Below are 1153433 nucleotides of genomic sequence, written 5' to 3' on the forward strand. Positions count from 1 at the left end.
CAGATGTAAACACCCCATTGTCTCAGTCAAGCCCAAAAAACGGGCAAGTCCGTAGGAAACAGAAAAGTGGACGTCCAGCCACTCACCTCCAACCGCCCCCCCTCCCCCCCGGCCACAAACCCAGCGTCGTAGAGGCTAAGAATCTCTCCCCCCGGAGTGAATTCAGGCCGTCAAGGCCACGCCATTGGAGTCGGCCAAGTCCCTGGCCGCTGCCCTCAAAGCATCCGCCATGTCCGCCCTGATAGTAGGGGAATCAGGGCGACTTGCACTCGCTGGTGACTGTCTCCTCGTCGACCTCCGTCGGCTCCGTCTCTCTGGACGCCTCCAGGACGGTGTAGCTCCGTCTTCCTCCGTAGCCGTGAGGCCCAGTACTCCGCAGATGTCTTGTAAGGAGCGCAGTTGGTGTAGCACCCCGTTCCACCGAAAGATCAGACGGAAAGGGTGTCCCCAGGAGTAGGGCGCCTCGTGTTCACGCAAAAAGTCAGTGGCAATCCTGAAGGACCTGCGCTTCTGAAGCGTGATGGCGGACAGATCTTGGTGGAGCGCCACAGGCCGCTCCCTGAAAGTTAAAGGCTGCTTCTTTCGGGCCTCCGCCATGATGCGTTCTTTCAGCGGAAAGTCGGGCAAGAATGCCAAAATGTCCGGGGGGGGGGCGCTGATGACTGGCGCTGTCGACCCACCCTATGCGCTCTGTCAATGCAGACAGGGAAGTCTGCTTCTTCACCCAAGATCTCACGGAACAGGTCCTGTAGATAGGCCACCAAGTCGGTCCCCTCCTCCGCGGATGGGACACCCCGCACCCGGATGTTGTTCCGCCTGGACCTGTTCTCAAGGTCTTCAGAGTGGGCCTGGAGCTCGACACATTGCTCCCGGAGGCGGAGAACGTCCTGTTGAAGATGGACTATCTCTTCGTCTCTGCGCCGGCTCGCCGTCTCCACTGAGTCAACCCGCTCGCCAAGGCCTTCCACCTCCCTGCGCACTTCACGGACCTCACTAGCTACCTCTCTCTTCAACGTCTGAAAGTCTTCCTTGAGGGAGCTGAATAATTCCTCCATAAAGGACCTCGTGACCGGTGGTTCGCCTCCAGTCGCATCCGCTGAGGCCCGGGAAGACCCCGGCAACGGTTGCGTTTTGTCCCGCAGCTGCTGGGCCCTGCTGAGCATATCCGGCAGGGTGCGGTCCCCCTTCCTTGAGCCGCCTCTACCAGTCATCGTGGTCGCTGCAGTGGACGAGGCCTAAGTCCGGCAGCAACGGAGTTACCCAGCCGCCCGAGGGCGCCAGATGTGGAGACAGCTCTGCAAGCAAGAGTGCTGCGTCACAAGCGACAAAATGGCGGTCCGGCCCGGGCACCACCAGTCGCGGCGTCCGACCAGGGCGGCAACTGGGATCCAAAGCAAGGGTCACTCTTCAGCACGTCCCTCGGGAAGTCAGTTCAGAAGTGGAGGCGACAACAAGCGCCCGCTAGCCAAAGGCACCGACGGAGGCCACCAACACCAGCTCCTCAGGGACAAGATGGCGGCAGGGCGGGGCCAGGTAGAGCGGCCCGGGCTGGCAACACCGCCGGCGACCCTCGGGATACAGCGATCAGAGAAAACCCGCAGCCGTTGTCATACAGTTCCATCTGAGGGCCCCGACGGGCCGATCCCAGTGTCGAGGCCCTCGGTCGTCGTTCACGGGGCCGGGACCCGCACAGCACAGTGTGTCGCTGTCGCTAATCGGAGGGACAAGGCGCAAACTCAAATCCAAAGTCTTCGGAGTCCCAAAGACACCGTCCGCGGGGCTCCGATATCCTCCGGTGCGCGGCGGGTCCGGTCCCCTCCGGATCGGCAGCTTTCAGCACCAGGCCCAGCCGGCGGATCGGCAGCTTTCAGCACCAGGCCCAGCCGAGGCGCCTGGACAGCATTGCAGTTCGCTCCGCCCCCTAGGTTCTCCTCCGTGCTCTGATCTTTGATCAAACTTTCAAAGTGCTTCCTCCGAGGCGATGTGAGCCAAAGTGGTATCAATGTGCGCACCAGACACTCCGGCACACTCCTCTCGCTCGCTGAGCAGCAGCGGGGGGAGAGAAGCGCAGAAAAAGGGGCTAGAGCTGAGCCGGGCCGGAGGAGCTACGGGAGGAAGCGTCCGCTCACCCCGCCATCTTGGCCACGCCCCCTCGCAAGTTGTTATTTTATTTGGTAAATAGCAGCAAACGAAACTGACACGTTTCGGGCAGTTGCCCTTGTTCACAGTCAAACATTACCCACAATGCCTGGTTTTTTTAAATGCCAGTGCACACCATGTGACTTCAATAAGCATAGAGAAAATACTACTACGGTATTTTTGTGCGTCTCTGAGTACATGGGTTTCAAATACATACTCCTAACGTTTAATTCACATAGAAATGTAAACGTTAATATAGCTGAATAAATTCTTTGGATTAGCGCAAGATTGTATCTGCATAAATGCATAAATAAGGTCAAAACAGTATAATATCATTAGTGCAAAGTTAATGTGCAAAGAAACGCAAAATGTAAACATTTCACTCTGTGCAAAACAGGCAATTCAGTTATAAAAGTATAAATACTTAAAAACTTCTCAATACAAAATTAATTGTTATTTGTAAAAAAACTGCCTTATGCGAATGTTTAAAATATGCAAAGCTGTAAACTTCTACACTCTATGCAAATCGCGCAATATAGATACTTCTACTGTTAAGACCAAATAAATACTATTTACAATCCTGCAGGGACATCTATAAATGATGGCAACCCTGTGAATCCAAAACAAGTATTTAGGGACATCTACTAACGATGGCAACCCAGTAATTCTCATTAGTTCACAACCCGTCTGGTAGATCTCTATGTTTTAACTTAAATGTGTTAATAACACCATAATACTATGTGTTAAACTCAAAATGGAAAGTGATATAATCCATTCTTAATTAAGATAGCCCCCAGTGCAAAGAAAAATAATAAACGGAAAAATGACTGGAATAAACAAGGAGGGATGGCGAGAAGCTTAACAGGAGACCTCACGGAACAATAGAGCAGCCAAACGGGCGGATACGCTAGGGTATAGACCCATCTCTAATTCTGATTACATGGACCAGCTTATAAGAAGTGATATAGGTCTTCCGTGGTGTTAAGCCCGTTGGGTGCCTTAGTATCTAGCTCTAATATCATTTTCGACTCCATTTGGCGTAATAACTTGTCCCTGTCCCCCCCTCTGCGTGGTTGAGTAACAGCTGTCAACACAAAGTAATTCAGGCACTCCAAATTGTTATTGTGGACTCTTCTGAAGTGCCTGGCGACAGGATACGTGTTGTCATTGTTGACAATGGCACGTAGGTGCTGTAGTATCCTGGCGTGTACCGCTGGCCGAGTGCTCCCGACATACCTCAGGCCACCAGTACACGTCAGGACGTACACTGCGTATTCAGTCCTGCAGTTGTAGTATCCTTTTATCGGCAGTGGAGCTGGGCTAAATGGGGTCGTGTATATATATATCCAACCATATTTCTCACTTTCTCTCCCGATAGGCGCTGCCAGTCGTGGCCGCGTTACTCCTGCGATTGAGCCCAACCGCTATACCTCACAACAACGATTCCTCCGACTGGAGGAAAACTTGGAGTTGCAATAAATCAATCGTAATCCGCACAAGTTTGTGTTAATTTATTCTTAAATCCATTGGGGTGTCAAAACAAAGCAATAACCAACGCGTTTCGACAGCCTCCGCTGTCTTGGTCACGGTTAGTTTGTAAAGTGCATTTGCCACAACTTATAAAAATAAAAAAAACTATAGAATTACGTACGAAGTCACTCCCCCAAATGGGTGTTACCAACACTACAGACCATTTCAGATCCGCCACACCCCCGCAGGGATTGTGGGCCTTGTAGTTTTATGATAAAACACAGTTGTAATTCTCGATAGTGAACACCGAATTAATACATACATTTACATCGTCACTTTTATGTAAACCTTAACGTGTTAAGCCTATATCTAGGTGATTAACATATGTTTAATATTACAATCTGTGTGTTTTGGTTTATTTGTCTATAAGACTCCTTTTGCCGCCCTCCAGTGGGCAAGTTTGGTTGTTTTGTTATGGGTGTAAGTTATGTGTTGGTCGTTTTGTGTGTTGGGGTGGTGGGTTGATGTTAGTTGTAATCTTCAAATCATTGGGGAGTATGTGTGGCGTTGTGGCTGTTGTTTTAGGTGGTGCAAAGTGGTGTGATTGTGTTAATTAAAAGATTTTTGAGTGTCTATAAACGGGATTCTGTTCAGGATTCTCATTGAACTTTTGTGAAAATCATAACATTTACAGGTGTATGTAAAGTTCCTCCGATTGGTTGAGACCAAAAGGGGTCATTGTCCTGAAATTAAGGATGTGTCTGGATTCTTTTTGCCGCAGCAGTTTTTCATTGTGACCTCCTCTGTCCGACAAAGTCATTGTTTCTATGCCCCAAAAACGCAGCATTTTCCAATCCCCATTGTGGTGGGCCTCCATATGTTTTGCAACAGCGTTGCTCCTGTCCTTGTGTACTGTTGCACGAACGTGTTCCAAGATACGTTCACAGATGGTGCTCCCGATGTATCTTAGTTTGCAGGGGCATTCAATCATATAAATTGTATACTGGCTGTTGCAACTTATGCATTCCCTGATTTGCCATACTTTTTTATTGGGCATTGTTATTTCCGTTGTTGGTTTGGCAATCTCACACGCTTTGTAATTGTAGCATTTGATGAAGCCCTTTGTTTTCAACCACTGTTTTTTCCGAGTTGTTTTTTTGTAATGGTTGTGAATCAGCTGATCTTGTAGTTTTTTTGCCCTTCTGTAGGTGATGATAGGGTGGGTGCCCATTCTTTTTCCAATGATTGGATCTAACTGCAAAATCTTCCAATTCTTTTTAAGGATTTGATTTATCCTTTTCGATTCCTGGCTGTAGTTCAGGATTAGTCTGATTGGTTCTTCCTCTTTGTTGCAAGCAATCTGTTCTCGATTTTTGGTTTGCTCTTTCCCAACACTTTTGGACCACTTTTTTGTTGTTCTTTCTTTTTTCAAAGCGTTTGATGGTATTTTTGCTCTGTTTGTTCCACTCTTTTTCCTCACTGCAAATTCTCCTGAGGCGGAGAAATTCTCCGTATGGGATGCTTGATATCAAAGATTGCTGGTGGAAACTTGTCGCTTCCAGGGTCGCATTTGTGGCTGTGTTTTTACGGTGGAGTGTTGTTTCTGTCCGATTGTTTTTGGTGTATACTTCCGTGTCTAAGAAGATTGCTTTTGTTTTGCTTGCAGCGTATGTAAACTTTAGGCACGGAGTGCTGGTATTTAGTATTTCAAAGTATTCCAGAAACTTGGCTTCACTCCCGTTCCATACTATAAACAGGTCGTCAATAAACCTTTTCCACATTACAATGTGTTGGGTATATTCATGGTTGTTCTCGTTCCATGCTGTCGTCTCCTCCCACCAGCCCATCGCTATGCAAGCATAGCTTGAGCTGAAGGAAAAGCCCATTGCGTCTCCATTCTTCTGTCGGTACATCAATTCAACGAATAGAAAGATGTTGTTGGTAAGTAGTTTGATGATCATTTCCAGCAGCATATCGTTGTGGTCCCTGTAGTGAATGTTACGTTCCTTGAGATAATATTTGCATGCATTTATACCAAGATTATTGTCAATGGTGGTATATAAGTCGTCACATCCATGGTGATCATTAGAAAGTCATGTCGCCAGGTGAGTTCTTTTAAGACACATAAGAATTCTGTTGTGTCTTTTATGTAAGGTTTGAATTGTTTTACATAGGGATTCAAGTAATGATCAACGAAATTGGCTAGGGGCTCATACAATGATCCCTTTGCAGACACGATGGGTCTCCCTGGTGGTTTCGTGGGGTTTTTGTGTATCTTCGGCAAGAAGTATATTGTTGCCGTTCTGGGAAAATCGACTGTCAGGTACTTCTTCTCATCAGAGTCTATCAAGCCTTTTGTTTCCCACTGGTTTAATCTCTGATCTAGATCTCTTTTGATTTTGTCCAGCGGGCTTATGTTCAGTTTTTCATAATACTCGGGTTGTTTAGTTGTGCCATGGCTTCCGTGGTGTATAAATCCCTGTCCCACAGAACCACGTTCCCCCTTTGTCCGCCATTTTTATCTCAAAACTCTGATCATTGTTCAAAGATGTTAAAGCTTCTCTTTCTTTTGAGGATAAGTTGTCACTGCATTTTATTTTCGATATTTCGTATAAGTCATGAGTCACTGCTTCCTGAAACATATCAATCTTGTTTCCTGGTGTTAATTGGGGGTAGAATTTTGATTTGGCTTTCATGTTACTAGTCCCTGCTCCCAATTGTGGTATTACAGTGTTCAAGAGGATGTCATTTCCGTCTTCCACGTTAATGTTCATTAAAGCCAAGTATGCATCTGCCTCTCTGACTAGAAAAGTTGAGGTTGGTTCTGGTCGAGATTTTATTATTTTGGGTTTGTTTGCTCTTTCCATAAAGAACTTGGCTAGTTTTATTTTTCGGATATATAAATACATATCTATCCTGGTTTGGGCCATGTCCATTCGTTGGGTTGGACAATAATTGATTCCTTTTTTCAAAAGGGAAGTTTCTGCTGGTGTGATTTCCCTTTGTGAGAGGTTTATTATTTGTAGTTCTTAATTTATTTGCCCCTCTTCTGTTTCATTCCCCGTGTTTACGTTCCTATTTTTGCGTTTGTAGTGGTTTCTCCTCCTGCTCCTCCTTGTTGAGGTTTTAGGGGGCTGGGTTGCCATGATCTTCCTCTGCCTCTTCCTCTGCCCTGTGTGATATGTATTTATATATCCGAAAAATAAAACTAGCGAAGTTTTTGAGCTGTCCATTTGTAGATGCGTTCATCTATTTCTCTTTTCATTTTATTCGTTGGATTCAAAAGGATCAAAGGATCGTGCCAAAACAACAAAAAAGGATTAAACATCAATGCATGTATCGGCAAAAAAACGGTGTCAATAACACTCTAAGCAAGACAAATGGAAAAAAGAGAGGTGAACAGACAGGAAATTTTTACGTCAATGTTTGAAAAGGATCAAGTACAAAAAGATGTGCAAACGCAAAACACAACTGGGAAACTTGATGTAAAAGGCAAACTTCGAGTTTGGGAAAAACTGAGTAAAAAGGAAATAAATAAATCTTGGGAAGTTTTGGCATTAAAAAAATACTTGGAGGTACAACGCGTACCAAGAGGATTGAGGATTATGTTAATGCCTAACTATCAGGATGCAACCAACGATCTACTGGAGGACTGGGGAAATTTTGTATTGAAAGACTCAATAGGTTTGATTGAAATACTAGTCAAACACATAGATATTGCTTTGAACAAAATAAAAGAGGAACTTTGTGAAATGGAAAAAGAACTGGCAACATTGAAACTAAGCCCTGATATGACCAAATACAAAGAGGAATTGGAAGGTCATATACAAAAACATGAGGAGGTAGTCAGACAACGCAAACACTCGAAATTCATAAGGGATACAGTTGACTACGCTGAAGGGCGAATATTCACATTCGCACGCAAGTTTGATTCATTTAGAAAAAACGCATCGAGATTTGAAACAACAAGTGTCTCTAGCAGTGTTTCCTCCCTAACCTCTACTGAACAAGTTAGTGGAGAGGAATCTGATAACCAAACAGAAAGACAAAAACAGGATTTTTTAGAGGACATGCGCTTGGTTCTTCAACAAAGGGAATGGGAACAGAACCGCGGCGCGCAAACTCAAGCAAGAGGGAGGGTCAGAGGACGCCCCTGGCAATCAAAAGGAAAAAGCCGCAGTGGAGAGGAAGACGCAAAAAGTGGTTCAACAGCGAAGACTGGAGCAACAACAAGAAGCATTGCCCAAAGGAAGGAACACTAATAGACAGCAATTCTGCAATAAAGGATACCGACGAAATACAGGAAATGAAACTTCAGGTAGTCAACTTATCCAAACGACAACTAACTGAAACTGAAGTGACCCTTCTCCAAAAAGGCATACATTTCTGTCCTACAAAAACCATGGACATTGCCCAGACAAAAATAGATTTATATCTATATACAAGAAAATTGAAGCTCTCAAAGTTCTTCGTTGAACACCCTAAGAAAGAACCCAATCCAAAAATAACACCTGAATCTACCCTCAAAGCGAAAGACGAAACAGCATATCTAACGCTACTAAACCTAAATGCTTTGGAAGATGAAGAAATCACTCTCCAAGAAGCTCATGAACAAGTTGGTGCAGGCCTAAGTAACAAACACCCAAAATCAAGATTTTACCCCCAATTACAACCGGGGAATAAAATAGACCTCTTTCAAAAAGCTGTCATACACGATTTATACCAAATGAAAAAAAACGGATAAAAAGACAATTTAACAAAAGAAGAAAAGGATGCCCCGCATAACCTCTCAAATGATAAGCAAATAGTAATAAAAACAGCCGATAAAGGAGGAAATGTCGTGATTTTAGACAAACAAGCCTATATAAATGAAGCACACAGACAACTTGGTGATGAAACTTATTATGAGAGGTTACAAGTGAATCCAACGAATAAAATGAAAAGAGAAATAGATGAACGCATCTACAAATGGACAGCTCAAAAACTCATTGATGACGACGAGAAAAAATATTTAGTGGTGGACCATACAATCATGGCCACCATTTACTTCCTCCCTAAAGTGCACAAAGGCGCAGCACAACCCCCTGGACGACCAATAGTCTCGGTAATTGGAAAATGGATCTCTACTAGAGCCAATGGCAAACTATATAGACTACTTCCTGCAACCCTTTGTCACTAATCTGGAGTCCTACATCAAGGATACTAGCGACATCCTGAGAAAGATTGAACAAATTACCTGGGATGACTCATACTACTTGATTACAATGGATGTCATTTCATTGTATACCTCCATAGCAAATGACATGGGTATTAATGCTTGCAAATATTTCTTACAAGAAAGAAACATACACCTAAGTGACCATAATCGAATGCTGTTGGAAATGTTGGAAATCTGCCTCCCTGGAAACATCTTTCTCTTTGGAGATGAAATCTATAGAAGTGCAACGGAGCGGCTATGGGTTTTTCCTGTAGCCCCAGCTACGCCTGCCTCACCATGGGATGGTGGGAAAAAGAAGTGGCATGGAATACTCAGAACAACAAATATGTGGATAAAATTGTCCAATGGTCAAGATTTATTGATGACCTCATAATTGTGTGGAAAGGAACAGCAATGGAATTTCAAGAGTACTTTGAAATACTGAATACAAGCACAGAAACTCTAAAATTCACGTACCAAATGGAAAAGACTGAGGCTATCTTCCTTGACACAAAAATCTATATAAAGGACAATAAAATTCAAACCACCTTACATCGCAAAACAACTTCCACAAATGCCACTTTACAAGCTGATAGCTTCCACCAGAATTCCGTGATTCAGAGCATCCCATACGGAGAATTTCTCCGGATTCACAGAATCTGCAGCGAGGAAAATGAATGGCTGAAACACAGCACCAACACAGCAAAAAGACTCAAAAATTGGAAATACAATGCTGGCACGATAGGCAACTGTTGGAAAAAGGCAAATGAAAAAACAAGAAGTGAATGCTTGAAAATAAAAACAAAAGCAATAACAATACCAACAGAGATAAGATTTATAACTGATTATACCCAAAATTCCAAAATGGTGAACTCGATTCTGAAAAAGAATTGGAAAATTCTCAAATTGGATGGCACCATTGGAAAAATGGTGGGGGATCACCCCATAGTAACATATCGCAGAGCAAGGAACCTTAAAGACCATCTAGTGCATAGCCATCTAGACACTCAAAATAAAGGCAAAGAATGGTTACAAACTAAAGGCTTTGTTAAGTGTTATAGTTGCAAGGTCTGCCAAATAGCCAAACCAATATCGGAAATCCAAATGGCCAATAAAAGGATGTGGAAAATTCAAAATCTAATCACCTGCAAAAGCAGATATGTGGTGTACATAGTGGAATGCCCCTGTAAACTAAAATATATAGGGATCACAACATGCAAATTAAAAAAGAGAATTCTAGAACACACTTGTGCAACCACAAATAAGGACAAAAACAATGCGATAGCCAGACAAATGGAACTGGCCCATAAGGGGGATTGGAAAACACTGAAATTTTATGGTATTGATCAGGTGATAGGCAATAAACGTGGAGGAAATCTGGAAAAAATGCTTCGTCAGAAAGAATCTCGACACATCTTAAAATTCAGGACAATGACCCCGTTTGGTTTAAATCAGTCGGACAAATTATATGTGCACCTATAACAAATGAATATATGAACACTATGTAATCACAAACACTAATGATAAAAATATTTGAAAATTACGTGCACAGGAGAAAAGGACAAAATTGTATATTATATCTTATACCAATAACCAATGGGGTTACTACTAATGTGTTTTATAATAATGCAAACCTTTTGCTGACATATTTCCCACTGCGGTCTTGTTAGTTTGCACGATGCACATACCGAATTAAATTAATACACTACATGTCCCATAAGGCTTAGGGGCATGTGTCGGGTAACAGTACAGGAAATGATGTAATTATACTTCCAAACCTATGAAAACCACTAGCAAATCACTGTTTGTAAGATACCGTGATCAAGCAGTGGCTGCTGTGAAACGCGTCCGCTTTTGTTCTCTTGCCGAGTGACCGATGGAAACATAATGTAAAGAAATAAAAAAAGAAACCTTGTTGAAACGATTTCCTTTGGTGAGTGTGACCCGTCTTTTCTGGGCTTCCAGGAGCATTGTGAATATATAAATATATATATATATATATATATATATATATATATATATATATATATATATATATATATATATATATATATATATATATATATATATATATATATGTGTGTGTGTGTGTACACACATGCATACCTACATACACACACACATATACACATATTACTGTTGCCAGTTGATAGTCATAGTTAGGATGTAATGTCCATAGGAAGAGCTTTTTTCCATCTGCCAATAACTTTAGCGCCGTTTGATGAATCCTCACGACATTTTCAAAACTAGTTTGCCACTCAGTTCAGCTGCTATCTTGAAAGTTTTGGGGTGATCGCCATGGCAAAGTGAGCAAGGGACACACGCCTGGGCATTCCCTGCCAACTCAGGGTAAACAAAGCAAACACAAGGAAATGATTGATGGAGTGACTGATTTGCATATAGCTGTGTCTGAAATGGGGTGGCGAAGTGAGCTAAATAACGATGATGGATTCAACCCAGATCTGTGACTGGGGTGAATTTTTGAAAAGTTTCAGCACTCGATCCATCATCTCCTTGATAGAAACTATGGCCGTTGTGTGGTTTGATATGAAAAAACAATTGTGCTAATCCTATTGATTATATGAATTGACTCAATCAATTATAGTTTCTGGATTTTTTTTAGACCATTTAGTGAAATCATTGCTACCCACACAACAACCTTTGATTCAATCCACATTGTGGGGCATGCCAGCAGTGTTTAGCCACAAGAAATGTGGTTCTTGCAAAGCCTGCCCCCTCACAATAGAGGGTAACTCGTTCAGCTACAACGCACAGACATATAAACTCACAGAGCATACCAATTGTAACACCTCATGGTTAATTTATGCCATCTTGTGCCCATGTGGTTTTCTGTATGTGGGTCAGACCACACAGAAAGTAAAATGCTGGATCTTGCAGCATATGAGTCGGATAGGCTTTAAAGTCCAAGGAGCCCCGCTAGTAGATCACTTCAGTAAATTTGAACACTCAGAGAACAGCTTGAAGTGGTGGGTCATCGAAAAAGTAACAGCAAACCCACGTGGTGGTGATCTACATAACACCTTAAATAGAAGGGAGTGTAAGTGGATATACTCTTTAAACACAGTCAATAAGGGCCTGAATGAACGTGAGGAGATAAATAAACAAGTGGCACTGCTGAGGACATGAATGAACAATGTATAATAGAAGCAGAACATACAATGTGTCCTTACGTTAGGCGACCTGTAAACAACAGTGTCTCTCTGGTTTTTACATATATATGGATATGTGATTACAGTGGTTCATGAGAATTAGGTATCAACTTGTGACTACAAGGTTTATGAGAATATTAAAAAAACTTGTCTTAACCGAAATGAGAATACTATTATGTAAATGTAAAGTTTTGTGAAAACATGACCCTTTGTATATGTATATGGATATGGGATTATATTAGTACATGAGAATTATATACCAACTTATGACTGTGCTGTTTATGGAAATTTTGTAGAAACTGTTCACAAGAACTTGACCTAATCAAAAACAGAAATATTACCATGTAAATGTAAGAACTCAAAAAATTGTGTGGAAATATGACCTTTTGATATTATCACTTGTGCTGCCTATAACGCTAATGACATATAAGGTCGGAACATTATGATTTATGAATCTTTGGTGGATTAAATGGTAAATATATGGTTGTGCACTATGGTATATTTTAGAACTTAACCATTCTAAACACTGATGCACACATGGCATGAGCATTTTATTGAAAGGAAAAAGAATAGTCCCCTTTCTATTCCCATGGTGATCGTCTCTGCGTTATATTTGGCTAAACTTTCGTCGGTTTAACATAACATTCCGATGTAATCTGAGGGTCTTCAAATATAGACACCTGGCCGTGGAGGAATAAGGGGCCACTCGTATTAAAAAAAGTTTCCCCAACCCGCAACTTTCCCGCCCCCCCTTCCTTTTTTAAAAAAATGCACAATGGCTATGTAAATAGCAGCGCAGCTTTTAACACTATTCTAGAGTAAAAAGAACCGGCTAGAGAATTACTGCTGTTCTCGTTGTTGTTTAAAAAGTTTCAGTCAGAGTAGCTAGTCCACCTCTTGTGGTTACAAGAGGTGGACTTGTATGTAACTAAACGCGGAAGCGCGTTTACTTTTCAGCGGCGTCCATGCGAGACTAAGGCTTGGCTCTCTATATGCGCGGAAATCCTGCTACAAGGTAACTTTTGTGTATATACGACGCTCCAAAAAGCGGTTCGAACTTTAATTCTATCCACAGCGTTTTTATGTTAAAAACTATAGTGAGACCTTTATTCTTTCTGTGTCTCCTCAAACAGTGACCTGAATTTATTGGCAGGAGCTACTTCAGAAGTAATTCAAAATAAGGAGTTGGATCAAGGTAAATGATTGGGAATGTGTACCCAAATCCCTTGTTTTGCACTTTGGGTCATTTATGAACTGATAGTGCCATGTAGTTATTTTTAGGTACCACCCCGATATTGGCACAGATATGAAGTAGTGTGCCTCCCTATTTGATGAGAGAATCCTAGATTAAGGTAAATAATCCCTTCTGTTTTGGCCTCAGTAAGGCTAGACGTCTGACATTGATTAAGTCTAGATGGATTATATGAAATTTGTTTTACAGGAGACTTGATTGGAAGTTAAAACTAAGGACCTCTCCTCCGCTGTCTTCTATTGAAGGGTAAGCATAGCCCCTGCCCGGTCATGGGCTATCTTGAATCAAATAATTTGACCACCACTTTCAGGTAATTCTTCCTCTGTTTCTCCATAGGGCTATCGTTATCATTTGGTTGCTCCCCTTTACCCTGTCCTGATGAAGACTCGCACGCCCCAGGTTCAAATCACCGATTGGGCTTAAAGACGAGTCGAAACGTCGACGCTACCTCCCCTTACCTTGGACCATTTATCCTTGATTTCATAAAGTGCAAGAAGTTTGGGCACACATGTCTGGATGTAACAATTTTGTGATTGCAATGGTTTAAAAAGAATTTTATGTTTGGCCAGGTACTCAATACGGGAAAAATTATGTACCCGGTATTGTTTGAAAAATAATGTGAATCTGTCCTGATTACTATTGTGAATTTCTTTCTCCTCTCACTTATTTTACACCCTAATCACTCCTTTCTTTGCACGCTCGATCCGGGCAACCACCTGCTTTTACCTATCTGAAATATTACATTGTGTATATAAAAAATGAATTTAAAAAGATGAAACAATGAATTAAATACATTGTACCGTTTGCCTTTGATCGTGGTGGCTGTTTATCATTCTGTATTAAGATCATTGAGTTTATTGGAGTAAACTTGATGTTGGTGCTCTATACTGTTTTAAAAAAATCCAGAAACGATAATTGATTGAGTCAATTCATATAATCAATAGGATTAGGACCATTGTTTTTTCATATCATAACATACCCAGGTCCATACCTTACGGGTTACCCCATTTCTCTTAATGGTTACCGTTGTGTGGTTTGGGCGTATTAGTGGCCTTCTGATGGTTGAGGTGTATTAGTGGCCTTCTGAACCAAGTGCCTCACAAATGTCACGTACTTATGTGCATTGGTATCTCTAGCAATTGTCCAAACATCTGCGCGGATGATTATAGACAAGTGGCAATGAGGTAGTTTGACTGTCTACACATTTGAAAGCAGGAAACACGCAGCCGAGATGTTAGTTGTTCAAGTAGCATTATTCTGCTGCTTTTTAGTTCGAGGACCGACGGCTGGCTTGCCAGCCGGAAGTCGGAGAATTATTGATGTTCAGTACCGCAGTTTAACCCGCCTCTCTGCTCTGTCTCTCCTCCATTGGCTGGCTTCCTAAATGGAGGCCAGCCATTGGAGGAGAGAGGCGTCCCTCTAAAGAAGCTCCGTCTCTTTCGGATTCGGGGGCGGTCTCGCTCTGTTGGTTTCACTTTTAAGCCACGCCCCCTAATCCGAAATTTGCGGAGCTTTGCGGCCGCCATTTTTTTTCTTGTTTTGCTCTGTGGTGCGTGGTGCCGTTCTCAGCAGCCAATCAAAGAGCACTGCTTTCCACCAGACTCACTTCGCCCGAAAGTTTTTTTTTAATACTGCCTGGGAAAAAATGAACTGTCTGAAGAGGGCCCGTGCACTATTTTGGTGGCCGTGGGACATCGAAGGGATTGTTACGTTATTTGTCGACTATAGCGGAGCCTTGCAAACTTTCTTCTGGGTTTAGTATCAGTGCCATTCCCGTGCCTCCCCAGGGGATTCACTATTAAGCCCGGGAGCTCAAAGACACCGCTTCCTCCGGCCCGCCAGCTTTCCACTTTTATAGTAAAGCATATCAGTGTGCGGCTGTAAGTTAAGACTTCCACACTCCAGCCTCGTGAAAATGCTTGTCTGTGCCCGGGGGGGCCGATCGGGTTGCAGCTGTGTGCCGGCGCCTCACCTTGGCTTTGCCCCCGGCACACGCAGTTTCCCAGCAGGCTGACTAATGTTCTGACCCGGCCCGGGCCTGGTTGAGCAGCGCCTGTCAGACCTGTTCGCGTGCTCACTGTCCACCACTTTGGCTGATGGAAAAACACATTTACCTGCATTTTTATCGTTTTCGAAATCGTTCACAGCTTTTCCCTAAGGATATTCAGTTTTCTGATGGGTGTGGTACCTACTTGTGGGAGATTCATGCACATACCACGACTTGCATGTATGAGGACTAATCACTTTGCAATTCCCGTTTCTGCACTTCCCGTTTCTGACTAGCGTTGTTCTTTCGGGAGATGACTGGGTCAGGAAAACCTAAAATTATTTTTTTTTCTGTTGTTTTGCACAACATGAATCCTCCCACGTCCTGACAGCTGAAGCTTTGCTGCTGCCGCGAGGACATTTGTAATCAAGGTGTGTGCAGGTGTGTTAGCAGGTGCACTCACCCTGCTCCTCTCGGGCCTCGGCGCACGCGGACAGCTGGCCGCCTTTCTGAGGGCCGCGTTCTGGTTCAGACGCGAGATACCTATTGAACGGATGTGATGTCGCCCGAACTAGCGTTTTCTCACTAAAAGGACCTTTGAGATTTGGCAGTAATTCTCAAGCATCCGTACTACTTAAACACTGAAGGGATTGGTCCAATATTATTCCTAGCTACTCAAGAATAAGAGACTCAACTGCCTACCAGAAAAATCCTATCGCGATATTGACTCCCAATAAATCCATAGTGATCCTCCCTTGTGGGCGACTCCAACTTGTAGGAGACAAGGAGGACATTTCATTGATTGATGAACCATTAAGAATAATACACTAGAACCACCCATGCTGTGAGGGGTCATCCACAAACTTAAGGTTCCCCGATGTTTTTATAGTCCTGATGAAGAATCGCATTGGCCCAGGCTAAAATCACCGTTAGGCCCTAAGTCGAGTTGAAACGTCGACAAAACCCCCCTTTTCCCCTTTGACCTGGACCGATATATCCCAACCCTTCTGTGCACAACAAATTTATTAATTATATGTGTTGTAGAAATGTATCATATTATGGTTGAATTGATTTAAGGCCAGGCCATAAAATGGATGATTGTTGATCCACATTCTAATATAACAAAATATTGTTTCTTGTTTTATGTCAACAATTTCTGCAATTCTTTTTCTCTTTTCACGATTCAAACTTTTTTTCTATTCACATCTCCCTATCTTGCACGCTCCCCTTGGGGCAACAAATAAGACCCGTATGTAATGTTTTACTGTCCACATCCTTGATTGGCAATAAATAATAAATTGCCGTTGATTATATGTTTTGCTGTTGCTTTCCTATGACATAGATGCATTTATTGATCTAGAGTATAATGTTCATACTCAAAAAAGCTTCAATTAGTAAACATTGACTATTTGCGATATTGAGAAAGAATAGTCTATGGACCATTGTTTTGTAATACTGCCTTTCTGAGGGCAGCTGTCAGTGAAAAACCTGCAGGTGCCACTCCTGCCTACACTACAGCAAGTGGCACTGAGTCCACACCACCGGCCAGGAAGTGATGCGCGTGGGAGGACACCCTGCATGGTGACGGGACACTGTGAGGGGGCAGACAGCACTGCTGTGAGAGGACTGCGAGCTCTCAGGGGAAACAGTGAAAAACCTGAGATTTGTGAAGGAACAGTACTTGTGAGGGCAAAAAGGTGATGTGAAACGGGACACGCTGCACTGTGAGAGCATACTCCATACTGTAAAAGGACGCAATTCGCATGGTGGAGATATACTCCTTTGTTAAAGGTTACAGCATGCTCTCAGTGGACTCTGCGGTGAAAGTATGAACTTCAGTGTCAGCACACACTGCAGTGTGAGAGGAGACTGTAGGAACTGAGGCCCACTACTTTGGGAGTGTGCAGCACTGTTAGTGACTGTGCCGCATAGCATCTGGGTACACTGTGCACTTTCAAGATATACAGTGCACCGTGAGTGGATCTACAGCACTGCGAAACTACATACTACAGTCTGTGAGGATACAGTGCACCCCCAGTGAATCCACTGTGAGAGGGCATACTGGCACACTGCGCAGTGAAATGATACACAGCACCGCAGGTGACTGAGCTGCACTGTGAGAGGATACACTGAACCGTCATTGTGTCCACTGTGAGAGGTTAAACTGCGCCGTGAAAGGACTGAGGACACACCGCGTCAGGAAATGGTTACACTGCGCTGTGAGTGGTTGCACTGCACCGTGGGAGGATGCACTTCACTTTGAAAAGTATTTCTGTCTTGTGAGGGGGCCGCAAGTGTTCCCGCCTTGAGAGGTTACACAGCTGGGCGAGAGCGTACTTCGCCCCGCGGGAGGACCCCCTCGTCTCCCTGGACGGAGAGGTGTGCTGAGTCCTGAGTGACGCCGCCCGCCTGCCCTGCTCTCTCCTCCCGTCAGCAGCCGTGGCATGGAGCCGGAGGTGCGGCTCCCACAGCTCCCACTATGATAACCAAGGCAGCCGCTCTGCTCCTCTCCCAAGTAAGACCTCATTGGGGCCCCCCTGCCACCTCTCTGCTCTTGTTTTTTTTGTTACTACAGGTTTTTCATTTTTATAAGGAAATCCATTTGTTCCTAATTTTTGTGGTTTCAACCTACCATCAGTTTGGTGTGGAAACAGGTGCCAAACCGCAGGCTGATCCTAGAAAGGTATAAAATTGTGAAAGGAGACACAACCTGCATTCAATAAGTGGGTCATTTGTATAGATCAGTCAAGGTTGTCACAAAGAATCTAACTGTCGAAACAAAACACTGACAATTTGTAGGAAAAACATCAATTTGTGGCTACATTTTCATCTGTAACTTGTCACAACGGCCAAATTTACAGAAGCATTACACTGTCCCTTCTGGTTTTGGGGGATATGGAGTGTTCGTAGGTTCTCCAAGAACCAGAGGTACCCAGAGTCAACAAATGAGCAGCACTTTACACTGATTTTTCATTTTGTACCAACTATACAGCAGTCTATATGGTGAAATAAAAAGAATTAAAACTTTGAGGAAACTTATGTATTTCTGAAATTTAAACAAAAGTTTAGGAATAGTTGTTTATACACCTTTGCATTTGGGGTTACCCAAACTATCATTTGATTTAGAGAGTATTTTGCTAAATATTTTTTTTTCTTGCAGACTGGCTGGCCACATATGCAGAGAAATACAGTTGGTAATAGCAAGTGCTCTACTATTCTCTGTTACCATGTCTCCCGATTTTAAAAACTGTGCCCTGCTTGTGTCGCTAACACCCCAAAACGTGATATGGAGGCGTCCTATTTCACCCAGCCGAATTCACACCTTTTTAGGTCTCGGCGTCAACGCGCGGAAGCGCGTCTCCGCCGAGATCTTATGTCAGCGACTATCATTCCCAGGAGACAGTCCTGGCCACGCGCATCCTTCCAGGCGATTTGTAACTGGAACGCGCGCTGTGGCCAGGCGCTGTCTCCTGGGAAGCGCAAGCACCACACACGCATGCGCATACACACACACACACAAGCACCCATGCACGCACGCACATACATACATACAGAGACACCACCCCTGACTCATACACACACGCGCGCACACACACAAGTGCACCGAGGCCCCCCTCCCCCCTCCCGCCGTCCCCGTCGCACACATACATACACACACACACGAGCATACACACACACACACGAGCATACACACACGTGCACCAATCCCGCTCCAGCCTTTAGGAACTTACCTTACCTCAGCACGCGGCGCCCAACCTCCTGCTGGCGCGGCCCCGGGGCTCTACACCGCTCACAGGAGCCCCGGGCCGCGAGACGCAACGACTCCGCCTGCCTCCTCTTCAGTTCCGGTCTGAACGTGGCCCCGCCCCCGTCACTGGCGACCGTGCCTGACTTCCGGGGCGGCCGGATACGTGCCTAAACAATAGCGATGCGGGCCACTTCATCTTTGGATTTTCATCCTAATCCTCTGGGGGCAAACATGCATACAACTGCCCAACTATTTCCAAAAACGTACCCTAACAAAATGACAGATCTATTGGCTTTACCAGTGCATATTTTGTAATCCTTGCGTATTATTCAGAAAATACATATTTTTACTGTTTCTTACAAACGTGTTTTGACCTTCAAGTTATGCTAACTTTAATGATGCTTTAAATGTTTGTTGCATAATATATCCCTCACAAATCTCTGAAGAGTTCTGTGCTCCGCTATGTTAGCAAGTAGGCTCAAATACCTTCCAAGTGGCCTGGTTTCGCTGATAGGGAGCTCTGTTGCAGCTCACATAAAGACAGTGACCTCTCACTGCCTTGGCCTTCGTGTCGGAGTACCTACTTTTATTAAGCATTTTACGTTGCTTTTATATTGCACATGCTCAAAAATGGAAAGTTAAGTGGATTCCTGTTTGTCGAACAGCTGGTTTCTCTGTGTGCATATTTTTGCTACCTACATCCACTGGGCATGATCCTCGCCCTCGAAATCTCTGATTAAGCGTGGAACTTGCCACTCAATGTTTGCACTGGCACTGCCTTTATTGTCCTTTCTGTAGTCTGTGAAAATTCTGGAATGCGGAAAAAAACCTTCACTAGCATAACAGTACCTACAGTAGCAAGAGCAGAAATGTAGGTGGCTTTAGATCGGTCATGCAATGTTATTTTTCTTGTTTTTTTTTTAACATAGTAGTTGTTTATCTTTTGTTGCATGTCTTTCTACTACTGTTCCACTAGGATTTGGAAGTAGCTCTGCCTTTGGAAGCAACACCACAGGCGGCTCCTCATTTGGATATGGAACTGCAGCTAAGCCCTCTGGAAGTGTTAGTGCAGGTTTGTATACAAAAACTTATTTTCCCTGAGGATGGCGCTGTCTGAACTATCCACCGTTTCTGTTTTATGACATTCGCGTCTTCACTTCCCTCGGATTCTAACAGGGAGGTGTCCGCTTTCTGTATTTTTAGTGGTGAGTGGTGAGGGCAGAGTGGTGAGTGGTGAGTGCAGAGTGCAGAGTGCAGAGTGGTGAGTGCAGAGTGGTGAGTGCAGAGTGGTGAGTGCAGAGTGGTGAGTGCAGAGTGGTGAGTGCAGAGTGCAGAGTGCAGAGTGCAGAGTGGTGAGTGCAGAGTGCAGAGTGGTGAGTGCAGAGTGCAGAGTGGTGAGTGCAGAGTGCAGAGTGGTGAGTGCAGAGTGGTGAGTGCAGAGTGCAGAGTGGTGAGTGCAGAGTGCAGAGTGGTGAGTGCAGAGTGCAGAGTGGTGAGTGCAGAGTGGTGAGTGCAGAGTGGTGAGTGCAGAGTGGTGAGTGCAGAGTGCAGAGTGGTGAGTGCAGAGTGCAGAGTGGTGAGTGCAGAGTGCAGAGTGGTGAGTGCAGAGTGCAGAGTGGTGAGTGCAGAGTGGTGAGTGCAGAGTGCAGAGTGGTGAGTGCAGAGTGCAGAGTGGTGAGTGCAGAGTGCAGAGTGGTGAGTGCAGAGTGGTGAGTGCAGAGTGGTGAGTGCAGAGTGCAGAGTGCAGAGTGCAGAGTGGTGAGTGCAGAGTGGTGAGTGCAGAGTGGTGAGTGCAGAGTGGTGAATGCAGAGTGGTGAGTGCAGAGTGGTGAGTGCAGAGTGGCGAGTGCAGAGTGCAGAGTGCAGAGTGGCGAGTGCAGAGTGCAGAGTGGCGAGTGCAGAGTGCAGAGTGGCGAGTGCAGAGTGCAGAGTGGTGAGTGCAGAGTGCAGAGTGGTGAGTGCAGAGTGGTGAGTGCAGAGTGGTGAGTGCAGAGTGGTGAGTGCAGAGTGGCGAGTGCAGAGTGGCGAGTGCAGAGTGGCGAGTGCAGAGTGGCGAGTGTGCAGAGTGGTGAGTGTGCAGAGTGGTGAGTGTGCAGAGTGGCGAGTGTGCAGAGTGGCGAGTGTGCAGAGTGGCGAGTGTGCAGAGTGGTGAGTGTGCAGAGTGGTGAGTGTGCAGAGTGGTGAGTGTGCAGAGTGGTGAGTGTGCAGAGTGGTGAGTGTGCAGAGTGAGTGTGCAGAGCAGTGAGTGCAGAGTGGTGAGTGCAGAGTGGTGAGTGCAGAGCAGTGAGTGCAGAGCAAGTGTGCAGAGCATTGTGTGCTGTTGAGTGCAGAGTGCTGTGTATTGGCAATGTTAATGACAATGGCCATTTATTTTTGATTTAAAGAAAAAAAATGTCATGAGCAATGCCAATAGCTCTACCTTTAATGATGCCGAGACCATTGCATTGCAAATGCTTGTTTAAAAATGTGGGTAGTTGCGTTTTGGGTCCTAGCTCAGAGACCTCCCAGGAAATGTGTTAAACCCCAACATTTCTGAAAGACAACAGGGTGAGTCCAAAGTGTCATGACTTTTGTGGCTCTTATGTTTTCAACCCAGCTTTGGTTTATTAAACAAAATAAACAAAAATTCTCCTCACATTACTGTCAAGAAAAAGTCTGAAATATGTGGGGGATCTACAAATTTCTAAACACTGTTTTTCCCCATGACTTCCGATTAAAAGTGGTACCTCACTTGTGTGGTTGGGCCTAGTGCTCACAACAGGAAAAGGCCTTAACCCAGCTTTAAACTTCAGTTTTAATGAAAACTGACCCCCATTTTTAGGGCTGTAGAGTGCTGTGTGCTGTAGAGTGCTGTGTGCTGTAGATTACTGTGTGCTGAGAAGTGCTGTGAGCTGTAGAGTGTTGTGTGCTGTAGAGTGCTGTGTGCTGTTGAGTGCTGTGTGCAGAGTGCAGTTGAGTGCAGAGTGCTGAGTGCAGTTGGTGCAGAGTGCAGTTGAGTGCAGAGTGCAGTTGAATGCAGAGTGCAGTTGAGAGCTGTAGAGTGCTGTGTGCTGTAGAGTGCTGTGTGCTGTAGAGTGATGTGTGCTGTAGAGTGCTGTGTGCTGGGAAGTGCTGTGTGCTGTAGAGTGCTGTGTGCTGTAGAGTGATGTGTGCTGTAGAGTGCTGTAGAGTGCTGTGTGCTGTAGAGTGCTGTTGAGTGCAGAGTGCTGTGTGCTGTTGAGTGCAGAGTGCTGTGTGCAGTTGAGTGCAGAGTGCAGTTGAGTGCAGAGTGTAGTTGAGTGCAGAGTGTTGTGTGCTGTAGAGTGCTGTGTGCTGTAGAGTGCTGTGTGCTGTAGAGTGATGTGTGCTGTAGAGTGCTGTGCGCTGTTGAGTGCTGTTGAGTGTAGAGTGCTGTTGAGTGCAGAGTGCTGTACAGTGCTGTGTGCTGTAGAGTGCTGTGTGCTGTAGAGTGCTGTGTGCTGTTGAGTACAGTGTGCTGTGTGCTGTTGAGTGCAGAGTGCTGTGTGCAGTTGAGTGCAGAGTGCAGTTGAGTGCAGAGTGTGTGTGAGATGATGCAAAATTGTGCCAGTGTGTACAGCAGCAGTACTAGTGTCAGACTCTGTTTCCTGTGGAGGTCCCCATCGTTCATAATGTGTTCCCTGGGCTCAGACAGTCATCCTGCCCACTGTGCCCGGAATGCTCATGCACAAGCTGTGTCAATGCCACTGCCAAAGAAAGTTGTGGACATCTGCTCTTCTTCGACGTGAACAGTGCCCACTCTTTTTTTTCAAAATGTTCTGTAGGGGAGAACCCACTGAACCACACTTATGAAGGTCAGGCTCTCATCCGCAACTTTCACGCTTCACCACTTTCAAATGTCACCATCTGTCACTGGTCCCACAGGGACCCTGCAGGGCCAAAGAAGCATTTAAAAAAAACTTTTTGGTGGGAGTCACATTGGATTTGCAGAGCCTGCTGACATTTTGTTTAAAACTGAAGCGCAGGCTCCCGCACTTTGTTATTAATCCCCCTTGGGTGGGCCAGGGGCATTTTTATAAAAAGGAGGGGGTCTGCATGGGTCTCCTTTCCTGGGGCTTATTTACTGTTTAAATGGGGGGGCCTCTTGGACCCCTACCCCGTCCCGGTGACCACCACATCCCAGAGGCAAAATTCATGAAAGGAGGAGGGCAGCGCACTGCCCCTCCTAGAGCCATAGGTGGCCCTGTGGACCACCAACCCCCAGGCCCAGCTCCTGCTCCTGAACTTTATATTTCATGTATGACTCACATTGTGCACTACATATACCACAATCCTACGGGAGAAACAAACAGGAAATGATGTTGTCTTAATTGGTTTTTACAGCTGTTCCGAATGAGTTTATATCTACCCGTGACCAATCCAGACGTCAACCTCCTTGCCCATGAACATAAGAAAATTAAATGGCTGTTGTGTCTATCAAACTTGTTGAGGGCTGAATTCTCAAAGCCAACGACGAGAAATATTAAATGGCTGTTGTGCTAGAACACAGCATCTCGAACAGCGAAGTATACGTAAATCTAATCAATCGAAAAGGGTGCTCCACCTTTCTCAGCGTTACCCAAAGTATGTTGCTAATGTCATTATGTTTCTTTGATTTTTCCAGGGAAGTGTAGCAGAGAAACACCTGTGAACCACACATTTGTTCTGTCTGTCCTATGCACTTCTCCATTCAACCATCCAGCACTATCTATGTTTCCTATCACTCTGCCAATACCTAAGCACTAATAAATGTAGCACGCACTCTCTTTGCAACACTGAAATTACTCCAGTATTAGTCATATACTTAAGGAATGGCCTAGCCACTAACACAAGTGCAGGTACAATATTTTGTACACTATGCATGCAGACCTCTAACCAGCTACATACTATTGATACGCTCTTCTAAATACCCAGTTAGTACCTATGCAGTCTAGGAATCCTTCTGTCTGTCCCATGCACTTCTCCATTCACCCATCCAGCACTATCTACGTATCCTATCACTCCACCAATACCTAAGCATTTATAATTTCATCACTCACTTTCTTTGCAACACTGAAATTATTCTTGTTATTAATCGTATACTTAAGGAATGGCGTAGTCACTAACACAAGTGCAGGTACAATATTTTGTACACTCTGCATGCATACCTCTAACCAGCTACAAACTATTGATATACGCTATTCTAAATACCCAGTTAGTACCTATGCAGTGTAGGAATCCTCCTGTCTGTCCCATTCATTTCTCCAATCACCCATCCAGCACTATCTACTTATCCTATTACTCCACCAATAGCTAAGCACTTATAAATTCACTATACACTCTGTTTGTAATACTGTAATTATTCTAGTTACTAGTCATGAACTTTTGAAATGGCCTAGCTACTAACACAAGTACAGCTATAATATTTTGTGCACTATCCAAGCAGACCTCAAACTAGCTACATACTATTGATACACTCTTCTAAATACCCAATTAGTACTCATGCAGTGTAGGAATCATCCAGTCTGTCGCATGCACTTCTTTAATCACTTATCTACCACTATCTACTTATCCTATCACTCCACCAATACGTAAGCACTTATAATTAGGTGTTCACTCTGTTTGCAGCACTGTCATCATTCCAGTTACTAGTGGTACTCTTATAAAATGACCTAGGCACCAACACAAGTACACATAAAATGTTCTGTGCATAATCCCTACAAATCTCTGAACAGATACATACTATTGGTCCATTCCATTAAATTCCGAAGTAGTACCCATGCAGCGTAGGATACCTCTTGTAAGTCTCATGCAATTCTTTAATCACCCATCCAGCACTATGTTCTTATTGTATCAGTCTGTTAATACCTAAGCACTTATGGGGCAGATTTACAAGTACCCTGCACCACCAGTACGTCACTTTTTGTAACATAGTGATGGCGCCAGGCACTCCTTCATATTTACAAGGAGAGGAAAAGCCACCCTGCGTGATTTTTCCTCTCCTTGTAAATACGACCCCTTCATACACAGACCTTTGCGTTGAAGGAGCGTTCCATAGGTGTTGCTGTGGGTGTTCCCACGCAACACACCCATAGAACAAGACACTTCTCCAGATTTATGAGAAATCGTAAATCTGGAGATGTGTGTGAATGCTGCACCATCCTAGAGTTGGTGTAGCAAGGAGCAATGAGGAGAATTGTTTTCACTTCTCCTAATTTCTTCCTCTTTCAATGCATGCTGCATTCCACAGCATACATTTAAAGAGGAAAATGCCTTTACTGATTGTTTTTGTGTAGGAAGGCGGATCCCCGCAGATTCCAGAAATACGGTCACCCACACACTCATCACCAGCAGACTCGCATCACACTCTACGTCGGCATCACTCAGAAATAGCTCAAGAAACTTCAGTACGTCCAAAATGCCGCAGTCAGACTAGTACTCGAAATCCGCGCTGCAGCCCCATGAAACAACACCTCCGACAACTTCACTGGCTCCCAGTCAACAAGAGAATCACTTTCAAACTCCTCACTCATGCCTACAAAGCTCTACACGACAAAGGACCAGCATACCTGAACCACTGCCTCACATTCTACGTACCCCCCAGACAATCCATTCCTCCCAACTCACCCTTGCCTCAGTTTTCAGGATCCACAAGACCAGAACCAGAGGAAGGTCTTCCTCTCACCTTGCCGCCAAGACCTGGAACACCCTGCCCCTTCGCGTCAGGCAATCTGCGTCGCTGACCTAAGTCAGGCAGGACCTCAAGACCTGGCTCTTCGAATAATCTTCCACCCAGTCTGACCGGCAGCTCCCCCTAGCACCTTGAGACCCTCTCTGGTGAGTAGTCACGCTATTCAAGACCCTGGTTGAGTAGTTGATTGATTGGATGAGGTTCGTGGGGGGGGACTTACAATCAAAGGCTGGATCGTCCTCTTAGGACCTGTGGCGGTCGCTCGCACTGCAGGGGTAGTGAGCTGGTTCCTTTCCTGGTTTGGGCCCTGGTCCTGGGGTTTCGCGTCCCTGTCCTGTCAATCTACTATTGGTGTTATGCGGCAGGCTCGCCCACCACCCACCATGTGACCATTTGAGGTAATTGCCCTGGCATTGCTAGGGAACCAATGGACTCAGATTTCGGAGAGAGGACTGACAGGATGGTGATTTTGCTGTGGGAGTGCTGTCGAGTGGGTATACATACTATCCTGACTGGCTGCAGCTGGGCCGTCATATGGTTGAGCGAATATGGTGAGTTCATCCTCAATGTCAGATATGTCTATGCTGGGAATATGTGTATTTCTCTGCACTGCCTGGGTGTTTTTATATGTTAAATTACCAATACATTTTTTTACACACAAAAAATGCATACACACTAAAAGAAATAATATATAAATATATGGATTGAGATATTATGTATTTTTCCAAAGTCATGATGAAACGAAGAACAATAGTTTTCTGTCCATCTTTTCGCCTGTACAAAAAAACACAGATCTCCCATCCACATGGGACACCCAGGACAATGCTGCTTTCTTGCAATGTTTCCTGAGGGGTGAGGCAGGACCGCAGTTCCATAAGGCGAGGTTAGCACCTCAACTAAGTAGCGCCAAATTACTGATGATACATTTAAAATAGCTCACCTTTTTAGGAGCCAAAGGTCCCCATTATTAGTTGTTTGGAATCTCTGATGGCTCCATATGTTTCCAAGCCCATCAGAATTTATTTGGTAATCCCTGGGCCCAGATAATTTCCTCCCGTATTCTGGCTGCGTAATCAGGTGAAATCTTCAGACAAAAATTAAGCTGAGAATGGGGAATAACCAAGGAAATTGGATGCAGTATATTCCCTATTTTAGTGGACCCTAGGGTCAACTTATAATAGCACTATCACATTGCTTTTCCAACCCCTAGAGTTAGCATACTAGCTGATAACAGTGGGCCTGCGGGTAAGAATTACCTGTCCCACTTGGCATCCCATGTTGTGACCGAGCAAGCGCAACAATTAGAAAAGTGCTAGCTTGACTGGGGTGATGAAAATGTTCAAACTTTTCCTGGTTGGGGGCATACACTACAATAAGCCATGAAATGGGTGCTTTTTTAGAACAATTCTGCTTTCATGCCAAGTTTGAAGTAAATTCGTTCAGCTGCTTTTGCTGGTGCTGCATGCACATTTTCATATAAGAGTAAAATTGGCAAAATACATCAGTTTTGAAAAACAGTATATTTTTTTCCCTGCACAAAACTGCATGAAAATTGACATGCTTGATCTTAGTTGCATATGCTAAAAGAGTGCCAAAGTTGGTGATAGGTAAAGTAAAAAAATATATTTTCAGTGGAAAGGGTATCATAAAGTAATCCGATTAGAAGCTTAGAGAGAAAAGTGGTCAGTCTCTAAAAGGTGCACCAGCCTAAGGCTGAAGCGGGGTCAAATCTGGAGGTATTGAATGCAGATCAGTGAAGGAGAGACAGGAGGGGAACATGGTTGTATTAATTGGATGTGTTCATCATAGGTTTAGGATAGCCGGATCCATGCCTAACTTTCAGGATTTCCACCTAAAATACATTTACATGTAAATTATATTGTTGTTATGCTGTAAACCTACGTCTTCCTGAGATTTATTTAAGATTTTTCATGACATGGCTAGTCTGTCCATTCTTCCACTGTGGCTGGTTGGCTGAAGGCAGTGCCACTGGAACTACGCGACAGGAGAGGAACAAATTATGTGCCAGGGTTGACTAAATTATGCAGCTATAAAAGGCACACTATGCAGCATAATGTAGCACATCTTTGATAGTATTACTTCATTATTTTGTCATTTTTACACATGATAGTGAGCCAGCGGTTCAACTAAAACAAATACTTCACTACCATATACTCACCTGGGCCCATAAACTCACAAGTACTTAAAACCGCGGGGGTCAAGTATATAATTTCCACAGTGTTCAGGATAAATTACTTAATATTCCTAACTATCCTTTCACTAAACAAAAAGTTCTTTCCTCTGGTCGATGGACCATTAGTTGAACTAGTTGATGGTGAAAATGACATAAAACTATCTGTTCTTTTAACCAATAAAAATGACCACAGGCTCAGGAAAGTTTTAAATCTGTATCTAAATTAATGCATGTGAACCATCTCAAATACACAGTGCAGACACCATCTGAGAAAATGTAATTAAATCATCAAGCATATACTTTGGACTCATACAATGATCAATGCTGAGAAAGGGAGAAGACAGAGAGAAAAGAACATCTACAAATAGCGTGAAAATATAATTACCAAGAAAGGTGTGAAGACCAAACCCCAGGCCAAGGGGCTGGTAATGGGTCCCCCGGGATAGATCAGGTGACAAAGACTTCAGGACAGGAATCAGGACAGGATAGATGAACTCTCTAGAATACTGACGATTGCGTAGCACCCCTCTCGGACACTCTCTTCCTCCTCGAGATTCTTCAGCGATCTTCTTATCTAACCCAATTAAATTAGGATAGAAGGTTCTGCATTCCGCTCTTCATCAGCATCTCACAGCATCTCTCCCAGCAGAAGCATCTCCCCATCAACGACTCACAGCATCTCAACTCTGTATTCGGCAAATCTCCATCTGACTAACTAACTAAAGCTATCTCAATTATACCTTTCGTTCTTTATGTTCCACCCACTAAAATTTCAATATCGTAAAAATACGAGATCTAATTGGTCGGGCAAGGGGGGAAGATCATCACACCATGCTTACATGTCATCTAAATCAGTTCGACCGTTGTTCTCAAACCCATCCCCTTAATTTTTATTAATAATTTTATTTCACACCCGCTTTCACATCTTATTTGCAACAAAATTGTATACAGTCTGAATACAAGTCCACATCATTGAATTTTTCAGGGTCCGTTCCCAGGGTAGAATATTTTGCAACCTTGTCTTCAATTCATCATCCAAGTAATCATTCCGGGTTAACTTTTAGTGGACATGCGCAGTCGTCACGTGACTCAGTTTCATTCAGTAATATATGAGAGGCCCAAATACGCACTAGTGATAAAGTCAAAAGACAGATGTTACTTTCACAAATAAAATGGTTGCACTGTGTACCACCCACCTCTACTCTATTCCAGTTTATTCATTAGACGTATCCCCGCGTTAGCTTTAGTAAAAACCACTCAATTTAGTTCGAACAAGCAGATGCCATGCAACGCAAGTCTTCAAGACTCCATTTTAGTGCCTTCTGCTCATGCGCAAGAATTTTCCTCTAAGCGATAGCTCGTCATACTGCGAAGATGCAGTTGACGCATGCGCAGTAAAGATTTCCCTGTTTAGTTTTAGTCCTTTGTTTATGTTATTCACATTAGTAAACACATAAGCAAGCTTCACTAACCTGCGTATTCATGTGGTGCGCATTAGTTTTACACAAAACAATTTTAATAACTTGTTAGTTAGTTAAAGGAGCGGATTGCTTCCGAGCAAGTCTCTTTTCTATAGGTTCTTGCTCCATCAATAGTATTGTCTGGACAAATACGTAACCTCATTATTACCAGTTGTACAACCAAATACAGAAAAAAACAACTGGAAGATGACCAGTTAACTTGATGAAGGGCCTTCCACTCCACACAAACAGGTCAGAATGTTTTGGTAGCTTTTATTCTGTTTGCGCTAGAAGCATCACTTGTTTGAACCCTGGGCCGAGAAAGCGCAGCTGGACCCAATTGGGGCCTGGGACAAACGCAACCCAGAGAAAATAATCCCTCCACCCCCTTGTTGCTGTAGCCAGCGAAAAAAGGAGCAACCAGGACTGGTCGCCCCGAGGTAGCTCACGGCCTCCCCAATCAGGTGTCGAGTTAGTAAGCGGTGGGGGGTTAAATAGGGACGCAAGGCTAGAAATCAGCAAAACCCCACCTTGCAAGTAGGAAAAGTGAATCGCGACTGGGACGTTTGCCACCAAATAACCAACAAGACGCCTTACCTTGAGGACGGCGTCAGGACCATTGGACCGGACGGGATGCTGCGGAGAAGTGTGCGGAGTCAAGGCAGCCAAGGAAGTGATCGCCAGCGACGAGGGGATCCAGGCCACACTCGGTGGAACCTGGGACCGGAGGCAGCGCCAAGAAGACCTCGAATGTGGGAAGGATCGATCCGGCATGAGGAGGACGTGCGACTGGAGGACCCGTACTGCTGCTGAGAGAGAGCTCCATCCACAATGATGACCAGCAGGGAACAGAGGTGGAGCCGGGAGGGCCCCATCAGGAGAGGTTTCCACCCGGAGTCAACAGGAAGGTGGGAGCGACGACGCAGCTCATCAGCATCGCCTACGAGGGACTGCTGAGGCTCGGGCCACCTTAAAGGAACACACACCTGTGTGTGTGCAACTAAAGCGGGCGCGGCAGCTGGGAAAAGGAGTTCCTTGGTCACCTGGAAGTATGGAGTGAGGGCAATTTTGGGGCAATAATTAATTGAACTCGGACAACAGAGGGCAGAAGGGGGCCGTGAAGGGTCAAGACAGCATAAAGAGGCCACAAAGCAGTTTTATCGGGCAGTAGCTGCTGGCAAAGGAGAGGTCAGACAGCAGGAGGCACACATTAAAGGTCTGCAGAAGAAGAGTGCTCCAAGCAAACAAGATGGATGGAAATTGTGGGGCAACTGGCAGCAAAACACAGCAACCAGCTTGATTCAGGGAGCCACAAGGGCACGCGGAAACCCCCCTGAAGGGGCAAAAAAGGCCACGAGGGGGCGTGGGGCCTGACCTGGATGCTGATCTTCAGGCTATGCTGGACAAAGCCATGGCTCTGGTAGCCCTTGAGGAAAATCATGGATGGGCAAACAAATCCTGGGGGGACCACAGGGGACAGGAAAAAAGCCACGGCGGCCAAGTAAGGGCAATTTTGTATTTGATTTGAACTCGAACAACAGAGGGCAGAAGGGGGAAAGGAGGTCCCAGGCAACCTGGAAGTAGGGAGTGAGGCCAATTTTGGGGCAATAATTAATTGAACTCAAACAACAGAGGTCAGAAGGGGGCCGTGAAGCCAGCATGGCGGCAGCTCAGGAGCCACGCAGAGGGTGACACAACGTGGCAGACAATGGTAATGGGAAGCACCCTGCAAAAGGTGTAAGGGAAAAGGGCACAAGAGTGCAGCGCACTGGGCCAGGGGATGGGGGGCCAGGACAAATTGTGAACATGGGTGCACAGCTAGGGTTGAACAATCTAGCATTGCAGGGGACCTGGCCACTCCAACCACTATGAGTAACAGGCCCAGGAAGGGAACGACAGGGTTTCCAGGGTGAGGCATGGGGACAGAGAGCAGCGCACCCAGCAGCATGGGTTGCCTAGTGGCAATTGCCTGGGGCAGGATTCCCTTTTGGGAGGTGCCCCCAATGGAATACAGAGGTCGGTGGGGTGAGCCAAGGGCCAGATCAAAAAGCAAAGGAAAAAGGGGACCCAAAACGGAAGACAGGCGGGGGACAGGAGAACCCCCAACAGGAGAAACCAAGCAATGAGACAAGGACAGTGGGGACCGCAAAGGGGCGGCGCCCGAAGGTAGTACCACAAGAAAAAGCGGGGCAGGGCAGGGCTCAGACCCAAGGGGAAAACCGGCCAGTGAATACATACGCCCCTCCCCGGGAGATCCCCCACCATCCTCTTAGGACCACCCCAAGCACAGTTATTGGCAAAAAAACAATCCCAACCAAAGGTCCTGCAAAGCATTATGGGACGAGATTAGCAGTGGGCAGTGAATATTATAATATCCAATATCAAAATAATTCTACAAAGAGCAGCAGTGCACCTATTCGTTACTAGATGTCCCTCACGAGTCAAATGCAAAGCATTGAAATTATTCTTACAACAAGCTGCAGTTCCACTAGTCGTTACTAGATGTCCCTCACGAGTCAAATGCAAAACCATTGAAACCCTTTCATCAACCATTTGCATTTGACTTGTGAGGGACATCTAGTAGCCACCAGTTAAACTGCAGCTCTTTGTAGAATTATTTTGATATTGGATACTATATAATATTCACTGCCCACTGCTAATCTCATCCCATAATGCTTTGCAGGGCCTTTTTTGCCAATAACTGTCCTTGGGGTGGTCCTAAGAGGATGGGACCACCACCAAATTGTTCAATAAGATGTGCACGGCTCGGGGTCACTCACCCACGGAGACCCATTACTAACTACTAGAAGTGTGGCTCACTGGTTAGAGCAGGCAGACCCTGAAGCAGAGGTCAGACCCGGGACCAGGGTTCAATTCCCGACGCGGCAGGGTCTTGAGCTCAAATGTCCATGGACTCGATAATTCTCGCTTCGGTGCCTGACCTAATCATGGGTTCACACTCTGCAACTCTGGGCATTAAGCTTGCTTAATCTCCACAATGGCCCTCCCGCGGCGGGATGCCTGGCTTTCACCTTGGGGATGCCCAGTACGGGTTATCTCACAGGGAAAAGCCAGGACGGGTTCCCAAGGCAAGCGTGGAGAAACCCCTTCGGGGGTCGATTCTGGCGCTATATAAGAAACATAATAATAATAATAATAATAACCCAATTCGGCACCCCTGACCACACGGTCAGGCCACAGGTGAGCCAGGAAGGCACACTATGGGGTGGTGGGAGGAGGCACAGAAGAATTTGCCAAAGGTGGGGAAACCCTGGGCGCACCAGCGGTGCTCGGCCCGGGGATACCCTGCAGAAACCGGGAAAGCCCTTTTCACCCGTCAACAGATTTTCGGGCCGCATTCTCTGGAGAGACCCCGGGCGCACCCCCTAGGTGCGCCCGGGGTCCCTCCAGATAAAAAACCTGGGCACGCACTCTCCAACACTGCGAGCCCTGCAAGCCCTGTGATAGATTTCGCGAGCCCCCAGGTGCACCGAACAGTGCACGGCATGGGGGCACGCTCAAGGATTGGCCCTCAACCATCTGAGGCACGCAAGGATTGGCCCACAGCCCGTCAAGGCTGACCAGTAAGAACCAAGGCGAGAGGGCATTGGCAGTTTAAAACGAGCCCCCGGCGCACAGGACTGTGCTGGGCCAGGGGTCACGCACCTCGATGAAAACCCCCAGAGGACAACAAAAGGAAAGAAATAGTGAGCCCACAGGCACACCAGGCAGGTGCTCGGCCAGGGGGCACGCGAGGGCCAAAGAGAGCAGTTGAAATGACAAGCGAGCCCCCAGGCGCGCCGGCTGGTGCACGGCCAGGGGGCACGCACCATTTCCCAACAAAAAGACCCCACTATCAACCACACAGCACCAAGAAACCGTAGGTGAACGTGCGCTTTACAAGTCCAATTTATCATATCATTATCACAAGGGAGACGATTTTCTAAACAGTGAGCCCCCAGGCGCACCGGCAAGTGCTCGGCTAGGGGGTACACAACCAAACATGTAGGGTCAAAAGAGCTACGCAAATGCCGCTGGAGGAAGTTGTGCAGGAGCAGGAGGACCATCAAGAAACAACGCATCAGGACAAACACCCACAGGTATAAAGAACACAGTTAGGTTTGAAATCCAGGATGAGGCGAAACACAAGAGGAACCTAACCCATTTAATGGACAGAGAGTTCAAAAAGATTTTAGACATAGATCCCTCAGCAGTGAAACGCTTACAAGATTTCAGAATCAGAGGCCTGTTTGACGTCACTTTTAGCAATGAGACAATGTACCAAAAACGCCTTTTTAATCTAACTGGATATAGGGATAATTAAGAATTAGAAGGATACACCATCACCCCCATATCCGCAGCCAGAGAAATACCCATAACCATACATACGTACAACCCCTTCGCTTCCCCGACACAAATTGCCAATTTCCTACGTAGTTACTGCCAGATTGTAAGGGGAGGTAGTGACTAAAAAATTAGTGGGGCATCTGGAATGGAAAGCGTATGTATATGGTCACCCTCGAAGCAGACGAGGAAGGAATAGGAGGGACAAAACACCCCCCACTTAACTTCTCAATAGGGCCAAATAGAGGGTTCCTATACTACCCAGGACAACCAAACTTTTGCAGAGCATGTTTACATTTCAGGCACATTAAAGAGTGGTGCCCAGGAGACATATGAAGTAACTGCGGGAAAAAGGGACACATGGTACAAGACTGTAAAACCCCCCAAATATGTAATTTATGCGGGGGGAACAACCACCTTTACAAAAACTGCCCAAATAGAGATATGCCCAAATACCAGGAACAGGTAGCAAAAAAGGGGGACTTACGAAAAAATCCTGAGACAGAAAAGACAAAACAGGCAGGAGAAAGCACAGAAAAAAAGGAAACTGAAAATGAAAACAAACAGAACACAGATAGTCCACACACAAAAGATACAACCCTACACAAACAGCCAACCCCACAAGTTGGAAAAAATGAGACCCAAACACACCCACAAGTAGAACAGGAAACACTAGAAGAATGCCAAACAGAAACAAACCTGATAGTAGAACAGATGGTAGAGGTAGTCACAATAGACTTAACTGGCGCAAATGAGGATACCCAATACACCAAGGAAGACCCTTTAGATAGTTATAATCCAGAATGGATCTTCGCAGTGACACAAGACACAGGGAGCACCCACATCACACAGTCAATGGACCCCCAGACACAGCTAGAGGAAAAAATGGAAGAGGGAGAAGCAGATAAAGAAGTAGAAAATGAAAACAAGACAGAAAAAAGCAAGACTGGTAGAAACAGAAGAAGCCCCAAATAAAACCAACCTATCCGAATCAGACTCAGAAGATGAGGACACAATAAGCACATAAAGACCAGAGAAAGGAGTGTTGAGAGTATCAGCGAGACAGATCGCAAAGAAAAAAACAAGAAAGGAAAGAAAAAGATAACTTTTTTCACAAGAGACCTCATTAAACAAAAATAAAAGAAAAGCCTCCAACCAAATATAAAGTTCACAATGCCCAGGCTCTAGATTTAGTAGCCTGGCGAACTTACCAGACTCAGAAGACCCCCACATTGAAGGTCTATCTGATACAGAAAAACAAAAGGGCCTCATCTTAGAAGAGGGAAACCAACAGAAAGAAGGGCCACCATGCGACAGCCCAATCTACTTCAGTAATGAAGATGAAATTATAACAACCTTTGAAAGTGTCTCAATCCTCCAACAGGAGAATGAGCTATTTGAAAGCATATAAAATAAAAAGTAAAATGATGTGGACAACAATAATAATGGCTGTGAGAAGTTGGCCTGATATGTGATGTCCACTATTCTAGTGGGCAGCCTGTATCAGTCCAAACAACCCTTATGGTGATGGTTGTAAAGTCAACCTTATAGACCAGCTATCCTAGTGGTAGCATGGACAAAGCAGTCTTAGGCTAAAACTTCAGAGAGCATGTGAAGCCAGCTGTTTTACCATATGTAACCCCTTGAATACCAAATGAAAAGACACCACACAGGTTATATATAAAATATATATGTATTTATTACTAACACAACCCCTCTGAACTCTTTATGAGGTCAGAGACACAAGCACATAACAAGATACTTAATTATCATACAATAAGTTGCACAAAATACAGTAGGGCCCTAGGGGCACGCAAAACCATATACTAAAAAAGTGGTATAAGAACCACATCACGAACAAAGAATAGGCCTAGGGCCTAGGGAATCGCTGGGGCTACGCTGTACTACCAAAGGTTAGCAAGCAGGAGGCCCACAGGATGCGTGTGCAGTGTCTAAACCAGGGGTCTCCATCCTTTTCTGTAGTGAGAGCTACTTCAGATCAGTGAAAATCGTCGTGAGCCACCAAAGGCCAAGCAACTCGCGCATTTTTCGGAGACACCTCCCACGCCCTGCTTCATTGTCTCGAAGCCTAATTTCTTTGTGGCACATACTGTGGTTTGAACAACATACACATAGATAAACCTATAGAGCTGCTCAAAGCTGTCAGCAGACTGAAAATCATAACATAATAAACTTCATATCTGTCTCACACCTCATTCACCACACTGCTTCCTTAAAACAAAATGTCAAATCCGACCACACCTCGTGCACGCACACACACACTCCAGATCACTACTGCACTCACCAGCCTGCTTGCTTCCTGCCTGCATAGGCCATGAGTTTCTGATTCAGTGTAATAATAAAGTCCTTCATTTAACATTCTTCTAAGTAGCACCTCAAGAACCAAGCTATATAGACAACATCAATGGGAACAAGGTACATGGGTAAAATCAGGAAAGGACGAATGAGCCTTGTTCACAAAAATCCCACACTAAAAGAAATTGCATCATCTCAGCCACTAAAATTGTAAAGTGCCTGTATTAAATGCATGCCTATAAAAGTACTTAACAAATCAATTTGTATGGCGTAGCTGTGGCGCAGCAAAACACAGCTCCATGTCACACGAGCAGAGTTGCCTTGCCACAAAGGAAGAGCGTGGGAGACAGGGAGACTGAAAGTGACAGGACAGATAAGCATGGGCCTGTTTTGGGAGGATCGGGTCAATACATGTAAAGCGCTTTGATTTCAACAACGGCTGCCACTGCGCTTTAAAACTGAAAGAAGATATAATAAGGCACAGTGGAAGCCGATGTTAAAATCAAAGGGACTTGCATGCACTGAGCTGCTTTCACTGATTAAAACACGAAGGCAAATTTAAAGCGTGCTGTGTCCAGTGAAAGCAGTTTAGTGCAGGTAAGAATCTGCCTGTCACATAGAAAGGCAGATATAAAGCATGGTGCCAGCCGATGTTAAAATCGAAGCACCTTACATTCACTGAGCCTCTTTAATCTGTAGTAACCACACTTTAAATCTGTTAAAGCACGGTGACAACCAACTTTAAATCAAAGGGCCTTGCAGGCACTGAACCGCTTTCACTAACTGCAGATACAAAGTGTGGTCAATGAAAATGGCTCTGGGCCACAAGACCCTTTGATTTTACCATCTTCCCCCACTGCTGTTTACTGAGTTTTATGATGCAGAAAAATCAACCTGTGTAGATTTTATTTTATTATTCAGATTTTCAAAGTTTAACAGGCAGCACCTGCCAGTATCCCATAACATGTACATACAGTAGTGAGAACATAATAAATATAAATAGTTGGGGAAAGTGGCAACCCTTGCTGAATGTTTAACTTTCTCCATCTAAATCAGAAGCCTTCGTTCTGCTGCAAAGTTACTAAGCTCAGTTCCCATTTCAGTGGACGCCGTTATATTGGACGTGCTCTTTGTTAACTTGGACCCTGTCTCTGGTACATTCTTCCACAACATATCAAAAGCATTAATTCTTTTTAGAAAAGTTGTGACAACTTACCCCCTATGCTGAACATTGGTTCATTTTAGTTATGCTTTATTGTTCTGAACGCCAAGGTACATTCGTTGGTGAACGAACGCACTACATCACATTTCTGCAGGCACCTAAATACTTTATATAGGTCCTGACACATCTCATGAGGAAGTGAAGCACTTTGCGAATGGATCGCATGCTACCCTGTGACATCGCTGTGTTATTTAGTTGACCATAATGATTGTGTTAAGCTGTTTCCATTCAGTGTCATGCACTGTTATTCATGCTAATAAATTGTGAGGATAGATTTTGTTGTAAGGGAATAGTGTGCATTTCTAATCCGGATGAGTCTGGTCGTTAAAGCTAGCCTATTATATAGATTTGTATTTGAACTGAATTGAGAGGAGTGGTTCTGGGAAGACCTGGCAGGGCACCTGGCCTTATGTGGTCTTATCTCTGAAGACACCCCTAGAAGACTCCCTTAACCGAGCCACCTGAATGCCTGGGCTGGATGTCGGTTGGAGTAAAAGAGGTTCAGGTCACGATAAAGGGGCAGTGGTAGAGTTCTTTGGGGGTGCCAGTGCACGAAGGGCAGGAGAAGGCATATGTCGGGATTGAGAGAGAGTTGCATGTGGGCCGTAGCACTTCAGCAGCAGAGTGTGCAGTAGGTCAGTATTGAAATTTGTAGTTGTTTATTGTTGTGTTGGAACAGGAATAGCCGTCCACGTTGCATGCTGCATTCAGATGCAGTGACACAGACTTGTACATGGGGTGTGTTTCAGTGCTGCAAATGCTTTTTTTCCCTTTTTTGCAACAACGGAGCTGGTTTAAAAATAAACTGTGCTTTAAATCTAGTAAAGCACAGTGGCAACTAGCATTAAAATCAAAGGGTCTTATGTGCACTGAAATGCTTTCGCTGACTGCAAGTTACTCGAGATGTAAAGCGGCTCAGTGCACACAAGGCTTTTTGATCCTAATGTCGGCTTCTACCGCGTTTTACTGTGGAAGGCAGATATAACTTGCGGTGCCAGCTGATGTTAAAAACAAAGCACCTTGCATACGTGGGACCGATTCACTAATTATGCGGCTATGAAACGAGGAGTTCACTTACCAATCCGCTGCTCTGCTAGGCATAGGAGGATCAAAAGGCAGTTTTCAAATGACGCAGCAAGCCTGGACAAGGCAGGCAGTGTGGTTTCCGCTTGTGCCAGACAGGAAGAACGTCATGTTCTTCGGCTTGCCCGGCCCCAGCTAAGCTCAGCTCAGCCAATCTGAGCAGCTATTTTGAGTTAGGGCGGGCAAACACGGCAAAAAGACGAAAAAACCTAAAAAGACAGTGAAGGGTAAATAAATAAATGCTGAAGCTCCGAAAGAAAACATAATTATTGGATGCCAATGCGAGCTACTCCCAGGGGGTCGGCGAGCTACCGGTAGCTCGCGATCGACTGGTTGGAGACCCCTGGTCTAAACACACACGAGTTACCATGGGGATACAATGGGAACAAAATAATTGGAAGCTAGTTCTTTTAGGACACTTCCGGATGGACTAGGAGAAAGCTACTGAAAACTAGGACACTAGGATAGTCAATACCCACAGGAGCACCATAGTAGTCGTGTTACCTCACCCACAGGAGCCGGGTACATTGGTGTCAAAGTGTGTTGGGTTTCGTCGCTGAATCCTATGGAGACCTGTGAAAAGATGCTGCAGGCGACCAGGAAAGAAGTGTCCGGTTGGATCCAAGGGCGTATCGAGGATGAAGAGTACCTGAAAGCAGAGGGGACAGAGTCTGGGTCACTAGCCAGTGACCAGGAAGGAACCAGGAAGGAACCAGGCGATGTCGTGAAGCAATCAGGTGATGTCAGGAAGCTTGTCTCTGCAGCCACGTGGACCAGGAGGTGTTGACGACAACCAGGAGCTGTAAACGGACTGTCCCACAAAGGCTCTCGCTGTCGGCTTCCGGATTGGAGTCAACAAGCCTTGGCAAAGGCAACCCATGCAGGAATCAAAGATGGCTTCTGTCGCTGACCAGGAAGGTCTGGGGGGCTTCTCCTTTTCAGGGAAGCAAGGGCCAGCTTGGAGCAACCAGGCCAGCAGTGTAGATTCAAAGGTTCCTTGTCACAGTGGCCACTAGCCAACGGGCAAGTGACCGGACAGATGCATTAAGCACAAAAACACTAGCAGGCCCCACACGACACTCGTGAAGTGTGGAGGGCTGTGCATCTGGGGTAGAAGGTGCTCGGGGCTGGGGCTTCTCAATCCCCAATGCGCAACTTCGAGGGTGCCTCGGAAGCTGCACAAGTAGCAAGTTGCAGGTTTTTCAAGATGGCCGGTCCCACGTCTTTCGTCGCCTCCACGGGTCTCAGCTTTACTGGGACTGTGGATCGGGCTCAGAGAAGTCTGGAAGTCTGGTTCTTGTCAGGCTCTGTGTCTGGGCTCCGGCTGGAGCATCGACAAAGCAAACCACAGATCGCTGGATGTTGCCTGTTTGCACAGGCTGGTCACTCCTTGACCACAAGGGATATTCTTCAGTCTTCTAGTTGCAGTAGAATTTCGAAGGTCCAGAGTTTCATTTCAAGTTTCCGTTCAGGATTAATCTAAAGTCTCTAGACTCAGCTCCTAACTTTATACGAATTAAAGGGGCTGGACTACCTGCTAGGTCCCTCCTATGGGTGGAACCAGGGAAGGGGGTGGTTACACCCCTTTCCCTTTTTCCAGTTTCGTGCCAGAGCTGGGGCTGGAGTGCCCCAGCAACTGGTTTCAACAGGACTATGCATGGAGCACCTTGTGTAACCCAGGCAGTGTCTCATTTTATTCAGCCCTCCCTGCCCCAATTCACTATGGCCTGTCTGGGGTGGTGCTAACACCTCCCAAGACAGGAAACCTATTGTCCAAGCCTCCCTCGCTGGAAGGACTCCCAGCAGCAGGAGGTCAGACTTGTGTCTGTGGCAGCAGCATCCATTTTGTGATGCTGAGGCTCTGGTTAACTTTAACCGGGTTTAACAGGAACAACATGTCTTCTCCCTCTAGAAGGGTGGAATGTTACCCCCGTCGCCAGAACTGGCGAGGGGGTAGTATTCCAAAGCGTATGACACCTTACACAACATGTTTTTATAAAGGCAAACCAAAGTTAGCATTAAACCGCAAGGATTATAATGCACTTAAGAGTATATGGTATGGCTATATCATAGAACAGCTATAAGGACATGGTTCCGAAAGCTGGAGACAGGCTCAGCTCATGCTAGAGCACCATCTCACATAAAACCAAGCACTCTGCCTCCAGGATTGTTAAGGCCTGCCATCGGAGTGACTTATAGGTATATATGTGTCTATATGTAATGGTAGGTATAGGGATACTATACCTAAGCAAGGGGTGATTACACAACCTTGTCCCAGCTGAGTGATCAGCCAGTTGTGTCAATGTGAATGGCCAGCCAGGGGTGGCATAATACATGCTGCAGCCCCTGGCTGGCCATGGATGCACCTATGCCCTGGGTACCTTTGGTACACTGTACAGGGGCTCATAAGGTGACCCAATACCCAATTGGATATGCACCTAAAGTACATGGTATGAATTTAGAAAGAGAACAGCTGGGCTGTGGGTCTGATTTATTTATTTATTTATTTATTTATGTATTTATTTATTTATTTCATTTATTAAGGGCTCTGTCACCTGACGGCATCCAGGCGCTGAGAAGCTCGAAGGTACGTAGCAAGAGAAAAAAAAGACAGGAAAGGCACGGGCAGCTGGTACAAAATGGCAGCATTTACACTCTGGGAAAGAGGCAGGTTTTTAACCTTCTTCTAAATGGTAGGAGTTGGCTGATCTGTCATAATTCCAGGGGGAGTCCGTTCCAGAGTCTGGCCACAGCAACCGTAAAAGTTCTGCCACCAGTTCTGACTTTCCTAAAGCTGGCCACCTTAACCAATCTGGCTGATGCAGAGCGGAGGTCCCTGACTGGGACGTACCACACAAATTTCCTCTGAAACACAGCCGGGCCCATCCCATGCAGAGCTTTAAACACGAGACAAAGGCTCACAGCCACATTAAAGTCGAAAACCAGTAAAGCAAAAGCAAAAAGTGGGGGTGAAAATAGAAAGCAGACCCTACTCTCCTACAGTGGCTATAACAATAGCCTCCCTAAACGTTAGAGGGTTGAGAAACCCAACAAAGAGAGCAGCAATATTTCAATACTGCATAACCCTAAAAGTAGACATCATATGCCTACAAGAATGCGGCCTACCTTATGCTGATGAATACAGGCATATAGAAAAAGAATGGCCTTTGGGGCCTTCCTTTTGGTCAGGAGGTGGAAATAAAAATGCAGGAGTGGGGGTCCTCTTTACAAACAACCACCCTCAACTAATACAAGAAACAATTATCTCACCAGGGAGAGCACAAATGCTAATAGTAAATTTCAAAGAAAATATCTTTAAAATCATCAACATATATGCCCATACAACTGCTGGAAAATCTCAATTTCTTTCTAACTGGCAACCAACCATGCCTCATGGCTCATGGCGGGGGATTTCAACTGCATCCTGACACCAGGAGACAGATACGGATCCTCAATGCAGTACAAACTGGATATTACATCCAAAACCCTAAAATATATGATGAACAACTTCAACCTCCAAGACTCATACTCTCTCTGTCCCCCGAACACAACGGAATACACATGGCTATCTGGAGATGGGAATACAGAAAAGGGGGTGGTGATGAACAGAGTGTCTGAATTAAGCAGACCACTCTTACCCAGTCAAGAGATCAGGGCTTAATCCATCACCGTTTTTTAGCTCACTGCATCACCCCAGTTCAGAACCTGGCTATATGCAAATTAGCCTGACCCCGTGCCTCATGGGAACAGGGCAGACCAAACTACCAAGCCAATTCTTCACTGGTAAGGAGACAAGCTTCCGGGGACCGGTTTCTGGCATTTCAGCCGTCGTCGGCCCGGCTTGCTTGAATCCTGGTGGTGCAGTGAGCAAGGGACTCATGTCTGAGTATACCCTGCCACACCTGTAGTGGCCAAAAACAATACAGAAAAGGGGGTGGTGATGAACAGAGTGTCTGAATTAAGCAGACCACTCTTACCCAGTCAAGAGATCAGGGCTTAATCCATCACCGTTTTTTAGCTCACTGCATCACCCCAGTTCAGAACCTGGCTATATGCAAATTAGCCTGACCCCGTGCCTCATGGCAACAGGGCAGACCAAACTACCAAGCCAATTCTTCACTGGTAAGGAGACAAGCTTCCGGGGACCGGTTTCTGGCATTTCAGCCGTCGTCGGCCCGGCTTGCTTGAATCCTGGTGGTGCAGTGAGCAAGGGACTCATGCCTGAGTATACCCTGCCACACCTGTAGTGGCCAAAAACAATACAGAAAAGGGGGTGGTGATGAACAGAGTGTCTGAATTAAGCAGACCACTCTTACCCAGTCAAGAGATCAGGGCTTGTCCATCACCACCCCCTTTTCTGAATCGTTTTGTCCACCATAAGCGTGGAAGGGTATACTCAGATGTGAGTCCCTTGCTCACTGCACCATCAGGATTCAAGCAAGCCGGGCCGAAGATGGCTGAAATGCCAGAAACCGGTCCCCGGAAGCTTGTTTCCTTCCCAGTATAAGAATTGGCTTGGTAGTTTGGTCTGCCCTGTTCCCATGATGCACTGGGCCAGGGACAGACTAATTTGCATGTAGCCGGGTTCTGAGCTGGGATGGTGCAGTGAGCTAAAAAATGGTGATGGATCAAGCCCTGATATTTGGACTGGGTAGGAGTGTTCTGCTTAATTCAGATACTCTGTCCTTCACCACCCCCTTTTCTGAATCGTTATCTGGACATGGGAACACCACATCCAGGATAGATTTTATCTTTGCAACCAGACAAATAAAATGCATAGCATCAAAACTTGACGATAGCTGCCTCACTGACCATGAAACGGGCACAACAGAATGCCAACTCTCCCAAGTATCCCACTGCTAGCCTTCCTGAGAAAAGATAAAGTAATAAAAGGAATTTTTGTCCCGGGAGCGGGAGGGAATAAAGCTAAATGCATAGCTTATGTGGACGACATAACCATATTATGTCCAGACCCACAGTCAGTTTCAAGAACAATCCTACACTGCAACATTTTTGCACAAGCATCAGGACTAAAACTAAACATAGAGAAAACGACCTGCCTCACAGTGGGATATTGGAACAATTTGGCCAAAATACCAGTCCAAACCACCAAACAACCAACAAAGATACTAGGAGTCGGGTTCTCAGAGGACACCTCAGGAGAAGACAACTGGATAGAAGTTAAAAAAAAGAGAAACCAAAAAGTTGGTTTATGGAAGAGTAGATCCTTAAGCCTGGTAGGGAAGATACTAGCAATTAAAGCTGTCCTGCTCCCTTTGATGCTTTACTATGCTGTGATCTTTCCCCCCTCCAAAGAGACACTAAAGAGTCTACAGAAAACAATCTTTGAATTTTTTTGGTACTCCAAAATGGAGAAACTAAAAAGGGAGATTGTCTACAAAATCCTAGAAATGGGGGCAAGGGAGTTCCAAACCTATACTTATTCTTCCTTGTCACATACACCAGCTTATGCCTAAATGCAATTATAGAGAAAAGAAACATTGCGACTCACTTCATCAGATATGGAGCCGCAAACATCTTTAGAACAGCAAAGCTCATAGAACAAGACAACAGACTGCCTACAGCTTTTGTGCCACCAAAAATGTATAACATCATTGCAGACTTCTTGAAAAACATGAAGAAGATACAACTAGAACCAGAGGACTTCACACATAGAATAGCTCTGAAGGAAGCCATACAAGAGAAAGAAGCGCTGACGCCAGCAAACAACTTAAACGAAAAACTCTTCAAAAAAGCATGGACAATAGCGAACAGTAAGGAGATCACAAATAGCCAAAAGGACCTGGCATGGCTGACTATCCACAAAGCTTTGCCAGTGAAAAGCTTTCAACATAAAAGAGAACTATCAAAAGACTCCACCTGCCCAGGAGACAATTGTACGGCGGAGGAATCAGTACTTCACTTCCTCTGGAACTGCTATTTTGCGCAACAAACATGGAAAGCCATAGGTCCCCTGATAAAAGGGATCACAGGACAGAACAACATAAGCTATGAACTAATCCTGTATGACTTCCCCACAACATGTACCAAAGACAAACACAACCTTCTGTTGACAATTATATCATGTGTGAAAGAAAGTCTATGGACAACAAGAATCCTGGGAGTCTACCAACACAAAACCTTTTCCACCAAAGACTGTATAAACATTGCACTGGATATAGTAATGGTTTTTTATTCTGTGGATATTAAAAAACAAAGCAAACAAGAAGCAGAAAAAATATGGAAACAAAAAAATGGGCAGAATGGGTAAACTAAAAACTTTAGGAATACACTTTAGCATAAAAGTGTTTTTCTTACAATGAAATATGTATCTAGATGGAAAACTGACAGGTCCCTGCCTGCATGCAACACCTAGTCCAGTTAAAAAGTATGCCACCCAGAATGGGATTGGTTAACCAGTACCTGTGAAAAACAATTTTTTTATAAATAAAGTATATTTTTTCAAAAAAAATAAAACATCTGTTCTTATCAGTTTAATATCTGATACGTCCTCTATCTGGGGACCATATATTAAATAGATTTTTGGAATAGGAGCTTGCTCTGTCCACTCCACGCATCAACCCGGTATTGCAGTACCTCCAGGAATGGTGCACTTCCCCACCCGGGGAAAACAATGCGGTTGAAAAATAGACGAGAAAACGAAAGTAGCGCTTCACTACCAAACCCTGTAAAGTGGCGCTATTGTGTTTGCGTGTGAATAAGCGAACTTGTCACTGTGGAAAAAAAAATATATAAAGTTAGAGATGCTTATTTTGTCATAACTGGCACTATGCAGGATGCCATTTACAATTATTTTGCAATTTTTTCACAGTGCAGATAAGTACGCAGTGTCATCAGCTATGCTTCGCGCCCCTGGGTGGGGTTTGGTTAAAATGTGCAGATTATGCAGGAGATGATGGATTATGTAGCAAATGCAGCAAATACATAATTATGCAGCAGAATTGTGCAATTCAAGCGGCGCTAAATTCAGCCTAGGGTGCTGCATACAGCGCTGGGCAGGCTGCCTGACAACCATGAAAGCCCCATGACCCCACTTCCAGTAGCATCTTTCAGTGTCAGGTTGGTTTGAACATTTATGCCAGGTGAGTTTGGTCTCAACTCTCGAACCCATCCCTGGTGAAGCGGTTTGATGGCCAATCGCTCACCCCCCTCTCCATCCCGCCTCGGGCCCTCCTCCTGCCCTGGCCCCGGTGGGCTCTGAGCGGTGCGCGCACGCCCGGTGGCTCCTTTCTGGCACATTCCACCGCGCTCAGTCGCTGCGTCCTGCTCGCTGCCTCTGAATAGACGGCCCCTCGCGGCTGTCACTCTTTGTTCCTCACTGTAAATCGGCCCTTTTTGTGCCCTCGGTACAGTTTACAATGAATGTTTGAGATAAACACACTGGATATGTGCTGTCAGCCCATTCTTTGCGGCTCAGGGGGACCGGACATGTCCAACCGCGCACACTCGGGCCTCCCCGGGACCACAAACATGTAAACTTTTTTTCCATTTTCAGATGTTTTTTCTGGAATACCATTTTGGAAAGGAGACAAATACCTGGACGGTAAGACACGGGGCCTTTTTCCTTTCATTGTTGGGGAGGTCATCCTGGAAGGATGAAAAGCTGAGTTCAGTGGCAGAAGTTTTCCTTTTCTCGCAATGGCTGCTGACTGCTCTTATCTACATATTTTTCTGGTGTGTGACTTTAGAAACCCGAGAAAACTCGTCCAGGGCACATTTTTTGGGTGAGACTCAGACTTAAGGGATTTAAGGGAGATGCCAACTAACTTTGGAGTCAGGATATCGGAGTTCCAATGTGTGATCCTGAACACATCACTTCATGTCTCTGTGCAACACACCCTTCTAAATACCTACTGTAAAGCGCTGTTAACGGGAACATCCAGATTGTGATATAACTTTGAATTGAAAGAAATGGCTGCATATTTCAAACATGTTTTTCGAGTGCCCCTCGTTGTTTAAAATGTCATAATGTGTATTGAAGCCCTTCCAGCTTCATTTTTATACGTTGCAACACTGTCTGACTTTGCACTGGGATATCTTTTACTTTTCAGATAGACTGTGAAATGTCACGCCCTTGTGTTTGATGTAGCAAATGACAAAATGCCACCAAGCTTATGACTTCCACTATTCTAGTGCAAATCAGAACTAGAAGACCACTGTGTCTGGAAATTCTATTTTCATCGGTGATATATTTTTGGGAAGCACACATTACACATTGAATGTTTCTAAGCACTATGGTAAATTAGCAAACTTGCAAAGTTCTGGGTTGAAAGTTGACTCTTGTCCTCACAGTAGTGCAAGTTCCTCACTCTGCTCACGTCTGCCAACTAAACAATACTGCCCACCAGTGCCCTGTCTTCACACTACCGACCAGTGCCAGCTCTTAACAGCCTCCTCGCGCTGTTCACTACTGCAAGCTTCTGACACGGTTCACCAGTGGTAGGTGTGTGTGCCCGCCTGCGGTGCCCACCAGTGTCACCTTCTGAGAGTTCCCACCAGTGCCCAGTTTCCCACACGGCCCACGATGGTCAGCAATGTGGTTGCTGACGCTGCCTACACTAGCGCCAGTTTTTCACGTCAGCGCTTTGGAGCCACAACTGTGGTATGAAGCGCTATACACATGCTGCTATAGCAAAGAACACAGTACATTGCCCACCAGTGACAACGTATCGCATTGCTATCACTGAAAACGTAAAGATTTCTCGCCTGTGATAGTTTCTTACATTCCATTCTGGTGCCAGGTTCATTGACTGCCATCTGTGCCAGACGCTGCCTGCCATGCCAGCTTCCCCCAATGTCCAGCAGTGCCAGCTTTACACACTACCAGTGTGGTTTCACACACCGCCCACTTGCGCCACCGTCTCTTGCTGCTTAATGGTGCTGACGCCTACTGAGGCGTGTGGTGTAGTCAGCCTCCACACCCACAGAATCCTTGTTATTGTGTTAACACTGCCAATAGCAGTGGCAATTATAATGTGGATTCTTTTAAAAAAAAGAAGTGTGTTACAGTTAATGGAGAGACTGTGCAAGAGGGAGAGAAAGCTTGTTTGGAGGCGAAAGTGTAAACGCTTTCTTAGCTCCTGTAGGACTCCCTCATTCTTGTGGAAAGGGGGGGGGGGCACTGGACTTTGGTCGTTCATCATTGCAAACGTCATCTTAAAGGACATGTTGGAATAGACAGTGCTGCTTTTTGGAAGATTTAAAACTGACCTGGCACTGTTTGAGATGACATGCAATAGTCAGATTCAAGTTGGGAATCTATAAATGGTTTCTCCTTTATCCATTTGCTATAATGTGGGGATTTGCCTTCTAATGAAGATAAAGGTGTAATTTCTTCGAGTTTCTTCTTGGTTATTGGTGCCTAATAGCCTATATTGGAGGTGGACAAGCCTGTCAATGGACGAAATAGCTCACGCTGCCTGTTATCCTTTGCTGTTAGAAGCCAGATGTTTTTATGGTCTGGCTTGACAGCGCAGCTGTTGCCAGACAATTATGTGAGAACCACCAGGAGAGGGGCTTTGGCTCCACCCACCTGTTCGGTGTCAGGAGTACATCTTTTGATTGGGCTGAAGACTTGTGCTTCCACAAAAATGTGCTTGCTCTCCACACGGCTGGGATTCTTTTGTTTTTGTTTTATCCAGCTGCCTGGCGTAAACTTTCAGGGGCACACACAGGCTGTTGTAATGCTATTACAGTATCTTAGATAATTTATTTCATTTTGTTCTGGCAGCAGCACAGATGGGAGGAGGCAGTCATTATTAGAGGTGGACAAGCCACTGAAAGCTCGAGCCAACCTCGAGTCTGAGCCTGAAGACTTTATTTGGCTCAGCTCGAGTTAAAGCTGGAACCTCGAGCCCATAACGAGCCGAGCTTTCAAGTGTCTTTTGCCTGACCATCACTTTCCTGTACCCTGGATATGGCTTCAGAGCCAGAGCTGTAGACTATGGTCCTGGGGAACCAGATTTGAGTCTTGGTATTGCCGCAAACTCCTGTAATTCTGGGTAAATCCCTTAGTCCCCGTGTGTAGAAACAATGCAAAGTGACCTTTTGTAATGTAACTGATAGTGGTTCGAGTTTGCGCTAAATAAAAAGTGCAAAAAAATTCATAAACAGGTAAAAACAAACACTAAACATACAGAAAGACAATAGATACTTATTTAGTGACTGATCTGTACACAGTGATACAAGAAAACCTGGATAAATAGTGGCTTCCCCTGCTTAAACTGTGTGATTGTAGGCAAATATTTTCTTTCACGAAAACTTTTTTTCTTCATTATTGCATACTTTTTTCACTTTTAAAGACACTTTATCATATTTTACATGATGTTTGCTGTATGATTTACATAGGAAACTTTTTCAGGGCTTGGGTCATGCATGGGCTTTAAGACCCGAGCAAGACCCTTGAATTGACTCTGCTCTCTCAGATAATTTGTCAGCTCACCAACCGCAAGTCATTAGCGTACATCATTTTTTTATTATTATTTTTTTATACACCTATCATGTACTCATTTGGTGGTACACACAGCCTTTTGTTGGGCTTAGTAGCAGTTGGCCACAGGTCCTGACCATCGGACTGACATGCAGCACCTGCCTGCATTCTTTCAGGGTCTTTTTTAAGCCATAGCATTTTTTAATGAGATTTTCTTTTTACAAGATCCTGCCTGCTTTCTTTATAGCTACACAGAGGAGGCTACATGAGTGCAATTTTCCTGAAAATCGTAATTTTAATGTACTAAACACATTTTTTTAGTGTTTCCACCATTTTCATGCCTCTGAGTACCCTACAGTATTCCTCTGGGGTCACATACCTCTTTTAGGGCCCTTATTTTGGCATGGACTTTTTTTTTGTACCACAGCATGAAAATTACGTTTTTGTACAAAACTGTAATTTTCAAGATGAAAATAAAATGTGATCCTCTTCATCGGCCAAACACACTTAAAATTGAAATGTAGTTGACTGAAATCATGTTTTTTACAAACTGCAATTTTACTTAGCCAAGATATTCAAAAAGCCCACCTTTTTCAAACACAAAATCTAAAAAACTACTAAATAGATTTACTCTAAACTACAAGAAGAATGCTTTCTGAGGAAAGTTCTGCTTACATGCCAAGTCTGAAATAAATTTAATCAGCGGCTTTTGCAGTAGCTGTGGACAAAATTTCCTGTGAGAGCTAAAATGGGAAAATGCTTCTTTTTTTACCACCCGTAAGGCTTTTTTTCCTGCTCAGAAATGCATGAACATTAACATGCCAGACAATGGTTGCATGACTGCATATGCGAATAGAGTGCCAAATTTCGTTCAGCTCTGTCCATGGGTATGAAAGTTGTGTGAAAAACAAAATGTCCATTCAATGGAATGTGTGGCTGAACCATAACCGCATCACCGGCAGGCCACTATGCAAAATATTTGCCTATCTACCTAAATATATCTATCTACCTAAAAAAAAAAAAAAAAAAAAAAAAATATATATATATATATATATATATATATATATATATATATATATATATATATGTATATATATATATATATATATATGTATATATATATATGTATATATATATATATATATATATGTATATATATATATATATATATATATATATATATATATATGTGTGTGTCAATAAAAGGCAAAACTTTATATCTTACCCCCAACACGACAGGTAGCACATATAGAGGGAGCATCATTATTAGTTCATCCTCTCAATCACATCAGTGTCTACATTCATGTCTGTAAAGTACACAATGTAATCCTATAGCTACGGTGTTAAGTCGATTATCAAAAGAAGAAAATAATTAACCGATTTTCAACAAAATACGTCTTAAGGATATTGTGTATTGTAAAGAAAATGTATTGTGTGTGATGATCATTTGTGAGAATTGTGCTGAACTCTTATTCAATACAAGTGGCATGTTTTGGTTATTTCGGGGTGCTGAACCGCTAAAGATTGATTACAATTTTGGAGTTTTCTCCGCCAGAAGTTGAAAGGGGTTGAACTTCTGGTTCTGTGCACCATACTAAGTATTCAACAAATTGTCTCCACTGTGATGGCAGGTGCAGTAGTTTATTGCCTCAAGCCCTTGAATGTTTAATTGTTTTACACAATGTTACCCCTACAGCATGTTGCTGGACCCCTAGTTCTCGTTTTGTACATATAAATATGGGCGGGAGTAGATTCAGTTTTCAATCGCATATCAAACTCTGTTTTTAAAGACATAGTCAAAATCTCACACATTTGTACAGCATATTCAGAAATACATTAAAAACAAGGTTAAAGGTAAAATTAGAGAGATCAAAACTTTGGTAATCATTGCACATTCTCAAGCCCTCCTGCAGTAATTGTGCACCTTGTTTAGGTTGCGTCCATATACAGGTTACAACCTGGCCTCTTACGAACCCTATAACAATGTATATAGTTCCACATCTGTATTTAGGCCCCATGGGATCTCAGTCCCAATTGGTATAATCCACTTTGATTCTGCCTTTCTCAAAGTCAATTCATGATCTCCCCCTCTGATCTTCAACGGGATATGTTCAATGCCAAAGAATGTAAAATTATTCAAGCTTTCATCATGTTCCTTCTAGATATGTTTGGACATGGCATACATGAAGTCTTTGTTGGTAATTGCTCTCATATGTTGTAGAATGCGCAATTTTAACTTGGTCACCGTACTACCAATGTATTTCTTCCCACTATGCATTCCAACATGTATAGCATATGTGTTGTTTCGCATAGTATCGGCCCCTTTGATTTTTTTCTTTTCACCACTGGGTGTGTTGATGTCCATCAGATTTTATCTTTATTGGTCTGTTTTGCATTTGTGACATTTCACAAAGCTGTTGATATTGAGCCAATTTCGCCTTGTTGCTCCTTTCTCTGATCTATGAAAATAACTTTGGGTTAAGAGATTGCCTAAGAATGGTGTTTTCCTATATTTGATATCGCGATGCTCTGACGTTTGGCCTCTAATATCTTTGTCCTCTCTAATATTTTCCAGTGACTTTCTAATTCTTCCTTGATAGCTCTACTTGATGTGTTGAAGACAGTAATATGCCTCACGCCTTCTTAATCTTTGTTTTTTAATTTTTTTGGGACATTTTGGGAAACAGTAAGTTTTCTCTTCTCTGCTTTTTCACTCTGGCTTTAGCATCATTCAGTACAGTCACTAGATTGCCCCGTCTCCTAAATCTTTTGTGCATTTCATTGAACTGTGCTTTATATTCTTGATCCTCTGAGCGTAGAAATGCTCCATACGATATACTCCATTTTAGAGCTTTAGGGTGGACAGTATTGCCAGGATACTATTGCAAGCAGTTGATTTAAGGAATAAAGGTGGTACAAATCTTCCCATTTTCTATGTATACTCGTATGTCCAGATAATCAATTTCTTGCTTGCTGATCGTATAAGTAAATTTTAATTTAACAGCATTATGATTCAAGAATTTTAAAAAGCACTCCAGTTCTTGCGTTTCTCCTTCCCTTATCAAAAACAGATTGTCAATATAATGTTCCCAAATAACCACCTTCTCCATTCTTTCCTTGTTCTCCTCTAACCAAACACAATCTGCCTCCCAGCATCCCATTGATCATATACGATAAGTGGGCACAAATAAAGTGTCGATGGCCGTGCCTCTGCTCTGCTTATGAAATTTCACATCAAAGATAGATACATTATTAGTTAAGTAAAAGGACATCATGTCTAAAACCATTTGCGTGTGGTTCAACAGACTCAAAGATCGTGTTACTAAAAATATTCACTGGCTCTCAAACCATCCTTATGTATGATGGATGTGTACAGCGAGACCACATCTATTGTGGCCATTACATATTCCGTCTTCCATGGATCTACGCCAATGCGATTCAAGAAATCCATTGAGTCACGGATATATGATGGTAAATTCACAACATATGGAAATAGAAAAATGTCCACAAACCTAGATGTATTCTCCAGTAAGGAACCACACTAACTCACAATAGGACGAACTGGGGGATTGTCAAGACTCTTACGCACTTTGGGAAGGATATATATTGTAGGAACGATGGGATGTGTGCTACCCGAATACTGTAATTCACCCTCATCCAAGAGATCTTGTGTATGCCAATCATATCGCCTGGTATGGAATACCTCCATGATCTGTTTGGTTGAATTTTCCTTCAATTTTTCATAGTTAACAGGGCCATTCAGTTGCCTTTTGACCTCTTGGTAGTATTCCTGGCCATCCATTAGAACAATATTTCCACCCTTGTCAGATATGTTTATAATGATATCTCTATCGTTCTGTAGATCTGTTAGAGCCCATCAGTCCTTAGCTTTCATGTTCTGTTAGTTTGACTTCTTCTCTCTTAACAAGATATATCTAAGATCTTCAATCATAAGTTCATGAAAAACATCCATTCTGTTGTCTGGTGGGACCTGGGGTCAACATTTGGACTTGGCTTTGCATTTGCTGCTCACAGATTTATTTATTTCAATGCCTAGCATATCAGAGTACTCGTTATTAGTCATTTGTCCTATTGTACCTGCCACTTCTTGATTTTCATTCTCCAGTTCCAAGCTGTACAAGGTTTTTAGTCAACTTAAATCCTCTGATGTTAGTAATGACAGTTCTTGAGGGATCCAGTAACCTTTCTGGCATGAACCCTGGTTGTACAGTGTTTCTTTATTTTAAAAAATATATTTAATTGAGTTTTTAACCCTTTTTTGGTCGACGCAATGTATACAGCATACAGCATAACATCGTCAGGTTATGATACATTTCGAAAACATTAATACATCCTAATAGACAAAGCACATACAACAAAAAAGAAAGACCCTGTCAAGGACTAAATAGACAGGGTTTCCCAGACAAGAGACTAATTATTTATACATACATATCAGTTCCTTTAATCAAAATAATCAGTCCCCCTTTTTGCACTGTTAAATTAATATAGCCATCACAAGTTTCAATTGGCTGTACGAAAATAATTTACCCACCAAGACAAAAGACCTTCTCATAGATCAGTGCATACCTATCCTAAATCATTGGATCCAGTTTGATATTGGAGACCAGATTTTAGATCCCATGGCCCTTTTCCTTCTCTCTTTAGTTTTATATATTGCTAATTCGGAATTACTCGTGGCTAAAAGTCTTGACCGCCAATTAATAAAAGTGGGTGGGTCAGGACGAATCCACTCATTAGTGATACAGGCACGTACCACCACCATAGCGATAAATAGAGTAGCAGTTATATCTCTCGAACTTATATTAGCCTCCATATCAGACCCCACATCCATAATTACTAATTCTCCTCTGATTGTAATAGGGGATCCAAGTATTATATCTAAAAAAAAATAATTTCTTGAAAGAACTCCCTCAATCTAGAACAGGAAAAGAACTTATGAGTAGAGTCCGCGGCAAATAATCAACACCTGTTAAACTTATCCCCCACTGTTGCACCCGATCTAGCAATTTTACTAGGAGTATCATTTAAATCATAAATGGCCATGTAATGCTGACTACGTAATCTTCCAGTCATTAAAACCTGGTTAGCAAGATCAAGGGATTTTATTATATTAATATCCCCGACTCCCAGTTTATTTTCCCATTTTGTTTTCCATATATCCAGATCATCTGGAAATATTTCCACTAATTGTTGATAAAATTGACCTTTTGGTATTTTTTCCGTAATTTTTTCAGTTAAAGGGATTTTAGCAAACTGATGTCCTATTCCTGACCCCGACCGAGCCAGAAAACTGCGTATTTGGAAATATTTAAAGAAATCTTTTTTACCTATGCCAAATTTCTCCTGTATATCTAAGAATGCTAAAATTTGACCTTTATCAAACAGATCCCCTCAGCATCGTAATCCTTTTAAGCCCCATCTAATTGTTACTTGGTCTCGAAAGATTATAGGAAGTAACCCAGGAGCAGAGAAAGGGGTATAAGCATTAAGGTTTGAAACATGTATCTTCTGTTTAATTTGTTTCCAAACTACATAAGCAGCCTTGAGTATCTTAAACTTTGTTTTTTTAAAGTAGCTTGGCTGAATTACCTTAACTAAGCAAACATTAATCTCTTCACCCAACCCAAATTCGTAAATAGATGGCCTATGAAAAAGGGGAATCTCAGCTTTAGCCCCAACTACCCGGCGACCCATATATTGCATCATTGCTGCCCAATAATAAATCATAAAATGTGGGATACCACAACCCCCACGATGTCTAGGTAAAATCATCTTCTGATACGCCCTTCTATGTCTTGGGTACCCCCACAAGAATCTGGAACATATCCTCTCTAATTTAACAAAACACAAAGAAGAGAACTCTAGGGGGATTGCTCTAAACATATATAAAAATTTCGGTAGCACCAGCATTTATAACACGTTACATCTCCCGTGGAGAGATAAATGAAGATGATCTAACCTTTCTAATGTTGCATTCACCTTCTCCATCACAGGGATGATATTCAAATCGGGGATCTTATCCACTACCAATGTAATTTTGTATTCCTAAGTATGTTGCTTCGGGGACAATTTACATATTTAACGGGGGATCTGTTCCTGAGTAAAGTACCTGAGTTTTCTTTATGCTTAATTTATAACCAGAGAAACAACCAAACTGCACGGCCAATGTCTTAATTCCAGGTAGAGCGGTAACAATATCACTAGTAAGTACGACTATATCATCCGCATATGCCAATGCTCTATACTCAATATTATGAAAACTAACTGTCTTAATATCTATGTGCTGGTTTAATTTATTCGAAAATAAACAATATATAATGCACATAAAAGAGGGAAGCATGGGCACCCTTGCCTTGTGCCCCTGCTAATACTATATGAACCAGACTCTTGTCCGGATATGCGTATGGTGGCTGTCAGGCGTATATACAGGGTCTTAACTGCTTGGATAAACTGAGAGCAAAATCCTTCCCATAGCGAGACATCCCACATATATTGCCAGGAGACCATGTCGAACGCCTTCTCAGCATTCAACAGGATTACCCCCAATGCAGATTCAGTTGCCTGAGCCCAATCTAAGAGGGCTATTACTCGTCTCATGTGATCAGCAGTATCCCTACCGGGGAAAAAACCCATGCTGAAAATTAGACACTAGAGGGGTAATAACCATAGCTAAGCGGTGAGCAATAATTTTAGAAAAAAATCTTGCTGTCTAAATTGATCAGTGAGATAGGTCCATATGAGGATGGATACAACTCAGGTTTGTCCTTTTTTTAAAGACAATAATGGTGGTTCTTCGCCACAAATCTGGCGCTGATCCACATTGAGCAGCGAGAAACAATGTCATAAGTTTCAATCTAAGCGCTTGACGAAATATCTTATAGAATTCAAGAGGGATGCCATCCGGGCCTACCGCTTTTCCTGTTGCTAAAAAAATTATTGCTCCCTCCACTTCCTCCCAGGTTATACAAGCTGCTAATTCCTCATTTTGATCTTGCGTAACTTTATTAGATTCGATTTCAAAACTAAATTCCTTCATTTTCTCATCTGTATCTATTGTTTCATACTCTGTATATAAGTTGTTATAAAACTCGCGAAAAACATTCCAAACTTCACCTAGGGAATCCTGTATCTAGTCAAGAGGATCCTGTATCCTATAAATTCTATTGGTTATTTCCCTCTGCTAAAGTCTCTTTGCTAAAATCCTATCAGAATTTTTCCCTGCTTCATAGACTTAAGTGCTGTACATAACCAATTTCGTGGCTATTTTCGCAGCAAAATGTTGATAGATTTTCATTTTTAAAATTGCAATGGCTTTTAGGGTTATTTCCGTATTTTGTTGCCTAATTATTTCCCCCATAAACTCTATTTTTAATACCCTCTGCTGATTCATCCCCACCTTAATTTCCGCCTGAATGTTACACTGTTTAGCTATAGAATAGCTTAGTGTTTCACCCCAAACCCAGTCCTTGAATGTATCCCAAACAATAAGGTCTGAAGCAGTTCCCCGATTATTTTGAAAGAATTCCTTAATCCAATCACACATATGCCTACAATATTCGGGATCTAATAAAAGTTTACGTTCAAATGTCCATGCCTTCGGCTGGGCCCTGGAACTAATATCCAATTCTAAAATAAGTGGGTTATGATCTGAGATGATCCTGGGTGTGATATCTATCTTAGCACACAATGCTTTTTCAGCTGAAATAAAAAAGTAATCCAAGCGAACATGTTTCCTATGTGGGGCTGACTAAAAAGTATCTCCGTAACATCTTTCTTCTGTGTATACCAAACGTCGGCCAACCCGAGTTCTTTAACTAGGCCTTGGGTAGCTTTGAAAACATTGGTTTTCTTACCCCTATATGGGCAATCACTTGTGATATCAAATCCACTCTCTAGATGAAGATAAAAATCCCCACAAAGGATTAAAGGGGATGACCATACCGCTAACTCGACACTTAGATAATGCATCACCTCCGGGTCATCCAAATTAGAGCCATAAATAGAGCATATCGTCAATGGAGAACCGTTAACAATTATTTCAGTGATGACCCAACGCCCCAAAACATCCTCCTTTACCCTTTTACAGTCACCCAGGCCACGTTTCATCAGAATCGCAACCCCTCTTGTAGTTAAGCTCTGTCTAGCACAGCCAGGTATATCCATGCCTAATTCATTCAGTCACTTTCGATTATTCCAAGCAATATGAGTTTCTTGCACGCAAAGCAAAACCATATACATCACCTGTAAGATTTGAGCCATCACCCCTCTTTTCTTTTTATTGTTTAAACCACATATGTTCCACGTACCAATAGATAGTCTACCAATCATTGTCATTACATTAAATTAAACATATCTTGTCTGCCCTGCCCATACAATAGACTGCGCTTCATAAAAACTAAAAAAACATTATTTCTCATATAGTAATAAGTACCGTAACCTGGATGTAACATAGACAGCGAAAACCAAACATGCCTCTCGCCACCCCCTCCCACCAAACCCCACCCCTGCCCACCCAAAGCTACCCCACCCTTCTCCCTTCCCCCACCCAACTGAGGCATAAGGACTAAGTCTTCTGTGATGGGTAGCGGATCAAGAACACTCCCCCAAACCCCCCCAAAAAATCAAAAAAGACACTACAGAAATCCATAAGGAGAGCCCCCCCTTACTAACTGAGTACACATTCATACAATTATCCCTTGAATCATTTCAAATTGTACTAAAAACATCCTTTGCTGCTATTTCAGATACAAAGAATTGTGTTTTTTCCTTATATATAATTTTTAGTTTGGCCGGATTGAGCAGAAAGGCCTGTGCCACTTTAGCCTGGAAAAGGGGAATCATTTGGCGAAGATGCCACCTCTTTTGGACCATGGCCTGGCAAAAATCCAGGCCAACAAAAAATTTGCATCCCTTACCCCCTCTTTCTATAACTGGCCTTGCCAAATCAAATATTGATTCTCACAACAAGAAATTACTCAAACAGATCATAATAGCCCTAGGTTTTTCGTTTAACCCCCCTGCTCTAACTCACTGATTAAATGGGAACCTATGTTCTCTCTGAAGTTCTACTTACCAACTCCAGTGTTTAAGTTCTGGGAAGGCCTCTGAAAATAATTCAATCCCAAACTGCCTAATGTCTTTGCCTTCCAGTCCCTCTGGTATGCCCAAAATATGTAAATTGTTCCTTCTGGAACAATTTTCCAAATCAGTAAGCTTCCAACTGGTGTCATCTTTTAAAGCTTGCAGAGATGCTATTGTAGCCATCTGCTGCACAATTTCATCTTCCATTGCTGATATCCTTGCCTCAGCTTCCCCAGTTCTTGTGGATATCTCTGTACAAGTCTTTGCAACTCGGAGCACAGTGTTTGGTAATTTTCTAACAGCACCCTGGGTCCGAAGTCCCTCCGCCATAGTCTCTTCACGATGGGCCATTATAATTTGATATACAGTGCAGAGGGTGACTTCGCCTTCTATCACAGCATCTGTGCCAGCAATTTCTCCAGTTTTATTCCCAGGACCTCTATTCTTATCAAGTTGAGGACAAAACGAGTAATCCCATACTAGTGATCTGGCTGTGCCAGGCGTCTCTTTCAGCAGAGGGTTAACAGTTTCCCCTTAATTTGCACACTGTTCCCTCATTAGTAGAAGTCTCCAAACCCAGTTTCTACTCATCCTGCTGGTAAATTACTAGTGTCACTCTTATCATCTGCCCAATCTCCCCCAAACTCTCATTCTCAAAAGAGTTAGAGGGGTCCGACATTGAATAAAACTTTCCCCCTGAGTCCCCAGAATCTACATCCTTGATTGCTTCTTTCTCTTGATAACCAATGATCTGGGGGATCCTAGCCTTGTCCCCCCTGTCCCGGTGTCTATTTCCAGGGTTTTGGCTGTCGATTCTTTGATCTCTATTCTCCAGGGTCTGGACGTCACATAGGGGTTGAGCAGGAGACATTACTGTCTGTAGGGGCTTAGGTAGGTTAGGTATCTCAAGTACTTTTCCCGGCTCCTTTATATTACCAAAAGCTAAATTACCAGCTGAAGACGCCTCTCTCCGGGAGGAGGTGGCTTTTGAGTAGCAGTCCCCACATCCTCAATATCATTACTTCGCAAATCCCACCTTGCTGCCTCGCTACTACTCTGTAAAGACCATGCTTTACTCGTCAAAATTGCTGACACAGACGGTGTTAATGGCAGCTGTTTCTGTACTGATACCTCTGTTGCTACATTATTGCCCAGAATAGTCATTGACGGCACAGCATACTCAGCAGAGGATACAATTGTTTCTGCCTCTGCCGGATTTTTACCTCGGCCGATTTACTTTTTAAAAATCCCGGGAACCATTTGTGGCTTTCATGTAGTGCTACCTCCTTTCTGCATAGACCCGGGTGAAGAGCCGTTAGCTTTTCGGAGTGCTCCGGCGTCACCACCTCGACCCAAGGTAGGTTTGGCTCCACGTTCCACAGGGAAGGAGGCTAAGGAGGTCGAGGCTGTAATTGCTGCTGCCCCCCGGGTCTTAGCGCCTTTAGTTACCATTTTCAGGGCCATCGTAACCACTGATGAGCGCGCTAAGAGCTCGGCAAGCCGCCAGCGTAGAAATCTCAAGGTCCGCTGAAACAACAAAGCGGGATGCCGCGGTCCACTGTATCGGTAGCTACTGTACTCGGCAAATTCAAGAAACATGTATCGCCGCCACACCATTACCATTACAAAGTCAAACTATGGAAGCATCCATATTGTGAGAAGAATAACCAAAAAATGGGGGAGGGGGAGATTTCGGAAGAGCGTCCGTAACCAGGTCATTTGGTCACGGCTGCGACCGCCATCTTGCCTCGCCGTACCGCCAGCCATCCCAGTACAGTGTTTCTCTAATTTTAAATTGTGACAGAATTTATACAGATCCACTCTTGTTGTTTCTAAATCCATTCCATTAGTGGGACATAATGTCAAGCCTTTATTAAGTAGATTCATGTGATTTTGATTCAAGCTTTTTGATGATAAATTGATGAGTAGATTGTCTGTCACCAAAGGGTCAGTTTCATTATAAGGCTCTTTTACTTCTTTCTATCTTTGGCACCCCATCCTTTGTTTTTTCCAGCTCTGTCTAGCTCTCTTTGCTCTCCCTCTGTAAGTACTCCATTGCCTTTCCCCTGAGTTGCCATCTGGAGAAGGGGCATCTCTCCTAAAAATCCATTCTTTGCGAACATTTACAGGCCCTTCGTCCCCGAACTCCCTTCTGAGCTCTAAGCACGGGACATTCTCATCTGTTCCTGTACTTGGTCCATTGCTTGTTGTTGTAGTTGGCGTCATAGCAACGGGTAAAAGTGTACATGCTGCTAACGACATAGTAATTTTTATCTCGATTTACTTATTTTCTTAATTTGTATCTCCTTCTCATGTTTTTCCGATCTTTTCTCCAGCTCCTCAAACAGTTTTGTCCCTTCTGCAGATTCCTGAATTTTTCAAGGGATTTTTTTCAGAATTTTGATCTTTTCCATTGCCTGGGGCAACCTCCTCTCAGCATGTTTGACGAGGGTATTGATTAACTTCATGGAACATTCAGAGGTGTCTGTTTGCCACTGAGATAACAAATCCGGTCCCAAGTCTCTCAGAGTTGGAAGAACAAACATCCTGAGGCCCCGTGGGATGCGCTTGCATTCAATACATTTTTCTGGGGTTACACTATCCCATCGTTTATTGATTACCATGATTCTTGCTTGCTCCAATTCCCTAAGTTGTTGTTTGGGTGTACAGGTAATATTTGAATTTGAAGAGAGAATATTTCCTTGGGCACTTGATGTATCCCCATCTTCATCAAACATCTCCTTAAGGAGCTGTTCCCATTTGCTCCATCTGCTATTATATGTATAAGCAGTTGTACTGATAATACCTGACTTCTCGGGTCGCCTCCCCGTATCGGTTAACGCTGTATTTATTTTTACAGATGCTTCAATTGTGGACCAATGTCCTTTTCTTTTTTATTCCTACCTGTACACACTTTTCCTTAATTTTTCTTTTGTTCGTGGTTGGTTCGATTCCCCCTTCATCACGATTAAGTTCCCTACTAGATGCTTTGTTATTTATAAATATTTACCCAGGAATAGCACGAACAGGGCTACGGACACGATGTCGTTTTCCTCACTTATGAGTTTCGGCACGTTATTGAGCATAGCAGGGCAGCCCAGCCCAGCGGTCCGTGCAGTGACTCACCCTGGAGGCGTACCTCCTCCCCCAGAGGGAAGAAACACCACCCGCCCCGTACAGACCCCCTTACACCTCGTCAAGGCCAGTCATGGCTCTCAGCTATATCCTGATTCTTCAACCGTAGTCTTTTATTTAGATTTTACATACTTTTTCTTCTACTAAGCAAAGTGCACATGCAACAGAAGGAAACAAATCTGCGTGTTTTGGCAAAAGCTTTCAACTGGGTCATAGAGTTAGTGTACAGAGTGTCATTTTTAAAGGGCAACGGCCCTCCTCACGCCACCTGTTTAAAATCAGTTATACATTTTCAAAGAAATGGAATTCAATTTCCAATTTGACACATATGTAATCATAAAGTACATGACATTCTTCAAACAGTTAATATTGATACAGTACACAAGTCTACTCTTCTTTAGGTGAAGTACCCTACTCATGGATACCATTCTGCAGCCTGGGGCAGAGCTGATGTTAATTAATACTATGGACAGGATGCAAACTATGCTACATACATTTAAGAAAGTGCTAGTGCTCCGTATTCCAGTTGGTTACTTGTACCATATTTTTATTAATGTACAAAGTTTGAAAACCCGTCACTGTAAACTCAGGCTCTATGTTTACTTGTCCCCCATAAAAAAAGTGCTAGAGCAAACCCTGAGACATTCAGTTGATTTACAGTCCCTTTGTAATTTGCAATATTTGCAATATTTCCATATATCATTCCTTCTTAACCATGCTACATGTATATATGAAAGTGCTAGTGCTCCATATCCAGGATGGTTGCTTCTACAGTACTTTTCATAATCTGCAAAGTTCGCAAAACCCTCTAAGTACAAACAAAGTTGTCAGTTTACTTGTCCCCATAAGAAAGTGCAAGTGCCAACCCTAAGACATTCACTTGATTCATAGTACCTTTGCATTGTACAAAATTCGCAATGTTTCCATATTACATTACTTCCTTTTATATATCATGCTCTAGTTTCACAAGATAAAGACCAATATAGAGGGAGCAGCATTATTTTTCATCCTCTCATTCATGTATATATATATATATATATATATATATATATATATATATATATATATATATAGAGAGAGAGAGAGAGAGAGAAAATCCTCCTGGGCGTCCAATAATCTCAGCCAGGAATGGCTGTCTGGAACATATGTCACAATACGTGGACTTTTTCCTCCAAGGATTAGTAAAGGAATTACCATCCTACGTAAGTGACACCAGCGACTTTCTGTATAAGATAAAAGACATTGTTTGCCAAAAAGATTTTTTGCTAATAGCATTGGATGTCTGCTCACTATATACGAGCATTATACATGCAGACGGCCTAAGAGCCCTTGACTTTTACCTTCAGAAATCTCTGTCAAATATGACTAATCACAGACGTATGTTGGTTAATATGGTTGACTTCTGTCTCAATAACAATGTCTTTGTATTTAACAATCTAATGTACAGACAGTTGCAAGGTGTTGCCATGGGGGCCAGTTTCTCCCCCAGCTACGCATGTCTTCACATGGGCTGGTGGGAGGAGCTGGTCCTCATGGTTGAACACGCAGAATCTATGGAAACACATGTAGTAACTTGGTTACGATACATAGATGACTTATTTGTGATTTGGAGGGGGAGTAAAACTTCAGCTGAGGAGTTTGTGGCAGAGATTAACAGTAACAACTTAAATTTACAATTTACAGCCACTATCAGTAATACCTCTAATACCTTCCTGGACACAGAAGTCTTCATTAACCATGATAGAATTGAAACTAAGCTTCACCGCAAATTAACTGCGGGTAACTCCACCCTACATGCTAGTAGTGCACATGTGAAACATCTCATTAACAGTATCCCCTATGGGGAGATGTTAAGACTCAAGCGCATACACAGTAGGGAGGAGGACTTGAAGAAGTCCCAACAGGAAACCAAACTGAGATTTATGGAGAGAGGTTACTCAGAGAATGTTGTCAATGCGGCTATAGAAAAATCAGAACAGAAAGACAGAATGGCTCTCTTAAGTGGGGCATCAGATATAATACCACCCACAAGTAATAGCCCAGATGCCAAAGAAGAATTCAGGATTATTATGCAGTACAACACCCAGCATAAAAAGATAGAGTCAATAATCCAGAAAAACTGGCCTCTAGTTTTAAGTGACCCTGTAATAGGGAAAAGTCTTCCCAAAAGGCCTTCGTTTACATTCTGTAGAGGGCAATCCATGAAGGATGAATTGGTCAAAACCAGTCCTGAAGTGCTAGAATCTACTAACTGGTTCCAGTCCCATGCTGGCTTTTTCAATTGTAAAGTATGTAAGGCTTGCCAGCAGGCAGTGAATAGGACCAGTTATACTCACCATTCGACTTAAAAGAACATAAAATAGACAAAGTACTCACGTGTAAAACAGAGTTTGCCATTTATGTTTTCTCTTGTCCGTGCAATTTGCTCTACGTGGGAAGTACAAAACTCCCCGTACACAAAAGGATTTTACAACACCTACGAGCAATTTGTAACCAAGATAATACTTACCCTGTGGCAAGACATTTCAAAATGAAACACAACTCCAAAAGTCAAGATTTGAAATACTTTGTGATAGATTGTGTCCCGGCAAGTCGATGTGGGGGTAATAGGGAGGAAAAATTGCGTCGCTTAGAGACCCGTTATGTACTTGATCTTAATACCAAGCATCCCTCTGGATTAAATATAACGGAGGACTTATATACATGCTTATGATGGGTCACCTTCCTTAACAACTTCATTGTACTGCAACTGACTATAAAATGGGAAAATGGTACAACAACAATACCAACAGGGAAAACACTTTGAATTTAATACTTTTTTTAGCGGTACATTTTAAATACATTTTTATTGACTAACATTCAATGTATACTTATTTAAATTCTTTATTTATACTATGCATATTTATTCTAACAATGGATTTCATTATTTTAGCCTTAATATAACCAATTGTAAAGGTTTTAATTAATTGGCACTTTTATGAGGTCCTGTTGGCTAAATTTGAGCCTGTTATGCATTGTATTTGATATTGTACTGTGTTGCTTCATGAATATAACAGTCAAAACTCTAATACAGACTGTCATATATATCTACTTTTGAGGAAATGCAAAAATGAAAAAATGAAAAAAAGTGTTACCATAATGTATCAGATGTGAGCTACCATTGCCCCTGATTACGTTCCTCTATGTTGGGTATTTATACCGTGATCTACAAAAACATACTCCCTCTTTCACAAGTAATGGGGAGTCTCCACAAAACAAAACAGGTCACCTTTTGGTATTTATACCGCTATTCTGATTCTATGGGAATTGTTTCCACTTCATGTTACCTTGTCTTTGCACAGAAGCTCCAAACATACCAAATACCCCTGTATTTATACCGCTATCTGTGAAAAAATGTCTCTAGAGCAATGGGGCCCCATTGCATAAACAAGGGGTATTTGCTGCCCATAACAGAAAAAATTGTAGCGCTGCTATCTTCACAATTTATTAATTTTGCACTTTATTTGGTATATGGTTACATACTATTTGCACTATTCACCGTTTTTTATCAGGACTTGGTTTTTATTAATATTTATCAAAACTGCTATTTTTGCACATGTTTTTAGCTATGAAATGAATGCAATATATTTATATTTATGCATTGTGGAAACGGTTAGCCAATGTATTTGTAACATTTTTTTCTTTAAACTTACAAAAAACTCTTCTGTTTCCATTAAAAGCGTATACATGTGACCTTTTGATTCAAAATATTTAAACCAATGTCTTGTTAGAATCTTGCCATGTGATCAAGCGCTCGTGGAAGCGCGAAACGCGTCATGACGATTTTGAACACCGTGGAATAAATATCCCTGCACTTACTCTTGGGTCCGTGTCCGTGTTTGCTGTTCGATTTATGTGCAGCGTCTACATTGGATTTCCTTGGAATATATATATATATATATATATATATATATATATATTTGAACACTTCTCTTCCTCACTGATGAAAGGAACGACTCGGCACTCATTGCAATTTAGAAGATTTAATCCAAGGGTAAACGGCTGCAACAATGGTCAATCAGGACGCGTTTCGGCCTTTGCCTTTGTCAACAATACTTTCAGCCATTTTGAACAATGGTATTTATACCGCCATACAATTTGCAGGGCATTTTTTTCCTACTGGAAATGAAAAGATATATATATATATATATATTGTGTCCGACTCTCCTTCGAAGAAGGAGAAATGAAAACGCACTCACGGTGTCAACGTAGTTTCCTTCCAATTTATTTACCAAATGGCATTCAGTTCTTCAGCAAAAAAGCACCGACGCGTTTCGCTGTGCACACACAGCTTTCTCACGGTCAATACAAACAAACATTGGTGAGCCCCTCCTATATCAATAGGGTGTCGCCAGAAAACATTTACAAAACGTCACTTCCTTTGTTAGTGATAGAGGTGATGTGGGAGTTGTAGTTCATGTTGTCATTTAGACTATTTTGTTTTGATTGCTACCAGTTAAGCTCATAGATGTTACATATCAGTTATGTTGTCACACTTTTTGAGATCAAGTAACCAATTATTTCAAAAGCGCATGGTTGCCTTTTTATAACCACTCATAAGTGCTACATGCAGTGCGTTGAACGCAAACCTTGGTAAGCCAATAACTATTACTGCCCTCTAGTGGGCAGTAATAGTTATTGGCTTACCAAGGTTTGCGTTCAACGCACTGCATGTAGCACTTATGAGTGACAACATAACTGATATGTAACATCTATGAGCTTAACTGGTAGCAATCAAAACAAAATAGTCTAAATGACAACATGAACTACAACTCCCACATCACCTCTATCACTAACAAAGGAAGTGACGTTTTGTAAATGTTTTCTGGCGACACCCTATTGACATAGGAGGGGCTCACCAATGTTTGTTTGTATTGACCGTGAGAAAGCTGTGTGTGCACAGCGAAACGCGTCGGTGCTTTTTTGCTGAAGAACTGAATGCCATTTGGTAAATAAATCGGAAGGAAACTACGTTGACACCATGAGTGCGTTTTCATTTCTCCTTCTTCGAAGGAGAGTCGGACACAATTAATCAAGGCTGGGCTCGGCCGAGGATTACGCACCGAAGTGAAGCAGCGCCAGGGGTCTGCCAAACCGGAGCCAAACTGGGTGCATATATATATATATATATATATATATATATAAATGAAAGAAAATACATATATATACTCGCAAGGATACTGCTCATTTGTCATGCCTCTGTGGGCCATAAATTGTACAAATTCAAATTTATGCAGTATAAATACCAAAATATAAGAAACATTGAAATAAATAAAAGCAGTATGGATCACATTGCTTGCTAAAACAATAAGACCCCAGTGGGCCTGGAAACTGTTGTAGGGCTAATTCATTTTCTTATTCTACTCTGAGAGCTTGACATTCTCTACCCTGTAATGAAAATAAATAAAAAGAAATAACTATTAGGTCCAAATGTAAAAAAGTAACAAAATGGCTGCTAATGCTGCTAACAGTGAAAAGAACTGCCACTATTCAAACATGTTACCATAGAACCTCAAACATATCTTTCTGTACACCAAATTACATCATAAATGTGCAAACATTTCTTCATCTGCGTTAAGACCTCAAGGTTCTTTCCTGACAAATGCCAAAATATACTTTGATTCTAAAGTCCTCAATTTTTTCTCTTGGTCCCCACCTCTCTCTTTCAACTTGACTCCATCAATCACACTGTACAGCAAACCTTTCTCATCCCCAACATGCGCCTCATGAAAATGTCTAGTTATGGTATAGTCAGTGTCATTATTCCTTATTGCCCTAGTTTGTTGCAATATCATTTTGTGCACTTGAAAAGTGGTGCTGCTCATTTACACTTTGTCACATTCACACCTCAGAATATAAACCACATATTCACTTTTGCATGTATAATATCCTTTGACTTTGTGTGCCCACTTGTTTATCATCACCTCCCTTTGATTCTCTCCATTCTTACAATCTTTACATTTACTGCAGCGAAAGAAACCATCCTGTGGTTTAAGCCAGCTGGTATTATCTACTTTTACATCACTGCATAGTAGCTTATCTCTGATTGAGAAAGCCCTCCTAAAGGTTACGAGAGGTTTCTTTGGTATATTTTGCCCTATGACTGGGTCGCTTCTTAGGAGGTTCCAATGTTTCTGTAGCACATTCCTTACAGTCTCGTGAGCAGTGTTGTATGTGGTAATGAAGCGATGCTCAATTTTCTCCTTCTCTGATCTTTGTTTACCTTTGAAAATGAGACTTTCTCTCTGTACTCTTCTTATACTCTCTTCAGCAATGGAGAGGGAATTTTGATGATAACCTCGTTTCTTGAATCTTTCTATCATTTCTTCCTTTACTTGTTTAAAACTTTCTACTGTACTGCATACCATCCTTGCTCTCAAATATTCTCCCTATAGGATCCTCTTACTCTGTGTTCTAGGATGAAAACTTTGGGCATGTAGTATGCTATTTCCTGCACTCGTTTTCTGTATAAGGAGGTGACCAGTCTATTTTTCCTAACTTGTAATTTAACATCCAGAAATTCCACAGTAGTAGTGCTGATCTGACTATTAAATTTAAGATTCAGTGTATTCACATTGATCTATGTCGCAAAATGTTCGGCACTTTTGACATCCCCTCTCCAGATGACAAAAATACCATCTATGAATCTGAGCCTTAGTAGTATAGTGCTATTCTATTTCTCTAAGGGATAGTTGTTCAGGGCTTGGTCTTCCCACCACCCGATTTGTAAATTAGAAAAGCTATGGGCAAAATAAGTACCCACAGCTGTTCCTTGTTGTTGTTGTTCTTATATGTCATGGTTAAAGTAAATAATGTTGTGCCTTAGACACCAACTCATCATTTCAATTAACATGAGGTTGTGCTTGTAGAACCTTATATGCCTTTTTTTCAAAAGGTGCCCACTTGCTTTCAGACTGTCCTTATGGTTAATACAAGTAGTCAGGGATTGTGCATCAAGCATACCTTCCTCCCATTGCATGTCATGAATGTGTCTTAGAAAATCAGTAGAATCCTTTATATAGGAGGGCATCCCTTCTACAAATGGTCCTAAAAAAGTATCAATATACTTGGAGACATTCTCAAAAGGCTGTCTTATGCAGCAAAAATAGGCCTACCAGAGGGTTTATTGGTGTCTTTATGTATTTTGGGTATCAGATAGAACACTGGGAGTTTAGGTTCTTTGACTTTAAGAAAACTGTATTCCTCGCTGCTGATGATACCTTCGCTCCACCATTTAATTAGAAGAGCATTAAAGCCATGTTCTACTTCTTTAAACAGTACTGTGTTCACCTTTTTGTAGCAAGAATGATCTCTCAAGTGGGTGTATGCTTCTGCTATATAAACTTTTTTGGACCTATGTTTCCCCCTTTGTCCGAACTCCTCACCACTACATCTTTGTTCTTAGATATTTTGTTTATGGTTTCTTTGAGGATGGAGTTGGTCTGTGCACCCTCTTAATTTTAGTATCTCTCATTTGTCTGATTTCTGTCGTTACTCTTTCAGCAAATGTATCTAAATCATCATTCATAGTAGGAGGTAAAGTTTTAGATCTAGGTCTCAGAGATGAACCACCCTCCCCAGAGACCCATATTCCTTCTCTTTCCAATCTCTCAATTACAACATCTTGCTCACTTGTGTTAGTAGCCTCTCCCTCTAATTCCCATAGCTCTTGCATAATATCTATATCCCCCACTACTAGATTTCTCTCCATTGGGCTAGTGTCCAAATCTATAGCTGCTGGGTGTTTTGAAGTATTCATTTTGTGTCGTTTGGCCAACTTTAATTTCCTAACAAATGTAAAGAGATCTATTCTCGTTTCAATATAATCAAAATTGTTTGGTTCACAGTGTGACAGTCCCAAACTCAAATTCTCATAGTCTTCCTCTGTTGCTCCTCGTCACTTTCCCACTGTTGTCTTCTTTTTGCCCTCTTTCTTTGCCTTTTTGTCTGTGGGTTGTTCTCCTGTCCAATTAAAAAAAAATCGAATTCATCTTGAAGTGTGGTGTGGCCTCCTACCCTCCTTCCTTCCTCATAATTAGTATCCAAGGTACTGGTATCACGGGGGTGGGGGGTCTTGTTGTACTCTTACATTTCCTTTTAGCCTTTGGCTCCGAAGGTTGTCAAAGCGCCTTGCAAATGTATACATTTGATCGGTTTCATAGTCTATTCTATCGCGGCTGAACTTGTGTGCTTTTTTCTGGACAATTCCATCTTCAACTCCAATGAATCTGTCCCCTGTGGATGTTTTCAAAGACTGTGTCAATTCTGGATTTTCCTGTTTTTCTATTTTTTCTTCTTCCAAATCCTTGATGTCACCCAGGATTTTATCTCTATCAATTTCTGCATATTTGGTTAAGACCTTATTCATGCCTGCCGAGCTATTAGCATTGTGTTCTGCCCACTCTCTCAACATGTCCGGATTGGGATTCTCATAGCTAGGCATAGTCAAAATTCTCAGGCCCCTTGGCACTCTCCCCACATCTAGATCTTTCTGTAGGGACTCGCATTCCCACCACTTTGTGAGTTCCGCTTTTTTCAACCTTTGCAGGATTTTAAATTGGACATAGATGTTATCGCCACTCGAGGTACTCGCTCCAGCTTTAATGTTTTTATTGAGAACTGGTGTACTGTTATAGATAGTAGCAGATCTCATCTGCCTTAGAGCAAACACCAATGTTGAAGTGTCTGCCATGGTTTACCCTTAAATTCCAATTGGTCGCATTCGCTGCTCACACTCAGCTCCAAACATGCTTTGAGCAACGTCTCACTCGGTAATGCAGAAGGTAGTACAGAGACGGTAGTCACTCACCTCCGGACAACGGTGCTCCCACTTTGGCAATCCTCCGAACTCCCTGCCGTTCTTCTTGTCCTCAGGTGCTGCTTTCCACTCTGTTCCGCTTCGGGGCCGACAGATTGCTTCCTACTTCTGTCTTAACACGGCTTGCCTGTCTGCTACTGACTGTGCGTGGGGCCACTCAGGGCGTCTCGCCACCGACGCCAAATACCACACACCTCATTGCTGGAACGCAAGCCTCTTTAATGCGGAGAGCAAACAGTGCGGTAGCAAACCCCTTTTACATCCTTTTTCTTTCAACTTTTACCTCTCCAAGTATAGATGGCGACACCGTGTGCAGTTGGAAAATTATTTATTCAGCCACTTTCGAACGTGTTTCGGCTGCACAGCAGCCTTGCTCACCGATAACGAAGCAATGAGAGCGGCCATTTATTAAAGTGCAAATCATGCTCATTACGTGTTCCACGCAAACTACAACTAGTGATAGTGAAAACAGACTCATAGTTTTGGAAAACATTTTCAACTCCTTATGTGGCACATAAATATTGCAATAACCGTCTTAAATGACATATTAATTTCTTTGCTTTGCATATCTCATGGTACAATATATGCATATTCAATAAATAGCAATTCATACGAATAGCTGCACTTTTAAAAATTCATCAGAATTAGTGATAAAAAAAATATTTTCTTTCGCCTCTCTACTATCATTTTGCCCCAGTGCGCATTACAACCCATGCTATTTTTATTCACGCCATCAATTTATAAATGATGTCTTACTGTCATGCCCCAGTGGGCTTTGTACCTATTACATATATTGCCCCAATTTTAAAGTTCAATTTATCACCCAATCACTGCCCAAGTCGGCCAATTGCATTGCCACTGAATTTTATTCAGAGTTAAATTCCTACTCTTACGTTTGTCTGTATTCGTGGAAAATTAAAAACCTTCATAGTACAATTTAAAACCACAGTTTCTTTCTATTCATAACTGAATAGGCAAACAATTCTGAATCACTTTCTTTACAAGGGTGTAAATAAATCTTCCTCCACATTGAGGCTTTCTGGCTGTTTGGAATTTAATTCAATGATGTATCAAGTTTCCTCAGTTTCTTTTCTCTGTTACCCCCGATACATCTGTTGCCACTGCATCGATCACAAAGTATGTAAACCCCTTAACATCTTTGGCATGTAATCTTTCAAAGTGGTGAGCGACTGAGTAAGTTCAATCACTATTTTTATTGCCCGCAGGTGCTGCAAGATTCTTTTGTGTACCTCTAGAATTGTGCTGCCCACGTTCCGCAGGCTACAAGGGAACTGCAGCACGTAAACAGCAAACTCTGTCTTGCAGCTACATTTTCCTTTGACTTTCTTCATTATAGTGGACAATCCTGGTTTGTAATAATCTGCATTGATTTAATGTAAACAAGCTTTGCACTTTGAACACTTAAGGAATCCCTGCTTCTTATTCATCCATGTGGTTTTTGGTTGTGCTTTTCTGAGATTATTCCTAACTAATGCCTGTGTGAATGATCTAACCTGTCTAAAGGTAACCTACGGTCTATGTGGCACCACTTTCTCCAACACTGGATCATTCTTGATCATATGCCAGTGTTTATTCAGGATGCTCTTTAGCCTTTCTTGTTGTGTGCTGAACGTTGTTATAATTCAGCACTGATTTTTGTCATGTGATCTCTTTGTATCTTTCTCAAATAAGATTTCCTCTATCTTCCTTTTGGATGCCCTACACACTGCAGTATTGACCCAATTATCTGGGTATCTCTGACTCAAAAACCTTTTCTTTAGAAGGTTGAGTACTGCCCTCATTTCTGCCTCTTCACTACAATTCCGTCTGGTTCACAAACATTCACCAAACTGTATGCTTCTCTTTAGATTAGATCGGATGAAAACTTGTTGTATGAAGCAACGTGTTTCCCAAAGAGGGTTTTCTATACAACTTTATTTCTATCCTACCTCCCTTGATCTACACTGTGAGGTCAATAAAAATCAAATTGGTTCTATTTACATCACTGGTGAAGTTTAAATTTAATTTGTTCTTTTACATTTTACAGATACAATTCCTCGCCTGTTCCTCAGTACCCTTCCATACCAATAATAGATCATCAATAAATCGACTCCAGTGCATTATGTGCTCTTCCCCTTCCACCTGATACTGCATTCAGATCACCTGCTCCTCCCACCTGCCCATATGCAAATTCGCATAGCTGGGGGCGAAGAAGGTGCCCATAGCAGTGCCACATATTTGGTGGTACAAATCACCATTAAATAGAAGAAAGTTGCTCTTTAGACATTTTTCAACCATTCTCAAGATCATCTCAGTGTGTGCCCACAATCTTATAAGTCTCACCCGCAGAAAGTGCTTTATGGCTTTGAGACCATCTGTATGCCTCATACTTGTGTACAGTGTGGACACATCTATGGTGACCAACAAATAGTCAACCTCCCATGGGAGATCATAAATTCTTCTGAGAAAATCTCCTGAATCTTGTATGTAAGAGGGGAGTGACTTAACTAGACTACCAAGGAATGAATCCACATATTTAGATGTATGCTCAAGTGTACTCCCTATAGCTGAAATTATTGGGCGCCCAGGCGGACTTACTGCCTCTTTATGGGTCTTGTAGATTAAATTAAACATAGGTGTAACCAGTTTGTAAATTTTTAGAAATGAATACTTATCATTGCTTAGGGTGCCTTTCTCTTACCACTGTTTCAATTCAATTTTATATTCCTGATGACTCAACACCATTTATTTTTCTTTGATTTTAACATAACATGATTTGTTATGCAGTTGTTTATACGCCTGTCAAATACTGTCCCAGAGGACAATATTGCCCCCCTTATCCACATTTCTCACTATGCAATCATCATGATAATACATTTTTTCAATTAAGGCATGATACTATTTTTGTTTCTGCATGCTTATTGAATTTTTATTCTTGTTTTTATCTTTGCTTATGTGAGTGCATAGGTTCTTAAGTTCATTGGTTACTAGATCATTATAGACATCAGTTACATCCCTTGCTGTCACTGGAATAAATCTTGAATTAGGTCGGAAACTCGTTGGTGCTTCCTCTTCTATACTGATGCCTTGCTTTTGTGCCATTGATATTGCGTCCCCAATCGTTCCTGTTTGTCTCGGTATCCAATTCTCTTAGTTCTAACATTAAATTCATGTCATCAACAGTCAATTCCCCTTGCTGTACTGTAGATGTGTTTTGCAATCCTTGTAATCTTGAGGGTGGATTCAATAGGAAATGTTTCTTTAGTTGTAACATCCTTATGAATGTAAACAAGTCTATCCTTGTTTGGACGTAGTCCAAATCTACTTCAGGACAGAATGATAGGCCCAATTGAAGAGTTCTCTATTCCTGGTCCGTAAGAACAATCTGTATGAGGTTAATAATAGAGGCTCAATAGGCCCAATTGAAGAGTTCTCTATTCCTGGTCTGTAAGAACAATCTGTATGAGGTTAATAATAGAGGCTGAATTCTCATCCTCTAGTTCTTCCTCCCTCTCTTTCTCTTTGCATGCACGTCTTCACTGGGCTGTGCCCTTCTGCCTCTTACACCTCTGCCTCTTCCCCTTCCTCTTTGAGGCTTTGGTATCTATGTTGGCTGCCTGGGTCTTATATTGAATTGTCTCTCCTCGTGTAAAAAAAATAAACTCCTCTATGACAGAGGGAACTGGTTTATTTGTACGAGCACTGAAGTCTTCTTCAAGGTCCGTACCGATCCCAGAACTCTGCAGTCTGCTCTGTTCTGAATTACTTTTTTGTGGCGGTTTGCTGGCTGCCCCCACTTGCTGCCTTCAAATTGATTCAAATGTATTCGCAAATGTATAAATCTGACCTCTGTCATAGTCCTGTTTATCTTGTATATACTTGTACGCTTTCCTTTCTTTGATGAAGATCTCTAATTTGCGCAGCCTTTCTTCCATTCCTGCCTTTAATTTTGTTATTTGCTTTTGATCCGGTTTTTCACTCAATACCACAAGCAATACCGCTATTTCATCTAAGATTTTCTGTCTATCAATGTCGGCATATTTTATTAAAATTGCAAGCATCCGGCGAGAGGCATCATTATTATTGGCAGCTATTTATTGAATATGCATATATGGTACCATGAGATATAGAAAGCAAAGAAATTAATATGTCATTTAAGACGGTTATCGCAATATTAATGTGTCACATAAGTAGTTCAAAATGTTTTAAAAAACTATGAGTCTGTTTTCACTATCACTAGTTGTAGTTTGCGTGGAACACGTAATGAGCACGATTTCAACTTTTAAAAATGGCCCCTCTTATTGGTTTGCTATCGGTGAGCAAGGCTGCTGTGCAGCCGAAACACGTTCGATAGTGGCTGAATAAATAATTTTCCAACTGAATATGGTGTCATCATCCTTGCTTGGAGAGGAAAAAGTTGAAAATTGCATGAACCTGCTCTTGTGAGGTCCCCAGAGGTGACACGACTGTTGATCAGGTGGCAGCGATAGACACACAAGAGTGGAGAATATATATGTATATATATATAAAACTATATGGTGTGAATAGCTCAGACTTTCCAATGAAAAAGCATTTGTTTTCTGCTAAGAACTCTTGCATCATTTGACAAATCTACACTAAACTTTCCAAATAAAAAATGAATCTATTTTTGAATTCCATGTGGCAAGTTTTGTGCAGTTACATTCAGAGGGGCCAAAGTTCCAAAGGATTATTTGATCCTCACTACAGAACAAATGGCTGAACAGAATTGCACCAAACCTGCCATGTAATTAGAAATTTGCATAAGGAAGTGCCTTTACTTGGTTGGGGACTGACATAAAAATTGTATATTTAAACAAGTTTTATATTAGGATTTGCGAATCCTGTTCCATCCTCAGGTTCCTTTGACCCTTCAGGGATCTCAGAATTCGCAAAATTGGCACAGTGGGTCTAGAAAGAGAAAAAAATAAGAAAAAATTGGAAGCCTTCGGCTATGTAAAGTGTGGCATGTAAAATACGACTTTGCCGCTTGTGGTGAGATGGCTATCCACAGGCTATGGCCACAGGGAACAGTTGGATGCGTTATATTATTAAACACTCCAAACAATTAACTGAAAACCCATTGTTAAGGCGAAGTTACTGTTAGCCTTGGCCACAACACCTCAATATGTCTTTAAAAAAAACTTGAATTCACTTAAATGCCATTGTTAACATGCAGTTGGGTTATTTTTTAAAACCCAAAAAACACGGAAATTTGTAAGTTTTATCTGAAAACCATAACTCCCCCAAACAGCCATGTAAACCATAGACCACACGCAAAATGCACTCTTTATGTTGTTACAAATATTTTCCAAATAAATAACAATGCATACAAGCAAAATATAATAAACAACATGTATTCGAACCAATAAATAATACTGCACACATTATCGTCTCTTTCAAAGTGGTAACAATAACGTAATGTAACCTGCCATTTAAAATTATTTGCAACATTTCAAATTGAATCTGTCACATTTAAGGTGAGGTCATGAGCATTGCATTTGGTGTGCAGGTTATGGTTTGCATTGCTGTTGCACGAGTTATGGATTGTGGTCATACTCACATCCTGCTAATTTCAATACCTTTTCGTTGTTAGCTCTTCATCATAACTTCTCTTTGAGTGTGGCTTTTAAGTGAATTTCTAAAGTTTTTTTAAGCACATTTCGGTGTTAAGACTATAGCTACATATATACAGTGTCAGGTGATTTTTGCTTAATATTTGAATTTATAGAACATAGTGTATTCATTTAGTTCGAAAAATAATTGAATACAAATCGTTTTCCTTTGTTCCTAAATAGAAGGTCGAATAACATGTTCAAGCAGAGGCTGAATTGCATAATGTGCAACTATTGAACACTGTGCAAATCACTGTTTCCTCACTTGCTTAATTATGTGCTCTTGGGCAGATCACTACAGTGCACATTGTCCTTGAGGGACTAATCTGAGAGCACATGAAGTAATTCAGTGTAGTATGTGTGCGATACAAAAATATCGCTTCTGTATCGTTTAGTGCACAACCATTTTCTTTCACTTAAAACTCTCAATAAGGCCTCTTGAATTTGTTGTGATACAAGCAAAAGGCCCGGCCACATCTGAATGTAACAATGTCCACCATGGCAAACCCTTCTAATGCTTTTGTTTGCCATATTCATTCATATGACCCTAATTCTGTTCAGATGTACTCTCACCAGCACATGAAATGTTTTCACATTATAGTTGTTGTACTGAAATATCCAATAACATTTTTGAAATAAAAAAACAACATTGGTGCTACATTCAGTACACGACAAACTGATACCTTTCTTGGTTGATTCAGTCAACATCTTCAGGGCAGGTATTCATTAATAATTCTAGGATTATGTCCAGAAAGAATTATTTTCAATAAAAGTCACTCAGCTTGCTGACATGTTCGAAAAGACTGACAACAGCTGTTCTAATCGCAATGGTGCATTTGTATATTAAATGGAAACACAAACGTAGACCCAAAAACCTGTTTTAAAGTCTTCTACCATGCTCCTACATGAGGGTTTTGTGTGATTTACAGGGCAAATCTCGCGATGGCTCGGCTCCTGCTGTGGGTCTTTAATCTAGACCCTGGCTCGACTCTCTCCACGACTTTTCTGGCTTGCCCCTATCTAGGCTATGTTGGGTTCTGTTAGTGAATTTCTTAGACAATGGAATTTGCCTTTGTTTTTTAGGTCGAGCCTAAGCAAATGCGAAGCATTTGCTGTCTGGCTCGAGAACTATTGTCAGCCGTTTTTGGGAATGTGGACACGAGCTGGGCACGAGCACAGATTTCACCTCGTGGGTGCGCACGGCACCATGCCCATCTCGTGCCTCACATTCCCGTGCGCAAACACACACACAGCCACACTCACGCATGCGCACATACACAGCCACACGCATACACAGGCACACACACACTGCATACACACACGCACCCCCCCTTAAACAGACACACGCGCACACAGACACATGCACAGACACACTCAAACACACACAGACACACGCGCGTACACCGTCCAGGCGCCTCCTTTCCCACTACTCCTAGCCCAACAGAACCCCTGTCCCCGGCTGACCTGCTCTGCAGCAGCCTCAATGCCGGAGCGAGTCCTAGAGGAGATAAAGTGAGCGGGCTCTGCGGCCGGTGTTGCGGTGTTGCTGCGAAGGGAGCGCCGGGTGTTCACCATACTGCCGGCACGGGTTGCGCTAAATGCCGGGGCCTCTCACTGCCCGGGCTCTCTCAGCGCCATTCCTCTTTCTCTCGGGCTGCTGTCAAGCGGCGCAGCCACTGGGGGTCGCTACAGCCAGTACCGCGGGCCGGCCGTTACACTCTCCCTATTGACAGAAGCAGAGGTTTCCGCAAACACAAAGGCTCAGCCACTAGACCAGAGACATAGAAGAGCGGACAACGCTGGTGATTGCATATGGAAGCAGCGGTCATCTTAACAACTCTGCTTTGATGCTGCTCGTTTTTTTTTGCCGTTCCCCCTGGGGGAGCGCGCGCCCTCACTTGTATTTAATACTACAAATGATTATGGAATTAGCAATTCGTTGTATGACTGATGTATAAAACGCAGAGTGCCGAGATTTGAGATGTATGGAGATCACGTGTATCAGACGCTGAGTGCCGACATGTATAACACGCAGAGTGCCGAGATTTGTATCAGACGAGATGTAGATCTCAATAAAAGTTATTGATGCGTCCCACTTAGATCACTGTGCCGAGGTGACAGATAACATGGGAGATCACTTGTACGCAGACTAAGATGATATGGGAGATTTCAACGGCATGCGGTGACGTCATACCAATAGCCACGTGGGTGCTGCCATGACATGGGAGATGGTACACGGGAGGTGACTGATGCGTGCACCGATTACTTGTATTTCATAAAAAATATTATGCAATTAGTTCTATTTCATATGCAAAAAAAAAATAGTACTGTGCAATTAGCATTTACTTGTATGCACCGATCACTTGTATTTAATACAAAATATTATGCAATTAGCAATTAGTTGTAGGACTGATGCATGCACTAATCACTTGTGTTTTATAAAAAATATTATGCAATTAGTTGTATTTAATAAGAAATAACCGTTAGTATTGTGCAATTTGCAATGTGCAATTAGCAATTACTTGTATTGAACTCGGAGTGCGAAGGTAGACATTATGCGTGACATTAGAAAACAGATGAGATGTAAGATGCGAGTGATACAGATGGTGAAGATGACAGATGCCGATACTGATGCTAATCACTTGTATTCATTACAAATTATTGATACGTGCAGTTGTATTGAATATGAAAAAAACATTATTATTATGCAATTAGCAATTAGTTGTATTGAACATGGAAAAACATTACTTTTAAACTATACAAAAATATCACTTTAGACCCACTGATGCAAGATGACAATGGGGGGTCACGAAGATGGCAGATGCGTGCAAGATGACAGATGCCGATCCACATGCCGATCACTTCTATCAATACAAATTATTATGCAATTAGCAGGGGCACATGGATGACATAGTAGCAAAGGCTGCATGATGCGTGCAGATGACAGATGCGCATTATGACTGATGCAAGATGCATTTGCTGCGGTGACGTCATACCAATAGACATGGGGGTGCTGCAGGACATGGCAGATGGGAGATAGTATGCACTAACACGAAAGATGACAGATAAGATGGAAGATTGTATGCACGAACACAGAAGATGACAGATGCGTGCCGACTTATGACATTTTGCGTGACGTTCTACCAATAGCCACGGGGCTGACATTAGATGACATATGGTTACACTATGAAAAAAACGTGACTTTTAAACTATAGAAAATTATCACTTTAGACCCACTGATGCAAGATGACATGGGTTGTCACGAACACGGAAGATGGCAGATGCGTGCAATCCATATTAACAAAGTCTGGACTATAATAAACACTTTCGGGAAAACGAATTTCTAGCATGCGATGTGATGACCGTCGATGTATTTGCCTAAAGCGGCAGATACACTACAATAGCGTGGGGACAGCATGCGCACTGAATGCGTGCGATGTGATGCCTTTTGCGATGTAAAAACGTCGTCGTCATTGCTGGCGTTGTGGCGGTTAGCGATGTATCATCATACATCCCTAAGTGACACATTCAGGCAGTCCTTACTTTTTAACCAAAAGCTATTTGTATCGTTGGGGCAGGGACACAACCTCACAACACATCTTTGTGGCAGCATTTTCACCGTCCGGGACTTTTCATTTACAAATCATTGTTTTCAGGCGTGTTTGTTTAATTGGACCGAAACAAAGCTGAAATCCCCATGGCTTCGCACCTGCCATGTTCACGTGCATGTAATCGAGGGAGTTGTAATATTGTTTTGCTGTTGTTTTTCTATTTAATTAATATTTTTTGATATTTTTGACTTTGTTCACATTTATGAATGTATAACTGTTTTTTGTCTGTTTATATGAAAATGTTTGATTTTCGATCCCCTCACTCTAACACTCTACCGTCCTCACTCTACCGCACTTGCTCTACCGCCCTCACTCTACCGCACTTGCTCTACCGCCCTCACTCTACCTCTCTATCGCCCTCACTCTACCTCTCTACCACCCTCACTCTACCACTCTACCGCCCTCTCTACCACTCTACAGCCCTCACTCTACCACCCTCACTCTACCACTCTACCGCCCTCACTCTACTGCCCTCACTCTACTGCTCTACCGCCCTCACCCTACCACTCTACTGCCCTCACTCTACCGCCCTCTCTACCACTCTACAGCCCTCACTCTACCACCCTCACTCTACCACTCTACCGCCCTCACTCTACCGCCCTCACTCTACCGCTCTACCGCCCTCACCCTACCACTCTACCGCCCTCTCTACCACTCTACAGCCCTCACTCTACCACCCTCACTCTACCACTCTACCGCCCTCACTCTACCTCTCTACCGCCTTCACTCTACCGCTCGTCCGCCCTCACCCTACCACTCTACCGCCCTCACTCTACCGCCCTCTCTACCACTTTACAGCCCTCACTCTACCACCCTCACTCTACCACTCTACCGACCTCACTCTACCGTCCTCCCTCTACCGCTCTACCGCCCTCACCCTACCACTCTACCGCCCTCACTCTACCACTCTACGGCCCTCACTCCACCACCCTAACTCTACCACTCTACCGCCCTCACTCTACCACTCTACCGCCCTCACACCCTCACTCTACCACCCTCAATATACCACTCTACTGTCCTCATGCCCTCACTCTACCACCCTCACACTACCACTCTATCACCCTCAATCTACCGCCCTCACTCTACCGCCCTCACTCTACCACTCTACTGCTCTCACTCCACTGCCCTCATGCCCTCACTCTACCACCCTCACTCTACCACTCTACCACCCTCACTCTACCACTCTACAGCCCTCACTCTACCACTCTACTGCCCTCACTCTACCACTCTACCGCCCTCACTCTACTGCACTCACTCTACCACTCTGCCGCCCTCATGCCCTCACTCTACCGTCCTCACTCTACCACTCTACCGCCCTCACACCTACACTCTACCGCCCTCAATATACCACTCTACTGCACTCAGGCCCTCACTCTACCGCCCTCACACTACCACTCTACCACCCTCACTCTACCGCCCTCACTCTACCGCCCTCACTCTACCACTCTACTGCCCTCACACTACCACTCTACCGCCCTCACTCTGCTGCCCTCATGCCCTCACTCTACCACCCTCACTCTACCACACTACCGCCCTCACGCTTTCACTCTACCGCCCTCACTATACCACTCTACCGCCCTCACTCTACCACCCTCACGGCCTCACTCAACTGCTCTCACTCTACCACTCTACCGCCCTCACTCTACTGCCCTCACTCTACCACTCTACCGCCTCTACTGCCCTCACTCTACCACCCACACGCCCTGACTCTACTGCCTTCACTCTACCGCCCTCACGTACTCACTCTACCGCCCTCACTCTACTGCCCTCACTCTACTGCCCTCACTCTACCGCCCTCACTCTACCGTCCTCACTCACTCTACCGCCCTCACTCACTCTTCTGCCCTCACTCACTCTATCGCCCTCACTCACTCTATGGCCCTCACTCACTCTATCTATCTATCTATTGCCCTCCCTCACTCACTCTATCTAACTATTGCCCTCCCTCACTCAATCTATCTATCTATCACCCTCCCTCACTCTATCGGCCTCCGTCTATCGACCCTCCATCTATCTATCTATCGCCCTCCCTCTATCTATCTATCGCCCTCCCTCTATCTATCTATTGCCCTCACTCTATCGCCCTCCCTCCATCGCCCTCCCTCCCTCTATCAACCACACCCAACCACACACACATACAACCACACATACACACAACCACACACACACAACCACACACACACAACCACACGCACACAACCACATGCACAACCACACGCACAACCACACACTCAACCACACGCTCAACCACACGCTCAACCACACACTCAACAACACACTCAACAACACACACAACCATAACCATACACACAACCACACCCAACCACACACCCAACCACACACCCAACCACACACCCAACCACACACCCCACCACACACCCCACCACACACCCCACCACACACCCAACCACACACCCACCCACACCCAACCACACACACAATCACACACATCTATCTATCGCCCTCACTCTATCTATTGCCCTCACTCTATCTATCTCCCTCACTATCGCCCTCACTCTATCTATCGCCCTCACTCTATCTATCGCCCTCACTCTATCTATCTATCGCCCTCACTCTATCTATCGCCCTCACTCTATCTATCTATCGCCCTCACTCTGTCTATCTGTCGCCCTCACTCTATCTATCTATCGCCCTCACTCTATCTATCTATCGCCCTCACTCTGTCTATCTATCGCCCTCACTCTATCTATCTATCGACCTCACTCTATCTCTCTATCGCGCTCACTCTAGCTATCTTTCGCCCTCCCTCTAGCTATCTTTCGCCCTCCCTCTAGCTATCTTTCGCCCTCCCTCTAGCTATCTTTCGCCCTCCCTCTAGCTATCTTTTGCCCTCCCTCTAGCTATCCATCGCCCTACCTCTAGCTATCTATCGCCCTCACTCTATCTATCTATCGCCCTCACTCTATCTATCGCCCTCACTCTATCGCCCTCACTCTATCTATCGCCCTCACTCTATCTATCACCCTCACTCTATCTATCGCCCTCACTCTATCTATCTATCGCCCTCACTCTATCTATCTATCGCACCACTACAGCATCACTCAGGGGCACCACAACATCACTATGCGCTACCACAGCATCACTGAACGCCACAGCATCACTCGTCGCCACCACAACATCACTCAGCGCCACCACAGTATCAATCTGTGCAACCATTCAACAATAACTGGTTCAAATATTTTCTCTCAATGTTTCAAGCTTTATTACAAATGTCACAAAAAGATGTTAATATTTCACTTCTGTTCTTGGATTTTCGTCACAAAAAAATACATTGAACATAATCTTCACAAAAGTTATTTACAAAAGTTTAAGCTATTGCCATTATAAATTACAATAACTTTTATTTAAGTGTTAATTATTTAAAAAAATTAAAAGCCATTTTTATTTGTAATATCGATACATCTAAGTCACGTAAATACAAATCAGGTTGCATTACAAATGCTATAGGTGTCACATTTGCAAAAGATAAAAGTATTGGCATTGTAAATGACAAAGCTATTAATTTCGCTATTTTCAAAACCAACACATAAATAAAAAATGTGTCATTTACAAGACCAATAGCTCAAACTTTCCTAATGCGAGACCTATTGCATTGCAAATGCTTGTTTTCTATTGTAATCATTAGTCCAAAGACTTAAAAAAATGCTGCAATTTAATTCAATAGAAACTATTTGCAACTGGTCAGCAGGCAGTTATACCAGCAAAAATAAATACTTTCAAAAGATATTAATACTGAGAATAGAGTTGAATTTGTACAAGGTCAGGTGCTGCCTGGGGTAACAGCTGGTGCCACCTGCTGGAAAAACAGTTTTTATACTCACAATAGTTAGGCAGCTGGGGAACGCTTTATACAGACACTGAGACAGAAGCCAATGGCGTCCCAGGGCGACTGCTGACAGCAGAGTGACTGGGTGAGGCCAATAGTAGCTTCATGAGCATAGTTACGCATAGGGTGACCACCTTAGTTTAAAATATCTGAACTTTACGCCCCGACCATTTGAAAAATTCAGCACTAAACATGTATATATACATATATAAATGTATATACATATATTACCTACTGGCGGTTGCCAGTAGATAGTTATAGTTAGAACTTAGTTTCCATAGGAAAAGCGTTTTTTGTTTTCCCAATAACTTTGGCGCGGGATGACGAATCTTCGTGAAATTTTCAAAACTTGTGGCCCGCTCCGGTCAGCTCCTATCCTGAAAGTTTTGGGGTGATTTGCCAAGTGGGGCTGAGAAAAAAGGGGGGGTCCCAAAATGTGTTTTTGCCATGTTATTTTCCAAAGGAAACTTTGGACACGGCTATAGCCCGAACTGCTGAACGGAATTACACCAAATTTGTCAAAAAGGTAGCCCTTGTTTCAGAAAGAACTCTTTTTCTTAAATGATGTGAATCCGTTCAGTAGGTCCTGAGAAATTAAAAGAAAAGAGGTCAAAAAATGCATTTTCCATAGGAAACGTTAGACACGGCTACAGCTTGAACTGCTGAACGGAATTACACCACATTTGGCACAAAAGTAGCCCTTGTTTCAGAAAGAACTATTTTTCTTTAATGGTGTAAATCCGTTCAGTAGTTGCTGAGAAAATCAAAAAATAAAAGTTTCAATATATAGAGGTGCAGTGGATCGCGCACCCTCTCAACCATGAGCTCTATTCTAATTAGCTGTCAACACTCCAAACCAGGAAGTGTTGGCAGCCATTTTGTGCCGGTAACCGAGGCAAAAGAAACCAGGAAAACAAATGCAAAAAACAAGAAAAGGGGGCTAGGTAGAAACACCCTGAACCCCTAGGCCTGCTCAGGGGGTCCCATAAGGCAAGGCCAGAAAAGCATTTTTTTTTAAAATCATCCGAATTCACGCTGGGTGCGTGAATTGGCAAAGAAAATTGAAAGAAAACGAAGCATGGGCCAGGGTCTTGGGGGCAGTGAAAAAAAGTGTATGGGGGTCCCCAATCTCCCCACACTGCCCCAGGGACCGCCACCCCGGTGCTAATTTGTAAATGCGTGGGGGACCTCCAAGGACCCCCCAAGTCCCAGGGACCTCCACCCCGGGGCTTTCTTTTTTTTTTTTTTGGGTTTTTTTGGTTTTTTTTTTTTTTTTTTGGTGTCCTCATATTCGCCCTTGGTGACCATATGATAACGACCATTTAGAGGAGATGACTGAGACACTGACCCAGTTTTACTGGGGGGGATTTTAATGTTTCCTACCGGGGTATCCCACAGTGCTAAGCATCCCTACCTCAATGATCGTCAAATGGTACCAACTGGACTAGCATACTGCTCAATACAACCCAAATTGTAGCCGACATCTCCCTTGTTGGGTATGTATAACAAAAGAGGATCGAGACAAATGACCCAGCAAGTAACAAAATCATAGGACATGGGGGGAAAAAAAAAAAAACCCTTAGTATATAGTCTAGGATTACCAGTTCAAAAGTAGCCAAAATCTTCTCTTGTGTAGGTTACCAACTCTAGCCATGTCTAGTTTGGACATCTGCAGCATTGCTGCACGCCAATCAGTGAAGAGAGGAGGTATCTTATCTTTCCACCGTCTGCAAATTTCTCTTCTGGCCAACAGACAGCTATAGAATACCAATTTTTTACACATCTCGTCCAGCTCTGGTATAATACCAAAGAAAACTAACATGGGGCTAGGGCTAACTTGCGCACCTAATGCTATCGAGAGGGAAGAACAAATTTCATTCCAAAATAATGATATAAACGGACACTCAAAAAACATATGAATATCTGATGCTGCTACCAAACCGCATCTAGGACATGCCACCTGATTATTATTGGGGAACTTTGATAGACGCAATGGAGAATAATACACTCTATGCAATGTGAACAAGTGATTACGGCGGAGCCAAGATGGTTTAACAGTCTCTCCCAGAACCTTAAATGATTTTAGCCACAGACCCTCCACATCAGTATTAGTGATGTATGATTCCCAAAGCGAGAGGGGTAGCAGAAAATCGCCATCAATCTCATCCAAAATGAGGTTGTACCAGAAAGTAATCTCTTTTTTGAAAGGTGGTTTATCCATCAGGTGGGTTACTATATTACTATCGACGCCTATTTTAAACCTACCCCTGCCTTGACTGTAGGCCTGCGACCAACTCTGGATTTGGAGGAACTTAAATCGTGAAAAACGAGTTCCTATTATAGAACTCAGAGTCTCCCACGAGAGTAAGGTTCCGTCAACAAACAATTCCCCCCATGATGTGAATCCGGCCTCTCTAACTGGGAGAGCTAAACTGTCCAAAAGCCAAGACGGCGCTCCTGGGGAGTCCCATAACGGGGCTCTACCTAGATGGTAATCCAATTTGAGTGTACGTCTTAGGTTCGCCCATGTTCTGGCAAGGTCTCTCAAAACCTTTAGCTTTACTTTTTTGAAGTATTTAGGGTCGCCAAACTTTAACAAGAAGTTCGTCGGCTCAATTTTTTCCCCCTTAAGGAGTGCAGAAAATAATTTCCCGCACCCAGCAGAATTAGGGGTCTTTAAGAGCATCCTGGTATGGGAAAGTTGAAAGGCCCATCCATAGAATTGCAGATCTGGTGCTGCGAGGCCCCCTTTTTCCCGACGGCGTCTTATTTTCTTCCAAGATAATCTGGGCGTATGACTATTCCAAATGAATCTATTTATTTCGGTTTGGAGTTTGGCAATCAAAGATGGATCAAAAAAAAGAGGGATAGTATTAAACAAAAACATAATCTTCGGTAAGATAGACATTTTGACCAAGTTAGACCTACCTATCAGGGAGATAGGTAGGGCAGACCATAATCTCATCGATCTTCGAGCCTCCTTAGCTACCTGAGCAAAATTTAAGGGGACAATCTTATTGATGTCAGAATAAATGTTTAACCCAAGATACCTGAGGGTAGTACTGGGCTGTACCCCTGCGATCGGTACGGGGTGATTCCAGACCATGATGTCCGTTTTTGATGCGTTTACTTCATATCCTGATATTGCAGCAAACTCTTCCGCGATAGATATAACGGTAGGAAAGGACGAGCCCAACTCGGATGAAAAACTAAGAACATCATCCGCATACAATGCAACCTTCTTCTCCCATCCTTCGAAAATAAAAGGTTTTATATTAATGTTATCCCGAATTAATTGAGCAAAAGGTTCAATATATAAATCAAACAGAAGTGGTGAGAGAGGACACCCTTGACGGGTTCCTCGAGTAATGTTAAATGACTCAGTGAGTTCACCGTTAACCAATAGGGAGGCAGAGGGGTTTTTGTATAGTAGCTTAACAGCTCTCCTAAAATTGTCACCTAAATTAAACTTTTTCAGGACTTCCTCCAAATATGTCCAGTTTACCCTGTCAAAAGCTTTTGTAGCATCCAGGGTAAAGACAGCTAAGGGAAGCGATGCTAGTGTGGCCATGTCTATTGCACCAATAAGATCATAAGTCAGTTCATAAAGTTGCCTTCCCTTTACGAATCCTTTCTGGTCCACATGCAAGATATTATCTGCAACTCCCCCCAATCTATTTGCAAGCACAGATGCAAAGATCTTGTAATCCGTGCTAAGAATAGAGATTGGTCTGTATGAACCACAGCTAGTTGCAGGTTTACCCGGTTTTAAAATCAAAGTTATAGAGGCCCTGTCCCAAGATGCTGGAGGTAAGGCGCCATCCAATAGAATACTGTTGAACAGGTCCGTTAAGTGGGAGAGAGTTGTTGAGCAAATTAGTTTGTAAATTTCGGAGGGTAGCCCATCAGGTCCTGCAGCCTTACCTTTTTTACTTTTGGAGATGGCGGAGCTTACTTCCTCCTGTGTAATGGGGCGATCTAAGGCATCCCTTTGTTCTAAATTTAAGGTTGGAAGAGAAATACCACATAACCAGTCCCTTGCTTGGCTCGGTTCTACCCTCTTATCCTCTTGATAAATTTCAGAGAAGAAGCTTCTAAAGGCTCCACTAATTTCCTCATCTGTAGAATATAATACGCCATCCTTACAGATGGAACTAACATTGTTTCGGGCCCTATCTGTTTTAGACTTCCAAGCTAGGAGCTTGCCGGCTCCTTCCCCATATTCAAAATGAGCCAGCTTACTAACCTCCCATCTCTCTAAAACCCGAGCATTCAGAACTGAGGAGAGATCTCCTTTTAAGACCGTTAATCTATCTTGCAGCTCCACTAAGGGGGTCCCTGGTGTTACCGGGTTTGAATCAATCTCTTCTTGAAGCCCTGCGATCTCTAGTTCAAGAGAGGCTACTGCTTCCCTATAGGTTTTGTTTTTAAATGACGATAGATTTGTTAAATAACCCCTTAGTGTGGCTTTGAAGGCGTCCCAGGTAATCCCAGGTAGGGCGGACCCCTGATTAGTCTCCCCAAAAAACTTAATTTCCTGATTTAATGCTTCAATGATATTGGGTGAAGCAAGAATTGATCTATCAAAGGACCAGTTTCTTAAAGAGGGCCTAGAAGGAGCCTCAAGTTCAAAAATGATAGCTGTGTGGTCTGAAAGGTGAAAAGGTAAATGGGCGATTGATTTTACCTGTTTAACCAAGATGTGACTGATCAAAATGAAGTCTATCCGAGATTGATGATGATATTTGTAGTTCTTAAATGTGTACCCCCTTAGAGACCCATGAAGTGCCCTCCAGATGTCGACATAATTCAATGCTTTCATATTGTTTAACAAAAACATCCTGGTTTTAGCTAGAGTTTTAGCCCTATTGGAAGATGATTTGTCCAATACTGGATCCAGAACTATATTATAGTCGCCTGCTAAAATAACCGGCTCTGGAAATAAATATAGCTGTGAAAAGAGTGTAGTCAAAGCTGATGGATCGTCCTGGTTTGGGCCATAATATCCTACTATTGTAAATGATGCACCCAGGATAATAACAGAGGCTATTGCCCATCGACCATAGGGGTCTACCTGTTTAGAGATTAGCCTTGCCCTGATGGATTTTTTAAAGAGAATGGCCACCCCCCTAATATGTGAAGTTTGTGATGTAATGACCCCAAAATCTATCCATTTGTTCTTACGCAACATATTTTGCATTTCGTTTTCTGCCAAGTGTGTCTCCTGGAGCACTAGTACTTGCGCAGCAGAATCTCTAAGATATTGCATGATGATGTTCCTTCTTGGCGTAGTCCGAAGACCATTAGTGTTCCAGGATAAGATGCGTAAGTTATGCATTATATTGGAAGAAATTTACCAGAATTGAGGGCCGATAATGCAAGATAAAGATAAATGTGCTGTATAAAATCATGTCTTTCCCCTCTAAAGAAAGCTTTAAAGGGCGTATTAGAGGACCGTTTTTACTTTTTCCCCACACCCTAACCCCCCTCCCCCCCGAAACCCCCCACCCACGGGAAACCCCCTCTCTATCTATCTGGTCTCACCAGAGAGATAGCACCCCACTATGGACCCCTGCCACCACAACCATGTACCCAGATGTAGGAAGAAAGACCTAAATGAAGTAGAGTGAAAAATAGGCCCTAAGTGACTGTATATCTTGTGGTTCACCTAAGTGTTATTTTTTCCTCTTTTTCCTTTTCCCTTCTCTTTTCCTTTTTTTTTTTTCCCTTTCCTTCCCTTTTTTTTTTTTTTTCTTCTTTCTTCCCCTTTTTTCTCTTCTTTTCCCTATTGTCTACCTATTTCTTTCCCTTTTTTTTTTTCTTTTCTTTCCTCTCTTCTTCCCCCCTCCCTCCTCTCCACCCGCCCAAGGTCGTTGCAGTATATACAGTACATACTATGTACTATGTACTATGTGCTATGTAACTCGTAAATATTCTATTTAGAGTTTTTTAATCACTTTATATCAATATAGACGATAAGTCTAAGTCTAAGATTTATATTAGCAGAAAAAATCGGCATTAGCAAGCCAAAATTAGACTCACCAAACTCACGAGGAACCAGGCAGGGGCAGAAGAAGAAGAGAAAAAAAAAAAAAAAAAATAACTAGTATAATCTCAAAAAGAACAAATAGTATAGTATAGAGTCACATTACTTAGGAGACTCCGACATCCTTTCCATACTTAGGAGGAATTCGTCTGCAGCCTGCACTGTTCTTATGTTATGCATAGTGTTCTTATACATGACTCTTAGTGCCGCAGGGAAGACCAACTGAGCAACGGCTCCCTGACTCCTGAAGGCTTCCAACCTCTTGCCAAGCTCCCACTGTCTGTCAAGCGTAATCCTAGACAGATCTGATCTAATCTGGAAATTGAACCCCTTAGCATTTACCACCTTCTGTTTCAACGCAATGTTCAAAATGGTTTCTTTAACGGAGTAAGTAAGAAAATTAACCAAAACTTTTCTGGGTTTTGTTCTCTGAGGGTTCTTTCGGAAAGGCTCTCTATGAATGCGTTGGATATCCCTAGCTATTTCTTGCTCAGACATGTCTAGTCTTAACGCTTCTTTTAAGAGAGAGACAACAAATTGTTTAATGTCAGAGCCCTCTTTCTCCTCCGGTATATTCAAAATCCGTAAATTGTTCCTCCGTGCGTGGTTTTCCAAAGTCTCCATCCTATCGGACAAGCTCTGGTTTTCATGTCTGAGGTTTATTATTTCAGCTTTTGTGGCACTTAGATTAATGTTCACTTCTGTGACGGCATCTTCAAGAGTTTCTGTCCTAGTAGTAAGAGCACCTAACTTACTATCAAGAGATTGACAAAAACCCCGAATATCAGCTTGATTCGATGCAGAGGTCTCAAAGCCCTTTTTGATGTCTAACGCCAAGGTTGCAAACATTGCCTGAAAAGAAGCCTGCAATGTGGATACCAGATCAGTATTCAAGACTTGATTGGTTTCATTGGCAAAGCTGGAATCTTCCCGACCCCGAGTAGCTGCTGTTGAGCCGGCTTCTTGAAAAACCGACTGTAAACTCAGCCCTGACGCTATGCTCGGAGGAGCCAGAGGTAATGGTGGAGCTAAAGGATTAAACAGAACCAAAGAATGTGCAGAATGTGCAGACTGTTCCAAATTAATGGGGACCTGACAGACCGATATGTCTCCTCGACCGGTTTCTCCTAATGCAGAGGAGAACAGTTGGTCTAATTTGTCGTCGCTAACTCCATTACCCTTGCCCTTGTCACTGTTGTTGTGTGTTAACAGCTTACTGACTTCGATGGGGTTGGCAGTTGCAGTTGAAGTTGCAGATGTATCATTTTGCAATTCATTTTGACATTCTGGACCTTCAAGATTAGGTTCTGGAAAGAGATCAAGAGTGGGGACGTTTGCGCCTGCCATAGCCTCCATGTCATCGGTAGAAGATCCTACCACCTTTTTAGAAGCCTCTTCAGGAGCTTTCCGTTTTTCAGAAACAGTATCACCTTCTTGCTGCCCAAGCAGGGGAGAGGGGGGGCTATTAGCTAATAATACCACTCGAGGGACCACTTTAAAGTAGGCACGCAATGAGGGAGTTATTTTGGAGGATGTGACCAAATTCTTTGGTTTATTTTTTGCTGACTTGGGAGTATATGCACGTTTCGCCTTAACCTGACCAGTTAGGTATAACGACAGTTTTTTATTGTCAGTTCTGACAGCAGTATCAGCAAAAGTGTTATTAATGTCGCTGGTTTGAAATTTTAGCCCCTTTAGATCTGCATCTGCATCTGCATCTGCATCACAGCCTCCATTACTTAAATTAATTGACTCCTCCAAAGTGGTTGTATTAGAAGCTGTGTCTGCTTTAAAAGCGGAGGGATTACTTTTAAATCAGGCTTTTGAGAAAAAGGTACTTTGTTTGATTCTTTTAGTGTTTTTGGCTCTTTTCTTACTTTAGAATCATATTTCTTTCTTAAGCGCCTTATCACCTTCGCTTTACCTCCTTTAGTGGGTTCCACAGTACAGGCCAATGCCCCCTCAGAAAACAAGCCCTCTGACTCACCACTTCTGCTCCCTTCCCCACTGTTACCGGTGAGACGATTCTTACTCTGCCGGTGTCTATGCTGACGTCGCTGTTTGGCTTGGGGCAGCTTTTCCTTCAGTATCTCCTCCCCGCAGCAGTCTGCCAGCACTTGAGACTCTAAATTGTGCCTTGTGATGACATCGCGGATTCGGCGGCCCCTCCTGAGCTCCAGGGCGGCTCGGGACCAAATCAATCCCCCCGCGGGCCAACGTGTGGGTTCTTTCACCTGCACTGGCACCGGCTGTTCAATTTCTCCAGGAACCTCACTCGCTGGTAGAAGAAACACTGCCGAGGGTCCTGCGCACTCCGCGATCTCCGCGTAATCATTTGCAGCTACAGGCGCTGCTATAATCTCCTCCCCCAAACACATAGGAGGCAGCGGTATGGCGGAGAGACGCCACTGTTTTGCTGAAGGTAAGCTGCGGGGATTCAAACGATTCAAACGATCGGTAACCAAACGAAAATCAGCAGAGAAACACCAGGCTGATTTTCAAAGAAAGCATAGTGGGCAATGCGCCGCCGAGGCACAGTCTAGATCTCCTTTCCCACGATGTTGCAGGAGTCCATAGGCGGAGTGCTGCTGCGGCTCAACCTGCCGCCGCCATGTTTCCCCCCCACCCCGGGGCTTTCATTAATTATTTGCAGGGGGCACATGGCCCCCCACAGCCCCGGGGACCACCACCCCCCCAGGGCTTGTTATTTTAATAAAAAATATACCTGTGTGGGGGGCTCGAGCCCCCTACATGCACCGGGGACCACCACCTCCCCGGGGCACTAAAATGCTAATTTGGGGGTCTGTTACGGACCCCTGAGCCCCAGGGACCACCACCTCCCCGGGGCTTTGCAATTGAAGAGATGGGGGCTGAGCGGCCCCCCTCCTGGAGCCTGTGATGGCCCTGTGGACCGCCACCGACCAGGGCCGGCTCCTGCAGTGTCCCGGGGTGCCCACCCCCGGGACACTGCTGTTTGCAATGACAGGGCAGGTGCCGCGCAGCTCCCGCCCTGTCATTTCAAACTGCGTTGCTTCATTGAAGCGAGAGCAGGAAAACCTGCTCTCGCTTCAATGAAGCAAAGCAAATTGCTTTTCCACAAGGGGAGCTTCATGTTAGCAGCTCCCCATATGTAAAATCAATGTCGGCTCCCGCAGGATGCGGGGAGTCAGCGGGACCGTGGGGGAATTGGGGCTCCACCCACGGGTCCCAAAGGAGAGGGCCGGCCCCGGGGATGGGGTCCCCGGGGCTAGAAGTGGTGCGGGAGGGGGGCCACGCGGCCCGCCTCCCCAAAATCAAAAAAACACATAAAAAATAAAATAAATATAGGCCGGCCCCGGGGGATGGGGTTCCCGGGGCCAATAAGAGACCTCAGGAGGGGGGCCCACACGGCCCCCTTCTCGTATATATATATATATATATATATATATATTTATATATATATATATATACAGCTCCGTCTCCCTCACGCTGAAGCCTTGTTTCCAAACAGCGAACAGGAACAGACACGGACCCGGTATTTAGATGCCGAATTTTTATTTCAGTGCTGCCGCAATAACGTTTCGGCTCCGCAGAGCCTTGATCACATGACAGCGTGACATAGTGCTTTTTCTGTATTTAAAGTGCAAGTGCTACCATTTCATTAGGTCACATGGAATGAACATAAAAGACAGATTTAGTTTAAACAAATATATACACTGTAGCGTTTTTGGACCACGTGCTAGTATACATAGTATTAATCAACGATATATAAATATACAAAAATATATACTGTATTACAGTAAAATGCCATAAAATCACAATGATATCGATTCTAGCAACATACTCCTATTTACCATTGCCTTTCTGTGCAAATAACGCTGTGGATATATAAAAAAACATATGCCAATGATCCTATTAGTCACCAGTTCATCTGCCTCAGCAATACCAATAAAAGGTGATAAAATGACAATTCTGGGTTAAATCCCCTGATGTATCTGACAGTATGACCGGTTCATTCATGTAACCTATACCTGCAGTGCTACAATTTTATAAAGTGTTAATAAAGTGCCGATTGTGCAATTAAAAGCAATGTATTGTAAATTCATACTATAGATTTTCCTTAAGACAGACTGAGCCCAGTACTGTCCAAAATTAGTTCAAACTCACTGTCAGATGTCCCGTAACAGTCACTAATTTAATCAGTTCATTTTGTCCGAGGAGTTTCTCAATTACAACGAACACTAGTCTTACATGTACTAATACATAACACAGTCTTGGGCATCACATTATATAATTACATAAATTACTGTAGTATTATATTCCAACACTTAATGTTTGATCTTTGCCCCTGTGTATATCCAAATTCCTAATGGAGCATATATACAGTTTGAATAGGGAGTTGTGTACAATTTCAATAATTTATCAGTTCTCTGTGCCAGTTGCTAAGGCCCAAATAGAGGTACAGTTAAACATGTTCTTCATGTTGTGAATGCGCAAATGGACGTCAATCGATAGTGCAAATATATTAAATTGGCTCACATTAAAACAATAAATAACTATCAAAAATGGTAAAAGCTATTTAAAAATAATGCCCATTGTATTGTTTTGCCTTGATTTTATTTATCTACATCTAATACAGACAAGTGTATAAATCTTCCGTGAGGTTGAGCCCCCCCAGGTGGCTTAGTGTCTCATTGTAGGATATATTTAGTCTCCAGTTTGCACAATTTTGACTCTTTATTGCCACCCCGCCTACTGGCACTCACTGCGTCAATGACATAATATTGAAGCCCTTTATTATTGCTCTGATTAAGATCTTTGAAGTGCCTGGCTACCGGGTACGTGTTGTCCTGGCTTGTTATTGCCCTCAGATGTTGAAGACTACGTTTGTGCACGGGGAGTTTGGTACTCCCAACGTAAGGGAGGGCACAGGGACATTCAAGGATGTATACCGCATATTCGGTCTTACATGTGAGAACTTTGCTTGTTTCATGTTCCCTGTTGCTGAATCCATCCTTGAACGTGAACGTCTTCCTGTTTGTACCATGGGTGCAGGCTTTGCAAGTTTTACACTTGAAAAAGCCTCTATTAGTTTGCAGCCATGAGGTTTTTTTCCACGACTTCAGGGCCTGTGTCAACCAGTCTGTCCTTCATAGAAGGAGCTCGACTGTAGGTGATTGATGCCTTCTTAGGCAGTAAGTTGCCAATGACAGGGTCTTTTAGTACAATTGGCCAACTGTTGGTAATGATTTTACGTAGATCCTTGTGTTGATTACAGTATCCCATGATAATTCTAAAAGGATCTGTAACTTTAGTGTTCTGTGCACTGCCCTCTAGCTCATTGATGTGTATCTCGTCCGAGATATCATATTTGCTCAACAATTGAGTGCGGCTGATAAGCGTAGACTTCTGTCTCGCCCGCTAAATCACATTCCTGGAGTAACCCCTCTCTAGGAACCTCCCTGTGCTTGCTGCTAGAGCCTGTTGTAATTCTGATTCATTGCTTGACAGTCTCCTCAGGCGTATCATTTCTCCGTAGGGAATGCTCATTATTAGATGAGCAGGATGTGCGCTACCTGCGTGGAGAGTTGTATTCCCAGCGGTACTTTTTCTATACAAACGGGTCTCAAGTTGGTTCCCGCTTACGTATACCTCAGTGTCTAGGAAGGGAACCTGTACTTGACTCATGGTGACTGTGAAATTCAGATTGTATTGGTTCACATTGATTTTTTCCACAAAGTCTAAAGCCTCCTCCTGACTACGTCTCCATACCACGAATAGATCATCTATAAAGCGATACCATGCTGTCACCTCATTGATCATCACCTCACGGTGCTCCGCCATGAGGACCAGTTCCTCCCAAGCTCCCATATGCAAACAAGCATAGCTTGGGGAGAAACTGGCCCCCATCGCCACACCCTGCAGTTGCCTGTATAGCAAGTTGTTGTACATGAATATGTTGTGCTTTAGGCAGAATTCAAGCATCTGAATCAACATGACGAGTTTATCAAAGACAGTCTCCCTGCGTGATAAATAGTGTTTTACTGCAGCTACACCATCAAAATGTCTAATGCTTGTATATAAAGCTGTTACATCTAGAGCCATCAACCAATCACCCTCATGCCAATCAACATTTTGCAGTTTAGACAATAGATCACCAGTATCTTGCATATATGAATCAAGTGACTTGACAAATCCTTGCAAAAAAGAATCAATATATACCGATGTATTCTCCATCAACCCCCCCCTAGCCGAGATAATAGGTCTGCCCGGGGGGTTTTCTTGATCCTTGTGTACTTTAGGTATATAATATATAGATGGAATCACAGGATTGTCATTTCTCAAATATCTATATTCTGCTTCAGACAACAGTTGTTTGTTTTTCCATACTGATAAATGCTGATGGTATTTGGTCTGCATGGATCTAACCATAGTTGCATACACCCTCTCATAATGTTCACGAGTTTTCAATTGGTTGTATGCTTCTTTGTCGTAATTCAGCTTTGTCTGCAGTACAATGTTGCCACCTTTATCACTGGGGCGCACAATGATATTTTAGTCTTTGCTCAATTTATCAACCAAGAACTCATACTCTACAGTTGTTCTGTCATACTTGTATTTACCCTTGCAAGTCCTGCTGTATAATGCTTTAAGTTGACTGGTCACATCCTCGTGAAATAAATCAATTGCGTCACGTGGCATGATGGGGCTGAACGTGGAGGGTGGTTTGAATGGTGTTAATGGGGCTTCCGATGTTGACATGCCCAAGTTGCAAGATCTTCCCATCATATTTGTTGAAGACATTGGATTTACCCCTTCAGTCACCCATAATTCCAACATCTCTTGTGTCAGAGATCCCTCTGTATTTATGGAATTTTGTTCCATTACTGTGTTGTTGGTGTTGCTATTACTGGTTTTCAGCAGATGGAATTTTTTAAGTTTTAATTTCCTTGTGGCTTTGTATATATCCATTCTGGTTGCAGCATAGTTCATGTCTGTTTTAGGGGCATAGGAAAGGCCAGCTTGAGTATATCCTCTTCTTGTTTCGTTAGGACCATGGGAGTAGGATTGACAATAGTTTGTTGTGTGTTGCTTCTTGGTCCATTGGCCTCTGCCTCGCCTCTTGTGCTGCCCGCCGTTTCCTTGCCCTGTACCTCTTCCTCCTTGAGTAGTTCTTATATTTTCTTTGTCGTTTTTTTGTATCCGAGGCCGTTGAGATTGCATGCGGTCCTGACATAAAAAACGAATTTCTTCGCCAGGAGAGGGTTTCTTTTGTAAACCTGTTGCTGCTGCACCCCGTAGTTCCGACTCTGATTCACTTCCTCCACCGGAGCTGAAATCTGATAGTGTAGAGTCAGTTTGATCCTTGTTTTGATTTTTGTTCATCCATCTGCTTCGCAAACTGTCATATTTCTTCGAGAACATAAAGATTTGACCAAGGTCATAATAATTTCTGTCCCTTTGAAATTTGCAGGTTTTGCGTTCAATAATTTTTTCCTCCTCTTTTTTTAACCTGGTGTTCATTTCATTTGTTAGTTTAAGTTTCTCCTCTGCAGAGCCCATGGATTCTAACTCCTCATATATCGCTGCAATTTCAGTTAGGAGCTGTGCTCGATCTATATCGCGATATCCGCGTATTTAATGAGTATTTGGACTAAACGCCTTGATGCTTCCAAATTACTCTCAGCCCACTCCTTCATCAGGTCTGGGTTCGGGCTTTGATAGCCCGGTGCAGTGGGGATTCGTAATCCCCGAGGAATTCGATTCAAATCTATGTATCGCTGGAGGGTCTTTGATCCCACCATTTGCTCTGTTCAGCTTGGATTTCTTTTCTAAGATTCTGAATTTGTCTTGTAATGTGGTGTTACTGGGACCGCTGGCAGTGTCAGATATGTCACGGATGTTGGCAGGTACTGGGAGATTGTCGGAGAACATTGCGCTCGCCCGAGCCTCCCTCTCTCTTGCGCTGTCGGCGGACATGTTAACGCACTTGTTTCAATAAATGCAGGCGACTGGTACTTTGTTGTGATTAATTCTGTAAACAAAGTTGCGCCCGCGCATCAGTAACTCCCCCCTCCCCTGAGTACCTGGTGCACCTGGGAGCCTGGTAGTCGTCCCCAGTGTCTCGCGTCCTCCGACGCGCACTCACATAGCTTCCTGCTTCTCTTCCTGTGTGCAATGCCAAGGTCAGGGGGGTCAAACGCCTGTCTTCCTTCCTGGAGAGTTGATAGCCAAGCAAGCCTGGAGGCGGTTCCGTAATAGACTTTGACCTTTCGTGTCATATATATAAAGATATATATATATATATATATATATATATATATATATATATATATATATATATATATATATATATATATATATATATATATATATATATATATATATATATATATATTTAAAGGGGTCAGGCCCTGGGGAATGGGGTCCCCAGAGCCCAAAAAAGGGAAAAGAAGAGGGGCCACAAAGCCCCCTTCTGAAAAAAATTGAAAAAAAATCCCCTCCCAGCAAAATGTAAATTGATAAATGTAAATTGATACTTGTATAGCGCACTACTCACCCGCAAGGGTCTCAAGGCGCTTGTACGAATACTGCTGTGGAACCCATCCTGGCTTTCCCTGTGAGGCGTCCACTCCTGGGCACCCCCAAGGTGGAGGCCAGGCATCCTTAGCGTTGTGGGGGCCGTTGTGGAGATTAAGCAAGCTATTGCCCAGAGTTGCAGAGTGGGACTCCATGATTGGAATAGGCACCGAGGCGAGAATTATCAGGTCCGTGGAATTTTTGAGCCCAAGACCCACCGAGGCGGGGAATTGAACCCTGGTCCCGGGCTAGACCTCTGCATCGGGGTCTGCTGCTCTAACCATTGAGCCACACTTCTCCACTAACAACACTCTGCAAATGCGCCATGTGGCATGTTTTAAATTGGGGAATTAATTCCCCTTCAATAGCCCACCAGGCACTTCCAGTAAGCACCACAGGGCTGCATTGCAGGGAGGTCCAGGCCATGCCCCTTTTGCACCTAAGAATTCAAAGGGACTTAATCCCCCAACTTAAAACGCACCACCGGGCGCGTTTGCAGTGTTGAAGGCAGGGGGTGGGACCTGAGGTGACATATGTGCAAACACGCCCTGTGGCGCGTTTTAAGTTAGGGAATTAATTCCCCTTCAATCCTTAGGACCCCTGGGGGTCAACTAATCCACCAGGTACCTCCAGTAAGCGCCACAGGGCTGTGTTGCAGAGAGGTGGTCCAGGCCACACCCCTTTTTACACCTCTCTGCAACGCAGCTCTGTGGCGCTTACTGGAGGTAACTGGTGGGCTAGTTGGACCCCAGGGACCCTCAGGTTTCAAGGGGACTTATTCCCCCAACTTAAAACGCAACACGGGCGCGTTTGCACAGTGGTGGAGAGAGGGGGTGGGGCCTGAGGTGACATATATGCAAACACGCCGTGCTGCTCATTTTAAGTTAGGGAATTAATTCCCCTTCAATCCTGAGGGCCCCTGGGGGCCCACTAGCCCACCAGGTGTCTCCAGTAAGCGCCACAGGCCTGAGTTGCAGAGAGGTGGTTCAGGCCACACCCCTTTTTACACTTCTCTGCAATGCAGCTCTGTGGCACTTACTGGAGGTACCTAGTGGGCTAGTTACTTACCAATGCTGCTGTGTGGAACTGACTGGAGGTAATAGTTTAGGAAGTTGACCCCCAAGGATGTGCTTGGGGGCCAACTACCCCTCTTGTTACCTCCAGTAAGTCCCACACCGTGGGATTGCTAAGATGTCTTCAGAGGCCATGGCCCCCTTTCTCTACCACTCTGCAAACGAGCCTAGTGGAAGACTACGGGATGGGGGATGAAGTCCAATTTAGTCCTGAGGGATTTTGGGTCAGACACAGCGGAATTTCTGAACGTTGGTTGGACGCCCAGCACCCTTTATCCACCTCTCTGCAAACGCGACTACTAGTTAAAGAAGCATTTTTCTGCACCTCTGACTTAGAGGTAGTTTTAATCCCCCTGCCCTCTTATGCACTAGGGCCTTACAGAGGAGGTAATGCGAATCACAGGAGTACCTCAACGCATAGTTTTCCCTAGTGTATGTAGGTGTTTTCACTGTATTCTAAGTGTCTTTTAGCATTGCACTGGCTCTAGGCCTGGTTAGTCAGAGTCAGTTACCACCAGTACCCTTCTGAAATAGTGGTGGCACAGGAAGATTTTGCAACAAGGCCTCTTTTTGCTCTTCTGTTGGTTCTTTCTGCACATGTCTTGCTTCTTCCTGAACTTTTCTTCGTCTTGGTGGACTTCTGTTGGTTCTATCTGCATTTCTGTTGCTTCTTTCTGTGCATTTTTTCTTCTTTGTTCACATGTCCTACCTCTGTAGGTATAGTTAGAAACTAGCATTTAAAAAACCTTTAAAATTCACTTTACAAAACATAGGCTTCAGGCACGTTATAGTTAGAAATTAGCATTAAAAAAAACTTTGAAATTCACTGAAAAAAACGTAGGTTTCTGGCACTTTATAGTTAGAAATTAGCATTTAAAAAACCTTAGAAATGCACTGAAAAACCGTAGGTTTTAGGGAAAGTTATAGTTAGTTGGACATTTCACTCGTACAAAACCAGAGAATTTCCCCCGTTATAGTTAGTTCAGCTAACTATAACTCGTGCCCCTGCAATGTACTGCTGATGATGTCACATATTACATCACTCATGACATGGTCAGTGACATCATTCATGACATTACTCATGACATCTCAAATGACATCACTGATTACATCACTGATGACATCATCCATGTGATCAATTGATGCATCTTCTCACACCCTAATATAACCTTTGATACACCCACTTTAAATTACAGACTGCCATTCTCAAAACCATAGACACTCTAACACCAATAACTACATACCCACTCACTGATTCTTAGGTTTATACACACATCCGCTCACTCACCCGTACAGTCACTCATACTTATGGTCACTCAGTGCAGGACTATTATATGCACTCATACACCTATATAGAAACTCACACACCGCCACTTATCCATAGAGGTACTCACACACCTAGTCAGTCATGCAAATAATTAATCACACTGCAATTTACTCACCTATACAGTTATACACACACCAGCTCAATTAGTTATACAAATACTAGCACATTCTTACGCTCTTATACAATCACTGATACAAGCACACACTCATCCATACAGCCACTCTCTCAATCACACGCTCTCACTTATAGCACTTTATGCACTACAACACACATATATACTGCTTTTCATATATGTAGTTACTCACATATGTACCCCTGAGATATACATTCACTCACTAACACACCCTTACACACACTCATCCACCCATACAGTCCATCACAGATGCACTCTTGAAACCATGCACCCAGTGAATCACCGACTCACACATCTATGCACAGAGTCACACACACCCCACCCACACAAACACTCAGGCACCCATACAACTCACCCATACACTCAGACAACCAATCAATAACCCATATAGACACTCATGTACTATTCGCAAACCCATGCAGCTGCTTACTCATCAACAGACAGACAGATACAGACATTCACACAGTTTAGTCACTAACCCATGCATTTAGTAAGATACATTTAATCACTCACTTATAGAATTAGTCACGCACATACTAAATCATCCATTCAGACACTTATATACCCACTCATTCTTCAATACGCCTTTCCCTATATATATTAAACATATTTAAACTTTACAGCAACACACAGTCACTGGATGATGTCATCAGTGATGTCATTTGAGATGTCATCAGTGATTTTATCAGGGATGTCACTGACCATGTCATGAATGATGTAATATGTGACGTCATCAGCAGTGCATTGCGGGGGCGCGAGTTATAGTTAGCTGAACTAACTATAACGGGGACATTTCTCTGGTTTTGTACGAGTGAAATGTCCAACTAACTATAGCTTTTCTCTGAAACCTATGGATTTTTCAGTGAATTTCTGAGGTTTTTTAAAAGCTAATTTCTAACTATAACGTGCCTGAAACCTATGCTTTTTTCAGTGACGATAGATAGATAGATAGATAGATAGATAGATAGATAGATAGATAGATAGATAGATAGATATACATACTTGATTTTTATAGGGTACCTGTCAGCTAGCAGTTTACTAGTGCTATGAATATAAGATGCTATTATCACTGCCGATTCACTGTTTGCGACTACTTTGCACATCCTGGTTTCGCACATATGGGTACTTTACCCTGCACTCCTGCACGAGGCCCACACTAACTTTCTCACGCTTATGTGAACTCCCAGTCTCTTGAGCGCAGAAGTTCCGGAGCAACATTATATCACGTGTCCTGTTGTTTACATGGCTGACATCTATTACACATAGATTACTCTTGCTGTTTCCCTCTGAGGCGGAAGCCGGAGGTTTACTGTGCTCCCTTTCACCTTTCTAGCATAAAAACGATCGACTGAGAATTGTTTTTAAAATTGTATGATATTTTAATAGGAGCGCTTTTAATACCTCCCTGACACCCCCACAGCGAGATAACTTTGCTGGGCACCCCCTTTCCACAGCGTCGATCCACTGAGGCGCAGGGAACATTTCTTCACAACTTTGGCAGCCATCTTAGATTGGGCAGGCTCGCCGGAGAGCTCGACGCCCCTCCCGCCCTCCCTGGGTATTTAACAGGGCTTAAACTCGGCTCTGCGAGATTACTCTTGCTGTTTCCCTCTGAGGCGGAAGCCGGAGGTTTACTGTGCTCCCTTGCACCTTTCTAGCATAAAAACGATCGACTGAGAATTGTTTTTAAAATTGTATGATATTTTAATAGGAGCGCTTTTAATACCTCCCTGACACCCCCACAGCGAGATAACTTTGCTGGGCACCCCCTTTCCACAGCGTCGATCCACTGAGGGGCAGGGAACATTTCTTCACAACTTTGGCAGCCATCTTAGATTGGGCAGGCTCGCCGGAGAGCTCGACGCCCCTCCCGCCCTCCCTGGGTATTTAACAGGGCTTAAACTCGGCTCTGCGAGATTACTCTTGCTGTTTCCCTCTGAGGCGGAAGCCGGAGGTTTACTGTGCTCCCTTGCACCTTTCTAGCATAAAAACGATCGACTGAGAATTGTTTTTAAAATTGTATGATATTTTAATAGGAGCGCTTTTAATACCTCCCTGACACCCCCACAGCGAGATAACTTTGCTGGGCACCCCCTTTCCACAGCGTCGATCCACTGAGGCGCAGGGAACATTTCTTCACAACTTTGGCAGCCATCTTAGATTGGGCAGGCTCGCCGGAGAGCTCGACGCCCCTCCCGCCCTCCCTGGGTATTTAACAGGGCTTAAACTCGGCTCTGCGAGATTACTCTTGCTGTTTCCCTCTGAGGCGGAAGCCGGAGGTTTACTGTGCTCCCTTGCACCTTTCTAGCATAAAAACGATCGACTGAGAATTGTTTTTAAAATTGTATGATATTTTAATAGGAGCGCTTTTAATACCTCCCTGACACCCCCAAAGCGAGATAACTTTGCTGGGCACCCCCTTTCCACAGCGTCGATCCACTGAGGCGCAGGGAACATTTCTTCACAACTTTGGCAGCCATCTTAGATTGGGCAGGCTCGCCGGAGAGCTCGACGCCCCTCCCACCCTCCTACCACCCCGCCCAAAGCATGTATAAAAACAACAACATCGCCCGTCCGCGCAGCGGGCGGGCGCAGCGGGCGCGCCGGCGGCGCGCCAGAGGCGCGCCAGAGGCAAGCCCGTCTGCGCCCGTCCGCGCCGGGACCGGGCCTAGGGCCACAACCCCTGGCCCTCATTTTTCATATAACCGGAGCACACTGCTGGAGATCGGTCCCTCCTACGCCCCTCTCTGTACCAAATACGATTTCTCCACAATGCTACCAGAGATACAAACTCGATGCCAACACTGTAATACTACACTTGCGTTCACGAACCCAACCAGCCTAGTTCAAAACCGAGGATCTGAGAAAGACACTCACGTGACCATGGCGCTAATTAACGCGCGTTCCCTGAGCAAGCACTGCCAGGAAATAGCCGATCTCATCAGCGATCTCAACTTAGATGTTCTCTACATCACAGAGACCTGGTCTGATGAGGCATCTGCCCCAGATTATGTTACGGCAGTTCCCCCAGGCTTCAGTGCCTATCGGCAGGACAGGCCCAAAGGGAAAGGTGGTGGGCTAGCCATTATAGCGCGAGATCATTTGGAAGTCCGCTCCTCGCCTATACCCATTACCTCATGCGAAGCTATGCACTTTAATATAAAGCTGTCCCCTACTTACAATTTTAAGGGAGTGCTCCTCTATAGACCCCCTGGGAACAGATCTGCATTCCTGGATAACCTTAGTAACATCACCGAGTCTATAGTCACAGAAGAATCTACTACAATCATGGGCGACTTCAACTTCTATCTGGAGCAAAGCAGCGATAAGGACACAATTACCCTCACATCCGACCTAGAAATAATGGGCCTTAGTCAACTGGTCACGACCCCCACCCATCAAGCAGGTCATACGCTAGATGGAATTTTTTCAAATGTAGAAGGTCTGCGCATAGCCTCAGTTCTCCCTATGACATGGACTGACCACTCACTCATCCTTAGCAACCTCACTATTAAAGGCTTGCCGAGAAAAAAGGCTGCTCACACGAACAGTGGCACTTTTAAAGCATGGAAGGACATCAATTCCAATGACCTTACGATGCTGTTAAACAACACCATCCCGGATCTATCCACTGACCCCAATATCGCCACCAACCAATTTCAGAAATGGCTGGCCGACGCCACCACTCAGTTGGCACCCACCAAATCTCTGTCAAAGAACAGAAATTTGCCTAAAGCTCAGTGGTATACAAAAGAACTGAAAATTCAAAAACAACTAACTAGGAACAGAGAACGGCACTGGCGAAGAACTTATGACAGCGAAAATAAGAAAAAATATAAACAAGCTCTTGCTTCTTATAAAGCAATGATAGTAGCAGCAAAAAAACACTATTTCACCACCAATATAGAGACCGCGAAAAATTCTAGCAGACAGCTATATAACATTGCTAAAACCCTTTCTGGAAACGCCCCAGACCTTAACCCCCCCCATCACAAGCATTATGTGATGCCTTATCCAAGTTCTTTTTCACGAAGGTCAATGACATCTACCAAGCGTTTAACTCTGACCCTGCTAGCAGTCCTGCTATGTCCTCAATGATCATACCAAAAAACACCATGACCAATTTTAAACCCCTCACTATGGATCAAATTAAGGGCATAGTAAAATCGATCAAAGCCGGGTCAGCTCTGGATCCCTGCCCAACCTCGGTGATCGCAACTGTACCAGACACAGTCATTCCCATTATCACACATGTCTGTAACACTATACTGACATCTGGAATTTACCCTGATTCGTTAAAAAACACGCTGATTAAACCCCTGCTAAAAAAGCCTGGTCTAGATAAAGGTGAATTAAAAAACTATCGCCCTATCGCGAGCCTCCCTTTTCTAGCAAAAGTCACCGAAAAGGCTATGAACCAGCAACTCTCGGAATTCATTGAGAGTCATAACCTGCTGGATGATACACAGTTCGGTTTCCGTAAACACCATGGAACGGAAACCGCTCTCATCAAGGCAGCAGATGACATAAGAGTCATCCGTGATCAGGGAGGAACAGCACTGCTCGTCCTTCTTGATCTCTCAGCGGCCTTCGACACGGTCGACCACAAGATCTTGGTCGACCGTGTCGAAAGGATAGGTATTCAGCTTACTGCTAAGGATCTTCTTGCCTCTTTTCTGGCCAACAGAACCCAGGCGGTCACCATGGGTCTTTTCCAATCAGCGGATCTGTCGCTGCCGTGTGGGGTTCCCCAAGGCTCATCCCTCAGTCCGACACTATTTAATATCTATGTGTCGGACCTTGCTAGTGTCATCAAAGCACACGGGATGAGCCTCACCTCATACGCTGACGACACCCAGCTGGTTTTGGCCATAAAGGGCGATGGACAGGAGGTGGCAGAGAGATTTCAAAGGGGGATGAGTGCTATCGGTGAGTGGATGGCAAGAAATTGCCTGAAGCTCAATTCCGATAAAACTGAGGTGGTCATCTTTGGCAACCTTCTGCCAGCTTGGTCGGCAGCTTGGTGGCCATCGGCTCTTGGTGTCCCTCCTACCCCCACCGCTAAGGTCAGAAACCTAGGAGTGACATTTGATGACAAGCTCAGTTTCATGGCCCATGCAAATAAGGTGGCAGCTAACGCTCATTTTAAGCTCAAAATAATAAAAAAGATCATCCCTTATTTACCAGATTCAGCAGCCAAGACGTTAGTCACCTCCCTGGTCCTGACTTCGTTGGATTACTGCAACGGTCTATTGCTCAATGCACAAAGCAGAGTCACGAAAAAGCTCCAGACTGTGCAGAATGCAGCGGCACGCGTGTTATCCAAAAAACCGAAGTTTGCTCCCATCTCGGACACCCTGAAAGATTACCACTGGCTAAACATCCAAAATAGGGCTAAATTCAAAGCACTATGCATAGTCTATAAGACCCTGCAGGATCAAGGACCACGCTTCCTCAAAAAGCTACTAATTCCTTATAATCCGTCCAGAACACTCCGTTCCTCTTCGCTTAACCAACTGGTGGTTCAACGAAGCAGAACAGTCTCATGGGGTGACCGCCGCTTTTCTATCGCAGCCCCCAAAATCTGGAACGCCTTACCGAACCACATTAAAATGAGTTCCACACTCCTCCAGTTCAGAAAGAAACTGAAGACGTGGTTATTCAACCAGTAAACCCAGCCACTAATCTTCTGATCAGGGATAGACAGCATTGTATACTAGCGCCGAGACGCCTACGGGTAATTGTACGCGCTCTACAAGTGCCATTAAATAAATAAATAAATAGTACTATTCAAGAGGCAGACCACCATTGCACTATAATGAATTCCCAGAGCAATTGTGAATTAACCATTACATACGCTGGGGCTGCCGCAATGTAACTGTTAGCATGCAATAGGAATATTGTTGGTCTACGCTTAAGTTTGAATACATGTCTATTAATTTGAGTAAAACCATGTAATTAATAAATAACTTAATGTATAGAACATAAAAAGTTTACTGGCAATGAATGAATTGTTGAGATTTATTTTTATAATTTGTTAATTAGTTTGCTTTTTCAAACCCGTACAATGTTTTCATCATGTCCTGTTGCAGGCTGCGTCATGTATGACCCTATGGCTATATGTGTTCCTGAACTTTGAACCTGGTCTTGTGACCAAGACCCCGAGAGAGGTCAAAACGTGCCGTTTTTGTGCCATCAAACATTCACCTTTGTGAATCTCTACTTTGGAGTGGCTTGTTCTTCTCATCCTAACAAGCGTGAGGAAAAACTGTTGCAATATATATATTCACTGAAAAACCATAGGTTTCAGGGACATTATAGTTAGTCAAATGACATCAGTGATGTAATTTGAGATGTCATCAGTGATGTCACTGACCATGTCATGAATGATGTAATATGTGACGTCATCAGTAGTGCATTGCAGAGTGCGAGTTATAGTTAGCTGACCTAACTATAACGGTGGAATTTCTCTTGTTTTGTATGAGTGAAATGTCCAACTAACTATAAAGTCCCTGAAACCTATGTTTTTTTCAGTGAATTTCTAAGGTTTTTTAAATACTAATTTCTAACTATATTGTGCCTGTAACCTACTTTTTTTCAGAGAATTTCAATGGTTTTTTAAATGCTTATTTCTAATTATAACATCCCTTTAACCTATGGTATTTTTCAGTGAATTTAAAAGGTTTTTTAAATGCTAATTTCTAACTATAACATAGCAGTCGCGTTTGCAGTGTGGTGGAGTAAGGTGAGCGTGGCCTCCGAAACACCTCTTAACATTCCCACTGTGTGGGATATCCTGGAGGTAACAGGAGGAGTAGTTAGCCCCTAACGTCAACCTTGGGGGCCAACTATCCCTTTTATTACCACCAGTAAGTCCTACACAGCAAGATTGCTAACTTCTTATATCAGTCCCCGCCCCTTCCGTGCACCACTGTGCAAACATGCCCCCTAGCACGTTGTAAGTTGAGGTATTAAGTCCCCTTAAATCCTGAAGGTCCCTCGGGTCCAACAAGCCCACCAGTCATCTCCAGTAAGGACCACAGAGCTGCATTGCAGAGAGGTGTAAAAAGGGGCGTGGCCTCGGACCACCTCTCTGCAATGCAGCCCTGTGGTGCTTACTGGAGGTAACTGGTGGGCTAGTTGGCCCCCAGGGACCCTCAAGATTGAAGGGGAATTAAGTGAGTGCTGCAGGGAGGGGGCGCGCCTCTGGTGTGATGCCAGAATTTTTTTTGTTCGTTTTTACAAGGGGGGCTGTGTGTCCCCCCTTCTTTTAATTTATTTGGGGCCCTGGGAACCCCATCCCACAGGGCCTGCTCTTTTTTTTTTACATTTCAATTTACAAAAACGGGAAGGTGGCCACATATTTAAAAAAGAAATTAAGGAGGGGGGCTGTGTGGCCCGCCTCCTGAAGCCATTATTTGCCCCGCAGACCCCATTCCCCGGGGTTGTGCCTCTATATTATTTATTTTCATTTTTTTTAATCAGGGAGGAGGGCCGCGTGGCCCCCTCCCTTGGGCCACTTCTGGCCCCAGGGACCCCATCCTCCTGGGCATGCACAACTATTGTGGCCCCCCTCCCTAGGCAGATTTCGACTGGGGACCCCATCCCCCGGGGCCCGGCCATTCTTTTTCTTTTTTAATTAAACTGGAGGTGAGCCGTGTGGCCACCTCCCGGGCAACTTCTGGCCCCGGGTAACCCATCCCCCTTTCTGTTGGGGACCGTGGGGGAGCCCCTATGCCCCCACGGTCCCGGCGGCTCCCCGCCTCCTGCGGGAGCTGGCATTGCTTTTCCACACGGGGAGCTGTTGACATGCAGCTCCCCTTGTGGAAAAGAATCTGCTTTGGATTTTGGAAACCAAAATCCAAAACAGTGTTTGCTATGACAGGACGGGAGTCGCACGGCTCCCGCCCTGCCATAGCAAACAGCAGTGTGCCAATGGTGGTCCGTGATCGCTCCTGCCAGCTCTGCAATTCCAGCAGTGGAAACGCTGGTGCTTATGGGGGGCGTGTGGCATGTGTGGGGGTGCATTCAAGCAATACAGTTGCAGGCCACTGACACTAGAAAGGACGAAGGGGACAGAAGCATGAATTTGCGGAGCAGAAAGCCTCTTATCATGGTTGGCTTTAAAGGGCCAGGTCCTTGGCAGGTCTCTCACAGGTTTTGGCCCACTAACCAACGAGCCACCCATTGGAGATGTGTCACTAGGAGTAGGTATTAATGGAAAGAGCACCCAGAACACCTCCAACGGTCAGCAACATAACTTTTTTCAGGGCTATTTGGTGACACTTGTTTCCGCAAATAGGGTCCCCATATAGCATGTCCAGTTTGCTAAAGCCTGGGGAGAGGGGGTTATAGGGAGGAGTGTGAAGTAGTAGAGAAGCCGGGGTAAGATTACCATTTTTGACAGCGCTATCTTTCCTGTGGTGACCAGTTGCAAGTTCCTCCTTAAGTGCACCTGCGATTTTAATGTAGTCAGGGTGGCTCACAGGTTACCATCATAGAGGTTGGTTGGGGAGTGATAGAGGCATATACCAAGGTATTGGACTGCGCTCCCCTGAGGTGTACCTCCCACGTGGGTCAGACTTGGGGAGAGGATGTGTACAAACGATTTAGACCAGTTGACCTGTAGACCTGCTGCTTGTGCAAATGTGTGAAATGTGGCTTGTATAAGGGTGAGGTCAGCATGGAAATATTGGAGGTACAGGAGCAGGTCAACCGCATAGAGGAATACAGCATGTGTCCTGTTGGCAAGAGTAATCCCCCAGACTTGGCCCTCCCTACGGAGCCGGATGGTGAGTTGTTCCATTGCCATCACGAATAGTAGTGGGGACAAGGAGCACCCTTGCCTAGTTCCCCGTCCCACAGGAAAAGAGGGAAAGATAAGGTAACCCAAACAAATCCCGGAGGAGGGTGCTGTATATAAGAGCCCCGTGAATGCTAATAAGCATTTGCCCACTCCCATGCGTTCCAGTACATGGAATAGGCAGTCCCAGGTAAGCATGTCAAATGCCTTCTCCAGGTCTAGTATGAGGCAGGCTACAAGTGGGAAGCATGTGAGAAACACACACCTGATGTTGTGAGATGTACTATGCCCGGGGTGTAAGTTGTTTTGGTCCAAATGGATAAGCCGAGGAAGGAACCGAGCATAAATGTTAGACAGGACTTTCCCCAAGATCTTGTAGTCCGCTCCAGTATGGCAATTGGTTAGTAAGAGGTCAGACTGGCGGGGTCTCTATCAGGCTTGGGGATGGATACCAAGTGGAACTTCCGGAGTGACTGAAGTAACTCCTTGGATTTCAGGACGTCATTAAACATCTCTACAAGTCGAGGTGCCAGTCCACTGGTGAATGTGCCACAGTATTCTATTGGCAACCCGTTTAGACGAGGAGCTTTATTTTTTGCAAGATCCGGAATAGCCTGTTTGACATCTGCGGCCATGATCATCACATTTAGGCTGTCTTTGACAGCATTGGTGATTCGGGGGAGGGTAACTTGAATGCCTTCATTTGCTGAAACGCTCCGTCCATTGTCTCCTTTGGTATCGCTTTGTTCGCCCTAAGTTGGCAGGGTATGCCTAGACGTGGGCCCCTTGCTCACTTTGCCACTGGATTAGCCTGGCTGACGAGGGTTATGAACCCGAAAGCGGTCCCAGGATGCTTGTTTCCGGTCCAGGGAAGACATGGCTTGGCAGTTCGGGCTGGACTGTTCCCATGAGGCACAGGGTCAGACTGATTTGCATATGGCCATGTCTGAACTGGGATGGTGGAGTGAGCTAAAGAATGATGATGGATTAAACCCAGATCAGTTGACTGGGGGTAAGTGTTTGATTTGCTCAAACGCTCCGTCCATCGTCCATCGTCCCTTTGGTATCGCTTTGTTCACTGTGTCAGCAGTCGCCGAGGGGGCGCTTCGTAAATCGTGAAATAATACCCAAGGAATGCCTGCAGGATATCATGTTGTGCATAGAGTGTGGTACCAGAATGTGAGGTGATTTCCAGAATGGGGCTCAAGTGTACTACTATAAATATACACATATGGTAAACATCCAAAACGTATTATCCAAATTTGGGTTCTATCACCCAGGTGCCACTCTTGTGACAATCATCAGCACTGTTACAAATGAACTGATGAAGAAATGAAAAACTGTAAAAAAAAAATAACTTTTTAGAGAAACAGAAAATTGAATGCTGAAATGAGTATCGGATGTGATAGGCTATAGATCCTATTATGTATCACACACTCAGGGGCATATGTTGAAAGCCCATTTCCTGTTCGCAAATGGCTGATTCTCAGAATCATCCCGTTTGCGTACAGGAAAAAGCCTTTTGGGATGTATCATCCCCAAAAGGCCCTTGCAAAATAGGGAATCGCTAAATTTGCGATTCCCTGTTTTAGGAATGAATTTGAGGAATAACAAACTACGATTCCTTAAATGCAATGCGGGAAGCCCTCAAGTTGTGCGATTTCACAGTAAGAAATCACAAATTACCACCAACTTCAAGGGTGGTAGGGCATGCTCATTTCAGGGGTCCAACAGGGTGTCCTTATGACACCCTTGCACCCTTGAAATTGAATTCGCAATTTGCGAGTACCTAATGGGTACTCGCAAATTGCAAATGTCTTCCCATTAATTCCTATGGGCCTCTATTAATTCCTCTAGGCCCATAGGAATTAATGGGAAGACATTCCTTAATTGCGACTGGCAATTTGTGAGCCGCAATTAAGAAATGCTAAGGAATCGCAAAATATTTGCAAATTATTTACATCTTGTCTTGCGATTCTCAAATAGCGATTCGCTAATACTCGCTATTTGGGAATCGCAACAACAGTCTTTGATACATATGCCCCTTATTGTCTATGAAGAATTCCTGTTGAAATGCTCTAGCAATAATGACAAATAGTAATACTGTTTCTACCAAGTACTCCAAATCTTTGTGCAGATATTAGTCGCGAGTTACAGGGAGATGAAGGGTTTTGTCCAGGATGCTGAATTTGATTGAGAAGGGAAGTCTATTTTATAATTCTACTTTCTAGGTTTAAGAGAAGACAATTTAGCTACTAGACAACATTTCCCCCCATGAAATGAACCATGCTGATACGAGACCGGAGCAGATTCTCTTTACACAGAGACAAACATTCTTAGGCAGTTACCACTTATTCAGAAGTTGTTTTCATGAAACCTGCTTGAGCAGTATCTTTCTCTTTTTATTCTTAGGTTCATAGATGGGTGACTGGTCGATCCTTGGCCGTCTGCTGACGGAAGTCCAGAACCACTCAACAGTCATTGGGAAAATTTGGCTGACTATGCTCCTAATCTTCCGGATCCTTCTTGTGACCTTGGTGGGTGATGCTGTGTATGGTGATGAGCAGTCCAAATTCACCTGCAACACTCTCCAGCCTGGCTGCAACAACGTCTGCTATGACAGCTTTGCTCCTGTCTCACACCTTCGCTTTTGGATTTTTCAAATTGTCCTGGTCTCAACCCCTTCCATCTTCTACATCGTCTATGTACTGCACAAGATCGCAAAAGATGAGAGGATGGAACTGGAACGGGCCTATGTACTTGAACTTTTGCAGACGCTAGCCACAAGGGAGCAACTGCAGGAGACTGGTAGCCTTAACCAGGAGCCGGAGGACCACCTGGATGTCAAGTTGTCACCAAGGAGTGGAGAGAGGTTAAAAGAGAGGCTGACAAGTGAAACAGCGAATGATCCAATCCACCTCTCTGACAAAGTGTTGATCATCTACATTGTGCACGTGGTCCTCCGGTCATTTATGGAAATTGGCTTCTTGATTGGGCAGTATTATCTTTTTGGCTTTGAGGTTTCCCACTTATTTCGTTGCGAAACATACCCTTGTCCAACAAAAACAGATTGCTTCATCTCTCGGGCCACTGAGAAGACTATCTTCCTCAACTTTATGTTTGGGGTGGGCCTGGGGTGCTTTGTCATGAACCTTGCTGAATTGCATTACCTCGGCTGGGTATATGTCTTCCGTATCCTGCTGGCTGCCTTTTCCAGCTGCTGCAACTTTAAGCGCAAGGAGAAGAATGCTATTGTTGTGTACCCTGAGCAAAATACTCTGCTGGCGCAGCTAAAGGACTCTATCCAGGAGAAGATGGTGCTCAAGAACTCCTGCAGTCTGTCTCAGGAAAAGATTGGCTATGCCTCCTCTCACCCGGCCACAATCTCTTTCAGCAATGACTCCAGTGATCCACCTCCAAAGAGGAGCCCAGATGTCAAATCCAAACACGGCAATGTGCCGAAACTTGCCAAGAGCAAGAAATCATGGCTGTAGTTAAGACTGACGTAGAAAGATGACACATCAACATGCCTGGTAAATATCAGTATGGGTCTCCTTTCCATGCCAGAAACCAGTAAGGCGCTTCCATACCAGTGTTGTACCAGCATACTGTTTATTAATATCTATTAATAGACCCATGGTGACCTCAGACTGTGCCCTTTTTGGGTTATTTTTAACCTGTTTTGAAGGCATTCTTGGACTTGTAATCTTCTCAGTTTCCAGTTTGTCAAGCTAAAAATTGCCGAATGCCTTTTCAAATACATTTTTTTAACCAGTGTGGGTCTTTGGGTGTTTCCTAAGAAGTTGGTGTGCAGTAATGTCAAGAGGAAGGTTCATAAAAGAGCTTCTTGTTCTCTCTACGAACTGTATTTTCAGAAAAACTGGTCTATGTGCTCCTGCTGTCTCGGAAGGGTTAGTTATCTAATAGAAATATTCTGTACTATTTATAAAAATCTTTTTGTCTGGTATTGTAATGGGTAGGGACATTTCATGACCACACAGGACCTGAAAGAAGACTCATTGTAACGCATAAACTAAGCTTACAAGGACAACTAGACATTTTTTTTAACAAGTGTAAAACCCCATTTGCAATTCACAAAATGTGGTTTTGCACCTATGGAAAAGTTTACTCATTCAAAGATTTTGTGTCAGTAAGTTTGCTCCCCGAAGTGGAAACTGGGCGATCCAGGGCTGCAGTGGTCGGTGAGTTTTTGCATACCCACAATCTTATAATTTTGTGGGTGTTCAACAAACTCTTCTCAGACCCTTTTCTATCCTTCAAACGGTTAGAAGTGTACTCCTGAAAAGAGCAGCAATACATTTCTTTCCAGGATCTCAGGGGTAAAGGGACTGCACCAAAATTATTGTCGTTTAGGGGATGGAGTTTCACAACAGAGAGAAATGTATTATGTGTGGAGAAAAAAATAATAAGAAAGTTAACAAGTGCATTTGAACTTGCCCAGCAGATTTTCATAGGAGCAAATGTACACGTCTGATCTGTTCAATCAAAAAAATGAATTTACAAATGGTTTCCGGGAGAACTCCTTGGAACAAGCAATTGGTGCAGGCTTCTAGGTGTACTTCTGGAAACGTTTGTGAATTTTTGAGAGTCACTAATCTACAGGTCTTAGATCTGTGCCTGCAGGTTTGTAACTTTTTGGAAGAATTGAGTCCACAGTTATTAGAGGGGAACTAAAGCACTGACACGTTGAATGCCAAATGTCTCTAATATTTTTAAGGAAGAGCGAGCAATTTAAGTTCTTTCCTGTTAGGCACCCATGTTACAGGCTTGTTAGTGGGAAGGGATGTCAGGAGCATTCTTGCTGGAAAACTCTTGTTTCACTGTTGAAGGTGTTTATAATAAAACATCTCACTCCAAACAACAGGTATTTTCCAAATTATATCCGGTGTAACGATTTTTGGAATAGTAGTTATGCAACGTTTAATTGCAGACCATTCCTATGTTGAATAATTTCATCCTCAGGTGCTCAGTATTAGTCTTGCGTTTCTTTTAGAAGTAATACCAGTGATAACAACAGGAAAGTAGGGACACCGCAGATTACGGTATATACAGGGTGCAGTATTACCGCCCTATTCCAAGTTTGCCTGCTCAGAATAAGGCATAGCATGAATACCTGGAGGTTAGCTCAGCAACTGCTACAAGCTTTGCCTCTTTCAGAAAACGTTTCCCCTGTTCACATTTAACAGGTCTTCTGTAGCGAAATGTGAACTACGACAATCGCTTCATATGTTTTTTCCCCCACACAACGTGTAATCCTGAATCGGGCGCAAACGCGACCAAATCTAGATTTCTTCGGGTCTGATAATGGTCCACTTAATGGCCATTCCCAACTCGCTGATGGTGCTTCAGGGTGCGTCTTTTGTCCGATGGTGCTTCCTCAGTTAAATGACCAAGGGGTTAGTACATTCACTTCACTACTAGATGCAGCCAGTTTCTCTTGAGTTTTATAAGGGCTATAGAAATCAAGAAAAAATCTGATCTGGGTTGATAGGTTCAGTGGGTCAAATTTCATGATTTTAGAAAGAATTACTTTAATATTATTAACTTCTTTTTTAACATAGCACTAATATATTGCTGTAGTTTCGAAGTGCTGTAAACACATGTTGGTTTTTTTTTCAACTCACAGGTGCTCAATTTAGATCTGCAAATCTCAGGGGACGCAAATCCATCCTGTAGACCTCGTCATCTCTAGACAGATGTGTGCGGCAGGCACAATGACTCACCTGTCATGAATGCATCATGCCTGCTGTAAAGCTACCTGCTATAGAAGTCTGCTATGTGGCTTTTTGATTAGCATGTCTAGCTCTGTGGTTGCTCTTTTTGCAGTCAAGATTATGTGTCGTGGCTTCCAGCAACTAATCTTCAATTTGCCTTTTGCATGCTTCGTTTGAAAGGTGCTCTGTTAAACAAGGCAACATTGAGACCCTTAGGGGTGAGGAGTCTCGCTCTATAAGCCATCTGATTTATTGATTGATTGATTGATTGATTGATTGAACATCAGGACAATAGATCGTGATAATTAATACAACCTGAAATCTATTAGGCCCATGGACATCGATTCACCAAAATATCAGGGCGAGCGGGCACTGATTCGCCAAGATCTCAGGGTTTACAGATGTGACAATATGCACCTTTTGACTGCAGATAATACAGGGTTAACCTGTGTCCCATCTCTAGTCCATAAGCACCCTCCTGTTTGTAGCTGAGTAGCTATGGGAAGGTTAAGGAGTAGGAACTACAGATAGTAAACATGCCACTTACATCGTTGTTTGCGTCTGTTTCTGTCTGTCTTCCTGAGCCCAGAGATTAGGGGAAGCAAGGAGATTACCAGAGGTTACAGCTACCTATTACTAAAGCCCAAGATTAGACCAGGCTACAAAAAATGTATTTTTCTGCAGTAAAGAGATCTTTCGTAATAAAAAGAATGTGAAATGAGAACTCTGAGCACCTAATCTGCATCCCATTAACAATTTCTTTGGATAAATTGTTCTTTGGCAAATTTTACACTCCTCCTCCAGAAAAAGCAATCAATAAAACAGCAGTTATATGTTAAGCTGGATCTCTGCAATTGATTATTTTAAAAACGTAGTAAAAAAAGTAAAAAAACCACATTGTGTGGAGGGCGGTTCCCAAGAAACAAGCTATATATATATATTGCAGTACATACCTAAATAGATATTGTCGACAGAAAGGAACAAGCAGACCCTCTGGTTTGCACATTTGTTAGCTACCTCTCCACCCTAGGCTTTTCTTAGCCTCCAGGACCATCTTTCGTTTTACTCTATAGATCCAGTGGCTATCTTTCAAAATTGCTGTCATCTATAGACTACAAATAGCCTATTGGCCCGGCTATTTACAAAACATGTTTATAGTTCTTCTGTGACACACACAAAAAACTAATTTCCAACACTGCTCATTGCAAATAAACATACACAAACAATCATACAGAGACAACATGTAAAAGAAATATTTGTGCTATACACCTAAAGGCTTTACATAAATTCAAAAGTCAGATCTATTGGCTTTGTTAGTGCTAGTTTAACTTTAACCGTATGCATAAGTGGCACCAGGCACTGCCTGAATGGTTGCACCATGTCCGTCATGCTTGCTGGACCATGGAACAGTGGCGCCATTTGTTCAAGTTGCCTGTCCATGCCATCGGAGATGCCAGGGACTGCCCAGAGCCCCTATGAAGGACATTCAATAAATCTTCTTAGAAGAAATTGCTCAGGGTCACGCAAACTGTAAACTATCTCTGACTGAGAGATTTGTCATTATGTCAAGTTCAAACTAATAAACGTTTATTGAAAATAAAACTGAATGTGTGTTTGTGAACATGAAGGCCTCTGGCTTTCTTTTAATACCTACCAATTGGCACCAGTTTTTGGGTGTTTTGTGGAGGGAGTATAGGTGGGTATCTGTAAGGATGCTGGGTCTACACCTGTCATGTCCTCCCTGTGTCACTTGTGGGTTAGGGGTGTGTCTGTAAGGATGCAAAGAGATGAATACCTGAAAGCAGATCGCAGGCAATGAGTGGAACAGGGACCGAAGAGGTATACATGGGTTGAGTGGTTGGGGCTGTTTGGGTGTAAGAATGTGGGGAATGGAGGTTCGAGAGGAGCTCAGTGCCTGACATCATATACCAGGCCATGCTTATCACTTTTGCTTTCTCTTATCTGAGCCTATCAGTTATTTTCTGCATATCACAGCGCCAGGTGTCGCTCCAAACTACCAAAATGTCCTGAAAAACAGGTACACCTCACACTCTTCATGGTGGAGAAGGAGGTACCTGCCTAGCCACCTCCAACACGTTAACCTATATCACCAGTATTTCAAGCCAACACAGAAACTAGGAGACACAAAATAACTCAGACAAAGTTGTGAAAATGCTACACCTCAATTTGGATTAAAAACACAAAATACGACCAACTTTGAATTAACAAATTAGTGAGCTAAATTGGTTGGAAATAGGCCCCTAATATTAAATTCAAATATATGCACTACCTACCAAAGACAGTAACATGAGGGTCACAGTAGAAGGATTGGTGCGACCTATGCATCCACTAAGCCGATGCACTGCCACGTCCCCTCTCTAGGTTGAACCACGAGCCAACATGTCCCACTAGAACTTGTTGAAATTCCATTTGAAATAGTACAACGTGCTCACGTGAATCACAGATACTTTGCTGCTCACAGCTGATCCACTAAGGAACATACTTATCAAGTTTGGTTGCAACAAAGAGCAATTATCCCCGAGCCATAGCTCGCATGGAGAGAATCCTCTCTTCCCTGCCGCTCGATACAACAATGGGCCAGCCCAGGTGGTCAGGTGAGAGGGGTGGGGCTTGCAAAATACAATGCCCAGTAATGCCTTAAGCGAGTAGTTTGCTCCGGGACGGGAGAATAGTGGAGGAAGGGGAGCGGCCAAGATCAAGCCTGTCCATCTCCTTCTCTTTTGCACATTGTACAGAAAAACATGTAGACACAAGATATCTCTATATGCAGAGACATAAAGGACACTTTGCTTAGGATGAATATAAAGTAAGCCACCACTGAACGTATTGTAGACGCCAGCAACATTAGGACCAATACGATTTTTTTCACCCAAAAGATCTTACTGCCACTGATTTTCAGAGCTAATCTGACCACAGATCATTGGTGGAGGCCATTTGCTAGAGCTGTGTGAGATGCTTTATTGCATTTGGAAAAGGGTTTATGCTTGATTTGGAAAAAACGATGCTGAAGTCTCAGGGAGAGGACATGGACAGCAAGAGAAAGCCCACGAGGGCACACAGGGGGGAAGAGAGGAAGACATGGCAAAAACTATGACGTGAACACTTCCTCACAAAGCACATGTGGAGATCCACTGCATATAGAATGTTGCTAAGGCATTGATGACGTAAAACAGAATGGGGTGTAACTCTATGAGCTCACATCATCCTATTCAATTCCTCTTTCCACCTCAGGCCATTTGCCAAAGACAGCTGGATATTGGGGGTGGGTAATGGTCAGCCCAGGAATGTATATCACATGTCATTGCAAATGCTGGAGAAACATTTTACACTCTAAGTAAATGTCGTTTTTGAAAGACGTAAGTTTTTTTGCCGTGTGCCAAGTCATGATGAGGACATAATGTCTTATGTTGCTGCATTGCTAGGTCTAGGGGTGACCTGTGAATTCCAGAATCGTGACAGAATATTTGATTCATAACCATATTGTAACGTGCACCAATGATAGGAAAGTGAAAGAAAGACATTTATCTATTGATCGTAAGCTAGAAGAAGCCATACAAACTGCAGGAAGTATGGAGCATACCGCTGTATGGGAGAAAGAATTTGATATGGGCAAACTTAGTGTGAAAAACTCTGAGAAAGAAGTCACCACAGTCAGCCGCAGTGCGTGCAGGTAACAGCAGTGGGGTTGTGGGGAAGTGTAAGGGAGGATTTTGACTGACGATGCAGAGGGGAAATTCATTATTAAATTTTCCCTCTGCATCGTCCCTCGAAATCCCTCCTTACATGGCCCCACCGCACACCGCTTTTAACTGCACGGACCGCGACTGACCACAGTTGAGATTCAAGAGGTCAAAGTGAAGAAACCTGTCAAAACTTTGGAACCTAGCACTAGTAGAGTTGGGGAAAAGAGAAGGATAATATGCTACCGATGTACTTGTCCTTGGCACATTGCCTCCAGTTTTGCGTGTGGGGTGAGGAATGTGATGTGTAGATCCTGTGGAAGAAAGGGACATCTAGCGAAGGTCTGTAGGTCAAAGGGGAGGAAACAAGATACCAGTGTAAAGATGGTGAAACATTTGAGCGAGGGTGAGGATGAAATGATATTAACTATAAATGAAATTGAGGATTCAGTCCAGTGAGAGGGTCACCAGGGTAGGAGTGTGAAATGGGAAAGTTCAGGTAAATTGGAGAAGCCTTATTGTGATATTACTTTAGGGACTGTGCAAGTTAAAAATGTTGGCGGATTCAGGCAGTTTCTTTACTTTACTTTCCAAGGAAACTTATGAGAACAATCTCAGGGGGCGAATTAGTGAGTTACAACTAGCAGATGTTAAGGCAGTAGGGTACGGTGGCAGAAGAATTAACAATAAAGGGATGAAATGGATAGATATGTTCTTCAAGAAATATAGTGTACCTGCCAGGGTGTACGTAACGGAGGAAAGATCCAACCTTTTGGGGTGGCACCACCAGAAAGATTTGAATATTATTTTAGACCCTAATGCAGAGGAGCCAGTTATGGTTATGGAGACTGTGGCTGAATGGGAGATGCCAATGCATGATGTTATAATCAACAAAAGAAAAATGCAAATACTGATATGTTCTTTTCAAGCACTATTTTCTCCAAAGTACAGACGACAGTTCAATACCTGGGGTGGCTATTGAATAGCTGTTTATTCAAATATTATTCACAAAAAAATCATTTATATTTTAGTGCGCCATTTCAGGTTATATTCATAACCATTGGTGAAAGTTAGGACACAACGACAGTAAAAACTTGAACCAAATCATCACTCTTTAGGCATATCACATTCAAACCACTTTCATTCAAACATCCATAAAATACAAACAAACTGGAAATGAGTGAACCAGTTGAAGAAATCAGGTCAACTATACGATTAAACAAAGATTCTTAAAGATTCCAAAATTATATATACACCACTGTTATTTCACTTTTAGTTCACTAGTTCACAGAAAATTATAACACTATATGAGTGTATACAAACAAAACTGTATGCCAAATAACTAGGCACCAGAATATCCACAGTTGACCCTACACGGTCTACGCGTTTCGAATCCGTTATGAATGACAGGATTCTCTTCAGGACCAAAGAATGCTCTGCAGGGGAGACAAAAGTGAAGAAAAACAAAGAGCAAATCTCAATTTAAAATTCATTGGAGAAAACCACAAAAGCCTCAAGAGTACTACTACACAACAACCTCCGCTTCAGCTTACCAGTCGGAAGAACAATGAGGAGTAATGTAGAAATGAAGGGCTCCTACATGCAGTGACAGAAAATGAAGAAGCATAGGGAAAAAGAGAGACAAATCCAAGGAAAAGGGGATTAGTAACAATCCTGAATTATTAGTGGATAATGCACGTCCTAAATATCAAGTATCCTAGTGTGTTACCTCAAAGGGGAGTGGCAAGCGTCCCTGAGTAGCAGTGTAAAAGTCTTCAATTCAGGCGCAGCAAGCTGTGGTGACCTAAATGAACCATAAACATATGATTCAAAAGATGTACACTCCGTGCATTCACGTTATCATGTGCCATTCATCCATGATGTTGACACAAAGTGGGGTAAGAGATTGGTAAAAACATTTCAGCATGTGTTCACGGATAAGTAAGGTATGTTGAACAAATTTACTCATCGAATAAGTTTAAAGAAAAATGCAGTTCCTGTGGTACATAGAGAGAGGCACATACCATTTTTGATGAGGGAGCCACTTCAGCAAGAACTGGCTCAACTAATGCAGGTAAAGATTATTGAACCTCTAGAGTCTTCAGAATGGCTTGCTCCCACTGTTGTTGCACCTAAGGAAGGCAACAAGATTCTTCTTTGTATCGATTTGATGGATCTGAATAGAAATATATGGGTAGACCATCAACCATTGCCCAACATTGTAGAGATGTTGAGTGTAATGGGTGGAGGCAAGGAGTTCCGTGTTTTGGACATGTCGGTAGCACACCACCAAGTGAATCTGCATCCAGAATCTCAACCGTTAACATTTTTCGTCACTCATTTGGGGGCCTTACAGTATTGCTGGATGCCGTTTGGTTTGGCATCGGCCTCTGCAGTTTTTCAGAGGATTATGGAAACCATATTTCAGGTAATGCAAAGAGTATTGTGTTTCCAAGACGACATTATGGTAGTGGGCAAGTCATTGGAAGAGCACGATAAGTTAATGGATGAGGTGTTGAGAAGCACTGGCAATCATGGGTTAACTATTAAAAAGAGAAATGCCAGTTAAGAAGAGTACAGGTGAACTATTTGGGACTTGAAATTTCGGCAAAAGGAAGAAGGCCTAAAAGGAGCATTGTAAAGGCAGTGGAAGATGCACAACATCCTCGAGATAAGAAACAATTAAAATAATTTCTAGGGCTAGCGGAACTCTGTTCCAAGTTTGTTTATAATTTTGCTGATGTGGTAGAACCAATGAGCTTTAGAAATACAATGGTCTTAAACCAATACTTTTCTTTACACTGAATAAATCAATAAATGTTCAATGTTATCACATAATCGCGGTATACGTCTGTCTGATCAACCCTACACATTCAATGTATCAATTTCTACAAGAAACAAGCAACAGCAGTAATTTACAAAATCAGGGGCAATTTTAATTCATTGCGTTTTCCACTAGCTTTATATCAGAAATTTCTCAGGTTGCCCAAGGGGGGGCGTGCAAGAAATAAAAGGTTGTTAAGTGCTCAGTGGGAAAATAGATAAAGACATAGATATATTCACATTATTATATACACAGTAAATCGGTTGCTCTGTACACCGTCTGGTAATAACCTGGCCTATGACATAATTATTATACGCATTTTTCATTAAGTGGAGACATAGCTTCCAAAGAATTAATTGCACTTGAAAATGTGTTTCACAATCCAGGTATTAAGGAGGGTGGAGGGGAGCGTCGACGTTTCGACTCGTCTTATGGCCTGCAGGTAAGTTAGACCGTGGCCGTGCGAGTCTTCATCAGGACTAATAAAACGGGCAACCCAAAGAGTAGTGTTGGCCCCTAAAGTGATTATGTGATAACATTGACCATTTATTGATTTATTCAGTGTAAAGAAAAGTATTGGTTTAAGACCATTGTATTTCTAAAGCACATAATACCCAGGTCGTTAAACTTCTTGGGCTACCCCATTTTTAATAATGGTAGAACCAATGAGGGTGTTGTTAAAGAAGGGGGTGGAGTTTGACTGGAGGGCGTAATGCGAGATGGCATTTAATAACATCAAACAGTCACTCATGCACAGACATTGGGTCACTTTGATGTCAATAAGAAAACCATGGTAACAACAGATGCAAGTAACATGGGTCTTAGTGCAGTGTTGACTCAAAGAGTGGATGATGAGGAGAGGGTAATTGGGTTTCCATCACGGCGATTGCATGGTGCAGAAGAGTCGTATTCTACCATTAAAGAGAAGTCGTTAGCTTGCTGTTGGGGAATGAACCATTTTAGGTGTTACTTATGGGGATTGCCTTTTGTGCTTAAGACAGATCATAAGCCTTAGCTACATGTTTTCAAAGGTGGTAGGGGTTTTGATGGCAGCGTGACACCTCGTATTTCTAAGTGGTTGATATCATTGATGGACTTGAATTTTGTGGTTGTTTATCGCGTATGCCTGTAGAAAAGGAAGAGGATGTTTCTTTTACAGATGGTGCTGAAACAGTGGTGGTTCCTATTGATGGGGAACTCGCTTAGGGACTAGAGGAGTGGAAGGATGCATTGCTCAGGTACGAGAAATACAAGGAATTGAGGAATCTCATAAGCAACGGTACTTTGAGTGAAGGCTTAAGACAGTATTTAAAGGTAAAGGATGAATTGAGTACTCAGGCAGATAGTATTTTGTGTTGGACAATTCGACTGCAGCTCAAATCTTGAGAGGAAGGTTAGTGAAGATTGTTTATGAGAGACATTTGAGTAGGAACATGATGAAGAGGAGGTAGAGACAGTCCTTTTGGGGGCCATGGATGGACAAAGAAGTGGAAGCTGCTGTAGGTGATTGTTTCAAATGTAGTGACAGCGATAAGAGCAGTGTCGTTAGACGACCACCTCTAGGATGCGTTGAAGTTCCTAATCGGCCTTGGAAGGAGTTAGGAATGGATTTTTTATGTCCCATAGAGAATCTGGGTTAAAGGTATCCGTTTTTAGTGGTTCAGATGGATTACCATGGTAAATGGTTTGTGATAAAATCCATGAAACATATCACGACTATCAAGGTGATTGAATTTTCGAGAGAAGTATTTTTGGAATTAGGGATTCTGAAAGTGTTGGTTACAGATAACGGAGAGCAGATGGTTTCCACTATCATGGAAGAATTTCTGGCGTATTTTGGTATCAAACATGATAGAGTGGCGCTGTTCAGGCAGCTGGCAAATGGACAGGTGGAGAGGGTCAATCGCATCATAGTGGATAATATTCAGCTGTTTGTTGCAAATGGCCTGAGGTTGAGAGAGGAATTAAAAAGGCTAATGTGGGCTCATAGAGTTACACCTCATTCTGTGACTAGTGTATCTCCTTTTATTGCTCTTAAAGGTAGAGAACCTGAAACAAAAGAATCGCCCATGTGGTTGCTAAAGAAAGATCAGATTTGGGTAGATCATGAGTGTATAGCGGAAGGAGTGAATGAGTTTCAGAGACGAAATAAGATGAATTACGACCATAGAATGGGCGGGAAAGCTATGGATGTGAATTGTGGTGGCTGGGTGGTGGTGAAGAGAACGGGTCATGTGAAAAAGGGAAAACGCACATTTTCACAGCCACAGAGGGTGACTAAGGTAATACAATTTGTTGTCAGACTGGAGGAGAGAAGAGAATGGAGTGTGGGGAATTTGTGCAAAGTGAAAAACCCGGACATGGGCAAATAAGTTTGGTTTTCCATATTTGTCGTGGTCGGTGATGATTATAACCATTCCATTGCAATTGTGTATTCATATGTTTTTTTATTTGGCTAAGGTTATTAGCAATTTGTGTTGTCATATGAAAAGGGGTAGATATGTGGAGATGCACTGCATATAGAATGTTGCTGAGGGATTGATGATGTAAAATGGAAGGGGGGCCATTGGAAGTTCTGGGAAGAAGCGGTTGAGAAGAAGCTTTGCTGGAGGTTACTGGTGTGTAAAGATGTTCCACTGGCTGCATAGGATCTCTGTTTATCCAGTTCCCTGGAGATTTAATGCCATTAACACATTGACTGTTCACATTGAGAAGCAAATACAATATCTAAATAAAATGAATGAACTCACAAATCTAGGCAATAATTCATTGTACAACATAACGTTTTATTTGTCGCTTGAAAAACAACTTTGCAATACATTTCCGGTGGTTTCCAATTTTCCTCACAGTTAAGTGATATTTAATCAGAATTCTATACATCAGTTCTTTAATAAGTTTCTAATTCTTTTGTTTCTAAAGGAATATGTACAAATATTAATAAAACATTGCTTTCACTTTATAAACACTTTGTAAGTGGCAGTCAAATCAGGACATCGGCATCCACAGGCACTACATTGTGTACAAGATACCGTTACCAGATTTCTAAAGAATATTTTGAAAGACCCATCTATTCTGCAAAGACTTCCAATGGCAGCACCATGGTATCCAGTGCAAGGATGATCGTTGGAATGGTAAAATTAAAAAAAAAAATGTTTTCAATGTGTGTAAAATATTTAAATGAACAGTGTGGGAGTATTAATTATTTCGCATCTCAAGACAATCAGGAGGCAGATAAAGGAACAAGAGGTAGGAGGGAAGAAGATGATGGTGAGCATTTTATTAAAAAGTAGGTTGTTTTCAATGCCGTTAAATCAGTCTGCACCCAATACCTTTTCAGCCATCTACTTTTTAAAAATCTGTTTATTTAATTTATTTTGTCTGTTCTGGCAGATAATATTTGGGTATCATATGAAGTAGACAAATACATTCAATATAATCCCATCCTATCATTGTTTCATAGGTTCCAGGAAGGGTATTGAATTACATAAATTAAAGCATCAATGTATGTAAGTATGGTGTTAAAAAGTGGGAGAAACCAATCCAGTTTCAAATTGGACATTCAGCTATTAAGTAAAGTATTGTAATAGGTAGGTACGGTATGATCATTTGTATAGCGCTTAGTTACACCTTATCTGTGTGTCCCCGTGGTGGACTAGAGATCAGAGTCAAGGAGAGAGAAGCAGGGGAAAAGGACATCAGGCCTGATTAAATTGAATATGGTTGCTAAACAGCCATGTTTTCAGTTTCTTCCTAAACTCAATTTCAGAGGGGGAATTTCTGAGGACACTGGGAAGAGAATTCCATAATTTAGCCGCTATGTAGGCAAAAGATTTCGCCTTCATTCTCACTTTCCTAATCTTGGGGATAGTTCCCAGATTCTCATTAGAAGATCTGAGGTTCTGGTTAGGTACATAAGTTTGGACCAATGAGTGAAAATAACAAGGGACTTGTTTATTTAGTATGCGACGGCATATGCATAGAGCTTTAAAGCTAATTCTTTTGGACACAGGACGCCAGAGTAGCTGGTCTAGGGTGCCAAATGCTGAGAATCGTTTGGGAAGATTTAGAATCGATCTAGCTGCCACATTTTGAACTCGTTGCCGCAACCTGGGATCCCCTTTAGAAGCACTCAAGTAAAGAACATTCCCATAGTCTAGTTGGCAAGTTGTGAGTGCTTGGACTATGGGTTTTTTGAGATTTGGTAGGAATTAGGTCAAGGATTTTCCTCAGTGTCATTAGGGTGCCAAAACATTTTCCTGCAGTTTTACTGATTTGGTCTTCAAATGAGAGTTTTGAATCGAAAACTGCTCCCAGATTCTCAACCCTTTGTTTAGGGGCTGGGGGTTCCCTCAAAGACACTGGCCACCAAGATGATGTCCATATTTAGGGCATTCTACCAACCAGCAGAATCTCTGTTTTGTTGGCATTTAAATCTAGACTACGTCAGATTGTAATAAAATGAACAATTGAGCAAACAACTCTCAGCGTTTCTATGAGTAAAGGGTAAATATAATAAAGTTTAAGAATTGTTTTAAATGTTTCTGTCTCCAATCGATCTGTGCAAAACAAGAGCAGCAATCTTCCCGCCCTATCACCTACTTCCACTACACAATATTGCTTCTCTACACACCACAGGATTATCAAAGGCACAAAAAAATGTATTCTCAGAGGGACGTTTTAAGCTGTCCATATACATTTTTCCGTTAGATCACATAAAACTCAGATTTAGACCATTTGCTCAGATCATGACTCCAGGTAACCTTTTCTCATCTACTTAAGAATGGAGATGAATTTACTTTATGAAAAATATGTTTACTCTTTGTTGTGTTCAATGTTAATGTGGCCTTTGCAGATGGCCAAGTATGTACAGGCTAAATATTTGGTGCATATCAATATCACATCATTTTGGGGTGCAAGCTGAGGCTGGCATTCTTGGGGTGCCCTCATCTACCATTTGTTGTGCAGAAAATACACTACCTGATTTCTCAAAATTACAAAGTAGGTCACTAATCTGTAGAAGGACAGCAGTTTTAAGGTTTCCACATACAGCACCAGGGAATGCAAGTGGACCAACATGATACATCAGCAAAGGAGCATGGGGTAGATTTATGCTTCGTGAATACAAATAATTTAACTTATTATGTCGGCATGTGTCGTTTATAAAAATATTCAGATGTACAAACCACCTAAGTGTTGCTAATTATGTAGAATTCATTGTGGGCAGTCTTTGTGATATAACGAACAATGCTCCAATGGGCTATGGAAAATATTTGAAATGTTTGGGCTAGGCAGATTGCGACAATGAATATCAGTAGCCACAGAGGCCACAAAGTCTTAGTTTTCTCACAACAATTACTGCAGTCCAAAAGAACCAGTCAAAAGACAGGTAATGCACAGGATGGTCTCCACTGATGTCCAACTATAGATAAATTATGGAATAATCTGCATGCCTTGGGCATGACAGTTTTGAGTCTTTGGGGTGTCTTTTATGTCCTCTGTTGCTTTTATCAGACGAATTTGCTGTAATGGTTATTGCTTTGGCATTATATAATTAAGTTAGACTTGTGCGTCCATCACACACCACTCCCTGGGGTCTGGTTCTAGATCTCCAATTATTGACCAGTTGAACATCTAGGTTCATGGAGGCAGGATGCTGATCGGTGGGCTCCTTCACTATGCTATTTTGTTACAATACATATTTGTTTACCTGTACCTACAAGTGTCCACGGCCATCCATCTGAAGTAGCAATAACGCCCTACATATTGACAACAGGTTGTGAGGACCCATCACGCTGAGTCCACCAGTCATTTCCTTTTGCAATCACTTCTCGGGAGAAGAGCAAAGCGAAGAAGTACAGGTCGTGATTGGGATTGCTGGCCAGTAGTGTTGGTGTTGGCCAGGCAAGTCTGTGCAGCAAGGTTTGCCCTGAACGATTGTGGCCTCAGAGGAAGATCAGGCCGCTTGCCTCGATGCTCAGCTATGACATTAAGGTCTGGCATTGTTGTCGTGACATGCAGCATGCCGTACTCTTGATGTGACGTGTGCAGCCAAAAGGTAAACAAGGACGCATTACATCAGAACTTGACACACACACTCAACGGAACATGGGTGACGCCATCTTTAATTATCTAATTAATTTCCTGTAAGATTGAAAAGTGAACGGGATGCAGACCTAAGGTCATTAAATAAAAACATCCTTGTGGAGTGTGACCCATTATCAAAAGTCCAAGAATTCATTGGTGGTGATAAGTGTTTTAGCACCATTCATTTAAAGGAAGCAAATTGGCATTGGCAGAGAAATCCCAGTTATTGTTTATGTTTAGAAGTCCTTCTGGTGCCTAAATGTATTTGAGATTGTCCTTTGGTTCCGTTTCTCTGGCTTGTGATTTTCAACAGTTAATAAATTGCTTGCTCAAAGATATTTCTGGGGTACAAGCCTTTCAGGTGGACATTTGTATTTATGTCAGAGATGTAAAGCGAACATAATTGCATTTTTGGACAAGGTTGTACATATTCTAAAGGAATGAGGATTGACTGCGTTGCAAGACAAGTGTAAGTTTTTAACAAACTCATGGGTGTATTGACAAGCCCCTTGCGCTGCAGGTACGTCACTTTTGCCATTATTAGAAGTGACGCACCGGCGGCGCAAGGGACTTGTAAATAAACCCCTCAGTTGTTTATTTTGGTCATAACATCACCATTGAGGGAATTAAACCCAAAGAGGATCTAATCTGGGCTTTGAGGGACGCTCGAAGTCCTGGTGACAAAGTTCAACTGGAATAATTTATTGGCCTCAGTAACTATTATTCCCACTTTGTTCAAGGAAATGGAACTGTCATGAACCTTTAAAGGAAAATATTGAGAAAGACAAAAAAACGTGTGTGGACTGACAAAGAGCAATATGCTCTTGGAAGTACAGAAAACATACTGTTAAATGTTCCTGCTTTAAAAGCATTCATCCCAGGTTACAAATGCACTATTGCAGTGAATACTAGTGAGTAGCTATATGCGGGTTCCCTGTCAAAGAGTAGGTCATTATGAGAAAACATCTGCTTTTGCCTCAATGGCACTTAAAAACACTGAGGAAAGATACAACACCATTGAGAGACGCTCTGTGCAAGCGTGGGGCACAGAAATGATTCAATCGTATGTCTGGGGAATTCATTTTACTTTGTGCATCGGCCATAAACCGCTAACTTATCTTTTAGGAGACAATAGTGCTGAGGCACCATCTTCAAGGTTAATTTGCATTTTATCTCAATTTCAAGAATACAGTTTCGAAATGTGTTACATGGCTGGCGATATTAACGTGTGAGCCGATTGCCTATCTAGAAATCCCTTAGAGGAATTGTGTGACGAGGATGAGTGTGTAATTGTGGTTGATGTTGTTAAACAGTGGCAAGTACCGTTTCAAAGAGTGAATGGCAAGGAGCATGTGAGATTCATACAATCGTGAAAAAAAGATTGCAGTATGTACAAGATGGCTCATTATATGTTGAACATCTTAAAGAAGATTTGTTAAACTTTTCCAACGTTTCTTCTGAGGTAACAGAAGAAACAGGCGTGCTTTTAAGAAGTTCTACCTTTGTTCCACCAGTAAGTTTAATATCAAATATAGTTACACTATCACAATCTGGTCACTTGGGTGCCACATCCACCAAAGAAATATTAAGACAACCCATTTGGTGGCCGGCTATGGACAAACTAGGTGATAATGCAGTGTTTGTTAGGACACGCCGTAGTGCCGTTTGCTGTGACGGACAGTGCATAGGACGCAAAAGAGGTGGCTTCCGATTAAGGGGGGGATACACATCATGTCGCCTACAACCCAAATAGGGCCGGACGCGTGGGGGAGCCAGACCTGGCAAATATTTATTATTTATAAATAACATTTATAGAGCGCGAACAAATGCCCTTGGGCGTCTCGGCGCTATTAATACCCCATAGGGGACAGCTACTATCGTGCCATTGGTGTGCTATGTACTTGAAAGGCATTTCAACTATTCAGGAGAACAAAGTGAAATAATATAAACTAACAAGTAAAATAGAACAAAACTCCCCGCCCTCTCTTCTTCGGACCATGCCGTTCCAAGTGTGTATCTACAAGGAAGACCATCATGTTAGAGGGGGACTGTGTTGAAGCGTGTGACAGCAATCTGTTCTATATACAAAAACACAGGTAGGCCAGGCAAGTCAGTTCCCTAAATTCTTTAGGGAGGATCACGATGAATGGGGACCATATTTTTGCATAGGTAAGGAGGTCAGCGTTAGAGGACATGGACAGTCGTTCCCAATAACGCCCAGAGTTGGTGAAGCCATTGCCTATGATCTGGGAGTTTATTCGAGCCCCAGTTTGCCAAGAGTATCCTATGTGCGGTGTTAAGGGCCATAGCTATGTTCCACCCACTGAAGGAAGGGAGCGGATAAGTGAGAGCGTTGGGAAGACCCAGGAGTGTGTAAGCGGAAAACCGAGGAATCTCAGTCCTGAAGGTGCAGTCTATATCGTCTAAAACCAATGTCCAAAATCTTGTAAGCTTGGGGCAGTCCACAGGAGATTAATTAACGTCCCATGCTTACTGCAATCTCTCCAGCACTGACCATCACAGAGTGCAGTCTATTATTGCATGCGTGTAGGACTGTAGTACCAATATGTGGTGGGTTTTTAAAGAAAAAAAAGTGTGGTCTTGCCATAATACTCCACGTAGCCCTACAGATGTTTTGCCTTTTGTGTTGTTAAGAGCAAGAAAGACTAGAAAATATAATTCCTGAATGGTTGGATAATAAGAGTCAAACCAGGAGTGAGGATATTCTCTGTAAAGGGATTTTATCTAAGATTAAGTAAAAACAGAAAAAAAATGATCAGATATTATGATATTACACACAAAAAGCTTTCTAAGGAAATTGTGGTGGGGACTTGGGTAATTGTAGGATCCTTTGTGTATCATCTGATCCATTGCCCCTTTAATAGTGTGTTTCCCTTTTAATCTTATGTTCATTCTCAATGTGCACATGCATTTACTGTAAAGTTCTGTTATGGAATTGTTTATCTGTAAAAGACTTGTACTGGTTATTTTGAGAGAGGAGCTTGGAGCTAAGAGTACTGTGCTGTTCTGCTAATAAATCAACCTCCTATTTTCCCTGGATTCTGCCTCAATTCCTTACAAAATTGGCGACGAGGGTGTTCTGTACCTATATACTCAAGTCAGCACAGGTGTGGTACATATTTGAGGAATTTTTCATAACGAAAAGAAGAAGAAGAAGAAATGGAATGACAACTTCTAACAATATGGATCTATCTTGATTGGAATATCTTTCATTGGACTTTGGATTACTTGCCCAGATACAAAAAACTTTTACTTCAACCGTGGTTTGACTCTGAATGAAATATCTGTGGCTGTTGCCATCTTCGTTTAGTTACTGCACGCTTTGGATGCAACAAATTGTAAGAGACTATTATTCAGAGAGGCATGTCGAAAATCCTGCTTCTCTGGTGAATTCAAGAACTGGATGGGGATTTAAATGCACTTTTCCGCTTTCAAAACGGATGATCGGGAAAGATTCAGAAAAAACGCTTACCGCGTTATTGTTGAGAGAGGAGCTTGGAGCTAAGAGTACTGTGCTGTTCTGCTAATAAATCAACCTCCTATTTTCCCTGGATTCTGCCTCAATTCCTTACAGTAATGTTAAAGAATCTGAAGTCCAGGAAGCGCAAGGTAGTTGGACCTTTCCCTGTATTCAACTCAGTTGCAATTCAGTCAATTTAGCGGCTGGCAGATTGTGGTCTAAGAATAATTTAGTACTGTTGGATGAATCATTGCTAGAAAATTGCATGTGCCTGGTAACCTGTTACACAGGTATGTATGGGATTCCATCCTGGTTGATGAGAGTGAGTTATCAGAAGAGAGTACTTCTCTATTACAAGAGCTGGGCAACGGGTCTTTGTGTACTAAATTGCCTTCGAATAATTCTGGTGATTTGGCGCAATCATATGCTGTGTATGGAAAAGACTGTCAATTAAATCATGGAAAAAAATTTTTTTACACAATGTGGTAGAGTTTCTAAGAAACCATTACATTTCAAGATTATAATATGTAGTATTTTGTAATTTTTGTTTGTTTGTTGTAAGAGAAAATTTGGTATCCTCTATTACTTTTAACAGCTGTATTGCTTATCGCTTTGGAATGTATATAGTTGAATTCCTCATGAGCCCCCATCACACAGTGATCCCTGCATTCTGGTTTGTAATCGCCAGTTACTGATCAGTTGGAGATCTGAGTCCATGAAGGCAGGATGCTAGTTGGTGGGTTCTTCTACTATGCTTCTTTGCAGCAATAAACATCTGGTTACCTGTATCTGCAAGTGTCCATGGTCGTCCATCATAAGTAACCGTAAGGCTCTACAGTGTCTCATCTGTTTTGAATGGTACTGAAGTTAGTGCGATGTAACTTATAGACAACACTGTTGACGAGTCCGCTGCATTTCCCCCCTCGGGCTGAATAGTGGATAGAGACAAAGTTCATCTTTCGGTTGGGCCGATTCAGCTGCGGCACGTGCAGGTAAGAGCGGTCAGGCGGTGGCGCCGGGTGGGGGGATTGCAACAGATGACAATGAGGGAAAATGTGTTATTTATTTAATTTTTCCTCAAGGTCCTCTGTCGAATCCCCCACCCAACCTAGCCCGCCACTCTTACCCGCAGGGGCAGCAGCTTGGCCCTTTACACTCTTTCAGTATTGCCCTTCTCTTGTTCTTTTCTTATCTGTGAGATCACCTACTGGGCATCGGGAAGGCACCTTATGATTGGACACCACAGTTTGTTGAGCTGCTTTTGTTCAGTCTGGGGAGTGCCTATACCATTCAGCGGTTAAGACCACAGACTGGAGTCCTGAAGCAGCGTCTGTCTGGCAGAGCGGAAGGATGCTCGCATCATCATTTCCATGACATACTGCAGCAAAAGGAGAACATAAGTAGCCTGACCCAGTCCAAGAATTCTCTTTTGAAGAAACATACATTTTCTGTCAGCTGGGATACTGTGGATCTAGCTAGGGAAGCCATTGTTACAGAAACTTACCTCACAATGCTTCCATTCTGTATTTTCAGCAGGTTCATTGTTGCTTTATTTCGTTCCTTAATTTGTTCTCTCTTTAGATGCAGCATTCTATTCTTGAGCTATTTCCTGGCTTTGCTTTTGGTACTTTTCGTTGTCTGATTAGCACTAAGTTCCTACTGTGTGTCCACACATTTCCTGTCACGAATGTTACACTTGTGGGATTTAGACCTTGGGCTATTTTTCTCATAAAATGGATGATAGTTGACATTGTCTTTGTTACTCTCGTGCACCACTTAGGCTGAAATTCGGGCGACTATAGGAGTGCCAACTCGCTCTAGGTTTTTGAAAAGTAAGGGAATTGACACTGCATCCAGTTTCAGACAGGCAGAAGCCAAATGCTTACATTATGCCACTGTTTCTTAAATCGTACAGGAAATACATAAGAAATAATGCTGCGAAAAAACACTTTGACAGGGATGCAGATTATAAATGCAAACCAATATAGATCGTCAAGCAGACTGGTCAGGTAAATCGGACTTTACAATCTAGACACACAAGGCGCCAGGGTTAAGAGGAACCACTTAACAATACTTGAACATGACACATTTTTTCTTTCTATTGCATGTCCTCCGGGATCATATTACGAGTTTAAGAAGCAGGAATATTGATGTAGGAGACAGTATAGAGCACAAAGCCATAGATGGCAGACATAAAGCCGCATACAAGGTTTCTATTATCTGCTTAGACTGCTGTATACACATTCATCCAGGGGGGCTGAGATAAGGGGCATCTCCAAGTACATTGAGAGAGAGTGTGGGAAAAAACAACCATCATGTTCCCTCTGTCAAAGCAGAACCGTTCCTTGTTGCAGCGCTGCTATATACATATATGACGCCACGGGTGTGCATGAAACCCGCTTCTTCTGGACTGTATCTCTTCGGAACGGATGAGGTGCTGGAACAGAAAAAGAAATAAAAGAAAGCATGACTTACAACAACTACAATACAGTAAAAAAGGCATGGTGACTGCTAACCTCTGAGATGTGCTTGTGGCAATGAACACTTTGCTCAACCTCACTTATCCTTGAGCAGGGCTTGAGTCGGGGGTACCACGCGGATGGACAGCGTCCCCCCACTTATTTTACCGGGTGGACGCCGTCCCCCCTGCCAAACAGCTGGCCTTCACTCTTTGGCCTCTCTGGGATGAGGAGCTCGGTGCTCACAGCAGGCTGCACAAGTGCTGGCTTCGCAGATGCAATCGCATCTAAGGGGTGAGCGAGGGGAGGCAATGAGCCCGATGGTGCAAGCCACCTTTCGTGACGTCACTTCCTGTCATGACGTCATTCCCGGCGACAGCGTCCCCCCACATTTTTTTTAGGACTTGTGCCCTGTCCTTGAGGACAACTCCGGGGAGGAGTTTAAGAGGCAGGGACACCAGTGGCGGCCAGCACGGGTTGGGAGGGGAGAGACACGGGTAAAGTAGGTGTACAAAAAAAATATATATATACATATGTGTGATCAAGTCCCCTGCGAGGGACGAAACGCGTCATGGCTGCAGCGTTTTTCCTGGAACCTGAATAAACAGTAACTGACGTGCCACGGAGGTCTGTGCTCTTTTCTTTGCCTACTTTACACTGGCTACTTTGGAGAGAGTTCTTTGGTATGTATATATATTATATATATATATATATACAAACACACACACACACACACATATGCATATACATATATATATATATATATATATATATAAACAAACTTTTTCTCCTTAAAGAAGGGAAATGAGTCGCTACCTCAGCAGTGAAGGAATTTATTTTTGGTGATTTGATTAGGCATTCCTGACGCGTTTCAGTCCCCATGGACTTTTTTCAAAGGATTGCGCCTGTTAATTGCGTGCAGCAGAATTCCACAAGCCTGCTGAGTTCTAAAAAGTTCCGCCCTTTGTGTTTCATGGGCTGCCTCCGTGGGTCAATCCGTCATCTTCGCTCACAGGACCGGCGTTAATTTAAATCCATTTACCTCCGATGGTGCAATGTGGAATCACTTCCTTGGAAAACCGAGTGTTTTATGGGTCCTGTGACGTCGATGGCACTCCGATTTTGAAGGTTAGGCTGGGACTTGTAGTTTTATGTTGCACTTTAAAGTTCTTTTCGTTTTCCTTTCATAGCTGACTCCATTGCATACCTCCTTTGAAAGGTTGCTCGGACACCATACCGAAGTCCAGTCTTCGGGCACACCTGCTGAACCCTGTTCGTTTGCCCGAGTCCTACCACATGGTTCACTTGCGGGCAGCTGTGGTGCGCTTTGCTGGTGGTGCGTTCCTCTTGGTTGAACCACGCCATATTTATAAAAACAAACTTTTTCTCCTTAAAGAAGGGAAATGAGTCGCTACCTCAGCAGTGAAGGAATTTATTTTTGGTGATTTGATTAGGCATTCCTGACGCGTTTCAGTCCCCATGGACTTTTTTCAAAGGATTGCGCCTGTTAACTGCGTGCAGCAGAATTCCACAAGCCTGCTGAGTTCTAAAAAGTTCCGCCCTTTGTGTTTCATGGGCTGCCTCTGTGGGTCAATCCGTCATCTTCGCTCACAGGACCGGCGTTAATTTAAATCCATTTACCTCCAATGGTGCAATGTGGAATCATTTCCTTGGAAAACCGAGTGTTTTATGGGTCCTGTGACGTCGATGGCACTCCGATTTTGAAGGTTAGGCTGGGACTTGTAGTTTTATGTTGCACTTTAAAGTTCTTTTCGTTTTCCTTTCATAGCTGACTCCATTGCATACCTCCTTTGAAAGGTTGCTCGGACACCATACCGAAGTCCAGTCTTCGGGCACACCTGCTGAACCCTGTTCGTTTGCACGAGTCCTACCACATGGTTCACTTGCGGGCAGCTGTGGTGCGCTTTGCTGGTGGTGCGTTCCTCTTGGTTGAACCACGCCATATTTATAAAAACAAACTTTTTCTCCTTAAAGAAGGGAAATGAGTCGCTACCTCAGCAGTGAAGGAATTTATTTTTGGTGATTTGATTAGGCATTCCTGACGCGTTTCAGTCCCCATGGACTTTTTTCAAAGGATTGCGCCTGTTAATTGCGTGCAGCAGATTTCCACAAGCCTGCTGAGTTCTAAAAAGTTCCGCCCTTTGTGTTTCATGGGCTGCCTCCGTGGGTCAATCCGTCATCTTCGCTCACAGGACCGGCGTTAATTTAAATCCATTTACCTCCGATGGTGCAATGTGGAATCACTTCCTTGGAAAACCGAGTGTTTTATGGGTCCTGTGACGTCGATGGCACTCCGATTTTGAAGGTTAGGCTGGGACTTGTAGTTTTATGTTGCACTTTAAAGTTCTTTTCGTTTTCCTTTCATAGCTGACTCCATTGCATACCTCCTTTGAAAGGTTGCTTGGACACCATACCGAAGTCCAGTCTTCGGGCACACCTGCTGAACCCTGTTCGTTTGCACGAGTCCTACCACATGGTTCACTTGCGGGCAGCTGTGGTGCGCTTTGCTGGTGGTGCGTTCCTCTTGGTTGAACCACGCCATATTTATAAAAACAAACTTTTTCTCCTTAAAGAAGGGAAATGAGTCGCTACCTCAGCAGTGAAGGAATTTATTTTTGGTGATTTGATTAGGCATTCCTGACGCGTTTCAGTCCCCATGGACTTTTTTCAAAGGATTGCGCCTGTTAATTGCGTGCAGCAGAATTCCACAAGCCTGCTGAGTTCTAAAAAGTTCCGCCCTTTGTGTTTCATGGGCTGCCTCCGTGGGTCAATCCGTCATCTTCGCTCACAGGACCGGCGTTAATTTAAATCCATTTACCTCCGATGGTGCAATGTGGAATCACTTCCTTGGAAAACCGAGTGTTTTATGGGTCCTGTGACGTCGATGGCACTCCGATTTTGAAGGTTAGGCTGGGACTTGTAGTTTTATGTTGCACTTTAAAGTTCTTTTCGTTTTCCTTTCATAGCTGACTCCATTGCATACCTCCTACACACACATATATATATATATATACATACACACACATACTTACCTTTTCTTCGCATCTCTCCTCTGTAGTCCCTCATTACGACCGGACCAGGAAGCAAACCCAGGCTCCCAGTTAGCCAATCACAACGCTGCAATCTAGCGTTGTAATTGGTCTGAGTGCTGTGGTTCGGCGCTCAAACACCGCCTGGGAGCCTGGGCCTACTCTCTCACAGGCTGTAATGCAGCCTGCGTGGAGAACATGCATAGTGCGCATAAGTGTGCATCAATGATTGGCCAGCACGAGACGGCTAGCCAAACATTCATGCACACTTATAATGTGCTCGCTACTCCCCCTGCTCCTGTCATGAGAGTAGCCCTGCCACGCAAAGCGGCCAGACATCAGGACAAAATGAAAATGATATGCAAGTTTTTATCAATTTATTTTTCCTAAACTTCACTGTTAAAAGGCAGTGGGGTGATACTCCTCAACTTTAGAAGAGACGCAATCGAGGGACACAATACAGATAACTGCAAATCTCCTGTTATGTTTGACACCGTGTACGTTGCTGATACTTATTTTTTATTCAACAGGCTCATCATACAATACAAGTCTGAAATGATTTCACATGCACATTTTCAATATTCAACTTACATGCTTTATTACAATGTGGTTGCGTCTGGAATCCATAACAACACAGGAGTCATTTGATGCTTTTCCTCGCTGTGTGGGGTGTAAGTAGCTATCACTTCAGGCTATCTTGGGACCTAACATTTGTTACAGCGTACAGGGGGAATCACAACCTCTCTGACATACCTCTGTATTCCCATCAAAGGGACCATAAATTCTCCCACTTTCTAATGCACCCTCTGCTTTTGTAAATTATTTCCTCTACTCTTGGGCAGCAGTTCAAGTCAATCGCCCAGTCTGCCACTAGCGGCGGACGTGGTGCCCCCAACATAGAGCTATGTTTGGTTTTGCTTCTCCCGCTCCCAATGCCAGCCTGAGTCTACTATGTTGGGCCAGTATTCCTCTCCTGTATCAGCAGCAGTAGCCACTTAGCGTCCATGGGCACCCTCACCCCAAGACCCTAGGTACCACTGCCTTCACACCTTGCCAGTATGAACAAATCACGGGGCATTCCCATAATAGGTGATAGAAGGGTCCCTCTTGCGAGCTGCCCCTCAAACGCTGCGGTGTATGTACCACTCTCCATTTATGCAACAGAGTGCTGGAGTAGTATTAATGGTGTAAGACTAAGTTGTACAAACCTAAATCTAGCTCGGATCGAATGTTTCTAGGGCTCTGTAGAGTTTCTACCCACCCTTCATCATGAGGGTTGCCTACGTCGTCTGTCCAGGCACGTCGGAAGGGGCCCAAGGGGTCAGGGACATTAATAATTAGTTTCCGGTAATTAGTTGATGTCCCCTCATCGGGAATGGGGTCTGCTAATAGTCGGTCCTCCAGAGAGGAGTGTCCGGAAGGTCCGTGCCTTGCTGAATGAGTGCCCTAAGGGGCTGCACGAGTCTCAGGTAAGGTAACCTCTGTGAGGGCGACAGGTGGAATTCTTGACTCAGGGTGTCAAAGGGAAGGGGCACCCCATACCTCCACAGTCCCCCCAGATGCTCAATACCTATTGTCGACCACCGTGAGAAGCACCAAAGTTTGGACACCTCCCTCAGTCGATCACCATGCCATATATGGGTCAGGTTAGTCAATCTAGAGTACCAGCCTAGGTATCTATTTGCTTCTGTCCAACACTTCATGACTGTTGCAGTATGTGATGGTAGGTCTGGATTCACCTTACGGGCATATAGGAGAGACTCCGGATTACCAGCCAGCATCGCCGCCCCAACTACCCTATTGGCCAGTTCCCTGTCAGTATAGGCTCAATCATGTATTACTATCAGTAGTGAGGCCCAGTAATACAGTTTGATATCAAGGATTGCCAATTCACCCTCATAGATCCCTCTCTGTAATTTATGTAAGGCAATACGTGGTGCGCCCCCTTGCCAAAGTAAGGTCCAGAGCTCCTGAGCTACGCATGTGAAAAAGGTTGCTGGGACTGGGCAGGGTGTATTTTGAAGAACATACAGGAGGAATGGAAGGTCCATCATCTTGTACAACGAGGATGTAGCCTTACGGCTAGAGCGGCTGACCACGAAGCTGGTAACCGGGTTCGAGTCTTGGCAACAATGCTCAACATCCTGTGATTATGGGCAAATCACTTAATCTCCCCGTGCCTAACAAAAATGAAGGGCGCCCTAGAATGCCCTTCCCTATAAATTGCGCAGCACCCAAGACCTCAGGCTGTTTAAAAAGCAGCTAAAAACCTTGCTTTTTAATTAACATCCAGCCGCGTTCTACACCCTTCCGTCTCCTTACCACTGGCTCTCGAGCAAAGACACTCCTGACTATCCGTGCGCGTTATAAATACTTAATAATATAACATCTGAAACAAAACTGGTGCTCATGTAAAGTGCTCTGATACCCGATGTCTTGGGTCTAGTTCCCACTATAATCAAACTAAAAAAAAAGCTGCCCTGACCATTAAAGACAGCTGCAGTGTACGCCAGTGCATTTCATCAATTTGTGGTCTGTTTAATTGGGGCGAAAAGATTTTGCTGCAGGAATACCTGATCATGGGTTACAAATAATCTGCGGTATCTAAAGCCCTCCTTCACTATGGAAGGTACGCATTTCGCCAAGAGTCTCGGGGAAGGGCCCGACAAGGGAAACACTACCGACTTGGCCCAATTTATGGTGTAGCCAGAGTAGTTCCCAAAAAGTTAGATGTGAAAAACTCTTGCAAGGAAAGAATATGGTCTAGAGAGGTATATACTTATATCATCTGTGTATAAGGAGGATAATGGGATGCCCCATATCATTGGGTCAGTTCTAATTTAATGCGCCAGGGGCTTCAGCGCTAGGGCAAACAGCAAGGGCAATAGTGGACAAACCTGTTGGGTACCCCTGCCAGTGGGAAGCACCCTGACAGTGCCTTGTTTACCCTCACTGTAGCCAATGGGGCTTGGTATAGTAGTTTTATTCACCCAAAGAACTTCGGACCGAAACCCAGCCTAGGCAGCATGGTAAAAAATTAGGGCCATTCTATGCTATTAAATGCCATTGAGGCATCAAGTGCCATCAATGACGCCTGTTGAGGCATGAGGGTGCTCGTCATGCGCAGGACATCGTACAGCCTTCCTATGTTGTGCCGGGTTCTTCTGCATCAAAACACACAAGATGATGGACGGAATGTTGCACAATGGCAAAACATTCACCCCCAGTCACAGATCTGGGTTTAATCCATCGTTATTTTGCTCAACAAGCCACCTCAGTTCAGACATGGCCATATGCAAATCAGTCTTGACCCTGTGCCTCATGGGAACAGTCCAGCCCGAACTGCCAAGCCATGCCTTTCCTGGACAGGAATCAAGCATCCTAGGACCGGTTTCTGGCTATCAGCCGTCTTCAGCCAGGATAGCTTGACTCCAGTGGCTTAGTGAGCAAGGGGCCCACGTCTGGGCATACCCTTCCCACATAGGGTGAACAGCAAAACACACAAGATGATGGACGGAATGTTGCACAATGGCAAAACATTCACCCCCAGTCACAGATCTGGGTTTAATCCATCGTTATTTTGCTCACCAAGCCACCTCAGTTCAGACATGGCCATATACAAATCAGTCTTGACCCTGTGCCTCATTGGCACAGACCGGCCCGAACTGCCATATGACATAAAGGTAGATTGGCACACATGAATGATGGAGGCGAAGACTGCCACTAGCCTAGTCACTAGGACCTTGACCAGCACCTACGCCTCTACGTTTAAGAGCGATATCGGTCTGTAGGAATTGCAGTTGTCCAGAGGTTTGCTTGTCTTGTGTATCACTACTATTGTGGATGTGCCTTGATCTTTGGGGAGAGATATACTCGTTATCTGCAGGACTTCTTCCTTATCTCTGACCTTCACCACCCACGATCTATACATGTCCCTCTTGTTTAGCCAGGCCAACAGTCTGGAGGCCTTGTCCCCCACATAGTACAGACAGCAATGTGTGGCCAACACATGCGTCCAAGCTGCCTTGTCGGCCAGGGTTCACAGGTCCTGCTGAAGTAGGGCTAACTTATGTTGCATCTCTATATTCTCCTCTCTCGCCACTCTCCTTTCCAAGGCCAGAATCTCCTGCTCCAGGGTCTGACCTCATAACACTGTCTAGAATGCCTCCCAGACGGTACGGTGCGAAAACACAGACCCCTCGTTTTCTTTGAAGTATAGGTCAGTTCCTAAATGGAGTTTAACTCTGAGTTAGGATCTTACAGGTACCAGGGATCGAGCCTTGGAAACCCTGCATACTTAACGACTGGGCGCTTGAGTTCAATGCTTTTTGGGGAGTGGTCAGAAATTCCCCTTGCTAAATGTGCCGGCCTTTCAAAGGCCCCCACCTGGTCATGACGTGTAAAGAAGTAGTCGAGTCGTGAGAAAGACCCATGCCATGCCGAATAGTATGTATACTGCTACAAATAAGGGTTGTGGGTCCTCCATAAGTCTACTATGCCAAGAAGATTGGGAGAGTCTGCCTGCTAGCATGCTCCACTGCAGCGCTTCAGTCTAGGACTGGGTCCATCACTGCGATCATATCACCTCCCGGCAGGTAGAAGAGCACTAATTTTCAGGAGGATAACTGCATGTAGTTTGGACGGGATGTATAGTGAGCAAATAGTAAAGGATTGGACCTCCCAGGTACCTGCAAGGGCCACATAACACACCATGTCGTCTCACCAGACGTTATTGACTGTGAAGGGTAAGGAATTTCGCAGCAGGATACCTACGCCCTGGGGGTCTGTGGAAAACCCAAAATAAGCTGCGAGTTGTACCCAAAGCAGTAATAGAACATCTGGGGAATGGTGCTTAATGTGCTGTATGACTAATGTGCGTTTATTTTGGTTACATTCCACGTCCATGCCCGCATGCCGGCAGGTCTTGTCTCATTCATAGATACGTCACGTCTCGTGTGTGGATCACCCCACCTAGCAGTGGACCTAAAGTGTGCATGCGCTGTGTGTAGTCTTTGATCTTGATGAGCAAAACAATTCAACACAACAGAGTAAACAAACAATCCCTCCAACTCCCCCTTTCCTGCATGCCTGCTTGGTGAGTAACGAACCCCCCCATATCCCCAAAATGCAGTGCGTGTCACCCAAAACAGTGTACCTATGACAACAAAGGGTGAAGCGTACATGATGCCGGCGACAACTAAGCAAAAAAATATACAGGATTAGTCATAACCCCTAAAATCACTTGGCACTGTCAAGGTCCAGAAGTCACTAGAGGTCAGGGAGTGTCCCTGGGACGAATATATGAATTAGAGAATAAAGTATAAATGGCAGCAGCCCAGGGACATGCAACTTCCCCCTAAACCTCTCTCACCCCTTGTCTCTATCTTGAAGAACAGAAAACTGCAGAGGATACTGCCCCAGACAACAAATGTCACTTATCTGTGTCGGACGTCAGGCCAGGTGAGCTGGCTGGGGAGGGGGGTCCGGATCTTGTGCTCTTGGGTGTTGCTCTCTCGCGGTGGTCGTCTGCCCTCAGGTTCTTCCCTGCCCAGTCATCCTGCAGCCCTCCAACCATTCCCAAGCCTCTACTGGCGTTGTGAAGTAGAGCAATTTTTCGTCTGCCAACACACAGAGTTTGGGAGGGATAACTTCATGTACTTTACATTTTTGTCTGGGAGAGTTTTCCTTAACGCACCAAAGGTCCGTCGTTGGCACTGTACCCGGAGTGTGAAGTTGGGAAAAAAGTGGATAGTAGCATTTTCACATTGCACGTCGCCAAGGGAGCGTGCAGCTTGAAAGATGGCGTCTTGGTTTCAAAAATAGAGTATGCGAGCTCAGATTGTGGACGGGGGCCCTCGGACGTGGTGACAACATTCGATTTGCTTGCTCCACAGAAAAGAAATTGGACAAACACTTGGGCTTGAGGGTGTGGAGAATCAAGTCTTCAAGAAAGAGATCCAGCGATTATCCTTGCACTCCCTCGAGGACTACCACTACTCTGATATTATTGCATCGGGCCCTGCCCTCCTGATCTTCCAGACGGGCGATCATTTCCGTTTGATGCCTCGTTACGAAGTCACTTGCTCCTCCAGACGTAAATTCACCTCTTCCATCACTGTATCCAGCTTAGTTTCCAGGGTACTTCGGAGCTCTGCTTTCGCCTTCATATCTTTTATTGAGCGATTCAACAAGCGTTCATCTTCTTTGGTTGTAGAGCTCCCTGCTGCTCCTCTCGTCTCCCCCACCTGTCCCATTACAACTGTGTACTTATCGATTTGGTTGGCCTGACCAGGACTGGGACCAGGACTCGGGCCATTTTCGGCCTAGTTTTCTTGTTTGTGTCAGTGAGTTAGTGATTGGGTCGTATTATGTTTAGGGATGGTGCCAGTCCCCAGATCAGACCTCCATAGCCCTCCGGAGGCTCCTGGGTGAAGTTACTGCTGTTCGTTCTACCCACTGCCCGATTGTAGCAAGAGGATTTCGAGTTGCTGCTCTGGCACAGAATGCACCTCTGGGCGTGTCGCTCTGCACCTTCCTAGTCAGTCCAGTCCCTTCCTGCTCAACATACTCCCATGGAGCCTCAGCACTTCTATTAGGCCAGTCCATTAGGAGGATGAGGCCATGGCATCCAGGTCAGAGAACAGAAGGGGGAAGTCAACGCCAACCTGTTCCACACGCGGCACAGGCAGTTCGCACAGGACACCGCGCAGATGGGTCCAATGTCTAGTGTTCCAACTGGGTCCTTATTTCTTTTTTGGTGCCTTCTCTCGCCTGCTGCTACAATCAGGGGGGTGGAGGGGAGCATCACCGCCTTGCTGTTCAAACAGTTTCCGGCTGCTCCACACCCGATCCGGATGTCGGAGGCAGGATCAGCTGTCGCCGCTCACCACTGCTGTCCTCATCACAGCAGGGCCTAGTAGACAATAATCGGCCTATGAGTTGGTCCCCTCCTCCTCACCTCAGCGTGGCGCAGCCCCAGCCAGACGACCTCTCCAGGTCTCTGGCCCCTCTGTCAACTACAGCGTGCAACTTGTGCCACAGAGGAACAGCTACGGGTGTGGTGCTAGGGGCCACCGGGTGGTGTCTCAGTCTGTCAGGAGACCCCAAGATCTTAGTCGCCCTCACCCTTCGTATCGGCCCACCTCCGCAACCCCATTTAGTGGAGAGCCACGGCCGGCGCCATTTTAGGCCATCATTGCGCATCGCCTGCAGTCTCTAGTCGCTGCTGGCGCCTCCTCCTGCTGCCAGCTGCAAATTGCTTTCGCTTGCCCTCTCCCCCCACTTGCAATTTCATAATACAGGTGGCTCCGGATCTACTGATGATGACGGATGATTTAAGGGTTATACACTGGCAGCTAGCGGAGCTCGCTCAATGTGCTCCCATCTTTGCTAGCTGCAGGCCACGCCCCTCGATGTTGCTGATACTTAATCATTTAAAAATATTGGTTGTAGATGCCCCCTCAAATACCCTGCATCACGTCTTCCAAATCCCTTTTTCCTTAATCTGTCATTGCAGAGAAGCAAATAAAATGGGTGCGGGAGCTATCCTGTGATACAAGTAATATTAAGAGTACTAGGCGTCAGTGACCTTTGTTCAAAATACTTTCATCCCACATTTAATAACACGTTATTATGTAATGCTGTCATTGTGCACCACTAGTGTGAATGCCAGATTTTAAACCTGGTAATTCATTGCTATGACATAGCAACTGTGGGAGCTGAACCCCAATAATTATCTGACCCCAAATGTATCACGCTAATATGTACCAAATTATTACTCTGGAATTCCTCGATTGATCTTGCGGTTAGAGACTGCACCCTACATCAGGGAAATCATATTTCAACAGGGGTAAATGGGATGAAATGTTTGACACATAAAAGGACCGAGTTCCAGATAAAAAATAGACAAGAGATTTTTATTACAGAAAAATTAAAGGAAGATACAATAGAAATAAGCAGATATTGCCATTAAATGGCTAGAGGAGAGGTATAGGGAAGTAATGCACAATCATACAATTTAGTTAGACACTTGGAATTTTTATTTAAAATAATGGCTAACTCATGGAAAGTACTGGGAGGTCAATAGTACACCTGAAAATGTCACAGTATCCCCATCTATGAGAGAAAGAGAATGAATCTCACAGAAAACACATGGGCAAAAATAAAGATCATCTCCGCCCAAATACAACAATTCAGAAAGTTTTAGAGCAAACCACACGTTCTAGTATGGGTCACAAATCTTCCACTGCTTCCTCAGCAACTGGACTCCGGAGATTTATATCACAAATGAAACATTCCTTAAACAATAGCTCATAGAACCCACATGACTTCTGCAGGACTTGCAGTGCAAGTCCTTGAAAATGATACTTTGGGTACATCATGGAAGCCACATTCACAATACATATTTTCTAACATGATATTGTACAATACAAATGTATGTACGTCATCTGCTCGATTCTCCGTGGAACGAGAGAGAGATGGCTGTGCAACAAGACACTGATTGGAAGGGAGGGAGGGGAATGAGCACAAGCAGGGTGAATAAAACAAAAAAGACAGCATCCAGTTTAGAAACAATGGTGTAACTATTCATAGCATAATCTAGATTTCTACTAGACCTAAACATCTCGTTTCAGGAGCACTCATCAATTCTTTAGTTACCACTCTATGCATCAGTAAACTAAAACATTTAAAAAAAAAAGACTTTACTCATACTATCTGCACTTTTCACATATTTAGAAAAATGCAACACCACAACTGTAGTTAACAAAAGTGGTTACCCACTATTGCTACATCATAAAGGGATTATAGGCTGCTTGACAGGCCTCTCAGACAAACTGTCAGCCCAGTGCTGGCTTTCTGCTCTGATCGAGGGTATAGCTTTACGAGGTAAGGGGTCCTGATGGCACATCGAGTGGTGGGATGGCTTGCCGGAGGACACGTTTTTTTAAATATTTAGGGCAGGAGGAGAAGTTATGTTTTGAATGACTCCCTTATCACTACTCTGCCCCCGCGTAGCAGTTGAAGGCTGGGGCCAAAACTAACAAAATATACATGGATAAAAAGTGAATTAGGGGGATGTTTTTCAGCTCTGTGTTCCGAGTGACTTCATAGGTAACTCGAGCTTCGTTCTCGTTATCTCATGCCCCTCAGACACTCTTGGTGAAAACATACCTGTAATTCAGTTACCCAAATATAATTCTATATATTATCTCTAGCATCCTAGTACAGACCCAATTCTGTCTGTCCTGATAATGACTGTTTTTCACTCATGTGATGTGAGTCCATTTAACAACATCAGCCAGAATCAACTATTTGGTACTAATAGGTGGGTGCCCACACAGCGTCGTAGGAACTGGGGTATTTTTTGGCCATAATTTTTCAAACCCTGCCTACTTAGGGTGAACAAAGCTGGCGGTTGCAATAAGTGGGGCTTCCGACCTTGAGGCGGCTAAGTTCCGTGAGGGATTTATCTCAGTGGCTCGCTGGATGACAGATAACTACCTTCAATTGAACGCCAAAAAAAACGAGGTGCTCATCGTCGGCAAGCAGAGTCATCTCTGGGGTGACAATTGGTGGCCATCTGGGCTCGGTCCGATCCCCATCCCTGCTACCGAGGTTAAAAATCTAGGGGTCTGGCTTGATTCCAAACTTAGTTTTGTTACTCATACTAAAAAAGTTACTGCCATGTGTTTCGGGACTCTTCGCAGGCTCAGATCCATTTTTAAATTCTTTGATGCTCCAACCAGACAGCTTATAGTACAAGCTACGATCTTGTCCAGGTTGGATTACGCGAGCTCTCTTTTGCTTGGAGCTAATCAGGCTGAACTTTCTAGACTTCAACGTGTTCAGAACGCTGCCGCCAGGGCCCTGGTAGGCTAACCAAGATTCTGTTCGGCCAAAAAAAACATTCATAAGCTCCATTGGCTCCCTGTTGCTCAGAGAATTAAGTTTAAGTCTCTCTGCCTCTCGTTTAAAATCCTGAAACCTTCTTCTCCTCAGATTCTGGAGCATCTCATCTCTCCATATGCGCCCACGTGGTCTCGGAGGTCCTCAGGATTACACCTGGCTACAGTTCCGCGCTTCAAGAGGTCTAGGACCGGCGGCCGCTCCTTTAGAGTGCTTGGTGCTACGTTATGGAACTCTCTTCCCGTTAATATCCGTGCGATTGACAAACTCTTGGCCTTCAGGAAGGCTGTTAAAACTTTCCTCTTTCCTTTGGATTCCTAGTGTTGTTGTGTTTCTGTCCCTGGTATTGCTTTTGTCCGGTTTTCTGTCCTGTTAGCGCCAGGACACCCCTTTGCTGGGGCATCGGTGCGCTCTACAAATCCGGATAACATAACATAAAGGAGACACAAGGAGATGATTGAAGGAGCGCTGAAGGGTCAAGACTGATTTGCATACAGGGGTGTCTGAACTGGGGTGGCAAAGTGAACTAAATAATTCAACCCAGATCTGTGACTGGGGGTGAGTGTCTGAAAAGTTTCAGTGCTCAGTCCATCATCTCCTTGTGTTTGCTTTGTTCGCCTTAAGTTGGCAGGGTATGCCCGGACGTGGGTTCCTTGCTCACTGTGCCCCTGGATTCAAGCTAGCCTGGCTGATGAGGGCGGTTAGCCTGAAGCCGGTCCCAGGATGCTGGTTTCCAGTCCAGGGAAGACAAGCCTTGGCAGTTTGGGCTGGACTGATCCCATGAGGTACAGGGTCAAGACTGATTTGCATATAGCCGTATCTGAAATGGGGTGGCGAAGTGAGCTAAAGAACGATGATGGATTCAACCCAGATCTGGATTGGGGTGAGTGTCCGAAAGGTTTCAGCGGTCCGTCCATCATCTCCTTTTCTTTTCCCCATTTGTTTCTGGCCTGCTCCATTTACAGAAATGCGCTTGAGAGCAATTCAAAGTTTCTTTTTTTTATTTACCATGCAAGTGGTGTCCGTAAACTTTGATTGGAAAAGAAAAAAGAAAGAAAATAGTCCATTTGTCATACATCATCAAACATGCATGTCCCTACTGAAGGACTTGGACACCATTAGCACTATGAGGTTTTCAACTATGCTTGTGTTGCTTCATAACTATTCTTTTCTTTTTTGTCAGCACTGTACAGCATTGCCAAAAAAGCATTGACAAAGCCAGAAGGTCCCATAGGCTATGCCAGTGCTGGTCTCCCATGCGTTTACCCCTTGACTCTTGTATCTGGACTGCCAGACTAGTTAGACCACAGGACCTAAGTTGTTGGTGGGGGTTGTATTGGAGTGCCAATTCACACAGGCATTCTTGGTGTGTAGCACAGAGAAACTGCAGGTCACACCGAACTTTGAATTGTAGGCCTTGTTCCACCAGGAGTTCTTTTAGGGCTGTTGGTAAGCAATCGTTTTTCTTCAAAGCCACGGCACAAATTCAAATTCTCTGCTACTTCCACCATGCAGTTCCTTTAAGAGGCCATCTACAACACATTAATTAAATCTAGGTATGGCTGCGATAGGGATCATGCAAAATACCAGGACCTTTCTGAGGATCATAAGCTGGAAGCTGGTACGCTTTACCACGACTGCGTTCTCCTGATGGAAAGAAAGATCAGAAGTAAAGCTGAGGCCTATGGTTTTCACTACTCTTATTGGTACAGCGGGCAGCTCCAAGTTCCAATGGCCTAGGCAAAAGTAAGATGTCTCTACAGATCGATTTGTAATTTTACACCCAGCAGGCATAAGCAGCTCATCCAGCATTATATGTACTTAAGGCACTCAATAATCTTGGAGCTCTACTGTGAGTTGGGTTAGGCAAACATGGAATGTGTACCATCAGCGTGAATTTGGAACCGCAGCTGGGAAAGCTCAATCACCTCTGCCAGAGGCAAGTTATAAAGAGCTGAAGGAACCAGCAAGAGGGAAGTGTCTTGTTGGGTTCCATATACAGTGCACTTGGTGCATGAATTGGTGATTCTGACTTTAGCTTCTTGAATTTGGCCTGAAAGAAAGGACTGGATCCATTTTATTCATCCATGATGCAAACTCAGTTTTCCAGATGGTCCAGTAAGATTTTATCGTCCACTGTTTAAAAAATATCTGTGGGGCACCTCTCCATGTCCATTGATGGTAGGTGACCTATCTTGATATCAGCCACGTTAGGTCTGAACCTTGACTGGTTATGAAGTACCTGAATGTCAATAAACGTATATCGTTTTTGTGTGACTTCACTTTACATGATCTTGCCAGGAGGAGGAAGCTGGAGTTGGCTGGGTCTATAGGGTTTTGCTGTTTTTAGCAGTGAGAATATTGTGGCAAAATATGCCACGTTACAACGCATGCGATACATCGCATGCCATTACGACGCGGTTGTTACAACGACTGCGTTGTTACATCGCAAACCATTGCAACGCAAGTTGTTACAAAGACTTGCTGTAGGTGGCGCTGGATGTTGGAATAGTATAATATACTATTCCAACTGCAGTCTGTGCAACAGTATGGTGTTTGATTTTAAATCCAACGTCTGCCCCCTACAGCAGAACGTTGTATCGTTGTAATGGTTTGTGACGTAACAATGCGGTCATTGTAATGACCAAGTTTTAATGGCATGCGCTGTATCGCATGCGATGTAAATGAGGTCTTCCATTGTGGCATGATTTAACCCATTCACTGCTCTTACAAAGCATAGAAATGTCATAAAATGTATAAGAATGCATTCAAAACCTGGTGGTGAAAAGATTTGGGACCAGATGTACTAACATTGTGAATGGCGATTTCCTAATTGCCATATTCTGTGAATTGCATTAGGAAATTGCCATTCCCAATACATGAAAGTTTTGAATTAAAACTATCAATTCCTAGTGGGTCACAAATCTACCTTACTCATGAATATTATCGATGTAGGGTGCAGTTTGCAACTCATTAGGGATGATAGCCATCACAAGGATGGTGCCCGGCGGGGTCAGCAGACCACCATGCCTGTGACTGCTTTTGGATAAAGCAATCTTTTTTTCTTTAAAATACAACCCCTTTTCCTTAAAGAAAGACAGGATGCTCTTCAAAAGTAATAAAATGAAATGTTTAAAATTAATTTTTTACGAGTAGGAAGAGGTCAGAGGGACCACTCACTGCCTGTTGCTAAAAAAATATTTATTACATTCTCAAAGGGAAGGAGTCTCATTGGGAGACTCCTTCCCATTTTTGAATGATTACCACTACCTCTCAGTAGTCTGTAAAAAAAAAAAATATATAATATAATATATATATATATATATATATATATATTTTTTTTTTAACTTCTAAAGTGCGCAAATGCCCATGGGCGTCTCGGCGCTGCGGACGTGGCAGAAAGAAAGAATTATTGATTAAACAGCCATGTCTTAAAAAGACCTGTTGCAAACAGAGCAGCTAGCAGTGTCTGAGATGATTCCAGGCTGCCGCGTCCGCTTCGAAATAAATCTATTTTACATGTACAGTTCTACTTCCTCCTCTTCCAGCAGGACAGTTTCATTCTTCAGCCCTTCTGATAAATACACCAGGTTCTCCACTAAGGGCACCAGGAGTTGGTTCACCTGAGTGTAGAGTTTTTCCTGGTACTCGGCCTGCACTGCTGGATCCATACTTCGCTACCATAATTTCATCGCAAATCATTAATACATAATATTGTGAGTCAGGATTTAGAATGGATGTCCAAAACACCCACCTTTCAAATGCTGAGTTCCAAACCAAAACTGTGGTTCTTTAGAATACATGCTAAAAAGCAATTATGCGGTCGCAAACGACCCGATTCTGTGAATCAGGTTGTTTGCAACTTCTAAAATGCTTGGTACATCTGGACCTATGTCCTTTGGAGCAATACAGCATGACCTCCATTTCACTCGAAATACTGATGGCCTCACTTTGAGGTAGGCCGGACCAGATAAATAGTTGCGCCGCTCAAGAGGATTTTTCCTTTTCCAAATTCCCACAGATATTAGTTGGAGGAATTTACACAAGGAAAATAGGTTGGAATGAGAAAAATCATGCCGTTTTTCAGACTCGTAAAACTGTTTCCATACACTATCTCTCATTCTGATACACAGAACAGTGAATCAGGAGATAAAAACTGCAGGGTCAAAAATAGCAAAGTGCAGTAATAATGGATGACTTGGAATGAGGGTGGAATGATTTTGTGACAGCTACGATTATTTATACTTCTGGCATACACTGAACGCCAAGTACAACCATGTGATCATATACATAATTAGGCCTTTTAATTTTACAGTATTTATTTTTTAGACATTTACATCTGTATTTATACATATTCATTTTTCAGCCATCTTTCCGGTCATGACCCATTGCACAAATACTTCACACATTACCTCCAAGTTAAGCCTGACTGCTAGGTGCCAAGCTACTAGAGGGCGAGCACAGGCTAATTTACGGTTTTCCTGCTTCTTACCCATGACTAGGAATATCAGACTTGATGAATAGATGATATTGCCCCGAGGAAGCCTTTGTTAAGGTGAAATGTGCTGATTGCGTTTTCTAAAGCATGGATCAAGGACATTAATAAAGAATAAGATACTAGGATATCAAGGATCTAAGAGTCATATTTTGAAGTTCATTACCAATGTTAAATAATTGTAATTCATTGCCTCTCTTATCTGTACATACAAGTTTCTGAGACTGCTTGCTTTTTTGCCATTCTATTCCCTATCAGCGTAGTGGGACTGTAAATCTGAGATCTGTGAAGTTACCAAAGTATTAGATGAGGTGGCAAACTAAACTACCATAAATTTAGAACTGATTCAGCTGATCAGCTGGAGGCTCAAAGAACTGTAATTTTAGAAAACAAAAATGGTCCTTTATTTTGTCCTGGCTGTCAAGCGGTATTTGAAAAATCGTAGGTGCAGAATGTTGTAGTTTCATACCAAACAATTCTCTAGGACATACAAGAACAGTGGGATCGAATAGGTCAAAAAAATTAGGAACTTACACAAGCTGGATGACCAGATGGGTTTTAAAAGATTGAGCATTTGGTGTTGGTTGAAAAGTATTTTTGATGGTTGGAAAATTCTGATTCTTAAAATAGTTTGGTCGAGGTCATCCTTATAATGATTACATTAATGTCTGAGCCTTTTTTGCCTCCTTCAACTGTCTAGGTTTCTCTTAATTTGTGTTGACAAATAGCACAAGAGGGAGGGATTGTTAAATTCATGTTATTGCCTTACTTTAACTAGAATAGCTACAATCATGTGCTCTTGACCATGCCTAAAGAAAGGGTCCTTCTATGATGTTTAGAGCCTCTCTTTCACATCTTGTTTCCCAAGATGAGAAACGAGGCTCAGCTAAAAAAGTTTACCTTCTTGTAACTATCAGTCAACTTCTTCCTTTTTCATAAATTTCAGACACCGGTGTACTTCCTTTGTTTTACAAAGACATGTAATCTACATTGGATGCTTAGTTACAATATAGTTTCTTGAGGGACTCCTGGTCCACCAAATCGGGGATTCACTTATAATTAGTTTTTTATTTGTTAATAGACTCTTTCAGATTTTGATTGCTGCGTGTGCAAATCTTCTTTAGCACACATTAAAACGATCTTCTCTGGAAATGCCCCAAAAATGACATTATTACCTGTTCAAATCAAACATGTCCCCTGTTTTCTCTTCTAAAGACCGGTCTCACAGAGTATTTGTGATCCATCAGTCGAATACTTTTGAATGCAAGACCTCACAAACCTCCCTTTCTGTAAACTTCCCTCAAACCCTTGCACAACTTGATTGACAAATACTGCAATGGTTTAAAGTAAATGAGGTACAGAGTGGGTCAGTATTTGTTATGCAGGACTGTCATTCTCTCCACATCAGCATAACAAAATGTTTCATGTTGCCGCTTACCAAAGGAACGCAATCTGGGTTTTGCAGTTTTGAAAACTGGATTAATACACCTCAACAATGACTTACAAAAGAAAAGCGGCAACGGTGAACATAGTGTCTGACTAACATGTAATAGTTAACAACCATAGAAGTTCTGTTGCTCTGTCAGCAGAGTGGTGAATGATTTTTGTAGGAAAATCCAATTGGCCCTCAAGAAACTACCACCTTGAAATCCTCCATCTTCTCTCTTTAGCCTGGATTCGTGTGCTGGGGTATCCATTTCTGTTCATATGGATACTAAGCATGCCCCTGACCATTCTAATTTCGTCTCTGTCAACAGCACACACATACCGACAGTTATTGCATTGAAAAGGTCCATTCTCATGGTACACTCACTAAACTAATTCTACTGCCCTTACTGTCAGGACGTCGTCCATGTAGTACACCTAGGCAGCTGCTGCACAGTCACAACAGGAACATGCTAAAACATGTAAACATTACACATAAGATGATAAAACAGATCACGAAGCAGACCATAAAAAAAATCCCTCTCTAAAGTGAAGGTCTTGCGTACTGGGTGACCCATCAATAACCCCAATGTGAGCTTGATATTTGCTTTGCATATATGCCATTCACTTTCTTCTCTCTCATTAGCCTCTCTTCAGACTCAAATATTGCCTCTCATAAACACTAGGTCATATCAAGACTGCGGTGTTTAAATCCCCTGTATGAATGATCACTCTTCCCGTTCTCAGCTCTTTCCTTCTTGGATGCCAGTTCCAAAGAAGCCTCTTTAAAACTAGGCACTTGATTAGGTCTGCCACTCTGCTATGCATCCTTACAAACCTCACATCTGACATGGACCTGGTAGATTTTAGTTTGTTAGCCATTGGCACATCTGAGCCTTTGCAAAAATGCTACACTGTCTCCCCTAGAAAATTGCTTGTATTAATTCCAGCCCTCCCATAGACTCCTGGGTGAACAAGCATCTGCCAGCCATCCTCTCTTCATCCAAGAGGACATTGATTACCAGTCACTTTTCTACAGCCTCTTTCTTCACTGTTCCGCCTCACAGTGGGATCCTATATTTGTACCCTGTAGCTGCACTGTCCTTAGCATTCCATAGTGTCTCCCTCACAAAAACTACAGGTATATACATATTTTAACATGGAACCAACAACACACTGATACACGTGATATTGCGAGAATAGGTCTTCATTTTTTGGGATTCACACTTCCTGTCTGGTTTCTTCAACCTTGTGAGCAGGATACAATGGAAGCAATGCCCTTTTCCTTCACCCTCACCAATAACTACATACATAAGACACGAGGGCCAGTTTCAGGACCTCGCCTTCATACTGGCCAGGAAATCACTAGCAGATGGAAGGCGCCGAACTGCCCCAGCATCCATAGATGGAAGCAAGAGTTAGTGAAATGGGCGGGGTGCGAAGGCAGAATCTTGCTCCGGTACGTGAGAAGAGGTGTGGACAAGTTGGAGAAAGCTCAGGCATGGGAGGTATTAATGGAAGAAATGAGGAGTGACGACCCCGGGTCTGAAGCCACCACCCCTAAGAGACTATCACGGCAGGGGACCCCAAGGATGCAGAACCAGGAGGGGGGAATAGATTAGGTTCCAGGGGGCAAGAATACTTAGCCATTTTAGAACTGATGGAATAGAACCGGAAAGGTGGCTAAATAGAGCTCATCAGGTGACCATAAGATAAAGCAGTGCAGGGGGGATGGGGCGGATGGTTGGGTCCCAGTTGTCTTGTTGGGGGGCGGGGCCGGGCAGGTAGGGCACCTAGGCACTGAATAGAAGAGCCTATAATCATAGAGATGAAAGGGCATGATATAATTAGAAACAATACTAATACGACTGTCATGGATATGTACATGCGATGCATACAATGAGATAAAATGAGATTGTGAATGTTAAGAATCCACCTGTAAGGATGACAGAAGAAGGAATGAGATGTATGTAAAAGGAAATAAAGTTGGTTTAAAAAAAAAAAAAAAGACCAGCGATAGAATTTGGAAAAGGAAATGGGTTGAGCGAAAACAGGACACCACATACTGCCTCATTCAAGGCGGTCTACAGGTTGAAGTGGATTTCTAAAAGATAAAGAGAAGTCTCAAATATCTTGTTTTTAGAATACTCAATTAAAACTGTGATGGTAACTAGATAACATTAAGAATATCTCTAAGGTTCTATCCTTCACTACTTCGACTTGAAGGAGGGACGTTCTAAAAAACTAAAGACAAAAGTAAACAAATATATCTGCAGGAACACCTCTTCAGATGTTTAGAATAACTGCTTCAAGCTCCGTCGCTATATGCTCTTTTTTTTTATAACGTTTACAACACTTCTGTAGAACTACAAAATTGAGAGTATCGTTACATCCTGTTGTTTCCCCACTCTTAGCAAAATGTAGGTCGACTGGAAATATAATAATTTGTACACAACATTCATGAACACATATACAACTGTCCTCTTAGGAATCAATCCTGTTCCTTCACAGGGACAATCAACAGAACACACAACCTCAGTATTAAGAGTACTGATAATTGTAACACAATCTGGAGAGTTCAAATAAATGTGCAAGCAATAGTTCAAAAGTTCACTTTCAACAACGCATGACTGCAGGATACTGTAATCCAAATTATCCATAGAACAATCCTTTAGGAAGGAATAGTTCTTGGCTCTTGAAACGTAATAACCATGTAGCGACGTCCTGACTGTAGCAACATTTTATAACAATTGCCAATCAAAGGATGGATTGAACCACTATGAAAGTCATACCAGAGTCCAACCAGGCTGCCATCTCTCTAGACATGCGAGAGCTTGTGCCTGATGGGAATCATAGTTTAGTGCTAGTGCACTGCTGCAAAGCATTTATTCGCTTATGCAGCCTGACTTGAATCAGCGTCAACACTCTTTGATGACTACCTGCCTTTTCCTCTGCTGAAAGGCACTCAGGGCGATCAGCTTGAAAGTACTGGTTCCCTGCAGAGTGATGGGAACTAGTAAGCTGTGTCTTCAGTTATGCTTCATTAAATGCTCTCTCTGCCCCACTTGCTGTGGGGCTGATGCATGTTTGACCCTTATTTCCACAATTTTCACCACCATCCCATGGAAATGATGGTATTTTGCGATTCTCTTTGTTCAGCTTAAATTGTTGGTTGGACAAGCGCCAGCTGTCCCTTGTATATCTAAAATGCATCTTCATAACCCCAATATCCACCTGTATGCTGACACCCAACTAGGTTACATTCTCCTCAACAAACTGCCTAGAGACTCAAAGCCATCCTCAAATATATCCAAATCTGGATTTTAAAAAATCCACCCGATGCTAAACCCTATGAAGACTCAATTTCTCCTATTTTACAATAATCTCAAACATTCTCCAATTCAGCCATGGCTCGCCAATTTAAACCTAAAGGATGTCACACCCCAGATGATAGCAAATGTAAAATCTCCTGGATTCCCCCACAACTCAAACCTCTCACACATCTCAAGAAGACTGGAACAGCATGGCTCCAACTCTCTCCTATGAAAAAGTTAAACCTTTTCTCCCAGGAGATTTCAGAATTATACTTCAAGGCCAACCACCTAGATGGAAGCAATACCTTGATCAACCCAAAGATTACTCTAGCTCCCTTGAAAGGCCTCCTCCAAGCAGCAGCACAACCCATCAAGGAGTCTAAGATCTCATGAGCAGAGACTAAACAATGCAGAAAGGAGAAAACAAGTCTGCCAGGATCTGGACAGCATCTCCTCCAACATCAGAAAAGAATAGCACCCACCCTCCTACAACTCAGGAAGAACCTCAAACCTCCGGTCTTCCAGTAACACTATCACAGATAAGGGGACTTTTTATCCCATCCACTTGCACTTCACTCTCTCTCCTCTCTCTATGAAGGTTCTTGTTCCCTTTCCTTGGTCTATGACCCTTGCAATTCAGCTTCTGCTGAACTCTTTACCTACTTCTGTTAACACCTACCTGGAGCCAGGTCCTTCCTCATGGGTTCCTTTCCTGTGACCTCTCAGGTGGCTTTGCCGGTGGCCAACAGGCCAGCTTCTATGCTTTCTCCACTCATTTCTACCCGATTCATTTTACTCTAACCTCTTGTCCCTTTTAGTTATATCCATCATGTATATGCCCTCTTGTTGGTCACAGTTTTTACTTCCTGTCAGATTCTTCCTCTTCCCTACCTGGCTCCTTTCTGCTTCCTTGTGAATGTATCTTCCTCCATCTCAGGTATCAGCTCTTTTCTGTAGGCCCTAAAGCAGATGAGGAGAACTGGATAGCATTCTTAGGGACTGCATTTTCTTGCCACTGGAACTGGATATTCTAACTTGCGATGGATTGTTGATACTTCCATAATTTCCTTGTAGTTGTGCAATCAATATTTATTATAAGAGGTAGTCATAGGTTTTGATACAAATATAGCATAAGATAATAGTTAGCAAAGGCAGTAAAGAACAATGCCCAGCCAGAAATTATGTTTTTAATACATGTTAGGGAGCAATAAGGTACATTTCACAAGTGACACAGGTCTCTTGTCCTAACAATTTGAGAGCTAAGACACCAAATGTGTTACTGTTTTACTATCTGAGTCAGTAAAAACTAGTTCTTGTTAATTTGAAGTGGGGAAATCAGGACTTTTGGAAATAAAAAGCATTCAAAATCTCTGATTTTAGTCAATGAAGGGACACAGTAGTAAGGGCTTCTAGCCAACTCATGCGCAGCAGTCTGTGAAGACAATTAAGATCACCATCTCTGGTGGTTCTCAGCACACCCACAGCCAGGACACAATCAGCTTCAAACTAAGAATTGTAAAAAAGATTAAAGAAAACAACAGGCCTTTTCATCTATGCACCCAGGAACTGGAGCAACATCTCTGTATCAATCATCTCAAAGCAGCTTCAATTCAGGAAAGAGTTGAAGACTCGTCTCTTTATAGAACACTACATCACAAAGCATTACCCATCCACAACTAAGCTTCCTCTCCTATTACTTGTTGAGTTTATGCTTGTCTTTGACCATGTACAGGGCTCTGCTGCCTTTTGGCTTGGATCGTACAATAAAAATACCATATACATACAGTGGGCTTACGCACCTACCATTGTTAATGTTAATAAAATGTATTGAGCATTGAGGACTGCGGTTAACCCAGGAAGGAGCATCTAGTTCTGAAATAACCACGTTTTTAGCCCTTTTCTAAAGGAGGTAAGTGAGCTTGCACTTTGGAGATCCATTGGAAGCGTGTTCCATAGTTTTGCTGTGCCGTACGAGAGGCTTCAGTCTCCCCAGGTTGAGGTTCGGATCCTCGGAACCTTCATAAGTCTGGCGACTGTGGAACGTGGTGGTTTGGCCGGCTGATACCAAGAGAAGAGGTTTGTAAGAAATATTGGTCCCGTGTTGTTCATGGCCTTGGATGCTAGGCATAGCGACAATTTGAATTTAATATGATGCGCCACCGGAACCCAGTGGAGTCTTTGAATTTTCTTAGCTACTGACGCGTGCTTCGAGACAGTCAGTAGAAGTCTAGCGGCTGAATTTTGTACCGTCTGAAGCTTTTTTTTGGTATTGTTTTTGAATATTCAGGTAGAGTCCTTTGTAGTAGTCTAGTTTTGACGGCACTAGTGTAGTTACAACCGCCCTTCTAGAGTCGACGGGGATATAAGGTAGAATCTTCTTCAGTTTCTTAATCAGAAAATGGGAGGCGTACAAGATAGCATTGGTCTGCTGAGATACGGTTAGTGTTATTGTGACCTGTGGAAAGAAAATTGAATGTGTCCAAGTCTCTTGCCCTCAGGTAAAGTGACAGAAGGTTATTGAATTGGAACTTCTCTGTAGATTGATATGGAGCAAATATTCCTTTAATGGATTTCCCAGTCTCTGAACATCCACTGGTTCTTAAGATGTGAGGCTGCAGAGAAACATCTGTAGTCAGTATCTTAAAACTGGTCAGTTGTTAGCATTTTTGGTGTCCTGTGGGGTTTTCGAGGTCCATATCCAACAACAATCAAATCAATACTGGATTTGTTGGCGATGGCAACACCCACAGGGGAACCTTTGAAACCCACTTTGAAGTCACTGGGTGCGTTAAAAAAAAAAAACACGTATACTCTGGTGGATCCCTAAATGCTAGGGAGTACTTTAAGGTGGCTAAGTAAAAACTCTACAGATAGAGAAACCAAGGACAACCAAAAAAGGGTAGGAACTATGAAAGCCGAGGCAGCCATGAAATACCATTTTGTCTCTTCTGACACCTTTCATGTCTGCTCATAGAGGCACCAGTCCATATGTAAGGGGGCCTAATTAATATGATGAAATGGGTAAGAAGCACCGCATTCTGGAGCAGAACAGCAGGTTGTCCCTAGTACCTTTGCTGGTCGGTTGTGTTGGGAACCTTTCTTTCTCAGCCAAGAGACAGCAAGGTAGTCCTGAAAAGAAACTAAGGTACCATATAAAGAATTAAAAATAAAACAGATGCTGCCCTCTGGCACAGTAATCTTACAAAATACTGAATAGCCGGACCAGGACTATAAAATAGTTATCATTATTGATTTACCTTAGCATCAATATAAAATGGCTTATAATGTGTCATTATTAGGGTACCAGAAGGTGAAGAAAGACAAAAGAAAAAATATTTAAAAAAATTATGAACAAACTTTATTGAATTTTAGGGCATCTGAGCTGGCAGAGATTAATACATGGCACACATGTGACAATTGCAAAATGGAGTATACAGTCTGTACAAGGCAGAGACATCCAGTAAGTATATCACAGTAAACATGAAGAATGTAAAAAAGTACAAATCCATAGTTAGTGAAGCAAGCTGACCCAACCATTTTCCCCACACCCATCCATGCTTTTGGCGAGAACAATGGGCTTCAAAAACCAGGCGCTCCTGTTGCACACACCAATCCTCACCCAGACAGGGTAGGGGAACCAGGAGACATCCATCACACAGCGATGTCTGGCTTCGCCACCAGGAGGGCCATGTCCAGGAATGCAATTTCATCCCTTGTACCCCCACAGTCTTCAAACACCCCAAGGAGAATCAATAAAGGGGTGGGGAGGGGGGGGGGGGGGGTGGGGGGGGGAGGGAGGGTGCGGAAGAGGAACCTCCCATCCCAGCTCTACCAACAACTCTCGGGTCATCTTGGTCCAGCAGTGAAGCACCACTGCACAAGTCCAAATGACAGAAATCTGCTAGATCAACTCTGCATCGAGGACATGCAGGGGTGGGCATAAGCCTGCCCAATGCAGGCAAATTTGAGAAAGGTATACAAAGTAAGGAAAATAGGTTTGGACGAGCTGTAATGTGGGAGAGATGGTAAGTTCATGAGGGCCCATCAGAGCATTCTGCCAGTCCTCATCTTCTACAAAGCACACACAACTCTCCCATCGGGTTCTAAGATGGTCCAATGAGCCTGGGTAGTTGATAGTGAGCGTGCTTTAGATCCGAGTGATTTCTCCATTGCGTAGGTTTCACATGAGCAACTTGGCTTCGAGGATTAAACTCCGGGAGATTGTTGGTGGGCGGGGAATGAGCATGCAGAGCGTGTTTGAGTTGGAGGTATTTATAAAATTGGATACGTGTAAGGCTATATGTTTGTCAAAGACCTATGAAGGGGCACATGTGTGTCCCCAATCATACATCTCCCAATCGCGTACTACAAATGAGATCCCAGGAGAGGAAACTGCGAAGTGCGGCCACCTCTTTCAATCAGGTACCGTGCCAAAGCGGAATCTGCTGCGTAAGTTTGCCCTCCTACTGTACACGTCAAAGGACAGTTCTTCATGTAAGAAACACCACTTGGATCATCAGGGGTACAAAGAGAGAGAGACAGAGGACCCATAGAGCATGGCCTACCCAATAAAGAAAGTTTCAAGAGATAGGTGGAATCAGATCATCCCCTGTTAAAACAGTCATGGAGGACAAGAAGATGAGAGGACAGATAATAGAGGTGGAAATTGGTCATCCCCAAGCCTCCATCATAGGGGCCCAGCTGACAGTGCGCAAAGGCTGTAAACCCCACCACAAATATTTTTGCGTCACCGTCTAGTGCATAGAACCACGTCCGGGGCAAGTGAAGTGGTAAGTTCTGAGAAAGGTAAAGAAATCTTGGGAGGATCATCATCGTGTAGTGGGCAATGTGCTCCAGGACATTGAGGGGGGAGGGTTCGCCATTCAATGAGGTCCGACTTAGCTTTTTGAATAAGGATTGGAGATAAAGGGCCCCTGCGAGTTCTGGATGTAAAGCAACCCATATGCCGAAGTATTTAAAGCTAAGCCGGCGGAGAGGAATATTTGTCTGCCAGTCGAAGCAATCTCTAGATGGCGCCAGGGGGACCAGCACAAATTTAGAGGGATTAATCCGAAATCCAGAGGCTCTTTCGAAGTTTTCAAGCAATTGGAGGCATCAGGGCCCACTCACAGCCGGGTTTACAAGATATAACAGTACATTGTTGGCATATACTGCCAGTGTACTGGGGGTTTGTGTGGATAAGTTGGGCCAGAGGCTTTATCGCTAGGGCGAAGAGAAGCCAAGACAGGGGGCAGCCTGTCTACTCACCTGTTCTATGGCAAAGGTGTCGGAGAGGACCGCATTAACCTGGACCCAGGCAGTAGGGTTTGAATAGAGAACCCAAACCATGCTCTGGAATATAAGCCCGAGGCCAGCATGTGTCCGCACCAACTGGAGATAGTTCCAGTACATCGTTCCGACAGCCTTCTAAAAGTTGATAAGGATCAAGGCTAAATCTGAAGGCAATCAATGAGAGTGCACCAGGGCCACGTACAGCCAACTGATTCAGTGTCTCGTGCTCCAGGACTATGCGGCTATGGACGCTTCATTCGTCCCATCACATCTTGACTGAGAGGATTGCCTCCCCTCCCGCCTGAATCATCCCAAATTCCCGGGTGAGCGCACACGCAGTCACGGTGCTGGCTCAACTCCGTTTTTTGCCCAAGCCTTGGACCACTTCTATCAAATTGGCCGGACCGTGCCCTGACCTCTGGGATCTCCTGGATCCCACATGGACCAAGTCACTTCAAACCTCCGTGCTCCTCATGCCAGACCCTCAGTTGTCCTTTTTCAATTTTCGCTTCACCACTAGTCGATTTATTCTCTCAGTACTCAGGTGAGTACCTTTGAACATTCATCCTCGGCTGGAGCCTTGGACGCCCCACATAATTTGTTTTCTCACATTCTTCAGCACTATTGTTGAAACTAAGTGACCATTTGTCCGGTTGATGACCTGAAATCAGTCTGGTTGAACGTCGTTGACTACCCAGCACAGAACTTTGGTGTTGTGGTCAATTGATTTTTACTCAAATCTACAAACACCTACTATACATAATTGTTTTGTATTATTGACCATACATTGTTATTTTTTCGGTGTTCACGCTGTTTATATTCAATCCTTTGTCACTCCGACGTTACTCGTCACTAGCAAGTTTAATGCTCACTTGTGTGTTATGGTCAATATACAATGATTGTAATGTAGTGCTGTTATAATTACCTACAATATTAATTGTTTTACTTTACCCTTCCCATTGTGGTCTCCCATTTTTTTCCTCCCCCCCTGCTCTTATGATGTATACTACTTATTTAACTTCCGTTCTCAATGATTCAGAGTTGAGACACCGTTGCATTGCTACATTATTAACCCGCTCTCACCTGAGTTAATGGGTCTACTCCTGTTATTTTTTCCTCATGCTCCAGGATGGCATGAAGCCATATTGGTGTGGCAGCACCAACCCAGTCAGGATTTTTTGAGCTCATTAGCCAATATCGCCACAAAACTTTTTACCTTGCAATTGAGAAGCGATATCCAGTGGTAGTCCACGCACGATGTAGAAGGGGGTGAGTCTTCGGTATTACTACTATGGTGGTGAGTCAAACTCAAGCGGGAAGCACCCAAAGCGGGAGACATCCTTATATAGCGACAGAAGGTAAGGGTTTCCCAGAACATAATATAATATTCCATAGGGAAGCCGCCTGGAGTCTTACCCGGCATCATACTGGACAGCGCCTCCCTGATTTCCTCCGCCATAAAGGGTTTGTCCAGTGTGGGTGTCCGAAGAAGATTACCTAGGGAGGGGGACAGAGTCGAGGAAATATCTGGACACAGCTGTATTCCTGTCCATTGGTCTTGAGTATAATGTGTGATAGTATTGGGCGAAGGTTTGAGCTATCTAAGGAAGAGCTTGCCGAGATCGACCAGAATCTTCCAAAATCTCGGGGACAATTATGTTGGCCTGTTGGCAGGAGACCAAACAATAAAATAGTTTCAGTTTTTGTCCCCCCCAGCTGTAAATCCTCACCGTTGTGGCCCGCCAGATGTGTTTGGGTGCTTCAACGGAGTGCAGATGAAGGTCCTTGCGAATGAGAATCTAACTGCTGAGAAATATCTGCCTGTGGATTAGACTCCAACTGCCGCTCCAGGTGAAGGGCACAGGCCTCTAACGGAGTGACAAGAGCAGACAGGTCGCGCTCTTGGCCTCTAATATAACCTTTAACAGTCGCCTTACTGGTGGCCCATAGGCTTCCCATTCGTGTAACAGAGCCTTCATTATTGTGGAAATAAGCATGGAGTTCCAGACGTGAGTGAGTGGACAAACTTCTTATCCTGTAGGCACCAGGTATTATAGACGCCACATGAGACGCAGTCCCGTTGATTGGTGCCCAAGATGAAGGAGCAAAATAGAGTAGTCTGAAATTACACGGGTTAAAATTTAGATCAAAGTCAACAATTGGCACACGAGGGTGGGTAGAAAAGTAAGATCAATTCGATAGAAAGTGTGGTGAGGTGCTGATGTAAGTGTGAATTACCGAGGTCGGGTGCCAGGATATCCACATATCTCCGAGACCCAGAGCTGTGGTCTAATCAGTTAGACTATGGGCACTGACCCCTCGTGAGGCAGTGGGGGGTTCAAGTACTATCTAGGTCAGGCACAGTGTTAAAATGGCCCCCTAGTACGGGGAGCCCCTGTGGAACGCGTAAGAGAATGCGTGAAAGGTCCCGAAGACAGGACGTCAAAGAAGCGGGCAGCACATAGACACATACCAGTAGGACAACCCATCTTTCCAATGTGCTCTCCAAGGCAACAAAACATCCCGGTGGATCATGTAACATGTGTGACTACAAGTGGAAAGGAATGGGAAAGAAGGACAGCAACCCTCTTGGCCTCCCGGGAGTACCCAGTGTGGAAGACTGTTGCAGCTCTTACATGCTAAAAAGGAACAGGGTTCCCCCCGAAGATGCATCTCTTGTAACAACAGGACCTCAGGGCAGTGCAGGTGGGCGGAGGTAAAAACTGCTCCTCGTTTCACTCGGTTTAGTTAACTATTAACATTCCCTGACAGAGTCCGAAAGGTCATATATATATATATATATATGGGAGGTGGTGATCATTGTGAGGAGTGGACAATGACAACCCAAGAGCGGGCCCACCTGGTCTGATGGTACAATGAAGAGTGTATTAGTAGAGTTTTGCGGGTGGGTGTTACCCCAGGACTGTGTTAATGAGTGAAGCAAGTGTGTGTGTGTGTGCCAAAGTCTAAAAAGGAAATAAAAGGGTTAACAAATATATCAAACTAGCAGCCCGTCCCGACGTTGTCCGGGTATGAATTGCTGCCGGCCAGTAGTATATTGTTTTGTAGGATTTCGTTTTGATAGCATTTCTTTTGTGTGACAGGCCTGTGAAAAGCTCCGATTCACAGTGCACTGCTGATGCACTTAAGAGTGCGCGTTCAGTGGTGTGTGAACTCTAGTTTCCCTACTTTATTTTTCCTTGCAATATTATATAGCGCAAACTCGACAACATGGCGTGAGCACAATTTACATTACAGAAGAACACATTCATTTGTGGTAGGCACGGGGAGACAAAGCGATTTGCCTGGAATCACAGGATGTTGAGCTGTTGCCCAGATTCAAACTTAGCTCCCCAGCTCTAAAGTTTGCAATTCTAGAACTTGTGGCGGGGGTGTGTCTAAAAGTGTATGTCAGTGCTGGCCATCAATGAGAGAGACCTGTGCATTTTTCAAATCGGTGGTGAAAAAATATGAGTATGTTGCTGGAGATGTGGGCCGCCGTGCCACCAATGTACTTAACGGGGGAGGGTAAACATCCATTATTCCGCAACTTTCTTTCCGCATACCATCACTCCGCATACTTTCATTACGAAAGTACCATTACTCCGCAATGCCATTATAACACATGGCATTACATTTTATCTGCCACATGCATCAAACTCCCGTTTTGCGTTTCCAAATTTGCGAATTTTACCGAATCGCAAATATGGATTCGCAAAACGGGATGCATCATAGAAAGTGCAAAATATTTCCGATTCGGTAAAAATCGCAATTTTTACCGAATCGCAAATATTATGTGACTTCAAAATTGCGAATTCGCTATTCCCATTGATTCCTATGGGCCAAAAGGCCCATAGGAATCAATGGAAATTGCGAGTGGCACTTAGAAAATTTCATGGGTGCAGGGGGGGGTCCAAAGGACCCCCCCCTGCACCCCTGAAATGTGTTTTTAAATGGATGTTTCACACACACATGTCCTAAGGACATGTGTGTCTGTAACATGACATTGTTCAAAATGTAAATTAGTACATTTTAAACAATTTTCGCAATTTACCACGAGGTTCAACCTCGTGGTAATTTGCACTTCCAAACCTTGTTCTCGCAATTTGATTTCAGAATGATGCATTGCATTTAAGGAATCGCAAATTTGCGATTCCTTAAATGCAATCGCATTCTGGAAAGTCGCAAAATCAGCGAATTTCAATAAAAAATAATGATGCATCTGAAAAAGCATTTTTGGAGTCGCAAACGGCCGATTTTAAGGAATCGCACCGTTTGCGACTCCAAAAATGCTTGATGCATGTGGGCCTATATGCTTTTACCACGCGTACATTTACAAAGAAATTTGTTGTAAATGCATGAATGGTAAAAGCATGTTTTTTAAAAATGTTTGGATAAGGTAAGTATGGGTATAAGGGTTTATGTTTTGGGGTACTGAGGTATATGTTTTGGGGTGTTTGGGTATTTTAAGGGTTCAGATATAGTTTTGGGTTATGGGGTACAGGGGTAGTTTTAGGGTTTAGGGATAGGTATGGGTTTTGGGGTACAGGGGTATTTTTAGGGTTCAGGGCTAGGTTTGGGTTTTGGGGTACAGGGGCATTTTTAGGGTTCAGGGGTAGGTTTGAGTTTTGGGGTACAGAGGTATTTTATGGGGTTCAAGGCTAGGTTTGGGTTTTGGGGTACTGGGGTATTTTTAGTGTTCAGGGCAAGGTTTGGGTTTTGGGGTACAGGGGTATTTTAGTGTTCAGGGGTAGGTTTGGGTTTTGGGGTACATGGTTATTTTTATGCTTCAGGGCTAGGTTTGGGTTTTGGGGTACAGGGGTATTTTTAGGGTTCAGGGGTTGGTTTGGGGTACAGGGGTATTTTAAGGGTTCAGGGCTAGGTTTAGGTTTTGGGGTACAGGGGTATTTTAGGGTTCAGGGGTAGGTTTGGGTTTTGGGGTACAGGGGTATTTTTAGGGTTCAGGGCTAGGTTTGGGGTACAGGGATATTTTTAGGGTTCAGGGGTAGGTTTGGGTTTTGAGGTACACAGGTATTTATAGGGTTCAGGGCTAGGTTTGAGTTTTGGGGTACAGGGGTATTTTTAGGGTTTAAGGATAGGTTTGGGTTTTGGAGTACAGGGTATATTTATAGGGTTAAGATGGGTTAGTGTTTAAGGGTGTTGGTGTATTTTAAGGATTAAGGGTGGGTTATGATTATGGGGTGCAGGGGTACTTAAAGGGAGCAGGGTGGACACCCGGAGCTGGAATGTACAGAACCTGGGAAGAAAAAACAATGAAATAATGGTCACGACGCTTGCTTTTTTTTCCCGCAATCCCGCGCCCCACACACGCCCACGCCTCCAGCACACGCCCACAGCACACGATATGAGACATAGCATGAAGGGCGGAACGTACCACACGCCCCCAGCGTTTGTCACGACCCAGCACACACCCACAGCACAACGCAGACATGCCATAAGGGACACTTTGCTGGCACGGTTCTTTTGCCTTTTAAATGTATATGGTGGGCGTCTGCATAGCCTATGTCCTTCTGCTGCAACTGCCCTTTCCAACGCTGTATTGGGTGTTGTGATTGGTGCTGTGGTTCCTGAGATTACCCGCCTCAAAGGTTTGGGCTCTCTTTATTATATTAGTATAGATAACAGTTTGCAAAGGACCCCTCCCCACCACTCTCACCCCTCCCTAAACTTCTACCCTAGAAACATCTGTTGCCCTGTAATATAAAGTACTTTGGATAAAACAATAAACACGTCAGGAGCATTTCAAGGGAGGAAAACCCCCTTGTTGTAGGAGAAGTTGTTAATACAGGACAACAGCCACCATATCACAAGCATATAGGAGACCCCAAAGGGGTAAGCAAACCTGGGAGGTAAGTAGAGAGATAGCTAAAGAACATGGTGGAAAAGTGAAGAAAACATTACTAAAGCAAGAGTTTGTGTAGCCAGTCGAATCAAGTCTGATATAATTACAGGGCTGTGAAACAGATCAGACCCAACGTGCAAATCAGCCGAGTAGATAAAGCCATTCAGCTACCTGTACCTGCTTTTTTTTGTCCCTCGCTGCTGATGCGGAGCCCAAAGTGGGCTAAGACGCATGAAGACAGCAGCCATCATTTCCAAGCCACCGGGTGTCCCTGGGGCTATACAAGAAATTAGTTAAACATAGCTGGGAGGCAAACAGGGAAAGCCTGAGTCAGGAGGATGTGCAGCCAATGGAGGTCAAACTCAGTCAAACGGCAGGGCTGTGGGATAAATCAGTCAGTTTTAAGAGTAACCACATCAGGGAGTGAGGCCGTTTGCCCATCAGTTTCCAAACTTCCATCTTCCCCTCCAGAGGCAGGATTTGAAGCATGCTGAGAAGGTGACTGACTGTTCTGAGGTTGACCTCGTGTGTGAGAGCGACTGACCAACTCCTCGTCCCCTCCGTGATAGGGTCCGCTGTCCATGACATTTAGGCAACAGTTGCAATCCCAAGGTATCGGGTACCCTTCTGTGTTGCGAGGAGGAGGTAGCGGATACAATCAGTGGGCGATCTTCTGTGAGCCATTGCATGCAGAGTCAGGAGTAACAAAGAAATGTGACTTATTGAGGTGGATAACATGGAACAGAGCTGGGAATAGCAAATGATATTGAAGCCAGATAGCCTCAATTTTTGTTTAACCTCTATGTAGGAGGACCTGCGTTGTTAGACCTCAGAAGTGTAATCCGGGAAAAGAAGGACTTTGATGCCTCCGCACCAGAGGTCAGGATGTTTTTGAGCCTCTCTAAGAACAGAATCCCTGTCCCAGTAGTTAAGAATGCGAGCTATTATGGGTCAGGGCAGAGTCCCCAGTCGGGCCTAGGAATTAAAGCTCTCTCAATGGCGCACCATGTGATAGATGATCAGCAGGCATCCAGGATTTGATCCAGCATTCCATATAGTCTGCTATCTGTTGTCGATCGGCCCCCTCAGGGACTCCAATCAAGCGGACGTTATTGCACGAAGAGCAGTTTTCCGCATCCTTGGCACACCTGTGATTTTTTGCTGTTTGAGTGATCAAACGTTAGAGATCGAGAGGTCGTCCTCAACTGAGGAGATCAATGATTCAGCTTCTGCGATTGAAGCGGTTACATTATGGAGATCCTGGTGCAGTAGTGCCACTTCCATTCTAACCTCTCCAATCTTGTCTCTACCACCGTCTGCAAAGTCTGGATCACTTGCAATATCACTGAGTTCATTAGTGGAGGATGTGGACCTATCGCCGGTCGGGGGCCCGTAGGGCCAGTGGAAGAGACAGTTGTGTACTGGTCCATTCTAGTCTGCGTAGTTGCGAAGCGGGTGGTTCTGTCCTTACCCATCGTGCCAGAGCGGCATAAAGTGAAACAGAAGTTACGATGTCAGGTAGGTCTGAGCTCCAGCCACTAATGACAAAGAAAAAAGGGGGGACGTCCAGCCCTGGCTGGGCAACAACACAGTGAGACAGTAAGGATCAAGTGGGGTGTTCAGCAGGGACAAAGAGGGAACAATATTGGTGGGGGAGCACCTCTCAAGCAGCAGTAACCAGCCTTTGTAAGTCCATGGAGTAAGAGTCACCACTGCGGGAGGAAATCAGGATCCATGGTCAGTAAAGTGGGTCTCACCCCAGCTCACGACACAATAAGAGGGCATCCACCACAAAAGGGGAGGGGGTTTAAAGCCCCACTGCAGTTACAGGCTCCAGTGTCACAGACCTACACCCCAGTTGAGACCTGGACAGTCCCAAGCAGTGGTCCACAGCTATTAATGGAGATGCCGGGGGCAGCACAGAGGGAAACGGTGCTTTGTCGGTGGTCGTAGAGGCATGCGGCAGATTCAGTCATGCTGGTACCCCATGCGGCGCAGGCCACCCAGTGGATTTCAGGCAATGCGGTGCACAGGCTGCACCAGGAAGCAGGGCAGTGGCTCCAGCACACGGTGAGGGAAGAGCTGGGAGGCCTGCCACGAATGCTCACTCATGCAGCCACCTAGCTATGGCCTCACCTGGGGGCCATGCAGAGCGTCCAGGTGGGTTGCCGCTGTGATGTCCACTCTCACTGCAGAACCGCTAGATCAGGGCTGAGCTCTCAGCACAGCAAACCACAATGTGGCACTGGTGCGCCAGGCAAAAAAAATGAGGGTCAGGTCAGGAGGTCATGCATCATGGAGGGCTGCGGCTCCGCGCCAATCTCTGGGTCCACAGGCGAGGCCTAGCTTTGGTGCCCAAGCGGGGGGCTAACCCGCAGGCACAGGGTCAGAAGCAGGTAACACCTTTGCACCTGAGGGGAACGCCCGCCAAAGAGTAGAGGGCCATCATCTCCCAGACACACACCAGCCTCAAAATCCAGTCGCACCAGCAGTGTCCCACACATCACAGTTGTGAAGGATGTCACAGCCCCGGGTGTCAGAATCCTCTGGGAAAACCACAGGGAGCAAGGAGGACATAGATGCTGGCTGCAATCAGGGCCCCTTGGTTTGCAAGAAAGCCGCGGATAGCAGCTATGGGTCTCCATATATGTCGAATAAAAGGGGTTGAGGCGGAGCAGCACTAAAGCGTGACTGCCATGTTGGCCTTCTTGGCCACGCTCCCTCAAATATTTTTCCACAAATTTATTACAAAAATATTATTTGTTTTATGGTGTATATTAAATGTTACAGACAGACGATATGCAAGTCGGGAATTCATTTTAACATTCATAACTATAGGGACCTTTTTACTCTGGCCTCAGTCTTTTATTCCTTGGCACCAAAGTGTTGCTTTTCCTTTTGAATATGATGTGTTTGCCATTACGTTTAAGGTTCAGAGTTAATCTAGCTATGCCCAGATAGCCATTTACATCTGTTTAAATAAGTTAATTCTCATCCACTCCCTGATTTACATCACAAATTTGTAGGAATTAATTAGCTATGCCCTTCACATTAAAGAGGCACTGGCATTCATCAGAGAATAAAAGTGAAACAGGAGACACTAAAAGAGAAGGAAATATCTTAAAGCAAACAGGCACTGAGATTAGAGTCAAGAGTTCAAAGTACTGTGGAAATCAACAGGAGATAGAGGAAACCTTAGACATGTGGTTTGCAATGAAAGACTATCTAGCTACTGAGTGTGTCACCCAGTCTGCAATTCTGTAGTATGTACAGAAGGAACCTGTGTTCACCTGGGTCTTCGTTTGGTTTTGAAAATATATTACATGAATGATTGCTATAATTCAGTCAGGTAACCCAATTAAGGCCTTAAGCAAGCATGAGAGATTCCACAAGGTTCTCCAGGATATATTCGCTTTCTGCAACCCACAATGAGCAAGCGGCAGGATGTCATGCACTCCCTAACTACCAGTGGCCACCTGGCCAGATTTTGACTAAATTTGTTTAGTCGATCTCAGCACCTTGGTCCAGTTTTTAATCTGCCCCTTTGTAAATGTAGTGTATTTTGTAAAGCGCACTGCTGCCCCAACGGGGCGTCCCGGCGCTGTATAACGCTGTGGAACCCTTCCTGGCTCTCCCTATGAGATGCCCCTCCTGGGCACCCCCAAGGTGAAGCCAGGCATCCCAGTGTTGTAGGGGCCGTTGTGGAGATTAAGCAAGCTATTGCCCAGAGTTGCAGCGTGGGACCCATGATTAGAGTAGGCACAGAGGCGAGAATTATCGAGTCCACGGACATTGAGCCAAAGACCCTGCCGCGTCGGGACTTGAACGCTGGTCCCGGGCCTGATCTCTGCTTCAGTCTGCCGCTCTAACCAGTGAGCCACACTTCTACACTTTGGAGTTCAGACAAGCTGTCTGCAGCAAAGCAGACCAGATACTTGTTAAAGAAATGAAACATGGGCTTGTAACCCTGTCATTGCATTACTTGAAGACTATCAGTAATGCCTTTTTTCAATGTCTTTAGGTGTCCATCATCCGAACAACTGAAAACGGTCACACCTTGCAGAGGAACTCAGTAAACCATCAGAGGAAATTAAAATAAACTTTGCAGAATTCGGCCAAGAAAAAAAATCAAGCTCCCTGAAAATTACAAAAAGGTTTTTAAAGAAAAAGGGAAAAAATAGGAAAACGCATTTAATAATTCCACAGTGTGGCATGCCAGGCAGAACTGACTGCTGCACTGTATGTAGCAGTCTATCTCACTATACAAAGGGCTACTGGAATCATGCAGAAGGCAGGGTCCAAATTATGTGACAAGGTTGACTAAATTATACAGCTAGAAAAGGCAAATTATGCGGTGTACTGCAGCACATTCTGCCATTGTATTACTTCATTATTTTGTCATTTTATATATGGTAATACTGTCTGAGCAAATATTTGACCTTAATAGCACCAATGTAAGACCCAACTACTACCATAAATAGCAGAAAGATTATCAGTCTGCAGGTGGCCAGCTTAGATTACCTCATCGCTGCCTGCTCTTGGATCGCCAATAAGTTAACCCACCACATTGCCATATTTCATTTACGTAATAAACATGCAGCAAACTGTTTATCCATCAAACTGTGTGTGGTGCGATTTTTGTAACGCATTGTGCTTTAACTACCCCATTTCCAGTGCTCTATCCACGTCATTTCCAGCGCGAGATACTTATACTTGCCCCACCCAGGTGCTGGCCTCTTTATTTCCTCCGCTAGACATGCTATCACCCTCCCTAGCCCACACCCAGCGTGGTGTAGGGCCAGGATTTCTTTTGCATTGTGCTGAACATATTAAATGTTTATTTGTGTTGCAGGCAGAGTTACAGGGCGATCCGGAGTCTAATTTGTACATAGGGGTATCTTCTCAAGGAAGAGAAGCAGGAGCGCCTTATGCCAAATCTCAGGAGTGTTTATGGCAGGACCCTAGATGAAAATGTCTTCGCCCTGCTATTACTTAAGGTGGATGTAAGCCTGATCAACCAGGGGCTTGCCTTGCAACACTTCGCCCCTAAAAAAGGCGTGAGCAAAAATAATGGATTGGTCGTCCACAGTATTATGATCTCCCAAACAACCCTTTCTAAATTCTTCCCTCATGTATCCCTCCTAAGACTCATCCCAAGAACTCATTATACTACTACGATCTCTCTAAACCATTTCTAGAGACTCTTCCCTCCTCCATCTTCCTGTACTCATCCCAAATCTCCTCTTACTACTATGATCTCCCAAATAACACTTTCTAGACTCTTCTCTCTTATATCTCTCCATTGTCCTTTTCAATCCAACTAACAAACTCACATGTCCATTGCTCAAATTAAATCCTATTTACTTATACTGATTCACCACTAATCCTTTTTAGCATAAGTAGCATGCTACTTGCCAAAAGCACTTTGACACCTCGTCCGGGGTAGTAAGCGCTATATAAATACATTTACAATTACACAGACGTGTCACCACCTTTTAGTAACTTTAAATCATTTGAGCTAGAAACCAAACATTTTTGGGGTTAAAATATGCAGATTATGCAGATGGTAATGGATTATGTGACAAATTCACAATAATGAAAAAACGCCACATCTGCAGAATTCCAGTGGCACTGGCTATAGATGAAGGAAATAATATGCCAAATCATTGCATTTTGCATGGTATATAAACATTGCTAATGTGTGTCCTGCGAACTATACTAATAGATGCTCTTAATGTGTGCTAGTAATTGCGGGGTTGGGTACCTGCACTCATTTCTGGGGATTTTGACCTACAACAAGATAAACCAAGGTAGGAAAGCGAGAAATGAGGAGGAGAAAGACATGAAAAGCAAAGATGAAAAAGTAACTGCAAGAGTGAGATAGGGAGAGAAAATGTAGGGCTGTGGAGTAAAGATACAAGAAGCAGAATCAAGATGAATCACTCCACTGGCGTTCAGCAGCAACTGCTCCCAAGAAAACTTTAAAAAAAATTGTAAGCATTTAAAGGTTAACTAATGACCAATTATCACACTACATATAGCATACACCAAAACCCAAATAGTTTCTAGCACTTGGTAAAGAAGTTGATTGTTACCCAACATCAACAACTCTCACATCAAAGGGCTTATGTCCTTAAATACAATGCCTTAGTTCGAAACAATTGACCAAAACATAATTCTTAGCATGCTCTCAGACTTAAAACCCTCAAACCACTTTAGTGATCCCCTTTACTCCACCCTCCTCAAGGATATCAAAAAGTCGATTCTCTCACTCTGGACTAGAATTGTAAATGCCTCACTAAGCCAGGGTAAAATACCGGTCTGATTAAAAGCTGGACAGGTCACCCCTATTTTGAAAAAAACACTGGCTTATCCAACCAACCTTGACAATTTTCGCCCTATTGCCAACATCCCGACACTGGCCAAAGTTCTTGAAAAATGTGCACATGTCCAACCACATTGATTATTTCAACCTCTTGGACCGGCACCAGTAAGGCTTCTGCTCGGGCCACAGCACTGAATCAGCACCAACTCATAGTGGACAATGCCCTAAATATGTTAGACCGTAACAAATCTTGCCTACTTATCCTCTTGAACCTCTCCTCTGCATTTGACTCGGTAAAGCACGAATACCTTCTGGACCTATTTGAGCATAGGATGGGATTAACTGGGTCTGTTTTAAATTGGTTCACCTCGTTTCTGCAAAACAGAACGCAAAATATTAAGGTAAATCATTCCCTTTCCAACACCAGTCACAGTCGGGGTCCCACAGAGCTCCTCTCTTCCCCCCACTATCTTCAACCTATTCATGGAACCACTAACTGAAATGCTAAGGGCCACCAACATTCACTATCATCTTTATGCAGAATACATCCAATTGTACTTGAAAATGTCATCTCCTGAAGACATCCGATCTCTCAATCCCATCCTTCAAAACACTCAAAATTGGTTAGCATGCAACCATCTCAAACTCAACACGCAAAAAACTCAATTCCTGCTAATCGCCCCACCTAACCAGATACACTCCAGAAATTATTGGATGGAGCATTTAACAACTTTCAATTGCACACCACAAATTACTGAATCAGCCAAGTCACTAGCCCCCAGTTGCATCAAAGTACTGTTTTGCGATTCCTAATTTGCGAAAATTACCGAATCGCAAATTAGGAATCTCAAAATGGTATGCATCATTTTTTTCGCATTTTTTTTGTGATTCGGTAAAAATCGCAATTTTTACTGAATCGCATAAAAAATGCGATTTTCAAATTGCGAATTCGCAATTCCCATTCATTCCTATGGGCTGAAATGCCCATAGGAATGAATGGGAATTGCGAATTCGCAATTTGAAATCGGAATTCAACAAAGCCTTTCAAGGGTGGAGAGGGGGGTCCAAAGGACCCCCCCCTGCACCCATGAAAAGCACTATTACATGTAAGTTACAGACACACATGTCCTAAGGACATGTGTGTCTGTAACTTAACAGTTTAAAAAATGCATTTTTGTGCATTTTTAAACAATTTTGCAAATTACCACGAGGTTCAACTTCGTGGTAATTTGCAAATGCAATTTGTAAAATCGCAAATGTTTTGACAATGATGCATTGCATTTAAGGAATCGCAAATTTGCAATTCCTTAAAAGCAATCGCATTTTTGGAATTCGCTAAAAATAGCGATTTTCCAAAAATGCTTGATGCATCCCAAAAACCAATTTAGGAAGTGCAAACGGCCGATTTTTGCGATTCGCACCGTTTGCACTTCCTAAAAAGGTTGATGCATCTAGGCATAGGTGTAACCCTGGACAAACTCTTAATATGCGGGAACACATCAGTGCCACCACCAAAGGGCTAAACTTACAACTGAGTATACTATGTAAACTAAAACCTTTCCTCCCAAAAACAGACTTCAAACTGGCAGTGCAAGCAATCGTAATCGCAAGATTGTATTATGGAAACGCTACTCTCATTGGCCTACCTAGGGCCACAACAGCCCCCTTAAGGGTGTCACTCAACTCGGTGGCAAGGCTCATCACGGGGTCAAAACGGTTCAGATCAGATCTCCGCTGACCTTAAATCCTTCAACTGGCTCCCCCACGAAGCAAGAATCCAACTAATGATTGCATGCATGACACACAAAGCTCTACATTTCAACACCCCAACCTATCTTGCTAGCAAACTTGAGCTATCTGGAGGCGCTAGGTCCACCAGAAGTGCTTCCACCCTACTGCTAAAGCCACAACGTTTCAACAAGAAAAAACCTCCAACAGATCTTTCTCGAGCCTTGCTCCCAGAATTTGGAACGCTTTTTCCCCTGAGATAAGACTGACTCCCTCCAGAATCTCCTTCAAGATAAAAGTCAAACTCTTATTAAATGAACAGGTTCCTGGTTTAGATTCTCAATCTCTCTCCTCCGTATTGTTAGTTGTTTTTGTGCTACAATGTATGTACCTTTACCATGTTTTAAATGTTTTATTGATCATTGTTCTCCTCAGTGTACAGCACTCTGACACCTGCATGGGTCTTGTTCGCGCTATATAAAACTTTTCAAATACAATGAATAAACATAGTGGTACTAATTTTGTCAGGGGCACAACAGGCTAAAATGGCTTCAGTCCCAACACCCATGGGACACCCCTTTCACCGCCCCTGTCCACCTTCCATTGTGTCCAAGCCCGAGCTGTTGCAGCTTCCAGGAAACATGCACCTTCAGCCAATGTGTGCTGGGCTAAGCTGGAGATGGGGCCTCATTAAAAACCTCCTAGAAAGGACTTCATACGTCATCAAGAAGGTTAAATGCATAAATAAAGGATGGCAAATGCAATACTGAGTAGAATGGGACTGAGACCAGAGAGGTGGCTGGAAAAAAACAACACATTCAGCGACTTGGAAATTTGGATTAAGGGACACAGCTGTTGAGTTTGGCATTATGGAACCTAACATAGTTCTCATGCTGCTATAAATGCCTTTGATAAAACTGCAAAAAAAAAATTATAGATATTCATATATAATTTTTGTTTTAAATAAATACAAAAGATGAAACGCATTTCAAATAATCTTAATCAGTGGGAAATGCATGTTACAACATCTCAATTGGTTAATCATATTTATAGTGCTATGAGGTCCCAGAATGTGACAAAACGCACTGTCAATATGCAAGTCATTATTTTAAAATTGTATTTCACTCAATAGGCAATAGATTACTGCAAAATGTGCAAAGAGATTTGAGGGCAGATTTTAGGTTTTCCTGCAACGTAGCAACCAAAGTTGCTGCACTGCCTTATATGAAAGGTAGAGAGCAGGGGGGGCGTGGCTTGGGCGCCGATGGCGATGGTCGCCTGAGAGCTCGGCTCCGGGACTGAGCCCGGGATTATCCTGTAAATCGGAGGCCGTGGGGCACCCTAACCCCCGCAAACTGTTGATCGGCCCGACGGGGACCTGCCGGGGCACTTGGCGCAGTCCGAACGTGTGATGACCCGGCGGAAAATCGAAGTTTGTGGAACCGCGGAGTGCGACCCAACATGGCGCCCGGACTTCATTGTCCCCTTGGCCGGGACCATTAGACTGGAGGAGCATCACTAACAGCGGCGCACCCTCCACCCTTCCGTCTCCCTGTGATATGAGGGTCTGGATATCGGTCTGATTGGACTCTGGCAACGGGGATCGCACCTAGATGGTCAGATGCCCTCGCTATAGCGGATCCCGGCACGCGGACGCCTGGAGGCCCTGACCGTAGTGCCCATTCCCTACACCGCACTTGGTTGCATCTCCTTGACCGACCCACTCCCATGGGAGGCACAACCCCTTGGCGCCACAAAGTATCCGGTGGAGTTGGTGACCCTCATTCCGGGACCTCATCAGCCAAACGGGCTTGCCCGAACTGGCGCCGATTGTCTCCGCCTCCTCCTCGGTGCCCTCAGACGACGTGGTGGTGGCGCGAGCCGAAGCTGAGGAGGTCCAACAGGCCCTGGAGACGGGGATCACCGGCACTCGACCCGAAGACCAGCAATCGGGAGAGACATAGCCGACGCCCGCACTCGGTGGCGCCTGTCCCTGGATCAACACTGTGTGCCTCCGGCGACATGGGGAAACCTAGGGGAGCCAAGGGGACTACCCCAGCCGCCTCAGACTCGGGGGCCCCGGACAAAGAGGAACGTGGAGACCCGGAGAGCTCTGGTGGTGCACCAATGCAGCAGCAATTTGACCGCGTCTTGGAGGCGATTGCGACCACATGCTCGGCACTCCAGCAGGACATTGCCCAGGTGGCGACGAGCCTAGGCCTCCTTAGAGCGGATCACGGCAAGCTTTCGGATAGGGTCAAGGAAGTGGAGAGCTCGGTGAAAACCTTGGAGCCGGCGCAGCGAACCTTGGCCGCGACTATGAAGGATGCCCTGTCCCGGATTACTGCCCTGGAGCAGCGAGCGGAAGATGCGGAAGGCCGTAACAGGCGAAACATTCGTGTGGTGGGCCTGCCGGAGAAGATTGAGGATGGCGATATGGTGGCATACTTGGAAGCCTGGCTCCGAGACACGGTGGCCCCGGAGGGTCTATCCTCCTTCTACACCCTGGAGCAAGCTCATAGAGTCCCAGCGAGGCCACCACAACAGGGACGTGACCCGCGACCGGTGGTGGCACGGTTATTGCACTTTCGGGACAGAGACCTCATCCTCAATGCCGCCAGACATAATGGCCCATTCAAAGTGGCGAACAGCCAGGTGAACATCTTCCCGGATTACACCTATGAAACCCAACGCAGGCGTTTTTCATTTTTGGCGGTCAAGCGCGAGCTCCGGAGCGAGGGCATCCAATACTCGCTCCTATTTCCTGCAAGGCTCCGCATAATTGTCGATGACAAGACACAATTCTTTGATACCCCGGAGGATGTCTGTAACTGGCTTGAACTCTATAGAGCCGGGAAAGATGGCTTTAGCTCCTCATCTCAGCTGGCGGCGGAGCCGGAGCAGAGACGGCGGTCCAAGAGGATTCGGAGTCGCCGTGGCCGATCAGGCGGACCCTCAACTGCGGAGACATCGACAGAGCGGAAGGGAGTGCTGGAGGTGTTATCTGCGCTGTCTGGCTCACGAGACGGTACCATTGAAGAGGAAGCGGACCCTGGTGACGAGGGGGTAACGACGGACTCCGAGGAATCGGTGACTGATAGCGTCCACACGCCGTTGATCACACCGAAATCGGTGGAGGACCTTCTGGATGGACAGGGTTAACGGGGTGAGCTACATCCATTTGGGCGGGGGCCCGACACGGGGGTGGCGAGTACCGACGATTGATGCTGACTCCCGGGGAAGGGGGGGTGGGGTGTCTTGCTTTTGCCCCGAGGGTTTCTGGTACTGTTTTGGGCTTACTTTGGTCCTGGTAGCCAGGGCATCGAGGGCCCACTGCCAACGCCCGGCCCGCACCTGGCCCTTAAGGCCTTCCTATGGTGGCGACCGCAGGATTAGTCGGGGACAGGGGTTTTTTGGAGGGTATGGTTTGGATGGGAACTAGATGGTGCTATTTGGGTCCTGTTCTGGGGAGGGTGGATGGGGGTTTGGTTCGAACTGGGGTTGTTAAGTTTTGGTTGGGGAAAATGGCCGCCATCAGTGCTGGGTTGATTGATGCTCTTTCTTTGTTGGGACCCGGATGGGGAGACTTTGCACGAACGATATGGGACAATGGCTGATGTTGCTAATGTGAAATGCATTACTTGGAACGTGCGGGGGCTCCACACCATGTCTAGGCGTCACAAAGTCCACGCTTATTTAGTGCGTAGAGGGGTACAAATGGCGCTGCTGCAGGAGACCCATCTGAACAAGGCGGAAGGGGCGGCGCTACAGCGTAGGTGGAGGGGGCAGGTCTTTTGCACTTCGTACTCCGCGTATGCCAGAGGGGCGCTGATTTGGGTTAGAGCTGGGGTTCCCTTCCAGGTCACGAAAACAGTGATAGATCCAGAGGGGCGTTATGTGGCCATTTCGGGCACTTTGGGAGGGAGGGACCTAAACGTTTGCTGTGTGTACGCTCCCAATATAGACCAGATTGCCTTCCTTTCCAGGTTATCGGGCTCGTTGGCCCACTTCTTCTCCGGGCCCCTCCTGCTCGGTGGAGATTTCAATTCAGTAGTGGATGTGGAAACTGACCGCTCGCATCCGCCCCTCCCTGATTCTCCGGTTCGCCGTGTGGCTAAAGGTCGTAGGGACTGGCAGACACACTGGGGTCTAACGGATATTTGGAGGGCACAACACCCCGCAACTAGGGACTCTTCCTACTTCTCGGGCCTACATGAGTTACACGTTAGACTGGACGGATTTCTTGGCTCGGCGGAACTGGTTTCAGCGGCGGTTCGATCTGAATATTTGGCCAGGACCATCTCAGATCATAACCCCCTCCTGCTGGACCTTCGTTGGTTTCCTGGGGTGCCTGCGGTGCCCACCTGGAAGTTACGTCCCGAGATCCTTGAGGACAGCGTTTTCAAAGCGGACCTAGGAGATAAGATCTCGGAGTACTTCGCGTCCAACGGGGGCACCGCGAGCTCGAGAGCGCTGGAATGGGACGCTTTTAAGGTGGTGGTGAGGGGATACTGTATTTCCAAGAAGGTCGGCATGAGGCGAATTATCCTTGCCGACTTAGACACAGCTGATCGGAAACTCCGCGAGTTGGAACTCCGCCGTCCCGGGCGCCCTGAACTACAGGAACGCACGGCGGAGGCGAAGGAGGCGGTAGCGGCAGAGGTCGAACGGCTGCGCTGTTTCGACTACAAGGCCTACACGGTTAGGTCCCTCGCAGAGGGGGATAGGTCGAGCGCGTTGCTGGCATGGCTTGCCAACCCTACGCGCCAGTCCTCATTGACGACGTCCATGCGCATGGCGGATGGGACCGTGGTACACACTCAGCCTGGGATTCTGAGCTGCTACCTACACTACTACGAACGTTTGTACCGCAGTCGCTCTGTCAGAGACCCTGACCTGCTTGATAATTATCTACGGCCCCTGGAGCTCCAAACAGTGGAGCAGGACGTGGCGAAGGCCCTGGGGTCCGACATAGAACTGGGAGAGATCCGCAGCGCCATTAAAAAGATGGCGAGGAATAAGACCCCGGGCCTAGACGGCCTTCCTGTGGAATTTTATGCAGCTTATGCTGATCTCCTAGCCCCAAGGTTATTAATAGTATATAGAGAGGCGAAGAGGCTTGGTCGGCTCCCAGGCTCAATGTGCGAGGCCTTAGTGGTTCCCCTCCTCAAGCCGGGAAGGGACTCGTCCGATCCGGGGTCTTACCGTCCCTTATCAATGTTGACGGTTGACTATAAAATATTGAGCAGCATCTTGGCTTCGAGGCTGCTGGGTCACATGAGCTCTCTGGTACATGAAGACCAGGCTGGATTCATCCCCAGGCGAAACACGACCATGAACATCCGCAGGTTGTTCCGCTTGCTGGGAGAACCGCTCGTGGATGCCCCGTGCCCGGTAGTCCTATCGGTAGACTTAGAGAAGGCTTTTGACAGCCTGGAATGGGACTACCTGAGCACTGTGTTACGGAGGTTCGGCCTTGGCGAGGGCTTCATCAGGTGGACCACGGTCCTGTATGCCTCTGCATCGGCCAGGGTTCGGGCGGGCCCGCTGATTTCCTCACAATACCCGGTGGAGAGAGGCACGAGACAGGGTTGTTCGTTATCCCCGCTTCTCTTTGCGCTGGCGGTGGAGCCACTTGCGCTGCACCTCCGATCGGGAGCCCATTATAATGGCTTGTGGACACCTTCGGGCCCACACTACATTTCGCTGTATGCCGACGACCTGCTGCTCTTTCTTGAGGACCCGATTGTTGCCCTGCATGGAGCTGCGACGGCGCTCACGACGTTTGGGGAGGTCTCGGGCCTCCGGGTGAATTGGGCTAAGACCTGTCTTTTCCCGGTTCGCAAAGGCACCCCTGGCCCTGCTCTCAGTAGAGAGATTAGATGGGAACCTGACTGCTTTAAGTACCTGGGGGTGTACGTCTACCATGAACCATCTGACCTCCTGGATGGGAACATTGCCCGCGGCACTCGAGCACTACGGGGCAGTATGGACTTCTGGGCTACACTACCGCTCTCGGTGGCAGGGCGGATCGCTTTGCTCAAAATGGTGGCGCTTCCCCGGTTGCTGTATTATTTCCGGGCGCTACCGATCTGGGTCCCACCGGCCACTTTTAGACTATTACGATCAATGATGGTCGGATTCCTCTGGGGCTCGGGTCGCCGAAGGGTGGCCCTCAGGACCCTGATGAGGCCGAAAGCCGAGGGTGGGCTTGCGGTGCCGGACTTTGAAAAGTACTACTTAGCGGCGCAGCTCCAGACCTTCACCCAGGAGATCGCCCGGGAATTCCGGGGCCCAGAAGACAGGAGAGGTACGGGTATGGCCAGGCATGTTCTCTCCTTCATAGCGCTGCGACAACGTTTGGCCTTACAGGACTTGTCGCTAGAGGAGAAGACCATTCGCCTATGTTGGAACCGAGCTCACGCCCGGGGCCACCTGAGAATACCGTATGCGCCCGAAATACCTTTAGGGATGCTGACGGCCTTGCCCCATGGCGGTGATTGGTCACGGTTGGCAAACTGGGAGGACGCAGGCTTACAATTGGTAGGTGACCTCTACGAGGACGGGGCGCTCTTGCCCTTTCAGGAGCTCATTGATCGCTTCGAGGTTCCTCGCGGCGACTTTCTATTGCACTCGGCCTTGGTCCGAGCGATCCAGGCGCACTGGAAATACGGGCAAGAGGAACCCCCTATATCTCCGGTGTGCCAATACGTCATGATGTCTGCGGGTACGGTGAAGGCGGTCACTTGCCTCTACGGTAGACTGATCAATGAGGGGCTGGCTCCCCTCACTACTCTGAGAACCCGTTGGGAGGAGGACATAGGCAAGGAGATCCCGGAGACTACCTGGTCCCAACTGGTGCGGCGAGCCTGGAAGGGCACACGCCACGCCCGCTTTCAATTGGTCCACTACTACGTACTCCATAGGGCATATCTGACCCCGGCGAAAATCCAACGATATTTTGCTACGAGCTCGGCGGACTGCCCCAGATGCCCGGCGCCGGAGGCAGACCTCCACATGTTGTGGTCCTGCCCGGGATTGTCCTCCTATTGGATGGAAGTGGGGAAGACCCTGGAGGAGGTGACAGGGAGATCCTTATCGGTTGATGCAGCAGTGGGACTCCTACACTGGTTTCCACATACCCCCAAAAACAAAATTACCAGCAAATTCATCGATTTGGGGCTTCTCCTTGCTAAACGAGAGGTGACCAGGAACTGGAAGGCACGGGCTGGTCCGACAGGGAGCCGGTGGCACAGCGAACTCTTGAAGTGGGCAGCGGGGGAAAGCACACTGAGATACCAGCTAGCTAGGAGACAGCATAACGAGAAGGCACAGGAGGCAGCGCTAGAATGGGAGACGTTAGTGCAGGCCCTCAGGGATTATTGCGCCCCCAGCGACTCCGAAAGTGAGGAAGCAGCTCGCCCCGAGTCCCGATAGACGTTTGCACTTTAAAGCTCTGTTGCTTTCCTCATGGGTCCTCTCACAGATCCTAATGCGGTTGTTACCGTGCACTGATGGCGGGGTTGGGTAGGGATTACTTTGGTTCATAGTGTTTTGAGGGTGGGGTTTTCTTTCTGGGTTTTGTAGGCTTGTTTGGAAAAGCAGATGACGGACAGTGGATCATCCGGACCAGCTTCGCCTTCCTGCTGAGCCCCCATTGAATTTCGCCGTCCGACCGTAGGGTTGTGGGCTGAATGGCTGTGTAAGGGTACATACTGCTGGGGGACGGAGGGTTGCATTTCATTGATTTTGTTTGATCTATAATGCTGGTCGAAAATGTAACGATTTACTGATTCCTGCAATAAAAATATATTTAAAAAAAAAAAAAAAAAAAAAAAATGAAAGGTAGAGAGCAGGACTGGACCATATCTACAAAGATATGGCCCTTTTGCTCTCTTCCTGAGTACAGGTGCACTAACTGGTTACCTAGCACAACATACATATCTTGGCAACATAGTGCAAGCATGAGAGCGTGCTATCTACCACAGGTAATTCTTCAGTGCAAAGTACTATGTTAAGGCGCAGTTTAAGACATTTAATCTCAATATGTGTGTGCTGTAGAGTTCAGTAAACATGTAATATTGGAAAAGTTCGGAGAAATAAGAATATTTCTCCTTTTAATTAAATGCCTTGAGTTACCGCTATTTCTTTTGGCACAAGGTCCTGACTACCATTGTCGGTGTATAGGGAATTGAGTCGAAAACCACAGGTGGTTGCATGGGAATGCCCATGAACCACCCCACGGGTCACCAACTTGACAAGAAGCAACACAAGCACTGTTCTGCATGACTTTATGGCTACTTCCAAGTCAAAATAATTTGCGGTTGAAAGTAAATTCTATTTCTGAAGTTTGCGCCACTTTACGCAGCACCAAGTTTGGGTAGATCTGCTCCATATCATGTTAAAGATGAAGCAAGGTAGTTAAAATAAATATATTTTTAGTAATCCCCAATCCGACTGTACCTAGCACAAACCCTGATTTTAAGTTTCCATCTGGACAAACTACAGAACTCAGCTGATAACACCCTGCCATTACCTCTTAAAAAGAATGAATTTTTGAAACCATGAAGCCTCAAATCACCCCATTAAAGATATATACTGTCTCCCAAGCAGCCTTTAAATTTGCTCACACATTGGTAATGGTGGCAAAGCCCTAGATTGGCTCTCGTCCTTCCTGAAGGACCGGACCTTTCAAATTTTTTCTAATCTTTCCACTTCCAAAGTTTACTTGTCCCCACACGGTGTACCCCAGGGTTCTATCCAGAGTCCCCTTTTGTTTAATCTCTATGTCACCCCTCTGGCTTACATTGCTCAAAGGTCCGGGCTTAATTTATTCACCTACGCTGACGATTCACAAAATTTTTTTTCTCTATCCCAAGCTGACCCCACTTTGCCATCCCCTTTGGAAATTGGACTCAGTGACATAGCCAACTGGATGAACAGCAATTTGCTTACATTAAATGGTGGGAAGACGGAGGTTCTGGTTTTGGGCAACAAACCTGATCTCTGCAGCCCGAGTCACTGGCGGTTCCGTCTGCTCATGTGCGTAACCTTGGAGTGATTATCGATAGGGGCCTATCTATGAAGGACCAAGCCAACAAAGTGGCAGCCACCTGCTTCACCATCTTGCGGTAGCTTAGAAAAATCTTCTGGATGCTTCCCTCGAATACTCAGAGATCCGTGGTTGACGCCTTGGTGACCTCCAGATTGGACTATGGTAACGTGCTCTATCTGGGGTCCACCAAGGCGGTCACACGCAGACTCCAATTAGTCCAGAATGCCGCCGCTCAGCTCCGCATAGAAAGCCGCGTAAAGATCAAGACGCTATGCTACATGCACAAGATCAAAATGGGTGTAGCTCCCCTTTATCTTCTGTTGCTAGTTAAGCCCTAATCTCCTTCCCGCTCGCTCCGTTCCTCTTCTCAACATTTATTCTGTGTTCCCAAGTATAGACTGTCCAGAATGGGGGGGCAGTGCTTTTGCCAACTTGGGACCCAGACTCTAGAACTCCCTCCCTCTGGCTGTTCGCACGGAGGTCAACCATGCTTGCTTTCGAAGAGCTGTGAAAACGTGGCTCTTTAATCAGTAGATCTCACTTTGTCGGTGTCAGGTTACTTTTGTCAATCAGCGCTGGGAAACCCATACGGGTATCTGTCGCGCTTTACAAACTCAATAAATAAATGAATAAATAAATATTACCCAATTATAAAGCCCACATAACCTATTGTAAAAGAGGGCCCATGCTGCTTATGAGTATATTCTAAGTCAAAGCCATCCCTTAGTTTTGGCTCTTCCCTCCTCCTCTCCTCCAGATTTAGAAATGGCCAGTTTGGGTGGTGAGGGAAGGTTGTAGGCAGGAATGTTTCCTCGCTATTTTGGTTTAGTTTGTTTGGAATGCACCCCATATTGACCTGTGTAAAATAGAGGACAATTCAACATGGAGGAAGGCTCTAAAAAATGATGTGGTTAGTTCAGCAATAAGATGCCTAAGGAAGTTTTTTGAACTTTATAAGTAATAATTTAATGTAACGTATATCTTAAGTGCTTAGGTTTTATGTACATATTTATTGTGACCTCACAGAAAAAAATGCTAGGCTGGGGGTAAATTGGGAGCAATTTTAGAACAAATTGAGTGAAAATGATGGGTTGTGGTTTATGCACTTTGGTGATGAAGCATTGTCACCTGATGGAAAGCTCAGGTATCTGGCGCCTTACCTTAAAGGTAGACTGAGAGATAACTCAGCTATGAGGCCTGAGCATATAATTTATGTCTAACCAGAGGCATACCTTTTCTGCATAAAGCAAATGTATCTATGATCAGTTTTTCACAGTGAATTGTAAGACAAATATAGAATTTGCTTTAATGTGAGCCTTGTGTGGTTTTCCTCTTAGATGGTGTTTATACAAAGGCAGTACACCTTGACTTGTCTTATGTAAGCATTGCATCGCTATGTCGTGCCTCTTGAAAATAATGCAGTTTGGCAGCAAAATGCTTGTGAAACCATATTCTGTGGCCAAACTAAGCCTGGGTCTGTCAAAAGCAAAAAACGTCTGATATAGTGTATATAAGGTAACCAATGCAAAATGATTGCCCCATAAAAATCACTACTTTCGACATCACCTGTACCAGTGTTACTGTGACAAACCGGTAACCATGTTGTCAAAGTGATGCCCCTCTTGTGCCCTATTCGGGGCTGCCCCTTTCTCTACGCAGGCCAGGATAATTGCTATAATTAGTACAGACATTGAGGAACAACCATATAGAGAATATGGTCATTCTTCTCAAAGGAATGAGAAGAAATTCAGAAGAAATGGTGCATTTAATAATGCACATTCCCACCGTAGGATTTAAAAACATTGATATTTTAGGGTATTTGGCCCCTTATGTGCTGTGGGCTTCAGAACAAACTAAAATCATAGTCATCAGATATGCTATTAAGAGGCCCTATTTCTGTTGATGTTCCCTCTTCGCAGGACAAATGCCCATAAGTGACACATTTTGTGTGTTCTGGAGCTTGACAGAACATTTGTTTCCTTTGCATGGTGGAACACCATTAGCACTATCTTTTTTTTGGAAGTTATTTAGGTTTGGTGTCTTCCTGTTCCTCTAAGGATGTAGCTCAGTCATCTCATATGAGAAATGCTCAATGTGGGGTGTTAACAACATGTTGATTTAAAATGCCACAACCTCGGCAGAGAATAAAACATGCTATAATACTGCCAACTGACTGGAACTTATTCAATCTCAGAAGGAATGGGAAATGCATTAGGAACCAAACCCAAGACCAACCAGTCCCACATCCAAAATCCGGAGCTTTAATCAACTAAAATCAATTTTCTCAGACGTGTACATATATGTACAACATCCTAACAAGCAGAATGAAAAAGTAACTTAAGTTAACACTGATGCAGGAGTGTCTTCCTGAAGATGTATTTGCTAATATTTCAAGAGCTCTTGGTCATTTAACAGAATTATTTTTGGGAGAATTTGCAAAAAAGTGTTGTAGTCTTGAAACTTTGGGAAAACTGGTTACTAAACGCTTTGAACTGAAATTTGTAGAAGCTACTTTTTAGTTGTCAAATGACACATTCCCTGTTTTAAAACCATTCCCTCTTTTAAAAGATCTCGGTCACTAGCCTACAAACACTGTCAAATACACTAAAACATGTTTCTGGAGAATCATATTGGGTTTGACCAATATGTTTGAAATACAATATTTTCTTGTATTAGCTCTAAGGATAGCTCTGACATGTTAGCCCCTCCTCCATTGGTGTACCTGTTAGCCCACTCCGTAGTGCAAGTCTAGTTGCACTCCTGAATTTTACAGGCCGCACAAAAACGAAAGCTAATTACGGCCTCCAGTTTTAATCTATTTATTTGCACACATCAAAAAGCATTTCGACAAAAAGCGTGTGTCTTGATCCTTAAACGCACAAGCACGAAGTAGGTGCATAACCTAGTGAACTACTCACCACAATAGGAACTTGTCGCATGCATGTAACACAACTATATGTGCATTAAAAGCTAGTAGTCACTATGCTACCTTAGGGTGACCAACCGTCTGTAAATTTCACGGACAGTCAGTAATTTGGGCCTCACGTCGGTTGTCCGTGAGGAAACCTTTTACGGACGCCTTTTGTCCGTAATTTTGGCGTCACAGGGAGCAGCACTGCTCCCCTTTGAGAGGCCTCGCCTTCCTGATGGGGCGCCTCGCGCTCCTCCTTGAGCAAAAGAGCAGCCCCACCCGCTCATTGTCATTCTGTATGGGGCTGATTGCCACATACAGAATGTCAATGGGGCAGTCTGGGCTGGTAAAGCATGTGGCGGCCTCCTCATGCCTCGGTGTACAGCAGGGCGTTCTGTAAATTAAAAGGCAAAACGCTAATGCTGCAACTTTAGCAACGTAAGAAAACAGTTTATATAAAGAAACCTGCAAAATAAGTTAAAAAGAACGGGTTATCGTTCTTTCACGGTCTCATCATTTTTTAACTGAAGTATTTTCAATATTATATCCAACAAAGCCATGGTTGCAGCTTTTTCTTATTTTAAACAACTAACAACCATTGACAAAGCCAATAGTCCTGGTTTTTGTTGGTCTAATGATACCTGCTGTATTGCAATGACAGAAACAACATAATACCAGTCGGGTGGAACACTACGCTAGTACTGATTTTTAGCCTAGGTGTTTTAAACTACGCCCTTAATTACATCGAACACCCCCTTTGAAGAGACCCCCCCCCCCGTTTTTTTTACACCACTTCAAGCCCTGGAAAGAACACCATGTCACAGTCACCTCACATCCTGGCAATGTTCATCATGTGTGACTCATGACTTCTACGTTTTCAGACGGCCTATGTGCAGGGGCATAGTGAACTTTCCCCCACCCCACCCCACCACTTGCTTTAGGAACTACAGCGAGGGTGAAGTTCTTCATGGGCCTCTTCTGTCTGCAACTCTGTAGACAAAGGCTCAGCTCATAATGTGATAAGGTGGGTGAGTAAATAAGTGAAGGAATGTGTGAATTGCTGGATGGATGAATGAAAGGGTGAATGGATAGAAAAAAGGATGGATGGACGAGTGGAAGTATGGATGAGGGAAAAGGTAAATAGATGGATGTATGGGTGGAAGGGTAGATGGATGGGTAAAAGGGTGGATGGGTGCATGAAAGATGGATGGATGAGTGAAATCTTAGATGGGCAAGTGAATGGGTGGATAGATGAGTGAAAGGATGGATGGATTGAATTGATAAGTGAAATGGCGAATGTATGGATGGATGAGTGAAAGGGGTAGATGGACAAAAGGATGAATAGATGAGTGAAGAAGTGAAAGGGTCGATGGATGAGAGAATGGATGTATGGATGAGTGAAAGGACGGATGAGTAATAGGATAAATGGATGGTATAAATGAATGGATGAGTAGATGGATGGGTGGATGATGGATAGATGGATGGATAAGTGAAAGGGGGATGGAGAGAGAAAGGGAGGATGAATGACTGAAAAGGTGAATGGGTGGAAGGATAAGTGACTGGGTGGATGGATGAGTAAGTGAATGAATAAATGGCTGGATGGGTGAAAGGGTAAATGGCTGGATGGATGAGTGAATAGATGGATGGGTGAAGGAGTGGATGGATGACTGTACGGATGGATGGGGTGAAAGGGTGGATAGATGAATAATGGATGGATGACTGAAAGGGTGGATGGAGGGATGGATGAGTGTAATGATGGATGGAAGGATATATGGTGGATAGGTTTGCAAATGGTTTAATATGTTTGGATATAAATGGGCACATAGATGAAAGGACAGAATAAATGGTGAAAGACTGAATAATAGATAAAATAATGATTACACCTTGTAGCACCCATTATCTTAAGTAGCATTTCCTATACATTGACTTTCACGTTAATATGAGTCATTGTCTCTATATAATGTGTGATGTAACGCACTCCAAAACCCTGCCCTACATAATTGGGATGAGTAACACTATAAGAGAAATTAAATACACATGAGAGACGGTCCAAGTGAAGACGAGGGGCACCATTGAAGGGTGATAGCAAGGCAGGACTGGCCAGACCGGGCATAGGGTGTTTCCCTGGTAGGCTGGAAAGGGGGGGGGGGGGGGGGGGGGCGGTTTTGTTACTGGGGGCTGGTACTGCAAAGTTCCTTATATGTCCAGTAGCTTTCAATCAACAATAAAAGCTGCTTCAGTTATATTCAGGTGTGGTTCACCATTGTCTGGTAATTAATGTACAATGCGAGATGCAAATGTTTTAATTGTCTAAGGCAGCAAGCTGCAGCCATAGGGAAAAACCCTGAAGTGCACGATTGTCTCAACCTAATATAAACCTATTTTGACTTGTACTTAGATGGTTGTCTATTTACTTACATATATACTATTGTGCGACCACCTCTGACGTATCTGTAAAACCTACCTTTTGTCCCGATGTTTGGTCCTGAATTTTGACCTTTTGTCCTGAATTTTGACCCTTTGTCCTGAATTTTTACACTCACCGTCCTGAATTTGCACCTATGCCAGTTGGTCACCCTATGCTACCTTATTAGGATTTAAACAAGAGACTTGAACGTTGCAAGCTTTTCTATGTAGAAGGCATGAACTTTCAAACATATTTTATTATGATTCACACCAGTGACCTCCTGATTACATACATCATTCCAGCACATACATTGACCACCTAAGCTACCTCACCAGTATTATACTGTGTTAGTTGCTGGGACACACAGACCACTGCAGCAGACCACACACACAAATCAAAGTGTGTGGCCTATACTTGGAAAAAAGGAAGTCTGCAAAAGCGCACAGCACTTTCACATCGGTGACATTCACACTCCCAGGTTTAAAAGTGGCAAGCGGCAACCCATGTTTGTCACTAGGCGTAATGCACTCACAGACACCGAGGGCTGCTACAAAAATTCACCCGAGGCAAAGGGCGGGGGAATAGGGCTAATAACATCTCATTCATGCGATGATCAGTGCTCCCCGTCTGCTACACCCATTGTACAAGGTGATGCTAAGGCCCATCCTCTCTAACCTGACACGGTCACTGAACTGCACCCTACCTCGGCCTGTACTACAGTTCGGGTTAGTAAAACGCTCCCTTTCCAACAGGCGGCAGCACAGACCGAAGCGTGGGAATCCCCAGTAAACACCGCCTGGAATAGCGACTCACTTGCAACTGGGGCAACGACTTCCGGCCCACCTGGGCGGTCACTTCCAGGATTGCAAAGCGATCACTTCCAGAGCCGTGTCATCTTTTCCAGGCGGGCCCTTCTCCTTTCTATCCAATGGGAGGCTTTAAGGGGAGGATCTGTCACCCGACCCCTCCTAGTACAACCCTCGAGCGTGTCAGTCAGTATAAACTAGCATTGCCATTGGCTCTCCTTGCCTTCAGTTGTGAAGTACTGTGTGGTCAATAGCAAAGCAGAGGCAATCGGATTTTTAAGACCGGGAGAAGGGAGGTAAGTCTGGGGTTCGGCAATCTTTGATTGAGGAGGATTGGTGTGTGTGCTGCGCCTGGCTGCATTGACGATTGTGTATTTTTTTAACTGAAAGGTCGCATATGTGGACCACTTTATGTACACATTGTCCTATGTGCTCGGTTACATTTTTTCTCCTGTGTTCGCTTTTGTTTGTTCTGTCATATCTGCAGTTTCTCCTCGCCATTCAGGTCTTTTTAAACTGCAGTTATTTTCCATATTTACTAACGTTCCACATATATTTATTTTTCCTCCGTTGCTTCATTTCTTCTCCAGTGAGTTCTTGCTCTCTTTTTCAGTCTTACGCCCTTTCTTTTTATTTCTTTTTTTTTTCTCATATCTTAAAATTCTCCCCTTTTCATTTCAGATGCATTGCCATTGTCCTCAGTCTAATCGCGAGATCTACCTACATAATACTCACCTGTGTACATCATTTACATGGCAACTCTTTCACCACAGAGCCCTGACGGTGTATGTCCTTATCTTCTAAGAAGCTCCCCACAACTTTGCACAACTCAGACTCTTACTCTGCACAACTCGGGCTCTTGAGAAAAATACATCTATACCCCTCAGATCTGAGACTTATTATATCCGCCTCCACACCTCAGGCGCTCCTTCTACACTTCCCATTTCAAAGATGGTCCTTCTTGTGCCACCAGTCAACAGCATGAAGAACTATAATGCATCCCTGCAACTTTCAGTCCTGTGAACCTCTTCCCCCCTCTACCCTCCTGGTATGGTAGCTCGACTAGATTTTCTGGTGAAAATTGACTCCACCACCAGCATTTGGTGGAGAAACTGTCTCACTTTGAGTAGTCTCCTTGTTTAATTTTTATACAGTGCTGCTGAATAAGAAAGCACAGTTCTTATTTGTGCATTGCATCATGAGCACAGAAACTAACCCCAGCACTCCACCGTCTGCTTTAACCGGTCGGCTAGAGGGTATTCAATGCACAACTGTTTCTATCACTCTAAATTCACTTCCTGTGCTACTTCACTGGCCCTTCTTAGAGACTGATCTCATTTATATGGCGCTTCAAATCCTATGTACCGCATTGGAGCACCTTCCCAGACTAGGAGCAAGCTTAAATGTGGGTGAATGAGTGTTTGCTTAGTTATGGGCCAATGTGGGAAGCGTTTTTCTGCCCTGTGTGAGTGACCAGAGAGGAGCTCTTATCTTGTCGTGCGATGCACAGCTTAGCAATAAGGTGCGTGACAGGTGTGAAAGATAGTCTTTCCTATTTAGGGTCCGTTGGCCCTGGTTAGCTCTGCAGATCCTCTGGGAGTTAACAATTTTCAGTCAGTCGATTGCAGTTCTAGCTGCAGCAGAAGGCGTGCCAAGATGATGAGTAATGGCTCGAAGTGTGTTAATTGGTAGGGGCGGGAGCAGATGATTAATCGAACAGACGGGGAGTATTTAGTATGGATTCAGACTTTCATGGCAGGACTGTGTTAGACTTCTCAATTTCACCAGTTGAAACCATTGGACTTAAGCTACTGTGAGTACCCATCCATCTAGTGTCAAGTGGCCACACTTATGTTACTGTTAATCTATGCATGATTAGCAGAAGAGATGGAGAATGTTTATTCTTGATCCAAATCTGCAGGTAAATAACCATGTTAAAGTCCTTCATTTTCCACCCAACAGAGCCGTCTCTCAACCCCTGAGTACCAATCCACTTAGTATAGAGTGTTTTGGTAGGTGACTCATGAAGGGTTAAGATGGTTGAAGCAGGTGTTATAGTTTCAAGAAGGTTTGGTTGGTAAGTTGCTCATATTTGAAACTAAGCTCATTAAATGGCCTTTGTATGGAGTTTTGGCTGCTCAGTGTGTCCTAGATGCGTGGCTGTGTTTGTCTTCATGGTGTGTGCATCTGTGCTTACAGGTGTCGGACTGCCACCAACCATAAGTAGAGTGTCAATAGCTAGAACATTAGTAAAGAATGTAAATTGGTAATAGTATAGATGTATGTTTACTAGGATACTACTGTTTATCTGAAATGTTAAATAAAAACCCCAATAAAACGGTTATAAAAAAAAGTAGTGTGTCAATAAATATTTGTCCCAAGCTATATATTGGCATTAATAGACTGGGACTTATTTGAGAAACAGCCATGTTTCTCCTTCCTTCTGAACTTTAAACGTTCCAGACTACTGCCAATTTTGTCTGTCATGGAGTTCCCAAGATTTGCCACTTGGATTAAAAAGGTGCTTTATGTTTTTTTAGTGAGAACAGCGATCCGTGGTGCTAACCTGAAGCGTAGTGTCAAATTTTCTAAATATTGTCTGGCTTTTTAGCTGTGGGTATAATAATCTTTTTCCTTGAGGGGCTCCTGGTGCCTGGTATACCTGCAGGTCAAAGCTCATGTCTCATTTCTCTGCATATCTCTCTCTTCTGTAACTGACGGGGAGTGACTGCTTGTCACTCCCCGTCTCTCCAGTTGATGGCCCTATCTCATATGACTGTCTCCTCTCTTCTGCCACTAGCATTTTCCTTCCTGTCACTGCTCTCATTTTACTGCCCCTGTACTGATATTGTCCCAGTTATTGACATCACACCTCTCACTTGCCCCAGCCATCTTGTGTGTTTTTGCCCCTTCACTTTGTCCATTGTCCTAAAATAAAAAATTGCTTTTCTTTTACTAAACAAAACCGAGAAAGTGGCAATTACACCATATGGTTCAAACAGTTACAGAGCTGGAACAGATGTACAAGGGGTTAGCATGTTACTGAAAACAATTCATAGTCAAGTAATCAAAGGGGCATTTGTATGAGCTAGGAATGCTACATGGTTATCATCCCGTCACATCTCGGAGATGGCAATCCCTGATGTTTCAGATAATATTTCAAAGTTCACCGACAGAGCAACATAGCCATGCTGATGTTATCAACCCTCTCAGTTGTTTTCACCATCATAGGACACTCTTTTGCAGGAGTTGCATTAGACAGTTCAAGATACCGAAGGTAAACCGGTATATTCACCTTTTTTTTTATTTTTTTTAGGTCCTTTCGACTGGGTCAATTCTGTACCTTTAATGTAGTACGTGACTCAAGAGAAGTCGCTTCCCTCTCACCTGCCCCTCACTTTGATCAAATACCATTATCACTTATTGAGGAAAGGGGTCTCATTTTGTATTTGCACACTGATTGCTATCACATTCTAGACAATCCATATGGATCTCCTCATCAATCCACTAATCTTTGTATTGGCTCGTCAGGGATCGAATCCCAGACATGCCTCAGCTAGATGCAGCTGAAAGGAGCCAAAACCAAAGTCATCCTGTTTCAGTAGCATAAGCAGTCGCAACCATCTGCTGATTTATGGTGGGATGCCTCATTTTTATTGCCAAAATGTCACGTGACATAGAAGAATTTTGAAGTCTTTTTTAGAAATGCATGTATCTATCGAGACAGAAATTGTATTTATTCCTAAAAATATAAGCTTCTATCTGTGTAGGTTATATTAACAATTTGCTTCATCCAGCTAATCTCAAACAGACAGTGGCAGGGTCATTTACCAATGCAGATTTTACTATGCTAAGGTGATGTATATAATTTGAAAATCGAGGAGTTTAGAATAGGCTCTATTAGTTTGGACCATTTGTCCACCTCCAGGTGAAGTCTGCACTGGCTGATAGTGGGGGCCCGAATTTCATTCAGCTATGTGTATTTACTCCATAAAGTCACTTGGACACGAGTTCTCCAACACCTTCAGGAATTTATCTTCTTTAAAAAAATACAATTTTACAATTTTTAGAAAAGGACCTTCTACAACCTGCCATGTCTCAATGGGGGAAACTTGGAGGTCGAACGTCTTTAGCCTTTGCCACTATATTGTGCAATCCACTTCTGTTGACAGTAGGGTTTGAGTCTTCGAATCAAATGTCCCAGGCCCTGCTCTAGACAACTTTGTTTTCTGTATAAGTTTGGTTATAATGTTGAAGGCAACTGGCACCCAACTACTAAGGTTACCAACATGTTGAATACACCACATGAGTGTTTTTACTTTCTTTATTACCTATCTCTCCCAGGGTTAGATACAAATGGCTCCCATACACAGATCTGAATTATGCTGTCATTCGCCCAAAGTCCGCTAGATAGGTTACTCCCTAGTGGATAAAATGAGGACCAATTTTGTGCTAATTATCCAGGCAGGGTCTGACGCTGTCATTTGCTGCCTCAAAGCTGCCACCACAGAGCCATATGAAAACATTACAAACAGGGGAAAGGCCAAAAGTCACAGGTTGCCATTCCTATAGCTGAGTGCACTGGATTTTCATCCTTACATGCTGGCTCTCATTCTCTAGTTAAGTGGTGGAGTCTCGGCTACTCCACGATCTAACTCACTCATCAATGCCCATACTCTTTTCTTGTGTTTTGCTTAACACTTCATTCCTGTAATTGGTATATCATATTTCTACGATCTCTTAATGTACCAACTCCTCTTGGGAGCACTTGGCCTTGAGAGTGAACGAGTAGGTGAGAAAGCACCTGTTGACTGACTCCAGCTCTGTAAATAGAGGGTTGATGGGTGAATGGATGAATAATAGGTAGGTGATGGTAGACGGACTCCTACACAAGTTGGAGGTCTGCTTAGTGTCACAAATGCAGATTTGATGCTTGTCATTGCTGCAAGTAGTACTTGTAAAAAATACATTCCACACCAGACATTAGATGCTACAGGTTTTGTAAGATGCTGTTCTATCTGTTTCCTAGGCCGGAGTGCTTAGCACCACGGCCACTGCTTGTAAACCAGGGGACAGTTTCATAATTTTATCACTGGTTCTTTTGAACCAGTGGTCTGTCATTGTCTTGTAATTGTAATTAATTGTGCTGTGTTCAGAAACATGACCTGCTTAAATGTTTATGTTCCCAAAAGAAGATCACACATTTTTTTGCTGCACTCGTAAGTTACAATCCTATACAGTTCATAACGTATTTTGTGGCCATCAGTACATATACCACCACCCATTACTCTGATGTACTTTTGGAAAGATTTTGGTCGTTCAATAGGATTGGTCTACCTTCATGTGTCCCCTTAATTGTGGTAGCAGCAGTGCCAAAACTTCACAAGTCAATAACGGCCCTGTAGTGTTGTTAGTTCATTGTAAACACTGTTGTTGGTCTGGTGACAGTACTAGCAGTGGCGGCTGATTTTTGCCAGCGGTAGGAAGGGCTGGTCGTGGGGGTGGTTGGGTATGGAGTGAAAATTACAATACACTTACCTGTCTGCTGCCGCCGCTGCCTCTTGATCCTCAGCGCCCACTTCCAGGGCAGGAAGCTCCTGGCTCCCAGCCTCCCAATAGCCAATCAAAATGCTGCAATGCAGTGTTGTGATTGGTCTGAGCGCCGTGGACCTGCGCTCAGTCAGAGAATGGGAGGATGGGCATGTTCTCCATGCAGCCTGTAATGCAGCCTGCATGGAGAACATACAAAGTGCGCATGAGGGTTTTACTGGCCCGAGAGGCCGGGCTAAGTATCATGCGCACTAGCAGTGGCCAAACCACTCCTAACCTGGCCTGCTCTCTGAGCCAAGCAGCCTATCTTACCCCAGCTGAGCAAGCATGTAAACTTTTTGTTATAATAATGAGTTATTATCATTTTATTTTGACCTTTTTGACCTTCTCAGTGGGGTGAGGCTCCTCCGCATTAGCGGAGAAGCTGCCACCGGGCAGTAGTCCAATGAAAGGGTCCAGTGTCTCCTAATGCACAGGTTATAGAAGTACTGAGTGGACCTGCTCTTCTTCTGATGTTTGCGCTGCAGGATACGAGGCCTGGGGTTTCTTCATCAAATGGTAAAACTCAGGAATCCGGTTTGTTCTTGTCCTTGCAGGATCTGACTCAGGAATCAGGCTTGTTCTCTTCATCGTAAGACCTAACTCAGGAATGAGGTTCATTCTGGTCATTGCAGAGTCAGATTTAGTAATCACGTTTGTTCCGTCATCACAGGGTCTAAATCAAGAATGAGGTTCATTCTCATCATCATAGAATCGCACTCAGTAAAGAGGTTGTTCTCGTCATAACAAGGTCTGGCTCAGGAACCCTATTCCTGCAACCTAACGTTATTTAATCTCCCCCAGCCTATCTCGCTCATCAACCCTTCCCCTGAAACCACACTGCCACCATTAATGATCACACCTGACTGGTATTAATATAATCTATCACAAAGTAACTGGAGTAAATGAGTGCATTGTTTTTTTCTTGAGCATACGTGACTAATCACAATAACCAACATTGAACGACTGGATTAACCACTAACCTTGGGTCCCGGAGTAGCATGGTACTTGCCGTAAAGTGCTACTACAACGCCTCGTTAGGGGTAGTAAGCACTATATAACGGCAATTACAGTTGAGTATCATTTTTGTCACTGCAAAGTCTGACTCGGCAAGAAGTTAATTCTGGTCATTGCAGGTTCGGACTCGTGAAGGAGATTAGTTCTCACCATCGCTGGGTCTAACTCTGGAGTGGTGTTCTCATCATTGCAGATAGGTAAAAGAGAAGCCAACTTAAAGATGCTTGCCACATGCACAAGAGGGCCATTGTGCTGCAACGACCCTAACATGTATGTAGCACAAATCTATGGTGCTCCGGCACTCGCATGGACACCTGATGTGGGGGTTTATGTGCTTATTACTTTTAAAAACCTAAATAACCGGTGTTAATAAGACTCGGCTCATTAGTTGAATGGAGGTTATGCCACATTAGTGGGGACTCGTTCTGGGGCCATGCTATGAGCACAGTGACGCATCTGAGCATGAAGTAAGTATAGGAGAGCTTCAACAACAGACTCATGCCTCAACTTACTTTGGCGGATGCTGCACATTCCAAAACAAGTCCTGCTTTTATCTGTAGTGGGGCTCGTACTTGAAAGCATTTTGTCGAAGGAGCTGTAGTTAAGGTCAGTACAGAGTTACTCTTAAGTGGTTTTAAATTGCAGGCCCGTGAACAAGTTTACTGTTTTCTTTTTGTATTGTTTTAAGCAGCAGGCGTCACATTGTATCCTTGTGTCAATGTTTGGCGCACACTTTGGTTTGTTTTCTTTTCCTGCCACTTTGATTTTATTACTGTTTCTCTTGTGTTCTCCTGCAGCCAGCCTCCTGTGTTTCGGGGAGAGTTAGCCTTGAATGTCCTTTGCTGTGCGGATTGTGTAGTCATAGGCGGTGTACGCTTTAATTATGCCAACTAGTGTACGCGGCGGTTCCACCTAGGAGAGAGCTGGGTCAGACAAGCTTGTTAAATGCCTTGGCGTCTGCCAAGCCACTCCAAAGGCCGTCACCTCCACACTGGGTTCAAGGCGGGTTCTGCTGTGTTAACTGACTTGGCCTTTGTCTTGTGTCGCTGTTCACTCTCCGGAGCAGAAATTTGTTTGTTGTGTTTACCCTTTGAAAGAGGAATTCTCGTTCCTGAAATGGTAGACATACTTACAGACCCAGGAAGTGAGCTCCACTTATAATTACCCGAAAACCCTGTTTGGTATACAATTTCAGAGCCAGTGACGTGGAACTGTTCCAGTAGGGTAGCCATTTTCAAGCCATTCTGATGAGAAGAGAGGGAGGCTTCTGACCCCCTTCCTAGTCCACTCTTTTTGTCTTCGTACCCGCCCTGTCTTGGACTAATGAAGGGACCCATCTGAGTGTGGCCTCGTGGCCACGGGTTCGAATCCCGGTGGGCCCTTTTAGCCTGTCATCTTCCTGTTGTGTATAAATTGAGTACCATTGAGTAACAGCATTGTGGCGTAGCACCAAGAAACCTGTTGGGGTGATTGAGTGCTTTACATTGCACACGTCATGTTATGTGTTATCTATGCCACCCACCTCTGTGGGCTGCAAGATAGAAGTACTGGACGGATTCCCTATCACTCACTTTCAAAGTGTATCATCTTTTGTTGTTGTTAATGTGAACAGAGAGGAATGCCAATGGGGAGCCATTACATATCCTGAAGCTTACACAGTGCTCCTTCCTGCCAGTGCATACATTATTTGTGCCAGTAAAGCCCTCTAGAAGCGCTTAGGTTTTTCATTGACCTCTTGTACATAGGGGGAAAGGAAATGGGGTCAGCCTATTGAACGTGATTAAAAAATTCGGCCCAGGCCAGAGGGAAAAAGAGGGTAGTTAGTTTGGTTCGGGTAAAGCAGGGGCTCTGCTCCAAAAAACAGGATCTAATTCATTCTGTTTTACTCCTAGGAAAATGACGCAAAACACTGTGTGGAGTTGCCTGCTCATGGGTTGTTGATGTTAATGTGTTTTCTCCTTCTGTCTGGCTCCTCTGTTCTGCAGAAACATCTTTCATGCCTCTGTCGCCTCAGAGTTTGGTATTTGTGGGTCTAGTTGGGAGTGTTCTGAGTCATTTCTGGTGATGGAGGCTGGTAAAGGGAAGGTAGCCTGGCATCAGGCATGCAGTTATCAAACAAAGGTGCCCGTGTTACCTCTCCTTTGGCATAACAGTGTATTGTACCTTTAACCCCACTGTGCCTTTCCATCTGTCACACCGGGGTCAAGCCCAAAGAGTATTAAGCATTTTGGTTGTGGTTCGCACCCATGGGTGTCTCTTGGCGCCAGACAGCCTAGTCGGGTCGAATCCAGAATGCCATATCCGGATTGTGAACTTTGGGGAAAAAATCTAATACATTTTTAAATTTGGGGACTAGGTGGCAGTGCTTCGATATATTACTCAGAAGAAACCAGGATGAGATGTAGTGCAGTACAGCACTGCTATAAGGTGCATGTTTCACCAGGAGCCAGTTCTGTTTTTTAGCCATTACCATTTTGCCTTTTTGTACTTGTAATTTCTGCGTTGCCATTGTAATGACCTGAAAGTCCCAGCATGCAAAGTGCTGTCAGCTAAAAGTGACAATGGCTGAAGGTGTCACACATGACCTGATACGTTCTGTCATCTGTGCCAATACCACGTGATTTGTATGGCAACTAACCTCGATGAAGCAAGCACTGATTTATAATTTGGGAAGAATACTCCTCTCCAATTGGCTTAAGAACAGATGGATCATATTGAACTACAGTTCGTAGGTATCCAGCATGCAGATGGATTTGATGGTATTTTTCGAGCTGGTGCCAGCAGGCGTAATGTAACAAAAGTGAGGAACAGCCACACAGACCGACTCAAAGTGGCACAGACAGGCTTCGCTCCTTCAGCAGTTGAGGAAAGAGCTTACTTTCTTCTGGGCGTATCAGGTCACTTTTTTCTTTGTATATTGGCAGGAACAATTGTATTCCTTAGGGCATGTATGTGCACCACATGTACACCCATGCTTATTTCAGGGGTGCAACAGAGTGTCTGCACCCTTGAAATTATTCTCAATTGGCGATTAGCAAATTGAGAATCGCAAATTGAGAATAATTTCACATTCATTCCTATGGGCCTCCTAGCCCATAGAAATGAATGGGAAATTATTCCTTAATTGCGATTAGGAATTTGCTAATCGCAATTAAGAATTTTAAGAAATCTCTAAAAAATGCTGATTGGGCTTCCCTTTCTTGCCCCTTGCAGGCAGATGATACTCAAATGGTCTTGTTCTCTTTCTTTCTGTCTCTCGCTCCCTCCCTCATTCTCTCTCTTATTTTCCGAGTCTCACATTTACACCTGTCTACTTACAATATTGTCTCTGTGCTCGCACTTGCTCAACTCCTCTAAATAAACAAATCCATAATACTCTGATGTCTGGGTCCTAAAACCTTGTGCTACTTTTCAGTTCTGGTATACGGTTTTCGAAGGCTGCCACTGCAGCCAGGGTTTAGGTGCCATAAAATTCAGAAGTCCCACCCGATCTTCCCCTTCCATAGAGCCAAAGATGTCATCAACATACGTGTCATGAGCAAGATGGGTTTTCATGAAGTTTTCTGGTCAGTCTACTCTAGTAAATATTCTCTCCCATAAACATAGGAATAAACCTTTCTACTTTAAACTTTATTAATCCCCGCCCCCAAAGGTTGAATATGAGAAATGTTGTCTGATCCAAGCATTCTGTCCGAAATAATATTTAAAAAATAGATCGTGCCATTGAGTGAAGGTAACTGCACAGAATGCTTACGCCAGATAATATGCTGACAACGATATTCTAGTCCCACCACCCAGCAAATCACCCTCCACCCCTACCACGGCATATACCAAACACCACCTATTAATACCAAAGGGTTTGCCTGTCTGCCAGACTTATGTCCCTGCACAAATTACTAATACTGGTTTCAAAGTTTTTGAGTAACATACCTACCCCAACATACCTCTCCTAGACTCTTTTATCTCTGGTTTGAATGCATGTTTTGCAACTCTTGCCCTCACTGCTGCTCTCAAACCAAACCTACCGGCACATCATCACTAGATGTCCACCCACTAACCTGTAAGCAACCACCTCCCTCCTCGGGATTAAGAGCACCACTTATGTTCTTATGAACCTGTTCTTTACTTGGAACAGCATTTGTCCTAGTAAATTAATACAAATGGAATTCCTCGGGATGTGCCACTCCACCCCGGATTTTGCTTGAATACAATCAAATAATAAGGTTTTGCTGATGTCTTCCCAGCCTCCAGCACTTGACATTTTGTGTGTTGTAATCCGTAGTGCATTATCTTTACTTATTTGATAAAGTGCTGTTGTAGTTTCTTGCTGCTTCTCCAGGGTTGAAGCATTTATTAAGGTATGTATTCTTACTGCTTGGTGCCTTCTCTTTAAGAAGGTTCTAGCGCCGGGACGCCCCGTTGCTGGGGCAGCTGTTTGCGCTTTACAAAATGCATAACATAACATAACATAACATGCAGAAAAGTTCATATTCCCATCTGTTGAGTCTTTTAAATGTGCTTTTCCTGTATATCTTTAAGCCTTCACCATGTGGTTTCTGTATTAAGAGTGGTCAGGAAACATCAGTACCATCCTTTGTTGTGCATGTTTACGCTTCACTCCACCATGTCGGAATGGAAACCGACCGACTAGTAGTTGCGGTTCCATCTGACGAATTTGGATGTGACCCCCCTAGAGGCGGTGGTCGTAAACATCCATTGCGGCTTGTGCAGAGGCCGGAAAAGGGCTGCTGCACAACCCGCATTGGGAACATGGATGTTTACAAACATCCATGCACTGAGTGCCAGGCACCATTTGATGCCTGGCATGGGGAATATGGATGTTTTGGGGGACACCATAGGTGCCCCCCGGGCCAACACAGCGGAGGCCACGGAGGGACGGGGGCCCTGCTAAGAGAACCCAAAGTCAGTTTCTGACAGCCCTTTAATGCCATTGTAATCCCTACGGCGGTGCCGGTGTAGGCGTCGCCCGGTTGTAGGGGATTACTTTCTGACCGCTGCCCCGACAGGCTCCTGGAGCCTGTCGGAAAAGCAGCGGTCGGTCCCTCCGTCCCCTAACTCCGACTGACGCATCAAACTGCGGCGGTCGGACTGCATAGCTAGATGTCTGTCGGTCAGTTGCGGTCAGACCGACATCATAATAAGGGCCTTAGGGCCAGATGTATGAAGCTGAAATGGGTTCCCAAACGCCGAAATTCGCAGAATTTCAGCGTTTGCGAACTCATTTGAGCAAAATGGTATGTATGTAGCAAATTTCAGTGCAAAATAAGGAATTGCAAATTTGCGATTCCTTATTTTGGGATTGCATTTAAGGAATCTCAAAATTTGCGATCCCTTAAATGCAGTGTATGAAGCAAAAAAATTTTGCTAATTGTCCTTAAGGAATCGCAAATTAACCACCAACTTCAAGTTGGTGGTAATTTGCTAATTTCTTCAAAAATGCCGATTTTTGCATTTTCAATGTGCCATGTGATGCACATACATGCCCTTAGGGCATGTATGTGCACCACATGTGCACCCATGCTTATTTCAGGGGTGCAGCAGGGTGTCCTTTGGACACCCCTGCACCCTTGAAATTATTCTCAATTTGCGATTAGCAAATTGCGAATCGCAAATTGAGAATAATTTCACATTCATTCCTATGTTTAAGCTTCAAATGCAATTTGACTAACTGTTACTTGCCAACACTACAGCCCTCCCCTAAAACACCCATCATTCATAGAGGGGACAGAAAAACTTAGGCAACTCTTGCTGAAGCATCAGACCCGCAACTCGGCACAAAAGGTGTATTGTTGCTAAAGTAATGTTCCGCGCACTTACCAATGCCCACAGATACAACAGAAAACATCAGGTTGTCTACATGTTCCATCTCGCACGCAACACATTAGTAGAGCCTTAACATTGGTCAGAGGATGGCCATTTAAAACCAGAATTAACCCAATGTTCAAACCAGTGCCACACTACATCTAAAGTGTAGAGAAAGAGAGAATGGCCGTCTGTCCTTGAACTCAACTCAAGCCAGGAGGTGTTGGACAGCCATTTACTTTGCGGAACAAGACAAACAATATCATTCTATTGCTCATGCCTTATAAAACACACACCACAAAGGCTGTTCAGAGTCCGACATTAGAGGGCATGGATGCACCTTTAGAGGGTCCAGATAGTGAATTATGTCAGATTAACTCTCTAAACCTAAGCACATGTCATCACACCAGGCAACATTCCAGAATGCCTATAGCTGATAATTGTTATTGATTCAGGACTGGGTAAAAATTACTGTTTTTCTCCTCAATGGGTGACCTTTCTAATCGCAAAGTAACTATTAATTAGCAATATGCCATTACACAGACCCCCAAAAAATGATTACTGTCATTCCCATCATTGAGAAAACCAGGAACTCTGCAAAAACAGACCTGGCAGAAATGTCTAAAATGTAAAAAATGTCCCATGAGAATAAGGCATAAAATTGTTGAGATAAAAAGGACAAGTAATATCAGAAGACAATTTTGAAATCGGCTGCTGTAAATAGGTGGGCTGTGTTACCGCCACAGACAAACTGGTTATTAGGGGTAGAATCGAATCTGTAAAGACTTTGGATTCCTTGTGGTGCTCACCCTGTAGAAGACCTGCTTTGTTTCTCCACCCCTGGAGGTCACTATGCTTGATATATCTTACATTTTATGTCATAACGTCTGCACAAATCTGTACATCCGTTGGAGTCTTCTAGTGACGATACAGATTAAGAAGTTGCAATTTGTTGGTGGATGATTTCTCATTTCATTGTTTTAGTGTTGAGCTTGAAGATTTTGAAGCTTGAGAAATGTGGACTTGTAGTTAAAAAGTATTGCTTTTCATGTGACCACTTTAAGGCAAGGCGGAGTCGGATAGACTCTTGACAAATGTTCTCTTCTCCTCTATAGACATTTTTCCATTGAATTCAGCAGATGCAACTTTCAAAGTCTTAGTCCTTTTCCTTTTTTTTGCATGAACAGTAGGCTGGCAGAAACAGAAAGGTAAAGGTCTTGTAACCTAGACCTCAAAAGAAATTTTATTAACTAGTACTGACCTATTGAAAGCATTAGCTATTGTATTTTTCTGTAAAACAGTGCTAGCCGTCTGAACATAGTGCTCCAATAATCCTGGGCTCAGAAACTCTTGTTCATATTTCAAGAAATCTGCATTTTCTGGGTGCTCACCCCAGATATTTCACCTTTGCTGGTCTCTATATTTTTGCTGTTTTTAGAACTCTGTGCATTTTACACCTGCTAACTAGTAGTAAGTGACTGTGCTCCCCATTTAAACATGGTCCAATTTGCATATTCCTAATAGGTTTCTTTACCTTGTGCATACGTCCCAACTATATAGTACAAAAATGTACCTAGGGCATTTAAGTTAAATGCTAATGGAATGTTGTACCTATTTTGGCGTCCACTTGAGTGAAAATGTAAAACATGACTTCATGTTTACCATTGCAGCCTGATAGTAGCAGTCTAAAAACTGCAATTCAACCTGTCAAAACAAAGCCTTTTTGATGGGTCGAAATCTACTTTTTAAATATTAATAAGTTACTCCTATATAGGCTTTGTCACCCACAAGACCATCTGCATAGTATTTAAAAGTGTAGGACATGTAGAAGTTTAATGTTAACACGTCTTTACAGCGACTAGCACCCAAAAGCTATTTTCACTGTGGCAGGCCTAGCTGTTCTATTCAGAAAACCAGAGTACTGATAAAATCCTAATACTGTATCTCAGGAATGGGAGTAGCTTGAAAAATAACTAAATAACTGTTCTTTAATAGTTATTAAAAAATTATTCCAACGGTGAAGGCAGATTTTTAAATAATCTTAGGGAAGAGTAACATTTAGAAAGATACCTTTTCCGTGCCTGAAGTTCCTGGAGGCTATATTTTCATTGATCTCCCACTTTTGCCAGTCAGTTATTAGCATCTGAATAGGTGTGAAAAAAGTTGCCAAGAGCTTCCCAGGAGGAAACAACAGGCTAACTTGAATAGGCAAAGATGATTCCTCTGAAGCTGTCAGAATATTCAGGGTGGGGCTGTGAGCAATCTTTTTGACTTGACCGTGTCAAATCCTGCTTGAATGTCAAATCCTGCTTGACTGGTCTAGTGGGTTTTACATGTAACAATGGGGGCACATCTTAAAGTAGAGAGACAGGATGCCAAACCATTCTTATTAATGTGCTGTGTTCTGAAAAACCCTACGTTTGTTCTATCAGACTTTTGTCTCTGGGTTTATTGTGAGTGTAGTGACTACCCCAAACTGGAATTTAGTGTTAGATTGGGGAGGACACTAGGATATCCACAGTGCAATCCCTATGCACACCCCATGCCCTCAGAGCCAAGATTTAGTAGGACTGATCACATTTGCCATCTTGAAAGTGCCCAAAGTGGTTAGGATTGGCCCAGGAACTTTTACCCCATTGGTTACGGCATGCCCAAGTGCCCCTCTCACCCACTATCTCATGCAGGCTTAATGTGGCACTTCCAGGCACCCACTCCAGACCAGCCCACTCCTGGACCTGAAGAAGATCAGAAGAGGCCTGAAACCGGTGTCTGGGACCTGAAAAGGGCCCTTAAGGACATGACCTGCTTTCTCTTGTACCCAGGACAAAGAAGTGGACTCCACGGGCCAAGGGTCAAGAGGCCTTTTCATTCAGTTACCCAGCTGACCATTGAGAACTGGACCTGCTGTTTGGCCTCTGCCTGACACCTTGTGAGTGTCTCCCGTAAGATGCTGGTGGGCTTTAGAAGTGTACTCCTCTGATGGATTGGGCCTTAACGGACTAAAGTCAGAAGAAAAGATGTTTGACCAGGATATAGCTTACGATGTTTACAGCTAAAGCGCGAGTTCCACAAATTGTAAACGACAATGCATTTTATTTATGGGTTTTGAAAACCTGAAAGCGGTACGGGCTGCTTACAGGTTTTCAAAACACATAAATAAAAGGCATTGTCATTTACAATGCCCGTACCTCAAACTCTTGCAAATGCGAGACTTATTGCATTCCAAAAGCTTGTTTGATTTGAGATGCAGCACTGCCTTGATAAATGGGCAGCAGCAACAAAGCCACCACTTACACCTGACAGATAAATGACTATCCAATAGATAAAAGCAGAGGTTAGTGATACAGCGCAGCAGCAAACCACTGATATTTCCCGGTCCGGATGGGGCTTAACACTTTTTGCAGTATTTAATAGTTCAGTCTGTACTGTCCAACTGAAGCCCCCAATGAGCCCCTAAAGCAAGTCTTAGAGCTGCTCAGAATCACGCTGGCAATCTGCTGCACTAGGAGACCATCATCACACATCCATGTAGACACACAGTACCCGGCATTGGTTGATTCTGTGCTAAAACCATTTACAGTGGAATGGAATAGGCCAGATGCAGCTAGCAATTAATAAAGGTGTAACAGCAGCCAGTCAATAATAAAATGCCACTACTGGCACCCGCCCATTGGTGCAGACAGTCCAGAGCTGGCATCCACACCCGGAGCCATGCAGTAAAGAGTCTGCATTTGCCATTAGATGTTCTGACTTGCGTAAACCAAGAAGGCTCACTCCTTACCTGTTCTTGAGTAACACCTTTTTTATGACGAGTGATAACTTTATCTAATATTGCCACACACTGTGGTGTTATTTTTCTAGCTGTATGCACTTCTGCTTTTGGTAAGGCTCGTAGTGTTGTGGGTTGCTCTAAGTATCATGACACTGTACTTGCACATTAACCGAATTCTAGTTTTGTGTCAAAGGGAAGTGGGTAGGTTTAATAGGTAATGGTGAGGTTAGGCTGTGTGAGTGGAGTGGAAAGTAAGTGTGTTTGTCAGGAAGTGGTTTGATTTAGTTGTGGTGGGCGAAACCAAGGAAGCCAAAATTAGATTGTCATTTTTGTGAGGAGGTTGACGGTGGAGGGGTGGTATGGGTTCGTTCTTTGGAAGTTGTGTAATTCTATAGGATGGTAAAGTGGAGATGACAATATGCATCCCTATGTGTCTAGAATGAGCAACCAGTAAACTACTGTACTGAGGTGCAGAATGGATTAGCCTAGCGTCTGGATTTGTAGAAATTGTAGTTAATGGATGATGGGTGTATTAAGGTTCAATAGATTACGCTACAATAAAACAGGCAAAGACCAATTACTGCAGAAATTGCATTGTGCTATTCTTCAAAGTTGAGAGTTGGAGGACCTTTGTAGATTCTGCTTCTGGAAAGCACAGGAGAAATATTTTGCCAAGGCTATGAAAGACATCTGAAACTTGGAGTCTTACTCATAAGCTTTTGACATTGTGTAGATGCCCAGGCAAGTGCCCATTTAAAGAGCGGGACACACCTTTGTGTTTCCAGCAGTCTGCTCTCTCACTGACTGCCAGCACCTTGTCCTTCACATTTAGCATGGGCCACTGGCTCCCAAAGATGGTGACCATCGCCCCACAACCCCTTAATCAAACGAGGAGTTTGGTACAATAAACGGAAGTATAGAATTGTTAACTATGGGAGTGGAAAAAAGGATACGGATCCCTGAGAGGAATGCTTAGTGGAGTGCTACTAGAAGCGATATAGCAAATTTAGCTAACAGAGACGAGTAGTAACTCTAATTTATATTAAATAACGACTTGCTAATTCAGATGAGAAGTGGGCCAGGATTTATTCAGTCCGACTGTGAGTGCGTCCACATTGTACCTAATGTGGTCCTGGTAGTCATCCATCACAAATTCCTTCATCTCTTGGCAAGTAGGGACTTTTCATGGGATTTTACTACACGGTAAAAGCCTCGTCTAGGTTGGAGATGACCCCATGTTTAAACTTGACATGGGTTTCTCCATGTCCGATCCCAACCACCTACAATGCATCCTGCTCAACACCCGCTCGGTCCACAGACACGCCATCGACCTCTGGAATCTACTCGACACCATCTCTCCGGACGTCGCCTTCCTAACGGAAACATGGATGAATGCCTCATCAGCTCCAGACATCACCATTGCCATCCCGGAAGGCTATAAGATCATTCGCAAGGACCGTACCGGACACACAGGAGGAGGCATCGCTATCGTCCATAAGAAATCCATCCGCATCTCAACCAGCTCTGACGTCAATCTCGCCAACTCTGAACACCTTCACTTCCAGATCCACATCGACCCCAAAACCACACTCAGAGGTACCCTCCTCTACAGGCCACCAGGACCCCGCGCACAATTTAGTGAAGACATCACGGACTTCATCACTCCACACGCACTCCCCTCAGAGGACTACATCCTTTTGGGAGACCTCAACTTTCACCTTGAAAAGAACAACGACCGCAACACCACCACCCTTTTGGACAACCTCGCAAACCTCGGACTTAAACAACTTGTCTCTACCTCCACCCACATCGCAGGTCACACACTCGACCCTATCTTCACCTCCAGCAAACATGTCTCCTTCAGCCACACCACAGCTCTCCTTTGGACTGACCACAGCTGCGTTCACTTCACCTACAACAAGCCCACACCCAACAACCACCACCATCCCACTCTGCAAAGAAACTGGAACAAAATCACCATCGACCAGATCTCCTCATCGCTTCTTCAAAACCCCCCCGCCCACTCCTCAAACCCAGACCAAGCAGCCACCAACCTCACCCAATGGTTATCCAACAGCGCCGACATCCTAGCACCACTGAAAAAACGACAAATCAAACTAGGCAACAAGAAGGCCTCCTGGTTCAACGATGACCTTAAGAAATCCAAGAAACTCTGTCGCTCCCTCGAGAAGGCCTGGAAAAAAGACCCAACCACCAGCACCAAAGACGCCTTCAAAAACGCCACCCGCATACACCACCAACTAATCCGAAGCGCCAAGAAAACAGCCTTCAAGGACCGTCTAGATAACAACGCCCACAACAGCAAGGAATTATTCAACATCGTCAAGGAATTTACTAACCCCTCAGCCAACTCCAACGACATCACCCCCTCTCAAGCCCTCTGCGACTCCCTAGCCTCATTCTTCCACAACAAAATTGCAGACATCCACAACAGCTTCGACAACCAACCCGGAGACCAACCCACCCAATCCACTGCAGGACCCCCTCCCCCCCTGAACATCCTCAACGACTGGAAGCCAATCTCCACTGAGGACACCATCCGTCTGATGAACTCTATCCATTCAGGATCCCCCACAGACCCTTGCCCTCACCACATCTTTAACAAAGCAGACTCCATTATTGCACCGCACCTCCGAGATGTCATCAACTGCTCCCTCAACTCCGCAACCTTCCCGGAATGCTGGAAACATGCCGAACTCAGCGCCCTCCTGAAGAAACCCACAGCTGACCCCACCGAACTCAAAAACTATCGCCCTATCTCACTCCTTCCATTCCCGGCCAAAGTCATCGAGAAAGCTATCAACAACCAGCTCGCCGCATTCCTCGAAACCAACAATTCCCTCGACTCTTCACAATCCGGCTTCCGAGCCAAGCACAGCACCGAAACCGCCCTCATCGCAGCAACAGACGACATTCGAACTCTACTGGACAATGGAGACACAGTCGCCCTCATCCTCCTCGACCTCTCCGCAGCCTTCGACACGGTCTGCCATAGCACCCTTCTACAGCGCCTCAAAAACATCGGTATCCAAGGAAACGCACTGGAATGGATCACCTCGTTCCTCTCCGGAAGAACGCAGAGAGTCCGCCTTCCACCATTCAAATCAGAGGCCACTGAAGTCATCTGCGGCGTACCCCAAGGGTCCTCACTCAGTCCCACCCTCTTCAACGTTTATATGAGCCCCCTCGCGGCCATCGCACGCCAACATAACCTCAACATCATCTCCTACGCCGACGACACTCAACTGATCCTATCACTCACCAGAGACCCTAACACGGCCAAAACCAACCTACACGAAGGAATGAAAGAAGTAGCCGAATGGATGAAGCACAGCCGTCTGAAACTGAACTCAGACAAAACAGAAGTCCTCATCTTAGGTACCTCCCCCTCCGCCTGGGACGACTCTTGGTGGCCAGAGGCCCTTGGAAAAGCACCCATCCCGACGGACCACGCACGGAACCTGGGCGTCAACCTGGATGCCTCACTCTCGATGAACAGACAAGTCAACGCCGTTTCTTCATCTTGCTTCAACATTCTTCGCATGCTCAAAAAAACATTTCGCTGGATCCCTACCGAAACTAGAAAAACAGTCACCCACGCTCTGGTCACGAGCCGACTGGACTACGGAAACACCCTCTACGCCGGCATCACCGCTAAACTCCAGAAAAAACTACAACGCATCCAGAACGCCTCAGCCAGGCTCATATTAGACATCCCGCGTAAAGAACACATCTCTGATCACCTGAAAAACCTCCACTGCCTCCCCGTCAATAAGAGGATTACTTTCCGGCTCCTAACCCACGCACACAAAGCACTCTACGAAATAGGACCCGAATGCCTCAACACACGACTATCCTTCTACACCCCTTCCCGCCAGCTACGATCCTCCAACCAAGCCCTTGCCACTGTACCTCGCATCAACAAAACCACCATGGGAGGTAGATCCTTCTCCTACCTAGCAGCTAAAACTTGGAACTCACTTCCCACTCACCTTCGCCTTACTCAGAACCACCTAGCATTCAGAAAGCAACTCAAAACATGGATATTTGACAAGTAACCCCCCACCCTTCTTCAAGCGCCTTGAGACCCTCTGGGTATGTAGCGCGCTATATAAATCTATTGACTTGACTTGACTTGACTTGTTGAGTTTTTGGGATGCTTTGAAATTCATGCCTCTTGCAGTTGGGTTTTGGATGCACCCTGCCCATAATGGGGTAGTGCATCAAAATGCATAATTCATGAGTGGAATATTAGTTTCCTGGGATTGCTTGAGTCTTTGGCTCTTCGCGACAGGAAAATGTAAAGGTTGATATCCTATGAGCTCTTGATTGTAGTACAGTTTTATTTTTTCAGTCGTTGGTTCGCACTGTCCGCAGACAATCTCTGCATTGGGTTAGAGTGCTTTAGGTACAAGGAGACCTTGAAGTTCAGGCAAGGGCCAGTTCAAATCCAATTACTGTCTCTTGTACACACACTACAATGGGGAATGTCTTTGATACCACACCAGGGCTAATAGAGGCCGCTTGTGAATGTGGACATTCGTGCTGCTTAAAGGTGCAGTGAAGTGGTCTCTGACTTGCCTCAGATTCGTGTTCAAAGGGGATGAGCATTTGCACAAAGGAGTCCCAAAGTGTACAATTCAATACGACTGCAGAGCGAGTATGCTTGCCAAGCATGGCCACTACTTATAGCTATTCAACTGGTATTCAAATTGTCAAACTGGGCAGACTGTTTGCTAATACACCATGGCAGGCAGTTCCCTTCATAGGTAGGTCTACAGTCTTGGTTAGGGCAATCAGGCTGGAGTCGTTTTTTTGTTGGGAAATTCTTCCAGGCTGCTGACAAGTAGGCTGAAATGCAGACTAGGGTACTTACTAGTGGCTGAGATTAATCAAGCATTCCATTTAACACTTATTGTGCTGTCTAAGGGAATATCCCGAAGTAGGATGGTGATGCCCAGAAGTTGGCCCTGCTGTGCAGAGGACTTTAGTCACGCTTCAAGGGCGAGGGCCAACTAACAGTCAGGAGTTTCTTCTGTTTCATTAGGTCCCGCCTACACAGCGCATGCACTGTGCTGCGAGACATATGGTTTACAATTCAGTGGGCTACAATCCGTTCACAGCATACCATTAGTTGTTTCTTTTGTCACTCTCATTTGCAATCTTTTGATTGTTTAGGTCCCATAGGCTTTTCTTCCTTTCGTCTGTTAGCACCTCCTTGGAGAATGGACCAAGTAAACGTGTTCTTCCTCGTTGTTTTGCAGCACACAATTTTTTTTTATCTTTTAAGCGTTTTTTTAATATTCTTGGATGTGCAGTGAACTTTTCTACTTTTAACACCGACATCTATGCCACTCTACGTCATGCCACACCACACAGTGCCACTCTATGGCACTCTAGGCCACTCCACTCTGTGCCACTCTACAATGCTCTACTCTACGCTACTCCACTCCACACAGTGACACTCTACAGCACTCTACCGCTCTACAAAACTCTGTGCCACGCTCCTCTACTCTACGCCGCTCTCCTCAACTCTACACCACTCTCCTCTACTCAACTCCACTCTGCTCAGCTGTACTCCACGTAACTCTACTCCACGTCACTCTACTCCGCGCAACACCCTCTGGGCATGGGGAGCAAAAAAAGAGGGATTTAGGCCCAGCTCTCTGTATTGGGGTGAATGTTTGACATCGTTCAGCATTCTGTTCATCAATTGTTCTTTTTGCATTACTCCACTCTATGCCACTCTCCTCTATGCCACTCCACTTACTTTTAGTCATGCTGAACAGCAGCCACTGAGCTGTACAACATGGATAAATGACATTGGCAAAGCCAATCACTCTCATGTAGGCAAGACCTATTGGCCATGCCAATGCTTATTTTTAGAGGCAAATTGGCCTTGGAGTTCAGTCTGGATTGTACTTTGTGCAGCGAGGCCAAGAAAAATGTACATCTTGCTGGGCCCTCTTTGTAAAGATGGACGAGCTCAAAAACAATTAACTGAAACATGACCCAGAGTAATCACCATTAATTCGGAGGTTCAACCCATCGCTTTTTGTGTTGACTAAGCAAGCTCAGGCATGTCTGCAATTCAGGTCACTGTCGAGGTGTAGAGCTTCCTCCTAACTTGGTCCCATGTGGAGGTGAATTGGCAGCACAGGGCTCCAACTTCCGGGAAGGATTCTTTAGGTTGATACCGGTGTTGCAGGTGTAGGCCTTCAAAGAATGCTTCCCTTATTCATTCCAGAAGAGCTGGACATGGCTCCTGCTCCCCAACAGCAATGAGTTTTGTTTAGAATGTTTTAGTGTGAGTCACTCGAGAGGGCATTTTTGCACTCTCCCCATAGACCCAGCATAGGCCACATAGGGAGCATGGTTGATTAGAAGGTGTGTATTTCAGCCTCAAGCCAGATCTTTCAAACCACTCCCTGTTGGTCTTGACATGAACATTAGAGCTTCAAGGGAAACGAGAGTCACGACCAAAGACTAATCTGTTAGTGGGGAACTGCCACTAACAGATTACTATAAAAGTGGGCCCTGCGCAGCGCAAGGTGGGCCCTGCGAAGCGCAACGTGGGCCCTGCAAAGCGCAACGTGGGCCCTGCGCAGCGCAACGAGGGCCCTGCGCAGCGCAACGTGGGCCCTGCGCAGCGCAACGTGGGCCCTGCGCAGCGCAACGTGGACCCTGCGCAGCGCAACGTGGACCCTGCGCAGCGCAACGTGGACCCTGCGCAGCGCAACGTGGACCCTGCGCAGCGCAACGTGGACCCTGCGCAGCGCAACGTGGACCCTGCGCAGCGCAACGTGGACCCTGCGCAGCGCAACGTGGGCCCCGCACAGCGCAACGTGGACCCCGCACAGCGCAACGTGGACCCCGCACAGCGCAACGTGGACCCCGCACAGCGCAACGTGGACCCCGCACAGCGCAACGTTGACCCCGCACAGCATAAAGTGGACCCTGCACAGCACAATGTGGGCCCCGCACAGCACAATGTGGGCCCCGCACAGCACAATGTGGGCCCCGCACCGCGCAACGTGGGCCCCGCACCGCGCAACGTGGGCCCCCGCACCGCGCAATGTGGGCCCCGCACCGCGCAACGTGGGCCCCGCACCGCGCAACGTGGGCCCCGCACCGCGCAACGTGGGCCCCGCACCGCGCAACGTGGGCCCCGCACCGCGCAACGTGGGCCCTGTACCGCGCAACGTGGGCCCTGCACAGCGCAACGTGGGCCCTGCACCGCGCAACGTGGACCCTGCACAAGCAGTCTGTTTGAGCTCTTCACCCAGGCATAGTACTAAATAAGTACAAAGACTCATCACCCCTCCAGCTCCCTCGGCGTTGCGTTGGGCAGACAGAGAAGTGTCTGCCTCTGTGGGCCGCAGTATCATGCTTGAAACGAGCTTTGTGTACTTGTGTGGCATTGCACGGCACGCTGTTCCTGGTCGTGCAGGGCCCCCATGTCAATGAGTTCTGGAAACCCTGACGTGACAGGCCATCAAGAGAGCACGGGCTTTGTGCTCAAACGCGCTGCTCGTTTCCCTTCCTAAATAATTGATCGGGTGGCGAGTTGAAAGGCCTACATGTGCACTGGGTGTGCAACGCCTGGTAATTGGCGGAGCTGCTTCATTACATATGCAGGCGGGTGGCGTTGGGTCCCCCTTCCCTCTCCCAGGTCAGCCAAAGACTGGATAGGTTGGGAGAGGCTTGACTGGCACGTGAAGCCTCCACTGGCTGCTATCTTGCTCCCACATTGGGGCTTCAGGTGGGCTTTCACTCCCAATGTATAATATGTGTCGACACTGATATAATAATGTATTACTCATTTGGAGGGGGAAATGTACGTCTTCAAAAATGTCTGTGTCTCTCTATTTTTGGGAAAGCCTCTGTGTTCGAAATAACCCTCAATGTAATTAGAAAAGATCATGGGCCTGATGTACAAAGGCCTTTTGTATTTCTTAATGGGCCGAATCGCAATTTCGGCCCTTTAAAAAGTGCTAAATGGGCTTTTCATATGTGCAAAAAGCCAGATATACGACACATTTCACCGGTCGCAAAAACCCTATTGGTTACATGCATTTTCCTATGTACCAACCATATTTTGCGAGTTGGTAACTTATTACCGACTTGCAAAATAGGATTTGTGAGTCACTATTAGGAAGGGCATCCCTTCCTAATAGCGAGTCGTACTGGTATGTATGAATGCTCTGCGACCTGGAATGCGGTCGCAAAGCATCCTTGATAGGGTCGCAATCGACCTGTCAAATCAATATTCATGAGGCCGGTCGCACTTTGTGACCCATTGAGAAGGGCCTTTAATCACAGGGATGTTAGCCTGCTGGGCTCAGCAGGCCACCATGTCTGTGATTGCTTTTTAAATAAAGCATTTTTTTTAAACGCAGCCCAGGATGCATTTAAAAAAGAAAAATGAAAATGTTCCTTTTTTCTTTTTTAGGATTCGGCTGTGGGTTTACTGCCTGCTCTTAAAAATATTTGCCACCTACATTCACAAAGGGTAAGGGGTCCCTTGGGGACTGCTTCCTGTTTGCGAATGGGTTACCTTCTCTTTCACGGCGTTAGTAATATATGAATGTTTCGTGACCGTATTCCTGTCTCAAAACATTCATACATGCCCAGGCGACTCGGTATCAGGAAAGGACGCCCTTGGCACGCCCCTTCCTAATACCAACTAACAAACCCTATTTTGCTAGTCAGGGATAGGTTATCAGCTCGCAAAATGGGGTTGGCACATGCTATAAGCTGTGTTAGCGGTATCTAGCATCCCGAGTCTCCATTTGCGACTTCTAAACACGGTCTAACATGTAGCCCATGGTCTCTAGAGCTTCAGAAACAAAGACTCTACAGGTTTCAGGAAAAAAGAGAGTTTCTTCTGAATGACCCTGTGTGTCTTTGCCGTAAGCCTCTGTGACTTAAAGATACATCCCTTGTCTTTGGGTTAGGTCTCATAGTATCTGGGATTGGTCTCTGTCATTAGGACAGTTTACGGCATCGTTGGGGCAGGTCTCTTTGTTTTTGGGATAGGCCTCCAATTGTTGAGATAGGCCACTACGTCTTTTATTTAAGTATTGCATCCTTGAAAGGCATATGTTTCTCCTTATCTGGCCTTCAAACTGCATCACTAGAGAGATGTTGCATGTGCTAGTGAGTGGGCCCCACAGGTTTCGCACATCACCAGAAAGATGGCGCTTGTGCTACAGAGTGGGCCCACAGATTTTGCACATCACCAGAGAGATGGCGTTTGTGCTAGAGAGTGGCCCCACAGATTTTGCACATCTCCAGAGAGATGTTGCATGTGCTAGTGAGTGAGCCCCACAGGTTTCGCACATCACCAGAGGGATGGCGATTGTGCTAGAGAGCGGGCCCACAGATTTTGCACAATCCAGAGAGATATTGCATGTGCTAGAGAGCGGGCCCCTCGGGTTTCACACATCACCAGAGAGATGGCGCTTGTGCTAGAGAGCGGGCCCCTTGGGTTTCGCACATCACCAGAGAGATGGCGCTTGTGCTAGAGAGTGAGCCTCACAGATTTCGTACATCACCAGAGAGATGGCGCTTGTGCTGGAGAGTGAGCCTACAGATTATGCACATCACCTGAGAAATGGCTCTTGTACTAGAGAGCGGGCCCCACAGGTTTCGCACATCACCAGAAAGATGGCGCTTGTGCTAAGACTGGGCCCACAGATTTTGCACATCACCAGAGAGATGTTGCATGTGCTAGAGAGCGGGCCCACAGATTTCGCACATCACCAGAGAGATGTTGCATGTGCTAGAGAGCGGGTCCACAGATTTTGCACACACACTTCAGTTAGTCCTTGTCCCTCCTCTGTATTTGCTTGCTCGAAGCTGGCTGATGAAGAGACCTCATCACTATTCTTTCTTTGTTTAGGGGGTGACATTTGTCAGGATACCATCATTTCCACTGCTCTGCGCCCCATATTTTGAGCACAATCAGGAGCCGTATGCCAAGAAAATCTGGCGAGGGGTGTAAGCTGCTGATGAAGCATGTGGCGGTCGTTGGTTGAATCTCGTCCGTCTGTCGAAGCTCGGTCCGTCTGTCCAGGCCCAATACTGCAGAACTCTTCTTCCGCTCCCCATTTTAATGATCCGCTCCATCCTTCTAGGGTCCTGGTAGTCGGGGTGTCTCTGTACTGTTACCACTATATGTCCCCCTTCAGGTGCCAGACTCTTAAAAATGCAACGCTTCCTTTTTAAGGCCGTCCACTTCACCGAATGAAATCATATTTTGAGAGATACATCTAGGCGATCACCTAGACCTGTTGTCCTAAAGCCGGGCATTGCCTCCGGAGTTTATATAATTCCCCCGCATGCTTCTTGGGTGTGTTCGACCCTGTATTTGTTTTCACCTGGGTCACGGCTGTTCCATAGTTTTCACAGCCTGCTTTGTGCTCTTCTGCATTTGGGCATGGAATAAGGTACACACATCTTTTATGTTCCTCTTTTGTGGTTATTTTAAGCCTTTCCACAGATAAGAGTGCATGTTTTATTCTTCACACGGGTCCAAAGTGTCAAATCACCCCCACCCCCCGGAAGTGCAGCGTTTATCCTTGACACTTACTTTACTGACCCATGCATAGCTTTTATTCCTCAGCCATGCCTGTACTTTACCGCCGTTAACAGTGCAGCGCTGCGCCCTTTGTATTCTTCACTGACAGATCATGAGCTTCATAGCTCTTCCAGCTGGGGCCGCGCTCCAACCCATATCTTAGGATATCTACCAAAGAACGTGCTTACGGGGGAATTAATGTTCATGAAATGTGGCATAAAGGATAGCATACTCTTGGTCATTCTGAACATCGCCTGGATTGTCCTCTTTAGTGTGTCGACCAGCCAGCCTTACTTCGCCCTATTTGGAGGTTGTCACCGTGGTGCAGTCAGTGGTCGAAGTGGGGGGGAAAAGTAGGTGAACTGTAGGCGGAGAATCAGAGGGCAGGAGTAACCCGTGGTTGGTTCATTGGGCGGAGTCAGAGGTGTGGCAGAGAGAGCAAAACATCCCACTTTTCAGTATTTTTTCTCATTTCCCTAACGGCTTCCATATGTCCTTAATTAAAGTTGTAGTCCTTCTTCTATTTTTGTGAAATGTCGCGGTTTTTGGCTTTAAAATTCTGGTGACCGTATCTTACCCGCCTCGGCCCCACAGTCCTATCCCAGCCCATACCCGAGCACGGACCCCCGTGACGTGGATTGAATGTTTCCTGCAGTCCTGGGTGCTTGCTGTAATCCGACTGGAGCGCCGGGTGCTCGTGGCCTCCCCCCCGCCGCCTGTTGACACTAAACAAACAGTTACACACATGTCCCTTCTGACTCCGAGCAGCTTTACGGCATCTTTGAAATGAAAGGGATTTACTATATAAAACTGCCAGCTCCCCTTGTTGGGCGCTCCATATTTGGTGTCATTCTGGGCCTCTTCCAGTTTGTTTTAAAGCTTTTAATTTATTTCGTACATTCCAGGAATTCTTGGAACAAAACACCAGTGCCCTTTATTCTAGCTGTTTCCTACCCTTGTCCTCCAAGAGAGGGTTGCGGCTAGGCTTGGGTCCTGGCGGTGTGAGCAGTCTCTGGGGCTTCATTTCAGACCCTTGCAGGCCTAGTTTTTCTGTAAGACCCCTGGGTGCAGCCCTAGGTTGCTTCCAACCTGTAGAGGTGGCAGCAGCCATGCCATGTGTTTCTGAAGCAACTAGTAACAGAAATCAAGAGTAGAAGGAAATCTAGTATGGAGCAACCATCCCTGCAAATGTGCTTTGCACTTCGCCAGCGGTATAAAGCGCTACATAAATGCAACTACAATACAGATGGGGATGCGTTAAATCAGATATTATATCACTGATTGATTTTGTAGTTCATTAAAAGTACTCCACAAAATGTGCAAAAATAGAGAATCAAGTGTCCGTTTTCTCCTTATTTACACAGGCGTCAAAATCATTGATGACCGTTGCTGTGTGGAAGGGGGCCATGGCGCCTTCAAGACGCTGCCCGCCGCGTTACTTTACTTGGTCAAACTCCTAAATTCTCGATTGCACCCCAGATTTTTGCTCTGACTCCCCTATCTGATTATTCAAATGCATATGGCTGTTATGTAATTAGAGTTTGTAAAGAGCATGTATGCTCAGGGCTTCAAGGCGCTGTAGAGGATAATAGCACAATCTTCACCGTTTGGGCCAGTGCAGGTTTTACTCTTATTGAAGTAAGCGGAGGCCACAGTAGTGCTCTTTGTGGGGGTGTCTGCATTTTGAGATGGGGCTACTGCACCCCTAGTGTCTCCCTATGTGGCTGATAGTGCTACAAAAGCACAAAGCAAACTAGACAAACTCAAGGGCTCTCTCATAGGGAATTACCCACTGTCCGGAGCTTCTCATTCTCTGTGTCATGCCACACAGTATGTGACGTAAAAACCGTATTCACAAAAAAAGTGTTAGCCATGCCCTCACACAAGTATCATGCTTCATCATTGGGCCATGCCACATTCACCAGAGAAAGTTCTAGTGGTGAATGGGCTCCCCGTGGTTACAGGGAGTACTTCTTTTGGGGGTTAGGTAGGAGGTACGGGGTGGGGGATTCAGTGGAACCAGGACCTAGAAACTTGAAAATCTGTATGCCCTAAACCCAGGGATTTAATTTTAATATGAGTGAGCCTAAGGGATGGTTAAAAACTATAGTGCTGCATGAAACTGACCATTATACCTGCATCGTAATGGGCCAACATGTTTCAGCCGTTAGCATGGTCCCACTCAGGGTCCCAGGCTTTCTTCAGGCCCTAGATCCCTACTTTCCTAACTCTTGTCTATCGTGGTGTACATTCATCCATCAGCAAGCGACCATTCGTTACCTATGAGTACAGTCCTGCTGGGCCCTGTATGCTGAGTTTTCCATTTATGATGGCCCCTAACTTTAAATAAAGCGGGTGTAATGTACTTCAGGTATTCTTACATTCTGTCGCACGCAGATGATCATGCGAGTGATGTCTCCACATCACAAGCATGATCACGTGTCTTGTTTGTGTTTAAAATGTAATATTTTCCCAGGAGCTTCACGGCCACATTCTTTCTCCATGGTTTCCACGGCCGTATCTTTTGATACAGTTGTGATTACATGGAGAACATACCTGCGGCCGGAGGGCTCCTGCTTTATTATAAATAAATACTTCAAAACTTACAACGTCTCTGCTCGTTCATCCGCACTTGACAGAGGGCCCCATTGATGGGGTTTGCAGAGACACCCGCGTATTCACACTTTCGTCAAAGGTGTTTCCCTCAGGATTACCTATATGCTGCTGCTTTAAATTAGCGGGTGTGTGAGGCCGTGCCGAACATTTTCTTTGTGGATCTGGTTGGTCCTTCGCATACTGTGAGAGACAACACAGAGAATGAAGAGCTCCTGGACATGGGTCATTCCCTATGAGAGACCTTCGGGTTGGTCACATTCGCTTTGTACTTTTGTTGTACTTATGAGGGAGGACACAAATGTTGACAGCTTGGACTTATGAGGAAAAACGTAAACGTTGACAGCCCGCTTTCCTCTCATCCACGTGGACAAACTTCAACATCTGGTAAATTAGGTACATTTGTGAGTGCAGCTGAAAGTGCTACGTCTTGTAGGCAGAAGTACTTCCGTAGCCTACCCTCCGTGATGTTCATGTGTGCCATGGCCCTAATTTAAAAGTGAAAAAAAAGGGCTTTCCTTCCCAATTTTCTTTAGCAAAAACCTCCATTACGGAGGTGTAATGATCCTCCCACATATCTGGGCTCTGGTGCACTGCAACTGCTGCACTGTTGAAAGTTTTGCCCCGTCTGCTGTCATCTTTCCCCATTCCAATTGGGCCTGGTTTCTAGGAATTTTCATCTGCATGGGCCAAGGGTTCGTTCGGGTGGGCCAATTCGGGCCCAATTTTTGTAAATTCTGTAGATAGCCTACAAACCCAGGATTTTCCTTATATCTTATTCGAAACAGGCATACATTGACCAGAGAGTTGTTTGAGAGTGAGAGCTGGTGTCTATACTCAACAGCCCAACTCATAATTTCCAGCAGGCTAGGCTTTAGCACCAGCAGCAGGACTCCAAGCAGAGTGTATTAGTAGTTCAAGGTTAAAGAGGTCCCCGTTACCACACCTAAGCCTTGACATTTTCAGTAGGAAGACTGGCTCTGAAAGCTTGAGCCTGGAGCCTGGCTCTGGTTCAGCTTTAGGTCTTGTTGGACCTTAAAGCTCATAATCAGCCAAGCTTTGTACCTTCTGCCTGCCACCCTCAATCTACCCAGGATGTGGCATTACTGCAAGAGCATCCAACGTTGGAACTGAACCAGCTAGGTTTGATTCTCTGCGTTGGTTCAACATCATGTGATTCCTGGCAAATCTCCAGTGCCTAAAAGAAATGAATGTGACCTTGTATAATGTAACTGGTGTTCATGTAAAGCGCTTCAATATGTCCAGGTCGAGTTCACACTATATAAAAACAGCAGAAATCTGCACAAAGTGGTAAAAACAAAGCAATAATGTAAAAAGGAGAGTCAGATAGCCATTTAAAGGCTGATTTATAGAAAGTGAAAAAATAAAACCTGGATATAAATTGGAGCTTCTCCATTACTATTTTGTGAGCTTGGGCAAACATTTTTTTTTCACCAAAACTCGCTTTTCTTCATATTTGCGCATGAAAGCACGTTCAAATACACAAATCTGAAATCAAACTATACAAAAACCTATTGTGTTCGATTTAATAGACTAATGCTGCTCTATTATATCTGGGCCACATACAAGGTCCACATGACCACTGTCTTGTCTCTTGGTTCCCTAATGGCACTGTTACCAGTGTGGGACGGGGTAGGAATGACTATAAGCAAATGTATAAAAACGATCACTTTTAATAAGTAGTTTTAAGTGCAGCGCTTAATTGTAACATTAATGTCAAAGCTTCCACGAGTTAAAAAAATAAAAGAAAATTGAATTTTGAAGAAACAGTTTAATATTATACATGATGTTTGTTGTATGTTTCACATAGCAAACATTTTCAGGGCTCGGCTTGTACATCAGCTCTTAGCTCGGCTATCCCTGTTACTTTGTTTTCCCGCCCAACTCTGCCCCCAAAACACACCACTCAGTTTCAGTTTTAAAGACAGTGGACATTTGTTTTTTATGTGCAGTGGTTGAAATTGAGGAAGCATTTAAGAGGTGCCTGCTCCATGGCCTCTTCGCCCCTGACTGGGTGGGCCAAAGGTCATGTTTGGGTGGGCCTGGTTCAATAGTGCTTCGAAGTAACCAGAAAGAGGTAGGAAACACACAGTGTTCTCTACACACTAACTTCATGAATCCCCCCTTGCCTGGGAGCGTGTGTCTGTTGCATCTTTCATCCTGTCTCCCATGGCCTCGCCCCTTCTCCTCCACCCCTCGTCCCCACATTGTTGTGCCCAATGGATCGTATTCGGAAGTGTGCTGTGACAACCGACCGTTGAACCTGACATGCACCATAAAGACCACAGAAGGGAACTCTTCGCACGCGTGTTCCTGTTTGCGGACGGGTTTCACGTGGCCGCCACATTTTGTGGGTGGGTGTGGAGCCCTGCAGCTGGCTCCAGAGCCGGCAGCAGGTGATGAGCCCTGGCTGTCCCCTCGCCGGCCGCAGGGCGGCAGCACCGGCGGTCGGAGCCCTGGGGGAGGCTGCCCGGTGGCCAGGCTGGGACAGACGGCAGTGCAGCTGGCGCGGCTGTCAATGCTGCCTGTGGAGCCGTGCCCAGCCCAGCCGCCAGCGGACCGAGGGAGAGCCACGCAGACGTGAACAGGTACCCTCACACCTCGGCGCCCTCCCGTGCGTGGGGCGCATGGCAGTCTAGTCCCAGCCATAAGCAGCAGGCTGCTGCACGCCCCTTCCCTCCCTCTTCATACAGTGGCGGGGGCTGCCCGGTGCGCGGCGTGACAGGGCTCCCTGCGCCGCCTGTCAGCGGTGGGTGCCTGCTTGTGTCAGGGGCAGCGGCAGCAGGTTGATGTGCGCGGGTGCAGACAGGTTTCATGACCCCGCAGGCATCTCCCCTTCACCTCTGCCGGGCACAACTCCCTCGTGGAGAAGTCGCTCCTTCCTCCCTTTGTGTGCAGAGCATGCTGCCACACGGGCAACCCCAGAGCATGGGCAGTGCCCCTGAGCTGCGACTGATCCCCCCCCTCGTTCAGGCTCTGTTCTCTAGCTAGTGCCTTCTTCTTCCAGTTTCATGCAGCGCTTCCGCTTGCCAACTTAACTAGTCTCTCGGGCTGGCATCACTCTTATCACGGTCCCAAAACAAACTGCATTCTTTGTGTTTTTACTGTGCAAACAGCAGGTGGACCTACAGCCTCCTATAGATGACTGTGATCTGTACAATGGGTGCTTGTGGTCACCCCACGGGCATTGTCTCCTCTAGTTCCTCCAGCTGTTGGGCATTCTGTTTCATTCTCTGTGAAATTAACCTTCTCGTGATACACTGGTGTCACATGGGCAGGGACTTCATCAGGTGAAGGGATCGGTACCAGCTTCTGGGGTACGAATAGCCCTGTCACCAGCTTCACGCTCGCTGACCCTTTAGTAACATACCTGAAGTGGACAAGTCTGTCCACGCGAAGCAATGACTGCCCATGACTTACGTGCCTGCGTTGAATATCGACGCGCTCATCCTCTTTACATTTCTTTGTAAGGCGGTGGCCCACAGCAGAGTCTAGTCTGCCATTGCTAGGCCAAGATCACTTCACTTGTTATCGCTACATGACCCGTGAGCCAGTGAGGTGTTCATGAGTTCGAGTCTGGCCTAGGCAGACTCAGCCTTCCATCCTTCCGAGGTGGGTAAATTAAGTACCATAATATGGGGCCCACAACAGTGTATACGTGTGGTAAATGGCATCCGAACCAATATGTGAGTAGTTTGTGCTGCCGTTGCATCTATTTTGAGACGCTAGTACTGCTGGTTCTTGGGCCTCACTTGTGTGCTTCCACTGCTGTTTTGTGTGTGGTGATGGAAGCTTGCCTTGCCTCCTGCCTGTGCTGTCTGTTCAGTGTGCGTGATTGATGCTTGCACTGCTGCAGGCCCTGCTGGACCTGTTTTGTGTGTGGTGATGGAAGCTTGCCTTGCCTCCTGCCTGTGCTGTCTGTTCAGTGTGCGTGATTGATGCTTGCACTGCTGCAGGCCCTGCTGGACCTGTTTTATGTGTGGTGATAGAAGCTTGCATTGCCCACATGCCTATTCTGTACCTGTTCAGTGTGTGTGATTGAAGCATGCACTGCTGCTGGCCCTGTTTTATGTGTGGTGATAGAAGCTTGCCTTGCCACCTGCCTGTGTTGTATCAGTCCAGTGTGTGTGATTGACGCTTGCAGTGTGGCAGGCCTTCTGGACTTGTTTTATTTGTGGTTATGGAAGCTTGCCTTGCCCACATGCCTGTTCTGTACCTGTTCAGTGTGTGATTGTAGCTTGCACTGCTGCAATCGGTGATGTAACTACTTTGTGTTAGCAAAGCTTGGACTGCTGTTGCATGTAACGTGTCTGTGAATGAGGCCTGCTTTGCAACTGCACATGCTCTGCCTGTCTGTGAGGGGAAACTTATTTTGCTTGTACCCAGGCTCCGCCTGTTCTGCTAGTAGGGGTGCGTGTCCTACTGCTCTCTGTGCTGTAACTATTTTCTCATTGAAGCTTTCACTGCTGCTGCATGAGCTGTACCCGTTCTCTCAGTGTGAGTTAGGGAAGCTTGCACCACTGTGAGGTAAAGGTGTCTTGTTGCTGCTGTACCCAACTTGTACTTTGCGTAAGGAAGCTCGTACTGCAGCTGCATGTACCGTACTGTTTTGTCAATACCGCTTAGGTTGTTGGATCCAGTAGGGTTGAGTACCTTCGGATGGATATTTTGGGTTCATCCTTCCTGTTGACTGATCTTGGTAGGTTAAGTACAGCAAGCCTAAGAAAACCCTCAGATTGCCAGCTTTGTCTGAGACCTCGAAGCCAAACATTTTTCCTGGTATCCTGATATCTGGATCAGTCGCGCTTAAAAGCATAACAGTTGCATCACCTATGAGATCTATATGTTTGAGGTGCTTGCTGATCCATGCACCCTTTTGGGGTTCTGTGGACCCACCTGGTTCCCTCCGAGTGGAGAGGGCCACATGCTGGCACCTGGGGTTCTTTCTTGACCGCAAGCTATCACTAGAACACCATATTAACACGCTTTTCACAAATTGCAAACTTCCATCCCTGCCATAAAAAAGAATACACACTTATTTTCCTACAATGAACTGAGGAAAGCTGTTCAAGCACTAGTTATTTCCAGATTAGAAATGGGCAATGTGATCCCAGCTGACCCTATCTGGCCTTCCGAAGAGCGCCCTGCTACCCTCCATATGCGGTCCTTCATTCCTCAGCTAGGTTGATCATTGACAAAAGTACATTTGACCAGATCACCCCAAGCCTGAAGGACCGTTGCTGGTTTCCACTATAGGCTCAAATTAAATTCAATCTCTGTTGCTTAACCATCAAAGTCTTACACAATGACTCCTCCAAGTACATTTTGATTTACTGAAATTCTTTGGATGTGCAAGAAAATCCAGAAGCTAAGACTTCCTTATGTTAGCTCCTCAAAAAATGTAAACCGCTGTTTCTTAAAAATCAATACTTTTGTGGATCCGCCTGCTAACTGGAACAACCTTCCAATCCAGTTAAAAATGGCACCTGACAGGCTCTCCTTCCAGAGGAGACTATTGTCTTGTCTTTTTACAAGGTGCTTTGATTGAAGTAACACTGAATCGACTTACGCTACTCTGGCTCTTTTTTTATGGTTCATGGAACTACCTACTCCAACCCTCAATTACTCACCTTCCTCATGTCTAAAAGCACCACCTGTTTAGCTTGGTCCTCATGGGCACGATTGTTCTCATAACCGTGTTCACTAACATCTCCCACCCCTCGCCCTGCTCACTTGATTTCCATTTCCATTCTGTTCCTATTTCTGTTGATTTGTGATTGATGTTAAGTGTTAGCATATTTATATCACACATAGCTTATGTTCGATGTACAGCACGCAAATACCACCCAGTGAAGTGGTTAACCCCCCTGCACCCAGAGTTAAATGTCTTTTTTCGCCCCTAATATCTTGTTGCGATTGGTGTCCTACGCTCGGCTCCTGCTTGCTGCTTTACTCCTAGTTTGAACTGCGTGAGAGTCGTCACAGTGATTCCCTCTGCTGGGCCTGTGCCTCACCAGTGGCGCCTACAACTATAAAAATATGGTGACGGCGTCAAACTCTCCATATACTGCGCTCCCGGGTGCGTACTTCTATCCCCAATCAGCGTCCACGAGCAGGACAGGGAAGGACTTCCTGCCTGCTCAGTGGACACCAATACAACCAATCCTGGAGCTGCTCTCATGCTAAAATCAGCTACAGGATTGGTGCGAGCAGGCTAACCCAATGCTGATTTTGAGGCTGGGACCCTGTGCCAGCAACCCCCTTGCTGTTTACAGTTGGATTGCTGGGTTTACAGTGCGCATGTCTGATTTGCAGTAGCAATAGAGCAGGCCAACCTAACATGCGCTCTGCAGGGGCAGCTGTAATCCTGCAGTTGAAGGATCCAGCCCCGCCCCTGCCCTTGCACTGTGGCATTTAAGTAAAATTGCCTTGACATGCCATTTTACGTATTTGTGGGTGCCTGCTGCACTCGCAGCAGGTGGGGCAACGCTCCTCCACTCAAACGGAGGAGCTACCCCTGGTCTCAACCAGTCACCATGCAGTTGAAGCCCAATGATTACTGTGTTACTCGCTCAGTGTTGTCAATAACACTCTCTAAGTGTGCCAGTAGCTTTGATGCATTGACTTACAGTGCTCTGCTTTCGAGTAGTGCACCACGATTTCAACCCCTAGCCCACTAGCAGAGTTTTAGTATACCTGCCCAGCAAGGAGCACAACCGGTGTATATTTCACAGACCACGCATGGGTCACCAGCCCATCATACAAGCACTGCTGTGTTTCTCTGTTACTCGAAGTGTCTGCATCTGTGCTGCATGCCTCCATGCTCTTGGAGTGATGGGGACAATTTCAGGTGGGGCACCGCCAAAATGCTGTAGGTTGAGTTGCCGCTGGTATTGGAGAGAGTGGAGGATGGGTAGAGGAGAGGGTTGTAAGCTTGAGAGGAAATGGTTGGCCAGAATGCGCACCTATGACATACCCTGTATTCTCCTACAGTTTGAAATAGTCTTCCCTGACCCAGGATTTACCCATCTACATGTTCACCCACATCTGAACTACCATTATTCCCTGCGGCAAGAGGATAAGAAAAATATTTAGACTGCCACATTCTACAGAAGTGAAAACTAAAAGAAAAAAGTAAAACACACACTTCAAAAACAGTAGAAGCATCAAAACTTTCCACAGAAAAGGTTAAGCCCACTCATCTCCGCCGCTTAAAAGTTTTGGTGAGGTCCGCCAATAAGAGGCTGAAAAAAAGTAGGCAGGAGGGTCCCAAAGCATGCTTCCCCATGTAGTTACCCATAGTAAAATGGAACAGCATGCACTGCTTATTACTTTATGACATTCTATGACATCATTGATAACATCAGTGCAACATCTGAAATTACATAATTGTTGAGAACACTGTGCATGATGAGGCACGAGTTAATTGAGTTTCTGAGGCTTTTAAAAAATCTATTAAGTAAGATATTATAATGATACCTAACTGTATCATCACTTTAACCTTTATTTTTCTGTGTGTGTGTGTGTATGTGTATATATATATATATATATATATATATATATATATATATATATATATATGTATATATATATATATCCCTGGCTGCCCAAGCTTTTCACCATGCTTTTAGTTGAGTTGTGTCCTTTGCCTTTATGATCTTTTAATGTTTTCTCATTTTTTACCTTTCTCACATTGTCTCTCAGACATTTTTTTATGTTCTTGTTATTGTCATCTACTCAAAAATAGAAAGAACAAAAGGTTGTGGCTGCATATAGAAAATGTTGTGTCCTGAAGGGCAAAGTTAAGTGTACTGGGGCCAAGGGGCAAAAGCGGCGCCCCTCTGCTGCAGCAAAGAGGAGCATTTACAGCGAGTGGAGAAGAGGCGGTGGATAAGTGATAGGAAGGGTTTTTTAGGGTTAAAGGAAGGGTAACCTTAATAGGCAGTAATAGTTTTTTTTAGGGTTCAGGAATGAGGAGAGGTAAGGATTAGTAAGGGTTTTTTAGGGTTAAGAGAAGACTGGAGAAAAGGGATAGTAGGAGTTTTAGGGGTTCTGGGATGAGCAGCATTAAGGGGTAGTAAAAAGTTTTTAGGGTACGTGTAGATAAATTAAAGAATATATGTAATAAATGCGGCTTTTCAGGTTCAACATTTTGGGAATGGTCATAGGTAATAATGTAGGACGTGACATTACTTCGACACTTTCAGCGAAACTTTAATGTTGTTGAATCAACTTTATTACATATACACCCTTGTCTCCTACAGCACTTCAGGTACAGTTTGATGAAAAGCATTCCTATTCTACTATGAGTGATAGTGGACATACAGAGCAGGAAATGTTTTTACTGCGCAGCATTTGTCTCATTCTTAACAAAGGAGCCATGCCCTTACCTGGAGCAGCAGCTAGGTAAAGCTAGAGGTTACCTGGAAGGTAAAGATATCTGGTGTTTGAATCACTGTTTGCATTAAAACACGTTACGCCATCAGTAAACGTGGGTGCTTGGCTGCTTGTCAAAGTCATGGTGTAGGAACGCCCGTGAACCAGGGGCAGGAACCTGACACGGTTATCAGAACTGGTTTCCAAACAGCAATGATGCACGTTTCTAAGAAGGTAGATGCCCATTTTATTTGCCAAAGGTAGCAACGTTTCTGTGCAAACCAATACGTGCCCATGGATGCCTGCATTATCCTGTGTTTTCCTCAGGATCTACCTATGTCTCCTTGCCAAGACTTGATCCACTGCAGAGTACAATCGTCATTCTGGGCTGGACTTTGCAGATAATGAACCTGAGCACCTTGGCTCTGGCCTTTGACGATGCCCAACGAGACAACATGACTTTAGACAGTGCAGACCGCAGCTCTCTGATGGGCTTTGGCATTAAAAAGTTGAGGCCCATTCCCTTAGCTTTGAGGTCTGAAGATGTCTACCCAGCTTTCAAATTGTATGGCTCCAGACAATAAAGAATGCATTTTCCAGATTAGTCTTGAGTATGCGGTAAATGAACATACTTCAGCACCTTGGTAGTAACCCTTGGGTGTAACCAGCGCCCCGTTAGCATGATTCTTATGCAGATGCAGATGCTCGCTTTATTTTGGGTTTTCATATGTCGATCTCCCCTTCTGTCCAGCTGTAACTTTTCACTGCTTGCTCCTTGAGGCTCAAACATCCCCGCTCCCATGTATGACCACAGAGAGTTCAGAAGGCAATCACAAGGTTAGAATTGTGTTGGGAGAAGTTTAATTGCATATATTCATCTGTAGCCTCTTGCCTTTGGCCTCCACTTACATCCCAATTTACAATTTGAAACATCTTAGGTCTTTCCTAAAGCTGTCTGTCTGGGTTGTCCCAGAGGCCCCTGTGCAAACTATGTCCAGAGCACTAGCTCCAATTCCTGTTTGGCTCAAGTTCTAGCTCCTCCCACTGGTGCAATTCCTGTTCCTTATGGAAGAAAATTCTCCTTTACAACTGGAAAACTCTACTGGTGGTGTGCTCATGAAGACCAAATTTATCTCACAAGTTTTTTTTAAATTACTTTGTTTTATTTAATTTGCAAAGTGTGTTAACTATTATCAACATGCTATCTTGTACCCACTTCAGCGTGCCTTCACTCGCTGTTAATGTACAGAAAAATTACAATCAAGAGCTGGATTCAGAAAATACAGAAGAAGCAGCAAACCAAGCGATGGCATAGTGAGTGGTGAGGCATAAACTACGTTGGTGCATGTGTGTCTAGTATATTCCATGCCGGTCAGACCGACCGTCCAACCACCGCGATAGGATTCTGATCACCGAGGCCGGGAATGTTCCCCCTGCTGTATTACAATGCAAATGCTGCTACCACGGAGGTCTCGTCTACGGCGGTGCACATATACCCGAATATGTCGCTGCAGGTGCGTGCAAGATCACAGAAAACATGAGATATGTACACACATGCATGACATATGTGGCGATATGCCTTGTACCCCATTGCTGGAGTGTGACGATCTTTGCTCAGTCCAGCCAATGGGGATACATGCCACCTATGGACTTACCTGCATTTCGGCGCTCACAGGGTCGTCGTCTTTGGGGTTCCGGTCCCATGGTGTAGGGGGGACCTGGAGAAAGGGCTCCACGCTGTAGACTGTCGGGAAACGCTGATTTGGGTGAGTATGCACCCAGAATCCATCGTTTTCAATTACTCGAGGCATTACTGCCCTAAGGATGCTGTTTTTCCCCGACTGCTGTCTCGCCAATTGGGGAAAGGCTGTTTGAGTCGGCGGTCTTTCAGAGGTTGGTTAGACTACAGAAGACATGCATCGTAATTTGACAGTCAGACTGACCGCTTCTGACGAGACCGCGGCGGTTCAACCCCCTCTGACAGAACCGCGGAAGCCGGTCTGACCGGCATTGTAATCAAGCCGTTAGTCACAGTTCAGTATCTAGAGGCTGTAATGTCTTATCCAGAAGCAGCTCTCAAAATATGTGTCAGTTATATTCTTGATACTCTGGGTACTGTTTGCCTCACAACGCTCATCCTCCTTCATGAGTTGCAGACTCTGATTTCAGTGCTTGCCACAAGGTGGATGTTCGGATCGCTACAGCATTAACTGTGGGGAGTGTTTATTCAGTGGGTGGGTACATCCTCACAAGTTCGAAGGGGAGCAACTAGCTGAGTGTCCCCAAATTTGTGGGACCCACTCACTCCGATTCAATAACTGTTGTAGCCTCACATCTCTCTCCCTTGATCATCTCCCTACTCTCAAGATGACATGTGCCTAATGCTGGCACACTGGAAGGGAGCGTGACTGAGCGTGAAGTACAGGCCCACAGGGGAGAAAGGATTGTTGCACAGAAACCACAGTGGAGAAAATACTGTTGCACAGGTCCCATGGTGGATAAAAGACTAATGGCAAGGAATGTTTTACTGGGCTTAAATTGGAGAAACCTTTGTTGCATGCTGTCAGAGACTAGTGTTGCACAGAGACCTCAATGGAGAAACGATTGTTGCACAGGGTCCACACTAGTGAATATATAGTTGCACAGAGCTATTGGCGGAGAAACGCTTTCTGTACATTGCATGGTATAGAGATGGATTGTTTCACATGAGCCAACGTGGAAATATAATGTTGCAGAGGGCCCAGGACTGCCTACTGGGCTTGTACCGGAGAAAAGATGGTTTCACATGACCAGTAATGGAGACTAGATTGTTGCACAGAGCCCACGTTGTAGAAAAGGTTGTTGCACAAGACCCACATTGGAGAAAAGATAGCTGCACAGTGCCCAGAGTGGAGAACAGATTTTTGCACAGTGCCATGCGTGAGGGAAAGATTGCTGCAGAGTCCTCATTTAACGAAAAGATTTTTGCACAGACACCGAGAAAAGATTGTTGTTCAACGCCCACATTGGTGAAAAGTTGATTGTACAGGGCCCGACTGAAGAACGGATTGTTGCACGGGGCCATCAGTGGAGACCAGATTGTTGCGGTGTTCACAGTGGAAAAGACTGAGAAAACACTGATGCAGGGCATTATGGTGGAGAAAAGATGGCTACACAGGCACCTTAGTTGAGAAAGGATTGTTGAACAGAGGAGATAAGATTCTTGCACAAGCCTCGTGGTGGCGAAAAGATTGGTGCACGTGCACCACAACTGAGAAGAGATTGGTGTGTGGAGCCCACAGTTGAGAAACTATTGTTGCTCAGGCACCACATAGGATGAATTATTGTTGCACTGGAGAAAATATTGTGCCACAGGCAACATGGTGGAGAAAATATGTTGCACTGCGTCCGCGGAGGAGAAAACATTGCCTTACTGAGCTGACACTGCAGAAAATATTGTTGCATAGGGCCCATTGTACAGGAAATATGTTAATGCCGAGCACATGAAATATCAAAGTTTTTCTTGCAGGATTGCAAAGAGCCAATGGGCGTGCAAAGGGTTGATCAACGGCAATGCAGCACAGAGGATTTATGGGATGGGATAGATCCATCGCTGAGAACTGAGAATGTGCTTGCGTGCATGGCTGAGCATGGCCAATCTAGAGGAATATTTTATTGGACCACCGGGCCAGGCTTTGTAACATGGGGCTAATCAACGAAAGCGTTGTGTGGCCTAGAGATCAATGAATATGAAGCTGACCATTGGCAGTGCTGAACTCGGAGGCAATCAGGAAGGACATTTGCAGAGGGATGACCATGAGGATGCTTTGTTACACAAGATCAATCTCTGAGAATGTTTTGTAGCTGAGGATCAGTGACTGAGCATACTTTGGAGAAGAGGGCGGGTACTGACAATGTTTTGTTACTGGTTGTCAATGACTGGCTATGCTTTTGTTACTGAATGCAAATGACTGAGCATGCTTTGGCGTAGAGTGCAGGTACTGTGAATGTTTTGCTACTGATTGTAATTTACTGAGCATGCGTTGGTGTTGATCACTGGACATATCTTGATGTATGTGGCAGATATCTCAGTCTGTTGCAACGCCGGGCTGTGTTTGAGAATGTATCGCTGCACAGTGCCAATTACTGGGACTGTTTTGGCGCAGAAAGTTGAACACCGACAACATGTTGTTGCTCATTGCTGTTCACTGGGCGTGGGAATGCACAGACTTGAACATTCTGAGTGCCCTGATGCACAGGTGCGACCGTGCGATCACTCCTACCTTGTGCACAAGGCTGATCTTCAAAACTGCACCAGATTCTTTACTTTTTGAAAGACTGACTATGCACTGAAACGCTGCAGACCGAACTCACTTCTTGGTGACTGAAAGCACTAGGGCAGTCCAGTTGCAATGTGTTCGTGGGACATTAACTAACCCCCTTTCCAGCCACCCTCTAGTCTTCACCCGAATCTCACTCCTGATACCTGCACCCCCTGGGGAGACTGCCCTGAACACATGGGACCCTTCAAGAGAAGCCCCTGCTCTGTGCCCCTCATCAGACGCAAGAATGCACCCGGCAGGTCACAGGGTCGAGTCCCTCCTGACAACAAACGGGCCATGAGTGTGGGAAGCTACAGGCCTTGGCCCTGTTAGCTTTGGGATCCTAACCCTGTGCTGTGGAGGGCGGCAGAGGGGCACAGCTAGACTCCACCCTTCCCTATTCATCCTCACCCTCCTTTTACTCATTCTCACCTACTGTAAACAAACATTTCTATAAATCACACTCCTTCTGTGGGGATTCTGCATACCTTTGTTTTTATTGTGCTGGGCTTTCTTTAAAAAACTCAGCCCACGGTTCAAAAGAACTGTATGCGCCATTTCAACTAAAATCTGTTGAATTCTGCTCAGATTTGTAGAATTTGAGCCTTTATTAAAGATCAGCAGGCAGCAGGAGTGCAGCTATATTTTTTCATTGAAAGAACTTTATTAAAGGAGAGCTGTGGTTAACTACCCTTAAGACAAAGTTAGGAAAAAATAAAAAAGAGAAACTGCCCCTAAAAAGGGTAATATAAATTGACGTCATTATTACGAAACAAAACTTCAAACGCGCTGAAGATCCGAAGTTAAGGGACAGCGTAGACATAACCCCTATCTCAATGTGCCAAGAACCTGGGTCGACACTATTGTAACCATCTGAGAAAGAGTCATTTTGAACATGTCCTATTTTGACTTGAACTAGATCAGCTCCCTGCGTTGCTCACGGTTTGTTTTCTGGTCCGAGCTGCAGTACCGTGGGTGCTTGAGCCTGCTGAGCTGCGGATGGTGTCATAGTCTCCCAACTGTAAATGACGAAAGTCTGAGGGGCTGGGCAGCGGGAGGCAGAGCCGGGGTAGGACTGGCACTGAAAACAGGCCTGATCATCACATTTAAAGGGGCCCCCCTCAGCAAGCAGATCTCTCTAAAAAAAAAACCTCCCCATATTTGCAAATCATGGAAGTTCTAAATAGTAAAGACAGGCTGAGTTAGTGTTTTGCAAGGTATGGGAGAATGCATGCATTTCTGCTTGCAGTGTTTGGCAAGCAGACCATAAAACAGGCATACAAACAGCCACAAAAAGCAGCCCTTGCACTGATCTGTGAGGGTAGCACTTCGGGCACTGCCAAATTGCCCTATAGGCCAGTCTGACCCGAAACAGAGCAGACCCAGAGACTCCTACACACCCATTAATCCATCAGTGACAGCTAGTGGCTGGTGACCCATGGCATGAGCTGAGACCCCCTGGAGAGGCAGACAGTAAGTCACCCATGCTCCGGTGACACCTAGTGGTGGTATGTCTTGGGAGAGGGAGTCTTGACATCTTTAGTAGTTCATTAAGTGTTTCATTAAAGTCTGTTCGAACATCAGACTTTGCTCCAGCTGTCAGCCTGTGCCTGTCACAGCGCACTACTTTCTTTCAACGCATAAGTGTAATGGTAACCGAATACATCCCTGTTAACGAAGGTGAAAGAAGAGGAGGACTGAGAGGGCGGGGATGGGGAGGGGTGTTTAGGGAGTAAATATAGGTCAGTGGGGAGTTGAGGAAGCATCCTCTTTCAGACTGATAGAGGCGAATTCTTGTTAATCCCAGGAGGTCATCCCCATCGAGAGAGAGAGAGAGAAAGAGAGAGAGAGAGAAATTAAAGAGTTTATGAAAACCCTCAGTTCTTTGATCACCGGAAATGAATATCATAAATGTGCGGTGGTTCCACAAGGATAACTTTAAAATTCTAAAGCTCACATTAAATCACTACAGTTAACAAACAATGCATGTCATTCCTAGGACGTCAGCAGTGGACCATCGTGTGATCACCCAAAAGAAATAACACAAAATCTGGGCATCTGCTTCTTGATGCTTTGTGTGTCTTATATGTGAGGAGTAAGTTTCTTTTTTGAAGCCCTTTACAAATGCCATTAAATAAAAATCAAAATATGGAAATTTAATAGTAGAGAGCTATTACCTTAAATACACATAAGTATGTATGCAATTACTGCTGTGTGACAATGGTGTTGATGGCAATATGGTGTCAATGGGAATTACAAAACTGTGTAATAAGATGTATTTTTAATCGAATAATGTAGTTATTTTTAATCAAATAAATAGATATATATGTGCATGTGTGTATATGTATGTCTTCTTTGTCGCTTGCCCAGAATTCAGTCTCCGACCCTCACAAGTGGTGTTCTTTCTCTGGTAAGCCACCTGTCCATATTCACTTTCTTGCAACTATCGGATCACATGGTTTGAGCTTGCTGATCCGTGGATCCTGCGGCGTGAAATCCACATACATTTCCAACATTTGTTTCTCAAAAACGAGTGGACAGATGTGTTGTGATTGGGTGGTTTCAAACTGAAAGAAAAGTTATCTTTGGACTCAGGGACTTGGTCCCCGAGTCCTGCAAAATGCAATAAAATAAGATATAGTGGGGCAGGATATTAAAGGAGGCGAAAAAAAAAAATGTTGGCGGGGATTCCTCGGCGTGCAGTGGTTTTACCCTCAAATATTACCAGTCGCGGCCGGCATGAATCGTGGGTTGTGGGGAGGGGGGGTTGTGCAGGGAGGTGGTGTGGGTTAATTTAATTAAAAAAAAAAAAAAAAAAAAAACTTACCTTCGCCTCTGGTCCAGGACTCCTCCCGTGTCGCGTCTCCTGACAAAACAGTCAGTGCCCATAACATTGGGCTAACCACTCCTCCCTAATCCGCCCCCAACCAGGCACACCTTTCTTCTGCTTTCTCGCAGTGCGAGAAGCAGAAATGTAAAATGGTATATACACCATTTTACGTTTCTGCTTCGCGCACTGAGACAAAGCAGCGGGGTGACGCTCCGACTCCCATGTGGGGGAGTCGCCCCTGAATATTACTTCACACATGAGAGGTTCAGTGACTGCGTTGATAACATCCCTAATAACATTTCAAATGACATCATTGATAACAACACTGTACATGGCGAAGGTGCCAGTTATAGTTACTTTAGGGTACGAGTTATAGTTACTTGAGATAACTATTACTGCTGAATTTCAGTGGTGTTTTTTAAATGTTTTAATGACATTTTCACCTGCCTATGACGTCACTTTAACATTTGTTTTTTTTGTTTGTTTGAATTTCTAAGGTTTTTAGGTATTTTTAAACTCTCTCTCTCTCTCTCACACATATATATGATTGCATTAGTTCGTTGAGACCCATGTGAGCCTCTTTTGTGGTAGAAAGAGTACATTTTGTCACTCCACCCGGCACCCTTTCATTGCCTTGGAGAAGGCTCGTACATAGGATGATACAATGTGGAAGGGAAGGAGATGGTACAAGATTCTACGTGATCGTAATGGCCCATCACTGGTACTCTTAAAACCATGTGCATCTTAGATCCTTAACTGCATCCCGTACAATTATCGCCAGGCCCATTCCCCTCTTCCTTCCAGAATAAGACCTCACTTCACTTATGTACTCGTCATCTTAAACTGCAGCCCTCAGCGTAGGCCTGAGAGGCAAACCACACATATCCACTGCGTGTAGGACTCCTTGACATTGGCTCGCCCTCATTATTTGCCTTCTGATGTATGAGAAGATAGAATCCTCCATCAATCGCTTAGTGTGCACTGCAAAAGTTTGTTTACAGTAGGGCAGATGAATGACGAGAGATTAATGCTTGGTTGTCAGATGATGAGGTTGAAATTTTATGTTCCCTTGGAGGGCTCTGTAGCAACCCATGACGTGTGGGAATGACGGGATCATCCTGGCCGCCTGCAGCTCATTGGGCAAGGGGTACCCTAGTTGTAACAATGGCAAGCGATCCCACACAAAAAGACAAGATATTCAGGTTTCAGCTGGGTGGGGTGGAAGGAAAAAGTAAAAGAGCGCCATGCATTATTAAAATCGCCTGAGTAATCATTTCCCTACTGTCCTTTTCAGAAGACTATACTTGGTATGATGTAATAATTTCACGATTATGAATTTCGCAGTCTTAACCAAAGCACTGACAAGCGAGTCTCACACCGACAAATTACAGCAGATTTTCAGTCAGGGCAGGCGTCCTTTAACTGTTTCCGTTGTGATCTACAAAGAAAGTATTATTCTGATCGCACTGTCTGTGCATAGCTGGTATAAATGTTTCCTCAAATAATACATTTTGTTTTCATTATCTCACGTCACATGTTCTTCTTTTCCTTTGCGTTTGCTGTTTTTATTTTCCTCTCTCTCCGCTAATTTGTTGTGGGAGTGTTCTTTTCCCCTTAATCTGTGAAAATGAAAGTATTATTGTGTTAGTAATTCCTCTTTCCTACTAAGAGTGCTTTTGGTGAGAAGAAAGTAGATTATAATTTTGGAACATGGGTATTTCGCCTGTAATATCTACGTTATTCGTAGATGGTTAATATTTATATACAGAAAAAATATGCTTTTTATATTGAAATCCAGCTTTTGATCAGACAGTGATTGGAGACCTCCTCTTTGCGTCAAGGCACTGCTGTGGCCACTGGTTTAAACACATCAGCAGAGCAGCGAACGAGTTGAGGGAATTACGGGATTGTAGGGTATGGGATCCCATGATGCCATATTTATGGTATCAGTACATGCGGGCAAAGAAGGAGCTTTCAAAGTGGTACTGAGACAGGGGCGTAGGCTGTACTCGAATGCTAGTTAACTAGAGTACACTATTTGATCAGGGTGCAGTTGTGTGCCTCCACTGAAAAGAGTGCTTGTGTTGCACTTATTGGGTTGTGGCAAAGTTTAAAATCAATGCTACAGGACTGAGTTGGTTAAGGTGGCAAGCCAGTGATCAAGACTTTAGGCCTGATGACTTTATTATGAAATGTTACGATAAAGACAAATGTATTATGGAAACTATAGGTTAAGTCAAATTCATTTGAAGGTGGATTGGTATTATCCTGTACGAAAGCCTGCAGAGAAGCCTTTTGTTACACAGAATCTGACAGACCTCTATAGTGGGCATGGGTTTTGGTGTTACTTATCCCCTATGACGACCATGGATATGAAAGATTTTCTGTGAGATAATCTTTGTTAGTCCTTCTTATGAGAGTTCGTACTTTGCTTAGCCATCTTTGTAATTTTACACCCGTGTGCCTGAAACAAAACAGTGGGCCTGGTTGTGGTGACCAGGTTTGAGCCTGATTTATGCACTGGTAAACGCTATGTCCTGGACCATGTGTTTGATCTGCTTCTTATGAAAAACGATGTCAAAGGCAGTAGGGCTAGCTTATTTTTTCTTGAAAGCATTTGTTTAAGCCAGTAGGCCGTTAAAGGTGGCTTGTTACTCATTGTTACATATTATAGACAAGTGTTTTGTACATTTAATCTCACAGATTACTGTAGTGGACAAGGTATTTGGTGTCCACCGCCCAATCTGATAAACCCTGCAGGTTTTCACTGTGATGATTATCGTTGGAGCATATCGAGAGGGGCTGTATATGGATTTACAAACTGTAGTTTTCTACACTTGAATAGGCCTGCGTTGGGTGTGGTGTCAAGCCAATGGTATAGGCTAATTGCCTTATCAGATCACTGGGAAAAGTTCTGCCAGACTGCATAGGTTTAATCTGTTTACTATGAACTGTAATGATGAAATGTCCACAAGTGATGATGTATTTCAGAGATGCTTTATTCCAAGTAATGTAGAGAGACCCCACCAGGAGCATCCAGCATGGTGCTCAGCCCAGCCAACTGTAATCTGTCTCAGCCCAGCCAACTGTAATCTGTCAGGCAGATCACCAACATTCTGATAGAAGCATCACATGAACATTCCAATAGAGGTAGAGAAGGATAGCATAGAGAATACCAAGATACCACAGAAACTTTATGAGAAAGCATGTAGGTTTGACTTGCCTATTGTGAAAAGCATGTGCTACAAACAATCGGATTTCAAAGGTGAATTGTGATTACACTGTGCTAAAGCCCGTAGGCAGATATTTTGTTACCATTGCATTGTAGGGAAGGGTCTTGGTGTTAGTTTGCTCTTTGATGAACTCGAGGGGTAGAAGATGTGCATTCTTGCTAGAATCTCTTAGGAAGGGCTGACAGGCTTAGCTGTTCACCAAGATCTTGTATTATGAAAAATTAAATATTACATACATCCAAATATAAATATAGATATCCATGTAGATACTCAGGGGGTCTTTAGACCAGCCCTCTCTGCGATTGGTCTATCGGAGTGTCATTTACAGTCCACTTCCATCCGTGACCGCATTCTGGATGGGTAATGCTTCTGTCCGCATCAGTCATTGGCTCGCTTACCGTGTGAATGACGACAAACAAATGGAGTCCAATCCTGGGGAGCGTCTGGCTTCACTGACTGACTACACCATGAAACGTACTTCAGATGGAAAGACTGCCCTTTCAGAGCCTTCGGGTTTTGAGCAAATTTATGTGAAAAATGTGAAGACGTGCTTGGCCCCTCACGTGGCTAAATATTTCTGTGATGGCGTCTTAACAGTTTATGTTAATGGCATGTTCCAAGACACTGAGGGCCAGATGTAGGTAGGCATTTACCGGTCGGTAACGGCCGAATTCGGCCGTTACCGACCGGTAAATGCAATTTGAGATGTAGGGCCCTGTATTTTACAGAATCGGTAAATTTACCGATCGGTAAATTTACCGATTCTGTAAAATACCGAATCGGTATTTTTTCCGATTCGGTAAAATTGATATGTAGGTGGGACTCTTCTGAGTCCCACAAGCATTACAGAATCGGTATTTTACCATCAAATACTATTTGATGGTAAAATACCGATTCTGGTGTGCATGCACATGTGTGCATGCACACCTGTGCCATATGACAGGCAGACCTGCCACATGGCCCCCGAACCTTTTTTGGGGGTGCTAGAGGGTGTCAAAGTGACACCCCCTGCACCCTTGTCAGAATCGGTATTTACCGATTCGGTAAATACCGACCGGTAATGCCCCATTCATTCCTATGGGCTTCAAAGCCCATAGGAATGAATGGGGCATTACCGGTCGGTATTTACCGAATCGGTAAATACAGATATTTACCGATTCGGTAAAAGGAACATCTGGATGTTCCTACATATCCACCCCTCAGATTTACCGATTTTTAATTACCGAATCGGTAAAATTCGGTAATTAAAAATCGGTAAATCTCATTTACCTACATCTGGCCCTGAATATTTTAGGAAGAGAAACATTCCTACTTCATGAAATCCTTGCGTAAGTCCCATCAATTCTTCGAAATCTGGCAGCAGTGCCCTGTTCTAATTGGACTGCTCTGGCAAAAGAAAGTGACTTATTGAGATCATGTCTCTTAAGGAATTGCACCCAGGGACGGTTGCTTACTTTACAATACTGTTTCTTCACACACCGATGACAACTATCCCAGTCCAATAGCAGAAACTTGGACTGAGTATATATTTTTAGCTCCTGGCAGCAAAAAGCATACTACCCCTTCTCAGCACTATATCGAGTGATTTTTTTTCTCTCAGAACCAAAGCACATACAGGAGCTGTGGAACACACACTTTGACTGGGGATAGAGAACGGTTTCACTTCACATATTCCGGGCAGAAGCGTAAAATAACGTTAAGTTACAAGGCCAGTGTCACTTTAAGCAGGGCCCAGTTGAACGACCTCCCGTTTATGTCTAGGAATTTGCGGTCTTATTAAAGACACGCGAGACTATGGAATGCAATATTTCTTTACTGCTATTGTAGTGGAAGTAAATGAGACCGGAGCCGGACTGTAGTAGAATCCGGAGTGGATATTTATTTCTGGAATTTAAGTCCTAACGAAGAAAGGGACCCACAGCAGAGTGTGGTGCTCCGAGCTTAGAGTCTGCATATCCAGGGGAATGTGGGCGTCATTGGGCACATTTCTGGACCCATATGAACCCCCATGAACAGATCTAGCAATAGGGGCCAAAGGGCCCCACCAACAACCCCACGAGATCACAACACAAACTCGAAGGACGCAGACTCTGGCACTCTAAGGCTTCTTTCTCTTCTTACTCTCTATCCTTTCCCCTTTCACTCATTCCTATTCTCTTAACGGGGTAGTGGATAGGGGGGGAGGGCAACCAACCATGTATACTGTGTAACTTTATTCCCAAAATGCACAGCCAGTATCGGCTGCCACCCTGTAATGACAAAGTGTTGATTATATGTAAAAAAAAATAAAGCCACAGTCAAAGGGAAACATTCCAGAAGGTTGAAGAACGGAAAAGAAAGGAGAGAATTAAAGGGAAAGGAGCAGTAAGAAGGAAAGAGGAAAGAACAGATAAGATAGGAGAGCAAGGATATTACAGCTATCCTGCCGAGTAGCACAAACACCCTACAGATTGATGTCACAGTGGCAAGTGATGTCATAAAGCAAGCAGTGGATGAAAGGAAACTCCAGCCGTGTTTCTTCAGGCTGGGGACAACAGCACGACGTCGGACACTGACCAGGAACTAGGAAACTGTAATCAAGGAAGACCACCTGAAGGATCCAATTTACCAAAAACGGAGTAAAATCTGCTTATTCTAAACTTGGCCTTAGACTACAGAGATTCACTCTTTATTGTATGTTCTGAAATGTAAGGAAGTGTTAGATTTCCAGGACTTCTCTTGTTTCCGGGGTCACACTCTTGTTGCTGTTGATGTCTCTCTCAGGAATTGTCCACAGATGCACAGTCTGCAGATGTAGGCTCAGGGGAAATGTTCCTTCTCTTTTCTGCCCTCTCTCTGCTTGGAAATTACCACCCTAAGGCCCATATTTACTACTAAAGATAGATTTGCAGTTAGGGTGGTGAATGCCGTTGGTGTTGTTTGTTAATGTGTGTCATCTAAGTACTGACTTTATAACTTATTGGTTTAGAAGAATGTGAAATTACTTGTGCAGGTTTCGTGCAACAATAAAAATGTTAATTAAGATAACTCTGGTAATTAGTATTCCTACTGGTGAGAGATCAGTATTTTGTCTAGTGGCAGTTTTGACTCCTCATAAAGTAGCGCAGACGGTGCAAAGAACGTGAACCATGCAGATCGCAGTACTGCGTGTGAGTGAACTATGAATGGCGCTACAAAAAATGAAATGTATGTCTGAGAGAGGCAATGGAGAGATGAGGGGCACTGTTGTAAAGTGGTTGTAAGGGGATTCAGGAAGACAGTCGCACTGGGCGCCACCGGTGCAAAGCCTGCCTTTCCAACATTGCCTTTGATCACTACATGCCCCTCCCCTCCCTCCTATGGAACATGGATTTTCTCACCCCTCACCTGAATTACAATTATGAAAAATTGGGCTCCCTGGTGGAATTTCCACAGTCGTAAATTTTCTTTGCACCCACCCATAAATATCAGCCAGACCCAGATTGTGTGAATCAAGGGGCGCACAATGACGGTGCGCTGAGAGTGCTTCAGCCGCCTCAAACCGGGTCAGTTGCCCTGGACTGTGTTGGCACTGCTGGCCGGTATATAGTTCTAACAACATCGCTCTCACGCCCATACAGTCTTTGTCAGCACAACAAGCCAGCTTCTCTTTTCTTTTGTATCTGCTTTAACCTTCATGCCCACCAGTTGGAAACCAGGACGGACGTACAACAAGCAGTAGCCACAAAGAGTAGGGATTTGAGGACAGCGTGGACTTTCCTAGTTTTATGGGTAGTACCTGTAGATTCCAGACACTTGTTTTTAGAACCCAAATACTCCAGGTTAGTATTCCAGGTTTAAAATGGCTGCAGATAGTATCATGAGGCTGGACACAACGCTGCCTTTTGGCAAGGTTCATGCTTTAAAAGTGCCATATACATGCATAGACATACACACAAGTCAGCTTTGTTGCATGTTAGAAAGTAAATTCACTGCAGGTTGAGAGTTTAAACCAGTGTGTAGTATTTTGACCTTTGTCCTTGCTGTACACCTGACTGTATTGTTTTGCCTTCACAGCCCGAAAACCTAAAAGAAGGCTCCTCCCGAAAGGGCTGCTGATGATCTGAAACATACCATCTCCTCCTCGATTTAAAGAAGACCCTCATGTTGTAAGCAGCCCAAAATGTTCAACCTCATAAAAAAAGACAAAGATGGGTCGCGGAGAGAGAAAAAAAAAGAGAAAAAAGAGAGAATGTCAGCAGACGAGCTGAAAAGCTTGGAGGAGATAAGCATGCGACGGGGGTTCTTTCACATCAGTCGGTCCTCCAAACGGGATTCCAAAACCCGATTGGAAATTTCTAACCCGATCCCCATCAAGGTGGCCAGCAGCTCTGAGCTTCATCTGACGGACATCGACTCGGATAGCATTAGCAACAGAGGGAGTATCATCTTGGACTCTGGGCATCTGAGCACAGCTAGCTCCAGTGACGACTTGAAGACAACGGAGGAGGTGAATTTCAGAGGTTCTGTGCTCCAGCGGGCCGCCAAGTTTGGCTCCCTGGCAAAGCAGAACTCCCAGACACAGATGGCTCAGATAGTGAAGAGGTTTTCCTTCTCCCAGAAGAGCAGAGATGAGAGCCTGTCTGAGACCTCCACCCCCTCTGAGCATTCGGCTGCACCGTCCCCCCAGGTGGAAATCCGTGTCTTCGACCCTCAGGCCCGTGAACTCAATTTAACCAAAGTTCAATCTCAGCCACCACCTAGAGTCAAGGTGCCTGACGTGGTGGGTAAAACTTTTCCTGCTGACTTGAAACTTCCCCCTGTGTTGCCACCTCAACCCCCTGAGCCTAGGGAACTGGAGCTTCAAAGAAGAAAAACTGGTGACTTTGGCTTCTCTTTGCGCAGGACCACCATGTTAGACCGAGGAGCCGATGGGCAAGTCTACAGGAGGGTGGTCCACTTTGCCGAGCCTGGAGCCGGCACCAAGGACCTGGCCTTGGGATTAGTGCCAGGGGACCGGTTGGTGGAAATCAACGGCCGGAACGTTGAGAGCAAAGCCCGGGATGAGATTGTGGAAATGATCCGTCAGTCTGGGGACACCGTGAGGCTGAAGGTGCAGCCAATTCTGGAGCTGGGCGAGCTGAGCCGTTGCTGGTTGAGGAGCAGTGAGGGGCTGCGGAAAGAGGCTTTTGATGTGAGTATTAATGCTGTGACAGATCTGTTTTGATACATGGGCATGTAACCGTAAATTGATTGTCTTTCTTGCTCAGGTTGACTATTTAGTCCTTTTTCAGAGGCATGATGACACAACTCTACAGTTACAAGCCTAGGGGATGTTGTTTGAGGGCAGTCATAATGATCTGTCTAACAATATGTCTCTCAAAGAAATTAAAGTTGTACACTAACACTTTGGAAGCACCAGTGTTTGACATACAGATTTGACTGCAGAACTCAGCTGGAAACTACTTAACCTTGAAACAGACAATCTATTGGTCTTTTTAAGCAGAAAGGGCAGGTATTTCTCCAGAAGTAGACTTCATGTGTTTCGTATTCCACATAGAGGCTGCCTTTTTCTCATTGGATTAATAGATTGGGCAGAGTGATGTGGAACGGGGTGTGGCCCATGATACTTATTGAATGAGTCACTGACACAAGCACATTTGGATGAGATTTGATCACATTCAACTGCTTAGAAATGGGCCATCTCTGGAGAAAAGAAACCTCCAGCACTTTTTTACCCAGCACTGCATCCACATCAACAAGGATTGCATAATGTTGCTTCATTAGAAGATGTCTGGCTTGTTTATAAGACCATAGACCATCATTCTCTAGGTGATCCGTTCAATTTACATTTATTTGTAGTAAACCCCGGCATCTGAAAGCATCTGTGTGTGTTAACTGTCACTGTATACTAGCGCAGTATTTCCCGGGCTCAGCTCTGCCCCTGGCGGTGCCAGGGTTTCGTAGTCTTGCAGCAGCACTGGCACCATAACAGTGCCATCTACATCACAAGTGGGTGTTGTAATAACCCTCTTCCATCCCCAAAACATCATGAGCGGATGTCTGTTTACAAAGAATGTATCTTGTTGGCAGCTGCATGTTTGCTGTTTCTTTTTTGGTGCTGTTGTGAGAAATTTGATTGGCGTGTCTTTATCCAAATCTTAAGCCGTTGTGTCCTTTCTTTTTTAAATTAAGACCAGGAGAAGGAGGATGGCGTATCTCTGTTAGAGGAGCTTGAATAGATCCTGAAGCGAGGGGGTCTCCTGCAGGTTCTACAGTAAAATAGTGGGTGGGAGAAGCTCCCTACGGGCCTCAAAGTAACACAAGGCACACAGGCGCAGGAGGTGAAAGGGAGCTCACATAATCAAGTCATGCAAGTACAGGGGTGAATGAGACCCTTGGTGATCAGCCTCTGGGTGATCAGTTACTTTGTTGGTTTCTACCCCCCTTGTGTCCTCCACTCATGGTCCTGGCTGACTGCTGAGCCTGGGTACCACTGTGTCTGTGCCAGGGTGGCACGTAGGGCCATGGAGAGGTTGGACGGGTGGATCACAGGTGTTGGATGTGAAGGTGCATTTTAAGTAGCCCTGTGTTTGGCTTGGTGGTGGAAGAAGAGTTCTGCTCTGAGGCACCAGAGATGGAAGCATTTTCCGTCCTTTGCTCCCTGGCTCTCTGACGTACATCGCTGCCGTAAGGCAATATTGGAAGAACCGACTTTCATTTGTGTCTGCAGATAAGTAACTGGGTGTCTGTGTCCCGCAGCAGTATGGCGAACTGTGATACTAGTTGTTCCACATTCTGTTTTGTGAACCAGCTGTGCTTCATTCAGTCAGTTCGGTTGGGCTTATTGTAACTGTATGGCTTGGACTTTAAATGGAAACATACACACAACTAAGGCAAGATGTGCAGCCTACTGTGCTATTTTACTCCTAAACTTTAGGAGTAATGTGATTGTGCTAAATGGTCATGAGGAAGTTTCCAATAAGTTGCACATTTGTCAGTAGTGAGCAAAAGCAGGACGAGTCTGCACTGCAACGTATATGCTCGTGTCTAATGGCGGTTTTACAGTTTTAATGAGTGTTACCGCCTGGGTGTTACGTTAAACATTACTCTGAGCCGCATAATGGTGTACTAATAATCTTCACCCTACAAAATAGGTCAGCATTACCAGATGAATGACATACATATTGGCTGGGAGACATGTGGCAGTAAAGACTGCAGGAACACTATCTACAAAGAAAGAAGGCGTGTCCCTGAAGCTGACAGACAATTTACTGCTTTAACAAATCTAAGCCAACTCACAGTTGTAGTAAAAATTCCTTGATTTTAGTCAGGCTATGTAATGTGTGTTCTACAAGGAAGTGTTGTACATTACCTAAGCAGAAGCAAGCATCCATGCCTCATGAAATGCCGGAAAGATTTGCAAGAATGAGGTGCAAGCCTGCTTCTGCTTTAATAGCTTTCTTCTGCGGTCCTAAATTACAATTACAGGACGATCACGGTCACTTTTTTTTTAATTCGCTTTCTTTTAATTCAACACCTTTGTGAACATGTTCACAGAGGTTCTGCAATAGGGTAAAATATGAATCGCCTAACATTCTATGAGGTTAGATCATTTAGGTAAATAAATATACTATCAGTTTGAAACAATTTGTGAAAATAATTTACATTTTTGAAAAGCACAGTGACAGACATTTTTACTAACTAGTATTAAACTTGTTTAGGTTTTATTTTTTTTCTTCAAAGCAATAATTCACGGTGATTTTCACATTATTGTATCTTCTGTTTACGTTTTGACGGTTTATATTAACGTATTTATGGATCGCAGTCAGCGTCTTCGATTTGAAGGAAGGGGGTAGGGTGAGTGGGTAGGGCGGTGTTTTTGTGGTTTCTTAATTATTGTGTTGCAAATCTAAAAGTATATATTTCGGAGCAGCGATGACAGGTTTGTAGTGGACAAGGAGTTGGGCCGTTGGGGACTAGTATTCTTTTTTTGGAATATAACGCTCTACTGTTTTGAAACACAGGAGGTGGAAGTCGGATTGGGTTAAGGTATTGGATCACAGAAGTCCCCCCGGTTATAAATTGCTCAGGCTGTTATTTACTTTTATATCTGGAGGGAATGTAACGTGTTAGGGTACATATGGGAGTCCTTCCCTATATTTCAAAGTTGAAGTATAATTTGCAGTTAATGGGGTAGTGTGAGGTACATGGTGTTCTAGAAGATTGGGTGGTGGGGTGCGCAAAAAGGCTGGATGTCGATTTTTGGATATTGGTTAACTTGGACGTTATTATTTAGAACGGCTGTCTGCTTTGAAATTGTAGGCATTATATTTTTCTTTTTAATGTTTATTTAAATGCATTGGTTCAGCAGTTTTCAAGATGAATATTCGGCACATGTTCACTTTGAGACCAATAATATTGAATTTAAAAGGAAAGGAAACTATGCCGTGTAGCAAACAAAGTTTATTACAATTAAATGTAGTGTGTGTCAATATTGGTGTTATTTATTAAAATATCAAAAGTAAGTTGATCATTTGGTGAGGTTTGGGAAGGGGAAGCACAAAGACTTGAGCTGGAGAAGAATAAGGTCGGGAAGCACTGATCAGCCACAAGTGTTCTACGATTGGGATGTACTACTTACCTTATCCACAAATATTAAAGTATGTGTTGCAAAATGTTTTGATGGTGCAATATTGTCCCGTCTCTTTTAATATGCTGAGAACTTTGAACCAGCCATAAAAGGGTGGGGGTCTTTTTTCCCATAAGCAAAACAATAAGAAGTAGGACTCTTAAAAGTTGTGTACCAATAACACCATGTATATTCCGGTGGTTACATTGCCCTGCAGTTGGTGTTGCTTTCAGGAAACCGTGTGGGATCCTGCTGTGGCATATTGCTGCTAGTAAGGATGAGATAATATTGTAATGCACAAACTTTGGAGGAGGTTAACAGTAGCTCCTCATTGCTTAAATGTAGATGAAAATTCAAGCGTTATTATCAGTGAGTTTAAGACTCATCCATTCATGTGTACTTTTAGGTGACCTGGTAATTGAAATATTGAGCATGGCATACACTTTACCAGTTGGCTTGTGATGGAGTAGTGAACTAAATTGAATCTTTGAATCGCAATCAAAGACTAACTTTTACCAAAAGCGGGGATGTGCTCTGTAATAAGTTACCTACATTGAAAATGTTGTACAGTCATTTTTACAGTTGACTTCACAAATGAGTCAAGACTAAGATACTAAAAGGTAATTTCTCCCTAGCTTTATAAGTATTTTTCAATTGTCGAGGCAGCACTTATGATCCCACAGCAGAGTTCCTGATATCCTTATAGTGGACAACTTACAACTTTGCTTTAAGTTGTCCATTGTAGATGTCTAACGCCGCTCTGCATATCAATGTCAGAACTTCTATGCTCGCTACGTAGAGAGATTCAACTAGGTCTGTTTTTATCATAAACTATTAATTTAAATAATTTTAATATGTTCTTAGTTATTCCAATAAATCAGGAATTTTATATAATTAATGGATGGAAACAACATTTCTAATTTCGTAACATTCCTACTCCAAATGTATTTTATAAGGTATATTTCTCATGTTCTCTATTAACGTGCTCAACTCTATAACTTTAATTTGTTTTCTAAATCTTGAAGCTTAAACAATTCTCACCTTCTGTTCCCCAAACGTAGTGTTCTAAATGTGACTTAAATACGGAAAAACACCTATATATTGTATTCTCTATGTACAACTTGAGTTTCGAGATGAAGCAGGGAATTGCTTCCATAATCCATTTTTTCAGTGCTTAATTTGAGCTGGTGGATGCTAGTGAGGTGCACCAGCACTTATTTTTTGTGGACTGTCACTTATTTTTCCTCATCAGACATGAGGGAAAAACACACACACTGGAAGCAAGGTGGAAGAGAAAACCGGAAAAACGGTCATCAAGGGAGAAAGCAGAAACATGTAAGAGTGAGTTAACGGGGCAGTCCGTGTCTGGCAGTGGATTAAAGAGGCCTGAGGTGGATTGAAGAGTGCCCAGCCCTGGTATTCGGAGCTCAGACATTTAATAGCACCGGCTGGGTGTCTGAGCAGTGCTTTGGGCACCGACACTCATTCTTTTACAAATGAAGTACTGCTTGTGACCCTACAAACTTTATCCAATGAATGTTTATGCTAAAAGAAATATAGATTCAGTGAATGTCATGCTGCTGAAAAAGGGGGTGTTTTCTGCTCATGAAGTAAAATTTTAAATATGGGAATTAACTTACTTTTGCATCTCTCTTCTCGAGTTGGATGTAAGTTGTACTCTACTGCATGTCTTCCTGTGGGATAGCTTCAACCAGCCGACATGGCTCAGGAAGGTGGAAGGTTTCCTCTTTGCTTCCTACTTTTGTCTAGTTGTAAAGATGTAACCTCTTCCCAGAAGGAATCTTGCATACAGAAACAACTTAAGACCGCTAGGCTTTGGCAGTAGTTTTGTTGTATGCATCTGTGACTGGGGCAATGTCTCCACCCTCTTCCTGAATATATCCAGGCTCACATGTAGATCAGCTGAGGATGGTGCCTGCAAAGAAGATTCCCAGTGGGGACACAGAGTCCGCATGGAAGGACTTCACCACGATAATTCATTTATTAATTTTATCTCAGCCATCAAGGAACATTATTATAATTGTGCAGAGTACGGGTACAATAAAAGCAGTGGGCTTGCAGAGGAGTCAACATATAGTAGACGTTGTCCATGAAGTTTGTAGGCCAGGTCAAAGGGCTTATGTCCCTGCTGCAGTGGTCTATGCAGACCAGTTCTCAGAATCCGATTCTGCATTAAAAACTGAACTCATTTGAGGTTTGGTGGGCAGGCTGTGGTCCTGCCGTTTCGACCCACGCAGCGCCTCGATCATCCTAGTTGTGACTGGACTGCCTATTTAAAGTGTGTCCCCCAAAACAGCTTCTTTGTACGTGGTGGGAGTTACTTCAGGAGACAAATTATCCATGACAGCAGATCCAGCACGGTGGGTCTGTTGTTAGTAAGGTTATTTCTGAGGCTAGACCCCTCCAAAGCAGGGGCCAGTATTCAGAAATAACCTATCGAATGCCCCTCACATGCTGGGATTTTCCTCCAGTGCAAGAGGGATCTTTACTCTTTTCTGTCGAGAATAATCATGGTTGAGATGGCAGTCATAGACAGAAAAGCCAGCGGCAAATAAAGCAGCGTTTAACAAAGGTGTATGGCAATTTTTAAAATATTTTTTATTGGTTTTAGTTGTGCAGCCGGTACATACATGCATTTTCTTTTTTATTTTCTTTAAATTTTATTTATTCTGGTCAGCTGAAAGAAATTACAGAGTTACGCAGCATGAGTAGTCCATCGTGACATACAGCTTCAAAGTACAGGAATCTTACATTCATTGACATGTATGGCCCATAATAGATTATCATTTTCATATAGGTATCAGAAGCATCTCTAGTTTGTGTCCCCTAAATACCATAGTGCGCACTAACTGACCCCTTGCCCAAACTTCCGTCTTTGCTCCATGAGTCTGTTGCCGCAGCTGTTCTAGAGAAACTCCTCTGCTTGACACTCTAGCGGTGTGCTATGTGGACTTTCAGTCATTAGGTTGGGTAGAAATCCCTAGGTTTGGAGCCTGAGGTAACTCTTTTGCATACGTCTCCAGTGTCTATTTGCAATACGTCATGTCTGTGATCCACTCCTTAAATCTTGGATGGGCACCTACAACGTCAGCGTAGAGCAATGCGGCGTGTGGCCAGCAATAATGTCACAGCTAGAAACTTTCGTCTTCTAGCCAGCTTTATTTTGTGCAATCCCAACAGGCATACTAGTGGGTTGTGAAGTATCCTTTCTGCTAACATAAGCGTATGTTTACTAGTTACGCCGTGCCAGTATGGTTGGAGCTGTGGGCATGACCATGCCACTTGTAGAAAGTCTTCTCCCGAAGCGCCACATCTGTGGCACTTGTCCTCTGTTCGCAATCTGCACTTGTATAGCTTTGCCGGTTTGTAATATATTTGATGTATACATTTAAAGTGAATTATGCACAGGTTACAGTTTGGAGTGAGAAGCTTCAGTAACGCACAGCTGTAATCCCAGTCCTCCGTAGCGATAGGGCTTCCCATTGCCTCCTCCCACCTTTGAAGTGGCCTATTTGGGGGTTGATTCTGTTCACCCTGGATTGCGGCATATAACCGTGTTACTAAGCGCTAACGTGTGGGTGCTGTCAGTAAGATTTGTAGCGCGTTAAGCGGTGTCTGATCATCTGGAAATGGGGAGTATAGTTCCCTTACTGTCATACGCAGTCGCAAGTATGCAGATACCTTTAATGGCGTGCGGTGTATGCTGAGGGACGTAGCATCCTGTGAAAGAAATTGGCCATGTGGAAATATAGTGCCCATGGTGCGTAGTCCCATTTTCCCCAGTAAAGATAACATATTCTTCTCTTGTGTTACTGTTATTTGTGAATGATGAGAGATGGGCAGCGCTGGGGCATAGATCAGGAGTTTCTGTGCCCTCTTTGCCAACTTGTGCCATGCCTGCGATGTGCAGTATACTGTATGTATTACCTCTTTCGGGAAGTTCCTCCTTGGGTCGGATAGGAAAGTAATCCGGGGGTCGGCTTCACACTATCATGCTCTACTGCTATGTGCGGTATCTGGTGATGTGGATGTAGCCAGTAATGAGAATGCTGTGCCTGCACACAGTAAAAGTATAATTGGAGGTCTGGTGCTCCAAAGCCCCCTTGATGGTAGGGTCTGGTCAGAACTTTCAAACCCACTCTCGCCTGCTTCCCAGCCCAGGTCAGCCACAGCATGGCTGTTCGCAGTTGTGCAAAGACTGCTTGTGTGAGCCAGATTGGTATGTTCATAAATAAATACAAATATTTTGGCAGTACAGCCATCTTCTGTATAGTGATCCTATCAGCCAATGAGAGCAGTAGTTTGAACCTTCGATCTATCTGGTCCTCCAGTTTTGCCAGTGCTCTGCCATAGTTCTCTCCAAGTACGGCCTCTGGGTTACGGTGTATCCATATGCCAAAATATTCTACAGATTGTCTGCCATTGTTATGGGTAATCCAGATTAGGCCTCGCTATAGCTGACGTAAGTGGTATTACCACAGAATTGTCCCAATTAATACTGAGACCTGAGTAGTGCTTAAACCTAATATATTCTCTTATGAGTGGGTTTAAATTACGACCCGGATAAGTTGCATTAAGAACCATGTCATCAGCATATAGCGAAATAGAGATCGGACGCAGCTGAAATTGTAGGGCAGATTCTGCATGCTTTTGCCGTATTTTACAAGCTAGTGTTTCTAGCGTTATTGTGAAAAGAAGCAGCGGCTTATCCTAATCGGGTCTGGGCTCTGTGTATGGTAGTGCTATCCAGCATAAAAACGGTTCAGGGAACCCAATCCTACGCAGCACCGTAAACATGAAGGGCCATTCCACTGAATCAAAAGCCTTTGCCACGTCCAATAGGGCCGCAGCAGCTGGCATATCAGGATTCAAGTGGTTGAACATTGCAAATATGGTCTGTATATTTTGCGTTGTGGATCGTGACGGTATAAATCCGGCTTTGTCCGGCAAAATTAGATGGCGTAGCAGAGGCTGTATTCGCATTGCAATAATTTTAGCTAATATTTTAGCGTCCATGTTTATTAACACCTTGGCTGCTGTGGTTATTTTTCCCCTGTGCTGAAAAATGTAAGGAGCAATGTTACATGACGAGCTCAGCTCGTCATCAGCACACGACCACCGTGGCTGATGACGAGCTGAGCTCGTCATCAGCATCGAAGGGGTTAAAGATAATGGGCGGTAAGATTCACACTTTACTGGGAAATGTCTGGTTTGGGGTAGGGTAATCCGGAGCGTCTCTTGCAAGGAATATGGTAACATGCCATCATCGTAGGATTCCTCATACATCTCCACTAGGTGTGGGAGCAGTAAATCTCTAAATTCTTTATAAAACTCCCCAGGGAGTCCATCCATATCTGGAGCCTTGTTATTAGGGAGGGAATTAATCGCTTCTTTTATCTCCTCTTCAGTGATGTGATGGCAAAAATACTTGCGATGCTCATTCGACAGCCATGACAAGGCAATATTCCCTAAATAGTAGCATATCTCAGGCGTGGAAGCAGTGGGTTGCGCAGAGTAGAGGCGGGTGTGAAACTCTGAGAAGCAATCTAGAATTGACTGGGTGTGTGGGTTGGTCTTGCGTGGTCACGATCTGGGTTATTAAGGTTGACGTGTGTCTGGGTCGAATTCTGTGTGAGAGAGTATGCCTCGGTCTGCCCCCTCTCCGTACATCACACAGACCTCCTTGAGGTCAGAATTGGCACGAGGTGGGCATCCTATCGTATGGCATCATCATACTCTACCTACGCCAGAGGAGTAATGCCTCTTATTAGGCGTGGCACTCTTTACACTCTTAATAGTTCCATTAAAGACAGCCAAGGACGGTATGTGATTGTTCACGCCAACTTCAGTGGCACCACCTTAATTATTGTCACAACACATGGTCCTAATACTGATGACCCGTCCTTCTTTGTGCAGATACTGGCAAAACTGCGCACCCTACCCCCAGCAACTGTCCTCTGGTGTGTGGATTTTAACAACTGCATAGATTCAGCTCGGGATAGGTCAACCGAAATTGAAAGATATGAGAAGCAAGCGGCAAGGGCTCTAAGAGACGGTATAGACAAGTGTGCCCTGCTAGATGTATGGCGACAGACACCCAGGTCGGAAAGAGGGTACATGCACATCAACTGCTCATAACACGTGGTCTAGAATAGACTATTGGCTGGCCACACAGGATATTTGTACATGGACGACTTCTGTAGAACACATGTCCAAGACACTGTCAGATCATGCACCTGTTCGACTGGCACTTGCCATCCCCACACACACTCCACGGCAGTTTACATGGCGTCTATAACAGGGCGCACTTAGGGACCAGGTGTTTCGCTCCAAACTGTGCCAGGCAATAGTAGAGTACTTTGACCACAATGTAAGATCTGTAGGTAGTGCAAAGACACTGTGGGAGGCCTTTAAGATGACTATTAGGGGCCATTGTATTAGTAAACATGCTGGTATACTAAAAGACATTCAGCAGCAATTGGCAAAGGTGGAAAGAGAGATACGACAATTGGAGGTGGAATATGAGGCTACACAGGACCCTAGGTTACTAGTAGAAAGTAGACACCTATCATGACTTAGCAAATTATGAGATAAAATATATTTTGAGTATATACACTGCACTCACATTCTTACCGCCATACAAGTCTCTGTGGGGCCACGTAAAATTATCTTGCTGACTGTGGTAGCAGAACCACTGTACTCACTGTGGCGCAGAGCAGAGTTGGGCAGAGATGGGGTGTCAGGGGCGCAGCAGTGCCTTCCTGAGGTCGAGTCCACCGCCCCAAGGTAGCTCGCCGCCTCGTCAGTGGTGGAGATCCCGGACGTTTTCTTCGCCCTGCAGGGAAGCTGTGAGGCGCGGCCCGCTGTTTTTCAGGCATCCCGGTTCCGTGAATGCAGTTTCCTCCCTGCTGGTGGTTACGCGCTGGCCTGTCGCTGCACACCTGCACTCCGTGTCTTACAGTAGTCGTCCCGCCAGCTCAGAGCACACCTGGCACCAACCAATTCCATGGCCTTAGCTGCCACACAGTTACTCCCTCACCTCTCAGGGAGAAGGAGCTCCGATGTCGAGAGCTCTGTGCAGAGTGCTCCTGGGGATCCTCAGATGCAGTCCTTCCTCTTCTGAAGGCGGCTGGTCTCCAATGCGCCTGTTCTTTTCCTGGGAGACGCGACTCACCAGCTCAGCAGGGCAGCCGCCGCAGCAGCGCGTGATCTGTGTCTCGGCTATCCACCTTGCAAGCCAGCTGCTTCGCATTTTGGCCCCTTGGTATAGGCCCTACCTCCGCAGTTCAGCCGGATCGCGCCAGCAGCAGTTCTGGGCCGACTCGAGCAGCGATAAAGGGGTCCACAGGTAGCCACGATCTTCCGGTCAAAGATGTAAGTAAGTAAGTAAGTAAGTAATTGCAGTTAGCAGTGTGTCCGCGCGCTGTACCGCTGAGGAACCCATCCTGGCCTGTTCCTGTGAGGCGCCCACTCCTGGGCACCCCAAGGTGAAGCCAGGCATCCTTAGCGATTATGGCCGGTGTAGAGATTAAGCAAGCTATTGCCCAGATTTGCAGCGTGGGACCCATGATTAGAGTAGGCACCGTGGCGAGAATTATCGGGTCCGCGGACATTGAGCCCAAGACCCTGCCACAACGGGAATTGAACCATGGTCCCGGGTCCAATCTCTGCAACAGGGTCTGCGATCTAACCAGTGAGCCACACTTCTCCACTACACATGTAGTACCCTACAAGCTCGGGTATTGCAGGATAGTTTCAGGATATGGCTGCGACCGGAGGAGCTCGCTCAAGAAGCGGCCATCTTCCGTTGTGGCTAGGTTCCCCCCCACATACATGCATTTTCTATGTACATCATACATTAGAAGATTAGGCTCTGCAGGTTAATTTGCAGTGGTCATTGGCAATATTTTTGCTTCGGTCCATGTTGTAGTGCGCCACTAGTGTGCAGCGCTCCACTGGTCTCCGCTCTTAGGACGGGTCAGATCGCAAACCTCTGGTCAGGTCTGGCTGTATCCATATCTCCTTTCAGGTTCCCGCCTCTATTGCATTGGCCACTGAGCAGCCAGTACATCATTCTCATGCCTCCTGGCAGATTGCGCTGCAAAGTAATCTTCTAGTGGGGCCCATATATCTCGCGGCCTGCTGGTGGCTGGTATGAACAACTAGTATTCAGTCAATTGCTCCTGACAGTACGCAACGTCCGCTATCCAATCATTGACTTTTAGCACAGCTTCCTACCCACTAGTGCCTTACTACCCAGTGTTTTACCAGCCGGAGCATCATTGTAAGAAGCTGTGGCAACCCGGACGCAGGGGCGTAACGGAGGCCCCCGGAAACCCTGCGGTGCGGGGGGGGCCCCCATGGTTCTATGTTTCAGAGCGGGCCCCCTCAGCTCTTAAGGTATGCTTGTGCATGACTGACAGAATGCGTGCAGTGTGCCATGGAAATAAGAAACAGTTAAACACTCGGGAAAGCCACTCCACTTTCCCAAGCCGATAAAATACTCAGAAAAGCAACACTGTTCAGGTTAAATCGCTGGCAGACAGAGGCATAGAAAAAGGTACCCTCATGGCAGAGGCGTAATGCAGGCCCCTGAGGTATAGGGAGGGGGCAACCCTTCAAGGGGGAGGGGGGACATTGAGCCCAAGGCTAATAAATATCTGTGAGAGCCTGGGTCCCTCGTGACATTCTGCAGGGAGGATGGCATCATTTTGCGATATGTAACTGCAGGGATGCATATGAAGCGGGCCTTTGTGATTGTGGGAGCGGTCAGCGGCATTGGGCACACCTCAGACTGCTGTCCAGGAAAAGCAGCATCTGGGGGGACAGCATACTTAGCTCCACCTCCCTCCTTGAGATTCTTAATGTAATACACACATAATTTGTGACGAGTTTCTGGGCGCAAAGTATAACATCACATGAGTAGCAACTACCTGCAGGCAAATGTGGCAGTGTGTAAGCTGTCAAAATTTCTTATGATGTCTGAAAACTTTGTGAGATGGTGCCAGTCAGCGGTCCCACAGACTCACTGCATGCTGTCACCGAGGTCAAAGTCGCAGAAAGCCACAAACTTGCATGGTGACCCCTGTTTCCTTAGGGGTTCCAGGTTGTCATTCAGACACTCTGTGAACTGGAATGCTGGGACATAGTTGTGCTGTGTCCTCCGGGCCTCCATCATAGCATTTGCCAGTTTTAACATAGTCACAATCTCATTCCTGCCTCATTAATAGTGAGGTGGGAGACATGCTTTTTAGGTCGAGCAGACCTAAAAAGCATGCGAAGCATGCTTTGTCTGCGAAGGCATCTTTTGCTGGCGTGTCTGGGGGAATGTGAGACAGCGATCGCCCACACGCTTCGCTGTCTCAGATTCCTCCTCGAGGGCGAGCACGTCGCCGTGCACATCCCCTGCCTCGCATTCTCTCTCAATCACACACAGTCACGCATGCGCACACACATTCCCTTGCGCACACACGCACACACTCCCGTCCCCCCCCCCCCGGTCCCCCCGGCATACACACAGACTCTAACTTCACATCAGCCCTGGGACCCACTCACCGGCTGCGCTCTTCCGGCGGGGATCCTCTCGCACTCTGCTCCTCACAGCGCGTCTCCTCTTCTGGATCGGGGCTCCCTCAGGTCAGAGGAGCCCCGCAACAGGCGCCACACTCCTCCTTCTCCCCGGGCCCCCTCCTGGGGACCCGGGCTACCCAGGACCGGCAGGGCGCTCCATTCGCCGGCAGGCCTTCTTCTCCCGGACCTCAGGAGGCGGGACTTCCGGTCGACCGCGAGCGGATTGGCCGGCCGGGCAAGAGCTTCCGGGTCGCCGCGGGCAGCGCGGCGGCCCGTTTTCAGACAGGCAGGCGGCAAGGCAATCCAAATATCGGCGTGGGCAGCCGAAGTAGAAATAAAACGGCACATAAGCTAGGTGGGCTCTCGCAGACTAAATACCAATTTAGTGGGGCAAATCCACGCCGGGTGGGCACCAGCTCTCAACATTAAAGCGATCTTAGCGCTAAATACGATTTACAGCGATACGGGCAGAAAATGAGGCGCTCTTCCAGGGCTGCAAGCCCTAAAGCGCTCCCAAGGCTAAAAGTGAAATTAAAGCGCTCCTAGCGCTAACCTTCCCTAACAGGAACATATATAATTCATTTCCATTCTGTCACTCCTTTCTCTAGTCCCTCATTTCACCTCCCATATCACCAAGTGCAACTATTTGTCCTATTCTCTAGCTCTTTGTATTTCTGTCTATACATCTATAACACCATCTTTCCTTTCTTTGTTTCCACCTCTGTCTTCCTTTCTCCATCTCTATACCCTTTCTTTCTGGCTGTAAACACCCCTCATTCTCAATTTTCCTCTGTCTAGTTCTTCCTCTCTCTCACTCCCTACTTGTTTTCCTCTCCTTTGTGTTTTATTCTACCCATGTTCTCTTTTCCCTTCTCTTTTCCTTTCTTTCTCTCTCACGCTAGATATTCCCCTCTCTCCTGTATCTCCCTATGAGCTCTTTCTTCAGTTATTTTGATATTTCTCGTGTCATTATTCCTGCTCTCATTTAGTATCTCTTTGGAGTTTAATTTGTGACTGTAAACCTTCCCCTCCCTCCAGTCGTGTTCTCGCCTGTCCGTCTCACTCACTTCCCTCTACCCCTTGAAATCTTCTGTGCTCTTTACTACACCTAATGTTATATTCTGTTGCAATGCAATAGGTCTCACTTTTGCGAAAGTTTAAGCTATTAGCATTGTAAATGACAATGCCTTTTATTTATGTTTTAAAAGCAAAAACATAAATAAAAGGCATTGCCATTTACAATGCCAATAGCTCTAACTTTAATAATGCGAGACCTATTGCATTGCAAATGCTTGTTTGAGAGAGGTGCACTGTATAGTTCAAGAGGCTCCTCTGCAAAGGGAGCGGAATGTCGCTGCTCAGTGGAATTAATGTGCTTCAAGATGCCAGTTTTGTGCATCAGGCACCAGGACTGCTCTAAATCACCTCTCGAATGCACCATATAATGAAGCAGCATTGCATGAAAGTTATAAGTTGTATTCCTGTAACTTTCTTTACAATCATTTCAAATTTTTGAAACATGAAATGTATAAATTGCTTGTGTGATACAAGCTAGGATGATGTTTTGCCTACCATTAGCTACAAACTCTGTTTTCAGCTAGAGGTTGTTGCGATTGTTGTGTTGGGAACTCTGGCCAATGTGCTTTGTCTTGTAAAGGCCCTTTATATGGCAGCATGTTTCTTTGGCATTATTTTAGAACATTTTGTGGTTATGCAAAATCACTATGAGCCACTAAATTCTATTTTGTGTGTAAACACCTTTGTACATAAAATAGGATTACTGTCTGTCCTCAGTTTGTGGTAGTTTGCACCCACAATTTGTGGCAGAAAAAACTGAAGTAAATAGCAGGAGCAAATTGTGCACATGTGTTGCCTGAATATGCAGGAATGAGGACTAACAGTTTGTTATATGTGTTATTCTCTACTCCTGTGTAATTGGGCAGGGTTTGCAAATCTACTAACTGGCGAACATTATGCTGTTGCTTGTCTGTGATTGCACAATTTGCAGCCGTGAAAGTATTTCCAGCACGAAAACGGCCTTTGGGGCAGATTTATAATTTTTAAGTGAAATGCCACATTGCTACACTGTGTTGCACATGAAAAGGAAAGGAGTACAGAGCAATTTATTATTAAAAATGACCCGCTGCTGCTCTCTGCAGACACAATTCCAGTGAAAGGCTGGAGCGCAGATGTGATATTTAAGACAATTCTTGTATGGTAAGCTCTTTTTGAGAGCAGTTTTAACTGCTGCGAGCAGAGTTTATTGAGCAAGTTTTGCCTGGAAGAGAGTTCCTGTTTAGTAGCCCCATTAACTGAAAAGGTCGGGACCCGGATGCTTCACTAGCAGGTTTGGTTGTAATTCGGAAGATTCTGTTTGAGTTTTGGTACCCACTAGTGAGTTTTATAGTAGGGAATTTTACTTAAGTTTACTTGGTGACAAGCTGAATATCTTGGCGTTCTGGAAGGAAATGTATGTCAGAGCACGTTTTCTTCATATTCAGTATTAGATCAGTATTGGTTATGAAGGTAACCATGCTGTATGTAGGTACGTCAGTGGTGTCAGTCAAATAATTTATATAGCGCGCTACATACCCAGAGGGTCTCAAGGCGCTTGGGGAGGGGTGGGGAAATTATTTGTCGAATATCCAGGTTTTAAGTTGTTTTCTGAATGCTAGGTGGTTTTGGGTGAGTCGGAGTTGAATGGGAAGTGAATTCCAGGTTTTGGCCGCTAGGTAGGAGAAGGATCTACCTCCCATGGTGGTTTTGTTGATGCGAGGAACAGCGGCAAGGGCTTGGTTGGAAGATCGAAGCTGGCGGGGGGGGGGGTGTAGAAAGAAACTCGCGTGTTGAGGCATTCGGGGCCAAGTTCGTAGAGTGCCTTGTGTGTATGGGTGAGGAGACGGAATGTTATTCTCTTATTGACAGGGAGCCAGTGGAGGTTGTGGTCTTTACGCTGGATGTCAAGTATGAGTCTAGCTGATGTGTTCTGGATGCGTTGTAGTTTTTTCTGAAGTTTTGCGGTGGTGCCGGCGTATAGGGTGTTTCCGTAGTCAAGGCGGCTTGTAACAAGTGCGTGGGTGACCGTTTTTCTGGTTTCGGTGGGGATCCAGCTAAATGTTTTTTTGAGCATGCGAAGGATGTTGAAGCAGGATGATGAAACGGTGTTGACTTGTCTGGTCATCGAGAGTGAGGAGTCCAGGATGACGCCCAGGTTCCATGCGTGGTCCGTCGGTATGGGTGCTTTTCCAAGGGCCGCTGGCCACCAAGAGTCGTCCCAGGTGGAGGGGGTGGTCCCTAAGATAAGGACTTCTGTTTTATCTGAGTTCAGTTTCAGACGGCTGAGCTTCATCCACTCTGCTACTTCTTTCATTCCTTTATGTAGGTTGGTTTTGGCGGTGTTAGGGTCTTTGGTGAGTGAGAGGATCAATTGGGTGTCGTCAGCGTAGGAGATGATGTTGAGGTTGTGTTGGCGGGCGATGGTCGCGAGGGGGCTCATGTAAACGTTGAAGAGGGTAGGACTGAGTGAGGATCCTTGTGGGACGCCACAGATGATTTCAGAGGCCTCTGACTTGAACGGTGGGAGGCGGACTCTCTGAGTTTTTCCGGTCAGGAACGAGGTGATCCAGTCCAGTGCTTTTCCTTGGATTCCAATGTTTCTGAGGCGTTGTAGCAGGGTGCTATGGCATACTGTGTCGAAGGCTGCGGAGAGGTCAAGGAGGATGAGGTCGACTGTGTCTCCGTTGTCTAGTAGTGTTCGAATGTCGTCCGTTGCTGCAATGAGTGCGGTCTCAGTGCTAAAAATAGCCCCTGCAGCTTCATGGTGTGGGGTTGCCCCCAGCTCCACAGGGACCACAAGCACCAACAAAAGCATGTTAGGCACAGTGTTGTTGGTGATGTCTTCAATTTTCATGTAGAAATTTTCCAGTAATCCCTCATTTGTGGACATGTATATGCCAGTGCACGACAAATATAATTGAATTTTCATTCTTAAGCACGGTTAATAATCAGAAGTTTGCATATAAGTGATGGAAAGTTGGCGCTGCTAGGCGAGGCAAGATGTTTTACACAGGCCAGCAGTCTGGGGGAAAGTTATTTACCTGGGATAAAATGTATGACATTTCTCTGTGATGTTGATGTGGGGTTCACAGGTGTAAAATACCATCCAGGACACTAGATTCCAAAAGGAACTATGGGCATATGCAACCGTTAAAGCCTATAAATACATAAAGATAAATACAATTAAGTGCCAGAGTGTATTTATTTATGAGCTTTTTTTAAAGGGCGCTGTTACCTGATGGGGCTTGCTGGAAATTGTAAGGGAGGTGAGAGAGGAACAATTTAACCTTCTTTAGCTGGATAAGACAAAAAGCTTCCAGGATTGGGGTGGCACATCCCTGCAGACTTCTATGACAGGTTCTGCGTGACAAAAAAAAGGTGCAGTCACACTGCCCTTCAACGCCTTGGATGGCAAATGATCACTGCGCTTTACACAGGGATTGGCACAGCTTTTGGGCACCACTTCAAAGGTGAATACTATCCGGTTCTTTAGGTAGTAGAGGAAGGAGGTGTTGGCCCATTTCACTTAAGGCTCCTAACAAGATGGCACTGATGACTTTATGTAAGCGAGGAACCCAGGACTTTAGAATTCCTGCTGTGGTAACAGTATCGGATCCAGTTCCAAGTCACCACGAAGTTCCGCAAAGATTTCATACACTGGCAGTCTTTGTCCTGAGATCCGAGGACGCCTTGAAGACTGGCACACACTCGCAGATGAAGGCAGACATGCCAGTGGCCGTCCTGGAGCCAGTCTGCAGTAAGTTTGGGTGGCTTTCGTATGCCACACATGGGTCATTGTGACTGACTTAGGGTTCTGGGGTGCCAGCTTCTCTTGCGGAGAGGAGTCTTACTGGCATGTAGTCATTTATTGTGCCATTGGAATTTGCATAGTGCACCTTTACTTATTGATAAGGCTTTACAGAGCCGACCGCACCAGTTGTCTGTGTCTCATTCGTGCCCCAGCAGTCTATCTGCCTGTCAAAGGACAGATGTCTGGTACCAAGATTCGTGCCACGCCAGCCATGAAGTGTATAAAGAGAATGGACTTCAGCTGCAATCCTCCACGTGTCATCCCCCACTGCTATTTTGAGACTATGACTAGGGATTTATTAGTTTTGCCTTTATTCCACCATCTTGCTTCTAGTGTGTTTCAAATAAATGTGTAAAAAAAAGGAAAAGCATGTGCAGCCAAAGAAAGCCCAGCAATTACTTCACAGGGACACAATGACTGGACACCAGCTGCCTCTGGACACACATGAATAGACAAATATGAGTGTGTCTCTTCCCTAGTTTCACAGCTCATGTTTGTGTACCACCCCTCCCAGTCATCTTCGTGCTACAGTGGGCTTCTGTATCTAGTAACAAGTAGTAGTGAAACAATCAACATAAGTACTTTCAGTTGGACCAGCATGATAGTTCTTCTTAGTAATTCAGTTCAGAAGTAGGAGTAGTGAGTTTACGTGTATAGGGTGTAGTCAAGGCTGCTGAGGCAGTTGCGCGCTGGTTGAAAATGTGCAAGCAGCACCTACAGGAGAGAAACAAGTGTAGGGCTCACAACATATATCAACTATTTAAAGTGAACAACCATAAAAATGGAAAGTACTTGACTTCATAGCCTGCTTCTGTTTTAAAACCGGACATGTGAAGATCTTGAGAGTGGTCGGTTTATGCTATTTTAATACTGGTTTATCCATTACGCTGTGTGTTGCACTATGTACCTTAAAGAAGCCAGATGACAAATGAATGTTTGTGGAGACCACATTTCATATTTTTCACTGCAGAATAAAATTAAGAACTTGTTGGGTTATTTGTTAGAACTGTTCTATCGTGCGAGATGGAATGAAGTGATGTAATGTATAGTTTTGCATTCCGCATGTGGCTACATCAGTGTGATTTAACTAGGATAGACAATACTTGTGAACTTTATATGTTAAGCCTACAGGACTACATTGGTGAATCTCTCCCCAGCACAAATGCCTTGAAACTGCAAGTGTCGGGTAGTCTTGGATATCTTTCGGAACAGAAATCATTCTCTCAAAACTTCCAGCGTCCAGAAAGGAACACACACTGACACAGTCATTTTAGTGTGACAGCAATCTGGAATTCTCTTTCACTGAATCTGTACATTTCATCCTCACTGTTGACTTTCTAGAAAGAGTTGAAACTAGTTATTTTGCAAGGAAATTAGTTATCCTGCTGCAACTAAATTCTCTTCCCTGATTGTATCCCCTTCTTTTGTCTGATTTGTATTCCCACTCAACTTTCTTTTTTTTTTTACATGGGGCCAACAGAGCTTTTCATTGTCATACATCCAAAACAAGCCTACAACTCCTTGATACCTTGTGCTGGACTTGGACCTTTATGATCATAACTCACTGCCACACTTTAATACATGTGCAGCGTCATTAAGAAATTAAAATGACCTGCTCAATACCCATCTTACCTGATATACTCTATAATTTGTAAATTGTAAATGTAAATTGATACTTGTATAGCGCACTACTCACCCGCAAGGGTCTCAAGGCGCTTGTACGAATACCGCTGTGAAACCCATCCTGGCTTTCCCTGTGAGGCGTCCACTCCTGGGCACCTCCAAGGTGGAGGCCAGGCATCCTTAGCGTTGTGGGGGCCGTTGTGGAGATTAAGCAAGCTATTGCCCAGAGTTGCAGAGTGGGACTCCCTGATTGGAATAGGCACCGAGGCGAGAATTATCAGGTCCGTGGAATTTTGAGCCCAAGACCAGCCGAGGCGGGGAATTGAACCCTGCATCAGGGTCTGCCGCTCTAATCATTGAGCCACACTTCTCCTATTCACTTTATCAAAAGCAGAGGAGAGGTCCATAACGTACAGATTAAAGCATTCCTCTACAGCAGTGGTTCTTAACCTATGGTTCGAGGAACCCTGAGGTCCGTGAGGGCTATCTAGGGGGCCGTGACTGTTTTACAAAATTAAATATCAAAATTTATAAACTAAAATGAATTAAGTATATAGAAGTTTGCAAAATTTGAAAACTTTTTATATATTTGAATGTGATTTAAACAAAATGTTTGAGCATTTGTTTGGTATATACTTGTTTCTATATTTTTGTGTATAGTTTTGAGGTTCAAATTGTAGAAATTGCATAGGCAGGTGGTCCCCTGCTTACAGTAATGATTCATTGCAGGAGCACAGAAGTCAAAAGGTTAGGAACCGCTGCTTACACCTTTTTCTTCATAAAATCCACATTGGCAATCAACAATTATATTTTTATGCTCTTCTTTACTACTAGTCCCCAAGTCGCCTGCCTTCCGCTCCAGTTTTTCTTCCTCGCTCCTCTTTCCTCCATGGTTCCAAGTCTCCCATCTCAAAGCTCTCCTTCCTTCCTCCATTTACCGTTCCATATGTTATCACAATACCTTCTTCCCCAATACCACCTGTTCCTGCATTTTTCTTTTTTTTTTTTTCTTTTGTTTTTGCTTCTTCGGATTTTCTCATTTACTATGCTTCGTTGCCCTCCTGTTTACTGCCTTTCCTGTGTATCCCAATTTGACCCCCTCTCCAGTTTTCAATGGACCCTTGATGCACAGATTTGTTTTGAAATTTGTATGTATTCATAGATATTCTTTTTGATTTGTAACCGTTTTGTAACCGTATTTTGTATATGTTGTTCCTTCCCAAAAATGTCATGTGGTAATTTTACTTTATCTTGTAACTTTCACACCATGTCACTATAAAGCGTTGTTAATGGCTTCGAGCTATTCTTGCTATATGAAACTGCACACATAAATCACTAATAAAATGTCCACAAGCTTGGGTTTTGCTGCAGAGATTGGAATAAACGTCATTCTTAAGTCAAAATCGTGATCACATGTTGTGTGCAGTAGCTAGCAGGAAATTAGAATCTTGTAAACTTCAAATGCAAAGTGTGTATTTTCTAGACTTCTAGCATTTAACATCTACATTTTCTATGTTTGGACTTTGCTGCTATGCAACCAACGTTCAAGTATCACTTGAACGCAGATGTCCACAAATATTTTAAGGTTTTTACCTGTACATATGCACACATCGGAAAACAACAGCCTTAAGGGGCTGTGCTAAATGTGTGAGTTTTGCTGCATTCCACTGCAGGCATCTGGAGTTCTACCTCTGTACAATGGAATGTTCGAAACCACTTGAAGCTGAATGTTGTGAAATATAGGCATGTGTGCATCACAGTAAGTAGTGTTATTTGGAGTGAAGTCTTAGGAGGCGTCATCAGATGTTGGCTTTGGATTTTAAGCATAATGCTAGCGAGTGTAGACCCAGCTGGCCTGGGTTCAGAAGAATGACACCATCCCTGAATGTGAGCATCATTTTTTACCACTGTCCTTTTGTTTGACTAATATGTTGCAGTAAGAAAGACCTCACCCATGTACATGTTGAGTCATCCAAGATAAGGAGGCTGGGATCCCCAATAGGGCTGTAGGATCCGTAACCTAATCACCCTTGACAGGAATTTGAAAGAATGATAATGATTCTGGATCACTTGGCTGCAATTCAGTCGTTTTGGACATGCAAGGCTAGTCATTCATCCAATGTCTTCTGGGTAGGTTACTCCCTGCGGACCAGTTTTGTGCTACTTATCCATGGCGGGACTGACGCCGTCATTTGCCCCCTCAAAGCCACTACCACAGAGCCATATGAAAACATAACAAACAGAGGAAAGGCCAAAAGTCACAGGTTGCCATTCCTATAGCTAAGTGCACTGGATTTTAATTTTAAACGCTGGCTCACATTCTCCAGTTGAGTGGCGGAGTCTCTGCTTCTCCACGATCTAATAACTCATCAATGTCCATACACTGTCGCTTAACACTTTATTTCCGAAATTGTGATATCATATTTCTAAAATCGCTTAGTGAACTACCTCCTCTTGGGTAGCCCTTGGCCTTGAGCGCAGGGCTTGAGTCAGGGTACCACGCGGGTGGACGGCGTCCCCCCACTTATTTTACCGGGAGCTTGATAACTGGAGCAAATGGAGCCACACGTTCACTCTTTGACCTCTCTGGGGCGAGATCGGAGCCCATTCAGAACGCTGCTCACCCGCTAGCTTCTCTGATGCAATCACATCTAAGGGGTGAGCGAGGGGAGGCAATGAGTCTGATGGTGCAAGCCACCTTTCGTGAGGTCACTTCCTGTTGTGACGTCAGCGTCCCCCCACTTCATTTTTTAGGACTTGGGCCCTGCTTTAGCGTGAATGAATAGGTGAAAAAGCACCCGAAGGCTGACCCCAGCTCTGTAAGTAGAGGGTTGATGGGTGAAAGAATGGATAATAGGTAGGTGATGGTAGACGGACTCCTACACAAGTTGGGCGTCTGCCTAGTGTCACAAATGCAGATGTGATGCCTGTCATTGCTGTATATAGTACTTGTAAATGGCCTCATGTTTCTTCAAAATACATTCCACACCAAGTTTTGTAGGATGCTGGTCTATCTGTTTCTTAGGCCTGAGTGCTTAGTACTACAGCCATTGCTTGAAAGCAATTACTAGTTCTTTTGAACCAGTGGTTTGTTATTGTCTTCTAATTGTAATGAATTGATCCGTGTAAAGAAACATGAACTTCTTAAATTTATATGTACCTAAAAGTAGATCGCTCAGTTTTGTGCTGCACTTGTAAGTTACTATTACATGGAGTTCATAACTTCTTTTTTTGCCAGTAGAACGTATATGTTCATCCATCCCTCTGTTGTACTTTTGGAAAGGTTTGGGGCGTACAACTGGATTAATCTACCTTCTTGTGCACCCTTAATCGTGGTAGCATCAGTACCAAAACTCCACAAATCGATAACAGCCCTGCCGTGTTTTTAGTTCATTTTAAACGCTGTTGATGGTCTGGTGGAAGTAGTCCAAGGAAAGGGTCAATGCACAGGTTATAGAAGTACTGAGTGGACCTGCTCTTCTTCTGAGGTTTGCGCTGCAGGATACGAGGCCTAATGTTTTTCTTCATCAAATGCTAAAACTCAGGAATCCGGTTCCTTCTTGTCCTTGCAGGATCTGACTCGGGAATCAGGCTTGTTCTCTTCATCGCAAGACCTAACTCAGGAATGCGGTTCGTTCTTGTAATTGCAGGGTCTGATTTAGTAATCACGTTTGTTCCGTCATCACAGGGTCTAACTCAAGAATGAAGTTCATTTTCGTCACCACAGGCTCGCACTCAGGAAAGAGATTGTTCTCGTCATTACTATGTCTACCTCAGCCTTTGTGTTTCGCCTGCTATCCTATTGGTGAGACCGAGTGTTTCTTAGGGTGTGACCTGCTCTGCCAGTGGTGGGAATAGAAGTTTTTCGAGGAGGCCTCTTTAATGTCTCCATCTGGAAATCCCTAGATTTGGGTGCATGCTCGAATTCAAGCCACTCTGTAAATCTTTCCCTGCTGACCAGTCTGTGAATAGGGCCTCATAGTACAGACTGTGAGTGTGCTGGAAGTAAAGGCGGCGAGAGTAAGGCGTTGTAGAGCTGACACCCTGTATAATGTTTTACCTATTGTGTCCATTGTCGTGTGTGGCATCGTCATCTTGTCCTTTGCTGCTTCGGGGCGTTTCCGGGTTCCTGTAACTGCCATGCTGTGTCATTTAACGCTGTGTTTACTGAGGCCTTTTAATATGAAAATAACGACATATTAAAAGAAAACATGATTTATTACCATGACAAACGAGATAGGCATTGCCAGAGCAACTGCGAAGTAAACAGACCGAGTGCATCACGTAATCCAAAGATTACTGTAATGCTCATGCCCTCGAGTCCCCCCTGGTATCAAGCACAGACTCCTACACCTCCGAGATAACCCGCTGCGGTGGGGAGCACGTCTCAGGAGGTGTGACTTAAGATGTGTCCCTGCATCTGGAGCCAGTTTAACCGTGCAACGTGGCCCCATTCCTCGCCTCTTCCCCAGTCGTGCGTCACTTCGGAAGAAGGCGGATGTGGTTAGTTCAGATCACCCGCATGGCTCGAGAGCCCCGCATTCCTGTCACTGGCGGGAACCTTTCCGGAGGAGCTGGTTTGACAGGGAGGCTAGACGTTATCGCTGTCACTGGGTGTTGGTTGGCAGTTTGTGACTGGCGACAGGCCCCTCCCTCTTCCAGATAGTGGCATCATTCTCTTCCCTTTGTCACTGGGTGGGTTGTTGGTATAGTGCCCGCTCCTGCATGAACGGGCACTCTTGGTTGTAGTGGGCATTTAGTAGGGATACTCGTTGCTTTGGTGTTGTGCATGGTGCTAGTTGGCACTGCTCTGTGGCCTTGGTGTGCTGTAACCGCGACCTTAGCACGTTTGTGAGTCTCCTTCTCCGGATATGCGCGCCTTACCGCGCCGACCTGCCTGCGGCACACGTGCCAGACATACCTGGCACCCCAGTGTCTGTGGGGGTATCCCTGGTGTTGCATCTCTCCCCAGTTGTCTGTGAGTGCACCTCAGCGGCTGTCACCTCGCCTGCAGTTCACTTCAGTTCATCTGTATGTGCACACTTTAGTGTACTCTATTCCTACGTCCTTGACGGCCTCCTGATGCGCGAGGGCAGCTGCCGCACAGTGCCTGCGCCTGGATCTAGCCGGTGTGAACGCACGTGGCTGCGGCGTCGAAGTGCTCGTTCGCTGTGCTCGTGAGTTACGTTACGTACCTGTCCTGCCTTTTCCACGCAGCGTGCGTGTGAGCCAGGACGCACCTTCCGTTCGTTGGTCTGCGCCTGCTCCGCTCGCGCACGCACCGTCTACTGCATATGCTGTCATGCTATTCTTCGTGTTGTTTTTCTGAGCTAGGGCAAGCCAGAGGGGGTTTTGTCTATTAAATTTACAGTCGCGTGGGTTGGGAGTGCGCACCAAAGAGACTGAATATAACACATTGTACTGCTGTTAATGTGTGAAGTTCCTAGCAGAGTCTCAACCACGCCGCCTAACAATAAATGTGCGATTTCTAAATTCTGGAGTTTGATAGTGAATGTGGCACGGAAGAGAGAATTTAACAAGGCTGTAGTGCTAAATTCTGGAGTTTGATAGTGAATGTGGCACGGAAGAGAGAATTTAACAAGGCTGTAGTGTTAATATTTGTATAGCACACAGGCTTCAGAGAGTGGCAAAAGGCAATTGAATATCATGAATTAATGAAGGATCAGGTTGGAAAAAGACACGGTCAGTCCCGGGCTTGGGCTTTTCAAGACTGACTGCACTTACTCTCCACCTTACCGTAGCCACGTGAGTGCTTTATATCAGAAGGTGAAGTTTATTTATTTATTTAATTTTATATAGCGCTGGCTAGACCCGGAAGTATCAGAGTGCTTTAAATGAGGAACAAACATTGTTTCAAAACATAGTTACAAAGTTACATCAGTTACTGGAGCGTAGTTACACGAATTACAAGAGTACAAAGGCATAGCATAATCATGACGAGAAAAAAAAATACGTTGAGTAAGAACAGGGTCAACCCAACAAAGTCGCTGGGACCTGGGTAGCTAACGTTTAGGAGTAAGGGGTCCCAGTGAAGCAAATGGTTATATGAATTGTAAAAATGATAATAATCAACAAAGAAAATACCTCTATAATGTTTTAATCACATTATAGGAAAGAAGCAATATTACATATTCACAAAGATTGCATATTCATAGTGATATTGGTGCCCCTGGGGGGGAAGGCGGGGAAGAGAACGTGCAGTAGTGAAGGTATGGTGGGGGGAGGGTTTAGTGACAATAAAAAACGCGATATCGATCATATATTAATGGTAACATTCAAACTTGTTCAATAGTAGACAAATAAACAATTAATCAATGTCCTGGTTTGTAGTAACATGCCCCAATGTCCATTCTATGTAGAAGTAGTGGGTTGAGCGGGGCTGTTAAAAGGTGGGTAAGTGTGTCGACGTTTCGACCCTAGAAAAGCAGGATTGGTCAATTTCCTTGCACATGGGTCTTCTTCAGGACAGGCGGTAGATTAGGGGCAGCCAACCTGTGTACATCCAGTTGAGGATGGAATTATTCCAGAAATAGGGTCCATGATGTGGATTCAAACTATTGAAGAGAAGTCGGGATTCCCTGTTGGGTCCACGTGCTGAACGGATTACTGCTCGAACAATCGATTGGAACTCACAGTATACGCCGAGCTTTCGAGCCGACTGGAATCGCGCCTGATTTACCCGGCGATCCTTCTCCACACAATAGACAAGAGCGGACCTCGAAACCAATCGATTGTTCGAGCAGTAATCCGTTCAGCACGTGGACCCAACAGGGAATCCCGACTTCTCTTCAATAGTTTGAATCCACATCATGGACCCTATTTCTGGAATAATTCCATCCTCAACTGGATGTACACAGGTTGGCTGCCCCTAATCTACCGCCTGTCCTGAAGAAGACCCATGTGCAAGGAAATTGACCAATCCTGCTTTTCTAGGGTCGAAACGTCGACACACTTACCCACCTTTTAACAGCCCCGCTCAACCCACTACTTCTACATAGAATGGACATTGGGGCATGTTACTACAAACCAGGACATTGATTAATTGTTTATTTGTCTACTATTGAACAAGTTTGAATGTTACCATTAATATATGATCGATATCGCGTTTTTTATTGTCACTAAACCCTCCCCCCACCATACCTTCACTACTGCACGTTCTCTTCCCCGCCTTCCCCCCCAGGGGCACCAATATCACTATGAATATGCAATCTTTGTGAATATGTAATATTGCTTCTTTCCTATAATGTGATTAAAACATTATAGAGGTATTTTCTTTGTTGATTATTATCATTTTTACAATTCATATAACCATTTGCTTCACTGGGACCCCTTACTCCTAAACGAGAAAAAAAAATAGGCAAGGGGAGAGAAGAATAGGGGAGAGACGGAAGGAATAGGGGTGGTAGAGGAGAATAATGGAGGGAGGAGGAGGGGGAGGGTATAGGAGGCACAACGGGGAGACGAGGAAAAACAGTGTCCGACGTCCGGCTGGGTAGGTGACGTCCGAGGGATGAACCAGAGCCAAACTCCTCTATAGCGGTATGGGACAGCTCCACCGGTCATCAGCCAGAGTTTGCTCGGGCACCGCAGTACCTACAGAGTGAGAGCACTACTTGCAAACTTCACTGAAAGCAGTTTTGAAGCCTTGGTGATTGTGCCTCCGTCACCCCTCGGTGCCCAGGGAGTTGACTCAAAGCATACCCCTGATTACCTAAGTACCATAGGAGATCAGATACATGTGGAGACAGCGCAACTGCATGTATCACCCATGGTTGTGTTTTTTTTCACACTCTCCTTAGTGCCTTTTTTTGGTTGTAGTTTTTTCCAGCCCTTGGATGTATGTTTGTGCCACAGGTTCAAAGAATGCCTGTGCTGCAGTCTTCAGCATCTGACCACCGCTGGTTGTGCTTGCTGTCTAGCACTTTGAGCTTTTCTTTCTGATAGAGCTCTTAGAAATCGACCCATCTGATGGTCGGATATCTTTGGCGTTCATCCTGCCTAGATCTGGCACAGCCTCTTATGGAAGCAGAATGTGCATAGACCTCATTTTACTTAATCCAGTGATACAGGGGATATCTTCTACTAGCACAGCGATGAGTACACAGGAGTCGACGTTAATTTGGGAGTAGTTGCCTTCAAACTCCCAAGCACCCACCAATTGTAGGAAGGCATAGCATGATGGGAGAGTGAGGCAGATGGCTTTTCGATCAGGCACACCACGTGGACTGTGTCATGGTAGCAGTGCTTAAAGACTGAAACAAGCTATCACAGAAGGGTGCATGTGATCTCTGGCGTAATGGAAGGAAGATTGGCCCACACATGTTATGTGTGATACAAAAAAGGTGTGTCTCTGCGGAAAGTGAAAGCCAGAATTGATTACCAGTATTTGAGGTCAAATTCAAAGTAGTCTCACTATGTCTAATACAATAAATCTGTCACCATGGAAATTAAGCATAATGTTGAAATGCATGAGTCATTCAAATTGGAAAACGCCCTTTGACAAGGCCCTTTTCTAGGATTCGCAAAGGCAGCGCATGCGCTTTCTCTTTGAGATGCACTGTATCTACTCTGTTGGCTTCCAGCCTGCCCATCAGTTTCAATTTGTTACTTCGCGTGCCCTTAAAATGGCTTGCTTTTATCTGGTTAATATGTGTTCTTTGTTCCTTCTTTTGGTATCTTGCTCCCTCCCACAGAGCACGCCCCTATTACTATTAAGCTTTCCCTTTCGACCATTTCTGTTTGTTTTTCCACTTAATTTTTTTCATTGGTTGATGCCCGTAACACGAACACGCATATTTTCAGTCACTCCATTCCCATTTATCGTCACATTTGCTGGGACAGATGCCGCTCTGAGCTTCGTTCCTGTTTATCGTCACATTTACTACATCTGACATAAGTGTTCGAGTTTTGAGTCGCACCATTCCTGTTTTGTCACAGTCGCTGTGAAAAATATTGCTCCAAGCTCCGTTCCTGTTTATCGTCCAGAAGATGGTATTTAATCTCCTCTTAAAAAGCCATCTCTGGTTCTCAGTGAAGCGAGGAACTTCTGCCCTACATTGAATGTGCCATATTTGATTAAGTTATTGAAAGGACGGTCTACAGTGGCTGCTGATTTCTTAGAAAACAATAATTGGCTAGAGCATTTCCTGGTAGGGTTCAGGCAAAGGCAACGGACTTCATTAGTGCTTCATGCAATGAATCCTGCCCTCTGCAAGGGAGCAGACTGCAAAGATGCCAGTGCTGTCGCCCTTTGAATGTATTACAGCTGTTTGGCACTATGGATATGATTCAGACTAAGCATCTTGTGGAGACAGCAGTGGGTGAGTCTGTTTTGGGTTTGATTATTTTCATTTATGAATGATGTACCCAATAAGTAAATATTCCCTCCTTTAACTCTGCAGAGAAGTTGTTGACCTGGGTAATCCTGTACAACTTTACTTGATCACTTCTCTGTTTCACTGTTATTTATTTATATATTTTTTTATAAATCAGTGTTGCAAACACACTATCTTTGATCCCACAAAGCAAGAGCTAATAACAGAGCTGTACAACATGCATCATCGGGTAGCTTCTCTGTGGGCTCTAACAAGCCTCCCTTTCCCCAATACCCTACCTGCTTTCTTTCTGTCCTATTCCCCTTGTCCAGCGTACTGTGGAAAATGCTAACATAAATGCTTGTCACCGTCGTTTTTAGACAACCAGAGAAAAAGTGTGCCAACCGAGCTATCCATTTTAAGTGAATGGACCCATTGTGGCATCACCAGTGATCTAAAAGGCATCTGGTAGTTGTTGATTCACCAATTATGAGTGAAGAAGGAGGTCTAATAGGGATAGGCTTGTATGTGGGCTAAGGTCTTTGCGGTTATCTAGGAGACAGCATCTTGAGTTTAGTGTCCAATGGTGGCTTGGGCAAGTGTTGCCACTGGAAAGATAGGTTTGTATCACAGCCTAGGCTGTAGGGATGGGCTTAGTGTTGAGGGTCATCAAGTGAAGTTGTTGCAAGTCAAGGACCAAGGTAATAGTTATTTTTTATTTTATAGCATGCTGTAATGCAAGCAAAGGCTGTGTGGTGCTCCTTTGACCAATACAATATGACCAATATACTATTGCAACTACTAAAGGTTTGTCTCACAATAAGATATCTGCTTGTACGCGCCCTTCGTCAATAGCCTTTGGGAAGCTAAGTGCCCATTTTGCTTATGGAGAGCAAAAGGAAGGGGCTGGTTATGCTACAAGGATACAACCTTTCCTGAATTGGCTGATGTGCTTATTAATCTAACGACCATATAGCATAGGTTTATTTACTTATTTTTGCAAGTTTTATAAAGAGCAAACATAACCCAAATGTATCAGAGCACTGTACAGACAAAAGCTATAAACCGTTCTATAAACATACATCATCAAGTTACGGCAAAAACATAAATCAAAACTAGAAGGTATGTCGAGAGGCAAGCCATAACCTATTAGTTTATGGACTATATAGTGTTGCAGGGGAGTGATCTCCCCTCCTAAAGAGTTAGTTGTCCCACAAGGGTGCAACAGTTAAATACAGCCTATTGCAGCAATGGTAACTGTAGCTCGTAGAAAGTGTTTCAAATGCTCCTAGTGTTGTCCTGGACCATTGTTGTTGAAGGAATCTGTTTCGTAAACCTATTATCGCCTCTTTCGTAAAGGTTCTGGTCAATGGGTTTGTTCCAGTTTCCAATGGGAGAGAGCTCCAGAATAGGGACAGCTTCAGCGAAACATCAGGTGTATCGCTTCTTTTTTTTTTTCTGGAGCTGCTAGCTCATGAGATAGTGAGTTTTTGATTAAGATACATTGGTGAGTTATAGTGTATGGCTTTGTGGATCAGGCAGTCTATCTTCAGGTGGATTGTGGCCTCTAATGGCAGCCGATGGAGAGACTTAAGAGAAGGTGTGATATGGTGAAATGGCTTGTTTCTGTAATCAATCTTGCTGCATGGTATTGTTTGTGATTAGGGTTGCACTGGCATAGTCCAGTCTGGATGCAGCTAGGGACTGAACTGCTGTTTTGAAGTCTGTAGTGGGAGTGATGAGCGATTTGACCTTTTTGAGGAGGTTGAGTTTTATACCTGTGCTCAGACTGCTCCAGCTGGGCCAGTTACGTTTCGGTCGCTGGGGGCTGCCCTGCACGACGGTACCCCCTAGCCAGCAGATACTGTGCTGTGGGCTTGTGAGAAGATGGCTCAATATATACTGGACAATAACGCAGTACCCTGTGTATAGAGTCCACTAACCCCAAAGGTTTAACAGAGGTTAAAGTGAGAACTGACCTTACTCTCCAAAGTGGTAGCTTGGTCGAGCAGTAAGGCAGTACCAGAGGACAGTGTAAAGCATTTGTTGTACACACTCAGTCAGCAAAAGGTTTCACACACTCAAGAACTGAACTCCAGGCCAATTGTTATTATATCCTAGATATAGTTGTTTTATTGTTAGAACCAATAGTTATAAAAATATACTTTTTGAGATACGAGTACTCTCAGGTAAATACTTTGCAGAGGAGTAATAAGTTTGTACACGCAATAATCACAGGTTAGCTAATAGCAATACAGTTCTGAAACACACTCTAGCCTTGAGCTCAATGGGTTTTCATAGGAGAGTACAGTTGATTACTTTATGAATTACTTTGGTAGTTCCAGGACTAGATCTTGGATTCAGTCCTGGGGTCTAAGCTGAAACCAGATTAGTAAAAACGTTTTAGTTACTGTGATGATTTTTCCTGAATATAAAGCTATTTTAAAAGTTCACACTTAGAAACTTTTCGAGGTGATTCTCACAATGTTATTCAATGGGAGGAAATTCAGGTTACAGGTAAAGTACGATCGCGTTACGTTTGTAACCCAGCACTAGTCTCCTAGGGCCAGCACTGGGGGCTTAACTAAAAAAAGGTAGGTAGTATATCGTACGATTTTTAAAGAATATTTGCAGTTTTCAAAATTAGACAGAAGAAATTTCATAGAAAAGCAGACAATGGGTTCCTATGGAGAAAATACAGGTTACTAGTAACCCCGCTAGGGATTACTTTTGCGGTTCAGTACTGGGCTGAAAGGTACAGTACTGGCTTCTCTCCAGATCACAGATGAGTATTTTCAAATTCGAACTTTGGCTGATTTTATAGGAATATTTTCAGTTTTCGAAACTTCACACTTGGAAAATTTTCGAGTCAAAAATAGGTCAATGTTATCCAATGGCAGGTAAGTGAATTACCGGTTTCCAGGTGAGTACTTGGTTGGTGAAGTTAGGGTTCTGGGCATAGATTCAGGGGTCCCCCAGGGTCAGGTGAGTACAGTTGGTTCTGTCCCACCGGCGCGGGGGCAGCCGGGTGCAGAGGTAGGTAGGCCCAATGTTATCCAATGAGGAAAAGGGGGCCTTCGATTGGTGGCTGCTGGTTAGCAGGCCACGCGGCTTTGGGAGCTGGGCTCCTGGTCACTTGCTCTGGGCAAGGGGGGGAAGTAGGATAGGGCAAAGAGGTCACAGCCAGCGGCACTCGGGCGGCTGGGTGCAGGGTGCTTTTGAGCCGTCGAGCGCTCAATGTTATTCAATGAGGATCTTGAAAACGGAACAAAGGCTGCAGGCTCGGAGACGGTGACTCTCCAGGGGCGACCAGCACTTCGAGAGGTAAGTTGGGATGTTGGAGCACAGGTAGGTAACCCAAAGGGGGCTGTAGGGCGCCGGGTGCAGGGGTGTCTTTCGGTGTCGGAAAAGCTTACCCTCGGCTGGTCGCGGTTGGGGTGGCCCCTAGTTCTAAGTCTGCAGGCGTCGGCTGGTTCGTCGAGGAGGGTCTTTGGGCACTGGATTTCGGGCCCCAGTCGCCGGGGGGACGTCCTCGTGGTCTTGGTTCGGGTTTGCCCGGCCTGGGCTCGGCTGGTGCAGAGTGGGCTGGTCCGGAGCTTCCTGGTGGGCACCAGGTGGTTTGTTGCAGCAGAGCCTCTGCTGATGGGAGTCCCAATTGTCGAGAGGGTCAAGGCAGGCAGGTCCTCTGGGTGTCCCAAGGTTGCTGTCCACGGAGGTCGCCGGGTTTAGGCAGGAGCAGGTTCCAGGATCAACAGGCTGGTAGGGCTGGGGCCAAGTCAGTTGTTGTCGTCCTGTTGTTAGCAGCTGCACGGCGGGTTTTCTTCTTCTTGATCTTCTTTCTTCTTTTTATGATATCGGGATCTAAGGAAGGAAGGTTCAGGGAGCCCCTAAATACTGAATTTAGGGGTGTTACAGGTAGAGCAAGGACAGGGACCAATGGGTGCCTGTCCTGGGGTGAGTACACCCCCTAGCCTGCTCCTCTTCTGTGGGAGGGGGGCAGGAGCCTAGCTGGGATTGGGCAGGACTCCCCATCTACAAGATGGCCGGGGTCCGGAGTCGTGCTTCACCTCGCCTCCTCCACCTGAAGGGTGGAGTTGGCACAGGTTGGCACACCCCCCTTCCTGACGTAGTTTTTCCCGCCAGGGTGGGGGTAGGCCTGGTGGGGAGCTGGTTGCAGGGTACAGCAAATGGTCTGGAGAAGCTCTCAGAAGAGGTATGCCTTTGAAGCTTCCCCCTGTCCATACTGGGGGAGGAAACATATCATCTCGCCCAGGATGTGCATTATTGCAAGCCCAGGAGAGTGGGGGGCTCTCCACCCAAGGGTCCAGCAACATGTCTGCTGTGTGGCATACCCTGCAGCCACTCAGCCCAGACATGGATTGTAGGTTTTGGTTTTGGAGGGCATCTCTAAGATGCCCTCTCGTGCATTTTACATTAAATCCCACACTGGCATCAGTGCGGGTTTAATGTGCTGAGAAGTTTGGCACCAAACTTTTCAGTCTTCAGTGTAGCCATTATGGTGCTGTGGAGTTCGTAATGACGACCTCCCAGCACCATATACTCTTAAATGGCATCACTGCACCTACAGTACACAGGAATGGCCCTGGGTACTGTAGGGGCACAGGGCTCATGCCCCGGTGCCCTCACCTCTGGCATAGGGCAACCAGCTAGAGGGGTGACTGAAGTATGCCAGGGCAGTGGGTTCTGTGGGCATGGCACGCAGGGATGTGTGCCATGTCGACTCTTGCTTTAGTTCTGTACTTAGGCACTCAGCCTGCAAAGGCAGTGTGTGGGTGCCAGGGTACAGGGTCCCTGAGGGTGGCACAATAAGTGCTGCAGCCCTCAGAGGTCTTCTCTGGTCACCATGCCCCGGTTACCTAGGGTACCATTTACAAGGGGCTGACAGGTGGCCAGAGATGCCAATTGGGTGTTTTGTTTCAGCATAGCTTTTTTTGTAGGGAAGGAACACAGGTCCTGGGTACCTGGTTGGCAGGGACCCAGGGTACACTCAGTCAAAGTACATCAGCAGTTCAGAAAAAAAATGGGGGCATACCAAGGCAAGAAAGATGGCACTTTCTCACGGGCTCCTTTGATAACATCAGCTGGTCGGACGGCCTACGGAACCTGCTAAACGCCATAGCTAAGGGCGTGTGTGGCGACCCTGACGGGGAGCGTGGAGGGGCCCAGGGGGTCCAGGTGAATCAGAAGCCCAATCGTGCATACAGGGAGCCCACTGCCCATGAAAGGGGGAGTCTGTTGAGCCTCTACATTAACTCTGAGCACACCTTTGACCGTCATTGCTCCGGAGCAGCTGCCAATACTGCACGCCTACATGCAAGGCATGATCAGAGGTTGCATGGCTCAACTTCAGGAGGTAATTAAAAAGGCGGCACAGCTCCCTGTGCCCATACAGTGCCTCAAACCGGGGGCCGGACGGCTTTCTGTGCTACTGATCCCTTATCTTGACCTGCACAATCCTCAACACCTTTGAAATCGAGACACTCTGTTCTCCACCAGTCCTATTGCTGAGTCCCCTGAGAGGAGAGGCCGAGGAGCACACCACGCCTGAGCAGCAAACTACTGAGCGGCCGCACGGAGCGTGCCCCCCTGTGAACTGGTAGCGCAGCGTACAAGGAAATGGGGAAGATAGATACCAGACAAACCAAGTTCCCCTTCAAAACTAAAAGACATACCAGAAGTGCGGAATCAGAAACTGAGCCTGAAAATGTGAAACATGTGGATTCACGCAAACTGCGGTTAGATCAACTTGAGAACTGGGTCTCCAATACGCATGAATTCCACACAGAGTCCTGAGAACAATTATTGAATATGGAGAAAGTGATGGAGGTTATTAAAGCCAAGAATGAGGAATTAGAGGCTAGATCGTGCAGCAATAATGTTCGCATAACTGGAATCCCCGAGGCAACAGTGGAGGACTTTGTTGAAAATCTCCTTCACAATCTTTTTACGACTTTTCTCTCACCGATGTTCATAGTGGAAAGGGCCCATAGATATCTGGCCCCCAAACCACTTGTAGGAGGCACGCCACGACCTATCCTAGCCCGCATTTTGAACTACTGGGACACAGACACCATCTTGAGAGTGGCCAGAGAAATGGGCGAGATCACATACCAGAGTAACCAGATCTCCATTTTTCCAGACTTTACCCCAGCTGTACAATCGGCAAGGCTTGAATTCATCTCCGCCAAATGTCTCCTCCGACAGGCAGGTATCACATACACCATTCTATACCCGGCCAAGCTGAGAGTTACTCACAAGGGAAACCAGCACTTTTTCACAGATGCAAAATCATCTTTAAAATTTGCTGATCAAGCAGCGGGAAGCAAACAGCAGGCAAAATCCATGTTGCGGGAAACGAACGGCAGGCGAAATCCATGAAGCGCATGGAGGGATCACTTAGCGACAATGAATAACTTGACCTCACTCTGTAGTGATCTGTGTGTAATGTGCTGCTGGGGTAAAAGAACACTTCATTACCGCTGTTCCTTATACTGGACACTGCCGTATTACTGACTTTTGTCCCCCTGGACTGGACAGAGGGTCTGAATGCTATGGTTCTGTATGTTCGATTCACGTTCTCATGGAGACCCTCAGCCACCTGGTTTCTGGCAAGGGTGTTGGCCGGCAACATCTCGCCCCAAGGGAGATCTCCTAATCTTATTCAGTTTATTCATGTTTTTGGTTTGTTTGGAGGTGAGAGGAGGGTGGGATAATGTGACTTAACCTATCTGGGGGGGGAGAGGGGAGGCGGGTAGGTGTGAGAGGGGGTGGGTGGGATGCAACACAGCAATGCTTGTTTTTCTTGTCACACAACACCTGCTTTGTAGATAATGGGAGGAATTAGTTTACACAGCATGCACTGTAATGACGTAAAATTACATCCCTGAGGCTTTTAACTTGGAATATCAGAGGTCTGAATGACCACAGGAAGGCCAGGTTAGTACAGGCATACTTTATCCGCCACAAGATAGACTGCTGCTTCCTGCAGGAGACGCATCTTCTGGATGCGTCAAGTGCTGAACTGCGACGTGGCCAATGGGGCAAGACATACTCCACAGGCTATTCTAATTACTCACATGGAATTGCCATATTGACAGGTAAGGGATTGAACTGGACAACAACACATACACACATTGACTTAGAGGGCAGGTTGATTGTTCTCAAAGGCTCCCTCTGTGAAACGGAGATAGTATTTGTGGCAATATATGGGCCAAACATAGATGACCCTGATTTTTTGTCACATGATTTGGGCACTCCTAGCTGGCTTGGACTGTGACAGAGTCATTTGGTGAGGTGTGTAGGGGGGGGAGGGGTCGATTGTAATGCTATATTGAGCGACTCCTTGAATAGACGGGGCATGTCTCGCAACTTGCATCCCAGAGCAAGTGCAGCACTGAATTTTCTGATTCACATTAACAATCTGGTAGATATATGGAAAAACGAAATCCGGATAAATTAGAGGGATCATGTGTAACTGCACAGCATAGTGGATGGTCCAGTCTAGACTTCTGGGTTGTCTCCTGTGACATTGCAGCGTGGACCTCGGTTGTCTCCCTTTGCCCTAGAACTTTCTCTGATCACGCCCCATGCTTATTACAGCTAGATCTCCCCAAAGTGCTGAGGCGTCCTTTCTCATGGAGGCTCCCTAGTGCGGCGCTTCTAGACCAAGTATTCCGCGAGGTGATTCGCCAAGATATAAGTAACTATTTCTGTGAAAATGAAGGCTCAGTTGAAACAACGGGTGCACTGTGGGAGGCGTTTTAAGTGGTGATATGGGGTTGTATAGCGGAACAGGAGGAAGTTCTAAAATCGATTAGACAGATGCTCCGCATGCTTGAGAGTCAACTTCAGGAGAATGAGGAGAGGTTCTTTATATCTGAAAATGGGACACACATGGCTACAGCTATAGAACTGCTCTCTGAATATAAGGAGGAGGCTAACTGCGAGGTTACGTTTTTGGGGAAATATAGCGCCGCTAGAAGGTACGGGGAAGGTGATAGACCTGGGAGGACACTTGCATGCATGCTAAGGCCGTCAAGAGCCAACAACATTATCACTGAACTCAAACAGAACGGGAAGGACTCCATTAGGGGGTCACAACAAATACTTTACCATTAACTGATTTCTATGCAAACCTTTACATATCAACCATTCCCGACATGCAGGAAGATCTATGCCAATATTTGGACTCATTAGAGTTACATTGGCTTAGCAATGCACATAGGGAATACTTGGATGAACCTTATACCACAGAAGATGTTACTAAAGTAATCAACAGTCTTCCTAATGACAAACCCCGGCTTGATGTCCTACTAAGCTCCTTTTACAAAACGTACAGTGACATACTGGCCCCAAGACTTATAGACGTTTATCAAGAATTGCTGGAAACCGGCTCCCTTCCACCCTCGATGCGTGAAGCAGTCATACTTACTTTATTGAAGCCTGATAAGGATTCTACCTGCCGGGACTCTTATCGCCTGTTATCACTTATTAATTTGGATATTAAATTCTTGGCTAAGCTCATTGCTCAAAGATTACAGCCATTGCTTTCATTGATAGCGAGGCATAATCAATCCGGTTTCATGCTGGGCCGGTCGACGGCACATAACTTGCACACTTTCTTTACTTTGCTACACTATTTACATCCCCAAACTCCAGCGGCGGCGATACTATTGGATGCCACCAAAGTATTTGACACCCTTGAATGGTCTTATCTTTTTGCTGTATTAATCAGGCTGGGCCTCAGCCTCACCTTTATTGCCCAAATCAGACTTTTGTACACAGGTCCTACAGCCAGGCTGCGAGTCAACAGCCTTCTTTCGGAGAGCTTCATTATATTCAGATGCGCACTAGACAGGGGTGACCTGTGTCCCCACACCTCTTCGCTATACCAATGTAACCCCTAGCCGCCGGATTCGACAACATCACGCAGATAGTGGAGTGGGGTTTTTGTCTTCAGGGCTGACTATTTCGCTCTATGTGGATGACATCATGGTCTATCTCATAGACTCAGCGAATAACACACCCTGTGCTGAAAGAACTAATGACATTTGGTGGCCTATCCGGGATCCAGATTAACTGGGGGAAATCCACAATCCTTCCTCTGACCAATAGTATGACCCCATTTCCACTTGCTTACCCATTGACATGGGCAGAGGGCCCAGTTAAGCACTTGGGATCTTGCTCAGTCGGGATGTGCAGAAACTTTGGATGTTGAATTTTGGTCGTGCAGTAAGTTGGTTTGAAAATTCTGGGTTCGCCAGACATCTCTCTATATGCCTTCTGTGCACATGCTCAGTTTTTGCATCAATGGGTTTTTCCTACCCTGTTCCAAACACATAGCGATCAAATTAGATAGGGCTGCGCCGGTTCCGCTGAATGTGGCAATCGTCTCTAAATTTCAGCCACAAGAAACTAAATAGATACTACAGAGACCTTCAATTGGGCCTGGCACCAACTGCATCTAAGAGCTGGACATGATGTGTTGTTCGCTCGCCTGCTCCCCTTGCATATAATCCCATAATACCAGCAATGGAGGAGTTCCCTAGGCTGGTAGATTGGGCTGGTTGACTTTAGCTGATCTGTATCCAGCGGACACCTCCCCACCTCACCCCCGACCCCCCCCCCCCCGCTCCCCTAGATGATGCAGAGACGTGCACCACTCACTTTTCAGACCGGCTTTTGTATAATCAAATCGGGCCACATGCCGCAAGCTGCACAATTCTTTTCCCTCACCCCCACCCACCTTGAACGCATTGGAGCAGTTGATATCGAATAATGCTAAACATAAGTTGATCACACGTCTCTACACTATGATGCAAACCGACTACACTAAAGCCAAATATACGTCTCTCGAGGGCTGGAATGAGGAACTACCCACACCCCTGACTGGGGAACAGTGGAAGTTTTGTTGTGGGCAGCTAGAGCTGATTTCCCACAAACTATAAATTACGCCTGATCCATTTTAAATTCTTGCACAGGTACTATAGAACACCTATGCAGCTCATGCATATGGGTCTCCGGGAGAATGCCAGATGCTGGAGATTTAACGCTTCGCAGGCTCCCTTCCTTCACTTAGCCTGGCATTGTCCCAAGATAACGTAATACTGGTGTTCGATCTTTGCCTTCATAAATGAGATACTTGACCTAAGGCTGGAGCCATCGCCCTTGCTGGGGTTCTTGGGATACACGCAAGACATACCAGTGGAGTCCAGGCGCCTACTGGCCATGTTGTTACTCTTGGCAAAGAGACGTGTAGCCATATCCTGGGGGAGGTCCGGGCCCCACAAATGAAATGCTGGATAGCAGACGTCACGCTCTGTCAGGAACAACTGAATACATTTTGGGAACTAATGCCGTGAGCGTCCGAACCCTGGGACATCTGAGTCCCATTCCAAGATTGGGTTCAGGCCCGGGCCATGACAGGGGAACACTATGACCTTGACACTCACATGAGTAAGCAGAGCTTGGATGGGGATATGACACTGTTACACTACTGGCCACTGGAGGGTCCGAATAGTGAGGTAACCGTATGGTTCTTCTCCTTAATATATGCTTTCCCTTTAATGAGTGTATCGCTGATACTGAATACGAAGCTGTTACTCTCCATTCCACCACACTGTGATATAACGAGCTGCTGTTGTTGGTTCACCCCAAATTAGTTGAGGTTCATTTTATGTTCTGTTTTTGGTTAATGCTTTTCATTATATGGTCATTTTTGACCGTTATGTAAACATGCAAAACCGTTTCTATATATGATCGCTCCGGTTCTATGTATAAGGTTACCAGTGGAAGACCAAGGAACGATATGGGATAGCACAATGGTTCTTAATATGTATGCTAGGCGATGCATTCTTTGTTTTTCTGTTTATCAAAATTTTAATAAACAAATTTAAAAAAAGAGTTGTATAACTGTACTGCGTGTGGTTGAGCTGATATGTTCTTGCATGCTAAGGTTTTTTGTCATGAGTTTTCCCAAGAGATTTTGTTGATATGATGATGACGAATTTGCAGTTGAGAGCATCAAGGTGTTAAATCCATTCAAGTATATGGGAGGAGCAGTGGGGTAAGGATACAAGTACAAATTCAGTTTTCAGGGTGTTCAGTATAAGGCAATTTTGTGACGGCGAGGTTTGGATTTTCAATAAAGTGTTATTGAGTTGGATGATATTGTCTAGGGGCAAGATCTTTAAATAAAGCTGGATGCCTTCTGCATACATGTGGTCTAAAATGTTTACTTGAGGATCTCTATTAGCAGTTCCATGTATAGGATAAGTAGTGCAGGAGGAAAAGGTAGATCCTTGAGGGACACCCCTTCTAACCTGGGGCGCGTCATAAAGTGTGGATTTGAATGTGCTGTGAACATTTTGCAGAAAAGAAGTGAGCCATTTTAGTGTGTTTTTAAACAACCCCATCCTGAGTTCAAGTGCGTCTAAGAGGCTTCTATGATTGACCGTGTTGAATGCCGAAGACCGGTCGAGGAGGATGAGTAGGCAGGATTCATTTTGCTAAAGGATTTTGAGTGTGTCATCCATGATATGGACTATGGTTTTTTCACTTCTGTGTCCTGGTCTGAGTCCCGATTGGAACTTGTTGAGCAAATTGAACTAGTCAATGTGTTGGCAGAACTGGTTGTGTACACATTTTTCCAACAGTTTCACAAGGAACAGAATGTTTGACATTAGTCGAAAAATATTTAGGCCCGTTGGGTCTGCACCTGTCTTTTTTCAGAAGAGGTGTCACCTGCCCCATCCTCAGGCAGACTGGTATTGTGCCTTTAGTTGGTGATGCATTAACGATCAAAGTCCGGAGGGGGGAGGAAAGTTGACCAAGGTTTTTATGGTTACAGAGGATATTGGGTTGCTAAAATGTGAGGTAGGTTTCATTGATGCTAATATTTTAAGAATCACTTCTTCATTGCGGGGTTTGAATTGGCTCCATGTTGTCTCATTTCTGGTCTTGGCAGTGTGGTAGGGATTTTGATCCTTCTCTATGATTCGCATTTCCCGTTGGAAGGGGAGTACGTTGATTCTTGGGTCTGGTCTCATTTTAATGTCACTTGCTATAGAGTTTTCAACTTGCAATATCTTCTCTTGGAAAAGGTTGAGAAAGATGTGTAATTCTCCATGGAGGTGATCGTGGTCCCAGTGGATTTATTTGATCCAGTTTGTTGTTTCACAATTTTGAAGAGTTTCCTTGGGCGTTTCTTTGCATTATCTAGCTGGGATCTGAAAAATGAAGCCTCGGCATGACATATTTCCTTCTTGAAGTTGTTTCTTAGTTCCTTTAGCTGTTATAGATGTCATACAGAGGGTTTGTGCCTCCATAGTCTCTTAGTGTGTCTTAATCTCCTCCTTTCTACATTAAGAAAATGGTTGTGCCAGAGATGGGATACTTTGGTTTTGAGCCTTCTGAGGCAAAGTGGGGCAGCCACCTCATTTATATTTGTCACAATTTTGTTAAAGTGCTCAGTTAGTTCATGAACATCCCAATCCCTCTATGAAGAGTAGAACCTGGAGGTAATTAGATATCACTCAAATCGCATAGAAAAGTGAGTCCTATATCCCACAAAGATTTATACTCCGTACTAATAGTTTTAAACTTTTTGGCCTGAAATTCCATATTTTGTATTTAGTGTATTTGTAAAGCACACTTAGGAAAAGAAAATGAACCAGAAACTGGGTGATGTGCTGGAGCCCACTGCTTTTATGGCTGTCTGTGCATCCGCTGTAGAGGCAGGAGAATATTTCATCAAGTACCAAGGTGAAGGCCACAAACCACAGTTTAGTCTGGAGGAGATAAAGCAATATGCGACTAAATAGCTATCGCATATAGTCAAGGTAGAACAGAACACAATACACATGCCATAGTTATTAAGGCAGTATTTTGCAAAGGCTTTCACCTGGGGACTAAACGAAAGGTCTGTATCAGTTTGAAGTCCCAAATTCCCGAATTCCATACTGACTTGACCACAGTTGGACCAAAACATTGTAGGTTAAAAGTCAGTTGTTTACTGAGGTATTTGTTGCCTGTCTTGTCGCGTTTGAGTTTACATCCAGAAATGTAGTCTTGAGGCAAGATATGTAGCTGGGTGTGGTCTGGGTGGTTTGAGTTGTCAGTCCTTCTAAACATCCACAGTTATCAGTATATGTACAAATTGAATCCTGTGATGAGCTAGGGGACTGGGTATTGGACTCATTTATAGATTAAACAGTTCTGGGATTTGGTAGCCATGTGTCAAACAAGCTGGGTATAGATCCTCTGACTCCTTTTCTGTCCTGCCAAAGTCAATTTATTGAACACTTAAAGGAATATAATCCTTCAACACATGCTTCCGTAAAATAGAGATATCCTTTCTGCACTTGTTGACAGTGAGCCCAGGCTCATACTTTGGTGGAATCATGAATCCATGCCACTGCAATGTGCACTCCAAGGTTTCTGTATGGAGAACGGCAAACCTACATTGTGCAGAAACTGGCGTTCAGAGGGACAGTTTCACCACCAGAATGGCAAGATGGCAGAGGAAACACCTGGCAAATCTAGGTGTCCTACATTGATGTTGAAGGGTGGGGAGGTCAGAAGGTTAGAGTGGATGGAGTGAATGAACAGAGAGCACCCATGGTTTGTAATTTCTCAGTATCTTCGAGCAGCAAGAATGGGCTGCAGAAGACAGGCAAGTGTATGGAATTCCCTGCAGTTGTAATCTTTGGTCCAAGGCACCTACAGAGTCAGAATGGCCAAAAGGACAGGATAGGGTGGAGCTGATAAGTAGGTGCCATTGACATTGAAACAAACCAGTAGGGTTCATGGTCCCATGGGTTGTGACTGATATAAGCCGGGTAAGGCATCCCAGCATCCACAGGCATCCTACCCTCTGAGTTGACTCACCAAGAAGTAGTAGCAGGGTCAAATGCATGTGAGCAGACAGGAGCGGACACACAGTGGTGAAGTAGAGTAATGGTGGACGCTTATCAAACATGAGGCATGTGAGTAATCAGGAGCATGCTAAGTGTAACATCTCATAGGGAAGCACTGAAGCAAGAGACCTGTGTCCCTTGTTCTGATTTTGGGCAGAACTTAGAAACTGTTCCAGTGAGCGTCCACACAATAGGTCTACGAGAATCTGAAAAGCCCACACTGAGGAAACGCAGAGAACAACAGACCTAATCGTGGGCCTTGATTCCCGGGATTGCTTATCCCCACCCACATAGGCATGGCATACATACAAATGGGCCAGTACACAATCGGTCTTGCAACGCCCTTGGCACAAACTTGACATTGATCAGTTTCATGCCCTCCTCCTCCTCATGCATACACCTAGCATGCCGGATGACCCAGATGCGGCCGAAAATGCCTTATCAGACTGGATCCTGCATTCCCTTGATACCCTTATTCCTGTCAGGAGGTCACAAGGAAGTCACAGAGCTATAACAGTCAATCCAGCCCTTGGTACTATAGTAATCTGGCCACGGCTCTGAAAGCCTGAAAAAGGATGGAATGGTGTGAAGACTGGACTACGGCCCCGTTCTGAAGGGGCATTATCGGGCATCCATCAAAAACTATCATAGGGCCAACCAGAAGGAAAGGGCAGCTTACTTTGCTGACGAGATTAGAAATAGCAGTAATCCTGCTAAATGCATATCCACGATACTTTAAGATCTCAAATCCTCGGAGCAACCTAAAGCTCCACCTCTCGCCTCTAACCACTAATGTGAAGACCTTGCCGCCTTCTTCATTAAGAAGGTTGAGAACATTTGCAGGACCTTCCCTCACACCACAATCAGAACAGGCCCTGCACGTAGGTCCCATGCTACACCTACTCCTACACTGTCTGTCTTCCCAGCAGTCACTCAAGAGGAGATGCACACGATCTGCAAAAAAAGTTACATCAGGCTCTCCTGCAAACCCTCTTAAACCGTGCAATTCCTCAAATCTTTGCCTCAGCTCCTTTCGCCTTTATGTAAGCTGATAGATATGTCTCTGTCTACGGCGGTAGTCCCCAAGGCCTGGAAACAGGCCATGGTGGTTCCCTTAATAAAGAAACCTTCTCTGGATGCATCTGTAGCAGAGAGCTTCCGCCCTATTTCTCTCCTGCCGTGGGTATCCAAGATTGCCGTAGCTTATATCAATTCCATTCTCACAAGATTCATTGAACATAACAATCTGCTCGACCCTACTCAGAATGGTTTTCGCCCGGGTCATAGCACGGAGACTGCCCTCTAGCTGTAACTGAACATCTTTGGAATGCATTGGATGCTGGGCGTACGTCAGCTCTGATATTATTGGATCTGAGCACTGCGTTCGACACTGTATCCCATCAGATTCTGTTGCAGTGTCTGGAGGAGGTTGGAATTGAGGGCCTTAGGCTGGTTTGCCTCTTTCTTATCTGAGAGAAGCTTTCAAGTGTTGGTCCCGCCTTTCAGCTCCCAGGCGTACGTTATCGAACAAGGGGTCCGCAGGCTCCGTTTTTAACCCAACTTTATTCAACATATATACGTCCAACCATTAGCGGCAGTAGCCAAGAGTAGAGGACTAACTGGTATCTTATGCTGATGATACCCTGCTAGTGGAGGCACTATCCAATGGCTCCACGCAGTATGAGCTTAAGTTCAGGAACGATTTAACATCTATAGCAGATTGGATGACTGTCAACTGCCTCCAATTAAATGCGAGCAAATCCGAGATCTTGCTAGTGGGGAGAGATAGAGAGCTGTAGAGCGAGCGCTGGTGGCCTTCGACCTTGGGCTGTCGGCCCTCCCCTAAACAAGCGGTCAGAAACTTGGGTATGGGTCGATTCCGCCCTTAACTTTAAGATCCAAACTAAAATGGTAGCTGGGACCTTTTTGGACTCTTGCGCGGACTCAAACCATTGTTCGGTTTCTTTGACCCCACAGTCCGTCAAGTTATCATTCAGACCACCATTCTATCGAGGCTGGATTATGCCAGCTTACTCTATCTAGGGGCAAATAAAGCCAAGATCCTCTGCTTGCAAAGGGCACAAAATGCTGCTGCCAGGACACTTCTTGGCCTTCTGAGCCTGTCCCACAACTAAAGCCATCTGCAGACTACATTGGCTGCCAGTGGCGAAACACATTGAGTATAAGTCTCTTTGTATCGCCCACAGAATCCTGAATCTCCACTTCCCGGACATTCTGGCAAATCTTCTCACACACTAAATACCCACCCGTCAATTACGATGTATGGGCCAACACCTGCTTGTTGTCCCCCCAGGTGAGGAAAGTGCGAGCGGAAGGGCGCTCTTTCTGCGTCCTCGCTTCAAAACTCTGGAACGCTCTTCCTGTCCACATCAGAAGCATCAATAATCATGCTCTGTTTCGTAGAACCATTAAAACTCTTCTCTTTCCGACTTCATAGGCCCCGGTGTCTCTCTCACAGTGCCTTTTTTTAACAGTTGCAGTTGTCAGCGCTAGGACGCCCCTTCGCTGGGGCAGATATGCACTCTACAAAACTTATAACATAACACATAACATTATTGACCTCCCCCTGCACCTTTGTGAAATCTAATATTGTTATGATTAATGTCTGTCGCTGTCTATTGAAGCTGCCCTGTGATCTTTTTTTGTTGCTATTTTTCCCCCAGCCCTGAATTTTCCATTGTTTGTTTGACACCAGCAAAACTAAAATTGTTTCTGAAAAATGCTATGTTCAGACTAAGCTACATGGGACATTACACAATGCTCTCAGTTAGAAACTTACAAACTCTATTCTGACAGCCCATCTTTCAAGCAGAATCAAGAATGCCTGAAGTTTACATTGGAATAGAACTAGGCGATTTATAATCATGTTAAGAGTGGGCATTTTACCTTTAAGTAATGTTTAAAAGCATTGGTTTGACAAATGAGATGAGACTGGAACATGTGAACTCTGTAAAGGTGGGATTCGAGATATTACGCTTGTTCTTCTCGCCTGCCCCTGGAAAGAGTGACAGAAGTTAGGAATCGTTTTATAAAACCTTTTTGTTTCAAATATAATGTATTTAAAGACAATAATTTGATTACGTTAGCGAAGACGCCTCCTGATGAATTAGTGAGCTACAATCTGTACTTTTTGTAAATCGTTTTTACCTATGTAATAACATGTGCTCATATTGAGACTGTCACGTCTTTTATGTATTCTTTTAATCAATCATTTATAATTGTATATATTATTGATTTCTGATGAGATCTAAAATAAAATTGATTGAATTGAAATCAACTGTTGGTTTTACTCTTCAGTCTCAGATCCTAGGGACCCACTGGATACCTAACTTTAATGGTCAGTCTGGCAGAGGAGAACAGAAAGTTATCTTCCATTTTATTACTCCAGTGAATAATACTCTCCTTCTCCTGGCTATAGGGTGACTACCCGGTCAGTGGCAGTTAATGCAGGGTTTTTACTCGGCTCCTTATAATTCCTAGAAGAAAGACTCTTCCTTTTATCTGGGTGCATGCAGTGCACGTGAGTGTGGTATGCTTGTATTCCCTCACTGACTGGCAAACCCTCCTCACTTTCTGAACCCACAGCAGAACAGGTGTCTGGCTTCGTAAATGTAATCCACATCTTCCCCCAGCCAAAACCAGTTCCTCCAGATCAGCTGCAAGAACTTTAGATCCTAATCCTGCCCTGAATAAAGTTGTACCCCTGTCCAGCTCCTTTCTAAACTGAATGCACAATGAGTCCTGTATCCCAGCACTTCTAAACTGTTGCTCGTGCTGGGGCTTCCTGGAACTTGGAGCTGTGTCCTGGCCTATTCCCAAGGCTGGGACAAAACCCGAAGAGCTCTCCTGAAGATCTTGCCACTTTGTCTGCCTGTCTATGTCATCAGGCACCACATGTAAACACAGCCACCAGCAGAGGGAGACCATCAAAGGACGCCCACAGATCATCACGTGGTGTCCGGTGGCTTCTTAAACATGGAAAAGTAGAGTACTGGCCGCCATTGATGGCCAATAAACGTGCAGTGAGCCCTCCCTGGAGTTTATAACTTGACTGGGTTCACTGCCTGCATTAACACTACTAAATGGGACATCACTCCCTTTGCTCCTCCATATTTGTTTCTATTCGCTGCCTGGCCAGACTGGCTCTTCTGTGGGTCTGTGTGCCGGGAGCGAGTCACAGACCAGTCCCTCTATTAACACCTCAGACCGCTCAGAGTCCAGCGCCTTGTCCGCTGTGCGTCCCGGATCCAGTGGTCAACAAAGTCAACTTGGGTGTTTCAGGGATTTTAGTGGCAGCCTCGAATCTTGACGGCCGATATCTGGAACTCGGAACAGCGGCTTGTTTACATTACGTGTTCTGTAGTAATGTGGAGAAAAGATCGGAAAGCTAAAAATATGTGAAAACCTTGCGCGTTGAGAAGGAGCGGACGCGGGCCTGTCGGTTTGCGGATACCAAGGCGTGTGACCGCGGCGCTGCCCTCGTGCGAGTTGAATGCCCCGCTTGTGTTTCCTGTACGGAAGCGCTCAGGGAACTGTAGAAAGTGGCCCTTCTGAAATGTATTAAACAAAGAGTACTGCGGCCGACAACTATCCGAGTTTCTGGGAAGAGCGGTGCCCTTCACTCCATCAGGGGCGCAGCGGTGCTGAACGGCAGATTCCTGCGGCATGAGCCGCGCATTCCTGCTGTTATCTGCCTGCATCACAGGGCCCTGCCGGCGGCAGCGGGACCCCCATCTCGCTGGGCCTTCTTGCCTTCCTCCCACAGCCCCCATGCCTCGTTCTGCATGGGCCTGCTTCTGCCACCGACACATTCCACAGTCGGCTCGTTTATCCTTCGGAATGTTGTATTCTTTCCTTCTCCCGACGTGTTTTTGCTTTTTGTACCCGTCCAGTGTCTCTGTTTCGTCTGATTTCTGCCTATCTTTCTCTATTTTGTTATCTCTCCCCGATTCTCCCTCGCGCGCTCGTTGTCTTTCCCTCTCTCTCTCATAGCTGCCCTGGTTTCAAATAGCTTATGTTTTATTTATTTATTTATTTATTTATTTATTTATGCATTTTTATATAGCGCGGACTTTACCCGAAGGCGTCAGAGCGCTTCACATTAGGAACAGAAATGAAACATAATGAGAAACATTACAGAAGAGCAGATTACTAAAACATACGTTACTTACATAAGGTAATAGTGACAATTGTGAGCAAACAAAAAACATGAGGTAGTAAAAATTGTGAGCAACCAAAAATACATGAGGTAGTAAAGGTAATAGTGACAATTGTGAGCAAACAAAATACTTGAGGTAGTAAAAATTGTGAACAACCAAAAATACATGAGGTAGTCAAAAGTGCACAAGAGGAAAAGTGACAAGTGGGCAGTTATAAGAGAAAACAGAGTATAATTTGAGGTATAATACTGCAATAAGTGCTAGGCACAAGAACAGGCGTTACGTAGGCAAGGTGGCACTTGTGCAAGTATCAAAGGTAAAAACATGTGAGAGGTAGCAACCGTGTGTTACAAGGGCAAAGTGTTGTGTGCATGTTACAAAAAGGGCACCGAACACAAGTACATGGAGAATACTGCAAAAAGGCAGACACTCCCACCACAGGAAAACACTGGGAAGGCACTCCCATGGTCATGGAAAGTAGAAAATATCAGTAGTGGGAAGTCTTCCTCCGAATAGCAAGAGGACGTGAATTACTTTTGGAGGTGTCTCTGGAGGAGGAGAACTTTGAGGTCCCTTTTGAAGGCCTGGGAGGAGGCGGTGGTCCGGAGCTCAGGCGGAAACGAGTTCCAGATTCTCACTGCGTTGCCTGAAAAGGATTGGGCCATTGTTCTTTCCTTCTTGAAAGTGGGAGGTTCAAGCAGTAGATTCTCGGCATTGCGTGAAGGTCTAGAGCCTCCAGAGAGTTTCAGTTTATTCACCAGGTAGCGGGGAGAGGAGGAGTGCAAGGCTTTGTGGGTGATACAAGCGGTCTTGTAGATAGCTCTAGCCTCGAAGGGAAGCCAGCGGAGGGTGGATAACAACGGTGTGATGTGATCGCTTCTTTTGGCCCCATAGATGAAACGAGCTGCTGAATGGAAGACAGACTTAAGTGGGGACAGGTGAGATTTGGGGAGGCCAGTAAGAAGAGAATTGCAGTAGTCTAGTCTGGAGAGGACCAGCGATTGCACCAGGGTTATAAGGTCCTGCTCCGGGAAGAAGCGACGGATTCCCCAAAGAAGGCGCAGTTGGTAGCGAGCAGATTTTGCAATAGAATTGATGTGGGGAGTTAGATTGAGTTTTTTGTCTAGAATGACACCAAGAGATTTTGCTCTGTCGACAATGATGGGTTTGTTGTTTAGTAGATTCATCTGATCCATCCATGATTGAACCGGGGGAGGAGAGAGTGAGGAGGAGAAGAGGAGGAATTCAGTTTTGGAGGGATTCAGAATTAATTGATGAGATGACATCCAGTTTTGAATGGAGTCAAGAGTAGATTTTAGGATGGAGAGATCATGAGTGGAGGCAACCTTGAGGTAGAGTTGAGTGTCATCTGCATAGAGATGATAGTGAATCCCGGATTTGCTTAGGAGGTTTCCCAGTGGTTCTAAGTAGAGATTGAACAGTGTGGGTGCAAGTATAGAGCCTTGGGGAACACCTTGACCCACCGCCACAGGAGACGAAAGACTGTTCGCTATTTTGATCATTTGAGATCTGTCAGAGAGGAAGGATGCAAACCATTTAAGCACAGTGCCCTCCATGCCCATTCTCTGTTGAAGAATATTGAGGAGGGTGTTGTGATTAACAGTGTCGAAGGCTGCGGAGAGGTCAAGGAGAATTAGCAGACAGGACCCCCCTGAGTCGAGTATCCTCAGCGCATCATCAACCACTTGCAGTAGGGCTGTTTCAGTGCTGCAGTTTTGGATGAAGCCGGACTGACAATTGTCAAGAAGATCATTGTCCTTGATATGACGAGAGAGTTGTTTGGCTACACATCTTTCCGTTATCTTTGCAAGAAAGGGAAGGTTAGTGATGGGGCGGTAGTTATTGAGGTCATTCGCATCAGCAGTGGGCTTTTTCAGCAGAGGGGTGACCTGCCCAGTTTTGAAGGGGACAGGAAGGGAGCCTTGCCAGAGGGAGAGGTTGATCAGAGTGGTCCAATAGGAGAGGGAATGGGTATAGAAGTCAAAGGCAATGGCACTGGGGATAGGGTCAAGCGAATGGTTGGAGGGCTTTGTTTCCCGTATGCATTTGAGAAGGGCATCTTCAGATATGGGATCAAAGCTCTGCCAAATGGCTAAGGATTTGCGCTCCTCTGGAGGTGTAGGATGAGCAACCTGATCCACAAGTGATTTCACCTTTCCATCGAAGAAAGTAGCGAAATCCGCTGCTCTCTTTGTAGAATCCTCCACCTTGGAGGTTGGGGGAGAGCAGCTCGGAGTCTTGATGAGATCGAATAGTTTTTTGGGTCTATTTTTGGCGGAATCAAGGAGGGTTTTGAAGTGCGTCGCTTTCTCAAGGAAGATGTGCTTGTGGTATTTGGATCTTGCTGTCCGAAGCAAGGCTAAATTGTCAGTGGAAGGCAATTGCCTCCATTGCTTCTCCAGGAATCTTAGCTGCTTCCTTTCCTCATAAAGGGATTTGTTGAACCAAGGTGCTGAGGGAGTGGGCCTTATCCTTTTGCTTTTGAGTGGAGCGACGTTATTAATTTCAGCTTCAAGAACTGTGAGGCATTGGGAGGTGAGATCGTCAACAGCTATGTTCGGGTCTAGCCTTGGAAGTGAAAGCAAAGCTGATTCACAGAGGGGACCGACATCAATGTTTTTGGCATCACGGAACCAGGAGATGGCCCTCTTGGGTTGGCCAAGAGTTATAGAGTGTGAAAGTTGAAGAGAGAATGGGATGAGGTGGTGGTCAGACCAATCTACATGAATAGGGGTAGTAGTAGAGAGCATGCCTGCTTTAGAAATAACAAGGTCCAGGATTGCGCCCTTAGAGTGGGTTGGTTCAGTGCAGTGTTGGATAAGATCATTTGCCGAGAGGAAGGTGGCCAGTGAATTCGCAGAGGAGTCTTGTGGTGCGCCCCAGTGGAGATTGAAGTCACCCACGATGGTCTGATTGTCACTTTGAGAGTATTGGTCGCTGATGAAGTCTTTGAGATCTTCTATAAACGAAGAGCTACTGCTACAAGGCGGGCGGTAAATGATATGGAATCTGAGCGGTGAACGGTGTTGCAATTGAAGCTCAAGAGAAAGGCATTCAAAGGTGTGAGAGGAGCTGCTAGGAGACGCCTTAAGTTGGAGGGCGTTTCTGAAGATGACTGCAACACCTCCCCCCGTGTTTTCAGTTCTGTCATTCCTAAATATGGAATAACCTGTGGGTAATAGGAGATCAAATATAGAGTGAGAGGTATCTTTGAACCAGGTCTCTGTGAGGAAGAGCATGTCAAGTTTGTGAAGGGTGATGGTGTCGGAGATTTCAAGTTTGTGTTTTACTGCAGATCTGCAGTTGTGAAGCATACAGCGCAGCTCTGTCAAGACTGTTTTGGTGACGGGGGCACTTGGGCTCTGAAGGGTGATCGGGATATTGTACATTTGCGGAGGTGCTCGGGAGGGTTTAGGTGGACGCTTTGTTCTGACAGAGGTGATTGTCGGAATAGTGTAGACAGTGGGGTTGCTAGGGTATGCCTGTTGAAGAAGGGTGGCGTTCAAGGGCTTGTGTGAGTTAACGACGCTTGCAGACGAAGGGTTGAGCTTGGCTGTATTGGGGTGAGGGGGCGAGGTGCATCTCTGGGGAAGTTGCGAGGGGGTAGAGGTGCATGGAGGGGTGGGGATCTTAGAGCATAAAAGTGAAATGGCAGCTGTCAGCTGAGAGATGGAGGTGATCAGAGAGCCTAGCGTATTTTCCAGTGAGAAAGAGGCAGAGCACGGAAGGTTAGGTGGCTCGATTGAAATAAGGGGGGGTGGAATTGGTGGTGGACGGCAGGGAGAGGTGGGAGGACAGGGGGTGTGTTGGGGGGTGGGGTTCACAGGTGGGGAAAGGTGGAGGTTGGGAGCGGGAGTAAATGAATTGGGGGTTAAGGGAGAGTTGTCATTGTTGGTGTTGCAAGAGGGAGAGGAATTAGGGACAAATTTAGAGGGAGAAATGTGCGGAACACGTCGGCAGGGAAGTAGGAGGTGGGAGGCCTGTGTGGCGTCATGGGAGTGTAGGAGGTTTGGGCGGAAAAGAGGTGCATTGGTTGCGGAGGTCCTGTCAGTTAGGAGAGGTAGCAGCGAGGGAACGGTCATCTGGCAGAGTGAGGGGGGTTGAGAGAAAGGGAAGTTGAGGAGGGGAAGTGGTTCTGCTGGGCCCGAGGGAGGGAGAAGGAAGGTGTTCCTAGGAGGGGAAAGGGGGTAGTGCGGCAGTACTGGAGGAGTAGGAGGGAGGAGCGAGATGCAGTGGGAATGTGGCAAACACGGGGTGAATGACGAGGGAATGAAGGGGTGGAGAGGAGGGACGGAAGGAGGGCTAAGGGGAGCATAGAGACAGTTAATTGGGGAAGAGTGGGTGATGGGAAGAAGTATGGGGGAGGAGAATAGATTGGAGTATCGTGATAGTGCAGATGGGACGAGGAGCGTGTTAGCTAGTGGTAAGGCTGAAGTAATGCGGGAGGGGACATACTGTGGGGGGGGAGGAATAGGCGATGAGGTAAGTTGGGGGGGGAAGGGAAAAGGGCCGACCTGCGCTTCTCGAGAGTGCAGCCAATTGGAGTGGGGTGGGGTCGGCGGAGGAGAAAGGGAGTAATGGTTGGAGCTGGAAGGAGAGTCAAGGGGAAACCCGGTTGCAGAGACGGGGAGTAAGGTGGGGAAGAGGTGGTCAAAGAGCGAGAGGCAAGAGTCTTTGCCTTGGATCATGACAGTACCGTTGTTATAGAGTGAGATAGTGAGGTAGCCATTGAAGCACCCAGAGGGGGAAATTTTTAGTTGTTTCCCATAAGGGATAGAGGAGGAGGAGACGACGTTAAGGGAATTGTAAAAACTGTTGGACCAAGAGGGGATGTCGCGAGTGAAGAAGATGAAATCGTTTTTGAGCCTCCCAAGACGACCATTGTAAAATTGATCCACAAAAAGGGAGTCCGGGAAACGTTCAATAGTGTTATGCTTAAGTCGTTTTATTGTAGCTTTAGTCTGGTCGGGAGGATAAATGATTTTGTAGCAATTGGCTCCAGTCTTAACTCTGTGACATTTTCATAATTTCATTGTAATTATGAGTGACATTCAAAGACTATGAGTGACACTATGTCGCAAACAAAATCAAGCAATGAAGAGGGGGGAAACACGTAAATATCATAAATTACACCCATCTGAGCAATAAGAAACTTTGGTTTGGTGTAGACCACAAGGCTTCCCAGGAGGCGTGGCTCCCGCTTCACCACCCTTTGAGCCAACACCTTACAACTGCTGTACAGCTGAGGGAAAATGTATGCTTTCTCAGGCACACTGCTCCCATAGTAAGGTCTTGGACCAAATATTTTACGAAACTAGCCCCCTAGATTCCAGAACGGAGCACAGCAATGAATTGCTTATCCGCATTTCCCTTGCATCAGCAATGCCAAAATTGCTGCCTGTTGATTTCTCCTGCCTCTGCTGTAGGTGGTGTGCAGGTCAGGCTTCCACGGATCCACTGTATGATCTGTTTTAATAAAGTTCCTGTTTTGGTTAAGAATTATGTTTTTCATGTGATTGTGTTTCGGAAAAATGTGTGCATATGTAGTAAATCCACGTTTGATTTTATCGGAATTAGCTTTTGCGATAAAATCACATGCGTCTGCAGAATTATGTGGAAACATTAGGATTGATTTTATTCAAGCGCGCAGTGATGTCAGGCTGTAAGAACCGCGCCACGGGAAATGTTGACAATTAAACATTGTTGCACATCAGACAGTGAGCCAGCAGCCGTAACTGCAAGACTCAAGCCTGCAAGGTAACGGCACGCCCGCGTCCGGCGGCGCGCTGCAAGCTGCCCAAGGCACTCCGTAATATAGTTTAGGTACCACTTCAGTGAGGCTGCTGAAGCACTATGCATATGCAGGACTATGCATTTCAGTGCGGTGATGCGGATCACCACACTGAAATGCGTTAGAGTCACGTCTGATGCGTGATGCTTGGCAGGACTGCTCTCTGTGTGCCGCTCTCTTGGTTTGAGTGTGCTCGCTACGTATTCAGCTATGTGCGTGCATCACCCCAGTAGTGTTGTGACCCTGCTCTTCATAGGCTGGTTGTAGGGCCTGTCACTGTGTGGCGCCTGCATGAGCCACTCATTCACCTGCCTCTACAACCAGCCGGTGACGAGAGCCACCTAGACACAGAGGTACCTGCTTGCGCCACACATTCACCTGCCTTTACTACAAGCCAGTGAGGAGAGCTACCTAGACACTGCAGTATCTGCCCCTTCTCCTTGTTGCTTCTTCCTCTCCGACCCTCCTCTTCTCCATGTTGGTTCTTACCCACCCCTTCTCTGTGTTGCTTTTTTCCATGCCCACCTGCTCCTTTGCCGTGTTGCTTCCTCTCCCGCTCATCTGTACCTTCTCTGTGTTGCTTCTTCTCCCGCCCACACACCCCTTCTGTGTGTTGCTTCTGCCCCCCACCCGCCCACCCCTTTTCTGTTGCTTCTGCCCCCCACCCGCCCACCCCTTTTCTGTTGCTTCTGCCCCCCACCCGCCCACCCCTTTTCTGTTGCTTCTGCCCCCCACCCGCCCACCCCTTTTCTGTTGCTTCTGCCCCCCACCCGCCCACCCCTCTTCTGTTGCTTCTGCCCCCCACCCGCCCACCCCTCTTCTGTTGCTTCTGCCCCCCACCCGCCCACCCCTCTTCTGTTGCTTCTGCCCCCGCCCGCCCACCCCTTTTCTGTTGCTTCTGCCCCCGCCCGCCCACCCCTTTTCTGTTGCTTCTGCCCCCGCCCGCCCACCCCTTTTCTGTTGCTTCTGCCCCCGCCCGCCCACCCCTTTTCTGTTGCTTCTGCCCCCGCCCGCCCACCCCTTTTCTGTTGCTTCTGCCCCCCGCCCGCCCACCCCTTTTCTGTTGCTTCTGGCCCCCGCCCGCCCACCCCTTTTCGCCCGCCCACCCCTTCTCTGTTGCTTCTGCCCCCGCCCACCCGCTCCTTCTCTGTTGCTTTTTCCCCCCGCCCGCCCACCCCTTCTCTGTTGCTTCTGCCCCCCGCCCGCCCACCCCTTCTCTGTTGCTTCTGCCCCCCGCCCGCCCGCCCCTTCTCTGTTGCTTCTGCCCCCCGCCCGCCCCTTCTCTGTTGCTTCTGCCCCCCGCCCGCCCACCCCTTCTCTGTTGCTTCTGCCCCCCGCCCGCCCACCCCTTCTCTGTTGCTTCTGCCCCCCGCCCGCCCACCCCTTCTCTGTTGCTTCTGCCCCCGCCCACCCCTTCTCTGTTGCTTCTGCCACCCGCCCGCCCACCCCTTCTCTGTTGCTTCTGCCCCCGCCTTTTTAAGGCTTTCCTGAATTCGAGGAAATTGTTGAGCCCCCGTATGTGAGCCAGCAATAAAATCCAAAGGATGGCAGCTCTGTTCAGGAAGGAACGACCTCCAGCCCAAACTTTCCTGACTCAGGGGACCACCACCAGGTGTTGTCCCATGGAGTGAAGTGGTGGACGGGGACATAGGGTAGCAGCAGGTCGGTCAGGATTTCCGGAGATACCAATTTTAGGGTTTTGAAGGCTATACAGAGAGCCTTAAACTCAATTCGCCTGGCCACAGGCAACCAGTGGAGACGGTGAATGGAGCTTGTCACTGAGCAGGCTCTACGCAGACCGAGGAGAGATCTTGAAGCCGCGTTCTGAACTCTCTATAGCCTCTGTATTTCTGACTTGTTCGCTCCCAGCTGGCGTAGTCAAGTCTTGACATGATCAGGGCCTGGACGATAATCTGCCTGGTAGGGGCATCAAAGAAGCCCAGGATGTTTTTGAGTCCTCGCAACAATCCAAAGCAGGTTCCCGCCACCTTTTTAGTTTGAGTCTGAAAGTTAAGTGAGGCATCCATCCAGACCCCTAGATTCCTCACTGCTTGCTTGGGGGCAGTGCCTAGGCTCTTGGGCCACCAGAGCTCATTCCATAGACCATGGTGCTTCCCACCAACAACACCTCCGACTTGTTGGCATTCAGTTGGAGACAGTTGGCGGTCATCCACTTGTTGACTGCCTCAAGATCACCTTGAAATTTAATGACGTCCTGCTTGGAGTCACTTGAGCGAGCCACCACCAACTGTTTGTTGTCGGCATGGGAGACCATGGTCAGCCCTCTGCTCTTGGCTACTCCGGCCAGAGGTTAAACATAAAGATTAAAAAGCAGAGGGCTCAGAGAAGAGCCCTGTGCTACCCCTTGACGTATGGGAAGGATGCTAGAGGTAAAGGCTGGAGCTATCACGTGAAACATCCTGTCCGCAAAGAAAGATGCCAGCCATTTCAAGGCTGAGCCAATGACTCCAGCCTCCTCCAGGCGTCTTAGCAAAATGGCGTGAAACACCGTGTCGAACGCGGCACTAAGATCCAGAAGGATCAGTGCCGACGTCTGCCCAGCGTCTAGAGCTTCCCAGAGATGTTCAGTCATGGCCAAGATCCCTGACTCTGTTTTGTGGCCAGGTTGAAAACCATTTTGGGAAGGGTCGAGCCTTTTGTTGGAGTTTAGGTGGTCCGAGAGGAGAGAGTTAACATAGGCCTCCGTGATCTTTGCAGCCCAGAGTACCAGGGAAATTGACTGGAAGTTTTCTGGCTATTTTGGGTCTAAGGAAGGTTTTTTGAGCAGCTGTATCATCCTGGCCTGTTTCCAGGCTGTAGACACGACCGCTGACCTGAGGGACCCATTGATCACCTGTTCCAAAGGATGTAGGATAGTGGGTAGAATTTTCTGAAATTGGTCGGGCTTCATTGGATCTGCTGGATAGCCCGACTTGATCTTAGAGCAAAGGGTGAGTAGTAGATCCTGAGGAATAGGGTAAAATGCCTCTAGTGTAACAGTGGTGTGATTGCAGGATGCCTCAGGGGGGCCGAGTTGGAGCACAGGGAAGCATTTATAAATGTCTTCTACCTTCCTAACAAAGTAGGCGGCAAGCTCTTCACACTGCTGTTCAGTGGTCCTGCGGCGTCTTTCTGAGTTTTAAGGCCTGACACTATCAAGAAGATACTCATCGCCGGGTTAGTACACTTGCTGATTTACTCAGCATAAAATGCTGCACGCTCAACTTGGATGGCCCTGTATTATCTCTTTACGGCAACCGGTAGTGATCCTTAGATGTAGGATCATAATCCCTTCTCCCTGTGCTCTCCAGTTTTTTACAGATTTAACGCAAAGCAGCTAATTTGGTGTTGTACCATGGGTTGGATTTGGATTGACGGTTCATGGACAGTTTAGGTGGAATTAGGCTATCCAAGGGCTGACTGATCCAGTTAGTGAAGACCGAGTTAGCCTCATTGGGATCTGACGGGGATGCTGGGGAGGTAGTGTAGCGGTGGGTTTAGAATTGTCCCCAATTTAGCCTATGCCAGGGGCGTTTGAGAGAAAACGTTTTCATTAATTACGTGCGGGCGTGACGCCCTGAATGGACATGGGGACTAGAAAATGATCCGATCAACCCATCGGGACAGGGGGTCGGACAGTGAGGGAAGATAAATTTGTAAATACTGGGTCCAATAGGTGGCCAGCTGAGTGCGTTGGACCTGAGATCGAGCTGACACGCTGCAAGATCAATGAGAAAATGAGTCACTTCTGGTTCAGAGTGATTGTCCAGATGCAGGTTAAGATCTCATGTGACTGTGAAATTAGAAGCATTGACCGCCAGGGCACTGACTGTCTCGGTAAGCACTTCCCTAAACACTTTTGAAGGACCCGGGGGACGGTAGAATAATAGGCCTGTCATAGTGTAGTTGGAATTAAGGGGGATTTTGAAGTGGGCACATTCGCAACCGGCAACGGGTTGCTTTATAAAAGTGCAAAGGTAGCCGGTTTTAAGAATGACCTCAATGCCCGCCTCTCGTTACCCTGTTGAGGGTATGTATCTTATAGCCTTCCGTGAGTGCGAGTACTTGCTCTGCGACCATGTGCTCCGAGAGCCAGGTCTCTGTGAGAAACAGGACGTCGGGGGACTCAGCTTCCAGTAGATCATGGACATCGGCAAAGTGTTTGGCTAGGGAGCGGCAGTTAAGGTGGAAAATGGTCGTGGAATTAATGAGAGCGGGGCTGCTAAGCTTACCCGGGATGACCGAAACGAAGCCACAGCTTCTTCCCCTGACCGCGCTGCCCTTCTCTGTGTTGCTTCTTCCGCCTCCCACTCACCCCTTTCCATCTTGCTTCTTCCTTCTCCTTCACCCATTCCTTGTGTTGCTGTCCTGTCTTCCCACCTCTTCCCGTCGTTGTTGCTTGCCCTTACCCCCATTCCCTTTCCCTGTAATTGCTTACCTGTCCTGCTTGCCCTGCTCTGCCCCAAAAACAATATCCAAATCTGTTTGCTTTGCCCATTTTTCATTCCATAATGTATTGCTTAGATGCTCCTACAAAAGTGCGGGCATTGTTAAAGCACGTGCTAGTTGTTGGGACGCAATCCTTTGGCAGACGTCAGTCCTATTTAGAAACGGCTGGCATGCGCATGCGCATCTGATTACAAGTTGAATGCGTCTTCTATACTGAATTTTGCCCTTTATGCATTCTTGTCAACTGAATGTGGCGTGACTTACGGAGCAGCTACTGGGTTTTCGGTGATTTTAGAGATTCTTAAACTAGTTTTTATTTGTGCTTGGTTTTACTGTTTGTTTTACATTGATTACTTGAGGCATCCATCTCTGTCCTGTAGGCACTGCTTTGTGATCATTTCTCAGACTCTCGTCGCTGTTTTTACCTCTTAGATTGCTCCCATTCTAGAGAGGCCATTTTAAAGGTGTGCATTCTAGTTTTTGGGAAGCAGTCGTTTGGCAGACTGTTAGTCCTATTTACCAAGGTTTGCCAAAGCCAATAGATCTCACCTGTGTGAAAGCTATTGGATTTGCCAATGTCTTTTAGCCATGTTGTACAGCAGCATTGCTAAAAGCTAGAAAAAAACACTGTGCCACAGCCAGTGTTGGCGAGACCTATTGGCTTTGCCAATGCTTGTGTTGTGCACTTGTGCGCCGTCTGAATTTTTTTGCACTTGTTTACCTGCCTCTTGAGTCTGCTGGCGAATAGAGCGGTTTCTGTTGTTGCCTCGTGTCTGTAGGCTGTCGGGCAGTGAGCCAACAGCATTTATCCTTGTCGATTTTTTGACAGCCGTTGAAAGGCTTTTTTGGATGCCTACCATGTGCAGAGCAGTAATTGTTTCCCTCCAGCTGACAACCAGAAACAAGTGAAACATGACTGTAGCGCTTCTTGCTTTCCCCTGCCTCATGGCCCGCTTAAAGCTGCAGGATTCCTGGAAATGAAATCCTTGCCCCTCCCTGGTGCTCCCTCTCCCCCCACCCCCCCCCAGGCCGGTTTATAGGGTTTGCTCCCCCCCTTTCCCGGTAAGAGGCGCTCTTTTTTCGGTCCCGCCTCTCCGCACTAAGGCATCCTTTGCCAGCTTTAGGGTTTACGTGGTGTCCCCTGCTGCCCGTACCTTGGAGCGGCTTGGTACCCTCTCATTAATGGTTCTCACCAGACCCAGTCCTTTTTGAGTGTGAGTGAGCCATGTTAGGTTTTGACGTCAGCATACGCAACCGGGATGAAGAAAGAAGGGGTCAGTGGCGATCACACAGAGAGAAGAACATGGGAACCTTCCCAATATCCCCCACCCCCCGTCCCCCTCTCCATATCGCACAGCCCTGGTGCACCAGAATTAAGACAGCGAAGTTGTGAGTATGAGTGTAATAAGATGATCTGTAGCCGAGTAGTATTGATAGATGATGGTTTATTGATGGATTTCAAGGTTAAATCATGTAATCAATTAAGTATCATTCAAGTCTCTCCTAACATTCCATATTACCTCACACACTCAACATTCCACCATTCACCCAGATAGGCTGAGTAGCAAGACAGGTTAATGGGAAAGGCACATGGTATCCAAACCAGGATACTACAATGAGCGTCCTTATCTGGGGAATCTTATCTTCAAGGACAGTGTGCTGAAGCACAGCGCAAAGGCTTGCTCTAGAGGTAGCGCTGCTTCCAATGTGACCCGGACAGACACCTTTAACCCAGACGTGTGACTGGCCACTGCTGGCCAGCATGATTCAGTTACCACGGTCGAGGAATGATGACGTCTCCTTGAGGAGACGGGTTAAAACCAGGGGGCAGACACACTGAGTAATGTGCAGAAGGAACACGCCCCCACCCTGTGGCATCTGTGCATCATGGTGTCCATAGTTACAGGTATGTGTTCATTGTACATCATTGGGTTATGTCATAGGATTCCAGAATGGTGGGGGTTTAGTTATCAGTTGGACATCGTTGTGTGGAGAGCTTCCCATTGTACCTGCTTGCATTAAATATCTTTATCAACATATATCTTGGAGCAGTCATCATTACATTGGCGACAAGCTGGGATAGAATTTATGTCATCGGAAACTACGAACCTAGACTGCTTCACGTCGTGTCAAGATTAGCAAGTATTTTTTTGTTGCTCTTTCTGACTTTTGAACTGTACGAGCAGTAAATTGACAAGCAGAGCGTACTGCTCATAACGTTAACTTTTACGATCCGGAATGTGTTTTTATGGAAATGTATGTGGATTTATGAGCAGTCATCATTACACCCCCCCCCCGCGTTCTATGCGACTATCTTTCGCGGATGGCTTATTTCGGCACCATCATACAGCCCCCTGCGTTCTTGTTTTTTGAGACATTCCTCCCCAGCATCGGGGCAGACAGGCCTTCTTCGCCAGTTCTCACGTTATTTATGTATTTATTTATTTAATGCATTTTTATATAGTGCAGACTTTACCCAAAGGTGCCAGAGCGCTTCACAATAGAACCAAGTATGTTACATGAAGAGATGTTACAAAATGTACATGTTACAGAAACAACCGAGAATCAAGAAGAGGTCAAATAAAGCAATAGTGGCAGTCACTCAAAAACACACAAAGCAAAAACAAACTAGGATGATGATTGTTCAGGCATAGATTACAAATTTACAATAAAGAAAGAACTTCAATGAGGGACTTGAAGAGGGGCGTATTAGTTCTGGAAGTGTCTTTGGAAGAGAAGAGATTTGAGGTCAGTTTTGAAGGTCCGAGTAGAGGTGGTGCAACGGAGTAATGGAGGAAGCGAGTTCCAGATTCCCACCGCATTGCCAGAGCAGGATTGAGCCATTGATCTTTCCCTCTTGAAGGCGGGGGACTCAAGCAGTAACTTTTCTGCATTACAATACTGTCTAGGGCCTCCAGAAATGTTCAGTTTATTCGTCAGGTATCGAGGGGAGGTAGTGTCTAAGGCTTTGTGGGTGATACAGGCAGTCTTGTAGATTGCTTTTGCCTCGATGGGAAGCCATTGAAGAGAGGACAAAATGGGTGTGATGTGGTCACTTCGTTTGGCCCCAAATATAAAGCGAGCCACTGAATGGAGAATGGATTTAAGAGGGAAAGGTGGGATTTGGGGAGGCCAGCAAGAAGAGAATTGCAATAATCCATTCTAGAGAGACCCAGAGATTGAACCAGGGTTTTCAGGGTTTCACTGAGACACACCAACGTTCAGGTATAAGACTGCCCTGTGACAAAGAAGGGGTGCACGTAATAAAAATAAAGGAGACCTGCATCCACCTTGACCCTCCGCCGAGGTGGCTTGCAGCCAAGACTGCGCTCTCAGAATGATGGGCCGAAAGAAGCTTTGGGCCAGTCAGGGACATGGCAGTGATGACGTAAGAGCCCACCTGTATGCCGCAGCACTTAGTTCAGGTCATGGGCTGAGGTGACCAGGCGTCCTGGATTTGCCCGGACAGTCCCGGGTTTTCACCAGCTGTCCCTGTAGATTTCTGCCATTTTGGCTCATCTCGGTGTTTAGAGGGGGTCGACTGAAACCATTGATAAGCACTTATGTGTTCTAAAGTTGTGCTCGTTAGCAACTGTTAAAAGGAATCCATTTAATTAACAGGTATGATGCTGTATTTAGAAATTACATTGTATTTATTTTCTTAGTGCTTCTTCTGTGTTTCTATGTCGATAAGAGTTGTCATTCTGCGCAGGACCGTCGATGTAAAATTGTAGTCCTTCTATTTTTTCAAAATGTCTTGGTTTTTGGTTCTCAAGATCTGGAAACCCTATCATGGGCTCGTACCCTATATACATACACACTGCAGTACGCTTACTGAGTGCGCTGCCTTGTAGTATCAGTCGTTTGTGCTCGTCCATTGGAAATTCTGGACAGGATGGAGCCACAGGAAGGATGGTAGGGCTGGGTAAGAGTCCACGTCATGTTGAAAAGACCCTGAACTAGGCCCTGCTTATCACAAACTCTCTAGATGTCGCTATAGGGCAGCTCACTGCTGCAACGTCTAGCAGATCTTTGCATGCAAACGTTTAGGCACAGGTTCAGAATACAGGATTTAGATAACCCTTCTCTACATCTTTTATTAAAATATTCGTCCTGGTGCCAAAATCCGGATTATTGGTCAAGATTTTAGAAGCGTGAGAGAGGGGGAAACTGCGAGTGTCCAGTTACCATTCAGCACATAAATCACACTTGTTGTGTTTGGCCACGCTTATGTTGTGTTATTAAAATGAAGGTTAAAGGACACAGTCAGGAAATGGGCCTGCTTATTTTGGCTTAAGTATCTGAATAAAAACATTCTCCTAATTTAAATTTTGTTTTCTTTGTTGCTGAGGCCTTTTTTAATTTTCCTCCTTATGCATTTATGAATTTATCCTGGGAGGATGCAGGAGCTAATAGTGTTCTCATTGTGCTAGAGTAATGTATGTATTTAATATGAAACATGTTTAGATAAAAAAAAACTGAGATTAGCTTTCGTTTTATAATGGGTGCATTACATAGCTGAATTAATTTCAGTTATTTTTAATGCTGTATTTAACTCGTTCTTATTTGTACTTTGTAGTATCTAATACGTTTCTTGTTTTTGCTGACCTATCTATTTGTCTTAAACTTGCGTGTTGGGGGCTCGCTAAGAAAAATCATACCTTTTCTTGGCTGATGTCACAGTGTAGGCCCTCTACCCTCTTCTTCGGACCTCTGTGTCCAGACTGTGACATCACTCTGGGAACCTGGACTTAGCCAAGAAATCCCTCCTTCCCCACAGTTGCTTCTCTTTCCTCCCTCGAGAAGTTCGAGCCGCCTCACAGACGTCTGTGGAGACTATGAAGTCAACTCTGTACCCAAACCTGAACAGACGCGGTATCCAGATAGTGTACCCTTAAATTTCACCAGCTGACTTACTTCCTTTCTACAGCATTCACTACCCTGCAGTGCTCCTTGGTGCTTGCGGAGAACAGAACTGTGGCTAGCGAGGAGCGTTGACGGAACCCTTGGAGCTTGCGGAGGACAGAACCGTGGCTAGCGAGGAGCGTTGACGGAACTCTTGTGGAAGAGAAGTCCAGGCAGTTAGTTGGTCCTAATACAGAGAATGAGTCCTTCCTTTAGAAGTGGGTTTGAAAGGTGGCCCCAATAATAATGCTACTTTTTTGTCTTTGCTGAGCTGGTTTACCGTGGTCTGCAGTCTTGACCTTGTTGCATAAATAGGCTGGTGCTAGACCATGTATGCATGTCTACATGAAACCTGCTCTCTGAACCAGGAGCCCGTCATGCACAAGACCGAAGTTCAGGCATCTTCTGGCCTTCGAGATAGGGCAGCGTTCTTTGTTTATCTAGAATTCCGCCTACATTTTGAAATCTTTGTAGTCTTCAGACTTTTGATGCACCCATAAAATGTGTTTCAGTAAACAAGATGGGAAGTAAGAGCTCCCATGTGGTAATGAGATAACGGTGGTATAGCTTTTAGTCTAACTTTCTAAGAGGAGAGAAACGAATTCTCACTACTCAACTGATCGGCGGAGTGAGGGGGCAGTCAGTCAAAAGAGATCCCCAAATTCTAAACATTTTTGGACTTGGGGAAATTTAGATTAAATAGTTGAAGGGGAGGGAGTAAAGAGAGGGAATGTCTCTGTGGCCCAGACGCTGGGGATGGTGTTCATCTCCTTGCGCTTCAGAACCCTGGATCTAATAAGTCACTCAAAGCCAAGATTTCCAGGCCAGGCACATCTTGAACACCTCTGTATGATGGCAGTTCCATCATTCGTAGTGCCGGCCAAGTCCTCAAGTGTCCGAAGGTTTCCCTGCGATAAAGAACAAATTGCGGTATGTCCCAGTGTTGACAGTGCGTGTGACAGCGGATGCTCCTACTTGCATGCAGTGTTCGGGCAGTCGAACTAGCACTGATGAGGTCTCCGAGATGAGGATTACTATGATGATATTGTCAGGGTTTAGGTGTGGAGTATGATTTATGCTGTCTGTCCGTGTTAACAGTATATGTGTGTGTGGATCACATACATACATGTTGTGCATTAGAAGAAATTATGTACTCTAAGAATATCCTCCTGAGGGCATCGATCAAGATAACATATAATTGATGATGATGCTGAGCGCTGCACTATCCTGCAAGCAAACTTTTTTTTTTTGTAAAAGCGGCATTTTAATAAATAGCAACATCAAATTAAAAGTATTATTATAGGAGGCTGAAATAAAGGTAGATCACATTGCTTGCGGTGTGTTGGTCAACGATGAGGTTAACCACTATATGGCGGTAACGTTAACAGCTGCCGGTTCTTGAAGACGGCTCTGCAATGTATGACAATGATGAGGAGTCTGGTTTATGGTAGTAATACTTAGGAGAGCCTATGCGTAATTCTTCTACCCTAAACTATGCAAAGGCAAACTTGTCCTCTCACAGACCCTGGTTCTGCTCCCATCTTAGCACGCAAGAGCATTTCCATCTCCCAGTTTCTTGCCGTCTGTGAGTGACTCCTATGTTTGAAGTGTTAATGGCCAGAGGTCATCCCTTTTAGGTGATACAAGCCTGACGAATGCTCCTGTGGCTCTTAAAAAACAAAACAGAACTGAAATGGACCTTCTATTCCAGCCAATTTTGCCTTCGTTTTTGCTGTTTCGATTCTGAACAATCAACACATGAAACTCATAGTTTGAACCCCCCAGAGTCACATGAAAAAATGATATGATCTGCTCTGGAAAATGTTTAACGTACATACTGACCCAACGTGGGCTCAAGAAATCTTGTTAAACATCAAGGGTGATTTTATCAGGCCAGTCGACCAGCAGAAGCCATGGTGCGTATTTAGACTTCGCTGCCAAGGAGAAACTTGAGATTTGTTCCTCTATGCCTTTATTTGAGCTGAAATACTGTACTGCAATGAAGGCTAATTTGAACAGATTGGCACTCTTTAGAGACGAAAGCCTTCAAGCAAGGGTGTACAATCTTTACATTTCTGGCCAGTGGTCCCTACACCTGTGAAAGCAATCCATACTCCACCCTTAGTTAAAGGATGCTATTGGCTGCCCACTAGCCTTCGAGATAAACAACAGTGGGGAGAAGCGGGGATTCTACTGAAGGGCATGCTGGGAAAGAGGAATGTAACAACCCAAATACATTCAGTCTCCATGAGTGGTGTCTTTGTCACCCAGAGAGCTCAATACAGTCTCCAACACTACGGACTCCAGGTACACTAGGTGTCTATCAACGCTGACGTTAATTGCACAGAGGCATTCCCCACTATATTGAGGTTTAAATATCACCCTACCAGAGTATTGTGTTCTGAATATCGACTACCTTACTATAGTAAAGATAAGTCTATGGAGGCAAGTATACGTCTATTCTTTTCTTAGTCTTTTAACTTTTCCTGACAGCTACTTACTTTAAAGCAAAAGCAGGTGTGTATATATATATATATATATATAAGTTCCAAACAGTAATCCCTTTAGTTTCAAAAGATTGAACCGGCACTCCAAAGGTATATATATATATTTCAATTCATTCAAGGTATGTAGATGAGTTAAAAATAGCAGAGATGTAAATCTATGCTTACTTATATATACTTACCTTCACAATTGTGAGGTACTCAATTTTTTTCTCATTATATTTTGGCTGAATAATATTTAGTCGTTTAATATTGTGACATACAACCATACAAACCCTATTTTTCTGGGTTGATGTTCTCAGACTAATTTATTTAGGTCCTTGTCTTGTAAGACGCTGAAGTGGGCCTGACTAGCAGTGCTGTACGTCAGCGTTGCCTTTAGACTGCACTGTCTTTCATCGAGTAGCACTCTACCAGTGGCACTAGGCCCTTCTATTGGTCTTCCGTATGTACCCTTTACATATATGACCTGAAGTATATGTGTGGCTCCCCTATTCTCATCTCAGCTAATCTCCTTCCCATCTTTCTCTCTCTTTGCCTCCCTCCCTTCCCCCTCTGCCTCCATTCCTCCTCTGCCTCTCCCTTTCCCTCTCTCCCTCGTTTTCCCTTTACTCCTCTCACTCCTGCCCTCTCCAGGGTATTTCATTCCTTCAGAGTTCTAAGTTAAGAGACCCGTCCTTTCGGAGTTTGTACTGCAAAGTGCTTCTAATCCATATTGGTGCTTCCATTACTCAGAGTGGCCGATAACGACTCCCATGTTAGTGCTTCACTGCTGGTCAGTGTACTGCTGACTGTGCCATCATGTGCTAAAACCACTACAGAGCCTGCTCGTCTGCACAAGAGAATGAGATACTGCAGAAGAAGACGTAACGCATAGCGACGATGAAGACGGAAGCAGAAAGGAGGTGGGAGACCACAGGAGGCGGAGGAGTGGAACAGAGGGTTGCAAAAAAAGATGGGTGAGGTGAAGGCAGAAAGGAGGAGAGACTGTTGTTGAAAGGATTGGAAATGCATAGGGAGATGTGGAAAGAGAAGTCCAGTATATAAGGGCTGTTCTGCATGCCAGAGCATACCCATAGCTGGTTATTTAGGGACTTGCCTCCACCACTCTCTGCCAGAGCACAGCAAAGAAATGTGGCTTGACCTCAGCAAGCCGATTTCAATCCAGAATTTAAAAAAATGAAGCAATGAGTACATTTGTATACATGTACATATATTAGCATTCAATCACTTCTCTGCCTTCTATCTGGAGCAGAAATGTTGGTGAATGTGTCTTTGGTTCCAAAAGTGGGATCCATCCGTGCATCACTCATTCCATACCAAGACCCGCAAATGCCCACTACCTCCTCGCCTACTGATTCTTCTGGTATTACAGCGGCGTAATTGTGAATATGTGGCTTACATCTATAGAGGGGATGTGTTGCACCAATATATCCCACAAATGAACAGGACGTGTATTATGTGTTGTACCAACGGCAGACAACTAATGAAACCACAGCCTATTTAATAAAAAATGCTCATAATAGATTTTGATGACAGATACCTCAAAGATCACTTAGGTTTTTCGTATGATATTTTAATTAAACATTGTCAACATGTCTAACTTGGTCTCCAGATCTTACCCCATTTTCGCTGTACTTTGGCTGCCCTGTGTTTGTCAGCCCATCTAACCCAGACCCTGGAAGAAAAGTGATGCACCTGGGTGACTGGTGACAAGGGGGGAATTAGCTACTGTCCCAGTTCATCTGTAAAGTCAAAGTCACAATGGGGAGCTGGAATGAAGGGCAACAGCCCTGAATGTTTTTTAACCACAAGTCCTTCACTAACTCTGAAGGCTAGACGGAAGTTTCACATGGTTCTAGAGTCGGGGTGACTAACTTTAGTCAACAGGACACTAACATAAGACATGAGATGGAAGATGGAAACCCTTGTCTCCCCCTAGTGCTGCAAAGAGATTATATGGGTTTACGCAGAGCCAGGAATTGGTATGGGGCGAGTCAGGACAGTGCATGGTCGCCACTTTTATGTTCCTTGGAGTCTCCTGCTGGCAGTCCTTCGTTTGTAAATGAGGGTGCCAGTGCTCGAAGCTCTACTCAGAAGCCTGTGGCCTGCGCAAGTGTGCCGAATACAAGGCTGGTAGTCTTAAATCCACCTCATGCCTCTGTAATATATCACCAGACACTCCCTGCTCCTTCTTCTCAATCTTGATGGTTCCAGCATTCTCCCTTTGTGATGGCACTGCTGTCTTTCTCTTCCTCCGTCTTTCCAATTGGTGTGCTTTTTCCTCTTTTGTGCTCTGTAAATATATGATATAGAAAAATAAGCGCTGGTTCCCAAAAATATTTGCTGTGGCCCCCACCGGCAACTACCGGTTCAAATTAAGCACTGCCTGCAGGCTTTAACACACACTGGTCTTCCTTTGCCCTGTTTCAAATGACTGTGAATTTGCCAAGTACTACATTTTGAAGACTCTGTTTTTCCACCTGTTGCTATATTAAGTGTGTCTCTGTAGCCCTACATTGCGACATTAGTAGTGCCACCGCTGTTTGCTTGTGGGTTTCAGAATTAGAGAAAGGACTATTCTGAGCTTCATGAAGTCTATCCATTGGTCTATCCTGACCAATCACCTACTGGGTGGTAGAGGCCATCTTCTCTATATTATATTATATTATATTATATTATATTATATTATATTATTATTATACACCATGTTATGGATTTCATTTTGTAAATGTTATGAGTTAGGGATCCTTGGTAGGTTTTCAACAGAGATTAACATTTTAACTTCACTGTTATTCTAAGTGGGTAAACCACTTTTCTAGTGGACTGTTGTCTAAATATGTGAAAAAAACCTGCTCAGTTTAAACCAGTACATCTAACTGAAAGCAGACCTTTACTTATTGTGATGCCGTTGTGGTGCATTGCCCTTGGTCTCAACTGTCATACCACTTCCAATGAGCAAGCTGTGACCGCTTGAGCAGAACTACCACTGGACAGTCAAGTAAACTAAAGGGATCATGGCCAACCTTTGCAGTCCTCGCATCCCATACCCATTAACCTGAAGCCTAGATCGATTTGACGCAGCAAGGTGTGTTCTGCAACCAACTCAGGGAGGAGTCTGGCACTGAGCCATGGCTGGCGAGGTCTGACTTGGTTTATTTAACTCCAGACGGTAGCCCCAGCCCTCCCGCTGGTGATCACACTCATCACAGCTCACAGGGAGCAGCCTTTGCAACATGTGCTAGGGAGTGAGCTGTGAGCAGACAGGGGCCTGCTTGAAAAAGAAAGATGTGCATGTTCTTTTTATGAAATATTTGAATACTGCCCTGAGCACCTATTACAAACTTGGACATATTTTAGCAGAAGGACACTGTTGAAAACCATCTCTTAAATGATAATGATTTTGTTAAGTTGTTTGTATGTTTCAACTGGTTGGCAGTTGCACCACTTTGTGGTAAAAAGCAGAAAACCGCTGAAAATCTGTTCCAGTTTAATGCTCCGTAGCACCCTGCCTATGCCTCTGTAGCTCAGTTACATTTTCCGTCCTAATCCATCTGGTTTCCTACCACAGTAAGTGGATTTACCGAGTTTTTTCCTTGAGTTCAGAAAATACAATGCTCCTACAGGTGTCTGTAGAACTTAGCTGGGAGCTCCCTTTATGCTGGTGACAGAAACAGGGCAGCACAAATACTGTCCCTGGAGGAGGGAAGCAGGAGGCAGTGGCCAAATAGAAGATAACGTCCATTTTAGTTTTACATCTTTTGTACTGGGGTTTGGGTGAGTGAAATCCAACAACAAGGATGTTTAATGCCAATTTTATGCTGAAACTGGAAATAAATTATGCTGAGGAGCGAAGGACAAGATGATAGAACGTTTATCGTTTAAAACGATAACAGAAATATACAAACATTAAACTGCTAAATAGTGTAAAGCGTTCACTATATAGTTTGTGTTTTATAATGAGGCAGGAATAAGATCACACTCAATTGGACAATCAATCCTTTCCTATTAAAAAGATCTATTTTACTATGAAAGATTAATATCTGGTAAATAAACTTGAAACACAAAGGAGATAAGCTGTTTCCAACCCAAGTTATTTCTGTTTTTTGTGATGTTGAGATAGCTCAGTTGGTTAAATGCTGACTGTGAAGATACTTGTGTGGCCTACAGGAGATGAGGTTCAATCCCTGATGTGGTTGGCTCAGTCTTTGGTGCTTCGGATGATGGTAAAGTTGTGTCCTTGAATTGTCGAACAATAGTAATGAAGTACAAAATGACTATTGCATTTGTGTTGTGGGTAGTTACATTTAGTTTAAGGGGTGACTTGGGATCCCAGGGCTCGACAAATCTAAAAAATCTTACTTGACCTGCAGGTCGAGTGAGTAGAATTTTCTACTTGACCTAACATCAATGCACTTGACCCACAAATTGGTTGCATACGAATTTTCTTCAAAGCATTTGCAGCGCCAACAACCCAAGAAAACGTTGGCAAACCAAATTGTAAACAGCAAATTCATTCGGATAAAGAGGCATGCTTTAAGACCTGTGCCTATTTAGTGGGCTAGGGGTTGGAGCATTGATAGATAGTTCTTTAAGTAGAAATAAATAAGTGCAGGTACTCACCACCACTAAACTGTGCACTAGCGGTGGAGCCAGAGGCTGGTCTAGGGGCGGGGCGAGAAGGCAAGCTTAGCATTTAAGGAATCTTCGTTCTCATTCTTTGTAGTTGTTTTATTAGATTCAAAATTTCTGTCCACACTCATATGCTTTCCCCTTGTCACTGTGCTTTATCTCCCAGGTCTGCATTTCCCTTTTGATATTTTACTGCTCTTCATATTTCTCTCCACCTCTTCATTTTCCCTCACATCTCTCATTGCTTTCTGTTTGCCTCTCTCCTCTTTGCTTCACTCTTCTTCCCATGTCTCCAAATTTGTTTTGTCCTTTTCTTCGCTTTTCTCTTTCCCCATCTTCCTTAACCCTTTTACTTTTTCCATTCTCATCATTCTCTAGTTTTCTTTTACCCATTTTCCACCCTGTTTCACTTCCACACACAATCTATTTCACCACTTTCTCGTTTTCCTTTCTTCCTGTCGATAGTTTGCTACTTCTCTCGAATCATACATCTGCAGGATCTTTCCCTAGCCTCCCAAAAAGCATAAACAGCTTTGTAATACTGGCAGGTTAACAGGCTGTTGTGACGACAACTTGAGTTCTGCTTACACTGCACTCTAACAATTGTGCGTGCTTTAGGCGCAGCAGAATAAGCTAGTGCAGGACGGTAATGCACGCCCAGGCTCCATAACCTTAATAAAATAATTAAATGAACAATGGGAGAATAGATGATGCAGTAGCCTGGGAACCTTTAACCAGAGATGGGCCCACCTTGCTCACCCTCACACCCCCCTCCCTCTCTTCCTTTGCAGGTTACACGATCGGCCATCAGCACCTTGGCTTGATCAGCTACTGTACAATTAAGTAAAAGAACACTATTTACAGTGATTTACCGAGAAGGACCGTACTCACAAGGGACTGAGGAACTGCGAAGTACTTCATGGTGTAGATGATCGTCGGAAACGTGCTAACTGCGGCACCCGTTCTTAGAATGCCCCCCCATGACACAGGAATCAAGTTACTCAGCCTACAGGAAAGGCCAAGGCAGACGGTGCGGGGTCAAGCTTGTTGCTCCGACTATTCAAGCTCTAGTACAGCCTGTGTGACACAGTTAGTTGAGCCTGTCAGTAAGAAATACAACACACACACTGTTGAGTCAATAAATGGACGCATATTTCTTTTTCCTGGGCAGCTACGTTTCTTTACTGGCTACAGAAAATTCAAGTTGCTTGACATTTTTGGTACCAATGAATGAATAGCAAGGTGAGCGGAGCCATCTGAGAAGAGAGAGATGGACTTAAGCGGCATGCTTTAGTGGTGTCTGTGGAGCTGCACTAGCGCTCAGAATGGTGCACGTAAATGCTTCACTATCTCAGCCTCACATGCATAACAATGAGCAGTAGCTGCGCCGAAGAGAGAATCTGGCACCAGCTGCGTAGACATAATGCGCAGCTAACAGTCAGTGAGAGTAAATAAAAAACGGTACCATTTCAAAGATGTTTGTGGAGGAAAATAGCATTAGTACACTCGAGGCCAGAGGTAGGAATAGTCCGCCTTGTAATGCTAGAGGGGCGGCTGCGAAATTACACACAAACAAAAAAGCTCAGCTTACAACAAAAAAACATTGGAAGTTCATTTGAAAAAAAAGACGGGCATGGCATTCAGCTTGTTTTCAAATATAGAGGCTCAGAGAAAACCCACTGTCCCGCCTCACCCCACCCCACAGAGCTTTCCTGCACCGGCCACGAATTACCACCCCAGCACTACAATCGGAGCAAGAACCCCTGAACCAGCCCCCATCCAAGCGCACCTACCGTCTAGGGCCCCTCCTCTGAGAGACTGAGCTGTCTCTGAAAGGCTGTGGCTTACTTCAGAGCCCGGGCAGAGCTGCACTTACAGGTCCTCTCTGGATGACAACACCCGGGGTGCAGGAGGAGAACTTCGCCATTGCTCGGGCACCAGTGATTGTCATAGTTTACTGCCAGTGGAGTGGCCACCTACAGAATATGGCAGCCGTACTGTGCTCTGCCAGTTCACTGCTGTCCACAAATCTTTTCCTGTAGTTGAATGTGCAGGCGGGGCTTGGAAAGGCAGCTTACACGCTTCTCTGGCAGTATATCTTGCCGTGGCTAACTGTAATCAGCCAATGAGAAGCGTGTAAACATGCGTAGCATACACGTATCCGGAGAGCACAAATTATCTTCTATCACCTGATTGGCTGATTGCAACACGGGCTCGGCCTGATGAGGCCTAGTTGCAATCAGTCAATCAACACCTGTGGTTTTCCCGCATTTTCAGGTAATCATTTCAGCATGCTGCCCCCTATAGAATTCTCCTGGCACTGCAGCAGCTGCATGGAAACTGGTTGGGACGGCGGCAGATCTCACTCGCCAGGCCGGTCAAGTAGGCCTAAAAACTGACTCGCCCTTGAAGAAATTGACTCGCATTTGCGAGCGGGCGAGTACATTTCTCGAGCCCTGGATCCTGTGCGTTGGTCATCGAGTCTCTCCTGGTTAGGGGAAGGCCTGGTTCTAAGCACTGACTTTAAGAAGAGGATGGGCTCTTACTAACTAACCTGTCGACTCTGAAAAGAGTGTGGAGTGCGAGAGGTAATGTTTTTATAGCCTTTGTTACCATTTAGCTTTTATTCGACTCCGTGTGGTTCACAGAAGTTGATATTCTCCTGCTGTGCTCCTGCGGAGAAGGTCCGCTTATAGCTAATGCTTCTAAGAGATGTTGATGTGATGGTTGGCTCACGTTCAGAATCTGCCGCTAATTTTCAACCTTACCCTGGAACCCTGATACAACACCGAGTGCCTCAATCTTACTTTCATAGATAAACTAAGATGCGAAGCACAGCCTCTCAGACTTAGGGGGCTAAAGTACCAGAATGTTTTTGCAGAACTGATGTGTAACTCTAAACATGATAGTTCATGGGTGATTGCCCTCAGGTGAATTACTCCTTCGCAAACCCACTGCGAGTTAACATGGGAGCATTAACATTGCTTCACTCTCCTTAACGTGTAAGGTGTGCACACTGGACGCACACATGCATACTCAGCCCTTAGAGTTTGCACCAGGGCTCCATACATATCTATAAGGTGTTCTCCCACAGCCCACATCCCCACTTACTTCGGCCTAGATTTGGGAAGGTAATGGTGTCAGGGATTTCTTGACAAGACCTATATGTACCTTTGTTCCCATCTTGGGAAGCTGGAGAATGGTTTGCCATGGTCTTCCGCCAATGAACCTAGGCAGAAGGGGGATACTATACAATCCAAATAATAGACTAACATGTCCACCGCTCAGATCAGATTCATTTCCTATTTCCCTAGACTAATTCACCACTAATCCTTCATGAGTTCCGGAGTAGTGTGCTACTCTCCAAAAAGCGCTTTGACGCCTCGTCAGGGGTAGTAAGCACTATATAAATGCAATTGCAATTACTCATTATGGCTGGTTGGCTATACCTCCTACCTATGACACCTGAACCATGGGCCCTTCCCAATGCATTGCATACCCATAGGTTCACCTACACCTTTTGGTGAATTGACAAGGGGCACCCTTCCGACTTTGTATTTCGATCCTCATCTTGACCTTTCTTGTGCCGGAGGAAGGGCGTGGCTGGGTAGTGGGTCTGGGCCTCCATTGGCTTGTACATCTCTTGATGTGTGCTCAAGCCCTGCTGGTGCCTTAGTGAGCCCCTTTGGATCCTAATCACCAGGTACCCAAACTCTCACAGACACATCAAATGCTCGTCACATCCACGCCGCCCATGATAACTGCTCAGAACCGATGACCACTCAGACCAGGGCCGGCTGTAGGGTGGTGCGACTGGTGCCACCGCACCGGGTGCTGACTTCCGGTGGGGCACGCGTGTTTGCAAGCTTATTATAATTTTAAAGCACCTGCTGCCTCATTAGTTTCCTCCAGCAATTTCCAAGCAACAAAAAAAGTCAGGATAAATCTTTTGATTAATGTTCTTCCTGAAGAGAGATCGATGTGTTCTTTAATTGGGATTTTGACTCACTATAAAGTAGCACAGAGAGTTCATACACCTGTTGCAGAAAACAATTACCGAACAGATTACAAAGTACATAGAATGTAAACAGGTCAGTGTGTTACTCCTTTTAAAAGAGACATAATTTGTTACTTGCAATTGATAAGTTAAAATAATAATATAGAATTTGAACTTATAAATTGCAAGTAACAAAATAATGTCTGTTTTAAAAGCAGTAACCCACTGACTTTTTTTACATTATGTGCTCTTTATAATTGCAATGAACAATTAACTTTTATCAAAGAACTGCATGCACACTGCAAAGTATAGATTTGAGCAAAGATTAATGTTGGAAAAAGTATTCAATTGGGCAGAAATCTATTCTAATTATTAAAGAGAACCCCCACTATGGTCTTCCTTTTTAAATTTGGAGTTTGTGCTTCTCTAGACCAAGCACTCATAAGCTATCCTGCCTACCAGTATTGATGACCTGCAGGGCCGGACTGGGAACTAAAACCAGCCCTGGCAAAGTGCTCGGTTGAAGGTGCCGCCGAGCACTTTGCTAGGGCCAGTTTTCGGCCGATTTTGTTGCAGGGACGATTTTGCAGCTATGCTGCAAAAACGGGCCTGTAACAAAATCGGCCCCCAGGGGCTCAAAACCGGCCCCCACCCTTGCGGCGCACCGGGGGATTGCCTGGTGCCCGCTATGGCCAGCCCGGGCCTGATGACATGTGACTCTTACACCTTGTAGTCTTCTGCCTTATGTAACATTTCCTATACACTGATTCACGCATGCATGATTGATTGTTTCTGTGGAATGTGTGTGATGCAAAGTGCTCTCACACCCCACTGGCGCTATATATATGCATCTGAGAGAGTGGTTATGGAGACTTGGGCACTGTTAAAGAGTGGTGGTGAGGGACTATCCGTGGTGGAGGTGGTCATTGGCGGTGAACAGCGCCAACAAACATTGTCGCAACAGGCACCAGCAGCTCTAAAGCCTGCCCTGACTCAGACAACCCCTGACAGCCTTTATGTGCATTCTGACACTTCCCCCTAGTAGCTAGGGGTGGAGGGACATACTTACCATAGGGGTGTCTCAATATCACTGCACTTATAGGACCAACAGTGGACTGGGAAGTTCTCGTGTATCCCCATGGTATGGCACAATGGGCCAAATGCACTTAAATCACCACCCACCTACACAGCAGCCATTTCCTCACTCACATAAGGCCTTATGTGAGATTGAATTAAGTGGTTTGGTGGATTACCAGCCAGACAGCCTGCAGCCCGGGCAGGTCTGACTCTGCCCCAGCCCTCCCCGGACCAGGCTGCATGCACTGCAGGAATGTGCGACTAGGCCAAGGAGAAGGCAACGAGGCCGGCGGCTGTGAGCCTGGTATGTTCGGGAGCACACGGGGTGCGGACCGGGAACCGAACACAAACAAGCCTTGCTGTCAGCAGACGATAGTTCAGGCGTCACAAGCCCCTCACGCACAAAATAATTAAAACGCATGAGGGTGCGGCAGGAAGGGACTTGTCGGTGATTACCTGAAAGGTGTTTACCTGTCTTTTTCTAGGCGAGGGCCACACCCTGTCTCCGTAAACCAGTTTTCTAAAATGAAGTGTTTTGAAAATGCTGTTTCCGCTTCTTAGAGATAAGCGTTTCAGAACATTTTTGTGTGACATCAGGCAGAGCTCGAGCAGATTGTTTAATCATCGCGTCTTAACGTGAAGTAAACAGGGCCGTTATGACCAGCCACGAGCGTGCGATAGAATATTTACTGCCCCACCGTTCTGGCCGGATATTCAGATCTCTCGCGTGAAATTTGGAGTTGACCCGGAAGTGCCTGCAGTCTCACTGGACCCACACCTCTCAACCTACCTAGCCTCCACGTAGGATTATTTCAGTTATTTGTGCCGTTTGAGCCAATTAATTTAAGAGGTGAACACTTTTTTGATGGATGCGGAAGGTTGGCTGGTCGTGTCAGCCATTCTTAGAAGCCAATTCTTTCTTGTAAATTACATGCTTTGAAACAAAAATCTAAAATAACGACGTGCTCAAACTTTTTCCGAATATTTGCTTTAGATGCTTTCCTTTCCTGATCGCGTTCGAAGCAGATGTACCACTAAGGCTTCCACAGGGATCAAAATGTTACTTGACAGAAAGTACAGAAGAGCAGATAAAATGAAGGACAGTTTTGGAAACATCTCTTGGCTGTCAGGCACAGTATTTATGTCACAGCTATGAACTTCGAGGTGGGAATGAATAGGTGTGCCGTAGAGAGTGTATGACAACATTCTCAGATGCTGGTATGCCTTGCAAGTGGCTTTGCAAGATTCTCTTAGATTGTTTGACTCTGCAAATCTCCTTAAACCGAATTCGAACTTAAAATATAGAGTGCTCCACTGAAGACTGTAGAGGGGCAGAGGACCAGTGATAGTTGTAATGGAGTTGATGTTCCAACGTTCTGTGTTGTTTATTTCTTTTTCTCTTGCTTACCAGAGGATTTTCTACTCTTTTTGTGTGTAATGTTTTAATAGCCTTCTAGCACTTCTGCTGCAGGTTATTAAGGTAATTTCATGACTCGAGCCTGTAACTTAAGGCCTTTGACCACCAGTCGTGTCCTTGGCAACATGTTCTACTGCTTTCAAAGAACATCAGCTCATTCAAATTAGAGTTAGAACTGAATGCATTACATTTCATAGCAACAAAAAGAGACTTGAAATAAGCATTGGAAAGCCAATAAGTCTCGTCTATGCAAGCGCTACTGTCTTTGGCAATGTGTTTTAGCCATTATGTACACCAGTGTGGCTGCTGTTCAGCATGGCTAAAGGTTAGTGGAGTGGGGTGGGGGAGATTGAAGTGGAGTAGATTGGGGTAGAGTAGAGTGGGGTACATTGGCGCTGAGTAGATTGTGATAGAATGGAGTAGGATGGAGTGGGGTACATTGGAGTGGGGGTTGGGTAGATTAGCAAAGTAGATTGGAGTGGGGCAGATTGAATTGGGGTGGAGTGGGGTAGATTGGGGAAGAGTGGAGTGGGATATATATTGGGGTAGATTGGAGTAGGGTTGATTGGGGAAGAGTGGAGTGGGATTGATTGGGTTAGACTCGAGTAGTGTGTGGTAGACTGGAGTGGAGTGGGGTAGATTGGAGTGGGGTAGATCGGGTGGATTATAGTTGTGTGGAATGAAATGGAGAGGGGGTAAATTTGAGCAGTTTGGAGTGGGATAGATTGGGTTGAGTCGGGTAGATGGGGGAGTGGGGTAGATTAAAGTAGTGTGGAGTAGATTGGGATGGGGTGTTGTAGAGTGGGGTAGAGTAGGGTACATAGCGGTAGAGTGGGGTAGATTGCAGTGGAGTAAATTGTGATAGGTTGTAGTGGATTAGATTGTGGAGGAGAGGGGTAGATTAGAGCTGAGTGGGGTAGATTAGAGTGGAGAGGAGTTTGATAGATTGCAGTGGAGTTTGGAGTGGAGTGGGGAAAATGGAGTTGGGTATATTAGAGTGTTGATTAGTTTGGGGTGGAGCCAGTAAATTGGAGTGGAGTGTATCTGATTGGGGTATATTGGTTTGGGGTGGATTGGGGCAGATTTGAGTAGAGTGGCGTAGATTTGAGTGGAATACTGTCTATTGGATGAAGTGGGGTCGATTGGAGTGGGGTTAATTGGGTTATATTGAGGGGAGTTTGGTAGATTGGAGTGGAGTAGATTGGATGGAGTAGAGTGGAGTGGGGTAGATTGGGATGAAGTAAGGTAGATTGTAATGGGGTGGAGTGGAGTTGATTGGAGAGGATTGAGGTAGATTAGTTTAGAGGGTGGTAGAATTGGTTAGAGTGGGGTTGGATGGAGTGGAGTAGATTGGAATGGAGCAGGATAGGTACACTGGGGTACAGTGGGATAGATTGGAGTAGGATAGATTGGGATGGATTGAAGTAGATTGGAGTAGAGTGGCGTAGATTAGAGTAGAGTGACCTAGATTTGAGTGAATGTGGTAGATTGGGTGAAGTGGGGTAGGTGGAGTGGTGTGGGGTTAATTGGGTTAGATTGAGGGGAGTTTGGTAGATTGGAGTGGAGTAGAGTGGATGGAGTGGGGCGGAGTGGGGTAGATTGGGATGGCGTAGGGTAGATTGTAATGGGGTGGAGTTGATTGGATTGGAGAGGATTGGGGTAGATTAGAGTTGAGAGTGCTAGAATTGTTTGGAGTGGGGTGAGGTATATTGGAGTGGAGTAGACTGTAGTGGAGCAGGATGGGGTACATTTGGGTACATTGGGTTAAAGTGGGATAGATTGGAGTAGGATAGATTGAAGTGGAGTGGGTCAGATTTAAGTGGGGTAGAGTGGAGTGGGTATGTGGAGTGGAGGGGCATATAGTGGAGTTGTGTGGAGTGAGTGGCGTATAGTGGAGTGGTGTGGAGTCGATTGGTGTGGCATGTCTTAGAGTGTCTTAGAATGGAGGGGCATAAGGGGGAGTTGTATGTCATGGAGTGGAGTATCGTAGAATGGAGTGGTGTGGCATAGAGTGGAGTGGCGTAGTGTGGGGTATGCATGGTGTAGTAGTGCACTGCCATTACAGACAACACATTTTTTATTGAAATGAACATTACATTTGCAACGAAATATGGTTTTTGTGCACACAAACGACAATGTGTGCAAATGTCATCACCTAGTATATGCATGTGCTTTGATCGTATTCAAATATTTATTCCCACCACACTTCAGAATTACAAAAAAAAGTGCTTCATTTGTACTGATTCTGATATATTCTGAAACATCGGCACAGTTCCTTTGTTTTTGTTCTAGGAAAAATAAACATCATACACCCTCTCCTGTTCCATGGATACTCAGCTGGATATTCGCAAAAATTCTGAAAAAATTCTGAAAAAATTTGCTGAACATATGCATAAAATATATCGCCTGCTCGGCAAAGCTTTGGTGCCTTCATCAATGCCGCAGTGATGACTGCTTTGCTGAAGGCACAGAGGATTTTTCATGCCTGGCCAGAATCTCGAAGTATGGCGGCGGCCTTTTACCTCGGGGAGCAGAGAACATCCCTCCGGTAATTCAGCAGACTGGTGGGTCGTCCACTAACTCTAAATAAGCTCATAAATCCAACACATGCTAGTGCGCTTGTTAAGGCATGATGGCTCTCACATTTTCTTTGAACATGTGTAACTTACTACTAAACGATGCAGAATTTGTCATTGTTTTTTAATGATTTTGTAAATCTTTTTTTCACATATGTGATGTGATTTCAATTTGTGTCTGTGCAAGCACTTTGTATTGTATTTGGGATAGATTTTAAGGATTGATTATTTACCAGGAATAAACTGAACCTGAACGTGAACATGAGCAATAGTACATGTGTACACAATAGGATATTAGACACTCCCACTCACAGCGCTCTACCACTACAGGAATGTGATAATATGTATTGTGTCAAACAAGACCCGATACTCTGTTGATAGTATGCATTTGTCTGATTATGTGAGTTTTCTTGGCACCCGAGATGATCCTTGTCTGCTTATCCTGCCCCAAAGGGGTCTCGGTCCTGGCATCCGCTGCCAGCTTGAGTGAATGAGGTGTACATCAGCCTCGCCTCTCTGGGCTTGAAAGTTTACTTATAATCGATGTGTGCAGTCGGGGTGTTGGCTAAAAGTGGGGTGCAAAGCAAGGGGAACGGTCATCTGGCCACATGGTAAGGCCATAGGAGATCTCAATATTGTATATTTCTTTGAAAGATCTCTGGGTTTTCAGACGTGTCACATTGTGCTGTCATGTGGCACATGGTTTGATGCCTCATGGCACGGTCATGAGTCACAATCCTACGCTGAGCTGGAAACCCCTGCACAGAAGAGTTTCCAGTTCAGTATGAACTCTCTACACCACAAATCTTCAATTAAAACCTCCCCTGGACATGGGTGGTGGCGCCAAATTAGTTCTGTCTTCTTGTGGCGGGAGAATAGTTGTGACTCTTTAGTTGGAGAAGAGGGTTCAAAGCCTGATTTGTTATCGCCTGCCCCTTTGCCAATGCTACGCCCCTTACTCTCTGTACACTCGCAAGGTTACAAATCTTCTTAGGTTGGCAGGTCTGGGTTATGTACTTTTAGGTCTGTTGTTAACCAATACCATTTATTTTTACTAAAATTATAATATACTTACAAGGGTTTTGAGCCAACCCGCTTCATCCATTGGTCCGTTGATGTGCCATTCACATTTTGATTCTGCCTATTACAGCATAGAGCATAAGACAGTGGGTCAGCCCACTTTAGCTATTGGATAAATGTACTGTGAGTGATGACATTCTCTTCTTTTACAAGAGTATACAAAGAGTTCCAGAAATTAATATGACTAGGATCTTTTTTTGAGACCAACATCATTATTTTGCTTTTAGCCAATTTTTGATTTTATCATCTTGGCACGGTGGAGGCAGTACCCCGTGCAACCAAGTTTTTACTAAAGCAATGACAAAAAAAACCCAGCATTAACCGAGCCAGAAGTTTGACAGCCAACGCTAGACCTGTTGGCTTTGCCAATGGTTGTTTTCCATTGCCTGAGTCTTGTGAGCAAGAGACATTCTAGGAAATCCTGCATACTAAAGATGTGCAGGTGTGCAGTAAGATTAGACCCCTTCTAGAGCAGTGGAGACCAACGTAGGTCCTGGAAGGCTGGACCCTCGCCGGGCGGTCAGTATAACCTTTGACTACGTAAATACAATGCCGTTAGATTCTCTGTAGGTAACTTTATTTTATGTGTGGCTATCTTGAAATTCTGTCATGGATCTGGCCTTATGGATCTTTGTATGCTGTAGTGTAGAGCCTGTCCCGGGAGTGCTGGATTTCCAAGGGTGCAACAGATATTTGCATAATAAGCCGGCACTGTGTTTCCTCGTGCGCGCCCACGCGCAGGGCAGGCGGGCACAGAGTTCTCAGGCTCTCGGACGGTTAATGTGTGGAGAGGAGCAGGCCTCACCGCCCGGCCTCAGGATACCTCCCTCTCCTTCCACTATTAGATCAAAGAGGCCTGAGTGCCCCTGGCCGCGTGCCCAGCAGGGCCCGTCTGCTGCCAGCTCCAATCTCCGTCCCTCCGCCGGATTTCGAGGCCGGGGAATCCCTGGTGATGGCGAGCGGTGGGAGAAGCGGAAGTCGATGAAAGCCGCCCCCTTCTTCCCTTTCCTGCTGCCCTGCGCTGCATTTAGATGCAAATCTGCTCTGCTGAGAGAGCTCGTGCACGCAGGAGAGAGGAGCGTGCCCTTCCCTGTTCCCAGGCCTCGCTGCCCCCGGCCAAGAAAGCACCCCCCTTTTAAGCACCCCGCTTTGGCTTGGCCTTCTGCATTGGAGCCCTAAATAACATGTGTAGATATCTAAGACTTATTCAGCACCGAGGTTTAAAACTATAGTACCTACTGGAATAAACACTAACCGCATAACAATGTGATGTACATTTTTGAAAATCAGTTTGAATTAAGAAATGACAATTCTAGTATCTGTCACCACTCTTTCCAGGAATGTTTATCTGTTGTAATTGAGGCTTCTTGCACTGTCTAGTCCAATATAAATCCGAGTGTGGTGCTGCCTGTCCCTATTAGGATCTGCCTGCTTTGCCTTAAGGAACTTAAGGGGCAGAACAGGAATCTCCCAGGCCTCTGCCTCTGAACTCCGCATTTGAGCCTTATCCTTATTGCCCTTCGCTTACCTAGTTCTGCCTAACCTCAAGTGGCACTGGAACAGGTCGCCCTCAAACGGCATCACTTCCTCTCTCGGTTGAGGTACAGTGGGCTATGTTTTTGAACCATTCTTTGGTTAGAAGTGGTCCAGAGGTGATTGACTGCTGTGTTGCATAAGACTAGTTTCTCTAAGTATAAAACAAGCCTTCTTATGCTCTCTTCCCAAAGTCCACTCCCACGAGTTTCAGCAGATTGCTCAGGTAGTTCTCAGCCTTGTAATATAATTAAATTGCGTGCATCACAACGCTGACTACCAGGTGTTGTGCTGAGAAGACAAAATATACATCCAAAGTAAAAAAAATCCTTGAGGAAGAGGATCTTCTCAGGAGAGACGAGTTTTTAGGTGCAACTAACTGGGCAGAAATCTGACACCTGCCTAAGCCTCCGGAGGCATTTAATGTCATTGGACCAAGGACAGTATTGGCTCACTCCACCAGTAGCCGTCTTAATTAAATAGTTGAAGTCTTAAAGCAGCGGAGTGAAGTAGGGTGACATATTTAAACTTGAGTGTTATCTAAACCGAGTGTCTACAAAGGTCATTCATGGTTTCTGCAACATCAGACTTCAACTTAATACCAGAAGCTAACTGCAAAGCAACATTCAACAGCCTTTGTGAGGGGTTCAGAAATCATCTAGTGAGCCAATATATAATAAATACCCATATGTTTACATTTTTAAATAGATTAGTGTGCCAACCTTCAGAGGCCAGAAGATTTGTGGCAAAAAAGCAGGTACCCTTTGAGTTAAAGTTGTGAAAAAACCCTATCTGGCTCTGGAATTAATAGTGGTACTCCTGAAGCTATTCACTGTCTCATGACATGTAAAATGTACCATGAGTAATGCAGACATGAAAAGCTTGCATCACAATGAGCTTTGGGGCTTCGAGACCCAGATGTGGGTCCCTTGCTCACTGTGCCACTGGATTCACGCTCGCCTGGCTGATGTGGGGTAATACCCCGAAACCGGCCCCAGGATGCTTGTTTCCGGTCCAGGAATGACCTGGCTTGGCAGTTCAGGCTGGACTGTTCCCAGTAGGGACAGGGTCAAGACTGGTTTGAATATGGCTGGGTTTGAACTGGGGTGGTATAGTGAGCAAAAGAACAATGGATTTAACCCAGATCTCTTGATTGTGGTGAATGATTCAGCATTCCGTCCATCATTTGTTTGGGTAACACTTTTCGCGCTAAGTGAGATAGGTATGCCCAGATGTGAGTCCCTTGCTCACTCTGCTACTGGATTCAAGCTCTCTTGACTGAGGGTGAATATATGATTCATTCAGCATTTCGTCCATCATTTGTTTGCATAACACGCTATATACAAGGTGCCATGCTGACGCAAGCTCTGGTATGAATGAAAATGTAATCGCTATAATGTAACTGGCTCTGCACTAGTTCTACTGGCCTATCCAATGCAGCAGCTATTTCTTCCTGGTATACAGATTCTGCGAGTCTTGTCAACATGGAAGTAGACCCTGTTTGGGTGCACTGTGCCACATCTGACAACGCCATGAACCCACTGGTGTGAACTCCACTAGTGACTTTGTTGATGGCCTCCAACTAGTCCAGCTGTGTAAGCTCATGAGTGGGAGCTTCAAGGATCTAATTACTTCTGAGCCCTGGGCCTGCATTCATATTCTACTGAATTTTAAATATAGTTTTATCTACCCTCTGGGACTCTACATCCTGCACCAGGGCCATAGAGATGATGGGTGATTGAAACGAGTCAAAGAAGCTGCAACCTAACATGCATTCTTCACATTGCGCAGCCCACCGTGTTCCCTAAAAAGTTGTGTCCTGGCACTAGGGACTGTTGGTTTCATATGTTCTCGATTGTTCATTTCCTCTCTTCAAGTATTCACACACTGAAGAGGTTGAAGAAGCTAGCAGCTGGATTTGGTCTCTTCAAACTGTGGTTCTAGACCTCTGTGGTCACCGGAATGCATGACAGTGTTGGGTCCCGCATCCCGCAGCAGGCTGGCAGTATTTAGGCTCTTCGCAATTTAACCTGTGCAGCCACGTATGGTACAGGTTCAGTGTTAACTACCCTCCGGAGGAATGTTATACTCCGCGATGGCAAGGCTCACCTTGTCAGGAACTGTGCTCAAGAGGATAATCTAACACTCTCCCTCTGGAGGTCTGGAGTAAGCAAGTTAAAACGGTCCCTCATTTACCTGCCCTGAGGTGGCTCTTGGCACTTGGATCAGGTCCACAAGAGAAAGACAACAGCTAATGTTTAAAAGAGAGGCAAAGTAGTGCATCCGTGTTGCATGCATGAAGCCTAAACTGAAATGTAGCAAAGGGGTATATGTTATTTGCTGTGGTATTTTCATTTATGTTGTTGTTTTGCATAACATGCACGTATCCAAAATGAGGTTTTTGATCTCTTTATAGCCACCAGTTAAATACAAAGGAATTTAAAAGATCATAAAATATATGAGAGAATAAAAGCCTGTAGTGTGCCTAAACACCGCACATGAAATGACTGCCCTCCTCACTATGGCCTATTCAACAAAGCTGCCTATCGCTTGGTTCTCTAGCTACCATTGTACGAACATTGAGGATTCCATTGATGTGAAAGCTTCCATAGGCGCGCCTTGTTACAAAAGCTAATGTACTACTACTTACTGGAGCTTAGTTGGACATCTTTTTCTAAGGACCTGTAGCCCAACCAATGTCTCAACCTACTCTCAACACCCCGACTTTGCGTATACTCCAGTTTTACACTTCCCCTTTTTTAAGTCTCGCCTACACAGCGCAAGCGCGGTGCTTATGTGGGTGCTGTGTACAATAAAGGGCTTGGAGTCTGCCTATTGCTTACCATTTTGTGGCATCCTTGTTACTCTTCTATGCTGCCTCTTAATTGGCCAGCATATGCTCCACGTCACTTCTGTTTAATTCTTTGATGCATGGATTAAGCACAGATTGATGGAACTTAATTATTGTGCATCTGCTGCCAGCGATGTGACAGAGTTAATATTTCTTTCACCGCCGCCACCTTGCTCCTTCAACGTTATCCCAAACCTTACGCTGTATGTTGCTCCCTTGCCCACTAGTTTTTTAGGCATAGTGAGTTAAGTGATTTGTCAAGAATCACAGGATGTTGAGAAGTCGCTGAGACTCCTACCTGGTTCCCCAGTTCCAAAGTCTGCAACCTTGGGCGTTACGCCACATCCTTTACCAAAATCATCTTCTGAACCAGAACAGACATGTACCTGGTGTTTACAAAGAACTATCATCAGTGCTGCCATGTCGTGGACCAGGGTCAGCGGACTCGATAATTCTCGCCTTGGTGCCTACTCTAACCAGGGATCACACTCGGCAACTCTGGGCATTAGCTTGCCTCATCTCTACAACGGCCCCCCACATTCGCAGGGGATGCCTGGTTTCACCTTGGAGATTCCCAGTAGGGACCATCTCACAGGGATAGCCAGGACGGGTTCCCCAGCGGTCTACAGCGCCACGACGCCTCAGGGCAGCAGTGCGCTTTACAGGACACATTGCATTACATTACATGTGGTTTGATTGCTATGTGCAAGCAGCTTTACAGTGTGGTCAACAGGATTGTATTCCGTCTGTCCTGGTATGTGGAAGACCATGTCTTGCACCTGAAAAATTATTTGGGGCTCGGGGACACTGAAAATCCATAGGAGCTGTGAGTGAAGCAAGGTTTCAAATTCACCCACCGCAATGTGTAAAATTACCAAACCCATTTGTGTACTGACAGAACACAATAGTGGAAAATCCTCTGTGCTGCAGTGTATCGCCCGGTTTCTGAAGGCATTACCATCCGTATACAGAGCCCTGGCTTTTCTGGTGACATTTTCGCAACGATGCAGTTTTTTTGATAGCATCTTGTTTCCATCTCAGAACCAGGCACCCAGGCATCTACATCACAGGACAGTGACTGTCGCTCTGCCTATAGCATCTTAGTCAGCAGAGTTGGTTGCCTGGCTGACAAGATCTTGGGGACTCTTGCGAGACAGATCCATAGCTTTATTGTATTAATCAAAAGTAATTACAATAAATATGCGTAGGAAATAAATCCAAGTTTGAAAAGGGAAACTGTCAAAAGAGGGTTCTTTGTAAAATAACAATTAGCAAACCGATCTTAAGTCTATAAACCAAATCTAAACACGTCATTAATTTCCTTCATCTCATTAGGGACTCACCCTTTCATGGAGCACAGCCATACTTCAGGTGAAAAAGAAACTTTCAGGTTTCAGTTTTACGCGTTTTTAAACTCCAGTACAGGTCACACAGCACTCACACATTCACTAAAAATTAATAATAATCTTACATTTAGCAGATCTAACCGGCACAGAGGTTAGAGGGGAGCGTGATTTAACCCAGGCCCTCGTCACCAGCCGTCTGGACTACGGCAACTCCCTCTATGCAGGAACCACCGCCAAACTCCAGAAGAGACTTCAGCGGATCCAGAACGCCTCAGCACGACTCATCCTGGACATCCCCCGTCGCAGCCACATCTCCGAACACCTGAGAGGCCTGCACTGGCTCCCGGTCAACAAGAGAATCACGTTCCGCCTCCTCATCCACTCTCACAAAGCCCTACACAACCAAGGACCAGGATACCTCAACAGCCGCCACAACTTCCACGCTCCCAAACGCCAGCTTCGATCGACCACCCACGCCCTTGCCGCCGTCCCCCGCATCCGAAGAGCCACCACAGGGGGACGGTCCTTCTCCTACCTCGCCGCCAAGACATGGAACTCCCTCCCGACCCACCTCCGCCTGACCCAGGACCACCTGGCCTTCAGGAAGCAGCTCAAGACCTGGCTGTTCGAGCAGTAGCGAACCCCCCTCCCCTAGCGCCTTGAGGCCCTCTGGGTGAGTAGTGCGCTATATAAATGCATTGATTGATTGATTGATTGATTGATTGATTTAACTAGATAGAAGTTTACAAACTGAGTCATATGAAATGTTCCCAGACCACATCTGCAGCAACCCATTCAGTCCTGTGTAAGAGCTCGGTGCAGCTCCACCAGACCTGCTCTGTGCCACACTGACTCTCAGTGAAACGAAACAAGCATTGGCAAAGCCAATATGTCAAGCCTATGTGAATTATTTTGGCTTTGTTGTACAGCAGCGCAGTGGCCGTTCAGCCACGCCACTGTACAAAATGCCTGAAAGCATTGATAAAAACCATAAGATCTACTGTAGGCGAGACCTATTGCCTTTACCAATGCTTGTTATCAAAACTGTTCAGGCCAAGGGTGTTTAAAGTTCATTCAGTTTGTTTTCGTACATCATTTATGCTTTATATCCATGTCTATAGGGTGCATGCTATGTAAGGACCCTCAACTCCACGTAGAAGGCGGAGGAGAGGTTGTCTAATGTTACTGTAGCTCTCCTCCAGCCCTGCCTTCAGTCATGTGACCTCTTTACTGCAGGGACGGTCCGTGCGCCCAGCACTGTCTCTCTGAGGGTTCTGAGCCCGTCAGGTTGATGTGAGAACAAAGGGCGCGCTGGGCCCGGTGGGAGGCGCACTCCGGCTCTGAGGCCAAGACGGAGCCCGCTCTCCCTCGGGGCTCGGCGCTCGGCGCACTGGAGCGCACGGACTGGCCCATGTTAGGCGGGAGCAGGGGGAGGAGGAGGCTGAGCTGGGTCCTCCCGTGAACAGTGGCATCTTTGGCACTGCCGAGGCGGCTGCGGGCAGAGCCGGTGCCTGACCACAAGCAGCGCCTCCCGCAGCCCGCGGGTGCCAGTGGCTGCCATCCTGCCAGGGCAATTACCGGGAGGAGCTGAGAGACCGCGGCCCGGTGCCAGCTTTGACAACAAAGAGCGGCATGCGGGGCGCGCGGGTTGTTTTAATGAACAGCGGGGTCGTTGGCAAAGCCTGCTTCGGGTGTGTGTCTGTCTGCCTTATCACTGCAGAATGTCTGTGAGTGGTGCTTTATCCTGGGCAAGAGAAACCCACAATCTGTCCATCTGATTACATATGCACATGGGCTGAATTCATATAAAACACACCAATATTATTGAAAGACACAGCCATTGTTAAGTAATATTAATACTTTAAAAAAATCACTGAGCTTTTAAGAGCACCCCGTTCAGCAAAGTAGGACCCGGTTGCTGTCGGCGCGCGCCCCCCACAATGCAGCTTCTTTAGTCCCACTCTGAGCACCCTCACACCAGGGCTGACCGTAGAAGAAACATGACGACTGATTACTTAACTGTCGACAAACGGAGTGGATTTTAACATATCGGATGGGGTTACAGCACCTGCTGTAGAGATCTCTGTGTAGCCTGCAAGTTACAGGGTGTAATCTCAGCAAGAAAACTCTGGTGCCTCGTGCACCTGCTGGTCAGATGTGTGTGCAGTCAACTCGAGGTTTCGACTCATCCTAAAATAGCACAGAGGGTTGGTGTGCCTGCTCCAGAGCTCGGCTTGTAACATGCATGTCGCAGATGGGAGTGCTAATGTATGTAGGTAGTTCAGTGGGTTACTGCTTTTGTTGCAGTTCTTTATAATATACTGTAGTGAGTTATGAGCCTGCATTCAGGAGCTGCATGCAAACTGCAGAGCAACAGTTTACAACCTTAATATTAAGTTTCTCAATCTTTTATTATTCGTATGTTGTTCAAAATGATTCCTTGGGGTATTAATAAACACTTATTGTAAATGCTATACGATGATTGTTAGTTTAATAACTCGTACAGACTGCTGCATCTGGCTAAAACTCGGAACATGCATTTTACTTTCATGAAAAGCATGGAGAAGTTAAAAAAAGAAACACTAAGTCACAAGATGAGCTTTTTAGGTCTCGCCTGTCGATGCGCATGCGCATCGAGCAAGCGAGACTATAGGGGCTCATCGACTCTTTATCTAACTTGCAAGGAATCGTGGGGATTCCTTGCAGTGCCCGTGACTTTTAAGGTCAATGCGCATGCGCATTAAGCTTATGCGCATGCGCATTGACCTTAAAAGCGCGTGCGCGTGCACGTCCGTCTCCTAACAACACACACACACCCTCTCCCCCGCTCCGCCCCCTCCCGCCGTGTCGCATTTCTCTTTCTCCTCCCCCTCCCCTCCCCTCTCTTCCTTCCGTCTAACGCCGTGTCGCACCTCTCCCCTCTCCGCCCCCTCCCCGCTCCGCCCCTTCCCTCCGTGTCGCATTTCTCCTCTCCCCTCTCCGCCCCCTCCCCTGCCCGCCGTGTTATTTGTTTATTTTACCCGCCGTGTCTCTGCTGCTTCCCCCTGTCCTGTCTCTCCTCCTCTCTCTCTCTATACCCTCCCCCTCCTCCCCACCACTCCCATCAAGTCCCTCTGGCCCTTCCCTCCTCCCCGGACCCCTCCTCCCCTGCCCCCTCCACCCTTTCTTGTTTAGTCTGGCGCTCGCCATTTATGCGCTTTTGTGGTCCACAAGTCTCTGGGTGTGACTTAGTGCTCATCGCTTTGTGCACTCAAGGCAGTTACACACTCTCTTTCTTCCAGGCCGCTGTGGATGCACCATGGGGACGCCCTTTTAGTGCCACGCAAGGTGTGAGTTCCAGTGCTGCTGCTTTAGGTGACAGCCTCTCACCCCCTAACTCTCTGTACGGCCTTGCGCTCTTTTCTGTGTGCCCCTCTGGCCGGGAGGTTCGGTGCCGTTTGTTGCCCTCGTCCTCTCGAGCCTCCTCTACGGGCCACTGCAAGCCACGCCGCGCCAAGCACTTTTTTGGCGTTTTAGCACTCCATGAGCTTTTGTTAAATAAAAGGAGATCTGCTTTTAAAGCAAGACGTGTGTATGTAGGCGTGCGGCTTTACATTAGCCACATAAAGACAGCCATTCCACCCGTATCAGGCGCCCCCTCCCCTGCCCGCCGTGTCTCTGCTGCTTCCCCCTGTCCTGTCTCTCCTCCTCTCTCTCTCTATACCCTCCCCCTCCTCCCCACCACTCCCATCAAGTCCCTCTGGCCCTTCCCTCCTCCCCGGACCCCTCCTCCCCTGCCCCCTCCACCCTTTCTTGTTTAGTCTGGCGCTCGCCATTTATGCGCTTTTGTGGTCCACAAGTCTCTGGGTGTGACTTAGTGCTCATCGCTTTGTGCACTCAAGGCAGTTACACACTCTCTTTCTTCCAGGCCGCTGTGGATGCACCATGGGGACGCCCTTTTAGTGCCACGCAAGGTGTGAGTTCCAGTGCTGCTGCTTTAGGTGACAGCCTCTCACCCCCTAACTCTCTGTACGGCCTTGCGCTCTTTTCTGTGTGCCCCTCTGGCCGGGAGGTTCGGTGCCGTTTGTTGCCCTCGTCCTCTCGAGCCTCCTCTATGGGCCACTGCAAGCCACGCCGCGCCAAGCACTTTTTTGGCGTTTTAGCACTCCATGAGCTTTTGTTAAATAAAAGGAGATCTGCTTTTAAAGCAAGACGTGTGTATGTAGGCGTGCGGCTTTACATTAGCCACATAAAGACAGCCATTCCACCCGTATCAGGCGCCCCCTCCCCTGCCCGCCGTCGCCGTGTCTCTGCTGCTTCCCCCTGTCCTGTCTCTCCTCCTCTCTCTCTCTATACCCTCCCCCTCCTCCCCACCACTCCCATCAAGTCCCTCTGGCCCTTCCCTCCTCCCCGGACCCCTCCTCCCCTGCCCCCTCCACCCTTTCTTGTTTAGTCTGGCGCTCGCCATTTATGCGCTTTTGTGGTCCACAAGTCTCTGGGTGTGACTTAGTGCTCATCGCTTTGTGCACTCAAGGCAGTTACACACTCTCTTTCTTCCAGGCCGCTGTGGATGCACCATGGGGACGCCCTTTTAGTGCCACGCAAGGTGTGCGTTCCAGTGCTGCTACTTTAGGTGACAGCCTCTCACCCCCTAACTCTCTGTACGGCCTTGCGCTCTTTTCTGTGTGCCCCTCTGGCCGGGAGGTTCAGTGCCGTTTGTTGCCCTCGTCCTCTCGAGCCTCCTCTACGGGCCACTGCAAGCCACGCCGCGCCAAGCACTTTTTTGGCGTTTTAGCACTCCATGAGCTTTTGTTAAATAAAAGGAGATCTGCTTTTAAAGCAAGACGTGTGTATGTAGGCGTGCGGCTTTACATTAGCCACATAAAGACAGCCATTCCACCCGTATATCTCATGTGCACTGGCTTTTCAGTCTGGGAAACACCGTGAGAAAACTAGGTATACCTTGGCAACAAACGTTGGCCGTGGAGCCTTTTGCCCGTAGCCCAAAGCGCCGCACCGCTTTCACTTTTGAACATCCACATGGGCGGGGTACCCTGAGGGTAGTATCAGGCGATGGTACGAGACAGCTCTTTCCGCTGTTTTATCTCTCCCTGCAATCATGTGATGAAAAAATGCCATCCGGTGGGCAGGCATGGCAGATGTTTCTACCGAGTGCAGATTAACCTTTACAACAAAAAAAAGTACTCACAGGAACATATTGCCACTAGTTTGAGGACCGCAGAGAGAGAGTTTAGCATCGATACACATTTATCTGCAGGGAGGCATTATATCTTCAATCTAGTCTGCAGGAAGACTTTTTAGAGTGAGAACTTTTACATTCTGTCTAGCTCCACCCCTGGGCCTGGTGACAGCTCCCCACACAACCATCTGAAAGCTGCACAAACGAGTTTACTTGTGATCTCTCCCATTTCAAGCGAAAAATCATCTTCAATTTCAAATATAGCAGAATGCAGATGAATCATGCCTCCTCTCTGGCCACTATGCCGCATGTCATACAAGAAAGGTATAAGTGCATCCATTCCCTTGAACGTGGGATGATTCTACAGCACAAGCCTGTTGCCCAGGCATCAGGTCTGGAATCCAGCAGCCTTCTCCAGGACAGTCAATGATTAAACGGTCTCATGCGCCAGGGCACTCAGTGCTGGGGTGCTAACTGAAGCATCCAACAATGAAAGCTGTGCATATGGTAAGAACACACACAAACAAGTGCAAACCCACACAGATATGACCTCAAACACACACAGGCACATGCATACGTGCACGTGCACGCACAGATATGCACACACACAAACACACATCCACACATGCTCACACACAGATATGCACACACACACAAGCACACACACAAATACATGCACACAGATATGCACGCACATACATAGACATGTGCACACACAAGCACACATACATACATATGTGCGCGCGCACACATGTGCAGACACAAACAAATTCCTTATTGGCAATGACTTTTAAAAATTCTGATTCCACCAGAATCAGAGTCCTCCACAACACCCTGTTTTTTTGCCTGTCGGCTGTGAAAAGGAGACCAATATTGACCCCATTTTTATTATTCTGTATCCTCGGTTTAATTCTGGGGTGCTTTTTAGGTCTCACCCTCACTCTCACCCTCACTCTCACCCTCACCCTCAACCCCTCACTCACCCTCACCCTCAACCCCTCACTCACCCTCACTCTCACCCTCACTCTCACCCTCACTCTCACCCTCACTCTCACCCTCACTCTCACCCTCACTCTCACCCTCACTCTCACCCTCACTCTCACCCTCACCCCCTCACTCTCACCCTCACCCTCACCCCCTCACTCACCCTCAACCCCTCTCTCACCCTCACTCACCCTCACCCTCACTCACCCTCACTCACCCTCACTCACCCTCACTCACCCTCACTCACCCTCACTCACCCTCACTCACCCTCAACCCCTCACCCTCACACAGTGCAATAGGTCTCGGAGCATTTGAGTTAGAGCTTTTAGAAATGTTTATGGCTTTTTTTTTTTAATTCTTTAGCATTGGGTACAGGAAACAAAAATGTTAAAGATTTACAAAAAAAACCATAAACAATTCTAAAAGCACTAACTCTAATGCTGCGAGACCTATTGCATTTCCAATGCTTGTTTGTTTTTGCATTGGCAAAAATGAGTTAGTCCCCAGTTAGCTCCGAGCCAGGATGAGATTCAAACATATGATTGCTGATGGCCCTTTAAGTGAGGCATTTGCGTTGGACCCAGCTATAAGTGAGAATAGAAGACCTCCCCCGTCTCCTTCAGGTTTTTTGTCTAAATGCCCAGTGCACATGTGTGGACGCTGCTGAATGTGCCCCAGTAACCGCAAATTGCACCAGGACAGTGTGTTTTTCGGGGGCCGGCCTGGACCATGGTGTTCGCTCAGTAACTGCCGGAGCCCCCTTTTCTCCAGCACTGATCACAACAGATGGTTTTTCTTGTTTTTTCCCTCTTGTTTCTCTCGCAGGCCCTGGGCTTCCTTTGCCAGCTTCCTTCTCAGCTGCAGGGACTGGCATTGTAGCTTATTTTCAGCCCAGCTGCAGCATGCTTAGTCTTTCTTTGATTATCACAACAAAGACAATTCTGTATGCCCCCGGCCATGTGAACAGTATGTACAAGCCTTCTGCGGCCATGCAAGAGATGATTCTGGCACCGCTACTGACGGTTGCTTCTGCACGTTTGCCTCATTTTTTGGCTCATAGTGTTTGCTTTTTCTGCTGGTGACTTCACATGAGCGATGGAGACTTGTTCTTTGAGCTGGTCTCGGTTTTCTATGTGACCCATCTGTTTTGACTCCACCAGGTCAGGAGAGGTGAACTAGCCATACCTTTGGAGAATCGCAGGCTCCCAGGCAAGGCTTTTTGGTTGCCTAGGGTGGCATTTGCAGTTGCCAGTGGCATATGATTGTGCAAACCGAGGATTTGTTGTCCCAGCCCAGGCTGCAATACTTGTGGAATTCATTGTGGAACTAGCAGAGGGCCACAAAGCCACAGGCAGCCACAATGGCCTACAACTCCCTGATGTTGTATTGGTTCACGCAGGTAGGTCATGTGTTGACATCCATCTTGCTTTGTCTACATACCTTCTCTTACCATCCTTTGGTCAAGCTTAAGAGTTATACAGTAGATCTGAAGGGTTACTCCTTACAAAGACAAGTAGTTTTGGTTTCCTTTTTGTAGTTGAGATGTAGTTCAGTTTTGCACTACTTTTGTAACCCCCCACTTTTATCCTGGGCTGGGTAGGAGCTAGATCTGCCATTGCCCGCATCTCTGGTGGATCTGCCCGGCTCTAGACCTACTGAAGAGATGGAGTTCCCATGCGATGCAGAGAGAGGCATGCAGCAGAGATGCAGTACCCTGAGCTTACATTCCGTCATATGTTTGTGGCCTGACCATCAGCCAAACTTGCAACTTGAGAGGAGACCAGGCCGACTCAAAGTGGTCGGTAGCAATGTGCATAAAGATGAGAACCATTCGCTTTTGCTTAGTTTTAGAAGGCATATGTACTTCTACTGCCTTGCAACTGCTTGCTTACTATCAGTTTCTCAAAATTATTCTAATCTCCAGAAAGATAATTTCAAGTAAGTTCATGTAAATGCGACATGAAGCGCTCTAATCTGCACTGTGGTGCACGTGTCGTGCATAAAACTGTTGAATAAGTACCGGCCAGTGTCTCCCATCCTTGCCTGTGCTTGGGTGAGGACCCCAGCCAGAGTGATGGCTTTCAAGACCCTCTTCCACCTTGTTGCTGGTCTTGGTATCACCACTGTAGGAATGGAAAGATGGTGATGTCAGCAGGAGATGTGATGTACCCATCGAGTGACCTGGGAGCCCTGGGACACGTACCCAAGTTGTATTTTGGGGTTCCAAGATCCAGCGTGCTTCAGAACATCCAGCACCCTTCTCATGTTCAGGACCGAGGTGGGCTGCTATGTCACCAGATATACAATCCGGAGGAATACGCGGCTACGCTACAGCACATACAGGTATCGGGCGTTCTCGAACAGAAGTGGGTCGTACCCGACTCTAAGCTGCACATCAGCAGCGTGAATCCTCGCAAGATTGGATATTTATTCTCACCCGAACATACCTCATTTATATAAGGTCCGATTGGATTATCGTATGAAACACTTACAACGGATTATCTTCTCAAATAGGGGTCTGCAGCCTCTCCACTGTTATCCACTCATCCATGGTCAAGGGCCCGGCTGGGTCGGAAGTATCACCAGCTGAGCGACCTCCTGGTGTAACACAGCCACATATAGCCCTGAGGATTCGCAATAGCGATGAAACACGTGTCGGCTGGCTGTTGTACTTAATAAAGGACTCCATCGGACTACTCCTCCACTGGAGATTCCTACATCTCCCTGTCGCCTTGTACATTGTTTTTTGTCTGTAACATTACTGAACATATGTTATACTTTTGAGTGCATTGGGTATACATTTAATAAGTGGTGTAATGCCTGTTTTGGAGAGGCCTTTCATAGAAGGGGCAGAGGGGCCTATTGCCCACAGATGTAGCTAGTACGTTCTTGGAAAGAGGCCTTGAGAACATCACTGCATGCAGCCTTGTACGGCTCGTGGGGTGTTAGCACCGGTGGCTGCAGTTCAATCCATCCAGTGCACGGATCCTGGTTCGATGTCGTTTTACAGATGGCGCCGTTGTTGCTTCGGCAGGGCCCTGGATGCTCAAATAAAGGTTATGTGGGGGTAAGACGTTGAACGTTTAAATCAATTGCATGTAAGGAGGCTCACAGATACATCTGCTGAATAAATAACTCTAACAACATCTTCGGAAACTGATGCACGGGCACATATTAGTTTACCCAAGATCAGAGGAGAGTCCGTGCGGAGCTAGGAATTGCGTAGAACCCATTTGACTCCCTGTGTCAGACCCCCACCCTGAGGCGCGTGTCTGTGGGCTCTGGTGACCGGGTGGGGCTCGGATAGAAGAGCCCAGTTGATCCTCTGTGTGTCTTTGTTTAACCTCCATTCAGAGATGCATTTTTCAATTTTTTTGTGCAAGGCCGCCTGGGGGACCGGGCAACTAACAATGCGCAGTCTGTCTCTAAAGCGCTGTGACATCAAGTATGCGAGGGGGCGACAAACCGCGGCATTGAGAGGGAATTCTCAACTCCCTCGTGCACATGAGTGACTGGGGACGCGAGGTCACGTGACTGCAGGGATTAATGAAACACGCATTATCGGGAAGGTGGTGACCTGTGCCAGGACCGTTTAAACAACTGATGACATGATTAAGTGCCAATCTGGGCACATCTTGCGGCTTCAGCAGCCGAGGAAAGTGAAAGTTTAACATCTACTGCTTGAAACCTGGAGTTTTCTTTCATTTACCAATGTTGAGAAGTATAATAATTCACCCCGGGGGCCGTGCTATCTGTGACTTCCCAGATGATTGAATCATTTTTTCAACATATTTGTATTCCACGGGGTGGGAGGATGTTAATTCAGCGCTGTGCATTGTGCGCGGTCTGTCTGCGCCAAGCTGCCGCCTGTGGGCCGGTGCAAGGGCGGATCTACCAAGGAGGCCTCCCTTGAGGGCTGTACAGTGTTGTTGTTGTTGAAAACTGAGATTGGTTGTTGTCCCTGATGGATCATATGTTGTGTTACATGATTTGGAACGTTTGTTTGACAATCACACATGCCAAGAATTGGCCCTTGGATCCTGGTGCCGGTTCTGGAGATCTCTGGTCAATTTGTTCCTTAGATCCTGCTGCAGAATCTGGGATCTCAGGCAGATTGTTCATAGATATCCCGGTGCAGGTTCCGAAGATCTCAGGCAGATTGTTTGAGATCCAGGCACAGGTATTTTAGATCTGGGTGCAGATTGTTCGTTGAGATCCAAATGCAGGTTCTGGAGATCTCGGGTCAATTTGTTCCTTAGATTCAGGTGCAGATTCTGGGGCTCTCAGGCAGATTCTTCTTAGAGATCCAGGTGCAGGTTCTAGAGATCTCTGGCAGATTGTTTGAGATCCAGGCACAGGTATTTTAGATCTGGGTGCAGATTGTTCGTTGAGATCCAGGCACAGGTTATTAAGATCTCGGGGCAGATTGTTTATTGAGATCCAGGCGCAGGTTATTAAGATCTGGGTGCAGATTGTTCGTTGAGATCCAGGCACAGGTATTTTAGATCTGGGTGCAGATTGTTCGTTGAGATCCAGGCACAGGTATTTTAGATCTGGGTGCAGATTGTTCGTTGAGATCCAGGCACAGGTTATTAAGATCTGGGTGCAGATTGTTCGTTGAGATCCAGGCACAGGTATTTTAGATCTGGGTGCAGATTGTTCGTTGAGATCCAGGCACAGGTATTTTAGATCTGGGTGCAGATTGTTCGTTGAGATCCAGGCACAGGTTATTAAGATCTGGGTGCAGATTGTTTATTGAGATCCAGATGCAGGTTCTTTTATCCGGACATGTTCTGTTATTTCTGAGATCCTTCCACAAGCTCCTGGCGTGCACATGTCGAGCACTGGCCACAGATGTCGGTTCCCAGCTCCACATGCTGGCTTCCACTCGCAGGGCTCGGGATTCAACCACGGTCCATCTCGGGACAGATTTCAGCATGTAAATACAGAATCTGGGATCCAGACAGATTCTGAAGCATTCATTCAAAATCCAGACACAAACTCCCTCTCAGTGCGGTGTTTAACTGGGGACATTTTGCTAATTCTGCGCGCCTCCCCAGAAACCCTACAATAACACATTCGTTTTCTTTTCATCTAAAGTCTCTGCAGCAGCTCTCTCTTTCTCCAGTCTCTGGAGACCCACAGGAGAGAGGAGGAGTATTCTCATTTTAATCACTTTCTTTCCTTGGTGAGGGAGTCTGGCCAGAATCTTCATTTAGAAAAGAATGTGAAGTACCAGCAGAAAGGAAGATGGATGAAACCAAAACTTAATCATGTTGAGTTCCTTTTTAATGGATATCTGTAGCATTCCTGCAAGAAAGCTGTATGCTGTGGAAGAGTTGATGCAGCTGACCCTACCATGGCAGTGTAAGGGTCACCTTGGTGCTGGTAAAAGAATCCGGAAGCAGTGCCTATTACAAGCTGGTACATTCAGAGTATGGTTGCCCGCTCTAGGAGTTTGTTTTATTGTAGTGATTTGTAAAAGCGCTGGCTTGTGGAAACAAGTCCCTTCACAGCACTTTGAGTAATGAAATTGTTCAGAAGTAAAAATCATACCTGCGAATTATCAAAACTGAAATGTAAGAGTGGCTTGGATTGAAATATGTTTGGGTTTTATTTCAGTGCATAAATAATAAGGCACCAAATTCCGCACTGGTTGCATATGTTCCATGCAACAGAATCTGTTGCATATGTTCCTTGGTGCCAGAATATTGACTGGTTGTATATGTTGTTTGGCCCTAAATATCATAGGAGGGAAGAAGCAACATGGAATCTAGAACCCACTCAGCTTCCAAACATATACCTGCAAAAATCAAAAGAGAGTGGGATTGTATGAATCCCTTCTGGAAAAATCTGAGGGACCCTCAACAGTTATTTTCGGTCAGTAGTATATGCTTTGCCACTGACGTACTGGTAGCTGGTAGCAACATCATCGGGTCTTTTTGCTTCCACCAGGAGGTAATCTCTCTGATCGAAGAGATTAGTTGGGATCCGCATCAGAGTAATACATTTCAAATACTTCTTGTCTAGAACAATGATTTATTAAGATAGGGGTAAGGTAAAAAAAAAGAAGAACGTGGATGTGTATCTGGAATAGATAATGTGTCCCTCACATCACAAAGTGAAAACAGGACTACATGTTTCAGCCCACCTACGGCTCAACGGGTCAGCGGCTTTCGTCAGGACCGATAGAATAGGGGGATTCCTTTACACGCTAACCTAGAAAGCGAGATATCCCCGTACATTGTTATACAAGAACTATATGATACAGAGAAAGTGAGTTGTGATGCAAGGCTAATATGTCAGTTCCTGTAAAGTTTTGCTCACTTTTTTATTCCCAAAATATGATTGAGTACATCTGTTTAGTGCAGTCTATAGAATGATCCTTCCGTTTAGTATGTTATTGATTTTTAGTAATATGGGTTAGTTTTATGCTCTACCTTACTGCCCACTTGATGTATAACTATCATAGCTGCCGACTTTAAATTATTTTCACAGTGTGAGGAGTGGGTGGAGCCTTTGAGGTGCCGGGGCCTGGTGCCAAGAGCTAACTAAGAGGCGCTCTCCCCTTCACCAGGCCCCCTGCCCCTTCAAAAAAAAAAAAAAGAAAAATCAAACGGTCATCGATGCTGTCGCTGATGTCCTGGAGTGCTTTACACCTTTTACGCACATTGGCTGCTTACAGCCTCCGAAAACGAGCTGAAAATCTACTGTTTACAGTGCTGTCTTCCCTGCTGCTGTGTGAAGGCAGCCAGAATAATGTGACTGTGAAGGAAGCCAAAATTGTGTGACACATAGTAGTACCGTGCAAGTTTTTATTTTAGTTTCTTATTTATTAAGATTTTACACATCTTACAGTTCTGTATAAGTTTTCAGTACATCAGTAGTGTTGTAAAGAATTAAGATGTCACATATGCATTAGTAGTACCGTGCAAGTTGATAGGTCTGAAATGTGAACTACGAAGAATCGAGACGCATTTCCGTTACACCGATCCTACGCTTTTATTGAAAAACCAAATTATCTGGCGCAACACTAATACTGTGATACATCCCATACTTTTGAGGGATTCTGAAGATTTTAAACTAAGATCTTAATATCAACTAATATAGAGTCTTGAAGTCGTTACACGGCGAAACACGTGTCGGCTGTCAGTTTCAACAACATTTCCTACATGTCAACATATTCAAGATCATTCTTTGCATTTTTACTTGCTTTGTACTTGAAAGACCATTGTCGATACATAGAATGATGTTTTTGATTAAAATAACTGACAACAAAGTCAGCAGTGAAACTTCTTAGTGGCTGTGCTCTGTTATTAAGTAATTGTTATATGTATGGGGAGAATTTCTTTTCCATACTAGATAACACTGGATGAGTGGCACAGTGTTGTACATTGGGCACGCCCACGCACAGATTGTTAAACTTGGACTTCTTTGGTAAATATTATGGAGGGGCTGGCTGTTGTGTTGCTTTACCACTGCCATTCATATCGTAGTTGCTGAAATTTGGACTACATGGCAGACAGAGCTGGATCCGTCACATATCTTTAGATTGACAAACAAGTGATCTCATTGCTATACATTCAGGGCTTTAAGTGGGCAGGGTCTGAGCCACAGCAGTTTTTTAGGTCTCGCTATTATATCCCGCAGGGATTAATAGAGAGTATATAGTAGGCGAAACAAACTCTTGACCAAGCGCGGATTACGTGCAGTTCATGTGATCTAGTCTTGTGAGACACGTGTGCACGTCAAACCCATCAGCCTCGCACCAGACTTCAATGGAATGCCTCCAAAGCTGCACCCCGCCATCAGCCTTCAAAGCAATGCCATCCTTTCCCCCGCCCCCGCCATCAGCCTTAAAAGCAATGTGCTCCCGCCCCCTCACCCCCCCCCCCGCAGTAATGCCAAGAGCTTGTTTCTTTCATCAATTCCCCTATGCCTTTCGGCATCTGACCTCTCCCTTCCCACTGGCAGCTCGTCGTTTCTCTGGAAGCACCCTTTCTCTCGCAGGTACTAGCTTCCTAAAGCAGTCCTTGTTCCATTTTTGTTTGTACCTGTAATATTTTATGTTTACATAAAAGGATGCATGTACTTAATCAACGTTTCTATAAACGCTGTCATCTTTCTACATGACCTATCCGATTAACAGTGCGCTATGTGCTCAGCATGTTTTTTTCAGTTTTTTTTCATTGCTCTGCTGTTTTTTTTGATCTCCTTTCCCCACATTAACTCTTGGATACTCAGTGTAATTTATGTCCCGTAGCCATTAAATAAATCTGTCTTATGCTGCTTTTTTCTTCGGACTGCTGGTTCATTAGCCGTAAGATTAATTGCAGTGTTCCGTTAATGGAAGTAAAGGGAAGCGCAATGAGTTGTAGCTACAGTCACTCATCCTTCCTAATGGCTGCACATTCTCGGTGTTGCACTGTAGTTTGTGTGCTTTGTTTTTCGGACTTCCCTTATGTGAAAGCACTGAACAGCACATTTTCATTTAATTATGTTGGAACACATTTATTCTACGCCATTTAATATTTACATCAATAACGTTGTTGTGTGAAAAGGATGCTGTATTTTCTTTAATTCGCAGTACCTTGGAAAAACTTGCACACATTTCTTACCGGATGTATGTCAGTACAACGCGTTCTTTTAGATCGCGGTACGTTACAACGCGGGTATTACAATGCAAGTCGTTATAACGACTTGCGGTGGAGGGCGCGGATTGAGGAATATTATAATTTTATATTCCAACAGCAGTGCATGTAACAGTAGGGAGGGTGTTGGAATATAAAATTACAATATTCCTTAACCAACAGCGCCATCCAGCGCAAGTCGTAGTAACGATCTGCGTTGTAATGGCAGCGTGGTAAAGGTCGTGCGGTGTAAACACCCCGTTGTAAACGACGTTTACCTTCTTACCCAGCCCTAAATTATTCTTTATTTCACAACTTCTCTTAAGATCTTCCAAGCTGTCTTATTTATTTCATCCCATCTTTCTTTTGATGTCTCCTTCCACCTCAAATCCTGCTGCTAGTCTGTCTGCTGGGATATTTTTGTAAGTGTGCTTCTTTGTCCCAATTTTGCAGGCAGAGTCGTTATGGCTGTGTTCAGGAAGACTTATGGCACTCATCAAACATTGTCTTGGCTAGCAGCGTGGCCCAGTAGCCGTACTGAGCAGTCCTAAATAAGCATAGATGCTTAAGATTGCTATTCAATGCCATGAACATGCCAAGATCATCTTACTCCTTGCTGAAATTTCTAAAGTGTCCAGATCCAAAGATGCAAGCAAGCAAAAATGTCAAGCTTTTGACAGTTTACAGTGTGGTTCTACTAAAACTGCTGGACACTCTGGTTTACCTTAATTCCACATTTATTTTCAACCTTCAATATGTCAAAGCAAGAGGCAGCGAAGGTGTTTTATTCCAGACCTGAAGATGGAACATTGTGGCCGCCGTGACAAACCATCTTGGGCCTGGTAGCTTTATTTGCTATTCTGGCGGCCAGAAAGGGAGTGCTCTGTTGATAGCTGACACCTGGGAGATCAACAATTATAGGGTACCATGGTTATGTCCACTCTTTGTAGTCTGGGTGTCTACTCTGTTGTATTATTGGGATCCATACATTTACAATACTACATTTTTGCTCCCTTCAAGTAGTTTTATATCCTGCCTTTCAACTCGGTTTTGGCTGAACCTATATTTCTTCATCTCTTAATTGTACACCATGTAAGGACCATTTCTTGCCAGCACCTGTTATACTTGTGAGTGCTCGCAACTACTTCCAAAGCCTAGGCCTGTCCGTATGCAAGAACAGCACTGTTCCACTGTAGGTAATAAGCAAGATAGATAGATAGAAAGAAAATGTGCAGCCGACACTGCAGCTCGGATGATCACGTAGAGCTTAGCTTTTTAGGATCTTAAATTAGGAACACCTTCTTGCCAGAACGCTCAGAGCTTCTTCCTGCATATATGTAGAAAGGATCGAATGGCGTAGAATAAAATGTCCCTGAACTCTAGAACCTGTTTAAACTGTGAAAATCTCAAATACATTTATCCAGGAACTAAATGTGTGATTTCTGTGGTTTTAAAATGTTAATTAAAAACCATGAACATACTATTTAACCTTTGGCAATCGTGCTTGTTATGAGGGGGACTCGAAACTGGTCTCTATGGGGCTCTGTTTTGTGCCCTGGCACAGGCGGTCCGTGTTTTCCGGACAGCAGTGACAGCAGGCACATGGATGTGCGCATGCTCACACTGCTCACTCCTCACTAGTGGAGAAGTTACTGCATGACGTCATGCCAGCTGAGCTTTGTAGGGGAAGGGAAATCCTTTAAAGAGAGTAATTTTCTCTCTGAATTTCCCTTCCCTTTTTGAAATGCTGGAGCAGCAACATCGTCGTGCTGTCACAAGGGTTTTAAGTGAAAGCTTTTTCAATATTATCTACAAGCCATAGTTGCTGCATATTTCTTATGCAACTAACAACCATTGACAAAGCCAATGGTAGTAATTTGGTGTAGGTATGATGTTACTTATTGTATCATATATCTGGATGCAATGACAAACAGCAAAATACAAGTCGGGCGGCACACTATGCTAAGCACAGATTTTTAGTTTGCGTTTTTGAAGCCTTGCCCTTAATTGCATTGACCACGCCCCTTTGAGAGACCCCCCAGATTTTTCATCCCACTTAAAGCCCTATATACATTCATACATATGGCTGATTTGTATTCTTGCAAAGGAAGCTGGATGAATGCCTAACACAAAAGATGCAAGAATACAGTTCCCAGAAGTGACATACTGAGCAGCACAGAACACGCATAGCTGAGCGGTGCTTGCTCACTGCTTGTTTGACATGTTGGTACAAACCCCTTGCAGCGTGCAAGGCGAAGTCTGCACCGGGCAAAGGCTCTTTCCTCTTTACTCCTTTTTCCTTTGCCTCTTCTCTTCCACTCTCCTGACTTGACTCCCCCTTTTATTTTGATCCATCTCTTGCTCCATGCACCTTCTCTTTCCTCTTTCTCATCGCTATTACTTATGTCCTGTTCTGGCCCTGTGTCCGCTTGGTGCTCGGCCCCAATTATTGTCCATTTGCTTCTTTCCCTGTCCCATTGCCTGAGTCCCATCAGGAGCCCCATTGCCAGCGTCCTGTTCTGTCCTCTGTCACCCCATGGCTCGACTGTAGTCCCCTCTCACACATCCCTTACCTGTATCCCGCCCAGCCGTTATCATTTATCCTGTGTGTCCACCTGTATAGTGTATTTCCCAGCCATCCAAGGAAGTACGCATACTTCAGTGGCTAAGTCATTGGTGTCTGACACTGGGGAAACTGACTTGGTACATTCCCCACGGCGCCAGTTTGTGATCTTGTCCTGTAATTGTTCTGTGTATGTGAGGGAAGCTTGCACTGCTGCGGAGCATACTGCGTATGTGACGGAACCTTGTACTGCTGCTGCCGCCACCTGGCTGGAACCTCTTTTTTGGTCTTCATTATGAGTTCGGGTATTTCACCCACATTGATGACTCTGGGTGAAATACCCCAAGTCACCATTACATGTGTGTTCGGGAAAGGAAGTAGTAGTACCGCAAATTCCAGATTCGATCATTTGGGGCCCGGAGCATCCGGGAATGTCCTCAATACTTTATGACAGGGACTGCAGGCAGCAGTGTTGCGCGGCCCCTGCCTGCCCCCTTGCAGCTGTCCATGGGTAGTTGACTGTGCCGGCGCACCGGGGGATTGCCCGGTGCCCGCAACGACCAGCCCGGCCCTGCCCTCCACCCCTCCAGACAGGCAAAAGTGTCCTCTGAACTTCTGCCCCCACACCTTTACTGGCACGCTCACTGATCTTTCTACCCGCTTGATGCAGACAGAAAATGTCTGCATTTTTGGGGGGGAAATCTGTAAAATCTGCCCGGTAAAGCACCCAGTAACTCCGGGTTTAAGCAGTTATTCCCCATTTCTGGGAAAAGCTGGTAATGGACGAACTTAATTGTGGGTATACTAGCCGGTAATTTAAATTCCGGCCCGTGGTATCTCCGCACCGAAGTCTAGCCTCCTTCTGCGTTTGGGAAGCTTGCGCTGCTGCTTGTACCTCTTGTGTACCCTTTGCTTGGGTTAAAAAAGCTTTCGTTGCTGCTGCCTCTCTGTGCCTTGCTGTCTACCGAAAAAAACTCGACTGTCACTGTGATGTCCAGGTAAATATGAGGAGAGTTTTCTTTATTCAGGGTTTGTCACTGGAGTTTTTTTTTGGACAAAATGTTTGATGTGTATTTTTGATCTAAATAAAAGCATAGGTATTTTTCAATTCCAATGAAACGGTGAGCTATTTTACAAATGTTAGGAGTCATTTTTAGCAACTGTTAGCCATTCAGTTCTTCTGCTACCAGGTTCAAAGACCATGTGCTGTCACTTCTGGTGATGTCACCGCCTTGGAGGACCGGGTGGCATGTTTTTACGGGAAACACCAATTACATCGGTGTCAACACATCGCGGTGCCATCGCACCGCGATTTTTACATCGCAGGAACGTTGACATCGCAGCCTTCTACTGCGCATGCTAAAACGGCGCGATGCCATTGACATCGCATGCAATTACATCGGTAATTGCAGCCTCGTGCTGGAGACCTGCCCCACAGGCCTTTCGAAAATGCAGACTCTCACATACTTTACTTTAAGCAATTACAAAACCAATGCAGACTGTCACGTACTTTACTAGACAACGTGTTTGACAAAACCGGTAACAGGTGCACATAGCGAAAATGCAGACTGTCACGTACTTTGGGGGGAGACAGCGTGCACTTAAATGCTGTATTTGACCGCGTGCACTTAAATGCTGTATTGACGTACTTTACTACAGGTGACAGGTGCACATATCAAAAATGCAGCCTGTCACATACTTTACTTTAAACAATTACGGCCTTTTCCTTGAATGATGCAATGTGACCCGATGTTGGGAGGATGTGCCAGCAATGCACACCTTTTTATTGCAGACTGTCATTATGTGGTATGACGGATAGCTCCGCCGTCTTAACTTTTTATATACAATTTTAAAAGCCGGTAACAGGTGCACATAGCGAAAATGCAGACTGTCACGTACTTTGGGGGGAGACAGCGTGCACTTAAATGCTGTATTTGACCGCGTGCACTTAAATGCTGTATTGACGTACTTTACTACAGGTGACAGGTGCACATATCAAAAATGCAGCCTGTCACATACTTTACTTTAAACAATTACGGCCTTTTCCTTGAATGATGCGATGTGACCCGATGTTGGGAGGATGTGCCAGCAATGCACACCTTTTTATTGCAGACTGTCATTATGTGGTATGACGGATAGCTCTGCCGTCTTAACTTTTTATATACAATTTTAAAAAGACAGTGCCTATCACTAGTGTGGTGAGTGGCTTGGTGGATGGATGGATGAATAGATGGCGGGTGAATGAATGGATGGGTGTCTGGATGGATGCATGGATGGGGCCTGGGTGGGGGGTGGATGGGTGTATGGGTGGTTGGGGAAGGATGGATGAATAGATGGCGGGTAAATTAATTGATGGGTGTCTGGATGGATGCATGGATGGGGCCTGGGTGGGGTGTAGATGGGTGTATGGGTGGTTGGATGCATGGGTGGGTGCTGGGTGGGGGGGTGGATGGATTGATGAATGGATGATGGCGGACCGCCTGACACATGGAGGGGGGTGGATGAATGGGCGGATGATTGAATGGACGGATGAATGGATGAATGGATAGATGATGGATGATGGATGGATGGATGGATGGATGATGGCAGACTGTATGGTGGGTGAATGCATGGATGGGTGGGGGGGTGGATGGATGGATGGATGGATGAATGAATGCTCAAGGATGGATGGATGGATGAATGAATGAATGAATGAATGCTCAAGGATGAATGGATGGCTGGATGATAGCGGACCATATGGTGGATGGATGCATGGATGGGTGGGGGGGTGAATGGATGGATGAATGAATGCTCAGCCTCGCAGATTATTTGCATGCCTTTTTATTGGAGAGTTTATTTGGGTGAAGTAAATTAAAACTTTACATGCAACACCGGATGTCCTGAGAAGGGTTAGTTCTGCGGCGGAGTTTGCCAGCTCAAGGTCAGGCCGGGACAGGCAGTGGACAACACACACAGAGTCCCGTCATCTATGGACTGTCTGCCCTTCTCTTGGCATGGCATTAGAACCCCCGCACTGGCACTGTATTGAGACAGCAGCTATCGGCTGGTGGGGCACATCCTGAACTGCAGTCTCCATGGGGGCGGCTGCTGTGCCCTCCCCATCTGAAAGGTCATTGTAGGAGAGAAGGGGCGTCCACATGCTTTTATGAACCAAGGTGGCAATGCCCTTCCCTACATTGGTAAAGATAGCAGGAGAATAGCCAGAGTTCGCAAGAGGGAAGCCATGGGTCTCAGCTGAGACACTTGGCGACTCCCAAATGTTGCCTGTGATCCAAGAACCAGACTTGGCAGTCGCTGGTGAATTTCTGCTGTGACCCACGGCCACGAAGGTAAAACAGATAAAAAAAGATATTGCTGCAGAAAGTAAAATTAAAGCACTTTGTGTGAAGCACAGTGCGACTGAAGGGGGTGCAGAGGCATTAACATAGAACAGGGAACCCCTCAAACCGGGTACTGTGAGCACATACTGCTGCTAATAATGCACGCACATCGAATGACATGTTTTTAGAGTGCAACATGCATTTGCATTGTAAGACAGCTGTTTCCCTAAACAAATGTTAACTAATGATGATGTGAAGTTGTTTCCTATCTCAGCTGTATGTCATCCGACGCCTATTGGAATGAATACTTATGACGCGTATGGGTAGACACCATCCAGCTGTTTCACGTGCCCCCTGCAGCTGCTGCAGATGCCTACCTCTGCCGGCGCTGCATACGGGTGCATAGGCGGTGTCAAAATGCATCTTTACATTCACAGTTCACCGGAAAGTCACTGATTGAAGGTAAGTCAGGTTTGGACTGTGAGACCGATTCACTCACCTTTCATGAAGACAGCAATGAGGTCCTTGAGCAAACACTCACGAGCCGCACTTCCAGCGGGCAGCGTCCTGGGAGCGAGTGCGGTGACGAGGGAGCTAAGGGCGAAGACACAGGACACCCTGGGAAACGTTTACCTGCAGCCTTCCTCGGCCGTCAGATTTCCACCGCTATATAAGCCTGCACTTCATCAGTTGCACCCCCCCCCCCCCCCCCAGACTTTATCCCCAATGCTGGACAAGGTAACTGCAGAACCACAGCAGCGTCTTGAGGCAATGATCGATGGCTTGGACGCTGCGTATGAAACCTTTAAATGAACTTCGGATGGGTAACTGCATGAGAAGTTAATAGTAGGTTCATACAAAATATTAATCCATATTGAGAATCTATAGTTGTGTAAAGTCTCCATCATATAACCTCATTCAGGCTGTCAACCATACACAAGCGAGGAATTTCATTCCTGTGAGCTTCGATATCCATGAGTGCCACGGCACAAACATCCGTTGTTATGTCGCACGATGTAATGTCGGCGATGTAACACCGCGATCCAATTAAAAGGCCGCATTTGCGGCCAAACAACGCGCGATGTTTACATTGCCGATGTCATCGCCGTTGCGATTTAAAAGCCGCGATGTAAATGCGCGCGATATCTATGTCCGCGATAGCGCGTCATACAACCGTTTTTACGGGCTCTAAAAAAGCACGAGCATTGGTGGGTTAAATGAATGCAGATAAAATGCAGTGTGGCGGTACAGTCATTGTATTAGGAACCTGGCCTCCCATGTCTCCTACATCTCCCTGAATCTGAAAATATAAACAAATGTTATGAAAGAGTCGGACGCCTCTCTAACCCCTTTGATAGTGACCTGTTAACCATATAATCCCCCGTAGGACACTGGCCTCTGCATCTAACCTAACCAAGCCTCATAGCGTATGGCACTCACTGTGAACCACACTGCTTCCACCTGGTAGACCCCCTAATCTGGGATTTTCCCACCAAGAAGAGTTAACTTCCTTCCCACTGACCTCCAAGCCATCCTTCACCTGCTGAACTGCCCCCATGACAACAGACCCCGCATGCCCATTACAATATGTATAATAACACCAGCAGGGGTCAACTCCCCCAATCAGAATCCAATACAACAGAAAGGCCCCATGGTCTATACAATGTGAAGGGCAGGTCTCTTTTAAAGGACGATCTCCGTCACCCACCCGAGGGTGACATGCTTCATCATAGGGTAACCTCCTCACATTATGAACTTGGTCATATTGCGGGATACAACCCCCTCTCTGAGAGGGTGGAGCTCAGGGATGTTTTCTTTGTTAGAAAAAGGTACAATACATTTGTAGGTGAGCAGTGTGTGGTGAGGAGTGAAAAAAAGAAAAGTGAATGTGAGCTAAAACTAACTCCAGGATGCGCTACAAACTTTATTAGGGCTGCTCGGGGCCAGGATTAAAACCAGGCTATGGCAGGAGGGTATTCAACCTGTCATAGATCTAAATAGGTCGGCGTGTTTCAGCCTAGTACCCTCCTTAGAGGTGTGGCGGCTTTCTTCACTACCAGTGTGAAAAGGTGTAGTATGAATTATGTAGCAAACGCACTTAATTGTAAACAAATCAATATGTGACGGTATACAAAACCAGTGGTTGGAGTGGAACGTCACTCTGTCAGAGGTCCACTGGTAGGTGTTTACCCGCAAAGTCAAGGAGCAAGCTTCAATTTTCCTGTGGCGCAAACTCAGGGTGGCATCCTGTTAGACTCAAATGCAGGCGGCGCGGTTTGCACCCAGGAAGAATCATTGCAGTATGTAAACATGCAAGCATACCAGCTTTTCTCAGATCTTGCATCTGGATGTTTGTCCATTTTTGGCCCTAATACCCACTAACCATGCTCACTAATGCTCATTTGTATAAACCACCCAAGCCGATTTGCCCTACTGTACAGAATTATTTTATGTATGCATTATTTATCGGAAATAGTGCATTCACACATACATACTTGAGCTTGGAAGGCAAAAAATCAGTTCCCCTGCAAGCTTATGCTCACTACAGAAGTAGCGTGTAGACTTATGACTGTGCCTCGGAAACCCAACCGACGGGAGTGAGAAACACGTGGGGCCTGATTCAGATGTTGGCGCACTGGTTACTCTGTCACAGCAATAGCGGATATCCCGTCCACCGAAATATAAATCATATGGTACATTATGGGATTTATAGTTCGGCTGACTCGATATCCATCACCGTTGTGATGGGGTAACCTGTCCACCGAGATCTGAATCAGGCCCTAGGTCCAACGCCTCAAGCATCGGAAGGGATGCGGTGGATAAAGGCCGACAAAACCCGTACAATCAGGGCCATGCTTTCGCCAACCGCAGACACCGGAGACGATTTGAGAGCTGACATCTAAACCACGACCAGTCACTGCTGAGCTCTTCACTGGGGTATTTACTTTATTTTTTATATTCCTTATACCATGGAGCTACATCCAGTGAGAATATGGTGATCTAGTGGGACCAATTGTATTGCAGCGAATACACCTCAAACGCGAGGTGGCCTACATAAATTATTACTGTGGGTGCACCATTTGAAACTGCGATACAATGTCTTCCCAGGGAAGCCATGACAAAGCGGGAAACTTCAATGTTAGCTGGCTCTTGAAACCGATACTCCACCTGGGAGGGCGTTGTGCAGCTTTCATTGTAGTGATATTGGCTTCCGTCGATGGAGAGCTCAGTTTGCCGTGTTCAGTGCCTTTGGGGATATTCCGCAGAACACTTGAAGCCTGTATGGGGCTTCTGCTCCATGCTTTATGTGACACCTGTGGCACAGAGGAGGCAGGAGTCTAATGGGGGCGTTTTTAATTCCTTGAAGTTTACGCAGGTGTAGCGTCCTGCCTATGTAGAGGCTGTCAGCATAGGCAAACCATGACACACACGAGTTATAGTGGCTCAAACCTGACAAAGGAATCTTGGAAAAGGGAATTGCGACCAGGGAGCGATTAAACAGGCTCTATAAAGATTCCTGTGTTGCAGGTGGGGGGTGTAGTTTCAAGGGCCAGGGAAATGCCAGGGAAAATGGTGTCTGGTAGCACAGCTCAGGATTTTGGTCTTAGAGATGTATTTTAGGAGGATTCATGGTCCTCATAGAAGTTGTGATCCCAGGCTGCATGGGCCGGGGTCAGCAGATTGTTCAGGCCTGTGGGTGATCTTGGCTTCATGTGCATGGTTGTAGCAGGACAGGCCTAAGAACTGGACTAAGATGGGTGTGGTGGCCGGATGAAGCTTAAAATGAAGCTGCAGTAGAACTATGACTTCATCCTGTTCTGTCCTTGCTGCCAGCTTATGTGTAAAGAACTGTGATGTCATCAGTGTGTAAAAATAACGGAAGAAAGCAGCTCAGTTCTGTGTGTTCAGTGTGTGTGTTAGGATTCAATATCACCATTGGAAGAATGTAATGCATCCGCTGCAAAGGATGGATACTGTGCTTGGTAGTGTCTGCGTTCATGTTCACTATTCCTGCAGTTCACTGTTGGGCAGAAAGTGTGCCATCACAAACCCTGCGGGCTTAAAAAGAGGTTTCAGTAAGGTGCCATGCTGACTGGAGGACCGCCGAATCACCTGTATCCGGCCACACAAGGGGTTTGGCCTGCAGTTGTGTGGGTACCAGCTGGTCATTGTTGGAGCCGCGACAGGGTCGGATTGGTAACGCGGGCACTTGGGAAATGGCTGAAGGGCCGGTAGCCGAGTTTTAGCTGTGGGCTGCTTTTTTGTATGGGCAGACTGGGGGCTGTCTGACCTGTTAGGAGGCTGCCAGTAGCCCAGTGGGTTCCTGAGTGGCCTTTCTAGAGGCAGATGGGCGGAGGTATCACTCCCTTATTCTCACTGGGTCGGCCCATTAATGTATGCTGATTGAGCGGTGGCAGGGGGCCTGAGCAGAAGTGGTCTCGCTTGCATTCCTGTGTGGCTCAGTAGTGTGAACTAATTTGTGCATTTTTTTTCTCTAAGTGAAGTCAATAAAACATGCCCCTGCCCCCTTTCTTTTCATAAAACTTCGCTGAAGCAGTGTTTTGTGGAAAGGCAATACACAAATGTGGGCCACTTTTTTTGGGTGTGCCCGGGCAGATTTTTGGTCCCAGTCCAACCCTGGTTGGCAGCACAGCAATCCCTTGACCAATGACCTTCAGCAACATTGTTAACGTGCCACCTGCGCCAGCCCACCTGGCTGCCACTCAGCAGCCAGCCAGGCCAGGACCTTTGGAACTGATGTGCCTGCGTCGCCGGCTGGAGGGCCATTGTGACCTGCAGCCCCTGCTAGGGCACTGCACACTGCCCTTCCCGATCATGCCACACACACATGGCGCTCTATGAAGGGAGGGGTGCCACGGCGGCCCTGTGCCAGCTGACACCGGCCATGGATCCATGTGCACCTTAGCCCGAGGTGAACGGAGCATCGATTGGCCGCGGGCTCTGAAAGGGAAAAGCGTCGACACTGCTTGTGGGGGCTGGGGATGGCCCGGCCGAGGATGGAAGGAAGCAAAGAAATCAACTGCATCGATTCTTCCGGTGTCTGTGAAACTCCGCAGCTCTTGCAGACAGTCCTAGGCCCACGCAGCCCGGCTTCGTTTGCGTCCTGAATTTGGCCGTCGTTGTACGTTCCCATAATTCGGCGCGCTACTTTCTTTTTTTCTGCCAGAAACTGTTGGTGCAGTGTACACACATACTGTGGATAAATCACTTTCTGATGCCGCTGGAGGGCGGGTGGCTTGTTGCTCGCTCTCTGGGGTCTACATTGCTGGTAAAGGCAGAGGCGCGTGCACCTGGGACCCCATTGATTACACTAATACAAGCCCCTGGCGATTGCTCCGCAAACTAACTTGTTTTATCCGTTCTTAATTTGCGCTTGTACATCCCGAAGGTTTCTTGGCAGGAACGAACACTGATGCACACCAAAGAGGAAAGGGCAATACGACAACCAAACATATTTCATAAGACTTTTCAGCCTTTCAAGGCTGCAGGACAGAATGAAAAATGTCATTCAATGCCTTATGAAAAGGATGGCGGTTTGTGAGTCAGTTAATGTGATCCTCAAATGAGGGGGGATACCACAGTTGCAGGATCTATTGTTATCTTACAGTGTGTTTGTATCTTACGGTGTGCTTCCTAGCGCCAATTCTTTACTCTCGGTTGACTTCAGTGTCACTCACTATTTTTTGCTTGTTTCATATTTGTTAGCTGTATTCTGTTCCTTCCTATTCTTGTGATGTCCTGCCTGTGGTGCATGGACACATTACTGTGTCCTTCCACTGCTTGCTTTTTCGGGCGCTACATATTCCCCTTGTGTTCTCTCTCCCCCCGCTGTGTTTCATGTGTCTCTTTCTTGCCAGTGTGCTTCTCACTCACTCCCACTGCATTCTCTTCTCATCCTTGTGCTTTTTACTCACCGGCTCCACATTGCTGTCTTTTGCCCGAATGATCGCCTCGTCTGCGCCCTGTGTTGCTTCCCCCACTTGCTTTAAAAAAACAGCCGCCATGTTGCTTCTGCCCCCACACCTGTGCACCTTGCTGCTTCCGCTCTCCCCACTTGCTTAAAAAAAACTTATCCACATAGCTTATTTTCTTTTTGTTTAATGCTCCAACGTAGGTTGATAACTAAAAAGAAAAAAAGAAAAAGCAGTTGCATAATCGTAAAGATGCACACATGCTTGATGCGGGAATCTAAAAAACGATGCGGCTGGCCTGGTCAGAAGGTTTTTTGTTGTTGCAAATGTTTAGCCTTGCAACACAGCTTTGGTGATGCTGTGACGCATGGTTAAAACCACTGGCAAAGCTCATAAGTCCCAAGGAGCGACCTATTGGTTTTGTCAGTGCTTGTTTCTTTCAGATGTTTACGGTTTCTCACCCTGTTTTCTTCTTCCTTCAACTTGAATATCTTAGTGACACAACGAGAAGATTTAAAATTGCAGTTCTGTGGTCTAATAGCTGCTGACCCTAATGACCTCTGCATCTTCTGTCTAACAAGCAGTCTTCTGGTGCAAACCTGTGCTGTCATCTCCATGATGTCCCTATGGAACCAGATGGCATGTTTAGTTTATAGTGAAATGGGGAGGAGTTGGTCAGCTTTTTATTTGGATTTCATCATTAGGAAGCTAGGCCAACAGGTGGACACATGGTCACGGAAGCCACGTGTGATACCAAACCCCCTTCTCAGCTGCGCGCCCCATCCCAGGGCCTTTCTCCCTTCGTGGAGCTCTCTCACTCATCTTACTCAAGAGCTGGAGCAGAGTGGAGGTGGAAAGATTGCACAACTTTTTTTCCACCAGTGCTGGACAACAGTTGTTAGCCAGACCAGGCAAGGAGGGTCAAATGAGTAGCATCTGAGGGCCCTGTGGGGACCAAATCCTCACCTCCTAGGGGGACCTCCTTGTCCAGTCGCACTGTGGATTGGATGCCCCCAGCTGCCTGTGCACTATGGGCGTGGTGCTGCGCCCCGTTGCACTGAGAGGCTGTGAGTTGGTTGTCCTTTAGGCGGACCCAGCCACCGTTCACCCCTGAGATTTCAGGTGTTGCATTGGAGAGGAGAGCCGGCTTCCTCCCATAGGTACCCTTTCTATCTCTGCATGACAAGGCTATCCCCTGCTTTTGAGCCAAAGCCCTGTTGAGTGCAAGAGGCAGGTGAGAAGGAGAGCCCGCCAAGGGGCAAAGCTAAAATCCTTGTTGCAGTTGAAAAGGAAGGAGGTTTGCCTTCCCCAGTTACAGTGCCATCTCAAGAGACACAGGCATTGGCAAAGCCTATAGGTTTCACCTAGGTGAGATCTATTGGCTTTGTCAATATTTTTAAACCTGTTCCACCGCAACTCAGGCTGCTGTGCAACACGGTTTTAAGTCAAGAAAAAAAGCGCTCTTACATGGTCAATGTGGCAGAGTTAAAGCTGTACAGCCAGCATATCTAAAAACATTGGCAAAGTCAAATTTCTCTCGAATACGAGAACGATTTGGCTTTGTTAATGTTTTTTGTGGCAGGAGGGAGGGTGATGCCCATGTCCTCTCGGTGGTGTGGAAGGGCTGTGTCATGGCTCCTACAGCTGCCGCCAACCATTTCATTTGTGTCTCAGGAACTCCCTCAAGTGGTTGAGGTTCCGTCTTTTGGGAGTAATCGAGTTGACCGTGCCGTTGAGAAAGGTGTGGGGATATTTCTTACCTGGTTCTTTGTAAAGCTACAGGATCGGCTCCTCCTTTTCCTGTATCTCCTCTGGGTTAGGGGGCGATCCAAAATCTCACCTTTCCCCCGGCCCTGTGGAGCACAGCTACAGGGAACACCCAGCTCATGCAAGCCATCCCCTTAATCAGCAGACTTTATGCCTGGCTTCTCAAGACGCCAGTCAGTACCAAGATGCCAATACATTGGTGAACGTTGTACTACACAAAATATGCAGCATACCCTAACAAATCCCCTTCCTGCCTCTCTACAGATTGCAAACCCTCCCAAAATATTAATGGCGAAGGAAGAATATTGAATTTTGGGTCTTTTACGTCATTATAGTGTGAATAATACGAGCTCGAATCTTTTACACCTGCTCTGTAAAAAATTTAGCTGGGGCAACGTTGAGCCAGGGTATGGATATGTGAGGCCAAGGAGGTGAAGGCATATGGTCGAGGGGTGAACATATGTCATTGGGTCTTGTGCTTTTTCAGTTTCTTTCTTACTCTTTCTTATTCCTCTCTGCTTCACTTCTTGCTCTTTCTGTTTTTTATTTCGCAACCCCCCCCCCCCCTCACCCCGCCCCCGAGATTTTTGTCTAGTAGCGGTATAATGTGAATAACCACATGTCGCTAGGAGAGGTGGGCTGGGCGATGTTCTGATTTGTTTTGCCTGAGAATGATAGTCAGTAAGTGTCCTAAAAGCCTGACCTGCAACTTGCTTTGCCCCAGCCCTCGCAGCCTTGCAGAGGCACATGTGTATTATAAATTCTACTCATTCGGACGGTCCACCGCTGTGGTGCTGTAGATAAAGACACCATAATGCTACGTTTCCCTTTTTTTAGCATTGGGAGGACCCTTCCCTCCATGTCTAGAGTCCGGTGAGCCTGTAAAGACCTTTAAGGGCCTTCTCAGAACATAATCCGTTTCAAGAAACAGATTAGACTTTCCCAGTAGAGTGATACTGTTTACAAGCATGAACCATACGGACCTCTCACATGCCACTTCTGTGCTTCCAAGCTTCCTTGTAGCATCCCTTTGACTCTTTGGATGTGACCCCAAAACACCCAAATTATCCTCAGTAACCCTGATATTTTCTATGGATAAATTGCTTTTGGTTTCCTTATTCTCTGCGTGTCTTTTCAGTTCACTTGTTTCATTGGTAGCGCCTTTCTTTTGTTTGAGTTCATCTTTTGAGTGTTGCCTTCCCCTGTCCTGGGGCTCTGAAGCCGTGTGATGAGGGTGGAGGCGTAAAATAAGGATCTTGTGTTGACCTGACAGCTCCCACGTGAGTGTGCGCGACATGATGAGTAAATGACTGGAAACCAGTTGTACTGCTCTGGTGTGCATTTATGACCTCGCTCTACCCTTCCTTTAAAATGGCTCCTCTCCTTGTCATTTACCGCCTTACCTTTCGTACACAGTCTGTAAAAACGCGCCCCAGTAACTACAAAACTGCCCTACTCCGCAAACTTGCTGTACCTGTTTGAAAACTTCCACTTCAACACCTACCTTGTTGCCCTTTTCAGCGACACTACTACATAGTTGCCAACAGGGCTGCTCCGGATAGAAAGCTCTTGTTTGCGTACCTGTGTGTAATAAAGGGGATCCGTTTCTGCAACAAGATTACCTGGGACAGTCTCCAACTTGCCGGCACTGTCCCTGCAAAACCTGGACAGTTGGCAACTATGCTACTAGCGTCCAGGCTTATCAGTAACACTACTTCTCACTTTTCTTTCTAGCACCATTCCCATCATTGCCACACCCCCATCCTGTACTACGTCTAACACTGCGCATGCCTCCATCTGCCACAGCTCCCAGCTCAATGTTGCCGCTTTCCTGTCCTGTACACAGCACCTATTGTTATTTCTCATCTCCTCCCCCGCCTTCAGTACCTCTGGCACAGCATTAACTTATACCTATCACTATACATTTATAGACCATGCACATTTCGAGGTCACACCGTTCACCTGTCGCCATACTACAGCTGATGCCGCGCCACCACTATTTACTATTGCACACCTGCTTCCCGAGGCATCTATACCAGCCACCACCTCCTTTCGTCATCAGGCCCAAGCTGAATACTACAGCTGATGCCCACTATGCCAGGTTGGCATACTTACATGTATGGCGCTTTAAATGCTAGGGTGATACGCAATCTGGTCCTAAGCACTGAGGAAATATATAGAGCTATAGGCATGCGCCGCACATGATCAGTGGTGTATTCAAAAGTTATATTGTAGGGTATAAAGAACGGTGGTTTTGTTCCCCTTGGCGCACATTGTTTTATTTATTATATAAACATGGCTGGAACAATTTCATCATTGGTGTGTATTTAATTTCTGTTTTTAAAAAAGCTATCTTTGTTGTGTGTGGTGTATGTATTGCCAGCATTCCTAATAATCCATACACATTTTAGAATGCAGGTCTGGTTAGCTGTCGGTTGGGCTCCCTTTAAGGCTGCCATGCATGGTGGCATTACGGTGCTGCATGTGAATCCGAGAGACGGGAGGTGTCATCAAGGTATCCCATTTGAAGACATTAAATAATCTTCGAGTTTTTCAGTTCACTCCTCTAGCTAAAGTAGGAAATGTTCATTCTGCTATTTTGAATACTGAACTTTTACTTTGAGCTGAGTTTGTGGTTTTTTTCTGATGTGCCAAGAAGTTTCACTCCAAGCACGGTGAATCGGCCTTTTATAAATCATCCTATTTTAGAAGTTTTCCCCTTGGCCGCCTTAATTCTTCCTGCGTATTTGCTGTGAATTGTTGGTTGGCGGGAAGGGTTGTGGTGAGAGCGAGGGTCGGGTTTCCATTTCCATTCTCCGGTTGACACACCGCCCTCCGGGTCCCAGGCCGGATTACAGAGGTCGCTGAGGCCAGGCAGAGTGTGGAAGATCAGCCGCCCTGTGGGGTGCGCACGCGAGCCTGCTCCTTGCAGCGAGCGCCAGGCAGAGCGGGGACCTCGAGGAGGACGTGAGCCAGCCACGCCCGCAGCCACCCACCTGGGCCGGCCGCATTCCTGCCTCGCTAGGGCCGTATCTTGACGGAGAGCTCAGGTGTGCGGCTGTCGAGACCAGGCCAAAGGTTGGCGGGGCTCCGCCTCGCGCTCGGCTGACATCACCACAGACCTGCGGCCCTTGAGAGCCGGACCTGGCAGGTGAACGGCCCAGCGTGATGTGGATCAATCCACCACAGACCTGCGGCCTTTTAGAGGCGGCCCAAAGCAAACACAAGGAGATGATGGACGGAGCGCTGAAACTTTTCACACAACCCCAGTCACAGATCTGAATTGAATCCATCATCGTTCTTTAGCTCACTTTGCTACCTCCGTTCAGACCCAGCTATATGCAAATCAGTCTTGACCCCGGGCCTCATGGGTACTCGTATAAGTCCTTGTCCTTTCCCTGTGTTGGACCCACCAGACCTTCAGGGCGACACATTTTCAGTCTTTCCTGCACTTGACTTGAATTGTCTGGCCCACACTATGGCTAAAATAAAATCTGGGTCCCCTCCTAGAGTGTTTAAAATGAGCTTCCCGGAGGTGGACCCAGAAATTCTGTCCTTGCTAAATCTGACCCTAAGTACACTCTCATTGTACTCACTAGCGTAGTCTTATGAAAACATTGTGACATGAGGTGTTCCTGTTACAGACAGCTAGAGCTGTCTGTAGCCAGACAACAGGGGACGGTCTCCCTTTTGTCCCCCAAAACTTAAAAGGGCATTTTGGACTTATGTATCAAGTTCACCTGAATTTAAAATGACATTGAATTTAGATTTATAAAGTGCACAATTACCAGAAAATGATGTCCTCAAATGGATGGAAATCCCAGTCACTGCTGTTTGTGAAACGGGTACATGTACATGTTATTTCAGCGAACGTGCAGCCTCATATGCATATTTTTCTGAATGTAGGGATCTGTAAGATTTTGTGTTTTTTTGGTGTGGTCACAAAACAGAAGGAGGTTTTTTGTTTTTAAATTATCTGCATGGCATCGTAAAAATTGATGGTTTGGATTCTGTTGACTTACAATAATTCTAGCTGAAGTGGACCATTATATCCACCTCTCGCTTAACTTACGTTTTTTAACCACAAAAAAGGAACCCAGTGATTAAAATTAGCCTTTGGTCTACTTAAGTTTTTTTTATCACACATACCTCCTCCATTCTACTCACATCCAGTCACTCACCACACCCCCATCTTCACATCGGCAAAAATGAGAACAAGTCTGGCAAGGAGTCCCCTTGAGGGGCCCGTTGAGTATTGCAGCGTCGGCCCAACAAGGAGCTGCCTGATGATGAAGCATGACACCCTTCGGGTGTGTGAGGGGCCTTGCTCTTAAATGAGCACTCTCCCTGACCCGACACTTGGCAAACCTAGAATTGCACACAGGAACTGCATACCTCTTGTCTTCAACTGGATTCCAGAGATGCGTAAGATTTAGCATTGGCTTAATGGGTTTAACAGTCTTCTGAGTTTTGTCCCCCTGTTTTGCATGTGTGCGTGAAGCAGGCTTGTATAGTGCGGTGCTGCAAGTGCTCATGCCGTTCGGTCAAGTGGTGAATCGAAATTAGAGCAAAAGTCGACAGGTTCCAACATGGACACCATCATAGCCACTAGAACATATCTTCTCCTCATTTGTATTGTATATATACAGCACTAGAACCAGGGCACAAGTCCTATAAAAAGAAGTGGGAGGACTTACAATATGCAAATGACCTCATGACGTCACGTGCTGAACGTGTCCCGGTGTCTGAAAACTACACCGGGAAACGTTCAGCCCATTTCTGTGGGGCCCAGCTTCTTGGCAGGGGGGACGGCATCCACCCTGTGAAAAGAGTGGGGGGACGCCATGTACCTGCATGTACCCCCTACTCGAGCCCTGACCACAACCAAAAGTGTTCAAGCGCTTCTGTTCTCTTTGTGTCCCCCTGCGGTGCTTGATTGTCATTCCCTACCGCGGGCTGGGCCACATTGGAGTTTTGCGTCTTATGTCATTGTTGCATACCTCATGTGTAGCGCATTGAGACCGCCCAGGAGTTTGAGCTCTCAGCACTATTCCTGATAGGACTCATGGGACCTTGCTTTTAGTTGGAAAAGGAAACTACAGGTCCCAGAATGCAAAATGCTGCCCCTGAAAGGCCTGCCCTAGCTCGCTCGAGGTGTCAAACATGTTTAAAGGTCATTGGCCGGGTTGCAGGTCCCTTCCCCCACCTCTCTCGGCCACTCCGAAGGATTTGAGATGAACACGTGGATGTTCAAGCTTTAATCCACAGGCTCACAATCCTTTTAGCCTGTTAGCACTCTGCTGTGAAGTCCTGCGTGCCGGCGAATCTGTGTTTTCAGACTCCGCGCCTTGGCCTAACAGGATTATCCGACATTGTGCAGTAAATAGGTATGCTGGGCAGCAAGAGGTCTAAGGGTGGCAAATCCATCACTACCAATAGGGCCCTTTGTAAAGGTCACCGGATTATTCAGTCTGGCTACCGCCTGCTGCCGGCCTCTGTACTAGATACATGTGCTCGAGTGTTTGATAACCGCCCGCGTCCCCTCACTTGTCTGCCCAAGAACTCCCTAATCCCTGCCCGACATACTGCTGATGGCACAATAAAGTATAAGCCGATCACATTCCTTTTTACACCAACCTTTGAAAGAGACAGGTGATGCTGGCCTTGTGCACAATAAGAAACACGTGTCCCTCTCCTGGCGCATGTGTTCCACAGTTTGGGGTCTGTGAGGAAGTTACTGTACATATACGTAAGAGGGTAAAGTCAACAAAATAACTCCCTTTGGGGTATTATATTAGCATACCAATAATGCATTCTCCACCCACATCCTACTCAAGCATCCTTGGGTCAATTTATCAGTAGCCAGTAAGTCTGATCCAAGTCTACAATCTGCAAAAATATATATATATAAACGCAAACAACAAAACCCCTGCACTGGAAAAACAACAATAATGTCTGGGTGACTTCTAGTTACTTCATCACCCATACATCGCCTTCTTGAGCGTTGGCCACAACACCACTTCCGTTTCTTTCTTCCAAAAGGCCCTGAAGACTCACAGTCTGTTTCCCTGCGATGAAACACGTGTTGGCCAGTACAAGAGGAACAATAAACCGGTGTTTTTTTACCAAGAACTCTACTTCATTGAAATTCCTTTCTCAGCACTTTGCAATCTATTGACTTTGAGAAACTTTCGATGTGCACATTTTACTTACGCTACAGTAACTAGAAGTCACCCAGACATTATTGTTGTTTTTCCAGTGCAGGGGTTTTGTTGTTTGTGTGCAAATTGTGTGGATTTTAGGATCCAACTTTGAGCGGTTACGAGGGATTACCGCCCACCCTTTTGCCTGGATTCTGATACCTCATAGCAGTACAACACTTTGCGGTTACTGGGTTGCGCGCCTGACGTTCTCTGGAATACCTTAAACCCTCCCAGTAGATCAATATATATATAAACGTTTTTAGCTTTTATTAAGTTGGTTCAAAAAATTGAATATATTAAAACACCTTTATGTATTAAAAATAAAACAACATAATACACATTAAAAAACACATAGAATAATAAAGATCTATTAAAATTGCATTTGCAGCAAACTCAAAAATTCTAAATTCATTGACACATAACCACAGTAGTATGTAATCATGGATTCAGTACAGCATTCATAGATTCTGTCAAATAACACAAAGAAACGTGTATTTATAGGCCAAGAAAAAGGCTTCTTAGTATGGTTATGACAGCAGTATCAGGCTATCACTTAATCCATATATTCACTTGAAAGAATCCTTCCAATCAAAATATTTTGGACTCAGGTTAGGAGATCACTGCCAGTGCCAAAACGAGTCCTTATATATCCATTGGTATTGATAGTCGGTACGTATAAATGAGAAACAGTCTCAATGATTAAATGCCTCCTATAAATAATAGGTGTCAATTCTTTCTAGTACAGGGTGAGTACATGCTCAATACCTTCATTGGTGTACTGTAGAGGAAGTTTCTCATCCGCCCGGGATTAACAAACCTCCTGCAGCCTCACAGTCAGCAACCAAAGTGCAAGCGGATCACATTTCTTTTTACACCAACCTTTGAAAGAGACCGGGGATGCTGGCCTTGTGCACAATAAGAAACACGTGCCCCTCTCCTGGGGCATGTGTTCTACAGTTTGGCGTCTGTGAGGAAGTTAGTGTACATATACGTAAGAGCACAGATGTAGTAGCGAGCGTTACTGCGTAAAGATCCCAGTAGTTGTGGGGTGCCCTGGCATTTGGTTCTGATAGCGCCAAGGTGTCAGTCTGGTTGCCAGTGGTGGCCACCACAAACAGAGGGTGATGGGGCAGGAGGGGGAGCGCAAGGGAGGTTACGCAGGAGGTGTTGCGCCTCCTGTTCTCTTCCTGGTCCAAGCAGTCCCCGGAACAGACTCCCATCCATTCCCCGTGCTGCATAGCAGCGCAGGGATTGGCTTGAGCAGGCTGGAAAGATGCTGCGCTCAAACCAGGAAGTCTGTGGGGTTTCTCCAGCCCGGTTGTTGCATGCAAGCCAAACACATATGCGTAATCAGGTGGTGCACATAGCACTCTACCCCCCTCCCCTCACCCCTCCTCCCCCCCCCCCCCCTTCCATGCCTCGGCACCGCCCCTCCCTACAGCACTGTCTCAGAGCCGGCAAATGAAAAATAAGATGATGCTAGAACACGGTTTGACTTTTCATTTGCTGGCTCTAAGCCAGGAAGTTGGGCGAGGCTCCTCCGCATTGGGGAGGAACCACACCAATGCTGGTTGCGTCAAATAATCTGGTAGGCTGAGGAAGGGCCTAGCTTTATTTTCAAAGGCCAAACCTCCCTGAAACCCCCACCCACCCCACTCCACACACCTTTGGCTGCCAGGGTTAAGCCTTGGAAGTTGTGTGGCAGATTCCCAACCCAGTCAAAGGGTCAGGGCGGAACCACCAAGACCTAAAACTCCCCATGCCAAGCTTGTGATGGACACCAAGTTGGGGGCTTCTCCCTGTGATAATCATGTGTACATATTCCAATATAAATGTCAGCCAGTGTAATCCAAATCAAACTCTGTAGTGTCTTTAGTGCTTCTACAGTCCAGTCATTCCATGTCTCTATGCATGAAGGTATGATAACAAAGGTATTGGTACTGCTGCAGATTATGCCAAATGCGGCAAATCTATAATTAAGCGTAAAAACACTGCAGCTGCACAATTGTGTGATTTCAGCGTCCCTGGCTGTGTTTCATACCACCTTCTCTGAGCTAGGCCCTGACTCCTTGACCAAGTTACCCTGAAATGTTGAGGAGGCTTTGGAAGTACAACATTCCTCTCAGACTAAGTGCCCAGCGTTGTGTCTGTAAACAGCCTGTGCAGTCTCACCATTGATAGTGGTAGGTAGGTCCTACAACTTTAGAATCTGGCAAAAAGCTGACCGCAGGCCTATGCAGTGTTGAGGCTGTTTTCAAAAAGGCAACATGACAAAGAATCTTTAAAAACGTAAAACAAACAACTATTGAACTTCTAGAACATTTTCGCTTCGATTTAATCTGGCACATTTTTATGTTATCAAGTCTTTTTTTCCATTTTCCTCACCAGCAGCCTTTTATGAATAAATAAAACATGGTATTACCTTTCTATTGTAGTTAAATCACTCTTTTGTTAGCCCTCTCTCAATATAGACCTGCTTTCGTACAATATTACATTTTAAAAAGGCCCATGGATTGGTGGTTGTTTTTGTTCTTGTATGCAGTTTGCTTACTCTTAATTCTTTACTTTTCTTAAAATGTCTTATTAGACATATTAGATTGCGTCTGAGTGATTCATATCTATTTCTGGTTACCGATCATTGTACGCAGCACGGTAGCTTACAAATGCCATCAGGGCATTTACACTTAAGGCACTTGGCAAAACCTATGTAAAGTATAATACAACTAGTTGGTTCTTTTTCTTTTAAGTTCTAGTTCATGGCATGCACTACAGTGGCATTGTGTTGATCGCAGAGGGAGGTGGACAGAGTCTGGCTGGAATGCACAGAAGGTTATGTGAAGATCGCAGGAATGCATTTAACAAGATAATTGTTATTTTTGTAAAAGGAATAATGGTTGATCTACATAGGTTAGTTGCACTTGCAGAGACTTTCGTTCAATGTTCCTCTATATTGATCTGACTTTTTAAGTCTCGCCTACTAAACAGCGCATATGCGGTCCGTTGCAACACATATTGTAGTGGATTAAGAGCCCCCGCATTACTTGCCGTTTGTTGACTTTATTTTCCTTCTCATTTGTTTACCTCTTACTTATCAGTGTGAGCGAGCTTTCCTTCCTTTTCTTTTGTTTGCCCCTCCCCTGGAGTATTGACACATTGCTGTGTCATTACACTACTGTTTTTTTCAGGTACTACTTTTATGTAGGCTCACTATAAGAGTGCATGTGTTTTACAGCTTTTTTCCTAGTTTGCTTCTCTTCCCCTTGCCTGCTGTTCTCTCTCACCCATGGTCCTCTTGTCTTCGTGTGCTCCCTCTGCCTGCATTGCTTTACTACCTGTGTGCCTCTCCCTTTCTCAGCTCCACGTTGCTCCCTCTTTTGCCTGTTGGGTCCCCCACACACTCAGTGTTGCTTTCATGCCCTCCCTGCCTGTGTTGCTTTTCCCTCAGGCTTTGCCTCGTGATGCTTCCGTGCCCCTATCCATGTTGCTTCTCCTACCCATGTTCCGAAACAAGCGCTTCTGTGCTTTTTTCTTTTAATTTGCCGATCAGAGTTGGATCACACATAAAAAGAGCCGGCAAAGGCGGGTAGGTCAAGTGTATTACACCACATTGGACCACTTTATTTCCTGGGCGCGAGGGGGCTCAGGAAGACTGTCACCCAGGCCCTCGTCAACCGCATCAACTTCTACGCTCCCAAACGCCACCTCCGATCAGCCAGTCACGCCCTCGCCGCCGTCCCCCGCATCCGAAGGGCCACCACAGGAGGAAGGTCCTTCTCCTACCTGGCCGCCAAGACGTGGAACTCCCTCCCGACCCACCTCCGTCTGACCCAAGACCACCTCTCCTTCAGGAAGAAGCTGAAGACCTGGCTGTTCGAGCAGTAACGGCACCCCCCTCCCCCCAGCGCCTTGAGACCCTACGGGTAAGTAGTGCGCTCTATAAATGTCTTTGATTGATTGATTGATTGGCAGCAGAGCACGGTCCTCTGCCCACACCGAAGGTGCACTTACCCCTCCCTAACAGGGTCAGTCAGATCTTTAGCGTCCTGTACCCTCGTAGGTATAGTAGAGGCATCACTCACATTTCACTTTGTTGATACCCAATCAAGTGAAGGCTTCGTGTCACATTTTCTGGTCCTGACGAATTGCCTAAGATCCTGTTGAACCACAAGGCAAGAAACATGTTGACCCCAATTCACATCTCATGCACTGTCGTCGCTGATCATTAGTCCTAGGGACAGCCCCCTTCTTCTTTTACTCTTGCTAATGGGACCACCGCATTACAATACATTAGGTACCTCTTAGACATTTTTATCCACTCACTTCGTCGCCCACAGGTCCATCATAGAGACTCATCGTCACTACAACCAACTTTAAAGATCTCCACAAAGTTCTCCCTCGAGGGACCTGTTGGGCCTTGCAGCGCCGGCCCAACGGGGAGCTGCCCGATGATGAAGCAGGACACCCTTTTAGTTGTGTGAGGGCCACTGCTTCTGATCAACTGGATCCCCCAATGTAGTTGGGGGATCCTTTTTCCGACTGACTGCTGCCACCACCCTCTCCCCGTCCTTTCTTTTGCTTCAGGAACAGCATGCCTTTGTTGGTTACCATGAGTCCTCTTAGACACAGTAAACGAGTGATTAGATACACATCAAACAGATATTGATAGTAATATCTATTTCTGCAATCAAAACATAAACTAACACAACAGGGTGTTTCTTCAGGTGGGTGTTGATGGCACAAAACATGTGAAGGTGAAGTGATACAATACAACCACCTGTCCTGCTGAGGAATGCGCAATTCTTTGAGTGGACTCTTTGTCATAGGAGCATTTAGTGTAAGGCATCAATAGCAGGCATTTTTACCTTTATATGCATTTGTATGTATCACTTTCACCTGCATTTCACCAATAGCACTCACCTGTAGGAACAACAGCCTGTTGTTTGGTTTTATGTTTTGATTGCAGAAATAGATATATTACGTTAAATACCTCTTTTGGTGTGTATCTAATCACTCCTTTGCTGTGTGTAAGAGTACTCCTACTCGTGATCAGTCTCTTTAGAAGTACCAATTTGCCTTCTAAAAAGATTCCAGACTGAATCAGTAGGCTGTACTCTAACTACAGGCCCAGATTCTGAGGGCTACCGGGCTCACCCTGTGCTGTCATAACATATGCAGACCTTGAGGCATTTACATTTTTTCTGCACTTGTAGCCTTGTATTTATGTTCATAGTTCAGATTAGCCCATTGGAATGTTGGCAGAGGGCTGTAAAATGACTGGTATTCGCCCCAACATCTCAATATTTCTTCCTGCATCAGCGATAATTCTGCCCTTAATTGTAATGTTGCAAAAGCTTTCTGACCCTTTCTCAGAGAGATTTCCCGCTAATTATAGCACAGTCATCTGAGGCTTTGGTTATAAGTGTGTCGTGTTTATATGTCAGCCAACATTGACCTGGGCTTTGAACTGTAACACTGCTATTATGGACCGGAACCTGTAATAAATGCATACAAATTGTGACTAATTTTCGTAGTTTTTGTATGTAACATCACAACATAACTGTAATATGGAAATGAAGGAGCTAATGTACTATAGTAATTAATTACAGCTGAGTTGATAAATTACAGTGTCTCTCCCAGAGCACAAAAAAGGGGTGAGACACATGTTAATGAACAGATTTCAATCTGCATTAAAGCAACAAAAAGGAATGCGTGGGTGCACTGAACTATTTTCCTGTGCTTAATTTGAGCCAGTGGTTTTCTGTTCTTAGTGCTTGTCAACACCGGCATCTATGATAATCTGCCACGTGGTGGGCGCTGTCTGTTTTATTTAGAGATGAGATCAACAACAGTGTTTATTAATTCAATATAAATAAAAAAATTACAAATACCTACCACCCAAGCCATTCTGGTAGCTCTAGGGCCTAGAATAGTCTGAATTTTCACACTTTTAAGAGTGTGTCGATTAGTATTCACATTGGTAGTGTCATTGGCGGCAGGGGCAAAGGGTGGTGCACGTTGGAGAGGCTTCCTGAAGAGGGCATGGACACTTATTTTTTCCCCACAAATTTGGCACTGCTATTTCTCACTGAAAATTCATATTAAATGGCTGACAAAGGAAACATCTATAGCAGTATAGTTAGTGAACTGCTAATCTTTATTAAAAGGAAGCAGTAATCGGTCTGCTTGTTAGCACATACTCTGAACTACAGCCCATTTTAAAAATGACATAAACTGCTTTTAAAAGTTTCCTCCCAAATGCATGTTGCGCTTTGGTGTTTATTCCACAGTGCAGGTTCCATGTTGAGTCTATACGTATGCACGCGTAATCTTTCATAAGGAACAAAATACAGAAGGGTTCAAAAGAGGATTTGGAGTAGGTGGGTTGTGTGACTGTATTATAAGGCATCCTGTATCCTCTACTCTATGCTTCGAGGATATTGCAGGTCACCTCTGCGTTCCCTGACGCGCGCCATGAAGTCTGTGACTTGCAATATCCTTGTGTATGATGGGGGTGTATACTGGAGCCCATATGCTACAGCTGGTGTTTGCTCCTGGTCTCAACATTCAATACCGCCTTCACCCCTTTCAGCTCAGAGCATGTCTTTTTTGATGTAGCCTCACAAATCTTAACACCTGTTCACGAACTGGGAACATGCAGCTGAAGATCTACATATTCCTAATAAAAAAGATGGTGTTTCTATACATTGGATCACCGTGAATACCTTATGATAAAGATTCGGGCCTCCTGCCCTCGGGGGGGGGGGGGGGCGGGGGGGGGGGGGGGGCTTGGCAGTAATGCCACTCCATGAAGCTCGGTATGTGCCGTTGTGCTGTCTTGGCCCACACGGGCTCCACCCCCGCGCGCGCCGCACTGTGTCCACACTGTTGTCCGGCGGTTCACCGAGGGGTCACAGGGCAGAGCGTGGCCTCGCTCGCGGCGGCCTCCGAGATAAGCTGCGGGGATAAGGCGGCCCTGAGCTGCGGTGCGGCCTAGGCGGCTGCCGCGCTGGAATGTCTGAGCGCCGCGGAGCGCCTCGGAGCGCTGCATTCCTCCCTCATGAACCTGTCTGCAGTGTGCGCCCTCCCCAGGCCGGGCCTGAGGCTGATGGAGGGTCAGGCCACGGCCCGAGGAGGGCCCGACCTTCACTGCACAGTCACCCTGCTGAGCACAACACACAGGTCAAGGGGGGTGACCCGGTCAGCCCGAGGCCTGCTCTCCAGGACAGGTGACCCTGGGACAGTCCCTTCGTTACCTGGCTTAACCCCAGCGATAGGCGCTCTCACTTGCATCATACCCGGCTTTCCGCTGAATTGTGTAAAACATCGCTGTAAGAACTCGACTCGAGCAGAAAATAACACAGGTCTAGTGGAATAATACGGAATGTCCATGTGCCCTGGATCTGTTTTCTCAAATCGTTTGTGTGTTTGTATTTCCATAAAACGCACAGTGCACGTCAGCTTGATTTCTGCAGACAATTTTGTTTTCTTTTTTCTTTTGGAGTTTTATATAGTGCGAATAGACCCAGCAGTATCAGAGCGCTTTACCTAACAAAAATGAAGTGTGTTTTCTGAACTCTGACCTGGGATGTTTTTGAGCCTTAGGCTCAGTCTACAGGGAAGCACCTGAGTCGCGCGGACATGCCATGTGACAAGGCTGTGTGTGCCTTCTCTGTAAACGCATCAAAATTCAATTTATATTGTTTGCAAAATCTTATTTTCACCTTAATTCTTTCTCTAACTAGTTAAAGTTTCTTTGTCTGCCCTGAGAACGTGTCTGAGAATTTACAAGGGTTTTTTGGGGGGGGTTGAGGGGTGGGGGTGCAGCCACAGGGCCCCCTCCTCCTTTGTAGCACCTCAGATTCAACTTTAGTACATTTCATTCACTGTGATTAGTTACAATCATTGCAAAAATAAAAATAAACAGTTAAAAATGCACTTGTGTAAAAGACATTGGCTAAAAGAAAATGAAGAAAACCCCTGCCTAAGTGATGCTGTCATAAAACATCTACAGTGCTTGCCTGTGACACACTTGGCGAATTTTGTATAACCCAACAATTTCATAGCATCCTTTGACAAACGTTCTTAAAACAGGTCTGCTTAAAAACTGAGCATTGAATTACCTGGCATAACAAAGTTATACCCCATGCGATGTTTAGGCTCACTGAGGTAAGCAGGAGCAGCATGTAGGAGTTTTTAGCTGGTGTATAATTGTTTGTTATAAAAATGTTTGTTTTACGACCTTCATCTCTGGTCAACAGCATAGAGTGTGCATGATTGATTCCCTTCTGTAATTACTCAATCAACAATTGTCTATATCAGTGGTCTTGATGCCCGAGAACCCTGGGGGAGTCCACTTGGCCTACTCAGTGGTTCTGCTACTGTTTTACAAAATTAAATAATATTAAAAATGATAAATTAAAATTAATAAAGCATGTACAAATAAAGTAACAAAATTGGCAATTTGAAAACATTGTCTATATTTGATTGTTAATGAAATAAAATATTTCAATATTTGGGCAGTTGTTTGGTGTGTACTTATTTGTGTGAATTGTTTTGAGGTTCAAATCATGGAAACTGCTTAGTCTGGGTCCCTGGGGCTCAGTGATGACTCAGTGGAGACTCTGTGTTGGATCCCCTATTCCAGTCATGATTCAGGGGGGTCTACAGAAGTCAAAAGGTTGAGCGCCGCTGTTCTATATAATTTGGTTGATTGTGCCAGGGCAATTAAAAATCTTTGTTAGGAATAACATAAAGCGCATTTGCATGATGCTGTGTCATCAAGCCTTGTTTAAAGATTCTCTTACAGAATTTTGGGAAGCAATGAATTGCAAGTTTCAATTATTGTTCCAACATGTCTGAATTGTAGGTATTCTGCTGCTTGGGAGGGACTGTCCGGCTGAGATTGTTTTTGTAGCATTTAAAATGTTTTTGGGTGGTTTGTTTGCAGTGGCGGCTCCTCCGCTAAAGCGGAGGATCGTAGCCCCACTGAAAAAAGGAGAAATAAAATGATAACTATTGTTGTTATCATTTTATTTTCTGTGTACACATCAGTGGCTCTCGGGCGGGGCTGGCGGAGTGGGGAGAGGAGTGGTTTTCACTCCTGAAGTGTGCAGGCCTGCTTGACCTCAGGTCGCCCCAAGCAAGTCCTGCGCACTTTGCATGTTCACCACCAGGCTGCATTACACAGCCTGGTGAGAAACCTACAAACCCTCCCAGTCCCCGTCCGAACGCGATCCACGGCCCCCTATGGGTAGGCTGGGAGGGCGGGTGCTTCCTGCTGCTGGCCGGGAGTAAAGGAAGATGTCGGAGGGACGGAGGACGAAGCTTGAAGGCGACGCTGTTTCAGGTAAGTGGTTTCATTTGTTGTTTAGGCCTTCCTCAGGGTTTTCTTTTTGTTAGGCTTTTTTTTGTTCCCCTCCCCACCTCCCTGCCCCACCACCCAGGTCTGGTAGCAGCCGCTACTGTTTGTTTGTCCTGATACCTTCCCGCTCTAAGTCTACCTGCAGTTTCCTTATGATGCAGGGGGGAGTCATCCCCCGCCCACTGCGAACCAGGCGAAGTGTTAAAAATAAAATGGCAATGAAAACATTTCATTGCCATATTATTTTTAACCAAGGTGCGCCGCGCCAGCCTGCCTCCGAATCAGTAGGGCGTGTCCTCTGCTGCTGATTACCAGCAGAAGGACTGGAGTAGTGGTGGCCATGCACTTCAAAGTGCTCACGTCACTTTGGCCGGCGGTCTCTTGCTGGCCAAAGTGCCCATTGTACTTTGAAGCTCTCCACCCAGCTGTCCTAGACAGCTGGGTGGCGACCAAGCACAGGCCTCTATGGACTCTATGGCCTGAAGGAATGTTAGTCCTACCTGCTCCATACAATCCTAGCACTGCTCTCTTGCAGAATGAGAGCAGCGTCTGGATTAGTTATTGGGGTTCTTTGTACAGTTTTTGAAGGACAGCGATGAGGATGCGGAGCCTTCGGTAAGTATAATTTAGTTTTATTTAGTTAATATAATGTGTACTGTTTTCTTTTGGAGGGAGGGGTTGTTTTTATTTGGGCTTTTGAGGGAGTTTTTTCTTAGTATGGGCATTAGTAGGGAGGGAAAATGTGTTTTTGTTTTTATGTAGGTGGTGGGACAATTTCACTTGCCCCACCACTTTGAAAGGGTTAACCAACCGCTCTGGTCGAAGTCACTAGTTGCGGAGCTTGTGTATTTGAACCAGGGTGGGCGTTTTCACTACTTTCTCTGATAATTGTTTTTTGATGGATTTCAGCTAACTTTGGTGCGCATTTCGGATGCCATGTCATTCTTTTAAAAAGCTGCTTTGCCAGCTGGTTCTTGTTTATGCAACTCAAATTCCACACATATGTGCTATCTGTGAGTGCTTTGAGGTAGGTAGAACACTTTTACTAAAAACTTTGCACTGTGGGAGATAGATCCACGACGGTCTCAATTCTTGCTTCAAAAGCTTGATGGCTAAAGATAAATGCTGACAGCAATTTAACTCTAATGACTTTCAAAATAGTTTCAACAGAAATACTGCATAACTTTGCACATAGTCTGCATATTGCAAAGGTTAAGGCAGCAGCACCTTTGTTCACAGTGCATGGGGGTAAATGGAGAAAAAAAACACTTGCCATACACTCCTCCTCGCGCCGGACGCCGAACCTCTTCTTCCATAGACTGCAGAGCAGGCACCAGCAAACTCCCTTTACCAATCCTGGCGCTGCTCACATGCTGTTAACCAGATGCAATTTTAGCTTAGTTCATGTATTAATTTTGCGTTATCACAATGTATATTTGATTTACCTTTCCATATTTCACGTTTTTCAAATATGTTTGACTGTATATCCATCGAGTTGAATGTGGATTGTCCTTTCTTGAATCGCACCAAATGTGAATTGAGTTCAATCATTACTAAAACAAATTTTAGGTCCTGATTATTGAGTGAAATGTACCTCATGCATCAGTAAAGATGTGTTTAAATCTCACAACCACCTGATGTTGTTTTGTGTATACAAGTGTCTAAGGCCCAAGGTGGTTGTACGTAAGGGCCAAACCCCCCAATTCACACCGTTAACCAGCATGAGAGCAGCGTCCTGATTGGAGGAAGCGGCATCTCTCGGCACTTCCCAGCACACTGGAGGCCTGCACTTCCTGTCAACCCAGCTGTCTAATCCGGCTGGGTTGAGAGTTAAAGTGTGCATGTGTGGCTGGCCATCGTAAGACGGCCGTCCATAGAGACATGCACACTTTAAACAGTGCACCGGCAGTACTCTGCCCACAACTCCTCCCTTCTGCCACTCAGTAAGCCCCACCCCGTCATGACACTCGGTTGAGGACGGGATGATGAAAAGTAAGATGGTAATGAGTTACCATTTTATTTTTGATCTCTTCAGTTTTGGGTGCATTTAAGTGGGGGGACTCATTTCCGCTCTCATGAAGGAACCCTGTTTGTTCTTTCAAGTGCTCAGATGATCTGTGCTTAATATGCATTTTAGGAAAGCACACAGCTGAACTTGCAAGAAACATTCCTGCTCCCTCACATGCAGCAAATGTCATACTCCCCTTGCCCAGGTTCAGCAAACTTCTTGACCCTGAACTCCCCAAGAATAGTGCAAGGATGTTCGACACCTTAAGGCAAACTATCATTTTTCTGTTGGTGTGCTCCCCATCCACTAATCATTAGGAATATTTGCACCTTTTCTTATGATTTAAACCCACTTAGAAATGACATCCTAAGGCTAACACTACCTTACATGATTCAGGTGCTGGCTGTGCCTGCCCAGCGCCCATTTCTTTTGAACTCCCACCATTGGGACTTCCTTCTCCTGCAGATCACACAGCTATACGCTTCCAAGCGTTGCCATTTACCTTTATAAAGCATTATGGGCCTGGTCCTATGCAGAGGATACCGACTGCATAAGATAGATTAAGTCATTGCCACTAGAGTGCCAACAGGCCAGGTAACTTGGAGGACATTGCACTATACAAAAATACTTAATGCAGCATACTATCGTATTGGACAAAGAGGAAAGTATTCTCTCTGCACGAGCTCTTCAAGGGATGCTCTAATAAAGAGCCGAGTTCTTTTTCACTGCTCTCCCCATTTTTCTGACCACCCGACCACACCCCGTGTTCGCTGCCTTTTGTAATAGATGACCGGGGCATTACTACCAGGAAAGAGGGCCACGCGGTTTCTGCCACAAATAGTACACGTTGTTCCCTGTTGGCCCTTTAACCCCTTCCAGGCTATTGACGGAACCGTTCCGTCACGGCTCGCGGGTGAGCTGTGCTCATGACGGATGGAACGGTTCCGTCACGGCTCGGCTGCCGCGCCTGCTCGGCGCTGATTTCGCGCCTGCGCGGCACGTTTAATTGAGCGGGCGGGGCCGTGACGGAACCGTTCCGTCATGAGCACAGCTCACCCGCGAGCCGTGACGGAACGGTTCTGTCACCCGCGGAGCTCACCCGCGCGCCCCCCCGCGACCGTTAGCGCTGCGGCGGAATAGCCGCCGCAGCGAAAGGGTTAAAAGAGTGACTAGTAACCTAGGGCATTGCCATGAGCAAGGCCGGCGTGCGTGCCCCGCCTCTGACCATTTGAGCTGCAGTATGTTTATGCCTCCCGGAAGTATCCATCTTTCGTTGCTTCCCCTCGGAGCAGAGCATGAGGCATTAAAGTGCATCCAACATTGGAGGACAGGATGGTTTACTGTTTCAACACCAATCGTCTGTAGATTCATTTCCAGGAGTTCTTGCGTGAGTTATTGCTTTAAATGGAAATACGGAAGTGCCGGTACCGACAATCCAGGGAGTAACCAGGGCGACCAAATATACGGGCATGTCAGTGAGCGGGCTGAGCGTCTGAGCACTGAGAGGATTGTAGCTTCAACATATGGAACACAGGCGGCGCTAAAACACACCTCAGCCCTATCATCAGTATCCAGTAATGCAGGGAGGCTGAGACCGGTACAGCGAAGTAATCTGTAATGTAAGAGGCTAGGAAAGGCCAGGGTGCAGTCACTGGCAAGTCATGGCAATAATTCTTAAAATGGATCAAGTCAGACGAAAATATCCGCTGTACCTATGGTTCAACTAAGTCTCAGTCAGCATTGCAGTTTACATATCCCATTGATTAGTGTGAGAATTTAACTGGATGAGCGTGAATACCAAATAACTCCGAGTGGAATACTGTTCTCTCATAGTGCTTGCATGGAGCAAGGCTACCATCTACTGGTTGAGAAATAAAAAGCAAGAATAGTATCCTTTTCCAACCCACCATTCTCACCATTTCCCGCTTCCGTCGGAAGTCTCTAGAACTGCCAATTTACGAAAATGTTTCACAGTGAGGAGGGGGCGGGGCTTAGTGCCCGGCATAACTCGAGGCATTTTTAAAAGGTTGACCAGATTTTGAGAAGCAAACATCTGGACAGCCCAGATATAAAAGTAGGACTAAAGCATTTAGTCTTACTTCTATATCTAGCTTTTTTTGCATAGCCATGTATATATGTGCACATACATCAGAGGCGAATCTAGAGCTGAATTTCGGGGGGGGGGGGGCGGCTAAGAAAAAATGTCGGGGGGGGGGGGTGGGGCTGAACCTTTAATCAGTAGGGAGAGTGGAGCTGCAGGGGCTCTTAGAAGGGGTGAAACAACTGCAAGGCCTAATTAACATTCAAATGGTCTTTTAAAGACCTGTAAAACGTTCGGGTGCGGCTCTGTGTGTGTGTGCCCGGGATCTGTCTCATCCCGGGCTGACACACCGGACGGGTGAGAGGGGGGGGGAGGGCTGAAGCCCGGTGAGTCCAATGGGTGTTGCGCGCCTGACATACATATACACACACACTAGGCTTATAACTGCATGTGTGTTTGTATATGTACACCCCCCCCCCTATATATCTATCCTTCCTTCTCTCCTGGGGCCTTCGTAAACCTTAAGTCCAATCAACACCAGTGCACGTCTAGGGTAGGCTTCCCTGAACCATATAAATGTCCCAAATTTCAGACTCAGCCGAGTCGGAAGAAATGATCTGTACTCGAGAAGGGTTGCAGATTCATCGTGGTTTTCCCCAATTTTCTTTTTGTTCAAACATTTTTTCTGTATTTGAGAAAAAAGGTGTACAATCAAATGATACTACGATACAAAGATGTATAAATTGGTACTTAGTGCACATGACAGCATAATGAAAATCATACAAGAGTAGTCCGGTATGGATGTCGAAAAAGAGATTTGTTGTAACATTGTGAAGAAGGTGGATCGAACCTATCATACGATTGCTACAGGGTACAATGTTAGAATGCAAATTTCCTCTGGAACAATGATACGATTTCTACAGAATATAATGTGACAGCATAAGGGGCATCGTGACATTTGTAACCTGGAGTCAACCGTGAGGTACACTACTGCATTGCGCGGCAAATTATGCATCGCCTGTTAGCTACGATGTACCGGGAAAAAACAAGACCAAAAGGATTGGTGGAGGGGGAGGATGGGAGGTAGTGGTGTGGTGGTATATCTGCTTCATTTGCATAATACCTAAAAGGATGTTGAGCCGCCAGCCCTGAACAGTCAGTTCCATATAGCTATCTAAGGAGCGCCATACAGTGCTAGCAATTGGAGGGGCAGATTGCTTGCCCAAGAGGAGAGTATGTGATCCTCGAAGATGAGACACCCAGGCCCACCAGGCGATAGGTGTTGAAAGGATTTCCATTCTGTAAGTATGACTTTCACTCCAATGATTAAGAGTAAATCTATCAGCACCAAGTCCACAGTATTAAGAGGTAGAGGTGGTGGTGCAGCCCAGGGTCCTAGCATAATCCTAGAAAACAAGAGGACAATGGGTCTTTTGAAGATTATTGACCAGTGCTTCTGTATAGGAACCTAATATGAGTCTAATAATGTGCACTTAAAGAACATGTGTTGGTAAGTGGTGGGCTCTAACTTGCAATTCCAACAGGTGTCATTATCTCGTAGGTTTAGTCTGTGTCGGCAAGCGGGGGTCCAATGTATGAGATTCAATGTGAAGAATTTTGATTGGGTGAGTGATGGGGCGATTTTATAACATACGGAGGATTCCCCAATCAAATGGTAGGTATCAGGGTGGATGTTTTGAAAGACCTCCTCTTAGAAATGTTTGACCATTTGGCACAGGTAATTGTGGACTGTGGGGATTGAGGAACAGACAGTAATTTGTAAATTGTGGATGCTATATGTCCCGAACGCTGCCAGAGGGCAAGGTGCGTGACTAATACAGAGTTACATTTTTGAAATGCTATTCAAACAGCAGACATTACGGACACATGCCTTGCACAAGTGTGTCACTACGAAAGGTGTAGGGTAAAGAAACTTTCCATGTTGTATGCTGTTTGAAGAGCAATTCGAAAATTGGGACTAAACCACGATGAATCTGCAACATATCCTGAGTGCATGTCATTTCTTCCGACTTTGCTGAGTGGGAAAGTTGTGACGTGTGTGTGTATATATATATATATATATAATGTGTATGTATACACACATGTGCTCTAAGCTTGTAACTCTGTGTGTGTGTACAGATATATATCTATGTTAGGACCCTTCCACCCCGAGCTCCCCCTGTCCTCCGACCCACTACTCTATCTCTGCTCGTAGATGGCAGTTCCCCCACATGTGCTGCCTGGCAGAAACAGATCAATTACTTAAAACATTTCGGTCTTTAGAGGCGCCTGTGAATGGATTGTATATCTGCTTTGAAGAACGACCTGACCTTTGTCCCAAAAACTGGTACATTTACCTAAAATTAGAAAAGTGTCAGGACACTGGGACAGTCCTCTTAAAACCGTGATTGTCCGATGGAATACAGGACGTCTGTTTACCCTAATATTAAATTCACCTCCCTTCTTTCAGCTCCTTAAGGCAAATTTTCTGAGGCTGGCATAAATGTCCTGGGAAGGTTTCAAACATCAGTTGTGCAGAACCTCCAAACAATTAGCTGAAAATCTGCCCTCTGTTGTGTGTATACTGTGTGATGTAGACTCCTCACTTGGCAGCTGTGTGTGTGATGGCACTATGTGAGTTGGCAGGTTTGCGCTTCAATGGAGGGACACATGGCGGCCCGCAGAAAACAGATGGGCGGTTCATTGGAAATTTGTATCACATAGAATATATATTACTGTTTCAGAAGTTATTGGGAAGGAAAGGATGGATACATGGTTCTGAGTTCCATATATTTGAATGTGCCTCCTCTGTCTGCCTATTTATTTACCTTTTACATTCACAAACTTACATCTTTAGCCTGGTTATATTCCTAACATACATTTCTGGCTCACAGGGGCTGGATTTGTCTTTTGCCGCCTATTACTTCTATCTATGCCCCATTTTCACAGTTGTATAATGTCAGAAAGACAGCCTCTGTGCCCACAGGGACCAAGGTCCACGTTACCCATATAAACAGACTCTTTTATGAGGTGTGCCACCCTCCTGCTTGTGTCTGGGGAAGCCAACAATCAATGTGTTATTTCGGCAACTACCGTATTTTCCGGCGTATAAGACGACCCGGCGTATAAGACGACCCCCTACTTTTGTTGATAAAATGTAGGTTTCTTGCTATACTCGCCGTATAAGACTACCCCCACTTCCAGCGCAGCCCAACGCAGGATGTGTATATAAGCTTAAATTCAGATGTGTGTTGCCACTGGCATTAGGTACAAGGTTTAGTTCTAATCTGTTATATTTCATTGTACACACATTGTGCGGACAGGTAAATGAGGCACATGCTCTTTTTACATACTGTCGATTGAACTTTATTACATCAGTGAAAAAGGAAACAAGCTAGTAGCACATAGTTCCCCAGAATACTTAATGCTATTGAGGACCAATAATAAGGCTTCCAGAGACTTGCGTTATTCGTCCAGAACTTCTGCAAACAACATGGCCTCATATTATGTACCTGGCACAAGTTTGCAAATGCTCATGCGCAGGTGGACATCACCATGTGGCAACTGAAAATCCTGTCTCTTGCCACCGAAAAAAACAGCATCGGTCTTCTGTTAAAGTTAAGCTGCACCATTTCCTATTGAGAAGCGGTCTGACACCTTCGGGTGAAGTCCGCGCTATATAAAAACGCATGAAAACATACTGTCAAATTTGGTACCCGGCGTATAAGACGACCCCCAACTTTCCAGAACATTTTAAGGGGTTAAAAAGTCGTCTTATACGCCGGAAAATACGGTAAGTGTTCAGTTCTCACTTCGATTGCATCTCACACAAAAAATAACTTCCTGACAAGGGTTTCTGTGGTTGTTATATATTGTCCTGCTGTGTATAAGCAGATAATGGTAAAAGCAATCACGTAAGTGCAGGCGACGCAGTTCTCAGGTGTGTGCATAAATGCAAAAAATATACAGAAGACCAAAAACAATGTTCTCTGGTTAGAAATGATTTAGATCAGACAAACCTGCATATGGCATAGCAACATGTAGATTTGTAAATCATCAGATAACCACGTGAGATGATGTTGACGTTTCAACCCCTAGTAATTTACAAGCTCTCCTCAGGACAATAGTCCTCTGGCTTAGTACCTGCATACAGAGGGGAGACAGAAACCCAGACCACGTGCCAGTTCATGTGCCCCAAATGAAAATCTGAAATTCTGTCATGGTGTCAAGCGCCCATAACTTACACACGCGTGGTATGCCAAAGATGTGGCAATTAAACTTCATTATCAAGTCTAAGTCTGTAACAAGGTGGTGAGGTTATCTATGTCCCCAAATCCTCTGTGGTACAGAGACCCACTAGTCCAAGGCGCTGACAAAGTTGCCAACAAATCCACGCAGCATGAATCAATCAGCCGACGCGTGATTCTGAAAAACATACAATATGTCTACACATATAAGCTCTTCTTGATCAAGCTCGTCCATGAGGTAAAACTATGGTGCCCTCCTCTGTGATCCTTACAATCCATCATGCAAACTTGTGCTTGTATTTTATGGTGCATCTCAAGCTGCGGTTCGGCCTATCCAATCAAAAGCAGCAGGTGTGTATCTATCAAACAATAGGCGCTTGCCTCCAGTCACTCTATTGGTGTAAAACTCTTACTAAGGCCCCTGAAAAGAATCTGTGCGATTGCCTTCTCATGCTGTAGGTCAGCGACTTATTTAAACATGCAGAATCGGCGCATGATCTAAAACCCAGTTGATAGAGTGGCTGTCACATGCTGTAGGTAGTGTGATAGAGTTGACAGCCCGGAGCACACACATTCTACATGGGGTATGCTCAATACCATTACAGTGCTGAGTCGGAGAGTGTAGGACTTATTATAGTCTCACAGACACGCCTCGTGTGCGTGAAGAGCCCTGCGGACTAAAGAAGGCCAGAGAAAGTGCAACATGCTATGATAAAGGTATGCAGTTAATGCAAGCTGCTATATAGACCCTACTGAACACTTTAAATTACTTCCATGGGGGATTGGAAACTACGCTACAATTGCTTTACGCAATCGAACCTTGTCACGTTTCAAAATCTATGAAAAGTATATGTACACGCATCAGTGGTGCTCATATGCTGGTCAGGCTGACCGTTCCAAGTATGAAATGTCATTTTCACAGTTAACATCCAGATTTTGCCTGCTGCTTTTTTCCAGGTAGTGGTCTTTTACTTGATCCCGATTTACGAACCCAGGTGGGAAATTCTGTCCCTGGAAGCTATAGCCTTAAGTGTGCTGGGTCCCTCCAGGTCTGAGACGTGGTAGTAATTAAAAACAGACATTGATACGGGTTCCTATCAGGCCCTATACTCATGGCCTTAATTTTACTGGCTAATAACACTGATGGACTTCTGATTAATTAATTTAAAAACGTTAAGGTATTTCATATCAGTGATTTAGTTCCTGTTTACATTTCACAAGTTTTCCTAATCTTGCATTCTCTAAGAGTGTTTGCTTTTTCCATGATGTTGTTTTTCGTTTTTTTTAATTTCAGGTAGCATAGTACACTTCTGTAGTGCATACTTTGATCTAAGTCGCTTCCAGGTGTTTATAACCGGCCATGAGGCAGTGCGAGTTTCTCCGAGTGCCTATCCGTGGGCAAAAAGGTGCTCAGAGTGCATGGTCCAACAATTCGTGGCCTCTTTGTGAAGGGCACAGAGCAATAGTCATGTTATCCTGTTGCAGTTGTAATTCTGTGGAAGGGTGCGTGAAGGAGGTACACAATTCTCAAAATATATAGTCAAGGTAAAAAAGAAAATGCAGTGCTTACACCTGAGTGGATGTGTTGTGTGTTTGGGTGGTGGTGAAGGGAAAGGATGCATGTAAGTGTATTCAGGAAAGAATTAAGAGGATGCTGAAGAGGAAAGAGATGAGGCGTAAGGTATGCAGATGGAGGCGATATGAAAAGAAAAAGGCCGTACATATAACATAAAGTGAACACAATTGGAGTGCTTGAGACACTCCTAAGACCACTGCCCCTTCCACAGGCTTCAGTAATGTTTACTTCTCAGTCTTTCAATTTCACAATTGAAACATTTTTAATATTAATTATTTAAGACAAAATCACATTGTTCTTGCTTTATCTTTGACAGCTATCGACCATTGACAAAGTCAATAGTTCTGACTGCTTTTAGGTGTATGTCAGTTGTTGTGTTATATAGCTGGATGCAATAACCGAAAACGCAGAGAGGAACCAACATACTGGTAGGGTGGCACACTATGGTAATCACGGAAATGTTGTTTAAGTGTTTAGGTCACACCCGTAGTTACATGGGCCCGCCCTTTTTAAAGACCACCCATTTTTTGCATCCCACTTATAGCCCTTCTGGAAGCCCAAGCCCAGCAGGGTTGGGTGATACCACGAACAGCACTGACCCCCAGAGTTTTTTCTAAATAGAGACTCTTTTCTATGTCTTATGACGTGGGTCTCGAGCTTCTGTGAGCCTGGATTTAGAGACCGGTCTATTGCTTTTAGAATTCTGACTGCGGGCTTGGACCTGAATGCAGAGTAATAGGCATTTAGTTTCCAGCTCTGTACAACATGTCTGTTTGCGAAGCTACCCACATAATGCTTTGGATGGACTGTCTCACAATCTTTTTCCTGGCTCTCTCCATGTCCGGATATTTTTGCATGACATTGTGTAGAAGTGGTCTGTTTGAACTAGTTTCATTTGGTTTTTACTGGGTTTCTTTTCATTAAGCTTCGGCGTATTGAAAAGATAATCATTTTATGTCCCATACACTCCCAATTAAATTTTTTTGTAAATGTGTCTAGTCTTGTTACTTCACTTAACTGATGCCCTGACCACAAGTGAAGCCATGAGGAGGGTACAACATCGATAAATGTAACATAAGGAAATGTCCCCTCGCTGAGAAATCAAACAATAGTTAGTTATTTTTATGTTTCGTTTTGGTCCTGTGTCTGTTTGGCAGCATAGAAGACTTGGTTGAAAAGTCGAGACGTTACAGATGAATAGGTGCAAGTGTTGTTTCTGGGTGAAACTGAGGCTTTTACAGAGCAAAGACGTGAATAGCAGATGCTTAAGTTTGCCATGGAGGATGGGCAGGTTCTCATCTGCTTTCCCTGCTGAGGCCCAGCTCTTGGCTAGCTCTTCATGTAATGCCACCGCTGCGTGCCCCTGGTATGCCACCACTTTGACATTTGGCGGAGAATGAAGGCTCGATTGATTGACAGACATTATTTTGGATCTTAAGTAGGGCGTTCTGGGTTAGCTGCCCTCAACAAGTCTAGGCTCTAGATGTCGATTTTGCAGTTTTCTTTGATGTAACCCCATTTTCTGTTAGTAACCCAGTTTTGACAGCATTGTGGACACGTGCCTGGGTTGGCTCTAGTGTCCTCCTTGCCAGACCACCCCCCAAAGCCTTTCCCGACCTCTGTGGTGTGTCTGAACCCCTCTCCTGTATAGCAGGGGAGATATAGAGACTGGTCACCCAGCACGATTGTACCAGAAATGTAGCTGACGGGCACATTCTACTGTGCAGCCTGGAAAGAGCTTTCCCGGTGGGCGCCTCTGACTAGGTAATATGAAGGTGTGTGTTTTTACTTCTCTTGTTAGGCCGGGGGCTTCGGAATGGAATGGAATGAGGATTTGTAAAGCGCGTTGGCTACCCAGGGGGGTCCCAGCGCTGTAGGGAACTTGAGCTAATCCGGAGAGGTGGGAAGAGGGAGGCTAGGTTTTGGTTTTAAACAGAGGTTTTGCTGAATAGCCAGGTTTTGAGAATTTTTCGGAAGGTAAGGAGGTTGGGTTCGGATCTGAGATTGAGAGGGAGGGAGTTCCAGATCCTGGCCAGGTTGTAGGAGAGCGAACAACCACCACATCTGGCCTTCCTGATGCGTGGTACTGAGGCGAGGTGGGAGGTCGCAGATCTGAGAGAACGAGTGGGCTGGTAGGTTTTCACAAGGGAAGAGTTAGTGGGAGGGCCTGTTCCCCAGTAAGAGCGGTGTGCAATGCACATGCTCTTAAACTCGATTCTAGATCTCACCGGGAGCCAGTGAAGATCTTTCAGTCTGGCTCTTACTGACGTTCGGCGGGGGATATCCAGAAGAATTCTTGCTGCGCAGTTTTGAATAACCTGGAGTCTGTTGATTGTGGATTGGGGTGCTCCAAGATATAAGGCATTTCCACAGTCGAGGCGGGAGAGGATTAATCCTTGAACCACGATTCGTCTCGAGTGGAATGGAAGCAAAGGGAGAATTTTGCGGAGCAGTCTCATCAGGCCAAAACAGGTCGCAGCTAGCTTAGTGGCCTGATGGTTGAAGGACAGAGTGTGGTCAAGCCAGATGCCCAGGCTCTTGATTTGTTCCTTGGGTTGCGGGGGGTTGCCTAAGCAAGGAGGCCAGATGGGGTCGATGGTTTTGGCGATGTTATTACCAAGGAGCATTATCTCAGTTTTTTCCCCGTTAAGCCTAAGACAAGAGCTGGACATCCAGGTGGCGACTGCTTCCAGACATTTGTGTAGGCTGTAAAAATAGAATACCTCAGCACACCCTTCTCATTATTTCTGTAAACGGTAGTCTCAGTGTTACTTGACACAAATTTTGGCAATCTCAGTGCCCTATGTCATTCAGTCCAAGAAAAGATTATAGTCTCAGGAGGTAATGATATAATAGTCCAAACAGGTCTCCTTGAATCGAAGTTTGTTTATTCTCATATACCACAGGAAGAAAGCAGCCGACGCGCGTTTCGCCCACAGGGCTTTTTCAAGGCTGCGAACAAAATGTTGATATATGTCCATCAGGAAAACGTTCACTTCCATTAATTTATATTAATAGTGTACTTCTCATATTCATGCAACATCACAAGTGGTTCCTGTTAATTGACTAGGCCATCCTGAGACTATAATCTTTTCTTGGACTGAATGACATAGGGGACTGAGATTGCCAAAATTTGTGTCAAGTAACACTGAGACTACCGTTTACAGAAATAATGAGAAGGGTGTGCTGAGGTATTCTATTTTTGCATGTGTGACCCAAGTTCCTTTTTGGATCTTGGGAGGAAACGACACCTTGGTGGGTAGGTGTCACATACCTTCAGCACCCTCGCCGTAGTTGCAATTGCTTAATGACCTATTGTCACGATTATACTTGGCGTAATAACCTAAGATGTGCGGCTCAATCTAAGCAAACCCATTCAATTGTGCTGTATTTGTGTAGGCTGTGTTGAGAGTTTAGGGGGGGTCAAGAGATACCACTAGCTGTGTGTCGTCCGCATAGGAGACGATCTTCACACCAAATGGGCGGACAACATCAGCTAGGGGGCGCAGGTAGACATTAAAAAGAGTGGGACTCAGGGATGAGCCCTGAGGCACCCCACAATTAAGTGGTCTACTGGCAGAGGTGAAGTCTCTCTCAAAAACCTTGAAGGATCTGTCAGTCAGAAAGGAACTCATCCAACTGAGGGCGGTCCCGGTCACTCCTATTCCTCCTAGACGATGGAGTAGAATGTTATGATTGACAGTGTCGAAGGCGGCACTTAGGTCGAGTAGGACGATGGCCGTAGAACCGCCATCGTCCAGGATCCTTCGTGCCTCCTCCGTCACTGCAATCAATGCCGTCTCCGTTCCGTGACGGGGCCTAAAGCCGGTCTGAGAGGAGTCGAGGATGTTATTGACTTCTAAGAAGTTGGTGAGAACGGAGTTGACATGCTTCTCGAGCAGTTTACTGAGCCATGGTAGGAGGGAGATGGACGGTAGTTGGCGGGGTTAGATTGGTCGAGATTGTTTTTTTTTAAAAGGGCTTTGACCATTGCTCTTTTCCATAGGGAAGGGACGATCCCAGTACGAAGTGAGGAATTGAGCAGGTCTAGAATAATAGGCGAGATCAAAGGTGTGATCTGTGTGAGGGTACTGGGGGGAGCAGGATCGGTGGGTGATCCAGATTTGACCTGTCCCATAAGTCTCTCCAAATTAGTAAGTTCTAAAGGAGGAAAGCTGTTCAGATAATGAAGAGGGACTGGCGGGCTACCTGTGTTGACGAAATCTGTGGGTGGAGTGACGAGGAGGGGGAAAGAGGAGTTGATGGTTTCAATTTTCTGGTAAAAAAACTCAGCTATTTCCTCGCAATGGGCCTGAGTATTGTTGTGGTGCTTCGGTGGTTCCGGAAGTTGTAGGAGGGTTTTGGCTATTCGATAGATTTCTTTGGGTTTGGACGCTGCGTTTTCAATCTTGAGTTCGAAGTATTTAGTCTGGGCCAGATGAATTTCTGTTTTGTAGTTTTTGATTGCTGTTCTATAGCATGATTTATCTGAAGGGAGGTAGCTGAGGCGCCATTTCCTCTCCAGTCGTTTACATACACGTTTTGCTTCTCGTAGCTCGTTTGAGTACCACGGGGCTGTAGGATTGCCCCGTTTAGGGTGGGAGTTTTTTAGTGGTAAAACTGTATCCAGGGAACTGGTGATCCACAGGTTGAAGTTGTCATTGTCTTGAGTGGGGATAGATGTATTAGTAGGTTTAGTACCTTGTAGGAGTTCCTCCCACTCAGATAGGTGGAGTTTAGACTAGTTACGTGAGCGTTGCGCCAACGGGGGTTAGGGGGGGGGAGTAATCGGGCAGGGTCCAGGTGAACGGGATAAGGAAGTGGTCTGACCAGGGGAGGGGGGAGGAATTTCCAATGTGGAGATTATTACAGTTGGTCGCGGACGGGCGTAGACGGGCTTGCCTTAGGCGCGCAAACGTCGCGCCCGCTGCGCGACTAGGAGATGCACATTATTTATGCTGATTCAATGAGTGGGGACCGTGGGGGCGTGACCTAAAAAGGGTTGTGGCCTCCGCTCGTGGCGCGAGGAGTGTTGTCAATCAGAGTGCAGGGTCAGCGCTGGCTCCGCTGCCTCTAGCATCCAATTTCCCAGCAAGTAAGTTCTTAAAAACAACAATACACACGTTAAATTGTGACAGTTTTAAGATTTTTAAAAAGTGAATCGCTCCCGGCTTCCGCCTCAGGAGTGTGTCTCAAGCTTCTACTTAGAGTCCTTAACTCGGCGTCTATAAGTAGGCGTCGGCAGGGGGCGTGGCCTAAAAAGGGGCGTGGCCTCCGCTCGTGGCGCGAGGAGTGTTGTCAATCAGAGTGCAGGGTCAGCACTGGCTCCGCTGCCTCTAGCATCCAATTTCCCTGCAAGTAAGTTCTTAAAAACAACAATACACACGTTAAATTGTGACAGTTTAAAGATTTTTAAAAGTGAATCGCTCCCGGCTTCCGCCTCAGGAGTGTGTCTCAAGCTTCTTCGGGGCCTGGCAGCTTTGTCGTCACCACATATCTGTGCCACACAGTGGGACAGTGTTAATAAGTGGTGCTGGTCTCTGAAGTGAGGAAGCAGATCTTTGACTCTCTGGGGGCACCGATATCTCGGCTTCAGGGGTGTTTAAGCAGCAACGTGCAAGAAAAAGACGCATTACCACAGCTCCCGGCGGTCTTTATCTCTTCTCTTTTGTGGGAATGCTCGTTTGGGGTAAATACTGGTGAATAACGTGCAAAAATGCTTTGGGTGACCAGTGTTAACATGGTTTAACCGACACCATGCAAAATTTGGAGTGACTGGTATTTTTTGCTTATCATTTAACGGGCGCAAAATAATGTTAATAAATATTTTCACCGGGTTTTACACCGTGTACGCTCGCACGGAGGCCCAAAGCTCAGCTCAGCCTATAGGCGCCTTCACAGAGGCCTGAGCTCTCTTCTAGGCGCCTCTCAGGGGTAGCTACCATTAACTATCCCAGCTCATGGCTGTGTCAATGGATGCTACAAGAGTTCGCAACACTCGTGAGGGTTTACGGGTTCACATATCACCAACACTAAGATAACGCAACCGAGCCACAAAGGAAGGCAGGCACATGCCTCACCGTAATGGCAGCCCAGTTTCCCGCCTTACATGTGTACCGACAAAGAGTTATTTTTACACACAATGATGTCCTCAATGGTCTGGATTTTGAAACAGAAGTGTGGTCTTGATGAAGGTATTAATATTCTAAAAGCGGATAGCTCTTTTCAAGACCTGTTTGTGATAAAGAGGGTCAAACTTGGGGGAAATGGTTGAACTACTTACTGTTCTGCTCCCCAAGGGATCATTCACAGGTCACTCCACTCAGACAGGACCAGGCAGGACACTGTCCCCTGTAATCACGCGTCTTCCGACAGAGCTCGGCCATTGCCAGTTTCGGACGGGAAATGACACTTTCAACCGATAAGGCGGTGTATGAAACTGGCATGCCTCGCATTTCACTCAGTTACTGTCGTCACTTAAAAGTGGCACAAATGCAGTGACATTTTTATTACACTAATATTACTGAATGTATCTGGTATTTCAGATTTCGAAACAATGCTGCAACCTTTGTCGCATTTCATTGGGCTATACCGCCACCCGATGGCTATTTTGAGAACGTTCATGTGTTTGTGCGACTTGTGTATTGGGAGACGCTAGGTAGCCCGAGCAAATGTGTGCGTCTGGCTTAGTTTTTTTTTGTTTCAATTTTTTTATTTGGTTTTCACATTTCCACACAATGAGTACATCAACAATTGAGGTCATTGCATTTAACAAGCATATAGATATTTGGCTATTAGTCAACGGGAAATCACTGTAAGAATAGATAGAAAAACTCTTACGTATGCTTTTAAATTTCGGATACAACATACTAGTTGCCGTAGGATTTATCTCATATCCGACCTGAAGTAGGGTGAAGAGATGCGTATGAGTCAGCAGAAATTGAGTCAAAGTCTTGTATGTGTCTCTAGTGTGATCCCACGTGGTTCGCTTTCGCTGAGTGTTACGGATTCGTATTTTCAGCAAGATATCATCGATTTCTAGATCTTCAGTGTGGGGAGGAAAACAATAATTGTGGAGGTGAACTGGGGTTCCCGGTGCGGAGCCGCTGGGGGGTGGTAGTCTGGTGTGAGCACTAAATAGGCACCCGGGGCGAGGACCGTGGGAATCGTGCTGTATGTATTCTCCCGAGGTTCGTGCCTTCTCTGCTATAATGCCCGTCTCATGTGTCCCTCTCTCTCTCGCTCTCCCTCTCCCTCTCTCTCCGTCCCCTCTCTCTCCCTCTATCTCTCTCTCTCTCCCCCTCCCTCTCTCTCTCTCCCTCCTCGATGCCTCCGTAAAGCCGCCTCCTGCCTGAACAGCGGGTGTGTCGTCGAAACGCCTACCAAACAGCCATGAAGGCATACAAACAAGCCCTCCACAGCGCAAAAAGCTCCTTCTTTGAGGAAAAAATAAAGAACTCCGCGTGCTCTGCGAAGGAGACTTTTTCCATCCTTAAAGAGCTTCTCCATGTCCCAGCTCCCCCGCAGATATCCCTGGACCCCAAAGCAGCCGAGGAGAAATGCGCCAACTTGGCTAATTTCTTTGATAATAAAATAAAGAAAATCCTTTCCTCCCTACCCACCACCAATCAGGCCACCCCCGGATCAGCAAAGGATTGTACCCTCACGTCAAAAAATCCCACTGACTCCTCCGAACTCCCCAGTTTAGCCTCATTCGGACCATTTACGGAAGAAGAAGTGGCAACCACCCTAGCAGCCACGAAAAGTGGCGCTCCCAGCGACTCAGTGCCCGTTCGGTTCACAAAAAACATCGCCCGGACTATTGTAGCTAGACTCACGGCCCTAATTAACACCTCGTTTACCCAAGGAGAAGTCCCTCAAAGCTGGAAGGAGGCCGTGGTCAAAGGTGTATTGAAGAAGCCATCACTAGACCCCACGGACTTGTCCAACTACAGACCCATCTCGCTCCTCCCCTGGATAGGGAAGGTCGCAGAGAAACTTGCAAATAAACAGCTGTCCCACTTCTTGGAGGCAAACCTTCTCTTAAAAAACTCCCAAACCGGCTTCAGACCAGGTCAGGGGACAGACACCGCCCTCCTAGCGGCCGTAGAAAAAGCGAGGGAAATCATTGACACAGGAGGATCAGTGGCAGTGGTCCTCCTGGACCTCAGCGCGGCATTCGACACTGTCAACCATCAGGTCCTAGCCCAGCGCCTAGACAACACAGGCATACAAGACAGTGCGCTGAGATGGCTTACATCCTTCCTCTCCCAACGCTCCTTCCAAGTTTGGGAAGGAGAAAGCCGCTCCCCCCCAATCCCCCTCCGGTGTGGAGTGCCACAGGGCTCTTCACTGAGCCCCACGCTTTTCAACGTGTATATGGCCCCACTGGAGGAGCTGGTCGCCCCATTCGGAGTCACGATCGTCAGCTACGCTGACGACACCCAGCTGGTGGTGACTCTCTCACACCCCAAGCTAAAACCCTCCAACCTGCGTGACTGTCTCTCCACCGTCCACCAATGGATGAGCGACTCTGACTTAAAGCTCAACGGGTCAAAAACAGAGATCCTGCTCCTCGGCCACAAAACCTCGAGTCTCCCACCTGACATCTGGCCCGCCTGTATGGGTGACCCCCCTCCCCCAAAACAGAGGTCAAGAGTCTGGGAGTGTGGCTGGAGACAGACCTCACCTTCAGGACTCAGGCGAGGAAAACTGCCGGCATCTGCTACGGGCTTTTGAGATCATGCAGAAAGGTACTTCCCCTACTACCATTCCAGTCTCGTCTCCTGCTAATTCAAGGTCAAGTGCTAGCAAGGCTAGACTACAGCAACGCTATTTACCTCGGTGCGCCGGAAGCCACCTACCAGATCTTACAAAAAACCCAAAATGCCGCAGCCCGCCTGCTCACAAACACCCCATCAAGAACATCGGCCAAACCAGCGTTGAGAAAACTTCATTGGCTCCCCGTGAGGGAAAGAGTCGCATTCAAGGCCCTCTGCCTAGCCCACAAGACCCTGCACAACGCTGGCCCCCCCATTCTGAGCACGTGGATCACCCCTTACAGACCACCGAGAGCGCTCCGGTCTGAACAGGGAAACCTTATCGTTGTCCCTAGGGTGAAGAAAGCCCGCTTTGGCGGTCGCAGATTCTCGGTAAACACGGCCAGAAAATGGAACGCTCTTCCCCCGAACCTTAGAGCGGAACCTAACCTCCTAAGATTTAGGAAGTCCCTCAAAACCCTCCTCTTTCCTTGATCTACTTGAAGTTTCCCTTGCCCCCCCCCTGTAGGAGTACGAGGTTTCAGCGCTGGGATACTCGAGGGTGACTACGCGCTCTATAAAAACCTAAAATAAAATAAATAATAAAATAAATAAATGTAGGACCACCGGAGCAAGCTCCTTGAAAATTTCTCCGTTCCCTCGTCAAAACCAAGGATAGACAACACCATGTTCTGGCCACAAATAATTTATTGTGTCAGTTGAATCGGACGCGTTTCGCCTGACCAGCAGGCTTGATCACCGGTGATGTCATCTATCCTTGGTTTTGACAAAGGAACGGAGAAAAAAATATATATGTATACTCCTCACTCTCCTCGCATCTTATCTTTCAGTGGTATATATATATATATATATATATATATATATATATATATATATATATATATATTGAAATCAAGTTTACATGTGAATATGAAATCTTTGCATAAGCACTTTATTCAGATACCCACTTGGGATTAATGAATTACATGGTTTTTTTTATAGAAGGACATATAAAATCTTTTATGTACTTTTATCTATGTATGGTTTTATGATGTTACATATTTATATTTATTTATATGCATATACACATGACCATTGCGATTTATTGCACATATTTATGATATCATCATTGAGAATTATATATGGTCTTTACTCACTATGAGTTTTATCATTTAGACTAAGGAAAACAATGTTATCTTTAGTCTTTCTGTTGTTTCCATGTAAATAACCCATGACATGTGGAGGGCGGGAACCAATGGTCCACCCTCTGTGTTTACTATTTATACCCCACTCGTGACATAGCAATCACATCATGTGATCAAGACTGTGGAGACAGTCGAAACGCGTCATGGCGGCATGCTGAGCAGAGTTATGCACAAATAAAACACCTTTGTTCTGGCACCAATTTTGGGTTTGACTCATCGTCATTTATATGGTTGATACGAGAATTGGAGGCGCTGCCTGCGTCTGGCGAGGCTTTGTTTATATATATATATATATATACATATATATTTGGTGTGAACAAGCTCTCGTGTAGAGCGAAACGCGTCACCTTTATTTAATAAATCGTCTTCCCTGTCATCCATTGTCGGATTCCTGATTTTTGCGAGGCTATCACAGATTGCTGGGCGTGTGGCTTTTTAGGTCCTGACCTTTCGGTTCCGCCATTATTTAACGGGACCAGGACTGCTTATATATATATATATATATATATATATATATATATATATATATATATATATATATATATATATGATATACTCCTCGGCTGAGGTGAAACGCGTCATGGCGACTGGTGGGCTGTTTATTCTTCACGAATAAATGCACTGATAACGAGAGCACGGAGTCTCAATTTTCCGGTTTTGCTGTGTGGCGTGGCGTGGCTGCGCTCTGCTGCGCTGCATCGGACTTAACGCAATATATATATATATATATATATATATATATATATATGATATACTCCTTTTCCACCTTTCGCCAGTGCAAACTACCCTTGAGATTGTGGAGCTGATAAATATATATATATATGTATATATTCACTGAAAAAACCATAGGTTTCACACCAGTTATAGTTAGGTGGAAATTTTACTCGCATAAAACCATTGAAATTCCCACGTTATAGTTAGTTGGACTCACTATAACTTGCGCGTGCAATGCACTGCTTAATGACGTCACATATTACATCACTCATGACATGGTCAGTGACATCACTCATGACATCACTGATGACATCTCAACCTATGGTTTTTTCAGTGAATTTAATAGGTTTTTTAAATGCTAATTCCTAACTATAACTGGTGTGAAACATATGGTTTATTCAGTGAATATATATATATAAACAGGAGTTAAACGCGCATGATGTAATGCAATGACTAAGGGGTATAAATATAACCACAGTCTGTCAAGATGTTGTGAACAAGGCGGGTGCTTACCGCCGAAACGCGTCAAGCAGCCTAAATGAGTGAATAAACTTATTTGGAATCATCTATTTCACGGAGTCAGTGCCTTACTTGCATGAGAAAGTTTGGAGTGTTCCATATATATATATATATATATATATATATATATATATATATATATATATATATATATATATAAAATTTCTATGGCAAAATGAAATTCCTCATTTTGTTCCTTTTCAAATTAAATGTATTAAGTGTTACCACTTTATTCCAATCAAGATGACTTCAGGTGTGCCATACTTTTGTCATAAGTAAGACTGTTAGCATTCTAGTTGTTCTTTAGAACAACTGTGGGTGGGTTTTACGTGTGTGGGTTTACTGCGTTCTACCAGAAAGATCCTCCCATTACTCCCTGCACCTTCACAAAAAATGCTCATCCAAGGTCTAATCTTATCAAGATTAGACTATTGCAACGCTCTCTTCTTGGCTGCCCCAGAATCTACGATCAATGTTCTCCAAAGAACACAAAATGCCGCCTCAAGGATCCTCACAGGGACCTCCCGCAGAGCCTCAGCCAAACCCGCCCTAAAGGCACTACATTGGTTGCCGATCCGCGAAAGGGTCAAATTTAAGGCCCTATGTACCACTCACAGAGCCATGCAAAATCTAGGGCCCCCAATGCTGAAGACCATGATCTTCCCATATATACCCAAAAGGCCCCTACGCTCTGCCCACGGTAATCTGGCTACAGTCCACAGAACCAAAAAAGCTCGAACTGGAGGACGGCGCTTCTCGGTAACAGCCGCAACCACCTGGAACGCTCTGCCATCCCAACTTCGCTTCGAGCCCAACCATATGAAATTCCGGAAGCTACTCAAGACCCACCTTTTTCCGCAATAACCCTCCTCCTTACTCTTCTGCTTCCAACCCCAGATGTTTTTGCAATCTCAGCGCTGGGACGCTCACGGGCAGCCATGCGCTATAGAAATCCCTAATTTCATTTTATTTCATTTCATTTCTGGGACATTCTGTCATTGGGCTATAGTTGGGCTACATCTGGCTGATATTTGGGCTACATTTGGGCTCTTTTGTCTCTGGTGGCCATCTTGGGAGACTGCATATCAGACTTTTATTAATGAAATATAAGAGGATTTGAGAAGTCACTCAAAATGTGCCCTAATTTTTCTTTCTTCAGCACTAATCATAATTTCTATGGCAAAATTAACCCCCTTATTTTGTTCCTTTGCAAATTAAATGTTTTAAGTGTTAACACTTTATTCCAATCAAGATGACTTCAGGTGTGCCATACTTTTGTGATAAGTAAGACTGTTAGCGCTCTAGTTGTTCTTTAGAACACTCTGGGACATTCTGTCATTGGGCTATAGTTGGGCTACATCTGGCTGATATTTGGGCTACATTTGTTTTTTTTGTCTCTGGTGGCCAACTTTGGGCTACATTGGGCTACATTTGGGCTCTAACATATATATAGCCCAATGTAGCCCAATATATATTTTTTCAAAGTTAATTTTCGTAAAAACCACTGGAGCATATATCTTGAGACATAGCAAAGGCACATCGGGGTACCAGTCCCTACAATTTTGCCAAGTTTGGTGGAAATCCATTCAGCCTAAAAGTGAGGTCGACCGCCCTATGGAAATTAACATGGGAAAACACGTTTTGGGACCCCCCTTTTATCTCGGCCCCCGCTTGACGAATCCCCCCCAAACTTTCAAGGAAGGACCGGAGCTCAGCGAGGCAAATTTGAGGAACTTTTCAGGCAGATTCGTCAACCGGCGCCAAAGTTATTCACAATAGAATTTTGAGATTTTGCATTGAAAAAAATCCTAACTATAACTACCTACTGGCGACCCCCAGTAGGTAATGTAATATATATATATATATATATATATATATATATATATATATATATATATATATATATATATATATATATATATGTGTATATATATATGTGTATATATATGTAGATGTATATATGTAAATGTGTTTATGTATATGTGTTTATGTATATATGTATATGTGTATATGTATGTATATATATGTGTATATATATATATGTATATGTATATATATATATATATATATATATATGTATATATATATGTATATATGTATATGTATATATATATGTATATGTTTCTCAATGCTGTAAACTTTTTTTATAAATGTTTTGTTTAGGAATTTAAATGCAAGCCAGACCTGCAGTTCCATGTTAACAACCAATTTTGCTGACTATTCACTCAGGCAGTAAAAAGAAAAATCACATGAGTATTAGGTGTCCATGAAAGTATTTGAAACAAAGTTATGTTACACTCTCCCCAGTAGTGAAAGAAGTGAGTATTTGTACAAATTGTTTCGAAGTGTCCAATGTAATACAACAATTACTTCAAAGCCTGGGACGGCCGGGTAACCAGGCAACGAGGCTCGACCTCAAACTCCGAACACAGAAACACTGGCGGCGACCGGCGTGTGAGAGAGGCTCTCTCCTTCCCGGCTGCGAGAGGAGACGTCACTGGGGGTCCAATGTAGCACCCGTAGCCACCACGGGACACACACAGGACGCGCTTTTCCAGGGGCCCAGCGAGGCTGGCTGGCAGCCGATTCCACCTCAGGCGCCTAGCGGTAGTGGCCGCCATCTTGGATCGGGCTGGTTCGCCCGACCCCACCCACGCCACTCCCCCCACGCTGCTCCTCTATTTAGGAGTGTTCCACAGTCTCCCCAGCGATTGCGAGCAGCCCGGTGGCAGTGGGCTTGCTCGTGGGAGCTGAGGGCTGCGACTGAGCTATTAAGTTCTTTTAACGCGCTGTCACGCCGATTAAACGCGGTGACACGCATTTACTTTTAAATTGCTTAAATTGGATGACTAACCTGTACTGAAATTCAACAGGTACTTTTAATCTTCATCTTGCCTTTTCAGGGGCCCAGCGAGGCTGGCTGGCAGCCGATTCCACCTCAGGCGCCTAGCGGTAGTGGCCGCCATCTTGGATCGGGCTGGTTCGCCCGACCCCACCCACGCCACTCCCCCCACGCTGCTCCTCTATTTAGGAGTGTTCCACAGTCTCCCCAGCGATTGCGAGCAGCCCGGTGGCAGTGGGCTTGCTCGTGGGAGCTGAGGGCTGCGACTGAGCTATTAAGTTCTTTTAACGCGCTGTCACGCCGATTAAACGCGGTGACACGCATTTACTTTTAAATTGCTTAAATTGGATGACTAACCTGTACTGAAATTCAACAGGTACTTTTAATCTTCATCTTGCCTTTTCAGGGGCCCAGCGAGGCTGGCTGGCAGCCGATTCCACCTCAGGCGCCTAGCGGTAGTGGCCGCCATCTTGGATCGGGCTGGTTCGCCCGACCCCACCCACGCCACTCCCCCCACGCTGCTCCTCTATTTAGGAGTGTTCCACAGTCTCCCCAGCGATTGCGAGCAGCCCGGTGGCAGTGGGCTTGCTCGTGGGAGCTGAGGGCTGCGACTGAGCTATTAAGTTCTTTTAACGCGCTGTCACGCCGATTAAACGCGGTGACACGCATTTACTTTTAAATTGCTTAAATTGGATGACTAACCTGTACTGAAATTCAACAGGTACTTTTAATCTTCATCTTGCCTTTTCAGGGGCCCAGCGAGGCTGGCTGGCAGCCGATTCCACCTCAGGCGCCTAGCGGTAGTGGCCGCCATCTTGGATCGGGCTGGTTCGCCCGACCCCACCCACGCCACTCCCCCCACGCTGCTCCTCTATTTAGGAGTGTTCCACAGTCTCCCCAGCGATTGCGAGCAGCCCGGTGGCAGTGGGCTTGCTCGTGGGAGCTGAGGGCTGCGACTGAGCTATTAAGTTCTTTTAACGCGCTGTCACGCCGATTAAACGCGGTGACACGCATTTACTTTTAAATTGCTTAAATTGGATGACTAACCTGTACTGAAATTCAACAGGTACTTTTAATCTTCATCTTGCCTTTTCAGGGGCCCAGCGAGGCTGGCTGGCAGCCGATTCCACCTCAGGCGCCTAGCGGTAGTGGCCGCCATCTTGGATCGGGCTGGTTCGCCCGACCCCACCCACGCCACTCCCCCCACGCTGCTCCTCTATTTAGGAGTGTTCCACAGTCTCCCCAGCGATTGCGAGCAGCCCGGTGGCAGTGGGCTTGCTCGTGGGAGCTGAGGGCTGCGACTGAGCTATTAAGTTCTTTTAACGCGCTGTCACGCCGATTAAACGCGGTGACACGCATTTACTTTTAAATTGCTTAAATTGGATGACTAACCTGTACTGAAATTCAACAGGTACTTTTAATCTTCATCTTGCCTTTTCAGGGGCCCAGCGAGGCTGGCTGGCAGCCGATTCCACCTCAGGCGCCTAGCGGTAGTGGCCGCCATCTTGGATCGGGCTGGTTCGCCCGACCCCACCCACGCCACTCCCCCCACGCTGCTCCTCTATTTAGGAGTGTTCCACAGTCTCCCCAGCGATTGCGAGCAGCCCGGTGGCAGTGGGCTTGCTCGTGGGAGCTGAGGGCTGCGACTGAGCTATTAAGTTCTTTTAACGCGCTGTCACGCCGATTAAACGCGGGGACACGCATTTACTTTTAAATTGCTTAAATTGGATGACTAACCTGTACTGAAATTCAACAGGTACTTTTAATCTTCATCTTGCCTTTTCAGGGGCCCAGCGAGGCTGGCTGGCAGCCGATTCCACCTCAGGCGCCTAGCGGTAGTGGCCGCCATCTTGGATCGGGCTGGTTCGCCCGACCCCACCCACGCCACTCCCCCCACGCTGCTCCTCTATTTAGGAGTGTTCCACAGTCTCCCCAGCGATTGCGAGCAGCCCGGTGGCAGTGGGCTTGCTCGTGGGAGCTGAGGGCTGCGACTGAGCTATTAAGTTCTTTTAACGCGCTGTCACGCCGATTAAACGCGGTGACACGCATTTACTTTTAAATTGCTTAAATTGGATGACTAACCTGTACTGAAATTCAACAGGTACTTTTAATCTTCATCTTGCCTTTTCAGGGGCCCAGCGAGGCTGGCTGGCAGCCGATTCCACCTCAGGCGCCTAGCGGTAGTGGCCGCCATCTTGGATCGGGCTGGTTCGCCCGACCCCACCCACGCCACTCCCCCCACGCTGCTCCTCTATTTAAACGTCCCCCATGTGTCAGCGCAGCGGACGAGCGCAGCGGGCGCGCCGTAGGCTCGCCGGAGTCAAGCCAGAGTCCTGCCCGTCTGCGCCCGTCCGCGGCAGGCCGGGGCTGGGGGCATCCCCTTACGCTCTCCCGCTGCCTTATACTTCCTCTGAGCTTCTTTCTCACTGGATCCCTGGCACAATTAGTCCTATTGTGTCTAACTCACTATTACATCTAAATCTCCTCACGAGCCCCCCTGCTGCCCCCCCCGCCGCTATTCAAAGCTGTCCTCCTCGGCCTTATGCCGCTGCGCCTACCCACTCCCTTCTGCCTGCTCCCCACACGCCGTTCCATAATACCACTGCCACGCTTCTCAACACCAGATCTGTCGTTAGCCATCACCACGAGCTACACGATTATCTTGACACCCATAACCCGGATCTCCTGTTTTTAACAGAGACCTGGCTCAAGGCAGACTCCCTTCCCAACGTCTTAGCCGCACTCCCCCCCTCTTACTCCATCATTCGGGCAGATCGCCCGGAGGGCAGGAGAGGCGGCGGAGTAGCCCTGATAACACATACTGACTCCCACTTTCAAATACTCCCCTCTCCTCCCATCCCTGAGGTAGACTGCCTAATAATTCGTGCTAGCTCCTACTCGACTCCCCTTACTGCTGTTCTCATTTATCGACCCCCTCACGCAACTTCCAATTTTGTTTCTTGCCTTCAAGACATCCTCGCCACACTGGTTATCAACAACTCTTCAGTGTTGGTGTTGGGCGATTTTAATTTTTGGCCTAACGATCCCGCCGAAACCCCCCTTTCTAAAGAATTTACCAGTCTCATGACCAGTCTTAATTTTTGTCCCCTCGTTCACAGCCCCACCCATGTCCATGGCCACTTGCTTGACCAAGTTTGGACCCTAAACATCCCTACTACCTCTCCTGTTATCTCCCCCTGCTCCTGGTCGGACCATTTTTCAATCTCCTTCTCCCTCGCGTTAACCCCAGCACCTAAACCTCCTCTTCCAAAAAACACCTGGGCTAGAAAATGGGGTAAGGCAGACATACCATCCTTTTGCTTATCCCTGGCTAACTCCTGCCCTGACCTCTCGGGCCTCGCCGCCCCAGACCAGCTGACTACCATCGATGGCTGGCTGACTCGGGCAGGCGACGACTTTGCTCCCCTGAGACGAATCACGGTGAAGCGTGCCCATGCTGCCAATCGCTGGTTCACCTCCGACCTTAAGGAGAAGAAATCAGCCGCACGCAGAGCAGAGCGCGTATGGAGAAGAGAATACTGTCCCGCCAAAAAAACCATCTACCTCTCTGTGCTCAAAGTATACAAACAAAGCATACTTGATGCCAAGACCCTGTTTTACTCAAACAGGATACTAGCAGCTGAATCTCAATCTAAAGAGATTTTTGCTACAGTACATGAGCTTGCCTCATCTAACAGAGCCACGGCCTCGATCCCCCCTTCTCAACCGCTTTGCGACTCCCTCAACGACTTCTTCGTTGACAAGGTCGCAACGATCAAGGCTAATATCTCTCCCCCTTCCCCTGCTTTCATCAACCCCTCCCCCCCTGTCATCACTTCCAAACTCACTTCCTTCCCCCTCTTGACCACAGCAACACTTCTTCCCCTGCTCCAAAAGGTAAAATCAGGTTCTCCCCTAGACTTCGCCCCTGCTCGTATTTTGCGAGAAGTCTTCTTACACTGTCCTACCCCTCCCCTTACACTTTTAAATGACTCACTCAAATCCGGAGTTGTCCCTCCTGCCCACAAATTTGCGGCAGTCATTCCTATCCTAAAAAAACCCGGTGCCGACCCTTCATCCCCTTCCAATTACCGTCCCATCTCCCTTCTACCCTACTTGGCCAAGGTCTTAGAGACCCACGCAACCAGCACCCTGAGTACCTACGTGGAAGCCAACCACTGCCTCTCCCCCCGGCAGGCGGGCTTTCACCCCCTCCATTCGACGGAGAAGGTAGTGATCTCAGTGATGGACAGCCTACGCGAGGGCATTGATACCAACGTCCCCCAGGCCCTCATTCTTTTAGACCTATCCGCCGCATTTGACACGGTGGACCACTCCATCCTCCTCACCCGTGTCAAGGCGGCGGGCATAGAGGGCCTGGCCCTCGCTTGGCTCAAGTCCTTCCTGAGTGACAGGGCTCAGGCAGTCCACCTTGCTGGTTTCACTGCTGCCTCTCGTAGGGTTGTATGTGGAGTTCCCCAAGGTTCCTCCCTTTCCCCTCTTTTGTTTAATTTATACATCTACCCCCTCATTTTTATGTTACAGCAGCTCGAGGTCACGGTGTTCAACTACGCCGATGACCTCCAGCTAATTTTTAACCTTTCCCACCCCTCCTCCTCCGCCTCAAACGTCCAATCCGTCATGTTGTTTATCCAAGATTGGATGAACTGCAACCACCTCAAACTCAACCCGGACAAGACGGAGTTAGTCTTGACCAGAGGTGGTTGCAGTCCCTGGTCCCCCTCTCACTGGCCCTCCTCACTTGGTGCTCCCCCGCTCCCAGTTCCCAAGGTCAAGACCCTCGGCATTTTTCTGGATCCCTCACTATCCGTTCTTTCCCAGGTCAATTCAGTTGTTTCCTCCTGTTTCTTTTCCCTTCGAATCATTAGGAAGATTTCTCGTTTTTTTTCTTTACCCGCCCTAAAAATTATTGTGATGGCCATGGTGCTCTCGCGCCTCGATTACGGGAACATCATTTACAACGGCGCTCCAGCTTACGCCATTGGCCGTCTGCAGCTAGTGCAGAATCAGGCTGCTCGTCTGATTCATGGCCTGCCTAAATACCATCGAGCCACCCCCCTATTGCAGGCCTTGCACTGGCTGCCAGTGAAAGAGCGTGCCCTGTTTAAGCTTGGCTGCACCACTTTCCAAGCTAAAATGGGCACTGCCCCGGAATTTATCTGTTCTGCCATCACCCCCTACATACCTGGTCGAGAGCTTAGGTCCACTCATCAGGCTCTGTTAACCATCCCCCGCTTCAGCAAGAAAAAGACTGGCGGTACGAAATTCGCAGTGCTTGCTCCTGTGTTTTGGAACTCCCTTCCCTTGGAACTCCGTATGTCATCTTCTTATATTGAGTTCCGGAAGGGTCTCAAAACTTACCTTTTTTCTCGAGCTTATAATGCTTAAATCCCCCTCTGCTCCTGCTTGCCTCTCACAATTCAACAGCGCCAAGAAACCGTATGGTAAAAGTGCGCTATAGAAATGCTTTTAAATTCAAATTCAAATTCAATTAAATAATGTTTTAGATCAATTCCAATGTAAATTCGCTTACTGATACTAGGTGTCTGCCTCTGGTTCTTGGTGAACAGACATGTTTGTCTGAAGCAAGATCCTGAGAGAGGAGAACATAACACAGCCTCACACCAGCACCTTATTGAGCCAAAGGCTTTGCTGACTTTGAGAAATCTACAGTCCATTAGGACAGCAAATCTGCTCTGTTCATATACAGACATCTTTTTTTAAGTCTGGCATAACTCCATCTTGAGCTTTTCTTGCATTCTGATCCTGTAGCCCCGGTTTTATTGGAAGGAAAGGCAATCAACCCCACAAGTGATAAAGTACAAAAGAAATTCAGTACTTTTTTAAACCTCAGGTCTTGACAGTGGGCAGGTTTAGACCTCTGCTGACTGTCCTCCTACTCAGCTGAGGTAGGAAGTCATAGCACAACGTCGTGTATGCAGTGCTCTGCAGATAGGCTTTTACTTTAGATCACATTGTTACGTCCACCTTCGTCACTCAGTATTGAAATATTCATGTCTTCATTGAGCGGAATAGGACGAGTTGCAGCTTTTGATTTGTAGTCTAGAACCCTGTTTAATCTCCACACAAGGCGCATAGTTTGCTCCATGTTTGACATCTTCAGATTTGGCGTTGAAGTCTTTCAACAGACCAGGTGCTGTGCATTTTCCTCTTCTACTGCTGTTAGATTCTGGCGTTACCATTGTAATTTCTGTCTGACCTGGCTAAAATTGTATGGGGCTGGTGTGTTGTGTTCGTTGTTAACCCCTTCGATGATCCTGACGAGCTCAGCTCGTCATGAGGCACAGTGGAGCTGTGCTCATGACGAGCTGAGCTCGTCATGAACAATGGGATTTCCAACAAGTCCAGCACCGGAGGAAAATCTCTCTAGCAGCAATGGTGTTAATTGCTTTTGAAATATGAAGGAAGCTGATCTGGCTTCGCCGATGGTGCGAGTAGAAAGGTTTACTGGAATCTAAGTATCATTCAAATAGTTATATACCCCAATAACATAGGTTTCAATAATATTCGTAAGAAATAACAGGTATTCAAAAAAAGTCAGTGTGTGTGTGGGGACATAGGAGACACCATTCACTGCATGAGAGAGTACAGGTGAAAATGTCAGTTTGCCAAGATGTCAAAAAAGAATGACACAGGTGCACTGGGTCTTCTTGGCCCTTTCTAAAGCAGGTGTATCAGATGCGGATGTGAGTGAGTAGGGTGGAGCCGAGACATTAGACCTCTGCCCTGTTTTGCCGTGGTTGGAACAGCAGGTGTTTGTGTCCTTTTCCCTTCTTCTCACCCTTTTTCTTTGACTACCCCCTGCCCGCCTCACCAGGTGGGTCAAAGCATTTCTGTTTGGATATGCCTGAGAAGTGGACACTCCTCCCCCTGTATTCCTGCTGTTCTGTTCTTGAATGCTCCGAATAATGTGCTCTCTGTCATCAACATGGAACATTGACCTACTGTATGCCACTGCAATGTGTTCTTACCGTTGGTTTATTGTCTAAAAATGTTAATAACGACATATTTTTTTAAAAAGGTGTTGTATCAGATTATATTCATTAGCCGCAATGATAGGCTCAGTGATATCAAGCAGTAGAAACGCCCATGCCAGCCGCACTCCACAAATCGGCCAGGTGAGAGGGTAGCAGGTTCTTATTCTTGATTAACACTTGCGGGTGGAGTAGCATACCCCTTCTAGGGGTCTGTTGCGATGGGGCTGGGTTGAGGTAGATTGCTAGTGCTGAGGCAGAAGTTAAGTTTACAGGCAGCAAATCCTGAAGAATGTCTAAGTGTTTGACAAGGAAAAGAATTCCATGCTTAACTCTGGGCTGCTGGGCAGGGCCGGAACCTGAAGATTTCCGCTTATAGTGTCGGGGCACATAGTTGTATTCACAGTACAGAGGACAAGCAACAGGAACATCTAACAAGATCTAACGAGGTGTTTGAAGCAATATCAGACTAAATGGACTGCACCGAGGGAAGGCCGTCCTGTAGTGACCAGCCCGTCCAGCCATCAAACTGGCCAAAATACTAATCAGGTTGAAGATTCTTCAAATATAGATTGGGATTCATAACTTGTTTTTACGATGGATTGTGCATGTATCTGTGTGGTATTTGCATAGCGTAAACCTAGCCAAAAAGGCATCATAGTGCTGTGCAGCATCAATGGCGAGCATAGAGTCAACGAGTGGTAGAAGAGGAATTGTAGACGGTCAATGCATCAGGCTGTTGGCGAGACTTCTCATAAACCGGAGCGGCGTCGGTATAAACCAGATTGGTAAATGTATTGTGTAGCATATTCAGTGCAATAATACATATTGCACAAGCCACAACATCAGCAGCACCTATGCTGCATTTATGTTGTGAGAAATGACTGAATCGGATTGTTGTGAAGTGGGTCTGATTCAGTGTAGGGTAAAATACTAGACACTTCTAGAATGTGGATTTGTTGATGCATGAACTGTCATCGTTTATAAAAGTGAAGGGATAATGGCACATAATGTAGCTGGAGATCGGAGCTTTTACTGTGCTTATATGTGTTACTCGGGTCTAGGACAGCACAGCCATCGCTCTGGTTTAGCAGAGCTTGCGGCCCCCAGGTTGTTCACAACAGGGCTAGCCCTAATACAATCCTTGTTAAAATCTCCTTACGTCCATAGAGCATCTACCCATCAAGTTACAAAGGACTTGTCACAACTCTGTGTGCACCTGAGTGAGCCCTGGGTGTGCAGTAAGTGCCATCGGAGAGAAATGCTAGGTTGCTGAACTGGGATCTGCAGACATTAATGCCTGTAGGAAAACCCAAACGAATAGCTGATTTTAACCAGTCGCATAATTAGAGTTAGTGTAAGACTATGGAGAGGTGTGGTAACTGGCAAGGTCGTTAAACACCAAGGAAATCAGATTATTCATGAATCCTCCCAAGGGTTTTTCACATCAATTTTAAAACTCCGACAAGCCGAACGGAAATGGAGAAGACACTACAATCCTGCACTTAAACTAAAGTACCTACTTCTCCTTAGAGAATATAAATCTTCTATTCTCTCATGCAAAACTGAGTACATCTCCGCAAAAATAACAAACTCAGCCAATAAATCTAAAGAGATCTTCTCAATTGTAGAGGAACTCACTGGATCGGCTAGAGTGTTTGCACAGCCTGAGCAATCTCAGCAGCTCTGTGACTCATTAAATCACTACTTTTTTGAAAAAATTACTGTAATAAAAGCGAGCATCCCTCAACCCAATATTCCCATCACACTCCTTCCGACCTGCTAAACCCCCTTGGCTCTCAACCAATTTTCTCCTATCACCTTGGATTCCTTTTCTGAACTAATGATCAAAGTCAAGTCAGGCTCTCCCCTTGACAGCGGTCCCCCCCACATTTTGCGTGAAGCTTTCACAGCCTGCCCGGAATCCCCTATATCCCTTCTCAACTCTTCACTTAGCAGTGGCTCGGTCCCAGAGTCCTTTAAAGTTGCAGAGATCCTTGCTATTCTGCAGAAACCTGACGCAAACCCTCAGGTAATGAGTAATTATCGTCCAATTTCCCTCCTACCATATCTTAGCAAGATCTTGGAGGCTCATGTAGCAGGCTGTCTGAACTCCTTTGTTGAAGCATCTTCTCACCTAGACACCAAACAGGCCGGCTTTCGACCTGCTCATTCGACCGAAACGGTCATTCTGTCGGTCATGGATGTACTTCGTAAAGGAGCAGATCAAAATACCGTTCAGGCTCTAATCCTTCTTGATCTGTCGGCCGCATTTGACACGGCCGACCATAACATCTTGGTCGACCGTGCCCGCAGTGCAGGTGTTGGGGGCCGAGCACTGAAATGGCTTCAGTCGTTCTTGTCAGACGGGTATCAATCCGTCTGTCTGGGCCATTACTGCTCTACCAAAGGCAGACTCCCCTGTGGAGTTCCACAGGGTTCTTCCCTATCCCCCTCCTTTTCAATCAATCATGCAATCTCTGATCACTGCTTTGAGGGAGATGAATGTTTTGGTGTTCAATTATGCAGACGACCTGCAATTAATCTTCAACCTATATTCCACCAGTTCATCAGAAACCAACTTGCGTGATACTATGACCTACATCAGCAATTGGATGAACTTGAGCCAGCTCAAATTAAACCCAAACAAAACTGAGCTGATCCTGACAGGCGGCAACACTAACCCCTGGAACTCCAACTTTTGGCCCAACTCCCTGGGATCTCTGTCTGTTCCTGCAGCCACGGCAAAGAGCTTGGGGATAACGATAAGTAAGGACTTATCTATGAATCCACAAATCAACTCAGTGGTTTCTGCTTGCTTCTTTATGTTAAGGAAAATAAAGAAGATAAAAAGATTTCTCTCGAAGGAAGCATCTATCTTGGTGGTCCAGGCGTTAATCATTTCCAGACTTGACTGCGCAAACTCACTTTACGCCGGTATCCCAGCCTACCAAGTGCAACGTCTGCAATTGATACAGAATCACGAGGCTAGACTAAGTTTTCTACTTTCCACCCGCCATCATGTCAAACCCCTGCTGCAACAACTCCACTGGCTCTCTGTGAGCCAACGCAGCGCATTCAAATTTGGCTGCATCGTACACAAAGCTTTGGGTGAACAACCTTTACAATGAAACTTTTACAACGCACTACCATTACAACGCAGGCATTACAACGCAAACCATTACAACGCATTGCGCTGGGGGGCGCTCTAGGATAGGGAATAAGTTTAATTTTCTATCCAACACCTTCCCTAGTGTCCACGGGGACTGGAGTTGGAATAGAAAATTAAACTTTTCACTATCCAGCACCCCAAAGCGCTATGCGTTGTAAAGGTTTGCGATGTAAAAACCGCGTTGTAAAGGCATGCGTGGTAAAAGTATGCATTGTAACGTCATACATCCAAAGCTTTGCAGGTCACCGGTCTGGAGTTCATATCTAATAAGATCAGGAAATATAATCCCTCCTGCATCCTCCGGTCATCCGGCCAACATCTTTTGAGCATCCCAAGATTCAAACGAAACAAATATGGCGGGCTGCGATTCTCAATGTTGGCTCCCCAATTTTGGAACTCTCTCCCTCTCTTTATACGACTCATCGATAGTCATCTTCAATTCAGGAAACAGCTTAAAACTTGGCTATTCTCGTCTGCCTATCCCAACTAACTCACCCCTTCCTGTAGCATTCTGCCATTCAAGCGCCAAGAAACCTACCTGGTGTACGCTGCGCTATATAAACAATTTTAACATAACATAACATAACAAAAATCACCAGACAGCCGCATATCTTTGGGGGGCAGGGCATGTATTGCTCTACATGCACCGTAGTAGAGCACAAAAGAAACAAAGTTTGAATGAGGCCGGTGGATTGTTGCAGGTTCAGCTTGGGTCTCCCACGTGTGTCCACCACAGAGCAGGCCTAGCCTTATGTTTATCTGTGATTGTCACCCACTCGAGGCGCGTGCTGTAGACAGCCCAGCTGCCTGGCACCCGTCTCGGGTCCCCAGGTCTCTGACAGCAGAGCAGCCTGTTGTCTCGAGGATTCTGTTTATTCTCCCGGAGAGAGGTCAGCTTTTGGTGAGCAGCTGTCCGACCCTTAAAAAGGAAACCCTGCTTAACAGTTGGACAGGAGCTGCTGAGCCCGACGGTGCTCTCTCTGCACAGGAGCCTCCTGCTTTAAACTCAATCTGGCCCATTTTACTTTGGAAAGACATGTGCATGGCTGGGACAAGAAGACGCGTGCCTGCGTTTCTCCTGTAATGTCTTCCTGCATCACCAGTCGCTTTGTTGTCTGAGGTGTGAATAATTTGCATAAACCACACTGTCCTGCTATGCTGGAAGGCATGTCTGTGCAAAGTCATTGCACATTGCATCCGTGTGTTAAAATAAGTGGGATCTAACAGTCCCTAATCATTCGTATAGCTGCCAATAATCCAAGTTTCACATCTCTCATAGCTGATGTCCCAACCAGGGCGTAGAAATGATTCTCCTCAACTACGACTTCATCACGCGCACAAGCTGCTCTGCGTTTCCCTCTTTGACTGGCTCCTTCAAGATGGAGCCATGACTCCGTCTCCTATTCTGTCTCTGACGCCATTCCTCAATGCGTCCTTGTATTATACCTGTGTGACTTTATAACCACGTAATGCTGTATTGTTCAACTATGACTCTTATGAATCCCCTTATGTACCTTTTGTAAACATTATCACATAGCAAGTAAAGTACTCTGATACCTTCGGGTCTATCTAGGGCTACATAAAACTAAAAATAATAATAATATTAATTCCGTGCCTGTTCCACTTTCAGTGTAATTATGGCTTTTCTCCACTTGCCAGATAAGCCTGTGCACATTTACAGATTTAAACAAAAAAGTGCTGCTACTTCCAATGAAACGAACTATACTAAAAACGCACCCTTGGAGTGGAGTGGAGTGCAACAGGCAAAACTTTTCAAACGTTAATAGATTACTTCTCATCTTTTGATCATTACAGTCGTGCCTATTAGAAGTGAGAATTTTGCTCAAGTGATGTTACTGTACCGAATTTATAGACTTGTGAAACGTTGTTTGTGTGGCAGCGACATAACAAAAACATTACACATGGAAATGGAATTCAATGAGAGCCGAAGCATGGATCCATTTTATTGTCATAAAAATATTTTTTGGGGAATGACTCTTTAGAAGCCTCCTGGCCCCATGACAGGTCTTAGGCTCTGTGGGGGATATGCAATCAGAATGACAGAATCCCAAACTGTGTGAGGGGCATAGGGTGTGTGCGCTACCTGGACGTGAGTTGTAATCCACCCACCAGCTTCAGCTGTTCTTTCTTGAGAATCACAGCTCTAATGCTGTCATCTGAAATGATTTGGTGCAGGAGGAGAAGCTTTTGACAAAAAGTGCAAACATTTATCTTAAAATGTACGTTGACAAATGTGTGTCATGCAAATGTACAAGTAAAATTCTCATATCATATGTCTTCCTCATTAGAATCACAATACATTCGATAACACTACTTTGCATCCATAAATACTGCAAATGTCCATTTCTCCACCGAAGCACTCTATCTATAGCAAAACATTTCAGAAACTATCCCATAAACACAGCTCCTCAGTCTTTTAATTGATCTTAATGAAGGGGATAATGATTTATTATCATAGCAAATGTACTTGATCATAATGTTGTTTTTTCTTGAAAAATGTAAAAGATGTACAACCACGCAGCAGGGCGCAGGGTGTCTTGAGTAGCCCCTTTACATCATCAAGGAACCATTTTCAAAACCACATGGCTCAATAATAGTGACTTGTCTTACTGAGCAGCACAATGGACACTGAACAAGAACACGCTAGCTTGTTTCCCAATACACAAAGGTTTGAACTTCATGTGATCAGCTCTCCCATCTTCCTGCAACATCCTTAAATGTGTCTTGTCTGAGTCATACAAGTAAACATTATATTTGAGATATAGGAGGACATCCATCAATCAATAATTCTTTATTCGGCCAAACAGGCCATAAAGGACACAAGGAAAATACAACATGGCGCAAGAAACTAACACAACATCATTAAGAGAGAAAAGACCACAGTTCAGGTATCAGTCTAGTCAAAGATCGGTGGTGCAGCAAGATAATTCGGCAATAAATGTTGGCAAACTGAGATAAATAAATAGGGTTCTCAGGTAGCGTACAAATTATTATTGTTAAAAACCACTAAAAACAACACTAAAACCAATAAGCAGATAAAAACAAATCCTAACTCAGGAATACTAAACATGATAAAAGAATTCATCACAAACTTGAATAATAAATTAGCCCTCTGTTGTTCTCCTTGCTCTTATAGCAGCTTTTAAAAAAGAGCATATTCTAAAACAAATGATCGAGGAATTTAGCAATTGCAAGTGCTGTAATTCTTTATTGCACCTGCAATAACCAAGATTTTTTAACATAGGCTTGAGAAAGTGCATTAGTGTTTATAATAAGCACAACAATCATATAATGTAGCAAGGGTCGTTCAGAGAGGTTATCACATAGGCAAAATGGTGCATAAATCCCAAATTTAAACAAGAGCCAACAAAACAAAAAAGACTCCACACAGTGTTAGACTCGACCCGAAAAAGAGGATGTAGGACATTTCATGCATCTTTAGTATGGCTTCACAACCCCCGCACACAGTCACGCACAGTTTTTATATAATTGCTAATCTAGGTATTGCAATATCTAATGTATCCTGTTTTCATAACATTTAAGACTTTTGTATACACTGTTTTCAGTATCCCCAGGGGTGGCACCTCTGCTATGAGCATCACCCCCCTGCCAGCAGGGTGAAAAAAAAAAAAACTATGGTAAACCCGGGTTTATTATCATTCTCATTTGTTTCCTGGAGACTTGGGGGTGGGGCCAGTGGATAACAGACGCCCACTGGGAGTGGTATGCACTGCTATCCGTGTGCATGACGGTTTGTCCAGCCGTCTCAGGCCGGCCAAAGCGTCATGCGCAGTGAAGCTTTCTCCAATCCGGCTGCGTTGCTGGGTTGGAGACAGTAAAGCACAGGCTCCCAGCCTCCCTGGGAGCACAAATCATCGCCGCTCAGGCCAATCCTGAAGCTGCTCTCAAGTAGGGGAGCAGCTTTAGGATTGGCCATAGGGAGTCTAGGAGCCTCTGCCTGCAATGGAGCTACGAGAAGAACAGAAGCCGGCGATGCGGTGGACTGAAGGCGGCAGGTAAGTTCTTTTTTTCCCTCTTTTTTTGTTGTGCGTCTTCTCCCCCCTCACCATCCCCACCCGGCCGCCCCGCCCTCTCCTCTGACACCAGCTGCTTCTGAGTATCCCCAAATCTTCCACTTTTCTGATCCAATGTCCCAAATTGTTCCTTCAGAAAGGACCATTCCACATAGCGGGCGTTCAAACGGTAACCCATACTTCATGTAATAGTTTGTTTCTGTTCCATAGCTTTGTACTAATGCATTGGCAAATACGTTTGACATTTGCTCATCTTTTCAATAGTAGCTCAAGCTTACATAGGGGCTTTGGCACATGGAGTTTGGGTGGGGATGTAATTTAAGGAAACCTTTGCCACTACAAGGTAATGCCTCGTACCGCAGGCCTCTTTACTAATTCTGGCTGCTTGTACGTGACTGGTATGCAGACCCTGAAAGATAGGGCTCAATAGAGAGAGACTATCTCCTTGTATGAAACAGTTCCTGCAGACATGTTGAAATAGACCATATAGCGTGGTCACTTCGCTCCACTGTGCCTGTGACCAAGGGAAGATGGCATTGCTCGTATGCAGACAGTGAGTCAGCAGGGATGCGTTTATCCACAGGCAGTATTCCTCTTCCGGTACTGGAAGTTCAGAGGTCAAAGGACCGCTGCTTCTTGAACTGAGTGTTCTTGCCGGCCACTGCACAATGCTTGTCCCAGTCTTAGATGCATCCCTGAAATCTGCCCAGTTTCACAGACCCATGACCAAAATAACTTGTGGGCTAGCATGGATTTTATTTTACCCCTCCATTATTATATGTAATACATATAGACATATATATCAGTGAAAATAAATATGCATATATTTGTTTTCACTTATAAAAAATATGTTAAAGTTATATTACAGTTAGGTGAAAAAAATGTAGGTACAATGTAACATTTTAAACTTTAAAAATCCTAAAATTCAATATTTATACTCAAGTAAAACTATAACTTGTTCGTGGCTATACATCGATGATGTATTTTCAGATGTAATCAGTGATGCTAGGATGTCATAGAACTTTCAAGGGAGGCGCTGAAGGAGATGAACTTTTTGGGAAATTTTCAATAAGATAAATCACTAATAAAAATAATCAGTTGGGAAGGTTATTGGGGTGTTATTATTAGTTGAAAGTGCCAGTTAAAACATATCGTTTTAAACAAAGAAAACCACTGAAATTCAGCAGTAATATTTATCTCAACTAACGTTAACTCGTGCCCTAAAGTAACGATAACTCGTGCCCCCGCCATGCACAGTGTTGTCTTGAACAATCTCATTTCAGATATTGCAGTCATGGTATCAATGATGTCATAGAACATGTCATGAGTGATGTAATATTTGAGGTTAGTAGCAGTGCATAGCTATTAAGGAACTTAAATTGTAAAAAGATTTTCTAGTACACCATTTGGTGTGTCCTGAATATTGTGGACGAAATATTGTTCTACATAATTATTGTGACCAAAATACTAACTACTAAAATATCGTGGCGGTATTTTTATGTAGGCAATTGTACGTTTACCATCCTAACGCCACATATAGCTTCACGACATATGGATCTTTCAGGTAAGTAGACATTGAGTTAAGATTGGGAAACCAGTATTTACTTATGTGCACTTAGTGATATTTCTGCCCTTGATGGTTTGACATACAACCCTCTCACTAATGTGACTTTTTGAAAAGCCTTTTCCGGGTGATAATTCCATGTCTTGAGACGAGGACGGGTAACTTTCTTGAGACCACTGTGTTTTTAGCTGTGAAAGTCTTAAGTGTCAACAAGCAGCGCACTCATTACGTGTATATATTTCTGACCTTCTTAGCGCTGTAGTGAGATAGATCAACGCACGTCTGCGGCACTGGATGTATTTCCCTCGGGAGGATGGAACGCAGACTTGACCCGCAAGGATCTCAACCGGTGACCCTCGGGTCGGCTATTTCCTCTGTGTCCTCTTGTCCCAAACACACTCACGCACACCTGCAGCAGACGCACTGACCCACCGAGATGACTCACCGTGACCAGCCACCGCCAGCGCCCCCGGCAGCACGTCCTGTCTGCAGCTCGGTCGGCGGCGCTCCCACAGCTCGCGTGGGGGGTGGGGAGCGGGGCAGGGAGCCGGGCGCAGGAGTTGCCCTCCCTCGCTGGCATTCGGGGTTATTTTTAGTCGGGCTGTATCAATGCAGCTGTCCCGGCAGCCTCACTGGGGGAAGTGACACTCGGGCTGGCCTCACTCCGCTCCTCCGAGGCCGCCTCCGGTGCTGCCGCTCTCCTCTCGGCCCTCTGGTAAGGTGGACGGCTGGTGAGTACCCCCCGCCGGAGCTCCGCTGCCCCTGGGCACACGGAGGCACCGTAGCGCTGCGAAGAAGAGGTGTGTGTCCGGTGCGTCGAGGGTATGGGCCCGGCTCTGACCGCCGCTATTAATAGTGCCCCGGCGCTGACTGCTGACGCATCCCGGCCACTTTGCCCAAAACGCCGCCTTCCCTTGCACCCCGAAACCTGGGCCTTCAAACCGCCCAGAAGCCCCTCCGGCTGCAGGTGGTGGCCCCATGGGCCTCCGCCCTGCTTTCCGGAATAGTATAAGAAACAACACAGAGTCCCCTCGGCGCGAACTGTCGCCATGTGTGACCTGCGAACCGCAAAGAAGCCGCTCGCACTTCCGCAGGCAGCGGTGAAAAGGAAGTCCTCTTGGGTAACTTGGCTTTCGTGCCCCAAGTCTCTGTCGGCAGATGCGGCAGCGGCGCCTGCTCCCCGGGGTAGTGATCGGTGCCCGGCTCCCTGGACCTCCCGCCGGTGCTCCGGACACGGGCTTGCCTTTAATGGTACTGTTTTGGAATTTACAATCGCTTCTTTAAAATGATGTGTCAGGAAGTCTTCGTGATAAGACCTGAGAGCGTCCCTGGGCTGCCGTCTCTGAATGACAAGTCACATTTTAGACTATCACTTGTAATTCTGCAGTGCTAGCTGCCATGCCTGGGCCCCGGGTCCACTCCGGAGCAGAGGCGAGTGCCAGGCCCAGAGAGCCTGCCCCGGAGAGGCCTTCTCTTAGAATGTCAGGGCCCACATCATATGTGCAGCTGGAGCCATTTTTATCACCAGCTCGCCGTGTTCCATTGTGTATTACGTTGTTATAGCGCTTTCTTCTGAACATGTTACTCGCTGGTTTGGCACTGGGGTGGGGGAGAGTTGTCTACATTGTATGAATCTATCAGTCCACTCACTAAAGGCCACAGTGTTGCTCACTGGGTACCTTTTTCACATTTATGTTAAGAGTAGCACATTCTAGTGGTCGAAATGTATTATTCAAGGCTGCGACACCCCAGGCAAACCTGTATGATCGCTTACAGGAAGTGAAACAGTTTGTGGGTGTTTGCACACCCACCAAAGCTCCTCGAGGTCAGGCACTGTGCAGAGCGGCGCTCCACTAGTGTCAGCATTTATGCAACTTTAGAGGAAGTCAGTTAGTGACAATGGTACTGAGCAGGGGAGCTGTGTTTATTGGTGACTACAAGGTGTTTCTGCTGGGGCGGAGCTAGGCCCCTGCATTGAATGTGTTTACACAGATAAGGTATCAGCCTGGTGGCAGCCATGATGAGAAAGCTACAAGCGAAAGTTGTCTGTTTTAGAGATTGCGTTTGTTGATTTGAAATCGAATCCACATGCTATCACGTTTTTTGCAATTCATTAATACACCTCACCTTTCTGCGCCAAGTCGCTGTAGAAAATATTGCTCGCACTCCAAACTTTTGGGGGAAGTTGTCTTGATTTAATAATGGTGTTGATACTGGTTGTGTTTCACGTTTAAAACAACCCCAGCAAAAAAAACCGAGTAGCAGTGCGTGTAGTGAGTTTCCCAAGATCACACAAAAGGTGAAGTGGGAAATTTGGGATTAGATTGTGGACCACAGGCCCAGGTAAAACCAACACATTTCCTCCGAGGCGTTTTTTTCCCACATGGTCCTTGAACTGTAAAGCGGGTGCATTTCCCCAAGTCTGAATAAAATGGGTTTCAGCAGCACAGTGTTGTTGTAAGAAATAACTGAATCCTGAAGATCACACACTGCGCTGTCAATCAGGTGGCACTTACAAGTTCCTGACTCTAAATTAACAATCTCCTGACTCTAAATTAACAATCGCCCTCGGGGATCGCTGCTGTAGGTAAGTGTAGTTTGCAAAACTTGCAGTTCTTTACCTGTGCAGCCAACTGACTCTGGCCAGGCCTTGCTCCTCTTGGAAACTGTGTGAGCTGTTCTGCCACATTGACAGATTTTAGCACAGCCTGCTTTCCGCATCCTCCACGATTCCTATGTACTCCATCCCCGCGGCCGGCCTTCGTCGTTTTAAAGGGACGAATGGCCTTTGTCCACAAGAGACTTTTTTTATTTGGGGGTTTGTAGACTTAAACGTGAAAACCTCCGTGGCTCCTTTCTGGTCAAGGACAGGTAAGAGCTGGTTTTCCAAGGCTTATTTAAGGTACCAGGCCCACCCTGGTAACGTAACTACATGTAAGTATCTTACAACAAAACTCTAGTGCAGAGACTAAGGAAAGCCCCCCACCCCCCCGCTCCCCTCTTCACTGGACTAATACCTCCTTCCATCAATGCCTTCTTATCCTTCAAAGTATCCATCCCTAAAGAAGCGCAGAGGCCAAGAAACCAAGCGAGCCTACCATCCTAGCTGCACCCTGCAGGGTACCTCTGGGCAGACACAAGGCCCTGCTGTTTCCAAGTCCTTCTGAGGCACCAGGCCAAGTGTTGTTCTCTATCAGACATACACTCTTGTGGACAGCCCTGCTGTAAATCAAGTCACACGGCAGATAAAAGCAGCATAGAGGGTGTGCAAGGGGGACTGCAATGACCGGAATTTGCAGATCTTCCTAAGTTTGGAAATGCATGTCTTTAAATGAAAAATAATGAAAAAATAAATATTAAGCGCGACTGGTACCTCTGAAAGCAGTGTGCTGGCGCTATTAAGGCATCTCCGAGCCGCACAAGAATGGTAAACTGTTAACTTGACGTATTGAACACTTTTTTTTAATTGTCTTTTTAGACACATAGGACTTCAGAAATTTCCTAAAACTATCATGATTGGGTTAAAGAGGAACAAACCCTTTAGGTCCTCTAAGTGCCCCACTGTTCCATGAAATAATTATATCTGTATTTGTTGCCCGTTGTTTGTAAATGTAGTTGAGCTTATATAGCGCACAGCTACCCGCAGTGGGTGTCCCGGCGCTTGCTTAGGGAACCCGTCCTGATATTCCCCTGTGTGATAGCCCCAGCGGGTATACACAAGGTGAAAGTCAGGCATCCCGCCGCGAGGGGCCGTTGTGGAGATTAAGCAAGCTATTGCCCAGAGTCGCAGAGTGTGAACCCGTGAGTCGAGAAGGCACCAGTTTATAGCACTTCTGAGGGGTTTAGGCGCTGTACAAACTTTCAGCTGCAGTCACCAGCTAGACTGGTGTTCATTTAATTAACCTCAGCGCATTGAAAGTCTCAGAGACCCTGCTAGGAATTTCAAACTGCACACCTTTCTCTTCAGCAGGGACTCTCATCTCCTGCTCCTCATTATTTTGTTTTTTTTGAAAAGTGCTTATTGTTTTATATGTTTCAGTGGGCATAGTGTGCGATTCGTTATTAACAAGACACTTCAGTTGTTTTCTACAGAAGTACTTTAAAGAAAATGCAAATAGCTTGGACGGGTTTCTTTAAAACCAAATGTGCACATTTTGTAAGGTTCTTAAATCACGCAAGAGTTTGGGATTTTGATATGTTTTAGTGCAATAATGACTTACTCTGCACGAGATGTAAAACAGAAAGGGAGGTCTCCTCTTGAAATCCAATCCAGGGACGAGGAGAGAAGGGAACAAAAGAAAACAAGGTGGTCCCTCTTACTTACTCAAGAAAAGAGGATAGCACTTGTTTGTATGATGCCACTGTAACTCACGAGATCTTAACAATTATAGCCATTCATAACTGTTTATAGCAAATTATAAAAATCAACAATTCAAGTTAAAAAATCTTAGTATTTTATTAAAAGAATTTTTTACAATTTCAAACATCAGATAACTGTGCCACAATAGTATTAAAAAAGAGTGTCAACATCATACAAAAATAATGTACATCTCTCACGAATACATAATACAAAATATTAAAAACAACGATTGTTAAAAAAAACAAGTTGTCGACGCAGCGTTTCGGTTCTTAAGTAGACACCTTCATCAGGACAGGGTTCTATACAATAGAGAAACAACGAATTAACACCACATATTTCTTTTACTAATCCTAAACTCTATTGAGGTTCCGTGACAATTGTAAGTGGTGTTTTCGACTCACACGAATATGGTCGAGTCTAGTATCTATGAACCGCAAATGACGAGTTTAGCAAGTGTGCGCGGTTTCGCTGTGCTAACTTAAACCGTTCGTTTGTTATGTGGGTTTGTCATCTGTACCCACGGGTTCCATCTTAGATACGGCATCCATTTTGTCTCTTGCCCTCAAGTAGCCAGCGAACGGACGCTGTCCGCTTCGCGACCCTGGGACTCCCAAGATATTTGCGGAAGACACATGTTCTTTGAAAGTGTCTTTATGACGAGGGGGATGCTACTGTAAGGCAGATGGCGCCGCTCGAGGCTCATCTTGCCGCACGGGCTTATTGTCTCAGCCGTGCATCTCATTAGGCACGTCCCTTTGATGCCTGTATCTCGTGCTTCTCGACACTCCCCTTTTACACCCTTTCCGATCTCCCCACTGTCTCCGTCTTCCTCTGCACCTGTCTTCGTTCCTGTTTCGATCTACTTTACTGCTGATTGGAATTTGCTAATGGTGGGAAGATGGGTTTTTACAGTTGGGAACCGCCAAATGTTTCCGCACTCATGTTCCGGATCTTGTGTGTTTCAAAGTGATCTAAGCGACCCCTCTGAGAGCGACTTGTGGGAACCAGGTTGTAAACTATTGTGTATCATGTTATCCTATGGGTAGAAACTGTATAAAAGGAGCGATCCACAAATACAATTTGAAGCAGTCTCCCCGAACTACACTCGATGTACTTCTTGTGACTTCTGTGTTCCCTGCAGTAAATAAACCTTGACTCTTTGACGCCGAAGGAAGTGTCCCGTGTCTCTGTGATTTGTACGCCGGAGCAGGTTACCCACGAAGGTTTCAGGTGTTGTGCCCTGGCACCGCTGGGTCCAAAGAACCCAGTCCTTCAGTTGGCGCCCAACGTGGGGCTGCATCAGTGGTACCGGTCCAAGCCTGACGATCGTGAGGAACTTCGTGTGAAATCTCCGAGGGAAGGTGCACCCCGCTTCATCGATCCTGTTGTCGAAATAAGTGGCCCGAAGACTTTTCCCGCGAAGATTCCCGCCTCCTAACGGCTGCGACGGACTGCTACCCTGACTGTAGACCTGTTTTGGCGCCTGGCGTAGACCTTGGTATAGCGAGACGATTGACGGGCCTTCCTGAGGACGCCATTGATCTTTGAGTTAAGTATTTGTGGGTCGCTCCCAGAGTTCTTTGTTGTAAACACTTTAGCGAGTGTTTTTGTTGTAGACACTTTAGCGGGTGTCTTTGTTGTACACGCTGTGTGAGTGTTTTTGTCGGTGACACTTTGCTAGCGTACTTTGTTGTTGTTGTATTTGTTTGACGACTGCAGCCGCCAAAGACCGAGGGTTTAGTTCTTTGCTGGGACTTGGTAAATCCCGTAACCCTTGAAGTTTGTGAAACTCGGCTAGTGTGCAAGATGCCTGGTCGCAGTACTTTGTTCAGTTGCTTTAGACCTTGTGGTGCGGATTCCCTGCTGGAGGACTCGTGTCCGATACCTCCGGTTGGAACTCCTACTTATGACCTATATAGCAAACATGGGCTAGGCCCGATTGCTTTTAACGATTATTGGATCAAATATACAAAGAAAGACGGCGATCTTCGTTGGCCACCTCACGGTAGCTTCGAAGCGTCGATCTTAGATAATTTGGAAATAAAGTTGTTCGAACGTAAATCAAGGCCGGCCATGTTTGATGCCTTTCGGTTCTGGCGCAAAGAAGCCCGACAGAAAGAGATCAGACAAAATAAACGTAGTCAGCGAGATACTGTTGCTACTATAGTGAAGAAAGCTGAGCAGTTTCAGCGTGATAAGGAGGATAAGGATAAGGAAGTGTTTGAGAGATTACAGCGCATGTCCATAGACAAATGCTATCCTGTTTTGTCTACGGAGTCGGATAAGAAGGAAGAGGCAGTTGAGGATTCTTTAATGTCCTATCTTATGAAGTCGCCACCTCCGTACGTACAGGGTACCGCAGCTCCTGTGGTCCCTGCCGTACCTGTTCCACCAGTTCCTCAACCTGCACTTGCTCTTCCGACTGTTCCTGCTCCTTTGCCTCTTTCTATTCCTACTGCTCCTCCGCTTCCAAATACTCCTGTTCCCGCTACTGCTCACGCTACTGCTCCTGTGTTGTTAACCCCTGTTGCTGCTAACGTCTCTACTCCTTCTCTTGTTAGTCCTGTGTCTTACTCTTCTCCCTCTACTCGTAATCGTGATTCTCCCCTTGCGACAAACTTCTTTCAGTCGCTCGGACCTGTTTTTGGGTCTGCTGGTTCTGATGGTCCACAGAGACGTAGCCAGCTTCCTGGTAATAGAGAACGTGTTGCGCTATACAATATGGCGATGGGTTGGATGATAAACCCTGTTAGAAATCCACCTCGTGTTGTCCTCGAAACGTTTGATCAATTCAACATACCTACTCAGAGATATGTGTTTGATGAAATGTGCAAGTTCTTACATGATCAGATAGCGGCTGTTGCGCCTGACGAGGTGCTGACCGCCCTGTCTAATCTTCGGCTTCAGTTCGCAACTGGACTGATAGTCGACACTAATGTCCGACGTGCTATTGAACGGTTGCTATCTCTTCGTCCCGCTCCTATTCCTCATGCATTGTTCGTTGAGGACATTGAACAACGAGATGGGTCTGGCCAATATCCTATGCGAGAAGTTCCGCCAGTTTGGGTACCCGCTGATAATACTAATGCTAATGCTCCAATACCAGCACATTTCCAGAGAGTGTGGATACACCTCCCTTGGAAACGATCGGAAGTGCTTCAGGTGAAACAAACTTTGCCTGATCCTCGCAAAAATCCTGCGGGGTATTACAAAGAATTATCGCAGCTCGTAGACGCTACGATAATGAATCTGGCCGATATCGACATGTTGTTTGGCAATGTCGTACCGCAACCGGTATGGGCCAAGATTCGTCACCAAGATCATGCGAATGAATTAGGTGGTGATTGGGCTGCCATTACAGCGGCAGACGCTGGACAAGTGGCTGCTACTAAACCCGATCAGTTGATTGAACTTCTTCCCCAGCGAATCATTACATTAATGAAAACGCTTATGCCAGCTATGAGGGTAAATTGGGACAAGTTGTCAGCCTGTAAGCAGAAGAAAGATGAGAGTGTTTCAGACTTCTTTACGAGGTTCGAGGAAACATTCGTCGATCATAGTGGGCAGGATATGGGTACTGAGGGTGGACAAAGGCTGTTTGTGGATAAATTTGTATCGAACTTATTGCCCGACTTGTGCAATAAATTGAAGAATTCAGAAAGTTCATGGGCCGTTTCTACCTCAGCTCAGATTCTGGCTACGGCACAATATTACGAAAATAGAGAAAAAGAGGAAAATGACCGTGCCGATAAAAAAACGAAAGAGCTGAAAACTAAAGTGTTGTTACAACAAGCATATCCGCCGCGTTCTAATCAGAATGCGCCTCAGCAGAATAGATCGCAGTCGCAATCGAATCGATCGCAGCCGCGTAATGATTCATCTTTTCAGAGATCTTCGTTGGGGTACAACCAATGTGCTTATTGTAGACAGGAGGGACACATTAAATTCAATTGTCCTGCTTTAAATGACCGTAGTGGTGGTAATTCGTCTAGAGGAGGTCGTGGTGGTTCACAGAACGCATCACGTGGTAGAGGTCGTGGTGCTCAGAATGATCGCTCTGACCATTCGTCAAATTCTAATAATTGTTTCGACCAACGTGGATCATCGCAAGGACGATCTGCGCAGTACAATGTAGACGATTATTACGTCGATCAGGGAACTGACGATAGTAATTACTAGGACAGCCAAAGACAAGGAGAGGGAGTGGTATCAGTTCCGGTTGATCAGAGAGGGCCTTACGTCGCAGTTGCTACATCGGGCGTCGTTGAGCCTTTTCTGTTGGACACTGGTGCAGCGAAAAGTTCTATCATGCATTCGAAACTCCCTGGCGCACCTTTGTCTGGCTTAACAAATGTATCTGTTGGATTCTCTGGCGCCCCCGTTAGCAATCCAGTTTCGCGCCCTTTGCCCCTTAAAATTGGGCCTCGTGAGCTCGAAGCTCCGTTGATTTTAACCACTGGTTGTGGCGAAAATCTTTTGGGTCTGGATTTGCTTAAACGCTTGTATGCGACTTTGTATTGTTCTCCTGCGGGTGTAAAGCTTACGTTCGGAGAGAAAGTAGTCTCTCCCATGTATTTGTCCCTCGATAAGCTTCCACCGGAATTGGATTCTCTTCCTGCATCTTTGTGGGCGACGGGTCCAAACGACGTGGGCCTACTTGATATCTCCCCTTATGTTGTTCAGTTGAAATCGAATGTGCGATTGCCACGTATTCCCCAATATCGTATCTCCCTGGATGGTGAACGAGCTTTGTTAGCGATCATCTATGATTTGATCGAGAAAGATGTCATTGAAGAAACTCGGGGAAACGTGTGCAATAGTCCTGTACTGCCCATTCTTAAACGTACTGATCCTACCAAACCGCCTGTTTATCGTTTTGTTATTGATTTACGGGAGGTGAATAAAATTGTGGTTCCTCAATTCCCTGTTGTGCCTGACATTACGGCGCTACTGACTCTGATTCCAGCTACGGCTTCATGGTTTTCGGTGATTGATTTGAAAAATGCGTTTTTCAGCATCCCGATTGCCGAAGAGAGCAGGGACCTTTTCGGTTTCTCTCTTGGTGGACGTAGCTTCCGGTTCAAACGCGCTCCTCAGGGCTACTGTGAAAGTCCATCGATTTACAGTCAAGCTTTGAAGGGTCAACTAGATGCGTTTAGGTTGCCGGTTGGTGCGGCTTTAATCCAATACGTCGACGACTTATTGGTGGCTGCTGATACTCAGGACATTTGCAAAATTGCTACAGTGTCGTTGCTGCAACATCTCTGTGACTTAAATCACAAGGTGTCACCTTCTAAACTCCAATATTGTTGTCAAGAAGTAACCTATCTAGGTCACTTATTGTCAAAGGAGGGAAGGAGATTGACCCCAGAGAGAATTGCAGCGATTGCGCGCATGGCTGTGCCACAAACCCAAAGAGATGTGCGTGCCTTTCTAGGTATCACATCGTACTGCAGGCAGTGGATTCCTAATTTTTCATTGCTAGCGAAACCATTGGTGGCTCTTACGTGCAAGGATGTTTCGACTCCTTTACCATGGACGGAAGAATGTCAGAAAAGTTTTTCTGAATTACGTGATTCATTGTGTTCGGCCCCTGTGTTAGGTACCCCTGATTACAGCAAGCCGTTCACGTTATATGTTCACGAGAGGGAAGGTTGTGCGTTGAGTGTCTTAACGCAACCTTTTGGTGGTAGGCAACGTCCATGTGCATATTTTTCCTCGACCTTAGACCCAGTGGCTAGAGCATTGCCGAGTTGTTTGAGAGCAACTGCGGCAGCTGCGGTCTCCATCCGACAATCAGCAGGATTGGTCATGGATAATATGCTTACGGTGATGGTTCCGCATGCAGTCGATACTCTTTTGAACCGTACGAAAACTCAGCACTTGACGAGTGCGAGGTTATCTGGGTACGAATTGACGCTCTTGGCAAGCCACATTCAGATAAAACGTTGTAATGTCCTAAATCCGGCAACTTTGTTACCAATTAGTGCAGAGTCAGATGTAGTAGCAGAACATGACTGCTACTTGCGTACAGAGGAGGAAACAAAAGGTCGTGTGGACCTTAAAAACACCCCATTGGAAGACCCGGATGGCATCCTGTATGTGGATGGGTCATGTTTTAAATTGCCGAATGGTGATGTGACTACTGCTTATGCTGTGGTGACATTGAATACTGTTGTTGAGACTGCGAGATTGAATCAGAATTCTGCCCAAGCTGCAGAGCTGATCGCTCTTACTAGAGCATGTGTATTAGCAAAAGGTAAACGTGTGAATGTGTACACCGATAGTCAGTATGCTTTCGGTGTAGCGCATAGTTTCGGACGATTGTGGCGAGAACGTGGTTTCTTGACGTCGCATGGCACGAAAATACAGCATGGCCAGCCTGTGAACGATCTTTTGGATGCATTGACTTTGCCTGCTCAAGTTGCAATTGTTAAATGTAGTGCGCATCGTAAGGTGACGGATGATGTTGGTCGTGGTAATGCGTTTGCAGATGAGATTGCTAAGGAGACTGCCCGGAACCTTAGCACTCGAATGTATGTGACGAATTCGGTTAGGTGGCCTACAGAATCAAGTATGTGTGAGAATACTATAGAGAGTGTGAAAGCAATTCAGAATGAGGCCACCGACACTGAAAAGATGAAGTGGAAAGAAAGTACGGGAAGGTTGGATGTGAATGGTTGCTGGATTGATTTGTCAGATCAGAAAAGATGGATGTTGCCTGATGCGTATGTACTGGCCGTTGTGCAAATGGCACATGGGTTAGCACATATTAGCGCGAAAGGTATTTGCAAGTTGTTGGCTGATGTGTGGAAGAATGATGGAATTACTAAGTGTGCTGAACGTTTGGTGAAGAATTGTATGGTGTGTATAATGTACAATCCTGGCAAAGGAACCCCAACTCCCCCTGGCAGTTTTGCTCCTCCTTCGTATCCCTTTGAGGTGATCCAATTGGACTTCATCCATATGGAGCGATGCAATAACCTGAAATACGTTTTGGTTGTGGTTTGCGCATTCTCCCGATGGATCGAGGCCTATCCCCTCAAAGATAATACTGCTTTGTCTACTGCGAAAATCCTACTGAAGGAATACTTTCCTCGGTATGGAATGCCTAGAGTCGTGTGGTCAGATAACGGAAGTGAGTTTGTTGGAAGTGTGATGAAGAGTGTGTGTAAGGGCCTTGGAATTAATCAGAAATTCCACAGCGCCAATCATCCCCAGTCAGCTGGATTGGTTGAAGGGTACAATGGCACCCTTAAACTGAAATTAGCGAAGATCCAGGCTACGACTGGACTTTCGTGGCCTGACGCTTTGCCTCTAGCATTACTGTCAACTAGGGCGACTGTACACTCCCGAATAGGGCTTAGTCCCTATGAAATAGTGTTCGGCCGTCCTGCGAATGTATGGGGGGTTCCTAGGCCAGGTATATTCGTTGATCTTGAGTACCCGATGTTGATTGACTACTTACATGACTTGACTGCTAAACTGAGGTTAATTCATCAACAGGTTTACGACGCCTTGCCGACGCAGACGGAGGGTCCAGGCCACCAGCTCCAGCCTGGTGATTGGGTTGTCACCCGAAATTTTTCGCGCAAGAAGAATCTGGACCCCCGCTTTGTTGGACCTCACCAGGTGCTTTTGGCCACGAGGACTGCCGTTCGTCTTGAGGGACGGAAGAACTGGGTACATGCTACCCATTGTAAGCGAGTCCCTATTCCTTTGCCGGCAGACCCGTGGGTGAGGAAAGGCATTGCGTCAACAGAAGCAGCGACATTGCCGGCGTTTGTACCTTTCAGTGACGCACAACTTGTTGGTGAACACTCAGTGCAGCAGAAAGCCATTGTTGGAACATTGTCAGCAAGAGACTCAAGACCAGACCAACGAACTGATCAGCAGGACGCTGTCTCTTCGACAGATCCTTTGTTTGACGAGCAGACACGTCCCGGGAAACATCGATATTCTTTGCGTTCTCATACTAAGGACAAATAAATTTTTTTTCTTGCTTTGCTGAAACTGATAACTGCAATATCTTCGTTTCCCCTGATCAACTGTGAACAATTCGTATCACTGAAAATTGTTTTGTACATATATCAAGATTTTTTTCTTGTATCTTTTTCCTTCCACAGCTGAATTATTTGTGCTAAATAAAATACATATTGTGTATTGAGGGCCGTAGGGCCGCGCGCGTACTTCCTTCTGGACAGTAGGTCTTGACGCTAGGTTAAAGGCCGTCGGTTCCTAGGAACTCCTGGGAATTGACTATTGCTGCACAGAACGAAGTGCGTCAAGAAACGTTGCGGACGGTCATAGGGAAATGGCATTTTCAAAGCTGAACGATTTGGAAGGAACGCAGGCGTATAGAGTCAAACTGCAGAAACTTAGTCGTACGAAATGTTTTGTATTCCAATTGTTTGTATTGTTTTTAACTGCTTCTGCATTTTTGGCGGGTGGGGTGTATTACACTATGTCTTACTTCTTACTTCCTACCCCTACTCCTACTCCTTACCCTAACATTACTTCTACTGCTTCTCCTCATTCCTTTCATATGTTACCAGAACACGAACAGGCTAGACGTGTAGAATTCCGCAACAATTCCTTTATCCAGCTCCTCCATCAGCATCAGTTAGTGGTTAACACTACTAATTGTTGGGTGTGTGGGTTGATGCCACATACTACGGGTAAGGGAATTCCATATCTGGTGTTACCGTATAGTTCCCAAGGGTCAGCTCGAGCATACCAAACAATGCTTCGAAGCGCACTAGGTTTCCACCCCTCTCCAGAACGTTCCCCCAAACCAGGTCCTACCTCATGGCAGTGGGTGGTATCGATGACAATACAGGATTTGGAAGATGAGATCTATGATGCTTATCTCATCCCTAAGGCAGAGGTACAAGCCTATAGGGCACCGAATAGAGGGGAATATAGTACGTTCACTAATGAAAAGCAGCTTAAAAGCTCGTCTCCAATATGGGTCGTACCCCACACTGGTAATTTTTGTCTTGTGGGTCGTGGCTCGCAAGCCTCACTTGGAGTAAGTGCTTGCACTGAAAGTTACGTTCTGTCAATGTCCCCGATCCCTGTGCTTCTGGCTGCCAAGGGTACGTACTTCATCTGTCATGATCGTGCATACACATGGTTGCCCGCAGACTTCATGGGCTCATGTTTTGTTGCAAATCTGTTGCCTCCGACGTTTACTGTAGATGCCGATTACCACAAGACTAGAGTTGTACGAGGCGTAATTAGTGAAGAGGATACTGCCGGTCAAGAGGCAGGAGACTTTTTCAAGGGTTTCCTCCCGTTTTGGGGACCTATGGTTAATAGTAGGAACCTGAGACATTTGACTCGAGTGGTAGAATCGACAGCTAACATTACTGCCAGTGCCCTTGGTAATATCACCACAGAACTTCAGGCGGAGAGACTTATGACATTACAAAACCGTATGGTTTTAGATGTTGTCTTAGCAGATCGCGGTGGGGTATGTAAAGTGATCCATTCGAGCTGTTGCATTTTCATTCCAGATAATGCTCCTACTGTCTATCAAGCCATCTCGAAGTTGCACAAGATCTCCGAATCCATACACGTGGATGTAGGGGATTGGACGCTACTTGGTTGGTTTTGGGGCCTGGTGTCGACTTGGGGTTGGAAGATTCTGACGATCATCGGGGTTGTGGTAGTGTTCCTGTTCACGTGTTGCCTTTGTGTGCAGTGTGGTCCTGCCTTATGTGGCCTCTGTGCTACAACGTGTATGAGACAACCATCTGTTACCAAGGGGACTCGGTTGGACAGAGCTATGCTACAACGACATCTTGATGGTCTGATGAATATCGAGTATGATTCCGACTAGTGCTTGCCTACATGAGGGCAAAAGGAGCGTCTGAGGTTCCGTGACAATTGTAAGTGGTGTTTTCGACTCACACGAATATGGTCGAGTCTAGTATCTATGAACCGCAAATGACGAGTTTAGCAAGTGTGCGCGGTTTCGCTGTGCTAACTTAAACCGTTCGTTTGTTATGTGGGTTTGTCATCTGTACCCACGGGTTCCATCTTAGATACGGCATCCATTTTGTCTCTTGCCCTCAAGTAGCCAGCGAACGGACGCTGTCCGCTTCGCGACCCTGGGACTCCCAAGATATTTGCGGAAGACACATGTTCTTTGAAAGTGTCTTTATGACGAGGGGGATGCTACTGTAAGGCAGATGGCGCCGCTCGAGGCTCATCTTGCCGCACGGGCTTATTGTCTCAGCCGTGCATCTCATTAGGCACGTCCCTTTGATGCCTGTATCTCGTGCTTCTCGACACTCCCCTTTTACACCCTTTCCGATCTCCCCACTGTCTCCGTCTTCCTCTGCACCTGTCTTCGTTCCTGTTTCGATCTACTTTACTGCTGATTGGAATTTGCTAATGGTGGGAAGATGGGTTTTTACAGTTGGGAACCGCCAAATGTTTCCGCACTCATGTTCCGGATCTTGTGTGTTTCAAAGTGATCTAAGCGACCCCTCTGAGAGCGACTTGTGGGAACCAGGTTGTAAACTATTGTGTATCATGTTATCCTATGGGTAGAAACTGTATAAAAGGAGCGATCCACAAATACAATTTGAAGCAGTCTCCCCGAACTACACTCGATGTACTTCTTGTGACTTCTGTGTTCCCTGCAGTAAATAAACCTTGACTCTTTGACGCCGAAGGAAGTGTCCCGTGTCTCTGTGATTTGTACGCCGGAGCAGGTTACCCACGAAGGTTTCAGGTGTTGTGCCCTGGCACCGCTGGGTCCAAAGAACCCAGTCCTTCACTATACATTAACCAAACCATTGCTATTTTTTTACAGCGTATCTAGTTCTTGAACAAACATCATCTGTTATTATAGCAAGGGGGCAACTCTCTCTCAAATACATTTCATTTCTAATGAGCGGTGGTTTTAGGAACATATTTTGGGACAACAATCGAAAAACAATGTGACACAGACAACAATGGCTAGTAGATCTCATGAGCTACATGGACGATTCTCGTGATAGCTGCACCGTGCAACATTCGGTATCTAATTGAAATGCAGCAGTGGAAGTGGTCTAAAGCTATTCTAATCACCAGGATGATTATGCAGCTTAGGGTGTTCTATGAACTTACTTTTTATTAGAAGAAACAGACTCGTGTTGTCATCCTCTAGTTCAATTTGTAGGAGACAATTCTTAGTTCATGGCAGAGCATCACATGAAGTTCAAACGACTTAAATTGTGATTGTAAAAAGGTCTCCTTATATCTGAAAACACATAATACCTCCCATTAAAACAATAGGTGCACATTTGGTGCCAATATGTGTGCATAACCCATTATGTACGAAAGGTAATTTTCGTACATAATGGGTTATGCACACATATTGGCACCAAATGTGCACCTATTGTTTTAATGGGAGGTATTATGTGTTTTCAGATATAAGGAGACCTTTTTACAATCACAATTTAAGTCGTTTGAACTTCATGTGATGCTCTGCCATGAACTAAGAATTGTCTCCTACAAATTGAACTAGAGGATGACAACACGAGTCTGTTTCTTCTAATAAAAAGTAAGTTCATAGAACACCCTAAGCTGCATAATCATCCTGGTGATTAGAATAGCTTTAGACCACTTCCACTGCTGCATTTCAATTAGATACCGAATGTTGCACGGTGCAGCTATCACGAGAATCGTCCATGTAGCTCATGAGATCTACTAGCCATTGTTGTCTGTGTCACATTGTTTTTCGATTGTTGTCCCAAAATATGTTCCTAAAACCACCGCTCATTAGAAATGAAATGTATTTGAGAGAGAGTTGCCCCCTTGCTATAATAACAGATGATGTTTGTTCAAGAACTAGATACGCTGTAAAAAAATAGCAATGGTTTGGTTAATGTATAGAGTTTAGGATTAGTAAAAGAAATATGTGGTGTTAATTCGTTGTTTCTCTATTGTATAGAACCCTGTCCTGATGAAGGTGTCTACTTAAGAACCGAAACGCTGCGTCAACAACTTGGTTTTTTTAACAATCGTTGTTTTTAATATTTTGTATTATGTATTCGTGAGAGATGTACATTATTTTTGTATGATGTTGACACTCTTTTTTAATACTATTGTGGCACAGTTATCTGATGTTTGAAATTGTAAAAAATTCTTTTAATAAAATACTAAGATTTTTTAACTTGAATTGTTGATTTTTATAATTTGCTATAAACAGTTATGAATGGCTATAATTGTTAAGATCTCGTGAGTTACAGTGGCATCATACAAACAAGTGCTATCCTCTTTTCTTGAGTAAGTAAGAGGGACCACCTTGTTTTCTTTTGTTACTCTGCACGAGAGACGCATCCTTTGTCCAGACTTTGGTTCATACAGCTTCTCAGCTGTAAGTGTGGGTGAGTGTGGATGTACGGTCATACACTGGGTGGGAGGTCTCTGTGATGCCAGTCTTCCCATCTGCAGATGATACCCCACATGCCGCTTCCACAAGCCGTGCCACCTCGCAAGGTCTACATCCAGAGCATGAGAGTTGTGTGCTTAGACTGACTGCTCTGTCCTCAGGCACATGCAAGTGCAATTAGTATCCAATCACTCGAGCAGAAGCCAGCACGAATCTGACCTCGTGCAGCCATGCTACCTTAACAAGTGTAGGCCGCAGTGGAGTGCGAGGGTCGTAGGTAGAGAAGTGAAGCTGCCAATTTTTATCTCGATCTGAGATCGATTCTCCTTCTCAAGCTTCTTAAATCTTTTTACAGTCCGTGAAATCTTACCTCTTCATAGGTTTTGCCTACCGTGTGAAATACATCTGTGCACGTTTTTACGCTGTGCTCCCAGAGTCTTTCTGCAGGCACTTAATATTGATTCAGATATTGCTTGTGTAGTGGGCATGCAGCCCCCCCCCCCCTCAAAGTGATGGCATGAGCCACACTACAGTAGTACTAGTGAGGAGGGCTGAAATAAAACCAGCTTTCAGGACTGAGACCTGTGGTTTCTCCTGGGGAGCACCAAGTCTTTCTCGCTCTCTGGTGTTGCCCCTACTTAGTCACTTTGCGTCAAGCTTTTCATATCTTCTGCACCATGTTCATAGATCTACAACAGCAGAACATGAAGCTAGCTTTTTATCACCATCAATTTTAGCTATCAAGTCTTAGAAAATATACTAACATATATATTTTACCTAGACTAGCCTTACATAGCTAAATTCTGCCATGCGTATCATATGGCCAGTTGTGTGGTAATGTGTACTGACATCCACATTTTTAAAAAACATATCTTGTTCTGGCTTCCAGGACAAGCACGTGTCCATGGCCAACAAAGGCGCCGCAACGTTAGGCACACACATCGAAGAAAGACCTCTATCGAAGGGTTTCGCAGCGGTCGAAGCGCCTTGGGACCCTACGGGTAAGTAGTGCGCTATATAAATGCCAATACATACATACATACATACATACATACTATCTTGTGTGAAACTATAATTCGTGACCCTGTAGAAAGCCAGGATTGAATGTCGTTAGGCGGGTCATGGTGCAGTGTAAGTGGCTTTTACTATCCTCTGGAAATGGTTTTGGCTCAAGTACCAGGCACCCTCTTCGGGGTCCCATCCAAGACCCTGCGTGGATGTGCACAGAACGACCAGCTCAGGAATCTACCAGACCGTCTTCATGACTGTGCTGGACCGCAGGACTGCGGGGACAGTGGTCGACAGCAGCAGTAGTGCGAATACTCCATGAGGAGCATCTTGACTTTGCTACTGCTTAGTTGTAATCTATTGTGTGTTTTGTTCAAAATGTTGCCAGCGTGTTTGAATATATACCCAAAAGATATTCTGCCAGCATGCTATCCAGCCAGTATTAAATCTCGACGTGCAATCAATAAGTTCACTGTACCCGCAAAGGGCTGAATATAAAGTAACATTTCACGACAGTAGCAAGGGAGCGCAATGCGCCAGGAAGCGAGCTCAGGGCAGGATACTTCTACCAAGAGAGCTCAACGTGCAACAGGGAGCTCTGTACACCAGTGACAGAACCCAGCGTACTCTGATGGAGCGCACATTACCATTACTGGAGCTCACACTGAAAGAGAGCTCAACTTGCAACAGGGAGCTCTGTACACCAGTGATGGAACCCAGCGCACTGTGATGGAGCGCACATTACCATTACTGAAAGAGAGCTCAACGTGCAACAGGGAGCTCTGTACACCAGTGACGGAACCCAGCATACTGTGATGGAGCGCCCCTTACCAGTAATAGAGCTCACACTGAAAGAGAGCTCAACTTGCAACAGGGAGCTCTGTACACCAGTGATGGAACCCAGCATACTGTGATGGAGCGCACCTTACCAGTAATAGAGCTCACACTGAAAGAGAGCTCAACTTGCAACAGGGAGCTCTGTACACCAGTGATGGAACCCAGCGTACTGTGATGGAGCGCACATTACCATTACTGGAGCTCACACTGAAAGAGAGCTCAACTTGCAACAGGGAGCTCTGTACACCAGTGATGGAACCCAGTGTACTGTGATGGAGCGCACATTACCATTCCTAGAGCTCACACAGAAAGAGATCTCACCGTGCAACAGGGAGCTCTGTACACCAGTGATGGAACCCAGCGTACTGTGATGGAGCGCACATTACCATTCCTAGAGCTCACACAGAAAGAGATCTCACCGTGCAACAGGGAGCTCTGTACACCAGTGATGGAACCCAGCGTACTGTGATGGAGCGCACATTACCATTACTGGAGCTCACACTGAAAGAGAGCTCAACTTGCAACAGGGAGCTCTGTACACCAGTGATGGAACCCAGCATACTGTGATGGAGCGCACCTTACCAGTAATAGAGCTCACACTGAAAGAGAGCTCAACTTGCAACAGGGAGCTCTGTACACCAGTGATGGAACCCAGCATACTGTGATGGAGCGCACCTTACCATTACTAGAGCTCACACTGAAAGAGAGCTCAACGTGCAACAGGGAGCTCTGTACACCAGTGATGGAACCCAGCATACTGTGATGGAGCGCACCTTACCATTAATAAAGCTCACACTGAAAGAGAGCTCAACTTGCAACAGGGAGCTCTGTACACCAGTGATGGAACCCAGCATACTGTGATGGAGCGCACCTTACCATTAATAGAGCTCACACTGAAAGAGAGCTCAACGTGCAACAGGGAGCTCTGTACACCAGTGATGGAACCCAGCGTACTGTGATGGAGCGCACATTACCATTACTGGAGCTCACACTGAAAGAGAGCTCAACTTGCAACAGGGAGCTCTGTACACCAGTGATGGAACCCAGCGTACTGTGATGGAGCGCACATTACCATTACTAGAGCTCACACTGAAAGAGAGATCAACGTGCAACAGGGAGCTCTGTACACCAGTGATGAAACCCAGCGTACTGTGATGGAGCGCACCTTACCATTACTAGACCTCACACTGAAAGAGAGATCAACGTGCAACAGGGAGCTCTGTACACCAGTGATGAAACCCAGCATACTGTGATGGAGCGCACCTTACCATTAATAGAGCTCACACTGAAAGAGAGCTCAACGTGCAACAGGGAGCTCTGTACACCAGTGATGGAACCCAGCATACTGTCATGGAGCGCACATTACCATTACTAGAGCTCACACTGAAAGAGAGCTCAACGTGCAACAGGGAGCTCTGTACACTAGTGACGGAACCCAGCGAACTGTGATGAAGTGCACATTACCATTACTAGAGGTCAAGCTGAAAGAGAGCTCAACGTGCAACAGGGAGCTCTGTACACCAGTGATGGAACCCAGCGTATTGTGATGGAGCGCACGTTACCATTACTAGAGCTCACACTGAAAGAGAGCTCAACGTGCAACAGGGAGCTCTGTACACCAGTGACGGAACCCAGCGTACTGTGATGGAGCGCACATTAAAATTACTAGAGGTCAAGCTGAAAGAGAGCTCAACATGCAACATGGAGCTCTGTACACCAGTGATGGAACCCAGCGTACTGGGATGGAGCGCACATTACCATTACTGGAGCTCACACTGAAAGAGAGCTTAACGTGCAACAGGGAGCTCTGTACACCTGTGATGAAACCCAGCTTACTGTGATGGAGCGCACATTACCATTACTAGACCTCACACTGAAAGAGAGATCAACGTGCAACAGGGAGCTCTGTACACCAGTGATGAAACCCAGCGTACTGTCATGGAGCGCACATTACCATTACTAGAGCTCACACTGAAAGAGAGCTCAACGTGCAACAGGGAGCTCTGTACACTAGTGACGGAACCCAGCGTACTGTGATGAAGTGCACATTACCATTACTAGAGCTCACACTGAAAGAGATCTCAACGTGCAACAGGGAGCTCAGTACACCAGTGATGGAACCTAGCGTACTGTGATGGAGCGCACATTACCATTACTAGAGGTCAAGCTGAAAGAGAGCTCAACGTGCAACATGGAGCTCTGTACACCATTAATGGGACCCAGCGTACTGTGATGGAGCACACATTACCATTACTGGAGCTCACACAGAAAGATAGCTCAACGTGCAACAGGGAGCTCTGTACACCAGTGACAGAACCCAGCGTACTGTGATGGAGCGCACCTTACCATTACTAGTGCTCACACAGAAAGAGAGCTCAACGTGCAACAGGGAGCTATGTATACCAGTGATGGAACCTAGCGTACTGTGATGGATCGCACATTACCATTACTAGAGCTCACACTGAAAGAGAGCTCCAAGTGCAAAAGGGATCTCTGTACACCAGTGACGGAGCCCAGCGTACTCTGATGGAGCGCACATTACCATTACTAGAGCTCACACTGAAAGAGAGCTCAACGTGCAACAGGGAGCTCTGTACACTAGTGATGGAACCCAGCGTACTGTGATGGAGCGCACGTTACCATTACTAGAGCTCACACTGAAAGAGAGCTCAATGTGCAACAGGGAGCTCTGTACAACAGTGACGGAACCCAGTGTACTGTGATGGAGCGCACCTTACCATTACTAGAGCTCACACAGAAGGAGAGCTCAATGTGCAACAGGGAGCTCTGTACACCAATGACGGAACCCAGCGTACTGTGATGGAGCGCACGTTACCATTACTAGAGATCACACCGAAAGAGAGCTCAACGTGCAACAGGGAGCTCTGTACACCAGTGACGGAACCCAGCGTACTGTGATGGAGCGCACGTTACCATTACTAGAGCTCACACTGAAATAGAGCTCAACGTGTAACAGGGAGCTCTGTACATCAGTGACGGAACCCAGCGTATTGTGATGGTGCGCACCTTACCATTACTAGAGCTCACACTGAAATAGAGCTCAACGTGCAACAGGGAGCTCTGTACATCAGTGATGGAACCCAGCGTACTGTGATGGAGCGCACATTACCGTTCCTAGAGCTCACACTAAAAGAGAGCTCAACGTGCAACAGGGAGCTCGGTACACCTGTGACGGAACCCAGCGTACTGTGATGGAGCGCACATTACTGTTACTAGAGCTCACACTGAAAGAGAGCTCAACGTACAACAGGGAGCTCAGTACACCAGTGACGGAACCCAGCGTACTCTGATGGAGCGCACATGATCATTACTAGAGCTCACACTGAAAGAGAGCTCAACGTGCAACAGGGAGCTCTGTACACCAGTGACGGAACCCAGCGTACTGTGATGGAGCGCACATTACCATTACTAGAGCTCACACTTTAAGAGAGCTCAACGTGCAACTGGGAGCTGTGTACATCAGTGATGGAACCCAGCGTACTGTGATGGAGCGCACATTACCATTACTAGAGCTCACACTGAAAGAGAGCTCAACGTGTAACAGGGAGCTCTGTACACCAGTGACGGAACCCAGCGTACTGTGATGGACGCACCTTACCATTACTAGAGCTCACACTGAAAGAGAGCTCAACGTGCAACCGAGAGCTCAGCACACCAGAGGCGGAACCCAGCGTACTGTGATGGAGCGCACATTACCATTACTAGAGCTCACACTGAAAGAGAGCTCAACGTGCAACAGGGAGCTCTGTACACCAGTGATGGAACCCAGCGTACTGTGATGGAGCGCACCTTACCATTACTAGAGCTCACACAGAAAGAGAGCTCAACGTGCAACAGGGAGCTCAGTACACCAGTGGCGGAACCCAGCGTACTGTGATGGAGCGCACCGTACCATTACTAGAGCTCACACTGAAAGAGAGCTCCACGTGCAACAGGGAGCTCTGTACACCAGTGATGGAACCCAGCGTACTGTGATGGTGCGCACCTTACCATTACTAGAGCTCACACAGAAAGAGAGCTCAACGTGCAACAGGGAGCTCTGTACACCAGTGATGGAACCCAGCGTACTGTGATGGTGCGCACGTTACCATTACTAGAGCTCACACTGAAAGAGAGCTCAACGGGCAACAGGAGAGCTGAGTACACAGAGCTCGATACACCGCTGATGGAGCTCAATATAAAGTTGGGTAGCAGCAAGAGAGCTTGGGCTAGTGTAAGAGAGCTTGCCATACTGGTAAGAGAGCTCGTCGCAGAACAAGAGCACAGCTATTACTTGGAGACCTCAACAGGGAGCTCAGTATACAGGCAGATCTCAGAACACTGTGATGGAGCTCAGGATACGAGCAGACCTCAGTATACAGGCAGAGCTCAGTTTACTGTGATGGACCTCAGTGTACTGTGATGGAGCTCCGTATCCTGTGGTAGAGCTCAGTATCCTGTGATGGAGCTCAGTATCCTGTGATAGAGCTCAATATACTTTTTTGGAGCTCCGTATCCTGTGGTAGACCTCAGTATCCTGTGATAGAGCTCAGTATCCTGTGATGGAGCACAGTATACGGTGATGGAGCTCAGTATGCTGTTATAGAGCTCAGTATACTGTGATGGAGCTCAGTATACAGGCAGAGCTCATTGTACTGTGATGGTGCTCGGTATCCTGTGATGGAGCTCAGTATCCTGTGATGGAGCTCAGTATCCTGTGATGGAGGTCAGTTTACTGTGATGGAGCTCAGTATCCTGTGATGGAGCTCAGTGCACTGAGATGGAGGTCAGTATACTGTGATGAAGCTCAGTCTACTGTGATGGCGCTCAGTATACAGGCAGAGCTCAATATACTGTTATGGAGCTCAGTATCCTGTATCCTGTGGTAGAGCTCTATCCTGTGGTAGAGCTCAGTATCCTGTGATGGAGCTCAGTAACCTGTGATAGAGCTCAGTATCCTGTGATGGAGCTCAGTATCCTGTGATCTAACATAGCATGCCATTCCTAGAGCTCACACAGAAAGAGAGGACAGCGTGCAGCAGGAGCAGTGATTGTGAACGTAAAGCTGAACATACCAGGGAGTGCTGTATGCAGGAGAGGCCACTATCAGTAACTGAACGCTGTGTGCAACAAACGAAGCCACGACTATCCGGGGGAGCTGGGTATGCCGGCTGATGTGCAGATAAGGTGAGCACAGATGCCAGCAAGAAAACATAATTTTCCTCTAGGACAGTGAGTTATTGGCAGACATCGTTTTCCACGTGATATAACCATTATTCCAGTAATGCAGCTCCGCAGTCCACAAAAAAAAGCATGAACTGCTGTCGGCGCTCTCAGCAAAGGCCACACACGCGTAGTTACTCTAAGAAAGCTCATGTTCTCTTCAGAGGTCAGTGTTCAGGAATGGAAGTTTAACGCGCTGGTGAGACACCCGTGCACTCCAGGAGACGCCTCCGCGGGTAGGTGAAGTACGCTGCGCTCCAGGGCAGCGTGGAGGCGCCTACAACCGGACCGCGTGTCCGTGAGAGGCCTGAAAGTAGCAGAAAGAGCACTGTGTCCAGTCAGAGATGCTGGCAGTGCAGAAAGCAAGGACAGTACGCAGGCCCGGCTCCAGGAATTTTTATTTGGGTGGGCCAAGGGTGCATTCGGGTGGGCCACTGCGGCAGTCGCGACTCGCGTGAGGGGGTGCTGGGGAGAGGAATGGTGGGTTGGTGGGTGGTCGTGCGCAGAGGTCTGGTGGAGAAAGGTTCAATTTAATAATATTCATAAAAAAAAAAAACCAGGAAGCAGGCAGCCAGGCTCCCTCCCCTAAGCCAATAACAATGCTGCAAGCAGCGCTGTGATTAATCATTACGCCACCCAGCCAGGGGCCTATGCGGCCCTGCCCTGCTCGCATGTACAAACGCTATTTTGCAAGACGGTATTAGGCAGGAGCATCCCTTCCTAATAGTGAGCCGCATTTGTATCTATCATTGTTTTGCGACCACAATTAAAGTCACAAAACACTCTCAGTTTACCACCTACTCCAAGTAGGTGGTAAGCCACTCGGAAAGAGGAAGGGATCGCCAGGGAAGCCCTTACCCTTTGTGAAAGGATGTGAAAATATTTTTTAAGAGCAAGCAGTGGTCCCGGACCGCTGCCTGCTCTTAAAAAGTGAAACAGACGTTTCATTTTTCTTTTTAAAATGCATCCCATGTAAGGTCCCTTTGATGAGATGAGGAGGTTTCTGAGGTGGGAGTATCAGGCAAGTAACACTACTCAGTCTCCCTCGTTGCCAGCCTTCAGAGAGAATCTCTCTTCATTACTAACGCCACCTAACCCCGGACTCTGCAGCACCCTCCCTTCCAGCCCTGATTATCCATTTTCTACCATCCATCTCTTGTGCATCTTATCTCACAGCTGACCTTGGGCCCCAGCCCCATATCAGCCACCATCCGGATCCTTTTTCATTATTCCTGGTAAAAAACATTAGTAAAATCCCCCTCAAACTTGAAACATTAAATATAATTAGCACACACTTTAAAATATGTTCCACAGTCGCCCTAATAACCCGACTGCTAATTAAATAAACAAAAACAGAAAGGTCATTTCAGGGCCGGCTTTAGCGCTGGTGTGAAAGTCTTTATTGGTGCCCCACCACCAACCTCTTTCTCAATATCTTTACTACCACCCTCCAACAGTGCCTGTCATCTCTCCGGAGCCTTTCCCCCTCATGACCTCCTCCTCAGACTCTCACACTACCTCCCTTCACCAGTGCCCCTCATCTCTCTGTAGCCCCCCCCCACCGCAGGATGTCCTTCTCGGATTTTCTCATTGCCACCCTCCACGAGTGCCCCATATCTCTGCGTAGCCCCCCATGGCCACCTACTCAGATTACCTCACTGCCACCTCCAACAGTACCATCATCGATCCATAGACTCTCCCCCTATTGACCTCCTCCCCGGATAACCTCATTACCACCCTCCACCAGTGCCCCTCATCTCTGCGTAGCCCCCCATGACCTCCTCCTCGGATTAGCTCACTGCTACCCTCCAACAGTGCCCTCATCTCTACATAGACTCTCCACATATTCACTTCATCCTCGGATGCCCTCATTGCCACCCTCCAACAGTGCCCATCATCTCCCTGTAACCACTCTCTCATATGCTTTTCATTTTTTGTATAGCGCTACTCGTAGTGTAGGGTTTCACAGTACCTTATATCACGCACACATTATGCAGAGACAATAAATTATACAAATATGTAAATAAGTCTATTAGGAATGTCACATAAGCCAATGAGGTTTACCAGGTGTAGGAATCCCATGTCATCCATACTGGTGGGCAGTATGTTTTTAAGAGGGATAGGTCTGGAGAAGCACAAACTCAGGATTTAAAGCAAACTCCAGTGGTTAGGGTTTGTCTTGACTGATAAAAATGTTTATCTGCCCAAACAAACTCTTTATAGCAACATTAGAATAATGAGACTGGGGAAATTCTAACTATATCACAAAACACAAAAAATAAGTTCTAATTATACCATTCAGATTTTTTAAAACTATGAACAAATAGCCACACATTCTCGGAGCATACATGAAGTATGTATCTTGCTGGGCCTTTGCAGATTAAAAAAAAAACGGAATATCCACACATTCTCTTACCTGCTGGGTTGGAAATCTGTCTCACAGCCTGATCTGATAAGCAGCTGAAGGGGGTCAGGAAAGGTGAATCAGGATAAACAAACTCCTTTTCTCCAGCTGAAAAGAAGGTAATATCCATGCAGCATGCAAAGGTCACCTGGTGCCAAAGAAGGGATTTGTCCCCTTCGCCATGCCCCTATTCTACCTACACGAGTGGGCGGGGGACACAGCTCACCTTTCTAAAGGAGATGCGTGATTGGGGGTGCCTGTGAGAGAGCCCAGGCCCAATCACGCAACTCCTAGAAGGAGATGATAAATCACGTTCACAGGAACGTTTTAAATTATAGTGCACACTTTCTGTTGCCTTCTTGATGTCGCTGCAAAGGCCAATATTCGTGTTTGGGTGGGCCTGGCTCATGTTTGGGTGGGCCTGGCCAACCCGGCCCACCCTCTAGAACTGGACCTGACAGTACGGCGGGAGGAGAGCTCCAGAGCACCCGCAGAGCCGAGCCCTCTAGTGAGGGTTCTCACTTCTCACTGTACTGACTGAGAGCCAGGGACCCCGGCTGCCTGGGACCGAGGGCTCTGGGGGTTCCTGCCCGGAGGACAGGGGCCCCAGAGGCTTCTGTGGAAAGCGTCCCGAGAGGAGCTTTAGTCTGCCCAGACGATGAGTCCTTCTCAGAGACCCCAACGGGGCGTGGTGCGCTGCCGCTCCCTCTGACGGACGAGGAGGCCTGGAGAAACCGCCGCTGTAGAGTGTAGTGTCCCTGTCACCAGAAGGTTCTGAACCTTATATGTGTTCAGGGGATTCAAAGAGCCAAGATAAGCGTCATTTTCATATTTTACGTATTATAATATTTCCACTTCTTTTGATGACAACGATCACGCCCATTAAAACGCACGTTTCTGTGAGAATACGATGATAAAGTCAAATTGCTTTGCTTTCTTGTGAAGTAGGCCCTTGCGGCGTTTGGTTTTTGTGTGTCTACACTCAAAACCAGCAGGTGGAGAGAGAGTATTTTGTGGCATCTCCCGGTGCAAACGGTTACTGACAATGAATCAATCAGGGAGTTTTTAAAGCGTGCTACTCACCCCTGAAGGTCTCAGGCGCTGGGGGTGTGGGGAGCAGCTCCAGTCAGTCAAAGAGCCAGGTCTTGAGGGTCTTCCTGAAGATGTGCAGGGTAGGGGAACTTCTGATGTCGATCGGGAGCTCTTTCCAGGTCCTGGCCACGATGTAGGAGCAGGTTCTTCCACCCGTTTTAGCTCTGCAGATGCACGGGGTTCGGCAAGGGCGAGGTCGGCAGATCGAAGTTTCCTCTTGGGTACGTGGAAGGAGATTCTGTTGTTGAGATATTGGGGTCCGGTTTTGTGGAGGCATTTGTAGGCGTGGGTGAGTGTCTTGAAAGTTACTCTCTTCTCAACGGGGAGGCAGTGGAGCTTATGCAGGTGTTGGGTGATGTGCTTGTGTCGAGGGATGCCGAGGACGAGTCTGGCTGCGGTGTTCTGTATGGTCTGGAGTTTGCGTAGCTGAGACTTGTTGATCCCGGGATAAGGGCATTTCCATAGTCCAATCTACTGGCTATGAGTGCATGAGTGATGTTCTTCTTTGATTTGGGGGAATCCATTTTAAGGTCTTTCGGAGGATGCAGAGGGTGTTGAAGCAGGTGGAGGCAACACAGTTGACCTGTCCGGTCATGGAGAGGGAGGAGTTGAGTACGATGCAGAGGTTTCGGGCATGGTCCTTGGGGGTGGGAGGGCTGTCGAGGGCGGTGGGCAACCAGGTGTTGTCCCTTGCAGAGGGGAAAGTTCCAAGGATAAGGACCTCTGTCTTCTCCGAGTTGAGCTTTAGGCAGCTGCTGCTCATCCAGGTTGTGACGCCCTTTATTCCTTCCTGGAAGTTGAGTCTGGTGGTGATGGGGTCCTTGTTGAGGGAGAGGATGAGCTGGGTGTTGTCGGCGTAGGATACTATGCTGAGTCCGTGCTGTCTGACGATGGCGGAGAGGAGGGCGATGTAGTTGTTGAAGAGTCTGGGGCTGAGTGAGGTTCCTTGGGGTACTGTGCAGTTGATTTCCGTGGGCTCGGAGAGAAAGGGTGGCAGTCTCATTCTTTGGGTCCTGCTGGAGAGAAAGGAATGGAGCCAGTCGAGTGCTGTTCCCTTCATGTCGGCGTCGTGGAGTCTGGCGGTGAGTGTGGGGTGGGAGACTGTGTCGAAGGCTGCAGAGAGGTAGAGTAGGATCAGGGCTGCAGTGTGTCCTTGGTCGAAGAGGGTGCGTATGTTGTCTGTGGCAGCGAGTACAGCGATCTTGGTGCTGTGGTTGCTGCAGAATCCAGATAGGGAGGGGTAGAGGATGGAGTTTTCTTTGATTAATTTTGTTAGTTGGACATTGACCGTCTTTTCAGTGACTTTAGCCGCGAAGAGGAGGAGGGAGATGGGTCGGTAGTTCTTGTGGTCCGTGGGATCTGCTGATGATGCTCTTGCCAGTAAGTGGCGTCCAATGAACCTAGTGGTTCTTCGTTACTAAGTTCGGACCAAATCTGCTGCTGATCCGAGATCCCTTTTTACTCTCGGATTATCCACAATGAACTCAAAGTGACGCTTAAATTGGCCTTATTTCTGAGAGTTATCAAAATTCATGGACAGGACGTAAACCCAGCCAGCCCCTGTAGCTCGAGAGCGGAGTGGGGGTGCGGAGGGCAACCTTTCAGGATGCCTCATTCAGCCGGAGGCTAGTGAATATGTTTGCAATATCGGATTCCCCGGGGACCTTCATCACACTCCACAGTCACTGTCAACATTCTTTATAAGTGTACCTGGCAGGTCATTCAAGTATGTTGGGTCCCTCACAGCATGTCTATTCGATCCTAAAACCACCTAATTGAATCTCATCACTTTCCCTGTTTCCGCTGGGTGTTGAGTGGGGTGTAGGCTGAATGTGGGCGTGCTGTTGCCTTCAGCAGGGGAGGGGCTCTATGACAGTGTGTCCCAGATCACTCGATGCGTGAGTCAGTTCCTGCAGATAGGCGGTGAGGTTATTGCTATCCTGGAGCCTGGCACAGGAAGGGCAGCTTAGGCTGGGCACACTGCAACGAGTCTGATTCAGATGTGGGTGAGGTCAGCTTTCTCAGCTGTCAGGCGAACACAAATGTGGCGAGCAATTCTGGATTGAAGGAATCACGGTAGGAAAATGTATCTGGTCTCTGTTTACCAGGTTTTATATGGCTCCATTTACACCACTTTATACAGCCCTTCTAAGCGCTATAAATAACAGGTATTGCTAATACTCATTGTAATGGTACTCAGTTGAGCAATCTGGGATGACTAGAAAGTGGAGTCAGCTTGCTGGAATTTGAACTTGTGACCAGTCGGTCATGGCATATCTCAGCGGTGAGCGATGGACTCACGCCATCCTATAGGAGGACATCCTGCTACCTGTAGTTGGATGCCAGTAGGACTCCCAGAGGTAGAAATTACTGGTGAGAATATAGTGCCTTTGAGGAAGCTAAGTGTCACAGAGATGGACTCAGAAGTGAACGCGCTCATCTGGTCTATCGGAGCTAGTGTAGAAAGAAACCCATTTGCTGCACAATGATACTGACCAGCATTTGGCGGTTAATGATGTTGGAAGCAAGAGAGCAGTTGGGTATGATGAGAAGGCCTGAGCATCTGTCACCTGCAGTTTGGAGAGCGTCCTCACTGCTTGGCCTCCTTGCCTCTTTGTGATCTGAAGCTGTTCAGATGGGTCTGTCAGGGTGTGGAGCTTTTTATATAACTGGTTGGCATTCATTTTTTTGTGAATTTCCTGTGCGTAATCAGGCAGTAGTTGGCGAGATCATCAGGGACAAAGTTTGGCATTTTGAGGATTGGCGGGATTTGACTCATGTTGTGGGCAGCTGTGAAGGTGCCTTCTAGGCGGCATACATCAAAGATGGCCACTCTTGGTATGAGTGCTGCTCCTGCACTATTCTTCACTATTGATGGTGCAGGAATATCATCTTTGTAGGATATGATCTTTAGCAAAATAAGCATGCTTCCCAGGTCCTTGAAGTAGAGGGTGTTAAATAATGACTGACAAATCCAATGTAATCCAGATCGGCTGCAACGCCTTATTTTGAGCAAGGAATTTGGCCTTGTTGGCAGTGGACGCCCGCCCACTTTTCCTATTACTCATTCAAAATTATCAATGTAAACCGGCCATCATGAGCTCTGCCCATTGACTCCCTAGAAGTCTTACAGGTGCAGGCGGCGGCTTGTCTTTTCTACACTGGAACTAAGCTTGGTAATACATGTCCTGCGCTCATTGAGGCCCACCTGTGTGGAGTGGCTAGTGAATTGAGAAACCCTAGCATCTCCATCTCAGAGAAACCCAGAAGTCTTCCAGCCCCGCGTCGGAGCGGTAGGACGGCAGCAAAAGAGCCTGCCCATAAGAGCAAGAGTGGTGGCTGTCAGGCAAGCACAGTTACCTGGGTGCGGGAAAATGTGACCCCACATCCCTTTGACACTGCCAGGCTCCTGTTCTGTACCCGGTCCACTTCGGTGTTAGCGGGTAGAGAGCCTGTGATTTGACGGTGACAGTCTTGTGTATGCTCCAATCCTAAGTAGGTCCATCTAGCAATGTGATCTCAGAATCAGATACTGTTCTGACCCCTGACGCTCAGTACAACGTCAGCAAGGGTGACTCCAGAAAGGGAACCCAAAATGTTTTATGATCTCCAATTCGGCCGATTGGCTACACCAAGACCCCCAAAAGCCAATTTAGATGGAATTTTCTGGCTCAGTTGACTCATCTTGAGATATTCCTAATTAAAGTACTAAAAGTTGAATGTAACCACTACAAACAGAGATATATAGAATTCTATGGATTTTATGCTCTGTGTCACTCATTCTTATTATGTAGAGTTAACAACTGAGTGCTCTTTTGAAGATACACCCATGGGCACCCTTCGGCTGTGTGGGTTATCCATGATGCTTTAACATTGTATGAGAGACACTGTTTCCCATAAGAAACTCCCAAACTGGATTGAATTTACCCAGGCTTATTTAAGATCCCGACACTTTTAAACAGTCAGTGGTAGCTTCATGAGACTTCAGCTGTTTGTTCTAGTTTTTTTTGTTTGATAAATCTGAAGGTACGCCTTAAAGTGTCTCTTATTTTCCAAAGTAATAGATGTTATTAAACATTCCAGGTTTCTTGTTCTCATAAAGAACGTGGCATCCCGTATTTCCGCCTCCACTCTATTTCCCAAGGGCTAGGTCTAGATCGCTGAACAAGCCTCGTCAAAGCGTCATCATCAGTCCACATCAGAACCTGTCAGTGAGGCTGGGGAGATCATATCTCTGTTGCAGACCAAGTGAGTTGGTCAGCGGAGATTACAAGATGAATCTCCTGTGAGTCACGCGGGAAGCCTCTTCCAAGAGGTCTCTGCAGTGCAGGTATTGTAGAGGGAGGGAAAGCTGACAACTAAACGTGCACGCTCTCGTACCTTGGAAAGCAGTGCCTGACTTTGTCCGCGAGCCCGCAGCCCGCGGGGCGGAAGCAGTGCTCGCGCACTCCCTGCCAGGCCGCTTTCCGTGGCTGAGCTGTTTCATGCCGAGCGCAGCAGCCACATGCTATGTTCATGCTGCGTAACAACCTCACCGCAGCCATGAAATCCAATTTGCAGAGAAATCAGTGTGTACTCTTTATCAGAGAATGACAAAAAAGCAGCCCCTGCGGATTGAGGCACTGGGGGGAGAGGGAGAGAGAGAGAGAGAGAGAGAGAGAGAGAGAGGTGTCTAGAAAGTGTCATGGCCCCTGGTCATAACACACCTGAGCTCCGGCTCCTTGTGCATTCTCATCAATGTGCAGCTTTTTCTGGTGAGACATCATTTTATCCAGCACAATGAAATGGAAAATTAGGGTCTGTCCCATAGTTTGATCAATAAGAACTTACCTTTATCGGAGCTTTGAAAGGTTGGTGTCTATGCCTTCAGTGTGTCAGAAGCAATAATGAAGGGTGGGCACTCACTTTCTCATAGTACCTAATCCATTCTGAGAAAGGTTGGTACTGTCTTTTTAAAAGCCTTCTAGCCCAGCTGAAAAGTAACATAGATTATAAACACATTACATTTAGCATTGTTAAAGTGTACTTGAGGTATTTTACTCAGAATACAACATAGCATTTCTTTTAAAAGCGGCCTTGCATGTGAAGTTACAGTTCACATTATCCGCGTCATCACAGGTAGCATCACAAGTCATATGGTGTTAAACAGCCAGACATTCCACAATCCACTCTGCTCTGCCTTTGGATGTGCCGCGCAGGCTCCATGGCTGGAGACTGGCCTCACGTAGAGCGTGCCCAGGGCCGAGACTTCTTCAGCCGTGATCATGAAGCCTCTGTGAGCTGGGTTTAGACTTCGGCCAGGCCCTGTACTCAGCACCCCTAGTCCCAGAGAACTGCCCTCAGCAATCCTAGTCCCAGAGAACTGCCCTCAGCAATCCTAGTCCCAGAGAACTGCCCTCAGCCACCTACAAGCAAAGTTTACTGGACATCAGCTTCAACCTGGTCCACTGGCCTCTGGGTGCCGACAGCCCTTGCAAGTAAACCCCTCTACCCCAGTGAGCTGTGGTTCAGGCTATATAGTGACAACATCCATTCTGCCGCTCCCATCCATCTACGCGTCGCGGGTTCTCTGGCTGGTCCGTGCTCCAAGACGCTCTATCTTCAGTGCGCATTTCAGCACCGTCGATTTACATTCATGTTTAACTTTCATGTTTTTGTAAATGTATTTATCTTTTTTTATGTAGAGTATTTTATATTGTGTTACATATCTCCAGAGGTTGAGTAGCGCTTGAGCAGTGTTTTACCCAGAATGTTTAAATTAGAGCTGAAGCGATCGAGTCCGCATGCGAGGAAGGGAGGCTGGGTGATAGCGAATGCGGCGAGGTCAGTAGCTCATTGACAGAAAAAAGGAAAAGAGAAAAAAACATAAGAAGCATGAGTCAGTCCTTCCTCTATAGGTGGAGATCAAACGAGACAACCAATGAGTTCTAATGAGCTAGGTTTTGCTTTTTTGTAAAAGGACAGACATTTTAGATCTGTCAGAAGCCGGGTTTAAAAGTGAGGCACATGTTCTCTAATGCAGTGGTGTCTTCCTCTTAGTAGTGCAGGACCGAGAGGGAAGGCAACTTCAGAGAATGTGTGTAAAAGTGTGATAGTACCAGCACAACCCTTGCAACTAGGAACCACCCAGCAAAGCTCTCAGACCTATTGAGTTAAATCAAAAAGTATTTTATGATTAATATAAGACCAAAATGACAACATTAAATTGGACACTGCAAAGGTATAGTGTTTTACAAAGTGACAGTTCCATTTCACATGGCTTCTCCATTCAGCATGGACAGGCAATAAAAGTTCCAGCACAGTACCCACCCGTGGCCACTGGAGGTGTCTTCACTCTCCAGTCACACAGCAAGACTCCCAGCTGCAGACTGCCCATAGGCCTAAGGCAGGCCGGAGGGGCTGGATGAGAGCTAGCCATACAAGCGGGCACAGTTCACAGCTTCCAAACTGCGCCGAGTTCCTGTGCCGGTGTCTCTGGCTTGCCCGCTGGCTAGCCCGCTGGCTAGCAGGCCATACCACTTCACCCCCACCTTCTTCTCAGCAACCAACCCAGTCCTTGGCGTTGACTCCAAAGTCCTTGCCTTCCTCTGGAGAGTCCCCTTGCTGGATACCAGTTCACAGTGAGTGTATGTTATCTTTGTAACTCACTTTCCTCTTTCAACAAAGATTCTTCATCAAATCCACTGCCAGACCAGTTACAACTGGGGTGCTTCATATATAGAGTCATTCAAAGCTCTTTTATTGCCCGGATGAGCTAACCGGGGATCTGCTAATGCTAACCTTTTGTAGAGCAAAATAGACCATGCTTTGTCGGTGGGTGACATTCCCACCTACGGTTTAGCAGTCTGTCTGCTTCCAAGTCCTCTACCACGCATGTTCATAGGTCTGTCTACGCGGGTCTGTGTGCCTTTCCTTCTCTGACTTTCCGTTGCGCTTTATCTGTAGGGACCTTCCCAAGCCTGGGTTCGGTGGCTATTAGGCCGCACAAAACCCCCACTGCTTGCTGAAGCCAGATGCCTGTGTCCCAGACCTGCAATCCACAGGCAGCAGAAGTATGCCTGTGTCAGATCTGATGCTTCGATCTGCGGCAGCATCAAATACGCACCTCGTAGAAATGAGGGAAAGATCTTATTTCAATTCCTTTCCACCTACGAGTACTGTAATCTCTAATTTACAACACAGACTCACTTAAGTGAGTTATCACTTCACAGCTTTTAAAGGTTACACTAGTAATGTTAAAGAATTGGGCTGCCCTTGTTTAGCCATTTTACCTTGTTTCCCTCCGACTCAATATCAAGGTTGGTCTCACCGAACCGCGTTTGTGACTTCTGATCTTAGACATCAGCGGTGAACTGGCTGTAACCATATAACTTCCCATTCTTGCAATCCAATCTTGTTAGTTCTTTAATGTTTCACTGCAAGAGGGGGCTAGCCCCGCCCATTCATATCCTACTTTTATCACCTTTTTGGCTTGATAGTTAGATAGCGGTCAGCCCACTCCCTAGGGCTGTAGACCCCATTGAGGTCTGATAAAGGGAATCTGACTGCCTGCAGTTGTCCATCTAAAGCTAAGAAACGGAATACATTCAACTAACACAGGCTAAAGAGAAATCATGCGTTGAGAAACCTGTTTGTGGTTTCTCATGGTAGAATCAAAATACCAGTAGTGTCTGGAAGAGAAAAGGGACAGGACCCAGTTAAAAAAGCAGATTTTCTACAGCTCAGTTTTGTATTTTTTCTTGAACAGATATGTTCTAGACAGTCATAGGCTGGTACCGTTAAAAATAGTGTGGCGGAGACAATCTAGCTTAACAATGGGCTAGTTCTCCTGGTGTTGTCAACATGTTTCGAGGCTGACTGCCTCTTCGTCAGGATGGGGTCAGATCCCTCTGTCAATCACTACGGTTGGCAACAATGTGTGGGAGAACTAGCCCATTGTTAAGCTAGATTGTCTCCGCCACACTATTTTTAACGGTACCAGCCTTTGACTAATAAAGAATTGTTTGCTTTCATAAGGCCAGGTATTCATTTAAATCTAACTTTTCTATATCACTCCTGACCCTACTCACACTCACTCAATACACTTCACATAGCACTTACAATATCTACGTGCTCCATCATAGTCGCTAGTCGTAGCACGCCCCGTCCCTCAGCGGGGAGGAAGACCCCGATGATAAAGCATGACACCAAGGGCCCTTTTGGTATGTGAGGGGTATTTTAACAAATACTGTGTATGCCTGATATACTCATGGAAAAAATGATCACAAAATTAGATAAACATGTTTAGTGGATAGCATTCTTGCGCATACCCAAAAAATGATAGCATTTTGTATTCAGAAATGGGCGTCAATTATCAGATCTTGCAAGTTTTAGAGAATCCACAAGTTTTACAAAGACCACTGTAACCAATATCGAAGTCCAGAATAAGTGAGGGTAGAAGACAAAAGGCATACGTTTTGTCAGTGGGGTACAATAAAAACCCTTGCATACAGTCCACGCTTGTATATAAATAAAATAACTTGTGAACTTGAATAAGGAAGAAATGTATGATTGAAAAAAAATGATTAAGTCATCAGGCCTCTGCTGGTGGGCAGGTCTTTTGGAATGAAAGTGTGGTTGCGTGTGGGGGCTGTCCAACCCATTGTGCATGGCCAAAGGCTGTGCGCTGTTGGTGTTGGAGCATGGGTGGATGGGTTAATGGGTGCAGGGTCCCTCTTGCCTGGCAGTCGGGCTGCCCACCTAGGTGGTGGCCTTACATCAAACTGCTAATGTTCCATATTTATGCTTCAGGTGGTGCAAACACTGTAACATTCACATGTCAAACTCGGAAATTCACCCACTAAAACACTGTTCAAGTCATACTATAGTTAAAACCTAAACCCCCTGAAGTTTGCCAGCAATGATGTGCAGGAAAACCATACCGCGCGCCCTCGCCATAAAAACTGTAGTTTGCTCCTAAATAGGCTTATCATAAAAACACAATATGTGTATCAATAAACAACTCGATTTAACACATCATTAAATAATAAGATGTATTCTTGTTAATACGTTATGTCATTAGTGGTTCTACTAATGTAATTTCTAGTGGCGTCTCCCACATCATGAGCAATCCATTTTGGGGTTGAGTGGTGATCATGGTAGTGGCAGGAGTTATGCTTTTTACAGTGGATAGCAAATAGTAAGTATCTATTAGTGTTGCCTTTCATCGCAATCATGCCCCTAACATGCACATTCATGATGGAACCCAGTTAGCAGTAGCTATGGGGGGGCGCAGCTACCATGCATATGAAAGAAGACTTCTGTGTAATCTGTATACGTGTTGAACCGGGTGTGTTATGCTTGTTATTACCTTTGTTGAGGGAGGGGAGTGGATTGTGACCCTCTGGTAGCTCTGCCTCTCAACGCAGCCATGCCAGGACATATTAATCCATGATGGATGTCAGCAGTGGCAAAGGGGAGCTGTTACTACCAGAGTATTTCTTTCTGTACACTCATGAGGCTACACCACTATCTCTTTTTCACTCCATTTACTTGCTGGTGTTCTTTTGCACCGCATAAGGCTGCACACCTGAGCGGAAAGTCTGTACAGTTAGTCCTTGAGTTGCTCAAGTAGTAAATAATGAATATGCATGAACAAGCTGGTATTATTTGAAAAGGGCCTCCGCCGCTCAGTGGGGTGTCAGTGAGATGCAGCGCCTTGATTTAATAGGGACTTCTGAGTAGGACTTCAGGACTGTTAGTGTTTCCCTGTCGGAAAGGAGAGATCTCAGCAAAGGTGGTTGTTTAGAAGGCTTGTGCGGGCGTGAACACCAACCAAGTACTGCTTGTGAGGCTGCACGCCCGCGTGTTGGAACCATAGACCGCTCTTTGACCTACACTTCCACAGAGAAGAGACTCTGAGATTCGTGTGGAGTCCATACTTTGGACATCACTGACCGCTCAAATGCCGTGCCATTGGAAGACTGCCAGAACGAGTCGCCGCTTGATCTAATGGTCCTCAGGCCTCGCCTAGTTGAGCGCTGGCCTGAGGCGGACACAGCTGGGCAAGTCAAAGTTAACACTGGACTTTGCAGCCAGTGTAAAATGTGCCATTTGTTGCGTTCTTGTAATCCTCTTTGTGACACGTTGCTCCCATTCCCGCGCCTTTCATTGTGTAAACTCGGTCTTGCGTACTAGTCTGTGGCGCCCCATTACCACCCCACCCTCACCCCCCACCCCCACATCTGTTCAGATCCCACAACTTACCTATAGTTAGGACACCCGCTTTTTGGGCAAAGTGGCTAGTGAAATGCGCATTAACTATGGTGTTGTCAGTAATACATACTGTAAACAAAAAGTCATCCTGCAAAATGATTGACGCCTTGACTGACGGCATTTGAAATACATGTGTTTTTTACCGCCCTGATTAGAACGTTATTTTTAAACTGGACTGAGATTGGTTTTAAAAATGTGAAATGTTTGGGTATGTGATTCTGCAGAACTCCAGCATTGTTGGGAGAGAGCGTGTGTGCATGTGTCTGTTTTTGGACCTTCTCACAGGCTACATGTACTGTACGTGGTTCTGGCTCCTTGGCTCACGGCATTCCTGCCGCATCCATGAGTTTGGGTCCAGTGTCTGTGAGTGCCACCCTCTAGATGTCATTTGATGAACAGAGAAGACGGACTTGAGCAAAGCATTGGTTAAAATGTTGGAGGTGCTCAACGTTCCTCATTTTATTTAGTTACTGTCATGTCTGTTACGGATACTTATTTATCAGAATAACGTTTTTTTAAGCCCACAAGATGCAGATGATGCACAAAAAGGCAAACAAAAAGTTACAGTAACTTTAAAATGTGTAACAATCTCTTAAATTGTGAATTTAATTTTAAATTTATGCTGGACCAGCAAATGAGTCCATAGGCCTTCATGTTGGCGGTAAATGAAGTCAGCACAAGATCCCATTTATTCCGGAGGTACCTGAGCTTAGACTGCTTCATAGCTGGTTCTAGTATTGAACTCCAAGGAAATCAACTCTGAAGCACTTTCCTCAACTCCAGTGCCTCTCTAACTCCATAGTTCACAGTTCTCTTCGTTCCTTATTCAAGGTCAGGAGCCTTTTTACCCTAGATTTAAATTGTAGCCTTATAGCCCGCTGCCTCTGGCCATAGCGATTGTTAAAGGCCTTTCACCTGAGTTAAAGGCCTGAGCCACAGGTGAGTGACTATAACAAGGGAGAGACACTTTAACAACCGGAATACCCTAAGGTAGAAGGGCCATAAGGCAATTCGAACATTCCAAACTCTGAGGGTACACACTTTTCAATTAAAAAGGGAGAAACAGAAAGACAAGCTTTGGAATGCTGGACCAGAAGGCTTATGGCTTATGGCCTTGATCAACTCCACTGTCTTCAATGGAGCGCTTAACATTCCAGTGTTCTAGTATAGCCTTATAGTCTGCTGTTGAGCGCTATACCAGTTGTTAAAGGACCGAACAATAGGTGAGGGTCATTAACAAGCGAGGTAGGGCCTTTATGAACTAGTATAGTCCGAGGTAGAAGTGTTCTATGTTAAGAAGGTAAGAAACAGAAAGACAAACACTAGAATGTTTGAGCAGAAGACTTGTACCAGCCATTATTAGATCTGAGCCACTACGTTGTCTTTAATGGAGCTCCGAACATTGCAATGTTCTAATATCTTGTAATGAAGGTGGGGGTTGAGAGAGCACCCAGACAAGTCAGTAGCATGCAGAACCCTTGAGAGATAGTAAATAGGTAGTTCTCTTCCAAAATGGAGTAGGATTGCTGTAAACCAAGCATAGTTTTGGTAGAACTGCTACTTGAAACAGACCATGATCTGATTGAGAGCAAGGTACTTAGGATGGAGACGAGGTTCCCCACAAATATTTCACCCAGATAAAGCCTCCTCACTCAGTGGCGTTGCTAGAGCTTTAGGTCAGGGCGTTTGCCACCCCACAACGGCTGCCGAGGAGGGTGTTGGCAACGGTCCCTGCGTCTGCTTCCCCGCGTCGGCCGCAGGTAAGAGCAGGGGGGGGGGCACCGCCCTCAAAACCTGTGCTGCCAGGGCGGATGGCCCCACCCGCTACGCCACTATCTTCAGTGAATACCGGTTCTACGCAGCCTGACTGTGGACCTTCCGTCCAGGGTTCTTGGAGTGTGTGTGTTTGTCAGCCAGGGCAGTTGGCCCCGCTAATCCAGGACTAATGTCTAATCCTGCATCTGAAAGTGACTTGTATTTACATGCGTTTCTTTCCCTTGGTGACCTGCTTTGACCCTCTTTTCTCTCTGTACCTTGCAGTGCCCATCCTTCCCCTCCGCTGCATGACTGTAGACCAGGGCTGCCCTGGGGCACCAGTCGCGGTCTCTAGAAGGAAACCCGGTTCCTAGCTTTAAAGCATCTCCAAACCTTGCTGGCCCTGCCTGTTTCACGCCTCCTCCCACCCACCGTAAGGGTCGCCAACTCATGAGAGCACAGCCATGGCGTTTTCCTCCCGCTTTGCATTCTGGGAACAAAAGGGAAGTTGTGTTTCGTACCTCCTTAATGCCAGCTCCGTCTGTTTGGAGGACTCTGCATATTTATGTTAAGTGTTGAGATGATGTGATGGATGGGAGACAGAAATATTCTACTGACATTAAAATCAGTAGTCGTGAACTTAATCATATCAGCTTTGTGTGTGTATAGAGTTTCCTTCTACCAGCATGATCTCTGAAATATACTTTACCTCCTACAATTTCCGACCAATTTCCCACAATTACCATGACCCTTGGATGCATCAATTTTGTATAGATTGTTGGTACAGCTTTCGGTCTGTGCTTGGCAAAGTGGAACTAAGCAGCCATAATGCCCTCTACATTGCTTTAGATGTAGACTATGGTCATTATGGCTGTGAATCAATAATCTCATGCCAGATCAGTTCAGATGGTGCTTGTGTGCGCTGGGTCTTAGCTTGCTTAGCTATGCCAGAAGCTCCCCGTAAAATGTTTAGTATGCAAGAGGGCGCTGTTAACCTCTTCGCTGCGGATGACGAGCTGAGCTCGTCATCAGCCACGGTGGTCGTGTGGGGATGACGAGCTGAGCTCGTCATTTAACGCAGCTTTTTAAAAATTGCCGCACACAGCGGGAAAAGCCACCTCAGCGATGCGGTTAAGAGTTTTATGAATTCACTTCAGAAAGGAGCAGATTTTCTGGGTTTTAATATGGGCCTAGACAAAAACAAAATGTAAGGGTATTATCCCATGCTAGAAGTGTTTAAATTGTGGATTTGTAGACAAGTGTTGGAATTTGCTGCTTCTCTTCAGGCTTGTCCGCCAAAGCATTCGCTGTTTCCATCGACTGCAGTGTTCACTCGTTTACATTTAAATACTTTATTTATTTATTTATAAAGTTGGTTGATGACCATAAAAACTGCACAAAATAAGAAACGTATTGTATATTAAACAAATGAATACAAGCTAAAAGCTAAAATTCCCAAGAGAGGGAGCCACAGTGTAAAATGTTTAAGATTGAATAAAATCTTTTTTTTTTTATTCAGTTTTGTGGTTTAAAACACAATTTTAAAAGCCAAACTGAGTAAACTTAATATTTAGCTAAAAATAAATGATTTCTTGACAGGTTGTGTTTGATGGTTAGCAAGACAGACATTTGCGATTGTAGTTATAGTCGATTTATATACTCAATGTTTCGATTCTAACATTTGCTTGAGTATCCTAGTACGAACAGGCCACACTGCTTTTAAAAATATGACTATTGAAAAAACCACACAAGACCCAGTGTCTGACCTACAAATACGCAAAGCTTGCTTGTGAAGCCGTATTGTAAGGTGTCTGCACAAGGGGACAATCCAGCATCTTTGTTGTCGGATGTATGCTGCACACAAAAAGAGCAAGTGGGCATCTGTCTCCTGAGCTGCTCCACAGGCCAAGCAGGCTGCACTACCCTCTGAGTGGGATATCCATTTACAGATGACGGATGCAAGTACCCAACCTAAATTTTATATACAAGGATCTAGTACATTTATTTATTGATAAAGTTTTATATAGCGCGAACAAGATCCCGAAGGATATCAGAGCGCTTTACAAAAGGATGGAAGGAAGGTAATAAATGCAGTAACAACATCAGGTACGAGTAGAAACAAGAATAATCGCATATTGCACTACGAATGGGTCAAAGGAGAGTAATACAATACACAGGTAAATATCGGCCAGTACCTTCCTCCATTTGTCAGTCCAAAAAGCATCTGTTATTCCCTTTACAGAGGCAACAGAGATGCCCCCTGGATGTTGCCAGAGATTAGAGTCCCCCAATGCCGAAAAGGATTGATTGATATAGCTTAGCCACTGCAGGGTATTGACACACCTGGGGATTAGAAGGCTGTCCTTCAGCCCATTCCTGAAGCATTTCAGGAACTGACCATAATCTCAGCCAGTATAAGATTGGTTTTAGTCTCGCTATTGCATAGATTGGGCGAACATTTAGGTGCACTCTAAAAAAAGCCCTGGGCTTACCTTGGGGGAGTCGAAGTGCTGTTCTCAAAAAACATATTTTTAGCAACACGCAGCGAATTGACATTACCTGGCTTGGGCTCTCCAGGCTTCCAGTAGTGGGGACATTAAATGGAAGGATGTATTCTTAGCACAATTCATTGTGGCAGCAGCCCTATGGTTAAGAAGTAACCCACTCTTAACAACCTGCCTGTTCCATGAGGAGCTGGTGTTAGACAAATGTCTACCCAGGTAGTCGAAGTCTGAGACTCTCTCAAGATTAACTAATCTAACTGTTCCTCAGAATTGTTTGTGGGGGTGAATAGCCATACATTTTGTTTTATCAGCACCTATGGCTAACCCGTTGGTAGTACAAAACAAGTTGAATCTTTCTAGCAGTAGTTCCAAACCTTTATGGGTTTTTGACGCCAGAAGGCTGTTTTCCGCAAATAAAAATGCCGGCATCTTAACCCCTTCCACGCGGGGCTAATTCCCCCGCGGTGCGGAGGGGGGCTGCGCGCGGTGCTGCAGTGCTCGTGACGAGCCCAGCTAGGCATGCTGCACAGTGGAGCTGTGCTCATGACGAGCTGAGCTCATCATGACTCCGCCCTCTCCTGTGGAACATCCGCACAGGAGGGGAATTAGCACAGCGTGGGCGTTCCGCAGCAGTTATGACGAGCTCAGCTCGTCATGAGCACAGCTCCACTGTGCCTCATGACGAGCTGAGCTCGTCATAAGCGCCGAAGGGGTTAACGCCACCAAGGACCAGGTAATTGTTTAAGCACTCCATTAGGAATTCAATACACCTATTGATAAAAAGTAGAACGAGTGTTGGAGCAAGGACGCTTTCTTGACTTACACCCTTGTCTACTGGATACAGTTAGTTAGTTCACCCTCTGGGCCCCATCCTACTTGGGCATAATTTCCAGTGTGTAACCTCACACTAATTTCCAGTAGCTTGGGGGGGATGCCCTTATCCTTCAAGGCGGCCCAAGGTTTGTCTCTAGGGCGCGTTCACTCGCTTTGAAGCACCCTTGTGCCTGCCTTGGGCCCTACCGAAGTGCATGCATTCACCATCTGACATGGCATTGGTTATAATGTTTAATTAGCTAGCTCGAAATCCACTGTATGGCACCAGTGGGAAGCAGGAGGCGTGCCCATGCTTTGTTGCAGCTCGGCATGAAGCACCTGTTTGAGACGGGCACTTCATGCCAGGAATGCTACTAACCGCCTTGAATGTCATTGCCATCCTGGCCTTTCCGTGGTCTTCTGGTACCTCAACATTCTTGGGAGCATGCTCCTTGCTGCCGGTGTCCTGTGTGCTGCGCTACTGTACTGTGCATGGCATCGCACGGCTCATTTTAGTCTCAATGCCAGATTTTTTACTGCATGGCAAGCAGTGTTTTGTGTTTGTTTATAATCCCCTCACTTGGTTGCAGTTATTAATGTGTTCTTATGGCTCCCACATGCACACTGTCAATTCATTACCTTTCTTGACCAGTAATGGGCCAAGAGCCTGAGATCCATGTGACTGAATTGTGAACATTAAATTCTAGATATCTCTGTCTTCATGCATGCATGTAAATGAAATGATATCTAAAACCTGGCAGACCTTGGAATGCGTGCTGTGCTTCCCTTTTCTGTTCCAGGATCCTCTGATAGTTTACTAAATACTGCTTTGTTGAGTTGTCAAGGCATGCTTTTCTGAATCACTTGGTGTTTCAATATTTCTAATGAGGTCTTCCATGAAATGCTGGTGTAGTTGGTACATAGGTGCATCAGCCTTCTAAATTGGTCTTAGTTTTATAGACTATTGTTCCCCCCTAACCTTATCATTACCAAAAACTCATGACCGTGTGTCTGCTCACTCTTCGATTTTGCCCTTTAAAGGGATACCACTTTGTATAATGACATTTTTAATATTCAAATCCTGACAGTGTGGAGGATCTTTGAAGTCATCTCACTAGAAAGTGATGTAGAAAAAGTGTGCTTTGCCCACATGCATCCTTGCTTCCTGAGCTGGAATTGTGCTTCTAAGCATCTAATGTATTTCATTGTAAAATAATGGCTTGTGATGATAACTGAACACCGCCAAGCTTTAAAAGTTATAGAGTATGTGTGTCATATGCCACCTCAAAGCCTGCGCCTTTTAATCTAATAATAATAACATTATGCTGTACACTGCCGCCTGTGTATTGGTATGTATGCAACCGGCACCTTAAGATGGCCGCAACAGGCACCTTAAGATGGCCGCAATGGGCATCTTAAGATGGCCGCAATGCAGCAAGGCAGGCTTGCGATCCTGAGTCAGTAGGGGTACGGCGGGGAGCGAAAGATATCCGGGGGTGACTGTCGGGTCCTGTCTGAACCTGTAGACCTGCTTCTCAGGGGCGAGGTTGTCACATGCTCAGCGGGTCTACATGTTCACACCACTTTGCTTTGTTTTGAACCATTAATGTGAATCTTTTCTTTAACCCCTTCCCCCAATTCCTTTACTTGAACCTTTAGGTTAAGGAAGAAGACAAGCCCTCCTCTAAGAAAAGAAACGGGTCTGCGGGTAGTGAAAATGAGTCTGTAAGTGTTCCTGGGGGTTCTCTTGTGGTGCTTAGTGGGGCAGGGGTATTGTGTCCTTCATACTATCGCCAAAGCAAGTTTATTTAGAGTATAATGACATTCTGCTGGAGGAGCTGATTGCAACCCCAGATCGGAGTTCGCTAGAGCAAAGTGTTAGAACAATTGAAATCTTTGTGGTTAGTAACTTTCTAGCAAGCAGGCGTATTAGATGGACCAGGCACCCCATGCTGATCTTCCAGTCCTGTTTCTCTGTATAATTTCCAAGGCACAGTCTGTGCGCCATATTGGAACTAGTTACTGGGCATGTCAAACAATCAAGTCAGGACAGATGTTGGGCCTGTCTACTAAAACCAAAGCAGATGATTCATGCAATACCAGCAGCTTCTCTTCTCCATAGACCATTGGTTTGATGAGGCTACAGGATAGCAACCTACAATGTGCTGTCCATGGGGTTACAAAGGTGTTCAGATATTTATTGTTGCACTATCCACATTTACCTGGGTATTAAAGGTCCTTGCACTGTGGCTTACGGTCCCACATCTCACCTGGCATGTCTTTAAGGCGGGTCTCAAGATCAGGCCTCAGACTGTGTGCGGAAAGTGTTGTCGTTTCGTTCGACCCACAGTTGAGATAGATCTAAGGTGACAAAGTGGAGAAAATATGCGTTTAGGCCACATTTTGCTCACATAAGCTTATCATGTGGCACTCTTTTGGACATACCGTCTATGGCACATTTTTGAGTCTTTTTGTAGGTCTAGAGTGAGACACACGTTAACTCTCATACATACACACACACTTACTTGGGCTTCTTTCAGCCAGCCCTCTTCATCCATTCATCTGCTGTTCTTCTTCACGTTTTCCTTCCACCCGCTACGACATGTACCATGAGGCAGTGGTCAGCCCACTTCAGCCAGTGGCTAACTTTATTGTGAGTGATGGCATTCTGCTCTTTCACAAGGGGCACATCTGTACACAAAGTGGTTCCCTTTACTGCCAGTGTGACAATGTATGCTGTTTGAGAGCAAAATGTATTTCTGCATTTAGCCATTTAAAAAAAATGCATGTGTGTGCCTGTCCTCCAATAATACATTTTACAGAAAACATGACAAAACAAGTACTTACGAAGCCTAAAAGGTGACAGTCAACACCGGACCCTTTGGCTTTGCCAATGCTTGTTTAGGTCTAACCTTGACAGCACAGCAGTCTGCAAGACATGGTTTTACAGTGCTTTAAGATTGACATAGTGTGAGTTCTGGCTACCCCCAGAGGAAGGAGTAGTACTTCGTACCTTATGTTGGCTATTTGGTGTATCATTCCACCTTCCAAAAAAATGTATGTGGGACTATTTACATCTCCAAACTACATTCAATAACCACTCTGTCGCATTTAGTTATTTATCTCCTGTTTAAATTCTATACAAAAAGCAATCATTTTCCCCATTTCTTCCCAGCATTTGCAAAGCTAATAGGGCAAGCTTTCATTTGATAAATGGTATTTCTGCGTGCAAGTTATGTAAACATTTGTGATGGTCTTTGTTACTTTGGCAGATTAAAGCCAGGCCTGTTGACTTTGCCAATGCACATTTAACAAATCGTTGCTGCCGGCACTTCAGACTCGGGAAACTTACAAGATTCACTAGGACAGAGTGACAGATTCTCTAAGAGAATCAGTGCGAATTTGCTTCTGGTTTGTTTGCTGATCTGTTTTTAAATCGTGCCTCTCACGCTGAGTTGATTCGTCCCTTGTGAACCACTGGAACATTCTGCCTGCAGGTCCAGCCACGTTCAGAAAAAGAAACGTTCGCTTTGCGTTTCGTGCAGTATACAGTGCCTGGCAGTTCCCAATACCTGGCTGTCATGCTGGGCAGAGGTCGGGTGCTGTCATGCTGGGCTGAGGCGTGGTGCTGTCACGCTGGGCAGAGGCCTGGTGCTGTCACGCTGGGCAGAGGCGGGGTGCTGTCACGCTGGGCAGAGGCGGGGTCACGCTGGGCAGAGGCGGGGTCACGCTGGGCAGAGGCGGGGTGCTGTCACGCTGGGCAGAGGCCTGGTGCTGTCACGCTGGGCAGAGGCCTGGTGCTGTCACGCTGGGCAGAGGCGGGGTGCTGTCACGCTGGGCTGAGGCGTGGTGCTGTCACGCTGGGCAGAGGCCTGGTGCTGTCACGCTGGGCAGAGGCGGGGTGCTGTCACGCTGGGCAGAGGCGGGGTGCTGCCACGCTGGGCAGAGGCCTGGTGCTGTCACGCTGGGCAGAGGCGGGGTGCTGTCAAGCTGGGTAGAGGCGGGTGCTGTCATGCTGGGCAGAGGCGGGTGCTATCATGCTGGGCAGAGGCGGGTGCTATCATGCTTGGCAAAGGCGGCCGGGTGCTGTCATGCTGGGCAGAGGTGCGGGGTGCTGTAATGCTGGGCAGAGGCGGGTGCTGTCATGCTGGGGCGGGGTGCTGTCATGCTGAGCAGAGGCGGGTGCTGTCATGTTGGGCATAGGTGGGTACTGTCACGCTGGGCAGAAGCGGGGTGCTGTTCTGCTGGGCAGAGGCGGGGTGCTGTCACGCTGGGCAGAGAAGCGGGTGGTGTCACGCTGGGCAGAGGTGGTGCTGTCTCGCTGGGCAGAGGCGGGGTGCTGTCATGCTGGGTTGAGGCCGGGTGCTGTCATGCTGGGCAGATACGGCCGGGTGCTGTCATGCTGGGCAGAGGCAGGTGCTGTCATGCCAGCACCTGCCCTGAGGTGGCCCCTTCCTTGAGGTGGCCCCTTCCTTGAGGTGGCCCCTTCCTTGAGGGGGCCCCTGCCCTGAGGTGGCCCCTTCCTTGAGGTGGCCCCTACCCTGAGGTGGCCCCTTCCTTGAGGTGGCCCCTACCCTGAGGTGGCCCCTTCCTTGAGGTGGCCCCTTCCTTGAGGTGGCCCCTTCCTTGCGGGGGCCGCGGCTCCAGAGCGGGGACCCGAGTGTTCTCGGTCCTCTGGGAGCGGAGACGGTATCCATGGCTCAGTTCACTCCGCTAAGAGGGGGCGTCGGCCCACACTGGAAACGGACGCGCCCACTGGCTGTGTCGTGGGGGTCACCTTAGGACGATGGATGCTGGCTTGCTTAAAATAACTGCTGAGTAACCGCCCGGGCCTTCTACTGAACGGAGGGCGGTGGGCACCGAGGCCCTTTCCAAGCGATAAAGGGGAGGTGGGGGTATCTTCCCTCTCCCCTGATTACTCCCGCCCTCTCCCCCCCACCCCTCCCCCCCCCCCCCCCCCCCCCCCGGGGGGGTCCCTAGGCACTGTTAGTCGCTGGCCGTGGGTTCTCCTCCCACGGCTATTCTCCCGACATCATGCCCCCCCCCCCCCTTCCCCCCCCTTTTTTTTAAATCATTTTCGTCCTTCTTGGGCTCGGTCCTTTCACGCACTTCAGACTGTGGCTCTACGCCAGGCCCGAGGTTTATCTGGCTCCGCAGATGCCGGGGCGTATCTGGGCGCGCAGCTCTGTCCATGCACGGGGCTCCTCCAGAGGCCGCGGGTGCACCGGAAGCTGTGCCCCAGAGCTGGGTGGCAGCGCGTGGGCGCGCGAGCGGGGTGGTAATTAGAGTGTAGGCCGGGAAGGCCTTCTGGTTTGGCAGTGGGTTCCTGACTAGGTCGCCGCTAGATTGGCCACTGACAGTGGATACGCATTCATTATCGACCCCTTGTGAAACCAGTGGCGGTGAATTTACACCAGCTTCACAAGAACCAGCAATTGACTGATTTGACTACTACAATTACCACAAACTGGAACCCTTTGACAGGTTTATCGTTGGATTTTGAAGATTTTATGGAAATCCCAGTTGCACTAATTGGGTAAACTGAAGGTGAACTTGAAGTCAGATATCTGAAATCAGTGGTTTTATGCATACACTTAAGAGGCGGGCCATTATGTTTTTGTATCAGATGAGTTCTCATACATTTTGAGGAGCTGCTGCGGGTCTTGTCAGGTCTTTGAAACCAAGAAAAGGGGCTCTTTTTCAAACAAAACAGTGAAAAAAAATAACAATTAATTCACACCCTTCAAGCACTTCTCCATAGACAACCCACAGCTCAAGCTCGTCTTTCTTCCCCTTTAACATCTGATGTTAACATCCTTCTCAGCGATTTCAGTACATTTCTGAAAAAACATGTGAACACATACGCTCCAACTAACACACGAATGTGCAAACTGAAATCATAAGCACTCATGGAGACAAGAAACACTCTATCCATAGACATGAAAGAAAACACCTTTACTGGCTATCAGAGTTAGTCCCTCCACATAACATGCACACTGCTCATTACATCATCTAAAGCCAAGCATTAGACCAACACAATCAATGAATCTAGCAACAGAAGTGGAACACTTTTTAAAACAATCTAGCAGTGCACCAACTCACTGCATGACTTTCCTGTCGCACACTCAATGGACATTTGCAATGCCATCAACCAATGCCGTGGGAAAAAGAACAGAAGATCTAACAGCAAATTCATTGCACCAAACCTGCTTCTTCTCCTCTGATACACACTCCTTCCTGCTTCAACCTACAATGGTCATCCTACAAACTATTTCACATAAAGCCCCTCCAACATCCCAAATTCTTTTTTTTGCAGTTTTATGTAGCGTGAACTTTACCCATAGGTATTGAGCGCTTTAAATGAGCACCAGTTACGTTACACAAGGACACATTCATTTTTTTGTTTTTGGTAGGCACGGGGAGATTGTGATTTGCCCAGAATCACAGGATGTGGCCGCGACCCCGAGGCTCGAACCTTGGTTTTCCAGCTCCAAAGTCGGCAGTCTAGCCATCAGACCACATCCTCACAAAGCCACCACCTATGAAGATATCTTACCCTCGTACTGCATCACAGCCTTCCTTGAAGAAGCTCTCACCTCCTATTTCTAATCATCAGTGCCTCCCTCACCCAAGGCATCTTCCCTGATCTGCTGAAGACAAGTCAGATCTTTCGGTTTTGGAAGTAACCCACACTTGTTCCATAGGACTTTTCCAATTACCAGTTGGTCCTGGTGACATTTCCAATTGCCAGCTCACTAGTCATTTACCCTTCTTACCCTTCATCGACAAGATCATTGAAAAAGCAGTCTGTCGACAACTTTAATATCTGCCATAACTGTTAAAAGTTAAGGAAGGAGAGTCCAGAGGCAGACAGAATGTACTGGACCCCTGTTGTAACAACAAGGGTCTTTTATCACAGGTGTCCTGGGAACCCTGTAGTGCAGAACCACTAACTGGGAATTAAGTATCCCTATTTAGGACCTAGCTCTCAGGATAGCAAGACAGAGCAGTTCAAGGCTTTCTTAGAGAAAGTTCTGTAGGCTCGAGACTCAGCACCCTGTACCACAACAAAGAGCACTTAAAACGAGTTTTTAAATGTGAAAAGGAAAAGGTGCTCTATTACACTCGTTACCTGTGATGACCGTCTATAAGGGCCTCACAACCAACAGGGTGGGCCACTAAAGAAAGGATCTGTAGATCAGATACTTCCTAAATTTACCGTGAACCCCTTGTGCATGAGGTATCTCTAACAGTCTACACTCCTGCAAATTCAGAACCCTAAAGATTCAATACCCCCTGTACTCCCAACACAACCTCAAGGAATGCCTTTAATCAGAAGTAAGGCCTACTGGTTGGTCACGGTGTCACCTAAATAATTACAAGCAAAATTATAGAATCAGAATATAGCACAATCAATATTTTAAGCATTTCAGGATGGTATCACCTTTCAATAAAATTCAAAAATAAATACAATCAGTTATTGTCAAAAATGAGCATGTCGCTAAAGAATTAAATGTTCAGAACTATACAGTGTATAAGTCTTTCTTTTAGCTTTATACAGACTGTAAAGCAGCCACAGGATAAATGTCCATGCAACCCAGATCTATATTACTAAAAATCCCACCTCCAGAATTTTCTAACATGAAAAATGTCTCCAGGGAACATAGAGTGACATAACCAAATGTAACCATGGGCTCCTGTGTGATACTGCGGGGCCACCGCCACCTCTGGAGGTACTGTTGCACCCCGAGGCACTCTGCACCAGATATTACAGCAGCCATCCAATTGCCCTATTGGGCGAGCCTAAATATAGTGAATTCGGTCAGCAGCATTACATTTGATGTGGCTGCGTGCCGTGTCTTCCTTTTCTTTTGCGAACAAAAATCTGCTCACATGCAGAAATTGCAGGCTATCAGGGTGTCCCTGCCCTATATGTGGGGCATCCCTACAACTTTTTTTGATCTCTCATGGGAACCCCAAACACTTGGAGCCACCCCGCCTATCTCACTGTTCAGATGGCGAGGGCAACGACTGCTCCCTTGTCCCACCCGCAGTTGTTGCAGGTGAGGCTCCTCCAGATGGTCCTCTGGGGGGGCACTCACAGTTGCGGGCTACCCTGGGGTAATTAACCCCTTAGCTGCGGCGGCTATTCCGCCTCAGCGCGAGGGGGCTGGGGGGGCCGCGCGGCGCTCCCGTCCTCGTGACGGAACCGCTCTGTCACGAGCCTCGGGTGGGCTGTGCTTGTGACGGAACGGTTCCGTCACGGCCCCGCCAGCTTAATAGAACGCGCTGCGCAGGCGAGAAATCAGCGCCCCGCAGGCGCGGCGAGCTGGCCGTGACCGAACCGCTCTGTCACCAGCACAGCCCACCCGAGGCTCGTGACGGAGCGGTTCCGTCACGAGCACGGAACGGGTTAAAGAAACTACCCAACGCAGGCCAGTTGTTTTCATTGCAGTGGTCCTGGGTGCTCATCGGGAAGGCCACCGAGTGAAGAGGCTAACCAACTGCTATTATCTTGAGCCTTAATCGGCCATTTTTGATGGGAAAGGAGATGTTTTGCTCCTGGTGGTGCACTCTTTTTCAGTCTTACTGGTCTGGCTTCTAAAATGTTCATGGTGTTTTCTGGGATTTCGTCCAGACCTGCTTTCTTGTCCCTTCAGGTCCTCAGGAATCTCCTTGGCCCTGTTTCTTACACAGCTGTACCCATGTGGGACTCAAGGCAGACCACTTGGCTTGCCTGCACTCCCGAGATTCCACGGCCTTCTGGCCACTTGCAGGGCACCTTTTTTTTTTTTCTTCACAACAAACTTTATTGTCTGAAATCACATATTATGCATAGCTCTGTCTCCCAGAGGCAACTGCCTTCATCAATGAATCGCGAGAATCGTCGGGTACAGTTTAACAGATGAAAAACAATTGAAGCAAAAAAGAAAGCCCCCCTCAAGGCATGGCAAACATAGGATGCAGTAAATGTTCAACCCCCCTGCCCACCCCCTCCCGCGCCCTCCCTGCGTGCCCACTTGCATCATAGAATACATGCACTTTACAACGCCTTGTACCTATCAGGCCAACTGCCACTGTTCATAGTCCATCTCCTCACACTGTCGGGAGGGTGGCTTCCTCAGGCGGTGGGTCCAAGTCCAGACCCCGATAGTCCGCCCACCGTTTCCAAATTTTGAAATGCTTCCTGGGATATCCCCTTGCGAATAATATGGGCTGTTCTAAACCCATGCAGTAATCCATTCCGTTCTTCCAGGCTGTGAGCGACGGGGCCCGGGGGGCCTTCCAGGCTCTCGCGATATCGCGTTTCGCTAATGTAAACCCCAGCAGCATTAGGTGATGCTTATACCAATGCACCCCTTTTTTGCCTAGCAGCGTGAGGTGCCCCTCTGATTGCTACCCTATTGTTTCTCTGGGTGAGACATGCTCAGGCCTGTCAGTCAGTGTAAATGTCATTAACCCATGCAGATTCTGCCCCCACCCTCTTTCTTTCCCAGGTGAAATGTAATCTACCCAAATCATCCTGTTGTCTGTGTAAGGCTTTGATCCACCAGCTGACCATAAAAGCAAATAACCTGCCCAGTGTGGTAGTTCAAAACCTGAATTTAATTAGCGGCTGGCTCAGACAAATGTGACCAAAACCCAAAGTAGAAGAAGAAGGGCAAAAAGCAAACAAATGAGTATTCTGTAGCACCTGGGACCTTAGTTACCCTAGAGAAGCGCACATTACAAGTTTCTCTAGGCTGAGCCAAAGCAACATTGTTATTTTGGTGCAGCTTTCACCTACGGTTTGAATACAATAAAGCGCTGCAGACTTGCAGCGAAGCACTATGTACTCACAGCGTAGTAAAAATTACATAAGGGTATTTCCTTATTGAATGCCTAAATAAAATATAAGGCCTGCACAGGCCATTATCAATTTATTAAAGGTCTCACCTGCGACACACCACCTGTATGAAGTAGTGAAGTAGTGTGGCTCACTGGTTAGAGGCGGCAGACCCGAGAGCAGAGGACGGCCCGGGACCAGGGTTCGATTCCCGGCGCGGCAGGTTTCTGGACCAGGGTCAGCGGACTCGATAATTCTCTCGCCTCGGTGCCCACTCTGATCAGCGGTCACACTCGGCAACTCTGGGCATTAGCTTGCCTCATCTTCACTAACGGCCCCACCAGACCGCCGGGGATGCCTGGTCTCACCCTGGAGATACCCATTAAGGGACCATCTCTCAGGGAAGCCAGGAAGGGTTTCGCAGCGGTCGAAGCGCGGAGGTACCCCTTCGGGAGTGATTCCTGCGCTATATAAGCACATAATTAATTAATTAATTAATTAATTAATTATGCAGACACCAGGCTGAGTTGAACAGTATTTCCACGTGCTCTTCCTGCAAACCACTGCAGCACGTCTTACCTCAGCTGCCTAGCAACAGACTCCATGTTACAAGGAAGACTCAGGGAGTTGGTATCCAAGTCCATTCTCCCAAAGCTTATAGTGTTTGAGACTCAGTGGCACTTACTCTTGGCTGTTATCCAAAACAGAGATTGTCCAAACACAAAAAATCTAAGGGGGTTAAGTCCGGTGAGAACCCAAGTCATCGCACTAAGCATTTCCTGCATGATTAATAATCCAGTTGCAGATTATCATGCAGTTATTTTACAAATCATATCTGGCTGACAAACTAAGCATCTCCTTTGGCTCTCGAAACATCCACCACCTGGGAACCATCGCATTGGAGATTAAAACATGTGAAATAGAAAGAACAAGTTAATGGGTCTTTTGCAATTATGCACCGATGATCTGAATTGACATTCCCATATCCATCAGCACTGCCACAACCCTGCTCCAATTTAGGAAAGTGCCGTAGACACACCTTTTTATAGAAAACCACACACGACGCAGTAACAGCCCAGTTTCACTCTTAGAAACCAGCTATTCCTCCAATTATAGGTTGACTGTGTCTTTGCCTTGGACTCCCCAGCTTTTCGGCTAGGTTGACACTGCATAAATACCATATGACATGCATACATGCATACTAGCATAGTGAATGGTTCCAGTGAACTAAGCCCACTACATGATTCAGGTCTCCATGGAATTAGTTGCAATCTAACAAGTCGCCCAGTGTGCCATCATTTAACAGGAAATCATCCAAATGGGCAGCAACGCGTATCTACTCTGAGACTTTCAGCTTCAGACACCTCGAGCTGGAAGGCAGACTCCATGGCTGGTTGGAGTCCGTACTCTGCAGGCTCAAACTTCAATGATTCTGTTTGAGAGACACTTCCACAGTCCTGGCACAGCTCCCCTTCAGGTAGATAATCACGATGGAAGTTTCGTCAACCTTCTGGTAATCCCCATAGCCTCAAATCCTGTATCTTCCTCCTCCACCAGGAGGGGATCGTCCTTGTTATTTCTTTTTCCAGCCTTGGCTTGAAGAGAAGTGAGCTCTTCAGGGGTTCTCATAGGATGCAGGGTAAAATGCCATTAGTATGCACTCCTAAACACATCACTAACCTTCCCCCTAAACAAATCACTTCTGTCCAACTCCTCATTCCCATCAGTGGAATGTGATTTCGACTCTGAAAATTGCCTTCTGGCTAAAGAAACCTCCCTCCGCATTCCTTTGTAAATCCGAGATGGCAAAGACCTTTCACGGTGTCAGCACTCGGCTTTTGCTGGTAAACCTCCCCTGGCTGCCACCGAGGAAGGAAAACCTTTCTTGTTCCTAAGTTAAAAGAGCAGCCGAAGCCTCCTTGGGCCACATGAAGTTGGAGAGCCCAGGATGAAACCGAGCAGAGGCTGGTGACTTGTTCACACTTCCTTCCCAGACCTACCTTCACTCTGGTCTCCTCGAAGACTTTGCAGCTGAGAACACAGCAGACGAGGCCCGTCGCCTTCATTGTTCTGTCTCTCTAGGATAGGGGCATAACTCGCTCCTGGATGGATAAACTTCAATGTATTAAACCTCTTATAACTTTAAAAAAAAACCTAAGAGATAATTTAAAACTGTATCCTAAAGCAGAAGTACATAGACTTTGGAAATAGTCTGTTCATGGCCGCACGTGACCTGAGTTCAAGGCTTGGATACTTTTTTGGGGAGTAAAACTGTCAGGGTGGTACAGAATGACCACAAGGTCATGACACAGCCAAATACATTTTCACATATGTTACTTGCACCACGGCAGCCTCCTCTTCTGAAGCGCAGACATAATGTTGCAGCTATTCATTCTATTCTGTTCTAATCGATGTATTTTTTTTCCTTACGCTGATTCTCACTGGGCGCAACTTCAGGTCATTTTATGTTGGTGGGGGAAGGGGAAGGGTGCAGAGTTTAAGCCCACATGGTGAGACTGGTGAACTGAATGTGTTGGGCCACTCCCATTTCAACGCAGAAGTAATAGCAATACCACTTACAAGAGAGTACATATGGTTTACGCTTGGAATGTCGCCATAGGATTGCAGCAGATGCGAAAAAAATGAGTGACACAGAAAGCAAATAATAAAAAACTAGAGGGTGTGGGGGACAGAGTTAAAGTCCCATCCTCTTTGACTCATGAAATGCGGGTATTAAGAATGTAATTAGAACGTGCTTGTGGGTCATTTGAAGTTACCTTCATTTGAGGCAAAATAAACTCTCATAATAATTAATAAACTCTCAGGACTGGGTGTTGCTGGTTTCTAAGAGCTCAGAATCCTAAACGCACATTTCCTCTCTGATCTATTTCACTTTGCTCTCCCTCTAAACAAACTTGCTCTGGCACGTAGATGGCACACATGGGCGTTCATTTATGAATTTTTTGCCAATGTATTTTCTTGAATATTGTCAGCAGGTTGTTAAGGTTTTAAAGTTTTGAAATGTGACTGGTTAAATGACCGTCGTCGATTCCAGAGCCTATAGTTTCTCTTTAAGTTTGGTGGGCAAGGGAGATTGCTATTTTTTTCTATTGATTGTTCTATTTCCATTACCTAAACCTCTTTGTATTTATAAATGTAGTCTGAAAATGCAGGTGGCGTGAATGATAGGTCGGATGGTTTCAAGAGTCCTGAGCCAACAAGAAGTCCAGAGCCCACAGAAAGCTCATCTGGAGCTCGTGTTCCTGAACCTTGTAAGTCTCCGCGCAGTCTGTGGAGCCCGGAACCTTTGCAAAAGCCCGGGAGAGTGAAAAGTCCAGATCCTTCTCAAAGCTTACGGAGAGTGACGAGTCCAGAGCGCTTTCAAAGTCAACAGGAACCTAGAAGTCCCATACCTTCCCATAATCAAAGTACCTCTGAGGTTGTGTTGAATGGGCACAACCAGCCTGCCCCCCAAAGTAACTCTGCAATAATGAATGGGACACAGACAGAGCCTGGACGGGAAGAGACCCCTGGTGTCTCCAAGAGGAAGGTGGCCTCTGTGGTTCGTAAGATGGTGAGGAAAGTCTTGCCGCAGGAAGAGACGAGCGCTGCGAACATGCCGGGAAAAGATGCGACAAATGTGAGACCTGGCCCAGAACCTAAAGCAGAGCAGAGAACTCAGGCAAAGGTTCCTCCACCTCCTCCTCCCAAGCCAGCCTCCAAGATGGATTCTAAGAAGGACAGCCCAAAAGATGACATATCTGTAGGGTTAACCAGTCTTATGACCCGAGGGAAAATGAAGGAACACCGCCCGCGGTTCAGACCAGCCGAGAGGAAAGCAGCTAAATCTCCAGAACAGAAGTCCGAAACACCCCCACTACCCGCGGTGCAGGATCCAGAGAAGCCAGGAACCCCGACTGTCTTGGAGGACACCACAAAGATGTCTGAAGACCAGGCCAAGGCAGAAGAAAAGCTGCCAATTTTGCTGCCGGCAAAGGTGGAAGGTAGCCAAAGATCGCCTTGGAAATCTCCCTCACCGGATAGAGTGGAGGTACCATTACTGTGTGCAAAGCTAACTTCACAGAGCATGCCAACTTGTGTGATGAGTGATGGCATCATTTGCCCCCTGCTTGATGGCACAAGTGGGTCTAACCATGCATGCAACACTTGGGACTTGATGTGAGCAAGCTCCAAAGAGCTGCCTGCCGTAACAAGCATGTAAATGTTCGTGTTATTGTGTAAATAAGATGTTTATCCAGGTGCCCTCTGTGTCTTTTTGGGAGCTAAATACACTTGAGGTGGGCTCTTGGGGCGTGGCCGGGTAGTAGCAAAGTGCGCAGACATGCTTAGGTTTCTGCTGTCTGTCATTGTGAACCCTTGGTCTACGAGTCTCGCCTTTCCTTTGCCAGAGTCTCTTCCATTAATCTCTGTCATTATGTATACATCTCATTGCTGATACTTGCTGATTTTTGTCCAAGACTGCTCCCCGTAATTCATGGTCAGGGTAGGAGTTCCTATCCTGCGCTCTTCCAGGCTACACTCCGCATGTAATGGTCTATTCAAGCTCATATCTTGGAATCATGCAGCCATTTTAGAAACTAGAGTAAGAAGTATTCTGCGAGTCATTCTTTAGACAAAGGGAGATTCATTTGTCCTCTTTCCATCAAATGTCTGCGATCTTTAAAAGAAAGACGACAAATCCTGTATTGTATCTATGCTGGGATGTAGCGCATTTAGAGCGTATAATGAAACCAGTTGTGGTAATTCTGAAAGATAGAACATTTAGAAATGTGTCAGTGATTGTAACATATTCCTAAATATGGAACACAAGTTCACTTTTAAGTTTAATTTTCAAAAGGAAAAGCTACATTTTATCCTAAATCACCGAACTAGAGTTGTATATTGCAACGCGTACAGTACAGGGTGGTTAAAACCTTAAGCCGCTAGAGTATGGATTTTCCAGCCTGCTTATCACATATTTTTATACTCACTCATGATGTGAGCTGCGGGGATGGAGAAACAAACCAAGCAGTTCTTACCTCCTTGCACGGCTAACAAGGGCATATTTTTGTTTTTCGAAATCAATCAGTCAAGAGTTTGTACAGCTCGGCTACTCACCCGTGAGGGTCTCACGGTGCTTGCGGTGGTGGGGTGGGGGGACTTCTGATCCGTCTGGGCATGGAGGTTCAGTCAAAGAGCCAGGTCTTGAGTACAAAGTATTAGGTCAACAGCACTGATGAGCTGTATGTCAGAGTATCGTTAGCAAAATATCGTCTCACATATATATCATGACCTATAAATCTTATGCGAAAGAATTCCTTTGGATGTAGATTTTCTATTTTAACTACAGTGGGGCGATATTTTTAAAAACAATATTTAGGACGCAATATTTCTGTATCATATTTTAATAAAGGTATTTTGACAAACCACCTTTCTTAGTTATTTACCTGATTCTTTTGAAAAAAAAGTATCTTCAACTGAACTTGTGTTGCATATTTTAGAGATTTTAGTTATAATATTCTAGTACCATACCTCACTAACCACCCTCCTATCTAACGTGTTTAATTTGTGGCTAGAATGAAATGATTACATTTTTGTAACCCAGTTGGTTTAATGTCACAGCCACGCTTTATTTATGATCTTGTAATTTACTCGTGTTACCTTCGTGGTTACACTATAGTGGTTCTCTTTTAGTAATGTACTTCGATTAATTCCAGTTACATTTTCTTTATCCTTTCTTATTCACTTAGCTTTATATCACAGTTCCTTTATAGAAATATTGTATTCCTTGCCCACACCACACCTCTGGAAAAGAAAGTTGAAGTTGAAGTTTAAAAAAATCTATTATGCAGAGGAGTTGTGTTTGTTTCTAAAGAAATATTCAGTCTTATTCAGCACCATAACCAAGCACATACCAGACTCTGCGATCAGTGGGACATACTTCCTGCTCCGCTGACACAAACTTTAAAAGATTGCTATGGCATTGTGGGTAATATGCATTATAGTGATGAAGAGAAGTCAAGTGCTTGCAGTAGTTTGTACCTTGAAGATACAGTGGATATCAGCAGATCTATCCTGGACATCGAACTGCAGCATATCAAGGAGACTTCAGTTGGGATAGACCCAGTCCCTATTCCGACCGTCCCGGAGCCATGTCTGCGGACCACTGATCAGGGGACCCAACATCTGGCCTGACTTCCTTCACTCAGTGTGCACACACAGATCAGGGGACCCCACATCTGGTCTGACTTCCTTCACTCAGTGTGCACACACAGATCAGGGGACCCCACATCTGGTCTGACGTCCATCACTCAGTGTCCACACACAGATCAGGGGACCCCACATCTGGCCTGACTTCCTAAACTCAGTGTGCACACACAGATCAGGTGACCCCACATCTGGCCTGACTTCCATCACTCATTGTGCATACACTGATCAGAGGACCTCACATCTGGTCTGACTTCCTTCACTCAGTGTGCACACACAGATCAGGGGACCCCACATCTGGCCTGACTTCCATCACTCAGTGTGCATACACTGATCAGAGAACCCCACATCTGGTCTGACTTCCTTCACTCAGTGTACACACACAGATCAGGGGACCCCACATCTGGCCTGACTTCCTTCACTCAGTGTGCACACACAGATCAGGGGACCCCACATCTGGTCTGACTTCCTTCACTCAGTGTGCACACACAGATCAGGGGACCCCACATCTGGCCTGACTTCCATCACTCAGTGTCCACACACAGATCAGGGGACCCCACATCTGGCCTGACTTCCATCACTCAGTGTGCACTCACAGATCAGGGAACCCCACATCTGGCCTGACTTCCATCACTCAGTGTGCATACACTGATCACGGGACCCCACATCTGGTCTGACTTCCTTCACTCAGTGTGCACACACAGATCAGGGGACCCCACATCTGGTCTGACTTCCTAAACTCAGTGGGCACACACAGATCACGGGACCCCACATCTGGTCTGACTTCCTTCACTCAGTGTGCACACACAGATCAGGGGACCCCACATCTGGCCTGACTTCCATCACTCAGTGTGCATACACTGATCAGAGAACCCCACATCTGGTCTGACTTCCTTCACTCAGTGTGCACACACAGATCAGGGGACCCCACATCTGGCCTGACTTCCATCACTCAGTGTGCATACACTGATCAGAGGACCCCACATCTGGTCTGACTTCCTTCACTCAGTGTGCACACACAGATCAGGGGACCCCACATCTGGTCTGACTTCCTAAACTCAGTGTGCACACACAGATCAGGTGACCCCACATCTGGCCTGACTTCCATCACTCATTGTGCATACACTGATCAGAGGACCTCACATCTGGTCTGACTTCCTTCACTCAGTGTGCACACACAGATCAGGGGACCCCACATCTGGCCTGACTTCCATCACTCAGTGTGCATACACTGATCAGAGAACCCCACATCTGGTCTGACTTCCTTCACTCAGTGTACACACACAGATCAGGGGACCCCACATCTGGCCTGACTTCCTTCACTCAGTGTGCACACACAGATCAGGGGACCCCACATCTGGTCTGACTTCCTTCACTCAGTGTGCACACACAGATCAGGGGACCCCACATCTGGCCTGACTTCCATCACTCAGTGTCCACACACAGATCAGGGGACCCCACATCTGGCCTGACTTCCATCACTCAGTGTGCACTCACAGATCAGGGAACCCCACATCTGGCCTGACTTCCATCACTCAGTGTGCATACACTGATCACGGGACCCCACATCTGGTCTGACTTCCTTCACTCAGTGTGCACACACAGATCAGGGGACCCCACATCTGGTCTGACTTCCTAAACTCAGTGGGCACACACAGATCACGGGACCCCACATCTGGTCTGACTTCCTTCACTCAGTGTGCACACACAGATAAGGGGACCCCACATCTGGCCTGACTTCCATCACTCAGTGTGCATACACTGATCAGAGAACCCCACATCTGGTCTGACTTCCTTCACTCAGTGTGCACACACAGATCAGGGGACCCCACATCTGGCCTGACTTCCATCACTCAGTGTGCATACAATGATCAGAGGACCCCACATCTGGTCTGACTTCCTTCACTCAGTGTGCACACACAGATCAGGGGACCCCACATCTGGTCTGACTTCCTAAACTCAGTGTGCACACACAGATCAGGGGACCCCACATCTGGCCTGACTTCCATCACTCATTGTGCATACACTGATCAGAGGACCTCACATCTGGTCTGACTTCCTTCACTCAGTGTGCACACACAGATCAGGGGACCCCACATCTGGTCTGACTTCCTTCACTCAGTGTGCACACACAGATCAGTGGACCCCACATCTGGTCTGACTTCCTAAACTCAGTGGGCACACACAGATCACGGGACCCCACATCTGGTCTGACTTCCTTCACTCAGTGTGCACACACTGATCAGAGGACCCCACATCTGGTCTGACTTCCTTCACTCAGTGTGCATACACAGATCAGGGGACCCCACATCTGGTCTGACTTCCTAAACTCAGTGGGCACACACAGATCACGGGACCCCACATCTGGTCTGACTTCCTTCACTCAGTGTGCACACACAGATCAGGGGACCCCACATCTGGCCTGACTTCCATCACTCAGTGTGCATACACTGATCAGAGAACCCCACATCTGGTCTGACTTCCTTCACACAGTGTGCACACACAGATCAGGGGACCCACATCTGGTCTGACTTCCTAAACTCAGTGTGCACACACAGATCAGGGGACCCCACATCTGGCCTGACTTCCATCACTCAGTGTGCATACACTGATCAGAGGACCCCACATCTGGGCTGACTTCCTTCACTCAGTGTGCACACACAGATCAGGGGACCCCACATCTGGTCTGACTTCCTTCACTCAGTGTGCACACACAGATCAGGGGACCCCACATCTGGTCTGACTTCCATCACTCAGTGTGCACACACTGATCAAGGGGCCCCACATTTGGCCTGACTTCCATCACTCAGTGTGCACACACTGACCAAGGGGCCCCACATTTGGCCTGACTTCCATCACTCAGTGTGCACACACTGATCAAGGGGCCCCACATCTGTCCAGACTTCCATTACTCAGTGTGCACACACTGATCAGGGAATCCCACATCTGGCCTGACTTCCATCACTCTGCGTGCACACACTGCTTGATGCACGGAAGGGCATGCCAGACTGAACTGGAGGTTTGCTCCTCGCTCGAGTGGAGACAGGAATTATTTCTTTTCTCATGGCTTTTTCCCCTTAAGGTGATCATGATTTTACTTACAGTGCCAGACCAAAAAAAAACACAATGCGCTGGTGGAGGTGCTAACGTGGTGCTGAATCATAGGCATTTATATGAAATCCACAAGAAATGTTTTTCCTTTTAATTAAAAGTCATCTAGTGCAAAAATAATAACATTACAGTTGAGACCATAGGATGCATTTTTAAGGAAATTTGCATCAAGGCAGCGGTTTGGTAAGTTATGCTGCGGGGGCAGTGCTATCCTAATTAGAACCAGACTACAAGTGCCAGGTGGGTCACTGATATTGATGGCCTGACTTAATGTCTTTCATATGCACTATGCATTTAGAAAGGTGTAACTTTTACAGCCACAAAATGCCCCCCTCTCCCCAGCCTGTTAGTCTGTGTTAAGAGCAGTGACCTGCCCTACGACTGTGCTATGACTTGCCTCCACCATGGAGAGTGATTCCTGATGACGCTCATTCCTTCGTGGAGAGCATGCCTGAGCTGCCTGTGCTTGATGGAATGAGGGTCACCCAACCTGGAGTTGCCTCACTAAATGCCAACCAACCTAGAAGCCGAAATAGCAAGGACTTCTGTGGGCACTGGTTGCAAGCGTAGTACCATTGTGGTTTGTAGGCCACCTTGTTCCGGTCAGGGAACGTATTTTGTGCCCCCAGTAACTAAGCTGCTGATTGGCTACAGAGAAGGCGCAATGCATTTTGGGTTCTGTCAGCCAAAAGCTGCCTACCTCAAGCTAAGATGACATCACAGATGTGCTATAAGGCTCCACGAGACCCTTACAATGGTTATATTCATTACCAGTTGCTAGACGCTGATGAGAGTTGGGAAAGTAAAAGGCAGAAATTGTCCAGAAGAGCAGGCAGCGGAAAGGGAAGAAGGAAAGTTTACAGGTGTGAGACCACATGGTCGATCCCAGAGTCATCGATAGCCGCTACTATGTCAAAGGGGCAGCTGGCTGCCCCGCTTTATGGTACAGTGATGAAAACCTCCCACCTCAAAGTTGCTGGCCGGGTGAGAAATATGAGTGGCACACATAAGCCAATAACATCAGGCGGCTCGAAATGAGGGTGTATTAGGGTAAGATTTCTTAACATCCCAGCCCGTAAGCAGGGGATTGTGTCACTAAACCCCCCTCCGGCCCTCATTAATGGCAGAGGCCACAGAGAAGGCAAGAGCGAATGAACGCGCACGGGAATAGAACCCGGAAGATAATTGGGTCTGAGTGGAAAAAGCTGAAGTGTGCCGCTTGTAGGGTCATGACCTTGGTTTAAATCACTCTTAACCCAGCTATCCCGGGCTGGCATCAATCACACGGAATATACACAAGGCAGGCCCAGCGTGCATCATTAAGGCATCCATACATCCTTCCTCTTCAGAGCAGCAGCATCAAACAGTGGTTGTTTCGTCCCTGCCCCCACTCTGCTCACGGACGAGAGTGGCGCTCGGATGCCAACAATGGGTCGATGCCCAGTTCACCTTCACCGGGACGTCTGCGGCGTCGCAGGGTTCAAGGCGCGCCAGACCCGAGCATGTTGCAGTTTGACCACTGGAGAAACAAAGGCAGGATTGACAGAAGAGGATACAAACCCCTGGCACGGGGCTGCTGCTGGGAAGCGTGAGAGCGAGAGGCTGTTTGGGAAGCAGCAGGGAGAGATCGTTGAAAGAACACACTGTGGGACATGCATTGGATTGCAGCATTTGTATAGCGCTTGATGTCACTGTGGGGCACTGAAGCGCTTGCTGACATGGGCAGCAAGCTACACCTTGTGTGGTTGGAAGCAGGGCTTTAAGTGGGATGAAAAAACTGGGGGGTCTCTCAAAGGGGCATGGCCAAAGTAATTAGGGGCGTGGCCTTAAAACACTTATGCTTAAAATCTGTGTTTAGTATAGTGTGCCGCCCAATTTGTATTTTGCTGTTTCTGTGACTGCATCCAGATATGTGATGCAACAAGTAACATCATACCTACAACAAGTCGGGACTATTGGCTTTGTCAATGGTTGTTAGCTACATAAGATAAAAAAGCAGCAACTATGGCTCGTTACATATAATACGCTTCCAATTAAAGCCCTGGTGACCATCCCACAATGTTGCTGCTCTTACGTTTCAGAAAGAGAAGGGAAATCCAGAAAGAAAATGACTCTTTAAAGGTTTTCCCTTCCCCTACAACGCTCCCCAGGCATGACGTCATGCCATACCTTCTCCACTAGTGAGAAGTGAGCAGTGTGAGCAGCGCACATCGATGTGCTTGTTGTCTCGAAACTGGTGTCTATCAGGCTGTTTTGCGCCCTGGCAATTTTTTCTGGCCTGCAGTGACAGCAAACTGCTGTCCGGAAAAAAAACAGACCAACTGTGTCAGGGCTCAAAACAGAGCCCAATAGAGACCCGTTTCGAGGCCCCCTTAAAAAAACTGCCGGTGCTCAGACCCCTTGAGACCCGGCCCACTTAAAGCCCTGGTTGGAAGGGTGTTTTCTTTGTTTTTTGTTCCTATGTTGGAAGTGTTTCCATGAAGTGCACGACGACCACCGAGGTTGTGGGTCTTGTGTTCTGGGACGCAGCGCTCAGCAGTGTGGGTGCTGGAGAGGTGTGAGAGAGCCACGCTCATTTTACTTTTTTTCAGTAACCTGGCAGCTTTGAGCGGCTCTGCGGATCCCTTAATGATATTTCTTATGATCATAGTCCACTTGGCTGGTTACTGCACTGGGTTGTCCAGTTTGGAATATTTTGTTTCAAGTTGTTGGTCCTGAGCAGGCTTCATTGGAGAGAGAAATAGCGAGGAGATCTGCTGGGAGGGGCTTTGTTTCCATCATCCTAGCCTGCAGCTAATTGTGACTTACAGTGATGGTCCCCTGTATGTGGCAGGTCTCTGCAGTTAATCCATGCCTGTTCAGTTGGTGATGCCTGCTTTAATGGTTGGTTCAGCTCTGGGTGAAGGACGAGTCCCATAGCAGATATGTCTCATGTGAGTGAAAGAGGATTCCGCTTAGCTGGCTGCTGGCCACTGAGTCTTATGGTATTAGTGTGGCCAGAAGGGTTGTATGTGAATTGACATTACTGTATAATACCCGGGTTAACCATTGGTCAGCCCTTCATAGCTTGCCTGTATATAGAAAGTAGTGTGCTGGCCGACTTATCTACATCTGCGGGCGTGTAGTTTGAATTCAAAGGGTTCTTTCAGGTTCGGGTTCTATCCCAGGCTGGTGGATGATGTAGTTATTTTAAAAATAGCCATGTTTTCAACTATCTTCTGAAGTGTATATGCTCCTGGATGCTTCATATCTTGGCTGGGAGCACCTTCCAGAGCTTGGCAACATGTACTGAGAAAGCAGTGCCTCTTAGAGTATCTTATGGTAAGGTGGTATGAAGATTTGTGGCGAGGGCCTGCACAGCAGTGCCAGTTTTGTGTGCATTGCTTCAATTTAACCTGCACATACTAGTGCTCCCTTTCCTTGGAAAGCTCTGTGGAAAATACAGAGTGCCTGGAACCTTACCTTCTAACTGTAATAACTAGTGGAGTGGTTGCTGCAGGGTCTGATGGATTGAAGCTTGTCTTTTGTTGAGGCACGATCTAATGTAGGAGGTTTTCAGATCAGTGGAAATGAACCCAGTACCAGGGACATGTTGAGTAAGCATCCCCTGCACAGAATGTGCAAAGGATAGCTTTAAAGATTTTTGGAAGTGGTGGGTCTCCTGGTCATCCTGATGGTCTTCTCGCAATGATAACATGGAGGAAACTTATTTTTGAGAGGTGCAAAAACAACAATTGATGGACAGAATGCAGAACAATGTCATACATTCACCCCAGAACAGAGATCTGGGCCTAAATCCATCGTTGTTTTGCTCACCATGCCATTCCAGTTTGAACCCAGCCACATGCAAATCAGTCTTTATCCTGCGCTCCATGGGAGCAGTCCAGCCCGAACTGCCAAGCCAGGTCCTCCCTGGACTGGAAACAAGCATCCTAGAACCGGTTTTCGGGCTTTCAGCCCTCATCAGCCAGGATAGCTTGATTCTACTGGCATGGAGAGCAAAGGACTCTCGTCTGAGCATACACGTCCCACTCGGGGTGACAAATGCAAAAACAACAGTTGATGGACAGAATGCAGAATAATTTCATACATTCACCCCAGTACAGAGATCCAGGCCTTAAACCATTGTTTTTTTGCTCACCATGCCATTCCAGTTTGAACCCAGCCATATGCTAATCAGTCTTGACCCTGTGCCCCATGGGAACTGTCCAGCCCGAACTGCCAAACCAGGTCCTCCCTGGACTGGAAACAAGCATCCCGGGACTGATTTTCGGGCTTTCAGCCCTCATCTGCCAGGATAGCTTGATTCCAGTGGCATGGAGAGCACGGGACTCACGTCTGAGAAACCGTTCCTAGGATGCTTGATTCCGGTCCAGGGAAGACACGGCTTGGCAGTTCGGGTTGGACTGTTCCCATGAGGCACAGGGTCAAGACTGATTTGTATATGGACATGTCTGAACTGGGGTGGCATGGTGAGCAAAATAACGATGGATTAAACCCAGATCTGTGACTGGGGGTGAATGTTTTGCCAATGTGCAACATTCCGTCCATCATCTTGTGTGTTTTGCTGTTCGCCCTATGTGGGAAGGGTATGCCCAGAAGTGGGTCCCGTCCTCACTACGCCACTGGAGTCAAGCTATCCTGGCTGATGACGGCTGATAGCCAGAAACCAGCCCTAGGATGCTTGATTCCAGTCCAGGGAAGACATGGCTTGGCAGTTCGGCTGGACTGTTCCCATGAGGCACAGGGTCAAGACTGATTTACATATGGACATGTCTGAACTGGGGTGGCGTGGTGAGCAAAATAATGATGGATTAAATCCAGATCTGTGACTGGGGGTGAATTTTTTGCCAATGTGCAACATTCCGTCCATCATCTTGTGTGTTTTGCTTATTTCTGAGAGGGTAATGAAAGTATGTAGTGGTGGAAGATTGCTTTTGTCTCTTTCTGTGTTGGTTGGGTAATGTGCTGGGGTGGAGTTGTTTGGGTTTTCCTTTAGACAATTTTCGAACTTTCTAATTTTTTAGATCAATTCCATGGATATTGTGTTACAGAAGACTTGCGATTTTGGTATTTCTGTGTTTTGGCACTCTGGATTGTAGAATTCTGCTATAATCTTGAGAGCACATTGGAAGGGCAGTCCGCTTCAGTTATGTGTGTGTATATGTGTGTGTAATAGTACTGTCTTTTTGTGTTTCTGATGACTCTTCTGTAGGCTCTCATAGTGGCGTTGTGTGAATTTGTCTTCTTCAATATCTCCACTTGCGTTGTAGTATGTTGACATGTCGTCCAACAAGAATGGAACCAGAGTTAGTACACAGATTGGTGAATGGAATGTGTGCATAAAGACTAGGGAGGCTCTGATTTAAAGAGCATGGGGGAAATATGTCAGCTGCAGAATTCTGACGGCATGTAAGAAGGATCAAAGGCCAGGTGCTGAGGGCAGTAACAGTTGGTTAAGACCCTGGACCCGAGTTATGTAGCTCGGGCCTTTAGCAACAGTTATAGCCAGAGGTAGAATTGACAACATTCATGCACTGGGTGTAGACTGTTCTAAAATAAAAAAGGGAGAAACGGAAAGAGAAACATTGGAAGGTCTGCTCCAGCCATTATGGGCATTTCCACTCCATTGTTTTCAGTGGAGCTCTAATATGGGTTATGATAATTGAACTGTACCATCACTTCGTCTCAATTCAGAAGAATGAAAGACTGTCTTGGCTCTATCATGATTTCTGCCCCTACCTCCTGATCTGTCTGCAGCTGTTTGCCCTCTTGAGATACTTTATCTATTAAAAAAAAATCTAAAATCATTACTCCATTCTGACCTTGCTCTTTTGACGGAAAGGTATAACCAGGTATGTGCTTCGGCCCAATGTTTTTGCACTCACAACTGATATTTCTCCAATTTAAACCGAACTCTAAGATGAATGTAGCCCCGAGGTCTCTTCTAAAATTGTTGTGTTTTTGGGAGGCATTGCTTTAGAATGCCGCTCCTGAGCAATAACGACAGCAGTGTGCTCCCCGTAACCTGCATGTTTGGCTATGAGTGAGCCCAAGTCTGCCTGGACTCTTCAAACCGCTTCTTTGCATGGATTTTTAAACTGTGAGTCCTGGAGAAGTATGTGAAGGACTTTTTTCTCATCTGCTCGCTTTTCCCCACTCTGGACCCTGTGAAGGAGAGCAGTGCTCCTGACAACACTGCCACGAAGAACCCAGCAGCACTTCTTGTTATTGAGGAGACTGAGGCTGAACCCCAAAAACAGGTGTGTTTCCAACTAACTGCGTGTGTGAGGAGGGGGGGGGGGTCTCATCTGTTCAGGGCGCAGGCCTCAGAGTCGCGATCCATGTAGGTGTGCGCTGCTAAATTTTGGGATATGGGGTGTGAGATCTTACTGCTAAGGTGGGATTAGGATATGTTGCGATTTGGGCCCAGACCCATGGTTCTTCAGACATGCTGTGTTGCCGCTGCCAATATTGTCTAATGCTGGCTGGAGACTGAGTTACTACTGGGGAATATGGCGGATGTAGCGTTTTACCGCGAGACTCCAGTGTGGATGGACAGTTAAAGACCATTCTGCCTGAGCTCCATGGCAGACAAGATTGTGAAATCAATTTGAACCATTATTTACAAAAACAATAGCCAAGGCTTTGTGTTAAGCACATTGATGTCTTCTGTTTTAATAGATTGTGAATTTGTGTGACACATACTTGCTGCTGTTGAGGGTGGTATTTCGAAATGGTTTAATCCTTACTGAATGCATTTTACGTTTCTGTGAGAGATGGGTGACATGCCCTCAAATCTAACCTTATTGAATGTCCTAATTTTCTGTAGAGCAGTTCAGTTTCACTGCCCCCCACCTCAAGGGGCATTGCTTCGGGTGAGGGGGGTGTTTGGGGTATTACACCCCCAATTAATTAAATGTTCTAACAAATAGTTGGGTCCAAGGGCTTTCATGCGGGTATGGTGAGAACTCTGTCAGAGTCCACCAGGAATTTTTAAATAAACACAGACAAAAACACGCCACACTTTCTCCCTCTCTGTTTAGAAAGTACTCAGAAATAATGGTTCCTTTACAAAATGTTGCATTTCCTCTCTTGGAACTCCTACCAATCCGCATTCCTCTGCCCCTTAGGCCCTCTCATGCAGCCTGCTTGTCGTTTAATCTATCTAAACATTATATGCCAGCCCGATTGTCGGAAAATGTGAAGCCCCCAGCAATCTTGCTGACCCAGCTACGCCCCTGCCAACCCCTTTGCTTTTCTCTCGATTCAGTGAGTGCACAGAAAACAGCATGGGAAACAGGCCCCGTCCTGGCACCCTGGAATAAATATGCAGAAAAGGAGTCGGATTCTTTGGTGATGATTCTGATAGGCCTCTAGGTGGCGATATTGACTATGAAATGAGAGCTTCTTTACGCTTTGCCACGGGGGGCCGCGCTTCTGAGTATGGAAATCAAAAATGCAATCTTTAAAGCTCTTTCTGTGTTTACAGCTTAAGCACTGAAGGGGTCAAAGATGCAAGGATTAGCGAGGCAAGAGATTGAAAAGCAGGCAGCGGCCTGTTCTTCTTGTGTTTTTAACAGGATCAGTGCGATCCTCCTAATCCCCCTCTCTGAGGAGGGGTAGGGTCGCTCTCACTGGAAGTCAGTGCTGCTTCACTCATTGGGAAGCAGCGCATCCAAGGACACTTGCCACGTGATTCACCGGGGGCTGTGGCCTCTGTGACGTCACTCCCACGGTGACCTCGTGGCCTCAACATCCAGGACTGTTCCCACAGGCGAATTTTACCTTAGGAATGAGTTTTGTTGGCGAATAATGTACCCTTTCAGAAATAGTGGTGTAACCTTTGGTTTGCGTAAGCGCACACCTTCTTCTTGGAACAGTGGTCTCACAGATGGGGGTGGCACCGCCTTTATTGGCATTCTCCGTTTGGGTCGCGGGCTTGCTCACTGGGGAGGCCTTGATCTGGGATTAGGTCTGTAGTGAAGACGGTGTCAGCCCTGCCAACTATCACGCATCAGGCGTTAGTATAACGCATTTCAGTGTGGTGGTCAGCATCACCACACTGAAATGCGACATCACGCATTATAGCGCCTCCCAGCTACTCATAGCCGAGCAGTGCTATAATGCATCGTGACCACGGGTGTCTTTAAAAGCCATAGAGTTGCACTTGTGTTTCTATGAGTTTAGTTCACAGAGGAACAGTTCCTTTGTTGTTAATGAGTTTCACTGCACACCAGTTCCACTCATGGAAGTGTTTGGCCTCTGTTTCCGATGGTGGACTGTCCCATGTAGGTGTCCGCGTTACTCACCATGAGGAATCGCGTTCTTCCATTAGGAAGCCCTGCCTCTCATTGGAAATAGTCTTTAGAGTAAACGTTTTTACATTCTGGGTGCTTGGGACCTGTGCGCTCTGGTGTGTACTGTGGTCCACAGACTGCGTCACAGTTCTATATACTGTCTGCGCGTTCGGTGTCAATGGTCACTGTCCTGATGGCCGCTCGTCTAGTATAGTGTCCAGCCCCCTGTTCCAATATAACGCACATGGGCATTCACTGGATATACCCTCGAACCCTTATCTCGTCCTTGGACTCTCTATTACTATGATGTGGTGTGTTACTCATGCACATTCTGCTCAGGTACCCTCCTTGGAATCTTCCCCAATGTAACATTCATGAACTCTCCTGGTATGACATCCCTCGCTGTACTCCTACGAGGAATCCTCTGCTATAGATCTTGATTTTACTGAACTAAAACCTGCATAGTGTCATATACTTTGTACCATGCACTGTTCTTGTACTCTAGCCTGATATAACCTCCACGGACTCTCTCCGCTGCTGGTTCCAGCACAGACTATAGGCACGTCCCTACCCTAATAGAACTATTCTGTAATAGGTTATGTTATGTTATGTTAGTTTTATCTTTTATAGCGCACGGCTACTCCATAGAGTGTCCCGGCGCTTTTATTGAAAACCAGTAGCAGAGTAACACAACACAGTAAAGCAAAGTGGACCAAAAAGAATCAAGAGGAACAGACTACTGGGCAAAAAGCCAAGTTTTGAGGCCCTTCCTAAAAGTCAGCAGATTAGAGGTGCTGCGTAGTGCCAAAGGCAACGTATTCCAAAGCTGTGGCGCCAACAGCCTGAAAGAGCGACCCCCAATGCGGGCCCTTTTTACTTGAGGGACCACCACAAGGAACAATGATTCAGATCTAAAAGATCAGGTCAGATGGTAAAAGGCAAGCCTCCTTTGGAGATACTTAGCTTCCGAGGCATGGAGAGCCTTGTGGGCTAAGGTCAGGGCCTTAAAAACTATCCGCTTCCGGATAGGCAGCCAATGGAGCGACTGCAAAAGGCCTGAAACTCTGGCTCGCCTATACAGGCCAAAAATGGCCTGCGCGGCCGAGTTCTGGACCACCTGCAGACGTTGCAGAAGATATTCCGGCAGGCCAAGATACAGGACGTTGGAGTAGTCCAGTCTTGAGCCAATTAAGGCCTGCACCGTCATCTTCCTATGATCTTCTGAGAGCAGGGGAAGGAACTTACGGAGCATCCTAAGGAGGCCAAAACATGTTCCCGTAAGACCAAGGATCTGAGATCTTAACGTCAGGCCATTATCCATCTTGAGGTAGCGTACTAAATCCTATTAAACTTCTTTATATGCTCCATGGACTTTCTTCCCATACTATGTTCATAGATTCTCCTCTGGTACACCCTCCATAGAATCTTTCTTGGTATAAAGCCCGTTGTCCCTCTCCTGATCTAATGCAAATGTTTACTAGCCATTACACCCCTGCACGTGTGCTGCAGAGGACAGTCCTGGTAGAGCGTCCAGGACCTTCAACTGGGAGGAACCTGTCTCCATGAGTTCACGGAGCATCTCCTAGTGTTACAATGGCAGGAGCAAGAACATCAACAATGTTAACAATAGATTGTTTCAAATAGTGCATCATACTGCACTTCTGCCGTTTCTAAGCACTGTGTAAAACTGGAGCTACAATATAGTATTCATTGTCTGTTTTAGCATATAATGTTCATTGATGGTGTCCCGGTATATTGCCTGTGGATTCCTTGCTGATTTAACAACCATATACTCTCTGTCTATGATGTCCAAGGACCTTCTCTTCATGCGATGTCCATGTACCCTTTTTACCTGTATGTTCATGGACTCTCCCGATATAGTTCCATGTACCCTTTCTTCCTGTAATGTCCATGGACTCTCCCGATATAGTTCCGTGTACCCTTTCTTCCTGTAATGTCTGTGGACTCTCCCGATATAGTTCCATGTACCCTTTCTTCCTGTAACGTCCATGGACTGGTGACATAAAGCCCATGTACTCTTTCTTCCTGTCATGTCCATGGCTCTACTGATCTAATGTCCATGGATCCCTTTTCGTCGATGAATAAGAAATATAGAACCCTCTTTAACGCTCCTTTGCCCTGGTCTTTGTTAATGCCGTTAGCGCTATACTTTCTTGTATATTTACTGACACTGATAATGCTTTACCTGCAGGCTGCCAGCTCTGGTTCCCTGTTGGCACCAGGGGATGAAGCGCACAGAAGACTGGAGCGGATCTTCATGGCCTCAGTAATTTACTTTACCACTTCTTAGCTTTTCGTGTAGTGCAGCTGCTTGTGCAGTGTGGCCAACCCTCGCTTATATTCCCCTCCGTGTTCCCGGAGACCTTTCTCAGTGCTGGGTCCCACGGATATCTGTGGCGCTCCCCTCATGCCCTGTTCTGTCATGAGCCTCTCCTGTGATGCCACTCTCTTGTGCTTGCTGTATTCCTCTCCATGGGTCCCTTGCGTGCCCACGAGGCCTTGTGGTGTTGTGTTCACCAGTCAATACTGTGCCCCTCTCCGTGATACCTTGCCCCTCTCCACAGGACCCAGCTGTGTCCCTCTCCCTGAGACCCCGCTGTGTCCCTCTCCATGGGACCCCACAGTGCCACTCTTGCTGAGGCCCTGCTGTGCCCTCCCCCGCGCGCGAGTCCCTGCTGTGCCCTCCCCCGCGCGCGAGGGGCCCTGCTGTGCCCTCCCCCGCGCGCGAGGGGCCCTGCTGTGCCCTCCCCCGCGCGCGAGGGGCCCTGCTGTGCCCTCCCCCGCGCGCGAGGGGCCCTGCTGTGCCCTCCCCCGCGCGGGGCCCTGCTGTGCCCTCCCTCGCGCGGGCCCCTGCTGTGCCCTCCCTCGCGCGGGCCCCTGCTGTGCCCCCCCTTGCGCGGGCCCCTGCTGTGCCCTCCCTCGCGCGGGCCCCTGCTGTGCCCTCCCCCGCGCGGGCCCCTGCTGTGCCCTCCCCCGCGAGGGCCCCTGCTGTGCCCTCCCCCGCGAGGGAGGGCCCCTGCTGTGCCCTCCCACGCGCGCGAGGGAGGGCCCCTGCTGTGCCGTCCCCCGCGCGCGAGGGAGGGCCCCTGCTGTGCCGTCCCCCGCGCGCGAGGGAGGGCCCCTGCTGTGCCGTCCCCCGCGCGCGAGGGCCCCTGCTGTGCCCTCCCCCGCGCGCGAGGGCCATGCTGTGCCACTCAGTGTGTTCTATGCCCCCTCATACCTTATTATGCCCTTCCTTAGTCTTTGCTGTGCCCCTAATTGTGTTCTAAGTGTTCCCTTTCTCCTTTTTATCCCCCTTATTCTTCCACTCAGTCCCTATTGTGTCCCTTCAGTCCGTGTTGTGCCCCCAGCTCTCATTAGGCGCCTCGGTCCTTTTAATGACCTTCTCATTCCTTGACCAGACTCACTGTAGTCTCTTACTAATATCATATCACACCACTTACCCTTTTCCTCTTCGGTTTGCCTCCTAGTCCTTGCTATATCGTCTTGTTTTTTTGCTATACTCACTTGCTATGCCCTCTCAGTTTTTGCTATGCCTTCCTCGTTTCTTGCTATGCTCCCTGAGTTATTGCTTTACTCCCTCAGTCCATGCTATGACTCTTATTCCTTTTAATGTCCCACAGCCCTTGCTATGCCCCTCAGTTCTTGCTATACTCCCTCAGTTCTTGCTGTACTCCCTCAGTTCTTGCTGTACTCCCGCAGCCATTGCTATGCCCCTCAGTTCGTGTTTTACTCCCCCAGTTCTTGTTTACAGTCTGTTCTGAGTTGGAAGTTGAGGTGTTCCATGGACAGGGGGGTGTCGTCTGCGGAGGTGGTACAGTGGATGATTTCCTTGTGGATGATGGCGATTCCACCTCCGTGTGTGTTGATGCGGTCACTCTGTCCTATCTTGCAGCCGTTGGCATGGGAATGTCGGGCACAGATGAGGGTTGAGGCAGATCTCTTGCTAGATTCAGTCAGTCTTTGCTACGCCCCTCAGTTCTTGCTCTACTCCCTCTGTTTTTGCTATAATTCCTCAGTCTTTGCTACTCCCCCTCAATCCTTGCTTTAACTCACGTCACTAATGATGTCCTTCAAGGGCCTTGGCACTCTTTTCCACTGCAGTTTCCTTTGTCAGTTTGTTGCAAGTGATCGCCCACATAGACCTTAGTGCATCCATTTGCTTCTTTCGTTTTATAGCTCTTTCAAACTAATATGTGGCGAGGCAGCTGGGAATGCTGAATAGAACGTTTTCATGTGTTATATTTGTCGGCTTGTGTGTGGTAGGAACAACTATGAATATAATGGTCAATTCTCCTTCAGAGAACCGATGAAAAACGTTCTATCGCCAACATTAATGAATGGAAGTGTTTTTGAAATGATAGTTACGTGTACAGCAATTTTGCTTTGTATTTCTTCACTTGTTTTGCTTTTTGTTCTTTAAGTCAAAAATGTGCTTCATTTGTTACTTGTTGATTTTGTGAGCTTTTGATTGCGTGTTCTATTGAATGGTTACTGATTCCAATTCAAGACGATAGTTTCAATTAGAAACCAAGGATCTGCTTTTAATGTTTATTTGTTTGGCTCCAGTCCGTTTCATTTTAATGAGCTACTGCTACCTCCGATGTTGCCTGGAGGCGCAGGAGCTGTTACCGTTTAGTGCCAGTAGGTGGCAGTTGTGGACCATGATGAACATAGTGGATCTTTGCAAAGCCATAACCACAACCTCTACCGAGGCCTTGCATCTGTTTTTGTCAGAGTTTATTTATTTTATTTATTTATTTATGCAATTTTATATAGCGCGGACTTTACCCGAAGGTGTCAGAGCGCTTCACAATAGGAACAGAAAAAATACAAACTGAGAACGTTACACGAGCAACAGATTGCAGAGGCATTCGTTACGTTACATACGGTAAAGTGATAATTGTGAGCAACCAAGAATACATGAGGTAGTAAAAATTGTGAGAAACCAAAAATACATGAGGTAGACAAGGTAATTGTGACACTTGTGAGCAAACAAAATACATGAGGTAGTAAAAATGTGGGCTACCAAAATACATGAGGTAGTAAAAAGTGCTCAGGAGGGAAAAGTGACAAGTGTGCAGGCTACAAGAGAAAATAGAGTATAATTTGTGGTATAATACTGCAATATATGTTACACACTCAAGCACAAGAACAAACGATTACGTAGGCAAAAGTGGCACTTGTGCAAGTATCAAAGGTAAAAAACCTGTGAGAGGAAGCAAACCGTGTGTTACAGGGGCAAAGTGGTGAGTGCAAGTTGCAAGAGGGTACCAAACACAAGTACATGGATAATACTGCAATAAAAGGCAAACACTCTAACCGCAAGAACACACTGGGAAGGCACTTCCATGGACATGAGAAGTAGAAATTATCAGTAGTGGGAGATCTTCCTTCAGACAGAAGAGAGTTACTTTTGGAGGTGTCTCTGGAGGAGGAGAGCTTTGAGGTCCCTTTTAAAGGCCTGGGAGGAGGCTGTGGTCCGGAGCTGAGGCGGCAATGAGTTCCAGATTCTCACTGCGTTGCCTGAAAATGATTGGGCCATCGTTCTTTCCTTCTTGAAAGTGGGAGGTTCAAGCAGTAGATTCTCCGCATTGCGTGAAGGTCTAGAACCTCCAGAGAGTTTCAGTTTATTCGCCAGGTAGAGAGGAGAAGAGGAGTGCAGGGCTTTGTGGGTGATACAAGCGGTCTTGTAGATAGCTCTAGCCTCAAAGGGAAGCCAGCGGAGGGTAGATAACATCGGTGTGATGTGATCGCTTCTTTTGGCCCCATAAATGAAACGAGTTGCTGAGTGGAAAACAGACTTAAGTGGGGACACGTGGGATTTGGGGAGGCCAGTAAGAAGAGAATTGCAGTAGTCATGTCTGGAGAGGACCAGTGCTTGCACCAGGGTTATAAGGTCCCGCTCCGCGAAGAAGCGACGGATTCCCCAAAGAAGGCGCAGTTGGTATGCGCACTAACTACCTACAATATTATTCTCCCTGCCGGTTTAACGTACGGTAAGGTTCACAAACGGACTTTTTAAAGTTATTCAAGGGCTGAATATAGAATAGCAAATCACCCCATACTCGAATTCAGACAGTGTTTCTATACCTGCCCTACTATTTTGATGGGAAGGCCTGGACGACAGTGTTGCCTCACAGCGAGACGGGGAAATAGTTAATCGATGCTGTGATTAGACCGCCTCTCCTCCCTCAACTCTTGAAATGCAAATATAAAAGTGAAGGTACACACTGTGCCAGCGAACCTGTCTGCTCCCGATAAGTGCCGGTACTCTCCCATTGCAAGTGTGGCAGAATGGCTGGTTCGACCCTCCGTGATCGTGGGTGTCGCGCCCTGGGAGCAGGACGGGGGCAAGATACCTTTTGGGCATATGACAATATGCAGCATATTAAAGGACACACGCACACTGATTGCCAGTTTGGACCGGAAGTCACGAGCGACCCCGGCCCATTTATTAGGTCTCGGCTAGAAGCGAGCGAAGCTCGCTCTCGCCAGAGACCTTATTGTTAGCGGCTCAGCTTCCCAGGAGGACAGCACTGGCCGCACGCGCCGATTTGTTAAGGCCACGCGCACGAGAACGCGCTCGCGGCCAGGTGCTGTCCTCCTCGAAAGCTGCCTCCCTTCCCCGTGCAGGGCGGGCCGCCGCGCTGCCTGCGGCGACCCGGAAGCATTGCCGGCCAAACCGGAAGTAGGTGCTGTCCTGCACGGGTCCTCCGCCTCCTTACATTTAAAGGGCGACTTTGGGTGAGGGGGACCGCGGAGGATTTCGAAGCGGCTAGCGGCTGCCTCCTGAGACCACCTCCGGCCATACCCCAGGTACGGGGCGCGTCGCTGTCCTTCTGTCCGGCTCCCCTCTCCCCAAAAGTCCTGTAGCAGTTGATAGGGGTGGGGGTTCTTTTTCCGGGTACAGTGCCCCCGCCTGCCCAGTGCCCCAGGCACAGGTGCGTAGGCAGGTAGGCATTGTGCTGAGTATATTAGTGGCTAATGGACCATTCAAGCGCAATAGCCTGGGCCGGCAAGTAGCCACGGTTAACAATGCATAGATGTTAAAGACAATTTATGGAGGTGGTTTGGGGTTTATTCTCCCAGAGAGAGGATGTTTACGAAAGGTGCTGGCATTTCATATCACTTTGAACCAGTGCAACTGTGTAAAACTAGGCTTTGCATTGCATTTGTTCGTGGTTGGTGGTGAAATATTTATTAGGTAAGGTCTCTCAAGTTTTTTTCCTGACACATAGTTGCGAACTGGGGTTTTACGGTGCATTGCCAGCAACAGGATTCTCAAATAATTTTATCTGCAGCTCCGTGAGTCTCCAAAGAGGAACTTATCATTTTCTTTAAATACACTATTTGAAGGTCGCCAAATGCTTTAGAATGTGCAGAAGCGCTGTGTGTGGTGGTTGTACTTGTTGCTGCTGACAGGAGGTGGCTGACTGATTTTAGAATTATGTAAATTGGACATCTGAGATGTAACAGAGAACCTGCTCATTTACAGAACAATGCTCATCGCCTGGACTGGAGGATGAATAACGTCATTAAGTAAGGATTTAGTGCAGTGAGATCGGTAAAGTTATGGACCAGGCTCCTGACATATGAGGGGCTAGCGGAGTCAGTCAGTGTATTGAAAATCAAAGTACACTGCTCACATCTGGTTCTACCCTAGGTACAGTCCTATGTGGGAGAGATGGGTTGAGGTGCATGAGTTTCGAAATCATGCTCCAAATAGGGTTCGGCTTATCTCATGGCGCATACATGTGGAAGGTTGCGGTGTGTGTGAGAGGAGATGCAGCCATGCATTTACGCTTGCCGTTTGTTTGAGTATCGGGTCAGTAGCTTGTGTTATCAGAGGTGGGGAGAAGCAAGTCCGAAGTGCTTTTCGGAATTGGGGGTGATTGTCAATCTTCTTATTCGAGCAGTGAATTGAATTCCACACTTTAGCTTCTTAGACAGAAAGGAGTTCCCCCGAGTTGGAGCCTTACTGAGTGGAGGTACCATCAATAATGGGTTAAGCATGGAGTGCAGGGATCTTGTTAAGCAATATGTGTGGAGTTTTTAGGTCTCGGCTAGATGCAGAGTAGTGAGTGCAGAGTAGTGAGTGCAGAGTAGTGAGTGCAGAGTAGTGAGTGCAGAGTAGTGAGTGCAGAGTAGTGAGTGCAGAGTAGTGAGTAGTGAGTGCAGAGTAGTGAGTGCAGAGTAGTGAGTAGTGAGTGCAGAGTAGTGAGTAGTGAGTGCAGAGTAGTGAGTGCAGATTAGTGAGTGCAGATTAGTGAGTGCAGAGTAGTGCGTGCAGAGTAGTGCGTGCAGAGTAGTGCGTGCAGAGTAGTGCGTGCAGAGTAGTGCGTGCAGGGTAGTGCGTGCAGGGTAGTGCGTGCAGAGTAGTGCGTGCAGAGTGAGTGTGCAGAATGCAGAGTAGTGAGTGCAGAGTGCAGAGTAGTGAGTGCAGAGTGCAGAGTAGTGAGTGCAGAGTAGTGAGTGCAGAGTAGTGAGTGCAGAGTAGTGAGTGCAGAGTAGTGAGTAGTGAGTAGTGAGTAGTGAGTAGTGAGTGCAGAGTAGTGAGTGCAGAGTAGTGAGTGCAGAGTAGTGAGTGCAGAGTAGTGCGTGCAGAGTAGTGCGTGCAGAGTAGTGCGTGCAGAGTAGTGCGTGCAGAGTAGTGCGTGCAGAGTAGTGAGTGCAGAGTAGTGAGTGCAGAGTAGTGAGTAGTGAGTGCAGAGTAGTGAGTAGTGAGTGCAGAGTAGTGAGTAGTGAGTGCAGAGTAGTGAGTAGTGCGTGCAGAGTAGTGCGTGCAGAGTAGTGCGTGCAGAGTGAGTGTGCTGAGTGCAGAGTAGTGAGTGCAGAGTAGTGAGTGCAGAGTAGTGAGTGCAGAGTAGTGAGTGCAGAGTGAGTGTGCAGAGCAGTGAGTGCAGGTGCAGAGTGGTGTGTGCTGTTGAGTGCAGAGTGCTGTGTATTGGCAATGTAAATGACAATGCCATTTATTTATGATTTAAAGAAAAAAAAAGAAATGTCATGAGCAATGCCAATAGCTCTACCTTTAATGATGCCGAGACCATTGCATTGTAAATGCTTGTTTATAGCTCTTTGGCCACGCCTGGCCAGAGAGTGATACATTGTGCAGGGCATTTCCGGTGGGTTGCCTTGTGAGGCCAAACACTAGAACGCAACATCCCTTATCAGGTTGGATTTTGAAACAAAAATAAAGTCACTGTATACCAGCACATAAAGTCCGCTAGCCTTTGGCTAGGCCTTGGATTAGGCCGGAGGCCATACTTGTGTCCATGCGTCTCGCGTGAACCTTGTGGACTTGGGTGCATCCGGCTCGCAGGTTGGTGATCTGGATTGCTGGCTCCGAGCACCAGTGACTCTCCGGCGGCACAGGGTGCATCATTTTCTGCCATGTGGTCAATGTCATTCAGTGGCGTCTCCGATGTTTCTGTTTGCGTGGGGGGGAGTTGGCTACCGGTCACGTCCGGGACTTGTTTGAACCACAAAATGTTTCTCGTCACCGTCTCACCGTTCCTTTCTGCCGTGACAGCCGTTCCACTGGTGGACTTTACCATCCATATTCCTGGTTCAGAGTGTGTTCTAAACTTTCCGGTGTTCCAGCGATTCTTGATCAGTACTGAGCATCCAGGGTGCAGCACACTGGCTTGCGCCTTTCGCTTCCTACTTGCTTTATCGTTTGTGTTGTCTCCTCACTTGAGTCTTATTGGGATCGTATGGCTGGTGATTCCCGTTGTCAACTCTTGGAAGCATGTCTCTACGTGGCCCTGCCAGCATGAGCGACCATGGAGACACCTGTGTTGTGCAGTCGGGTGTGCTACGATAGGCTCTTAGGAGCCGCTGCAATGCGATTTCAGGATCTGTGCCTTCGGCTGTTACAATTCTCAATACTTTATTAATAGTTCGCATTGAATCACTCTACTTCGCCTGCGGCCACTGAGGCATTATGCGGTGATGTTTAATCCCCAGATGTGTCAGAAACTCTCGAAACTCGTTGTCCTGGAAAGGGGGCCCATTATTAGTTTTGATGATGCAGGGAATCCCAAATAGAGCAAACACCTTTTCCAGTACTGGCTGGAGGTTGTTAAACGATATGGACGGGAGTACTTTCACTATAGGATATTTGGTGTATCTGTCTACTATGACTGCAGGGATTCTCCCATCTGGGAAGCTTCCAAAGTCGAGATTTAGCCATGCCCACAGTGATGGCGCTGGGTGCTCAGTTATGACAGGTGCTGGGGCTTCGGAGCTCCCGGTGAGTTGACACCCTCGGCAGTTGCGTACTACAGCTTTGACCTGGTCCTCAAGGTCTGGGAACCATACCTTCTCTCTCATTCGCGACTTCATTCGTCCCACACCTTGGTGTCCTTCATGTGCTAGGGTCGTCGCTCGTTCTTGCAAACTGATCGACATCACGATGCGCGATCCACTTAGGATGATTCCGTCTGCTGTCGAGCTGAGCTCATTCCTCACCGTCCACAATTTTCCCAGGCAACTGCGGTCAACTTCGCTCCAGCCTTGTAGGTCCCTGAGGAAGTGGTCCCACGATCCACTGTTCAGTGCGCTGGATACACGTAGAAGGCATGCGTCTTTTCTGAGGTGTTCCTTCACTTCGTCTAGGGACAATGCATGAGGGTAGGACCACTGTGACACCATGTTGATGAAGTCTTCCGTGCGTCCTTCCGGGTCTTCACCAGACGTTGACTCTGACGCTGGATGGCGGGATAGGAAGTCTGCCGGGTTTTTAGCACCGGGTCGGTACACCAACTCCATCTGATACTGTTGCGGCTGGATGGCCCATCTTTCAATTTGAGGAGGAGGGTGAGGCGCGGTTCCTTTAAAAAGTGGTAGGAGTGGTTGGTGATCTGTGACCATTCGAGATGGGTTTCCGCTTACATAGAGATGGAAATGATTGCATGCCCATTTGATTGCGAGTGCCTCTCGCTCGATCTGGGAGTAGCGGGTTTCAGTTGCAGTGAGGGATTTGCTCGCGAATGCGAGAGGGACCCACATTCCGTGCTCGGTCTCCTGGGTTAACAGTGCCCCTAGACCCACCGGGCTGGCATCCACAATCAGTTCTGTCGGACAGGCTGTATCGAAATAGGCCGTTGTTGTGCTGTCCAGTAGGGCTGTCTTGATTTGGTTAAACGCATTCTCTTCAGCTGCAGCCCACTTCCATGGATTCTCTTTCTTGGTTAAATTGCGCAGTGGTTCCGCTATGGTCGCTAAGTTAGGAATGAAACGACCGCAATAAGTCCCCATCCCCCAAAAACTCCTCACCTCCGACACAGTCTTTGGTGCTGGGGCAAGGTGTATTGCTTGAGACTTCCAGGGTGTCTACTTGCACTCCATCTGCACTGAATACGTATCCAAAGAAGTCAATAGATTTTTTGAAAAACTAACACTTGTCCTTGTGGAGCGTCACCCCGTGCTCTGCCAGTCGCTGCAGCATGGCTCTCAACCGTCTATGGTGTTCCTCATGGGTTTTGGAATGTATAAGAATGTCGTCACTGACATTAAGGACTCCACCTAGCCTGATAGTATGTCTTGCACTGTGTTTTGAAAAATATCTGCTGCAGACGATATTCCGAAATTGAGTCTTTTATATATCGCCTGAGTCCTAGGTGCGTTGAGAAAGTAGTTATATATCTGCTTTCTTCCGCCAGAGTGAGCTGGTGGTATCCAGCATTGAGATCCAGTTTCGAGAACCACTGGGCTCCATTCAGGTCGGCTAGGATATCATCCACCGTTGGGGTCAGATATCTCTCCCTCCTGGTCGCTAGGTTGGGCCTCCTCATGTCGATGCATAGCCTAATTTTGCCTGGCTGCTTCGGTTTTTCTGCGATCACCATGGGTGACACCCAGGGGGTCGGGCCTGTTACCTTCTCGATGACCCCTTGCTTTTCTAATTCTTGAAGTTCTTGCTCAACCAGCGGCCGCAGATGGAACGGAATCCTCCTATGCCTTAGTGCCACTGGTTGGATGGCTTTGTCTATGTGTAGCTTCACGGGTGGTCGACGTATTTTTCCTAGCCCTTTGAACAGTTGAGGAAACATGTCCAGGATGTCGTCTACTTGTAGTAGTTTGACTGCATTGGCGAATTAGGCTCAGGTCTTCTGCAGTGTAGCTTCCTACAAGTATGTCCGCCTCCCGATCTATGAAGTGGAACACTGTCGTCACTTCATGATCTTCAGTCCTTACTTGTACTGTCATCTTCCCTTTGAGAGGGAGTGGGGTCTTACTGCCATACCTGAAGATATTGATTTTCGACGGCATAAGTGTCGGTCTTGGGTTTAACTTCTTGATTGCATTGGTTGCCTCCACTGATTACTTGCCTCGGCTTGGGCTTGTTTGTGTATTCTGGGCCTCTTGAGGTATGTCTCGGCTGTCTTCATTAACTATTTGCCTTAGCTAGTGCTTGTTTGCATTCTTTGGGGCCTCTGTATCTCTTCACCTGGGGCTGTTTACATGCTGCCCGGTAGCTCCTTCACGCGGGCTCTTTGTTTTGAAGACTGAGGCCGTCTGTGAGGCCTTCGTCGCTCCTTGCGCTGGATTTTCTTGAGCGCTTCGCTTGGGGCGTGATCGAGGCTTTATTGCGCATGCGCCAACCGGAGGATCAAAGCGTGGGTTTGCTCAGCTGGATAAAAACGCGGGTTTGCTCAGCCGATTCTGGGCGCATTGGGGAGATACGAGTGCCGTCCTTTGGCTTACCGGCACGCTCGCGCTGGACTCGTGGAGCCGTCTCTTCAGGCACGTGTTGCCTCGCTGCTCTTCTTTCGCCGCCCGGCGCTGTTGCTGTGGGTAGGTGATACCGGCTTCTTTTTCAGGATCGTTTGCCTGATCCCACCCTCGTCGCCAGTGTCGGGCCCTGGGAGCGTGACGGGGGAAGATACCTTTTGGGCCTATGACAACATGCAGCATATTAAAGGACACACGCACACTGGTTGCCAGTTGGGATCGGAAGTCACGAGCGACCCCGGCCCATTTATTTATAGCTCTCTGGCCACGCCTGGCCAGAGAGTGATACATTGTGCAGGGCATTTCCGGTGGGTTGCCTTGTGAGGTCAAATACTAGAACGCTACAGTGGGGTACCGCGGTGCCCTCATACTTCCGGCTGGTGAGTAGTAGCAGCACGGGGTCTCCTGCGCCTTTTATGCACTGTTACGTTCTCCACTTAAAGTTTTGAGCGCAGGCATCAAAACCAGCTTAATGTGACTGTTCTGAATTAAGGGCAGTGAAGCGTCTCGCAAAAGTCCAGTTTATATCTAGATGTGGCCTTGGCGGGATTTCGGAATAGGGAACCAGGTTCGAATCCCTAGCTCGGCCCACCATCCTGTGATTCTGGGCAAATCACTCAATATCCAGAGCCCACAAATGTGCAAAGTATGGCGCTCATATAAAGCGCTCTAATATCCGCAGGCCAGGTTCACGTTGCATAAAACCGCAACAAACAAACATAAAACACTTGAGCACAGACGATGCCAATGTATATTACCAGGATTCGTTCCCTTCAGTGTCGGCTACAATGCCAGTTGAAGACTCGCCAAGTGTGTACATTCATAAGTGGAGCTGTGACTATTCTGCCCTTCTGAAGTGTGCGTTCAGTGCCTCGGCGAAAGGAGCTCGAAAAACACTCACACTAAGAACGAGAGAGCAGGACACTCTTTCGAATGACATCTACGGCCCGAGATCTCAAAGCAGCGACCCCTACTGGAAGCAGTGGGCGCAGAGGGCGGCCGGGCTGACAGAAGGAGGGGCCACAGCCTGGATCTGCTGGCATTACGCTTATACCCGCCTCAGTTGGTGCTTCTTAGGAGGGGAGCACCCTCCTGGCACCTCCAGGAAGCTGCCGCTGTCAGTAGTTTCTAGAAGCAACGATCTGCACGATCAGGTTTTAGCTTCTGGTTGCTCTCCAGCCGCAGCCACGCGCCTCGGCTCGGTTGGCAGGGTGTTCTGGCGCCCTGTTTGTCTCCGTGCTGTTTTTATGCACATTTTGTTCGCGGATGAGCACTGCCACGCCAGCTCGCGCCGGGCCCCTGTCTTTAAACCGCGGTGGCCTGGGGTATATGGATCAGACCCGCAGAGCGCCGCGAGGCCTTCAGATCAGAGTTATGCGCTGTTACACCTACTGTAGCATGTACGCGAGGCTCGCTTTCACTGACTCGCCGCTTCTCCAGGCTGTAAATACACTGCAATCGAAGTCACTCCTGCCTACTGTGACGCTAGACATTCTCGCGCACCTCGCACATGCTTTAACGACATTTATCATTTTCTCAAGATAATTTGATATATTTTGAAAGAATTAATAACTTCGCTCATATGAAGTCAGGCAATACTCCACGTATGTTTTGATCCTGTGTTTGACAATTTATAGTTCTACTTCAAGAGCGGCTGTGTCTGACGTGGACACCATGAAGATTTCTGAAGGAGGATAAAAAAAAACTTCCTGTTTTATGTGGGAAATTACTTGGTTTTCCCCACAATAAAGCAGGTGCACATATTGAACTTTGTGTATGTCTAAAATGTATAAGCTTAAATTTCCCATTACTACAGTTGCTGTAAGTAACCGGTTATTGGCCCACAATTATTTTCACTGCCGTAGCATAAAAATGAACCGCGTATTGATACAATGGAAGGGGGTGCAAAGTGATGTCAAGTGAGGCATTGCTTACAGATGACACATCTGTATGTTGGTGTCCTTGTCGTGTAGGCAGTCAAAGTGTTAACTTGTGTTTGAGATGTTGCGTGCCAAGGAACCTCTGTAGGTGTTTCCTACAGTGGAGAAGGCGTGGTATTCATAGCTTGTTTGGCATGGAGTTCCAGATTCTTGGTGCATAGCAAGAGACTGCAGTCGTTTGGTCTTTTCTTGAATTTGCAGGTTTCCAACCTGACAATGTCGTGGCTGCCTGTACTGAGTTTACGCTCAAGACCTTTATCTGGTCTGCTTGGTGTGGGTTGGTGCTAGACGTCCTACGATGCAGCAGATCTTGAAGTTGATTCGGGTTTTGCAGGGTAGCCTGGCATTTGGAGTAGTCTCTTCAGAACTTTCTCTGCCCTTTGGTGAGTCTTTGATGGGCACTGGCACGTATGCGGGGAAAGATGGCATCTGTCAGAGTTTTGTAATGCCGTCAGGGAACTAGAACGCCTGTTTATCGGTAGTCGGTATAAAAACAGGCGGCCTGTTGCTGCTGAGATTCAGGGGCTGAAGACCTCCAGATCAAATGTGGTGGGAGAGGGTGTACAGCGGGGTCCATACGGCACAGTGAGCCTTTTATAAGCACTCACACCGACCGAATGAATGAATTAATGGATTATAAGATGCAGCATTACACACAATGGCATTTTTAGATTAGTAACTGAGGCAGAGAGGAATTAAGGACCAGTGCCTGAAGCCCAAGATACTTTTGATGTGGTTATCCTCAGTAGAGATTAATCCTGTGTGGCTACCCACAGTGTTTCATTATCCCAAAGCGACAGTCATATGAATGTATATCTATTTAGCTTTTTGTTCTTATGCCAAAAATACAGCACATCATCTCAGTTAACGACTAATAGTCAATTCAAAATCATTTTTTACTAACCGAAATGAAGCATTAACCCATCAGTTCTAATAGTTAGAAAGTGTCATACAGTTGTTAATCTAAATCTTGCTCATATTAGCTATTGTATTCCCTTTTCTCTTTCATTTGCTCCTTCTTGCTAGTTCTTCTTTTTTGTGCTTTTCACAATAGTTTCTCTTTTTACTGCACCTCACCCTCTCCTTCGTACAACTGTTAGTCCTTTACTGTTTTTGTGCTCGCCTTCCTGTTTTTTGGTAGGTGCCCACTCTAGACCAAAATGCCACTTTGGATGAAGTATATTTACATTATAGGTGTACCATACCCTACTACAAGTCAAGTACCTTTACCCTTAGCTATGCATAGGTTATGGTGGTAAAGCCGGTCTGCTTCCGCTCCTCTGTGGTAAGAGTGCACATGCCTTACTAACACCTGTGTGGAACTCTAATGCGTGTCACGCGGAGGTTGCATCAGCGTCGCAATAAGTGATTTTAAAGTAAGTAAACTAACGTAACATAACATGCCAGTGAGGTGAGTGTTGGGGCCGGAACCCTGTCCTTCGGGTGGGACACACTCTGAATTGGGTGTCGATGAAACAGAGTTCTGTTGGAAACTCGATCTCATCCCTCAGAGTCTCTCTCAGGACCTGAACGAAACTGACCTATAAAGGCCACCGCAGCAGGGTATTGGAGGCTGCTGAGTGCTGTCCCGTACTAAACCTGGATGTGACGCAGAGCTGCGGCAGACCCTATATAAAGGCAGCCTATGGCATTCTCCAGAGCCCCACCCTAGCGGCGGGCAGGCTCTGCAGCGCGCCTGGGCATCCCTGGAGGCTGCACCGGCCTCACTCTGGGATCTTGGGAAGTGCTATTTGGGGTGGCCGGGGTTACACCAAGACGTCGGGGATCTTCAGAGAGAGTCTTGGACTAGGTTCATGCATCGTCCCGAGGGTCTTGGGAAATCGTCAGCAGGCCAAACGGCAACACGGTCGGATCTGATATTTTGGGAATTGTTTCCACTGATTTCCCAGACTCCTGTGTGCCACAGCCGTCTGCAGTCACTTACATTGACAAACTTATGCCAGCGCTCCTTTTTCTGCCTCCTTCTGGGCTGCTTTCCTCCATACTTGCCTTGTATGTTGTATTGTAGCGCGAACCAAGCCAGAAAGGCGCTGCCTTCTTTTACAGCGGATATCCTGTATCCTTGACTACGGGCAGTCGCTGCTCCAGCACTGAGACCATAGTCCTCCTCTCAGTCAAGGCGTGTCCCATTCTTGCTTTGGCAAGACTTAGGATAGAACTATGTCTCCATGCTCGCAAGCGACCGCTGCGCCTGTGCTTTGGTAGACTTCCTGTCTGTCGCTCAGGAAGTACTGCTCTATATCTGCTCAAGGAGTACTCTTTGTGCCTGTCATTGCTTTGTCCTGTGGCCCATCTGCAGGTCTGCTGCTTGTCTTTCTCTGGTTGAAGTGTTTCCTTTCTGTTCTCTGCCTGCCTGACTTGCTTTTCTCTTTCTCTCTCGTTGTATCGCTGCCATAGCTGGAACCAGTGGCCTCAACTTCCTCCCCGGCCCGGAGTCAGGTACTGTACCCCTGCTCGCCAGCATCCTCGGGAGACCCGCTACCACCTTCTGTTTGGGCTGATGTGTGTGCGCGCGTGTCGTGCTGGAGTGTAAGGCTCTCTTCACCTCTCTCCCCCTCTGTATAATACCACCCTACCTCAATCCCCTCACCCCCTTTTTACGTTTTCCGCAAATTTCCCATTTCCACCAGTTTTTTTTATTATTTCTACAGAACAGAGATTTAAGTTCAGGCATAGATGTTACAAAAATGCAATGTAGATCACTGTGTTCGCAGATCTGCAAGAAGAGAGCGGGAGTGCGGCATGTCCCACCCGGTTAGCTGATGCACGGACACACTGATTTTAAATGTTAAACTTCTAGACCAAGAACTACTTCCTGCTTGAAGTAACGTATTTTTGGTTTGGTGGCAAAAATTAGTAACGGTTTCCATTATTTTCACAGCAAATTATAGTTTCCGTGCTTTTCTACGAAAAAGCTATTTTCCTTACCATTTCAACTTTGTTTTTCATGCAGTAGATCGTAGAGTGGCCCTTGTGAATTGCTTTGAGTCAGTAGTGAGTCCAGATGTATTGTCCGGGCTGTTTCCCATGCTACCTACCACCTCAGATGAAGAGTAAGAGCCCAGACTGTTGACCCTCTTTACTGAACTGGTGATGTTTCCAACAGAGATGAGGGATGACTCCCCAAGGCAAAGAAACATCTTCCTGGAACATTTCCTCATCAAATAGTTCTAGATTTAAGTGTTTTAAACAGCGCTGGTGTCAGCACTCACTTTAAAGAACAAACCAAAGTCCCCATTTGGGTTGCCATTACCGTTGATGGGGATAAAACAAAATGGAGGCTTCGATTTGTGAATAGAAGCTTTACTTGACATCAGCATGATGATTGGCTGCATGTACACACACAGGAGATTACAGCAAATGGGACCTGCCCTCTGCATCCCAGTCTTGAGTACATTAACATTGGCCTCACGGTACCAGTTCATATTCTAGCAAAGAACATGTAAGCCCAAAAGTGGGCGGTGCGAATACGCCTTCATGTACGCTTGTTTCTGAAGTGTCTGGCAATCCTGACACCAAAAATACTGCACTCTGTGCTGTCATTGTTTCCATTAGCACCTGTCCTATTTATTACTAGAGTTTTAAATGTGTTAATCTCTTAAACGCAGAGACTAATGCATTTTACAAATGGAAATAAAGCAACATTGAAAGCAAGACATGAATAAAACGTTTGCCGATATTTCACCATATCTGAACCACACGAGGTTATATTTAAGAGAGTTGGCATATTAGCTGGGCATCACTTTTGAGAAATCTTGTGGTACAAGGCATAACTTAGTATTACTTGCTCTATAAAAATAGTGGACTATTACATTTCCATCTGTAATTGACATTCTGCCACAGGGATCAGTGATGAGCAAAGTAAGCAGAGATCCCATAGGTGCGTGTGGGTTGTTCACAGTTGGTCTGTTTCATTGAGACAGTGTACAATTCCAAACCCTGTGTATGTGGGTCTGTTGTGAAGTTAGTGGATCTTTTAAAAGTCTCCACTTGCCTCCACTGCCTTCTAGATAGATCCTCTGCAGAAACACAGAAAGCCGAACAAGGTTTCATACAAGTAGAACCTCTGAACAGGATCAGGCCGCAGGTCTCCTGTGTTGGCCCTGGTCTCAGGTGTGGACATCAGAGATATATTTTGCATGCATGACACTACGATATAAAGAGGAAACAGGGTACCAGACAGGAATTCAGAAGAGAACTAGGTAGTTATCTATAGAGGGAAATGAGAAGGTGGAAAAAGAAAGAAGTGGAAAGAGAGGTGTAAACTGTGGGAAATAGCTAAATGAAAAAAACAGCCAGCTTCTTCCAACTCTAGATCTACATATCTACCAGCCCACTGGGTAAAGTGGCTGCAGGCATTGCATCTTTGTGCTGTTTGCTGCATTTTATATATGTTATTCAGTGTTCTGGATGGGCCAAGAACACCAGCTGGAGATAATGTCCGTTCATACTAGGCAGCAGACCACTATGTTTTCCATGTGCCACCATACATCGCAGGGGCCCTTCTCATGAAGCCGCTATGAGAAATCTCGGAGGTGGTCACTTTGCATGTGAAAGCAATGCTTACGAGCCATTTCCTGGGTGGGAAGATGACAGGGGCATTTCCCACTTACTCTCTCAGATTTCTCTCGCCATCAATTTGTGACTCTCGCCCTGCCCATTCAGGAGTCCCTGTGGTCCCTTATGAGCTGCCTGTGGCCCTTCAAGCCGTCCTGTGCCAACCCATGTCATGTCTGTGGCACCGGGCGATACCAAAGGGGATGATATATGGAGCGTTTGAGTAAATCAAACACTCACCCCCAGTCAACTGATCTGGGTTTAATCCATCACAATTCTTTAGCTCACTCCACCACCCCAGTTTAGAAATGGCCATATGCAATTCAGTCTGACCCTGTGCCTCATGGGAACAGTCCAGCTCGAACTGCCAAGCCATATCTTCACAGGACGGGAAACAAGCATCCTGGGACCGGTTTCGGATTCATAATCCTCATCAGCCAGGCTAGCTTGAATCCAGTGGTAGAGTGATCAAGGGACCCACGTCTGGGCATACCCTGCCAACTTAGGGCGAACAAAGCTATACCAAAGGGGATGATGTCTGTGGCACCGTCATGTCCTGCAACCCCTCACGCTAAAAATGTATTTTGTGCCCCCCCTCGTGAACTACCTTTGGCCCCTAATGTCCTGTTTGTGCCCCGCCCTTTGTAGCCCCTTTTGAGAATCCGTTCTGTGACCCCTTATGTCCAGTCTGTGGCCCTTCCAGTTCCATGTGTGTTTTCCTCGTGTCCTCTCTGTAGCCTCAATAATGACCAATCCCTGGCCTTCTTATGGCCTGTCCAGTACCCTGCGTTACATGCTAGTAACCCCATGTGCAGTCAATTACCACCCGGTCTGTTCTGTTGCCCCACCGGTTTAATATATAGCCCCTCATATCAGGCCTGTAGTCACTGATTTATGATCTCAAGTCCCTTTGGTCTAGTATGTAGCTCCTTCTGTCTGAGCTGCAGCCTCTAGTGTCTATTATTGCAGCTCTTCTCATGTGAGTAGCCTCTTGTGTCTTTATCCCCTTCTGTCTAGTGTGAAGACCTCTCGTGTCTGGTCTGTAGTCCCTTCATTTCTGATCTGTTGCCCTCTCATCGTTGGTCAGTAGTCCCTTCATTCTGATCTGTACCCATCTCGTGTCTGTAGTCCATTTAGTGTGGTCTGTAGCCATCTTGTGTTTGATCTGTGACCTGCAGATGTTCTTTCTTCTGGCTTCTTCTGTCCATCCATGTCATGCCTGTAGCACCTGATATCTTAACTACAGCTATTCGGATCCTACATTTGTCCCTTATGCCCTCTGTTTACCCACGTTGTGTTGTGTTCCTTTAAGGACAATCACCTTCACCTGTTACCCTTCTGGAAACAGCAGCCCCAATGCACACGGGAAGGATAGGCCAGACTGTACCCTTAGCTGCTCAGGGCGACATTACTGCTTGAGGCTGCCCTGGGAGGTGATGCTCACTCCAGCCCTGGCTTCCCTGACACCGTATCCTTCAGGGGAGATGCCTGCTGGAGCCAGAGTTTGTGGCAGGGCGCGGCTCATTTATTGATGTGTTTATGTATAGCATGATCTGTGGCAATTTAAGCATAAGACCCTGGATGGTAGTGTTATTTTAAGCAATGTTTATCAGTGATCCGACATGTGCACACCTCGCAATGTAGAGTTGATTATGTGAGCGTACGTAGTCTGAGATTCCCCCTGACTCCTGACGCAAGATTTCATAGTTGTAAACATAGGATTTGTATTTAGATACAAGTTAGGAGTTCATGAGTAGCACGCCTGACACATATCAAAGTAGCAACCACCACCATGAATACAGATCGAAACATAATTCTAGATTGCACTTCTATAAACCTAGCGTTGCCTGTAACCGTGAGTGAAAATAGCTCCTAGAGCGCTAGCCGCTATGAGGGCAGTATCCTCAACCCTGGCCAGTCAGAGGACCCAGCAGTGTAGGAGACCATGAGGGCTCAAAGGATATAAAAGCCTGGACTCTCTCATATAGTGCATGAGGCAGCCTGTACCTCATGGCTCGGTGCAGTCGGATGAATGGAAGGGGGGTGTAAGCTGTAGAAGCCGTGTACTTAGACTTATTGAAGGTGGGCTTCAGTACCCCACACTGTGGATGAAGTAACTGCTTCCCTCTAATGTGCCTTGTGGACCTACAGTGATGAAACAAGTTGTTTAACCCAAGCTTTGCTTCCATCTCTCCTTCCTCGCTGCCATCGCTCAGGGCCAACTGGAGGACGCTTTGGTCGCCACCGTCGACACCACTCCATCTCCGCCTCAGGTTGGCTGCAGTGGTCCTCAGTGTGTTCATGTGTGGGGTCCCCCTTGGAGGGCCTGGCATGCTGTGCCCCCTTAGCCTGTTGGGGTTTTTTCTGGTGTTGTGCATGACTCCCTCTGTCCTAGTGTGTGATGTGACTTCAATGGTGTGTTGTGTTGTTTGGAGGGCATTGTCTCTAACACCTTTATCAGGGCAGTAGCATGTAAACAGAGTACTCTCTGTCGACTTGTTTGTAATGTCAGACTCCTAAACACTAAAAAACACGATTAACTTGATTTATTCACAATACACGTTATTAATGCGATGACCCTCAAATGGTATGTATACTAGGTATGTTGAAACATTGTAAACGTTTTCATCGTGTTTAAGTTGAATACACGTCATTTGCAGCTCGCTCGGCGCTCAGGGCCTCCTTCACAAGGTGGGATCTAATCCTATGGGCCCGCTGACGCTTCTAGCAAGCGGTCTAGGTCCCAGTGGGCCCCGAAGAGTGGTCGTGTCCTGTTTACCCCCCCTCTCTGAGTCCCCGGGGCGGGAATATCCACAGATCGATTCCTGCGCTGCCGAGGTTCTGTCAGACCGGAATGACTCCTTCACGCTCGCGCTCCTGGCTTCTCTCGCGATAATTGGACCAGAAGGAGCGTTACTTCCTAAGAACCAAAGTCCGAAGCCCGTTAACACTTAGTTATGAAGGATTTATTTCAAAGCGTCACGAAGTAAACCATGTAATTGAAAATCCATACACTGCCCATGTACCTTGCAAAGGGCCATCTGATTCCTTTTAAAGCAGGCGGGACAGGATTGCGTAGGACAGACTGCTCACACCCCCTGGCCTGCTTAGAACTTGGCGCTATAGGCTTCACAGATTTGTCTTTCACAAGCTCCTGCAGTGCAGAGCGCTGCATGTATACATTGAAGGCGCTACAGTTGCTGGGCACCTACAGCGGTTTGGGATGGCTGTGGGCTGGAGAAGGCCTCACAGGGCCACCCCCAGTGGTACCAAGCATGTAGTTGTCCAGTTCTCGCTCCCTACTCACCCTCGGGATGTGCTGCTGGGCTCAGTACAACTATTCAGTGTTGAGTACTTGTGCCGCAGCCCCTGTGGCTCCTTCATCCTACACCGCTAGTCCTGATGAGAGGGCAAAGGGAAAGGCATGCTGTGTGCCAGGGTGCCCAGCAGAAGAGTGGCATGAAGTGGGACTGGAATATGTGGGCTATTGCCATTTCACAATACACCCTGCGGATTGGCCCCCACGAGCACACCTACTGCTCAGATTGAATCCCAGAAAGTGGAAGGTTCAAGAAGGACACATTCACAAGGAAGAGCTGACAAAAGTGATAAATAGCAATGGAAAAAACAGTAAATATGAACACCAATTGACCTATTAACCATAAATAAAAGGAATGTAGAATCTAGTGCTTTTCAGAAAGTTCCTGAAACAGCCTCAGACCCTAGTTGCAATCTGTACTTGTGTATATTCCATTGCCTCCTCACATTGCTAGCACCCTCCATACACTTACCATCCCCTAACCCCCAATATTATTCAAGGTAAGGTGCCCTTGCCTGGCTCTGGCACAGCACGGGGGTGGAAGGGCTCAGCTCAGGCCTACTACAGGTAACATGCTATGTCAGGTGTGTGCTGGGAAGTGAACGCTTCTACGGGTGTAGGGGCCCTTGTCCTAGTAGTGTATCCAATTTTCCTCTTAAAGGGGCCCTGGCACTCGAGATGCCTTGGTTAGTTATGAAGAAAGAACCTAGAAAGCATACTCCATCTCATTGTCATTGCTGTGCCCTAGAACCTGTAGAGAAGCAGTGAATGTACCCAAGTCACAGTTCACCTCAAGATTAAAGTTGATTTTCCTCAGGTCATGCCGTGTGTCGGTAGGTGACATGCACGAGGGCTCACACCATGCTGCATCTGACTCCACTTCAGAGGCTCGTGATGGTGTGCTACTCACTGGCACCTTGTGGCTTCCCCACTCTTACTGCCCCCTTTTAACCATTCCCCTCCTTACTCCCTCGCAGGCCAAGACGGAGGAGCACATCGCGCAGGAGCAGGCCTGGTACGAGACGGAGAAGGTGTGGCTGATTCACAAGGAGGGCTTCTCTCTGGGTAAGCAGTGCCTTTATCTCACCCCTGTCGAAGGTATTTCTGTGTTACTCTTATCCTGTGTCACCTGTTCGTGTAAAGTGCTGAGCATTGGGCTCCTTCCGTGATAGCACTTTCACATTCACAACCACAACTACAGAAAAAGATGTCAGACGCAGCAGTTGTAGGGAGTGACGCTTTGCACTGAGGCATTGCCTCCTCCATGGAATGCCGAGGTCACTTCCGCCAGGCCGGAGGCTTACAATACAGACACCTACTGATGTTTCTTTGATTGTGTTCTAAATTCAGTGGAGTGTGGAGTAGAGGAAGGAAGCAGATATATGTGTACCCGTGAGGGGGTGTCACGTCATAAGATGGGTGCTTATAGACTATACTCCCTCCGTGCCATCCGGTGTTGATGCCTGTTCATTTCCTTTCCCCTCAATATGCTCCTGCGACTCAAGTCCATAAATCCGGGTGGGCAATTAATAATTCTTAAGACCCTCAGTGGAGGACATTAACGTTTATTAATGTTGTGAGTGCAGAACATTGTCACTTTTTGTCGGACAAGGAAATATTATTAATTTCTGTTATGCTTGAAAGAAGCAAGCTATAACAAAGAGAATGGATCTGGCTTTTCTGCAAGTGAAGCATGAATGTCTTTGTTTCATGGATGCATTAATATTATTTCTGGCAGTCAATACAGGGAGAAAGCAATGACATACATTTTAATTATGTTGACATCTGTTTACTTTTGCAACAATGCAGGGAAGCATGTCCGAGGTAATTCGGTCTTCTAATTTAGTATAATGTAAGTTATTCCTGTCGTAGATGTTTGCCTTAAATCCTTTGGGTGCGTTATTTCTTATGGTATCTGGATCCTCTATTAAATGCAGCGCCCCATGAGAAAGAGCTCAAACGAAACGCAGTGGCAGCTGCTCTAATCTGGAAATGGAAGGGCAGCACTAACGGGGGCATGGAGGAAAAAATAAATGACACAACCTACCTTCACCTGCTGTCATCGCCTTGGTGCTCCTCCCCCAACGCTGGAGACGCTGTTCAGGCTCCCAGGGGGCAATCACAACGCTGTCCTCATGCTGGTAATATCTTTACCAGCATGAAAGCAGTGCTGTGATTGGCCTGAGCGGCTGACTTGACGCTCACTCAGGCCCAGGGAGCCTGGGGCTTTTCTCCAGCCCAGCTGGGTTGGAGAAACTAAAGTGCGCATGTCTGTTTGGCAAACTGACATGCACACTTTTAAGTACCCACCACTCCTCCCTACTGTGACGCTCCGTCACAATGGCCCCACCCCTCCCTAATCTCTGCTGGCAATGGTAGGTTTAGGAAAGAAAGATAAAATTATATCAAAATGGTTTTATTGTCATTTTATTTTTCGGTGAGGCGCTGCTCCTCCGCCATAACGGAGTAGCCGCCCCTGCTCAAACGCGTTTGCAGGAAGGAGATATATTAATTCGTTCAAAAACTGTCATGCATCTTTGTAAATATTTAAATGTCAACACAGGAGACATCTTGGAGTAGGTGTGGTGTGGAAAGTTCATCAAACTGGCTGGGACAAAACCTTTTCATTTTTAACCCTTTAATTGCTGCCGTCGGCCAACGGTCGTCACGAGCGCTACCTCCCCAGTGCTGCGCACGACCGTTGTCCGTCCGGTCAGCATTCGTTCTCCGAACGTTCAGCACTGGGCGCTGAACGTTCGACGCTGGGAACGGGTTAATACGGTACCCCATTATGTTGATATTTTCTGAAGGCAAGAGCTTCAGACCCCCTTCACCCCGCCCCTTTCACAGTTTAATTCCATATCCCTAGCTACTGTTCACATACATTGAGATACTGTGGAACAAAAGAGATAAATTACAAAAAAAACACAAAAAAAGTTAGCAAGGCAAAAGCTGTATACCACAGTACCACAGTGCAGAGTCTGTGTGTGATTACACAGGAGCGAGCGGACTGTGTGGTACATGGATTCTTTATCTGCCACCAGATTGTTTTTGTTATCACGGCTGTGGATATAAGAGGCCATCTTTTAAAGATAGTTTATTTTTTTATATTTTAGATGTATTCATTACATTTCGATCATCTGATTTGGGCATGAAAGCCACCGCAGTTGTCCCTGCAATGTATTTCTCTGTGTGCCTTCAATGCAGTTGACTGTGGTTGGCTGGTAGGTTAGTGTCCCTTGGGTACAGTGCAGTAGGATGGATTAATGTCTCTAGGGAGCAGTGCGATGTGCTGCTTTAGTGGCCCTAGGAATCAATGCAACGCACTGAAGGGAAGTGAGAAAATGTCCCTAGGATGCGAAGCTTTCGTATTCCTGAGGCGCTGTGTTGGAGGAGGAGCACTAAAGACGTGTTAGAGTGTAGTGGGTCAGTGTCATTACAGTTCAGTGCAGTGTTGAGTGAGTGTTTGTAGGATGCATTACAATGTGCTGTGTTTGTGTACATATAATGTGGTGGTTACTATCCTTTGGATGCACTGCAATGTGGTGGAATAGTGTTCTCAGGAAGTCGTATACTGTGGTTGGTTGTGTCCCTGGGATACAATGCCCAGTGATGCATTTGTAGCTTTATGATGCTGTGTGTGGGTTTGGTAGTGCGGCTGGGGTGCAGTGCAGAGCAGTAAAGTAGTGCTTCTTTGGTGCGGTGCTTGGAGCTGGGTAATAGTCTCAGATGCAATGCAATTGGTGGGATGGTGTTCCCAAGGTGCAGTGCGCTGGGCTGGTGTGCGTAGAGTGAAGCATGGTGTTGTAACACCCCTGGTAAGCAGTGCTCTGGACTGATCCCCTAGGATACAATACATTGTGGTAGGTAAGTGTCCCAAGAGTGCAATGCAGCGTGGTCAGTTATTGTCCCTAAGACACACTACAGTGGGGCAGTTTAGTGATCTTAGGGTGTATGTGGTTGGCTGGTCCTTACCATGTAGTATACTGCGATGGGTTAGTTTCCATACATGCGGTGCAATCTGGTGAGAAAGTGTCACTCAGATGCAGTATGGTATGGCAGACTAGTGCCCATTAGATGCAGTGCATTATGATGGTTTAGTGCCCGTAGGGTTCAGTGTAGTGGGAATGATTTCCTAGGATACAGTTCATTGGGGCTGGTTAGAAGTGCAACGAGATAGATTAATTTCTGTTGGATATAGAGGTGTCTGGCAAGTTAATGTCCTTAGGGGTTGGTGGTCCAAGGATGCAGTGCAACGTGGCATGACCGCATCTCCGGGGAGCATTGTTGTTGCTATTGTCTACAGGGTGCAGTGAAGTCCAGTACATTTTTATCCTTTGAGTTTGTGTAAGATGCTTCGATGGGTTGGTATAGTTAGAATGCATTGTAGTGAATTGTTACCCCTAGGATCTTGTAGAGTGTGGTGGGATTTTCACTCTTCGTTGAAGCATGGCGAGGTGGTGTCTCTGTGATGCAGTGCATTATGTTGGTTTCGTGTCATTAGAATGCAGTTCGGTATAGTGAATTATTCTCCCCATGATGCAGCGTGCCCCTGAAATGTAGTGTAGTGTGGTAGGCTGGTGTCTCTAGAGGTCAGTCTGCGGTGTTCGGATTAATTAAATATATCCCTCACAGGGCTCAGTATGTTTCTGCCCTTAGTAGGTCCCATATAGGGATCCTGGGGCATTCGTCAGGACCTCAAAGTTAGATACTCATTCTGCAAATAATCGTGTTAGTGAAATGATGAAAATATACTGACCACCGTAGAATCAGAGCGGCCAGGTGACTGACGGCCCGTATTATGCTGTGGGGACCGTCTCTCTAGTATTAGGGTCTATAGTCTGCCCTCCAACCTCTGGGTACTTCTCGTAGTGCCCAGCTCAGTTGTTGGTGTAACCTCTAAACGGACTTCCCGGTGAGAGAGATTAATCCCTAGTCCTCTCTTTTAAACTCTATCCCTGGAGCCACCCAATAAAGTTAAAGTGGATCACTGGAGATAGTCCTTACTCATCACCATGATCTCAATCTCTCTGCACTCTTGTCCCTCATTCACCTCATCTCGCTGCTCATCTTTGAGAAAACCACCTCAGCTGCTCTCCCTTTGGGGCGTTGGAGCCTACACCGTGGCCCTTGAAGTCCAGGTGTGAGGAGGGAACCCGATGATGAAGCATGTCACCATATGGTGCGTGAGGGTTCTCGTCCTGAAAGGATTCCTTCCCTTTCCTTTCTTCCTGTCAGTTTTACTGCTAATAGTAGCTACCATGACCAGTTTGAGCCAAGCTACTCCCAATTTCTATGCAGCTTTGGCCAGGGAAAACTGTTTTAGAGAACCCAGTTGGTAGTCTGCTGTTACCTCGGCACAGTAGTTTACATTTCTGTTCATACATATACTTTTTTATACTGTGCCATGGCCATGAAGGCGTCATGGTACCGGACGCAACCATATTTGTTCTTATGAGCATGCCAGTTATTCTGAGGGTATGTACCAGCAATCCATTTCTAATACTGACACTATGGACTCGATTACGATGGAAGTCCGCCCGACACCGTCGCAGTCTTGGGACCGACCAACCTCTGGTTGGCGGTCCAGACACCGCTATTACGACATGACCGCACATGGCGCAACTGCATTCTCCCATTTCTCTATGGGAGCTTGTCTTATAGGCGTAAACTGGCCGTAACACAAGCTTTGATAGAGAAATGGTAGATTGTGTTAATCCCTTCGCCCAGTGGCAGGCACCCATAAGGAGCCTGCCACGACGTGCAGGGATTAACCGGCCCCCAAACGGAGGCCGTAAGGAGAAGGGTGCCCAGCTAGGGTCCCCCAAACTCACTTTCCGACAAGGTTTCCATGTTAGAAAACCCGGCATGGAAAGCCTGTCGGAAACTGAGCATTGCAATCCCAAAGGCAGAAACACCTTCCTATGGGATTATGGGCTGGTCTGCTACTGGTCGACGGGCTCCTGGAGCCTGTCGGAAGCCAGCCAGAATGACCGGCCGGTTTCAATTCCGACCGGCTGCATTGTAATCAGCCGGTCGGAATTGAAACCAACGATCTTGGTCGGAAAGCCTTCGACTGATATCGTAATAGGCCCCTTTAGGTTATTGAGGACTGGGAACTGCGATTCACCACCCTGAAAAGTAGTCTACCTTGTTAAGTCAGTACATTTCTGGGTGAACTGTAGTGAGTATTTCAATCCTATTCGCTGATAACTTCCTGTGCTAGTAAATTTAAATGGCTGGAGTTTCAGAAATTTTTCAAAACAAGCAACTTTTTTTCTATGTATATATCATTCAAAAGCCCAGCATTATAGGTTGTCGCTGCAGTCAGCAAAACCACAGAAACTGTCTTGTATTTTATCACAGCTCTGAATATGAAACAAATCCAGTGGGCATTAAGTGGAAGAAGCTGAGAGGATGCAGTGTCACACCCCGGAAGGGAAACACGGTGACATCCATCTGCATTTCAGCGAATTCCACAAAAGCTTGGACGTGTACGTCACACCTTGTGACAGCAGATGGGACTAGAGAACCCTGACCTCAGAGGTGGAAAAAAAAATTGGCCCGGAGCATCTATACTTCACTTTAACGATTGCCAGGTTACTGGAGTCAAACACCGGGATGTCCAGAGCAACGTATATGGGAACAGCAGCACTTCTTCCCACTTAAAGCCATGAACCTCTGAAGCCCTGACGCCGGGCCTGGCTCCCTTAGAGACCCAAACTGCACTGAACGCTCCGGGGAAGCAGAGAAACCCTGCTCCCGAGTCTGAACCGATCCTGCCTTCTTTCTGGATTAGTCCTGGTTTTCAAAGTGTAGTGAGGGCAGAGCCCTGCAGACGGTACTGTTTGCCTCGGGTTCCCGCACTCTGGGCTTCTATTGAAACCCCAAACTAAGCTGTTATGCAGCAGAGCTGTAAAACAGCCTTAAGAAATGTAGGAAAGTAGTTCGGTTATCTGTTTGCACTGACACGGTTCTGAAAATACAAATGAAATGCTACCCTCTTTATTATTTGTACAGGTCTGGGCGGATCCGCTCTGCAGAAGGGAGTATCATTTGGGTGATCCAAGAAATCGTAAGCGGACAACACACAAAGACACTCCGTGCTTGTTGGCTCCCTGGAGCGAAAGCACAGGATGGCCAGAAACACGGACAGGGCCTCAGGGCTTCCCAAAGCCATTGGGAGGACGGGGGGGGGGGGGAGCTACTGTGAGAGGGATATCGCCCACATGCACACCCTCTTTTATCAGATCCCAAGGAGTGAGGCTTTTGGCCCTTTATTTAGTTTTAGTTCACAATAAACAGCTTTATTGTTCAGTTTCTTAGTTCAAATCTCAATGACAAAATATATTATTCTATTCTCTAATGGAAATCAAGATATAGTCATTTATCGCATTACATCGTAATGAACACCCTGCTATTATTTTGTAACCAGAGCGGTCGACCTCGAATCTGGGGAACTGGGTTTGAGTCTTGGCAATGACGCTGAACTTCCGGTGATTCTGGTCAAATCACTTAATCTCCTCGTGCCTAGCAAAAATGAATGTGACCTCATGTAATGCAACTGGTGCTATCTAAAGCACTCTGATACCCGATTAGGGTCAAGTTCGCGTATATAAAACTCTGTAAAATAAAAAAAATGCACAGTATCTTTATAATGGACGGTAGGGGTACTTTATTCCATATACTATAAAATCTTCACCAATTGTATTGTCTTGACCTACTGCAAAATCTTCATCAGTGATGCTATTGACTCTTCTTTTACTATAAACTTCACAGCAGTGACTATGTGCTCTTACCTTTTAATACAAACTCTGTCCCCGAAAGGATGTTGTCTTCTTTTATGCTCTACAAAGTTTACCAGTAAGGATAAGGTCTTTTGTGTATTCTAAAAAGGTTCACCAATAAAGGCATAGTCTGCTTTTATTCTACTTAATCTCCATCTGTAGGGATATGTATTCTTCCTTGTTATGAATTCTTCACCAGTGAGGATGTGGTCTTCTCTCATACTTTAAAATCTTTATTCAGGCGAACAGTGTTGTGACTCTTGGCATACAATCATCTCCAATATGAACTGTAGCTCCTCATTTCCTTTATATATTTTTTTCAGTAAGAATATTGTATTTTCTTTTTTGAAATCTTTCCCAATGGGCATGGCACTTCTCTTGCTGTGTATATTTCCAAGGTGAAGGAAGCATCTCTTATTATAACCTCTGCACCAATTATTGTAGTTTGTGTTGTCAATAAAAAAGATAAACAGACTGGTGACTTATTTCCATCTTTCTTTAGTGTGGCCCTCCATGGGCGATGATTTCCTTACCCCTCATTAGTATATAACTTCTATAGTAATGGACATTGTCCTTCTTTAATAAAGCAGAAGAACATTGTAACATTTGTTTTCTTAAAGGAAATTACACAGCCACCACTCCTTTCCCGCAGGTATAGCCAGGGCTGTAATGCCCTTTTCAGTTTACCTTAGAAATTAAGAAATGGTGCTCTAGATGATACGGATTTGATATCAAACATTTTGTACAATTTTCTCATAAAACAAATAATTAAGGAGACTGGGTCTTATTTTCTTTTTACTTTTCAGCAAACCAGCTAAAGGCAGATGTGGGGGAGGGGAAACTCCGTGTGCGACTGGAACAGAATGGGACAATCCTGGATGTGGACGAGGATGACGTGGAGAAGGTTAGCAGTCTTGCTTAGATGCTGCAGATTGACAGTTGGCATCCCCATACCTGGCCTTTTCCAATTGTCACAGGGTACAGTCAGTCCTCAGTGACTGGCGATGCTCTTTTGTGGCATATACCCGCTGGTCTCAATCCCAACTGTAGTGTATGGTAATGATATGCTTCTGCAGTTTTTCCCTATGACCTGAGACCACATACCTAGCACCCTTAAACTCATTGATGTTCTTCTGCAGACCTCACATACTGCTGCTTAAAGCTGACTGGATACTCTTTCTATTTCCTTTGCTCTCCTGCTTGATTTCTAACTCTTCCGTTCTCCCTCTCTGCTTCTCTCTCAACTACTCTTTCATTCTTTTTCCTCTCTTTGCTACTGTATTTCCGACCATTTCTCGTGTCTCTTTTCCACCATTCCAATCATCTCTTCTTTTCCTCGCCCCTTCTTCTCCATCACTCTTCCACATTTACTTCTCTTTACCTTTCACTCTTCTTTTTCTCACGTCACTAGTTCATTTTACCTCCCCTGCTATCCCTTTTCCCCGTTTCTTGTTCCTCTCTTCCACTCACCCTTCTCCCCATTTCTTTTTGGGTGTCTGTTTCTCTCTCTTCTCTATCCCACTTGACGTTCTTCCCCTTTTCTCTCACTTCTCTATTTCCCCTTAACTAATCTGTCTGTTTCTTTCTCTCCCAATCCTTCTCCCCCTTCACTATTTGTCTCTCTACCAGTCACTTCTTTCCCTTCTGTCTCTATGGTAGCTCACCTTTCTTAGTGCACCTAATACTTGGCTACTCCTCTTTCCTTACGTCCTTACTTTGTATTTACTGTATATTCCTAATGTCACCTTTCCCCCATTCCTTTACATTGCCTCGCCTGTTATGACTCTTATCCTCTTTTGTCTTGCTCTCTTGCTTCTCTCTCATTCAGTCTTTCAACGATTTCCACCTGACTTTCTTGTGCTCTCTTTACATGACTAGGGTTTTTTTGGTAACTGTCCCGCCCCTATAAAAATTATTTAATTGTAGTTTGAGATTTTTTTAAGTGTAACTTCTTTAGTCCGTAATTTGGTACCCTGTAGCTCCTCTGTCTTTAAACCTCTGAATTCCCCGGTACCCGAGCTTGTTGCCTGTGCAATGGGCCACCAGCGGAGTCTCTTGGTCCACAGTCATATGTGTAACTATTCCATATTTTTTTCCACTTTCCACAGGCAAATCCACCCCTGTACGACCGGGTGGAAGACCTGGCATCCCTTCTTTACCTCAACGAGGCCAGCGTGCTGCACAGCTTGCGTCAGCGCTATGGCGGGAACCTGATCCACACATACGCAGGGCCCACCATGGTCATCTTGAACCCGCTCAGCTCGCCGTCCATGTACTCCGAGAAGGTGAGTTGGTGGGGTGGACTGGACCACCAGCCGCCCGGCTGTCTGCTCCATGGCTCCCAACTCTGCTGCAGAAAGAGACCAAATTTCAACAATAAGGGTCTTTCCACTTTTCAATGTCTTTCCCTAGCGTTCCTGAGGGCCTAAATGGGTTTTGTTGCATAAGTTCTATTCCTGGATCATATAAGGAAATGAAAAAGTAAATGGGGAAAAAAATCACTCTAAATAAAGTGTAAGAGAAGGGAGACGTCTAAAAAAAATTATGGTATTAGCGCTGTTCCTGGTGAGCCTGGTCTGGAGAGGGCCTTGGGTGCGCAAAGGTGATTGCTGCATTGTAGCATGCTCGGAGGATGTGATGTGGGTAGAGCTCCCCTTTCAAAGGCTGGGGCAGACACTCGTGCCCACTGGTTGTGTTATGATGCATTTGATCCTATTCATTAAGCTGCTGATCTTTCGAATGGATCTGGGGTGTGTGCGCTACTGGATTCAACAGTGGTGCGTGTGAACCTGTGTAAATGCTTAGCCAGATGGGTGAGGTACTGGCATGGACCAGTAAGCACATGAAGCTGGGCTGCTGCAGACCTAAATGAACGTAGGCGGGTGTGTCTGCTGTTTTAAACAATTAGTCATATAAAAGTGTTACTGGCGCTTAAAATGGCCATGTACTTGTCCTCTGGATTTTTAAAACGGGTTTGCTGTTTTCAATTGGCCTAATGTGTATAGAGCTTGGGCAGGGGCATTTGGACTTGGTGTGGAACTGGTTGGGTAGGTGAGTGCGCTGCTCGGTTATAATGTGCTGGGATATGCTGTTGGTATTAAATAGTTAGACAGTTGTGTGCACTTGTGAGCTGTAAAGTTTTTTGGGGCACGGATGTGGGTGCGTTGTTTTCACAGAGGCACGTTTGTTGCTGTCTTTTAACAAGGTTCTCCACGAAGGCGCACATGTAGTTGTAAAAGAGCAGGTGTGTGGCGCTGGTTTATGACGCGACAGGAACTGTACTACTGTTGTTAGCCTAAAACTAACTGAGAAAATCGATGTGTACTTGTGTAAAATCTATCCTCATGAATGTGTGTGGTTTGTTTTGAACAGACTAGTTATGACATGGTTTGCATGTTGTGTGTGCTGCTGTGCGGATAAAAGATGGGGCAGACCTACGATGGAAAGCGCGAGTGCTTCTGGGATGGAAAAGGTTTTGGTAGCCACGTGCACTACTGATTACTTACTCCCCGGAGACGCACGTCCGGTATACAGTCTCACGACTGATGGCCCCTCACTGCGCTTGCACCCGAAGGTGCAGGGCCAGTCAATTAGTTTGTGACCCACGTTCCTCTTTAGCACCCCGAGAGAGGTGCTGGTGATGCGGATGCGTGGGCTGTGGCTGCCATGGGAAGGGTTTTAAAGGCAGTTTACCTGTTTCTCTAACTAGGCGCCTTCTCCCTCCGGCTCCAAGAAGTCTCTCGCCCACAGGCATTTCCACTCAAAAGAAACCCAGGTACATTTCTGCACGCTGGGCACACCCGACTAAGGTGTTCATGGTCACAGATGGGCATCTCGGTGGCACTGTTGGTGAAGGGGCTGTCTTGAATATTGTTAAACATGGGTGGTGGCGTAAATGGTAATCACATGGACACTTGTTCTAACATGTAACCCCGGTTCGGTAATTGGCAAAAACATGTGCTGTGCATTTTGAGAAGAATCTGAGCTTTTAGAAACAGAAATATGAAGTAGCACCAGTGGCGGCTGGCTTGTATGTAGGGCGGTAGGCAGGGGGGGGAATACATTTACTTAGCTTTGCAGCTTGATGTCCTCCTCCCTCAGGTGTCTTCCAGGAAGCTCCGAATGCAGGAAACTGCACTACCCAATCCTGGCAATCCTTGAACAGCATGAAACCAGCATCAGGATTGGATAGAGCAGGCTATCCCAGTGCTCTTAAGAGCCCTATAGGCCTGCACTTTCTCTAACGCAGCGGTCTAAGACAGCTAGGTTAGAGAACTTTAAAATGCGCATTTTAAAGTGCACAGCTCCCTGCTCCTATCACTCGGCAGCGCTAGCCCCGCCCCCTCCCGATACTTAGTTCAGGACGGGTTGGATGCTGAAAAATAAAACTGCATTAAATAAACTTCATTACCGTTTTATTTTTCAGCTCTGAGTTTTGTGGGGTGACGCTCCACCGCTTACAAGGAGGAGCCACCCCTGAGCACCTCCTCCTTGTCTACAGTTTGGTTTTACTTGCCCACGCCCGACCACCCGACCAAGCACACACTTCCCAGGCAAGAGTTTTGCCTTCATCAGAAGTGGAAGAGCTCCATTATCACCATAGTAGCATTCTTGGACAGGCGCCCTCCCTGAGTGAAATGGTCTTTTGCGCTCCGCTTCTTCCTGTGAATCTGGTCCCCGCTGAAGACTATGAGATATGTATAGCACTTCAAGCTAAAGCTCACCTTTCACTGGTGTTGATGTGTGGTCACCACACAAAGTAGTACATTGTGTAAATGTTAATGATAGGTCACATTTTCCTTGTCACAGTTATTCTAGCTTCCTATTCCATGTGAACTGGGTTTCAAAAGGACTTTTGAAATGAATTACTTGTTGAGTGCTTCATGCAGGTGGTGGCAGTGCTTAACTTCTGTTGATGGTTGCAAATGGTGGGCACCACCAGCACTCCTATTTAGGGACTAGAACTTATGTCTCATCATCAGACTTTGTACCAGAGCAAGTGAAAGAAAGATATGAAAGGGAAAAAGGAAACAGTGACAAAGGGGCAAAGAGGGGATGATAAAGAACCTGCAGTAGTAAGGTAAAGAGATAGAAGTGTAGAGCGGTGGAAAAAGGGGCATTAAGTAGAAATAAGACCCAAACCTGACATAAGGCAACACCAGCAGTTAACTTCTAACAAAACGTAGTGTTGTTGCACTTTTTCAAAAAACTAATTTAACACTTCGGATATGAATATAGTTGGAACAGAAAAGTCCCTTGCCTGGTGACAGACATACACCCCTGCCCCGAGAGCCCCATCTGCAACAATGTATGAATCCTTGGGGCTTATTTTTCTTGTATTGAGCGAACATGGATCATGCATGCACACCATGATACAGGCCTGTGTGACAGGTTGCGTTCTTGTTGGACGGGTAGAGGCGCCCAAAATGCTACCCTCATAGTGGCGAAAAGCTACTTCCGTTCCCAGGAGTGAAGTAGCACAAACGAGGAGGTGGCAACATACGGTGTAGTGATCAGTAGAAGTGAACAGGCCTTTTTTCCTGTGTCATAGAAGAGAGGCCTACAGGCTCATTCATGTAAATTTCCCCTGCTGTATGCTTAACTCAGCCTCATCCTCCATTAAGATAATATGCAGCACTGTGCAGTGCAGTGCATGTAAGTTGTGTGCCTGTGAATGGTACAATACAAGGAGGATTCTGTGTTCCATTTTGGTAGACCCAGGGCTGACTAGAGGAGCATGAGGAGGTTCCATGAATTAGCTTTGTGGGTTGCTGCTGGATTTCTGTGAGCTGGGCGGGACACACTGGAGGAAGAGAGAGACAGGCTCAGTAGGACATTTGAAAGGGTGCTCTTTGATTCAGAAAGAGGTCACTGAAAAGGGGCCTGGGCACATCTCGGGAAGGATATGGGGCTGATAAGAGAATTATAAAGAGTGTTCAAAGATAACTTTTTGATGCATGTGTCAGTGTGGCTGACAACCAGGGGGAACCTAGAGTCACTCCCATGGCCTGTTTTGTGGGGCTATCGGATTTGGAGTCACTTCTGCTGTGACAGGCTGCTTTCTAGAGGAAGGGCAAGGCAGAGGAGTGGGCCCATTCAAAAGGAAGTAGACACCAACACAGACTTCATACTGAGACCCTAAATCACATTTGATGTCTAGAAATGGAGTACAAGAAGGGGAGCTCGAGGTTCCTAAAATTCAGCAAGACTTCTACCTATAAATTAAAGATTAGTACAGTTGAAGATACTCCACCGCATCTACTACACAAGAGTAACCCTGCAAAAGATAGGGAGGACTGATAGCCAACTCTGCTTGAGAAAGTATGGGGCGGTCGGTACCTTCTATCACACACTGTGAGACTGCCTGGTAATAGCAACATACTGGGAAAGAATTATGCACACAATTACACAAGTTAGCTGAGTTACCATCACGCCACCAAGAGATGTCTCTTAAACATCTAAGAGTCAACAGACCTCAACCATGCAGCTCAGGACCAGGCAACGCTGGGTATGATGTCCGCCAAGCACAACAGCACCAAAAACTGGGGAACACGTACCGAGAATGGAGTGGTGATATGGATGGAGATATGGTGGCAGAGAGGGTGACATATACACATCGAGGGTGCCCCAAAAAGTGGGAACGAGTGTGGGGACCTTGGAATAAATATAGAGGGAACATCTGCACTCCACCTCCAGATGAGTCGGCAACAGACACTAGTTGATTTAAGAGGGGGTGGGACCATGTCAACCAACTTATCTCAATATCACTGTAATAACTGTATAGCTATAACGGAAGAGTCAACAAGTAATAGGAAGCATAATTGTATAACAATCCGCTATTCTGTAACCATATGTTCGAGGCATATGGGCTGCAGATGGTGCATTATGAATAGATCGCCATCTGGTGTTGGGGTCGGATGATTGCACTTTGTTTTTCTCTTGGAAAGTCTTTTGTAGCTTGGTGACTCCTCCTTTGGTTGGTAGTGCGCATGGGCATCGGCTCCATCCTTAGATTGTTTTTTTCCGCCATCGGGTTCGGATGAGGATTGAGACGCTCCAGATCGACTTCGGAAAGAAGTGACTTATCGGCGCGTATTCCCTTTCCAATTCGACGGTATTGTTATCGAACGCGATTTCATTTCCATTCCGACGCCTTTCGACTCCAACATCGAAGAAAAACTTTGATCTACGTCGACGAACAGGAGGCCTTTCTCGACATGATCAAGCCCGGAGTCCATGGAAAGGACTCCATTTAAAAAATGTCCAACGTGTGGTGCTAAGTTCCCACACAAGGACCTACATGAGGTGTGCAACCTCTGCCTATCGCCTGAACACGAATCCAGGGACTGCGAAGCCTGTGCAGCATTCTCCTCCAAGTCGACGATTAGAAACCGTCGAGCTCGAAGACACAAGGTTTCCAGAATGCAGTCGGAGGCGATCCCGGAGCTGTTCGAAGACCAGCACCTCGATGAAGAAGAAGATCATGAAGATCAGTCGGGGTCGGAAGGGGACGAGTCGGATGTCGAAGAACTCGACGTGCAACAAACCGTGAGTGACGACGACCCCTTACCAAAAAACCGACCCCGTATGGTAACGACCCCGCCTTCGAGCCCGGTCAAACCGCAGAAAAAAGTTTCCGACGCCCTGCCTTCGGGCCTGGCAACGAAACCGAAACTGAAACCGAAACTCTCGGTCTCCCACCATGTCGGATCCGAGAAGCGGTCGACATCGACTTCGACGCCGAAGCTTCATGCAAGGGAAAGCTCGGCATCGAAACACTCCATGTCGAAACAAAAACATGATTCGACGTCGAAGACTCACTCGACACTGAAAAAATCGGAATCGAGCAAACACTCGGTTCCCGAAAACACCGAACATTGACGATCGAAAACAAAGGCACCTTTCGGAACCAAAGGCTTCGGTACCAACACAGGAGCAGCAAACAGATCCCAAACAAAAGATTTTGTTTATAGATCCACAAACTGGCAAAGTAGTGACGAAGAAGAGGAAGAATGAACAGTTAGAAGACAAACCTCTTCCTTCTAAAAAGAGAGCACTGGGGACAAATACAACTCCTCCTACTTCTCCTCGACCTAAAGTCACACCCTCTTCTCCTATTCCTCACACTATGCCAAATATTCCTCCACCTTCTACACCAAGACCATCTACACCTCAGTCAGATGTAGACAGTGACACAGGGGAGGGAGAACCTCAAGGGGATGATGACACTATCCCAGATGAGGATGACCCATGGGAAAATTATGACGCAGGGTCAGATGATGACAACGATCCAGAGTTATATCCCTCAAAGCCTTCACCACCTGATGATAACACAGGGTTTGTACAGCTCATTAATAGGGCAGCAAAATACCATAAGGTAGATCTACATACAGAACCTCAGGTAGAGGATTTCCTATTAGAGACACTACCTACTGCACAAAGAACATCAGGTACTCTACCTATGCTGAAGGGTCTTCTCAGTCACACAGCAGAAATATTCAAAGACCCAGTGAGGGCTAGGGTGTTAAACCCAAGAATTGATCAAAAATATAAGGCGGCTCCAAAGGATCCAATATTTATCAAAGGACAGGTACCTCTGGACTCGCTTGTAGTGTCAAACGCTCGCAAGAGAGCGAACTCATTATCTACAGGAGGGGCCCCTCCACCCGATAAAGAGTCAAAATTAATAGATGCATCAGGCAAAAGAGTAGCATCACAAGCGGCAAATAGCTGGCGTATAGCCAATACACAAGCGCTACTTGCACGTTATGACAGGGCACATTATGATGAGTTAGAAAAACTCATCACACATCTCCCCAAAGAACATCAGAAGAGAGCAGATCAGCTAATACAGGAAGGAAAGATAATAACTAACACTTCCATTAAGTGCGCCCTAGACGCGGCAGACACTGCAGCAAAATCCATCAACACCAGTGTCATGTTAAGGAGACATGCATGGCTTAGAGTCTCAGGGCTCAAACAAGAAGTACAAACATCCTTATTGAACCAACCCTTTGATCAGAAAACACTTTTTGGCTCAAGCACAGATGAGACCTTAGAAAAGATGAAGGATACAGAAACGGCTAAGTCAATGGGAGCATTACAACAGCCAACACAAAGGGGTTCCTTTCGTAGATCCACCTATAGAGGAGGCTCAAAAAATACAGGAACAAATCAGCAATCCACCTCTTTTACACCTACGTCACCCAAAGGTAATTCAAGAGGTAGTTACAGAGGTAACAACAAAAAGGGTAGAGGCCGCGGAAATAATAACAACCGCAACTCCCCAACCCCAAAACAGTGACTTAATACAACTTCCCCCAGACCACATAACACCGGTCGGGGACGTCTATCACAGTTCCTACCTGTCTGGGAAAACATCACATCAGACAAGTGGGTGAGACAAATTATCCAACATGGTTATTGCCTAGAACTCACAGCTACCCCACCAAACATCCCCCCCAAACAGCGTCCAATGAGTCAAGATCATCTGACATTGTTAAAAGAAGAAGTACTATCACTGCTACAAAAGCATGCCATAGAGAAGGTTCCAAAACATCAACAAGGGACAGGAGTATACTCTCTATACTTCCTAATCCCCAAAAAGACGGGTCTCTAAGACCAATCTTAGACCTAAGACCTCTCAATGCATACATAAATTCGGAACATTTCCACATGGTCACGCTCCAACAGTTACTTCCTTTACTGAAGAAAGGGGACTTTCTTTCTACACTGGATCTAAAAGACGCTTACTTTCATATCCCAATTCACAAAGCCCACAGGAAATACCTAAGGTTTGTAGTGGAAGGACAACATTATCAATTCAAAGTCCTTCCGTTCGGGGTCACAACGGCACCAAGAGTGTTCACAAAATGCCTAGCTGTGGTGGCAGCACACCTAAGAAGACAACAAATACATGTCTTCCCTTACTTGGACGATTGGTTAATAAAGGCCAAGTCACAAGAAGAATGCCTTCACAACACACAGAAGACCATTCAATTGCTGCACCACCTAGGGTTTACGGTGAACTACAAAAAATCACACCTGCAACCAAACAAAATTCAACAATACCTAGGGGCTACTATAGACACAGAAAGAGCCATAGCATACCCCAATCCAATCAGGATACAGACAATGGTCAAGTTAATACAAAGATTTCAACCACAACACTCACTACCAGCACGAGTGTTTATGCAGCTGTTAGGCATGATGTCCTCCTGCATACTGCTAATACCATATGCCAGACTACAAATGCGTCCACTACAGGAGTGTCTAGTGACACAGTGGAATCAAGCTCAAGGTCAGATTACAGATCTGGTGTTGGTAGACGACCGTACGCATCGCTCTCTGAAGTGGTGGAACACAACAAACATTTCCAAGGGACGGTCGTTCCTAGAACCGATTCCACAAGTGATACTGACAGCGGACGCATCGCTCTCCGGATGGGGAGCGCATATGGACAAATACACAGTGCAGGGGAAGTGGAGTGTGCAGCAAAAGAAACTGCACATCAACTACTTGGAACTATTAGCAGTATTTCTAGCACTAAAAGCTTTCCAAATGCAAATAACCAACAAGGCAGTCCTGATCAGAACAGACACCATGACTGCAATGTATTATATTCAAAAACAGGGGGGGACACACTCTCTCCAACTATCCAAACTAGCACAGGACATTTGGAGATGGGCCATTCCTCAAAAGATCTATCTGTTAGCAGAACACCTACCAGGAGTTCAAAATCAGATAGCAGACATCCTAAGCAGAGAGTCAGAACAAGTACACGAATGGGAGCTGCACGACCAGATACTGCAGCCATTCTTCCAAAGATGGGGGCAACCAGAGATAGATCTGTTTGCCAATCATCAGAACGCAAAATGCCAAAACTTCGCATCCAGGTACCCACACCACCGGTCCCAGGGCAATGCACTATGGATAAATTGGTCCAACAGATTTGCTTACGCTTTTCCCCCTCTCCCACTAATTCAGTTAGTGGTTCGGAAACTGCAACAGCATTCAATGACAATGATACTAGTGGCACCCATGTGGGCAAGACAGCCGTGGTTCACCACGCTACTACAACTCTCTCAGGTGCCACATCAAAAGCTAAGATTATTACCCATGCACCTTACACAGAACCATGGAGAAATAATGCACCCAGATCCCAAACAATTGAACCTAGCGATCTGGCTCCTGAGGTCATAGAGTTTGGATACTTAGATTTACCACCAGAATGTATGGAAATCATTAAACAAGCAAGACGTCCTACCACCAGAGCATGCTATGCAGCAAAATGGAAGATGTTTGCTGTACACTGTAACAGTAATCACATCAACCCTCTGGACGCATCCACTAATCAAATCAGTTGCTATTTACTACACTTGCAGCAATGTAACTTAGCATATACCTCTATCAGGGTTCATCTCGCAGCTATAGCGGCGTACCTACAAAACAGGCAACATCTTTCCCTGTTTAAAGTACCAGCAATTAAAGCTTTCATGGAGGGACTCAAAAGAGTCATTCCACCAAGGCGGCCACCTTCCCCAGTCTGGAATCTCAACATAGTACTTACCAGACTAATGGGACCACCATTTGAACCTATGCATAGGTGTGAGATACAATTCCTCACATGGAAGGTGGCCTTCCTCATAGTTATCACGTCACTCAGAAGAGTAAGTGAGTTACAAGCTTTTACGATTCAAGAACCATTCATGCAGTTACACCAAAACAAAGTGGTTCTTAGAACAAACCCAAAATTCTTACCAAAAGTAATTTCTGCATTCCACATCAATCAGTCAGTGGAACTACCGGTCTTCTTTCCAAAACCACAGACGGTAGCGGAAAGGGCCCTACATACATTGGATGTCAGAAGGGCAATATTGTATTATATAGAAAGAACACAAACTTTCAGAAAGACAAAACAGCTATTTGTTGCGTTTTCTCCTACACATAAGGGCAATCCCATCTCTAAAGCGGGCATTGCCAAATGAATTGTAAAATGTATTCAAATATGCTACTTAAAAGCAAAGAGGACATTAACTGTTCCTCCTAGAGCTCACTCTACACGTAAACTAGGAGCATCTATGGCATTTTTGGGAAACATTCCACTAGATGACATATGCAAAGCAGCTACCTGGGTTACACCGCACACCTTCACAAAGCACTATTGTGTAGATGTGCACACAACACAACAAGCTAGAGTGGGACAAGCTGTATTAAAGACTTTATTTCAGACAGTTGCAACAGACACGGGCGACCACCGCTAGGGAGAGAACTGCTTTATAGTCTATTCATAATGTACCATCTGCAGCCCATATGCCTCGAACAGAATATGCTACTTACCAGTATGCATCTGTTCTTGGCATAGAGGGCTGCAGAGTGGTACATGCCCTCCCAGCCTCCCGGGAAACCTGTGTCTGTTCCAACAATATCTTATTTAGATACACTTACATGGGCATTTCTATCTGTATTCTATCATACTACTCCATCTAACCCTACTATGGCAAAACAATCTAAGGATGGAGCCGATGCCCATGCGCACTACCAACCAAAGGAGGAGTCACCAAGCTACAAAAGACTCTCCAAGAGAAAAACAAAGTGCAATCATCCGAGCCCAACACCAGATGGCGATCTATTCATAATGTACCACTCTGCAGCCCTCTATGCCAAGAACAGATGCATACTGGTAAGTAGCATATTCCTTTCACACATTAAACCTGTAATCAATAAAAAGAATACATAAAAAAAGCCTTCTACCTGTGACCAGGGATGGAGACTTAGGCCTGATAATCTTCCAGCTGGAAGAGGCATCACCAATGGGACATCCAAGACCACCTGCCCTTGGATCAGACCAGTGCACCCTGTCCTTGAAGTCTGCTTGTCAAGACCAGTGTTCTCTGTGATGTAGAGGAGAGCGCTCAAAGAAGTGATGTCCAGTGGGGAATCCTGATGAGTCGATAGCTGTATACCAAGGTGTGAGGATACAGCAGGTGCACTGATCGGGTCGTCTCCTGTGTGTAGGTTCAAGTTTGTGACCCCGTATGCCAGAGGGGGCCACTGTGAAGTTAGCCATGGTCTTCATCACTGTTTGGGCGTTGCCGGTGTGCAGAGGAAAGTCAGCAACTCTGTATGCCAGGTGAGTCCGCTGTGAAGATTATTGAGGTGTCAATCAGGCTGTGGCTTGTGGGTGGAGGAAAGTTGGTGACCTAGTATGCCAGGTGGGTCCGCCTGAAGATTATTGCAGTGCCAATAGGGATGGCAACTGTATGTGGAGGAAAGTCGGTGACCCCGTGTGCAAGGTGGGGCCACCGGAAAGGACACTGACCGTTGCAGAGTTTAAACTGTCATAAGTAGAAGCTGCCGTGGGGCCCCACGCGGGCCCGAGCCTCTACTGAGGACTGGAAATAGTGCAAAGTACCCCCAACCTGTGGGAAGAATTAGAGAAAGTTACTGTCTCACAGGAGGAAGCGCCATGGACACCCAGCTGAGTTGCGCCTGCTATTTCCCAACAGCTGCTACTGGCGCTCTGCATGGAGTTTCCTTCTGCACCATCCTCGCAGTAGTGGGTAAGTCTGATTGCAAGGCCAGAAGGACCCAGGAGAACGTGTTCAGCTACATAGCGCTTCAGGCGCTGGAAAACATTTGACTTTTATCAGAGTGGGAGTGGTACTCCACAGACTCAGACTACCACTGTGACCTAACCTGAATCTCTCCTATAGAAAAGGGGGAATCGCCACTACTGCTAGTGAGAGGGAAGTGGGACTACCTATTGAACACTAGACCCTACTCCTCAAGGGGCTAAGTGTATTGTTTGTGTATACCATATTTCACTTTAAATTTGTATATAAAATACTTCTTTTGTCATAAAAGAAAATATTTTACAGAACAATCATTTATTCCTACCACGGAACGTACTTTGAGTTGTGAGCCTGTTTTCACCCCCCACCCCCCTCTGTATCTACCTGCCCTCCCTCCCCCACCACCACCATCACCGAGAAGCTTTGGACTGCTCAATCCGTGCTACCACTAAGAGTCAAGTGCTGAACGGAAAGGGTACTTGGCCCAGTCGCTCAGGACACCAAGAATAAAAGGCGTCAAACCCCAATGTTGGGCCCAGTAGCTTCTGCTTGCTCCCATAGCCATCTGAAGGGGGTTCTGACACATATTTTTACAAAGGGAATTGAAGTTTCCTGTTTTTGGAAATTCAGTTTGCAAGAGTATGGTTCTTTTTTGCATGTATTGTTTTGCAAGGTATTTCCTCGTGTCCTCATATTGTAATGGTATAGTGATTCCCAGACTGGCACTACCTTCAGACAATATGATGATGAACCCACCGTGTGCACAGTTGCTTCCTTTCTCCCCTTAAGTCTCTACCCTATCTTTTCTATAGGTGATGCAAATGTTTAAAGGGGGCCGCAGAGAGGACACCTCACCTCACATCTATGCCGTGGCCCAGGCTGCTTACCGCAACATGCTGATGACTCGCCAAGACCAGTCCATTGTCCTGCTAGGAAGTAGTGGCAGCGGCAAGACCACTAGCTGCCAGCACTTGATCCAGTACCTGGCCACAGTGGCTGGTAGCACCGGCAAGATCTTTTCAGGTAAGTTGTTAGAAGGCCTCTGTGTCTTTCCCTGATTAGTGGCACATGTTTTTACTACAAAATTCCCCCATCTTTCCAAATAAATTAGCTACGTGGGTGCTAGGCTTACAACTCCTGACTCCCTTCAGATAAAGCCCTATAATCTTATTGATCTCACCAATTTTTTTGAGGCCCTCTTTGCCTAGTAAATTTCAGCACCTGGAGTTTTCCCTGTCCCAAGGGACTGGCAGGTGGGCCATGTGGCAGTGGGCCAGCTTATGACAAAGTGTCAGACAATCAACAAAGTGTAGGTTGACAGCGGAGGGACTCCCCGTCAGTTGTGAGGGGGATGAGGATCTCATAGAGTTCAGAAACATGTTGGGGGGGGGGGTCACAGAAGAAAGCACATGGCATGAAAGTCATAAAAGGAGGCTGTCAGTGAGGAAAGCATAGGTAAGTGAGCCAGGAAAGAGGACTGGTTGGAAAAATAAGTGGTCTGTCAGAGGGTATATGAAGAAGGTAACTGTGAAGCATGCAGCCGGAATAAAGAATATTGGGTAGTGGTCTCCGTCCTTCACGGATGCCAAAAGGGGTGGAGAACTAAAATAAGGCATCGAAAGGGAGATGTCAGGATGGCAATGCATCAGCGACCCAAAGAAGTTCAAGAAGCCAAGAGCCAGTATGACATACAAGGGAACTGACTGTCACTCTACAGTAATCTATGTGCAATTTGGTCAGAACTTTGCATCTCAGGAGTCCAACTGAGCCTTCCACGGTTGTTGAAATGAGCTCATTCATCAACATGTGCAACATGAGCAACATGTGTTTGTAGTGGCAGTGTTCTATGTCAATGTATGCCGCAATAAGTGCTGCCTAATACCTTGGCTCATTGTTATTCCTTCTCCTCTTTATGGATTCTTGGTAAGGCAGCTAATTCGCTTTAGGGTTTACGGGTACTGCTGCACGCCCTCCTAGCGTGACCACCACCCCGATTGTAAAATGATAGAGCCTTCTTTTTTAAGGTATGCACTTTTGTGTGCAACACCTCCCACTGTCCAATCCCTAATGCGTGAACATATAATGGGCTGAACGTAAGACACACAGTTCCTCTTCGAGTTACCTTGAGTACGTTTTACTGTGTATTCGTTTGATTCTGATTTACCCGTAAGTATGCTTCTACTTGATGAGCAAGCGTTTGTGTGTCCTCAAAACGTAATGAACAATAGCAAATGAAGTACATTTGGTAAATACTAGAGTTGCTCAGTGGTTGGCATTGGACTGCTTCACCACTGATGTTGTAGTTAACATTTTGCTTTACTGAAAATTAACAATGTTAATTGTTTCTGTATAGATTTTTTTGTATTTTTGTGATTTTGAGCTCAAAGTATCACTAGAGTCGATTTTTTTGTATCCTATTATAAGAAATCAATGTTGTGGATCATTGCAGAGTTAGGGTAAATCTCTTCTGCTTTGTGCCCTTACTGGCTGTTTGTGATTTGTTGTCATTCTTACGTTTCTTGCAGCGGAGAAGTGGCAGGCGGTGTACACCATCTTGGAGGCTTTCGGTAACAGCAGCACAACAATGAACGGCAATGCTACCCGCTTCTCACAGATCATCTCACTGGACTTCGATCAGACGGGGCAGGTAGCCTCAGCCTCCATCCAGGTGAGGAGCCAACTTGTGGCTGCTTTGGAGCCAGGCTCACTGGTACTCCGTGTTTGTGCATATGTGAAATGAAGTGTCTATTTCATTATTGGAATATACCAGCACATTGGATCATATTCTGTGTCAAGGGAAATTACAGTCAATGTGGTTGGCACTCTGCTTTATGACGGACACATCTCCCTACTTGCACATTCTGACACAGTAGAATATATATTAGTGTGTTCTGAACAATTATTAATAATATTTATATTATTAAATATGGGTTGTTGTTAGTTATGTTAATGAATGTACAACTAAATGAAGGGAAGGCTTCAAAGGTTTGTAATTAATGGCACAGATTGCGAACATTAAAACATGTAAATCATTTTAGTGTTTGGAAGCCTAATGGTAAACATCTTCTTCATTAGTATTTGTATTTGTATTGTCATTTATAGAGCGCAATTATCACCAACAGGTCTCTAAGCGCTATCAGAAGGGGAGACTAGCCTACAGGAGCAAATTGGGCGGGTGTTAACAAGAACCCCAGGTTTCTTGGCAAAGATCCGTTGTTAACTTCTTCCTAAAAGGAAGAAGTGCCCGCTCTTTGCGCAATGTCTCTGGTAATTTTTTCCACAAAGGGGTGATGGTGATGGAAAAGGCTCTACCCCCTTTGGAAACAAGCCTGAAGGACCGGAGCCCCCGATTCGGAATGTAAAGTGCTAGGCAGTTTTTAACATACAGGGGGGCTTGACCTTAACACATTTGTAACTGGACAAGACCAGTGCCAGAGCATATAAAACTGCCTACGGGTCCCAGTAATGCAGAGACCAGGTAGAAACACAACGGGGTAGTGCTAGCCACGTTCATATCCAGCTAGCAAAACGTGGCTGCAGAAGGAGCCAGCGAATTCAGTTCACCACTGTACTAGGACGAGTAGGGTGGTGTTTTTGCACCATATTATCACTGTGTTGTGAAATAGATATGGAATTGGAATTGGATATAGAGTAGCAGGTTTTTTGTTTGCCCATTTTGTGCCCGTTTGTAGTCCGGTTGTATTTGTTATGTAAAAGATAGCAGCCGGCAACAGCTAAAATGGAAAAAGGCACAATCTTTATGTTCGAAGCATCTATTACATTTTGTTGTCAATACTTGCAGACAGGAAGTAGTGTTTTTCTACCTACCTTGATGCGAAGCGGGTAAACTTAGCAGTTAGGTAATCTTCACTTTCCTGTTCATTAACACTAGACCACTGCTAAGATTCTGGATACAGGAATAAAGTACAACTCTGTAGACCGGTAAGATTGCTCAGCGTGCTAAATGGTATATGTGTGACAAACACGTAAAGGCAGGTTCTGCAAAAGCCTTCTTCCTGATCTGACGCCTACAGGGCAAGAACATGTGCTAGCTGATATAACACAAAAGTAATATACGTTTCTCATCTTTTCTCCTAAACGTTTTTCATTTATACTCTGCATCTGTAATTGTTTCAAAACAGCTTTTCGTTTCATAGAACTTAAAAAAAATACTGAGAAATCTGTGACTGGGCACACCCTTTTGTCGACATAGTTTTTTCTTCTTGTGGTAGATCCTTCGGCCAGGTGGTAGCAGAGACAGAAAACCCAGAGCGGGGCGTGTCTACGCTCCAGGAGTCTACCTCCTTCCTTATTGGGTGAAAAGTCACGTGTGTCTGTTGCCTTGCTGCTCACTGAGTTTGTCTGCACCTTGTGACTGTCTCAGCGCACCAAAAAACTCTCTGCGAATTTGAATTTCCTCTCTGAGGATATGCTGGTGGCACCGAGGTCCATATATCCTCTGTCTTCTCATGACCTTCAAGCCCACCTGACAAGAGGTTGCTACCTGTGACGAGATGTAATTGGCTGTGTCTCTACCCTGACACATGAGATAAATGCAGCTCACTCAGACCTGAAGCCTGGCACAGACTGATTGATCCTTCGCCTGCGCTGAGATAAGAGCATAGTGCCACCTCACTGCTAATCCGAAGCAGACTGGCTGTTTAAAGGTTCCTCCGGCGTGAACAGTGGCCTCTCTGTACCCCACGTGATGCTATCTATGACATTCATCTATTGTCATGAGCAGGCCACCAGAGGAGCAGAAGATGGGTTGTCCTGGTCAAGCAGGCAGAATCTGAGATGGTCATCACTGGGACAGCGCTGACGGAGGAGCCATAACTAAACAAAACGCCATTGAGGTGGGGTTAGCCCTGGACCACTGTGAAAGAAACCTGTTTATATTTCTGTCCCAGCCACCACCATATGTACCTGACATGGACTGATGCTCCATCAGGCCTGTGGTGCTCAGGTTAATGGCAAGGGCCCATTGCGCTTTTTGTGAGCATCCTCGTATGAAAGTGTACTTACTTGCGTAGGTTAAGTCATATGTGTGTTCTTTGGTGCATTTCATTTATTGCAAGAGCACAGCTTTTAAAGCAGAGGGGTTTTTATTCCGCATCTAGCTTGGTTGATGTCTCCAGGTTGGGCTGAGCCAGGTTGCATTCGGATAGCATAGAGTGATGCAGCTCGCAGAACACCGATCCACATTCACATTCATGGGTTTAGTTCCTAGTGTAGCACTGCGCCTCTTGTGATCTTATTGATGGTCTTAAAACAGAAGCCAGAGAACTGTGTCTAGTGCGTAGATTGCCACAAAGACAATCCATCCCAGTGGCAATGGACATTAAAGTGGAGTTTAATGACTCAAAGATACCAGTAAATCCATAATTGGGTTAATTGTTCTTGTGGACTAAGGTCCCACCAGAGAATGTATTTAAATCCTGATTATCTGCTTTTGTCATAGAGCTTAGTTTGGATCTAAACATATTTGACCCCCTTTTGTTGTGGAGCCATCACTCTTTAAGCCGCTGATTTAGGTTATCCTAGAGCTGCCACACAGAATACCTTGTAAATGGTCTTGCTGTATGTTATTCCAATGTTTGAACATTTTAATTGGGGTGTGCACATGCTGAGGACCGAAATCTTCAAGCATCTCTAAAGTCCTTACGATTTTGGTTAGCCACTCTGCTCCGCCTTAATGCACTTGAGACAATATGTGTGCAAAGGCTTAATCCCTGCTGCCTGATCCACAGCACCTTAAGACATACATGAACCAACAGCACATGGTCTGCAGGCCGGGTTATCGTCTCTACTTCTTTCTCTATTTCCTGCTCTTCTCTTTTTCCAATGCTGGGTCTACTTCTTGAGGTTTTTGAATCACAAGTAACTCTCCAAACCCAACATGATCACTGAAGATGCACCATAAATCTTTTAAGATGGCTCTGTCCCTGGTGTAGAAGGTGTCTCAGAATTGTAATTTAAACAGGTTTTAAACTTGACCCTGAACTGCACTGAAAGTTCATGGAGGTTTGTCAGTATCAGAGTGATCTCCCGGCCCCAGAGACTAATTTGAAGAGCATTTGATTCAAGTGGAGATGGAGTTTTAATTGAGTTGTTTGTTATGTGAACAGATTAGAAATTAAATGGAATATAAAGGATGTTATATTAGTTCCTATGCAACTTCAGTAGTTAGTGGTGTCAAGCAGTACCAATTTCTTTGGAGCCGGGACCTTACACCTGCTGCGTCCAGCCACCTTGAAACCACCTTTCACGACAAAGGTCCGTAGTCCCATCTGACTCACCCATGTGTTTCTGGTCCTTTCTGACTTTCCTATGTGTCTCTGTTCTCATCTGACTCTCTTGTACGCCTGATGTCCCTTCTGACTCATCCATGTATCTGTGGTCTCATCTGACCCTCCCGTGTGTCCGTGGTGTCTTCTGCCTCTCTCATCCGTCTGTGGTCCCTTCTGACTCACCCATGTCTCTGTTGTCCCTTCTGACTAACCTGTCTCTGTGGTCCCTTCTGACTCACCAATGTGCTTGTGATCTCGTCTGACTCTCCTATGTGGTATCATCCGACTCTTCCATGTGTCTGTGGTCCCTTCTGACTCACTCTGGTGTCTGTGGTCCCTTCTGACTCACCCTTGTATCTGTGGTCTCATCTGACTCTCCCATGTGTCCGTGGTGTCTTCTGCCTCTCTCGTGCATCTGTGGTCCCTTCTGACTCACCTGAGTCTCTGTAGTCTCTTCCGTCTCTGTGGGCCCATCTTATGCTTCCAGTCTGTGGCACCTTCTGAGTGTAACATGTATCAATGGAGGCTTCTGACTCACCGATGTATTTGTGGTCCCTTCTAATGCACCCATGAATTTTAGTCCTTTCTGGCTCACCCATGTGTCCGTGGTCCCTTCTGACTCACTACGTGTCTGTGGTCCATTCTGACTCTCATGTGTTGGTGGTCCCTTCCAACTTTCTCATGTTTATGTGGTCCCTTCTGACTCACCCATGTGCCTGTCGTCTCATCTGACTCTCCCATGGGGTATCATTTGACTCTTCCATGTGTCTGTGGTCCCTTCTGACTCACCCATGTGTCTGGGGTCCCTTCTGACTCACCCATGTGTATGTGGTCCCTTCTGACTTACCCATGTGTCTGTGGATTTGACTGACTCACCCATGTGGTCCCTTTTGACTCTCCCATGTGTGCTGGACCCATCTAACTCTCCCATGTGGTAACACCCGACTCTTCAATGTGTCTGTGGTCCCGTCTGATCTTCTATGTGTCTGTGGTCCCTTCTGACTCCCATGTGGTCCCTTCTGACTCCCACGTGGTCCCTTCTGACTCCCATGTGGTCCCTTCTGACTCCCATGTGGCCCTCTCTGACTCATCCGTGTGCCTCTGGTCCCTTCTGACTCGTCCGTGTGTCTGTGGTCTCTTCTGACTCTCCTGTGTGTCTGTGGTCCCTTCTGACTCTTCCGTGTGTCTGTGGTTCCTTCTGACTCTTCTGTGTGTATTTGGTCCCTTCTGACTCCCACGTGGTCCCTTCTGACTCTTCCGTGTGTCTGAGGTCCCTTCTGACTCTTCTGTGTGTCTGTGGCCCCTTTTGACTCTCCCATGTGGTCCCATCTAACTGTTCCATGTGTCCTTGGTCTCTTCTTACTCACCCATATGTTGTGCTACCTTCTGATTCCCACGTGGTCCCTTTTGACTCTTCCACGTATCTGTGGTCCCTTCTGACTTCCACATGGTCCCTTCTGACTCTTGTGTGTGTCTGTGGTCAATTCTGACTCCCATGTGGCCCTTTCTGACTCTTCCATGTGTCTGTGGTCTCTTCTGACTCTTCATTGTGTCTGTGGTCCCTTCTGACTTCCACGTGGCCCCTTCTGACTCTTCCGTGTGTCTGTGGTCCCTTCGGACTCTTCCGTGTGTCTGTGGTCCCTTCTGACTACCACGTGGACCCTTCTGACTCCCATGTGGCCCTTTCTGACTCTTCTGTGTGTCTGTGGTCCCTTCTGACTCCCACGTGGACCCTTCTGACTCATCCATATGCCCGTGGTCCCTTCTGACTCTTCTGTGTGTCTGTGGTCCCTTCTGACTCTTCCGTGTGTCTGTGGTCCCTTATGACTCCCACGTGGTCCCTTCGGACTCCCACGTGGCCCTTTCTGACTCTCTGTGTGTCTGTGGTTCCTTCTCACTCCCATGTGGTCCCTTCTGACTCTTCTGTGTGTCTGTGGTCCCTTCTGACTCCCATGTGGCCCCTTCTGACTCTTCCGTGTGTCTGTGGTCCCTTCTGACTCCCACATGGACCCTTCTGACTCCCATGTGGCCCTTTCTGACTCTGTGTGTCTGTGGTCCCTTCTTACTCCCATGTGGTCCCTTCTGACTCATCTATGTGCCTGCGGTCCCTTCTGACTCTTCCATGTGTCTGTGGTCCCTTCTGACTCGCACATTGTCCTTTCTGACTCTTATATGTGTCTAAGGTCCCTCTTGACTTTTCCGTGTGTCTGTGGTCCCTTCTGACTCCCATGTGGCCCTTTCTGACTCTTCCGTGTGTCTGTGGTCCCTTCTGACTCCCATGTTGTCCCTTCTGACTCATCCATATGCCTGTGGTCCCTTCTGACTCTTCTGTGTGTCTGTGGTCCCTTCTGACTCCCACGTGTTCCCTTCTGACTCTTCCGTGTGTCTGTGGTCCCTTCTGACTCCCACGTGGTCTCTTCTGACTCCCATGTGGCCCTTTCTGACTCTCCGTGTGTCTGTGGTCCCCTCTCACTTCCATGTGGTCCCTTCTGACTCTTCTGTGTGTCTGTGGTCCCTTCTGACTTCCATGTGGCCCCTTCTGACTCTTCCGTGTGTCTGTAGTCCCTTCTGACTCCCACGTGGACCCTTCTGACTCCCACGTGGACCCTTCTGACTCCCATGTGGCCCTTTCTGACTCTCTGTGTGTCTGTGGTCCCTTCTTACTCCCATGTGGTCCCTTCGGACTCTTCCGTGTGTCTGTGGTCTCTTCTGACTCTCCCGTGTGTCTGTGGTCCCTTCTGACTCTTCCCTGTGTCTGTGGTTCCTTCTGACTCTTCTGTGTGTATTTGGTCCCTTCTGACTCCCACGTGGTCCCTTCTGACTCTTCCATGTGTCTGTGGTCCCTTCTGACTCCCACGTGGACCCTTCTGACTCCCATGTGGCCCTTTCTGACTCTCTGTGTGTCTGTGGTCCCTTCTTACTCCCATGTGGTCCCTTCTGACTCTTCCATGTGTCTGTGGTCCTTTCTGACTCTCACATTGTCCTTTCTGACTCTTATATGTGTCTAAGGTCCCTCTTGACTTTTTTGTGTGTCTATGGTCCCTTCTGACTCTTCCTTGTGCCTGTGGTCCCTTCTGACTCCCATGTGGTCCCGTCTCACTCCCATGTGGTCCCTTCTGACTCCCATCTGGCCCTCTCTGACTCATCCGTGTGCCTCTGGTCCCTTCTGACTCTTCCGTGTGTCTGTGGTCTCTTCTGACTCTCCTGTGTGTCTGTGGTCCCTTATGACTCTTCCGTGTGTCTGTGGTTCCTTCTGACTCTTCTGTGTGTATTTGGTCCCTTCTGACTCCCATGTGGACCCTTCTGACTCCCATGTGGCCCCTTCTGGCTCTTCCGTGTGTCTGTGGTCCCTTCCGACTCCCGCGTGGACCCTTCTGACTCCCATGTGGCCCTTTCTGACTCTCTGTGGTCCCTTCTGACATTTCCATGTGTCTGAGGTCCCTTCTGACTCTTCTGTTTGTCTGTGGTCCCTTCTGACTCTTCCGTTTGTCTGTGGTCCCCTCTGACTCTTCCGTGTGTCTGTGGTCCCCTCTGACTCTTCCGTGTGTCTGTGGTCCCTTCGGACTCTTCCGTGTGTCTGTGGTCCCTTCTGACTCCCACGTGGACCCTTCTGACTCCCATGTGGCCCTTTCTGACTCCCATGTGGCCCCTACTGACTCTTCCGTGTGTCTGTGGTCCCTTCCGACTCCCGCGTGGACCCTTCTGACTCCCATGTGGCCCTTTCTGACTCTCTGTGTGTCTGTGGTCCCTTTTTACTCCCATGTGGTCCCTTCTGACTCATCTATGTGCCTGTGGTCCCTTCTGACTCTTCCATGTGTCTGAGGTCCCTTCTGACTCTCACATTGTCCTTTCTGACTCTTATATGTGTCTAAGGTCCCTCTTGACTTTTTTGTGTGTCTGTGGTCCCTTCTGACTCTTCCGTGTGCCTGTGGTCCCTTTTGACTCCCATGTGGTCCCTTCTCACTCCCATGTGGTCCCTTCTCACTCCCATGTGGTCCCTTCTCACTCCATGTGGCCCTCTCTGACTCATCTGTGTGCCTCTGGTCCCTTCTGACTCTTCTGTGTGTCTGTGGTCTCTTCTGACTCTCCCGTGTGTCTGTGGTCCCTTCTGACTCTTCCCTGTGTCTGTGGTTCCTTCTGACTCTTCTGTGTGTATTTGGTCCCTTCTGACTCCCACGTGGTCCCTTCTGACTCTTCCATGTGTCTGAGGTCCCTTCTGACTCTTCTGTGTGTCTGTGGTCCCTTCTGACTCTTCCGTGTGTCTGTGGTCCCTTCTAAGTCCCACATGGTCCCTTCTGACTCTTCCGTGTGTCTGTGGTCCCTTCTGACTCTTCCGTGTGTCTGTGGTTCCTTCTGACTCTTCTGTGTGTCTGTGGTCCCTTCTGACTCCCACGTGGTCCCTTCTGACTCTTCTGTGTGTCTGAGGTCCCTTCTGACTCTTCTGTGTGTCTGAGGTCCCTTCTGACTCTTCATTGTGTCTTTGGTCCCTTCTAAGTCGACGTGGTCCCTTCTGACTCTTCCATGTGTCTGAGGTCCCTTCTGACTCTTCCGTGTGTCTGTGGTCCCTTCCGACTCCCATGTGGCCCTTTCTGACTCTTCCGTGTGTCCGTGGTCCCTTCTGGCTCTTCCATGTGTCTGAGGTCCCTTCTGACTCTTCCGTGTGTCTGAGATCCCTTCTGAGTCTTCTGTGCGTCTGTGGTCCCTTCTGAGTCCCACGTGGTCCCTTCTGACTCTTCCGTGTGTCTGTGGTCCCTTCCGACTCCCATGTGGCCCTTTCTGACTCTTCCGTGTGTCCGTGGTCCCTTCTGACTCTTCCATGTGTCTGTGGTCCCTTCTGAGTCCCACGTGGTCCCTTCTGACTCTTCTGTGTGTCTGTGGTCCCTTATGAGTCCTACGTGGTCCCTTCTGACTCTTCTGTGTGTCTGAGGTCCCTTCTGACTCTTCCCTGTGGTCCCTCTGAGTTCCACGTGGTCCCTTCTGACTCTTCCGTTTGTCTGTGGTCCTTTCTGACTCTTCCATGTGTCTGTGGTCCCTTCTGACTCTTCCGTGTGTCTGTGGCCCTTCTGACTCCCATGTGGCCCTTTCTGACTCTTCCATGTGTCTGTGGTCCTTTCTGACTCTTCCATGTGTCTGTGGTCCCTTCTGACTCTTCCGTGTGTCTGTGGTCCCTTTTGACTCCCATGTGGCCCTTTCTGACTCTTCCGTGTGTCTGTGGTCCCTTCTGACTCTTCTGTGTGTCCGTGCTCCCTTCTGACTCTTTCATGTGTCTGAGTTCCCTTCTGACTCTTCTGTGTGTCTGAGGTCCCTTCTGACTCTTCCGTGTGTCTGTGGTCCCTTCTGAGTCCCACGTGGTCCCTTCTGAGTTCCACGTGGTTCCTTCTGACTCTTCCGTGTGTCTGATCCCTTCTGACTCTTCCGTGTGTCTGTGGTCCCTTTTTACTCTCATGTGGCCCTTTCTGACTCTTCCATGTGTCTGTGGCCCTTTCTGACTCTTCCATGTGTCTGTGGTCCCTTCTGACTGTTCGGTGTGTCTGTGGTCCCTTTTGACTCCCATGTGGCCATTTCCAACTCTTCCGTGTGTCTGTGGTCCCTTCTGACTCTTCCGTGTGTCTGCGGTCCCTTCTGACTCTTCCGTGTGTCTGCGGTCCCTTCTGACTCTTCCGTGTGTCTGTGGTCCCTTCTGAGTCCCACGTGGTCCCTTCTGACTCATCTATGTGCCTGTGGTCCCTTCTGACTCATCTATGTGCCTGTGGTCCCTTCTGACTCATCTATGTGCCTGTGGTCCCTTCTGACTCTTCGGTGTGTCTGTGGTCCCTTCTGACTCTCATGTGGTCCCTTCTGACTCCCATGTGGTCCCTTCTGACTTCCATGTGGCCCTTTCTGACTCATCCGTGTGCCTGTGGTCCCTTCTGACTCTTTCGTGTGTCTGTGGTCTCTTCTGACTCTTCCGTGTGTCTGTGGTCCCTTCTGACTCTTCCGTGTGTCTGTGGTCCCTTCTGACTCTTCCGTGTGTCTGTGGTCCCTTCTGACTCTTCCGTGTGTCTTTGGTCCCTTCTGACTCCCACGTGGTCCCTTCTGACTCTTCTGTGTGTCTGAGGTCCCTTCTGACTCTTCCGTGTGTTTGAGGTCCCTTCTGACTCTTCCGTGTGTCTGTGGTCCCTTCTAAGTCGACGTGGTCCCTTCTGACTCTTCCATGTGTCTGAGGTCCCTTCTGACTCTTCTGCGTGTCTGTGGACCCTTCTGAGTCCCACGTGGTCCCTTCTGACTCTTCCGTGTGCCTGTGGTCCCTTCTGACTCCCATGTGGCCCTTTCTGACTCTTCCGTGTGTCCGTGGTCCCTTCTGACTCTTCCATGTGTCTGAGGTCCCTTCTGATGCTTCCGTGTGTCTGTGGTCCCTTCTAAGTCCCACGCGGTCCCTTCTGACTCTTCCGTGTGTCTGAGATCCCTTCTGACTCTTCCGTGTGTCTGTGGTCCCTTCTGAGTCCCACATGGTCCCTTCTGACTCTTCCGTGTGTCTGTGGTCCCTTCCGACTCCCATGTGGCCCTTTCTGAGTCTTCCTTTTGTCCGTGGTCCCTTCTGACTCTTCCATGTGTCCGAGGTCCCTTCTAACTCTTCCGTGTGTCTGAGGTCCCTTCTGACTCTTCCGTGTGTCTGTGGTTTCTTCCGACTCCCATGTGGCCCTTTCTGACTCTTCCGTGTGTCCGTGGTCCCTTCTGACTTTTCCATGTTTCTGAGGTCCCTTCTGACTCTTCTGTGTGTTTGTGGTCCCTTTTAAGTCCCACGTGGTCCCTTCTGACTCTTCCGTGTGTCTGAGGTCCCTTCTGACTCTTCCCTGTGTCTGTGGTCCCTTCTGAGTCCCACGTGGTCCCTTCTGACTCTTCTGTGTGTCTGTGGTCCCTTCTGAGTCCCATGTGGTCCCTTCTGACTCTTCTGTGTGTCTGTGGTCCCTTCTGAGTCCCACGTGGTCCCTTCTGACTCTTCTGTGTGTCTGAGGTGCCTTCTGACTCTTCCCTGTGTCTGTGGTCCCTTCTGAGTCCCACGTGGTCCCTTCTGACTCTTCTGTGTGTCTGTGGTCCCTTCTGAGTTCCACGTGGTCCCTTCTGACTCTTCCGTTAGTCTGTGGTCCTTTCTGACTCTTCCATGTGTCTGTGGTCCCTTCTGACTCTTCCGTGTGTCTGTGGCCCTTCTGACTCCCATGTGGCCCTTTCTGACTCTTCCATGTGTCTGTGGTCCTTTCTGACTCTTCCATGTGTCTGTGGTCCCTTCTGAGTCTTCCGTGTGTCTGTGGTCCCTTTTGACTCCCATTTGGCCCTTTCTGACTCTTCCGTGTGTCCGTGGTCCCTTCTGACTCTTCCGTGTGTCCGTGGTCCCTTCTGACTCTTTCATGTGTCTGAGGTCCCTTCTAAGTCCCACGTGGTCCCTTCTGACTCTTCCGTGTGTCTGTGGTCCCTTCTGACTCTTCTGTGTGTCTGAGGTCCCTTCTGACTCTTCCTTGTGTCTGTGGTCCCTTCTGAGTCCCACGTGGTCCCTTCTGACTCTTCCGTGTGTCTGTGGTCCCTTTTGACTCCCATGTGGCCCTTTCTGACTCTTCCCTGTGTCTGTGGTCCCTTTTGACTCTTCCATGTGTCTGTGGTCCCTTCTGACTCTTCCGTGTGTCTGTGTTCCCTTTTGACTCCCATGTGGCCCTTTCTGACTCTTCCGTGTGTCTGTGGTCCCTTCTGACTCTTCCATGTGTCTATGGTCCCTTCTGACTCTTCCATGTGTCTGTGGTCCCTTCTGTCTTCTGTGTGTCTGTGGTCCCTTTTGACTCCCATGTGGCCCTTTCTGACTCTTCCGTGTGTCTGTGGTCCCTTCTGACTCTTCCATGTGTCTGTGGTCCCTTCTGACTCTTCCATGTGTCTGTGGTCCCTTTTGACTCCCATGTGGCCCTTTCTGACTCTTCCGTGTGTCTGTGGTCCCTTCTGAGTCCCACGTGGTCCCTTCTGACTCTTCCGTGTGTCTGTGGTCCCTTCTGACTCTTCCATGTGTCTGAGGTCCCTTCTGACTCCCACGTGGTCCCTTCTGCCTCCCTCGTGTTCCCTTCTGCCTCTCCCTGGTTGGGCGCTGTCTGGACCTGTGAAGAGATGGAATAAGGCTGACATCACTGGTGAGCAGCTTGTCGTTGCCTGCAGCCTTCCCAGCGCTCCAGACAGTGATGGCCGCTGGGACGGGGATGCGAGCCGCTCGGAAAGTTATAATTGCTTTTGGCGTCGCCTGCTCTTCCCTTGATAGCACAGCAGATACGGTGACAGATCTCACGTTAGGTTCCCGGGGAAGGACTGGTATCTCTTCCAAGCCTGTGTAGCTTCCAATTTCTGCACATGCCGGCAGTGTTCGGCACTGTCGTTGCCTCGACACCGACTACGTGACAGGCTCCCTGGTGCCCCTGCCAGGCCTTCCATCGCCTCTGTGGACGAACACGTGCCTCGGCTTCGCGGCAGTCATAGGCAACGCCCCTCTGGCTGGCCACTCCCAGGCCTCGGGGGTTTTTCCTGCTGTGTTTGTGAACGTGCCCGGAGATAAACAGGACTCCTATTGGCCAGGGTCTTCCCGGGAGCTGTGAACGTCACTCCACGGTGGAGACCTGTGTGATCATCAGAGAAACCTTGCACTGAGTGATGGAATGTCGGTTCATCAGTCTGCACACACCCGCTGCGAGGCGAGCAGTAGGGAGGAGCACAGATGGATGAGTGCACTGAAGATCCATCCTTGCCTTCCCTATAAACTTTCCCTCTGACTCGCTCTTAGCTACCCAGAGTTGGTTGTTGTTTTTTAAGGAGTTTCACTGTAACTTTGTTAGTGCATCTAATGCATAAAATGCGTGATAAGGAAGTGCATGGTAAAGGGTTCGTGCTAAAGGTATGCATGGTTAAGGAAGCGTTGTAAAGGCTGTTTCCCCATAAAATACTGTTATTAATGGTTAAGTATTCCGCTTTCCCAAGAACTGCATCGTCTCTTTTCTTGCACCTAAAAAAATGTCTTCCAGGAAAGCTCAGGGCATCCCTCGGGTGCAGACTCGGGTCCTAGACGTGATGTACAAGCTCCGCAGAGTGTGACATTACATAAGGAACGTAACAGCAGTCGGCTGAGAAGGCACAATCCTTTCCAGGACTAGAGCTGTATAAACTCTGTTTAATTTCAGAAACAGCAGGACAGCACCTAGCTCTTTGCATGCACTGTCGCAAAAATAAAAGAGAAATAGCAACAGGCATCTCTGTGGTGGAACCCTAGACCTGCAAATCATCCGTGGGACTGTTTGTTACCCTTCAGTGTATTTATAGTACAAGCAATATGCGATTGGATGACTAAGACTGGGGAAGGCTTCTTCCTTGAACTTTGGAGTGAGAAATACTTGTAGACCAGCCGTAGACCTTTTAGAAACTAGACAGGGCAGTTTTCTTGGTCTGTATTGTGTTGTATGCGATGCAAGAAGAATCCTCCCCTATGGTTTGTTTACAAGCTAATTTTGTATGTGCTATTTTACCACACTGGCCTTCACATAAGTTATGAGTGCTTTAAATTACTCGACAGTAGTGTACGGCTGCTCAGTTGTGTGCGAAGCTCGGAGATTTGTGGTAGGACTCCATGGGCGGGGGCTGACTGAGGGGTCCAAAATGGCTCTCGTTCCCTTGCAGAGTGGAGCCGTTGGTGCAAAGGTCGCACCTTGTCTCTATCGCCTAGAGCATCGACCCGCTGGAGGTGCCTACAAATAAGGCAGGCGGCTTCCTAACTAATCGGCTCGTTTCTGCTGGTCCTTAGCCCAATTCTCCTCAAGGCTTTGGTCTTCCTGGTCATGTGTCCTTGGCGTTCCTCCTGGTGTTGGGCATCTAATGCTATGCTATGCAAAGGGTCGTTGGCAGGAAATACGCCTTAAAAATAAGTTTGGAGGAGCTACTTAACATATGCATTTCACAGTGGGGTCACAGGATATACCCCGCACCCCAATTATATCATTTATTTTAGAGGGAATGGCCTGTTTTACATTCAAAGCTGAGGTACAGTGTTTGCTGTTTGCAATACTAGTTTGTAAAAATATATATGTAGTATCATTGTTAATTTCTAAACTAAACATCCATGTACATCATCATGTAAATCTACACTTAAATCACAAACCATGCATTTATAAACATTTCATCTTTTGCATAGGATGAACTAAAATACAAGTGCACCAGGAAAAATAATATAGACAACACAAAAATTCCAGGCTGGTTCAACCATGACTGTACCTTCTCACTAACCAAGTTAAAAGAGGCCCTCAGACAACCAAAAAGAGACCAACAACTGATCCAACATCTAAGGCTCCAGTATAAAAAGGTCATGACACTAAGGAAACAGGAGCTGAAACAGACTTTATGGAACGATCTACATAAAAGCACACTCACAAGAAACAGTGAGTCCTTCTGGCGAATAGTAAAACCCCCTTTTCTCTCTGATTCCAACAGACCTCAGATCGACGTAGCAATAGAAGAGGAAACTTGGGTAAATCACTTCTCTCACACTTTCAAATTAACATCCCCAATGGAAGAAACAACTCACCCTCTTCCTCCCGTCGACTTCCCAATCAATATACAGTTTGACATTCTTGATGTACTGCAGGCTCTGAATTTAACTAAAGGGGGCAAAGCGCCAGGACCAGACGGGGTTCCTGTCGATCTCTTTAAACAACTTCCCGATCTCTGGGCCCCTATACTGACCAGAGTATGCACTGCAACCGCGAAACTGGGTTTGATGGAGTCCTGGTCCAACTCCATCATGGTACCTATCTTCAAAAAGGGGGACCGCCAAGATGTTAAATGCTATCGACCGATTTCTTTACTAGATTCTGTAGGAAAAGTAGTTGGCAGAGCAATCCTGGAACAACTTCAACAATGGGCAGACGAAAGAAAGATCCTATCGGACTTACAATTCGGGTTCAGAGAAGGGTTCGGAACCGTAGAACAGGCCCTGAATCTAAGTTTAATCACGTCTAAGTACATCCATGCGAAGCAGGGGACAATGTACATGGTATACGTGGACCTGTCCTCTGCTTTCGATTGCGTCTCCCACGCGAAGCTATGGACCCTTTTGCAAAACATGGGGGTGGATCCTCCACTCCTGGATTTTTTAAGGGAATTATACACGGACGCTTCTGCGAGAGTGCGCTATGGGACTAAAGGAGAGCTTACTGTGTCATTCAGAGTAGAGCGAGGAGTCAGGCAGGGCTGTGTACTAGCCCCCTTCCTCTTCTCCCTGTACACAAACGGGCTGGAAGAGAAGATGTTGAGGGGGGGGCAGGATCTCCCAAGACTAAAACAGCGCATGATTCCTGCACTGCTCTACGCGGATGACACAGTTATTTTGGCCCATACACCAATAGAACTCCAGAAATCCCTGAATAAATACGCCAAATTTATGGGCGCACTAGATCTGCACATAAATGTTAAAAAAACTTTCGTAATGGTGGCAGGTGGAGGGAGAAAACGAACAAAGAATATCATCTTAAACAAACAAAAACTTGAGAGAACCCCACAGTACCCCTACCTGGGCATAATGATTGACGAAAAGCTAAACTGGAAAGCAGCCATTGAGTCCAGGAGACATCTTTTTAAGAGAGCCATTACCGCCCTGATGAACTTTTCACAAAGACTCGGAAGGAGACCACCAGTTGAGATGCTAAAAATTTATTCTGCAAAATGCCAAGCCATCGCTTTATACGGGGCCGGCGTCTGGGGACACGCTGACTCTAGAACTCTCCAAACAGCGGAGAACTCGTTCATGAGATTTCTTCTATCTGCCCCCAAGTGTTCATCCACATATGCATGTCATATGGAACTGGGAATCCCCTACATAGAGGACTTAATAAAAGTTCAGCCATTGTTACTCTGGAGGCGTATCTGGTTATCTGATAAGAACATGTTGACCAAGGCCATTCTAGAGGACTCAATGGCACAGGATCACGCGCACAGAATAGCCTGGCTTACTTATATCAAACGGTTTTTCATAGACCTGGGCCTGGAAAGATATTACCTCACCCCAGTAACCCTGACAGAGATAACCAAGAAAGAGCTGAAACAGAAAGCAATGAGTCACCTAGAGACACTTAGAATTACTTTGCTTTCAACCAAACAATCTGTACAACACGCAAATATGGTACAGTTAACGCCACAAATTCAGCCTTACCTTGCATTGGAAATCAGCGCATACGAAAAGATGCTTCTGACCAGATTTAGACTCAATATTTTTCACAGATTAGTGGCCTTCCCACAAATGAACACTTGGGAACCAAAACTGACCTTATGCCCATGTGATGAGATGTCCTCACAAACGTGCATGCACACGATATTGTTCTGTAAATATTTTCATCCTCACAGGAAAATCTGGTTATTTCCATTACTAAAACTTTGGGGTTTCAGACAATGCCGTCCAGCCATGATTTCCTTGCAGATGTTAGACTCCGAGCGCACCTGTTATCATATATTGAACTTTTTAAAATGTATTATTAGGCATCGGAAGAACCTTTAAAAATTGAGTGAATTTATTTTTCTTTCGGATATCTTATCAAAAAGTACTATGCTGCTAATTTTATACTGTTGCTTTTATGGTTTTACTATGATAAAAACCGAATAAAGAAAGAATAATTATTATTACAAGTGCACCTACATGATGAGCAAATAAACATACATCAATGAAAGGACATATTGATTAAAAAGCTGCCTACTCTTAACGTTGTTTTTTTAGAGGTGGGATATGATAGCTCAGCTGTTTAAGCAAACCTGTTGTTTTCCATGTACATGCATTTGGCTTTCTGTCTGCATCATTCACCCCTTGGTTTTGTTTTTTTAAAACCAGCTCCTTTCAGCCTTTCTCGTGAGGTTTTGTAAATCACATCTTAGCTCAGCCTACAGGAGTATATCCCTCTTACCTAATGGTATATTAGCTCCTTGGATGTATCCTTTCTCGAATGGACTATTTCCTATGCCTTCCTCTCCCTCTGTCGGTTTCTCATTGTTACCACATTCACAAATGCCCACTTCTGCATGTCTGTGTACACATGCTTTAATACATGAATCCCATTAGGCCCTGGGACACTAGTGGTAAAAGACAGTACCCGCCACCAGTGCTTTAAATGGAAAAATAGATGTGCACGTAACCTGTAACAGAGTACCTGCTTGTTTCTGAGAAGTGCATGTACTCTCCAATTAAATGTCTCAGGTCACTCTTGAGAAGTGCAGGTACTCTCCCTCTCAAAATGAAAAAGTGCCAGTACTCTGTACCACACAGAACTGGCCCATTTAAAGCACTGTCCGCCCGAGGTACTGTCCAGTAGCCACTGATTGCCTCGGACCCAGGAAATCGGAGACTCATGGTGCATCGAGTATCCTGGGACTTCTAGGAATGAGACTTACACAGTCAAGTCTGGGGTTGACCAGGGTCTTGAGGACATCTGTGGATTCAGCAGGTCTGATTTCCCAGCAACCTGTGAGGAAATAATATTTAAGCAATACCCGAGAAGCAGTTGTCTTATTGCTGCTTAGAGATAGTCCTGGGCAAAATTAATTTCAGTAATCACAAAATAGGCCAACTTCGTCATTTTTGTAACATCATCTGTGGAGTGAACAAAACCTTTCAAATTTACTAGGCTGGGGAACCTGAGAATAGGGCTAATCTCTGGGTTTGTGTACTTTGTGTGTTTCTCCCTGGCAAATCAAGGTCCTACCAAGATCAAACAAAATGACTCACTGGCCGATTACCGGAGATGGTTTTGGTTGGGTGAACCGCAAGTGCTGTCCTGTTCGGAGGTTCTGTGGTAGGCAGAGGAGAATGTTGCTTAATATATATGGAATCTGTTGGACCTGGGGTTACCAGTCTACATAGGGTAGCCTGGCACAGAGTAGGAAGGTCTATTCTCAAAGGCAATTGTGTTATGCTTGCGTCACACTCCACACAGCAATTCAGCCCCCATCCACCAAAAATGACACCACACCAGATTAGAAAAATACGGAATACTTTATAAAAATTATTTGAATGGTCTTACCCCGTCAACCAGGGGTTGTTTACATATAGCAAACATTTCCACGTTTGATTTCCAGTATCCTTATAAATTCATCATTACATTTGGTTTTAGAACCTTATTGTCTATTGGCAAGAATTCAGTAATCCCCTCCAATGCGCTATATTTCAGTCAGTACTTTTGCGGTTTGAATTTCAAGTTAGCAGTAAGAACACACCCCCCTCAATTCAGAGAAGCAAGAGTGCACAATCTTAAACCTTGAAAAGCATTTGACACTTCCCTTATAATAACTTCAGAGAATGCATTGACAAATATCAGGTCGGTTTACCCCCAAGCAGATACGAACAGGCATTAAATTCCAGCAAGATCAGGCGTTTAAGTAGATCACCCGTGGTGTTCTGGCTACCAGTTTACTCGAGTAATGAGCCAGCAATAGTGCTATTAATGGTAGCTCGCTAGTTCCAGAACGTTAGTCTTTCCAGTACAGGCTCCCCTGGCCTATTTGTCAGTTCCCTTCAGGTTTCCAGGAAATAGTTCCTTTATTGTACCCTGTGGCGATGCCTCAGTTTTGGTGTCCTTCCCCAGCTCCCAGAAACCCGGCTTACTTATGGCAGAATTGATGTTTGTCCTGATTCAGCCAGCCCGTGCAGCGGGAGTCGTCACCTCACCACAGGCAGACTCTTCTCTTAGTGTCCGCTCTCTCCCCAGCCAGACCGACGTACTCTCTGGGCCTGCACGGGAGGGAAGACGCTACCGCTTCACCTTCCAGCTGACTCCTCCTCAGCACGATCACTCCCCAAAGACACTTCCTCCGCCTCTCGGGTAAAAGCCTCGCTTCACTGGGCCTGCGCGGGAGGGAAGTGGCGGTTCTGCGGCGGCGCCCCTCTGACACGCTGACAAGACCCCTGCTGGGCCTGAGCGTGAGGGAGACGTCTCGGAGCTATGCGGCTGCCTTGGAGCTAGTCAGCAGTGGCTCCCGCGGAACATCTCACACAGTCTCCTCCCTATCTGAAAAGGGGGTGCAACTCCCACCAGGGCACCTCCAACTCCGATGCTGCTCAACAGGTCCCCGGCAGTCCCGTTCCTGGAAGGAGGGGGGAAGTGGCTCTCGAACAACGCTCCTCAGCGCAGGTAAGGGGACAGCTCTTTTCAGGTTTCAGATTGTTCAGGAAACGGGGGGGAGGGGGAGGTGACAGAGGTTCACCGTTCCTTCTTTAAAGGGGGTTTCTCAGGGTCGGAAAAAGAACGGCTCTTCTTACCGAGGGACCTCAAGGGGGCAGTACTCTTGACTCAGCACGAGCCCCAGCAGTCACTTAATTTGATTCAGGGAAAGCGTCAGTTTCTCCTATTCTGTGGAGTTCCCAGGGCAGAATTTAATAAAGGTGTGTCTATACCGGGTGAGGTCTAAGGCCGGGGGTGATGACAGCAGAAAGGACGCAACCCTTGAAGGAAGTCAACCCCCTAAGTGTTCCACTCCCCTGACGCTTCAGCCTGCACTCCAGCTAGCTCTTTGATGACACAAAATGGCCACCCAGGTGTTGACCTTATATACCACTGGACCCAGGTCACTAGAATGGGCCAGAAGGTTCTAGATCCCTCTCACTAGTCTATGAGCCAGTTCCTGAGGTAAAATTATTTGGCAGTTGGAAGCCACCATTTTGTAAAGGATCACCTCACTACCACCTCCATTTTAAAAGAACACTTGTGCCCCGTCATGGTGTAAAAATAATGAGGCACCCAGAGCTCTAAGGACATCACCAATAAAAAGTATGGTGCACGAAAAGGGGGAAATAAAATGTAGGAGGCAGAAAGGGGAGGAAAAGAAAAAAAAAAGATAGGAGGGACCACCCAAAGGGCTAACAGGTCTAACAGAATCCATGTCTGCAGACAGCAGAATATGAAGTAACGTTCGGCAGCCCCTACTAAGGGAATACTTTCCTATGACAGAGCACGTAGTAAGCATTGTCATATTCCTGTTTAGTGTCAAAACGTCCTTCAGCATATTTTTGTATTTTATTTTAACTGTTGCTTGTGAAATAGTTTGTATTGCTTGACCAATCGTGTGAGGTGGGTCCACAATAGAAAATGTCCCTGTGAAAGTAATCTATCACTCGTGTATCTCCTTCCTCCTCTAATCTCCTCTCGCCTCCTCTATTAGGCCTGTCTAGCCTACTGTTTTACTGAAATGTACGTTTCCTTTGGTTTTTAGCCTATGTGCATTTCATAATGTAATGTATGTAATGTATGTGGTCTTGTAAAGCGCACTGCTGCCCTGAGGCGTCGTGGCGCTGTAGACCGCTTGGGAACCCGTCCTGGCTATCCCTGTGAGATGGTCCCTACTGGGAATCTCCAAGGTGAAACCAGGCATCCCCGGCGAATGTGGGGGGCCGTTGTAGAGATGAGGCAAGCGAATGCCCAGAGTTGCCGAGTGTGATCCCTGGTTAGAGTAGGCACCGAGGCGAGAATTATCGAGTCCGCTGAACCTGGTCCACAACCCTGCCGCGTCGAGAATTGAACCCTGGTCCCGGGCCGTGTTCTGCTTTCGGGTCTGCCGCCTCTAACCAGTGAGCCACACCACTCCACTGTTTAAACTTATCCCAGAACAACTGATGAAGCACACAAGCTCTTCCTTCTCGTTCGTAAGATTATGATATAAATTAAGGGATATTAAAACGAGAAAATAGTAAAATGCACCGATTTGGTGCAGTCCATGCTCATGCAGTTCTACATCACCCTGACAGTTCTTTATTTCTCCTGCAGGGGTATCAATGTAACAGGTTTTCTCTCTTGGGCCTTGATAAAGATTTTGACGCATTTCAATGCGGGATATTAGGGGGCGTGAATCTCCGATTCTGGGTGGTAATCGCATACAAAATCTAGCATTTACAAATAATGTCCCTCGACCTGAACCTTCTGAGTAGGGGTCCACCAATGTCGACCCCTACTCAGGGGTCCTTGGGCCCAGCCTCCCAGTTTTCAAGAAAACTCTGCAGAATGGACAGCCGCCCAGCTAGCTCAGCATATGAGAAGCTCTTTGGCACTCCCAGCTACACACAAAACAGGAGCAGCCCGTGCAGGTAAGGTAAGAGCATTGGGGCAGGGTGAGGGGGGAGTCGATAGACGACAAGGGAAAATAAAATGTTAAAAAGAATACCACTTACCTTGCAATGAGGCGAGTGTAAAGTGGTTTATTTTTTAACATTTTTATTTTCCCCACAGCTTTTACCTGCACGGGTGCTCTTGACACAAAACATACACTACAGATCCTTATTTGGATAAAACTCATTTTTCTTCCAAGTGAGCCTGTGCGAACAATTAGTAAGCCATACCTTTAACAAATAAATCTCTGCTAAAGACACAAAATCATATACAACCGATTGATTAGCATCCCGGAACCATTCAAAATAGACTCCCAGATCATGAAAGCGCTCCTGTGCCACCCTAATGGTAGAAAAGCGCTCTTGAAATGCTGATGTCATAACAAAGCTTACCAAATATTATATATGGTATCCTCCTCTAAAGGTGGCTGTGTGGCAAGGAGATTATGCTACTACACCGCACTCGGTGGTGGAAAAAGGGAAAAACTTTTTTGCACAACCCCACCCACTCTTGTAGTGGCATGCTTCATCATCCGGTTCACCCTGACTCCTAATGGTCATGTTGGGCTCAACCATATTCCATGGAGGTCTTTGAAGAATTATTTGTTTTTTTTTAGATCAAATATTATTAGATAAAATTCCTCATCCACCCCAAGGTATCCCTTTATTAGTGGGAGGAATGCGAAAGATTAAAATTAAATACACAAGGCAAGCAGGATATTGTGGTCCTGTGACCCTAGTGTTTAAAACGCTGACCTTTTTCTGCCCTACTCTATTACCCTGGTATAGGTCCTGGGCAATCTTCAGGGTGAAGAGAGTGAGAGTGGTTTCCCCATTGGCGCATCAATGTAACAATTTTATAGAGAATGTGTGGCATACAAAATGTAAGCTTATGCATGCAGGTAAAAGGTTTTGTACTTGCCGTATTTTTGGAAGTACTATATATTCAGGTAAATTAGACTCATTGGGCGGTCGGGGTAGGCCCTGTAGTCACAATAACCTCAAGGGCCCCTGCCCGCTGCAGACCTGTAGTGCACCACTCTCCCTGGCTGGTAGAGTGGTGCACCGTACGGGTTCGCACTTCCTAAATACGCAAGTACATCACTTTCTTCGCCCCGAGGAATGGCCAGTACCCATATCATGCCAATAAAGTAGGGCAGAAACATATCGACGTTTTGAACACTAGGGTCATAGGATCACAGTATTCTGCTTGCTCCATGTATTTAAAGTTTAAATCTTTCCCATCTCCCCACAAATAAAGGGATACCTTGGGGTGGATGAGGAATATTATCTAATATTATTAAACCTCCATAAAACAATTCTTCAAAGAGCTCCCTGGAATATGTTCGAGCCCACCCTGACCTTTAGGAGTCAGGTTGAACCCGATGATGAAGCATGCCACTACTAGTGTGGGTGAGGGTTGTCCAAAAAGGGTTTTCCTTTTTCCCACCACTGAGTGCGGTAGAGTAGCAGTGTAGGAAAACCTCCTTACAACACTACCACCTTTCGAAGAGGATACCACATAGGCTATTTGATATATTGAATAGGGAGTACGTATCCCCTTATTTTTTATTTACGAAAGGACCTCTCTACCCTTCTGGGTCCAGGAGTCCCTATCCTGCTGTTAAGTGTCTGAAGATCACAGAACATACTGCATAATTATGCCTGCGGTGGGATTCTTGTAGTAAGCATAAAGGTTCGTTGGTCCTCTAAGTGGAAGTACAGGAGGGTAGATGAGGATGCCACACCCAAAGACCCGGCCCTGCCCTGCTTAGAGTCGTTAAAGAAAAGCCTGTTTCGCTTTGTGGTGGGTGGCCTTCCCTACGTGGTATTTACAATAGGAAAGGGTGGGTGGGCCAGCCGGCTCCACATCTTAACACAATCCACTGTTCTGGTGAATGGATTTGCTTAGCATGTGCGATGGGTGTGGCGCTTGGTGTGAGTGGAAGTGACAGGGTGCATTCACCCTCCCTTCTCGTCAAGGGATGTTAGACCCCTCTCTGTTATGTCTTTTCCCTAGTACAGCGTTATCCTAAGTTGCTTCTTTCTTTTCTGTCCACAGACTATGCTTCTGGAGAAACTGCGGGTCGTGAAGCGGCCGGAAAATGAGGCTTCTTTCAAGGTTTTTTACTTCCTGGTATCCGGTGCCGATGCCAACCTCAGGTATGGGTCTATGTGGGCAGGAAATCTGGGCGTGAGGGCACCAGTGGTTAAACAGTGTATCAGGGCAGCTTAGAACCACCCTCAGAGGCTTTCATAAAGGGGCTTGTCCCCACTAGCTCTTCTTGAATCTTTTCAAAGGCTGCCATTCCCAGTTATCAGTAAGCTGTGGTCCAGCAGCACCTTTTACCTGCTTGCCTTTTGACCCTTGGTTCATGGATTGGCTCAGAAGAAATTCAGAAAAGAACTGGGCCTGATATGTCACCTTGTTTACACTTCTGGCAAATTACCTTTGAAATTGATCCCTTGAGGTACAGCACCGGTCTGCTGCAATTTAAGGCGGATATGAAAGAGTTTGTTTTGATGGATATTAGAGGGGATAAAAAATCTGCTGGTTCTTCATAAATGGTTTGAGAAACCTCTTCTCTCACTGCCTGTCCTCTTCCGTCTTCCTCTTCCTGAATCCCAGCCCCTTCTCTCTCTACACTTCCCTCGCTATCTTGCTTTCCCGCTCTGTCTTTCGACTGTCACTGCGACAGGAGTTTTGTAGGGCCAGGTGCTCTCATCATGATGTCTACTCACTCGTCTGCTCCACAGCGCTGGGACACCTCCGGGCAGCTATTCGCGCTTTATAAAATGCATTTTCATTTCATTTCATTCATTCATTTCTCGTGAGGGTAAAGTGGCAGCAGAGGGGTCCAGGAGTCCATGTGTTGTTGGGACCCTAGAGGGACATGTTTTGAGGCAAACTGGCCCTCAGTAGAGGTGTATCGAGCCTTGGACCCCTTAAGCTACCCAGAAGCATAGGGATGTGATCCAAGAGGTAGTGGAGAAGTAGTACACGGATGTATTTTCATAGGTGTGCATTCAGACTGGAGTTCCAAGCAGGTTCGTCAGCAAAACCTAGAATGGTACAAGTCCGCAGGAGCCAGCAAGCCTGGTCAGATATTACTTACCCAGTCACAGCATTCCGTGCTCTGCCACCCTCCAGGGCCTAGTCCAGTACTGGGATCTCGCCCCCTTTCTTTGTAATACTTGGCTGTGTGTTAACTCTGGTGGTTAAACTTGCCTGCGCCTTGAACCCAAGTGTATTGTTCAGTGATCTGACCTCCACTGTGCCCTGGTCAGCGCTGTATACAAAGTCAAACGAAATACAGCTATCAGGTTACCGCCTCGATGGGCTCCATAACGAGATGTCCCGTAACTGAAGGAGGAGGTACAGGGCACGGAGTTACCGTTTCTGGCTGACCCCTCAGAGTAACCGTTTCCTGTTGGTCCCATCAGAGTTACTGTTTCCTGTTGGTCCCCTCCCCCTGTTACTGGCAATAACTTATTTCTGGGTCTGGAAAGTAAAAAAATACAGAGGACCTGGAATTAGCGTGCCCATTACCACATGCAGCTCCAATTCCGGGCACTTTTCTGCACACATTTACCTCCAGATTTCAGCAGGTGTGCACTGAACAGTATTTGGTTTCAATGTGCGCGTCGCCTCACCCGGCCGCTTGATAGCGCCACTGCCTGTCCCTTCAATGGCGGATGCAAAGGTCGCCTTATTAGATCCCTACATGCTGGGTCGGTAGAGCGGCCTCACTTAAATACGTTTCACCACAGAGGCCTAGCGCCCTCAAATGTTGAATGTACAGGCCTGCTCTGCTTAAACCCTAGTGTTTATTATATAGTGTTAGGATGCCCAAAGCTGTGTTATGGCCATTTGTTTACAACTGCCAAAGTAAATCTGTCTAATGGTGAATGAATAGCGCTCCCACCGTAGGTAATAATGCCACGCCAGAGTCTGTAGAACCATGAGTGCAGGGCTCCACCACCACGGAAACTCTGTCATGGGGAATGTATGGCGCAACCACACCTACATTTTTCAAGAGGCGACTGTAAAGAGCGGTTATACTTAAATCTCCTTAATGTGCACCCCTTAAATTGTCAATGTATTGAATTTGCACTCTTAAATCTCTTTAAGGGCAAGTGTTTAGAGGTGTGCTAATAAATCTATTTAATGGGATATGTTTGGAGCAGCCTGACGTAATTTATTTTAATGGTGTATGTGCACCATTGTTGCTCTTAATTTCCTTTATTGTCATTGTATAGATCTGCCAGAACTCGGAGCATTTTAATGTGACTCCATACCATTCTTATCTTAGGTCTCCAAAGCGCCTTACATTTTCTGATATGTGAGAATAAAAGCCTATTTTGCCGACCTTTTCCCTTCATTTATTTCCTTTCTAATACATTCTCTATATTGGAAAAAGAAATCCAACTTCTTTATTCACGAGACTTAAATACATTCAGAAAAACCGGTTCAAATCCAGTTACCTTCCTCTGACCTTTTGTAACGTGTGTATTTCTTTTTCCCAGAACCGAACTGCACTTTAACCACTTGGCAGAGAACAATGTCTTTGGAATCTCTCCACTGTCCAAGGTAAGCCCCGTGAAGAAAAGCTCAGTAATGATGAGATGTGCCTGTCCAAGAGCAGTGTCAGCAATGCGACTGTTCCACAGCTGTGTCGGTAATGCTGGTGGTTGACTTTTCCAGAGATGTGTCAGTAAAGCTGTGGTCTGCCTGACCAGAACAGCGTCACTTGTGCAGCTGTGTCTCTTCAAGAGCTGTAAATAATGCCCCATGTATGCCTGTTCCAGAGGGATGTATGTCGTTACAACGCATACTTTTACAACGCATACCTTTACAGCGCATTTTTTACACCGCAACATCCATTACAACGCATTCCATTACAACGCATGCCATTACAACGAAATCTTTGAAACTACCTTTACAACGCATTCCACTACAACGCATACTACATTTACAACACATACCATTACAACGCATACCATTACATTGCAAATATGGTAAGTATTGGATAGTGTAGGGGTAAAAATTACTATTCTAACTCCAGGGGGTGCAACAGTAGGGTAAGTGTCGGATAGTGTAGGGGTACAAATTACTATTCTAACTCCAGGGGGTGCAACAGTAGGGTAAGTGTTGGATAGTGTAGGTATGCGTTGTAATGGTATGCGTTGTAATGACTGCGTTGTAAAGGTATGCGTTGTAGTGGTATGTGTTGTAGTGACATGCGTTGTAATGGTTGCGTTGTAATGGCATGCGTTGTAATGGATGTTACGGTGTAAAAGTTTCGTTGTAAAGGTAGTGCGTTGTAAAAGTTGCGTTGTAAGTGTTGTTTCCCGTTCCAGAGCAGTGTCCACAAAGATGACATTGGCCTGTTCCAGAGCAGTGGCAGTAATGCTGATCTATGCCTGTTCAAGTGCAGTGGCAGTAATGCTGATCTATGCCTGTTCAAGTGCAGTGGCAGTAATGCTGGTGTGTGCCTGTTCCAGTGCAGTGGCAGCCATGCTGGTGCGTGCCTGTTAGAGAGCAGTGGCAGTAATTGGAGGGGTCAGGTCTTCTGTACGTCGTACTCAGCATTTGCTAGGGGAACACTGATTTGGGTGCGAGCTGGGGTCCCTTTTCAAGCTTTGCAACATGTTGTGGACCCGGAGGGCAGGTATGTGGCAGTGGAGGGACGATTACATGGGAGGGACATCACTCTCTGCAGCATATATGCACATAACACAGATCAGGCATATTTCTTTGAGCACTTTTCGGGCGCCCTGACACACTATTTGATTAATCCGATGCTAGCAGGGGGGATTTTAACTCTATTACAGATGTTGAACTGGACAGGTCACACCCTCCACTGGCGGACTCACTGGTGCGCCGGCTCACAAAGAGCAGACTGAACTGGCAGGAAAGATGGGCTTAGTCGATGTTTGGCGTAATCAGCACCCAGGGGATAGGGACTACTCCTTTTTTTCGGCCCTGCATGAGCTACACGTCCGCATTGATGCAATCCTGTGCTCACGATCACTGGCCACAGTGGTGGGACGATCAGAATATTTGGCCAGGACCATATCCGACCACAATCCGCTGTTGATGACCATTACTTGGGAAATGGCCAGATCATCCATTCCAACGTGGCGCTTGTGCCCGGAAACGCTGGAAGACCATTTCTACCGGACAGCGATAAAGGAAGGCATAGAACAGTATTTCGCCGAAAATGAGGGAACAGCGTCTTCCAGAGCAGTGGAGTGGGACGCTTTCAAGGTGGTGGTGCGTGAATTATGTATCAGTAAATATACGGGAATACGAAACGTGCTGCTTATGGAGGTAGGACAGGCCGAGGAGAAACTGAGGGAACTAGAGCAACAGCAGCCAGAGCAGCCGGCCTTACACACCCGACTGCTAGAAGCCAAAGAACAGGCAGCAAAAGAAGTAGAGAGATTGCGCAGTTTTGATTATAAAAATTATACAGCAAAAGTACATGCAGAAGGAGATAAGGCTGGATCGCTGCTGGCATGACTAGCCGATCCGGCACCAAGAGGTTGCCCAGTGCTGGCCATGGCAACAAGTACAGGAACCATGGTGTACACCCAACGCGAGATCATGGCACGGTTCATGGGCTACTATGAGCAATTATATCGTTGTGGCTTAAGTGTAGAGGACAAAGCAATAGATGAGTATTTGGAGGTGTTCCAGGTTTAGAAGAGGAACAGGCTAAAATACTGGGACGAGATATTATGATAGACGAGATCCGCAGCGCCATCAAGCACATGGCTCGGGACAAAACTCCGGGAGTAGATGTCCTACCGGTAGAATTCTATGCATACTATGTTGACCTGCTGGCTCCTCGTCTCCTCGCAGTGTACATGGAGGCCAAGGAGTTGGGTCGGTTGCCACCTTCTATGCGCGAGGCATTGATCATCCCTCTTTTGAAACCAGGTCGGAACGGGGAAGACGTAACATCTTATAGACCGCTGTCTATGCTGACAACGGATTATAAGATCCTGAGCAGGATACTGGCGATCCGATTGTTACCTCACATGACCTCCCTAGTGCACCCTCACCAGGCCGGATTTATCTCAACTAGAAACACTTCTTCGAATATACGACGGCTCATGAGGATCATGGGGACTGATCATCATGACCTCGACAAGCCGGCGGTCCTTTCTGTGGACATAGAAAAAGCTTTTGATAGCTTAGAGTGGACATACCTCTATAAAGTACTGGAGCGGTTCTCCCTGGGTGCACTGTTTGGGGACTGGGTCAACATATTGTATTCGTCGGCAGTGGCGAGGGTGAGGCTAGGGAAATTGATATCTACCCAATACCCGGTGCAGATGGAGACGAGACAGGGATGCTCCCTGTCCCCACTGTTGTTTGCGCTGGCGATAGAGCCTCTAGCGGTGCAGGCGAGATTAGGATTGAGTTTTGATGGACTATGGCAGAATGCGATACCACACCGCATATCGTTATATGCGGATGACCTCCTAATGAACCTGGTGAACACGGAAGGGGCACTACAAGGGGCGACCTCTTTGTTGACTAGATTTGGAGACCTATCAGGACTCAGAGTGAATTGGAGTAAGACATGCTTGCTTCTAATACGGCCATGCGAGGTGGCTCAATCCCTTCCCCGGGAGATACAATGGGAACCGAGGTGCCTCACTTACCTTGGGGTCCGCGTTTACCATGCTGCCACAGATGTCCTGGAGGGGAACATAGGGCGTTGCATAAGGGCCTTGAAAGGAAGCATAGCATTCTGGTCCACGCTCCGCTATCAGTAATGGGGAGAATAGCGCTACTTAAAATGGTGGCGTTGCCGAGGCTTCTTTATTACTTCCGGACACTCCCTGTTTGGATCCCACCGGGGACGTTTAAGGAACTAAGGACAATGGTTATTGGCTTTTTGTGGGGTACTGGTCGGAAGCGAATAGCATTAGACAAATTGATATGCCCGAAACTGGAGGGGGGACTAGCAGTTCCGGATTTTTAACTTTATTATCTGGCGGCACAGCTACAGGTGCTCACGCAGGTGACTGCAATGGAGTTTCGGGGCCCTGACCACATGAGAGGCACCGGGATGCCAAGGCATGTCCTCTCCTATATAGTACTACAACAAGCAATTCCCCCTGGGGATTTGTCGCTAGAGGACCGCACTCTTAGGTCATGTTGGAATCGTAGCCAGCGCAGGGCGGGGGTCAGACATCCCTATGCACCAGAGATCCCGCTGGAGATGCTGACGGCGCTGCCCCATGGGAGTGACTGATCTGCCCTTGAGGAGTGGGAGCACTTAGGACTCCAGATGGTGGGGGACCTGTACGAGGAGGGGTCATTGCTATCTTTTCAAGCCCTACAGGAGAGATATGATCTCCCGAGAGTGGATTTCCTGATCCATACTGCAGTAACAGCAGCGATCCGGAGACATTGGAGAGAGGGACAAGCAGAACCCAAAATTACAATAGTGTGCCAATACGTAGTAATGGCGGCAGGAACCTTCAAAGCGGTTACGTGCCTTCACTCCAGGATGCTGCACGAAGGGCTACAACCATTGGCTGCTCTGAAATAGAAATGGGAAGCAGGGATAGGTCTACCGATACCGGACGCAGCATGGGGGCATGTCCTCAGAAGGGCATGGAAGGGTACTCGAAACGCGAGACTTCAACTGATACAGTTTTTCATTGTACACAGGACTTACTTGACACCGGGGAAGATTCAGAGGTAGTTCCAGGCACACGATGCAGCCTGCCCAAGATGTTTGGCGGAAGGAGTGGAACTGGAACACATGCTCTGGGATTGTCCAGGCATAGGGCCCTATTGGATAGAAGTGGGGGCGCTTCTGAATGAAGTCACGAGCAGGGATCTGACCTACGATATGGCCTAGTGTGTGCTGCTTTGGTTCCCCCATACACCCAAAACAAAAGTAACAAGTACATTTATTGACTTAGGGCTTATATTAGCGAAGAGGGAAATGACTCTGCATTGGAAGTCAAAGGAAGGGCCATCCTATAAGCGCTGGAGGACGGAGCTTGGTAAATGGGCGAGGAGCGGGGCACCATTCGGCTGCCAAAGGCCCTCCGCTCCGGACAGGAAAGGGCTCTAGAACACGCGAGGGCGTGGGACACCTTAGTACATGCCTTATCCGACATACGGACAGATGAAGAAAGCTAGAGCACTAGGAATGCACAACTAACAGCTAGAATTTATATTATGTTGAGCACCAGACACTGACAACTGCACATTGAGTAATATATTCTTTTGAAGTTACAAGCCCACACCATTGGGGAAGGGAGGGGGGTTAATACTTGATTATGTTGGGGCGTAAATGAAGATGTATTTGGCGATTGAGGGTATTATGTTTCATGATGATGCTGTATGATGGTAACCTTCAATAAAATATGTTTTCAAAAAACTGAAAGGGAACGAAAAATCAGCGTAAAAGGAAACCCTCTGATCTTGCCTTCCTCTGAAGCATGCTGTGGTTTTCCTTTTGACTTTAGGCCCCAGATGCAACAATTGGGAGAGCACCGGTGTTGAGACTCCGTAGGATAACTCTGACTATTATATCGCATGCCAGTCTATTAGAGGATAGACTGGGTTTTCACCCTGCATTTCGTGAAAAAGCAACTCTAACCTCAAAATAATTTTGTCCGTTTAGGCTTCAAAGTGTGCTATTCCCTGTTGCTAGTAGATACCTGTACCTGCACACAGATTTTTAATGACTGTGATAATCAACTGCATTACACTGAATCTTGTCTCACCCTTTAAACAACCACCGTTGACATTGGTGTTGACTGCGCAACCAAGCCACCCAGAGAGACATGGAAGGTCTGTTGCTAATCTTCCTGTTTTGGACTAACCATCCTTGTCAGTAGGGTATACACGAAGTTTAAATCCTAATGTTGCCAAGTCGTCCCTGCAACCATTAGGATTGGGGGAAAGGCCTGACCATTAATACCCAGTGTGATGAGTGTAACTAGCGTGTCTTTGTGAGCAGTACTGAGTGATACTAGCAGGGCGGAGGGAGCTGGTCAGCCAAATGGGTGGTGTGTTAATAATTCTGACAGGCAGAGTGAAAGTTGCACCACTGTGTACAGTGGCAGTCATACTAATGTAGCAGAGTCAGGGGTGTGGCAACATGCATAGTGTGTCAGTTATACCAACATGGCAGTGTGCACATGGTGACTTGGCAGTATGACCTGCAGCAGTGTGGCTGGCTAGTGTAAAAAGGATACTGATTGGGTAGTGATGCCACGAGACCAGCGCGGCAGTGCAGTGTGGGCGTTGTGGCAGCGTGGGCCAGTGAACCCCACACAGCAGTGTCTCCAGAGTGGTGCTTTAGCTAGCAGAGCAGTGTGGCTGTGCCCTGGGGATACAGACATGGTGGTGTGAGGGTTGCATCTCCTGAGGTGACCTGGTGCAGCAGTTGATATCCGGCAGGCTGACCCTTGCGGCGGTGTCTTACTATCTTAAGTGGTGATGTGGTGATGTCCAGCAAGAACCTGACCTTGTCATTCTACCATCCATCCCCTTGCAGCCCGACGAGAAGCAGAAGGCAGCCCAGCAGTTCAGCAGGCTCCAGGCAGCTATGAAAGTTTTGGGGGTGTCGCTCGAGGAACAAAAGGCTTTCTGGCTCATTCTAGGTGCCATCGTTCACCTGGGGGCGGCAGGTGCCACCAAAGGTAATGTGACTGGGGACACAGGTGTGTGTGTGAGAGCAGATCCATGGCAGATGCCTTTTCCCTCACCCCTACCATCGTCCCAAATTACCGTATTCATCACTGCCTGAAAAGCAGGCTCTGCCTGGGGCAGTTGTTACTTTGGTATGAACGTAATTTCTAATATGTCATAGAAGTAATTAAGGAAAATTACTATTCCTGAAGAAAAGCTGCTGCTTGTGACTCTGCTGTGTGAGATTGAATGTCACCATCTGGCTGCAGCGAAGGAGTGATAGAATCTGCGCGTGAATCAAGGCGATGCTGTGGCATCTGTGGGACCGACACTGCTTCAGCGCCTAGCGCCGGTCTGTAGGTGAAGAATAAAGGGTTATTAATGTCCAGAGCTGAACAATGTGAAATAAGTCGCAGTTTGTGCACAAACGCAAATCGAAGAAGGAATCTCTGCATTCTGCATCCGTTGATGAGGCACGCCGAGCATTGTGCTGTGCGCCTGCATAGGGCAAGGGCAGTAATAAGGTCTGCAGCCTGTCTCTGAATGAACTAGAGTGAAAGACTGTGTGCAGTATTGCCTGTAGTGAAAAGCTTGATGGGCAGCATTGAGCAGATGCATCTCTATGGGTATAGTGGTAGCAGGCTTTCTGCAGTATTTGACTGTAGGTGAACAACTCCTCATATTATCTAGACAATGCCGTGAATTATGGGAGAAAGCAAAAGACACAAATGATGGATGCAACTTGGAACAAATCTAACATTCACCCCAAGTGAAGAGATCTGAGTTAAATCCATCGTTCTTTTGCTCCCCATGCCATCCCAGTTTTGACCCAGCCATATGCAAATGAGCCCTAACCCTGCTCCTCAAGTCCAGCTTGAACTGTCAAACCAGGACAAGAAACAAGCATTCTGGGACAGTTTCAGGGTATCACCCCTCATCAGCCAGGCTAGCTTGAATCTAGTGGCACAGTGAGCCCCGGACCCACGTCTGGGCATGCCCAGCACACTTAGGTCAAGAAAGCAAAAGACACACAAATGATGGACTGAATGCGGAACAAGTCAAACATTTACCCCGGTAAAGAGATCTGGGTTAAATCCATTGCTCTTTTGCTCACTATGCCACCCCAGTTTAAACCCAGGCATATGCAAATCAGTCTTGACCCTGCTACTCATGAATTATGTGAAGCCTGTCTCTCACTAGGTGATGTGATGATGGAAAGTCTGGAGCTTGTCTCTGAAGGAGCTCGTTTGTGCCTGTTGTGGCATAAAAGAGGGAGGTCCAGAGACTGATTCTCTTGATGATATGATGATCGAATGTCAGAATACGTGGTCATAGACATAGCAGTCACAACTTGCACTCTGTTTATATGGCCTGACTTCCACAGCAAACATAGCTCCAAAACTATGTTTATATGTGTTTCTAGCTACTGTGACTTGCTGTGTGTAAGCTTTGTTTCTGTAGGAACCATGAACAAGTAATGCCTCCCCTCTATGTATCACAGATGTACTGACATTATATGTGTAGTTTGTAAATACCATGGTGAGAGGTTGTTGCAGTCAGTGCATCGCTGCTGTAGGGAAGACTGGGGTTTCAGAGTCTGTCCATTGATGTCCTACTGCTGTAACACTTGCAGTTGGCCTGTTGGTGCTTGGTGAAGGATTGTTTTGCAGTAGGTACGTATGTATGTATTCACACATTGGTAGTTCTACAGTGCAAGGAAGGCTGAGGAGCAGCAGAGTGTTGTACATAGTATTTAGGGGGACTTAGGAACCATTTCATGGAAGCGAAGGGAATGAGTCACGATCATGATGGGATGTTTCTATTGCTGAACAAATGGGCACACAAGTTGGGAGAAGGATCATTAATGATGCTTTACTCCTTGAAGAGGTGTATAGTTAGCTATAAAAAGCAGGTGTGAAGGTGCAACCTGATGTGTGGATGAATGTTATCCCAGAGCCATGATTCATGGAGTCAAACCAGACTCTAGATTTTCTCTTTTGTGCACTGCTTGGATTTGAGTCACATGATTTCCTGGCTGTTAATGGTATGTTTGCCTCCAGAGGGACCAACGTATAGGCAAGGATGCCACCATCTAGATGTTATAGGACCCGTGGCTTGGACGGTCATCCTGAAGTCTGCATTTGGTTGGTAGGGATCTAATTTCCATCACAGTGAGAGCTGGTGCTGAGCTGTCTGGGTTTTCGAGGTAATGTGCTTTCTTATGGAAAGATTGAGATAAACAGTAAATTCTGGAGATTTGCTGTTTATAGTGAGGCGAGGTGAAGTGTGCATCTTCCAGCTTCACATTGGATAGCCATTTTTGGATCTTGGCATTTTACTGTTATTTCCAAAAAGGGGGAGTTTAGTTTTGTCTGGGTTCAATTTTAGATAGTGCTTAACACACAGTCCTGTATGGGGTATATCTTGAGTCATCAGTGTTGTTGGTGAGGGAGTGCTTGGTAGATTTCAGATTTCGATTCAGTGGCCACCGAGATGAACATAGAGTTGAAGGTAGAAGGTGGATTTCTCACTTACTCACAGGAAACTAATTCAAGATCCCTGTGGTTACCAGTCTGTTTGTAGGTGCTGTGACAGTGGAATACTTTGCAATCTTTGATTGCATAGCGAAATATGACACCTGTGCACCAGCCTGTGTGATCAGCTACAGTGGCCAGCAGGTGTTCCCTTATTGTGATATATAATATATATGTTAAACAGCACTAGCAATAATGGGAAAGCTGTTGGTGAACTCGTTACATGATTTATTGACTGCACAGGGGCAAAGTTTTCATACATATGTGGCTAATATACAGCTGGTAATACCACTGAGTGTTGATTTTTAAATTCCTTTGAAATCTAATAGGCAATAGGATGCTCACATCGACTTCTGCTAGGGTTGAGATGCATGGTAAGAAAAATAATAGGTGGAAATTGGGAGCTGCTGAAATCTGCCTCTCTCATAAAGTGATTTCTCTAGGGGTAATGTTTGACAATGATCTAGCCATGGAGGACCATGTAAATTGCTACACAAGGTCTTCCAGAATTTGTATTTATCAACTAGGGATTGGGCCACCATCACCCGATCTTTAATGGACTCCAGCCTGGATTATTGCTGTTTTATTTTCATTTGGACCCCTAGAATCGTCAGAAACTGCTGAATGTTGCCGCCCAGGCTGTAGTAGATCTAGATCCTCAATGATAAGAAGGCAGCACTCGTTTCCATCAGAGTGAAGATTTGATTTATAAAGCTGTATCACACAAGATCTCAAAATAAGGGACAACTCGGGATTACTTGGTTTAACCTAAAATCTAGGGGAGAAATTCTAATAAATGTTGGACTGCAAGAGTGACACGTGTTACCACTAGATCTAAGGTTGATAGTTTGGACAATTCGAACAAAGTTTAAAGTCCCGTTTGTTTGGACACCTTAGAGTTTATTACGCCTGATAAGTAGCACGTTACTTGACACTATGAGTTAGTAACGCTTGCTTTCTGCATGCCTTCAAAACAATAGTTGGCGGTTGAACTATGTTCATATGAATTCTTTTTTGATAACCAGGGGTTAGAGCATCATTGTTCACCCAAACAAACCCGTGGTAATCTTTGTCATAATCTAATGACTTTTGGTTGGGTGTGTAGTGAGAAATCACACATCGGTCTATGTAGCAGAACAGTTGACAACCATGAGTAATAACTGACTATTGGATATCATACCTCACTGCAGCACGTGGCAATTCACTGTAGTGTATCATAGCTAAATATGGTGCACATTAGACCCCTGTGGGAGAAGTTACCAATCCATGTGAGGGGGCATTTTTCTGTGCGCAAGAGAAACCTAAGCATGATGTAATATGTTGCAGCAGAGCAGTAGATCACCTCAGAGTGTAAAAACTCAGATTACAGAAAACTGTTTGGTGGTATTTTATGTCATGCAGCGTTCCACAATTCACAGCTGGTTGTAAATGTGTGGTTCTGCGTTGGGTTAGGGCAGAAAGTGTCCCTTCTAGAATGTAATAACTCAAGGCAGACAGTGATATCACATGCCATAGGTTACGCATATCCATGGCCTTATGAAGGGTGATGTTGGCAGTGTGTAATATTGCATAACTCAAGAGGGTTTAATAACTTTCTATAGCGTTTCATAACATGCATCACCAAGTTTATGATGGTGGAAGTGTATAATACCTCAAAACAAGTGTAATAACGGACATAACTGTCTAATTACGAACTGTGGGTTGTAATAGTTTGACCCAGGGTGCAATATGTTTTCCACGACGTAATAACACAGAGAAAATTGTAAGGTATTATGAAAGGAAGCAATATGTTATGTCGGGGTATAATAGATAATGCATATATGTAAAAAACAGCAGAAGATTGCACAACACGGTTGTATCTTCTGAAGAGCCACAGCAGATTAATGATCCACGGCTGGTAATAATATTAGCCACACAGTATAATAACTGCTGTAGGGCATAATAAAAAATGTACGGTATAACCACGTTTAACAATATTGAATGGTGTAATAAGTCAGCGCACAGTGTAGTAAATGATGCATCGTATAATAGACTTCTGCACGCTCTAATAACTGTAGGTGCAGTGAGGGCCGCGTGCTCCACCGGTATTACTGAGGGTTCTGCGGTACCCTCTGACGCGTAATAAGCAGTCTCTAATCGGGCGCTGTCTGCCGACCCGACGGTGGCGCATTCTGATGACTCCATTGCGGAGTCCCCCCGTTTCATGCCTCTCTCTGTGTGCTCACGTGTTTGCGGAAGACGGCGCTCTGCGGCCGCGAGACGCCTCTCAGGTGGCTGCAATCACAGATCTCCTCCGCGGAGCGGCTGCGTCCCTCCCTCCCCTCGCGCGCTTCCATAATTGTTTCTGTCAGGTGTGCTCGACGCGAGGCCGTCTGTTAATGCATCAGTGAAGGATTTCGACTCAAGTCTGAACAGATGTCACCGCGAAGAGTTACTAATGAGGGCGGCGCGCGGCCCCCGTTTCTTATCTTAGCTACTCTTCTCTCGGCTGCTGGCCGCGGATCCGGGCCCGGACGTGCAGGGGTTGTGTTGTGCATGTATGTTGCACACGTTCGTTGTGTGGTAGCACTGAGTGCGCGGGGATTCAATAAATTAATAGAACTGTAGGCGGGAGGTGTGCTGCAGGGGAGGTGAGGTGAGGGGGGGGCAGTTCGAGGACAAGCCGGGCCGAAGTGTTCTGGACTACCTGTACTCTGGACAGGAGAGAGTCATTGGCTGCTGCCATGAGGGCATTACCATAATCTAAGCGGCTGAACACAAGTGCCTGCGTGGGAGTCTTGTATGGAGTGGCAGTCATTGAAATACTCTTCCTAACATGCTTATTATCCCGAAATAGATGCCACATGTAGATTTCACGTGCTATCATTGAGACCCTATCGTCAATTAGAATCCCAGGTCTTTTACCACCTTTTTGGGTTAAGTGGCCACCAACTATTTGCCCAGTGGTCATGGGCCTTACTGAACAACACTATTTCTGATTGGTCGTCATGAAGCTGTAAGCAGTTGTGTGACATCCAGGAAGCAATTTTCCTCATGCACTCTCTGAACTTCAGTTTAATAGAGTCTGGTTTTCGGCCCATGGATATGATCTCTTGAGTGTCTTCTGCATATGAGATGACATCAAATCCACAAGACCTGATTGCTTGGGCCAGAGTTGCCACATAGATTTGAAAGAGTACAGGGCATAGTGAAGAGCCCTGAGGGATTTCCCTGTCCAATAATATGACCCGAGATTTATAGGGGCCTGGATTGATAACCTGGATGCAGTTGCTGAGGAAGCTCTGAAACCCGCCAATGGCTTTGCCACCGACACCAATCTCAGAGACTTTGTGAATCATGATCAATGTGAGATGGTGTCGAAGACAGCAGAGAGATCAAGCAGCACCAGTATGGCTGGACAACCCTCAACAAGGGACAATCTTATAGTATCTAGAACCCCGATCAGCGCTGTTTCTGTGCTATGAAAGGTTCTAAACACAGATTGCAAGGGGCCTAATAGGGTATTGGAGGCCAAGTACTGGGTAGGCTGTTTACTAACTAGGCTTAACATAATCTTGCCAAGATAAGGGAGATAAGCCTATAGTTTGATGGATTTAAAAGGTACGGATTAGGCTTCTTCAATATGGGCATGACCTATGCTATTTTCTGCGCCTGCGGTAAAGCGGCAGTATTCAGGGAAAGGTTACACCGTACTGTGATGTTAGTAATTAGAGAATTGGAAAGTGCCACCATTATGCTAGGGGGAGAAGGATCAGGGGAGGAACGCAACTTAATCTTGCTCTTCATGTCTAACACTGATTCCGGGGTGATGGATTAAAAATGTTCCAGGGCAGTGGAGGAATTATGAGTGAAGGGAATGATGGGTAAAGAGCCATTGGAAGGGATGCCGTTGGAGAGACTCTTGTAAATATTCTCAGTTTTGTCCTCAAAATGGTTCTTGGGCTTTGCATAGTTCCTGTGAGAGTGGAGTAGGGGTAATGCAAGCTGTCGGACGCATGAATTCATTAGGGACTTTAAAAAGTTTTTTGGTGGAGTTACCAGCGTTATCAATTCTACTGAGGAAATTAGACAGGTGGCATTAATTTTTTTATAATAGTTAATTAGGGCTAACTTGTAGATCATTTTGTCTACGCCATCACTTTTCTAGTTTCCTACGGGCTCCATTGACATTGCTGGCTGTCGTTGCCTAAAGGGCTGGTTTAAGAAATTGGTGAATGTATTTCTTAGTTTGTTTGGTCATTGACAACTGGGAAGTAAAGGATCAATACTAACATTTTAACATTTGCGGGTACGGCCTATGACAGAAATAGTGTTAGGTTGAAATATAGATTAGGTACTCTTAAGCATGCCTAGCATGCTACAATGCATCTTTGGCCTGTTTAGGATACATCAAGTATTTAACCGTGGCTAAATCAGAGTGCACCTTTTCACGAGCAGATTCAAAACCTTTCTCAAACTTCATGTAAAACTGGATTTCATTTACATAGAAACAAAACCCCAGGTCAAGACCTTTCAGTAAATCATCAAAGTGATTTGTTAGTATATTACATTAGAAGGGAGAGCTGGCCCTTGGAGACTTATTACTGTATTTAATAGACTCTCTGAATTGGTCTGCCTTCTAAAAAAGGAGGCACATCAGTCTTGTCCCTTTGCCTGTGTGTACGCTATTAAGGCTGTGCTTATTTAGATGTTTCCATATATATGTGATGAAGGGCAGCAAATATAACAGACTTGTCTCTTTTTCTGTGTGTACTACTGAGCATTTTCTATATGTTTTGCATGCAAGTAAGATTGTAACTTGTGTTTTCTGGTCTAGGTAAACAATTTATGTAGATGAAATAGTTTCAATGCACTGTTTGTATATATTTTCTAATGGATGCTGGGTATGTATATATTTTACCGTATCGTTGTGTGTACTGTGTGTGAAATATTAGGTATATTGCTACCCAAGTTGTGGGATTTGTTTGCATTGGAAGTGCTTCTTCAAGCGCCTTGAGACCCTCTGGGTATGTAGCGCGCTATATAAATTTATTGACTTGACTTGACTTGACTTGTGAAGTTGGGTGAAGAAGGACTGAAAATGGGGTGGGCAGGACAATGCAGAACAGATCCCAAGCGATTGCAAGCAAAATTTGCTGAACCCACACTTGGAATGGTGTACCAACCCTTTTTGATGAACGCATCCCGAGGCTACAAGTCCATGGATAAGTCCAAGGTGGCCTGTGTGAGTCATCCATCTGCCGTAGGTTACATACTTACTGCTTTTCTCTCGTTTTGTTTGGCTAACTCCACAACAACTTTGACTTACTGCTTGTTTGTCCCCACACCGATGGCCTTCACTTTCTTTTCTTTACCATCATTCAAAGCAAGCTTGAGCTTAACACTCAGGCATGGATGTGTTACTGATGATGGAGCACATATAACCACTGGAACACTCTTATAAACAGGAATTCACGAGGATGCCATGTCTGCTGTGCTGCAGTATGCTTTGTGTGCTAATTGAGTGTTGTACACTTATGCCGAACTTTGATTTGCTTCATATAAGGTATTTCAGTAAAATAGTGGCCAAAATATGTGGCAGTCTTAAAAGAGAAACAGGACTTGCATAAGAAGTGGAAAGCGCTGTACTAAAACGCAAAGGCAGAATTTATTAAGGTACATGTCACAGCCAGCCTTGCAAGTTAGATAATAGTGCATGCTGTAATATTGCTCCTTAGTCATTAGTTTTGCACATTAAGTCCTCTGCCTCGCCATAGTGAGCATGCGCAAGGCTTCACCTTTCCTGGTTACCGGACACTGTAATGCTGGTTGCACACCACCACTAAATGCTACGGAGCACACGCAGTCCCGCGTGGACCCAAGATGGCCTTAATCTGCCACTGAGGCTCCGGGGGATTGTAGTACTAACAGTGAATATACTGAATGACTGCTTAGCTCTGTGGATCGTAATAGTAAATGATGTGTTGGAACATACATCCTGTACAAGTAACGGAGTAGTGTTGTTGTGTTTCTAACAGCCTGTTTTTATTTGCATGTTGCATGCTGCCCTGTTGCAATACAGAAGCAGATGAAGGTAAAATTTATTTTTTCTTCCCTATTCATTTCTAAGATTTTCTTTACTTGATTTTTATTCCAGCTCATGTTCATTTTATTATTGTTTTGACTTGCCCTCTGGCTGTTACAGAGCCTTCCTGTGGTTTTCTTATTGGACACATCTTCAAAATAGTCCTTCATTCATTTCGCCTACTTTAACTACTCTTCTTGATGTGTGCAAATGGTATCCAATTTCTGCATGCCACTGATAACAGAAATACTGTATATATTCCAAATACCTGTGCTCTTTCCTCCCATTTCATGTTGTAGTAGGAATTCATATTGCATAAGGGGCTAGAGCAAGGCACTCCAGTTTGGAGGGTGCCCCCTGGGTGGTGGCAGAGGGTAGGCGTTCAGTGAGGGTTCACAGATGTTGACAGTGGCTAGCAAAAGGAAATAGGTCAGAAGACGATGAATCTCACATAGATAAGCACATTTTAACTACAGCACTGGTAAATGTGGAAACAGGGATATTCTCCAGACACTGCAATAAGTAAGGAAACAGATCGACTTGTTGGGCTTTGTTACTTGGAGGGCAATTTGTCATCTTTCATTGGGCTGCAACCAAACTGTGTAGAAAAGGGGAGGCGTAGGACAATTGCTTGAAAACAAAGGCTTTTCGGGGATTACCGTAATAGAGTGGCATCAAGGAGATTCTTAGGCGCAATAGAGTCAGAAATCTTAACAAAGCTGCTGTGAACATTTGGTCACATTTAGGTCTTAATTTTATTGTTGTTAATGTTTGCATGTTATCCCTGCTTATTGAAATATAGTTAAGTTCCCCATTAATTATTAATGTCTGGTTTTAGGAATATCAATGGAGCCTATATTTGGATATTTATGGTATTCACTTTTAGCCTGCCCACTCCTAAGGCGGTGTTTTTGATGGTCATGACAGCGTGAAGGGTTAATAGGGCTAAGGTTGTACCTTTTCCTGCTGATCATCTCAGCACCGTTGAATCTGGATAATGATGTTACAAGGGCTTGTCCTACTTTCTTTCTCCTCTAGTGGTGTCTATTATACTTGAACTTTAAACAATATGTGCCCTTAAAGTGTTCTTGTTCAAGCCTTATAGTTCTCATTTAAGAAGGACGCGTCACAAGCTTGATGTCAGAAGAGCATGGTACATCTGCTCTTGGAGGACCAAGCCATGACGAAATCTCAACAACTGTGTGTGGATTTTGGTAAAATATATTTGGAAACGGTGACTCTTCTTGCATGAGTGCAACTGTCTAAATTCTGAGTTGACTGAAATTCCTTTTGTGAATGTCTCCGGACACTTTTCACCAGTCTCAGGCTGCTTCTGCTGCTTTCATCACACTTGTTTCTCAGGCAGAGATTTACCAAGCTACCACTTGTGCTTTTGTACACACATTCACCAAAATCTCTGCATGGGTTCTACCAGCAGAACTGATGCCAGCTGAGTCGGGGTGGTTTTCTTGGTTTTGATTCTATTGTTTGATCTACTCTGTAAAGCTTTTCATCCTGTTCCAGCTTTCACAGGAAGCTCTGTATGGTTTATTCCCCAGCTTCTCATGCTGCAGACTTTCCTTCTGAGCTTTGACCAGAAGACCTTTAGATCCTCAAGGATGGGCAGACAGCAGAAGGTTTCTTCTCTCACCCCGGTGAACCAGGGTTTCTTAAATACAGCCTTAGTACATAGAACTGGATCCACCCAAGATAAGAAATTCCCTGAATGTAAAATGTGCTCATGAAGCTTAAAAGTCTCTGTTTGCCTGCCCACGCTTACCTTGAATGCTTTACCACTCTTTTGGTATCTGAGCTAGGTGTAGAGATCACAGAGGAGGACTAGCATAAAATGTTGCAGATCAGGAGGAGTTATGCAAGTATCTCAATGTACCACTAAACTTAAGATGTGTTTCTCACACTTTGGTGTCAGGAGCAGGTGTACTGGATAGACTCAGTCTAATGACAAATTAATGATCTTGAACAAGCGATTATTCTTATTCTTTTCAGCGGGGAGGAAGCAGTTTGCCCGCCATGAGTGGGCTCAGAAAGCAGCCTACCTCTTGGGATGCTCGCTTGAAGAGCTATCCTCATCCATTTTCAAGCATCAACCCAAAGCCACCCTTCACAGATCAACGTCCTTCCGCCAGGGGCCAGAGGAAGGTCAAGGTGATGGTTCAGGTATGGTCACAAATCCTCATGGCACAAGATGGGCGGCAGAGCTGGCCAGTGCACTGTTAGCAGGGCTGTGAGAGTGTTAGCCCTGTTGTAGCAGGGTCATATGAGTCTTACTATTTCCCCATACATCACCTGTATTACTATTTCCCTTCACATTGCTGAATTAGTGTTATTCCTCCTCAGGATGAGTGTTAGTCCTTCTCATGACACAGTATCAATATCACTTCTTCGCCTCATAAAGCTGCATCAGTATTAGTATTGCTTGTTGCAGGGCTGTATCAGCGTTACCCATGCCTTTACTCTGACCGCACCTGCCTTTTAATGGTCCCGTAGACTGTGTTTGTAATAACTGGCTATCATTACATATACCTCTGAAATGCATCTGCTAGTCTGTGTCTTTAATAACCCTATTTTGCTCTCCCACAGCATCAAAGATCTCTGCCCTGGATTGCCTCGAAGGAATGGCCTCTGGATTGTACTCTGAGCTATTCACTTTACTCATCTCACTTATAAACCGGTAAGGAGACAGCGCCCCTAGGGAGGATCAACCCTTTTCATCTTGCAGTTGGTTTGTCAAGCTTGATAGGTCTATGTGTTCTTGTAAAGTGCTGTCCATGTCCTACTAGCTGCTAAAGTAACTTTTAATGAACTCTCTGGAATCTATCATTAATGGCGCGGCTCTGAGGAGCCCTCAGTAAGATTAAGGTTCTGAGACCGAGCTCCTTGCATGGATAGTGATTCATTTTCTTGCAACTCTTCTTCGTGTTTACAGGGTGTTCCCTATGAAGCAATGAGCATGGTTGGCCTTAGGAGGAGCGTTAGTTGATACTTGATACCCATGCTCACATCACAGTCATAGGATTAGGTTTTACAGAGATGATGGTGGCTGAGAAGGGTAAGGTAGAACTGAGCTGCATACTCCTCCTTGGTCATAATTAAAAAAGATCTCAGTGTTCATAGTTTTTTCTGGGAATCTAGGTTGGTGTTGGTTGCAACACATTCTTTCTGAATGGGCACACTGAAGGCTTGCTTAAATTATCTCAAAAGTTTTGTGTCAACGGTTCCACTACTGAAAATAAGATGACAGTAAATATATTGGTTACTCGTGCTTGGTCAAACTCCAATAATAAACTGTTAGTCTGCTTTATCGAATATTAGTCAGCCTTTGACAAAGTATATAGGATCTGGCTATGGTGCAAACTGCAATCATGGGTGAGCAACATAACATTACTGCATTTTCTGATAGAATTATTCAAAGATACTGGAGTGCAAATAAAGCTGTTCAGCATAAGGGACTGTCCCCTTGGATCAATACCACTGATGGTATCAAACGTTGCATATTGGCACCACTTTTATTTTTATTATATATAGCGGACATCCCAAAATTCTTATATCACCCAGGTGACCTAACACCGAAATTGGGTGCATAGGGTCACATAAACCATGTTCTACGGTGGGGTCATTGGCTTGCTAAGTTACAGCCCAATTTTGAGCTTCAGTTTATTTGCAAGTTGTGAAATGGGTTTTTCGTTGGATGAGCACATGTAAGATCATGGGATCTAATGCTTAATGTCTTTCCTGAGGTATTCTGGGGATTTCCCGACTATGGCCTTAAGAGTGAAGTAGACTGCTTCGAAACTAACTTAATAATTGACTGGAAGGCAGAGAGGAGATTTCAGTGTGGAAAGGATGGTGTCTTTATGGGTACCATTCTGGCTATGTAGTGCAGGACAGGCACTTCCTGATGTGCTGGCACTTCAAGGCAACATTCTGCACTGATGCGCTATATTATGTGGCATTGATTTCCAAAGTGATATGCCCTAACCAACAATCTTATGTGCTATTGTTTGGTGGGCAATGCTCTTTGGCACCGATTTATTGTAATCATTGGTACTGGTATCTGTTGCAGTAATAAGTAGTTTTAGATCTGTTTAACTGCGGGTTGTCCTGGAAACCTTATACTACTAGACTAGGCCAACCTCCTTGTGTTCTTTGCAGGAAAGCTCTTGGTAGTAAAGAGATGGATTTAATGTCTAGGTATTACTGTTCCACACCTTTGCGTTACTTTAGGTATTCGAAATACATGCTAATCTTTGTTGATTTTTTCTGAGGGGGGGAGAAAGGGTATACCCGGAAAATGTTGGTCTTAAGTTGCATGCAATTGCTCTTGGCCAAAGTCCATAGGACAAGAGTATGCAGTGGATCTCTCAATCGACACTAGAATCCTGAGACATAGCATGAGTAATAGAAACCGATCTCCTATATAGAGATGATAGACTAATGACCCACAAATTATATTTCACCCAGTATCATGCTTTAGTCAAATAGAAGGTATGTAGTGTGGAGTGATGGTTGGGATCCATAAAAATATATGATATAAAAGAAGGTAATGTGTGATGATTGTGGGAACAATAGAGGGCAAAAACATAATGCCAGTGTTGGTCATCCCACTCTTTCTTAACGAGGCTTTGGGCTTTGCGATAATTGAGCCTGGCCTTTCTAATGTCTGGCATGTTTCCAGACCTTATAGCTAACACCAGTAGGCCATAAGATTCACGGCAAGATTTGTTATACCAAAATTGCCAGGCACTTGCGTTTTGGGCCTTCGGGGTTTACTGGTTTTGGAAAAATAGAATTTTAACTCCAAGAAAAGTAATTCATGGAGTGCGGTTGTCTTCCCAATTATATCTTCCTGAGTAGAGAGTGATCGCAGGACACACAGATTCCGAGATACCACCAGATTTATCTTTAGTAGAACCTCAGGATCATCTATGATCCTAGCCCAGCGAACACTGCGCATATCATTTGTAAGCAGGGCGTCCTCAGTAACTATCTCAGTATGATTAATACTCTTTTCACCTCCATTTAGGTGGAGGCTCAGCAAAAGCGGGTTATGATCGCTCTCTGGACGGTCGAGAATCAACATATCATCAAGTATAGACCAGTACTCAGTCTTGATGAGGATATAATCAATACGACTTGTATATATTCCATTGTCAAAGGTTGCCCTACCAATTTTATCATAGGTGGAACGCCCATTTACTGCCCTAAGGCCATGCTCCAAGCAGAAACCCATCCACTGCAGGGATGCTTCTGTACACTTCTTAATTGGCTTCAAATCAAGAGGAGGAATATTCCATTGGACGTCCTCCTCAACCAAGAGAGTTTGTCCGTCGTGGTTTAGGGGTTCGAACGAGCATAACAATCAAACCTGACGGTGTCAAAGAAGTTGTCAAGATCTAGGAAGGTTGGAGAACCCCTCCATCCCGGCTGTCCTCTAATATACACGTTTACAATAAGGATGTCTAGCTGGTCGGGCCGTTTCAAATTTATGACAAGAATGTCCGGGCTATCTACAATAATTTCCAGAGGTCTATAGTTAATAGATTGCCTAACCCAGATGGTTAGGCCCCCTGATGGTCTACCTTTTTTTTCTCTTACAGCCGCTTTATAAAAGTTTAGGTACCCTGAGCGGTGGATAGGGTCCACAGCCCACGTCTCCTGGAAGATCAAGATATCACGTTCCTCCACTAATTCAATCCACTCAGTTATAGATGTTTTACTCATTAATACTGCGATGTTCCAGGAGACGATTTTGAACTTGTGTGTTACGTTTGCTTGGCTAATCTGATTTGGGACCACAGCCAGTTGGGAGTTCATAGAGACCACCCCTCCCACGCTTGTACCCCGCACTCAGTGGACCCAGAAACAATCCTTTTTAGATTACGGCCATCCTTCGAGATACCCCCCACTGAATCCACAGCAATTTTTGTGAATTCAGTGTAGGGAACCCGGTGGACGAACCTGTGCCCTCGCTAGCCAAAGTGGAGGCTCTATCAAAGGTCACCAGTCCTGAGTCAGCTCCCTCCTCTCTGCAGTTTCTTCCTCTAGTTATGTCCATGCCCGGGCTAGAGGTTACATTCAACATATGCTGATCCACTGAAGAACCTTTGAAATCATGCCCCAGTCAGTCCACCCCCTCTAGTCCAGAAAGAATCTCATAACGGTTAGACAAGGGGGGGGGGCAGAACTCATACCAAGATTCAGGGTTAGATCTCCCAAGTTGTTTTTCTCGCCAATTTTGCGGATTGGTTTGCAGGCGGGGAGATGTACGAGCATAAAAATAATTCAAATCAAAAGATTGGATTCCACCCTCCCCACCCGGCCCTGTCCCATTACATATAAACCTAACCACCCTAGGATCCCTGAAGTTCACGATTATGCAGTCCCCCGCTATATCTTTCGGTCTACAACCCAACCAGCTCACCCTTCTAACATGTATGATCTCTGCATTAGTGAAAGCTGGGAGCTATCTGTTCCTATTTAACCAGTAGATGACCTTGTTTTTCAGCTCTCTATGGGTTTCCAGTTTGTCATCTCGAATCCCGGGGACAACTGTCAGTATAACCGTATAGGGTACAGACTCAGGTGGTAGATCGATACAAGCGAACTGCTTTTTCCCACCCTCTATATCTATAACATTATTCCCTTTGGGATGTGTTTCCCCAACCTGATCAGGGGTCACTAACTGTTTTCCATCAACCCTACCATTCTCTATTACACCCTCTCTGCTACTATGGGTTGTCTTTGTTGTATCTGTGCAACACTCAGGACAAAGTAGGTTTTGTCGATTGTCCGCATTACCAACTACTTCTTGGGGGTATCCTTTTGAGGATCTCTTAGGACCAGGGGCCTCTCTATGATGTGCTTGGGGGTCAGGACCCTGAAAGCTCTTCACAGCTTTTTCCAACATACTGGAATTTGACGTTGCAACTTTTTCTAATTTCCCCAGGTTCTGATTAATTTGTTTTATTCTTTCTAATACTGGTAGCATCAGGGATTTCACTAGCTGCTCTGTTTGATCCAAAAGGCCCTCGTTTGTTTCTTTGGCAACTTGTGAGCTAGGAGGTTGCTTGGAATTCCAAATGCTTTTTTCAATGGAAGGGGTATAGGATTTCTCAATATTGGGTGTGGAGGCAGGTGGCCTAGTGGTTTTAATGACTTTGGCGCATCTACCCTTTTGGGGACCAACCCCACGCTTTCTTTTGCCAGTAGGCTGTTTGTCTTTAGGACCTTTCCTAGTTTTCGACTCGGTGGTTACATTAGTGCTAGTCGAAATAGATGGGGTAGGCAAGATTACTTCTACCCGCCTGAATTCTGTAGGTGGTGTACTGTCGTTTGTAGTATTCAATGAAGTACAGACAGCCGACCCTACAGACCCTACCGATACTGGGCTATTTCTCAGGCTGAGAACACCATTGGGTTGAACGATGAGAGACTGCTCAGGTGAAACAGCAGACCTAATAGTACCCAATGATGATCGTTTGGCAAACAGAGGATCTAGAGATAGTCTTTTATCGGTTAGAGCTATCTCGTGCTCTAAAACGACTGCAGCCCTAGTAATGAACTGATCAAGGGTTCCAGTCACTGACCCCCCAATAGTACTAGTCTTAGCATTTCTTCCTTTCCCTGAGCGGAGCGCCATGTGCCTAAGTACTCTAGAGAGAAGTGTTGTGGATAATTAAAAGGTACAAAAACAGCTAGATAAATAATAATCCAGAACTACAAAACATATCAAGAGTCCCAAAATGTGATACAGTCCGAGGTAATTTAAAACATAAAGTCTCACTTTTGGGATCACAAACTAAGGGGGGTGTCCCAGCCCGGCCTCTATCGGCCTTGGATTGCCTCAGACGGTCCAGCCCTTGTCCCGGGCTTCTCCCGGCGCGCCCCGGCGCGCGTCCCACGGGACGAGGGACCAAGCGCTGCTTTAAGCGCCTCCTGTCGTGTGGGTCTAGCGTCGGCAGCGTCGCTGCCGCAGGAATCCTGGGAGTTGTAGTCCCGTGCTCAGCCCCGGGGAAATCAGCGTCTGCTCCTATGATATGGAGCGTTGTGGAAAGTCTGGCAGAGAAGCAGCAAGGCTTAGCGGGGCCCAGAAGAAAAAATGAAACACAGGAGGCCTCGGCCCCAAGCGCTGCTTTAAGCGCCTCCTGGCATGTGGGTCTAGCGTCAGCGGCGGCGCCGCAGCAGGAATCCTGGGAGCTGTAGTCCAGTGCTCAGCCCCGGGCAAATCAGCGTCAACTCTTATGATACGGAGCGTTGTGACAAGTCTGGCAGAGTAGCAGCGAGGGGTAGCGGGGCCCAAAAGAAAAAATGAAACACCAATCATACAATCTGTAAGTGACATAATAAAGAAACAATTATGGGCGAACTCATTTTGATTGGTGACTTTAACTTAGTACAAAGTCTTTCTATTGGTTGACACCCATTGGATAGGTAGGTAAAGCTAAGGAATGTCTTATACAATGCTGAGAACCTTCTCAGTCCTGGGGACATACTGTTTGTGGAGTAATACACATCTGTCGTATAGACTATACCTATTACTCGCATAGTCAAAGGACGTACTCTTATACGTCTTATTGATATAATATAGTCTCACTGTGCCCTAGTAATTTGAGACTGGAGCATTGAAGAGACACCTAGAAAAAGAGGTTCTTAGTGATTTGGCTTCCTCAGGCTAATAAAAGGTAGGATTTATTAAACAGATTTATGGGAAGTATATCAAAGTCTACTTCCACTAAATGACAATGGCAAGAATCTCACTACATGAGATGTTTTTAAGGCTTTGTAAGGGGGGGGGGGGTGTGTACGGATCAGGGACATAACAGGGTGCTAACAAAATATAGATTTGAAAATAATGGTCAGAAAGCTGAATATCACAAGAGAACGAAAGGCTGTCTTAAGTCACTAAGAGGAGTGACTTTACGGAGAGATCAAATTAATTTGTTAATAACAGAAAAATAAGAAGAGCTTTACTCGGAGCTAAACAAAGGTTGTATAAGATAAAAAATACAGCAGATAAACCTTTAGCCACTTTCTTGAGTATTTCAGAATATAAAACCAGAAACCCTGATGTTAGGGATCTTAATGTCTTTAAAACGTATTTGGAAATTTATGTATATTTTAATCCGGCTGTAAAGCAAAAACTCCATTGTGTTACTTTAATTCAGGAAAACCATTTGTATGTTGATGTCTTCGGTGAACAACTGGTCATTTCAACCTCAGTCTGACAGTATGAAAGACGACTCATTCCACTGGTTGAATGCTTATAGGGGAATTCCTGAGCAAGCACATCTTTTAAAAAAAAAAACATTTTGGGAGAATCAATATTTGCCATTTTACAAGCTTATGCAGTTGGACATTGAATGGGAGATCGACAAGCGATACTCCAATGTGTGATACTCATTTGTTGAGGATAATTCAGCGTTTATACTCAAATACTTGGGTGATGTAAATGTTGGACTCTTGGCCCTTTTTATCCCCCAAAATTCCAATTCAAACTTAGCTCTGTTTTGCTCCATTTTTATTTAATTTAATAGAAGACTTAGACAGGGTCCAAATATTGCAATCACAGATTTACTTTGCTACAATGGACTGATGGTATTGTACTTTTAAGTAAATCTGGAATGGGCCAACAAAATCTTCTTACGGCCTTAGCCCAATATTGAGATCAACCATATGAAAGTTAATTTAAGCAAATCAAAAGTAGTCATTTTTGTGGGAAGCTAATTTGGCAAGCAAATTGATAGTTTATAGCGAAAAATATGGACAGAGTCAAACTTTATAAATATTTGGATATACATTTAGAGGAAAGAATAGAGTTGCAACATCATTTATCTGCTCTAAAATCAAAGTCTAACTCACTTACTTTTGCAGTAACTAGTTTAGCCAAGAAAATGTTAAAACCATCACCGAAATCATTAATCTCAGCTGTAAATGCAAAATTGATTCCATTTATGGGGCAGAAATTTTGAAACGCAGGTAATCTAACTTTTTAAAGATTGCCCATTGTAACACCTTCTGGGCCAACTCAAAGCTCCCAAACAAATCTTCACAAACACACAGATTTGATTAGCTTTTAATTTAATAAAATATGCTTGTGCTCTAGAGACCCATTTATTAAGGGAAACATCGTTTACAACGCACGCGTTCCAACGTGTGTTAGTACAAGGCTTTTTTTACATTGTAAAATCCATTACAATGCATGTAGTTACAACGCATGTCATTACATTGCATAATCCATTACAACACATTCCCCAAAGTAACGCCCCAGAAAAGTTAGAATAGTAATTGCATTGTAATGGATTATACGCTGTAACGACATGGCGTTGTAACTACATGCATTGTAATGGATTTTGCGATGTAAAAAATGCGTTGTAATGAAACATGTTGTAACGCGTGCGTTGTAAAGTGTCACCTTCATTTATTAAACATTGTCTCGCCTTAAGACTTCCAAAAGCAATCACTACTTTCCTTATTCTTTATCAAGGGTCAATGCCCAAAAGCATAGATTGCTAATTTTTTTATGGTATAGAACTACTGACTCTATGCCTGCTCTAGAGAGTGGTATTAGAACAAGTAATAACTATTGAAGAGATGGAAAAGGAAGTGCAGAGTCTACCAACTAACATGGTCATATGGCCCAACAGCCTAACACACTCCTTTTACAAAAAATATGCTCGCTCGTGGACCCCCGTTTGACTGAAGTAGATAACTTGTTCCAACAATTGAGTGTAGTCACATCAACAATGAGAGAGGCCGCCATAGCATTCATTTATAAGTTGCAGGAAAGCTCATTACATTGGCTGTAAAGATGCACAAGAATTCGGACAAACCAAATGGAGAGCTTTAAATACTTGTTGATATACTCCGAGCAGTCAAGATTCACTAAAACAAAAATTAAAAAATTCAGCAATAAAATGCAAGTGCTCCATTTGATCAAGAAATCACACAAGTAAAAAATATAACTGATAATTTTGGTCCTGGATGGTGAGTAAGCTTTTTACTGGTTTGATTGGTCCTTTTTAGGTCTCGCCTAGGCAGCACTTGCGCTGTCTCTTCAAGACATGCAGTATTCAGGATATGGGCATTAAGCTCCTCCCATGTTCCGCCCATCTTTACAATTTGCTCCTCTTCCTGTCCTTTGTGAATGATGGCTTTTGATTTGCCAATAGGCTTAGTACCTCCTATAAGGACAAGCCCCTCTTACATGTGTCCTTACTCTGAAACTTTCATTAGCAGTTAGGGAGAACTATTTACTTAATTAATGTCTCGCAGAAGCAGGCACAACATGCTGTGCGAGTACATAGCAATTGCAGCCGCTTCTTTTATATCCAGCCTGACACAGCACTGACCCTTTAAAGGAGTTCTTTAGCATGGTGTCCACCCTCCCCCCAAGATTTTAAATAATCACAGCACAATTAAGAGGGAAGAGCAGGCTGATGCATGTTAAAAGGAACAGCATCCATCTAGTAGATTTCACAATAAAGCAAATCTGTGCGTGTGAACTCTTGAGATCTCGCCATCTTTCAGAGGCTAAAAAACTACATGTCCACAGTTTAAATTTTTTTTGTGTTGAAAGCTGTTTGCTTGCCAGGTTGCATGCATGTGAAACCCAATGTTCTGACTTGAGATGCTTGTTAACGGTGCACTGTAGCCCTTGGTGAGGAACGGCAAGCGCAGTATCTCTTCAGGTATTCTGCCAGTCTTCTTGCAAGTGTTGGGCATGATGGACAGAGTTTGAGTAGAATTGTACACTCAATCAGTCAGCTACATGAGTATCATCAGTGGACCTTGGTGGTGGTATCGCGTCAAAATTTCTGCACACCACACTTGGAATTTTAGAAGCTATAATAATTTCCTAATTATTGCCAATAAACAATGGTGGCATGTCAGTGATATACTACATATGGTAAACTGTTGCCTCCTATCACAGGACAGTGTACTTCACCTGTATCCACACATATAAATTACAGTACATTTAAAGGAGCACTTGTTTTAGGTTTAGTAACCTACTTAAAGGGGCCAGCCAGTGAAATATTTCACTGAACATTTCAAAACTGCAGCAGACATCACAAAATAATTCTACTACGTTTGGTGTTGGTAGCTGCTGGGGAAAGAGAACTTTATGTTTTTCTCTGCACTTGAAGGCACCTTTATACCTGGTGCATTGTTCTGTGCCTTACAGAACATGCATATACTTGTATGTTAATTGCACAGCGGCATATCCTATAAAATAGTATTTATGTTAGGACGACATATTTTCAAAAAGGAAATCTTTGAATTATAAGTGTTTAAGGTGTTTCTAGTACAACATATGTTTTACCTTTGAAAAGCAGAATCACCTTTTGCCGATCAGAAATCAAGTTTTTTTTTATTATTTCTGGGCAGGTATTGTTCTTCTTGTGGTAATCGGAGTAGCTCTCTTTGGTCCAGGTGGTGCATTTACACCGGGGCCTATTTGTGTAAGGGTTCCTCTAATCCCCATTGTAGCTGTTTTTTTATCACCCTTTTGTTAGGCCAATAGGCGTATTTACATTGCCTGCCTGAGGGTTGTTATTGCACCCTTGTTTATGCCACTGAATGTAATATCATGTTTATAAAACCCTCGCATACCAGGAGCATTAAGAGGCGGGAAGCAGCGTCATGGCAAGGCATGCTTCTGTGGAAACCATATTCTGATACTGAAATCAGTCCTCTAAGGGCATGTGTCCAATAACTTGCAATGTTAATGCAGAGGGGGAGGGGGATTGGGCAACACTTAAAGTTTGGCACATCACAGCATAGAGTAGCCTTACAGCCTATAAGTTATTGTCCAAGAAACTCTGTCTGGTGTGTTGCACATCAGCCTGCCACCCTGCAGGACTCATAGCAATAGTAACTCAGGCGTACAACAGTGAACAACTACAGGAATGTGCTTGCACAGGTTTTTCTGCAGTACCCATCTGTTCTGTGTTAAATCCCTTGCAGCGTTGTAATTTTCAGGACAGAAAGTTGCAGCTGGCTGCGTCAGTAACTCCCACATTCTAAATCCTCTAGGCAGTGCTGCAGCTGTGTCTCTGGTCCTGTTGGTAATTCCTTATTCTTAGCAGGGTTGCTAGCTGCTTCTCTGGTCCTGTTGGTAATTCATCATTCTAAGTCATCTATTCAGTGCTGCTAGCTGCTTCTCTGGTCTCATCGGTAATTCCTCATTCTAAGTCCCCTAGGCAATGCTACAGCTGCATATTTCGACCTGTTGGTAATTCCTCTTTCTAAGTCCTCTAGACAGTGCTGCTAGCTGTTTCTCAGGTCCCATCATTGCTTCCTGACTCTATAACCTCCACACAATGCTGCCATCTGCCTCTCTGGTCTCATCAGAACCTCCTGATTCCAAGTTCTCTAGACAGTGTGTCAGCTGTGACTCTGTTCATGCATCCACTACACTCCAAACCAAAACACATAGACACATAAAAGACATTGTCATTTACGCCACCAAATGCTTGTTTAACATATGTATTTAAAAATGTGGGTGTTGGCCCTGTAATATGGTAGTATACTTTGACCAGCTACACTGCTCCCACAATACTGTTGGTCAGTGGTGAAAGATCACATGCTTTCCAGTTGTATTGTTGGACCGAGGAAGGGCTACCTTCTCGCTTCCATCCTCTTTGCTCTGCATAGAGAATGGAAAGGATACAATTCGGTGTTGTTTTCTAAAAAATTCATCTATTGGCAGATTATGTTTCAATTACATATATATATGGAAAACATATAGATCCATCCCGGGCTTTAAAGTAAACTTAAAGAAGTCTAAAATAATGTGTATAAACTACCAGACTCAGGAACCTGAGAGAGGTTAGAAGTCCTATTCCCCTATAAATGAGTGAAAGATGACATTAAGTACGTTGGGATGTACATAACACCAACAATTCAGGGACTATGCAAAGCTAATTACCCGGAACGCCGTCGAAAATCCAAATAACATTTCCTTAATCCTTTCCCTGCTGATGACGGAACCGCTCCGTCATCAGCTGTGGTGGCGCTGTGGCGCTGTGCTGATGACGGAGCGGTTCCGTCATGGCCCGCTCGGCGCTCCTGCGCGGCGCGAATTCCGCGCCTGCGCTGAGCGTTCCATTGAGCGGGGCGGGCCATGACGGAACCGCTCCATCATAAGCACAGCGTAACCGACGCTGGTGACGGAGCGGTTCCGTCACCAGCATGCGGCCGCCGCACGGCCGCCCCGCCCCCTTAGCACTGCGGCGGAATAGCCGCCGCAGTGAAGGGGTTAAATGAAAATCTCTTTATATATATTGAATAGGTAGAATAGCCCCATAAAAATGAATATTCTGCCAAGATTATTGTATATAAATTCCAATTTTTGTCGGTGATGTTTCCTAGACAAGAAATGGTAAGCATCCATTTATCCTGCAACAGAATACATATGGATTGGGGAAAACCTAAATCATCACAGAAGCTGATGCAGGTGGGTGGAGGAGGGAAAAATTGGGCTACTGAATATTGAAATATTGAGTACTAGTGTATTACAGGCCAAATAAGAGTTGCATTCATATGGTTATTTCATATCATAGAGAAAACACTGGCCCCATAAGTTTCAAGTTTCATAATGACCGTGCACTAATGGGCAAAATTATTTGGAACCTCGAATGGCTGTCTAAAGAACCTTGGCTAAAATGTACCATATGTATGAGAGCTAACGTGACCACTTATGAACACTGAGGATGAATTTTCAAAAAGCTCTAGGGTCAGTTACATTACATCTCCCTTTAGCTCAATAGGCTACAATCAATGTTAGAAACCACTTCACGAAAAGAGAGGACGAGAACTGTTGAATGTTGAGGTACCGCTTTAATGAAGAGGAAATCAGAGCGATTTAATCTTCTATAAGGGACTGTGCAGTTGGGGAACAGGAAAAGCTAAATTACTTGAAACTCATGCACAGTGTACTTTGGCCAATTAATAAGAAGGCAGGACTGAGATCTCACTCCATTTGAGGAGCATTTCACGTCCTATGAATCCTCAAAGGGAATTTGTTGTAAATAAAGTAAGTCCATTCCATGTAGTTTCTTTATGTAGATTTATTTCAAGTTGAGATCTTATGTAGAGCCCCACCAGGAGCAGCCTCCTTGCTGCTCAGCCCTTCCTCCAACTGACACTCTCTCATCCAACATTCCCTAACCAGCTCTCACACCAACATTCCACTCCACAGACACACAGGCTGAGCAGCAGGTATATATAACACATCTCCCTTTCTTAATACCAATAAAAATCAACAGCAAAAGAATCACAAGAAAATAGATGCATGTATAAGATGGCAATATTAATTAGATGCAAGAGAGGGGCAACATACAATACATGTAGATGGCGAAATACATGAATATAAATTAGCAAAAAGATAAATATTTGGAAGAAGTAAAAGATTACGCAATCCAGCAATTCTAACACTCACCACTTCTCCCTTTCTCATACAAAAAACAAAAATCCACACTCCCTTAAAACAAACCCAAAGCAACACACAAACTAAACCCAAAAAAACAAACAAGAAGGCTGGCCAGGCCAACAAGAGGTAGGAAGGGTCCCAACTAAAAGGCACGACAGGACACATCAATCAGAAATTCCACCCAAACAGATATTTGGGTTGTGATGTGTGAAAAATGCAGTCCACAGGGAACCTGAAGAAAAGCAAGCCAACACTCCACCCTAACAGAAATTTGAGTTATGACGTATGGAAAATACACTCCACATGGAACATGAACATATCAACCAGAAATTTGGGTTGTGATGTGTGGAAAACATACTCCACACGGAACCTGAAGAAAAGCAAAATACAATCCACCCAAACAGAAATTTGGGTTGTGACATATGGAAAATATGCTCCACACGGAACATAAAAATACCAACCAGAAACTCCACCCAAACAAAAACATTAGTAGAACCTACGCCCAGTGGATTTGTAAATCCAGTACTGTAAAGTAACGAGTCCACGCACAAGTGGAAGGTCACATAGCCTGTAGGCTATCACAGCGCATAACTCTTGCAAGAAACCCTGAAAAACATCCTTGTCGCTAAAATATGTTGTAAATAAAGTAAGTCCATTCCATGTAGTTTCTTTATGGAGATTTATTTCAAGTTGAGATCTTATGCAGAGCCCCACCAGGAGCAGCCTCCCTGCTGCTCAGCCCTTCCTCCAACTGACACTCTCTCTCATCCAACATTCCATAACCAGCTCTCACACCAACATTCCACTCCACAGACACACAGGCTGTGCGGCAGCTATAACACAATTATAGTTAAAATACACTCTTCAGTTACTACAGTTCAGAATATCCCGAACTGGCTGTTTATAATCACATGGGGGGGAAAAAAAGCTTACGAAGAGAAATAACCCTAGAACAATGGAAAAAGTTATGGCGTACATAAAATGTCAGCAAGGAAAAATCGGGTATTTCAGTATAAAATAATGTGTAGCTGGTACATGACACCTAACAAATTAGAAATAAATGTTTTCTAATACTTTCAATGAGTGTTAGAGGAAATTCAGGATGAAAGCGAATACAATACATTTATGGTGGTCCTGTCCACTGTTACAATAATATTGGAAAAAAGTGGTGAGATGGCAAAAGCCTTCAGTCACACTAAAGCTGGTCTGCAAAGGCGTGGTATGTTTGTGGGGGAATTTTATCATGGTAACCCTAGTGTCCACTCACATCAAGCAATAAACTATAGTTTGAAGCAGACAGTGTACCCACAACAAACCCAGAGACAGAAGTCAGTTAAGACAAAAGCAGAGTCCTCTATCAGCCACTCAGTAGATAAACAAGAATTGTCTTGGCATCCAGTTCTTTCACTTTGAAGTGTGCCAAAAGTGTTACATGTGTTTCAACAGGCCTGGATTTGATACTAATTTCAAAAAGGCAACCCACGGCTCCTACTGTGAATGTTCTGCGGAGTTAAGGGGTGTCATCTCTACCCAATCAGGTCAGCCTATTGTTTGCTCCTTGGAGGCATTTCACATCTTTTTCAGACTTACTCAAACTGAGCACAAGCAAAGAGCTGTCTGGGGCTTATGCTAATTAGCAACTGGACAGTTCAGGCAGATAAAAGTGTAACTTTCTAAAAAGTTACTTTTCCTTAATATTTAAGAAATATCTGACTTGGCCATTAAATTGGATTTTTAGCAGCTATTACACATGCTGGTTTAATTATTGTTCTAGCTGGTTCCATTCCTGAGAAACAATATCAGTATTTTAATCTGTACTCTGAGTTACTTCATAGGACAGCTAGGCTTTCCACAATGAAACTAGCTTTCAGAGCCTTGTCACTGTAGAGACATGGTAATGTTAATTATCAATATGACTCACTTTTAAATGCCATGCATCATCTCATGTGGGCTACAAGGCTCACGTTGAGGTGATTACTAATATTTAAAAGGGAGGATTTTACTTTTTAATTCTGGTTATTTTAACGGGTCGCACTGCAGCGGTCGGGCTGCACAGGATTGGCCTGAATCCATGTTTGCTTTGCCACTGTAGTGGATGGGAGCTGTATGCCACCAGTGGAACTTAGCTTTCAGGCCCTTGATAGACTTAGTACGCCATGTAGTAGGGACTTGTATACAAGTTAAAGGAACGAATTAGGAATAAGCCAGTTCACCCCTTTTTAAAGGTGAGACATAGGCCCTTTTCTTCTGGTTTAGCAGGGGTAAAGTAAACAGAGTTTCCTAAAGCCTGCAAAAATAAATACAGCCCAGCAAAGGTGAAAACTCCATGGTGACTATGGAGAAAGTTATACATCCTACAGTAACAAAGTGTTCCATAAATGCTTCTTATAAACGATTCAAATACCTTGTATTAGAGTTCAGGGTCCTTTTTAGGTCTCACCTATTACATCCCGAAGGGATTATAGGCGAGATTTATAGTAAGCAGACCTAAAAAGTCTACCCACTGCGGATCGCGTACAGTTCATGTGAGCCAGGCGCGTGCACATCACATCACACACCATTTGTTATCAGCTTGTGAGCCTCAGCATCAGACTTCAAAGGATCCGCCCCCCCCCCCATCAGACTTCAAAGGAATCTGCTCCGCCACCCCCCCCCCCCACGCAATGCCGAGAGCTTGTTTTTCACTACTCCGAAAGGCTTCCTTGTATCAGCCTGACTGCATGCTTGTTTAATGTGGTGGATACTCACTGCCATCTAGTGGCCATGTTTTATTGTGAAAAGCTTCAGCCTCTCGCCCGTCCCCGATGGGTCGGAAATGGTTCGCTCATGCGCAAAAGTGAACGGTTAATCACAGTGGGAAGGAGCCGCTCTCTTCTGATGCCCTCAGAGCTCAGCAGAAAGGCACCCACGGTCTCCAACTGGGTGATCACCATCAAAACAGGTTTTAACAAGAAACTAATCTCCGCATCAACCACAACCGGACCACAAGTATCAGCATCAGACTTCAAAGGATCCGCCCCCCCATCAGACTTCAAAGGAATCCGCTCCGCTCCCCCTCCCCTCCCCCCACGCAATGCCGAGAGCTTGTTTTTCACTGGTCCGAAAGGCTTCTTTGTATCCGCCTGACTGCATGCTTGTTTAATGTGGTGGATACTCACTGCCATCTAGTGGCCATGTTTTATTGTGAAAAGCTTCAGCCTCCTGCCTGTCCCCGAGCCTCGTCCTCCCTGCGCGGCCTCAAGCGCCATCGCTCCAGGGTTTCCATCCAAAGTACATCAACAAAAAAAGGGGCATATGTTTGTTTAAGCCGCTCAAAATAGTAGTTTTTAGCAACAAAAAGACTAAGTCAGGATAAAGAAAACGTTAAAACTTGCATGGGTTGGAAATGCTTCGCTCATGCGCAAAAGTGAACGTTTAATCACAGTGGGAAAGAGCTGCTCTCTTCCGATGCCCTCAGAGCTCAGCAGAAAGGCACCCACGGTCTTCAACTGGGCGATCACCATCAAAACAGGTTTTAACAAGAAACTAATCTCCGCATCAACCACAACTGGAACACAAGTATTAAAAACGCCTGTCTGGATCCGCCTTCGAGGAGTGTACATAACACTAAACAATGCAGGGCAAAAAAGACGCCCACCCGTCTTTTGTACAGCACACATTGATCACAACACCAAACAACTGCAAAATGCTCCAGCAATATCGAGGTTAACTTACGCTCTTAACGCCCCCCAAAACACAGCCATGCACAAAGGCACCCTCTTCTCCGACCGCCCGCTTAACTAGAAACAAGGGCTTGAAAGGCTACCACCCACTGACCTTGTAAGGTCCTCAGGGAGTACTTATGTCGATGGCACAAAGAACGGCCACCCAAACACGTGCACCCAGGGAACAAGTCTACAACGCCGCAAAACACGAGCATATCCCACCCTCACCCACCCTCACACACCCTCTCACCCTCACCCTTACACACCCTCTCACCCACCCTCACACCCCCTCACCCTCACACACCCTCTCACCCACCCTCACCCTCACACCCCCTCACCCTCACACACCCTCACCCTCACACCCCCTCACCCTCACATCCCCCACCCACCCTCACACCCCCTCACCCCCACACACCCTTAACCTCACACCCCCTCACCCTCACTCACCCTCACCCCCTCACCCTCACACCCCCTCACCCTCACACCATCACACACCCTCACCCCCTCACCGTCACACCCCCTCACCCTCACACCCCCTCACCCTCGCCCACCCTCACACCCTCTCACCCTACCCACCCTCGTACCCCCTCACCCTCACACCCCCACACCCTCACACACCATAACTCACCCTCACCCTCACACACCCTCACCCTCACACACCCTCACCCTCACACACCCTCACCCATCCTCACACCCTTACACACCCTCACCCTCACAACCCCTCACCCTCACACCCCCTCACCCTCACACCCCCTCACCCTCACACCCACACACCCTCACACCCACTCACCCTCACACACCCTCACTCACCCTCACACACCCTCACACCCCCTCACCCTCACAACTCTCTCACCCTCACCCTCCCTCACCTTCACACCCCCTCACCCACCGTCACACACCCTCACACACCCACACCACCATAGCATAACAAAACATAGCATAGCAAAACACAGCATAGCATAACAAAAAAAGCATAGGATAGCAAAACATAGCATAGCATAACAAAACAAAGCATAGGATAGTAAAACAAAACTTAGCATAACAAAACAGCATAGCAAAACACAACAAAGCATAGCATAACAAAGCATAGCATAACAAAACATAGCATAGCATAACAAAACTTAGCATAACAAAACAAAGCATAGCATAACATAACAAAGCATAGCAAAACAAAACATAGCATAGTATAACAAAACATAGCATAGCATAACAAAACAAAGCATAGCATAAGAAAACATAATAGCATAACAAAACATAGCAAAACACAACAAAACATAGCATAGCATAACCAAACACAACAAACATAGCATACATAACAAAACATAGCATAGCAAAGCATAGCAAAACATAACATAGCATAGCATAACAAAACACAACATAGCATAGCATAAGAAAACAACAAAACACAGCATAACAAAGCATAGCATAGCATAGGAAAACACAACACAACATAGCATAGCATGACAAAACAAAGCATAGGATAGCAAAACTGAACATAGCATAGCATAACACAACAAAGCATAGGATAGCAAAGCAAAACATAGCATAACAAAACATAGCATAACAAAACATAGCATAACAAAACAAAACATAGCATAACAAAACATAGTATACCAAAACTTAGCATATCAAAACAAAACACAACAAACATAGCATTCATAACAAAACATAGCATAGCAAAGCATAGCAAAACATAACATAGCATAGCATAACAAAACACAACAAAACATTGCATAGCATAAGAAAACACAACAAAAAACATAGCATAGCATAACAAAACATAGCATAGCATAACAAAACAAAGCATAGGATAGCAAAGCAAAACATAGCATAGCATAACAAAACATAGCATAACATAGCAAAACATAGCATAACAAAACACAACACATAGCATAACAAAACATAGCAAAACACAACAAAACATAGCATAGCTTAACAACAACAAAACATAGCATAGCAAAACAAAACCTATAATAGCATAGCAAAACATAGCATAGCATACCAAACACAACAAAACATAGCATAGCATAGCATAACAAAACATAGCATGGCAAAACAAAGCAAAGCATAATAAAACACAACAAAACATAGCATATCATAACAAAGCATAGCATAGAAAAACGTAGCATAGCATAACAAAACACAGCATAGCATAACAAAACACAGCATAGCATAACAAATCAAAGCATAGGATAGCAAAACATAGCATAGCATAACCAAACAAATTGTAGGATAGCAAAACATAGCATAGCATACAGCCTCACTCCGCACCACCACAGCATCACTCCGCACCACCACAGCATCACTCCGGGGCACCACAACATCACTATGCGCTACCACAGCATCACTGAACGCCACTGCATCACTCGTTCGCCACCACAACATCAATGTGTGCAACCATTCAACAACAACTAGTTCAAATATGTTCTCTCAATGTTTCAATCTGTATTACAAATGTAAAAAAAAGATGTTAATATTTCACTTCTGTTCTTGGATTTTCATCACAATAAAATACACTGAACATAATCTTCACAAAAGTTATTTACAAAAGTTTAAGCTATTGCCATTATAAATTACAATAACTTTTATTTAAGTATTAATTATTTAAAAAAATGAAAAGCCATTGTTATTTGTAATATCAATACATGTAAGTCACGTAAATACAACTCATATTGCATTACAAATGCTAGAGGTGTCACATTTGCGAAAGTTATAACTATTGGCATTGTAAATGACAAAGCTATTAATTTAGCTATTTTCAAAAACAAAACAATTTAAAAAAATGTGTCATTTACAATACTAATAGCTCAAACTTTCCTAATGCGAGACCTATTGAATTGCAAATGCTTGTTTTTTAGTTTTTGGCTGCCATCATGTAGGTCCATAGTGTTAAAAATAAATATGTTCCTATTGAGCTCCACACACCCTTATATCTCACAGGCACTGTTGTTGGCCATATTATATGGCTGCACCCAAATGAAAGCAGTAAGTACTTTTTTTTAGCATTTCTCATTACAGAGAGGTCACTAGAGGGGAGCTAGGCATTAACCAATGTAGGTAAACAGTAAAGAATTGGAATGTTTCAATCCAGTACCATAGAGAACTTTAAGGAAGTCATCCTTGTCCTATGTAAGCCCAACACTTTGGCTCTGCATGTCTGGGCGGATTGCAACCTCTGATATGGACCCAGCCTGGTAATCAGACCCAGCCATGTGTCTTCTTTTTAAAGCATAGGCAGGTATATTTCAAATGTGCCATAACTGTCATCATAGTAAAGCAGCTTTGTTTTTTCCCTTTGCAGAGGGACAAAGAGTATTGCTATCAGAAGCAGGACTGAATAATATATTTACATCTATTTCTAAAACATAATGTGATTTTTAGTTTGAAAATTTCCCTGAAAGCCTTGGAAACAAAGCATAGGTTTTGGTATATAAAATGAAATGCAAGCCTCGGTTTGTAACTTGTGATTGAAAATTTCTTTCAGAAACAAATTTCCAATGTTTAGATAACATTGCACGAGGAAAGCAGTGGTGAAGTTAAATTCTGGCTGCCTATTGCCTTTATAGCAGTTATAAGACATGAAATGTACACTTGAGTGAGTTCAACTAGAGTGCATTTCAGTGGCATGTACATTTCCGTCTGGAATTGTACTCCATTCATATAATTTGATTAGAAAAACACAATGGCGATGAGTGGAAAGTATGCAAAAAGCCCCAGCCTCTGGCAGTCACTTTGATCACTTGTTTTCACCCACTGCGTCAATTCAGACAGAGACCAGCCACATACAAATCCGTTTTGGCCTTTTCCAATAGGAACAGTCCAGGCAAGTTCCTTTCCGAACAGAAACCCAGGCAGCTCACGACCACTTTCAATGGCTTAGACGTGTTCCTGGTATTCCAGCCAGCACTTTGGTTTTTTCTCATGTTGATGCACTTTGATTACCGTGCTCCTGAGCAGCCACTTCAGTGGACTGGCCACACAATGACATCTGTGACTGAATACATTCAGAAAGGCGTCCTGGAAGGCGCTGTTGATCCATGACTTCCAAGGGTTTTTATTGAAGAGGAGGAGATTTCCTTTGAAGCTCCGTTGGCTGGCCTGGATTCGCGAAGGGTGGAATTTTGGAGGGAGGAAGTCAACTGAAATAGGGATTCATTATTATGAATTGCTGGTACATTTAGGTATAGTTATGATACCTACAGCATGCACTCAAGAAAGGAAGTGGCTCAATTTGCTGCAGAACTGAGAATGGGTGGACATATGCATTTTATTAGGATTGGCAAGAACTCGTAGCTGAGCGTTTTTCTCTTTAAAATGCCAGGATCTCAAACTAGAAACTGTCTGGTCCAGGCGTGAAGACAAGACCGGCATGCGCTGGAGATATCAAGCATGTCTACCAGAGACATGTTTTTCCTGCTCTGCCTGCCTGTCTAGCATTTTTCTCCAGGTCTGGTGGCACCAGTTACATCCAAGTGAAAACTCTTTGTCCATGTGGGCCTTTCATCCTGAGGCTGAAGTGTGCATAAGACCCTAAGGAACAATTGATATTGGATATTTCTTCTGGACTTGGATACTAGGTTATAGGAACCATAATGTGGCTGAAAGATGCCAGGGCTAGTCCGGAAAAGTTGAGGATTTATCTTCAAATTAACTGTATAGCAGAAATTGAGGGGAAACTTTGGACTTTGTGTAAATAAACACCCACTGTTGGGCCCGAGCATCCTACCTGCCTCCCCCGCCCCTAAAAAAGACACGGTGACAGCGGATTCAACTTTGCTGGCTTTCTGCTTTACATTTTTGGCAAGAAGTTTAATGCTGTTACAGGACCATCAAGTCAACATATCGGGTGTGCGGAGCCCTTAGCAACTAGAGCCTTCAAGTTTGCCCTGCTGAAAATATGTTTTCTCCTGAAAACTTTCTAGGGCTGAAGGCAAAAACACTCAGTGGAACCAGCCACCAATTTATATTTGACTACTTTCACTAGCGGGACTGCCTCAATGGTCTCCTTAGTTCTAGTCAACAGGAGGGAAAACACTGAACCATTTTACTGAACATGTTTTTACTTTTCCAGTAGGTTAACAATGAACACCTTTTCTCAGTGCTTTCCTATATGGTGTTATTGCTTTCTTTATATCATTTTAGCCCTACTTTAGGGTTAATTTATGTTTATGATTTTGTTATGAATTTTTTCCCTCTTTTTAATTAACTTTGCTTGGATCTGTAAAGATCTTAATTCTTTAACTGAGTTTTTGTGTTTCTAGTTTTTGCGCTCCTACTGCATACATTTTCTCTGAGCAAGCTCTTGTTGTTTCAACGAAGCCAGCAAGGATCAGCTTGGGATTCCTTACTGATACCAGGTTAATTTATTTTGTGGGTCAGATTGTTTGGGCCTTGTGAGCTCAGTCACAGCTCACATCTAGACTGTGTAACCTGTCTCCCCCAGAGGGCTAACAAATAGATCATCAAATTGTGTATTGTATTTGAATGTGCTTTTATGGTTAAAACTATTCGCAATAAAGTTTTTGAACTGAACTGAGATAACCACAAACCCATCTTTTAGGCCCAGCCCTGTCTTTAACGCGGAATGTTGGGCGGAGTTGGTTGACACTATTATATGGCATTGATGGGCAGTATTGTGTGGTATTGATGGACAGTATATTATACCACTAATATGAGTCTTTATTTTCGTTTGCTAATATGTGGAATTTATGAACAAACTACACGTGGCACCAATGGTCCATATTATCTGTGTGGAATTAATCGATCCATGGAGTGGTGTTTGAATAGTCTTATTTAATTGTTCTTAAAGACTTGAGGAAATTCGCCCTTCACTCTTAATATAATAAGGGCGCAATCCTTTACATCTTCTCTCCCCACTAGAGAAATTACTTCTTCATCGCCGCTGCCGTACTGTCCTACTTCCTGTGAAATACCACTCTTGCTACTATGTACGGCCCTCTGTATGTTATTTGGGACCCTGCACAGGTCTCTTCCCGTGAAGCCCGCCCCCTGTAAGGGCCCCCTCTGACTCCGCGTGCAAGTCCCCGCCACTTCACATCTCTCGGTCCCGGCAGCAGGGACCATACACTCTGATTCTCCTGTATGATTGTAAAGCAATTTGTCAGACTATAGGGTTGGTTGACTATTACCCTGATGGATTCTATAATAAGTCATCCATGCCGCATGCTCTGTCCTGACCCCATTATTTCTTCCTGTGCCATCCATGTGAAGTGAAGTGTTAATATGCTGTAAGTCACGGAATAGCTGTCATTTTGATGCTTTAAAGCTTAACATTGCCGTAAAATAAAGAGATGTTTATTCCCTCCACCTTGCTGTCCACAGGGCCCTTAAATCTAGCCAGCACTCGCACTGCTCCATGATGGTCGTGGACACCCCGGGCTTCCAAAATCCAGAGATGACGAAGCAGAATCGTGGAGCCACCTTCGAGGAGTTGTGCCACAATTATGCCCAGGAGCGGCTGCAGAAGCTTTTCCATGAGAAGACCTTCACCCAGGAGATGGAGCGATACAAAGAGGTACCCCTGGTGCTGGGCATCAGCATGCACAGAGGGTCATGCATTTCAGTTTTTTTCTGTTTTATCTTTTGCTGGCCTTCCAGTCATAAAGGATGCTGCAGACATGGTGCTTCTTGGCTTTGCTGGTTAATCTTAAGGCAACCTCTTAAAGTCCCTCTCCTTTCCTGCAAGCCTCTTCCTTCCCATCTCTGTATATATCTTCCTATTTCCTTCCCACGTATCCCTTCCTTTCATCTACATTTTCTCTAGTTACGTCTTCCTCCCAAGTGTAGTGGCATCAGAGAGGTAGATCCGACACACTCATGATTGTTTTTTGGGTAATGTTAAAATCTGTGGCCCTCTGTCGAAAGATTCATAGAGATTTTGGTCAATGTAAGTCTTCTCTGCATGGAAGTCTAGTGACATGTCAGAGGATTGACCAATACGATTAAATGCTTTCTGTGAGTCGACCTCCCCTATGGTTAGATAGATGGCATCTCCTTTCTGGATTGGATGATTCACAAAGATGGGGAGAGCCAAAAAGCTCTTTGTTTTCTTGAAGATGTGACAGCTGGTATTGGACAGAAGATAAAACCTCGACTTACCAAGTGGCATTGGCACATTGATTCAAAGCCTCTTACCTCTAAAATGTACTTAGGAATACAGAGGACGGAACCATTAGGACAAGTAGAACTTGAGGTGGTTACAGATAGTGTCGCCCGAACTTGTAGGACTGGGTACACTTGAAGGGAGTTGTGGGGGCATTAACCTGGATACCAGAGCCTCCAACACTTGGGGCTGGATAAGGTAGGGTATTGGCCTTTCACTTGCCGGGTGTGAATTTTCACAGGGAGAAATAATCCGTCACCTCTAATTATGTAAAAGGTATAGGGGAGCACATATTCTCCTCTGTATGACTAGATAGTGACTGGGTTTATCACAGGGTTACAAAGCCATTAACAAAATATGGGCTCAGGGCGTTGGAACTCGATGAGGACCACTGTGGCTGGCAGGGTGTTGAGCCTTCCAGCTCTAGAGCTAGGCAGGCACGGACTCAAAGATACACATCCTTTTACCACCAGTTCTGTAGTGCTTGAGCGATTCACGGGATGGACACAGACGTGCACCGCATCCCGTCTGAAAGGCTTTGCGGAGTCAGGGGATTGCATCAGGAACACACAGCTTTTCACCTCTAATAATCATAGATGGAGTTCGGGGGTGGATGGCACAGATATGGGGATGTAGAACCTCTCACTTCCACCACTGAATGGCTCATGGGTTTGACGAAGGGAAACCAAGCCTGTGACAAGCAGCGCTGTATTTGCTCTTGGCTTTGGCACAGACATACATTGTTTCTTACTCATAAGGATGAGTTGCCTCATTGGATTGGCACAGGCCTACAGGATTTATAGTGCTAGCTCTCCATGCATGCTAGGAATTGGTTCAATTGTACAGAGCTTCCATCTTTACCTCCATGTGGGCTTTACTGCTAGCTGCATTTAAGGGTACTCAACATTATAGATGCCTGAGCTTCTTCAGACTGACGGTTCTGCAGCAGCAACACACGGAGACTTGCGTAAGACAGTCACAGACACAGCATACAAGATTAGAGTCAACAAGGTAGAGATAATTTGCAAGAGTAGCTGAATGGGCCTCTTCTGCTAATTTCATAATCTATCTGTTCACCCAGCCTCAGGAATGGAACTTTCTTCTCCTACTCCCAGCTAAGATGTTTTCCTCTTCTCCGTCCTGCTGCTCTTCCCACGTTTCTTTTTCTTCTCTGACCTGATTCCCCCATTGATCTCTATCTACCCCACCGCTGCCTGTTTCTTAATCTTTTGCTGCTAACCTGTAGCCTAGAGCCAATCTCTATGCCAGTAGTTCATTGTTGTATTTCATATAGATCATGTATTTAACCTAATCTGGCCTATGCTTGTGATTTGATGAGATTTTAACGCATGGGGTGTTCCGCAAGAGTCCCAGTAAAGCCTGAAAAGATGTTTCTCCCTCTCACTTTCACTCCTGTAACACTACTGATATTTAGATGGGTTTTATTTTGACAGCCAGTGGATCTGAGGAACAGGGGATTAAGCAAATGTTTCCAGGATTTCACCATTCATTGGAGAAGCTGGAATTGGAGTTTTGGCCACAGTCCTAGATTTCCCCACGAACCACATGCCAGGTTAGCCGTTATGCCATAACTAGCTTTTGGCCGAGACCCCACTGAACCTCAAAATGCCCAGCGTTGAGTAGAGCCACAGCTTGTTATTTCAGTTAGAAGCCCTTAAAGAAGGCAGGTCACTGTGGAGTCTGAACAGATTCCCATTGATTGTTGTCAGATCTTCCTCCTTTGGTACCCATGGAATTGATGAAGTGTTTCTGCTGTTGTAAGCATATATTGGCCAGAGGTGACATGGCGACTGTGCAGCAAGCACAGCCATCTCACAGATACCTGCCAAGAGCGTAGCTTAAAAGTCTCTAATTTCCAATGCCATTTGCACCACTTGCGAAGCTTACCCATGTGTGCAGAATATTTAATGTTAGACATTTGCCTGATGCACACGACCTCCTGCTTCAATGGCATCTGTCACCTGCACGGCAGGTTTACCATATTCTAGTCCTTGCTGGGGTTTGGGAGATTCCATACATCACAATATGGAAGGAGCTCAAAGGATATTCATGCCCTGACCAGGGTCGCTCCTCGCCATCCTCTTCTTATCCAGTGGAGCCCAAGTGTCCCACTCAAGTCTGTGTACAAGGGGAATGCCATGCAGGATTGGCGATCACGCCTTTCTCTCTCTAGCAGCATCATGATGCTGGTGATCTAAAGGGAAGAGGTCAGTCCAGCTGAATCCCTTCCACCCCCCCCCCCCCCTCCCACCCCCCCGTCGAAATGTTATTTTTCTTTACCATTAGGTTTTAATAGCATGGTGTACTGAGTTTTAATATTCAATGGATATATTCCCCATAGCCTTTAGCAGTGAGGTGACTGGTTCTCTGGGGTGGCCTCTGGTTCGAGAATGATTCCTGAAAACCGAGGTCTCTTTCTAACCAGGGTTTGCAGGAACAGAAATACTTTCATACTCAAGATGGCAGCAAACTGACGTCACTGAGGGAGAGGGACAGATAGTACCTCTGCTAGTGTCCGTGCAGTGCTCTGGATAGGCAGTCACAACCCGTGTTTTAACTGACACTGGCAGACACTGGCCCATCCGTCGCCACCTTTCAGAAGGGAGCCTGGCATATGAAGGATCCTTTCCCAACAGTGCCTGTCGGTGTCAGCAAGCTTGTGATGTGCCTGACTTAGGCCCAGCCCCAATGACTGTTTGGAGTCTAACCTGACTTTCAGCTTTCCAATCCTCAGATCTGTCAGCCTCGCGTAGGCAGCGAAAAGTTGGTTTGGAGCCTCCCCGATCACCATAAAGCACAGTCCACCTCTGATTGAGACTCACCTCGCAGCTTCAGAGACAAAAATACAAACTAACATAACATGTGAAAATGTGTATTTCTAAAGTGCACGTTCACCCATAGGTCTCTTGGCGCTGAGTAACCAATGTTTATTGTTACCCAACTCAATGGTGATCATTTTAACGACCTCAGATGAATGAAAGGCTGAGTAGACCCGCCAGGATTTGAACCTGTGACCATGAGGTTGAACACAGGGCCCTACAGTGGACGCATTAGTCCACTGAGCCACCAGATCCGTCTCGAACTAAGTAGTAGAAGACACAAAACAAAGACCGAATGGGACTGTATGGAAAAATGTAACTTTCAAAATTAGATTAGTCTAGCCCGACTCTATATGAACTTCATGTTGGTCTACAGGAGGCCCCTCGTTTTTTTGTATCTATGCAGACTTTTTTCTATCCTTTCAGGCCTTGGAACTCTTGGGTGCACCCCTGCTCTTCTGTTTGTGTTCATGTTGTAGACTAATGCACTGACTGTTTCTCTCCATAACGATGATCTTAGTTTCACAGACACTAATCGCTCATCTGTCTCTCTAGGAAAACATAGAGCTTGCATTAGATGACATAGAGAGCAGTACAGCTGGTTCTGTAGACGCAGTAGACCAGGCCTCAGCCCAAGCGTTGGTAAGCATGGCTGATCTGGGGAAGGGAGGCGGGAACTGTGGGCCATGCCCAGATTGGACTGCTTCTTTTTGTGTGTGAACATCTGATTTTAATATCTGTTTACGACCTTTGTGCTGAACTGGCTGGTTTTCTTTTGAATTAAGTGCACCTGTCCTTCCATGTCAAGCCAAGACCCTCCAATCGAATTCTCATTGAGGAAACCAGAGAGAGGGCGTGCACCGCATCGCCCGCTCTATGTTTATACGCCTGATCGATGCACCCAGACCACCAGACATACAATCACCCATTCAGCAATAACTGACACACACTCACAGACACCTCTACCCAATGCAGTGCTGTTGGCTTCTTCATGACACAGCCACGTTTAAAAGACAAAAAGACTTGTCTGTGCCCATAACCGTTTTGTTTAAATCCTGCTTTACCGTTGGTCCCAACTCGACCAAGACCTTCTTTTTTTTTATAAACTTTATTTTTGTGCAGGTATGAAAAGAATACAGTTGTGCCAAGCCCACATCAGCACGTCAAACTTACATCATGTTTCTATTCCACAGCCATTATGCCCACAACCCTGGGGCCGGGCGGCAACACATTTCCCTTCCAGTAGTGTGCAATTATTTCAAGGCTTACGAGCTCTTCATGGAACCCCTCAATCCTGCTTTTGTCTTTTTCTCCCACAACTCCCCCCCCCTCCCACCCACACCTTCCTACAAAACCGGTAGCATATCCCCCTCAAGGGGGTGACAGTCAGATCACATGTCCATCAATCTATGTGTCACTAATCCATCAGTTCCATTCGTGCATAATATACTGATGCTTGTCTCCCCTCCCATGTCACAATATAGCATCTCATATGTTTGGAGTCTCTGAATGTTCAATGTCTCTGCCTTCTTTCGGGCACTTATCGTTATCAGGTGGTCTCCTTCTCCCGCCTCCGCCGTCTACCCCTCTATGTGTCACCTCCTATTTGCCCCACTTCTAAGCCATGGTATTGTCTCCATTTACTCCATACCCTTCGGAATTTTTTGGGACAGCCTCTAGCTTTGTATGTCACTCGTTCTGCTGCCATATAGAGGTCTAGACCTCTCCTCCACTCCTCTATTTCTGGCCTCTCCGCCACCCCCCAATATTTCGCAATGTCCCTTTTCGCAACCACCAGTGCCAGCACCAGGAAAATGATATGCGGGTGTGGCAGGTCTACTTCGGTCACCATTCCTAGTAGTGCAAGTTTCGGGTCTAGTGTTAGCTCTATTCCCAGCACCTCCCCCAATTCCGTAAAGATGTGAGACCAGTATGCTTAAATCTTTTCACAGGACCAGATAGTGTGGTAAAAATCCCCCTGTTCAGATCTGCACCTAAGACATGTGGCGTCCGTTATCCTACCCATCTTGAGGAGACGCCTCCGATCGAAGTATGTCCTGTGTAGCACATTTAATTGGATCAGCCTCAGCCGTGACTTAATGGCCACTTCTCGGGGGTGCATCAGTATCAGCTCCCAGTCTAGGTCCTCTAATTGCCCCACTTCCGCCTCCCATATACCTCTGAGTTTCGCCAAATTTCCCAACATATTGTTTGTGAGGGTTTTGTATGTGAGAGACACTGCCTGGTGTACCATCTGTTCCTGTAGGAGTCTCCCTTCTAGGGGTGAATATTCCGGTATGTCCTGTAGTGATATCTGCTGCGCATTCCAGGCATGCACTAGCTGCAGGTGTTTGTATTGTTGTGTGTGGTGTAATCCAAACTCTGCCTGTAACATCGCGAATGTCTTCAGCTCACCTTTCCTAATCACATCCCCAATAGTAGAAATCCCTATGTCATCCCACCTTTGGAAGCCTTTCAGTTTTTGGAGTTCCGTGAACCATTTGCAGTGCCATAGTGGTGTTTGACGTGTGGGCCTCTCCTCCCACCCCGTGGATCTCGTGGCCCGTGTCCATGCTCGAATCGTAATCATAGTAGCAGGCAAGAGCGTTCTCCCTGCCTTCCCCCCATACAGATAGTGAAGTACATTGTGCGTGGACAATTTATGCCTTTCTAATGCATACGTCGGGTGGTCCGCTGGTGCATGTAACCAGTCATTAATGGGGGTCAGGTGTTCCGCCCAATAGTATGCCTCCAGGTTCGGCAGTGAAATCCCTCCACTATATTGGTGTTGTTGGAGTGTCTGGAGTGCAATGCGTGGTTGTTTGCCTAGCCATAGGAATGATCGCAGGTCTGCGTGGATTTTGGTGATAGTGTTAGTCGGGAGCGGATAGTACTCATTTTGAAGTGCGTAGAGGAATTTGGGTAGTGTAATCATCTTATACATCGCCGCCCTTCCCAGTAGGGTGAGCGGCAACTGTCTCCATCTCGTCATGTCTTCTACTGCCTCTTTCATTATTCGCTCCACATTTCTCTGGAACGAGAGCTTCCTGTCCAGGGTGATATAGATCCCAAGGTACTGGAACCCCTCCGAGGTGGTGAGTAGACGGTCTGGTAACGCTACTCCCTGCACTGCTCCCCGCGGCGTATACAAGACTGATTTATGCCAGTTGATGGTGTGGCCTGCCATTGCCCCAAAGCCCTCTAACTCTCTGAACAATGACCCTATGGAGACCTCGGGGTTCGTAACATATAACAATACGTCGTCGGCATATAATGAAACTTTTTCCTGAGTACCCCCTGACTCATTCCACGTGAAGCCATGGATCTCCGGGTTTTGTAGAATTTTGGCCGCCAATATTTCTATGGTGAGAGTGAAGAGTAGAGGGGACAGCGGGCATCCTTGTCTGGTGCCCCTCTCCACACTGAATTTGCGTGCTAAGCATCCATTCACTCGTACCCGCGCCTTCGGTGCAGCGTATAGCAGCCCTATCCATTTCTGAAAGTGTGGACCAAAACCAAACCGCCGCAATACTGCCATGAGAAAGGGCCAATGTACCGCGTCGAACGCTTTTTCAGCGTCCAAGGACAGGAACCAGTGCGGCTCCGTTCTATCTTTTATTTCTTGAAGCCAGTTGTGTGTCCGTCGGAGGTTGAGCTTTGTCGCTCTATCCGGCAAAAACCCGGATTGGTCTGTGTGTATAAGGTCTGGAACGACTGTCCGTAGGCGCGCCGCTAGAATTGTAGCCAGCACTTTCACCTCCATATTCAGAAGGGAGATGGGGCGGTACGAGGCACAATCCTCCTCCGGCTTGCCCTGTTTGTATATCGGCACTATGGTTGCCAATGCTAGATCTCGTGGGAGTCTCCCTATCTCGTAGGCTTCAACATATAGAGCCAATAGGTGAGGTGTCAAGAGGTTGGCCGTCTTTTTAAAGAATTCTGCCGGGAACCCATTGGGCCCAGGTGTTTTCCCCGTTTTTAGTTTATTGATGGCTGTGGTTATCTCCTCCAGTGTGATTTCTGCCTCTAGTGGGGCGCTGAGTTCTTCATCTAATACTGGGATATCCACATTTTCCATATATTGTATGGCCTCGTCCACTGACCCGAGGTCTCTGCCTCTATAGAAGTTCTCATAGTGCAACGCGAAGGCTTCTGCTATGCCCTTGTCGGTAGTTTCCAGGCCTCCCCATCCCTCCTGATTCTTTCCACCCATCTTACAGCTCGTTCTTTCCTGCTAAGCCACGCCAGGAGCTTGCCTGACTTGTCACCTACATCATATAGGCGGTGTAGCGTTGCCAGCACTTGCGTCTTTGCCTCATTAGAGACCAATTCTCTATACTCCCTCTGTTTGTCATGTAACTGCCTTAGTGTACCTTCCCCTTGGTTTACAAGGTAGTGCCTTTCTAGGGTCAGGATTCCAAGTTCTAACGCTGTTGCCTCCCTGTGCTGTTTGATTCGCTCGTCTCTCAGTCTCCCTCTAAGTCTATCTCTCAACACAGGTTTCATGGCCTCCCAGAAGGTAATGTTAGAGTCCACTGAACCCTTGTTCTCTGCTACGTATACTTTTATGTCTGCCCTCAGACCCCGTGCTATCTCAGGGGTTTGAAGATCCCAGGCTGCTAAGCGCCATTCCGTCTCTCGCCTTTCCGTGTTTTTCCTTAATTTCGCAAATAGAGGTGAGTGATCTGATATCCCCCTCGCTTTGTATGTGAACTCATCTCCCTCCGACAGGTATTGCCTTGCAACAAAAATATAGTCTAGCCTGGAGAAGGTTTTATGGGCCCCTGAATAAAAGGAGAACGTCTCCTGCGTCGGGTGTCGCCATCGCCACGTGTCAGTGAGTCCCATATCTGCCATGAATTTCGCAAGCTCTGTTTGCGTCCCCCCTCTGCGTGTTGCTCCCGAACGATCTAATTCTTCCGACATGACGTCATTGAAGTCCCCCCCCACTATTTGCATCGTGTCCGCCGTTTCCAGTAGGATGGACGCTACCTCTCTGAGCGTGCGTGATTGGAGTTTTGGCGGGGCATATACTGAGATGACTGTCATGCTTAGTCTATTCCACGACCCCTGTATTCCCACATATGTACCCTGTGGATCGCTCCATGTGCGTGTTACGTTAAAGGGGTGCGTTTTGTTAATTAGTATTGCGACTCCCCTGGCACCCGACGTGTAGCCCGCGTGAGTCAAGACTTTGTATCTCCCCCTCGCTATGAATGTACATTTTCCCGCCCTAAGGTGAGTTTCCTGCAGGAGGATGAGGTCCGGGGCGGCCCTCTTGATGTATGGATTTACCAATCCTCTCTTTATTTTGGACCCCAATCCATTAACATTCCAAGTCAAAATGGAGACCCCCCTGTGTATTCTTTCTGTGGTTGTTAGTGTACGTGCCATACAGTCTAGCTCTTCTGGAGATCTGTAGGAGACCATAGCAGCTGTGTGTGACAACGTTGACTCTCATGCATCTGACTGTGTCCCATTGTGTGTTCCCATGTCCAACGCCCCCCCCCAACTCCCCCAACTTGTTGAAACTCCCCCGTGCCCTCTCCCACCCCCCACCCCACCTCTCTCCCCTTCCAGACTCGTCCCCATCAAGGTTCAAGCCGTCAGTAGAAGTCGGTCTGTCACCCTCCCACTCCCCCCCTCTATCGAACTATGTCCCGCAGGAGCCGCCTATATTAACCCGTGGTGTATCCCCCCGGCTGGGTTTGTACCCCCGCCAAAGGTATGCGCCACTCCCTGAGCGTGTGTCAAGACGGTGAAAGAACTGTTAAACCAACAAGTAAACTGTACCTGAAAACAGAAAAGGTTTAACGAAAGAAAAAGAAACAACAACTAAAAGGGTGACGGCCACTTGCGTGTCATATCCGTGTCCCGGCCGACAATCCAATCGTCCACTTCTTCCAGGTTCACGAGTGTGAGTCTTGTGTGGTCGGTACTGTGCTGCAGTTCTTGTCGGATAAGTCCTGTTCCAACTGCCGGATCTCTGTTTCCAGCGGGTGTAAGGAGCGTTGGTCACTGTCTGACACCTCGTCGTCCACATCCGAGTCTCTGAGGTGTTCCCCTTCTCCCTCCGAACAGGCCTGGTCTCGGGATCCCTTCTGTGGCATATGTGCCGTTCTCGACGTCCCCGGTGATTCAGATCTACCCCTCCTGGATCCTGCCGATGTGCGTGAACGGTATGGGGTTCCTTTGTATCTCGAGTATAGTCTCCTGGATCTCCTCCTCTGCTGTTTTGGAGATCCCCACCTCGCCTTTTCTTGCGCTGCCCTTACCAGCTCCTCTCTCCCTGCCGTTTCCCGACCAATGAGGATCGGTCTCTCCTCCAGCCATTGCCATGCATCTTCCGGGTGGTTGAAGAAGTGCGCCCTATCCTTGTAGATGACTTTGAGTTTTGCCGGGAAGAGCAACATATACGTAATGTTCAATGATCTCAATTTGACTTTCACCGAGTCGAAGGAGCGCCGCTGCTTCTGGACCTCTTGACTATAGTCTGGAAAAATCATTATGTTGGTGTTCTCCACTCGGATTTCGCCCATCTTCCTCGCTTCCCGTAATATTAAGTCTCTGTCAGCGAAATTTAGGAAGCGCGCGATTACTGGTCTGGGTCTTGCGCCCTCCGGAGGTTTCGCAAGGAGCGCCCTGTGTGCTCTTTCGATCACAAAGCATGGGGAGAAACGGGCTCCTGGGAAGGTGTCCGTGAGCCATTTGTGCAGGAATGACGCCATATTGCTCCCCTCGATTCCCTCTCTAAAGCCTACGAATCGGAGGTTGTTGCGTCTTGCCCTGTTTTCGGCGTCATCCACCTTCCAGAGTAGCTGTCTGTGGGACGCCTGAAGCTCCGCCATGTCTCTTCGAATTGTCGTTATCGAGTCTTCGGCCTCTCCAATGCGTGTTTCAGTCTCGGTCACTCTGGCGGAGAGGTTCTTGAAATCTTGGCGCAGGAGTGTGACCTCCGCGCCCACTTCCCCAATTTTGACCTCCAATGCTGATCGGGATTCCTGTATGTCTGATCTAGACGCCTGGATTGCTGCAAGTAGCCTGTCCGTGTCAGTGGCCCCCTCCGCTGCCGGGCCTGTGCTGTCTTTGGATGGTCTTGGCGCCGTGAAGATTTCCAGAGTGCCTTGTTTGGGATGCTTGGGTGGGGGGTCCCTCTTCCCCATCTTCACTGATTCAGTGGTGCGCCTAGCGACGAAGGGTGTAGGTAGATTTGTCTTGGCTGCCTCCTCGTAGTATACCCAACAGGGATCTAGTGGAGTCGGGCACTGCCTGCCTTATGTCGGATCTCCTGTACCCACTCCGTTACGGCTTAGCCCCACCGTTAGTTTCTCTATATGACCGTCCAGAATGGTGTACTGGCTTGGCGCTCCGTTTCCTCCCCGTCTATCTGGTAGTGGATATTCCGGCTCCTATTGATCGTCTGCGCTGCCTGCCCCACCACTCCTTGTAACTGCTCTGTGCGGTTTGCGGCGTCTCCACTCAAATGCACCTGTGGCGGCCCCGCTCTATGTAGTGGCACGTCTAGCGAGATTCCTATGGGTGCCCCCGGCTGCCCTGCCGCTGGTTGCAGTCTCCGTCCACCACCAGGCCCTTTGCCGTTGCTGCGGTCTCGGTATCGCCTCCCCAGCGCTCCAACCTTGCGCTGTGCAACTCCTGCGTCTTCACAGGGCTTCCCCTCTCAGTGCCAGCGGTCTGCCTCAATAGTGTGGCCCCGGTGTGGTCAGAGGGTGCCTCCCTCGGGTTCGCGTGTCAGCCGATGTGTGGCGGCAGCCAGCGTTGAATGCGAGCTCACTCCTGTTGGTTGGCGGCGAGAGCGTGGGGAGTGGGGTTGGGGGGGGGGGGTACCTGCCACAATCTCCCCTCGTTGAAAGGCTATCTCACCCCACTGCCGGCTCCCGTGCACTCGGCCTTGTAGGTCTGTCCGGGTTTCGCGCCGCTCACTCACCGCGTCGGCTGAGGTCGCGGCCGCCATGTTGGTAAAGGTCGGCTGCCTCCGGGCTCTCGGCGTCCGTGTCTCCCCCGCTCTGGCCACACCCTGTGTACCTCGTCTGGGCCTCTGCTGTAGTCGGTGTGGGCAGGGAATCCCTCTCTCTCGCCATTGGCACCTCAGGGCTCTCCTCCGGTCGTCAGTTGGGTGTAGCGGCCGCCATGTTGTGTAAGGGCGTCCCGAGTCCCGGTGCCACCCGCCGCTCCCGGTCCACTCAGCTCGCAGCCCGGCGCCCCCTCTCAAGCCCAGGGTAAGATGATGTCCAACAGGGCACCTCCGACTCCGGTCCCTCCTCACTCCGCTCCCATGTAGCCGTCGCTTCACCCGAGCACCTCCGCCTTACTTCGAATCTTCGCCCGGCGGGCGTTCCGGTAGGCACAAGGGCGTGTATGGCACTCCGGGCTCGTCTGGCGTCAGTGCCCGTTCTCGCCTCTCCCCTCACATGCAGTCTCTTGCGCCCAGTGTGCTGTGTCGCCTGGTCCCGGACCTTTCACCGAGCCGCCATCTTGCCCGGCATTTTCTCCTCCACCACGGGCGCCGTGTAAAGTTCGGCTGAACTCTCTCTGGAGGCTCCGTTTTCGCACTTTGGCTCGCTCGTCCCTCTCCAGGCGTCCCCCGACAGTCCGTGGGTGATTATTGGCTAGTGGTGATATGTAATTATGTCGGATATTTAGACGTCGGCCGGGAGCTCCCGGGAGACACGTCTAGTCCTGCATGCTGCTGGCCACGCCCCCAACTCGACCAAGACCTTTGACCTGATTAAACATTTTGTGAAGCTTTCGGTGTCAGACGCTCTTCCTAGCATCTTGACTCATTTTAGGAAGCCCAATTCAATTAATATATTAGGAAGGTGATAAAATAAAGATTGTTAAGTTGAAAAATAAGGTTAATTTCTATTTCTTAAGTAAAGGAGTGATGTCAAGCATTATGACTTCTGTCGATAGAATGACACTTTGTTCAGCCTCGAGTTGTGGAGTTGGGTTCTTCTGTAAGGAATAGGTTGAGTATTGAGTTTACATAGAGGGATTGTTGTCTGCCCTAATGAGCAATGAATGGATTGAAGTTACTTTTAACCATTGAATGAAGGAACCATGTCATGTTTTGGAGTTTATATAAATGAGTGGCGTTGAATAGCAGAGGTGAGGAACTAACAGGCCTGAACATTTACTCCTTAAATGAGACCAGTGCTCCCAGCTAAACTATAGGAGCAATGCTGCTTCCAACAGACAAAAAAAGAGCAGAAAGCACAAAGGAGTCTTCTCTCTCTTCCCACCCAGTCACGCTGCGTTATCAATATGATCACATTAATGATTCACCGGTTTTTCTGGGATACTCGCTCCAAAGGTGAGATAAGTTCATGGACATTAGGTCAGTGATATGGTAGTGAGATTAATCGATTTGATGTCTTTAGTTCTCAGAATGTAAGTATAGAAATGAGGTTCATTTTTACTTTTTTAGTGGTATGCCGTTACTTAATAGAATAGTTATAATGCGATTTGTTATCGCAGACGAGCTACAGTAGTGGGGTTAATATTTGACGATCATAGGAGAGAATGCCCGGGGTAAGATCGCGGTCCTTGGTTAGCTCACTTTCAGAGAATAGGAAGAATGGACACACTGTGAGCTTCTACATATGTGTGATCGCCTATCATTTAAGTAAAACACATTTTTGGATAATGTGTGCTTGTCAATAAATATGTTTGGATATAATGAGATGTGCATATATGCAAATGTAAAATTCTTTCTATGTAAGTGATATACAAACACATTTTTAAGTAATACGGCCAAATTGGTTCAATCCTTACTTCATACTCTATTCCAGTCTAGGTGAATACTGACTATGAAAAATTAGGTACATAAGATTTGTGAAATGTAATGTGTGAAATATTCCCCACTAGATGTGCGTTATCTTGTTTTGTCTCCCAACACTCCAAGTAATGTACAGCTGAATTACTTTCTCACTAAGTTTGTACTAAATAAATTACAATCCATACATAAATACAATAAGAACTGTCATGGGTGAGTTAATTGTTTAAAACACGTCCAGTGATCTTTGTTGAATTCACAAAGACTATAGCAGGAAGTGATGTTGCTGTTAAATGAGCTATCAAGTGTTGAGAACAAAAACACCTTTCTTTACCAAGACCAGCACTTCTTACAATCAATTGTACCACTGAACATCGACACCAACAATACAGTGGCATACTAATATTGAGGCCACACTATTGAGGGACGAAATATTTAAAGATAAGTGCATATAGGGAACTGCGTACCTTGAAGATATATGTACCAGATAGGTACATGCATGTGGAGTTGGGTATAGAAAATGTAGACTGACAACTGTTGATATTTTATTTTCCATACTCTGTCCTTTATATTCTGTTCCATCGGTATTGTTGATTTGATATGTAGAGGGTACAACCTTGCCCTCACCCCCTACAGGCATGTTGGAATGTTGCTTTGTTTGATGGAGGTTGCTGGATTTGGAGTCTTATTCTGACATCTTTCTCCTGATAGCCCAATTGAAGGGATTCTCCTCTGAAATTACTTTACGTTGCTGTAAAACTGAGAAAAGTGTAAAGGAGCTTCTGTCTGTGAAGTAGTTGTAGCATCATGTGGAGGTGTAATAATACCCCTTATTCAGTTGTGTTGTTTCGATAATAGAAGTTAATTATAAGACCAGCCGCTTAAAGAGGAGCAGGAGCTGCAGGCTCAAGCGTCTTACTCGGCCGAACAAATCAAGTTGACTGCTCTCCTTTCCAACCTGTGTTTCCAAGTTTGAAGACAAATGAAGCAATTGTTCTTTCCTCAAATCATCAGCACACCCAGACCTCGCGCTCGAGGATCCGTGCATTCATCTTCGCACAACACAAAATGCGAAAGGATTGCTCTGTTTCCCCACACAGACATGAAGAAAAGGCGCCCTGAATTGCTAAATAACTATAAATCGTCTTTCCTCCTGCTGGCTGCCTCTGACAATGGGCCGGGTTTGGAATATGGATGCTTGAGCGTTTCACAAGTAAACATCTCGAGTTCAGGCACAATGCTCTCATCAGTCAAGCCGGAGAGGAGCTGTGCTTTTACAAGAAAAGGAAGCTGGGACCCACACAAGGGATATTTGCATAACTATAACAGACCATTGACACTCGCATATACCATCCAGAGACGACTTCACAGGCGAGGCCTGACTCTCGCTGTCTGCTTTCACGCTCTGAAGATCCCCATCTCATAATCAACTCCAGCCTTAGCGTTTTGGGGCATATCTTTAGAAATCCATTAAGATGCTTGCATTGCTTTTGCAGAGAAGTGTTATGGTCTACAGGAGGCTTATGTGAGGCTCCGTTATGAGGTGGGTACATTTCAGCACAGCATTTAGTCCCTCGAGTTCCAGAAATCGGGGGCAATGGTAACTCTGGAGGACAGAAATACTGCTGATTACAGGATGTTGGTTAAAAACGTGGATATGTATCTCTCCTCAGTGACTTCTGCATGTTCTTGCCAATGCCTGGTTTACCTGGAGGTCGAGCCAAAGGCTCCAGGTAAAAGGTACCCTCCCCGAAGGGGTTGGTATCGCCAATGGCCTCATGGGTTTTACCCAGGAACTTGGAATAAGTCCTTTAGAATTAATGGAAGGATTTTGTGTTGCTCCAGGGTATAAAAAGCACTTGGCTTTTGTCACCCTATTTAGCCTTCAACTTAAGATAAAAGACAAAAACTGCTAGAGCAAACAGCAATAACAAAATCATGTTTACACCTTCATATATATGTTTGTAGACCTATTCCTGGACATTGTTTTGTCAATTTCCAATTATGCACATGCTAAGGCTGCTCTGGAGGTTGTACATAGCATAGAAGTGAACGTGTGAAAATGTCTTTGCATTCGTGCTGTTGCACTTCTTATTTTCGCCCATGGAATTACTCTTTCCCTCACATCGACAAAAATGTTGGAGGGTTTTTACGTTCTATTGGCACCTGGTACTCTTATCCATACTCTTATCCATGGTGGGAGTGCTTTTTCGACTGCTTGTAGGGTGGGATTGATTCATGGAGAAATTGCCATGTTTGGGAGTGTTCCTAGAGTTTCCAGGGCATCCATAAGCTGGTCAAGGTATCTGTGTTAGGTGACGCACACAAATGACTTTGCAAATCGGGCCCTGTGTGTCTTTACTAGAGAACCGTAGCATTCTCACACAAAAGTATGCAAGCGCGCAGGTACATAAGAAGACACTGCAGACATGAAAAGTATACATGTACAAAGAAACGCCTAGAGCTATACACTAATAAAGACCAGCATCTTCAGGCACAAAAATAAATGACCGACAGAAAGAGATGGGTGTGTGCAGCCACACAAGAAAACATGGGTGCACATGCACAAAGAAACAGCTTTACAGATACACATGAAAGACGACCGTATTAGCACAATAAAAAATACTAGTGCACAGACTCGCATTGACATAAAGACATACGGGTACAAGGAGGAGTACAGATGTGTTTGCAAAGTGAGACACAAATGTCCAATCAAAAACACACTATTAATAAATCGCACACAGAGAGCCCATGTGCACACCTAAATAAAGGCATGAAAGCAGGCTCACAAGAAATGCAAAAGTGAAAAATATGTCAGCACGTGTGTAGCCTCAAAGAGCACAAATTCACTGGCGCAAAAGGGGATTCAGACACACAGGGTCAAAGAAGTAAATGAATGGACATACATGGATAAATGGATACATACACAAATACAGGGCACATGTAGAGACAAAGAAAATAAAAGTACAGACATGTAAGTAAACACGGATGTTCAGAAGTATGCACATCACACAGTACATGCACAAGAGAGCATAGGTGTAGTAGTACAAGGAACCCCAGGCTTGCAGAGACACACTGATAAATGGATGCTGTAACAAGATGAGTTCCCTGCAGACATTCCCAGCATGCTTTTCATTTCTTAACAGGGTTGTGACCAACAGTCCTCCTTCACCCACCCACGCGTTTTGTCGTCTCTGAATCTCCTTTCAAAGTAGGGATATGCGATACAAAATGCATGTCTTCATTTAAAACTTACATAACATATACTTCATGGAGGCTCGTGCCAAGGTAATGAAACGGATGAAAGAAAGACTATCCTGAGAAGGAAGCAGATGGTTCCAAGTCAGCTATTGGTGTGATACACAAACGCCTTTTGACGTAGGCCGGGGATCACCCTCGCTCTGCCTCTGTAGCTATTGCTAGGATCTCCCAGAATCCATTGCCTTCTCACAACAGCTGATTAGTCTTTAGGAGGCAACATCATTTATGTAAGAGAATAGGAAGCCTAGTTGGTCACCTTCCTCCCATACTCATTTTACTCCTGCCACATTCCTTCATAATCTGGAATGTGACTACCAATGGAAGGTAAGTGGAAGCTAAGGAGATTGTTCCCAGAGTCCATTGCTCGCCACCAAACGGTATAATTTTGAAGTTGTCTTTAGATCTTTTCCTCCTGGCTGCACCCCTTTGAATTTTGCATTTCTTCTACCCATCCCAGGGCCCATAAATTGTGTGGGTAAGAGGGAAACATCTACTCTTTCTGAGTGCAAACCATGCTCTACGCAGTTGCAGAAGGAGCTCAAAGGTGTTCCAGAATTAGACCAAAGAAGGCGCCAACCTTTTAAGAAACAGTGGGACAATTTGTACCAAGAATACTTTTCTTCTCACCTTCCTCCTCTTCTTTCCCTGAGGGTTGAGAGAAGGGATCCAGTGATGCTGACATGTTTGTGTGGCCATCAAAGCCATCACTAGCTGTCATTACCCATGCACGGGATCAAGCCGTGTGCGCCGTTCAGCCGTGTGGTGACTGCCTCTGCTACATTGCGTCGTTGCATCTGTGGTCAGCCAGGATTCTTCCTCGCTGACTCGTGTCATTGTATGGCGTTTGCAGCTCTATAGAAGGAGTCTCTGCCATTGGGGTAGTGCCCAGCAATCCTGAAGGCAAGCAGCATTTAAAGGTTGATTCCTCTCTGAGGCCGCACAGTCCCACCACTGCACAAATGTGTGAGAGAGGTCTGCATGCAAGCAGAAAACTACAGGAATCCACGGAGATGCTCAAGGATGTTCAAAGAGCAGGACGTCCAATGCATGCAAGCAGAAAGGGCCAGACAATAAAGGGCAGATCATATGAAGCAAGAAAGAGATCAACACCTTACGAACAGACATGCTATGAGCAGTAGTTCCTCTGGCGCACCCTGCTGGACCTCACTCTCCTACCTGTGGATATCCCCCCATCTACTTGTAATAAATGCGCTCCATCAGGATAAGAACCGCAACTCCGCACTTTTTCAGACCCAATTCAAGCACATTATCTATTCCAATATGCAGTATATAGATCTGTAATCATAGGTTCGACAGAAGAGAGTCTACGTGAGGAATAAAAGTCAGGACGTAGCCCCAAATCGCTTTACTTGCTAGATTCACTTTGTCGGTTACCTTGCACTTTGTTTATCGGAGTAGCAGCTCTGTATTAGCTGTATGCTTCTGCCCACCTGTGGATATCCCCCTATTTGTGTCTCCCTGGCCGTGTTGGCAGTTTCCTGTCGTTTTATGCCTGCTTCCGGATTGGCTGCTTTTTGAGTCTTTGCCTTGATAATGGTTTTGTGACTGCCTGTGATCCCATGCTCTCCGAGTGACTCTGGTTTTCTATGTAGTTTCTTGTAGTTTTCTGCCTACCCGCGGATCTCCTGCTTATTTAGTTTCTCAGGTCTGTTCATAGTTTCTTGTAGTTTTCTACCTGCCTGTGAATCTCCTGCACCTTAAATTGTTCTAGCCATGATTGTAGTTTTCTTCCTGCCTGTGGATTCCCTGATCTTTGAGTCTCTCTGACCCTGTTTGTAGTTTTAGACCTGCTAGCAGATAAGTTGTTTTTAGAGGTTGGCTGGTCACATTTCCTGTATTATTTTGAGTTTCTGCGGATATCCTTCATTTTGGGTGACTCTTGGCCTTGCTCGTAGTTTTCTGCCTGCTGCGAAACTCTTGCTCTTTGAATTGTATTCTATTGTAATTGCATTTATATAGCGCTTAATACCCCGAGCTGTTGAATCGCTTTTTCGGCGAGTAGAATGCTACTCCAGAACCCAAAAGGATTAATGGTGAATTAGTATAGTGAAATCTGAAAATAATTTGAGCGGTGGATATGTTAGTCTGTTATTTGAATTGAGAAGGATAGTGGAGAGATAGAAGAGGGGAAGGTTTGTATTTATGTAGCGCTTCAATCAATCAATCAATCAAGCATTTGTATAGCGCGGAGGGTCTCAAGGCGCGGGGGAGGGGGGTCCGCTACAGCTCGAACAGCCAGGTTTTGAGTTGCTTCTGAAGGCGAGGTGGTCTTGGGTCAGGCGAAGGTGGATGGGGAGGAGTTCCACGTCTTGGCAGCCAGGTAGGAGAAGGATCTTCCTCCCGTTGTGGCTCTTCGGATGCGGGGGACGGCGGCGAGGGCGTGGCTGGTCGATCGGAGCTGGCGGGTGGGAGTGTAGAAGGTCAGGCAGTCGTTGAGGTATCTTGGGCCTTGATTGTGGAGAGCTTTGTGTGCGTGGGTGAGGAGTCGGAACGTGATTCTCTTGCTGACGGGGAGCCAGTGCAGGTTTCTCAGGTATACGGAGATGTGGCTGTGTCGGGGGATGTCCAGGATGAGACGGCTGAGGCGTTCTGAATGCGCTGGAGTCTTTTCTGGAGTTTTGCTGTGGTTCCGGCGTAGAGGGAGTTGCCGTAGTCCAGTCGCTTGCTACCTCTTATCAGGTGTTAAAGGGCTGTTCGGCAATTAGCACGCTAGGGTTTTTAATTGTCTAGCTGTAGATCCCCAGCTCTTTTAATCTCTTTGATCCTGTAGTTTTTGCCTGCTGATCTCTTCCTCTTTGCGTTTTTCTGAGCATGCGTGTCTGTCATTGTGAATCTGTGTAATTCAGGAAAATGTATCTCTCTAAGCTGGTGTTTCACAGTATATCTTTTTCCGTATGTGGTGTTTTGAGTGTGTGCGAGTTTATCAGTCTGTGAGCTTGTGTCCTGCGAGTCTGCCTCTTTGCTTTGTTAATAAATATGTTTTTGTGTAATATGCATGTTTCTGCGTATTTCTTGCCCATGTTTCGCTAAGGTTGCTCTTGTGTTTTACTGTGTTTGCAAAGTTTATTTTGAAGCCGTTTTCTGGTAAAGGGCTACTTGGTACACATGATCCCTTGTGGCTTGGTATTTGTTTAGCAGTGGAAGAGTACACTTTCACCAGTAAACACAGGCTGGATACTTTGGATTATTGTATTTGTACAACATAGAATGCATCCCCTCACTTCTCCCCCACCCTACCTGCTTCTGCAGTGTACAGCCGTGTTTCAGATAATCGTCATTGATGAGTCAAGAGAGCTGTAGGACAGCCTTGTTAGCCTATGCAGTGAACATGAAGCACATCATTTAGTTGAAGGGGAGCTCTGGTGGTGTCTGGAAGTAGCTGTCTAGCTCTCTTTATAAAGCCACCGTGACCATCTTCTGACAATTGTATGGGCACAAAGAAAGACAGGTGTACTGAGACATGAGGACGCAAAGCTTTTGTAGGCACAAGGGATCTTGGTGTACAGACATGAAGCACTCTTAGATCCCAGGCAGTCTTTGTGTTGTATGTATGTGCTTACCATCTCAACAGAAGGGTGCTATAGTACAGAGGACCTGCCAAATGCTATATGTAGGAGTTTTACGGTCCTGTGTGACAAAGCCCAGGATGATCTGGAGCAATAGTGAGACTGCGCAAGGTACTGTATGTCTTTGATGTTGGTTCTCCAGTGACCTCAAATGATGGGGCTGGGTTGGTGTTTGAGACCTTTAACCTGGAGGAGGTGATGTTCGAAGGCAAGTTCAATGTATCAAGGTGCTCATGGTGGAAGCAGATCTTAGTGGGAGGTTCTCCGCCTCGCCAGTGTTTGGTTGGTCAGCAAGATACTTGAATCAACAGGTGACATAGGTGGCGTGTTGATTGTGTTGAGGTGTGGTGATTGGGTGGAGAGGAGAAGGATGAGGGGAAGTTCAAGTGGTCTTTGGTTTGCAGGCAGAGGAGGTGGACAAGCATGTGAAGGGATATAGGCGCAGGGTTGCGAGAGAAGGAAGACAGATTTAAATGCAATAAGAATAATCTTCTGTAGGTTACCGGTGTTCTCAATATACAATTTTGCCTCATGCCTTGTAGGGATATTGAGGAGGGTTTGGGAAGGTTAATCAGAGTGTGGTGGAAACACTGGAGGGAGTAGTGGAAACGCTTGTGGGCAGGCTGCTGCAGTGGTCCATCTTGATAAAGGCTAATTAATGGATTATGGCCTTGACTGAGAGGAGAGGAAATTGGTGATGACTTTTTCAGATGAGTTTGAAGTCATGCTTGGAGAAGGGAGGGAACATAGAGTGTGATTGAATGCTTTCGTCGAAGTGGTGAGTTGAGGTAGATGATCTCAGTCTTGCGGGATTCAAGCATTCGTCTGTGCTTGGATAAATACCTGTACTGGAGAGGAGGGAGGCAGTCAACGGTGCTTCCCCGAAGAATTCAGTGCGCCAGGGGAAGGTGAAGATATTTCCAGTATTCCCGCCGAGTTGGTGCTGTGAAAAAAACTGAACAAGGTGGCTGTCGGCGAGGATAGGAATGAGGGGAACATTTCCAGACCACAATAGATGGTTACGTTGCACAGGCACACATATGTACAGTAAAAGACAAATGCATAGATACAAATGGAACACATTTGTGTTAAAGCATTTGACAAATCTGGCATCTAGTCACATGGAAACAAACCGAGCACATCTTTCAGACGCATGGCATAACAGCACAAGAACACTCACACTACATCAAGACCATGCCTATTTTATAAAAAAGCTATGAAGTGAGGGACCCCAAAGTGTTTCTTTGCAGCTTGCTGAAGTGCTGTGAATGCCAGGGTTGCCAATTGCATGACTACCTAGTTTCAAATTCACTTCATGCCTCTTTGTTCCACAGTTTGTGTCTTTATCTCACTCTGGGGTGTCCTTTTCATACTTTCTCCCTCTGTCAGTTTTTCACTGTTATTATCTTTTTCATCTTTCATTCCCGCCTTTCTCTACTTTGCTCTGGGTCAAAACCTGGTGAAGAAAAATAAGTCCTGATCCCCAAACTAGAATGCCATGTCCCACCACCTGCACAAATAAAGCACAAATGCTAGCTAGCATGGACATACGTGAACATGCACGCCATCTGACAGTGAAGATGACCAGATGCTTCCAGAGATGGGCACAATGCTGACTTTAACATCATCATCATAACATATATTTCTTATCAAATAGAAGGAAGTTCTGTTGCGATCCAATAGCATCCTGGTTGCATCGGTGAGTGCACTGAGAGGGTGTTTGTTCCTTTTGTGCCTGGTTGCTAGTACTCTGCTGCTTGGTTCTACATTGATCAGTGACGAAGGGTGCAGGAACCGCTCTTTGGTAAAGTGTATTTCTGTGAGCTGTAGCCCTGTTGAATGAGTTGACAAGGTTAAAGCAGCGCATACCATCTATTCTAATGAACAAACAATGCCCTCCACCTTCCAGTCTGCGGGATGAGACCAGAAAGGATGCAGAGCTGTTTTTTCCAGCCCGCGCTTTGGGTTGGCATTTTGTTTGCGGTACAGTAAGTGCACATTTCCTCTCAGCCAGTAATTACCTTCCATCAAGACCATGGCCAATGGAGAAGAAGCAATGCGCCGCTCATTAGGTTTGTAAAAGGCCCGCTTGGAAGTCAAGGTCCTGGATGCCGCCCCAGCCTATTATTGCAGATTACTGCGCATTAGGCCTTGGAATAACAGCGCTGTGGCGGTCTTCGACAGCAATTATTCCACATGCTGCAAGCCAGGCCCGCTGTGCATGGAGGCACATGCTGGGCACCAGAGTGGGGCCAGCTGTATCGCTCTGCCTCACTGCCTGCACAGCCCCTTCCCCTAGACGTAGAGCTTCCTGAGAGACCCAACGGCATGGGGGCAGCAGGGAGGGAGCCTGGTGCCCCGTACCCTGGACTAGGCCTGCTGTCACCCCACAACCCCATCATTTATTTATTTATTTATTTATGCGATTTTCTATAGCGCAAACTTTACCCGAAGGTGTCAGAGCGCTTTACATAAGCACCAGTTGAGAAACATAAGGACTTAGGATTACATGCGTTACAAAAAGGATACACATGGAAAAAAATTGCAAATGTACAAGATTTAAAGTCACACAAGGAGACGATACACGTTGATATACTCTAAGATGGTATAAAGGTCTACTGCATATACTAGCGATTACTCTATATACATAGGGAAGGGAAAGACATGGATATACTCTAGGAGTCACATAGAAATGGAAGAGAGCACAGCGGTCTACTGCATATACTAGTGATTAGAGTTATCTCTATATACATAGGGAAGGGATACACATGGATATACTCTAAGAGTCCACCAATCACTGCTCAGCTGAGCTCTGTTTGCATGTCACGCCGCCTGTACCTTCTTCAACCACCAGGCCAGACAAAGCAGGGGTCCCACCTGGTTTATTCAATCTTTTCGGATCTCCTTGTAAATATCAGCCTGCCTGAGGAACTTCTGTTGGTTGATCATCCCTTGCACATGTGGTCTGTCCGTCTGTCAGTGCAAGTTAGGGGTATCGGTAGCTTTTGTGGGACCCAGGTCATTAATGCCATGTGGTGGGTAGCTCTCTGGTGCATGAGCACCTCATTCAAAACAGACAACGTTCTGGCTCACGCAGCTCCGGCATGTGGCGCTACATACCATGGGGGTGCCATCTCTCTCTTCATAGATATATCACAAAATATGCTGTCGGGAATTATGAGTTTATTCACGCAGTGGCGGCGCGAGCCCTGAGAAGAGCAGGTTTGCGTTAAACAGCCCGGTGGCTTCTTGCCATGTGACAACCCTGTGTGGCAAGTCTGTTTAACTCTAGGGAACTCTCTCGCGCTGAGCTAGTTTACGAGTGGATATTATGTGTCCTCGCTTTTTGAGTTTCTACGTTTTCTTTCTCTCTCTCCGAGTCTCTCTGCCTGAGTTCTGTCTTTTATTATCTATGAGCTGCCTGCTTGCTTAACTGAGTCGAAAATAAATATCTGCCTAGGAGTTCCTGCCTCTGTTTGAAACGGTGGCAGCCCCCCTGCGTTTCTCTCTCGTTGTGCTTCTCTCTCTGTCTCTTTTTTCCCTGTCTGTCGCCGCCTTCTTTCTCTTTTCTTGTTTCCCTGTCTGTCGCGCCTTCTTTCTCTTTCCTTGTTTCCCTGTCTGTCGCCGCCTTCTTTCTCTTTCCTTGTTTCCCTGTCTGTCGCCGCCTTCTTTCGCTTTTCTTGTTTCCCTGTCTGTCGCCGCCTTCTTTCGCTTTTCTTGTTTCCCTGTCTGTCGCCGCCTTCTTTCTCTTTCCTTGTTTCCCTGTCTGTCGCCGCCTTCTTTCTCTTTCCTTGTTTCCCTGTCTGTCGCCGCCTTCTTTCTCTTTCCTTGTTTCCCTGTCTGTCGCCGCCTTCTTTCTCTTTCCTTGTTTCCCTGTCTGTCGCCGCCTTCTTTCTCTTTCCTTGTTTCCCTGTCTGTCGCCGCCTTCTTTCGCTTTCCTTGTTTCCCTGTCTGTCGCCGCCTTCTTTCGCTTTTCTTGTTTCCCTGTCTGTCGCCGCCTTCTTTCTCTTTCCTTGTTTCCCTGTCTGTCGCCGCCTTCTTTCTCTTTCCTTGTTTCCCTGTCTGTCGCCGCCTTCTTTCTCTTTCCTTGTTTCCCTGTCTGTCGCCGCCTTCTTTCGCTTTCCTTGTTTCCCTGTCTGTCGCCGCCTTCTTTCGCTTTTCTTGTTTCCCTGTCTGTCGCCGCCTTCTTTCTCTTTACTTGTTTCCCTGTCTGTCGCCGCCTTCTTTCTCTTTCCTTGTGTCCGCGTGACTCACTGTGATTGAGAGAGCAGGAAAGGCCATTATATCTTGTTACACTTGAAGTCGTAATTTCACTTTTTAGTCTCCGAGATTGAATTTTTAAAAGCGCGAGCATCCAGACTAAAGCGTTTTACTAGACAATAATGTGTTTTTACTATCTGAAGTATTAAGTATTGATTCTGCTGCTTAAGTGCCCTTTAAGGCAGGCCCGAGTATTTCTCTAGCAGCGCTGTCTTGTTATTTTTTTCACTGCGGTTTCATCAGAAAAATCAGTTGGGCAATCAGCGAGAGAAGCAGTGTGTTTCCTGTGCAAGCGGCACAGCGAGGCTCCTGGTAATTGGGGTGAAGGGGGGCGAAACGGCGTGGGGATGGGATGTCAATGGATGGATTGTAGAAGGCTTCTGGGAATTGACTCTGCTTTTCGCGATACCATGCATAGACGCTGGCACGGCTGGCAGTCACCTGGGATCCCATGTATAGACGCTGGCACGGCTGGCAGTCACCTGGGTTCCCATGTATAGACCCTGGTACGGCTGGCATTCACCTGGGATCCCATGCATAGACGCTGGCATGGCTGGCAGTCATCTGGAGTCCCATGCATAGACGTTGGCATGGCTGGCAGTCACCTGGAGTCCCATGCATTGATGCTGGTACGGCTAGCAGTAACCTAAGATCCCTTGCATAGACACTGGCACGGCTAGCAGTAACCTAAGATCCCTCGCATAGACACTGGCACGGCTAGCAGTAACCTAAGATCCCTTGCATAGACACTGGCACGGCTGGAAGTCAGCTGGGATCCTCTGCATAGACAATGGCACTGCTGGCAGCCATCTGGGATCCCTTCCATAGACGCTGGCATGGCTTGCAGTCACCTGGGATCCCATGCATAGAGGCTGGTACGGCTAGCAGTAACCTAGGATCCCTTGCATGGACACTGGCACGGCTGGCAGTCTCCGGGGATCCCATGCATAGATACTGGTACGGCTGGTAGTCACCTGGGATTCCTCACACAGACACTGGCATGGCTGGCAGCCATCTGGGATCCCTCGCATAGACACTTGCACGGCTGCCAGCTAACTGGGATCCCTTGCATAGGCACTGGCAAGGCTGGAAGTCACCTGGGATCCCTCGCATAGACACTGGCACGATTGGCAATCACTTTGGGTCCCCTGCATAGATACTGGCACGGCTGGCAGCTAACTTGGATCCCTTACATAGACACTGGCACGGCTGGCAGTCACCTGGGATCCCTCGCATAGACACTGGCACGGTTGGCAGTCACCTGGGGTCCCATGCATAGACACTGACATGGCTGGCAGCCTTTTCGGTATCCCATGCATAGACACTGGCATGGCTGGCAGTCCCCTGGAATCCCTCACATAGACACTGGCACAGCTGGCAGTCACCTGGGATCCCTCGCATAGGCACGGCTGACAGCTACCGGAAATGGCTGGCAGTCACCTGCCATCGCTCGCATAGGCACTGGCAGTCACCGGGGGTCCCTTGCATAGACACTGGCATGGCTGGCAATCACCTGGGGTCGCTCACATAGACACTGGCACGGCTGGCTGTCACCTGGGATCCCTAGCATAAACACTGGCACAGCTGGCAGTCACATGGGTTCCCTTGCATGGATATGGGTACGGCAGGCACAGGTCTGGAATACTTTGCGTAGATTTGAGTAAGGCAGGCAGTGATCTGGGATTTTTTGCATTACCTAGGTACAAGTGGCAGGGACCTTGGATCCCTTGCCTCGCACAATTGGGCTGTCCAGTCATACCTGTGCCAAGGAATCTCCATACAACACCTTTCATCTCTTCAGAATTCTAAAGAACATGACTGGGATGTCACCTCCCAAATCTTCAGGCTTCAACCTTGTAGGGACAGTAATGGACAAATGTTTATCACGGACCCGCATGATATCTGCTTCTGCTGCCTGGGTCCGATCACGACATCAGGTCTTGCGAGTCCTGCAGAAACATGCACCCTAGGGCCATAAATAAACCGGAAAATATGCTATTTGCGGCCCAGGGTCCATAGGACCATCGATCCAAGTGACAATCTAGGTCCAGGATTAGTTTGCCAGATTTGCAGCAGTAGTCCGAGTCATCCCAGAGAAAACATAAGAAGAAGTGACACCATGACTGCAAGTGATAATGCTCTTTGAAAGTTGTCAAGATACTCCCGCACTCCTGGGAAGTCTTTGTTGGAACTAAAGCTTTTTGATCTTCCTCTAGAAGATCCAGCACCTGTAGCTCATGTGAACCCAGCACTGAATCCTGATCCACTGATGCCTGCGGTGCAGTCAGCCAGGCCCCAGCCCGGCAACCGTGTCCTGAATTCCTGACCCCTGAAACAGACCCTGCCTGATTTTTAAATGTCATGTTCCATGTATTTCACAGGGCCATGTTCCCCTCTAGAGTGCCTTCAAGCCCATGGGTTCTAAAGGGTTATGCCATTGGTGTGATGCTGATGCCCTATACCACGGTTCCTTTTTGCTCAGTTCCTTCTCTTGCCTCCCATAACCCTGGCTCAGACTCGGACAGCCAGTCTGTGCCTCAGACCCGGACCCACGACTAACGCTTCTCCACCTCAATATTCTGGCAGACTGTTCACACTCTACACCATGCCAGCCCTTCCCACCTCTACCCACACAACCAGCACGGCGATCAACACTACCAGTGCCACAGCTGACCCCCCCTAGAACAAAACACCTCCAAGCTCACTGCACTGAGATAGTGAAGCATGGCCAGACTGCAGTGAAACTGTGGACTCCGTGCTACGTGCCACGGGCACAGTTGTATCGCTCCATCACCATCCTTGGCTATGGAACTCGGGGGTTTCCAGACTTGCAATGCACTTTGATGAACCTCCTGTTTGACGGGCTGGGCCTCTTTAGAGCAAAAGTAGACTTCGCTCTCGAGATTTAAGGAGAGCAAGTTTACCCCTAGGTCGCTTGGCCTGCAGACACAACAACGGGACTATCAGCAGTACAGAACATTTCAAGGTTTTTCAAGGAGGTCATCCTTTTGAGGCAGACAGCTAACTCAGAGCTCCCAGTAACAGCAGAAAGCCAATCAGGTGCACAAATTGTAGCGTGGACATGGCAAAGGTAGAACCTCCCTCCCTCTTTTGCCTCTTCTCTCTTTCTCATGTTCCTGCACAGTCACTGCCAGGCAGCAGCCCTAGAATACCCTTGTTAAAACACAGTGCACTGATTGGGGGATGGGCATCCTCCTTTCCACAGGCCTAGAGAGCAGTACTGTCTGATCAGTGGGTCTTGCTCTTTGTGGAAAGGGGAATGCTTTTCCACAATCCACTCATCCAGCCTCTACCTCCGCCCCTCCAGCAAACTAGCCTACTATCCTTCAGCAGGAGGTAGAGATCATACTCTAAAAGGGGTGGTGAATTTGGTGCCAGAGCAGAAACCAAGCCCAGGGTGCTATTCGTGATACTTCCTGGTTCTGGCAAAGTGTGGCAGTCTTTGTTGACCCTAGACATCACGGTTCTGCGAAAGAAGTTCAAAATGCTGTCACTGGCACAGGTGTTTCTTGCGCTAAAAGTGGAAGACTGGATGGTGTCTGTTGACTTGCAGGGTGCAGATTTTCATATACCAATTCTAAGGTCACACAGAAAGTATCTATGCTTCACCGTAGGACCAGCACATTACCAGTTTTCAGTCCTTCCATTTAGTTTGACTTCAGCTTCTTGGGTCTTCAAAAATGTGGTGCCAGTGGTAGCCCCCATATCATACATACTGGAATCCCGGTATTTTCGTATTTATACAACTGGTTCCTAAAAGTCAGGTCCCCAGAAATGGTGTTGGATTACCTTCGAGTCACTGCGTCTCTGCTGTTCAACCTTGGTTTTTCCATTAAGCTTCAATCTAACCTATGCCTGCTGAGTTAATACTGCTTATTGGGGCAGTGCTGGACACTATGTCGAATAGAAGTTTTTAAGGCTATGGTTCTGATGTTTCTGAATGGTATTCAGGCTATGGTTCTGACTTTCAGTATGGAGCACAAGTTCCCGTCCTGATGGTTTTACACCTCTTAGGTCTGCTAACTTCCTTCATTCCAGTAGTCACGTACGCTGGCATACAAGAGCACTCCAATGGTGCCTCCGCTGGCAGTGGTCTCTACATGGCAAAGTTGTATGCTACTCTGCGTTGATCAAAGAGCAGTGAACTTAGTATAGTGTAGTGGTGTGGAAGGCAGCCTGGTGCAGTGGAGGCCATTCCAACTGCTGCCAGCAGTGAATGTGATGATAACGGATGCTCCCTTCCTTAGAGTGGGTAGCTCATCTAGAGTATCTGGAGATCAAAGGCCTTTGGCCTCTAGAAGGACAGATTTTGCATATCAAACTGATGGAGCTTCAAGTGATTCGACTAGTGCTGAAGGCCTTCCTGCCATCCCTTTGATGCCACTCCATTCAAATCTTGACGGACAACACAACTGTGATGTGGCATATCAACAAACAGGGGTGTAAGGTTGCATCGTATGTGTCAAGAAGCATTATGGCTGTGGTCTTGGATGCAAAAGCACAAAATCTGGCTAGTCGTCAATCATCTGGAAGGAGTTCTCATTGTTCAGGCAGACAGCCTCAGTTGGCATCACCTTGTTGACCGCGAGTAGAGATTTTATATAGAGGTGGTCCAATATATCTTCAATCTTTGGGGCCTACCTCATGTGGGTCTTTTCGCCACTCATGACAGTGCTCATTTCCCAGTGTTCTGTGACCTCTGGTTTCCGTTGCAGGGACTTTTGGAAAATGCAATTTGGTTGAAGTGGAACTTTCTGCTTCCTTACGGGATTCCCCCTTCCCCATACCCTTGATTAATCGGCTGCTGAGGAAAATATACTTAGATCAGGACCATGACCTCTTAATAACATGGACTGGTCAAGAATGGTATAGTAGGCAGAACTGATGCACAATTCTATGTACCCTCCCTCACAGGGTAGACCTCCTCTTGAAATTACGGAGCGGGTATTGCACCCCAACCTCCAGAGCCTCTACCTTCATGACTGGAGGTTGAGTGGGGTAACTGAGTGCTTTTTCCCTACCTCCTGAAGTAGTGGATATTATCCTTTGTGACCGTAGGCACTCCACCAAAACAGTGTATTCTGGGAGATTGAACTGGTTTGTAAAATGGGGTACGTACAACTCAGTAGACCCTCTTAATGCCGTCTTGGACATATTAAACTTTGCCCTGTCAGTAGCTCAACAGGGGTGCACAATGATTAAACTAAAGGGCTACTTATCCATCTTGTCGGTCTTTCTTTGTCTCCCGGACCAACAGTCCCTCTTTAAATCACTGATAGTTATTAGGTGTCCAAAGGGCCTCTACAACATATTTCCCCTTTTATAAATCTGCAATGGGATTTTAATCTTCTTCTTACTTTTTATTGTGTTCTCCGTTTAAACCCTTCCACAGTGGCCAGTTGTGACTGCTTACTTTTAAGGCTGTTATTCTTATAGCCATTTTACATTGGCGAGGCAGGTCAGTGAGTTGCAGGTGCTAAGGATCAAGCCCTCCTTCACTACCTTTTACCCCGACAAGCTGGTTCTTAGAACAAAAGCTACTTTCTTGTCCAAGGCAGGAAACGTCCATTACAACGCAGGTATTACATCCCAATGTCTGTACAAAGCAACTTTTACAACGCAAGTGCCTTTACAACGCATGTCATTACAACGCATGCTACTAAAACACATGTCTTTAGAACGCATGCCATTACAACGCATGCCATCACAATGCAGTATAAGGTTAGTAATGGATATTTTTACGTTTTAGCCTGGGTATTGGTATTGGGTAGTACGGAATAGTAATTTTTACCCCTACACTATCCAACACTTTCCCTATTGTTGCACTCACTGGAGGGGGAATAGTGCATTTTACCCCTAAGCTATATAACACTTACACTACTGTTGCACTAAAAGTATTATGCTTTGGAATGGTATGCGTTGGAATGGTATGTGTTGGAATGGTAGTTAAAAAAATGCATTGTTATGGTATGCGTTGTAAAATCATGCATTGTAATGGTATGCGTAGTAAAATCATGCGATGTAATGGTAGTTGCGTTGTAAAAACTGCGATATAAAAGTATGCATTGTAATTGTTTGCGTTGTAACGTCATATATTCGTCCAAGGCCCTTTCATATGGGGTGGTCCATCTCCTTACCTGTGTTCTTTCCTTCTCCTCATCCTTTCAGTAAAGAGGAAGAGAGGCTTCATAGGATGAATCCCAGAAGAGTGGTAATTTTTTTCATTGACCGTACCAAGGACGTCCTGATTGACTATTAGTTTTTCATAGGCTACACTGGCAAGATGGCCAGAACGAAATCCTATGCTTCAGCTCTTGCAAGGGAAGTTACCATCTGCATAGCTGGCCTTCCCTCCACCCCTTCTCACAGCATTACTGTTCAGATTTGGAGATGTGGAGGGAGGGTCACATCGCACACACTGTCCTTCAGGACTTCTTATTTTAACCAGCCTTTCAAACCCACCTCCTGGTTGGATACTTCTTGGGGAGTCTATTGAAAAGGTGAGGAATCTGTAGGTAGAAGTATACATCAGAAGAAAAAGTTACTTAACTTTGGTTACAGTCTTGTGTTGGTAGTATAACTAACTGCAGATTTCTCACTGACCATACCATCCTCCCCTTTTGAATGCTGGCAGCCATAATAAGGTTCCTCTTTAGTTATGCTACAGGGCCTTGTCAATCTGATGTAGTTCACGTTGTGTTCGCCTCAAAAGCTTGTAAAAATGGATGGGGAACTGAGGCCAGGGTACACACGAATGCCCTTTATGGCTCCAGTGCTGTCAGGATAGTAGTCTTTCCGCTGCTGATGAGGAGCCGGTGCCCCCTGCCGGCGTGGAGAGCTACTGAAAAGTATCCAGGTTCACTCTGACACCTGAGATGTTCAGAAGGTGAGGTTTCTGCAGGTAGATGGAGTATCCATCTGAAAGATTCTTACTGAAGGTAAGTAACTTTCACTTCCGGAGGATACTCCATCTATCACCAGATTTCTCACTACCCTTCCACCTCCCTCTACTGTAGAGTGGCCTCGTTAACGTCTCCAAGTCTGAAGGCACAGAAAAAAACAAAATGAACTAAAATAATGTCAACCCTCGGGTGGCGCTTATGTTTGGCTCTGCTCCGTCCTTCCAATTTGCACCACGGATCCACGCAAAGCCACCTGTTGGGGCTCGAGAGCACTGATAAAGAAAATCTCTTGTTCCAGTCTGGCATCCGGGAATATTCTAAAGGTGAGGAATCTGCAGTTAAATAGAATATCCACCAAAAATAGTGCTACAGAAGGTAAGTAACTTGTTCTTTTATTGAAATCTGGAAATTATGTAGCAGGTGAATAATGATGTGGTAGGTGCGCTAAATCCATAATTATGCGAAAAGCCTACGCTGCAGAATCTGTGTTTGTTGATTAAGTCATGCGCGGTTTTAAGGCTATTTATGCTTTGCCAGCTGGCGTCTATCAAGCATTACATTAACCCAGAGTGGTTCATTAGGGCGAACACATCAGAGACAATGGTTCTTAGAGATTTTAAAGAACAATAGGTGTCTGATTAGGTGTAAAAGTAGACTTCTGTATCCAGCAGTGATTAAGACCTTTTAGAGCAGAAGATAAGTTGCTTGTGATTCAAAAGAATTGGTTGATAAGAAGCCCATGAATCTATCAGTCGTAAGAGAGAGTACCTCAGCGGCATGTGACAGAATAGTCTAGGTAGAAGGGAGCGGGTGAGGAGTGGTAAAGGTGGATTAAAATGCTACTGTGCTCATCAGCAGCAAATATCATCTACTGGAGGACTGGAAACACTGTCGTCTTGCCTTTCTGTGGTCAGAACTTCAGGCTGACAGTCAACGATTCAAGGTGTGCTGACAATGGGTAGGTGTGACCTTGTCTGATGATTTTCTTGGGAAGTTGAACTTTTGGAAATGGGTCCTATCTGGACAGGTCATCAAGAGCTGGCTCATTTTAGTTGATGATCCATAGTGAAGGAACATGGATAGTGAGTAGGAGGATTTATTGATGCTGTAACTATAGGTGCTCTTGGATGGTGACCGGCGCCTCAGCACTGCAAAGGTTTAATGACCCCTCTGACTGAAGACTGCTGGAATGGCCCGACTACGGTAATGCGTGACGCTAACTATGCCTTTGTGCTGCAGTGAAATGATGTCCTATACTGTTCTGAGGACTAAAGGCAGTCATAACCTGACTGGGAGATTGGTATGAGTACTGTATGGATGGACACTGTGGTAACAGCCCGTAGAAGGAGGCAGAGGCTGCACACTGATGTCTGACTCCTGGGCGGTGGAGTGATAGCAGAGGGGCACTGATTAATGAAGACGAAACATTCTCATGATAATTTGGGGCAGGGGTGACAAGGCCTCTGAAGAATAGGCCTCAAGCTTCTGATTGATGCAGTGGTGCAACTAGAAGTCTACAGGTCCTCGGTAGGTATTTTCATACACGTAGCAGTAACCTCTCTAGATTTCTGATAGTACGGTTGTATATAATGTAAAAATTAAAAGATAATACAAAAAGGATTTCTCTGAGTGCAGGGAATGGTCAGCTCTTGTCCTCTCCTTCTGGCAGCAGGACACTCTAATCACTTGTAAGAGCTGAGGTTGTGGCTTGTGCATGTTTAAACTCTAGGTACGGACGTTGGCCCGGACGGATGAAGCTCGTGGTCTGCTTTGGCTCCTGGAAGAAGAGGCGCTGCAGCCAGGTGGCACAGAAGACACCCTCCTGGAACGGCTTTTCGCCTACTATGGGCCCATGGAAGGAGAGGATAAAGGTGAGGGGGGACTTGGGATGGCAGGAGATGCACAGGTAAACAGCAGGGGCTGCTTTTGGTGCCTTGAAGAATCATTGTTCACGGGTCCATCTAATCACAGATTGTTTGTTTCACGCAAGAACCTCCAACTCCAAGGCTTACAGTCCTGTCAAGAGATTCCTGTGTGAAATAAACATGATCCTCCAGTGCCAGTGAATAAAGGCCTCTCTCTTGCCACTGTTTTACATATCAGTCCAGGTCAACATCACAATCACCAAAGCCTCTGTACACAATCCCATCTTATTCCCACTTCACATCAAAAGCACCTCTGCCACTTCATGCAAGCCTATCCTGTACCATAGCCTTCTATACCAGCATATACAATCCCATCCCACATGATCTTTTACAGAATTGCCTCTGCCAGTAATTACCAGTCTATCCCACATTTTGTATTTTTCTCCTGTTTCTGCATCCTCCATTTTGTATCTACCTGTTTGCATGATCCTCTTTTGTTTTCTTTTCGTCTGCTTGAACTCTCTTTTCGTGTCTCTTCTCAGGTCATAAGCCATTGCTTCGGAGTGATAAAGCGCGCCATTTCTTCCTGGGTCACAGCTACGGGACCAACTGGGTGGAGTATGATGCCACAGGATGGCTCAATCATGTCAAGCAGAATCCGGCCTCCCAGCAAGCGGCCACGCTCCTGCAAGACTCACAGAAGTAAGCAGCCTTGGGTAACAGCATGAATGATACTCCTCATTTACAGATCCAGCTGTTGTACTATGTGCATACTGCCATACAGTGCACAGAGCTAGCCTCACACTTTGGTCACTAGCGGCCATTTTTAGAAACTGCTATGCAAACTCATCTATCAAACCTGCTTCAATTTCAGATTAACATTTCGGTCAAACTCAGGAATTCCTCGACTGAGACCCTTTGGGGATTACAGCACATGGAAAGGAAAAGGTTGAATAGACCCTCTGGCATATGGGCAGGAGAGAGATACATATCTTCCAAATAGTTTTTTGCCTGCTTCTGCAGGTTAGCACCTCCTTGCATTCACAGGAGTAAGCTACATTTCCAAGAAAGTGTGCCTAGACTACTTCTGCTAATGATATGCAGCCACATAGTCAAGAGAGGGGCAAGTGCCCTACAAAAGATGTATAGACGCTTTCTGCCATATTCACACAGACAGAAAAAGGTTGTGTTATTATGGGTGCCCTGCCTGCTTCTGGCATAGACACCTGACACATGGACAAGTAAAAACTACACATCCTACGTGGTGTGTCTAGCCTGCAACTGCCAAGAACATGGAGCTACATAGTTAGAAGGTTAGGTTTTGCCATATGGGTCGCTGGCCTTCTGCCACATGCCCTTAATGTGGATAAGGCTGCATATTGTACAGTGCAGGTCTCATACTTCTGCCATCAACACCTGGGCACCTAGTCAGGAGTAGTTGCGTAGTCTATTGAGAGTTTCTACCCTTATTCTTAGAAGCAATACAGGTTTCCCAATAAATGTGTGATCTTTAGGACTACTTACCCCTTTGCTGAACCTCAAACGCTGCCTAAACATTATCCAGACCTGGATGTCCAGCGCCTATCTGAAGATTAACCCAGCCAAGACAGAATTTCTGTTATTTACCAAGAATAAAAAACAAGAAACAGTGCAAACCTGGCTCAGTTACATGAACCTTGGAAGTTTCAAAAACCAACTTTTACCGAATGCCAAATCACTTGAATTCATCCTGGACACCAACCTTATTCTCGAGGAACAAATAAAAAAAAAGACGGCCTGTTATCAGCACTCTCTTTAGTGAAGATGAAACCATTTCTTCCAGAAGGCGGACTTCAGAACTGATGTTTAAGCCCTCATACTCTAACATCTGGATGGTGGTATGGTCCTGCTCCATGGCTTTCCAGACTCCATACTGGCACACCTTAACCCCTTCACTGCGGGGTGTTTTCCCCCCGCAGTGCGGGGGAAGGGGGGCCGCGCGCAGCGCCGCCATGCTGGTGACGAGCTCAGCTCGTCATGAGGCACAGCGAAGCTGAGCTCGTCACGGCCACACCCGTTTTTAGAACGTTCAGCACAGCGGGGTAATTACCCCCGCATGCGAACGTTCCAACGTCCATGACGAGCTCAGCTCGTCACGTTCCAACGTCTGTGACGAGCTCAGCTCGTCATGAGTGCTGCTCCACTGTGCCTCATGACGAGCTGAGCTAGTCAGCAGCACCCATGAGGTTAAGGGCATCCTATGCACCACAGCACGTCTCATCCAGGGCGTGAAGAAATATAATCATATCACCCCTGTGTCTTCTCTTCCAGCCTGCACCATCTTGCATTGTACATAGTAATCATGACCAGCACCCCTGCTTTGGCAGACAAGCTCATCATCTCTGTAAGTTCTCAGCACACCCAGACCCACCATCAGAATGCAGACTAATAAGTGTACATAAAAATTAAAAAACAAGGCAGCAGGCCTTTTTCATCTTTGCACCCTAAGTCTGGAACAACATCCCTGTATCCTTCAAACGACCCTAATGCTACTCTAATTTAGGAAGATGTTAAAGACTCCTCTTTAAAGAACACTACATCACAGTGCATTAAGTGTCCATAATCCAGATACCTCTCCTATCACTCGTTGATTTTATCTTTTTTTAAAAATCTGTGTAAGGCTCCACTGCCTTGTGGCTATGTTTGTGCTAAATAAATAACTTAGGCATACATGCAAACACGTAAAGTCTCTAAAAACTGGTTTCTTTTTTGTTCTGCAGGAAGATCATCAGTAGCCTTTTTGCTGGAAGAACTGGGTCTGCTATGGTGCTCTCGGGCTCCATTGCTGGGCTGGAGGGCGGGTCCCAGCTTGCTCTACGAAGAGCAACCAGCATGCGGAAGACGTTTACAACTGGCGTGGCAGCGGTGAAGAAGAAATCTCTCTGCATCCAGATCAAGCTGCAGGTGGTAAGTGAGCCCTTGTGCACTCATGTTAACAAGGAGTGGTTAAGTTGGTGTTCAGTGAGAAAAGGGCAGCCATAGAGGAGGTTGAATCTTCAGCCAACTGTCCACCTGCCATGGTCCACCTACTGCTTCTATAAGTCTTGAGGCCCCACCTGCTCGACAGTGGATATCTCTTTTTCTTTCTTAAATCCAACTACTGCAGGACGGCCTATGCTAGAGAATAAACAGATGCTTCTTTCCGAGTTGGTTTCCTTGATACTTGCATGATACTTTGCATGGAAAGCTCTTATGTACTCTTCATGGAAGATAGCAGAATACGTTGTTCCGTTGCTACGCATTTTCGTTAAGGTTTAATCCAGACTTGGGCACATTGTGTGATCCCCGCCTGATTTCTTCTATATATGTGTACCTCTTTTTCCTTAAATGCATACAGTGACAAAAGTATAATACCTCACTTGGATGCCCTTGTAGACAACTAGGCGTTTACATTCGAACACTCTGTGCCACTTGCAGTTCCAAGGCCAAAGATGCATCCACTATTCGTTCAAGAGACTTAGAAATCCATATCTTTGCCATTTCCCACTCAGTATACTTACAATGCCACCTTTGATGCATAGGGTGCCTTAGTAGAAATAGTCCAGTGTGCTTGGCAACCTGGATCTTCATCTCTGCAGTTGGAAAAAACCCTTCTGTTATCCCATAGGATGTTCACAGATTCTAAGTGTGTTCCATGGTCTGCTTCCTTCTACCGCCTCAAATTCAAATGATATTTATCATTCGGGATAAAAAGTTAATCAAAATTTTCCTTAATTCCTCTTGGGCCTGATCACCAGACATAGTACTTCATGCTATACCCAACCATTACCCTCACTGACCGGATCGTGGTGTCTGTATACAAAAATGTAGCCTTGGGTTTCGGCTGAAGCAAAGAGCCAGATTGAACAAGCAGTGATAATTTGGAGACCAAGTAGTCTGTGCACCAAGAGTAAGGAATCATTGCACGTACAGGGTGGACCTGGTAGGTTTTTCCTGTCCACAATTTTTCCCCCTCCATGCTCACTCTTACAACTTTGTCTGCATTCATTAGTTGCCCCATGAATATCTGGGTACCTCCGCCTGTTCTCTTGTAGAAGAGGTTAACAGGCAGCTCTGTTGAACTAGGATTTAACTTCTAAATGTTAATCCTATTGTGACATGTTGCTAAATAATTACATTTTTAGTGAAGGATTTATATGGTGTGAACTTTGTCCAGCACCCAGGAACAATTAGATATTGTGTATATACAGAGAACATAACAATTTAACTAAATATTTTTTAGGCTTATGGTTTGTATCCTGGTCGATTGGCTATCTAGGCAAACTGTGTTTTTTCAGCCTGCCTCTTTGCTTGGAAACTCGGGAGGAGCAGAGCCGTAGCTGCTTTCTGAAGTTGGTTGTAGGCCTAGCTATGGTGGAAGCTACTCGTGACTATTTTAAAGTTTTAGGTATAATTTGCCAGCTACAGAATTTGCTGCCTTTGTAACAGATTAGATTGTGATGCTGCTGCTGGGACTGAGAAACACAAGGGCCAGGTGAACAATAACTCAACTGGTGAATGTTTCCCAAAAGACTATGTGAGTATTTTGATCTTTCCCCCAGAAGTTTGGTTTCAGATTGCTGGGAGGCCGTTTTCAGAAGAAAATAATAATAACATGAAAATGTTGCTCTCTGGTCAGCGCTGCCTTCACAATTTACAGCAAAAGCTAGTAACTATCTTCTTGTTTACTAGGAGTTGGAACCTAAGCATCTTCATAAAATAAGACATGATCGACCAGAAGTCGCTGTTTGACATTGGGCATGGACTTTGGCTCTCATTGTAGACTAGCAGAGTCCATGAACATATTCCAGAAAGGCTGAGGAGTTTCCTAGGTAGTTACAGTTCAGTTCATCCCCTACAGAGAGCAGTCTTTTCTGGAACTAAATTTGAATACTGCATGGTAGTAGGCGTCTATCCGGAGGGTTCCAGGAAGGTTGAGGAGCAGACAGGTAAGTAGTAGTAGCTGGGAGCAGATTCACCATAGATCAGCAGTCCAGCCTCTGGCATGTCTTGCGTGGCAGAGCTCACACTTCATAGCTCCGTGCATTTTCAGTAGACATGATCGGTTTGTTGTAAACACCGCATGGCCTGTATATATTTGTGAGCCTTCTGCAGCTCCGCCAATGAAAAGAGGGCTGTGACTACAAACACAGTAGTCAACATATAGCACTCTCTAAAGGTTACAGCTGGTGCTACCAATCCACTTATCTTGGGTAGACGCCACCACGCTCCATGCTGGCATGGTTCCCTTTATCACACTGGTGGCAGTGCCCTCTATAGGTCTCGTGGCAGAGCACGAGCTGTAACCCTCTGTGGCAGACTCCTAGGGGGGAAGGGCCTCTGTTTTCGAACTAGACGATGGATGGGGGTTGCATACTTAAACCATTAGTATATTTAATATACCACTTGGTTTAAGAGAGAAAGTGATACATGTTGCTGACAATTACTCTTCCGTTGTAAAAAATATTATATTTATATATATATATATATATAGCATGTTTTAGGTTATGAATCATGCCCGCTTTATTTATTTTTTGCTGCCATATTCAAGGACTTTTGTCACGTTTTCCGGAAATGTAATCCAGAGTAAATAGCAATTTGTAATGTACATTCCTGAATAATTGATCAGCAATTAGTAACTGATAAGGTCTCAGCTGATTCGGATATTACCTGGTATCTGTCTACATGTCAGAAGTCATATTGGCATACAAGTGGCGGATTGCTTTCACCTGTGCTCCTGCTGTGTCTGCTCTCCTTGACTGACTCCGGGTAACCCTTGCTGCTTTCCTCCCCTCACTCCCTGCACAGGATGCGCTCATTGACACCATCAGGAGATCCAAGATCCACTTCGTTCACTGCTTCCTCCCCAAGGCCGAGGTGAGCAACAGCGAAAGCCAAGTGGTGCCGGCGACCCGGATCAGCACGGGCGAGCTGGACCCTCCCGGGGAGAGCTGCGTGGCCGAGCTCATGCAGTTGGACGTGCCGCTCCTGCGGGCCCAGATCCGCGGCTCCAGGCTCCTCGACGCCCTGCGCATGCACCGACAGGGTGAGTGCATTTCCTGGGATGTGGGTGGATCACGCGCCAGACCCTGTGTAGTACACTGGCATGGCTTGGACAGTACTGAACTGGGTGATGCCCCAAATAAACTCTAAAATGTAACTAGGTGACGGTAAGATCAGCTACAACTGGGATTTGCTTAGAGTGTTATTACTGGTCTTAGCTGATGGGTAGTTAGTTAGTAGCAAGTGGTGGTAGCAATGTCTTCTAGGGACCAGAACAAAGTGAAGAAAATGAAATTACAAGTGCTGCTTACCTGAAGTATGAGGAACACGTTTTCACATAGGCTGGTGGCATCGTGATACTGGTGCAGCTGGTTATTTTCAGAGGACTTCATTTAAATATAGCCTAGGAAGGAAATTTGAACCTGGGAAAACAAACTGATTCTTTTCTGTAACTTGGCTTATGCAGAGGTCAGAACACAGTGAACACATTCTATGTAAATGCGCCCTTCTTTCGTTACGCAGCCTTTGTAAAGACCTACAGATGTTGCAAGCCCTAAGCCAGTGTCCATGTTCAACAGAGTTCGTGGGAAGTGGAGCTGAATGCAGGGGGTGGCTGACAGCCTAGCCCTGTATCTTCAGCTGAGCCAGAGGTTCAGCCCCACTTGGCCCCATGGGAAGAGGGCACTGAATGAAGGGCCTGACCAAAACCAGTTTCTGTTCCCAGAGTCTACTAGCCATGACCTAAGGTGGAGCCTAGTGGGATCTGGATACTTGTAGAATAATGCGCTTTTTGTTACAGTTATTGGGGGGAAGGGTACCATGACCCAATCAAGGCTCCACGGCTTGTGACTCATGGCTCCTAACCACACTTAACACTTAGGCATGTCCATGGTATTTCAGAAGATGCTGATGGGGTGATATGGAAAGCTATAGCGTGCATGTCCATGGTGTTTTAGAAGATGCTGATGGAGGTGATATGGAAAGATATAGCGCGCATCAGGTGTAGAATTTATAGAGCCTTCGAGGATAATATACTGAATAAGTTCCATAGTACAGAATGGGCTCCTGTTATGCTCCACTGTTCACTTCTATAACTGTTGTATCACCACCATGTTGGACACAAATGTACAGTAATTGGAGCAGTTAAATAAAAGACTAAGCTTATTGTTTATTGTTGCAAAGAGGAGGGTCCGGGGATGCAGGAGACGCTGAGGAGATTGCTGTTTGAAACAGTTTTTTTGATATTTATCTGATAGAGACTTCTAGCCGCAGATTCCTTCACGTAGAGTTATCCTGAGGCGTGAGACTGGATCCGGAAACTTTTTGCCACAGCATCCCTGCGCGCCGGGGGCCGACATCACGCGACTCTGCCCAAGCGTAGTACGTGACGTCAGCGAGGTCACATAAGACCCGCCCCTGCGCGCCCACGTCAGTTTTTTCCTTTTCCGCGTGCAACGCAGATCCGATCTTTGCTACGGGCCTGTTTAGGGCCCCTTTTGTTCCATTTCTTTTGGTGGAACAGTGTGCGAATGCCTTCGGGCTTCAAAACTTGCACATTTTGTGGGCGTCTCATGTCGGCGACGGACCCGCACCTCATTTGTATGTGGTGTTTAGGGGAGGATCACAGCATCACTGATTGCGCGGCGTGCCAACAGTTGAGCACCAGATGAAACTTCTATCGGTGCATCTCTCCAGGTCGACGTCCTCCCCTCGAACTGCTTCGGCGGGCGGCTTCAGATACGGCCGAGGTGGTCGTCGTCCTCGCCCTTCTCCGATGGCACATGAGCGTCGCTCCCCGGTGGGTAAGTGTTGCAGTTTGTCCACGGGATCTGGTTTACGGCCTGCCGGGGGCTTCGTCCTATCCATCGTTTCCCGGTGTTGGACCCTCGAGAGTCCAAATGGAGACATACGCTTAGGCTTTGCAGGCCTCGCTGGCGTGTCCGCCTCCTTCCCCTCCTGGGGCATCAGCAGATCCCTTGCCCTGCGCATGACCCTCTGCGGCCCAGCCTGTGGCCCCGGCACCGGCTGGTTCAGCTCCAGGCTTGGAGGGTGTGGTGCTGTTGGGGTGTGGCTCCTCCGGGGAACCTCCTTCAGGCCACGGCGTCTGTGCATCGCAGCAAACTCCTGCAGGAGTCCCTGTGGTGTCGCGGGAGGTCGCCGGAGCTCGGGTCGCATCCCCCAGCCCCTCTCGGTCCTTTAACAGGGTGGTCCTGTCTAAGCCCGAGGTGACGCCGCTACGGCACCGGCAGCAGCTTGACCGTGCGGAGCCACAAGGGACTTTGGACCATCCTCGTACCGCTCCGGGTCAAGCCCGGGTGAGGACCCCTCGTCCCTCTCCGGGCCCCTCTCGTCCCTCCCCACGGGCGACTGCCTCGTCGGAGGGTGAGTCGGAGGTTGAATCGTCCCAGGCACTGCCATATAGGTTGCCGAGCGATCTCCGCCTCATTCTGGACCGCGGAGGGCTTCGTGTCACTCCCCAGGCCTGTCTTGTTCCCCCACGCAGGTGGCTGCCTCAGCGGGGGTCTGGTCGGCGTCGTTCCGGCGCCACCCCCACTCCGGTCTCCGGTGCGGGGTGACTTGGAGGAACCTTGTCCTTTGACGCCGGATGGTGCCGACGTCCTGCCTCAGGCACCTGACTCTCCGCGCAGGAGTCGTACCGCGGATTCGTCTTCAGACTTTCCTTCTTCTCCAGAGGCAGGCTGTATATTGGTGTCATCCTCACCGGAGACTGGTCGCCGTGTGGTGTCCTTTTCACCGGCATCGAAGGGCGGTTCCCCGCCCTTCCTGAGGCAGAGGTCCCTCATTCTTTGGTTCCTTCTGGCTTCCAGGTCTGGCCCTTGCTCGTCCTGCTTGGTTCTCGGGGACGGTCTCCTTAGTTTGCAGCCGTCGCCCACGGAGTAGCTGCTTTCTCCACCCGGGGCCCTACAGAGGCTGGTGCGGCCTTCGTTCACACGGTGTCCACGGCTCTGGGCATCCGGCGAATTGGTGATCCGGTGGCTCACTTTCCGGCAGACCATCTATCGGCAGGGCTTTGGTGGGAGGGAAATCTTACTTCCCTTTGAAGGTTCACTCCTTTCTTCCTTGACGGGGGCTTGGAGGCGTCCTGCCTCACGGGACCCGGTGCCTCAACATCTTTTGCACAGGCACCTCACGGGACCCGGTGCCTCAACATCTTTTGCACCGGCACCTCCCGGCGCCGCATGACCCGGCGTGTCTTTCCCTGCACTCCTCGGCTGCCAGCCCACTTTTGCAGACTGCTTTTCCCTCCCTACCGCCACTGTTGACCCCTCCGTCCCGAGAGGCCCGCTGGCTGGACTCTTGGGGGCGCAACATTTTCGCCTCGACCAGCGCTGCCCTGCGGGCCATTAACACCTTGGGTGGGTTCGCTAGGGCCTCCTCCTGTTTGTGGATCTCGGCTGTGTCTATGGCAGCGTCCCAGGAGACTGGTCAGGTGGACTTACGGCATTATGCTTTGGATGGCCGGGAGCTTGCGGTGTTTATTCTCCGCTCCGCTCTAGACATCTCGGAGGTGCTGGGTCAGGCCATGGCTTCCTCCGTCACTCTCCGTCGCCATGCCTGGCTTCGGGACGGAGTGTTCCCTGAGAATATTCGGTAGTGACTCATCTACCTTCCGTTTGAAGGCAGCCTGTTGTTTCATGCCCCGGCCGACTCCACCATCCAACGGCTCTTGACAGGGCTCCATCCTCCTCCTCCGCCTTATCCTCCTTCACCTCCGCACCCTCCTCAGTGAGTCCCGAGTTGAGTTGATTCTGGGCCTTCTTAGGTCGGTTGTTCTGGCTGTGGAGTGTGTGTTCTGGCCATTTGCGTCCTTCCTTGGGACTTTGGCATTGTTGGCTGCTGGACGGCCCTTTTGTTGATCATCTTTGTGTTCTGCAGGAGTTGTTGCACAGACTTGACCCTGAGATTAGGCCTTCTGCTTTGCTTGGGCTGCTTGTCAAACCCTCCGCAGGAGTGCTTTTTCCCCCGTGGCTCTTTTGTTTTTTTCCTCTGCTGCGGAAGTTCTTCTGATGAGGGTTCCCATATCTTGGGACTTAACTGACCCTATGTGGGGTAGTGGTAGCTGTCATATGGCTTACGCTCTGCTAGGGGGTTCTGGTCTCCTTCGGGTGCCTGTTCTCCATGGCGTTTAGGTAGGTTGCTTTTGCTTCCTGAGGTCGTGTGCGCGGCCACTCGTAGTGCTGTGCCCGAGCATCTCCTCCTCTCCCTGCTCCTGTCCTGAGGTCTGGGATGATCCTGTGTTCTCCCTTGCCAGTCGCCGCCTGCTCGACCTTTCTCGGGTCTCAGGCTTTTCTTTTTGCTTCTGGCGGCTTTGGTCTGCCGGCGCTGTTCTGGCTGGCTGGTTGCTCTCCTTCTGGAGTGGGTTTGTTTCCTTGGGCCCTCTAGGCTTCTTCTTCCGCTCTTCCTGTCTTGGCATGGGGCGGGGGAGCTATGTTGCGTTGTGGGGGAGTGGGGTGCTTTGTCCTCTCCGACCTTGCCTCCTCTGCTGTGAGTGTATGGGCCTCTTCAGCCTTCTTTTTCCTCCTACCTCCCCTTGGTGTCGTAGGGGTTTTGCTTGTGGGGTTCCCATTGCCTGGCAGGGGAGAGGTTTTACCTGGTCTACAGATCTGGTCCCCTGTGGGGCCCTCCGTTCTGTATTGGTTGGTGGAGTCCTTTCGGAGACCCTACTTCCCAGGAGATATTGCTAGGGTACCTATTCTACGTGAAGGAATCGGCGGCTAGTAGTCTCTACCAGATGTACGAGTTACTTACCTTCAGTAATGATGTATCTTGTAGAGACAATTCTAGCTGCAGATTCCTTCATGGCCCGCCCTTTCTCCCCTATTCAGCGAGGACCCTTGGGTTGGTCTTCGGTACTCGCCTCCCGGTGGGGGTCTGTATCTCCTGTGAGTGCCTTCTTTGTTCTAGACAGGTGGCTCCGTCTGGGGGCAGTTCATTCTTCCTTTGGTTCTTTGGAGGATGGGGTTCCGATGCTCCGGTGCCCTGCTGCTCTGGCTACTCCAGGTTTAGGGAGATTGCTTTCTATAACTGTCCTTCCTCTCCTCCCTTCCTCCATTACTTTCCTCTGCTTAAGGGTCATCTGCCCATGTCTTGCCCTTGTGGGTGGTTGCCCTCTATGTTTGGGTGGCTTGGAGCTTTGTTGTCCCTGTCTGTCTTGGGACTGGTCCCCTTCCTTGCTCAGGATGGGTGTGGTAGGTTGCCATGTGTGCCATGACTTTTACGCATGTTCTTTGCCTCTGGGGCACAGGGATGGGAGGCTGTCTAAGTGCTGGCAGGGTGACTGTGCAGGGTTCTACTTGTTTTTCTTCTTTCCCTGCTTTTGGGTTCTGCTGTGTTGACACAACTCTGGGTGGTGTTGTTAGTCACAGTTTCTTTCCAATTTTTCTGCTCTTCACACACTGGTCCCATGCTTCCATAGATTTTTATCTGGTGGTTGGGTGTTATGGTGCGGAAAAGTTCTCTGAAGAAAACGGACCTGGGAGCGCTGGGTCGGGTCTTATGTGACCTCTCTGATGTCACGTACGCGGACGACGCCTGGGCAGAGTCGCGTGATGGCGCCCTGCCCCTGGCGCGCAGGCATGCTGTGGCAAAAAAGTTTCCGGATTCAGTCTCACGTCTGGGGATAATTCTATGTGAAGGAATCTCCGGCTAGAATCGTCCCTACCAGATACATAGTTACCGAAGGTAAGTAACTCATACAATATTACATGTGCAAATCGGAAACCAGTTATTTATAAGAGTGAGGTTAATGTTACACCAGGGCTCCGCCTGTGCCGCCTCACACTCAAAAGCTAAGAAAATGTTTAGGAAAACAAAAACACTTCCAAACACAACCACTAGAAGGCGAAATTGCACAAAGCATTTGAATCTACAAGATATTTCGTGCTGCAGGAGGATGGGTACTCTAAACTCAAGCAGATAAGAAAGAGTACTCCATGCCTCTGTCTGATACATAAGTTAGCAAAGCTACTTGGCGAGAGATCAGAAAATGTTTCTACATTTGACTCCACAATTCTACTGTAAGATTTAAGGGGCATTTTTCATTTGACTTATCCCACTATTTTAATATCAACTAGACTGAAAATATGGAATGCAATTGAGGGGTGGCTTAAAAAGAAGTGTTGTGGTAATAAAATGGTTGATTGTGTTTTTCCTCTCTGTATGGGATTGGTTCTAGCACTGGTGAAATACAACTCCTGCTTTCTGTTTTGTATAGTGTAACTGCTTTCATACACCTTCTTTCCACACCTCTCAATAGTGAAACTTCATCATCCCGGCCTAGCAAAATATAGTGGTGGAACATTGAACCGACATTTACATTTGATGTATGTGTCCATGGGCTCTCAAATACGTGCCGCTGGACTTTATCCACGTCCTCTTCTTTTCTATATGTGCTAGAGTTATGGCTCTCTGAGGCGTACAATGCAAGTTATTTTCAGAAATAATAGTTTTATAAACATAGAAAGAGAACTATAACTTTTTAGCTGCCCGAGTGCCACCATATGATTTAGGACAGAGCTTGCTGACATAGAAAGCACAGACAAAGGGACACTAAGGAGTATAAATTAAATGAAATTTTGCACAGACAATCGTGTGCTAATTAAATTGATTACTGAGAAGGCTTGACACTTACTGTGCATTGTAACACATAAAAGCATGCCTCCCTCTTTGTTAACTTGACACTCCTTAAAAACCAGGATAGGAGTTAAACGAAGTGAAATTTGCCAAGACAGATGATGAAAAACTTGGACGTCTGGTCACCCTATGTGATGACCCTATATCGAGGTGTCTCTCAGATGGGCCCGGGCTAAAGTCTTGCTGCACTCGGTGGCAGCTTGTGTTTGGACAGATCTGTACCTTGGTTCCTGATCAGAGATGCACCCGGTACCTGTTGCTTTTTTTTTTTCCTTAACTCTTTTTTTATTAAGTTTTACATCTAAACTCCCACTGCAGTGACTTGCATCTAAACTCCAAATTCACAACATATCCTGAGCTAGAGCACAAAAAATAAATACAGTCATGTAAAGTAATTTTAAAGTTCTTTATTTCTTCTTTTATTCACAAGTGTGTAATCTTCCAAGACACAGTCTAGCCGCCAATACGTGTTTTGTCTGTTGTGGTTCTCGCCACAGACTTCTTCAGGGCTATAGCTAGGCTACCATTATATTCACTTCTTAAGTATGTTGACAATAAAGTGGAGTCACTCTTCTTTCCGATTTAAAAGTGTTCGAGTTTAGACTCCAAAGCTGAACTTCTCAATTTCTTCACTGGATTCCAATATCATGGAATTACATAAAATTACCTCTACCCGAGTACGGACCAACAGCAAATGCACGAGAAACCGGCATGTAGCATCTAAACTCCCACTGCAGTGACAACAACGTACAAACGTTTGGTGTACAACAAGAAAAAAAACAGCTTTTCAAGGCACGCTAAGCCAATCTGCATTCCAGCATGCCCTAATGTCTCTAAACGCATAACAGACCCCCCAGGAGTGTGGTTCGGTATAGTGAAACCATTCTCCATTAGGAAAGACACCAACCAGCTCTGCCCCGTGTTCCCATTGCACTCCCCCTTCTCTGCCCATCCCACCAGCCATTGCTTCCCTGGAGCTACTAGGAGACTACATCCTCTGCCCCCTGCCATGAGCCCCAGGTTTTATCTAATTTTTGGGGGCAACCCCTAGCCTGGTACACCAGTTTCTTCTCCCTCATGCACCAATCCATACCCATCCCCCATTCCTGTACAGATGGGGTTTTACTACTTACCTCCTCTCAGGATCAAGTCACGTCGCGCCACCATCAGAGCGACCTTACGGGAGAGGAGTGTGCAGCGCCTCAGAGACTGAACTCCCCACCCTCTCAAGGCCACCAGTTGTGGGGTGAGGTGTATCGCAATGTTAAGGGTATCTGAGAGCCTACCCCTCCCTCCCTTCCAAAAATCCTGAATCTTCAAACAACTCCAGATCGTATGGAGTAATGCCCCTCTGTATCCACGCCCGCGTGCGCAAAGGTTCTCGCGCAATAACCACTCCACGCATCAGTTTTGCGTAAAAGGCCATTTATTAGGACAGGCATGACAGACCATAATCAAACAATAACCTCTTTAACAGTCAACAATCCCCCCAAACATCCTGCCTTTCAACCATCATCCACACACGTATTCCACTGGGCACTCCCAATTCACACCACGACCTCTCCACAAATACCATTCCCATCCCCTTTCACTTCCAAACTCTTCCTGCATCTCCATCCATCACACGCCCATCTACCACACCCCCATCCTGCACCTGTAACCCCCTCCCCGGAAGGGTGATTCTGCCTGTCATGGACGCCACCCAGGGAACCCCCGGAGGGCGGTTACCTGCCCCACCAATCGCGCACCTTTCGCACTCAGTCACGCCTATACCATATCGACTCATTCCACAGAAAACTAAGCAGGTCCCGCAGCTCTATAAGGTAATACGCATTTCCCATGTGCGAAAGGTGCACGCCATCATCTCGAAAGAGAAGTGGCTCCTCCAGCCTGAGCCCGCCATGAGCCAGCACTTTAAGTCCATGATCCGCACAAAAGAGTCTCATTGCCCTGTTCAACTTCCTGTGGGCCCTTTCGATGGCCGCAGGCTTAAGAGCCCCCCTCCAGATCCGTTGTGGTATGAACTCAGTCCACACAATATAGGCGCCAGCCAGATTGCGCTTCTTTGCCTCCAAGTCTTGTTGCATCAGGTGTAACAAGGACACCCCCGATTGTCTCACCAAGTCATATTCCCCCAAATGGATCACAAGCATGTCCGGGCAGCCCAGCTGTGAAACTTTCTTCATAAGCCATGGTAGCAATTCTCCCCAGCGCATTCCGCTCTTACCTCACCAGTGGACCTCATGGTGACTGCTCCTTAGGCCCAGGCTACGACCGTACACCTGCCTATCCGCATATTTCGAGGCCCAATGTACAAAAGAATGTCCCACAATCCAGGTAACCGGCTTGACTCCCGGCCCCCGGACACAACCTATGAGGAGAAAGAAATTAGTACCACAGGCAAGACAAATTTTTTAACCACAACCGCAGCCGCCAAGGCTAGCCCGCGCCCCTCGCTTCACTTGCGCACATAGCGTTCACAGCAACGGGACCGCCAGCGACCAATCCGCCGAATCTCCTCCCACGACCAACCTAACCCCGCCGCTGCTGTAGCTGCCCCGATCCTAAACGAGTGTGTGCCAAACCGCGCCGGATCCCTGCCAATCCTCCGCAAAGCCAACCGCAACACTGCCAGCAACTGAAAAGGCGTCAAACGTCTCAAGGAAACATGCACAAAAACCTCACTAGCCGACCTCCGTACCCGTCCACAGAAAGCCTCCCATTCACGCACCGGACACGCTCCCACACAACCGCTCTCCGACAGCCATACCCACTTGCCCCGACCAACCTGGCCCGTCTTAGAACGACTCAGCCATATATCCAGACGTGACCCATCAACCACACATCCGCAAACGTCCTCCCCGGCGCCCCCCACGCCCCCAACAACTCAGACACCCGGAACGCCCCAAAGAACATCCACACCATGCATAGACGAAACAATGCCACCTCATCCGCATCCGAACAGCAAAAAGGTAACTCCCCCAACAATTGTACCAACACATCAAACGTAATCGCCTCACGAGGCATCCCCCCCTCCCCCTTCCACCCTCAACCGTCCCCAACCTTTCAACATCCGACTCAGCAGATCCGTCCTAGCCGGATCAAAACCCAAGCATACCGTGCTGTAAAAAGAAATGCCAGCCAACTTGCCCGCAATCGTCGTTTGAGACAAACCTCTGTCCATGCAGCCCAGCACAAAACGCACCAACCCCCGCTCACACGCCTCCCTGGGCATCCTCCACGCACCTCTCTTGCAACCCAAAAATGCTCCGAACTCAGACCACGCCAACCTGTACGCCCTCCTAGTAGATTCAGCTATTGAACTTTCCACCAACCCCACCACTCTCACTCCCCCCCAGGCCCAGATACCCTCCGGCACCTTGGTCTCCCGGCGCCAACTTCCTGAAGTGCTGCCACTGCGAACAAGATAACACATCCGCAATTTCGTTACTCGCGCCAGGCACATGTTGCGCGAAACAGCACATTAAGACGCAGACACAGCAGCATGAAACTTCCCAGCAAGCGCAGAACACGCAGGTCTTTTACCTTCTGATTGTTTACCAGGTCCACCACCGTCATGTTATCAACGTGGAAAAGCACCGACCTGTTCCAGAATTCCGGGCCCCACACCAACAATGCCACCAACAGAGGAAAGAATTCCAGAAAGGCGATGCTCCTGCCCTGGCGCAACCAATGAGCCGGCCACTGCTCTGCGCACCAGCGGCCGTTCCAGAAAACCCCGAAACCTGCCGCTCCCGCCGCATCAGAGTAGAGCTGCACCTGCCACACCATCCTGGTACGGGCAAAATCCAATGAAACGCCATTGAAGTCTTCAAGAAACACCAACCAGACCCGCAGGTCAGCTCGCACTCCCAGCGTGACCCTGACCCTGTGGTGAGGGAGAACCGCCCCTGACATGGCCATGCCGAGGCGCCTACAAAACGTCCTCCCAGCCCTCACCACCCTGCATGCAAAGTTCAACAAACCCAGCAAACGCTGCGCAGCCCTCAACTCAATCTTCCGGACACCGAGCACCTGCCTCAAAACTTCTTGCATCTCAGCCAACTTCTGGAGCGGTAACCGCGCCTGCCAGGCCACCGAATCCAGCTCGATTCCCAAGAAGGTCAGACAGCAACTGGGCCCTTCCGTCTTTTCCGGTGCCAGCTGCACCCCAAATTCCTGCGCCAACAACTGAAACTGGCCCAACGCTTTGCCACAATCACCCGACTGACCCGTTCCAACAAACAGAAAATCATCCAAATAGTGAGACACCAGCCGGTGCCCACTGCGATCCACAAAGGACCACTGCAAAAAGGAACTGAAGGTCTCGAAGAGTGCACAAGAAATCGCGCAACCCATCGGCAACACCATGTCCACGAAGATGGACCCGTCAAACTGCATACCCAGCAAGGCAAACTCCGCCAGATGAATGGGAAGAAGGCGAAAGGCTGATTTGATATCACATTTGGCCAGCTCTGCCCCCTTCCCACATGGCCGCACCAGACCCACAGCATCATCCACCGACGCATACAAGACCCAGGAGTCCTCCTCCGCGATGAAATCATTCACTGAGCCTCCCTCCGGCCAAGACAGATGATGTATCAACCTGAACTCGCCCGGCTCCTTCTTGGGCACCACCCCCAGAGGAGAGACAATGAAATCTGACAATGGCCAGTCAGTGAACGGTCCCGCGATCCTGCCCTCGAAAACCTCCTTCTCCAGTTTGCGTGCCACCATCTCCGGCAGTTCCTTTGCCGATCGCAAGTTCTCAACCCAACGCCTCGCCCTCGGTCCCTGATAGCCAATCCGAAACCTTCCACAAAGCCCCAGTACAACCTAGACGCGGCCTCTTTATCAGGGTACCGGGAGAGCCATGGACACATCTCCACCTTAACCGAAGTATGGGCCCTTCGGCCCAGCCTGTCCCCTGCCTCGTGCAAACTTCCACTGTTCTGAGGGCGTAGCCAGAGTGAGACATTGCAAGACCGCGTGACGTCCCCCACACTTGGAACACTCATGTTTAAACTTACAGGGCGGTCGATTGCAGAATCCCTTGTTGAAACCCCAGCATGCCCCAGAGGGGACCGGTTTGTACTGCTGTCCCGCTGTCCCTGTCCATACCGCCTGCGTTCCCTGCCCTCCGGCACCGCCTTGACCACCCGCCCCAGACTGGGCGGGATGCGACTGAAAAGACCGATAGGTGACCGGAAGACCACTCGCCGTATGCGTAGACGCCGCCGCCTGCGTCGAAGACATCTATTGGACCCAGAGCTCCTGGTCCACATCCCCCCATGGATTGTCAGGGTTAACACTGATCCGTGCCCTAAACTCCTCGTCGTAGCTCAACCATGCAAATCCCCCGAAGTGCAATTGCGCCTTCCTGATCACATCCATATACTTAAACAACGCAATCGCCCGATCCGCGTGCTTCTCGCAATAGATTCTCGCATAAATCAAAAAAGCCGACGTCCAATTCTCCATCGTCAACGGCACTCTCGGCCGCCTGGTCAACTCCCACTCCTCCTTCGACCCCTCCTTCACCTGAATTTCCCTGTGCAAGAGTTTAAACACATCCACGTATTCGTGCCGCCAAATCCTTGCCCTCGTCTTTTCCGACAAATGCGATCCGAGAGGCATCGCCAGACCCATGTACGGCAATTTTTTCCGCAATTTGTCCACATCATCCTTACCCCCTTGGTCCTCAGTCTTATCAGTCTGCGCGCTCGCCGCCACCACCTGTTTTTTACCATCCAGTGGAACAGGCCCCACCTCACCTGGTGGCCCGGCCTCCCTCACAGACCCGTCCCCCACACCCACTGACCTGCAGGCCTTCTTCCTGCCCCCTTTTGTCCCGTCCCCCCAGGCATCCCACCAGGTACCCTCACCTGTTAAAGTTGCCGGGGCGTCCCGCTCCGTCCGCCGTGTCTCCGCCGGCTGCACACTCCCAGCGATGGCCCGACCGGCGCCATCTTGTGTCTCCTGGAAAACACCAAACCTGCTGGTTGCCGCTCTGCCCTTCCCCCAACTCTCAGCCTCACACACTTCACCCTCTTCCAACTCATCCTCATAATCCAACATCTCATCTTCCATAACCGGGATCTCCAGCTCACGCACCTCAGTCACCACTCTCTTCGCACCCTTCCCTTTCACACCCGGCACAAACTCGCACTCCAACATTGCTGGTGCGTGCTCCCTCGATAGAGGGCAGGCCGCCGCGGACCCCCCTGTTGCTTCGTCCCGGCGTTTGGAGGCCGTCTTGCGCCCCGCCGGCCCACCCCGGCCTCTGCCAGCTGTCCCTGCTGGCTTGCACCCGCCCCCCGCCCCCGAACCATATGCGCCCGGGGAGGCCCCAGTGCCACCAGGTCTCTGCGCCTCCAAGGCAGTCTCTGACCCCTCAACCCAGACCCACTCTCCCAGGGCCCCGGGGGCGCCCCTACCATGGGCACTGACCGCACCCCTACCGCGCATGGGCGCCGGGGCCCCTTTGCACCGAGGCACCCCACCCGCCTTCGCCTACCTGGCCGCACACAAGCGCAGCCACTCCCCTTCTGACTCCTCAATAATGCGCCGCTGGTCATGGACCCTCTCCTCCTCTGTCATGTGCTCCCACCTGGCGTACCACGCACTCCTGCCGTCCAGGTCCCCAGAGCCCACCTGCCCAGGCGGGGGTGCCGGGGGCCGGAGGAGATCGTCCCTCCCGGCCCGGCCGAGCACCAACAACGCTGCCCGCACCGCCTCTGCGTCGGGCTTGCTCATCTTCCGTCCGGATGAATAAATTTTCCGACCGCAGGGAAAATTCGGCCCGCTACACTCCCTGCAAGGTCACACACCGGGGCACCAGTGGCAACAATCTCCCTAACTCAGACACCGCCTCGCTATCTAACCTCGGCCCACACACTACGCTAATCCCTACACAAAACTGAACCTATTCCCTGAGGCACTGGGGACAGGAATTCCCCTCCTGTCCCCTTAAGTAGCCTCCTATCCCCCCACCACCTAAACCCACCCCCTGACCTAGCCCTCTGTCTGCCGTCCTCTCGCGCGAACACCCCAGGGTAAAGACTGGTCTGTCGATCTGCTTTCCCCGGGGGCCGCAATCTCTCTTTCCTCAAATGAAACATCTGAGTCGTGGTGTAGTATGCCTGATGCAGAATCCTCCGCTCCTGCCTTGATCGCCACTTCCCATCCTGTGCACCTTCTAGTGTCACTTTACCGTTCCACCCCAGGGCATTTGTCACCCTGGCTCTTCCAGATCTTTACCTCCACCCTCGATGGGCCTAAGTATGCCAGGCATCGGAAGAGCGAAGGCGACTGCATAGTGGTCAGACCAGGCTAAGGGTGGAGCGTGCGTGCGTGGATGTACGTACTGTGGCCTCGACACGTGCAGCGGAAGGGACGCAGGCGTATACGTTGCCAGTCGGTGGGAGCCCCTTCCTCCATGCTCGGGTGGGTACGTCACTGCGTGGGCTTAGAACCGTGTAACGCTCTGTTTGTTGGTCTTTGTCCTTCGTCTAAATCGGGCACAGTGAGGATTTCTTCCGCGCCAGGCGTTGCTGGCGGCTTTCATTCTCATGGGCTCGGCGCTTTACTTGTGTTTAAATAAAACATTTATCAATACAAACATCTTGATTTAAAGGCGGCTGTTTATTATTACATTCAGGAGCGGCCGTCGCCGTTGCTGAGTTGAAATCAATGCGTGGCTGCAACAAACTGATCAATGCAGGGAGGACGCACGGCCTGGTATTAGCTGCGGCGGCAGTCAATAGCGCTGATGACAAATTAAGAGGCATAGAATCCTCTGGAATCCCTTCTGCATCAATTTAATTCTAATTCCAATGCGATCCATACAAACACTGTCCTCTGAAGAAAGGACCCGGCCTTCGTGATGCAATTACATGCAAACACACACTTGGGCTGTGAAGTCCAACATTTAATCCTGCTCGCAGTAATTGTCGGATTTATTTACCAGTGACCTACAGCGCCCCCTGGTGTTAATACTCTGGGCCCCAGACACAGCTCTGTCAATGCACCTCAGTTGTGACCAGTAGCAGCCACCCGCTTCACAGGGACCCCTGCATACCCTCTCCAATGGACCCCAGTGAGGCCCTGCAGCGCTCCCTGCTGTTACTACACTGGGGCCTAGGCAGGCCTCTGTCAATGCACCTCAGCTGTGACCATCAGCATCCCGGGCACACACCCAGACGCACCCGAGTACTTTAAAAGACCATTTGCTTGTTAATGAGGCTTTGTTGTGTCTTAGAGCCCCTGCATCTCCACTCTGCATATTGGTGGAAGAATTAGCCCCCTCCCCCGGAAATTTTTTCTTACGCCCCCTGACTGTAGGTGGCCCAGATGCCTTGGATCACGGTAGCGATTTACAAAAGGGGGTGGTGATGAACAGAGTGTCTGAATTGAGCAGACCACTCTTACCCAGTCCAAAGATCAGGGCTTGATCCATCACCGTTATTTATCTCACTGCCCCATCCCAGCTCAGAACCTGGCTATATGCAAATCAGTCTGTCCCTGGCCCAGTGCATCATGGGAACAGGGCAGACTAAACTACCAAGCCAATTCTTTACCAGAAAGGAGACAAGCTACCGGGGACCGGTTTCTGGCATTTCAGCCTCTTCGGCCCGGCTTGCTTGAATCCTGATGGAGCAGTGAGAAAGGGACTCATGTCTGAGTATACCCTGCCACACCTATAGTGGCCAAAATCGATTTACAAAAGGGGGTGGTGATGAACAGAGTGTCTGAATTGAGCAGACCACTCTTACCCAGTCCAAAGATCAGGGCTTGATCCATCACCGTTATTTATCTCACTGCCCCATCCCAGCTCAGAACCTGGCTATATGCAAATCAGTCTGTCCCTGGCCCAGTGCATCATGGGAACAGGGCAGACTAAACTACCAAGCCAATTCTTTACCAGAAAGGAGACAAGCTACCGGGGACCGGTTTCTGGCATTTCAGCCTCTTCGGCCCGGCTTGCTTGAATCCTGATGGAGCAGTGAGAAAGGGACTCATGTCTGAGTATACCCTGCCACACCTATAGTGGCCAAAATCGATTTACAAAAGGGGGTGGTGATGAACAGAGTGTCTGAATTGAGCAGACCACTCTTACCCAGTCCAAAGATCAGGGCTTGATCCATCACCGTTATTTATCTCACTGCCCCATCCCAGCTCAGAACCTGGCTATATGCAAATCAGTCTGTCCCTGGCCCAGTGCATCATGGGAACAGGGCAGACTAAACTACCAAGCCAATTCTTTACCAGAAAGGAGACAAGCTACCGGGGACCGGTTTCTGGCATTTCAGCCTCTTCGGCCCGGCTTGCTTGAATCCTGATGGAGCAGTGAGAAAGGGACTCATGTCTGAGTATACCCTGCCACACCTATAGTGGCCAAAATCGATTTACAAAAGGGGGTGGTGATGAACAGAGTGTCTGAATTGAGCAGACCACTCTTACCCAGTCCAAAGATCAGGGCTTGATCCATCACCGTTATTTATCTCACTGCCCCATCCCAGCTCAGAACCTGGCTATATGCAAATCAGTCTGTCCCTGGCCCAGTGCATCATGGGAACAGGGCAGACTAAACTACCAAGCCAATTCTTTACCAGAAAGGAGACAAGCTACCGGGGACCGGTTTCTGGCATTTCAGCCTCTTCGGCCCGGCTTGCTTGAATCCTGATGGAGCAGTGAGAAAGGGACTCATGTCTGAGTATACCCTGCCACACCTATAGTGGCCAAAATCGATTTACAAAAGGGGGTGGTGATGAACAGAGTGTCTGAATTGAGCAGACCACTCTTACCCAGTCCAAAGATCAGGGCTTGATCCATCACCGTTATTTATCTCACTGCCCCATCCCAGCTCAGAACCTGGCTATATGCAAATCAGTCTGTCCCTGGCCCAGTGCATCATGGGAACAGGGCAGACTAAACTACCAAGCCAATTCTTTACCAGAAAGGAGACAAGCTACCGGGGACCGGTTTCTGGCATTTCAGCCTCTTCGGCCCGGCTTGCTTGAATCCTGATGGAGCAGTGAGAAAGGGACTCATGTCTGAGTATACCCTGCCACACCTATAGTGGCCAAAATCGATTTACAAAAGGGGGTGGTGATGAACAGAGTGTCTGAATTGAGCAGACCACTCTTACCCAGTCCAAAGATCAGGGCTTGATCCATCACCGTTATTTATCTCACTGCCCCATCCCAGCTCAGAACCTGGCTATATGCAAATCAGTCTGTCCCTGGCCCAGTGCATCATGGGAACAGGGCAGACTAAACTACCAAGCCAATTCTTTACCAGAAAGGAGACAAGCTACCGGGGACCGGTTTCTGGCATTTCAGCCTCTTCGGCCCGGCTTGCTTGAATCCTGATGGAGCAGTGAGAAAGGGACTCATGTCTGAGTATACCCTGCCACACCTATAGTGGCCAAAATCGAAATGCCAGAAACCGGTCCCCGGTAGCTTGTTTCCTTCCCAGTGTAAGAATTGGCTTTTGTAGTTTGGTTTGCCCTGTTCCCATCATGCACTGGGACAGGAACAGACTAATTTGCATACAGCCAGGTTCTGAAACTGGGATGGTGCAGTGAGCTAAAAAACGGTGTTAGATCTAGCCCTGATCTCTTGACTGGGTGAGAGTATTCTGTTTAATTCAGAGACTCTGTCCCTCACCACCCCTTGTTGTAAATATTGGATCACGGTAGCAACTGTGTTTATAAGGACTAATTTCTCCATATCATGGTATCTTTTTCCTACAAAGGATACCCCCTTATTTTATTTATGTTGTTATTAGCATATGTTGGATTTCAAACAGAAATCCTACACATTAGAAAAATAATATACAAAAGGAGTGCTTAGGTAGTCCAGTGTTGTTACTGAAATTTCACTTAATCACATACTAATCCAGATTATTCAAACATAAGAATTCTTCTTTTCGATCCAATATAACGCAGGAGCCATGATATGATATTCCGAAAGAGATTTACTTTATTCTTCACAACATCAAACTGCAGCCCAGCCAACGCATTTCGTTCCGACGAGGGACTTCATCAGGGTTTAGAGAATTCGTAGTGTTTCTTAGTGGGCAAGTGTAAGCCACACAGTAGAAGAGGGGGCTGAATAGTGGAGTCACCTAAGGGTCATTAAAATTATTTATTGATTCTCCCTCTATAAATGTAATCCAGAGAAGGGAGAAGGCTTTGCATGGATGGGATGCCGCATCTTTCTGCTTAACGTGGCAGGCCCCACTGGGGGTGCAGATATTCAGCTTTCTCTGGTTTACACTTATCGAGGAAGAATCAATTCTACCATTCTTGGACAGTCACAGACAGCCATAGGTGATTTGCAGTGGACCTCTAGGACATCTGGGCCTGACTGCACCATTGTTAGCTGCGTCCAGGTGGCAGATAACTGTTAGATAGAAATTAGAATTTGTAATTGAGGAGTAAGAGAATTCCAAGAGAAGATGCAAGAAATAAAATCACAGAAAGCAAGCCTTCTCAGTCGACATTGATGATATGGATCAGCATCCGTACCAACATCAGAACTTTCAGAACCATCCCTCAAGAAACACTCTGACCCCCTCCCCAACAAGAGACCACGCTGGTTACTTGCCTCTATGCAAGTGACCATGCATCGTAACCCTGGGCTCGGTTTGTGCACCTAGGTTTGTGCTGTACAAATACCCTGACATACACACAGAAGAAGATTTGGTAGTCATCGTAGCGAAGAAGAGAAGCCAAACGAGAAGATGGCTGCAAGCAGGGAGAATGTTTAGACTGAGAAACATAAAGAAGCACACACTGAGCCTGTGGGGACACCCTCTGAAAAGGAGAGGAAGGACGATTGGTCCAAGTACTGAGAATAGCCGATTGGAAATACCAAGGGGTTTGAGTAGGCTGAGCAGGCTCTGGTGGTCCCCAGTGTTGAATGCTACTGATAGTAGCATGAAAAGGGAAGAGAGTTGTGTTGATCGGACTTGAGTGATAACTATTTCGTTTGGTGTTCTTAGAGGAAATGCAGTAGGTGGGCTTGTTAATGCACAACAAGGTGTTTAGTGATTTTGGAAAAGAATACCAGCTGGGTGATGGGTGTTACCAGTAGCTGAAGGGAGAAAAGGCAGATGCAGCTTTTTCAGAAATGATAGTGCTGCTGCGGATTTCAAACAATCGTGAGATATCCCATTGAGGAGTGAAAAGTTTGTTAGGTGTGAGGGTGCTGAAGAAGGGAGCTAGAGCTGTATCAGTTGGGGGGGGGGGGGTGGCACGAAAGGGAGCATTTGTTGAACTGGCAGATGCAGGAGTGCTTCATTGGTAATCTAGGGGAGAAGGGGGTTGTTGGAAAACGAGGCAGCATCTGTGAGGCCTGCACAAATAACATGACACATTTGTCCTTCACTGGGAACCAAACACCCTAGGGCAGCGCCTGACTCTCAGAGGGTAGCGTTGCAGAGCAGTCTGAGGCTTACTCAAGGGAAGTGGTGTGGGCTAGTAATCGCCATTTGCAGGTGCGCAAAAATAACACTCAATAATGGATTGTCTAGTCTGTACTTTGCGTTATAAAAGTAAGAGTACATTTATTAAACACACACACCACTCAATACAATACACCAATTTACAAATATACATAAGCTGGTGGAATTACTTTGTGACATTGCATAACATCTCCACCCCTCCCGCAGGGGGGGGTGGGGTCTAGTACCACCACTCCCATGTATGCACATTATCTTACCCCCAATGCAATTAGTTGAACCTATCCTGGAGCGAGGGCCCTGCGCACTGGCACCATCCTGCTGGCGTCCCCCTCCCATTACCTCAACAAGCATTAAACAGGGATACACCTGCCGTGGTGACACATGACCCTGACCAAGCATCTCCTACTGACCCTAAATTATACAGCTCTACATCTTAAGGGCTAACAGTCTGGGGTCTTCACCTAAGCGCAGCAGCAAGACTACATGTTTACGCACACTTTAGAATGACAGTACTCAGCACATTTGGATATCATTAAAAATGCATTGCAATTACAGCCCCTAAAGGCATCACAGATGATCACAGGATTAAGTTGGAAATACCGTCAAACACCCTAGCAGGAGTGTCTAGCCACTTAAATCCACTTTGCTTGTGACATCACCTTACACCAGTACTTCACATTGAACATCAGTCCCTCTAAAAGAAATAACCATTAATAAATGCATTTCAGTGCAATTACGCCATTTCACCTCCAGGGGATGCCCTTCTCAAGACATCTCCAACTCAGCCCTTCAATCTTTGATGCACTTCTCAATGAACCCCCAGCTGTAGAACAAAAGTTCCAGCCTAGGAGGTAATGCAGTCTTCGCTGAGAGTTGAGGGGTTATTCTTTTTAAATCCTCAAGAAACTTTGGGAGGGACTTAGCTTTGTGCTGGGGCGAGACTGCGCTGCTCCAGCAGCTCCCCCCAGTACCTTTTCACACTCGAGGGTGACCCCTCTCCTCTAGGGGCCACCAAAGTGCCAAAAACAATCCATTCCTCATGCCTTGCAAGGCATCATGGGGCGCTTCAAGCTCCTGCCGCTTTCTGGGGCCTCGGTGGGGGGCCCGGTACCACACGGACCCCCGGGTAAGGATATGCAACGCGGGGAGCCCACACCCAGCCGCTCCGCGCTTTGGTCGGGGGCCCGGTCCCACCCGGGCCCCTGGCTCCTCCTTCCTTGTCCGGGGCCTCGGTCCCACCCGGGACCCCCGCAGGCTCTCCACGTTGGAGGGCAGTCCCCGGGACCTGACCCACCCCGGGGGCCTTTCCTGGACCAGCGGTGGAGCCTCACGCGCTTCGCCGTCAGGGGGCCACAGGTCCAAGGTCTCTCACCATCTGGGGCCATATCTCAGCCCCTGGAGGTCCGATCTGCCCCATTTTCGCATCTTCTTGCTCCTGGCGGCGCCCCCTAGCCACTGGGAGCACTCTCCTTCACTCTCCAGGTCTCCAAGAGGGTGCACTCTGCAGGGAGCGGTCTGCACTGGCTCCCTGCACCAGCCTTTCGCCTGGCTCTCCTCCTGCGCCTCTCTTCTCCCTGCCCAGAGGCCCCTGCTTCTGCACACCGGTCCTGGGAGTTTCTTCTGGTGCTGTTAGGGGCCTGGGCGACAGTCAGGGGTCTCTCCTTCCAACTGCCCATTGCCAGGCTCCAGCACCTTCCACCTCAGCAGACCACACCCCAGAGAGAGCTTCTCTTCCTGTGCAAGTACTTTTTAAAAGTTGAGTAGGGGGCTGGAAGGAAGTCTCTGTTTGTCCTATCAAACAGTGACACATCACTTCCCTGCCCATGCTCCCTCCTTCTTGTCCAGCCTCTGGGTTTGTTCAAAATGGAGTCGTCCAGTGTCTCTGGCCACATGGCCTCTGAAACCCAACTCTTTCCATCTTGGTGCAGCCTCGTGCCTGGCACCCAGTGACCGCTGCTAATGGATGAGCCTGTAGCCCCACCCATCTTCTTCTTTGTGGAGAGGAGGCCCTAGCTTGTGGAAGAAAGATTATCAATCCATCCAGCTGAGGTCAACCCTCAGCCTGAGTCTGGTCATGGCTGGCTCAGAGAAATATGACAGTTCTGTATGACCCAAAAGCAGTACATATGACTTTGGACTCTGCAGAATACTTATTTTCACGTACTCTACAATGGACTTTAGTGCGTGTCTGGAATCTGTAGGCCTTGTGGAAGTCATTTTAGCCATGGGCCCCACATCACCATAGGGGAATAATGAAGTGAAAACACAGTAAAACACACTGACTTTCCCTGGCATGTTCCTTCCCAGGGTATAAAGCCTATTACATGTTACCACCCAATTCTACATAAGTCCTTCTACACCATTCACTCTGTAGCTGCTCCTGGACTGCGCACGCTAGGAATCTCCCCTGCGCAGCTCCTACACGAATACCCAAGGGTATTCGTTCGCGCTCTATAAATGTCAGTAAATAAATAAATAAATAAATAAATACACGTGTGCACACGCATGTACACCCATGTCTGCATGTAACCAGCACAGTGCCCCATACTCCAGCTGCAGCGGCCTAGTCAAGCCAGGCAGACACCAGTAAAATCTCCATGCAGTCTCCTTCATTATGAGCTCACTGTGGGTGAGTCACAGATTATGAGGCTCCCCCACAGTAAAAGCTCATCAATTAGGTTCCTTAAAAAGCGAAAAATCTGGGCGGCCCATAGTGTCAGAACCACCTTCTAACAGGGGTGAACAACACATCTCTAGGATCAGCATTGGGATGTAAGCGAGGGGTGTAGTGTAGCGAGGAGGGTAGTATGTCAGGCTGGTAATGGTTCGCAAAATTTTTGGCTGTCATGGGTGAGTTTGGAGGCAAGAGATGGGATTATACAAAGTGTGTGTCTTGGGCTAAGTTTATTGCTTTTTTGTAATCAAAGGATTTTGAGATGGGTGGAGAGGCAAGATCATTGTGTCCTATGTTAAATTTAGCTGTGGTGGAATCTGTTTCTGTTTTTTGCCTGAGGTAGGTGAGTTGATGCTGGGTGCAGGAAAAGGGGTTTTATGAAGGTTTGTGTGGATGAGAACATGATTAGAGGGTGCTAGGTGGAGAGTGGCTGAATCTGTAGGAGATCTATATGAGGTCACTTGGATTATCATGTGAGTTAGGGGGAGATGTGTGGGTGGTAGTAAGTGCTTAGCCAGCCAAGGAGCTGTGAGACTAGTGTTAGGCATGATTAGTTTGGTCTCTCTACAATCCCTGCAGCCAGCTCGAAACAAAACACACAATTCTCTCAAAATGCCTTTTTCAGAACAGCTGTGGGGCTCACAGATGGAGAACATTGCTTTCTTCAAGAGTCCCGGAAAGGAACTCCTCTTGACACTAGTGATCGGAAAAAGCTCCAGTTAGATGAGGTACAATTTTCTAAAGAGATGGTTGGCGTGTAAAGAAGGATCGATCCAAAATAGTATTTCCAAGTATGTTTATTGGAAGGCAAGCAGGTACACCTTATCCTGTCCAGCTGTACTCATTAACTGACTACAGGCTTCATTCACGAGTGTACAAACTGCTTAATGCTGGAATATCTGACTATCACCGGAACTTCCAATTTAAAAATCAAGAGTCACACGAAGTTCATTACACAACGTCGGATATGTTCATTAAGCATTCCTTTAACATAACGTTTCCCAACCATCAAGTAAATGAAAAGGATACAGAGTAATATTTCCTCCTTAACTCACAGAGCACGGTAAAGTCCAGAAAAGTTCTGCCTTCGTTATTTATCATGAAAAGTTTTTTCAATTCTTTACTCACGGAGTATTGCAAAGTCCAGAGTGGTTCTTCCTTCGTTTATTTTTTAAAATAAAGTTTCCTCTTCAAAAGAATGTTCAAAACCAGGAAAGGAGTTTGCTTTAAAAAAAAATTTGCGTAGGTTCTTTAATCTTCCTGCTTGCTGCTGTTCAATCCCGACCTCAGTCGCCAAAATGTAAAGAAGGATCAATCCAAAATAGTATTTCCAAGTATGTTTATTGGAAGGCAAGCAGGTACACCTTATCCTGTCCAGCTGTACTCATTAACTGACTACAGTCCCCCCATTCTAGAGTCTAGCTGCAGTGCATCTTCCATCACCATGGTACCAGGAGAATGCACTACACCAAGACACCACAAGGCGGAATGGGAAATACCTGACTCAGTATGACCATCCATACTGTACTGCCCTCCTTCAACAGACCCTAGTACAACACACCTCAATCTTACTCGAGGAACGTTGAGGGTTCTCGATCTTTCAATGGACAGTTTCATTAACTTGCGCATCGTCGATTACAGGAGTCTGCAGTGAGCCTTGCATTATAATCACTGGATTTTATAGCAAACAATGGAGGGTAACCTTTCTTATGGACTCCTCTCAGCATCAGTCTTACACGCTCCGTGACATCACAAAGCAGGATGATGTCACAAAACAAGTCTGCAGGAGTCCGAGCAGCTTCTGCCATTTATTTCTTCCTAGCTCACGGATAAGTACACTTGTGGACCTTTTTATATCTGCACTTTATAGATTTTATTTTTTTCTCTTTCCTTTACCCTACTTTCCTAAAGTCCAATTATCCCGGACTTTGGCTTTCTTTTTTATTGTAATGACCACCAAAGAGCATCTTCTTTTGACTGTGGCGCTTTAATAAGAAATCTTTGCATTCCCTCTGATGCCACCCACTCACCCCCATGCTCCCCACCCCGGAGGTGCTTTAAAGAAGGTGGGAGATGCTGCTCCTTTGTTGAACAGGGCTGGAAGAAGGCCATTGGATGGGGCATCGCTGGGATGCACGCCCTGGAGAGGTATTTTAACGAGTGGCGAGAAGCCAGTCTACTAATTCACCGTGATGAGTAGAAAAGAAAGGTGCCTTGTAAACCTTTCTGTGTTTGTCATGAAGTCCGCAGCCATCCGGGCCAATCGGCCATGTGTCATCTATGACACCAGGAGACACTCCTGGCTTGTTCACCCAGATCACATCGCCAGCAGGGACTTACAGGTGCATACCTATAATGGAAACAATTATAGGTGTTCACCCAGGTGCCATCACCGCCATGGCCGTACAGGTGCATACCTATAATGGAAACCATGCACTGCGATCCTAGAATGCCAGCTTCCATGCCAGACCTAGGTGAGGTGTTGCATGTGGCATGGGTGTCATTAGTTTATAGTCCCACTTGGTTTTCGTTTGTGAGATGGTAACTCTAATTTAAGAGTTAGTGGCGTGCCCATGCTGTACTCTTAAATGAAGGGACTGGCGGCAGTCATGCCCCTCCTGGACCCTGCAAAGAAGCACCGACCCTTCTCACAGCCCCTTCCCCGTGAGAGAAATGTGCATAGCCGAGTCTCGTGAAGCCAGGCACCACCATCCTTCACCCCTGGTTTTTCTGTACGTTGTGACCATAATGTGGTTTTGTTCTTAATCGAGTACCCACCCACCATTGCTCTGTCACAGAATACCACAGAAATTCAATTTGCGGGAAAAAGGGGCCTTTTAGATCTAGAATTGGCCAAGACCTTTAGCTTTTACTTAAATTACTTGTAGGGGCTTTCCGTCACCTCTCTTCATCTGTTTTAGTGTTATTCACATTTTGCTTCCACTCACTACAGCATGCAGCCTGGGGCAGCGGGTCACCCTACTCAATCGACTGGTTAACTTCACGTTGAAAGACTTCATTTTGTTCTTTCACAATGAGCGCATCCACACACACGGTAGTTCCGTTCAGTACCAGTATTTATATTGTTTTTAATTTAGTGTTGCTTTTGTTTTTATAGTCTGAGGCCCGTGATGAAATCAGGACATATTCCACCCCTTATCAGTTCCTGTCTCCTGCCAATGCTATTGTAAATTCCTATTGGAGTCTTCTATGTTTATCTGGCTGTTGGTATTCTCACAGCATAACAGACTTGTGTGCATTTGAAACTGTTCTGTATTGTGTTATCCTCTTTTTTACTATGAAGTACACAAACTGAAAGCTTCAATATTATACATGGGAAGCGGATAATTCTTCAGAACACTTTTATTCTTGACTCCATGTCATCAATGTTTCTTTAATAAACTTTGCCGAGGAATGAAAATTAGTCTTTTTCAGGTTTAACTTGCAGCGCGTGTGACACTCTATTTTATTCATTTTCTTCTTTTCTTTCTTCTTTCTTTGTTTTTTCCTTTCTTTCTCGATTTCTTTCTCTTGACTTTTCTTTTTTCTTACTGTGCTTCTTTCTTTCTTTCTTTCTTTCAAAGGTGAAACACTGAGTGAGTTGGTTTTTGTAAAATGCACTATCCAATACTATGTTTTGACTCCAGTGAGCAGAATGCAGATTTTAAAAAAATATTTCTGCAATTTGGCTGTCAGTTTCAAATTGTGAAGAGTGGATTTTATAGTTATCACTGGGAAGTCAGTCTAGAATCTGTGAGAAAAATACACAAAGTGAGAACATTATCATAGAAACGTTGCTCTTGGCAGTGGTGTGGGAAACTGGGTAAAGAGAGAACGGGATAAGTGCTTGGAAATTAAGGGGTTGGAGTTTCGAATAAAGTGTTTGCTGCTATGGCAATGCTGAAAGGTACAAGAAGACCCTGGAATAGACTACTCTGAAATGACATAGTATAATGTCAGCCATTTTTATAGTGCCCACCACAGCCTAATTTGCCCCAGGCGCTTTAAAAATAGACAACACCCAAATCATTGACCATCACTGTACCGCTCTGAAGGATGTCGGGTGAGCCGGCCGTGCTGCGATTAGAGTGGATGCGCTGCAGGATAAACGCTGAACTCAGCGACAAGTTCCTAAACTTCTGGGTGTTGTTTTTGACAAGGTCTGGTGTCAGGATTCTAGAAGTCGTCTGGGGGTTAGGATGTGTATTTAATTGTAATTGTTTTGATGGAATTATGTTTTATATGTGAATATGTGATTAGTATACGGATGAATTCTGATTGCCACCAAAATGCTGTCTACAAAGCTTTGATCAATTTAAAATGAGAAATTAAAATCCTGTTAAAAATAGATTAAGGGTTATGGGTTAGTGTCCAAGATAGAGATGTTGTCACCTGTAGGCCAATGTCACCTGATATACTGCTTTACTGTTCCTCCCTGTACTTTATATTCCAGGTTACCCGGATCACATGGTGTTTTCGGAGTTCCGGCACCGCTTCGACGTTCTAGCTCCACACCTGACGAAGAAGCTTGGGCGCAATTACATTGTCACGGACGAGAAGCGGGTAAGTCTGACCGCGACAAAAGGTTACCCAGGTGTGCAGCAGGCAGTGATGCTGTGCTGCAGAAAGTATTCTTGAAATCTGCCCTAATAAATAGACTTGGGCTTCCTTCACTGCTGTGGTGCTTTAAAACACTTGCCTTGGTTCCAGATCACTGTAAGTACCCCTTTCTGCCCTAGACCAGGACATGGACAACCTTTATGCACAGAGGGAGTGCCTTTTGCTCACACTGCCAGTATGTTATGTAATTTGCACAAGTGTTGGAATGTTTGGCCTCAAAGAGGGGTGATTTCCCTAAATAAACTATGCTTCGAGCGCTGTGAGACAAATGTCGCAATAGACACATCTAAACTCGAGATTCAGGGTGTGCCCTTTCCTTGTTCCATAATTGTGTCTGTTCTCCCCGTACGAGTTTGCCATTTCCTGGCTCTGGTATGCAACGGATGCAGCATTTTGGGAGGTAATCATTATTGATGCTAATATCCCGATGGAGGTGTCGAGGCAGGGAGCAGATGCAAAGGCGCCATTTACCGAATTGACGTTCTGCTCCCATTTGTATTGGCATTGCATTCAATCCACACCCAGGCTGGCTGGAAGGATAAACAATGTGTAATTACCTTATCTAAGCAGTGAGGTAGTGTGTTGACTTGGGTATTAAGTGGAGCAGCAGCACCACCCACGGGGTTGGACAGACTGGTCCTTGAGTGATGAAAGAGGAAGAGGCTCCCTGGTCACACCAGCTCTTCCCGCCAGCCATCAGTCTGACACTCCGGCTCCTGGTGGCAGGACGGGGTTCAGTCTCGTCATCAATCCTGCGGTGTGGTTTCAGGTAAGGCGCTTCCGCCCACACATATACATTTGGATTGCAAGTAGGAAGGTATCATGCCTCCCTTTTACAAACCCTCATTGAAATTTCATATGGAGGGTATATTTTTTACTCTCAAAACCACCATTGGCGTGGGACAATCCAGTAGGGATATCGTCTCCCAGAAACACATTATTTTTTCAGTATGGCAATTGAAAAATGGATGCTGGTATTGCACCATAGTATTCATTTTCTAAAATGTAATGAGCTAATTCTGCCCCTGTATACACTTTTGAGACTGTTCTAGGGGGATCTGTGGGTCAAACATTATCAGTGTTTTCACACAATCAATGCTTTGATTTTGGTGCTGTGCCACAAGCGTAGTCAGGGTCTTCTTGATTTTGCTTTGTTTTCTAACTAGGCGCAATGAAAACTGCAAAATTTTGATTTATGGGAACTTATTTATTGTCAAGAAGCACCACAAAAATATGCCACAAAAGGTCTCCTGGAAGAGGCCTAATCTTCGCCAATCCGATGCATTGGTGCTCTGTGTTCGTCAAGTTATCTGTGCAGTTGGCTCTGTCCACAAGGATCAGAAGTAACCCCATGTCACTAGGTTTTATTATATTTGCAGTGGTGGATTGACTTCAGTTTGAACTTGACCCAAATAGTGCCTAGGAGTCGTTTTACCAGCTTCTAGGTAAGGCCCCCTGAGGTGCGAGGGGGCTGATTAAGTTATATGTAGCTGGGAAATAGCCCAATTGGCTGCGCCTCTCAAACACTGGTGATGCGGAAGAGTGCCTGGCTCTGGACAGCATGTGGTTGGTTGGCGGTCAACCAACCTTGCTTGTTTTTCAGTAGCAAAGCAGCAAACTTTCAGCAAGTCGTCTCACTTCCTTATTACCCAGGCGTTCATGGCCTTTTACTGCTTCCAGTTCTGTCCCCATCCCCTCGGGTGGCGCATTCTTACACTGACCTTTTCTATATATTTTTTACCTGAAATTAAGGTTTTGCTCTCTGCTCATTAACTTGCCTTTGCATCTCAATTAGTGCCATTGTAGAGGTACTGCACCCAGCATACAGTCGAGATGTCTGTCTCATCTGTTGAAACGGAGGGTAAAATAAAGCAAATAAGAAATATAGCTGTGTTTGTGTCCGTACTGGACCGAACTTACATTGCACGATAGTTAAAAGTGGTCACTTCCAAACATCCACAGTGGGAGCAGGATTCACCTCTACTTTGAGGGCCTCCGATTAGAATGTATGTTGTTCTTGACCAACCTGCTCGGCACTTTGCTAGAGCCTGCTAAAGTCTGTTTTGACAAGGGTCTTGCAAATTCATCAAACGTCATAAGCAAAGCAAGCACTTCTTTCCAGTTGGTACGGGATCTAACGCTGGTCTACGGAGTAGCTCCCGCTTCTCGGCGCTGTGCACGTGAGTCCGAAGGGGCAGCCTGGCCGGGTGAGCCCCCTCCTGGCCTCGCACAGCGCCGAGGGGGCGCCGCGCTGCCCCGAGAGGCCCGGCGCCCAGTAAAAGCCTCTCCGGCCCAGGCACAAAGGGCTGCTTGAGTAGGTAGCAGTTGCCATGTAATGGAGAACGGAGATCTCCCGTCTCTGCTCGAGTGCTTCTCACCGTCCGCAGCGGTCTCCTAAGAGATGGTGACACGGCAGGGTTTTTCGTTTTGTTTTTTTTTCTCCGCCGGTGTAGGAGGAGGGAGACGGCTGGGCAGTGCCCAGTCGCTGCCAGTATCTGGTTATCTCTTGTAGAGGGTTACGCAGACTTTATTGTGACTGTAAGTTTGAGACTTAAAACATGGGGCGTCGACTGGCCGAGGAGGAAGGCATCGAGTAGGGGCAGACTCTAGACGTAACATGCTGTGAGTGCCTCGTTTGTTGTCGTCTCGCATTTCGCCCCTCTCAGCGGAGGGCACCGACCTGTTGCCTTGGGCGCCAGTGTGTGCCCGACCCTTGTGAGTTCATGTCCACGCCCGCCCTTTTAACAGCCCCTCACGGATCTTTCTCTCTCTCTACAGGCGGTGGAGGATCTGCTCGAGTCCCTGGACCTGGAGAAGAGCAGCTACCACATGGGCCTGAGCAGGGTGAGTTCTGTGCTGATCTGTCCTGCCTGTGAGTTTTGTGCTGATCTGTCCTGCCTGTGAGTTCTGTGTTGATCTGTCCTGCCTGTAAGTTCTTTGTTGATCTGCCTGCCTCCCCCTTCGAGTTCTTTGTTGATCTGTTCTGCCTCTCCCTGTAAGTTCTTTGTTGATCTGTCCTGCCTCCCCCTGTAAGTTATTTGTTGATCTGTCCTGCCTCCCCCTGTAAGTTATTTGTTGATCTGTCCTGCCTCCCCCTGTAAGTTATGTGATGATCTGTCCTGCCTCCCCCTGTGAGTTCTGTGTTGATCTGTCCTGCCCCCCCCCTTGTGAGTTCTTTGTTGATATGTCCTCCCCCCCCTTGTGAGTTCTTTGTTGATCTGTCCTGCCTCCCCCTGTAAGTTATTTGTTGATCTGTCCTGCCTCCCCCTGTAAGTTATTTGTTGATCTGTCCTGCCTCCCCCTGTGAGTTCTTTGTTGATCTGTCATGCCTCCCCCTGTAAGTTATTTGTTGATCTGTTCTGCCTCCCCCTCTAAGATATTTGTTGATCCGTCCTGACTCCCACTGTAAGTTCTTTGTTGTTCTGTCCTGCCCCCCCCTGTGTTGGGCAACTTTGGTGGGATTCCTGAGCTCAGAGTGCTACGAAGGTGGTTGGTAACTAAGGGGCAGATGTATCAACCGTTTTGCGACTCGCAAATGGTCATTTTGCATGATTTTGCGACTCCTTAATTTGCCATAGCATTTAAGGAATCGCAAATTTTGCGATTCCTTAAATGCTATGTATGAAGCATTTTTCTATTGCGAATTTTGGTTAAGGAATCGCAAATTACCACCAACTTGTAGTTGATGGTAATTTGCGAATTCCTCAACAAATGCACAATTTTACATTTTTTAAGGTGGCATGTGACGCGCACACATGCCCATGGGGCATGTATGTGCGCCATATGCACACATATGTACATTTCAGGGGTGCAGCAGGGTGTCTTTCAGACACCGGCCTGCACCCTTGAAATAATTCTCAAATTGCGATTAGCAAATTGCGAATTCGCAATTTGAGAATTAGTTCAAAATCATTCCTATGGGCCTCTTGGCCCATAGGAATGCATTGGAAATTATTCCCTATTTGCGAATTCACAAAATGTGAATTCGCAAATAAAGAATAATAAGAAATCGCTAAAAAATAGCGATTTTGTACATACATTCCATTTTGCGAATTCTAAATAGCGATTCGCAAAAAATCGCCATTTAGAATTCGGAAATTGGAATCTTGATACATCTGCCCCTAAGTGTGGGGGGGAGGGGGCTCGTCTGAGTTGGGCGAGCCACTGAAAGCTCGAGCCCGGCTCGAGTCTGAAGCCTGGCTCTGGTTCAGCTCCAGCTCCTGTTGGAACCTCGAGCCCACTACGAGCCAAGCCTGCAAGTGGCTTCTGCGTGCCAGTCTACCTCTACCCAGGATGTGACATTAGGGCCAGAGCTGCCGACTTTGGAACTGGGGAACCAGGTTCGAATCTCTGGCTCAGCATATTGTGATTTAGGTTAAATTACTTAATCTCCCTCTGCGTTTAAAAAATGTATGTGATATTGTGCGATGTAACTTGTTCTCACGAAGAGTGTTCCAATACCTTTTGGGTCGAGTTTGCGCTATATAAACACTGCAAAAAATACGCAAAAACAAAGCGTCTACATGAAAAGGAAATACAAATAGATACCCATTAAGTGGCTGATTTGTCCAAAATAAAACTAGAAAACCTGGCCTAATCTCGGCTTTCTGCTTAAATTGTGTGATTTTAGGCAAATATTTAATTTCAGCAAAATTATTTTTTCTACATTATCGCTTAATAAAGCGCGTTCCAATATGTGAGATCAGAATGCTAGTTATACAAAACCTATCGTGTTTATTTTAATAGACTGTAATGTTGCTCTTTAACAAACAGGGCCATATACAAGGTTTACTTTAAAAAAAAGTCATGCCTCATAGTACACTAATGGTTTGTGCTTAAAATACTTTTAATTAGTATTTATTTCAGTGCAGTGCTATAATGTGATGTATAAGTGCCGAAGCTTCCACATGTCAAAACACTTTAAAAAAAAAAAGAAATGTAAGGCGTTGCCAAATTTTACATGAAATTTGTTATATGATTTACATAGTTAACATTTCCAAGGCTCAGCTTGTGCACGGTTCTAAGATCCGAGCCAGACCTTTGACTCGGTTCTCCATGTTATTTTGTAAGCTTGCCTGCCTCTAGTCTCATCCCACCATGGGTAGGGAGGGGAGGGGGTACTCGTAGTTCTACTTCTAAAGAGTCGCAGTTTCTAGTCTGCGTATGTGTGTCAGTTTAATGTTTGTAGTGTGAAAATGCGTGACATTCCCAGGTCTCGTGTGACACTTTGAGTGACACATTTTCTCCAAACTTAATTATTGACCAAAGTTGAGAAATGTCATCTACCTGTTCCATGAATTGTCCCCAGAGATATGATCTCAGACCCTTCCGCAGTTAACCCCCCCTAATCAGGCCAAGTGAACTGCTTTGCGAGCCCCATCAAGTCAGTGCTCCCCTGCCAGCAATAACCCCTTGAAGGTCACCGCTGCGCTCACCTTTCTTTGTGAAACTCGTGCACGGTCCCCTTCCGCAGAGACCACTCGGCCCGGCCTGCTTTGGTGTCATTGACAAGGAGAGGCCATAGTTTGAAAAGCAAGAATTAAAATAAGCCATGCTGTGTACATTCATGTTCTTCGAGAGCTACCAATATGAAAACACTTGTAAAAGTGGAGAAGTGTGGCTCACTGGTTAGAGAAGGCAGACCCTGAAGCAGAGGACAGACCCGGGACCAGGGTTCAATTCCCGACGCGGCAGGGTCTGAGCCCAAGTGTCCACGGACTCGCTTCGGTGCCTACTCGAATCATGGGTTCACACTCTGCAACTCTGGGCAATAGCTTGCTTAATCTCCACTACGGCCCCACCGAGGCGGGATGCCTGGCTTTTACCTTGGGGGGGATGCCCTGTAGGGGTTATCTCACAGGGAAAAGCCAGGACGGGTTCCCAAAGCAAGCGCCTTGAGACCTTTCGGTGAAAAGGTGCTATATAAGAACCTTTCACATGACATTTGACATGACATACTCCCAGAACACACTGCAGGAGAGGGGTCGCGTACCACTAATGTCCCCAATTAATCCTTCAAATCAATAGACCTTTGCAGAGAGGACTCACATTGTTCTCTGTGAGTCTAATTAACAGTTATCCCTTGCACTGTGGTACTGATATTCCTGCTTCTGTGATGGGAAAAGCAAAATTACAAGCACCACGGTGCAAAGGAAAACCAGAATTCACTCCTGACATGAGTTATCTTGAGATGGCTGTTTTACAATATAAATACTTTAAATGAGGAACTTTGTAATTCAATTCACCGACTCTTTACGTGATCCAAAAATCATTTGGGTTGTTCTTTTAGCTGTGTGTCTGGAAAAAAATGGAGTGACTCCAACTTATTTAGTAAAGCTGTTCACAGGGACACATAATTGCCAAATTAATTTTAATCCAGAAGTGTTTTCAAAATATTTCCAATTAGCTGCTGACAATCTTCCATGCCAATGGCAAATCAAAGCCCTCCAGGTTACTGTTGTTTTCTAAACTGGCTTCCTAAAGTACATCACGCCCAGGACCAGTCAGTCAGTTTGCAGTTGCTCTATTTTATTGTCTAGTCCCCACTGTGGATCACGATGAGGTTAGAATAAACATGCTGAAGAATGCTTAGCTGCCAAGTGGGCTCTTCAATGCAAACATCTTCTGCTACTGGAGCTTAAACCAAAACCACGTTGGTTTCTGGGACTTGTAGTTTTACTATTGTAATTAGATTTATGAGTTTAAATGTCCAATAACACAGGTTTAACAGCTGCACCCGGGAATGGCTGCAGGTGTCAGTAATGCCGTGCACAGTGCACTTGAAAACCCTTCAATCTTCAGACAGCAGCTACATACTAGCAGACCTAGAAGTTATTAACATATGGGGCGTGTAGCACTGCAGTCACTAGTCTGAGCTTCTCCACAGCAGGTTAATATGTGCGACAATTGATTTACCTCCTGTGATGCAGGGACATTGTCCAATTTGCGTTACTCTGACGCCTTACGAGTAACACTCGGCTCGCTTCTAGAGACACGAAGAGAGGGAGACAGGAGAGCTGACATAAGCCTTCACATACCTAGAACAGAAGATGCGAGCAAATACCAGCATGGGCAGAATCTAGAACAGAGGTCTTCAAACTTTTGTAGCTTGAGCCCCCCCAGCTGATTTTTTGTACATGTCGGGCCCCCCCACCACCTGACAAATTTCTGGAATCTCGTACACCACATAATGGACCGCCACCCTCATATCCTGGGCCATATCCGGCAAATAATGTCCAACACAATAAGTGTGTTTAGTTAACTGCAGGTTTGTGAGCGGGTGTGGTTAAATGACAAAGGCTTATTGCACAGCTCAAAACTCAATCTTCCAGCAGGTACATGAGTCACCTGACCCTGGTGAACCACACCTGAATATAAGCGATGCCACTTTTATTGTTGCCTAAAAAATGCTGGATATTCAAGGAACTTTGCAGTGCCAGCCCCCAGTAACAAACCTGCCCCCACCTTTCCAGCCTCCCTGGGAAACGCCTGATACCCGGTGCGGCCAGTCAGCCTTGCTACCACCCTCCAATGGTGCCCCTCATCTTCGCATCACCGTCCCTCATGTGTATTTGATTTCTTTTATAGTGCTACTCATACCAAGTATGTACGTCAGGGCGTCGAATGTTTTATTGATTGAGAATCCCATTTCTCAAAGATGAACTTCTGTGAATTCAACCCCCACTTCCTAAAATATCATCTAAATTTGACATAATCCATGAACATTTTCCTCCAGCCTTATTTGTTAATTCCTGTTTTAGCCAGAAAGAACCCTCAAATAATTTGAAGGTAATGTTTGATTTAGATTACAGACTGTTATTGTGTTCATCTTAAAGAGCATTTAACACCCTACTCATGTCTGTTTCTGCAGGGGCCGAACTCGTTACATTTGCCTGTGGTTAGCCAAGAAAAAAGAGGTGAAAAGCAGTTATTGCTTGTTGAATGGTAACTTGTATACTAACACCAGCAAATCGTGGGGTAACCGTGAAGGCAGATCCTACTTTCTTACACGTTCTGTGCCGGGCGGCTGTCCACCGCAGCCAATGGCCCTGGACCATGTTGTGGGTACTGTACTGGGCATCTGTCGTACCCTTGCTTCATACCATGATGTGGGTACGGTGCTGGGTGGCTATCCACAGTATCTCAGGGCTTTGTACCGTGATGAGGGCACTGTCCTGGGCGGCTCAGCTCAGGCCGGGGTTCCGCCAGAGGGGGGTAGAGGTGTGGGGTGCGTGTGTCTATCTGTGTGCCCTGCACTCCTGCAGCACCCTTACAAGCGCCTTCCTGCGGGTAGAGTGTGAGTGAATGCAGGAAGTGCAGCCTGAAGGACCCACCTGTGAGCGTGCATGGCTGTTCATATGCTGGTCCTCCCCACAGACTCTCCCTGCTTCGGTGCGCTTTATCAGACTTTGAATGGAGAGGTGAGGAAGGGACAGGAGGGGGCGCACGCCCTGCCACCCGATGGGTGATATCCCCCCTGGTAAGATTCACCCTGTCCTTCCTGCCCGACAACAAGAGCTGGAGAGAGGGGGTGGAAGAGGGGGCAGCGATGAAAGGAGGAGAGAAGGGGAGACAGATGGTGCTGTGGGGGTGAGGGGGCAGCAGGGGGGGGTGTCACCGCCCGACATATAGAGCTTTGATGCTGGGCACGGAGGCCCTCGCCTGGCACACACATGAAAGGAGCAGGGTGCCCAACACAGCCCTGGCACGTGTGGGGGCGAGCCATGCCAACAAAGCTCTGTGGAGCTGCAGGAAGCACGGGTGGAAGGAAGCAGGGGGGGTCATGAAGGGGGCGAGGCAGTCTGAGGACAAGGGGGAGGGAGGGAGGCATTGTGGAGAGACTGAGAAGAGACAGGGGGCTGTGTGGGATTCAGAGCAGCCGGTGCGGATGGTGAGACAGGAAGCATTTAATTTTTTTATGCATTTTTCTATAGCGCGGACTTTACCCGAAGGTGTCAGAGCGCTTCACAATAGGAACAGAACAGATACAAGAGAACATTACAAGTGAACACATTACAAAAGCAAATGCTGTGTTACATGAGGCAAAAGTAACAATCATGAGCAAACAAATACAAGAGGAGCAAACGGTGCATTACAGGAGGAACAAGGCTTTGGGGGGCCTGAGGCCCCAGTATTTTTTTTAAAACAAACACATAAATAAAGATGGCCGGGGTGTTGGGGCTTGAGGCCCCGTTTTTATTAAAATAAAGTGCACCTAGAGACCGCTTCTCTGCGTGGTGCTCTGGGGGGATCGTTGCTGCAGTTGTGTGGGGCACGATTATTAAAAAAGATAAAGATCCCAGAACCCTCGGGCCAAGTGAAGGGCTCCGGGACTTGTGCTGCTGTGTGGCTCGAGGTCCTTTTTAATGAAAATAAATGCCCCCAGAGACCGTTTCCATGCGTGGTACTCTGGGGGCTTGTGAGGCTGTGCTGGGGTTCGAGGGCCCGATTTTTAAAAATGAAGCCCCCACGGAGCCCGCTGCACTTCATGCAGAGCTCTGGGGTTTTTGTGCAGTTGTGGTGGCTCCCAGAGTCCGCTATGTCCTGTGCGCGGCTCTGGGGGCTCCTGTGGGTTCGGGTGTGGGGCTCGAGGATCCGTTCTTTGAAAAATAAAGCCCCGGAGCACTCTGCAGTGCTGCGGAGCTCCGGGGGCTGATGCAGGATCCGGGGCATTACGGGATGGCTTTGGGCGGCCAGGGGGCTCGAGGCAATGTTTTAAAAGTGAAGCCCCCAGAGCCCCCGATGGCGCTGCTCTGGGGGTTGATTGCGGCATATACATGGATACATGGATCCCACGTGGATCCCGATGGCGGCGGCTACAGGGGCCCAGACAGCTCCCCCCTCGTGACTGCAAAGGCAGGGCCGGCCCCTTCCGTGATGTCACCGGGGACACCCCTGACATCACGGAAGGGGCGGGCCCCGCCCTCACAACCCTCCGTGACAGATGAACCCCCACCATGTCCCGCCCAAGGACTTGTGATGTGGGAAAATGGTAGTGAGAGTTTAGGATGGAGTGCGCGCCCCCCCCTGAGATGGCATCACGCCCCCCCAGGGGGGCGCGCCCCACAGTTTGAAGAACACTGATCTAGAACCAGGGGTCATCTGTGGGAAATGTTGGGGAAGTCTCAGAAGTAACCAAAGGCATTTCCACTTAACAGAATTGCCGGTAATTTGCACTTTCTGGACGGATTGTCAGGGCCAAATCCCTACCACAATTCAGAAAGTCCTACTGCAGACGAAGGAAACCATTTTACTATGAGACTGAGAGCAAAGACGACGCTGGAGACGTATTTGGGTGTGTGGTGCTAGAGCAGGGAAGGAGGACTGGCTGGCTCTGGGGTGCTTGTCTGTCACAGACAGCGCTACGAATAGGCGAGACGCGAGCTGTGGAGTTCCATGTTAGCTTTGCCACCAGGGCAGGTTCCCCCTTTCTTACCCACCGGGGAGGCTCCTGGCCCTCCTTCCTCATGTACCTGGTCACATGCTTTCAGTTTGTGGGGGAGCAGTTTCACTTGGTGCATGAAGGCAGTGTTGTGCCACAGGGTGTACTCATAGGGTTGGTATTGTTTTTCAAGACTGACAGGTTTTTGTTTACGTTGTAAATTTTTCATTGCAAGCGCACACACCTCGCAGCAGCTAGAGCGCACCCTGGTGTCCGTTTGAGTGACCTCAGGGCGCCCAGAGGTGAAGTCATTCCGACGGGGTCCCTTCCATGGAAGGCAAAGCGAGTGTCCCATTGACATGTGGGTGGCCCGTGAGCTCTGCCCGAAGGAGAGACCCCGCAGCGCCTAGAGGCACATGCAACCCTCGCACGTGGCAAGCGCCGCTTAAGATGACACATTTTATTTGTTTAGTTACATACATGGCAAACTTAATTGTTGCAGGTGGCTTCAAAGCAAACGCAGCATAAAACGCAACAGGGGATGTCAAATAAAACAGCCCAGGGCATTGCACCACAGACCGCATCAATACAATAAAAACATTCAACAAAACATTTATAAAATCAAGTGCATGGAGGTGGCAGCAGGAGTGCACCCTGGGGTCACTAGGGTGCGTTCAGTAGTAAAGCAACACTAGATGTATTTACGTTCGGGCCTGAAGAGAGCTTCCCAACACCCCGGCCGGGGTGTGTCTAGACACGAGCCAGACTGAACTCAGGCCTTCGTACTCTCCATTGGGTGCAGCAATGGGAAGTGGCCGAGAAAACCAGCAGGCACCCCAGCCAGAGGGCTTTGTCTCTGAAGTGGCTGTTACCGGCCAGTGGAAACAAACAGCACCGGATCTTGGTTTTAAGGGGGTCAGGTTCAGATAAAGAGGAGACGTCCACTCACTCCTCAGTGCGGCGGGTGCTGATGCTCCGTCTGTGGGTATCCTTCCCTAGTGACTCATCCCTGAGCAGTTGTGTGGTTTTGGCATATTGCTGTGTCCGGGTGCCACTGCCAAATCCTCAAGTGACTCCTTGTAAAATTGAACAGGTTGTAATTATGGGACCCTAATTGCCGCTGACTAGAAAGGGGATATATCCTATGGATGTCCTTCTTGCACACGTTTGTTTCAGATATTTGTGAAGAGAAGCCTGCAAGGGCCTCACCCACAGATGTGCAGAAGATTGACTGTAGGGCTTCATGTCGCAATCCGTGCACTGGCAGTGCAGCCCCACACCCCTGATCGAAAAGAGCGCCTTCTTTCCATCACTGCCACTCTGCCGACTTCGACCAACGCTGGTTTTTACATCTAAATATTTTCCCAAAGGAACAAAAGTGTCTTTTAAGTTGCCATTCACAAAATTGAAGGGCTGTTGACGAGAACAAGCATCTTTCTTCAGGAGCCACACGGCCATGGCAGAATTCTTCCCTGGGCACAGAAAACATTCATTGAGCAGCTGTGCTGCAGAGAGGCGTTCTTTTCTTTATGCAGGTCGCATGGCATGGTCTGAGCTGGCAGACACAAAAGAGTTCTGTTCTTTCCTTCCTACACACAGCATTCCTCTGTGGACATGAGTATAGAATTAAGGAATGGTGTTCATGTCGGGCTGGACTGTATGTCTTCATCGGAGGAGCTTCACTTCGAAGCTTACTTAAAGGCAGAAACTAACAATGGGGCATCGGGCTCTGGACATTGTGAGGGCTGAAGCTTCATCGAAGGAGCTGTATTGTGAATCTTCACTAAGTGGATCGGCCAACAACCCGACGTCAGACACTCCGGAGCTTCATTGAAGGATCCCTACTGTACCCGTTCACCAAAGGTGTTGACCAAGCTGGGACACAGTGAGGTCTGAAGCTTCATCGAAGGAGCCATACAGTGGCCGTCATCAAAGGGACGTCCGACCGTCTGAAACTTCATTCAAGGGTTCTGACGCCAAACTTTCACAACAGCGACAGACGGACTATGGGACATTGTTAACAATAAAGGTTCATCGATTGAGCCCTGGCGTGAGCTTTAATCAGAAGAACGGACCAAACACAGGACATCAGGTGCTCTGATGCTTCATCGAAGAAACCCTCTTGTGAAGCATCATCAAAGGGACTGACCATTCACTGGACCCTCCGGGCTCTGAAGCGTCACTGAACCAGCACTGCTGTGAACTTTCTGTTGGAATTCGGGAGCTTCATTGAAGGGACCCTACTATGGACCTTCTGCAAAGGGTCTGACCAACCATTAGACATTGGAACCATGAAGCATCATTGGAGGAGCCCATGTTTGAAGGATCATTCAAAGACTGACCAACATTGGGATGTCAAGAGCTTTAACACATCATTGAAAGAGGCATACCATGAAACTTCATCAAATGAACTTCGTAACCATGCGAGAATGTGAGCTCTAACGCTTCACAGAACGAGCCCTGCTTTGGCTTTTTATTAATGAATCTGATCATCCACAAGATATCAGGAGCTCTGAATCTTAGTTGAAAAAGCCCTGATATGAACCTTCGCGAAAGGGACTGACCAGCCATGGGACCTTCTTTGAAGGAGCCGTACTGTGCATCATTGAAGGGGATTGACCAACAATGGTTACCGGAGCCCGCTCTGAAACCTAATCAAAGGGACTGACCGACCGCTGGGCATTAGGAGTTCAGAAGCCTCGTTTAATCGACCCTGTTAAGCAGCTTTGTCAGAACGACTGACCCACCGGACCTCAGAAGCTCTAAAGCTTTACCCAAAGAGTCACTCCTATCATTGGCATTGGATTAATTGGACACCTGTGCAGCAGCTGAGGCTCTGAAGCTTTAACACGTCTGCCTAACGTTATGAGTATCAGTCAGCCACCATTCAAGTATCTGAAGCTGTGAAGTGCTGACTGAGTAGACAGATTCTCTTGAGGTTTGTAAATTTGTAAGATACGGTTCAGGAACTGCCCCCATGAAGTATTTGGAGCTGTGCTGTGCATTCTGATGAGCTGTATGCTCCTGTGGTACCTAGCGCTCTCAACATTTGATTCAGGAACTGCCCAACATGATGTTTCTGCTGCTGTGCAGTTCTATTTGAGGGCCAGATCCTTATGAGGGGTTGTATGACGTTACAACGCAGGCATTTACCATGCATGCTTTTACCGCACATTTTTTACACTGCCTGCATTTATCACACATCTTCCTTTACCACACATATCTTTTCCACCCAGGCAAGTATAAATAAGGTAAGTGAAATATATATAGATATTTTTTTTTGGGGGGGGGGACACCACCAAACACCCCATTAAAGAAAAATAAATTAACACATTTTGTTTTTATGGGTGGACACTCCTCAACCTCCCCTTTATTAATTGTGGACTTACCCACCCCAAAACCCGAACAAACCCTTACCACCCTATACCCCTACCCACCCCTAAAACCCCAAAATGCTAATACTACCAATACCACTAACAACCTCATAACTCAAATACCCTTACCACCTTATGCATCTACGCACCCCTAAACCCTAAAATTTTTCACCCTATATCCTTACCCACCCCATAACACATCCTTACAACCCAATACCCTTACCCAGCCCATAATCCTAAAAATACCCTTACTGCTCTATACCCCTAAACCCTAAAATACCTTTACCACCCTATATCCATGAACCTTAAAAACACACTGCAACCCAATACCCTTACCCACACCCTAAACTAGTGGTCCCCAAACTTTTTCGAACCACCGCTCCCTTGACCATTGCACATGGCTCCCCACTGTTACTTTATTTGGAGGATGGGGGGAGGTAAGCCCGGCCTCGGGAGCACTAGCATTTCTCTCCCTGAAAATGATTGGGATGAAGGTATTATAATCATATACTCAGGGTGTTTTGTATTAATAAGGCAGCACCTCTAATAAAATATTCCTAGTTACACTTCTTTGCCGATGCCTTTTTTTAGAGTCCCTCTCAAAGTTTTGAATCCCATTTACAGTGCTAGATAGCACCATATGCATGTAGGCCCCATTGCCAAAGTGTTTCTGCGCTTGAAGAATATTTGCATATACCTCCATTTCTATCCATGTCATTTGTGCCAACACACTTGTCTCAACAGGATGACTTCCGATTTTTTGAAACTACATACAGCTTTATTTTTGCTGTCTCCTACCTGAAATTTCCTCCAAATCAATGCAAGTAAAATAAATTCCTCAGTTTTTTTTTTGTATTAAACATCCCTCTGTCTTGTTTCCAAATTTTGGCATTATGCCTTTTATGATGTTTTATTTCCCTGTGCTCTAGGAGAGGACAGGCCTGTCTGGAAAAATGTGTGTACTCAAAGAAATGTGTACTGGAAGTAACTATGATTCAAGTACAAATGTCAATACTTAATAACAGCCGCTGCAGGTAGGAGCGGTGGGGCCGGCTGGGGGGGGGGGGGGGGGGGGTTTCGAGAGACAACCACGAGGAAAAATTAATTATTTATTTAATTAACCCTTGTGGTTTTCTCTCGAAATACCCACCACCCCCCCCCCCCCCCCCCCCCACCCCAGAGCCGGCCCCACGGTTCTTACCTGCAACGGCGGTGGCTGCTTAATAACACTTAGTGTGTTTAATAGAAAGGACAACTGTACTTTCCTGATAACTTGCATTGGTGTAAAATGCATTTGGAAAAAAAATGAAACTATTAACGAGTAACAAAATAAAACAGGCATCTTCCGCTTACTTTGGGAGTGATGGAATGTGGGGATCCAGTGAAATATGGAGGTCATCTCCCTCGACATGCCATCAAATAAGCACAACATTTACAGCTTTTGGCATGTCACTTACAAATCATTAACATCATGCATTTAAGTCTAATTAGTTTAACTGAAGCCAACAGACCCTTCAACATTAAATGCATTAAAGTGCTTGGGCCACTGCTCCTCTGGCTAGTATGAGAGCTCCCCAGGAAGCCACAGCACACAGTTTGGGAACCACTGCCTAAACCCTAAAAAATATGCTTAAAACCCAATACTGTTATCCATCCCTAAACCCTAAAAATACAATTACAACCCAATACACTTATTTATTTATTTATTTATTTATTTAATTTATATGGCGCGTTATAACCACAGGGGTCTCTAAGCGCTGTCTGTCCAGATTTACGTGATGAGATATTACATTCACTTGAAACCAACTGTGCACCTACGATCTGCTCCATGCTTGTTTAAACAATACAATACAATACAAACAATACTTATCCACCCCTAAACCCTATAAATACCCTTATCACCCAATGCCTTTACCCTGCCTTAAAACCTAAAAAATACCCTTACCACATACACCCCTTCCTGCCTCTAAACCCATGTGTATATATATATATATATATATATATATATATATATATTCACGTTGAGTCCGAAACAGCACAGCCCACGCCCACGCTGCAAAACGGAAAGTTGAGTAAAGCCACAAACTCCATGCTCTCGTTCTCAGTGCTTTTTATTCGTGAAGAATAACAGCCCACCAGTCGCCATGACGCGTTTCACCTCAGCCGAGGCTTGATCACATGTTATATATATACACTCTTGGTTCAATTTCTCCAGGTGCTGCAGCGCTCTTTGTCGGTGCGATCTCCTGCGGCTGAACCACACCGCTTTACATTCGAACACTTTTCCTCCACGAAGGAAAACACGGGCCGCACTCCTGAAGTGGGGTTTTAACACTGTTTTATTTTAACATAACCATTTTATCCTTGAGTAAACCATGACAACATATGGATTAATCCCAATGGAGGGAAACGAAGAAATTGTCAAAATAAATCAATAAAGTTCTTGTTGAAGTCATGGTTTGAAATAACCAGATTCTTGTGAATCAGATAAAAAGATTGAACAATGGACTGAAAAAATTAAATTTCAATAGTAAGAAACTCAAAGTTTCATTTGCAAACATGATTTTGAGAGAAACTACAAATACCATAATTCCTGAGGACGTACTGATGACAGGAAATGATGTCATGAAATTTTTGAATGTTTTAAATGCTAGCCAATGGGGGGGCTAATTGATCGTGACTAAGGTGTTGTGGAACACCGAAACGCGGCGATCAGATACGCGATCAGCCCTTTCATAAATGAAATTTATGTAAAAATAAAAAAGTGTTAAAACCCCACTTCGGGAGTGCGGGCCGTGTTTTCTTTCGTTGAGGAAAAGTGTTCGAATATATATATATCTATATATATAGATATATATATACATACACATGTATATACTTACCTTAACTTCCATGCGTGGCAAAGGTATGGTATGCGTGGTAATAACACCAAGAAATAGATGCGTGGTAAAGGCACTTCATGGTTAACCCTGCGTTGTAAAGGATGTTTCTCTCTGGAGGTATCTAAAGCGCTCGAGGTGTATTTCAGTAACTGACGGTGCAGGATGCAGGTGGAGTTTGCAGTGCTGTCTGAGGAGCGGGATCCTCCTGAGGTATCTGGAACTGTAGCGCTTTGGTCACGGAGACACACCTAAGTGTTGTATCTCAAAATGTGAAGTACTGTCTGAGGGCAGTAGCACTTCACTGCTCCAGATTTGTAGGGATTCGCTAGATAGTGTTGGCTAGATAGTGGTCCTGCTTGCATTGGTTGCACTAAGGCATTGTTGCTTGTAGGTGTGCAACATGTTGTCCCTACTGTGTGCTTACCCTGCAAGAAACCTTGATGGATTCTAGCCATGGTCCAAATAACTCTCCATTCCTTTTCCTAATGCCCATGCAGGTTGTTTGGATTTTAAAATGCTACTGAGATATGCCCTTTCCAATTATATATCCTCCCCATCATTAGAATGTGTGTTGATGTATACCTTCTGCTCGGAGATGGATGCTGTCGAAGGAGGAGAGACTAGGCAGGCAGCGGACATGGAGAGGAGAAGGACTGGGATGGGTGCCTTCAGAGGATGGTGAACAGTGTAAATGGAGGAGGAGTGCAGGATGGCTTCTTCTGCTTTTGGAATGTCTTCAAGTGACACGAGAGCTGTGGAACTGCATGGGCATTCCTCCTCCACCACTTCATCTCAGGATGAACTCCATAGCATTGTTAAGTGGACTAAGGACACTACAGGTTGTGCTTTAAGGAGTATTTCTATAATCTGTCCAAAACAGAAGTGGGTAAACCACAAAATCCAGAGGGAGAGAGCCGAGCCAGACGCCTGCCTTGGCCCAAGAGCCAAAGAACTGATACAGCCATTCAAAAAGCCAAGCGATGGAGGGCATGGAGCAGTACGACGTGTCCCCATAAAACTGAAAAAAGTTAATTCTTTTCTGACATTTCTAAGTGCTTCAGTTTAATACATAAGATAACTTTGCTGAATGTGGTGGCCGTTCTAATTTGGAATTTCTAAGATGAATCTAGAAAAATGTATTGCAGAATGCCTTGGTAACGTTACTATGAGTGAACTTAGAGACAGTTGCATTTTTGGTGGGCACTAAATAAACGGTTGAAACAATTACACATGAAGCAAATGCATAATACATTAAACCACATATATATCACACAGCGCGAACTTACAGCTGGGTGTCTGCAAATTCTGCAGTGACAAAATGAGTCGCTGTGAGGTAAAAGGGCCTATCCTCCCTTGACTTAACTATCAAAATTATTTTTTTTAAAAATTCACATTTCCTTTGAGGTATTGAAAGAAGTTACCAAGCCCATGAGGCGCTCTTACAAAGACTGGTCAGTCTCCTGTTACCGTTTCTTATTGGGACATATCTGAGAAAACCAGCAGCCTAAAAGGCATCTTTTTAGTCTCATGCTCTGTATTCAGTGGAAGGATTAATAATAGACACGTTGGATTCTCTTTCTGCTGATACTGGCTTAAAACAGGTCTTCATTTAGCAGGCTGCTGCTGGCTTTCTGCCTTGGCCATGCTAGCAAGAGAGGGATCTGTATTTGTGCACTTTTCGGTAGTGTGATGTTGGCCCAAGGGCGTTCGACCAAAGCACAATAGAGTCCAACATCGCCGACGCAAAACCTGAATACAGGGAATAAACTCATGCAGAGTATCACTAGGAATTCTGGTAAAATTCAGGGTTTGACAGATAAAGCGGAGGCTCAAACCAACTCCATGGCATGCTCTCAGATACAACCGGGGTGCCTGTGCAACAAGAGGGCGGTATGCAGGAGTCCGACATCAAACACACGATTTGCATGTAGGGAATCCGAGAGACAAACTAGAAGCAAAAAACCAGGGCTGCAAAAAATAAACAGAGGCTAAACGCAGCCAGGAGCCTCTCAGCTCGGAATGTGTGTGGAAAAATATGATTTTGAGCTCCTCTGTGAAGGTTGAAATGCGTGAGGTGGTGTGGGAATCTGGAGGAAGCAAGTTTCAGATTTGTGTGGCTCTGCTCGAGAGTGATTGCTTGCTATATATATTTTTTAATGTATGAGGCACAAGGACACAGGATTTACCGTTTCTTGGTCCTCGTTGGCCATTTGAGATTTTCAGTTTCTCATTAAGAAAGGGTCGAGGACGTGTAGAATTTTGTGAGTGATGCCGTCCTGTTTATATTGTGCTCAAACTTCTATGGGGATACTTTGAAGTGATGTTTGGATGGGGTAACGTGTTCACATTTTGTACAACCTAAAATAAAATCTGCAGCATTTAGCACTGCTCTAAGGGGACTAGGTGGATAGTGGAAAGGCTTGCGAGGAGAGAACTCCCGAGGTCTGATCAGAAAGTACCAGTGCCTAAACTGCTTACTTTACACCCTATCAGGAAAAAAATTATGTTGCCTCGGAGTAGTGTGAGTTGATAGCATGTCCCTTTAGCCACTGCAGAAATTTCATATTGTAGTTTAAGTTTCTTGTCTATGGATTTAGCATTGTCCAAATAATTGGTATCTGATAGAGACTACGTGCTGCAGATTCCCTAACGTAGAATGATCCCCAGGCGTGAGACTGGATCTGGAATTTTTTTCTTTTCCCAGCCTCTCTGTGCACCAGGGGGCGGTACCGCGTGACTCTGCCCGGACGTCGTCTGCAGGCATCACGTCAGCGAGGTCACATAAGCCCCACCCCGGCGCGCTGACATCAGTTTTTTCCTGTTCCGCGTGCAACACGGATCCGGTTTGTGCTCTGGGCCTGTTTAGACCTTTCCCTTCGCTATTGCATCGTGATTTGTGGGAACAGTGTGCGTATGCCTTTGGACTTTTAAACGTGTTCGTCTTGTGGACGCTTGATGTTGGCGACGGAACCTCACTTCTTTTGCATGTGGTGTTTGGGGGAAGATTACGGCTCCACTGACTGCGAGGCGTGCCAACGGTTGAAGCCGAACTCGCGGCAGGAGCGCCGGATGAAACTTCTCTCTCCTGTCCAGGTCGGCTTCGTCACCTCGATCAGCTTCTGTGGAAGGTTTTCGAAGCAGCTGTCATCGTCGTCGCCCTCATCCCTCTCCTGTGCTGCAAGAGCGTCTCTCCCCTGTCTGTAAGTCTCGCAGTTTGTCCCCAAGGGCTGGTTTCTGGTCTGTTGGGGGCGTGGGCTCTCTTCGGATGATGCGGCCCTGTGTATCATCCCAATATCCTCCGTTTCCTGGTGTGGGGGCATCGAGAGCCCAGATGGAGACATATGCAGTGGTTTTGCAGGCCTCACTGGCTCCTCCTCCTCCTTCCTCTCCTGGGACGTCAGCGGATCCCTTGCGCGGTGCGGGCCTTCTGCGGCATCACCGGCGGCTCCGGCGCCGACTGGTTCGGATCCAGGCTTGGAGGATATGATGCCGTTGGGGTGCGGCTCTTAGGGGGTCCCTCCTTCGGACCACGGCGCCCTGGCTTTGCCACAAACTCCTACTGGAGTCCCTGTGGTGTCGCGGTAGGGCGGCAGGGCTCGGGTCGCATCCCTGAGCCCCCCCTCTCGCCCCTTTGACAAGGTGATTCTGTCTAAGGCCGAGGTGACGCTGCTACAGCGCCGGCAGCTGCTGGACCTGGCGGCGCCACAGGGGTCAGTGGACCCCCCTCGTCCCGTCATGGGTCGTGGCTGGCGGGGGATCCCTCGTCCCTCCCTGTGCCCCTCACGTCCCTCTGCGCAGGCGGCCACCTCGTCGGAGGTCAAGTTGGCCATGACGGCGCCACAGGGGTCGGCGGACCCCTCTCGTATCCTCGTGGGTAGAGGCTGGCGGGGGTCTCCCTGTCACTCCCCAGGTCCCTCTCGTCCCTCCACCCAGGCTGTTGCCTCGCCGGAGGTCGAGTCGGCCTTGGCGCCGCCATGGGGGTTGGCGGGCCCCCCTCGCCCACTAATGGGTTGAGGCTGGTGGGGGCTCCTTCCCACTCCCTGGGTGCCCCTCGTCCCTCCACGCAGGCAGCTGCCTCATTGGAGGTCGAGTCTGCGCCGTTCTGGCGCCATCCCTTAGCCGCTTTGGCTTTGGCCCCGCCCCAGTCTCCAGCGCTGTGGAATGTGGCGGAGGCCTGTCCGGCTTCTCCGGTGGCGCTGGACAACGACGACACTCTGTTCCAGGTTGCGAATTCTACGCACCGGACAGGCGCCAGGTCGTGGATCCGTCTTCGAACGTTCCCTCTTCCCCGGAGGTTGGGTGCCTGCTGGTGTCGTCCTCGCTGGAGACGGGCCGCTGCGTCGTGGCTTTTTCCCCGACGTCATCCAAGGCCGGTTCCTCACCGTCACCGCGGCCATGGTTTTCGCCAGAGGAACCACAGGTCCCCTGTTCCTCAGCGCCTCTTTCTCCCTTCCGGGGCTGGCCTTTCCCCACTCCGATTGGCTTAGGAGATGGCCGCCTAAGTTTGCACCCGTCGCCAACAGAGGAGCTGCTTTCCCCACCGTGGGGCCCTACTGAGGCGGGTGCGGCCTAAGCTCGCGCTGTTTCCACGGCTTTGGGAATTCTGCGCATGGGTGATCCGGCTGCAGATCCATCTTTTGGAGGTTCTTCACCAGGGGTCTGGTGGGTGGGAGCTGCTGCTTCCCTTTGAGGGTTCGCTCCGTTCTTTTTCTGATGAGGGCGCCCCGCCACGGTGGTTGGTTTACTGTGGGTGAGTCCCAACTTATGAGGCTCTCGCACAGTAAAAGCTCAACTATTAGGTGTTCAAAAGCGAAAAATCCAGGCGGCTCAGATGCTCAGAACCACCTTCTAACACTCTCGCTTCCACTCTCAGAGCTGAAGGTGGTGACGGGGAGGTCATCTGGGGAGGCGGAGATCAGGAGACTGTGATGTCTGCTTGAGGTCTGGCTTCACATTAGTCTGCTAGTTAAGGGCCATTCTTCTGGCTCTGAAGGCCTTCCTGCCATCCATCAAGGGGAGGCTGGTGCAGGGTCTCATGAATTACACATACACCATGTGCTACTGCAACAAACAGGGTGGAGTGGGGTCCTGATACTGTGTCAGGAGGAACTGTGCCTCTGAAGGTGGCTGGAAAGTCTGGCATTTTCCTTCTCACAAAGTACCTAGTAGGGTACCTGAATGCCAGAGCGGGGTAAGCTGAGCAGGTAGTGTTTGGCTGATCACGTCTGACATCGACATCCCTAGTTAGCACTAGTGCTTCTTGTAACAGTGGGAAGAACCTTAGCTAGATCTTTTCACCACTATTGAGGAAGCGTAGTATCAAACATTTACATGTTGGAGTTTCTGTAAGAATAGTTGTTAGACGCATTCCAGCTGGAATAGAACACATGACTCATGTATGCCTTCCCGCCCTTACCTCTCTTGCAGTTCTGTAAAAGATCAGAAATGACAAGCCCTGGTGTATCTAAGTGGCTCCAGCCTGGGCCAGGAGAGTATGGTATTAGACCTTCTGGACTAATTGAATTGCGCGCGCTGCATCGCCATGGCGATGCAGCTCGCGCAATGAAATTTGTTTTATTTATTTATTTGTATACTTACCTCTGGTCATAATCCGGAGTTTACCATCCCCACCCCGCCCCTCCCCTGCCCTGCGTTCTATCGTAATCTGGAGTTTACTACACCCACCCTGCCCCCAGTGGCGGGTCCTCTTTAGGGGCGTATGGGCGCCGCCCTCCAGATTTCTCGCAGTGCGAGAAGGCAGAAACCTAAATGGTAATAGCTACCATTTATGTTTCTGCCTTCTCGCACTGCGAGAAAGCAGAAGTGCCTGGTTAGGGGTGGGCGGTCCTGCTCGAGGGCAGGCAGGGGGGGGAGTGGCTTGCCCACTGTTGTGCATATGGACTGTTTGGTTGGCCCTGGTGCCCTCGATTAGGACCGCCCACTCTTCCCTTTTCTCTATGTAGGCTGCTCAATAGCAGACTACATAGAGAAAATGGCCCAGGTGGGGCGTGCTCAGATTCGCCTCACCACCTCTGGTTGGCGGAGGGGAGGGAGGAAGGCTGCCTTTCCTTATGACGCGAGGGAAGCTGCAGCCTGCCCGCCGGTTACTGGAACACGCAGGAGTCAGGACCGGATGGCAGGAGTCGGGAACCATCCAGAAGATGGTGCGGGACAGTAAGTTAAGTTTTATTTTATATATTTTTTTCTCCATAAAAAAAACCCCTCCCGCCTCCACCCATCCCCCATCCCCCCATGGCGCAATGACCCCATTTCCAACCCCGACCACCCGCCCGTAATGCCGCCCGCGACTGTGTGTATTACTCTAGGGCCAAAATGCACTTCTAAAGTAATTTATACTTGTTCGTCATCAGCTCAGAAGACTTCTTGCCTTTATTTTTGTTTCCCAGTATACGTCTGTCACCATAAAAGGTTAAACCATCCAGTAGGAGCGTAAACGCATACATTGTTTACACCTAACAGTTAGAAAGGCAGATGGAATGTTGATTCCAATGGAAGCACTAGGAAAACAAAGTGTGCCTTTCCTGTCCCAAAGTCTTCGAATCCTGACCTTCCCCTTCGAATAAATCTATCCTCATTAACGGGTTGATGTGATTCCTTCCTGGGGAGTTCAGCGGGACTTGCCTCCAAACTTTAGGGAAACAATGTCGAGGGGTCTGCCGGATAGAGTTTGCTAAATACCCGGGCCCGGGAGACACTGATATACTCTTAATTAGTCTGTTAAGGTGAGGTTTGAATCTCAATATATAAAAAAGCATGGTAACTTACATCTCATTTGCACATAAACGGAACTGGATGAGTGAAGTGACGCGCTCGCATGCAGACTAGTAAGTATATCGATGCGAGTGATTGAGGGTTTACGGAGGGAGTAGTCCTTAGCCTTCAGAGGATGGTTAATTCACAATATTCGAGGAAGGTTTGTCTCATAGTTGGGGCATGCAATAGAAATAGGGAGAACATTTAGTCTGGAACACGTATCTAAAGGGCGAAAATGTCAGAAGCCTTGTGATAATTGAAACACTTTGAAGGCCTGCCTGTAAATATGACAAAGGGCAGGATTATTAGAAGTCTTTGATCTGGAGAGCGAAATAAAAAAAATTGAAACCGATGGGTAGGTGCTCCTGGTATATATATATATATATATATATATATAGAAAGTCCACCGCTGGCAATGTCACACTCCATGCCTCTAGTGCCCATCCTAGGCACCTGATTGCGAGCATCCCCTATGGGGAATTGCTACGCCTGAAAAGAATATGCAGCACGGATGCTGAATTCAACATTTGTGCTGCAGAATCCATGCGTCGCATGAAAGCAAGAGGCTATTCAGATAAGATCTTGACATCAGCTTTAGCTAAGACATCTTCTAGATCTCGAGCCAGTTTACTTCCAGCTCCCATAGATGAAGAGCCTGTCCCGCATGATTCACCTGATTTATCAACAGTCTCCGGGACAGTTGAAAAAGTCCAATGTCCTAGACTAATCACAGCGTACAGTGAGAACGAGCGTAAAATCAGATCTATCGCCAATAAGAACTGGGGAATAGTACTCACTGACCCCGTTCTGAGGATGAGTCTGCCATCTAGCCCCACTATAACATTCAGCAGAGCGAGAAACATGGGAGCTGTGCTAGATCCGACCAGCCCTGAGGTAAGAACTAAACCTAATTGGTTAAAACCCAAAGATGGTTTCTATAAATGCTCCTCATGTCGGGCGTGCAAGTTCGGGGTAAACACAACAGAATACTGTACTCCATTCAGTCCTATACCACACAAGATAATGGGAAACTATAACTGTAAAACTGAATTTGCAGTTTACGTTCTCACTTGTACCTGTGGACTCAATTACATCGGGAGCACAAACCTACAGGTACATGAGAGAATCCTTCAACATCTACGTGCCATTCTGCATAGTGATCCCAATTACCCAGTGGCACGCCACTTCAAACAAGTTCATGGTAACAACTTATCTTGTTTGAAATACTATGTGGTATCTGCCGTCCCTAAACCACGCAGAAGAGGGAACAGAGAGGCTTTGCTTAGGAGATTGGAAACCAAATTTATTCTCAACTTCGACAGCAAATGCCCAAATGGTCTGAATAACACCGAAGATATGTACACATGCTTGTAATTATGTATTCTGATTGTTGCCCTGAGTGGGGAGAAACATACTGTACAATTTTTTGAGTTTGGTTTTTTGGCCTGGATACAGATATCCTATTCTTTGATTGTGTTTGTATTGTTAATTTCGTAGTCAATATAGGAATGTTCAGTGTTCTTTGACATACGATTTATGACGGTTGTCAATTGTTTGCCTCACTTATTTACACTATGGCGGAGACATTGTATCAGAGGGGAGGCATTATTGGTATAGGAAAAGTGATAAACTTGGACGTGGTCTGAGGTTACAATATGACTTCCAAATAGAAGCTGTCGCTACCTCTCAGTATAATGTACTTTTTGTCATGTCTCAGCCGGGGTTAGGTTGCAAGATGTATTTTTATTTTGTAACCATTTTAGTATGTTTTGCACACAACACATCAATTGCACATGGTATATTTGTAGAAAAATTCTGTAAGCAGCTCTGCTATGCACTTTATCTTCTTTGTATATCCCCTTTAAACTAAAGTCACAAATCAGTTAATGATAACATGCATTTATGCAGCTATAATGAATTATTGCACTCTTTTTGTGTATTTGGATTTATCCAGGAATCTCAAAATTGCCAAAAATGAAGTTTTTATTTTTTTGAAATTACATTGCGATTTCAAAAAAAGTTTTCTTGACGTCAACCAATAATAATATAAATTTCCGATATTTGTGATGGTATGTTCGGAAACATTGTTGAGGTCATGCTAAAATGGTTTATGGCATTAAGGAGTAGCAAAATTACATTGATTGTATATGAATCATGTAGTCTGTTTGCTATGTTTATCGTTTCCTTTCTGAACACGTGACCTTGGTGGGAAGGGCATATTATTTAAAATGGCTTCAACCACTTACAGCCTTTATGTGAACAAGGGCGCCTGAGCCCGAAACGCGTCATCTGTTGACTGCTGCTAGGTTGAAATAAAACATCTTGCCTGAAAAAAGAAGTGGTTCGCATCTCTTTCTTCGCCGCCGAGGCTTTGGTGGAAGTGGAAGGAGTGATCTGTTTGCGATATATATATATATTTATATATATATATATATATATATATATAAGGACACCACCAGTGGCGGCACCTCAACCGGCGTGTCAGAAGGTGCACATTTATTCTGCAAAAAACACTTATGCTCTCTCTGCAGTCTCCCCTGGATGGGTAGCCTGTGCAGCATCACGTAAGAAGTGTTTAGCCGTCAGTTGCAGGACTACAGTCCACTGAGCACAGGCTTTCGGTTTCGAGATTAATCACCAATCTAAAATTAACTCTACACAAATATGTGCGCAGCGTTGACACCTCCCACAAGTGGCACTGGGGTTGGCAATGGCACTGCGCAAACACAAACACAGTCTTGTAATGTGAAGTCCCTTTTGTGTGCACATCTTGCAGCATGAACCCGCAACATGTGTGTCTCAGTGTCAAATGACTTGTGGCCTGGATAAAACTGTTGGTTGCAGAAGGCTGGTACGTCTGAGTTCTGCTTCTGATTGCAGCTTTTTTCACCTCTTTCAAAATGCAAGCACTTTCAATTCAAACCATTTGTCAGGACAAAGCCATGTAACTGATGGCTGCATTTGATGGGGTGGGTGATGGTAATGATGACATGACAGCCTTGACTTTGTGCATATGGCTCTTGTGTCCATGGGGTTAGCAGGTGTGCAGCTTCCATTCTGGCTTGTTGAACACATTTAATACAGTAAGGTATGGGGCAGTTTTGAATGTATTTAAAAATGTAATGACTACAAGTGGACAATAGCTGTAGAAACCGTCATGCTTTTTCAAATTGGTTTAAAAAAAAAATCAATTTGCCCGCTATTCTTGGGGGAGAAACCCACCTCAAACCACTCTTATGTCAGTTAGGGTTGCTCGCTGTTAAGGTAACACCTTCTTAACTTTTACGCCCCCCACCACTTTGAAATGTCACCAGCCACCACTGCCTGCCCCTCCGCAGCACTCCCTCCAGGAGCCGCTGCTGATCTGTGTCAATCATGTGAATTAGAGAAGCTCCAGTGTACTCACCCAGGGCCTCCTTCCTCAAACTCCTAAGCATGTTACGCTTAAGGCTCCTGCTTGAGCGATGCATGTAGTAAGGACGAATGGTGCTTTGTACATCAGACCATGTGTGCCTAGCTTTGCTAAGTTCTGCTGGCCCTGCAGGTTACAGCTATGTACCCTCTCTGGATCTGGTGAAAATGCAGGATTCCTTGTAGATCTGAAATGGGGAACGGAGGCCCTGGGAGCCTGTGTGTGCGTCAGCATCTAGAGGAATGCGAGCCGAGCCAAGCCCGAGCACAATCCGAACCCTGAAAAGAGTGGGCATGTAAATCATGCAAAAAAACATGATGTTAAATATGACAAAGTCTCTTCATAATTCTAAAAAGTATATTTCTGTACCATGTGGAAGCGTTCACCTTTGCATATCCGATTATATCACTACATTGATGGATGATTATTAAAGTATTAATTTTTAAACATGAAATGAAAAACATTTCTGCCCAATCCTGACGACATTGTGAATTAAGAGGCTTGTCATCTGTACCCTGTATGATGCCAAGATTTGTGTTACAGCTGTAGCAACGTTACAGTGCATTTGATGTATATGACATCAAACGCAAGAGGTTTCTGTACAGCGCGGACCCAGAGCTCAGGTATTTGACAGGGTTCTTATGTGTCATAACGAAACAAGCATTTACAATGCAATGGTCTCGGCATTATTAAAGGTAGAGCTAGTGGCATTGCTCATGACTTTTTTTTTTTACTTATAAATAAAGGGCATTGTTATTTACATTGCCAACAGCTCTCACAGCCCACACAGTTTTCATAGCCCTCACAGCCCACACAGCCCTCACAGCCCACAGAGCCCACACAGCCCACACAGCCCACACAGCTCTCACAGCCCACACAGCTCTGACAGCCCACACAGCTCTCTCAGCCCACACAGCTCTCACAGCCCACACAGCCCACACAGCTCTGACAGCCCACACAGCTCTCACAGCCCACACAGCTCTGACAGCCCACACAGCTCTCTCAGCCCACACAGCTCTCACAGCCCACACAGCCCACACAGCTCTCACAGCCCACACAGCTCTGACAGCGCACACAGCTCTGACAGCCCACACAGCTCTCTCAGCCCACACAGCCCACACAGCTCTCACAGCCCACACAGCTCTCACAGCCCACACAGCCCACACAGCCCTCACAGCCCACACAGCTCTCACAGCCCACACATCTCTCACAGCTCTCAAAGCCCACACAGCTCTCACAGCCCACACAGCTCTCACAGCCCTCACCGCCCACACAACTCTCACTGCCCACACAGCTCTCACAGCCCACACAGCTCTCACATAAGCACTCGAAGGCCTTTGGAAGCTCCTGCAACGCAAAGAGGTCACAGACTAATACTGAGAAATCAAAATATATGGTCCGAAAGGGCTGTCCTAAAGTGAGGAGCTCCTTTAGAATGTATGGAATCCCTTCAGTACGCATTGGATATTGGGATTACTTGGGGTAATGTTTGACTGCGAGCTGACTTGGCCAGCCCAACTACTAGAGGTAGAGCAGGGTCGGATTGGTAAGGTGGGCACTAGGGCAATGGCCGAGGGGCCGGTATCCGAGTTCCATCTGAGGGCCGCTTTTTTGGGCAGCCTGGGGGTTTATTTGGGCTGTCTGTGCAGTTCGGATGCAGCCAGTGGCCCCATGGGGGCCTGTGTGGCCTCTCTGGAGGCAGATGGGCCTCTGTTACGGGTCGGAAGTGCCACTCCCTTTCTCTCGCTGGGCCGGCCCATTAGTGTATGCAGATGGGGGGGGGGGCCTGAGCAGAAGGGGTCTCACTTGTTTTCAGGGGTGGTTCACTAATCTGTGGCTTTTTTTAAAATAAATGAATTTATCAAAACATGCCTCTGTTCGAGACCTCTTCCATGCTTTTCATAAAACTTTCCGGAAACATTTTTTGGCGGCCAGGCAATCCGCAAATGTGGGCCACTTTTGTTTAGCGTGCCCGGGCCGACTTTTGATTCCAATCCAACCCCGAGTAGAGGCGCCACTGAGTCACTATGCAGGCGGTGTCCTTAGCTTTGCCATAAGCCAGGGGAGCAGATTGATTGGCCCCGCAGGACTATACGGAGCAGAGTTGTGGCGCTTCAAAAAGACCCAGGCGCTGGGTCGGCAGAGAAACACTTATTACGCTGCGTAATTCTCCGTGGCCCAGAGACCCCGATGGATGCCCTGAGGCCTGAGCTGGGTATAAATCTGTCCAGCAGTCTGCAGCACTGCGTCCCCTCCATCCACGTAACATTAGAGTTGAGACCACATTTGGATACGATGCAAGACGCCTGGCTGCTAAGCGAGTGGAAGGGCCCTGCTTCGGCCATGTGGCATCAGCTGGCAAGCCACAGAGGGTGCGGATTGCTGGCTGGAGCCAGACAGGATGACCGCGGATGGTGGAACGGGCGTTAAAGGAAGGTCCTGGCATTATATGTCAAACACTCAGGGAAGAGCAGCTCCCGTTTTTAAGCCCACCCTCACTTGTGAACAATTCCTGGAGACACTCAACCACCCCTCAAACGATCCCTGCACAGTAGCTCCAGACTGGGCCCTCTGCCGGTGACACAGCGCACTAGCTCCGGGCGCAAGGGCAGGCGTCGCTCCCCACGTATGGATGCCGTTTGGCGGGACAGAGTCCCCGAGGCATTTTATGTTGATTTGTACTTTTACCCTGAAGGCCAGAAGAGATTATCTCTGCTCCTGTCACTGCTCGCGCGATAAGACACGGTAAGCGGTTTTGTGTTTTAACTTGTGGGTGATTCTTTATGTGTCTCCACTGCCTTTTAATTAGATGGTATGTTGGCCAGCTGCAACCAATGCATTTCCTGTGAGGGCTGGCACTTTAGAGCGGCCGGCGGCCAAGCACAAGCACTTTATCGAAGGCTGTTTGTCTCCTTCAGCGATCTTATCAACAGCGTAGATTTTTAGTTTTATTATGAATAATTTGAGCTTGTCTCTTATTGGGTTGTGTCATTAAATGTTAAATGGTAATGGTGTATGTGTTGTGTTGTTTATCGTATGGCCTGTCTTTAATTGACAGACTGACACAATGCAGTATCCTGACTCTCCGAGGCGTGTATCCTGGGTTGGGGGATGCTGTGGGTTCAGTCTGATAGATAATGCCTCTCAGAGCCACTCTTCCCTTCTCGCCTGCACTCCTCCCTCTTGCAAACTTCGGGTTCTGTCTGAAATTTCGGCCCCCGCTCCTTGTTTTATGGCCAAGAAGGCCGGCATCTGCTTTTGACGTTCACAGGCTCGAGGGCGTTTGTCGGAACCGCTGAGTCGCTCACAGATTCCTATTTAAGGATAAACTAGCAGCAAACACTTCACCTCTCAGTCGCAGGGGCCGGAGCTTCACTCTTCAGACGGGGCTCCCGGCGGCTTCACAAACGAACCCTCAGTCACTTGGGAGTCAGCCAATCGCTTCGCGGCTTCTGGGACGAGCCCCTGATGACGTCGCGGTTTCTTGCGTAGGCGGCCAATCGCAGGGCGGCTTCCAGGACGAGCCCTTCTGACGTCACGGGTCTTCCAAAGCGGCCCAATCCTCTCGCAGCTTTACCGAGAGAGCCTCCTGACAGCGAATGACAGCGCGGAGCCGCGGCAAAGCTCCGCAAATTTCGGATTCGGGGGCATGGCTTAAAAGTGGAAAGAACAGCACGAACATGCCCCCGAATCCGAAAAAGACTGAGCTTCTTTTGAGGGACGCCTCTCTCCACCAATGGCTGGCCTCCGTTTAGGAAGGCAGCCAGTGGAAGAGAGACCAGGAGAGAGGCGGGTTTAAAGCACTCACTGAAAGTCATTAATTCTCCGACTTCCGGCAGGCGAGCCAGCCGTCGGTCGAGACCTAAAAAGTAGGCTTGGTAAAATAAAATATTTGCCTAGGATCACACAATTTGGTCAAGCAAGGAAGCCAGGATTAATACCAGATTTACTGGTGTCACATATCCATTTTAGCCAGTAGCCCCAGTCTGACCTGGATGTCCTGCAAAGCCCAGCGCGCCTTCGAACCCGTGCACTGGTCTTGGAGATGCGTGCAGCGTGCTGACTCCGGCTTCCTTGGTCTCCAGGCCTCCTGCACTCACTCTAGCCGCCTTCTTTAGAACGGGAGTCCTGGCTCAGCACAGAAGGCCCAGGGGTCAGGCCCCGCGGCTGGCCCGCTTTCAGCTGAGCCAGGAGCTGCGCGCAGTGAGTGCTGTGTCTGGGGGCTGCTGGGGGCGGAGTGCTGCGCTCTGCAAGCTACGATGGATAACTTCATTTAGCAGCAGTAATGAAAAAAAGGTTTTTCAATCCCCTGCTTCAATTTCTGCTGTCCGCAGCTCCAACTCGGAGCCGAGACAAGCTGGACCATTTAATAAGGAATCATGGGGGCGGGAGGGCCGGGAGCCCCATCTCTTGGGGGATTGGCAGAGAGCGATCTGAGGAGGTGGGTGCAAGGGTGGGGTGATAGTGCTTGAGCACTGTAATGGACACTGACTGATAGTGCAGTAGACCCGGGGATGGATACCTGCCCATGCTGTGTCTTTGTTCTCTTGTTCCCGTTTCGTGGCGCTATCTCTTTTTTGTCAAAAAGGCCAAATCATGTCTGCTTTTCCGATGATGCGGTTGCACCACCAATCCCAATACACTGCCGGCACTCCTTTGGTTCTCTCAGCTTTGTCGCCCTAATCTGAATCCCTTATAATACAATTCTGTGTTTCTTCATCTTTTCTTGTCACTGTAGGCTCATCACCTTTGCAAACTGAGCAGCACATGACCCTGCACCCATGATGTGCTGTTTAATGACCATGGCCCGTTTTTATGAATCTATTTAACGATTATATGTAGAATGTCAACCAGGCAACTTCATTTGTTGGTGGGATGTTGTCATTCACATGTTTCTTCCACCCACTACACCAAGGGGCAAGTCGGTCAGCCCACTTCAGCCATTGATCAATTCTACTGAGATTAATATGACAATGTATGTTTTCAGAGACACAAAAATATTTTTGCTCTTAGATGCATTTAAAAAAAGAAGTTGTGCACAAACCACAACAAAGCATGCATCCGCAAAGCCAAAAGGCTGTTGTTTTACACCAGACCTGTTGGCTTTGCCAATACTCATTTAGATGTGGTCTATTGTTTCTCCCCCAAAAAATCATACATTACATATAAAATCCAAAGGGTTTTTGGCTTGCGGGCTTCATCCATTTTTCTGTTAAATTGTCATTTCTTTCTCCTCGTATCTACCACAGCAGACAGCATGTGGCAATGCGTCAACCTACTTTACCCACTGGCTCTCTTCACTTTGAGTGACTGCACAATCCTGTGCACATTGTTCACTTCTGCCTAAAAATAGTTTCTTTCGCTTCAGTCTCAAAGCTGGTTGAAAGTGTGCTTTTTATTTTATTTACTCATATTATCTTTAAATTCCGGGTTTTTCTTTTGCCTGCACCCTTTTATAAAGTTTATGGAGCTGTAGCATTGTAGCTGCCCGTGATTTGAGTGCTTGTTTAGGTGGTGAATTATTCTCGTCTCCTTCATAAACATAATAATAATAAAGCATGGCACAACTGAGAGGCTTATTTCTTAAAAATATTACTAGCAACACAGCTGCATTAGTGAGTTTTTTTTACATTTTACATTTTTGTTGCAAGCAAAATCTGGCTATGTTCAGGTGACAGCATATTTTTATGAGATGTGTGTGCTATAAAAAAATGTAAAAATACAAAAGAAAAAACACAAAAAACGCACTATTGCAGCAGCCAGTGAATGCTGGCCCTGTAGGCTTTGGCAATGCTTGGTTTCTCCTGTCTGCTGTAAATCGATATCAGGACGAATATGATAGTCCTCGCATTACCACTGAGGGGTGCGAGTGACGGTCAGATATTCAATATTCTAGAGCACCCCTGGTTGGCTGGTGTGTGTTAGAAGCTGTATTCAGTCCACAAAGACTCCTCCAGATGGCTGTGTCCAGAGTGATATTAGGTCCTCTAGAGAGGGGCCTGGCTGAAGGCGTTATCCGCACCCCCTGTTGGCAAGTGTGTGTCCGAAGGATTATTCAGTACCTAAAGGATGCCCAGCGAGGCAGGTGTCTACTAGTGTGATTGTTCAGCTCCCTCAGGACGGCCTGGGCTAGCAGTTGGAGGCCAGATTAATGCACATGACCCAGTGCAGGAGAGGCCCCAAATGCTTGCAGAAACTGGCCTCACATTGCATAGTGGCCAGAAGCCTCTGGTCAGGTGCCTCCTCCTACCTGATGCACCAACAAACCTTTAAGTGCCAAAAATACAGAGATAGATGACTAGGAATCCAGACTGCAGGTAGCCCTGCTTCCTGGCCTGAGAGCCGGCTCAGACTTTCCCAAGGCTACTGAATCTCAGCCAGTTACACTACCACTGACCGAGGGACAGCTGTCTTAAAGATCTCAACTCCCAAACAGTGTAGAGCAGAGCTTTCTATCTCCTTCTTATGCAGACACCTGAGGCACTGCAGGGCACGTGCCACCTTTAACTGTCAATACGCCAGGAGGCGCTTGCCAATCCCATAGTGGAGATGAATGTCAGGGGCTGTGTAAACCAGTGGTCGCACATCCAGGTGCAGGGTGCCTGGTAAGAGTGCTGTTAGTCTCCACTATCAGAGTGGATTCGCAGTCCCATCTGCACGCGGTGAACCGACACACTTCCCATGTTCCCAAACAACCTCCGGAATCAGCCAGCAGTCCTTCACCCAAGGCACAGTCACCAGTTTATCTTCGCGTGAGCTCCTTCGTGGAAATGTTGATTGGAAAGTTAAAAATGGTTTCTGTTAGATTCATTTGGTAGCTTGTTTTTTATTGCCCTCAAGTGAACTGTTGTGAAATAAATTCAGATTGAATTCAGAAACACAGAGAAACTATGTATTGGTGCCTGGCAGTGTCTATTGATTTAATTTGGCATTTGGAGTTAGGCTTGTTTTTGTTTACTTTACGTATATAGTCCAATGTCCAAAAGCCTGTATGTGACAGCTGGATCCGTTTGAAACCATTGTTTCATTTGTGCCAGAGGTTGTATGTGAGGGAGGACACAGGACTTATTTTTCATTATCAGACTTTGACCGAGAGAAAGGCAGAAAGGGAGAAAAAGAAAGAAGGGTAAGAAAGGAAAACAGCCAGAAAGCAGAGATGAACTAGAACCTGCAAATATAAGATTAAGAGACAGGAAGTGGAGGGTGGTGTAAGAAAGAGGCATGTGATGAAATCAAGAGATGTGACATAACTAACAGCTGCCGGGGTTGGAAGTGAGGAACCAAGTTCAGTCCCGGCTTTGGCCTAACATCCAATGATTCTGGGTAAATCACTTCCATCTGACCATGTATAATGTAATATGTGAATGTTATAAGAAACCTCTAAAGCGCACCTTTGCCGAGAGGTTTCATGGTGCTAGGAGCACTAGCAGCAGGACATTGATGTAGATTAGTCATAAGCTTGTCTGAAAAGCCATGTTTTTTGCAGAGTACTGAATGGCTCATAGGAGGTTGCTGCGCTTGTGTTATCCGGAAAAGAATTCCAAATACCGGGAGCCAACACAGCAAACCTGGCTCCCCCTAGCCTCTTCCTATAGAATTTAGGAACGTCTTGGAGATTGAGCTGCGCCGATCTGAGGTTGCGCCTTGGAGTATACAGCCAGATTCATCAAGGGAAATTGCGCTCGCAAAGGGCCAGATTCTGAGAATCTGGCCCTTTGCAAGCGCAATTATTGCATTTGGGATTCATCATCCCAAATGCAAAATTCGCTATTACAGTATTACAGATTTGGCATTTTAGCGAGGAATAGCATTTAAGGAATCTCTATTTGAGATTCCTTAAATGCAATTCATGAAACTTTTAAAATGTGCGAATTCGCAATTTCCGGCCGCAATTTACCGCGAAGTCTGACTTCGTGGTAAATAGCGGAAACTTAAAAAAATGCACTTTAGTGCATTTTTCTAAGTGGTATGTTACACAAGCACATGTCCGTGTGCGCAACATCAGGCTACATTTCCATTTCAGGGGTGCTACAGGGTGTCCTTTGGACACCCCTGGCACCCTTGAAATCGCAATCTTATTTGCGATTAGCAAATTGCTAATCGCAAAAAAGGAATGTGTAGGAATCGCAATTTATTTAGCGATTCCTTAATAATCGCTATTAAGGACTCGCAAAACGGGACCATGATGAATCTGGCTGATAGTTCCTTATTCTAGAGGACACTAACGTAGGGCTTTTACTCTGACGCATTTTGAAAGTCATGTAGCTTGTTGTAAACAATGTTCTTTATTTAATTGGAAGCCAATGCAGTTTCTTCAGTAATGGTGTAGTGTGGCGGTATCTTGGCTGTTAATAGTCTAGCTGCATGATTCTGGGCCAGCTGCAGTTTTTCAGCCGTGTAATGTAATCTGGTGCTCATTAAATGCACATACATGCAAATGTGCTATACAAAAACTGCGGAAAAAACATAGGCAGACTTGGTATTCAGCAGCGTGGGTTCCATTCCCCGAAGAAAAACTTCGGGCCCTTCACCTATGTTTTAAAAATAAATAAATTAGGCACTGGTTGAAACTATAAACTATACAAAAGGAATTTAAATGTGCCTTATGGTATAGAGCTGCCAATCCTCTCTCTGATCCTGACTGCCCCTCCGACCAGATCTGAAACCACCGTAACAGGGCATCTCTCGCAGCTCCGAGTGAGCAGCATTTCCCGGAAGACGGCAACAAATATTGCCTGCTTCTAGCCCCCTTGGCCTGTACACCTTCCAAACTGACTTTTGTGAATTGGCCCGGGTTCTGCTCATAATGGCCGCCAGGTGACAAACGGAGGTAACGTGTTCCTGAAGGAGGCAGAGAGAGCAGGAACGGAGAGTAAAGGGAGCCGGAAGAAGCTTGGGTTCAGAGTAAGGAGAGCCAGGGGAAGCAGGGGCAGAGAGTAAAGGGAGCAGGAACACGAAATGAAGAGAACCGGAGGATGCAGGGTCACCGTGAAGGGAGCCAGGGGTAGCAGAAGCACAGAGTAAAAGGAACCAGAGGGAGCAGAAGCACAGAGTAAAAGGAACCAGAGGGAGCAGAAGCACGAAATAGGAGCCAGAGAGAACAGGAGCACAGAGTAAAGGTAGCAGGAGCACAGAGTGAAGAGAACCAGAGTCACAGAGTAAAGGGAGCCAGAGGGAGGAGGAGAACAGAGTAAACTAAGTCACAATTGCAGGAGCACAGAATGAAGGAAGCGAGAGAGAGCAGGATTATAGAGTAAAGAGAGCCAGAGGAAGCAGATACACAAAGTGAAGGAAGTCAGAGGAAGCAGGGGCACAGAGTGAAGAAAACTAGAGGAAGCAGGGGCATAGAGTAAAGAAGGGAGCCAGAGCGAGCAGGGGCACAGAGTGAAGAGAGCCAGAGCGAGCAGGGGCACAGAGTGAAGGGAGCCAGAGCGAGCAGGGGCACAGAGTGAAGGGAGCCAGGGAAAGCAGGGGGCACATACTAAGAGTAGGCAGAGGGAGCAGGAGGACATAGAATGAGATTGAGCCAAGGGTGCAGCGATAAGAGGACAGCAGAATGGGGACCAGGAAGCGCCAGGTGCTAATACTGGATCACCAGGACGTTCGAGCTCTCCCTAACAACTTTTCTTTTTTCTTTTATTTTTTTCACAGGTATTTTTCAGAGCCGGAACTCTTGCAAAACTTGAGGAGCAAAGGGATGTGCAGACGCGACGGAATATCACCCTCTTTCAGGCGGCGTGTAGGGGATATCTGGCCCGACAGCACTTCAAAAAGAGAAAGGTAATGTACGATAGCACATTGCTTGTTCACATGTGTTCGAAATTAGGTTACTGGTTGACTGGGGTGTGAGTCCTGGTTAAGCACCGACCACAGTCCTAGTCAGGGTAAGGCACAAGCAAATCCCAAATTAACTTGTGCTCAAACCCCTGGTAGCTTGGCGCAGAGGAATCCGGTTCAACGAGGCAATGTGTAAAGTATTTGTGAAGCACTTCAAAAAGTAAAACAGTGAAAGCACTTAACCAAAAGTATACCACACCAAGTTAGAAAAATAACTCCTAATTTAATAAATAAAACAAGACCAAAACGACAAAAATCCAATCAGTACGGAGTTATGAATTTTTAAAGAATATAATGCAACATAGCTCCTGAAAGCATAAAGAGCCAACTGTGGCGGACTGGTCACGCTGGACCGGGTAAAAGTTTTAAGTTCAGGCCAACCATGATAGAGCGCAGGTTGAATATAGTCCCAGAATAGCCCAGCTGAGAGTTTACTGATCCAGGTTTTGTGCCAAGAGTCCTGGTTGTGTTGGAGGGGGGTTGGAAGGAGCAAAGAGATCGGCCCGGGCAGTGATCTGTGCGAGAAGCAGGGCGGGTGTCGCAGATGGGGGTGCTTTCACTGGCGGTCCCTCGTGGGCAGTCAATGCAGCGGTGTGAAGAGATAAGACTGCTAGCACTGATTTTTGGCAAGAGCAGCGTGGTTGCAGTGTGAACTGCGTGGTTGCAGTGTGAACTGGCCCGTTGGCAGATGCGAAGAGTCCAAAACCTTCAATTAAGAGCCCACTGAGCCACACCGATGTTCTAGGCACCTCTTGGGGGCAGGAACTCTTTGAAGACTGGTGCAGGAGCTGTGGGGAAACCTGTTATGTCCCAAAGGCTCAGATCTGGAGGACAGCAGACTAGCACGTTGAGCCACCCAGGGATCCTGGTTTCAAGATAGGTTCCAGGTCCAGTTCTTCCTTCCCAGGCAAGAGAGCAGCAATCAACTGGTCATCACAGCAATGCAGCAGCTGCTTCAGAGTAGCAGTCCTTGTAGCAGCACAGCAGTCCTTCTTTCAGGCAGAGTATCCACAGGTCCAGAAGTGTACTGAAGTTGTGGTGTCTGATGTTCTTCTTTTATATACTGATACCCTGGTTCTGGAAGGTGGGAGAAGCTTCTGGACAGTGTCTTTGAAGTGCGTGAAACTTCCTACACCCCTCCTGCCCTGGCTCCAATCTGGCTGTAGTGACAGTGCAGAGATGTTGAGCCCTTTGTGTGGAGACAGGTCATAGGCTGTTCAGGTGCAAGTGAGACTGGGTCCAGCTCCTCCCTCCCATCCTGCCAGTGATGGCCCATTCAGTCATACCTAAGATCCCATTGTGTGTGGGTGTTTAGGTGGAATACACAAAGTCCAACTGCACTCAGTCCTATGACCTGAGGCAGCTTGCAGGCACCAAATGGCTCAGGCAAGGAAATGCCAACTTTCTAAAAGTGTCATTTTCAGAATTGTAATTTAAAATTCAACTTCACCATAAGTTAATATTTTAAATTAGGATTCCAGAAACACCATACATGAACCCGTTTTCTCTTCTCATTTGGAAATTACACTCATAAAATATAATAAGGCAACTCCTATGTTATCCTATGGGAGCGATAGGCCTTGCAGTAGTGAAACACGAATTTAAGAGATTTTCTCTACCAGGACATGTAAAACTTAAAAGTACATGTCCCGCCTTTTAATTATACTGCACCCTGCCTCTGGGCTGCCAGGGCCAACCCTAGGGGTGACCTTTATGTATTAAAAAGTAAGGATTGGGCCTGGTAGAAGGTTTATTTTGCCAGGTCGAAATGGCAGTTTAAAACTGCACACCTAGGCTCTGCACTGGCAGGTCTGAGACATGTTTAAAGGGCGACTTAAGCGGGTGGCACAATCAGAGCTGCAGGCCCACTAGAAGCATTTAATTTATAGAACCTGTGCACATGTAGCGCACTTTATTAGGGACTTATAGGTAAATTAAATATGCCAATTGGGTAGAAGCCAATGTCACCATTTTTTAAGTAGAGAGTACATGCACTTTAGCACTGGTTAGCAGTGGTAAAGTGACCAGAGTCCTATGGACAGAAAAAATGAAGGCAGCAAAAACAAGAGGCCTAAAGGCAAAAAGTTAGGAGGAAACCACGCCAAGGATGCCAGGTCTAACAACGTGTAAGGGACAAACCATTTTGCCAACATACACAAAACAGTCACAGAGCAAACTTCTATGGCAAGACTCTCAAAAGGTTATGCAAAGTAAATCTCAATGCCTGTGCAAGATAATGGTGTGGTAGAGAGTGACATTGTGGCACCTCCTGCTAAGAGGTCCCAGATTGTGCAGTTTTTCAAGCTCCCACTAATGGGCTGCTGGTGTACAGCATTGTACCAGTTTACGCTTACACCAACATAGTGCCTAGCATTGCGTCACCATAAGAGATACTGTGGTAGAGCATGACATTGTGAAATCAAACTGATCCTGATCGTGGCATTATGCCAGAATACCTTGACATAATCACGGTACTTGGCATAGTTTCAGCAAGCACTGTCAGAGTGTACTCCCAACCCACACATAGCCTGCCAGACTGCAAACTATTGTGACGGCATCCGCTGAGACCCACTTCCACACACTGTGGCTTTGTATGAGTACAGATAGGCACCATCAAAAACCTTAGATAGTGCCATCACGCAGTTGCATGCACTATATCATCACGCAGCAGCACACAACACATGTACTTTCTACGCAATACTACATTTTGCGATCACATAGAGATACTTTTAAAATTGGCATTACATCAGGGCACACCTACACTTTCGTATGGTTTGGTATTTTGCCACCATGACTGGCTCCCTCTTAGTGCTAAGCTCAGTGCTTTCCGGCTGTGACACCAACACAGATTGTGCAGACACACTGAAACAATTGCATTGCTCACACTATTTCTGTCTGTCTCTCTCTTGCTCATGGGTATACACGAACTCTCTCTCTTTCTCTCTCTCCCTCCCTCCCTGCCTCCCTCCCTCCCTCCCACCCTCCCTCCCTCCCCATAGGTATGGATTTATAAGTATAGTGAAATTTATAGGTGTATAATGCGCAGACATTTACTTGTGTCCCAGGGATTGCAGACATGTGAAGTTAACACATGCACGTGGGCCATCTCAGACACCCACCCTCCGATCATTAGCTCATTTACCGCAATATGTTTGTATACAATGGTTCTGAAATAGTGGCTCGTGAAGTGGGGCATAATATGTGCCCTGAATTCTAGTGAGCCCACTTCTGGGATTGTTGGAGGATGGGAGGCTCTTTCCTCAAGTTAATTATGAAACAATGAGGTGAATCGTGCATTTAAAGCATAATTTCCATTTAAATTTGATCAAAAGCCAGCTGCTCCCCAGTAGGTGGCCCGATTTTTTCCAAACTGTGCAGTGGGCGCCTCCCTTATGTAAATAAGTAGCTCTATTGTGCGAGGGCTAGTGTTTTATCTTGGGGGTCCCCATATGCCATTGGTGCCTCCTTATGCCAAAAACCATAGTTGACTCGTATATCAAAAATATCTCTAGAATGTCAGGGTCAGCATTTTGTTTTGGTTCCCTCCCCCTCACCCGGCCCCCCAGGTGCCATTGCTGTCCTCCCTAATGGAAAGAAGTGCCTCTGGTGTGCCGGCACCCACATTTTACCCCGGATAACCCCTTATGACAATAATTATGTCCATTATTCCAAAACTAGCGTCTGTGATATGATGGGAGAGTTGAGATGGCAGGGTGGTTAGTTAGCAGATATCCCTGAGCACTGTAGATCTTAAACCTAAAGCACCTGAGGCCACCTGTGTGGGTGACGCTGCAGCGTGTCACATGTAGGGTGGCCCTGAGGCGTGAAAGACCCCCTGAGGCTAGTGCTGGGATTTCACTCCTGTATAATCCATTTGATGGCTGGCGCACTCCGCGCAATGTGCCAGCGTCAGTCGTCCGCAGAGTCCTGCCTGCTCCAGGACCCCTGCCGGTCGACTTCCTTGAAAATTATAACAGTAGTGAATAAGATAATAATCACTATTGGTCTAATAAATAGAAAAGGCCAGAAAGCAAGGAGTGTGGAGCCCCAACACGCATAAAGGAGAGATGCTGCTGTAAAAGGTGTGTGTGTGTGTGTTCTTGGCCTTTTTCACCAGATTGCGTTAGTTGAAGAGAGTTTAAAGCAGCTACGAGTGAGACTGCCTATTTTCCCTTCACACCTGGAGTTCTGGACACTAAGATAGCAATAATTAGGCGGGACTACGAAGCCCCTTTACCTCACGGTGGTAGCGGTGGTCGAGTGCACATTGCCTAGCTCAGAGGTCTTCAATCTGTGGGGCGCGACCCCCAGGGGGGTCGTGGAGTCCTTTGAAGGGGGTCGCAGATTCTGTCCCTGGCTTGGGCTGATGAGGGTGCTCATGGCGAGGCCTAATTCACACCGAGGTGTGAAAAACATCGAAGCCTCATTAACAAGTAAAAGACTTGTCAAGTACTCGGGTGTGGCTGTGTGTGTCCCTGAAGCCGTTTCGAGCTGGGGGAAGTCGGGGAGGGGGGCTGGGGGAGCAGGCTGTAGTGTAGCCTGCCCTTTGAGGTCAATGGATATTGTGCGCCTGGAACTGTGGGTCCCACCAGCAGGGAGGCACAGAGATGCCCTCCCATGATCGGGAAAGAAGGAAAAACACGCAGAGAGATACTGACCCCCCTCCCTCCCCCATGAGAAAGGCACAGAAAAGGTGGGTGAATGAATGATGGGTGCATCTGCAGCTGCAGCTGCCAGACAAAACAAATTAAGAATGGCTGCGATCCCTAACAACCAAACTTGACACTTGTACAACCTTGTTGGTCACCATTTTACCTTGCTGATATAGTCACTAATTTTAAACAAAAATTCTTTTGTGTTTTTATGAAGGTGTAGTAATGTCTTTCCATATATGTTGAATTGAATTTTTAAAAAATTGTTTTGTATACTTTGTTTTGCTTTTATGGTTTTAAATAACCGAATAAAGTTTCTTTGACTGACTGACTGAATGATGGGTGGATGGATGGATGTAAGGATGAAGGATGGATGGATGTGTGAAAAGGTGGGTGGATGAATGATGAATGGGTGGATGAAAGGGTGGATGGATGAAATGGTGGATGGATGAAAGGATGGATGGATGAAAGGGTGGATGGAAGGAATGATGAAAGGGTAGCTGGATGAAGGATGTATGGATGGATAAAAGGTTGCATGGATGAATGATGGATGGATGGATGTGTGAAAAGATGGGTGGATGAATGATGGTGGATGGATGGAAGGGTGGATGGGTAAAGGATGGATGTATGGATGGAAGGATGAAAGGGTGGATGGATGGATGGATGAAGGATGGATGTATGGATGTAAGGATGAAAGGTTGGATGGGTGAAGGATAGATGGATGAAGGATAGATGTATGGATGTAAGGATGAAAGGGTGGACGGATGAAGGATGGATGGATGGATGAAAGGGTGGATGGATGGAAGGAAGGATGAAAGGGTGGACGAAGGAAGGATGAAAGGGTGGACGGATGAAGGATGGATGGATGTATGGATGGATAAAAGGTTGCATGGATGAATGATGCATGGATGGATGTGTGAAAAGGTGGGGGGATGAATGATGGGTGGATGGATGGATGAAAGGGTGGGTGGATGAAGAACGGATGTATGGATGGATAAAAGATTGCATGGATGAATGATACATGGATGGATGTGTGAAAAGGTGGGGGGATAAATGATGGGTGGATGGATGGATGAAAGGGTGGGTGGGTGGATGGATGAAAGGGTGGATGGATGATGGATAGATGTATGAATGGGAGGATGAAAGGGTGGATGGATGTATGGATGGATAAAAGGTTGCATGGATGGATGGATGGATGTGTGAAAAGGTGGGTGGATGAATGATGGGTGGATGGATGGAAGGGTGGATGGGTAAAGGATGGATGTATGGATGGAAAGATGAAAGGGTGGATGGATGAAGGATGGATGGATGGATGGATGGAAGGATGAAAGGATGGATGAATGTGTGAAAGTGTGGGTGGATGAATGATGGATGGATGTGATGAGGTCTAACAGGCGCATTTATGGTTGTCAAAAGATGATGATGAGGAGTACCAGTTTCTAGAAACTTTTGTCAGAAGGGGGTCCTTACCCCTAAAAAGGTTTTACAAGGGGGTCTCGGCATCAAAAAGTTTGAAGACCTCTGGCCTAGCTCCTTGAAGGTGATGCAAAGGCCGATACCAAGTTAAAGTTGCTGCTGATTGGTCAACTAAATTGATTAAGGTTGATGCTGATTGGTCAACTAAATTGATTAAGGTTGATGCTGATTGGTCAACTTGAGGTATGGCTTCTAAAAAAACAAATATCTCTTCTAATACACATGATGTTTATGCTAAATGTAAAATTTAGAGAGAAAGCCCGAAGGTTCAAGCCCAGCAAAATAACAAAAAAACAATCATGCACAACCGTTTTCCAGAATCGTATGGAAGTGAAGCTTAGAAGAACAAAGCACTATCATGCCTTACTGTTAGTAGAAGACACTAAGCAAACGCTTATAGACGCACCTAGCACATTCCCAATTTGTTTTGCACGTGCACACAGAGCAGCCTTACAGTACAGATATATTGTCAGACATGTGCGTCATACCTTCTCTCAGCTGCCTAAACACAACCACGCTCATCCCTACAGATATTTCTGTGCACCCATGACTATTTCTCGCATACACCAGCACTGCTTATCCATGGCAGCTGCTCAGTCTTCTGAGAACTTATCCTAAAATGGTCAGTTGTTGCAATCACATAAAACTCCTGCTACAGGCAGGGCTCTTCTGGCTATCCGCAGTGTGCTTGCACAATGATAAAGATGGATATTTACACTAATTCCTGGCACGCGCTGGTTCCGCTCCCTGGGACAGAGATGGATTCTGCAGCCTGGTGGTTTGTTTCCCTAGCCTGCTTTGCTTCCTAGGTATTTAGAGGACATTGTTTACTTGCATCTGATACCCCGGCAGTCCTCATAGGGTGTGGCAGATCTACTAGACAATGCCCTGGTCCTGGGGAACAGCATGATGCTGGCCCTCCCTAAGGAGGAGGTCTCTTCCCTTGGATACACTGCTGGGTGACCACCCAAGAGATCCCAGATCAAGCCTCTGCCTCCGCACTTGCCCAAACTATTGCACCCCTGGCCAATCACTTCATACCCCATGCCTCGCCGTGGCTCCTCCAACTGCCATCTGGAAGAGCCTAGATTTGCCACTGTTAACACTCTACCTCTTCTGTGTCTGACGGAAGGGTATACTGCTCCAGACCAAGCAATAGCAGTCTGTGTATGAGGGGAGAGTACCCTACTTCCGCCTGCGCTGTGCCTGATCTGTATCAGGGGAACGCACCTTTCTTCTGCCCATGCTGTACCTGTTTTGCGTATGAGAAAAGCATACATTGCTTTGCTGCCCAGTCTTTATGGGGCCAGTGTACTCTACTGCTGCCCCTCTTCTGCCTGATAGGTGCATAAGGGAAGAGTACCCTACGGCCCCTCATGCAGTACCAGTTCTGTGTATGTGAATAGCTTACACTGCTGCCCATACTGTACCCATTCTGTGTATGTATCAGAGAGGGGGTTGTAGCCCTCAGAGGAACTAGGTTTTTCCTCTGGGAGGAGAATCCCAAATGATGAAGCATGCCACCATAGGTGGGTGAGGGATTTCGATCTAAAGGGATCTTTCCCCCAGTTAGGTTTTTGGTAGTGTCTTTGTGTATGTCTGTCCTTTTTCTGTTCAGATAACTTGGACCTGAGGATTTTTGTTGTATTTTGTATGTGGAAAGTGTACCCTGCTTCTGCCCTTGCTGTGCTTGCTCTTTGTATGAGGGATTCAAAAAAGGGAAATGCCAGAAACCGGTCCCCGGTAGCTTGTCTCCTTTCTGGTGAAGAATTGGCTTGGTAGTTTAGTCTGCCCTGTTCCCATGATGCACTGGGCCAGGGACAGACTGATTTGCATATAGCCAGGTTCTGAGCTGGGATGGGGCAGTGAGATAAATAACGGTGATGGATCAAGCCCTGATCTTTGGACTGGGTAAGAGTGGTCTGCTCAATTCAGACACTCTGTTCATCACCACCCCCTTTTCTAAATCCTTTGTATGAGGGAAGCATACCCTACTTCCACTCCTCCAGTACCCGCTCGGCGTGCGTGAATAGCTTATCTTGCTCCATCCCATGCTGTATCCATTGTGCCCCTTGTTATCTGTTATCCTGAGCGGTATCCTAGGATGGGATTCTGCTCCAGGCAACTACATATTTTTGCTGACTCCAGGCCATAATTATTGAATCCTCAAACTCTGGACCGGTAATTACGGGCCCGAAAGACACCAGACCCAGAGCCATTTGAGAACTGTGCCGGCCCTGCCCATCTTCATCCTTCTGCGCTGGGAGAGTTCAAGAAGCTCCCCCCAGCTGAAGAAACAAGCATTGGCAAAGGCAATAGGTCTCGTCTGTGAGAGCTATTAGCTTTTCCAGTGTTTTGTAGCCAATCTGTATAGCAGCGTGAATGCTTTGCAGTGCGGCTAACATTAATTTTAAAAAGTGCTTTGACGAAGCCAGGGCTATTATTTCTTTAAGTGTATTAGCACTTGATGCGTCTTCGATGCATCATAGTCCTTTTTTATTATTATATTGTTAGCCATGCTGCACAGCATTCACACTGATATACAGCATGGCTACAAATCAATGCCAAAGTCAGCAATACTCATGCAGTGCAGCATGAACAAAAGGCAATGGAAGAGCCAGTAGTTGCAAAAGCAAGTCCTATTGGCTTTGCCAATGCTTGTTAGGTCTCGGCACAACACTTCTGAGATTCTAAACAAATCAGCTAATCTGCCCATGCATGAAAAAAAGACATTTGTCAAACAAATTCTATCACATAAAGAAAGCAATTGCGCCATGTCCATCTCGTAGTGAAAATACATTTGGAAGCAGGTGACATCTGTTGTCACAATAAACATCCGTTTCAAAGGAGAAAAGGGATTCTTTGAAGTGTGTGGGGCAGAGAAAAACATAGCTACAAATGGCAAAAAGTTCAACAAGGACAACAGGGAAGAATACAAAATAAAAGTAGTCCCTCAATCTCAGCACGATCAGCGGAAGGAAAGCAATCAAGTTGAAGCAATCGCTTCTTGGCCATCCATGCTCCAGCCAAAAGAAGAGGAAGTGAAGCTAGCACTTGCTGGCCAATTAAAAGGCAGCAAATAAGAGTGACAAAGAAGCCAACAAATGTAAATGCTAAGCAGTGGGTGGGCTTCAAACTCTTTGTTGCATACAATATCCCTCGCAAGCGCGAGAGCATGCTCTGCATGTGTTGTAGCAGGAGAGATCTAAAAAGAGCTCTTGCTCCCTCCACCCTCACCTTGCTACTACCTCTGCCCCACTCTCCCACAACCAGGCAAAAGAAAAAGCCCCCATAACAAATTTGCCCATGTTATTTCTCCCAGCAGGGGGGAGACATGCAAAACTGGATCCTGTATTGCTGGTTTGTGTATTATTCCATATTCCTAGGAAACAACTTGTGGGGTCCTTGTCAGGTCCCAGAGAGATACTGGACGGAAACATTCATTCCGACCCCTGTATCTCCCCATGAAGTTAACTGGGAGCCCAGAAAGAGGAAAGTATACCCTTTTGTCCAAGCTGAGTGTGTACTGTGTGTGAGGGAAGCGTACACTGTTTCTGCTGCCCAGACTCTACCAATTGGTGTACGAGAGATTATACTGCGGCCGCTCTTGCTACACCTGTTCTTTGTATGAGGGGAGAGTGCCTTTCTTCTACCTCTGCTTATGCTATTCTTTTTCTGTGAATGACGGTGTGTGCCCTGCTTGTATCTGTATTGCGAATGAGGGAAGTTTGCACTGCTGCCACACGTCGCCCCTTTTAGTTGGTTATGATTGTGTCTCTGCCCTTGACTTGGGTGTGAGAAATCTCACACTGTTGGCCCGCCCAATCCCCACTGCTGTCCTTTCCTCTGTGTGATGAAAGCTAGCTCTGCTACTGCTGTGTCCTACTGGTTGCTTGTTGAAGCTTTTACTACTGTTGATTGTGCTATTCTTGTGTTTGTGAGTAAAGTGTGCAGGTTAAACCCTTGTACTACCCCCTCATCTGTGAGAGTGAGCCAAGCTTGCACGGGTTCCGCTGCTGGCAGGCTGCCTGTGTTATGCCTGTTAGTTCTCTCTCTGTGTATAATGGAGACCTGCACTCTAGAGCTGTTGGCATGATACTAGAGCAGCTGGATGTGTTGTGTGCTTGAGTGAAGCTTGCACTGCTGCTCTTCATGTTCATTATTGTGTATGAGGGAAGCTTGCACTCATGCTGCCTTTGTTGCACCTGTTTAGTGCCTAAGTAAAGCTTCCAATAATTGTGCATGGGCAGGATCTTACTCGTGTACGAAGGATATTTGTTCTGTTCCTCTTGCCAAACAACTTGTAAGTAAGGAGGGGTGGTGGTTCTTCAGCTTTTGTCCGTGCTGTGACCTTTGTGTATGTGAAAGGAAGCTTGTACTGACTGCCTATGCCCTGTATGTTCTGTGTGCGAGGGAAACTTGCACTGATGCTGTGTGTTTTGAGGAACATTGCATGCCTGCTGCCCACCTGTACCCGTTCTTTATGTGTGTGAGAAGCTTGCACTGACTCTCTGTGCTACTTGTGGTGTTTTGTTTCAGAGAATCATGCACTGACGCCCTCCCCTCGGTAACTGGTGGGAGGGGAAAAGAGGGCATGGAGGTCATGGAGTTTGAATAGTTGAGACAGTGCTGTACCTGTTGTATGTGTGATTTCAACGGTGTGCGTGAGAAGCTTGCACTGACTCTGTGCTACTTGTGGTGTTTTGTTTCAGAGAATCATGCACTGACGCCCTCCCCTCGGTAACTGGTGGGAGAGGAAAGGAGGGCGTGGAGGTCATGGAGTTTGAAATGTTAATGCAGTGCTGTACCTGTTGTATGTGTGATTTCAACGGTGTGCGTGAGAAGCTTGCACTGACTGTGCTACTTGTGCTGTTAAGTTTCAGAGAATCATGCACTGACGCCCTCCCCTCGGTAACTGGTGGGAGGGGAAAGGAGGGCGTGGAGGCCATGGAGTTTGAATAGTTGAGACAGTGCTGTACCTGTTGTATGTGTGATTTCAACGGTGTGTGTGAGAAGCTTGCACTGACTCTGTGCTACTTGTGCTGTTAAGTTTCAGAGAATCGTGCACTGAAGCCCTCCCCTCGGTAACTGGTGGGAGGGGAAAGGAGGGCGTGGAGGCCATGGAGTTTGAATTGTTGATACAGTGCTGTACCTGTTGTATGTGTGATTTCAACGGTGTGTGTGAGAAGCTTGCACTGGTGATTTCCTTCCAGTACTTCAATAAACACTGGGGTTTGTGTCTGTGTTTACAGCTGGGCAGTTGGAATTGTTGATGAAGTGCTGTACCTGTTGTATGTGTGATTTAAGCTGTGTGTGCTGTGGAGTTTGTGCTGCTTTTGCGCACGAGTCTGGTGCTCTTTTTGACCCTAACAGACAAACCGAACAGCAGCCTGCTCGGGCCCAGCCTGAGTATGTGCCAGCATCCCCTCACCTGCAGGCATATAATGGAGAAAGTTCCGGCGGAGTGCAGCGCTGTAGTCATGACAACCTCATACATTACCCAGAATGCACCAGGCATTTCTTCAATAGGGCTCAAACATTCGGCCTTTCCACTTGTCGTTTGAAAAACTATAGTCATTAAAAAATACCCCATAGAATGCCATGTAGACGTAATAAGGGGGGCCCCAGACAGGCGCCCCTTTATCGGCAGGTGAAGTCCGGTCAGATACTAAGGCACGACCCCCGCTTCAGCCCATAAAGACCGGTGAGTGGAGAGCGCGTGGCTCATTTTGCGGACCCTGTAAGTCCCTTTCAGCAGCATGATGAGGTGTGTGTGTGGCGAGGCAGAGGTTTTTTATGGGGGTGATTGACACCTGTTTTATGAGCAGTTCAGGGCCCTTTAACGGTTGGACCGGATGTCTTTTATGGGCTCGATAACGTCCTTTGCAGCAGCCCTCGACCCCTTGACCGGCACGGCGAGGCCTCCGTTAATGCACCCCCCAACCCCGCGCGCGGCTGGGGCGGTCCCGGGTGCGCCTCGCAGTGCCAGCTTTAGAATGCGCCTGCGTGCGTCTTCGCAGCGCCTGCGATGCCAGCCCGTGTAGGAGTGCGTGCGGCTGCCAGGCCTGCTCTCCCCCTCCTCCTCTCCCTCTCTCTCCCCATGTATGGAGAGCTGGCTCCGGCTCCATCTCGCAGCAAGACTCACCCCTCTCCTCTCTCTGTTGCCTCCTCAGATCCAGCACCTGGCGATCCGCTGCGTGCAGAAGAACATCAAGAAGAACAAGGGGGTGAAGGACTGGCCCTGGTGGAAGCTCTTCACCACCGTGCGCCCCCTCATCGAGGTGCAGCTGACCGAGGACCAGATCCGGGGCAAGGACGTACGTACGCCATCCGGCGCTGGTGGGCGGAGGGAGGCACGTGGCGCTGCTGGGGGTGTCGGCGTGCAGCACTCTCTGGTGTGAATGCACACCGATCCGGCACGTGTATCCCCAAATGTGGGGGGTGATTCATGCTTTGTATAATGTATCTATGCTGCTGCAGGTGTGTAACTTTCCTTCTCTTACAGTGCCTCCCTCTGATGCTCTCACAGCAGTGACCCATTACAGATTTCTCTTTCCTGTCTCTGTCCCTCTCGGACTCATGAAACCTGCCATGCTCTGGCGGGCGACCCCAGGAAGCCCTCCATGGGGGACATGAGTAACAAGCCGAAACACCAAGAGGCATCCTATGCGGGAGTGTCCTTGCTACAGACAGCACTCCAATACTTCTGTAGGGAAGTGTCTATTTCATGACCATAGATGTCCATCATCCATGCCACCGGAGAGGGCTTTGTGCCATTTCCAATGGCAAGGAGTAGTTTGAGTTGGCAGTATGCCAAGATTCACAGAGGATTGTTACTGTTGCAGGTCAAACACTTTGGTGACTCAGGATCCTTGTGAAATTCACTTCTCATGAACCATTCATGACTATTCTCCCCACTGGCAGGCGAAGAGCTGTCCATCTGAGATGAATTCCTTGCTGGAGCACTACTTTTACAAGAAAGTGACTCTGTTTTAGCACATGACACTTTCTGTCACTATGTCAATATGAAATAGCCCTCTCCAAACGTGTGGGATTATCCGAGAGCTGTAAATGTGGGGGTTCTGTTATTGCAGGCAATCCAACTTGAAATTCTTCTCAGGCCAACAACTCTTGAATCAGTTCCCTCTTTAGTCCTTTCTGATTGGTAGCGTATAGCTAAAGAGGTTTGGATTCTTGAAAATATCAATGCTGTTTGTCTGTTGCTACACGTATGTAACGCAGTGTCCAGGAGTATTGCGGCCTAAAGGGCTGTGGACCTGCTCCAACAGGCTGCCGCTGTTCATGATGGGCCTGAGATGGAGGTACGCTTCAGACGTCACGTCCTTCACTGTTGTGAGGTCGGACTTGGTAGATTTCTTACACATTTCAAGTTCTCAGGAGTAAGTCAAGGATTGCATCCTCCAACTCTGTCTAAACTGTGAGCGATGGATTTGGTCTAAAGCCCCTGTTACTTTCCTGTTTAATGACTGAGGCCAGTCCCAGGAGCGGAGAGACTTTATTTTATGTGGAGCGTGAAGAGAGAAAAGGGGACATTTAATACTTTGCAGGACATGCTGAGATTCCCCAGTCCCCTCCTTACCTGAGTGCAGTTTGGGAGCCAGGCTTGCTGGTGAGTGGCGGATGCTTCAAACAGAGCCCTTTTGGGAGTGATCAAACATTCCCTGAATTTAGAGATGAGAGGTTTATGAGCACAGCGCCCGCCTCCGTCCTGGCTGTTCGAGCTCCATCCTCTTGTGTGAGGCCTGTCAAGTTGGTAATCTCTCTCCAGCACATCTTAGATTTCAAGAGCAGGGGTCGCAGGGTTAATTACTAGCATTTTATTTGTGCATTTTTTCCGAGAGCTGTTTGTGGTAGGATTTATTGGCAGGAATTTATTATTTATATATCCACGGCCCAGAAGCAGTGCAGGTGCCAAGTAGTGACTCGAGTTGGCCGAAGTCAACCGCTTCTCTGTTTATGCAGAAACAAATTAGAAATCATTTTGCTCCAGATATATTTGCGGTACAAAAGGGGGGTGGTACAAAAGGGGGTGGTGGGGATGGACGGAGCATCTGAATCAATCAAACACTCACACCCAGTCAAAAGATCTGGGTTTAATCCATCACCGTTCTTTAGCCCACTCTGCCACCCCAGTTCAGACAGTGCCAGAAACTGGTCCTCGGAAGCTTGTTTCTGGTCCAGGGAAGACATGGCTTGGCAGTTCGGGCTGGACTGTTCCCATGAGGCACAGGGTCAGACTGATTTGCATATGGCCATGTCTGAACTGGGATGGCAGAGTGGGCTAAAGAATGGTGATGGATTAAACTCAGATCTTTTGACTGGGTGTGAGTGTTTGATTGATTCAGATGCTCCGTCCATCACCACCCCCTTTTGTACCGCTTTTGGCCGCCATAAGTGTGGCAGGGTATACTCAGACGTGAGTCCCTTGCTCACTTTGCCACTGGATTCAAGCAAGCTGGGCTGAAGACGGCTGGAATGCCAGAAACCGGTCCTCGGAAGCTTGTTTCTGGTCCAGGGAAGACATGGCTTAGCAGTTCGGGCTGGACTGTTCCTATGAGGCACAGGGTCAGACTTATTTGCATATAGCCATGTCTGAACTGGGGTGGCAGAGTGGGCTAAAGAATGGTGAAAGGTTAAACCCAGATCTTTTGACTGGGTGTGAGTGTTTGATTGATTCAGATGCTCCGTCCATCACCACCCCCTTTTGTACCGCTTTTGGCCGCCATAAGTGTGGCAGGGTATGCTCAGACGTGAGTCCCTTGCTCACTTTGCCACTGGATTCAAGCAAGCCGGGCTGAAGACGGCTGGAATGCCAGAAACCGGTCCTCAGAAACTTGTTTCCGGTCCAGGGAAGACATGGCTTGGCAGTTCGGGCTGGACTGTTCCCATGAGGCACAGGGTCAGACTGATTTGCATATAGCCATGTCTGAACTGGGGTGGCAGAGTGGGCTAAAGAACGGTGATGGATTAAACCCAGATCTTTTGACTGGATGTGAGTGTTTGATTGATTCAGATGCTCCGTCCATCACCACCCCCTTTTGTACCAGATATATTTGAGCATCTCAGTATAGAAGAGCGAGAGTAGAGCCAGGCTAGCATTGAGGCACATCAGTTAAGCTGAGATTCAGTTTCTTCAATGATTAAGAGTGAGATGATTTGACAGAACTATATGTTTGGGACCCATTTCCGGCATAACACTGGGAGCTACCGAGCAGGTAGTTGCGCCATTGAGTTTGCAGTGGTTTTGTTTTGCACCAGCGGTGTTGCAATTGTTCCTTTTCACCAGGCCACCATTTTTCAGCCGCAAGCTTCCCTTTTACAGCTCATTTTTATCAGGTGTAATAGTCCAGTTGGTCAAAATGAATTGAATCAAAACTATAACTCCCAGAATACATGAAAAAAATAAATAAATGACAACCTAGAATTAGAGCCAAAGTGTCTTGCGACATCATCTGTTCGCTGTAGACTTTTTAACAGTAGGTTTATGTACACTAGTCAATTTTTAGTATTGGCAATACATTGGCAGTAAGTGCCACCATTCAAAAACAAAAAAAATCCCATTATTTTTTACAACTCAAAATTGTAGGCGTGCCTCACCACTCATTCTGCTTTCATTGAGACTCCACCGTCAATTTTGGTTGAGGTTAAGTCACTATTGACCATGTGTCATGAAGGTCTGTTGGGAAAGTGTTCCACTCCAAACACTGGCCGACCTATGATTCTATTGGCCATTAACAATTGCCTTACGACTTGACTTAAGGTGTAGCATTTGTTTTGGTAAAAATATTGAAATGTTGGCTTGCTGTTGACAAAGTCGTTCTCTACATTAAAATGATCACTAACCTCACTTCTTAATCTTTCAGTGCCACATGATTATTTGTGATGATGTTAAGTAATTGGTCAACTTACTTGCAATTATAGGATACTATGTTGATCTTTTCCATGAACACAATTTTTTAAATTTTTTTTATTAGTGGCACTTTTTAATATCAATAGAAGCATATATTGTTCTGTGGTTTCCTTCTCGTCGATCCTCTGTCTGCAAAAACAAAGCTTCTATCAATTTGTAGCACACTCCGTACCGGGAGAGCCATTAGCTCAGTTTAGGAAATGTAGAATATATTCCTCAGGTTGGATGCAGTACAGCTGAAGGCCACCTCTAATAATTTCTGACTGAACTGCACCCTAGATTTGTCTGCTGGCTCCGGAGAGCAGAGACTAGGTTTGGGACTTCCTCCTCAAACCTTTACATTCAAGTCACTCAGCCGTGGGTACCCCCTTGCTGCCTTCCACTTGTGGTCACTGGGAACGGAGGAGGTAGGTCACTGCACGCCCCTGGCATCCCTCAGTCATGTGGAGACACCACACATCCTGAAGAAGACAGAATACAAGCGGATCCCACTTCTCAAACTTGGCATTGTCTGAGTGCAACAAGAGACTTCCAGACTGTGCAGTGACGAGTCAGTCATTGAAGTTGGCAATTCAATGGTGAGCAGCAGAGACTGATGAAGGATAAAGGGCGCCATTGACAATGTGGGAGCTTGCAGAAGAACAAGGTTTTGCAGGCATGGGGTGGAACAATGCTGAGTGGCTGTACAGAGTGTTGGTAGCAGATACATTGACACTGGTTGTGACAGGAGTGTAGTAAAACAGATGCTGTAGAAAGATGTGGGTGACAGAGGCGCCGGAGATACTTTGGAAAAACAACTCTCAAGTCAATCCCTCCAACCTTTGTCTGTCTTGAAGAGTGGCCTGCCTGATCCCCGCTTGATTGAGCCTCGGTAGAACTATATGTGGGGTAGTCTGTGCCAGCGGTGTCTTGGGGCTCTTTATTCCTTCTCAATGCTGAATTGCAATGGCTTTCATATTATCCTAGCATCGCATACACAGGAGATGGAATATGATGTGCTGTGCAGTGGGACCTTCTATCCTCTCCCATTGAATGACCCCCGGTCTGGTATGGTGGGACAGTGTGACCCAGAAAGCCTGGCCATGAGGCGTCCTCGGTGTGCAAGGATCAGAATTGTGCTTATAAAAGCTGCCCATCTACTATTCCTGGATTGAGTGAGGGCAGGCAGGGGCGAGAAGCCGACGCTTGTGAAGCACAGGACCTGACACCTAACCTCTTGCACCCTCTTTGCAGGAAGAGATTCAGCAGCTCAAGAGCAAGCTGGAGAAGGTGGAGAAGGAGCGCAATGAACTGCGACTAGGCACCGACCGGCTGGAGAGCAGGGTAAGTAACCCGTGGTGAACATGACCATCCATTGTGCTTTGTCGCAAGGGATCGTTGATGCCTTGAATTGGGATCCAAGTGTTAGTTCAAATCTATCCTTTTAACCCAAGTATGTTCAATGTAAGATCAGGCGGATAGGATCCATTCCAGATGTTCTAGTTAACCACTGACTATGTAAAGGAGCTCCATTTAGAATCATTGTATGTAAAGGAGCGTTAAGTGGATATCCCGAAAATCTGTCCTGAATCTAGGCCACCTGGGCATATGTCGGACACCCCTGGTTTAAACCACCATAGAATGTTTATTTCACCATTTGTCCATTTCTTTTTTGGCTGTCTTTCAAGAAGTACAAACACAGTCACTCGTATGTGTAAAGCATAGTTAACTCATATTGTCTTAAGCAGCGCTTTATTAAATTGATTCTCACTGCACAATTGCTAGACAATTGATAATGGGTATGACTTAAATGTCACTAACCTGTTTTGCAATTTCTTTGTACTATTTTACTGAACCTATTTTGCAAATTCTTTGTACTATTTTACTGCAAGATATAATTTTTTTGCTGAAGTTAGCCTATAATATAATATTTCATATTTCTATTGGGTATAAATATATACATAGTGAGTTACTCAGAGAGTAAAGAAGACACACCGTATGCTGATATGTTATAGATGGCACTTAAAGGGTACTTTTGCGCTTTGATGAGAAGTGTTCAAATACATCCATACAGCCCTCCCAGCATATCGTAAAAGAAGCTGTACTTGCAGTGCCAGATTTCCAGTCCTGTCAGAGGTTCTCAAGACAGACAGCTTGTGATAAAGGATGCTGTGAGAGGACCTTGCGAAGCTGGATTAAACTTTGGAAATTATGTATTTTAAAAGCCACCAGACAAGGTTACAGTTCTTTTCTCCCAGACAGCTCCCTTTTTTAGCCTCATGTTACAGCTACACTCCTTCAGTCCATATGTGTTGCCTCTCAGATTATATGTCAGAGCTCCCCCTCAATCCATGTTTGCCACTGCACTCCTCTTGCAGATCTGGTGTGCGGCTGCACTTTTGCCCAAATCTGTATGTGCTACACCCCCCCCCCCCCTCTCTTTTAGGCCACCTGTGCCAAGCTCCGCACACAAGGCTGCACACATTTAAGTATGCCCACAAAAACACACACGTCAAGGCTCCCTTCTTCCCAGCTACATGTGTCTATGGCCATCCTTCAAGATCACGTGTCATACTCCAGCTCCTCCCATTCAGACCATGTGTGTTGCAGCTCCTCCCTTAAACCACATGTGCCGCAGTTCTAATCCCTCGGACCACACATTCCAATCTCTGTCCCCTCATTCAGACAAAACGTAGAACATCTTGCAGATATGACCTTTCGTTGGCTCCTAGAAGAGCTCGGTGACCTTTCTTCCCTCACACGTGTATCTATCCTCTGTCAAAAGCAAGTGAGATCCTGCTTGCTCACCCTTCATCCTGCCTGTAGCCTCTCATCATTCTCCTGTGTGCTGCTAATGGATTAGGGTGAGGGCATGGTAGAAACACTGCTGCTAAAGCCCAACTTACCTTTTCTTCCTTCCCTGCCTTCAGGATCTTTGATGCCAGGGGTAGTAAGTGCCATGCTAGGAATACCAAAGGGCAAACCTCGGCCCCCAGCTGGTGTCCTCAGTTCGGGTCCATGGTTTAACTACAGCACCCGAAGAAACACAAAATGTTCCTTCCTATGTCTCTTGCTGTATGTCTGGCGCACCTTCCTGTTTTTGCACACACCCCATGTAGATGTCACACAACACAATCTCTCTCTATCATTTGATAAATTGCAGTGGCCTACAGTGTACAGCGAAATGTGGGTGACCGAGGTCACTGGTTTTACAGAAGGGGCCACAGATGCTTGTTCAGCCCTTATGTACTACTGATGGAGCTGACGCTATCAGCACTATCTTTAGAGGGAGTTCCCTCATTTGCATCGGGTGTGGCCCCATGCAAATGAGGGAAACACTTTGCCTTTGTGCCCACGCTGTACAACAGACACGGGTGCAGAGGCAAACATGGCGTTAGGAAATGCATTCTCAGTGTGCCACAAAAATGTGACATACTGTGGGTGCACACCCTTAGCGCAGACCTCATAAAGAGGGTCGCATGGAAATCCCCCAAGACACCCCATTGTTGGTGGGTGCAGTCACTCGCTGCAGCCGCTTGAAGGGGGATCTCGATCCCCTTTTGGGAGTGCGGGTGGGTTGCCGCTTGCACAGGGAAACACAGAGCGGCTTTGAAGCTGCTGCTCCATATTTCACTGAATGCTCTACCCTGGGGCAGACAACCATTGTAATAGGGTGCATTGTGCCTGGGTGCCCATGGTAGGCAACCAGGGACAATGAGTCCTATTACAATGAAGGTGTTCCTTGGCCTAAACAAGGAAAGTGTGACCTGTTTGTAAGATGGGTCCAGGTATGCTGTCCAAGGGCCAGAGTGCAAAGCCTAGATTGTTTCCTTTTCCTGATGTTTCTTGTATTGAACATGAAGGTGAGTATCTGACCCTCTTGCCTTCTGCCTCAGATTACGGAACTGAATTCGGAACTCACAGATGAGAGGAACACTGGGGAGTCGGCCTCTCAGCTCCTTGAGACAGAGACGTCAGAGAGGCTTCGGGTTGAGAAGGACATGAAGGATCTGCAGGTGAGACACTACTTCGACTCTCTCACACCCCATCATCCCTGATGGATGTTCATTTTCTAAGGCCAGTGTTCCTTGAGTTGTTGTTTCTGAGTTGGTATCAATGTCAGGCTGGCCCAATGCTGTCGGCTCACTAAATGGCAGCCACCATTTTTGGACCATGCAGGATTGTCTCTTTGAAAGCTCCACTGGCCACTCGTTGTCAGACCAATTCTATTAGGAACATTTGCATAATTTTTAATCTTGTCATTTTCAAATTTGTTTCTAATGCTGTGTTTTACTAATTCCATTTTGTTTTGGAAGATGTTTTAGCACTAAAAGGATTTTTGGTTTCTTTAGTTTAGTGTTGTGGTGACTGCCTCCAACTTCATCCAGTGCTGTCACAGTGTGTTTCAAGTGTACGCCCTTTATGTGCAGACTGTGACATCCCTTCATGATTATGACTTTAGTCTTACAAGATAAGCCTGTTACTTAATGTCTGCTTCCAGACTACTCCTACATGTAAAGCCACAAGCCCACATCTCTCCTGCCTTGCGGACCCTACATTGGTCCCCAGTTGCCAGAAGATCCACATTTAAGCTGCTTTGTATCACCCACAAAGCAATTTATGAAACAGGACCACTTTTCCTCAGGAATAAAATCACCAAATACATTCATTCAACAAAGAAACCTATGCCCCAGATTGGCACCTTGCCTGAAAATCCCAACATACAAGAAAAAAACATAGGTGGCACATCCTTCTCTGTTCAGAAAGCCAAACTATGGAATTCATTACCCCAAAAATAAAATTGACAGATTATCGTATCTTCAGATGACTAGTTGGCTCTTTCCTACATAACCACTGTACTCAAACACAAATGTACAGCATATTCCTGTGCATATTAACATTTAATTTGATTATATGTATGTATCTAGATATGTGTATTGCTTGGTATAAAAATGTGTAATATGTACTTATGTATCTATATATTCATTACTTTACTCCTTCTGTAAAACAATATGGACTCTCTCCAATACACTACCCTATATTTCTCTTAATATATCCTCTTCCTCCACATTCAGACTCGTCCCATACCTCATGCTACTACTATGATCTCCAAACTAACCCTTTCTAGAATCTTCCCTCCCCTATCCCCCCCTAGATCACCCCAAACCTCATTTTAATACTATGACCACCCAAACAACCCTTGTAAATTCTTCCCTCACCTAGCCCTCCTTTGACTCATCCTAAAACTCACTTTACTACTATGATCTCCCTAATCCTTTTATAGAGACTCTGCCTTCCTCCATCTCTCTTCATACTCATCCCAAGCCTCATCTTACTACTATGATCTCCCAATAAACACTTTCTAGACTCTTCTTTCTTCTATCCCCTCATTATCCTTTTCAATCCAATTAACAGACTCGCATGGCCACCGCTCAAATTAACTCAAATTTGCCTATACTAATCCACCATCTTTTTGGGTTCTGGAGTGGCGTGTTACTTGCTGAAATGCGCATTGACGCCTAGTCGAGGGTGGTAAGCGCTATATAATTACAATTACAATATAATGTTGAATATAAGGAACAAGACTGTTTTATAGAATCTTCACTGACAGGAATAGAGATCCACGCCACAGATAGTAGAAGTAAAGATTTGCTGGATAAACAAGCTTAATGTAAAGTTTTTCTAGACTAGGCACTATAATCTCTCAGTTGACCTGTTTAAAGCTTTCTAGATAGCATCAGGTATATATGGAGAAGACGTGCATCATTGATGTGGTCTGCCCATATGTGCCCTTCTTCTTAGTTTGAGTGATTAATATCACCTGGGAAAAGGCTACTTTCCTTCCTGGCCCCCATCCTGCCACGCCACATCCAGCAGCCTGGACTTTCAGTTTTGCCTCAAATACTCCTTTAAATCTTGGAAGTCTCAACAGATTTTCAGTCTAAATTCACTACGATGAAGAATAGTTGAGCTATGTTTGCACTGAAAGGGGCCCTCTTGCAAAGTAAGTAACACAAAGTGTAATATTCCAAACATAAATCACATTTGACCCTGAATATGAGACTACGTGATAAAGAGGAGTAGCATTTCTGAATTATACCTAGTGAGGATGCCTATGCACCCAGAGATTTAAGGGGTTAGTGCACCTTACAAATGATCAAATATGCCTTTTACAAATTAACAAATATGCCTTTTGTTTAGGCCAAGCATGATGCTCTGGTGAAGAAGATGGACTCTATGGAGATGGAAGTGATGGAGGCCCGTCTGATTCGTGCATCAGAGCTCAATGGCGAGATGGACGACGATGATACAGGTGCGCCCTGGGCCGCTCATTTTTAGGTCGAGCCGAGGCAGCTTTTGCGCTGCTCTGCGAGGCATCCTGTATTCAAGTATAGACTTGAAGCTCTGCCCACTATCTGCCCATATTTTTCATTGGCTTGTGTCATGGTCCTTTGTAAATGTTGGCTTCTGATTCGTTAATAGGCTTGTAAGTCCCACCTTGTCTTCATTTGTAACCACCCATGAGGACTGGCCGCTTTACTTCTGTTGTTACACAGTGTGTCTTATTTAGTCTGTACGCACTATTTTCTTTAATGAGTTTCTCCTACTGCAGGCACGACATGCATTCCTGCAACATTCAGCGGGCCATGCGCGTTTTCACGTTCCAAGTAGCCCCGGTCAATCGTGGCTGCTTCTTTAAAATGAAAAGAATCACATTTATAAGAGTTTGATCTATTGGCATTGTAAATGACAATGCCTTTTATGTATGTGTTAATTATCAAAACAGCTAAATAAAAGGCATTGTCATTTACAATGCCAATAGCTTAAACTGTTGCAAATGTGAGACCTATTGCATTGCAAATGCTTGTTATTGCCTCTATGCTGTCTTCTTGCTTTGAAGGCTGCCAGGACTGGCTGCAGCCGTGGAGGAGGGCAGATGCACTCTGTGTAACAGCAGGGCCTATCACTAGCATGATACTGAAATGGCTGAAAATCATATATAATATTTAAGCAGGTTAAACAAACAACCTCATTTGTATTGTGATATTTACTTCCATTGGCATTCTGTACAATGTAGGCCCAAACTGTGCTCTTTTAAACGAAATAACCCTGCCACACTAATGTTTAAAACAATGTGCATACTTCTTTGTCAATAATTCTGAACAATTATTGTGATAGAATTTTGTGCTCCAATTGTGCAGAATTCTGCCCTCACATTTTTGAAGTATTCTTAATACTCATGAAGTATGCAGTTCATAATCTAATTCTGACACTGTTCCCTTAAGAACTGTGCCTGATTTATTTTTAAATATTGCTGCAGAATCATTTTAAGAGGGTTTGCAACACGATTTATTAATCATTCTTTACATCTATGTCTAGAGAATTGAGAACACTTTTTCATTCGGAATTCTCTGCCATGTCTTATTAAAATAATTGTTCACATTGCAAACCTTTTTTCTACAATCGCACAGTCACAATAGTTTATTAATAATTGCTCCATTTAAAGACATGTGTATCCTTCTTTTTAAACAATTGTGCACAGTGTGATCAAGACCTTGAACACACAACATCAAAAAGAATTACACACAGTCCAATTTTAAAGAATTTCCACATGTATATTTGCACACAGATCAGAACTAATATAGGAAATACCTCTGCATTCACTTTCTTCTAAGTTGCCATGGCATTTAAGAAGTATGACTCATTAATCTTTGTCAAGTTAGGAATATTTATTTTTCAAGAATGACCCAACTCGTTTTTATTGCACATACTTCTAAAGATACTTTTGCACGTAGATTCTTTAGAACTCAGAGCATTTTCATATGTCTATGCAGTATTTTAAATAATTCTGCACTTTTATTTTTAACGATTCACCATGTGACTTTTGAAAGAATTTTACATGCTCGATTTTAATACTCTGCCCACTATTTGTTTTAAAATGTCAGCGTAATAAAAAAAAATAGTAAACATTAATTCTGCACTCTTGTCTTTAAAAAATGAGTTCTGAATTTGAGTTAAAACAGTTTTTTTTATTTGTAAAGAACCACGAGCTCTTGTGTTTAAAGAAGCACATGCTCTATAAATGCATTGTGTTATATAAAACGTAGCTTAATTGTGGAACTATTTTGACATTAAAAATAATTTATTTAGTGTGTGGCGGCCTAGTACTCCCAACCATGGTGGAGGACACTATAGACCAATCCCCTGGTTCATCCACTCAATTAAGAGTCAGGATTAACAGTCAGTTTCTGCCGGTGGAGCCTCCAATGGCTCAGATGGGAGTGACGACCCCACAGATATTGGAGCATCAATTAAAGTACATCTGACAATCTGCCTGTTCAGGGCAGACACTGACGTGTTTTTCCTTTTTGGGATCACCAGGGAAAGTCTCGCTGACCCAAAGAGGAAAACATCAAATGACCCTACACGCAGGGACCAAACTTATAGCATATCAGGGACATTTGTTTTACAAATACAAACTTCTGCTTTGGGAGTTTGTGATTGTAAAAAAAAAAACGTTGTTGTGCGGGTACATTGAAAATGGCGCATGAACAGCAAAGCCTCAATATCTTCAGGGGGACCGCCATGGTGATGATGGCTTCTCCGAAGGCACAGAGATCTGTACCAGGCAAGTGACGACAATCTCTAATATATAGGATGTAGTCTGCCAGGGCACCACAGTACATCTCTTCGCTGTCCTGGTGAAACGGAATCCAGCCTCCCAGGATCCAAATAAGCCCCAATGGTTTTCAGTGCAGAACTTGAAATAATTCTGCCCACCATTTTTTGCCAAAAGCTGTGCAATCCTGCTCAGAAATATCTGAAGTAAAATCAACAAATATTATTTATCCTCTACACAAAATAAACATTCAACACAAAAGTCAGTCACCATTGTGCTGCAGTATAGGATTTCAGTAGGAATTCATTTTTCATAACCTATTAGTAAATATGCATGGTGATGGTATAAGGTGTACAGCAAGTTTTCTGCCATATTCCAAGAATACTTTTGGTCTGTGGTGGGCATATGTAAAAACTGTTGATTGTTTTCTGTTGTAGTTATTATTCTAATGTGTGTATTATTCCCAGTGGGGCAATGGTTATAACATGTGATTTTGTTTGCATGTGTGATTGTTATTAGAATGTGGTTAGTATGCCTAGTGGTGTTGTGGTACCCAGAGTTACTTCCAGCATGGTTATGACGTTAACTGGTGGATATTTGTCGGTAGAGTAGTGGTAGTAAGTGGTGGTTATATGCTGGTGAGGTGTAGTAGATGTTTGGATGGTTAATTGATGGTACTGTAGTTTACTTATGAGTTTGTATTAGTAAGGGATAGTTGCTTGATGTTAGTGTTGTAGGGGTAACTAGCATTGTGTGTTTCTTATAATCACACACTTGAACGTCAATGGGGCAAATAGTTTTTCCCCTACCGTTTTTGCGCAAAGCAACCATTTGCATGCAGGGTGGAGATGGTAGCTGATGTTCTTTGCTGGCAGGGCTGTGCTGCGATCAGGTAATTTATGCATCTGGTAATAACTGGTAATTATTTTCAACTGGAGTTGTGGTGGGAGCTGGCAACATATGTACAAGGACTGACTGCAGTTTTTGTTTTCTGCGCTGGTCCTTAGGAGGGGAGTGGCGCCTTAAGTACGAACGTTCTCTGCGTGAGATCGACTTCACGAAAAAACGCCTTCAGCAGGACTTCGAAGACAAGTTGGAGGTGGAGCAGCAGAGCAAACGGCAGCTAGAGCGAAGGGTAAGTCATTCAACAATACAGATTAGTAATACTCATTACAGCTGTGGAACATATTTCTTGCCTTTTGACCCACCGAAACATTGGGGTCTGCAGACGAAGTCATCATTTATTGTCCCGGCCTACGAGTGGCTAATGAGTACTCATAGTGGAAGCCTGGAGTCGTGGTCAGTGGTATTGTTAGATTGTCTCTTTGGCTGTACTCTGTGGATTAAATGTGTAGCAAATCTAATGGGAACTATCAGCCCAAACATCTATCTTCATTGAGTATCACATAGAAGCGCTAGATGTATCTTTCTCAAACTTGAAGACTACATGTTCACTTTTTAAATGTTTCTTTTATTCTTATCATTAGTAGAACATTCTTGAAAGTTGAATATCAAAATCAGTTTGGAGATTACACATGCCTTCTGTGGGCCTGCCTGCTTTGCAGTCTTTAACTACGGAGGCTTGCTTCTCTTCCGTGCGTGAATGAAGCTTCCTGAAGAGCTCAATGTTGAACTCTCTAAGTGCCTGACAAAAGTTATATTGGCAAAGTGCCTGCCCCTCTGAGAGTCTTTCCTATACCATTCTTGAGTTCGCTTCTGAGTTTCTTAATTTTGTTGCATTCTTCTGTGATCACATACGGTTGTGGTGCTTTCCAGAGAACTCAACTACTCCCTGAAAACACATTGTGTCTTATATTAGGCTTCTCCAACAAGTAGCTCCTGAGCTGCTGGTAGCTCTCCAGTTACCTGTGTGCAGCTCTCACGAGTGAAGCCCAGCCTATGACACGCTTTGACTTAATTGAAATAATTTGAGTATACCAAAAATGAAAAGTGTCTATTTAGGACAAAAACGTGTCTATTTTCATATCCAGTAATATCCAAAACATATTTAAAGCTGATAGTTAACCTATTGCTATTAAGTATTACCCATGTAGATGTTTTCTAGATAACAACTGTTTACATTACTACTGCAGAGCTGCTCGAGGTAGTCATTGTCAGTAATATTGCATAGGGTGGCCACCAATGTAACCTTGACTGATGTGGTCATTAATATACACTAATAATAGTAGTAGCTCGTAATGATTTGCAGTAAACCAAGGAAGCTCTTATTACTGGAGAGATTGGAAACCCCTGTCTTCTAGATGTTGCCATATTTGCAGTGCAACTTCATGAGAGCGGGCTGGGCTCAGTGGAATATCCCAGCAGTGCCTTTTCTCTGGGCACAGCCCCATGACACGCAGGCAGAAATGTCTCTGTGCTTGCTTACAGAAGAGAAGGTGGCATTCTCCAGGCACTCAGTCCACATTACACAGTGCTGAGCAGATCAGAGATCTGGGAATGCAAGGATACATTATGAATGGCGCAGCAGAATGTGGAAGTAATTTCGACTAGAGAGAATGCAAAGCGAGCTCAGTGCGGCGAAGGAGATGCTTTTCAGACTCTCAGCCCTCGTTAAGATGATTCAAGGAGCACTAGAAGGATGACTTGAACATCACTCAGTACAAGTCACTAGGCCCTGGTATGTGTGTGCTGGTGGTCCATGCTTGCTACTCACCCATTCTTTCTGTGTTTGATGCATTCCTCGCAGCTGGCCGACCTGCAAGCTGATAATGAGGAGACTCAGCGAGCCCTGCAGCAGCTGAAGAAGAAGTGCCAGAGAATGACGTCGGAGTTGCAGGACACCAAACTGCACCTCGAGGGGCAACAAGGACGGAACCATGACCTGGAGAAAAAGCAGCGCAGGTGGGTGATGTGGGATGGGGTTGGCAGGATCAGTGCGCAAGGCGTGCAGTTCAGAATGTAGGCTGGCCGTAACATGGAAAATGAGGTCTGGGCTAAATGTAATATAGACAGATTAGATATGGACCTAGTTGCACGGTAATTGCTGAATATATTGTCCGGAGTAATATGAACCCCTTCAAGCATGACACGTTTGTAACCTGTATACTGTGCAATTGATGTTGTGGTGTAACTTGTGTACTGTGGAATGTAAGTTAAGAATAAAACACTGTTGACATTATGGGCTAGGTGTGCTTTGGACACATCAGATATTGACTGGCTATTATGTAACACTTTAAAATATTGTCTGGGCCTAGTGTGAAATTAGGAAAATTTCCCCATGCCTGTGGGGACCGTGGAACAATTACACCATTCAATCCTTTACAGAATGCAGGTGCACAATGAGCATCAACAGTGCTAGAAAGAACCTTCTGAAGACTATCAGTGTCCGAATGTTTCCTGGAATTGGAAGTATTCCAAAATAAACTCTCCAGCAAGAGTACCCTGCAGCACCTTAAGCAGCATTGCTGCCAAAACTTTCCTACAAAGAAGGAAAAAGTAGACCTGCTAGGCTTAGCATTAGAAGGGTTGAAAACCGCCCTGTGCCTTTAAGAGAACTAGAGGTTTCAAATCCCATGATGCTTTTTTACTGGCACTGGCCTGTCAGAGCCAGTTCATTTGTTCTAACTTGTGAGAGTGGGACCTTAGAAACATTGTGATGGGTGGGGGCTAAGCCTGATGCATAAGATGGGCCACCCCCACCCATTTATGCCCCTATTAAAATCTCTGGTGTCTAGTGAGCCTTCAGCCCCCTCCTCCCTCCCCTGGGGCAGATTGGAGGAAATCACCTTCAATATGCCCCAGATGGGGGACAGAAAGACTGCTGGGTGTTATTTGGAAGGGGTGGGGGCTAGTCTGTGTGGCCACCGCCACCCATTTATGCCCTTTTTATTTTTAATCCGAGGAGTCTAGTGGTATTTCTGCCCAAGGAGGAGAGTGGCACTAGCCCATTGCGAGGTGGGCACCCTCTCCTTCAAAATCCACTCTCTGGTGGTCTTGTCTGCTTTTTTGTGTGCCCCCCCCTCCCAGCCGGGCGAGGGGGCGATTAAAGGAAAAAACCATCAATATGCCCCCGATGAGGGGCAGAAAGACTGCTTGTGGTTGTTTGGGATGAGTGTGTACTAGGCCTGATGCCTGAGTGTCCGTCCTCACCCATTTATGCCCCTATTAAAATTCCTGTGGCCTAGTGAGCTTTCTGCCCCCCCTCACGCCATCCAGGGGCAGATTAGAGGTAGCAAACTCCACCCCCGCACCCCCTGCCCCTTAGCGGGAGGAGGGGGCAAAAAGACTTTTGGGAAAGGGGTAGCATTAGCCCATTGCAGGGGGGGCACTCCCCCACTAAAAAGTAGTTCTTGGGGTTAGTGGGTGGATCCCTGCTTGGGGATCTCCCTCCTGCAGTGATCCCGAAGCAGGTATCCACTAGGGAAAGGTATAGTTAGAGAGGGGGTTCTCCCCTTTCTAACAATACCTCTCCTGTCTGAATCCGTGTGGGGCTCATTTCACGTTCACGGCTTCAGTGCCTATCGGTTTATTTCACTTTCAGTTTTAATGACTACAGCACGCTATGCACTCTGATTGTCATTACAACATTTAAAAAAATTGATTTGGAAGCTACTTCCCAACCAGAGACGTTTTAAGGCATGGGCAAAGTGGGCTCTGGCCCAGGGCCCCAGCCTTTTAGGGGGCCCCCTAATAGAGACAGATCTGTTCTTGTCCTGATGAACTTGAATTATTATTCGACAGTATGTTGTAAAAAGCATTTTCCTTTAAATAATTTTTAATGTGGGTAATATGTGTGATTCTATTACAGACATTTTGGAGACAAATGGTTTGTTTATGTTTCATGCAACATCCATAATAAACGTTTCTCTTAGATCAGTAAGGGACTTGACATATGAGTAATGGGAGGGGGTCAGAGAGATTTTTTTTAGCAATATTGGTGCGCTACTGCTGTGTTACAACACTGACAACACACATCACTATTCCTGAATATTAGATGTAAATGCATTTTGAATTTGGACAAGTCTGCAGTGCACTGTCAGTGACCTGGCTAAAGAGTAATGAAAGAGCTGAAATTAAATCATAAAATCAAAGCTGTTCCGAACAGGGGCCCCCAAAATGGGTTTGGCCCAGGGCCCCCAAAATCCTTAAAACGTCCCTGTTCCCAACAGCCCATAATGAAATTAAAAAAAGGAAATCCCCCTGGCAACCGCACCAGAGGGATGCCCTGACGCAAGTGCTAGGATGGGCTCGAGCTGTCCATAGCACCTGAGCACTGGTGCTGTGGATATCTTCAGCACATCCATAGCACCCACGCGGTTAACAAATACAAGCCCCTTGAGGAAGATCCAACCTTCCTATGCCTTGAGCCTAAATTAGATTTGAGATTTGCATGCCTGATGTGCTGTCTAGAAGAACATGCTTCGGCACCAGAGACCTCAGTTCCTCCTGACAGAGAAAGCAAGAGGATAGATGCGGCTGGAAAGAATATTTGAGGTACTTGCCACCACAGTGCTCAAAGTTGCAAGTGCTAGAGCCTTTGTAGGATGACGCAACCATTCCCTATGGGAAACAATGCAACATTTGCTAATGACATTCACAGTGACAGAAAGCAAGACTTTCATGTGTCTAGAAGGACTTACTGTTGTCTTATCAAGGAATAAGTGCGAGCATTGATTCAGCTGAAAGGGCTTATTTCGGCATTATACTTAGAAGATCTTCGTTGCCTTGTCTCTCATCTCTAAAGTCTGCCAATCAGTTAAAATGGTTTAAAGTAACTGTTTTCCGATAACACTTTATTTGTAAAGCACACAGAGGAAGAGATGCTCGTCATGAATACATAGGCAAGACCCCTCAAAGCAGTGAGTCTAGAAGTGAGTCTAGAAGAGTGTAAAAAAAGTGTTTAGCTCATTCTTCCTCACTAAGACTGTTGCTATTACCACAGACACATGATTCAGTTGCCTTATGGATCATACCAACCTCACCAGCAGCTGCAGCAGAGATGTATATACCAGCCAAGCAAGGTACTAAATCCGAATTTTCCAGTAAACATCAGGCCGTAAATTAATCAGGTTGACCATTGCCCAATTAAAAACAATAATTCGCTAATTTCCCTGGCCGAACTCCACCCTGGTACAGTACAGCCCTGGTAGAGTGCAGCCCTGGTAGATTCCAACTTAAAAAATAGTACAAGTGACGGATGACTGCAAGATGTCCTTCGCAATATATACATGCTTTATTTCAAAATCCAACCTTGTTCACTTACACAATTGGCAACAAAACACCACATAGCCATCCTGCACAAGACAGCATCTGTGCTTCTAAAGAAGGGAGCAATAGAACTTGTTGCCCGGCATCAAAGGAGGAACAGCATTTATTTAAGTTATGTCTTCATAACCAAGAAAAGGCACTTCTACAAATGGACAAAAGGGATAGGTTCAACACGCAAGTATTTAATTATATATTTCCTCAACTCAGAAAGGGAGAGTGTGTGTACTTGATGGACAGAAACTACCATATGTTTCCTTGCAACTTATGCAACTCGTGTCATTGTAATTGCTATGGTTTTCTCCAGAGAGAAGTGTAAAACTCTCCCAACATCGAACAAGTGTTCTAAAGAAATGTCTACCTCGATAGAAACATAGGAGACAAGGAAAATAGGAAGTTTATTTGTTTCTTAACGGAGAAGACACTTTACCATTATGATGACCTATCTTTCAGCCTGAAGTCTGCCCCTTGGACCATTTCGAAATGCATGTCAGTTTTAGCATCTTAACCTCATCATCCAAAGATCTTCATTCACCCCCATCCTGAACAACTGGCATCCAAAGATCTTTGTTTACTCACGCCTGAACGACTGGCTAATCAAAGTAAGCAATCCAGCAAAAGGATTCATATTACACTGTGAGCTTCCTTCATTGGCTAGATCTGCGAATACATTTTCAGAAGTCAATCGTGTCTTCAGCCCAAGCACTGGTATACCTAGGATCAATTAAAATCATAGTGCACGGAAAAGTGTCTCCTTCTGAGGACACGTGTCCTCCATTTACATTAAATGCCAATGTATCATGAATACAACAAATCCAACAGCACAACAAATATTTATTCGCTAATGGGATCAATGAATGCCTACAAATGGATTGTCCCTAGTGCAAGCCTGCATACGAGTCCTCCACAACCATACTTGGAAGACCAGTAGTGTCAGTAGTGAACAACTGGGACAACAAAGTGTGTTTGACATGAACTCTAAGTAACTGATATCTCTCTGGTAGTCTGCAGTGCACATCTAGGCAATTTATCTGTCAAAAGCTTATGGTCAGTGAAGGAGAGCTCTTAGCGCATCAACCTTATGGAGATCAACGCAGTTGATCTTGGATTATAAATGTTTCTACAACCCTTGGCTTAGATTCTGGTGGAGTCAGACAACACTGAATGCACTAAAAAACGGGGGCTGCAGGGCAACCAGGTTCAGGTCACTGTCCTTGGAAGCACAGATGATTTGATCACTACTATTTGCCAGAAACCTGTTGAAAAAGGCAATTCATTTTCTGGAATACAGAGTCAACAAGCGGATTGTCTCATCAGGTTCTACAAGTAAAACCACAAATGGTTATTAGACGACTCAGTCATTCACAGTGTCGTCCCAGATGTAGACCAATTTCTAACTGATCAAAGCGCCAAATGCCCCAACTCTAGGAAATGGGACCAAGGATCAACTGGTCATGGTAATTACCTTACACCTTTCCCCTCTTTCCTCTGATTCCATCAGTACTCCTGAAGGTGCAGTCCTTACATGCAAGATGGATTCTGAATGGCCCTTACCATGGTGGCTTCCAGATCTGCTACAGATGCCCTTACATGTCACACACAAGTCTACTGTGTAAACCAAACCTATTGACTAGATTAAAGTCAATTGTTTTACAGATCCTGTCATCACTAAGTTTGGCAGCATGAAATCAAACATTTTGATTACATAAATTTGCTCCTGTCTTGAATGAACAGTTTAAAAAGAACCTAAGAAACCTGCACCGAGTTCCTCCTGATGCCTTAAAATGAAAGATATTTTGGTTATGGTGCTAACAAAATAACTTTGATTGTATCGTTTGACATGAAGAAATGAATGCTTACTAAATTTGGTCAATTCTACGCTTCAATTTATTTTCATTAAAATCCATTTGGTGGCAATAGTGACATTCAAAAAATACTCTCATCGGCTTTCCTTCTTCAAGCTACCAGTAGTTAAAGACTTTCCTTGAGTTTGAAGGAAAATGGGTATGCCTTAATTACCATAGGAGCTCAGTTTAGTGTTATCAAGATGAATGGGCCATCCCCTTTAGCCCATCCCCAAAGCTTCATTGCAGCACCTTGCCTGGACGAAAGGTTTTTTGATAGCCAACACTTCTAACAAAGTGTTAGTGTGTTATACGCTCTCTCTGCTGAACCCTATGCCATTTTCACTCCAGTAGGGTAGTAACAAGAACTCATCCCTTGTTATTACCCATGGTGATGTCAGAATTCCACCTTAGTCATGCCAGTATTTTTCTGGTATTTATCAGCAATCCTTCTACGATACCTGGACGCTTTCTGCATTTGTTCGATGTTAGGAGAATTTTACACCTCTTATCTGGAGAAAAAACTATCAATTAGGAAGTCTAACTGGGTCTTCATTAACTTTGGTCCTGCTCATACAGGTTTAGCACCCTTGAAACAGACTCGCTTGGTGGATTGTTGTGTGCGGATCTTTAATCTCTCTATGCTTCCAGTTGGCACATAAGCCTCTATTCTAAAGTGTAAGCCTAACTCAACCTAGTCTAAAACAGCTATTGTGGCCTGGTTGCGAAATATTCCATAAGAAGAAATTTGTAGAGCAATAATTTGGAAATATATTTGTATGCATCCAAGATACTATTGTCATGATAGTGACACAAGAGCTAACTTGATGTTGCTCAAGCCACACCTAATCTCTTAAGTGTACTAGTGTTTGCTTCTGTTTTTTCTGGTTCTTGTCCCTTAGTGCCAAGTGTCACTATGTTGGGGTTAGCTTGTTGCCTTATTTTAATGCTTTTGACTATCAATCAAGAGCCTACGAAGCAAAAGAAATGGTTACTAAATATGCATTAATAGTTCCGCATCGCACTAGTCTTTTATGAAATTACAAACAACCCTCTCGCCATCTTAGTTTTTGTCTCTGCCATGCTGGAAAAGGGTTATTTAGGATTCATTTCAATGTTTCTGTCAAAGGGAACTGGCTCCAAGAGTCAACTGCCAATACAAGGCATTTTAAGCCATTGATAGACTTTGGAAGGTGCACTTTAGCACTAAATATATTAATTTTGCTCCTGCTTTTTAGGTCTTGCTGAGCCATCGCATGTTCTGCTCCGAGACATTTAGTATCGGGGTTTTCAAAGTGCTGCCACAGCAGGCTTTTGGTGGCCTAGCGCTTGCGTTCACGGGAGCGTGCACGCGCGCAGCCGCCATCTGCCTCCCTTCCAGCGCTTCCCGGCTGACCGAGCTTAGCCGTGTATGATTCCCAATGAAGCTCCCGCAGGTGCACATCTCCGTCCTATCTCCTCAATTATAATATAAGTTTTTCTGTTGTGATGTCATGAATTGATGGGTCTTCCATGGTTTATGATCTCACTTAGCACATATTACCGAAAGACATACAATCTTTAATTATTTATGCACCTTCCGTGATTGTTTTCGAGTGATTACTTGGTGGTTTTTGCAAATTGAGTTCTCAATAGCAAACTTGAGCGCTACCTGCTTTTGGGCATTGTCATATTGCACTCAGGCTTTCCATCTATTACTGTTAATTAAATCCTGACCCTACTCACAGACACTCTCACTCTCTCACAGGCCCTGTCACAGACTCTCTCTCACAGACTCTCTCTCACAGACACTCTCTCACAGATACTCTCTCCCAGACAAACTCTCACACAGACACTCGCACAGACACTCTCTCACAGACACTCTCACAGACTCTCACAGACTCTCACTCTCTCACAGACACTCTCACAGACACTTTCTCACAGACACTCTCTCACAGACTCACTCTCACACACACTCTCACAGAAACTCTCTCACAGACTCACTTTCACACACACTCTCACACAGACACTCTCTCACAGACACTCTCAGACTCTCTCTCACAGACACTCTCAGACTCTCTCTCACAGACACTCTCACAGACTCTCTCTCACACTCACAGACACTCTCTCATAGACACTCTTACACTCACACTCTCTCACAGACACTCTTTCACAGACTCACTCTCACACTCTCACACATACTCTCTCACACACTCTCTCACACACACTCTCACACACTCTCTCACACACTCTCTCACAGACACTCTCTCATAGACACTCTCTCACAGACTCACGCTCTCACAGACTCACGCTCTCACAGACTCATGCCCTCCCAGACTCATGCCCTCCCAGACTCATGCCCTCACAGACTCACGCTCTCACAGACACTCTCTCACAGACACTCTCTCACAGACACTCTCACAAAGATACTCTCCCACAGACTCAGACTCTCTCACTCTCTCACAGACTCTCACACAGACACTTTCTCACAGAAACGCTCATAGACTTTCTGTCACAGACACTCTCAGACACTCTCTCAGACTCTCTCACAGACTCTCCCACAGACTCTCTCACAGACACTCTCTCACGGACACTCTCTCACAGACACTCTCACAGACTCTTACACTCTCACAGACACTCTTTCACAGACACTCTCTTACACTCCCACTCTCACAGAGATTCTTTCACAGACTCACACTCTCACACAGACACTCTCACAGACACGCTCTCACAGACACGCTGTCACAGACACGCTCTCACAGACACGCTGTCACAGACACGCTCTCACAGACACAGACACGCTCTCACAGACACGCTCTCACAGACTCTCTCTCGCATACTCTCTCTCACAGACACTTTCTCACAGACACTTTCTCACAGACACTTTCTCACAGACACTTTCTCACAGACACTCTCTCACAGATACTCTCACAGACTCACTCTCACACAGACACTCACACAGACACTCTCACACAGACACTCTCACACAGACACTCTCTCACAGACACTCTCTCTCAGACTCTCTCTCAGACACTCTTACAGACACTCTCACTCTCATAGACACTCTCACAGATACTGTCTTACTCTCACACTCTCTCACAGACACACTTTCACAGACACTCTCACAGACACACTTTCACAGACACTCTCACACTCTCTCACATAGACACTTTCACAGACACTCTCACAGACTCTCTCTCACAGACTCTCTCTCACAGACACTCTCTCACAGACACTCCCTCACAGTCACTCCCTCACAGACACTCTCTCACAGACTCTCTTTCACAGACTCTCAGACAGACTCTCTCAGACACTCTCAGACTCTCTCACAGACACTCACAGACTTTCACGCTCTCTCACAGACTCTCACAGACACTCTCTCACAAACACTCTCTCACAAACACTCTCACAGACACTCTCTCACAGACACACTCTCACAGACTCTCACAGACACTCTCTCACATACGGTCACAGACTCTCTCACAGACCCTTTAAGTGAGGCATTTTCATTCGGTCCAGCTGAACGTGAAAATAAATAAGCATTGGCATAGTCAATAGGTCTCGCCTTTGGGACCTTATGTGTTTGGTTATCCAGCACAATATCCTTGGTGCAACAAAATTAACTGTTACATGGCTAAACACTTCTAAGGTCCCAAAGGCGAGACCTATTGGCTATGCCAATGCTTGTTTTGTAAAAAAGTATAGGGTTTAAGAGTTCTGCGGTCCCTGCACACAGACGAGAATTATTTTATGGTTTATGACTTCAAGGAAGTTCGCTACAATGCAGAACCAGGAAGAAAAGTAAATACATATTTCTTCTTTGGAAGATAGATTGAGATAGCAGGCTATTGCTGTAATTCCCCTAGTGTAATATGTGCACATTAGACATGGGTTATGGGTGAAGTGAAAACATTATAAAAGGTCTGAGGATTAGTTGGGCACAGATCTAGCTTGGTGGTATTGTGGCATTATTGGATTTTGCATGAGTGTAATGGGGAAACAATAGAAGTGGGCTAAAGGTATATTTATATTCTGGGAAAAAGACTGCCCCATTCCGATTAAAAACGATGCAAGAAATGTATAAAATCTTCTTGATGAATCTGAAAATTAACATGCAGATAATTTGTCTCGGAATCCACGTAATGGTATTCCCCCAAAAATTATCTAATGAGGAATAAACGTTAATGTGTGTGCTTGTGTGCTGACTTTTAAATACTATGTCAATTTAAACAAGTAGACAGACCTCATAAATAGTAGTGGACGGCAGTGGGATGCTGTCAACAGAGGCTTGAAATGAACGCCTCTGCCATAAGTCAAATGCTGAATATGTCCTCCTGCAGGTTGGCAAAATCTGTATAACCTCACAGCTCAGGAACTTGCTAAATATACTGGTAATGGTTTATCTTTCTTCCCTCTGTTTCTTCTTTAAGTGCTTCTCCTGTGCCTTTGGTAATGGTAGCAGATGGGGATAAATAAGCCTGTCACAATTCCAAATTACTTACAACGGTGTGTATTGTATATTTCGAATTTGTGATGATTATAATGAGATTTTCTTTCATTCACTAGGCTTACTTAATTCTTAATTACTCTGAATAAAAAGATTTGAATTAAAAATGTTTGGAGTGATGATATCGTCAAAGCCCTCGATAGTACGCCATGCTAAACTCCTGTTTTTGAAGGACAATAACATTATTTATAAATGTCTATTTTACCTGTGGTTGAAGAAACGTTTAGCATGCCCGAGTGGATTTTAGATTTCCTTTGGTAGCAGGGTTCTTGTTGCCTTGAATTGATCATCAGACTTTTCTCTTGCATAATGTTATGCCAGTGATCCTTGCCAAATGGCTCCACTTGGTAAATGTTCCTGTATGATCACAGCAGGCAGCTAATATAAGTTGCATGTGTTAGAAGCACTAGGCATGTCAACTTAAAAGAGACATCGTTTTTACAAAGAGACCCTGTGCTAACTGGGTCTGCCTGCAGCTCTTGCTGATGCAATAGATGTATCATCCTGTGCTCCTTCAGAGTACATTATGCCATTGCCGTGGTACCTTGGCCTGACCATTGCAGCTATACTGGCTATTAAAAGCACTTTCCTTGAGGACAGCTCTGCTCTGCAACAGCATAAATAGTATCAATCAATCAGTAAATTTATAGAGCGCGCTACTCACCCGTGAGGGTCTCAAGGCGCTAAGGGGGGGGGGGGGGGGGGGGGGAGTGCTGTCATTGCTGGCTGGAATAGCCAGGTGATCCTGGATCAATCGAAGGTGTGCTGGGAGTGAGTTCCATGTCTTTTGCGGCCAGGTAGGAGAATGATCTTCCTCCAGCGGTGGTTCTGTGGATCCGTGGAACGGTTGCGAGGGCGAGGCTGGCTGAGCGGAGCTGGCGGGTGTAGAACGAGAGGCGGTCGTTGAGGTATTCGAGTTCTTTGTCGTGGAGCGCTTTGTGTGCGTGGGTGAGGAGCCTGAACGTGATCCTCTTGTTGACGGGTAGCCAGTGCAGGTTTCTTAGGTGGGCGGATATGTGGCTGTGACGGGGTATGTCGAGGATGAGTCGGGCAGAGGCGTTTTGTATGCGCTGAAGTAGTTTCTGGAGTTTGGCAGTGGTTCCTGTGTCAAGGGCGTTTCCGTAGTCCAGTCGGCTGTTGACGAGGGCCTGGAAGACAGTCTTTCTGGTTTCTGTGGGGATCCACCTGAAGATTTTTTGGAGCATGCGCAGGGTGTTGAAGCAGAATGAGGATACGGCGTTGACTTGCCTGGTCATCGATAGGGAGGAGTCCAGGATGAATCCTAGGTTGCGTGCGTGGTCCGTGGGTGTAGGCGCGGAGCCCAGCGCTGTGGGCCACCAGGAGTCGTCCCAGGCAGAGAGGGAGATTGTCCGAGGATGAGGACCTCGGTCTTGTCTGAGTTCAGCTTCAGGCGACTGAGCTTCATCCATTCTGCGACGTCTTTCATTCCTTCGTGGAGGTTCGTTTTGGCGGTGGCTAGGTCCTTGGTGAGGGAGAGTATCAGTTGGGTGTTGTCGGCGTAGGAGATGATGTTGATGTTGTGTTTGCGTGCGATGGCGGCGAGGGGGCTCATGTAGATATTGAAGAGGGGTTGGGCTGAGTGAGGAGCCCTGGGGTACGCCGCAGATGATCTTGGAGGCCTTGGAGCGGAAGGGAGGAGGCGGACTCTCTGGGTTCTGTCAGAAAGGAATAATGTGATCCAGTCCAGGGCCTTTCCTTGATCCCAGTGTTGTAGAGGTGGGTTATTAGGGTGCGGTGGCAGACGGTGTCAAAGGCTGCCGAGAGATCTAGGAGAATGAGGGTGGTTGTTTCTCCGTTGCCCATCATGGTCCTGATGTCATGGGTGGCTGCGATGAGAGCGGTTTCGGTGCTGTGGTTTGCTCGAAATCTGGACTGGGTGTGGAACAGGAGCCCGCATTACTATCGATGCCCAGGCTGCTGGCGCAAGTCGCCTCTTAGTTCCCATTCTGAATAGTTACCAAATAAAGAGACGGGCGCTGGGAGCAGGTATCACAAGAACAGGATTTATTGCTCATGAGGAGAGCCTGTCATTTCCGACACGAAACAAGGTGTCATCAGGAGGTGCTCTAACAAGTGAGCTGAGACTCCGTCTTTTATACTTTACAAAACACTTGGCATTACAGTCACAGCATTGTGAATCAAAGAAAAGACAACCCCATAATCCTCGTGTCAATCCTACCCCACATGTGTTCACAATAGGGACCCTTGACCTGCTGATAAGAGAGGGGGCAATGATGCAGCTGAATGTTCCGCTGATTATTAGGATGTGTGCGCCTGATCGTAGCCCAGGGGGTGGGGAGGCCAGGATCAATAGTGGGTCCTTTGAAGAGGAGTGACTCCATACAATAAAGGGCAGTAAACAGTGTCTCCCGGCTTAGGCGATGGCCTCGGACATGTGTGGACAGTCCATCGCGGAGGGAGGGTTTGCTAACAGAGGGGTTATTCATGAAAGGAAAGGAGGTGTTGGTCAGGCGCGGCCGTGACTCCCAAGGACAGGGTCTTGCAGAGGAGGAAGGTTTATGACTTGTTCATGTGAGGGAGAAGGAGGGGGTCAGGGTGCGCGCAGGGTCAGAGTCGCACAGAGAGAGAGAGGTCTTATGACCCGTACATGAGAGAACAGGGGCAGTCAGATACAGCTGGGGGGCTATGTCAGCTGAGGCGAAGGATGCTTCTTCAAGAGGGAAATGGGGGGGTGCCTGGGTCAAGCAGGAGGGTTGCCTTTCATAGCAGGGTCGCGCAGAGTGCTGGGTTTCATGGTCTATGCATGTGAGAGTGGGAGGGGGGTGCTCAAATGCGCGCAGGAGGGAAGCCAGTGATTCTAATGAGTGGGCAAGAGGCCAAGGTGCCTAAAATGGCTGTCATGTACATATGGGCACGGGCTTTTACTGGCGGAGTGATACGGTCAATATTTCAGGGTATACGTGGTGCCTACAGGGAGGGGGACGGGAGAGGGCAAATGAACGCTGCTTATGTACATCAATTTTTCTATTTTCCACAGTCGCCCCTTTTTACATAACAGAGTTCATTTTTCTAATTGATGGGGGTGTATATAAACAACAAAGTTCATTTTCCTACCCCTCCTAGTTAAGGGGCGTACATATAAACATGTGGTTGATGAAATAGCATTTGTCAATACTAACATATTTGCACAAAAATCATGAACAGTCGATGTGATGGGCAGAATGCAGCACATAGGAAATTGCATTTGTCGAGTTCCTATCATTTCAAAAGCACTACATAGCATAAATGTTTCTGACTTAAAAATGTGACCAATGAACATTTTGACCAAGCAGTTGAGGGCGGAATCAGTTCAATATACAAAGTCTCTTCGTCACAGTGTCTTTTAGCAGTGAGCCATCACTGGTAGGCTCTAGTCCGTGTCCTTTCGTTGGCGCTGTTGAGCACCGGCGGTGGAGCTATAGGTCCAGCTCGGTTCTATCCTTACGCGTTGCAGGGTGCGGTCAGTCCTCTGCTGTTAGACCACAGTCCTGTTCCCTAAACAATCCGTTTAGCGGCGCCTTATGTTCGGCACCTATATTTCCGTGGCAACACCCTATTCCCACCTGAATGCCGTTCTTCCTTTTGGCGTGAAGTCACATGGAAAAGAGGGTGTGTGTTGTTCAAACAGTCGATAGGAGAGAGGAGGAGTTGGGTCAGAGTTCCTGGGACACACAAAAGAGACCAAGGGAGCAAAGGATAACAAGCAGGCAGGCCCATCAATCGGGCCCAAAGAAGGGGGACGGAGACTCCAGGCACACGTGGGTTAGCAGACGGAGGGCTTCAGGGCAGCCCGTCAAGTTTCATTTTCCACGTTTGAAATTGCTGTCTCGTCCCGCATCTTGTTGCTCTGCAGCTCCACCTTTGGTCGAGGTCACACGTGTCTCAAGATCTGCAGCCAGGCTGTACATCGCATCCGACCCTTCTCCTTCGGTGGTCGTGAATCTTTGAATAGGTACAAAACAAGCTTTTAGAGAACTGGCAGACGAAGACATTTATGCATGTGAGTTCCTCCCTTAATCCTACGCATTTGGGAGATACGCTCATCGGTCACAGTCAGAGGTCTATTACCAAGCAGTGCATATGTCGGCATTCCTACTGAGTTCATGCCAAGTTTACTCATCGTCCTATTTATAACTCAAGTGAGGACAAACAAGATTCCCATCAACTGTGCATTTCATCATATTCAACATTTCGGAACATTTCCCTTCAAGGCTGGCTAACCTTTTCAAACAGGGCGGGGGCGCTATCATCGAGAGTCAGGTAAAACAGGGGTTTCTCGAGGGACGACAGTTACTCATGGTCATCATGTTTATATCCGGGACAGCAGCTGGGGTCTATCAAATGGGGCGGGGATGCTTCGGGCGCTCGCGCTTGGGTGCAAAAGGGGGTGGGGCAATCTGGGCATTGGGGGCCAGTCTGGACATTGACGTTTGTCTCTAACAACGATAAAAATAGGGTGCCTTTGACATATAGTTCCCTTTTTAGGAGGGCCAGATTAGGGGACCTTAGTCGTCTCACCTGTCCTTTCTTTCTTAGCCAATTCGAGTTCATTCATTTTGTAGAAAGGAGAGGTAGTAATATGGCAAATCATAATCAATTTTAGTTTCGGTCAATTTTTCTGAACACCTTCGCGTTCAATAAGTATCCAATCAGACTGGTGCCAGTGAGGCACAATTTTACCACAAAGAGGGAGAGAAAAAAAAAATAGGGAGACTCTCATAGAGAGTGAGAGTCGTCCGCAATCTAAACGAGCCATTCGGTACACGTATGACATGTAGAGAGAGGGAGAGAGAGAAAGAGAGAGAGAGAGAGGGATAAGGGGGTGGTGAGAGAGAGAGAGAGAGAGAGAGAGAGAGAGAGACGTGTACGAAAATAGGTCATTTAGTGCGCTCACAACACAGAACAGCAAAGGTCAGGTAACACGCAAATACAGACAGAGGGAAGACATAAATCCGTACATTACATACACACAAACTCAGACAAGGAAGACAGCACATGCATCACATATATATAAGACATTCACGACAAAACAGAAAACAACAGGTGGCCAACAAAATCCATATTATATCCTACGTATCTTTACTATCCTATTTATCTACGTGCTTAGCTCTTTCTACCCTTCCCTCCTTTTCCTTCTCGCTTGTTATCTCTGCGAGCGTTCTCACTTGCCAATACTTACACCTCGGTTAGTCGATCAGAAATTTAACCTGGTCGTGCTATTTACCCATGGTTGGATCTTAAACCATTTTTCAGTTCCTTCCTTTGGTGGGAAGTTCTCCAGGCTGAGGCAACGGCAAGTATTGATCGGGAGAACAGTCGGACAGCTTGGCTATATCTATAAGAGTGTGAGAAAGGGGGCAGTGCATTTTGAACATCAGCAACATTTCTAACTTCCCAGACGGGTGGTGCCGTGGTAACCCTTACCCACACACTTTTCTTTGTCCTTTCCCTACCTAGTCAAACGTCTAGTTACATTGTCTAACGTGTTATTTCTAGTCAATTTTCGTCATACAGTACCCGTCCAGTTTCTAGGTCAGTCCATCCTCCCAGTCGCTATGTTCTAAGGAGGAACAGTCAGGTTTAAGTCTACGTCTTTTAGAAACTTATCGTTATAAGGACTATTCACATATTCCCTCCTTTCCTTTTCGTCGGTGGTTCGACCATCGCTCTCCCACACTTCAGCCGACGTTCTGACGTGACCTGCAGAAGGGAGGAGAAAGAAGGGGTGGGGCGCAGCATTCAAAGCACATCAGCATGCAGTAGTCCGAAAATGTTTTTACCTACCACATACTCGACCTATCTCCACGCACTGTATTTCTTTACCATCTCGGCGTTTAAGCCCAGAGGGACCAGTAATGTCAGATAGATAATCATTGACGATCCGCGTATCTACATGAGTTACTTGGTCGCAACCCCTTTTTCTGGGTGCAAGGGTGGCGGTCAGGTGGCATTTCTGTGGTGTCGTTTTAAGGGCGTCTAAAACACTTTTCCGGCTGCCTGTGACACATAATGTAGCTGCTAAATATCTGGTCCTTTTTAACCTTCAGCTTTCATCATACTTATTCTTCGCTCACAGTAGCAAAACATCCAAAACTCATTAATGCAACCGCTACAACTATGCTTTCTTTTTCAAAATACTTTTAATAAAAAGTGTTGGTGTATAAATACAGGCCTACAACCCAGTGGACCGGCCACGGAGCAGATTGGAACTGTACATAAGAAGAACGAAGTTGGTGGCAGTTCATTGCATAAAGTGCAGCAGTGCAATAAAATCGTATCAAACTTCCCTACAGAGCAAGCATGATGCATGTCAGTAATTCAGTTTTTCAATTAATTCATTAATTCATTATCCAAATGCTCATTCGCTGTCTAAATTACACCAATTCATTTTCCAAATCATAAGTAGTACCCACCCTAAATCAGTTCTTTGTCCAAACACATGATCAATATCTGTATTGCTTTCTTCTCTAAGCACATAATCACTATCCATCTTATCAACTTTCATTGTCCAAAAATGCACACGTATCTCAGGGCATCAAGATTCGAGCAATCCGGGTGAACAGGGAGTTTGAAAGTTTGGAACAGTCTAACATCAGTCAAAGAGTGGGGAGGGCAGCAACAATTTTCCTACCGGGTCATTCTGGTGTTCCCCCGGAACTGAACAAGTCTGTGCTGTGGCTGTATTTTAGCCATTTCCAAACCGAGGCTGGCGTCGGCAGGAGTGCGTCGATGTCGCGGTTCCCAGTGAGGGGGACGGGGGCGCCCATGCGGAGGGATCGGGGTGCCCCCCGGCTCTCATAGAATCTTCAAAGTTGAGGAGAGAAGGCATGGGGCGTGTGCCCGTCCTGGGCAAAAGACCGCTTTTCGATGTTGACCCTCTTTAAGCAAGAGCATTGGGGCGTCGCTGGAAGCCTCCACCTGGAGGGAGGTGGGGGAGGCTCGTTCGTGTCACCTCCCCCTTCCAGCGACCCCGCGCCGTTCTCCGGCTCCAGTTGTTTTTGGTAAGGCCGTGTCAGGCGATGAAGATGGGGGGGGGGGGGTCGGTGGCTGAGGCAAGACATCCCCCCCCCTTTTTGACATGTGGCGGGACTACCTGTAATTGCCCAGGCGCTGACATGTGGCGGGACTACCTACAATTGTCCAGGCGTCGGCATGTGGCGGGACTTCCTGTAAGCGCCGCCGTCCTTGCTTCAGCTTCGGCCTTCTTTGCGGGCCGGATTCAGGCGAGAGTGAGAGGGAGGGGGTGGTCGGTGGCTGAGGCAAGACAGCCCCCCCCCCCGTGGCCTGCAGGGCAGCAGAGGAGAGGAGAAATGGAGAGGTCCTTATTATTCTTTGGGCCGCCTGCCCAACAGCCTCTCCTTCTGACCGCGGCCAGGCGAGCCTCGCATGCCTCGAGGCCTCGCCTTCCGGATGGGCGTAACCGCGGACCTGTTGCACTTCGGGAGCTTCTGGAATGGGGGTAGGTACCTATTGAATTGTTTCTATTTCATGTGACTGTTATTTGGGCGTGGTGGGCAATGAGGCAGACATGTTTGGAGCAGGAATAGGCAATGGAGCCTAGCTACCTCGTGGCTGCCTTGGTGTCAAGCTTGTCTTCCCTCGCCATTTTTATGTTTCTTATTGCGAGTTATTTCTAACATTTCTTATTTTATTTTTAGCGAAGTTGATAACTCATCAGTGGCCTACTGATTTCGCTCAACTCTTTTTCTTGTATTTTTATGCCATAACCTATTATAAGCTATAGCGACTAGTCCACACTTAATGAACATGTCCTTATTAGGTGTGCCCTCCAGTGGAGCTGGATGGTTCATCTCTAATAAGCGGTCCGGGCTAAACAGGCTACCAACCAGTGGGGAGAAGATAGGCATGACGGATTACAACGGGGACAAAGGTCTGCATTACCTATCTTATCACAGCGGGCAAAGACTAGGCAGAATATTTCTATTCTCCGTTGTTTGGCGGCGGTGAATACCTCAAAAGAACCAATACCGAACAATCAATGTTCGGTCAATCAAACAATCAGTGGGGAGAATAAGTGGGCACGAAAAGTTATCGTTACCTACTCTTTCTCTACCTGTAAAGAGAGACCTTGTTCTTCCCTGTTTGCAGACAAAGAATCTCCAGACAATAATCCACGAACGACAGTTCGGGAAACAGTGGGGGAGGAAGATAGGCACGACGGATTACAACGGGGACAAAAGTCTGCGTTACCTATCCTTCACTGCTTGCAAAGGGAGAGCCTGTTGTTTTCTCCGTTTGCAGACGGTGAATCTCCAGAGGTTTCAACAAAGCGTAATACTAGTATTATCCAAATCAATCATTTCACAATTTGTCGCATTTACGCGACCTTACCCGGACCGGACCGTGTGGGCAGTTCTTCGCCTTCCTCCTTCCAGCGCCCGATCGTTCTCTTACTCCATGATTTTACCGCAGCAGTCCTGTGGGATTCCAGTCAGGACAGTAGGTCACTCGAGAGAGGTCCGTTCAGAATCGGTGAAGTTCATTCAATCGGCAGCCGGACGAGGGCCCTCTCAAGGCAGGTATACTCCGATCATTTAGATGTTCACCTCATCGTCTGGATCTCTCTTACTGGACCTTATGTCACTGATGGACCCCGCGTTGGGACGCCAATTGTGGAACAGGAGCCCGCATTACTATCGATGCCCAGGCTGCTGGCGCAAGTCGCCTCTTAGTTCCCATTCTGAATAGTTACCAAATAAAGAGACGGGCGCTGGGAGCAGGTATCACAAGAACAGGATTTATTGCTCATGAGGAGAGCCTGTCATTTCCGACACGAAACAAGGTGTCATCAGGAGGTGCTCTAACAAGTGAGCTGAGACTCCGTCTTTTATACTTTACAAAACACTTGGCATTACAGTCACAGCATTGTGAATCAAAGAAAAGACAACCCCATAATCCTCGTGTCAATCCTACCCCACATGTGTTCACAATAGGGACCCTTGACCTGCTGATAAGAGAGGGGGCAATGACGCAGCTGAATGTTCCGCTGATTATTAGGATGTGTGCGCCTGATCGTAGCCCAGGGGGTGGGGAGGCCAGGATCAATAGTGGGTCCTTTGAAGAGGAGTGACTCCATACAATAAAGGGCAGTAAACAGTGTCTCCCGGCTTAGGCGATGGCCTCGGACATGTGTGGACAGTCCATCGCGGAGGGAGGGTTTGCTAACAGAGGGGTTATTCATGAAAGGAAAGGAGGTGTTGGTCAGGCGCGGCCGTGACTCCCAAGGACAGGGTCTTGCAGAGGAGGAAGGTTTATGACTTGTCCATGTGAGGGAGAAGGAGGGGGTCAGGGTGCGCGCAGGGTCAGAGTCGCACAGAGAGAGAGAGGTCTTATGACCCGTACATGAGAGAACAGGGGCAGTCAGATACAGCTGGGGGGCTATGTCAGCTGAGGCGAAGGATGCTTCTTCAAGAGGGAAATGGGGGGGTGCCTGGGTCAAGCAGGAGGGTTGCCTTTCATAGCAGGGTCGCGCAGAGTGCTGGGTTTCATGGTCTATGCATGTGAGAGTGGGAGGGGGGTGCTCAAATGCGCGCAGGAGGGAAGCCAGTGATTCTAATGAGTGGGCAAGAGGCCAAGGTGCCTAAAATGGCTGTCATGTACATATGGGCACGGGCTTTTACTGGCGGAGTGATACGGTCAATATTTCAGGGTATACGTGGTGCCTACAGGGAGGGGGACGGGAGAGGGCAAATGAACGCTGCTTATGTACATCAATTTTTCTATTTTCCACATGGGACGGGTCGAGCGAGTTGTTCGTCTCGAGGAAGGCGGTCAGCTGTTTATTGACGGTCTTCTTGATGACTTTGGCCGAGGAGGGAAGAAGAGAGATGGGGCGGAAGCCCTTGAGGTCTTTGGGATCCGCGTGGGTTTTTTCAGTAGGGCCTTGATCTCTGCGTGCTTCCAGCTCTCCGGGACAGTGGCTGACGTGAAGGAGCTGTTTATAACGTTCCGGAGGTGGGGTGCGATGATGCTGTCGGCTTTGTTGAAGATATGATGAGGGCATGGGTCAGAGGGGGATCTGGAGTGGATGGTGTTCATGACGTAGGTGGTGTCTTCCGTGCTGATGGGTGTCCATGCGTTGAGGGTGGTGGTGGTAGGGGTCGTTGGTTCTGTGATTGGAGGCGGAATCGGAGTCTGAAGCTGTGGTGTATATAGGCGATCTTACCGTGAATGTGGCGAGGGAGTTGCAGAGGTCTTGTGACGGTGTGATGTCGTTGTTGCTGGCGCAGGGGTTGGAGAACTCTTTGACGATGCTGAAGAGTTCCTTGCTGTTGTGGGTGTTCTTGTCCAGTCGCTCTTTGAACGATGTCCTTTTGGTGGTGCGGATCAGCTGGTGGTGTTCGCGGGTGGTGTTTTTGAGGGCTGTCATGTTTTCTGAAGTCCAATCGTGGCGCCAGGTTTTTTCGAGGGTCCAGCATGATTTCTTTGATTCTTTGAGGGTGTCTGTGAACCATGTTTTCCTGTTGCCGGTCTTGCCTGGGGGGTTCTTCAGTGGAGCGAGGTCTTTGGCGCAGTTGGTGATCCATTGTGCGAGGTTGTGGGCTGCGTTGTTGGGGTCAGCGGTGTCGGCTGGCGGGTTCTGGCTTAGTGATGAGAGGAGCTGGTCTGTGGTGATTTTGCTCCAGCATCTGCGGGGGATTTGTTGTGTGCGGTGGTGGGATGTATTCTTTTTGAAGGTGAAGTGGATGCATCTGTGGTCAGTCCGGTGTAGTTCTGTGGAGTGGCTGAAGGAGACGTGGTTGCTGGCGGAGAAGATGGGGTCGAGCGTGTGGCCGACGAGGTGGGTGGGTGTGTCAATCAGTTGCTTGAGTCCGAGGTTGGCCAGGTTATCGAGCAGGGTGGTGGTGTTGTTGTTGTTTTTCTCTAGGTGGAAGTTCAGGTCCCCTAGGAGGATGTATTCTGGTGAGGCTAGGGCGTGCGGGCTGATGAAGTTGGCGATGGTATCCCTGAAATATGTGTGTGGACCCGGGGGCCTGTAGATGAGCGTTCCCCTCAAGGTGGTCTTGGGGTCGGTGTGTATTTGGAAGTGTAGGTGTTCGGCGGCGGAGAGTGTATCTTTGGCGTTGGTCGTGACGTTGATGGTGTTCTTGTAGAGGATAGCGATTCCTCCTCCGGTTTGGTTTGTGCGGTCCTTCCGGGTGTTATTGTAGCCGTCCGGGATGGCTATGGCGATGTCTGGGGCCGAGACCGAGTTCATCCAGGTCTCAGTGAGGAAGGCGACGTCTGGTGTTGTTGAGTCGAGGATGTCCCAGAGTTCGACGGCGTGCTTGTGGACGGAGCGGGTGTTGAGGCGGATGCACTTGAGGTGGTTGTCGTTGTTGCTTGGTGTGGCTGGCGGGGGGCAGGATTGGAGGCAGGTGAATTTGCAGGTTTGACAGGTGAAGGGTCCATGGGTGCGTTTCGGGGTGGCTCGGTAGAAGGCGGGCGGTCGTCAGGTGTTGAGTATGTTGAGGGCGGCGGAGTCGTATTTCAGACGGGTGCCCTGGCGCCGGCGGGGGCCAGGGGTTCCGGCGCTGGGCGCGGTCCAGGCGTGGACGGACGCAGACAGGCTTGCCTTTGGCGCGCCTTCGGCCTCCATATGAGGGGTTGAGGGAGGGTTGTATGCAACAATTAGTAAAGAAAGAGGCAGGGCGGCTATGATGTTAAATCAAGCCATTCGAGTAGACTGTTCGAATTTAATGGAAGAAACCAAAACATTAGAAGGTTGTATCAAAAGACCAATACCAGCCTCTGAAATGTTGAAAGCTCCTCTGAGAGACATTATTGTGGCCATACAACACAATTTTATCACAATATTATCTTCAATTTATCTTCCACCATTCCAGAGTTCTTATTAAACCGTCTCTCAACTGTTCAAGGTTAGTTAAAACCCTCTTTAGTGGGCATTAACCTCTGTTAATTGCCCACCAGGCAATTATAAAGCTGAGCCAAAGGCAAAAATAAATCATGAGGAGAAATTAGCCACAGCTAACCATAAAACGGACCCATCCAAATGATGAAGATGCTCCCACTGTTGCAGGTATACTCTATGTCCAACCAATTTCCTTCCACAACTTTATTCCCACTAAATCTAGCTTTTTTTCTACCAATGTAAATGACTTGCAGGCACATGCATCAATCTCGGCATTTGCGATTCCTTAATTGCGATTTTTAAGGAATCGCAATTAAGGAATCGCAAATGCCTATGCATCAAGAAATCGCTAAATAAATTGCGATTCCTTAGAATTCCTTATTTGCGATTAGCATTTTGCGAATCGCAATTAAGGAATCCCTTCCCATTCATTCCTATGGGCCTAGAGGCCCATAGGAATGAATGGGAAGACAATCTCAATTTGCGATTCGCAATTAGCTAATCGCAAATTGAGATTGCGATTTCAAGGGTGCAGGGGTGTCCAAAGGACACCCTGTTGCACCCCTGAAATCAAACAATGCACATATGTTGTGTACACACATGCCCTAAGGGCATGTGTGTGCACAACATGAAAGTTAAAAATATGAACAAAATTGCATATTTCTAACTTTTCGCAAAATTACCATGAGGTCCAACCTCATGGTAATTTTTTCTCTCTAATTGCGAAATCGCAATTTTGTTAAGTTTCATGCATTGCTTTTAAGGAATCGCAAAATTGCGATTCCTTAAAAGCAATCGCACTTTAAAAAATCGCTAAAATAGCGATTTCTTCACTTTTACGTTGATGCATCCCAAATAGTGATTTGGGAATCGCAAACGGCCGAATTTTGCGATTCGCACCGTTTGCGATTCCCAAATCGCTTGATGCATGTGCCTGATAGTGAGGACATTTACATAGTGCCTGATAAAAGGCCTGTCCATCTGAAATTGCTGTCTGCCTAGGTCTGTACAGTCTACCTATAACTACTCCACTCCAGCGTCAATCAGTCTAAGTACTTACAACTAATCAATAGACCTGTGGCAAATTACCTGTACCTGTTCTCTTGCCATTCAAAAAGTACAGCAAACCTTATTCCCCCACCACATTACTTCCTATTAAACTGGTTTTGAAAACCAATAAAAAACAACAAGCAAGTAGTTGGATGATGAAACTTTTTCTCCTGTTATCCATTACACATTCACTAATTTGCTACAGATTTACAACCCCGCTGCACTCTGGCTGTCCATCACAGGGATTTTTTTGCTGCAACCACCATTACCCCACACGATGCACCGAGCAACATGCAAAAGTAAAAATAATATGGGCATAAGGGAGAGAATGAGCCTACCCTGACCCCCAAGCGAGTTAAAATAAATATTAATAAACTTATTTTTATTGCCCGATTTGAAAATCCTAAGCCAAATTTGCCCCTAGTGCCTCTTCAGAAATAATGCATAGGATTTGTGAATCGTTAAACAAATTAAAACAAATGTAACTCACTATAGCTATGGTTGGACAATGGCAGCATGTGGGATTGGCTTCTGGCAGGGGTTTGGCAAGGCTTTGCGGCCAAACTCTCTGTACACTGCGAAAGGCCAGGTCCTGCAGCACCCCCACTCGGTACGTCCACAGGGCTGGATGTATTACATGATTTTAAAAAAAATGAAGTTCCCTGAAAAAAAAAATGTCAAAGTGAAATTATGGTGAACTTTGGTTACTAATTTTTTTAAGGGAATTTCTGAGATTTTTTTTAAACTCGCATTAAGGTATTTGAACAAAAAAATGTCGGCAGTTTATGTGAGTAAATATTTCATTACCTCCGTACCTGTTCCGTGTATGTGAAGGAAGCTTGCACCACTTCTGCACATGCAGTAAGTACCGGTTCTGTGAGGTCAGAAGAGTTCACTGCTGTTTTATTAACCATTGCTCTCCTGTGGAGAAGAGTAGTGTGTGCCTGTGTGTGTAGGTGTGCACTCCAGGCCTGGCTCCATGATTCTGGATCTGGAAGGTATACAAAGAAAGCTAAGTGGGCCATGTAGATAAATGGGGACGTGGGCAAAAATCTGGATTTTTGGAGTTCTGTTTAGACTTCTAGATTACATTATCTGTTGATACAGACATGTCTATGAATTAAAAGTAACGTATCTTTTGTAATGTTAGATCTAGTGGGTACAACCTGTAGCTTGTTCCAGTGCCCATTTCTCTGCCTTTGACTTTAATCTACTTTTTTATTGGAGCTTGCATTCTTTGTCTTTAACTGTATTGGAGTGTTCTCGCATACCTGGCTGCTCAGTTGTTGATGGGTGATGTGAAACCATTAGCTTTCCTCCTCACTGAACTCACATTTATCCTCACAACAGGCTATTTAGAAGGTGTTTTGGGGCCCTGGTGAAAGACTACTTGCGGGTTCACATTCTTCGTACTCTCACAAAATATTTTCGAGCATCTATATCAAAGGTTTCATTTTAATAGATATTGCATTGTCACTCTTCAGAAGTTGAGAGTATTAAATAAACTTTTACTCAGGGTTACGAGTTGTCTTTGGGTACCTTTGGAAGCATGAGTGCTAAATAGAGCTTTTTTGAAAACAGTGTGGGTAAGTAACAATTATCAAAATAAGAAATGTTTTATAGTTAAGGCGAGACCGGCTCCCCACGTATGAGCATTGGAGAAAACTGTTAAATGTTGTATTTTAATGCATAGTGGACCAGTAACATTGCTTACATTACAACCGTATTTAAACATAATTTTACATGTAACTTGTAGCTTCTTTCTAATAATTAATGACAAGGCATAGTGCATTTAAAGCCCTTGGGGCAGTGGCAGTGATCAGCACATGGTAGGGTATGAGGAAAAGGTGCAAAAGAGAATGGTTTTAAAATGCACTTAGAAATTGGGTGATTTTATAACTGGTTGTTATTTGTGAAAGTGGGAATTAGCTTGGGCTGGTTCCGCCACATACTGAGCGACAATATAATTTAAATATTCCCTGACATGTGATTGACTATGACCCAGAACTATCAACTTTTCAGCGACACCACCTGTAATAAATCTGTTTCACTAATCATTAATGACTATATTTGGATTTTTATAGTGTTCTCTGCACCGCTTGTTGAGACTTTTAAGCACTATCCAAGTTGGCTACTAGGTAGGACCCCATCGTACAGGGCATGGATGTGGATGGTTGTTGGTTGTGGTGTCATCTTCAGTGCACAGTTTTCATATTATGCCTGTGCGCCCTGAGAGTGTGCTTCAAATTTGCCACAGCAGCATATAAACAGGCTTGACACATAAGGCAGTATACAAAAGTGAGTGCGAGTGTCATTCAAGGTGATCTGTGAAGCATTTACAAGAACCCAAGTCTTTGTTGGCAATCTGCATGCCATTGACTTTGACATTTATTATTCTTCATGGGGGCGATATCCAGGATGTCTGTGACAGGACAAGAGATGATGCCACCGGTAGGGGAAATGTTTAGAGCCAGGCCCCCCGTCACAAAATGCATGCACCCTCTGAAAGCACTGTTGACCACCAATAAATCACTTTATGGAGTCTACTAAGTTATGATAGGATCCTGACCAGTAGAGGCCCTATTGCTCCTCCAGTAGACCTATTCCTACCCAGGAGTTGTATATGTACCAAAACCATGAAGGCGCATCTATGCTAAGGTAAGATAATTACTGTACATCGTGGCAAAATCAAGGTTGGTGGCGTGAACTCCACTATTGCATTCAGACAGTGCTGGAAATAGAAATGTTAATCTGGGATGCCATAAATTAGGGGTCAAGGTGTAGCAGCAAAAAAGGGTTAGAGTTGTGAGTGGCGTAACCATTTCAACAAGGACAAACTTGACTGTAAATCTAATCTGGTTTACTTCATTGATCATTTTGAAACATTTTATGGGGTTAAGGCACCTGCTGCAGAGATGTTTGTATTCCCAGCAATTATGAGGGGATTAAAACGGTAAGGTAACACTGGGGTTAATGCACTTGCGGAATGAATACATGTGCTTTGTTTAGTCACAGTTGGAGCATAGAGAGTTAAATGGGCCTGCTGCACAGCACAATGAAGCCTACAGATAACCGATTTGTATTTTATATCGCTCATTTGGGTTACTGTGTTTGTAACAGGGATCTTTTTGTAACTTGCAACTCATAAGTTACAATCCTTCTAATATAACACGGCGAGCTCCAAACTGACATCAAGGAGCTACGTTCAAGCTGCAAGGCATAGGTTTGTAACCTTATTGGTTATTTTCAAGCCTTCAAACCTTTAAGGTTGCTAAAAGGGTTCCTTTTGGACTTAGGTTGGTAATAAAGTCTTATTAGTATAGGCAACCACTGCATTGCATTTTAAATCCTTTTTTGTGTGTTTTTCAGCACCAAGCACTCTTAAAGTATAATGCCTATCAATATGTAAATCCCACACAATGTAACCCTCATTGTCTTATGAAATATTTCCTTTATATGGATTTGGGCTCTTGTATGATTCATTATCTTTATGTGTGTATTGGGATGTCTAGCACTATAAAATAAATGGAATACATGTATGGAATTGGTAAGTTCTGTTGAAATCTTTATTAGTGTTATTACTCATACAGATACATCTGATATTTTTACAGTGCATGCATATCTTACATGTATGGGTTAAGCAAAGTTTAAAACCCACCTCCAATCATTGTTTTTGTTAAGCACTCGTGAATTGATAAGAAGCCGAGGTCTTTATTTACCTGCGTTGCATTGGCATCTTGGAGTTTAGCTCCTGGCTAGGATCAGACTCCATCAAAAGGATGGCTGTTGGCACTTTAAGAGAGCCCTTTCTATTGAGCCTGGCTTAAAGTGAAAGGGGTGAATCCCACTTTAAGGTTGCTGTTCCAAACGGAAAACAGACACGGGGCTGCTGAATTTGTCCCGGTATTGGCAAATTGCAGCATATCAGTATAAGGGCCAGTCCAGACACCACTCAATAATAGCTGCCCGATATGGGATCTGGATGGATCCCCCTCATGGCAAGCACTGTATTCATATATATCACACAACAACAAACATATGCCTAAAATGAGCCTAACTTCACCCCTCACATCAGGACAGCACTCCTCATGCAGTTTGCAGTTTTCCTTTCAGGCAGGTTTTCCCTTTAGATCCAGCAAGGATCTTTCCATAAAGTCTGTTATATCCTTTAGACTTCCAACAGGAGGCCAGCACACACAAGCCCTTGGAGATTTCCTTCCCAAGCAGGATACCACAGCAGGGCAAAAAGAGGAAGTCATTTTCCTCCACCATAGACAGAAGTAGCAACTGCAGGTCAACCCCACACAGCACACAACAAAGTGAATGAATGAATGAAGACAGATTTGTATTGCGCAGAACTTTGCCCAGGGGCATCAAGGCGCATAGAATGGAAAAAGCTGGAAACGATGCACAGGATGGAAGAGGGAACTACTGGTAAGCTTTAGTGAAGAGCCAGGTCTTTAAGGCTTTGCGAAATTGATCAAGTGATGGGAGGCCCTTGAGCTTATCCGGGAGGAGGTTCCAGAGCTTCGGGGCAAGAGCAGAGAAGGCCTTCCCTCCCCATCTGGCCTTCTTCGTCCGGGGAGTGGACAAAACCCAGATCAGTTGACTGGAGTAGATGTTTGATTTGCTCAAACGCTCTGTCCATCATCCCCTTTTGTATCGCTTTGTGATAGATGACGACACGCCACACTTAGGTGGATTTAGGACTATGCAGCCGGATTCAGGACTAAGCAGCCTTGGCATTCGCCACGGGGACATTTAATAGCACCGGCCGCTTACTATTGAGCAGTGTTTTGGGCACCGGCACCTGCTATATTACAAATCAAGCAACGCTGCCACCTCTCTGCAGCCCTAGTGTTAGCTACATCCTAGGGGACCAAGTGTGATTGCAGGACTCATGCCTACTTCAGCACACATTTAGACATCAAGACTTCATATTAAAGTGTTTATTGGAAGTGATTGTGCGCTTCCGTAAACCAGCCCCCTCCCTTCCACCTCGCCCCAAACCCTTCTCTCTCTGATGAGCAAATTGAATGAAATCTCCTGCCGTCCCTGGACAGTTAAACTCATTACAGCCCATGCGTTCCCTGCCAACAGGAAAGGGACGTATTTTGCTTTTACAGCAAGATGGAGAAAACACAAATGTGTGCGTGCAGTGGAGTGTGTAGTGTACTGTGGTGATGAGGGTGGGGTGAGAGAGGAATGCTGGACTTGCCTCAGAGCCACCATCTCTACCCACTGCAGCAGCAGCAGCAGTGATAACAGACCCAAATCCCTGTCATCTTGATATAATCTGCAGCCGTTGTCTTGATCGAGTCCCGGTTGGGCCCAATACCTCTTTGTTGGTTTCTGGCTTTGCGCACCAAGGTTTGTTTGTGGAAGGCAATTCAGTAGATAAGAGACTAACTAAAAATGTGTTTCAAAGTCGTGAGTACTTTTGAATTAGCTGGGAGCTTTCACCGTGGCTTCGAACCAGTGCTTAATTTGAGCCAGTGGTTTCCGGTGTTCAGCACTGGCACTTAATTGTCGGCACTAGCTCTAGTGACAGTCCAGTACATGGTGGCACTGTCTTTTTAAGTTTGAGATGAGCACAACCAGTGTGTTTAATAAGTCAAAATACTTTAAAATTTTCTGAACTGTATCACTTGTAGGAGTGAGATGGTATGTAGTTGTGTTGGTGCATTGGCAGCACTCGCAGGGACAATGTGTGGTGCAGGCTGCTGTGACCTCCCAAAAAGGGCCCTAGCACTAACATTTTTTACAACCTAAGCACTGCTTAGGGCTATCTTCTGAGAGAGACAGGAAGCATGAGGTTAGCAAGTTCCTGCAGGATGAAGAAGTGTTGGTAATGAACGTAGATTCATAAAAATAGCAGGGGTAATGGAAGTGACACCACACACCTTTAAACGCAGTTCCCCCACTTGAAAATTCTCAGGATTGACAGTTCTGATGATGTAAAAAAACAGAACCAATATCACCCGTAACAAAAACACAGGGCCTGATACACAAAGGGAAATATACATTCATATATTTGTATGCATGTTTCCTTAATTTTACACCTCAAAGTAACTCTCTGCTTTTTCCTATTCACCATTTCCTCCTGCAAGTGTATTCATAAGCTTAAAGTTACAAGTAACTTTACAACCACATTTTATGTTCCGCTAAGTTGGCGAATATGTCTACCACCGTAGCTTAGACCTTTTCCACAGTGATTGGGGCCCTCTGCCACCAAGGTCGTAGCGGCACGCATACCGGAGGACCCCCTGTAGACGACCGGCACTTGATCGGAACCGATGGTGTTGTGACTTACTGACATCGGCCACCTTCACAATAAGGACAGGAAGGAGAGTCTAACCCTGCCTTACTCTTTCTGCTCTACTAGAAACGAATATCAGGAAGAACCCCCTGAAGTATTTATATTAATTTGGAAACCTTGTGAGGAGCTGGTCCGCGCACAGCATTTAGAAATCCGGATAAAGACAGGACTTATTTCCCAAACAGATGCAATAACCATATGGATAAACTGAGTCCATCTTCATACTTATACAGCAAGGGAGTTTTTCTCCATCGCTACTATCAAATATAGAAATTCAAGAACCCCCTGATTTTAGTCGTTGGTGTATGTAGTTGTTTTTTGTCTAATTGGTTTTTGGCCCTGAAGAAGGTGATTTAAATATCAGCAGTCACCGAAACGTACGTAGGCCGTACGCATCAAAGAACCTCATATGTATAATCAACTTGTCATATGTACAGAGAAAGAAGCAACCTTTTGTAAATAATGTTTAAACCAAAAAGTGATTCGTTTTTAGGACTTCTCTCTCATAATAACCTCTCAAGAACAACTCTGTGTCAGTTTAGTGTGTTTTTTGTTTATTATGTCCAATCTGTTCTTTTAGATCGGGTAGTAAGTGTAGTAGTATGCATGATGGAATGAATGATAATAGGATAAGATTAATTGCTTAGGGTTCTTTTGCTTAAGCTGAATCATGTTTTGTATAGCTTGATTTAGAGAACGTGGTACTTAAATCTTTTGTATGTAAACAAATTATTTTGTATTTATGATAAAAAAATATATAAACCGAAAGGTAAAATGAGAAAAATAATAAAAATAATGTTTGAATAAATTACATGTCTTCTTCTTACATTTAGCATCCTTTCTTAAATTTATGAGAAGAATATCACTGAAAAAGAAATATAGGTCTGATCAGAGGTACTTCTTTAGCTTTGGTCTTTTTCCTCCCTCCTCTGGACCTAAAACTATACTGGGAGAACTCTTCCTCTATAATTCTTTATCACATGCCTATGTCAACATCCACCCATTTGGTAAACTTCTGATGTGGAGGTGTCCAATTGAGGTCTCATCATCATGGGGAGATATGTTGTACATATAAAATTCTATGGGCTTGGTGATGCTTTGCAGGGTTACTCCATCCCAGACTGAGTTGCTAATATTGGGCAATAAATTATGGTTCAATGGTGTAGGGGAGAGGGAGTCCACAGGACTGGGTCCCCTGCCTTTGCTCACCGCTACATTCCTCTATGTGGTTTGGCTATCCTCCGGTTGGGAAGCAGCTCTGTGAATCTTGGAAGGTTGGTCAAGCTGGCACTAGACTTGCACCTCCCTCCTTTTAACAGCTTTTTCCTTGTCATCGGACAAACAGGAAGACAAACAGCCGGCCGATCACATCCAAAAGAGTTTGTGAGCTTGGCTCTAGTTGTTCTAGTACACTCTGGGGGTTTGCTCACCTTCGCTTTGGTCCTCAAATTGTTTTAGGTTTTTTTCTTGTGATATAAAAGCACGGTTTTCGGAGTAGGGTCGAGTATTGCTTAAGTTATCTTGTGGAGCTGAAGCTCTGATTTTGGAGCCGGGCTGAGTCTTTCTGTAATACATTCTTCTTCCAAGGACAGCTTGTGTCTTTTTTATTTCCTATTATCGTGTGTGAGTGTTCCTTAAGAGACAGCTGTGTAAGTTTAGAAGCATACATCATTGAGTGCACTTTTGTTTTTGTTTATGTTAATTAGTTGAAATATGAGCAATTAGCAGGTTGTTAAGATATAAATAGCAGTTTTCTTATTAGCACTTTTGATGCAGCCAGGAGAGCCCTAGAGTCTTGTCAAGTACTGACAGACCTTGTGCAGCAACAAGGAAAGGAGTACAGGGTGAGGCGGGTGCCAGTATGCGCTGGAACATGTTTGAATCTTCTTTAAATCTTTCTTGTGTCTCTCGTCCTCGGCTTAGATTCGACACTGAGCTTGCCCAGGCAAATGAAGAGGTGCAGAGGGAGAAGATCCAGAGAGAGAAACTGAGCAGGGAGAAGGATATGCTCACATCCGAGGTTTTCAACCTCAGACAGCAGCTGGAGGTAAGTAGGGTCTGTCTGACTAGTTCTCTCTGAAGTAATATCCTCCAGGTTATGCTGCCAGCTCGCATTACAACTTTCAGACTCTGATCAAGGAGCCCAGGTCACCTCCTCCTGTCTCATAGATGAACCATTTTATGTGCACAGGTTTACTTCAGAATCTTTTGCGTCTTTCAGGCCAGTTTGAGGAAGGGGAGGGGCAGGGTAAGCAGAAGTGTATTTGTGTTCATGCATTTTAATAGAACTTTCTCAAGTGAACTGTTATGAGATAATAATAATAATGGTAAAAACATAGCAATGAATGAATTGCCGAGTTGCAATAAAAAATTTAAACAATGGGAAATGCGGCTTTGAAAAACAATGGAGAATGAGAAGCAAATTAGGTTAACACCTAACCAGACTAAGCTATAAATAGAGGGCAATTCCCTTATTTTGAAGCATTTAAAGAAAGTGATCTAAGTACATCTTGGTAGTGAAACAGATAGAGGAAACCTTGACAAAGAGCAAACACTTCCAGAAAGTAAATTGTAACCAGGTAAGATTAATACATTGGAGCAAGTCTTTGATTGTGGTGTAAGTTTGTGATTGTGGTGCAAAGAAATTGGAACTTTGATAGAAAGATCAGCGAAAAAAGGAGGCCTAAAGTATCGGAAAAAGAGGTTCCATTCAAGATAAAAAGCTGACTAAAATGGCATGGTGAAAGTAAGAGAGTTTTGGTTGCATTAAAGGTTAATAAGCGTATAACTACGAGTGCAGGAAGTAGAACACAAGATTACAAAGAGTCAAATACAAGGGCAAGACTTTATGAAGAAGACAGAGGAAGAAAGAAAGTGCAAAAAGACTCAGTGGAAGTGCCTGGACAGGTCAGTGTGTGAAGTGCAGAAATTACCAAAATTGTTATAATACTAGTATTAAGAGGAAGGGATTTGGAAAACACTCCCAAGTTAATAGCAGATAGATTAGAAAAGTTACAGTTAGGAGGAAAGTCTATAAAGATGTTAGTCATTGGCATGAAATTGAGCCCAAAGGGGGAAATATTAGCTGCCAGGGAAGTGGTATTCATTGAGAATAAGAATACCAAGAACCCACCCCCTCGGGGATTCCAGAGCAGGTGATGAGCAATAATGTCCTAGTCAAAAAACAGAACAGGAGCTCAGAGAAACTTAGAAAGTAGACCAGGAATGAACAGAACCAGAAACGTCTACAACGCTTTGAATACAATAGGAACATCAGCCATTTAAAATGTAATAGTAAGAGCAAGCATCCGAAATGCAGGAAGAGACAGAGTTAGAATCTGGATTCATAGGTATTTGTGAATATCTGAGATGCTTCAGATAGTTGCATAGGAAGAAAAGAATACGCATTTGCATAAATATATGGATCAGGCAATGTTTTTTTCAGATGGGGCAGAGCTGACAGGAGGTCAGACCAGAGAGCAAGGGAGAAATGACAGAAAGTGGGGAAGTTGGAAAGCAGCAAGAGCTGAATAATACAGGTCTAAAGGCACGGCACTACAGTTGTTACATTTAAGATCAGATTTACGCAGCCACAGTTAAAGATGACAACGAAGAGAGAAAAGGCCAAAGTCAAGAAATAAAAGTGATAAAGGAGGAGGAAGCAAACGAAGAGTAGGAGTGTCGGTGTTCTAGAGGTGAAGTAGGTTACCCAATCACAAGAGAATGTTCCAAAGGAGGATAAGAAATGAATCGAGTATGATATTGAGAATTGATAGTAAAGCTATGTTGCATTCTCTAAGCAAGAGTCTGCATTACAGAAGATTGGCCAAGTGAATGCTGAGAAAGAAAGAGTCACGGTTGGGTAGGTTTATGAGAAGTTTTAAAGATGGAAGAAGTAGATGAAGGTAGCTGGGAAGGTATATTCTGTGAGTTAGCTGAAGATCGGGTATGAAGAGAAGAAAGATGCAAATAAAATTATAGAAGCAAGGATGCATGTCTTAGAAGCCCTATTGTAGTGGACTCCAGGTCTCTGCTCATGATGGGCGGTCCATTGTGAACGAAGACCTTAAATATAGAGCTCAAAATTCCTATAGCAAGTCAAAGAACTTATGCAGTGTCTAAATCTTTGGTGGATTTTTTAACTTTTACTATTGATATCAGCACTTTGTGCATTACAGAAACTTAACAAACAATGAATAGAAATGCACGTGCAAAAATCTGTAGGAAAACAGAAAGTGCTAGTAAAGATGAGGAAAAACTAGCAAAGGCGCACTTTAAAGAACTCTTCTTGCAAACTTCAAGTTGTAAATAAAATAGTCATAACCAATTGCACGCTTGTTTGTATCTCATAAATATAAATAATGTCATAAAGAGAGAAAAATAAAGTGAACTGATACACAATGACAATTGCAAACAAAATATGTATTGCATTCTACCTAAATTCCACACCTTCCATTTTACCAGAATAGAGTGAAACAAAGCATGGTCTAATTGTGCCGAATATTTTAATACTACTTGGGAGAAAATATTTAGAATAGCAGAGGTTGTTTTTCAGCATGTGTTAGTAAAGTGACATTTTGAAGTAAGGTATACGGCGTGCAGTGAGAGTGAGGGAAAGGGTAAGTGATACACTCCATAACGTGCCTTGCACTTACTTACCATTCAACACATTCTGGTGACTCTCCTCCATCATGTGACGCACAGGACAAAGACTCAGAAATCCAGGCACTTACACAGAAGGTAGAGCAAGTGGAGGTCGAGCTACAGGATGCCTCGTCGCAGGAGTCCAAAGATGAGGCCTCCCATGCCAAGGTGAAGAAGCAGCTTCGAGACCTCGAGGCAAAGGTCAAGGACCAGGAAGAGGAGCTGGATGAGCAGGCGGGCAGCATCCAGATGCTGGAGCAGGTATGGATAAGTAGGGTCGGGAACTGGTGGCCATGGGGTGACAGGCAGTACTCAGATAGAGGACCACAACATGGGCAACAGCAGTGAGGGCCAAGAAGCTGAAAGCACAGGGATAGTTAACTATTTTAGGGATATCTGTGCCTGGAGCAAGAGATGGCAAATAATAGCGTTCAGACCTAAAGGATTTTGGAGGATGACAGCTGGGCCGAGGGACAGGGAAGCAGATTGGATGTAATGTTCGAGCACAGGTATTGGAGCAAGATGAGCAAGGTTGGTGTAAGGAAAGCAGATGAGGCTGATGACTGGGAAAGAATGTAGTATAGGCAGACCATTGTCCAGAGAAGCTAATGCCTGAGGGTGGTGGAGTCGAAGTCGAGTGGTGGCGGTTGATGCTTGATGTAGAGTGTGGCAGAGGACAACATTCAGACAGGACAGTTGTGAATGCTGATGGTTAGGTAGGTGGAGTGGTTGAAACAGAGGTAAGGAGAGAGGGTGAGGCAGAGGGATGTGGTAGGAGGTGGTAAATCCAAACGCTAAAAAAGAAGTTTATCAATGACATTTGATGAAGGGATCCAAGTCAGAGACATTGGGTTAACGGATGTGGTGCAGGCAGGTGGTTTGGGCTTTAGGGAAATTGATGCCTTATAAATTTGGAATTGAGGGACTGTGGGCAGGTTGCAACACTAGCATTGATAGCAAAGATAAAGAAAGTAGAGCATGGGTAAGAGCTGCATCGGGAATGTGAGGTGGCTTTTCTGGAGTTCTCCCGCCTCGCAATTTGGGAAAAGACAACCAGAGTGTTTGTAGAGAGCAAGAGTTTTGAGAGGATGTAGTTGATGTTTTTGCCTGCAAGGGATTTTGGTACAGTAAACAGAGAAAGGTGTAACTGCCACTTCTCGTTTTAATGCCTTTGAGTAAGACGTTGAAGAGTAGGTGCGCAGTGATATGATCGGTGATGATAGTACAGCCAGTGAATTTAATAATATACAGTCTTGCAGTCTAATGAAATTTCAATATGTGTGTCCATTAAGTGGTACATTTGAGGAGTGTGGGAAGATGTAGGTAACGGCATTGCTGGACCCATAAAGGACTAGTGTGGAAAAAATGCATGATGGGGGAGGTTGTACTGGACAAGAGACAACATGTAAATAGGAAGGAAAACAGTCTTGCAAATCTATCCCCACAGTGTATTCGAGTAGGTCACCAACAACAAAACCCCTGCTTGCTGTGATAATCTGAGAGACTCCATTTCACCAAATACCCGCCTACGGGCTTTGACCACAGTGTGATAACAATCCACTGTTAAACGTCTAGTACCTTTAGTACATGCGTTTCACAATAAGTAAGTTGTGCCAACTGTTGTTTTTATTACTTTTCACAATAAACAGATGAAACATATGATATAATTTATCCCAATTAACCAATAAGTCCTATTGTGTTTACCAGTGGCTTGACAACAAAACCAACCAAGGCTTACTGACGTGGGCATGTGCTCGGAACCGTCATGCATATAGTTATGAAATTACAAGCATGTACAAAATTTAAGTTGGAAAAGCAATATAAAACCCCTCTTAAAATAGCCTAAGGATTATCACAATGAAAATCTTCTACCCCCAGGGTTTGTCACAGGGAACATTGAACACCAGAACTCTTCCCTTCTACAGTAATCTGCGAGATTTCGTGTTACAAAATACCTGTCTGCAGCCTGTAACACAGCGTAGTAACAATCCACTGTTAAACGCCTTTTGGCTTCAACAAATGCTTTTCACAGTAAATAAACCCAAGCCTACTGCTTTGGTTATAGCTTTTTAAGATTTTAGTAGAGTAATAACCTACCTTGGAATGCCTATTAACCTTTACGTATAGTTTTCACAATCAACAAATCAGATCCAAAATGAACCCCTGACGTTATTATAACTTTTCATAATAAACTGTTCTAGCTCATAGCATTGGCTGTTGACTCATCGGCATAACCAACAAAGCCCTGCTGTAGTGAGCATAAACTCTCACACATGGCAACCTGCGAAGAACAAACACCATAATTATCTTGAAGTTGTTTAATAGCATCTTGCCATTTGTGTGACCTTAAAAGGCAAGCTGTATCCCTCACTGTAGCATGTGTTTGACCTCACATTAGCTTTGTTTGGTGAAGCGTCTGGTTCAAGCAGCTGCATAAACAAAAGATCACAGCTACTTGTAGGGTAAGCACTCTTTCAGTGGAAGCACACGGCTCTTGACAAATCAAAAGCTGGACTCCGATGAACCAGAGCTACAGTCTCCTGAAACCTCTGTTTTTTCAACGCATAAGATCTGGTGACCACTGCGCTGATGAGCCAGACCTAAAAAGGACAGAAATTATTTTAGTTCCTTTCAAAGTAATAGCAAATACCAAAAATGGAGAGCAATCCCTGTGAAACCCCAACAACCCACTTCTTTTGCTAGTTTTTTAATTACCGCAAAAAGGATCACCAGGGTTCACAAGCTCAAACTGGTACGTCAGTCGTCCGAACTATGTAGCTTGAAAGCAGCATTTAGGTCTGATATTCATCATGAAATTCATCCCTGCACCAAAGTATCTGTCTGAGAGCCAGCTGAGTATCTGTCTGAGGGCCAGCCACTTACGGTTTGGGTGTCTGATTATTCCTAGATGTGTTTGCTTTACTTGTGGAGTGTTTTTTTGCTGGTTCCCAAAACAGATAACCAGCCAAGTATACGGACTGTCATTGTCTAACAGCGAGCACGTTCATAAGAGCCAGACCTCCGTTTCTAAACCATTTTGCTTCGTGCTGCCATGGCTTATCTGGCGATCTACTAGCTCAACGCTTTCTAGCATTGCTCCAAACAATATAACGATGACGCGCATGAAGCTTATGTGGTAGCTCAACTAATGTCTCTTATAGTTACTCCCTGATAATTTGTTCAGAAATCAGGGTATTCTGGCCAACAAATAGACCTTAGAAATTTCAAAGTTTCACTATTGAAACACTCTCCCACTATTGTCAAGAATAAAAATGACAAGCACTGCATCAGACCACCTGAATTGTGCTCTGCATGACAAACAGAAAAGGTCAACTAACATTCAGCATATGTAAAATGTAAGCTAAAAAGCTTAAAAGGTCAAAAGGTGATGCAGACAACTAGAGATGCTCACCAAGAAAGAAGACGACCTTGGAATGGGTGAATAGGAATGTGAAGATCCATATCCTGTAGGTTCATGAATACTATAACGTATGATGGCTAAATGTCTGCGTCATCTTCAGCATGTACTGGAAGTTCTACCCGCATGAAGTACTGTGAGACAACAAGATGATCAACTGCTTCTTATGTCTATAACTTGATTCACTTAATAATTTGAGTCCCCTGATGGCTTCTGCGCCAGTAAGAGCAAGGACTATGCTCCTTAATGGATTTACTGTGTGGCATTGGCGCAACCGAATGTTTTGAGAGGGATGTATGACGGTACCACGCGTACTTTTACAACGCGTACTGTTACCACGCTACTTTTACCACGCAAGTCGTTACAACGACTTGCGTGGAGGGGCGCTGGATAGTAAATTATTTAATTTACTATTCCAACTCCAGTCCCCGTGGACTCTAGGGAAAGGAGTTGGATAGTAAATTAAATTATTTACTATCCTGGAGGGCCCCCCCAGCGCATGTCGTTGTAACGGCTTGCGTGGTAAAAGTATTGTGGTAATGGTACCGCGTTGTAACAAATGCGTGGTAACCGTTGTATACCTTTTGAGAGCCCTGCTTGGAATATGTCCTCCGGCACCACTCTTTTGGCTAGACATCTTGCTTCTGGTGGTAGGTCAGCTTCAGTTTCTGTTAGTAGATCCTTGACTTCTAGTCAGTAATTGTCATTGATGGCCTGCAGGTTACATCGATCTGGCAAGGTGACAGTCACTGGGAGCAAAACATTGCATATGCCTACTGGGGAGGCCTGCTTGCTTTGGAGTCAGAGGGAGAAGAGGACAGCTAGGGTCAAGATTTGTTGAAAAAAATGGATATGGGGCATATCGTTCTTGATCCTAGGTGGCTGGATGGGGAAGGCTTGTTGTTCTGTTTTTTCTTTTTTGCACATTTCCAGCCTGATGGTGTCCTGTCTGTGGGCATGACTAGAGCTGCTGGAGATGGTGAGCATATCAGCAAGGTAGACAGGGGTGCTGGGTGGAATGGCTTTGTAGACCATGAAGCTGGGTTCAAAGATACTGGCAGGAGTTTCATAAAGGCCTTTAAGTAAGGCAGGGTGCTCCCCAGTCTCAGCATGGCAGTGCCAATAGAAGATAACCTCTCGCCTGCGCTGGTGAGGGGCGACTGCCCACTGCTTGGTGCTTCGCTCCAGGTAACCGAGCTCGCCCAGGAGAGTCCTGTGGTCCAAGCAGACCACACAGTACAGGCTGCAGATGTAGGATGGCTGTCTGACCTTTGTCTTTTCTATGTTTATTAATGATCTCTCTCTGTAGTCTGTCCCCCGTTATTTCTTTGTTTATTTAGATAGATTTTTGTTGTTGTATCCGATTTTTAATCTGTACCTGTCTATATATCTGTAGTCTCCCTTGTATTTTTTCTCTGTACTTTTAAAATATGTTTCTGTAGTCTTAATGTCCTTCTTTCTCTTGTATATTTGTGTTCGTCTGTATAATTACAATATCCTTGTAGTCTGTATCCTGGTTTTTCTCTGTTTTTAGGATATCTCTTTGTAGTCTGTCCCGTCTTTTCTTCGTATGTGTAGAACATCTCTTTCTCTGTGTTGCCTGTTTTTCTCTGACTTTAGGATATCTGTCTTTGTCTTTCCTCTGTGTATTTAGGACGGCTCTTTGTAATCTGCCGCTCGCTGCCTTCTGTATATTTGGGATGCCTCTGTAGTCTGAACCCCTTGTTTTCTCAAAGCTCTCTCTTTTCATTCTCTGCTGTCGGTCCTCTGTGTTACTCGCCTCTTCTCCCTCCATAGGTTTGTGTATCTGTGCGAGGTGCTTTCATTGGTTTCCTCCGGTCATGTAAATCCTTTTTTTCTCGCCTTCTCGGCCCCTATTCCCTGCGAGGGGGTGAGGCCGATAGATGTCAGCCGCGGGTTAAACTAGACAACACGCCGCGGACTGATCAGGGTGAATTAATGCTGCCCTGGGATTGGCCTCGCCACGTGTCGGGCTTAAACTTCCCCTCGGTTTGGAGGTGTGAGCGGTGTGGAGTCCGCAGTGGTGCCTCGGGAGCATTTAGGAGTGAGCGATTGGCTCGAAGGGGTAGAATTGATTTCTAGGGAAGTAGAAGGTAGATTTATCCGCCTTCCCACCGCCAGACAGAGCTCGTCCTGCAGCCCCGTGTTGGCTCTTATTTGTAGTCCAAAACCGTGGTAATGGCAGACATATTTCTTGCTGTTATGTGTTCCGAAAATTGCTTTAGCTGTAGCTGGGTACAACGGGGACAGGTTATGCGGGCAGTTGGCAGTCTGCACTGCCAGAGAAATGGCTGTCATGGCGGCGCAGAGAGGCGCCTGCCTGCTTCCTTCTGCGATGGGCTCATAAAGAGGGCGGCCTTCACCAAGGGCAAACAGGGCCCTGTCACAGCCCTGGGTCACTGGCCTTGCTCCGGTCCTAGCTGCGTGACCCACGTACTGTAGGTGTCCTGGCGAATTAGTATTTCATGTTTCTGAAGAAAACATTGCGCTGTTAACTGGCCTGCGTTTTGCACAAGAAAGCTAGCTTGCAAGAGTGGCCTGCACACCACTTGCCTCCCAGTGGCATGCAGGGTTGACCTCTTGACCCGCCCGTAGCCCCTCAACAACCTACTAGCAGGAAGAGCTGAATGAAAGGTGAAAGTTTAGACCAGCACGATACAGTTAATTTTCCTGATGAAAGGCCCAAGTGTGGGCAACCTCAAGGCTATAACTTGGAAAGCACTGGTCGTGGGGAAAATACTTTTTTTCCCAGTGGGCTCCTACAGGTTGAGAATCCAAGTTGCATGGCTTTATGAAGCTGCAAAAAGGGTTCACTGAATTTCAATCTGTGCCACAGTTATTGGTGAGCGACAATTAATATCTAGCCAGGCAGATCATGGGGAGACTCAAGTTGTCTAATCAGCCACCAGTGGGGATTTTGACACCCATTCCCAACGTCTGGCAGCAGCATAGAAAGGAAGGTGGGCTGTTAGAAAATATATGGGGTCTGCTGGAGGGAGGGTGAGTGTTCTTGTTAGTGTAGGGAATAAACCCACCCAAGAAGGTCACTACCCCAGGACTCGAGCTTGCACTTAGTAACTTGCCTTTATTGTTCCTGCTGCACAACTGAATATGTTCTTTCATGGTTACTTGTCCCTCACTCAGCGAATGACTATGGTCTCTGGTCAGACGGGCCTGCGTTCCTAGACTCGTTAATAGCTCTGCATTGCTTCACCTGGTAGTTTCCATGCACCCACCTTTTCTCTGTTGTACCAAAAATAAAATAATCCCTTTGGGTCCCACTTTAGAAATATTTTGCTTGAAATCCCCATCTTTCCCCCATGCCAATGTAGATCCCCTTCCAAAGTTTCCCCCCAACTGAGATGTTGCTTCAATTTCATTACCCTTGTGCAGATTCTCAGGTGTGTAACAACTTAAATATGCTTCTTCTATATTAAGCTCTTGGAAATGTATTCAATGCTTTCATGGCAATTGATGGGATCTGGTGTTCAAGGCGACCAATGCTACCGTGTGTTTAACTACTCTAAGGGTACTGTGACCTGTGGGGAGCCGTCTGCACAGGGGCCTGTCCATGTGTTTACCAGGCCTATAGGACAGTGGTGGAAATGTATTAATTTCAAAGAGCAACATGGAGAAAGAGAAAAGGTTTTTGCAAGTGAGCTGGATGAGATGAACAGAAGCCATGGAAGGGACTGATGGGGTAAGAGGAGATACAAATTAGTGGTTAGAGAGAAATCTGTGGGTGAACAGAGGAGAAACCTTTTGGGGTTGAGAGGAGAGGCCTTTGAATGCTCAGGGGAGAAGAGAAGCCTTTGGGTGAATAAAGGAGAAACTCTTGAGGTTTAGAAGAGAGGTCTTTGGGTGTTTAGCGGAGAGGCCTTTGGGTGTTTAGCGGAGAGGTCTTTGGGTGTTTAGCGGAGAGGTCTTTGGGTGTTTAGCGGAGAGGTCTTTGGGTGTTTAGCTGAGAGGTCTTTGGGTTTTTAGCGGAGAGGTCTTTGGGTTTTTAGCGGAGAGGTCTTTGGGTGTTTGGCGGATAGACCTTTGGGTGTTTAGAAGAGAGGTCTTTGGATTTTTAGCAAAGACGTCTTTGGATTTTTTGCGAAAAGGTCTTTGGTTGTTTAGCAGAGAGGTCTTTGGGTGTTTGGCGGAGAGGTGTTTGGGTGTTTAGAAGAGAGTTCTTTGGGTGTTTAGAAGAGAGGTCTTTGGGTGTTTAGCGGAGAGGTCTTTGGGTTTTTAGCGGAAAGGTCTTTGGGTTTTTAGCGAATACGTCTTTGGATTTTTAGCGAAAAGGTCTTTGGGTGTTTAGCGAGAGGTATTTGGATGTTTAGCAGAGAGGTCTTCGGTTTAGCAGAGAGATCTTTGGGTGTTTGGGGGGAGAGGTCTTTGGGTGTTTGGCGGAGAGGTCTTTCTTTGGGTGTTTAGAGGAGTGGTATTTGAGTATTTAGCAGAGAGGTCTTTGGTTGTTTAGAAGAGAGGTCTTTGGGTGTTTAGAAGAGAGGTCTTTGGGTGTTTAGAAGAGAGGTCTTTGGGTGTTTAGAAGAGAGGTCTTTGGGTGTTTAGCGGAGAGGTCTTTGGGTGTTTAGCGGAGAGGTCTTTGGGTGTTTAGCCGAGAGGTCTTTGGGTGGTTACAGGAATGGGCTTTGCTGGGTTTGCCCAGGCGCCTCCGGGTGGTAGAGGAAAGGCCTCTGCTGGGTCCAAAGAGACGTCTTGTTGCTTGGAGGGTGCCTTGGGCAGTGTGCGTGTTTGCGGAGCTCTAATGGTGTCTGTGATTTCCAGGCAAAGCTGCGTCTGGAGATGGAGATGGAGCGGCTGCGGCAGACGCATTCCAAGGAGCTGGAGAACAAAGACGAGGAGGTGGAGGACGTGCGGCAGTCGTGCCAGAAAAAGGTACACGGGCACCCAATGCGAGCAGCTCCCCGATGCAGTGCACACAGCTGTCACTTGCTACACTGCACCCTCCCAGCGCTCACACAACAGCAACCCCCTCGCCCACAATTGATGTATAAGCCTGGGCATTGCTTCATACAGCCCACTAGCAGCGCCTCTACACGGAACTCTCTGCTGGTGTGTGGCATTCTCCTGCACTGAAATGTAAACATACACGCCTGTCCCCTTTAGCATCATCTCCTGCACATAGGAATCTGCACATAGTCATTTTATTTGTGACTCTACCACATAGTAGTATATAAAACATTACTTTCATGTGCAGCTTCTGGTGTCCTGCGTTGCTTTCCATAGCAGCAGTGTTAACATACATTCTTTTCTCACCTACTGCGTCTTCTTTGCGGTGCGTTTTTTCCATTTTTAGCAGTGTACATACACATCCATTCGTTTAATATTTTACAGCTCGTGTGCATTACTTTCCACATAGCAGTGTGCATTTGCATTGCTGTGGCTTAAAATATTCCACTCGCATGTAAGATACCAGGGAACATACACCTTTTAGTAGCCGCACGTGTACTGCATTCCCTCCTTCGTAGCGGTGCACGCAAACACACACTCCTCTCACGTGTGACAAAGCAGTAAATACACAAATGTGCCTCTCCACACGTGTGCAGCACTCTCTCCTTCCACCATTCCCCTCTAGCCGCATGCAGCCTTCCGCCCTTCATAGCAGTGTACACGCGCAGGTGTGGAAGCAGTGGATAGAGACCCCTCCGCCGCACAGAGCGCGCCCTCTCTCACAGCAGCGCGTGCCGTCTCCCTCGAGCCCTCCCTCTCACCCGGCGGCCGCCATGCTGCGCACGTGCCCTGGCTCTCGGTGGCGGCTGTGGCTAACCCCGCGCGCTCTTCTTTCTCCCCCGGCCCCAGCTCAAGCAGATGGAGCTCCAGCTCGAGGAGGAGTACGAGGATAAGCAGAAGGTCCTGAGGGAGAAGAGAGATTTGGAGAGCAAGCTGTCTGCTGTCAGCGACCAGGTACGGGCGGCGCAGCCAAGCGCCCCTCCTCCCCTCGCTGTAGAGGGGGCGCCCTTGAAAGGACAAGCAGGGCACCCCGTTACACCCCCCTGTATTACTCTTGTGTGTGTGACAGGAGAATCTGAGTATTTCCTAATACAAGTGCCACGGAAAAAACGAGTGTAGTAGCTTGTATGTTGTCCATATTGGTATCACAAGAGAAAAGGGCCTCAGACACCAGGGCGCCCAGGGAGAGCTCACCTCCCAGAAGAACCCAGGTCCCATGAGAGAGAGAGAGCAACGGGAGTGTATTAGGACACTTGGTCATAAAACAACAGTAAAGCAGTTACAGTATAATAGCAGCTTAAAAACCCACGATCACCCGAGCACAACTTTATTCTAACCCAGCCTTAACACTCTGCTTAACAGTAAATGTAAATCGTGCAATTTCTACTGCAACATCAAGATAGCGCATTTTGGATAAAAGCCCCATTGCCTCCAACCTTGAGAGTGTTTGATACTTTAGAAACAGAGGTCCTAAAAACTTGATACAGGTGGGGATTTAAAAAACACAGTCTATAAGTACATGAGACCAGGAGCATTTTACATTCAGGGAGCACATGCAACATCCATTATCAGAGTGCTTCTGACACTCACTAGCAGCAGAGCGCCTCGTAATAGCAGGTGGCATCGGACAGCACCAGCCAAACCCCCACATTAAGTGACAGACCGCCCATGGCAGCAGGAGCAGGTGCCGCATCACAGCAGGAAGCACATGACGAGCAAACCCACCATGTTAACAGGGTGCACATGACAGGAAGACCATAGCCCCCATTTTATTAGTGACAGCAGAAGCTGAGTGCAATGTTATGGCAGGACGTGCGTGACAGGACGAATGAAGACCCCTTGATATCAGAGTGTGCACGACAGCAGAAGCTGTGTCTCGCAGCAGCAGTACATGCAAAGTAGGAAAAACAAAGCCCACTATGTTCTCAAGGTGCACACGACCGCAGAATAATAATGGGACACCAGAAACATACCTACCTGTGATCTCAGAGTCGCCCAGAAGGATACACAAGACACTGAATGTCAAGTGGCAACAGCCTCTCCAACGGTGAAGGACTCTTCTTCCAGACTTTAGGCGCGCTGAGTCTTGCAGACGTCCCTCCATGCTGCAAGACCTTGATTTTTCCATCATGATCGCTTGCATCCACCCAGCAGGGGCAGTAGTGTGAGCAATAAATGAAGGCAATTTATAAAGTGCAAAGCTTCTCCAAAGGAGTGTCAAGGCGCAAGTCTGATAATGACATCTTTTCAGGTGGTGCACTTTACCTAAAAAAACAAAACAAGTAGGATGGTGATTAGTTCAAGGGTCACTCTGATGAATGGGAGGGGGGTGGGCGCACCCTGCTTCACACTCCAGCACTCAGTTTGCCCCGAGGCATCATAATAAATGCAGTGCATGATAACACTTTCTTCGGTGTCCGGCTTTAGTTTTTCCCCCTTGTGGGTGCAGCTAGTGCTGTGTATCTCTAGACACGTGTTTCAGGATGATTGTCCTTCTTCATTAGAGAGCAACACTTGTTTTTTCCATCATGATCACGTGCATCCACCCAGCTTGGGCAATAGTGTGAGCAATAAATGAAGGCAATTTATAAAGTGCACAGCTTCTCCACGGCGCAAGTCTGATAATTACATCTTTTCAGGTGGCGCACTTTACATAAAAAACAAAACAAGTAGGATGGTGATCAGTTCAAGGGTCACTCTGATGAATAGTAGATATTTTGAGGCACTTTCCAAAGCTTTTAGTGCATTTTCAGAAACTAAGTTCTACAGCATCAGATCTATGAACTAGAGATTACCAAATGGGTCACTTTAGGAAGATGTGTCCAAGGTCGATTTACGAGGGTCAGAGCATGACATATATTCCTTAAACCACATATGATAAATTTACATTAAGTCTAAATAGGCACCTTTTACATAGCCAGTGCTCTTTTGAAAGTCTAGCCTGGCTTTGTTGGACCAGGTTTAGACACCCCTCGCTTGCTCCTGGGCATTTTTGCCCCACTAACCTCCGCCCATTCAACCACATGTTACTGATTTTAAGTCATCGAACTGACGGCCCATTCTCCCTATAAATCGTGTCAGATTTATCAACAAAAAACATTGGGAAGATGTGGGTGATTGGAGTTTTAGGACTGCGCCTTCTTGATTGTTTATACACCTATATTTATTGGATACTTTGTCCAGTGATGTTCAGAAAAAAAACGTTTAATGGAGATTGACCTGTGCATGCTAGCTTTATCACTTGGATACTGGGAGGAGCATGTTGTTATTGTGTGGGACTCACTGAAGAGCCTTGTGTTCCAGTGGTTAACTTCTACAAGACTAACTGATAGCTACAATGCGGCAGATGCTCACCTTGGTGAGGTAATTACAGAAAAAAGAAACCCAATCTACCCTAGTGGGCTTGGGTACTCAAATCTAAACAGGTACGGTGCCAGCAAGGGACAATGTTATGAAATACTTTGTTAATGAGTTTCTCCTATTCAGTGAGGCTTTTCAGTTGCATCTGGAGGTGAGGACATAGAATCTGCTGTTTTCAACTTGAATAGGCGCATCACAGAGGCACTAGATCAGACAGCACCACTCTGCCGAACATCTGTGGGCGGCCGCAAGGAAAGATCTGCTCCATGGTTTAATGGAGAGCTGCGGCGGACAAAGGCAGAATCTAAGCGTGCTGAACGAGCCTGGAGGGTATCTTATGACACTCAGGCCAGGGAAATGTTCTTAGAGAAAAGACGGCTGCATCACAGACTGATTAAAAAGTCGAAGGCGGCCTTTTATGCAGGGCAAATTCTAGGGGCTAAAAACTCTGCTAAGGAGCTTTTCTGCATCTATAAGTCACTGACTACTATTGACTCATTTGCAGACCCGAAGAGTTGTTCGACTGAAACATGTGATCGTATCGCCAACTACTTCTCCACTAAAGTCGAGAAAATCTACTCGACCTTCCCCAACCCTCCCCCCATGGGGTTTGAGCCTGAAGCCACATCAGATGGCCTGGAGATCTCGGGGCTCCTCACAAATTTTATTACTCCTCCTCCTGAAGAGCTAGTCAGGATATGTCTTTCAGTAAAATCGGACTCCCCTTTGGACCCGGTGTCTCCTAAGCGGCTGGGGGACAGTCTGGGAGTCCCGGAGCCTTATATAAGGCATGTCATGGATATTTCCTTCAAGTCCGGCATACTACCTGAGGGATGGAAACAGGCGGTGGTGCTCCCCCTCCGAAAGAAATCTCACATTGGTTTTGAGGTGTTGGAAAATCTGAGGCCCATCTCACTCCTACCTTTTCTGTCCAAAGTGGCCGAGAAGGTGGTAAACACCCAAATTATGAAACATGTAGAGGAGGCGGGTTTGCTCCATGATGCGCAGTTCGGTTTCAGACCGCGTCACTCCACTGAGTCCGCCCTTCTCATGGCAACAGAACATCTGAGACAGGGTGTAGACGAGGGGCAGACCATGGCCTTGATCCTGCTTGACCTCAGCGCGGCGTTCGACACTGTAGCACATTCCACCTTGCTACAGTGTCTGAGCAAAGGTGGCATCGCTAGCACCGCGCTGAGGTGGATCCAGGCCTTCCTAACGGGAAGGAGCTTCCAAGTGAGGCAGGGCGACTGCTACTCCAAAGGGGTACCTTTGGGCCAGGGCGTGCCTCAGGGCTCGTCCCTGAGCCCGACCCTTTTTAACTTGTATGTGGCGCCTGTCGCATCTATTGTGGAGAGTCATGGCCTCTGATTGGTATCATATGCTGATGATACGCAACTGGTCATCTCCCTGTCGCACGCGCCCTGTCTTGCTGCGGATGGCTTCCGATCGTGCATGAAAGATCTTGCCGATTGGATGGCCATGAACTGTCTGAAGCTTAACGGCAGCAAGACAGAGGTGCTGGTGGTAGGGAGAGCCCAGTCGGCCTGGTCATCAGCCTGGTGGCCATCCTGTCTTGGATCGATCCCCACCCCTTGTCAGGAGGCAAAAAACCTTGACGTATGGTTCGACGCGGGTCTTACCTTTGGGCTCCAGATCAATCGTGTGGTCGGCGTGTGTTTTGGGGTCCTGAAAAGATTGAGAAAAGTCCTTGACCTACTGCCGTTGGAAGCTCGCCAAACTTTGGTTCATGCTTTGGTGTCCGCAAGGCTGGACTATGCGAACCTGCTGTATTTGGGGGCACCGAGTAAAAGTGTTGGACGCCTCCAGGTGCTGCAGAACGCGGCAGCACGCTTGATCCTTAGGTTGCCCAAAAGGGCGCCCTCGAGGTTGGCCTTGCAAAAATTACACTGGCTGCCAGTGAGGAGCAGAGTCGAGTATAAAGCTCTCTGCACCTGTCATCGGATTTTGAATGGCAGGGCACCTCGACCACTGCAGAGATTGATTGAAGCTTATGAACCTGCCAGAGCGCTCAGATCTGCGGGCGGGGGACTGCTGAGGATCCCCAAGGTGAAGAAAGCTCGCATGGGAGGCAGGTCCTTCAGGCACTTAGCACCAAACCACTGGAATAAACTCCCAGTAGACCTTCGCTTGGAACCAGTAGAAACGAGGTTCTGAGCTAAGCTAAAAGCCTACCTTTACGTTAGATAATTGGCCTGCCTAGCAGCCTCATTCCTCTGTTTTATGCCTTCTCACTGTCAGCGCAGGGACACGCCGGTGCGCGTAACTCAGCGCTCTATAAATGCCCCTATTATTATTATTATTATTATTATTATTATCTAATTGTATATCAATCAGACCCTCCAGGATTTCGCGGTTTGCTGCAAAATCGGCACTTTTGTAAAAATGCAGCGATTTTTACAAAAGTGCCTGCAAAATCGGCACTTTTGTAAAAATGACGCGATGTTTACATAAGTGCCCGCGAAAATGAAGGAGGTAGGGAGTGTGGCCTCATTTGCAGATTATGGCTTGTCAGCAGTGGTGGCTGGTGACAGTGAAATCTAGTGGGGCATAAAGACTGTCCCAAAGTACAAAAATCAAGGGAGCGAGCCCATCTGTCCTATGAAGAAAACAAATAGTTACCTTTTAGGAAAATTGTGAAAAATGGGGGACAAATCTTGCATTTTACACCACATTTTTCTAAAGAAAATGCTGAAAAAGCTCTAGGTGTAAAAGCATAGCTAGCACAGTCTAAGATAGTAGGAAAATGTATACTGATATTTAGTGCATCTACACTGAAAGCTACCCTAAGGCTTCATATTTATGTGGCTGTAAATTAGTGTAAATAATTATCTGAGGGGGTTGTACTGCAGTAGATCACTTCAGAGTACTCTTTGAGAGAACGTTTTTCCAGAGGAGGCAGCAAGATTCAAACCTAACTATTGCTGCATTAATATCCTGATGAGAAATACATTTTTTGTAAACGAACTGCTACTTTCAACTTTGTTTTTCAAGGTCAGGAGCCACCAATAGACCATTTTACAGGACAGTAGTATAATCAGTTTGTACGGGAGAAGCAAGGTTTATACAGAGATCTCTGCAGGAAGCATTCACTCATTGAGCTGTGGTGATGGAATTGGATAGAGGAACCCACAGATTCTGTTGCAAACGAACGCCTGCAGTGTTTGCTTCATCGGACTGACCTACCTTAGTAACTTAGCAATTGCATGGGAGCCGAGAGAGCTTTGCAAGCTTCTACCAGCTGTCTCGCATTTCTGGCAGAGGCTGCCCCCAAAGTGTGCCTCAAGGGCCGGGCAATAACCACCTGGGACCTGCAAATTCTAATTTGAGCCGCAATAGTGGCAAACAAGGGGGTAAGCATCCCACTCCCCCTAGGAAATGGAAAAACGAGCCAAGGTTGGTTCAAAAACACTGGGTCAGTGGGGTTTGAGTAATGTTTGACACCCACCCCATGAGTGGGGGCACCATTGCACCTTGCCTGGGGGTTAACAGTATAAGCTATGGTAATTTTTAATTGCTACCAAATTATTGTTGTTGGTTGCCTTCATGCTATGGGTGCAAGGCTAGTATTCTCATTCATTGCCGGTCTCTCTGCAGTCTGTGACTTTACTTCCCCGTTGGGCACAATATTCATCGGGGAGTACGCACAGCCAAGCATTGGGCCATGTAATCTGCTGGACGGGTGCACGATTCTAATGTTAGGACTGCCTAGCACATATAATCAGTCGCGGCTCGCGGGGGGGGGTCAACTTACCGCATAGCCGATTCGCGCCACCTCTGCTCCCCTTGGTGCCTTCACGAACGGCACTGGAGTGGACTGACAGCCCCTCTCAGCCAATCCTGGCCCTGCCAGCAGCGCTAGGATTGGCTTAGAACTGTCTTTAGACAACAACACTAAATAAGAATTGAGAGGACAGAACACACAGGAAATCCTATTTATATAGAAATATATGTATTTTTATATAGCAAAGATTTAAAAGGAGTACATCCATATGAAACAAATCAGCAATATGTCATGAAGGGATGTAAAATCAAATTAATCAAACAGTTCATGACAAACATCAACTCCAAACACAATCAAAAACCGACAGATCTCCTCAAGAGAATACACGTCACTAAATAACAGTAAATTTCTCTGGAGTTGACGAAAAGGTCGACGTTTCGGTCTTTGTGGCGTCAGTCCGTTAGACCATCATAAGGACAGTTGTTTTTTGCAAAAAAAGACTCTTCTGTGCTTAGTCAAACCAGCATAAGGCATATGCATGGAATATGGAAGCTTGCCTGAACATGAAAAATGTAATCAGGACCGTGATAAAGTCACTGGTACACGGTACAGAAAAAATTGCTGATATTTATAGAAAGCAGCGTTGTGTTTGGAAACGGCATCAGTCGATTTTCCCACGACTGATGCCGTTTCCAAACACAACGCTGCTTTCTATAAATATCAGAAAAATAACATATTGAAGAGCGCTTTGCTATCGCTGCTGGTTTTCTAAACTTCAGTTTTTTCTGTACTGTGTACCAGTGACTTTATCACGGTCCTGACTACATTTTCTGGTTGATTTTTACATGTGTAAAGTGTACCTACGAATGCGGAAAAACCACAACTGTAGTCGAGGTGCCACATTCTCAAGTTCATAGCCTGGAACAGGTTTGAGGAAATTTTTTTTTCTCCCCAAGACCATCCTCAGGACTGCATTGTTCATATGAAAACAAAAAGTACCTATGATGACAGCACTTCGATATACCAGACGGACACGTTCCATCAGAGCTATCAACAATTTGCGACTCGCCCAGATTAAATTTGATGAATCTTGAGCAGGTGCCAGAATGTGAACCTAACCTAACATTGATGTAAATCGATGATACTCAAAGTACTGCCCAGGGGCCGCATGCGGCCCCCTGACCTTTACATGCGGCTCCCTTCTCAACAGCAGCGCTGGGCTGCTGTTTAGTCTACTCAGCACTAACATTAACAAACATGCTAAATAAACGGGCAGGAATTTACTTTAAAGGTTAATAGAAGTTAAACGAAGTAACTAGGATGTCCGGCACCGCTAAACTTCAAAAGCGCCTTCATCTTTAAAGACATCTTGCGGTAAAAGTATGATAAAGTCTTTTCAAAATTCAAAAAGTGCATTTCATTTACATGCAGAACCGGGGAGAGGATGTGGCCTAACGGTTAGGGCGGTCGACTTTGAAGCCAGGAACCGGGTTCGAGCCTCGGCAGAGACACTCAACATCCTGTGATTCTGGGAAAATCACTTAATCTCCCCGTGTCCACCAAAGGATAGTGGTGTGTATCCAGTAGCAAGCGGCTGTTTCTTCGGACTGGCCTTCCGACCTTGGGATCGGCCAGAAACTCTTCATTATCAAGTGAGGCTTCCTGCCTGGGCGTTCCCCTGAGAACCGCTTCAGCTCGTGATTTTTAACTTTTACAGTTTACTGTGTATCTATATATTTACTCATATGGGCTCCGCTCACTCAGTTCTCTGGCATACGGACACCGTTATTTAAACTTCTGGGCACTTACGTGTTTTACGTCTGAAAGAGCCTCTGATAGTTTTGTATGTATTTAGTCGCACTGTGCTGAATAGATTACAAGATACTTTCTCTTCATCAGATTGAGAGCCCGGTTAATTGTTATGAACACATCGAGAGCTATTCGGAAAGCGTCATCGCACATCAAGTTCTGATTAGAACCTCTGTTCTTAGCCTTGAAAAAGTCGTCTCAAGACAAAACACGTGTCGGCTGTTCTTGTTTCTGACTCTGCGGGTCAACACAGAAGAAGACCTAAGAATAAAATTACCTTGGCTACACATACCATTGGATTTGTTTCTGCCTATCTCACTGATGACTCACTGGAGTCTTTTTTTGTAACTTGATTGGGTTGTGCTCTGTCAATTACATTTTTCATTGTGTTTGTATGTGGGCATCTCACATACATATTAACATTGCACAGTGTCTGACATTGAGCACGCTGGAGAATATCCCCCTTCTTTAACTTTAGGGCAAACTTACACAGAGGTGCTGGCTGTAGTGTACCACTGCCACCAAGTGTTCGTAGTGCAGTAAAAGTATGATAAAGTCTTTTCAAAATTCAAAAAGTGTATTTCATTTACATGCAGAACCGGGGAGAGGATGTGGCCTAGCGGTTAGGGCGGTCGACTTTGAAGCCAGGAACTGGGTTCGAATCTCGGCAGGGACACTCAACATCCTGTGATTCTGGGAAAATCACTTAATCTCCCCGTGTCCACCAAAAATGAATTTGTCCGTCTGTAATGCAACTGTTGCTCCTCTAAAGCGCACTGATACCTTCGGGTCGAGTTCGCTCTATATAAAACTCCCCACCCCCCCAGTACATCAGATTATATCAGTGTTTGGAGAAGAATTTTTTTTCAAAGTGACATTTTTCAACATGAATTTAGAAACATTCACGCTTTCCCTCACCCTGACAACAATGCCAATAGTGAAGTAAGAGGTAAATCAGTTGTTTTCTGAACTCTTTAGGTGGCCTGGGTTTCTGTTATACATGAATTTTGTAGTTTATTGAATCAAACACAACATTTTGTAACACATCCTGAAGTCATATGTGATAATGAAGAAAAAGGAGGAAAAGTGAAATAAAACGATTGCCTAGGCTTACACAATTTGAGAGCTAGGATTAATCGCATGCTTTTGGTTTCACATTATGCAATTAAGAATCTTTATGTATATGCTTTGCTTCTCCTACACCCACCTTGCCACAAACCCCCCCTCCCATCGCCCCCTACTCCCCGACCGCCACCCTGGTGGCATCAATGTGGCCCTCAGTCACATCACAGACCAAACTTTGTGGCCCGTGGGAAAATTTGAGTACCCATGATGTAGACCTTTGCCTATCTGGAAGACTGTTAGTTACCAACTTTCCAGAGATTGTGCTTGCAAATCATCATAAGGGTTTTTTATTCCACATTACATATGGTAAGGGCAAGTAATGTAGGGCAGTTCTATTTTTCTGTTATCAGTGCTGTTTTGCACTAGTAAGAATCAGCGGTGTCTACAACAGGCAACGTGTGAATATTGATTTTTGCTGCTCCAAAACAGTGTTTGCATCACTACGAGAAAAGGTGCAAAACAGCATAAACTGAACATTTTTTCCCTACTAAATAGCACCCAGGTGGAAGAACTGTTGTTTAGGCCTCAACAGTGTAAGTTGTGTTTCATTCTTTCTTGGTGAGCAGAGCTGCCCTGGGGCACGCAAAACTTTAGGTTGAACAGTGCAACCATCATTTAATTACCAAAGCTGTCTCACAACGGCCAGTCTATGTGACAGACCTGTAACTTCTGTTCTGCATGCTAGAAGGTAGCAGAGCAATCCCTCAGGCATGAGAGAGGTTGCTCTGCAGGTTTGGATAGCACTGTCTTCTGATTCCTGTGAACTATTCTTCAGGTCAGTAGAGCTGTATCTCTGTTTCTTACTTAGACCGATATATCTTTCAAACCTACAGATTTGGAAGTTTGCTCTGTATCCCTCGGACATTACAGAGCTGTCCCACGGCCTTTGAAATTAGAGGTTTTGTTTCAAAGAGAACCCTTGCATAAAATAGCTGTCCCTCTGAAAAGATGTATGCTGTGTCCTAAAGGCGTTTGACACCCCCAACAACTCTGTACTATTCTTCATGCCTGTTGAACTGTAACTTCTGCAGAGCTATCACCCATACAGCAGAGCTGTCCACCAGGCCCCTGAGCTCTATGTTCTGTTTTGCTGGCGCTGGGCAACAGAGCTATTCCTCAGACTCCGAGTTGTGTTTTGTGTCAGCAGACTTTGTAAAACTCAGCAGCTGATTAGACAGCAGAGTTATGCCCAAACCTTTAGACCTGTATGTTTGCTTCTGCATTATACTGCAGTACTCAGCAGAAAATCAGTGCGGAGTACTGCAGTAAAGTATGATTTGGCATCTCTCAGCCAGCAGACTGAGCCCTCAGGCTTCTAGAGTAGTACAGATCCACATTTCTCTCCAGCAGACGATCCCTCAGGCTTCTAGAGTAGTACAGATCCACATTTCTCTCCAGCAGACGATCCCTCAGGCTTCTAGAGTAGTACAGATCCACATTTCTCTCCAGCAGACGACCCCTCAGGCCTGTATAGGTTCAATGTTGCTTAGTAGGTCCTTGATGTGAGTTTTCTTCCTTTCAGGTGAGCCAACGAGATTTTGAGTCGGAAAAACGTCTGCGCAAGGACTTGAAGAGAACGAAAGCTCTTCTGGCTGATGCACAAATGATGCTGGACCACCTTAAAAATAATGCACCCAGCAAACGCGAGATTGCCCAGCTTAAAAATCAGGTGAGTCAACCTTTCGAGATACGAGTACCCAGAAACAAGGACCTCGGGTACCCTTTTAAGGAAGTCTCTGCATCAAAACGACATGCATATTGATAAATGAGAGTTTTGTAGGTTTCATCTTATAAATATGATTTTCCACTTTCTTATTTTCAGGTAATTCTGATTTTTACATGTATTTATTCATAATAATCTATTTATTTTCTCAATCCAAATGAATGTAATCCAGGTTCACCAAACACTATCACAAATTGTGTTGCCTTTAAGAAATTACATAAATTCCGTCTACAAAAATCTATGATATATCAAATTTACAATACATTTTTGTGCACCAATCCTCTACCTTTATTTTCATGTGTCCTTCATTCAATCACAGTCATACTTGGTTCAAAATCCATTTTCTCTGTTATCATCTGAGCTTGTGTTTGTTCGTCTCATAATGTGATATCTGCACCTTCATGGTCCTCATGCACAACAAAGAAACACTTCCCACTTAGGCTCAAAAGAAAGACAACACTCTTTCAATTACACACTAGTGTGATACCCATGTAGAAAATCACTTCGGTGCCCCTCATAGGGGGTAGTAAGCACTATATAAATGTTGAAATACAGTACAATGCAAATGCCCTCATTCTTTTTAGAATCGTTTTGCATTTGTTATAACAATATCACAAACTGTCATTAGGAAAATATCAAACATTCCTTTTAAAGTAGGCCGCTTGTGAGAAATTGAAAGTTTTAAAGAAGCTGGAGGGTCACCACCTGCGGTATCATAGCTCACTTACTATCCTCCAAAAGAGCAGATAACCTAGATGTAGTTTGGCACAATGGAGCAAATGCCGTCAAGTAGCCCGGCAGGCCCTGAGGCATGTTCCACAGGTGTTGGAGGCATTCACAGAACTACAAGGAAGTACAATGTTTGTTTGTGTGTTTTGTAGATTGCATCCTTGAAGCCAACCTTCGGCTGACATGAGCATTGGCCACCTTCCATTGCTTAATTGATTTTATTTTTACCTTTTGTGAAGTTAGAGGAGTCTGAATTCACCAGCGCTGCTTCCGTCAAGGCCAGAAAGTCCATGGAGGTGGAAATGGAAGACCTGCACCTCCAGATAGATGACATTTCTAAATCCAAAGCAGCGGTAAGAAATCATGCATTGGTGATTCTCCCCGTTCTAAATTGTATCCTCACTGCTGTTTTGAGTTCCAAAGAGCTGATTGATCGACAAAAATCATTAGAAATGTGAAAGCAAAGGCTGTGTGCTCAGTAAATGCTTATCTCGGAAGTGCCTCCGGTAAATACCCACTTGCAACTCCACTACCACAGTCCCCTTTTATGACTGTCTAAAAATAACTGATTTCTGCTCCATTCGTTTATCATCTGTGCTATTTGTTATCTCAAGTTGTTTTGTTTTGTTTGTATTATACATGTCTTATATTTTTGTCTTGTTCTTTGAATGTCAGATAGGTCAAATATCATGCTGTGCTTGGGGTGTATGTACCAAGGCATGCATTGGTGAGCAGAATCTATGTGTCCCATAGGAGCCTTTTTCTCTAGAGATAGTTTGGAAATGTACATTTGTGGACTTTAACTTACTGCTTGTATATTGATGGTGTGCCTCAAAATGTAATTGGCCATTCTGCCAATCTACTGACACTCCTGAACTTTCCTTTTGTTGTAGTACCCAGTATCCACCCACCGATCTCACAGTGTACATTGTTACTAACCTTTCTCTGACAGTCCTTTGATTCCCACCCACACAGCTTTACATGTGCCTGCCGATCCTATTTGAAATCCAGTGCTGCAAAGGCAGCTTTGCCAGTTAGCCTTGGTCATGAATTATGTACACGTGGGTTATTAGTTCTGATTAGATAATGGAACTTTCTTAATTCTGCCTGTGTCTGGTAATGAAAAGTGAGCTACTAGATGGCACCACCCAGCAATCTGTCATGGCTTAAAAAGTATATTTTAATTTGATACCCATGAGAAATTATTACTTCCCCCGCAAAGCGAAAGTCTGTTTCTGTGTGCCCCCCAAATGATTCTCCCTGTACATTGTCAAAGATCTTCCCTCAGACTGTTTTACTGTGACTGCTTGGTCCGTAGCTGTATTGATTTCCTTTGGCTGTGCAACCTTTTCCTGTTACCCTATAGCTGAGGTCAGCTTGCACTCCCTTAGTGGAAATTCATAATTATTGGCACCCCACCTGCTCTTCGGATGCCCTAAGAAAATTAGTCAATCAAGATTTGTAGAGTGCGGCTGCTTCACCCGTGAGGGTCTCAAGGCGTTGTGGAATCATGCTGCCTGTTCTCAAGTTGGTTGCGGTCCTTCCCGAACTGCTGGAGTGATGGTGAGGCTCTGAGGTGCAGGGGAAGGTTGTTCCAGGCCTTAGTCGTCAGGTAGGAGAAGGAGCAGCTTCCACTGTTTGTTCAGCAGATGCGTTGGGTGGCTGATAGGTATAGGGATAGGGATCCGGATCTGGGCTTCCTGGTAGGTTGGTGGAAATTCACTTGTTTGTTGAGGTAAGCTGGTCCTTTGTTGTGTAGTGCCTTGTATACATGGGTGAGCAGCTTGAACTGGCATCTCTTTGCGACGGTTAGCCAGTGGAGTTTCCTGAGATGTGCTTCCATCTCGGGAGGTCAAGCAAGAGTCTGGCTGCTGGCTTCTGTATAGTCTAGACTTTTCTCATGAGTTGGGCTGTGATTCCTACATAGAGGGAATTGCCGTAGTTGAGTCTGCTGGTGACAAGAGCTTGCGTGACTGTTTGCCTGGTGTTGGATGGGAGCCACCTAAAGACCTTTCTGATGGAGGGGGTGAGGAAGCAAGCAGAGGAGATGAGCTGACCTGCTACTTCATGTATAGCTGGCTGTCCAGGATGATGCCAGTGTTCAGTGGGTTTGGGGGTTGGACCCAGCTCTAGGGACCACTATTTGTTGTTCCAGATGGTATCTTTGCCTTTCCCGAAGATGAGTACGTCTGTCTTGTCGGTGCTGAGTTTGAGACAGTTGTTATTCATCCAGGTGGCCACATCTTTCATGCATCTTTGTAATTTCTCAGGGAGAGGGTGAGTTAGGTTTCGTTGGAGTAGGCGATGATGTTGAGTTCCTGACTCTTGACTATGTTGGCCAGTAGTGTCATGTATACATTGAAAGGGTTGAGCTGAGGGATGAGCCTTGAGGTACACTGCAGGTGATGCTCTTAGGGATTGAGGAGCAGGGAGGGAGGATGATCTTCTGCGTTCTTCCTGTGATGTAGGATGCAATCCGCTTGAGAGCTGCACCTTGGATTCCGATCTGGTGGAGTCTGTTGATCAGTGTGTGGGTGGGATACGGTGTTGAAAGCTGCTGAGACGTCGAGGAGGATGAGGGCTACTGTTTCTCTTTGGTCTAGCAGCATTTTGATGTCGTCCGTGGCTGTGACTAGAGCTGTCTCGGTGCTGTGGTTTGCTCTGAAGCCGGATTGGGAGGGGTCGAGAAGGTTGTGGTTCTCCAGATGTCTGGTGAGCTGGATGTTGATAGCTTTCTCAATTACCTTGGCTGGAAGGATAAATGGGTCGGTAGTTCTAGTGTTCTCTTGGGTTCACGGAGGACTTCTTCCCAAGTATGTTCACTTTGGCATGTTTCCATTTCTGGGGGAAGTGGGCAGTGGTGATCGAGGAGTTAGGGACCTTGGTGAGTTCTTTGTTGATGGGTTGATTTCAGAGGTTGAATGTGTGGTGGGGGCATGGGTCTGCTGAGGCTCCAGAGTGGCCAGACCTCATGATGGATGCCATTTCCTTCTTGGTGAGGGTGTTGCATGAGGTTAGATTATGTGGTTGGGTGTCAGTCGGCGTGAGGAGTTTCATGCTGTCCTCGGTGGCGCGTTGGAGTTCAAAGTCTTGGTAGATTGTGTTGATTTTGTTGTGGAAAAAATAAGAGAGGGTGTCGCAGAGAGCTTGCGAGGGTATGATGTTGTTTCTGTTGCCTATGGGTTGGTGAACTCCTTGACTGTTGAAAAATTCCTTGCTGTTGTTGCTGTTAATGCGGCTGGCTAGGGCGGTCTTCTTGGTTTTTTTCAGGAGGTAGTGGTATCAGTTGTGGGCGTCCTTGAAGTATTTTCTGTCCTCTAGGATCTTACTGGTGCAGCATCTTCATCTGTCTGCAGGAGCGTTTCTGGGTTTTCAGTTCTGCTGTGAACCAGTTGGGGTGTCATGTTCATTTCTTGGGGTTGGCAGGTTTCCTCAGTGCGCTTACCGTGATCCAGTTTGTGAAATTGTCAACTGCTTGTTTTGTGTCTTCGGTGGTGGTGGGGATGGGGGAGATGAGGGCGTTGGTCCATCTTTGCCCTGATACCTTTGACCAGCTGCGGCGTGTCTCACTGGCGGTGGAGGCGGGTGTGTTGGGGTGTTCCAGGATGACAAAGTGGACGCAGTGGTGATCAGTCCAGGTGAGCTTCTCAGTGTGGGTGCATTTCACTCTATTGCCGGCTGCGGAGATAGGGTCTAGCGTGTGTCCTGCGGTGTGGGTGAGGTCGGTGACCAGTTGCTTTAGTCCAAGGTTGACCATACTTTCTAGGAGGTCGGCTATTTTGGCGTCGTCTGTGTTCTCTAGGTAAAAGTTCAGGTCTCCTATGAAGATGTACAGATTCGAGTCAGTGGCAATAGGGGCGATGAAGTCTTGGGTGGTGTTGCAGAAAGCAGGGCGGGTCCCGGAGGTCTGTAGGCAAGGGTGCCTCTGATGTTTTTTAGGTTTCGCCTGGCGTAGCACTTTGCAGCAGTGTTCGTGCAGGCAAAATCTTTTGAGAATCAGTATGGGGCTTTGTCCCGCCTCTCTGTTCCATTGGCTAGCTCCATAAATGGAGGCTAGCCATTGGAACAGAGATGCGTCAGTCATTGCCCGAGCAGATTCGTGGGCGTTCCGTCGATTTTTTCGCTCTCCGCCCCTTTGTGAACGTCATTGCGGTGGTTGGCGGTACTTTTTTTTTTTTTTGGCAGCCTTTTATTTTACCATTTGCCCCGCCCACCGCCGTAAGAAGTCGTCCTCTGGTGAGTACTTGTTTCTGGTTTGGAGATCAGAAAATCCTACGAGCGTTAAACTGGGAAATGTAGTTCAATTGAAGTTAATTGAACTAATGTATCCAAATGGGGTAAGGGCCATGTAAAACTTTCTAGTACGTGGAACCCATTTAGTATAAAAAGTGACTGTATAGGAGCGATGAGTCAAATGTTCTATTTTGTAGACAGTTACTGTCGATATGTGGGGCTGGGCTTTCTTTCACATGGGCGTGGTTTCTTTCGGGCTTTTTCCCACTCGCAGTTTGCCCTTGTTTTTGCATCCAGACCTGGCAACACTGGGGGGAAATTACGGGAACAAAATGGCGGCTGTGTGAGGAGCGAAACGGAGAAGGCCGGTGGATACTTGGGCCAGGTCTGCTGGAGGTTGAAAGTAGCGCAGGAGGCCCATTTCTAACATAACGGGTAAAGAGTTTAAGAGCCGAGCTGTAGGTTTGAGGGGCAGGTGAGAGCAGAGCACCGTGCTGGCTGAGGACAGCGGGCGAAAGGAGCACAGGAGGCCGGTATCTAACCCGGCTTGTGATGGCCCAGTATTTCTCTGGTGTTTCAGAGTCGTGGTTGGGCCGCCTACCCTTGTTAAGAGGTCTGAGATTAGCCTTGAATCTCTGTAGCAGAGAAAGAAGCACACAGAGGTGTCTGGTGGTGAGGGTTGGGGGTCTGGCTTTAGGGGCGGGGGAGGGTTCAAAGAGGTGATGGTTTTGCGGGATGATGCTTCCATGGGGTCTGGGTTGTGGAGATCGGGGAGAGTTTGGGGTGGCGGTGGAGACTAGTAGCAATAGTTGGAGAGAGACCGGGGGTACAGGCTGGAGAATGAAGTGTACGTTAGAGAAAGCTGGGGGTCGGTGAGGGAGTTAAATGGATTTCCAGTCGACGGACAGTCCGACTGGCGTGTAGGTGATGTGCAGCTAGATCACAATGTTTGTACGGGTAGTGCCGTGTTACCAATAGAAAAAAAGCATGATCTTGAGAAATGTTAGGTGTTTTCTTGTAGTTGTGTGCGAGTTTTGAAAGGTGGGTTTTGTAAGTTAACTCGCAGGAAGTATAGTTGATGTCTGAAGAGGTATTTGAGGACTTGATCACAGAGGAGGCGCTTGAAGTGCTGGTAGGAGCGGGGTTTTGCTAAAGGGGTATGCGAGGCAACAGAGGAAGGTGGTGTGCTGAGAGGGGCTGTGTGGGATTGGGTTTGCGGCTGTGCATGACATATGCTTTTTGGAACAGATTGCGTTGGGATAACCGGGATGTTGTGTTGGGTTATTGTGAAAGAATGGGCGCTCTGTCGGTGTTGGTCCTAAGGGTTTATCTATGCAGTGTTTTTTTGAAGAGTTGAAATTATAGGTTACGGTGTAGAGAAGGAGGTGTGTGGGGTTTCTTTGACGAACAGTGGGCAGTACTGTGTGGGTGGTTTTCTTGGCGTTTGGCAGGTATACGTTTAGTGTGTTTGCTCTTGGTGACGTTAATAGTGTAGGTGTTATGTGCGGAGGTTGTGAGATGGGAATCAATATATGCTTTCTATAGGCGTTGCCAATTTTTTATGTGGTTTTCTGTGCGGTGTTTTGGGTCTGATATGCAGGCCAGTGTTAATTAGTGAATACGTTTCGGTGTATGTATCGCCCGTGTACTCTTGAAAAGCTTCAAAATCCTCATAAAAAGCTACCTAACTTTTAAAATGATGAATCTAACCAAATCGTTTAATCTCCAGCTTTCCTCTTGTGACCTGTATGGAGAGTGCAGCATTTGGACATATGTAAATTATGTGGTTTATTTATTTGTGTGGAGGGGTCGATGGGAATAACATTATACCGGAATTTTGGAGGAGTGTGATACTGTTGAAGCATTCATATCGGTTCTTTGATCTTGGAGAATTGTTACTTGTATGACAATAGCAGGATGCGTTATGTAAGCTCATATATTGGTCATATAATTGGATTCCATTTTCTAGCATTTGTTTATTCATTTATGTACTTGGTTAAACAATCTCAAGATGATGGTACTGAGAACATCAAGGGCGACTAACCTGCATAACGCCTGAAACGGGGCATGATCACTAGGTCCATTTCTTTTCAAGCAGGAGACTCCTACGCCCTATCTAACTTTCATTTCATAGGTTCTCCTTCCCCCTCAGAACGCATGATCTTGGTACTTTACTTTCTTTCAGTGTCTTTAAAATGGGCTAACAGTTGACACCAATAATTTTCAGTATATTGCAGACAGTTTTATAATTATGCATTACTTTTAAATTTCCGTTTCTTTTAACTGTCGCTTTGTTTTCTGATTCACAAAAGGCCAAAAGTATTAATAAGAAACGATCATCCTGTATTTTAGTTTGCCAATGTGAGACATTTTGAGAGTGCTTAAAGTTGAGTTTGGCATGGTATCTCACTTTAAATAATTCCTACGCCTGCAGCTAGGCTCACATCCTACTCTGTATATGATTGGACCATGCCAGCCTGTAAAGAAGTACAGGGAGACTGGCTGGATATTTAATTGGATAGAGTAACATCATCTGTGTAGACTGTCTCCATAGGATACTTTGTTTTACTCAAGATAATAATACACGTGGCATCTTCATTGGCATTGTAAATGACAATGCCATTTATTTATCTGTTTTCAAAACCAACACATAAATAAAAATGTTGTCATTTACAATGCCAATAGCTCCAACTTTTGCAAAGGCGAAACCGTTGCATTGTAAATGCTTGTTCTGTTTGTTCGGAGTTGGAAGTTGAGGTGCTCCATGCAGGGGCTGTTGTCATCTGTAGTGGTTGAGCATTTGAAGAAAACGGAATAATGAATTGTATTTGCTTGAAGCAGTGAGACAAACATGCAAGTAGAATGGAGAACTTTCCGTTCTGATTTACACCCTGCATCACCAAGAGCATGGCAGCACACATCTACCTGGCCTGCTGTATAGGTCGTACAGTCAGTTCTGTGGCTTGGCGAGTGTTCCAAATCACATTTTGGATATTTTCACCAACTCTAGCCTTGTAGTGAAAGACTCCAGGAATGTTTGGCTACTGTACCCTCAGTGGCTGAGACTTGTCCTTTACCTGCAATTTTGAACCTCGAGCCCCTATACAATGTCTCTCCTCAAGCATTGGTAACGCAGAGATGTACTTGAATACCCACGGATCACGAAGGACACTAGAAAAACTTGACACATACCATGCAATGATGAGATGCAGGCCTGTTTCATTCACTGTCATCCCCTACAGCTAGCTACAAGCTTGGGTAGAGCCAGGGTTGCTGGGTGTGGTGAGAAAACAACCTGGACCTTGATCAGGAGACATAACATAAAAAGTCAACTTAATATTATCGTCGAGACCTTGACTTATTGTGATAAGGAACCAGTAAGCTATATGTACGACCGCTGTGAAAACAGGACTGCCCTTGAATTTAAAATTGAGACCTGTTTTTACCCTCCTGAAATCTAACCTTAAGTTTAAATGGAAGAACCGCCCAGTCAATTATTTTTAATAAAGGACCTGGTTTTGGCACCCTTAGCAATTGGAAATTTAAATCCTAGCCTTCAAATGGGCTGTTCAATATCTCTTCAAATGTGTGGGTATTTCTTTTTAATAAAGTACATATAACCGGAATTTGCTCTATATTTTATACACTAATTGTATTCTAGTACTTAAGGCTAAATACTCAGCACACAGGCCAGTAGAAACACATAGCGTACCTCTCTTGACACTGACGGATGCTTCCCATGGCCTCTAGGAGGGCCTGGGGAAAAGCTTAGCACATGGAACTACAACACTGCTAATCCAGAGTAATCGGTTTAGTACGTGATGTTACTAAGTACTTTATTTCGGCTTTACTTTGATTCTGCACCATAAAACCTCAAACTAGTTAGGTTTTGACTGTACATACACCACCCTAGAGGGAAGCTGTGAGCTTCACCTATAATGAGAAGGCATCACTGGTCTCTCAGTAACTCATGCTACTGATCAGGTGTTTAACCTTGTGGTTTCCAATAAAGGATATCCTGTTCTTTACAAATGTTTGCCTGAGCCCTTGTTTCCCTCTGCTTTGTGCAAGCCCAGATCCAGGTATTCGTATGTGGAGGGAAGGAAGTGCCAGGACATAATTAAATAGGCTCGATTGTGTTAGTACTTATGTAAATACTATCAATAGATAAGAGTCAGGACAATGATTTAAAACAGACCATAAACCCTGTACAGTGTATGAGCTATAGAGGGTCACTGCTCACCGATTCTTGTCCTGACATCTACAGTAGGAATAGATAGACTTTCTTGAAGTAGGCGCCAGGAGTTCCTGTAATGCATCAAGAGTGGAAACACAACATACTCCAGAAGTCTGAGGCTATCACCAAACCCTCAGGGTGACCGTTTGAAATAAGGTAATGAATCAGACTCAAGACTGGGGTTCCTGGTAATTTAGACAGAGAAATCTCTTTTCCACCAGTGAGAGCCGGTCATCACCAGCTTCCTTAGCTGCCTGTCAGTTGCCTCTTCCTCCAGTGTCCCTCCTCTCGCCTGCCTGCTGCTAGGCTGTTCCTACACATGTGATCGAGCCTCTGTAGTCTGCCTTGTCAGCCAACTCTTAGTTTTTATTTCTTTCAGTTTAGTTCAGACCTTTTAGGTTTCAGTTCCTAGGCCATTGCTCACATGCTTGCTGTTTTTCCCTTTTCCCACCACCCACTTCCTGCCTTCAAACATTCACAGGTACTCCACTGCAGATCTTCACAACCTGGGCCCTGGACAACGCAACAATTGTTGCCTCGCATCTCCTTGCTTCACTTCAGGACTGTCCTCCTGCCACCGATGTCTCTTCTCATGCAACCCAGGACCACTCGCCAAAGAATCTATCCGCTGCACAGCTACCAAAGACAACAACACACCGATCATGGAGCACCTGAATTTCCAACTCCACATAGACAAATAAGTACCATCAAGGGTACCATCGCCTACAGACCCCATGGCCCTCACACCACCTTTGCGACGCCATCACAGACTTCATCACAGCCTCTCGCCATAGAATCCAATCCACATTTTCCTCTGAGACTTCAACTTCCACCTGGACGACCTCAAAGACACAAACTCTTCCAGCCTCTTGGAACAAATGGACAGCATTGGCCTCACCCAGTTGGTTATAGACCCCACACACAGAACAGGAAATACACTGGACCCTATCTTTACGACCTGTACTAGAATCAAATAAACCCATACCACGACACTCACCTGGACCAATCACTCCATTGTATACTTCACCATCACAGGAGCACCTTGCAGATTCTCCAATCCTTCCAGCACCTCCTTCTGCATCTGGAGCAAAGTGAGTAAGACCCAATGGACGGACGAACTCAACACCAGCCAGCCCTACCCGCAACCAACCTAGAACAGGCAGTCGAAAACCTCAACACCCGGATCTCCAATGCCACCGACCAAGTTGCTCCTCTCAAACCAGCAAAAACCTGCAGAGCCACCAAACAAGCCAGCTGGTACACCGGAACATAGTACAAGGAAACACAGCTTCAAACTACTGGAGAGAAGGTGGTGCAGAGACGAAACAGACTGTGCCACCTTCAAGTCATCCCTCAACAGATACCACCACTGCCTCAAACCCCCAAAAAAGGACACCCTTGCAGACCCCATCGAGGCTAGCGCCAACCACATCAAGGCACTCTTAACCATAGTTAGAGAGCACTCCTGCCCAACAGCCACCAAGAACATGATCCCTCCATCAAATCACTTCCATAACAAGATATCCACCATCTACAGGAACGTCAAGCCCCAACCTACCAACTCCCTCAGCCTCCTCACTCCAACAGAAGCCTTCCCCGACCAACATTTCACCACATGGGAAGAGATCGCTACACCGGACACCACAGCCATCATGAATTCCATCCACTTGGGAGCACCCAAGGACCGTTGCCCCCACCGCCTCTTCAACCTAGGAAGCAACGAGATCAGCCACCAACTCACCACCATCCTCAACGCATCTATCCTCAAGAAACACTCCACAGACCCCAGTGACCTTGAGAACTACTGCCCCATCTCACTGCTCCCGTTTCCTGCCGAAAGTCCTGGAGGAATGAATGAATGAAAAGGCATTTGTAATGCGCAGCTATGCCCAGTGGGCGTCAAGGCGCCTAAGTCAAATAACAGGCTGTTAGCAGACAGAAACAGAGGTTACTGGTATGCTTTAATAAAAAGCCAAGTTTTCAATGACTTCCTAAAGAGGTCGAGGGAAGGCAGTGACTTGATCTCCAGGGGGAGTGAGTTCCACATCTGAGGTGCAAGTATAGAAAAAGCTTTGCTCCCCCACCTAGCCTTCTTGGCTCGAGGGGTTACCAGTTGATTAAGCTCACTGGAACGTAGGCATCTGCTCGGAACGTATCTAGTAAGTAGGGATCCAAGGGCATCAGTCGAGCCTGCAGTTAGAGCCTTATATGTTAGGCAAAGGAGTTTAAACGTAACCCTTGAGGGAATAGGGAGCCAATGGAGATTCTTCCTCGCCAAGGTCATAGATGCCAACCAGGGCAGGGCGAGAGCAAACCGCGCTGCCGCATTTTGTATAACCTGCAGACGCTGCAGAAGGCCCTTGTTGGCCCCGGCGTATAGTGAGTTACAGTAATCGAGCCTTGAGCCAACAAGGGCGATCACCACCAGTTTCCGTGCCTGTGGGGAAAGATAGTGGACGATCCTTTTCAGGGTCCTGATGACGCCCCAACAGGTAGCCACCGTTCTGTTGACCTGAAGCTCCATAGAGAGCTGGGTGTCAAAGATGACACCAAGGTTCCTGGCAGATTGTGTGGGTGTGGGGCAGCTACCTAAAGAAGGAGGCCACCACTCACCTGACCACATGCCCTGGTCTTTGCCAAAGACCAGGACCTCTGTCTTATCCCCATTCAGCTTTAGGGAGTTGGAAATCATCCACTCTGCAACAAGTTGCATGCAGGCCCTAAAGTTTGATGCGGCTTCGTTCACAGAGTGGGTCAGGGATACCATAATCTGCGTGTCGTCGGCATACGACACTACCTCCATCCCCTGGGATCTTACTAGTCTTGCAAGGGGGGCCACGTAGATGTTGAACAGGGTCGGACTCAATGCCGACCCCTGTGGCACCCCGCATTGCAAAGACTTAGCAGGGGAGAGGTATTCACCTAGCATGACACGCTGCTCTCGTTGGTGTAAGAAGGAGCTTAGGAGACTGAGGGCCGGTCCTTCTACCCCTGCCTCCCTTAACCTAGATGTTAAAGTAAGGGGAGACAGGGTGTCGAATGCTGCTGTAAGATCCAGCAGCACAAGTACGGTGGTTTGACCCAAATCCACTTTTCTGCGGATGTTATCCATGACTTTCGTCAAGGCAGACTCCGTGCTGTGCAGGAAGCCATCAACCGCCAGCTCACTGAACACCTTGAGAGAAACAACTTGCTAGATTCCTCCCTATCCAGTTTCTGAGCCAAGCACAGCACAAGATCGCGCTGATCACCTCCACTGACAATATCTGTGCCCTACTTGACAGAGGAGAATCAGCTGCCCTGATCCTTCTCAACTCCGCTGCAGCCTTCAACACCGTTTCCCACCATACACTCATCAATAGACTGCACCTTATCGTAATCAAGGGAGACCCACTCAAATGAATTGCATTATTCCTCATGGGACGCACGCAGAGAATCCGCTCTCCCCCTTTCACCTCAGAACCCACGAGTACCATTTGCAACGTCCCTCAAGCCTCATCCCTCAGCCCACCCTCTTCAACACCCACTTGTAGACAACATCATCAGAACCCATGATATCAACATCATACCATACCCCGACAACACCCAGCTCATCCTCTTGCTCTCAGTAGACCCCACCACCACCAAGACAAATCTTCTACAACTGCATGAAAAACATTGCAGCCTGGATGAAGGACAACTGTCTGAAGCTCAACATGGAAAAGACCGAAAGTACTGATCTCTGGCAACCATGCCTCCCTCTGGAACAACACCTGGTTGCTCGCGCGGAGCTCGGACCCACCCCTACACCAAAAGACCACGCCCGCAACCTCGGCATCATCTTAATGAATCTCTGAATGAAACATCTTATAAAGCTCATGAATACCCTTAGGCGTCTTGGCGCTGTAAATTTCAGAAAAGAGCAGATGAGGGCCAAGCCTTACGGGATCATTGATTTAATAACCAAGTTATGAGGTCCTTCCTAAAGGCCAGGAGCGTGGGTGCTAATTTCAATTCTAGTAAACGGTTCCAGGGTAGAGCTTTGATTCTGAAGAAGCTTCTACCTCCCCAAGTAGCACGTTTGAAGGGAGCAACCCACAGCAATTTAGCTGAGCTAGATCGAAGGTTTTTGCTGGGGATATAGTGCACCAGATTTGCCTTCAAAGACCGCAAACCCACCATGAAACGACAGATCAACACAGTCTCCTCTGCCTGCCTCCACACTCTTTGCATGCTCTGAAGAATCTTCAAATGGCTCCCTGCAAACACAAGAAAAACAGACAGGCAGGCCCTGATCATTCATTAGCCATCTAGACTACAGCAACGCACTGTATGCAGGAACCACCACCAAACTCATGGGAAGAGTCATACAGTACAGAATTTAGCAGCTAGATTGATCCTCAGCCTGGCCAAACGGACCCACATAACCCAACACCTGGGGAACCTCTCCTGGCTCCCTATCCAAAAAAGATGATTCAAACTACTGACATGCCTACAAAGCCCCCACGACCATACATACATAAACCATCGACTGAATTTTCACCAACTAACCAGAATCTTCTGCACTGCCTCCGTCGCCCAGACTCTGCTCATCCGTCATGGCCGATCCTGCTCCTTGCTGCCACCTCACCGTCAAGTCCTGGAATACCCTCCCCCTCCACCTCCGAACAGCATCCTCGCTGATCTTTCAGGAAGAGACCCAAGAACTGGCTGTTTGACTAAGCCCAACAACTCAGCGACTGGATATTCTCATGGGTGGTTAGCCACACTGTACACGTGCTGTTTGACTGATTGGCCTCTCCCACCCTGATGGCCCTCATTGTGAGCCTCCCAAGGCTCACATCAACCTCGAGTTGATCACCCTGAAAAGGGTAATTGCCAGTTCACCAACAAACCTGGCCAAAAATGCCCCCCTTGTGGCATAAAAGTACTCGGGTTGTTGTCCATGTTGTTGTCATGGTTGCTCTCCGTATAGTCAACTGCGATTACGGTATTACTAGCCCTTGTAAACAATAATATTGTCTGTAAAGTATGACAGTTCATTCCTTACAATAGGGGCATGTTAATGTTATAATTTCGGAAATGGAATGCCGATTATTGTTCTCGATTTATTTAACACGGGCCGCTAAAACTTACACGCGATTGGTGGCACTGTCTCACATGATTGAGGTACATACTTCCTGACCATTCCAAGATGGTTGCCCCCTGTTGGTCTATGATTGGTCTATTCCGGACCATGTGACCGCGCGATAGCTACTTCCTGGTTTTTTGTAATTGTGCCTGTAGGGCGATTCTATCCTTAGACGCGGATCGCATTGTCGGCCCGTCGCTGTTGTATCCATGTAAGAGCTCACAATTCAGGCTCTTGAATAATTATCTGTATGACCTTCTGTCGTTAATTATCATGTGATGTGGAGAAGTAATATAGCGTTTTTCTTCACAGCCAATCTTCCCATTACAGAGGCTGTATTGTTGCCTAAATTGGTAAGCTGATTTTACTTTAAATATCAGCTAGCGAATGGTTCACTCCCTTTGCCCATGATTTTAATTTATTTCACTTTCCTATTTAGGTAGTTCCTATAACACTCAGGCTAGTGATATCTGCGCCATCCTTGCAGGTATAATTAATCCCCACTCGGTTGCGATGAGGTGAGGTGACGGGCTCTTAAACATCCTTCACTAGCTGCACTTGATCTATAAGTATTTTCCCTTGCGACCCCCTCTAAACACTGTGCGCAATTGTTATGTGTACAATAATCGTCAGTCGCTTAATATGGGCCACACTCACGGCGGTAGAGGTTTGCACTTTGGGATTACGCTATGGGCAAGTAATGTCTATGTATCCTCATACTCATGACGGTAGAGGTCTGCACGGAAGAGTCATGCTACAGTTTATTAATACTTATGAACCCTTGGTTACACTTGTTTCTGGTTGTTTCTAATGGGGATAACTGTTGCAACACTTAAGAGGCTATTATTATATAAAAAAAGTTTTGTATGTACAGTTTTCTTAAAATGCCCTAATCTATGGAAATTGTTTGTCTCTTTTTTTCTCCCATTTAACTTTCTTGTTTGTTAAAATATATGGTTTGGCAATTATTGTCCCTAGTAAGGGCTGAGCAAGTTAATTTTGACTTCTTTACAACTTTTTAAAAGTGAAAGGCATATATTTAATGTCCTGAGGATGAACCTGTATTACCCATAGGTTCGAAACGTCGTTGACTGTGTCACACTATATGCAGATGAAATGTATTAATTGATGCCAGCAATAGTGTGTTTGTATTATCGTCTGACTGTGAATTAACTACACAGACTGTTAAGTTGCCTTGTCTGTCTTTTTCCTTAGTGTGTCAGTTGACATCGGCTGGTGTCCTGCTATTAACACATTTTTTTTTAAATTTCTAAAAATGTCTTACTAAAAAATAAATCTGTCCGGCTGGACAAAGAATATAGTGTCTATTCAGCCTATATTTATTCATTTGATAAATTTGCTTTGTCTAGGGACCACTGTCCTGTTTATAGATAGAACTACCCTGAGGTCCCTAGCATACTGCTTCCTTGGGTTCCCTTGTACACCAAAAATGATCACCTTAGGACAGAGGCAAGGGAGCACAGGGATCTATGAATTCACCTTAATAGAAATAGGGTTATTCAAGACAGAAAAGACCTGGTGACAATCTTTATTGTGATATGTATTCAGCATCTCGAAAGACACAGTAAATATTTCCTGTAGTTGACAAATAAACAAAAGATGCATCTCTTTAAATAGCACCTCATTGGTCATCCGTAATGACTGCCCAGCTCCTGAATTCACACATTTCTGCAAGTAAGAATTTCTCCTCCACCATCCTTCCTGTACTTAGACTGTTTCAAATTGTTCCCAATTTGCCTATGCATGTCCTATACATTCATCACTCAGTTGCCCCATAGGCAGACTTGTGCTATATAAATGCCAACAAATACTTAAAAAGAATGTAAAATTCCCCACCATGCGTGCTGGGGCGTTAACCTACCACCCTCTGGAACTAATTTGTAGTAAATGAATGCCCTGTGGGAAGACAGAAAATGCTGATTGGAGTCTTTTTTTTGTGACCAGCAGCAACACATAAAGAAAAAGAACAGTCCGACAGTTATATATTTCAATGAAATGAAGCCATTTAGCACTGTGAGGAAACGCTATATCATGTGAAGGAGCCACCTTCTTTCGTCTTCCTTTCTGGAAGAAAGTGCATCGCACAACCTAGTAGGGAAGCTCAACTCAAGTGATAGAACACTAATGGAACACTAATGGTGGGCACAATTATCTATAAAAAAGTAGAAGGCTCCACCTTATTCAGTCAATCTTGAAAGCAGATTTAGTTTGTTAAAACCTGCAATCTCTAATTGGAAGGCAGACTAAATGGGCTAGATTCCGGTGCCAGAACAGTACCGGTCTCTTGCCTCTTGCAGAATACCGCTAGCAATGTTCAGTTTTCTTTTGTCAACGGAATTAAAGCTGGCACCCGAGATGGTGGATTATCTCTGGGAACTGCATCTGCATAACATCGACAGGACACGCATTGTTTTGCCCACCTTTATAAAAGACCTAATCTCTCCTTAGAATACAACCACAAGAGATGAAGAGTGAACCCAACTGGGAGTATATTTTTTCAATCGATTTCCTATGAATTGGAGACCATTCCCCTTCATGGCCTTAACAGTGAGACATCAGACTTTAAACGTCACTCAGTGCTCTCCAGGGAGCCAATGGAAGGGCTTTCAAGACTGGGTTGATAGTGAACCACGAGTACCATTGCACTTTATGTGAGCTGCCTGATTTTGAATAACCTGTACTTAGTCTATGAGCGTATTAGTCAAACCCAGGGATATTGAGTTAGCATAAACTAGTCTGGAGGAGACCAGGCCATTATAACTTTTTAGTGCATCCTCTGCGAGAAATTGAGCAATTTTTTTCATATTTTTTGGCATGGGAATGCAGTTGGAAAATACAGGTTCAATTTGGGGTTTTATGGAGAACTCGCTCTCGATTATGACCTCTAACAAACCTTTAGCTGTGGCTTAGGGACAGGAGTGGGGCTGATCTTGTTAGTCTAATACAGCTGGTTCCATAGGGTTAAATTGTTTTTTAGTGTCACAGTGTCACAATTTCAGTTTTGTCTGTGATTAGTTTTAAAAAAAAGTGTCTCTCATTCAATCCCAGATATAGCGCATAATATTTTGAAAATTCTGTTCGGAGGTGGCAGTGCCGTCCACACGGAGAATGAGTTGCAAATCCTCAGCATAGTTGTAGAGCATGCAATCTATACTTTACAGCTTCATAAGAGGACTAACGTAAACGTGGCCCAAGTGAGGAGATAACAACATGTACCGCTACTATGTATATTGTAATACTGTAATGCTTGGATTCACCAGGGCTGATTTGCCTGTCGACAATAAAATATTGTGCTGGAAAAAAAAGAGGATAAAATATTACTTATGAACAATTTGGCTCAGTAGCTACACTCATGAGTATTCGAATGTTGGATCATGTCTATTGTCATGTCGGCTTGGTCCTATGGAGGTAACTCTTCTCAATTTGTGAGCTTACACAGTCTGTACCTCTCTTGATTATGATTTTGTTTGCTTTACTGGTTCTTCCTTTCGATCATCTGTAAAGCGCTCTGATACCCTCACGGGTCAAGTTCGCGCTATATAAAACTTAAAAATAAATAAAAATAACGATGATCTCTGGGTTATATCACATTTTACTTCAACTTCTGGTGCCATAAAGAGACCCAGATGGACAGCTCCTGTGCAGTTTATAACTAAGGACAGCCGTGTGTGTGGCCTTTCAGGCCTGTGCCCTCTAAACAGTCAACCAAAATACTGTGGTTGAGGGGTGTGGCAAGACAATATGGCAGAGTAGACGGGTCTGCCAGCGCTCCCGCTGACACAGTCATCCTCCTTCCATAACCTGTGTTTCCCCCTCTGGGATTTGTACCCGAATAGCTGCCTGAGATGGCAATGGTGCCTGGGGTGAGCTTCAGAGCCCTACCTTGCCGCCTGAAGTGAATTGATCCTGATGCTTTCGGTGCGGCCCAACATAGATGAACCAGCACCATTTTCCCATACAGAGATTGGGGAGGTCGGATTGCATGTGACTGGCACTCACTGGTGGTGATCGGCTGCAGGAGCTGGAAATCTGGCTAGTTCAGTCTGCCGGTATACTGCTTATCAGGGATAGAAGGCATGTGGATCGCCTCCCCATGCTGCGCAGCGGTCCTGGTATGTTATGGCTACCGAAGAGGTATGGGCGCCTCTCCACGTCTGGTGGTGAGGAGGTGGCTGGCAGTGTCTGTGCTACCTGTTGGCGCTCCTGGGTTGGGAGGGCCCTGAAACGTGCATATTGAGCAGGGCCAAGCACCGGGGAGGCCTGATTGCTGCTCCCCTTGGACTGCCATAGAGGCCAACAATAATTCTGGGAGAGAGAGAGCTCACCTCTTGCTGCAGCTCGGTAGAGGCTTGCTGGAACCTGGAGGCATTGCTCCGCCAATTTACCTGAGGTTAGGTGCCTTCCGTGGGTGGCGGGGGCCACAAGGGATAGGAGTGTGCACCCCCAGCACCCCATTGCTGTTGGTGAAGGAGACAGCTTGAACAGCGATCCTGTCCTTGTGGTTCCAGGTGGTGAGGACAGTGAAGAAGAGCGATATAAGTGATGGTCCATGGAATCCCCTGAGGCTCAGATCTATAGACTGTTACATGCAACGAGCCCCCAGTCCTGGTGTGCTGAGAGGGGCTACTGAAGAGGCATGTTGCATTGGCTCACAGATCCTTTCCGGGAGGGGTAGCCAGTGCTTATGAACAATGGTGGCGTAATACAGTGATATTGGCTATTTCACCTTCCTGGGGCTCATGGAGGGAGAGTTGCTTGGACCTCCTGAATGGCACTTTGAGCCTGGTGCATCGCTGGCGTAGGTTGGAGAAACATACCTATATGGCCTATCTACAGTTATTTGCATATGGAAAGGGATAGGACTGGTGCCATTCTGGCTCGATTAATTAGACGAGATCCCCCTGAGACCTCTGTCCTACAGTGACCTACAGGAGGCATGATCTATACACATTAAACGATTAATGGTTTATTTGGCTGGCACTTGAGGGAGGTATACAAGGAGCTGGTACCCCCATTCGGATGAGGCTCTGCAGGGTTTCCTATCCTACTTAAAGTTATGCAGATGTTTGGAGAGTTCTCGGGCCCCAGAATTAACCCGGATAAGTCCAAGCTTCTCCCGTTGGGAAAGCTGGTAGGGGTACCAGGAGATGAGTTACCCTTGATAGAGTTCCCTACGGCTCTAGCATTCCTGGATTTAAACATGGGAAGGGTGGTGGAGGGAATATGAGCCTCGATTATGTCTGGAAGGACTTGTCTCTGTCCCTTATGGTCAGGATCGTGATAGTGAAAATTATAAGTTTACCACTCTCCCTCTACGCCATGCAAAACACTTTTTATGAAATCCCTAGGCTCTATTTCCGTACACTAGACAGTTTGGTGGTAGATCTCCTTTGGGGGTCCAGACATCAGCGCATTGGACTAGCCACTTTGCCAAGAAAGTGGAGTTAGGGTGGGCTTGAGGTTCCCTGCCTGGACATCTATTATATGGCAACCCAGCTGCAACATCCGATCCATTGGTTGGACGAAGACGTTAATCGGTAGAAGCGGCTTCTATTGGCTCACATGGAGGATAACCTTTACTGACTCTTCTGATGGCCCGGTACTGCACTCCCAGATCGTGTCCATATATCATACGGCACGTTGCGATCATCTGGGAGAGGGTTGTTAACCGGGTTATCCAATGGGCTCCTTACGCACCAGATATGCCTCAATGGATGGTGTGACTTGTCTCCTGCTTTGCTGAATTCATGTCGGTTCAGTGTTTGCCTTGGGTACTGGGCAATATTTGCAGTACATGAAAATCTCGAGCACTGCTCAAGAGTTATGGCCATCCTTTCCTTCAGAACCTCCCAAGTCCAATGTACTGATGGTCATGTTATACATGGTCCGGTGACGTTGATTAGTGTCCCACCTTTACCGTTCCCTGCACAATGACTTGCCGCAGGTGGAGCTCCCTACACAGAAAAAATGGTCGACCTTATTGGAGGAGCCCTTGTCAGCTAAAGAATGGCCAAAGGTCCATAAGGGGATCCTAATGGTCCGTTCCAATTCACGCTTTAAACTTCTCCAATATAAGTTTGTCCACCAGATCTATCTTACCCCTTAGACACTACACATGATTTACTCCGACCGCCCAGAGGGATGTCCACATTGTAAAGCCTCCAGGTCGGATTTTATCTACATGGTGTGGACATGCCCATCCCTGACTTTCTATTGTCAAGAAATACTTACTTGCCTCACTGAGACCTCGGAATGGAGTATCCCAATGGAGGTAGATGGGTGTTGCTTGGATTTCTAACCTTCCTGACGAAGAAGAGGCTGAGCATAAAGTTTGTTATGTTGGATCTCGTTTTGGCCCACCCTCCCCCGGTAGAAGGCATGGGTGAGAGATGTCTTTGAGTGGGTGTCTGTAGAGGAGGTGCGAATATGACATGTGCGAAGTGATGAAAAACTTGAGGATGAGCAAGAGGCACCTGCATTAGAGGGAGTGACTGACAAGTAGATACCCCCTACCCCGGGTGTGTGCATGTGAGGAACCTTAGAGGTAACGGAGGGTTGCAACATCTGAGGGTAACAACTACAACTATCGTTTACAAGGAAAAAACAACAAAAAGTCTTGCTTCATTATTCACTATGCTGGCCTAGCATGAAAGCAGGTTGGGGGGGAGGGGAGGGGGGTTAAAAAAACTGTTTTATATTGGCACGGGTGTCATTTAGCTGATGCACACGGTCTTTTCTCCTGCCTGGCTCACTCACAGTTAAAGTCAATATATACCCTTTGGAATGTCATTGTATGCTCCAGTTAGATTTCTGTAAAAAATGTGTGACTCTTAGCCCCTCCTTTTGCTCTTACCTGGACACTTCTGAAAATTTCAAACTAGTATTATAATATGGATTACCTGCATACGTGGGGCTGGGGTGGGAGGAGTGAAGGAAACTAGTACATGGACTCCTTATGGTACAGGTTGATTGTGTGGTATCCCTATATACCAATAAAGTTGGTTACAACAAAAAATACATTGAGGTTGCTAAGAGTCAAAGGCTGCTGATAGGTCTAGTAGGACCAGAACAGGTGGCTGTCCTTCGTCCCCTTCCATACGCATGTTGGCTATCACTGATAATATGATAGACTCAATGCTATGTGGTGGACAAAGCCAACTTGAAAGGAGTCAAGATCATTGGTCTCCTTAGATGCTAACAAAGTTCTTGGGCCACGTGGGCCGCCAAGATTTTAGATGGAAATGGGAGGAGGGGTATTGGGTGGTAATTCTTCACTACGCTTGTATCTTCCCCTTGCTTTTGAGGAGAGGGATCAATACTGCATCTTTGAAAAAATAATCTGAACTATCCTTTGCTAGAGGGATGCATGCAAGAGTGTAAGCATAGACGTTTTGATTTCTTGAAATAATTAGTTTAAAAATGTTAGGAGGCAAGGATCCAAAGGTGAGCCTGATTTTACTTTGGACAACAGGATGTGGGTCCTTGCTTCATTATTCACAGAAAAAAAGTAGAATAGTAGGATTTGTCTCGCATGTAATTGAATTGCTATGCATGCCACTTGGGACAATACTTTTCTTGATTTGTTTTATTTTATCAATGAAGTAATCATTTAAGCAGCTGCATAGTTCTTGGGAAAGTAGGATATTCTGCGTGATGCTGTCTAATCCTGGCAGTTCATTAGACGTCTTGAATTTTTCCTTTTGTTTATTTGGAGCTTCCCCTATTTTATGCATGCCGTAAACAAATGTTGTTTGGGACAGTTCAGTCTTTCCATTCTTTAGTTTCCTTAGTATTCCTGCCTAGAATTTTTTTGGACATTATCGTCCCGAGAAAACCAAAGAACTTGTTTAGGGCGATTTGTTACTCTGATTTATTATTTTTTTTTTTTTTAGTGGTGCATCAGTAAGTCATGCAATCCTTATGTTGAAGTAATTCCTTTGTTTTAATCATACCAATTTACTGTGGTGGCTCTTGCCAAGTGTTTCCACCACTCGGTCCCAAAAGTGTTTATTAGCTGCTGCAGTGAATGCTGTGTGCACTGTCTGCTCTGATGCTGATGTGGTGTCTGGATGAGACCTCTGCATACGATTGGCTCCGATTGACTGACTGCAGCTAGAGCTGTGTAATCCACGCTGATATCAGTCTATCAGAGTGTGCCTCCCTGGTGTGTAATGGTGTTATAAACACTTCTTGGATGTGCCACAACCCCTGGTATCGTTGCTAGTCCTGTGCGTGGCTTTGTGATCGCCTAAGTGGAGATGCTGAATGTACAGCTCTTTGCTATTGTTTAATGTCAGCTGAGTGCCTTGCTGTGTTTCCTCTTCTTCGTTTGGCCGTGCTCAGTTTTGCTGGCATTGTTTGTTGTGCTAGGGTTTGCTTAGCATCTCTGCCTTTGTGTCGGATTTGCTTGTGTGCAGAGTATTTCTAAGCTATATTTGGTCCGTCCTTGTGTCTGTTTTTTGGCTGCTCAGTGTGCCGTTTGTAGATTACACTTCAGGTTGTACTTTAGGGTTCAAGGGTATGGTTTGACTTATCATAATGCTTATAGTTGATGTTATACCCTAACGATATTTTAGCCTATAGTATTTTATGGCTACCTTGTGAATTATGCGATTTGCTTTGACTTTGTGTTTACTCAATGCAGATGCCCTGCAGTTCCTCTTGTATTTGCACTTCTTTAGCTGGTTCATTAGCTGCTTCAACCTTGATTGTTTTTGAGAAAATCCAGTGCATTTGTATCGCCAGCCTTTCTCTGTTTGGAGTTATGATATTATCACTTGTGTCAGTGGGTTTTGGCTTCATAATCTTTCGTAGCATTTTGTTTTCTTGTGCTTTATTTAGTCCTAGGTAATTGTATAAGCTGTGCTTTTGTTTAGCTATGGTGAGTGCTTTGTATTTTTTATTTTTCTTGGCACAGCTGTGACTTGCGTTACCTTTGCTTACATAGATTGTCCCAGGCTGATGGTTTGAAAATGTCAATATGGTGAGTCAAGATCGTTGATCTCTTTGGCCATTATTGACATTCTAAGTGAGTGCAGATCCATTATCATCTTCAGGTTGTTATTCGAGCTGCACGTTTCCTGTTTTGCTTTTGCCTTGTTGTGATCACACCTTTCCTCTTGCTTAGTGGTGCCCAGACAATTGGCACCCATCTTTTAGCAGTTGCAACATCACCTCCTGTCTGAAATATGTTGCCAACTGCATGAAGGCGAGCCACGTCTGCCAGAAGGCTTCAAATGCTGAAATTCACCGAGTTGGAGACACGTCATGCGACAGTCTTCCTTCCATATGGGCAGTGGAACTAGAAACCTCTTCAACTCCCTCCGATACAGCAAAAGAACACCGAGTATGGGTTGTGACGACCAATTGTTTCCCCATCAAATCGCAGGATTCTTCAAAAATATCTACTTCTATGTCATGCTCCAGCATGGAATCCTTTTGCGGCTCCTGTTACCACACCACATCGAGTTGACCAGGTCTTTGACATTGTCAAGACTGGATTATTGCAGCACGTTCCATGGCAGAGCTCCTGAAATTGTGAATAGGAAACTCCAGGCACAGAAGAACCTATTGGTTAGAATCTGTGTCAACTTAAAGAAATCCTCTCATAAAACACCAACCCTTGGATACCTGCACAGACTTGAATTAAGTTCAAACTTCTCTCCACCATCTTTAATCTCCCAAAATATCTTCAGTCTCCTTCACCAAATTTCACACTTACTCGTAACTTTTGGTCCAGCAGTGCACACCTGCTCATGCAGGCCAGGTTCTATTGCAATACTACAGAGGCAGAACTACTTGCGGAATGTTTTGTGCCGAGATCCGAGAAACAAACCAACCGTGAAAAATGTTATAAAAAGTTTAAAGGAAACCTTTTCAGAGAGGTCTTCACAAACAGCATCAAATCGTTCTGGATTTCTCCTTTGCACCAGGCTTCCCTTTTTAAGGAGGCAAAGGACAACACCGAGTTCAGTTCAACTCTGGTGAAAATTGTATCTGAAAAAGCACACTGAGTATCCAATAGTTTCGGATTGAGCATCACTCAGGAGTGGGTTTGACTAATCCAATAACAGCTTTTAGTGCTGCAAAGTGGATCTTTTCACACGCCAGCGTATTATAAAGGAGTTAAATAAAGTCATAGAGGCAATCCACTTTAACATATCATATCTGGAAATCTCTCGCTGCCTAAGTGGGTCAGCCACTCTGTTTCCTAGCATTAAGAGACAACTCGTCAGGGATATGAGCAACAGCTGAATAAAGTTCAGTGTTAGTCTGATTCTCAGGAAGAGTGAAGGAAAAGACTCCTGGAATATATGAAGTTGTCTCTGCGGGGAATGACATTTTGATACCCTTTTTGATCACTTAGATTCTAATCTCATTCATCAATTTGGATTGGTTATTTTCTGTCATTGAGTAAAAGACAAACCCCGCATAGGTTAAATTAACCCCATAAACTGACGCAACTCTGAAGGACCACTTACGACTGATGAAGTTTTAAAAGTTTAATATAAAATCAGAATTAAGTGCATATACAATCCTCTCAGGATAAGATTCAACAAGTATACAGGAACTAGAAAGAACATAAATTCCCTAAAGAACCTTAGTCTATAAAAGAATACAATTAAAGTCAATTCAAGAATCAGCAGATTAAAAAGCATCGACACAATGTGGTTCCGTTGCGTCATCTACAAAAAGAATAAACAAGTTAATTCTGTCCCTACTCTGTACTAGGTGACATCCCTACTTCGCAAGTTCCTTACCTAAAAAAGGTGTCAGCAGTTTGACTTCCAAAGAAGTTCAAACTCTCTTAACCCCTAATGGTAACTTTATGTTGAAAAGCAGTATCCTCTCTGCCTACCCATCCTCTCTCTAAGGGTCCTCGGCCTACTGCTCTCTCGCGCTCTGCTCTTTCTCTCTGACTTCTCAGGCCATCTGCTCAAGTCATCTGCGCTATCTTCTCCCCGGGGTACTGTCCCTAAAATACACAATCACAGTATGGGTGGAACGCCCCTTCGACGCCCACCACATACTTTCCCCATGATGTCATTCTTTGCTCTTTCCATAGCTTCATCTCTTCACGTCGTCCGTTAAGTTGACCCTTCTCCTTAGACGCCATCTTCGTCTTTTTGCTGGTGACTTCATTGACATTCCAATTGACACTTTCGGAGCAAAAGTCTATCACCTCAGCAGAACTCTACTCTTTACGACTATGTTCTTAACCTTCTTTGGTCCTGTGAACGGTCATTTCTAAACAAGACTCAAATTCCAAGCGTCTCTTATCACGTTTAGGCCATAAACTTCGTCCAGCATTGTCACCTTAAATCTAGCAAGACCTTTGACTCTTGTCTCGCACATTCAGATCAAGGCTATTCACGACTCCTGTGAGCCCACTAAATTACATACAGCGGACTACACTCCTGCGAACTCTTGGTCAGTTAGGTTAAAATCACATATGACCAAACCCTTCTAACATTCCTACAAACTCTTCTACACAGTATAACCCTTAACACACATTTATATATAATCGAATTTAGCAAAGCAATGATTATACGCAATTGCATTTTACATAAAATACAACATTTATTCTCGTGCTTACATAGTGCTATATATGCTCTGCACATTTCTTCGCTTTACGTTTCGCCTTCTTTCTCCGTTTCATGATTACACACGTATATTCAGTTTTACACGTTCTACTGTTCGTAAGCATTTCTATACATTTCTATATTAGCCCACTATGTATACGGGCCTTTCTAATTCTAATATACTTTATAGAATAGATACAGATACATTTCCTATTACATTGGTTACATCGGCTAATTTTACGCTACAAGTGTTAACTTCACGTTATAGATTCTACGTTTATGCGATATGCTTGTGAATATGGTTCATACATATTTTTTATTCAAATTGCGCTCTCTCAGTTCCCCCCTTTGATGACTTCTAGGAGTCATCACTAAATGCAATTTGAATAACACCTTTACACAGAACTAGTTACAAGATTCCCTCTTTTTATCGTTTCGAGAGCTCTTAAACTTTTGTACTGTTGGTCTTGTAAAGCAGCTAATCTCCTCTCTTGCTCTCTCATGGATCTTTGTAACCGGTTCGACCTATACCATTTGTACAGTTTCACTAACCCCAACAATGTGATTATGCAAATCAATACTATCAATACAGGTTTTAGTATATACCACACAACGCTTTTACCAAGGTTGGCAAACCAACTTCCAACCTTTCCTACTCCATGACCTACTTTCTCCCAAACATTTGTTTTTGATAAATCTTCGATTTCTTTATGTATCTGTGTAATGTTCCGTATGACTTTCTCAAGTGGTTTTGAATTATCTGGAATGTAAGTACAACATTCTTGGACCTTCAAAGCCTTGCAGACTCCGCCCTCTTTTGCTAGCAGTACATCTAAAGCAAGTCGGTTCTGAAGAACCATTGCTCTAATTGATTGCATCTCGCCTTCTACTAGCATCAATGACCTTGCAGTACTTGCAGATAATCTATCTACAACTGTAGCTAGTCTCCTGATCTTAACATCGTTAAGTATCAAACCTAACATAGGAAACATTGCTCCAAAAATGTCTCCAACTACTTCAGCATCTCCTATTTCCCCTTTCGTTCTTGTCGAAGCCTTTCCTTCTATGATCGCTAAATCCTTTGCATGATATATTTTGGGGAAGACAATTGCCAACTAACACGAACCATACCAATAGTCAGGCAGTTTTACATAGGCATTTCTTCCACATACAAAATATACATTAGGAATCGCTTGCATCCCTTTCATAAAATCTTTCGTATAGTACTCTAATCTAAAAGCATGTTCGCAATTTACTTCACCTACAAATACACTCTCATAATACGTCTTGCTTCGAGTTAAACATAACTTTCCTTTCTGCGTTCTATCCAAAGCTATTGGACCATTGCTACCCTTCTTTTTATGTGCTTTTTCTTCTTCGGTCCAATCTGTTTTCCACTGTCCTGACATCTTTAGAATCTTCTGCCTTCTGTATCGGTCATCTACTTGTCCTATGAACTTTTTCTCTACCTCTGACACTTTGCAAGTCAGATTATTTCTGCGTGCATATGAAGTATCTAGTGTATCCCAAGGAAGAAAGAACTTAGCTAATCGATCTTCCTTTTTATAATAGTCCCACTTATTCATTTGTTTATAATTCGGGACTTCAGGCAGTACCGAATCATAATTTGAATAGTAGTACTCAAACCCTTCTCTACCATAAAATATACTGAGCAATAAACTACATGTTATCCCATAAGTCAGTGGGAGATGATGATATCTGATGCCTTCGTCTACGGAAGCCGGCAATTGCATACATACATAACATTCCTTGGCCTCCATGGCATCGATATACTCATACAATAGCTTGGCATATGCATTTAATCTAAAATTTCCCTGTGACTCGTCTACGTGTAACCTACGAGCTTCATTTGCCAGTAACGCCTTTTCACGGATGACATTGCTCTCCTCCTTCTTCCCAACAAGAGCAGGTTTCAAAGTCGTTACAGGCTTTACATCTGTTGTCTCTTTTTCACTTGCATGTCCTACCATGTACGATGTGGTAACTACTGTAATAATAAGAAAAATTACTACTGCTATTAGTGTACCTATTATGCATTTTGCTTTTCGGTTTGGGTTGCCATACTCCATGTTATCAAACAGCGTAGCTCCTTCTTTTGCGAAGAAAAAGTTTTCCTTGCAAGTCTTTATTTTCTTTATTTGCTTTCTCAGTCTGTAAAGTGCTCTTTATCAACAAAAAGTCTCTTTTCACAACAATGTCTTTTTATCTTCAACAATAGACAACCCTAACCCTTCTCCGTCCTCTAAATGTAATCCCTAATTTTATTCTTCTTTCCACTCGGCGCTAGGTTATCTTCTTCTTTATAGCTTAAACACAAAAGTCTTTATGCATCTACAATTATTCTCGTACCTGCAGCTTTAATAACATGTTCCAATAATTCCAAACGAATGACTTTTTCTTCTTGTTCTGGTATTTGATGACCAAAAGTTGGAAACTGTAATCGATTTAGCACTAGATCTTTGATCCGACTTGGGTATGGGAAGTGTGAAAGTCAGTAACCCCTCAGTCTCGAGTCCAGGCGTCAACATCCATATCTCCACTGCCACAAATGGATCGAGATCGATCACTTTCACTTCTCTCACTCTCCCAGATTTCTGTCCCCAAGACATCTGCTAGATAAGTCCACTCTGGGGTGGCGTACCTTCTGCAGGGCACACGTACCCTTCTCGATCTTCTCGGACTCTCAGAACCTGAATCCGTAGTTTCTTCTTCTTGATCCGACTCTTCAGAGATCGGGACAAGGGTTCTTTCTTGATTTGCTTTTAAGTTTGGCCTTCTCCTTCTCTCCGGCCAACTGGCTTCGTCACTCCTTGTCCTCCCGCTCCTTGTTCTTGGACTTGTCTCTTGATCACTCACAGCTTGTTCGTTATCTGATTCGAACTCCCAGGTACTCTCTTCTTCTGAGACGACTTCGGTCCCACTGGTGTCCTGACCGTCGTCGGCCTGCTCCGACACAGGCTCAGCCTCTTCGATCACCTCTACAGCTTGGCTTTCCCCCTCTGTGGTTCTCCGCTTTCTGCTGGATTCTCATCCGAGAGAGGAGCTGTTTCTTCCAGAGGTGTTGGCACTCTTCGGGTGTGTGAGGCGTGTATCCAGTTGGGCAAGCTTCCACACTTTACTGCAGTGTTCGTAACTAGTATGATTTGGAACGGTCCTCGCCAGCGCACGTCTAGACAGTTCTTCCTGACGTGCTTCTTCACCAGGACCCAGTCCCCCGGACACAGGTCATGGCACAAGTCTTGTGCTGATGGAACCTCTGCAGCCTGGACCTGGAGGGACACAGAATTAATGGCATCAGATAGTCCCTTGCAGTAGTCCAAGATCAAATCGTCTGTGATGTTCAACAACGCTGCAGTCGGAACCGATGGCAATCTCATAGCTCTTCCCATTAGCACCTCGTGTGGAGAGAGACCTGTTTTCCTATCTGGTGTGCTACGTATACTCATAAGAACCAATGGAAGTGCATCAGGCCAACTCAGGGATGTCGATGAACAAACTTTGGCAAGTCTGGACTTGATTGTACTGTTGATTTGTTCTACAATCCCTGAAGCTTCTGGTCGATAACTGCAATGGAGCTTCTGATCAATACTCAAAGCTGAACATAGCATCTTCACTATTTCGCTGTTAAAATGAGTTCCTCTGTCCGATTCCAAAGAGGATGGCACCCCGAATCTCGGTATCAACTCTCTAAGCAACAATTTTGCTACTGTAAGTGTATCGCACCTACGTGTCGGGTAAGCTTCAACCCATCTAGAAAATATACAGACAATCACTAACACATATCTGAGTCTATTGCACTTGGGCATTTCAATAAAATCCAGCTGCATTCTATTGAAAGGCCCCCCAGATCTTCCTATGTGACTCAACGTGACTGGTGTTCTCTTTCCTATGTTTAGTTGCTGACAGATCGCACAACGCTGACATACTGCTTCTGCCGCTACTCTAAACTTCGGATTAAACCACGTTTGTCTGAATACTCTCACCATAGCATCTCTACCTATGTGTGCTGATCCATGCAATTTCCTTGCCATTTGACTAACAAGTTTGTTTGGTAAAACTGCTCTCCCATCTGCAGAAATCCAAAAGTTCATTTCACTTTTTGTACATCCAGCTGTCTCCCAGCCCTTTTTCTCATCATCTGGTGCATTTTCCTGAACACATTTCAACTCATCCCATGTGTCCACAGTGTCTAACAACATTGTCAATTCAGTTCTTTCCTGTATTCCTCCCACTTCTACATTGGTGTGAGAATAACCTTGTTCTGCACAGTAACGTGCTACCTCATCGGCATAACGGTTGCCTTGCGACACAAAGTCTACATTCTTCGTGTGCGCGGCACATTTGACAACTGCTATGGCTGTCGGACCTTGCAATGCCTCTAACAATAATCTCACGAATTCTCCATTCCTAATTGGAGAACCCGAGGAGGTCATGTAACCTCTTTGAGACCATAACTGCCCGTAATCGTGAACTACCCCGAAACCATACTGGCTATCGGTGTATATGGTGACTCGAATTTTGTTACCTGCTAAACAGGCACGGGTCAAAGCAATAATTTCAGCTACCTGAGCGGAATGTACTCCTTCCAGGCAAGCGGCTTCCACAACTCTGGTAATTGTACAAACTGCATAAGCTGCTCTCAGCTGACCGATATCGTCTCTTACGCATGAACCATCAACAAAGAATATTTCATCGGGGTCAGTCAATGGTTCATCTACGATATCTGGTCTCGGTTTGGTGCACAGTTCAGTCACATCTAGGCAGTCATGATCTGTACAAATTTCATCATCAATCTCATTTGGAAGTGGCATCAAAGTTGCAGGATTCAAGACGGAGCATCTTTTTAGGGTCACATTCTCGGCAGCCAATATGACTTGCTCGTAGCGTGTGAGCCTGCTATTCGTCAGATGCTGAGTCTTAGTCCTGGTCATTAACAATTCCACAGAATGCGGTACGTACACCACTAACTGATGTCCCATTACCACACTTTCACATCGTTCAATGCTGACACCCGTTGCAGCTACGGATTTGAGACATCCGGGCAACGCTGCGGCTACTGGGTCTAATGTGTCAAACAAACAAGGGAACCCATAAGGTATCACATAGGGACCTTGGGCATTAAGTATTATAAAGAACAGTGGTCCCTATAACAAGAGTTATTGTGAGCAATGATCATACACTAAATAGGTTGTATGTCTTCTGTCCATCCGGACAGGTTTTTATTTTGAGTCAGAAAGATAATTTTGATTATTAAAAAATGTCAAGCGGGCACAGCCGTGACCTTCAACATTTACAGGACAACAACAAAAAGGACAGAAATGGAAAAAGCAAAAATTTGTCTGTACATTAGCTTTTCAATGGGACAGACATCGAATTTTAGACCGCACCATTGCAATTATCCATATTACATACACTATTTGCATATGGGGTTTATGTGTCGACGTTTCGATGCCTATTAGAATGAGGGCATCATCATCAGGACATTGGATGGCATTATTGTTGTCTTGAATATTAGAACCATATCAATTGGCCTTTCCATCACATTTACATCATCAACATTATTTACAAATGGGAAGAAAAGAAAGGGGAAAAAAGGTAAAAAGAAATAGCATAAATAACAGGCATATAGTTTAAATCCTCATTGGTTCTTTTGATCAACTCCATTGGGTGAAAGGTGGCATGCATAAAAAGGGCATTTGTCTGTGCGTGAATGGGCGAGAACTTGATTAAATCAGCTTTGTTATGGCTGTGAGCTGGTGGTCCGAGTGCCGCAGTGAGGTTGTTTGTTGGTGATTTAAGTGCAACATCAACGGCGAGCATTGAGTGAGGACGGCGAGTGAGCGGGGATCGACAAGTTTTAATTGTGGCTATACAAATAACATGCTTTTAAAATACAGCTGGATTCACCTATAGATTTAGAACAGCCGGCGAACCTATGTTTCCGTAGTTAGCCTGGCGTTGTGCGCAGAGTGATCTGTCAAAAAAAGACTATCGGTTAAAGGGAAGGAGGCGGGTGGTGACTGTGAGCAGTGGCCCGTGGTGGATGAGCTATTTACCTGCAGCTTCGCGGTTCGTTATATAACGAACCGCGAAGCTGCAGGTAAATAGCTCATCCACCACGGGCCACTGCTCACAGTCACCACCCGCCTCCTTCCCTTTAACCGATAGTCTTTTTTTGACAGATCACTCTGCGCACAACGCCAGGCTAACTACGGAAACATAGGTTCGCCGGCTGTTCTAAATCTATAGGTGAATCCAGCTGTATTTTAAAAGCATGACAAATTTTTGCTTTTTCCATTTCTGTCCTTTTTGTTGTTGTCCTGTAAATGTTGAAGGTCACGGCTGTGCCCGCTTGACATTTTTTAATAATCAAAATTATCTTTCTGACTCAAAATAAAAACCTGTCCGGATGGACAGAAGACATACAACCTATTTAGTGTATGATCATTGCTCACAATAACTCTTGTTATAGGGACCACTGGGTCTAATGTAGCCGAAAAATAAGCAACTGGCCTACGCGCATTTCTGTGTATCTGGGCCAAAACTGCTAAAGCGCAACCCTCTCTTTCGCAGCAGTAAAGCAAGAATGGTTTTGTGTAATCAGGCATTCCTAAAGCCGGGGCACGACATAAGTCCTCCCTCAGCTGCAAAAACGCCATCAAACAATCTTTGTCCCATGGTACCGGATCACTCACTCCTTTGTGCGTCAGTTGTAGTAAAGGTTTTGCCTTCAGTGAAAAGTTGGCTATCCACTGTCGACAATAACCGACCATGCCTAGAAACATCCTGACTTCTCTTTGTGTTTTAGGCGCGTTCATTTTCATAATCGCCTCTATTCTGTCTGGAGACACCTTCCGTTTTCCCTTTTCAATCCTATGGCCCAAGTATTGCACTTCGGTGAGACAATACTGCAATTTACTTGGAGACACCTTGTGTCCGTTCTCGGCCAAGTGATTTAACAAGGTGATGGTGTCTACCTTGCAAGCTTCCTCAGTTTCTGACGCAACTAGGAGGTCGTCTATGTACTGGACTAGAACCGAGTTCTTGGGCAGTACTAGACTTTCAAGATTTTTCTTCAGCAGCTGGTTAAAAATCGATGGGCTTTCTGTATACCCCTGAGGGATACGACACCATGTTAAAACGCGATTTTCCAGCTTAAAAGCGAACAAATACTGGCTCTCCTCATCTAAAGGAATCGAAAAGAAAGCCTGGCATAAGTCTATCACGGTGAACCATTCAGCTTGGAACGGTATCTGAAACAATATCACTGATGGATTCGGTACCACTGGACAACATGAAACAACGATATTATTTATCTTTCGAAGGTCCTGCACTATTCTGTATTTTCCACTAGGCTTCTGCAAACCCATAATCGGAGAGTTACATGGACTTCCCACGATCTCTTTCAGTATTCCCTGTTTAATCATGGATTCGATCACAGGCTTTATTCCTGCAATTGTCTCCGGTGTCAACTTATATTGTGGTGTTCTTGGATACTCGGCATTGGGTCTTACCATGATCTTTACTGGTTCTACCCCTTTGATCAATCCTATTTCTTCTCCAGTAAAATCCCACACCTCAGCTGACACTTTCTCCCTCAAATCCTGTGGAAGCTCCTCCACTGTCAAGGTAGGATATAGTTCCACGCATTCCTGCGAGTTTACAACCTTAAAATCGGCATCCTCCTCGTTGGTCTGCACTTCTACTCCTTCAGGTGTGCAATGTATTGTGCAATTCAGTTTGCACAACAGATCTCTTCCTAACAGACACACAGGGCTAGAATCACAGATCACAAACTGATGTTCATCACTGTAATTCCCTATCTTCACTGACACTGGTTCTGTTAGAGGATTCGTCATCCTCCTGTTTGCGACTCCTACCACCTGAATCGTCTCTCCCGACATTGGCAGACCCGGGACTACCGCTGATCTCAACGTGGATCGAGTGGCCCCCGTATCCACCAAAAAGGTCGTAGGACATCCAGCTACTTCGGCCTCTACGTAGGGTCCCCTCTGATCTACTTCCAGGGCCGCTCCTAGAGTACAGTCTTCCTCCCTATTCACTCGTTGCCCTGTAAGAGGATCAACGTAGTAGCATTCTTCTCCTCCTACGAACAATGGCATTTGTCTATAGGTTTTTCCTCCATTTGTAATGCGAGGCGGTTGAGGGAACGGGGCTCGAGGAGTCTGAGTCCCCCCTTTGACAAACTTTCCCTTCGGGACTGCTGCTCCCTTTACCACATTGTTCTGAACCTCATCCTCCTCCTGTTCTAATTCCCCTGCCTCGACATTATAAGGACACTCGCGTCTCCAATGTCCCACCTCGTTACACTGATGGCACCTCGTTGTCTTTTTCAGTGTCGCGATATCTATTCTCGGTCTCGTTCTTTCTTCCTCATCTCTGTTTTGATTATTCTGTTTCTTTACTGGTGTTCCTGTTCCCTGTTGCCGCTGTCCACCCTTTCCAGCTGACTGCATCTGCACCAACATCAGCTTTTCCTTAAGTTTCTTTGCCTTCGAATCTATTTCATCGCTACAGTACCTCGCATACCTCAGAATCTCATCTAACGGTTTGTTCTGCCAACAAATTAAATGCTGTTGTATCATTAGGCTTATGTCTGGCCTCAATCCTAGGACGAACTTCGACACAAACTGTCCTATGTCTTTGGGGTCCATGACATCCAACCCACTATACTGTTTGAATGCTTTCAGCAATCTCTCATAGAACTCGTGAACGGTCTCTTTAGGTTCCTGAGTTGTTCGATCTATCTTAACCCAGTCTATGTCCTGCACTGGCACTTTCTCCTTTAGCCATGCAATTACTCTCTCGTATTTTTCCATGACTCTATCTGATGGACCATTCGTCCTGGCATCTCTCGGAGGCTCACAAGCGGGCCATTCGACACTAAGCTTGCATGCCGTCCACAAATCTCCGGGTACTACGATATCAAACAGGGTGTTCAAATCGATCCACAGTACCTTAGAGATCTTCACGAACCTCTCTACCTGCTTGTACCACTCCACGGGGTTCTCTCTTAACTTGGGGAAAGAATTAGTAAATGCCGCTAAATCCCCCCTACTCCAGGGCACATGGACGTAGTTTCCGTTCGCGATTTCTCGCAAAGGGAAAGCTTCCATTCGCATTAGCTCTCCATCTTGGGACTTCGCAAGTGTACTCCTTCTGACGGACCCCCTCTTGGACCATCTTTCCTCCCATCTATCCAGATCCCTCCATATTCTGATACACATGATTAGTTCCCTTATGTGTACTCTTAGCCCAATCGTCCTACGCTCATCTAGATCCTGATCCGTGCAATTTAGCCTATGGTTGGCCTGTAAAGCTTTAGTCCGTGACATGTCTATCATATACCTGTCTGCCAATTCAGATAATTTTTCATGAGCTGCCCTTGCTTTCCGAGTAACATCCTTAGATAAAAACAGTATTTCATCCGGTTCGTACAGCTCTAACCTTTCTATTGCCACTGTGCCGTCAATTATCTCATCCAAGTCTGATTTTAAACTCATTACATCAAGCTGTCTTGCTTTTATTTCAGCTCTCAGTACGTCAGTCCTAGGTTGTTCACTCACACCCCTCTCACCTCCACTATGCGCCCTACGTCTAAGCACAGGTGAGTTATGAGGAGTTCTTCTTCCATCTCTTTGTTCCCACCTCTCTAGATCCCAAGCTTTTCCATCTTCCCTTGGGGTATGGTGGAACGTTAATCCATTCCCCATCACTACATTCCGTCTTTTCGGCTCGGTTTCTCTAGATACAATATAGGATCCTCCGTGTTGTTCTGTATCACTGCAAATCCCTTGCTGTCTGGTGTCGCTCAATAAAATGAAGGGTCCTCCACGGTCCTCCATGTTCCCGCGATCTCGTTCGTGATCACCGGATGCATGGCGAGACGTTTCGCGACTCTCTATATTCTCCTGACTTCGTCCATGATCACCGGATGCATGGCGAGACCCCTCACGACTCTCCATGTTCCCGTGATTCCAATGTCGCACATTTTCTCTCGGGGCATGGTGGGTGCACCTGAAACTATCTCGGTACTCCTGCGTCTTTCGTTCTCCCTCACTAAGGATGACGCGAGGCACTCCCCCACACCCTGCACTCCTGTCGTCGCACATTTGTCTACTGCCACTGGCAGTATGGCAAGTATCTCCCTTGCTTCCTTGACTCCCTCTCTCCCACTCTGGGCTGCTTTCGCCAGCTCCGCAGTGAGAGAGGATCCTGTTATCCTGATCTCTCCATTCTGCTTCTGTTTCTAACTTTTTATTCTGAGTCTCTTCGGCAGCATCCCATTCTTTCAAATACTCACTTAATTCCCTAAAGGATTTCGGTTTCGGTCCCCTCAGATCCATCTGTCCTCTTTGACCCCCTTGTTCTATCCAGGGACCCGTTGCGGAATCTAGTGGGGTACTCCGACTCATTGGTCCTAGCAACTGCCTCTGGGAATTGATCGTATTATTCCTTCCCTCTATCTCTGCCCTTTCTCTGTCCCATCGTGCCTGTTCCTCCTGCTGGACCCCCTCTGGGTTGTAGATTGACACTATAGGGCCTATGGTAACAGGTACTTGTAAAGCGTCGGGCATTTGATACGACCTTGCATGCTGTGTTTCTGGCACCTTCTGGACCACGAATCTTCCCACTACTCTCTGTTCGGGACTAGATTGAGGTATTTCCTCGCCTTTCTTGGCATCCCACTCTGTTACTGGGAGCGATTTATATTCCCCCCATCTAGCTCCGTCCCCTTGCTGTAGTGCGGGACTTTCGGCTTCTCTGTTGTACGGAGGTGGTCTATCTGTTAATAGTCTCTCTATCAGATCCTCATCTGGCTCGCTATCCTCATCTTCTTCTAGAGGTTTCTTTTCTCCCGTAGCTTCTAACATTGTGAACAGTTTGTCTGCTTCTATCTTTTGCACCCTCCACTTTTTAGCTTCATCGTCCCATTTAGCATCCTGCACTGCTTTTACCGATCGCCTCACTCTTTCCTGGCGTCTACTCACGCTCTTTTCATGTGCTGTTCTAAACCACGCACTAAGGGCTTCGAACTGTGTTGGCCTCGGTAGAGGTCTTGTCGCAAGCATTACCGCTTTCAGTTGGTTCAATACTTCCAACTTAAACGTCCCGTATCTCGGAAACGTCAGTTCCTTATTCCCTTCCGTTAGCTTATTCCACTCGGAGATCCATAATATCGAGTGTAAGCCTACATTCACTGCCATATGATAAGCTGGTGTGCCTTCTGGTGGAGCTTCTTCTCCGGCATACAAGTTTCTTCTATCTCTCTTAAAGATCGCCCTTAAACGTTTAAAACACTTCATTTTCGATAATCTACAATTTTCCTCTTCTCTTCCTTGTTTACGTCCTGATGACAAACCGACCAATACCTACGCGGCTCTCGCTAATCGGCCTATCCCAGCGCGGTTCTACACTGACCGACCAATCTCAGCGCGGCTCTACGCTGACGTCACTCGTCCCCTCTGCAGCAGTTCCCCTCCTTTCTCAACTCGTCTCACGATCTTGCATGCGTTTTCATTCATACGCTGAAAAATGACTACTTCCGTCCAAGCGATCACTTTTCTCTGACTGTACGGCCACAGTCTAACTGTAATTGTCACCTCAACTGACGAGACGCCTTTCCTCTCACGTTAGACACTCGCCTTAACTGATAGGTTACTTACACACAGTAAACGTACGACCAGCGTCCGTTACTCATACACTCACTCTTACGCTCCCCCTATCATCGGTCCTACGGGCGATCAATGGTACCTCATGACCCCCTTTACAATGGTGAACAATTACTCTGGGTGTTCGATACACCCGAACCACTTAAGCTCTCCTTGAACTTAAGATTTTATCCGGTTGCGCGCGCTCACAACCTTCCCTCAATCACACTACAGGCATTCAACTCCGCTTGACATTACAACACAAGTACAACATAAAATACCGCAATCTTACAACGCATGACCCTTATACTCACTCTCGACCGACTCTGCTGCTTTTCTCTCGACGCACCGTCAGCACCTTCTTCGGCAGGGATTCTTCTTCTGGTCGTCGATGACTAGGGACCTTGGGGTAATCTAGACCTGACCTAGGTTGTCTTCCTCGAGAAGAAAACCATCTTTCTCTGCTACCAACTGCGGGGAATGAGATTTTGATACCCTTTTTGATCACTTAGATTCTAATCTCATTCATCAATTTGGATCGGTTATTTTCTGTCATTGAGTAAAAGACAAACCCCGCATAGGTTAAATTAACCCCATAAACTGACGCAACTCTGAAGGACCACTTACGACTGATGAAGTTTTAAAAGTTTAATATAAAATCAGAATTAAGTGCATATACAATCCTCTCAGGATAAGATTCAACAAGTATACAGGAACTAGAAGGAACATAAATTCCCTAAAGAACCTTAGTCTATAAAAGAATACAATTAAAGTCAATTCAAGAATCAGCAGATTAAAAAGCATCGACACAATGTGGTTCCGTTGCGTCATCTACAAAAAGAATAAACAAGTTAATTCTGTCCCTACTCTGTACTAGGTGACATCCCTACTTCGCAAGTTCCTTACCTAAAAAAGGTGTCAGCAGTTTGACTTCCAAAGAAGTTCAAACTCTCTTAACCCCTAATGGTAACTTTATGTTGAAAAGCAGTATCCTCTCTGCCTACCCATCCGCTCTCTAAGGGTCCTCGGCCTACTGCTCTCTCGCGCTCTGCTCTTTCTCTCTGACTTCTCAGGCCATCTGCTCAAGTCATCTGCGCTATCTTCTCCCCGGGGTACTGTCCCTAAAATACACAATCACAGTATGGGTGGAACGCCCCTTCGACGCCCACCACGTACTTTCCCCATGATGTCATTCTTTGCTCTTTCCATAGCTTCATCTCTTCACGTCGTCCGTTAAGTTGACCCTTCTCCTTAGACGCCATCTTCGTCTTTTTGCTGGTGACTTCATTGACATTCCAATTGACACTTTCGGAGCAAAAGTCTATCACCTCAGCAGAACTCTACTCTTTACGACTATGTTCTTAACCTTCTTTGGTCCTGTGAACGGTCATTTCTAAACAAGACTCAAATTCCAAGCGTCTCTTATCACGTTTAGGCCATAAACTTCGTCCAGCATTGTCACCTTAAATCTAGCAAGACCTTTGACTCTTGTCTCGCACATTCAGATCAAGGCTATTCACGACTCCTGTGAGCCCACTAAATTACATACAGCGGACTACACTCCTGCGAACTCTTGGTCAGTTAGGTTAAAATCACATATGACCAAACCCTTCTAACATTCCTACAAACTCTTCTACACAGTATAACCCTTAACACACATTTATATATAATCGAATTTAGCAAAGCAATGATTATACGCAATTGCATTTTACATAAAATACAACATTTATTCTCGTGCTTACATAGTGCTATATATGCTCTGCACATTTCTTCGCTTTACGTTTCGCCTTCTTTCTCCGTTTCATGATTACACACGTATATTCAGTTTTACACGTTCTACTGTTCGTAAGCATTTCTATACATTTCTATATAAGCCCACTATGTATACGGGCCTTTCTAATTCTAATATACTTTATAGAATAGATACAGATACATTTCCTATTACATTGGTTACATCGGCTAATTTTACGCTACAAGTGTTAACTTCACGTTATAGATTCTACGTTTATGCGATATGCTTGTGAATATGGTTCATACATATTTTTTATTCAAATTGCGCTCTCTCATCTCAATGGAGATATGATGGGTTGCTGGGTACATATGGAGCTGTTGTCTGGGAATAAGACGGCTGACAATATTAGGAGCTCACTGACTGACAATATAATCAAACGATGAGAGGTCTGAAGGAGGCTCGCCCGAAGTGTAAGAAGATTCTAGGTCCATACTGAAACTGGTCACTGGGATTTGAGAGACTTCTGGGATTGTCTACAGGCACCAGAGCAATGTGTCAAAGAATGTACGATTGCTGAACTGACTTGGACACCACAGTCAACATCTGCAAATAATTTGGTAGAAATTTGTTAGACTCCTGGCAATGTCTGTTCTGATCTTACCTAAGATGAGTCTGCTGGGAACAACTGGTTATACTTCTTGCGGGATTTAGGAGACTACTGCCAATGTCTTCAGAAAGCTTACTGGGGGCGAGGATATGAAATTCTGTCAGCAACACCCAGAAACAGCTTGCAGTAGATCTAAAATGTGCAGCATCTGTCTGCCATTTCTCTCCCTCTCTCTCTTCCTCTCGCCTTATGTGTGTTTCACTCCATCTTTCTGCTTGCTTGTCTCTCCCTCTGTCACGTTACCCTGCTCTTATTGTCACTCTGGCCTCTCAAGTCTTTTCCCCTACGACATATTCTTTTTCACCTCACTTCTGTCTGTCTCTTCCATCCCCCTCTCTCCTCTCCCTATTTCATGCCATCTTCGGTTTGTTTGTCTCTTCTCCCCTTTCCTCGGTATTATCACTCCCTTTCCTTCAGCTTTCTCTCCGTCTCTTGCTCTCACCATTTCAGAGGCCACGGGAGCTGCTTCCTGTGCAAACACAATCAATGATTTCTCTTTTTTTTATTGAGAGGCTGCAAAGCTATTGATTAATGAGCTGTTCATTCAGTTGCATCAACAGTTAACAGCAGACTGACAAACCCCCCCCGTATCTCAATCTAAAATCAATTCTGCGTTAAAAGGGATTGTGTGTGGGCTGCGCTGGCGTGCTGCGGGGGTCAACCTCGGTTAGCTGTGCGCTTTGCAGGCCCTGTTTCCCTTCCAGCAGGGATGTCCACAGCTTACAGAGTGCAGAGGCTTTATCCATTCTTCTTCATGCACAGCCAAGTCCAGGCAACTCCACCATAGGTCCTCTCAGACCTAGATATGGCCTGCTCCTCCTTTGATATGGCCCGCTCCTCTTGGACTGGATAAGGCCTCTTCTCCCTTGGGTTTGGAGATGGCCGTGTCCTCTAAGGCTTTGGATATTGAATATGTTGCATCGCTCATGGACGGCAAAATTAACAATTCCTTGCATAACTTCAAGCTTTACAGCTGTGATCCACTTCAAAAGCCAGTTTGTCCCGACACACTGGCATGGAAAATGTATTTTAAAAGGATTTTTTTGTTGGCTAAAAACCACTCTTGTTTGGGATAACACTATCCACTTGCCTTCAGCCTTACACTAACCGACACACACTAAAGGAGAGTGGTTGTTTATTGGAAAGCAGACAAATACCGTAACAGGAAAAAAGCATACAAAGCAACAAGGTCTTCTTGAGAGTACAAATGTGTGCTCTGCACATTTGACAGAAAATTACCACTAACTCAGTCAGATGTTATAAAAGGAGGTAACGCTCCAGCCATGCCTAAGTTTCTACTCACATGCTTCACAAGCACATACACAAATATCTCCTTTTTTTCACAACAAAATGTATTGAGTTTTTGCCAGAACCTGACCCAGCCGGGCCCATAGGATACATCATTCCACATAATAGACGATATGGCTTAGTCCCCAACAAAAACTCCTTTAGGAAAATAAGACAAATGAAAAAAACACATTGAAGAAACATTAACATGCACACAACTCGCCTCCAGTGCCGGCCCAATACAGTACCCAGTGTTCGATACATGTATAACTTATAAGATCTGAAAATCTACTTACACTTCATGGCCATATTGTCTTGACATCTAGTTGCAGTTTAGCAGTGCGTATAGGCTGAAGAGTCAGGCACGCTAATCGACCCACCTCTGACGGATTTTTGGATGTTTTTAAGGGCACCCCTTTGCCTGGAATACTGTGACCTCTGAACCCATACAAAAGTCCATACGCGCTTCCAAACACCCAGAAGCAGTGGGTCTGCAGACTTCCATTGTAGAGCAATGTCTTTTTTGGCCAGGGTGAGGCCGAGGAATAGCAAATGACATCCTATTCCTTCTGTACTTTGTAAAAGGAGCAATTCGGGACCAGCTGAATATCCCATGCAAGTACCTCAGCCAAACAGGACACAACAACCCGCCAGAAGCAGGCCAAAGCACTGCAGTCCCAGACTGTATGTAGGAATGTACCTTCCTTGGTCTTACAGCGAGGCACATAGGGGAGCCGTTAAGGCCCATACGCCATAGTCGATGCCTTGTAAAGTAAACTCTATAAAGATACTTAAATTTAATTATTTGTAAGCGGGAAGATATTGCCGCCCCTCGAGGGACTCTAAAGCCTCCGCTGAGTCGTCATTGTCTATGTCTCCTAAGTCTCCTTGCCACACCGTTCGGAGAGTAGGTAACGTGGTAGAGCTGTTTGTAAAAAGGGTCTGATATAATTTGGAGACTTTGTGACTGCCAAGATCGCCCATTAAAAGTTTTCACTCAAGTGGATTGAAGGTTGTAAGAGTGTGGATGTATGGGAAGAGGGCGTGGCGAAGCAGATATTTATAAAATTGACTATAGGGCATCAAAAATTCGGATTGGAGCTCCTGGAATAACTTTAGTATGACGCCTCGCATAACCTCGCCCAACGTGATATACCTATGTGATCCCATCCAAGTAAGTTGTCAGAAAAATCAAAATCATGCATATACTTACCCACGTGATATCATCAAAAATCTGCAAACACTTCACAAACTAGCAAAGCACCAGACCTGTACAATAATTGAGTAATGCTTGCTGTCACTTACTGACTTGGCTGTGGCAAGACTGCATGGTTAGTGGCAACGTATGAGATTCAAGGAAATAGCCTTTCACTCGCATTTACCAGAGTCTGTAGTTAGAATATGATAACTAATGTATTATATTCCATTCCTTAGTGCAGTTTGAAAGTTTCCTGCTGGAAAGTCAGTCGTGGACATGACCCCCTTCCCTTTTGAGTCACTGCCAGCTTCCTGTATGACAAAACTATTAGATGTTGGGAATGTCTGGAGTTGCACCGTAAGGCACACTTACCAACTCAAAATAGTTCACCCAGTTTGCCAAGGAGAGACGTCACAAAAACGTTAAATTGCTCTGTCTCTGAAACTAGCCATCTAAATGTCAAGACGCATCTCCCCTGAACCCTGCTCTCCTGAATTGTGTAAACACTAAGGCCCTGCAGTAAATCTTTGGAAGAGCAACACCCTGAAGAACCTTGAAAGGCTTGAACAATGCTTCATGGGCATTGGTGCCATGTGCTGCTTGATCCACAGTGGCTGGCACCAAGCTACAAGAGAAGGTGTGTCTGGGTTGTAGCTTAATTTTGCTCCCTTCTTCTTGAAAAACGTTTCTTCAGGCTGGGGCCACTCAGCTGAGGAGGGCCAGAGCCACCACCATAATACTGACCTGCCTTCTCTGACCCAACGATTGTGACACAGTTCAAAGACCGTAGAGGTGGAGTAGTGGTGAGATAACGATGCAGCTGATCAGAACATCAGTGAGGAGGTGCAGGCGATCATCCTGATAACGTCTCCCTCTTTTGTGACTAAATTCTCTTACTCCAGAAAGGGACCATTGGGCCCTCCTCGGAACGTATCACAGCCTTTCTGAGGCCCTTGATAAACCAAGAGTGTCTAGAAACACTTTTGGCCTCCTCTGACTCTGCCCAGCGTGCTGTCGAAGTCCAGCATCTTGGACCGGCTGGGATCCAAGCCATGAACTTCTGTAGCTCTTTTGAGGAATACAAAGTGCCCCTGCACCTGGAGCCTGAAGGCTGTATTTAAAAGTGGTAGGACTAGAAAGAGAACGTTTGTTTCCTACATCAACCCGTAGATCTTGAGATCAGGAAATATTGACATTCACACCTGCCCCCACTGGCCTAATGCCTAACTGTGAGACGCATGTGACCCGAGCACCCAGGGCTCTGAAAAAAATCCTGATTGACCAGTTCTGTGATAGTGGTCTTTTAAGCCATTGCAGTAATTAGAAGGCCATAGTGAGCCCGGAAATGCAGAAGCACCAGAAACAAATCTAAACATGAAGGTTTAAGATCCAGGCGTTTTTGCCCGGTCTATATCCCCTTCCAGAAAACTGTGATACAAGGAAAGTTCCAGATGACCCGTGGAGAGAGAAGAATTTTAACTGGATGGTACAGACGTCTAGGATAAGATACTAATTTGATTTGATTGATTTGAATTGCATTGTATTTTAGGTCCAAAACTCTAAAGCTGTGGTGGACCCGCTGAGCTGTGTTGGAAATCACTGTCAGTTTTCAAAGGACTATTTTGCTAGAGTTGTCTGACGTGGCTGAATGTATTGTATTACCATTTCAGTTTAGTCTCATTGCCTCCCTGTATTTATATTTGTATGTGGATTTATAGAGCGCTATTGCTGCCCGGGGGCGTCCAAGCGCTAAGAACCAACAGAGGGGAGAGATGGAACTGGGGGGACTGGCGGAGCATTACTGTGGGGAGTTGAAGAGGAATGTTTTGAGCTGTTTCCGGAATGAGGAGAGGTTGGGGTTGGCTCTCAGATGAAGGGGCAGGGTGTTCCACGTCTTGGAGGCATTGTGGGTGAAGGTCTTACCGCCAGATCTGGCCTTCTTTATTCTGGGTGTTGTGGCCCTGTGTGTTGGTAAACAGAAACCGTGATCTTCGAAAGACCCCAAGGCATAGCCGGGCCATTTAAAGCACAGGCAGCAGCTGGCTTTTTGATTTATGTTTGACTGGTCTGCAAAAAGCATGCAAGTTCGTATCTTATTTGACCCTCCTAGCTGTGCACCTCTAGTTTTCACTTTCATTTCTCACATTAACTGTTCTAACTGTACATTAAATACTTGTTTCTTTGAACAGCTGTACATAACCCTTGGTATTTAAAACTAATCTTTACATCCCCACCTATCGCTAAGCTATGACTGCTCGATCATAGCTACCTTTAGGGAGTTTAATAGACGAAGGGAGTCTTAACTAATCTGTGCAAGCAAATGCACCCAGGGTCAGTGATGACCACATACACGCACTTTTGACATTTCTAGGGCTTCCCTTCCATCAGGCGATCTATAGAAAAGGCCAGAACATATGCATGTACTGTATTAGACCTGTCATGATGTAGAAAATGGTACAGAAAGTTACCCTGCCACTTGTGCACTAGCTCACAAGCCATTATCGCATGCGTAATGAAGGCTATCTCAAGCCCTTCATTAGTAGCATGCTCCTCACAGAGTGTCGCTCAGCCCGGCCCGTGTTCTGCAGAGGGGAGGTCCCCCAGCTGTGGGTGCATGCTAGGCCACGCTCCCGTTATTCTCCCTGTAGTATGCGCTCCATTAGGTCCTTAACTCATCTCAGAGCAGTCACTTGCCCTGCCTTCTGTGTTACACGGTGCCCTTCACATCAACTCGTGTGCCATCTCCATGACCAGGCCGTCGCCTCAGAGCATTGATGCAGGAGATCACACACTGGAGGCTCCACCTCGCAAGATATACAAGGTCTCTCCCCGTGTCATGCACACTCCGTGAGCATGTGCACTCATTCAGCGCCGCTCCTCTGCTACACAGTATCACTCCCGCATGAGCTCTTGTGCTATATAAGGTGTTTCACTAGGTGCTGCTGGGTGTGAACAGTCTGTCCTACGCCTTCTCGTGTTTTTTAAGGTCACTCATCCAGTCTCTTGCACAGGCCTCATCCAAGCACATGTGCTGGACACATGCAGAGCACATGCGCCATCTTGTATCTTATTCAAGGTCACTCACCTTGTCACGTGCTCCCCTCGCGTGAACACGTGTTCTATGTAAGATCTGTCACTCGATGCTGGGTGTGAGTAGACACTTCTACTATCATCTCATATATTATAAGAACACGTCGCCCGTCTTACGCACAGGCCCACGCTCACCTGAGCACATGCTACATAAGAGCATTCACTGTCCCACCCCCCCTCGCCCCTGCTTCCTGTATCGACACTGCTTATGGTGGTCGTGTACGTGATGTCAGCGTACGAGACCTCTCCGCTTCCTGCTCCCCCGCCCGCGCTCTCTTTCAGAACCCCCCCTGTAATCCCCAAGCCTCCCGGGTGACATGGCAATAAAACACAAGACATGCGATAATGGCAATATCGCACCGGCGATGCTTCATAAAAGTGACAAACACACTCATCAGCAGTTTTCAGGCGACTAGCCCGAACGCCTTAATTATGCCGAGAAAAAAAATCCCTTAACAGAATTACATTTTCATTTAAATGGGACTTAATAAATTTAGCCCATTAGAATTTCCCAACCTTTTCGGCGGCAGTGTAATAAGATGGATGTTCCCTGCGCCCGAGCCAAGGAAGTCATTTTGCTTTGGAATTATTTGCTAATAGATTCATTAGCTTTCTGAAGCCGGCATTACTCACTCTATATTAACACACCCTGCTCGTGTCTGCGGATCAGGCGCGTGATCTGGGGAGGTGGCCGTGCGCAGGGCCGGGCAGCAGGCATCGGGCGTATCCCTGGGAGGCTGGCAGGGAGGAGGCAGGGGCGGCTCTAGGTTCATGGTGGCCCTGGGCAGGGAGCGTAGGTAGGGGGCCCCGGAAGAGGGGGTCCGGGCGGGGTGGAGCGCGGAGGCCACCTTGCTAATAAAGAAGGCCGCTAGGTCCTCACAATGGGAGGAAGAGCAAATCTCAGCGGCAGATGTTCTGCAGGTAGTGAGCTCTTTGAGTGCCTTAAAGATGAGTTTAGCGGGGTTGGTACTGGCACTGAACTCACGAGAAAAATAGGAGGCCCGGGCCCTACAGATAGCTCTGTGGTACTTCTTGATGGTGGCGAGGTACAGAGTTTTCCTTACAGGTTCGTATGACTTACGCCAGGCTCTTTCGGCTTGTTTGCAAGATTTTTTTAAGAGCCGAAGAGAGTCATCATACCAGGGACTCGAATGAGTGCGCCGCTGTTTAGTCTGAGTAGCAGGGATTAGCTTGTCCAGCGCTTTAGTCAGCCAGTTACAGTAAAGATCGTACCCTGATTCAACTTCAGTAAAAGGGCCCAAAGAAGCAGAGCCCAAAAGCTGATGAAAATCGCTCAGTTTCAGTTTTTTCCAGGGGCGTCTAAGAATGGTAGAAGTAGGGGCAACTGTGGGAGGACCATTAAGCGAGAGATGACATTCAATAAGGTGGTGGTCTGTCCAGGCCATAGGCCTTGGGGGCAGGGCTTTGACCGATGCAAGGGTAGTAAAGAAAGGGTCCAAAATGTGACCACCAACATGTGTGTTATGTTCAACTAATTGAAAAAGTTGGAGGGCCTCCAAGTCGGCACGAGTACTACTGGCCGCCGAGGAACAAGGGGAATCAAAATGGAGATTAAGATCCCCAACTATGCTAAAATTGGCAGTTTTGAGGGCCAGAGAACTGACTACGTCGGGAAGAGCGACCCTAAAGGCAGCATCGGGACCCGGGGGCCGATAAATAAGTAGGCCAGAAAAGGCGAAATGCGGATTAACAGAGACCGAGAAGTAGGCACTTTCGCATCCCGCAATATCCATGGCCTTCCAGGTGCATGAATAGCTGGTTTTAATAGCTGCTGCAATGCCACCACCTCTAGAGTCACGGTTAAGGGTGTAAATCGTATACTCCGGAGGGAGTGCTAAGTTAATAGCTACCGAGGCGTCATCATGGAGCCAAGTTTCCGACATAAAAAAGATATCAGGAGACTCATCTAGTAAATCACGAATGTCAAAATGATGCTTCACCAGAGATCTAACATTGAGATGGTAGACCTTAAATAAGGTAGAATCTGGTGCCAAGGAAGAGCTAGTATTGTATAATGCCCTTCGGGAAACGGAGCAGTGAGTAGAGATCGGGGTAGGTAAAGGAAGAGAGAAGGCACACCCGGGGCAACTAAAAGGGCCACACAGAGGATGTAAGGAGGCATCAGAGCAGGGAGAGAGAGTCGGGCGGAGGTAAAGCAGATCTGCTTTAGAATACATACCTACAAGAAAAAGAAGCACGAGTTGTCACCAGCAAGAGTGGGGAGCCCTGCCCTAGCGCTTCCTCAGCGCTGACGGGCGCAGACGGGCAGGACTCTGGCATGACTCAGGCGCAGTGAAGGCGCGGACCGCTGCGCGTCACCGCTGCGCGCTAGAAGGGAGGGTTTAAGAAGGGCGGGCGGAGGAGGGCCGCAAGACTAGAGCGCTCGGTCCGGCGCCTCTAGAACGGCGCGTCCTCACCCAAAATGGTGCCCAAAAAACGAGCAGCAAGCTAGGAGCCCACAGACCCGGACCCGCACCCGCAAAGCAGCGGTGCAGATGACTATTATAGTGCAAGTAGGGGCCAGGAAACCCTATTAAAATCAGGGGTGAACTCAAATTAAAAGAACCAAAATAGCAAAAGCGGTAGGTTTTTAAAAAAGCGCAATAGCGCTATACAGCAAAGCGTTGCAGCGTGAGGGTCCCAAGCACACTGAATGTCCGGCAAGGAGTTCTGGCGAGCCCAGAGATGACCAGCCTTAAGAAGGGCGGGCGGAGGAGGGCCGCAAGACTAGAGTGCTCGGTCCGGCGCCTCTAGAACAGCGCGTCCTCACCCAAAATGGCGCCCAAAAAAACGAGCAGCAACCTAAGAGCCCACAGACCCGGACCCGCAAAGCAGCGGTGCAGATGACTATTCTAGTGCAAGTAGGGGCCAGGAAACCCTATTAAAATCAGGGGTGAACTCAAACTAAAATAACCAAAATAGCAAAAGCGGTAAGTTTTAAAAAAAGCGCGATAGCGCTATACAGCAAAGCGTTGCAGCGTGAGGGTCCCAAGCACACTGAATGTCCGGCAAGGAGTTCTGGCGAGCCCAGAGATGACCAGCCTTAAGAAGGGCGGGCGGAGGAGGGCCGCAAGACTAGAGCGCTCGGTCCGGCGCCTCTAGAACGGCGCGTCCTCACCCAAAATGGCGCCCAAAAAACGAGCAGCAAGCTAGGAGCCCACAGACCCGGACCCGCAAAGCAGCGGTGCAGATGACTATTATAGTGCAAGTAGGGGCCAGGAAACCCTATTAAAATCAGGGGGGAACTCAAATTAAAAGAACCAAAATAGCAAAAGCGGTAAGTTTTAAAAAAAGCGCGATAGCGCTATACAGCAAAGCGTTGCAGCGTGAGGGTCCCAAGCACACTGAATGTCTGGCAAGGAGTTCTGGCGAGCCCAGAGATGACCAGCCTTAAGAAGGGCGGGCGGAGGAGGGCCGCAAGACTAGAGCGCTCGGTCCGGCGCCTCTAGAACGGCGCGTCCTCACCCAAAATGGCGCCCAAAAAACGAGCAGCAAGCTAGGAGCCCACAGACCCGGACCCGCAAAGCAGCGGTGCAGATGACTATTATAGTGCAAGTAGAATAGAGCCAGAGGCCACCAAATCCCTGCCAGTGGCCACCACGCAAATATGTATCCATCCTCAGAGGATTAATATATTAAGGATATATATTGGCGTGGTGGCCCCTGGGGTTTGGTGGCCCTGTGCAGGTGCACAGCTTGCACATGCCTAAAGCCACGGGAGGGGGGGGTGGAGGGGGAGGGGCGGGGGGGGGAAGCAGTGTTCTTGCAGTAACACAAGCAGCAGTGTGGAGAGGGGGCTGGATGGGGGTGGGGGGTGGGGTTAGTGAAGCAGGAGTGTATCACACTTGAACCCTCGCCCACCCCATCCCCTGCCCCCGAGAGGGATTGGGTGGGGGGTCTTGGTCCGATAAAATTGCCAGGCTGATATGTGTTCGCGGTCCGGCCAGGTGCAGCTGCTCGCGTCGCGGGTGATGGGGCCTGCTTCCGCCCGGTCCTTACTGGACGAGGTTTGCACTTAAAGCGCTGCTCCTCCTTTCATACAAGTCACAGTGTGGGACCTGTTATGTAGGGAGCTCTTACCGAAAACTGACTCACCCCTAGAGTACTTGGACCTGAAGGCCTCTACAGCAGAACTAGCACGTCACATTGCCCGGCAGCGCCTCTCCATGCCCACCCTGGTCAGCGTCATAAATAGTGTCCATCAATAACATCTTTCCGCACTGTCCACCAGTGCTAGTTTCTCACACTGCTCACGGGTGCCGTCTTGTCAGCTTCTCACACTGACTGCAGGTCTCACTTTCTCTCACTGTGCACCTGCGCCGGCTTCTCATACAGCCCACTGATACCGACTTCTAATGCCAGGGTCAGATTGGGATCACAATTAGGCCCGGGCACTCCCAGAAAGAGTGGTCCACATTTCCAATACATCAGTAATTTTTTGTTTTTGTTTTATATAGTGTGAAATCTTTCCAAACGCATTGCATCAATTACCATGAGCACCAGCTACATTGCACAAGATCAATTTCACTTTTATTTAGGTAAAGTTGATTAAGTGATTTACCCTGAATCAAGGGATGCTGAAATGACGCCAGAACTCGAATGTACTTCCCCAGTTCCAACGTCAGCAGCTCTGAGACCATAACACTACAACCTACGCTTCTTTTTTCTCTGGAAGAGTTGACCTCACAGCGAGGCCTATAGAAACACTTTCCCACCCGGCCACCAAAGCCTAAAAGACACTGGGACCGAGGTCACAATACTTGGCCCCTAGCGAGGCCACTTCTCTTACTCACCCACTCCCCAGCTCACTACATCCTTAGGGTATGAGCTGGTAGGGGACGGGGGGGCTAGAAGAGCACAAGGCTGTTGCTGCAACTCCTCCAGGGGGCTTAGGTGAGAATGCCCCCGCTACGAGACTCCTGCATACTCCTACCCTTCCCACGCCCACTATGACCTGAAAGCGATGGCCAAGCGCGGGAATGAGACTGCCTCTGAGCCGGGCGGTCACTGGAGGCAGGGAGCTGAGGTGAGAATGCCCTAAGGGTCAGAACTTCACTTGGCCCCCAGCCTCAGTTTGACACCATGGCAAGGAGAGAGCCCATGATACTGGCAACTTATTACAGTGGTGCGACGGGACCGGGGAAGACAGTAAGTCTCTGTGGGCTGGATTACAGAGGCCCAAAAAACCGGCCCCCAGGTTACCCTGAGGCACTGGCCCATCGCCCAATGCCCAATATCCCGCCTGCCCAATCCAACCTTGTCTCATACAGCCCATTGATACCAGCCTCTCTCACTCCCCACCAGTACCAGCCCCTCACAGTGCCCGCTAGAACTGTCTTCTCACCCTCCCCACGAATATCAATGTCTCACACACACTACTCACTAGTACCAGAAAAACACTATGTCAACTAGTACTAGATTCCTCCGTTTAGCTCTTCCCATCTCACACTACCCACCAGGTTCAATATCTACCAAAAAGCAATGTCATCTTACAGTGCTAACTTTTGACAGGGCTTCCTTTCCTCAATCTTTTTTATGCTGCTTGCACAGCCCACACATCAACGTTGAGAAGAAATGGGAAGAGATGTTAAAAGCTAACAAAAGGATATCTCCCTTTGGAGTTTGAGGCCCAAAAGTCAGATGCCCAGTGTCCCACACAAATGGTTTTTGGTCTACCCTAGCCGCTATCCTCTCTCATAGACAATTGCCATCTTGAAAGGATGCTCTCTTTAGGAGGTGCATGTGTCGGTGTGATGGGCAAGCAGGCTAGGCCTCTCCAGTGGATATGCAGCTTCGGTAGACCTGAAGCTCCTGGTGACCTCTTTCAGCCAGTGCAAGCCATGCAGGGCATAGGACTGCTGTAGCTGGAAGTGAAACCACTTTCGGTCAACAGTTGGTGGTCTGCGGAGATCAGAGGGCTGTAACCCCAGGGCACAGGAGACATTGGTCATTTTGCCACCTTGATGCACACGGACATTCATTGTTGAACTTGCTTTCTCTAACTTCATATTTTAGCTGGTAAACTCAGCTCTTTTATTAAACAGTGTTCTTTAGATCTTCTCGTTTTGTTACTATTAATAATTTTCCCAGGGTTGAGTACATACATGTTGTTTATGTATTGGTTTTGGAAATGTTATAGTGAAATGTTGCCTACAGCACGTTGGATAGTTTTGAGATGTCATATAAATGTAACCCAAAGATCTTTCTTCAAAAAGGATTTGTATGTTGTGATTTGTGATAGGTTAGGGGGCACAAAGTGCTACATTTGTAAAGTTGAAATATGGCTGTAGTTGAGCAGTCAAAGTTGAACTCCTAGGAGAAGACAAATATATTAGTTGGGACCATTATTGTGATGTGGTGGTTCTAAAGTTAACGATATAACATTCAAAAGGGCGAATCTCATTGAAAACTATAATTCCCATTAGCCAAACGGTTCCAAAGTTCTGCTCCTAAAGGAATGAATGGGATATGATCTAGCCTTGCTGGTCAATCGGGATTGGATCCACAATGTCGTGGAAGAACTCTGATCCAGAGTCAATCTTTGCAAATCCTTGTTCTCTGCACTTTGACACTGGCTGATGTGTAGGGTTTTTTCCAGTGGTGCAATATGGATACCTTGAATGTAGCGGAGGTTGCAACAGACTGTATCTGAGATTTTCTGGTGCCATCAATTTAACCAGGTAGGTGTTAGAAACAGCCAGAACTCCAGGCAACCAAAACATAGCTGTATCTCGATTTATACTGTTCGTTGTAGAGCTATATTTTATTCTGGTACTCTTGCTCTCGTGTGGTGCCTTCACCTGCATCTCGTAAAACTAGAGGTTTTTTCAACTCTCCTAGGGCCCAGGCACCTTAATCCTTCATGATGAGGTAAGGTGGGCCTGTGGAGGCTGTATCTCAGCTCTGGTTACTTGTGGTCAAGTTGTTCCTGAGCCTTAGGGTCTGTCTTTTGCCTCTGGTGCTGCACAGTGTGTTCAAGGACCTGCAGGGACATCTGTGATTACAGCGTCAGGTTGTTCTTGTGCCTACGGCTCTGTCTTTTGCCTCTGGGGCAGCACAGTTTGCTCGAGGGCCTTCAGGGACGTCTATGACTACAGCAGTGTCTGTGGTTCATACATTTTATGTATCCTGTACAAGGACTGCCAGTTCCCGGAGTCCAGCGATGCCTAGCTGAGGTCCTGGGGGGAGCAAGTGTGTGTGTCTCACACCCCCTCATAGCATTACAGGTGCTTTCCCTTACTCTTCTTTCCCTGTTTTTTCCTCATGTGTTACAATGTTTCACTTTTTGCTGTACCTGCTGTGTCCCAGAGAGTCATTCTTCCTGGTTTTGTTCCCCTCGTAGCTGGAGGAGCAGCTCAGCCGCCTGCAGAGGGAGAAGAATGAGCTACAGGGGCGTCTGGAGGAAGATCAAGAGGATATGAACGAACTAATGAAGAAGCACAAAGCTGCTGTGTGCCAGGTAGGCGCTATGTGCAGACAAACTGAGAAGCACAGAGTCACCATCCCTAGTAATTTGAACACAGGCACACTTGTGCATGCATGCTCACATATCAAAATGCACCCGCAAAAAAGCATAAAGTTGCGCTGAACAGGATGGCACACACTCGTGTACGTATGCATGCGAGAAAATAGGCATAAAAGCACCCTGTATCAGGTGAATCTGAAACCTGCACTGATGAAGCGGAAAACTATTTTGTGACAAGTAAACCAAACACACACTCACTCGCTCTCCCTTTATTGGCTGACTCACTGATGCACTTTTATAATTCTGCACCATAAATGGACTGTAATTGCTCTGGACTAAATACCCATCCCTCTTCATTTAATTTTATCTTCCAACGTTTGTCACCCCCTGCCTCTGACTATTTTCTCCGCCAACCACTTTTGCTCTGCCAGGCTTTTGCTTCTAGATCCTGTGAGTTGCAGGGTGTACCTCATTCAAAACTGATACTGCATAGTCTTCTATTTTAACTTGGGGTTTGCATTTCAGGAGTGCAACGTTTTAGGCAGGACTGCATAGCTTCTTTTGCTCTCTGCTGGTAGCTGGTTTAGAACTGCCTCATGAAAGGTCAAGTGAAAATTGATACTAGTAACAATTTACCACCTACATCACTAAAAATCAGTTTGTGTTCTTTGCCAAAATTACACCTACAAAGAAATCCGTAGTTTTCTAATCACGTCCAAAGATTTGAGAAACAATTGTGAGACTTCTTCCTATAGAAATGAATGCAGCCAATGTTATCAAGTGGAGTAAAGTTAGTGTATGACCTGTTCTTAAAAACACAACACAACAATGAACTTCTTACGAAACCATGCAATAAAGCCACCCATTGACTTACTGAATGTGGGCATTTAGTAGACAACGCTCCATTGCACTTTATGCAGTGTAAACATTTGACATGAAAAAATGTGTATTTTGCGTTGCCTTTGGCTTTACAAGCACAATGACCTCCACAGTGATTCATTGCAGGTACACTATGCATCTCAAAATCAGTTCATATGTCTCATCTGTCTGTCAAACTCGGTGTTTTATCACAAATAAAATAGAGGTGAGGCCAAGATGGTGGCAGAGTGAGAACTCCCGTCTACAGCTCTGGTCACAACCCAGCCACTTGCTTCATCTGTCCACCAGATAGGCAAAATACAGAGGCTCGCCACAGAAACAGTTCACAAAGGCCTCAATGTGCAGTTCCCGCTTGCCTGCGATCCTCTTGGGATCCAGAGAGGGTGAACTGGTGGGCCAGGCGTGGCCAAGGAGAGTAGTCAAGTAGGACGGCTGTGCAGCTGATCCCCACAAAGCTAACCATTGGCATCAAAAGGAGAGTCGTTCCCTGCACACCAATGAGCAAGGCTGGTGTTAAAATGAGGATCATCTCCAAGGCATTAATGAACCCCTTGGCTGCAGACCACCATATACAAATTATTCTTCAGCAAGTGGCCCAGGCCTGGACCAGATAGAGAGTCCCCAGAGTGCCTGGGTTGTGCTCCCTGCAGACACAATGCGAGTGTCTTCCCCTAAAAGTAACCACCAGAGGGATCCAGAACCTTCAGGGCATTGTTAACGTCCTGCACGGACACTCACCGCTTGCAGGGGATTTTTACACCAGAGAGGCCATGGCTCCCCAGAGGCTCAGAGCAAGCCCATCCCCATGGGTGGTGGACACTGGGAAGGATGTTTAGCCGGACCTGCTCCACAGTCAGAAGCCATCATATATTCTTAATAGGAAAAAACCTCAACAGAGTAAATGTGCATCAAACCAGCAACTGCCACAATTCCCTGCCTACACTAATGAGGGCCTTGCCTGGGCCTACCCCATAATAGATACTGCACCTCATGTGCCCCTCAGGTGTGGTCTACAGAGTGGGTACAAACCGGGATCTGGACCTCCTAGCATTGCTGCGCACTTGACTATCCGGCTAGTATGGCTGTATGTATGTATGTAATCTCAGCCAAACATAACAGAGCCCCAGCCCCGCTTATTCTCTTTACTACTATAACTATATTGGGCCCTTTACAATTAGACAATTTGAAGCCTTTCCATTCACCACAGACGCAATGATCCACTGATGAATCTTTCGCTGCTGGAGGGGTGGGAATTAGGATGGCCAAAATACGACATCAGCTGTCCAATGAGGACCATTAATTGACAGCTAACTCATGAATTTCACATATAATTTAAGTACACCATTCTGAAGACCATGTTGTAAAAATAAAGAATAGTAACCGAATTCTAGTCCGAAGTTAAGTCAGACTATAATTATGCAGACTAAAAGCTCTGCAAAAGCAATGCAGAACAAAAGAAGTCATACTTGATGTTCTGACAGAGCACGCTGATTCTCCGTACTAGACATTTATGTAATCAGTAAAGTAATACCGTTTAAATGGAAGACCCAACAAGACTCAAAAATAGACTCAGGCAGGCATTAGATTAATTTGGTTATTGTATTAAAGATTCAAAATCCATGGCAAGTAGCAATCTTTTGAGAATTTCAGTTAAGAATATCACAGCTTTTATCAAAGTGGCAAACATTTAGGCAAGGCTTAATCAGATGGTTATTCTAAAAATCAGTTTACAGAATTACCGAGTCCCACTACCATTAAAGGTAGAAGTATAGTTTGTTTGTCTAACAGCTCACATCCTACGAAAAAGGGGAAAGGGTTCAGATTTAAAGTCCATTAGCATAGAGCAAAAGAAGTAAAAGAAAATTACATTGAAATGGTACAGCAGCTTCCAACTGTAGTATCAGCTAAGTAGTCCAAAAGTAAGAGGACAATTCTTCGTAACCATCAAAAATCGATCAGCATAGCATCCGGTTCTCAGAGCAGGAAAAGCCAGAATGGCAGTGAGTATTGTCAAGAAACAAAAATCTGTGACGTTGCCCCTCCTATGGGGTTCTTCTTTTATAGAGTCCCTAACAAAGTCCCAGTGATGTAACATCACACCACCATCGAAAGTCTGTCATATGCTCAGATTCACATAATGTTACCTAGGACACTCGAATCAGTAAGATGCTTTTTTCATGCTAGTCATGAGAAACAAACACATAAGCCTAACATAGATGAAAAAGAAATACAAAGTATCAGTTCTATAGTAAAGCTGAAATCCTGTTCCCATAGGAATAATTCACTGTGAACATTGAAGAAACATTTAGGAATGTCGAAAGTTATACATGTACCGAAACAAACAAAGCAACATTTCACTAGTTGTAAAAGGACAATTGCATTAGGTCAGGGGAAAGGTTAGCATTAGAGAAAAAGCATTTTTGTAAAAGCCTTTAAATTGGCATTACACAAATTAAATAGACTCAAAATCAATATAAAATATAATGCAATGAAATCAATTGAAATAGTGAATATGTAGACCTTTCACCAGACTTTATTACATGGAAAAGCTAACATTAGAAATACTCTACTACCACAGTTTTTCTCTATATTCATATAAGTATATAATTATCTAAATTCACACTAGAAACTTCGTTTTTCTTTTTCATAAACTATAGAATCTCTAGTGTTATTATGCGAATTTTCAAGATTGTACCTAGTTTCTACACATTTCTGTTCCTACTTTTCTAAATGGAACATTCTAAATGAAGGCATTAGAAAAACAGCAGCATTTTATAGTACCTTTTGCTCACTCCAAGTCCCAACACTTAGTCACCTTTACAACTCATTTGCAACTTCAAGCATGTTCACTGATGCAATGAAAGAAATGTTAGTAACTGTAATCCCCAAGCCAGAAAAAGACCCCTCAATATGTGCATCATATTGACCCGTATCCCTTCTAATTGTGACACCGAGTTCATACAGGAATCCTGGCACAACTCCTCAACATGTTCATGCAGGGGCTGATGGACCCCGATCAAGTGGTCTTTACACTGGGGAGAAATGCACAGACAACATCAAATGAATCCTACATATATTCAGCAATGTTACATACTCTAAGATAACAGCACTTGTCTTATCGATAGACACCAAAAAAGCATTTGATGGCGTCCTCCGGCCCTTCCCGAGCAGAAATTTGGATAAGCTTGGTTAAGGCCTAAAATTCAAAACGTGGGTTCTAAGCGGTTACTCCCACTGCAAAGCCAGGGTGAGAGCGAACAGCACAATATCAGACATTTAAGGTGTATGGTGGTACGAGAAAGGGCTGCTCCTTGTCACTGCTCCTCTTCGCACTCTATAAGGAACCCTTAGCTGAGAAAATTTAATCCAATCCCTTGATTATAGGTATACAATTCAGCAGCCATGAACTTAAACTGCTCCTTTTCACCAACAACTTACTAATGACATTATCAAACCCACAGAGCTCCATCCCAGCACTGCTAACCAATTTTGATGTGCTCGGCAAAGCATCCGGTTTTAAAACAAGTTACTTATTCAAAAGAGGTGGGAGACCGAATTAGAATAAACTCCAAAACGGAATGGAATTGCATATTTCACAGAACATGCGCATCCACATCCAGCACTGCAGGCAAAGAGGCCATGCTGAAAACCACAATTGGTTGATATTACACCCCGGCATGCATTAATACTTGGAACCCACAAGATCATTTGATTGCTGGCAGAGCTGAGGTGGCACAGGCACACTACCCAATCTACTGTGGTGCTGCTCCAAATAGAAACGATATTGGCAGAAAGTACTCTTGGATATGAGCAAAATCTTTAATATAGGCATACCTCAATCTCCAGCATACGTTCTTCTTTGCCTCCCAAACAATGTCGTTATGGAAAAATCTCAGCAGCCATAGATTACAAAGTAGACCATTTTGAAAAGACATTGGGGCCATGCATCACTTTCCTGTCCCAAGAATTCAAGGAGCTTGCAATACCCTACATGTTAGAGGGTACTTCGATTCACATTGAGTCTAGAGTAAAGCGCACTATAATAATAAAACAAGACAATGATATGGCTGAACTGGGTATGCCTTTAACCATAATGGCACACAGTGCTCTGGGAGAGTGGGAGGGTATTTTCTTTCTCCTTTACTTGTTTATACATATAAATGTCTTCACATTTCTCTCTACTGATCTTTCCACATTTCACTCCCCACCGGCCAATGGTTGTAGGTAGATGCATGTGTACAAAATATCAATGAAGAGATATAAAATACATTTTGGAGATACATTTTGGAGATATAAGGTAATAAGCAGGTGCGCATGTCTGCTAAAGGTTCTATTCACAGAAGTAGGCAAACACCTTTTTAAAAAAAAGTTTACGAGCTGTATTGAGTGTCCATAAACAGTAGTGAAATGTGAACCTATGAAAAAATTCCAGACTTTTGCATTGAGTTTGCAAACAGCATATAGCCTATACTTAAGTCAGATAGGCAACATACTTCATACACATGAGTGGTACACATACTCCACATGAGACACACATCCAACGCATACACAACACACTTCTCTAATACACACACTTAACAACACCCTATGCAGGCACACTATAAGTGATGCACATGCTCAAGAGATATGGTGAACAGTCACATTAAGCAATATACACATCGGACACACACCAGCAATAAAGACATTTGTAGACTTCTGCAGGACACATACTATTGACTTGTGACACACAAACACACACCCCTAAATGTAGATACACTCAGACTGACACCGGGCAAACATGATAAATGGTTAATACATATACACTCAACATGACACAAAAACCCATCTAATACACATACTCTTAAACGCTTACACCTAATTCTACACACTCTCGAGACACAAACACACCCACACTCATATAAAAACACTCTGATTCATGACTCTAAAGGCACTTTGAATGTTAACAATCCTTCCTGTGTTCAGCTATAAAACACACACATTACTAACTCCTAACATATTTTGAATACACACTCATGTCTCCCGATACATATTTGACACACACAAGCACATACTTGTGAATTATTCAAAAATATTTGCACATTTTTACATACTCTTTAGAAACATATACTCCTGCATTAGTTATTAACAGGAGTTTGTGAATATGTTTTAAATTGATCACAAACTTCTGAATTGTTTTTGAAAAAGATAAATAATAAATAATAACCGGTTATTTATTGAAGGGAAGCTCTGAGAAGAGTTGTTATTCCTGACTTTATATACATTCATATTCATAGAAATGCTTGACAACTAACAGATATATGAATTCTCTGTTATGCATAATATACACACTACTTGTTTTAAACACGCTCAATGCACACACATTCAACGGAATACAGACACCCCATTTCCGACTAAACAAACTCTGAAATACACACATGCCTGACTCTTAATACAATTACTCATAAAACATATAACATGAATAACCACACTCCAGATAACCAGTAGGGACAACACAAAAACACTTATATTAGTGAAATGGATAATATATACTCCTGAAACCACTCATCAAACAAACACGCACACTCCTGACTCTAGCACATTTTGAACACACACTGCTGTCTCTATATACATACATGCTCGACACACTCACACACTTTTAAATCCTTACTATGCACACTCAAGCTCATATACAAACAGGACACACGTCAGATACAAATACTCCATAAAGCCTTGTAAACACATACTCACAAAACACACGCCATCCTCAGTCCATGCTCCTCATGGTACAGCCTCACACTTTTGACTCTATACACTCTTAGAGACACAGACTAATAAAGCACACACATTTTTATACACTGTAACTGAGACACATGGCTGATAAACACAATCTACCTGATACAAACTCTACTACATGTGGAGGCAGTCTTCTGACATACCCACTTGTAAAACATACACATTCATGACTGTGTACACTTAGACTGATACTATACACTCCTGACTTAACTTGTAACACACGCGCTCCTAACCCACTACCCATTTTGGACACACACTCCTGGTTCAATATACATGCCTGACAAACACACACATGTGAATTATTTTTTATTTGAAAAAGTTCACAAACTGTATGCCTTACGTTTATAATGCATTGTTTATGAAATAAAATAAACAATAACTACTATTAAATGTTTTTAATTGAAGGATAGCTCTGTAAAGAGCTTTATTCATTATTTTATTTACAAGCAGACTGACATTGCACGCCTAATGGGTACACACATTCCAATATGCACAGAAAACACAGAAACTCGTGATTCTATATGCACTCAGTCTGATAATGCACACCCCTGCAGCGCCGGCATGTGTAGGTAAGAGCGGTGGGCGGAAACTTCAACATACGACGCAGAGGGAAAATTAAATAATTATTTTTCCTCGACATCGTCTGTCGAAATCCGCCCCTCCGCTCTTACCTGATCAGGCCACGGTTGCACCCCTGGTTCCAATTCTAAAACATGCACCTACCCATGAATTCTTACGCATTTTGAGCAGATACTCCTCTCAACATAAACTTGCCTCATAAGTACACATGCATGTACACACCTCAGAACTTCCAGACTGATATATACTCTGGCTAAAATACATGCCAGACGCACAGGTTTGCAACCACTCCCAAGACACTCAACACGATATAGCGCACACTCGTTACACTGATAACACACAGCCCTGACTCCAAACTCCTTACTGTAAACATACTTTGTAGAAATGATACATCTCTTTAAACCTTGTAATTACACATCTTTTTGTTTTAAAATAAACATTTAAAAGAAAACAACTCCCAAGAAAAAAAAAATTACAAATTGCATTATGCTGACTAATACGTTAACAGTGCAAAATCTAAAAAGTCAGCAATCATGTCGAAGGCCCTCCATCTCATTGCCATCCTCCCATCTGCGGTGCACACAATTTTGTTTCTGTTTTTGGTAGTACTATAACACCAAGTATGGGACTTTAGCTGTTACTTTAGGTCTAATTTAGAGTTGGGTGGAGATTTCTGCTTAAAGCAGATGAGAATCCCCTTGCGCAATTTTCTCTTCGAAAGCGGACAATATAGTTAAAGAGATTACGCTGTTGGATTCTTCTCGGGTTAAACACTCCTTCCAGAAATATGAGGATTTTCCAATTTCACAGGCAGAGCCAAGTAGGGCCCTGTTTAGCCTGCCAAGTCCAATTTTAAGTTGCGAATGATGTTTAGATTTGTGATACTTGCTATGGCTCTATCTCAAACTGAGGTCCTGTTATGTATCTGGATACAGTAGTAGGACATGCCTCATAAGGGTTGTGTGTTCCTTCATCTGCTGTCCTCCCAGGGCCACTGCAGCCAGTTGGCTTCTCCGTCCTGGACTATTGATGGGGTTCCTAAGGGTTCCATGAGCAGATCTTCATCAGTGGCAGGCAGGTTGCTCTACACGTTGTATGTTTATGTATGGCTACTACATGATTCTTTGCTGTGAACGAAAGTATGTTTCAGTCATGGACATTCCTTTTTACAAACAATTGCGTTGTGGGACCTTTTTCCATTTAAAATGAAACTCTACAACTTCCAGAATGCAGAATCCGAGTCAGCGGCTTTAGTTCCTACCTCTGCTGAGGTCTGATATCAGCTCTGAGCTTTTAGTACTGGTTGCTTGGTATTCCTGTGTACCCTCTCTGCTCAGTAAGTGTTTAGTTTGATAGAGACCAGTACTTCCGGAATGTATGACTTTGTTGTGTTGAATGAAAGCCCAGGAATGGAAGGGTATACCCTCAGAAGCAGAGCCGTTAATAAATGTAAGTTAGCAGTCTGGTTCTGTTATTGCAACAAACGCCCAGTGAGTTTCAGGAGGAATACACCAGCTCCTAGAATTTATGCTGGAATAAGCAGAAGAGGAGCTTTGTGCCCATCTCTTCTGTATTCACAGCGCTTTGCCTTTCGGTGGCTGCGGTAGGGTGCAGCACCACTGACGGTTCCTCAAGTCTCTCTCAGGCTGTCTCGGGCTCTTATAGTTGTCACAAGAGGGCTTCCGTCTCATTGTTTCCAGGAAGGAAAGTGCACCCGTTCAAAGAATGCTGCAGGAAGAGACTTTCATCCATAATGGTGAGAAAATAGGCATAGTTTCTACGTTTATCTCTGTGTGCATGCAACATGTGTGGGCATCAATACCACAGCGAAGTCTTACTTTGGAATGCAGATGTAGCTTACCACAACAGTTGGAGGAGAACAAGGAGTTTTCCGAACTAAGGCTGGATTATGTGTTGGACTTTTTCTAAAAGTAAAGTCGGAAATCTAATATTGAACAAGAGATCCTGATGTCACTTTCTTGCATTTGTTTTCCATCTCAGAAAACTTTGACAGTGTCCTCTTGATAACAAGACAGAGAGGTAGTGAAAGAATCATGATTACTCCGCCCCAAACCAGAAAAGATGTTTCGAGAGGAGAACTTCTAGTAGAGAATCTCAAATTTCATGTAAAAAAATAGGCCTTTAATGGAGATTAATAGCTCAGGAGCCTCAACTTTAAGACCGGTGTCCACACATTCACAGTCTGCAGCTTGCCTTGTTCAGACAAAATAAACAAGGATCGCTTTTAAGGGTACCAAATCCACCAGTTGGTACCAACAGTTTGCCCATGGGATAAAGCCCACCTTCCCTTATGAGAAATTGAGAAAAAAAATCTTCTCTTATGGTTCTAAAGATGTCACAAATTTGGTTCTGGTCAGTGCCATTACAGTGATGGTGGTTCTTTACCAGGCAAACCCCTTGACTTGAGCTATTTACACCTGCCACGTGGTCCACTCTGCATGTACTCTCCATGTGTTTCAGTTCGGACTCCCAGAATTATGGTTGATGTGTGAGAACAGTCTTTAAAATCGTAGGCACCCACCTTTCTGCCAATGCGCTCATAGAAAATAGTTTTGGGAAGCACCAGTAGAGACAACGCTTTAGGGAGGGAGCTTGAGGACCTTGACCAGGAAAGCGAGAGGCTTACAAATAGGCTGAGGGAAGCCATCAACAAGGTAGCTCCTGCACAGAGGGAAAGGGTAATGAACAAAGGAAAGGGTACCCCCTGGTTCACGGAGGTATTAAGAGGAAAGAAACAAACTCTTCGCCAGTACGAAAAGCAGTGGCGAAAATCGTATGACTCAGAGGTCCTCTAGGATTATAAAGCTGTGTTAGCCCTTTACAAAAAAGCCATCATCACAAGGAAGGCTGAGTTCTATGAGGCCAGAATTAGGGAGGCGACTAGCACACAGAGGGAGACATTCAAAGTGTTGAGGGAATTAAGCCAAAAGCAGGAACAGAAGGCCACAGCTAACTTATAGGACTGTAACGTGTTTCAGACCTTTTTTCTAAGCAAGGTCAAGGATATTCTAACCGACATAAGTAACACTCAGATCAGTCAACGCTCCTTGGTTGTGGAAGTACCACCGAGCACCCATGGTAATAAACTCTCCACATTACTGACACTAAACCTAGACTCAATGTCCCGCATCATGGCCAGAGTCAAGTCTGGGTCACCAGAGCACCCCTGTCCACCTAGGGTGTTTAAGGTAACCCTCCCAGTGATGGGGAGGTATCTCCTCTCCCTCATCAATCAATCCCTGACAACTGGGCAGGTCCCACTCAGCTTCAAGGAAGCTATGGTAACTCTGCTGTTGGAGAAAGCAGGGTCAGACGTCAACAACCTGAAGAATTATCGGCCTATATCTAAGCTCCGTTTCTTGGCCAAAGTAATTGAACAACATGTACTTAGAACCCTCTCACTATTTATCGAGAAACACCAGCTACTTCAGGTGCGGCAGGCGAGCTTTAGGGTCCACCACAGTACAAAGTTGGTGATGCTTTTGGTGTTAGATGAGCTCAGGCTTGTGGCTGACAAGAGCAAACCTTGTGCATTGATCCTTCTAGACCTAACAGCCGCTTTTGACACCGTGAATCATGGCCAACTGTTGGCTCGAATTCAGAAGTTGGGAATCTGCGGTGTGGTGCATCAATGGATCTCCTCCTTCCTGAAGGATCATCACAAAGGATTAAGCTAGGGGACCGTGTGTCCAGTAAAGGTGCACTGTCTTGTGGAGTCCCACAGGGCTCTGCGCTCTCCCCACTTCTTTTCGACATCTATCTCCAGCCATTGGTGGCAGCCTTGGTTCAAATGGACTGTCGAGTGTTTAACTATGTGGATGACACTCAACTGATCCTTCGGATCGACAGCTCCCTTCAAGCGCAATCCTGTGTACAGAACATCCTTAGGTATACAGTAAACTGGATGACTGCCAATTCGCTTAAAGTGAATCCTGACAAAACAGAGGTAATAGCCATCACCACGGGTGTCATCCCCATGTCTAATCTATTCTGGCCACAAGAGTTGGGTATTACACCCATGCCGGTCTCAGTTGTGAAGAGCTTAGGCATTAAATTAGATGCTAAGCTTACACTGTCAAACTAAGTGTCCACTGTGGTAGGGGCCTGTGTGGGCCTTTTGAGACAACTTAGGAAACTAACATCCCTCCTATCACACTCAACTCTGTGCACAGAAGTGACGGCACTAATTGTATCGCGATTGGACATTGGCAATGCGCTATACTTAACCTATTCCAATCATGGAGTCCCACTCTGCAACTCTGGGCAATAGCTTGCTTAATCTCCACAACGGCCCCCACAAAGCTAAGGATGCCTGGCCTCCACCTTGGGGGTGCCCAGGAGTGGACGCCTCACAGGGAAAGCCAGGATGGGTTCCACAGCGGTATTCGTACAAGCGCCTTGAGACCCTTGCGGGTGAGTAGTGCGCTATACAAGTATCATTTTACAATTTACAGGGTTACCAGATAAGCTGTTAGGTAAGCTCAGGCGCGCAACACCCATTGGGCTCACCGGGCTTCAGCCCCCCCCCGTCGCCTCCTCTGCCCGGGCTAAGATGACACGCACTGAAATGGTGCAGGAAGGCTGCGCATCCGATCCGAGAATGTGATTGTTTTAATGATTTCTGAGAGGCCCAGCAGCCCGAGCCAGACAGCGAGCCTCTGAAAAGTTTCAGCGAGTGAACCGACCCCCCTGCCCTGACCTCTTGTGTTTCCTTTAGAGTGGGGCAGAGGTGAAATCCTTGCCTGAAGGCAGGGATTTCACCTAAGCACTTGATGGGTTGTGAGCATGGGGTGTGAAGATGTGCACAGCAGGGGGAAGGCATGGCCAGTTAAGGTGATGCTTTTCCTTTGTAAAGGAATTTCTGCTGGCATCTTAGCACAGGGTGTGCTGTCTGTGCACTTGTATAGATGTGTATTCCATACAAGTGCACAGACCGCAAACCCTGGGCTATGGCGCCAGCAGGAATTAATTTACAAAGGAAAAGCTTCACCTGCACTGGCCATCCCTTTCCCCCTGCTGTCTGTGCATTTGACCCACATTGATCTACACAGTGAGACCTTCGGGGGGGGCTGGATGCCAGGACACAGTGCTGCTGATCAGCCAGACTCCACAGTATAGTATCAGAAGAGCAGGCAGCAGTTTTTTTGTGTAAGTTCCAGTAACTTTAATGCATTTTTCAGCACAGCATTACCTACTGCCTGCATATCTAGGTTACTGTGAATGTTGTTCTTGACTTACATACATAGAAACGTCAAAGAGGACAGTCCCCTCCAAATATGCAAATGTAGTGTAAGTTTATAGTGTTTATTTTTTTTTGGGGTGCTAGTGGGTAATTTTAGAGTTCAGGGTGGGTGTGGGTTTTAGGGTGCCAGTGAGTAATTTTATGGTTCAGGGTGGGTTACGGATTGGGGTGCCAGGGGGTAATTTTAGGGTTCTGAGCGGGTATGGGTTTTGGGATTCCAGGGGGCAATTTTAGGGTTCAGGGTAGGTATGGGTTTTGGGGTGCCAGGGGACATTTTAGGGTTCAGCGTGGGTATGTGTTTTGGTGTGCCAGGGGTAATTTAGGGTTCAGGGCAGGTGTGGGTTTTGGGGTGTCGGGCAATTTTAGGGTTCAGGGTGGGTATGGGTGATGGGGTGCCAGGGGGGAATTTATGGTTCAGGGTGGGTATGGGTTATGGGGTGCCGGGGGAATTTATGGTTCAGCATGGGTATGGGTTTTGGGGTGCCAGGGGACATTTTAGGGTTCAGCGTGGGTATGTGTTTTGGTGTGCCAGGGGTAATTTTAGGTTTCAGGGCAGGTGTGGGTTTTGGGGTGCCAGGGGACATTTTAGGGTTCAGCGTGGGTATGTGTTTTGGTGTGCCAGGGGTAATTTTAGGTTTCAGGGCAGGTGTGGGTTTTGGGGTGTCAGGGGGCAATTTTAGGGTTCAGGGTGGGTATGGGTTATGGGGTGCCAGCGGGGAATTTATGGTTCAGGGTGGGTATGGGTTATGGGGTGCCGGGGGGGAATTTATGGTTCAGCATGGGTATGGGGTTTGGGGTGCCAGGGGTAATTTTAAGGTACAGGGTAGGTGTGGGTTTTGGGGTGCCATGAGATTAATTTTAGGGTTCAGCGTGGGTATGTGTTTTATAGTGCCAGGGGTAATTTTAGGGTTTAGGGCAGGTGTGGGTTTGGGATGTCAGGGGGCTATTTTAGGGTTCATGGTGGGTATGGGTTATGGGGTGCCAGATGGGAATTTATGGTTCAGCATGGGTATGGCTATGGGTTTTGGGGTGCCTGGGGTAATTTTAAGGTTCAGGGTGGGTTTGGGTTTTGGGGGGCAAGGGGGAATTTATGGTTCAGCATGGGTATGGTTTCTGGGGTGCCAGGGGTAATTTTAGGTTTCAGGGCGGGTATGGGTTTTGGGGCTCCAGGGGGGTGATTTTAGGGTTTAGGGGGGTATTGGGTTTTGGGGTGCCAGGGGGTAATTTTAGGGTGTGGGGTGGGTATGGGTTTTGGGGTGCCGGGGAGGGATAATTTTAGGGATAGGATGGGTATGGGTTTTGGGGTGCCAGGGGTAATTATAGATTTCAGGGCAGGTATGGGTTTTAGGGTGTGAGGGGGTTAATTTTAGGGTTCAGCGTGGGTATGTGTTTTGGTGTGCCAGGGGTAATTTTAAGATTCAGGGTGAGTATGGGTTTTGGGGGGCAATGCATCAAGCTAACAAAAATGTGTGCTTTAATTGTTGTCCAGTTTCAAATGCAGAATTCACCACATTTTTTTCTCAGCTTGACCTGAGCATTAACCGATCCTGATTATCTGCCATTTTAGCTCCGCCCCATTGATTTACATTAGCCACGCCCCTTCATCTGCCATGTTAGCCCCCCCCGAAATTAAGATCTAGTTGCGCCCCTGGGTAAGCTGCAAGTAATAAGGAACGACGCGGCAAGATTGATTTTCAAGCTCCCAAGACGTTCACATGCTACTCTACTTCTGCAGCAGCTGCACTGGCTCCCAATTAAGTAGCGGGGCAGGTTTAAGGGCCTCTGCATTGTACACAAAGCTCCTTTTGGAAAGGCACCGAAATACATCACGGATAGCCCAAGGAGCTACATGCCAGGACGTGACCTTTGCTCATCCGAGGCAGGCTTGTTGTCCTGCCCACGGTTTGATAAAGCAACCTGGGGCGGACGTGCTTTTTCAATCCTGATCCCTCAACTGTGGAATAAGCTACCGGAAAGTCTGCGTAGGGAATCCTGTGGAAAAAGCTTAAGACTCTGTTGTTCACACAGGTTTGGGGACATGATGTGCTCTAACTAGGGAGGCGCACTGACTGGTAACTGCTGGTGGGGTTTGGCTATTCTCTCATTAGCGCTAAGAGACCGCTGGTGATGACGCGCTATACAAATGCCAATAAACATTAACATTTAATTACCTGAAGCACAAAATATTGGCATAGGTGGCCTAATAAATACAATCCTGGCCCAACAGAGTGGTTACGATGGCTCATTCTTTAAATTCCTCCATTGAACATTCTCAAATTAACTAAATATGAAGAGGAAGCAATTTTATGAGTAAGACCCAAGGCTCGTCGGAAAATGCTCTTCATGCGTAAAGAACTGCAAGATGGCCACCAGTGGTGCTTTCGGAAGTGGAACTCCAGCTTTCCCTTGCGTGGGCCACTGTTACTGCCAGGGGTGACAAATACCCATGAACCAGGCCCGAGCTTGTTTCTAGGACGATCCCAAGAACACTGGATCCGCTATGATAGCGTCCATTAGAAATAGTATCTGAGCATCCTTGACTAGTGTCATAGACAGGGCTTTCAGTGGGCCGGGTCTCCAGGGGTCTGAGCACTGGCAGTTTTTTAAAGGGGACCTCACTGTTTTGAGCCCTGGCACAGGTGGTCCGTTTTTTTTTTCCGGACTGCAGTGACAGTAGTTTGTTGTCACTGTAGTCTGGAAAAAGTGCCAAGGTGCAAAACAGCCCGATAGAGACCCGTTTCGAGACAGCAAGCACATCTATGTTGCCTGCCCTCACTTCTCACTAGCGGAGAAGTTACGGCATGACGTCATGCCAGGTGAGAGTTTTGGGGGAAGGGAAATTCTTTAAAGAGTCATTTTCTTTATGGATTTCCCGTCTCTTTTTTGAAAGAGCAGCAACATTGTGGTAGGGTCACCAGGGCTTTAATTGGAAGCTTTTTCAATATTATATGTAACGAGCCATAGTTGCAGCTTATTTATCTTATGCAAACAATAACCATTGACAAAGCAAATAGTACTTACTTGTTGTAAGTATGATGTTACTTGTTGTATTATATATCTGGATGCAATGACAGAAACAACAAAATACAAGTCGGGCGGCACACTATGCTAAACAGATTTTTTGCAAAAGTGTTTTAAAGCCACGTCCCTAAGTACACTGGCCACGCCCCTTTGAGAGACCCCCCAGTTTTTTCATCCCACTTAAAGCCCTGGTCATAGAGATAACCAGCGACACCCAACTGACATTCTTCACAGAGGACGCCTTCTTCGCTGTCTGATTCTGTTTATCTTTGCTACGTGCTCCCTCTGCCTAGCACTGCTAAGACGAGTTGCTCTGTAGCCCCCACCCCAAGTAATCCCCTCCACCCACCGCTCCTTCCTGTGTAAAGAGGCTGCAGTCTTCTTGAATCTGGCCCCGCGTTGAAGGCTCTGCTGCCGCAGGTGTATCGGCTGGCAGCCGCAGTGCATCCTGCCGACCTTGGCAGGCCTTTTGCTGGCAGGAGGTGGTTGTTGTGCTGGCAGGGGTTGATGTGCGGCAGCAGGGGAGAGTGTAGTGTTGGCAGGAATGATTGTGCTGCTGAATCGGTGGTTATACGGCTGTCTGAGTGTTGTGCTGTCAGGTTGGTATGGGGCTTTACGGAGTAGGTGTCTGCTGCATGAGTTGGTGTACGATTAGCAGATGGGTACGTACTGCCAGCAGGGAGGGGTACATGGGCGTCAATTCAACAAAATGCAAGGGGTAGCGGAAGTGACATCACATGCCCTATGACCTTAATGACATCACACCAAGTGATGTCATATTACCCTTGATCTTGTTTGTTTTTTCCGAAGGAACTCATTTCATATGACCTTAATTATAATGACATCACAAACATCTATGTTTATTTATTTATTTATTCAAAGTTTTATATAGCGCGAACAGGATCCTTACAGATATCAGAGCGCTTCACAAAGACAGGGGGGGGCAAAAGGAGTAAACAGAGGTAATGGGAACAGTATAATAGTCAGTGACATGGTAATAACATGGATAATAAAAACAAACATAAAACCAATCCATATATGATCAGGTAAATAACATGGTAACATGGTAATAACATGATAATAACATGGTAATAACATGGTAAGTAACATGGTAATAACATGGATGATAAAAACAAACATAAAACCAATCCATATATGATAAGGTAAGGGAGTAGTATAGAGCAGCACAGGTCATTGGTCCGACTACACTGGCGTACAGGTGGATCAGTAAACCAACGTGTATCATATCTTGGTCGGTAGTAAGAGAGTAGCGTAATAGTGCCCCCAACAAGTCAAGTATAGTGCCAGGGGAAAGGCAGAGCAGCGGTACAAGCAATGCAGAGTCTCTGACCCAACATCTGTAGCGATCAGGAGATCTTGGCCAGAAGCATTGTTTTCACCTCTTTCTTGAAGAGTGCAGTGGAGGTGATTAGCCTTGTTTCAGGAGGGAGCGCATTCCAGATCCTGGGTGCCATTCCAGAGAAGGAGCGTTTGTAAGTTTTCGCTTTCCGAAATCTACGAGGTTTCAAGAGTAGATTTTTAGTACTCCTATTGGATCTCGAACCTCCTGATATAGACAGCTTTTGAGCGAGGTAGTTGGGTGCCTTGTGGTGCACGGCCGCGTGTGTCATAGTTGCAATTTTTAGCTGTATTCTGGCTTCAAAAGGCAGCCATTTTAGAGACTTTAGGTCTGGGGATATGTGCGAGTGCTTTCTAGAGCCAGTAATGAGTCTCGCGGCAGCGTTCAGGGAGGCTCTTAAGGGTGCTGTTGTGGATAGTGGGAGACCGCTGAGGGTCGCAATTCCGTAGTCTATTCGAGGGATGACTAGAGCTTGTACAGCAGTTTGGAAGTCTTTGGCCGGGAGGAAGGGCTTAATTTTCCTCAGCGTGTTAATTTGGAAATTAGCTGCTTTTGTGGCTTTGCTGACGTGCTGCTGCATGTCGAGCTTGGCATCGAGTGTGATGCCTAGGGATTTCGCCGAGTCCACGATGGTAGGTTGGACATTGAGTGCTGTTAGGTTGTTGAGCCAGGTTTGGGTGGTGGAGATTTTCGCCGGAGGTGAGATGAGTAGGAACTCAGTTTTTAGAGCATTCAGTTTGAGGTGATTATTGGCCAGCCAGGATTGGGTGTTAATAAGCGTGGAATTCAGCTGTTTGATATCTTCCGGGGACTGTAACTTTAGGTAGAGTTGTGTGTCATCAGCGTACATATGGAATTGAACATTGGATGCTTGAAGCAAGGTGGCGAGGGGTTCCATAACGAGGTTGAACAGTGTAGGAGAGAGGGTGGATCCTTGTGGAACCCCTAGATCTGCAGGCACAGGTGTAGATAGTACATTGTCAATCTTGAACCTCTGAGACCGGTTGTGAAGGAAAGACGAAAACCATTTGAGAACAGTTCCCGATAGCCCCATCCTAGTACTTAGTAGCCCCAACAAGTTCTCATGTTTGACCGTGTCAAATGCTGACGAGAGATCAAGAAGGATGAGGAGGCAGGACTCATTACGATCCAGAATTTGGAGGGCGTCATCAATTATGTGTGTCATAGCTGTTTCCGTGCTATGTTTCGCTCTGAAACCTGATTGATGAGGGTTGAGGAGGTCAAAATGGTCAATGTGTTTTGTTAGTTGGAGTTGGACACATTTCTCCAACAGTTTGGCCAGGGTGGGGATATTGGTGATGGGCCGATAATTGTTTAGGTCAGACGGATCAGCTGTAGGTTTCTTGAGTATAGGCGTGACTTGCCCCACCTTAAGGGAGTCTGGAATGTGTCCTTGTTGCAAAGAGCTGTTAATGATCTTGGTCCAGAGAGGGAGGAGCAAGGGGATAAAGTCTTTTACAGCATTAGCAGGTAGAGGGTCTGTGAGGTGATTAGAGGGCTTCAGAGTGCAGAGCAGTTTGTGTATAGCTTCTTCCGAGTAGGTGTCGAAGTACTGCCAGGATGCATTGTTTTTAGGTTGAGTGTCAGCCATTCTGGTGTAGTTGGAGTATCGATTTACATCCATGATGAGGTCATTTCTTATGTTGTCAGTCTTATGTTTAAAGAAAGCAGAGAAGGCTTCACAGTGTGGAGTGTCATTTGTTGTGTTATTTGATTGTGTGGGTTGTGCCTTTGTTTGGGTCTTAATTAGCTCGAACAGTTTTCTTGGCCTATTCTTCGCTTGGTCCAACTGGCGGCTGAAGAAGTCCGACTTTGTGCGCTTTATTTTCCTAAAGTAGGCATTTCTCTTGTTCTTGAGCTTTTTGAGATGCAGTGCTGAAGGGTCCGATCTCCAGGTGCGCTCTGCCATTCGCATATTACGCCTTTCGTCATTGAGACTGTCATCATACCAGGGGTTAGAGATTTTGGTGGAGACTCTCTTCAGTTGCAGAGGGGCGACTTCATTGACTATTGTATTCATAGAGTCAAGGTAGTGGTCAGTCAGTGATTGAACATCTGAGGCCCCTGGAGGGGGAAGGAGGAGGTTGCCGATGTGGGGAGGTATGGTGGAGGGGTTAAGATTCTTCAAATCCCTTTTCCATGTTTTGGATTTGATTGGTTGAATAGGGTTAGGTTTAACTTTTTCGTTGATAAAGAAGGTGATAATGTGGTGATCTGACCAATCGCAGGGTAGAATCGCTTCCAATTGAATAGCGTTCTCTTTGGCAATGATGAGATCGAGTATCGCTCCTTTGTCGTGTGTTGGTTTATCACATAATTGGGTGAGGTCAAGCGCATTGAGGAAAGTTTTTAGACTATTCACTGAAGTGTCTTTCTGATCGTTCCAGCGGAGATTGAAGTCACCCAGATAGACTTGAGTGGTCTGCCGACCGGCGTTGGAAGTGATCAGGTCCATGACTTGTTGGGAGAATATGAGATTGTCACCAGGCGGGTGATAAATGAGATGTAGAGTACATACTTGTTTGCCCTCACTGATGATGTCTAGGCAGAGGAGTTCACAGGAGGAGAGGGAAGGTGAGGTGACTTGAGTAACGGAGAGGTTGCTCTTAACAATGCATGCAATTCCCCCGCCCGTCTTGCCAGGAGACCTGTCCAGCCTAATGATGTGGTAATTGGGGGGGACTAGTATGTCCATAATCGGGGTAGAGGCTTCAGTGAGCCACGTTTCCGTTAGAAAGGCTAGGTCTAGCTCCCTATTTGTGACAAGATCCGCGATGTCGGAGGAGTGTCTCTGGGCCGATCTGCAGTTTAGTAGGATGCATTTGAGTTTGGGAGAGAGAAGGGTGGTCGAGCTTTCTAGTGTGAGGGGAACTTTCCTGAGGTTGTTAGGGACGGAGCCTCTGTTGTTGAGTGTTGGGAGCCTCAGAGCGTTTGTGGGAATTGTGGGTATGGGGATGTGCGAATTGGGAGAACCTTTTACCGGACCTGGGCCATAAGAGCGTAGGAGAGAGCAAAGGTCGAGGTCCGACAAGGGGCTGAGAACACGACGGGGGCGGTGGGAGTTATTGCGAACGGGGATAGTGGACCATTGCTGGTGTCGTCGGGGGCGAGTGCATGTAGGAAGGGTGCGTCGTTTGTAAGGTAATGGGATGGTGGGAGGTTGACTGGGCTGTGAGGAGAGAAGGTCTTTGATTGCGTGGATGTCTTTTTTGATTAGTAAAATTTCCTCCTTGACTTGTTGGAGTGTGGATAAGGTCAAGTCAGGAGGGTTGATGAGGTGTTCCGCGGTGCTAATGGGTGGGATGGTATTCAAGGTGTGGACGTGTTTGTGGGCGAGGGGTGTGAGTGGTGAAGGTGAGGCAGGCGAAGGGTGGGAAGCATAGATAGTGACTTCAGTGGGAGACGGTACAGGTGAGTAGAAGAGTGAGTGAAGATTAAAGACAGTGGGGGAGACAGAAGGGTAGTGAGGGCTAAGAATAGGAGGTGGGAGAGAGGGGGGTGATAGGGTAAGTGAGGAGGTATGTTCTGTATCTTGTGTTGGGAGGGGGATGACGTTATGAGTGGGAGTGGGGAGGGAGCGGGGAAGGGAGAGGTGTCTGCCATGGGGGGGATGGGGTGGTTGGGTGGATAAACTCCGAGTGATGGTGTGTGCAGATGTAGGCGTGTTGTGGGTGGGAGTTGTTGTGTCGGGTGTGAGAGACACGTGGGTGGGAGAGGAGAGAGAGATGGGGAGAGAGAGGTGTCTGTCGAGGGGGAGATGGGAGAGGTGTCTGTCGAGGGGGAGATGGGAGGGGGTGGATAAACTTTGGGCGGTGGCTTGTTCAAATGGTGGAGTGTTGTGGGTGGGGGATGATCTGTCCGAGGGGAGAGGGATGGAGGGGGTGTGTGTGGGGATAACAAGTGTCATGTTGGAGGGGCTACTAGTATGTGCGGTGGGGATGTTCGTGACTGTCCTTGGGGAGTGGCGTGCGTTAACAGCAGGTGGGCCATTTACTGGGGTACTGGTGGTAGAGGTGTAGTAGGTGGTGGCTACGAAGTCAGGGGGGATAGTGCTGGCGGACTTCTGGGTTCGGGTCCGTAGTTTGGAGAGGTGCTCTTTGAACTTGGGGAAAGGTTGTCTAGTAGTTCCAGGTTCTTGTCCGTGGCTTGGATCAGGACAATCCCGGTATTGTAGATTGTAATGGTAGACCTGCCAGGGAAGAGGTGGGAAGGTGTGATGGTGAGAGTTGAGCCATGGGCTGTTTTCTTGGTGATGGAGACTGTGAGTAGAGATAGGAAAGTTTTTCTCCATTGGGCTCTGCGTGAGGTGTGGAAGATGAAATCAGTATTCAGGGCTCCATTGCCCGATGAGAAGTAGGTGTCAGCAAAGGGTGTTTCCGGGTGCGCCCTCAGGAAGTTGTGTTTGAAACGTTTAGTGGCACTTTTGGAGAGAGGGGTGGAGGGGTATTTGATTCTAAAAGTGTGCTTGCCGTTGAGCTCCATTTTAGAAAGGCTGTGGTGTTAGGTGTCTGAACTAGGGCGATAGTACACGTTAGATGTCACCTAAGCTGATTTAATCTTTGAGATTCCCGGGAAGTCAATCTCACCCGATATTGTAGTGAGCACACGTAGCCGAAAGGCCAGGCTTCTACTAACAAGTTCCCCCCTCTCCCAAGAACGTTGTGAAAAGAGAGTGGGTATATAATGCATTTTAAAGCACAGTTTTCAAATACATTTTCTAAAATGAAATAGGCTCTGAAAGGGCACTCTTTACATTTTCAAATCCTTTCATGGTATACCAAGCTTATGAAATCTGATACTCCCTCAGAATAGATCCCATTTTATCAAAATGTACTATGGATGGCCACCATATGTTAACAATTTGCTCCATTGTACCAGTGGCAGCATGTTGTCATGGATGCACCATATGTCAGGGGTGCCCCCAATATTTCATTGCTAGAATGTTTCCATGTATGCCATCCATATATCATAGGTGATCCTTATTGTAAGAAAATTACCTCAGTTTATCATGATGGCATTTGTCATGTTGCCCTCCTCCCATAAGTCAGGCTGGGCTCCTTTGTGCCAAGGAATACCTCCAATATGCTAGCACTGGCAATACCTCTAGTGTGCCACTAACCGTATTTTACCATGGTTGCTTATTATTCCAAGAATTACCTTCAATGTGCTGCCCATATTTTGTTACAGGTGTCTGTCACCATACGAATGGCCGCAACTATGCCAGCAACATTATTTTACCACTGTCCGTCTCTATAAGACAGGAATTGCCTTCAGTACGCCAGGGTCTAAGACAGTTTTGGAAGCATAACACTGCGTTCTCACATTCAATTCAATTCACTCCCTCGCACTCACTGTCGCTCACATACACTCTTACCCACAAGCACACACACAACATACATTTAAATGCATTTTTATTTACCTTTGCTGCGATCAAAGGTGCATTCCAGGTAAAATGTCTTTTATTTTTGTTTTATAGAGCGCAGACTAGACCCGAAGGTATCAGAGCACTTTCATGAGCACCAGTTGCGACAGATTCACTTCTGTTAGGCACGGGGAAATTAATTGATTTGCCCAGAATCACAGGATGTTAAGTGTCCTTGCTGAGACTCGAACCTGGTTTCACAGCTTCGAGGTCAACTGCCCTAGTCGTTATTGTAATTGTGCTCCTCTCCCCTAAATTGTAATTGTGCTCCTCTCCCATACATTGTCATTGTTAAACTATTAGTGAATAATGAAATATTATTCAGTAGTAGTATAGTGAAAAATGCACAGAAAATAGAGCCTGTTGTTACCCCTGTGTTCCTGGCACTGATGTTGCCACCTTTGATGCCAGGGGCCTAAAGGCAGTGCAAAGGGTCTCGGAGGGCAAGCTACGGGTCGCAGCTGCAACCCCCTAAAGACGTCCATGGTTGGGGGTGAAGGTGGTGGAGGAGCGCACGGTGCTGTTAATAATCCTTTCAATGCTGCAAGAACGAGTGACCAGTTTGCATGGGTGACTGGTGCTGGGTGAGGTGGCTGTAATGCTGCATAAGTGTTCGGTGGTGGAACATGTGAGTGACTACAGACACATTTTTTCTGCTGTACGGTTGAAAATAGTCCTATGAAGATGGCAAGATGGTTCAGTGGGTCAATCGCTCATTGCTGACATCTCCCTTGAACTGCTCACCATGAGCTTCAACCCCGGTAAGTCCTTCTCAGCTAACCATCCTTCCAAGATGGGAAACTGAGTATCTATGAAATCGACAGCTTATGATATATACAGCGCTTAACACTATTGTTGATAGTGCTTGGAAGCTGCTCAAAGTCGGTACAAAGTACCACAAGGGATAATGTACAGCAGCGGGTGTGAGCAGTGCTGGTGTGTCAAATGTACAGCAGCGGGTGTGAGCAGTGCTGTGTGTGTCAGTTGCACTGCATTCGGCTAGGGATGCTTGTATGAAATGCTCTCACTGTCCAAGACAACTCTGCACGCTCGCCAGTCGCCACTGGCGCCCACGGGTAGCCCAGGGTATGTCTTGATAGGCTGCATGAAAGCGTGCAAGGCCTCTGCTGCACCCGTGTAAACCAATCTCCATCTTCTGTTTCCACAGGCTTCTCGCGACCTGGCGCAGATCAATGACCTGCAGTCTCAGCTGGAGGAGGCCAACAAGGAGAAGCAGGAGCAGCTGGAGAAGGTGACTATCAGCCACCACACCGTGACAGTGTACACCTCACACCTGGTACACCTCACACCTGGTACAGAGCTCTGATGGGTGCAGGGCAGCCAAAGGCACGAAAAGAAGGCATGCAGGGACATGCTCTGTGACAGGCACAGAGGGGCATTTAATGCAGGTCCATGTGTGATCGGGGATTCACAGGCACGCTTTTTCTCCGGATGCTTCCAATGGCTGGAGCAAGGTTCTAAGGTGCACAGGTGCTCCCCCTGCAGGTCCAAGCCAGTGGGCACAAGGTCTATGAAGACTCGGCCACCCAGAACTCGCTTTATGCAAATTGTGCTCAAGCAGAAAAGGCCCAGCATGTGGGAGGTGATGTGAAGGTCTGAACCACATGAAATGTAACACAGAGCTCTCACGCTCAGTAAAGGTCGCTGTGCGAAGCATTGATTAATTAGATTTTAAAACAAATATGTCTTTATTACAAATGCAGATCTCAATTAATCGTGGGGTGTTAAATTATGCACATATTGGCTTTCCGAGTACAGTTGTCATTACCACATCCCCACAATTTTCTCCAGATACATTTCGGCGGGTCAAACATGCTGACATTTAGCAGAGGACAATTCCCAGTAAATAGTGAGTGAACTAAGCCCCGAACTGCAATTGTGGCGCCTCATTTTCTGAGTGAAAACTTCTAATAGGAGGTATTTACTGTACCCGGTATCCGCATTGACTGGATGCGGTAAATACCTCATACCATCAACCCCATCCCTGAACCAGCCTTAGATCAATAGTAGAAGGGAAATGTTCTCAGGTGAACCCCACGGGTCTCTAGCTCGTTTAACGTGGGAGTTATAACTCCAAACAGGTGTGTAAGGCAGCTTCCACCAGGTGATGTATGTGGCATTGCTAAATCAAGAGCTGGCCTCACAAACCCGTTAAAAGATTAATCTTCTCTTCGCTTCGAAACATCAGTGGTACAAATACCTGCTACTCGATTACTTTAAAACGTACTATGAAGTGTAAGAGTTACTGTAAATACAACAGTGGTTAAAACAAACTTTTTTGAGTCAAGCACTGAAGAAAATTGTAAGTCCTTTGAGACTTCTGTGCTCCAGATGTTACAAGAGGCCCCTGGCATTTGGCAATGAAGCCGCCCCATATCTAAGCCCCTGTCCATCACAGTGTTGTTTTTCTGGTGCCTAAGGTTGAGGGCACATAGTGATTATAGCGTTGCCACTTGAGGGTTGGTGCTCTATTTTTGCGGCATAATAGAGATTTTCATCGGCCAGGGGTTCCCTCTTGCCTCTGTGATGTGTATGTACTGGGTAGGTTCAGCAGGTGGAGTAGAATGACAGATATTTAATAGACAAGCTGCAATATTGTGATAAGTACATCTGATTCCGGGGCTGCTAAGCTGGATCTCCACCACCAACCAGCGGTGACAGTCTGATTGGTGTTCCACTGGCAAATACTGGGATAAGTGGGGGGCGAAGGGGTTGACTCCAGCCTAGGCAAATTGGGGATATTGTTGTCAGAATGCAAGTCCAACAAATGCATCCTTTAGTGAAGGGAAATTTTATGACACATTCACCTTTTGGGCTGGAAAGAAGCGTATGCTGCATGGTGGGCATACCAGGTAGGCAGAGTCGCTGGCCGTGCTGCTCACAAGACTTGTGTCTTGTAATTGGTGATCTGGGCTGATCTCCATAGTCCAGGGCTGTTGCTGCTCCTCAACAGTGCAGCAGACTCTGCAGGCCGAGGCTGGTGTCCTTTCTCTTGGTGAATCTCTGTGCAGGCAGGCAGATAACTCAGGGCAGAGTGTGTGGTAAGAGGCCTGACATGCACACTTGCGATCCTCGCAGCCTTGGACCAACAATTTCAGTGATGCATTACAGTCCTCTGACCGCACCCTCAGATGTAGAGACAAGGGGCCGGTATGGTCAACTTAACCACATGGAGTTGACAGGGAAAGATCATTTGACCTTGCCGCAGTGCCTGGAGAGATACCCCCAATTCATTATAGACTGCCATTAACCAGGCGATTCAGAAAAGGGGGTGGTGATGAACAGAGTGTCTGAATTAAGCAGACCACTCTTACCCAGTCCAAAGATCAGGGCTTGATCCATCACCGTTATTTAGCTCACTGCACCATCCCAGCTCAGAACCTGGCTATATGCAAATCAGTCTGTCCCTGGCCCAGTGCATCATGGGAACAGGGCAGACTAAACTACCAAGCCAATTCTTCACCAGAAAGGAGACAAGCTACCGGGGACCGGTTTCTGGCATTTCAGCCGTCGTCGGCCCAGCTTGCTTGAATCCTGATGGGTGCAGTGAGCAAGGGACTCATGTCTGAGTATACCCTGCCACACCTATAGTGGCCAAAAACGATTCAGAAAAGGGGGTGGTGATGAACAGAGTGTCTGAATTAAGCAGACCACTCTTACCCAGTCCAAAGATCAGGGCTTGATCCATCACCGTTATTTAGCTCACTGCACCATCCCAGCTCAGAACCTGGCTATATGCAAATCAGTCTGTCCCTGGCCCAGTGCATCATGGGAACAGGGCAGACTAAACTACCAAGCCAATTCTTTACCAGAAAGGAGACAAGCTACCGGGGACAGGTTTCTGGCATTTCAGCCGTCGTCGGCCCGGCTTGCTTGAATCCTGATGGTGCAGTGAGCAAGGGACTCATGTCTGAGTATACCCTGCCACACCTATAGTGGCCAAAAACGATTCAGAAAAGGGGGTGGTGATGAACAGAGTGTCTGAATTAAGCAGACCACTCTTACCCAGTCCAAAGATCAGGGCTTGATCCATCACCATTATTTAGCTCACTGCACCATCCCAGCTCAGAACCTGGCTATATGCAAATCAGTCTGTCCCTGGCCCAGTGTATCATGGGAACAGGGTAGACTAAACTACCAAGCCAATTGTTCACCAGAAAGGAGACACCTCTAAGGTAATACAGCAAGACACATTCTCTCACCAAAAGTCAATCCCAAACACTTGTTTCCGGTCCAGGGAAGACCTGGCTTGGCAGTTCGGGCTGGACTGTTCCCATGAGGCACAGGGTCAGACTGATTTGCATATAGCCATGTCTGAACTGGGGTGGCAGAGTGGGCTAAAGAACGGTGATGGATTCAACCCAGATCTTTTGACTGGGTGTGAGTGTTTGATTGATTCAGATGCTCCGTCCATCACCACCCCCTTTTGTACCATTAACCAGGCAGCAGCCCATTTAAGGGAGATTACTGCCTCAGGGGTAATTCTTGGCCCCACTTTTGGTGACCCCCCTGTCCAGCAGCAGTCTATGGGTCTTCTGCAAAGCACTTAGAGTTGGCACCCTGGTGATCTGTGTTTTGGGGGGAGAGGCAGGGAGTCAGATATCACACATTGAAGAGATGAGTAGGGGAACTTGAAGAAAAAGCAAAAAACCCAGGATGAGGTACTAGTACGTAACCGCTCCGGACTAAAACCCTTACAAATATACTCAGAAACTCATAGGCAGGCACTGGAATGATTAGAGGGACGTGTGTAGTCCGGTACACACAGACATGTTGAGGAAGTTAAATTCAACCCTTGTATAACAACCCGAGCCATATTGCATGGCAGTGGAGAAGTGTGGCTCACTGATTAGAGCGGCAGACCCTGATGCAGAGGTCTGGCCCGGGACCAGGGTTCAATTCCTGACGCGGCAGGGTCCTGAACCCAAAAATGTCCACGGACTCGATAATTCTCGCCTCGGTGCCTATTCTAATCATGGGGTCCCATGCTGCAACTCTGGGCAATAGCTGCTTAATCTCCACTGCGGCGGCCCCCCCGCTGCGGGATGCCTGGCTTTCACCTTGGGGATGCCCAGTAGGGGTTATCTCACAGGGAAAAGCCAGGACGGGATCCCAAGGCAAGCGCCTTGATGCCTTCTGGTGATACGTGTGCTATAAAAGTCGCAATACATACATACATACATACATATTATCAATTCAGATCATTGCCCCTCCCTCACTCCCCTTAGACCCTTAGACCTTTAGCTGTCTTCCTCATTGGCACCTGGGAAACCACCTAGTCCAACTCGAGGCATGCAGCCTATCACTTCCTGTCTCCCACCGGTCCTTTGCCAGGATCTCTACATTTTGAACCCAGACTGCCGAGTAGCGCTGTTCTTGTCTTCTACGCCCCGCAATTATCAGGAAGTGAAAGGGGCATGGCGCGTTTGACGTACCCTCTCTTTAGCATTTCTGTTCGAAACTCTAAGGTAATACAGCAAGACACATTCTCTCACCAAAAGTCAATCCCAAACACAAAGGGTTAGTTAACTGCCAAATACACAGCACTGAAATCCGCGCACACTAACGCCCACACTGATGGCATGACGATGTTAATGCTAAGACACTGGTACCCACTGCGCCGCATCGACTTGCAGACTTGTTTTAGACGACGGCAAACACCTGGTGAGCATCTGTACTGTGAAGTCCTAATGAGTAGTACACGCACGAATGTACTGTCGGAGGCATGTACAGAGACAACACCTAACTAGCAGGTGACCGACAAGGACAGAAGTCGCGCGTGCAGACAGGACGACAAGGCCCTGCTTGCTACCCTTCCACGCAAATGACACACAGCGCAAACAAAGCATCTTTATGCTCTCTACCATTCCTATGTGACTCTTAGAGTATATCCTTTCGTATCCCTTCCCTATGTATATAGAGATAATTATATTCACCAGTCTCTTCTTTGTGTGACTTTACATCTTGTACATTTGCAATTTTTTTCTGTGTGTATCTTTTATGTAACACATGTAATCCTAAGTCCTTATGTTTTGCAACTGGTTCTTATGTAAAGCGCTCTGACACCTTAGGGGAAAGTTCGCGCTATATAACATAACATTAAATAAATAAATAAATCACCGGGCGCTGTCCCCGCGCACACCTGCGCCAGCGTTGCCATGGCGACCGCTCGCCAGACTCTGCGAGGCAAATCTGAGGGTCTCCGCACTGAGTGCAGCCTGCGGGTATCAGGGAATTGCTTCTGTGGAAGTAAGATTCTCTGCATTTTGGAAATAACTTCATGGAATGTGTAACAACAACGTTTACTATGACCCTTTAGAATATTGTTTAAGTGTACACCACATTGACGGTGATTTTCTGAAGGAAAATGCCTCTTTCCAATGCCCCAGGCTCTTTGTTGTGATGTACCAGCCTGCATTGACCCCTAGAGCCCCCCATCCAGTGCTTACTTTGTAAAACAATAAGCGCTTGCGTTTTCGAATAACAGGAGTCACAAATGCCAAGGCTGCTGTCTTGATTTCAACCTCGTGCTTCTTTAATCTCTCTTTATCTTGCTCCCACGCCTGCGGTTTCTTTTCTTCCCCTCATTCTTCCATTGTCAGTTTCAGCATTTCCCTTCATCTCCTTCCACACCTTTGTGTATTTCTCTTTCTTACTCGGGTTCAAAGTTTGTGGCAGAAAAATAAGCACCACTCCCCAAAAATGAGGGCCGTGGGCCCCACCGGGGCAAATTAAGCACTGCCCCCATCTGACTGTGCTTCACTTCCATGTGACATACACTTCTCTCAGTTTGGTAGAACCTGCCCTGTTATCTGGTCAGCATGGCGTCTTTTTACCACTAACTAGCTTGCCTGTTCGGTGACATACCCCATGCCTCCCTGTAGAAGGTATAGACATCTTCCTGGTACCCACGACTTTATTGAGCACGTGCTCCTCTGCCCCGACATACTACCCTGTAGATTGGCCGAGGGTATATCTTGGTGTGTCTTCCCCACGGCTTCATGAATTCCAGCCTGCCCCATCCTCCCGACTGAATCCGCGTCCAACCATTCCCGTGCAAGGCGCAGCTTTACACCCGCATCTTTTCCAATTAAGCCCCGCGCGGGAACTGATTTAGAAAAACAATGGTGCGAGCACGGCCAGTAATCCTCGATCGATGAAGGGAATAAAGCCCCGCAGAGGCTGGTTTCAGTCTGAGATTATTGCAGGCTGTAGGGGAGGCCGCCATCAACGGGGTATGGATTTCTCCCTCCCGTTGGTGCGCGCAGGAATCGTGGACTGCTCTCAGAAGCTTTGCTAAGCACTCTAATGTTTCCGCCTCGGAGTCGGCGCTGATACACATTAGACACTTCTCATAATACTGCGACCCCGTGATGCTATAGCCGATTCGGTGTTTATGGATGTAATCAATAGTGTGGTTTAAAGGACGCCAACATGCTGTGCACCACGAGCCACCCAGATGTTCATTCCCAGGAGTCAAGCCACAGTCCATGTGGAAACACTGGGATGTTTGCCCTGGCAGGCACCGGGGGAAGGGGCAGGTATAACATGGGCAAGAAGGCACCACGGCCGCCTGTCCAAAAGGCAACGGGCGCTGTGCCCTGGCAGGCATTTGGGCACTTTGCCCTGGCTGGAAGGCATTTGGGCGCGGTGCCCTGACAGGCATTAGCAAAAGACACACAGATGATGGAACGAAAGCAGAGCAAATCAAACATTTACACCAGTCAATAGATCAAGATTAAATCCATCATTCTTTTGCTCACCATGCCATATGCAAATCGGTCTTGACCCTGTGCCTCATGGGAACAGTCCAGCCTGAACTGCAAGCCAGGTCCTCCCTGGACAGAAAACAAGCATCCTGGGACCGGTTTTTGGGCATCTCCCCTCATCAGCCATGCTAGCTTGAATTCGGTGGCCCAGTGAGCCCGGGACCCACATCTGTCCATAACTGGCGCACTTAGGGCGAGAAAGCAAAAGACACACAGATGATGGATGGAATGCAGAGCAAATCAAACATTTACCCCCAGTCATTAGATTTAGGTCAAATCCATTGTTCTTTTGCTCACCATGCCACCCCAGTTTAGACCCAACCATATGCAAATCAGTCTTGACCCTGTGCCTCATTAGAACAGTCCAGCCTGAACTGCCAAGCCAGGTCCTCCTTGGACCGGAAACAAGCATCCTGGGACCGCTTTTGAGGAATCACCCCTCATCTGGGTCAAGACTGTTTGCATTAATTGTTCTTTTTGCATTTGTCACCCCGATAGGAACAGGTATGCCTAGGCGTGGGTCCCATGCTCTCCATGCCACTGGAGTCCAGCTGGACCTGGCTGATGAGGTGTGAAACCCCGAATCCGGTCCTAGGATACTTGTTTCCAATCCAGGGAGGACCCGGCCTGGCAGTTCGGGCTGAACTGTTCCTATAGGGAGCAGGGTCAAGACTGATTTGCATATGACTGGGTTCAAACTGGAAGGGCATGGGGAGCAAACAACTATGGATTTAGGCCCAGATCTCTGCCCTGGGTTGAAAGTATGACATTGATCTGCATTCAGTCCATCAATTGTTCTTTCTGCATTTGTCACCTTGAGTGGGACGGGTATGTCCAGACATGGGTCCCGTGCTCTCCATGCCACTGTAGTCAAGCTAGCCTGCCTTATGAGGGGTGAAACCCTGAAACTGGTCCTAGGATGTTTGTTTACAGTCGAGGCAGAACCTGGCCTGCTAGTTCGTGCAGGACTGTTCCTATAGGGGTCAGGACTGATTTGCATATGGCTGGGTTCAAACTGAAATGGCATGGGAAGCAAAGAAAACAATGGATTTAGGTCCAGATCTCTGTACTGGGGTGAATGTACGCAGGCAGGCATTAGGGCGTTGTGTCCTGGCAGACTAAGGGCATTGTGCCCTGTAAGGCACTTGGATGTTGTATTTCAGAAGGCCTCTGTAGTGTGGCCCAGTGGTCAGTAGGATGCTTGTTAACCTGGAGCAGTGATGTTCAGTACAGGATGGGCAAGCCCCCTCTTTACCCTTCCTCAGTAGCCACTCCCACACGTAGCACGAGTTAAAGACCAGTGCTGAAGTGCACCTATATTCTCTGGTCAGGATTCTTTCGTCCTCGCTCTCCGTTTTTTAGAGGAATTCTGTTATCCCTGTTGGAGATACTTTTTTGATTACCCATCCGTTAGATAGACACCTTTGCTGACTATTTTTGTCCAAACAAGTTTTTGTTCCTTACAGTTAAACATGCTTTACTGCAAGGCAAACAACGTGACTTAGTTATGTTAGTTAGCTGTGCCATAGAACGAGGAGGAGACAATCTAAACCTTGCTTCCAAGTTCGATCGAAGTGTGTGATCTTGGGTAAATGCTTTATCACTTCTCTTAGTGCCAAAAGGGGGAGAGGGTGCTTAAAAATACACCGAACACCAGTAATATGTGCTATCTAAAATTAAAAATATCAACATTTACTGCAATATCCACGAGACAGAATTTGAGCTGAGTGCTTTACTCTGTCTTCATCATCTTTGCTAAAGTGCCTCTTTTTCTAAAGTGAATGTTTGGTTTCCAATGTCGTGGAGATGAGTCTCTACTGAATTGCCCCTTCACAGCCCTGTGTCTTTGCCAAACTGCTCCTCCTTGAGTAGCGAGCACGGAGACTTTCCAATGTAACTTTCCCGTTTTGGTTAACTAGATGTACCGCACTTATATTCACTAGCCCTACATCAGGAAGCTTACATACCAACAGACCTGAAAACATAGTCCCCTCATTTTTTTCAAAATCTCCTCTATTTTTTAATTCCAAAATGTTGGCATGTACTGTGAAGAATCCTAGCCACATTTCATCTATGCTCCTGAACAGACCCAGTTAAGTATTCTGACCATAGCCAGTCATGGAAGTAAGATGTACGTAAGATGTACTTAGGGTATCGCTTATCGCTGTCCCTCTCTCTTCTCCAATCTAGTTGCAAGGCCTTCAAAGCCAGCTGGAATTTTTGGAGCAGTCCATGGTGGATAAGTCCTTGGTCAGCCGGCAAGAAGCGAAGATACGGGAGCTGGACACAAAGCTGGAGTTCGAGAGGACACAAGTCAAACGCCTGGAGGTGAGTGCTAATCATTGGCATTCTGAGTCTGTGAGATAAAGCTGTGTGGGAGCTCATATTGCTACTGCCCTTGTCTATAAACCCTATAGGACGGTGTCGCAGTGAATTGCATGATGTCATCAATGATGTCATCTAACATGTCATGAGTGATATAATATATGACGTCGTAAGCAGTGCATGGCAGGGGACGCCAGTTATAGTCTAATCAGTAAACTAAAGCTGGAAAAATTTCAAATTATTTCAGGTTGTAGACATTAGTTTTTATATTATTTAAACACCCAACTATAGAGCCGCTTTAACCTTTGTAATTTCAGTGAATTTCTAGGTTATTTTTAACGTAAGATAAGTTCCTATTAGCATACTTTAACATCACTTTAAAGTTTGTCTTTTTTAGTGTGTGTGTGTGTGTGTATATATATATCTGCAAAAATCTTACTATTTTAAAATTAGAGACTTGTTAAACGACTTAGAAGATGGGGATCGGCTGAGTAAACAGATGTGGAAAGGGGATGCTATACTCATGCAGACGTTTCTCTAACTTGTTTTAGGCCTTTAAAAATATATTCTGCCTCAAATTACTGAAACCCCATACCCTCTCACACTTTTAACCCTCTGGTTTCTTGCCTGCATTAACATGTCAATAATCTTTTACTTCAGTCTGTTTTTCCGGAAGGTGGTATTCCAACAAAATAATGTTCAGGAGTGCCTCAAATTTGTCTTGAGTACAAGACATTAGCAAATCCGTTGTTCATTAGAACTCAGTGATAACACTGTAGTTGATTTCTAAGGAGTTAACTTACAGACTACTGCTGGTGTTGAAAGTACACCTTTTAGTATGCATGGCAGAATATTTTACTCGCATGAATAAGAAATTTATTTGGGAACTCATAGAAAATGTGTCTTAATTTTCGCTTACTAGAGCGCCAACCATAATTTGTATCACAAACAGAACCCCTCATTTTCTTAATTTCTTGAGGAAATATTTCAATTTTGTTATAAATACAAAATTTTAGAGCTCTAGTTGTTCACTGTGGGAAGCTGCACTGATTTGATCACAAGAGAGTTAACTGGCTGACCACTGCTGGTGTTGAAAGTGCATGTTTCAGTCTGCATGTCAGAATGTTTTACTGACATGGATACAAATACATTTGAGAAATCATAGAAAATGTGGCCTCATTTTATCTGTCTAGAGCACTATTCGGAATTTCTATGAACCCACCCCCCCCCTAATGTTCTTAATTTCTAAAGGGAATGATTCAAGATGGCTCCAGGTGTGCCCGGTTGTGTCATAAATAGAGAATGTTAGTTCTCCAGTTCATCGGAACACCCTGGGGGGCTCCAGTAGAACCCCAGGGGAATCAACTGACAGGCTTCTGCTGCTGTTGGAAGTACATGTATTACTCAGAATGTCAGACTTTCTTTTCACATGGCTGCGGAAGATAGTAATCATTCACGGAAAGTATGCTCTCCATTTAGCTTTTGGACCTCTATATGAACATCATGAGAGAAAACGGTTTCAAACATGGCTCATCAAAGCCAAGGCTAGGATCAGAGTTATTCCATAATTCCTAAAATTAATATGGTGCCACCAACAAGTGTTTCATATTGTAACTAAAATCTGTTATCGCCATTTATATATGCTCGTTTCTGTGACTCTCAAAAACATGCTCTTTCTGCAATGCATTTCAATGGAGACAATGCCCCTGAGTCTTGTAATGGCTGCCACAATATGCTGTCCATGCTGTGACCTACCAATCAAAGGGTGGAGGATTTCTTTGGAACCCTCTAAACCCCAGCATGCCCCTTGGAGTTAGGGTGTGCTCACTTATATACTATTTTTAAATAATTTTCAGGATGCATGGACCAGGTCCCAGAATCCTGTAATGGCTGCCAAAAGATATTGTTCAGGTTATGGCTGCTGTTGTATCTTTGTATATCATATGTGTACATTATTTATCATATATAGTTAGTGTAATGTGCTTAGTGTACGTGTCTCTTTAACATAGAACGCTGTATCACCCATGTTCTAGGGTGGTGGTGTACTGTGACAGGGTTTGGTGCCCTCATGAGACCGTTGTGTGCTTGCCGGAGAAGGAGCACCAACTGCAGTTATTGTGCGCAATAAAGTTATCTGCTTGATCGTCTACTGACTCAGTGGCTTTGAATTACAAAAGCCGCCAGTCAGGACTGACTAGCCTCCTTTAAAGTGGCAAATCAGAGAATATCTGGGAATAAATATGGGAAATGAACAGTGGCTTAACAAACCTTGAGGGGGACCCCCTGCAAAGTGCAGGGCGCCCACCCTCCGGACTGGAAGTTAATGTTTTGGGACTCCCTCCAAACCCCTCTCCTTGTTCTTGGCCCCTGCTTTACGGATCAGCAGAAACATTTCAGGAAGGAGCTGAGTTGGTTGAACTTTTTTGGGAGGGAATGTTTTGTGCTGCATTAACAGCGTCAAAGTTATTAGCGAAACACAAAGATGCTCTTCCAATGAACTCTTTAACCTAACTGTAATTACACAGAGGCGACTTCCACTGTGATATACACGCATATATATATGTTACTGACGTTCGCGCCACAGCCAATTTAAAAAGAACATTAACATGGTCATAGACAGTAAGACCGACTAAGGCGCTGCGCCGAAACGCGTTTGTTTTCCTGCTTACAGCAATAACGTTTTTGCAAATGATTCCCAGAGAGTGCTGGCTTCTGTTTTGCTAAACGGAGGAGCTTTGATGTAATCGCGGTGCACTTCCACCAAAAAATTATGTCCTCCAAATGCTGGGAGATGTCTTCCAGCACATGGGGATAATTTATTAGTCTTTCCATTTTGGGACTGCCAGAAGCTTGAAAGGAAGAGTGATGGTTTTTTGCTTTAAAAAAATGTTCACAAAAAAATGCAATTAGAAAAAAAACATTTTGCAAAACTACTGTAAGATTTTAGGTACCATATCTTCACAGCATCAATTAGTAACATGTTGATGTATGCTTGTACTCCACAAAAATATTCATAATAGAAAATCAGTGTAAGCAGTTGAAATACGATTATGGGAAACAAAAATAAACAAGCATTGGCAAAGCCAGTAGGTCTGAAATTGATGGTCAGTCTTTTGGTTTTGTCAATGCGAGACTTGTTTAGGTATGGTCTTTGTAAAACCTTAGCGGTGCGGGAGCTGCTGGGCCCTCACTATTCTAACAAGCATTGGCAAAAGCAAAAATAGTTTTTTGGTCTAAAAAAGCACACATTACCACAGCAGTTCTGGGCACTGAACAAAACTACTTTGTGTGCCAATATCAAAAGAGTCAAATCAGGTTCCCCGGAAGACCCTGTTAAGCCAGAATTATTCAGATTATTCCAGGACTCCATCTTGCGGGAAGGGCGGATGTTAATTAACAGCTCACTTCAGTCGGCGACCATTCCCCCATCCTGGAAACATGCTAAAGTTGTCCCCCTTTTAAAAAAGCCATCATTAGATCCCACCAGATCAGACAGCTTTAGACCCATCTCCTTGCTCCCCTATCTTGCCAAGGTGATGGAGGCCCATGTAAATTCCATTCTAACTACTTATTTGGAGTCGAATGGAATATTGGACGAATCTCAGAACGGCTTCCGTGCTAAACATAGCACGGAATCTGCTTTGCTAGCCGTTACGGAACATCTGAGGGAGGGGCTGGACCAGGGTGAGACATCTGCCCTGGTTCTGCTGGACTTGAGCGCGGCCTTTGACACGGTCTCCCACAGGATCCTGCTTGCGAGACTGTGGGATATCGGAGTCAGGGAGAGAGCCTTGGGATGGTTCACGTCGTTCTTATCTGACCGCTCCTTCCAAGTGCACGCCCCACCGTACTCATCCAGCATACACCCCCTGGACTGTGGAGTCCCGCAGGGCTCTGCGCTCAGCCCCACATTGTTCAATGTGTACGTCCGCCCCCTGGCCATGTTGGCCAGGGACAGTAACATCAAACTAATATCATACGCGGACGATACACAACTCATTTTTTCCTTTTCTAAGAACAGTGGGGCTGACCAAATTAAGTTCCAGGAAGATATCCTGGCTATATCGAATTGGCTGTCACAGAACTATCTCCAGCTAAATTCTTCCAAGACGGAGATACTCCTTGTAGGTAGGGACACCCAGAAATGGGATGCACATTGGTGGCCTCCCACTCTGGGACCCTCTCCCGCCCCCAAAGAGGCTGTTAAAAACCTGGGTGTGATGTTGGACAACACACTCTCCATGGAAATTCATGCCAAGAGAGTGGCAGGCACCTGCTATGGTCGCCTGCGCTCTCTCAAACCTATCCTCGGATTCTTTGAGCCTTGCATCCGCCAGACTATAATTCAGGCCTTAGTCTTATCCCATCTAGACTACTGCAATGTCCTGATGCTAGGTTCTAACTTGACGGTGATAAACAGACTACAGAGAGCCCAGAATGCCGCGGCTCGCATTTTATTTGCACTGCCAAAAAAATGCCACACCTCCCCTATCCTCCATCGGTTACATTGGCTACCGGTTAAACAACGTATCCAGTTCAAAAGTCTATGTCTAATTCATAAAATCCTGTATAATACCGCCCCTCAAACCTTGCAGGGACTCTGTTCCTTCTTTGTCCCCTCGCGTGCCCTTCGTTCAGCCGACCTGTCACTGGCACGCACGACTAAGATCCGTAGGTGCCGAGCTGGTGGTCGCTCTTTTAGGCATCTGGCGCCGAAGCTGTGGAATTCGATCTCCCTTGGGGCTCGGGCCACTTCCAACCACCTGCTGTTCCGTAAACAGATTAAAACTTGGCTGTTCTCTTCCATCTAACTTCACCTTCTCTGTTGTGTTGCACTGCTTTTAGGTATGTCCGCAGCGCTGGGACGCCCCATTGCTGGGGTAGCCATGCGCTATACAAGCAGACAAGCAGACTTAACAATATGCTACTTGTAAAAGTTGAGAATACTGTCACTCATGGTGAAGCCAGCTGATGGAAAGAGAGAGAGAGAGAGACATAATTCTATTAAACGCAAAAGGTCATGGTTAACGCAAGGCCTAAATAGAGGCCCAATTATTAAAGAAAATCTCAAAAGTGCATCCCTGGTATATATCTTTGCATTAAGTACATATATACAGTTTCCATGAATTCACAGAAGTAGGCCAAGAAATAGTACTCCTAAAAAATATTTGTGATACACTGCTCCCTGCTTTTGGACCTGCCTAGGACCTACCTTAGGCGTGACTTATATGTGATAAAAGAGAAGGTTTGGATCTGGCAAGTAGTTTAACTGGCTATTTCGAAATGGCAGTTTAAAACTGCACACACAGGCTATGCAATGGCAAACCTGAACCATGTTTAAAGGGCTACTGAGTGAGGGGAACAGTCAGAGCTGTAGGCCCACTAGTAGCGTGTGATTTTAGAGGTCCTGGGCACATATAGTTCAGTGTACTAGGAAATCGCAAGTAAATTAAATATGCCAATTTTGGATAAGCCAATGTTACCATGTCTAGAGTACAAGGCATATGCACATTAGCACTGGTTAGCAGTGGTAAAGTGCCCAGAATCCTAAAGCCAGCAAAAAGAGGGTCAGAAAAATAGGTGGAGGAAGACAAAAAGTTTTGGTATAACCCTGTAGAAAGGCTCAATCCAACATGTGATCAGCACAGTTTTGTATTAGGTTGTCTGTCACTTTCCTGTTCTTCCATATGTTTGAAGGAGAGCAGCACCAGGGCCTCCCGATTGAATGTGCCGTGCCCTTTCGGTGGCACTTTGATTCAGTTTAGGGCTGCAGACACTCCGAAGTCCCCTCATATCTGCATTGATGCACCACTATACCCGGACAAGGGTTTGTGTGCATGACTTTAACTGTGTTTTGGATGGTGAACAAGAGATTTTACTACCGCCCACCAAGGCACATCCCCAGCAGTTGTATACTACCTTTATTTCCTCCCTCCATAGCTCACTTGTCCCCTTTTTTTTGTATTATCTCTCCTCCCTCCTGACTTATTTATCCTCTCTCTCTCTTTCACCCTGTCTTAGTACCTCTCTTATATCCTCATTCTCCTCACCAGTCTTTAGTTGTCTCGCACACTTCCTTGTTACTCCTGCCTCACCCTCACTTGCTGTGTCTCTGCTCATCTGCATTTGCACCTCTTACCACGGGCCCCTCCGTGCCTCTCCTCCCTCATTCAGACTCTTTCTTTGCACCTTTATCAGACATTTTCTTCACCCTTTCACTATCCACCTCCTCACCCTCTCTCCACTCCTACTCAGTACCTCTCACTTTATCTTTTCTGTTAGTGACTCAACATCATTGTCCTAACCCCTCAATTAGTCAATCTCTTCACCCCTTACTGTACTTCATCTGTTAGTGGATCACCCTTCTTGTACTGACCCCTCACCTAGTCCCTTTATTCGCCCCCTCACTCAGCGCTCTTCTTTTCACCTCTCACCTTACTTGTTATGTTAGTGGCTCGCCCTCCTTATTGTGACCCACCTACCCCATTCTTAACCAGCCACTCACCATGCATTAGCTAAAGCTCACCAAGACTGATTTGCGTATGGCTGGGTTCAAACTGGAATGGCATGGTGAGCAAAATAACGATCGATTTAGGCCCAGATCTCTGTACTGGGGTGAATGTATGACATTGTTCTATCCGTCAACTGTTGTTTTTGCATTTGTCATCCTGAGTGGGACGGGTATGCTCAGATGTGAGTCCTGTGCTCTCCATGCCACTGGAATCAAGCTATCCAGGCTGAAGAGGGCTGAAAGCCCGGAACCGGTCCTAGGATTCTTGTTTCCAGTCGAAGGAGGACCTGGCTTGGCATTTCGGGCTGGACTGTTCCCATGGGGCACAGGGTCAAGACTGATTTGCATATGGCTGGGTTCACACTGGAATGGCATGGTGAGCAAAATAACGATGGATTTAGGCCCAGATCTCTCTACTGGGGTGAATGTATGACATTGTTCTGCATTCTGTCCATCAACTGTTGTTTTTGCATTTGTCACCCTGAGTGGGACGGGTATACTCAGACGTGAGTCCTGTGCTCTCCATGCCACTGGAATCAAGCTATCCTGACTGAAGAGTCCTAGGATTCTTTTTTTTTTTGTTTTTGTTTTTTTTGTGAACCTTTATTATTACTTCAAGCAGTTACAAGTAAGGGCCTACAACCACCCCGGCCGGCTGCTAGCAAAACATAAGTACAGCAGAGCAACGTGGAAAGTTATAACAGGTCGAGACCGGGGTCTTACAAATGTCCAGGACATGACTCATGTTCAAGCGTGCAGGTCGGAAGTAGGATTATGAAGGTTCATTTTAAAATAAGGAAAAACTAAAAATAAGTGCCATACGGTCATACATGGTCCTACAATAACAAGCATGAATCAGGATCTCCGCAAATAGTACAAATACAAATGAAGTATCGGGGGTAAGATGTGAAAGTCAGGATAAATGTAAGCACAAACCCACTCCGTAGCAAAACCAAGCCCCACCCCTCAAAACGAAACAAACTGTAGGAGACATGAGGAACGACGACACTAAAAAGGGAAGAAAAGACTAAAGGGCCATAGAAACAAATAATGGACAAATTGACAAACCCCATCCCCTTACCCCCACCTTGCACCCCTGCAGAAGGCCACGGCCTACCCCCCCAGCAGCGTGCCTGTCGCCCTAATGGAAACCCGAAATATAGAAAAAGTGAAGAAAGAAAAAGAGAAGAAAAAAGTGGAGGAGGGCCCTCGATCTTGCCACCCGGCCCCGCCCCTCACCCCTGCGCTCAGGAGACATCCTAAAAGCAAGATCAGAATATCCATTGAGAACGTCAATCACCGACCACACCTGCAATATAATCCCAGCCGAATGTCCCCCAAGCACCGTCAGCCAACAATAAGTCCCCTAGACTCTGGACGGTATCATCCCTGGCCTTGTCTATCAACGAAACCAACATACGTCCACTTATCAATCGGTATACAAAGCAGCGTAGAGGGTCCAGGTGATCCAGGCGGGCCAGGCCGAGTGATCGCTTCATAGGACTTCAGCAACCCAAACCCATCCGAACATGTATGGTGGAAGTCCGTTTGTGTCGATATTGACCCCGAAAACATCACCAAGTCCGAACACAGTCTCACCATCCAAGGAGGGAAGTTCACACAATCCGGCAAGCGCCGAGACGTCGCCGGGGCAGTCCAAGAAATGGATTGCCGTTGTTTCCCCGGCCGCCAATTAGACAGGTGCGCCAGAGAGACACTCGCATGTACAACAAAGCTGTCTGGGGCGATCACATGAGCCGGGCCCTCCAGCGTCTCCAGGAACCTAGGCGTAGCTGGAGCACTCTTCATGGACATAGAGGCGGGCAAATCGGCACTCCGTTGAGGTCTAGCTGTGCCCGTGTTGAACGGCGGGACAACAATGGCGACCATCCTTCTTCCCAAGTCCCGGGCATTACAAATCAAGGTCTCATGAAGGGTCGTTAGGGCAGCCAATATATCTATGGACGTGGGCTCCTTCCCGCGCCGCCAGCCCCCTGAACTCAACCGCACGGCTGCTGTTCGACCTGGATATGGTCCACAGAAGAGGGCGCCGGCCGCCATCTTAGCTGATCCGGCCTCGTCCTTCTTCACCTCACCTCAGGGTCCGGCCCCAAATCAGGGCACTACAGGATCCACAGCCGGGACTCAGAAATGCAAGGCAGGCTGCCCGGGGAAGAGTCACCAAAGGGCTAAACAAAATCTCTGCCGCTCCCCGGGAGCCGCCCGCCAATTCCGGGGGCAATCCTTGAGTATGCCCGGACACAGAACCGGGACGGGGGGCCAGATATCGTGTACCCCCCTCGACCCTGCTTTGCCACGCAGCCCCACGAGGCACTCCGCTAGGTGGACCGGGTCGTCACTGTCGCCATCGGCCCATCAATTCACCGGCACCCTCCGGCCGACTCATCACCTCCACCAGTGGCCGCTGTTGGCGCAGTCGCGGCCGGCTGCTCCTCTCACGCGACACCCCGGTCCCAGCACCGCGAGGGCCTCAGAACAGTCGGGGACATCTCTCCGTGTCTGCCGCACGTAGAAGTCTCAGGAGCAGACGGTAAGTGAAAGCTCTCCTTCGCCTACTTAAATATGCTGTTACGGCTCAGGATAATCACAGGATGTATGCGCGGGGTGAGAGGGCTCGCGGAGCCGAGCGTCTATGCGGCCATCTCTGTCGCTGGTTTGGCTCCTCCGCCCGGTCCTAGGATTCTTGTTTCCAGTCGAAGGAGGACCTGGCTTGGCATTTCAGGCTGGACTGTTCCCATGGGGCACAGGGTCAAGACTGATTTGCATATGGCTGGGTTCACACTGGAATGGCGGAGCAAGAAAACGCTGGATTTAGGCCCAGATCTCTGTACTGCGGTGAATGTATGACATTGTTATGCATTCTGTCCACACTCCCAGGATATGGGTTGTGAGAAATTAGCTAGGACATACAGATATTGGAGAAGGCATATCATCTTGAAGAGTGCGCTGCGCCCCATGAGGTTGAAAGGGAGGCTATTCCAGCGGTGCAGATCTCTATAAAGGACCAAGCCCAGGGTTTGAAAGTTAAGAGTTCAGGCCAGGTCTGGAAGGTGAGATATGCGAATCCCTAAATATGTAAATTCGTTCTGCCCCAGGGGGATGTCTGGGCACCAACTATGTCCCTCAGCGGCACCTTTTACCTCCACCAGTACTGATTTATCCACAATAATGCAAAGACCTGATGCCTCACCAAAGAGATGAGGAATCTTTAGGCTGCTGGGGCCCAAGGCGAGGGGGTCCTACAGGTAAAGGACAACATTGTCTGTTTATAACGCCAGGTGGTCCTCGAGTCCACTCCCCCACATCCAGCTCTTTATCCGCACGTCACAGTGTATGAGGCATGCTAGTGGCTCAATTGCCAAAGTGCATAGCAAGGTAGTGAAAGGAAAGCCCAGACAGCTGCCTCTGTGGATTCGAAAGGGGGTGGACAAAACATCATTCACCCAAACCTGAGCAGTGGGGTTGTTAAAGAGGAGTTGGATCATTCAACGGAACGAGCTTCCTAACTCTGCTCACAGGATAACTTCTTCCAGAAAGTCCCAGGAGACCATGTCAAAAGCCTTACGAAAAGCCACGAGAAGAAGAGCTAAGGCACCCTCCAGTTTCTGTGCCTGTCATGCAGTGACACATATTTCAAACTGGCATAGATCCACATTGATCTGGATGAATGAGATGTGATATGGTGTGGGTCAGCAGAGCTGCTACGACTTAAGCGAAGATATTTATGTCTGCGTTAATAAGCAAGATCAGGAGGTAGGAGGAGCATCGATCGGGGCAGGCCCTTCTTATGTTATGTTATGTTAAGTGCAACTTATATAGCGAGCTAACACCAAAGGCTTCATGGCGCATTCTTAGGGATGACCACGATAGTGGCAAGGTCTAGGTCAGGGGGAACGATCTTTATTGTATCGCTTCGGCATAAAAGTTCAGCAAGTGGAGCATTAGTATGGTACGGAATTACTTGTGATAGTTTATGTGAAGGCAGACCTGAGGTCTTTCCAGCCTGGAGTCTAAGTACCCATAAATGTGCATCATGCATACAAGAGAAATTAAAGAAAAAGAAACAGGTAAAGAAAGGCCTGTAAAAACCATGATATAAAAAGAAGCCATGTACAATGTATAAATAGTTTTAATCATACCTAAAAATCATTAAAACAATTACACTCCTACACATTATAAAGCACAGGACATGTGAAAAAATCAAAAAACACACACAATGGCAGAGGAAAAGACTTATACGACAATCAATACAAAATGTAATCAAAGTATTGTAAGTAAGTGTGGAGAAGTGTGGCTCACTGGTTAGAGCGGCAGACTCTGAAGCAGAGATCAGGCCCGGGACCAGGGTTCAAGTCCCGACGCGGCAGGGCCTTGGGCTCAATGTCCGCGGACTCGATAATTCTCGCCTCGGCGCCTACTCTAATCATGGGTCCCACGCTGCAACTCTGTGCAATAGCTTGCTTAATCTCCACAATGGCCCCTACAACATTGGGATGCCTGGCTTCACCTTGGGGGTGCCCAGGAGGAGCATCTCACAGGGAGAGCCAGGAAGGGTTCCACAGCGTTATACAGCGCCGGGACGCCCCGTTGGGGCAGCTGTGCGCTTTACAAAATACACTACATTGATGTCCTCAATGATTTAGGCCATGTTGGATGCGTCGACGGCGTTTCAACCCCAGCTGGTTTTCAGGGTCATCATCAGGACTCAACGCTTCTGGAGTGGGAAGCGACCACTTAGCACAAATTTCTAAACAAACAAGAACATGTACATGGTATTGGTACAAAATCATATAAATCAAACATGGTCAAACCTCAAGAAACACCCAAGATGTGCAGTGGAAAAATTGTGAATAGATCAGGGAAGATTAAATATAATTGAGAAGAGAAGAAAAGGCCAGAAGTTTGCGCTAGAGAAAAGTTTAAATAGTAAAAACTTGAACAGATCATGGAAAATAAGGTATGATAAAGAAGAGAAGAAGAGGCCAACGTCCAAAGGGTTAAAAACCGAATGTGACTAGTTTGAAAGAAAAGTGCACTATCAAGAAAAATGAAAATGTAAAAAACCTTATAAATGCTGTTCAGCTCAAGAGCCACTGTTTGGACAATTATCATTATGGCCCCAGGCTCTTGTGCTAGGGTTGCCCCTGTGTTTTGAAAACGATTGAACCATATATAGGCAACACCCCTGCACTCTGTCAGTTTTTTTTCCCTATGCTGTTCGAAGAGGATCTGTACCACTGCTCTTGAACTTTTGTCAGTGTTTTACTGGCTACCCAACCGATTATGCTGCCAGTGTGCTAAGGATGTGTCCCCCCGAAAACTACAAGCTTCAAGCCATGTCGTGCTTGCATAAAGTGAGAGTCCGGCATGAATCCAGCAATCATGTCTGTCTTTGGTTTCTCTGATCTAAGCATGATACAAAGCCATGCAATAGATGTTCTCTGATGCATTTGAAGATCGTCAGGAAGCCGGAGGCAAAGCTTTATGTCACTAAGCATAAGAAGTGGGCTGGTTGTGCAAATTGTGAGGCCCCTGCATGTCCCAGTCCAGGTTCTCGTCTAAGGGTAATTTTTGGCCCAACACAAAAAGTCTGGACAGCAGTCTCCCCCCTGTCTGTCATGTTCATGTTCGTTAAGTTGGCTCGCAGAGGCCCTCAATCTCCACCAGTCGATCAGTTCCAACCCCATTCCCCAGTGAGAGCTAGTGTGCCCCATGTTTCCCACCCATCCATGCCTCCTCTGCAAATAGAGACCTTCAAGGAAGCAGTGCCTCTGCCCTCTCAGACGAATCGGTGTGTCCCCTGAAGGGCTTTCAGACCCACATGGATCCACCAAGGTCCCCAGGCTGACTGCTCCTGGCAGGGCCTTCCCTAGCGATTACTGACACCATGCATCCACTCCGTCGCCGAAGGCCTCTTCAGTCCTGATGAGGCTGATGCCAGCTTCAGAGATGCCAGTCTGGGATCCAATCCAGATGCTAATCTCTGATCTGAATCCGAGTTTGGATAGATTGCAGCCATTGTCTTGATGTGACATCACTAAGGCACAGCCAGTAGCTTTAGAAGGTGTTCTGTCAGTCCCTCTGCATCAGCACGAGTACCTCCACTACCTGTCTAGGGGCCTTGTCGGCTCAGACTCAGATGTATAGGAAATGTGTGATGCTGTACATTTCTGATGGATACAGCTGCCTGTGGATTCCTCACCTTTTGAATTACCCCTGCACCAGCATTCCAGTGCTAGCACAGGGGTAATTCAGAAGGTGAGGAATCCACAGGCAGGTACTGTATCCACCAGAAAAAGCGTTACCGAAGGTAAGTAACTTGTTTGTTAAGGATGATGAGGAAGCAGTGATGACTTGCCCCCTCACTATACTGATGAAAAATTTATAGAGGCCTCCTGAATGCAAGTTGTCTTGATACATCATCAGAAATGCAATTGGACTGCCCTTTTGTGCCACCGCCCTGAGGATAGGGCATCCTTTGCCGTGGTGGTATATAGAGCAGCAGAGGTTCGGAAGAACTGCCGACTGTAGAAACAAATGCAAATCTAACTGAAATCTTGCTGGCTTGCCATCCATCTTCAGAACCTTTACTGCCCTTCAGTGAAGCCTCGGCAGACACTCTTGTTGCGTAGTGGGCGAAGCCCTGATCGGTACAGTCGGTAAGTCACCTCACAGATAGACACAACTGCCCTGCTCTGGCTCAACCAGCCCTTTAGACTTCACGCCCTTCACTGTAAATCCTTGTAGCTCAACTTAGGTCAGCAAAGTGAGTCTGGATGCCTTTCCCGCTGCTCTGCTTGATAGAGAATCTAAATGCGTTCTTTGCTTGGGAAGAGTGTGTTCTCCTCCCCTATCTTGGCTTTATGCTCTTTGAATGCAGTCTGCCTGCTCGGTGGATACAGCCATATCCCGGGGACGACAAGAGTGACATCTTGCTTGACCTCCCTGCGAAGTTTCGAAATACTTTTGCCCAGGTGGTCCCCGAAGGACACCATGCAGTAAAATACATATACATAATAGGCTGGACTGAACAAAACAGACTGTTTAGGCTGGCTGTGGATGCATTAACATGGTTATTTGTCATCATTCTTTGGATGCACGTTACAGCTTTCTCCAGAGCGGTCCAGGTATCCCTCATGCGCATGCCGTTTGGAGACTATTCAGCCTCAATTCTGGAGCGATTCCACTTTAGGTGTGCTATGGATCTTTTCTTGGGCTCGCTAGCTCTGACCTGTGAGCTCCACCAACAATAGCACAAGTTCGGGGGTTGTTCTTGAGCCCTGGCTTATCACTTGATGCATTCTTCTGATTACCAGGAAGACGACGTCACGGAGGAGCAGGGAGGCCGCTTTCTAAACGCGAGATTCCTTGACCCACAAGAGAAGACTAAGCCCCATCATTATAGAATCCAGAGGCTATTTATGAAACCTTCCTGTTTTATTCACAACAGGCAAAAAGTCCAATAGAAGCTTTCTATATTTCTGACGGTGGCTCCTCCGTGCAAATACAAATCAGAGTCGCGGATTATATGAGCAGAGCTACAGGGAATTGATAACCCGAGCAGCTCTCTAATACGTGCGACAAAACTTCCTTTATAAAAGAGCATCACTCGCCAATACACAGAAATTATGGAGTCAAATGTTTTAAGGTCCTGAAGAAGGTGTCACAAAGAAAAAGCACCGAAACGCTGCGTCGACTGTCTTTTTAACTTTGACTTGTTTTAGTCCACTGTATAATCACGTAATGGTTTTTAATTTTGAATGTGTGATATTATTTTAGACTGTAACCCAGTTGGGAGGAAAATAATAAATGATTTGCGATCAATTTTTAACTTTATAGAAAACGTCTGCTTATTATATCCAAGTGCGTCTTCAAGTTCTATGTTGTAAAATTAGCCTTACACTCTACCTAGTATGTATATTTTATTTTTGGGTTATGGAATTGAGTACTGTTTCCCTTTAGGCCAGACCACTGCTGCTAGCATTAACACAGCCTTTTTGCATTCAATTGTCTAGATAATCAGGGAACCCTATCTTTTTTCTGCCGTCATACCCCCCTCCCTGCCTTTCTAACAGGGGTACCTCCTACTCTTTGTAAACTTATCACTTGATGCAGCCATCTGAGCCGGGGGCGTGGTGGTGCCACAAGACGGGCCAACAATGGCATGGTCAGTCCAAGTCTTCCTCTTCCAGCATTGCTGCCACACTTGCGGCCAAAAGGGCGAGGAGTGAGGGGCGTCAGAATACATTTTTACCAGCCCAGAGTGCATGCAATTACCTTGGACTAGTGAGTCCTGCAACTGCTTCACCAAAGTCATATCCTTTCTTTCTTGTCAACCCCATCCTCAGTTCCTCTTGTTGTGCTCAGTCTTCGACAGAACAATCCTCCATTCTTAGGAGAGAAGTTTATTCAATACTGGCAAGAGGGGGAATCAAGAGAGCGCCAGAGATGGAGAGAGGCAACGGTGCTAATTCACTGTTTACTGTTGTGCAAAATGAATGGTGAACTCAGGCCAATTTTCAAACTTCGTTTCCTGGAAGATTTCCTTAGGATGGACAAAATCAACATGCCAACATGCTAACCTTGATGCAGGTCATCTCTGCTCTTGTTCACATTCTCTTATAGTCCCCTGTTAGGCCTGTAGTTTTTGCCTGCTTTCCTATTTCCTTCTCATTTTATTCTTTTCGTTCCTTCAATTTCCTACTCCCTGCTCTTTTTACTTCTTGTTACTCTCGTCTTTCCTTACTATTTACATGTTGTAACTTTTCTCCTGCTTTCCCTTCTTATTCTCCTCATTCTTGCTATTTCCCTTATTCTCTTAAGTCTCCTAGTTCTCGTCTGGACTGTTTTTAACCTTTCTTTATCTTTTTTTCATTTTTTTACTTTCCTTCTCCTAATTTTCTTTTTTTTTTAGCTCGGTTGCTTTTTTTGTCTTCTTTCCACTAAATCCCTCAAATCTATGTTTATTATTTTTCCTCTCCTTCCCAATCCGCTCAGGTTTTCTTCCCCCTTTCTCTGGTTTTACTGTTCTTCATTGTTTTATGAATCTTTCTAGTTTCAGTTTCTAGTCAAGAACATAGACATGTACACATACAAATATGTAACACTTACACACAGGCGCGAATAAACTATGGGCACACAAAATCATCAATATAAACAGTGTCCCCCTTTTTACAGGCTTTGCTGTTCTCCTTTGGCTGGCATGGGTAGCAGGTAGTACATTGGTGCTATTCCCTTACAGTTTGGGTCATGCATCTCTCTTTCTGCTCCCTATTCTTGCTGCAGCAGTGTGAACCCCAACAGTAACCAATTCTAAAACGACCAACAACTGCCTTCTTCCCATCCTGTGTCAGTGAAAGCAATCTGCCCTCCCCACTCTTATGTGGGTGGCCAGGCCACTTTTTTTTCATCAATGGACAAGTTGTATTCCTCGATTTTCTTAAGAGGGAAAGCACCTTCATTTTTCTAAGCATTGACGAGCTATTATCCCCACGTTTGTCCAAGTAGATGCTGCTGTCATCTGCAGTACAGAGTGGACAAGATGCATTCCTCTCATTCCATTCGGTGTTCACCCTGCTCGTCCCCATTTTTCTCCCTTTGTAAAATATGCATTAAATACTTTTCTCTGAGCGTGCAAACTGCCTTCATCCCCGTGTCCTGGGATACCCAGCTCCCTCCCAGTACTCAGGCCTCATTACTCCCATTATCGCCCAGCGGGAAATGAATTTGGCTCTGTGCAGCGCGGTGATGTGTGTGAGTAATTGCTGCGTGCAGCTGTGATTATTCTCTGTGTATGAATATTGATATGCCTGTCCAGCACTGTCAGGATCTGTCCTCCCCTCAGCACCAACAGCACCTGCGTACAATCCGAAGCAGGCGTCAAGAGAATGAGGATAAACAGCATGCTGCTTTGGGTTGAAGGAAAACAGTGGCGATATGAGGGCTGAGTGTGGTCACTCTAATGTCTGTGGCATAGGACCGAAAGAAGTGTTTAGATGGGAAAACCCTGATTTCTGTTGTGTACGCGTACTGACATCATTCACCCGTTTTACTCCACTCAGGTTGACGAGAGCTGCCCCATTGACCTTGTGTCCATGGCTGATTACTCTCTGTCCATGTGCCATCATGATTCACCATAGCGGTGAACTCACTATAATGAAGTGCACTGGTTATCTCTCCAGATGATGTGGCCTCTTTTCTCCGTCCATGGTTTTTATGTGCTCCATGTGTCAAGAGATGTCTACTGCAAGCTTGAATCATCCCTACCCCCTTGGCTCTAGGCCCCCAAGGGTGCTGCTTCATTGACATTAGACCCTGGGTCCTCTCTTAAAGCCCTGACTTATTTTCCATCTTCTTGAGTGATCCTCTGACGTCACATGTCCATTCCCTGTGCTGTCTGTTCCACAGAGCTTAGCCACGCGCCTCAAGGAGAACATGGAGAAGTTGACCGAGGACCGGGACCAGAAGCTGGCAGCTGAGAACCGCGAGAAGGAGCAGAATAAGCGCCTGCAGCGGCAGATCCGGGACATGAAGGAGGAGACGGCAGAGCTAGGAAAGAAAGAGTTGGAGGCGAGCCGGAAGAAGCATGAATTGGTGAGTGAATGGTTCTGATAGGAGTAGGATGGAGGAAGGACTGTTGGGTCACTTGAGAGAAATCTTATTTCTAATGGGTAGTTCATAATAAGTAGGCGTTGGTGAGTGCTCAAGCTATTTGTGTGTGGGATGACCTCGCCTTGAGGTTAGAGGGAAACTGAACGATGAATAAACTGGTGAATGCAGGCTGAAGGGCAAAGAGGATATATGGAGAGTGCATGTGAGCAAATGCATGCCAGCAGACACAGGCCACTCCCAAAAAACACAAGCCAGTTGTGTGGAACTCATTGACAGAGGAGAAGAGTGAAGGTAGCAGATGGCCGAGTGTTTTAGATGAGCTTACACAACATCCTAAAAGCGTCTCCTTGTAGAGATGGGTTGGTAGTTTTTGAATTACTCTTTGCTCTTCTTGTAGGCAGTTTGGGTTCAGTCAAAGGTCTGTTCCTGCCACAAGTGCTAGGGATAAAGGAATCAACAGATTTTCTATATATAGAAACATAATGTATAAAAAGTCCTTCCCATTGTGTAGTGTTATTGATTCGTGATTATGTAAATAGTTGGGATATTTTGGAGGGACTCTTGCACGCAATCCATGGGAGTTGAGGATCTGAGAGGATTCTTGTGGATGACTGAAAATATGCTCTTTGAAAAGATGCAAGCTCATCTCCTTTCCAAAGTGAAGAAAGATGAAGAGAATCTGGTATCGACGATGCTGGGTGAATAGCATTAGATTGTTCATCTTGTGGTCTGTTTTTTGCGTCGTTTTATTTCCAGTCAAATCTTTGTTCTTTGCTTTTGTTCCCTGTGATTTATTTTGGCAAGGGTGGGCACACCGTTGATAGTTACTTCTTTGCAGGGGACATAGTTACTGCTTTGTAGATGGCAAAGAAGATCTTGATGATGATCAAGGTAAGGATAATGAGTCCGTGTCAGGGTGCATTGGTCTTTCCTTCAAGTCTCAGTCCGCGTGTAGGATGCTTTTCAGTGAGTCATGTTGAAGCTGGGCACGCTGATGTAGACTGGAGAGCACGCCATCATTGTCTTTGTCGGAGACGACGAGGGCTTGTATGATTTTTCTGAAATCCACTTCAGGGATGAAAGGCTTTATTTTACAGAGAGATATCTGGAACCATGCTGTCTGATACGTATTGACAATTTGAGTTCTGAAGAAGACATTGCTGTAAAGGATGAATCCAAGCAACTTTGCTTTTTCTGCGAGCTATTTGTTCAGTCCACCCAGGTTCATGTCGCTGTGCTTATTTAAGCTTGTTCAAAACTATTAGCAATAAGGATAACATTGTCTTGAGTAAGAGATAAAAATCCTAAGGTCAAAGTAAATGTCTATATGAAAAAGTAATTCTGTTTAATCAAACTTGGGTACATATGTAAAGCATCAAAAATAGTCCAATTGGCAATAAAGATCCTATAACACTTTTAGTTTAAGTTCAAAAGGTAAAAGTAGTGCACCAGGGAGCCTCAGCTAGTCCGGATGGTCACATTTGACACCTATTATTTATGTTAAACAACTCTCTTCTGAAAGGAGTTGAAGGTCCTTCTCATAGGAGAGACCGATGGAGCTATCTCGACATCAGCCTGCGGTAGAATGTAAAATTGTCAAAGAAACATTTTTACACTTCAGTTTGTGCCTTGATTAACTTTCTTCTTCGTGCATGTGCCCACCCCTTGGTCCCAGTGCGACCTGGTAGGAATTGAGGCACAAAACTCCTGGGCATCTCCCAGCAGGAAGGAGGAACTGCCTAGACAGGGCATGTAGCACAGCCACTGGCAGACTGCCCCTGGCATTAAAAAAGATCTACTGCACAGTGACATTTGCCACGCTTTTACCTAGATCCTGAAGTTGCAGGGTCTACCGATCAGTATCAATTTTAAGACTGCATGTGTTCCCTCCTGTTTGAGATACTGGGTACTTTGTCTGAGAAGGAAAGTTGGGCCTCCAAACTACCATGACTTTCTTTGATCGCTGGGTCGTCATATGTTCTGAAAATTAGAGGGGTTTGATGATACTCTCAAGTCTATGGCTCAGTTCAAGAGATACTGCAAAATAAAACATTTGCATTACTACCTTCTTTGCCGGTATGTAGACTACTTCAATTGTTATCTAGTTCAGTTTGGCTGAACGCCTCTTTTTGGAAACAATGAGACAGTGTTAGTCTATGATAGTTCAGCACCAGGGTTAGCTTCGGTTTTCTGGTCAGTGCTGAAAGTCTTTAAACATTGACATCTATTAAGATGTCCTTGGCTACTGAAGAGAGAAGACCCACATGTCAATGTCGAAAGGGTTGCCCTTGGTGTTTCACTACTGAACAATGTACTTGCTCATTGGAGTTTCACTACTGAAATACGTATTGCATTATTTGCAGACATAAGCCAAAGTCTGATAGACTTAAATTAAGTTATTCGAGCCATGCGAGACAGAGACTAGTGTGTGCCCGAAATTGGGTGCACAGGAACATGTTAGAAAAGCATGCCTAAACTTGCAGGGCAGGTCACACGTAACTAATTTTCTTTTTAGATAGTCCACTGCGAGGGTCTCTGCGGTCCTCAACGAGTTTCTTATTCTGCTAAGCTAGGCTGAGCTATCTTTTCTGGCAATACTTAAGTCAGCAATTGAACAGACATTGACAAGCTCACAGGCAGAATTTCAGGCTTAGTTCCAGATTTGCAGTGAAAGCAAGTAGTTCTGGCCCAGAAAGCGCCAATATTCCATGTAGGTCCAGTTCAGTATCGTAGTTAAATTGCTAGAGTGGCGCTCCAGCCCATATTGTCAGTTAATGAAATTTGAGCTACCAATTTCAGTCTTATGTAATGCATGGCTCAAATAGTTGGCTCTTACCAACCTGGCTGTCTACATCTTGGTGGACTTTCTCTCGCTCTCCGATGGTAAGATGTCCATTTCAGAGTCAAAGTCCTGACTTCCTGAGCAGGGATATTCTGTGGCTGCACAGAAAGATGCGTTCTTGGCTTCCTAGCACACTTTGTAGCTGCCTAGGTAAGAAAATGTATGGATTTCTCCAGACAGCAAAGAAAACAAGCATTGGAAAGGCCAATACGCCTCGGCAATGCCTGAGCTATTGGCCTGGTCAAAGTGAATGTCTTTCAGCCATGTTTTGTAGCCGCAATCTGCTGTTCACACAGTGACCTTTATTTACAGGTGGGCAGCGGAATCCCAAGTTAGGCTTATGTGAGTCCTTACTAAATGTATGTTTGTGTATTAGAGTATAAGGTAGGAGTCAATCTCGTGCAGGAAGGCAACTATTAACTGCAAGATGCAACATCTGGTGAGCACAGGCTGTGAGAGAGAGCGACCTAGAAAATGCCTGAGAGTCGAGAACCTTCCTCTATAACACAAAGTCTGCATAGAGCAGAGGCCGGTCAGTGTTGCCTAAATGTTTGTGGTTGCAAAGAGAAGTAAACTGATGAAGGAAGAGAAGGCCAGATGCAAAGGGATGCTCTGGTCCTGCAGGGCTTGGGAGGGGGGGGTCCAGTACTAAGGTGTTGATAATTGAATGCTGACATTCTTTTGTTTTCAGGAAATGGACTTGGAGAGCTTAGAGGCAGCCAATCAGAGCCTGCAGGCAGACCTGAAGCTGGCATTTAAGAGGATTGGTGACCTGCAAGCCGCCATTGAGGATGAAATGGAGAGCGAGGACAATGAAGATCTCATCAACAGGTAAGAGTTGTCAGCAGCCCCACCAATGTATCTCCCCTCCGGGTTGGTTGGTATAGAACTGCCAGTTCCATCACAGCTGTCTCTACGTGAGGGTCTGTGCAGAGCTGCAAGCACTCTTATAGCTGCCTTTCTGTTTTCTCTGGGGGTCTTAAAGAGCTGCTAGCACACTCACGGGTCTCCTTACCTCTGTCAGGGACTTTACGAAGCATCCAGCTAACTCACGTCTCCGACTCTGGGTAAGGGAGTTGCATAGAACAGACTTACAGATCCCTTTCCCTCTTATATAAGCATCGGTACATAGGAGTCAGTGCTCTTTTAAATTACAGTTACCCACACATGGTTCTCGCCCCTGGGAAATGTCAGTGCAAAGCGGACCATGTGAATCTCCCCCGTTTGTTGAGAATTTCCTCTTCACTTGCATTCTGTTTGTGTCCGCAGAGTGAACCTCTTTATGCGAGTACCAGGAGGCTCATATAAATCTCTCGGTAGGAGAGAAGATAACTCACTCCTTGTTTCACTCTGTCTCTGTACGATGGTCTGTAAATGGCTATTCGTGTAATTCTCCTCCTGCAGGGTACATAAAGTGCTGTCTCTCTGTACCAGAAGTCTGTAAATGTCTGCCCGTTTGAATCTCTGTATGTGGGTATGTAAAGGGCTGTTCATGTGAATCTCTCAATGAGAGGGTGTGTAACAGGCTGGCTTTGTGAATCTCTCTTTGTGGGTGTTTGCAGCTGTTTTCGTTCTTCTCCAGACATACTTTCACGTATGACCTAGCATCATTAACCCCTCCCCTGCTGATGATGGAACCGCTCCGTCAACAGCCGCGGTCGCGCTGTGCTGATGACGGAGCGGTTCCGTCATGGCCCGCTCGGCACGCCTGCCTGCGCTGAGCATTCTATTGAGCGGGCGGGGCCATGACGGAACCGCTCCGTTATGAGCACAGCGCAACCGAGGCTAGTGACGGAGCGGTTCCGTCACCAGCATGCGCCCGCCGCTCGGCCGCCTCCCCCCTTAGCACTGCGGTGGAATAGCCGCCGCAGTGAAGGGGTTAACAATGGCACTGCATGTTTTCCTTAGTGGTGCATTTGGCGATGAAGTAAATACTCTGATTTTCTAAAGAAGGTGCTTAAACCACTCTGATTTATGTACTCTTTCACAGCTATTTAGCTACATATTGCCACTGAGATTATGTGACGTTTATGGTAGTAATGTATTACTGCAGATTGTTAAATAAATGAATGAGGAGAAAGTTCGTGTAATAATAACCGTTTTAAACTTCTAAAATCTGGGCTTACTCAAAGACTCAGGAAGGGCCCAATGACTGTCCATCCAGCTTTTTTGTAGCTTCAGCCTCGATGCATTCCAGGAACTGATTATGAGGAGGCTACCTGAGTGGAGGCAATCTATTACGTATTAGCTTTATTATTGTAAGCTGTGGATGAGGCTTCCTGCCCCTCCTGTGTAACATTCATGCAATCTCCTGTGACAATTGTATCCCTGCATCCAAGGGTTGCAGTACTATTATGATGCGCGAGAGACTAGCCTCAATAGACTCTTGCAGTCTTTCTAATTCTTGGGCGATGGGGTGGAAAGAGTTGTACTCCCATCAAGACATGTTTTTTCTGTTCCTTGCATGATTTCTTGTACTCCCTCCACTGAGCCGTCTTTACCTATTTCTTGAAGAAGCGGGCCCTGTGCACTCACTAGTGGGATAACTCAAGTCTGTTCACATTTCACACACAATGGGGATTTCACTATATCTCCTGTGGTTATGTTATGTTATTATAACTTTTATATAGCGCACGGCTACTCAAAAAGAGTGTCCCGGCGCTTTTAGTAAGGCAGGCTGCAACACAATAACATAACTCAGTTAAAAAAGAAAAAGAACGGAAGGGAAGATAGCAGATAAAAGAAAGCGGCCTACTGGGTAAACAACCAGGTTTTGAGACCTTTTCTAAAGGCAAGTAGGCTGGTGGCACCCCAAGAGGTAATCATGTACTTGACCATAGAGAACTATTACAAGGTACTTTACAGGTCTGCCCATTTTTATTGCACAGCTTTTTAAGCTCCATATTGAACACCTCCCAACCAAAACCAATCCGGTATTTGTAAAGCGGAAACTACTCACCCCTAAGGGTCTCAAAGCGCTGGGGGCCGTCAAGGAAATTAAGTGAGCTGTTGCCCAGAGTCACATGGTGCTGAGCGTCCGCCGGGGATCGAACCGTGAGCCCTGTGCTCCGGAGTCCGCCGTCCTGGTTGCCTCGCCACACCCTCCCGGTGATATCAGACCCTGTTAGCGTTAGCTTGTAGTCCTACCTCTGTTTGATCACTTCCTGTCTGGCATGTCGTTTGTACCTTGCTTACTGTGTGAGCTGGGTCGGCTTTGTCAGCCAGCCAGGCACATGTTCCGTCACACCATGAGTGGGGGGTCGGGGGGGCTCCTGTTCCTTCCTACTAGGGCTCCACAGCCGACGTGGCCAAACAGGAGGAATTTCAAGGACTGAAACACAATTCTTTTCTGAGGTTCTTCCCATTTGGCAAGGAGCAGGCCTGGGAGGAGGATATCCCGCTTCCTTCTCAGTGGCTGCTCAAAGAAGTAGTAGTTAGGGCCGAGCTTCATTGTCTGCATACAGATGCATCTGCATTTTCATTAAGAATTTTGTAGAAAACATGAGGCTGGGGAGACTGATCAAGGTTTCTCCAAAGCAGACCTAAAAATACCAATCAGGGCCAAGTTACTGGAATAGCCTTAATGTTCCTGCGGCAAGTGCTCGTGGTATTTTGTGATATGGGCTATCCACAGCGGTGCATGCTTGTTCCAGTGGTTGTTGGAGTGTCCAAGGACCTGCACATATCCATCTGCCCACACAAAAATAGTGCCATTATCTCTGTAAGTGGCATTTGTGGGTTCCAGGACTTGAGGCTTAAAGGACAGTTCACCTGTTGGTCAGGTCTGGGAATACCTCTCCACATTAATGCCTATCCTGTGTTAGTGAATAGGAGAAGACCAGCTCTTCTGAACGGGAGCTGGCCCTTCATTCTGGCCTACCGCTACTGCGGGCAGACACATATGCTGCGGCCGGCCGGGCGGTGCTTTGGGGGAGGGGCTTTCTCCCGCTACAGCAGAGTGCGACAGCACCCCCTCCTTCCTCCTCCAGACCTGGGCCGCCACCCACCTTTACTGGGAGCGCTACTGCGCTCCCCGACTTTGGAGGGGCCCAGACTTGGGATCCTGGGGGCCAATTCACAGGGGGGCGGCGGCGCTCCCCGACTTTACCTCGTTGGGGCACAGGGATGGGCGCCTGGGCCCCGCAGGCAACGGGTAGACATAGTGAGAAGGAGTGCAAGAGACAGGAAAAAGACCTCGGATCAACTAGCGAATTACGCTATGGAAGTGATAGGGGGAATGTCCTATTACTTACCGGTAATCTTCATTACTCCGGGTCCCGTAGTCCTCGACACCTTCATAATAACAAGTGGAGATGATCATCTCCCGACAGAAAAAAACAAGAGGAATGCTGGGATACTAATACTGCCCCTCCCCCCGTGAGTACATAAGCAGTACTCACCCAGCAGCCCTCCTGTACTAACAAGCCCAGACAGGAAGGCCGGCCGCCCGGGAGGGAGGGAGGGGCGTATGAAGGTGTCGAGGACTACGGGACCCGGAGTAATGAAGATTACCGGTAAGTAATAGGACATTACCCCCAGGTCCCTCCGTCCTCGACACCTTCATAATAACAAGTGGAGAATACCAAAGCAGAAAACCCGGCCTTCCGCAAACACAAGCACACCCAGGAAACCACAACAAAAGCAGCCACCCATGGGAGCATCGAGAAGGAGGAAAGGAAGACCGCAGGAAACACCCGGCCCGCAACCCAGAACAGAACAGCCGGGACAAGGACCGGAGACAAAGAAAAAGGCCTGGGCACCAAGAAAAGGAGGCCGCCAACCCGAGAAACCTGCAACCGGGACCCGGACCAGGACACCAAGACCAGCCAAAACAACCCACCGGAGAAGACCGCCAAGGTCAGAACCAGCAGGAATGCACACAGGGCCAGGCAGACCCACCAGAAAGATGAGACAACCCGGAAGAAGGCCAAAGAAAGCAATGGCCAACAGAGCGCAGGCACAAGCACCCTGCCCAAAAAGGAAGGAGATATTTACAACAAGGGGTGGTGAGGGACAGAGTCTCTGAATTAAACAGAATACTCTCACCCAGTCAAGAGATCAGGGCTAGATCCAACACCGTTTTTTAGCTCACTGCACCATCCCAGTTTCAGAACCTGGCTGTATGCAAATTAGTCTGTTCCTGTCCCAGTGCATGATGGGAACAGGGCAAACCAAACTACAAAAGCCAATTCTTACACTGGGAAGGAAACAAGCTACCGGGGACCGGTTTCTGGCATTTCAGCCTCTTCGGCCCGGCTTGCTTGAATCCTGATGGTGCAATGAGCAAGGGACTCACATCTGAGTATACCCTTCCACGCTTAGGGTGGACAAAAATATTTACAACAAGGGGTGGTGAGGGACAGAGTCTCTGAATTAAACAGAATACTCTCACCCAGTCAAGAGATCAGGGCTAGATCCAACACCGTTTTTTAGCTCACTGCACCATCCCAGTTTCAGAACCTGGCTGTATGCAAATTAGTCTGTTCCTGTCCCAGTGCATGATGGGAACAGGGCAAACCAAACTACAAAAGCCAATTCTTACACTGGGAAGGAAACAAGCTACCGGGGACCGGTTTCTGGCATTTCAGCCTCTTCGGCCCGGCTTGCTTGAATCCTGATGGTGCAATGAGCAAGGGACTCACATCTGAGTATACCCTTCCACGCTTAGGGTGGACAAAAATATTTACAACAAGGGGTGGTGAGGGACAGAGTCTCTGAATTAAACAGAATACTCTCACCCAGTCAAGAGATCAGGGCTAGATCCAACACCGTTTTTTAGCTCACTGCACCATCCCAGTTTCAGAACCTGGCTGTATGCAAATTAGTCTGTTCCTGTCCCAGTGCATGATGGGAACAGGGCAAACCAAACTACAAAAGCCAATTCTTACACTGGGAAGGAAACAAGCTACCGGGGACCGGTTTCTGGCATTTCAGCCTCTTCGGCCCGGCTTGCTTGAATCCTGATGGTGCAATGAGCAAGGGACTCACATCTGAGTATACCCTTCCACGCTTAGGGTGGACAAAAATATTTACAACAAGGGGTGGTGAGGGACAGAGTCTCTGAATTAAACAGAATACTCTCACCCAGTCAAGAGATCAGGGCTAGATCCAACACCGTTTTTTAGCTCACTGCACCATCCCAGTTTCAGAACCTGGCTGTATGCAAATTAGTCTGTTCCTGTCCCAGTGCATGATGGGAACAGGGCAAACCAAACTACAAAAGCCAATTCTTACACTGGGAAGGAAACAAGCTACCGGGGACCGGTTTCTGGCATTTCAGCCTCTTCGGCCCGGCTTGCTTGAATCCTGATGGTGCAATGAGCAAGGGACTCACATCTGAGTATACCCTTCCACGCTTAGGGTGGACAAAAATATTTACAACAAGGGGTGGTGAGGGACAGAGTCTCTGAATAAAACAGAATACTCTCACCCAGTCAAGAGATCAGGGCTAGATCCAACACCGTTTTTTAGCTCACTGCACCATCCCAGTTTCAGAACCTGGCTGTATGCAAATTAGTCTGTTCCTGTCCCAGTGCATGATGGGAACAGGGCAAACCAAACTACAAAAGCCAATTCTTACACTGGGAAGGAAACAAGCTACCGGGGACCGGTTTCTGGCATTTCAGCCTCTTCGGCCCGGCTTGCTTGAATCCTGATGGTGCAATGAGCAAGGGACTCACATCTGAGTATACCCTTCCACGCTTAGGGTGGACAAAAATATTTACAACAAGGGGTGGTGAGGGACAGAGTCTCTGAATTAAACAGAATACTCTCACCCAGTCAAGAGATCAGGGCTAGATCCAACACCGTTTTTTAGCTCACTGCACCATCCCAGTTTCAGAACCTGGCTGTATGCAAATTAGTCTGTTCCTGTCCCAGTGCATGATGGGAACAGGGCAAACCAAACTACAAAAGCCAATTCTTACACTGGGAAGGAAACAAGCTACCGGGGACCGGTTTCTGGCATTTCAGCCTCTTCGGCCCGGCTTGCTTGAATCCTGATGGTGCAATGAGCAAGGGACTCACATCTGAGTATACCCTTCCACGCTTAGGGTGGACAAAAATATTTACAACAAGGGGTGGTGAGGGACAGAGTCTCTGAATTAAACAGAATACTCTCACCCAGTCAAGAGCCCTGATCTTTGGACTGGGTAAGAGTGGTCTGTTTAACTCAGACACTCTGTTCATCACCACCCCCTTTTTGTAAATCGTTTTTGGCCACTATAGGTGTGGCAGGGTATACTCAGACATGAGTCCCTTTCTCACTGCTCCATCAGGATTCAAGCAAGCCGGGCCGAAGAAGGCTGAAATGCCAGAAACCGGTCCCCGGTAGCTTGTCTCCTTTCTGGTGAAGAATTGGCTTGGTAGTTTAGTCTGCCCTGTTCCCATGATGCACTGGGCCAGGGACAGACTGATTTGCATATAGCCAGGTTCTGAGCTGGGATGGGGCAGTGAGATAAATAACGGTGATGGATCAAGCCCTGATCTTTGGACTGGGTAAGAGTGGTCTGTTTAACTCAGACACTCTGTTCATCACCACCCCCTTTTTGTAAATCGTTTTTGGCCACTATAGGTGTGGCAGGGTATACTCAGACATGAGTCCCTTTCTCACTGCTCCATCAGGATTCAAGCAAGCTGGGCCGAAGAAGGCTGAAATGCCAGAAACCGGTCCCCGGTAGCTTGTCTCCTTTCTGGTGAAGAATTGGCTTGGTAGTTTAGTCTGCCCTGTTCCCATGATGCACTGGGCCAGGGACAGACTGATTTGCATATAGCCAGGTTCTGAGCTGGGATGGGGCAGTGAGATAAATAACGGTGATGGATCAAGCCCTGATCTTTGGACTGGGTAAGAGTGGTCTGTTTAACTCAGACACTCTGTTCATCACCACCCCCTTTTTGTAAATCGTTTTTGGCCACTATAGGTGTGGCAGGGTATACTCAGACATGAGTCCCTTTCTCACTGCTCCATCAGGATTCAAGCAAGCCGGGCCGAAGAAGGCTGAAATGCCAGAAACCGGTCCCCGGTAGCTTGTCTCCTTTCTGGTGAAGAATTGGCTTGGTAGTTTAGTCTGCCCTGTTCCCATGATGCACTGGGCTAGGGACAGACTGATTTGCATATAGCCAGGTTCTGAGCTGGGATGGGGCAGTGAGATAAATAACGGTGATGGATCAAGCCCTGATCTTTGGACTGGGTAAGAGTGGTCTGTTTAACTCAGACACTCTGTTCATCACCACCCCCTTTTTGTAAATCGTTTTTGGCCACTATAGGTGTGGCAAGGTATACTCAGACATGAGTCCCTTTCTCACTGCTCCATCAGGATTCAAGCAAGCCGGGCCGAAGAAGGCTGAAATGCCAGAAACCGGTCCCCGGTAGCTTGTCTCCTTTCTGGTGAAGAATTGGCTTGGTAGTTTAGTCTGCCCTGTTCCCATGATGCACTGGGCCAGGGACAGACTGATTTGCATATAGCCAGGTTCTGAGCTGGGATGGGGCAGTGAGATAAATAACGGTGATGGATCAAGCCCTGATATTTGGACTGGGTAAGAGTGGTCTGTTTAACTCAGACACTCTGTTCATCACCACCCCCTTTTTGTAAATCAAAAAGGAAGGAGAAGCACAGGCCAGAAACACAGCCAAACACCCAAAAAGAAGGACTCGAGCCCAAGAGACCCGAGGAGGAAACCCGGCCGAAGAGGCCCAGGAAGCAACAAGCACCCAGGAGCCGAACAGGAACGAGAACCCGACCCAAAAGACAGGGACAGGGAAGAACCCCAAAACCCAGCCGAAAGCCCACCAAACAAGGAGAGGCCAACAAGACCGGAAACCAGCAACAAAGAAAACACAACCAGGGCGGGAACAGAGAAACCGACCACAAGCCCAGAAAACCCCAACCCCAAAGGGATGGAACACAAGGCAGGAGGGGAGTACAGATCAACCGGGAAACCCCAGCAGCCGCCCAACGAGGCACAGAGGGCAGCACAAAGAAGGTGCCCAAAAGACAAAGGACCGCCCAGGAACCCCACACCCAGGCCAGGCCAGCAGCAAGGGCAGGAGCAGCGGGAAAAAGAAAGCCCAGGGAGCACAGCACCCAGACCATCACCACAAGGCCCCAACCCAGCAACGCCAGAGAGGAGCCAAGCAAACTGCAAAAAGGAGGACAACAAACGCCAACAGAACCGGGAAGCCAGGACCAGAGCCAAGCCACCCGACCACGCAGGAGGAACAGCAGGCCCAAGCAAACCCCAGAAGGAGAGCAGAGGACCAAGCAGCAGGAAACCACAGACAACCCGCAGCCAGGAGGGAGGGACTCGCAGAGGCACGAGCACCACAGAACCGCACCCCAACCAAAGAGGGAGGGGCACCCAAACAGACCCACACTGGGAACAAAGCCCGGGAAAGCAAGGGAGGAGAAAGCGAGCCAGGACCACAGAACCAGGAAACAACCCGGAAAAGGCCGGCAACAAACCCCCCGAGCAGGCCGAAAAGGGACAGCACAACCCGAAACCCAGGAGGCACAGCCCGAAGCCACACACAACCAGCAAGAAGCTGGCAGAACCGGAGCCACAGAACCCCACACAGGCCCACAACACCGGGAAAACAAACCCGGGAAGAGAACCAACAGCAGGAGAAGGCCCAGAAGGAACCACAAGGAAGCGGCCCCAACGCAGAACACCCCGCCAGGACCCAAAGAGAGGCCAGCAAGGAAGCAGAGCCCAAAAAGGAGCCCAACAGGCCGGAGTGGAACGCCCCAGCCAAAAACCTCAACCAGGCACCCACCAAGGGAACCAGACGAGACCAGAAAAATCCAGGGAGCAAACACCCCCGCGAGCAGAAGGACCAAGAAGCCAACAGCATCCAACAGCCCCAGGAGGTCATGCAGGCACCAACCCGACCCGACCAGGCACACCCACCGAGCAGACAGCGGAGCGCGGGAACAGCACACCACACCGGAGCCCAGGAGTCACGACAGGACACGGCAGCAGCCAGGAATAAACCAGGCAGGCACCAACGCCAGAAACAGGAGGGGCGGCCAGGAAACACCAGAAGCAAACCAAAGGTAAGCACGGGGAGAGCCAGAGCAGAAGCAACCAGGCCAGGCACACAGAAGGCCCCAGGACAAACACCAGTGGCCCCAGGCCAGAGCAAAGGGAAGCCCAGAGCACCAGGAAGACCCAGACGGGCGCCCAAGCAGCCACCAACCAGGACAGACTCAGCAAAACTGCAGGGAACAGAGGAGAACAGGCGCAGGCAGGGCGGAACAGAACAGAACAGCCGAACCCAAGGCAGCACAAGCCAACCAAGCACAGGAAGAGGGGACAAAGCACCCCAGAGAGCCCCCGGCATGACACCGGCAAGCAACCAAGGACAGGAACCAGGTGCAGCCCAAAAGCCGACCAACCCCATAGAAGCCAGGAAGCGAAGGCGAAGAACCAGGGCACCACCGGAGCAAGGCCACCACAGCCAGCCCGCCGAGGAGACAAAGCCACCCACAGAGAAGGCAGACGCTGAAGAAGCGACCCAAACAGACGAGCAGCAGAGGGCAAGGCACAAGCAAGCAGGCAGGGAGAACCCAACAACAGAGAAAACCCCAGGAGCAAGCAAAAAAAGGCAGAGCAAGCAAAAAGGAACCATCCCCCACAGAGGCGACAGGAACCCACGCCAACCCCGGAGGGGAAAACCCCCAAGCGCACAGCGGCCAAGAGCAGGGGTACCCCCAAAGCGAGAAGCCCTGTGACAAGCCGGCCCCCCGAGAACAGACCAGAGCCGGGGAGGGCAGGTGGCAAGGCAGCAGGCCAGGAACAGAAACGTGACCCCGTAGACAAAAAAAGAGGAGCACAGGAACCACAGCGCCCGATTGACCAGCACCCACCAGACATCCATGCACCGCGGGAGGAGGGGGGGGCACCAGAGAACACCAGTGCGACCGAGCATCACAAGCACACATACACACCAGCCACTAGTACACACAGGAAGCAAGCAGCGTGGGCACCGGTGGCATCAGCAGGACAACCCAAAAAAGAAGAGGGGACGAAGCACAGCGCCAAACGCATGCACCCCAAGCAGGAGGCCCCGGCACAAACCACGGCACCCCAAGGAGACAATGACGCAGGAACACGGCACATCCAGAAGGATAGCCAGCCACCACATCCAGGACCAGCCCATGAGACACATAGAAGAAGAAAAGGGGGCAAAACAGCCTGAGCGGGGGCCAACAGCACAAGGCCGCCATCCGCACAGGGAAAAAACATCACATACCCAGAGAAGGGCGCAGGTGAAGCCACAGCCAAGCTCGAGCAGCCATAGAGATCCCAGAACACCGACAGGTGAGGGAGAGGGAAAGTAACACAGCACCCCAGCGCCCGAGACCACCAGCCATAAGTCCTTCCAGCAGCACGCAAAAAAGAAAAGCATCCCAGGGACGCCAACCCCTCGAAACCCAACCGGCCAAGCACGGAAAGGCCAGGGCCAAACGGACAAGTCACACAGGGACCCCAGAAGAAAGAAAGAACTGCGCGGGCACCAGCCACATGTGCGTCCAGAAGAGACATAGCATCGTTACCCAACTCAGTGGTAGTCGCATGAACGAACCGAGAAGGAGAAGAGGCCGAGTGGACCGGCAGGAACCCGAAAATAACCACAGTCACAGAGTCTGAAAACCGGTCCCCAAAACAGCAGCCCCAGCAAGAACGGGACATCCCATCCACAGAGGTAAAGCCACCAAAGCCCCGGGCGTGCCATAAACAGAGGGGCAAACCGGAGCCCAGAGGACTCCCAGCAGAAGCAGCCGAGGGGCAGCGCCGGCCCCGATTCCGAGGCAGCCCGGGAGCAGGGCGGGGGCCGCAGAGGCGCACAGAGCCGGGCCGGCGATAGGAATGGAATCTGTAACGTGGCAACTCGGGGACTCGAACCCAAACTGGAGAACGGCATACCTGAAGTAAAGCATTTAAACTCGCAGAGCAGCTGCAGAAAGTGCACAAGTGCGAGGTATGGGGAAATGCGCATAGGCAGCAGAGGCGAACATCGTGTATCAGCACACGCCTCCTCAAGAGTAGCCGAAAAGACTCCACTTGCCCTCCATTAGCAAGCCGCGCCATTCCAATGTAGTGAACAAGCAAATTGCAAGAACTGTTTGCGGCACATAGCGCTACACAAAATCATAAAGCACATGCAAAGCACGGGGAGAAAGTGAGCTGCCCAGAAACACAGCACGCCCAGCGCCATCGCCGAGACACGAACACTGCACCCCAATCAAAGACGGCTGACACATGCCAGAAGGAAAGAAAACCCTGCAAGCGGGACTCACCCAGAGCGGGGGCCAACCCCAGGAACAAGGCCCCCACTCCACCTTCACCACAGCCAGGAACAGCAGGAGCCCATCGAGTGAGGCACGTCTCCTCGGCCAAGCTCGGGAAGACGAGCCCGTAACCCGGAAGCAACTTCCCAGGAACTCCAGCCCCAGCCGCAAAGGACCGGTAGGTGCACGAAGTGCACAGCAGAACACCGGCTCCAAGACAGTCTGACTCCCAGCAAGCCCGGCAGGCCAGGAGGCAGTCCAGGGAACCCCGCGCCCAAACAGCCAGGCAGCAGGGCGGGGGGGAAGAAGAGAAGCACCGCCACTCAAGCCCAGCAGGAGCAGCACCAGCACACCATCCAATCTGTCGACAGACAGAAAAAAAGAACAGGAGGGCTGCTGGGTGAGTACTGCTTATGTACTCTCGGGGGGAGGGGCAGTATTAGTATCCCAGCATTCCTCTTGTTTTTTTCTGTCGGGAGATGATCATCTCCACTTGTTATTATGAAGGTGTCGAGGACGGAGGGACCTGGGGGTAATAGCTGCTCTTTTCTACATGTTCTTATCAAGAAAGAAAAAAAACGGCTTCCCTTCTTTTCACATTAGATGTGTGGTGTTCGCTGGATACGATAAATGAGAACAAAACAGGCATTTCAACTGTCAATCCAACTGCAGTGTTTGGTGGTCCCCTGGGATTGGCTAAAAGCGAAAGGTTTTCCCTTTGATGTTCTTGGCAGCGCGCCTTTTCTGTAAACTTGAAAATAAACCAGGATCTCGGATGCAGAGCAAGCTGCCTTGCCAATTCAGGTGCACTTACATTTGGATCACTGTCTGCACCACTGCTTTTTCAAACCCAGAACTGTAGAGAGAACTACGGAAGCCGAGCCAGACAATCAAGGCAGGCCTGGCAAAGTTATAGAACCAAGCAGCAGTGACACCGCCCGTACAATGACGTGTCTATCCTGTGATAACTCAGACAGTGTCGGATTTGCGTAAGATTGAAGTGCCACTGGGCTGTGCATGGGAACGCCCAGGGACTGCCTTATATCAAGCACAAAGGGGCTGATAGCCTTCCAGCTCCAATTACATTGCACTTAGGGCTCTGATGACATAAGCCCTACGTCATGGCGTCATTCTTGAGGCGCCATACCTGCTCCCGCAGGGAGAGAATCCATATTTAAAGGATGCGCTAGCCCTCACCCTCCGTGGTGGCATGCTTGATCATCGGGCTAGCTCCTCGCCTGGTGAGCGCTGCAATACCGGGAGGCCTTCAGAACTGGGGCTCTTTGACAGGGATCTTTTTCTCCCACTGGCCTCTAGAGCTGTGGATATTATTGAACAAGAAGTTTAGTTAACATCTTGGTGCAGTAGCGAAACGCAAACCATTTCTGCTTGTCTGTTAGTCCAGGGAGGTAGTGTGTTGGTCTGGACAACGTTAAATATTTCCTCTCCATCCCTCCTCCCTTATTGTGGTTTAAAAATCCTTAGGGATACCACGAACACCAATTTGAGCAGTTCCCACTGGCTCTTCGTCTAAATCTCTAGTCGGAGGCATTTCTTAGAATAAGAGTCAAGCTTCGATCCAAGATGCAGCTCAAACATCAGCACTGTGCAGGTACAGAATAAGGCACTGAATATTGCGGAAGGTGGAGCTCTTTGCCTCCTAGTCCTGTTAGAACTGTCAGCTGCATTTGTTATAGTGGACTGCAGCACATGCCCTCCTCCGTCTGCATGAGCCTAGCAAGAAATATTTCAAATTGGTTTGCTTCCTTTCTGAACGTCTGATCTCATTTTATTTAAATGACATAGGCACCATGATGTACCACTAAACTGTGATATACCTTAAGATTCGACGCTCTTGCCTCCCATCTTTATTCCCTAAAGGGAGCCAATGAAACTCTTATTGGCTGGCCAGTGCATTGGAAGGAAGACAAAAGCCAGCTGTACCTTAAAGTATCCTCTGGCGATGATATTAAAAAGCTCATCTCCTTCCTAATGGCCTATTACTGATCTAATTATATTTACTTAGCAACATAAGAAACACATTCCGCCCGATGGTTTCCACTCAGCTGCTCAGTTCTGGCCTTATCACATCTTAAAGCAGAGACGGGAGCCTTAACCAGTCCTGAATATGTCCTTCTTGCAGCCGCAAGGCTTGTGGCAAAGCCGAGTTCGGCCTGTCCAGAAGCTCTTTCTTTGCATATGCCAAGTATAGGTTTTCTGAAGCAATAAGGGAGAGGCTTCAGCTGTTGTACTCTCTTCTCGTTGTACAGCTTAACAAAAAACCATTAATGATCCAATTTTAAATTATCAGCCATCTAGCCCTCAGGATCTGGAATTCATTTTACATCTCTGGTGCCGATGCAGCCTTACGTTATGCCATGATCCTCTTTAAATTCAGTATTGAACCTTTTCCTGCCCGCCCGTGTCTGTGGCAACTCTCTTGCCCTCAGCCGGCACCTTCCCCTCTCATGGAAGCCGTGCAAAATCTCGGACAGGTGCCCCCTGCCCTGTGGAACTTGCCCTGGTGTCCATTCCTAGAAGGGTCCTGTTCAAAAGGAGCTCCCAAACGCATTTGTTTCCAGTGTAGGTGACAGCCAGCCCCAGAATCGAGCTGCCATATTACCTTTCCATCTCAGGCATCTCATTAAGCGCCAAGAGGCCTCCACAAAACAATTACACAACTTGCTGAGGAATCCCCTCTGGGAGTGCGTTCTCGGAAAAAAAATCTGACCTTGTTCAGGTGCATCAGGGTGAATCTCTTATTCTGACTTGTGCCTTGAAATTCTTGTATGTTTTTCATGCCACACCGGCCTACCCTGACACTTCTTGTGGTGACTGTGCCTGGCGTCAACCTTCACACCACTTCGAGTTGGCCTTCGATACTTATCATTGTTCAGCCGTGGAGTGGAGGAAGTGACTGAGTCCTGCCGATCTGTTGCACGCCAAGTGCCCCGTCATGTATGGGGACCATCTGACGCCGTTGTAACTCACAGGTGCCCCTTACAATCAACAGGATCTGGAGGAGTTTGATGCCCCTGCCTCTCTGTGCCTGGACAGGCGCTTTCACTCCCTGCTGACTCTCAGCCTAGTTCGAAGAGGCCCATCCCTTCTCTCCTGTCACCGGACAGGATGTGTTATCACGTCAACCTTGTCGGGAGCTCGGACGGCACTCCACACTACCGCCATCACCTGGGCCCGTCCTCACACTCGACATACACGCGCACCCCTCTCACCCATATCCACCTTTTTTTTGCATTACTCGTGCTACTTAAGAGGTCCAGTCCTCCTCTTTTCTCCCCAAAGACACCCCCGCTGTGACATGTACTTTTCCTATTCTTGCTTTTGGTGTGCCCCCCCCGGCCCCCCTTCCCCCGTCATGTGTTGCTCCGCCTTCTTGTTTCTCAGGCACCACAGACCTCCGTCCTCTATGTCTTGCCTTGTACTCACTCCTCCCTCGGCTTGGTGCTCCCCCCCGTCTCCTCCATGCTCCCCATTGCCTCGCTCGTACTGGGCCTCACCCCAGCCTGCTGGCGCGCCCCGTCGCCTCGGCGGGGCGGAGCATTAGCCCCAGCCCTCACCTCCCCGCCTCCCGCGGGCAGCGCGGCCTCCTCTGGGTGCGGGACGCGGTGGATGGATGGATGGATGGCACGGAGCTGCGAGTTGACTCGGAGCCGGCGCCGCATTTGTTATCGTGTTACTCCCCGCAAGAGACAGATGCCGGCTCCGTCTGCCGGGCCCGAGCCTAACGAGCGGCGGCCTGCGAGACGCAGCGGCAGGAGAGAGCCGAGGCGCCGCCGTTTGGGGAGAATTAGTTCACGTTTTGGGGAGGCGAGGAGGGAGCGCTGTTTGCAGGCATTTGACGCGTGTGTCCCCGCTCGCTGGCCACCGTGCGTGTAACGTGGCGTACATCGTGTGAGAAACCCGGGCCTACGCGCCAATGGAGAGTCAAGTGCACCCGAGGATTTCAGTGCAGAACTTTGAAGTATAGCGCTGCGAGGCCGAGTCCTTTGGGCCCGTCTTGAGGTTGGGTGTATGGAGACTGTGCGCGGTCTCACGTGCCGAAACCTTTCAAGTGTCTGGCTGTTTGTAGAGACACCTGGGTAAGAGGTGTGCACTGATTTAAAAATACCGAGGACGGAACTGTTTTGCACGTGACATGCCCTGAAAATTATTTATAAGTCTTTGAAAGTACTTTTTTTTATTGCTTTGAACAGTTCAATAATACCGATGCGCGGATAGATGCATTCTCTATTCAGAGAGCTGTCTAGACTTAAATCTCGAGGCAAAGGTTTTCACCCAACGAGTTACTGCTCGCGAATCGTCCTTTTCGAATAAGTAATGAGGGCGGATTTTCGCAGCTCTGGGTTATATACCCGTCTCTTGCATACATTCTGATTTTTGTCGCTCAGTGGTGTAGCAAGGCCCCCTCCCCCTCCTCTTGGTAATATAGTCAAAGACCATCATGAAGGCGATCCTGCAGCGGCTTCCGGTGCCTGGGCACCTTCTGCACTGATAGCAGCAACACTAAGTAAGTTGCTAGCTAATTTCAATCGTTGGAAACTCCCTAATGTTCTGTTCCATCAGTGGTTTGTCGAGTGCGGTGCCAACATGATGCATTTAGCAAGTGTTCACGTTTATCAGCGCGGCTTTACACCGGTCTGGCCCGTAAGACAGAGGTGCGGGTGCTTGTACTCGTGCCAAGCAGTCTGGTAAAAACGACTCATACATTTGTGCCGGGGTATCAGACGCCGTCACACTCATGCAGTACTGAGCCGCCCGTATGCCAGGAGACTGTCGCACAAGCACAGTACATAATGAAACGTCCTGCCAACAAATTGCACCAAAAACTTAACCGTGTGAGGAGGGGGCGCGTGCCGAGAAATGCCATAGGGGTACTTTTGAACCCTAGAGTGCTCCCAAGCCCTCTTCGCTCCCAGCCCCATAAAGCTTTCTGTGGCTGGTGCCGATGGTCTGGGCTGGGGTGTATTAACACCCCCAATGTACGTCAGCAGTGTAGAGAGCCACTCGGGCTCTCCACTACAATGTTTCATTTCCCCCACGCACGCACGCACAACCCCGGGGCGGGCTCGCGCCGGGGTATAAATAAACTAGCGGAAGACCGCTCGTGGTCTTTCCGGCTAACTATCACCCAGTGTCTGTGTGCCCTCATTATCAGCATTATAGTAGCACGTGGTAGGCCCTACCTGCCACTTTACATTGGCGACGAGGCGGTCGTATGCCACGCGTGCCCACCGCCATCCTGCACGTCCTGCTGTGTGTGCTCCGGCTGAGGTGCCCAGCCGCTCCTGCACGCTGTGCCCCGTGACCGAGACCCGCCCACGCGTCACCCGTGAGGGTGCGCCTTCAGCTGGCGGGACTCGCGATTCCGGGGCTCGACCTTCGCCTCCTCCGGGTGAGTGTTCACTCTGCCCCGCCTGCGCGCGCTCACCGCGCCCCCGCATATCGCCGGCCGGCGAGAAGACGAGGCTCCTGCAAGACCACGTGACTGCGGCCTGGAACAGGCCCGCCTCTCCTTCGCACCAAGCAGCCTTCGAGTGCCGCCCCTGCGGCGTGTGTGCGCGAGGCCCCGCGCTGCTCTCTTTCCTCTCGTCCCGCCGGCCCACGCCACGCACCCAGCACAAACAAGCACTGATAGCTGCAAGTCGGGCCTCGCTCCTGCCTGAGTTGCTCCCGGCAGTTCAGCGGCCATCAAGCATTGGCGAATGCAAGTCGAGCCCCACTCCTGCCTATAGAGTGTGCCTCCTGAGTGGCCTGAAGCCCTGTGAACTCGGCGAAACCGTTGGCAGGGGACTCACACAGACGGCAGCCGCTGGAGCAAGGGGTACCTGCAGACTACTGACCCCTGGCGCCCTGCCTTGAGCTCAGCTTCGAACCCGGAAAGCACCAATCCTCCTCACACAGTTCCTCGCCATGAGTCTCGACGCCGGTGCAGCTCAAGACGGCGTTGTCCAGCCACCGCCACCTGCAGTCCTCCCACAGGCCAACGCCCAAGCTGGACTCCAAGCCCCTGCCGGGCCCACTACTCCTGCGCAGCCTGCCCACCTACATGCCGGCGCAGCGCCCATCCCGCCGTTCAGCGAAACGTCGGATCCAGCAACGGCCGCGCTCCGATGGAGGGCGTGGGTCGGACGCCTCAATCTATACTTCAAGGGAACCAGAGAAACTGATGGAACGGTGAAGAGGTCACTGCTCATCCTCTATGGGGGACAGGAAATCTACGACCTGTTTGAATCACTCCCGAACACCGGATCCGAGGATGACTACGACGCCGCGGTCGCGGCCCTAAACGCCCACTTCAACCCACAGCTAAACAACGACTTCGAGAAATTCAAATTTAAGCGCGCCTGGCAAACTGAATCTGAGTCCGTCGACATGTACTATGCTCGACTCCGTCGACTTGCGAGCACGTGCCCGTTCACAGACCCCAGGGAGGAAATCAGGGATCAAATAATTGTCGGATGCAAGTCGAAGCTGCTAAGAAAGCTGATCCTCAGGCAGCCCGGAATATCGCTCGACGAAATACTCGTCCTGGCCAGATCTCATGAACTGTCGGATGCCAGGGCGGAAGAAATGGAGGTGGCATTGCGCACTCCAGTCATTGCGCCAACGACGGCGCGAACCCCGACCATCAAGGAAGAGCGGGTGGACGCCATTCACAGGCGATTCCCGCCGGCAAGGCAGCGACAAGGCCCTCCACGGACCAACCGATGTGGGTACTGCGGGGAAGATCACCCGGCGGCCGCCACGTGCAGTGCCAGAGGCAAGACATGCCTCAAGTGTGGGCGCCTCAACCACTTTGCCGCCGTCTGCAGGGGAGGCAAATTCAAATCAGCAGGCCCACGTGCCCGCGCGGTGACGCAGCGGATCCACCAGCTATCACTCGATCAAGAACGACCCCCGCCGGACACTGAAGCACAAGACCGACGGCCCAGGTACGAGGACGATGAAGATGACGAGGTGTACATCGTCTCATATGTCAGCCGAGCATCTACGAAACGACGGCCGCCGCCCATGTGCTCCATCACCGTCGACGGGACGCACATCAACGCGCTAATAGATACCGGAGCATCCGTCAACGTCATGGACTCGGAGCAATATGACAGCATGTCCCCGAAGCCGGTGCTGTCACCGTCCACGGCAAGAATATACACTTACGGAAGTACGGAACCGCTCCCACTTCGAGGGGTAATCCAAACCACAGTTGTCAACGGAGACTACTCCACGGAGACCAAGTTCCACATCACAGAAGGCAAGAAAGGCACCCTCCTGAGCTGCCATACCGCGGAAGATCTTGGCCTGGTATTCTTTGCCAACCAGGTGCACCAGGCGCATGCGGACTTCATGCTAAAAGACTTCCCCGAGTTGTTCAAAGGCCTCGGCAAACTCAAGGGGCGGAAGTTCAAACTTCACATAGACCCCACCGTGAGGCCCGTCGCACTCCGGCATAGGCGGGTACCTTTCAATCTCTGGCCACAAGTAGAAGAGGAGCTACGGAAGCTTGAGGAGCTGGGGGTAATTGAGAAAGTGTCGGGACCGACGCCCTGGGTCTCCCCGCTGGTCGTCGCCCCCAAACCAAAGCAGCCAGGAGCCATTCGCCTATGTGTGGATATGAGACTCCCAAACACCGCCGTCAAGCGCGAGAGGCATATCACCCCCACCATGGAGGACATCATAGCGGACCTCAACGGGGCGAAGTGGTTTTCGAAGCTGGACCTTAACTCTGGATACCACCAGCTAGAGTTGGAGCCGGCCAGCAGATACATTACCATCTTTTCGACGCACGTAGGGTTGCGTCGCTACACCCGGCTCAGCTTCGGCGTGTCATCGGCAGCCGAGGTTTTTCAAAACGCTATTCGTGAGGTACTGTCAGGACTGACGGGTGTCATCAATCTGAGCGATGACATCCTTGTATATTCGTCAACCCTAGAAGAGCATCACACCAACCTGAGAGCGACTCTACAGAGGCTTGCCGACAGCGGGCTGACCTTGCATCGAGCCAAATGTGCCTTCTACCAGGAAGCAGTGGACTTCTTCGGATACACATTCACCAGGGAAGGCCTCAAAGTGGACCCGAAGAAAGCGGAGGCGATCAAAGCGGCCAGCACCCCTCGGAACCCAACGGAAGTACGCAGTTTCTTGGGCATGGCCACGTACTGCGGCCGGTTCATCCCGAACCTGGCTGCCATCGCAGAACCCCTCCGAGCTCTCACCCGCACAGATCAGAAGTGGGACTGGACCGCGGCCGCAAACAAAGCGTTCCAGAACGTCAAAGCCGGTCTTCTGGACAACACCACCATGGCCTACTTTCAGCCAAGACGGAAAACCGAACTGATTGTGGATGCCAGTCCCGTGGGACTAGGAGCCGTTCTTTTGCAAGAGTATGGTCCGGAAGAATGGAGACCAGTCGCCTATGCCAGCAAGGCGCTGACGGACACAGAAACCAGATACGCACAGATAGAGAGGGAGGCCCTGGCAATCAAATGGGCCTGCCAGCATTTTCATCTCTACCTCTGTGGACAGGAATTCACCGTGGTCACGGACCACAAGCCTCTCCTACCCCTTTTCGCTGGAACATCAAGACTAGCTCCTCCACGGATCGAGCGGTGGGCCGTCCAGCTACAGGGCTATCGCTTCAAAGTGGTGTTCCGGCCTGGCGCTCATAACCCCGCCGACTACCTGTCACGGCACCCGGACGTCGCCTCACAACTGCCATCCACCGAGGACGGAGAGGAAGTGGAGGAGATCGTGCACATGGTCACGCAAGCCGCGTGTCCCGACAACATGACCCTCAAGGAGATTGGGGAAGCCACGGCGGGAGATGAAACCCTCACGAAAGTCCGCCGAGCCCTTGAGGAAAATCAATGGGCCCGCTTCCTCGATGGTGCCGCTAGCCTCCGTCCAGAAGTCAGCCATGCGAGACAGCAGCTCTGGCACATTCGCAGTGAACTCAGTGTGGGAGAAGAAGGAGTAATCCTGCGAGGACACCTCCTCGTCATGCCGGAAAGCCTTCAGCAACGCGCATTAAGCCTAGCACACGTGGGACACCAAGGCATGGCGAAGACGAAGGCGCGCCTACGAAGCAAGGTGTGGTTCCCAGCGATGGACACCCAAGTAGAAGCAATGATACGGTCCTGCCATGCATGCACGATCACCGGGGGCGAACCCCGTCCAGCGCCTGTGATCACGGAAGATGCGCCCCAGACTCCCTGGACCCAACTCAGTATTGACTTTGGCAGCTTCCCGGACGGAAGGCAGATGTTGGTGCTGGTAGATTCCTTCTCGAAGTTCCCCGTCGTGGAAGTCATTGCGTCTACCGCTTTCCCACACGTCAGAAAGGTGCTAAACCGAGTGTTCGCAACCATGGGACTCCCCGAGGAAATTAAGTCAGACAACGGACCGCCCTTTCAGGGGCGAGAGTTCCAATCATACCTGGAATCCCTCCGAATCAATCATAGAAAGATCACTCCGTTGTGGCCTCAGGCCAACGGAGAAGTGGAGAGGCTGATGCGGACAATAAACAGAGCCCTTCGGATAGCGGTGGACAATGGGGAAGATCTGGAGGTAGCACTGGATCAGTTTCTAGGAGCCTATCGGCAAACGCCGCACTCGACGACAAAGTGCGCCCCGGCTCATGTACTGTTCAAACGGGCCCCCAGAGACGGCATACCCACGGTGAGCGCGTGGATGCCGGCCGAGAGAGACGCCGAGGCCACGCAAGCAAGGAGACTGGCCACCAATGCCAAAGCAAGCCTGCACCGCCACGCCAAAGAACCGGGCATCCAAGAAGGTGACGCCGTGGTCGTCAAGGATCGCTACCCAGGATGGAAGTTTCGAACACCGTTTGAACCAGAGGTGTGGAGAGTTGAAAGGGTTCAAGGGACAATGGTCACGGCCAGGAGAAATGGGCAGACCGTCACGCGAAACGTATCTTGCTTCAGAAAGGCAACAGAAGCAGCCGTTGGACACCAGCGAGAGGAGGAAGCGGAAGAAGAAGAGTTGGTGCTGGAAGAGGCAAGCTGCCCCAGGTCCCCTAGTCCTCTGCCAGGACCGACACGCGGAGAGAGTCAACCGAGGCCAACGTCACCCGGCCTCGGCGCCGAGTGGAGTCAGCCAAGGGCCTCTGAATCGAGCGAGGATCCGAGAGCAACCCCGGCCGGGGCTGCTGAACCATCAGGGATCCGGAGTCGTCGCTACAGCCTGAGGCCCAATCCAGTGCCCAGCCAACGGCTGAGAGACTTTGCATGGACATCTCCGCGAACTGCCATTCGAATGTCTGGGGGCTGAAAGAACTAAAATAAAGGAGGGATGTAGAGAGCCACTCGGGCTCTCCACTACAATGTTTCATTTCCCCCACGCACGCACAACCCCGGGGCGGGCTCGCGCCGGGGTATAAATAAACTAGCGGAAGACCGCTCGTGGTCTTTCCGGCTAACTATCACCCAGTGTCTGTGTGCCCTCATTATCAGCATTATAGTAGCACGTGGTAGGCCCTACCTGCCACTTTACAAGCAGTTCAAAGCCTCGGAAAGCAAACAGGAAAATCACAATATACACTGGTTTTCAGCTCATTTACCCTGCCACCGTATGATATCGGCTCATCACCGGGAGACCATGTGATGGGCGCCGATATGTCACAGGGTGGCACCTTGTGAGTTGGCAGGTAGGATGTAGCCTTATGGCTAGAGTGGTCGACCTCAAAGTTTGTTAGAGTCTCGGCAATGACGCTCAATATCCTGTGATTCTGGGCAAATCACTTAATTTCCCATGGCTGAACAAATATGAATGTGTCCATCTGTAACGAAACTGGTGCTCATGTAAAGCTCTCTGATACCTCATATCTTCGGGTATAGTTTGCGATATATATAACGTGGGTCATTGAAATTCCAACTTCTGCATAGAACAAAGCTGAGCCGAGCCAGAAGTATGTATAGTGCAGCTTTACATGTCTTTCAGACAGGCAGCTGTCAGGTATCTCACACCCACAGACACAGATAAGGCATAGTGCTGCGTGTCGTTGCCACAGGTTTTAGGAACATTTTAAAGGTAAGTGACGGTTCAATTTTTTCAGCAACCTATGGAGGATTACGTCAAAAGCTCAGTTAGCTACTACACTGAAAAGATTCTGCACCGTTGCCGTGGCGAGAGAGATCCTCTTGCAATGCACGAGTGAGATGCTGTTGAATTACACAGGAAATCCCTTGTATCAGACAGCTGGAGAGTTAATCAAGCATTTCACTGAAGAGATGACCCGCTGTCGCCCTGGCCAGAGAGATCCTCTTGAATTGCGCGATTGAGATGCTCTTTAAAAACGCAGAAGACCTAGATGGAGAGATAGTTGAACATTTCACTGAAGACATGCTGTAGTGCACTTGAAGATGCTTTGACAAAGTTGCAGGGACATGCTCTTCTGTTTACTTCCCTGTAGACGTGTATTGTACCTGAGATATGTTATGTCATTGTGCTGGAAAGGTGCTTTGCTACTAGGCTTCTAATAATCCGACATAGACAGCTGCTTATTGCACTCTATCAGATAAATGCCCTAAAGGAAACAGATTCAGTCTGGGGGCATTTGAAACACGGATACCTCCAGTTCTAACACCGACCTCAGGACTTGACCAAAGTTTGTGTGTATCCAGCAAGTTGCTTCATCTCCCTGTGCCAAAAACTTGAAATGTATGTGAATTGTTAGGGTTGAACTACACAGCGTGCAACCTTTTAACGTCAAAGATACAAGTCCCCACCATCTTGTCTCAGCAAATCTTGGTGTTTGATATATTTTTGCTGTAGTAATATTCTTTGGTAAGTACCCCTCTGTACCCTAGATCTAGTTGCAAGCCATATTCCCAAAATCCACCCTTGCACAGGAAAGATGTGTTACACTTCACCAGGAGATGTTTTAAATGTGCACCAGCGAACTGTCCTGTTGATGCAGTGGCGAAATGCTCTCGCATTACTCTAGGAGTTTCTGGGGAGATACCATACAGTTATGCTGGCATTGCGCTGGAGAGTGACATAGCCATGAAATAAAGTGAATGTTGTGTCCACCATGTTTGGGATGCCTAGTTTTATTCACACCCTTCCATGTAAGAGGACATTATCCCTTTTATTTTTCATGCAACATCTACATGCTGTCATGGTATTTTCAGTTGTTTCATAAACCTTTAATTCTCCCCCTCACCTCATCTCTCCATTTCATTTTCAGTTTACAGGACATGGTGACAAAGTATCAGAAACGAAAGAATAAAACGTGAGGAGGCAGAAGCTCTGCCGATTTTTCTGATATTCTAGTGCTCCTAACCACAGCATGTTTTTTCCCCCCACAAAAGAGACACCTTTTAGCCAGAATCTAATTCTGCATGGTTTACTGCATGCGCCATGAGTGTGAAAGTAATATGCACGACTATTGCCAGGAGATGACAGTACTGGGCATCAGTATTGCCATTTCGAGTAAAGTAATCTGCAGGGACATAAACATGAGGGCGAGAGTACTTTGCATTGACATAGTGACATTGCTATTATGAAAGTAATGTGCGTGGACATTGCCATAAGGATGGGAGTACTGTGCATGGACAATACAATCAGTATGAAAATACTTTCAAGTTGCATTGCTGTTGCTGTGGAGGAAATGTGTGTGGATACCACAGTTGATATAAATGAAAGGTATGGGGACTTTGGTATCGATGCGACAGAAATGTGCATGGACATTGCTGTCAGCACAAAAGAAATGTGCACAGGCTTTGCTATTATGAGTAAAATGTGCTTGAAACCAGATGTCGGTTTGAAAGAAATGCATGGGCATGTCTATCAATGTGAAGGGATTGTTCATGGGCATTCAATGTGATGTGTACTAGTCTGCTATCTGTGTGAAAGATGTGCATAGACGTTGCTGCAAGTTAAGCATGAATTGCTGTAAGTTAAGCATGAATTGCTGTAAGTTAAGCATGAATGCTTGTGAATGAAATATGAATACACTCTGCTAAACATATGAAGGCAAAGTGTATGGGTATTGTAATTGGTTTGAATTAACTGTACACTAACATTGCGTTCTGATAGATACATCTGCCAGTGGATTCCTCACCTTGTGAATATCCCCCGAATGTTGCTGACGCAAGGGGGATATTCACAAGGTGAGAAATCCACAAGCAGATATTGTATCTACCAGAAAAAGCGTTACCGAAGGTAAGTAACTTGTTCAACACAACCAATGGCACTTGATAAAAGAGACAGTTGATGAGATTTAGGTTGAGCCATCTTCCACTCAGATGAAGGCAGAGTGTATGGGTATTGTAATTGGTTTGAATTAACTGTACAGTAACATTGCGGTCAGTCTGAAATGCATGTAAGGATGTTGCCGTTAGTATGAATAGGTATGTCGGCATTGTAATCACTATGAACGAATAGTGCAGGGACATTGGCATTACTATGAAGAGAAATCATTGACATGGCTGTCTCTAAGAGAGAAATGTGCTTAGATATTACCATCAGTATGAAAGGAATATGCTTGGAAATTGCCATCAATGTCATTGGATTGCACACATATGTGTGAAATCAGATTGGATTTGAAAGTGTGAAAAAAATGTTGGTAAAAACATCCGGAAAGAAAATGTTCACAGATATTATTAAACCGTGAAAGAAATGCGCTTGTTAATTGCTAGCAGTGTGAAAGCAATGAACGTATTAATTTCCATACGATTGAACGATATATTGGGCAGCGTGTGAAATCAGACTGGGATTGAAAGTGTGAAAGAAAGGTTAGTTGGTAGAAACATCCGAAAGGAAAAAATGTTCACAGATAACATTAAAAACGGGAAGAAGTGTGCTTGTTAATTGCTAGCAGTGTGAAAGCACTATACTATTAATTTCCATTTGTGTGAAAAAAATGTACATAAGTGTTGCCATGGCTTGAAAGAAAACTGCTTCGGTATTGCGATTTCTATTTTAAAAAAGGGGCACAAGCACTACCATCTATTGAGTATAAATGTAGCGCGTGCATCAATGATGCTAGTGCGAAAAATATGCACAAATATTGCTACATGTGTGGAGATGTGCTTTGCTATTGCCACAATTTGTCATTTGCAAGCTTATTGCCACGAGATGACAGTAACTGCATGGTAGTTGTAGTGTGAATGGAAGAATTGTGCTACGACATCACCGCATGTGCATTGCCGTAAAGCCACTAGAGTCAAACATGCATGGGCGATGCTAGCCCCCCATTAACCAAGATCTCTCCGAGCTTTTGTAGAGTAAGCCTTGTTTTTTTGTGTATTCCTCATTCTCTGTGAAGTGATGATAAAACTATGACTATGCACCAACACTGAGGGCAGGTTTCTTTCAATGGTAAGACGTTCAGTTGGCACCGAACCCCGATGGTAACTTGAATGTGGACTATGTTAAGTAATTTTTTTCCAATAATGAAATGGCTAATAGGGGACGGAATCCACCATAACTGGGGCCAAGAGCAGGGCATATTGCAGAATGAACAGCCCAGGAGCCTGAATGAGAAGTACATTGCTACTGTTGATGAGATGCTTTTAGGAAGATGGTTGATTTATTCAGTGGTACACCAATGTATTCCAGAGAGTGTCTCTTAAAAAAAAAGACTGTGCAAAAACTATATGTGATGAGTTGTAATGTCTGTGGCGGGCCTGGTGTTACCGACAGGCCCCTGAAGAAGGGCATTCTCCATTTATCCATTGATTTAACTTAACCTTCTGATAGCCTTTTTTTTTAGCACAGGTTGTCAACTTCCAGCCACTTTCATGGTACCCAAATCCTACACCGTTGGTGCAGACACCAGAGTGTTACCCTATATCGCTATTGGAATACAAACGTTGAAATTCTTCCATTGCTGCAACACCCAAGTCTTGCATCCCTTATGTGTCATAAGTTCCAAATCATGCCACATTAGTCCTGTTTTCAGTGCCCAACTCACTATGGGGATTTCTTCAGTGTTCTGACACTTGGTTCCTGCCGTGGTTTGTGCTCTATCACTTCTAATCCGCTCTGCTACCAGTGAGTGCTGTGACACGTGGGACCTCACCCCTAGCAGTGCTATTACTCCAGAGTTCTACTTCTCATTGATGCCTGACATGTGTCCTGCCTTGCATTAGCCTGATGACACCCAGGCATTAGGCTAATGTGCCTGAGTCTGATGTCACCCTTTTAAGACGCCCTGGACATGCCTTTTATCAGTCCTATGACACCCAAGTTCTGACTTCCATCAGTCTCATGACACTCCAGTCTTGCTCCCATTAGTCCGATGATACCCAGGACCTGCCTTCATCAGCCCCATGACACCCGAGTCTTGCCTTCTATCAGTCAAATGATACCCAAGACCTGCCTTCCATGAGTCCCCTTACAACCCAGTCTTGCCCCCAATCCGTCCAGCAACACCCGAGTCTTGCCTCCTATCAGACTTGCAGGCTGAGTGTTCCATATCACACAAAGGCAGTTTTGTGAATAGGCTTGTGATACAGTAGGAGGGAATGCAAATATTGAAGGGGACTTTGAGAAGATTCAAACTTCCCTTGAGAGCAGTGGTACAAGCCAAGAAAATCTAAATCCGTCTTGGTTTTGTTTGGGATACGATCTCCATTAGTAATTTTTGAATATTTAGTGCCACATCCCTGCTACTTTAATTTTCAAGTAGAAGTAAGTGGACCGTGCTCCTGCATAGTCTCCTGTTTATAAATTGAGCCTTTCCAGAGGCTTTAGATCCCTGAATTACGAATACAGCATTGATTCAGAAGTGGCTGTGTTCAGTTTCCTTCCAGAAAGAGCATGAGAGGACTATGGAAATGCTCGAGTTCATATTTTTTAGGTCTCACCTGAGCCAGTGCGCATGCGCTGCTCTGCGAGACATTTAGTACGGGGCTTTAAACTTTAGAACAAGCGTTCGTGCGTGTGCTTTTGTTTTCTTCACCTGCTATTGGCCTTTGAATAAGTCTTGCTGAGAAAGACAGCACGCAATTGGCCAAAGGCGGGTACATGTCCCGCCTTCTCTCTGCCGTGGCCTAGGGTCCGCGGAACGAGCGCAGCTTTCCTCTCTCGTCATGGCTCATTAAGCAGAGCGTGCACTTTCAGCTCCAAATGCGTGGCTTTCACTTTTGCGTGCCGCGCTTGTTTTATTTATTTATTTACTAGTGATGCTGTGGCTTGTTTCCAATATTCAGCCTCTTTCTGCTCTCCCATGTGCCCCCTTCGAGATCCTCCTCTCCTTCCGCCAGCACCCTCCTACCCAATAGTCTTCCACCACGTTCACCACCACCACGTCCACCACTACGTCCACCACGACCAGGTCCACCACCACCACGTCCACCACCAAGAGATCCACCACCACGACGTCTCCCACCACCACATCGACCTCCACGTCCACGACATCCACCACCACCACGTCCACCACCACCAAGTCCACCACGTACAATTTGCTCCTCGTACTACAATAGCAACTCCTAACACAACCAATGGCACTTGATAAAAGAGAAAGTTGATGAGATTTAGGTTGAGCCATCTTCCACTCGGAGGTTATTGGTACGGAAGAGTTTGGAGCAACACTCATCGATCCTCCTGGCTATGCCCGCCACTGCAAAGTCCCTTCTTCATATTGTTTGCATTTGCCACTAATTGTTGCTGCTGAGAACATTTTGGTTGAAACCCCTTTTTAGGACTTTGAATGTCTGCCCCTGCAAGGCTGCAGTGGAAATGTGTCCGAGAGAGGTTTGCAGCCAGTTGACATCTCGTTCTTTAAAATTCATGAAGCAGAGAACCGATTAGTTGAGCAGAGCGTCCCTGATAGGTTCTTGATTGAGCTCCAGCTGCATGTTTCCCCTGAGGCTAATACCAGACAGCAGCAGGGGTTATAATGGAAGGGTAGTCTTGTCTCAATCATTCCTTGAATGACTAATTGCACTTTAAAGCCCCCAACCAGACATTAGCTAGAGATGTATCTAAACCTCATTTTATACGCAGTGAAGAAAGATCACCTTGCTTTAATGGTGGAGCAGTTTAGACCGACGAACACATGACAATCGTGAAAGGCAGTATCTAGTGGTGTGCAGATAAGGTGATTTTTAAGTGCTAAGTTAATTTTTTAACATTCGATCTCTTAGCTTCTTATATATGCATTCATTTGGTCTTTTTTACTTTAGGCTGTAACCTGTATCTTTTAAATATCTCATACCAATTGGTCGTGTTAGCTCATTTAACCTTTCTGAGTTTTCAAAAATTATGATTGTTATGGTTTTAATTAATCACACCATGAAAGTATCTTATTTTATCTTAACTCGATCAGCTGTTGGTGCATCAGATGTGCTGTTTTAGCATATGCTTTTACTTTGGACTTGTGATATGGAAGACCAGTATTGAGCTGTCATTTATGAAATCACCTAAGGAATGATTTATATTGAGGGAGTGCAGGCTTGTAGGGTAAGGCTTGTTGATTGACCACTCTTGTATGCTAGGGCAGAATAACAGTTTTTTTTAAATGACTGAAATATAGAACAGCTTGTGCACGGGTTGAAATAATTGTTGAGCAGTTGACATTTGAGGTCCAGTTTGAAGGAAGGAAAAGAGGGGTTGCAGCAGAAATCCTTGGGCAGTAAGTTCCAGATCATAGGAGCATTTCTTGAGAAGGGAAGATTTCTTCTTAAGGTTAAGCGGAATGAGAAGAAGAGCTTTGAAGGTTCTCAGAGTCCGACTCTTCCTGCTCTTGGAATTTTGGTTTCTATGTTTTTGGTATGAAGTGCTTTGTGGGTGATAGAAGCTGTCTTGAAGATGCATCTTCCTCCAATGGGAAGCCAGTCGAGACTCTTGAGTGCAGAAGAGATGTGATTGAATCTTTTAATTCCTGAGAGAAGTCTGGCAGCCATGTAGAGAACTGCTTTGAGCGGCGCAAGGTGACATTTCTAAGAGAGTCTAGCCTGAGGTCTGAGATCAACAGATGATGTATGATCTACACTACTGTGCTGGGCTTAGCTTGTTCCAGACAACTGCAGATTCCTTCTTGGCTCTCAGGGAAGCTGTACATGCAAAGCCTTCTTGTCCACTTATGTAACATCACCTGTCTCTGGATCACTGAAGCAACAATATGTTGCAACCTTCATTGGGTACCCACTTTCTGCAGGCCTTGATGCACAGCAAGGATTGCAAGAGGCCCGCCAGCACCATTACTTCCTTTAATTATGTGGTTGTAGACTTCTCACCTGTGTCCTTGTTCTATCCAGGAAAAAATAATTTATCCTCTTTTTTAGTGGATGTATATCTTCCCATTTTTTTTTATTCAAGAGGCTGCGTTACAGTCACTGTAATGACCAGGGAGGTGATCGGTAATATGTGTTAAAAGAAGTTGTCTGTGGCATGTGTCTTATGTTTTAATCGTTAACGTGACAGGAAAATAAAACACGGAGGGTGCAACTGGTCATGAGAAGGCATACCAAGTTTATGCAGAAAGACCCTTTTCAAACACTTGTACGGAAAAATAAATGTTCCCTTAGTACTTTAGTTTTAGTGCTGAGAACTACTACTATTTTGCCAAAGCTCATTAGTGAGAGTGTACACAGTAGGAATTTTTATAGTATCTGTCAAGCTTGTAAGTTTTGAAGTCAGTTCCGGTCTTACCTCAGTGGCTGGCTCAGAAAGACATCCCCTGTGAGCAGAATGTAGAAGACATTCCTCCTACTCTGGACTTAGGCCTTTCACTGTGCATATAAGAGTATAAAACCAGCTCTTGGAGTATAACAGTGAGGGGAATGAACTACAAGAGAGCTGCTCTGGACAGTACACAGTGAGGTGGTCATTTAAGACATGCGGAAGAACTTTGCCAGGAAAGTAGCCAACTGGAAAGGACATTTCTTCCTTTAGTTGCCTTCTCAACTTTCTGCATTGAGGTGGTCCCTCAGGAAAGCTGCAATAAGATATTTGGGGGCGTTTGAGGAGAAGTGGATCTCTAAAGTCATTCCCTGGCAAAGTGTCCCCCTTTACCTTTAATGGTTATGGAGGAGCCAAGGCGCTCAGAGGATGGTTTTCGCCATCATTGCATCCTACCATAAAGACCTTCCCTTGGGTTCCAGTGGCATCTGTGTGCTAGAAAGATCATGGAACAAATACAATGTTACTGTGACAGCCGTCAACAACGCTGACCCCGCCTGGTACGCACTTGGAATTCCTGAGGTTTTCCTGTTGTCCTTATTTGTTATGGACTCTAATATAAATAATAAATAACATAAGCAGAATTGTTGCTTTTCTAGTAGTGCTGCTTATTCTAGCCCTGACACGGTTTTGTTTCTAACACGGTATTGGAGCTGTTACTTTCTGGTTAGCTAAGGCAGTGCCCCAACCAGGCAGAACTTACCACTCCCATCAGGGGCGGGTGATTACAAACACTGCATAACCTGTGCTCACCCATGAGTAGCTTGGCACTGAGCAATCAGCTTTACCACATAGGCAATGTGTAAAGCATTGGCACAGCACTCACAATTATCTTGAGCGTCAAAAAAGAGATCACGTGATGTATATAAATAACGTTTGTATTCAGCACACATAATAATCAACACAACATGAACCTCATGTCTTTCTGGGCATAAATCACACTTGGAATTATTACTAGCAGTACTAGGCCCAACCATGTTCAAATTACATCAGCGATATGCACACTTAGGAAAGATCCTATTATACACCCCCGCACCCTTATGGGGTGCAACACTTTGTCCACCCCAGGCCCACCCTAGTAATTCTTATAATTCAATATCACACTGTTAGAGGGTGCACCCTGGGTCATATATGTACTGACACTGAATTATACCAGTTTTCAGCAGAACTGTGGGCTGAGGCAGTTTGGGGAAAAAACAATGACATACAAAGTGCTCTATTAGCAAGAAATCAATGTATCCAGCAAATCACCGTCCAGTGTTCTGAATCACAGGTGGTTCCCCACTATCACTTCCTATTAGAAGGTGGTTCTGACACTATGGGCCTCCCGGATTTTTCGCTTTTTGAGCACCTAATTGTTGAGCTTTTACTGTGGGGGAGCCTCATAATCTTGGATTCACCCACAGTGAGTTCATAATGAAGGAGACTACATGGAGATTTTACTGGTGTACCCCTGGCTTGACTAAGCTGCTGCGCAGCCATGCTGATTACATGAATGCGCACATGTGTAGGGGCTGCGCAGGGGAGATTCCTAGCGTGCGCAGTCCACGAGCAGCTACAGAGTGAATGGTGTGGCAGGACTTATGCAGAATTGGGTGGTGACATGGAATAGGCTTTATACCCTGGAAAGGAACATGCCAGGGAAAGTCAGTGTGTTTTACTGTGTTTTCACTTCATTATTCCCCATAGGGGATGTGGGGCCCATGGCTAAAATGACTTGCACAAAGCCTATAGATTCCAGACACGCACTAATGTCCAGTGTAGCGGAGGTGAAAATGAGTATTCTGCAGAGTCCAAAGTCATATTTGTACTGCTTTTGGGTCGCCCAGAAATGTCATATTTCTCTGAGTCCCTGGCTGGGGTTAGCCATGGCAGGTTAGATTAATGACCTTTCTTCCCGGAGCGAAGATCTTCCCTCCAAGGAGAAAAGATAGGTGGAGCTACAAGCCAATCCATCAACTGCTTTCGCTGGGTGCCAGGCACCAGGTTGCACCAAGGAGGGAAGGCAGTGTAGGGGGAAGGAGTTGGGTTTCAGAGGCAAGAGACACTGGACGACGCCATGTTTGAACAACCCAGAGACTGGACAAGAAGGAGGGAGCAGGGAAGTGAGGTGTCACTGCTTGATAGGACACACAGAGACTTCCTGCCAGCCCCCTACTCAACTTTTAAAAAGTACTTGCACAGGAAGAGAAGCTCTCTCTGGGGTGTGGTCTGCTGAGGCGAAAGGTGCTGGAGCCTGGTGCAATGGGCAGTTGGAAGGAGGACACCCCTGACTGCCCCCCCAGGCCCCTAACAGCACCAGAAGAAGAGCCCAGGTCCAGTGTGCAGAAGAAGAGGCCTATGCGCAGGGAGAAGAGATGTGCAGGGAGCCAGCACCCCCCCTCCCCGAGCGCGAAGATGTCCGGGGGCCCTGGACCCCATATACGGGCCCGAAGTGCCCCGCCGAAGACGGGGAGCGCCGTCGCGCTTCCCGCGAGGAGGAGGGGCCTAGGACCCCATCCTCAGGCCCCGCAGAAGTAAAGGCGGGGGAGCGCCGCAGCATCCCTCGCGAACATGGGCCCTAGACCCCATGCCCCGACAAAGAGAAGAAGCGGGGGGTGCACCCTGTGAAGAGGAGGGGCCCGGGACCCCATCCCCGGGCCCTGGAGTGATGAGGATGTAGGGGGGGTAGTGCCGTCGCACTCCTCCCCCCTCACCCCCCATAGAACTGCCAGCCAGGAAGCCGCCTCAACGTCTGCCCGCCGGAGTGGGCAGACGCAAATACACCCACCAGCTCCTGCGGCCGCACACAAGGGTGCGGGCTGGGAGGGAGCTGGCAGGGGCAGCCGGGGTGGGCTCCCCGAGCTGTCTCACCTCCGCAATTGGCGCGGGGGGCCCGATGGGACCAGGACCCCGCGGGAAGAAGGGGAGCGGCAGGAGCCCGGGTGGGACCGGGCTCCCATCACTCAGCGGAGCGGCCGGGGGTGGGCCCCCCCGAGCCGCAGATGGGCGTACCTTGGGGATCGGGTGGGACCGGGCCCTCAACGAAGCCTGGAGAGGTGGTATTGAAGCCACAGCGGTGAGATCGAGATCGCGGCTCTCCCCAATGCAGCGGGGGAGCTGCTGCTACCATATTCACTGTTTAGAAGGAGTCGCCCCATAATGCCTTGCGGGCCTGCAGGGGAAAAACAGTTTTTTGTCTGCTTGTGGTGGCCCCAGGAGGAGGGGACACCACCACAGGAGTGCCATGGTGCCGGGGGAGCTGCAGGAGCAACGCAGTCACCCCCACCACGAAGATGAAAAGTCCTAGTCTCCGTGTCTGAGGGACACACACACACACACACTCACTCTGCACTGTTAAGCGGTGCAGCGGATAGCAGACAACCTCTGTAAGGAAGCGCTCGCACACGTACACACTCAGCACCCTAATGGGGTGCAACTGATACCCAGCAGGTCAGTTGGTTTCCCAAAATAGACCCCGTAGCCCCAGGCCTCCCTCTGCCCTCCAACTCACCCCGACAATCCAGCACCCATGGATTGGAGACACCCCATTCTCCTACCGGCACTAGGCTGCACGCAGCCGAAGTCACTCTTCATCAGGGTCCCAGGGAATCAAATGGGGGTAGGCAGCAAGGTATGTTTAGGCAGTCAGCAAAAGGGGTTTGGCAGCCACTCTAGACGTTTACCCACAGGATGCAGAGCAGACATGGGCCGAGGGCAATAAATGGTCACATCAGAGGGGTCCCCAAGAGCCTTCCAGCACCATCCCAGTTCCGCAAAGCACATTGGGTGGTCACGCAGTCGTTCGTTCTTGGAAACGTTCCTCCAGCCCAGTCAGTCACTCTCTCCACGCACTCTACTTGGCAACACAGTATCGTTGGGTAAGGCCAGGTGAGGAGAGGGCAGCTGCTCTGCAGCACTGAGGGCCAATTAAGGGAACAGTCGATAAATGGAGAATGAAGCTGGGGGGCCTCTCGGAAGGAGGAGGGCACCCCGTCAGGTACATGTTGTTCATAATTGCACCCAGGCAATCCGGGCACAATGTTTGGTGCATGATTACACGGGTCACACCAGACTGTTCCGTCTCAACATCCGGTGCACATTGATATTGGTCGCTTCGGGCGACTCCGGTCATACACAGGCGCAAGTTCAGCAATGCCTCACGAGGTAGAATGGGGTACTACTGCGGTTATGCCCCAAACTCCGAGGGTCGCAATCTGTGAATTGGACATCACATGCAATGAGCATGCAGTCAGCGTGTTGTATGACAGAGATGTGACACGATTGCCAAAGCGGACCACACTGGGCCAGCAACCAGTGAATCCGCTCACCACCAACGAGACGCTTATGTGTGACAAGGTCCCCATGCTGCGGGGTCTACACGCCTTAGATGCAGGACAGAATTCGGCCACGCTGCTCTACCAGTAGGAATCCAGCGGACAATGTGGCCATTTGAGATGGCACCTCGTTTCAGGTGTCACAAGTAGACAGTGTGGGAGATCTTTGATGTCCCTGAGACCTCAGAAAGAACAAGGGACAAGCTCAACAAATCCTCGGAGAGCACACTTCAGGGTGCCACATGGCAGCAGGTAGTCTGCCCAGGCCTGCCACTATTTAGGAAGGGCACACCGTTCACTTTCAATGGCAGTAATTCTCCTTATGCACAACAGAATCCTCTGGCAATGTGTACCATGTAGTTCCAGGTTCTCCAGTACCACGTTCCCACTAGCGTATCTCACACTGTGTTGTAGTGTGGCACCAGTAGTATACTTTGAAGTTGGGGGTGGTTCAATTGGTCTCTATTTGAACCACAGATGTCTCCCCTAAATGTCAGTCCTGTCTGCCATGAGGCCGTGGAGTGCAGATCTTTATCTTTAGTGAGGCCATGATATTGCTCCAGTGGCCAAGTGTCAAAACCTCTTCCTCCAGTCTCGGCAGCCAGCCTGCAAATGACAGTGGTCTGTTGTTCCAGTTGCATGCCCAGTGCTTTATAGCTGTCGCTGGGGAATGCCCAGATGTGCTCCCCCAACCGCCATTGTGGATTGGAGCAAGCACCAAGGCACACAAAGAGTTTGGAATACAGAAATGCCCACTTTCTAGTAGTAACGCAAGCACAAGCACTCACCCACCCCCAGTCACAGATCTAGGTTGAATCCATCACCATTTTTTAGCTCACTTCACCACCCCAGTTCATACCCAGCCATATGCAAATTTGTGGGAACAGTCCAGCCCGAACTGCCAAGCCAGGTCTTCCCTGGATCAGAAACAAGCATCCTGGGACCGGTTTCGGAGTCACAGCCCTCTCAGACAGGCTAGCTTGAATCCAGTGGCAAAGTGAGCAAGGGACCCACTTCTGGACATACCCTGCCTACTTAGGGCAAACAAAGCAAACACAAGGAGATGGTGGATAAAGCGCTGAAACTTTTCAGACCCTCACCCTCAGTAACAGATCTGGGTTAAATCCATCACCATTCTTTAGCTCACTTCGCCACCCCAGTTCAGACCCAGCCATGTGCAAATGGGCCTTGACCATGTTCCTAATGAGAATGGTCCAGCCCAAACTGCCCAGCCAGGTCTTCCTTGGACCAGAAACAAGCATCCTGGGACCGGTTTCGGGGTAACACACCTCATCAACCAGTTCCTGTGCTCTCCATGCCACTGGAGTCAAGCTATCCTGGCTGATGAGGGGTGAAACCCCGAAACCGGTCCTAGGATGCTTGTTTCCAGTCCAGGCAGGTCATGTATTTAAGGAGCACCATCACTGCGATTGCGCACAGCAGCCTGCACTGGTAGGCTGGACCCTGGTCTCGAAACATCATAGGTGCGAGTGCACACCCACTGGCCGGCCATGGCAGACCTGACTGATGCTTTAGAAACCTCAGGTGAGCACCACTTCCTAACGTGTGTAGGAAGGGCATGCACACTTTCACACTGCACTTCCAGTGGGAACGTGCCCCATGACCTAACAAGAGAATTGGCCACACCCAGGAAGTGTCCCATAGGGAGACCCAACCCTCCGAGATAGGGAAAACCCATACGTACAGTTAAGAAGCAAATGTACCTACACGGTCACACATCTACCCCGGTTTGGTGGTAGTGAAATGCCCCCTCAGGGATGGCTACAGAGTGAGACTGGCCAACTTGTGTATGCGGAATTTTGGACAGGTTATTTAGGTGGGTGGCACAATCAGTGCAGTGCCCCCTTTTAGCCAGTGTCACGCCCGCCCTGGGAATGAGGTGTACCTTCTTACAGGGCACTCACGGGTACGACACCTTACCCAATCAAGTAAGCACCTGGCACGTGCAGGAGGGGCAGGCACACTTCTCCAGTATTAGGGGTGTCTTTCATAGATTCACATGCCTGAATCATTCCCCGTCGTCGGAGTGGGAGCCCACGGTACATAAAAAAGTAGTAAAATATACCCCTTGTACATAACAAATAACCATATACCCAACCAGGAAGTAAAGTAGCCCCAGCTACAGTAAATAAAACTTCCACATTAGAACCTATCCAGGTCATTATGTATGGACCAAACTGCAGCCAATCAGGCCACAGCTCCCACCAGAATGCTCTCCCCAGAGACCCAGGCTCTCAGATTTTTTACTGCACGTCGTGTGATAGGGAGTCCCTCTGAGCTCTGCTCATTCTGTCTTCAATTGTCAAGTTTCTTTCTTCTACAATGTCTACTTCGAAGTCCCTTTTCAGGACCTGTGACTCATGTGGAAAAGCGAGATTGTTTAAGGAAGATCCACACACTCGCTGCATCTACTGTTTGTACCCTGACCATCAGGCTAAGGAGTGTAAGATCTGTCGCAAGTTTCCTCCTAAGACCCTCAGAGATAGAGAGGGTCGCCTGCTGCTGTGGCTTCAGCGGATAAAGGATAAAGACGCGCCACTTTCTGAGGTAGGAAGTTTTGCCTCAGAGTCTTCAAAAGGGTCAAAGAAGAGGAGGGCTGAGAGCGCTGTGCCTACTCCTAAGGCTAAGGTGGCGAAGCACCAGATCGCTTCAGAGGCTAAAGGTGAGCCTTCTACTTCAAAAGGTCAAAAATCCTCAGATAAGTCTGTGAAGCTTCCAGGCTTAAAAAGAACGGAGTCTTTGGTGTCTCCTGTGAGACCTGTGACTAAGACACCTGCAGCGCTGCCGAATTCCAGTCAGGCTGCCTCTGCCATGACTTCTACTTTGACTTTCTCCTCACCAAAATCGACTATGGTGATGTCCTCAGCCTCCTCTCCAACTTTTGTTCATGTCCAGATTCGTCCCATCTCGTCGACGAAGATTGTCACACCTCTCGTCGACGATCAGACGTCAACGAAAATGAAACAGTCGACGAAGAAACCCTCGTCGTCGTCGATGGCTGTTCCGTCGACGACGAAGACTTTGCCGTCGTCGACGCCATCGTCGACGAAGATACCGTCGACGGACCCTTCGACGACAAAAAAGACCTCGTCGACGGACGCGTCGACGAGAGCGTCGTCGACGAAGGTGAAGGTTGTCTCGTCGACGGCCCCGTCGACGGCCCCGTCGACGATGAAAATTGCTCCGTCGACGGTTCCCTCGTCGACGACGAAATCCACCACGTTGACGAAAATAACACCGCCTCTGAAGTCGAAGGAGCCATTGTCTTCAACGTCCAAGGCGACGACACAAACCTCGGATTTACCATTACAAGACAATCCACCAAAATTGTCGTCTTGTACAGATCTGCAAGTATGGTCAGCAAGAAGCACTGCCATACCTCTGCCATCTCCAGCCACGACTGCAGCTTTGTTGCAAAAGAGGTCATCTCAATCCACGCCATTGTCGCCACTCCAAATGCCAGACAGGCTGTTAGATTCTGAGGAAGAATCTGGTGATGACATGTTCCAAGCGGCTGAAAGTCCTTCTGACTTACTGATACAGGTTAAAGATCAAGAGGAAGAGGAACTGCAAATTCAGGCACCTGCTTTGGTGAACACACCAGCTCCAGGAATGCAGATGCCAATGGAACTTTTTGAGAATTTGCAATATATGCTGAGCGATTATTATCGCCGCTTTCCACCTTCGGAGTCGGGCGATTCTCATATTACCTCCCCACAGCCTCAAGTGAGTCAAGTTGTAAGGGCTGGTAGGTCGGAAGAGACACAGAATACCCGGCCTACCACACCATTATCCCACCACCAACAAGAGGATGACAATTCTGATGAGGACACCCATGAGGAAGGGGAATTGAATAACTCGGACTCGTCGGAGTATGAGGCCTATCAGGCAGATACGCCATCCCCAGATGAACAACCAAAGGCTGAGTCACCTCCGGTGGATATAGCGAACTTCCATAGGATTATGGACAAGGCTACTAAAAGATTTCTTATTTCAATGGAAGCAAAGCAAGATGAATGTTTTTTGTACGATTTTAAGACTTTATCTCAGAAGCAAAGTTGGTCTATTCCCATTATAGACTTTATCTGGAAGGAAGGGCTTAAGATCATGGCCACACCAAACTCTTCTCCTGCGGTATTGCCGCGAGTAGACAAAAAATATAGGGCGCCCGCCTCTTCACCTGCTTGTCTCATCGGTCAGGCAAAAACTGACTCAGTCATCGCGCAGGCAGCTCAAAAGAGGGCTAGGAACCCCTCAACTCAAATCTCCATTCCTACGGACAGGGACGGAAGACGCCTCGATACCATTGGTAAAAAGGTATCTACTATTGCTGCCAACACTGTTAGAGCTGCAAATTCTTTAGCAATTCTTGGTAGATATGACAGACAAATGTGGTCGGACATATCGCCATACATCCAGAAACTGCCTGAGCCAGACCGCTCTGAGGCCACCAAAATTTTACAAGAAGGCGAATGTGCTTCGTCTGAAATTATCGACGCAGCAGTGGACGTGGCGGCCACAGGATTCAGACAATTGGCAGGAGCTGCAGTGCTCAGAAGAGAGGGATGGTTAAAATCTACGTCCTTCAGACAAGAAGTACAAGCTAAGGTGTTGAATATGGCTTACGACGGCGAGTTCCTTTTTGGCACACATGTGGACGAAGCCTTACAATCCATTAAGAAGGATACGGAGACCGCACGATCATTAGGTACTCTGCAGTACCGTAAATCTTCCTTTCGTGGTGCAAAAGGAAGGGGTAACTTCTCCAGTAGAGGAGGATATTACCAGCAACGCCCATATTCTAACAACCAAAGCAACCAAAGGTACCAGCCTTACAAGCAACAACCTTATGGCCAAAGACGGAGTAATTATACACAGTCCCGAGGTAAAACTACCTATCGGGGTAGAGACAACGCCAACAAGAAGTGAGAAGAGCGTCCTGCCGCCACTTTGCCTAAGCCAGACACAAATTGGAGGAAGAATATCCCTGCATTACTCTCAATGGTCCAATATTACAACAGACAGATGGGTCTTGGATGTGATCTCAAAAGGTCACATATTGGAATTTGTAAAGACCCCTCCAAATTCGCCCCCAAAAGGACCACCCCCAGCACATCTCAGGGAGCTGTTCGTACAAATCAATGCAATGATTCGGAAAGGGGCAATCGAGAAAGTACCTCAACATCAGAGAGGAAAAGGATTTTACTCTCGTTTTTTCTTGATACGCAAGAAATCGGGGGAATGGCGCCCCATCCTCGATTTGCGTGCCCTCAACAAATTTATCAAGAAGTTGACTTTCAGAATGTTGTCACTCCAAGAGATCCTCCAGTTTCTGACGGAAGGCGACCACATGGCAACCCTGGACCTTCAGGATGCTTACTTCCACGTACCCATCTTCCCCAGGCACAGGAAGTTCCTAAGGTTCAGAGTGGCTGGCAGGGACTTCCAGTTCAAGGTCCTTCCCTTCGGGCTACGTTCAGCCCCGAGGGTATTCACAAAGGTGTTGGCACCGGTGGCGGCCCACTTACGGTTGCAGGGTGTCCAGATTTACCCATATCTGGACGACTGCCTTATCAAGGCCAATTCCTATGCCACCGCAAGCAATCATATCCAGACATGCCTTTGCCTGTTTCAAAAGTTAGGTTTCTCAATAAACTTCAAAAAATCGGACCCGACACCGTCTCAGAGGACGTCTTTTCTGGGAGCGACTCTGGATTCCAAAAAAGCTCAAGTCTTCATTTCAAGCGAAAGACAAGCAAAGATCCAGGAACTGGCGATTACACTCCTCAGAAAAAAGTGCGTTTCAGTTCGAAGATTCAAGTCTTTCCTAGGGATGTTGTCATCGTGCATCCTCCTATCCCCGAACTGTCGTCTGAGGATGAGACCACTACAAGAGGAACTCAGCCACCAATGGGTGCAAATATCCGGTTCCTTCGAGGATGTCATCGTCTTAACGCCTCGGATGAAACGAGCAATCCTGTGGTGGACTCAGGAACGCAACCTGCAAGTAGGCTGCGCCTTTCTAGCAGAAGTCCCCAGTTTCATCGTAACCACGGATGCCTCGCTGGAAGGTTGGGGCGCTCACCTTCAAGGGATGACAATCAGTGGCAAATGGAACACACAGCAAAAAACATGGCACATCAATTTATTGGAACTGAGGGCCATTTTCCTCGCCCTCAAATCTTTTCAAGCGACTCTGTCAAACTCGTCTGTGTTGATCCGAACAGACAACACGACGAGCATGCATTACCTGAACAAAGAGGGGGGCACAAGATCAGCCCGATTGTCTCAGCAAGCTCAGGAAATCTGGAATTGGGCCCTGGCACACAACATCAACTTGGCAGCAGTACATGTCCCAGGAGTAGCCAATGTACTAGCAGATTCCCTAAGCAGATCCAAAGGCAGCACTCACGAGTGGGAGCTACATCAGCCGGCACTGGATCAAATTTTCCAGAGATGGGGTCGCCCCGATCTAGATCTGTTCGCGACCTACCACAACAAGAAATGTGTCCATTTCGCGAGCTGGATTCCCCACGAGGAATCTTGCGGGGACGCTCTCTCAATGAACTGGGAACAAATCTTTGCCTACGCCTTCCCTCCGATTCCTCTAATTCCCAGGGTCATCAAGAAGATGAGGAGACAACCGTGTCGTGTGATTCTAATCGCTCCACGGTGGCCCAGACAATATTGGTTCACACAGCTTCTTCTCCTCTCAGAGTGCGAACCAGTTCAGTTGCCTCAAATTCCGGATCTTCTGACAATTCAGGACGGCAAGATATATCATCCAGACCCTCATTCTCTAAAATTATCAGCTTGGCTCCTCAACACCATGAGTTTGCACATTTGAACATTCCACAGGACTGTCAAGAAGTTTTGAACAATGCTAGGGCACCTTCTACGAACAGAACTTACAGGCTTAAATGGAAGCGTTTTTGTGCCTGGTGCAAATCTATGGATTTACATCCTATACTTGCTGAACCAGACAAGATTTTGCCTTTCTTTTTACATCTGGCTAAATCAGGCTTGGCACACTCTACACTTAAAGTGTTCTTAGCGGCCATATCCAGATACCGACAGGACGGTAAGAATTCACTATATTCCTCAAGAATAATCCAGCAATTCTTTAAAGGTTTATTTCGCATGTTTCCACCAGTACGTAGGCCACCTCCACCCTGGCACTTGAATATTGTATTAGCTCAACTCATGCGCCATCCTTTTGAGCCGATTCATAAAGTTGATCTGAAATTCATCACCTGGAAAGTTGCTTTACTACTGGCATTAACATCTGCCAGAAGGGTCAGTGACATGCAGGCGTATACATCTAAACCACCTTTCTTGCAATTCACAAATGATTCGGTGATCCTGCGCACCAACCCGAAGTACATGCCCAAAGTACCATCGGATTTCCACCTGAATGAGCCAGTCATACTTAAAACGTTTTTTCCAAATCCACAGACACCAGCGGAACGAACTCTACACTCGCTAGATATCAAACGGTGTCTTAAATTCTATCTTTCCAGGACAGCTGCCATCAGGAAGACGGATCAGCTATTTGTTGCACATGGCAAACCAAGACAAGGCTGTGCAGTGACAAAACAAACTATCGCTAGGTGGGTCTCTTCAGCGATAGGGCTCTGCCATCAACAGGCAGGTAAACCCTTACAGACCTTACCCAGAGCACATTCTACGAGAGCAGTCTCTTCTTCGACTGCTTTGTTAGCTGGTGTGCCCCTCCTGCAAATCTGCAGAGCTGCAACCTGGTCCAGCAGGCACACATTCATGAGGCATTACTGTCTGGATTCTTCGAGCGATACCGATGCCTCGGTGGGAAGAGCAGTCCTGCGTAATCTTTTCCAATAAGGTGAGCCTCTGCTATTTCTCTCCCACCTCCTCTTGCTCTTTTGACGCCTATTGTGTTATTACTTTGCATTGTGTTCTTGCATTACTGCTATGTGCCTTGGCGTCCAAGAGCTATGTATATATTATTGCTATTACTGCTCACTACTCTGATTCAGGCATGTGAATCTATGAAAGACACCCCTAATACTGGAGAAGAACAATAGTTACTTACCTGTAATCTGTGGTTCTCCAGTATTGGTGTCTTTCATAGATTCACATGCACCCACCCACCTCCCCTCAGAGTCTCACTCAGGCTGTTTTATCTATACTTTACTCCGGTACACTCCGGTGCTACAAAATCTGAGAGCCTGGGTCTCTGGGGAGAGCATTCTGGTGGGAGCTGTGGCCTGATTGGCTGCAGTTTGGTCCATACATAATGACCTGGATAGGTTCTAATGTGGAAGTTTTATTTACTGTAGCTGGGGCTACTTTACTTCCTGGTTGGGTATATGGTTATTTGTTATGTACAAGGGGTATATTTTACTACTTTTTTATGTACCGTGGGCTCCCACTCCGACGACGGGGAATGATTCAGGCATGTGAATCTATGAAAGACACCAATACTGGAGAACCACAGATTACAGGTAAGTAACTATTGTTCTTTCCCGCTGCAGTACAGTGGGAAAGTGCCCAGAGTCCTAAGGTCAGGGAGAAAATGGAGGAGCAAAACGCATTAGGGAAATCCCCCTAAGGGACATGCCCAACAACACTGTAAATGTAAATTTGGGTGTAATGTCATCTTACTAGAAATAGATTAGCTTAGGCTTCTTGGTTCTGCTTCTACAGGTTTACATTTTATGATTTTTCAGAAGTATTTGTTTCCTTTAAGTAATATGCTTGCTCCAATGATGCCTCACTTTGAGGTGATTGGGCAATGCTCGCTGAATCTGTTGACTTTCAAAGTGGTATTTATGATCGTCATTACTATTCGTGAAATGCTGGACGTCTTGTCTCAGCCTGCATACCCTGTTCATTAGACGGATCCTAACTTTCTAACGTGGTATCACCGTGCCCACACTATAACTTTGTCAGGTATTCCCAAATAATAATACCTTCATTCGGGACTGTCAGTTCTCTGGGTTTCTACTTGGGAAGTGCCAAGAAAGACCATTTCTTTCCACAGTCAAGGAACCCCAAGATCACTTCTTTCTGGCCTTTAGATTGACTGATATGCTCCATTTCACCGTGAATAATTAAAGGTATTGTCACGATTTCGCCACACTCCCTGTGGGTCTCTGTACCCATTGTAAAAGAATTTGGCTTCCATTTATTTTCTGTAGAAAATTGCTTCTGAAACGTATCTTGTTATGAGCCAGCGGGGAGTTAAAGCTCAAGCACATAACGCCACGTTTAAGTGCCCCTTCTTCTGTTTGTTCATCCCTGAATTATGCGAGATTTCTTCTCCTGTCTTATATTTTCCCCTTTGGGTGTTCAGTTCCGCTGTCTTTGAAACCCGTATTCCTGTATCCGATGCAAAGCAGAGCGGGGCTCCTTCTAATTTACCGCGAGCTGTGCTTCCCCTGTGGAAGGGGCGCGGGTGAACTTTTCTGTTAGTGATATTGTTAGTTGTGATATGTCTCTCTTGATCACACTGTATGTATCTAGGGAAGAAGGCCGAGGGGTGTCTCGCGCAGAGAGGGATGCGCGCTTGCCGCATTAACACAAGATGTACCTTCCCCTCGCCCAGCACCCGAAGCCGCCAGACTCTGTCTTTATTTCCCGCCGAGGATTCACCGGTGGTGACTGAAGGGCTGCTGCAGGAGAATCCATAACCGCTAATGATGAATGTAATCGTGTGTAGCAGTGACGGAGGGCCGCTGGAGCCTGCCTGTCACACACAATTAATGCCCCCCGCCGCTCGGACGCCGTTTGTTTGTTCCCGGGTGGCTCAGGGCCCTGTGAACTAATAGCACACCAGTGGCGACATAAATTGTGTTTGACGACATTTAATTCCAGGTGATTTTGTAAATCTCCGTTTACCCATGACTTTCTCGGGGCATGCTGCACACTTCACCCAAGCTCTACAGTTGGCTTGTGTTAGTTCTTATTTTGGTTTTTAAAAAGCTTTGGCAAAGTACTAGCCGGTTCAGAGGAGGTGACAATTCCGGGCGGGTCTGGTTTTTAACCACCTTGAGAGACATAAAGGTTTATCTTCTATAGAGGCGTTTTCAAATGTCTATGTGAAGACTGAAACTTGTGGTTTTCCATTTGTGTTATAATACTACAGATTTGTGCTTTCATAGCGCCTCTACCGGACTTCTTATCGCAGGCACACTGGAGTAGCTGGTGCTTGGCTGTTCCATCCCCAGGGCCATTCTGATAGGATAGCATTTGGCTTCGTCGTCTAATGAGAAGTCTCCCTCTAGCCCAGAGGTCTTCAAACTTTTTGATGCAGAGACCCCCTTGTAAAACCTTTTTAGGCGTAAGGACCCCCTTCCGACAAAAGTTTCTAGAAACTGGTACTCCTCATCATCAACTTTTGACAACCATAAATGCGCCTGTTAGACCTCATCACATTCATCCATCATTCATCCACCCACACTTTCACACATCCATCCATCCTTTCATCCTTCCTTTCATCCTTCCATCCATCCTTCCATCCCTACATCCATCCTTCAACCATCCACCCTTTCATCCTTCCATCCATACATCCATCCTTTACCCATCCACCCTTCCATCCATCCACCCATCATTCATCCACCCACCTTTTCACACATCCATCCATCATTCATCCATGCAACCTTTTATCCATCCATACATCCATCCACCCTTTCATCCATCCATCCTTCATCCGTCCGCCCTTTCATCCTTCCATCCATCCGCCCTTTCATCCATTCATCCATCCTTTCATCCTTACATCTATCCTTCATCCATCCACCCTTTCATCCTTCCATCCATACATCTATCCTTTACCCATCCACCCTTCCATACATCCATCATTCTCCACCCACCTTTTCACACATCCATCCATCATTCATCCATGCAACCTGTTATCCAAACATACATCTATTCACCCTTTCATCTTTCCATCCATACATCCATCCTTCCTCCATCCACCCTTTCATCCATACATCCATCCACCCAACCTTTCATCCAGCCATCCACCCATCATTCACCCCCACCTTTTCACACATCCATCCATGCATCATTCATCCATGCAACCTTTTATCCATCCATACATCCATCCACTCTTTCGGCCATCCATCCATCCATCCTTCATCCGTCCACCTTTTCATCCTTCCATCCATCCACCTTTTCATCATTCATCCACCCTTTCATCCATCCATCCACCCTTTCATCCATCCATCCATCCTCATCCATCCACCCTTTCATCCTTACATCCATACATCTATCCTTCACCCATCCACCCTTGCATCCTTCCATCCATACATCCATCCTTTACCCATCCACCCTTCCATCCATCCACCCATCATTCATCCACCCACCTTTTCACACATCCATCCATACATCCATCCACCCTTTCATCCTCCCATCCATACATCTATCCCCCATCCATCCACCCTTTCATCCATCCATCCACCCACCCACCCTTTCATCCATCCACCCATCATTCATCCCCCCACCTTTCACACATCCATCCATGCATCATTCATCCATACAACCTTTTATCCATCCATACATCCATCCACCCTTTCTTCCATTCATCCATCCTTCATCCATCTACCCTTTCATCCTTCCATCCATACATCCATCCTTCATCCATCCACCCTTTCATCCATCCATTCACCCATCATTTATCCACCCATCTTTTTACACATCCATCCATCATTCATCCATGCAACCTTTTATCCATCCATACATCCTTCATTCATCTACCCTTCCATCCATCCACCTTTTCATCCATCCATCCACCCTTTCATCCTTCCATCCACCCACCCTTTCATCCATCCATCCACCCACCCTTTCATCCATCCATCCATCCACTCTTTCATCCATCCATCCACTCTTTCATCCATCCATCCACCCATCATTCATCCTCCCACTGTTTCACATATCCATCCATCCTTCATCCTTACATCCATCCATCCACCCATCATTCATCCACCCACCTTTTCTGTGCCTCTCTCATGGGGGGAGGGGGGAGCGGGGGTCAGTATCTCAGCTTTGTCTTCATTCTTTCCCTGGAATTCCCCTGTGCCTCCCTGCTGAGGGCGGGAGGGGGGACGTGTCACGGGATCCACAGCTCCAGGCGCGCAACTCAAAGGGCTACACTACAGCCTGCTCCCCCAGACGCCACCCCCACCCACTTTCCCCCGTCCCCCAGCTCGTGTGTGTGAGCCTGGCTGAAACCGTTTCAGGGACACACACACACAGCCACACCGAGTACTTGACATGTCTTTAAAAGACCTTCTACTTGTTAATGAGCCTTTGATGTTTTTCACACCTCGGTGTGAATTAGGCCTCCGCCATGAGCACCCTCGATCAGCCCAACGCCAGGAATTGGATGCCCCTGACAGAATCTGCGACCCCCTCCAAGGACTCCACGACCCCCCTGGGGGTCGCGCCCCACAGATTGAAGACCTCTGCTCTAGCCTGTTCTTCGCCAAGAGCTAATGTTCTAATTTTTGCAAGTCTTTCTGGACTCTTTATGTTCTCAGTAGGTGTCCCATTTATAACTTTTGACAGAGGGGACCTGTGTGTTCTGTGTTAAATGAAGTATAGAAGGAAAGCGGGCATTTTTGTCTCTGCTCCCCGGGAAACACCTCTTGCATATTTGACAACTAGTGTTCCCTCAATACTTCAACCTACTAAACCACTACAAACTGAATTTCACAGATTCTAGTTCACTGAAACAGATTTTTCTGCGTTATTGCATCTGCCTTCCACTATGTCTTTTCTTCTATGATCATTTTGCTAAGCTCTTCACCGTGCTACTGGCCTTTGCCTCCCTAAGTGTTAACAGGTAAGGCACTTGACTGGTCCTTTACCTATCCCACCACCCTTTGCTCTACTGACGCTCCTTGCTTTCATCACCGCTCAGCTTCAGATATATTGTACCACAAGGCTCAGCCATTGGACCACTCTTACCCACTGCTCCAACTGCCTTGGCGACATTTTGTCCTTCAGCTTTTTGTATCACCTAGCATCAGACGAGTTGCATACCCTGTTATACCCCCACCCCCTTGTACCCCTGCAACACTAAATTGTCCATTGTCTCACATATGTAGGGCACAGCGTGAAATTTGGTTTGCTGCTGTTAGAATCCTCCAGGAAATAGATCTTTTGTTTTTCCACCTCAGCAGTTTCTTCTTCTACCCATCAGGCATGCTAACAGCTGCCTCTACTCCATGGTTGTAGGCAAACAAATTAACTTTACTTAGCTGACTTCTTAAGTTACATGCACCCTCTGTCCTAAGGTCCACCTGCTCATTTTCAGCAACTGCCTTTGCAAATGGTGAATATAATATATTATTAAGAAGCAAGTAGCACTACTGTATCAGTTTGCTTGTGAGCATACCTATGACAAGATTATCAGTTTCACCACCCACCCATGATTTAGCCCGACCAGAACATCAGCTTTCCTACTTTGCAGATGATACCAAGTATATTGACTGTCTGCCAAACATGGGGCAAAGTTCAAGATGCTCCCCCTATTGTATGAAGCCACAAAAGGTACTCCCCCTCCAAACCTCTAATAACTGGTCATAAACCTCACCCATCAAGTTTCCTGTGTTCCACAACTCTTCATCTCTTTGTGCAGCCAGATACCAGTAGGGCCCTCAAGGTTCATATTGTCTGAACTACTTGGTCCTCTTCTCCGGGGCACACTTCTTCAACACTACTACCTCCTCACTCACCAAGTACAAACACAACCTCAATCACAGGAATGTTGCCTGGAAAGACCATTTTGGTAAACCCGGTCCTTCATTTTCCCCTTACTAGTGTCTTTTTCCATGTTTGCGTCTCACTGTTCAAAGCAAGTATCATTTACATGCAGTGACCCGATTCTGTTAATATCTTGTAAACAGGAATCTGAAAGAAACACATTAGTTATAGATTCCTTACCTTAGAATTATCCCCAGGCATCAGACTGGATCCGGAAAGTTTTTACGTCAGCAGAACCTCTGCGCGTCGGAAGGTGGCATCGGTCAGCTCGCGTCCGTCGTTGGTGTCGCGGCAGCTACTTAGACGCCGCACTTGCGGGCTGACTTCAGTTTCTTCTTTTTCCACGCAAGCCAGCTCCGATCTGGGAAGAGCGGTACCTCCACTTTTTGACTGACTTTTTTCTCGACTTTGACGATTTCGGACGAGGGGTGCCCGGCTTCAAGGCATGCAGTTCTTGTGACCGACTGGTGTCGGTGACGGATCCGCACAGCGTGGGCATCTTTTGCCTGGAGTGCGACCACAACCCCAAGTCGTGTTCCTGTTGTAAATAATTAATTTACCATCTTAATTTCTATGCGGGTAAGTACTTAATCAATAATAACTCAATCGGAAAGAAAAAGGCAGAGTCCGTGGTGTTAGAGTTCTTAGGGGTTTTATTCCTTAAAAGGAATGGTCATGACCTGGATATCATGTTCCTGCAACCACACAGGGTTCAGGAAGGGATAGAGCAATATTTTATTGACAATACATAGCTTATATACTTTTCATACATTATAGGCTCTAATGCAAGAGGCGTAACAGCTGAGAGAAACGAGATAACAGTATGATAACAGTGTCCACGTGTTGCAATACGTAAGTGGAGGCGTGAACTGGGCGTGAATACAGAGGTGTGTGCTAGAAAACGTCACAAGTAGGTGGCAACAAAGCAGAATTCTGTAATGTCAGCAGAAATCAGAGGCATGGATGCGCGCGCAGCTGCGTGACGTATGATTGACGTGAAAACAGACGGGTGTAGGGGATTTGACATTTACACTGGCGGAAAGAGACAGAAGTCTGGCATGTCAGATCAACTTGTGCTTCTATCATATCTAATATCTGGTGTTTGGGAACCATACTATCTAAAGGAAAAGGTCTCTTGGGCAGAAGCTACTCTATACTGACTGTGTGTGTGTGTATAAGCGCCTGAGTGTCTGCATGAGATGCGGGGGGCATGGGCCTTCCATGGAAACAGAGGCTATGAATTACTTGCATAGAGACAGCGAGGCCGGGCCCTTCGCCCTGCAGCTGGGAGAATGTTTACTTAAACTAGTAGGCAGGAATGCATTTTTCGAGGAGCGGAACAGATAATTCGAAGGTTGTAGTCAGTCTTGGCAGGCAGCAGGCTGAACTAAGCACGGTGGGCCGCGCTGGAAGTAAGTCAGAGTTCACGGGTACAGAGACAGCCTGGGCTGAAGCTTTCAGAGTCAGAAGCCAGAAAAAGGCTCGATGGCAGGAATTCTGGGCCTACTTTGCCAGAGCTGAAAAACATGTAAAGTACACTACAAAAAGACGTTGGCATGGCATACTTAGGAACGGACTATTCGACCCATTCAGGGTGGGTCTGAAAGAGGACATGTTAACGTTGGACGCAAATGTATTTGCGTCTTCATAGCTGGCACAGGAGGGAAGTTACATGTACTTTAAACTGATACATGGAGTCGGTGGGGTACACGCTAGGGAACACAATCTTGACCATAAAATCTATATTTCCTCATTCCCTCCTTGTTCCCTACGGACCCTTCATGATATATCGATTCTCATAAATCGATCAATTTGTTCTTGTAACATCATTTGTTCTTCTTTCTTTCTTTCACGTTTTGAGAAAAAACTGGAATGTTCAATACACGATGTGGCACACAGTCCACAAATCGCTGGCCCACACTGTAGGCACAGGCAGCAACTGAATACTATAACTAGGCCAACACCTAGGAAGGATAGGATCTTCCATCCCCAAGCAGTTAACGTTGTCCAGAACCAACCGGACCAAGTCCAGGTGCCTGGATTCTGATGTATCAGATTGGCAATCTTATGAAGACGAGTAATGGCTTGATATACTGTTGGCGCGTTTTCTGGAATGAAAATACAGCAACTTGACCCGATGACCTTACAGGCTCCACCTCTATCTGCCAAGATGACGTCAAGAACAAGACGATTCTGAAGAACAACAACCCGCATAGCAGACTGCTCCTCTGTTAAGTTACCTAGGGCGGAGGCAGTTTCATTCACTACGGCTTCAAAAAAAAAAATTCTAGTTAATCTGCGAATTAGTTTACTATTTTGGACGGGGCCTATGAAGAAAAAGAAACCTTTATTGAAATCTGTGTATTGCTCCCATGCCGTTTCAGTATTGTCGACAATCGGGAGATCTCTTCGGAGTCTATTCTTTACTAGATTGGTGTTTCTGTGATAGTCAGGAGGAGCTAGGAAAACAGGTGGCAGAAGGAATGCAATATAACAGGTACCATCCCAATCTGGAGGTAAGCGTATGTATGCGGTATGACCACAAACAAAGTAGGAATGACGAGTAGCTCTAAAGGAGGATTTGCCTTGATCACTGAACTCGACTACAGTAGTGCATTTACTATGACCTAAGTGTACTGAACCTTTCTTACTGACACATAATTCACCAGTGACTGGTAGTACTGACATAGCAGGGAGAACTGGAGCAGCTTCGGATTCAATAGTAAGAATCATAAGGTTAATTGTGTAATTACCTAATCCATAAACTTCATTTTCTAGATCAGTTCCTATTCTAATGGGAAGTCCCTTCTTGTCAGGATAACAGGCATTAAGCAGAACTAAGTTCAAGTTTCCCCAAACCCAGCTCCCTTTAAAAACAGCAATATCAGGATCTACGGAATTTATTATTCTAAACCAGGCACCACAGGAACCATTGTGAGTGAATGGGTACGGAAAGAGGGGCAGAGCTCCCTTGTATTTCTGGTAGGGAGGGAGTCGGCCACATATCCAGCAATTCGTAGCATTGTTAGTCTGATGGGAGTGATGTAACATACTTATGAATGTATTGTTGCGCAGCGCAAGTCTGTAAGAAAGTTCATGTGGAGGTAATTTACTAAAAGAATGTTCAGCAGTGACGTTATAAGCAGATTGTTCACGCTTGAAGATAGGATAATATATGGATAATAATATGCTAGCAGCAATAGTCAGAAGACTTAGAAAAAACATGATTAATAATGTCACTATACAGTGACTACGTAGTGATTTACAGTATACGTGCTTTTTAAGTTGTTTCTCTCTCTCTCTATCTCGATCTAGGGGATACATGTCAGGGACTATTTAACCGATTCACCTAGGGGAGGACTTAAACAATTAAACTGTCTGACTTGCTAGATCGGAGTTTTGCTTTATATTCTTCTTGTGGAGTTGTCTCTTGTTTTGAAACTTTAAAGTCTCTAGGTTCGATACAGTCTTTGGAAGCGGTGGAAGGGGTGGACAAGTCTTTTCCTGGCTTCAGTTCATCGCATCTCTTCACATGGCTTATGTGGATCCACCCCTTTCTGCCTTCGATCTTTACAGCGGTCCTCGTGGTGAGAAGGACGGTCTTCGGCTCTTTCCAGCGGGGCTCCAGCGGACTTTTCCTGTCAAAGTTCCTTATTAAGATCAGGTCCCCGGGACGGACATCATGCGGCTTTACATCAGTGTTGTCAGGAAAGGCTGCGGCAACCTGTGAACGACATGATTGGAGTGCAGACATCAAGGAGGCAAGGTAATCTGTCAACATGTTACAATCGACATCGGTAATTTTCTTCGGTATGGGCGTCCCCCACATATTCGGTGGTCTGCCAAAGACCACTTCATACGGGGATAGTCCAGATCGCGAGTGGGCGACCATCCTCATATAAAACAATGCAACTGGCAGGGCGACTATCCAGTCGACCCCTTTTTCTTTACAAACTTTGGCAAGACGTGTCTTTAATGTCTGGTTATGCCTCTCTACAAGGCCGGCGGCTTCGGGGTGTCGGACACAATGGAATTTCCACTGATATCCTAGCAGCAAGGAGACCTGTTTCATTAACTCGGATGAGAATGGCTGTCCGTTATCAGAGTACACGACACGAGGCAAGCCGTATCGTGGGAAAAATTCTCGAGCCAGCTGCCTGGCAGTGGTCGGAGCAGTATAATCTGGGACTGGATATGCTTCTGTCCAACGGGAAAGTGCACAAACAACTACGAGGACATATTTAAAACCTCGACAACGGTCCATCTGGATATAATCCATCTGGAGGACTTCAAAAGGGTGATCAGGAGGATGAAATCCACCTTGCTCTACAGGGACGCTTTTACCTGGATTGAACTGACAACAGATCATGCAAGTACGCACTTTCTGTTTTGCTGCTGCTCGTAAGTGTTTGTTGTACCAGAGGTTCTGTATACTGTCTAACATGGCTTTTTCTCCTAGATGTGCTGGACTATGTGCTGTATTAACTATGACTTGAATCATAGAGTCGGGGAGAAACCATGTAGATTTTCCCTTCGTCATCCATCCTTGATCTGTCTGAATCCCTCCTAGTTCGGTCCATTTCTTTATTTCTTCTGCAGTAGCATGTGTCTGAATATCGATTACATCTAGTGTGGGATCCCTAACTGTCATACAATGTGTCGATACTTTTGTCTTTGTCACATCAGTTGTCTGAGTATGAGTCAATGCTGTATGTTTTGCTGTCTGGTCTGCCAGGTCGTTACCCTGGGAAACGGAATCTGTAACTTTAGTATGTGCTTTACACTTCATGACTGATATACCTGAAGGCAGATGTATTGCTTCTAACAGTGCTTGAATGAGGGGACCATGCTGGATCTTGGCACCGTGAGAGGTCAGGAAACCTCGTTCCTGCCACAACATTCCGAAGTCGTGTACAACTCCGAAAGCATAGCGTGAATCAGTATATATGTTAACATTTCTGTTCTTGGCTAGTATACAGGCTCGAGTCAGAGCAATAAGCTCTGCCGCTTGGGCGGACAGTGTTTCAATACGGTATGTTTCTTTAATTTCAGTTTCAGTGGTCACTGCATACGCGGCCACTAATTCTCCTGTACTAGTTCTCATACATGAACCATCCACATAAAGTGTCAGGTCTGGATTTGTCAATGGAACATCTGTTAAGTCTCGTCTGGGCTTTGTCACTGCATTAATGATCTCTATACAATCATGCGGGGCTGGATCTGTCATAATTGAAGGTAACAATGTTGCGGGGTTCAGAATACTGCAGCGTCTGATTTCTATGTGTGGCTGGAATAGCGTTAATTCATAACCTGTCAGTCGTGCTATAGTCAAGTGCTGAGTTTGGGTTCTGTTTAAAAGAACCTCTACAGAATGTGGAACTTGTACTGTTAATTGATGTCCTAAAACAATTGAGTCGCTCTGTCTGATTGCTAATGCTGTTGCTGCTACTGACTTCAAGCACGCAGGGAGTGCCTGGGCTACTGAATCCAATGTACTTGAAAAATAAGCGCAAGGCTTATGTGAACCTGCTTGATCTTGAGTGAGGACAGACAACGCTGTACCATCACGTTCTGTAACAAAAAGTGTAAAAGGTTTGCTGTAACATGGTGTCGCTAAAACTGGTGCCTGACATAAAGCTTTCTTTAATTCTTCAAAGGCTTGTGTATGTTCCTCAGTCCAGGGAAGGACAGTCGAAGTTGCTGCCTCTTGTGTTGTTAACTGAATGAGTGGCTTAGCTAGAAATGCATACTGAGGAATCCATTGTCTGCAGTACGAGGTGAGGCCTATAAAGGCCCGCACTTCCTTTTGTGTCTGGGGTTGTGGCATATTTACAATTAACTGAATGCGATCAGGAGTGAGCTGTCTCCCCACTTTGGACAGCAAGTGACCCAAGTACACAACTTGCTGAACACAGAATTGTAGCTTCGAAGGAGACACCTTGTGTCCCTTGTCGGCCAGAAAATGTAAAACCGTCAGTGATGCTTGCTTACATTCGGGCTCACTTCGTGCGGTGATCAACAGATCATCGACGTATTGCAGTAAGGCGGTGTTAACTGGCATTTGAATACAATCTAGTTCTCTTTTTAGTGCTTGACTATAGATGCTGGGGCTTTCTGTGAATCCTTGAGGTGCGCGTGAAAATTTGAAACTTCGTCCATTTAAACTGAATCCGAAGAGGTATTGGCTCTCTGGGTCAATAGGTACACTGAAGAAGGCGTTCTTGAGGTCAATTACAGTAAAGAACGTTGCTTCTGAATCAATAGCAGTCAATAAGGAAGAGATATCGGGAACCACAGGGTACTGTGGAACAATGCATTTATTCAGTTCTCGTAAATCAATCACCAGCCGAAATACTGGCGGTGCATTGGGATCAGTACGTTTAAGAATCGGAATGACAGGGGAATTGCAGATATTGGAGTCGGTCTCTACAACCACTCCTTGGGCTATGAGCTCTTCAATGATTTTCAGTAAAGCCACTACAGCATCGGGTGGTAACTTGTATTGTCTGATTCTCGGTAAAACAACACCTGTTTTCAGTGTAACACGGTATGGTGTAATGTGCATGCAGCCCACATCAGTTGGGCCTCGTGCCCACAGGTGATTTGGTACATTTCTCAATCTGACATCAAACTCTCGAAGTACGTAGTGACCCTTAAAGTCACGCAAGAAAAGTCTAACTCCTTCCGGAGAGCAGCATATCACAGCTCCTAGAGCCTTCAATGTCTTTATTCCTAGCAGATTTTCTGGACATGATTTCGTAAGTAATAGATCTGTAACACGTGATAATGGACCCACAGCCAGGGGAACTGGTTCTGATACTTCATTTACAATAGGCTGTCCTGAAAAACCAAGGGAAACATTCTGTGAGCCTGAGAGGGGTGCCCCTGGAACTTCGTCATGGCTGATTGTTGTGCGGCTTGCCCCTGTGTCAATTAAAAATTTTCTGTCTTTTCCCAATACTTGACTGTGTACTTAAGGACCCTCTTGGTCTACTGGAATCTCAATAAGAGGCAAGCCAACTTCCCTCTCTAGGCTGTTTCATGTGTATCGGGGATAATCGGGGTAAGCAGATTGGGCATACTGGTACATCTGTTGTGAAACTTGTTGGGTCGCGGCAATGGGCTGTGGCTGTGGTACCGCTACGGTCTGTGCTGTATGTGATGAAGCATGCGTAGGCTGTGGATTCTGCGAAATCTGTTGCTGAACCTGATCTTGTCTAGGTGGATGCGGTCTTTCCTTAGTTTTACCTGTTGCTATATTATGTTGCAGGACGGGACATTCATGTACATAGTGTCCTGGCTTCTTACAATAGTTGCATGTCCCTTTAACGGGAGCTGCTGAATTTCCTGTCTGTGTCGTACCCTTCCTGTGGTTGTCGGCTGAAACCGACTGGGCTACTAACATTTTCATTTTCGTGTCTTTCATACGTTTCTGTTCATGATCCTGTTCTTCTCTAATTCTGTTCTGGTGGTACTGTAACATTTGTAACATTTGTGATGGCGTATTTGCTTGCCAGGTACTCTCGACCTTGTATACACGGTTTTTAACTGCCAACAGGGAATTTTCTACTAATTTTGATACAAAAAGGTGCGGGTACGACTCGCTACTTGGTTTTAGACCACTATTAATAATGAAACATTTCTCAAATCTTGAATAGAAGTCACTAGTATCTTCGTCAGGTTTCTGTTTACATGCTGAGATTGCATCCCAGTCTTCCTTTCTTGTTGTCAATAATCTTGGCAGAACCTGTACTATCAAACCTGGTAATGCTTTAGTTTTCTCCCCAAGGCCTACCCCTGGGACTCGTTTATTCTCTTCTTCTTCTATTTCTGCCCATACTATCTTTTTCTCTCCCACCTCCCATTCCTTTTCCTTGAGTTTCTCGTAGATGCCCGTGGGCAGCAGTACTTTTAACATTTTCATGATATCGTCATAGGTGTAATCCCCCATCAGTAACATGTCTTTAAGTTCTCTGTGAAAACCTGCAGGGTCTTTATCATGACTTGGTACTAGTTTCTTCATTTCTAACAGTTCTAACTTAGTCAGAGGCGTGTGTACATACACACGTTTCAGGGTGTGATCTTCACCCATAACTGGATGAACTTCTCGTAAGGGGTTCTGACTTTCAAGACCATGTAGACGCTCCATATGATACATTTTTCTTTCTGGGGGCGGAGCGGGAACGTATTCGGAGTTTACGAAAGTGTTATATCTATGTCGTTGTTCTAGAATTATTTGTATTAACTTAGTACTTAGACCTCTCCATCTGTCTGTGAGTAGTGCTTCTAATGTTTCGTTTAAGGGACCTGGATCAGAATGTTTGTTTCTGTATAACGTGAGAAGGTGCTGCATCATGTATACACCTGCTAATTTCTGCTCGTCTGGGGAAAGGTTCAAGAATGTCTGTGCTACGGTGTCATCATTGTACATGTCTGGATTGTCAGCCCATAATATTGCTGACCGGGCTAGTTCTTGTTCATCCATAGAATTTAGTATATGGTACCCTATTCGGTCTCGAAGCCTTTTATCAGTCTCCTGGAACTGATGTTCAGGAGAATTCAGGTTTGTTAAGCTAGAGAGAAAAACTCTCTTGCTTTCTGGACGAATGCCTTTCTTAAGGTAAGTTCCCTTACCTACATATGCTATCGTATCTGTAGTCCTTTCTGGTTCTTCAAGTTCTTCCTCCTCCTCGGAGGAGGCCTGTTCCTTCTCTTTTTCATGTATTTCTATCACTGTCTTTCTTATTTTCTTGTACATACTGGCTATGCAGGTCCCCTTGTCGTGTTTTCCTTCGGATATATTTTGGCCCCATCTGTTGAGGCCATCTAGTTCATCCTGTTCTGTTTCAGGCCTGTCTTGGGCCCTTATTAAACAATTTATAAAAAAACGTAGTATATATGCTTGAGTATCAACTTTCTGATGCGCCATGGCATCCTTAATACTTTCAGGGTCTTTTCCAGTCTGAACAAAGTGATATATTCTATCTAGATGCTCTTTCATTCCTGAAAACAAAATTAGGTAATCTGTAGCTTGTCGCAATCGTATTGATGCTATTAACATTCTATCATCTTTACCGGGTACTGGATCGTATCTACAAACTGGGAGCGGTTCCTTGAGTACGTCGAGACGGGGGGATTGGAACGTGAAAGAGTTCTGCCTGTCCCTAAACGGTAATCTGTGTGCAGGTGGCGGAGTCTGGTAACCCCCGGTCGCACCTCCTGGAGCGAGAACTTGAACATTATCTCTCTGTGGGGTCTGTATGTGAACTTGAACTTGTCTTTTAGTAAAGTCAGGCTTTGGTAGATCAACTTTAGGTGCGGGAAGTGGTGGAGGTGGAGGAATGGTGGGCGATCGAACGGGGAAACCTTGTTGCAGTTGTGGCGGGTTGCCATCTCCGTCACCGTCAGTAGGCGGGACGCGGGCACGTGGATTGGTGTAAGCGGGTGCTACATCCTCTAGATATGAATTCAGAAATATATCTTTAGTAGTTTTATGATTTACTTTAATTGGAACCAGTGGTGGCGGCAAATTTTTCGGTATCCCTGAAGTGGCCTCAGGCGAACCTTCGGTCACTAGATACATACCATTTACGAGATTATTTCGTGCACGGTCTACTTGTTCTATTTTTACTCGGATTCCTTCGCTAACTAATTCGTTTTCTTGGGCCTTAGCTGATTCTTTAAGTCTGTCTTCTTTACGGAGTGCCTTTTCAGCACGCTTATGTGATTCCTTACGCCAAAATTCTATGGCGTCTTTCTGAGATTGTCTGGCTTTCTTTTTCCACAATGCTTCTTCTACCTTCATGATGCACTCGGCATCCCATGTTCCGGTAACGGGCCATCTATGTCTTTCGTCTAGATACTTAGTGTAGTCGGCCCATAAGTCTAGATACAAGATGGCATCTAAGCCATGCTTGTGATACATAAAATTTCCTGGAGTGTCCCTAGGGGGGATAGGAATTTCTTCCTCTAGTATCCCTTTCCTAGTTCCTATCTGCTTTAACTTGTTGAAAAACGGCATCTTGTTTACTGAATACTGAATGCTCAATCCTATCTACTTAATACTGAATACAGCTAGTTATACGAGAAACACAATGATACACATTAAAACAGTCACACTCATACCACGACATTAATCACATAAAAAAAAAAAAAACACTTTAAGACATATATCTCTACCCCAGATAACTGATGTACTGCCGAACAGTACAGATACACTGCCTGAAAACAGTGCAGAAACTTGCAAATAACTGATATACTGCTAAACAGTACAGATACACTGTCTAAAACAGTGCAGACCGCATTTGTGTACCCAAACACGTCTTGATACGACCCAGCAATGGTACTCACCGGGAAGCACGGAAATCGGAAGGCCTCGGAAAACTCGACTGGACTGGACTCGGACTGGATTCGGACTGGACACGTTGGTACTTCGGAAAACTTCGGAAAACTGGTGGGCCTCTTGACACCTCGGACCTTGCTTCTTTCAGCTAGGCTCTGGTCGGGATCCTCCGCACTCCTCACCGCCTCGTCTGGGTGCTAATTGCAGTCTTCATCACCTCCGTGGGTCAGAGGGAGATACAGGAAATCCTGCCGGTACGCGTAGGTTCCATCTAACTGATGGCAGGGGACAGAGTTTGCAACGCACCAACCGGCGCGTGGGGTGGGGGAGGGGTCCCTGTTCGGGCGCCAAAATGTTGTAAATAATTAATTTACCATCTTAATTTCTATGCGGGTAAGTACTTAATCAATAATAACTCAATCGGAAAGAAAAAGGCAGAGTCCGTGGTGTTAGAGTTCTTAGGGGTTTTATTCCTTAAAAGGAATGGTCATGACCTGGATATCATGTTCCTGCAACCACACAGGGTTCAGGAAGGGATAGAGCAATATTTTATTGACAATACATAGCTTATATACTTTTCATACATTATAGGCTCTAATGCAAGAGGCGTAACAGCTGAGAGAAACGAGATAACAGTATGATAACAGTGTCCACGTGTTGCAATACGTAAGTGGAGGCGTGAACTGGGCGTGAATACAGAGGTGTGTGCTAGAAAACGTCACAAGTAGGTGGCAACAAAGCAGAATTCTGTAATGTCAGCAGAAATCAGAGGCATGGATGCGCGCGCAGCTGCGTGACGTATGATTGACGTGAAAACAGACGGGTGTAGGGGATTTGACATTTACACTGGCGGAAAGAGACAGAAGTCTGGCATGTCAGATCAACTTGTGCTTCTATCATATCTAATATCTGGTGTTTGGGAACCATACTATCTAAAGGAAAAGGTCTCTTGGGCAGAAGCTACTCTATACTGACTGTGTGTGTGTGTATAAGCGCCTGAGTGTCTGCATGAGATGCGGGGGGCATGGGCCTTCCATGGAAACAGAGGCTATGAATTACTTGCATAGAGACAGCGAGGCCGGGCCCTTCGCCCTGCAGCTGGGAGAATGTTTACTTAAACTAGTAGGCAGGAATGCATTTTTCAAGGAGCGGAACAGATAATTCGAAGGTTGTAGTCAGTCTTGGCAGGCAGCAGGCTGAACTAAGCACGGTGGGCCGCGCTGGAAGTAAGTCAGAGTTCACGGGTACAGAGACAGCCTGGGCTGAAGCTTTCAGAGTCAGAAGCCAGAAAAAGGCTCGATGGCAGGAATTCTGGGCCTACTTTGCCAGAGCTGAAAAACATGTAAAGTACACTACAAAAAGACGTTGGCATGGCATACTTAGGAACGGACTATTCGACCCATTCAGGGTGGGTCTGAAAGAGGACATGTTAACGTTGGACGCAAATGTATTTGCGTCTTCATAGCTGGCACAGGAGGGAAGTTACATGTACTTTAAACTGATACATGGAGTCGGTGGGGTACACGCTAGGGAACACAATCTTGACCATAAAATTTATATTTCCTCATTCCGACGCACGCTTTCCTTTTATCTGGATCTCACCAAACAGTTCTGGATGGATGACCAGCTCTTTGTTGGGTACGTAGGTGCAAAGAAAGGTCTCCCGATGGGTCATTTTGTGTATCAAGGCCTGCTATTCTCTGGTGAAGAAGGAGCCTCCAGCGAGGCGGAGTGCCTATTCTACCAGTGCGACGACAGCAACTACTGCTCTGGTACGTGGCGTTCCTCTCAATAACATCTGTCAGGCAGCTAAGTGGGCCTTGCTGCACACGTTTACAAAACACTACTGTCGACAGTTCGGTCCGGAGAGACGGCTTCTTTGGCCGTTCTGCTCTCCAGGACTTTCTGGTGTGAGATTGGTTTGCAGACCCACCACCAGGGTTGGTATTGTTGAGGTATCTATTCTAAGGTAAGGAATCTATAACTAGCATGTTTCATTCAGATTAACAAGTTACTTACCTTCAGTAACAATATATCTGTAAGAAACATTAGTTAGGTATAGATTCCTTACCGCCCCACCCATCCTCTCCGTTCTGCGAACTAATTTCTAGGGTTAAGGATATCCTTTCAGGGCCCTAGTTTTGTGCACCAGTCTTCAGTGTCTTGCATGGCTCTGCATTTCTGGTGCAGAAAGTCGTGTACAGAACTGACGTCTGCGCGCGAGGGCGGCGTCTTAAGTAGCTGCCGCAACATCATCCTGGCGACACAACGCCGAAGGACGTAGAGCCGATTAACGCCACCTTCTGACACCTGGAGGTAATTCTAAGGTAAGGAATCTATAACTAACTAATGTTTCTTACAGATATATTGTTACCAAAGGTAAGTAACTTGTTCCTTAATGCTAGATGCAAGACTTCTTGTTAGAAGAGCTGCTGGTTCCTCAATAAAGCAGAGCAGTGGGCTAAGTGGGCAAAAGCAGATTTGAATCTGGGAATGTTGATATGGAATTGCTCTTTGACAACACAGTTGTAGCTTTGTAAAGGGTTCAGATCAAAGCTGTATTCTTAACCCCGGACCAATCTCGGTACCCTTCAACAAACAGTTAAAGGGGGCTTTGGTGGCTTACCTATGTTGACATTTTATAGCGCAGTGAACACATAGCATGTCCAATGTTGGGTTATTGGGAGGCAGCGAGCAGCAGCAAAGTGTAGCATCTGAGAAGCTGTTTGCCCATCAGATTCCTGGGTGCCCCAAGCCTTCCTGCTGAGAGGCCATGTTCTTGTTTCCAGTTGATGGGACTCAGACCCCTTGTGTTGTTTTTTCCCCTCATCATTTGTGGGAGCATTGGCTTAGGCAACTGCATGTGTATGACTGTGACCTTGGCTCCCAGCTAACTTAACCTTTACATGTATATAGACCTCTTATACAGACTGCAAACAACCGGTGTTATTATTTCTCGGTTCTGTATTACCAAACTTGGAAGGAAGGGAGGCTGAATTGGCCTTGCTTGGATTCCACTTTGCAAACCTCCGATGTCAGCAGCAAGCATTAACCAGCCTCCAGTCGCTTGGCTGGTGCTCTCTGCTGTACTGTTCCAGTGTAAACGCCCACACCTGCCCTGTGTCAGGAGCCCTCTTGGGGGAGGGGCAGGGGGCGCTTGTGTTCTCGTGGTGTTCTTGCGCCCTTCTTCCTGCCAGTAAATAACCTCCCGCCTGTCTTTCTTTCTTTCTTTTTCCGCCCACAGCGACGGGGACTCGGACGGCGACTCGGAGCTGGAGGAGCGCGTGGACGGTGTCAAGTCGTGGCTCTCAAAGAACAAAGGCTCCGCCAAGGCCTTCTCCGACGACGGCAGCTTGAAGAGTTCGAGGTCAGTGTGCGCCCATCTGCGCCGCGGTGAGACCAGGGACGGCATTAGAACCCGCCCCCTCTCCATAGCAACAGGTAGAGAGTGGGCGATCCGGGCGAGGGGGGGCTTCAGCGAGAAGCAGCGTGGGAGTGGCACCTGCTGCAACAGTGTTAGATTGATTCATGCACTTCACGTGCGCGACTGCTGCGCTGGCCACTGCCGTGCAGATGTATTTCATGTGAATTAATGTCCGCAGAACTCTTTGTTAACCGCCTCCAAAGTTTTCCACCCCTCGACGTGGCTTGGCGTTGTACAGTGGCGTCACTAGGGTTGGTGTCACCCAGTGCGGTAACTCATGGTGTCACCCCCCTCACGACTTACCCCATGATGGACCTCCTCCGAGTCCGCCAGTGCCTAATAACGCTCCAGCACAAAGCATGGCATGGTACAAAGAAGATTAAAAGTCCCGAGACTTAACACCTTTCATAGAAGGTAAACGTATCCGGCAAACCACCATTGATATATTGCCCCCGCTGATATTGCGTAATTTTTTTAATTCATTCATTTCAGTGCAGGTTTGAGCTCTGGGCTGCCGCACTGTGCTGGTGAGGCCCGGATTTTGAATGCCCACTTCCATTAGCGTTGTAATTGGCTGGACGGCAGCGCGTGCCTCAGTGGTGGCTGATGAGATTTAAAAGTGGCAGGGCGTAAAAAACAGTTTCCAAAGTAAAAAAGCAAGAATGTATGCACTACTATTTTTTGTATATATGTTGCAAACTCAATGAAATTCGACCAGAGCACTCTGCAAGAACGCCAGTTAAATTTCACAAGGTCTGAGTCCTTTTTAAGCATAAAGAGATTAATTGATTTGCCGAGAGTCACAGCCGGTGTCAGGAGGACTCGACCACAGTTCCCCAGTTACAAAAGTTGGTGACGGCACATTATCATAAAGAAAATTAAAGTCTTTTCTCTCACCTGGCTCGAAAGAGAAAATATGTTTATTGTGTTGACCATGGAGCTGGGTTTCCAAACTCTGTGTTTATATCTAATAACTGTTCATGAGCCAAACGGACGTGCGCTGCCCTTTATTCTTTGTGAGAGGATCCGCTTCTCAGTGTCTGGGCTGGGCAGTGCATGCCCAGCCCAGCCAATCCCGAAGCTGCTCTATAAAATAAAGAGTGCAAGGTTCTTTCAACAGCATTGCGTCTCTTTGTGCGCTCTGCCCAGTGCTTAATTTGTAAAATATTAAGTCCAGGTGCTCAATTTTATTTTTGGAGGCCATACCCATTTCCCCCATCTCCACCCACATACTCGGCTCCACCCACATCCTCAACTGGCATTGCTGTAAGCCAGGTGTAATACCTAATCTAAATTCCAAGAAGGGAGACTTCCTCAAGTAAGTTGCTGATAGGCGGTTCCCGCCACCCAAGAAAATGTTGAAAAAAAGGAAAAAAGGAAAGCAAAAGGGCATTCAAAGCTCAATTTTGGAAACAATTTGCTAAAATAACAAATGCAACTTCTGCAACATAACACAGTGGTTAGGGTTGAGTTAACCAGTAACAATGTATTTATACAGAAACAAACCATTTTTAGTAAAAATTAGGATAGTCAAAGACTGGTGAAAAACATAACTCTAACCTATACCATGCTGTTTGCATCTAGCGTTTTGATGGTAGTAGTTCATAGCTCAATGTGCTAGATCATGATTGTAACATATGAATTGCACAATAACAAAAGGATCTCTGTGTCAAAAGCAGAATCCCACTGAGCTATGCACATGAAATACTGTTCTGTGTTCTGCACGGTACACACTCTTTGCAGCAGGCATATTAACCCTTTGCACTACCTTAGATGAGTCAAAACTGTCACTAGACAAAACTCCGAACTCTCTCCGGCACTGGCAGGTACATTAATTACCAGAGTCATCGTGGCACATTTATTGTTGCCTGAAAACTGTTGGATATACAAAGAACTCTGCAGTGCTTGTAAAACTGATGCGCCGCTACAAAAATGCCCCCTCCCTTCCAGCTTTTCAGCATAGGTTCATCTACCTTGATGTAGATAAGTATTAAGGACAGATAGAAGTCTGTGTTAAGGGCAGGTGGCACATGCCTTTTTCCTATGTCTCCTCTGATAACACTCACTGTCCCAAGGAGCCTCACACATCATCGCCCTCTGTAACCACAAGGTCCTCGGACCCCTAACTTATCCACAGACCCAGACTTCTCTAATAACCTACATCCCTACTCCCTGACAATGCAGCCCCAGAGACCCCGTTATTCAGATACTGTTTACTTACAATTTTTTAAACAGTAGGTGCCAAGTCTCAAAGTTTTACTTAGAATACACTGGCCGGTGCTACTGTATGTCGACGTGCAGAATGCCAAAGCAACAAGGGCTGGACTAGGCTATTAGGTAATAACCAATGGGTTGGCCTGACAGGTCAAGTGTGTGGGCCTTTTTCTGGCTGTTTCTGGGAGTGTTTTGTGCTCTACTGGGGTGGGTTTTTCATATTGATTTCCTTGGTTTTCAAACAAACATTATCTGCAGCAAGCTCAAATCCTTGCCAACTTAAATAGCTTGAAAATTACTTATACAACTTTCTTTACCAGGTCAACGACTGAAGTTGAAGGCTGCATACTCTTAAATCCACCTCATGCTTTTTTAATCCACCCCCAACACTCTCCCTGCCACTTTATATCACTCCTGCAGGTTCCTTCTCAGCCCTTCTTTTTTTCTTTGTCACAGTTTTTTTTATCTTATTACGTTTTGATCTATCACTAAATCTTTCGATTTCAATGCAGGCCAGTCCACCTCTGGTGGATCTACTATTCAAGATAATACAATTTTGAAGTCCATTATAAAATAAAAATGAAAATTGTGAAATGTTGCTTTATGCAGATTAAATGTTCCCAGGGCAGCGATGCTCTTGAGGCCTCAGTCACTATCTGTGCGCCCAAGGTCAGCTGAGGTGTCAGGAGCCTGGCTGTCAAGTGTAAACCGACCTTTCAATCGTAGAACAAGGAGATCACCATTACTCCGTGGTTGCTGGTGCACCTTTTATGTCTGCACACGTGTAAATGCCTGGTAACGTGTGTTATGTTTACATTCTAGGATTTAGGATCCGGGTGTTTTCATGCGTGAGCACTAGTAGGCAGTGCTTGCACCATCCAAGTGCAGAGAGAGAGGAGGGAGTGATGGGCACATTAGGAACAAAAATGAGCGCACCTCTCTTCAATTCAACCTCAAGAGAGGGGGCGAGCAGCTTGTGCCCGACCGCTGTCAGAGAAACATTTCATGCCATCCTTCCAGGGCATAGGTGATGTGCGAGGGGAAATTTAAAACAAAGGGAGGATCAAATAACTAATACACAATGTGCAAAAGAACTTGGGGTCTGTCTCATGTGAAATTCAAAGTGAATCTGCACAAAGATGCAACCTGCAACTTAGCGACATTTGTTTCATGTCTTACTTGCCTCACAGTTCACACACTGCTAGCATCATATTTCAAAATCACTACTTACTCGGACTGCCGCCTTTCAGTTTTAATTAGTCCAAGGCCTGCTGTGCACCATGCTGCTTGCTTCTTGTGTCGTCGACAGAAAAGCGTTGCGGCTGCGCAGTATGCCAGGGCGGGCCGTAGTGAAAACAGGGATCCCATTGGTCCACTCAGGACACACACGCACACCTGACGATTCCCAAGTAGGGAAGGAGCGAGTTTCTAATATATTTTAAATTGTAAGCGCTCATCATGGATTGATTGGAACGAGTGACCTGAAAGTTAGAATGAGGCTGGGACACAATTAGTTTCTGGTACTGCGTGTGTGCTTTACAAGGCAGGTGCAGGATCCAATTTGAAAGGTTTTACCCACACAATCATGTGTGATATCGGCTGTTCACTGGGGAGACCCGTGTGAACTTAGTGAACAGCCAATATCGCATGTAAACCCGGCCCCGCAAATTAAGTGCCGGTGCTTAGCACCGGAAAGCCTCTGCCTGCATCTCCTCATCTTCTGCGTCGCTCCTGTATTTGACAGGTTTGTGGTGCTCTCTCCTTTCGTCTGCTCCTCTGCCTTCAGGCGCCATAGTTCAGAAGTCTTCGAGAGGCAGGCTCACGGTGTCACCCCATGTGGGGGTGTCACCCGGTGCGGTCCGCACCCCCCGCACCCCCCTAGTGACGCCACTGGAGTTGTACTTGCTCCGTTCTCTGACTAAAAGATTGTCACGCCACTTTTTTTTTTTTTTTTAAATCTTCCCTAATTTCTTGTTAATCGGCACGAGTTTGAGTGTACCATTCCAGCCTACGGTGACCAGTGCGCACAGGAGGGGCTGAACCATGAACAGCTTACGTGCTTGAAAACCTTTTTTATAATAGTACAAAAGACTATTTTTGTCATTATCACTTGAACACCTACTTCATACAATGCGCACTAACAAGTGTGCGTTACTCACAACCGATGGGATGTGCACACACTGATGACTACTAGGCGTATAGATCACCGAGACGATGTGCCTAAACCAGTTTTGCACCTGCGCACATGGTTCCATGATGCTGAGTTTGCTGACCCTTGTAGTGCACAACGCCCCGTGGCCAGCTGCACGTTTTTCCAACCTGTGCTCCTCGTTTTCTCTGCAGCTAACATTGAAACATGCTTATGCCCCTTAAAACTGAGGAGACGACTTATGCACAGAAGTATTCTCCTGCCATTGTTCACACACATCTCAGCCGTACAATGGGAGAATTCAAACTTTCCTCCTTACCACCTAGAGTACTATGAATTGTGCTGGTATGACACAGTCTACTATTTGGAGGTTCATCCCCAGCACCCCTCCTTTCAGGGGCAACTGTAGGCCACCCTGTTGACACAATGTGGTCACAGAGCCTTATCACTGCCCAAAAAATGATGTGGCTCTCGCTGTAGGCTTGATAACCTTTTGTCAGATGTTATAATACCTAAGTTAGCTCTGCATTCAAAGGCCTGTTCTCTATATTTCCCCTGGTCCTCAGACGATTCATGTTTCACTCATATGCCCTTGACTGTGCAGCCTTCCACTTTGTTGGTGGTCTTCCACGCCAACTGGGTGACCAACATGGTGATAATTTAAACTACTCTAAACGAAAGCAGAGCCTGTGTTTCACATGCCTGATAGTTCCTATGAAGTTTCTTTCCCTACAAACTAATGTCTGTCTTTCTTTTTCTCTCTCCTGTTTTCATCTCTGTGTCTACGTGTCCTTTGTATCAATGCCTTTATCCTCCATTTCCAGATTTGCTGCAAACTCTGATGTAAAGGAGGGGAAGGAGGGGAAAGAAGGCAAAGAGGGGAAAGACTACAAGGAGCCAGAGGAGAGGCCCATCTCTGTGATGAGCTCTCTCAGCTACAGGAAGCGGGCTAACATGAAGGATTCCATTGGGGGAAAAGGGGACGAGGATTCCCTGTTCTCCACCCTGAAGGAGAGGGCCACCTCTCCAGATCGATCTTTCCGGAAGTCCCAAAGGAACTCTGTGGCGAATGCTCTGGATGAGACCTACTCTGTGAGCTCATGGAAGAAATCACAAGGCAGTGAAGACTTGGATGACCGGGGATCAATGATCTCCCAGGCCTTCTCAGAGGCCTCCAGCAGGGCCAGGAAGGGCTTAGACAAGAGGTGGTCAGTCACAAGCCCTGACTTTGACAAGGTTTCAACTGTGTCTGCTTCCACGAGCCGGACCTCCCTGCGACGGGGGCTGGATGCCGACGATGATTTAAGGTCATCATTGAGCTTTGCCATGTCCAGTCCACCTAGCCTAAGACGTAGCACATCAAGGCATGATGATCCTTTGGGGGGACTTTCCAGTGCCATCAGCCCCTCTCTCAGTCGTAGATCTGACTATGGCAAGGTTAGTCCCACAACAAGCAATCGCTCAGATTCCAGACTGTCCTTGTCAAGAAGCCAACTTAATGACTTTGATGATGCCTCCAGCATCGCCCCTAGTGACAGTCGATCAATGTATAGTCAGCATTCAGTTGGCCGTAGCTTTTCAGTCCCTCCGAGACCCAGGACCGCAGCTTCTGATGAAACCCAGCCAGAGGGCTCCGATATCAGACCTGTCGGTCATCGCAACTACTTAGACCCTGATCTGGAAGCTGCAATCAACGAAGTCTTGAACTATAAGCCCATCAAGTTTAAGAGGTCAAGCCTAGAGCATGACTCTGAGGAGGATGACAAGAAAAGTGTTAGGAGCTTAAAGAGCTCAAAGGTGGAGACAGTAGAGCATTCCTCTGGTCTTCGACGGTCTGCTTCAGCTATGGAAGTCTCCAGACCACGCAGTCGACGAAGCCGAAGCAGAAGGAAGAGCTCAGAGTCATCAGAGTCCTCACAGGAAGACCGCAAAAAGAAAAGCTCTAAGAAGCATGCAAAAAAGTCTAAAAAGAAATCCAAAAAGAAGGAGACGGACTCAGAGTCCTCTGAATCGTCCTCTAATTCAGAATCCTCCTCGAGCTCAACTGTCTCCTACCGCAGTGGTGGAAGTGTGAAGAAAGGCCCCAAGAAAAGGGATCCCTCATCTGACGGGGAAGGCACCCAGGACAGGAAGAGCCCTGAGCAGGAGAGCAAGCGTGGCAAGAAGGAAGAGAAGAAGAGGAAAAAGCAGATGGATAGCCTAATGATGAAGTACCTGTACAGGCCTGAGAGTGATTAAGTTAGTAGGTGTTTTAGTTTGTGGTTGGGAGCATGAGACTACACAGTGTGCTTTTTACTAACAAATTTACTACTCTTCTGCGGTGAGCAGTCCCTAACGAGGTTTACTTATTCAGTTTGACTCATCCAGCATGCCCTCTAAAACTATCTGATATTTGAGAAATATGCTGTCCAGTCTGTGCTGCTGAACAGGCTGTGCTCTTGTAGTGGTCATTGTTTGTAACTTCTGATCATTATCTAAGGCATGTATACATTTTTTAAAAAAAGCATGTAAACTTTGCCCTGGGGTGCTCCTCTTTGAGAACATACTGTAGTTGTAAAGTGGGCCATGGAGCAACCTCCATATTTTGATACATGCCATCCTAGCAGAATTTCACTGGACATCATTCAACATGGCTTTCACCGGCCTGAATCCTGGTTGGCCTCAGAGGTCTCAAACGCCCCCATGCACTTCCTCAGCACCTACAGTGCAGCGCAAGTGCCTCTTCGGATTTCGGGTAGCTTGATTTCCCCAGGAAATGTTTGTTTGTTGAATTGCTTTGAAAGGCCTGGCAGATTGCATCCCTGGTAATGTTTGTGAGACAGCATATGAGCAGGCAGGCCAGATCAGATCAAAGAGCCAGGAAACAGAAGCATGCAGGGGCAGGCACACTGTGTTTGGGACAAGAAATGGGGTAGGAAGGAAGAAAGTTGGATACTATATTTTGTGGATCTGAAGGCCTCTGCACATCCGTGTAAAAGAAGAATTTGTAACCTTAGGGGAGATTGCAGATTTGCTCAGAAATTGTACTTTTGTGTATGCTACTCTAAAAATGAACAGTTTGTAAGTGATCCGCGTATCAGGGGAAGGTTCTACAGCGCTTTCAAGCAGAGCACTCCTGCATTGAAATGTATTAATATTTTATGTTCTGGCAACTGCAAATGTCTTAAACGTTTAAATTTTAGTTATAGCCATAGAGCAGGACCAGTGTTAATATTTCCCAGAATACTAACCTTGCTGCTGTATGTTGATGAAACATTAGTCAATGGCCCTCATAGAAATGCATGTGGAACTCGCAAGGATATTATCAAATGTGGCCACATGCCCTCCTTGCTTGAAGCAGAGGACCTGGACTCTGATGATGTATTACATTATTTTCAAGAGGGAAACTGATTTTAGAAGTAGCCAAGTCACCTGCCATAGATGTTCAAAAACGAAATGCACACGTACTCCAGTGTTTAGCGCTGCCAGCGGGACTCCAGCTCCACTAGTTGTGGAATGATGACTACAAGTGAGGAGATCCTTGACTCTTTAGCCACAGTAACCCTTTAGGTCTCTTACTAATCACAAAGAAAATGGATTGATTTGTTTAGAATTTGAAGTGATTAGTTCTGAGAGACTGAGAGATGATCTAGGGTCCAGGGGATTGCAGGGCCCACTGCTCCCCCATTTGTCTTTGACCTTTATAACTTGGTACAGGATTGGAAACCGTTTTTCTTGCTTCCACTAGAGCCTGTGGCACCTCCGCTATACCACTGCTTCAGATAGCTGGGGCATGAGTGTTTTTTAAGTAGACCAACTATGAGGGAGTGGTAAAAAAGAGAAAATGGTACGAAGACTTCTAGTCTGTGGGGATTTCTGTAGAAGGGCATCCTAAGAATGATAGCTGAAAGAAAATACAAGTGGGCACGGTTTTGTTGAAGCCCGACACAAAATCATTTGCTAGCTACATAGAAAGGTTGAGAGGAAGGTAGTATAATTATAAAGGTGTGCGACTTACCTATTTTAATTTGAGGTGCAGTTAGGAAGATGTTCAATGGTTTTCATTTCATGTGATTGTTTTTTTAAATATCACCTTTGTAAGGGCTGCATGCATTTTAAATCAAAGAACATCAGTGACGAAAGAAGACAAGTCAATCGGAGAAGGCGTGGGATTTGTTTTAGGTGTAGGGAAAAGTAAAAGGGAGAGCCAAAGTGTTCCAGTCTTTATGGGCTAGAAATGAGAAAGGATAGAAATGTGATTGGGCTGTTGGAGGCTAGTGACAAGAGAGCAAAGTGTGAGAGGCAATAATGGGGACAAATCTAGGAGTTAGATTGCTAGGTGGCCCAGCTAATAGAATGATAATATTCCAGACAACAGTGATTAATAATTGTCTAATTGACAGTACAAAGTTTGAAGCTATTTATTGCACAAGCCCCACTGTGCATTTCTTTAAAAGGGTTCCCTGTATTTAACCTCATGAGTTATGACCCCAGAATCCAGCCACGTATTAGCTCTAAGAAACCCTATTTACAAGTTCAAGATTCATTTCTAATCCCTGGGAAAAGGAAAGTTTGCGGATTTAAATTATGATTAAGGTGATTAATATCACTTCCTCACAGTTTTTTTATGATACATTCAGCTAAAATTAATATGAGTAAAAGGCTAAGAAAAAAGCTAAAACATGCAATTCGGTGTTTTAAAAAGACATTCTACATGTTATGTCTCCTTTTCTGGTTGAACGCACGAAAAGGTGATATTTACCACACAAAGTAAATACCCCACCACGGGGTAATAGAATTTACTGGATATAATGATCAAGAGATAACTAAAATGTAAAGGTCTTCATACCCCTTGCAACACCAGGCTGCGTGGCACCACCGAAACCTTGCCTTTGCAGGCCGTTCCTTCAAAGTAGATGATAATGCAAGAAAGGGACAGACAGGTGGGCTGCAAAGAGGCCAGTGGCAACTTTGAATGTACTACCATTTTTTAAATAATAAAATCCGGTCAAGTATGCATGTTAAATTATTCTCAAACTGCCCAATCCGGCCTCTGTGGTACAGTGAGTGGCAAGAGGGTAATGTAGGATGACAACACAAAATCATAACTCAAGAAACCTCACATTGAAAGTATAGTCGGGCACCGTGCCACCCAGGCAGGTTACGCTTGTTCCAGAAAGTAACAGGCACACTCTCCTGGGATATGTTGCTGACTGTTTTTTGGTTTTTTTTGTCAGAAAATATAATTATTCCCTACACTGCCTTTGTCTTGGACCTTGTCATGGACCGTTGGAATAAATAAGGGAGTGTAGACTTTCTGTAGTCACTTGTAGTTCAAAAGGTTGCTGACTGAAGCGTCATTAGCATTTGTTTGCCCCTATTTCACTGTATTAAATTTGTTCTTGTGTCATTCACTTTTTTCTTCCTTCCGCTACAGCATACAAAGTGGGGCAGCCCACTGCACCCATGGGTTAACAACACTGTGAGAGCAGCTTTGTACATTGTCACAAGGAGCATGTCCTCACTCAAATTAAGTCCCTTTCACTGTAGGTATTACAATAATGTAGACTTTTTTTTAGACAAAACCAAGTAGTTTGCTTTTAATTATTTTATATATATTGATGAGAGTCCAGAAGCTCCTCCACCAATACAGTTTTACAAACAAATTACAAAACAAATCAGGCATCAACAAAACCAAAAGACTGACAACCATTGCCAGACCTATTGGCTTGGCCAATCCTGGTTTGTTAAGCTGTATCTGCTGGCACTGATATTGTAACATACTTTTTTCTTTTCTTTCCTGCATCTGATACCTAAACTTAAAGTTTCACTTACTGTTGATAACCTTTTTTTGTGGAAATACTAGCAGCGGAAGGGGTGCAGTTCCACTCCCCTGTGTTTGATACTGTCTGTGATATTCCCTCCATGAGCTCTTCTGGGCTTCTTTTTCCTCAGTCTCAAGGAAGCATATCACCATTCCTATCAGACTGACATTTTTTTGAGCCCTCACTTTTTTGTCTTTTTCTTGTGACGCCACTTTACCTTGCAGACATCCCACAGTAGCGAAGAGCTACCTTCTCCTTCTTCCACCCCTGGCCCAGAGGTCTGTGCACTGACCATGTCATTCTACGGCTCGCAGAAAGCCAGTCTTGGCTTACAGTATTTCCAAATAAAAGTATTAATGGTGATTCAATGGAAAAAACATTAGGGAGAGGAATTGATCAAAACAAATATAACAATTTTGAAAGAATATTAATTTGAATCGGATTGCATCATACTACCAAACTAATAGGCAGTCGATGCCGATGTCTCATATTTATGGTACTTTGCCACAGGTCAATTTCATAATTAGGTGATATAATCTGCTCAATATCTACACATAAAGTAACCCCTAAGTAGGTTTCCATGTTAACTATCCCCGTAGTCACAAAAAAATTAATCTATATATTTTCACATGATTCCGAAAACTTTCATCCGTAACTAAACATTGATTGAAGGTCCTTCTCCATTTGAAATCCAGCTGACCAGTTATTCAATATAAGCACCATGTTTATCCGTGAATATTGCCTAAGCACGGTGGTATGAGTGTAACCAATCTTCAGTCCCTTTAAAGCTCCCCATAAATATATTATTCCACACACCGGAATCCATTTAAGTAAAGCAGCACAGACCTTCAACATTCTAGGTGTGATATTTTTATTCTAGGAATTGATTTTATAAGCAAACAAACAGAATCTCCTCTGACTATTTTAAATCCCTCCCGATTGGTTAACTCTAAGGCCATAAAGTCACTTATAGCACAAATTCCCACGAGCACCTCCCCAATTAGAAGTTGAACCAGTGCCCATCATCTATTTTTATCTGCTGCGATTTTAACTGCTGAAAATGTTTGTGGATCATTATTGCAACATCGCTTATATGCATATGTTATTTAGTGCATACAATTAACTTGTACCCTAACTGCTTCAGAAGTGTGAGTTGTTTATAGACTATATGGGTTTCAAGTAAACAAATAATGTTCATCTTAGCCATGGTTAGCGCTTCTTTGATCATTTGTCTCTGTTTAGGGTTATTCAAGCCACACAGATTCCATCTAATAATACTGAAGGTCGACACTTTTAGCCCACCAATTCACAGAAACATGATCTTGCCATCAGGACACACCAAACATCATTTGTTACACAACTTCACCATAAGCAGCTTGTTAGTAGTACATTTTCAAAGTACTCTTGTCTTTGACTGATTATCAGCTTGACCCTGAAATTCAGCATAGCACTCTTCCCTCTCCTTTCCCTATCCGTGTTGCAAACACACCTTGCCTGTGCCAATTCAACCCCTATCCCTCCACACACTTTCTGCTCCCTATCCCCTGCTTGCTCCCTCCCTATGACAGCATAGAAACATAGTTACGTAGTCAGTAGCACCCCCACTTGTTCCTGAAGAGAAAAGTAAGAAAAGAAAATAGTTTACTGCAGTGAGGCTAATCTAGTATAGCATAGCAAATAATCTGATCCATTCAGTCACAAATGCTTCAAAGGACGTCAACATTACTCATCAAGATTTGACAGTTTAATGAGGTGTAGATGACATGGAGTTAACCCATCCATTCATAGAGTACTCTACATCACTAAGCCCAGAAACCTGATTGCTACCTTCTTTTAATCTAATCTTCTTAAAACCATGACAATATTACATGTATCAGTTGTCAGATCGTGTGAGATTATCTTCAAACAGACTGGTTCCTGTTAACCTCCTGAAAGGCTGGAATAAGTAGTCTCATTTGTCTCTACTTTTCCACTCTCAGCGTAAATCAGAGCATACAAAGGAAGCAATACTCTGAATTGATACTGGCAAAGATGGGCGGGCCTATCTGTTTTAGGAGAAAATTAAATTTTGTAGCCCAATACTGATCTTGGGCGTTAATCTCATTTTGGCAAAACGGGTGGCTTTGCCCTCCCTGGATTCTTGAATCCATGTCCCACTTCACCAAATCCAGAAATTGTTTCTGAAACAAATCCAAAATAAAAGTCCTTTATCAACCCTCTTCAAGTCTTTCATTGACACCAAGTAGGCAGAGATTGTTTCAGCGTTGGCGATTCTCAATATCTTCTGTCTTAGTTTGCCCTTCCATAATGAGATCTGTATGTTTGTTAACCAAATGAAGAACTCGGTTTTTCTGCAGTCTCCATTGTACTCTGTTTCAGATCCTATGAGATATAGTCCTAATAGAGCTCATTAGGCTCTTAATTGAATGCTGAGTTTAGGGATGTGCTATTTTTAGGTCAATGTAATGAACATTAAATTAACTTCTAAAAGTCTGAATCAGTTGCGTAATGTTCTTGAGCAAATTATGATCATCCTCTTCCTGAACACCAAATGGTGTAAGTGCTTCCACCACCCTCCCTGCGGGTTACCTTTGTCCTCTGTAGTCTGATGTGCTGTCACATAGGCATAATCCATATCATGCATATCATGACTGGACTTCCTAACCAATATTGCTTCACTTCTCTGTCTGGATTTACCAGTGCATAACTGAAAGGCATCGTCATGAGAGTTCTCCACCAGTTCTTTAGGTTCAGTAAGATTCTGGTACTGCTTTTGACCGCCTTGCTGGTCAGTCTTTTTGCCATAAAGTTTTTTTCCATTCATAGCAAAGGGCTACTGAGTAATTGCGGCCTTTGCTGATCGATTGACACTTCCTCTTGGTCTACACCATCACTCTCCTTGTTGCCCGTTATATTAGTTTTTAGGGGGCTTAATCCACACATCGATGCTAAAATCAGCTTACAAAAGCCCCTTTCCTTAAACACACTCCCTTTTCTGCACTCCAGTCATTAGCAGCATAGGCAATTGATGTATCACACGCTCTCGTGGCCCCATCCATCACAGCGCTCGTCTGGCAGTTACTCCATTTTTGCTGAGTGTGTCTGATGTCTGTAGCAGCAAGCACTTGCCAGGTATGCACCTCTGTCACTGAACCACTAATAGCCTGTTCATTCTGGTATGGTTCACTATTCCTTATTTGTTGTCCTTGCATTCTTCATTATTGATCATAATAGTAGTTTGGCTTCTGCTTGTACAGACAATACCAGAGGCGACCATTGCTTAACTCATTTTCCAGGGGTGGGTGGGCTCAAGAAGTAATCTCTGACTTGCACTGCTTTCACCATAAGCAGACGAGTTGACTGTGGCATCTCTGATTTTTTTGTTCCTGCCACTAACCGCCATCTCCTGCGGGGGTCTGCATGTTTGGCCGTTAATGCATGGCCACCATTCAGAGTGCTACCCTCCTTCACCAAACAAACCAAACCTATCTAAACCTGCTGCGTCCTAGTAAATTTGAACCATCCATGTTAAGTCCAAATCAAGAGACCACATAGTAACTCCATTACATTTTAAAAACATCAACCACACTTCAACATCAGCCCGCACAGCAGCTGATAATCTCACTATGTGGGTGAACTACTTTCTCACCAGACATTGCAAAACCTAGCCTACAAAGGCTCTTGTTGCGCTCACCAACGAGCATGCAAAATTAAGATGATTGAGCAGACATTGCACTTGTCTCAACTGCAATTTTGGACTCGTTAAATCCTCTTTCAGTAATCCAATCACTTTTTCAGTCTTACTTTGGGGTAATCTGTCTTCCATCACAATTGTGTCCAGCTTGGGCTACTAGATCCCTCTGTTTTCTCTGGGGCAAGCGGTACTCCTAGATCCTTTGCTACTGCCTGCAACATCTTCAATGGCCTACAGCACTCTCCTGTCTCTTTGGCACCTATATATATAAAATCATCTAGATAATGAGTCATCAATGCATGGCCAGACTTCTCCGTGAAATATCATTTAAAAAAAGTACTGAAAAATTCAAAGAACTTACACGATATAGGAAAAACCATTGGTAACACAGTAGCCACATAAAGTTTTCCATTAAACTATAACCCAATAGAGCGAAATCTTGTGGCTGTACCGGGAGCAACTGAAAGGCTGATTTATATCACATTTTTCTAACTCCAATCCTTGACCACATTGTCTCACCATAACTATTGCTTACATGTACTGATGCAAACTGTACTGTAGTATCTTTTTTGGCAATTAAATCATTTGCAGAGGAGCCTTCAGGCCATGACAAATGATACAACATGCAAAATTCACCCACTGCCTTCTTGGGAACCACACCTACTGGGAAGACCATAAGATCCTGCAGCGACCAATAATCAAAAGACCCGCCATCCTCCTTTCTGTGACTTTTTTGTTTTACTATTTGTGGCATTTCTTTGGCTGACATTGTCTGCAAAATGTCTCTGATGTGGCCCTTGGTACCTCAATCTTAAGCTTTCTGTGAAACCCCATTTCAAACTTAGTTCATCGTTTCTGCTAGGATAAAAATCCAGCCATAAAGCTAGTGTTTTGATATTAATTAGCATAGAAGCCCTTGTTTCCAGGTTGCCACTGTCCACCTTGCTCTCTGGCTTGATCAAGTTGCCCAACATTCATCCACTTGTTCCCTGAAACATTGCAACACCACATTTCCCCTACATTTTGCACACTAATGTTTATATCTTCATGGATATTTTTCACAATAGCCCCTGTTAAATTCCTAGTAGGCTCCCGGTAAAATCTTGGCCTCTTCCCCCAAGAATCCCCCTCGAACACACACACACACCAGGGTAGGGTAGGATGTACCAGAAAGGGGTGGTATGGTACTGGTAACCCACTGGCTACATGCAGCGCTGTTTAAGAGTGCATAGGAGACATCCATTGCAGCCAGAATTTGTTGCTCACTTCCCTCCATTGTTTGTCTGGTTTTGCCCATAATCTGGCCTGAAACTCTTCTTCATAATGAAAGCTGACAATTCTCGCAAAGTCTCTCTGTGCGTTTCTGATGGTATCAATGTATTTAAAAAAGGATACTGATCGTTCTGGAAACTTTTTGCAATGTACACTGGCATATATGAGAAAAGCGTATGTCAATGTTGGTGGGTACTCTCGGTCTACACAGTAATTCCCATGCTTCTTCTTTGGATCCCTCTTTAACTTGCAACTCAATATGTAGTAGTAACTTGTCTTTTCCATATTTTTGCATGGCCACCCCCATTTAAGGACATTTCTTTGGGGCACTTGTTTTGTCTTTTGTGACACTGTCATCAGTCTTACCTTTAGTCTCCACTGCCCCATGAGCTTTTGTACGGGAGGGGTGGAGCGCTTGTAGTCACACAGTTATCAAAGCTGCTCTATCACCCTAGCAATGCCTTTCCGTGTATCCGGTGAAGCTCATGGGGCTATAGTTTGGTAACATTAGTAACTAAAACTTGTATGATCATACCAATTGGGTATTGTATCAGTGCATGCTTTTCTATATGCACTATAATCTGCTAAATTGAGCAGGCAAAACCACAAGGTTGTTTTCTAACATAGAATGGTACAGGGATCACTTTTTGGTCCTGAAGAGAAGTCAGGGATGGCTTGGAAACATGTAGACTAGGGCGGTAGAAGCTCATCGCAGCATACAAACCTCCACTCCCCGCTTTTAATAATATTAGCTATAAGGAGTATTAGAATGTAGTTTCCACACAGCCAGGTAATGTTTAATCCCACTATATCCACTCAGACCCTTCCACTCTCACATCACACATAATATCACTTCACGAATAAGTGCTCCCACGTCATCTTCGGTCGTAGCACGCCCCGTCCCGCAGAGGGGTGGGAAAAACATGATGATGAAGCATGCCACCAAGGGACCTTTTGATGGGTGAGGCATGTTCGACATAGCAAACATTTTCAGGGCTTGGCTCTTGAATGGGCTCTAAGAGCCAAGACAGAGCCTTAACTCAGCTCTGGGGCTCTCCCTGTAAATTTGTTAGCTCGCCCACCTCTACCCCTAAACCACACCGCCCAATTTCATTTTTAAAGATCGTGAAAAAGCTGTACAACTTTCCGATATTATGATGTAGGAAGCAAATATTAGGTGGCCTCTTCTTCTGTGACTGGGCGGGCCAAAGGTCACTTTTGTGCCACCCGGCCCCCCAGTTAGTGCCGGGCCTGGATCACATCTGGAGAAAAGCCCAAGGTCCACGCCTTTCACTGCAGGAACAAAGCGCGTGCATCCAAGCTTCACACCCGGTAACAGCAGCCCTTTGTGCCTCAACACCTGTGAGAGATGGACTGCGAGGTGAGCCTGCGCCCCCCGCTCCAAGCACAGAAGCAAGAGACGCGGTGGGCCCGCATATAAACAGAAGTGACAGCTTGTGAAAACGAGACGCCGGTAGGGCCAGCGGGGGAGGCTCGCATTGAGGCGCGAGCTGCAGACGGACTCCTGCATGTTAATGAACGAAACTAACCAGACAAACCGATCGATCCTTTCCCCTTCCTTGGCTGCTCGGATGCTGCAGGCCAGGTGTGCCTGGACACGCTTCTTGTATAGGGGCTTGGCATTAGGACCTCCTGTTTAGCCAGCTACAGTGGTGCTGAAGTAGGGGTGCGGAAAGTGCTGCAGCTCCCCCACAAAACTCAAAAGAGTTTAGATGGCGTATGAACAATGAAGGCGCAATCGAACGTTTCCTTCTGGCAGCATTTTTTGTGTCTTAAAACATGCATATCCCCTATTCCATGAGGGAGGAGGCATTACTGGCCAGAACCCCCAGTCTAAATGTACCAGCACCACTGGCACTCCACCGATGCCACTCCCCCCTCCCCCTCCCAATCAATCAATCAATCAATCAAGCATTTATATAGCGCACTACTCACCCAGAGGGTCTCAAGGCGCTAGGGAAGGGGGGTCCGCTACTGCTCGAACAGCCAGATTTAAGAGCTATAATAAATGTACAAACTGGGTATCTGTGGTAGTACGCAGTGTTGTCTTTGTGTGTCACCTTTCCGGCAGTATCAACGCTGCCATGGCGCGGCCTTGCCCCGCACTGATGGCGAGAGTGAGGTCTGAGCCCTTCCGCCTCCACCCGTCGGTCTCTGTGAGGGGCTTGCTTCTGCAGCGAGTGATGTGGACTTCCGGGGTGGGTGGGTAAAGCAAGGCATTGCAATTAAGCACAAATAGTCCTACTAACTGTCTTGGTTAGAAGCCTAAACGATTGTGGTGAGAGTTGCATCTTACGCAGGGTAGATGGTAGGACAGCTCATTGGGTTAATGCAACTGCTACATATATCGAGGCTGGTTTCGCCCGTCACCCACTAGCGTCAATAAAATAAATGTTATAGTTACATCTGTTATATTTTGAGTTGTGATTATGTTTGCTCTAAGACGTCTGATTCCATCGCCATGGTGGGCACTCGAGTTTAGAAATTCCTGCAGACGAGTCTAGTAATTTTTCTAGGTTTATCGATATCAAATCCTTTTTTTCTATCTAAATTACACTGGTTGACTTTTTATTACTGGTGGAGATTGAAAAATCTCTGAATGCAAACGACGTTTTCAGGGGTGTATCTACCATTAGTGCAACATTTCCAATGTTACCAGGACCCGGGTGTCTGATGGCCCAGTGTACCCTAATTTTGATAATCATTTACTATCCATCCAGAAGGTGCTGGCATTGTTCTTGTTTTCATTAAGGTCACTACCGACTTTGCTACTCCACGGATCTTTTTTTCTTCTTTTTTAGTGCGTCTAAGCTAAGGGAAGGTCTTCCGAGATGTTGCTGGATGCTCATAGGACTTGTTTCAGCACATAGACACGTTATTATTATTTTTATCCACAATAATTACTCGGGAAACTAAAAGGTACACGTTGTGTCTGAGTTTCCTGATTGTTGCTGAAAAGGTGCTGCTTGATTGGGTCAGGGCTTGGGTTGATGCAGTATGAGCGAGAGGAGCTGGTCTATAGCAGAGGTAGATTGATTGACCCCGAGGGCTGCTGTCAGTCATAAGATGTCCCTCTTACTCAGGAGGTTGTACCCAGGGGCGCAACACAGGTCCCTGCAGTACAGGGTACCTTGCAACCCTTCATGGGGACCCCATTCAGCCCAAGGTCAGTGAGTATCAATGTGATATAGGAGACTCAGGGGCCCCTCATCACATTTTTCAGGGGACCCCATCATTTTGCGTTAAGCGACATCCATCGGGCTTTGTATTAAAAGGGGAGCTACTTTCCATTAGTTAGCGGTCAGACTCCAGAGGGATGTCAAGAGAGAGCTCTGCATTGTGCTTGGTGTCGCCTTCTAAAGTCCATGAGGCCTACATATTGAACGCCCACATGAATGGTGAGTTGTCAAACTGTGATTGACCAGATGTGGTTTAAACAACAGCTTCTAGTTTCAGGCAAGAATATGATATGTACATGATGCTTAACCAATTCTTGCATGTGCTGACTGCTCTGTGTGTGAAAAGAAAGTTGTGCCAAGCAAAGAGAGCAGATCCCCTTTACTGACTAAGGTGGTCTCTTTTAAGGCCTCTCATTTCCAGCCTTCAGCCTCTTCAGTGATATTATCTGTGCAGCGCTTCTCTGCAGTAGCCTTGCAAGTTGCTAAGACGCCTGTGGGTGTTTAATATACTTCACAAATAGCATTTCTTCATCATCATTAAAATCCCACCTCAGCTGAATTTCTGCATAATACTTCACAGCACAGATGTACTTCTGGTATAAAGGCCTAAACACCGCGCAGTGCACTATGAATAGTTTATTTACTCCTTTTAAAAACTTTATTCCTCCTCGAGCCAGACTCCACCCAGTGTAGGAAGTGGAGGGTGGTGTGGCTACTCCCTTGATCTGCCCCTCTGTGGAAGCGTACAGGCCTTGGGCACGCTGGTATGGTCCAGATGCGCGCCTCGGCAGGGAGCGCGCAGACGCCTGGCAGCCTTCTTATTCCGCGGTGAGCTTCAGAAGCAGCAACAAAGACCACAGAGATAAAGCACTGAAAGGCAGATGCCCCGCTCGCTGGCAGCTGATGGGTTCCAGCAGAGTTTATTTGTACTTAGGCATCTCTGGTCATGCTGGGCATTTTGGATCGCGAGCACGTGCCTGGGAGGTGAAACAGGCGGGAGCCTGGGAGTAGAGACAGGCCGGAGCCTGGGAGTGGAGACAGACGGATGCGCTACCACTGACCGAATGTTAGCAGGAACCGATGAAACTAGGAAGCTGAAAAGGGACGGTAGGAGTCACGGAAAAACAGTATAATGTGTTTGTATCATGGGCTTTGGCATCAGTTTAGGATATACATCCATCTTGGGATGCTAACGGTAGGTATTTGGGATGAGAAATGACGAGACCACAATGATCTCTTCCCACATTAAAACTAAAAGTATCAAACACTGAAATGGCAAGGAGTGCTTGAGCTCAGGACAGAGACCTTTGTGAATACCCCATACTAAATATGGGGGTACACTTGAGGCAACAATTGAACTATATCACTACCGCAGTGTGTGCGCCCCAGGAGTGGAGGTTCTCGACGGCATTGAGGTTCACAACCAGAGCTCTCTGGGCACCCCTACACTGCATTGGTTAAGGTGGGGATGTCGATGACACGTATAGGCATGGTTTTGACAGCATAGTAGACACGTGTGGTGACAGCCATACTGCAATTGTAAGTTGAAATGGTGATGCATATGGGCTTCCTCTGATCCAAGCTTGGATCCCCTTCACCTTGGTCGACAGAATTTCCCTCCACGTGGTTCTAGAGTCCCCTGATTAATAGCCGCTTTGCATTTCAAGTTTAGGTATTTTTAAGGTTGCAGTTCCACTGCTGATAGCTGCATGGATTGTCTAGCATTGAACTCATTTCTTTCCGTAACAAAAGCTACTTTGCATTTCAAGTTTGCGTATTCTAAAGGTTGCAGTTCCACTGGTGATAGCTGCATGGATTGTCTAGCACTGAACTAATTTCTTTCCTGAACAGCACTATGTTAAGAAAAGTACCTTAATAACAGTGATTTCAATTAATGCTGTGATAAAATAGTTTGTTGAACGATGAGTAAATGGAAACTGAATAATCTCTGGTACCATGTTGCCCTCAATTCACCTAGGCATTTCTGCCCCAGGTGAGAGCAGCACCTTCAATATGTTATTCAGTCTTCAATTCTCAACCAAGGTACCTGGATTCTTTTGTTTCATAAGGTAGACTAACCTTCTTGTTTGTTATTTTTCCTGCAGCCCTCCACCCTCCAGGAAACTGTATACCTACGACAAATCAGATGAGGAGCGGGACATGTTTGATAGCACCTACAGGTCCAAATACTCAACAAGAAGTTATAACTTAAGCGACAGCGACTCTGAGACCAAAGCCTCTGATACCACTGCGTAGCACGGCCACACAGCATCTCTCTTTTCCTCGTCCCCCGCCAAAGGTGCCCGGTGGAATGAAGGCACATGGTCCTCATGGCCAGTGAGTGGCACGTTTCATCTGCGAAACCATCCAAGAAACTGTATCAATCAGTCCAGAAAGGAGAAACAGTGGTATTGGTATAAGGGGGCGGGACACGGCTGGACTCTTGCTGCATCCCCCACCGCTCTGTAAGAGGACATGGCAGATTCTGAGCACAGCTCCCCCCGTTCTCCATGGGGACATTGTCCCCTGCTGCTCTGAAGATTTTGAAATGCCTTGGCTGTCTACACATACTGTCTGCATGGCGGAAAAAAATGATTGAACTCACCCTTCCTTGATTCCATCTTCTCCAAAACTTCCTAATCCCTTCCTCATCAAAAAGACAACCTTGAAAGAATTACAGGGAATGAGTTTTTGTAGCCGAATGGGCTGACTTGATAATCCATAATAAACCAGGATTCTTACTCGAGCATTGGCACTCTGGCTGCTTTCGTAGGGGTGACGTAACTCATCCTGGGATAAGAAATGTATGATTTGATGTGCTCATTCTGCAGCTTCGACGTAATTTATGACCCTAAACATGTGTTTCATTCACAAATTAGTGGCAATTTGGCCGATAGATATGATGGTAAACAGTTCACTGCTTTCAATGTCAGTATGGGATGTTGACAATGAATGGCTATATGAGGCGATGCTAGTGTGGGAGCTGGCCTAGTTGTCAGATCTGTGGTTGTCCAATTGGGTGGATGGATGGTAAAGACCAATTACTCTGTACAGCACTAAGCGATTTGGATGGAAATAATTCATAATAGTATTTTTGCATGAACATTGCTTTTAGACTTGTGTTAAGCCTGTCTGTAAGGATCATGTGCTTATAACCGACCTGATTATAGCAGAATCAAGAGCTGCACTGCAAGAGGGCCGAACCTCCCTTTAGTGAATGGTAGTACATACCCAGGACAAAGTCTGTTCAAAACAAGTGGGCATGTGGAATACTATTGCCTTTCTCTATATTACAACCCTGCAGCCCTACCAGTGGGTGGGGATGTAATTTAATGACACACGCCTCCCAAAGTGCTATAGTTGAGTGTTGTGCATTTGACTGACAAACCAAGCTGTTTTCTTTTTATAGACCATTTTGAGATACTACAAGTGTTCTTTGTATGTGCTTGATGTTTCAAGCTGATTTAAAAAAAAAAATCTCAGTATAATATTAATCCTCCGCTTTATAATCCCCAATTCTCCAGTATTAGGGGTGTCTTTCATAGATTCACATGCTTGAATATTCCCCGTCGTCGAAGTGGGAGTCCCACGGTACATAAAATAGCAGTAATATATGCATATGTAAGTACAATTATTATAATTATAAAATACATATATATATATATATATATATAAAAAATACAGTAAACTCAAAAGTACCATAGAACTGAAGCCCATAGAAAGCCTAAGGGAGAAACTCAACTTGGTAACATATCAGTGTCATTATGTTTTGGTCCAAATTCCAGCCAATCAGGCTGCAGTTCCCTCTAGAACCTTCTCCTCAGAAGCCCAAGACCTCAGATTTTCTACCGCACGTCGTGTGAAGGGAGTCTCCCTGAGCTCTGCTCAGTTTTTCTTCAACTCTAGCTGTTATTTCTTCAAAAATGTCTTCAAATAAGAAATCCTTGTTTAAAGCCTGTCCTTCCTTTGGTAAACTGCGCCTTTTCCATGAGGATCCTCACAGTAAATGCATTTACTGTCTCTACCCAGACCACGAGGTTAAGAACTGTAAGTACTGTCGCACTTTTCCTCCCAAGACTCTGAGGGATAGAGAGGCCCGTCTCCTTCTGTGGCTACAGAAGTTAAAGACTTCAGAGTCTGTGGTTTCTGATGTGGAAAGTTTTTCTTCAGGCATTTCCAGATCCTCTCAGAAGCGTGGGTCTGAAACTGTGGTTCCATCTCCTTTTTTTAAGAAGAGTAGACTGTTGGAATCCTCCAGGATTGTTTCCCCACAGGATTTGCTTCAGGGCACGTCTACGGGACCTGGTTCTCTGACGTCTGCGCCCAAAGCCTTGCCTTCCTCTCAGAAATCTGGCATTGGCCCGTTGACGGGCTCGTCGACGCGCCCGTCGATGTCTTCAGCGACGACGAAGTCTGTAACTTCTACGTCGACATGTTCTATGTCATCCACTGCTGCGTCGACGACGATCACCTCGTCAACGACAGCCCAGGAGACGAGACCCAGTACGTCGATTGTTAAGATCTCGTCGACGAGTGTCAAGTCGATGCCGTCGACGAAGAAATCATCGTCGACGCTTCCATTGTAGACGCGAACACCGTCGACGGTTCCGTCGTCGAAGCAAATACCGATGACGAAGACCAATTCATCTAAAAGAAGCTCTTCGACGGGTCCATCAACTTCGACGACAGCCTCGTCGACGGCGCCTCCGTCGACGGCCATCGCATCAGCGACGACGACTCAGTCTACGGCTAGCTCGTCGACGGTTACTTCGTCGACGACCAAACCTCCATTATCGTCGAAAAAATCTTCAATTTCTGCGCCTCAGGTTCGTCGTACAACTACTGCTGTTACATCAACTGGCTCGTCAGCATCTCATCCTCCTCCGGCCTCAGCTGCCACTTTTACAGTGGTTACTGCTTCTACCTTGAAGACGGTGCCTCTCATTCAAATAAGTCCAATAAGGAGTGGAGCCCGTCTTCCTGACAAATTGTTTCAATCAGGTGGAGAAGAATCCGACCATGAATCGGAGGTGGAACAACTGTTCGGACAGGCATCTAGTCCATCTGACTTGCACATTAAGTGCCAGGAGTACAGTGATGAGGGTGACGAAGAGGAATACGTCGAAAGTGGGAATGATTTATTTCCTGTTGACGAAGCAGAAACAGTAACTTCAGAACCTGTTACACAAATACCTTTATCTTTAGTCAAAAATTTGCAGCACATGCTTGATGACTATAACCGCAGGTTCCCTCCATCTACACCTGCCTCCCCAGCATCACAACCTCCTCCCCAGCCTCAACCTCAACCTCTATAAGCACCTGCTCCAGTTCCACCCGCGTCACCGGGAGGAACTCTACCTGACACTGACAATGAGGATCCTGCTCCTCATGACACTGATGACGACGATGATGTCGATATGAATGAGTGGGACAATTACAGGGCTCAAACACCTTCCACTCCGCCCACCTCACCTCTTGCATCGCCTCCAGTGGACATTGCAAACTTCCATAATTTAATGGTCCGTGCATCGAAACTCTTTCATCTCACTGTCGAGAAACAGCAACATGAAAGTGAATGCTTCCTGTATAATTTTAAGGACGTTTCACAAAGACAATCCCACACAATTCCAATTATTGACTTTATTTGGTCAGAGGGACTTAAACTCATGGAACATCCAAACTCAGTACCTGCAGTCTTACCCAGATTGGACAAAAAATATAAGGCTCCAGCGTCCGCTCCAGCCTGTTTGGTGTCACAACCAAAAGCAGAGTCGGTTATTACTCAAGCAGCACAGAAAAGATCTCGTAATCCGGCTACACAACTCACGTCTCCTCCTGATCAGGAAGGCCGCAAGTTGGACTCTATAGGAAAAAGGTTTACTACAATGGCGGCCTCTACTGTCAGAGCGGCGCAAATACCTTAGCAATTCTGGGCCGTTACGACCGCCAAATGTGGTCCGAGATTGCCGCACTGATTCCTCAAATGCCTGATGCCATCCGTGCAGAAGCGCAGGCTATTATCCAAGAGGGAGAGGTAATTTCGTCTGAAATTATCGAACGCGCGCTCGACATTTCATCCACGGGCTTTCGCCAATTAGCTGGGGCTGCAGTCTTGAGACGTCAAGGCTGGCTGAAATCTACAACATTTCGCCCAGAAGTACAAGCAAAAGTCCTCGACTTGCCGTACGATGGAGAGTCTTTATTTGGCAAGCATGTAGACGATGCTCTTGAGGCGATCAAAAAGGACACTGACACCGCAAAGTCCTTAGCTACTCTCCAATATAAAAAGCGGCCCTTTCGGGGGGCACGAGGTAGAGGCGGCGGCTCCTCTACTTTTCGTGGATCATGCCAGTATCGCTCATACAATACCTACGGCGATAACCGGCAGAGAGGTTCTTACCAAAACCAAAATCGTCAGTCTTCCTCCAGACCATACCAACGGAAAACAACTTATAGAGGTGGCGCAAACAACAAAAAACAGTGACAGTCTCAGTTCCTTTCGTCTGCCGACTGTGCATCTTGGAGGTCGCATCTCGAAGTACTTTTGCAAATGGTCCGAAATCACCTCCGACCAATGGGTCCTGGACGTTATCTCCAAAGGCCATACCCTGGAGTTCACAAAATTCCCTCCCACTCGTCCACCTTCGGGGCCACCCTCCCCCCACCTCAAAGAACTTTTGGCCCAGGTAAAATTAATTATCCAAAAAGGGGCCATTGAGGTATTGCCGCTAGGTCAACGCGGCAAGGGATTCTATTCCCAATTTTTTTGTAGTCAAGAAAAAGTCGGGAGTATGGCGTCCAATTTTGGATTTATGGGCCCTGAATAAATTCCTTACTTGCAAAACCTTTCAGATGTTAACTCTGCTTCAAATCCTGAATTACCTCAATTCAGGGGAATTCTTCTTAACTATCGACCTCCAGGACGCATATTTCCATGTGCCAATTAACCCCAGACACAGGAAGTATCTGCGTTTCTAAGTCGGACACCTGCACTTCCAATTCAAGGTCCTACCATTCGGTCTCCGTTCAGCACTGAGGGTCTTTACCAAGATCATGGCCCCGGTAGCTGCCTTTCTACGCCTACGAGGCATACAATTTTATCCATACCTGGACGATTGTCTCATAAAGGCTCCGAATCTTCAACTGGCAATCCAGCATACACAGTCTTGCCTCTCCCTGTTTCAAGACTTTGGCCTTTCCATCAATTGCCAGAAGTCACACTTTCGCCCATCTCAACGGCGAGATTTTCTAGGAGCCTCACTAGATTCTCATCTGGCAATGGTTTCCCAGGAACGACAAGACTGTATGCTCCAGATGGTACGATCCCTCCAGTCAAAACTGTACGTTTCAGTCCGGATGTTGAAATAATTCCTCGGCATGGCTTCTTCTGCCATACAGTTGATCCCCCACTGCAGACTACATATGAGGGTCATCCAAGAGGAGTTAGACAAGCAGTGGAAGCAGATTTCAGGATCCTTCAACGACAAGATCCTTCTTACGCCCCACATCCAAAAGGCTCTGGAGTGGTGGGCTCACCCTCCAAACTTTTCAAAAGGTCGGTCTTTTCAAGACACTACTCCAACTCTGACGCTTACGACCGATGCATCCCTGGAGGGCTGGGGAGCACATCTCGAAGGCCTGTCAGTACAAGGAAAATGGACTGAGGTCCAACGCACTTGGCATATAAATCGCCTGGAGCTTCTGGCGATCTTCCTGGCCCTGAAGTCTTTTCAACGGATCGTTCAAGGTCAATCTCTGCTGGTGAGAACAGTCAACACCACCAGCATGCATTACCTGAATAAGCAGGGCGGCACCAGGTCCCTTTTGCTTTCCCAACAAGCACAGGAGATATGGAATTGGGTAATTCATCACCAGATTCATCTCACTGCCATACATGTGCCGGGTGTTTCCCATGTTCTGGCGGACACATTCAGCAGGTCTTTCTCGGACAACCTCGAGTCGGAACTCAATCAACCAACTCTGAAGTTCATTTTCCGCCAGTGGGGCCATCCGCAGATAGATCTTTTTGCGACTATCACCAACAAGAAATGCCAACGCTTTGCAAGTCTTCATTCCCACAGAGAGTCAAGCGGAAATGCATTTTCCGATCAGCTGGTTGAACGCATTCAGCTACGCTTTTCCTCCGCTTCCTCTGATTCCATGCTTGTTGCACAGGATGAGGCTTCAACCCTGTCAAGTCATCTTGATCGCACCCAAGTGGCCGAGGCGCCCATGGTTCCCGGACCTTCTCTTGTTCTCCCAGAGCGAGCCAATTCCGCTTCATCCGTTGCCTCACCTCCAGCAGGGGCAGATTTGCCATCCGGATCCAGCATACCTCCAACTTCATGCCTGGAACCTGAGCACCATGAATTTGCGCGTCTGACCATCGACGCAGACTGTAGAAAGGTGTTAGCACACGCCTGTGCTCCTTCCACCATTAAAACCTATCAGTTGAAGTGGAAGCGTTTCTGTGTCTGGTGCCACACCAGGGCCTTGGATCCGATGACCGCTAAACCAGAACAGATTCTGCCTTTCTTCTTATCCCTTGCAAAGTCAGGACTTTCCCACTCCACTCTGAAGGTATTTCTAGCGGCTCTATCCCGCTTCCGTCATGATGGGTCTTCCTCACTGTATTCGTCTAGAATCATTCAACAGTTCTCTTCCGAATGTTTCCACCCATTCGACGTCCTCCGCCTACTTGGCGCTTAAACCTGGTCTTGTCTCGGCTCCTCCTACCTCCTTTTGAACCCATCCATTCAGCAAGCTTAAAATTCCTCACGTGGAAAGTTGCCCTATTGCTCGCCTTGACGTCATCTAGGTGTGTCAGTGACATTCAGGCATTCACAATTCAGCCTCCTTTTCTCCAGTTCTCAAAAGAGGCTGTTACACTACGTACTAATCCTACATTTATTCCGAAAGTTCCCAGTGATTTTCATCTCAATGAACCGGTCATTTTAAAGACTTTCTTTCCGGATCCACAAACTCCTGCGGAACGTTCATTACATTCCCTGGATATAAAACGTTGCCTCAAGTTTTATATTCAGCGCACTGCATCCTTCAGGAAATCTGATCAACTGTTCGTGGCCTATGGCCCAGTCTCTAAAGGACAACCTGTTACCAAACAAACTATTACTAGGTGGATTTCTTCCACTATTGTCTTTTGTCATCAGCGGGCTGGCAAGCCTCTTCCAGCTCCAGTACGTGCTCATTCAACTAGAGCTGTGTCAGCTTCTACTGCCCTCTTTGCGGGGGTACCTCTGCGGCACATCTGCAGAGCTGCTACGTGGTCGAGCAGCCATACTTTTACTTTTACGAAGCACTACTGTCTGCAGTCAACAGACGCCGCTGATGCAGAAGTCGGCAAGCGGTGCTGCGGAATCTTTTCCATTAAAGGTGAGCCTCTGTTGCTACCAGCCTCCAGTCATAAAGGTTTTCTCTTTAATATGATATGTTTATTATATGCTTGAATTTACTGTTACCTTTATGACTTATATGGTGCGTACTGCTTTCTACTCTTATTCAAGCATGTGAATCTATGAAAGACACCCCCAATACTGGAGAAGAACATAAGTTACTTACCTGTAAACTGTGGTTCTCCAGTATTGGTGTCTTTCATAGATTCACATGCGACCCTCCCATCCTCCCCTCAGAGGCTCTCTTCTCCTCAGGCACTTTGGTTACTCTGTGCTACGAAAATCTGAGGTCTTGGGCTTCTGAGGAGAAGGTTCTAGAGGGAACTGCAGCCTGATTGGCTGGAATTTGGACCAAAACATAATGACACTGATATGTTACCAAGTTGAGTTTCTCCCTTAGGCTTTCTATGGGCCTTTTCAGTTCTATGGTACTTTTGAGTTTACTGTATTTTATATATATATATATGTATATGTATTTTATAATTATAATAATTTTACTTATATATGCATATATTACTGCTATTTTATGTACCGTAGGACTCCCACTTCGACGACGGGGAATATTTAAGCATGTGAATCTATGAAAGACACCAATACTGGAGAACCACAGTTTACAGGTAAGTAACTTATGTTCTTCTTTTTCTTATTTACACTCTTTCTACCTCTAGAAAGAAGAGTGAAGGGAAAAGTTGAAGGTATTCACATTATATCATCTAAATGTAAATATACCGAGATGAAATTGTGTAGAGGAAGTTCAGCATACTTGGTGCTCACAGTTCTGGGATCTTTTCCACTTTGGACAGCTATTTCCTTGGCCTGCCTTGCAGAGAAGTAATCAGAGAGCTATGAACTTGCTTAGAAGTAAACATAGCTTTTTGGTGTTTTAGGTTCTTAAAATCTTCTGAAAATCAGTGTTGCACTATTCATGGGCAGTTAAGTCTGGTTTCCACAAAATAGCGCCTCTGGTTTAACCTGTCTGTGCCATCAGGTATTGGTGGTGGTTCTACTAGGTGAACTTTGAAACTAACCATGCCTATCTATCGGTGCTCTCCTATTCATGCTGTGAACCTGCATTTCTGAGTTTAACAATTGTTTGATGCAGGCTAAGAACGATCATTTGTAGAGGTAAACCAGATGGTATGGAACAGGAACATTGTTGCTCAATTGTAACCATAATGACATACAAGACATCCAGACAGGGTTTTTCTGAATACAGTTTTTCAGAACCTAAGCAATATGAAAAAAGCACATAGAGTTTTGCTTATTATGCCGTCGTACATTCATGGTACACTTTTTCCATTGCGTAAATGCACCATAATATCTTTTATGAAAAAGTAATATTCATCTTTTTTTTTTAAATTATTAATTTTATATTCTATTTCAATTTTTTCATTCCGTTCAATATTAATATAATAACAAGGTTTATCCCATGCAGCTTAAAACAGAAAAGAGGTGCTAAATGTTAGCCATGTCTCAGGTATTTTACCACACTGTGCTATGATAAAACATATAGAAAATGTTGACATGTTTTGCCTCTGTACATATCTTCAAAGACTCTGCCCTCTTCACGACACCATGTCATGTGATCTGTAAATTCATTTATCTCAGTCCAGATGACTTAGTGTGGGAATATTTTCATAAGTGCCAGTACAATCGGGGGTTACTGGGCTCAGATTATCGCAGTCAGAGCCTTTTACCATATGTGTCTTGGCACTTAACCCCCTATTGAACCCAAAAAAACTGAGAAGCAAATACGCACCCTTAGCAGCATAAGTTGACCTTTGGGGAAAAGAAATCGAGCACTTAGAGACTCAGAACTCAACAAACCATTCTTAGTAATTAATAAGTCAATGTGGAGCTATTACTTTCTTATGAAGGAGAAAGTCATTTACTATTAACATAAAAGGCAATGCTGTACATAGATAACAGAAGACATATCATTTATTACACTTCATTTAGATACTACTTCCTGGCTTCTGTGAGAAAGCCTGTGCTGTTCCTGTTGGATAAGTATCAGAATAAAAATAGTCTCTTTACCCTATTTGGGAAGGCGGAATGAGTAATGTTCGTTGGAAGGTCGAACTGACCTTTGCTTGTGATTGTGAATGTTTATTCGCTTAATTTTTGGTGGTATTTTTTCCCTTTTTCTGCTGTACCTTTTCTTTACTCTGTTCTGGGGAAGTAGGTAGCACCTGCAGGTGTTTTGTAGTGAGAGGGGACAATGCCCCTCCAGATGGGGTGTTGTCAGCATGGCCCACACAGTGTGATTTGTAATGTCATTGACCTGGCCAAGCTCATGTGTTCGCAGTCCTGTTGAATATGCCTGGGCACACTGATTCAGGTGATCACACAAGTGACTGTTGGCAGCAACAGTACTAACTGGGGGTAGGTTGCATCTGGATCACTCTTCTCACAGTTCTCGCCTGTTGAGTTCTTCCTCAGGCGCAGCTACAAATCCACCACCCAAACAGGCGAAGAGCCAGTTCCTGTTGGACAGTGAGGCATCTGCTCCTTTTCCACACCCCACTTCAAGGTACTCTGTTTCTTTAGTGGAAACCACAGGATGGGCTATGGAAAGGATTGTTTAGCCATCTTATACGTCTGGATGCTTGGTCGCCTGAGTGGAACTCACATGAAGTCCAGCTCCACAGCAACCTACAGATACGGGTACACAAGCTTTTGCTGGTGCTGCAGGAATGCCTCAGGGCGTCCATGCCTTACTGTCTCGCAAAACTATGAACTTTACCCTACCGACCCCGAGCTAAAAAACAACGCAGTTTGGAGTGATTTTTGTCCAGTATCAGAAAGGGATGTTCTCAACATCATCACCAAGCTTAAACCATCCTCGCATACCAGAGATCCTCTTCCTGCACATTTGGTACAAGAACTTAAACACATCATTGCCCCACTATGGACCAATATTAGCAACTCTTCCTTTACCACTGGTATTATTCCAGCTTCCCTCCAGCTAGGCCAAATTACCCCCATCATCAAAAATACAGCGGTAGATCTCAACGACTTAAACAACCTGCGCCCTATCTCCAACCTTCCCTTCCTATCCAAAGCCCTCGAAAAATGCGTCCTGAAACAGTTGGACAAACACATCGACACATTCAACCTCTTGGACGTTTTCCAATCAGGTTTTAGAAAGGGATGCAGCACAGAAACAGCTATGCTCAACATTATTGATGACTTACATCGGTCCCTGGACAAAGGCGAATCCTCCCTCCTCATTCTTCTTGACCTCTCTGCTGCCGTGATACTGTTGACCATGTCACCCTACTGAACATTCTCAAAGACCGTTTCGGCTTTGACGGTGATGTTCTTAAGTGGTTCGCCTCCTATTTCCAAAATAGAACCCAACAAATTAAAGTCAGTGGCTGCCTTTCCAAACCTCAACCTCTCTCCTTGGGCGTTCCACAGGGTTCTATCCTTTCTCCAACTCTTTTCAACCTCTTCTTGGAACCCCGCACCCTTCTTCTTAAACAAACAAAAATAAGTTATTACCTCTACGCCAATAACACCCAACTGTACTACAAGATCAATCTCACAATGACATCTTACATCTTAATGATGCCTTGACCAAGATTCAATTATGGTTCCTTCAAAACCACCTCAAACTAAACCCCATAAAAACAGAAATCATCCTATTCTCCCAAATAAAATCGCTCTCTATTCAACACTGGATCACGGACATTAAAGCTCTAAACTGCTCTCTCACAATCTCCAACTCGGCCAAATCGCTCGGCATTAGCGTTGATCAGAACCTCAATCTGACTTCCCATAAAAAAATTCGGCAAAAGGGGCTATCTTCACACTGCATCACCTTAAAAAAAATTAAACCGTTCATTCCAGCTGAGGACTTTAAATCAGTTGTACAATCACTGGTCCTATCTCGAATAGACTATGGCAATGCCACGCTCGCTGGCACCCCTAAAGTTTACCTAGCCCCTATGAAATCCGTTCTCAACCTTGCTGCCAGGCTCATCTCTGACTGTGAGCGATACGATCACATCTCCACTGTTCTCAAAAACTTCAAATGGTTTCCAATCGAAGGCAGATCCACCTTCAAGATAGCCTGCATCACTCACAAAGCCTGACGCTCTCAGTAGCGGTCGCTCCCCACGCTCTGTGCTCCACTCCTGGTATAATTTGGGCTGCGTTCTGTGCTCTCCTCAGAATACTGTACATGTGCTGGCTGCTGTGGATATTGGCGCTATAGTGAGATTGGCTTTGTCGAATTAATTGCATAATTAATTTCACTTTCAGCGCTTGCTGTGTTGCTCTGTTTATAACTGCATTGATTGTGCTGTGCCTTGTTGATTTGTAGCGCTTTATTGTACCATCGTGTAAGCTGCCTGATTTTGGCTTTGTGCCCCAGCCTCTCTGTAGTTTCACTTTTTGATACTGCTGCCATTTGGTTGTTGTTGTGCCCCGGAGACCGTCCCCTGCACCTCGTCCCCGCCTCCCAGCTGACCCTCCCTCCCACTGATTGCATAGCCCTGCTCTCACCCTCGATAGCGCTGTGGCCGTCCTGACGCTCTCAGTAGCGGTCGCTCCCCACGCTCCCTGCTCCACTCCTGGTATCGTTTGGGATGCGCTCTGTGCTCTCCTCAGAATACTGTACATGTGCTGGCTGCTGTGCATATTGGCGCTATAGTGAGATTGGCTTTGTTGAATTAATTGCATAATTAATTTCACTTTCAGGGCTCGCTGTGTTGCTCTGTTTATAACTGCATTGATTGTGCTGTGCCTTGTTGATTTGTAGCACTTTATTGTACCATCGTGTAAGCTGCCTGATTTTGGCTTTGTGCCCCAGCCTCTCTGTAGTTTCACTTTTCGATACTGCTGCCATTTTGTTGTTGTTGTGCCCCGGAGACCGTCCCCTGCACCTCGCCCCCGCCTCCCAGCTGACCCTCCCTCGCCCCTCCACTTCTCCATTTATGACAGATGCTTTTGCGCGCAGCGGTCGCGCCCCATGCGCGCCGAAGGTGCGCCAAAGGTAAGCCCGTCTACGCCCGTCCGCGCCTGGACCGCGCCCAGCGCCAGACCCCCTGGCCCCCGCAAACCGCACTCCTCCCGCATAACGTATGACGCCGCCACCCTCTTAGCCCTCAAACCCGGACGCACACCACAATGCTACGTAGCTGCCCCAGGACGTACCCATGGTACCTTCGCCTGCCACTCCTGCAAGTTCGCCTGCATCAAGACTTACACCAAATCCACTTCCTCCAAACACAGCTCCGACACCAACCACCTGAAGTGCATCCTGCTGAACACCCGCTCGATCCACAAACACGCCACTGAACTCTGGGACCTACTAGACACTGCGGCACCGGACATCGCCTTCCTCACAGAAACCTAGATGAACGCATCATCAGCACCCGACATCGCCATAGCCATCCCGGACGCCTACAAGATCATCCGAAAGGACCGCACCAACCAAACAGGAGGAGGCATAGCCATCATCCATAAGAACACCATCAGAATCACGACCAGCTCCGACGATAACCTTGCAACCGCCGAACACCTCCACTTCCAGATCCACCCCGACCCCAGGACCACACTTAGAGGCACCCTCATCTACAGACCACCAGGAAGCCGTAAACAATTCAGCGAAGACATCACTGACTTCATCAGCCCACATGCCCTCCCCTCCGAGAACTACATTCTACTGGGAGACTTCAACTTCCACCTAGAAAAGAAAAACGACAGCAACACCTCCACCCTTCTGGACAACCTGGCCAATCTCGGACTCAAACAACTTGTTGACACCCCCACTCATATAGCCGACATACCCTCGACTCTGTCTTCACCTCCTGCAAACACATCTCCTTCGATCATATCACAGCTCTCCATTGGATGGACCACAGCTGTGTTCACTTCAGCTACAAAACCACCACGATCCACAACCCCCCACAACCTATTCCTCGAAGAAACTGGAAAAAAATCACCACCGACCAACTCCTCACAGCGCTCAACCAAAACCCTCCCGACCTCTCATCGGACCCAAATGATGCTGCCACCAAACTCAAACAATGGATCACTCACAGCGTTGACGAATTAGCACCCCTGAAAAACCACCAGATCAAACAAGGTAACAAAAAGGCCCTCTGGTTCAACAATGACCTTAAGAAATCCAAAAAACTATGCCGTACTCTCGAAAAAACATGGAGAAAAAACCCAACCACTGACAACCTGACCACCTTCAAGGCAGCCACCCGCAAACACCACCAATTGATCCGAGCCACCAAGAAATCAGCATTCAAAGATCGACTAGACAACAACGCCCATAACAGCAAGGAACTTTTCAACATCGTCAAAGAATTTACCAACCCCACCGCAGCCTCAAACTACATCACTCCCTCCCAAGACCTCTGCGACTCGTTATCCTCTTTCTTCTACAACAAAATCGCCAACATACATAACCGCTTTAAGAACATTTCCAAAGAACAGACCACTCCACCCACCTCCGAACCTGAACCGCTCTCTAACAACCTTAGCGCCTGAAACCCAATCACCACTGAAGACACCATCCGCCTAATGAACTCCATCCATTCAGGTTCGCCAACCGACCCCTGTCCCCACCACATCTTCAACAAAGCAGACTCCATCATCGCCCCCCATCTCCGCGATATCATCAACAGCTCCTTCAACTCGGCTACCTTCCCAGAAAGCTGGAAACACGCCGAACTCAGCGCCCTCCTGAAGAAACCCACAGCAGACCCCTCTGAACTTAAGAACTACCGCCCCATTTCCCTCCTACCTTTCCCTGCCAAAGTCATTGAGAAAGCCGTCAATAGCCAGCTCGCCGCCTTCCTTGAATCCAACAACTCCCTCAACTCTTCACAGTCCGGCTTTCGAGCCAAACACAGCACCGAAGCCGCCCTCATTGCAGCGACAGACGACATCCGAACGCTACTGGACAACGGAGAAACAGTTGACCTCATCCTACTCGACCTCTCCGCCGCCTTCGACACAGTCTGTCATAGCACCCTCATACAACGCCTTAGCAACGTCGGAATACAAGGAAAAGCCCTAGACTGGTTCATCTCGTTCCTCGCCGGAAGAACCCAGAGAGTCCGCCTCCCCCCTTTCAAATCAGAGGCCACCGAAGTCATCTGCGGAGTACCACAAGGATCATCACTCAGTCCCACCCTCTTCAACGTCTACATGAGTCCCCTCGCATCCATCGCGCGACAACACAACCTCAACATCATTTCCTACGCTGACGACACCCAGTTAATCCTTTCCCTCACCAAAGACCCTAACACCGCCAAAACCAATCTTCATGAAGGCATGAAAGAAGTAGCCGAATGGATGAAAAACAGCCGCCTAAAACTTAACTCAGACAAAATGGACGTTCTCATCCTAGTATCTTCCCCCTCTGCCTGGGACGACTCATGGTGGCCATCGGCCCTGGGCTCAGCTCCCATACCCACAGACCACGCACGCAACCTAGGCTTCATCCTAGACTCCTCCCTCTCGATGTCCAGACAAGTTAACGCCGTCTCATCCTCTTGCTTCAACGTACTTCGTATGCTTAAAAAGATCTTCCGTTGGATCCCCACCGAAACAAGAAAGACGGTCACCCACGCACTGGTCACTAGCCGACTGGACTATGGAAACACCCTCTACGCCGGAACCACAGCCAAACTACAGAAAAAACTCCAACGCATCCAAAATGCATCAGCCAGACTCATATTGGACATCCCTCACCAAGCTCACATCTCCGGTCACCTGAAAGACCTCCACTGGCTTCCCGTCAACAAGAGAATAATGTTCCGTCTCCTCACCCACGCACACAAGGCCCTCTACAAACTAGGACTTGAATGCCTCAACACACGACTGTCCTTCTACACACCACCCGCCAACTAAGATCCTCCAACCAAGCGCTCGCCTCAGTTCCGCGCATCCACAGATCCACCATGGGAGGAAGATCCTTCTCCTACCTGGTGGCCAAGACCTGGAATTCCCTCCCCACTCACCTCCGCCTCACACAGAACCACATTTCCTTCAGAAAGGAACTTAAAACCTGGCTATTTGATAAATAACGCTCCCCCTCCCACAAGCGCCTTGAGACCCTCTGGGTGAGTAGTGCGCTATTCAAATGACTGAATTTGAACTTGAACTTGAACTTCATTAAAATACCCCTTCTTACCTATCCGATAAACTCCAAAAAGCCGGGTGTGCTAGAACTTTGAGGAGGACTAACGCCCTTGTTCAAATCCCGCCTCAGCTAAAAAAGAAAGCAACTCAATCTCGCTCATTCTCTGGTAACGCCCCATCCATCTGGAATTCTCTTCCCAAAGATCTACGCTGTAACCCTTCTTATCCTTGCTTAAAAAAAAAAACCTCAAGCTGCTCCTTCTCAACAAATATTGGGGTCCCTAATTATACTTACTGTCTCTGGCCTTGAATTCCCACTCTATTCATTACATACAGCCCCCCCCTACATATAACTCACCCCATCCCTCCTTTCCACATTTTTATACCTTAATCTCTCGCCTTTCTCCAACTATTGACCTACTATACAATTCTTCTCTGTCCTCCCGATCTAATATCCTCAATTTGCTACTTGATTTTGAACTTCCTATCTGTAAATCACTCTTAATGTTGAACTGCCTTACCTTATTTTGACCTGTCTTTTGTTTAACCTATCCTGTAAAGCGCTCTGATGCCCTTGGGTCCAGCCAGCGCTATATAAAACTTTTAAAATAAATAACTGCCCTGTGTTGCAGTGAAGAGTTTCAGTTACTCCAGTATTGGAACTTTCATAGATTCCCATAGCTTGTATCATTCCCCGTTGTCAGAATGGGAGTCTCAGTAACAAAATAACAAAATAACATAGCAGTAGGTACAAAGGAGAAAGAAAAAGGCCTAGGCCTCATTCCCTTTTGTAGCATATCCACATCTTTTTGCAAAAGAGACCAAAGCAAAGCAACAGCCAATCAGATCAGCCTCATCAAATAGAACCCTCCTGAGAGAACCTCAGAGCCTCAGATTTTCTACTGCACGTTGTGCTAAGGGAGTCTCCTTTGAGGTCTGCTCACTTCTACTCTAATTAATTATTTTCTAGCATTTTTTCTTCAGAATTATTTGGTGTTTTATCTAGAAATGTCTGACAAGGAGAAGAAAGCCCTTTTCAAAGCTTGTTCCACATGTGGCAAGAAAAGGCTGTATGTAGAGGACAGGCAAAAGGACTGCATTTATTGCCTGTACCCTGATCAAAAGGCTGCGGACTGCAAGATCTGCTGCACCTTCTCTACGAAGACCCTCTGGGACCGTGAGGGTCGCCTCCTCATTTGGCTCCAGAAGCTGAAGTCGAGGAAGGAAACTCTGTCAAGTGACAGTGAGGATTCGTCATCTGCCACCTCATCGAGAAGGTCAGTCAAGAGGGGTAGGGCTTCCCCTTCACCATCCTCAGAGCATCCAGTTAAAGCTTCAAAAAAGACCTATCCTCTGATTCACACACATCATTGAAGTGGTGTGATAAATAGTTAAGCAACCCCCTTTGAAACACAGGACAGTTGCCGTCATGTTTCTTCTTTTTTTTTTTTTTTTTACTTTTGAATACAATAATTTACCTGAAAAAAAAAAAAAAAAAAAAGCTTCAAAAAAGACCCCCGTGAGTCTGAGAGCCGGAGTCCTAGCAAATCTCCTCACCACGGTGCGAAGGAGAGGGAAGGACTATCTACAGCTACAGCAGTGGTGGAGTCTGCTAAAGCTTTTAAAAAGCACTCTTCTCTAACATCTGAGAAATCAGAGAAAGATTCCAAGTCATCGACCACGCTACAGAAGACTCCGTCGACGAAGGTTTCTAAATCCCAGGTGAAGAAAGTTACACCGTCGACGGGCTTGTCGACGGTGCTGTCAGCGTCGACGACGGTTACAGCGTCGACGTCGAGAGTGTCGACGACGACAGCGGCGACGACGAGGGTTTCGACGACGACAACGGTGACGACGACGACGGCTTGAGTGTCGACGGCCTCATCGACGACACCAATCTTGTCGTCGATCTTCCGTTGACAACCTCGTCGATGATGGTCTCTCTGGCAACCCCATTGCCGACGGTACCGTCGACAAAATCTTCGTCGGTGGAGAGGATTACCATTTTCTTAAAGAGGATTACGCCGGATATGGCATCTCCAAGGAGGGTTACCCTCTTGCCTCCCGCACTATTGCTTGAGGAAGAAGAAGAGGATTCTGATGGGGATGATCAGGACTCTTTTGGCTATGCACATAGTACTTCACAATTGTTAGTGAAATGCCAAAAGACTGATTCTGAGGGCGAATACCTTCATGAGTGCGCTTACCAGCAGTCCTATCGTCGACAGGAAAGTGCAGGCTAGGGGATGGTTTCAGTTCCTACTTCCCTCTTGGCTGATCTTCATGGCATGTTGCAGGATTATAGGGCCAGGTTTTCTCAAGCTCCTCCTCCTGCTGCCTCCTCTGTAGTACAGACTGTACCTGCACCATCGGCTTCTACAATGGTTTCTCCAGAAGTACCATCCCAGGTAGTTTCTCAGCCACAGACACCTGGCCCAAGTATACCTCTAGTGGTACAGGATGTTCAAGATGATTCCTCGGACGAGGATCAGGATGATGGCAACAGGTCTAACCAAGGTTTAGAGTGGGATGATTATGTGATCCCGGACCCAGCATTACCTACTCCGGACCCAGTGAAGTCTTCCCCGGCAGACATTGGGGGTTTTCACAAGCTGATGGAGAGAGCCTCCAGTAGATTCAAACTTCCAAGGCCTTCTGTTCAAACAGAGTGCTTCCTCTATGATTTTAAGGAGCACTACAGGAAAGTAATCTGGTCCATTCCCATTGTCAGGCATGTCTGGGACGAGGGTTTGAAGACAATGAAGAACCCGGCTACGGTGATTCCAGTTTTGCCACGCTTGGAAAAGAAGTACAAGGCCCCTGAGCATAGTCCGGCGTCTTTGATTGGTCAGCTGAAACCGGATTCAGTAATATCGCAGGCAGCGCAGAGAAAGTCACGTAATCTTTCTGCACCCCTGACAACTCCCCCTGATAAAGAGGGCAGGCTCCCTGATAATGCGGGGAAGAGATTTTCCTCTATGGCAAGTCTTCTGGTACGAGCTGCGAATGTGTTGGCGATCCTTGGCAGATATGATCGCCAAATGTGGTGCGATCTATCACTATATTTGGACCAACTCCCCCAGGAGTCCAAGGCGGAGGCCAAGAAGATCCTGCAGGAGGGAGAGGCTACATCGACAGAGGGGATAAACTGTGCCATGAATATTGCCACTACAACTTTCCGTTCGCTGGCAGGCGGTTCTTCGATGCCAAATATGGCTCAGGGCGACATGGTTCCGGCCGTAGGTCCAAAACAAGATCCTGGACCTCCCATTTGATGGTGAGGCATTATTTGGCAAGCATATCGACGATGCCCTCCAGGACATAAAAAAGGATCCGGAGACTGCTGGATCTCTCTGTACTCTTCAGTATCGGAAGGTTCTTTCCGGGGGGGCCAGAGGAAAGAGTACTACTTCTTACAGAGGTTTGTACCAACAACAACGTTACTTTTCTAGTGGATCAACGCCTCAATCGTATCGACAACCTTACCAGCAGAAACAAGCCAAATCTCATCTTTCTCTAGGTCCAACCCTAGAGGAAAACAGAATCGCCAGGAACGTGATTCTTTCAAGAGGCAAAAGCGGAGTTCTGGCGCTGCCTGCTGTACCCCCTCCCCACCAACATCTGTGGGAGGCTGGGTGTCTCAATACCTGCACAACTGGAAACGGATGACATCAGACCGTTGGGTGCTCAATATCATTCAAGAGGGCCATACACTGGAGTTTATTCACATGCCACCTTCCACGCCCCCTGCTGCCATGCCTTCAAAACATCTGCATCTCTTGCGGCTCGAAGTTCATTAGATGCTCCTCAAGGGAGCTGTGGAGCTGGTTCCCTTTTCTCAAAAAGGGGAAGGTTTCTATTCCAGGGTTTTCCTGGTCAAGAAGACGTTGGAGAAATGGCACCCCATTTTAGATCTCAGGGAGCTAAACCTATCTCATTTCTCAATCCTTTCGGATGGTCTCGCTCCAGGATATCTTGCGTCTCCTCAATCCGTGAGATTTCATGGCCACTCTCGATCTCGAAGATGCGTATTTTCACATACCCATTCATCCAGCCCACAAGAAGTTTCTTCGATTCACAGTAGCCAAGAGCCACTTCCAATTCAAAGTTTTACCCTTCGGACTTCGCTCTGCCCCGAGGATCTTTACCAAGGTGCTGGCACCGGTGGCAGCTTTCCTAAGGAAACAGCATTTTCAGGTCTTCCCATACCTGGATGACTGGTTGCTGAAGGCCCCGTCCAGGGGGGCAGCGGAGGAAACGGTCAAGACATGTACAACCCTATTCAGAAATCTGGACCTCACTCTCAACAGGAAGAAGCCGTCTCTCTTCCCTTCCAGGACAGCACGGTTCCTGGGGGCTATCCTGGACACGACTCTCAGCAAGGCTTCTCCATCCTTCAAAAGGCAATAAAAACTGAGGTCCATGGCTCATTTGTTGAGAAAAAGAAAGTGTCTTTCAGTGCGCCGTTACAAATCCCTTCTAGGAGTGATTTCTTCATGCATTCCTCTGAATCCCCACTGCAGATTGCAAATGCGATCTCTTCAGGAGCAACTAGACATGCAACGGCAACAAGTTCACGGCTCATTCGACCACAAGGTGGTGATTACTGCAGCAATGAGAAAGGCAGCCTTGTGGTGAACTCATCCCAAGTTCTATCCTTCGTAAACAATCCAGTTCCTCAAGTGGTAACGACAGATGCTTTGGTGGCGGGCTGGGTTGCTGCGCTTCAGGACTTACATGTAAGCGGGCATTGTTTGCCCCAGCACTGCCTTCTTCACATCAAACTCCTGGAGCTCAGAGCGATCCATCTGGCGTTGCAAGCATTTCTTCCACGATTGCAGGATTCAGCGGTTCTCGTCCACACGGACAACACCGCGGTCATGCACTACATAAACAAGTAAGGGGGTACCAGATCTCTACCGTTGTCACAGGAGGTCCAAGAAAATTGGGAATGGGCGATCCTATACGGAATATCCCTACAAGCACACCTAACAGGAGTGCTACACGAAAAGGCGGACGGGCCCAGCAGGCTTTCGTCAGTCAGCCACAAATGGGAACTAAACCAGACGGTCTTGGAGGAGATTTTCCATCAGTGGGGCAAACCCTCAATAGATCGCTTTGCCACCCCGGTGAACAGGAAATGCCAGTTTTACGCAAGCAGGCTACACCATCGAGGATCGCTGGGGAATGCGCTTTCGATAGCTTTGTCAAGAGCATTTGTGTACGCCTTTCCACCCATTCCTTTGATTCCAAGAATACTCAAGAAGATCAAGACGGATCCGTGCAGGATGATCCTAATAGCTCTAGCTTGGCCAAGGCAGTTTTGGTTCACGGAGCTTCACCTTCTTTCTCAGGCCCCTCCACGTCCTTTGTGGGTGATCCCGGATCTTCTCATGATGTCCCAGGTTCAGATCTGGAATCCGGATCCTCGTTCCTTACATCTGTCCGCATGAGCAGCGAGAGTTCATAAACCTTCACCTCTCTGACAAAATAAGAGATGTTCTCTCTCAGGCTAGAGCTCCTTCCACTAACAAGACTGTTACAAAGTCATCCTGTGCCCTGGGCACCCCCCCCCCTCCCCCCAGCTTTTTGCTGACTGGAACTGGTGGTAACTGATTGACCCTGGGCTTTGTTTTTACCAGGCCCAGGGCCAGTGCCAAGCTAAAAGGAACACATTAGAATGTGGTTAAGACACCCAACACACACTAGTGTACACTATGGTATGGTGGGGTACCCCAGTAATAGGCATGACCTACCCTATAAGCCCCTAGTATGTAATAGGGCAGGGGATTGAAACTACCTCGAAGTCTCCAGTATCCTGGGGCATGGCAGTTTAGAGGCCAGCAGATTTTCTGCACTAGCAGGTGTGCAGTGCTGAAGCCTGAGGTCAATTTAAAAGCAGCACTGGTGGCCAGGACAGCTTTTAAACCTTACATTGTGCCCAAACTCGACTTTGGGGGTAGGGGCCCTTAAAAATGAAAAAACTACCATGTTTTTGCATATTAGGGACCCCCAGGGTCACCCCTAGGTATCCCAGGAGAGGGGGGTCAGTTATCTATAAGGTACGCCCTTATAAAATGAGTTTTTATATGCCTGGATAAAGTGAAATTTTACCTTTCACTCCCCATATTGTGTTAAAGAGCTGCTCAAATTCGACTTTGATGCTAGAATAATCGGGTAAGGATAATCTGCATGATTTCTGCAGATTCAGAACCCCTGAAGTCTCCCCTAGTTGCACTGCACAGGGGGTGGGGGTCCTGTAGAAATTAGGGAAATACTTATTAAATATGGTTTTATAAGCCCTGGTTCTTGAAAAGTGGCCCAAGTCATTTTCCCCATTGCAAACCCCATGGCCCATAGGTTAACATGGGAGGAAGTGATTGATTAATAAATATTGATAGGAGAGGACTAGCCGGACCATTCAAAGACTTTCCAGAATAGTAGTAGTAAATCCAACAATATTGTATTGTTGAATTTCTCCTAAAGTGTACATACAAGAAGTTATGAGACTTTCTTGTTTGTAAGTCCAAATTCAGACTTTCAGTGGTCTGTCCTGATTGGTCAGAGTTAAGTGGATTAGCCAGGCTGCTGGGAGGGCAGTGTGCTGGTCTATAGGAATGCCAGGCCAGGAGGTGGCGTCGTAAACTATGCTCTTCAAAGGCAGAGGGGAGGCCTGGGTTTCAGTCCACTCTGACAGTCTTGACCCTCAGTCAGGGCTAGGCTTAAGGAAGGTATGTGAAGATGGTAGGGGGAGAGTCCATGGAAATAAGCCATCCCAGGGGGTGTGTTTAGCCAGCTTTTACCTCCTTGCTGGAAAATCAGCCATTATGATTTGGAAGAATGATGCACTATGGGACAAACTAATGCCACACTCTACCGGATGTGGTCTTAACTATGAGGAGTTGCCCTGCTTTCATTGGTCAGCAGTGACCTGGTTTTTAACCCACAGAATTTTGAATAAGTATCTGAAAGGGGCAGAGCCCTCCGGATCTGCTGCTTGAAACTTACTGAAGCAAGAAGTGCCCTGCTGAAAAAGATTTTGCTGTGCAAGGAACTCTAAGGCCTGACCTCTGAAGACTGCACCAAGTAAAACTGCAGCCCTGTGGATTACCTTGCTGCCAAAGGACTCGAGTTGAACTCCCTGCAAGCTACAGGTTAATAGAGATCACCTGGACAGCCCCACAAAGAATTCAAAGCCTGGAATACCAGTGGATTTGTAAGGGTTTTGTTCAAGTAGATTGCGGAATTGAAGTTTCAGACTTTCAAGGACCCTCTTGGAGATTCCAGAACCTTGGATTGTGTGTTGGATACTTTGGGACCCGCAAGCAGAACGCCAGGAAGGTGTTCTAACTGGACCCCGTTTGCTGAAGAAGACGGCCCACTACAGTGGTGAGAAAATTCTTCAGAACAATTTATAAAGGTGTGTCCCTGTCAGAGATAACAAAATGACTTAAAGGGGCACTGTTGGTTTCTAAGCACTAGAAAGTGACTAATCATTAAAAATTCATATCTCTGGTTCACTACAGTGGATTTTTTTCATTTTGGTGTAATTTAAAAGATAAAAATATGACCTATTTTTATAAATTGGTGTTGGAATTTTATTTTGTGTTGCATCTTATTTATTTACTGAAATTGTGTTTTTGAATGCTTTACATACCTGTCTTTGAAGTTAAGCCTGTCTGCTCACAGCCACGTTACCAAGGGTTGAGCAAAGGAATAATTTTCTAAGACCTATGCTGAGTCCTATCATGTGTTAGTGGCCTTATTGCTAGTGGCAGACCTACATTTGCCCCTACCAATAACCCCCTTTCCAACAAAGATTTACCGTTTAAAATTGAAACGATTTTGCATTCGGTGCCAGAAGAAAGGTGTTGACCCTTTCTCATCCCAGCCGCATCAGGTTCTTCCTTATCTCCTGTCCTTGGGTAAGGCAGGATTGGCTCATTCATCCATAAAGATTCACTTAGCAGCAGTTTCTCGCTACAGACGCACTGCATCTGGACCTTCAGCTAGATTAATCAAAGACCCGTTTTGCGAGTCTTTAATAGCGATTCATAAGGAATCGCTATTACAGACTCGCAAAACGGGATTCATGTAGGAATCGCAAAATAAATTGCGATTCCTACACATTCCTTATTTGCGATTAGCAAATTGCTAATCGCAAATAAGGAATAACTCCCCATTCATTCCTATGGCCCTAAAGGTCCATAGGAATGAATGGGGAGTATTCCTTTTTTGCGATTAGCAATTAGCTAATCGCAAATAAGATAGCGATTTCAAGGGTGCCAGGGGTGTCCAAAGGACACCCTGTAGCACCCCTGAAATGCGAATTTACACAGGTGTTGCGCACACACATGTCCAAAGGACATGTGTGTGTATAACATGCAACAGTAAAAAATGCACTAAAGTGCTTTTTTCTACTTTTTCGCTATTTACCACGAAGTCAGACTTCGTGGTAAATAGCGACCAAATATTGCGAATTCGCAATTTAAAATTGGTTCATGAATTGCATTTAAGGAATCTCTAATAGAGATTCCTTAAATCCAATTCCTCGCAAATATGCGATTTCGCTAATAGCGATTTTTGCATTTGGGATGATGAATCCCAAATGCAAAAATCGCACTCGCAAAGGGCCAGATTCTAAGAATCTGGCCCTTTGCGAGCGCAAATTAGGTTCATGAATCGGGCTGCTTCTCTCTGGTCATCCAGAATTGTCAAACAGTTTCTCAAGGGTCTGTTTCGAGTTTTTCCTCCGCCTCCCACATGGCATTTGAACTTGGTTCTCACCCAGTTGATGAAACATCCCTTTTAACCGATTCATCGCAGATATGAAATTCCTCTCATGGAAACTGGCACTTCTTCTTGCTCTCACATCTGCATTGGAGAATTGCAAGCTCTCACAATACAGGAACCTTTTCTCCAATTCAAAAGAAATACAGTAATTCTAAGGACTAATCCAAAGTTCATACCAAAAGTGCCTTCAGACTGTCATCTAAACGAACCAGTGATTCTCAAGGCTTTCTTTCCTTAACCTTCCACGCCGGCGGAAAGGTCACTTCATTCACTGGATGTGCAGCGGTGCTTGAAATTTTATCTGGATTGCACTAAAGGATTCCGAAAGTCTTCTAAATTATTCATCTCATTTAGTGCTCCCCACAAGGGCTTACCCCTGTCTAAGCAGGGTATTGCTAGATGGATCTTCAGTGCCATACAGTACTGTCACTCTGCAGTCGGCAAACCTCTAGAGGCAGGGTTAGAGCACACTCGACAAGATCCATGGCTTCCTCTCTTTGCAGGAGTTCAGATTAAAGTCATTTGCAGGTCTGCAACTTGGAGCAGGACGCACACCTTCACGAGACATTACTGCCCGGATACCTCCGCACAAGAAGACACAGCTGTAGGCCAGGCAGTCCTGAGCAACCTCTTCCATTGAGTGGTGAGCTTTCTTCCCTCCTTCCTTTTCTTACTGTTACTTGCACATTTTGCTGTGTTCTTTATGTGATTACACTGTTGATTCAGGTTGTAAGAAAAAAGGTAATGCAGAAAGAGATGACAAAGAGGTGGCAAAATGTGCTCTCTGACTGCTAGCTACTCTGATACAAGCTATGGGAATCTATGAGAGTTCCAATACTGGAGTAAGAAAACAAGTTACTTACCTCGTAACTTTCATAGATTCACATGCGCCCACCCTCCTCCCCTGGGAAAGCTCAGCCCTCAGCAAGTTTTGGTTACACTGTTACACAACAGCTACGAAAATCTGAGGCTCTGAGGTTCTCTCAGGAGGGTTCTATGGGATGAGGCTGATCTGATTGGCTGTTGCTTTGCTTTGGTCTCTTTTGCAAAAAGAGGTGGATATGCTACAAAAGGGAATGGGGCCTAGGCCTTTTTCTTTCTCTTTAGTACTTACTGCTATGTCATTTTGTTACAGAGACTCCCATTCCGACCTCGGGGAATGATGCAAGCTCTGGGAATCTATGAAAGTTACCAATACTGGAGAACCAAAGTTACAGGTAAGTAACGTGTTTTCTTCCTTCCCCTCTGCCTTTCGTAGAGCGTCTTCTTTGTGCAAGGGCAACTCTAATGCCCCTCTAGAGCAATCAATCAGTTCAGTTCTGCTTTGCAGAGTCAAGCCAGCCTCTCCTGGTAGGCTTGTAGAACTCCCCAGGTTTCTGGTCCCGAACCTGGCAATAAAAGTTGGTTCAAATGCCCCAACTTTAAGCACAGTGAGTCTCGGACTCACCACAGTATGACACTCCAAACACTCCAGATTCTGCTAGAGAAATCCTGACACCTTGCATGAAAATGTGTGTCCAGTCCTTATACAGAAATTTCAAACTGCAGTGATGTATTCCAACAGTGAGTTCTGTGGCTGCTCTTGGGTAGCTCTTGCACTTTACGTCTTCTTCTCAGACTGATCCAGACATGGTCTCTGTCTTCAGGTGCCCCAAAATAAGGACACTAAACAGGGTGAGGCTGGCCCATTTAACTTACCGGTTACCTTGTGGAGGATAGTCATTATAGTAAACAATGGGGCACAAAAAGGTAGGGCAATCTGCCTAAGCTTCAAAGGGACCATCTGTCTCTACTCCATCACATCCAACAGTCTGATCCATTATAATGCATCTCTAGAATGTTCTGTAGGAGCCCTGCAGTTCACATTGCTGTCTTCAGACTCTCTCCACCCTCCATCTAAAGTGGTTTTTGGATATAGGAAAATAAAATAGATTCCAGTGTGGCCACACGTGATGATCATGCTCAACACATAGCCTCTACCCGCATAAGTGTACACACACATTATTCATGTCCATATTATGTGTGGCTAAGTTCCAGAGGCAGGATAATGACGGGCCAGTGAGTGGCTGTCCTTTGTAGAGACGGATAAAAAGGTCGGTCTTCCTGACTCTGCATTCTGATCTATGCCACCACTGTTCAGATCTTTAGAATCTGGTGAGCTGACAGCACTCATGCTTAATAAGTAGGGTGTACTTGGTGTACCCCCAGAATACCACGGTCCCTGGGTTGCAATCCATGTGCAATGTACACAGAGGATTTTTGTGTGTGCTGAGGCGGGGGTCAAAAGACTACAGAGCTTGCTGTGACGAACTCTAGGCAAGGTGCATTCTCTTCAGTGCTGTGCAGGAATCATTTTCCATCCCAACATAAATGAATATATATATATATATGTATATATATATACATATGCATATATGAGTGTTTTACAAACTGTATGTGTCAGACCACATTTTGGGGGGCTGTAGAGCATGTAATGACCACTGGTCCACAAACTATGGTGGTTGCAGGTCGTTTGCTCCTGGTGCGCAAGGGTCAGTCCTACAGTAGCTCTGTAAAATGAGTCAATTACACCCTTCCTACATTTGACTCTCAGGGTAGCAATGTCGAGTAGTCAACAACTTCTTGTGTAGGTAGTGTGGGGCGTAGCAACTCAGAGCTCAAAGACAAACAGACCAATGATTTATTGTTCTCACACTGTATTTTGTTAAAAAGCAAGCACATTTGTTCACACCAATAGATGATAGATACGAACCAGAAATGTTTACCACCACAACGTTGCCTACTACTGGGGATATCAACCCCGAAATCAGTAGGATAAACACTGGTGTGTACTCCCTATGGAAGCAGATAAACAGCTTCTCGCTTTTTATGAAGCATAGTTTAATCTGCATTTCCTTCACCAAACAGTTCTTTTTAAGTGTGGTTATTGTTGAGAGAAGGTTCCCACAGAAATCTGTCGTAAAGTTTGCAGTCAATGTTCATTTCCAAGTTATGGGAAACTTGTTCGGCCTAAGCACAAGAGACCCTCCGCAGACTCAGATCAGCTCAGTTTACTCTCCTGCAAGCATTCAGCTGTTCTCGGGTATCCATCTTCTTGGCTCGGCAGCTGGGCTCTTCCTTCCTCAGGTAGTCAGGTCCTGTGGGGCCAGGCAAACTCACAGATCTCACAGGCAAACTCACAGATCACATGCACACCCACACTTCCACCAGCAATATGTGCAAACGCCAGGTGATATCCCTTCACCTGTTGGAGACTGGCTGTCTGACAGTGACCAGTCCTGGATTTTAGGGATTCAAGTACTCTATGAAGCACTCCCTTCCTTGCTCATGAAGAACTTGGAACTTTTATGCATACTTGCAAAGATAGGGGATGTTGATCCCTTTATTAGTGCCCATGAACTGGTTAGAGTTGGTTCCTTTTCATATTTTATGTTGTTTCTGTCGCATACTGACAGCTTTTGTAAAAGGTGATGGCAGGAGCATCTAAAACATTGAACCCACTGATATGTTTAACCCTCTGCACCTGGCTATCATCAGCTTTCCTGAAGTAGCACTTGTTTCAAGGATTTCACTCTTCGGCTCAAGTGCGCAGGCAATAGACTTCCAATGTCAGCTGGGGCTGCATCCCAACCTCCATCTTGTATCATTTAAAACCAAGGGAAAGCCAAAATGGAAACAGCAATCTTAGTGTGATGTAAGCACACAGTTTTGCTCATACCACCATGCTTTCATTGCACACACACAACATGCACAAGGGATGTCCGCATAAGAGTCAGCGTGTCTCATATAAGTGTAACCTTACATGCGTGGAGCCTGTAAATGCCACTCTCCTCCTGAATAAGAGAAACCTGGTCAGTGCTAGTGTCATAAAGATGCATACTACCGCCACCTCCTAATGGCGACATCCTGGGAATTGAGAGTAGTGTACTCTTGGTATCCCCCTTCCAATGTCCCAGAACCAGGCTCAATCAAAGCACAGGCCGAGTCATCACTGTGCACGCTGGATTAGTGTGTGGGCCCGACCTCAAAAATTCAGATGCTTGTATATCACATGCCGTTGGGCCAATCATGGCAGGGGTACGCGCCCATTTACCATGCAGGGAACGGTTCTAACTCAGCACTCGACATTCATGCCTTCATCTTAGGTGTGTGGAGGTCAGTTGGAGATTGACCAGGTGATTAATGTGCTCTAGATAATTTTCCATTACACACTAAGTCCACATACTCACTCACTGTTCCTCTCTTTATGCAGCTCAGCAAGCTCAGGCTTATGAGATGTTTAAAAAACATAATGTAATACAAGTAGAAGATAATTAATGTAAGGTTTAGACAACAGTAAATTAAGAAATATTAACAACATATGAAATAAATTCATTGGTAAAGTTTAAGAATAAAGTTAAAAGAAATTTTAGCCAATTTATGATCAAAAACGGACCTTTAGAAGTGAAGATCCTCATACTGGCTGAAAGGGCTTGGAGGCAGCTAGCAGTAGAGGCCTGAACAACTAACACAAGTTACTGTGGAATAAATTGAAGATCTGTGGCATGAAGTAATTGCTCATTTCAGAGAGACGAGAAGATCATAGACATCAGCCCACTTGAAGTTTGTAGAAAGGTTTGTAGCATGTTGGTTAGATTGCACTGTGTGCCCTCTTCTGATAGCTAGTGATTTTGTTGCTTACTGGTAATGTTCAAACTCTGAGTCATAGTCTTCCTCACCACAGTCCTAGCAGAATGAGCTACTCTGTGGCTCATGAATGAAATTTAATCTTTCAGGAAAAACGAAAAATAATACTAACAAAATGGCTCCAGGAAGAGATCATCCCTCACGACATATAGGCGAAGCCTACTCACAACATTTCTTATTATACCTTAACTCTAATTTCAAGCCCTATCTGATCTGTTCCTGTGGCCCTCTCCCCCACGCTCTACCTACCTGCCTCAGATCGTCATTCGAGGCTTCTCGCTCCTCTCCTTACCTCTTCCAGAAGGGGAGGTGCCCGGGTTGATACCCGTAAGTGCCGCCATCTTTAATACTACGGTCTAGTTGTTGGTGATGCACACACTACTTAATGTGCCCGCAGACGTGTAGCGGACGCACGCAGCGGATGCGCCGCTGGCACGCAAGAGGCAAGCCCGTCTGCACCCAGAATGCGGCCAGCACCAGAAATGCTGCCCGGTTGATCCAGGTATGTTCATATCAAGAGAGTCTCTTCTCGCCCCCAATAATGCTCAATGGAACTGTTAAGACTCACCTAGAGATGAATAAATGGAAGGGCGCTATCACCTGTAAGGGATGCAAATGTGAATTTATACCTTCTCTTGAAACACATAGTAGAATTAACCATTTTTCAAACCTGGTATTAGGGGGTCCAATTAACACCAGGTTGTTGTGTAAGCACACGCAGAATATCTTTGACATGATGTTTGATTCTAATTTGGACTGCCTTTTTGTTGCTGAAACCTAGCTCAAGGCATGGTGCAATCCAGACATTGTCCACGCCCTCCCCCCAGAATCCCTAATTCACAGACATGATAGACCTGACCAACGGGGAGGAAGGCTTGCTATAATATATTGCAATATAATCAAATGTTCTACTTTTGAAATTACGGGGTTTAAAGGTGTGGAAAGTCTTGGCTTCTGTTTCCAATTGGAAAGCTCTCTCTCTTTCTCTCTGGAGCTCTTATCTACCTCCCTCACCCCCCCCCCCCCTTATCTTAATTGTTTAGATACCCTCGGAGACATATTAGGGCACTTTAATCCTTAGATTTTCTAATTTTACTCAACTTGGGGATTTTAATCGTTATTTAGACTCGCAAAATGACTCTGGAGTCATAAACTTCCTAGAAACCCTAGGCCTGGATCAGTGGATATCCACCCCTAGGCATTGGGCTGGATAAAAGCTTGAGGGGATTTGTTCGAATCTTACCATCTTAAAAATCAACTCTACAGTTATTTTTACTTTGTCTGATCATAAATACATACCCTTTGAAATTAGACGCCATGACACAAATGCTCCCATGGGCCCCACTTTGGACAATTATAACACCATGCAAATGGAATAAAATGTCAGCCAAATGGGACCTCAGTATTGAAGCGTCTGCCTGTAGGCCCATTTTGAAAGGGGATCCATCATTAGATACCCAGCACTTTAATTCCTGGATGTCTACACTCAGTAATACTTTTGCCCCGCCAAACCCTCTGAAAAATTATTCCTCCAAGAAAGTTTCTGCCCCCTGGTACACTCAAAAGTTGAGAGAAGTACACATACATTGCAAACAGTTAGAACGCAGATGGCGGAGAAGATACAAACAAGAGCAAAGTATTTGCCAAAACTTATCACCAACAAATTAAAGCTGAAAAGAAATCCTACTTTACTAATCTCCTCAGGTTTGCTGACTCGCACCAAAAAACTATTTTTAAAATACTCGGACACGATATTATGCCATCACAGTTACTCTGCAATCAAATTGCTGACTTTTATTTTAACAGAAAATTAAAATTTTACAAAAAGATTTCAAGACGACCCCGTCCCCCGTCTTCCACAGAGGTATCTTCTATCTATGTGGGTGACAGACCGATTCTCCAATTAGTTTCACGCCATTAGTTTGAAGCCATTCTTTCCTGTAAGTCAGGGTCTCCGTTTGACCCCATCCCCCCAGAGGTTTTGCATGGTATTATGGACATCATCAACCCAGTAATCAATAAGATAATACATTCCTCACTCTCACTAGCTGAGGTACCTATGGACTTAAAAAAACGTAGCAATTAAACCTCTTCAGAAAAAACAACCAGCCAACCCAACGACCCTCTCTAATCTCCGACCTATCTCCGTGCTTCTTTGCCCCAGCAAAATTACTGAGAAACGATGCAATATTCTACTGATCTCGTTCTTAGAAGTGGCTAATATCTTACCCAATCAGGCTTCAGGCCTAAGCATTCAACAGAATCGACATTACTACCCACTGTGGAAACTCTCAAATCTGCCTTAGATCAGGGGAAAAAATGCGGTGCTGATTTTATTAGACCTATCAGCAGTATTTGATACTGTCTCCCACAACATTTTATTGGACCGTCTTAAAACATAGGGCATCCCTCACCTGGCCTTAGCCTGGCTGATATCTTTCCTGTCCAACTAGAGACAAGTAGCCACTCTTGCCCACTATCAGTCAGCAGAGAAACCCTTATATTCTGGGGTTCCGCAGGGCTCTGATTTAAGTCCAGTGCTGTTTAATGTTTATATGGCCACCCCTCATTAACCTTATATCATCGTTCAACATTGAAACCATCTCTATGCCGATGATACTCAGCTAATTCTTGTGCTAGACAAACATTCAACTAAGGCTGAAGCGAATCTCCAACTTTGCCTAACAGCTGTATTTCAATGGATGGAATTGAATCACCTGAGGTGTAATACACAAAAAGCTGAGACCAACACCTTCTCGCCGGCCTGTGGTGGCCCAAAGACTTTCCTCCTTCTCCTAACGCAGTAAACGTAGTAAAGAATCTAGGAGTAAAATTCGATACCTCACCATCTTTTCGTCAACAAGCTCTAGCTATGGCAGGCACGTGCTTTGACTTGATAAAATCCCTTTAAAACTTATTTGTCCTACTCCCTTGGACGGCCGAAAGGCAATGGCAGTAGCGCTAATTTTGTAACAGTTTATATGCAGGAACCAATACGTCTGTTTTAAATAAACTACAGACAGTCCAACATGCAGCCACACGTTTAGTCCTGAAATAGCCACGAGGCTCCTCAGCCTCTACAGCCCTAAAATCGCTACACTGGCTACCCATACAAAAGAGTCCTTTAAAAGTTCCTGGTAATTATCTACAGGGCTTTTAGATCATCCGGACCTAAATACCTAAGGGCGAGGTTTACACCCTATAGGATGCCCACCACCCTCAGCTACTCATCAGCGAATCTCCTTAAGGCCACTAGCTTTAGGTGCATCACGAAGGGTGGAAAATCCGTTGCTGTCCTGATGACCAAAACCCGGAGTCTTCTACATAGCCATCTTCGTTTCATTCAGACAGAACTAAACTTCAGCAAAGCCCGAATCCTGGATTTTTGGTGCCCCTGACTCCCTATGCCTCTCACTTATCTGGTCTTTGAGTTACTCTCGGAACCTTATCTAGGGTCCCGCATAGCGCCATGATGCTCTTTGGAGTGACAGCTGCGTATTATAAATTCTATATAACATAACTATGGCGAACAGTATGAAGATTACCAGTAATTAACCAAGGTATTGACTACCGTGCCTGTCTTCCTTGCCACAGTCCTAACAGAATAAGCGTATACCCACCCTCTTTGCAGTCTCACAAAACCTTTAGGGAGACAGACTCAGGGTGACCAAGGAGGGGAAGGTGTGGCTCAAAAGGTCCACATACCCTTTCTCTCTCCCCAGTAGATAAATAGCTTACGTTCTCCTTGGCCCAAGAGCCTATCTGCTTCACCAGAGCAGCCATCAGAGGAGAATTAGTCCCCCCCCCACACACCCCCCCCTCTCCATGATGGTTGATATAAGCCCTTGACACCTGATTGTTCTGTTCTGTACTGCAGAGTGGTGAATGTGTGGAGCAAAGGTTAGAAGGGCCTTGCGTACTGCTGGCAGTTCCTTCCAATTTGAAGATTTCATCGACTCTGGAATTGTCCACAACCCCCTGAGCAGATAGGTGTCCCTACATTGCACCCCACCCAAGACTGCTGCCATCTTTTGTGATTGCCTTGGACAGGTTTGAAGGAGTCAGTGACCACTGCAACTTCCAAGCTATTTTCAGTGTGACCGGAACCATAAAATTCGGAGTTGTGAGAGATGGGATCCCACAGGGACAGGAGATGTTTCATCAGATAAGAATAAGTGAAGTCGAGCCTAAAGAACCAGAAGTATTGAGGATGACGTGTCCCCATGCAGCCACAGCCATTCTCTTGCTGGGGCCTTTTGAAGGCTCCAGAGGCTCTGTAGATGGGTCATCAGTCGCTATTGATGATCCGGAGGGAGAAACACCCTTCCTATCCTCGAGTCAAGTAAGCCTCCAATAAACTATCTTTTGCGCAGGCACCAACTTGGACTTCTTGGTGTTGATAAGGAACCCTTTTTGAGACAGACTTTCAGTCCAGACGGGCCACCTCCAAGCCCTTGGAAAGAAAATTGGTACAGATTAACCAGCCACCCGAGTACGAAAAAAACTGTAATTCCAAGGATCGGAGGTTGCCCGCCAACATTGCAGAGGTGCCGAAGAAAGGCCAATAGGATGGACACAAAACTGGTAGTGCAACTCCATGGCAAGAAATCAGAGTAACGTTTGAGAGGAGGGGTGCATAGGAATGTGCAAATGTATATCCAGAGATGAGTAGACACCATAAACATGCCAGGGGAAATTAGAAGAATGATATGTTGAAAATTCACCATTTTGAATTTCTGGTGGGGAATGAAAAAGTTCACATGCTTGAAATCCAGTACTGGGTGAAAATCCCATGGAGGTTTTTGAACAAAAACATCAGGGAATAGCAGAATTATCCCCACTCATCCTCCGCGACTGGCATAATGGGTTCGTTTTGTCGATGAAGGTCCTGAATTTCCTTTTCCAATGCTTCTCTTTTCAGTGAAGTGCGGGGCATGGGGGTCTGAAAGAGATGCTGTAACCTTCCCTTACAAGCTGAAGCACACAAGTGTCTGTCACGTCTGCTTCTGCATAGAAGAAAGAAACAGGAAATTGTGTGTATATGCTCTTCCTATATGACGTTAGAGATGATCTCCTCCTATAGCAATTTTGTTAGTTTTATTTTTCGTTTTACCTGAAGGAGAAATTTTGTCCGTGAGCCTAAGAGTAGCTTATGCTGCTAGGACTGTGGCGAGGAAGATGGATGAGGTACGTAATGTTGACTTTGGAACAATAAATCTCGTTTCTCGTCCAATTTGTATTTAGGTTTTGCTGTGTACTTGAAGGATCACGTTCTCTTAAACTTGCAATGACCCAGGGCACAGACTCCATCTTGGATATTTTTTTTCCACTTCGTGTTTGGAGCTGTTTATTTTGCTCTGTGTATAATGCAGGAAGGAAAAATACTTGCCACAGAAGCAGAAAAGCTGGGCAGGAGAGGTGGGCGGGCACTGTGTTGGAGGTGCCAGTTCCTGGCAGCGTGCTCGTTGGCTGCACAGTGTATTTAGCTTGTTGGCGCAGCCCTCCTTCAATCCTCACCCATTGAATAGTGTTGAAGCACTCAAAATACCCTCTACTGCAAGACAGGTCCTGGAAGGGGAGAGAGTGCTGTGTGGAAACAAACTGAAGAGGAAGAGATTATTCGCAAGCCACTTTTGACGTGAATAGTGAGTGAATGACAGGTTTTTCATGTGTGCAAGTCCTTCTCTGGCCACTTGGCAGGATGCAAGTTGATTGTGTGCTCCATGACATTTGTTGATTTTGTTTACTCCTGTGTCCTAGATTTAAGCTTCCAATTTAAGTCAGTAAAGAGAGATATTTGTTATTAATTGGTCCTGTCTCCCAATGCTTGGTCTGCAGTGTTGATAAACACTGCCACTTGGAAGAGGAACTTAATGGGTGTAAAAGGCCACATGGAAGGTAGTAGGTGTAGACTGAAGCGCAAAAATAAACCAAAGACTAACACTACCGCAGCAAGCTTAAAAAAAGCAATTGCTTCAGGTAGAGAGAGCATTGAGTCATGCACTACCATGTACATTCACTGATTCATAGCGACACATCATTTGAAAGGACTCAAGAAGGGTTTAATTCAGCAGATAGAGTGGGTTGGGGATATATTGCAGCCCCTTCACAGCAAACAATATTTTATCTTCAAAGTTAAACCCAATCCACATTTGCCAATTGCTGTCTATTAGGCTGGAGCAGGAGAATATCACAAGCTCTAGCTGTCTCCCCACCCCCACGCCCCACACTCCCCCACCGCCTCAACCCAGAACATTACTCAAAGATTCTGAGGAGAACTAAGAGGAAAGCTGAAGGATGAAGGAGATGCAAGCAGGAAAAAAGAGCCTAAGCCCAGAAGCTTGGAAAACAAAGTCAATATCCGCACAACTACACTGTTGAAAACCGGTATTTTTAAAGAGATGCTGTTGTATGGGCCGTATCAAACGCAATAGAAACGACAAACCATTAAACATCAGGGAAACAAATTAGCCCAAATGAAACTGCAGAGACCTTAAAATCTCCACTTTCCCTGCAGTGCAGTCCCTGAAATTGAAGAGGATCAATATCTAATAAGGGTAGTAATTTACACTCAAGTACACAACAGAATATATCAACCCCAGTTGAGAATGCAGTAAAAAAAAATATATTGGCGCAGTAAGCAGGCTGGATGCAGTCCTTTCTGAACTAGACTGCTAAACACAGATTCATCACCTTGTGAATTTCTCCAGGCACCAGAATGGATCTGGAAACTTTTGATAGCAATTCCGTTGACCCTGTAGAGTGACAGATAGCCATGAGGTCTGTCTCCGGTGTCTCGGCTCCAAACACAATTCGGTGGTGTGTGACTGCTGCACGAAGTTGAATAGCAAAGCCAAACTTGGCATCACCAAACTCCACAAAAAGTCAAAGAAGGCGCGGCCCTGTTGAAGTCGAGGGAGTGGACACATTATTGCTTCAGAGGCTGATCAATCCGTTATCATCATCGAAGTCACAGAGTTTGGGTAAGTCCCAACAAATCTAAGAAACACAAGATGTGCAAGCTTGGTCTCTGTTGTCCCGCCACTCACACTGCTTGGAGTCATACGATCCCCCATGTACCTCCTTGCCACGGAGTTGTTACCCAGTTATGAAACTGATTCCAACCCTGCTCCCGTTGCACCCTGGGCCATCTGTAAAACCATAACAGCTCCATGAGCTTCTGTTGACACTGGATCCCTCTTGAGGCCGTAAGAATCCGAGGTGGCCACCAGTTGGGCTACTGTTGGGGATCCCTTCCCGACGCCGACTGCGCCACTCATCCTCATTCTGAGGCCCGCACCCTTTACGAGCTCGGCTCCACCGACTCTAATTTCGATAATTGTCCGACACCGCCTCAGCACCATGACTGACACCATCCCTCCGAGTTGTGATGCCGGTAATGACGTCTCTGACGCCGGAAGAGGAGCCAATAGTTTTGGTAGACTAAGAGACCCATCTACCACTCCTGAGAACACAGTCAAACACACCTTCATGCCTATTAGGACCCAGAAATTTACCATCTGTATGATGATAATGGTGATGAGGCCTCTTATCATGAGGAAAATATTTTTGAAAAGTACAAGAGGCCACTGGTCTGGACACCTCTTCAGACATTGACCTTCCCTCCCCCAATTCTGCTATGAAAACAGAGGAATATGCCTCCTTCGCCACCTTAATCAGGAAAGCAGCTGTACTATAGGACCTCACCATACCTATCACAGAGGTCAAAATCAACATGCTGACGGAGGTCACGAATGGAGCACAAACTACCAAAGAACCTTTGCTACCCTTTAACCAGGTCCTCAAAGATGTGATGCTGGGTGCCTGAGCTAAGCTAGGATATTGCACCCAAGTCAATATCAAGTGGCAAGGGGGCACAGACCAGCCCCAGGGATCCAGATTTTCTCTTACAATACCCCACTCCAGAGAGCCTGGTGGCGTAAGCCTCTACTAGTCGCCTTAGCCTAAACACATTTCCTACCACCCCTCCAGACATTCGAAATGCATGGAGGTATTACCAATCGTGTGTTTTCCTCTGCCAACCTTGCACTCACGTCTGTCCACACCAGCTACCTCCTGGGGAGGTACTCGCAGGCGTTGTGGGACAAAGTGTGAACATATTGCTAGCTTTCTCCCATCCGGCCAACACTGCAACATCTGCTTCAAGATGGCCAGGATGCGGCAAAGCACTTCATTCACTTGGGCTTGGACACTGACTGTCTGGGTAGGGTGTCGGGACCAGTGTGGTGCTTTGGCGCCACAATTGGATTTGCTCATGGGCTTCTCTAATAGTGTCTGGGAATGATTATTGGATATGTCCTTTGATGGCTCTCAACTCTTTGGAGCGAAGGTAGACTCGGCCTGGAAGAGGTTTAAAGAGAAGAAGGCCACAGCATGCTGTCTAGGTCTTGCTTTGTCTATTTGGTATTTTCCCCAGCAATTTTGCCCATTTCTAGACTTTGGCAGGGGGTATCAGCTGAGGCAATGTCAAAACATTCCTCAACAACAACAGGTCTCTTGGCCCCTTCAAGGTAGAGGCAGGAGATCAGAACAAAAAGCATCCTGCAGGGGCAACTTGCTACCGAGACCACAGCCAACTCTCCCGTAGTTGCCACAAAACCACTTTAATTTACCGTGGCAGCCCCTGGTCGCTTGGTGACTGGATGTGGTACCTTCCACCTCACTGGGTGGAGAGCATTACATCCGACCAATGGGTGCTCTAGATCGTGGAACATGGTTACTGCCTGCCCTTCCTGTCACTTCCACCAAATATGTCACCCACACCGCATCACCTTCCGGAGAACCAGTCTATGTTTTCGGTGCTCAACTTTGGCCTTACCAGTGCTCCACGAGTGTTCACAAAGTTGATGATGGTGGTCACAGCTTATTCACTGAGTTTGCGAATACCAGTCTTCCCCTACCTTGACAACTGGCTACTGAAGGCCAGTTCGCCTCAAACATCTCCAGACAACGGCAGATCTTTTCATCAATATGGTAAAGTCACACATTGCTCCTTAAAAACGACTCTCGTTCGCATATGCCGAAGTCACACCTGACTCCTTTGAAAACAGCTCCTGGAGCCATGCTGGATACTATGCTCTTCTGAGCCTTCCCTGCTCCTCAGTGAAACCAGGACATTTGGTCTATGATGATCCAGATGTTTCAACTCCTGATCTGGGTCTGAGTGAGAGCAGCTCTGAGACGTCGAATTCCCTTGGCCTTCTGCTCATGGGCCATGTCAGGTGACAATGGATAACGAATGGCAGTTACACTACGAGGTGGCACAGGATGTCTTACAGCAGTGGGGAGAACCCTGGTTCGATCTTTTGCCACCACAGAGAATGCACAGTATCATAACTTTTGTGCATTGAAGTTCGTGAGGCAATTCTCTAAGGGAGACGCCTTTTGCCTAAACCAGGGTTTGGAGTTCAAATATACTATCTACACGCTGCCAACCTCACACCATTGCGTCTTCATCGTGCCGGGCTTGACCTGATGCATCCTGTCCCCGCTGAGGATCCCCCCAGGCCGACTTCTATCACATGGTATGGCTTTGTCCCACAATTATGCTCTATTGGAAGTCAGTAACGGGAGCTCACTGAGGTCCTGGATTGGGAGATCCCCCTTAGCCCGATGAACGTACTCCTGGGTATTACCGAGGGACTGGATGGCTCCAGAGGTGAGAAACCTTTTTAAACATGGCTCTGATGGTGGTCAAAAGAGATATTATGGCCAAATGGCTGAATTCGACTGCTCCCACCATGGTGGTAGGATTGGTGCGCTGCGCAGGAGCGCCCTATGTACGCGGCCGGAGGCGGCCCGAAGAAGTTTCGTAGCATGTGGGGCAAATGGGTTGGGGTGGTAGAAGATTGAACATCCCAGAAGATCACTTATGGACTTGGGTGAAGGCGCTGTTAATTTCTTCTCGTATGTACGACTTTATATGCTGGGGATCTAATATCTTGTCAACGTTTTGCACTTACAAATGTACTAAGAGCTGGTATTGTTTTTCTTTGACTTTTATAAAACCTTTAAAATTGATTATAAAAAAAACAGGGTTTGGGACTACTGTACTCCTTTCTGCCCATGCCTTTTCTGCTCAGAATATTGAAAAAGATCAGGACAGACAGAGCCCTAATCATCCTAGTGGCACCGGCTGGGTGAGGAGAGTGTGGTGGGTTTGAGTCCGTCCTTTTATGCCACTGCCCCTTCAGGAGGATCTCCTGTTGCAGTAGCAGGAACAGGCCCTGCACACAAGCCTGCACAACATACTCCTCCATGTGTGGTCATTGAACAGTGCCAGTTGATGTCTTACAATTTCCTCCCAGAGTGGTTGGTGTCATGTTGGCAAGCAGGTGTCCATCCACCAAAACTGTATATGCACAATGCTGGGATCAGTTTTTTGTCTGGTGTTCCTCTCGTGACATGCACAGTTGTTCTCTCCGCCTTCAATCGAAACAGTGTTTCTTATCGCCATAACATCTACCTGGAGAATGAGCGAACTTCAGGATTTGTCTAAGCAATAGTCCTCCACATCGTTCTTCTCTGGTCCGGCATTCCTGCTAAAGGTAGACACATCCTTTCATTTAGGGCAATCTATCACCTTGCAGTCTTTCTGTGCTCCACCCCACCCCTCTGAGGAGGAGGAGTGTTCTAATGCCTCAACCCTAAGAGAGCCCTCAATGTGTACGCTTAGAGGATCTACATTTTGTGGGATTCTCAGATAGATTGTTTTGTGCATCCAAATATGCTTGAGGCTAGCCAAGAACCAGCCCTCGGAATGCTTGTGTGCTCATTCTACCAGACCCAAGGCTGCTACCACTGCACTGGCTCACAGTGTTCTATTCCTGGACATCTGCCAGGCTGCTATGTTGGTGTCCCGCCACATGTTCACTAAGCACTACTGCCTGGAGAACCAGGTCTGACAGGATCGGCTCTTTGCCTGATCTGTCCTGCTGGATTTTCTGATCTGAGCCTTTCTACAGACCCACTACTTGGGCAGATACTGCTTTGGTACCTATTCACAAGGTGAGGAATCTATAACTAGAAGTTTTACTCAGAAAGGCAAGCTACTTACCTATGGTAACACCTGTTCTAGTAGAGACTATATAGCCGCAGATTTGTCGCAGAACCTCCCTCCACCCCATTCAGTGGAATGAACTCATTAAAGTCCTGTAATAAGATTCCATTTTAGAAAACTGCAAACTGGCACATTCTGATTTCCATGGGCTCTGTGTCCAATGTTGCGAACAGAGACCAAAAGAAATTTACTTCAGCACGTGGAGGGGGGGCAGATAAAGTGGCCCTAATGTCACATCTGGGACAGGACGGATCTGACATAGAGCAACACTTCAAGAACTATGGACGTGTAATGCAATTGCCATCAAGAGTTTCCAGATCCAGTCTGGTGTCTGCGAAAATTTACAAGGTTAGATAGTCTCTACCAGAAAAGATGTTACCCTAAGTAAGTAACTTGTTCATTAGTTCCAAGTGCCTCACTTAAAATAAACTGTTATACTGTCATCTGTATAGTCTCAAAGGTTGGTGATTGCACATGTTGTAATGGATTGAAGTAGATGACCAAAATGACAAAGCCCCAGAAGTCTCTAGTGATGGGACACAAAAGTCCATAGTGAGTGCGCAGACACACCTCAATTAACGTCAGCAGCCAAAGACAAAGCAGATATCCTACTCACTCCCAGATGACTAACTGGAAACCACAGTATTAGAAAGACCAAAAACATCTAAAGACGAAGCACACACCCTGCACGCTCACTGGGCGCTTTTTGGAAAGTGCAGTATTAGAAAGCTCAAATTACTCTCTACATCAGTCCCAGCTCATGAACATCCAATGCGCCTTCTGCAGAACGTTAGATGCAATATGTCAAAACAAAAAGCTGCACCCACCCCGTACAGCCTTAAAACCTATAACCAGGCAACAAGACACTGTTAAAAAGAGATTTGCAAAGATGAGAACAGAATCTCAATGATCAGGACCATGCAATAAATTAGCCCAAGTTCAAAATGCTGTGTGATAAGAAAAAATCCTCAGTACCACTGATTATGGATGAGCAGAACTAGACCCTGGCCAATGACTGAAAAAAAATTTTGATTGCATAGGTACCCAAAACGCATAAACGGGGACCTGTGAATGTCTGAGGAGCAAAAACATTTCATGGCTTAAAGAAAAGGTGGGGTGCATTTAAATTGGGTCATAGAATGTAAAGTTTGTTCATAAGATAACTGTAGAAGAGAGGACCGATTGACTGACTATATTGCTGTCAGGTGCGGGTAAAGTAAACTACCGGTGTTTTGGAACAAGCCACCATTTTCAGATCATCTCTTCAAACACGAGGCTGGTTAGGCACAAAACGTATGTTATTTATAGTTAGCAGACGGTGTGCAACTCTAGTACCCCTTCTTTCCTGGCAGCAGCAGCACCCTTTGCTTGCTTCAAGAAGTATATGACAACTGTGAGGTTATACTAATACCCATTCTTTTTCCTTTACCTTTTATTATTTGCAATTATGAGGAATAATTCTGATCACAGATTCTTCTCCTTAAACTACTCTCCAAACACCAGAGTGGATCCGGCAACTTTTCCATAGCAGTGCTCCTGCGCGCCTCTAGGTGACATCATGCAGCTCCACGCTTGACTCCACACAGCCCTGGAAGTGATTGAGTGGAGCTGCATAGAAGTGCCACCTTTGCACACTGATGTCAGTTCCTTTCTATCCGCGCCCTTCAATGCGGATCCGGGGCTCAGCTCCCAACTTAGTCAGTTTTCTGAAAACCTTTCAAATGATTTCTCCAGCCTGCTAGGGAATGCTGTTCCCACCCACAACAACACATCTGGAACCACGCTGCGACAGCAGGAAGCAGATGTCAATCATAGACCTGCACAAGGCGTCCCGTTGATGTCTGGTCTCAGGCCATGACCTGAAGGGATGCAGTGATTGGGCCTTAATGCATTCAAAGGCGACCCGAGACTGAGAGGCAAAGCACCTGTCACCAAGCACTAAAAGAAGTCTCAGCCTTCGTGTGAGTCCCGCTCCCATTCCAAGTCGCAGACTCGGTCCTGAGGCTGTTTCCACAACCACTCAACTTGGTGTTCGAGGTCCCCTGGTAAGTCCAGGCCAAAGTGAAAGCATAAGAAAGGAAAGTGAAACTCTACTCTATCCTGACACTGCTTCAAAGAGAAGGTGCGAGCGTGTCATAATATTAGTTGTACCCCTTTTAGGTCTCTGGCCATCGAGTCCTTTCCCCACCTGCTCCGGACGCACCCGGAATTTCTCGGGCTGTCTTCAACCGAATGTATGACGTTACAATGCATACATTTACAATGCATGCCTTTACAAGGCAGTTATTACATCGCAACATCCTTTACAATGCATTCTTTTACATAGCATGCCATTGCATTGCATTTTCAGAAACTACCTTTACAACGCATTCCATTACATCGCATTATACCTTTACAACGCCTACCATTACAATGCATACCATTGCATTGCATTTAAGGTAACTGTTGGATAGTATGGGGTAATAATTACTATTCTAACTCCAGTGAGTGCAACAGTAGGGTAAGTGTTGGATAGTGTAGGGGTAAAAATAACTATTCTAACTCCAGTGAGTGCAACAGTAGGGGAAGTGTTGGATAGTGTAGGGGTAAAAATGACTATTCTAACTCCAGTGAGTGCAACAGTATGGTAAGTGTTGGATAGTGTAGGGGTAAAAATTACTATTCTAACTCCAGTGAGTGCAACAGTATGGTAAGTGTTGGATAGTGTAGGGGTAAAAATAACTATTCTAACTCCAGTGAGTGCAACAGTAGGGGAAGTGTTGGATAGTGTAGGGGTAAAAATGACTATTCTAACTCCAGTGAGTGCAACAGTATGGTAAGTGTTGGATAGTGTAGGGGTAATCATTACTATTCTAACTCCAGTGAGTGCAACAGTAGGGTAAGTGTTGGATAGTGTAGGGGTAAAAATAACTATTCTAACTCCAGTGAGTGCAACAGTAGGGGAAGTGTTGGATAGTGTAGGGGTAAAAATGACTATTCTAACTCCAGTGAGTGCAACAGTATGGTAAGTGTTGGATAGTGTAGGGGTAAAAATTACTATTCTAACTCCAGTGAGTGCAACAGTATGGTAAGTGTTGGATAGTGTAGGGGTAAAAATTACTATTCTAAATCCAGTGAGTGCAACAGTAGGGTAAGTGTCGGATAGTGTAAGGGTACTATGCGTTGTAATGGTTTGCGTTGTAATGACTTCCGATGTAATGCCTGCGTTGTTGTAACATGCATTGTAATGACATGCGTTAGAGTGACATGCAATGTAATGGCTGCGTTATAATGTCATGCGATGTAAAGGATGTTGCGATGTAATGACTGCTATATAAAGGTAGTGCGAAGTAATGACTGCGTTGTAAAGGTTGTTTCCCTCTTCAACCCTGGGCATATTGAAGCCATGCTGAAAGTTTTTGGTGTGCTCCCACCTTCCTCTAGCATACAGTTGGATCCCCGGGATCCACAGGGGCTTCCAGTTGGGTTACTGCTGGCAGGTCCGGCAGGTCCGGCACCGCCTATTTCCTTGGGAACCATTAACAGGCCCATACTGACTCTGGTAAAGACTGTTACTCCTGGCCTAAAATCCACACCAGTTCTGGCTACATTGGCGCCAGCAGAGAATCCAGTGTCGAAAAACACCTTGTTATTGTTCAACAGTTTTCATCCTTAATCTTTAAGGGAGAATTTATCATACAGCCAATTTTTCGTAGAAATTGTAGAAGTATACAGGATTAAAGAATTGAAGAAAAGGAGATGACAACCAAGCTCCAAATAAGAGACTATTCATCACACATTGTAACAAAATGCTGCAAACGAGCAAGATATCAAAACAGGGAGATTTTCCTTCAAAATAAAGAATCCACTATGACACAAGATATATTTGCATGTGCCATGACCTATAACTGCATCAAAACATGTAAAGAAAGTATTGATCAAAAACTGGAGAGTAATCAATTCAGAATCCTTGGACTGGACCAAACCGCAGTGTGCTCACAAAAGGGAGAGAAACTTGCGGGACCAACTTTCAACACTAGACCTGGAAAAACTGAAAAGAAGCCAAACTCTCTAAAGCCTGGGGTCTCACCATTGTTTGTGGGCTATGTTCAGGGTGTCATCTCACCAGAGCCATCAATCCAGACCCAAATTTGGTGTGAACGCTTAGAAGACACACGCTGCAGGGACAGGCGAGGAAGATCACGGACTCATTGTCAGTGAAATTGCTGTCCCTCCCTCACAGCTCCACGATTAAGTGAGGCCTTCCCCCGAGCCCCGGCACTCCCGAGTGTTGGTGTTCGAGGCCCTCCTCCACCCGCAGGTTTCACCTGCGCCACATCCCTGGTGGTCCAGTGGACCTCTGTCTCCATTCTCTCGCTCCGCTTTTTCTCTCCTTTTTCACTCGTTTTTTCCCCTCATCTCTTTCTCCCCCTTTCACTCTCCTTCCTTGTCCTCTGTGTCTTTCCTCCATTCTATCTTGCACTTTAGCTGCCTTATTTGCACTTTCCTCTCTCTCTGCCTTTTGCCTTTTCAGCCCATTTTTCCCTGCCGCTGCTGCCCCCGCGGCCCCTCCCCTCCGGTACAACCTGTGCGACCGACCCAATCCAGCTCCCCTCCCCGCTCCTTCCTTCCAGCTGTCCAGCCCTCCCCGACCCCTACTTAATGGCGGCCGCTGCAGGGACAGGCGAGCAAGACCACTGACTCATTGTCAGTGAAATTGCTCTCCCTCCCTCGCAGCTCCTCCATTAAGTGAAGCCTTCCCCGAGCCCCTGCACTCTCGAGTGTTGGTGTTCGAGGCCCTCCTCCACCCACAGGTTTCACCAGCACCTCATCCCTGGTGGTCCAGTGGAACTCTGTCTCCATTCTCTCGCTCTGCTTTTTCTCTTCTTTTTCACTTGTTTCTTTCCCTCACTTCTATCTCCCCCTTCACTCTCCTTTCTGTGTCTTTCCTCCGTTTTCACTTGTTTTTCACCCTCATCTCAATCTCCCCCTTTAACACTCCTTTGGTGTCCTCTGTGTCTTTCCTCCACTCTTTCTTTCACTTTTGCTGCCTTATTTGCACCTTTCTCTCTCTTTTTGCCATTTTCCTTTTGCAGGCCATTTTTCCCCTCCTTTGCTGCCCCAGCGGCCCCTCCCCCCCAGCATGACCAGTGCGACCGGCCCAGTCCAGCTCCCGTCCCCTCTTCCGCCTCCCAGCTGTCCAGTCCTCCCCGACCCCTAATTAATGGCGGCTGCTGGCGCGCCAAAGGCAAGCCTGTCCGCGACCCGACTGCGACCAGCGCCAGGAACCCTGGATCTCTGCACCACCAACGCTACGATCCAGCGGCATTCCACGCTCTCAACCCAGGCCCCAACAATGACTGCAAGCTAGCATCACCAGCCGACACCCACGGACCCTTCAGCTGTCACCGCTGCCGGTACAGCTGAAGCACCGCCAAGACCACGGACCCAGCGCAACCCGCCCGCAAGAACACAACCGAACCGAAGACCCTGCAATGCATCCTCCTCAACGTCCGATCTCTCCACAAACACGCCACTGAAATCTGGGACCTTCTCGACAGCTCCACCTCGGATGTAGCATTACTACCGAAACCTGGACAAACACCACCTTGGGACCGGACATCGCCATCGCCATTCCCCAAGGATACATGATCTCCAGGAAGGACCGCCCCACCCGCCCGGGAGGAGGAATCGCCTTTGTCCACAAATCCACCCTCCGCCTGAGCACACTCCTGGACGAGCCCACAGACCTGATGGAACACCTTCACTTCAATGATACTGGCCAGCACTACCTTCACCCTCCGAGGAACCCTCATCTACCGACCCCCTGGAACCGGCGGACGTTTCGCCAACTCCATCACAGACATCATCTCCCTGCATGCCATCGCGTCCACCAACTACACCCTACTGGGGGACCTCAACTTCCACCTCGACAACCAACTGGACCCCAGCACCTCATCCCTCCTGGACAACCTCCACAACATTGGACTCCGCCAGATTGTGACTGAACCCACGCACTCAGCAGGACACACCCTCGACCCCCTCTTCACAACAGGAAACTCCATCACCTTCAGCCACACCCCGAACTCCCATGGATTGACCATCGATACGCCCACTTCACCTTCAGAACACCCACCATCCACAGACAGCAGCACCTGCTCCCACAAAGAAACTGAACCAGAATCATTGACGACGATCTAACCTCATCACTCAGCAACTCCACCCTAAACATTGCGGAAAACGACGACCCCAACACTGCAGCCCGAACCCTGCAAAGGTGGATCTCGGACAGCCCCAACACCATAGCCCTCCTCAAGAAAAACAACAACACCCACGCCAAGAAAGCTAGATGGTTCACCACCGAACTTCGAGAGTCCAGATGCACTTGCCGTCGCCTTGAAAAGGCCTGGAGGAACACCAAATCCACTGAAGCCCAAAACAACTTCAGAGCCGCCACCAACACCCACCACCAACTCATCAGAAAAACGAGGAAAAAAGCGATTGAAGACAGAATCTCCACTCATGCACACAACAGCAAAGAACTATTCAAGATCATCAAGAAGTTCACTCAATGAACTCACCAGCGAGTCCACCGACATCCCTCCCTCACAAGACCTCTGCGACAAACTCAGCGCTTTTTTCCACCACAAAATCAAGAGCATCTACGACCACTTCGATGAAGACAACCTACACACCGAACCCTCACCAACCACCCCAACACCCTGAAGCCAGCAATCGACAACTGGACAGCCCTCACCACTGAAGACACACTGAAGACGATGAAGTCAATCCACTCTGGGGCCCCCACAGACCCCTGCGCCAACAACATTTTCAACAGAGCTGCCGACCCCATCGCAGCCATGCTCTGCCACACCATCAACCGCTTCCGGGCAACCGTCTCGTTCCCTGACGACTGGAAACATACTGAGATCAACCACCTCCTGAAAAATCCGTGGCGGACCCCACCGACCTCAAAAACTACAGACCTATCTCCCTGCTCCTGTTCCCAGTGAAAATCATAGAGAAAGCCATCAACAGCCAACTCGCCACATTCATCGAAGAGCACATCCTCGACTCCTGCCAATCTGGCTTCAGAAAGAACACAGTAGAGAAACCGCCCTCCTCGCCGCAACAGACGACATCCGTACTTTACTTGGCAAAGGAGAAACAGCAGACCTCATCCTCCTCGACCTCTCAGCGGCGTTCAACACAGTCTCTCACCGCACCCTAATACGCAGACTCCACAACGCAGGGATCCAAGGCAAGGCCCTCAACTGGATCCACTCCTTCCTCTCTGGCAGAACGCAGCGGGTCAGACTCCCCCCTTTCCTCTCATACCTTATACCAACCACCTGCGGAGTCCCCCAGGGGTCCTCCCTCAGCCCTACGCTCTTCAACGTCTACATGGCTCCGCTCGCCCCCATCGTCAGAACCTATGGACTCAACATTGTGTCATACGCAGACAATACCCAACTCATCCTCTCCCTATCCAACGAACCCAACACCGCCAGACACAACTTTCGAGAAGGCATGGAAGCCGTCACCAAATGGATGAAAAACAGCTGCCTACAACTAAACACCAACAAAACGGAAGTACTCATCATGAGCCCCAACCCCAATACCTGGAACGACACCTGGTGGTCCCCCGCCCTTGAAAGTCCGCCCACTCCCACGGACCATGCTCGCAACTTGGGAATCATGCTGGACCTAGAGCTCAAAATGGACCGCCAGATCAACTCTGTCTCGTCCTCCTGCATCCACACCCTCCGCCTCCTACGTAAGACCTTCAAATGGATCCCCCTTGATCACAGAAAGACCGTCACTCACACCCTGGTCACCAGCAGGCTTGAGTATGGCAACGCACTCTATACCAGAATAAACAAAAACCTCACCCCAAGCTACAGCCACCGCAAGACTGGTCTTCAACCTGCCAAGACACTGACACATCTCCCAGCACCTGCGCACACTCCACAGGCTCCTCATCGAAGCTAGAGTCACCTTCAAGATGCTAACCCATGTTCACAAGGCCCTCCACAACACCTGACCAGCATACCTGTACAGCCGACTCAAATTCCACGCTCCCCAAAACCCCAAAGGACCCTACGATCAGCCCAGCTCTCCTACGCTGTGGTCCACCGCACCAGAAAGGCCAGATCGGGAGGCCTCTCCTTCTCCTTCCGCGCTGCCATAGCCTGGAACGACCTTCCCCTCCACCTCAGACAGATAACATTGCTTCCCATCTTCACAGTAAACCTCAAAACCTGGCTCTTCGACAGACCCCCCTCCTTGATGGACTGGAACCTGCGACCCCCCCCCCACCTTTCCCCAGCACCTTGAGACACTTATGAGTGAGCAGTCGCTCTTAACAAACACCTGATTTACACTGATTGCAACACATCCTACGTAATCTACATGATTACATGCCTCTGCGATTTATGCTACATAGGCATGACCTGTAGAAAGGTAAAGACCCGAATTGTTAAACATAGAAGCAATATTCGGTGCAAGAGAACAACCCACATGAACAATATTTTTTTAGCCACAGGACATTCTGTAAACAATTTACAACGGTTTGTCCTGGAGACCCTGGCTTTAATCGACACATGCAGATCTCAGCCTTCTGCAGAAAGAAGAACTATGGATTTATCGTTTGAAGACCTTTCAAACAAGATTGAATGATAACATTCCTTGGTTGCAAGTTGCTCAATGACCTCTTTACGATCCCCCAACTTTTACATAGATCATTCAAAACAAATAAGATGATTACCACTTCAACTAATGAAAAAAGAACCCTTATAGTTTGACGATCACTCATGATCATAACAGCAACAGGGTGGACTTAAGAGCACAAGATATATAAAAACTGAAAAGTGGTTATTCAATCAGTAATTCAGATACCTGTACCTTCTGATCATGGTGAGACATCAATGCATCTAGCGCCGAGACGCCCACTGGTAATTGTACGCGCTCTACAAGTGTCATTAATAAATAATATATATATATATATATATATATATATATATATATATATATATATATATATATATAAAAGCTCCACTCGCACCAGCCTGTAGCACTCAGAGGCGGGTGCCTGCCAGTCGGGGGTGCACCCGACAACAATATCCGCTCCAACAGTCCCTCCCCGCAATGCTGTTTGTGTGGAGATTGTAGCCTCATTGGGCTATTTTTGCATTCTAATAATGATTTATGCACTATTGTTAAAATAAGCGTTTAACACAATGCTTTCAAATCCACTCTAAGATGGCAGATGCCGATTCTATTTTGAGTCCTATCTTTATGTTTATTTACTCGTGCAACGTGAAAGTTTAAATGAATGATGATTGGAACTTCCCACTGTCTCATTACTGACGAAGGCCGAGTGCCGAAAGCGCTTTTTGTGAGATTAAAACTTTGTGAATCCTATCTTTGGAGTGCTGCCTCCTGTTTCCCGAGCATTGCGGGGAGGGACTGTTGGAGCGGATATATATATATATATATATATATATATATATATATATATATATATATATATATATATATGCCACAAACACGTGCACATTCGGTCACGTAAGCCAGACCACACCAGCGATGCTGTCAAAGAAAATGTTTCTTTATTTCAAGATTTAAAATGGCATGACGCGTTTCGAGTACAGGACTCTTTCTCAAATGCCGTTTTGCTGCCACAGGTGGGTTCGTTAGATTTATATAACGGGGCTGTAGACATTGAAAAAGGACTCAGTCCATTATGTCCAGACTTTAAGGGAGACAGTTGCACTTATTTCTTACTTTTTTACTCGTTAAAGTTAGTTTTTTCAAGCCCAGTGGCAGAGTTGAATTAACATCCCTTCGTTACAAAGTTCGTGGAACCCATGTTGGTAACTTACTGGTTCACTTATCTATGCAGGGACTTCAATACCCATAGTGCGTTTCACAACTGCTCCGTTTTTGCTTTGCTGGTTTTCAATGCTGATCTCGGCGAAGCCTCACCTTTAGCGCCGAGAGCTGGGTGCAATTGATGCCTTTAGAAGGAAAGTTCCGTTTCCCAGTCTTGGTGCGCAGGTAAGTGGTTCACTACCACCAAGGCAGACGCGGTATATATATATATACTTAACCATATGTAGAAGAGCCTAGCAAATAGAGGAAACTATACCTATCATGACAAGTGTAACGGAGCAACTTAATTCTTGATCTCATATGATCGTGGCCAGTTTCCGTTAGGACCTGCTTAGATGCTCGTCGGATAGCCATATAAATATATATATATCGTTTTCATGTTTATAATTCCCTTCACTCCATTTTCAGAAATTTCTTAACGGTATTAATATATTTTTTGTAACTAAGAAACTACAAGTTCTGCTTTCCCCAACACACCTCTTCTTTTTTTGTTAATCATTATGCCTATACAAATTACAGTTTGGAGCAACATCATTATCTCCACTATTCAGGACAGAGAATCCAAGAGGATTGGGACTTTTGGAAAACACATGTTTTGTTCAGCCTGTTTAGCATTACGATCAGTTGTTTGTCTGATATATCATTACAAATATACCGTTTGAGATATGGCCAGCGAGAGTTTGTCAGCAGTCCTGTAAGACCTTAGGGCCGCTTTAAATCAAACGATTCAGGATGTGGCAACATGTTATCATTACAAGTCAGGGTATTATGGATTGCCAGCGGAGGATATTTGGTACCCATGTACTTAGTTAATACGCATGGATGTATCCCAGAGGTTACTCCGGTTTTTTCAGGCCTCTCTCATGGATGTGCCCTTTGATGAGTTCCTCCTTTTAGGTGAAAACGCGGACTGCGTTGGAGTACTGTAAAGACAATATAGCTATGGTGCACTCTTTGGGACTGTTGACTTCTGTCAGACCGTTCCTCATCAGTTCAGAAAGTTTAGAGCCTATCTCAGAGGCCCTGCATACAGCCAGAGACAGCCTACCCATCTTGTGAAGCAGGTACCCCAGTACTTTCGAGGTTGTGGCTATGGGTCTGGTAGGCAGAGTGCAGTCCTGCAAGGTCACCAGTCTCCCTGTTCTTCCCCTACTGCAACGACCGCCAAACAAATGTAGTTTTCCCTTAGTGGTGCATGCTCAATTGCTAGCAGGAAGAATTAGACATTTCCTCCCAGTTGGTGATCCATTACCTACTATAAATGGGTTTTTCGAATCATTCGAAATGGCAATGCCCTACTTCTTCTTTCTGCCATGCCCACTATTCCTCCCACACCAGCATAAAGTTCAGACTAGCTACCATCCATTCTGTTACAGAAGGTGCAATACTTGCTGTCTGAGGTTTCCTTTGAGATGATTCCATAGTCAGAAAAAGGTGAGGGTGTTACTTTCGATATTTCCGTATTAGGATAGGGGGCCTCTGGCCTATTCTGAGCCTTTGGTCTCTCAATGCTTTCCTGCTGAAGGGCACATTCAAAATGTTCATGCTGGGCCAGATCCTGTCCACTTTGGACCTTGGTGACTGGATGGTGTCCTTGGAAACTTCGGGAAGCTTATTTTCATATGCCTGCCCTACAGTCCCACAGATGTCAACTGCAATTCAATTTAGGCCAGAAGAATTTTCAGTTTGTTGTGCTCCCTTTCAGCCTCACCCACACCCATCCTCACAAAATTGATTGCTGTAGTGTCTGCCTATATTCAGAGATTAGGAATACCAATATTCCTGTAACTAGATGACTGGCTGTTGAAAGCGGGCTCACCATAGTCAGTGGTGGACCACCTCCGGATGACGGTGAACCTCTTAACATCATTGCGGTTCACTACTTACGAGCCAAAGTCCCACCTGCCTCCTTCTCAAAGGCTTCCATTCAATGGAACAATCCTGGATACAGTGGAGTTCAGGGCATTCTCACTGCTGTTATGTTATGTTATGTTATAAAAATATTTCTAGAGCGCACTAACACCGATTGGTTGCTTGGCGCTGTGATCAGCAATAACATGAACATAGAGGGAAGAGGGTAATGAAAATGCTTGTCTGAACAGCCAGGTCTTCAAGGCTTTCCGGAAGGAGAGTAGATCTTGACAGTTCCGGGTCTCCATAGGGAGAGAGTTCCACAAGCGGGAAGCAAGGGTAGCAAACCTACGACCTCCTGCACGCTTTAGGTTGAAGGAAGGCGACTGCAGGAGGTTCTGGTGGAGTGAGCGTAGGTTGCGGGACGGAGTGTACTTGGAAATCAGGTTGTTGATGAATAGTGGGCTTTTACAGTAAAGGGACTTGAAGATTATGCAACCAGTTTTAAAGGCACATCGCTGGACCACCGGGAGCCAGTGTAGTTTCCTAAGGAGGGGGGTGGCTGCCTGACGCCTAGGTTGGTTCAGAATTAGCCTTGCGGCATGGTTCTGTGCCATCTGGAGTCGCTTAGTTAGGTAGTTGGGAAGACCTATGTAGATGGCATTCGCGTAGTCCAGATGGGGCAGTACAGTAGAGATAACCACCTGGGTGAGTGCATCGGGTGTAAGCAGGCGGCGTACCTTCCGGATTTTCTTCAGTTGGAAAAAACACTTGGAGACCACTTGACCAACTTGAGTTTTAAGAGACAAGTCTCGGTCCACGGTGACTCCAAGTGTTTTGGCTGACAGGGAAGGTATTGGAGCTTGACCTAGTCCAGAAGGCCAATAGTGCGGGCCCCAGTACTTACTGCTTTCACCTGTCAGGACTAGTTCCGTTTTACCCGGATTTAATTTGAGCTGGTTCTGGTCCATCCAAGCTTTAATGTAGCTCATGGTGGACTGGAAGTGCCGTATGGAGTCTTCGGTGTTATCGATGGTGAACAGCAGCTGTAAGTCGTCTGCATAGTTGATGACTCTCACCTGGTTGTCTCTTAAGGTCTGAATCAGAGGGAGTATATATAAATTAAATAGGTGAGGAGACAGGGAGGAGCCCTGTGGCACTCCACAGGTGATAGCCTGTTTGGAGCCCATTAAATCACCAAGGCGCAGAGTTTGGTTACGGTCAGTCAAAAAAGATCTCAGCCAGCCGGCAGCTAAGTCCCTGAAGCCAGCTTGTTTGACACGGTCGACCAAGATGTCGTGGTCGACCGTGTCAAAAGCGGCCGAGAGGTCTAGGAGCACCAGGGCTTGGGGAGAGCGTCTGTCAGCACAATCGCGCAGGGTGTCCAGAACTGTCGTAACTACTGCTTCGGTTGAGTGAGCAGGCCGAAAGCCTGCCTGATGGGGGTCGAAGCAGGAGGATTCCTCAAGGAAATGAGATAAGCATTTGGCCACGTGTGCCTCAAGGACTTTTGCCAGATAGGGCAGCAGCGAGATCGGCCGAAAGTTGGCTTTACAGGCTGGATCTGCCCCCGGTTTTTTTAGAAGCGGAATGACAATGGCTTCTTTGAAAGCTGTGGGGACTAAGCCAAGAGTCAAGGATTTATTCAAGAGTGTAAGGGCCGGGACTGGGTGGGTCAGGAAGCACTCTTTTAAGATGTGGGGCGGACAGCTATCTGAAGGGGCACCGGATTTTACTCTAGATAGTAATTCCCGAAATTGATCCTGGGTGATGAGTGGGAAGCTGCTCAGAGTGTAGTGATTGATTTAATTGACATGCCAGTGGTAAGGGGAGACACTGGTCGGGGGATGCTGGCTTTGATGTCCAGTATTTTGTCAATGAAGTAGACATTAAGTGAATCACATAGAGACTGGGTGGGGGTAATCTTGGGTCGGACCGTGTCAAGGTTTGTAAGTTCATTGAGGATGGAAAAGATGTCCTTAGACTTATTTGTAGATTCCAAGATTTTGGCAGAAAAATAGGACGCTTTCGCCGACTGGATGGCCGTCATGTATTCTTTCCTAGCTTTCGTAAAGGACTTTTTTAGATCAGGATCATATTTCCGACGCCATTGACGTTCTAACTGTCGTAAGGCCAGTTTCCTTGCTTTAAGGTCAGTGGAGAACCACCGATTGGCGTCAGCACGTCTCGCCCGTTTGATTTTTTTAAGAGGGGCATGAGAATCCCTGGCCGTGTTGAGCCAGTTGGTAAGCGAGGAGACCGAGGAATTGATCTCATCTTGAGCAGATGGGATGGTGTTGGCTAGTGACTCTAGAAAAGCAAGTTTATTGCTTGAATTCCAATTCCTGGCTGATACGCTTCCGACTGGTGCGGCAGTAGTCGCGGGGGGATGCATAGGTTAAAGTGAAGGAGGGCGTGATCAGACCAGATGCATGGCGATATGGTTGGAGCAGTGGTACAGGAGGTGTTAGACCACAACTGGTCAAGGATGTGGCCCTTGCAGTGGGTGGCGGAGGAGACTAGCTGGATGAGATTTAAGTTAGAGAGGAGGTCCGACAATTCAGCTGAGTGGGGGCCTTCTAGGGGGTCTTTATACCAGTAATTTAGGTCTCCAATCAGAAAGATTTTGGGGTGCTCGAGTGCTAGATTAGCAAGTTGGTCAGCCAAGTTCATAGGAAATGTAGGCATTGGGATCGGGGGTCTGTAGAGAAGAACACACGCAATTGTCGAGTCAGGAGTGGCGATTTTCAGTACAAGATTATCTGACTCCTCCAGCGAGAGGCCAGCGAGGGAGGTGACGGTCAGATTGGAACGGATAATAGCAGCGACTCCTCCCCCTTTCCCGCTGGTGCGGTCAGCGTGGATGATGTAGTAGTTAGGTGGGAGTGCCGCGATGATGTCAGGGGCAGAGTTGGGGTTTAACCATGTCTCTGTGAGCAGGAGGATGTCTGGTTTCTCTGTGTCTAATAGGAGGAAAATGTCCAGCTGGTGTTTTACCAGGGAGCCAGTGTTTAGGTAGCAAATGGTAAGCGGTGGCGGGAGTAGGTCTCTCTGCATATGTTGTAGCGCCGGGGTAGTTAAATGACAACCCTGGGACAGGATGCCATTAGTGCAGAGACGACTAAGGGTGTCCCTTGATAACAAGCCCTGTCCTTTGGTTCTATAGCTCAGGAGGACAGATCTCGAGTACGCGCTGGGACGGGCAGCATAGACTGCCCCTGGTCCCGGCAGGTCGCGGACGGGCGCAGACGGGCTTGTCTTAGGCGCGTCTTCGGCGCGCCGTCGACGCGCCCGCTGCGCACGTCCGCTGCGCTTCCTGGGGGGATGATTCATTTGTAGCCGTAGGGGTGGGAGGGGCCGAGCACTGTGCCGCTCGCCTGCTCCTCACCTGAAGGTGCTTCCCGCTAGAGTCCCCGGCAGCGCCTGATCGGCTGCGGTGGGCGGGAACAGAGGAAAGAGGGTGAAGCCCAGCAGAGGCGTAAGCATTCACATCAATTCTACTTTCAAAACGTTAGTCTTTTAAAAGCGGTCTGTATTTCAGTTTTTAAAATCATAAGCATTCACCACAAATCTACTTTCAAAGCGTAAATCTTTTAAAGCGATCTGTATTGCAGTTAAAAAGCAGTTTTACTTTACATCAATTCGCTCATTCGCACCAGGTCCCGGCTTCCGCCTCAAGACCTCAACATTACATGCACGCTGACAAACGGTGCACGCGCTGTAGAAAGGCGTCTTTATCTTATCAGAGGTGGGAGGGGCCGAGCACTGTGCCGCTCGCCTGCTCCTCACCTGAGGGTGCTTCCCGCTAGAGTCCCCGGCAGCGCCTGATCGGCTGCGGTGGGCGGGAACAGAGGAAAGAGGGTGAAGCCCAGCAGAGGCGTAAGCATTCACATCAATTCTACTTTCAAAACGTTAGTCTTTTAAAAGCGGTCTGTATTTCAGTTTTTAAAATCATAAGCATTCACCACAAATCTACTTTCAAAGCGTAAATCTTTTAAAGCGATCTGTATTGCAGTTAAAAAGCAGTTTTACTTTACATCAATTCGCTCATTCGCACCAGGTCCCGGCTTCCGCCTCAAGACCTCAACATTACATGCACGCTGACAAACGGTGCACGCGCTGTAGAAAGGCGTCTTTATCTTATCAGAGGTGGGAGGGGCCGAGCACTGTGCCGCTCGCCTGCTCCTCACCTGAGGGTGCTTCCCGCTAGAGTCCCCGGCAGCGCCTGATCGGCTGCGGTGGGCGGGAACAGAGGAAAGAGGGTGAAGCCCAGCAGAGGCGTAAGCATTCACATCAATTCTACTTTCAAAACGTTAGTCTTTTAAAAGCGGTCTGTATTTCAGTTTTTAAAATCATAAGCATTCACCACAAATCTACTTTCAAAGCGTAAATCTTTTAAAGCGATCTGTATTGCAGTTAAAAAGCAGTTTTACTTTACATCAATTCGCTCATTCGCACCAGGTCCCGGCATCCGCCTCAAGACCTCAACATTACATGCACGCTGACAAACGGTGCACGCGCTGTAGAAAGGCGTCTTTATCTGCTGCAACAGGTCCAAGATATTCAGGCTATGATCCTGATGTTTCAGGCTCAATTTTGGATCTTGGTGTCTTAGCCTCATGCATCTTCCTCGTCAGCTATTCCAAGTGGCACATGCAGGCTCTGCAATTGAATTAGAAGTTCCTGTGGATCCAACATTAAAGCAGTCTGACTGATGCCAGAGGAGATGGTTTGAGATATGCAGTAGTGGCTGCTTGAATGTAATTGTTCCAATGACAAGACCTCGTCTCTTCCCCAATCCGAGCTGATGGTGGGGTGGCGACAGATGCATTGTTGTTTGGCGAGGAAGTTGAGCTTGGGGAGGGGAAAATCAGGGGACTCTGATGCACAGCCAGCCCACTGCTGGAGACCATTCTGCAGGAGTTGAGGGTTATTCACCTTGCTCATAAAGTCTTTCTGTTATCTATAAAAAGGAGCAAACACAAGCCGCTGATGGATGGAACGCTAAAACTTTTCAGACACTTACCCCCAGTCACAGATCTGGGTTGAATCCATCATCATTCTTTAACTAACTTTGCTACCTCAGTTCAGACCAAGCTATATGCAAATCAGTCTTGACCATGTGCCTCATGGAAACAGTCCAGCCCGAACTGCCAAGCTAGGTCTTCCCCGAACCGGAAACAAGCATCCTGAGACCGGTTTCTTGGTAACACCCTTCATAAACCAGGCTAACTTTAATCCAGTGGCAACGTGAGCAAAGGACCCACGTCTGGGCACACCCTGCTAACTTAGGGCAAACACAAGGAGATGATAGACGGAGCGCTGAAACTTTTCAGACACTCAACCCTTGTCACAGATCTGGGTTGAATCCATCATCATTCTTTAGCTCGCTTCGTCACCTCAGTTCATACCCAGCTATATGCAAATCAGTCTTGACCATGTGCCTCATGGGAACAGTCCAGCCCGAACTGCCAAAGCAGGTCTTCCCCAAACCGGAAACAAACAACCTGGGACCGGTTTCTGGGTAACACCCTTCATCAGCCAGGCTAGCTTGAATCCAGTGGCAAAGTGAGCAAAGGACCCACATCTGGACATACCCTGCCAACTTAGGGCGAACGCAGCAAACATAAGGAGATGATGGACGGAGCGCTGAAAGGTTTCAGACACTCACCCCCAGTCACAGATCTGGGTTGAATCCATCATCATTCTTTAGCTCACTTCGCCACCTCAGTTCAGACCCAGCTATATGCAAATCAGTCTTGACCCTATGCTTCATGGGAACAGTCCAGCCCGAACTGCCAAGCTAGGTCTTCCCCGAACTGGAAACAAGGACAGGGTCAAGACTGATTTGCATATAGCTGTGTCTGAACTGGGGTGGCAAAGTGAGATAAAGAACGATGATGGATTCAACCCAGATCTGTGACTGGGGGTGAGTGTCTGAAAAGTTTCAGCACTCTGTCCGTCATCTCCTTGTGTTTGCTTTGTTCGCCCTAAGTTGTCAGGGTATGCCCACACATGTGTCCCTTGCTCACTTTGCCACTGGAATCAGTCTAGCCTAGCTGATGAGGGCTGTAGGCCCGAAACCGGTCCCAGGATGCTTGTTTCTGGTCCAAAGAAGACATGGCTTGTCAGTTTGGGCTGGACTGTTCACAAGAGGAACAGGGTCAAGACTGATTTGCAAATAGCTGTGTCTGAACTAGGGTGGCGAAGTGAGCTAAAGAACGATGATGGATTCAACCCAGATCTGTGAGTGGGGGTGAGTGTCTGAAAAGTCTCAGCGCTCTGTCCATCATCTCCTTGTGTTTGATCTATAAAAGGAAGGCTGGTGCAGGTTCTCACACACAACACCACTACCATGTGGTATTGCAACTTGCATGGTGGGGTGGGGTTCTGTCAGTAATCTCTGTGTCTCTGGTGGTGTTTGGAGTGCCAGTATATTTTTCTGATCACAAACTACATGACAGTGTCCCTATGGACCCTAAGCAGGGAGCCTCTGGCATGAGTGGCACCTACACATTGAAGTGGAGTAGGGAATCTTCCAATAGTGGGGAAAACCCTGGATAGGACTTTTTGCCACCACCTAAAATGCAATGTCAAACGTCTTGCGCTTTTGAGTTTCTGAAAAGACACTCAATAGAAGATGTATTCTAGCTGACATGGAATACAAGACTTGTTTATGCCTCTTGCCCCTTCTCCTGCCTACAGTTCTTAAAATGATCAGGAACGATCAAGCCCAAGTTATCATAGTTGCTCTGGATTGAGCTAGGAGAGTGTGGTACCCGGACTTTCTGGGGATGAGCATTTCTCCTCTGATCAGGCTGCCACTTTGTGATGACCTCAGTCTCAGCAACAGAACCTGGTCTAAAACCCAAATCTGCACAATGTACACCTACATGCGTGGAAGCTGAGCAGCAGCAATTGGCTGAGTTTGATCTGCCACCTGCAGTGGTCATATTTGCCGCCAGGCGTCCTTCCATGAAATCCATTTACTCCAGTTGCTCAGCCAAAAATGTGTCCTGGGGTGATTTTCGCAAGACTGAACCCTTACATGCAAAGTTGTCAGACGTCCTCTTGTTTGTTTTACCTTTGGACCAGCAACGCCTTACAGCCACGGCCGGACTGGGAAGAGAAACCAGCCCTGGCAATTCCACTCGACAGGCCCCCGGGGGAAAGGAAGTGGGTGGGACTGAGAAGCTTTATATGCAAGTACCACTGCAGCACTGCTTCAAATCTGTCCCACAGTAACCAAACCTACCCCCAACCCTCCGCCCCACTGGGGAAACACCTGGTACCCGCTACTGCCTGTCCGGCCCAGCTTACAGTGGGCATTATAAGATGTTGTCAGCCTTTTCAGCTTTTCTATATTTGCCAGGCTATCTATCCTTGTTTAAATCATCTGTTGTGATTAGATGTATTAAGGTTTGACACATGATCCCTCCCAAACTGTTTGTAATTCCAGAGTGGGACTTTAACTTGGTCATGACATTTTCAATGTGTACTTGACTGATGCATCGTGCTGGCTGCATCTCCTAACTTAAGGCAGTCTTCCTAATTACTATCATGTCAGCTTGTCACTTGAGTGAACTGCAGGTGCTTTCATTACAACTTCCTTACACTACTTTTTTCACAGCCTAGTTGGTGGTAAGGACTCGAGCCGCATTCTCTCCTTTGCATGTTGGGCAATTCATCACTCTGCCTTCATTCTTTGCTCTTCTCGAAAGAGGAGGGAGGCTCGATTGACTGGACCCCAAAAGGGTTTAAAGCTTTAAATCGATCATACCAAGAACCATTAGGCGGACGACCTACCTTTTTTTTTTAGATTCTTCGGTGTGAAAAAAATGAAGGCTGTGTGAAAGAGGACCTTGTTGTTGTTGCTAATCTTCCACATTAGGATCTGCTATGCACTGGCTAAGAAGCAGCCTCTGGAAAGGTCAGAGAGCTCATTCCATCAGGGCTAAGTCGGCTACCACTGCTTTGGCATGCGGAATGCTTACCTTGGACATCGGTAGCTTGTCTCCTTTCTGGTGAAGAATTGGCTTGGTAGTTTAGTCTGCCCTGTTCCCATGATGCACTGGGCCAGGGACAGACTGATTTGCATATAGCCAGGTTCTGAGCTGGGATGGTGCAGTGAGATAAATAACGGTGATGGATCAAGCCCTGATCTTTGGAATGGGTAAGAGTGGTCTGCTTAATTCAGACACTCTGTTCATCACCACCCCCTTTTCTGAATCGTACCTTGGACATCGGCCAGTCTGCAAAATAGGCATCAGTGCAATCGTTCACAAAGCACTACTGCCTTGACAGCCAGGAACGGCAGGAAGGGCATTTCACGGTCTCGGTCTTACATGACAATTTGGTCTGAGACCTCTACACAGATCCTCCACTTTGGAGACACACTGTTTTGGTTTCCATTCTAAGGTGAGGAATCTGCTTTTAGAAGTATCCATCAGTAGAACAAATTACTTGTCTTCTGTAACACTCTTTCTGGTGGCTACTTTGTCTAGCTGCAGATTCCTCACTGCCCTCCCACTTCCCCGTTCTGGGTAGGGGCTTACTTTTTTTGTGTTGAAAATCCGTTTATTGTTTTCATTCCCAACTTCGGCAATAAAGTCAGGTTGAACAGCATCATATGTTACATTAGTCATATGTATCCACCCTCTCCATACAATTTCAACGCCTGTACAAAGTCTGTCAATTGCGGTCACCACATCAGACCATTCAGTAAAACCACACCCCATATTTACATTATTTCTCATCATCAGAACTCTCATCTTCCAACTCTGGCGGCGGCTCACATATATCCCCCCTATATTTGTTCCATGGTCCCCATATTTTGTTACATTTCCGGGAGCATTTCCGATTTACGGACACTGTTTTTTCGGCCAGCATAGCCATGTCCATGTCCTTACACCAATTTGCCAGTGACGGTCCTTCAGCCGCACCCCATTTCTGCGCTGTATTACGCTTAGCCAACATTAATCCCATAGTTGCCCACGTTTGCGCAGGGCACGTTAGGTCGTTGGGCTCCCACACATTCAGTAGACATCTGCGTAGTTCAGTGACCAGTGATTATCCCTTATCCCCAACATTTATGACACTGTTCTTAAGATCATTTTCCAATAGTCGGCTATCGTGGGGCAGTCCCACAATGTGTGAAAGAAGGTACCCTCCTCCCCACACCCTCTCAGACAATATGGATCCTGCGCTCTGTCCATTTTGTATAAATTGTGCCTGGTATGGTATGTGTGGTGTAGTATTTTGAGCTGCACTAACCGAAGGTGCGAGGGTATGCCCACCTCTTTGGGGGAGGACAATGCCTCCTGCCACTCTGTATCGTCCAACTCCCCCACGTCCGTCACCCACTTCTCCCGGAAGGCAACTGTCGGGTCCGGTAAGCTATTAATCAGTTTACGGTATGTGAAGGATGTGGCTTGTATGTACTCCGTGAGAAACCTGTCCTCCAACGGTGAGGCCTCCGGGACATCAGTGTCCGGGGGCAGCACCGCCAATAGTGCGTGTTTGATCTGTCCGTAGCGAAAAGCCTCAGAAGGTGCAAGGTCATATTGCTGTCTGAGTTGTGAAAATGAGATTACCGTCCCTTTGTCCCATAGGTCGCCCACCGAAGATATGCCTATGTTGTCCCATTGGTCAAAGCCCTTGCTATTTCTCAGGTGCCCTAGTCGTTTGGTATCCCAAAGCGGGGTGAGCCGTGTAATGACTCCCTTCCTTCCCAGCCGAGTCTGCGCTGTGTGCCATATCATGACCGTGTGTTTTGCGGGACCAATTAGCTTCGTAATCTGGCCTTTATTGTGGAGAGCCGCCACTACATTCCCGGTGCCCAGCTGGAACCTGTCTGCCTGATACGCTGGATGTGCCGCCCAGTAATACAATTGGATATTAGGAAGCGCCACTCCTCCATCATACCACCCTCTGTGCAGCTTCGCCTGTGCAATTCGTGCTGGCTTATTTCCCCATAGCAGCGTGGACACCTGAGCCGCTATTTGTTTGAAGTATTTCAGGGGCACTGGAAGTGGTGTGTTCTCAAGGACGTACAAAAATCTAGGCAAGGCCATCATTTTAAACAATGCTGCTTTCCCTAGCAATGTTAAGGGGAGTGATACTCAATGTGCCACGTCTCTCTTCAAATGCTCCAGTGGGGGCGCCAAATTTTGGGATTTTTTTTTTGCAGGATTAGGCGTGACGTGAATACCGAGATATTTAAATGAGTCCTGCGCTACAAGAAGTGAGCAATCAACTGGAAGATGTGATACGGGGCCATGTAATACATACATAATGGATTTGGACCAGTTAATGGTGTATCCTGATACTATGCCAAAACTATCACATATCTTAAGGAGGACATGCAGGGAATGTTCAGGGTTGGTCAAACACACCAACATGTCATCTGCGTAGAGTGAGATACGATTTTCCCACCCCTCCACCCATTGAATGCCTCTGAATTGCAGGTCTCCCCTAATCCATGCCACCAGGGGCTCTAGTGCTAATGCGAAAAGTATCGGCGAGAGTGGGCACCCCTGGCGTGTCCCTTTAGCTAGTGGTCTGTTATCAGAGAGATGACCGTTGGCCATCACGCATGCCAGGGGTCTGGTATATAAAAGGTGGATCCATGCACAGAACTTGGGTCCAAAACCCAGATGGTGAAGGACCGCGAAGAGGAATTTCCATTCAACCATATCGAAGGCCATCTTCGCGTCTAGGGAGATCACCACCGCCGGTTCTTGTAGGGCTGGGATCCTAGCCAGTACCCCATGCAGGCGTCTGAGGTTTAGGGCGGTGTTTCTGTCCGGCATAAAGCCGGATTGGTCCGAGTGAATTAAATGTGGGAGGTGAGGTGTTAGCCTGTTGGCCAGTACCTTAGCGAGTATCTTAACCTCTGCATTGAGTAGTGAAATTAAGCGGTAGGAGGTGCAATCAGTCTGAGGTTTCCCAGGTTTTGGGATCGCCACTATCGTGGCCAATCGTTGGTCGAGTGGCAATTCTCCCCTATCAAGGCTGTCCATGTACATTCGCAAAAGGTGCAGAGTAATAATGCCTGCCATATGTTTATATAACTCGATCGGGACCCCATTCGGTCCCATTGCTTTGCCCGGCTGCAGTGATTGAATTGCAGTTTGCAGTTCCTCCTCCTTGAGGTCGGCCTCTAGTTCTAGGGCAGCCTCTGGTGTGACTTTGGGCATAACTATATCTTTAATGGTGGTTGCGTCTTCCTCCTCTGTAATGTTAGATGTGGGTGTATAAATTGCCTGGAAATGCCCTGCCAGTGTATGTATTATGTCTCGTGGGTCTGTGGTTAGCTGCCCTTCCGCTGTCCGTATGTGTGCTATTCCCTTAGCTCCCTGCTCCCGTCTGTCTAGTCAGGCGAGTAGTTTCCCAGCCTTATCCCCAACGTCCTATACCCTATGTCTGGTGGACATGAGCTGTGTGGAGACCACTTTTTTGAAATGGTCCCTATATTGTTGTTGCTTAAGGCATAGTGTATGTGAAGATGTTGGCGTGGGGTCTGCCACGTGGCGTGTCTCGGCTTCTTGCAGTTCAAATTCCATTTCTAACAATTCTCGCTGCTTCTCTCGTTTATGCCCCACAATCGTGACTATTGCCTGTCCCCTTAGCACAGTCTTATAAGCCTCCCATAGATTAGTGGGGGAACTAACAGATGTAGTGTTTTCCTCGAAAAAGTACTTCGTGGTTTTGTGGATCTCTTTTCTGATTTTTGGCACCTGTAGGTAGCCCGGGCGTATAGCGTAGAGTCGTCTACGGGACTCATGATGGTGCGAGAATGTCAATAGGATTGGCGAGTGGTCTGAGATGCCTCTGGGTTTTATCATTATGTTGTCAACACTCTGCAGGGTGTTTGCGGAAGTCAGGAAATAATCTATTCTGGATAGGCTATTGTGTGCATTCGAGTGAAAGGTGTATTGTCGTGTTGCATGGTGGCAGTGTCTCCAGATATCGATGAGCCCGAGGGCCTCTATGAAACCCTGCAGGCGAGATATACCTGGTGTGTGCTTCCTTACTGGGTGTCTGTGCAGGTTGCTATCCATTGTGACATTAAAATCGCCCCCAATTATAAGATCACCCTCCGGCAGAGACAGTAAAAATTCTCCAAGGGCTGGTAATGCTATTGCGTGCAGAGCCGGGGAGATATAGACTGACACCACATTTACAGGTCTTCCCTCCCATTGACCCTGAAGGGCTGCAAATCTCCCCTTGTCATCTCTTTTTGTGTGATTTATGATGGAGGGGTTTTTCCGGAGCAATATACCGACCCCTCTGGAGCCAGACGAAAACTCAGAGTGCACAACCATCTTGTATCCCCACCTATCTAGCGCCTTACACACCGTGCCAGTGAGGTGTGTTTCCTGTAAGAGGGCCAGTGTTGGGGCCTGACGATACACTAAAATACACTTCTTGGTACCTACAGCCATTAAGAACTGCATGATGGATAGACTGGTCAAGAATGTTTGCTTACACTTTTCTCCCTCTTCTGTTTCTTCTATTTGTCATTCACAAGATGGCGCAAGCACTGATAACAATTGTCATTATTGTCCTTTCATGGCTTGTCCGCTATGGTACTCTCTCCTGTTGGAGTTATCAGAATATCTATCCAGCAAGATGACACTTCATGGCATGGACATTGGACACTTTTTACTCGCACTGTCCTAGATACTGGGCCTTTGTACTTTGCAATGGGAGATGGCTCTCTGGCGGGGTTCCTAGATTTGTGCAGTGATGCCTGCACCAGGGCTGGCCCGTCACACAGGTGCAACCCCTTTAAAGTAAGCCTTCAGCCAGCAGCTTGTCCAATATCTCAAGAATTTGCAGCACCCGTGGAATTCCAAGCTTTTGTTTGATATTTCTTTAAGGAAGTATCTCCATTGAAACACTGTTGTAAAGCGCTCTGATACCCTTGGGTCAGGCTAGCGCTAAATAAAACTCCTAAAATAAAATAAAAAATAATTGCAATCAGTTATTCCCTACATTGCCTCAAACCTTAATCTTCGGTCCCAACTTGGGGCTTCTTGACTACCCACCCAGGGGCTTTGTGACTTTTAACCCAGTAGTTCTTTAACTCCTTTCTGTTACCATGCCTGGTGGGTCCTGACATTTCTGTTTGGCAATTTCCAATATCCGACTCAGAAGTGCCTGGCAATTCTGCCTTTTATTGCTTGATTAAAGGGCAAGTGACACTGTGTGCATAGGCTTGACACTTATGAACTTTTTTCCTGATATTTTCTCGTGACAAGGTCTATTATTTTGGATTCTTTATTTCTATATCTTGTTGGCACAACCTTGTGCTTGGATTACAAGCATGCACCTCCGTGCATGGATTACAAACAGTCATTTATCAATGTGTGGACTAACAGATCTATGAATCCCTCCAGGGAAGGCTCCTCTATTCATCTATTACAAATACACACTAATCACTGTGTTGCTGGAAACACACCATATTCTTTTCTACATGAGACCAAGGTTAGTACCGGATACTTCAGGCTGACATGGTTGGCCATCAGGGATTTACTGTAACACCGTAAACGTTGAGCACTCAGTTTGGCGATTTGGCACCTTAGATCTGAGAGTTTAGATACCGTACCTTCCTAAGGAATTTATGACCAGAGCCAGACAACTTACTAGCAGACTATTATGTTATGTATTATTGTTATGCTTTAAATTGTAAAGATTTGAAAATGTTTGTGCTGCTATTCATCAGCATCATATTAATGCAGTATGTTACCTTTACCCAGGGCCACTGGAATTATGCGATTGTTAGTCTGTGACAATTTTTGCAGAATTATACATTTGGCGCATTGGTCACTTAATCATCACCTGCCACATAACCTGCAGATGTTTAAAAAAATGTTGTTTCTAGCTCAAACGATTTGAAGGTTACTAAAATGCAGTGACGTGTTGTTGTGCAGTGGAAGGTCCTTTTCAAAAAGCTGGACTGTCACCTTTCTGTTGCCTATTCCTATATTTGAGTATTAAACTGGTACTAATAAGATACAACCAATGCCCAGACAGTTTTACTAAAAACTTTAATTTTGTTATATATATATATATATATATATATATATATATATGATTTTACAATATGCCGTGCGGTGTAAAGCAAGGCATGCTTTGTAAAACCCTGTTTGGTATAACACATTGTAAAAGTCAGTGCCTTGTAATACCTGCAGGTTAAAGTCGTGCGAGGTAAAGAATTGTTTCATAACGTCTTATTTTCTCGTCCCAAGATGTCATTAAATTCCTTCTTCTAATACAAAAGTTATACTTGCCTTATACGTCTGTAGGTGTATATTTTGTAGCAATTGCTGCCTACTTACAAAAAAGACAGCATGCATCAATTTATAAAATGGCTGTCATTTTGCTGTAGCCCAGGATCCACTGTTTGCAATTCCTATGCATGGTTTGAAAAGTACGTACCTGGAACACAGTTTCAAGGGGGCGGGGGGGGGGGGGGGGTGCAACTTATGAACGACTTCAACTTGATCAGAAGACGGGTGGAGTTAACCAGCAGAGATTTCATGGTCTAAATATCGCACTTTGGGAAGGCAGAACTGTAGTTTCTCCTTTGAAGCCTTATGCCCTTTAATAGCCAACTCGTTAAGGAGATGGGTGGAAACCACCACGTCCACTACCATCACCACTACCACATCCACCACCACCATGTCCACCACCACCATGTCCACCACCACGTCCACCACCACCACACCCACTATACACCACTATACACCACCAGGTCCACCACCACCACTTCCACCACCACCACGTCCACCACCACCACCATGTCCACCACCACATCCACCACCACCATTTTCACAGCCACCACCACCTCATCCACGACCACCATGTCCACCATATCCACCACTTCCACATCCACCACCTCCACGTCCACCCTTACCACATCCACCCCTACCACATCCACCACCACCACGTCCACCACCACCACGTCCATGAACACGTCCACCACCATGTCCACCACCACCATGTCCTCCACCCCCTCCACCACATCCACCACCACCACGTCCACCACCACAACGTCCACCACCACCATGTCCATCACCACGTCCAACACCACATACACCACCACCATGTCCACCACCATCATGTCCACCACCAACATGTCCACCACCACCATGTCTACCACCACCATGTACACCACTACATCCACCACCACGCCCACCACCAACACCATGTCCACCACCACCATGTCCACCACCACGTCCACCACCACGTCCACCACCAGCACCATGTCCACCACCACCATGTCCACCACCACCATGTCCACCACCACCTCTTCCACCACCACATCCATCACCACATCCACCACCACCACCATGTTCACCACCATATCCACCACCACGTCCACCACCACCACATCCACCACCATGTCCACCACCAACCCCATCACATCCACATCCACCACCACCACATCCTCCACCACCATGTCCACCACCACTCTGACTCCCAACCAATAAATGGTATGGAGGGACCGGGCACTCAGCAGGAGCGCCGCTGGCATGCCGAAGGCACGCAAAAGACAAGCCTGTCTGCACCCTGACCATGCCAGGCACCAGAACCCAAGCCCCTGTAACTAGGTATTCTAGGAGAGAGCTTGTAGAGCTGTGCCACAATGGAGTATGCAGTTATTGCCACCTTCAGGACTGGGGCCTCAGCACAGATAGGTATGAATGTTGAATGTGTAAGTCCATTTTTTAAATAGATACTAATGATCAGAAAAGGCCTGGTGCCCCTGCAACATCTGTCTGAGAAATGACAAGCAGGCATATGGCGAAGGGCATGTACACCTGTTTGTTGCTGAACTCAAGGCCCCTTATTAAAAACAAATACGAATTTGCAGACTTTATGTCCCAGCATGATCCGTACATCACCTTCCTCACTGAGACCTGGGCTGACAGTGCTTCTTAGCCGGAAATTAAGATTTTCATCCCTGATGGCTTTCATATTGAAAGACTGGATAGACTAGACAAGAGAGGTTGGGGGATAGGGATTGTATACTGGAGCTCAATTGAGGTCAGCTTTCTGCCAATACTCCATCTAGACTGTGAAGCACTTAGCTTCAGTATAAAAATGAATAAGTCATACACATTTCAGGGACTATTACTTTATCGATCACCTGGCCCAAGAAGGGCCACTTTTATCTATAAAATTCCTTTAAGGAATCCTGTACAGATGACTCGAGTTTTACTATAGATGGGGATTTTAATTTCCATCTTGAGCACTACAACACGGATATGGACCATTTAGTGGATACTTTAAAATGCTATAGCCTACCCCAGTTAATTGAAGAACCCACCCATCTGGCTATTCATATGCTGGATGGAGTTCTTTCAAGTAATCAAGAACTGAAAATAGACAAACTTCTGCCACTTTCTTGGTCAGACAATAAGGCAATCTTCTTTTTAATAACGACACTCTGTAATGGCGCAGTGTTGAACAATAGAGTTAAAGAAGTTAAACAGAGGCAATGGAAACATCTTAATGTGGAGACACTGCAGGACACACTCTGTAAGTCAGTTCCCACTCCAGACAACAATGTTAATAATGCAGCAGTCACCTATACACACTGGTTAGAGGCAGCATGCCTAGGGGTGATCCCGGAAAAATTATTTAAGAGTTTCAGGAAAAATCCATCATCCCCATGGTTTTCCGCAAGAATTAAAAGCTGCACAACTGAAATGCAGACTTCAGGAGCGTAAACGGAAGAAATAATACTGCCCTGAAGAAAAAATCAAGTACAAAAAATTCCTCTTGGAGTATAAGGAGCTAATTAAAGCTGAAAAGACGAAATATTCACTGGTAAAATTAGATTAGCGACAAATTCTATCAGGTAACTTTATCAAACAGTTAAATCCCTGTCCAAATGGAATAATAGTAACAGCTTTGTCCCACGTATATACTTTTGTAACCAGCTGGCCGATTTCTTTCAGCTTAAAGTTAATTCTATATTTCAGGCATTTTCTTTTTCCTCTAATATACCAAATGCACGGCCGCTTCAGATCAGGTTGAGTTGTTGAACCGCGGACTAGCCCTTGGGCCTCTAGAAGCACCCAGATTTTAAAGTTTTTCACCCCTTACCTGGCTAGAAACAATTGCTCTCATAAGCTCCATCAAATCCGTGGCTCCTTCGGACCCTTGTCCTCCTGTGGCCATTAATTTAGTGGCCAGTACGGTGGCAGGACCACTCATGGATCCATTAAATGTGATTCTTAGTTCTGGACAATACCCAATCACCTGGAAGAGAGCTTCCATACTTCCTTTGGTGAAAAAACCCTCTTTAAACCCTAGGCAAGTGGAAAGTTATAGACCCATTTCCTGTCTTCCATTTCCAGCCAAGATTCTGGAGAAGGCAATGAACGAGGAAATACTTTCGTTTTTAGATACCACCCAGCTTCGGGATTCTTCTCTATACGGTTTTAGAGCAAACCGCTGTACTGAATCAGCGCTGGTGGCAGCATTGGAGAACCTAACAGGAGTAGTTGACAAAGGTGGCAGAGCAGCATTAATTTTACTGGATCTCTCTGCCGCCTTTGATACGGTTCATCATACACTTCTTGTTAAATGATTGCATTTTCTAGGCTTCAGGAACACTGCACTAGCATTGTTGAGTTTTTTTAGTTTGTTTCTTAGCGGAAGACAACAGTGGGTAGAGATGGGAGTTGCAAGTTCTAGACCTTTCTCTTTCCACTGTGGGGTGCCTCAGGGCTCGGCTATTAGCCCTACCTTATTTAATCATAGAATACATAATACATACATTAATCCTTAAGAACCAATCCGAAGGAAATACAACCATAATTACAGGGGAATCGAGCATTTCTAACCAAATAATGTCAGCCAGCGTGCTGCACGAGAAAGAGTCAACTGCAGACACATTGTTTGACAATGCACGGAACCAAGAAGGTAGTAGACCGCGCACAGCAGCGTTAGCGCTCCAATTTGGAGGTGGGTCGCATCCCACATGGATTGAGAATTTTTATAGCGCCGAGTTTCGAAAACCCAAACCCGCTGATACTCCAAGAGTGTATTTACAACAAGGGGTGGTGAGGGACAGAGTCTCTGAATTAAGCAGAAAGCTCTCACCCAGTCAAGAGATCAGGGCTAGATCCAACACCGTTTTTTAGCTCACTGCACCATCCCAGTTTCAGAACCTGGCTGTATGCAAATTAGTCTGTTCCTGTCCCAGTGCATGATGGGAACAGGACAAACCAAACTACAGAAGCCAATTCTTACACTGGGAAGGAAACAAGCTCCCGGGGACCGGTTTCTGGCATTACAGCCGTCTTTGGCCCGGTTTGCTTGAATCCTGATGGTGCAATGAGCAAGGGTCTCACATCTGAGAATACCCTTCCACGCTTAGGGTGGACAAAAATATTTACAACAAGGGGTGGTGAGGGACAGAGTCTCTGAATTAAGCAGAAAGCTCTCACCCAGTCAAGAGATCAGGGCTAGATCCAACACCGTTTTTTAGCTCACTGCACCATCCCAGTTTCAGAACCTGGCTGTATGCAAATTAGTCTGTTCCTGTCCCAGTGCATGATGGGAACAGGACAAACCAAACTACAGAAGCCAATTCTTACACTGGGAAGGAAACAAGCTCCCGGGGACCGGTTTCTGGCATTACAGCCGTCTTCGGCCCGGTTTGCTTGAATCCTGATGGTGCAATGAGCAAGGGTCTCACATCTGAGAATACCCTTCCACGCTTAGGGTGGACAAAAATATTTACAACAAGGGGTGGTGAGGGACAGAGTCTCTGAATTAAGCAGAAAGCTCTCACCCAGTCAAGAGATCAGGGCTAGATCCAACACCGTTTTTTAGCTCACTGCACCATCCCAGTTTCAGAACCTGGCTGTATGCAAATTAGTCTGTTCCTGTCCCAGTGCATCATGGGAACAGGACAAACCAAACTACAGAAGCCAATTCTTACACTGGGAAGGAAACAAGCTCCCGGGGACCGGTTTCTGGCATTACAGCCGTCTTCGGCCCGGTTTGCTTGAATCCTGATGGTGCAATGAGCAAGGGTCTCACATCTGAGAATACCCTTCCACGCTTAGGGTGGACAAAAATATTTACAACAAGGGGTGGTGAGGGACAGAGTCTCTGAATTAAGCAGAAAGCTCTCACCCAGTCAAGAGATCAGGGCTAGATCCAACACCGTTTTTTAGCTCACTGCACCATCCCAGTTTCAGAACCTGGCTGTATGCAAATTAGTCTGTTCCTGTCCCAGTGCATGATGGGAACAGGACAAACCAAACTACAGAAGCCAATTCTTACACTGGGAAGGAAACAAGCTCCCGGGGACCGGTTTCTGGCATTACAGCCGTCTTCGGCCCGGTTTGCTTGAATCCTGATGGTGCAATGAGCAAGGGTCTCACATCTGAGAATACCCTTCCACTATAGGTGTGGCAGGGTATACTCAGACATGAGTCCCTTTCTCACTGCTCCATCAGGATTCAAGCAAGCCGGGCCGAAGAAGGCTGAAATGCCAGAAACCGGTCCCCGGTAGCTTGTCTCCTTTCTGGTGAAGAATTGGCTTGGTAGTTTAGTCTGCCCTGTTCCCATGATGCACTGGGCCAGGGACAGACTGATTTGCATATAGCCAGGTTCTGAGCTGGGATGGGGCAGTGAGATAAATAACGGTGATGGATCAAGCCCTGATCTTTGGACTGGGTAAGAGTGGTCTGCTTAACTCAGACACTCTGTTCATCACCACCCCCTTTTCTAAATCGATTTTGGCCACTATAGGTGTGGCAGGGTATACTCAGACATGAGTCCCTTTCTCACTGCTCCATCAGGATTCAAGCAAGCCGGGCCGAAGAAGGCTGAAATGCCAGAAACCGGTCCCCGGTAGCTTGTCTCCTTTCTGGTGAAGAATTGGCTTGGTAGTTTAGTCTGCCCTGTTCCCATGATGCACTGGGCCAGGGACAGACTGATTTGCATATAGCCAGGTTCTGAGCTGGGATGGGGCAGTGAGATAAATAACGGTGATGGATCAAGCCCTGATCTTTGGACTGGGTAAGAGTGGTCTGCTTTACTCAGACACTCTGTTCATCACCACCCCCTTTTCTAAATCGATTTTGGCCACTATAGGTGTGGCAGGGTATACTCAGACATGAGTCCCTTTCTCACTGCTCCATCAGGATTCAAGCAAGCCGGGCCGAAGAAGGCTGAAATGCCAGAAACCGGTCCCCGGTAGCTTGTCTCCTTTCTGGTGAAGAATTGGCTTGGTAGTTTAGTCTGCCCTGTTCCCATGATGCACTGGGCCAGGGACAGACTGATTTGCATATAGCCAGGTTCTGAGCTGGGATGGGGCAGTGAGATAAATAACGGTGATGGATCAAGCCCTGATCTTTGGACTGGGTAAGAGTGGTCTGCTTAACTCAGACACTCTGTTCATCACCACCCCCTTTTCTAAATCGATTTTGGCCACTATAGGTGTGGCAGGGTATACTCAGACATGAGTCCCTTTCTCACTGCTCCATCAGGATTCAAGCAAGTCGGGCCGAAGAAGGCTGAAATGCCAGAAACCGGTCCCCGGTAGCTTGTCTCCTTTCTGGTGAAGAATTGGCTTGGTAGTTTAGTCTGCCCTGTTCCCATGATGCACTGGGCCAGGGACAGACTGATTTGCAAATAGCCAGGTTCTGAGCTGGGATGGGGCAGTGAGATAAATAACGGTGATGGATCAAGCCCTGATCTTTGGACTGGGTAAGAGTGGTCTGCTTAACTCAGACACTCTGTTCATCACCACCCCCTTTTCTAAATCGATTTTGGCCACTATAGGTGTGGCAGGGTATACTCAGACATGAGTCCCTTTCTCACTGCTCCATCAGGATTCAAGCAAGCCGGGCCGAAGAAGGCTGAAATGCCAGAAACCGGTCCCCGGTAGCTTGTCTCCTTTCTGGTGAAGAATTGGCTTGGTAGTTTAGTCTGCCCTGTTCCCATGATGCACTGGGCCAGGGACAGACTGATTTGCATATAGCCAGGTTCTGAGCTGGGATGGGGCAGTGAGATAAATAACGGTGATGGATCAAGCCCTGATCTTTGGACTGGGTAAGAGTGGTCTGCTTAACTCAGACACTCTGTTCATCACCACCCCCTTTTCTAAATCGATTTTGGCCACTATAGGTGTGGCAGGGTATACTCAGACATGAGTCCCTTTCTCACTGCTCCATCAGGATTCAAGCAAGCCGGGCCGAAGAAGGCTGAAATGCCAGAAACCGGTCCCCGGTAGCTTGTCTCCTTTCTGGTGAAGAATTGGCTTGGTAGTTTAGTCTGCCCTGTTCCCATGATGCACTGGGCCAGGGACAGACTGATTTGCATATAGCCAGGTTCTGAGCTGGGATGGGGCAGTGAGATAAATAACGGTGATGGATCAAGCCCTGATCTTTGGACTGGGTAAGAGTGGTCTGCTTAACTCAGACACTCTGTTCATCACCACCCCCTTTTCTAAATCGATTTTGGCCACTATAGGTGTGGCAGGGTATACTCAGACATGAGTCCCTTTCTCACTGCTCCATCAGGATTCAAGCAAGCCGGGCCGAAGAAGGCTGAAATGCCAGAAACCGGTCCCCGGTAGCTTGTCTCCTTTCTGGTGAAGAATTGGCTTGGTAGTTTAGTCTGCCCTGTTCCCATGATGCACTGGGCCAGGGACAGACTGATTTGCATATAGCCAGGTTCTGAGCTGGGATGGGGCAGTGAGATAAATAACGGTGATGGATCAAGCCCTGATCTTTGGACTGGGTAAGAGTGGTCTGCTTAACTCAGACACTCTGTTCATCACCACCCCCTTTTCTAAATCGATTTTGGCCACTATAGGTGTGGCAGGGTATACTCAGACATGAGTCCCTTTCTCACTGCTCCATCAGGATTCAAGCAAGCCGGGCCGAAGAAGGCTGAAATGCCAGAAACCGGTCCCCGGTAGCTTGTCTCCTTTCTGGTGAAGAATTGGCTTGGTAGTTTAGTCTGCCCTGTTCCCATGATGCACTGGGCCAGGGACAGACTGATTTGCATATAGCCAGGTTCTGAGCTGGGATGGGGCAGTGAGATAAATAACGGTGATGGATCAAGCCCTGATCTTTGGACTGGGTAAGAGTGGTCTGCTTAACTCAGACACTCTGTTCATCACCACCCCCTTTTCTAAATCGATACTCCAAGAGTGAGCTGAGAGTAACATGGAAGCTTCCGCCCGACTTGTGCAAATCCTGGTAAAATATCCAGAACCGAATCGGAGCGCTTTGCAAGCCCAAATAAATCAACTAGGTGCTGAGATAGAGGTACATCATGACCAAGATGTCATTAAAAAGCATTGTGTAGAAATAGCAGCATTCTTGAAAAAACAAGAAAATGTAATCAAGAACAAAAGCATCGAAATTTTACTGCAACAAGGTGAATTATGAACAGGGGCAATTTTTTTTAATGTTTGAAAAGCTTTAGTGATATAATAAATATGAACAATTGACATAAGGAAGAAAGATATAAGTACATGAGAAGGAAACATAGTACACTCCTAATGTCAAGAATTAGAGCAGTCGAAAGCCTGTTTATGAATTTTAAAGGGAGAGAGAGGGTGAGGAAAGAGGGAAAAAGGGGGAGAAAGTAAATGGAGAAAGAAGGGGAAATAAAAAACACCTAGGCAATAAGAGGTAAAAAACAATAATGGCAATCTTGAAGAAAAACAAAAGAGATTGAATACACATCTCAATAAAACACTGGGGGAAACCTAGAAGTTGATAAAAATCATCTGAAGAAACACATAATAAAATATGAGTACAATAGAGAGTAAATCATTTAAGGGGGCTTAAAATTCTCAGAAGTGATGGGGAGCGGCTTCTTTGGTTTTGCTGAAAGATCTGGATAAACAGTAAGGGGAAGCCAATAAAGTTCAACATTACGAGGAGGTTTACAGGAGGAAGCGAAGGACACATCAAGTCTGTGAAAGTGACAAATGGAATTCCACCAATGCTGCATGGAGACTTTTGAAAGGGTTTTCCAATAGGAAGAGATATGCTGAAAAACGAGTGCAAGTATGAGGTCAAAAAGACCAGAAGAGTGTGGTGGTAAAGTGAATGCATCTGAAAAACTACCTAGGAAAGGAATAGAAGCTGATAAAGGAACAGAAAGTGAGAAAATCTGAGAAATGCACTGCCAAACCTGTTTCCAAAGAGTAGAAACTGCAGGGCAATAGAATAACAAGTGTAAAAGGTCAGCATCTGGCGAATTACAAGTCCAACAGGCAGAATTAGAAGTAGAGGAGAAGCGAAAAAGGGAAGTAGGAGAAAGATAGTGTCTGTGATACAGAAAAAAAAGAGATTGAGTGAGAGAGGCAGAGCGAGAAACTTTCAAGGACTTGAACCAGAGTTGATCCCAAAGATAGGTGGGCCAAACACAACCTAGATCCGCTTCCCAGGAAAGTTCAACTTTAGATTTAGGACAATCTGGGTTAGGAAAGGAAAAAAAATTGTAGACAAGGGACGCTTTAGGAAGAGTAGAAAGCAATGCCAAGAAAGAAGAAGGAGGATCAAGAGGTAGTGTGGAAGACAAAGAATAATAACGCTCGAGAATCACCCCCATGAGAGTGGTATATTTATGTAAAAAGGAAGGAGGGCAAGAAAATTCAAGTCGGAAAAGCGGAAACGAACTGGGAGTAATACCGTCAAAAATTTGATGAATCCATATAATGCCCTTACGCCTCCAAGAGGACCAGCAGATAGGTCTGTTATTAACCAGAACAAGCGAGTTATACCAAATGGGCTGACATAAAAAGGAATCACAGGAAGCAGATGAAGGGGAGAAGAGAGGACGTAGAAGGGAAGAAGTATGTTTGAATAACGGAAAAGAATCATAAGGGGATTTAGAGGAAAAACGGATAAGCTCTTCAAAAGAGAAAGGGGACAAAAAGACACGTTCAATAAAGAGCCAGAGAGGTGAGAAAGGAGAAACTTCACTTGAAAGCCACCGTGAAGCTTGACGAAGGGAGAAGGATTTGTGGTATAGACGAAAGTCAGGGAAGTTAACACCACCATTAGACTTGGGTCGACGAAGAGAAGAGAGCGAGATTCTGGACTTTTTGCCCTTCCAAAGAAATTTGGAAATGGAAGAGTCAAGACGTTTGAAATAAACAGCAGGGATATGGACAGGGAGCATAGAAAGCGTATAGATAAGAATAGGAGCAACCATCATTTTAACAGAGTCTAGCCTACCTCACCATGAAAGAAAAGTGGATTCCATGAGGAGAACAATTGGTCAATACGTGAAAGGACAGAGGATATATTTAATTTGACTGAAGAAGCAATAGAATTAAAGAACCAAAATTCCAAGGTATTTTTTCTTGGTACTACTCCAGGCAAAGCCTGTGGAAGAGAAAAGGTGAGGGAGACAGAACTTCGTCAAAGGGAGAGTCTCTGTCTTATCAGAGTTAATTTTATATCCAGATACAAGGGAGAACTCATGGAATTCGGCCAATAAAGGAGGAATGGAGGACTCCGAATCTGAAATGGACAAGAGGATATCGTCAGCGTAGGCAGAGAGTTTTAACTGATGATCTCCATATGGAAAACCGGAGATGGAAGAGTTCTGACGAATGGAGGACAAGAAAGGTTCAAAGGCTAACACAAAAAGGAGCGGAGAGAGAAGGCAATCCTGATGAACGCCCCTACGAAGATTGAAGGAAGCAGAAAGACAACCATTGACAAGGACAGAGGCTTTGGGGGACAAATATAATAAAGAAACAAGAGATATAAATTTAGGACCAAAACCGTGCAAGGTGAGAGAAGCAAATACGAAGGACCAATCAACTCGGTCAAAAGCTTTCTCGGCGTCAACCGAAAAGGCAGCTAAGGGAGATGAGCAAGAGGGAGCTTTATTTAGGACATTGAGAAAAAGACGAGATTAGTCAGAAGTAAGTCTACCCTTGATGAAACCACATTGTTCTTTGCAAATGAGATGTGGCATAAAAGAATTCAAACGCAAAGCAAGTAATTTGGCAAATAGTTTATAGTCAACATTAACGAACAAAATAGGGCGATAGTTCTTGCAAAACTTCGGGTCTCTACCCTCCTTCGGAATTAAACAAATGGTGGCATCTTGGAAAGTGCCCGTCGTAGAACCCGAAGAAGCGAAAGATTGAAAAAGAGTTAAGAGTTTAGGCAAAAGAAGATCAGAAAAAAAAGTAAATAGAATTTCACTGGAAAACCATCAGGACCAGGAGTCTTACCTTTAGTAAGGGAAGAGAGTGCTACAGAAAGCTCATGAAGAGTAAGATCCAGGTCAGGGGAGGCGAAATTGAGATGAGACGGAGGAGGTCTAGGAAGTTTCTCAAAATAAGCATGAAGCATAAGAGAAGAAGGAGGAGACTCTGGAGTATAGAGCTACTGGTAAAAAAGTTGGAATTGCTCAAGAATCTTGTCAGTCTCATGCAAAAGAGTACTATCCGACGAAAAAATAGATTCAATCCTAGTGCGCTCTTTGCGAGCCTTGAGATAATTGGCCAAAGGTTTACCAGACTTGTTGTGACCGCCGTAATACCGTGCACTACTCCGAAGAAGTATAGAAGCTGAATTATCCATAGAGAGTTTGTTGAAGGAAATTTTAGCGTGCAGGAGTTCTGGTGACATGCATTTAGCAGAAGAGGTGTAGAATTGATGTTCTATCTTTTTGATATGGGTGAGAAAAGAGTTCTGCTTCTGAAGAAATTGCTTCTTTTTCAGAGAAACAAAGTCGATAAGGAATCCTCGTGCCGTAGCTTTAAAAGAATCCCAAAGAGTATGAGGGGGAATATCAGTGGTAGAATTGGCGAGAAAGAAATCATCTGTAAAAGTTCGAAAGGAAGAGGAGAAGTTGGGATCAGTAAGAAGTGAAGAATTGAAGCACCACCGGGAGGATTTAGGATGAGGGGGAAGTAGATCGATATCTGTAATGATGGGAGCATGATCTGAAATTACAATAGGTTCAATAGAGGGAGAAACAAGAGTTTGAGTGAGAAGCTGAGAGAGAAAAATGTAATCCAGTCTAGAGGAAGACTCATTAGGATGTGAGAAAAAGGAGTAATCAAGAGTGTCCGGATGAGTAATTCGCCAGGAGTCGGAAAGGTTAGTTGAGATAGAGTGTCCAGAAACTGCTTGTGGGGTTTGTGGGGAACAAAGCGAACGGTGGACTTTTGGTCCAAAAAGGGATCAACAACTTGATTGCAGTCACCACCTAAAAGCAAAAAATCATCTCTGTATTGTGTGCACTTGCTCGTGATGAGGGGCCAAAACAAACAGTCAGGTTGGGTAGGTCCATAAACATTGAACAGAGTTAGAGAAATGGAACTAAGCAATAATTTAGCCAAATTCCAGCGACCCTCTGAGTCCTTCTCCTCCAACAAAACTTTACATTTAAGCTTTTTATGAACCAAAATAGCAACTCAATTTTTCTTATTCTCTGTTGGCGAGAACAAGACAGTACCCACCCAACTCCTCTTCAATTTAAGAGATTCAACAGCATTGAGATGAGTTTCTTGCAAAAGAACGATATCCGGGTTATAGGAGGATAAATGAGAGAGCACCCTTTGTCTCTTAATGGGATTAATACAACCTTTTACATTCCATGAAATAACTTTAAATTATAAACCAAGGTAAATATGATAAGGTAAATAAACATGTGAAAAACATTTTGTAAAAAGAATAAAAAGAAAGAAGAGCGAGTAGAAATATACAAAAAGAGCCATAAACACCTTAGAAAAAGAGATAGATGACAAATAGGAGAAGAGGAAAGAACAATAAATGCCTTGCAAAGTGAAGTGAGAAGAGAATGGACTGATGGAAAACAAACCAGAAAAAGAGAAATCTATAATGAAACAAGCATTGGAAATGCAATAGGTCTCGCATTAGAAAAGTTGGAGCTATTGGTCTTGTAAATGACAAATATTTTATTTATTTGTTGGTTTTTAAAATAGCTAAATTGATAGCTTTGTCATTTACAATGCCAATAGTTATAACTTTTGCGAATGTGACACCTATAGCATTTGGAATGCAACATTGCTAGCCATAAGTGAAGGACTCTAAAGGAGTGCAGGAGTAAGGGACCGTGAGAGAGGCTTACCGGTGGAATGAAGCTGAGAGGAGTTCAGCGCTGTATGCAAAGTATAACAAGTGTCTAAGGGGAAAGGAATTAGACAGTTAATTACGGTCATATTGCCCAAAAAAGGGGCTGCCATTATTGCGGAAAAAACTTACCACGAGGTGGGGCCAAGGGGAGTATTGAAGACGTCTGTGGGGAGAGAGGGGAGAGTGAACTGGGGTATCAATTACTGAGTGTGCAGTGAAAAAAGGGTGCTCTAATAAACGAGCTTACCAGCGGGAACAGTGCCCTTGATGGATAATCTGCGGGAAGGGAAAGTGCACATAAACAATTGACACATAAAAATTGAAGGCGGGTTCAAATAAATAAAGCATGTCTGGAGCCTCGAATATGTCGCGCATCTATAAGGGCTTACCCCACAGGAAGAATTGCAGGTCCGCAATGGGGGTCCTTGCTAGGCGTGAGAGATCTTCACGATACGCCCTCAGCAATGTGTTGTCATAATAAGAAAGCCGCTCGCGGTCACATGGAAGCAAATGACCAATGGGCGCGCGGCAGAAAGTGTCGGCCATTTTGGGTTGGGAGTGTAATGAAACAATATATGGACAGACCAAAGGTGCATGCAGAGCGTCTGCGGCGGCCCTCTTGAGGGAACTGGAGCCAAGGGGTCCACAATATGGATTGAGGGCATACAGAAGAAAGAGCTTGGAAGCTCTAAGAGTAAGAGTGGTGCAATTCGAGATACCGCAGTGCACAATCACGCAGTGAACAATTTCAAATGGGCCAAGCAACATTTAGGCAATGTCATAATTGAGTGACATTAGTAATTTGAAACAAAACAATTTACAGTGAACCTGATAAGGTGAAAATCGTAGTAGAAAGAAAAACCATGAATAAATTGAAAATAACCAGTCAGAGTCATGTACAGCTTTCCAAAAGTCAGTAGTTGTCCAGTTACACCAATGGACATAAAAGAAAAGTTCCAATAAGCAGGACAACGCTGTAGCCTAGATCTGGGAGGTCCAGTCTTCGGTACAATTCAGGCCAGTGTGCAGGGGGCGGAGCGGGGAGAGAGGAGAGGTGCGACACGGCAGGCAGAGTAGGAGGAGGAGGGGGGAGGAGAGTAGGGGAGGCACGGCCTAGCGGCCGTGCAATCAAGAAGTGAGGGGGCGGAGCTGGGGGAGGCAGTGAGAGAAAGAGTAGGCAAGGCAGGCGGCTGGGGGCATGTGCACGCGCTTTTAAGCTCAATGCGCATGCGCATTGAGCTTAAATTTCTCGTGCACTGCAAGGAATCGCCACGATTCCTTGCAAGTTGGTTAAAGAGTGGATAAGCCCCCATAGTCTCGCAAGCTCGATGCGCATGCGCATCGACAGGCGAGACCTAAAAAGAAAGTAGGTGGAGAAAAAAGAAGCAGAGGGTCAGAAAGGGAGAATCCTAATTGCGGAGGACATTGGAAAGGACGAAAAGGGAAAGAGAATGGAAAAGAAAGGAAAAAGGGAAAGAGAGAGAATAGAAGAGACAGTACAAATCCAAAGGGACGACTGAAGTAAACATACCTGGGAGGAACAAACAAGAAGGAAGGGGGACCATGGTGACACCCGACAAGACGAACCGTTCGAAGGGAGAGGACTCCACACCGGGAACCTGTATGAAGAGGGACGAATGGAACAAGAGGTAAGTAAAATACTGATAAAATGCTAAACATAACAAATTAAAAAGGAACACCAATATGTTATAACATGAAAGAGCAACCAGAAAAACATCATAAGAGAATAACATAGAAAAACATAACATATGATGTCACAACAACGACATTATCAATACGATGCAAGTCCAACGAAGAGGAGTCCATCAGCATGTAGAAGGAGAAGAAGTATCTATACCGCCATTGGAATGAATCTGGATAAAGTTCTTGAGTTCACCAGGATCTTGAAAAGTCCACGTCTTGTTTTGGTGCGTAACCTTGAATATGCAGGGGTGGAATAAGCCATAACGGGCACCATGTGAGCGCAATGGAGCACGAAGACTGAGGAACTCCTTACGCCTAGCAGCAGTTGCATTGGAATTATTCTGTGTAAGGAACACACGCTGACCCAACCAGGTACATTACGCTTTGCCCGTGCAGCAGATAGAACAGTAAGAAGGTCTGTGAACTTCAGAAACAGAATAATGACTCCCCTAGGTTTAGGTGAGGTGGAAGACCTGGGACCAAGTCTATGGGGCCTCTGGATAGATAGGGAAGTTGAAGGAGGCATATCCAAGAGCTTTGGCAGGAAAGATATAAAGAACGTGACAGGGTCATCACCTTCCAAAGTCTCCAGAAGGCCGTAAATAAGCAGGTTATTCCGTCTATTCCTGTTTTCCAAATCCTCGGTGGGCTGCTGTAAGGCCAGTACTGACTTTTATAATGAGGAGATGCGTTGAGCCTGTGATGGAATCTCCAAAACTTGCTGCTCTACAGAGGAAATTCTACTGTCCATAGAAGCCCATTTCTCTATTAAAAGCTGCATCTCATTACTGGTGGTTTGTTTCCACAAATGGACGTAATGCTCTTATTTTATCTAGAATTAATTCCATAGAGATGGGAGACGAGGGCTTGTCCGGAGACGGAGGATCCTGCTTAAGGCGTTTAGAAGAAGCAAGTGGGGGCGACACTTTAGAGGAGACATTTTGGGCTGAAGAAGAGCGATTTGGAGCTGCGCCAGCCATTGGTGGTGTGACAGCAGACGATTCAGGGGAGAAGGGCGTTGAATCCTGTGATGACTTTGATGGGGTAAAAACAAATTTGGGTTGACGTAGTCTGCCCATAGGACGGTGAAGCACCGGAAGCAAAGGCAAGAGAAACAGACTCAACGAGATGTTCACGGTAATGAAATGGAAGGCAGTGAAGAAAACCACCTATTTGAGCACGTATTGGAGAAAAAAATAGGATGACAATCCACCAATCCCAATGAGGAGACGCTTCACACCCAAATGCAGCACAGAACAAAAGGCATGTCTCAGTCATATTAGAGAGTCAATAGAAACAATAGGAGGCGGCACTGGTGGCAGTAGAAACTAAACTTCCGCAAGTACAATGAAGAGCAACATTGTAGAAGAGGTAAAGTCCAAGAAGGCAAATTACAATCTGTGGAAACGCTTGAGGTTTGCAAGCCAGCTCAAATATCATGGGAAAATGCCCCAAGAAGTGGTATAGGTAAATACTGCAAAATGGCGGCAGGAGCATCTGAGGAGAAAGAAAACGCCATAGTGAGAAGAAGAGGAAAACTCACCGTAGGCAGGGCACAAGAACAGAGGCAAAGGAGGCAGGTTCCACTGTAGAACGACAAGAAAACGGCATCACAGGGTCTAGGTGGAGCGGGAGACCAGCCAGCAGATGTGCGCGACAAAGACCTGAGGAAGCCGCGGCTCATGAGTCAGCCGCGGCACATCTCAAAATGGCGGGCGGAGGCAGCACGATTTTCCCGTCGCGGAAAACTCAGTAGGGACGAAGCAGGAGGAGTCCAGGAATCATCATCCAGGACCCGGCATACTCCGATGTTCAGGGAAGCTGTCTGCGGTGAAAACGGTGTCCGCTACGTGTAGATAAATGAGGGAATGCTTCCCATCACGGCGGAGCTCCACAACTAAACGGCCATCTTGAGTGGAGTCCAAGCCACGTGCCGAACAGGGACACATTTTTACCCTTGCCAAACGTTTCGATGTGGCAAAGAGACAGAGGCTGGCATTTGGAAGCAAGGCAGTGGATGAATAATCTCTGGCGCTGCTAGTGGGATAAGTAAACCATCAATAACAGACTTCAAATGGGCCGGTACTCACAGGTACTGAGTACCGGCACTTCTTATTTTTACAGATCTGAGTACCGGCACTTCTCCACTGCCAATGAGAGTACGGGTACTCATGAAAGGTACGGTCACTGATGCTAGTGCTGCTGAGCTTGAGACAGGAGAGGCGAGCGGACAAAATGGCGGCACCCACAGGCACGAAAAACCCCTTCGATGCGGCAGGCGCACCCATCACAAATTGCTGCTAAGAATGCGCAGCTGAGAGGCGGCAGGACAAGCAGAACCTGAATAAACAACGCAAGAACAGCCGGTTAGCAGTGAGTGGGCTGCCGCAACAGCGGGCTGATCGCCACAGAGGAGCGGAGCACCAGGGAGGGCACCGGTAATGCCGTCAGCACAGAGCGAGGACTGGGGGCCCTATCCCGCATCCAGGACACCTGAAGCAGTAAGCCGCGAGGAAGCGGCTGAATAGGGGCCAGAGGCACGACCACAATAAATAAGGGGCTGAGAGAAATGCAGAGAAAGCGTGAGCGGTGGAAGAAGAGCGCAAACCAACAAAATGGCAGTGCCCTCTGGCACCATATACCCCTCAAATATGCAGGGCGCACCCGCCACACGTAGCTGCTGAAGAGAACATGGCCAGCTGGTAAGCAGCGTGAGGGCTGGCACAGCAGAGGTCCGATCACTGGGAGGAAGCAGTGAACCAGGGTGAGCATCGGCAACGCCGTTAGGGGAGGAGGCCAAAGCCGCCTTTCCCTACTCCTGAGCAAGGAGCAGCGAGGAAGACTAGAGACCTTGCGCAGAAGCATGACCGCATCGAACCGACAATTACCGCACTGATAACACTACCTGCACAGAGAGGGATACGAGCCAACAGGGTAACTGTCAGCAGCACTGAAGACCACAAGACAGCTGAACAGAAGAGTTGGGCCACAAATGGGCTGCCGGGAATCGGAGGGAGCACAAAGCGAGGTCTGTTCCCATCTGCCTCATACTGGGTTGTGGAAAGAGGAGAGCCCCACTCCCAGGACAATGACACAAGGAAGGCAAAATAGAGCAGGGCGCCCCCCTCCTCAACCTAGACAGGAGGCTGAAGGCTACCAAAAACGGTCTGCTGCTGAGGCCAAAGCGCATTGGCCAAAGAGAACAGGACTCAAACACATTAGTGGCACAGAATAGCAAGCTCCCCATCGTGACGCCTAGTACAGCTGACAAGATCATCTGAAGACGTAGGTAGGAGGGCTCCAATGTGGGGTGAAGGTGAGAGAGAGACAATGGGGCACACGGTTGAACTAATGCAATAAGGGTGCTGAACAGTGGGCTGGTGGCCGGACGCACCTGAAGCGTCACAAGACTCACCCCCCTAACTTTGTGGACAATAGCCCAGGGACTCAGACTACTAGTTTGGATGGGAGGGCACCACCTATTTGTCCTGGGGAAGGGGCATTGGGGAACCTGTTATAATGTTGTGAAATTGTTAGGGTGGGGAACACGGGTCGCATCGCATGCGCATTTCAGCGGTTGTGGAATGACACATCAGGTCTGTGGGCGTCACATGAAGAGATACAGATATGGCGAATAACATGAAGTATAAGTGCTCAACTTGGAATATACGGAACATACAATGGCCAAACAATATAAAGTCTTCTCTTATCTCAACAGACTGGGGGTGCAAATAGCACTCTTTCAAGAAACGCATCTCACGGCTAAGGAGGGCTAAGCCCAGCAGAAGAGATGGCGGGGACAAACATTCTACGCTAAATACTCTGCCTATGCCAGGGGTGCTATAATCTGGGTGTGGGCGGGAGTGCCTTTCCAGGTCACCAGTAAGCTGATAGATCCAGAGGTCGGTTTATATGGCGCTGAGAGGGAGACTGGAGGGTAAGGAGGTGAGCATTATCAGTGTTTATGCCTCAAATGTGGACCAACCACAATTTCTGGCGTCTCTGTCCCGACATCTAGCCCCATACCTGACATGCACAGTGCTCATGGGTGGAGACTTCAATGCTATAGCTGACATAGACTTGGATAGATAGCGTCTGCCATTACCGGACACCACAACGGTCCGCCATGCGCAGACGTTTGGAGACTGGCAGAGACACTGAGGGCAGGGGGACTCCTGGAGGATGCTGCACCCCCAAGACAAGGACTATTCATTTTTCTCGCTGACACATGATGTACATGTGCGGCTAGATGCATTTCTGTGTACCCCGGACATACATAACAGGTAGGCAATGCTGAGTACCTAGCTAGGACAATATCTGATCATAACCCAGTGTTACTGACCTCTGTTGGGCTCGACTACGCCCAGAGATGTTGGAAGATCAGGTCTTTAGGAAGGTATCAGAGAAAAGGTCACACAGTACTTCCAAGACAACAAAGGGACGGCGTCCTCCCAGCTCCCGGAATGGGATGCCTTTATGACAACTATACGAGGGCATTGTATAGCGGAGGTGACGGGGGACCTGTGATGACTTTGATGGGGTAAAAACAAATTTGGGTTGACGCAGTCTGCCCATAGGACGGTGAAGCACCGGAAGCAAAGGCAAGAGAAACAGACTCAACGAGATGTTCACGGTAATGAAATGGAAGGCAGTGAAGAAAACCACCTATTTGAGCACGTATTGGAGAAAAAAATAGGATGACAATCCACCAATCCCAATGAGGAGACGCTTCACACCCAAATGCAGCACAGAACAAAAGGCATGTCTCAGTCATATTAGAGAGTCAATAGAAACAATAGGAGGCGGCACTGGTGGCAGTAGAAACTAAAGTTCCGCAAGTACAATGAAGAGCAACATTGTAGAAGAGGTAAAGTCCAAGAAGGCAAATTACAATCTGTGGAAACGCTTGAGGTTTGCAAGCCAGCTCAAATATCATGGGAAAATGCCCCAAGAAGTGGTATAGGTAAATACTGCAAAATGGCGGCAGGAGCATCTGAGGAGAAAGAAAACGCCATAGTGAGAAGAAGAGGAAAACTCACCGTAGGCAGGGCACAAGAACAGAGGCAAAGGAGGCAGGTTCCACTGTAGAACGACAAGAAAACGGCATCACAGGGTCTAGGTGGAGCAGGAGACCAGCCAGCAGATGTGCGCGACAAAGACCTGAGGAAGCCGCGGCTCATGAGTCAGCCGCGGCACATCTCAAAATGGCGGGCGGAGGCAGCACGATTTTCCCGTCGCGGAAAACTCAGTAGGGACGAAGCAGGAGGAGTCCAGGAATCATCATCCAGGACCCGGCATACTCCGATGTTCAGGGAAGCTGTCTGCGGTGAAAACGGTGTCCGCTACGTGTAGATAAATGAGGGAATGCTTCCCGTCACGGCGGAGCTCCACAACTAGACGGCCATCTTGAGTGGAGTCCAAGCCACGTGCCGAACAGGGACACATTTTTACCCTTGCCAAACGTTTCGATGTGGCAAAGAGACAGAGGCTGGCATTTGGAAGCAAGGCAGTGGATGAATAATCTCTGGCGCTGCTAGTGGGATAAGTAAACCATCAATAACAGACTTCAAATGGGCCGGTACTCACAGGTACTGAGTACCGGCACTTCTTATTTTTACAGATCTGAGTACCGGCACTTCTCCACTGCCAATGAGAGTACGGGTACTCATGAAAGGTACGGTCACTGATGCTAGTGCTGCTGAGCTTGAGACAGGAGAGGCGAGCGGACAAAATGGCGGCACCCACAGGCACGAAAAACCCCTTCGATGCGGCAGGCGCACCCATCACAAATTGCTGCTAAGAATGCGCAGCTGAGAGGCGGCAGGACAAGCAGAACCTGAATAAACAACGCAAGAACAGCCGGTTAGCAGTGAGTGGGCTGCCGCAACAGCGGGCTGATCGCCACAGAGGAGCGGAGCACCAGGGAGGGCACCGGTAATGCCGTCAGCACAGAGCGAGGACTGGGGGCCCTATCCCGCATCCAGGACACCTGAAGCAGTAAGCCGCGAGGAAGCGGCTGAATAGGGGCCAGAGGCACGACCACAATAAATAAGGGGCTGAGAGAAATGCAGAGAAAGCGTGAGCGGTGGAAGAAGAGCGCAAACCAACAAAATGGCAGTGCCCTCTGGCACCATATACCCCTCAAATATGCAGGGCGCACCCGCCACACGTAGCTGCTGAAGAGAACATGGCCAGCTGGTAAGCAGCGTGAGGGCTGGCACAGCAGAGGTCCGATCACCGGGAGGAAGCAGTGAACCAGGGTGAGCATCGGCAACGCCGTTAGGGGAGGAGGCCAAAGCCGCCTTTCCCTACTCCTGAGCAAGGAGCAGCGAGGAAGACTCGAGACCTTGCGCAGAAGCATGACCGCATCGAACCGACAATTACCGCACTGATAACACTACCTGCACAGAGAGGGATACGAGCCAACAGGGTAACTGTCAGCAGCACTGAAGACCACAAGACAGCTGAACAGAAGAGTTGGGCCACAAATGGGCTGCCGGGAATCGGAGGGAGCACAAAGCGAGGTCTGTTCCCATCTGCCTCATACTGGGTTGTGGAAAGAGGAGAGCCCCACTCCCAGGACAATGACACAAGGAAGGCAAAATAGAGCAGGGCGCCCCCCTCCTCAACCTAGACAGGAGGCTGAAGGCTACCAAAAACGGTCTGCTGCTGAGGCCAAAGCGCATTGGCCAAAGAGAACAGGACTCAAACACATTAGTGGCACAGAGTAGCAAGCTCCCCATCGTGACGCCTAGTACAGCTGACAAGATCATCTGAAGACGTAGGTAGGAGGGCTCCAATGTGGGGTGAAGGTGAGAGAGAGACAATGGGGCACACGGTTGAACTAATGCAATAAGGGTGCTGAACAGTGGGCTGGTGGCCGGACGCACCTGAAGCGTCACAAGACTCACCCCCCTAACTTTGTGGACAATAGCCCAGGGACTCAGACTACTAGTTTGGATGGGAGGGCACCACCTATTTGTCCTGGGGAAGGGGCATTGGGGAACCTGTTATAATGTTGTGAAATTGTTAGGGTGGGGAACACGGGTCGCATCGCATGCGCATTTCAGCGGTTGTGGAATGACACATCAGGTCTGTGGGCGTCACATGAAGAGATACAGATATGGCGAATAACATGAAGTATAAGTGCTCAACTTGGAATATACGGAACATACAATGGCCAAACAATATAAAGTCTTCTCTTATCTCAACAGACTGGGGGTGCAAATAGCACTCTTTCAAGAAACGCATCTCACGGCTAAGGAGGGCTAAGCCCAGCAGAAGAGATGGCGGGGACAAACATTCTACGCTAAATACTCTGCCTATGCCAGGGGTGCTATAATCTGGGTGTGGGCGGGAGTGCCTTTCCAGGTCACCAGTAAGCTGATAGATCCAGAGGTCGGTTTATATGGCGCTGAGAGGGAGACTGGAGGGTAAGGAGGTGAGCATTATCAGTGTTTATGCCTCAAATGTGGACCAACCACAATTTCTGGCGCCTCTGTCCCGACATCTAGCCCCATACCTGACATGCACAGTGCTCATGGGTGGAGACTTCAATGCTATAGCTGACATAGACTTGGATAGATAGCGTCTGCCATTACCGGACACCACAACGGTCCGCCATGCGCAGACGTTTGGAGACTGGCAGAGACACTGAGGGCAGGGGGACTCCTGGAGGATGCTGCACCCCCAAGACAAGGACTATTCATTTTTCTCGCTGACACATGATGTACATGTGCGGCTAGATGCATTTCTGTGTACCCCGGACATACATAACAGGTAGGCAATGCTGAGTACCTAGCTAGGACAATATCTGATCATAACCCAGTGTTACTGACCTCTGTTGGGCTCGACTACGCCCAGAGATGTTGGAAGATCAGGTCTTTAGGAAGGTATCAGAGAAAAGGTCACACAGTACTTCCAAGACAACAAAGGGACGGCGTCCTCCCAGCTCCCGGAATGGGATGCCTTTATGACAACTATACGAGGGCATTGTATAGCGGAGGTGACGGGGGTCCGACGTTCACTGACAAAAGAGGTCCTAACAGCTGAAAGGGAGCTTAGACACTTAGAACAGAAAACACCAGAGTGCCCTGACCTGCAGGAGGTGCAAGAATCAGTGGCACGCCAAACGGAGAGACTATAAGCAATATCTGGACTGCATACATGTGGAACGAGACAAGTCGACTCCTTGCTGGCATAGCTCGCCAACCCAAACAGTAGGGGGTAACCAATAGTGGAACTGGAACACGAACCTGGGGGCAGACAATATACACAAGGGGGTATTAACGAAATTTTCACCAAATACTACACCAAATTGTACAGTAGTGCCTTAGGGGGCGGTGGACTCTAGAAGAATTCCTAGATGAGCTAGAACTGCCTCGTCTGGACTCTGAGGAGGCAGAGGACCTAGGACCGGACATCTCCCTGCGGGAGGTGAAAGTTGCCATCAAGCATAAGGCGGGCAACAAAAGACCAGGAACAGATGGACTCCCAGCAGAGTTCTACATGATGTACACTGAGGAACTAGCTCCTAAGCTGGTCGCGATGTACCAGGCAGCAAGAGAGCTGCAACTGCTACCCAACACCATGAAGGAAGTCCTGATAATTCCTATACTTAAACCCAGGAAACCGGCCCACGACAGAACCGCGTACAGACGTTGTCCATGTTAAACATGGACTATAAAATATTGAGCAAAATCATAGCGTACAGACTGCTTCTCCACATGCCCCAGTTAGTACACGTGGACCAAACGGGGTTCATACCACAGAGAAACAGCCCTTGATATCGGGCAGCACATCTGCAGTGGTTTGTGAGATGACTGGCAGACAGCAGAAACCCAGGCAGGATACAGTCACCATTTGCCCCTGAACCTCTAATCCTAACAAAAATACTACTAAGGTTGAAGCAGGGACCACGTAGTAAGACGGATGAGGAGACAGCAATCGTCTGGTGCTGGGCGAGGTGGCTGCAACGGACAAGTTGCAAGATCCCATACTCCCCAGACATACCCATTAAAATGCTCCGACAGCTACTGCATGGGGGAACTGGGCTGAACTAGATGACTGGAAGGAAGCAGGGCTAAATGTCACCAGGGACCTCTTTTGAGAATCCCAAATGCTCCCATTCAAGGACCTCCAGGAGGAGTTAGACCTCCTGCAGGGTCATTTCCTACTACATAGAGACGTTACGGCAGCTTTCCAGAAGCATTGGACTACGGGAGAGATCGAACCTAGAGCATTGGACTGTTGCAAATATGTGGTCCTTTGCGCAGGTAGGATAAAAATGGTCTCCAGCATATATGGAGCCATCAGAAGGGAGGTACAGAAACCCTTGGAGCGACTGAGAGTACAATGGGAAGAGGACACAGGGGTACCAATCGTAGAAAAAGACTGGCATGCCTTTGTAGAGAACACCTTGAAGGCCTCTAGAAACGCAAGGTTCAAGCTCATAAACTGTTACATACTTCATAGGGCGTACCTCACACCAGCCAGAATTAAGCGCTACTTCCAAACGGAGGGAGCGGCCTGCCCAAGTTGCAGGGACGCATAGGCACACATCCTCCACATGCTGTAGGACTGTTCGGGCCTGAGGGGATTCTGGGAGGAGGTAATAACGACAGTCAAGAACATAATGGAAAGGGAAGTCCTGCGCACACCAAATCGCTGCATTCTACACTGGTTTCCGTACACGGATAACACAAAGGTCAGTGGGAGGTTTCTAGACTTCGCATTTGTACTAATAAAAAGGGAAATCACAGAGGACTGAAAATCCATGAGAGGTCCACGAGTAGAGAGCTGGAGAAAGGAACTAGAGAAGTGGGCAGATAAGAGCATTGAATCATTCTGTGTGCAGCGAACAGAGGTATAGGGAACAGTGAGAGCTTGGGGAGCCTAGGGCATGACTTAAGAACACCAGGCCTAGATGATACAATGGATGACCCGTCAAATTCGCCACCACAGGGAAGGGACAATGAGACCGGGACAAAGAGGGCCTAAGATGAGGCTTGTTTCCGGTCCAGGGAAAGCATGGCTCGGCAGTTCGGGCTGGACTGTTCCCATGAGGCACAGGGTCAGACTGATTTGCATATGGCCATGTCTGAACTGGGGTGGCAGAGTGGGCTAAAGAACGGTGATGGATTAAACCCAGATCTGTTGACTGGGTGTCAGCGTTTGATTGGTTCAGATGCTCCATCCATCACCACCCCCTTTTGTACCACTTTGTTTGCCATAAGTTGGCAGGGTATGCTCAGACCTGAGTCCCTTGCTCACTTTGCCACTGGATTCAAGCAAGCCGGGCTGAAGACGGCTGAAGTGCCAGAAACCGGTCCTTGGAAGCTTGTTTCCGGTCCAGGGAAGGCATGGCTTGACAGTTCGGGCTGTACTGTTCCCATGAGGCACAGGGTCAGACTGATTTGCATATGGCCATGTCTGAACTGGGGTGGCAGAGTGGGCTAAATAACGGTGATGGATTAAACCCAGATCTGTTGACTGGGTGTGAGTGATTGATTGGTTCAGATGCTCCGTCCTTCACCACCCCCTTTTGTACCACTTTGTTCGCCATAAGTTGGCAGGGTATGCTCAGACGTGAGTCCCTTGCTCACTTTGCCACTGGATTCAAGCAAGCCGGGCAGAAGACGGCTGGAATGCCATAAACCGGTCCTCGGAAGCTCATTTCCGTTCCAGGGAAGGCATGGCTTGGCAGTTCGGGCTCGACTGTTCCCATGAGGCACAGGGTCAGACTGATTTGCATATTGCCATGTCTGAACTGGGGTGGTAGAGTGGGCTAAAGAACGGTGATGGATTAAACCCAGATCTGTTGACTGGGTGTGAGTGTTTGATTGGTTCAGATGCTCCGTCCATCACCACCCCCTTTTGTACCACTATGTTCGTCATAAGTTGGCAGGGTATGCTCAGACGTGAGTCTCTTGCTCACTTTGCCACTGGATTCAAGCAAGCCGGGCTGAAGACGGCTGAAATGCCAGACGCCGGTCCTCGAAGCTTGTTTCCCGTCCAGGGAAGGCATGGCTTGGCAGTTTGGGCTGGACTGTTCCCATGAGGCACAGGGTCAGACTGATTTGCATATGGCCATGTCTGAACTGGGGTGGCAGAGTGGGCTAAAGAACGGTGATGGATGAAACCCAGATCTGTTGACTGGGTGTGAGTGTTTGATTGCTTCAGATGCTCGGTCCATCACCATCCCCTTTTGTACCACTTTGTTCGCCACAAGTTGGCAGGGTATGCTCAGACGTGAGTCCCTTGCTCACTTTGCCCCTGTATTCAAGCAAGCCGGGCTGAAGACGGCTGAAATGCCAGAAACTGGTCCTCGGAAGCTTGTTTCCGGTCCATGGAAGGCATGGCTTGGCAGTTCGGGCTGGACTATTCCCATGAGGCACAGGGTCAGACTGATTTGCATATGGCCATGTCTGAACTGGGGTGTCAGAGTGGGCTAAATAACGGTGATGGATTAAACCCAGATCTGTTGACTGGGTGTGAGTGTTTGATTGGTTTAGATGCTCCTTCCATCACCACCCCCTTTTGTACCACTAAGATGAGACGAGGGCTGAGAAGGCCGCAGCTCCCAGCCCCCTTATCATACGCAGACCCCAGACATAGATAGCACAGATAGATGAAGGAGGAACACACACAGCTGACACATGCAACTGGACATCAAGCGACTCGCTCGGGGGGAGGGAGAGAGGCGTGTTTGGGAGTTGGAACAGGTTGAACATGTTGAACAGTTTACTCTGTAAAGATATTAAAACAGAAACGAGGAAGAGCATTGCAATGTAAACATATGAACAGTGTGAGAACTGCTCAAATGAATGTTATATGAACCAAATGCCAATAAAATCTGTTTAAACCCGAGAGGAGATTGCTTTGCTTCGGCAAACTGAAGCGAGGTACAATGTCACACTAGATACAAAAGCACTAAATGGGTTGAATGTAGGGGAAGAATCCTACATTTTCTTTATGTAGGACTTGCAGCAAAATCCTATTTTAGACACATGGGATGAAATCATGTGACATATGCTGGAGAATGAAATATAATATTCGAGACCGAGGGGCCACATGAGTGTTTTTTAAAGTAGTGCAGTTTGCTTAATTTGCATTACATGTATATAGTTATAATGAGAGCTATGCATCACCATGCAGAGAGAACATGGCTCAAGGCACCGTAAGAAGCAACGCAGACTCAGCTGCATGGATGAGTACACGAAGGCGATCAACTGCCTCTGCAACGCTACAGCTGTCCTGAGCAGATGCACAGTTGCCATGCAGGTGGAAATGGCCCACTGCAGCCAGGATGTTGCGAGGGGGTTGGTGCAGGTCACCAGTGCTGTTGAACTGCTCCATACAGCCAACATAACTGCCACAGGGGCTGGGGATGCTGGGCACAGTGAGGAGGTCACAAGCCGCAGCAGCATCCCTTCACCTGTCACTGAGCCCAGACAGCAGAGTGCAAGGCAAGGGACAGCAGCTGAACCCTCATCAAGGGAGGGCAGTGTGAACACTGACCGTAGCAGTGCTGTGCGTGGGTGCAAAAAATAGGTTCATGCTGTGGCAGACATTTTCAAATGGGTGAGGTAAGCCATGAGAGAAAAGTTAAAGGGTTGTGAATGTGCATAGGGTGTGAATATGCCTTGATGTGCAACTCAAGACACACAGAGGGCAGGATTGTGAGGCTGTGTGCACACATATCGCCTATGTCAAGGACAATAAAGCACACTTATTCAAAAGTCATTTTCAGCTTTGTCTCATTACTAACTTAGAAATAGTGGTGTGTGATCTCATCACATCTGTGTCTCCCATATGCGGCACCTAGACCACCAGCTGCTCTGTGATGTGGCCCTGGGCCTTCCTCATCCGCTGAGTCCGAATCAGTGATGTCCACTGGTGTTCCCATCCTTGTGGCCAGGTAGTGTAGCATGGCACAGGTTGCAATGATTTTGCAGCATATCTTGGGGTGATACAGCCGTGCACCTCCACTTTTGTGGAGGCAGGGGAACCTGCTCTTCAGCAGTCCAAATGTCAGCTCCACCAAATTATGGGCAGCATTGTATCTCCGTTAATTTGGTGTAGTTGGGTTGAGAAATGGGGTGAGTATGAATGAATGCACTGCATATGCGCTGTCACCTAAATGAGAAAGGGTAAAACATCAATCACAGGCCACTTCCAATATATCCAAGTTGTACAACAGAGTGTGTCACATGCATTTACGTAGCAGGTATCCTTCTCCAAATTCTCTCCCAGTCAGACGTGTATAGATTCCACTATGCCTGAAGGTGTAAGAGTCATGCGTACTTCCTCGAAATTTGGCAATGATATCAGTGATGATGTGTGAAGCATTACAAATGACCTGGAAGTCGATGGACTGATAGGATTTTTGGTTTCTATACACATACTCAGTAGCTGATGGGGGACAGATTGCTATGACATACAGGGCTGCCATTGTGAAAAATAGTGATACATTCTGGGCTTGTTTATATGCTGTGCACCTCATTACCACCTGCTTTGAGTTGGTGGTAATTTGCGAGTAGCAAACAGCGATTTTCAATGAAATCGCTAAATGCAAATTTTCATACATTTGTTCATGAATCCTTAATTGTGAAATCGCTAATACAGAGTTGCACTTTGGGACTTGGTAAGTTCATATTCGCAAAATAAGGATTCACAGAATGGATGGTCTCTATTTCTGCGATTTGTTAATTTGAAATTGTTTTTTTTCTTCTCTACATTGCACAATCCGAGTTTGCGATTGCAATACACAGCCTGGTTGAAAACATGCTCAGGCTCCCTGTCTCCATCTGAGCGCCGAACCACGGCACTCAGACCAATCACAACACTGGATTGCAGCATTGGGATTGGCTAGGAGAGCCGGTTTGTGCTTCCTGCTTCAAGCAGGAACAGAAGAGGACACGGTGAGGTGGCAGTTCTGCTGAATGGTAAGTCATTAAAAAAAAAAACTTTCCCACCTCCGCCCTGCTGCACCTGTGCTACTTGGTGGCAGCCGCCACTGGTTGAGCACATAGATTAGGATGATGTTGGTGAGCGGGCCATGTAGAAATTAAATAGAGTAGGCTGAGGAAGGATCCTTGAGCGATTCCACACATCAGTTTAGCAGATTTGGAGGTTTAGGGGGCTAAGATGACTTTCTGCAGGAGTCCTGTGACAAAGGAGCTGATCTACTGAAGTGCTGTTTGATTAATTCCTGAAGCATGAAGGTGTTGGATGAGGATCGGGTGGGAGATGATACTGAAAGCCATGGCGAGGTCGAGCAGGATGAAGGCCACAATGTCCCCTTGCTTCATGATGATCCAGATGATGTCAGTGGCAGTGATGATGGTGGCTTTGGTTCCGTGGTTAGGTCTGAAGTCTGATTGGGATGGGGCCATCAGATTGTTGTCGTTGAGGTGGTTTGCTAGACTTTTGTTGATGAGTTTCTCCAGGATTTTCACTGGGTAGAGACGCAAGGAGATGGATCTGTAGTTAACTTGTGTGGGGGTTCTGCTGTAAGGTCCTTCAGTAATAGCAGGATTGCAATGTGTTTCTAGAACTTATGGAAGGTAGCTGTGGTTATGAAGTCATTGAGGATAAGGTGAAGATGGTGCAGATGGACTTAAGACCTCTAGCGACATGCAAGCAAGAGTCTGCATTTCACCAGACATGCAGACCCTTGCCTGATGGGGCTCCTGAGTGGATGGAGTACATGGCAGCAGAAAATTACGTGTGGGTGTGTCGTGTAGTTCCTATAAACCTATATGGGATCCGTGCATTTAGACAACATAGACTGTGGGACTGGTGTCCAGACTGGTTCCAGACAACCCCACCGGGTATGTTCGCCTGTATACCAGCTAGCTCACAGTGCCACTGTAAACTCCTCTTACCAAGGAGAGAATAGTTATTGGCAACTATTGAACATGACGACTCTGTCCCATCAGGGCTCATGGAAATAGTGCAGTACTTTTTGCTCAGACACTCATGCTTACTTTGTCTCAGAGAGATACACATAATAAACTGTGGGAATGTTTTCGATACGCCTTTATTGTACCAGCGTCATTCTAGTGTAAAATAGGTGTGCTGAAACAACCATAGGACAGAAACCGATATAAATGATTCTTGGCACCAACAGAGTAATAGGATGGCAGATTCCTACCATAGTGCTAAAAACAATGAAATAGGAAGAAATATAACTACATGACAGTAATAATGCGTACTCCCATGATGCAACCCTAACTAGATGTACCTATGTGTACCCAGCATGTATGTAGGTGTCCAGCCAAGAATCCCCCCTAGGCTGAAGCCAACCCCATTACCTAAAGTGATAGACTGTGGGATCCCGTCTTGGTCAAGAGATGGACACCCCGTGAGGGGTGTTAGACCACTGCAAGCTGGAAAGTCTGCGTGCAGGAACCTCAGCGTCTTATGTCAGCATGGAAGTCCTTTTTCTCCTCCCGCCGCCTCAGCAAAGATATGGTGTTTATACACCCAAAGTGGTACCCTTAGGGGATCTACCTTGCTGTGTCATGTTGGCCTAGGATGACGGAAGGAATGACCACTATACATAGTTATTATGCAGAAGATGGTAGTACTGCTGAGATTCCAAGAATCCTCATGCATAATGAATGAGGCTAGTTTTCAGAGAAAAGCGCACGTCATTTAAACAGTACCGTACCTAGGTAAAAAGTAAGTACCAAGAACCGTTATGTAGTGTAACGGCAGAGGGAATATAGGTGAAAGGTTTGATTACTACCTGAGCCTATATCGGAGTACCTGTATCAAATATAGCACCCACTCCTCATCCGACTGGATAACATACCGAAAATACTAAATGCACTTCTCAAATAGGCAAGCAACTAATAAGTCCATACAAATGCGTAAAAATGCAAAAATGTCTAGCATAAACTACAGAAGTCTATAACAATAGGTTCATATATATGGCTTGAACAACTAAAAGTGCATGAAAGCCATGCTGTTCAGCAAAAACAATAAAAAAGAGTGTTTTCTGTTTTTAAAATTCCAAGTTCTGCTGTTTTTGAAAAAGGACAAATTTTTCCCAGAACACAATGAGCCAAATGTTTATATGTCCTGTGTGAGAGACACAACATCTCTGTTGCTTGTCATCACAGATGACGGTCCCTGCAACACCTCACAGATCAGGTCAACCGAGCACAGATAATCTTCTGTATTGCCCACAGCCTATGCTGGAGAATCCTGTATGGTATCCAAGGCCTGGATACCTATAGATGAGCCGGTCTACGTTCCAACAGGAGCTGAAGTGTCAGTTGTTAGCTCTAAGAATGCATACATAAACATGACAATATGCTAGGACACAGCAGTACATGGGCCGTTATCGGTCCAGTAAAGCATCCACGTCCATTGGCGTAATCGATGGAAGTGTTAGACAGAGATCCAACATGCACTCATGTCTGTAGAAAAGACAGCGTAGAACAGGTAAGATACAGTCGATCCAGACTGGTTGGAACGATAGGAACCAAGAAGGCGAGGTGTACCCAGATGGAATATCATGCGATCATGGTACCAATGCTCCAACAGTGTTTCTTCCACCTCCTTGGTGACTGGGACGCTCATTGCGTAGCAGAAAAATTACAATCAGGATTTCTGCTATTAGTTGCAGGATTAGCGGAAGTCCTCCAAAAATGCTTCAGAATACGGTGTGTATAGGAGCTGGAATCACTCCGAAGACTGTCTGAAAGGTGCTTAACAGTCCAGAAACTATGGTCCTAAATAGGTGTACTATACCCTTCGTATCAGACATGTTAAAGATACGTTGTACCATTTCTCTGAAATGGAAAAGGAAGTTCGTCCTTATAAGTGCCTGTATCTCAGCTGAGGACCTTGTGACCTGAAGATCAAAATTCCCTCGGGTGGAGGTTAAGGGCACGTTTTTTGCAAAAGCATGGCTTTCATTCAGCTCAGAATATCAAACCGTAAAAAGGAAGCATTCAAAGAAGGTCATATCGTCAGCTCACTGACGTGTTGGTCGATGGAAACAATACTTGCATACAACAAGTAACCCTGGAGGTGACAGTGACAAGATATGCGATTCCTGGAAGCATCGAACAACAACCTTGATCATTCAGCATTAAGTAACTCCCATCCGAGAGCAATTCGAATCACGGCAGCAGGAGACCCTTTCAAATGACAGGATAAGTTTGCAACTGAACCGTTGCAGGCCCCATGAAGCATGATGTCCTGGCAGATGAGAGATCCACTTAGAGTTCTCGTAGTCTGTACCGCTGAAAAACACTTCCATGTACCCACTCCTGTATCGAAATTTATACAGCAATTCCCAAGATTCCTTCATGAATTCCTTACCCATTGCTTCATATCTGCGTGCCTATTGTTGTTCTAGGCAATACTGAAACTGTAAAGTTGTGACTGGTAACTTTATATGGCCATGAATTAACCATTCTGTGGATGGTGACTCTGCCACAGTGAAATGTAATTGTTCCAGTTTTTCAATAGGCAGCATTTTATTTTTTTCTCCTCATTGTGCCAGTGTCATCTGCTTCTCAGTTAGATTGTATGCACAGAACAGGGACGTACTATTGATAAATTGTCAAGGCACATAACCAGGGTGCAATGATTGCAGTGGCCAGCTCAACAATACAATAGAACGTAACTGAGATTGTCCGTGCTGTAGTATGGACAGGTCCTGTTCCATTATATCCATAGCAGAAGATAAAATGTTGCCCAGCGAATGAATTCTGGATGTTAAAGTGGTCATACCATAGTCAGCCACAGCCAAAACCTTTTCTAAGTTAATTCTGACAATTTCACAAAGTCTCTCTGCAGATTCCTGTTGAGAGATTTTTCCAGATTTCATTATAAGTAGCGTATAAGAAGCATTTTTGACGTGGATAATGGGGACACAGCAAAAAGTCCCTTAAATCCATGTCTTCTGACAGTAAGGATAAGTGTTGTTTCACCTGGGACAGTGTCGAGATTTTTAGCCAATCGAGGCATAAATTCCCAACACTGTATGATGTCACCACCCCCGGATGTTCTCGTTGTACATTGCGTTGCTCCGGTCAAAGGATACTAAACCCTTCGGTGTTACCCTTGAATCTTGTTGGACACTTATTTGTGTCAGTTGGCCAAACTAACCATTCTTTCCAATTGGGGTCTGATGCAAGATTGTATGTATGATGTCATCTAGTGTATTCTCAATGCGAGTTGTAAAGTTTTGCCACCCCTCAAAGTGTAACGGCAAGGGAATCCAAGGTATGTTCAAGTCTTTGTTCTTGGCTTGTCCAATACAGGAAGCCTGTTGCACAGTGTCGGTCAGAAAGATTATTTGCTACGGGATGAGGCACAATTGAAATAGTGCTTCTGTTCCCTGAACTTGCCATTCCGTTGAACCCCAGACAGATTTTATGTCAATAGTGTCCTTCCAGAAGTCAAGATTTAGCTCAAGCAGTTGGGAAATAATGGATGCAGAGTAAATCTATTTTGTGCTTGTTAGCATATTTTTCTTTACAGTTGTAGGTGCAACCTTGTACTAATATGAGGTCGGGTCAGAAGTGTTAAACCCTGACGAATAAGAAAACTTCTGTGCAAATGTTCTTGAACTACCTTTTGGTCGGTGTTGAGCAATGTTCCCATTGGTGGTATGTAAAAACATTACGTGGGATACTGAATTTATGTAAAAAGTGATGACCATAATGTTGATAACAGTAAATTGTGTCATAATCAATTGTGTCTTCTAACAATTCAATGCTTGAAAATGCAGCGGATTGTTCCAAATCAGACAACATATCATTCAGTTTAAAAATTCCAATCATCAGAAAATGTAGTGGAGGTAATGATATCGTTCAAAGAGATTTTTAAATACATGTGGTATTTTCAAAAGCTCAGTGGGACCTAATACATCATATGAAGCTGTATCCCAAAAGTATACCATCAGGAATTTGAAAAGCTGTAATGATCACGAAGGACAGGTCTCTTTGTTTATGATGCGATGACATATGAGGTTTCAGGACCAAGTTCACTTGAGATACTGCAGAGCGTTCTGGGAGATAGTTTCCATTTGTGAATAAGAAAAAGACAGTCACTAGGCCAATCCAGAATAGAAAAACAGTATTCCAGTTATTATCCAGAGCTGTAGACATGGTGAGACTAGGTAAGTCTTTTTCTGAAAAATTTAGAAATCATGAAGTTGTTGTTCACGGGAAATTGGAGCTGGCGGTGTTTCAGGTTCACTGGGATCCAGAGAGAAGGTATCAAAATCGATGAAGTAGCCAGATGCAGTTTGATCTTTTTTTGGTAGTTCAGCAGGTTTTGTTGAACTGGCAGACGTCTCTTGTAGAGGCATATTTATGTAGATATCGGTGGTAGGCCGAAATTATATTTGACTTTCATTTGTGTTTTGATGTTCTATTGCAATAGGAATGAGTTCGATTTCATTGTTGGAAAGTCCATTATTTTGTGTTGGTGACTCTTCAAATGTTATGAGTCTTTCTGTCTGTATGGTAGCAAGAGGAGAGCGTCGGCTACCCAGGAGCCCACAAGTCCTACTATTCAGTATCAGCCACATAGTGTGGTTTGATCAGATTGATGGAGACAAATCTCTTTTCCTTTTTGCTGGCAAGAGGCTGAAGAAGTACTGTTCTTGTTCTTTCAACAGCCAGGACAGTTACAGGCTTTCTGTAAGATGGCCCAAATTATTTCTGGTCCCCAATCTTTTCTCTTACCAGATCCTGACTTTTGGGATCCAGGCAGGTCTTGCCGTGACTGATTCGACTTCCCCAGTGGTGGTGCATTTTACTTGCACGTTGCTATGTATTGCCCCTTATACACTGAGATCCTGTAAAACAGCTGAAAGGTTTATTGATGTCAACAGGTTTTTTATCTGCCACTGTGCTTTCAAAGGAGAGGAGTTGGAGAGGAGAGGAGTTGGCCTAATGGCTAGGGTGGTCGACCTCGAATCTGGGGAATTGGGTTTGAGTCTTGGCAACGACGCTGAACATCCTGTGATTCCGGCCAAATCACTTAATATCCCTGCGCCTAACAAAAAATTAATGTGTCCTCATGTAACGCAACTGGTGCTATGTAAAGCGCCCTGGTACCCAATTCCTTTGGGTCAAGTTTGCGCTATATAAAACTCCGTGAAAAATAGTCGCGATCAGGTACCTACATTCTCGTCCCAAATAGTTCTTTGTAAGGAGTGACACCTACTAAGGAACTTCTTGTCATATTGATAAGTGTCCTATGGACCCCATATAAGTGATTGACCCAACTACCACCAAACCAAATACCCTTGCTGTTAAAGGTTGCTTTAAGTCCCGGTTTTTCCTTTTCCTGACCGAATTTCCCTTGGAATGGTATGGAGAGGAGTACCACTGTGCAGCACCCAGACTACCCATAGCTTCCTTGAAAGCCCTAGAGCTAAACGCGGGGCCACGGTCTGAATGTAATTTGCAAACTGCGTATGTCCCTATGAAGACTCGCAAATTTTTTATGACAGTTCGAGTGTCAGCTGAGCGCTGCGGCTAAACCCACAGGAATCTAGAGCATGAATCTACTGCCACCAAGATATACTTGTAAGCCCTATCTGATTGTAGGGGGCCGCAATGGTCCAAATAGACATTAATATTAGTAATCGTGTCCAATGTTCCCTCTAATTTTTTTCCTCTGTGTGCGGCAGTGTAGGTGTTCCGTGCACTGCAGCCATGGCTATGTGCGCCAAGAACCAAGCCGCATTTCTGGGTACAGCGCTAAATATCACTCCAAACTTTTGCGTAAAAAAATGAAGACTGTGCATTTCCACACATACAGCACCACGTTAAGTGTCTTAAGACAGGTTTGTAATTTGGATACATATGCCATGACATGAATTGGTTACACAGGCAAGAACACTTCGGGTTTAAAAAAGCATGAGACTCCAATGGTGGTACCATCATAAGATTTTACTGCTATAGGTGTAATGGTACTTGTTGTATTATATATCTGGATGCAGAGACAGAAAGAAGCAGCAAAATATCAGCTGGGCGGCACACTACGCTAAGCAGAGATTTCTAACTTATGTGTTACTTAAGAAATGCAGAACGTCCAAAAGCACAATGTGTAAGGCGTGATGGTGCTGAAACTTGTTTAGGCCGCCCGCTCTGTCAGGTGGCACAGGAGCTAAATTATTGGCCATGCCAGCAAATTATTTCTAAGCAGCCCGGGACTGTCGACTGGAGTCCACTGGGCGAGGGAGAATGCACTGTTGCATCATGCAGTTAGGAGACAGCAGTGAGATGGCCTGTCGTCACCTTTTGAGAGTCACGCTGCAGAGGGTAAGAAGAAGAGGAACCACAGAACGAACACAGTAAGTATAACCACCAGTCACCGCCAGTCACAGTATACCAGTCACAATCAAATTGATTTAATTTTAGGAAAGCACATGATATGCTTTCTCTGGAAGTTCCCGCCTGCCTTTTGAGGAACGTCAAAGCAGTAAGCCATACACAGGGTATGGTAGTACGCCCTACTTGCTATCGCCGCTGTAAACTTTAGAACACGAGTTGATGAATTACCTGGTTTGTATTCTAGCACCAAATCTTAACATTTAGCCGAATACACCCGCCTTTTGACAGAATTACTGAATAGCGTCATCCACAGTAAATACTGAGATACAACTATGAATTAAGTGTTGGGGAAATAAAACATTGTTTTTCTTATTGTGGTCCTGGCTGCAGGTACAGTGGCAATGTACGTGCTTACAGGACTTCACAATGTCAGCGTCGGTGACTGAGACTATGCAGGATGTTTTCATTTTACTAGCATCACCATAGAAGGCATTGAGCTGCTTGGGCTGGTGGCTGGGCCCCCATAAAACAGCATGCAAGGAGCCCCGTAAGAAGCAAAAACTGCTGTGAGCCAGAGCGAGAAACTCCTGAGGAGAACTGCCTGTGGCTCTCCATGCGCTCTCACAAATCTTTAAATTAGAGCTATAGACTGTTTCCTTCCTCCCCGGCTGAAGCAACAAAACACACCACAGCTCAAGACTTGAAAGCAAAGCTGCTCTCAGACACTGGTGGGAAGCAACAGTCAGGTAACTCACCCTAGGGTTGATACCTTTTCTAGTGAAAAATTGGCCATTAGTTGTTATTCAAAGAATCTGCAAAGGCCTGGATCTGATACTAAATAGGACTGAATACAAAATTGAATTTATTAATTGGAATGTGCCTTTTCAGTATGTGTTTACTTTAAGTGTTAGTCACTCATAGATCACCCCCAGAACACTTTTAAAACTGCTTTCTATTTATATTTGTTCTTTGTAGTATGTACAGATAAAATGTAAAAATTGCAGCTTTAAGTGATTTTGCTTATTTGTGTACTGTCTGCAACATCAAAATACCTTCCCTGTGTTCATTTGATTTCAGCATGATGTGCTTAGCTGTATTATGGTGCAATAAAGTGCAAAGGCATGGGGGTATGCGATGTTTTAGGATTATTTCTTTACTTTTATATCTTCTGGGCACACAACTCATATCAGTATCCTAACTTTCCATTTCAGGGGGTTTGAAGCAGTTTCAAAATATTGTAGGTCTTATTGATCAAAAGGGTGTAACTGTTAATGAAAGGCTCTGGCAATGATGCATTTGAGGAGTTTCTCTTAACAAATGTCGTTAGTCACTTTTCAGATCTTTAAAACCAATATCTAGGATACAATCATTAAAGTTTAATTTTGTACAGCAGTAAACACTACATTTCTGTCATTTATAAGGTATGAAAATAGTAGTTGTTACAATTACATAGTTTAGGGTACTCACATCGAAAAGATGTGAGGATAAGTCTGCTTAACCCAGTTTTAAATTCCAAAACATCGAACTAGCCAGCGACAAGCATTCAGCACACCCAGCCACCTTCCCGGCCTATTTATGATGACATTTTTCAAAAACAGAATCTATATTAATAATACTTGGCAAAATTATTTTAATACTTGTAGCAATTAGGCACATTCATACATTTGTGCCCTGTGGTTTAAAAGAAAATAATAAGTGTGAGGGACAACTTGAAAAAAGTGAAGCTTCATACACTTTTGTTCTTTTTTTTAGTTTTATGTACGCAAACTCCACCCGGAGGGGACAGAGCACTTTACATGAGCACCAGTTACGTTATAGACTTACACATTCATTTTTTTTTGTTAAGTGACTTGCCCAGAAATGTAAAACTTACATGTAAAAAACTGATTACGCTGACCGCTATATTTGCAGGGCTGGGCAGCAGGACTGGTGAAACGTTAAAAACTCTTCCTCTGGGTACTGGCGGGGCCAGAGTTATGAGAGGCCTCATGCACCAAATAAACTCCGGAAGCCATGTTCAGCCCAGACTCATGTGGCATTACTATATCAGGCAGCAGGCACCACCAGCTGAGACTGTCCAGCAGCTTCAGTGGCGGCACTCACTGGAGTGCCAAATACATAGCTGCCAAGGTTTCAGATTGTTATGTGTGACTTTCCATAATTGCAGTGTAATTATGAGTGACATTTCAACGACTGAGTGTCCCTTTCCCGCAAGCAAATTATAGCCATGGAGATGAGGGAAACCTTGAACTATCAGAAATTACACTCATTTGAGCGACAAGAAACTCTAAGAAGATCTTAAAACTACTGTAAAGCACCAGAACTCAGGAGAGCGTGGCACGCATTACAGCCTGCCGGTATGCTGTATTAGACTTCACTATAGCACTGCTTCTTCAACCCTAACAATAATGATTACCGAGCCTGCCCCGGTCGGTACACTGCTACATGCTGCACCAGAACACACCAGCAGGCTGTGGACTTCACAGAGCCACTACAAGCACCAGGCTCTTAACTAAGTGGCGCCAGTTGGACCGGCACCTATTTGGTCACTAGTGCTGTAGTTATGGTCTGCTCGGACTATGGCTGCCTGATGCTGATGAAAGATGTGTTGAAGTTCTTTAATTCTTTATGTTACAGTGGCCCAGAGAGGTAGGTATTTTACTTATAAGATTGTTGCTGTGTGGGCGTTTTAGCTTACAAATTAATACTTTTTGTATCTTACAACTAACTCACTAATACCGGATCTTAGCAAAAGCAAAACAAAGAGTGAGCAATGTTCATAGGAACAATGCTTTTCATAATAAACTCCCTGATTCTGACACATGTTTACGAGCATTCAGGCTGGAGGTCAGAGAACGAAGTTTCAAAGGTGAAAGTATCGTAAATAGCGCCATCGACTTGGGGATATATAAACATCCAGCTACGTAGGAAGAGAATCGAGGCTACTGATCCAGCGCTTTTTTTGTTAACTGCAGAAGAAAATTACCATTACCAAGTTTTTGGTTCTCTTTCATGTCGCATTTCTGTTTTTGCAATAAGAGAGCACGTCTGAGGGCTGATTGTGGGCCTTTGTGAAAATATTCCTGTTAATTGCAGCACAGTAGGGTGCTGCAATTAACGGGAATACTTTCACAAGTGCCCACAATCGACCCTCAGCCGAGCTCCATTAAGAAAAGAAATGCAACAGGCCCAAAAGCACGACGTGCACTTTACACGTCGTGCTTTTTAACTTGATGCGGCTTTTCTTAATGGAGCTGGGTTGAGGGTTGATTGTGTGCACTTGTGAAAGTATTCCCGTTAATTGCAGCACCCTACTGTGCTGCAATTAACAGGAATATTTTCACAATGGCCCACAATCAGCCCGCTGCTGTGGCCCATTAGAAAATAAATGTAGCAAGTGCAAGAGCCGCTTGCTATGGGAAAGTGTACCTGAAAATTACCGATTTTCGCGCCGCTCGCGTTTTAAAAGCGGCGGCGCGATTGTTCTCTCGGTATGTGCGCGCTTCACTAAGACCAGTGCGCGCTCGGAGTCACTGAAGTGGGCGGCCGCGCAAGCGCGCAGGTTGCAGGGAACACTGATCGTGTCTGCCCTGGACGTTCCACGGGGGAAACCCTTCATCTACTGACAGATATTTCACTTTAAGACAAAATTCTTTGTTTGTTTAGTTAATCCTGGCCATCAATAGCATTGTTTCAGTAAGGAAACCTTTGTTGTAATCCCTGCATGTGCAGAATCTAGACCCTCATGTGCAACTAGAATTAAACCTAATCTTCGATCTATGTTTGGTATTACTCTATCCCCCACTTCTTGAATTTGAGCATATGGAACATTCTATGCATCTAGCTTGTAGAAGTACTTGAGTTGAAATTTCTTTGGTACGGCTGAGCTGTTCTTGCATGAGCAATAGTATGAGAAGAGAGAGGAACCCCTTGAGAAGAACAAGGGAATTAGGGTATTAAACCTGAGTCAAAACAGATAGATTCCCTTGCGTTGTATACACAAATAGCTAAAAGGTAGCTATAACACAGAACAATTTTATATCACACACATTAAGAATATAAACAAAATTAATATTAAAAGTATTTAACAGTTTATTATAGTATAAAAATAGCATACGGTACACTTCTAAATAATATCCAAAACAGATTAAAAACAAATTTGAAATTTTGTGACCTGCACAAAAAATACAAGACAGACAAAACTAAATTGTAAAACGTGGGACTTGAGAGTTTACAGAGCGTATATTCACAGTAGACTTTTCAAACAACCCTGGTGTTATAACCTTACAATCTTATATACATCTGGGAGAGGTGCGTGAATTATACATGGACTTGCGTCGACGCGTTTCGGTGGTTGAACGTGTGAATAAGTACCACCTTTATCAAGACTGTTGTTTTCGTTGTCTGTCTCACAGATGGATCTTCATCGATCTCCTAAGATAGATATACATGAGATTAGATATCTAATTTTCCAAACAGGGTAGCTCTGTCTGGTAGAGAATTAATGCTTATACTATTATCTAAGCAAACCATGTTATATGGAGAGTAACTGTATACATGCCTAATATCTCAACACATGGAGGATCTCTCTACATCCAAATTCCAAACTGCTTTGTTTGAATGCCACTTTGAAACTTCGTACTAAATAATGTAATCTGTTTAGAATTGGTAGCCTACTAGATATATTCCAGGGCGGAACCAATACTATCTTGAAATTAGACCCTCCTTAGTTAAAGTAGAGTGGCCGGAAGCATGCTGGTTGTTTGGACAAGATGTTGAACCATATTAGTTCTGACTAGGGTATTTGTTCAAGGATATGGACTGCTTTTTGAGATAGGAAGAGCTAATTACAAAGCTAGCAGGTATAAGCATTGGAATACGCCATGTCTACATGTCTATTCTTTGAGCTTGTTCTCTATGGCATACCTGTGGGTTTCCTGTACGTGAACTGTTCTGCAAATTATAGTGGCTGCGGTTCTTGAAATTAAAAGATAAAACCATCTATAAGAGGAAGCATATATTTCACTTGGTTAAGGTTGGGTTAACGTATATTCTAATTTTTATAATTCTCCATAAATCTTGCAATGAACATACCTGTGGTTTATTAATATAATTCCTATTCCCTTTGGAGATAAAAGTATTAGTTCGGGTCCATCAAAAAGTGGATACTTTAGTGCGACCAGACGACCTCTATAAATGACATGCGTCGTGTCGCGCTTCTGATCAGGTATATGCAGTTGACCTGAGTAAATCGCTCTTAAATAAAGAGAAGAGTAAAGAAAAATAAATTTTAAGCTAAAGGTCTATATAGTTATGCTTGGATACTATTTTTAAATCAAAACACAAAGGCGAATATTTTAATCGTTCCCTGTTTCTTACCAGTTAGGGGGGATGGCTCAATCTTAAGATTATTTCTCAGAGGCGCGATGTGCTGCCTTGTCTTGGTTATTCGCTGGGGTATTTTTGGTCTTTTAGGTAAGAATATGCATGAGCAATGACAGCTACCATTATTTCTCTGTCTATTCTCCTTCTAGAACGAGTGATTGCAGCTACAACAGCAGTTCCTACTGCCCCTTTTGCTGCTTCATCAGCCAAGAATTCCCTTCAACATGAACTCCATCACGTTGATGACACAGCGTGTCTATCACGTGAGCTCTTGGTAGTTCGTTTTCAACTCACCTGCCTGTTCCCAAAGTAATTTATGCTTAATTGTGCAACCTTTTGAGTCTTTAAACCCATTATGACCCCTGTAGTGAAGATATTCATTGTATGACTGGATACAGTAAAATGAATCGCACACAAACAGTGTGGGTAATTCTCGATCCGTATTTATAAGTGCCAGTAACAGGGCTTTTAATTTTGCCAGCTGTGCTGTGCAGTCTTCTAGAGACTGAGTCTTTTTACTGCTGGGATGTAACTTGCCTTCCTGCATACGACCCATCACAACCGTACACGCAGCACTGTATTGTTGTTTACTTCCTATGGCTGGCTGAGCAGATTTGTCAGTGTAAATAATATACTCATACTGAGCTAGAGGAATTATTTCATTCGGGAGAGGATATTTTTGGTCGTTTTGCAGGAATGCTTGCACTTTAAGTGTATAAAGTCAAATTTGTAATCCACATCTGTTGCAGTGAGAGAATTAGCCCATTGTATCCATCTTGGATGTAAGCTTTAGCATTTTGAACACTTTCTTTTTGACAGCCTCTAAGGCCGAGACAGGAGTCACAACAATTATTCGTTTCCCCTGAGCCAGTGCTCTTTCTCTCACTACGTATGAATGAAAAGAATTTAAGACAAAGTAAAAAGGAATAAATACATCTATAATGTTTTATTCACATTATAGGAAAGAAGTTGTCAAAATCAAATGTACAATACAAAATCGTATCAGTGCCCCTGGGGGTAAGGGGGATGTGCAATCGTGAGGGTAGTGTGAGGAGGGAATTGGTGACAATAAAAGCACGTATTATTCAGACATTCTCATAGGTTAAATGTCAATTAGACAGCATATAGACATCAAATCAGATTGAAAGTTCAAAATACACATGCCCCTAAATCCGTACTATACACAATTTGGGGTAGGAGGAGGCTGTGTAGGAGTTGAGAAAGTCGACGTTTCGACCCAAGGGAGGCAGGAAACCTTAAAATCCTTGCAGGTGGGTCTTCATCAGGACGGGAAGAGGGTGGCGGGGCAAGCAACCTATATTTGAGTAAATATATTAGAATTTAGTAAATTATTGGGTACTCGTTGAGTTACATAAGGGTGAACACACTAGGTCAGACTAACCTGTTTTGATCAGTGTTGCTGAATTAAATTAATTTGCTGGGGTCGATATAAGCAATAAGTTCTAAATAAAGAAATATGAAAATTACCCATTAGCATTTGAAAAATGGGTGCATGCTCGTGTTAAGAGCTGGAAAAGAGAGTATCTCTGAACTTACTTGAAAAGTACAATACATATCCCACAAGGGTAGTTTAGGAACGAAACGATCCGGGTGCTGGGCTGGGGACCACTCCAAATCTCTGAATAGAGGAGGACATCTTTTAGATTGGAAAATGGGCCGTTATAAAAATCACTGGGATTCTCAAACACACAATTGTGGCGATCGGTGATGCTTACCGATTCGAGGGTAGTCAGTCATGTGTCCCCGTAGAAGGAATGGATTAATCGGAGTCTTTGACCTAGTACATAAGAAACACGGGGAGCGCGTCAGTTATAGTGCTCTGTGGTAAAACCAGCAAGCATAGGTCTGGAAGACTATCCGGGGCTGGTTGGGAGGAGAAGCTTACCCGTCTAACGTAGCTTAGTCAGAGCGTAGCGTCTGCCTCGGCTGCCTCGAGGAGAACGCGGAACTTCCTGGTGTCTCCGTTGTCATGGCACCAGAAGGGTCACGTGGCAATCGAGAGCATGGAAAGACTAAAGAGTCTGTGGTTGTCTAGGTAACCCGATAAGGGGTAGAAGTGAGTCGGTTTTCTAAAACCGTGGTCGGTAGGACCTGAGCAATATATTGTTGTTAATAAAGGTCCGTAGTTAGTAATGAGGGCATATACGATTTAAATAATCAGGAACATATTCTGAAGGATTTGGTCCTAGAGATCACGCCATGTAGGAATAATTACACCCATGAGGGTAAATTCATTAGTCAATTGAAACAGGTAAACATTACGTGAGGTAATATTGTCATACAAGACATTTGAGAGTAGTCCTTAAATAATCCGGACAGTTTAAATTAAGACATATTGCAAAAATCAAAATATGACAGCACATAGGTATTAGTACGCCGAGCTGTGGTTGATAGAAAGTACTGCGAACCTATCACACGATGGTTAAGGCAGTATAGACAACGCAGAAAATGGTCAGACTGTAGAGGTTAATTCCAATAAACGATTGTAGTTCATTTACATTAACAATACAGTTTAGTCTGCCAGAGGGGCAGTGTAAGGTTTCCATAACGGTGTAAAGAACAAGTCTACAATATAAAGCCATATATACTTACAAGTATGCATGCTTATCATATGAAGGTAGAGCAGACTAAGTACACAAACGTTTGTTCATTACCAGAAAAACCCTGGACAGGTCGGGTTAGAGGTTTAAAGATTAAGGTAAGGTAGCAAGCTGTGAGAAAGAGCTGTCATGTTCATTTAAACCACATTGGATAGAGTTGAAAAAGAACATCCATTTAAGTTCCCTGATGTTCAGTATAGTCGTGATATCACCCCCCCTGGGGCCCAAGGAGGCTTTTTCAATCACAATCCATCTCAAGCTTTCCGGAGGGTGTGAAGCTGATCTGAAGTGGTCAACGAGGGGAGCCCCTAGCACTTCGCATCTTATTCTGCTCATGTGTTGTAATATGCGCTGTTTTATTTTCTGTTGGGTTTGACCGATATAAATGAGGTCACACGGACAGATAATGGCATATATCACTGTGGATTTATTGCAATTGGTTAGCGATTTCAGTTGGATCTTGTTCTGGTTATGATGGAATTCCTTGGTTTGTAGCGTGCTGTCGCAGGCTTTGCATTGCCCACACTTGAAGTGACCTACTGCAGGTTGGAGGTTCCAAAGTGTTCTTATAGTAGGTTCCTCCTTGGTGGGAAGGAGTGAACGTACCACGTAGTCTCTAATGCTTCTCGATTTCTTGAACGCATGGAGAGGTTTATCAGGATGTTCAATGACATCTGCAATCAGTTGCCAATGATTGTTGACAATTTTCTTGATTTGATTACTCTTTGTGGAGAAGGTGGTGACGCATACAATGCGGTCCAGTGAGTTGGTGATGGAGTCCTTAGCTTTCAGGAGTTCTTCGCGGGGGTACGCTCTGACTAAGCTACGTTAGACGGGTAAGCTTCTCCTCCCAACCAGCCCCGGATAGTCTTCCAGACCTATGCTTGCTGGTTTTACCACAGAGCACTATAACTGACGCGCTCCCCGTGTTTCTTATGTACTAGGTCAAAGACTCCGATTAATCCATTCCTTCTACGGGGACACATGACTGACTACCCTCGAATCGGTAAGCATCACCGATCGCCACAATTGTGTGTTTGAGAATCCCAGTGATTTTTATAACGGCCCATTTTCCAATCTAAAAGATGTCCTCCTCTATTCAGAGATTTGGAGTGGTCCCCAGCCCAGCACCCGGATCGTTTCGTTCCTAAACTACCCTTGTGGGATATGTATTGTACTTTTCAAGTAAGTTCAGAGATACTCTCTTTTCCAGCTCTTAACACGAGCATGCGCCCATTTTTCAAATGCTAATGGGTAATTTTCATATTTCTTTATTTAGAACTTATTGCTTATATCGACCCCAGCAAATTAATTTAATTCAGCAACACTGATCAAAACAGGTTAGTCTGACCTAGTGTGTTCACCCTTATGTAACTCAACGAGTACCCAATAATTTACTAAATTCTAATATATTTACTCAAATATAGGTTGCTTGCCCCGCCACCCTCTTCCCGTCCTGATGAAGACCCACCTGCAAGGATTTTAAGGTTTCCTGCCTCCCTTGGGTCGAAACGTCGACTTTCTCAACTCCTACACAGCCTCCTCCTACCCCAAATTGTGTATAGTACGGATTTAGGGGCATGTGTATTTTGAACTTTCAATCTGATTTGATGTCTATATGCTGTCTAATTGACATTTAACCTATGAGAATGTCTGAATAATACGTGCTTTTATTGTCACCAATTCCCTCCTCACACTACCCTCACGATTGCACATCCCCCTTACCCCCAGGGGCACTGATACGATTTTGTATTGTACATTTGATTTTGACAACTTCTTTCCTATAATGTGAATAAAACATTATAGATGTATTTATTCCTTTTTACTTTGTCTTAAATTCTTTTAATTCATACGTCCTTCTTACTGGGACCCCTTCCTCTCAACGCCTAACACCCAGGTCCCAGTGACTCCTTTGGGTTAACCCTCTTTCCCATACTTTCTCTCACTACAGCAGTCCGTACTTCTGTCAGAATTTTTTCCGCATTTGTGTATAGGTGTGATTTATATGCCATAGGTACTGTTTCGCTCTAAATTGCAGTCCCTCCTGAGGCACAGCCGGGAGTAGGATCCTCTGTTCCTTATTTTAATAATTGTACTTTATTTGTGATTTGTTAGCATTTTAATGAAACGAGCATTGCCTTCGCTCTGAAGCGAAAACGAGAACGCCATTGGCCGATTGAAGGCCACGCCCCCTGCCTAGAGACACGCCCCTCTGCACTAGAAAACGCGCGCTGAACTCGAGCGCTGTGCTCTAAATTGCAGTCCCTCCTGAGGCACAGCCGGGAGTAGGATCCTCTGTTCCTTATTTTAATAATTGTACTTTATTTGTGATTTGTTAGCATTTTAATGAAACGAGCATTGCCTTCGCTCTGAAGCGAAAACGAGAACGCCATTGGCCGATTGAAGGCCACGCCCCCTGCCTAGAGACACGCCCCTCTGCACTAGAAAACGCGCGCTGAACTCGAGCGCTGTGCTCTAAATTGCAGTCCCTCCTGAGGCACAGCCGGGAGTAGGATCCTCTGTTCCTTATTTTAATAATTGTACTTTATTTGTGATTTGTTAGCATTTTAATGAAACGAGCATTGCCTTCGCTCTGAAGCGAAAACGAGAACGCCATTGGCCGATTGAAGGCCACGCCCCCTGCCTAGAGACACGCCCCTCTGCACTAGAAAACGCGCGCTGAACTCGAGCGCTGTGCTCTAAATTGCAGTCCCTCCTGAGGCACAGCCGGGAGTAGGATCCTCTGTTCCTTATTTTAATAATTGTACTTTATTTGTGATTTGTTAGCATTTTAATGAAACGAGCATTGCCTTCGCTCTGAAGCGAAAACGAGAACGCCATTGGCCGATTGAAGGCCACGCCCCCTGCCTAGAGACACGCCCCTCTGCACTAGAAAACACGCGCTGAACTCGAGCGCTGTGCTCTAAATTGCAGTCCCTCCTGAGGCACAGCCGGGAGTAGGATCCTCTGTTCCTTATTTTAATAATTGTACTTTATTTGTGATTTGTTAGCATTTTAATGAAACGAGCATTGCCTTCGCTCTGAAGCGAAAACGAGAACGCCATTGGCCGATTGAAGGCCACGCCCCCTGCCTAGAGACACGCCCCTCTGCACTAGAAAACGCGCGCTGAACTCGAGCGCTGTGCTCTAAATTGCAGTCCCTCCTGAGGCACAGCCGGGAGTAGGATCCTCTGTTCCTTATTTTAATAATTGTACTTTATTTGTGATTTGTTAGCATTTTAATGAAACGAGCATTGCCTTCGCTCTGAAGTGAAAACGAGAACGCCATTGGCCGATTGAAGGCCACGCCCCCTGCCTAGAGACACACCCCTCCATCTACTTCTTACATAAAAGATGTGTCCTTACTGGAAGCGCAGCGGACGTGCGCAGCGGGCGCGACGAATGCGCGCCGAAGGCTCGCCAAAGGCGAGCCCGTCTGCGCCCGTCCGCGACAGGCCGGGACCAAGGGCCACAACCCCTGTTTCAACAACTACAGGTAGTCCTGCCAAACCTTCATTGGTATACTCGCGTGATGAGCTGTTTAGGTTTAATACTTCTTTAACATCCCCCCTTTGTGCCAAAGCTGGACCCTCCTACACTATGGGCCCCTTTAGCTGCCGCTTTTGCAGATGGAATTGTAACCTCTCGGAGTCACCCTCATTGGAAGTCACACCTACACAGGACTACACATGCATCTATGTCAATGCTAGGTCCCTCCCTAAACACTCTACGGAGATATGGGACATGTTACATGATAGTCGACCGGATTTTGCCTTCATTTCGGAGACTTGGCTCGGTGAGCATAATACCCCGGATATTACCGCAGCCCTTCCTACTGGGTACAAAATCATTAATCTAAATCGACAAATTAAGAGAGGAGGCGGAGTGGCCATGATATTTAAAGATAGCTTTTCATGTCATCAAGAAAGAGTCACTCAACTAGGTAAACACGATGTGTTAACCATCTCCATCTCCATCAATACCCAGGTTATTTTTGGATGTGCAATCATCTACAATCCCCCAAACAGCACAACTGACTTTAGCACTCAACTCCTCGAACAAATCCTTCCATTCTGCCTCAACCATAAAAACATTGTAGTCATTGGGGACTTCAATGTTCATTTCGATCTAGCTGATAATTTTCTAACTAAACAACTTACCACAGACATGGAAATCCTACAATTATCTCAGAAAATAGCTCGCCCCACTCACAGAGCGGGGCACACGTTAGATCTCTTATTTACAAACATATCAAGGACCAACATTACGGATATAACCCCTTTGACATGGACAGACCACTACAGGATAGATTTTACCTTAAACCTACCTTTAAACACAAATAGATCGCTAGCCCAGTCGGCCAACCCCACTAAATGTTGGAGTAAATTCTCTTTGGAAAAATTTAAGGAAGATTTTTCCTTTTTTTCTAGCTCTGAAAAGACATGCGAAGAAGAAATTTGCCTCTTACGAGAAAACATAGAGAGAGCACTTGACCACTGTTCACGAACTCGCGTAACAAATCGATTAAAATCAAAAACCTCCGAGAAATGGTATGGCCCAGACCTAAAAATTGAAAAAAGAAAATGCACCTCACTGGAGCATAAATGGCGAATAAGTAAAAACGCCGATGATAGAGCCATATATAAAACTCAGTTGAAAATTTATCACACGGCCATACGCAAAGCAAAGAAAGACTATCTTTCTCAAAAAATTCTACAGAATAAAAATTTGTCTAAGGAGCTCTTTAAAATTGTAAAAGAACTGTGTAATCCTCCCTGTCTTACATCCAACCTGACACCATCACAAGAGAACTGCAAAAATCAGTGATTTTTTTTGTGATAAAATTGATAAAATATATACCTCTTTCATAAACAACGGACAGGCCCCTGTGGAATATCTGATTGACCCTACTCTGCAAACCAACTGCTCTACCTTTGGCCCATTTTCTGAAGACGAGGTCACTAAAGCCATGTCTGAAATTAAATCTGGCTCACCATGGGATGTTTGCCCACACTTTATTTTTTCCCAACTGACTCCCATAATTGGCCCCGCAGTCACAAAAGTGCTTAACCAGTCTCTGGAGCAAGCTGTCTTCCCAGAAATTTGGAAAAAATCGGCAGTAATTCCTTTACTAAAAAAGGCGGGTGCGGATATAAACGACCCAGCAAATTACCGCCCTATCTCACAGCTCCCCTTTTTATCGAAGGTTTTACAAAGACTGGTAACAAAACAACCGTCAAGTTATCTAGAGATCAACAAACTTCTCGATGTTTCCCAAACAGGTTTTAGATCTAATAACAGCACAGAAACAACGCTACTAGCTGTAATGGACGACATTCGCATGCAGGTCGATAAAGGCAAAACGGTCGCCCTGATACTCCTCGATTTATCAGCGGCATTTGATACCGTGTCCCATAAACTGCTTATCCACATACTTGCCGCAAAAGGAATACAAGGTAAAGCCCTAAACTGGCTGGAGTCCTTTCTATCCAATAGATCCCAGTCTATTTGTTTAGGCAACTTTACCTCCTCCCCTCGTAAGATTAAATATGGAGTTCCCCAAGGAGCTACATTGAGCCCAACATTGTTCAATGTATATGTCTCCTCTTTGGCATCGATTGGCAAGAAATGGGGCATTAATATCTGCTCCTACGCTGACGATACTCAGCTGATGGTTACCCTAAATGGAGATAACAACGCCAAAAGTAGATTACATAACTGTTTGTCAGAACTATCCAACTGGATGCACGGCCATTATTTAAAACTGAACGCTGACAAATCAGAAATTCTACTCTTTGGCGGGGCCAAACAGCTCTGGGACAACACCTGGTGGCCTACTTCTTTAGGTTCTCCACCAATCCCCACATCGTCTGCTAGAAATCTAGGAATTCAGATGGACACCACTCTATCAATGAAAAGCCATGTCTCTTCAATATGTGGAAAAGGATTTGCCATATTAAAAAGATTGAAAAGGGTCTTCCCCTGGATCCCACTTGAATGTCGACAGATCCTAGTCCAGTCGTTACTAGTTAGCAGGCTGGACTATGGCAACTCACTATTTGTAGGTATGTCGGACTACTTATTTAGGAAATTACAACTGGTCCAGAATGCCGCAGCAAAAGCTGTCTGCAACAAAAAAAAGTACGATTCTGCCACAAGTTGTCTGAGAGCTTTACACTGGCTGCCCATGAGACAAAGAGCTACGTTCAAGATGCTATGTATTGCCTATAAAACGCTTCACAATACAGGCCCTTACATTCTGCGAAATAAAATTAAGTTCTATGCCCCAGCGCGGAATTTACGTTCACAAGCCTCTGCCAAAGCTGCCACTACTCGGATTAAGCTTTCCAGAATGGGCGGAAATGCCTTTTCACATATTGCTGCGAAAAGCTGGAATGAACTACCGATTAACCTCAGACTCACGGACTCCTACCCCACCTTCAAGAAGAAACTAAAAACTGCACTATTCCCCACTTCAGAATAATTAATTTGCTCCCAGGTTTCTGCCTTGGTTTTACTGTTATTTTTTGCAGCGCCGTGATATCCTTGTAGGATGAATGTTGCGCTATACAAATACAAATAACAATAACAACAATTGTAGGCTAGGTAAGTATACCGGGATTGACCCAATATAACATGGATCACCAAATTTGTGGTGTTTCCATGTGTGTGTAGCTGTTTTGAAGCTATCATGTCCCCTTGTAAGGAAAAAAGGATCTCTGTGTGTATCTGTGTCAAATGCCCTGCTGAAAAATAATTTCTTTTTAGGTTGTATAAAGGTTTCACTTTTTCTGCGTAATCTAAAATGTAAGTTCTGCCAAAATTGAAGAATCTAAATAAGGATTGTACGTTTTTCAATGATTTAGGAGGTTGAAGCAGCGCACATTTTTCAAACAAGTTAGCTGCCAGGCTTTTCCCTTCACTTGAAAGCTAATTTTTTTTAAATAAAATTTTTATTAACAGTTTTTCAATAAAATCACATTACATCTCATTGTGTTTATTTGGATGACAGTAGTATCGTTATGGAGCCATAGGACATACATTCCATACTCGAAGGAGGTACATGTTGCTGCAGTCTACTTGTCTTTTCAGTAAAGTGATGCCGGGGGCAAACTGGGGAGAAGAAAAACTAGGGATACCGTGGGGGAGGGGGGTCAGGGTGCTTGCTTTGTATAGGGCATTCGGGTCATGTCGGCTACAACCAATAGGTGCGACACCGCGTTGTTTGAGGACTAGGACGATGCCGCTAATAGTAATTTCCGGTGCAGTACGTTGTGAAATTGTTGTGTGTTGCGCACTGGTGGGAGCGGTGTCTTGCGTACCCCCGTGTGGAGCTCGTGCGTATGTGTATGGTGGGTTGCTTTGGGAAGCTCTTGGGTTGGTGCATGTGTGTATTTGTTTGAACTGGTGGGATAAAAGGGCCCATTGTATAGATATGGGGTGTTTTCGTAGTCAATATCAAACACGGAGGGAGTAGGGTCCAAGGGAATATTTAAAGACCAATTGCACAGTTATAACCCCTTCTAGCATCCTGTATCAACAAACAATAACTGTGGGTCTATGTGAAACTAAGGTCTCTGTGTGCAAAAAGTGTCAGTCTTATTATTATAGTACACAGGGACTAATCCGAGGCCTTCCCGAACAGCGCAGATGCCTGATTGGTGCACCGACGGACAGAGCGGTGTCCCCAATTCCTGAGCTGTAGCCAGGTGAGGAGTGGCGCTGGCCCCTCATTCTTCAGAACAATGAGAGGACTTATTCAGGTGATACCCAATTTACTTAATTTTTTTGTTGCACTTATTCACTTTAGAAGCAGTCGCAAAGTAAATTTCTGGTCCTGAGGAAGCAGGAGACCCCGGTTGGGTCAATTCACTGCAGAAACATGTCGACCTTTAATATCATGCAGTAGATATTTGTTTAAACTACTGATACTTTGCACCTATTTGGTTTTAACCTTGGAAGTGGTTGCCTCTCATTAAAATTATTTGTGTCTCCACTATCCATTTTTATCTTTACACTTTCACTTACACATATTATTTTGAGCACTGCTTCCGGTTACCACTGTGTGTTTACTAGTGGTATGTACAGTGTGGACATACCACCTTGTGAGATCGCCCAAATGATGACAACAGGGCGGTTCAGAGTGTGTAACTGATGGGTACATTTTAAACCTGTGGACAGACGGATCCTTAAAAGAAACTGGCGTAAGCTCAAACTGGAGGAGTTTGTTAAGATCTTGGAGGCGCAGCCCCTGGGTAATCTGCCGAATGTGGAACAGGGATATGAGCAGTTTTGTAACTGGGTCCTAACTGCCCTTGATTCTCTTATACCAATGCGCTGGTCGAAATGTCACGCTAAAACGCGCAGCCCATGGTATAATGACACGCTTGCCGAGCTCAAGAGAACATGCCGGCAAGCTGAGAGGGCTTGGAGAAAATCCTTTGATCCCACGTTAAAATCGCTGTATTTTGCCCTGCTTAAGATCTACCATAGGGCAATCAGCCAAACCCGGGCCGCATACTATGCTTCGGAATTTTCGAGCAGCCCTAACCCATCTAAATTAATTTTTAAGGTTCTCAAAGACCTGATGGGAAAACGGGCCACCTCGCTAGAAATCTGCACGGACTCTCACTGTGAAAGTTTGGCATCCTTTTTCGTGGAGAAGGTGCAGGCAATCTACCAGGGTTGGACCCAGTGGTGTGACGGCTACGGTCCACGAAACTCTGTCCTCCCTGCCTGCTATGTCCGTCGAGGCTTTTGACACTCTGAGCCTCAAAATTAAATCTGGCTCTCCCTTAGATCCGCTGAAGCCATAGCTAATTACACTCCTCCCGCCCCTCTGCCGTGAGCCTATACTGGATTTGATTAATCTCTCACTCACTGAGGGTGTGGTCCCTCCCTCTTGGAAGCAAGCAGTGGTTAGCCCCATTTTGAAGAAGCCTAATCTTGATCACCTGCTACCTGAGAGCTATCGCCCCATCTCCCTCCTGCCCTGGACCGCCAAGGTCACTGAGGCACACGTGAATTCCATCTTGTCTGCCCACCTCTCTCGTAATAACATCTTAGACGAGAGCCAGAATGGTTTTCGTGCTCAACACAGCACCGAAACTGCTCTGCTCTTTATGACTGAGCATCTGCGTTCGGTGCTGGATGCGGGCCAGACAGCGGCGCTCCTCTTGTTAGACCTGAGCGCCGCGTTTGACACGGTGTCTCACGACATTCTGATGCGGCGTCTGGAGGAGGTGGGAATTGAGGGGACAGCTCTCCATTGGTTTCGCTCCTTTCTTTCGGACCGGTTTTTTAAAGTGGCCATTCCACCTGGTCAGTCCTCCTTCCACCCATTGGGACTGGGAGTCCCTCAGGGCTATGCACTGAGCCCCACTTTGTTCAACTTGTATGTGAAACCGCTGGCTGCAGTCGTCAGACAATGCGGCTTAACCATGACATCGTATGCCGACGACACGCAGCTGGCGGTGACACTCAGTGGGGACCCTGAGGTGACTGCTCCCAGATTCCGCGCAGGACTCATAGCCGTGGCCAACTGGATGCGCATTAACTGCTTACAGTTAAATGCCAAAAAAACCGAGGTCCTTATTCTAGGGAAGCAAGCGGAACTCTGGGGAGATCAATGGTGGCCTCCAGAATTGGGAGTGACTCCCATCCCAGCTGCCGAAGTTAAGAACTTGGGGGTTTGGCTGGATCCTACTCTCTCCTTTACCAGCCACACAAAGAAGACTGCAGCTACCTGCTATGGTATTCTGCGGGGACTGAGACCAATCCTCAAATTCTTCGACCCCCCTACTCGGCAACTGGTGGTCCAAGCCTCTATCCTCTCTCGGCTGGACTATGGGAGTGCACTGCTGCTTGGAGTGAATCAGGCAGAGGCTACTAGGCTGCAAAGGGTGCAGAATGCCGCGGCCCGGGCCATTGTTGGCCTTCCAAGACGCTGTTCTGTCTCTGCTGTCTTGACTTCCCTTCACTGGCTGCCGGTCAGACAGAGAATTAAATTCAAGGCTCTTTGTCTTACTTTGAAGATCTTGAAACTCTCCTCTCCTCCAGCCCTTGCGGGTCTTGTTTCCCCCTATGTTCCCACGCGGGCTCTCAGGTCGGAATCTCTTCATCTGGCGATTAAGACCAGGTTCAGACTGAGTAGGATGGGAGGTCGTTCTTTTCGAGTTCTGGCGGCTGGATTATGGAACTCTCTCCCTGCCCATATTCGTGCCCTGAACAGCCTTACTCTTTTTAGACGCGCCATAAAAACCCATCTGTTCGCTATTTCTGATTGATTCCCTCTCTTTTCAGCATTTGCTCGCTCCTGCTGACTGATTCCCTCTCTTTTCAGCATCGATTTGTTGTGTTGTGGCACTTGATCAGGCGCCAGGACGCCCCTTCGCTGGGGCAGCTGTGCGCCTAATAAAAGTTATTAACATAACATAACATAACATAACATATATCACAATGTGATTAGTCCCTGTGTACTATAATAATAAGACTGACACTTTTTGCACACAGAGACCTTAGTTTAACATAGACCCACAGTTATTGTTTGTTGATACAGTGTTTTCGTAGTCCCCTTACCTCCTCCTCCCGCAGAGTTTCTTCTTCTGCCGTTGCCCATTTCTGCACCGCTCCTACCCACGCCTCTATCGGGGGGCCCAGTGTGACTCGCCAGTTCATGGCGATACTTCTTTTTGCTAGGAGCGTTGCGAGGGACGCGAAGCGGACAGAAACTTTGTAGGTTTTTTGTCGTTGGAATATCCAGAGAGCAACCGCCTCCCACGTGTGAATATCTGTGAGACCTGTGAGTTCTTTGAGTGTCTTGAGGACTACGGCCCAGTACGGTTGTAAGGTGGGGCAGCTCCAAAACATGTGCTGGAAGTGTGCATCAGGTGAATGGCATCTGGGACAGTGAAATTGGGTGTCCGGGTAGAATCACTGTAGGCGTGCTGGTGTTTGATACGCTCTATGTAGGACATAATACTGTATGTTTTTAAAGCGCGCATTCCTAGACACCTTCTTGGGGAACTCTAATGCCCTCTCCCACTCCCTATCGTGTAATTGGCGCTCAAGTTCGTCCTCCCATTTGGCTCGAAGAGCAAGCAGTGGTTTGTTAGTGAGTTCTCGTAGGGACTTATACAACCATGTGACTAAGTGCAGGCCTGTACCCATATACAGGACGGTGTGGACGACCGGGTGTGTAGTTGGCTCACCCATAGATAAATTGAAGTGCCGCCTGTAGTGTTCAAGGAGCTGTTGGTGAGTCAGAAACTGTCCCAGGGGAAGATCGTAGTCCTCCATGAGCGGTCGTAGGGCCGAAGTTGTCCATCAGTGAAGAGCGATTCGGCATCAGTGATCTCACGTTCCTTCTACGCCCGAAGTATGAAGTATGTCTCCCGTTTGGGCCAGCCAACCAGCGGTAACCGGGGGGAGTAGTGCGGGGTCGTTGCCGACATGAGGAGAACTCTTTGCATGCATCGACGGGCTACCGACACCAGCAGCGGATAAGCCGCCATGGTTTGGTACCTGGGAGCAGCATGCGACGGTGTTCTGGGGTAGGAACCGGACCTCGAGACGTGAATGTTTCACCTGTGTGCCTGCCCGCCGTCCAGTACGACAGCCATTGTAATTGCGCCGCCTGAAAATATGACTCAAAGGAGGGGGCACCTATACCCCCTTGTGTGGTGGGCAATTGCAGGGTAGTAAGGGCTATCCAGTGTCTACTCACCCCCCAAATGAGCGAGTGGAGGAGCGAGTCGAGGTCACGGAAAAACGCTTTAGGAGGGATAACCGGTAAGTTCATGAAGTGGTACAGTAGTCTGGGGAATATGATCATCTTAGCTATGGCCACACGGCCTATCAGGGCCAGCAGGAGATTCTTCCAAAATCCCACAGTCGATCTGATGCCGGCCAGCACTTTGCAGTGGTTCCCCTCATACATGTCGGTGGGGAGTGGTACAGGCGTATGCCGAGATAACGAGGGGCGTCAGTGCTCCAAGATAAGGTCTGCTCACCAATGCGTACCTCCCGCGGCGCGAGGTTGAGATGCAGTGGATAGATTGTGGATTTGTCCCAATTTACTTTGAGTCCGGACGCCTCCGCGAACTCGGTCAGGGTTGTCCAGATGGGTGTGAGATCCGCGGTAACATCACGGATATATTGGAGAAAGTCATCCGCGTACATGGAAACACTGTGCATGGTGTCCGCTATGGGAGTGCCCCATTTGGGTCCCTCCTGGCGCAATCGTATTACCAGAGGTTCTACTACCAAGGCGAAGATCAGGGGTGATTGTGGGCACCCTTGCCTTGTGCCTCTTTCCACCTTAATGGGGACGATGCATATCGGCCCAAGCGAATGTGAGATGTAAGCTTGGTGTAGAGAAGCTGTGTGTATGCTAGGAGAGTTGGACCTATTCCTGCACGTTGCAGAATGGCGAAAAGGTATGTCCACGTGAGGGTACCAAAGGCCTTTTCAAGGTCTAAGATTAAGCAGACCGCGTTAGGGTGCATATCTCCCACTTGATCTTGAATGTGGAACAAGCGACGTATGTTTTGGGACGTATTCCTGCCGGGAACAAACCCGCACTGATCCGGGTGGACTAGAGGTCGCAGAATTTGTTCAAATCCAGCGGTAAGGATTTTCCCGAGTATCTTACAGTCGGCAGAAAAGAGCGTGATAGGGCGGTAGGAAGATAATTGTTGCGGGTCTCCATGTGGTTTAAGGAATGTTACAACGTCTCCCATGACATCCTCCTCTCCACCCTAAAGGCTGCCGGTATCCATGGCACAGCTCTTGCCTGGATTGCTAGTTTTCTGTCTGCACGCACTTTTCAGGTCTTTTCCTCCACTTCTGCCTCCACTGCCCTCCCGTCCCCACACGGTGTACCCAAGGGCTCTATCTTAAGCCCCCTTTTCTTCAATATTTATGTCAGTCCTCTCGCCTCTTTGGCAGAACAATCTGGTCTCTCTATATTTTCATACGCGGACGACACCCAAATCATTTTCTCTCTCTCCTCTAATAAACACGCCCCCATTTCATCTCTCCGATCTGGGCTCACTAATATTGCCAATTGGATGCAGACCAATAAACTAAAATTAAACGGCGACAAAACCGAACTCCTTTTATTCGGTCCTGACAGCTTTCTGTGGGGCCCTAAACACTGGCCTCAGCAAATGGGTCCCCTGCCGATTCCAGCCACCAAAGCTCGTAACCTGGGAGTTACATTTGACAACCAACTGTCCATGAAGCAGCATGTTGTGAAAGTCTCAGCCACCTGTACTAATATCATGCGGTGGCTGAGAAAAATAGCATGGATGCTTCCGCCAGACACACAAAGAACTGTGGTCCAGGCTTTAGTAACCTCCAGGTTAGATTACGGCAACGTACTCCTCCTTGGGGCTAGCAAGGAGGTAATACGAAAACTGCAGGTGGTGCAAAACATGGCAGCTCGCCTGCTCTGCAACCTGCCCAGAACTGCCTCTGCCACGGTTTCCCTGCGCAGCCTTCATTGGCTGCGCATTGAATCAAGAGCAAAATTCAAAGCCCTCTGCTATATGCACCGGATTAAAACAGGCAATTCCCCCCCTATCTTTCCAGTTTAGTTCACCCGTACTGTCCAGTGCGCACCCTTAGATCCTCCTCTCTTGGCACTTTCTCCGTGCCCCGTTTCAAACGCACCAGAGTTGGTGGTCGCTCCTTTTCTTATCTGGCGCCATCACTATGGAATACACTCCCCATCTCTTTGCGCTTTGAAACTTGTTACCTAAAATTCAGGAAAGGCCTGAAAACCTGGCTTTTCTCTGCCTAATTGTCCTTCACCTTTGTCTTCCTGCTTCTTTTCCTCTGTTAGCGCCGGGAAACCCTAGGGTATCTGTGCGCTCTACAAACTCAAATATAATAATAATAATAATGCCCAACTTGCGGAGGGAGCCAGGCAATTCTCGTCTCTCGAGCATGGTCGCAAACATCTCTATGAGACGGGGGACTAACAGGGAGGAGAAAGCGCTGTAATATTCAAGTGGTAGACCGTCTAGGCCCGGTGCCTTGTGCCGCGCTAGTGCTCGGATCGCATGGGTGACGTCGGTCGGCATTATTTTGGCATCTAGTGTGGTTTTCTCTACTTTCGTAATGTGTGGGATGGGCAGGGGGTAAAAAAAATGGCTGATCGCCTCCTGTCGGAGCTGTGTCGGGGTGCGGTTGATCGTGGTATAGTATTGCTGAAATGCACGTAAGATGTCCATTTGGGATCGCACTAAGTTACCGGCGGGGTCTATTATCTCGGTGATGGGTTTTGCGTCTGTGTCCTGTTTTGCTAACCATGCTAGAAATGTGCCCGTTTTGTCTCTCTCCTTGTGCATTCGAATGGCGTAGGCCCTAAAACTGTATTTATGTAAGTCTGCCATGGCCGCAGAATACTGCGTTTTGGCCTCCGCCAACTGTTCCGTCGTTGCAGCATTAGCATCCTCTTGTTTTGTGAGTGTGCTAACTTTTGTTCACTGGTGGCGAGTGTTCGTTCTAGTGTGTGTTTCACCCCCACTATTTGTTTGATGCATGCTCCCCGAGCCACTATATTAAATGCGTCCCATTCTACCAGTTTGGAGGAGGCGGTCCCCGTGTTGTTGCTGAAGTAGTCCTGTATGTTTTCTGCATGGTCATGTTTGAACACTTGGTCTGCCAGACAGTCGCAGGGGAGGCGCGAGGTGGGCACCGGGAGGTGTGGGAGCCTCCATTGGATGCGTAAGATATGCGCGTCGTGGTTGGAAATTACGCAGCCTAAGTAATCTGTGTGCTGAACTTTGGGGATCAGTGATGGGGAACATAAAAATCTGTCTAACCGAATCCATAGGTTGTGTGGGACGGAGTGGAACGAGTAGAGTCGTGATAGAGGATGGTGTGCTCTCCATGCGTCCATTAGCACCCAGTGTGAGACCCAACGTTGAAAGGGTTCTTGTCTGTCTCAGGGCGGGAGAATGTGACGGTGGCGGATGCGGCCAGTCTAGTGTGATATTAAGCGCGCAGTTATGGTTGCCCCCCAGGATCCATGGGATAGACGCAAATTGGGCTAAAACCCCAGTAAGGGAATCCCAGAACCGGTCTAGCTCAATATTCGGGGCATATATGCTGCCCAATAGGAGGGATTGTCAATCTAATAGCCCCTCTAGCAATGCAAATCTACCTTCTTTGTCCACCACTCTCCTGAGCTCCAGAAAGGGGGTACCCGGGGGGACCCAGATCAGCACGCCACGTGCATATGCTGAGTATGACATAGCACATATGTTACTGCGCCATCTGGCCCGTTGTTTGTTGATTTCTGGTGCTGTAATGTGTGTCTCCTGCAGAAACGCCACCTGTGCGTTTTGATGTTTATTGTATGAGTATGCGGCATACCGTTAACGGGGTGGTATGTAGACCCCGCACATTTAAAGTTATAATACTAATGTCCGCACTCTGCATTTGGGTATTCGATTATTGTTCCCTTTGCACCTTAGTGCGACAGAGGGTGGCTGCATCTTGGATTCTCGTGGTGTCCTAGCCCTACGTTTGCCGGATATGGGGGTTGATGACATCCACCCGGGTGTGATGTGTGCCCTGGTGTGTGCGTTCCCTAAGGGGTAAAAAGGTGGAGTAAACCGGGTCAATGAAACCAGAAAGAGGGTGGGGGGAACATCCCAATACCTGGGACCTATCTGCGGAGCCGATACGTCCAAACTGACTCTCATTGCACTAGAGAGTAAATAGTTGATACATGGGGGTGGCAGTCCATGCCTGCGAGGCGGATTCACGTTGGGCATGTGTAGGATTAATGTTCGTCATCCGGATTGTGGATCAGCAGGGGTGTCGGGGTGCATGACGTTGGTGTGTCCTGTTCAAACGCGACAGTGTATGACCGCCGCTGTAATCGGACATTTCTGATAATCATCTTACGTGTCCATTAATGCATATTGTTGGCTGTTTGTGGAGTGATCTTGGGCAGGGAGACGTAGTCAGTCTTAGATTGAGTCTCATCGCTGTCGTCTTCTCCTTCCGAAGAGAACAGATGGGGGCACAATTTATATCTTCCCCAAGTGGGATGGACCCCAGATCCGTTACGGCTTGCAGGGCCTTGCGCCGCTCCTGTATGATTTGCTTAAGGTTTAGGTATTCCACGGCGTGGCGTTCTATGAGCTCTCTCCTTCCCTGCAGTCTGCGTTTGTGTTTGTCGCTGGCTGCGTCTCCTGTTGCGTGGTGCTTTTTCCTTCCACTCCCACGTGGCCTCTTCCATGGAGCCCTGTGCACAGTGGCGGTCTGCCCACTCGCACGCTTCATCAGCGGTGGAGAAGAAGTGGGTGGTGCCATCATGAATGACCTTTAGGCGGGCTGGGAACAGCAATGAGTATTGAATATTGTTCTCCCGCAGTCGGCGTTTCACCTTCAGGAATGAAGATCTTTGTTTCTCTACCGCCCGTGCATAGTCAGTGAAGATCAAGATGTGCTTGTTTTCCACCTGTAGGGGGCCTTTATTTCTGGCGGCCCTAAGCACTGCGTCGCGGTCCTGGAAGTGTAGAAATTTAGCGAGTATCGGCCGAGGTGGGGCTCCTGGCGTCGGCCTGCGGGTTGGGACCCGGTGTGCTCGTTCTATTGAAAAGAAAGGCGTCCGGTCTATGGTTGGGGTGAAAGGTTTAACCCAGGCCTCCATGTAGCACGTGGGTGCGCCCCTTCAATGCCTTCTGGAAGGCCCAGTACGTGTACGTTGCAGCGCCCCGAGCGCCCCTCCAAGTCATCCATACGCTCCTTCATGGTTGCTGGGGCACTTAGGACTGTCTGAAGCGATTTCTGCTGTGCGCGAATGGTGGGCTGTAGGTTGGCGAGGGATTTCTCTCCCTCTTTTACCTTGTCGCCAAGTTTCTTATGGTCGTCCTGAATGAGACTAATGTCTGTATTGAGGGTGCCGAGTCTCTCTTCCATGGAAACTCTGGAGAGTTCAATTGCTGCTAGTACTTGATCAAGTTTGTTTGAGATGGTCGGTTCCGTTCTGGTCGTGGACAGTGTGGCCAGTGTACTGGTCCGCGGTTGGTTCTCTAGTGCGGTTTCAGGGACGGACATCTGTTGGGTAGCTCTGGGCTTCCCCATCGCACCGTTTGGAAGAAAGTTCTTCATGCTTTGCGTGATTGGCTTGAGGGATGTGGGCAGTCTGATGCCGCCTTGCGGTCTGAGTATCCGGCTCGTGGACCGCTTGATGTATGGAGAGTAGTGCGCCCGCAGGTCCCCCTTGCCTCCGCGGGGGCTGTCCCTTTGAGTCACTAGGCACTCTTGCAGTGGACACCTGCTGCGGTCGCCGTGACCTGTCCGTCCCACCACTTACTTCTTATCCCATGTATTTTCTGGGCCCTATGTTGGGGTCCAAGCCGGTCTACTTCTTTTGGCGCTCTCTACCTGGCTGCATCCATTGTGTGAGGTGCCCAGATGGTGGCAATGTGCGCCGCCGGTGATGTAGCTGATGGGGCTAGTGTCTAGGGTGTCCCAGGCACTTATCTGCTACTTTGTGGGCAAAATGGCGGCGTGTTCATTTGTGATAGTGCCTTCTGGTGGCCGCCATGTTAATGTCAGGCAGTGGCAGTCACTGTGTTCAGCCCCCAATTAGGCACTTCAAGGTGGGGTAGCAGCAGATCTGGGATCAGCACAGCTGGGTCAGGCTTCTGTCCCTCTCACCTCCTGTTTTGTAGCTTGCAGGTCTACTGGTAGAGGTCAGCCTTGTGGGACGAGCTCTTCACTTTCTAGGCGCTATTTTGATGTCAGGCGAGTGTGGTGCAAAGAAACGGCTGCCTCTGGATGTGCCGGTGAGGAGGGGGGAAGCCACCAGTGATGAGCCCGTGCACCAGTGCCAGAGGCTGTCCCCAGCGCTTGATGTATCAGGGGGTTGTTGCACTTAGGTGGGGATCATGCTGCAATGTCCCCGCCTGTTCCCGGTGTCTTCCGCAGCATGCAGATTTTGCAGCGTCAGAGGGGGAGGTCAGCTTTGAGTGTGTGTCGTTGTCCCCAGCCACCTCCCGGTACCGCGCCCTGATGCTTGCAGTCTGGGGGCGTGTCCCCTGGCAAAACGGAGCTCGGCCGCTCCGGAGTTAGGGCGGGATGCAAGAGTCCGCCACCTTGTGTCTGGGTGCCGGGGCGCTTCTCTGGTGGCGTGCTCCGTCTGTGCTGCGGCTTTCTGTGTTTTCAGCACCCCGGGGCGTGTTTCTTCAGTTCCGACTTCAGGCATGTCGGTTTGATGCCCGAGCTGACGAGGTGTCACCTTCTCCTGGGCTGCCCTAACACAGAGCCTCAGCAGAGTGCGTCCGCCATCGCAGCCCACTTGGCCACACCCCCCTTCACTTGAAAGCTCATATTCCAAATATCAGACATTGAAGTGGGCTAGTTTCGATTTTTTGAAATTGAATTTATAGCCCTCAGAGGCAAACCCCAGAATTATGTTGCTCATCCTGGTCAAATGTTCCATTAAATCATCATCCGTCAGTTAAATAGCATCTACATAGGACAATGCCTATTCATCCAAATTCTGAAGTAACTCTGTTACCCTAGATGAGAACAACCCAGTGCTATTCTTATACCCTTGGGGGAGTCAACCAAATTGACGCTAAGAACCAAGCGCTAAGAATGCTGTCAAATATCCGCTTTCAGGCAGAAAAATCTATTTGAGATATCTAATGTTGTTTTGTATTTTTTCAGCACAGTGTTATTCATTAATACTGCACTATGTGCATTCTGTTTTAGTGCATGTGTTCAGATGTCTGTAGTCTAAAACTAGACGGTATGAATTATCGGTTTCATTGCAGGAAACAAATGATTATTCATTGAAGAAGTGCAAGTTTCAATTACTCCCTGATCTAAAATCTCCCCGACTTGCTTTTTCAATTCTTGTTTAATTGAGTATTGTCTCTTTGGACTTGTAGTAGTTTTTACTGGGATTACATGGTAAGGTGACTCAGCATCCCACCCAACATGGTTGAGATATAACACTGGAGCAAGTGCTACTGCCCACTCCTGCACGTATGAATATTTTAAGTATACTGGAACGGAGTCAGAAAAAGCCAGTAAAAATTCCTTTGGGCACTTCATAACAATTGCAGGTGGCCAATATTTTTCAGCCAAAATGATGTCATATCCATAAGTTGGGTTTCCCCAAAAGAACCCTTAATTTTTTCTAGGTTTGTCTCCCTCCATTTGGAGTGTTATTTCATGTAACTTATGTGGGACACTTACCCTCGTATCAGGTGTATCCAACGTGATATGTTCATTCAACTCTGCTGTCACCAGAAATTCCATCACGTTCTGGCGAGCTGTTGTTACTTCTCCTTCGCTGCCTAGCATCGGCAGAGCCCATTCCCCATTCAGAAGTTGAGTTCTGGGCAAGTCTGACTGTATGACCTGCTACTTTCTTCTTTTTTAAATTGAGGTTTTGATATTGGTTTCTCTTCAATTTTGGAAGTATAGTCTGAAGCGCGTTGTGTGTCTCTGGACTTTGTGCGTTCTTCTTGTCTGGGTTCTGACCGTCCTTCCCTCTTGCAGTTTTTTGATGAACTCTGAAAGGAACAAGAGGAGCGTGTATCAGTATCCTGATACCTGTCAGGTTTTTTAATGTTATCTCCTAAGGTTGTACCTCCTTTCGTAGGGCTCCTGTTTAGGAGACCCACCCCTGGATTGTGACCTATTTTCTCTATTATTTTGTTTTTTATTATCCCATTTCTTCCTGGAAGAAACAGGTGCTTGCTTGGTGCTCTCTTTTTCAGGACCACCTTTGAGTTAAAGTTTTTTTGCTGTAGCTCCCAAACTATATCTACCTAATTCAGCATAGGTATCTTAGATAATTTTAGGTAATTCACTCTCCTGTTGTAAAGGAGGGAAATCCCCCATGCGTTGGCATATTGCCACTGCTGCTGCCTCCCTTTTTATGTTTGAAGGGATACCATGAGTTCTGGTATATATTGCAGCGAAAACTGTACCCCAAGAGGTACAATCCTCTACCTGGTGAGCTATTCTCATTGGCAAGCAGATTGTTAGAATTCTGTGTTTTTCTTGAGGGCTTTTGTGTGGAAACACTGCCTCTAACGGTGTTATTTTCTGAGCTATCCAGAATGGCATTTGTTCACTTCTAGTGGGCATTTTACCCATAACTGCGTGTGCGCTTTGTGGAGTTATTTTAGTTGTAGATCCCTGAATTTGTCGGGTAGGCGTAGCCCTTGTTGGCTGAAGGGTGAGTGTTCTCATCACGAACTGTGTCATGTTTCTGTAAAGTTTTATTATTTCTTTATGAAGTGGATGAAAGTCTGCTACTGGTGTTGTGTCAATGTCTGGATGTGGTGTGTAAGCTGCTAGGACTGGCCAAGTTACTCTATCTCTTCTGAGCAGACTGAATCTCATTTTTTCTTTTGTATGTGGGGGGCACCTTTAAGCCAGTTTATGTGCTCCTGGTAGGTGAGCGGAACTTCATTGACCTAATACGGACAGTATTCATTTGGTGTTTCATCTTCAGTGTAAAAAATAAATGTATTTCTGTGTGCACCTGCTGGTGAGAATTTAACCCATGAATAGAAGACCTCTGTTCTATATGACTCAAGTGCCTCAATCATAAACGTTTCTGTCCCATCCATAGCTGTGACGCCATAGTCTGCTCATTTTAAAGTAAGGGCAGTTCTGACATTTTGTGAAATGTTAATTTCACCTTCCTGCTTTCTTTCCTCTACTGCATTCGCACGTTGTCCTGGAGCAGTGGCATCTTCGTCAGTCATTACTAGAGAAAGAGCAAAAAAATTATATTTTTCAAGGAAACTGAGATAAGGTTTTATGCACAACAGGGAACTGCTTGTCCTTCAAGCTTGAATAAACCTACAGCTAATACATAGCTTTGGTGGATTGTTCCCTTCCCACTCCAGACATCTCTGGATAAAGTGTGAGTAGGGGTCTATGAGAATGGCATGACTTAATTACTCAAATTTGACCGTTAAATAAGTACCAAACCAACGTTGGTGGCGCCATGTAGTGTAGTTCCAATAAACTTATATATGATCTGGGCGCTTAGACAACATAGACTGTGGGATTGGTGTCCAGACTGACAACAGACACCCCCACTGGGTATGTTCACCTGTATAACAGCTAGCTCACATTGTCACTATAAACTCCTCTTACCAAGGAGAGAATAGTTCTTGCCAACTATCGAACGTGACAACTCTGTCCCATCAGGTATCGTGGAATCACTACGGTACTTTTTGCTCAGTCACTCGTGATCACTTCAGAGAGATACACAGATTAAATGGTGGAGACGTTTTCAATAAGCATTTATTGAACCAGTGTCATTCTAGTGTAAAATAGGTGTGCTGAAACAACCAAAAACGGATACAGATATAAATGATTATAAGCACTAACAGATAAAAGGATGGTAGATTCCTACCATAGTGCTAAAACAATGAATACAGGCAGGTATATAAATACATGACAGTAATCATGCGTACTCCTACAATGCAACCCTAACTAGATGTACCTACGTGTACCTAGTATGCATGTAGGTGTCGAGCCAAGAATTCCCCTAGGCTGAAGCCAACCCCATTACCTGAAGTGAGAGACTGTGGGACCCCGCCTTGGTCTCGAGATGGACACCCAGCATGGGATGTCAGACCACTGTGAGCTGGAGTGTCTGCGTGCAGCAACCTCAGCGTTTCGTGTCAGTATGGAAGTATTTTTTCTCCTTTCCCCGCCTCTGGAAAGATATGGGGCCCGATGTAGGTAGGGCTTTACCGATCGGTATCGGCCGAAAATACCGATTTTTGGCCCTTACCGATCGGTAAACAGCCATCGAGATGTAGGGAACCAAAAACAGAACGAATCGGATAGAAAACCGATTCGGAATGTGTACCGAATGTGAAAGAATCCGATACGTACATACCGAAAATCGGATATGTAACGAATCGGAAAAACACCGATTCGGTTACAAAGACCGAATCGGTCCATGTACCGAATCGTTAGTGACACCGAATCGGAAAATCACCGATTCGGTCCCACTACCGATTCGTTAGTGACACCGAATCGGAAAATCACCGATTCGGTCCCACTACCGAATCGTTAGTGACACCGAATCGGAAAATCACCGATTCGGTCCCACTACCGAATCGTTAGTGACACCGAATCGGAAAATCACCGATTCGGTCCATGTACCGAATCGGAAAAAATACCGATTCGGACATGATCCGATTCGGAAAACATGCCGATTCGTATAAATCTCCGATCGGGAAATTCCCCGATTCCGACAGTTGGGGAGATGTAGGGAGGCACAGAAACACCGAAATCGGCTCAAAATCGGTAGAATTCACTCGGTATTTACCATGGATTGCAATCAGGTGGTAACCAACTCCAACCCATATAAACAGTCCCAAAATGCATTGCAACTTGCAGGATGGCAGCTTTCTATGTCATTGCGAGGCGGCTACGGCTACAGCAGGAAGGACTGAGGGAATGGCTAAGAAATGAACAGGTCTACAGACAGAGGATAACCCTGTTCATGCTCACTGAGGCTGAGATCCTACAGAGATACAGGCTGGACTCTGACACCATACTTGAGCTCATCAGGGACCTTAAGCCATACTTGGACCACCACACCCCAAGGGCACACGCCATCCCTGCGCACGTCCAGGTGCTATGCAGCCTACACCTGGTAGCGTCTGGCAGCTATCAAAGTGGTGTAGCAGCAGCAGGAGGGGTGAGCCAGAGCAGCCTGTCAAGGTTCTTCCACATATTCCTTGACGCCATGATAGACAGGATGGACCAATACATCTCATTCCCTGCAACCCACGCAGAACTGCTACAAACCAAAGCGGACTTCTACCAGATGGCACACTTTCCCCAAGTCATCGGTTGCATAGATGGCACGCATATTCCGATTTGCCCACCAGCGGACACCGAATACATATACCGCAATCGGAAATCGACACACACCATCAACGTGCAGGTGATCTGCAATGCCAAGTGCACCATCACAGACCTGGTAGCAAAATTTCCAGGGAGTACCCATGACTCCTATATATTCCAACAGAGCGGCATATATGCACGGCTGATGGCTGGCGATTTTGGAGAAGGATACCTCCTAGGTGAGCCACATCATCAGACCCCCATAACACATAGTAGGTAGGTGTAATACATGTATGCATGTGTCTAATGTGACCCCTTTCTCTTCCAGGCGACAGTGCATATGCCCTCCGCTCATTCATACTCACCCCCTACCTCAACCCCTCCACACCCAGCCAAAGGAGGTATAACCGTGCCCACATACGCACCAGGAATGTTGTCGAACGGACCTTTGGCATCTGGAAAAGTAGATTCAGATGCCTGCACAAGAGTGGAGGTGCAAGGCAGTATACCCCCATCACCTGCTGCAAGATCATAGCTGTATGTGCAATGTTACACAACCTTGCGGTCAAGAAGGGCACTGAGGTGGAGTTGTCTGACTACGAGGACTATGACGACGACGAAGCTGTGCCACTGACACAGCCAGCTGGGGTGTGTACGCCATGTGATGGCAGATACAGACGTGAGGAGATCACTGAGAACTATTTCTGACTGAGTACAGATGCAAAGACAGCTAAATGTTGCTTTGAAAATAAAATTTTTAATAGTGGTGCACCACAGTTACATCACTGAAGTGCATCAAAAAATGGAGTCTGTCAAAACAAATAAAGTCCAGGGTTCTGGTATGATCATCCCCCCTTGCCAGCCTATTTTTTGGCCCGCTTTCCAGACCCACTGGGGTGTCCCTCGGCCCCCTCCGAATGGCCTGCAGCATCAGCGGATCGCCTGGTGCTCCTCCTTGGCTCTGATGCAGCGCTGGCCGGGCTGCTGCGGCTGCTGCTGTCTCCAGCATCACCCAGGTCCAGGGCAGGATTGGAGGCGGCGTTTGATATTAACATGGCCTCCATGGCCGTGGTGATCCTGGCCATCCCCCTGGTCAGCTCAGCCGTATGCTGACTCAGCACCGACTCCTGATTTGAGCTACGATGGCACAGCTGTGCGGTCGCCGCTGCAAGGCGGGCCATGGCCCGGTTGAGCACCCGGGCATCCCTCCTGCGCGCAACCTCATGCTCCTCCTGCCTGGCAGAGGAGTGGGTGATGGCAGTGGTCAGCCTGCCCAACCCTGCTGCCACCTCCTTGTTGCTGTCTACAACAGCCTGGAACCCCTTCACCAACTCCCCCATCTGCAGGTTGTGCTGCAGGAGCTGGCGTTGGCAGGCCATGGTGGATCTGGCCTGTTGGCGCTGGATTTTGACCATCTGGCCCTCCAGGCCCAGGAACACACTGCCCTCCCGTGCTGGTGCAGCAGTGGTGGTGGTGGTGGTGGTGGTGGCACGGCGTCTGGCACTGCTGCCTCCGGCCTGCTGAGTGGGCTGGGGTGCCACTGGTGGTGGTGTGGTGCTGGCCGGTCCCGGAGCCCCTGCTCCCAGGACAGGTAGGACGGGTGGCAAGGCCACGGTTGTGGCAGGAGCTGTTGTCGGCGGAATGGTCTGCCTTGTTGGGGAGTTGTATGGTGAAAATTGCAAGGGGGGTGAGCTGGGCAGTACTGGGGAGTGCACTGCCTGGAAATCAATCACCAGGACTCCCTCCATTCCAAGCCCTGGGGTGTCTCCTTCCTCATCCTCATCCTCCTCCTCCTCCTGGCCAGGCTGGCTGGTGCTCGGCCCTGCCACTGCAGTATGTGATGTCGAAGCTCCCTCTGCTGCCACAGTGGTGCCGCCTGATGGTGCCCCTAGGTACAAAGAAGCATTTGTAAACTGAGTGCCGATGTATTACAGTCAGTACAATTATGGCATTCCACATGTCCTTGCATCTCCTTACACCGTGTCACACTGTTTCCTGTCTTGTGATTCTGCACTGACATATTTGGCTAACTTCTGCTGACTACATGTACCATGATGCTTGTCTCTTGTATGTTGGTGACAGTACAGTGCTGGTGTTTGCCTATGCATTGTGTCTAATGGGGAGGTGTCTGGTAGGGTGTGTCATGATGCGCATGCTTCTTACCTGTAGCTGTGGCCATCGCAGTGCTGTCCAGGGTCCCGATCCCTACGATGCTCTCCCTCTCGATGGTGCTGGAGACAATTTCCTCCAGCTCGGTGAGGGGTGGCGCCGGGTTCTTGCCTCCTCCGGTGAGTCCAGCCTGCCTTTGGAGGTCGGCCAGCTTCCTCTTCGTGAGGCTGCGGAGGTCATAAAACCTTTTCTTAAGTTCCTCAATGGACCTGGGGGTGACTCCAGCAGCATTGACCTTCTGGGCGATGTCTGCCCACAATCTCCTCTTGGTGCTGTCTGGCACGTTGAGGGACAGCTTGCCAAAGAGCTGGCGGTGCACCCTCACCACCTCCTCAACCAGCACCTGTAGTTCTGTGGTGGTGAATTTGGGCTTCCTCTTTTGGGAGGACTTCTGGCTTCCTGCCTGATCTGCCATATTCTCCTGCTCCTGCTCAGTCTGCAACCTCCTTCTCCCACTGTTGCTAACTGTGTGTTGGGCTCAGGCAGGCTTTCCAGAAACTTCTAGAAACTTCTTAATTGGCTGCACCTGCCAGGGTTGCCACTCCCTGTTTGGGTGGGGGAGGGGGAGCCACCTCATTGGCTGAATCGCCTATTGCCGAGTCTGCTTTTACCGATTCGGTAAAATCCGAATCGGTAAAAACCGAATCGGTATTATCCGATTCGGTAAAAGCCGAATCGGGTCATGCAATGCATTCCTATGGGCTTTTTCGCCATGGGTCTATGATTGCCGATTCGGTTTTTACCGAATCGGCTTTTACCGAATCGGTATTCGCCGAATCGGAAATATCCGATTCGGTGGTAGCCGATTCGGTATTTTCCGATTCGTTGTTGGCCGATTCGGTAATTTCCGATTCGGACCGAGCTGAATCGGAACGTACCGAATCTCATTACCGATGCCGACCGAATCGGTTTTCATTCGGTATTTTTTTCCTACATCTCGTTTTCCGATTTCAGAATACCGATTCGGCCCGCCTCGGTATTTTGAAATCGGAAAATCCCGTTTACCTACATCGGGCCCATGGTGTTTAAATACCCAAACTGGTACCCTCAGGGGTCTACCTTGCTGTGTCATGTCAGACTAAGATGACAGAAGGAATGACCCTTATATATAGTTATTATGCAAGAGATGGTAGTCCTGCTGAGATTCCAAGAATCCTCATGCATAATGAAAGTGACTAGTTTTTGGAAGAAAAAAAATACGTCATTTAAGCAGTACCGTAACTAGGTAAACGGTCAGTACCAAGAACTGTTATGTAGTGTAATTGCAGTGGAAATATAAGTGAAAGGTTTGGTTACTACCGTAGTCTATATCGGGGTACCTCTATGAAACAGCAGGTGATTCTGGACCAGGAGGTCATAGTAGTTTCTGGAATGCTGTAATCCTCTTGAAGGGCTGCAGGACGGAGGGCTTTGGTTGGGGTGCAAATTTGTCATAGATGTGTTTATCTTGTCGTAGAAGTAGAGAGCAAGCTGGGAGTGGATCTGCCCTAGGATGAGGTGAATTCCTTCACCATGGAGAAGATTTCCTTAGTATTCTTGCCACTGTTGTCTATACAATTGGTCAGCACTGAGCTCTTGGTGTTTTTTAGTTGTTGGTGGTATTGACCAAGGGCTGATTTGTAGGTTTGTTTCTTGCTGTCGTTGTGGGTGAGTCTTCAATGGTGAATGAGCTGTTTGCAGTGGCGCTTGGTGATTCATAGTTCATTGGTGTACCTACTTGCTAGAGGTCTGGTCCTTGAGGTGATCGTGTGTTTGAGAAGAGCGAGGGCATCTGCACAGGAGGTAATCCAGGAATTGAAATTATCGATGGAATGGATGAGGTAATCTTAGTGCAACAGGCTGTGGTTTTGCAAGTCTGTGGACCAGGTCTCTTTGGAGTTTGTGTTCCAATTACAGTGGGTGGTCTTGTAGGGCGCAGTTCTTCATTGGTGGTTGAGTTGTAGGTCAAAGCTGACGATGGTAGGTAGCCTTAGGTAGTTATTAAACCACTTGCCCTGGTTTTCATGCAACCAGTGTAGCTGAATTGGGATTTGATGATTAGCCTGCATAGGTTAGACTCGTCCAGGTGAACACGATAGGCTTGTTTGCTGTGATGTCTGCAAAGCCAGTAAAAATGGGGTATAGCAGATGGCCGGCTGTGGGGGTGGGGTCCCACACCCATTGGGAATCAATGAATGTTTTCAGGTTGTCCAGGAGGTTCATTCTGCTTGGGTTGGTAAAGTCATCCAGGTTGGATTTAAGGTTGCCGATTAGGATGAAGGAACTGGAATTGACTACGAGGGGGTGATGAGGTCTGTGATGGATTTTTTTAAATCTGCTCTTAGCCCAGGAGGTTGCAAGAGCAGGGCTCTCCCCAGGGTGGCCTCAGTGATAGATCAATGAATGTATTCCTAATAGAAGACTTTGCTTGTCCTGTCCTGCCTTGTGATCTTGTTACCTAGGGGGAAGGTTGTCGTGATGTTGGGGACCGAGTTTGGTTTGAGCCAGGTTTCTGTGAAGAAAAGTATGTCTGGCCAGAGGTTGTGTTGGAGGTCAGAGAGGGCCAGTGAGGAGTGGGCGTGGTGCGCATTTATGTTGCTGCATGTGGTTATGGAGAGGGGGGATGAGAGGGAGAGTGCTGGCTAGGTTGCAGGAGAAACAGAAGGAGGTTCAGGAGTACGCACCTGGGGCTATATTTCTCGAAGTGCCTCAGTAACGTTATGGCATGTGCGTCCTTTTTTTACCCCCTTTAGGAACTATGGTATTACAAAAGGAGTCGCAGATGCTTGTGCTGTCCCTTCTGTAATGCATGTAGCGCCAGCACAATATGCAGAGGATGTTCCTTCATTTGCATGGGAGTACGGCCCCATGCAAACAAAGAACCACTTTGCCTCTTCTCCTTAGCCATGTTATGGAGGTGGGTGCAGTGGCAAACAAGCACCCCCCTCCCACCCCACTCCCCCTTGATGGATCACCTCGAAACATTCCAGGAAGGAGCCTCAGTGGATGAGTAATTCATTTGTTTTAATGTTTCATGGAAATTTGTCAAAATTGAGACAAACTTATTAGCACACTAAAAAATCTATTTCCTACGTTGCTGTGGATATATGGTCCTAACTGTAACAACTTAGTGGTCTTAGCCGCTGGGTTAAAAAAAAAAAGTCTGTCTGTCTGTTTATCTTTTACAAACAGCAGTAATGTGAGATGTAAAATGCTTTGGGTTTTTCTAATGTTCATCTTGCCCTTTACAATGACTACTGAGGATGACATAATACATTTCATCATTCAGATACATAAGATTTAAGTGTTGATTGTACACATTAAATAAGGTTCTATTAATAAATACCGACAGCTGTGTGTGTCTACATTTCTAGGGTTGATGGTAAGGGTTCATGTATATACATATAGCGTCTGCAGATACAAGTTTTGCTGATTCACCACAATCTGAACCTGGATGAGGCTAACTCGTTATAGAAATGAGTGGGAGACACTTTTCTGTTCTGTTTTTCTCCTAAAGGGATTTGGCAAGCATTCGTTCTTGTGGCTGAGGAGGTCAAATTGGGTGCACCCTACACTAAATTACGATGTTTATAACTGAGGCATGTGGATTTGAAGGAAAAACAAAAACTGAGATCACATTGGAGGAAACCATATCATAGAAACATTTTTTTTAAGAAAATACTATTTCAAGGAAATACAAATACATTGACAACTAAAGGGAAGATGATTTGAAGGAAAAAGGAGCGTGTATCAGTATCCTGATACCTGTCAGGTTTTTTAATGTTATCTCCTAAGGTTGTACCTCCTTTCGTAGGGCTCCTGTTTCGGAGACCCACCCCTGGATTGTGACCTATTTTCTCTATTATTTTGTTTTTTATTATCCCATTTCTTCCTGGAAGAAACAGGTGCTTGCTTGGTGCTCTCTTTTTCAGGACCACCTTTGAGTTAAAGTTTTTTTGCTGTAGCTCCCAAACTATATCTACCTAATTCAGCATAGGTATCTTAGATAAATTTAGGTAATTCACTCTCCTGTTGTAAAGGAGGGAAATCCCCCATGCGTTGGCATATTGCCACTGCTGCTGCCTCCCTTTTTATGTTTGAAGGGATACCATGAGTTCTGGTATATATTGCAGCGAAAACTGTACCCCAAGAGGTACAATCCTCTACCTGGTGAGCTATTCTCATTGGCAAGCAGATTGTTAGAATTCTGTATTTTTCTTGAGGGCTTTTGTGTGGAAACACTGCCTCTAACGGTGTTATTTTCTGAGCTATCCAGAATGGCATTTGTTCACGTCTAGTGGGCATTTTACCCATAACTGCGTGTGCGCTTTGTGGAGTTATTTTAGTTGTAGATCCCTGAATTTGTCGGGTAGGTGTAGCCCTTGTTGGCTGAAGGGTGAGTGTTCTCATCACGAACTGTGTCATGTTTCTTTAAAGTTTTATTATTTCTTTATGAAGTGGATGAAAGTCTGCTACTGGTGTTGTGTCAATGTCTGGATGTGGTGTGTAAGCTGCTAGGACTGGCCAAGTTACTCTATCTCTTCTGAGCAGACTGAATCTCATTTTTTCTTTTGTATGTTAGGGGCACCTTAGCCAGTTTATGTGCTCCTGGTAGGTGAGCGGAACTTCATTGACCTAATACGGACAGTATTCATTTGGTGTTTCATCTTCAGTGTAAAAAATAAATGTATTTCTGTGTGCACCTGCTGGTGAGAATTTAACCCATGAATAGAAGACCTCTGTTCTATATGACTCAAGTGCCACAATCATAAACGTTTCTGTCCCATCCATAGCTGTGACGCCATAGTCTGCTAATTTTAAAGTAAGGGCAGTTCTGACATTTTGTGAAATGTTAATTTCACCTTCCTGCTCTCTTTCCTCTACTGCATTCGCATGTTGTCCTGGAGCAGTGGCATCTTCGTCAGTCATTACTAGAGAAAGAGCAAAAAAATTATATTTTTCAAGGAAACTGAGATAAGGTTTTATGCACAGCAGGGAACTGCTTGTCCTTCAAGCTTGAATAAACCTACAGCTAATACATAGCTTTGGTGGATTGTTCCCTTCCCACTCCAGACATCTCTGGATAAAGTGTGAGTAGGGGTCTATGAGAATGGCATGACTTAATTACTCAAATTTGACCGTTAAATAAGTACCAAACCAACGTTGGTGGCGCCATGTAGTGTAGTTCCAATAAACTTATATATGATCTGGGCGCTTAGACAACATAGACTGTGGGATTGGTGTCCAGACTGACAACAGACACCCCCACTGGGTATGTTCACCAGCTAGCTCACATTGTCACTATAAACTCCTCTTACCAAGGAGAGAATAGTTCTTGCCAACTATCGAACATGACAACTCTGTCCCATCAGGTATCGTGGAATCACTACGGTACTTTTTGCTCAGTCACTCGTGATCACTTCAGAGAGATACACAGATTAAATGGTGGAGACGTTTTCAATAAGCATTTATTGAACCAGTGTCATTCTAGTGTAAAATATGTGTGCTGAAACAACCAAAAACGGATACAGATATAAATGATTATAAGCACTAACAGATAAAAGGATGGTAGATTCCTACCATAGTTCTAAAACAATGAATACAGGCAGGTATATAAATACATGACAGTAATCATGCATACTCCTACAATGCAACCCTAACTAGATGTACCTACGTGTACCTAGTATGCATGTAGGTGTCGAGCCAAGAATTCCCCTAGGCTGAAGCCAACCCCATTACCTGAAGTGAGAGACTGTGGGACCCCGCCTTGGTCTCGAGATGGACACCCAGCATGGGATGTCAGACCACTGTGAGCTGGAGTGTCTGCGTGCAGCAACCTCAGCGTTTGCAGCTGCAGCTGGCTAGGTTGCAGGAGAAACAGAAGGAGGTTCAGGAGTACGCACCTGGGGCTATATTTCTCGAAGTGCCTCAGTAACGTTATGGCATGTGCGTCCTTTTTTTACCCCCTTTAGGAACTATGGTATTACAAAAGGAGTCGCAGATGTTTGTGCTGTCCCTTCTGTAATGCATGTAGCGCCCAGGGAGAACCTGGCCTGGAATTTCGGACTGGACTGTTCCCATTGGGTGCAGGGTCAAGACTGATTTGCATATGGCTGGGTCCAAACTGGAATGGCATGGCGAGCAAAAAAACTGTGGATTTAGGCTCAGATCTCTGTACTGGGGTAAATGTATGACATTATTCTGCTTTCTGTCCATCAATTTGTCTTTTTGCATTTGTCACCCTGAGTGTGACTGGTATGCCCAGACGTGGGTCATGTGCTCTCCATGCCACTGGAGTCAAGGCGTCCTGGCTGTTGAGTGCGGGCTGCATAGCGTTGGATCTCCGGCAGGCCTTCGACTCTATAAATTGGGAATATATTTTTGCAGCCCTGAATCGATTCGGGCTTACAGATTGATACATTCTCTGGATACGCTGGCTCTACACTGACCCCACTGCTAGAGCACGTACCGGGAAACATATCTCCCGTGAATATAACATATATAGGGGTACACGTCAAGGGTGCCCGTTGTACCCCATTCTCTTCGTCCTGGCGCTTGAACCCCTAGCGATCGCGCTGCGGCAGACTGGGGATCCTGTTGGATGATACCGCGCACTTAATTTAAATTTATGCGGAGGACATCCTTATCTACTTACGCAATATGTCAGCCAGCACAGAACCCCTTCCCAGTATATTCTCTGCCTTCGAGCGGGTCTCAGGGCTAGCCATAAATGAGGGCATAAATGAGGGCAAGTCAAACGCCTTCTACTTCATAGCAGGACCAATTCCTGAAGCGATCTCCTTTGGCACTTATAGCTTCCTCGTTGCGCACAATATCCTTTAAATAATTAGGGATCCGAGTGTATAGGACACAAGTTGATCAACTGAATGGCAACCTAATGAGAGCAATCGCTGCCCTACGATCAAGTATATATTTTTAGAATTCTCTCCCATTATCAGCGATGGGTCGGATCACCATTTGTAAAATGGTAATGCTTCCCCGTCTATTATACTTTTTTGTTAATCTACGCCTGGTAGTCCCGCTGGCTGTGTTCCGAACACTGGATATGCTTCTACTAGTGTTGATATGGGGGAAGGGTCGGCGTAGGATTAGCCTCCAAAACCTACAGTTAGAACCCCGCAAAGGAGGACTGGGAGTTCCAGACTTCAGGGCCTACTACTATGCGTGCCAGCTGCAATGGTTATCCTTTTGGACGGCGGATAGGAACCTGCAGGAAATTGGATATGGCCCCAGGGAATTGGAAAGCGGGACATTACACAGATTCCTACTCCCTAAAGTTAAACCCCCTCCCGGGGGCCCCCTTTGCTAAAGACTGCCTTACAATGTTGGAAGAAGGCTATCCAATACACATCGGGAACAGTCCCATATGTGAGTAACATCCCACTGTTAGGTATACCATTACCAGATGGGAGACTGACTCAGGTGAGACTACATGATTGGGAGGAAGTGGGAGTGGAAGAGGTGGGATCACTCTTTGGGGACGGCACCCTTATGACTCATGATATGTTTGTGCAGACCACAGGTGCAACAGATCGTCATTACTTATTATATGCGGTGGTAGCACACTGCATTAAGGAGACATGGGCACCACAACGCACAGAACCGCCTCAGCATGAACTGGTTCACCTACTTTACTACATGGGCAGGGGAAGGCACTTAGTGAAATGGCTGTATGCTGGCATTAGGGCACAGGTCTCTATAACACTCACTACTCTCAGGGCTAAATGGGCGGAAGATACAGGCATGGCCATATCTGATAAGGCATGGACGAGTATTTTGGAACATCCTAAACGTGTGTCCCGGAATGCCCACCTTAAATTCATACAAGCTATGGTGTTTCATAGATCGTATTTAACCATGAAGATGATCTAGCATATGTTCCCTGAGGCCCAGAGCAGTTGCCCTCGATGCAAGGCTGAGGATGCAGGATTCCTTCACATTTTGTGGGTATGCCCCCATCTCAGCGATTACTGGGGCAACATACAAAATGCACTGGAGGAGATTACGCGGTTGACGATCCAGGACAATGCTGTAGAATGTTTTCTAGGGCTGCGCAAATGAACTAGCGCCCTTAAGGTGCAGGTAAGCTTTCTTGATTTGGCTCTCATCCTAGCTATCAGAGGGATTACCATGCGATGGAAGTCCTCACGATGTCCTCCATTACCAGTATAGCAAGGTGATGTCGTGCGATGGTGTGGAGCTGAGAGTGCGGCTATTAGACGTGAGGAGGCGAGAGGGCTCAGAAAACACCCAATCTCCTTGGATTGGGACTGTATGCTCGAAGAGTTTCGACATTTAGATCTTACACCGGGGAAGATCACACCTACACCATAGTGCACCCATATGGCCTCAACAAATACGACGCAAACTACTTGATTATTTGCTTGAGGTTCTCTTGCCGCCCAGACACTGCGACACCAACAACAGGAACCCGGAGATCCTAGATAGAGTTACTATACCAGGTTATAGAATACAACATTGATATGCAGACCAGGAGGGAGGGAGAGAGGTAGGGAGGGAGGGAGGGAGGGAGGGAGGGTGGGTACAGGGTTGTTCTGGGGAAAGTACTGGCTTAATTGCATGTCACCTTTAACTACCATTGAAAATATCCACGTAATATTTAAGCAAACGGTATTGACCAGACATATGACCCACACATTCCCTGAAGATTCATAAGTTGAGCTCTATTGTATAACATTCTGCGTGAGAATATATGTAATGGAAATGTTTCAACAAAACACAAAATGTACACACCATGATGTACATTATGTTGTCAGTGAACTGCTCAAGGGTGTGCACTAAAGTCTGTTAAAAAAAAAAAATCCTGGCTGATGAGGGCTGAAAGCCCGAAACCGTTCCTAGGATGCTTGTTTCCAGTCCAGGGTGGACCTGGCCTGGCACTTTGGGCGGACTGTTCCCATTGGGTGCAGGGTCAAGACTGATTTGCATATGGCTGGGTCCAAACTGGAATGGCATTGTGATTAAAAAACGATGGATTAGGGCCCAGATCTCTGTACTGGGGTGAATGTAAGACATTGATCGGCATTCTGTCCATCAATTGTTGTTTTTGCATTTGTCACCCCGAGTGGGATGGGCATTTCCAGACGTGGGTGCCGTGCTCTCCATGCCACTGGAGTCAAGCTATCCTGGCTGGTTAGGGCGGAACCAGGTCCTAGGATGCTTGATTCCAGTCCAGGCAGGACCTGGCCTGCGGGTTCGGGCGGAATGTTCCTATTGGGTGGAGGGTCAAGACTGATTTGCATATGTCTGGGTCCAAACTGGAATGGCATGGTGAGCAAAATAATGAAGGATTTAGGCCCAGATCTCTGTACTGGGGTGAATGTATGACATTGTTCTGCATTCTGTCCGTCAATTGTTCTTTTTGCACTGATAATGTTTTGCCATGCCTCGTATTTTAAGGTTTTTATAGACTTATAATCATTTATCCCCAGCCACCCATGAACCTTGGGGGGCAGTCCCACTACTGATGGGCAAGGTGTGGAGTTCAGCCTAATGTATTTTTGTGACTGCTGTTTTCCTGTCTGCGTTTTAGTGGCGTTGGCTCTGTTCGCCATCCTTTACCCTAACTAATCATGTTTCCCAGTGATACATGTCTGTGTGCTCTAGATAGTGATAATGCATCCTAAGTGCCAGAGGATTTTTCATAAATCCATTGTCAGCTCCCTGAAACAAGTCCAGCTTCGCCTGTTCCTGGCTCCAGACATCAGCTGTCCTCGCTCAGCCCCCCAGGGGACGCGCTGGCAGCGCTGAATGCGCGCGCCTGGTGGGACTGGATTCCAGCACTGACAGGGGGTCGCCTCGGTACCGTGGACACAGCTGTTCTTTTGATGGGCCCGCCTGCCCCTCCCCACGCCTGTAGCCCAGGGGCTGACGAGCCTTCTTCCCTCCCATGCTCGCCTGGCTGTCAGTCTCGCGCTGCCTGCTGCGTCGGAAATGGCAGACGTCGGCGATTGTCAATCAGCGTTGTGGCTTTCAGCGACTTGCGTTCACAAACAGCATATTGTATGGAGTAAGCGTATGTCTTAACAGGAGGGCATGGTGGGTCAGTTTTAGAGGGACAAGATTGTCATAACAACAACACCAGAACTGGGATTAATGGCGGATACTCCGCAAGGAAGCGGGCTCAGGGGATGGCACAGATCCGATGAGGAACTACAACTCTTTTTGCGCTCTTTCACATTTCTCACAGCAGATGGCTCAGATCTTCCTGGCTTCAGCTCTCCAGGTTGGCCAGCTCCAAGTAAGATGGAAATATTCACATGGTACTCTCTTTGAGCCAGTGTACCTATTGAATCGGACACAGGATAGATAAGAGCATGCTAGACTTTTCTATGTGTCTAACAAGAAAATATCAAGACAGCTTAAACCAGGGTATGAACAGGAGGACAGCACTAATGGGCCAAAGCACGCTGAGAACTGGCCAATGAGAACTGGTCAGACTCAGAGGCAAAACTAGGCTTGAATCATTGTGTCTGCAGTAAATCCCGCAGGATTTCACTAAAGAGGATGAAGGAAACTGCTGGGGTCAATAGTGGCACATCAGGCAGGAAGTAACGTAAATGTATTGGGTTCTGGTCTTTTTTTTTTTACATTCATGGTAGAGAACACCCCCTTCCTCCCACTCCACATGACATGGGCAATGCCAAACAAACAGCGGCTATGCGGGGTATCCAGAGTTCGGGTCACTGCCCCCGTGGAGCTGCCACCTCCAGCATCAGGGCGAAATCTGAATCTTTTTCTTTCACTCTATCCGAATCACTTGGCTTTTTAGATTCAGACTCTCTCGCTTGCTGTACATCAGACAGTTTTCAGAGTGGGTGGACCAGGCTGTCTAGGTATGAGAATATTTAAGGGATTTAGGGGTTCAATGGGGAAGATAAAAACACAGACATTGACTCACCCCCGCCACCTAAAGAAAGTATGCCCATCCTATAGGAATTTATGTTCTTGCAATTTCTTGGGAGCAGTTGTTTCGAGAACGGAGAGTGCTATGGAACTGATAATTTTGCCTCTGTGGTTCAAAGCTATCCATCTCATAACGTAGCTGGTGGAGTGGGCCGTGATCTGTGGAGAATAGGTGGGGGTGGCGGGATTTGATTGGGGTAGACCAATATGGGACTCTTCAACAGAGGGACCAACTTTCCAATACCTTCCCTTCTTCATATCCCAGCTCCACTTCCTGTTCCCAGTTGTCTCCCGTACTGATCTGCGTCCATCTTGCACCTTTTGCTAAAACCGGGGCTCTAGAGAAGTCGCCAGGCTATGACCAGTACTCCTGACCTATCCACTACCTTTACCTCTCACTCCCACTGCTGTCTTCTGATTAGTGTTTTTCAGTTCTGTGACAGCTCTGTGTTGGCTCAGTGCTAACCCCCTGGTCTCCAGTGTTCTCTCTTGGGTCTAGGAATTGAACTATCCACTCATCCCTAATCTGCTAATAGGGTCTGGTAGCAGGTTTACTAACAAACATTCCATGCTCCGCCTGCATCATGGCTGCCAGCAGAAGAGGGACACACAACCGCACAGACACAGGCATAAAGTGTGCCATGGAAGGCGGCCTCTGAAGCCACTGCCCATCAGCCAAGTGCGAATGACTGTCACTTTTAGAAGAGCACGTCTTACCATTCGCAGCTTTCATCAGTGTCTCAGCACTAAGATGGGGACATGACCTTCTGTATACCTGGACAGTACACCTGGCTTTGTTACAGTCAGACATTCTGATATTTCTTCATTAAATGGGATATAATAAGTAGAACGCCCACACCACTTCTTATGTAAACAACCTACCTTCTCTTCTCAATGACCTTTTACGTTCACTGAAAATCTAATTTAATCATTTCTTTTTTTAAGTCTCTTGTATCCAACATCCTCAACCCAACACCCTAGTAAGATGACTTTCTGGGACTGCTAAGCAACAGTGACATAGAACAGGCTCCATGAATTGCTTTCAGTATTTTCGCTAATTAGAGCATAGATCGTTATTGGAGAACCCCAACATGATTTGTCACATTTCTTCAGGTACTTTAGCAATTCATCCAAGTTGGTATCTAAGTGGGTGCCTGTTCTGTGAATGAAAATGCACTTTTAACAATAAAAAGAGAAATACCCCGACTGGTACTAACTAGAAAAAAAACAATGTCTACAACCCGCATCTACACTTCATTCAGAAGCCATTATGCAGAGCTGTGTCCTGTTTGGAGAATATGTTGCCTCTGCTGCCTTTTGCTCGCTGTCAATGAGCAAGTACGCGCTTTGTGGAGCTGAAGTGTCTGGTTCTCCAGACGGGAGATGGAGGTGTTGGGCAGCGGACAAGCTTTGGAAATAAGGTTGACACTCAATAGGTTCAAGACACACAAGACCTCAATTATCAGCATGGAGGATATATGTGTCTCAACTACAGGTTACTGCCTTTTGTAAGTGCAGAATCACCAATCTGCTTTGTCTGTACTGAAAAAATGGATGTATGTCCTAAGAAGCATGTCTTCCTTTAAGGCCTGGTGTTTCCATACGTTCAGAGGTACTTTGCAGACACTAGTTATAAAAACTATACTGTGCTGATCAACTGTTGTTGAAATGATCATATTTTAAAAAAGGATACAATTTCTATTTCCGTTGTTGAACTCAAAGTAGACTTTTAACTCTTGGAGTAGGTTCTCTAAGCACTACACATCACCCAGGCATCCAAGGGCCACTATGGCTGAGATACCCGCCACCCCCTCTCAACACAATCCCCAAAGGATGGGAAACCGGAAACAGTTCTGAAGTTTTTGGAAGAGGGAGGGAGTGACCCTCCCGGCCGTATTTATTAAAATATGAAACAAAATTAAAACATTAAATCAACAGTTTCATATTAATGTACAATTTCATTACCACATTGCGATGTTTGGCTAACCTTAACAGATTCTCTAATACAAAGGTTCTCCTAGCCGAACTAACATCCTACAAAACATTTACTTGAGATTTTGAAATTGTACATCCTAACGTTTAAGGGCCAACGGCAAGGTCGTAACCGGTGTCAAGATCCCTAACCCAGAAATATCGCCCTCACTTGTGAGGGGCGGCCCAGAGGCGTACCTCAAGTGCAATTACCAATTTCCCTTGACTTGACGGGGGCCCTACTAAAAACTCGACGCCACTTAGAGGTCGTACGAGGACTCGTGTGAGGTATCTAGAAGGTAGCGTAGACCCCCCCCCAAACCCCACACAACTTACCACATCTGCCGTCGCAGACGTCCTGGCCCCGGGAAATTCCCCAGGAGGGGGCTGTAACCCCTCCTACCCAGGAAGGGGCCTTGACCGCCTTTCCTTTTCTTTCGGCGACCCATCCTTAGAAGGGACCGCCTCCCCGTTGAGGGGCCAATGGCCACCTCCCCCGAGCGCTCCCATCCGTGTTGGGTGACGCCCACTCATAGGGATCTTCCAATTAGTGCTCACCGATCATGACCTTACCGCCCGACCAAAATAAATACGACAATGCTAACTAAATGACTAAACTAAAAAGACAATGGCAACTACAACTTTATTAAAAGCATGCTTACCAATGAACACTAAAGCAGAATTTCTTTATTCGCAAAACACAAATCGACCATTCTTTATTACATACTCAAAATCATCACGATAATACCACAACCTGTAAACGAAAATCAGAGTTATCCATCAAATTTATTCAAAATCACTCGCTGTCCTCAGGGGCTGGTGGGTGGGTCAAAATTGGCTCTTCGTTCCGTCTCGAGCTCACGTGCAGCGAGGAGGTGCAGCTTCAGAGCACAGGAACAAGAGGAAGCCTTCTGGTCTTGCTTCTCCTTTTATCCGTCTTCAGGGCGGGCGTAAACCCGCCCCTGCCTGCCCCAAGGGCGTGGCCAGCCGCGTCAGTGTCTAGGCCAACCCACTCTAGGGCGGGAAAAAGCGCGCCCCGGCTACGCCGCTTCGGGCATACCAGCCGAGACTCGCTTCCCGCCCAAGATGGCTTCCCGGGGGGATCGTGGTACTCCGCCATACGTTCGGGGGGACCGAGTGGTCGCCCCTTTCCATATGGCTGAGATACCCGCCACCCCCTCTCAACACAATCCCCAAAGGATGGGAAACCGGAAACAGTTCTGAAGTTTTTGGAAGAGGGAGGGAGTGACCCTCCCGGCCGTATTTATTAAAATATGAAACAAAATTAAAACATTAAATCAACAGTTTCATATTAATGTACAATTTCATTACCACATTGCGATGTTTGGCTAACCTTAACAGATTCTCTAATACAAAGGTTCTCCTAGCCGAACTAACATCCTACAAAACATTTACTTGAGATTTTGAAATTGTACATCCTAACGTTTAAGGGCCAACGGCAAGGTCGTAACCGGTGTCAAGATCCCTAACCCAGAAATATCACCCTCACTTGTGAGGGGCGGCCCAGAGGCGTACCTCAAGTGCAATTACCAATTTCCCTTGACTTGACGGGGGCCCTACTAAAAACTCGACGCCACTTAGAGGTCGTACGAGGACTCGTGTGAGGTATCTAGAAGGTAGCGTAGACCCCCCCCCAAACCCCACACAACTTACCACATCTGCCGTCGCAGACGTCCTGGCCCCGGGAAATTCCCCAGGAGGGGGCTGTAACCCCTCCTACCCAGGAAGGGGCCTTGACCGCCTTTCCTTTTCCTTCGGCGACCCATCCTTAGAAGGGACCGCCTCCCCGTTGAGGGGCCAATGGCCACCTCCCCCGAGCGCTCCCATCCGTGTTGGGTGACGCCCACTCATAGGGATCTTCCAATTAGTGCTCACCGATCATGACCTTACCGCCACAGGCCGGATAGTTGACCGGCTATCCGGACCCCCCACAACACTCCTACCTAAAGGTCATGTTATAACGTCTTTAGCCATGCTAAGAAGTCTCCTATGAGTAACTCATTCCCCACCCGAGACAAATGCACACCATCCCCCAAATACATACTGTCATCATTAATACACCCATGCGAAATAGAATGCAGTGTCTTGGAACGGAACAACCTACTCGCTTTGTTATTAAGCTTTCTAACAGAATGATTCAAAGCAGGCACAGAAATAGCCCCCCGCCACACTTTTCGTGGGATCATATGGGACCATGCAATTGTGCACCCTGGAACTCTCCTCGCTAACCAACTTACGGTGGAAAGCATCGCCTCAAGGAGAAGTCGTCTACCAGTGGTGACCAAATCATTGCCCCCAAGATGTACTATGACTACAGACGGCGGTGACCTCGTCCGCCCTAACAAACCCTCGAAAAATGATTGAAACTGGTCAATACAGAGACCGCCTCTTCCGTAGAAGGACACCCTGTACCCGTATTCCCCAGCTACGTGAATCATGTCACCTGCCTTGAATACGTCCGCGGCACGCCTCACGTATGAGTGGCCCACGACCCACACCTCCTTTTTCACAGCCGGTGATGTCTGACCGCTGGCCCGGTGTTGGGTCGACTGCATAGTCCGCCCCGCCTCGTAGGCTTGCGCAACTGAAAACCAAACAGAAACGAGAAGCGTGAGTACATCGTTACAGCTTCACAACATGTGCAACCGCACATACCTTTTATAACAATTGGAGGACCAACGCCCCACCCGTTTAACTTGTTCCACATTCAGACCCCTGGCTGTAGCTTCTGTAGCAGCCCCTATCCGAAAGGAATGGGTCCCAAACTCGCCCGGGTTCAAGCCCGCAGCGGCAATCGACATCGCAAGCACCCGCTGAAACTGAAACCTTGTCAGTGGGGTGGCGTCAGCGTGTCTCAACAAGGTCCCCCCCCATGATGCCACCCTTCGTGCTAGGTAATCTTCTAAACACTTTACCGGACACATGGAGGACCCGGCAATCCTGCGTATGATTATGCAGTCACCCCTCCCACTTTGATCAGTCTTGGACCTGATAAATGAGACAGTCATTGTCTCCCCTCTGATCTGAACGTGCTCCTGGCACAAACCTCCCAGCACATCCTGCTTGTTCCTCGCCACTAGTTCGCTTACCCGCATTGCCCCATGAAATGCCAGCGTAAAAGCGGCTCGGAATAACACTGTCTCAAACTGAGATGAACATGTAGCAGGGAGTGTGGATAACAACTGGGCCAACCTATCCAAACCTATCGGGCGCCTCTCATCTACTCTGCGACCCTCAAGGCGTTGCCACCCACGTAGCGCTTTTTGTACAACGAAAGACGCTGTCGGGTCCTGGATCCCATGAGCCCTAGCAACAAAGGAAATGGCAGCCCGATGCCTCTGGGCCGTGGCCACCGATTTCCCTGCTAGATGTAAAGACATCAGAAAATTCACTACCCATTCCTCCTGGCCCCAAAGCTCCTCTCTAGCAGTCCCCAAAAAGGCTAAATAGGACCGGAACGCCCCTTCATATGCCTTCCTTGTCCTGGGTGCTAAACTCTCTCCCACGAGGTTACGAAGTTCGGGGCACCGAGAGACCAGAGAGCTTCGGGAAAGGGTGCCGGCTCCGGGTCCGCTGTGGGAAGAAAACCCCAGAAAGCCTGCATACGAAAGCGAGACAGTGCATCAGCTGCCTGGTTCATTACCCCTGGGACATGTCTTGCTTTGAATAACACATTCAATTGCATACACAATAAAACAATTTCCTTGAGCAGTCTCAAAATCCATTTGCATCGTGCTGCCTGGCTATTGATACACTCGACCACGGTCATATTGTCAGACCAGAATACCACAGAGTGATCTTTGAACCCTTCGGGCCAAGTTCTCAGGGCCACTAAAATGGGGAAAAGTTCCAGGAAAGCAATGTTACTTGTCATACCACTGTCATGCCACCATGTCGGCCACTTTTGTGCAGACCATCTTGTGCCGAAGATGGCACCAAAACCTATGCTCCCTGCCGAATCCGTCCACAGCCCCAGCTCCTCAGAGGACACGGCTGGTTTGTTCCAGACGACTCGACCATTGAAATCCGCCAGAAATGCCAACCAAATGCGCATGTCCTGGCGGACCTCAGCCGAGAGCCTTGTGCGATGATGGCCCTCCTTCAGGCCGACCATGGCTTGAGCAATCGAACGAGAAAAGGGGCGGGCCATTGGTATAACCCTCAGGGCAAAATTCAACTGACCCACTAACTGCTGTAACTGATGCAGCTTGACCTTAGATCCACTTATACACATTTGCAGGGATGTCCTGAACTTTGACACTTTCTCAGCTGGTAAACGAAAACAACCTTCTTCGGAGTCTAACTCGATCCCCAGAAACTCGAGGCAAGTGGAAGGCCCCACAGTCTTACCTGGTGCCAATGGCACGCCAAACTGATTCATTACAACACAAAATTGAGCCAAAGCCCGCCCACATTCCGGATCCCCAGCTGGCCCCAGGAACAAAAAATCATCAAGGTAATGCATCACATGTTGGAAACCCGTCTTCCTTGTGAAAACCCATTGTAGAAAACTACTGAATCTTTCGAAATAGGCACAAGATATAGAGCACCCCATCGGCATACACCTATCCATGTAATAATAACCCTGAAACATGAAACCTAGGAGCCGCTGATCGGCTGGACGTACCGGGAGCAACCGGAACGCTGACTCGATATCAGATTTTGCCATCAGCGCCCCGGGCCCCAGGCGATTCAAAATGGCTACGGCCTCATCGAAGGATGCGTACCGCACCGAACACACTTCCGGGTCTATCGCTTCGTTTACGGAAAGACCACGTGGGGCTGATAAATTATGTATCAGCCGAAACTCACCCGGGTCCTTCTTGGGGACCACTCCTAAAGGAGAACAAACAAAGTTAGGAACCGGGGGTACACTAAACGGACCGGCGACTCGACCTCGAGTAACCTCCTTCCGGATTTTATCCTGTACCACGGTCGTATGCTGCAAGACCGATTGTTGATTTTTACATTTCACTACACCATGAAAGTCCCCCACTGGGATGCGGAAACCATAAGAAAACCCGTTCCGCAACACCCCAGCAGAAGTACGATCCGGGTATTCACTGAGCCAGGGAATCATTGCCAAAGTATCAATCTAGGTAGGTAAAGGCGCCCCTTGGACTATGTTAGACCTGTTTGGCGCCTCCCCTCCCCCCATTATCACCCGTTTTGGCTCTGCACGTGGACTCAGGATGGGATGATTGCCCACACCCACTACATTCGTGTCTAAATTTGCACGATCCCTGGGGCCTAGTACATTTACCCCTGTTGAAGTTCCAACAAACCCCCTTTTTTCCTGTATTGCCGGCAGGCCTCGAGTAATTGTCGGTACCCGCACCCGATCGAAAGGGCGTCCCCGCATACTGGCGGGAGGATTCGCCAACGTTACTCCCTACTAATGGCACTTTTAACATACCAGTCTCCTTCATTTTGGACCATGACACAGAATCATAACAATCCCAAGTTAACTTTTTATCATGTTCTTTAGCCTTTCTAAACAGATTATCATAGCAGAACCAATGATTACCCTCATGTGATACCGAGTACCCCATGATTCGTGACTGATAAATCGGCAATTCGTGTAGCAGATCGGGCCTTCGTTCCCCCAAGATCGATGTAAAAACCCCCCACGCTTTGCCCCAATTGCCAATGTTTTCATTTACCTTAAAGGCGGCCATTTTTGCGCGCCAAACACTCGGATGCATGAGATCCTTCTGGCCCTTAACATGCTCCATCTCATAGTGATCAGTAAGCAACGAGAAGATGTTCACGTACTCCCCTGCCCATATCTTCTCCTTAATAGCCAAAGGAACATGCTGACCCACCCTTTCCCTACGAGAAGGTGCTGACTCATCCCTCGCAATCGGCAATGGCCGCTTACCTGAACCGGACGGTGTCTCTGCGACTGGACCTGTCCCCTGTGGCTTCTCTACTGCCGCAGCCGGCGTGGATACCTTCGCTGCTTCCCGTGACTCACGCAGTTGCTTCATCAGCACCTGCGCGTCGACAGCCGTGGCGCCCTCACTATCTTTACCCAACCACGCTGCTAATTGTGCTGCCAGCTCGGGCGGCATATCGTCCCCGGACACGGGGGTGACCACAACGGGAATCGGATTCCCTTCCACCGGCACGGGGGTGGGTGCCTCTAACGGGGTACCGGGACCCGGGATGTCTTCCACAGCTCTCCCTCTCCTGGGCCTCTTGTTTTTCCCTCCCGGGGCTGCTCCCGCCAAAGGACGTTTCGGTCCCCCTTCCTCGTTTTCATCCATTCGCCTCTTTAACTCGGTCATCTCTTTCATGAGAACGCGCAGCATCTGGTCAGTAGTCATGCGCTTTCCCGCCTTCTTCGGCATTCTCCAACAGAGTATCTGGAAAACAAACAAGAACGATTACAACGCTCATCAAAATTGGCTCTTCGTTCCGTCTCGAGCTCACGTGCAGCGAGGAGGTGCAGCTTCAGAGCACAGGAACAAGAGGAAGCCTTCTGGTCTTGCTTCTCCTTTTATCCGTCTTCAGGGCGGGCGTAAACCCGCCCCTGCCTGCCCCAAGGGCGTGGCCAGCCGCGTCAGTGTCTAGGCCAACCCACTCTAGGGCGGGAAAAAGCGCGCCCCGGCTACGCCGCTTCGGGCATACCAGCCGAGACTCGCTTCCCGCCCAAGATGGCTTCCCGGGGGGATCGTGGTACTCCGCCATACGTTCGGGGGGACCGAGTGGTCGCCCCTTTCCAATCGGTCTGTTGACCCAGTGTGTTGCCACATTTGCAGTACATCCTAGGAATGGTCAGAGATGCTCCTAGGCAGAATGTTCACAACCCTCAAACCCAGAATGTATGTTGGTGGCATGAAGTAGTCGTCTATTCTGCCATGCTCCATGGAGAGGTAAGTGTATCCAACAGTTTGTTGATGCCACGTCCTCCAGACATAGAGTGACAGTCGAGAGACCACGAGGACGACGCACATTAAGGGCGACATGCACGCATATCAGTTTCAAAAATAGATCAGCGAGCGAGAAGCATCCAGAGCCAGAGCACCCTGAGCAGTTAACTTTCCATTAAAATACGCGGCAGCGCACAGAAGACTCCGCAATACAGCACTAGGTTTAAAATTACCCAGAACCGGCGAGTAAATCCTTGAAATAGAATGAGACAATAATTATGGTGAAGTTTTCGGACAACCTGAAGTAGGAGATTTTAACCACCCCCGCTAAACCAAAGAAACACCTAGAAATCAACTCCGCAGCGCTGCATACAAGACTGACAGACGACGATATCCAGCTTTTCATAAGCAATAGATAAGATACACAGATTTGGACTCTCGGCCTTCGCATAAAAGTAAACAACACTTACAGAGTGGAAGCCGGTTGCCTTCAATATTAAGCCACGCTAACTATAGTACAGAACAAGGCAGATTTCCTGAGGAAGGCGACAGCCGAAACGCGTTGAAGGAATAATTTCTGCATTCACATTAAGTTTCTTACAATGATCGTGTGGTTATTTTAAAATAAGCAACTATTTATATGACAATTTTTGTATGTTTTGTATATGATAATGTATTTGATAAACAAAAAAGTATATATATGAGCAAAAAAGATAGAAAAAAAGGAACCTAAAATACTCTAAAACCAAATAAAATAAACGACATCTATCAAAATGATATGGGTGAAGAATTTCTTACTGCTAATACACATGTCTAAATTACTCTCAAACTAATAATACACGAAACCCGGTGTGCACTTTCCTTTTCAAAAAAACGTCCTCCAGACATCACAGAGACCCAAGGAGGCGGCCTAATCCGCCAACGCGGAGAGCCGCTGCAGGGCTGTGGCTCTGCACCAGTGGCATCCAGTCTGGGATTCATCACCGCGTTGCAATAGGCCCCATTAATGGTGGGCACCAGTGGAATGTGCAGGATAATGTCCCGAAGGTGTCTGAGGGATATCTTAGCTAGGCGTGGGCTACAGACACACTCAGGATGTTATAGTGAGTGTCCTCCCTGAGGCCTTCTACCAACGCACCCTGCTACGTCTGACGTGGAGTGGATAACAGACAAGAGGAAGCTTTTATGGAAGAGAATAGCCGTGCACCGAAAGCCCTTAGTGAAGCCCGCATGAAAGACTCTGTCACAACGAATTCAGGCCGAAATTGGGCACTGGGTTCCAGGGATGCGTGTCTCCTTGAAGTAGAATGGGTGGGGCTTGGCCCTTGAATGTGTTTAGCATTTTGAACATTTTACTTTTATAATGGTTTAGTACATTTAAAATGCTTTTCTTTTTGTGTAATTATTAATAATCACACAAAATATTTTTTCTTTTATTATTTAATAAATATTAATATTTACTATTTAAATTGGTGTGTATAATAGATTTATTGCGATACATAAGTTAATTTTTTTCATTAATTGAGAAAATATTTTAGTTAGAGGTACTTTAATATATTTTTTAATTATTAAATGAATGTTAATATATTTTTTCTATATTACCTTTTTTTAAATGTTATATTTTTTAAACATTAATTTAACAGTTATTTTACATCACTAAGAGCCAGATGTACAACCATTGGAAATTGCGACTTGCAAATTGCGCCAAATTGTGATTCGCGACTTCCAATGTACAACAGTGTCTGAGACACTATTTGCAATTCCCAATGGGGTCGCAAATTGCATGCCTCATGAATATTAATGAGACTGTCGCAATTTGCGACCCCATTGGGAATGGCTGGCACTCCCAGGGATGGTGGTCTGCTGGGGTTAGCAGACCTCCATGTCTGGGACTACTTTTAAATAAAGCAGTTTTTTAAAAAATGCAGCCCGTTTCCCTTAAAGGAAAATGGGCTGCATTTAAAAAATTTTTTTTTTAACTTTTTATGTTGTAAGGGCAGGCAGTGGTCCCTGAGACCGCTGCCTGCCCTTAAAAATGTTTGCGCATGCATTAATTTGCGAGTGCTTTACCACCCTTCAGAGAAGGGTGGTAAACTGTGAGTGTTTTGCAACTGTTTTTGTGGTCACAAAACATTCTTACACAGCTTGTGGGGTCGCCAGTAGGAAGGGAATGCCCCTTCCTAAAAGCGAGCTGCTAAACACCATTTTGCGAGTGGCAAATTATTTGCCACTCGCAAAATAGAGTTAGTTCATGGCCCACAGGTTTTTTGCATGCGTAAACGGGTCTAAACCCCATTTGCGCATGCAAAATTCCAGCGTACATCTGGCCCAATGTTGTTTATTACAATTAAATACATATACATACCAATTTCACGTTAACACTTTGAACAATATCTTTAGTCGATATTTGAGCACTCTGTGTATTTAAAGTTGATCTTTTTATTGCTTATATTTTCTATGCTATATTTTTGTTGGTTATATTTTGACTCTGACATTTCTATACTATATTTTTTTGGCGGTATTTTGCCCTAAGTCTTAGGAATTTAATGTATGTCCAAATGTTCTCCAACTTATGATGACATTTTCTGTTTTTAAATCTACTCATAGTTCAGCTGGTTGTAGAGCTGTGAAAATGATTTGCGAGGACTGTTATTGCACTACAAACTGCAACACCCCCAGTGCTAAATGCCTTCCAAATGGTATTTTAAATTGCATGCACCTGCTTTACTTCCTATGATAGCAATGCAATGCGGTAGGTGACTATAGCAATAGTGTCCACCAAGCACTGGATGGGCCTTTCTGTGTGCACTATGGCCCTCTCAGGAGGCCACCGACCATGTGAGCCAGAAAGCTATGCCAGTAATCTCAGTACTGATATACACTTGCTGGATTCAGATCTGTCCATACGAGTGATGGAACCTACAGATGTCCTAACATTTTTGTGAAATTTCAAGGAAAATATTCACGTTTGAACATCCTGCGAAAGCTGAGCATTTAAAATAATGGTCAAAGAATTGCTGTCAGAGTTATGCATTTTTGACAACATTTTAAACTGGGCTGTTGACGTCACTAGTAAAGCTGATTTCCTGAACTTGGGCCATACGTTTAGTTTTCAAATTTTAATTATGCTACCAAAATACCTGAAATTTCCTTACATTTCGCTAATACTTCAAGATTTGTTTTCCTCCAACCAATATCCTGCTAGCAATTCGGGTGACTTTGTTTATGCCAGCAAATCCCAAGTCATGTAATTTTTGGAAATTCATAGAAAATAGTGTTTTTTGCACACTCCTTAGAAACATGACATTTCACAAAACCTTTCACAAGTTATGCGTTTTATGATACACTGTATTTGGAAAGAGGGTGTCTGACCCATTATCCGCCTTCTTCACACAAAGTACGTGTAAAAAAATAATCCAGCCTGCCACTTTGGCAGAGTGAGAGGCAGCTGAAACACTGGCCTTTGCTCAGGAACAGACCTCTCCTGATCCCATCGTCGATCTTTTCTTTGTCAGAAGAGGCAGGGACAGGCATGGGACAATCATAACAACTTCCACCTGTCCCCACTTCTGTGCTGTTCCTGCTTCCGGGGCCACAGGAGAGCAGTGTAGGCCCAGACGACAGCACTAAGCACCAGCCTAGGGTGGTAAATATGAAGAGGACTGGGGTGAAGTGTGTATGTGTGTGTGTGTGTGTGTAAAATCATGTATCAGTCTGCTTGTAAGGGGTGATCGATAAACTGGTTATTTTACTAGGTGGAGAGCAAAGGACAAAGCCCTGTGTCTACAAAGGTATGCTATTTTACTTATATTTGTATAACAATGCCCCATTGGGAGTATAGGTCTTTTAGGCCAACAAGAGACCCAATAGCCCCAGGGTCCTAAAGAAGGCGACAGAGAATTTAAGCAGAATGGAGGAGTCAAAATGTGTCATAGAGATCTGGCAGCTATTCACAAACATTGGAGAAACCCTTAATACAATAAGGGACCACCCACCTCCCTATCACATATTTGGCAAAGTCAAACAAAGAAGGTCCAGAAGCACACCGTGAAGAAGAATGAACACTAAAATAGAAGGGAGCCCCTCCCTCTAACTATTCTGGACTGGGATCGGGTTGAAACTTTTTTTCAGAGTTCATATAGATCAAAGAATTTCACATGATGGCAGACTCAGTAAACAGTATGTTCTCTAGATACTTTATTTTAGTTTTAAAATAAATGTTGGAAATTGTTGGTGTATTGATTTTAAGTAAATAAATACATTTTTGAAACTTTACAATTCAAGGACACTTCTCATTGTTGGAAAAATACAAAAGATTCTAGTATGCAGGCTGCTCCCTAAGTAGGCAAGACCAGCTGTTGAGTATTGATTACAAAGAACATGCTTGACTAATGGCAAGATGTAGATGGATCAATAGGTTCCTCTTGAAGTTCAGTTAATCTATAACCTAGTGGGGTGTGCTTCATTTCATTTTGGACGTGAAATAGAAAACACCTCCGTGCATCCCGTCAGCTGTGTTTTGGTGTCTGGAGCCTGTTCGCCAATTCATGCAGATTTTATGCACAGTTCGGGTCATTAATGTGGAAATATGGACCAGTCATTTGCCAGAGAGAGCAAGTGATAGTCAGTTCTACTCTGAGCAGCGCCATTGAGCTTCCATAGTTGTCTAAGGCTTACAGTGGCTATAGAGTGCTGTATGCATGTACATGGTGTGCACAGCAAGAAGGTAGCTACAGAGCGACGGAGCACTGCAATAAAGATGAGAATGCAGTGCTGCAGGTGATGATGGGGAAGACATGGTCAGGAGGGTTAGAGCAAGGAAAGGGATTCAGGGGTGGACAAGATGCCTGTGATTTTGGAAAGACCTGCATTATGCCAATAATTGTTGGGGATAAAGCAGCAATCAATGACGACAGGTCAGCAATGCATCCAAAAGTCCATTTAAATAAAAGGGATCAAGAAAATTGGGGAGATGTGATCAAAGTAGAGATTTAGTTGCTCTTCCCTAGCAACACCTCCCTATCCAGGGTCAAACTGCTAGTTCCCCGGTATCTTGAACACATACCCTCTTCCGTGATTGCCTTCTGGCCAATCTGCAAGGTGACTCCAGCCATGCAGACCTCGCTCCTGCATGGCAGGTAGCACCACTGATGCCCCTGGATGGCAGCCTGACAGTTCTCCTCACCACTCTGCTCTCTGCTCAGCCCAAAGCCCCTGCTGGGCAATAAGCGCCTTCCCACATACTAACGAGGCTGCGAGCGGAACCTACTGCTTCGGTTGCATTCCCAGAGCACAGGAAGTGAGGACTCACAGATGTGCTCTACAGTCCCAGGTGGTGGATCTCTCAAGGCCCAGAATTTTGAAGCCCTAAAACACCCTAATCCTGCTTGAGGTTGTCCCTTTGACAGAGACTGCATATGGCCAGTGTGGGCCCCGCGCTCTTTGAACTGAATTGTGTCTTTGGTTGAAAGAGAGTTGTTGGAGTAAGTTTTGGTATTTATTGTCTGTTTATGTGTAGATTTTTTTTACTGCACCATTTGTTTCCTCTTACTCTAGCTAGTGGTCCATCCAGACACATTCCACTCATTTTTAATCATTCACTCGATGTCCCTTTCACCTCTTACACTTTATTTCTTCCCAGATGTGGAGATACCACTGTTACTGAGCTAATTTGTCCTTCTTTCTCTTCTCCATTCTATTTGTTACTCCTTCTTTTCGTCCCTCTTCTACTCCCATATTTAATCTCATCTGTCCATTTTATTCTGTAGAATTTGTTCTTTACCTATTTCCTCCTCCTCCTTACCTCATTTTCTCGTTGTATTTTTATGTCTACCTCTCTTTGTTATATTTACAACAAGGGGTGGTGAGGGACAGAGTCTCTGAATTAAGCAGAAAACTCTCACCCAGTCAAGAGATCAGGGCTAGATCCAACACCGTTTTTTAGCTCACTGCACCATTCCAGTTTCAGAACCCGGCTGTATGCAAATTAGTCTGTTCCTGTCCCAGTGCATGATGGGAACAGGGCAAACCAAACTACAAAAGCCAATTCTTACACTGGGAAGGAAACAAGCTCCCGGGGACCGGTTTCTGGCATTACAGCCGTCTTCGGCCCGGTTTGCTTGAATCCTGATGGTGCAATGAGCAAGGGACTCACATCTGAGTATACCCTTCCACGCTTAGGGTGGACAAAAATATTTACAACAAGGGGTGGTGAGGGACAGAGTCTCTGAATTAAGCAGAAAACTCTCACCCAGTCAAGAGATCAGGGCTAGATCCAACACCGTTTTTTAGCTCACTGCACCATTCCAGTTTCAGAACCCGGCTGTATGCAAATTAGTCTGTTCCTGTCCCAGTGCATGATGGGAACAGGGCAAACCAAACTACAAAAGCCAATTCTTACACTGGGAAGGAAACAAGCTCCCGGGGACCGGTTTCTGGCATTACAGCCGTCTTCGGCCCGGTTTGCTTGAATCCTGATGGTGCAATGAGCAAGGGACTCACATCTGAGTATACCCTTCCACGCTTAGGGTGGACAAAAATATTTACAACAAGGGGTGGTGAGGGACAGAGTCTCTGAATTAAGCAGAAAACTCTCACCCAGTCAAGAGATCAGGGCTAGATCCAACACCGTTTTTTAGCTCACTGCACCATTCCAGTTTCAGAACCCGGCTGTATGCAAATTAGTCTGTTCCTGTCCCAGTGCATGATGGGAACAGGGCAAACCAAACTACAAAAGCCAATTCTTACACTGGGAAGGAAACAAGCTCCCGGGGACCGGTTTCTGGCATTACAGCCGTCTTCGGCCCGGTTTGCTTGAATCCTGATGGTGCAATGAGCAAGGGACTCACATCTGAGTATACCCTTCCACGCTTAGGGTGGACAAAAATATTTACAACAAGGGGTGGTGAGGGACAGAGTCTCTGAATTAAGCAGAAAACTCTCACCCAGTCAAGAGATCAGGGCTAGATCCAACACCGTTTTTTAGCTCACTGCACCATTCCAGTTTCAGAACCCGGCTGTATGCAAATTAGTCTGTTCCTGTCCCAGTGCATGATGGGAACAGGGCAAACCAAACTACAAAAGCCAATTCTTACACTGGGAAGGAAACAAGCTCCCGGGGACCGGTTTCTGGCATTACAGCCGTCTTCGGCCCGGTTTGCTTGAATCCTGATGGTGCAATGAGCAAGGGACTCACATCTGAGTATACCCTTCCACGCTTAGGGTGGACAAAAATATTTACAACAAGGGGTGGTGAGGGACAGAGTCTCTGAATTAAGCAGAAAACTCTCACCCAGTCAAGAGATCAGGGCTAGATCCAACACCGTTTTTTAGCTCACTGCACCATTCCAGTTTCAGAACCCGGCTGTATGCAAATTAGTACGTTCCTGTCCCAGTGCATGATGGGAACAGGGCAAACCAAACTACAAAAGCCAATTCTTACACTGGGAAGGAAACAAGCTCCCGGGGACCGGTTTCTGGCATTACAGCCGTCTTCGGCCCGGTTTGCTTGAATCCTGATGGTGCAATGAGCAAGGGACTCACATCTGAGTATACCCTTCCACGCTTAGGGTGGACAAAAATATTTACAACAAGGGGTGGTGAGGGACAGAGTCTCTGAATTAAGCAGAAAACTCTCACCCAGTCAAGAGATCAGGGCTAGATCCAACACCGTTTTTTAGCTCACTGCACCATTCCAGTTTCAGAACCCGGCTGTATGCAAATTAGTCTGTTCCTGTCCCAGTGCATGATGGGAACAGGGCAAACCAAACTACAAAAGCCAATTCTTACACTGGGAAGGAAACAAGCTCCCGGGGACCGGTTTCTGGCATTACAGCCGTCTTCGGCCCGGTTTGCTTGAATCCTGATGGTGCAATGAGGACACTTCTCATTGTTGGAAAAATACAAAAGATTCTAGTATGCAGGCTGCTCCCTAAGTAGGCAAGACCAGCTGTTGAGTATTGATTACAAAGAACATGCTTGACTAATGGCAAGATGTAGATGGATCAATAGGTTCCTCTTGAAGTTCAGTTAATCTATAACCTAGTGGGGTGTGCTTCATTTCATTTTGGACGTGAAATAGAAAACACCTCCGTGCATCCCGTCAGCTGTGTTTTGGTGTCTGGAGCCTGCTCGCCAATTCATGCAGATTTTATGCACAGTTCGGGTCATTAATGTGGAAATATGGACCAGTCATTTGCCAGAGAGAGCAAGTGATAGTCAGTTCTACTCTGAGCAGCGCCATTGAGCTTCCATAGTTGTCTAAGGCTTACAGTGGCTATAGAGTGCTGTATGCATGTACATGGTGTGCACAGCAAGAAGGTAGCTACAGAGCGACGGAGCACTGCAATAAAGATGAGAATGCAGTGCTGCAGGTGATGATGGGGAAGACATGGTCAGGAGGGTTAGAGCACCAACATTGTGCAATTAAACTCTCACCTACACGTCTACCTTTTTAACCTTGTCACTTCTATATGTCTCCTAATTTGCCAGCTAAATCCACACCTTTCATGCGGCCTTTCATTACCCCCTCTTTTTCATTCATGATTCATCCCCCTGATAAAAGCTCTTAAGCAGGATAAGTTGAAGAAGGAGCTTTATTAGTACAACCATCAACAGCAGATAACAGCAACTGACTCTCAGATAGGAAACAAAACATTCCAACAGTGATGTCAAGAAGATAGTGTTCCATTAAAGGGATAGTAACCACAACACATCCCCTAACCAAAATAAAAAGAAAAGAAAAGAATGTAAAGACAAAACACATCATAAGAGCAAGGTAAAAATAAGTTAAGACATAACATAGCCCATAAACTTCCTAGGAACTTGTCTTGTCCTAGGAACAAGTCTTGAATTGCCAAGAGCTGTGTGTATCAGCGTTGCAATGTTAGTTAAAATGCGCTGCCGTGCGCATCGGCGTTACTATGGTAACTAAAGTTATTGCCGTGCGCATCGGCGCAAAGAGTTAAGAAAATGTCAAAAATGGCCGCCGTTATGAGGTCGCGACGTGATGACGCTGCACGTTGCGTACGTCGAGGTCAAAGTTCTTGAGTATCGCGGAGGATGTCAGCAAGAGGACGGGTGCGCAAGCTGATGTCAGCAGGAGGACAAGTGCGCAAGCCAGCCACAATGCCAGACACGCAATGGCACACGCTGCCTTGGTTACACGCGATGCCTCATATGTTCGAAGAAAAACAAGGTGTAACGGCTGCAGTACAGGTGAACCAAGCCAATCCAAATACCAGTTTTCTAAATTTCCGAAATTGCTGCTTTTTTGGAATAACGGCAGTACCAATGCTTTCCAATGTAATCCAAAGATGAAGCATTAAGCATAGATATGTACAAGATGATACATGAACGGTCAGCCGATTTTTATAAATGTCCAATTTCAATAATCCAAGGAAGTGGAGTTAGAAAGCAATCCAAGTCAAATTAAAATAAAAGCGTCTGCAAGGGATCTCTGTAGGGTATCCAAAACACAATAAGCAGAGTCCAAAGAGCAATCCAGTGTCCAGTGTTCAGTATTACAAATCCAAGCTTGTCCAAACCAAGTCCAAATTGAAATCCAATTGTAGGGGAATTGATGGTTGTGAATGCTTGTCCCCAATCAAGCCTTGACACTCGTCGCCAGTGATAAAAGCTTTTAAGCAGGATAAGTTGAAGAAGGAGCTTTATTAGTACAACCATCAACAGCAGATAACAGCAACTGACTCTCAGATAGGAAACATAACATTCCAACAGTGATGTCAAGAAGATAGTGTTCCATTAAAGGGATAGTAACCACAACACCCCCCACCCGCTTCTGAAACTTCTCGTTCTAGCCACTTTGTCAGCGACAGTCAGTCTTTATATCTCTTACTTTCATCATTTTTCTTTTTCTCTCTTGAGTCATGTTTCAGCATCTGCATTTGCACTCCCACCCCCAGTCATGTAGGGCCAATGTGTGTCTTCCCTAAACTATTTATAAGCATAAGGAAGCCACCGTATTCATTTCAACACCTGAAAATGTATGCCGCAGCAAAGCAAGGTTGTCTCTAGGGAACGTGTGTCAAATGTGGTAGTTGCAAGCATCGCACACAAAAAGTTAAGAATTTCACACTTCACACACAAAATAGGTACAGTACGGCCAGGGGTGCAATATCCTCTCCCACGCTGAGCAAGTATGGCGCAGGCAGCAGCAGTGCATCACCCAAATAAAATGAATTGGCAAAAAATGATGCCATTGTAATGTAACAGAAGGGGAGAGCTGAAGGAACACTGCTGAGGCACTGGCCATGTCTACTAATATTAACACATTGTTAACTCAAGGGGTTGTCCAAAAATCTTTTAAACATGCAGTGGTTTTGCCACTCATAAAAAAAATGAGATTACCCAATGACATGAATAATTGTCCAATCTCGCTGCTGCCATATCCTTTGAAGATCCAGGAAGGACATATATCCCAGATACTTTCCAGTCATTGGCAATCTTCAAATATCCTTGATCTGCAACAAGCAGGGTTTTGTCTGGGTCATGGCTCGGAGGCAGTAATGCTTCTGGTTACTGATGACTAAGATCAGACGGTGTTGGGGGCCAAGTGACTGCATTGGTCACTTGGACTTATCCACTGCCTTTCATACGGTCAACCATATGATTCTGGTGGACTGTGGCTGGATTGAAGAAAACAGCCTTGAGCTGGTTGAAAACCTCTTTTTAAGAGACTATACCCTAGCTCTCCAACTTGGGCCTTTCACCCAGACTACATTGCAGCTTATGTGTGGAGTTCCTTATGAGTCCTCTCTGTTACGGCATCTGTTCAATGTGTACATCAGGCCCCATATAAATGAGTTGTCTACAAAAGACTGTTGACACTATAGTTATGGAGATGACTCTCAACTTCTTCTCTGCCTATTGGCTCGACAGCCTCCCAGCAAGAGTTCCAGAACACGAAGTAAGCAGTAATCAACTGAAGTTCAATGCCTATAAAACAGAGATTATAATCTTCAACAACTGAACTGATCTTGAGTCAAGCGGCTATTGGCCATTGGAGCTGGATAAACCCCCCCGCAAAAAACACAGGCAAAAAGCGTGGGGGTTGTGGTAGATAGTCACCTCACATTGGCAGCTTAGACGGGACCCGTTACTGCCCTCCTTATAAAATCTATCAGGACATAGGCATTTTTTTAACCAGTTGTCCAGGCAACTTTTTTGGGGGGGAAGGGAAGTTTTATATTGCCCAAATTAGACCCAAAGGTATCAGAGCACTTTACATATGCACCAGTTGCGTTCCAGACACAATATTATTTCAAGATTAGATTTTGCCAATTCATTTTATTTGGGGTTTCCAGCCGGTACCACCCAAAGGTTACAAATTATTCAAAACGAGGTGAGACAGCTCATTTCTAAACTACGAAGGAGGTCCCATGTTGATATCAGTTTTGAAACAACTCTACTGGCGGCCCATAAGATGGGACACAATTCAAGTATTGTTGTGTTACTGTCAAATCGCTCACTAATTTGGCCCTATACTTCTTGGACACACAAACCAAAAAATGTGTGCCAGGCAATGCAATGAGGTTAGCTGGGTTAAAGTACCTAATCATATCTAAATACTGGACAGCCGGAGTTTTTCGGTGCTGGCCCCCATGTGGCGTAATTCTCTCCCATAGTACCTGCTAACGGAAAGCGATTTCCTTAGATTTAAAAACTACTAAAAACGTGGCTTTTCAGACAAGCATGTAATGTAGACTGCGTTTCCAAGCGTCAGTAACCCAGCAATCCTTGCTTTAGCCTATTTAGCACTTGGAAAGCCTTGGTGATTGCGCGTTTTATTAAGTGTATTCAACATAACATCTGATGCTCCTCAACGATGTCACCGCACCAGCCCTCCTCACTTGGATGTGTTCAAGTCCTCTTCCCCAGCTTGTGTCCCATTCCACACCCAGCCTGTGATCCATTCCATACCCAGCCTGTGATCCATTCCACACCCAGACTGTGATCCATTCCATACCCAGCCTGTGATACAGCCCACATCCAGACTGTGTCCCTTTCCACACCCAGCCTGTGTCCCATTTCACACCCGGCCTGTGATCCGTTCATACCCAGCCAATGATCCATTCCACACCCAGCCTGTGTCCCGCTAATTGCCTATCCCCATGTATCCAGTCTCTGGTTCAAGAGGACCAGAGTAGTTTTATGCAGAATAGGTCCACACGTCACAACATCTGAAGATTCCACAATGTCGTTACACCCTCGTCTCATCCAAAGGGCTGAATGTTTCTGTGGATGATCAATTTTGACAAAGCCTCTGACTCGTCTGCTGGGAATACTTTGATGTTTTGAGAAGATGGACTTCAGTACCCGCTTCTTAGCTTATTCACAACTATTACATACTAGTGTGACTGATAGAGTAAGAGTGAGTGGCATTTTACCTGCTTCCTTCACTGAGAGAGGAAGCAGACAATGGTGACCTCTCTCGCCCCTTCTGTTTGCACTAGCTTTTGAAAACGAACACACAATTCCAAGGTATTCATTGGACATCGGAGATGAAACATAGCCTCTCTCCATATGTGGATGACCTTCTTATCTACCTTTCAAAATCCACCTCTATATTTCAATCTATTGGAAGCTAAGCTGGTAATGGGTGTCATTGCGAACTAAAAGATTTCTCCTTTGTACAGATTCTTGGTTATTATTGCCCTGAGTTTTTGTTTATCTTACCCACTAGAGGCTTGGCATGGTGATGTGGTGGGATGCCCTTATCCCCACGGAGAGATGGCTGTTTCTACCAGATACGGTTGATTCCCCTTTAAATACCACAATCTATTGTACCTGAGCAAAGAATGGACTTAGACTCTTCCCTGCCATTCCTCAGATATCACTCAGTAACAGGTACGTTCCTCCACACTATATGGAACTGCCCAAAAATCAAGGTTTTCAGTGAACAGGTCTTTTAATACATTGCTCGAGCGTTGGACTGGTGTGTCCTACGCTCTTATAAGGTAGCTTTACTTCGTATTGTATTCATGATGATTTGGGTGCAACTCACAACACCAAGATCTTCTTATGTATACCATAGTCTTGCACTGCCTCAGTGCGATAGAGAGTGCATAAAACTGGAAGGCTCCAACTTTCAGAGTAATGAGAGCCAATAAATGCATGCTTTACATGCGTCCATCAGGGGCCACCAGGAATGTTACAAGCACACGACAGAATCCGATTTTACGTGATATTTGACCCCAATTGTCTAGAGGGAATGACACACCACAGCTAGATTACTGAGTCTGCGAGATGCCAACCACTGTAGCTACGATATAGCTCAAATTCACAGGTGCATCTTTTCATACTTCCACCTATAACGAAACGTACATTCGAACAAGACAATGTAATACCTATGATGGACTCACAGGTATTATGCGTGGTAAACAGTCAAAATATCGAGTTTTTAATTTCGACCTACACTTATATCGAGTTGCTAATATCGATGGGACAGAATATCGATGTCCAGAATATCGATGGCCAGAATATCGACCCTAAGGTAAGTAATATCGAAATTACTAATATCGATAGCATATATATCGATGTAAGTAATTTCGATTTACTAATATGTGTTAGAAATATTAGTTAAGTATTTAAATTAATTGTTATAATATGTGTTTAATATGTTTTTATAATTTAAAAATATATAAAAGTAAATAATATGTTTTACTACCACAGCGGGTTGTGGGTTTATAGGGGAATAGGGTGGGAAGTAATTTATTTGTAATTAAATAATTATTTTTCAATGATTAATTTATTTAGCAATTAAATATTAATTGGCAATGATTTATTTTAATTGATTAATTGATTAATTAATTGATAATTTATGTATATTTTAAACTAAATTATATGTTTTACTACCATAGCGGGTTGTGGGTTTATAGGGGAATAGGGTGGGAAGTAATTTATTTGTAATGAAATAATTATTTTTCAATGATTAATTTATTTTGCAATTAAATATTAATTGGCAATGATTTATTTTAATTGATTAATTGATTAATTAATTGATAATTTATGTATATTTTTAACTAAATTATATGTTTTACTACTGGAGCGGGTTGTGGGTTTATAGGGGAATAGGGTGGGAAGTAATTTATTTGTAATATTAATTAATTTTGGGTAAAGGGGTATTTTTAGGGTTCAGGGTCAGTTTTCAGTTTTTGGGTAAAGGGGTATTTTTAGGGTTCAGGGTCAGTTTTCAGTCCTTTGGTAAAGGGGTATTTTTAGTGTTCAGGGTCAGTTTTCAGTTTTTGGGTAAAGGGGTATTTTTAGGGTTCAGGGTCAGTTTTCAGTTTTTGGGTAAAGGGGTATTTTTAGGGTTCAGGGTCAGTTTTCAGTTCTTTGGTAAAGGGGTATTTTTAGGGTTCAGGGTCAGTTTTCAGTTTTTGGGTAAAGGGGTATTTTTAGGGTTCAGGGTCAGTTTTCAGTTTTTGGGTAAAGGGGTATTTTTAGGGTTCAGGGTCAGTTTTCAGTTTTTGGGTAAAGGGGTATTTTTAGGGTTCAGGGTCAGTTTTCAGTTCTTTGGTAAAGGGGTATTTTTAGGGTTCAGCGTCAGTTTTCAGTTTTTGGGTAAAGGGGTATTTTTAGGGTTCAGGGTCAGTTTTCAGTTTTTGGGTAAAGGGGTATTTTTAGGGTTCAGGGTCAGTTTTCAGTTTTTGGGTAAAGGGGTATTTTTAGGGCTCAGGGTCAGTTTTCAGTTTTTGGGTAAAGGTGTCACGGTCCAACGGCTCCTCCGGATCGAACGATGCTATATGGGTTCCACCTCCAGCTTTCTCCGTGCTCAAGGAATAATCTAACACAGAGCACGATAGTAAGCAGGCGAGGGATAAAAGGTCCGGGACTGGAAACGAGGGTAGATGAGGTTTCTGCAAAGACACAAAGAACACACAGTAAGAAGGGGATCCTATGCTTCCTGTTTCTTATGAATTCTCTTCTCCTCTGACCTCTTTCCTACCTGATACGTCTCAGGACCTCTCTCTTCCAAATACAAGATACTTTCTCTCAACGACTAAGTTTTCTGGAAAACACAAGAATACACACACATGTTACATACACTTCCCTCCCGCAAAGCTGACTACAATTCTTGGCGTGGTGTTCCTATACCTACCCGTTATTTTCCAGTCCCTTGCTTTAAAAGGTTCTACTTGGGCGTACAGGTTAAGGATACCAATGCCACAAAATTCACTCGGAAACAAAGAGTAGAAAATATTCGACTGTTCTGGTTCGATACCAAGTATCCTCTTCACCAGCTACTACGGATGGTATGTTTGGAACACACCCCATCAATTAGGCAACTCTTACCAGTCACTGGATCCGAAGAAATGTTCCTCCGAAACCTACCATGACACCCTGACCATGAGAGGGTGCAATCCTGCGTCTCTCACGTCGAACGACTTCAATCGGGTTCCAGAACAGATCGACCTCTTGTCAATAGAGAGGGTGCAAATCCAGCGTCTCTCCCGAGAACCAAAAAACTCCCAACACCAGTGAACAAAACAATTTCCCAAAAACAGTGCCGCACTCGGGAGGGTGAAATCCGACGTCTCTCCGAATGCAAAAAAGAAACGTGTCCAAACAAAGTTCCCGAAAATTCACGAGAGGGTGCAATCCTGCGTCTCTCGGTTCGGGTAGATTCAATTTCCCAGGATAAGTAACCCCGCAGCCGCGGGTTACGGTAATACACTATGGAGCCCTAGTAATCCAGAATACAGTCCCAGATGCTCTCGACTCTGATCTCCGAAAAGACAAAATTACGTGCACCGCACTCCGGTTCTCACGGGTTTTTATGATCTCATCCCGACTCGATGCTCGCTGAGCTTTCTGGGAGTTGTAGTTCCACTATCACTGGGTAGGCACAGGTCGGATCCTGACAAAAGGGGTATTTTTTGGGTTCAGGTCAGTTTTCAGTTCTTTGGTAAAGGGGTATTTTTAGGGTTCAGGGTCAGTTTTCAGTTCTTTTGTAAAGGGGTATTTTTAGGGTTCAGGGTCAGTTTTCAGTTTATGGGTAAAGGGGTATTTTTAGGGTTCAGGGTCAGTTTTAGGTTTTTGGGTAAAGGGGTATTTTTAGTGTTCAGGGTCAGTTTTCCCTACTGTTGCACCCACTGGAGTGGGAATAGTAATTATTGTTAAGTAATTATATATTATATATGATTTATCATTTTATTTTTTTATTAAATATGTATTATTTTTTTTAAACAATTATTACATATATTTAAATATGTTTAAGTAATTAATAAGTATTATTTACAGTTTTTTTATGTTATTTTAAATTTTAAAAAAATCGATATATTTAACAACGATATTTTTAACATCGATATTAATTTTTCGATATTTTGGTACTTACCATGTTGTACATAGGGCGTCGATATTTTTGCTATCGATATAATTACGCCGATATTTGTGTAGGTCGAAATTCTGTCTGTCGAAATTCTGTCATAGATCCATTATGCGTGGAACCTCGGACACAGTGATGCTGGAAATAGGTGCACAACAATAATGGCATAACAAATGTTTATTATCAACATCTAGGGGACCATAGCGCCTGACAAAGGGGTGCGGGTGAGAGGCGGAGAGACTCACCTTCTACACGCCGCAGCTGGGGCCCATATGCTGTTTGTTCCTCCCGCCGCCGTAGTCATCCACCTGCACGGCCGCCGGGGAGGTGAACTACAGCTCCCAGCAGGCCGAGTGGCATACTTCCGGTATCTGCGCGCCCGGAGGCGCTGAAAGCGAGGAGGCTCCCACTGAGGAGCGGGGGACCATAGCGCCTGACACAGGGGTGCGGGTGAGAGGAGGAGAGACTCACCTTCTACACGCCACAGCTGGGGCCCATACGCTGTTTGTTCATCCCGCCGCCGTAGCCATCCACCTGCACGGCCGCCGGGGAGGTGAACTACAGCTCCCAGCAGGCGAGCGGCATACTTCCGGTATCTGCGCGCCGGAGGCGCTGAAAGTGAGGAGGCTCCCTCCGCGTCGCGGGAGAAGCCCGGGACAAGAGCGGGGCCATCTGCGGCCATCAGAGGCCAGAGGAGGCCAGGACGGGGCCATTCCCTTTGGTTCCGTACGAGGAGAAGAAGAACAAGTATTAAAGGTACTGCTACCCTTTATCTATCCCCCTTTTACTAATAGGTCCTTCCCATTCGCCATCATAGTGGTACTGTTGAACTGGTTTCTTTGGAAGATGGCTGATGATATGACCTGCAAGGGGGGTACCAGAAATATCTCCGCCCACAGTGACTTGTTCAGAGGAACGATGGACCATTATTTAAAGAGTGTAACACTCCCCATTGTCAGAGAATTAGAGAGAATAGAACGATCCCCAGCCCTGGATAGTTCTCCCACTATGTGCTCTCCTTCACAGACTGCCGATGTAGCTCCAGAGATATCATTACTGGAGGAACTAAACAAAATGTATAACCTGTGGAATTAGACAATGTGCAAATTAGTTCCCCTATCTGCGCCATAGCAACTACTAGTCCTCGGTCTAGCAGTCAACCTCAACCAACTCACAGCATACAGGATGCCCCCCTTTTAACACGACCAAAAGAAAACTCGCAATCTGTATTGACCTCTCAGCCCACTATCGCTAAAAGGAAGAGAGATGGGGTCAAACAATTGGGGAGTCAGGCCAAGCATCAAAAACTAAATCCTTATCCCGTACCGCCCAACATTCCCAGCATTGCCATATTGAATGCACCTATCCATGCTTCTTTAATGGCCTCGATCGAGAACATGATTAAGACTATAATATCCCCGTTGATGGATAAAATGGCTAGTTTAGGGGACAGGTTCACGGGTGTCGAGGAAGCCATTAAGGCCAATTCATTACTTGTAAAAACTATGGCAGGATCCACTCAATCACAGCGCCCAGCCTCCATGGAAATGCCTTAAACCTCCACACAAAGCAAGACCATTAGTAACCAACTAGTAACTCCACATGTGAAAATTTTTAATCCTCCTGTCACAACTGTACGGAGCTCTCGCCCTAGAGTAGGGCTAAACAAACAATTGACATTAAACAAGGGAACAGCGGTCAATCACAACAATATGCTACTCAAAACCAATCATCTACATTTGCCTCCAGAGGCCGCTCCTATTGTGTGCGTCCTCTCGGGAGTACCAGAACTTATAAGGGGGAAACACGAAAGTCATATGGACCTAAGAAACAAGGTTGTGTTTTGGCTAACCAAAAATAGACCTCTACCACCCAACATCGATGGCACCATACTAAGTGTCAGAAGGGTGGGTTGGCTAGGACCTCTGCGTAAGGATTTAGCGGGCGATTTGGTACTTGTCAAATTCAGGACTAAATACGTCGTTCCTTTTCTCCAATCTTGGCAGTCTCAAATAGGAGCTGGTCCAATATCTATCTGGAGCATAAGTGACTTCTACCCTAGATCATTATATGTGTAGTCGAAATGTCAAAAACCACAGAGCAACCACCTGATGGGCAGGAGTGGTCTTGTATCAAGTGGCCGTATCATCTCCACGTCTGATCAATTTGACTCATTATCTCGCTCCAGAATGTTTAGCTGATTTATTTTATCAATTTGATTTTATTTTAACATATGTAATTTGGATGAAATGCACTGGTGTATATTTATGTACTGTTGTTGCTTTTATGATTTTTATACCGAATTCGAATAAAGCTAAGATTGAAGATTGAAGATTGAACATCTAGTAGAATTTTAGGCACGATTTATAACATCTTATGATGAATTAGCATTATTAAAAACAAATAAAACTTGACTGAGATTAGAGAAAACAATATTAAAAACAGAAACTAAGACGTTACAGTTACCTTCAGTTAGATTCAAAACCCTTTCAGTGCTTGGTTTTATCCGGAACTTTAAATCCTAATTTAACCAGACCTTGATCTAGTTATTTGTTAGTAATATTATTGGTCCAAGGCAAAAATACTAAAAGGCACAAACATACACATGCTTATCGTTAGTTAATTACAGTGGTGAAATCCGGTGTTCCCCACAGAGGTCCCTCATGCCAGACCTTTCACATCCCAGAAGAGAGAAGAGCCAATATCACTATCCTCAGATATGCTACTCTGTTTTCTGTCCCAAGTTTGGACATCCACGCAAGCGCATACTGCAGACTTCTGCTGTGTTCTTTTGGCTTCTGTCCAGCTGCATCATCCCATTCAGCTCTCAGACCTTTCTGCCCCAAGCTTCTGAAAGCAAGAGTTTATATAAGAAACATATCCCCTTCTTCTATGTATGGCTGGACAAACCTTGGGTATTCTCATTCGTTCAGATCCAAATATCTCATCTTAGATCCAAGCACTTCAGATAATAGGTGACTGATTTCCTGACTTTTCCGCGTGTCTTGAACGTATCAGTCTCTCCTTGATCATTGTATTCATTTTGTACTGAAAGATGCTCCTTGCACATGCCTGCTCCAGGACAGTGTCAGACAAACATCCACGGTTTCAATAACCTGGGATGATAGCCTAAGCATGCTTTTGCAATGTCTTTGGAGAGAGAAGGAAGGAGGGAAGCTGTGGAGAATGCACTTTGGTGCATTTGACTTACTTCCAAATGGGGCCTCTTACTGTTAAGATTTTAATCATACAACTTAGAACTTAGTAGGCTTTAAAAACACACCTAGATAAAAACACATTACTTTAACATAAGGTTAATGCTTATGTGCAATGTGTAAAAGATGCTATAATTGTGATTGTGACTGAGTACAATATTTTTTGTCTGTTTCTATATGTTGAGACTTTTAATGACAATCATCCATGCTGTCACCTCCAGTTTCTTATGCTCAAACGTGCAGCCCATTTCGTGCCTGATGAAGGCATTTACTGTACACAAGCTTTGTCTTCAATCAATCAATCAATCAATCAATCAATCAATCATAGCATTTGTAAAGCGCACTAGTTACCCTTGAGGGTCTCAAGGCGCTGGGGGGTGGGGTATGCTGCTACGGCTTGAAAAGCCAGGTCTTGAGGAGTCTTCTGAAGGTCAGCAGGTCTTGGGTCTGCCGTAGGTGGATGGGGAGAGTGTTCCAGGTCTTGGCGGTGAGGTGGGAGAACGATCTGCTACCGGAGGTCTCTCTTTGGATGCTGAGGACTGTGGCGAGGGCGAGGTTGGCAGAGCGGAGCTGGCGGGTGTGGGTGTAGAAGCTGAGTCGTCTGTTGAGGTACGTTGGTCCGGTGTTGTGGATTGCCTCGTTTGCATGGGTGAGGAGCTTAAAGGTTATCCTCTTGTTGACGGGGAGCCAGTGCAGATCTCTCAGGTGGGGTGTGATGTGGCTGCGGCAAGGGATGTCGAGGATAAGGCGTGCAGAGGCGTTCTAGATGCGTTGGAGCTGTCTCGGGAGTTTGGCTGAAGCTCCTGCGTAGAGGGCGTTCCCGTAGTCCAACCTGCTGCTGACGAGGGCCTGGGTGACCATTCTTCTCATTTCGGAGGGGATCCACTTGTAGATCGTGCGGAGCATGCAAAGGGTGTTGAAGTAGGAAGAGGAGACGGCGTTGACCTGTTTAGACATGGAAAGGGTTGTGGGATGACCCCTAGGTTGCGTGCGTGGTCGGTGGGTGTTGGAGCGGTTCCCAGTGCGGTCGGCCACCAGGAGTCCTCTGAGGCCAAAGGGGTGGATCCAAGGATGAGGACCTCTGTCTTGTCCAAGTTCAGCTTCAGTCAGCTGTTCCTCATCCATTCAGCGACGGCCTTCATTCCTTTGTGGAGGTTGGTTTTGGCAGTGTGGGGGTCCTTGGTGAGGGAGAGGATCAGCTGGCTGTCATCGGCGAATGGAGATGATGTTGAGGACCTGCCGACGGGCGACGTGGGTGAGCGGTGCCATGTAGATGTTAAACAGCGTTGGGCTGAGGGATGAGCCCTGGGGTGCGCCGCAGATGATCTCGGTGGCTTCGGAGTGGAAGGGCGGAAACGGACGCTCTGTGTTCTGCCGGAGAGGAAGGAGGTGGTCCAGTCCAGGACCTTCTCTTGGATCCCAGCGTTGTGGAGGTGTGTTGGTAGTGTGTGGTGGCAGGCGGTGTCGAAGGCGGCTGACAGGTCCACGAGGATGAGGGCAGCTGTTTCTCTGTTGTCCAGCAGAGTCCTGATGTCATCGGTGGTGGCAATGCGGGAAGTCTCGGTGCTGTGGTTGCTGCGGAATCCGGACTGGGAAGGGTCCGGGATGTTGTTCTCCTCGAGGTAGCGGGTCAGTTGTTTGTTGACTGTCTTTTCGATAACCTTTACCGGGAATGAGAGTAGGGAGATGGGCCGGAAGTTCTTGAGGTCCTTGGGGTCCACCTTGGGTTTCTTGAGTAAGGCGTTGATCTCGGCGTGCTTCCAGCTCTCCGGGAAGGTTGCTGTCTCAAAGGAGATGTTGATGACGTTCCGGAGATGGGGTGCGATGACTGTGCTGACTTTATTGAAGATTTGGTGTGGCCATGGGTCTGACAGAGATCTGGAGTGGATGGTGTTCATGATCTTGAAGGTGTCGTCGTCGCTGATGATGGTCCAGGAGAGCAAGCGGTTGGTGCGGACGGTGGTCGAGGGGGCAGTGGTCTCAGTGGTTGTTGGGCGGTCGTGGCGTTGAAGCTGTCCTGGATGTCTGCGATCTTGCGGTGGCAGAAGGTGGCCAGCGAGTCGAACAGGTCTTGCGAAGGTGGGACGTTGTTGGTGTTGGAGCTGGGGTTGGAGTGTTCCTTCACAATGTTGAAGAGTTCTTTGCTGTTGTGCACTTTATTGTCCAGGCGTTCTTTGAAGGAGGCCCTTTTGGCGGAGCTGATGAGGTGATGGTGCTTGCGGGTGGCATTCTTGTGGGCTTCGTAGCTGTCCGGCGTTCGTTCATGGAGCAAGATCTACTCCAGCTTTCGGCAGGTTTGCTTGGATTCCCCGAGGTCTTCAGTGAACCAGCTGGCTTTCTTGCTGGTGGGACTGTTGGAGGGTTTCTTGAACGGGGCGAGGGTGCAGTCATCGATCCACTGTCTGAGGTGGCAGGCGGCGGTGTCGGGTCGATGGGGTCCATGGGTGGGCTACGGGCGAGGGTGGTGGTTATCTGGTCTCCAGCAGCAGAGAGGCATCTGTTGGGTGCATTGGTGCGTGGTAGGTTTCCGGAAGGTGAAGTGGATGCAGCGGTGGTCGTTCCAGTGGAGTTCAGTGTTGAGGGAGACGTGGGGGCTTGCGGTGAAGATGGGGTCAAGCGTGTGGCCGGCGGAGTGGGTGGGTGTTGTGACGAGTTGTCTGAGTCCGAGGTTGGCGAGGTTGGTGATCAGGGTTGTGGAGTTGGTGTCGTTGTTGTTCTTGAGGTGGAAGTTCAGGTCTCAGAGGAGGATGTAGTCTGTGGAGGCGAATGCCTGTGTGCTGACGAGGTCGGCGATGGAGTCGCTGAACTGTGGTCGGGGTCCAGGGAGTCTGTAGATGAGGGTTCCTCTGAGGGTGGTGTTAGGGTTGGTGAGGATCTGGAAGTGCAGGTGTTTGGCAGTGCTGAGGGTGTCGTCAGTGTTGGTCGAGACTCTGAGCGTGTTTCTGTGGACGATGGCGATTCCTCCTCCTACTCGTTGGTGCCAATAACATTATTTACAAAAAAACAGTAGATGAAGGAAGGGAGATGGGTGAACCTGACATCAGAGGTAGGTTTTAGTCAGGAGGACATGGAGGGCTATGGATAGGGCTGGACAGGCGGTATTAGAGACAAACAGGGGATAGGTTGATTTATAACAGGGGTGGATGAATTGTTAAACGTTTTATGAACTAGCAAGCCTTCAGGGAATAACTAGCTGATACATCAATATAGCTGAGGCTGTATTTTATAAGCTTTGCCCTCAATATTGTGAGCTTTTCATGAAAGTGAGCATCCGCATGCTTCAACTGGTCCACAACGGGCCAATCTCCTGCACGGATGGAGGGCCTCTACTAGCATGTTGGGGAGGTAATAGCAGACTGATTTTGCATCCCAGGTGTTGGCAGGGCACACAGTGTTCCAAAACGGCATGGGGCACATTTCTGTGCTCAGAGCAACTCTCTCTCTCTCTCTTACACACGCACATACACACACACATGCACACTACAAAGCTACAGGCACACTAATAAATAAGGCATAACATCACAACATGAATACATAATATTACAAGAGCAAATACTTATCATTACACACACTCACTACTCCCCAGGTTATGGTCATTTACACAGCAACACACCACCAACAACATACAATCAATCCTATACAGACCCTAAAAATAACATTGTCCCGAGCCAACTTCAGAGTCTTTTACCTCTGGTATCCAGGCACCCCATAACTACAACTCTAGCTAGTGCTTTTACTTTAAAAAAAAGCTCTTTATTCTATACATAGCTAAATACTACACATTGAAATGTAAATGAACTTGGAGAAACGACAAGCAATGAGATATAGGCTTTGCACAATAAACAGACCTCTACCTGTTGGCTTAAGTAAATGTCTTCATAATTAGCCACCCACTGCCTGTGGCCTTTGACAAATGGTTGTCACAATCACTAAACCACAGCCTGTGAACTCAACAGCCATAATATAACCAATAGGGTACCCTTGCCTACAGACTTAAACACAAGGATTTCACTAGAAATAAGCCACTGCCTGTTGGTTTTATCAAAGGGTTCTACTGCCTATAGGCTTTGACAGCAGTGCTTAATTGACACACCAGGGAAGGAAAGAGCTAGGGAGCTATTTACAGATTAGCAGAAGCAGGCCATCTGCTTAACACTGTCAGATGTCCGTCTGTCGTAGAGTCTATTGCTATGTATATTGAAGTAAGGAAGATCCACACGCCTTCTTACTGGTGACTTCTTCATTAGGATGGCAGCAGACAACCATGGAGCTCCCTTGGCTGTCAAAGATTAACTAACAAGAAGCTTTTCAGTGCACGGCCACTTCTCAGATATTGGTTACCCAGACAACATATCAACATTCTACATACGTCCCTGTGGACAAAACCATAGGAACGAATTAACCAAACACCAAATATAGCATCTCTCTTCTTTATAATGAATAAAAGGAGAATAACAAGGGGACCATGCTAATTGTAAAATTACAAAGTCTTGCAAACTGGTAGTCATATGACTTTCTCTGCATCCCTTCTCCAGTGATTCACGAAACACACTGCATTCTACTCGCCCTGCTCCATTGCCATCACCGTCTTTACCTTCTCACAAACACCCCACCTCTCTATCTGTCATGACCACCCAGAGACCCCTAATGGTCTCTTCCCTGGGTCGCTGCTCTTCATTTCCTTCTGCATTGACCTCATTTCATCCCTTACAACAGTGGGGACTTTCCTCATGTTATGCCTAATCGGAGCAGCTCCTTCTCCTTTCTGTGTACCAATCTTCTCTTGCAATACTTCTTGTCCACCGAGTGTTAATTTGAACATAGTGTACCCTATTATGAATATTTCCTCTCCTCCATATCGTTTGTGCGTATATCACTGGGATGGAGACACACTCCAGGCCACATTTCGTCCAATAACGTCTCACATTCATAGTTCCTGAATCCGCCATCAATTCCACTTTCCTGTCATCCACCACAAATATAGCCTTGGGTCTGTTTTTTTCACTTAATCAGTATTCTGTAGACCAGGGCCCAGTTATACGCTTGACACTTATATTTTACCCATTACATCTATAGCAACCCTTGAAGGACAGTTTGCTTTGTGGGTTAGACAGTTCCTACTAACCATTTCTGCAATACGTTTCTCTTTCCTCTCACCTACTATGGATATTTTACCCACATTCTCTTTTTGTCTATAACACTCACATCACATTGTTTTCTCGAGTCCATTTGCTCCATATATTTCATGCAATAATTAGATTCTTCAACAATCTTTGCTTTTTCCATTACTTACTGCCTTGCCTCCCCTAGTTGCTCCTGTAGTTTCATTTTATTACACTGTCCTGTCAACTGTTTACATATCACTTGATAAATCATTCTTTCAAAGTTACACTTTAAAGCTAATTTACTAACTCTTGCCACAAATTGGTCAATTGTCTCATGGCTCATTTGAGGTTGAACTATAAAATGTATATCTTTGCATAACGAAATTAACAGATTTTCCAAAATGTATTTCATGTCTCCTCTTGGCCTCCTCAATAGCAGTAGCAAATGCAGTGTTGTTGGTACCAACAGCAACAGACAGAAACCTAAAACAAGCATTTGAAATTCAATAGGTCTCGCATTAGGAAAGTTTGAGCTATTGGTATTGTAAATAACAAATCTTTTATTTATGTGTTGGTTTTGAAAATAGCGAAATTAATAGCTTTGTCATTTACAATGCCAATAGTTATAACTTTCGCAAATGTGACACCTATAGCATTTGTAATGCAATATGTGTTGTATTTACGTGACTTAGATGTATTGCTATTACACATAACAATGGCTTTTAATTTTTTTATAATAATTAATACTTAAATAAAAGTTATTGTAATTTATAATGGCAATAGCTTAAACTTTTGTAAATAACTTTTGTGAAGATTATGTTTAGTGTATTGTATTGTGACAAAAATCCAAGAACAGAAGTGAAATATTAACATATTTTTGTGACATTTGTAATAAAGCTTGAAACATTGAGAGAACATATTTGAACCAGTTGTTGTTGATGGTTACACAGATTGATGCTGTGGTGGCGCGGAGTGATGTTGTGGTGATGCGATGGATAGAAAGAGTGAGTGCAATAGATAGAGGAAGGGCGATAGATAGATAGATAGAGGGAGGGCGATAGATAGATAGAGAGAGGGCGATAGATAGAGTGAGGGTGATCGATAGATAGATAGATAGATAGAGTGATACGATAGATAGTGAGTGCGATAGATAGACGGATAGAGTGAGGGTGATAGAGTGAGGGCGATAGATAGAGTGAGGGTGATAGATAGAGGGGTTGTGTGTGTGTGTGGGGTTGCGTGTGTTGGTGGGGGTGTGGGTGTGTGTGTGTTGGGGGTTTGGGGTGTGTCTGTGTGTGGGTGTGTGTGGGGGTTGTGTGTGTGGGGTTATGTGTGTGTGTGGTTGTGCGTGTGTGGGGTTGTGTGTGTGGGGGTGTGTGGAGGGTGTGTATGGGGGGGTTGGGTATGTGGAGTTGTGTGTGTGTGTGGTTGTGTGTGTGGGGTTGTGTGTGTGTCAGGTTGTGTGTGTTAGATTTGGAGTTGTGTGTGTGGTTGTGGGGTTGTGTGTGTGGTTGTGGGGTTGTGTGTGTGGTTGTATGGTTGAGGTTGTGTGTGGGGGTTGTGTGTGGGAGTTGTGTGTGTGGGGGGGGTTGTGTGTGTGGGGGAGGTGTGTGGGGTTGTGTGTGTGGGGAGGGTGTGGGGGGTTGTGTGTGTGTGGGGTGTTGTGTGTGTGGTGGGTTGTATGTGTGTGTGGGGGGTTGTGTGTGGGGGGGTTGTGTGTGTGGGGGGGTTGTGTGTGTGGGGTTGTGTGTGGGGGGTTGTGTGTGTGGGGGTTGTGTGTGTGGGGGTGTTGTGTGTGTGGCGGTGTTGTGTGTGGGGGGTTGCATGTGTGTGGGGGGTTGTGTGTGTGGGTGTGCGATGTGTACACGCCTGGCTGTGTGTGACCTAAAAAGTGGTCAACTGGCAAATAAAATGCTGCCCTAATGTATATCCTTACAGTTACTACATGCCCCCATGCAAGAAAGAATACAGGGATCCTTTCACAAATACAATTCACTGGTGGTATTCAGATGGGCTTGAAGCCATCATCAACAATATTGGCTTTTCCTGGCATTTCAGGCCCTGAGCACAGGCCGTAATTTGCACCACAACTTATCAATGTGCAGACAGTTTTACAATACGAAATATTGGCTGCAGGCTACGTTTGGTATACTGGGTTACAAAAGAACGCATAGAGGTTATAGAATAAAGCCGTGGTGAGGCAGACTGAATAGATTCCGTACACTCAACCGTACGCTTCTTGTTAAAAATCAGGTGAAAACGAGCTGACAATGTCGCGAAGGTAGCATGCAGACAATAAATACGAATACAGCGGCGGCATATACCCCATCCCCTTAAGGACAGAAAACAACCCCTTGGGAATGCACGGGTTGACTCACCATGCTGGGTTAATTTTCCCTCACCTAGAAAAGACAAAAAAAATCCTTTCCGGGGCTGTAGAAATCACGTGCCACCGCTGGAGTGCTGCGAAAGAAAATGGTGAGTGGAAACGCAACCTTACACCTTTCACCAGACCAAAACGTCAACTCTGATTGGACCCATGAGGAATATCTGGCCCCGGAAGCGAAAGAGGTTCTCCGATCAAACGAGAGAGGCTGCCGGAAACAAAAAAAAACAGACAAGAACGGCAAGCAAGCTGAAACGTATGTGCTCAAGTTCACATCATGTTGGAATATGGAGAATTCAGGTCGCGCGCTGCAGGCGTGGAGTAGCAGCTGCACCTTTGAGGAGCAGAGCTTGCATCAGCAGTGTGTTGTTTCTCTCGTTTTGTGTATCTCCATGCATGTGAGATTTTGTTTTATAAAATTTTTTATTGGTTTTGAACAAAAGTGTGGGAGATATTTATGTGAAGTTTACAATGTTTTGCACCAGAAAGTTTGAAGTTCCGTTAAGCTCTCGGCATTGCGTGGCGGGGGAGCGGCTTCCTTAGAAGTCTGATTGGGGGGGGGGGGATCCGCAGCTAGGTAGACTTTTCAGACCGCTTACTATAATCTCGCCTATCATCCCTACGGATGGAATAGGCGAGACCTAAACATGCTGGTCCACCTTCTCCAAAGCATTGACGAATAAATCTTTCTTCATCGATGCAAAGTTGAAATTGTCCCAGGCCTCCAAATAGTTCTGATAATGCCAATCTGCTCTTATTTTTTTCAGGAGGAGAAACTGGAGGTCGTAAAAGGATTGGAGGGGCATGATTGAATGCATTCCTTGAGGCTCCATGGCATTAAACTCCTCAAGAAGGAATACAATAATCAATGGCATGTAAAAAACAAGCAAATAAGAATGGTGTAAGAAAGTAAGTACTTGACTGTAACCTTGAGTAAAATACAGTACTTAGTGAGTTTTATATTTTCCTTTGTATTGCAGCCTTGATCTGAATCAAAGCCTTCAGTCTTCTTATGCTTATAAGTACTCTGTTGATTTCTACAGGTCGTGCTTGGTTTTTCTAGTCCATTTTAGAATCTTCAATCCCCTCCCACCACTTCAGAGGGCCAAACTGGAAAGCTAAACAACCTGGGGAAGGAGCGTGCACCACTGTACTGGTGCGGCAGGGATGGCTTTGTCGACTGGGTGTTTACTGACGGAGATGGCTGTGCTGGCTTGTAAAAAATATTAGGCCCAGGGCTTTCATCAGAAGGCTACTGCACCTTGCACCGCACATTGTCCCTGCTATGCTGCCAATGATAGTAACAACAAAACTACTAACCATCACACTCCTACAAGTGTGAGAGTTCGGACTATTTCTTGCCCCCAAAGCTATAAGAATGGCTTGGGCAGTAGGTAATAGTAATTTGTTATGTATATTGAAAAACAAATCACTAAATTAGCCAGACAGCGCCAACTTGTGGCAGACAATCACAAGTGCCGGTGTTGACAATTAAGTGCTTGTGCCGAGCACCGGAAGCCACAGCTTCAAATTAAGCACTGCTGAACAGCTTTCATTCCCTGACTCAAGGACTGCGTGTGGCCGTCAAGCAGAATGCTGTACGCTTGCATTTCACATGCAGCCTCAAGCAGAATGGTGTGCTCTTGCCCTGCACTGATAAACACTCTGGTGGGTTGAGGGTGGAGCCTCGCGCAGCAGGGTGTCTATCTGCCTTAAGCCACAGATAGAACTTTGATGATGCCAATAGTTTGCCTGAAGTAAGTGAGTGGGTTGGCGCATTCCCATGAAGCAGTTAATAACAAATACCCCTAGCCAGAATAAAAGACAAACTGCTTGCACCACAAGAGAGTTAATCTCACTAACAGTAGGTATCCAGTACTGGCGGTACCCAGCACTAAGTATGCTGTCCCTGGATAATGATCCACAATAGTCACTGTTATCCAATGGCCATTCTGCTGATTTGAGCAGGCAAAGAACTTGTTGCAAAACTGAAGTGAGGAAGATCCACACAACTGCTTACTAGTGAGTTTCTTCTTAATGAAGAACAGACCAACATGGAGATCCTATGTAAATGTAAATGTGGGTGTACGTGTAAAGCGCACTGCGACTCCATGGAGTGTAGTGTAGTTCCTAGTTTCCCACTAGGCCCTGCGCATTGGAATAACATAAACAGTAGTATCGACGTGGAACTGCGGATATTCCAGGCCTCCACTGACTATGCTAAACTTAATTGGGTTGTGTTACCAACTAGCTCAGAGGTCACTGATAACTTTCTTCTCTGCATAGGAAGTGATCAGCTTCCTTGGCACAGACAAGAAGGGATTCAGCTTTCCAACAACCGTGCAACATGACAACTTTGCTCCTCAGATCAAAAATCAATCTCTAGGGTCGTGTGAAACAATAGACATGTATTTCACTCAGTCAGTCTAGTGCAGTTTACTTTCACGAGATGTAGAGAATAGAGAGACGGGCGTTTGTCAATAAAGGGTTAACATTTATTGAACAGTCTTTCTTCTCGTACAAGAGAAATGTATTGCCACAATTGCAATAATTGTTATTATAAAAAGTACGTACAGTAAGATAAGTATTGCGAAATAGAACTGTAAAAGCATTGATATGGTTTCTTAGCCATACAATGGTTTAAAAGTAATAAAACATATATACAGTCATATATACATTAGGCTAACATACTCAACTGGTGCTTCTAACTAAGCCTACCCCAGTGTGCCTGACCTAAGCCTAACACGTGAGAAGGGGAGTAAGTAAGTAGCTTTAAGTTAAGTTGGTTTTGCCAAGGTTTGTTTCAAGAATTCTCGTCTAAGGGTTTAGTCAACACCATACCTCTGAATAGAATGATGGAGGATTGGTATCTCCTTCAGGGGTCTCTCTCGATATCCCAGTCACCCGCGAGGGTAAACCGGAAGCGCCGTGGCTGGATTTCTCTGCACGAGAAAGGCAGCGGCTTCTCTTCAGCGCGTCGAGGAAGGAGGGGGGACAGCGTCCGCGGGCAGCTGGATCTGCTGGATGTCTTCGCAGAGGACGGCTGTTCAGCTCCTTAAGCGTACTGCACCATAGTTCGCACTTTAGCGGCGATAATGGTATCAGCAGCTTCACCACCACAGGATAGCAGGCTGCAGCGACAGAGTGCTAGATTTACCAACACGGGGTCGTGCAGGCAGCTGGCTTCAGTAGCTCGTACAACAGGCAACAGGCATTGCTTAAGGCAACGTTGGTAATATTTATACCTGACAGGTGCCGGGTTTGACGCAAGTTTGCTGGACATAAGACGTCAATTAAAGATGTCACTAGGAAGTGATAGTTATCAGTTGCTCATTAGAGTTCCATTACTAATCAAAACATAGCAAGCGGGGATTTCCAGGTTTGCTGAGTTTTTATCTTGTTGAAGAACTCGGAGTGTTATCTAGGAATATCAGATAGTGACTGCTGCTCTGTCATTGCACTAATTGGTCACAAAGGAAGTGGCAGAGAGTCATGCTGGAATGTGGCTCTGTTCGTGTGAGGCCAGAGATGACTTTTCAGAAAATCGCACTTGAACGGTTATGCCAATATAGGGAATAAAATGGATTTATAGCCGAATAGGGGCATAAGGTCACAGTATCGATCAGGAACCTAGATAAACACGCAACACCCACTCCACGGGTTAATGTCCATCAAAATTTACTAAAACTAAGCAATTAGATGCATGTGTAACATTGCCCACCCCAAACTACATAAATGCATTCGAAATAGGCGTACTTGTAATACATGGAATTTAGGTACTGTACGTTTTTTAAAGCATAGTAATCATTCAAAAAATTATTGCATTTGAAATCAATGAACGATTATGCAAAATGAATTACACATGAAGTATCTCTGACAGAAGAAAGGCGAGATAAATCATCACATAAAAATGCATTTGTAAGAACATGTGCTAGAGGCTGGTGTTATGTTGTTATGTCTCTAGATGTGTTTAGAATTAGAAGTGTGAAGCTTCTGTTCTCTAAGAATAGTTTTTACGTTAAGCAAAGAATTGTTCGTGCCAAAAAATGGTCAATATTAGAAAAAATTGTCCAATTCAAAGAAAATAGATTTCCAAAGCTCTTGGCAGTTTTTGTTGATCAAAACTGAAGGCCGAATTCAGAGTTCATGGGAACGCTGTGTGTCGGAAAGCTTCTAAAAATGTTATTGTTTCTCTATGGGTGAGAACATCGTATCAGACAGGCTCTCA

General features: G+C 46.2%; 1 protein-coding gene, 1 long non-coding RNA gene and 2 pseudogenes across 23 annotated transcripts; 3 read left to right on the forward strand and 1 right to left on the reverse strand.

The window, feature by feature from the left end:
* The first annotated feature begins 44703 nt into the window (after positions 1-44703).
* LOC147730319 (U2 spliceosomal RNA) lies at positions 44704-44868 on the forward strand (annotated as a pseudogene).
* A 66377-nt stretch (positions 44869-111245) lies between these two features.
* On the forward strand, positions 111246-112319 carry LOC147730320 (gap junction delta-2 protein pseudogene; annotated as a pseudogene).
* Positions 112320-132977: 20658 nt separating this feature from the next.
* On the reverse strand, positions 132978-413447 carry LOC147730321 (uncharacterized). The gene is made up of 5 exons (XR_015308375.1): positions 413270-413447; positions 374380-374479; positions 288715-288823; positions 248095-248390; positions 132978-133087 (listed from the first exon to the last, which is right to left on the reverse strand). It is a non-coding gene; the product is annotated as an uncharacterized LOC147730321 (long non-coding RNA).
* On the forward strand, positions 189905-968109 carry MYO18A (myosin XVIIIA). 22 transcript variants are annotated; one of them, XM_086955112.1, is made up of 48 exons: positions 413423-413555; positions 452431-452646; positions 457120-457187; positions 468449-469339; positions 480783-480869; positions 485119-485193; positions 500024-500065; positions 504400-504456; positions 506480-506567; positions 514096-514193; positions 515398-515574; positions 527676-527886; positions 529389-529531; positions 552344-552444; positions 554809-554872; positions 560823-560967; positions 571562-571732; positions 572156-572246; positions 595052-595244; positions 599228-599314; positions 628226-628367; positions 628904-629063; positions 631121-631307; positions 634188-634425; positions 660635-660744; positions 663580-663645; positions 697276-697404; positions 709763-709906; positions 714754-714843; positions 717396-717515; positions 719701-719812; positions 723127-723254; positions 724827-724981; positions 755860-755983; positions 758641-758841; positions 766796-766906; positions 767831-767935; positions 778543-778689; positions 779712-779825; positions 831686-831802; positions 855294-855377; positions 864106-864243; positions 881180-881365; positions 884917-885056; positions 908739-908783; positions 946851-946973; positions 952218-953631; positions 967469-968109. In XM_086955112.1, the coding sequence occupies exons 2-47, from the start codon at positions 452610-452612 to the stop codon at positions 953629-953631; spliced, it is 7656 nt and encodes a 2551-aa protein (XP_086811238.1). In that variant the 5' UTR covers positions 413423-413555; positions 452431-452609; the 3' UTR covers positions 967469-968109. The 22 variants fall into 22 exon arrangements, with proteins under 22 accessions (XP_086811241.1, XP_086811249.1, XP_086811240.1 ...); XM_086955109.1 differs by having other exon boundaries at positions 413424-413555; positions 500024-500155; positions 952218-953635; XM_086955106.1 differs by having other exon boundaries at positions 413424-413555; positions 500024-500155.
* Positions 968110-1153433: the final 185324 nt, after the last annotated feature.

Source organism: Lissotriton vulgaris, chromosome 2_1 (assembly GCF_964263255.1).
Source record: "Lissotriton vulgaris chromosome 2_1, aLisVul1.2, whole genome shotgun sequence".
Lineage (NCBI taxonomy): Eukaryota > Metazoa > Chordata > Amphibia > Caudata > Salamandridae > Lissotriton > Lissotriton vulgaris.

Coding starts and splice junctions, on each gene's coding strand:
- MYO18A (XM_086955109.1), top strand. CDS start 452,610: ATGGCGTTTTCCTCCCGCTTTGCATTCTGGGAACAAA. Junction 631,308..634,187: donor TCCAGATCAAGCTGCAGGTG/GTAAGTGAGCCC, acceptor CTCCCTGCACAG/GATGCGCTCATTGACACCAT. Junction 719,813..723,126: donor GATGGACGACGATGATACAG/GTGCGCCCTGGG, acceptor GCTGGTCCTTAG/GAGGGGAGTGGCGCCTTAAG.